The 1019203-nt window shown below is 41.7% G+C and overlaps 11 protein-coding genes, 1 long non-coding RNA gene, 1 other non-coding gene and 1 pseudogene across 35 annotated transcripts; 9 read left to right on the top strand and 5 right to left on the bottom strand.

The window, feature by feature from the left end:
- Positions 1 to 14795: 14795 nt before the first annotated feature.
- LOC144693125 (lysophosphatidylserine lipase ABHD12-like) lies at positions 14796 to 46164 on the bottom strand. 7 transcript variants are annotated; one of them, XM_078562563.1, is made up of 14 exons: positions 46034 to 46164; positions 43216 to 43343; positions 36909 to 37011; positions 29963 to 30082; positions 29793 to 29823; positions 28075 to 28120; positions 27711 to 27840; positions 26646 to 26683; positions 25889 to 25968; positions 24759 to 24841; positions 23352 to 23430; positions 22464 to 22588; positions 16983 to 17095; positions 14796 to 14979 (listed from the first exon to the last, which is right to left on the bottom strand). In XM_078562563.1, coding segments are annotated over exons 1-14 (1110 nt in total). In that variant the 5' UTR covers positions 46066 to 46164; the 3' UTR covers positions 14796 to 14977. The 7 variants fall into 7 exon arrangements, 6 of the variants coding, with proteins under 6 accessions (XP_078418689.1, XP_078418691.1, XP_078418692.1 ...); XM_078562564.1 differs by lacking the exon at positions 14796 to 14979 and adding an exon at positions 45664 to 45722 and having other exon boundaries at positions 16888 to 17095; positions 46034 to 46148; XR_013579476.1 differs by lacking the exon at positions 16983 to 17095 and having other exon boundaries at positions 23297 to 23430.
- A 15242-nt stretch (positions 46165 to 61406) lies between these two features.
- On the top strand, positions 61407 to 244071 carry nin (ninein (GSK3B interacting protein)). 2 transcript variants are annotated; one of them, XM_078562560.1, is made up of 29 exons: positions 61407 to 61663; positions 78243 to 78449; positions 106253 to 106346; positions 141432 to 141586; positions 168576 to 168618; positions 171294 to 171484; positions 180155 to 180295; positions 181553 to 181720; positions 181902 to 182038; positions 183138 to 183278; positions 185239 to 185413; positions 186300 to 186410; positions 190051 to 190140; positions 195191 to 195329; positions 195734 to 195855; positions 196724 to 197262; positions 203461 to 205158; positions 208291 to 208416; positions 209961 to 210030; positions 212747 to 212953; positions 217257 to 217370; positions 217505 to 217618; positions 223239 to 223385; positions 224005 to 224184; positions 225390 to 225530; positions 226968 to 227081; positions 232822 to 233022; positions 241561 to 241674; positions 242725 to 244071. In XM_078562560.1, the coding sequence occupies exons 2-29, from the start codon at positions 78267 to 78269 to the stop codon at positions 242935 to 242937; spliced, it is 5868 nt and encodes a 1955-aa protein (XP_078418686.1). In that variant the 5' UTR covers positions 61407 to 61663; positions 78243 to 78266; the 3' UTR covers positions 242938 to 244071. The 2 variants fall into 2 exon arrangements, with proteins under 2 accessions (XP_078418686.1, XP_078418687.1); XM_078562561.1 differs by lacking the exons at positions 241561 to 241674; positions 242725 to 244071 and adding an exon at positions 240006 to 240729.
- A 6126-nt stretch (positions 244072 to 250197) lies between these two features.
- On the top strand, positions 250198 to 269587 carry sav1 (salvador family WW domain containing protein 1). The gene is made up of 5 exons (XM_078562537.1): positions 250198 to 250398; positions 253804 to 254241; positions 260879 to 261149; positions 262652 to 262801; positions 268430 to 269587. Exons 1-5 carry the CDS (start codon positions 250305 to 250307, stop codon positions 268641 to 268643), a joined length of 1167 nt encoding a protein of 388 aa, XP_078418663.1. The 5' UTR covers positions 250198 to 250304; the 3' UTR covers positions 268644 to 269587.
- Positions 269588 to 275622: 6035 nt separating this feature from the next.
- atl1 (atlastin GTPase 1) lies at positions 275623 to 361610 on the bottom strand. Of its 4 annotated transcripts, XR_013579474.1 has the most exons (14): positions 361495 to 361610; positions 341703 to 341947; positions 306317 to 306451; positions 304628 to 304732; positions 297595 to 297645; positions 297446 to 297502; positions 296735 to 296827; positions 289886 to 290024; positions 289573 to 289700; positions 288087 to 288143; positions 283730 to 283801; positions 281801 to 282232; positions 277173 to 277378; positions 275623 to 276265 (listed from the first exon to the last, which is right to left on the bottom strand). XR_013579474.1 is itself a non-coding variant. In XM_078562547.1 (13 exons), exons 1-13 carry the CDS (start codon positions 361541 to 361543, stop codon positions 276158 to 276160), a joined length of 1677 nt encoding a protein of 558 aa, XP_078418673.1. In that variant the 5' UTR covers positions 361544 to 361610; the 3' UTR covers positions 275623 to 276157. The 4 variants fall into 4 exon arrangements, 2 of the variants coding, with proteins under 2 accessions (XP_078418673.1, XP_078418674.1); XR_013579473.1 differs by lacking the exon at positions 277173 to 277378 and having other exon boundaries at positions 279820 to 282232; XM_078562547.1 differs by lacking the exon at positions 277173 to 277378 and having other exon boundaries at positions 281795 to 282232.
- A 16398-nt stretch (positions 361611 to 378008) lies between these two features.
- map4k5 (mitogen-activated protein kinase kinase kinase kinase 5) lies at positions 378009 to 526821 on the top strand. Of its 6 annotated transcripts, XM_078562544.1 has the most exons (33): positions 378083 to 378693; positions 398781 to 398838; positions 421693 to 421813; positions 424634 to 424724; positions 434610 to 434674; positions 435759 to 435814; positions 437843 to 437890; positions 438211 to 438253; positions 445158 to 445230; positions 447409 to 447540; positions 453187 to 453249; positions 457261 to 457342; positions 463950 to 464063; positions 465198 to 465276; positions 471862 to 471920; positions 474926 to 474987; positions 480009 to 480050; positions 481069 to 481111; positions 482473 to 482679; positions 486938 to 487024; positions 487588 to 487629; positions 488739 to 488823; positions 488933 to 489012; positions 489206 to 489266; positions 501261 to 501375; positions 502000 to 502058; positions 502538 to 502641; positions 503742 to 503919; positions 504367 to 504435; positions 511333 to 511425; positions 513657 to 513727; positions 515457 to 515512; positions 525113 to 526821. In XM_078562544.1, the coding sequence occupies exons 4-33, from the start codon at positions 424669 to 424671 to the stop codon at positions 525198 to 525200; spliced, it is 2412 nt and encodes an 803-aa protein (XP_078418670.1). In that variant the 5' UTR covers positions 378083 to 378693; positions 398781 to 398838; positions 421693 to 421813; positions 424634 to 424668; the 3' UTR covers positions 525201 to 526821. The 6 variants fall into 6 exon arrangements, with proteins under 6 accessions (XP_078418668.1, XP_078418666.1, XP_078418670.1 ...); XM_078562542.1 differs by lacking the exon at positions 421693 to 421813 and having other exon boundaries at positions 378009 to 378693; positions 482473 to 482677; positions 486945 to 487024; XM_078562540.1 differs by lacking the exon at positions 421693 to 421813 and having other exon boundaries at positions 378009 to 378693.
- On the top strand, positions 473295 to 473435 carry LOC144693580 (U4 spliceosomal RNA). Its single transcript, XR_013579564.1, has one exon. It is a non-coding gene; the product is annotated as a U4 spliceosomal RNA (small nuclear RNA).
- Positions 526822 to 534632: 7811 nt separating the features above from the next.
- Positions 534633 to 593712, top strand: cdkl1 (cyclin dependent kinase like 1 (CDC2 related kinase)). 2 transcript variants are annotated; one of them, XM_078562554.1, is made up of 9 exons: positions 534633 to 535145; positions 560750 to 560871; positions 562873 to 562945; positions 564125 to 564215; positions 571612 to 571812; positions 580316 to 580398; positions 584783 to 584839; positions 589954 to 590103; positions 592647 to 593712. In XM_078562554.1, the coding sequence occupies exons 1-9, from the start codon at positions 534978 to 534980 to the stop codon at positions 592746 to 592748; spliced, it is 1047 nt and encodes a 348-aa protein (XP_078418680.1). In that variant the 5' UTR covers positions 534633 to 534977; the 3' UTR covers positions 592749 to 593712. The 2 variants fall into 2 exon arrangements, with proteins under 2 accessions (XP_078418680.1, XP_078418679.1); XM_078562553.1 differs by having other exon boundaries at positions 589954 to 590118.
- A 675-nt stretch (positions 593713 to 594387) lies between these two features.
- Positions 594388 to 986361, bottom strand: dmac2l (distal membrane arm assembly component 2 like). Of its 3 annotated transcripts, none has more exons than XM_078562555.1 (5): positions 986310 to 986361; positions 602580 to 602702; positions 602289 to 602497; positions 596530 to 596701; positions 594388 to 594800 (listed from the first exon to the last, which is right to left on the bottom strand). In XM_078562555.1, the coding sequence occupies exons 1-5, from the start codon at positions 986336 to 986338 to the stop codon at positions 594686 to 594688; spliced, it is 648 nt and encodes a 215-aa protein (XP_078418681.1). In that variant the 5' UTR covers positions 986339 to 986361; the 3' UTR covers positions 594388 to 594685. The 3 variants fall into 3 exon arrangements, with proteins under 3 accessions (XP_078418681.1, XP_078418682.1, XP_078418683.1); XM_078562556.1 differs by lacking the exon at positions 986310 to 986361 and adding an exon at positions 625013 to 625058; XM_078562557.1 differs by lacking the exon at positions 986310 to 986361 and adding an exon at positions 603042 to 603058.
- l2hgdh (L-2-hydroxyglutarate dehydrogenase) lies at positions 603157 to 639249 on the top strand. 3 transcript variants are annotated; one of them, XM_078562549.1, is made up of 10 exons: positions 603157 to 603324; positions 605536 to 605651; positions 606670 to 606821; positions 615072 to 615203; positions 616206 to 616368; positions 623731 to 623765; positions 625572 to 625739; positions 629755 to 629912; positions 630516 to 630647; positions 638267 to 639249. In XM_078562549.1, exons 1-10 carry the CDS (start codon positions 603230 to 603232, stop codon positions 638460 to 638462), a joined length of 1347 nt encoding a protein of 448 aa, XP_078418675.1. In that variant the 5' UTR covers positions 603157 to 603229; the 3' UTR covers positions 638463 to 639249. The 3 variants fall into 3 exon arrangements, with proteins under 3 accessions (XP_078418675.1, XP_078418678.1, XP_078418677.1); XM_078562552.1 differs by having other exon boundaries at positions 603291 to 603324; positions 605536 to 605683; XM_078562551.1 differs by having other exon boundaries at positions 603291 to 603324; positions 605536 to 605878.
- Positions 671078 to 777959, top strand: sos2 (son of sevenless homolog 2 (Drosophila)). 2 transcript variants are annotated; one of them, XM_078562538.1, is made up of 24 exons: positions 671078 to 671722; positions 699156 to 699281; positions 705063 to 705194; positions 707832 to 707996; positions 712669 to 712872; positions 718758 to 718901; positions 725065 to 725175; positions 734411 to 734509; positions 740404 to 740531; positions 740678 to 741333; positions 743607 to 743688; positions 743931 to 744053; positions 746069 to 746172; positions 746810 to 747032; positions 750667 to 750786; positions 758115 to 758277; positions 761782 to 761899; positions 762214 to 762386; positions 762508 to 762624; positions 766229 to 766472; positions 766992 to 767045; positions 768412 to 768453; positions 770348 to 770451; positions 776148 to 777959. In XM_078562538.1, exons 1-24 carry the CDS (start codon positions 671645 to 671647, stop codon positions 776628 to 776630), a joined length of 3993 nt encoding a protein of 1330 aa, XP_078418664.1. In that variant the 5' UTR covers positions 671078 to 671644; the 3' UTR covers positions 776631 to 777959. The 2 variants fall into 2 exon arrangements, with proteins under 2 accessions (XP_078418664.1, XP_078418665.1); XM_078562539.1 differs by lacking the exon at positions 766992 to 767045 and having other exon boundaries at positions 671080 to 671722.
- Positions 784499 to 806992, top strand: vcpkmt (valosin containing protein lysine (K) methyltransferase). Of its 2 annotated transcripts, XM_078562535.1 has the most exons (5): positions 784499 to 784797; positions 789702 to 789812; positions 796268 to 796340; positions 799456 to 799575; positions 801863 to 806992. In XM_078562535.1, the coding sequence occupies exons 1-5, from the start codon at positions 784553 to 784555 to the stop codon at positions 801971 to 801973; spliced, it is 660 nt and encodes a 219-aa protein (XP_078418661.1). In that variant the 5' UTR covers positions 784499 to 784552; the 3' UTR covers positions 801974 to 806992. The 2 variants fall into 2 exon arrangements, with proteins under 2 accessions (XP_078418661.1, XP_078418662.1); XM_078562536.1 differs by lacking the exon at positions 796268 to 796340 and having other exon boundaries at positions 789702 to 789801.
- LOC144693122 (ADP-ribosylation factor 6) lies at positions 947338 to 948728 on the bottom strand. Its single transcript, XM_078562558.1, has 2 exons — positions 948580 to 948728; positions 947338 to 948500 (listed from the first exon to the last, which is right to left on the bottom strand). The coding sequence occupies exon 2, from the start codon at positions 948249 to 948251 to the stop codon at positions 947721 to 947723; it is 531 nt and encodes a 176-aa protein (XP_078418684.1). The 5' UTR covers positions 948252 to 948500; positions 948580 to 948728; the 3' UTR covers positions 947338 to 947720.
- LOC144693123 (uncharacterized) lies at positions 976647 to 986172 on the bottom strand. The gene is made up of 3 exons (XR_013579475.1): positions 985302 to 986172; positions 983469 to 983538; positions 976647 to 977724 (listed from the first exon to the last, which is right to left on the bottom strand). It is a non-coding gene; the product is annotated as an uncharacterized LOC144693123 (long non-coding RNA).
- Positions 986362 to 1008272: 21911 nt separating the features above from the next.
- On the top strand, positions 1008273 to 1008373 carry LOC144693590 (U6 spliceosomal RNA; annotated as a pseudogene).
- The last annotated feature ends 10830 nt before the right edge of the window (positions 1008374 to 1019203 follow it).

Here is a 1019203-nt window from a genome sequence, read left to right as displayed (position 1 = left end):
TCTTAATTTCTATAGAAGTACTGTAGAGCAGATTTTTTGCCCATGCTTCTCATAAAAGCATATTCTATATTTTTACCAAATGCAGTTTAATTTTCAAAAGTAGGAAAGAGTTGAGTCTGATGTCTAACCACATTTTTACCTAAAAGAACATTTTTTAACTTGCCAAAGTAATGCCATAATTTCATCACAAATAGATGGTTAACTTAATATCATAATTATTACCAGTTCCAGGTGATTTTACCAATCTATAGATCCATGCACAACTAATTTTTTTCCAATTTATTTTTCAATCACCACATATAAATAGAATATGGGGGATAAACAGTTAAGGTTATCAACCTCCGAGAAACCCTTGCCTTGATGAGACAATTGTTGATACTGCCATATTGAAGTTTTTTTCTGTTCTTCATTTTTATTTTGTTTGTCATGAACTGCAGTTGTCTTCTGCTCAAAAAGTGTTTGCGATCTTTTGCAATTGCTGACATTCTAATAAGTCTATATACAGTAGTCCACTTGTTGAATCACTGTCCATACTTCTGCTGAGAAGCATTCAGTCTTACAGCATGCCCATTCAGGTGTAACAAATAGGCTGGCAAAGACAGATGTACCGTATTGTCTGACTGTCTATCCAGCATCATCATGAATGAGTCAAATTTAAGGATAGTGTTCCTGCTCATTCTCACCAGAAACTCCACACAGTAACCTAACCCAGTACACAGTGCCAGCTGCATGCTTTCTTGTGTCCGCTGTGGCTCAGTTGGTAGCACTCTCAGCCCTGAGTCACAAGGTTCAAGTTCCACTCCCAGGACTTGAGCAGAAAAATCAAAACTGTCACTCCATCCTGACCCACAAATTCTACCCCACCTTGGCACCTCCTCCAGTCCTACATCTCAGAGTTTGCATCTTCTGCCCTTTTGAGTCTCAACTACTATGCTTGTTTAATTTTCTCCACCTATTCTATACAAGCATCAGCAGTAACCAGTCAATCTTCAGCACCCAGAGTTGAAAGTAGGGTCAGATGACAGTCACAGGTTTACACATGAACACATACAGCCTTTAACAGAGGAACAGCTAACTTCTAAGTGGGTTTGGCTTATAATAATGGAAGAGTTGTATATTTTGTTATTTTATGGTATGCAAAGTGGCAGTGAATTGCTTGAATCTTACTGAAAACTGTATTCTGTTTATTCATGTATTTGGTGTAAAATAAATCTACATAAGTCAACAGTTGGCCTCATCTCACTGGAGTAATTTTCAATGCGCTATCCAAAAAGACAGAGAACACATGTGGCAACATGTATGAAATGATAGGGAGAGATTTTCAACTTGCACCCAAAACAGACACACAAAATGGGCAGAACTTCTGTGGTATACACCCAATGATGTGGGTGTGAGGTACCGACCATTCATAGTAAGAGCTTTAAACCCTCATAGAGACCATTACTAAAATCGCCTATTTTCGCTTTTACAAAATCTTATAGCCCCATTTTAACTGAATCTCACTCACTGGAATTCGCATGTTCACTTTAGACAGCACCAGGCTCATTTCCTTCAACATTTTCTCACCAACTTCCCAAGCTTAACTCTACAAAAAGCCTTAAGTAGTAACATGGGAACACTACCATCTTAAAATTCCACTCCAAGTCAAACTATCCTAACTTGGAAATATATTGCCATTTATTCATCATCTTTGGGTCAAAATTCTGGAACTCCCTACCTAACAACACTATTGGGATACCTTCACCACATGGATTGCGGTGGTTTAAGAAAGTGGCTCACTACCCTAGCAAGGCCAATTAAGGATGGAAAATAATTGGTCTTGCCAGCAACAACCAAAAAAGACCCAGCCCTACCAACTTCCAGATGAATGCCCTTCAGTAAACACCAGCATTTGTATTTTTATCACATCACTTGGCATAGTCAATAAACACCAATTCAAAGAAACTCTGGACATTAATTTTTGATGCAGGTTATTGGTGAGTAAGTGGAGCTTGTTAGCACTGTTATTGACATCATCATTTTTCTAATGATTGAGAGTAGGTTGAAGGGGTGGTATTTGGCTAAATTGCATTGTCCTTCTTCTTGATAGGATATACGTGGGTAATTTTTCACTTTGTTGAGTTGATGCAAGCGTTGTGGCTTTATTGGGACAGCTTGATTATAGGCTAATTCTGGCACCTGTTTTCACCACTACAGCCAAAATGTTGTTGCAGCCTATTGCCTTTGTTGCATCCAATGTGCTCAGTCATTTTTTGACATTACATGGAGTCAATTGAATTGGCTGAAGGCATTTGTGATGGTGGGTACCTTGGGAGAAGGTGAGATGGATCATCCACTTGGCACTTTTGGCTGATGATGATTATAAACATTTCAGCCTTGTCTTTTAGACTCAGGTGCTAGGTTGCTTCGTAAAGGATGGGAACATTCTTCCTTCTGTTAATTATTTGATTCTCCACCACTATTCACGATTGGATGTGGCAAGACTAAAGAAAGGCTTGATGGTAATTGTAGAGTGAGAGATGTGCAGGGCCATAAGGTCATAGATCATGGTGGTATATAATTCTGTTACTGCTGATGGCCCATAACACCTCGTGGATGCCCAGTTTTGACAATTGTTCTGAGTCTAACCCATTTAGCACAGCCATAGTGCCACAAAACATGGGGAAGGGTGTCCTCAGGGGGAAGACAAGATTTCATCTGCACAAGAATTGTGCAGCAGTCACTCCTACTAGTACTGTCATGGACAGATGCATCTGCAGCAGATAGATTGATGAGGATGAGGTCAAGTCGGTTTTCCCTTTGTACTGGTTCTCTTAACACCTGCTACAAACAAGACTGGAAGTTACATACAAATTAGAGCATAAGTAGGCCACTCAGCCCCTCAAGCCTACTCTGCCATTCAATAAAATCATGGCTGGTTGTAATCTCAACTCCACATTCCCGCCTACCCCTGATAACCTTTCACCCTTTTGTTAATCAAGAATCTATCTCGTTATGCCTTAAAAATATTCAAACATTCTGCTTCCACTGCCTTTTGAGGAAGGGAGTTCCAAAGATTCATGAATCCCTGAGAAAAAAATTCTCATCTCTGTCTTAAATGAGTGACCCCTTATTTTTAAACAGTGACCCCTAGTTCTAGATCCTCTCACAAGAAGAAACAACCTCTTCACATCCAAGACCCCTCAGGATCTTAGGGGTTTCAGTCAAGTTGCCTCTTACCGTTCTAAAGTCCAGTAGATACAAGCCTAACCTGTCCAACCTTTCCTTAGAAGACAATCCGCCCATTGCTGGTATTAGTCTAGTAAACCTTCTCTGAACTGCTTCTAACGCATTTACATCTTTCCTTAAATAAGGAGACCAATACTTCATTATTGGTCTCACCAGTGCCCTGTACACCTGAAGCATAACCCCCTACTTTTGTATTCAATTCCCCTCGCAATAAACAATAACATTCTATTAGCTTTCCTAATTACTTCCTGTACCTGCATACTAGCCTTTTTGTGATTCATGCACTAGGACACCCAGATCCCTCTGAACCTCAGAGCTCTGCAATCTCTCACCATTTAGATAATATGCTTTTTTTATTCTTCCTGCCAAAATGGACAATTTCACATTTGCCCACATTCTACTCCATTTGCCAGATTTTTGCCCACTCATTTAACCTATTTATGTCCCTTTGTAGCCTCCTTATGTCCTCTTCACAACTTACTTTTACACTGGTCTTTGTGTCATCAGCAAATTTAGCAACCATACCTTTGGTCTCTTCATCCAAGTCATTTGTATAAATGGTAAAAAGTGGAGGCCCAACACTGATCTCTGTGGCACACCTCTCATTACATCCTGTCAACCAGGAAAATACCTGTTTATGTCAACTCTCTGGGCAAAATTTTCCCCCCGTCAGAGGAGAAGTTAAAGAGCGGGTGTGTGGAGGCGTACGGTGCCCCCAGTCGGGGGCGCGCTGCCATTTTATGTGGGCAGGCCAATTAAGTCCTGCCCAGTGTGACGTCTGCACGGAAGTGCTACGCACTCCCTGTGCGGGCGGTGGGGAATCCCTAACCCGAGAGTGCGTCCTTTCGTGCATACTAAGTGCTGCCTCAGGGAGATCGGCTGTACATTACAAATAGAAAAAAAATTCCCTGACATGTTCCCTCATGTGACACTGTCACATGAGTTGGGACATGTCCATAACCTTTAAAAACATTTTAATTAAATTTTTTAAAACCTACATGAAACTTCATCCCACCCGTGGATGAGGTTTCATGCTTTTTCTAATGCCTGCCAGGGCTCCTGGCCTGCCCACTAACCTTAAGGTTGGATGGGCAGGTCCATTAATTACTTTAATGACTCTGTCAATGCCCTCAATTGGCCATTGACAGGTTGGCGTGCACACAGCTGATTTTGCTGAGCCCCTGCCTACCTGAAAATTTAAATGGGGCGCGGTGACATCAAGAGTTCTGCCCGACATCACCGCACATCATTTCACACATTGGTGAGCAGGCCCCTCCCCCCGCTCGCCAACGGGAAAATCCTGGCCTCTGTTTCCTGTCAGCTAGCCAATCTTCCAGCCATGCCAATATGTTACCCTCCTACACCATGATCTTTTATTTTCTGCAATAACCTTTGATGTGGCACCTTATCAAATGCCTTCTGGATATCTAAGTACTAAGGATCTAAGGAAATCTAAGGTTCCCTTTTATCCACAGTACATGTGACTCATTCAAAGAACTCAATAAGTTGGTTAAACATGATCTCCTTTTCACAAAACCATGTTTACTCTGCCCGATTGCTTTCAATTTTTCTAATTTAGATGTTACTAAAGATGTTATTATAACATCTTTAATAATAGCTTCTAAAATTTTCCCTATGATCAATGTTAAGCTAACTGGCCTATAGTTTCCTGCTTTCTGTCTCCCTCCCTTTTTGAATAAAGGAGTTACATTTGCTATTTTCCAACCTAATGGAACCTTCCCCGAATCTAGGGAATTTTGGAAAATTAAACCAACTCATCAACTGTCTCACTAGCCACTTCTTTTAAGATCCTAGGATTAATTCCATCAGGACCCAGGGACTTGTCAGTCTGCAGCTCCTACAAATTGCTCAATAGCACTTCCCTTGTGATCGTAATTTCCTGAGTTGCTCCTTCCCTTTCATTTCCTGATTTACAGCTATTTCTGGAATGTTACTTGTATCTTCTATAGTGAAGGCTGATGCAATATGCCTGTTCAATTCATCTGCCATCTCCTTACTTTCCATTATTAATTCCCGAGACTCACTTTCTATAGGACCAATGCTCACATTGTTAACTCTTCTTACTTAAGTACCTATAGAAATTCTTACAATCCATCTTTATATTTCAAGTTAGCTTTCTCTCCTACTCTAATTTTTCGGTCCTTATTAATCTTTTCGTCATTCTTTGCTGTTCTTTAAACTCTATCCAATCTTCTGACCTGCCCCTGTTTTTGAGTAATGATATGCTTTTCATTAAGTTTGATAGTGCATTTAACTTTTTTAGTTAGTTAACCACGGGTGGTTGGTCTTCCCCTTGGAATTTTTCTTTCCCATTGGAATGTATCTATTCTGTGTATTCTGAAATATCCCTTTAATTTTCTGCCACTGCACCTCTATTGATCTATCTCTTAACCTCATTTGTCAGTTCACTTTAGCTAGCAGTGCTTTCATGCCCTCATAATTGTCCTTATTTAAGTTTAAAAACTAGTCTTAGATCCACTCCTCTCTCCCTCAAACTGTAAAATTCAATCATATTATGGATCGCTGCTACCTAGGAGTGCCTACACCATGAGGTTATTAATCAAATCTATCTCATTGCACAATACCAGGTCTAGTATAGCCCGTTCTCTGGTTAGCTTAGAACATGCTGTTCTAAGAAGCTATCCTGAAAACATTCTATGAACTCCTTATCAATGTTACCTTTGCCCATCTGATTGTTCCAGTCTATCTGTAGATTAAAATCCCCTATGATTATCGCTGAACCTTTCTGACAAGCTCCCATTATCTCTTCCTTCATGCTCTGTCCTACCATGTAGTTACATTTAGGGGGCCTGTACAATACTCCCACAAGTAACTTCTTGCCTTTATCATCTCAAACCAAACTGCTTCTATATCCTGCATTCCTGAACTTAGGTCATCCCTCTCTAATGTGCCCATACCATCAATAATTAACAGAGCCTCCCCTCCACCTTTTCCTAACTTCTTGTCTTTCCTAAATGTCACCTATCCTTCAATATTCAGACCCCAATCTATGTCATCCTGTAATCATGTATCTGTAATTGCTGTCAAATTGTACTTATTTATTTCTATTTGCACTATCAGTTCATCTGTTTGTTTCAAATGTTACATGTGTTCAAATACAGAGCCTTTAATTTTGTCCTTTTATAATTTTTGTAACTTCTAGCCTTATCTGCTGACTTACTCTTAGATTTATACTCTCTGTCCCTTCCTGTCATGGTTTGTTTCTCATTTCCCACATTAGTACCTTTCTCTCTTGTCTTGTCTCTACTCTTTGGTTTACCACATTTTCCCAAATTTGATCCCTTGTCCCCGCTATTTAGTTTATAACCCTCTCTACTTCCCTAGTTATGTAGCTCGCTAGAATGCCAGCCCCAGCACAGTTCAAGTGTAGACCATCCCAAAGGTACAGCCCCCACTTTCCCTAGTACTGGTGCTAGTTCCCCACGAACTGAGCCCACTTCTCCCACACCACTCTTTGAGCCACACATTCATTTCTTTAATCTTGTTTTCCCTATGACAATTTTCACATGGTTAAGGTAATAAGCCAGAGATTCTAACCTTTGAAGTTCTGCTTCTTAATTTTGTGCCTAGCCCCTCATATTGACCAAGCAGAACCACCTTCCTCATCCTGCCTGTGTTTTTGGTATCTACATGGACCACAACAATTGGATCCTCCCCCTCCCACTGTAAGTTCCTCTCCAGCCTTGAGCAAATGCCCCAAACCCTGGCCCAGGGCAGGCAACATAGCTGTCTGGACTCTCACTCTTTGCTACAGAGGGCAGTGTCAATCCCCCTCAATGTCCCCTACTTCCACTACATTCCTTCTTGCTCCCCCCGCCCCCCCCCCCCCCCCCCCCCCCCCCCACCCCAAATTGAAGGGCTTCCTCTACCACAGTGTCATGGTCAGTCAGCTCATCCACCCTGTAGCCCCACTCTCATCCAAACAAGCTGAAAGATCCTCAAACCTGTTGGACAACAGAGGCTGACACTCCTGCAGTCTGGGTCCTGCCTCAGCTGCAGTCACATCCTCCTGTCCCTGACCACCTTCCAAATCAGAAGACCCTATCCTAAGTGGTGTGACTGGCTCCTGGTACAAAGTGTCCAAGTAACTTTCCCTGTCCCTAACGTGTCACAGTGTCTGCAGCCAGCCTCCAGCTCAATGACTCTGAGCCAAATCTCCTCAAGCTGCAGACACTGACTGCAGGTGTGTTTGCCCTGGATCACACTCGTATCCAGGAGCTCCCAGGTGCTGCTGCCAGGACACATCAACTGTCCTGCCATCTATATGTGTTACCTAATTATTTTATTCAATTATTTTTTTTCTTTTATGTACTTTATTAATCTTACCACAAATCCCTGTACAATTTTAAACCTTAGGAATAGAATAACCTTAACAAATTACTGGATACTGACCAGGTACTCTCTAAGCAGCTAGCTTATTCCCCTGTGGTAGAGCAAGAACCAATTCCAAAAGGATGAAAAAATTATTTTTAAAAATTAGTGCCTCCCTCCCCTCCTCACTGAACTCCCTCAACTCTCAAAACTCTGAGCACCCTGTTGAAGTCACACTCGGGACTCAGCCAGCTCAGTCAGTCTTGGTGCTACTAAGTTGTTGCTGGTGATTAAAGTCCCTTGTGTGCTCTTCCAAGTGATGTTCAATATGAAGGAGTACTGATTCATCAGCTGAGGCAGGGTGATAAATGGAAGGAGATTTCCTTACTCATGTTTGACGTGGTACCACGAGACTTCATGGGATGTGTAGTCAATGATAAGGACTCCCAGGGCTATCTCCTTTTGACTATACCACTGTGCCACCACCTTTGGTGGTCTCTCCTGCCAGTGAAACAGGGATTGTGATGGAGAGGTCTAGTAGGTATTTGCCTGATAGGTATTATTCTGACAGTATGACTAATCTGTGGGACAGTTTTGCCAACTAGTCTGTCCAGTTTTATTCTTACTGTAACATTTCACAGTAATTGATACAACTAAGTGTTCTCTTAGGCTATTTCAGGTAATTAAGAGTCAATCACAATGCTGCAGTTCTGGAGATAAGACTGACCAGGTCGAAAGGCAAGTTTCCTTCCCTAAAGGATATCAGCAAACCAGTTGGGCTTTTATGACAATCTGGCAGCTTCATAGTCACCATTACTATATTTTTATTCCTGATTTATTTAATTAGCTGAATTCAAATTCACATACTGTCATGACAGGGATTGAAGTTACATCTCCAGATTATTAGTTCAGGTCTCTGGATTACTAATCCAGTACCAATCACTATGCTACCATTCCCTCGATGAACATAGGGACTTCCTTGTCCACAAGCAAGCAACCTGCAAGAAATCTTTTTTTAAAAAGCCTCATTTCAAAGTGGTGGCATTTGAATTCTGTGAATGAAACAGGCATCCAAGTTCATGAAGAGACCCTTCTCAAGTAGGTGACTCTGTACTGGTGCTTGCACAAATTAGATGCTCAGAGGAGGTGGTTATGGTAGCTAATTTTCCTATCGAAATGCTTAGGTGGTCAGCATAGTGGGAGCCTCTCCCTGAATTAACCCTACCCTGTGAAACACAGAAGAGCATGTTTAGCTGCAGAGTGACATTCCTCCTTGAATAGTTGCTTTGTGTATGGACAAAGAGCTGAGATGCCTCTGATGGTCATTTCCCAGCCTATAACCTCACCCCAGATAAGCCCAGGGTCTCCTGCCTGTCACCACAACGTGTAGTGCCTCTTCTTTCTGGCCATACAGGATTTTCAGCACACTGTCCCTCCCTCGTTATATTTCTTTGCTGCTTGAAAAGTAAGCCATCTTTTCTTTTGAAAGGAGAGAAGACAACTTTAAGGGCCTAAGTGGAAGATACACTTCTCCCCATATGAGTACAGGAATCTCATGATGATGAATTGAGCTACATTGTCCCTTTAAATTTTGGACTAGGTGTAGCTCTTGTGCCAGGCAATGAGTTGGAAGAGTAAAGAAGATAATTGAGTGTTAGAGAGACAGATTTGCATTTATATAGCCCTTTTCATGATCACCAGATGTCTCAAAGCACTTTACAGCCAATGAAGTATTTTTTAGAAATGTAGTCACTATCATAACATAGGAAATGCAGCAGCTCATTTGTGCTCAGCAAACTCCCCAAAACAGCAATGTGACAATGACCAGAAAATGTTTTTTATGACGTTGATTGAAAAATAAATATTAGCCAGGATGCCGCGGATAACCCCCTTGTTCTTCTTGGAAATAGTGCCATGGGATCTTTTACATTCACCCCAGCAGGCAGATCGGGCCTTGGCTTAGTGTTTCATCAGAAAAAGGGCTCCTTGTTAGCAGAGGTTTCCCTTTGCAAAAGTCAGTTGACAGCCAGCTGCTGGAAGAATGAAAGCTTCTGGTAAATGAAGGCTTGCCTACATGATTAGCAAGGATATCTGCACTTAAGCTACACTTGTGAGGTCACCGAGCCTGTGCAGTGTGGTATATCTTAGCGTGGTGGAGATACTTTCAAAAGTACGTGTAGAAGTGGTGACACCCGACTTGTTAACGGTAGATACACTTCTTTCATATTGTAGTCAACCCTGGGGATGAGAGTTCGGAGCCAGCTCACCGGGAACGGGGCTGCAATCTCCTTATAGACAATCAGGAAGAACAAAACCTGTTGTTCTCTTTGGTTCTTTGCCACATCACTGGGAATGAGGAAGATTCATTTTACTTGTATCAGTTCGGTGTTTTTGATCATGGCAAAATGTCCTGGCAGATATGTTTACTATACGCGCTGTAGCCCATCGCAACCCAACGCGACATGATGTCCGTACAAAAAATCCCAGTGAGAAAAGCACATTCATTCTAATAAGGGTTTGATCTCCAGCTTACCTCTGTGACATTACCTGGCGTTGTTTCCTTATAACTTGCCTCAGGTAAAGATGGAGATGTCTTTAAGCCGCGCAAATAACGTTCTGTTCTACACAAGCAATGTTCGCCAAAATGGAATATCCAGCAAACATTTGGACCATTTAAACTGTAATGTATTGAATTAGGACCTATGTTAATTTTTAATCAATAAGATTTGTACTGTATCCGGTTTGCAAGCTAATGTCCAATATTATGGCCGTTTGCCCTCCCACGGTGAGATGCGCTACACAGGCTGCTTGTATATTTTTTAAATGGGATGTCCGAACTCATTGCCCACATATTCCAATACTTCCAAAGCCAATTTGACGGTTATGTTACAGGGCTGTCAGCTGTGCACTGTTTTGCATTGCTCCAATGCAAGACCTACAGTATAACCAAGTATTGATGTTTTATTAGTATCCTTTTTAAAAATCCAAAGATCTATGGTTGACATATTTTCTTAGTTTCCTGAATATTGGGCATAGTGCAAGGTACCCAATCCTTGCTGACCTGATTTAACTAGTTCAAATGATGTCCAACAAATTTGGCTTTGATTGCAAAATAAAATCCATTTGTGCAGATTGAATTCTAAAATGTATATTTTAATGTATAGTTTTACCTGTAAGCTACATGCTTTGATGGGGATTACGTTTGAAGATGCTAGGAAATAGTGGGAAAAGGGTAGTTGTTGCATAGCATTTTACAGCACACAGAAAGGTTCCATGTCAGTGTTTATGTTCCACATGAATCTCTTCCCATCTTATTTCATCTCATGATGTTAACATATCAGGCCTCATTTGGAGTACTGCATCCAGTTCTGCGCACCATACTTGTGGAAGAATGTGAAGGTATTGGAGAGAGTACAGAGGAGGTTCACGAAAATGATTCCGGGGATGAAGAGCTGTAGCTCTGAGGATAGATTGAAGAGGTTAGGACTTAGAGAAAAAGAAGGCTGGAGGAGCCTGAGGGGTATGGTCAGAGTAAATAGTGAGTAACTGTTCCCACACAAAGGAGCAGCAAGAACTCAAGGACATAGATTCAAAATAATTGGCAAAGGGAGTAAAAGTGATGTGAGGATCATTTTTTGGAATGAACTTCCTGAGAGGGTGATGGAGGCAGGTTTGATCGATGCATTCAAAAGAGAACTTGATGGCTATCTGAAAAGAGGGAATGTGCAAGGTTACAGGGATAAGGCAAGGGAGTGGAACTAGGTAGAATGTTCTTTCAGAGAGCCAGTGCAGACTCAATGGGCCGAATGGCCTCCTTCTGCACTCTAAAGATTGAGATTCCGAGATGGTAGCCTGCCTCAGTCATTTCCCTTGAGACAAACTGCATCACCCTCTTACGGCCTTCCTGCTCCTTAGTGTCTAACAAACTTACTCTTCCGGCTACTTACCACTGCCGAAACCACCTCTACAGATACGTTCAAGAATCTAGGAATGAATCCAATTGTAGATTGTTGTTGCTTCAGATTTGATAGACATCTTTGTTTTGATGGTATAGACTTGGATAAAATGTTTTCATATGTGTGTGTCTCCAACAAGGGGGCATAAATACAAGATATCCACCAAAATATCAAATAAATAAATTAGGAGGAAAGCAAAATACTGCAGATGCTGGGTTTCTGAAATAAAAACAAAGCGCTGCATAGATTCAATAGGTCTGGCAGCATCCGTGTAGTGAGAAACAGAGCTAACGTTTCAGCTGAAAATTCATATTAATTCAAAATGTTAACTCTGTTTCTCTCTCCACAGATGCTGCCAGGTCCGCTGAGCTTTTCCAGCATTTTCTGTTTTTATTTAAATTAGGAGGAAGTTCTTTATGCAGCGTGATCAGAATGTGGAACTTGCAACCATGTAGAATGGTAGACAAATATAATATTGGTATATTTAAGCAATACTTGATGCATATATGAGGGAGAAGGTAATATAGAAGCATTTGAGGGAATTGTTTTTTTGGAAGGGTGGGAAGAGGTTAAGTGAGGAAGATCGTGTGGAGCGTAAAGTTGGCAAAGACCAATTGAGGTTAGTGGCCCATTTCAGTGCTTCGGCTTATATGTAACAAGGATATTGATGTTAAAGTCTGTCCTGCATCTATATTTTTGATACAATATTCACACCAGAACTTCAACAAATTTATGGTTTGTTTGCCTGTACTTCTTCACAAGACCCTTAAGAATGGGCCAAAAAAAAATCCTCAAACATATCACTGCTAAGATATTTTGCAGTATTCAAAAAATTACCCAAAATAGGAAATAAATATGGACTGCTATACTTAGAATTGAAGACTCTTCCACATAACAAATCAAAGGACATTTGATGCTCCAAAAAGAGTTCCTAAATCCATTTCTTCATGCCAGTTACAAATAGAAATGGAAGGTGTGGAGCACCTTGTCTGAACTTATCTATTTTAACCAAATCAAACACTAAATTTATTATTTAACATTTCATTGTCCCTATAAATGTTCAGAATTTACAATGGAAAAATATTTAACAATTACATTGAATTCTATAAAAGCACATTGAAAAACAAGATTTATTTCGCTTAAGCTTCTTACAATAACCTTTTGCATTTTGGCTAAATACAGTTTCACTTTCTAAACTAGCAAAACATTTGCTCTTAATTTCTAACCACATCTGCATTTAAAAGAGTTCTGATAGCATTTCGTTTTACTTAGCAGACACTGCCTGATTTATTTGGCTTCCTTTACTGCCTCCTGCCACTCCTTTTTCTCCAGCATATTTATCAGGTAAAGTGGAATTCCCATTGGGAAGCTTATAGTGTAGCCCACATTAATTCTTTTGAATTACAATGTTTTCCATGATTTAGTGCAGAATGTAGGGAAGCTTTCCTATATTTGAGTAAGGGTAAAAATATTGGCAAGTCTCCACAAGCATTTTCAGTTCAGTAGTGGTCTTTAGCCGAATATCCAAACTTGATAAACAAATACTGGTAAATTGTGACTTTTAAATTGTGGCACACATTCTCAAGAGAAGATGAAGTGGTGAAAATTATGGAATTTAGGATGGATGAAGTCATCCTGTTCTAACTCCATCATCTGCATATGGGAAGATGGGCACTTCTGCTGTGCACCCCTAAATTAACAGAATTTACAAAGACTATTCTGCAGTTTGTGGCCCCTTCAAAAATTCCTAACCTCTCAAATATACATAATTCTCCTATCCTTGTTTGACTATTAAAAGCCACACATGTCCACTGCACCGCCCCCCACCCCCCTCAGAAAATGCCACATACTAGCTCTACTGAAGGTGAATTGCCATCTTTCAAGCCTTCTCCTATTACTATTACTTTCCCATGGCCTACCTGTCCACATTAAGGAGAAATAAATATATTTATTTGGCCAGATTTACTTTCGTTATATGCTCATGATTCATATGTATGTGCTTCCTCTTGGTGACTGTTTAAGGTGTGCTTTATATGATAGTGTCAATATTGATGCTCTTAGTCAATGCAAGAATGGTTACTATGTATGGCAATGGAGAAAGTCACTAGTATTGTGCATTTCGACAAGTCATCATCATTGGCTTGTGTGTGTAAGGCAGCGGTAGATAGATTTTTGATCAAAGTAATGGGTTGAAAGGCTATAAGGGATAGGCGGAAATGTGGAGAAATCAGATCAGCCATGATCTTATTGAATGGTGGGGCAGGCTCGAAGGGCCGAGTGGCCTACTCCTACTCCTGATTCGTATGTTCATACGTTGGGAAGAGGGGAAATAATTAGAGGCAAAATAAATAATGGTCTTCCTGAAGGGTAATTTTAGATAATAATGAAGGTGGAAAAATTGAAATACAAAACTTATTTCACCTTCACTGCAACTGTTTTGATGCCATACAGACTATTTTTACATAAAAGATTAAACCATTTTCCACATCTCCTTAAACTCTCCATCTTGAAATTTTGAAGAGATTTACCTCTTGTAATACTTTGGTCCCACTCATGTTTTGGTGTTTTTGTATAGTGTTCAAAATGAGGGATGGGACGCATTTTCATATCAGGCACTCAGTGCGATCAGCTTCTGCTATATTTGGTACGTCATTACCAAATGCACAGGTCAGGCACTCTGCCCAACAATGTGTCTGAATCCAATCTTAGAAGGGTACCTCTACTCCACCAATGTGAATTTGCCACCTTTGACAAAAGATTCTTTATGGCTTCTCTAGATTGGTATTGCCAAATTAATGCCAATTTATGGTAAATTTATTTCTGTAAACGTACTTTGCTGCAGATCCATGCCTATTAGCAACAGTGATGAGACTACAGAAAATCATTGATAGAGAATCTTTGACAAAAAGGCTTTATATCCCATGAGACTGGTCTGCATTTAAATCCAGTGTCCAAAGTTGACAAGCAATTACATTCTTGGACTGCACAGTTTCACATTTACAGTACTATGATTCAAATTTTGTATCAATAAGCATTGTAATAAACTATAAGATTAGAGAGAAATTGTGCTGTAGATCTCTGGGACCGAAATGAATCCTGTTAATTGAAGTTAAATATTGCCCATACCGTTGCATTCCCCAAATTACAACTTGATCAAGTGAATATTATAGATAGTAACAACTCGAGATGAATTGTGCTAGAACTCTGCTTATATTCCTTGCAATTTTCTGTGCAAGATTAGCTATTGTTCTCCATATAAAAACTTAAAGCGCTGTTTTATTTAGGCTTTAATGCAAACAAATTACAGTACACAATTATTTACAGCTAGTGAAAAGAGCAGTCACAATATGTGCAAAATTTGTTATGCATACAACAGAGCTGTACTGCCATTGTCAGTGCCCATATCTAAGTTCAATATCTGTGCATGGTCTTGACAAAGTCTCTGAAATAAAGAAAAACAAAATCTGATCATTCAAATGCAGTCTTTGTAACATGGGGAAAAATTTTCCCCCCGTTGGGGGTGGGGGTGGGGGGGGGGGGGGGGGGGTGGAGTGCAAGAGCAGGCGCGGGCAGGCGCGCCTCCAATCGGCACCCCCAATCGGAGGCACACTGCCATTTTACGTGGGTGGACCAATTAAGGCCTGCCCAGCGTGACGACCACCAGGAAGCGCTATGCGCTCCCTGTGTGGGGGGAGGGGGGGTTCCCTCAGCTGGGAGTGCGCCATGTGTGCGAAAGAGCACACTGATCTCCCTGAGGCTAAGTGCTGCCTCAGGGAGATCGCCTCAGAATTAAAACTTTTAAGACAAATGTTTAAAAAATTTCCCCGACATATATATATATATATGACACCGTCACATGAGTTGGGACATGTCCAACACTTTTACTGAAACCTTTATTAAGTATTTAAAAACCCTCATGAAGCCTCATCCTGCCCGTGGATGAGGTTTCATGCTTTTGCTTAAGCCCGCCAGGGCTCCCGGCCTGCCCGCCAACCTTAAGGTTGGATGGGCAGCCCTGTCAATTACCTAAATTGGTTTATTAATGGCCTCAATTGGCCGTTGACAGGTTGGCAGGCACACAGCCATTTCAAATGGAAATGACGCGGGGTGATGTCGGGAGTTCCGCCCGACGTCATCCCATGTCATTTTATGCGTCAGCGAGCGGGCCCCACTCCCACTCGCCGACCGGAAGATCCTCCCCATGGAACTAATGATCTGCACCACGTTTCAGAAAACGTTATGCTAAATTCTATTCATTTAACTTTCTGGTATTACAGCCTCATCACACAGGAAACACGTTCAGTAAATGCATAAACTTATTTTTATTTTGTGAGCTTTACTGGCCGTTATTCGGAGTTGCATTTTAAGTTTTAAGGACCAATCAAAAACTATGGAATTAAAATGAGAAATCTTGGTGAGATAAGTATACAATTAGTTACCAATGGTATTGGCAGTAATAGCAAAGTCATTTTTGTTCTGGTGCTATATTTGGATGGGTGTTCAACCTATGGACCCTTATGGTAACAGCAGGTGCCCAGCTGCTAATGTATGCAATAAAAGGCAGCATACAGAAATCACCAGAAATCCTGCTAGCAGCAGATCAATTAGCTATGGCTTGCTGAACTTGAAACATACTCCCGTGATCAACTTTTCTGAACCTTATACACATCAGCTGTTTGAAGAATCGGGACTACTTGATATGGTATCGTTCTACTGGTCAGATCAGTTTAAGATGATGGCTGGCCCTGCTGATTACAGAGGGAGCTCCATGATGGCAAGTACTAAAATATAGGAGTGAGCTATCTTGCCTATATTGGTGAAAAAAATATCTACACAGGAAAGGGAGAATCCAATATTCAAAAATCTAATAACTGGAACATTAAACGATGTTGTCTTTTAGGTTTAGGGAGGATTTCAGGAGAAATTAACAAGGTCAACATCTGAAAATTATTTTGTTTCATGGCATTTGTGTGTTAAGAAGTAAATTAGAACTATGAGGAAGGGACATTTTAAATACGCACGCCCAAACTTCCTAATGGTTATAATGTTATATTATTCTGACTAAAAGGGCACAGACTGAAATATTAACTCTCTTTCTCCCTCTTTAGGTGATGCCTGACCTGCTGATTACCTTCAGCATTTTCTGTTTTTATTTCAGATTTCTGACATTTGGAGTATTTTGCTTTTACACTCTTCTACTTCAGAAATTTTCCATAAGGCTATCCTCACCACCATAGATAAATAAGTTACCTGTTCTTTAATTTATTTGCCCCTTTTGGGGATATCCAAAGGTGGGTTACAAGAATCCATATTCTTGCTTATCTGGCCCTGTCACGTAATTTCATGACACAGGACATTATTTTTATAGCTCCATCAATGACTCAGATTTTGCGGTCAGTGACAAAGTGACCATGATCTACAGCGATCTTGAAGAAAGCTACCCACAAGGATCCAGCAATTTCTGTGGCATGTATTTCATCTTTCCTAATGTTAATTTCATTCCAGCATCAGCTATGGGGGATCGCCAGCTTCCAGCATCAGTGATGTCATCAAAGAGTCTAAGCAGATAATCACATTTAAGAATCCTTACAGCAAACCATCAAGTAAAAAGCACAGATCATCCTTCACTTTATAACCATTTTACAGACAGCAAAATAAAAATTGGGTGCGCACATGGGATTAGGATAGAAGCTAAAATATCAAACATTAAAAAACTATTTTTAAAAATGTATGGAATTTTGTTGTAATAAATGGAAAAATTATTAAAATAAATTATCCACAAATATAAAACTAGCTTTTCAGGGTCAGAAAAGCATAATTATGACTTAGTACGCCATCAAAAACAAAGTTACACCTGTACAGCAAGACATAACTTTTTCAAGCGTTTTAACAGCAAGACTAAACAGCATTAAAAGTGGAAATTCATATCAAACCAAATGATTTCTAAGGTTTCCATCTAAAAAGGACTTCAACAGCGCACACTAAAGAGTAGCATACATCTAGTGGGTAAGTATTACAACTTCATGCCTTCCATAATGCCAAATCTGTCAGGGTAAAGACAATTAAGGACAAAGAGAGTGGCGCAAGACAAGGCTAGAATACTTAATGAATATTTTGTATTGGTGTTTACTATGGAGGAGGATGCTGACAAAACATCAGTAGAAACAGAAGTGGTAGAGGTAATTGATGAAAATTGATAGGAAGGATGTACTGGAAAGGCTGACTATGATAGTCTACATGGATTTTAGGAAAGGCTAGTTAACAAAATATTGTAGACCAAGTAAACCTAGAAGTTTGGGATGTGGAGTGAGCATTAACACCAAAAAGAGAAAAACAATGGTAGTCAGAAGGTGTACATTAGAAGAAACAGGAGTGAAGATTGAGATGAATAGTGCCACACTAGAACAAGTAGATAAGTTTGTTTACTTGGGACAAATAATAACAGAAGATGACAGATGTGATGGTGAAATTAGATGAATAGAGATAGCCAGAAGTAGTTTTGTGAAGATAAAGGATGTGTTAACAAGAAAACTAAGCTTGTAACAAGGAAAAAAACTCATAAGATGCTACATTCTATCCACTTTCCTGTATACCTCAGAAGCCTGGACAATAAATAAGGATTTGTGGAAGAAATTAGAAGCCTTTGAGTTGTGGATGCTAAGACATATGCTTAAAATGCCATATATAAAACAAAACAAATGAAGAGGTACATGAAATTGCAAGAGTGAAAATAACTCTAAAAAGCGACATCCAGAAAAGAAAACTAGTATTACAGAGCAGAACTGATCAGAGCTGAAAAGCCACAGAGATCTCTGCTAAAGGGCAAAGTGGAGGGCAACAGAAATAGGGTCAACTTAGACGTAGTTGGATGATAGACATTCCAGAGTGTACCCTTAAGAATACCCTTAAGAATAATTTTGCTACCTGAATCTTAACCATGGTCGACAGAGTAAACAAATGGTCAATTTAAAATAAGAAGAATGCATATTTGTAAACGAGCTACAGTGGATGTGAGAATGGTGCAAGATAGATGAGCGCAACATACCATGACAGCAGATCACTTGGTAGGAGTAGCTATAAGCAGAAGCAGAGAGGAGAGTTGACAAAATTTACTTGGTATTGGAATACAATGTAAAATTTAAAATTTGCCGATGATACCAAAATTGGTGGTGTGGCTGACAGTGAATGTGATACCAATTGTCTGTAACAGGACATAGCTGGGCTATCAGAATAGTCAAATAGCAGATGGAATTTAACACAGAAAAGTTTGAGGTGCTGCATTTTGGCAGAAGATATAGGGAATGGCAATAGACTTAATGGCACGGTTCAAAAGAGTGTACACAGACAGAGGGAACTCACGTGCATTGATCCTTGAAGATAGCAGTACATATTGAGAGAGCAGTCAGCAAAGCATATGGAATCTTGGGCTTCATAAATTGAGTACAAAAGCAGAGAAGTTATATTGAACCTGTTTAAAGTTCTGTTTAGGCCACAACTAGAGTATTGAAACTGGTTCTGGTTGCCACACTTTAAGAAGGATGTGAGGGGTCTTTAGAGGGTGCAGAGCAGATTTATCAGAATGGTTCCAAGGACGATGGATGTTAGCAACAATGTTAGGTTGAAGAAGCTGGGGTTATTCTCCTTGGAACAAAGGAGGTTGAGAGCCTGATAAAGGCATACAAGATTATGACATGTTTAGCCAAGGTAAATTAAGAAAATCTGTTCCCATTAGCTCATGATACAAGGACAAAGGGACATAGATTCAAAGCTTTGGGCAAGAAATGGGGGGGTGTGAGGAAGAACTATTTTATGCAGCAAATGGTAATGACTTGGAACTCGCTGCTTACAAGGGTGGTAGAAGCAGAGACAATTATTGATTTCAAAAGGAAATTGGACACTTGACGAAATAGGCATACTGACGCTACAGAAATAAAGTGGGGGAAAGGAATTGATTGGATTGCTCTACAGAGAGCCAGCATGGACTTCTGTGCCTCCATGACTTTAAAATGAAACATAACTTGTAACATTTCTTGTAATACATGTTACACAAGGTAGATAGTGCTGTGATAGAAACTTTCAATGATGAATAGCGGTATAGTATTACATGGCATGACACAATCTTCAATCCTTGCACTTCAGTACACTACTGAGGAAGTGTTGCACTGCTGGAGGTGCTGTCTTTCAAATGAGGTGTTAAACTGAAGTCCCACGTGCTCCCTCAGGTGAACGCCAAGGATTCCATGGTACTATTTTGAAGTTGAGCACTTAAGTTCTACAAATATCTTGATAAGTCAGCCAGAGTAATTGCATTTGACTTTTCCACATAAAAGCAAAATACTCTGGATGCTGAAAATCTGAAATAAAAACAGAAAATGCTGGAAATACTCTGCCAACATCTGTGGAGAGAGAGAAACAGATTAAATTTGACGACCTGAAACATTAACTCTGTCTCTCTGTCTCTCTCTCTCTCCCCCCACTCCCTCCACAGATGTTACCTAATTTGCTGAGCATATCCAACATTTTTTGTTGACTATTCCATAGCCTATCAATTCATATACGCTAACATTGCACGAAGACTACTCCCGTCCTACTGATCCAGCTTTGTGTTTGGATTAACTTAATTAACACCAAGAACAACATTTCTTCAACCCAAGTGATTTGCAAAACAAAAATGTGGCCTGTTCCTCGCAGACCACAAGGTTGTGGTTCCACCTTGTTGGGTTCCATTTTAACTCTAGCTACATTATCACACTGCAGAAAATAAATAATTGATTTCCCTATTTTAAACAGGTCAAAAACTTGATTTTATGTCTCATACAATGGACAAAGTGTGACCAGAATATTACTGGATCCCTATTTTTTGGAGACTATTTTGCCTCAACTTTTTTCTAGTACTATACAGGATTAATCTCATCCAGAGCCATTTTAGCACAACATTAGACTAGCATTCCCTGATTGTTTTTTTAAATGTGCACGTGATTTAAATTTTTGTTGCACAACCACACACACTTAAAGGACCAACTTGTGACCAGCCTACACAGCTAATAGGAAACATTGCTTAAACAACCCTTGTTATTTGATTTTCCCATAAAATAATTCTAATCAGATAAACTTGCAATTCAAACAATTATGTTTCCAATATACAAAATCACAATCAAATAAATGACACCAATCTGATATATGAAGTGGAAAACTATGACTTGTACTGAATGCTAAATGTAATATTACACAGGTATATTTAAAAGCAGTGAAACTATAAAATATATTATTTATTTGTCCTGAGCAGGTTGGCAGGCAGAAGTTTATGTTTATAGTGGAAAAACTCAATTCTAAGAGATCCAATCCTCGGATACTTGGGCATGTGCTGAAAGAAAATTTACATTTTCAGGACTAAAAATCATTTAAAGATACCCTTAAGAATAACTTTGCTACCTGAATCTTAACCATGGTCGACAGAGTAAACAAGCGGTCAATTTAAAATAAGGAGAATGATACATTTGTAAACAGGACAAATATCATGACTTAAAGGAAAGCAAGTTTTCTTTGGATGCTGACGAATACTTTCAATGGAAAGGATTCCTCCTTTCACATGGTTTGTAACTTTTTAAAAAAAAGTTCCAATATTATGTTTGAGGACAAAGCAGCTTGCTGAATGAATATCAATATTGGGCCCCAGCCTCAGTGGAACTATTGCCTATGTTGAAAATGTTTTCTCTGCACAATTCCATGGATAATATAGATTCATTGAATCTTACAGAAAGGACACTGCCATTTGGCCTAACATGCTGTGCAGGCTCTTTGAAACAGCTATCCAAGTCGTCCCACTCTTTCCCCATAGCCTTGCATTTTTTTCCTTTTCATGTTCTGATCTGATTCCCTTTGAAAGTTACTTCTGAATCTGCTTCTACAACCTTTCAGGTACTGTATTCCAGTTTATAACTGCTCACTGATTTAAAAAATTCTCATTTCCCTTGGTTCATTAACCAATTTGTGTCCTCTGGTTACCAACTCTTCTGTCAGAAAAACATTTCACCCTATCTGTTCTATCAAAAACTTTAATACCCATGTGAATGCCTCTGTTAAGGAAGGCAATTGGCATGTTGGCCTTAATTGCAAGGGGATTGGAGTATAAGAATAAAGAACCCTTGCTACAGTTGTTCAGGGTTTTGGTGAGACGACATCTGGAGTACTGTGTGCAGTTTTGGTCTCCAGATTTAAGAAAGGATATACTTTTGCATTGAACTTGATACAGTAAAGGTTCACTGAATTGGTCCCTGGGATGAGGGAGTTGTCCTATGATAAGAGGCTGAGTAAATTGGCCTTATATTCTCTGGAGTTTAGAAGCATAAGCAGTGATCTCATTGAGACCTACAAAATTCTGAAGGGGGCTCAATAGGGTGTACGCTGAGAGATTGTTTCCACTGGTTGGGGAATCTAAAACACACGTGCACAGTCTCAGCTTAAGGGCCAATCATTTAGGATTGAGATGAGGAGAAATTTCTTCACTCAAAGGGTTGTGAATCTTTGGAATTCTCTACTCCGGAAGGTTGTGAATGCTCCATCGCTGAATACATTTAAGGTTGAAATAGACATGATTTTTGGTAATGCAGGGAATTAAGGGATATGGGGAGCAGGCGGCAAAATGGAGTTGAAACCCAAGATCAACCATGATCGTATTGAATGGCAAAGCAGGCTCAATGGGCTGTGTGGTCTACTGCTGCTCCTATTTCATACATTCTTTTAAATCTCCCCTTAACTAAATCTGCTCCAAGGAGAACAATCCCAGTTTCTCTAGTCTCTAATTGTTACATTCCACCATCCTGCCACAAAGAAAATTCTTTAGAAATTTTATTTCAATAATAAGTTACATTATTTGAAACACTACAAACCTCATTTCCTGAATTAACAACTGAAGTAAAAGCTTACTTTATTATATCTGGCAATTGTGGGTCTTTGTAAATGTTGTTATGCTTGTATCCAAGAAATGCAGGAAATGAAACAAACTTGACTTGTCTTCCTGATATCCATGAATCCAGTAGACTTTCATAGAGCTATATAAACATGTGGAAAAATTAACGGAAAATGAATGAGACATTTGTAGACTAAGTGATTTGAAAATGCTCCCAAGCCCATCCTTCTCTTTTTAACTTGTGTTGTACTTGTAAAATACTAGAATTCAGTGTTCGCCACTGTGATCCTAATACATAATAATATCATGCTTTATTTGGGATGCAGGCAATGCAGGCAAAGGCATATTTATTGTCCGACTCTAGCTGCCCTGAGAAGGTGGTGGTGGATTTTCTCCTTGAACTACTGCAGTTATTGTGATGATGACTGTGCTCTCACAATGGTGCTATGTAGGGAATTAAAATCGTAAATTATTCTGGGGTGATGTGAGGATGTAAAATTGCTTTAAGAATACAAGTTTGTATGTTTTTGAAAGGATAAAACTGAGAAAGAATCTCATAGGAGGTTTACAAGATAGTAAATATTACAGAAAAGATAAATCTGGAATATTACCTCAAATTATACCACAATCAGAGATTAAAGGTATTCAAGTTCAAACTAGCTAAAGGTGATTTTAAGACTCAAAATATGACCACAAATGGAACAGTTTTCTGAATAGGTTGGCTGGAGTAAAAGTTAATCATTTAGGAAAGAAACCTGTGATGGGGAAATGCAGCCGAATGATCTTCTTTATAGTTACCAATTTTGTGAACGTTGTTACTGGTTAGTAAACCAAAAGCGTCAAAACAAACCTCAGGCGGCATCCTATGAATAATATAGCGAAAGAAGCCATTACATCCAGTGTACCTTTCTGCCCAACTCAAATGGTATAATGTTATCATCTTCAGCATGCAGAATCAACACAGGAGTAGAAATTGACTGCAGACTAAATTGAAAAGATAAATTTGGCTTATTGAAATAAAGCCAAAAAGCAGAATACATTCATAAGTATCACATATTCAGATTTACACAAAAACTTTCAATATTGTAATATGAGTAATATGTAAAATCATAAAGTAGAGGGCTATAGAGCAAAGATGGGTAAACGGAGTTAGGGTACAGATAAGTCGTGAATTAGCTGAATGGCGGAACAGACGCAAAGGGCTAAACAGCCTACTTTGTTCCCAATATTCCTAAAATTAATGTGAATCAATACATCAGCCCGTAGAGAGCACAAGGAATCACTACATTAGAACAAATGTGATGGCCTTATGATTGATACGCTTGCAACCATTTACTTCCTAGGCTAAGCCTTTTTGCATCACGTTATCAGGCATTTTTCCCAGTTAATAAGTTCAGTTCAATCATAGAACAATACAACACAACTGAAGGCCATTCAGTTCATTGCCCAAATACCAGCTCTATGAAAGAGCTAACCCATTAATCCCATTCCCCCGCCCTTTCCCCATAGTCATACAAATCTTTCCTCTTCAAGTACTAATCCAATTCCCTTTTCAAAATTACTAAACCTGCTTCCGCCACTCTTTCAGTGTACCAAGATCATAACTTTTGTTGTGTAAAAGTGTGCCCATACCACCTCTGATTCTTTTGCCAACTATCTGCCACCAGAAAGAGTTTCTCCCTGTTTCATCTAACAAAATCTTTTGAGTTCGAATTAAATCTCCCCTTAGCCTTCTCTGTGTAAGAAGCACAATCCCAGCTTCTCTAGTCTCTATATGTTACTGAAGTTCCGCAGCCCTGGTATCATTTTAGTAAATCTTCTCTGTACCCAGTCCAACAATTTGACATCCTTCTTTAAAAATGATGCCCAGAATTGGTTACAGTAATCCAGCTGGGGCACAACCTCCTTGCTTTTAGTACTATATGACTGTTTATAATGTGAAAGATAAGTAAACATATTTCTCTGATGACTCAATGAGTAGCTGATCAATACAAATCAAGATGGCTCTGGTTCAATTATATCTTCAGACAGGGCTTTAGACCCTCACTGTTGGGGGACTGAAAATTCATTTTTTGATTTCTATTCAGCAAATCCTGTAGGAAGGACAATGGTAAGTAAACATCCTTATGATTGATAAGTCTGCAACCAAGTCTGAAACTAGGCAGTAAATGAAGAAAGGTAACAAAGATAACAGTGGAAAAATGCAGAAAAAAGGCACTATAGGCAATTAAGCATTGTAACTATGTTACTGGTTATTTTATCTTCTAATTACATTATTGTATCAAAAGCTAATAAATATGCATTTTACCTACTTTTCAACATTATGAAAGAAAATATTATTTTCTGTTATTGAATCCATAAAGAACCATTCAAATCCAGGAAAAAGCTTGTAATACTGTTGGAAGAATAAATTGTTAGAGTAGTAAAGGGGTACTTGCTTTTGATTTGTGTCTCAAGTTGGCTCACTTGGTGGGACATGCACAACTGAGTTAAATATTGTTAGTTAAAGCCAGTGCTAAAACTTGGACATTTAATTATGCTGATGCTGTAGTATGATACTGAGCAAATTCTTCTTCCATTAGCAAAGGTGCAGGGAAATTCCCAATTTTGATTTGTTTGAAATGGAGTTGGTTGGGGGCACAGAGATTGCCAGTGCCTCATCAAGATAGCTAAGCAACTGTACTTCAACAGTATGCCTTAGCCCAAACATTAGAAGGTCACTCACACATTGCACATTTTCTTATATCAGCTGCCCTAAGACATCTCAGTGAGAATGCCGGTTCAGTGGCATTGCTGCACATGAGTTCACACTTCTTAGGTTTGATTTAGATTTGACTGATATTGCCCAAAATAGTTTTGTCTAAAGCTCTATGGCTCTCACAACATAATTTAATCCCCTAGGACTGGGCTAGATTTAAACTGAAGGTGGAACTTTCTTGCTGCACCATTAGTTCTGTTTTGAGACAATTATAATTTTCCAATGTTGAAACGCTTTCTGGTTTTCTGAACCCAAAGAAATAATAAACTAAGAACAAGGGTGCACACAACAGTGTAACTGGCAGAAGCTCAACAAGCCCTCAGACATGTTCAGTCCTTCAGGAGTTGTAAAGAAAAGGAGACACTACAGCATTAGTATCATTCAATTCAACTACAACACAGTGTCTTAGTATCACTTGTAAAACGTTACACTGGCGATACTATTATTACAGCAATGGAATCTTGGGAAAATATATTTTCCACTGAAAAGCACAAGGATTGTAAAAATTAAAACAGAAGAAACATCAGAACTGGTAAAAACATGCATGCATTTAGTAACATATAAAATGCAAGAAGCATCTTATAGTTTATGTAACAAAACAAAAATGGAAAGGACATATTATTCTAATTGAACTTTTTTCCACGCTTATGCAGAGGTATGATACAAGCAAACATTCCTACACACCACAGCAAATGGGTGATGGGCTACTTCTTCTCGCATAGAGGTAAATGGAGCTTCCAGTATAATAGCATCAGCTGGGCTTCCTATGTAATAAAGCACAGATTTTCAGTGAAATATTCAATTCAGTCTTCTTTCTATCCTTTTCGATTGAGAAAACAGTCAACAACTCCACTCAGTGAGTAACTCAGTGATACAGACTGCAAGTTCCCTTTAAATTCTCAATCTGTGTTGAGTTAGCTGATCTTAACCTGAGCGACAGTAGAATTCTGACGAAAGGTCACTGCCCTGAAACAAAAATTCTGTTTCTCTTTCCACAGCTTTTGCCTGACCTGGTGAATGTTTCCTGCATTTTCTGTTTTTATTTCAGATCTCTAGCATCTGCAGTATTTTGCAATAAGTGGCTGCCCCTGTTTAAGGGAGGAGAAGATTGAGTGGATCCCTTCCTGATCCAGCAACCCTTACTAGAATGTGCGCATCTTAAGTAAGGGCAGCACTGCACTGTGAAGTTAATAAACTGTTAGCATTCATCATTAATGCTCATACACATGCAATCACCACTGAGGTGAAGTAGCTGAGGCATGAAATCGGAGCCCAGGAAGCCACTGCCATCTCTGGAAGGAGGGAGGAAGGAAGAAGCCTGACTGGGTTACAACTTTCTGATGTTTAACAATACATGCTTCATAATATTTGTGAAAACATTTGTTATCACACAGTTGAATAAATGAGCATTACTGAGCTTTAGAAAATGTTATGCTTTTACCTTTCTCATGTAGGATCCGTGCAGTGTTTGTGGCAACACTGTAAATGAAAAGGAACATGTTTGTAAAGCATTATACTACACTAGATTTGATATTTTCCATTTTCTGTGTTCCCATGGTAATAAAAATAAGTGTCTCTTTGCAATATGTCTTTCAAATGTATTTACTGGCTATTTTAATAGTTAAAATAACCTATTTTCATCCATAGGCTGTTTTATATTATAAAATAACTGTTAACCAGGCTTACCATTTGAACCCAGACTAGTTTATCTTACTGCCTTTTTAAGTTTCTTCATTATGCATTCTCCAGACTTGGGTGACACTGGCCCATGCCAAGAGTGATTTGCTGGCCACTTCAAAAAGCACTAAGGGCTAACCATATTGGGTGAGTTCATGTAGGTTAGACCAGTGAAGCTGGCAGGTTCTCTTCCATAGATGAACACTGAATGAGCCAGTTGCATTTTTTGAGAATTTGACAGCTTTTGTTAATTGTATACTAATTGTGTTTAATTGTATGCAGGTGGTGGGCATTAACTGGGATTCACCTGTGCTCCTATAAATAGGAAGAGATATAAAGGGTGGTGGCGAGAGGGTGCATGTTTGTAATGTGTATCTCTGTAAAATAAAATTTAGCTTTCTGGTGTAGAACAGCTTTGATGTTTTTCTCCCCCCTGGTACTAGCTCAATGAACAGATTGTACTGAATTCAGCTTCACAATTTGCCATGATGGGAACTGAACTTACTATCTCTGGGTTGTTAGTCCAGTACAATAAACACAACACTACTGTATCTTAAAATGGTACAGGAGTAGGGTTTTTAAGTGTAGTATATATGCTACCAAACTCAGGATTTTTGTTCTCCTCCAACAACTGTGTTTACTGATAATCAGAATCCCCCATATAATATAGGCTTAACACAGTGGGGTGGTTTATATCACTGCTATAAGTCTATTGAGAAGTTGTTTGCTATCAATTCCCAAAGCTATATATATTCAGTATTTACATAATGCGTGGTGTTTTATATTTTGATGTCCTTCTTTACACATGAAGAAGTCATTTAATACTTGCCCACTGCCTAGGGAGTGTCCCCATAGACACACAGGACTTTTCCCACTCCGAGCTCTGGTCCACTCAAAGAGGTATAACGAATCTGTGGTAATTCCTGCTTCACTAGGTTCACCAGTAGAATCTGCCCATCCTGATGCAAATTAAATCAATATATTATTTTCTGGTAATGGTTTAAACAGTATAATGTTGTCTTAACTTATACAAAAGTATTTTTCATGCTGCTATATTTTATCATAAAGCTTCAGACAAGATTTAGCCTGCTCAGGATGGTATTGCTATAGCATATGATAGGTCACTATGGTAGCTAAATTTTGTACGCTTAACAGAGAGAAATCTTTCAAACAATGAGAATTTTCATTCTTACCTCGATAGTCTAGAGCTAATACGTGGAACCCGTGTGCACTCAGCATCTACGGAAGAAGGAATCTTGCAGGTATTCACTCAACCATAAACCCAAAATAACTTACAAATCAGATCTATTCATAACTGCTTATCACATTGCATTTCATAATATTCTACAGTTCCCATATTATTCTATGCGCCTTAGCTGAAATGATAGCGTTGGAGCTTTCTAAATACATTGTCAATGTTGCTCTTTCATCAATCCGCCAATGGGTATATTTTAAAGCAAGAGAAAGAATTCCTATACACAGTTTTATTTCCTCTGCCCCAATGGCCTGACCAAGGATTACTCTACACATCAAGCACAAGAATAAATGTAGACTAAAATTCAATCTAAGATCATTCAACAACTTGCATTTATGAAGTGCTATTAATGTCAAAATAAAGTACCACAATGCTTCGCAGACACATAATCAGACAAAAATTGATGCCAAGCCAAAAAAAGAAATGTTACAAAGGATTACAAAAAACTTTGGTCAAGGTGGTTGTTCTAAGGAGGGCATTAAAGAGGAGGGGTGAAGGAAGAGAACTCCAGGGTATGGGGCCTAGGTAGCTGAAGGCAGCAGCAAATGATTCCGTGAAGGGAGGGAATACACCCAAAAGCCCATAGTTGAATGAGTGGGGAGTTCTAAAGGAATTGTATTGCAGGAATAGGATAGAGATAGTACGGGCCATGAAGGGATTGAAGCACAAGGATGCAAATTGGAAGAGACACACTGGAGGATATAGACTAGCAAGCAAAGGGGGAATAGGTGAGTGAGATTTGATATAGCGATATAAGATATGGTAGAGGACAGACAATCTTTTATTTCTTTATATAAAGTATTAAAGTTGCGGACAGTGAACACTTAAACCTATTAACAAAAAAGATAATTTTAAGAATATTACGAGGACTATGGCTGGATGGAGGTTTGATTACTTGGACAAGGGGAAAGTAGCAGAGGCAGTTGAATGGATGGTGTTAATCTTTCTGACAAGGTCACCCCTGAGCTCCTCGCATTTGTTGGAGATATAGGTAGAGGAGAGGTGAGGGGTTTAAGATGGTTTATAGTGAATAAAAGAAACTGGGGTTATTTTTACTCTCCAAGACAATCCTGGAGTACTGAGCAATTTTGGTAGAAGAGAGTGAGGCCTAATAGTGCTTGATGTGAACCAGCCAGATCTGGTGATGGATGGCTAAGTCAGTTATGCGCCAGATATTATCAACCTGCACACCTTGGATCTGAGATAGCAAAGATGGGTATCATACTTGGGGAACAACCGGAATGGGATTGTGTAAAGACTTTAATGAAAATAAGGGCATAAAAGATGGAGGTGAGGGAGTGGTTGAATGGACAGATAGCTAACTACAAGTTATTGCTGTGAATGTAAGGTCAAAGGCAAGGCAATTGAGAGTTTGAAAGTACAGTTGTTAGTTACCTGATGCATGAAGAGTCTCTCTTTCTAGCATTGCAGCTATTAGGTTAAACAAATTCTTGTTAAATATTCTCATTAAATATCTCAATATTTTATGTAAGATGAACACACCTACAAAACACTAATGTTTAGTTCTATACATTTAACTGTTAACAAGACAATTAACTATAAATGATAAAAGTATTAATTACATGGGGAAAACAGGCATTGACTTGATACAGAGCCTAGGAAAATATGCACTGATGAAAGCAAATTAATATTTACCTTTATCAGTTCAACTCTGTGTCCTACAGCTCTAAATTTAATCAACAAAATGTTTAATTACTACACAGAAATATAACTGAAAACACCAATATGTGAGTCCACTAAATATTAGTAAATGTGATACGGATTCTAATTATTAAATAATTATTTCTGCTTTAAAAATGCATCACCTACTGCCTCCATTCCCATGAAGGTAAACTATTACTGGATTATCATCTCCCAGGGCAGCTTCATACCACTGCTGGTCCTTCCCGCTAGCTTCATGCCATCTCTTGTCTGGTATAGTAAACCTAGAAAAAGGAGTCCTATTCATAATGAAGGAAAAAATATCTAACTCTGTTAAAAATCAAATATTAACTACATCAAGGAAAATGTTTACTGTTGGATATAACTTCTCAATTCTCATGATCTATTTTTTCCTAGACAAAGTTTTTAAACGGATAATGTAAGGTATGATAACTACAACATACACTTTCAATCAAACATAGCACGTCTAACACAGCAAAACAGCCGCAAAGTTGGAAGGGTTCAGGAACCAGGCAGAAATTAGAGTTGAGAGAAGTGATCAAATGCATGACCAAAGAGACATGGTTTGAGAAAACATTTGAAGGCAGAGATAGTGGATGCACTGATAGTAATCTTCCAAGAATCCTCATATTCTGGAAAAGTCCATGAGGATTGGAAAACTGCCAATGTAACACCCCTATGCAATAAGGGAGGGGAACCAAAAACAGTTAACTATAGGCCAGTTAGCTTAATATCTGTCATTGGGAAAATGTTGGAGTCTATTATAAAAGATATAATAGCAGAGCATTTAGAAATGCATAATCTAATCAAGCAGAGTCAGCATAGCTCCATGAAGGGGAAATCATGCCTGACAAATTTATTAGAATTCTTTGAGGTGGTAACAAGCAAGATAGATAAAGGGGAACCAGTAGATGTAATATATTTAGATTTCCAAAAGGCATTTGATAAGGTACCACATATAAGGTTACCTAGTAACATAAGAGCCCATGGTGTTGGGGGTAGTATATTAGCATGGATAGAGGACTAGCTAACTAATAGAAGACAGAGAGTTGGGGTATAGGGGGCATTTTCAGGATGGTAACCTGTAACTAATGGAGTGCCACAGGGATCAGTGCTGGGGCCACAATTATTTACAATATATATTAATGACTTGGATGAGTGGAGTGAATGTACTATCGCCAAGTTTGCAGATGACACAAAGATAGGTGGGAAGGCAAGTGGTGAGGATGACACAAAGAGTCTACAGAGGGATACAGACAGGTTAAGTAAGTGGGCAAAAACGTAGCAGATGGAATGTAATATAGGAAAGTGTGAGGCTATGCACTTTGGCAGGAAGAATAGAGGAGCTGAATATTACTTAAATGGAGAAAGACTGATGAAAACTGCAGCACAGAGGGATTTGGGTGTCCTTGTGCATGAATCCCAAAAAGCTAGCAAACAAGTTCAGCAGGTAATTGGTAAGGCAAATGGAATGTTGGCCTTTATTTCAAAGAGAATGGAGTATAAAAATAGAGAAATCTTGCTAAAACTATACAAGGCACTAATTAGGCCACACCTAGAATACTGTGAACAGTTTTGGTCCCCTTGCCTAAGGAAAGATATACTGGCATTGGAGGCAGTCCAGAAAAGGTTCACTATGTTGATCCTGGGGATGGAGGGATTTTCTTATGAGGAGAAGTTGAGTAGGTTGGGCCTGTACTCATTGGAGTTTAGAAGAATGAGAAGTTTCCTTATTGAAACATATAAGATTCTTAGGGGGCTTGACAGGGTAGATGTTGAGAGATTGTTTCTCCTTGTGGGAGAGTCTAGGACCAGAGGGCATAATCTCAGAGTAAGGGGGCATTCATTTAAAACAGAGGTGAGGAGGAATTTCTTCTCTCAGAGGGTAGTCAATCTGTGGAATTCTTTACTGCAGAGGGCTGTAGAGGCTGGGTTATTAAGTACATTCAAGGCTGAGATAGACAGATTTTTAATCAGTAAGGGAATCAAGGGTTATGGAGAAAAGGCAGGAACGTGGAGTTGAGGATTACCAGATCAGCCATGATCTTACTGAATGGTGGAGCAGACTAGATGGGCTGAATGGCCTACTTTTGCTCCTACATCTTATGGGCACAGATGTAACAAGGTGAAGAAGTACAAAAGGGACGGCAAGTGCAAGGTTATAATAGCTGAAAATTTGATCGCCAATGGTAAGGAAATGCACAGTAGGCCAGAGGCTAAAGGATGGAGAACTGCAGGATATTTGCAGTATTAGAATGGGACAAAGTCTTGGGGGGACCTGTAAATGAAGACAATAATTTTGAATTTAATTCTTTGGTGAATAGAGGCCATCAAGGACAAGGATGATATGTAAATTGGACTTAGTTTTAGGATGGGTGGAGTGCAAACAGTGGGGAAGGGAACTGGGGTGCTGTGGTGGCACAAACTAAATTTGGGTAAGGTAACTGGGAGAGGCCAACAAGGACATTTTGTGCCTGGTGACAATGAAGGTATAGATGGAAGTTTCATACTTGGAGTAGGTGAGATAAAAGGAAGGCAGGGAATGCTTATAGAAATGGAAATAGCTGTTTTAGCAATGGAGCGACCGAGGCTTCAAGTTCTGGTCAGAGTCAAACAGGACACCAAAATTGTGCACGGTGGTAAGCCTGCAAGTAGCTAGAATGGGGAATGGAATGAGGGGGAACAGATGTAAATTTACTGACTTTAGTAAAGTACAATAGCTTTTGCATGTTAAGGCGAAGAAGTTCTGGGTCATCCAGTTTCATGTGGGACAGGCAATCAGGCAGCACAATAACATAGAGTAGATCGTGGCATATAGGTTGACCACTGAATCTCAAAGAATCCTTCCAAAAATGGGGGTCAACTTATACACCGAGCATAAAATGCAAACCACCGGTGCAGATGTGAGTGATTGCTATTTTGAAATGTGGAGAAAAAACATAATTCAAATTAAATCGATGTGTCACGATTTATTTAATGAAATATTTCTACAAGGATAGTTTGAACCACAATTATAATGTTTAAAAACCATCAAATTAATCATCTGACACAAAAAGTTCATTGAATTTTTCCTGTCACTTTGACTATGGCAACATCGTAAAGATCACATTCTGGATCAGATGTGGTGCTTTCAATTTCATAATCATCCCTCTACAAATCATCTTCCTTTCCTTCCATCAAATTGGATATTCCACATTTGTTGAACAATCTGATGACAGTTTGTGCACTAATAACATCCCACAATTTGTTGACAAAACCACACAAAACATCAAGCCAGTTAGCATGCATATTCCACTCTTTGTGAAGGTTTTATTTCCATCAACCATCCACCATCCATTCAACGTGAATCTGATTCTTGAATGGCTTGTTGAGGCACATACCCAAAGGTTGAAATACAGACGTTAGACCCTTGGTACAACTGCAATTTGAAATTTATGTTTTCGCGGGCGCCTCTTGATCTCATCGGTTATATGGGATCTGAACATGCCCCACACTAATAAACTGCATTCTTTGCATGGGCCACAGGGTCATCTATTCCATGCATTATGGATCCATAACTTCCCTCCATCCTCATCCATCCAACTGTTGTCATGAACTTGCACAAAAACTACTGCAGGGCACTTCATCTTCAGCATGGTTTTACATTTGAAAATAACCATAGGCTTTAACTTTGTTCCGTCGCCCTTGCAGGCTAGTCCTACAGTGAATCTTGTTTTCTCATGTCCTGTGGTTTTCACTAGAATTGTTTTCGAACATTTTCACAGTTCGGTTGCTGGGCATATCAAAATTCATGGGCGTTTCATTCATGTTGCCGATTTGATGTAAAGGGTACTCGTACTTTTGCCACTGTCTCATCATGAATGGCTGGAAACTGGTAATTTTGGCATCAAGGTCTTTTGGTAGTCTCTTAGAGAAATTGGTCTTCTGTCGCAACGCTAGACATTTTTTGTCCATAAACTAGCTAGACTAACTACCTGTTGCTCTGAAATCTTTGCTGGACTCCAGGTTTGATTTGGCCTACTTAAGTGTGTACTATATGTACACAATGCATTTCTGGTGATGATGCAACCGTGCTCATGATTTTCGAGGACCCATTCCAATGCATGCTTCTCAAGAACAGACCAGTGGCTAGTCCTGTTCTGATGGTGAATTTATCTTGAGCATCTTCTTCAGTACGGATTTGTTTTTCTTCCATTCTTGCACCAGTTTTTCACTAACACTGACTTCACTCGCTGCAGTTATTTGACGAGTTAACAAATGTTACAATTTTTAGCATGAAACCAGCTTCGTACTTCATTCTTTTTGCAGGAGGACCCATTTCTGCTCGTTGATCGCCATGCACGATCTGCTCTGTGTGGGCATGTCTTAAACTCCTGGGGAACTTCTTGGCAACATGGCCCGTATTGCCTGTGTAATCCCATGCACTGACTTACAAGGTGGGTATAACCCTAAACATGTATCTCTGAGTTGAAAAATTGAGGCCTACCCCTAATGTGAGTATAGTCCTAAACATGTCTTTATTCGCTGAAGAATGGGAGGGTGTGTCGACTTATGTGCCAAGTATAGGTCTTCGCCTGAATCTTGGTGCCAAAAAAATGAGGTTGTCGTGTATTTCAGGTCGACTTGTGTGCTGTAATCTACGGTATATGAAATCCAGGATGGTGGTTGAGAGGTAAAGCTCAAAGTTATCAGCATATACAATGGAACCTTACCCCATGCTTATAGATAACATCACAGAAGCAACACAATGAAGAATAGGAGGGAAGTCAAGGGTGGAACCTTGAAGCAACCAGGACTGTGTTGGGAAACCATATCTTCAAGAACTCTATTTTCTTTTAAAATTTGTAAGGGCACTGCATTATTTGGACACTGGGATTTTTTTTTTAAAAGGTCATAAGTTCACCTTGGACTGTGAGCAAGCATGCTTTTTCCAAGAAATCACCTGACCTGCATGGTACTTGAGGAGAAGAACTATTTGATTATTTGAACAGTAATTACTTTAATGGCTGGGGGAAAGAAACTGTTTTAAAGGCAAAGGAACTGGTGATTTATTGGAAATCACCTGATGAAGATAAGCTTTGTGTTTTGAACTTGTTTTTGAACTCAGCTGGGAATGAACTGAGAAGGGGAGGGGAAAAGCTGCCCAGCTCACATTCTCTTTGCCTTGCCTGAATGCAGTGTGGCTATCAGTATCCAGCTAGGAATCCTCATCTCAGTGGAATGTGTCTGTATTTGGAAATCTGAGAAGCTGAGACAAGAAGAATTGACCCGGCTCTATTCTCCTCCACGCTGAAGCTGTTGGTGAAAAGCTCCAGATACCTAATGGGACTAGCCACCTGTCTTCACACGAGGGAGCTCCAGATTGACAGCATCAAAACTTTGTGACCCTCATCCTTTGTTTTAATAAAGTTTGTCTTCAACTGTCCACCTCTGCAGAGACCCTATTTGTTTGTCCCATGTGTGTGTGCATGTGCGTGCATGCCTGCACGCTGGGATATTTTAAAAGGGATAGATAATTAGACTTACAGTATACAAATTGTGTGTCAGCCAGTTCTTGCAATTTGTTTTAAAAAATAAGTTTCATTTTATAATAATCAGCCATTCTGAGTTTATCGTAAGAAGCCTTGTTAAAGTCTTTTTTATTCTGGGTCTAACAGTAACAAAAGTAAATAATTGGTCATTTTGGTGAGTGAATTAAACATTTACACTAATGTTGCGACCTGTGGAGAAGTGGGCCTAGATCAACTGCGTACTCCTCCCGTCCCGGTTGTAACACTCTTTAATAAGAAAAGCTACTATAGGTGTCCAGACTACAGGGGATTAGTAGGAGCAAAAGAAGGAAAAAGAGAATGAACAAATGTATTCATATAGCATTTTTTACACCTCAGAATTTACCAAGATGCTTTACAGCCAATGATGCACTTTCAAAGTGTAGTCATTGTTGTAATTGTTGGAAATGTGGCAGCTGATCTACACACAGCTGGTGAAATAAATAACCAGATCATCTCTTTTTAGATCTTGCTTAAGAGAGGGAAATGATTGTTTTTGATAAAATATCCAAACCCATACAAATAATTGTTTCCTGCAAGATGAAATTTGCCACAATTTGATTTCAGTTGTGGTTCATTAAGAAGGCAGTTTCCATTTGATTAGATTTACATTTGATTTCATAAATTTGTGTTCAGTAAATATTCCATACAGGGAAACAATTATGTTCCATGCTTTTTTAAAAATTAATACTTCTACCCAACTTAAATGTTTATGGCTTGAAAGGATCATAGCCTAGAAACTCCTTGAGATCAGGGCAATTTTACAAGTGTAAAATTGTTACCTAAGTATCGAATATGGCATTCAAACATTGCGCGCATACTCAGCAGGAAGTGCAACACCCACCATATTGGTAAAGGCTGAAGTTTAGGCATCCAGAGCCCATTATTGAAACAGACATTAGCTCCTTTGCATATGCAAATAAGGAGTCAAATGCCTGTTTCAGGGCCCCTTCCCGAAATTGGGGTGCCCTGAATGCAGCCACACTGGGCCCACTGGGTTCAGGATAACCAAGTCTAAAATGTGGTTTTTAAAGAAACCACTGGAGGCTGCCACCAAAAAGGTAATTGTTATAAAGATGAATGTGGAGACGGTGTGGGGAGCAGGAGTGCAGCACTAAACGAAATGAAAAGCCACAACTCCAGTGCCCCTAGCCTCCAGTGGTTCTGATGGACACTAAAGATCGCAAAGCACTATCGAGGAAGAGCAGAAAGTTCTCCCTGTTTTGGTAACATGCTTTCCCTAAACCAATAACATCAAAATCAGATTAATAGATCACTCTTATCAATGTTTCTTAGGCTGTCCTATGTGAAAACATTTGCCACATTTGCCTATGTAACAACAATCCATACACTTCAAAGTAAACATATTTCTAAGGACAATGAATTAAGTGCTATACAAATGCAAATTTTTGTGCAATTTAAACAATATTCTACAGCAATCAAAAAAATGTATGGTTTAATTTAAAGACAAGGTGATTTTGTTTGACAAGTACACAGATCTATTAGATTTTTCTGTTAGGCTTCATTATTTGGCACTTACCAAACCCCTACTGTAATTCCTTCTTCGGGCGTAAGATATAAATTTAGAGTGTGGTTCAGTAAATAGTGTGCAGGCTGTTTAAAATCAATAAATGGCCGTCGCACTGTAATAGAAAAATTAAAATCTCAATGACAATGTAGAATTTTGGAAATGCCACTTTCTTTTATAATCTCCTAACTAGCTTTATAAATAAGCAACATTGATATTTTTCTCATCATTAGCATACAGAATTACAATTCATTCAGAATTGGTATTCTGAACTTTCACTTAATTATCTTCAGGAATTATATTTCTGAGAGAAAGTGGATAATTTAAATAGGTAAAATCTGCAACAGGATAGATTGTGCACAATCTATGGAGGAAAGTTACTTGGTGGATCTGTATGGAACAGGATTGAATAGTGCAATAGACATTTTCACTTCTGAGTTCTAGATTCCAAAGTTAACCAAACTGTTCTAATAAATATTTTATGTAGCTATGTGCCTTCAGGCCTTCTGAAATGAATAGTGAATTTCAACCCTGTTTCCTTATCGCTCAGGGCTGATGTAGGGAAACAGGAATATTCACGCTGAGCAACTGTTCCTACACTGAAGCTAAGGTTAAGATATGTTGGTAAAGCAAAGTAAAAGTGGTTTTACTCTGTTTCCCTCTCCACAGGTGCTGCCAGACAGAATTTGAGTTTCAGGCCAATGATCTTTCATCGGAGCTCTCATCGACCTGAAACAATAACTCTTATTTCTCTCTACACAGATGCTGTCAGACTTGCTGAGAATGTCCATTGCTTTCTGTTTTTATTTCAGATATCTAGTACCGCATTTTTCTTTTCTTTTGGTTTTACTCTGTACCTGAATTGTGGAATCCCTGACCTTGGGGTGTTACATATGAACCTGTGCCCCTCATCCTACCTTCATGGTTCAACCAGCCCACTAATGCTCAGTTTGGGTTCTGCCAGGGCCACTCAGCTCCTGACCTCATTACAACCTTGGTCCAAGCATGGACAAAAAGAGCTGAACTCAAGTAGTGAGATGAGAGTGGCTGCCTTTGATATCAGGGCAGCATTTCACCAAGGGTGGTATCAAGGAGCTCTAGAAAAACTGAAGTCGATGGGAATCAGGGGGAAAACTCTCCACTGGTTGGAGTCATACCTAGCACAAAGAAAGATGGTTGTGGTTATTGAAGGTTAATCATCTCAGTCCCAGGACATCACTGCAGGCGTTCCTCAGGGTAGTGTTCTACGCCCAAACATCTTCAGCTGCTTCATCAATGACTTTCCCTCCCTCATAAGGTCAGAAATGGGGATGTTCACTGATGATTGCACAATGTTCAGCACCATTCGCGACTCCTCAGATGTTGAAGCAGTCTGTGCCCTTGTACAGCAAGACCTGGACAACATTCAGGTTTGAGCTGATAAGTGGAAAGTAATGTTCAGCCATACAAGTGCCAGGCAATGATCATCTCCAAGAATTTAACCATCTGCCCCACTATTGATACCTGGGGTGGGGGGGTTACCATTGACCAGAAACTGAACTGGGCCCGACCAGGCATATAAATACTGTGGCTACAAGAGCAGATCAGAGGTTGGGAATTCTGCAGTGAGTAACTCACCTCCTGACTCCCCAAAGTCTGTCCATCATCTACAAGGCACAAGTCAGGAGTGTGATGGAATATTCCCCTCTTGCCTGGATGAGTGCAGCTCCAACAACACTCAAGAAGCTTGACACCATCCAGGACAAAGTAGCCCGTTTGATTGGCACTCCATCCAACATTTGCTCCCTCCAATGCACGGGGCAGCAGTGTATACCATCTACAAGGTGCACTGCAGCAACTCACCATGGCTCCTTCAACAACACCTTCCAAACCTGCAATCTCTATCACCAAGAAGGATAAGGGCAGGAGATGCATGGGAACACCACCACCTCTCCAAGCCATGCACCATGCTCTATAACGCTGGTCCTTCACTGTCGCTGAGTCAAAATCCTGGAACTCCCTTCGTAACAGCACTGTGGGTGTACCTACATCACATGGACTGCAACGGTTCAATGTGGCGGATCACCGCCACCTTCTCAAGGGCAATTAGGGATGGGCAATAAATGCTGGCCTAGCCACTCACATCCTGTGAATGAATAAATAAATTTGAAGTAATGATCCAGATTTACCTTTTATATACTACTTTCTCGTATCTTAAATAGTACTCTCATTTACTTCCTTTCAGGACTGAAATGCCAATTTTTTCCAGTATATCTTCATAATTTATTTCTTCAATGCTAGTGAGTGGGGCACTGTACAATTCATCATGGAGGTGAAATTGGTCCTCGTCAGTAACGTAAAGCAGACTGGTTGCAATTCAACAGCCATTCTGCACAAACTTGATTTTCTTTCTCATTGAAGTTAAGAAAATTGGGCACTGTATAAAAAGGGCTGCTAACTCACCATGAGCCATTCCATATTACTGGCAGAGATCAATTGCACCCATATGGTCTCTTTTAGCTTGTACCCTTCTCTCCTGGTGATAAATTCAACATTCTATTTGCTTTGATTGTATTTCTGCAGTGATTTTGTACACCAAGTAATGAGTCTACTAATCCACTAGATCTTTCAACTACACCCTTCGTTACTTCAATATTATTCATGCAAGGTAAAAGTTCCAGGACTGTCACTGACCTTATCTCCTCTCAAGATCTTCCCTTCAGAGTTTGCAACCTCAGTTACCCAGCCCTGCACAGCCCGCTTCTACCTCCTTCCCAAAATCCACAAACAGGACTGTCCTGGTAGGCCCATCGTGTCAACCTGTTCCTGCCCCATGGAACTCAGTTCTTTCTGTCTTGACTCCATTCTCTCTCTCCTTGTGCAGTCCCTTCCCACCTACATTTGCGACTCCTCTGATGCCTTATGTTATATCAACAATTTCCAGCTTCCAGGTCCTAACTGCCTCCTCCTCACCATGGACATCCAATCCCTCTACACCTCCATTCCCCACCAGGATGGTCTGAGGGCTCTCCGCTTCTTCCCTGAATAAAGGCCTGAACAATACCCATCCATCACCATTCTCCTCCGCCTGGCTGAACTTGTTCTCTCACCGAACAATTTCCCCTTCAACTTATCTCATTTGCTCCAAATAAAAGGTGTGGCTATGGGTACTCGCATGGGCCCCAGTTATGCCTGTCTTTTTGTGGGGTATGTGGAACATTCCTTGTTCCAGTCTTACTCAGGCCCCCTCCCACAATTCTTTTCTTCAATGGCTGTATCGGTGCCACTTCAAGCTCTCGTCTGGACCTGGAGCTTTATTGGTTTTGCTTCCAATTTCCACCCCTCTCTCACCTTCAAATGGTCCATCTCTGACACTTCTCTTCCCTTCCTTGACCTCTCTGTCTCCATTTCTGGTGATAGACTGTCCACCAATATTCATTACAAGCCCACCAACTCTCACAGCTACCTTGACTACAGCTCCTCACACCCTGTTTCCTTTAAGGACTCCATCCCATTCTCTCAGTTGCTCCACCTCCATTGCATCTGTGCCAATGATGCTACCTTCCAAAACAGCGCTTCTGACATGTCTCCCTCTACCAAGGGATCCCCCCTACTGTGGTTGACAGGGCCCTCAACTGTGTCCAACCCAACTCCCGCACCTCTGCCCTTACCCTTTCCCTCCCTCTCAGAACCATGATAAGGTCCCCTTTGTCCTCACATTTCACCCCAACAGCCTCCGCATTCAAAAGATCATCTTCCACCATTTTCGCGAACTCCAGCATGATGCCACTACCAACCACGTCTTCTCCTCACCACCTCCTGTCAGCATTCCGTAAGAACCATTCCCTCCATGACACCCTGGTCCACTCTTCCATCACCCCCAACTCCTCATCCCCTTCCTATGGCACCTTCCCATGCAATCGCAGAAGGTGCAACATCAGCCCCTTTACCTCCTCACCATCCAAGGCCCTAAACACTCCTTTCAGGTGAAGCAGTGATTCGCTTGCACCTCCTTCAATTTGGTCTATTGTTTTCATTGCTCCCAATGTGGTCTCCTCTACTTTGGTGTGGGAATGGATTTTTAAAAAAATATTTTGGGGGAATGTTGTGTTATTTGGTAAAGAAGGCTGGGTGTCTGTGTCTGTGATTTAATTAAGCTGGGCAAGAGTTTGATAGGAGTCAGGTTGTCTGGGGTTTTGGAAACATGAAAAGGATAGAGGTGTTAAGTTGAGGCACAAGTAAATAGGTTGGATCTAACATTTGCATTTTTAGATAAGTTGAGAGGATGTTTGAATTTCAAAGGGGAGTCAGAAGTAAAAAGAAAAATGTTTGCATCTTGCAGGAGTTCATAGGTAAATAAGTAGTGGGGTTTGATATTTTATTGGCTCAAAAGTAAAGACAAAATGGAAACAGGAAAGTTTTTATAGTTGGATGGGTTTGAGTTTCAAAATGGTGTGTGAGAGCAATGGAACAAAGATGAAAGGGAAAAAAGGGATATTAGAGTTACCAGGGATAGCTGATGAGTTGTTAAGCTGGAGATGGCTGAAGTTGTTTGAGTTGTTGAGAAGTCTTGGGCTGCAGCAAGCAGTTTTATCCTGAAGTGGATTTCATTGCAGAGTGGGAGAGGGTAAAGGTCATGTGGTACACATTTATTGAATCTACAGCAGTTTGCCTTGTGTAATATTACTGGATATTTCATATTTAAATATCTATAAGCGAGTGATGCCTAGAAAGTGTTTACTTGTGGGTTTGACCAGGTAGACAGTTTTGGGGGAATGATTTGTAAGACCAACCGTAATTGTGTAACTATAATCTTGTGTGCTTTAATTTTCTTTTCTTTCTTGTTAATAAAACTTTTACTTTTAATTTTTAAAAACTCAAAAGTGTTACTGGACCTCTTACTGCTGAGATTGGTGTGTCTCTCATTATCAGGATACAAAAAAAAGGTTGTGGCCCATAAGCAAGTTTCCCTCTGGGATTAGGTTTGCGCAGCAATTAACATCGGCTGCGCTTTTAACAACTGGTGAGACTAAACACAGACTGGGTGACCGCTTTGCAGAACACCATCGCTCAGTCCGCAAGCATGACCCAGACCTCCCAGTGGCTTGCCATTTCAACACACCATCTTGCTCTCATGCCCACATGTCCATCCTTGGCCTGCTGCAACGGTCAAGTGAAGCCCAACACAAACTGGAGGAACAACACCTCATCTTCTGAATAGGCACTTTACAGCCTTCCAGGCTTAACATTGAGTCCAACAACTTCAGACCATGAACACTCTCCTCCATCTTTTTTAATCCAATTTGTTAATATTATTTTTAAATTTATTTTTATTCATTTATTCTTTTTTAAAAATCTTTCTTTAGCCTTCCCCCCCAACACAACAGGGCCACCTGTCTCTTGTTTCTGTGCTGTGCTTTCACAGAGCGCTGATTCTTGTTCTGCTATTGACACATTCTTACCTTTATGCCACTATCAACACCTTCTTTAGTCTTTAATACTCCCTTTGTTTTGTTTCCATGACATCTTTTCAATCTCTCCTGAGCTCCCACCTATCCCTGATCTTCTATACTGCTCCACCTCCTCTTAAATAGTATAAGATCCATCACATTTCTACTTCTCTTTAGCTCTTAAGAGTCATACGATCTTGAAATGTTAACACTGTTTCTCTCTCCACAGATGCTAACAGACCTGCTGAGTTTTTCCAGCATTTTCTGTTTCTATTCATACAAGAGTCAGCCATTCAGCTCCTCGAGCCTGATACACCATTCAATTAGGTCACGACTGGTTTGTGCCTTAAGTTCATTTACCAGCTTTAGCTCCACATCCCTTAATACCCTTAACTAACAAAATCTGATTTTAGTTTCGACAGCTCCAATTGTCCTAGCATCCACTGCCTTTTGCGGAGAGAATTCCAAATTTCTACTATCCTTTGTGTGAAAAATTTCATATACGATACTTCCAAATATTAACTGTCTCTCCATAATAATGGTCTGCACCTCAAAAATAATTTCCCAGCTCCCTTACTCCAGAAAGAATGGTGTCCAATCTCATAAATACAATTGTTTTGAGTCCTTTAAGCCTGACTTACCATTCCTGTCCTTGCTGATCTACTCTGCCTCCCAGTTCCCCAATATTAAAAAATCTCATCTCATGGCCTCTGCATCCTCCTACAGTCTCCTACACTCCTCACCTTGGGACATTTTTCTACATTAAGGGCACCATGTAAATGAAAGTTGTGTATCAATGCATTCAGGAAATGAGTGAGAAAAACTAAATAGCATGCTTATTTTATATTGTAAAAAAGTTGCTGCAGTTGATTTATGAAATTTATACTTACAAAAATTAAGATAAACGACCTTTGTCACTATGATAGGACACATTTTGAAGGCAAATGGTATGGTCACATAAATAACGACGAGCGTCAAAAAAATCAACTTCAGTTCAGAGGCACGATTTCGAAGTATCCTGTTTTAAAAAAAATCCTTTTGTAAGCAACAGCTGTGTCAATGGTACAGATTGCTGATTTTTTTTGGAATCGTATTATGTTCATTTTAAAACAAATTGCCCACTAAGTGGACTAATGCTAATTCAAAAATATAAACACCTAACTTTACAAAAAAATGAAAAGGAAAATTTTGATATCTAAGTACATCTCTGTAACATTTCAGCATAAAGGAGAAATCTTTGTACATAAATTACATTTTGCAATGGTACCAGTAGGCGTATTTAATGTATTGGCATTGATATATATTAATAAAAATTACTCTAAGTTGCTCACACTACTGTTAACACCAGTAACAGGCTGTAACCCAAGAACCTTGGTATACAGCTTAAAATGTTCTCGCTAGTCACGATGCAGATTTGGAAGGACTCTGCTGCTAGATTTTTTCACAGCTCAAGTGTACATTGTACAAAAATTTCACTTGTCAACCATGATGCTTCAGTAAAATCCAACTGCATGTTTAAGACCTATAGACGTCAACTGCAATTTATGTTTAAGGCAAATAATGCATTTCAACACAGTACAAAATTTGTATTTGCAATCAGCACCCAAAATTTTAGCATAATTAAAACATTTGAACCTAACATTCTTTAAAAGCAAGATTTCATAATTCTGTTGGTGGCGGATAATGTTATGGTGATCGAAGTCGATAGTCTTTTTAATGAGTGGATAGGGATTTGAAAGCTCAGTTTAGGGTTAAATAGAGTTCTGAGGTTGCAAATAGTCTGGTTCAATCTAAGAAAATGGCCAAGAAGAGGGTGAGGGCAGTGAATTTTTGCTGGGGGCCATAGACGATGATTTCAGTCTTCTCATTGCTTAATCAGAGAAAGCTCATCCAAGACTGTACATTAGACAACAGTCTGACAGCACTAGCAGTAGTGGAGGGGTCAAGAGAGAGCGATTTTGATGTCCTCAGTGTATATCTGAAAAGGACTGTTACACACAAGGAATATATACACCCTGCCTGGTTAACTAAAATATTAATGGCATAGGTGCTGATTGCTGTGAACGTGACATACATAGAGCCTGGTTACTAAAGATATTATATGTATTATCAATTTTTGGGGGTATAATAGGGCTGGAGTCCAAGGACATTATACACACGGGCTGGTAACTAGGGATAGTAGGCAGTAAATCTGATTATCAGAGACTTGGCATGTTGCAGGAGCTATCACCCAGTCCAGGTAGATTAGCAAATACACACACATGTTGGATACTGAAGATATAACATACAGGGGAGGAGGTGAACACAGGTATCAGACAGTGGGGCTGGTTATTGAGACCAGATACCAGGGGCTGAATTTCATCTGGGTGGGGAGGCATGTCATTTCTCATTCTGAGCTACACTTCACAACTTGTTATCCAACCAATCCTCTTATTCCATGGTCAAACAAAAGAAAACTGTGGGAACGAGTACATGTCAATTTCTTTGAAGTGGAAGGAAAAGAGTACCTTGTTTTAATCGCTAGCTATCGCAAGTAGATAAATGTTGAGTATATACCCAATACCACAAGTGTCAAAATTATTGAGGTTTTGAGAAATTGGTCTGCAATCTATGGGATGGCGTCAGATAATGGTCCACAATGTATGTCAGAAGAGTTTGAAATATTTCTGAGTAAGACATACGAATTTTCAACAATTCTTCAATACCTCTAGCTATCTTTGGAGGCCAAAAAAAAAGCGTCTTGCCGCTGCTTTCATGCAGACTATCCCGGTGTGCTCTTAACGAAGTTAATCCAACAATCTCGCTCTAAACCTCAGCAGAACAATGACTCTTAACCCTCACAGGAGATAGCCTTGACCTAAATGTAAATTAAAATTCCATCCCAATCTTTCCATTGTGCATTGCACTGAATAAGACTAACACATGCTCAGCTGCAGGCAACCATTATTGAACAGATTTTATTGACACCTCCCCAGCAGAGAGGATAGTAGAGAAAAATAAAATGCTCAGTTCTGCAACATACTACAGCAAACCTCATTGAAGCTTAAAAGAATTACAAGTTTTTCTTTGGGTGTTTTTGTCCATGATAATGTCTTTGCATTCAGGGTTTTCTTAGATTGTTAGAGGTATTTCCAATGATTTTAAAATAATTCCCATTGTTATTGCATGGCTCCTGAGGAATGTACATGGGGCATACTGGGTGAATGGCTATAAAGTATACATGGGCGATCTGAGGGGGCATGGGTTGGGATGGGGGTTGAGGTTTAGAGGACCTTTAAACTCTGTGGGAGCTCGTTTGCTGTATTGAAGAACCAAGGCTGGCCTTCCAACCAGCCCACCTCTGCATCCACACTCCTGACGCTCTCCAATAGTGGCTCACAAACTGCGAGCCTGACCCCTGTGTGAAGACAAAAATAGCTCCACACATGGGCCAGGTGTGCAATTTGCGAGCCGAGAGAGTGCGCAGATCCGGTTTTCCCTGTCCCAGACGAAGATTCAGCCTCAGGAATAATATAGATGGAAACTAGGGATATTACACGCAAACGACGGGCCAATTACCAATAGTTACTCCCAACCTCCCTCTCACCCAAACTGAGGCCTGGTCACAACAGGTAAACTGATTTTCACTGGGGAGGTACAAAGGCTGCTTTAAGATGTGGGACACTCCCTCCTCCGTCAGGCTTGAAGCGCTCCCGCTGTTAAACTGACCTGATGGCCCCAAACCCGACTACGTTCATCATCTCGGCTCAAAGAAAACGCCACCTGAAAACAGCTGGAATTCGAGATTCAAGCTTGATGCAGAAACCTCAACAACCGCTGCCCCGCCCCCCGAGTGTAGGCCCCGCCTCCTGTCAGTGCCCAGGTCCTGCCCCGTGTCGAAAACCAGGCCCCGCCCCCCGAGTGCAGGCCCCGCCCCTTTCGGAGACCAGGCCCCGCCTCATGTCAGTGCCCAGATCCTGCCCCGTGTCGAAGACCAGGCCCCGCCTCCTGTCGGCATCCAGGCTCCACCCTATGCCGGTGTCCAGGCCTCTGTCTCTGCCATATCTCCCTTATACCTTCGCATTCAGGATGGAATAAGCCTCCATTGCAAACCCTTTCATCGCTCTGCGGACTTCCAAGGTGGTTCTCAGTGAACGTGATGCTGTTTTTTATATCTTTTCATGGGATGTGAGCATTTCTAGCTAGGCCAGCATTTATTGCCCCATCACTAATTGCCTTTGAGAAAGGTGGTGGTGAGCTGTGATCTTCAGCTGCTGCCCAATGTGGTGCAGGTACACCCACAATGTTGTTAGCGAGGGAGATGCAGAATTTTGATCTAACAATGGTGAATGAATGGCAAATTAGCTTGAAGTCAGGATGATGTATAGCTTGAAAGAAAACTTGCAGATGGTGATGTTCCTCTGTCTTTTTAGGCAATAGAGCTCGTGGGTTTGGAAGGAGCTGTCGAAGGAGCCTTGGTGAGTTCCTGCAGTGCGTCTTGTAGATGGTACACACTGCTGCCACTGTGTGTTGGTGGTAGAGGGAGTGAATGTTTAAGGTGGTGAATGGGGTGCCAATCAAGAGGGCTGCATTGTCCTGGGTGGTGTTGAGCTTCTTGAATGTTGTTGGAACTGCCCTCATTCAGGCAAGTGGAGAGTATTCTATCACACTCCTGAGTTGTCTCTTGTAGATGGCGGGCAGGATTTGGGGAGTCAGGAAGTGAGATACTCTCTGCAGAATTCCCATCCTCTGACCTGCTCTTGTAGCCACAGTATTTATAAAGCTGGGTTGGTTCAGTTTCTGGTCAATAGTAGCCCCCAAGATGTTGTGGTGGGGGATTCAGCGATGGTAATGCCATTGAATGTCAAAGGAAGATGGTTAGATTCTCTCTTGTTGGAGATGGTCATTTACTGGCATTTGTGTGGTGAATGTGATTTAAACTTTTTTTCTGAACCAGGTGCTCATGATCTGATGCCACATGCTTGAAGGCAGTGCAAACATTTTTGGCCAGGGATGGGGGGGGGGTGTAGTCTTATTTAAAACACAGAATAACAGAATTATTACAATGCAGAAGGAGGCCATTTGACCCATCGTGTCTGCACTAGCACTCTGAATGAGCATTTCATCTAGTGCTATTTTCCTGCCTTCTTCCCATAACCCTGCATATTTTTTCTTTTCAAACAATTATCCAATTCCCTCTTGAATGCCTCGATTGAACCTGCCTCCACTACACTCTCAGGCAGTTCATTCCAGACCCTAAACACTTGCTGTGTAAAAATGTTTTTTTCTCATATTGCTTTTGCTACCAATTACCTTGAAATTTATGCCCTTTGATTCTTTAGGCTTCTGCCAGTGGGTACAATTTCTCCCTATTTACCCTGTTCAGGCCCCTCATGTTTTTGAATACTCCTATCAAATCTCAGCCGTCTTTTCTCCAAGGAAAAGAGTCCAAACTTCTCCAATCTATCTTCATAACTGAAGTTCCTCATCTCTGGAATCATTCTGTGATTCTCATAAATCTCTTCTGCACTCTCTCCAATGCCTTCACATCCTTCCTGAAATGCAGTGCCCAGAACTGTAAGCAATACTACAGCTGAGTTCTAATACAAGCTCAACATAACCTCCTTGCTAAAATAAAAATACTGCGGATGCTAGAAATCTGAAACAAAAACAGAAAATTCTGGAAAAACTCATCAGGTCTAACAGCATCTGTGGAGAGAAAAACAGAGTTAATGTTTCGAGAGCCTTCCAATCTTGCGTCACGCCAGTAGGAAATCACGTCGGTCTGAATCTCATTTGAAAAAGAGTGGCGTGCACAGATCGGACCTCACTTTACACCTGACTTCAAGGCGAGTGCAATATACATAGTCTACCTGCCATAGCGTTGTGCCGGCCTCCTGGCGATGATAATGGAATGCCACACTGCTGGGGGTGTAGGGTTGATCTGCTCCCAGTGGGTGCCTCCATAGTCACAAGGACACCACTGTGCAGCGGTACTCATACAGGGCTGAGCATTCAGAGACCAGCATTTCAACTGGGGAGGGGTGGTGGGGGGAAGGGGAACACATGGGGGGTGAGCAAAGGGGAAGGAAGCTTTGCAAGGGATTGGGGGAAGGGAGCATAATGGAAGGCAGAGGAGCAGGAAGGCTTTGCCAGTGGGTTGAGGAGGAGGGGTAACAATGGAAGGCAGAGAGCAGACCAAGAGGTGGGGAGCTGGAGCCCGACAAGGGAAACTGAAACCCTGACAAAAAAGGGGGTGAATGGGATAACACATTTATGAATGGGAGAGGATGCACGGAGACTGGGTTAGGAAAGGAGGGGGTTTGTTAGTGTGGCACAAGAGGGATATGTGGCATGAAGACTCATAAGTGGAGGGGGGGGTGATTGGGAAGGAGACTGTGTAGTGTTCAGTCATGAGGACAATGGGAAACTCTGTGAAAGGGGGAACATCCTTGGTCTGGGGCTTGCAGTCAAGGAGTCAGAGAATAGACACTCCTGGGGCTCTGTGGACAGGATTCAGAGAGTAGGCACAGTCCTGGGACTCTGTCGACAGGATTCAGAGTGTCGAGACAGTTCTGGGACTCTGTGGAGAGGATTCAGAGAGTAGACACAATCCTGGGGCTCTGTGGATAGGATTCAGAGTCAAGACAGTCCTGGGGCTCTGTGGACAGGATTCAGAGAGTAGACACAGTCCTGGGACTCTGTGATCAGGATTCAGAGAGTAGACATAGTCCTGGGCCTCTGTGGACAGGATTCAGAGAGTAGAGACTGTCCTGGGCCTCTGTGGACAGGATTCAGAGAGTAGATACTGTCCTGGGCCTCTGTGGACATATTTCAGAGAGTAGAGACTGTCCTGGGCCTCTGTGGACATGATTCAGAGACGAGACAGTCCTGGGGCTCTGTGGACCTCACAGTCAAGAGTCAGAGGGTTGAGACAGTCATGGAGTCATGCTGCAGGAATATTCATTGGGAACATGGTGTACTACATGTCCAGGGAGGGGCAAGGGCTATGTGCTCCCTAGGAATAATGCACAGCTTGGTGTGCAGTGCTGTTTCACAGCCGTTGTCCATGCGCTTGCGGTGATGGTAGAAATGTCGACCACAACTATGGGATCCAGTGTTACTGTGGCAGGCTGGAGAATAACAGGAGGGAGCTCTACCTTCACATCGTGAGGTTCCAGGTAGATTTCTGGGATGCAGACAGTTAGAGGGAGCATCGAAGCTGGTCTTGAAATAATAGTGCAGAACCACCACCTTGCTCCACTAGAGTTATGGTGCAGTTAGAAGTTGAAAGTGAAAGTGAATCTGAACAAGGGCGGTCTGAGGCTGTGTGGGAGGAGAGCACTGCTGGGCTAAGGGGTCCCTTCTGGGGATGCACTCTAACTCGTTGGTGCTGCAGGAGTGAACTGGAGTCTTATTAGATAGAAAGGAAGAAGAGCTCCTTGTGAAGAGAACCATTGGAAGCCAATGCCTTTATCAGTGCTGAAAGAGGGATATTCCGGATTTAATTGCTTAACTTCACAGTCACTGCATCTCAACATTGACAGATAGCAATGTGAAATTTGGGAATGCAGGCAACTGTTAAGGAGGCACAGGCGTAGCATAGATGGCATTCCATCAATGGAGGTCTGTCATGTGCTTTCCAAAATTGACATTCATAACTGGCCAAAGGGCATCCAGCCATGAATCATAAGCAACTTATTGTTAATTAGTATGCCAGATCAGATATTGGAGTACTGAGCTAGGTTATGTGGCGCATGTCATGCAAACCTTCAACCACTGAAGGATTCAGATGTTAAGTCTCAGGGATGGCATCTTGGTCACCTCGATGTGTGTGTTAGCCTCTGATACAAGGCTGTATCAGCAACAAGGCAAGTAGGGCAGAAACCATAATAGATCATTACAGTTGCTATTGGTAACAGATTGTGAGCTTCACTACGTTAAGCCATTAATCATTAATGTGTTCAGTCTTTCATTTCAGAGTGAAGGATAAAGCAATTATGGATCCAGGGTTCAATGCTGCCTTTTTGGGAGTTCTAATGCAATGGAGGAGAGAGAGGCAATGCTGAGCACAGCTCCAGGGGAAGGCCCCACCTGAGGTCCAGGGCCATGGGGAGCCAGAGCAAGAACAAGAGGGTTAGGAGGAGAGACCCAGGAAGTGAATCGCCAGATCTAGGGTATAGCAAAGAAGACTCTCCTATATACAAATGAGTGACAGACAATGCCGCGCATGTCTTCGCTTGTAGATCACATCTGCCACATTCTTCGTGAAGACCTAACATCCTGTGGAGTGGAAGGCTATCCCCTGCCAGTGGCTTTTAAGGTGACCACCGCGGTCAATTTCTTTGCCTGTGGGCCTGCAGCATCTCGCAGTCTGCAAAACATAGATGCATAAAGACGGTCACAGATGCCACTATAGCAAGGCACATCACTATATGAGGTTTGCTCTCAACACAGATAGCCAGGCTGCAAGATTCAACAGCTTTGCAGCTATCTCACACTTCCCAAGAGTGCAGGGTGCAATCGATTGTACCCATGTGACTTAAAGGGCTCCACAGCAGCAGCCACTAATGTTTATCATCCGTAAAGACTATCATTCCATCAATGTTCAATTGGTATGTGATCATCGGGAGCACATCATGCACGTTTGTGCTAGGTACTCTGGAAATTGCCATGATTCATACATACTGAGTCACTCCTAGGTGCCTCAGATTTTCAAAGGGCCTGAACGCTTGCAGGGATGGCTGCTTGGGGATAAGGGGTACCCACTGAAACGATGGCTGATAACACCAGCGTGTTGCCCTTAGAGTTGTTCGGAGGAGAGGTACAACACGGCTCACAGCTCTACGCGGTCCCTAATTGAGCAGACCATTGGCATTCTGAAGATATGCTTCAGACGTTTGGACCGCTCAAGTGCACTACAGTACACTCCCAATAGGGTTTCACACATCATTGCTGTGTGTTGCGCCCTTCACAATCTGGCAAAGAGGTGAACCCGTGTCAGAGGGTGAAATGGGCGAGGATTAGGGCTCTTTGGAGGATGAAGATCACAGAATCACAAAATCTTTACAATTCAGAAGAGGCCATTTGGCCCATTGATTTTGCATAGTCTCTCTGAAAGAGTATTATACCTTGTCCCACTTCCCTGTTTTATCCCTGTAATCTTGCACATTCTTTCTTTTCAGATAGCAATCCAATCCCCTTTTGAATACCTTGATCGAACCTGCCTCCACCACCCTCCCAGGAAGTTCGTTCCAGACTCCAACCACCCTCACATCCTTATTACTCCTTTTGCCAATTATTTTGAATCTGTGCCCTCTAGTTCTTGATTCTCTCTTGAGAGGGAACAGTTTCTCACTATTTACCCTGTCCTTATCAGGAGGCCCAGGAACCTCAAGAGGGTGATGAGGGTCAGTTTGAATGTGACAACACCATAGAGGAAGCAAGACATGGGAAATGTGCCCGTGACACTTTAATTGCTACCAGATTCCAGGAGGAGTAAAGTGAAGGGAAGGGGTGATGGCCACATTTCTCCTGGCCCTGAATGCCATTCCATTGCATTGAAAGGGATGTCCAACCGGTCACATCGAGAGCTAATTCAGCATTCATGCTTGCACCTTCTAGTCCTCCTGATTCACCAGACCATGATCTCTAAGAAGGCCAGCAGTGCCCTCTGTATGCATTCTTTCTGGGAGAACACTGTGAAAACTCACTTGAAGCAGTCATCACCACGTAAATGAGAAACTACAGCAGCTGGTAAGATGAGGACATGGTTGGGGATCTCCTCCTCCCGTCTATTTCTTGTCCTTTGGCACTACCACTTAGGAGACACAACTGCTGCTAATCCCTCAAGGCTGCTGAACTACCCTCACAAAATGGTGTATTGTGAGGAAGAAGGGCTACAAGCGCTTTAATCATACACTGCCAATAAAGATTTTAACATATCTCCCTGACATCACACAAGGGTGCAGAAACTATTTTCAGTGAGGTTGACATCACATGAATGTGAATTTCACAGAGGGAGACTATCACTGAGTGGGAGGATGGCTAACCTCAAATTAAGAGGATTCAAGCGTACATAATCATAATGCCTTCAGTTGACCAAGCCTTTAACATAAACATCAAAAGGATTTACAAGAATGCAATATTTTGACAGTGGTTGCAGCCCTGTGACCGAAAAGTGATTTCAATATTTCTTAATTTTTCTAACCCTACCATTACATCTAGGTGCAGCCCCGACATCCACAGCAGAGATGGAGGCAGCCTGCTGACTGCTACATCCTGATGTCTGCAATGACCTTGGCAGCTGACGTCTGGTGGCCCGAGGCCTGGAGGGCACCAGCCTGATAAGTGTCTCCTGTTCAGGGGCAGATGCACCTCTGTCAGCCTGAGCAGCTAGAGAGGTTGGGGTCACAGGCAGACGGGACTCTGAGTGGCTGGGAACCCTTGGAGTTTCCTGAGAGGAAGCCCCCGGGGTGTCCAGCTGACGCTTATCCTCCCTGTGTGTATCTGACTCCTTGAGGAGAAGGTGCACCTGGAGGGAGGTAAAGATGCCTCATTCCCCCTCTTGCCTACACATTGATGGTACCCACCAAGGTGTGTGGCCATGGAGTGCGGGGCCGAGTGCAAATCTGGCAAAACCTTCTGAACCAAGGTGTCTGTTGTGGTTGCCAACCTTCCCATATTGACCTCAAGGTGCTCACATGTCAGAGCCACGATATTGGACAGAATGTCGACAGACTCCTCCATCCTTCGCTCTAGTCTGCTGAGTGACTGCCGAATCTCTGCCTGATGTTTCACCACCTGTTGTTGCATCTCCAGCATTGAGTTGGCAGATACTCGCAGAGGCTCATCATCTGACTCGGACTGAGTGGGTGACTGGTCTCCAGGAGCCCTCTGAGTGCCTGAGACCTGGGCTGTCCCTGCCTCCAATTGCTGCGGGGACATGTCATTGAGATGTTCTTCAGTAGGTGAGCCCGAGCCTAATCTAGAACTATGCCCCACCGAGGTGTCTGTCTCTGCACTGGTGTAGGGTAGGGGTGAGCGCTGTGATGGATCTTCCTCAGCTTCCTCTTCAGATGTGGTCTGGGGGCTAGGACTTATGGTGGGCAGCCTTGTGGGCCTCAATTTGCTGGTGCCTAGAAGAGAGAGGAGAGTTTTAGTTGATGAGCATGTGGATTACAAGATTGCAAGTCACTCACTATGATTGTTAAGATGTGATAAACTGATGGAGGTGTGATCCGTACTGGGTTGCTGAGACAATCTGATCTCCCCTTCTCCACCGGAGTGATCCTTGTCTTCCCCAGCGAGTTCGGTGGCATCCTCCTCGAATTCCGTGAGGGTTACGATGTCGGCTGCCCCTTCCCCGGCCTGGGATCTTTCCCTTCTGTTGTGGGCAAGCTTGCCCTGGATAAAGACAATAGAAAGGAAGGTGATGAGATGGGATGGAGCAGAGGTTGGGAAAAATGCATGCCCCCTGTGTGTGGTGAGCCCTCCCCAGAAGGGACTGGGATGGAGTGTGAGCAGCATGATAGATAAAATGCTGGTGATGTGAAAGTTCCCTTGAGAACAATCAGTGGTGATATGTGTCCCCCACTAATAGTTGTGTGAGATCCCTGAAGAGAGTAGCCTTTTGATTACATAATGCCATGATGAGAGCTTGATATTGGAGGGAGTTGAAGGACAACTCACCCTGGTAGATCGGATGAGATCATTCATCGTCTTCCTACATTCAATGGCGTTTCGGATGCATTGGCCAGCTGCGCTGACATCCTCTGCTATGGCCTCCCAAGCTGAGAGGTGAGGTTAGAGCGCTTTCTGGAGCGGTCCCTGGGATAAAGTACATCTTATCAAGCCTGGAGGGCCTCGTGGCTGAGCCGGGGTGCTGCCTTCTTCTTTTGGCTTGCAGCCTTCATCTTTTGGGTCACCGACATCTCTAACAGTCTCCTGGAGACGGGTAGGCTGGAGAGAGTGAGATGTGTGTGCTCGGCTGGCATTTAAATATGGCGCCAGGACTTTTGACCCCTCCAGGTAACGGCTGGCGGATGAATCAGCTCCCGACCTGCCAGGTGATTTGGTGAGATAATCGCCTGTACATAATTAATGAGCTTCCAAGAGTGGAATTGGGTACGATTCCCCACCATTCTGAGCAGCGGGATATGTGCCGCGGAACCCGCTCACCACCACACTTAGTTTCAAAAACGGAAAATTCCATCCTCTGTTTCCTGTCACTCAGCCAATTTTGTATTCATGTTGCTGCTGTTCGTTTTATTCCACGAGCTATAACTTTTCTCACAAGTCTGTTGTGCGGCATTGTATCAAATGCCTTTTGGAAGTCCAAGTACACCACATCAACAGCATTGCCCTCATCAACCCTCTCTGTTACCTCTTTGAAAAGCTTTAGCAAGTTAGTTAAAAATGATTTCCCCTAAGAAATCCATGCTGACTTGCCTTAATTAACTCGCATTTGTCCATCTGACAATTAATTTTGTCCAGAATTATAGTTTCTAGGTGATAAAAGGTGATAATGAATTTAGAACAGATTAAAATAAGCAGAAAATTGGAGGGTAAAATACATTGGGATACTGTAGCATTATGCTTGCATTAATTTTAATGTATTTTGTGAGTAACCTATTTTAAACATGTTATGATAACTTAAGTGAGCATATGCCCATTGCTGTTTATTTTGCATAATCCAGCTGCAAGACTTACAAGTTATGTGTATCCTTCTGAGGATTGGTACAAATATAGTATATTTATATATTTAGGGTGTAACCTCACCCACTTGGAAAGTCACCCCCTCAAGTATATTTGAGATGGTTTTTCAATTGTCACCTTTTTTGTTAATAAATTAACATTTTAAAAAAACAACTGTTGGTCAGATTTTGCAAGTTTTCATGGTTTGGTGTGCAACCAAATATTTTTTCTGCCTGTTGTTTCAAAGACTAGAACCTAGATTATAAAGGGTTTGAAATCAGTAGGGCCTTGCTGTGCTGTCAGATTTGGAACAATGCATAACCTCCAGCTCCCGGTCTGTTGCACTAAATCCTCAAGTCAGAGTCACTTGTGTGGGTGTCCAACTCCCTCCAATTGTGGTATTACTGTGGTATCCACCTAAGTGGGGAAGAAGCAATTTTGGAGGGGTACCTTGCATTAAAGCTGACTACGATGCTGTCCAAAGATGGACAGAGGTCAAATTTTGCACAATTCAAAGTTAACACCAAAGGCAATTGATTATTCCCAAAGGCAATTGCTCACAGTGTACATAGTGGTTGGAATGTAGAATTCTTTGCCACAAACTATTATTGAAGCACAGGAATTAGAAATCTGAAAATTGAAGCATATATGTTTTCCATTTCTACTGGAATCTTGGCCTGGCACACATCATGCTGGTTGTGGGCAATGAAGCACAAATTGTTGGGAAGCACCCATTCCTACCTTGAATGGCATATAGCAGCATAAAAAAAAATTAGCCTACCTGAATAAAGTGCACATCCAATAAAGAGGCCTGTTTCTGTCATGTAACTAAAGGTATTGAGATATGTAAGACAAAGGCATTTATATGGAGTTAGGTGGCAGATAAGCCATGATCTCATTCAATGGCATAACAGGCTTGAGGCATGAACTCGCCAAGCCTTCTTTGACACCACCATCTGCAAGTCCTCATCCAACCCACACACAATCCTGACTTGTAATTATATCGCTTTGCTTCACTGTTGTTGGATAAAAATCTTGAAGCACCTTCCCCAATAGTACTGTGGGTGTGCCTACACGACATGGACTGCAATGATTTAAGAAGGGCAATTATGGATGGGCAACACCAACGACAATCACCCATGAATGAATAACAGAAAAAAGGCCTACTCCTCTTCCTATGTTCCTATTCTATACCTGGTCCTCAAATATTCCAGAAGGACAACAGAAAAGCTTTAAGGATGTCATCAAAACAAGAGAACAAGAGGAGAACAAACAACCCTGCCGACTCATAGGAGGCCCTGGTTTGTGACCAACAAAAATTGAGCTTTATTTGGGAAGGCACCAGCATGAAAGACTTTGTCGGGAGAACGCAGAGGCAAAGTTGAGGTGTCGGAGAGAGCGCAAAATCCGTCAAATACTTCATCTGCCCGCCCCTTCAAGCACCACCTGGTCCGAAAGTGGCAGGGTCTGAAGATCGCGCGTCGGACTTATCAGCCATCTCGGAATCCATCAAACCAGAGTGGAAGCAAGTCATCCTCAATTCTAAGCGACTGCCTGAGAAGAAGAATTCAATACCAATTCCACTAAAAATGAATATAAACTGGAACAATGAACGGTAAGTGATATTTTAAGACAGCTGCGAATAGTTTAGTTTGGTGATAATGTTATCAATTTGTAAGGAATGGATGAAATTTGTAAATTTTGAACTCTGCATCAGTGTATAAAGTGTTAAAGTTTCTGAAGAAACAATGTGCAATGCATTATGTAACCTTGCAGTTAGACACATGGTGGTGCTGATGAGCTGAATAATAACAATTTTGTGACAAAGTGGTGTCTTCAAGTATTGTGCTAAGTAGCAGTCATCTTAAGTCTCAGTTGCCGAATCATTGTTCAGAAAGTGAAGTAACATTTTAATGTGATGAAATGAGGACCATAATTCTTGGCTCTGGAGTCAGGAGGTGGACTGTTAGTTTCTGATGCCTTTAATTCCCTTGTTTTCTTGATAGAGTTTCAGAAACAGAATAAAAATTAAACCATTACTGATAATTTTCTTATATCCCTTTCCTCTCTCCTAAGCTATTGACTCATTGCTAGAGTACAGTTTCATAAGCGCTGGGCTTATTTAAACACTTTACCTATCTGGCAATTATTTATTTGAACCTTAATGCTGAAATTTGATAGGTTACTAGACTGCAGAAGCATCACAGCCCAATGTAGTCCAAATGTTCAGAAATGTGTATTTCCAGTAAAGGTTTGCAATCAAATACAAGAGTTTTTATCTACTTGTCCTCTGTAAACCAATGATGCTGTAAGTAGTCATAAATCTAGACTTACCAGTCTATGATTTAATGTTTTGAGCTAAGATGACCCTGTAATTCCATTGGGGTTCACCCATTCTCCCACCTTAACTCTAGGAGGAGACAGGCAGAGCTGCAAGAAAAAATGGCGTGAACATCTATTTTCAGCTATGTGTCCAGCTTCTCTAAGGGTTCTGCCAGTCTCCTGCCAGGGTTCCATTAGAAGAGTAGAAGAATGCCAGTAGAATTTGGGGGCTGACATGTTTAAGCAGTTTTTCATGTCTCTTCATAATTTCAGAAACCTAATTTAATATGTTGATAATATATTTGCTATGTCTTTATTTTAAAATGTACTCTTCATTTCGAAGGTTTGGTCTAGAAAAAAGAGACCAAGACAGGATGGTCATCTTTTTGTCCAGTACAGAAACATGGAGCAGAAGACAAAGCCTATTAGTTTGTGTGTATCCACTGACTGTCATACCCGGCAACCTACTCTTGCTCATAGATGCTCTAGCAACCCCACCACCACACCCCTCCCCCCCCAAAAAAAATAGAACTCGGGATAAAACCTAATACTAAACTTACAATAATCTTTTCCAAATAACAAAGAAATGTTGAAATTTATGTTAGGTATTTTGTTTTAAGGTTTACCAGCATAAAGTCAGCAAGAGATCCAAGGTCCTGGTCTCTCCATCTGTATCACCTGCCATGGACTCAAGAAATTCAAAGATTTACATCCTTCACGGAGGATTACTTTCAATTAGTTATTGGAGAAAACAATTAACTCTCTTCAATAAAGTCTTTGTCCTTCTTCTAAGAAACATCCATTCCTCCAAATAAAAGGTGTGGCTATGGGTACCTGCATGGGCCCCAGTAATGCCTGTCTCTTTATGGGGTAAGTGGAACATTCCTTGTTCCAGTCCTACTCAGGCCCCCTCCCACAACTCTTTCTCCGCTGCATCGATGACTGTTTCGGTGTTGCTTCATGCTCTCGTCTGGACCTGGAAAAATTTATTAATTTTGCTTCCAATTTCCACCCTTCCATCACTTTCACATGGTCCATTACTGACACTTCCCTTCCCTTCCTTGAACTCTCTGTCTCAATTTCTGGTGATAGACTGTCCACCAATATTCATTACAAGCCCACCAACTCCCACATCTACCTCAACTACAACTCCTCACACCCTGCTTCATGTAAGGACACCATCCTATTCTCCCAGTTCCTTCGCCTCCGTCGCATCTGTTCCAATTGTGCCACTTTCCAAAACAGTGCTTCTGACATGTCTTCCTTCTTCCTTAACCGGAGTTTCCCACCCACAGCGGTTGACAGGGCCCTCAACCATGTCTAACCCATCTCCCGCGCCTCTGCCCTCACACCTTCCTCTCCCTCCCAGAACCATGGTAGGGTCCCCCTTGTCCTCACTTTTCACACCACCAGCCTCCACATTCAAAGGATCATCCTCTGTCATTTCCGCCAATTCCAGCATGATGCCACCACCAAACACATCTTCCCTTCACCACCCCCGTCGGCATTCCGTAGGAACTGTTCCCTCCGGGACACCCCGGTCCACTCCTCCATCACCCCCTACACCTCAACCCCCTCCCACGGCACCCTCCCATGAAATTGCAGAAGGTGCAACACCTGCCCCTTTACTTCCCCCCCTCCTCACCGTCCACGGGCCCAAACACTCCTTTCAAGTGAAGCAATGCTTCACTTGCACTTCCCTCAATTTGGTCTACTGCATTCGCTGCTCCCAATGCGGTTTCCTCTACATTGGAGAGACCAAATGCAGACTGGGTGACCGCTTTGTGGAACACCTTTGGTCAGTCCACAAGCATGACTCAGACCTTCCTGTCGCTTGCCATTTCAACACCCCACCCTGCCCTCATGCGCACATATCCGTCCTTGACCTGCTGCAATGTTCCAGTGAAGCTCAACGCAAACTGGAGGAACAGCACTTCATCTTCCGATTAGGCACTTTACAGCCTTCTGGACTTAACATTGAGTTCAACAATTTCAGATCATGGATTCGCTCCTCCATCCTCACCCCTTTTTGATCCCCTTTTTTCAAATATTTATTTTAAAATTTTTATATATATTTATTTTTCCCCACCTATTTCTATTATTATTTTTAAAATTTATATCCATTCATTGTTTTATCCCCACCTTTTAGCCTATTTCGATCTTTTCTCCCACACTGTCCCCTCCCTCCACCCCATCCCCACTAGGGCTATCTGCCACTTGCTCATCCTGCTTTGCACTCTTAATGTCACCATTAGCACCTCCTTTAGCCAGTATCACCACCCTTTGACCTTTTGCAATCTCTTCTTTGCCTCTACCTATCACTGGCCTTCCATCCAGCTTCACCTGTTCCACCCCGCTTAAACAGTATACATTTCACCACATTTCTACTTCTCTTTAGTTCTGAAGAAGAGTCGTACGGACTTGAAACGTTAACTCTGTCTTTCTCTCCATAGATGCTGTCAGACCTGCTGAGTTTTTCCAGCAATTGTTGTTTTTGTTTTAAATTTCCAGCATCCGCAGTATTTTGCTTTTATCCATTCCACATCACTGGAATGAGTTGGCACTGGGTCATGTTGCTGGAAATATAATTACCTAAAGCATGAACTCTATTTGCAATGGATTACAATGTCTACATTTTTCTACATTCTCTCTTCAAAGTATTAACTCATTATTGGGGATATGATTCCACTTGCAGCATTGCCTCTGGACTTTATTCAAAGAGCCACTGTCTATGGGTGAGCTCTTTGACCATATGAACCTTCACAGCCAATTTGGTCCTTACCTGATGTCCAAACACACAGATATCCAATAGGGGTCACAGGATTGTAATCAAGAGTGAACACTGGCCAATGTTCCCCTATCTATCATAGGGATATTTGAATAATTGTAATAATTCTACTTTAATTCTAGCTAAAATCTGCTTATTCAGCACAGGCCAGAAATTGAACCTGTGACCTTTTGATGAATATGGCTTCATGTTGTCACTCAGCCATCTAGGGAGCTAGTTCTTAGAATGTATTATATTCACAGATACAGTAGGAATATATTTTATAACCAGAAGCACAAAGACATTTTGTATCTTTTTTTAATCCATTCACAATACTGGCAAGGCCAGCATTTATTGCCCATCCTTAATTGCCCCTGAGAAGGTTGTGGTCAAACTGTTAATAATGCATGTGGTTTATGTACCCCCACAGTGCTGTTAGGGAGGAAGTTCCAGGGTTTGGCCCAGTGGCAGTGAAAGTCGGTAATATATTTCAAAGCCGGGATGGTGTTTGATTTAGAGGGGAACTTGAAGGTGGTGGTGTTCCCATGCACATGTTGCTTTTGTCCTCCTGGAGGTCACAGGTTTGGGTGGTGCTGCTGAAGAAGCCTTAGTGAGTTGCTGCAGTGCCTTTGTAGATGTTGAATGTTTAAGGTGGTCAATGAGATGCTGAACAAGCAGGCTGCTTAATTGTCCTTGATAGTATTGATCTTCTTGGGTGTTGTTGGATTTGCGCTCACCCAATAGTATTCCATCACATTCCTTACAGATGGGGGAAGCTTTGGGGAGTCAGGAGGTAAATTACTTACCTCAGAATTCCCAGCCTCTGATTCGAGATGTTAATGCAGAATTTGATCGCTGTTCCTTCACTGTTGCTGGGTCAAAATCATGGGACTCCCTCTCTAACAGCACTGTGTATGACAACACCACATGGACTGCAGTGGTTCAAGAAGGCAGCTCACCACCTTCTCAAGGGTAATTAGGGATGGGTAATATTAATGCTGGCCTAGGCAGCGACGCCCACACATCATGAATGAATAAAAAAAAGGCAAGGGGAGGTGGTCATCGCCTGGCGCGAACGTTACTGCAACTGCTCAATCACAATTGTTTTATTATATTTTACTACATAGAAATGTGAAACGTAAAGAAAGAGGGCTGAACAATCCTACTGTGCTTATTCTTTTCGATTCAGCCTGCAGAAGAGGCTGAAATGGAGAGAATGTGAAATTTTCAATAGAGCAAACTGCTCGCCTGGAAGGGTCCATCTGGGAGAGTGTCACATGGTTCAGTGCTCAAACCTGACCTCTTACGTTTTAATGCGCAGAGGATGTAGCATGAGGCGCCTCCTCTGACAGAAGCTGTTGAAAAGCTGCACTTGAGCAATGCAAGTGGCAGATCGCGGAGAGGGAGTCAGGTAGTAGGATTGAGAGCAGCTCCTCGCTTGTTCTCGTCAGCCTGAGCCAGTATTGATGTTCTGGAGGATGTGCTCCAGCGGGGTCGACATTCTCTAAGCTGAAGCCGAGGGCGCTGGCAACCGAGCGGAGGCCGGGAAGCGGATTGAGATCCAGCAGCAGTTGGTAAGCCTTGCTTCGGCTGCTGAATGAGATTCAAAGCTTCTAGGACACGATTGCTGCAGGAAGTACCCATGTGAAGTAACTGTCGGTAGGGGTGATCTTCAAGGACAAGGCAGGACGTTTCTTCCCAAACACCTCCAAAAAAGCCATTTTGCTGCCTTAAAGTTGCTGACATTTTATTGGATATATTCACTTTTTTTTTTATTGAGTATGGCATTTTAAAAAAATTTCCCAGACGAGATTGCAGCTTATTGTGCATGTGTTGAATTGAACAGGGGCGGGTTTCTTGTTGAATTAGAAAGGTGGCTGGGATTGGAAGCTGAGTTTTGGGGTGAGCCTGTTTCCCGACTCTCCCTCCCACTGAGCTCCGGAGCCGCAGAGATCCCCCGAGCGCCTTTATGGTGAATCATCTGTGTGTGTGTGTGTGTGTGTGTGGTTGCTCCGTGGCTTGATGTTCGCCAGTGTCTTTGTGTGGCAAGCGTTAACATCTAGAATCAGGTTCTTGTTCATACTATGAGACAACATCCGTGCAGGTTAAAATCAAGTAACGACTGTTTTGATCTTTGACCAACTTCAAATAACACATTGTATACAGTAACGGCCAAGAAATTTGATTATGTTCCTAATTTGGAATATTTTATCACTTCGTCCTTGGCTGATGGGATTTAAAAGTATTTGCTGAGCACACTGTTGCTTCGATCGTTAAACTGATGGCGGTAATATTAAGATTATTTGCAGAATCTTCAGATATTGCTATGATCAAGCACGCCAACATTTATTTTATAAAACAGAGATACACCAAGTTAAATTAATTAATTTCTATATTCTCACGGTAATAAACAATGCCATCTTAAGTAACATGTCCTCTTTAAAAAAAAGTGTGGTTTACAGTCAAAGCTGGGTTAAGAATTTTAGGTAGCCTGGACATCAAGAATATTTAGGACCCCCACCGCCATCCATGAAACCCCATCCCTGCCAAACCCATTAAAACACAGTGTAAAACACACGAAGAAATAGGCTTGGCTAGTGCAACACATTTCACGCTGGCCTCCCACGTTCTACCCTCCATAAACTTCAGGTCACCTCCTGCCTGTGTCCTTATTTGCAACAAATGCCTTTCACCCATCATGCTATGCTTGCTGACCTACATTGGCTTCTAGTAAAGCAAGGCCTCAATTTTAAAATTCTTATCCTTATTTTCAATTCCCTCCATGGCTTCACTCCTCCCTATCTGTATTACCTCCTTAAGCCCTGCAATCCTGCAAGATATCTCCACTCTTCCAATTCTGGCCTCTTGAACATCCCTGATTTTAATTGCCCACCATTGGTGGCCAGGCCTTTAGTTGCCAAGGTCCTAAGCTCTGGCATTCCCTCTTTAAACTTCACCACCTCCCTACCTTTCTTTCCTCCTTTAAGACACTCCTTAAAACCTATTTCTTTAACCAATCTGTCCTAATAACACCTTATGTTTTGTTTAATAATGTTCCTGTGAAATGCCTTGGGACGTTTCAATATATTTACCATGCTTTATAAATGCAGGTGGTTGTTACTATACAATATTAATAACAAAATCATATCGCAATATGGTATGCTTAAGTGAAACTGATCTCGTGGCTGAATGCAGTTTATCTCTTCTGTGGCAAGTTTTACTGGGACTGAAGTTTTAGTTAGGCCCCCTTAGGTGAAGTTCACAGGCTTGTGTCTTAATCCACCCTGTAGAGCTATTAAAATGATAATACAACTTTTTTACATGACATAATATTGAAATGCAGCAGGTTCCTCCACTGTCAGTGATGGGAAACATTTGATGGATGTGGTGATGGCCTTGAGCTTCTAGGTCTTTGGGGATCATAATTGAAAAAAATACTATAAATTTAGTCTTTAGAGCTCACCCTAAACAATAATATAAAAATTACAGAAGGAAGCCATTTCTCCCATTGCACCAGTGTTTTCCTATGTTAAAGATGGTAAATAAACACAATTTGTCATTGTATAGTATCCACTTCAGTGTCATCTTGTATTAATGCTCTCTTTGGGGTTGGGGGAAGAGAGGAAAGCAGGTTCTTCTTCTCATTGCCTATTTTTGTAGTAATCTTGAGTCTCTTCCTCGTTGCTACCACTATGTTAACCAGGGGAAATAATCTTTCACTTCTTACCTCCTCGAAACTATTCAAAATTTTGAAAATTTCTTAGATCCACCCTTTTCTGCAAAAGTCCCAATATCATGGTCAATATTTATTCCTTAACGTCACTAAAATAGATCATTGTCATTTCTCTTTGTGGTACATTGTTTAAAATGGGCTGCCACATTGCCCTATGTTGCAATAGCGACTTCCTTTCAAAAATACATCATTGTGAAGTACTTTGGGTGTATATATATTTGCCCTTTTCCTTCACTTTTTGTGAAAAATTTACAGGTGGGAACATTTAGTTTCTAGTCTTGCCCTGGACGAAGCCAAGCTCCTGTTAATGCTAATAAGAGCATGTATTTATTTATCTATTCAGATTAGTTCCTCCAATTTCTTTACTCTATTTAGAATGCTTTGCAAGTTTGCATATAAACCAGTAATTCTGGCTTAACCATGCTTCTCGGTAACATTTCTCTTCCATTTCTTTGTTCAAAAATTCCCTTCTATCCATACCCTTCCCCATGCATAATATTTTGGCCTACTTAGCTTTTTTAGTATATCTATTCTTAACCCTCCTGTACATGCTCTTAAGGTTTGTTTCTCCCCTGTCGTCTTAGTTAAAAAGATTTCCTCACTGCTCTGTTCACTTTCTCTGAGGACGTTGTTACTGGTGCGTTACTTCTTAATTATTCCTTTTACATTGGGAACAAGATTGGGAACAGTAATACATAGTTGCATTTGATTTGCATAGTGTATCATGTACTGTTCAATTGTTCAAATAGGAAAAATAAAATTTCAAGTATAAAAGTGGAAATCATTAGTTATTTACAAATTAACCACTGTACTCCATCCCTGTTGCATCACTTTCCTCTCTGTGAAGGCAAGCAATAATTGAGTCATGGCTTTCTTCATGATTGCAATCACTGTTGCTTCATATTAACCATCAAGAGCTGCCTTTATATTGGACCAAGTGTCACCCACTAAATATTTCCTTTCCTGAGACCTGTTGTTCCATTTCCATTTGATGCTGTACTTGATTTAGTGCCGTGCCTAGGAAATCCATCAAAGAAGAATACTTTCATATGGTGGAGGCTGGCACAGGAACTTGGACAACATGAGCTGTAAGCTGTCACTGGGAGGCTATCTCTACTCTATATTGGCTCAAATGTTCCTACTTTAAATGGAATTTTTAGTCTAAAGCACAGCTTTTAATTAATATACTTAATGCTACTCGAAAGATGGATCCATTGCTGCGTAGATTTATTTTCTGATATTTTAATCTTATTTTCATGGGCTGTTCCAGTGGTTCATTGGGCAGGTACACTGCATTCTGTGGGAGGTTGGTGTTGCTTGGGGGAAGCAGGAGGAGGGCTGATCATGAATGGTCGAAATGCTGAGGAGCCAGGAGGAAAACTCTTGCTCTTCCTGGTTCCACATGAAATTATATATTTTTAAAACTTACATTTTTGATGGGGTCCCTACCCGACTTTGATCTCAAGGTCTGTTCCAAGGAATCGGTGAGTAGCTAAACTGCATGTTGTAGTATTCGACCATACAAATCAAGGTGGTCTCAATCTTTGAAGTTGCACTGTTGGCTGATCTCTGCAGGGGCAGCAGTCACCCTGCAGTTGAGCTGAGTGCCTCTAAGATTGCAAATTGAAGAAATTAGAAATTCTTGTGCAGTCATTCAGAAACAATCATTGAAATGCTCAGCAAGTCGGCATTTATAAAGAAAAGATAAATGTTGATGGTTCAACCATAGTGCTTTAGGGTGGCCCCTTGTGCAAAGGCACTCAGTGTCTGATCGAGAAACCTGCCATCGGAGAGACAGCCTCTCCTCCTTCTCTGCAACCCCTGTCCTGCCATCACCCATTTGTGCTTGGAACCCTTGGCTATCCAAGATCGTGGGTGGATCCAATACTGGCAGCAGCCACCTCTCCAGTTGTTGAGCAATGAAGAGCTGCGAGCCCTGATTGGTTAGCAGCTCTTTGTGGGTGGGACCTCCGTGCCTGGGGTTCTTGATCCTGGGCAAGACCTGCCACTGCCCAGTTAAGAGCCTGATTGGCACTTAATTGGGCAGGCCTTCCTAAAAATATAGGTGATGTGGGTGCTCTTGCCAACCCTCCAGAAGGCCAGATCCCCTTTGCCTCCCTTAAATACTGCTCTCAGCGTCTAGGCTTGCAGAAGTTGCCTAATGGTTGCTGGTATACAAAGAACCATACCTCAGCATACTGTCTCCTTCAGGGAGGGAGGGCTAGAAAAAATGAAACTGGCTTTTATATTCACAGATGTTTAGGCTGGATTCTAGGAGAATGGAATCATAAAATTGCTCCCAGTGTTACAGTTAATCCAATTTGCTTATCCTGGTTGTAGAATCATAGACTCACTGAAAACCGCAGGGGGCTCAAAAAAATTTTTTTTTTTCCTAAGTAAATCAACTATCTTTTGCTTTCAGCTATCTCAATGCTGTAATTAATTGCTTGTTAGTAGGATCTGTTTAGAATCTGGGCCACACAGATAGCATGCATTTCAGTTAACCTAGAGACCTGACCAAAGCTGATCCGAAATTGGACTTTGGACCTCATTTCAATAATTTGGGTGAACCGCTGATGCCTGTTGCACCTTCTCTGGTGGCTCTCGCATTTCAGCTCATAAATTCCATATTGCTTACGTTTAGCAACGGCCCTCAGGTAGGAGGAGGGAGGGGAAGAGATAGGAGTACTGTGGAGTCAGGAGGAGAACTCTTGCTTGTCCTGGCTCTATGTCAATTTTACTTTCCGTAAAACTTACCTTTTTAGTGGCAGCCCCTAGCCAGGCTGCATCCGTGCTTGGAAAACCTATGCGGAACAGGCCTGGAGCCTGCTTCATTCAGGGTAGCCCAATCTCTCAGAGATGTCCTACAGTAGGCATACATAAGGTAACTCTTTAGCACAAGCAAGGCACCAGACATTGGAAGGTCATCCAAGGTCAGTAATACATTGAACATTTTTCGGGTGCCCTTGGGTGCAGCCCCCAGACCTGCAAAATCGATCAATTTTGCCTCGGTTTTACAAATACAAATACAAATTGACCTTTTCAACCCTGCAGTCTTTTGTCACCAAATAATGTCAGGTAGTCTGCTGTTTGAAAAATCTAGGAGACATAACTTTGAATTGTTGCCCCGTGAAATAATAATTCCAAAGTGTTATAAAGAAAGATCTATGAAGAAAAGTAAGAAGTGATCCTCATTTTTTTTTAACAGAGGAAAAACCTTGCAGTAGTTCTAGTTTTCTGGCCATTTTTGCCGGAAACAGCATGTCAACATGTCATTTGACAACAAAAGGTTGCTAACAACCTCTCCTGTGTAGCTACTGCCTGCTGTTTGGTAGGTGAAAACGTGAATGATGAAACTCCACTTTCCTGCGGAGACAGAGTCATAAAAATAAATTGATACTAGAAGCTAGTTAAAGATGTATATTATATATTAAAAACAAATTATGAGCAGCCTAGAGTCTTTTGTAAAATTTTGAACCAAACTGCCACAGTCCCTCTGTTTAAATCCATCTATTGGTAACGTTCCTGGATCAGGGGGTCATTTTCATTTTGATTGTGGAGCTGCAGGTGGAGTGAACCAGTGCAATAAATCAAAGCTTCATTGTTTGGCATAATAGTGGATGTCAGGATAATCACATTTTTTTAAAACTGTGACTGCCCAAGCAAAGCAGACTTTTAAAATGGCCTCAGTTGGTCATTGTTAATGGCATCAAGTCACTGCTTTCAAAATTTTAACCCACTGAAAATTCATCCTAGCTCTATTATGTTGTGTTCAAAATGGTCAAAATCTAATTTGCACATTCTCACTGTAAATAACCCAGTTTATGCACACACATATATATATATATATATATATATACATATACACCTTTTCCATTTCATGTTATCATCATCACCAGATTATAAATGGCTATAACTAGCTGTGGCTCAGTGGGTAGCACTCTTGCCACTGAGTTAGAAGGCTGTGGGTTCAAGTCCCACTCCTGAGACTTGAGCACAACAGTCTCAGCTGACACTCTAATATAGTACTGAGAGGAAGCTACACTGTCAAAGGTTCTGTCTTTCAGATGCAATGTTAATCCAATACCCATTGGCTCTCCAAGATGGAGGTAAAACATCTCGTGGCACTGTTTCAAAGAAGAGTAGGGGAGTTATCTTTGATTTCCTTGTCAATATTTATTTCTCACCCAACAGCACCAAAATGGATTATCTGGTCATGATTACATTGCTGCTTGTGGGAGCTTCTTGTGTACAAATTGGCTGCTACATTTCTTACGCTAAAACAGCAACTAAAGTTCAAGGCACTTCATTCGCTTTGCTTTCGGATGTCTTTTTTTATTCTTTTGTGGGATGCAGGTGTCGCTGGCAAAGCCAGCATTTGTTGCTCACCCCTAATTACCTTTGAGATGGTGGAGGTGAGCTGTCTTCTTGGACCACTGCAGTCCTGAGTTTATAAAAGGTGCTCTAAAAATGCAAGTTTTTCTTTTAGATGCGACAGTTTTGTAGTGAAATCTTTGGCCTGTAAAGGTAATCTAGGGATATTGTTCTGTCAAGGCATCAACTGAAAGTTCATGCTCATTCAGTTTGTTTTAGAAAAAAGAAATGGATTAATCCTCAAAATACTGAATTTTGATAAATTTTCAAAATATGCACTTTGTCATTGCTATAACAGTAGTATCAGTGGGTTTAGAATGTGTAGAACGAGAGAAAAGTAAAAAGTGCTACTTTATTTATAGAGTTCTCTGAATAAACTGGAAGTGATGCAAAAAGGTTGTCTGCAAAATTGGACAGGGCCTGAAAATGGGCACAGATATTGTAATGCATAACTAACTTGTGCCCTTTGGTTGCACACAGTTATCAGGCAAATTAGCTACATCAGAAGCAATGTCAAAGGTGCTGCTGAGTGACTGCATATCTCAGCAGGGGGTACAAGTTTGTGTGATGCTAGCACATCTTCAAACTAGTCTGCACTACTTAAAACCAGCCTGAACCTTTATAAAGGGGATGTGCATTCTGGCTGGAGCAGGTGCTTTTTGCATAAGTGAGTGTGAGCAAGAAGGACATTTAATTCTGGCACAGCAGAGAAAATAGCTTGCTCCAAAGCTCACTGATGCTGGTGTGGATCCCTTGGTGGGAGAGGTGGAAAGGAGGAGAGAGGTCGTCTATACACAGGGGGCCTGGAAGTCCTCCAGACAAACCATGTGAAGACAGTGAGAGCAGATTGCCTACCACAGCTATGTCAAGAGTCTAGACCTGAAGACCTGGATGCAGTGTCACAAGATGTTCGTTGACCTTACAGAAGTAGTCAAGATCAGTGGATGCATCTACAAATTCCATATCCTACCAAGTGTGCCACTAGCTTCATACACACTGCTCAATGCTCCTACCCCACCAGGGATAAGGCTGCCAGAATACTGGGTATTGACATCAAGATACACTGTGTGTATTGTAGTACAGAAGCAGGATATCAGGAGTTGGGGTAAATATTATCAGGGTTAGCATGCAGTACCCACAAAACAACATCTGCGTTGTCACTGGTACCCTGCACCATAGGGAAGCCTGCAATCCTCACAAAGCCTTGTGCTTGCCCTGTCTGTTTTCAGAGAGAATGAAATGTATTTAGATCGCTTAGAATATAGAGTCTCAATGACCACCCCCCCAACACCCCTCTTATGCAACAGCGAACGTCAAACTGGGAAATGTTGCAAATATCTCTTGCTCCAGCCTGGAAGGAGCCAGATGCATAGAAGCTCATGGCCACTTCACAGCCATTGGCAATGCCATCCTCGCCCTGCTCTGAAACTACAGTTATGACTGCAGGAGGTGAAAGATTTTAGTGATGACCTCATTAGTGGAACAGAGATATTTGCCTAGTCCATGTTGAGGTTCAGGAAGGAGAATTGCACTCTGAACATCCTGGGTGGATATGGCCCCTTGCTAAGAGTCTTCCACCTCTCCCCCTCCCTCTTTAGCAGCTTTTCCTGCTCTGTGTCACCTCAGTTCATTCTCTCTGCCATGCTGTAGTCCAAGGATACAAATTATTGCAACCGTGTCAGGGAACAAATTGTTTGAAGCCAGGACCAAGTCCCACACCATTTGCCACAGCACCTCCTGTAAACTTTAGCAGCTTTAAACCATTCTGGAAACCACCAAGCACTTCTGCAATCACAGTAACAGTCAATAGGAACTAACTAACAACTAACCTGTAAGTAGTTGACGATCCCTTTAAATAGTGCTAGTGAACACATTTTCAGGTGTGGAAGCTGAATTTCATGGTGTTATCTTAATTTTGAAGTGTTAGTTTGTCTCAAAGAAATTGTAGTCTCCAATGAATGCATAGTGATTGTCTGAAAGAGTAGGATTAATCATTGCAAGATGCAGTGAATGTATTGAAATGCTAGCGGTCATTTTACCCAAAGTATTGTTTAAACTAATTCTCTCTGTGGGTATGGTACGTGATGGTTTGTTTTAATTTCTGTAATGTGGAAGTGCCTTACTGGATAGTTAGTTAGTTTTGAATCCATAAAGACAGTAAATCAATCATCTTTACTGTGCAATTTTATATACACTTAAACTATTCCTAGTTATTATAAATGTAACTCATAAGCATTGCTATACATAGTGGTGGATCATGACAATGGAACTTTTTGTGAACAAATTGCTTTTAACATTTGATAATAGTTTAATGATTAGGACACAGAATGATAAAGCGCAGAGACCATTTGGTTCATTGTGCCTGTACAAGCTCTTTAAAAGAGCTATCCAATTAATCCCACTCTCGTGCTCTTACACTATAGCCCTGCATTTATTAATGATGCCCAACTGCTGATTCAAGCCAAATGGTTCTGCCATTTAAGTCCGTTCTTCTAGTTGTGAATTTAGTTCAGTTCCATCGGTCGTCTATGAATTCATTATGATTCCTGGCCGAAAATGCAAAGTTATTCGTAGTTTAGTGCTAAATTTTGCATCTTTCTTTGAGGCCAATGGATGTCCATTTTGCAAAATTTGACAGTTTCACTGGCACTGTAGTGGGTGTTCCACTTTATGAGATGGTAAGAGAAGTGTTTGAGAGGTGACCTTATAGAGGTATATAAGGTAAATCCAGAAAATCACTTTAGACAGAATTGTGAGAGTGTAACAAGAGAACACAGGTTCAGACTAGTAAAAGGCAAATATGGAACTGATACTGGGGTACTATCTTAATACAAAGTGACTATAACATGAAATGGACTCCTGTATAGAGTATTGGCTGCAAAAATAGTGGAATCATTTAAGAAACCCATTGTATGTACATTGGGGGATTTTAGGGCCTTCAGAGTAAGTTATTAATCCAGGCTAAAGAGAGCTTTACTTTTATGACTGACAGATGCTTAGGAACCTTTGTTGCTGATAATTGGTTGGGAAAAAGATAATATTTTTTTAAATGGATACTGTATTGCTGACAAAACATAGCCTATAAGAATGGAAATTCTGAGCAAATACTTTTGAGCCTTGTATCACTTTTCCTCCTAAGCTTCTTTCAAGCAATAATACTTTTGTTAAGGCAATTAATGGACGAATAAATAACAATTAAAAATTATTGTCTGTCTCATCTCTCTGTAATGTGCTGCTTTCAGAGATTTTCATGTGTAATTTGTCAGTGGGTTATCACATGCCCCAGTTGCCTGGATTCAGCACTATCATTAGAATACTTTTCATGAAAGTCTAATAGAGGATGACATGCTCCATTTCATATTAATCTCTATGAATAATTTGTACAAGCTGGGGGAGACATACAGATTCCTAGCAGGAGGTAGGTCTGATATGTCTTAACTTGTTATATGGTTCTCAAATTTGTACCTTACCCAGTGAAACATATCAATTAGAATGACATTTAATTGATTTAAATCCGTAGAAGGAAATCGTAAACTTGACTTTCTACTGTAGAAACTTTAGGATACCTGTTATGTTTCAGTATAATGATGTTTAAATTGCGTGTTGCCTTTCTAACTGTATGTTTGAGTCTGTGTGTTGAGAAAGGGAGATCACAGAAAGGAAACCATACTGATTTTGCCCCTCTTCCTGCCCCTTTCTAAACAAAGCTGGTTAGGTTATATACAACCAAGGATGGAATTTCTCCAATTTGGAAGAGAACTCTTGTTATTACCAATATGACCTTTCTATTTCATTTACTAACCATATAACTGGGTGGGAGGGTGGGTCAGTTAGCTCAGTTGGCTGTAGTGTGGTGCAGAATAACGCCAACAGTGTGGGTTCAATTCCCATTCCAGCTGATGTTTTTTTGGGGGACTACCTCCTCACCTTGCCCCATAGTGATGTAATGGCATGAATCATGATTACCAACCTTCAAACAATGAGGATGCTACATAGAAACATCACATGAACAAAGGAATATCTTTGTTTTTCTCGATCATAGCTGATTTAAGCAGAGTTTTGATTCTGGACCTGTGTCCCATTAGGAACACTGATACTCCAGGCCATCTGATTTTACTTGGAATCCTTCATAATTTTGTGTCTTATTTGGAATTAGATTCCAGAATGTTTGAAACCACTATCATCCCACATTCACGTTTTCAGCAGGCAGGCACTGGAATGGTAACCCAAGTGGTTCTCTCCTTGTCTGTGAACGTTAAGCCAGTTATAGCATCACTACTGCTACCCCAGTAGTTTCTGGATTGCTCTCGTATGCATCAAGATTGGCTCAATGAAAACAGTGAGGTAATCCAGAAACTACTGGAGAAGAAACATAACCTCTACAGGGTTTAACTCAATGACAAGTCATCACTATCCAAGAACGACACCAACCATAACATCCAGATAATGGAAGCATCTTTGTATTCTTGTGGGATGATTCCTTGCTCCCAAAAAGCCTAAGAGTTGCGAGCTTCTTGATCAGGCACTGACCTCCAGCCTTGTAAACCTCAGCTGGGATAGCATCAGCTCTCGAGGCTTTGCCACTAGACAGGAGTTTGTTTGCGTTAGTCATTTCTAACAGCAGGGGAGTGTCATCAAGACAGCAGTTGAAGGCTACCTGCCCAATGCAAGCTCAGAGAGATGCAAGACACTTGGCTGAATCAGAAACAGACAAACTTCAGTCATATGCAAACTGCATAGGCTGGAAGAGATTCTGTGGTGCTCTGAAGTCTGCCTACAGCCCCCAGTGTCTATTAGTTCACCACCAATCCTTGTTCCCAACAAATCAAACCTGCTCACAGAAAAAGCCCAAATTTTAGTGAGATGAGTAGAGCCTCAAATGGCCTTCATCCATCAATGAAGAAGCAATCAACAGGTTGCCATCAACTGCTGTCTTGATGACACTCCCCTGCTGTTAGAAATGACTAATGCAATCAAACTCCTGTCTAGTGGCAAAGCCTTGAGAGCTGATGCTATCCCAACTGAGGTTTACAAGGCTGGAGGTCAGTGCCTGGTCAAGAAGCTCTCACTCTTTTAGGCCTTATGGGAGCAAGGAATCATCCCACAGGAAAACAAAGATGCCTCCATTATCCACCTGTACAAGTGGAAAAGAACTTGCCAATCTTGCGACAATCATAGTGGAATCTCGCTGCTCTCCATCGCCAACAAAACCTTTGCCAGAATCCTTCTGAACTGTTTAGTGCAACACATCAACTAGGATCTGCTGCCACAAAGTCAGTGCGTTTTCAGAAAAGGTTAAGGAACCACTGATGTGGTGGTTGCAGTTAAACAGCTCCAGGAGAAATGCTAAGAAAAGAACATGGACCTCTATATCATGTTTGTTGGCCTGACCAAGGCCTTTTGGAAGGCAATTTGAAAGGCATCCAAAATGGAATTAGACACTTTTCTTAAAAGGAAGAATGTTTAGGGTTACAGCGATTCGGAGAGCTGGTGCAGACAGGATGGACCAAATGGCCACCTCCTGCACCAAAACAATTCTGTGATCCTTTAATGGAAAAATTTGGCTGTCCTGAGAAATTCATCATAATGGTTTGACAGTTCTATGATGGCATACTTGCATGTGTCCTGGATGATGGTGAGTCTTCTGATCTATTCCTAGTCACTAATGGAATTAGCCAACCCTCTTCAGCATAATTTTCTCTGCCATGCTCTCTGATGCCTTCCATGATGGTGACCTTGGCATCAAAATCAGATATCGTGTGGCCAGGGAGCTGTTCAATCTCAGACAACTCGAGGCAAAGACCAAGGTCTCCGAGGACATACTTCATGATTTCCTGTTTGGTAATGACTCTGCAATAGCTGCTGGTTCAGAGCTGAACATGCAGTGTGGCATAGAATTGTTCTCCAATGCATGCAATGACTTTGGCCTTATCAAAAGCAGGAAGAAAACTGAAGTAATGTACCAGCCTGCTTCAGGAAAGCCCTATCTCGAGCCCAAGGTTTCAGTCCATGAGCAGAACCTGTCAGCAGTAGATGTATTCACTTATCTTGGCAGCAGACTCTCCCAAACTGTCTATACTGACAATTAGACACTTACTTTGGCAATTTTTGCAAGTGTAGACTTTGAACATCAGTCTGAAAATGAACAGGAGTAAGTCGGTGTGTACCAAACTGAAAGTCTATAGAGCAATAGTCTTGCCCACTCTGCTCCACCAATGCGAGACTTGGACTATATACCAGCGTCATGCTAAGAAACTCGGCCACTTTCACTTGAGCTGCCTTCTGAAGCTGAGATGGCAGCATGAAATATCAGACACCTGAGGTGCTCACCCAAGCTGGCATGCCAAGAATCCACACCATATTGAGACAGTCCTAATTGAGTTGGGCTGATCATGTAACCAGAGTATCTGACACTCGTTTACCAAAGCAAATCTTCTATGGAGAGCTTGAGTATGGGGTGCACTCTCATGGTGATCAAAGGAAGTGCTACAAGGACACTCTTTAGGCTTCACTTAGGAGTTTTGATATCGACTTCCGAGTCCTGGAAGAAGCTCATCCAGGATTGCTGCACCTGGCACAACCAGCTGAAAAGCAGCACAACCTCCTTTGAAAGCAAGCACATATCAAAGTCAGAAAGAAAATGCAAGGAGAGGAAATCCCGAGCCAGCAACTCGTCCAAAACTCAATCTTTTGCAGCATCCTGTCCTATTTGCAGCAGCACCTTTGGCCTTAGCAGTCACCAACGTACACACCGGAACTCTACCAAACATCCGATAAGATGAACATGGCCATCTTTGCCTCGAAGGATGAACAAGAACTGCCACCCCAGCTGGAGGAGCACAAAATGAGGATCGAGTCTGGGTCCTCTCTGCTCTGCTCTGTAACTCAACTATCCCTGGATAAATTCATTGAGACATCAGGAGAGCATATTCAAGTTCTCACTTTTAATTTACACACACACTTTTTTTTCAGCATTAATAAAATTAAGAATTTCTATTTTCATTCTTGGGCTGTGGGTATCTCTGGCAAGACTGCATTTACTGCCCATCCCCAGTTGCCTTGAGATGTTGGTGGTGGGGCTGATTCTTGCAATGTTGTAGCATTTTGAGGAAACTGAGTAGCTTGCCAGGCCAGTCCAGGGCACAGTTAAGAGTCAAATCTGCTGGTGTGGAACAATGAATGACTGCCATTTTTGACAGTTTGATTTTTTTTCTCTATTTGAATATGTGGCAAATGCTTTCCTAAAAGCTCCTTTTAATGTTCTTTACAGTGCATGTTTGTAAGCATCTGGTAATGTTCTATTTAATTGGTTGATTAGATTTCACACGTCTGTACTTGGGAATTAGTAACGGGAGTGGTATTGTGCATGAAAGCTTGTTATCCTTGTTTGTTGAAAGCAAAGGAGCTTACTTTAAGTCACGTAGCCTCCTGAAGTAATAGTCAAAGAGTATTCAGACTCTTTTGTGTTGTCTCCAGCTCCACATTATGTTGCAGCTGGTGTCATTTGGAAACCTCAACAAACCTTGCTGACATTAATAAATGCAGTCATTACTGTTAAGTGTGTTCTCCTATCATCACAGCAAGTGGGGAGTGAGTTTGCATCCAGCTGATGCCAACAAGCTTTTTGTATTGCGATTAGTGACAGTTACCTGCCGCTGAGCAAGTGTCATGCTGAGTGAGATTCAAAGTAGAAATGTTTCCAGAAAGGCTGTGTCTTTTGTGCAGCAGCCACAGAAAGTCACTATTTAGAAATTGCAAGTTTAGTAACTGCAGAATTATATGCATTACATCTTTTGAAATGTAATTCGCTGTAAATTTTAGTATAACAATTGAAAGCAACTGGCACATCCCACTGAGGAGCATGGTCACCCAAGCTGCTGCAGTACTTTTTATTAAGTACCATGGTTCTGAGCTACTTGGCCAGCAGGCCTTTAACTATATCAGTGTGAAACAATGACATCTGCAGAGCAACATAATTAAGTTTACGGGGACACAGCTGATGATTTTTTGGGGGGAATCAATCAATTGCTTTTGTATTGAGGGTTTGTGATGTGTCATTGAGATGTGCTGCTTTTTAAGATGCAGCTTAAGAAGCTGTATTTTGTTAAGATTCTGGTTTTGAGGAGGGTTGGTGTGTGAACTGGGATGGAAGGATGGCCATCCCAAGGTACAGAGTTTTCATTTCCCTTTCTTTGGTTTGTCTAAGGTTAATTTTCATGTTTTTAGTGTGTCTATTATTTCACATATATATTTCTTTTGTCAAAGCTTTGACTTCACTTGTTACATCCTAGACACACTTTAAGGTAAGCTCATTGGTGCTACTATCCCTTGTCAGTTGGCTGATACAAAAATCTGAAATATTGACTTTATCAGTGTTATAGAGTTGATTTTCCAGGCAACTTTTTTTGGTGGAAACATTGAACTTTATTTACAAGGCAGCTGCAGCAACTACATGTGTGCATCAAACTCTATAACTAAAGAAGAACTCTCCCCTAAAGGTTCCCTGTGCTGCTAACTCAATGGTTTACACAGATCATGTGATCTTACAACTCTATTATTCTTAAAGCTACAGTACTACATTTATCAAAACTATAATTACTACAATCAGGGATGCAATGGAATTGTAACATTATTCATTTGTCTTTTGGGACATAAACGGAGTACACCAGTTCTTCAACCTTACTACCGCAGAATGCAAATTATATAACTCCTTACATTAGGGCTTAGAGCACAGAAACAGGCCATTTGGCCCAACAGGTCCATGTTAATGTTTATGTTTCAGGTGAGCTTTCTCCCAGCTTAGTTCATCTAACCGCATCAACATATCATTCAATTCCTTTCTCCCTCATGTTTTTATCAAGATTTGCCTTAAATTCATCTATGCTATTCACCTCGTGGTAATGCGTTCTGCATTCCAACCCCTCTCTGGCTGAAGAAGTTTCTCTTCAGTTGGATTTATTAGTGACTACCTTGTACTAATGGCCCTGGTTCTAGTTGCCCCGCAAATAGAAACATCTTCTCTGCAACTATACTTTCATAAACTTAACTGGCTATCTTTCCTTTTTTTTTGTTTTAGAGAAAGGTGCCCCAGCCTGTTCAATCTTTTCTAATAGGTATAACCCCTCAGTTCTAGTAAATGCTTTTGTATCTTCTCCAATGCCTCTGTATCCTTTTTATAGTATGGGGACCAGAACTCTTCATTAGTGTGGTATAATTAAGGTTCTTTATAAGTTTAACTGAGATTCTCTGCCTTTCAGCCCTATTCTTCTCGAATGCTTTGTTTGCCTTTCTTCGGGCTTTGTTAAGCTGGATCACTACTTGTAGCAATTTGTGTTTCTGTACCTTTGACCCCTCTTCTCCTCTACCCCATTTAGAAAGTTATTTTCCTGAAGAATCTTTGGCCTCCATATTCTCACCTACCAAAATTTATAACCTAGGCCAGGATTTTACAGCCCCGCTGTGGCGTGTCTCCCCCTCTCTCTCCCCCCCCCCCCCCCCCCCCCCCCCGCCCCCACTGGATGCGGCAAGCCATTTAAATCTCCACTCAGTTTGGTAGCACAGTAATATCCCGCTGGGTGGGAGGGGCTGTAAAATCCTGGCCCTACAATTATCCATATTGAAGCTAATGTCAATTATATGCTCATTCTGAAAGTTTATTAATGTTTTCCTGTATTTTGTCCCGGTTCTCTTCTATATATTAACTGCACACCCTATTTGGTGTTGTCTGCAAATTTTGAAACCATATTTCCGATTCCAAAGTCTAAATTATTTATGTAAATGCTGAGCCTTGTGGAACATCACTTTCCATGTTTTGCCAGTCTGAGTAGCTACTTTTAATCCCTACTCTTTTTTCTGTTTTGTAACCAGCTCACTATTCATTCAACTACTTGACCTCCTCTTATTCTGACCTTAGTCTTGAGTCTATGCAATGTGTTATCAAAAGCCCTTTGTAAATCCTTTTCCAGGAATATTGAATGTTCACTTTGTGAAGAGGGAAAGGAAGTTTAGCAGAAAGCTGTTAAAGGCTTTATTTCATTTTTCAACAGGTTGTCACCCTGGTGTGCTATGGGATGGATGAAGCAGAGCAAGATAAGTATGAGGCACGGCTGAAAGAGGTGTTTGACAGTTTTGACACCATCGGCACTGGGTCACTGGGCCGAAAAGAGCTGACTGATCTCTGTCATATGCTACAGTTACAAGAGGTGGCTCCAGTGTTGCTGCAGACTGTTCTTCAAGGAAACCTCTCTGGCAGGGTAAGGCCACCTTTGGTTTCAGGAATCATTTTAATTAATGTGTTGATTAAACCATGAACTTAATTAATTTATACAAAGTCATAATTTACTTTCTTACCAATTCTTATCTGATAATGATCTATTTGAAATACTATAAAGTGAAACTGTGGGGGTAATTTTAACCACAAAAAATGGGTGGATTGTGATTGGATGGAACGTTGAAAATTTCATACCCAACCCTAAACCGCCCACCTACAGTTTTAACAGCAGCGGGGTGGATGGAGACAACCTGCTTCCAAAGGTGTGCTGACCTTTTAAACATTATAATGAGGCGGCATGGCTCCTATTTAACCTGTCTTCCACACCTAACCCTGCTCAGCCAGTTTTCTTGTGCCTCAGGAAACCCACTAGGTAAAGGGAATACTGCTTCATGGAAATGTTGATGGTTCTACAGCACTGCTTGTGGGCTGGTGGAGTAGGTATCTTCTCAGCACATCAGGCTTACCTTCTTTCTTGCCACCACTGGACTCCCCCTGCATCCTCCAACCTCCACCCCACCAAAGACCATCATCCTCCCACAACCAGTGATCACCACCTTATCTCAAAGATCCGGACTTTTCACACTCCCACTAATCCAGCAGCAGCCTCCCTACCTCTCCTGGGGCTTCTGCCTTCTTCAGAACATTCCTCACCCAACAGAGAGCCAAGCCTGTCAATCTGGCTGGTTCCTGGGTAGGGAATCTGTTTGAAAAAAGACATAAAGGATCAAAATTCCATAACATGGGGAAACCTTGAGAGCAAAAATTGCTCCCCCCACACACACACAATAAATATTGGGACCAATATTGCTTAATCTTTTTTTCTGCTTGTTGTAATTGAAAGATAATAATCCTGCATTACTGTAACGCATTTCAGCACAATATGCTGGGGATCGTTGGTAGGTCAATAACTTTGCAGAACCTGATCTGGTTGGTGTTTGAAAAGTGGATGCAGTTCTATCGTGATTGCTCTCAGTTTCTTGTTATTGGACAATTTCCTGTCAGGAACTAGGGCTCATAAATTTTATACATCCATTTCTCATTAGATTTGGATTGAGGTTCACACATAGGAAGTTTTGATACAGCTGTTCCATTACTGAGCTCCAATTTTTTCCTTGGATGTGTCTAAGCAAAAAATTGTAGCAGTGGTGGAAACTGGTCTGAGCTGTCTCTATCCATTCATGTGGCACAGGTCCCCGAACTAAAGAAGGGAAATAGAGAAACAGAGCTAACATTTCTTATCATTAGAACTGGTTAAAGTTAGAGATGTAACATGTATCGGGGGAGGTGGTGGCATAGTGGTATTGTCACTGGACTAATATTTCAGAGACCTGGGCATTGCTCTGGGGACCCGAGTTTGAATCCCACCATGGCAGATGGTGAAATTTGAACTGGTTCCATGAACGGAGACCCAAACAACCTGCATCCACTTCTGCTTGGCTGAATTTGTTCTCACATTGAGCTACTTTTCCTTTGACTCCACTCACTTCTTCTCAGTAAAAGATGTTGCTATAGAAATACTGATGGGTCCTAGCTATGCCTGCCTTTTCGTGGGCTATCTGGAATGTTTTTGTCCTGTCCTACCCAGTTCCCCTCCCTAATCTCCTTTCTCTGATTGTTTGTGCCATTTCCTGCTCTCACCCTGAATCAAAATTTCATCAACTTTGCTCTAAATTTCCACCCTCCCTCATCTTCACATGATCCATCTCTGACACTTCCATTTCCTTCCTCAGCTTTTTTAACTCCCTTTCTGGGGATAGGTTGTTGACCAATATGAACTATAAACTCACTGACTCTCACAACTAATTTGACTATATTTCTTCTCACCCTGCTTCCTGTAAGGATGCTATTTCATTCTTTCAGTTTTTCCATCACCATTCCATCTATTCTGACACTGCCACCTTCTATACCCGTACTTCAGATATGTCTCCTTTTTTCCTTAACTAACAATTCCTGCCCACTGTGGTTTGCAGGGCCCTCGATTGTCTGTTCCAGTTCCTGCACTTCTGCTCTCACTCTTCCCCTCCATCCCAAAACTATGATAGGGTTTCCCTTGTCCTCACTCTCTGCCCCCGCACCACCCCAGCTCCCGCATTCAACAGATCATCCTCTGCGATTTCAGCGTGATGCCACCTCCAAACACAGCTTCCTCTCCTCTCTCCTTTCAGCACAGTGTCCTGGCGAATCGAATAACTAGGGTTGTAGAGAGGGCTTTAAACTAAATAGAGTGGGGAGTGGGGGGGCTGGGGGGGAAGCGGGGGAGTGGGAGAGGGTTCTGGAGAGAGGCTAAGTAGTTTTACAAAGCAAAACAATATGGTGGCAATTGCAGGGCAGCTACTTGGGTAATGATACCCAGAGTGTGACAAGAAGGGACAGAGTGTACAAACATAAAAAACAGTAGTAAATAGGGTCAAAGGGGGAAAAATGATAAAAAGGCAAAATTAATAGCTCTTTACTTAAATGCACGTAGTATTCAGAACAAAATAAATGAATTAACAACACAAATGGAGGCTAATGGGTATGATCTGATAGCCATTACGGAGACATGGTTACAAGGAGATCAAAGCTAGGAACTAAATATTCAGGGGTATTTGACTTTTCAAAGGACAGGCAGGAAGGAAAGGGTGGTAGGGTAGCTTTGTTAGTACGAGATGGAATAAGTATGATAGCAAGAAATGATCTTGGATCAAAGGATGTAGAATCCATATGGAGGTAAGAAATAACAAGGGAAAGAAGATACTAATGGGAATAACCTATAGGCCCCTGGACAGTAGCTATACTGTCGGACAGAAAATAAATCAGGAGATAATGACGGAATGTAAAAAAGGCAGTATATTAATCATGGGTGACTTTAATCTCCATATAGATTGGTAAAATCAAATTGTCAGAGGTAGCCACGAGCAAGAATTCATAGAGTGTATTCAGGACAGTTTCCTAGAACAATATGTTGTGGATCCAACCAGGGATCTGGCTATTTTGGATCTGGTAGTGTGTAATGAGGCAGATTTAATGAATTATCTCAGAGCAAAAGATCCCCTAAGAAACAGTGACCATAACATGGTGGAATTTAGCATTCAGTTTGAGGATGAGAAACTTAGTTTGGAAACAACTGTGCTAATCTTAAATAAGGATAATTGCAAAGAAATGAGGGCCGAGTTGGCTGGAGTAGACTGGGAAAAAAGTTTAGCAGAAAAGATGGTTGATGAACAATGGCAGATGTTTAAGAAAATAGTTCATGACTCACAACAAAGATATATCCCAGTGAGGAAGAAAGATTGTAGGAAGGGGAAAAACCAACCATGGTTAACCAAGGAAGTTAAGGATAGTATCAAAGTGAAGGAAAAAATGTACAATGTGGCAAAGATTAGTGGTAAACCAGAGGATTGGGAAAGTTTTAAAAACCAACAGAAGATGACCAAAAAAATAATAAAGAGGGAGAAAATAAACTTTCAGGGTAAGCTAGCAAGTAATATAAAAATGGACAATAAGCTTCTTTAAATATATATAAAGGAAGAGAGAGGGCAATGTCAATATAGGCCCCTTAGAGAATGAGGCTGGGGAACCAGGAAATGGCAGAGGAGTTGAATAAATGCTTTGCATCAGTCTTCATGGTAGAAGACATTAATAGCATACCAAAAATACCAAATAATCATGGGGCAAAAGTGGGGGAGGAAATAAATATAATAACTATCACTAGAGAAAAAGTACTGGGGCTAAAGTCCGATAAGTTACCTGGACCTGATGGGTTGTATCCTAGGATATTAAAGGAAATAGCTGCAGAGATAGTGGATGCACTGGTAGCAATCTTCCAAGAATCCTTAGTTCTGGAAAAGTCCCCAGAGGATTGGAAAACTGCCAATGTAACACCCTTATTCACAAAGGGAGGGAGACAAAAAATAGGTAACTATAGACCAGTTAGCTTAATGTCTGTCATTGGGAAAATGTTGGAGTCTATTATAAAGGATGTAATAGCAGAGCATTTAGAAATGCATAATATAATCAAGCAGAGTCAGCATGGCTTCATGGAGGGGAAATCATGCCTGACACATTTATTAGAATTCTTTGAGGAGGTAACAAGCAGGATAGATAAAGGGGAACCAGTAGATGTAATATATTTGGGTTTCCAAAAGGCATTCAATAAGGTACCACACATAAGGTTACTTAATAAGATAAGAGCCCATGTTGTTGGGGGTAATATATTAGCATGGATAGAGGACTGGATAGATAATAGAAGACAGAGTTGGGACACGGAAGGCATTTTCAGGATGGCAACCTGCAACTAGTGGAGTGCCACAGGGATCAGTGCTGGGGCCACAATTATTTACAATATATATTAATGACTTGGATGAGGGAAATGAATGTACTATCGCCAAGTTTGCAGATGACACAAAAAGAGGTGGGAAGGCAAGGGGTGAGGATGACACATGGAGTCTGCAGAGGGATATAGACAGGTTAAGTGAGTGGGCAAAAAATGTGCCAGATGGAATATAATGTGGGAAAGTGTAAGGTTATGCACTTTGGCAAGAAGAATAGAGGAGCTGAATATTATTTAAATGGACAAAGACTGAGGAAAGCTGCAGCACAGAGGGATTCGGGAGTCCTTGTGCATGAATCACAAAAAGCTAGTGTAGAAGTTCAACAGGTAATAGGTAAGGCAAATGGAATGTAGGCCTTTATTTCAAAGGGAATGGTGTATAAAGATAGGGAAGTCTTGCTAAAACTATACAAGGCACTAATTAGACCACACCTAGAATACTGTGAACAATTTTGGTCCCCTTATCTAAGGAAAGATATACTAGCATTGGGGGCAGTCCAGAGAAGGCTTACTAGGTTGATCACTGGGATGGAGGAATTTTCTTATGAGGGGCGGTTAGGCCTGTACTCAGTGGAGTTTAGTAGAATGAGAGATGACCTTATTGAAACATATAAAATTCTTAGGGAGCTTGACAGGGTAGATGCTGAGAGGTTGTTACCCCTTGTGAGAGAGTCTAGGACCAGAGGGCATAATCTCAGAGTAAGGGGGTTCCCATTTAAAACAGGGATGAGGAGGAATTTCTTCTCTCAGGGTAGTGAATCTGTGGAATTCTTTACCGCAGAGGGCTGTAGAGGCTGGGTTGTTAAATATATTCGAGGCTGAGATAGACAGATTTTTAATCAGTAGGGGAATCAAGAGTTATGGGGAAAAGGCAGGAAAGTGGAGTTGAGGATTTATCAGATCAGCCATGATCTCATTGAATGGTGGAGCAGATTCGATGGGCTGAATGGCCTACTTCTACTCCTATGTCTTATGGTCATCTTATAGCATTCCAAAGGCACTGTTCCCTACGTGACACCCTGGGCCACTTCTCTATTTCCCCCAACATTCCCTCTTTCCACGACACCTTTCCAATGCTAGCACAGGAGGTGCAACACCTGCCCTTTCACCTCCTCACTTCCCACTGACCAAACACTCCTTCCAGGTGAAACAGCAATTTACATGCACTTCTTTCAATTTAGTATACAATATTTGCTGCTCACACTGTGCACAGATTGTGCGACTGCTTTGTTGAACATATCCTTTCAGTCAGCAGGCATGACCCTAAGCTTCCGCACACCTGTCTTTTTAATTCTCAACCACACTCCCACTCTGACCTCTCTGTCTCCAGTGAAGCTGAAGGGAAGTTCAAGGAACAGCACCTCATCTTTCAATTAGGCATTTACAGCCTTCCAGGTTCAACATTGAGTTCAACATTTCAAATCATAACCTTGACCTCCATTTTTTATGGCAGCTATTGGTGATGATTCTGTCAAACTCATTTACACCTCCTCTTGACCATTTTTTTTGCCTCTTTACTTACCCCATTACCACTCCCTTATCCCTTTTATCATTTAATCTCCCCTGCCTTCCAACAAACCTTCCCTTTTGTTCTTTCCTCATAATCACCTTTGCCTGATTTTATAATTGCTTTAAATCTGTTGCATCTCTAAGTTTTTCCTCAGTCATCAACCCGACATGTTAACTCTGTTACTCCGGTAGCTCTTCACAGATGCCGCCTGCCCTGCTGAGTGTTTCCATCATTTTCTGTTTTTATCTCCAATCTCCAGCATCTACAGTGATTCACTTTTGTAATTGAGATGTTGGCTTTGTGATGACATTGATTTTATCAATATAAATGAGGTGTCAAATATATACATTAGCCCATTGTTTATCTGATCCTCAGTATTCCAATGCAGAGAAGATGATTGATTCATCTAGTTACAGTCTGCTAAGGCTGCCCGAGGTCAGTTAGTCAGTAATGTCAGCTGAACTTGGACAGGACATCTGGATAAAGTTGTGTTCTGCACATATGTTGCAGTTTAACATAGTGTTGAACTGGTTGCATTTCATGATAAATAATAACAAGTAATAGAGTGAGGCCTTGATCAGAAAGAGGATTGTATATATTAGCAAAGAAGATGTTGATATTTTTACCAGAAATTATTAAAAGAAGAACCTTTGTGTCACACTCTTCATCAGTGTCCTTGACTTAAACGGTCTTTGTATTTCTAATTCTAAACTAATTTCTGAGAACCTTTTACAAGCAAACTATTTCTTCATGAGAGCATGATCAATATTTGTGTTGCTACACAATCTGTAGTGTTGCGTATATGATGCTTGGTGCTGAACCACTGCAGTTTTGCTGTACCTTCTTGTGTTGACTACTTATTCTGCAGAAAGAAATGTGTACTTTTCAGTGGATGCTAAGTAGAATTTATTGCTGTTCAAAATATACAGGGAAAAGAAAACTGCAAGAAACTTTGCTACAGCAGATAGTGAGAGGAATACTCCCATGAGCTGATGTGAGGCTGCATTCCCTGTTTGTTTATTTGAGAAATAACAAATTTCATTGGTTATTGAATGCACCATTGGGAGGTGGAGCCACAGATCCTGTAGCAGCTTGACTGGGTGAAAATGTCATTGAGTGGCAGACCTACTGAAGAGAAAAAGAGCATTGCAGGCCTTCAAAATGTGGCTGCCACAGTAAAGATAGCTGTGAATATAAACTGCATAACTTGCTACACAATGACTTTATTGTGTGAAATTTCAATGAAATTAAAAAGCATAATTTGAAGTAGTGCTCTTTCTTTCAAGATCTATGATGCCACAATGTTCCAGACAAGCTTATTCTCCCCTGTCCCACCCCAAATTTAAAAGTGATTTATTATAAATGTTGCTCCTAGTTTAATTTATGATTTGAGCTGCAGATTTGCAATTGTAGTCATCCCAATCTCAACCATTGATTTCAGGTACTTCAAATATTTTTACAACATATAAACATTGCAGAGAATTTGCTTCAACAGATGGTGAGAGAAATACTCTATTGGGGCATTGGGTTCTTTCATTTTAATTTGTACTGAAAACTGCAGTCCTACTATTAACATTTGTCTGTGGTAATATTTGTGTTTATTCAATAACAAATCTGTTGATTTTTTTCTCCTTGTTATATTTATCCTTTTCTAATGTCATGAAGTTATTGAGTCCTTATGGGGTACAGTTGGATGAGTACTCTAACACCTTCCGATATCTTGGTCTGATGTGTGATATTTAACTATGAGTGGATGTTTGACCATTGACACCACTGATGAAATCAATCCTGTCCTCACCTGACCTCCATGCACACTCTTCTTGCAGGGGTCAGTGAACTGTGAAGTCAATTAAAAGACATCAATTGTCACCCTGTTTGAGATCAGCAGACTCAGAAAGAGCCAAAAATCGAGTTTGCAATCGTCTGATCTGTATGGCTTGTTGTCATGCTGGCTTTACCAAAGCAACCATCAGGTTGCTAGTAATGAGATTTTGACGAATCAAACTAGAATAGACAGGGCAGAACATTTTCTTGTAATGCATGTTTAAAATGGTTTGATTCACTTCTGTTGAAGAGTTTACAGCTGTCTAATTTGTGGACCACAACAGATTTCTCAAAGGAACTCAAATACATCTTAACTCAGCGTATTGAACAATTACATTTAATGCAGTGTACTGAACAAATGGAATATTCCAATTGCCTGACTTGGCTAATGTACACATTTCTGAATGATATGACATTGTTAAAAAAATCTGTATTTTTGTTACCATTTCTTCATATTTTATACCATTTTTTGTTAGACCTTAAGATTGTTTCAGAAAAAAATCATCTTTGTATGGAATATGTAATATAGAAATGCAAGGTTAGAGAGATGGAACAGAGTTTTGCTTCATATGTGTTGGGAAGAAATCAGAAACTTCAGAGGGGAGAATTTTCTGTTCAGCGCGCTGGGGCGGGTCCTGACATCACCGTGCGTCACTCTGATCTTCCGTTCAGCGGGCATGCACCGGAGTCAGCTGAACTGTCATAGGCCTGTTAAGGCCATTATTAAACCAATTAAAGATCTTGACAGGGCTGCCCGTCAAACCTTAAGGTTGGCAGGCAGGCAAAAAGCCCAAGCGGCCTTCGCATTTTTCATGAAACCTCATCCACAGGCGGGATGAGGCTTCATGAAGGTTTAATTGAATAAATAAAAAAAATTTTGACACTTCATAAGCATGTCCCAGCTCATGTGACACTGTCACATGAGGGGACATGTCTAAATTAATTTTTTTCTGTCTTTCATGAAAACTTTCATTCCAAACTTAATCTCCCTGAGGCAGCTCCGTGCCTCAGGGCGATTTCTGTGCTCTTTCGCATGCATGCGCGGAAGAGTGCAGGCCCCGACTCTCTCTCCTCCCCCCGCCCGCACAGGTAGCGCTGAGCCTGGCGCGCATCACGCTGAGCGGGCCTTAATTAGCCCACCCACATAAAATGGCAGCGTGCAGCCGATCCCGAGCGGCGATTGGCTCTGTGCCCGCTCCCAACTGGCCCACCCGCCGGGGAGAAAATTCTCCCCAGAATCTTTCCTCAGAGGGTAAAATATTTTATATGGAGTTCCTGATAGTGGGGAGGTAGTGGCATAGTGGCATTGTCACTGGACTAGTATTCCAGCGATCCAGGGTAATGCTCTGGAGACCCAGGTTCAAATCCCACCAACAGATGAAGAAATTTGAATCCAATAAAAATACCTTCTGATGACCACAAAACCCATCTGGTTCTCTGCTGTCCTTACTTGGTCTGACCTACATATGACTCCAGACCCACAGTAATGTGGTTGACTCTTAAATGCCCTCTGAACAAGGGCAGTTAGGGAAGGGCAATAAATGCTGGCCTAGCCAGCGATGCCCACATCCCATGAACGAATAAAAATAAAAAAATGATGGAGTGGCTCATATGTGGTCTGTGGAAGGAATGTTTGATCAAGCAAATAGCCTTTTCAGGTCATGTACTTTATTCTGCCCCCATCTCTTGAAGTCACTAACTCTTGTGAAGTTCCATGGACAGTCATCCCTTGAGCAAAGTAAGTTGGACCGATAGTTTACCCTGAGTAGGAAACCAAATCCCAATCTCAACCATTGATTTAATATTGTAAGCATCCCAAAGTGCTTCACTGGAACAGACAAAAAATGACACTGAACCAAAAGAGGAGACATTAGGACAGGTGGCCAAAAGCTTGGTCAAAGAGGTATATTTTAAGCAGCATCATAAAGAAGGAGAGAGAGTGAGAGAGGTGAAGAGATTTGGGGAGAGAATTCCAGAGCTGAGACTAGTAACAACTGAAGGCACAGCTGCCAATTGCTAGAGGATCTCTGAGGAAAGTGAGATGTAGGAGAGGAGGGGAATCCTATTACAAACTGCTTGTGTAGGTATCCTGGAAGGATGAGTGAGAAGGGCATTGGTTCTATCAATAGAGCTACCTGCAGACGGGACTGTCCCACCATCAAAGCTGAGAATGTGTGGAAGCAGTGGAGCTAACTAATAGAAGTTAATGGAGTTGCACAACAATGGCCCTGATCTAGCAATCGGAGTAGCATTGTGCGATGGGACCCAGAGGAAGTCCTGACACGCGCACGTGCAGTAATTCTGTGTGAACCTTAAACTTCCGATGGGCAGACTGGCACTCTGTACAGAGGTCTTGACCTCGCCACTGACCGGAAAATCTGGGCCAAATAAATAAAAGTGGGAACCAAAAAACATCACATTTGAAAGCTAGAAGATTCTAACCAATATTCTTCCTGTCAACACTTGGGCCACACCGAGAGACTTTTTTGAGGAGTCTTTTTTCCCATGTTTATAGTTACTCATTTGCTGCTATATATAAATAACCCATGAAGTCACTGCTCTCCTTATTAACGATTCCAGCACCTTGAAAGATAGGAACTTAATATCATACTACTTTTCAGTTTTGTCTATCTTTTATGATTTATATTTTTTCAGCACCAAAATGTGCATTTAAAATAAAAGCATAAATTGGGCAAATGTAAAATGACAGGATAAAGGTTCTGATCACCCACATACAATGAACAGCTGAGACTTCAAAGGTACATCTGGCATTAATCCATGGTTCAATACAAAGGTCAGTTTTACCAAGCCACTCATCACTATGGAGACCTCGGATACCATAGTAAATAAATGGTTACCTTCACCAGAGGTAACTTTGACATATAGGTTGTTTTTAGTTGTCACACCTCAAGTCATTGAGTGGTTGATATTTTAGTAGATGAAGGGATACTTATCCTGCAGTGGCAAAGAACTGTCGTTGTTCAGCCTTTTCCATAAAACAGAAACCCTTTGTGTTTATTGACTGATAACAGATAGGAATCATACATTAATGCTTAGTTATGTATTATGTATTGACTCAGTGGTTGTGCACAGCTACAGATGCTGGAACAGTACCAACACAGGGATTCAGTACAGAGTTAACACTTTAAGAACCAGAAAGCCTTTTTATTGTTTTCACAATTTACATGTTTTTAATGTATAACAGAGTTTGAAGCTGCTGCATGTTGTTTGCTTTCTTTTCAGTAAAGTTAAGAACTTGTTGATTCCTCATTCGTCCCTCTTGAATGACTGTGTATTGATTCATGCTGGATTATTACCTACAAGTGCCAGCCACACTCCAGTATTTCACCCAAGTGGCTATTCTTCTTTTGTGAGCCTAAAGAGTTAGTAATAGTAGGGAGGAATGGATAACTTTGGTCCTTTTTTGTTTCCAAGCCTTCCACCATTCTGATCACCCACACACAAGGTTTCCGAGCCTTCCATCATTTTGGGAGGTTTTCCTCACTTCATGCCTGGGTCTTTTGTAGATTAACTGATAGTGATTGATTTCTATTATTAGTCAATAACTCCATTATTGTTCGAGTACCAGGATAGTAGATGGCAAACTAGACTAAATTAGATACCTTAGTTTAATGTTAACACATTAAACAATATAGCATTTCCTTACTATAAGCACTGAAATTTCAGCCTATGTTACCTGCCCAAAGCCTGGAGTGGGGCTTGAACTCCCAACCTTCTAATTCAGAATGCTACCATCTCACCAAGGTGACAACTTGGCAACAGATAGTGTTCCAACCACAGCCCTAGCTGAGATTACACAATTTCCAGTATGATCCATCTATAGTTACACTGAAAGAAAGTACCAATGGTGATATTTTATATAAATGTACTTTGTATATGTGTTCTTATTGATGTTGTAAAGAATCAATAATGTAATACAAACCTAAATATAGGTCAATGCTGTCCCAAAGGCATTGAGTCAAAGCTACAGTGTACATAAATCAAAGCTACTAAAGGGATCATTAATGTTGCCCATCGGCAATATTGTACCATGTCACATAACCTCACCAGTGGAGTCTCTGGGATCAATTTTAGCTCTATCTGCTTGGTAGAAACTGGTTGGACAGTTAGAAATGAGCAGGTTACCACTCTGAACTCAATCTTTCCAATTTGAATCTGCAGGCAGATAAAATTCCTGCCTAAAGCAACCTGAGGCCTCATAAATTTATGCGCATAAGAGACTGGCAAGACCCCAGTTGCTTTTGAACTGGGACTGAGTAGGGAGGGCACACTTGACTTTCCTCCCAGGCTGATGTATCACAGCGAATAGGGGGAACTGATGAAGAGGCCCTCCCAAGCTAACTATAAAGCAAGAATACTTCTCCAGGCCCCACAAGGAAAGTCACGGTCTCCCTTGCGCAACACTGAGACTTTCCCAAAATGCCCTCTCCACCACTTACCTGCAAACTGTGGACAGTCAAGGGCTGCCCCATCTTTCCTTGCCGGCAGCTGTCCTGGGAAGTGGACCAGCAGCATTAAAATACCTAAAAAGCTAAAACGCTTTGCATTTAGCATTCACCTGCCCCTCCTGTCCAAAACGTGCTTCAGGTAAAAATCGACTCTTAATGCTAAGAACACTTAAAAATTGCAGTTGTTATGGTGCTTGAGAAAAGTGTATTGTGTTGTTATTGTCATTGATCACTCCATCCTGTTTCTGATATATTAATGTGTCCTGTTTGTTTTCTTCCGTCAGCCTGCAGTAAAATAGCATGTTTGCCATGCATTGATTTTGCTTCAGGGTAACCTCCATTAAAAACTAAACGGTGCAATTTTCTGAGGAAAGTATACATTTCTATTCCATAAACTGGTGCTTTTCTGGTACATTACTGGTCCTTCATTGATTACTAATCGATTTTTTTTTTAACTTTATGGATCCGAGGCCCCTTATTTACATCTGGCAGTGTTATGCTTCTTGCAGACAAACCTCTGCAAACCAGGGCCAGAGAGAGAAATCGTGGATCCCTGTGCTTCTCCTGCTTCCAGCCCCTTATTCCAACCCCCCTTTCTCCACTTAATCCTCAGTAGCTTTCATCGAGCGCCATTGCGATGCACTTTGGCTCCTATAGAATAGAAGAGTGCAGCACAGAAGGAGGCCATTCAGCCCATCGAGTCTGTGACAGTTCATTCGAAGAGAAATCCAGTCAGCCCTACCACACCCCTCCAACTGCTCTTTTCCTATAATTTTCTTCTCCAAGTATTTATCCAATTTCCTTTTGAACACTAATTTGAATCTGTATCCACCACAATATCAGAGAGAGAGTGAATTCCAAATCCTAACCACTATTCTGTTAATGTTTTTCCTTGTGATGCCTTTGGTTTTTTTTTTCCAATAAACTTAAAATAAGTTTAATCTGGGCTATCTGATTATCGATCCTTCAGCCATTGGAAACAGTTTCTATTTATTCTATCTAAACCCTTCATCATTTTATACAGTATTTCAAATTCCCTCAGGCTTCTTGACTCTAAGAGGACAACAATCCCAGCTTCTCTGTAATCCCTCATTCCTGGAGCCATTCTAGTGAATCTCTCCTGAACCCTCTACAAAGCCTTCACATCCATCAGGTGCCCAGAATTGGGAACCATAGTCACAGTGGGGTCAAACTATTATATATAGGTTCAGCAAAACCTCTTAGCTTTTGTACTGTATGCCTCTATTTATACAGCCCGTTGAAAGCACAGGTTTCAGTATGATGCAGTTTACAATCAAAGCTTTGTCAGACAATTACACACAACTTGGTCATTCATATTATGCAACCACCTGCAACATCCAGTCAGTAATATCCAAAAAGCTTGAACCCCACAAGCACCGCAAGCAACAATCCCATGTACAAATGAGAATATCTTGAACTAACAGTGGCATATTCGATTGGCGCATGACTTCACTTCCAAGTTTTAAAATGGCAAAACCTACCAGCAAATTAGCACCAACCAATTCATCTGCAACAATGTCCTATGTCTATCCACATAAGTAGATTTTGTTAACAGAAAAATTATACTTTGCATTGAGTGATAAATATTTTCTCATTTTGAATTGAAACTAGCCGCACGTATAAATACCGAGCATGGAGCATATAATTGAACAGCAAAGTACTGGAAATCTGAAATATAAACAGAAAATGCTGCAAATACTCAGCAAGCCAGGCAGCATCTGTCTGAAACAGAGTCAATGTTTCAGGCCCACGATCTGAATTAGTTTTGATGAAGAGTCACTGACCTGTTTCTCTTGGCACAGATGACACCAGAAATGCTGAGCATTTCCAACACTTCCCATTTCTATTGGAGCAAAATTAACCTTTTGCCAGCCCTCCAAAAAGCAATCATGCTTCTTGTGAGCCTCTCATTCCTCTGAAACCCAGCAGCAGCGCTGCCTAAGGTCAAGTTTGGCACAACATTAAACATGAATTTCAAAAAAACAGTTACGGTATGAAGAAAACATAAACAACTTGCTGAGGAAAAAAATAGCAATGTCAAAGCAGTAAATTGATAATTTTTAAAAAATGAGTAATTAATAAAAAATTACTATTAAAAGGTGCCAAATAAGCAGAGTTAACTAATGGAATCTTTTTTGCCTTTTTGCTTATGAAGCAGAGCTGAAGAGAGACAAACTAAGCCTGGTCACCAGGGAAGGAGGAGGGGACTGGGGCCAAGCTAAGGATTTGTGCTTGACTAACACTGACCTTGCATTTGCAATCTGGTGGCACACACTCAGAGTTGGCCTTGGTGGAATTCATACAAAAGTGAGTCGGAAGTGGGTTGCTATTCAGCCTGGGTTTTCCTCCTCTCCTGGACTTAGAAAATAATTGAGAGCTGGGACCATTTCCGGGTGCTGACTCTGCTCAAGTCACTGGTGACTTGGAAACTACTCTACCTGAACAGCAACGTTGAATAACAAGCTTTGAGAGGAATATGGCTGATCTTTCTACCCTCTTCTGTGGTTTGAGCAGGAACCTGCTTGTGTTTTTGTTTCCCAGTCTCAAGACCTCTCCTTGGCAGTTTCTCCAGTAGTTTATTAATACTACTGAAACACATCAACCATCAGCGTTTTACAGCCTTGTAACATAATATGTTATTATAATACAATATAATTTTAAAAATCCACTTTAAGAACTAAGCTAAATCTTTGTAAATAATGTTTAAATGATGAAGCAATTATTTGTTTTCAATTTCTTTCCATCCTTGGAGCCCATTTAATCTGCACTTTTTTTTGGAAGTTCAAGCTGATTTTTCTCCCTTTCAGCAGTTTCAAACTGATCAATTCTTTTTGATTTGTTCCTCCAAATTGGGCTAAAAATTACGTTTTGTGATTTGCTAGTGGGGGGTGGTGCAGGTGGTGGGGTCGCTATTTGTGACCTACACCCATGCAGATTGAGGTGGAGGCCATGCAATTTTCATGTAACCATTTCATCTGCATCATTGTAGTGCTGGTGCAACACAGTTCCAGCACTGCATCCTCTTCGTCTGCGCTGCTTGTGTGCTCTGCAACACAGCATGGGGGCTGGCCAAGGTCCTGGAGAATGGGGTGCATTGGCATTGGTGCACCTGTTGGGCAGATCTCCGTGGAGGCGACCAATTAGGATGCTAGGAGCTCCACTGAATTGGGTTTAGTGGCCAGGTTTCCCAGTTGGGACATGCATTTGGTGCAGCCTGTGGATATTTTAAATAAACTACTGAAACTCTTAAATTTGGAGGCAACAGCATATCTTTAAAAATTCTTTTATGTTTGACACCTCTGTTATTTGAGTTGTGGGAGGGTGACATTTGTTTGCTGGCCCTCCATTTACAGTGATCAAACCAACCCACCTACCTTTTTTACAGCAAAACCAGACTTGCATTTTTTGTGCACTTATTATTCATGTTTTCTCACTTAGCGCAATGAAGGATTTTAGTGCTGGGGAATGGATTGCTTCTCATGTTGATACCTTTAGCACCACCAAAAGCGGAGCTAAGCTCCCCCTGTTCTATCTTCAGTGAAGGGGTATTTAGAAGTCCAAAGGGATAGGTCAAGGTATTAGGGCACAATAGCAGCTTGGGTAAAGACAAATAGAGCGGGACAAGAGGGGACAGCAAATTGAACGGTAATAATGCTTCAGCGAATAAGATCCATGGAACTAAAAGTGGTTTAAAAAAAGCTAAAATTAAAGGTTCTTTATCTGAATGCACAAAGCATTCATTATCAGATGTATAAACCAGTGGCACAAATAGTAATAAATGGTTTAGATCTAATCATAATTTTAGGGACTTGGTTACAACGGTGACTAAGGTTGGGAACTAAATATTCCAGGGTACTCCACATTTTGAAAAGGCAGGCAGAATGTAAAAGGAGGCAGAGTAGCCCTGATAGTAAAGGATGACATAAGGACAATAGTGAGAAAGGATCTTGACTCAGAAGAGCAGGAAGTAGAATCAATTTGGGTGGAGATTAGGAATAGCCAGGGTCAGAAAATGTTGGTGGGAATAATTTATAAACTCCTAACAGTAACTATATCCTTGGACAGAGCATTAAGCAATAAATGATTGGAGCTTGTAATAAAGGCAACGTAATAATTTTGGGGAACTTTAATCTTCATATAGACTGGGATAATCAAATTGGCAAAGGTGGTCTGAAAGATGAGTTTGTAGAATGCTTTTGTGATGGTTTCCTGAAACAATATGTTATGGAACCAACTGCGGGTGCAGTTATTTTCGATCTGGTGCAATGAGGCAGGGTTAATTGGCAGTCTTCGAGTAAAAGATCCACTGGGGGGAAAAGTGATCATAACACAATTGCATTCCATGTCAAGTTTGAAAGTGACATACTCCAATCCTAAAAAAGAATCTTAAACTTAAACAAAGCCAATTACATTGGTATGAGGGGAGAGCTGGTTCAATAGGTAAGCAGACTAAAAGTGTGGCAATAAATAAACAGTGGGAAACATCTAAAGAAATAATTTGAAAACTTCAACAAAAATACATTCTATTGAAAAACAGAAACTCAGCAAGAAAGATCCATCCATGGCTTACTCAGGAAGTTAAGGATAGTATTAGATTAAAATAAGAGGCCTAGAACTATTATTTGCCACATTATAAGTCTGAGGATTGGGAGCATTTTAGAAACCAGCTAAGAGCTTCCAAAAATTTAATAAAAAGAGAAAAAATAGAATATGAGAGTAAGCTAGCTAGGATTATAAAAACAGATTGCAAGCTGTTGTATGTATATGTAGTAACTAAAGTAAACATTGGTCCCTGCAAAGCAGAGACAGGAGAAATTATCATGGGGAATGAGGAAATGGCAGTGACATTGAACAGCTATTTCGTGCCTGTCTTCACGGTAGAAGACAAATTATATACTAGAAATAGAGGGCAACCAAGGGGCTAAAAAAGAGCGTGGTAATTAATATTAGCAGAGAAAAAGTATTGAGAAACTTAAGGAATCAAAATCGGACAAATCCCCAGGAGCTGATGGCCTAAACTTAGGATTCTAAAAGAGGTAGCTGCAAAGATAGTGGATGCTCTGGTTATGATTTTCCAAAACTTTCTACATTTTAGAATGATTACATCTGCCATGTTCTTGCCCATTCACTTGGCCTGTCTAAATCCCCTTGAAGCCTCTTTGTATCCTCCTCACAACTGGCATTCCTGCTAAGTTTTGTGTCATGAACAAACTTGGAAATATTACCTTTAATCCTCACGTCCAAATCATTGCAAATTGCTGAGGTCCAAGCAGTACCCCATTGGTCACAGCCTGCCAACCTAAGAATGACCTATTTATTCTTACTCCTTGTTTTCTGCCATTAACTAATCCTGAATCCATGTCAGTATATTATACAAGTGCTCTAATTTTGCTAACTAACCTTTTGTGTGGAACCTTATTGAAAGCCTTCTGAAAATCCAAATGCACCACATCCACTGGTTCTCCCTTATCTATTCTAATAGTGGGGTTACATTTGCTACCTTCCAATCTATAGGAACCATTCCAGAATCTATAGAATTTTGGAAGATGACCACCAATACATCCACTATCTCTAGTTACCTCTTTCAAAACCCAGGGATGTAGATCATCAGGTCCAGGGAATTTATCAACTTTCAATCCAATTAATTTTTCCAGTACTAATTTTTACTAATACTAATTTCTTTCAGGCCCTCAATCTTGCTAGTCTCTTGATTCTCTTGTATTTCAGGGAGGTTTTTAAAAAAATATAAAAGCAAAATACTGTGGATGCTGGAAATCTGAAACAAAAACAGAAAATGCTGGAAAAACTCAGTAGGTCTGACAGCATCTGTGGAGAGAGAAACAGAGTTGACGTTTCAAGTCCGTATGACCCTTCTTCAGAGAAGTAGAGATGTGATGAAATTTATACTGTTTAAGGGGGGGTGGATAGAAGGCCAGTGATAGGTGGGGGCAAAGGAAAGATTGACAAAGATGTCATGAACAAAAGGACAAAGGGAGTGTTAATGGTAGTGATAAGTGCTTAAAAAGGTGCTGTTGGTGGCAAAGGTAAGAAAGCAGAATGTGATAATAGCAGAACAAGGGTAAGTGGGTAAGTACTCTGAAAAGAACAACATGAACGAGTAACAGATGGCCCTTGTGGGGATGGGGTGGGAGAAGGGGGTGTTGGTGGGGGAAAAAAGGATCAAAAATGGGATAAAAGGGGATTAAAAGGGGGATAAAACAGTGAATAAGTGGATAAAAATAAAAAATTTTTATCAAGGGGTGAAGATAGAGGAGAGAGTTCATGGTCTGAAGTAGTTGAACTCAATGTTAAGTCCGGAAGGCTGTAAAGTGCCTAATCGGAAGATGAGGTGCTGTTCCTCCAGTTTGCGTTGGGCTTTGCTGGAACATTGCAGCGGGACAAGGACGGACATGTGGGCATGAGAGCAGGATGGCATGTTGAAATGGCAAGCAACAGGAAGGTCTGGCAAAGCGGTCACCCAGTCTGCATTTGGTTTCTCCACTGTACAGGAGACTGCATTGGGAGCAGTGAATGCAGTAGACAAAATTGAAGGAGGTGCAAGTGAAATGCTGCTTCACCTGAAAGGAGTGTTTGGGCCTTTGGATAGTGAGGAGGGAGGAGGTAAAGGGACAGGTGTAACACCTTCTGCGATTGCATGGGAAGGTACTGTGGGAAGGGGATGAGGTGTTAGGGGTGATGGAGGAGTGGACAAGAGTGTCCTGGAGGGAGCGGTCCTGACGGAATGCGGGTGGGGGGGGTGGGAGTGGAGGGGATGATGTGTTTGGGTGGTGGTATCATGCTGGAGTTGGCAGAAATGGTGGAGGATGATCCTTTGAATGCGGAGGTTGGTGGGATGAAATGTGTGGACAAAGGGGGCCCTATCATGGCTCTGGGAGGGAGAAGAAGGTGTGAGGGCAGAGGTGCGAGAGATGGTTCGGACATAGTTGAGGGCCCTGTCAACACAGTGGATGGGAAACCTTAGTTAAGGATGAAGGAAGACATGTCAGAAGCGTCGTTTTGGAAAGTGGCATCATTGGAACAGATGCGATGGAAGCGAAGGGACTGAGAGAATGGGATGGAGTCCTTACAGGATGCAGGGTGTGAGTAGCTGTAGTCGAGGTTTTTTTTTAAATCCTCCTCTGTGAAGACAAACAGGAAGTATTGTTTAGTTTCTCTGCCATTTCCTTATTCCCCATTATAAATTCTCCTGTCTCTGCCTGTAATGGGGCCCATTTTTGTCATCTTGTCCTTTTTAAATACCTATAGAAGCTTTTACAGCTTGTTTTTATGTTTCTCGCTAGGTTACTTTCATATTCTGTTTTCTCTTTCTTTATCAGTTTTCTGGTTCTCCTTTGCTGAATTCTAAAATGTTCCCAATCCTCAGACTTATTAATTTTTTTGCCAACTTTATAGGCTTCTTTCGATCTAAAGCAATCCTTAACTTCTCTTGTTAACCGTGGTTGGATCACTTTTCCTGCTGGGTTTTTGGGCCTCAGAGGAAAGTAAATTTGTCGTAAACCATGTATTGATTCTTTAAATGCTAGCCAATGCCTGTCTACCATCCTGAATTTTAATGTAGTTCCCCAATCTACCAGAGCCAACTTGCACCTCATACCTTAGATCTAAAATAGCACATTCTCCAGTTGGCTCCTCAACATACTGTTCTAGAAAACCACCTTGTATACATTCTAATAATTCATTCCCCACAGCATTAGTACTAATTAGGTTTACCTAGTCGATATGTAGATTGAAGTTCCCCATGATTACTGTATTACCCTTGTTACATGTACCTCTAATTTCCCGATTTATACCGTGCCCTACACTACCACTACCGTTTGGTGGCCTATAAACAACTCTCATTAGTGTTTGCTGCCCCTTTCTGTTTCCTAGCTCCACCCAAAGTGATTCGACATCTTGATCTTCCAATCTAAGCTCCTCCCTCGCTAACATACTGATCTCATCCTTTATTAACAGTGCTATCCTACCGCCTTTTCCGTTTTGCCTATCCTTACTAAATATTGAATACCCTTGGATATTCAGTTCCCTGTCAAGGTCACCCTGCAGCCACGTCTCTATAATTCCAATTAGATGATATATGTTTACTTCTGTTTGTGCCATTAATTAAGCTATCTTGTTGCGAATGCTACTTGCATTTAGAGAGAGTGCCTTTAATTCTTTCTCTTCATTATTCTTGCAATCTCTCACCTTATTTGCTGGTGCACTCTTAAGTTTGTATGCTCAGTCCCTTCCTGCTACACTCTGATTATCATTTCCCTGAATGCTACCTTGCTCTCTTGCCCTCTCTTCTCTCTCTTATTTATCACATCTTCCCTCATATGATCCCTTGCCCCCACAATTTAGTTTAAAGCCCTCTCTATTGACCTAGTTATACGACTCGCCAGAACACTGGTCCCAACACGGTGCAGATGAAGACCATCCCAACGGTACTTTTGCCAGTACTGGTGCCAGTGCCCCATGAATCAAAACCCATTTCTCCCACACTAATCTTTGAGCCATGCATTTAACTCTCTAATCCTATTTATCCTACACCAATTTGCTTGTGGTTTAGGTAATTACCTTTGAAGTTCTGCTTTTTAATTTAGCCCCTAGCTGCTCATTGTCTCCCTAAGCAGAACCTCTTTCCTAGTCCTACCTATATCATTGATATCTACGTGGACCAGGACCACTGGCTCCTCGCCCTTCCACTGCAGGTTCCTCTCTAGCCCAGAGGAGATGTTCCGAACCTTGGCGCCGGGCAGGCAATAGAACCTTCTAGACTCTTGCTTTTGGTTGCAGAGAACTGTATATATCCCCCTGGTTATACTGTCCACAACTACCACTACATTCCTATGAACTCACCCTGCTTGAATGGCTTCCTGCACCATGGTGCCATGGTTAGTTTTGACTGAAGAGTCAGATTGGACTTGAAGCGTTAAACTCTGTTTCTCTGTCCACAGAGGCTGCCAGATACAGTTTTTCCAGCATTCTGTTTTTTATTATGACCAATAAAGGATTGGTTAATGGACAGGGAGTAGGATAAATGGGGCATTTTCATGTTGGCAAACCACAAGGATCAGTGCCAGGGCCTCATCTATTTACAATCTATATTAATGACATAAATGAAGAGACCAAGAGTAATGTATCTAAGTTATCTGGTGATACAAAGCTAGGTGGGAATGCAAGCTGTGGGGAGGACAAAAAGAGTCTGTAAAGAGATATGGACAGGTTAAGTGAGTATGCAAATGGAGTATAATGTGAGGAAGTGTGAGGTTATTCACTTTGGTAGTAAGAATAGAAAAAATGAATATTTTTTAAAGGTGTGAAACTTGTAAATGTTGATCTTCAGAGGGACGTGGGTGGACTCGTACAAGGAACACAAAGTTAGCATGCAGGTGCAGCAAGCAATTAGGAAGGCAAATGGCATGTTGGCATTTTTTTGTAAGGGGATTGGAGTACGGGAATATGGAAGTATTGCTACAATTATACAGGGTGTTGTGAGACCACAGCTGGAATACTGTGTGCAATTTTGATATCTATATTTAAGGAAGGATATATTTGCATTGGGGACAATGCAGCTAAGGTTCACTGATTTAGTTCAGGATTAGAGGCTGAGTTAATTGAGCCCTTAAACTCTCTGGAGTTTAGAAGCATGAGAGGTGATCTCATTGAAACATACAAGGTTCTGAAGGGACTTGACAATGTAGACACTGAGGGGTCGTTTCCCCTTACTGTTGAATCTAGAACATGAGGACACAGTCTCAGGATAAGGGACCAATCATTTAGGTCTGAGATGAGGGGAAGTTTCTTCACTCAGAAGGTTGTGAATCTTTGGAATTCTCTACTTGAGAGGGTTTTGGATTTTCTCATTGAACATTTTTAAGGCTGAGATAAACAGATTTTTGATCTCTCTCAGAATCAAGGCATATGTGAGTGAATGGGAAAGTGGAGTTAAGGATCATGGCTGATCATCAGCCTATTGAGTAAGATAGCAGGCTTGAGGGGCTTACCTTCTATTTCTTTTTCTTGTGTTCTTATGTTATCTCAAAACTTCTCCCTCCGCCTGTTGCACAGCCGTGACATTTTCTTTCAATTTCTCATTCTGGTCATCCCGTAGACTCGGAATGAGATAGTAGCGAGTGCCAAATTAGAAATCCTTTTGTGCTGTCGGGCTGATGTCAACAAGTAATTGAATTAAGGTTTCCCAAACTCATTTCATACAGTATCATTATGCTCAGAAGGCTTTTATCTTGAGACCTTCGTCTTTGGTTTTCAGTGCATGTCCCACACTTTAAAGAATTTAAACTATGCCATTCAATTCTCCAGCTGTTTTTGCATGGCACCAGGATCTGTATTAATAGCTTTGGCTCATAGAAATTACAATACAGAAACAGGTGATTCAGCCCAACCTGAAATCATGTCAGCATTTACCTCCATTCAAGCAAATAGTTTTAATCACATTTACTCAACATGTTTCCAGTCCCTTTAACACCTTTTCTTTCGCCCACTTATGCAATCTAATTTTGAATGTTGATGTAGTTTCTGCCTTAGCTACCAACTCTGGAAGTGAATTCCACAGCCTCACAACTGTCTGCTCAGCTAACAGGAAATCCTAGCAATCAGTCGCAAAGGCCAATGGGCAGGAAGACTCATGTTCGCCAAGTCCTCTCGGCTGTCAGCCTTCCTGGGTCTGTAAATTTACTACTGGGTCACATCTGGCTGTATGAGACCCATCCCGCACAGTTTATAATACCAGCGCAGTAAAGGATTCAGGCTTGTTTATACCATTGTGTACAATTGATGGAGGGTGATTGGCTGTACTTTTATGTGCAAGAACACCTGGAGCCTGACTAGCTATAAACCAGTAAATGAATCCCATTTAATTTGACCCAAGGTGCTTGTTTACAATGGCATCTAAATGTGCTTTTAGGTTTTGTTAATGAAAATGTAACTATGTTGGTAAACATGTGGTTTACCTTCCATCAGCTGCAAGCGTAAAGATTTTCCTGGGATTTGCGAATGTCACTTGATTGTTGAAAAGTAAAAGTGTGAAATAAGATTCTCTCTCTCACTTTCAGCAATGAGAATCATATAGTTGAGCTTTCAGATGGAGCAAAGAAACTGAGTAGAATAAACAAGGGAAAGCAGGCCACATGATAATTAATCTCACTGTGATCATCACTTCCTCCAGGAGGTCTTGGCAAATATAACGCACCTTAAATGTAATGGAGGTACAAATAGCTGAACCTTAAAGTGAACCTTACTCCCTTTATAGTGTGTATTATTTGCTTAACAGTAATAGTCTCATAATGGGACTTTATTAACAGCAGAAATTAAACTTTTAATTTCTTTTTGTTGGAATTATTTGAATATAATGGCATCTTCCTTATCACACTTCTTCCAATTTACATCTGCTACTTGCTTCATGGAAAACTCACTTAATTTACAGCAGCATGAAAATTCTATTACGATATATAGAAATCTTATGCCAATATATTAATCGTTGCTATGCAACTTCTATTAAAGTGTTACTCTATGAATCCACTTGTTTTAAGTGAAGCACAAGATTGATAGCACTGTCTCTTCTATAATTGCAAAATGTTGGTGTGAATAGAATTGGATATTAGCTGTGGTAAATGTGAATGACATTTCAGTGTTGTATACAAATTGAGGGCAGTCATAAACTAGAATTGCATTAACTGCTTAGCGGATAGTAGTATTGTTTGCCAGGTTAATATTTAGAAAATAAACATATATCTTTATCTCTATATATTTCTCTATCTCTCATCTCTATCTGTATATTTGTTTACATATTGTAATGTGTGTGGAAGGGGGAGGAAAGCGAAGTTAGAAGATAGATTGTGTAGTAAATCACTGGTATCCACATGACTCTTCTGACTTGGTTGTATTTGTCACTGATTTTCTATGTGTTATTCTTAACCTTATCAAGCCTGCCTGCATGTCCATGGTGTAAATAGATTTCTACACCTGCAGATCACCACTTCCTGGGAATTTAATTTTCCAATTTACAAATTGAATGAAATAGTTAGAGTTTTCGTGTTCCCAATATTTTTTACTTTGGATATCGTTCATGTCCCTGTAAATACTGCATACAAGTGGGATTCCTCTGTGGTACCAAATACGGACCTCTTGTTTGTTAGCCAACCTAAGGTTTCTAACATTTATCAGAAGAACTAAATTCACTCATTTTATTTAGAGAATGAAGAACTGAATGGTTGTTCAACAAATTCAGAATAGAAGTTTTGTTTCAAAAAGCACATAATAAATGCAGGACAAATTATCCCACTCAGTTGGAATAGTTCAGATTACTATATGATTTTTTTTTTGAAGGACCTGTTTTAGTTGGAGTCTGATCGATTCTATTTGAATTTTTTTGCCGATTACAAGGTGCTCAACTGTCATTGGCACAATTGTGATATAACCGAGGGGACAGCTGCTCCCACAGACATTAAAAACACAATCCCAACCCCCATTAACAGCTGGCCTGCTGGAAAGGAGAATAACAAAAAGGGAATAAGAAGCCAGGTGGAAACTGTATTATTCGAAAAAGGCTTTGCTGTTCCTTAAATCTGTTCTTTTATTCATACAGATCAAATCATATCCCTCGTGGAAGTACCTTCTTACTCTTTTCTTCAGGTTGGCGTAACAAATATAGGAATAATGTGCTACAATTTACCTTTAAACAACCCCTTAAAAGCTTACATTTGTCTATTCAGATTCCTTCTAGAATGAGGTTAATAAAGCCAAAAACTATTCAATGGTGAATTCACTTAATTTAAACTAAGCATTTACTCTTTAGTTTCAGCACATACCCCTTGATATAAAATCCCAATTTTCTTCCCTCCTTATTCTCTCCTGAAGGTACTAACCTTCATGCTAATGTACAGTTCCATGTCATCTGGCTATTTCAATAAACTGTCAATTCTTCTATGTGTGAGCCTAGATTTGAGCTATTTGTCAATGGGATTGCATATCACATCTTGTTCATATCTTGCATAAATGCATTTTTCAGTCTGAGTTAGTGGCTAGCAATCAGGCGCCTGTTATATCTTACCCCTCCTTCGTCTTGGGTGCTGAGACCAAGGTAGAATCCCACAGTTCTTTCAGCTATGATTGACTATTGTGGTACATTTACTTGTGGAGTAATTTGCGAAGTGACACCTTGTTGCCTTTCACTAAGAGTAAAATTTACTCTGTGAAAATTGTTTGCTTAAACTCATATAGCTGTTCTCAAATAAGAGTGAAAAATCCCATTTTGTTAAATTTCTGTTTGACTCTACTCAGCCAGTCCCTTTCTGGTCTATGAGGTAATGTACTTGAGTTTATTTAGAGATGTTGCTAGTGAAATTGTTTCCAGTTGAGAAAGGACCCATCTGTCACTGTGCAGCTGCTCTGTTTCAGACCCGTGTATTGGTGATACAGCCGCTCAGTGAATACATTACGCAGTGAATACATGGAATTACACACTGCATAGCCCAGGAGATAGACTGATTTTGCCCAACAATAGGTATTCCTTTTCAATAAAACAAAAATACACAGTAGGAGTGTTTACCCCTTTTTTTGAAGGCAGGGCATACAGCTGAAGTATTTTCTTTGCGCTGGTCATGCAACATCTGTTGTTGTCTCTGAAGAAGATTGGATCAGTGATTTGGTGTTATGGGCTGTGTCCTGTTGGTTGACCTTGTTAGTGGCCTGTAACCTAGATTAAAAGTTGAGGCTACGCTTTACTGAACTGTTAAAATGGGTTAAGGAAGCCCTCATACTCTATTATAAAACACACTGGAGCTAAAATGTTGTATTCGTTGCATAATAAGTAGATGTTGTAAAATATTGGCTCGCCAATGAAAGGTAATTTACAGATCTAAAAGTAAACTAGCCTTGTCTAATGACAGAGGGATCCAATGATATTTTTCAATTTCAAGTACTGCTCATGGAGCTAAGCCAGATGATTACTCAGTAACCAAAATACACAGGTGATTACTGTAACAATTATATTACAATACCATTAACCATCATAAGATGATGCAACTTTCTGGTTCAATGTGTGTTTAATATCTCACACAGTACACAATTGACATCATTCCGAACAAACTCCAGCTCACTTGTTACTTCGTCAGGTTCCTGTTATCTCCGTAAAGCAGCTGCACATGTTGTGCTTTAAAGGAGCTTAAATGCTAGTGAATGAGAATCAATTTGCCTTTGCTGTAGTAATAAGGCAAGTTTACTGCGTCTGGTGTCATCATTGGTATCAATCTATTTCTATTCTTTGAAATTGTTTGTTACATCAAGTGATCAAAATAATACTCTTGTTCTCTGAGACAGGATTTAAAAACTAGTTTCATGTGTGCCTGTGTTACATACATTTTGCCTTCGACACAATATGACATTCTTATTTTATTGAGCGGTACCTTTGCAAAACTCTTTGCGCAATAATCAGCAGCAATTTCTGGGGTGGTTCTTCCAGGGTTTCAACCCCACCATATGATGGAGGGTTACTGCTCTGAGAAAGATGAAAGGTAATTTCTTTAGTAGTGCATTGTCAAGTGGCACCTTCATCACAACTTTATTTTACTGTCTTTGCTTGTTCACATATAGTTGTAAATGAAATTTAGAAAATCAAACATTTGTAATTGTAGTCTTTATTCACTGGGAACTGAATAGTAATTTGTCCCATACTGCAGTGAATGGCCAAACAAAATATTTATTTCATGGAAATGCCTTTTAAGATGACCGGTGTACTTTAACTTGGATTAATAGATGGATCTCTTTCAGTGCAAGGTGTTCTTGCAATCAAACGCTAACTAGATTATTCCGCCAGTTCTTTTGTATGCAGCTTTAAGAAATTAGCATTGTTTTCTAACTTGAGACCAAAGCATTACCTTTTTAACAGCAACACCACACTCTGTCCAAAAAGGGATGATCTAGAGCAAATGCCACATTTAGCCTTCCTGGTTACTAAGTTTGCACTGCAAAAATGTTAAGTCACATTAGTTATTATAAACAGCAATAGTGTGAAGTATACCTCTAATTACTTTGGTTTTGGGAAAGTGTTTTTCCATTGTTACAAAAGCCATATTAAGGCTTAAAAAGAAACTCTTATTGATTGTGCACTTGACATGTTTCTAGCAAATACCTGGGAAGCTGCAAGTGGTGTTGCTTTAACTGTAATTAACTGGTGACATTTGTTAGCCCTTAAGACATCTACTCATAAAAGTGACCAACAGAAGAAGCTGGTTGAGATGAAGAAACCAAAAGTTTTGCAAAACAAAAGTGGGTGCTGCCATCATTATCCCTTCTCCTTTTAACTTTTGTTTAAAAGTGTGCAGCCATTTGAAACCTTCTTTCCACAGGAAAACTTCATGGCACCAATTTTCCCTTGTTGCTAATGACAATCAACTCTCTCCTACCACCCCTAGCCTCTAGTACCAAAGTGGAATCTAGGGTACATTTGACTTTGAAGACAACATTGTATGGTAAACGTAGATATCAGAAGTGGGGAAGGGTTTGGAGGTGTCGGATCTGCACCCCACCACTTTGTGGCATTCTCAAATCTAAATTTAAGTATTTGTAATTGGCTTTGCCTTTTAATTTATCAATTTGACACTTCTCATTTCTATAATATTTTTCAGGTACATTTTGAACAATTTAAAGAGGCATTAATCTTTATCTTGTCAACTACTATTGAAGGGGATTTCTCAGGAGATGACGGTTATCCAGCATTAGGTAGGTGGAAGAAAAATACTCTAATTTTAGACCTAGATGATACATCTTGGTAAGGTGCACAAAGATTTTCTAATGCAGTGACATCATGAAACAAATTTTCCATGTGATTGATTTAAGTGCAGTTTTCAAGGTCTGTTGCCTCTAAAAAGCCAAGGATCAGAAAACTCAAAGCAGAACGTAATTTCAGTTGCACAAGTATGCCTATTAGCCTTCAGTTGTATGCTGCAGTGGCAGACTATGATCCCTATTCTCTGCAAGCTAGTGCTTTTTACCCCAGGACATAATTTAACAAAGTGTGACAGTTTTCCTGAAATAGATGCTACAGGGTGTACACTTGGTTTATATGAAGGAACACTCAGCCTGCACCACAGCACTTGCATAATTTATAATCACATCCTGACAGCAGGTGGGTCTCTGATTAATACAGATGATTCCTTCACTATGACTAGGCAATTGTACATAAGAGTGATCGAGGGAATTGGTGCTTTTGTGTTAGCTTAAGCTGTAGGAGTGGACAGCAGTGTTGCCATGCTACATCTATACAATTTGATCCTGCTTGTAATTGAAGATGTAAATTCTGCCAGGCTTGCATATAAACAGAATCATTCAATTTTCAACATAGAAGGAACCGATATTGCTCTTTCGCTTTTATTTTTTCCTTTTCAGTATTTATCCAAATCCATTTTAAATTGTTATTGTCTCATTTTGAATAGGCAAGATGGTAAAGAATTCCATGTCCTAATGTCCCTCCGTATGAAAATGTTTCTTTTAACGTATTCCCTTCTAATGATTATTTTCATTCGTTGTTACCCATTTTCCAACCAATGGAAACAACCTCTTTGTTTATTCTTCAAAATTATGAAAATGTCAAATATGCCTATCCTTTACCTAACCTATTCCAAGGAGCACAGCTGTAATATTTTAACCCTTTCCTCATAATTATGACCTCTTTGTCTAGCTATCAAACTAACAAACTTGCCTATATCCATTCCATGGCCCTAGTATTCTTCCTAGAATGGGATGTCCAGAATTGCCTGCAATACTCCAAATGTGGCCAACTCGATCTATCTGCTTAATCTGTCAACTTGGCTACGTACTCCTGCATTGTTTCTTACAGTTTACAATGCCCCTAATTTGTTATCATCAGCAAACTTTGATATAATTGATCTTGTGCCTACGCCTAAATTGTTACTTTCTGTTCCCGAGCTAGATTTCTATCCACTTGGCTGCATTCCCTTTGATATCATGCATCTTCATTTTCTTAATGAGTGTTTGCTGTGACAGTTAATAACATACTTTCTCAAAGTTTATGTATACAACCTTCGCTGCATTTTCTTAATCTGTACACTCCGACTTCTTCAAGCGGTTCAATTCAATCTGTCAAACAGTACCCTTTCAAAATCATGCAGATTGTGCCATAAGACCATAAGACATAGGAGCAGAAATTAGGCCATTCGGCCCATCGAGTCTGCTCCACCATTCAATCATGGCTGATAAGTTTCTCAACCCCATTCTCCCACCTTCTCGCCGTAACCTTTGATCCCCTTACCAATCAAGAACCTATCTATCTCGGTCTTAAATACACTCAATGACCTGGCCTCCACAGCCTTCTGTGGCAATGAATTCCATAGATTCACCACTCTCTGGCTAAAGAAGTTTCTCCTCATCTCTGTTCTAAACGGTCTTCCCTTTACTCTGAGGCTGTGCCCTCGGGTCCTAGTCTCTCCTACTAATGGAAACATCTTCCCCATGTCCACTCTATCCAGCCCTTTCAGTATTCTGTAAGTTTCAATCAGATCCCCCCATATCCTTCTAAACTCCATCGAGTATAGACCCAGAGTCCTCAAACGTTCCTCATATGTTAAGCCTTTCATTCCTGGGATCGTTCTTGTGAACCTCCTCTGGACCCTCTCCAGGGCCAGCACATCCTTCCTGAGATACGGGGCCCAAAATTGCTCACAATATTCTAAATGTGGTCTGACCAGAGCCTTATAAAGCCTCAGCAGCACATCCCTGCTTTTATATTCCAGTCCTCTCGAAATAAATGTCAACATTGCATTTGCCTTCCTAACTACCGAATCAACCTACAAGTTAACCTTAAGAGAATCCTGGACTAGGACTCCCAAGTCTAATAGCCCATGCTTTTCTAAGGCCTGTAACTTCCTAGCTCCCCAGTGCAGATTTGGGCGGTACCCCAAAATGTGCTGGGGAATTCCTCTGGGAAGTTCCCAGGTAAGAGCTTGCACAGCAATCGCCCAGAAGTGCACACTTCCTCTGGACAATTGCGCTGCGCTGGAAACCATCCGAAAATGTGTGTTGAATCACAAACTTTGGATGATTCCGCAAGGGTTATATCAATAGTTACTCAGACAAAGAAGAATTAAAACCTCTTCTAACTTCTGAGTGACTATTGTAAAGACCCAGATCGACCCCATGGGACTCCCGCCACACCCCCAATCCCACCCCTGCAGGTTCAATTGTCATGGACTCTCGAAGTTTACCCAGAGTTGAAGTAAGGCTAATTGGCGCCTCTCCCTTGGCTAATTCCTTTCCCTTTTCTTTATCATAAGTGTAATCATTTCCACTCTCCAGTCCTTTGGCACTATTCCTGTTTCCAAGCCATTTAGAAGGTTACGTTTCATGTCTCCACTATCTTCTTCCTAACTTGCTTTGCATTTCATGATATATAATTGGTAGGCCTAGTGACCTTACTACTTTTAGTCCCATTCACTTCTAATAGTTTCCTTTCTAACATTTACTTTTACCTTCCACTGACAAATCTAAGGACAATACTTGTGAACCATTCAATTTTTCCTGTACTTTCAAGTACATGATAGCCTTAGAATATCTCAAGTGTTTCCAGCTCTCCTTTGACCATTGTTTAACTTGTATTCTAAATAAAAACCTTTGTCATTGCCTTTGCATTGACCACCATCTTTTTCATGCTCCTTCCTAGCCTTCCGATCTTTGGCAGTTTACTTTATATCTATTATGTGTGTTTTGCACATTTTTCTTTTGTACTCCCCACTATGTTTATCATATGCCTCTTTTTTTTTTCCTTTGGTCTTTTTTTTTATTACAATCTCAGCATTTGACAGGTACCATTGCTACTAGTCAGAATGTAACTTATTAATTTCATATTTGAATATTCCCACATTGCTGGTCCATTGTTCAATCAGTTATACAGCTTGCAGATAGTCTGAAGACTTAACTACCTGGAAATTATACTCATTAATTAGCATGATAAGTTCTGCTTCTAACGAAGTCTAATGTAACAAATCAAAAATTATTTGAACACAAGTTCCATAATATTTCTGCTGGTAGTAAGGGCGGGGCTGGAGAATTTTTTTTTAAATCAAAGTTTGCTTTATTCTCTGCATCTGTCACCTGGGTATGTCTGTCTCTGTGCCATCTTTTAATTTTTCTTACTCTGGGGTTCACCGAACAATTTACCAAATGAGGTAAGAGGATGCTCTACTCCTTTAGTTCCTGATAGAAGATGCATGAGTGTTTCTCAGGTGATTTGTTTTCCCTTACCTTTTCTCCCCCGACCCCTCCAATGGGTTCAACTCAGCACTCTCCCCTATTTACATGATTGAGATCGATACCTCATAATTTTGAGGCACAGCATGTCTACTAAATGCCATGGTATTACTCCATTAGATTCTTTTAAAATTTTGCTCTGTCTCCATGCTGTATATAAAAAAATAAATGATTTTAACCTCCTCCTAGCTGAAACCTGACAGAAGGTAATCCCTCTGTGCAGGAACAGCTTGACTCAGGTGTGTTGCTAGGTGATGCTGGGTAATTAAACAATAGCTACTGGGAATAGTCATTAAGCCATGTAATACATTTGTATTTGTATTAGCCAGTTCTAGGTTTTGTTGCTTTCCTTTTCCTATGCATTTAACATACATTGAAATATTACAAGCCATAATTGACTTTAGTTCCCAATAGTTACATGTTGGTTATACTTAACCTATTGGTATAGTGTCCACGTGAAACACACTAAATAATGTTACACAGGCTGTATTTGATACTATGGCATACTGGGAAATTCCGCACACTATTTTTCGGTGGTGGGGGGTGGGGGTGGGGTGGGGGGGCAGAAACACACAACGTGTGCATTTTTGCGGTTTGCAAACTATATGCCCAACCAATGTGTGACTTCAGATGCCATTTTTGCCTTATCACAGCGGAGCCAGGCAATTTGTGAGCTGCACTGGAGTGCATGAGGAGTGAGAGTGTGGAGGCGGGCCAGTTAGAAAGCCTGCCTCGGTTATCCAACACAGCATTTCAACACCCAACAGTGTTTAAAGGACCCTGAAATCTCGCCTTCACCTCCCCACCCACCCTCCCATACCAGCCCATGCCCCCTCAGATTACCCATGCCACTTCTTTGCCTTTCATGTATCCTGCATAGCCACTCACCCAGTATGCACTATGCACAATCCTCAAACCCCATGCAATATCAATGAAAATTATTTTACATTCCTTGGGGGAAAAAATGAATTTCGCACCATCTAGCATAAACTTCCATATCATTGGTACTGAGAAAAATGCATTCTGCCACATGGGAAAAACTTTGTAACATTTATAATCCTATTGGCGTGTGTCAACAATCTAGAAACCAGATCAATGTGACAATATTTTATTACAGCTTCTTGAAACTGTCATTCATTGTCAGCTGAATGGAACACCTACTGTGCTGAAACCGATAAGCACTTGAAACTCAGCCAAGCATTAGACAGCTGTGGTCATTATCAAGCAATAGACTGTTCCCTGGAAAGGAAAGAACTGGAGGTGCTCATTTCAACTTCAAATCAGAATGTCTGTCAGTCAATGTAAGGAAGCAGGTGGTTAGTTCTGAATATGGGGACTCCAGTGAGTTTGTTTTGCACTCTATCCATTTCCCGCAAGTTGCATCACTCGAGTGCCTGCAAGCTTGCCTCACATAACCAAAGCCTTAAAAGTGAACTGTTTATTCTGTCTTTGTGCAGGGACTTCCCATGTAGCTGGTTAGCTCAGTTGGTAGCTAATGGTTCTCTCAATCCAAGGATTATGGGTTCAAGCCCTAACTTGGGTAATGAGTTTTTTCTTCAATATTTTCAAGTTACTTTTTACCAAAAAGTGACCTTATCCGAAACATTGCAATCAATTATCTGAGTTTATTGGATATTGGGATCTCATTTACTGAAATTTCCTGATTCTACATCATCATCGCTTACTGAATCATCAGAGGCATGTTTTAGAGTAATCAGTTCATAAATGATATATAGACTAGATACAAGAACTTTCAGATGGCTAAGGACTGATCAGATCTAAGCATGGATAACTTGAACTTTATTGTTAGTCTCTGTCATGCCAACTTGTTCATTTTAATGCAAGCAGCAGCTGACACTCTTGAGACTGACAGACTGCAACTGCACATGTGCAGGAAGTGCCTCCCCTATTGGCTGTGTTAATTGTGCTGCAATATTGTCAGACCAGTTTTTTTAATGAACCAGAACCATTTAAATCACAGTAAAGATGATAGCACAAGTTGACAGGACATTTTGTAACATTTTTCACTGCATTATAGCGCTTCCTCCATTGGAAAAGCACTGTAATGCATGTGAATAAATACACAAGGCTGGTCAATGTAAGGGTCAACTTACCTTTAAAGGACAGATTCCTATAATGAATCTCTGTATTAAAAACACATCTACATTACAAAATAGCACCTAATAATGACATTTGAAGGTGTGAAAACACTCTACATTTACCTTTCAAAATATTTCAGACTGTTCAGGCTTTCCATTTTGTTCACAAGCTCTCAAACCTGGCATGCTTTTAATGGGCTTCCAAACAAAAATGGTATGTGTGAGGAAATCCAATTTCCCTCCCCCATTTAAAATGGGGAGGGTATGCGTTTTGCACAGTTGGCATTCCGACCCGCAAAAAGGCCTGAGGAAAATGGCAGGAGGTCGGGAATGTGGAGGAAAATCGGATTTCCCCCAAAAAAAAAATTAAGTGTGGCTATTCGCGCACCGAAATGCACCTCCGTGTTACACACAATAAGAGATTGTGGTGGAAGAATTAAAGCAGGATGGCCTTTTGGTTTAAACTGGTTTATTTTCAAGACAACTCTTCAGTGCTACTGACTTCCAAGTAGCTTCTACACAAAGTGTTCCAGCTGTATCTTTTTATTCTAATTAGATGGGACAATCAATGCCCATCGCCTGTTTAACTAGCAATTGGTTTTAACAAGGTGATTGTCATATTAACACTCCGTGCCCAGATGTTTCAAACTCAGTGTAGTCATGGCTGATGAGAAGAAGGCAACAGGAGCTGCCAAGAAGGGCGAGAAGAAAATCATCAAGAAGGCCACCAACTAAGGGCGGCAAGAAGAGGAAGAGATCCAAGAAAGAGAGCTACTCCATCTACATCTACAAAGTGATGAAGCAGGTTCACCTGGACACCGGCATCTCCTTCAAGGCCATGAGCATCATTAACTCGCTTGTCAACAACATTTTCGAGTGCACCGCGGGTGAGGCTTCCCGCCTGGCCTACTACAACGAGTGCAGCACCATCACCTCCCGGGAGATCCAGACTACTGTGTACCTGCTGCTGCCCGAGGAACTGACCAAGCAAGCCGTGTCGGAGGGCATGAAGGCGGTGACCAAGTATGCCAGCTCCAAGTGAAACACCACAATGTACTGAGAAACAAACATTGAAAATTCAGCCCGTGGTGCTACAAATAAATTTGTTTTTTTTAGTAATTGTTTTTTAGTCATTGTTTGGCAGTTGAATATCGTTGGTGTAGGCTAAATCAGAATTGACTTTTGACCATTTACCAAGGCACTCAAGTATAATGAGAAATTAGTCTTTCCCGTGGTCATTTAAGTGTACTTATATAAACTAGTTTTTACTTCCTGAGAAGGAGTTTTGGAAGCAAGAAATTGTCCCATGTATAAATGAATACCAACTGAAAACATTTTTTATTCATTGTATTATACTAATTAGAAGTCACAGTGAGTCTTAACACAATGCATGTGATTTGTTGACTCCATGAATTTTGTTGACAAGCCACTTAGCTCATGGCTATAATTAAACTGAATGCTATGCTTTTAGACTTTCATCGGATATTTCTTTTGTCAAGGAAGGAGCACTTCCTATGTGCTGAAGTGTGACCTTACACACCTTATCTGATATTGTGGTATTGCGAAAAAGTTGACCCAAAGCTCTTGATACTGGATATAACATGAGCCCACTTGTAATCTTCCAGAATTTAGATGGAAGAAGAGTAAATACTTTCAAATTGTTGTTTAGGCCATAAATTACAGAATAAGTTCATTCAAAGTAATGGATAAGCAGTAATAAATGCAACAGCTTTCACTAATTTTACAGACTATTCCTCACACTCCCTCTTTGGGTACAAAAGCAAAGGCTATAAAACTTGCTAACTACTGATAATAAACCAGAACTAGTGTCTATACTTTTATTTGCAGTTTGTAAAGCTCTCAGAACAGCACAAGACCGTACAAGGTGTAACAAAAGGTGTTGAATTAGGAGCTATGACACAAGATATATCTCTACCTAAGCCCCGAATTCAGGCTGTTGTGACTGCTGGCAATGCTTTATGCACGAAGCAGAGTTTACGTTTCAAACTTCTATCATTTAGAGGTCTTAACTCTCCTGCAGCAAGGTCTATTTTGACCCTCACCATCACCTTGGCCTTCTAACTAGGCCATACAAGGAAATATTATCTCTGTGGGAATCACATCCTCCAGTGAGGAGGAGGAGAGAGAGAGAGAGGAAGGAGGACATATCGAGAGATCCAGGATACTGTGGTGATGCATGAGAGTGGCAAAGCTGCACCAAACCAAAAATGTGATGAAGCCATCATGAATCCTCAACGGAGGCACGGAAGGACTTATGCAGCCCCTCGAGTATTTAGACATCTTCAGATGTCCAACACACCAATGCCAGAGGAGGCTCAGGCTCTTGAGCCACAATCACATGTCTTTGTGGCATGCTGGCACAGGGGAGATCTCGTCCAACTGTATTGGGTATTGCCCAATGCCTGGAGCTTTAAAGGTCAGTGTTACGCTTAACTTCTTTGCAACAGGATCCTTTCGGGCAGCATATGGAAACCTTGGTGGCGTTACGCAGCCTGCTGCACACGACTGCAGCAAGGTCTTCACTGATGCTAAGTTCAGAAGGGCAGGCAATTACATTTCTTTCACAATGCCAGAGTCAACTCAAAAGAGCCAGAGGGTTTGCGGCAATTGCAGGTTTCCCCAAGGCCCAGGGAGCCATTGATAGCACACAGTTGCCATAAAGGCTCCAGCTGGCCAGCCTTTATATTCTTATTAACAGGAAGGGATTTCACTCGTTGAATGTCCAGCTGGCATGTGTCCATAATCGACAGATAATGCAGATATGCGTGCGTTACTCAGGCAGCAACCACGACTCATAAATTCTGCATAACTCTCAGGTGCTACACCTGTTCAGCAGCCCAGATGCCCTGGATGGATGGCTTCTGGGTGACGAGGGTTATCCATTGAAGAGATGGCGCATGACGGCAGCAAGGGACCCCGAGAACAGACACAGAGAGGAGCCATAAGCTATGGAGGCACCAGGACCATCATAGAGCAGACAGTTGGGCTGCTGAAAATGAGGTTTAGATGTCTTGATAGATCAGGAGGTGCATCGCAGTACACTCCATCACATGTCAGTCATGGATTAGTATGATGTGCCCTCTATAACCTCGCCATTCAGAGATGGGATGCCCTTGAGGAAGAGGGGATGTCAGATAACAACCAATCATCTGAGGATGAGGGCCAAGACGAGGTGAGCGAATGCCCCAGCATTCAAGATATAAGGCCCTGGACGTGGTTGCATGGATGGCCATGACATAGTGGATGCCTTGATAAGTCAGCTGCTCCAATAGGTTGTGAAGTCCCGGCCTCAGAGATACATGCACTGCATCTGTCCAAGCATCATTACGTGTGGAATGTGAGAGTCATGTCACCGTCCTGTCAGTACACTTACTGTGCCCAGTTCTTGACATTTGATACATCCTGCCTGCCTCCAATTTTTGAAGCTCATATTGATCCCCTGAGAAAAACTTCGAAGGCTATGACATATTAAAATAACCTCTACATGAGGGACGGTGAAGTCAGGATTTACTCATTTAAGCATTATGAGACATCTTATGAACAAGTAGATTAAATGCACCCACGTGACCCGCTTGGTGACTATTGTGGAGTTTTCTGACCAAGTGTTCCCTGGTCCTCCGACGCAGGGTACCTGCCTCGCTTGCTGCTACACTGGAGAGAGGCTCGTGATCTGCTACTCCCCTTGCCCTGGATGACTTTGACAGGTGTGCTCTGTGTGACTGAGGCCTTGAGGGCCCCGCCACATCAGAAGACTCCTGCTGAGTGGCAGAAGGAACTTCTATCACCACAGCACTGGACGAGGAGAGTGTTTACAACGGATGGACAGCTGAGAGGCTGCCCTCATCAGAAGGGCCTGAAAGGTGCTTCCAGATGGCAACAGCAGCTGCTTATCCTCCACCACTAGGTCCGCTTGGTCCTCTGTGCCTTCCTGTGTGGTCCCAGAAGCTGGCTCAGTCTCCAAGCTCCCTGGCTCTGGGCTCCTGAGCTCACAGCCAGGACAATGGTGTGCAGGTCGTGCACATACCTACAATTGTGTCTGCAATACATTCGGCTTGCCCCTCCAGGACAGCTGCCAGTCTGTCCATGGAGGAAGCTTGGTGCTCAAAAGGCTGGATGATTGCAGTGCACATGGCCTGGATGGACACCTCCATAGTCCGGGCCAGAGCATGCAAACTCTCTGGTATGTCTGCCAAATCTCCACGCATCTCGTGTTAGACATCCAACATCTGCTGCCTTATGGACGACTCCAGAGGGTCATCATCTGATTTTGATTCAGTCCCTGGATCACCTCTGACACGCCTCCGACTTCTGAGGCCTGCTCCACCAGACCCTTTAGATCCCCACCCATTATCGACCCGAGTTCGAATCCCGCCATGGCAGATGGTGGAATTTGAATTCAATAAAAAATTTGGAATTAAAAGCCTAAGGATGACCATGAAACCATTGGCGATTGTTGTAAAAACCCATCTGGTTCACTAATGTCCTTTAGGGAAGGAAATCTGCCATCCTTACCTGGTCTGGCCTGCATGTGACTCCAGACCCACAACAATGTGGTTGACTCTTAAATGCCCTCTGAAATGGCCTAGCAAGCCACTCAGTTGTATAAAGCCGCTACAAAGTCTCAAAAAAGGAATGAAACCGGGCGGCCCAACCAGCAGCGACCTAGGCATGGGAAACGACACGGCAAACTCAGACCTGTCGACTCTGCAAAGTCCTCCTTACTAACGTCTGGGGCTGGTGCCAAAATTGGGAGAGCTGTTTCACAGACTAGTCAAGCAACAGCCTGACATAGTCATCCTCACGGAATCCTACCTTACAGATAATGTTCCTGGGTATGTCCTATCCCGCCAGCAGGACAGACTGGGCAGAGGTGGCAGCACAGTGATATACAGGCGGGAAGGAGTTGCCCTGGGATCCTCGACATAGACCGCGGACCCCATGAAGTCTCATGGCATCAGGTCAGACATGGGCAAGGAAATTTTGTGCTGATTACCACGTACTGCCCTCCCTCAGCTGAAGAATCAGTGCTCCTCCATGTTGAACATCACTTGGAGGAAGCACTGAGGGTAGCAAGGGTGCAGAATGTACTCTGGGTGGGGGACTCCAATGTCCATCACCAAGAGTGGCTCGGCTGCACCACTACTGACCGAGCTGGCCGAGTCCTAAAGGATGTAGCTGCTAGACTGGATCTGCAGCAGCTGGTGAGGAAGCCACCGGCAGCTGGTGAGGGAACCAACAAGAGGGAAAAACATACTTGACTTCATCCTCACCAACCTGCCTGTCACAGGTGCATCTGTCCATGACAGTATTGGTAGGAGTGACCACCGCACAGTTGTGGAGATGAAGTCCCGCCTTCATATTAAGGATACCCTCCATTTCGTTGTGTGGCATTACCATCATGCTAAATGGGATAGATTTCGAACAGATCTAGCAACTCAAGAGTGGGCAACCATTAGGCACTGCCAGCAGCACCAGAATTGTACTCGAACACAATCTGTAACCTCATGGCTCAGCATGTCCCCCACTCTACCATTACCATCAAACCAGGGGATCAACCCTGGTTCAATGAAGAGTGCAGGAGGGCATGCCAGGAGCAGCACCAGGCATACCTAAAAATGAGGTGTCAACCTGGTGAAGCTATAACACAGGACTACTTGCATGCCAAACAGCATAAGCAGCAAGTGATAGACAGAGCTAAGCAATCCCACGACAAATGGACCAGGCCTAAGCTCTACAGTCCTGCCACATCCAGTCGCGAATTGTGGTGTACAACTAAACAACTCAATGGAGGAGGAAGCTCCACAAATATCCCCATCCTCAATGAGGGGGTGCCCAGCACATCAGTTCAAAAGATAAGACTGAAGCATTTGCTGCAATCTTCAGTCTGCAGTACCGATTGATAATCCATCTTGGTCTCCTCTGGAGGTCCGCAGCATCACAGGTGCCAGTCTACAGCCAATTTGATTCACTCCAGATGATTACGAGAAATGGCTGAAGGCACTCGATAGTGAAATGGCTATGGGCCCTGACAATATTCTGGCAATAGTACTGAAGACTTGTGCTCCAGAACTTGCCGCACCCCTAGCCAAGCTGTTCCAGTACAGCCACAACACTGGCATCTACCCGGCTATGTGAAAAATTGGCCAGGTATGTCCTGTACACACAAAGCAGGACAAACCCATCCCAGCCAATTACCACCCCATCAGTTTACTCTCAATCATCAGTAAAGTAATGGAAGGGGTCATCAACATTGCTATCAAGTGGCACTTGCTTAGCAATAACCTGCTCACCAAAACTCAGTTTGAGTTCCTCCAGGGCCATTCGGCTCCTGACCACATTACAGCCTTGGTTCAAACGTAGACAAAAGAGTTGACTCCTGAGGTGAGGTAAGAGTGACTGCCCTTGATATCAAGGCAGCATTTGACCAAGTGTGACATCAAGGAGCCCTTGCAAAACTGGAGTCAATGGGAATTAGGGAGAAAACTCTCCACTGGTTGGAGTCATACCTAGCACAATGGAAGATGATGGTTGAGTTTGTTGGAGGTCAGTCATCTCAGCTCCAGGACAACACTGCAGGAGTTCCTCAGGGTAGTGTCCTCAGCCCAACCATCTTCAGCTGCTTCATCAATGACCTTCCTTCCATCATAATGTCAGAAATGGGGATGTTTGCTGATGATTGCACAATTTTCAGCACCATTCGCGACTCCTCAGATACTGAAGCAGTCCATGTCCAAATGTAGCAAGACCTGGACAATATGCAGGCTTGGCTGACAAGTAGCAAGTAACATTCACACCACACAAGTGCCATGCAATGACCATCCCCAACAAGAGAGAATCTAACCACCGCCCCTTGACATTCAATGGCATTACCATCACTGAATCCCCCACTATCAACACCCTGGGGGTTACCATTGACCAGAAACTAAACTGGAGTAGCCATATAAATACTGTGGCTATAAGAGCAGGTCAGAGGTTAGGAATCGTGCGATGAGTAACTCACCACCTGACTCCCCAAAGCCTGTCCACCATCTACAAGGCACAAGTCAGGAGTGTGATGGAAATCTCTCCACCTGCCTGGATGAGTGCAGCTCCCACAATACTCAAGAAGCTTGACACCATCCAGGACAAAGCAGCCCGCTTGATTGGCACCACGTCCATAAACATTCACTCCCTCCACCAGCGATGCACAGTAGCAGCAGTTTGTACCATCTACAAGATGCACTGCAGGAATTCACCAAGGCTCCTTAGACAGCACCTTCCAAACCCACGACCACTACTATCTAGAAGGACAAGCGCAGCAGATAGATGAGAACGCCACCAGCTGAAAGTTCCCCTCCAATCACGCACCATCCTGACTTGGAAACATTCCTCTACTGTCGCTGGGTAAAAATCCTGGAACTCCCTTCCTAACAGCACTGTGGGTGTACCTACACCACGTGGACTGCAGCGGTTAATGAAGGCAGCTCACCACCACCTTCTCAAGGGCAACTAGGGATGAGCAATAAACGCTGGCCCAGCCAGTGAAGCCCACATCTCGTGAATGAATTAAAAAAAACTAACTTTCTTAAATTATTCCATAGTTTTTCTGCTTTAACCTGTACAGAAATCTATTTTACGTGTTGATCACTCTTTTATACTATGAAGAACTGCTTCATTTTACTCCTAAATTTGTCTTTATCTAGTTTGAATCTGTACCCCTTATTATGCTCTCATGGATTATCTTAAACTCATGTTTTACCATTCCTATACTGTGAACTATCTTTCACACCTCTGTAAAGCCACACCTTTGTCTCCTTCTCTCCAAGCTGTAAAGGATGGTTTCTCCACTGCTCAAAATGCAGACTTTTGATGTAAGAGGTCAGTGTTTTGGTCCCTTTCTGACGCACCTCCAGGGCAATCACAGGAATACTTTGATAGTTAAGCTTGAACCTTCTTTAGACCATAATATCAGCCCCAAGGGAGGATGTTTCACCAGAGATAAAGCTGAATCCTGCTAACGTGCCTCGCCCAATTAGTTCTATCTGAGTATGCATATGAACGGAGAGAGTGAAAATTGCAGCTTGGAGCAAATACTTTGATCACGTATTTATCCAGAATCCACTTTATTAATAGATACCTAATTAACATTTTATAAAGAATATTGGAGGATGTCAAAATGATGTTGGCACCATGTTTAAGGTACTATGTAGGGATGTAGGAAACTAGGGACGTAATCACTGGAGCAGAGGACTTTAGTGGAACATCAAATTAAAGTATTTGAAATTAAAAATGGATTTGTGAGAGTAATGGATATATATCAAATGGGCATAAATTTAGCATTATAGCTAGAAGCAGGAAGGGAGAGGTTAAAAATATTTATTTGCTGTTTTCATCCACGACTGGCATTGTATGGGACAATCTTGGGAGCAGTTCTGAAAATATAGCAATACTCCTTACGTTGATGTTTGTTGCTGACAGAATCACCCTCGGGATCTAGTGTGCTGTACACAACCTCTTGAACAATGGGATATGGTGGTCAGAGCCCCAAAGTACATGTTATAGCCTTGCATGGTTCAAGAGTACTGAGCGGAAACTGTAAGGAAAGCCTGACTCAGTTATTGATTCATTTTAAGTGGATGCTAACTTCAGCCTGAGCACAATCCTCCAGGATCGTACTGAGAAAAGGAGGAAGGCACTTTTGGTCTTACTATCTGTCTTCATTAAATTCAAAATTGCAATATAGGTTAAGATTGTGACATACATGGTATTTTCAAATAGTCCTCCTTTTTGATTCAGAACTCCTAGGCATGCAATTGAGGGATTCCTCCATTCCACATGCAGAGTTCAGGAGCAAGCTGTGAGGTGGATCATTGGCAAAAAGGATCAGTGGCTGGTGTATACAAACCTGTCTGAGTATGCTAGAAAGGAAGTCATTAAGTCATTCTCAAGAACGTAGTCAAGAAAGACAAAGGGCAGAATTTAATGGGTGGCAGGGTTTCTGCTCCACTGTCAAAAAAAAGTCGGCAGGGAACTCACTGCCGCTCCCGATGACTGCCCCACGGTCATTTAATGCTTTGAGGAGCATTAATTGGCTGGGGGTAGGCCTGCTGCCTCCATCTGAGGAAGAAATCCGGCCTCTGAGAGCTGCCAGCCATCAGATTAGCTGGCAGATCTCTAGTCCCAGCAGTGGCCATAGGAGTGTCCAGTCCCAGCAAAGAAGAGCCAGGAGCTGGATGCAAGGTAGGTCTGGGATCTCTCAGCAGGACCAGGACAGGAGACTCCAGGTGGGGCACGGGGAATGGGGAATGGCATTGAAAGACCAGGGTGAGAAAAGACACCCAGGCCTTGGTGGAGGGTGCAGCCCCCCCCAATCAGAAAAGGGGGCCATGAAGGAGGCACCCCACACCTTTCCTGCCTGAGGCCTGAGCAGGCTAACTTTCTAGCTCCACCATCCCCACCCCCCACTGGCTGAAAAATTGTCAATTGGGGCCTGGGCGGGCAGGCTGCCATGGGCCTCACCTGCCACATATAAAATCGCAGTGGGGTCGGTAATGAGTGGGTAGGCGTCAGGAAAGTCACCTGCAGAATTTTACACACCCCCCAACCCACCACTTGTGGCCCCTGGAGGATTGTAAAGTTCTGCCCAAATCTTGCTGCTGAAACTATGGGTCTGGTGGTCAATGACTGTTATGCTGTTGTCAGTAGGAAGGAGTATAACAGTATTACACATTTTAAGGTGAATTGTATTTCTCATCATGCTGCTTGTAAGAAAGTCCTGCTACCTGCTCTCTACCTGGTGAAAACACAGACCTGATAACCAGCTAATGACTACTAGTCTGGGAGAGGGAGAGCAAAGTGGGCTCTCTTTCAGGATGAGATGGCACTGAAATGGAACACCTGACAACAGAAACTCACCCAAGTGAACCTTCATGGTAAATTTAGTCGTATGAACTGGACAGGTCCTCTGTAATCTAGGGCACCATTATTGACTGACAACTAACCTAGCTGATTAGTGGGATATAAATGGATAGACGTCACTGAGGGCTGGGAGTATTCCCTCTGGGCTCCAGGTAAAGCTGTGAACAAATGTCACGAGCTAGGACAAGCAATGGAGAAGCTTATCAATGCTCTGTACCAGTAAGCTGTATAGTATTAGTTAATTAAACTCAAATATTACCCTTATTTATCCCTTGGGATTCCTTGACAATAGCAACCTGCAGCTAAATTTTCAGAGTTGTGTAAGAACGATGTGTCCTGTAGAGAAGAAAGTGTGTACTCCAAATTGGGCAGACAACAACCACACTAATGGGTGTAAATATCCTATTCGTTTGAATTGGGGATTTATAAATGTGGTGATGAGTTTCCACACTGATCTAAAAAAAAAATCTGTTTGGGGAAAAAATGTGATAAACACTTGAAAAATATATTCACAGACATGAGGAAGCAGCAGGGAATTGATGTTATGATTTTGCTTGCTGGACATTGTTAATGATCTGAGATGAGAATCATACTGGTAGAACTAATGGTTTCCTGAATGGAATCACAATCTTTCGTGTTAAACTTCATAACTACTTTTAAAATTGAAATATGTCACTTAGTTCAACAATGTTGTATTGACACATTTGTTAACGTCACAGGAATTTTCTTGATGCTTACTCATGTGGGTAAAGCACAACAGTTATTGAGTCATAATGATAACTAGATTACACTTATAAGTAATCTATTTCTGCAATTATTTTATATTTACAGCCAATGATTGTTTGATTACAAGGCTTCCTCTTTTCTGTGCAAGCTGTATTTGTGTTTCATGACAAATCTTTACTGTAAACAGGAACCAATAAAGTATGAACTTGCCTACCACAATGTTGTTCATCCTACATGAAGGACCAGGTCTCTTATAATAAAGACAATGGTGTAGTATTATGAGACAGTTCACTGTGGTACCTATCCATGGTGCAATGGAGCAGTGGAACGTAAGTTCCCTTCCTGTTTCCACACACCTCCTGTCCGCCAAGTTATGTTTGGAATCAATTCCCAGACATCATGGGCTGGACTTTCAATTGCTGGTAGGGGCGTGCATAAGTGCAGGTGTGCATAGAAAATCGCATTCGTAGAAGGTTTCACTGGATACTGACATCTCCAGAATGCAAAGCAATTTTCATGATGGAGGGTGGGAGCTGGCAACCTACACATCTTCAATTAAGTGGTTGTTGAGCTTGTGGCTCCTTAAAAGGCCTCAGATGAGCCATTTTGAATTTCCCATAGCAGGCACTGGGAACAGGCAGTGTCTGGGACATCATGGTGCAGCTGCTGTGAACACATTGGGGAGCCTTGAGGGCTAATGGATACACTGGTCAACATACTTAACTCATACTTAGCTCAAAACTCAGTCATAATGGAGCATATGGACTCCTTCGTTATCTGCTCATGTCTCCGCAATGCCTCAGGCTCTGCACAACATTATTCCTCCTGCAGGTCCAAACCTCAAGGCATAGAGCCCAGAGCCCCTTCTCAGACGATTCTGAGGAGGAGGAGACAGACCCTGATGTAGCTAATTTACCAGCAGTGGCTCATATTGATACCCAGGATGCCCTCGTTATTGCAAGGTTCAGTAAGGGCCCATCAGTGCACCCATCTGACAAACACATGCAAATGCTACTGCCCCCCAGCATCAATTCATGTCTTGGTGTTCATCACACATGCAAAGGCCACTTGTCAGACAGCAGCCAAAAATGGGCAAGATGAAAAAGTGGTGGAAATACAAGTCATTTAGTTCAATAATAAAACAGAAACTTGCCAATCTAATGTTGTGCTGCACAGCTATGTGGAGACCCTTGTGCAACTACTAATCTTTATTCTTCCTTTTCCTAATGTGTCTATATGGCGCAACCCCTGTGACTTCAGCAGAGTTACATGCAGGCTGTTCGGATCCTCACTCCGACTATCGACATGTTCTTGGCCAATATTGCTCTAGGTTTTGGAGCCCGTGAGAGCGTTAGCGACAACTGCTCCAACTGCACCTGTGCAGGGCTGACACAGCCTTCGGCTCAAGAGGCAGAATGTGAGATACTGTCTTAGGTGAGGGAAGTGGGTGAGAAGTGGGAATGTTGTGTGTGAAGCCCCTATTTCCATGTCCCCCTTCACCATCATCCCTCTCATGGCCCATCCACATTTCCTTGCTATCAATGTGCTGTAGTACACTTTGAAGATTAGTGTGGTGATGAATGGCCAAAGGTGTAATTTATCTCTCTTATAGGTGCATTCATACCATGGACTGCATCCATTGATGCAGACTGCATGCACTCATTTGATCACCATGTTTGATGCACCATGCAGGTGATCATTCTTGCCATTGACCAAGATGTCATTTCAAACATCTGGAACATCATGACATTCATATTTGAGATGGACTCCTCCAATCTCTCTGTAATTGTACATAGTGCAACTGGAAAGACTGCCAGTATATCGCACATTCCTCACTGCTGTTCTAGAAGTATCTTTTTCATTGACAGCCCTGAGGTGCAGCATCTGCATTCAGCCGTGCAGAGTTTGGAGCAACTTGCGGCCTCCTACGTGGATCTGCCATATGCTATTGCTCACTTGGGATGTGTGAGACACCAGGTGGAAACCCAATTATCATCCTTTCTGGTCCCACCAAAGTGTAAGTACCTGAGCTGGTTCATGAGCCTGAGATGGTACACCTCAAGAGTGGCTGACCTCCTCTGAGAAGTATTACGATGCGGAGGTGAGGAGGGATTGAATGGCTCCCCTCTTTTCCACCTCCTTTTGACTGCAACAGATTATTGTTAAAATGGATATACTTGCCAATTCTGTGACTGTTTAACTGTTCATGTGCTGTGACCATAAAAGATACTATCATAAAAGCAAAAAACTGCGGATGCTGGAAATCCAAAACAAAAACAAAAACAAAAATACCTGGAAAAACCCAGCAGGTCTGGCAGTATCTGTGGAGAGGAACACAGTTAACATTTCGAGTCCGCATGAGTCTTCAACAGATACTATCAGACAGGTTTTCGGTTTTTAAAAGGGAAAGAGAATAGTTTTTATTATACTTGACCCATTCTAAGTAAAATAATAAAAAACACTCCGACATTCTCATGCACACACACTCGAAGTTCACACACACACAGATGGATTACAGAGTGGAGAGGATAGATTAAGTAATTTAGGGTCCAGTAAAATTAAAGGGGTATACTACTCTTGAAGGTTAATGACTCGGCTGGCTTCAAGCTGAACCTTGTGGTCTTGCTGTTTTCACTCAGCGGTCCTGTTGTTTTTGGCGTTGAAGCAGTTTAAAGCTGCAGATGAACGGTTTATCTGATGTTCTGGAGACAGCACTGCTGGGTTGAAATCTTCTTAAATCCCCACCTGCGGCACCTGGATGGTCAAAATCAATAGACTGGGTTCATCTTGTAAGTTGGGTGGAGAGAGAGATGGAAGCAAGGAACCCACTCAGGGTCTTGTTCCTTCAGTGTCTCAGTCTAATTCTGCAGAGGAAATAGGTGCTTAAAACACATACAGGGTTAGCTTGTCACATGACCTTCTCTCCCCAAATGCCCAATGACCCAAGTATGGTTGCGGCTGGTGTATTCCAATTACCTTGATTAGATCATGGATAGGAATTCCTTTCACAGTCTGGGTTCCATTGTCCAAGTGATTATGTCTAATGGTTTGTCTCCACTCAGTTGAGTACTCAGGTGATTATCTGGACACTTTGCTGATGGGATAGGAGATGGCCACCATTCATCTCTTTCAAGGCCATTATTCCTGGTTCAGTTTTGCAGACAGGTTGGCTGGAATTTTCCAGCCCCCGCCCCCCTCCCACGGTGGGTTCCCCCGTGGCAGAGCCGGTGAGCTACTGAAATCTCTGTTCACACCTGATCCTGCCGGCGGGAGGAGCTGGAAAATTCTGGCTGTTGTCTCCATTTCAATAGTTTTGGAATGTACAATGATGTACATGTGAAGGTACAGTGATGCAAATGTGCGTCCATCTTTGACTGATTCCAAACCACTGGAAAGTGGCCATAGTCTTTTTTTTTCCAAAAATCAGTTTGGTCTTTCCACCCACTAAATTCAAAAATAATACTTTGATATAAAGTATGGTTTCAGAACAGGAGTCGTTGATGTCCTTCTGGTCACCTCCTGTTGGCCGCTTGAAGGCCCTATGGGAGATTGAATTAGAACTGTCAAGTTAAGAATGTTTTAAGTGATGATTATGCGTATGATCATATTTCACTCGCCGTTAACATCAAGTCAACGCGAGTGAATGTTATATGTCATGTGGTTGTGTGATGTTTAATCCTGTCACCAGGTAGCTGGGAGACCCCCATCACCGGTGGGCAGGTATGCTGAGGCTACTCTGTAGCTGTCAGTTGAGGGATGGCTGGAGGGTCACCCCCAGTTCTCTGCCTCTTTGTGTCCTGTGCTCTCTTCTGCAAGGAGGGAAAGTAAAGACCTATGAGTGAGAGTAATGCCATAGGTTGAACAGATAGAATGGTAAGGTATTTTTGAGGGTGAATATGAGAGAGAGACATGACATTGTACAAGGATGAGGGTCCTTCACAAAGAAGACTGATCATACTTTGAATGATTGGATGCAGTATCAAATACCTTGGAATTATTTAAGATATAATTAACATAAGGATGAAGGTCAGGGTGAATAGACAGATGGGAATGTGAAGACATGCATTGCCTGAGAGGGATTGTTGTATCTGTACGCTACATATGCTGGAGTAAGCTTGAAGAGGCAGAATGAAGAGGTTGGGAGAATGCACAGATCAGGATGTAGTAGTTTTTAAAATTCATTCACGGGATGTGGGCTTTGCTGGCTGGGCGAGCATTTATTTCCCATTCCTAGTTGCCCTCGAGAAGGTGGTGGTGTGCTGCCTTCTTAAACCGCTGCACACACAGTGCTGTTAGGAAGGGATTTCCAGGATTTTGACCCAGCGACAACGAAGGAACAGTGATATATTTCCAAGTCAAGATGGTGAATGACTTGGAGGGGAACTTCCAGGCGGTGGTATTCCCATGTATCTGCTGCTCTTGCCCTTCTAGATGGTAGTGGTCATGGGTTTGGAAGGTGCTGTCTAAGGAGCCTTGGTGAATTCCTGCAGTGCATCTTGTAGATAGTACACACTGCTGCTACTGTGCTTCGGTGGTGGAGGGAATGAATGTTTGTGGATGTGGTGCCAATCAAGTGGGCTGATTCGTCCTGGATGGTGTCAAGCTTCTTGAATATTGTGGGAGCTGCACTCATGCAGGCAAGTGGAGAGTATTCCTTCACACTCCTGACTTGTGCCTTGTAGATGGTGGTCAGGCTTTGAGGAGTCAGGAGGAGAGTTACTTAACGTAGGATTCCCAGCCTCTGACCTGCTCTTGTAGCCACAGTATTTATATGGCTAGTGCAGTTCAGTTTCTGGTCCAATGTTAACTCCCAGGGTGTTGATAGTGGGGGATTCAGTGATGGTAATGCCATTGAATGCCTAGGGGTGATGGTTAAATTCTCTTTTGTTGGGGATGGTTATTGCCTGGCACTTGTGTGGCATGAATGCTACTTGCCACTTGTCAGCTCAAGCCTGGATATTGTCCAGGTCTTGCTGCATTTGGATATGAACTACTTCAGTATCTGAGGAGTTGCGAATGGTGCTGAACATTGCCCAACCATCTTCAGCTGATGATTGCACAGAGGACACTACCCTGAGGAACTCCTGCAGTGATGTTCTGGAGCTGAGATGACTGACCTCCAACAACCACAACCATCTTCCTTTGTGCTTGGTATCACTCCAACCAGTGGAGAGTTTTTCCCCTGATTTCCATTGACTCCAGTTTTGCTAGCGCTCCTTGATGCCACACTCGGTCAACTGTTGTCTTGATGTCAGGGGCAGTCGCTTTCACCTCACCTCGGGAGTTCAGCTCTTTTGTCCACGTTTGAACTAAGGCTGTAATGAGGTCAGGAGCTGTGTGGCCCTGGTGGAACCCAAACTGGGTATCAGTGAGCAAAGTATTGCTAAGCAAGTGCTGCTTGATAGCACTGTTGATGACCCCTTCCATCACTTTACTAATGACCAAGAGTAGACTGATGGGGCGATAATTGGCCTAGAAGGATTTGTCCTGCTTTTTGTGTACAGAACACACCTGGGCAATTTCGCACATGGCGGGCAGATGCCAGTGTTGTAGCTGTACTGGAACAGCTTGGCTAGGGGTGCAGCAGGGTCTGGAGCACAAGTCTTCAGTACTATTTATGGAATATTGTCCGGGACCATAGCCTTTGCCATATCCAGTGTCTTCAGCCATTTCTTGATATCACATAGAGTGAATCAAATTGGCTGAAGACTGGAATCTGTGATGCTGGGGACCTCCTAAGGAGGCCGAGATGGATCATCCACTCAGCATTTCTGGCTGAAGATTGTAGCAAATGCTTCAGTCATATCGTTTGCACTGATGATCATTGAGGATGGTGATATTTGTGGAGCTTCCTCCTCCAGTGAGTTATTTAATTGTCCACCGCCGTTCACGACTGGATGTGGCAGGACTGCAGAGCTTAGATCTGATCCATTGCTTATGGGACCACTTAGCTCTGTCTATCACCTGCTGCTTATGCTGTTTGGCATACAAGTAGTCCTGTGTTGTAGCTTCACCAGGTTGACACCTCATTTTTAGGTTTGCCTGGTGCTCCTCCTGGCATGCCTTCCTGCACTCTTCATTGAACCAGGGTTGATCCCTGGCTTGATGGTAATGGCAGAGTGGGGGATATGGCAGAGTGGGGGATATGCCAGGCCATGAGGTTACAGATTGTGTTCGAGTACAATTCTGCTGCTGCAGATGGTCCACAGGGCCTCATGGATGCCCAGTCTTAGAGTTGCTAGATCCATTCGAAATCTATCCCATTTAGCATGGTGGTAGTGCCACACAACCCGATGGATGGTATCCTCAATGTGAAGGCCAGACTTCATCTCCACAAAGACTGTGCAGTGGTCACTCTTACAAATACTGTCATGGACAGATGCATCTGCAGTAGTCAGGTTGGTGAGGATGAGGTCAAGTATGTTTTTCCCTCTTGTTGGTTCCCTCACCACCTGCTGCAGCCCCAGTCTAGCAACTACATCCTTTAGGGCTCGGTCCGTAGTGGTGCTGCCGAGCCACTTTTGGTGATGGACTTTGAAGTCCCCACCCAGAGTACATCCTGCGCCCTTGCCACCCTCAGTGCTTCCTCCAACTGGTGTTCAATGTGGAGAAGCACTGATTTATCAGCTGAGGGAGGGCGGTATGTGGTAATCAGCACAAGGTTTCCTTGCCCATGTTTGACCTGATACCATGAGACTTCATGGGGTCCTGAGTCGATGTTGAGGATTCCTAGGGCAACTCCCTCCTGACTGTATACCACTGTGCCACCACCTCTGCTGGGCCTGTCCTGCCGGTGGGACAGGACTTATCCAGAGGTGGTGATGATGGTGTCTGGGACATAGTCTGTAAGATATGATTCCCTGAGGATGACTATGTCAAGCTGTTGCATGACTAGTCTGTGAGACAGCTCTCCCAATTTTGACATTAGCCCCCAGAGGTTAGTAAGGATGATTTTACAGGGTTGACAGGGCTGAGTTTGCGATTATCATTTCTGGTTCCTAGGTTGATGCCGGGTGGCCGGTTGGTTTCATTCCTTTTTTTGAGACTTTGTAGCAGTTTGATACAACTGAATGTCTTGCTAGGCCATTTAAAAGCCAAACACATTGCTATGGGTCTGGAGTCACATGTATGCCAGACCAGGTAAGGGGGACAGATTTCCTTCCCTAAATGACATTATTGAACCATATGGGTTTTTACAACAATCGACAATGGTTTCATGGTCATCATTAGACTTAATTCCAGCTTTTTATTGAATTCACATTCCATCATCTGCCTTGGCAGGATTCGAACCCTTGGTCTTTGGATTAATAGTCCAGCGACAATACCACTACGTCATCATCTCCCCTTATATTCACCTTTCCTGCCCTGCTTAGATCGTTAAACCTTTTTCAGCATTGAATCCACAAGTTTGATGATGATGTTGCTGCTAATAATAATCTCATGGACTATCTCTACCCATGCCTTCTTTGCTTCATCTTATCAGTCAGAAAAATATCTTTTTTGTAGGCCCTTACTTTTTCCAGCAGCACATCCAGAGAGACATCACTGAAACAAGGCACAGCCTTTGAACATCTCAACTCCATTCTGCCAATTTCTGCTGTTGTGCCTCCAACTCCACAATCAGTCAAGTTGCATGTTTGGAGTGTCCCTTTAAATAGTGAAGTTGAAATCACCTCATATGGGGGGGGGGTCACCATCATGCCCACTCACACTGGTTAGGAAGCTAGAAATTATATGGTAACACAGTGACTGGGTTTAAAAACACCACTGACAGATGTGCTGTGCTTCCTTCTGAGTTTCCCGCCCACTACCTGATTCCTCTCCCACCTGCAGCCACTTTCCGCTTCCCGTCCCAGTGTGACACTGACAAATTTGAAATCCAATCCTTCGTCTCTACACCAGCAAAAAAGGCTAAAGTGTTGGGGAAGAAGAGATTGAGGACTGTCCATCTCTGTCTTTTAAGACAAGACTAAAGGTTGCCTTGACCATCCCTGAGGAAACCATGAATTTATCTAATGGGTAGCTATTAGGACTGAGTAGTTCCCAGGGGCAGAATTTTCCCGTTGGTGTGCGGGGCCGGGACCTGCATGCCAACGCGTAAAATGACACGCAGTGACGTCGAGCGAACGTCCCGACGTCACCGCGCGCCATCGCAATGTTTCATTGGGCGGGCACGCAATATAATCCGATGCGCACCCATCATTAATTAACGGGCCCCTTGAGGCGCCAATTGACGGCGATTTTTCGGCGCCCGTGCGATCTTCAGGTCGGTGCATGGGTGCAATGGGCAGGCGGGTAGGACACATTTGTGTAAACCTCATCCATGGGCGGGATAAGAGGGCTCAGTGGGGTCGCGAATGTGCTCTGTCAAATATTGATTTTTCAAAGTTACTGATACTTGCCTGTGTGATCTGCAGTATTTCAGAACGCATACCAGCTGCTTTTTCTGGACTCTCAACCTTCAGGTCAGCACTCTGCAGTGAAGTATCTTTTTTGGGCCTGCAGGTTTCAGAAAGCCTTCCCTTAGCTTGGGAACTCTCCACTGGAGGCACCTCCTCTGAGGAGGAAGGGAGGACTAGCAGGGGGAGGAGGTCAGGACTGCACATTCAGCCTCCGTGGGAGGCACCTTTGGGAGGACAGGCGCAGGCACAAGGGGTGCAGGACCAAGAGGTAGCCCAAGGTGGAAGGGGCCACTATCCTGCTGCCAGGGAATACAGGCAGAGAAGCAGTTACCTCAATATGTCTGAGGTGCGGTGCCGAAGGAGGCTCCGTCTCTCAAGGGAGACAGTCAACTATATCTGTCAGATGATTGGGCCTAAGATCTCCGCGAACTCTGTGGCCACGGGCTCTAAAGGTCACAACTGCCCTCAATTCCTATGCCGCTGGCTCCTTCCAGGGGTTGGTGGGTGATCTTTGCAGTATCTCCCAATTAACTGTTCATACTTGTGTCAAGCAGGTTACAGACACTCTGTTCAGGCATGCGTTGACCTTCATCCACTACCGTTGATACCAGGCAAGCCAGACACAGCGAGCCAGAGGCTTTGCAGTGATTGCTGGCTTCCCCCGCATCCAGGGTGCAATAGACTGCACCCATGTGGCCATCAAGGCACCAGCAGGTGAGCCCGGTGCCTTCGGTCAACAGGAAGGGCTTCCACACCATGAATGTGCAGATAGTGTGTGATCACAGGATGCAGATTTAACAAGTCTGTGCAAGGTACCCAAGCAGCTCTCGCGACACCTACACCTTCAGGCACTCCTAGGTGCCAGGGCTGTTCAGTGCTCCAACCCGGCTGGATGGATGGCTGCAGGGTGACTAGGGCTATCCCCTCAGAAGGTGGCTCATGCCGCCTCTCCGGCATCCAAGATCAGAAGCTCAGCAGCGCTACAATAGGAGCCACGCCTCCACAAGGGCTGTGGTGGAGAGAACCATCGGTCTTCTCAAAATGCACTTCCGATGCCTGGACCGCTCGGGGGCGTACTCCAGTACCCACAGATCGTGTGTTGGTGATAGTGGTTACATGCTGCGCTCTCCACAATCTTGTGCTGGAAAGGGGGATGCCAAAGATGTAGACGCAGTGGCTGCGGCTGCACACCATGAGTCCAGCAGTGAGTCTGAGGATGAGCATGCACAGGGAAGTGCTGAGGGGGTGGACGCTGACCCGGGCATACTCCAGGGAGGCAGGGACACCTGGGAGGCTTTAATCGAATGAACCTTCAGCTAGCACACCACATATGGACCTCCAGGACAAGCCTGGGCTGCAAGCTCCATACTCAATACCTGAGTGCAAAATCTGCCTGGATAGGAACATTAACTGAGGGCCTTGTTAATAAAGCTGAATGTCCCACAAATCATTTATAACATTATTGGTAACCATCCACCTGTAGAAGAAAAGAGGCACCCTCAGCCATGGTGACATGTCTGAATTTAATATTGTAACAAAAGGAACTTAAGAAAACAAAATGACAAAGGTGTAAAACATCACACCAACTCATAAAGACCTCATTGCGGGCCAACACAAAAGCACCAGTGATAAACCCATGGTGTACTTAAGGTGCCTTATGTTTATGTTTTGGTGCTGCCCCCTCGCTGGTAGTGGCATCTGAGACAGCCTGCTCTCTCTGCTGTCCTGTCAGCCCCGATGACCTTGGCGGTCGTCCTCTGGCCCGTGGAGCCTGTGCTGGCCCCGCCTGGGAGGGAGCAGCCAGTTCCACAGCTGGCATCTCCCCAGTTGTCGCAGCCTCATTGGATGCAACGGTTACTGGCAGAGGGGTGGAGGAACTACCGCCCTCAACCAGAGCACCCTGAGAGGAGCCCGCAGAGATGACAGGCAGCTGCTGCGCCGATGTGAGGTTGCTTCAGACCTCCCTGCTCACCGTGGATGGATGGGCACTGAGCTGGGAAACTTGGTGCCCAGACCATCTCCCACACTGGCACTGACCAGCTGAGGTCAATGCCGATGTGGGGGCTTGCTGGTCCGAGCACATCCACAGGAAGCCCTGATTGGTCTGAGGAATCTCTCCACGAGAGTTGCCACTCTCTCTACGAAGGACACTCAGCCACATTTGCTGCGTCGCAGACGACTCCAGAGGCCATGCATCAGCCACCAACTGCAGTACCCTGCAGCCCTCCGAATGCTGGCGCCATGGGCAGTCTCTGTCTCTGCCAGCTCCTCCAGCAACCGTGAAGTGCCCTCATCGCATTCCCCGGGACACTAGCCGATGTTCTAATTCCCACCGAGGTGCTGTTATCTGCGCTGGCGCCTGCCTGGCAGAGATAGTGTGATGCTGGCGAGTCCGAGACTTCAGGGCCCTCAGATGTGAGAGGGGGTCCCTGCTGCCGTCCTCCTGGCCCTGCTCCGCTGATGCTGAAAGGAAGAACAAGGACATTGGATCAGTTAACATGGAGACAATGTCAATGTGCTTACCTGTCCCCCGGATCATTATGCGCTCATCCTTCCATAAGCAATGGTGAAGCCATGTTGCAAACTTCAATCACTGAACATTCAGCACTGCCATGGTTGTTGGGAGAACAATGGTGACCACTGCCTGTGGCACCCCAGCCTCACCAACACCGGTGGACCTGGGATCTAGGGTCTCCTGCTCGAAGCGGCTGATAATTGCCAACTGTGCCGACCCTCCGCCAGTCCTCATCCGCTCGGCGGCATTATGTGCATTCTTCTCCTGAAAAGGAGAGAAGAGCATCGATTCGTGCTATTTGTACCTGGATTCTCTTTGCGGAGGCCCACTCCAACCAGAGTGGGATATTTCAGGGCTCCAGTGCCTCCTCACCCCGCTGCTGCCAAACACTCACACATAGATGCTATGCCTGTCCCCCCACCACTTCCCCCTTGGGCAAATGCTGCCTACATCACATTTGGCACCGCACGGTCTAACCTTCCTTAGCAAGGAGGCGCAAGCACATGGAGCGCAGAGGGCAGCAGATCAATCAGTGCCATGCCACCTTGAATCTCCCCTCCCAGCATGTCATCACCCTGACTTTGACATGTCCTGGAGTTCCAGCACTGCCCCTAGGTGCAGCTCCTCCAAGTTGCCCCCAAAACAATAATGCGGGTCTCAGTGTACCACATGCTGCGGGGGCAGAACCCATGTCTTCACCACCCTCTCAGGGTGACCTTGGCATGGGTAATACCTGCTGGCCCACCCAGCGAAGGACACATGCTGCCAATGATTCAATGCAGTCACTACACTCAGACTTGCGGCAGGGATGGGGGAGAGCCTAGCTGCTGGGTTAAGTGTGACCAATGCCAACATGGTACTCTCCCTTCCTGAGCGCAACAAGTCATTGAAGCTCTTGCGACACTGGATCCAGGTGCGCCGCACCATGTCACGGGAGCTCAAGATCTCTGCCATCTCCTCCCAGGCATGTTTGGCCATGTGGGGCGGTCTCCTCATCCCATCCTGGGGTAAAAGGACCTCCCGCCGTGCTGCCACCTCCTCGAGGAGGGCAGCACAGCAATCGTCAGAAAAATGAGGGGCACAGTGGCCTCCCTGCCCTACCCTCCTGCCTGGCCTGCTCACCAGCAGCGCTCTGGGGAGCCCTTCCACTGGCCGTGATTCGCAGCCTTTGAAAGGCTGCAGGAGCTTTTTAAGACAGGCCGCGGGGTCACCATTGGACCCGGCGGTCATAGCAGTCCCACTGCCGCCTGCCCACTCCCGCTGTCCTCAGGAGCCGCGATTCACGCTGGGCGGGCCTTAATCGAGCAGCCCGCGTAAAAAGGCAGCGCAGACCTGATCGCTACCGCTCCCGCACCGCCCGACCTGTTAAAGTTGGCAAGTGTGCATGTTTGATAAAAACAGGACTAGGTTCAGTTGTAATGGCACCATAAAGACCAATACTTGCAAACTGACCACCTGAGCTCCACTGGATGACTCAGCAAGGGGATGACACCTTTAGGAGAAGATGGGAGCAATATTGCAAGCAAGAATTAAAAGTTGTGCCATAACAATTGTAAATAATGTAATTTAGAAATGTATTATATAAAATACCTCCATTTGCGTTTAGGCTTATTATTATGTATCCCTGATTTATACTTTAAAGTTCATTCTTGTAGGATTCCAATTCGGAGCAGACTGTAAAATGGTGGCAACTACCCTATGGACATTCATAGGCATGGGCTTAAAATTGCTGCAGTTGTGCAGCACAGTAATAATAAACTTAGGTTGGGACTGGTGAAGTGAAGATGGTGGGCAAACGGAGTCCAGCTGACAAACTGAGTGAAGACTTGGAGTTTGGTGAGAGGGGAGTTTTAAGTGTTGTTCTTAAATTTTGCGCTTAAAATCTAGTTTAATCTGTAATTAGCAGTAACTGGAAAGTACTGTGTAAGCCAGCTAAATTCGTTCTTTCTTGCAGTTTGTGTAAACTCACTCTCAGCTGTAGGAGCTGAGGAGTTAATTAGCTAACAGGTTGAATCTGGTAACTATAGCCCCAGTTCAGTTTGCTATAAATTCAGGGTTCTTTAGTACAACCTTGGCAAATGGAGTGCAGCTGACAAACTGAGTGAGGGCTTGGAGTTTGGTGAGAGGGGAGTGCGGAGAAGGAGTTGTTCGTTTCCTCTTTCTATCTTTCTCACCCCGTAGAAATTGGTTCTTGCTCTACTGCAGGGAAATAAGCTAGCTGTTTGGTGAGTATCTGGTAAGTGGGTAAGTTCCATTCTATCCCTAAGGTTTAAAATAGTACACGATTTGGTGGTAAATTTAATCAAATATATAAGAAAGCAACATTAAATAAGTGATTAATATAATTAAGTAATTATTTAACACACCTGTGAGGATCGCAAGACAGGTGATGTGTCAAGGCTACAGAATGTGAGAGCTCCTGGATAACATTGTGATCTAGGACAAACACATCTGCAGTAAGTGTTTGCGGCTTAAGGAGCTTTGGCTCAAAGTCATTGAGCTGGAGGCTGAGCTGCAGACTCTGTGACACATCAGGGAGGGGAAAAGTTACCTAGATGCTTTATACCAGGAGGTAGTCACACCACCTGAGGATAGGGTCTCCTGATTTGGTCAATGGCCAGGGGCAGGAGGGCGTGATTGCGAGTGAGGCAGGTAAGGGGACCCAGAGGGCAGGAGTGTGAGCCTCTGCAGTTGTCCAACAGGTTTGAGGTTCTCTTAGCTTGTTTGGATGAGAGTGGGGGGCTGCAGGGTGGATGAGCAAACTGACCATGGCACCGTGGTACAGGAAGCCATTCAAGTGAGGGGAGCAAAAAGGAATGTAGTGTTAGTAGGGGATAATATAGTAAGGGATATTGACAATGTTCCCTGTAGCAAAGAGGGAAAGAGGGAGAGTCGAGATGGCTTGTTGCCTGCCCAGTGCCAGGGTTCAGGACATCTGCTCAGGGCTGGAAAGGTACTTGCAGTGCGGGGGAGAGGATCCAGTAGCTGTGGTCCATGTAGGTACCATCGACATAGGTAGGACGAGGAAGGAGGCTCTACATTATCAGTATGATGAGCTAGGCACCAAATTCAGAAGCAGATCCTCAAAGGTAATAATTTCTGGATTATTACGTGAAAATTGGATAAATAAGATTAGAGAAATGAATGCATGAGTCAAAGACTGGTGTGGGAGAAGTGGGTTCTGGTTTGTGGGGCACTGACACCAGTATTGGAGAAAGTGGGACCTGTACTGTTGGGACGGTCTACACCTGAATCGTGTTGAGGCTGGTGTCTTCATGAGCCGCCGAATTAGGGAAGTAGAGAGGGTTTTAAACTAAATAGCGGGGAAAAGGGAAGATGTGGTAAACCAAAGAGTGGAGACACAGATATTAATATGGAAAATGATAAACAGACTGACAGGAAGGGACAGAGAGTACAATTCTAAGAGTAAATCAGCAAATGAGGCGAGACGCTAGAAAAATAATAAAAGGACAAAACTAAAGGCCCTGTATCTAAATGCATGTAGCAAACAAAACAGATGAACTGATAGCACAAATAGAAATAATTAAGTATGATCTGGTAGCCATTACAGAGACATGGCTACAAGATGACATAGATTGGGACATGAATATTGAAGGATATGTGGCATTTAGGAAGGACAGGAAGTTGGGAAAAGGTGGAAGGGTGGCTCTGTTAATTAATGATGGTATTAGCACATTAGAGAGGGATAACCTAAGCTCAGGAAACCAGGATGTAGAAGCAGTTTGGGTTGAGATGAGGAATAACAAAGGCAAAAAGTCACTTGTGGGAGTGTTGTACAAGCCTCCTAATTGTAACTACACAATAGGACAGAGTATATAAGAAAAGATAATGGGAGCTTGCCAGAAAGGTACAGCAATAATCATGGGGATTTTAATCTACGTATAGACTGGAAAAATCAGATGGGCAAAGGTAGTGTAGATGAGGAATTCATAGAATGTTTTCGGGATAGTTCCTTGGAACAGCATGTCCTGGAGCCAACCACAAAGTAAGCTATACTAGACCTGGTATTGAGCAACAAGATAGGATTATTTGATAACCCCCTAGTGAGGGGACCCCTAGGTAGCAGCAATCATATGATTGAATTTTACATTCATTTAGAGGGAGAAATGAGTGCATCCAAGACTAGTATTTTAAACTTAAATAAGGGTAATAATGAGGGCATGATAGTGGAGCTAGCTAAAGAACTGGTAAATGAGGTTAAGGGATATGTCGGTAGAAGTTTAGTGGCAGACATTTAAAGGGATATTTCAGAATACACAGAATATATACATTCCAATGAGAAAGAGAAATTCCAAAAGGAGGGCCCACCATTCAGGGTTAACTAAAAAAGTTAGACAGTATCAAACTTAAAGAAAAAGCATATAATTACACAAAAATGGGTGGCAGGTCAGAAGATTGGAAAGAATATAAAGAGCAGCAAAGAATGACAAAAAGATTAATAAGGAGGGAAAATTTAGAGTATGAGAGAAAGCTAGCTAGTAATATAAAAATGGATAGTAAGAGTATAGATATTTAGATAAGAAAAGAGTTAACAAAGTGAGCGCTGGTCATATAGAGAGTGCGTTTGAAGAATTGATAATGGAAAGTGGGGAGATGGCAGATGAATTAAGCAGGTATTTTGCTTCAGTCTTCACTATAGAGGACACAAGTAACATCCCGGAAATATCTGTAAATCAGGAAATGGAAGGGATGGAGGAACTCGGGGAAAATTACAACCATTCAGGGAAGTGGTAATGAGCAAATTGTTGGGGCTACAGGCTGACAAATCGCTAGGTCCAGATGGACATCACCCTAAAGTCTTGAAAGAAGTGGCTAGTGAGTTAGTTGATGCACTGGTTTTAATTTTCCAAAATTCCATAGATTCGGGGAAGGTTCCATTAGATTGGAAAATAGCAAATATAACTCCTAAAGGGAGGGAGACAGAAAGCAGGAAACCAAAGACCAGGTAGCTTAACATCTGCCATAGGGAAAATGTTAGAAGCTATTATTAATGATGTTATAGCAGGGCACTTAGAAAAATTCAAGTCAATCGGGCAGGGTCAACATGGTTTTGTATAAGGGAAATCATGTTTAACCAATTTATTGGAGTCCTTTGAAGGAGTCACATGGGTGTGCTCTACTTGGATTTCCAGAAGGTATTTGATAAAGTGCCACATCAAAGGTTATTGCAGAAAATAAAAGCTCATGGTGTAGGGGGTAACATATTAGCATGGATAGAAGATTGGCTAACTAACAGGAAGCAGAAAGTTGGCATAAATGGGTATTTTTCTGGTTGGTAGGATATGATTGGTGTGCCACAGGCATCAATGCTTGGGGCCTCAACTTTTTAAAGTTTATATAAATGACTTGGATGAAGGGACCGAAGGAATGGTGGCTAAATTTGCTGATGACAAAGGTAGGTAGGAAAATAAATTGTGAAGAGGATGTAAGGAGGCTACAAAGTGACATAGGTTAAGTGAGTGGGCAAAGATCTGGCAAATGAGGTATAATGTGGGCAAATGTGAAATCGTTCATTTTGGCAGAAAGAATAAAAAAAGAAGCTTATTATCTAAATGGTGAGAGATTGCAGAGCTCTGAGATTCAGAGGAATCTGGTTGTCCTAGTGCATGAATCACAAAAGGTTAGTATGCAGGTACAGCAAGTAATTAGGAATGCTAATAGAAAGTTATCATTTATTGTGAGGGGAATTGATTACAAAAGTGGGGAGGTCATGCTTCAGTTGTATAGTGCACTGGTGAGACCACATTTGGAGTATTGTGTACAGTACAGTATCGGACTCCAGATTTAAAGAAAGATGTAAAAGCAATTCAGAGAAAGTTCACTAGACTAATACCAGGAATGGGCAGGTTGTCTCATAAGGAAAGGCTGGACAACTTAGGCTTGTATCTGCTGGAATTTAGAAGAGTAAGAGGCAACTTATTTGAAATCTTTAAGATCCTAAGGGGCCTTGACAGAGGAGAGGCGGAGAGGATGTTTCCTCTTGTGGGAGAATCTAGATCTGGGGTTCACTGTTCAAAAATAAGGGGTCGCTCATTTAAGATGGGAATGAGGAGAATTTTTTCTCAGAGGGTTGTGAGTCTTTGGAACTCTCTTTCTCAGAAGGCGGTGGAAGCAGTCTTTGAATATTTTTAAGGCAGAGCTAGATAGATTCTTGATTGACAAGGGGGTGAAAGGTTATCGGTAGTAGGCAGGAATGTGAGGCTGAGGTTACATTCAGATCAGCCATGATCTTATTGAATGGAGGAGCAGGCTTGAGGGGCCGAGTGGCCTACTCCTGCTCCTAATTCGTATGTTCGTTTGAGCAATGGTCATTCAAGAAACTCTCCCAATAGCAGAGCAGTGCTGAATCCCTGGGAGGAGGCAGAAGACAGCTGATTAATTTCCACTGACGATGCCGGCCCGATGGTGCTTAGAAACTGAAAGTGAAATTGAATTGAATCGATGTCATGATTTGTGGGCTGGCATCAGGGAAATTGACATGGAAGTTGCTGGATTTTGTTGTTAAAAAATCAGTCCACTAATGTCCTTCAGGGAGGGACCTGTCAGGTCTGGCCTACAGATGACTCCAGTGTGACACTATGGGGGGAATTGGGTTAAATTCTGTAAAATCTGAAACCCAAACATAATCCACCACAACTGTACCTAGTTATGGTTTAAACAAGAAGGGTCAGTTGTTCGCGAGGCTGTGTGCCTCAGATTTTAACGGTTTTCTATATTTATTTGTTGAGGGTCAAGTTGCCCAGGACAGCGAAAACCCAGCAACAGAAATGAGGTGAGAACAGCTTGATTCAGCAGTTAAGTGCTTTTTAGCACTGCTTGTAGACTAGGAAGAGCAGGGTAGCTTCCCCTCCGGGCCCTCAAGCTAACCTGTCAGGACCACCTATCATCCCTGTGCTCGCTGTCCTACGTTGACTCATAGTTGGGAAATGCCTCGATTTTAAAAATTGTTTTCAAATCTCTCCTTGGCCTCGCCTCTCCCTATTTCCATTATCACCTCTAGTTCCACAACCCTCCGAGATATAGGTGCTCCTCCAATTCCGGCCTTGTGAGCATCCCTAAGTTTAATCACTTCACCATTGCAGGCCAGGCCTTCAGCTGCCAAGGCCTTAGCTCTGGAATTCCCTCCCTAAACCTCTTGGCCTCTCACCCTCCATTAAGACATTCCTTAAAACCTACCACTTTGACCAAGCTTTTAATCATCTGCTCTAATAATTCCTAACGTGGTGTGGTATCAAGTTTTGTCTGATAGTGCTCCTGTAAAGCACTTTGAGACATTTCACTACATTGAAGGCACTATACAAATACAAGTTGTTGTTGCTATACCAAAAATAAGTACATGGTATCCTGTTGAACTACGTTTGGAGCATATCAAATTGATAACCCTCTTAAATGTGGAAAAAAGGCTTGAGTAAGGCTTGAATTATTAGCTATAAGTCCATATTTATCATATATTTAATTTACACAATTACTATAATTCTACAATGATTAAATGTGTTCTATCAGAACCAGAGATGGTTTCTTTCCTCATTCCCTTCAGCCCTGAAGAAGAGTCATATGTGCTCGAAACGTTACCTCTGTTTCTCTCTCCGCAGATGCTGTCAGACCTAAGTTTTGCCAGCAGTTTCTGTTTTTGTTTCAGATTCCCAACATCCGCAGTATTTTGCTTTTATTATAGAAGACATTCCATTGTGATCAGGAGTGACGACCCTGGTCAATTGTAGCATTCTTATTGCAGCACTGATTATCGTTAAGTCAGTGCACGCAGGTTTTCAGAAATTTACTGAATAAACTTGATGAGCCTCTAAAAAGCCTCTAAAGCTTATGCAATTTAAAATGATTACAATGCATTGTATGCCTGCAGATTCTACAGAAGTACAGCCAAAATATGTCAAAGATGGGAAACGATATGGGCGAAGAACAGCACCAGAATTTCAGGATTCGATGGAAGTCAAAGTCACGGAGCCTTTAGCTGATGGTACACAACCTGAAGATGCTCCTTCCGGGGATAATATTGAGGTGGGCTGAAATTATTTGTGTTGTTAATCAAGTTGTTTTTGAGGAAAATTTCAGTTAATTTAAAACTTTGTTTTGGGGTGCGAGCAAATTCCTAGGCCAATGCTTTTTTTGTCCATGATTTTACACATGGGGAGTCAAGACTAAGTGTGGTCTTCAAGCAGAGTTAGAGGGAGAGGAGATAATCGGACCAAGCATATACATTTAACTTACTGCAAAAGCATATATTGTGTTACTTATTTATGGTGGCAGGAGTAAAAAACGAAACCTGTCTCAGCACTTTGTGTAAGGTTGGAAATGGGGAGGACAACAGTGTGTGGCATTTTCAAATTTAAAACTCTCATCACCTTTTATTTGCTTTAATTTCCCTTCTTACTTGTACTCCCTCTCTCTCTTTTTCAGAAAATCAAAATTTGAGGTGTTAAAAGTGATTCCAAACTTTGCAAATGGTTTATGGGTACTGATACTAATGGACAACATCTTCTTTGGGGACATAAGAATTATTTTACCCAATATAATCAGGCTTCATCGTAGAACTAGCTCAGAAATATACCTTCAGTGGGGCCACAAACAACTGCTGGGCCTGAGAGATGAAAGTAGGGCATCCAAAGAAGAAGTAAAATCCTGAGTAGGCCTTGACATCACGACAGGGGAGCATTTCTCTTTCATCAAAATGTATTCACTGAGTTAAAGCAACTTAGCATTTTATTAGTGATACAGAGATCTCTACCATAATGGCTGCTTTGGGAACAGAGTTATGATTATGGATGAGTGCAGCTCCAACAACACTCAAGAAGCTCAACACCATCTAGGACTGAGCAGCCCACTTGATTGGCACCCTGTCCGCCACCTTAAACATTTACTCTGGGCAGAATTCTCCCTTCGGTGAGTGGGGGCAGGGCCCTTCGCCGACACGTAAAATGACGCGCGGTGATGTTGGGTGGGCCTCCCGATGTCACCGTGCATCATTTAGGTTTTCAGTTCGGCGGTCGCGCAGCTGACTCGGCTGCGCACCTGCCGAACTGTCAAAGGTCTATTAAGACCTATTGAAAAGTAATTAGAACAGTTAAAGGAGCTGCCCGTCCAACCTTAGGATTGGCGGGCTGGCAAAGAGCCCAGGCAGCCTTCAGAAAAAACATGAAACCTCATCCATGGGCGGGATGAGGTTTCATGAGGGTTTTAAAATTTGTATAAAATGTTTAAATAAAAGAAACTGCCATGTCCCAGCTAATGTGACAGTGTCACATGAGGGGACATGTCAGGAAACTTTTTTCCTGCCTTTGATGAACTTTTAAATCTTGAGCAAAGTGCTGCCTCAGGGAGATCTGTGTGCTCTTTCGCGCGGACTCCCGGCTCAGGGAATCCCCCCCCCCCCCGCCCGCACAGGGAGCGCACAGTGCTTCTGGGTGGACATCACGCTGGGCGGGCCTTAATTGGTTCGCCCATGTAAAATGGCGGCGCACCCCTGACCAGGGGCGCTGATCGGGAACCCGCCCACTCTTGCACAACCCCCCCAACAGGGGGAAAATGCTGTCCTCTGATTTTGTTAAACATTTATTCCTCCCAACACCAATGCACAGTGGCAGCAGCGTGTGCTATCTACAAGATGCACTGCAGCAACTCACCAAGGCTCCTTAGACAGCACCTTCCAACCAACAACCTCTACCACTGAGAAGGACAAGGGCAGCAAATGCATGGGAACACTACCTGCAAGTTCCTCTCCAAGTCACACACCATCCTAACATGAAACTGTTTCACTGTTCCTTCACTGTCGCTGGGTCAAAAACCTGGAACTCTCTTCCTAACAGCACTGTGGGTGTATCTACATCACATGGATGCAGCAGTTCAAGAAGGCAGCTCATCACCATCTCCTCAAGGCCTATTAGGGAAGGGCAATAAATGCTGACCTAGCCAGTGATACCCACACCCCATTAACAAATTAAAAATAACACTAGAAGCAACTGCATGAGTTGGGCTGTGAAATCTTGGTTGAACTGCGTGACAGCTGGTGGGCTAGGCTGGGGTAGATGTAATTTTAATTTCAAAGGGACCATGCCTATAGGTCCAAGAGTGGGAGAAGAAGGCATGAGGAGAGCTGAGGGAAGCACAGTTTTTATTTTTAATTTGTGAGCGAGTGGAATTTGAAGGCTGAATGGCAGCAAGAACTTAGAAAGAGGAGAAAATAAAAATAAGATTCAGTTTTAGGAACAAAATTGCAGGGGGTGGGGGGAATAAGAGGGTAAAAGTTACCAGCTGATAATTTTGGTAGACGGCTGAGAAACTTCCTCCAGAGCCACCTGATTGTATGATAATTATGACAGGTTTACATAGGCAAAATCCAGTATAAAGATGGTCATAGGAATTTATAATGGGGGAGGGGAAAATTGTTTCAAAATATGACATTAGAAAGTGCATACAGATGTAGATTTTAATAAAATATAGATAGATACATGTGGAGTGTTTTACATTGAAAAATGGGCTTGAAACCAAAATTGCTTTGTCCCAATGTATGTTTTAACAACTTTTTAACAGAGATCAGGGAGGGACATGCTGCCTATAAGGTTGTACTATTACAGTATGCCTGAAATAGAGACAAATGACAGCTGGAAGCTCTATTTACTTGGGTGAAATTTGATGAATATTTGACTGTTGCAGAACAAGTTGTTAAAACAATTAGCAACAGAAGCTGTTTAAGCAATTAGTTGCTATGATGTTCAGTGACATTACTGTCTGCAAACTGTATGGAGACTACTGTACACTATCTGTATTGAGGTTATTTGTGTCATGCAGCCTCATTATGTTCTACCATTGGTCCCACTGGTTTAGTTACTCTTTCCCAGGAGTTCTGCATCTCTCAATTTGCATATAAGCTGCATGAGCAGCTGGTAGCAAATTTGCTTTCACAGTTATGATGAATATGAAATTTGTTCTGTAGCCAAACAGACTGCCTTGCAGTACACCCAGTCTGACATTGGAGTATATGCTGTGTTTGTTGCGGCCTCATCCAGGATGTGTTCACATTTGTAGAGTTCTCCTGGGCCGGCTCTAAAATACACAGTGGCCTTGTCTATGTTTTAACTAGGTAGTCCAGAGTCCTGGGGAATAAAACTGAAGTGCTGAGTTTGTCTGACTGAGACTGAAGTAAATAGGTGAGGTGATTTTCTTACAATGTAATTATGTCAAGTTAAATAATCTAAAGTTCCATTGGAATATAAAGTTATCTTTGGCATTAGTGATAGCAAATTGATAAAGTCGTCAAAGAAAATGATGTGGAGTGCAAAACGGGCTGTCGATTCACTATGGCAGCATTCTTCAAAAGCAAGTTTTTTCTGGTGATATTCATTGAACAGAGAATAAATTGGTCAGAACTCCTTACTCTTTAAACAGTGTCATGGGATCATTTTCACCCACTGAACACACAGACCGAATGTTAGTTTAACACCCCATCCAAAGGACAGCATCTCTGACAATGCAGTGCTCCTTAAGGACTGCACTTGAGAGTTGGCATTGAGAATTAGTTAGCTCAAGTCCTGGTGTGGGTCTCAAAACAACAGTATTCTCAATCTGAAGTGAGGGAGCTACCAGTTGAGTCAAGTTGACAATAGCCTAATCTATTGGGTTATGGCAGTTTTCCTGACGGGTTACTGCTTCTCTTTTGGCATGATCTTGGCCTGTTATGTCATCCATAAATTTTCCTTTCTCACAATATGAAAATGGCCCTGATGCCTGTTCCTACATTCCTCCTCTTTCGTGGAGGCTGCAATGATCCTTTTGATTTGTTTACTGTTGCTGTGGATTTTCCAGGCTGGCGAGTCTTTGGGAGTTTTATTCTTTGGCAATAAAAATGGGAACTATGTTAATCTTGGGGAATTTTCCATCCCCAGCCCCTCTCCCTTCATCTATCGCTCATTCTTTATATTTTGAGTATGGAATCATACTTTTTAATGGTAACTTGTTATTTTTAAGACTCCTTTCCAGATTTTGAGATTGGACAACTCCACCTCCCGTGTTGGTCTGTTTTATTTTACCTTTTTTTTGGGACTGGCGGACCTGCTGTGTGTTTCTAACTTTTCCTGTATTTATTTTGGACCTTCAGCATTATTTCTCTCTTCCTCCCCTAACCTCCATTTTTGTTGCCTTTTCTCTCCTATGGACTTTCACTGTGCTTTTCAGCATCTTATATATTTACACTTTTTTTCTTCTAAGCCTGTTAATTGCTTCAGTCAATTCATTCCTTCATACAGGTTTCTATTGCTCTGTTACGAGTTTTGCAGATTATTCAATCCATTCATTTATTCTGTGTGGTTAAAGTATATGTTATCTTCATTTCCTATACTTTTTTCTTCTCCCCCACCCTCTCTTCCATCCTACAAAGCTGCTTTAGTATCTTTACTTTTCCCAGAATTGAAAACGCTAACATTCTAGGTATCAGAGCCTATCTTTACAGGTATCAACAGATTTGCAATATTTCCAGTAGTTTCTATTTTTATTTTGTTTGTTCCAGGGTGATTATAATACAAAGAACCTTTGCAATACCTTTTAACTATAAAAATATCAGCAGCCTTTGTACTTGTTGCTAATAAATTTATTAAGCAGCCGCTTATTTTGAAGACAACCAGAGAGTCCACGCTAACATACTCAACTGGAGTATTTGGGGCACTGCACTTCGGGAAGTGTGTAAAGGCTTTAGAAAGGTTGCAGAAAAGATTCTAGGGGTAAGGAACTCCAGTTATGTGGATAGATTGGAGAAATTGTTGTTGCTCCCCGTAGAGAAGATTGAGAAGAAGGGGGTTTAACAGAGGTTTTCAAAATCATGAGGGGCTTAGACAGAGTAAATAGGAAGAAACAGTTCCCATTGGTGGAAGGATCGAGAACTAGAGGACTCCAATTTAAGGTGAATGACAAAAGAACAAAAAGCAACATAAAGAAGAACTTTTAATGCAGCAAGTGGTTAGTGTTCCATGTGCTGTATAAAATGGCTACTGCTCTAAAAGCTTTGTTTATGAAAGATGACATCAGAGGCTACATGAGTATGGCAAGACACAGCATACAAAGGTATATCTCCAAACATAACTCTTTTCATTAAAAAAGTACATGCATTTTTTTCTCTATCATTTGCAAGTTACCCATGTACATGGGGCAGAATTTTCCTGTCAGCGAGCTGGAGGCGGGGCCCACTCGCCGACGGGAAAATGACGCAGGATGATGTCGGGGGGGAACCCCTGATGTCATCCCGCCCCATTTAAATATTCAGGAAGGCGGGGGGACAGTGCAATCAGCTGTCTGTCCGCCGACCTTTAATGGCCAATTGAGGCCATTGACAGGGCAGTTAAATCAATTAAAGGCCCTGCCCGTGCAACCTTAAGGCTGGCGGGAAGGCCAGGAGCCCCAGCGGGCTTCTGAAAAAACATGAAACCTCATCCACTGACGGGATGAGGTTTCATGTCGGTTTTAAAAAACTTTAATAAAGTTTCTGTGATATTTAGTAACATGTCCCATATCGTGTGACATTGTCACATGAGGGGGACATGTTAATGATTTTTTTATTTTTCTATTTTTAAACTTTCAGCCCTGAGACAGCACTTAATCTCAGGGAAATGTGCGCTCTTTCGTGCGCATGCGTGAAAGAGCACACTCTGGCAGTTGGGGAATCCCCCCCACCCCCACCCACACAGGAAGTGCATAGCGCTTCCTGTCGGGCGGCCCGCTGGGCGGGCCTTAATTGGCTCGCCCACTTAAAATGGTGGTGGGGCCCATTTCAGCGGTGGCGATCGGCTGCTGCCCGCCGCCGAGTCGGTGGGGCCCGCCCGCCCATCAAGGGCAAAATTTTACCCATGGTCTATAAAGAAAATCATCACAAATGAGCAAAAAACTGTTCATTTTTGTCTGCCCCACTTTCACCTGTCCCTATGCTTGCATAGCATGCACAGTCTTTAAAGCATTCAGGTCTTCCAGTGGTACATATATGAGTTGTTGGCTGTTCGCCTGGTGTGTTCTGGTTCCTAGGGTGATGTTGCCTCTCCAGGGAATGTTGTTGCCGTGGCGAGTGTTGCTGCTGTGGTAATTGTTGCTGCTGCTGATCCGTTGCACCCATTGGGGAACAGTTGACCTCTGAGATTGATGGTTGTTCAGTTCCTTGTTCAGCTGGCAAAGTCAAATCTTCCTCATCAGTTGCCTGTCTGTTGTGAAAGAGTAGCTTCTCCAGCTGCACCTATATGTCTGCGGTTGTGACAATATATCTGGTTGTTCACTTTCACTGTGTACAATAGAGGTGATTAGTGCTGTACACAGGTTACGAGTTGCCAAGTGGTCTGACTTTTTTGAGTGTGTTGAATGTTTGCACTCTGACTGACTCTCCAGTTCTCAGCTCTGGCAATGATTTGGCAGCTTTATCAAAGCGAAATTTGGCTTTCTGTTTCACTTTGGTTTTATCACTCACTCTTATTACTACTTCTGACTTCAGTAATTTTTTAGTTGTTGGAAGAGTAGTTTGGGTACAATGTGTCATTAGTCGCTGGATTAAGTCCAGGCCTTCTGTAGGTGTGTTTCTTCACTCTAAGATTGCCTTGTACACACCTTGCTGGACCTACTCGATTTTTTTGAACCTTTTTGCAATTTTCACCGCTACCTCAGCCTTTCCATTTGACTGGTGGTAGTGTGGAGATGATGTGTAGTGCTGAGTTTCTCAAACATTTACGAAGCTCCTGAATTCTTCACTCATAAACTGAGGGCATTGTTGCTCATCACAACATTTCAATCATCAGCCACCTCCCAACTCCGCATCCCCTCCATCATGCAGCATTAGATGTGCATGGCCTTTATCCCCTTTTAATCTGGCTAATGCATCATTAATTACTGATTCACAGCAGGCCTCTTATTTATAGCTGTTAGACTATCCGCAGATTTTGCTCATCAGGCACATATGTTTCATGAAGCATGTGACATATGTGGCTGAATTGTGGGGGTCCCACTACTAACACCCCTGGGCTAGTATGCTTTCAGACATTCTGCGATCTCACTGGTAGTTACTGACGTCAGGTGGTTTAACTCCCAGTAGTCTGAATAGTAGTCAACAGTGAAGAGATAATCCATTCCTGTGAAAGCGAAGAGGTTTACTCCAAGCTTCATCCACAGCCTGACTGGGTTGGCATGAGTCATGAGCAGCTCTTTAGTTTGCTTAGCTTGATGTTCGTTACAAGCACTGCACAGGCTGATGTGGTCCTTAATGTCATTCCTCATGTTTGGCCAGTAGAGAGCTTCTCTTCCCTCCCTCAGACTGGACTCGATTCCTTTGTGGCTTGCATGGATGTGCTTCAGCATCTCTTTTCTCATCTCTTAGGGATAATGACTCTAGTTCCTTTGTAAGATCTGCCACCTTGGGCAATCACTTCATCTCTGTATGCCCAATACTCTCTCATAGCAACAAGTGTGCCGTCGATAGTTTCAGGCCATCTTTTCATCACTACTTCCTGTAGCACTTGAAGAGTTGTATCTCGTTTTGTAGTTTGCTTGATCTGAGCAAGATGCTTGTCTGGAGGGATCTGTTCAGTAGTAAATGGCTTTGTGTCCTGTGAAATACTGCAAATCTCTTCTGGCACCTGAAGAGTTATCAGTCCAAACTTTTGACTTGTTTCAGTGAAGATGAGGGGATTTTGCTTTGTGTTTACTATCTAGAACTGCAGATCTTCTTTCTTCCCATTATATTGGACTCTCAACTCAGTTTGTCATGGAGTGAGCATCATCCCATAAGCCTCAAGTTTCCCATTGAAAGTTTCATTTTTGAGTCACCATCTTGAGCAACTCCACACAGATCTACGAAGCTCATGATGTTGTACATAGCACTGATGTCTTATCTGACACTTCACGTTAACTTGATGCTCTCCTGCGGTCATCATCCTAATAGTCACAAACCTTTTTTTAATCTTGACGGTGCCAACCTGTTCTAGGGGTAGAGTGATTCGTCAGAATCATCATCTGACATCTCTCCAGCAACCATCTTTATAGGCTTGCTTTTCATCCTTCCTGTTTCAGCTTCTTAAAGCTAGACCACTACTTTTCCCATGCTGGACGTGCTTCCTCTTCTTTTGTGTGGTATCCCCCACAGCATTATATCTAGTACTTGGGCTTGATCTTTCTGTTGACCCTTCTGTACATTGTCTTTGCTTTTCTTCATTAACTTGTGCCTGGAAAGCTTGGACCGCCTGTCAGCATGGTGCAAAACCTTTTCAGTTCTCCATTCAGTACTCTTTGGCTGATTAATCACTTCAGAACTTCTGCACATGTCAATACCATTTTGAGATTGGGTTTCTTTTCTCCCAGTAGACATGTTCTCCCGATGGGCTCTCCTTGTTCCTCAGGCAATTTTATCTCTGATGAAACCATCCCTCGGTTACCCAAACTCACAAGGTTCAACTAGATGTCTCAGTTCAATCACTTACTGGTCAACATTCTCCCCCTCTTCTTGAGCTCTAGTGTTAAACACATAGAGCAGAACACACTAAGTACAGTAGTGAGTGTGAAAAAGATGTTTTCTACCCGCCGGCCCCAGTGGCGGGTTTTTGCACCATATTGTCTGTTCCTGCTTTATTAATTATGCAGCCACAAGAAACATGCCATCTTGCTGGCGGGCAGCCTCTGAATTGCCCACCACGCTGTTACCTCATCGTTTCCTCACTCCAGGTGCAATATCTAAACTGCAGCCGTGCACACAGTTCTTAATGCTTGCAGCCCAGGACTGCTCCAGTGAAGACATGGCCCTGAAAGCCAAGAAGAGTTCAGTGACCCGTCACTGGAATGCCTTTTGGAGACCTGTCATGATGTCCTCCACGCCCCACTTTGGCCGCAGGAGGTTCAGCAATCTCATCACTCCAGCAAGTGGGGCTTATATTTTGAGGTGCTAAAGTTTTGAAATTAGGTTCCCGAAGTGTGGTGGCAGGAAATGCAGCCCGCCATTGAAGGACGGAATAGACGATTGCAAACTGGTTTCGCGACAGCGTAAAACCGATTTTTGGCCTTCCGCCATATTATCTGCTCATGACCGCCATGACGCCCACTACCAATGGGAGCAGAAAATTCTGGCCATAGTAGCTCTTCAAGGCCTCCAAACTTTCGCAAGACTGTCTTTTCTGCTCCTCAGTGAGTTCTAGAACGCAATACAGCTTGTAGCACCTATAGCATGAAGATGTGCTTTATGCCAAATAATAATTTTAATCCACTGGCTGGAACTTTGAATTGGATTTCTTAAAACAGACTTTTTTAAAAAAACAGAGACTGAAGTGATTTGAACTTGCAGCCCAACGTGGCTTACCCCAATTTGCATTACTATACGTTCCACATTCCAATTAATTGGAGTGGAATCAGTCTGTTTCAAAACCCACCAAAGACAGTGGGCAAAATTTTTGCTCACACCTGCAGTGGAAATCGTGACACGCGGGGGCAGTTAATTTCGTGGGAGGCAAAATATCTGTTTCTCGACAACAGGATAAACTGTTGGAATTTTGTTCTCCCAACTTCCAAAGCGGGTCAAACTTCCCAACGGACAATGTCAGGAACTCCATTTGCATTAGTATCTCCTTTAGTATCTCCTGTCTATTGGTTGAAAGGCACCTTCCAAGAATTAGGTGCCGCCTCCAAATTAAGTTCCCTGCCAGCAAGAATTTAAAACGTTCAGTTTTATGACTGTACATAGGTGGCGTGCCCCTGGTGAGCTCGTCTCTTCCACAACTTTGAGGTCCATGGATGTTGCTTTCTCATTCTTGGGGACCTTGCATAACTTCACTCATATTGAGTGCCATTAGAAAACGCAGCACCAAGGCTGGACAAGGGAAGCAGGCTTACGGAGGAAGGGTAGGGAGAGTGCTCCGGGAAGGTGAGGGGTGCGGGGAAAAGGAGGAGAATATCCAGGGAAATGGGGTGCGGGGGAGGTGAGCATCTAGGGAAAGTAGAAGGGGTGAGTGTCCAGAGAAGGGGGTGGGGGTGTGAGTTTCTGAGGAAGGAATGGATGGTGAGAGTGTCTTAGAGGGCAGGTACTGGGAGGGAGAAACTCAGGGTCCTGGTGATAGTAGAGAACAGCCACAGTCAGAGGGGGGAGTGGGTGCGGTAAGGTGGCAGGTCAAGGGTGAGGGCCTGGTAGGTGAAGCTCTCATCAGGTCGGACGAGGTAGGTAGATCAGATAACCGGAGGGGGCAGGGTCAGGGTGGGCATGGGGACAGTGACAGGTGTCGGCTCTGAGGGAGGTGGAAAAGCACATGGAGGTGGATCATGATAGGATCCAGGGTAATGGGGGGAGGTTCTAGGACAATAAAAGAAGACTGGTGATATTGGATGGGTCTCTGGTGATGGTGGGGGGATGTTGGTGGGTGGGTGGTGGAGTGGTGGAGTGAGCTTAAAAGGTGACGCACATCATTTTTCCAAACTGACCTTGACCACGCAGTTAGTCAGTCAGTGAGATCCTTCGAGAAGGATGGAGGGTCTTTTCAGGTGGATGGAGTTCAAGGTCAGCACATGTGGTCGACTAAAGGGACACCTTAATAGTTATGAGGCAACGGGATGTCAAAGATGCTCTCTTGTATTCTTCTCTTTCTAGTGAAGCCCACATTGCAGCAGGTTTGTCCCTGACTCATGGGTCTCATAACATCGAGATCCCAGCAAGGCATGGAGCTGCCATTCATTCTGTGCCATTTTCCATCTGCTGCAGTCAGAGGCAGGGATGGGTGGATGGAGGGAGGGAGGTGGAATGCCTCCAAAGCTGGCAGAGGGCAGCCAGCTCATGACTCCAAATCTCCATCCGCCCCGGTGAATGGTTGTGGCTGACAAGAGATCATGTGGTTAGTCTTTCAATGCTGCCAAGGCAACGGTCTCTCTAGAGTTTCGAGGGGTAGTGGAGACAAGTGCAAACATGTTCCCTTGAGGCTTCTTGCACATGGTTCTCATTACCCTGGTCAAAGAGCCATTCATACATTTGTGTATGAATGGGAGGAGCACCCATCTCTGGCCCTCCAGGATATCCTTTACCTGGAAGCGGTGAGGTGGGGATGTCACGTCTAGACAGAGGCCAGGTGAAGGGCTGAGCACTGCCTTCTGGCTTTGAGATGGGGGAATCTTGTAAAGGACATGCTCACTTAATTTATCACTTCAGTTTGTTTGCACATCCACTGAGGCGTCAATGCAAACTGCAGGCGGCCCTGCCTCGGTAATGATGAGGAGAAGGAGAGCCCAATGCCGGTTGGCACAGGGCCATGAGGAGCAAGGGCCTGAGCAGCAAGAGGCAGCAGGGCCTCTATTAGGTCAAGAGGCTGGCGAGCATATGCCAGTGCAATGGCAAGCATTGGCCTGACATGGATGTGTTGCCAACGGTGCTCAAGATGAGTGAAAGGCAATGCTGGAGCTACCCTCATATGTCACTGGATGTGGTTGCTCACATATGCCAGCTTCTCCAGTACGAGCTGCAGCCACAAGGACTCTGGAGGAGTAATGCGGAGCTCCTGGCCTGTACTGAGCAGATGGCTGTCTGGGTGCCTTTTAATATGATGCCAGGACCTTCAGCCCCTGAGATAACAGCAGGGGGAACGCACCCGCTCCGCCACATGATTTGCCGAGCTCCTCACCAATGCATAATTAATGGGCTGCAAAGGTGTTCGTGTACCCTGCCACCCAGTGGAATGATGCTGACTTCCCCGCTTGCCAGTTGATATAGTCTCCAGAATGGAAAATTCTACCCAATGACTAGAGGGAAGTGTGAAAAGCTAGCATATCCTGTCTCATGAGCAAGACATCTATGGCTATCACCTGGGGTATTCAACTGTTGGATATGGACCATTAAGACTAATTGTTTAGACAATAGGAACCTGGCTACATTAGCTTCCAGGCATGAGCTAATCAGGTCACCTTTGGAATACAAGGACAATGTCTTGTTTTAAATCCCTGTGGCAGTGGGAGAAGGCAGGTCACATGACAAGCCAACCTTTTGTAGGTTTTAAGCACTTGCTTTCTCAGCAGCACTGAGGACAAGTTGCTTAGAGAGAAGACCCAAGGTGGGGGGGGATTCTCCTGCCTCCCCCTTTCTTCAACCCACATGTTAAGCTTCGAGCCCTGTTTACTGACTGTGATCATCTAGGAATGCCCTGCTGCTGACAGAGATTTCTTAAAAGAATCCAACCCAGCTCTACTGTCTTCCAAAGAACAATCAACTCAGTTATCTACAGCTTTAATTCAGAAGCATCGAGACAATGGAATTCAGCCTGAAGCCAGCCAAGTCACCAAACTGTATACTCTTTTTTTTTGAAGGACTCTAATTTGGCCAACCTATCCTTCCCCACTCTGTAATCAGCATTTGTGTATGTGTGAACTTCGAGTGTGTGTGTGTGCATAAGGTGGTGCATATTTTATTACTTTATTTAGATCGGTTTAAGTATAATAAAGCTAACCTCTTTCTTTGTTAAACTCAATAAAACTTGCCCTTTTGGTCCTTTTATGATCATTGTGCATAAACAGTTAAATACTGAATTGGCAAGTCTATCCTTTTCACACAAAAAGACCTGTTGCAGTCAAACAAGAAGGCAAAGAGGGGAGCCATTTGATCCTTCCTCACATAGTTGTAACACACTCTTTCCCCAGCACTGATAACAGAGTTGGTACAGACTGAAATTTTTATTATTCTCTGCTGTTTTTTACAGGCTCATCTAAGGTATGACTATCCACTCATTTCCAGCTGCACACTTCAGACACCATGTTCCATGTGGTGTGTAAAATAGCTACTGTCCTGAAATGTTTATGTACAAAAAATGACAACAGAGGTCATGTGATTATGGCAAGCCACAGTGTACAATGGTATTTCTCCAAACAGTTATGATCTGAAATGCACTGCCTGAGACTGTGTTGGAGGTAGATTCAATCATGGCTTTCAAAAGGGAATTGGATAAGCACCGGAAGAGAAAACATTTGCAGGACTACAGAGAAAGGGAGTAACTGAGTAACCCTTGCAGAGAGCAGGAATGGACGCAACAGGCCAAATGGTCTCCTATGCTGTAACCATTCTATTATTCTTCCTTCAGCCAAAAAAGTACCTAGAATAATGTATAGGTTAATTTGTCATTCATCACACCATTGTTTTGGCTGAAATAAAAACAGAAAATGCTGGAAAACTCAGCAGGTCTGGCAGCATTTGTGGAGAGTGGAACAGAGTTAACATTTCGAGTCCGTATAACTCTTCTTCAGTGCTAAGGAGAAGTAGAAATGTGATAGATTTTATAGTATTTAAGAGGGGTGGAGCAGGTGGAGTGAAATAGAAGGCCAGGGATAGGTGGGAGCTCAGGAGAGATTGACAAAGATGTCATGGACACAAAACAAAGGGAGCGTTAATGGTAGTGTTAAAGACTAAAGAAGGTGCTGATAGTGGCCTTAAGGTAAGATAGCAGAATGTGTTAATACCAGAACCAAGGGTCAGTACTCTGTGAAAGCACAACATAGAAACAAGTGACAGGTTGTCCTGTGAGGTGTGGGGTGGAGGGCGGTGTTTGGGGAAAAAGGATTTTGAAAATTTTTTTAAGTAAACATATAAATAAAAATTTATAAATGAATATATAAATATAAATAAATAATTTTTTTAAATTGGATTAAAAAAGGGGTAAAGATGGAGGAGCGAGTTCATGATTTGAAGTTGTTGAACTCGATGTTAAGTCCAGAAGGCTGTAAAGTGCCTAATCAGAAGATGAGGTGCTGTTCCTCCAGTTTGCATTGGGCTTCACTGGAACACCGCAGCAAGCCAAGAATGGACATGTGGGCATGAGAGCAAGATGATGTGTTGAAATGGCAAGAGACAGGAAGGTCTGGGTCATGGTTGCAGACTGAATGAAGGTGTTCCACAAAGCGGTCACCCAGTCTGCGTTTAGTCTTCCCAATGTAGAGGAGACCACGTTGGGAGCAGCAAATACAATAGCCCAAACTGAAGGAGGTGTAAGTGAAGCATAGCTTCACCTGAAAGGAGTCTTTGGGGCCTTGGATTGTGAGGAGGGAGGAGATAAAGAGGCAGGTGTTGCACCTCCTGCAATTGGATGGGAAGGGGATGAGGAGCTGGGGGTGTTGGAGGAGTGGACCAGGGTGATGGAGGAGTGGACCAGGGTGTCACGGAGGAACTGTCCCTACGGGATGCTGACAGGAGGTGGTGAGGGAAAGATGTGCTTGGTGGTGGCATCATGCTGGAGTTGGTGGAAATGGCAGAGGCTGATCATCTGAATGCGGAGGCTGGTGGGGTGAAAAGTGAGGACAAGCGGGACCCTATCATGGTTCTGGGAGGGAGGGGAAGAGGTGAGGGCAGAGGTGCAGGAGATGGGCCAGACACAGATGAGGGCCCTGTCAATCACAGCGGGGGGTTCCCTTGGTTAAGGAAAAAGGAAAACATGTCAGAAGCGCTGTTTTAGAAGGTAGCATCATCGTAACAGATACAATGGAGGCAGAGGGACTGGGAGAATGGGATGCGGTCCTTACAGGCAGCAGGATGTGAGAAGCTGTCGTCGAGGTAGCTGCAGGAGTCAGTTGGCTTGTAATGAATATTGTTAGACAGTCTATCAACAAAAATTGAGACAGAGGGGTCAAGAAAGGGAAGGAAAATGTCAGAGATGGACCATGTAAAGGTGAGAGGGGTGGAAAATTGGAAACAAAATCGCTAAATTTTTCGTGGTCCAGAAGAGAGCATAAAATGGCACCATATAGTCATCGATGTACCGAATAAAGACTTGTGGATGGGGGCCTGAGTAGGACTGGAACAAGGAATGTTCCACAAAAAGACAGGCATAACTGGGGCCCAAGCAGGTACACATGGGTTTTTAGGGTCTTGCTATGCACAAAATAACTGCTACATGTAACAGTATGCTTCAAATTAATTCCATGTGTATGAAGTGCCTTAATGCATTTTTAAAGCTTTGAGAGCTACAGTAGTTCTCGCAGCTTTTGACTGAGAGGAAGCATAAAGAAAGAAAGAAATGGCGCCTTTCACAACCTCTGGACTTCCCAAAGTACTTTACAGCCGATGAAATACTTTTGCAATGTAGGAAGCGCTGCAGAAAATTTGCACTAACAATTTAACTAAGCTGGCCATATATATATTTGGGCACACTGCTGATCACATGGGGCATTTTCTGTATGGGGATCATATGTGATTCGTTGTATTCCATAGTATATCCAAGGGACTCGTAGTTAAGTGACCACCACATTCCTTAGAGCATACAGGGAATGAGGATATTCTGTACAATGACAAGAGCAGAGCTGAGAGAGGAATCTCTCACAAACAACATGAATTGTGTGTTGCAGTGTTAGGCTTGCAAAAACCCCTGGAGATTTGTTAAATTAAATATTGATATTCACTGCTGGGAAAGACCTGAATATTTGCTCAATGACTTGGAAGATATAAAGCTGCTTTGATTCTTTGACCATCTTTCTACTTTTTAATTTTATTGAACAGTTGGAAGCAACTGTAAACTAATTAGAGTTTCCTTTTCATCAAAGACATTCAACTGAGCAAAAACAAAGATGGGAACAAATATCTGATTATTCAACCATAAACAATGTATAGGCACAAACTGAAACAGGAGAGTGCCAAGTGTACACAAAATTACTTCTGGTTGATGAGCTCATTCAGATTGTGGTCATGTTACACACAGTCCAGAATTATTTAAGATAACTCGGAGGAAAATGTTTCAAATCTGTAATGTTTACACTAAGTAATTAACACAGCACTGGAAAGAAGGAGCAAAGATGCTTGATGCTGGAGTTCCAGCCTCCACAATGGTAACAAAGCGTGTTCTGTGAGTACAATGTGCAGAAATGTACTTCCATATTTTGAAGTATAATTTGATTCAGTGCTGGACAAAGGGGCTGAAAATGTGGTTCTTATTGATTAATGAAAACTAAATAAACTGACGATGAACATACATTGGCCTCAAACAGTACAGTTTTCCCCCCCTTTTTAGAAAAAGTGTATGCATCAGTAACAGTGGCACGCTTTTTATATAGCTAGTTTGATAAATCAATGTGGTGCACTTGGATTGTTGGTGAACATTTTTTTAAAGTACACTTGTTTTAATGTGTTTTCCCTTTTCTTGATTTTAAGTAATTTTTAAATTTGGAGCTACTGAGCTTGAAAATTTGCATTTAATATTTTTTCACAGTGGTCTCAGTCAGATGCTGCTTGCCCAGTTATGGTTTCCCTCTTTTTTTTTCTTCTCTTAGCTGTCCGTCTGTCACCTGTCTCTAAAATTTTCCATCATTATCCAACTTGCTTAGATTATTATGTGCTTCTATGGCGTAGCTCAGTTTTAATTCCGTAGTCTGCCTGCAGGACATGGTTGTAAGCTTTGAATCAAATCTTCAGAAATCAGGATTTCACTTTCAATATCACTTTAAAAAATATAAATATTTCATCCAATGGTTTTTCTTGTTCACGTTTTTATTTTCTCCTCCTCAATCCCACATAAGTAGGGCAAAATTTTTAGCTCAGTGGTAGGGTGTGTGCCCGACCCGCGTGAGCGTGAAATGACGCACGTTGACGTTGGCTGAGCATGCCAACGTCAACATGCAGTCTCGCGATAGTTCAGTTGGCGGACCCGCGCCAGAGTCTGCAGTTAAAAGGCCTGTTCAGGCCATTAAACAATCAATTAACTTAAATTTTTCACTGCCTGTCCAACCTTATTGGTTGGTGGGCAGGCGAAAAGGCCAAGCGACCTTTGCATTTTTTTTGGAAACCTCATCCACGGGCGGGATGAGGTTTCCAAAAGCAAATAAAATAAAATAAAAGTTTTAAAATTTAATTAATAACATGTCCCTGCTCTGTGACAGAGTAACATGAGGGGACATACTTAATTACATTTTTCAAATCTTTATTTTCTTTAAAACACCTCATCTTCCTGAGGCAGCTCTGTGCCTCAGAGATTTTCAAGCACTCACTCACGCGCTCTCCCTGCTCGTCCTTCTCCCCTCTTCCCTCCCCACCCCATCCCCAACCCCCCACACACAGGCAACGCTGAGCGCTGCCGCTTGCGTTTTACGCTAGACGGGCCTTAATTGGCCCACCAGCATGAAATCGCAGCCCGGCCCCAATCGCAGGCGGCGGTTGGCTTCCTGACCACCCCTGCCAAGCCTGCCCGCCAAGGGCAAAATTCAGCCCATAGTGTTTCCAATTTGAATGGGACATATAACATCTAAATTCCAAATTTTTATGTGTTGCTTGAGTGCACCAACATACTCTGCATGTCTGCTAATCAAGGCCTTTAAACATGAGTTTTATTTGATGTCAACTTTCTGCATAACTAATTTCTGTGTAATCCCCTAATTTCAGGATTTAAGATTCATGCTGTTTTGACTTGGCATTCACATATTAATAAGAACAAACAACATGCAGTTTAATTGTTTTTACCCTGTTTTAGAGAAACAGTGTTTGTGCAGAATTTGAACTAGATATGCTAATACAACAAGCAATTTATTAGTCCAGTGTGCTTTAATTCATTGTTATTAGGATTACAACAAGGTTAATTAGCCTGAATAGTTCTCTAGTGACAGCGAATTTCTGTTCGAAATTGGCCCTGTTTCTGACCATTTTTCAAATCTGCAAATATTGGAATTTAAAGCCCCACCCCTAGGAGTGGGCTGGGAGGTAAGGGGGCCGTATAATTAGGTGGAAATCAGCAGAGTGGAGAGCCCTTTGCTTTCCCAATTCCCCCCCCACCCCCGATTCAGCCAGTGACGGGGAAGGTCAAGGTTGGCCTTTCTGCCCCTAGGCTAAACCCCTAAGTGGCCAATTAAAGGCCACTTAAGGGCCTCATCTCACCATGCTGGTGTCCTACCAGTAGGTGGGTTGGTGGGGGGAGGGGAGGAGGGCACATGCCCATGGGCAGGCCACCAGTTATACCCAGCAGCCTGCAGATTTGGCCTTCATTGGTGAGATCACAACTGGAAAGTTGTGCCGTTTTGGTCTCCTTATCTAAGAAAGGATATATTTGCCGTAGAGGGAGTGCAGAGAAAGTTCACCAGACTGATTCCTGGGATTGCAGGATTGTTGTGTGCAGAGAGGTTGGGTCGACTAGGCCTGCATTCACTGGAGTTCAGAAGAATGAAAGGGGATCTCATTGAAATGTATAAAATTCTGATGGGGCTGGACAGACTGTTGTAGGGATGATGTTTCCTCTGGTTGGGCGGGTCTAGAACAAGGCGTTACAGTCTCAGGATACTGGGTAGGCCATTTAGGACTGAGATGGGGAGAAATTTCTTCAGAGGGTGGTGAACCTGTGGAATTCACCACCAAAAAAGAGTGGAGTCCAAGTCACTGGATATATTTAAGAAGGAAATAGCTAGAGTTCTAGACTGTAAAGGCATCAAGGGGTATGGGGAGAGAGCAGGAATGTGGTGTTGAGATAGAGAATCAGCCATGATCATATTGAATGGTGGAACAGGCTCGAAGGGCTGAATAACATACACCTGCTCCTATTTTCTATGTTGTGTCTAGACTCCTGATTGAGCATCCTATGCCCCACGAAGGGCCCCACCAGTGAAAGACCTCCGTTCCCCCCCCCACACTGAACCCCATCCACCCTCACCAGAGCCAGCCTAAAAGGTCTCTTTGAGCCCCCGCTACTGGTTTGTATTGGGGGACCTCCATTGTTTCTGGTGCTGCAGGCTTCCTCCAATCCCAGCAATGGCCACCATTCCCTGTGGCGCTGCTGGCTCTATTGTCCACGGATTTTGGTGGCAGGATCTTTGCCTTTAAAGGCCTGAATTTTACACTGGGGGTGGGGTCCCCAATCTCCTGAATAAAAGTCACAGCGAGCCCACCTTTGCTTGGCCGGCTCTCCCCACAGCCATTTAATGGCTGTTGGGCCTTTAATTGGCTTGAGGCAGGCCTTCTGCCCCCATCTGGGGGGACGTTCTACCTCTGAGAGCTGCCAACCAATCAAATGGCTGGCAGCTCTTGTCCCTGCAGCATCACTGGGAGGGGTGGCCACTGCTAGGACTGCAGCAGTCACCAAGAAAGCTATGCTGTGATGGAGTCAGCGTGAAAGGTGAGCCTGGGGTCTTGCCGGTGTCTGGCTGGCAGGCCCCAGCAAGGGGGATGGGGTTTGGGGACCATCAGGGCAGATGGAGGGGAAAACCTTAGGGGAGAATTACGTTGGTGGGAGTGGGAGGACCAAAAGTGAGGCCTCCACCCCTTGCCCGGCCACTAGTCCGCCAGGTTTCACCTGGTGACCTAGAAACTTGACATTGTCTCTCTCCACTGCAGGCGAAACCCCAGTGGTAGTGGGAGTTCGTTAAGTGAACAGTAATTGGCCTCTTAAGGGCCTTAATTTCTCACAGGCAAGCAGGGCACTCATTGCCTCCCCTGTTGCAGGTACTAATTGGAACTATTTTGAACTGTTTTTTAAAGATTCAGGAGGTGTCAGTGGGCTCAGTTCATAGCACCCTCGCCTTTGAATCAGAGGGTTGTGGGTTCATGTCCCACTCCCGGAAACCAAGAACTGTGAATGTAGTCGAAAGGGTTACATGCGATCTGTTGATAACTCGAAAGAGTTACATATCTAAGGATGGGATAGTTTTTTTTTCTCCCAAGGGTTTACTGCCATACATTGGGTAAATTTGCATCTTTACCACCTAGGTATAGAGTTCTTTCTGGGAGAAGCACAGAGAGGAAAATCAGGCAGGGATTCACACACCGGTAACAGAGCCCATCCCATTTTATTTCTATTAATGTAAGAGGAAGGCAACTCATACTGGCCCTTAAGGATGTGCAACCTCTGTGCTGCAATGGATATTTTTAACCAAAGTGGCTAATCTGAAAATACACTCCAGTTTGAACTGCAGAAGTGAATTGGATTAAGCCTGATTCAAAACATAACCATTAAACTGTCATATTCCTTTACTTTCTAATATGGAAACAAAAGTAAATAAGAAAATCAACATTCTAAGTGTTACAGAAGCTGCTTTCCAGAAAATTAGGGTACAGCACTCATACCTTTCACTTGAATGATATTTTCGTAAAAAATAACTCTTTATTGCAGAAAGACATTTTGCTTCTCTGTCTTCATGTAGAGGTGACATCCCAGCTCCAATAGTACAGCTATATTCCTATGAAGGTGATTGCTTGTGAAGATGTTGTCTGTGTTCCATGCTGGGGCCTCAACTTTTTACAATTTGCATCAATTACTTAGATGAGAGAAGCGAAGGCTTGGTAGCTAAATTTGCAGATGATGCAAAGATTGGCAGGAAAGTATGTTGTGAAGAAGACATGAGGTTGTAGACGGATATAGATAGGTTGAAGTGAGTGGACAAATATCTGCCAAATGGAGTGTAATGTGGAAAAATGTGAAGTTGTTCACTTTGGCAGGAAGAATAAAAAAGCAGAGTATTACTTAAATGGAGAACGGCTGCAGAATTCTGAGGTGCAGAAGGATCTAGGTATTGTAGTACATGAGTCACAAAAAGTTAGTATGCAGATACAGCAAGTAATTAAGAAGGCTAATGGAATGCTATCCTTCATTACGAAAGGAATTGAACATAAAAGTAAGGATAAAAGCAAAATACTGCGGATGCTGGAAACCTGAAATAAAAACGGAAAATGCTGGAAAAACTCAGCAGGCCTGACAGCATCTGTGGAGAGAGAAAATGCTACTGAAAATTACTTGTGAAGCTGTGGATCTACGGTGCCTCAAACATATTACAAATTGTGCTTCAAATTAATCATGTGGCCACTTTAATTCCTCTATTTCAGCATGGTTTAGCATAGTAGTGGTTCATTTCTACACCAGACCCATACACTTTCATTCTGCACCACTCAGCTTTTATAAAGTTGCATTGTTTTCAATGCAACAAAAACTTTCTCCCTAATATAAATTTCTCTAAATTCATATATTTCTGGTGTACCTATGATTTAATATTCATACTTACATTAAATGGAGAAATGCTCTTGAGTGCTATACATTTGCATATAGTCTTTTTGATCTTTTGGGATGATCTCTTATTAACCAAATGCTAAGATGTTTACAATTTGCAGATGGACTAACCTGAGATTAATGTTGTAACTTGCTGGTTCATGAATTAGCTACAGGGTCCTGGTCCAAATAAGCAACTGTAAAACTATACAACCAACATGATATTCACAGAGCTACAGAATTGTTACAGTGCAGAAAGAGGCCATTTGACCCATCATGTCTGCACCAACTCTCCAAATGAGCAATTCACTTCGTCCCATTCTCCTGCCTTCTCCCTTTTGAATGCTTCGATTGAACCTGACTCCACCATGCTCACTCTCTGGCAGTGCATTCCCTTGCTCAGGAATACAGATAGGGTATTAATGCAACAATTCTAAATTCATTGTGAATTCAAAAAGTGTAGGTGTGTATTCACAATGTTTTTCCAAAAAGTAAAGATGTTAAAGGTTACAAATATTTGGGGCAGAATTTTTCGTCCCGTGGGTAGGCGCCACCCAACCCGATCCAGAGTAAAATAATGCGCCATGATGTCGGGCGAGCGTCTCGACGTCATCGCGCACTCGTGCAATATTTCGGTTGGCGGACAGCGCACCTGCCAACAATTGAGGCCAATTAAGGCCCTTAAGCAAGCAATTAAGTAGAATTTTTAGCTGCCCGGGGCAAATAGGCCAGACAGCCTTCGCATTTTTTGCGAAACCTCATTCACGGGCGGGATGAGGTTTCAAACAGTAAATTTTTTAAAATAAAATTTTTTTAACAATCGTTTTTAACATGTCCCTCTTCATGTGACTGAGTCACATGTGGGGACATGTTTATATTATTTGTAGAATATTTATTTTTCAATTTAAAAATCTTCAGCTCCCTGAGGCAGCTCTGTGCCTTCAGGGAGCTTTCAGTGAGTGTCAACGCAGACTTCAGCGCCTGCGCTCCTCCTGCCCTCACCCCAGCAGCGCTGAGGCTCTCAGCGGGCATTTCACACTGGCTGGCTGTTAATTGGTCAGCCTGCGTGAAATCGTGACCGGAGCCCGATTGTGGGCGGCAGTCCGTTTCGTGGACATTCCCGGGCCCGCCTGCCTGACGAAGGGAAAACCCTGCCCTCAGCTTCTTTCCTTATCTCCAAACATTGATGTGATTATACTAGATGCATTGATCTTTGCGTCTTTAGTGTTATGTTAATGAGATGCTGACAAAGGCTGGACTTTTGTAACAGTTATTTGGGTATCCTTAATTTATGAATAAGGGTCTGTTTCTATGAAACAGATGGTGAAGTGCAAAAAGTTGGTCGGTTTATGCATAAAGGGTGAAAGAGGCTATGACAAGTAAACAATAGCAAATGTAGCATGTGCTTTTTTCCAGTCCAAAAGATGTGGTCTAGAATACTAAACTGTGCCATCTGTTCCTTGGTTCAGCTGTGCATGTGTCCATCTGAATAATGTATTTGCAAGGCTCTGCCTTCCACACGGGCTTCAATAAATACTGACTTGTATCAAGCCAAGCTGTTCTCTTGATCATGCACAAAATGCCCCTACATGACATTAAAATACATAGTTCCCCTGCCAGTATGAGTTCATTCCTGACGTTCGAAGGCCAGAGCCATTTTGTTCCTGGCTTTGTGAAATTTTTAATCCACTTTTATATAATTAATTAGTTCTGAGCTGATCTGTGTTAATCAAAGTACAGATGCTGAATGCTTCTTGCCAAATACCCAAGAGCAATAGTGATGCTGAATGGCATTGGTGAACTATTTGAATTTCAGCAAGTAAAGATTCTAGTTCAGTCATTGTGCATTTATCATTCATGGTGTTTATTGAACAGACATTTTTGAATGATGATAGCAAACCAATTATGTAAATTGTGAATTTTAACTATTTTTTTGGAAAAAAATCTTTGCCAGCAGGCTTTTTAGAAAATCAACAGTCCCACCATTAGGACTATTAAGTTTACTTGTAAAGGAAACATTGAAAGTTGGTTAGATTTTTCTCTCTCTCTCTTTCTCTCCACCTCCCGGGAAAACAGCATTGTTTCTCTTTTTACTATTTGGTGCGAGTAAGCGCTGCGAGGAAAATAAATAAATAACCATCAACTAAATGGCTCCCGTGATCTATCAAAGTGGGGGCTCTGGTTTCCTCTGCAGTAATCTCTCCAATTCTGTTCCCCCACCACCCCCCCCCCCCCCCCCGCCCCCTCGACACCCCACCTTTTAAAAGTATAAATTAAAAGTGCAAATCCTGCTTTTGGCCTCATTCTCCCTATTCTCTGTTTCCCTCTTTCCCCCTAATTTAGGTGCGATCCTGCCACATTAAGCCTGAAACTCTGATCTGGCATTATTTGCATATCCTCCCTCTACACTTGTTTGCAAAGTAGCTATGTCCAAGGAAGCAAAGTGTTTATTGAAAGAAGTGTTTGTTAAAAGAAAGATGGAATTTGGACTTGATAAATATCTAAGTGAGAGGTTTGATATCAACTCAATTAAAGGTATTGAGCAGAATACTGCATGATCTCAGTCTTTGAATCCCTGCTATTTCTAACTATATAAATGATCTGTGTACCAAAACTGATGCAAGGTTGTCAAATTTACAGAAGGCACTGAAACAGGAAGAGTGGTACAAAGTTAGCAATTTGCAGAAAAACTAATGGCAAATTAATATGGCATTTGCTTGTATTCTATTTAATGTACAACACGATGTACAATTAATTTTAAAAATGCTATGGTAGTGTAGTGGTTAAGAAGACATCGCAATACAAGATCATGAGTTCAGACCTAAATGTGGCAAGTTGTGGAATCGAATTTAATAAATCTGATAATTTATGATTAGTGCCAGAATTGGTTTTTTTTCACTTGAAAGCTGCTTGTTTGCCATAAAATCCCAATGGGTTCACTGAAGGGAAAGGAACCCTGTTACTTATACCTATGACCAATGTCCAGCCTAGGCTGCAGGTGACTCCAGTCCCCCTCTGTGTGGTTGACTTTAAAGTGGTCTAGCACGGCAATCAATTGTAAAAACAGTCACTACAAAATAAGAAGGCTTCTCAGGACATCTAAGGATTGGCAGTAAATGTGGACTGGCCAGCACTTAAGTAAAATAAACTAACTATTTAGTTTGTTGTATAATAATCTTGCAAAGCAAATTAGGGTCTTGATTCATTAGTAGCATGGCATACACTGCTGGCCAGTTCTTGCATTTCTGCTGTGATAGATTTGCATGTGTTCATGGCAAGGTCTGCAAGACTATGTTGAAACTTAGGTACTTGGGAGGTTGATCACATTGTACTGTTATCAAAGCAATAGTGACATTTTTTCCATGCATGGGATAAACTTCACATTATACTCCATTGCACTAAATGCTCATCCACACAACTTGCCATTCAAAATACAATCGTTGTCGTAGGTATTTCAATTAGTTCCACTGCCTCATGTTGTAGTTTAAAATTCAGGAAGCGAAATTCAGGAAGTGAAATGATTATGACTACAAAGATATGTGCTAAAGTAGTGTATGATTTTTGTCATTTCAAAACTTGCTTAAATGTTTCATTTATAGTCCAAATTAGCAAAGCAGTTTTCTGTACAGTATTTATTTGTGCCCTGTTGTGTGGAGAGTGCACCTTTTAGCCAGTGCACTGAATAATAGAGTAACATTATTCACAAAATTAGTTCTTTCATTGGATTTAGATGTGCTTTTTATTTTCCTAAAGCAAATAATCATGATCTCAATCCAGGTTCCATTAATGCTGTGTATGTCAATGGAGGAAAGTACCATAGCACTCAGATTATTTTACAACTTTTACATTGCCAACCAAGATAATGCTCAGTAACAGTGTAATTGAAATATTCCACCAGCTGCTGCAATTTTTTAAAGCCTCTATATTTAATCCTGTTTCTATGGAAACCATGCAGATTGAATGTTGCCTCTATTTTCAATTAGATGGGTGCCCATCTGCAGAACCCTGTATTTATAGGCACACTTTCATAGACCGCAATATTGTACTAGCTGCTGTTAAGGATACAATCTATCTAGTTTACTATCTGCCTTTTGGCTGATACTGATTTTGTCAGACTGCCTAGATGTAGGGCATATTGAATTTAACTCTAGGACTTGTATATGTTCAGATCAAAGATGAATATATTCCAGTTGATCAGGTGACTCTACTGTAATGCAAGCAGCAACCATAATGAAGTGGCTTGGCCGAGAAGCCACCTCTTTACAATCAGAATCAGCTAGAGGCCCTTCTTTGTCTTTAGAACATCATCAATAAGAAAAGCTTTGATATTCTGACTTTGAAATGCAGTGAATCCCAATAAGTAAGTTCATTGAATTCTGCATTTGAATCATGTCTGTGCTTGGTATTTTAGCAGGCCCCACATAATTATATCTCGCTGATTTATTCAGTAGTTTATTTCCTAACTGGATCCATTTAAAGAAAAACCTTAAAATGAAGGCTAATCTAAAAAAAAAATGGTGTTTTATGACTAGCGTTAACTTGAAAATAATTGGTCTCGTAAGGGACAATTCATAATATTTTAACAAGTGCTTTCAGGGTAGTAAGGGAAGGTTATAACAACACTTGCTATATCAAAAAAATGTTTTATGTTTTTGTGGTATAACTTTGAGGGGTCCATGCAAAAATACCCTTCATATGTTTGTACATTGAGTTCCATTATGCCATTTTTGGTGAATTGATTGATAAAACAGCATAAGGAACTCTGGCTAAGATTATGCGTTGAGTATCACTGTGCTTGAATCTGAAATTGAATCTAATCATAACAAACCTGAAATGATTTGTACCAACGCCAGGTAGGTAGTTACCTGGACTCCAGAGAGAATTGAATGTATTTAGATACATCGTCATTCTGGTTTACTGCCATTGCACAACTATTTGATGGAGTCCCATTCTGTATTGTAATATTGTTGCACCTTTTATATGTTTAGCGAGTAAATCTTGGGTGTCTGCCCTCTCCCATTTACACTTGCTGCTTCTTAAAGACTGCTTTTTTGCAAATTCATCCACAGCTTCCTGCTAAACTGAGATTCACAACCAGCTGATGAGGGAGACTTGCTTAACTTTTGCCTCCTGATAGTGAATGTTTCTATTGCGCACTTGGCAGTTGAACCCCTGCAAGAATTGCAAATGGAAGGGTGTGCTGGGTGCCATTCCACACACTTCAGGAAAAGTCCTACAAATTGCAGTGCTCATTAATATTTTTTAAATGCAATACGCTCCTGTAACTAAAATAAAAGCAAAATACTGCGGGTGCTGGATGCTCTGAAGAAGAATCATACAGACTTGAAATATTAACTCTTGTTTCTCTTCCCACAGATGCTGCCAGATCTGCTGAGTTTTTCCAGCATTTTCTGTTTTTATTATACTCTTGTAACTCATCCTTTTCTTTTTACTTAAGGTGTTAAGCCAAGACTCAATGGTAGCACTGTAACCTTTGGATCAGAAGGTCATGGATTCGAGCACATAATCTAGGCTGACACTACACTACTGTACTGAGGGAGTGCTGCACCATCTGAGGTGCCATTATTCAAATGAGACATTAACCAAGGCCTTGTTAGCTTCCTCAGATGGATATAAAATATCCCTTGGCTATATTAATAGAAGAGTGGGGAGTTCTGCTGACATCTTGATCAACATTTATCCCTCAATCAACATCACTAAAACAGATTAACTGATCATTGTCTCATTACTGTTTATGGAACTTGAAGTGCACAAATTGGCTGCCATTTTTCTTACAACAGCAGTTACACCTCAAAAAAGATGTTTCATTGGCTCTAAAGTGCTTAGGGAAGTACTGAGGATGTGAAAACCACTATATAAATTCAATTTATATTACAAAAATATTACAAGACTAGAGATTTCTAGTCTTCTCTTATGTCCTTAATGTAAAAAAGGCTTTGTCCTATTATCCTTTACTTCTTGTCACTGGGTTCTGTGATGTTGACACATTTTAAAATTGTGTTTTTGATTAAGTCAGAATATAAATGAAATTTCAAATTATTGACTTGGTTCTGTTTTTTTAGAAATGGAAGGCTTCCACAGAAGGTGAAGAATATGAAGCCGAAGGTAAGAATATGCTACAGACTTGAAGAAAATACCTTGCAAATACTGAAAGGTTTAGCATTTTTAAAGATATATATTTAGGTATTTTTTTTAAAAATCAGCTTGTTTGTTAGTTCAGTCAATTTGCTGTAAGTAGCTGAAGTGTACAGACCAGGAAGATCCTGAGTTTGAGCTTTAATTGTTGAATTAACTGGGCTCAGTTGAGATGAAAGTAGAGCATCACAGGGCCTAAGCACTCCTGGGCAAGGGAACTTACTCCTGATCCCAACTGTCCGCTGTATGAAAATGGTTTTCCTCATGTTTGCATTGCCTCTTTTGCTAATTACCTTAAATCTTTGGGAAAACTTTTATATGCAGTGAGTGGTTGAGGATCTGGAATGCAATCAAGGCATTCAAGAGGAAATTGGATTATTACCTGGAAAGGAAGAATATGCAGGGCTACGGAAAGAAGGCAAGGGAGTGGCACTAGGTGAATTGCCCCTTCAGAGAGCCAACACAGATACGACTAGCCGAATGACCACTACCTGTGCTATCACCATTCTATGATTCTATGATCAAATTGGTTGAATGCTGAGTGGGAAATGGAAGGAGAAAATATTAATGAGGTCCTATCATTAATATAACAGGACCTCCTTGTACCTGTGTTTTAGATGCACCTTCCCTCCTTCCCTCTAAATATCGGGCACATTGTCTCCCAGAAATCTTGCAGGTATTTGGGAAAATCAGTGCTGGCATGTCTTTTACTTTAAAGTGTGGTTACTTTTCATGTTAATGTACTAGGGATATAGGATGGTTGGTGCATTGCAAACATTGCATACAAACATTTCTCTATGTGTGAGGGGGCAGCTGACACACTCCCAAGGACTGTCTGTCCTAACTTATGAAAAACTGTATCAGATACCCAAGGAAAGAGTAGAATCATTTCAAAGAGCAGCAGTAGGAATAGCCTGCTAGTAAATCAACAGATACAGAAATCTGATGACCCTCAGTCCCTTCTAACAGATAGCTTAGGATTCTAGGAACTTAATTGGAGAGTCTCCTCGTTTTGATTGGTGCGTGAGTTTAGTTGGGTTTGGCCAGTAATAAGCCTATCTCCTGCTAGAAATGAATCCACAGCACTGAACTGTGGTTCATTCAGCATCGGTCAACAGTTTGAATCTGAGAAACAAAGATAGCTGATGTGAGAAGTGGGAAGTTTTGTTTTGAAAGGTAATGGGTTTTCTGCAAGTGTAAATGGTGACTTCCTGACTTCTGATAGATTATTGAGCAGAAATGGTAAGCCCTGTGAAAGAACTCAGGGGAAGGATCAGCAAGAGAGAGAACATTGAGGGAGACGTTACCTAACTTGGTTATTTTTACTTCCTTGCAATTACTCAGTGTGTGATATTGCTCATTCACATGATGATGGTGGCGGGTGCCCTAAAGGAGTGGGAAGGTTTTTTTCCTCTTGTCACTGCCTTCTGATTCCTTTCTGAATCACCCTTCCAACAATCCATCTGTCTCTTGTGTGAAGCCATCATGGCTATATCACCATTAGGGTGTCACAGCAAAGTTGAAACCTGCCCTCATCCAACATCCATACACATACTTCTCAACAGGAATTACTTGTCAGAATGGGAATCAGACCTCTGGCTGAATTTCTCTCCTCTGTGGCCTAGGGATGCTGAGTCCAGTTTTGTGCCTCTGCCACTCTGAGATTACGTAATTTGCCATAGATAGGAACCTGTTTCATTTACTAATGAAGCATTATGGCAGTGTTCACATGGATAATGGTGATTAATGATGCCAGAATATTGCACTAAGACTAACAGTTACATTAAGAAATGGGAACCCTGATGATGAAATGTGAATATTGAATTGGAAGCCTATATTTGGCTTTAAATTTTTCTCACCTTGTTTCAGCCCAACTCAGATTTACTTCAAGAAATGCTCGTGTCTCAACCAATTGCTTCACCTAATTCTTACAGATTCGGATTCCACATGTATATACGCATGATGATGCAAACATAAAACTGTAAACTGTCACTACCTGCCTATTGCTTAGATGGAGCAATTGACTGAAAAAGAAACAGTTCTTGAAATGACTTGACATAAGCCTCAGCCAAACTGGGACAAGCTGGTTTAAAACAAAAGCCAAATTTAGATTTACAATTCCCATATTCAGATCTCAGTTTTTATAATCCAGTTCAACATTTCTTAATAGAGTGGACAGTGTTAACAAGTCATGGCAATCTTCTAGAATGCTGAAGTGGATAGTGGCAGCACACTTTGTTGTTTTGAATTTTCTCTGTAGTGATATTCTATTCGGTAGAGTGTGTGAATCATCCAGGAAGGAGTCATACAGTAAACTAACTTTCTCAACGTTTGATTCTTCTGAAATTGCCTTTGCCTCATGGTAGCTATTGGGTTGTAATGCCATTGAAAACAATAAATAGCATTGTCAAATAAGAAGTAATTGAATGTGTTGGAATGGAAAATTAAAACCTATTAACTGGTGTATGAAAATGTGGTCATTATCATGCATGTGTAATGGTGTCCAAATAGGTTTCCTTGAGCAATCCATGCTACTGTCTTTCTTCTAAAAGCATTTTTGTAGTTGCTTATTAATGCCGCTATCCTCATTGATCAATCTTTCCAAAATATAATGAGGCGTTAGAAAAACGATATTTGTTTTCCAGGTCAGTTGAGATTTTGGAACCCCGATGATTTGAACACCTCCCAGACCGTGTTTGGCGCTGACCTCAAGGATATTGAAGAACGACTTCAAGCGGTTTCGGAAGAGCTTGGAGTCACCAAAGACAGTTACCTGAGTAGCAAAGAGCTGATTTCCATTTGTGACCAGTGTGGGCTTCAGAATGTAGATGCAGAGGTGAGGTTACCTTAGTTGAAACTGATTGTGAATTGTTTTTCTGCCAGTTAATATTGAGTTTGAAAGACAAATTATATTTTAATGACATAATGAGCAGCTTAAAATATTTAATTATTATAAATGTTGCATTAAAATCAGGCAATAGTAAAAGATTGTATCACACTTTTTATGGGTGATCTGTGAAGTGTATATTTTTTTCAGTCATATTTTCAAATCTGAAGTATAAATGCACTTGGATTCAGTTGGATCTTCTTAATTGTGCAGTTAATTTACCAATAAATGCTGTATGCTGATGAGTATGCTGTGCTGATTAGGACTATGCTTGACTTAGGAGTTCTAATTCATTGCAGCAATTCATTGAATTTCCGTGTGCTTAGATCAAATGTGGCTTTATATTGATTCTAATGAATTGCACAATGTCAGTCAAAAATACGAAAGAATTTCTTTTTGAAATGCGCTGGAAACTAGGACACATTGTAGCTTTAGTAACCAATCATGCTAGAATATTTCTGTGATTTGCCCAAGGTCTTTTTCTGTGTGCTGTAGCAATGCATTGCTTGACTTTAATATCCCTCCTGCTGTGTGTTTAGATGAGAAATTTTTCAATGTGCCTTCTAATTGTTTCCAGTGGAGCCTTGTCGGTTGCAGTGATACAAAAGCTGTAAGAATAAAGAGTAGATGTAGAAGTTTTAAAAACAACTATTGACACGTTTTGCTTCTTTAGGTAGGATAACAAACTTGATAATTTAAAATTGCATATCCAATGCATGTCATTTGAAAATGTTCCAAGTTGAATCTTGAAAAGAAAGTTTAAAAAGCCCTACATCATATAATACGGTCAATTATTTTCAGTCCTTTGTGTGCCTTGTGCACAGAAATACCTTTTTGGAATGGGTCGTGGAGAAATGTAATACGTGGTCATCTTGCTTTATTTAAGTATTTTTAATGGTGAAATAAGCCTTTGAAATTTACCTTCTGTACCATTGAGATCAAAAAACAAACTTCAACATTTTTGATTAAGAAACTATCTGGAGATGAAGGATACCATCAAAATCTCAAAATTCAAAACACTTGTGTCTTTTTATTGTATAGATGTGTCACCCGTACAACTGTAAATGAAAATGTAAATTGAATATACCATGCTAATATGCTTTGGACAATTTGAAGTATTATACTCGACAATTGGCTTGGAAAATTGATGGAAAAGCGAAGAGTAAACGTGCCGAGCAATGTGAAACTTGGCTACATCCAGGATTTCTCGATGTCAGTCAGCTGATCTTTTTTGGGGGATTTTTTTTTGGTTTTTTTTATCACAACTCTCCTGGGCTAAGAGGGGAAAAAGAAAAAAATAAGCAATTGCTGTCCAGCAACCTGGCTGCGAGTTTGCACATTTACATGTCAGCTGAGGATAAGATTGGGATTGACTCCGATCCCTCCCTCTGAGTAGTTACTGAGACAGTACATATAAAAAAAAAGTGATGTGACCTATGGACCACAGTATTCCAACAGATGGAGAGTTCAGAATGCGACTGTCGTGAAACAGATTGTCCCGCCCCCAAACCTGGCACCCACTGTTTTCGACATAAGTGCCATCATTATAGGATTATTTTTGCTTGACTGCTTCCACAGCCTCATCACAGTGGGGTGTCGGTAAATTCACAGTTTGATTGACAGCTCCAAGTGGTTAAAAAAATTAGCTGTCTTAGATGTGGGGCTATGAATACACATATAAGGGATTAAGTACTTGAAAGGATTTAAATTTTTTGAATGGGCTTTTATCAATGGGAGTATTTTTTAAATATAGTGAAGTCTGTAATGGATACTTAGGGCAACATTTTTCCCCCAATTGGGGGGGATGTGCAGGCGCGGGTCCCTGATTGGCGCCCCCATTTTACGTGGGCGGGCCAATTAAGGCCTGCCCAGTGTGACGTCTGCCAGGAAGTGTTATGTGCTCCCTGTGGGTGGAGGTGGTGGCATTCCCTGAGCCGGAAGGACTTAGCGGTCGATTTGTCTAGGGAAGAGTGTGTAGATAGCCTGGATCATGTTGAGATCAAAAAAGAGGAGGTGTTAGGCGTCTTGAAGGATATTAAGGTGGATAAGTCCCCTGGGCCAGATGGGATCTACCCCAGAGTACTGAGGGAGGCAAGGGAGGAGATTGCTGGGGCCTTGACAGAAATCTTTGCATCCTCACTGGCTACGGGTGGGGTCCCAGAGGACTGGAGAATGGCCAATGTTGTTCCATTGCTTAAGAAGGGTAGCAGGGATAATCCAGGAAATTACAGGCCGGTGAGCCTTACGTCAGTGGTAGGGAAATTATTGGAGAAGATTCTTCGTGACAGGATTTATTACCATTTGGAAGCAAATGGGCGTATTAGTGAGAGGCAGCATGGTTTTGTGAAGGGGAGGTCGTGTCTCACTAACTTGATCGAGTTTTTCGAGGAAGTGACAAAGATGATCAACGATGGAAGGGCAGTGGATGTTATATACATGGATTTCAGTAAGGCTTTTGACAAGGTCCCTCATGGCAGACTGGTACAGAAGGTAAAGTCACACGGGATCAGAGGTGAGCTGGCAAGATGGATACAGAATTGGCTTGGTCATAGAAGACAGAGGGTAGCAGTGGAAAGTTGCTTTTCTGAATGGAGAGCTGTGACTAGTGGAGTTCCGCAGGGATCAGTGCTGGGACCTTTGCTGTTTGTAGTATACATAAATGATTTGGAGGAAAATGTAACTGGGCTAATTAGTAGGTTTGCAGATGACACTAAGGTTGGAGGAGTTGCAGATAGTGAAGAGGATTGTCAAAGGATACAACGGGATATAGATCAGTTGGAGACTTGGGCGGAGAAATGGCAGATGGAGTTTAATCTGGACAAATGCGAGGTAATGCATTTTGGAAGGTCTAATACAGGCAGGAATTATACAGTAAAAGGCAGAACCCTTCAGTGCATTGACGGGCAGAGGGATCTGGGTGTACAGGTCCACAGGTCACTGAAAGTGGCAACACAGGTAGATAAGGTAGTCAGGAAGGCATATGGCATGCTTGCCTTCATTGGCAGGGGTATTGAGTATAAAAGCTGGGAAGTCATGCTGCAGTATCGAACCTTGTTTAGGCCACACTTGGAATATTGCGTGCAATTCTGGTCGCCACATTACCAGAAGGATATGGAGGCATTGGAGAGGGTGCAGAGGCGGTTTACCAGGATGCTGCCTGGTCTGGAGGTTATTAGCTATGAGGAGAGGTTGGAGAAACTCAGATTGTTCTCACTAGAGCAACGGAGATTGAGGGGCGACTTGATAGAAGTTTACAAAATTGAGTGGCATGGACAGAGTAGATAGTCAGAAGCTTTTTCCCAGGGTGGAAGAGTCAATTACTAGGGTGCACAGATTTAAGGTGAGAGGAGAAAACTATAGAGGAGATGTGCAGGGGAAGTTTTTTACGCAGAGGGTAGTGAGTGTCTGGAATTTGCTGCCAGAGGAGGTGATGGAAACAGGTACGATAGTGGTGTTTAAGAGGCAGCTTGACAAATACAAGAATAGGATGGGAATAGAGGGATACGGACCCCGGAAGTGCAAAATGTTTTAGTTGACGGGCAATATGATCAGCGCAGGCTTGGAGGGCCGAAGGGCCTGTTCCTGTGCTGTACTTTTCTTTGTTCTTTGTACGCTCTTTCACACCCGCCGATCTGAACATTTAAATGACGCAGGATGACTTCGGGACGCATGCCCGACATCACCCCGCATCATTTTACGTGTGGATGAGCGGGCTCCGCCCCAGCTTGCTGAACAGAAGATTCTGCCCGTAGAATTTTATTTTATTTCATCTCAGCCTGGCTCCTGAGGTTTGCCCACGGTGGATTTTGGGTGAGTTGGCATGTAGGGTGTAAGTGCAAAGGGTGGTGTGTGCTGCTGGGGGGGGAGCATGGTTGGCATGAGTTGGCTTAGGGGCCATAAAGGGCCGTGGGGATTGTCGGGGGTCATGGGTTGACATGAGTTGGCACTGTTGGCATAGGTGCTAGTAAAGGACCATGGGGACAGGTAGGGGTTCATGGGTTGCCATGGGCATCAGAGGCCATGCAAGGTGGGTAGAGGAACATAGGCTGGCATGGAGGGTATGAAGAGCCATTGGGGTGGGTGAGAGGGCATGAGGCAGAATGAGTTAGCATGGATGGGACATGGGGAATGTGTGAGGGGTGGGGGTTTTATAGCTGCTTTTGGCTTTTCCTGCTTTCTTTACAACTGGAACAAAGTCCCAGAGCACTGAGGCGGGCCTTTTAATCAGCCCGCCTCCGCACCCAGCAGCCCCGGTGGCTGCCTCTGAACTGTTTACGAGGGCGGCAGGCGCAACTCCAGGCTCCCGAATCGGGAGTGAAAATTCAGCCCTTAGTCTTATGGCAGCCTCCATAGCCTCAGGAAGGGTATATCTTGCCTGAATAATTTCCTTAAGGAAATGACATGTAAAGTGCACTGTATAAAGCCCAACAATTTGGTGTTCCTAAACTTTTAAGAATACATTTGGTCAACTACCATATGCATTAAAGGCAACTAATTAAGCTCAAAACTTGAAGAAGACAGTTATTCCTGAGGAAACAACTGGGGAACTAGACAACAAACAAAGTAAATGGATAGAACAGTAAAAGGTGAAATTTAATACGGACAAGTGTAAAATTTCACGTAAGTAAACAACAAGTGAAACAAGTGCTCTGTGAATGATGTTGGAATAACTAATGGAAGTTCAAAGAGATCTAGAGATCTTACCAGACTTGACATGTCTAACAAATGCAGTCTAACAAACTAACAAAACAAATAGAATGTTGAACTATATAGCAAAGACAAAGAGTACAAGTGAGAAAGTCATACTTAAACTGTATAATACTCTGGTTAGAACGTACCTCAAATACTACCTTCAATTCTTATCATCATGACTCAAGAGAAGCATTCATGCCCATTGAGCTAATTGGGAGATGATCTGTAAAGGCTGATCCCGAGTTCCAGGGGATGGTGGAAAGATTGGAGGCACCTGGACTCTTCACCCTGGATAAAAGTTGAATGAGAAGTAACATAAAAGTACAAAATGATATGGAAAAGGTAGATCCAGAAAGTTATTTTAAACTAAACTGAGAGTGAAAGATGGGTACATAGGTTCATATTAATAAAGATAAATTGAAGTCTGAATCAGGGGGATTTTTACACCTGGAGTGTCAGCCAGGTTTCCGTTAAAGCCATGTCAATACAATCATCCAAAATAAGCTAATGCATGACAAGGGCCCTGTTCACAAATGAATTGACATTGTGGAGGGAGATTCATAGTGGGATGATCCATTGGCAGGGTCAGCAGTGGAAGAGGCAAGCTGAACAGAAAGGAGATTGGCAAGATAACTCCCCTAAGGACACATTAGGCAGAAAGTTCGGCAAGAGAGTGGGATGGGGCAATTGGGGTTGCTGCTCATAATGAGCCAAGGTGAGTGCCTTGATGAGCCTTCATAGGAATGCCGAGAGAGACACAGAGGGACACTGTAGGCTTATCTCAGAAGGAGCCAAGTCTGGGACAGTGCAAGACAGCACTAAGGTCAAGGAGTACTGAAGGGTTGGGGTAGGGAATTAGGAGGGTAGAGTACCTGAGAGGGGAGAAGTGAAAGGAGTCATGATGATAAAAGAAAGTGGTCTAGGAGGTGTAAAGAGAAAAGAAGAAAAAAAAGAGAAACCTTGGAATTAGATTGATGGGCTTGGATCCAGAGCAGCTAGCAGCCAAAATGCTCGCTTGAATGGACTCTGGGAAAGTTCAAGTGACATAGGCCAGGTTACTAAAAAAAATTAAGATAGATAAAAATCTGATGGTAAATAGGAAATAGATAGGAGATATTAGGAGGGAGTCCAGAGTTAGTCGCAAATCCCATAGTGGGATAACGATGACTCTGATAAGATGGAGTCAACTTGGAGCCTCGAGCTATTGTCCGAGTTCAGAGACAGGTGTAGTGAATGAAGTTCAGAAGCATTTACAAGGTGGAGTATTGGAGGACGCACTGATTGGTGTATTTTTGTGGGAATGAGGATGCAAGAGGTGTGCAGGATCAGTTTTATAATCAGAAAGATGGTGGCAAAGTTGGTGGACACCATAAAATCCAGAAACAGCAGAGGTTTGCTCCTCAGCCCAAGCATATGATTTTCTGGCCATTGTAACATTGACTAGGAGGGTGTATTGTTAACTAGCTGGATCTTCCCTTTACTCACATTGTTGCAAATGTGTTGATTTGGATAAGTCCATTTAGAATAAAGTCCAGCCGGTAGCTACTGTTTTGAATCACTGATGGTTGCCTGTCATTTCCAGTACAATTTCTGGTACCCTGAATAAGTAAGTGGTTTATCCATGTGATTGTCTAGAAACCTGGGAGCTCTAAAACTTATCTTGCATACAGTCAAATTGTACTTTTGGTATATTTGTGAAGTCCAGTATCTTTGAGTATCAAATGTTTGTCCAGAATTATCCATTGGTCCTCAGCATAATCTCTTAACATTAATGACATAGCATAAACAATCACTAACTAATTTCTCAATGAGGATCTTCAACAGGCATCAGGCTCCTAATTTACACATTTAAATAGCCTAATGCCTAAGCGCTGTCCAGAGTACCTGAAAGAAGTGCTGCATGAATATAATCATGGAGCAGTGCCTGTGCAGATTGTAATGCTTTGCACCAGATGAAAAAAATTATTGCGATACATACCAATTTCTACTTCATTAACTGTTTTAGTTAGAACAAGTTCTAATTCAATGTGATGGAGATCATGTTGTGGAAAAGTGAGAGGTGGCAGGATGTGCGGTAACTGCCCATCCAAGAGAATGTCCATTGCAGTATATCAATTACTTATAACTCTGTACACAGATCACTGCAAATAAGGCAATCCTCTGTTCGTGCAATTGACAAAGAAGCACGTTCCAAATTTAGGTGATGAGGTTAGTTTATCGGGATTACAGTGAATGCTTGAAATTGTAAAATGGAACAAAATAGACAATATAATATTATACTACAGTGCATTTGTTTCCACTCATAGGATACATAACAGAGAACTAAAGGATAAAAAATTGAGATCCTATTATTCGATTAGAACCTTGGAAAAAGTATACCTCCTCAAAATCAATTTGGTTTTAAATTGGTGTAAAAAATCAGCATACCAAATAGCTACTTTTCCAAAAAGTCAATGAAAACAAATTATTGCTGAGACTTTTTAACACAGTCATTTGATTCCCAAACATAATATAGTGGCTGAATTTCTCTAGAATGATTTCTTAACAACATGTAGTTAAAATAGATTCACCTGTATGATAATCTGACAGGGATAATTAAACAAAGAATACTGTCAACAGAGCCTCCATAGGCACACAACCAAGTGCTGATTTAATTTAAAGGCTGCGTAAAATGTTTGCATTTGTAATATTATTTTCATTGTAGAAATGTTGGCTCCCCCTAGTGGTTAATATGGAAGCCAATCAGAAACATGCTACACATTACATCTGCTTCTATCAACAAATGTTCACACTTCAGCTTGCTGCCTCCTCCAAATATCATTGCAAATTATTTTGGAGCAGGCATCTATTACAACATTGTGTGATTATTTTGTTTCTTAAAGAACTCTTGACCTTTCTATGGATTAGATTCCAACATAGATTCTATTTCTCATACTATTTTATTTTGAAAAAGTACAATCTATGGAATTGGCCCTATATGTTCTATTGCATTAGATTGTTTGATCCCACTATGTCTTCAATAATGGACATGGTGCCTAGTTTTATTTTCATGATACATTTATCCATTTGTATAAAAGCATTCATTTTACAAGAAAAAAAATCAATGATGCATCAGCATATACTAGCACAGCAAAAAATGTGCTGTTTTATTATTTTTTTGTGTTAATATGTATTGTGTTATAGTAGCAAAATGAAGGTTCGTCCTCAATAACTCCCCAAAACAGGGTTGCTGTTCCATCGGTGGGGCAACACCCCAAAAATGGAGTAATGGGAGGGGATCATCCCTGGAAGGCCTGATAAACTACCAGGAGCTGGCTCAAGGACAGTGCTGGCAGATCTGAACACTAATCTCTGCCTGGGGAATAAATTGTACACTGACGAATCTTAAAGTAGAGGGAGTTTTTCTTTGAAAATAATTTGTTTTTAAGATAATTAAGTTTGAATATTGTTTAAATCAAAGTCCTGGTCATAATTTCCACAGGCTTCTTACTTCCTGCTTTAATAATCCTATTCCTTTCTTAAAAAAAAGAGAGAATAATCAGATCAGGAAAGTTAGTTCTAACTGGTGAGAAATTCACAGGATGTATGTACATAAACTACTGAAATAATTTTCATTCATTTTCATTATCTGAGCAAATTCAGAATTTTATTAAATTATACTATAAAATGGAATCATATAATATCTGAAATCTGGATATTCTGTTTTAGGACTTTACATAAATTAGAAGATAGGCATTGGATATATGCTTTGAAAGTACTATAGTTTCCTTATACTTATGGAAGGGCAATTAGGGATGGGCAATAAATGCTGGCCTAGCCAGCGATGCCCATATCCAATGAATGAATTTTTAAAAGTTTGCTACCACTGCAGTACTGATGTTGGAGTTTTGTTGCATTGAGTTTCTGAACACTTGCTTCCGTTTATAGATTCTGGATGACATATTTCAAAAACTAGATCAAGATGGCTTAATGCGTCTTGAAGATTTCCTTTATGGCATCTTTAAAAAGTCAGCACCTTCATCTGCTTCCACTCCTTACAGGCAACTAAAGAGGCATCATTCCCAGCAGGTAATTGAGTCTCAAACAATTGAATGGTATTGCAGCGGTTTCATTGAATGCATTCTGTTGTACTAACTTTCCAGCTGCTATTTTTTTAATAACATTAGTTTAACTAAAATGCCAAAAGAAGATCACCTTGTCGCTCAACACTTGGTCTCCTTTCATTGGGATCAACAAGTCTTTTCTCACTACCTCCCCATGTTATGCTTTTGGGTTTTTACTTGACCAGTTCTTTCCAAGTTCAGCATCTCTGATCACTCCCAAAGGCAAGCCTCTGAATCATGTAGTTCAGTGTGTGAGTGTGCTTGTACCTGCTGAAACATCGAGATCATCTGTAGTGAGCCCAGGGATTGAACAGAAAAGTGAAAGAGTAAAGAAGGAGGAGGTCAGGGAGGGAAAGAGGAGGATGAGAGAGGGAAATGGGGAGCAAAGGCAAGGAAACTATCTGAGTTTGGAGAAGCATTGAAGATTTCATTGGAGGAAGTGGATCATGAACTGTCCTTTCCTAAGTCCTGGCCCCAGTTTTCTTCTTATGAGGGGAGGAGATCAGGTGAGCTAAACTTTTCCTCTCCCAGGCCCTAATAATAATCTCTCTGGGGTTGGTGGGTGAACTAGTGAATTAACACTAACTACACTCAGTGTATGAGTGAGACAGTTTGATAGACTGAGTCTTGATTATGCTGAGCTCAATCTGTCTTCTCCCAGAGATTAAAATTCCTGTCAGTGGGAGGGGGAGGGGAGGAATGGTGGAGTTAATAATTTGAGGTGAAAATTCCTACAAGCGGGTGGGATGAGCTTCATTATTTGGTCCCACAAACACACACACACACACACACACACACACACACACACCCCCCCCCCCCCCCCTCCAGTGGGGATACCTCGGGATCTACACTTTCTTTCTCACTTGCTTCTACAGTGGTGATCTTGGTGAGAGGGGCAGATGGTTACACCTATATGTCTGCTCCATTATGGAAGTTAAGATTAATGCTGCAGGGGTAAGGGAGGAGGTTTCCAGCACACTTTGGAATGCTGAAGCCTCCAGCATTCTTTGGAATATGGGTCAAGGTTAAAGCCTAACAAAACTTTACTTTGCAGGCAATGCCAGTGTATCAGTGTGGTTTAATGGGTATAAATCCAGGATTTAGTGAGGAAGAATTAGCTTAGGTACTAGGAAAGCCAGGGAGACATGCTTTGTTGCTAAGTTCACAAATTCAAATAAGTAAGCAATGTCACTATATTTTTCTCCCTTTGTTCACATGTTAGCCATTTGATGAAAGTGGACGGCGTATTGCTACCCCATCTGCTATGACCAGCACTATTGGTCTTCGCCTGTTTTCATGTTTGGATGATGGGACAGGTTACACCTCAGCAGATCAGATCTTGGATACCTGGCAAGATGAAGGAATTGAAAATGGCCTTGAAATTCTAAAGGTATGACAGCAGATTAAAGTCCTTAGGTGACAAATATGCTTAAGTATACTCACTTGCTCATATTTTATTTTGATCATTGCGAATGAAGATCTCAAATGTGAGTGCGATGTGCCTCTTATTAATGGCAGTTATGCTTAAATGATCTTACATGATGGCCAACATAAATGATTACTGTTTTCAGACCTTGGATTTTGCCCTGTATGGGAAGGTCAATCTGACAGAACTTACCCTGGCCTTGGAGAACGAGCTCCTGATAACAAAGAATGGAATCCACCAAGCTGTCCTGGCCAGCTTCAAAAATGAGATTAGACATTTGAAGTAAGTTAATTGTTTCCTTTTTTATTGTTGAAACAAGAAAACCAAAGAATTCTTTCAGATTACTTTTGCACATGCCGGCACATTTCCTAGTGCATATATTGATTGATGGATACTGATTATATTGGTGTCATTGTGAGCCAGCAACTAAAGCTCAATACAGGGGAGCTTAATACTGTCTTATAAATTTCTTTATTTTATTTTTTTCACTTTGATTTTTGTTTAAGGGAAAGATTTATATCCAGTTGCAGTGCAGTTTCTAAGTTAGTATTTATGCAGCAGTTTGGAAATGGCAGAAAAAGAAGGTAGTCAACTTAATATATTGTGTTGCAGTAATTAGCGATATCAATTTATTTTTTAAAATGCTTGGCAGTGCCTTAGAGTAATAAAGAATGAATTATGGAATTTCCTTGTGGCACAGCCAATAAGTGTTCTGTGCATTATGGCACTGAGCCATAGAGACGATGGTGGTCTCGGATTTGACCCTAACGTGTTGTGAGTTGGCCAGTCTCAGCCAGCATAAGAAGTGTAGATGCCACAATAATCCTCAGCATCATCCCATAAAGGGGAAAAGATTGGGTAAGATGCCATTCAGCAAACCCTGTTGGCAGTGCTCGCGCGTTTGTGTGTGCGCGCCTGGTAATCTTCAAAGTTAAGGTATCATTCTCAATGTTGGAAAGTGAATTGTTCAGAAATGTCCTTGTACATCAGTGACATTGTGAATGGGAACAGTGGATGAGGGCAGTACTTTCCGTTTGCAAAATCATTGGAACAGAACTCCATAATGCAACATAAGAGTAGGTTTTATGCACAATCTCTGCTTTCAGACTCCTTATAAACAATCAGTGCAACATGCTAACAAAGTGCAACAAGTGTATAATTATAACTCTTTGTGACACTGAGGGATCACAGATGAACTCAGCAAAATCAACTTCCCCTTTAATTAAAGAAAATGAAATAAACCATGTACAAGACACCCCATTAAATCATTGAAATCATTGCTAATTTCAGTAAAATGATTCTTTAACCAAAATTCTTTAGTTTGAGTTGAGTATGTTGTGTTAAACTGACTGTCATGAAAAGCAATCACTTCTTCTTATAGGGAGCGAGTTGATCAAGTTTTGAGAGAAAAAGAAAAACTTCGAATGGACTTAGAAAAAGCAGATAAATTGAAAAACCTGATGGCCTCTGAAGTGGATGATCGCCATGCTGCTATAGAACAGCTCAATGAATGCAATCTCCGGTACTTGACATCTTTTGTAATTCTGGCATGTACACAAAGGTCTTGATTTTTTTTTCCCCTTTAAGGATTTTTCAGTTGTTATGAATCAATCACAATTATATTAGGGTGGTTGGACACTTCCCTGCAAGAGGAGAGGGGAGACTACAGGAAGCGTCACTCAAGGCTATTGTCGTGTATTTCTTTGAGCCTGGCCTAAGGAAAGTATTAGCAGAAGCGTAGATTCAAGCGTCCTTTTTCCTCCATCTTTGTTAGCAATCAGACTTGAGCTTCAAAGGGATAGGCCAGCTTAAATACAACAGTTAAATACAACAGTTAAAATAATATATTGAGCACTACATGGTATATAAAACATTCCTGTCCTTCTAACATAGCGTATCATTCAACTTGCAATCTAACACGTTTATTGTGTTATCTAGCCTCCATGATTTAGAGTAATTACCACTGCTCCAAATAATTTTTGATTAACTATTGTAAATAAATATTTCAGTTATGGCAGTTTGTGAAATTTAGTTTGTGTTTAAGATGAATCATCTGAAGTCACCTTTTAGCACAAAAGAAGACTGTTAAATCCACTAGAATTAATCCAAGAGGACAACTGTTAACTCTTGCAAGGGCATATTACATAGTCCCATTTCTCGGTTATAGAGGCCTAGTTCATTCAGAGAAATCAATGTTAGACCTTTGAATGAGAAGGTGGTCCTGTATAAGTTATAATACTGCCCTCATTGGTTCGCATTGGGATTTATCAGATGAGTTACCAGATGATGTATTACATTGCTATTGAACACTCCCTGTATTTTTTTATGTATCTGTGGGAGCGAGGAAAAGAATATTCTGATTGGAACAGCACTTGACAAAATCGTTGAAAAAATTCTTACAGTGGCAATGTTGGGAATGAGGAAGAAGCCATTACACAGATTGTTAGAGTGGATAATGCGGTGGCGGGTGGTATTGTGGGGAGATGTGAAGCATAAATATGGAGTAAGTCTGTTTTAACAAGGTGTCAATTTGCCGCAAATCTTCATGGGCTGAATTTTCCCCCTGTCGGGGGGGTTGTGCAGGGGCGGGCGTGAACCCGATCAGCGCCCCCGATCGGGGACGTGCCGCCATTTTATATGGGTGAGCCAATTAAGGCCCGCCTAGCGTGATGCTCACCCAGAAGCTCTCTGTACAGGCGGAGGGGATTCCCTGAGTCATTCCCTGCGCTCTTTCATGCATGCGCACGAAAGAGCGCAGAGATCTCCCTGAGGCACGGAGGTGCCTCAGGGAAATCGGTTCGACATGTGTAAATTTAAATAACGGGAAATAAAAACTTTTAAAACATGTCCCCTCATGTGACACTGTTACATAAGCTGGGACATGTGAAAGAATTATTTGTAAAATTTTTATTGACTTTTAAAACACTTCATGAAACCTCATCCCGCCCATGGATGAGGTTTCATGAAAAATATGAAGGCCGCCTGAGCTCTTCACCTGCCAGCCAACCTTAAGGTTGGAAGGGTAGCGCAGATAATTGAATTAATTACTATTTAAATGGCCTTAATAGACCTTTGACAGAGTCAGCTGCACGCCCGCCGAACTGAAAATCTAAATGACGCACAGTGACGTCAGGACGCCCACCCGACGTCACCACGCGTCATTTTATGCATCAGCGAGCGTGCCCCGACCCCGCTCACCAGCCAGAGAATTCTGCCCCATGTCAAGTCAGTGAAGTAGTGCAGAATGAAAAGAAACTTGATTTTCTGATGAGTTTCATTGTACACTTAAAAATGTAATGGTAAATATTAAAATCCCACATTTCTCTCGTTAACTGGCCATTAAATGTTAGCTCTCTGAGCTGAGTATTCTGACCTATATGCAAGTTGTCTGAAAATGTTCTGCTGTTCTAAAGTATACTAAAACTAACCCAGCACATAAGCTGATTGTCATTGTTCATACTGTTGTGTTTGTTGTTGTTTAGCAAGCTGGAGCAAGAATACAGGAATCGTTTTGCTGCTTTGAAGGCAGACCTAACCAAAGAAAAAGACCAGATTTTCCATCAGGCCAGTAAACAAAGGACAGAACTTGAGAAAGAGATTGAGAAAATGAAAGTGGAGGATGGCTACCTCAGGGACCGACTTGCACTGTCATTGAAGGTGAAAATTCCCTTTTACATCTATAATTCTATGTGGCTATTCACCAAGAATTTTTAAGCGTGGTTAGATTCATATTTCAGAGCTATAGGCAATATGCCAAAGAGCCCCCTTTCAGCTGAAACAAACAGCTGAACATTACTGTTTAAACTGAAATTGTGATGAAATACTGAAAAACATTGAACGCTTGGGTTATCCTTTCTTCATATCTGCATACAATAGATTCCTACTGCACATCTTTATTACTTGTGAAACATATGTGAACACTACTGAAATGTGTTGTGGTCTTCCTACAATCATTTTAAGTGCAGCAAATATGCACTGTGCAGAGGTATTGGCAATAAATTTTGCATGGTGCACACTTTGCCCAAGTGCTGTTCCCTACTCTTCTGTGTACACAGGGGCCAATGTGAATGTGAAGCCACCCACTCTGGATTCTGTTAGAGGTCTGCTTAAGGAAGGAAGAGCTTTGTCATGATTCCATGTTGTGGCAAATCAGTATAAAAAAAGTATAAACATTTGCACGTGCCTGCCGAGGCCAATCGCACAATGATGATAGCGTATGCAAACATTTTAAAGCACCACACATATCTGAACAGCAATATGAATGGAATGTGTAGTACTTCTGCATTATAATCAATTCCTAATATTTCCTGTGCACACATATCAAAGATACAGTGGTTAACTCTTTAAAAGAATAGCATCATTTTTCCCACCTTGTTTCTATTTAACTTTTCAAAGTACATTGGGTAATGCTGAATATCTTGCTAAAAAGCTAATTCTGTCTTGTGTATGCACAATTTTACTAAGTTCTTTCCAAAATTGCACTTAAACCTCAACAACTTCTGCAATGTCTGAGATTATTCAGATGCCTTTTCATATCTTAAAGGAGAACAGTCGGCTGGAAAAAGAACTTATAGAAAATTCCGAGAAGGTGTTTGAGTTTGAGAACCTAGCAAAGAAGTTGCAAAACAGTTTGGACACTATTTTAAAAGAGAAGGTAATGCTTGCGATTTTTCAACACCTAGGTCATGCTTTGAATTGGATGATACCAGAAATTTGACCTGTATTATAATCTTCAGTTATAAGTTTTGTCTTTTGGAAGGGAAAAAAATTAGTCCTTTGTGAATAAAAAGTTTACTTTTCTCTGGTGAACATAATTAAATGAAACACGAGCAAAATTCTGCAGATGCTGAAAATCTGAAATAAAAACAAAAAATGCTGAAAATACTTCGATGAAAGGACACAGACCTGAGTTTTTGTGAAGACAGAGGGGGTCTCCAGCTTAGCTAAAGTGGCACCAGAGCCCCAATTCCGGAGGTTCTGCATCTGAACCCAGCACCCACCATTTTTGTCAGTGGGGGAACAGGATGGATTTGCAGATCTGTGGTTCATGGAGACAGCTGCACGTGTAAAAATGCAACTGCCTTCAAACAGATTGGAATTTTCATAACTGGAATGTCCAAAACACAACTTGTGGGCTTTAGATCTTTTAGAAGAAGATCTAAAGCTACCGGAGTTCTTTGGCGAGGTCTTTTTCGATGTGGTCCCAGGACACCTTTGGGGGAGGTCAGGTGTCCTATGGAAGAGGTCAGTTGCCCTTTGGGATTGTTAAAAGTATACATGAATTTTCATAAGAAGTGAATAAACTCAATGGAACTGTCAAGCTGCCAAGGAAACTCCCAAGCTGTCAGGATATTTAAATCCCATTGGAAGTGTCAAGCTCATTGCAACTGTCAAGCTGTCATGGCTTTTAAATTTCCTGGCCTTTAAATGTTTTTTAAAAATCTGGAGTTTAAAAAAAAAAATCAGTGCTTGCTATTTCATTCTGTTGACATAAGGGCTATCATTATAGGATTTTTGCTGCAGGACTGATTTTACAACATATAATCACAGTAGGGTGCCTGTCAGTTCACAGTTTGATTGACAGCTCCAGATCATTATAAAGTCTTTCATGTGGGGCTGTGAATATAAGTGCATGTTTTTATAAGAGGTTATGTTGTTGAAAGAATGTAAATGCAGTGAATTTTTTTTGAATGAATAAGAGTGTTTGTCGGCAAGAGACACTCTCCATCGTTGTGAAAACAGCAGACGAGGCCTGAATCTAGAAGTCCCAACCCTGAACACGGCACCTACCATTTTTCTTGAGGCAGAAATAGGCTCGGGTTGGGACTCGCACTTGTGCATTTCCCAGAGGCAGCTGCCCATCAAAATCAGCAGCTGCCTCCACTTGTGTGATTTTGATGTGAGAGGTGTCTGAAACTTGACGTGCGCAGATTAGACCTGGTAGGAGCAGCTATGAACTTTGTGGGTTAATTTAGATAGCCAGGTACGCTTTTGGAGAGGTGATGTACCCATTTTGGATATGATCCTGCGATACCTTTGGTGGAGGTCAGGTGCTCATTAGAATTGTCAAAAGCAACTGCCAAAAGTATTGAGATAAACTTTCAAAGGGAGATGTCAAAAACAGTTGTCAAGGGGTGCTGTCAAACTGTCAAGGTATTTAAAACTCCTGCCCTTTAACTCTTTGCAAAAACTATTGGGTGTGTTTAAAAAAAATGATTGCTTGCTATTTTGCACTGTTGACATAAGCATTAGGGTTACCATTACTGGATTAGTGCTGCATGACTGATTTCACAACAGTTCACTATCATAGGATGTTTGTCATTTCAAAACAAAAACAGAATTACCTGGAAAAACTCAGCAGGTCTGGCAGCATCGGTGGAGAAGAAAAGAGTTGACGTTTCGAGTCCAATGTGACCCTTCAACAGTCATTTCAGTTTGTTTGACAGCTCCAAGTGGTTATGGACTTTAAGAAGTGGGATTATGAATTCCAATGCTTGTTTTTATAAGGGATTATGCAGTTGGATGAAATGTTTGTTGTTCTAAGGGATAATGTAGCTGAAGGAATGTAAACATAGTAAATGGGTTTTTATAAATGACAGTTTTTAAAAAAATAAAGCTTGCAATGGATACTTGGAACTTTATTTAATCTCAGCGTGGGTCCTGAAGTCTGCCTATGCTGGATACTGGGTGGGCTGACATGGTAGGTGTAAGGGCAAAGGGTGGTGGGTTGGCATGAATTGGCAATAAGTTGGCATAGGGGATATAAAGGGCCATGGGGAATGGGTAGGGGGCATAGATTGGCATGGAGGGTATGAGGGGCCATGGGGTGGACTGTGGGGTCATGAGGTGGCATGGATAGGGTATGGGGAGTGTGAGGGCTGGAGGGCTGTTTTGTTTTTCTGTTTTTTTTTTAAACTTTGATACAGTGCTGGTGCACTGAGGCAGGCCTTCCACCCAGCCCGTCCCCGCAACCAGCATCCTCCCCACTCCTTCTGAGGTTGCCTGGCCCAACTCCCAGTGGGTCCTGCCACCCCAAAATGAAAGTCCGACCTTCCAGACCCCTTTCTTCCTGGTCAGGTTTGTGGATCCGGGGAATGGCCCAACTTTGCACTCCCGACCCAGGAGCGATATCCAGGTATTAGAACTTTATTTAATTTCAGCATTGGTCCTGAGATATGCCCATTGGTGAGTTGGCATGAAGTGTAAGGGCAAAAGGTGATGGATGGATGGGGGACATGGGTTGGTGCTAAGTTGCCATAGGGGCTATAAAGGGAAGGGGTGGGGTGGGGTGGGGAGGGGGTGTGGATAGAGGGGCATAGGTCGTCACAGGCGCTATAAAGGTCCATGGGGGGTGGTGGGGGGGTGTGGGTAGAGGGGCATAGGTCATTATAGAGGCTATAAAGGCTATATAGGGCCATGGGGGTGGGTAAAAAGGCATAGGTTGGCATGGAGGGTATTAGGGGCCATTGGGGTGGGTGTCATAAGGTGGCATAGGGAGTGTGAGGGCTGGAGGGCTGTTTTATGTTTTTTTAAAAACCTTTGATACAGTGTTGGTGCACAGAAGCATGGATGAGGCATATAGAGTGTGTGGAGGGCAGGGTGAGGGCTGGAGGGCTGATTTTTGTTTTTCTTTACAACTGGGATGAAGTCTCAGATCGCCGAGGCGGGCCTTTCACACAGCCTACCTCCGCACCCGACAGCCTGTGTGGCTGCCTTCAAACTCTTTCCTGGGGTGGCGGGCTCAACTCCCATTAACACCCCTGACACCAACCATCCACCACCACCCCCCACCCACACCCCACCCACATCCCCCTCCGTAACAAAAATTAGATCATCCCAGATGCTTTCTTCCAAGTCGGATTTGCAGAGCCAGGAATTTTCCCAACTTTGCGCTCCAGACTCAGGAGTGAAAATTCAGGCCATCAACTCTGTTTCTCTCTCCACGGATACTGCCAGACCTGCTAAGCATTTCCAGCATTTTCTGTTTTTATCTATAATTAAACGGAACTTGCTTTGAATATTTGGATTTGTAATAGTTTTGTGAATATATTCAACAAACATGGAAATACCATTCAGATCAGTAGAAAAAATGTTTCGTTTTTGAAGTAGGTTTGCTGGTCCTGTTGTGCTTACACTTTTAACACTGCATACATTTTGGGTTTTTTTTGGATAATATATTATGTAATGTGGGTCAAGGAAAACTGCTGACCAGATCCACTGTACACATACAAATGGATCGATTCAAAATAAAGTTGAAAGTACTGGAAATAATTTTTTCTCTCTATTGTTAACAGTTTGGAGACCTTGATCCAACAAGTGCTGAGTTTTTCTTGCATGAGGAAAAATTTACACGGATGAGAAAGGAATACGAGCAGCAGTGTAGGGTAAGTAAACTAGGGTCCACACTTAATATAACGTAGCAAGCAGGACATGGCTACAATTTTAGGTGGTAAACTAAGCCAAAAATATCTTAACAGAAAGGTGTCTGATGGCATGCCATAGACCAACCTTCACATCTGTGCATTGGTTCCATTGTTTCTTTAATGTCACTTTTTAAGTTTAATTTCCTCACTGTTTTGTGCTTCAAATTACTTTCAGTTATTTATCCTGGCAGAGATCAGTCACTTCAACTTCAGTAAGAAATTTTCAAAATGAATGCTGTCAAACCATGTACATGTTTCCAAAAACAACATTTCTGAATGACAAATTACTAAAAGTCTAGGGTGTTCTTAATGGCCTGCATTTGCCTTGTGTGCTCATGGAAAAACGGGGTGTCTCATACATTAATTGCAAGGGCTTCTATTCCATTATTCTTCAGCTTGTGTGTGACCATCTGCACTGTGCATTGCAAGTGAATGTACCACTTCCCTGGTAACAGTCATGAAGCTTTCATGTTATGGTAGTTCACTGTACGCCCATTATTTGCTGATACCCACATAGCAAATTAAGGATTGGATCCTGTGACCTGTAGCTTTAGTTCATGACCCTTTTGTAGATTCTCAGACAACAGTGGAACGTTAAGACAAAAGTGTGTATATCTCCATCAGATGAATTACTGAGAACATGATAAGCATGGTAAAGCAGAGATACCAATGCTTCACATATTGGGTGTGCCCCAAGTACATCCAAGCCATAGTATCCAGGATCATACTAGCCAGCCAAATTCTTATGACCTCTCGATTTAAAGAGGCATCCACATGGAGCAGCTGGAGCAAGAACTTTCTGTTGAGCAGCTAGAGGATGTCATTGAAGAATGTGAGGAGCCCTGAGCATATAGGAGCACAAACACCATAGGCAGCTTCAAGAAGCATCTGGCAGGCTTTCTCCTAATCACCTCATGCACTTTCGCCATTGCCTTGCCACCCTGTATCTGCCCCATGCTATTGAGTAAATTACAATCCTCAACATTTGTGCTGCTATCCTATTTTTCTGATGGATTAACCACTCAGGCTAGACAGTTGGGAATTTGAATGTGATTGAAACTTATTTGGAATAGAGTTTTTCCAGATGCTAATGCAGAAGGAAGTGCAGTTGAAAAAGGGTATTGGGAAGTGGTAGCGAGTGAGACAAGGAAGTAATTGGAGATATCTTTGTTAGTGATAGAATCACTGGGGTAGGAGGATCACGGGAGATATCAGTGGCTGTGAGGTGACCATAAATATGGATCATTTATATAAATAAATGGGGGAGGTGATGGCATAGTTGTATTGTCACTAGACTAGTAATCCAGAAACCCAGGGTAATGCTCTGGGGACCCAGGTTTGAATCCCACCATGGCAGATGGTGAAATTTGAATTCAATAAAATATTTGGAACCGAGGCCAGAATTTGACATCCCACGGGTGGGTGTGCGCCAACCTGAACAGCATAAAATCACGTGAGGTGACATCGGGCGAGCGCCCCGATGTCATCGCACACTCGTGCGATATTTCGCTCGGTGGGCACGGACGGCAGTCGGAAGAGTGCCTGCTGACAAGCGGGCAATTAAGCTAACGAACGGCCCAATTATAAGTGATTTTTCATGGCCCATCCAACCTTACTGTTGGTGGACAGGCCCATTGGCTAGGCGGCCTTTATATTTTTGATGAAACCTCATCCATGGGCGGGATGAAATCTCCATTAGTATATAAAATAAGAAACATCTGGATCAGCATTTTTGAGGTATGCTTTCAGGTGCCTGATTGTGCTGTATGTACATTTTTTGCAGCATTTTGTGCTTTCCTTTGTTATTTGGAGGTCTGCAGCTCCCTGAGGCATCTGCCTGTCTTCAGGGAGCTCAGTGAAAGTGCTCACCAGCACCCGTGGTGACGTCGGCGTCTGCCCTCTTCCTGCCCCCACCAGCAGTGCTGAGCCTTTCTCAGGGCGTGTTTCATGCTTGTTGGTCGTTAATTGGTTAGCCAACACGAAATTGCGGTCGGGGGACCATTTTCCGTCCGCTCCCGGGCCCGGTGATCGCACACGCCCGACAAGCGCAAAATTCAGGCCTAAGAGTCTAATGATGACCATGAAACCGTGTTGATTGTCGTAAAAACCCATCTGGTTCACTATGGCCTTCAGGGAAGAAAATCTGCTGACCTTATCTGGCCTGGCCCACATGTGACTCCAGACCCACAGCAATGTGGTTGACTCTTAAAATGCCCTCCAGAATGGCTTAGCAAGTCACTCAGTTGTATCAAACCAGATGGACCACTCGGCATCAATCTCGGCACCAGAAATGACAACAGCAAACTCAGCCCTGTAGACCCTGCAAAGTCCTCCTTACTAACATGTGGGCTCATGCCAAAATTGGGAGAGCTGTCTCACAGACTAGTCAAGCAACAGCCTGACATAGTCATTCTCATGGAATCATACCTTACAGATAATGTCCCTGACACCACCATCACCATCCCTGGATATGCCCTGTCCCACTAGCAGGACAGACCCAGCAGAGATGGCGGCACAGTGGTACAAAGTCAGAAGGGAGTTGCCCTGGGATGTCCTCAACATAGCCTCTGGATTCCATGAAGTCTCATGGCACCAGGTCAAATATGGGCAACGAAACCTCATGCTGATTACCACGTACTGTCGCCCCTTGGCTGATGAATCAGTGCTCCTCCATGTTGAACACCACTTGAAGGAAGTACTGGTGTATGTACTGGCAGTGGTGTAGAATGTACTCTGGGTGGGGGACTTCAATACCCATCACCAACAGTGGCTCGGTAGAACCACTACAGACCAAGCAGGCTGAGTCCTAAAGGACGAAGCTGCTAGACTGGGTCTGCAGCAGGTGGTGAGGGAACCAATAAGAGGGAAAAACATACTTGACCTCATCCTCACCAACCTGCCTACTGCAGATGCATCCGTCCATGACTGTATCGATAGGAGTGACCACCGCAGAGTCCTTGTGGAGGCCAAGTTCTGCCTTCACATTGAGGATACCATCCACCGTGTTGTGTGGCACTACCACCGTGCTAAATGAGATAGATTTCAAACAGATCTAGCAACTCAGGATTGAGCATCATTGTGGGCCATCAGCAGCAGCAGCAAAATTGTACTGAACCATAATGTACTGAACGTCGTAACTTCACGACGCAGCATATCCCACACTCTACCATTATCACCAAGCCAGGGGATCAACCCTGGTTCAATGAAGAACGCAGGAAGGCATGCTAGTAGCAGCACCAGGCATATCGAAAAATAAGGTGTCAACCTGGTGAAGCTACTTCCCGTTGACTTCTTCTGAACTCCAGTGAATCCAGTGGGGATGTTCGCTGATAAGTGTTCAATATTCAGCATCATTCTCAAACCCTCAGAAACTGAAGCAGTCCATGTCCAAACACAGCAAGACCGGGACAATATTCAGGCTTGGGTTGACAAATGGCAAATAACATTCGCGCACACATGTGTCAGGCAATTACCATCTCCAACAAGAGAGAATCCAACCATCGCCCCTTGACATTCAATGGGATTGCCATCGCTGATTTCCCCACTACCAACATCCTGGGGGTTACCATTGACCAGAAACTGAACTGGACTAGCCATATAAATACTGTGGCTGCAAGAACAGGTCAGAGGCTAGGAATCCTGCAGCGAGTAACTCACCTCCTGACTCCCCAAAGCCTGTCCACCATCTACAAGGCACAGGTCAGGAGTGTGATGGAATAATCCCCACTTGCCTGGATGAGTGCAGCTTGACACCATCCAGGACAAAGTAGCCCACTTGATTAGTACCCTATCCACAAATGTTCACTTCCTCCACCACCAACGCACAGTGACAGCAGTGTGTACTATCTACAGGATGCACTGCAGGAACTCACCAAGGCTCTTCAGACAGCACCTTCCAAACCCACGATCACTACCATCTCGAAGGACAAGGGCAGCAGACACATGGGAACACCAACACCTGGCAGTTCCCCTCCAAGCCACTCACCATCCTGACTTGGAAATATATCTCTGTTCTTTTACTGGCGCTGTGTCAAAATCCTGGAACTCCCTCCCTAACAATACTGTGGGTGTACCTATGCCACATGGACTGCAGCGGTTCTGAAGGCAGCTCACCACCACCTTCTCAAGGGCAATTAAGGATGGGCAGTAAATGCTGGCCAACCAGCAATGCCCACATCCCATGAATGAATTAAAAAAAATAAAGAATTTTAAATCGGACTAGAGACTGATGGGTTTAGAGGTCAGAGGACAAGGGTAGCTGAGATGAATAATGAAAATCTGCAGAGTGCAGAGGCTGCTGGAAGAAATAAAAACTATTTGTGGAAGGAACTCTTGCAGTATGGAGGGGCTGCTTTCTGAAAATAGTCATAATCTGTTAGCATCAGGAGGATATCCTTATTTGATGATGAAGGGTTTCCCTGAGATAGCCTTTTGATCAACAAAATATTGAGGTTCTAAATAACCACATTGTGGAGTGTCAGGGTGCGTGGACACTTGAGGAACTTCCTGCTTTTCTTCGAATATGACATGAGATTTTTCTACATCATGCTGAATCACTGGAGTGGCAAATTGGGCCATGGTTCATTATCTCACCCAAAGGACTGCATGTCCAACAGTGTAGGACTCCCTCAGCAGTGTGTTAAAGTATCAATTTAGATGGTGCCCTTGAGTGGGCCTTGAACCCACAACCTACTGGCTTGGAGACAGCAGTGCTACTTATTGAACCAACCATCAGAGATGGACGAAAGCAGATGTGTTCGTCCACTTCGAGAAGGGTAGATCAGTCAATACCTTTCATTTAGCTTCTAGGAATTGTTTACAAATTACCACTAGTACAGTTTTGGGAAGTATCCTGTGTGGCATGTTAGCAACATTAAAGGGAGTGGAAACTATAAAGGGAGGAGTAAACTCAAAATCTTTAATGTGTTGCAAGGCTGGAAAAAAAAGTTGATCACTTTGGTCGATGCAGAGTTATTTATATATATTTTTTTTAATTATTTACCTAATACAGGAGCTCCAGGACCGGATTGATGAGCTCCAGTCTGAGCTACAAGCATATCAGACACAGGAGAAAAGTTTTAAACTATTAATGAGAAATCCCTTGGCAGAGGAACTGGAGAGTAAGAGTGATGTTGTTGACTGTGATCAAGGTACTGGAACAAGGAAAGTCCAAGCTTTTGAAATTAGTTTGGCTTCCTGAAATATTTAGCCGCGCATTAGAAGATTTATGGCCTCAGGACACCTTATTATGGCCTAAATCTTCATCTACACTTTATAACATTTCAACAATATTTAAAGAGAAAGACAAATATTTACAGTTCATTTAAAAATTTTTCGTTTCATCATCCTGGCATGACGCATGCTAATGTTGAATCAAATATATTCTGTTTTCACTTATATATTCTTGGTTTCCTTACAGATGAGTGGCTATGTATTATATTAAACTCATTTTCTTTTGCCTTCTAAGGGCAGAAGTATTGAAAAAAATAATCACAGATAATTTTACATTGCCAAATTCTGATTCATTTTTGCCATAATGCTGTATCTTTTTCAGGTTTTGGTTCTGAAGAATGTAATCCATTAAACATGAGTTTGGAAGCAGAAATGGCCATAGAACAAATTAAAGAGCAACACCATCAGGCAGTTGATAGTTTGAAAATTGAGCTTGAAGCTAAGGCAAGTAAAAACAAGATATTTGATTATTGGTTGAAGGTTGGCATAAAATTTTCGACTAAACTAAAAATCTCATTTTAGTATTCCTAGGCAAATTGCAGTATAGTGCTACATGTTTAGATACTACTTAAACAATTCTGTTTTGGTGAGAAATTTTTTACAAAAATGTAGCAGATCGCTGATCAAAATAAAATCTCTCCAATCACGAGGTGCACCTACAAGATTTTATACTTGAGCACCTTAACTATCTATGATTTTATTATTCATCCATGGGATGTGAGCACTGCTGGCAAGGCCACCATTTGCCAATTCATAGTTGCTCTTGAAAAGATGGTGATGAGCTGCCACCTTGAACAGCTACAGTCCATGCAGTGTAGGTGCACCCACCGTGCTGTTTAGGGGGGATTTCCAGGATTTTGGCTTAACATTTATGATTTATTTCCAAATGAGGATAGTTTTTGGAGGGATAACTAGCAGGCGACGGTGTTCCCATGCATCTGCTGCCCTTCTAGATAGTGGAGGTCGGGCATTTGGAAGGCGCCTTGGCAAATTGCTGCAGTGCACCTTGTGGATAGTACACACTGCTGCACTGTGTGCTGGCGGTGAAAGGACTGAATGTTTAAGGTGGTGGATGGGGTGCAGACCAAGCGGTTGCTTTATCCTGAATGTTGTTGAAGTTCTTGAGTGCTGTTTGAATGGTAATTATATAGTACTACTAACTATATAGTACTAGTATGCTATCATCTCTGATTCATATGGTTGGTTGGTTGGTTGGGGGTGGGGGGGGTGTTTGTGTGCGTGCATGCGTAATATCTGTGTCAAAATTGCTAGCTTGGTATATGATAGTATTTTTCCTAATAAACTATTTCAGGTAAATTATTACGAGGAGCAGATAGAAGAAACAAAAGTTAGATATGAAATGGAGAAAGAAAATTTTAACCAAGAGCACAACAATGAGATTGCGAAAATGAATGAAGAGATTAATGAACTCAGAAGCCATATTTCAGAACTCCAAGAGGAGATCAAGAACCTCAAAATATTACAAAATACAACAGAATGTAAACACAAAGAGGAAAAAGTTGAACTGCAGAATGGTTTTAATGTAGATAAAGCAAAGCTAGAGACACAGTTGAAACAGGAACATGAAGAAACACTCCAGAGCAAAATGAAAGAAGTAAGCCAATGTCTCCACAAGGAGAAAGAAGAATTATTAGAAAGGCTGAATGCCACTGAAGTGCAGCTGGAAGTTCAAAAAAAAGAACTGAAGGAAACATTCCTAAGGGAAAAAATGGAGCTGGAGCAGATTTACCACACACAAATTTCTGAAGTCACAGAAAACCTTGAACAGGAGAAAGAAGAGTTGCAAAGGAATCTCTTGCATGAGAAACAAAATGAACTCCTACAGGAAAGGTAAGAATTAGAGTGAAGAATGTTATGAAAAATTCTTGATTTAAAGTAGAAGGGTAACTTAAATATTAAAGGCTATTCCAGGATCGTAAACAGGATTCCAAGTGGTAGATTGAGATAAACTTAAATTAGAACTTCCAGCTTTAGGGGCAGGATATTCAGCTCGGCGCGCACCCAACACGCACAAGCGTGAAATAGCGTGCGATGACATCGGGCAAGCATCCTGACCTCATCACACACTTGCACGATATTTCGGTTGGGAGGCGCACACAAGAGTCAGCAGTGTGCCTGCTGACAATTAAGAGGGCTATTAAGCCCATTAATCAATTAATTAATTTGAATTCTTCGCTGCCCGTCTAACCTTGCAGGTGGGGGGGGGGCGGTGAATCGGCCAGGCAGCCTTTGCATTCTTTGCAAAACCTCATCCACAGGCGGGATGAGGTTTCCATCAGTGAATAAAAAAATTAATTAATTAAATTTTCAACTCATTTTTTTCACGTGTCCCTGTTCATGTCACAGAGTTAATTTTGAAATCTTTATTTTTCATTTTAAAAATCTTCAGCTCCCTGAGGCAGCTCTGTGCCTTCGGGGAGCTTTCAACGAGCACACCCGTGCGCATTCACAAACTTCAGGGCTCGCGCTCCTCCTGCCCCACCCCGGCAGTGCTGAAGTTCTCGGCGCACATTTCACGCTAGCTGGCCACTAAAACGTGGTCAGGGCCCGATCACGGGTGGCAGACCGTTTCGCGGCTGCTCCTGGGCCCGCCTGCTGTGCCAGCCCGACGAGGGGAAAATCCTCCCCTAGATTTTTGACAACTTCTGACCTAAAATGTAACTGAATTCTTGCAGTTTTGTTACCTTTATCTGGTTTAATGGACAATTTATTTTGAGAATTTTCTGAATTTGCTAGTCACGGCATTGCTCAGTTTTGAGTTCATTGAAGATGATGTTTTATATTTATAACAGAAGATTAATGAGAGTTAATTTGATCCCATTTTATTTCCTAAAGTCGCACTGATAAAAGTAATTGAAATATTTGGAACACAGTATTGTAGATCAAATGACTACCCTTTGTCAAGGGAGTTTAATTGCTCTTTGCTTCATGATCTGATTCTATTTGCCTCCTTTCTGTATTCAGAAAACTATCTAATATTTTCCATTTATATAAAGAAATTGAGTTTTCTCATTCAAATTGATTTTGTTTTGAGTTTAAACTTCAAAATATGTGCATTTATGCACAGATAAATCAACATTTTCTGTTTTCCCTGACAAGTTTCTTCCCTTAAAGCCATTGACTGTAGAATTCAGCTCCTTAGCACTCTTCTTCTGGCATTTTGACTCTATAATCACATCCATGATGTGCTTACACACTACAACTGCACTGGACATCGTTTGGTCAGGGCACTATCATGCACACAGGGTGCATCCACATGAAAAATGCAGAATAAACAGATTGTGACATTAATCAGTGTGTAACACTGATTTGACACCAGTGCTGCCATTTGGAACTCTATGCTCCAGCCAACGCCATCTTTTAAACATACACAGCAGAAGACTTGTTCAACATAGGGAAGGAACCCCCACCCTTACCCTGCCACCCCAACCCCACCAGCAATATTTAGAGGGATCATAAACTACTTGCAGATTAGTTGCTCATTGATTTCTACTGGCTATTCTAGAAGTGTTTGGTGCTTTCTACAGTTCCATAAAATTGCTCAAGTCTACAGGGAGTGGTGTGGCAGGTGCTGAAGGAATTTTTGTTGACTTCAAGGATGCCACACAAACCAGTTGGTCCAGATATGGATGCACCAGTAGGCATTCCCCATGGTTTGCAGCATGACTGGGAGAATAAACAGATGCCCTGGGAGCAGGACAAGCTGATGGAAGAGTTGGAGGGTGGGGAGCGGGCTGGGGGAAAGAAGGGCTCTAAATAGGAGGCTATATCCACCTATGATACTCTGAGAGCTATTCACCTACCTGAAGCTCAGTGAGGAATAGTGCATCAGACATCTGTGCTTCAGTAAGGACATCATCACTGAAATTTGTCACCTGTAGTAGCCATGCAGGCTCAGAACAAGGAAAGGACCACATTGCCAGTGGCTACAAAAGGTGACCACGGCCTGAACTTTTATGTGTCAGATTCATTTTAGAGTAGAACATGTGTTATTTGCAAAATCACTGTTTGCTATCCACTGATGTTCTGTATTCAAAGAGAATTCAAAGAGAGCTGAATACATTTCATTCTCTTTTTCCAGAGAGATGCAAGCAGAATGAGCATGCAACTTTGCAACAATTACTGTTTCTACATGGTGCAGGATGCCAATGACTGCACACACATCATTTTGTGGGTGCCACATTTTAACTCTGAGATATACCACAACCAAAAGGAATTCTGCTCCCTCCAATGTGTGACCCATACTCAGTTAATCATGCCCAGTACCCTCGCAGCAGTCACGATACCTTCATTCTGTGACAGTTCGCTGTCTGAATTTCAGCCACTACGAGAAACCAAAATGTCACATCAGCTCTACTCTGATCACATGACATATGACTTGGGTGCTGCAACTCTTGCAAACGTGGGCAGCATGCATTTAATGAAACCCAGGCTGCCACACAATGTGATTGAGTAGACCATTGGTATGATGAAACAACGCTTCCACTGACTGGCCCTCTCTGGAGGAATTGTGCAGAAGCGGACAGAGCTGGTGTCTAGGTTCATGGTGGTTTATTACATGCAGTACACCATCTCCACCATAAGGGCACAATCCATGACATCAGCTATACCCGTGGCCAGCAGAGAATCAGGAGGAGGGAGAGGAGGCACACTAGAGAGCCCACTACTGGCCGAGCTGTCCGAGAATGATTCATGGCCAGAAATTTCTGTTCAGCCCCACACGCCAACATATAAAATGACACGTGGTGACGTTGTGCGTGCATCCCGACGTCACCACGCGTCACTCCGATCTTTCGTTCGGTGGGCATGCTCCGGAGGCAGCTGCGTGCCCACTGAACTGTCAAAGGCCTGTTAAGGCCATTAATAAACTAATTAAGCAATTTGACAGGGCTGCCCGTCCAACCTCAAGGTTGGTGGGCAGGTGAAGAGCACAGGCGGCCTTCGCATTTTTCATGAAACCTCATCCACAGGCAGGATGAGGTTTCATGAAGGGTTTATTAAATTAATAACTATTTTTAAAACATTTGATAAACATGTCCCAGCTCTTGAGATGCTGTCACACGAGGGGACATGTGTAAATGATTTTTTTACTTTCTTTATTATTAAAAAAATAAATTCTCAACATGAAATTATTCTCCCTGAGGCATGGAGCTGCCTCAGGGAGATTTCTGTGCTCTTTTGCGTGCATGCGTTTGCACACGAAAGAGCGCAGGCCCCGACTCTCCCTCCTCCTGCCACCTGCACAGGTAGCGCTGGGCGTCCTTAATTGGCCCGCCCACGTGAAATGGTGGTGCTTAGCCAATCACTGGCGGCGGTCAGCTCCGCGCCCGCTCCCAACTGGCCCGCCCAACAGGGAGAAAATTCTCCCCATAGATTTCAATTCCAGTAACTACCACCCCAATTCCCCATTCACCAAGTGTCCCACATCTTACCTTCCCACTGTCAGTGATCATCACAGTGTTCTCTTGGCCACAATTGTGAAAATAAAAGCCAACATGAAATAAACATTCCAAATAAAAATTTGCAAATTACATATAGGATATACGGCACAGAATCAAGCCATTCAGCCCAACTAGTGCATGCGTGCTCGAACCTTTTCCCATCTTTCCTCATCTAAATCTATCATTGTCACCCTCTATTCCCTTCTCCCTCATTTGCTTGGCCAGCTTCCCCTTAAATGCATCTATACAATTCACTTCAACCACTCCTGTGGTAGCAAATTCCACATTCTCACCACTCATGGTATATTGCATACAAACATCAACTAATCACTTTTGTGCATTCCCTTGGTACCTGCCTTGAGGTTGTATTTGCCTGGCCTAGTGCTTCAGTGGCTACAGTATGGCTGGTGGAAAACTGCTGACATTCAGTGAAGGAGACTGCAGATAGTCTTAGAGGGTGACTTTGAGCAGCTCTGGCTCTAGACTTTGAGCTGCACCATCTCAGCAAGGATGGCAGCAGTCTGGACTGACCGGCTTACAGCCAACATGAGGGCATTGGCTGAGTGGTGGGGGTGGGAGGATGAGTGCTATCTTGAGAGAGAACAAGTTCACACCGCTTCCCTAGGATGATGCCTCAGCAGTCCTAGTAACCTGTTTGAATACAGATTGCTAGACTGCTGTGAGGGTCCGCAAGTCCTTTGAGCACTGGCGTTTGCAGCCATGACGGCAGAAGGCTGACCTTCCATTACAGAAGTCTGAGCTTCCATTGCAGCATTCAGACATTGGGAGGCTTCTGCTTCTGCTGCAATGGAAAGTGAGACATTGGTCTCAGACCTCCATAAGGGTGAGGTTGTCAGTATTAGGTATGATGATTCATAGATTGTGTTGGTAGGTGCATTGAGCAGCATTTGAAGCCTATGGTGCAATTGTTGTGATATCGCATTTGAAGGTGCATTGACTGACCTTGACCATATTGACCATTGCCAGGTCAATAAGTGTTTTGCACCATTGCATCTAGGACCAGGGAGATTGATTCCTGGCATTGACCGCCATGGCTGTCTGCTCTTAGCAAAGTTTGTCTGAAGGCCCCCTTGACCCCTGTGCATAGATCACATCTCTCCTCCTCTCCGCTTCCTGCTCTAAGGCCTTCAGTGTAGCATTAGAGAACCTTGGAGCGCACTGTCTCACTGTGCAATAATTCATTCTTACATATGGTTACGCCACTGAAACAGGCCATTCAGTCCAACCTGTCCATTACTATGGTTATGCCCCACTCAAACCTCCTCCCACCTTTTCTCATCTAAACCTACCATTGTAACTATCTATTCCCTTCTCTCACATACTTGTCCAGCTTCCCCTTAAATGCATCTATACAATGCACTTCAACCAGTCCCTATGGTAGAGGGTTCTGCATTGTCGCCAGTCTTTGGGTAAAGAAGTTTCTTCTGAATTCCCTATTGGACTTTTTAATGACTATCCTATATTGATGGCCTCTAGTTATGCGCTTCCCCATAAGTGGGAACATTTTCTCTGTATCTATTCTATCAAAACCTTTCACAATTTTAAATACTCTTTTAGGTCACCCCTCAACCTTCTTTTCACAAGAGTAAAGAGATCCAGTTTTCCTGATAATGTATACTCATGCTTTTCTGGTATCATCCTAGTAAATCTTCTCTGCAACCTCTCCAGTGCCTCTATATGCATGCAGTGTTTTTAAGTGTGGTCTCTACTAAGGTTCAGCTTCCCTACTTGTCAATTCTATCCTTCTAGAAATAAAGCTGAGTGCTTGCTTTGTTTTTTTTTATGGCCTTGCTAATATGTGGTGCAACTTTTATTCATTGGTGTATTTGTACTCCGTGGTCTCTTAATTCTTCTACCCCACCTAGGCTTACACATTCCAAGTAATAAGTGACCTCTCTATTCTTCCCACCAAATTGTACAACCCACATTTCTCTCTGTTGAACTTCATTTGTTAATTTTTTGCACATTCTGCAAGTTTATTAATAGATTCTCTTCCATAAATAGTTCCAGCTTCTGCCCCTGCCAGAATACAATTCCCCATCAAGAGGTGCAGGCTGGCTTTAAACAGTGCAGGGTAGTTGCAAGTGGCGCTAGCTTCACACAAACTTGAGCACCATGCTGAGGCGTGCACCCACGCATCAGGACGTTTAGCACTGACTGCATGCAGCAATCATTTAAATAAGCAGGCATACTGGCTGCATTAAACAACGGGTGCAGGTTAATCGCACGTCATGATCCCCTCGCCCATTTTTGAGAGCTATTGATTTTGCCCCTGCCATTGAATCCTTGATGTGTTACAGTTCTATGGACACCCATTTTCCTCTGATACCTATTATTCATGTGACCCTGCTTTACTATTTAACACTGGGGTCACCAGAGGTGAATCTAAAGATGTCCTCACTCATTATCTTCACAAGCACAGTTCAGTAGGTACCAGTGGACAGTAATCAGAAATTGACTCAGAGCAATTTTTCTCTCTATTACAAAGAGACTGAAGCCATTTACAGTATCCTCACTACTGCCTCAGCTGAGATTGATTTGTAATAATTCTAATTATTTATTACAGGAAAAGCGTGGAAAATGAATTTAACCAGAAGATTTCTGAGATGGAAGCCCAGTTTGGTAAAGAACATCAAATACTCATAATTAAATTCAAGGAAGAAACATCTGAACTTGAGGAAAAATATCAACAAGAACTTCTACAACTTGAAAAACAACTTCATGAGGAGAAAGGGCAGTGGGAATTTGAAAAAGAGGAGCTTTTACAGGAGAACGAGGATGAAAAGGAAAAGCTTAAGGAAATGTTAAAAGAGAAAACACTGCTTTCTCAGATACTCACTGAAGAGAGAGACAGTTTAGAGAAATCTTGCAAAGATGAAATAAATAAATTAGCTTCTGAACACCAGCAGCTTCAGAAGGAACTGGAGGAGTTAAAAGCTGCTACCTCGAAGAAAGAGGGTACTTTGACAGATGAGCTTATCAACTTGAGGAAGGAGCTGAAGATACAATTACAGAAGAAAGAAGAACAATTGGCTGAGGCCGAGGACAAGCAGGAGCAGACCAGGGTGTTGATTGAAAAGGTAAAAACAGAATCTGAAAGGGAAAAAAATAGACTGAAATTGGAAAAACTTAAATTGGAAGAAAAAAACTCCAGGGTTTCTGTTCAACTCCAGGCAGCACATGAAGAATTTGAAAAAGAAAAGGCAGAACAATGTTCGGAAATCTCCAGACTGCGAGAGAAAATCAAAAATATGGAAGAGAACATGGTGCCCCTTGGTGAAAAGCAAAAGTCCAACAACGAATTGACGGGAAGAAATAAAGAAATGAAAAATAAGATCGCCCAGCCACAGGAGAAAATGCTACAACTGGAAGAAGAAACATTGCTACTTGCAGAATCGAAAGTAGTACATGAGGAATTGAGAAAAGATAATGCGGAGATGAGGGCATTGGGGTTAGAAGAAAGTTCTAAGGAATTGAAAGGAAAAGCGCCAAACCTACAGAAAGCCAATGAACTACTTAAAAGAGAAAAGACAGAAATAATGAAGGTGAATTTTGAACTTCAAGCAAAGGTTGAACAACTGCAAGGCAAAGTGATATCCCTTACAAACTTGGAGATGGTGTCCAAACTGTCTGAGAAAGAAATAAGATCAGAAAATGCAAACCTGAAAGTGAGGATGAAGGACTTAGAGGAGAAAACACTGGATGCCTCAAACTTACAGAGAACATTGGAGTTGTTGAAAAATGAAATGGCAGAAATTAAAATGAAGAAGCTAGAATGCCAGGAAAAAGTTGAACAGTTGCAGGAGAAAGTAGAAGTTCTCACAAAGGTGCGTGAAGAGTCTCAGAAGCAGTTAGCAGAAGTAAAATTACAGAATGTAGGCTTGAAAGGTTGCACAAAGGAATTGCAGGAAAAATCTCTGGAGCTCTCAAATTTACAAAAAACTATTGAGCTGTTTAAAAATGAAAAAATAGAAATGATACAGGAGAGGGTACAACTTCAAGAAAAAGTTGAACAGTTACAAGACAAAGTAAAGTTTCTTTCAGACTTAGAGACTGCACATGAAGTCTCTGAGAAAGAAATAGTAAATGTAAGGGCTCAAAACATGAGTCTGCAAGAAAGGACCAAACAATTGGAAGAGAAGGTTGTGTCAATCTCAGAACTTCATAAGAAAAGTGCACAAACTGAAAGAGAGAATGCTGAGTTAAAAGTTGTTGTCGGCAGATTGCAAGAGCAATTAAATCAGCAGCAAGCCAGAATGAACAGGTAATGGTTTGGGCAGTTTTATGTAACTTCAGTACATTCCCAGTCCTTTGTGATAAAGGCCTTTTGGGTAAAATGAAAAATTAACATACTTTCATTTCCAATGCTTTTTTCCCAAACACGTGGACAGCTGACTTCTTTTGAAATGTGGTAAGCTGGAAACCATAGTGGTTTAAGGTGGTGCATTTTTAGTTAAACTAAAATACATTTTGTTCATAGTATTTGCTAGAATTTAAAGGCTGGATTTTCCATCCCTTGATTATGAATGGGTGGAATTCTTGTCCTCCTTAAAGGCATGTCTTGTCCTTCCTTGGAAATATTGTTCCTAAAGATTGCTGTGGAGACCATTGTGAAAGTTAATTGTGCTTTGAATCACAAAATTCTAAGTGTATCATTGTTCAACAGATGATTACTTTAAATGAAATTGGCACATTGTCAAGAATATGGATGTTTAGTCCCTGTTAAGATGCAATTTCATGCAATTGTTTCTGAAGTTTGGTTTTTATGCTTTAAACTTTGCTGCTACAACTATCACGTTCAATGTCATTTTAAAGTTGAAAGGTCTTTATTGGATCTTGTAAACTGAACTTCAGTTGATGATTGGATGGGGGAGGGAGATTTGTACAATTTTCTCTGTCTATCTTCATTGCATTCTACAAATATTTCAAGGGAAAATGTTTCCAAATGAGCAAAATAAGCCATTATATTTATAGCTGCTAAAACAGCTATGCATCAATCAAATTGAATTCATAAAAAACAGAATTACATGAAAAATTGACATTGAGAATTATTGCATTTTGCTTCTTAATAATTAGTTATGTAGTTCATTTAATTAAGTTTGTTTAAAATTGGATTTTGTTTCTAGCTTTACTTAAATTAATGAGCATTTAGCTGTTTACTATTACCACCCTGTTACTTTTGTTGATGGGGTTTGTAACCATCATAAGAGTAAATATTCCTGTCATAATCTATAGCATATATTACTATCCAAATGTACTATAAAGAGTTGGATTATGCAAATTTATTGTTCTGAATTAAATTCAGCAGTAATGGGAAGAGGGCATACGTTTAATGATGAATCCGTTAATGGGTGAATCCAAATTATCTTAACCAAGATAGCAGATATTGTCAAAAACTGCAAATACAGAAACAAAATGGTGGATTACATCAAATGTTCATTCAAAGCATATTTCAGAATGGGAAATAGTTTTCCTTTATTTTTAAAGATGTTAGTGGTATACTGTGGTACATAAAATGCACCACCTTGTGTGTTATTCATAAAGCATGACAGAATGGTGAATGTTGATGTGTTAGTTTGTTGCACCATCGGGTGAAATGGACCACTGCATGTATGCCCGTCTCGCACAATGTCCTTCTTATCCATTCGCTCATTTGCATGTTCACACCTTATACCAGAATAAAGATAAAGCCATGATTGCACTTTAATAATAGTTACACAGCTAAATGACGAAACATTTTTTAAAAATACCAATGTCTTAACATCAACATTTCCATTACTTTGTGTTTGTGTTGATATGTATGCATCCACACTGGTCCATGGAAATAATGGGATGAATTTAATGCCCTCCCCTGTGGCGTTTGGAGGCGGGAATGCCCATGAACTTCCTTCCTGCTCCGCTATCAGCTGAAGCCCTTAAGTGGGCAATTAGTACCCACTTAAAGGCCTCATCCTGCCAATGCTGGTATTAACCCAATGGTGAGCGGGGGCCTTGCCATGTGGGGAGCACAACAAGCAAACTCGTGTAGGGTTGATTTGGGGCTCCCAGGGGGTTCCTTGTTTAAAGGGGCTCAGTGCCTGATTGAGGGACCGAAAATGGGGAAGAAGGAGGGGTCCCTGATGAGAAACACCCCCTGTATCCTTGCTGCCAACCCCCACCCAGCAGCTCCCCCCCAACTCCCCTCCCATCTCTCACCTATGATCTGACTTCCAACAAGGATACTGCACCTCAGGTGGGTGTCATACTGGCAGCAGTCACCGCCTCCCTGGTGGCGCTAGCATTCAATAGAGATGCCAGCTTCGGATTGGCTGGCAGCTCTCAGCAGGCAGGACTTCCACCTCCTGGGTCCTTGATCCCAGGGAAGGCCAGCCGCTATTCAGTTAAGTGGCACTTCAATCAGCGGGCCTTCCCTAAAAGAGGCGATGCAGGGCACTGGTCGGCTATCCAGCCAGTGGGTGAGACACCATTCACCTCCATTTAATATCGCCCAATATAAGTTGTTACATGCAATCTAAAACAGACCTTACAGGAATAATTGTTATTAGTTTTCAGTTAGCAAGACAGGAAGTTTTGTGTCCATATCTCTTAGCCTTGGCTCAGTCGTAGCAGTCTCCGCTCCATGTCAGAAGATTATAAATTCAAGCCCCAATCAAAAGACTTGAGCCCATAGTCTAGGCTGACACATCAGTGCAGTAATATGGTGAGACAGTGCTACACTGTTGGAGGAGTTGTCTTTTGGATGTAAGCAATTCTTTTTCACAGAATCATACAGCACAGAAGGAGACCATTTGGTCTATCGTGTCTATGCTAGCTTTTTGAAAGAGCTTTTTAATTAGTTGCACTGCCCTGTTATTTCCCCTAGCTCTGCATTCTTTTTTTGTTTTCAAGTATATATCAAATTCCCTATTGTAAGTTAACATTGAATTTACTTCCTCTATCCTTGCAAGCAGTGCATTTCAGATTGTAACAACGTGCTGTGTAAAAGAAATTTCTCCTCATCTACCCTCTGGGTCTTCTGTCAATCGTCTTATTTCTGTGTCCTCTGGTTATCAACCCTCCAGTTAGAAGCTATCAAAATTCTTCATAATATTGAATCTTGCCTTAATCTCCTCTGTTGTAAGGACAACAAACCAACTTCTCTAGCCTTCCCACTAAACTGAAGTCCATCATCCCTGGTAAATGTCCTCTGCATCCTCCCCAAGGCCTTTGAACCCTTCCTAAAATATGGTGCGCAGAATTGGATACAATACTCCAGCTGGGGCTGAATCAGTGATTTGCAAAGCATAATTTTCTTTTTTTCACTTTCCTTTTCTTTTTATCTTTATTTCTTCTTCCTTTTTCTTAATTGGGCAGACTTGAGCTCAAAGTATTGCAGCTTTTTCTGTTTATTCGACAGTGGTGAATCTGAAGAACTCGTTGATGCAAACGACATCTTAAAAGATCAAAAAGCCACACTGAGGGAGGAAGAAGAAGTTTATCATGAGAAAATCATAGAATTGAATGAAGCGCAACATAACTTAAAGTAAGTTGCTGTAAAAACTCCTGGAGGTCTCCATTAATCTAAATTGGTTAAAATCATGCCCACAAAACTCAATATATTATATGATATCCTAAATTACCTTGTTTGTGATGTTTTAGCCATTCAGGTTGGCTGTTTTAGTATAATTAGAGTTATTTAAAAATGAAATTATTAACTAGCACACTTACCTGACTGTTCAAGAATTTGTTTTCAAAACTTGATGTTTTGCAGTTTTCACTTTAATTCTAATTGTTGAATTTTCTGGCTGCTACTTGTTTTAGAAAGAAATAGTTGACACTTGTTACATTTAATTCATATGTAAATGAGCCATATGATGATTGCTATACAGATATATGTAACCTCAGATAACAAATACCAACAGCGTGTCAATATATGTCAAGGCATTATTGTTGGCTCTCTACCTAATGTCAACAGTAATGGAGTGTTATGAACCAGTGCTATGATTGGCCAGCAGCCCTTGGAGGCAGGACATCCTGCTTTTAGAGGAGCCAGAACCATGACTTCATGAACCACATAAAATTCAGTCGTGGCTTCCAGGGCGTGCAGAGTCAGGCTAGCCTCTGATTTTCCAGCCAGTGGGCAGGGCCACTGCCTCCCCATGAAATCCCAACCATGGTTTCTACTTCAATCAATGACCTGCTGTGGATTCTAAAGTCATTGCTGCAGCCTGAGAATTGGATACTGTATTCTCCTCAGTAATGCCACCCAAAACCGCTACTTCCTGGAGCTGCTGTGTACAAGTTGCATGTAAGGAAGCAGTATTAAAGGCTTTGAGGTCCTCCAATGTAACAGCCTCTTCTTCCAATTTGAGCCCAACATTTAACCTACTAAAGGCCTTCAATGGGAGCCTTCCAGCCATCTTCAGGGGTTATTGAAGCCCTTTGGGCAATTGTCCTCTTCATACTGACAGGTTCCTTCTCACAGAGTGAGCCCACCGTGCATTGTAAATAATCTCCAATGGAAGTACTTAACAGCTGGGGCAAATTTGGGGCAGCAAGCAGAAGTCCTACCCCACTGCAACACTGTTCTGAACAACAGGCCTGGTGTCTTGAATTAAATGTAAGCTATGTCAACAAGATAGTACAACACACAGGCATTGGATCAGGATAAGATATTGGCAATCTCAACTCCGTCGATCATGCAAAGTCCTCTTCACCAACAAGTGGCTTTGGACCCCAGGGTGGGAAACTGTCCCAAAATTAGTCAAACAATAGTCTGACGTAATCATATAAGATCATGAGTAAGACCTCATACTTATATCATGTTCCACCCGAAACGGAGGCCGAGCAGCATTGCATATTTGGCACTTTTGGCTGAAGTTGCTTGCCCGCAGCTGCCCAATTGTTTGGGAGCTATAGTCCATGTTTTTGACATGGAGCGCAAACAGGAAATTAATGATAAAGCAGCAGGCTTTGTTGATAATATGGATAGCAGCATTAAACACTCTTTATTTTAACTGCCTGTCAAGTGAGTTAGTGAGCCTGTGATTTAAGAATATTAAATGGCAGAGCTCTGAATCTTTGCAGGCAACAAGTGGAGATTTTGAAGGGTGACAAAATGACTGCTCAGAAAATTATAGAAGTTCTGAACAAACAGGTATGTTTTTATTCCTTCCAAAGATTGAAATTTATGCCAAGTTCTCCGTTAATTGTTTTGTATTAAATTTATAATTCTGGGTACCACAGCTGTCATGGAATACTGCTTGGGAAATTCACATGCAAATGGGTAAAGTTTGCACTGGCATGCTACACGTAGTTATTATCGGGGATTTGGTTGTCTTACTAACAATCCATCAAGGGAATGCTAAAGGTCTTTCAAAAAAAAAAAGGCCCATAAATTTTTAGTTATTATTTTTGTAGGCCCAGAAAGAGCATCACTCCTCCTCCTGAGCCCACAAAATAAAAACTGAAAATTTCCTGAGTTTTCTTTTTGTCTGCCACACACTTAAAGCAGCCCTTTCTCAGTTATCGCCATCCCAAAACACCCCATCCCACAGATCCTCCTGCCAACTGACTTAATGGAGGGGCCATGCAATTTCCCAGCTTCCCTGACATCTGAGCTACAATGTGATGTCCATTTGGCTCCCATAGCTGTCCCACGCCCCTGCCCCCCACATACAGGTGAGGCCTGTAGCTGAATTTGGCCCTGGATTTAGTTGGATACATGGAGCAGCTGATCTGTCAACTTGCTCCTATTTTGGGCGCAAGTCAAATTGCTTGGCCATGATGTGCTGGTTTTCTCTTTTTTTCACATTTCTGGATATAATCCAGACTATTAAGTGTGATGAACACGAGCCCTTCATGGTCAGTCCTGCACGTTATGCAGTTGAAAATAATTTTCTCTCCTTGTGTCAGTGATTTATCTGGTTTAAACTGGCAAAGTGAAACTGGTGTAGGAACAAATACTAACAGCCTATTATACTTCTTAGGGCATCATCACTGCTGTAAAAAGGCTTATTGTTGGAATGTTGGATTTTACCTCAAGGGGACTGTAATACAAAGGGGAAAAGTTATGTTACAGCAATACAGAACTCTGGTTGGACACAGTGTGGAGTATTGCATTCCGTTCTGGGCACTGTATCTCGAGAAGGATATATTGACCAGGGAGTGGGTGCAGCACTGATTCAACAGGCTGATACCAGGGCTAAAATGGTTAAATTATGAGGACACGTTTTATAGACTAGGCTTCTGAGGGTTGCCAACTCGGGCTGGACATATTCCAGGAGATGTTGGTGGAAATGACATCACAGAAAGCCGACAGTATGGCGCAAGCAGGTGAATTTCTTCATTGGCCCAGTTTCTCACGCACCCTGCCATCTCACCCCACTTCCCTTGGCAGCCCTCCCAGATTCAGTTTTTGACATTTATTTCTCTTTTTGGTTTCTCCTTTCGCCCGCAACAAACGTTTAAGGTTTTATTACATTTTTAATGCAGGCTTCCAACGTGAGTTGGGTTGAACGTCCCGCAATTAGAAGAAAACAAATAAAACAACACTTACACTCCACTGACTGAGTTAATAGTGCATCAAATTTGGCCCTGCCTGTCTATCTCCCCTCCAACAGATTTACTCAAACTGAGATGTGCTTGAAATTTCGATATTTAACTTTTTTAATCTCACGCCCACACTTGCAGCACAAACCGCCAGAGCCACACACTCCGGCCATTCTGGGAGGGTTCACAACACCAAGGTTTCTATTTCCTTGAATTTATAAGTTTAAGGGGTGAACTAATTGAGGTGTTTAAGATGAATAAAGGATTTGATCAAGTAACTAGAAACTACTTCTTCTGATATGAGAGTCCAGAACACGAAACCACAGCCTTAATATCAGAGCTAGGCCATTGAGGGTTGATCTCAGAAAGCACTTCTTCACACAGGGTAGTGGAAATCTGGAAAACTCTCCCCTGAAAATCTGTTGAGGCTAGGTCAGTTGAAAATTTAAAATTTGAGATTGTTAGATTTTAGTTAGGCAAGAATATTAAGGGTTATGAAGCCAAAGCAAATAGATGAAGTTAAGTTAACGGTCAGCAATTATCTACTGATGGACCCAGACTTGAGGGGTTGAATGGCCTATTCCTGTTCCTATTCCTGTGTTCCCACTGGCTTTGTTCATGCGTCACTGTTTGTAAATTTGTTTCAAATAACTTGTCACCCATAAAGCATAGGTAAGTCAAACTGGTTGGCCTTACTTTCACTAAAGAAAGAAAGAAAACTTGCATTTATGTAGCGCCCTTCACAAGCTCAGGACCTTCCAAAGCGCTTTAAGCCAATGAAGTCTTTTTTAAAACTTAGCCACAGTTGTCATGTAGGAAAGCTACCAACTACGAATGAATTGGCCACTGTAATAAATATATTTTAATAAATATTCAGGCTTTTTGATATCATGAGATAATCGGCAATCTGAATAAGGTACACTGCAGCCAACAGGGGAAAAATTTCAGTCTCAACATATGTTTAACCAGCAAAGAAAAGATCTAGGCCATGTGCTTATAATCTTCGAATTAAACTGAATGTGTTAGAAGATACTAATCTATTAATCTGTTGTCACTAATCCATAAAACAATATGTTTATCTGCAATTTGAAGTTTATTCTGAAGATCGTCACACTCCACTTGATCATTTTAAAGGCTTTTTAATTGTAAATGGTTAATTTTAATTACAAATAATTAAGCACTGCCTTTGTTTCACATGTAGCAGGAGCACAGTTGCTGCTTGCTTTATTGAAGATTTGTGTATGTAGTAATCATTTGTAAAAGTGATTGTTGGTTCCTACCATTCTGAAAATCTTTTTGTTCCAAATGGTGCTATAAATCAGATGACAGAGCTGAGATCCCAAAACCAACAGCTAGATGCAGAGAATGAAGACCTTTGCCACAAAAACTCAAAAAATCAAGCTGATGTACTGGAATTGAAGCAGCGGCTGGTTGAACTAGTTCGCCAGAAAGAGAAAAAGGCTGGGAGTTTTCAGAAAGAACGTGAACAAGAAAAAATTCATAAAATGCAAGAAATTGAAAACAGCCATGTAAGGTTAAATTGTTCCGTGATAATATTAGTATTGTCTCCTATTTCTTACGATCATTACATTGGCTCTGTTTCATAGAAACATGTAAATTTCAAAATAGAAATAGGCCCTTCAGCACATTATATAGCTCCCCAATCAGAACTATCTGCACAATACTTCCAGTTCACTGCTTTTTCTATGTAGCCATTATTATTTTTCTTTAAGTGTTTAGCTGATTCCTACTTAAATGCTGTTACGGACTTAGTTCCAGTAGCTACTTGTGGCTTGTATTCTAATAACCATTTAGCAAGGAAAAAACTAACTCGCCTTTTGTACAAATAGGTCTAATTCTGTTTATGCCCCCTTGTTACCAATTTATTGAACAGTGGGAATAAACTTTTGTTATACTATTCTCTCAAATCTTTCAATGTTATAAATATTTCTTTCATATTCCCCTTTAACCTTCTCTGCTCCAGTGAATGTAGGCCTAGTTTTGAGAATCTTGCATCATATTTGTATCTACTCATCCCTGGTATATTAATGAATTAGAATCTCTATTTGCATCCACTAGATCGCTCTCTTCCGCTCTTGAGACATTTACCACTTGCATTTCCATTTGTTTGTCCCAAAATATTTGAATACAGTTTGCCAAAACTCAAGCATTTAGTGCACCCAGCAATTTACTGATGCTCATGTTGAAACCTCTTAAATCCGTGGAGAGCAAGAGAAATTCAAGGATAGATCTCTGGGTTACAGCACTAGCTACATCTATTCAACAGAACCTATATACTCCTCGGGGTGGATTTTTGGACACTGTCAGGGTGGGAATGAATGCATATGGGGCCTGAAAATACCAGCACTGGCCAGCCTGCCAATTTCCTGATGCTTTTCCTGGCGATGGTCATTTTAGTGAAGGTGGCATTGGGGCATGCAGGGCTACCCGCCCCCATGGGTAGCTGAATATGCTCGTTTAGGAACCTTGTTAGGTCCAATTAAAGGAGGCTGACTGGAATTTTCCAATCGGCCCCAGTTTTCTGCACTGGTGGGAGCTGGCTTAGGTGCCTGAAGGCAGGCAACTAGCAACAGACCAGGGGCTGGCGCTCCAGGCAGGGCAAGAGTCTGCATGCTACCCTGTAGAGGGACCCCACCACACAGGTGTCTGGTGGCCTGGCTGCTAGAAAAAAATTTTAAATTAGCATTTTAAAAAGGATGCTGCCAGGGTACCACCATGTTGAAGTGCCCTCCCTATTACTTGTCTACCATCTCCGCCTGCTGCTTCTCAAGCTGGAAGGCCTCTGGTTGGCCTTCCAGCTTTGAGAGCCCACCCACCACCCTGAATTGGGCAGGGAACCTGTCTCCGTGCCAATTAAACATGAAAATCCCACTCAGTGACTGTTTGATCCGGGGTTCAAGACCCGGAAACAGTCCCGACTTCTATCTCCCACCTCTGCAGGGAAAATACAGACCCTACTGTTGTCTTTTCTTTCCTTCAATCATGCTCTCTTTAATACCATTCACCTTAAACTTTGCAGCAAATCTCTTGTGTGCCAATTTGTCAAAAATATTTGAAGTTCAGATATATGATATTCCTTTGTCTGTTTGCCCTTTACAAATCTGTGTTGACCATCTCTGATTACCAATACTTCAGAAAGATTGTGGTCTCTAGCAATTTTCATATTTTTGCCAAGAGGCTAACTGATCTATATTTACTTGGTTTAACTTTTATCTGCCAAACTCCAATCTTTTGATGCAATCCCTGTTTCTATAAATGTTTGGAAAGTTATGATTACGACCTCTGCTATTTTCTCATTAGCCTCCTTTTGTCTTGTTTAGCTTGCTGACTTATTAATTTTCTTCATTAATTCCAACACCATTATCTTCATTGGCTGCTAAATGTACTAATGGCTTGAAGTTGCTTAATTATTTTAATTCGAACATTACTGAAAGGAGAGATGTGTTGCTGAAGTTTTTCATCTTGCACTCATCCGGACAAGCGCAAGAATGCCAAATTTCAAATGAACACAGTGATTTATACTACAGGAGAAAAGGGTGCCGATTGGTTGACAAGTCGACACTGATTGGCCAAGGCATTGTCATGGAATAAGCAATGGGAAACTATGGGCTCCCCAAGCTCATGGGTAATTCAAAAAAGTGCCAAGGCTTGAACATATTCCTTTTGTTTGCAGAGAATAGGTCCCTGTGTACGAATGTAAGTCACTTCTAGCAAGCGTAAATGAGCCACATTATGAGCTTGACTGATTATCTTAAATTGGTTGTCAATGTAGCTATTTACACATTCAGGATTGTTCAGCAAATGCTGCCCAATCATGGAATTTTGGGTTTTGCAAGAGCAGGCTAGTTGAGTATGGTCTACTGTACTAATGTCCCAATTCCCTGATGCTTCCTCCATGGCAATGCAAGATGAAAACCTTCGGCGACATGTCTCTCTTTTCAGCAGTTGAGGAAAGAACCCTGTCTGCATTCTGAAATTAAAGTAAGCATTTAATTATCAGCAGAAATAAGTGAGATACTTTTGATGATTTGTAACCTGTTTTAAATATTGATGCATGGGTTTCATAAACACTCAGGTCAGAATCATCACAGATTTGCATTGTGTGTGGTAGTGGGTGTGAAAAAAGACATTTTACCCGCTGGCCGCAATGGTGGGATTTCGCACCGTATCATCCACATCATGCCTCATTAATTATGCAGCCACCGGAAACTCTCGGTCTCACTGGCGGGTGGCCTCTGAAATGCCCGCCATGCCATTACCTCACCATTTCCTCACTTCGGGTGCCGTATCTAAACAGCAGCTGCATGCACAGTTCTCAATACTTACAGCCCAGGACTGCTCCAGTGAAGACAGGGCCCTGAAAGCCAAGAAGAGTTCAGTGACCCATTGTTGGAATGCCTTTCAGAGGTCCGTCATGTCTTCCACCCCCACTCTGGCTGCAGGAGGTCCAGCAATCTCACCACCTCCACCTTGGGAGGGGGTGGCAGTGGTGGTCAGTGCCAACACTGCACAGAAGAGGTTGGCCATCCAGTGCAGAACAAGGATGAACTATCTCATCCGTGCTGCCAGGGCGAGGCAACCATCTCATCACTCTAAACTCTGACACTCTCAAGCACATCACACGTTCACTGGCAACTCAGTCACTGCCAGCTCAAGGAACATCACCATTCACTGTCTCTCACACACACCCTCACATCTGCATGTGGCCTCATCTCCTCTGGAGACTGCCTCCTCAGCCCTCACCATCTTGAGGGCACTTGCACAGATCAACATGTGCCCCCACTCACACGTTGGGGTACCTTCTTCCCCAGTACAGCCTTTGCCCTGCAGCCTCTTCCCTTGCTTGAGTTCACTCCCTCCCCCTTTCCTAAGCAAGCCCTAGCCCTGCAGCCGTTGAAAAGCCACTCCTACCTTACGGCTGCACTGGTAGGTAGAGACCTGCCTGTGAGCCCTCCTAAAAGTGATGTGGTGCAAAGCCAAGCATCGATGACTGCGAGTGCTGCCCGAAGCAAGGTAGGCAAACAAGCTTCAAAGTCCTGAGCGAAGTGCAGCTCGCCAGGTGTACGTCGCTTATGTACATGATCCAGCGTGGGGGGATGATTCCAGTGAGCAGGGCTTATAACGAGATGCTAAAGTATTGAAATTAGGCTCTCGACGTGCAGTGGCGTGAAACACGGCCAGCCATTGTCGGGCAGAGCGCATCGATTGCAAAACTGGTTTCATGACAGCGTAAGACCAATTTTTGGCCTTCTCGGCATTTGTCTGCTCATGCCCGCTGCCAACGGGAGCGGAAAATTTCGCCCTCAGTTTTTTAATGCATTCATGGAATGTAGGCAACACTTGAAAGGCATGCATTTATTGTCCATATCCCTAATTGGCCTGTTAGACCATTTCAGAAGGCAGTTATGAGTCAACCACATTGCTGTGTGACTGGAGTCATCTGTAGGTTAGACCGGGTAAGGACAGCAGATTTCCTTCCCTCAAGGACATTGGTGAATCAAATAAGTTTTACTACAATCCAGTCGTTTCATGGTCACATTTATCAATATTAACTTTTTAGTTCCAGATTTATTTAATTAACTGAATTTATGTTCCCCACCTGTCATGGTGGAATTTGAACTCCTGTCTCTATGCTATTAGCCTAGATATCTGGGTTACTAGTCAAATAATATAACCACAATGCTACCTTCCAAATATAGTACACGTTCAAAGTTATTTATGTTCATGTGATTAAAAATCATGACTGGATTTACATTTTGAAATGGGTCCACTTTGTAGAAACAGTTCAATATTCATATTTTTCATTTTCAGTTGTCCAAATATAACAAACTGGAGGATGAAGTCACTGCTCTAAAGCGCACAAATGAAAACTTGATAAGGGAGAAGGAAACATTGAGTGATGAAGTGAACCGGTGCATTGGCAAGGTATGAAAATTTGAAGTTGAATATTTTAATCAGATTCAGAGCACCAGTTAGTAGCCACTTAACTGTCTTATACCTCAGGAACAGTTGATTTAGAATACATTTGTAACTGTACTTCTATAAATACTTACATTCAGATTGCCAAAATGAACATTATGGAGATGCAGACGGAAAATTTGAGACATGAACTGCAGGCATCACTGCTGGAAATCCAGAAGTTATCTAGTCAGCTGACCACATCACAAGAAAAGGTATTATGAACCTACGAACGTGCGAACATATGAAATAGGAACCAGGAGTAGACCATTCGGCCTGTTGAGCCTCCTCTACCATTCAATAAGATCATGGCTGATTTCTTTGTATTACTAATTCCCATCTACCCCCGATAACCTTTGATTCCCTTGCCTAACAAAAAGCTATCTACCTCCATCTTAAAGATATTCAATGACCCCCACCTCCACTGCCTTCTGAGGCAGAGAGTTCCAAAGTCGCAGAACCCTCTGAGAGAAAACATTTCTCCTCAGCTGTGTCCTGAAAGGTGCCTCCTAATGTTAAAACTGTGCCCCCTAGTTCTGGACTCACCCACAAGAGGAAACATTATTTCCACATCCACCTTGTTAAGACCGTTCAGGACCTTATGTACTTCAATCAAGCCACTCCTCACTCTTCTAAACTCCAGTGGAAACAAGCCCAGTCTGTCTAACCTTTTCTCATAAGACAACCCACTCAATCCAGGTGTCAATCTAGTAAACCGCCTCTAGCATTAACATCCTTTGTTAAATAAGGAGACCAAAACTGCACACAGTATTCAAGATGTGGTCTCACCAATGCCCTGTGTAACTGAAGTATAACATCCTTCCTTTTATGTTCAATTCTTCTCATAATGAAGGATAGCATTCCATTAGCCTTATGAATTATTTGCTGGACCTGCGTACTAACTTTTTGTGATTCATGCACGAGAACACCTAGATCCCGCTGCACCTCGGAATTCTGCATTCATTCACCATTTAAGTAATTCTCTGCTTTTTTTATTCTTTCTACCAAAGTGAACAACTTCGCATTTTCCCATATTGTGCTCCATCTGCCAGATTTTTGCCCACTTACTCAACCTATCTACATCTGTTTGCAACCTCATTATGTCCTCTTCACAACATACTTTCCTACCTATCTTTGTATCTTCTGCAAATTTAGCTACCATGCGTTCGCTGCCCTCATCTAAGCCATTGATATAAATTGTAAAAAGTTGAGGCCCCTGCACAGACCCCTGCGGGACTCTGCTTATGACATCCTGCCAATCCATTGACAGGAAAATGATCAATTTATGCATACTGTCTGTTCTCTCCCAGCTAACCAATCTTCTATCCATGCTATGTTACCCCCCATGCCATGAGCTTGTATTTTCCGCAATAACCTTTGATGTGGCACCTTATCGAATGCCTTCTGGAAATCCAAGTACAGTACATCTTCAGGCTCCCCTTTATCCACGGCACGACTTACTCCTTCAAAGAACTCCGATAAATTGGTTAAACATGATTTCCCTTTCACAAAACCATACTGACTCTTCCCAATTACCTTGAGTCTTTCTAAGTGCCCAGCTATAATCTCCTTAATAATCGATTCTAGCACCTTCCACATGACCGACATCAGGCTAACTGACCTATAGTTTCTGCCTCCCTCCCTTCTTGAATCAATGGGTTATATTTGCTACTTTCCAGTCTGATGGAACCTTTCCAGAATTTAGCGATTTTTGGAAAATTAACATCAACACGTCTACGACCTCATTAGCTACCTCTTTTAAGACCCTAGGATGAAGTCCATCAGGACCCGGAGAATTATCAGCCCACAGCTCCAAGTTTGCTCAGTAAGGCTTCCCTAGTGATTTGTAATTTCACCAAGTTCCCCTCTCCCTTCCACCTCTTCTTGTATCCTCTGTCATGAAGACAGAAGCAAAATATTCGTTAATTTCATCCGCCATTTCCTTATTATCTACTATTAACTCCCCATCCTTGCCCTCTAGAGGACCGACACTTACTTTACCTACCCTTTTCCTTTTAAATATCTGAAGAAGCTCTTACTATCCGTTCTTACATTTTTAGCTAGTTTCCTCATACTTTAATTTCTTTCTCCTCATTAACCTTTTAGTCATTCTCTGCCGTTCTTTATATTCTGACCAATCATCTGACCTGCCACTCATCTTTGAGCAGTCGTATGCTTTTTCCTTAAGTTTGATGCTTTCCTTAACTTCTTTAGTTAACCAAGGATGGTGACTCCTCCCCTTAGAATATTTCTTTATCATAGGAATGTACTTATTCTGAATATTCAGAAATATCCCCTTAAATGTCTCCCACTGCTCCTCTATTGACCTATCCCCTAGCCAAGTATCCCTGTTCACTTCAGCTAGCTCAGCTCTCATGCCCACATCGTTGTCCTTATTTAAGTTTAAAATACTAGTCTTAAACCCACACTTTTCTCTTTCAAACTGGATATAAAATTCAATCATATTGTGGTTGCTGCTACCTAGGTTGCCTTCACTTGGGTCATTAATTAACCCTGTCACATTGCACAATACCAAGTCTAATGTAACTTGCTCTCTGTTTCCAGAATGTGCTGTTCTAAGAAACTGTCTCGAAAACGTTCTGTGAACTCCTCATCCAGGCTCCCACTGCCACTCTGAATTTTCCTGTTCATATGTAGATTAAAATCACCCATGATTATTGTCATCCCTTTATTCACTCAATATTTCTTCTTGTATATTTTGTCCTACATTGTGGTTACTGTTAGGGGGCCTGTAGACCACTCCCACTAGTGACTTCATTCCCTTACTATTCCTCATCTCCACCCAAACTGATCCTACATCCTGATCTTCCGAATCAAGGTCATCTCTAACCATTGCACAGATGCCATATTTGATTAATAGTGCTACCCCCTCCACCTTTACCTAGCTTCCTATTCTTATTGAATATCAAACACCCTTCAATATTCAGAACCCAATCCTTCTCATTCTGCAGCCACATCTCTGAAATAGCTATCGGATCATTCTTCTTTACTTCAATGTGCGCTGTCAATTCATTTACTTTGTTATGAGTGCAGATGAACTATAAGGAGATACGAGAAAAATGTAATTTTAGTTATATTGCCATTTCTTTAATTCCTTCACTTTCTGTATTTCTCCGCAACCAAAATAACAGGCAGGGGGCTTGCTTTTCAGGCATCTTCCAGAGTTACCAGGTTATTTTTTAGCTGTTCATGGATTGAGTGCATTGCTGGTTAGGTCAGCACTTTTCGCCTATCCCTATTTGCACTTGAGAAGGTGGTAGTGAACTTCTTGAACCACTGCAGTCCATGTAGTGAAGGTCCACTCACAGCAATGTTTCATCTAATTTCTCTTTGCTGTGCGTGGTCAGTTTGTCGCACTGCACAGTCTTGCCAATCATGTGTGCATAGTAAGGGAACATTGGTTATGCATGGCCTGTTCTCTGCACAGTACATTTAGGCAGCAGAGCTTAGAGGAATCATTGTGCCACAGTGCTGTTAGGTAAGGAACCCCAGGATTTTGACTTAACAGTCAGGGTGGTGTGTAACTTGGAGAGGAACTTTACAGGCGGTGGTGTTCCCAAGTGCCTGCAGCTTTGTTCTTCTAGATGGTAGAGGTCATGGATTTGGACGGTGCTGACAAAGAAACCTTGGCGAGTTGTTGCAGTGCATTTTGTAGATGGTACACACTGCAGCCACTGTGCACAGATGGCGGAAGGAGTAAATGTTTAAGTTGATGGATTAGACACCAATAATGTCAACTGCTTTGTGTTAGAGGGTGTCAAGTTTCTTGAAAGTTGTTGGAGTGGCACTCATCCAAATGAGTAGAGAGTATTCCATCATACTCCTGACTTGTACCTTGTAGCTGGTGGAAAGACTTTGGGGAGTCAAGAGGTAAGTTACTTACTGAAGAATATCTAGCCTCTGAACTGCTTTATAGCTACAGCATTTATAGGGCTGATACAGTTAAGTTTCTGATCAACGGTGGCCCACCCAGGATGTTGATGGTGCAGGATTTGGGGATGGTAATGCTGTTGAATGTCAAAGGAGATGGTTAAATGCTCATATTGGAATGGTTATTGCCTGGCATTTGTGTGGTGCAAATGTTACTTGCCATTTATCAGCCCAAGCTTGAATGCCTGAGAGGAAGGTATGTTGACTACTCTTTCTCCTCAAATCCATCAGAAAATATCTTGTTTCCACTTAGTACTTGCCCAGTGTGGCAAAAGTTTGGGGTACAGCTTTAAGCTAGTTAGTAGCATTGTGTTACTGGATCATTCCTAGGAAATTGCACTTAAAGGAATACATTATGACACAGCCGATGGTAAAGTCTAAGTTGCTCAAATCCCAGAGGGAAACTTGAAACAACTGTCATAACCCACTTTTTGCAAATTGTATGTTCCAAGATGCAGGCTTTGAATTCAGTAGTAATAAGATCACCAAGTCTCAAGTGGTTTTTTTATAAAACTAAATTAAACATTTATTAATAAAAGAAAAATTGTAAGCACATACATATGTCTACAAAATTACTACAATAATAACTACAAAAATCACCTAATTAATCTGACTCTCAGTTATAACCCCGTTAAGGCAACAGTAAAACTCATAGATTTAAAGAATCACCTGGCAGAGCTTGCCCTGGATAGTCACATTCAAAATTAGTTTCTTTCAGCACTGGTTCCTTGCAGACAGACTTGAGGTTTACATGCTGGATCTTAAAATGCCTCTGTCTTACATACAATCTCCTTTCTCCTTTATATATATTTCTCTCTTTGAATGTAAATTTTCCATTGTATTACCAGGTTTTTAATTTTACCTCTTCTAACAATAACATCCTTTGATTCCACCAATTTTATTAGTAAGCTGGAAAAAAAATAAACACACCGCCTGGATTCTTCTAACTAGGTGCAAGATTTCACCCATTCTTTTGAATGGTTTATTTAAAAATGTAAATTGCCCCCATGACACCTATGTTTCTAAACTTCCCCATGTTTATCTAATTACCATTTCAAACCACCTACTTTTTATATATCAAAGCACCCAAACTAGCTGGCTTTAATCGAATTAAGACACACATAGACAAACACATGGAGTTTTAGTGGGCTCTGTGTCTATTTTAAAAAATAATTTCCATTAACATTATAGACATTAATCTCTCCATGACAAATGAAAGAAGCTTGACACTGTCCAGGACAAAGCACCCCACTTGATTGGCACCACATCCACAAACATTCACTCCCTCTACCGCCGATGCACAACAGCAGTAGTGTATACCATCTACAAGATACACTGCAGGAATTCACCAAGACTCCTTAGACAGCACCTTCCAAACCCACGACCACTACCATCTAGAAGGACAAGGGCAAGAGCAGCAGATAGATGAGAACACTACCACCTGGAAGTTCCCCTTCAAGTACTCATCATCCTGACTTGGAAATATATTGCCGTTCCTTCACTGTCGCTGGGTCAAAATCCTGGAACTCCCTTCCCAACAGCACAGTGGATGTACCTACACCACATGGACTGTTCAAGAAGGCAGCAGTTCAAGAAGGCAGCTCACCATCACCTTCGCAAGGGCAGCTAAGGATGGGCAATAAATGCTAGCCCAGCTAGCAAAGCCCACATCCCATGAATGAATAAAAAAAATAATTTTGTTGTGTACTCAAGAGCAAGGTGGAATACCTCAACACAGGAATAAATGTAACATTGGCCATAAGAAGCATGCCTTATATTTTCGATGGACAGACTGTTGCAGGTTATAATCCTGTTCTGAAAGACAATTTTATTTGCTGAATTTAAGATTTACATTTTGTCACACTAGATATTTTATATTTTTAGATACAGAGTCTGGAGGAAAGTTTACAAAGTATCAACCTCCAAACTGCAAAATTGAAATCAGACTTCCGTGTCGCTCAACAGGAAAATGAGGCATTGAAACAGGAAGTGATGTCATTGCACAAAGAGCTACAGACCACCAAAGATAAGGTATAACCCAATTTAAATATTGTCTGAATTCTTTCAGCCTATAACATTTTTAAACAAGTTTGATGTGTTATAACTTTGTGTGTGTTTGCATGCATACAGATGAAGTTAGCATTAGTGTATTGGACATTTTTGAAAAGAAGTCCAATCTAAGGCTAAGTGTAAATTGCAATGAGAACTTTATTCAGTTAATCCCCTCCTTCCCGACATCTCAGTCCAAATGCTGACATTTGCTGTAATAGGGTATAATACCAGATGTCTTCTGATATTCAGCTAAATGTAACTTCTTTGTTACTGAACTTATACAAGAAGTGCCAGTGGGAACATCATAACCAGGCCCAATCACGTCCTCCCCCAACGAAATTCACATTCGAACAAAGTCACTTCATAAACCAAGCCTCTTTTCCCCATCTCTTTCATAGGTAGGCAATAGATAATCCAAGATTGAGGCACATCAAGCTGCAATCGTGTGCATTTCAGGAACTGGTTGTCATGGTGATAAATGAAAAAGAGGAGGAGAAAAGAATAACAAATAACTTGTCTCTGCCTATTTCAAAACTATCACAAAGAAAGCATTTCTGATGATTTACATAAGTGTATGTTCCCTTTCTGTGACTTTCAGAATCAGGTGCTAGAGCTGACTTTGCATTCTGCAGATTTTCACCACCAGAAGAAAATGTTTTACCAGGATGATCTGGCTCGACTGGTGGAGGAGGAACAGAAATTTCTACGGCAGGAAAATGAGAGGCTGCAGAAAGAGGGACAGCACACAAAAGGAGACCTACAGCAGGCAAGGGGGAAGGTAATTGAGAAAATAAACCAACAGTTTCCTGAACCTTGATTGACTTCACAGGCCTGGATTTTTCCAAGGAGGCAGGGGGTTCTGCCGCTGGGGCCAGAATCAAGCAGGGGCTCAATCCTGCTTCAGTGGGCTGCGGGACATGTGGTTGCATTTTGTGGGTGAGAGCCAATCAAGTGGCAGCCTCCAGGCCTGCATTCCAATTAAGGATGGCAGTCTGCCCCTAAGACCTGTAAGCCCAATCAAAGGGCTGGCAGCTCAGCAGCACCACTTGGAGTGGTGGCCACTCTTGGAGCAGCACCTGAATGAAGAAGATGCATAGATGGACATATGCCCTCACAACCAACCGAGTAGGGTTGGGGGCCCAGTCATACAGGCCCTGGAAGGCAGTGGGGGAGGGTTGCTGAGGGCAGACTTGGGGTGGGGGGGTGAGTCCAGCAGGCTGACCTAATAATGATATCCAGATGTATTACAATGAGGTTCCTGACATCCGATTGCGGGAAACGCGCCCCGCCGTCAGAGAGCTGAGCGGATGATCACAAACTGGTTTCACGCCATTGTGAAACTGATCCTGCCATATTGTCCACTCACACTACTGAACATGCCTGACGCCAGACAGAAAATCCGAGCCTCAATATACATTGGAGCACTAGCCCCTAATTTAATTTAAAATCATCTGTGCATTGTCATCTTCACATTTCACCATCACCTCATTGCTTCTGTCCTACCTTTGCAATCTCGTTCAACCTGCTGTCAATGCCTGTACCCTTCGATTCTCTAACTCTGGCCTTTTGTCCCACTCTTTGTTTTGCCATTAGTGGCAAGATCTTCAGCAATCATGGCCCTACTTTCTGGGATTCCCTCCTTAAATCCTTCCTCCTCTCCACTTTACCACCATGCCACTGTCTGCCCTGTAAAGTAATGTCATTGGATTAATAATCCTGAGGTTTAGCCTTATGCTCTGGGGACACAGGTTAAAATCTGTGGCAGCTGGTGGGAATTTAAATTCAATTAATTTTTTTTTAAATCTGGAATTGAAAGTTAACATCAGTGATGGGACCATGAAGCTATCACAATGGCCAGTACAAGTTTCTAGCAATGATTTGCGTATAACAAGAATATCTATGTAATAATGAATTGGCAACAAATTGGGCCTTGGTTGAAATTTGTAAATGATAAGATTGCATGTTTTTTTCTCTCTTTCACAGATCAAACATTTGGAAGCTGCAATTTTAACACTCAAACACCAGAAACTCTATAACAAGTCTACCATGTTGAAAGCTGCTGAACAGGAGAAACTCTGTCTGAAGAGGGATTATGATCAGATTCAGAAAGAGCTCAACAGGAAGGTATGGTATGAAAATAATGAGGAATTCAATATCACTGTTTTATGATTAGCGTAGAGTGTAGAAAAATGGCTTAGACCTGTCATGTAACAGTGCCCCAAGTCACTTTACAGAAGATTGGGTGAACACTGAGCAGAAAAATGTGATCCAAGAGGCAAGCTTCGAAAAGACTTGAGGGAGTGAGCAATGGTGGCAAGGCAAAGAGGGCTTCAACATGGAGTGGCGATGAATGGTGGGGTAGAGGGAAGGAAAGACTCTTGCCAGATAAAAGTTGGATAAGTGGAGTGGGTGCTGTGACATATTGCTGAAAGGTTTTTTTTTTAAGAGGTCAGGTAGAATTTTGAGACTGAAACAAGGGTTGTGAATTGAGTAATGCTGTAAAACTGGGAGCCAGTGAAATTTGGTGAGGGACAAGGGCGGTAGGGATTTGGGACTCCGTGCAGGAGAGAGGCCACAGATTCTTGGATGAGTTGGATTTTTATGCAATGGTAAATCTGGGTAGGCCATCACGAAGACCATTAAGAAATAGATCTCAAGATACCAACTGCTCTGATAAGAGTTTTGGTGGCAGTGGGGTGAGTTGGGGATGGGAAAGTGGTATTCCAGTACTGAAACTGTATTCTTGGTAGTGGATCAAATGTGAGTTCAGGGTTAGCAAAAAATACAAAGTTGTGAACTATCAGGAATGAAGATGGAATCAGCACTTGAGGTGCAAACCTACTAATAGAAGCCAAACATAATGGCTGGACAAAGCTCTGCTTATCTGAGACTTTGTGCTGGATAAACAGACAAGTTGAATCATGTAATCGTGGGTGATGACAAAGCTTGTTTGTTATTGGTATGCTAAACCCTTGTTTAACGGTGTATTATGAAGATATGTATATTAATATGAAGTAAGGGATGGTTATGGATATAGTGTTGGTGAATACCGAAGGTGACAATCCTGACATTGCAACTATTGCAGGAAATGACAAATTTCACTGGGGATAGGTAGGAATATATATAATAAAGGATAATTTCACAATGGACCATGGAGGAGAAGCAGTGGAGAGGCATATAATAATTGATCCTATTAAAGAGATCCAAACGTGATAGTGTGTTATAGTTGCAGTTGTATAGGGTGGAATTTATGTGCTTGAGAACTTGAATGAAAGGGAGTTAAGAGGGCAAGTAAAACTTGTGATGAAGTTTACTTGTCTGCTTTTGAAATGCTTCTGCATGCCAGCTAAAATTAAATGTGTTATTAACATGTTATTAAAATAGTTAGAACATCAAGAAAGGATAAAAATGTATCTTCAGTAGAGCTGATTTGTTCCTTTAAGATCCTGACACCACTATGCATTCAGTCAGAAGCCAAGTCAGACTTGGCTGAAATCAAATAATTTCTTCTTGAGTTCAGTGTAGTCTCCATTCCTGACACAGAACTAATTCTCTTAACAGACTAATCTGATAGCCTCACTTGAACACGAACTGAAAGTCCTCAGTGTGGAGAATGAAATGCTACAAAAGAAACAGGCAAGCTTGGAGAACCAATTAGTGGAGACCAGTGACAAGGTATGCACTATGAAACTGAGAAAAATATGATGGCTTGGATTTTGCGATGACAGGTGACGGTGAAACTGTCAGCATTCACCACAATTGCTCCACTAGGCTGATGATAACTTCAGGAGTCCACATATGCACAGAATAACAGAAATCCAGAAGTTGCTGTCAATGATCAACGCTCCTACAGAGTGTATGCTGTTGAAGACACCCTCCCCACGCTGCTCCCTCCCACGCGCCCCACACCGAGTGTAATCCTTAAGCAGTGAATTGATGATAGCTTCCACTTTTACGCCATCAGTCTGGTTGTAAAAGTCTTGAAAAGATTACTCCTTATTGAATGGGGTGTGACTGGATTTTTTTTACTAGCGTATTAAGTTGATAATTACTGTCAAACACCCTCACTGGCCCTGAAAAGCTAATTTTATATTTGTAGAATGCCAAATTTCTCCATTATAATTTTTTAAAAATACAATTTTAAAATAAGAAAAATAAAGTTTTTAATATTATTTTAGCTTGTATCTTAATCCAATAAATTATTTATTTCACTATTGCAGAATTTAAATTAAAAGTGAAGGATAATCAGTACTTTTAACTTTGTGGTTTGTTATCTGTGCGAACATTTCAATATGATGGGCTGCTTATACTGCTTGCTGACACCACTGCTGCTGGATGCCCGGAGATTCCCTTGACCTAGTGCCACATTTAAATTGCCATTGGGGAAAGGGATGTCCGCTAGATCCTTGCGGGTAGTTTTCTTCAAGATCAGCACTGAGCACATTGCTTCACCACTGACCATAAAATTCAGCTCAATGGAATCAATTTTAAAATTACTTTTTATCCTTTTACTCCAATCTGACTAATTCTTAATAAAACTAGCTGAAAGCTGTGATCCTGAATGGTTTATAATTTCAAACAAAGGAATAGACAGATGTTAAGATATGAAAACAAGCCATTCATTCCAACCCATCTGTGTCAGCATTTATCCTTCATGTCAGAAAATAGTATTGATCACAATTTACCCATCCTGTTCCTTTCATCCTTATTTCATTCATTCAGCTGTCCAATCTAATGTTGAATCTTGACTTAGTTTTTGCCTCAGTCAATAACTCTGCAGGTAAATTCCTGCACAACTCTTTGTAAAGAAATTGCTCCTGCTCTTTGTTCTAAATTTTGTACATTTGACCCTGTATATATAACTTCCCATTCTAGATCCCTCAAAGGCTGAAACAGTTGCTTTTATCTACCCTATCCTATCCTTTCAAAATTTTAATCACTTTTATCATACTGCCATAATAACTGTTTGTTCTAATGAAAAATGCACTATTTTTCAAGTTCTTCATAATATTTCTATTTCTCCATACCAGGTAGTGCCATAGTGAATCTGTATTGTACCTCTCTAAAGTCTCAATATCGTCGCTGTAGTTTGAAGCCAAGTACAGCACACACTACTCTAACTGAGGTCTTAATTAGCTTTCATGCAGGCTCCGCATTAGTTCCTTATATATAATATATCTCTACATGTATTATTTATTTGAGTAAACCTCTGCATAAAGCCCCATGGGATCTTTTTACATTAAAGTTGGTATATCAGTTAAAGTTGCTGCTAATAGGTATGTGGAGCACTAAGGGCAGAATCGTCCCAGAAATCGGCAAAAGTCCGAAATCAGGCAGGGTAAGCAGCATTGGACCCGCTGACAGCAATGGCAGCTGCTTCCACCAGATCATGTGGCACTTTAAAAAATGCAGAGGCATGGGTTTCACGTCGGATTGTTGGCAGAGCGGCCTCTGATTCGCCCACCCTGCAGTGACCTAGAGTCTACAGTAATTCGGGCGCCATATTTAAAGGGCGCCCCTGCACAGAGCTAGCACTCGCCATGGGATCGGAAGCTGCTGGAAAGTCATGGCTGCCAAAGGGAGGAAACGTGCTGCCCCCAAATTTAGCGACACCTCCATCAAACGCCTACTGTATGCAGCGGAGGCCCACCATGATGTCTCTACCCCCTCTCTAGGCAAAGACCACCAATCCAGCATAGGAGGCAATGGCAGCGGTGGTCAATATCAACGCCCTGCAAAAGAGGACAGCTACCCAGTACCAAAAGAGGATGAATGATCTCCTCCGTTCTGCCAGGGTAAATCACTCTTCCACAGGGATCTCACTCACTGCCAGTTCAAGGGACATTACCATTCATTCTCTCTCTCATACCTTCATCTGCCCTGTGGATTGTGTCCTCATCCCATCCATGGCAGCACTCAGCACCCACCTTTACCTTAACCTTTTCATCTGGCCTGGCAGGCGTCCTGCTTACACTCTCCATCTACATTCATGCAGGACAAGCTGCCACACAACAAAAGGGAGAGGTTGCAGACTGGTGGAGGAATGGCTGACATTAAGGTCCTCGCAGACTTTGAAAATAAAGCCATCAAGCTGGCCGGCGACCATCTGGACTGTTGCTGTGCTGACAGTGAGGTCAGCGGCACTCAACCAAGTGAGGATCCAGCAGTGCAACATTCATCAGACAACCATGCTGTGAGCGAGGTCCCCTGTTCCGCAGTCCCCTGCCATGCACTAATTATCTCTCCTTGTTTTTGCAGACACATTTGGGAAGCAGCCAGGGGGGTCCACAAGCCGGGTCCTCGACTCCAGCCTGAGGACATCACGGAGGAGGAATCTGCACACACCAACATTGAAGACTCATGGCAGCGCTCACCCACACCCTCCACCAGCGCAGAGACACACACCTCGGTGGGGCCTAGTTCTAGAGTAACCTCGGGTTCACAATCTGGTGAGCACATCACACTGCCTGATGCACAACAGGCAGAGGCAGGGACTTCCCAGGTTTCCGGCACTCTGAGGACTGCTGGAGGCCAGAAATTTGCTGAGTCCAGGTCAGATGAGGGGCATCTGGACTCAGTCATACCTTAGTTGCTGGAGTTGCAAAGGTAAGCTCTGGAACATCAGGAAGGGATGTCCGCGCCTATCCTCAGATTGCAAGGCACGATGGAGGAGACCGCCTTCATTCTGAGGTGATAGTGCAGGCATGCCAATGCACCGAGGCCAACGCTGATAGGATAGCAGCCTCCATGGACGCCTTGGTCCAGGACATTGGTCCTGCACTGCTACAGGAGTTGCACTCCATCACTGAGGCACTTTCAGGCATCCATCAGTGACTGTGGCACCTCCAACTCAACAGACCAAAGAGGGTGCCGCTGCAACACAGCAAGACCCTGAAAGGAGGCCTGGGCCCTCCAGAGGACGCCCACCAAAGTTATCACAGACAGGGTCAGCAGGCTGCCTCCACCTTTGCTTTGGATGTCTGGGCAGTACCAAAAGGTAGCAGCAGGTTTAGAAAGGACAAGCAGATTTAGTTGCAGAAAGTGTACGGGTGTTAATCATTTGTACTTAATGTTGACCATTGTAAATACACTCCCAAGAATGTCTCCTTGTCTATGGCTCCTTGTTATATTAAGCAGTGTTCATGTCAATCAGATGTGAAACCTTGTTTCCTGCACAAAACAAAGGCTACTGTCGCATTCCAGGGTCTCTTCCCTGTGCAGAGTGGAACCTATTCAGCACAGTGATTGTCTGTCTTCAAAGTCACTGACCGGATTAGTGATGTGTGCACCTCCATGTGGCTTGTGTTTGCTTCAAGAATCTCATGCCCAAGCATCACTGGGTTCCATGTTGTTCTCTGTGCGCTCTCGGCACCTTCCAGACAGGGCTTCACCCTCTTCTCAACACCATCCCTGACAACTGAAGCTGTGGTGCTGAAGGGAACAGGTGATGAAGGCTGCCAAAGGATCAAGTTGTCTTAAAGTCCATGTGCCCGCTATTTCTCAGAAGCATCTCGATGACCTAAGCCTCTTCACAGAGCAAACGTGCACTGCCCTTAGCCAGACAGGTGTCAGGTGTTCCCAGATGCAATATGAAGATCTCAGGAGTGTCCTCACTGCATCTCATCATCATCCTCCTGGAATCTTGTGACAATGAGGGCCTCATGATTACGACTGCCTTGTCTGGCCAGTGCAATGGCTTCATCACCTGCACCCTCACCTTCTAAGATCTCATCACCCTCATTCCCTTCCACTTCCTCCTCATCGGAGGACGCGTGCAGCTCTCGCGTCTCCTCATCATCGAGGTCCTCCCCCGCTTTGCATCGCCAGGTTGTGTAATGCGCAGCAAGCCACTATGATGTGCAACATCCTCTGAGGAGTGTACTGGAGTGCTCCACTAGATCTGTCCAGGCACCAGAGCCTCATTTTCAAGATGCAAATGGTGTGCCTGACCAAACTCTGGGTTGTGGTATGAGCTTTGTTGTACCTTCTCTCACCAGGTGTCTGAGGCCACTACAAGAGCGTCATCAGCGACGTCTTTTGTGGGTAGCCCTTGACCCCAGGAGGCAACCCTTTTAAAGGCAGTTGTAAATCACGCCACCGTGAAATCACACTGGTATGGGATTTAAATTTGATGTGGAGTTTGATTCTGGCGTGTGGCTACTATAATGAGATTAAAATTAAGCTCCTGATGTTCGACAGCAGAAAACGCGACCCGCCATGGACCAGGGGAGGGGACAATCTGTCCTGGATTTACGTCATTGGCAAACGTGACTAGGGCCTTCTCGCAAGATTCTCTGAACACGCCTGTCATGATCAGGTGCAGAAAATCCTGGCCTATCAATTATACATTTCTAATTCTGGGTCCTGAGATCAATTGTACGTCTCCATTTGCAATTCTGGCAGTGATCAGCTTGCTCAGCACAGAGCAGGCACTTGGAGCTTTCTTAGCTTGTGTGGTTATTACACTGCTGTTGTCTATACCCACTGAATTATTATGGGTTAATTTTTAAAATTGTAAACACTGAAGTGAATACATTGTGAAAATATGGATAATGCCTTGTTATGCTATTAGTTGCTAGCTTTACAGACTGCATATATGACCATATACTATGTGGCAGTGGTGACAGGGAAAATGTTTAGAGAAGATAGTAATTTGTTTTGATTGTAATGCTTTATTGAATGTGCAAAGCCACACTTGGCTTGTAGGGTGTGAGTACTCCTTGATATTGAGCACAAATGAAATCTTTGGTTGAGTCTTAAAAATTATAACACCAGCTTTCTCCAAAACCCAGAGCACCATTGAATGTGTGCAGGTATATATGCAATTGAAAGCAACACATACAAATGTGAATATTTTAACTGTTAGTAGAAGCAGAAGAATCTGGTTGCAGTGAGTAAACTATTGCTGGAACCAAAAGCAAAAGGAATCTGAGAAAGGTTTCCTTGTTCTGTACCATATCTGGAAATAAGAAGAAGGATTTAGAAAGCTAAGATTCCTATACAATAATCATCAGTAACATGGGGTCCAAATTATCCGTAAATAGAGTATTTTTTAAAAACTGGCCATATTGAAGCTTCAAAGAAAATGCTGGAAAACCAAAAGGCAATTTCATTTTGAAAATTTTCTTCTAGAAACAGAATGCTATAGAATTTACTGATGTATCTTTTGAATAACCAGAAGTTAAGTTGGGCTTTATCAAAAATATATCATTTTCCATAGCAAAGAATCTTTAATGTGTAGTCTTTTGATTTCTAGGTGAGTTTTAACTTAAGGGTTCAGTTGTCTTTTTAAAGTTTGAATAATAAACCGACTCAAATAGCATGATGAAGAGATACTCGAATCAAAATGACATTGTGCAACTCGCTCAAAAACTTCACACAAATGATGAATTTTCTTTTTGCATTTTTTACTTAGTTGCTACAGTCAAATTCAAGCCTGACATTTACCCAGGCACAGAGTCTTCGCGAACTACAACAACTGCGGGAACAGGTCTGTACCATGGTGCCTAAAGAACAATTAGCACAGCTCCAGCAACGTCTGAGCCTCGAGGAAGTTCAATGCCGTCAACTGCAAGAGCATCTGGACAAGAAAGTCACGGAATGCAATACACAGCAGGTAAATATCAAGCAATAATCTAGGTTGTACTAGCACTTCCTATCACTTTATGTACGCATTTAGAAATAATCCAGATAATCACAAAAATGTAAGTTATTGTGGTGATGTAATTGTAGTACCATTGTTATTTTCTGATAGTTGGATTAGATTCATAAAGGTCTACAGCACAGAAGAAGGCCCTTCGGCCCATCAAGTCTCTGCCGGTCAAACAAGCACCTAACTATTCTAATCCCATTTTCCAGCACTAGGCCCATAGCCTTGTATGCCATGGCATCGCAAGTGCACATCCAAATACTTCTTAAATGTTGTGAGGGTTCCTGCCTCTACCACCCTTTCAGGCAGTGAGTCCCAGATTCCCACCACCCTCTGGGTGAAAAAATTCTTCCTCACATCCCCTCTAAACCTCCTGCCCCTTACCTTAAATCTATGCCCCCTGGTTATTGATCCCTCCACCAAGAGGAAAAGTTCCTTCCTGTCAACCCTATCTATGCCCCTCATAATTTTATACACCTCAATCATGTTCCCCCTCAATTTCCTCTGCTCCAGGGAAAATAACCCCAGTCTAAACCAATCTCCCCTCATAACTAAAACTCTCTAGCCCAGGCAACATTCTGGTAAATCTCCTCTGCACTCTCTCTCTAGTGCAATCACATCCTTCCTATAATGTGGATTCCAGAACTGCACGCAATACTCTAGCTGTGGCCTAACCAGCATTTTATACGGTTCCAGCATAACCTCCCTGCTCTTATATTCTATGCCTTGGTTAATAAAGGCAAGTATCCCATATGCCTCCTTAACCAATTTATCTACCTGTCCTGCTACCTTAAGGGACCGGTGGACATGCACACCAAGGTCCCTCTGATCATCGGTACTTTCCAGGGTCCTACCATTCATCGTGTATTCCCATGCCTTGTTTGTCCTGCCCAAGTGTATCACCTCACACTTATCCGGATTAAATTCCATTTGCCACTGATCAGCCCATCTATATCCTCCTGTAATCTAAGGCTATCCTCCTCATTATTTACCACCCCACCAATTTTCGTGTCATCGCAAACTTACTGATCAACCCATCTACATTCAAGTCTAAATCTAAGGTAGCAGGACAGGTAGATAAGGTGGTTAAAGAGGTATATGGGATACTTGTCTTTATTAACCGAGGCATAGAATATAAGAGCAGGGAGGTTATGCTGGAACCGTATAAAATGCTGGTTAGGCCACAGCTAGAGTATTGCGTGCAGTTCTGGAATCCACATTATAGGAAGGATGTGATTGCACTAGAGAGAGAGTTATATATACCACAAACAGCAAGGGACCCAACACCGATCCCTGTGGAACCACACTGGGCACAGGCATCCAGTCACAAAAACACCCCTCGACCATCACCCTCTGCTTTCTGCCACTTAGCCAATTCTGGATCCAATTTGCCAAATTGCCTTGGATCCCCTGGGCTCTTACCTTTGTTATCAGTCTCCTATGCGGGACCTTATCAAAAGCCTTGCTGAAGTCCAAGTAGACTACATCAAATGCATTGCCTTCATCTACACACCTGGCCACCTCTTCGAAAAATTCAATCAAAGAAATTGGTCAGACATGACCTCCCCTTAACAAAACCATGCTGACTGTCCTTGATTAACCCCTGCCTCTCCAAGTGTAGATTAATTCTGTCCCTCAGAATTGCTTCCAATAGTTTCCCCACCACTGAGGTTAGACTGGCTGGCCTGTAGTTGCCTGGTTTATCCCTTCCTCCCTTCTTGAATAACGGTACCACATTGGCTATCCTCCAGTCCTCTAGCACCTCTCCTGTGGCCAGGGAGGTATTGAAAATTATTGCCAGCGCCCATGCTATCTCCTCCCTTGCCTCACTCAACAGCCTGGGATACATTTCATCCTGGCCTAGAGATTTATCTACTTTTAAGCCTGCCAGACCACTTAGAACCTCCTCCCTTCCTATGCTAATATCTTTAATTATATCACAGTCCTTCTGCCTGATTTCCATACCCACATCGTCCCTCTCACTTGTGAACACCGACACAAAGTATTCATTTAGAACCCTACCTATGTCTTCCGGCTCCACACACGAATTACCACTATGGTCCTTAATGGGCCCCACTCTTTACTTAATTAACCTCTTACTTTTAATGTACTTGTAAAATAGCTGGATTTTCCTTTATTTTACCTGCCAATGTTTTTTCATGCCCCCTTTTTGTGTTCCCCCTACACATTCTATACTCCTCTAGGGCTTCCGCTGTTTTGAGCCCTCGGAATCTGTCATAAGCCTCCCTTTTTCTCTTTATCCAATCCTGTATATCCCTTGACATCTAGGGTGCCCTGGATTTGTTGGTCCCACCCTTTATCTTTACTGGAATATGTTGGCCCTGTCCTCTCCCTATTTCCTTCTTGAATGAGCCCCACTGCTCTGACGCAGATTTACCCAAAAGTAGCTGCTCTCAGCCCACTCTGGCCAAATCATATCTGATCTTATTAAAATCAGCCTTACCCCAATTTAGAACGCTGATTTCTGGCCCATCCTTGTCCTTTTCCATAACAACCTTGAATCTAACGGAGTTATGATCACTATCTGCAAAATGCTCCCCCACTGATACCTCTACCACTTGCCCGGTTTCATTCCCTAAAATTAAGTCCAGGACCGCCCCCTCTCTTGTAGGACCTTCTACGTACTGGCTTAAAAAGTATTTTAAGAATTCCGCTCCCTCTTAAAAACTATCACACCAAAACTAACGCAGTTAATATTGAGGAAAATCCCTCACTATAACTAACCTATTATTTTTACACTTCTCTGAAATTTGCCTACATATCTGCTCTTCTATTTCTCTCTGACTGTTTGGGGGCCTATAGCACACTCCCAGCAATGTGGTTGCTCCTTTTTTGTTTTTAAGTTCTACCCATATGGCTTCATTTGAGGAGCCTTCTAAGATGTCATCCCTCCTTACTGCTGTAATTGATTCCTTGATCAATATTGTGATACCCCTTCCTCTTTTACTTCCTTCCCTGTCTCGTCTGAAGACCCTATATCCTGGAATATTGGGCTGCCAATCCTGCCTCTCTCTCAACCACGTCTCTGTGACGGCAATGACATCATACATCCATGTGTTAATTTGTGCCCTTAACTCATCTGCCTTATTCGTCGGACTCCTTGCATTAAAATAAATACCATCCAACCATGCCAAGCTCCCTTGTGCCTTAACTGGCCGATAATTTCTATGCATCCCATACTCACTTGCTCTCTTCTAATTTTGGCTGTGCATCTCCCCCTGCTGAACCTTCTCTCAGGATCCCATCCCCCTGCCAAGTTAGTTTAAACCCTCCCCAACAGCACTAGCAAACCTCCATGCAAGGATGTTGGTCCCATTCCAGTTCAGGTGCAACCCGTCCACCTTGTACAGACCCCACTGCCCCCAATATCCCAGAAATCTAAAGCCGTCCCTCCTTCACCATTTCTCCAGCCACGCATTCATCTGGACTAACCTCCTATTTCTATACTCACTAGCGTGTATCGGAAGTAATCCAGAGATTCCTGTTTTTTAATCTACTTCCTAGCTCCTTAAATTCTACTTGCAGGACCTCATCCCTCTTTCTACCTATGTCATTGGTACAAATATGTACCACATTGTCTGTTTGCCCTCCTCCTTTAGAATGCCCTGCAGCCATTCAGTGACATCCTTGACCCTGGCACCAGGGAGGCAACATACCATCCTGGAGTCACATCTACGGCCGCAGAAACGCCTGTCTGTTCTCCTTACTATCGAGTCTCCTACCACTATTGCTCTTCCCCTCTTTTTCCTCCCCCCCCGCCCCCCTGCAGCTGATCCACTCTCAGTGCCATGAGCGTAGCTGCACTCCCCGGAGGAACCGTCACTCTTACCATTTTCCAACACAGACAAATGGTCCTCAGGTGAGGTGCCCCCTGGGGATTTCCTGACTACCTGCCTGACAGCTTTCTTCTGACTGATGGTCACCCATTCCCTCTCTGTCTGCACTTGCGTAAGCTGTGGGGTGACCATGTCTGAAAACATGCTATCCACGAAACACACAGCCTTGCAGATGCATCTCAGTACCTCCAGCTGCCACTCAAGCTCCGAACCTCAGAGCTCAAGTAGCTGCAGCTGGTGGCACTTCCTGCACACGTGGTCGGTCAGAGCGCAAGGAGCATCTAGGACTTCCCACCTGTTGCAGGTGGTACATAACACGGGACTGAGCTGCCCTGCCATGCCTCTCGTTGAAAGAAAACACTTTAAGTTAAATACAGTAACGAATGTTAAATTATTAATGTACTTTAAATAAAAACTAGAACTCTTACCTTTCCTTAGCTTAATCTATTTTAAACTGGAGAAAAACACTTACCCACTACTCACCGATCAGCTCTCACCTTTGTGCTGACGTCACTTTTGAAGCTTCCATGCACTTGCACTGGTTCTGATTTCTCCGTCACACACTTGCGCTATCTTGTGACGTCACTCTTGTTATTTTCAACAAGAACTGACTGCAGAACACTCTTCCCAGACTGCTTCACCACGATGCTGACTGCAGGACACACTTCCCAGACTCAAAAGGAACCAGATGAACATGCAGATTTTCTTATCCTTAGAACAGAATTTTTTTTCTTTAGTGTTCATTCATGGGATGTGGGTGTCACTGGCTAGGCCAGCATTTATTGCCCATCCTTAATTGCCATAGTTGAGAGAGCATTTAAGAACCAACCACATTGCTGTGGGTCTGGCTTAAAAGATTCTAAAGACAAAGAGATGGTAGTCTTTTTATTAATTAATAACAAGAACGTTAAAATTCTATTTTTTCTGGAATTTGTGTGACAATCTTAATTTGTGTTGAATTCTTGAAAGAAAATTATTTAATTTTTGTACTGTGAAATAAAGATATGGGTTTGCAATATGTTTACTGATGTCTTTCAAGGCTGCATTAGCAATATGGTACTAAACATTATTTTGTTCCAACTTTAGTGAAATTATTTTTGTTCTGATCCTTGCAAAACTAAAAATGTGGTTTACCTGGGTCCATTGGTTCCAGTCTATTCATATCAACAAAAGGAATGCTGTTGATTTAGCTGAGCATTTGTGTGTGTTTTATAATTACTTTTGCAACTCAGGAAAATTGCAGTGGTGATAGGTCCAATTTTATACCACTTCTATTGCACGGATTTTAGTCTCCACTTGATGTACTTGTTAAATGGGATTTTGTGGCAGACAGTTATTTTAGTAGCTTTATTAGTCTATTGGAAAAGTTTACTTCAGTACCAGGGCATAATCAAATTGTGCCCCTTTGTTCTTAACTGATTCAGTGCTTAAACATTTTTGACATGAACCAACAGTATAAAAAACACTCCTTGTAACTTATTAAAAAAATAGCAGAAGCCTTGACAATTGGGGTTCCACCATATTCTACTAATGATCGTGTCCTCTCATGGTATTAATTGTTAGCAACACTCATGTTTGTTGGTCTTGGCAAATGCAGCAAGTATTAACAGCTGATCTGTCAGCTCACAGCTTGCTCATCCATCCACCCAAATCTCCAGTCACCACAGACCCACAGCTTTTCCTCTTCTACAGAGATGAGTGTTAAATACAGTATTCATTCACCTCCGCTTAAACCATTAGCAGCTTTTAAAAGCACCAACATATGCTAGACTGTGACTTTAAAACCAAAATTGAATCTGCCTGCTTAAATGCACTTTTCACTGGTAGGTCAGTTGATGGAACAACTATTCCACACCAGCTGGTCTTATCAGCAGGGCAAGCAGAGGTACTGCTGCAGAAAAAGCCTATGTTGGTGAGTGGGAATACATGAGCGTTCAAACTTCAAAGCAGTAATCAGCAGTGTAATTTGGTAATTCATGATTATTCTCTAATATATGTTACCCACTTAGAAAAGGGTTGTCTTCAGTATAGCATGCCGTGAATTACTCACACAGGCAGAGTTCTCATCTTGACTATGATGAGTGATGAATGAAAGCTGCTTCTTAATCAGGTAGGGGAAATGCATAGTCATCTCTAAGTTGTATTCACGAACATACCATTGGCAAGGGATACCAAAGAGGATCAAATGGTTAGAATATGGATCAAGGAAACCGGTGGATGAAAAAGAGAAGATAACAGCAGTGGGAAAGTGTTTTTACCAAAGTTCCCTCTAAGCCACGCAGCAACCTATAAGTTCCCGCATGGGTCAGGCACAAATGTCAGCCCTTTTAAGTTATCACATGTGTGGCCATGCAAAGAATTCAAAGGGCCTGAACACAAACATATCAGCAGCGCATTACAAAAAAAAAGTGTATATTGGTGCATACTTTTTAAAAAGCCCAGAAAGACATGAAGTGCAGCAGCTGTATAAAAATTAGTCTGAAGAAAACCAGTTCTATTCTATGTGGGCAAAGAGAATAGATGAATTCTTAGAACAAAGGATATTCTGGATGAATGCTTGCATCTGATTGCTATGATGATTAAAATTACATTTGTGAGCTCCTCCAGTGATTGACCTGATTAGGCTGTGAATAATTGAACTGTGTGGGTCAGAACGGTTCAACTTTAGCCTTCAATCTATCTGCATTAACTGCTTACAGGCAGGGTGGTGGAAAGTTGGCTCTAGTACCCTAGCTTAAGGAGGTAGAATTAGCCAGAATTTCCCCTTCCTGACCAATGTGCAGTGACCCCTGCTGCAAATATGGATAATATATGGACATTGATGTGGAAAAGATTGGACCAAGGTGTGAATATTTTGCAGTATGTACATCTATTCCCATACATGAAGAACATGTTTTTACCAAAATAAAACAATATGATTTTCTGGTTATGTTACAACTTTTGGTGCGGATGACTTTACCATAACAGAAAAGTATTTTTAATTTGTTTTGTCTATAATGGTTGTAGTGGTGATGTGTAACTGAGTAGTGTGGGATGTTGAGACAATTCTTACATAATACAGGGTGAAGTGTACGACTTACATTCTTTCTATAGGCCCTACCACCGGAGCAGCGAGCAGTGCATGCTGATACCTACAGAAGGATTGGGCACTTGTGAAGGCTTTCGTTGTAAACAGCTTTTTATCATAAGTAGAAATTGTTCTTGGAAAAAAAAAGAATATTTACACTTCCTTATGTTTTGGAGAAAAAAGTATGGTGTGATAAATTATTCTTATTTATTAAGTATTTGATGTAGTAATGTGATTTTTAGTAAGACCAGTTATTGCATAAGTGCCAAGTGTAACATATTTATTTAATTTTATTTAAGTTATTTAACTTTTCTAGTGTTGTAGATATCCATCACAATCATTAATTATGTACTTAAGTTTTGAAGTTCCACATAAAATGAATTTGTTTTAATTCATGTCTTCTAGAATAAATTTTCCTACTCTTAAAATTGCAGCCATAAGTTACAGGCCATGAGTTATATTGGACAATACCACCATAAGCTTCTTGCAATCTGGAGAATGTGTGAATAGTCCTGATTTTTTGATTGTCTGTTCTGAGAAAATGGATGTTAGCCTCCCATTTTGCAAATGTTTTTCTCTTCTGTACCTACTCAGTTGCTTTGATGCTTATCAATAAATCTGTTTCTTACACTTTCAAACCTACTGCCAAAATGAAAAAATACTCTGCTTTATAGTAATTTACAGTTTTCTGATTGACATGGAACTCTCCCTTTGTTATTTTTTAATTTTTGCAATAAATCTGTGATTTTTAATTTGTGTGTGCGTGTTTTTATATGGTTTAGTATTGCTTTGTAAATGGTACAAAATACTAATTAATAATGCAATGCAAACAATTTGAAATATAACATTGTATGCAGTTTGTCATAGTTTCAAATTTCCAATTCAGAATCGTTTTTGCCTCAACCATAGACACTTAACCACTGTAAATCAATTTATACTGCTGTGGTGATGCACATAACTGCATCGTTATCCCTTTACTCAATTAGAATAATTAAGGAGTTTTTTTTTTCTTTGATTTCATAAATCTTTGTATTATTTGCAACTTAATTGATTTGAACTCAGAATTTGCTTTCAGGTGACTGTTCGAGCAATTCTAAAATGTTGTTGAACTGACTGGCTGATCTCCCATTTGTAACATCAACTGACCAAGCTCCCTCTCAAATTAGTTCAATAATATCTTTGAGGGCTTCTCCACAAAGCACACAGTCACTTAAGGCATATTGCTTTCTCTTTATTGTGTTGTTCCAGTGAGAGTTCAAACATGGTTTTAAATAACTGTCTAGTGAACACTAAAAATGTTGAAGAGATGTCTACTGAAATTCAGTTGATTAAAATGATATAAATAAACTAAAATGATATAAACCAACTGTAGATTTTGTCTTATCTATGAAATTCTACTTAATTAAATGTTGTATCAAGTAGATTTAGAACTTTTTTCACTCAAATGTTACCTATATTTTGAGATTTTGTCACATAGTAGAATGATGCATTCAGGATTTTTACAATTAGATATAAATTCATGGTTATGGTTTTTGCCTCATTTTTGACTCATCAACAATGTATTTAATATTTTCCTTCTAGGAAGCATATGAACGACTACTAAAAAAGATGGAAGAAAGGATGCAAGATGTTGAAAATAAGTTAAGGAATATGAAGTTAATTCTTCAGGACAAAGCCATCCAACAGAAAGAACAAGTAAGTTGCAGATGATTATTGCTGTAATGAATGTAGTTAGATTGATCATTTTTTAATTCAATTACTGTTAAAGTATGAGACAGTTGTATTGGTTCGGCACTCATTTTTAAAAAAACAGCCCAATCATTTTACTTGGCCTTTCCTTTTTCTGAAAAAAAGGAAGATATAGGGCTGAATTTAATGCTCCCTCGCTGATGAGTTAGAAGGTCGGGCAGACACGTTAAATCCAGCAGGATGGGCTTAACGCTTCCCCGCTGGCAAGTTTGAAGGTGAGGGGGCACTTTAAATTCAGTGGACGCCATGTCTGCTGCCTATCTGCCCACTCACCGCTGCCACAATTTTACCAACAGCGGGGAGGGGGGGCATCATGTGCTCTTGGACCAATTACAGCCTTTAAGTGTGCAATTAATAGCCACTTAATGGCCTCATCCCACTGCCACCAGGATTTAACCAAGCGTCCAGCCCAGCAGCTTTCCCTGCATGGACTGATAGCAGCTAGGTGGGGGGCAGGGGGCCTTCTTAACAAGCCCCGGACCCACCAGAGGAGCCCTCCCCCAACTGTAACAACCCCTGGGTTCCCCTTTCCCCATGACCTTCCTACCCTGGCCCCGCAACCTCCTCACCCACCTCACTGAGCTTGGCCCCAGCAAGACCCCCACGCTTACCTTAAATTCTGGATTCAGTGCCAGCAGTTCTCTGAGGTATGACTTCCTGTTGCTGAGGGGTGAAAATCCCACCTCAACTCAGTCAATGGCCACTCGGCCATTTAGTTCCTGCAGAGCAGCCATTGGGCTTGTGGACGGGCTCTTCCCCTGACGTTTTAGGTGAGAGGTCCAGGGAGTACAGTGCCCCATTAAATTCAGCCCATAGATTGGGAAAATAATAAAATTATTCTAAAGTAGCCAGATAATCGGTTTAATCAAATCAAGAAAACATTCATGGAAGAAAACTCTACAAAAGACTTTACTGACTTCTCAATGCACATCTCTTTAAACGGACAACAAAAATAATGGAATAGCTTTTATAACTTTAGTTACTGTTGATTCCCAGCTATCAAGGAACGCTAAAGCAGATGAAAAAGTCAAAGACTTGTTTGTTGAAAACGCTCAACTCCTCAAGGCCCTTGAAATGTCTGAACAGAGACAGAAGACAACAGAGAAGAAAAATTACCTGCTTGAAGAAAACATTGCAGGTCTTAATAAAATTCTCAAGGACCTATCAGCACCATCATTGTCTGCGGCCTCAACTCGTTATTCATCCTAATGCATTTGATAAATAAAATAACAAGGTGCAGTGCAAAGAAGCAAAGCACTTGAAACACTATTGCACTTTATAGATTGAATATTTCTTTAGTAAGTGCTTAGATTTTCCAGGACTCCAATATTTTCTGTATTTCAGAAAGGAAAATAGAAAAAGGTGCTGAGCAAGAATTACGTAATACTGCCCGAAAACAACTGGTTTAGAAAGATTGGTACACTTTACTGCTCCTTATTTAACTTCCAAAGGGAAATTACACATTCAGTAATCCGATATGAACTGCTAATTACTTATTAGAGACCATGGGGATTTTTAAAAAGAACTGCTGTTAGGAAGTGGGGCATTTGGTTTGATTAGTTTTTAAACATCTTAGACCAAAGAAAACTAACTGGGGAAAAAAAGCCAATCAAAGGCAGCTGTTGTGCTGGTGTTGCAAAAATAATAAGTGTATTTGTAAATAAGACCAATTTTGGCTTCTGTATTATCCAAAGTATTAATGCTGTTCATTTAAATGTAAAGAAATATTGTTCTATGTGTAACTTGTACAGTTTGTATGCCAGAACGTAAATGTGAATCAATGAAAAAGTCTTGTGTTCTTGAAGAAATGTAAATACTGTTATTTAAGGTTAAAAAGCAAAATACTGCAGATGCTGGGAATCTGAAATAAAAACAGAAAATGCTGAAAAAAAGCTCAGGTCTGGCAGCATCTGTGGAGCGAGACACAGAGTTAACGTTCAGAGCTTCAGCTCTGAAGAAGTCATATGGACTTGAAACGTTTGCAGGTCTGGCAGCATCTGTGGAGAGAGAGAAACAGAGTTAACGTTTCGAGTCCATATGACTTCTTCAGAGCTGAAGCTCTGAACATTAACTCTGTTTCTCTCTCTCCACAGATGCTGCCAAAACTGCTGAGTTTTTCCAGCATTTCCTGTTAAGGTTATACTATGCAGAACAATCCAATCGAACCTGTGAGAGTATTCATGTTTCAAACTCCTGGAAAATGTATTAATATGCAGAATTTCCAGGAGTATCATGCTGCCTGCCTAATATTTAATTTTGTACAGAATAAACATTATTTCTATTACAGAAAACAAAACTTCTTAATTTCAAATTAATGTAACAATAAAAGTAGCTTGTACATGGTGTTTGCTCTGAAGAACTTGCTCCTGGATGATAATCCCAACTGTTTAAAAGCAGTGGTTATTCCCATAAAATTAATATTTGTTACAATTATAGAAAAGCAAACTTTTTCACTGCTTGAAAACCAAACTTGAAGGTGGATAGAAAATTGTTTTTTAAATAAACTCTGCATTATTTCCGGAATAATACATATATGATTGTGGGCAGAATCATCCCAGATTAACACTAAGTGTGGTAGCAGGCGGGTAAAATGATGTTTTACCCGCCGGCTGTAGTGGTGGGTTTTCACGCAGTATAGTCCCAAACCCACCACAGTAATTGTTTTCCTGGGAAACATGCCATTTCCATGGCAGGCGGGCTCTCATTCGCCCGCCATGCCATTATCTCGCCACTTCATCTCGCCGGCTGCCATATTTAAAGTCCAGCCGCGCGCACACCTCCGTGCTTCCAGCCCAAGACTGCTGCAAAGACGACATGGCCCTGAAAGGCAAAAAGACTGCAGCCCCCAGGTTGATTGATGTGTCCCTCAACCGATTTTGGACCAAGTGGAGGCTCACCAAGATGTCTTCTACCCCACCTCTGGCCGCAGGATGGGCAGCAACCTCGCTTATCTGGCTTGGGAGACGGTGGTCAGCACAACGCCCTGCAAAAGAGGACAGCAATCGAGTTCCGCCAGGGTAAGTCAGTCTTCTTATCGCTATCATCTCACACACACATACATCCACAGGGCCCTCACTCTGCCAGTTCAAGGGCCATCACCATTCACTCTCACACACACATCGTTCTCATTCTGTCCATGGGACCACACATGCCAAGCATACTTATCATCTGGCCTGGCGGCGTCCTGCTTACACTCGTTCCATCTCTATTCATGCAGGACAAGCTGGCTCACAACAAGAGGGAGAGGTCACAGACTGGTGGAGGAATGCCTGAAATCCAGGTCCTCGTGGATTTTGAAAACTCAGCCATCCAGTTGGCTATCGAGGGTCTGGACCGTTCCTATGCTGATGGTGAGGTCGGCAGTACTCTACCAAGTGAGGATCCAGCAGTGCAACATGCATCAGACAACCATGATGAGAGCAATGTGTTTCACAGGCCACTGCCGTGCATTAATTATCTCCCCTTGCTTTTGCAGACATCTGCAAACAGCCGACGGAGTCCACGACCCAGGACCTCCAATCAAGCCCCGAAGAAACCTCTGAAGAGGAATCTGGAGGCACCCTCCTTGAAGTCATGTCACAACGCTCACCCACACCCTGCACCAGCGCAGAGACACGCACTTTCGTGGGACCTAGCTTTAGAATAGCCTCAGAATCACAATGTGGTGAGCACATTGCACTGTCTGATCACAGCAGGTGGCGGCAGTGACTTCCATGGTGTCCAGCACTCAGAGGACTGTTGGAGGTCAGAAATTTGCTGAGTCCAAGTCAGATGATGAGCCTCCTGGACTCGGTCGCGTCACAGTTGCTGGAGCTGCAAAGGCCCAGGACGTCACTCCTGCACTGCTGTGTCAGCTGAACTCCATTCCTGACACCATAGTTGGCCTCCAAGAGGGGTGTGGGGCAGCCTGATCTCAGTCCAGCTACCCTTTCTCTTCAAGGAGTCAGCCAGGGGCCCTTGGGCACCCACAGGGAGGAGGATCAGCAGGTGTACCCCCCCCCCCCAACCAGGGCCATCCGAAGGCAACTCCGGGAGCGTCCGGCCCATCCGAATCCTCTCTTCCTGTGACCTCAGCTGTTCCAGCTCCACAGGCCAAGGGGGGTGCCACTGCCAAACAGCAGGACCCCAAAAGTAGGCCAGCGCCCTCTAGAGGAGGCCCACCAAGGACACCACAGGCAGGGCGTAGTGGTCAACAGGCTGCCTCCACTTCTGCAGTGGATGTCTGGGCAGCACCGAGATGTAGTGGCAGGGTTAGGAAAGCTAAGAAGAATTAGTTGCATAGCCTGGGCATGGATGTTAATCACTTGTACATAATATTTACTATTGTCAATAAATTCCCAAGAATTCCCCAGAAACCCTGCCTATGGCTCCTTGTTCTGATGAGCAGTGTTCATGTCACTCAGATGTGAAACCTTTCTGCACAAGATAAAGGCAGGTGTCTAAGTCCAGGGCCTCTTTCCTGTGCTTTGTGCAGCCTTCAGACCAAAGTGATGGTCTGGCTTCACACTTACTAGACACATTACTGATGCCTGCACCTCGATGGTGCTTGTCATTGCTGCCAGAATGCAGTGGGCAGGTGCCACAGAGTTCTCTCATTCTGTGTGCTTTCAGCACCTTTAAGGTGGGGCTGGCTCCCATCTTTTCAGCATCTGTGACCAGTGACACTGTGCTCCTGAAGGGATCAGGTGCTGAAGGTGGACAAAGGATCAGATGCTTTTAAAATTTCATGGCTGCATCTCTATGATTTGACACTGATCACAGAGCACAAGTGAGCTGCCCTCAGCCAGACAGGAGTCAGACATTCTCAGAGGCTATGTGAAGATCTATGGAATTTCCTCACTGCATGTCGTCATCATCATCCTCCTGCAATTGAGTGACTATTAGGGCCTCCACTGCATCTCCATGACAGGAGCATTCTCACAGAGGGTATGTACTCTGCCATAAGCCAGACTGGAGTCAAATATTCATAGATGCGATGTGAGGATATACGGTGTCTCCTCGGTACATGTCGGCATCATCCTCCACAAATCTAACAGCTATGAGGGCTTCCCGAATGTGCCTGCCTTGTCTGACCAGTACAAGGGCCGCATCGCCATCATCGTTGCCTTCGACGACCTCATCACCATCAACATCCTCCTCATCAGAGGAGACCTCCAGCTCTTGCATCTCCTCCTCAGCCAGCTCCAGGTTGTAAAGGGCGCAGCAGGCGACATTGCATGACCCCCTCTGTGGACTGTATCGCAGGGCTCCACCAGACTGGTCCAGGCACTCCATGCATGAGTGCAATCTGAACTCTTAATGCTGCACCCAGATGTTGACTGGTTTCTGGTTGTGTCACAATGGAAGCTAAGACATCAGCCATCAGATACTACATCATGGTTGAGTCCCCATGTGTGCTGGTAGAATTGGCCACCACTTTACGCTGGGAAGGCTGGGCTCCAAGCTCTGCACAAAGCCCTGTGCCAAGTTGGTGCCAGATTCCTCCTCGTACCTTGACATTATTGTTATGACGCAGCAGTTGGTCAAGCTGAGTTATTTAAAAATCCCGGAGGTAAACTTTAAACAACTGTCATAACCTATAATTTCATTTGGTATGTTTGAAATGCAAGTCTGAATTCAGGCATAAAGCCACCAGTTCTCGAGAGGTTTAAATCAAACTACATGAGACATTTATTAATTTACACAAGTTAAATATACACACATGGCTACAAATTACTACTATCATAATTTATCAAATTCCCAAACTAATCTTCATTAAGGCAACAGCAACCCATAGACTTTAAGCAGAGACCAGGCAAAGCATTTTCAAAGTAAATTCAAAATGAGGTTCCTTTCACTTTGGTTCCTTTGCAGTCACAGTGGTAGGCTTACAGGCTTTGATGTTACATTGCCTCTGCCCTGCACACATGAAACTGCTGTGTCATAACCAGCACATCTCTTTGAATGTAAATTCTCACTTTATCACCAGCCTCTTTGAACTCCACCTCTTCTAACAATAAAACTCCTTTCATAGTACCAATTTTATTAGTAATATAAACATTGCTTGGTCTCTCCTAGCTAGGTGCCAGATTTCACTCCCCTTCTTGAATGTGCTAATCAACAAAATGCAAATGTACCTCCACCTCTGTACATCTCAAAATTAGTATACATCAAAGCACCCAGACTAGCTGGCTTTAATCTAATTAAGACACGCCCACGTACTAAACCTCTATTTTAAAAAAATAATTTCTAATAGCATTATATACATTAATAGCTTCCTGACAACATTGAACTCATGTTTTTTTTATCAGGCCTGCCTATTTACCAAGCATTTCATTGTGCATACCCATCAGCCTTGTTCTGTCCCACCTGCAAGATGTACTGCAGCAACTTGCCAAAGCTCCTTTGACTGTACCTTCCAAATCTGCGACCTCTACCATCTAGAAAAACAAGGGCAGAATACACATGAGACCACCTGCAAGCTTCCATTCCCAGTTCACTCACCATCCTGACTTGGAACTATGTTTCTGCTCCTTCCCCATCGTTGGATCAATATCCTGGAACTCTCTCTCTAAAGGCTGTGGGTGTGCTTACACCACATGGACTGCAACAGTTCAAAAAAGCAGTTCACTACCAGCTTGCACTGGGGCGTCAGGAGGTGAGTTAGTTGCTGTAGAATTCCCATCAACTGACCCACTTTTGTAGCCACAGTATTTATCTGGCTGGACCAGTTAAGTTTCTGGTCAATGTTAAGCCATAGAATGTTGAGGGATTCAGCTATGGTGATATCTTGATATCACAAGGACTGAATTGAATTGGTTGATGACTGGCATCTGTGATGCTGGGGACCTTGAGAGGAGGCTGAGATGGATCATCCACTCAGCATTAGGAAAGGGCAATAAATGCTGGCCTTGTCAATGCTACAAACCCTGTAGAGGCCGATAATGTTTTAAAAAGAAAGGAATTCCCACTACACCAAATGGTGATCACTTCCTTTTCTTTAATTTCTTGGAGCTCTCTTTCAAGCATTCCCTTTAGTTCTATTGGTACTTTATGTGGGAGAGTGAATCACTAGTTCCTATGTCTATCCTCAAATTCATTGTCATCTTCCAGGGTATGTATGTTTTGATTTATTTTCTCATACATCCTGTAGCTCTGCCTTTGGAGCTTTATTTTTTTTTACCATTTTCTTTCTTTGTTCTGCGTATCTTTTCTCAAGGATTGAGCTTTCCATAAGCTCTGCAGCTTGATCTGTATGTGGAACATTTCCTTCTATCTGTGAACTCGTGGTTGTCCACAACTCCTGAACACCTTTTACTTTGTCTGGTGGGCAATTTTTTGTTGTTGTTTCAACCCTACGTCAACTCTGCTGCCTTTCTCATGACTTAACTGAAAGCTAGCCATTTGGGTAGTCAGCATCTTCATCTGTCTACTCATGACTTCATATACTCAGGTAATATTACAGGCTGCGATATTGTGCGCTTGTCCTTTCCAATCAGATCTTTTTTGTAATTTAGGGTGTGCAGAACCAAAAATGAGCTGATCTATCAGCTTTTCATCTGTGGCCTTGAATTTACATTTTCCAGCTGCATTTTTCAATCTTGTTAAGAAATTGTCAACAATTGGTTCCTGCCTCAAGATTTGAAATTCATAACAATAGATCTGATGGTTGAACTTTGACTGAAGATATGTGCTGAATTTTTCAAAAATTTTGCTTTGGATTTTACGATTGGCCTTACTCATCTCCAGGCTATTAAACAAATTTAACCCTTCCTCTCCTGTCCACAAAAATATGTAGATAACCCTTTCCTTTTCAGCTAGAAAGCTACTGAATGTCAGTCTACACTTTTGTTTAAACTTCTCAAATACCTCTACAGCATCATCAATTCATCCTGAGCAGGAGCTGTGCCCACATTGCTACAGCAGGGCCATTTTATTTTCACACAATTCACTGTTTATCTCTCCCTGGCGCTAATTTGGGTTGATTTTTCCAGCCTAATTCAGCATTAAATCCGTTTAAAATGTTTGGGATTTTACTCGGAACCTGCTACCACCATGTTATGTCTTCTTGTTTGCAGAATTTCGAAATAATCACAAAATGCTGGAGCTTCTTCAATTACGGCTAGTAACCTTATATAGTGCTGACGGCATCCAACTGCAGTGCAGCAGCAAATGTGACACCCTGGTATATATATATTCACATTACAATTATTTCCTAGCTCTTTACGAATGCTACAACAATATAACATTGTGTTATGTGTAGAATGTATCAATGTACAGTGCGCATGCTTAGTTGTGCGCCGCTGATTGGCTGCAGCATGTAAACAATGGTGAGCATGCACCTTCCGGCATTCCCCGGTCCGGTTGTTCCCGGCATTCCGCGAGCCGGGCGGGGCTCCGCCCCCTGGTTTCCGGCATTCCGCGGGCTGGAGAGGGCTCCGCCCCTCGGTTTCCGGCATTCCGCGGGCTGGAGAGGGCTCCGCCCCCCCTGCTTCCCAGCATTCTGCGGGTTGGGCCGAGCGGTCGGGCCTCAGCTTCGAGCTCCAGGCAGGATGTGGGCACCGCCATGTTAGAGGGGCGGAGCGCTTTTTTAAAGCATGTTATCGAGGAAAAAAAGTAAAAACGAAGCGTCCAAACCGCCTGAAGTTCAAGGGAAGTACGTCAAGAAGGAGACCTCTCCACTCCTGAGGAGTGAGTGCCGGGGCCGGGGGGAAAAGGCCGGATCTGGGTTGGGAAAGGCCGGTTTGGGAAGGGCCGGGTGGGCAGGTTTTAAAGTTCCCTCACCGGATGCCTGTGCGCCAGGGGCAGCCCACTGGATGGGGGTCCTGACACTAACATTTTGCTGCATCTTGCGTTTAATTTTTTTTAACCATGATATTTATATAGTCGGAAGGAAGCCTTGTGATTTACTAGTTGAGGACGGCAGTAAGTGAGGTGAGGGATGTGGACATGGGTTGGCGGAGGGGGCTTTTAACTCGTGTAATTGAAACCCAGTACAGCAAACGTGTTGCGAATTATGTTTTATATGCACCTTTTTAAAAAAGTTAATTCCCAGTCATGTTAGTTGCAGAAACAGGGCAAGTTATTTTCAGCAGGAAATAGCTGGCCCCCGAGTTTACAACTTGGGCTGTGTCTTATGCTCTCTCCACTCAGTCTGGAAACAGCAAAAGCATAGATGAGGATTTCAGCTTAAGTTTGAGGCAGGATCAGAGACGGAGGATGGTTACAGAGGTGGAGGCAAGCAATCTCTGTGATGGAGAACATATGGGGATAGCTCAGGGGTGAAAGGATGGCAAGAGTTGCAAACAGCCTGGTTCAACCTGCGACAGTGGCCATAGAGGGATGAGTTGTGACAGGCAGTCTGACAATAGTGAAGTTGTGAGATACAGTTGTGTGCCATCAGCATATATATGGAAGCTGACTGCATGAGGTTGCGGGAGAGTATGCGAATAGGATGGGTAGAATACGATTTTAAAGTGAAACTGGCGACGTTAAACATATACTGACACTACTTACTAATGACAGTTTAGGTGAAACAAAAAGAGTCAACATTAAGTGAGGACTTACCGTATTAACTGCTCCACAAGCAATATGGAAACAAAAACCTAGTGTCATAAAATATGACCAATTCAGAAATCAAATTTTAATAAACTGACATTTTACATATACTTCAAAATTAAATAGAATTGTGACAGTAGGTACAGTAGGTTGAGGCTGCAGTGTTATTTGACTCCCTATCCTTCAATATATCAACCTGTCCATGGAATATCATACATACATGTCCATTGGATTCAATCCTGTGATTGAATTTCAGGTTGTTCTATAGGTTATGAAGCAATTGACATAAATTATGAAGTGTTATAGAAATTTAGCCCACTACTTAATAAAGATTGGATGTTTTGCCAAATGTTCTGGGAGGTTTTTTTTATATACAAAGAGTTTACACACTTGTCAAACATTTATAGTGAGATGCAATAATTTCTCAACTTAGGAGGTTGATCTTTTGTCTCTTGAAATCCAAGTAGTCTTGTAGATTTTATCCTGTCAACTCTCTTATTCTGTTGCTTAAATACATTGTTTCTTGTTGAGTGTTAAGGATTTATAGTCATGGTAATCTTCAAGTATCTGCATCTACAGATTAAATTTTTTGGTAGACTAATTTGTGGAGAGTGTCATAGCTGACCTTATTCCCACTATACTCACCTGATGTCACATTTTCCAAAAGGAATTGTTGGCTAACTTTGTCCAATATCGCTTAAGGATGTCACCATCATTTGTACTCTAACTGCTATTCCTAGTTGAAATCAGCTAATTCAAACCTGAGCTGATTGAAATGTATCATTAAGGGATACAGTCAAGCTCTTGTTTGAACTACTTATTGTGCGTGTCCTCAGATCACATGAACTTTCAATTAATACTTCATTAATCATGTATGCATGTTTCAAGCTGCTGGTACCAACAGTTCTTGATTTGCAACTCAATGGGGCAGCAGCATTAAAAATGGCTCTTTCAAACCTCCAGGCCCACACATTTGAACCAGACAAATGAATGAAGAACGGAATTGTTCCGTGCCCAGGCTGTGATTTGACATACCCAGATTTGTGTCACACCATGCTGTGCAGTTATGTGGTGAACCTTGGGAGAATACTGTTGTGGATGTATTTATCACTTCATTGTAGAATGAAGTGTAAATCACTTATGTTGCCATATTAATGGATATCATATTTTGAAAGAAAAAAATTGTAAATGTGTATTACCATTGTCATAATCCTGTTGGGGACCATTAATGTTTAAAGGAATTGGTTAACCTACAGAATTATGCCACAAGGTTTCACGTTTTTCAACAAAAACTGACTTTATTGTATATCAAAAAGAATTAAACAGAGTAAGCACTTTTAACACAATTGCTCATAAAGACTTGTGCTATAAACTCAGTTCTACTTTTTACTCCCCACACGAGTTCCCTTACCTTCTGAAATTTTGAATGTTCATTCACTTTTCCTGGGACCAATCCAAAGGTATGCCACGGCCTTCTGGAATTTACTTTAACTCCCCTTAGTATTCCAGCTATTCCTTGGTACAAATTTCATGGGGATCCTTTCATTAGCTTTTGGTAAAGTGATCCTACAGTTTTATTTAAAGACCTTATGACTGGATTCTTCAGCTCCTTGTCCTGGCTTTGGGCATACATACTGTTTTTTTCCCCCCAGTCTTCTCTTCAGTACAGCTCTTTCAAACTAACTATTCGAGCTGACAGTTTTCTGCCACAAGGCACTGCAAGAATCACTGTAGATTTCTTCCACCAGCTGCAAGAGAGCACATCTTCCTGCTGCTTTTCCCCCACGAAATCCAGACTGAACTGCCTATTTCTGTCTGCAAACACAGATAAATTAAACAAAAGAACCAGCTAACCAAGGCTCTGCCCAAACCACTATATGGCAATGTGGCATGTTTTGGAATGTCCTCAAACAAATGTAATTATTTTACCTTCAACACAACTTTTATTATGTAACCCATAATTTATATTATGGATGGATGTAATTGCCCTCTTTAGACTTCCTGGCTCCATTATAAGCAAAGAAATGAGAATGAGAACATTCATTGTTCAAGTTTTGTTCACTGACAGTGCTAACCTTGTAAGACAAACATAAGTTAGTTTTTAAACTGTAATTAACTCCAAGCATATTTGAATTGCATTTACTTCAGGTTTGCTTATCAGTCTTTCATTCAGATGCCCCTGTTTCTCCACAGTTAAAACTTAATTCCTAAAGCATATGAATCATGAACTAGATATTGGCATCACCATTTAGTAGATGTAAATGAGGATCACTGGGGAATTTAGTTTTGTTCTTGAGGGAATTATTAGAGATTAACTTAGAGGCAAATTCTTGTCTTGCCTGGCAATTTTGCAGAGGATTTTGATATCTGGTTTTGAAGAAATAACTGAATACAGTTCAACATGCCCTATAGCAATAAGGATCAGTTTTAAACTCCATGTATGCAGCTGAACTATGTTTATTACACTGAAAACATTTTGTATTCTTGTATTTAAAGACTATAAACCAGCATGTAATGCTTGCTATCTTTTAATTACAGATTTAATGCCTTCATTTATTCGCCATGGGCCAACCATTCCAAGGCGGACTGATGTTTTAGTAGAGACCGGAACTTCTGTTTACCCCTCGATTGATATTGTTTCCCGAAACCAAAGTTTCCTGCGAGGTCCTGTCCAAAGGCCAGCACGTGAAATCATTAGACGTGAAAGCAGTAGGCCTTCAGGACCTTCCTACATCACACGTAATGAAGTTCCTCAAGAATATGGTGTCTCATCACAATCCTATCTAGCTGAAATTAACTCTGAGAATGGTGATGCTGGCCAGCCTGCTGCCCGTTATTATTACTCTGAACCATATTATGAAGATGGACAAAGACGGCGGCATGTAGCTGAGCGTTTCTGGGATGATTATAGATATTATGATCACGGTCCTGATCCTTTTCCACGGTTACCACAGGGGCAAAGCAGACATCCAGTTGGTAAGTTTTCTGTTCATGAGTATCAACTGGGTGCAGGTATAGTTTAAAGACCATGGAGAGTTTCATTTAATTTTCGATTTGTCATTTTGCTGCCTTCTGATTTGTTACTTTATCATGTTACGTGACACACCCTTCATTACTTTAACTGTTAGCTTCTTGTGGTAGTTTGAAAGATATCTGCAACATATTCAATTAAAAATGTGTTGGCTGCAACCAAATATTTCACTAGCAGCCTAAGAAATTCCACATATGAAATTGTCCTCCTATTACTGCCATCAGTACTTCTTGGGAGGAAACTGCACCCATCTCTTTGCTGTATTAATTTTAGTAGTTTGAGAATATCATTCTAGTAATTTGTACTGCATCTTTAGAGACATATTAGAGGGCTCTTCCTTTTGAAGTAGTTCAGGGCCACAAATTCTGAAAATGAGACTTACAATTAAGTTAGCTTTTAGAATTACTGGTTTACATTGATGGTTCAATTTTCAACATCTCTTTGCTTGATGTGTATCAATTTTGAAGTTCTAAAATTAAAATGAGCAGCTATGAATTTCAGCTCTTTCTGGGCATGATTTATCTATTTTTGGTCATCAGTGTGGTGTCACAGCTTGTAATGGAACATTTCTTCCCTCTGTCTTTGCTAACTAATGGCAATATTAGAATCTCCCAGTTGAAGTATAGCACAGGCTTAATAAGGGGAGGAGTATGCTCTACTGTGCTAGAGCCTCAAAAGAGAGCAATGTTATTCATATCTTATGCCAGTTATAATTAAGGCTTCTGTAACACCCATGTTTTACATATTTGGCATCCCTTTTCTAAACTCTGAAATCTAATAATACAGGTTCAGGTTAGGGATTTATTCAGTCACCCAATCTGCAGATACACCAGGGCAGTGTTCATCTGCAGTAAAGGATTCACTGGAACATCCAGCCTCACCACACTCCAACTAGTTCACTCTGATAAGACTTTTCAATTGTTCTGACTGAGAATTGTTTTCAAAGTACACTAGACCTTGGGTTAAATGCTTTAGGGTTGTCCAGAATTGCATACAGACACTGAAAGGCAAACCTCTATGTGGTTGCTTCATAATGATTTATTTGTTAGGGACCTGCAAGTTGAAATTTTTCCTGAAGATGAAGACATAAGAATTGTTACTCACAATAAGTGCTTGTTGTGGCAGAATGAGTCCAAAGCTAGTCTTTTACCTCAAGCTGGTTTATTCTCAAAACAACCTTCTTACAGCCAACTTTTCCCATCCATTCCACACCAGAGTATTACAGCTGTACCCATTTATACTATTTTGATGGGTGAACCAATGCCCATCACCCGTTTTAACAAGCAGTTGTCTTTAACAATGTAATTGCCAATCAACAAGACAATGGTCAAGGTCCAATGGCAATGTAATTACTGATACATTAACAACAATTGGTCAGTGATTCAGGAACTGCCTTATGTCCACAATGTTTTCTAGATCTCTGTCTCAATTAGTGACCTCCACACTTGAAGCTTGCACTTATTAACAACATTTATCTAACACATCCTTTACAGTAATTTTCCACGTGAATCAATCCAGATCTGTATTACTGCAATTGACTGGTTCTGGTATATCTGCTCTGTTACATTCTGGAGATTGATCAGCCAAAGAGTCCTTAAGATAACTGGGAGTTCTAAAATAATTTATTCACGAGAAAGACTGCATGTCAGTTTTACTCAGTAGCATTGTTCTGAACCAGAAGGTTAGAAGTTTGGCTCCATCCTCATAGTTGGAGTTAATGTAAGTTGGTGCCCCAGTGCAGGATTCAAGAAATGCTCCATTCAGAAGTGCTAAACTTTGAATGAGATGTTAAACTGAGATATCCTCTGTCTGTAGCAGTAGTTCAGATGCACATTAAAAATCTTATTATTTGAAGAGAAAGGAGTTCTCCGAATGTCCTGGCCAACATTTATTCCTCACTTAACATCAGGTTTGATGTAAGACACTCCTTCAAAAACTATCTTTCAAATTGTATTTGTTAATGATCTACTATGACTTTAGGTGTAGAAATTCTGCGTATTGAGTAGTGTCTATTTTCCGGAAGTTTATAATAAACTCCTGTGCTGTTTCAAACAGCAAATAATACTTGTGCCAAGGTTACTCCCTTGTGTCTTTATCCTGTCACACATCCGTTTACTTGGCAGCAAGCATAAAAGTGATGGTGAAGGGGTTATGACGAAAGGCTATTTACATCATCCTGATGTATTGCTCTGAATGCGCTTTCTCTAATCAAATAAGCATCTTATGAATCCATTGTAAAGGATTTCAAACTTGGATCTTAGGCATGCGCGGGGACCTCTTGGCTCTAAAAGGTAATCAGATTCCTATCCATTTAAATCAACTTACTGGTATGATTTTGTTCATGTGCGTTAACAAAAATGTTTTTTCTAATAATAGGACTATTTCAGTCTTGTACCTAACTTTCCCCCCACCCTGTCTGGAGCATCCACCTTTTGAGGGTGGAAGCACAAATATGTTGCTATAGGAAATAAAGGGTGCCTTGTATCCCATGCTGCAGTTCATTCCACCCTTGTATAATGGTGCCTAGATGAGAGCAAAACTTTGACTGTCTATAGTATATAATCTTAAACTCTTCCTACTTGTTGGATGTTTTAGACTCTCAAAACTTATTTGCTTGTTACTCTACCCATAATATCAATCAAAAGGTAATTCATTTAGATCCAAATGCTGCTATCTGAAATTGTCTGTAAACAGAGAAAAAGAAAAACACGAGGGGATTATAGGGTGGTGGTAATGAGAGGAAATCTCTCAGAGGGTTTGCAAATATGTGATCTTATCCCAGTCTCCTGTATGCTTTGTTCTGGTAATGTAGCTCAATTCCTCATCTCCCATCAATAGCAGCAGTTTTAGTGTTTAATACGTGCTTTATAAAAAAGGGCCGGATGGAAGAAACTTTGCTGTTTGCCAACTCTTATTATTGTTAACAGACCATGAAACTCTTAACAATAATCTGCAGTTTGTCATGTCCGTAAAATATGAAAGAGATCATAAACTGCTTAATTAAAAAATGGACTTTGCTGGACCAAAATATCGTTGCTACTGGTCTCATGATTTACAAGTTGGCCTCAGTTCTGGAAGCTTCCAGCTGTAATTTCAAGACAAAGCTCGGCCCTCATCCTTGTGGAATCTCACCCCCATCATTGTGTGGACCCGTTACAATTAATGAAGCAAGGGAGCAGCAGATGGTCTGTCTCCCCTGCCTGGACTTATAACAAAGGGAGAGCCACCGAAACTTCTTATTTCTGCAGAGGCACTAATAGTCACCATCTATCTCCAACAGTGAACAATGGATTTTGACCAGAGATGTAGAAACTGATTGTTAACCTGAAACTGACTCATCAAAGGGAAACACCACATGACCTAAGCTCCTTTGGCCTTTTGAAAGTTTTAATGTTACATTCCTGGACTCCCAGGGCAGTCTGCCATTAACATACAGCCTGTCAACACCGAAGCAGGACTCCAGGCTGACAACAAAACCTGTCTCAAGTCTAAACCACCTCGAAGCCTGGTTCTCTGGAAGATTCCTGCCATCGCCTTTAGAGAGGACCAAGTCTCTGCATACCAACCTCACTTTGCTGCATCATCACCAACTTTGAAGGAATTCGGCAACTCCTGCTTTCAGCTAAATGAATCCGTCTGAACTTTTAAGTCCTACATGAAGGAACCCTCACTGGGTTCTGATATTCTGGACTCTAATGTTCATGTGAATTAGTATTCCTATCTTTGTTTCTTTTTATTCTAGGTTATTTCTAGTTGTAAAACTTTTCTTTCTTATTTCCTCCTTGTGTGTGTGTACGTAGTTGCAACAACCATCCCCAGGGTTTGAATGTATGAATAATCAATATTTCTGATTTAACCATAAAGAGAGTTTGCTGCGAGTCACTTTAAAAATTGACTTCACAAACAGGGTTTGGGGAAACACACCACAGCCTGTTTCAAAAATTAAAACGCCTCTGCTTACGGACAGATGGCAAGGAAAAGTGAATGAGTTCAGTTTGCCCCTGTCCGTAACAAGTTGATGTTGTTGATATAGTTGCAGAATCTTGTCCTGTGCAATTGAATGAGCTTTTTCAAGCATCTGAAAAATTAATCAGATAAAGGCTTTGAGAGGAAATATCCTTGGTATTAAATGAAGTTTATACGAGGAGAGTTGGCCATGCCTCAAGTCAATTGGAATTTTATGATATATCTTACCATGTGTGTGTTCACAAACTACTTGGACAGGTTTCATATTTACACCAAAGGAGGTGGTTGTAATTGGTTTTTATAGAGTTAGCTAAACCACCCAGAGTTAAACTACATATAATGCCACAATTGTTTATTCTGCACTTATGAATATAATTTTCATAAGACCAAGAAAGTTTACTCCTGTTTCCATTCCCAAAGGGCAGGACAGCTTGTTTTGGATTTTTCACTTTGAAGGAAAGTTCAAGGTGGTAATATTGAAAGCTTTGCATTTATTATGTTAAAGGCTAATTGCCATTAACAGTGAAGAATATTCATACTATGTTACTTGAAGATCCATCTCCTGGTATCTCAACAAATGTACCCAGTGAGTAACTTTCAAGATGGCCCAAGTCCCTAGCCTGTGGCAAGCTAGTTGCTCTCAGCTAAGGTGAGAGGAAGAGAGAAGTTGACCTTAAGAAAAATGCAAAAAAATCAAGACAAGGAAGAGAAAGTACTTGAGGTCAGTGTATCTGCAACAGCTGCATGAATGGACTTGAATGAATTTCAGCTATAGTTATCCATAAATAGAGTCCATCAGTACCAGGACAGTGAAGCTTTTTCACTTCATGGTACAAGTCTGGCTAGCAGGATCCTGTCACGACAAGAATTTTTCACAAGTTCCTAACAAAACAAGCCAATGTACTTGGTTTCCAGTTGGCCTCATTTCAGCAACCAGAATATTTATGAAATTGATGCTTGTGTTGCTGCTGCTTTGACATCTACTTGATCCATTTGTAGAAACAGCAAATGTTGAAAATACACAGCAAGTTCACATTTTGAATGTAAGTTTCACCAAACAGAAAAATGAAAGATGAGTATTTTAGTAGGACTTTGGGGACAGCAAAGGAATATACAAAACATAAGTTAGTGTGTTGGAATGACCTGCAGACTTGCTTAATAAACAGGGAACTATAGGATGACATAAGTGATCGTAGTGAGGCAGTGAAATGACATTAAAAGAAGATGCAACTAGCTAAGAAATTTAAAAATATCTAGGAAAAGTTCAAAAAGGCAAGAATGTGGGGCTGGGGAGGAGGGAGCAGAAATGGCAGGAGAAAATGGAAGAAAATCCACAGATACAGGAATCTAATGAAAACAAAAGAGTGAAGACACTTCAGTCTACCAGCCCCCAAAAAGAGTCAGTGTAAGAAGAAACAGATATTCCTTCAAGTATGAACTCTCCCCGCACCACCCCACCATGTCCCACTTTAATCATTGCTCCAACTATGTTCTGACAGAATCTGTCTCCTCCACCCACCCTCCAAGACTCTGCAATATACTACAATCTCAGCACTGTACAGAAATGGGGCTTATAGCTGAGGTCTGAGGTTACTGAAGTCAGCATTCAGAGCAACAGGCTGAAGTATGTCCGGGGAAAGGTGAAAAGGATTCCTAAAGTTTGCATTGCGGAAGATGAGAATCCTCTACTGACAAATTGAGGCTATCCAATAGTTTCCACTTTAATGAAAAAAAATGGCAAAATGTAGCTGTATTACCAGTATTGATGTCCTGGGATTTCAGTCCTGTTTGGATAGGCTCATCTCTGACCTATCCATTTAAACGCCTGTCATTTAAAAAAAAAATTCTAAGACATTTGTATTGTATGCTCCATTTTTGTTGAACTTTTTGTGTTGTGATTTGGATAAGGTAATACATCCCATGATTTCATATGAAGGTCATGTATATAATTACATGAGTTTAGTTTTGGTGTTTACCATTTATCTGTCTGCATTGTGGACTGATATGAAGAAAAGGATATATGATAAACAAAAGTAGACTAAATGTAATGACTTACAATATTTTTTTCATGGGAAATTTATTTTGTACATGGACTAATACTTTGGGCCATAAAGTTTGAAGATCAGTTCTGAAATTAACTGTTCTAATTTCATCTTCAGCGATATTGCAATTGATAAATAAGGCTATGAAAACCAATGGGTAATTTGTGCATTTCTGAAATCTAATAAATGACAGCAGTTCCAGATTAGGCCATTTTGAGGCATTGGAATTTCAGTATGTTATATATTTACATAAATATCAGTTTATAGAGTCATAGAAGGAGGCTATTTGACCCATTGAGTTCATGCTAGCTCTCTGGAGCAGCTTAGTCAGTCCCATTCCCCTGCTCCATCCCTGTAGCCCTGTACATTTATTTCCCTCAACTGCCAACCCAGTTTCCTTTTTGTTTTAAGTAAGATTTTAAATTTTAATACTTGAATGTAATGTTGGGTCCCATGTAGGTATTAATTTATAATTTTCTGTTGAAGAAACTTCAAACTTGATATCTTTATTTTTAAGACATAGATCCATTGCTTCAAAGGAAGAATATTTAATTTATTTTCTGTGCATGTTTAGGCATAGGAAGAGTTCCTTCAACATCCATGGGAAACCTAACAAATCATGGTACTGACGAATTGCCTCTTCCTCTTGGTTGGTCAGCGGACTGGACTATTCGAGGAAGAAAATACTATATAGACCATAATACTAACACAACTCATTGGAGCCATCCGCTTGAAAGAGAAGGCTTGCCGCCTGGGTGGGAGCGAGTGGAATCGCCTGAATTTGGTGTTTATTATGTGGATCACATCAACAAGCGAGCCCAGTATAGGCATCCTTGTGCTCCCAGGTGCAGTAAAGAATTTGTTTTATTATTTCCTTTCCCCAAAATTGCATTTGAGAGCAAATGTATGTATGTGCGCCAAAAATTGTTGCACCATTTCTAAATTGTTGTGTATAGTCTACTCTTGTTATTTTACACTTAAAAATTGAATTATTCTGTAATTTCCACAAAATAAATAAAAGTAAAAATTTGATGCTTAAAATGGGAACTATCAGATCATTTGAATTAAACTTTGATTAGATTGTAAATCATGTTAACCACTGTATTCTGCAGTGAAGTGCTGATAGAATACTCAATTTCCCTTCTACCACCTTCATCTCTTAGACTTACCGCTCAATTATCAGCTGGATGTAAAAGCAACATATGGTTTCAACATCATGTTTGTATTTTGCTTATAATGCTTGTCTTGTAAGTTTTTAAAAGCTTTGCCCTGCTTTGGGATAACAGATGTAAATGTGTTTTGTGAAATTTCCTTTATTTTGGCAGAGACATTGCCAGCATTCATATCCATTATCCGCTCAGCTTAATTTCAAGGTGTTACATTTTAAGGGATCCAGCCTCTCATTTGTGTCAGATGCCAACACCAAACTGAGATGTCAAAAGTACTCATTCTGTAGTAACTTCGCCATCTTGTTTTAGTTCCCTCTGTGTCTGTGTGTAAATTTGTTGACATTGCAACAGGAAGTTAATCACGAGTTATGTTATTAAGTGTATATATTCCATTTTGTTAAAACTCTTCTGTACATGGCGAATATTTTGTTTTTCAATTTGTATAAATTAAATATTTTACGTCTTATGAAGGTTGCTATTAGTTTACTTGTAAATATATTTTGCTCTTTTATGCTGGTATAATGACACCTGAGCTTTCACTTTGTATTCCCCTTAGATATTTTATGTAAGCTTTCCCTAAAGCGTACAAAGAGTTGAATATTTTTCCAAGTAACATTTCTTTCCTGCTAACCTTTCTACTGAAATCTCTTTTGAGGCTACCCCAGCTCTTCTTTTGATTTTGATTTGAAGCCTTGTTATGCCCAACATGTATTGTAATCCGACAGACTTCAGCCTTGTCTCCAGCTGCCAACACAACTTTTTGAATTGGGCTATGGTTGGCGTCAAATGACTTTGTGCTAAGTAGCTGTTGAAGGGAGTATGAATACTTCACCCTTTCTCTCCATCTCCACAATAAGAGGCACTTTGTGAAAGCAACACACGTAGGGTTGGTAACGTGGTAGACTGGAGGAATAGACCTGTGCCCATGTAGATAATTGAAGAGCCAGTGTTATTTTTAAAAAAGCCAAATTTTGTATGTCAGGAACCAAATAGATTTATTTCAAATAGCACCCATTCTTATCAATTGACATAGTTTAGCTTCTACTTCATGTAATAACCTAAAATTTTATGTAATTAAAAGTACCTCTTGCTTTACCTGCTACTAGAAAATATTTGGGTAAAGTAAGATTTGATACATGTCCATATGTTATTTAATGTGTGAACTTTTTCTTTTACAGTGTTCCCCGGTACGACCAGCCACCACCTCTTGTTCCTCCTGTCACATACCAACCACGACAAACCGATCGAAATCAACTGGTTCCTGCAAACCCATACCACACAGCTGAAATTCCAGATTGGCTGAAAGTCTATGCCAGGGCTCCAGTAAAGTAAGCATTCATTAAAAATAATGAAGCAGCAATTGCACGTGTCATTCCTGTTGTAGCATGTCTCATTTCATTTTAAGAATCTGAATAAAATCAATATCAGGAGTGCTTGTTGTTATAGATATCTTGGTTTTAACCAATCTGAAACTTAGTTTTTCACAGAATAGAATGAATTGATCACCAGATGATGCATCCTTGAATCAGTAGATGCACTTTTGTTATTTTGCACACTCTTCTGCACCATGTCCTTAAGCAGACAGACTGAAGGAAGGTCTATATCTTAACTCATAAGCTGCTAGCAGTGTGCTATATGTTTAGTCTTTGGGAGGTATCAATAGAAACAGGAAAAATTAATTACCAGCACTGAGTTTCCCCCAAAAAGGGGGAATAGGTGGTGGGTAGGCTAATTGTATTTTTATATATAATTCCTTACCTTCAGAGTTTGAAGGCTCCTCTTCCAACCAGTAGGAGAGTAGAGGACAGTCTGTGGTTTATAGTGATGCTCCTCAGTAATTGGCTGGGTCATTATCACTGAAGTAATATGTAATGTTCACCTGAACCCTGATAGATATACATATGTAGTATATGCTCCTGTTCAATTCATTCGATTCAAACTTCTGTGCCTGGCATCAAACATCCACTGTGATGGACACCACTGATTTTTAAAAAAATTATGATGGCAATATGTACAGGTGGACTTTGATAGTCATTTGAACCAGGATTTTGTAATTTGATTTTGTTAACTGTTGTATCCACAAAGTTTGTACTATCATGTGTATTGTCCTAAATGTATGAACAATCTGTTCTATTTGGAGGGAAATTCTTAATTTTTTTATTGAGTTGACAATGATATGTTCCGTAAGGACCATGGAATGCCAGGTTATCTTTGATTGTCCCAAATTTTTCCTTTGTTGGATTTTTCACAGAAATGTAATTTGATTTCCTGTTGCATTGCCCACAGACATTTTTAAAGACAACTTTTATATGCAGAACCTTAAAGTTCAAACTCCACTAACAATGCCTATGTATTAATTTTAGCTTTACTGTTAAGTATAGCAAAAATTGTTTTTTATTTTAAAAATTGACATGATGATAGTATGATTATCTGATCGGATAGTGACCAGATAATCTATTTTATTACTATTTGAGAGATCTGGTTGTGTGGAAATTGGCTGCCACAGTTCCCTACTTTACAACAGTTACTACACCTGAAAAGTACTTAATTGGTGTAAAAGCTTTGGACGTCCTGAAGTCATGAAAGACATTATATAAATACATGTTCTTGGAGAAAAATACACAAATTTTTCTTCATTAATTTGTAAGGTTTTTGTACCCCATAAAATCTTTTGGAAAGGATCTTGCGTTATTCATCTGCAGTGTATGATAGAGGCTCCTCTTGTTCTACGGTGTTAGAATTGTGCAGAAATTACATTTTGTTTACTTTTATTTCTACTACTTTCCACCTCCCCCCGGAAAAATGATCAGTCCTTCAGATTAGTTATTGCACACATTAAAATAAAATGAACTGTTTGACTTTGTTTCAGTTTATCACAGATGAGATGTACAGCCAAGTTTTTGAGACAGCCAGAGCAATATACAGAAAGACTACCTTGTCCTGCTTGAGCCATTGACTAACTTGTGCAGAGCAAACAAGAGTTGCTAACACATTACTCAGCCATATTCAAAAGGCCAAGAGAGGAAACAGTGAGGGCTCGATGTGCATGCATGTATTGTATATGTGTTGTGTTATGGACAGGAGAGGGTTTAATTTAAACAGCCCTGATTTTTTCTTCTCACCACCCGTCCGTAAATTGAAAGGTGTGTTGATTTTGGCTTCCCCCTTTATAAGCGATGATATATTTCCCAACCCCTCAGTTTTGGTGTGTTCCAATTTCTATTAATAACCCCACAGCAAACTCAAGATAAAGTGAACTCAGAGGGTTAGTTTATTCGCACACACTGAAAACGCAGGAGGGGGGGTCTCACTACATAGCCCCCTGTGCATTCATATAATAAATGAGGGATAGAGAAAGTAAGATTTATAGGGCAAAGACCACAAAGCAAAGAATTACTGTTTCACGTGAGCCCAGAATCAAAAGTCTGATGGTGAATTCCTTCACAGAGGTCAGCAGGCTGAACTGATGCTGGATAATTCACTTTTCCAGTACAGATGACTTCCACAATGCGATAGTTATGCAAAGACGAATTAGTCTTGTAAGCATTGATATAAAAGTTCAGAAGTTCCAGTAGAAACAGTATAGATGGGGGCCAGGCATTCAAACCTGGACAGAGCCCCTTTTCTGTGCTGCTGCTTGGTAGATGGAAGATGGCAGACTGCTTTACAGTACAGCGAGACAGCATAACTGATTCTTCCAGCAGGGGGCTCATGTCACATAACTCCCAACTCTCCGTTTTGGCATTGACACAGGGTGTGTATTCCTTTGTCTGGGTTCCTGAGATTGTTCATGTTCCATTAAGAACATGAAAGGAAGGTTGCAGGGCCCTTTGACCTAGCGGACTAGTAGACTCCAGTTGGCGAGGCCTGGCTAATGAAATGTAAATGGCCTTTGTATAATTCCCTTTGAATTTGGTCTTTGCAGCCTACAGAAGTCATTAGCAATTCTTCAGAGATGACGAGCTGCAAATTCTTTCGATATTGCTGGATTAGCTCCTATTGTTTGAAGATAACATACTTGGTTTTAGTCATTTTAAAAAGTCATTGTCCAGTTTTAAAATGTTAGGAATTAGCCATGATGATATATATATATATTTCATAAAAATGTAGTGTGAGGTCATAGCCCTATTACAATTGCTATAGTTGGAAATTAGGTGCACAGAAATAGCTGAGCTGTTTCCAGGGGAATGTGTTAAAGGTTGGGGGACTTTCTTGGCCCCCAGTGGGTTGAATTGAGCTATGTGTGGGAAAGTTGGGACAAGAATGAAGTGCATAAATTGATAATTTTTGAAGATTAAATTTACAAGTTCTACCATTCCTTAACTTGTTAAAATTCATTCATTCTTCGCTGTAGTGTTAAATCTGGTGAAATGTGATGGGGCAATTTGGCGGGTGACAAAAATGGAAAGTTTGTGTCTAGTTCTCAAAAATAATTGGACATTACTATATCTTGATGGAACTCTTTTTTTTTACCAAACCTGATATGGCAGTTGCAAAACAGGTGTGGTAGGAATAACTGGACTTTTTGAAAGTGTAAACAGTCAATGTAAATTTGGCATCTGTAAGACAACATGCTAATGTATTTTTCTGGGTGATGCAGGAAATGTAACTTTCTGACATGACATTGATCACAGTGGAATTCTTAAAAGTTGAAACATCTTGAATCTTGTAAGTAGGAACTTAATAAACAGATCAGCAAAGTGAGCTTCCATAAGCTGACTTAATAATAATTTGATAGCTAGAAGAATTTTATGGCTGCTTATTGACCTGCACAAGAGAGAAAAGGCTTTTCTTGCTCAGTAGTGTAAATAAGTGGTTACAAAGTACTTCGAAGGGAAACAATGAAGTTGGCCATTAATTGGAGAGAAATCATCTTGGTTTACATATCTTTGGAAGTGTTCCAGAGTTTTCATGTATCTATAGCAGATCTGGGACTCTGCGACATACAGCACGATAGTAAGCACAATGGCCTGGTAGAATTTGATTTTGGTTTTCAGCATAATGCCATGCTGCTTCCACCAAAGATACCTAAGGTCCATCATGAGAATTCAGTGGTAGGACAAAATCAGAAACTACAAGGCCCTCCATCTTGCTGGGCTCAGCAGCATGGAGACCATCCTCTAGAAAATTCAGCTTAGGTGGGCAGACCATGTCTCCTGCATGGATGTGCACAGAATTCCTAAGCAGATCTTCTATGGGGAACTGTCTCAGGGCAAACAACATCAAGGTGGTCATACAAATGATACCAGGACACCCTAAAAAAGTGCTTTACAAACTCCTGCATTACACAGCAGCTCTTGGGAAACACTACAGCCAACTGGCCCACGTGGAGGCAAGCATTCATTTGGTTCAGCATACTTCGAAGACCATCTACATCAAACTTGCAACATCCTTTATGACCAGAGGAAAGCCAGAGATGGTGCAGTTGCAGAAGTTCCCCTAAGCACCAACAATGACAACATGACCTGCCAGTTCTGAGGGCGTCCATAACGTTCTTGCATCGTCGTCTTCAGTCATGAGAGGACCCACAGAAGATGATGCAGTCACTTGCAGCTTGTACATACTTGAATAATGAGGAAACTACCACCAGGGGTTTGCAAAGGCTCTAGGGTAGCTTATTTGCATCATTTTTAAGATTGGAAATGTGACTAATCTGGTCCTGCTGCCAACTGACATTGCTGTCTTTACCTAATTTGATGAATACCTTATTTCTATCTACTTGGTTTCTTTCAAAAATTGGATGTGCTGGGAATTTATCAGGAAGCCTGTCCATGCATCTATAGGTGATCTTTCTCACCATATGCTTGTTGCCCTGTGCTACCACCTCAAATGTGTTCACTGTTCCAGATATACTAAGCAAATTTAAGTTCAGAGCCAAATAAGCAAATAGTAACGTTGGGGAAGGAGAATTTGTCTACTTCGATTGATTCTTTTATTAGTATAGAAGAGTAGCAAATGCTCACCAGGAAGGTGCGAGGTGTTGCCCAGTAGCTCTGAGTTTGTAGAATTTAGCTGAATCATGTGGACTGTAATGTCCATCTGTATTCAGCCAAGGCGGCAGCTGGCATGCTAAATTGGCTTCTGTGGTCAGGTTTGAAGATGTAACAATAAACCAAGGTTGTCATTGCTGGTTGCTACAAAGCAACTCCTGTTGCAAGGGCAGACGTGTGAATGACTGAAGATCAGATTGTGCTGCACCATAATGCTGCAGTAAAACAGATTGCTGGCATTTACTGTCCAGACTTCAGTCACTAAGATCAGGTTTTGGATGGGGACTGGTGCCATGTAAGCACTTCCTGGAAAACAATCAGCATCTTCAGGAAAACAAGGGACGAAAGAAATGTGGAAAAATAATGAAGGGGTGGGAGGAGAAGAGAATTTCAACCAAGCTGTCAGCACTTTTTAAATAGCATATATATACCTAACACAAATGGGCTGGGGGTGTCAGCATTTGTTTATAAAGACTTTACAAACAGAGAGGGGTAACTTTTATCCTGGGCATAAAGGCTGAATTTAAGTTAAGCTCCACATGTAAGGCTGTGTGGTAACTCCCCTCCACACTGGTCACCCAGTCTCCATTTGAGCTAGACAACATGAAATTCTGATTTGGGCTGTACCTCTCAGAAAACTCTTTCGAAATAGATGAAACTTTTTGTATACATGATCAATTCCTTCAGTGTTTTTATATTTATAGTTTATATATTTTTATTTTTGGGATTATGACCATTAAAGGAATTTTATTTTTGGATGTAGGAAAATCATTTGGAATGCTTGAATTTTTAATATAAGATTTGCATATAATAATGGCTAGTGTATTATTTCCATCAACGTAGTTCCATTCCCTCACCCACCTTTATTTGAATAACTTTTAATTGCAGATGAACTATATTAAGATGAGGGATGTGCTGTTTTCAACACAATGTTGATGCTCCTGCTGGTCTTTGTCGTCATTGCAGATATGATCATATCCTGAAGTGGGAGCTCTTCCAACTAGCAGATTTGGATGCTTACCAAGGATTGCTGAAACTGCTCTTCATGAAGGAATTGGAAAGGATTGTGAAGTCATATGAGGCTTATAGACAAGCACTTTTGACAGAACTTGAAAACCGCAAGCAAAGGCAGCAGTGGTATGCACAACATCATAGCAAGAATTTTCCAGCAAATGCCTGACAGCCTATGCATTTGAACACTAAATGGTTTTACTTCATAAAACAATTTTGTTTCTAGTGCAAAGTATCATGTTTGCTGTATTTCTAATGAAGCAAAAGAAGTTCAGCTTGGAGGAAATAATTTGCCTCTAAATTTCAACATTATGACCAATGAAACAGAACATGCTGCATACAATTTGTTTCTGTATATGTTGGTTTATCTATTTTACCAAGTCTTTGTGCAGTCTGTGCCTCAAAGTAAAAGTACAAATATTGGTCCAGAAACAGCAATTTTGCAACAGACATCAAGGTCTGCTTGTAAATCTTTAAGCATGGATTGTTAACTTTGGTTCATGAAATAAGCTAAAGCATCCAACACTAACTTGGTAAGAGAACATTAATGTGTCTGTGTTTACATACGAAGCCAAACTCCCAAGGGTTTTCTTGTGAACATTGGAAGCAATGTTTGATATTGTAATGGCATTGTTATATGCCAACTTTTTTAATAGTAATGACATGTGCGAAATCAAACACAAGCAGTTTGGCATTCCACTGTACTCCTTTTGTCCTTTTAATTACTTTGGCTCCATATATTGCATTCATTGAAGACAACTTTGTTGCTTGAATGCAATGAGGCTTTTTTGGCTTGTTTAGCAAGCAGTTTATTAAAACAGACTAGTCACAAAGTTATTTCAATTCTTTTGCAAATAAATCAGGGATACAATATTTTGACTCTTGTTATCTATAAACTGAAGCATTTTATACAAACTGTAATAACGTTTTGTACAAATAAGCTGATTAGGAGTGTATTTTCATAGATGCAATGCTTTTAAATAGATCGAAATTTCACACTGTATGTGGTTTCAGCAATTCGGTAGTAGACAAGATTGCTATTTATTTTTTATTTAGTGCAATAATATGTATAAACTTAAATAAATTTCAATAAACCTTTGTAATTGTCCCTTTTATTCCTCGTTCATTCATTCATTCTCCACAATCAATTAGAAATTGCTACCATTTTTGGAAAGCAGGATCCTATCACCAATGATAGCAACTTCCCTTAAATGAATACCTAAATGAAGCAATATGTTTTTTAAAAAACACGTTTTTGTGCACTATACTTTTTTGGAGAATATAATTCTCATAGCCATGTAAAATCTTTTGAAACTCCATTTGGTAGTTGTAATTAAGTTCCTGATTCCAACGTTTTTTTAAAAATATATCTTTTGGCTAAATGTGGATGCTAGGACGTATACTAAAAATTCCATGTGCAGACCTTGAAATAGCAAGAGCGAAAATAACTCTAAAACATGACGCCCAGAAAAGAAAATGTCAGTGTTTCTGCAATTTGATCAGGGCTGAAAAGCTACAGTGATCTCTTCTACAGGGAAAAGTGGAGGGCAGCAGAAAGGGATTGACTTAGACGTAGTTGGATGGCGGAAGTCACAGAGCAATTGCAGTTGAGTTACAGTGGATTTGAGAGGATGGCACAAGACAGATAAACGCGGCATACCATGAAAAGCAGATGATCTGGTAGGAGTAGCTACAAGCAGCATCAGGATTAGCCTATTGAAATTCTTCGCTATTGGATCAGTTACACAACTATCCATGAAAGAATCTGGTTTGGTAAAGAGCGCTTGGGGTTCCTTAAAAGAATGATGCACAGCTGAGTGAAGTTGGCAGCATTTTCAACAGTTGGGGATGGTGCAAAGAGAGTTCAGGATTTACACTGGAGAAAGCTGCCTAAGTCACAAACCCATTCACCTCCCAAATGCTCCAATGTAGTCTCAACCAACTGAGTAAAGCAATTAAATTTAAGTACAATGACATTATTACTTGCTACCTTTGCCTGTCTACTCCTGGCACTACACAGTAACTTGCAACTTCCAGCAATTCCCATTCTCCATGGCCATAATGACAAGGGGAAGTGAGTACAGCCAGTATACCACCTACTTGCACTCAACAGTTAACAATTTTTTTTGCAAATTATGTAGGGTACATGCAGTCTTTAACTTTCATCGTGAATGGTGTGCTGCTGAATGGTGGCCTTGTACTAAGGTCTATGAATGATAAACTGATTTCAAAGAATGACCATGAAACTCATAGCAAAGTGGTTTGGTGTAATCCCACATTTAGCAAAAACTGCTCAAGATCTTTCTAGCTACTTATTTTCAGGAAGACTATGAAAACTGATGAAAAAGGCTAGTATTTGAATTCAAAGGTACACTAGAGCTGCTGCAGTTTGAGCCTTAGCAAGCAAGCCCTAAAAGTCCAGACAGCTCTGTCCTAATATTTTATTTATTTTCTAGCGTGTGAGTTTCAAATACTTGAAGGTCTGGCCATTTGGAAAGAGTTGCCTTCTTAAGGAATCAATCCTAACCCAGGGCATCTCAATCTATTGCTATCAGCAAGGGAAATTAATCTATTTTGAGGGTTGTTAATCTTTGGAATTCACTACCTGAGAGAGCAATGGAGGCTGGGTCATTGATTCTATTCAAGGCTGAATTAGGTTTTTTTGAACCACAAGGGAATCAAAATTGGTGGGGGGCATGCGGGGAAGTGGAGTTAAGGCTGCAACCAGATCAGCCATGAGCTTCTTGAATGGTGGAGCAAATTAATGAGCATGGATTTAAACTTTACCCAGCAGAACCCTGATGGCTACATATAAAAGCAAAATGCTGTGGATGCTGGAAATCGGAAATAAAAAGGGTAACGTTGGAAATATTCAGCAGGTCAAGCAGCAAGTGTGGGGGGAAAAAAGCAGTTAATATCTCAAGTTCAAGTTTCGTCAATCAGCGCTAACTGTTTCTCTCTCCGCAGGTGCTGCTTGACTTGCTATTTCCAGTATTTTGTTTAAGGGTCTGGTATGCTCTCCATGTAGAAAAAAGTTTGAACACCCTCATGTTTTAAGTTACGATAATAATTATTAACATTCTATCAGTTAAGGGTTATCCTGCAATAAATTCCTTTCAACTTCTCTTTAATAATTCAACCATTGATTTTAGGGTTGGGTTTAAGGGCCAGATTGGCAATCCTGCTCTCAATACTGGTCTTTACTGATTTGGTGAAGGTTTATAAAATGGTGGAATTAGATTGTGTTTAGGTTGACAGTTTGTTCCAATAAGTTAGAGGACCAGGGGTCACAATTCTAAGTTGTATAAGGCCATATATAGGTTAGATGCTAGGAAATGGTCCTTTTCCCAGAGAACAGTGGAATGGGCACCTAGTTTAGCAGTAAACGGATTTGCTGAATTCCTTCCAGCCTGAATTGAATCTGTTTCTGGTTGGGGTGGAAGTACTGACTAGAATTAGCAGGGCCAGAGTGGTGACTTCGACTAGTTTTGATTGCCTGGGCGGGAGGTGGGGAGGGTCAGAGAAATTTCCTAGACTTAAAATTCCAATTAATTTGGGAAATGATCTTTTTTTGCTCTCTGCGGGAATGGTATGGTTGCGGGTGGGGAATGTAAATATTGTGATGCACAGGGTATCACAATTATGTGGGATAAGCTGGAAGGACCAGGGGATCTTTCCCATCTGCCATTGTTCATGTGTTCAGAGACACTTGTGCGAAGGAGCTTTGTACTTTCATCTGTACATGCTTCATTTTTTGACCCTGAACCGGTAGGTCAGCCCAACTCAATGGATGGACTTTCTTCATGGTAGATTTCATTATTTAAGCCAACACACTTGGGGGGATGAAATTCTCAAAGCTAATGGGGTGTTATTTTGGTGCTTCTATAGGCACGGGCAAAATTTGGGTTAAGCCCTCCATCTACCAGGTTTCTGCTCCCTCAGTGGGCAAAGACTCTGGTGGTGCCATTGGAGGTCAGTGTAGGCAACATGAATTGGATAGCATATTCAAAGTAGTTACAAGACATGGAGTACAAGATTTGGTGTTGAAGTAATAGAAAGAGCAGCAGTTTTTTCAATAGATTACAAAAGTATCCTAGGACTGAATGACCTTTTTCTCATTGCTTACAAATCCTGCCCAATAGTAATTCAGCAGGTGCCCTTTAGTCATATTGATGCTTTGATGCTAAGTAATGTAGCAGACTTTTTAACTGGGGAAAGCATTATAATTGTGTCCAATCCTATCCTCATGCACTTCCAGGAAGGTTTAATGTATAGCAAATTGAAGCGGACACTCCAGCAGCCAATTTTATCATGCCTATCACCGGCACTGACGAGATAAGCTACTTCTTAGCACAGGTTAAAGACCAAAGCTCCTTTGTTGGGCTCAGAGGCAGAAATACCTCAGAGTTATACAGTAATCCTATCCTGCCAACCTCAGTTCTATTTTTAAAGACTCTATTATCCCTCATCCTAATAAGTTAAAAGTAGAAGGTTTGATGTAGAGGTTACTTGTTTTTTTTAAAGGGTAACTTTTTTCATCTGTCCGGCATCAAAAAATGAACAGTTTGCTATTTGGCAGGATTGCAAAAATTGCACAACAATACGAATGCTATAATGGCAGCAGGGTTGCTCACTGACCTTTTACCTTGGTTCAAATCCAACCAAGGATCCTGTAAAAAAGCTATTGCCTCTTTGGTAGTTGTAAGGACTTTAATTGAAATAGTGTCCGAAAATCTCAATCTAGTTCTTAATCAGGCCAACTCCACGGAGCAAACCGTTGAATAACTTTGCATCATCTGCTACTAAGACTCAACTTTTGTGAACTATTTTTTATTTTATGTAGGGCTGCACTTGATATAAATAGATGTGTAAAATTGTTTTTGATCAATTAAACTAGATAATCCACAATTGAAGAGCTGTAGTTAATGTTCAGAGAGGGACAGAAGGGATAAATAGAATAACTTATAAATGTTTTCATGTACATAGCTAGGCCTATAAAATTAAAATGCGATGTATTCATTGTTTTAAATCATGTGGCATACCAGTTATGATCACTATAGCACTATTTATTTATCAAATGATTATAACATATACAATAAGGCAAGAATAAATTGCAGTTTTTGCAGTATCATTACAATATTTGCCAGAATTTAACTGCATTTCAGCTTGCATATTTTAAACTGAATTTTTAAAAAGTGCAAAGAATGTGATCACACTAATACAAACAGATAATCTGAAAGGTCATTTAAACGGGACCTATTAAATTGGGTAGGAATACAGATAAAACTCCAAATACTTACTGTTGTTTCCAGGAGACACCGGGATATCTTTTGTATTTACTTAAACTGATAAACTCAAATTAGTGCAATAATAGTATTTCTGTTAAATTATCGTCTTTTGAAACTTATAATATAAACATTCATGGATATGGTACTCTTAGGCTCTTAAGGCTTTGAAGCTTTATGGCACATTTGCAATGTTAGTGACCCAGTGATCCACTGAGGCTATCCAGATTGTGACATGATCTAAGAAAACAATGGCACAATTTTCATGACCTTTGCAGAATTTTATCAGTTTCTGTTCATTAATTTTGTTAAAATTATGCAAACAATTCATGTGCTTGTGTATAAATCTCTCCACATTTCCTATAACCTGAAAATGACATTGGTATGGAGTTACAACTATTTCAATCTTGCTTCTATTTCTACTAGAAAATAATAACTTTTATCAGTGCTACTACTTTATATTGAAAGCCCTTGTGCAATAATTTTACAGTTGGTATTAGATGTACCTACTGGATGATTTGAATCCACCAAACTGAAGCAAAGCTACCTTTTTTAAATTTGTAAATGTCTTCAAAGATTTTAGTTTTTCATACATTGTGAATATGGCATATTACATAACAAGCTTTCAGCATTTCTGCTATTGTTAACTTATCCTATGTGTAAGAAAGAACTGCTAAATTAATCCGATTCCCCACATTTACCTCCAGTTCTGTGGAATCTCTCATACAGAGCTGCTAGTCTTAGCAGTCGATATTGGTATGTTACTGCAGCGATCTCTTAACCGTTACAAAAAAAATTGATGAAGCAGCGGAAGAACTTGGCGTGAGCATAAGAAGCTGTGAGGAAATAAAGCAAACCAGAAGAGGTAATGAGATGAACAATAAACAACACGTAGAAAAAATAATGTGTAAGAATGAACAGTTGTAAAGCTCATGAGGGAGGAAAAGGTAGAACTGATAAATGTATCAAATTATTTAAAATAATCAAATTTGGATGAATTGGCCCAGTTGATCTCATCCTCCCAGAATAACAACCCTAACATCTTGCCGTTTCTTGCTTTATTGTTCCCCTGATGAAGCAACCAAGTTCTTAGCTTAGCCACTCATAAAAGAGATACAGTACAAATAGAATGGGAAAAAACTTCTTAATCATGAACAGTAGATTTCATTATAAAAACACTTCCTTATTATCTGTACGAATAAGGAGGCCTTGACTTTTATCTGATGAGAGATTAATGACTATAATAATTACTTTTAAGTATGGAAATCATATTTCAGATTGTGAATTTCAGCAAATGCTCCTATAGTGATTGACTAAAATCTATAAAATCTCATAACATAAAGTCTACGAAAATTTTTGGTAGCATCCAACAGACTGAAAAATAACAGCACCAGACTGCAGAACTCTTTACCTGGAGACTTATTCAGTTTTGATTTCCTGTATACCTGGACATATATACTTTCATTACAAGTTAAAATTGCTTTTGGTGGTGAGGGGTGAAATTTATAGGATTTTCAAAACCTCCAGCCATGCCAAGTTTCTTTACCTTTTGACTCTGACAGATTATTTGAATTTTTATTTTCCATGTAGAGAAACAACCTGCTCTCTGGAAATTCAGGGTTACATTTGTTCACAGGAGCCATTATTATAGGACTTTTTTTTAAAGAATTCAGCAGCTAGGTGACTTAGATTTAATACATAGTGTGTTTGTGCTCTTTTGCTACAAGTAACACTAACATATTGATCTGCTCTTGCTGGCTGCTATTTTTGGTCTTAAACTGAAGCAAATGTTGCATTTAAAATTGACTTGAATATTTTATAAGGACATGTACATACAAAATGATTTGTTAAGGACAGCTAGCATATAGTAATAAAACAAATTTATTTTACACATGTGGAAACATTTGACTGTAGCTATGAGCAAAAATGGTGATTTTTAAAATATACTATATTGCAATCTGTTAAGACAGTAAAGAAAATTTGAGTTTCAAAATGTTTTAACATTCAATAAATAGTAAATGTTTTAAATGTGCAATGCTTAAATTGAAAATTAAAGTTCTTATGGAAGACAAATGTTCAGTTGAAAGAAAAAATACCAGGTGTTCTTTAAAGCGATTTAAAAAACATTAATTGTACATTCTTGATGGAAGAACATTTGACTCATATATCAACAGTTAACAAAATCATGCAAACTAGCACATTTTCACAATACAATTTGCAACATAACTATAAGTGAAAGCCAGCACAGTGTTCAGTGTTGATACGTGATTTCATTCCTTTACAAGCTATCATTGGCTTTCCATTTATATAGCACTTCTTGGATTAATGACATGGGAATGCACAATAATAATGAACAAAAAATTTCCCTTGTGAATGTGCAGGAGAGGAATCCATCGAATCATTTTTTCTTCTTGGTGTCTGCATTGGTTTCTGGTTGTGCTGCAGGGAAGGTGTGGTGATAAATATGTCTGTTGCTTGTAGCAGCATCATATAGCCTGAAAAGAGCCTATATGGATACAAAAACAACTTTCATTATGTTCGGAGGAACCAGCAGAACCAAATAAAATGTGTAGTTAAATCAACACTACTTGCAGAACCATTAAGTCATTGTTTAGAAACATTTTAACTAAATTAGACTTAAAATCATGATTCAATCTCGTTATGATTTAAACAGACACTTAACTGGTGTGCTGTGTTCATATAGCTGCTCAACCTAAGTTTTACAAGCACCTGAATGATTATGCCATTTTCATTTGATTGATTATTTAGGTTTATATGCACAGCAGGAATGGATGGTGTCTTAATTTACAAACAGTAAAACTTCTAGCTTATTGTAACTCCAAAACAGAACAGATCTGACTTGCCAGGTTTCCTTAGGGAAATTAATTTCTGTGGAATAACAGGGAATACAGTTTTGTTTTGTATTTTGCTGGGATGAAAAGACATCAGCTAACTTCAATTGTCATGGATATAGATGTGTGTTTCTCCAATCAAAGAGACACTGAATGCCTTAAAACCTCTGGTAAGATAGTATAGATGAGGTGTGTTACTGTTATAAGATCAGTACACTATTTGATAACATTTAAATCGTTTAATAGGCTGATACAATGGCATGGTACATTGGACATTGGAGCCATGACTCTCCATAGATTGAGTTCCCTGTTCTTCCTTGTGTGCTGGAGAGGTGCTGGATATATGCTTCTGCTAACAAATAGGAGGGAAGAATAAAATAAATGGGTAAAGGCTTCCAAGTGAACAATACTGTATGTTTAAGCAGGCCTACACCAGATGTCTTTGTTGAATCTATAATACTAAGTAACAGGGTATATTTAAATAAAGATAACCTTTGAGAAATTAGTTTCATGCTTTTTGTTAGTCACTCAGAAAAGTTTTTCCAAATGAAAACCAGTGACCTTTTATATTGGTACTAGCCAATGCATTCACAGACTTATGTCATGTCAAAGTTCACTGCCTTTTTTTGTTTGAAGAGTCATTAGAGTTACTGTAAAATGATGCTGGCTTGATAGTCATGCTCGTCTTGAATTAATGATCTCAGCACCCCCTGCTGGCCAACAATGGTCTACACAGTCATGGCAGGAAGTACCAGCTTCACCTCCAGCTGAAGTGCAGTAAATAGGTACATGATTAACCACTTCTTTATGGTCAAAAAGCTTAACTAAAAAGTATTCCATACTGAAAAGATTGCATAAGACTGAACTGTCAAACTCTAAGTGCAGTGAATCCATACAAATGAATAATTTTTCACACATTTTAAGATAGCAAAACTAAACTAATTTACTATTTACGTTCTTCATACAGTCTGTGGGATTTGGCCTATAATAGGGAATCAGTAATAGTGGATCATTTTTCTTCAGTTCTCAACCCAAAAGCCTGGTGATTATTTGCCCAACCACACCAAAGGTGCACAGAGACAGGCCCTGAATCTGCCTCAGTTGGAATGGAGATTGAACCCTGAACTATTGGCATAAATCTGATCTATATTCTAACCATCTAGCTAACTGAGCTAAGCAACAGATGATAATGGGAGCTATTTTATATTGAGGCCCTCATTAGCAAGCCCTTTTTTAAAATAAGTACTCATGTTGAAGTTATGTACTCTGAAATTTGAAAAAAATGCTATGTTTAATGGATCTAGTAATGTGAGGGGAGCAGTTAGTAAAAGATGGCCACCTACCTAAGATAGTTAATTAATTTTGCAATAATGTAATAATTACCTTTTCACATTTGTTTCATACAATTTATGTCTAAAAGCCTATTTTTTACAATTTATCAGCTTGAAATTCTCCTGCATTATCTATGAGTCAGAACATCAAATAATATACTGAAACACTTTTCCAAGTGTGCCATGAATAACTGTTGCCCCTTTTGGCTTAGACATTCAGAATTTCTCTCAAATGTGAATTCAGCCAAGCCTGTCAAACTGTCTCTCTAAACTAGCTTGGTTAACATGATTAACAGAGTTGTTCTAAACCTGCAATCTGCAACCATATCTACTACAAAATTATTTCTAGCTTTTGAGTTATTTTGTTACATAAGAAGCTCTCTTTTTGATCTCGCCCCACAAATGTAGCCATCATACAACAGGATTATTGATGTGGCTACTAAACCACCACTGGTACTGTGGGAGTGAAGTATATTGTTGTTGACTGACTTGCTGTGTATGCACAACATTTTTGTTTTTATTTTGAGTACCAATGTTTGCATTTTTTCTCTATTTATACTGTTTGAATTCATGTTTTGGAATACATTGCCTTATAGGGTGGTGAATATAGATTCAATAGTAACCATCAAAAGGAAATTGGATAAATACTCGAAAAGGAAAACAATGCAGGGATATTAGAAAGAGTGGTCTGCTGCTGAACAGATCCAAATTTAGAAAGTTGCATCATTGTCATATTGGAATGATGGCATTTTGAAAGGGAAGTAGGGAAGCAATACATTTAAAAGGGGAGATCTTTAAACATACATACATAATTTTAACATTTGCACTTTGATCAGGTAGGTTTAAATTCCATTTACTTAGTCTAATGTGTAAGTGTATTACCATTTGAAATGCAATGGGAGTTTACAGAATGAATCATACGTTAAGGAGGGACAAACTTGCATTGGAAACAGTTCAGAGAAGATTCATTACACTGATTCCTGGGATGAGGGGTTTGTCTTATGAGGAGAGGCTGAGCAGGTTGGGCTTTTGCTCACTGGAGTTGAGAAGAATGAGAGATGATCTTATTGAAACATTTAAGATTCTCAAGGGGCTTGACAGAATAGATGCTGAGAGGATGTTTCCACTCATGGGGGAAGCTAGAACTAAGGGACTCAGTTTAAAAATAAGGGGTCTTGAGGTGTAATTTCTTCTTTCAGAGAGTGGTTAATGTTTGGAATTCTCTTCCCCAGCAGACAGTGGAGGTTGAGTCACTGAATATATTCAAGGCTGGGTTAGACAGATTTTTGACTGATAAGGGGGTCAAGGGTTATGGGGGCCAGGCAGCAAAGTGGAGTTAAGGGCCTAATCAGATCAAATATGATCATACTGAATGGCGTAGCAGGCTCGAGGAGTCTAATGGCCTACTCCAGCACCTATTTGCAATGTTCTTATGTTTATATCTGATATTAACTCAATAGACTCAGAGCTGAATCGTTCTGGAATTAAGGGACAAAATTGATATGAATTTTTGCTAACAAAAAAGAAAATAATACAATTATACCAGAATGAGTTTTTTCTATTATGTTCTGCAAATTTGTTTTTTAAAGGGGAGGTGGGGGGGAGCATTCCTGCTCCTCCTGACCCACAAGAAGTGCCTTGTACATTTTCAGATACTGCACAGGATTCAGAAGAAAATTGGTTTTACAGAAATTTATCAGACCTGAAACCTTATCAAGTAAAAATGTTTATCTGCTGGAAGGCACCAGCACCAGCTGTAAATGACTTTAATAAATACAATCCATGAGAAAATGCAGGCAAAAGATTGATGCACAATGAAATTCTTTCGATTTTATGATGTAGCCTGTTGCAAGATAGTGCATAAAACGAAGGCTTACCTCATTAGTACTTCCCTATGGAATTGCAGAAAGGAGAGAGAAAGTGTTGAAAGGAGAAAGCTAAGCTGAGTACCAATTTTTAAAAATAGCATGCAAAAGAATAGACATCCTTAACTTTCTATATATTGCATTTACAACAAATAGACTTATGGTTTGTGTTTAAGTAAACAAATGAGATCTTTTAAGGTGCATTTTTACTTGATTTCCCTTTTTGTCCTGCCTCTAAGATCCCTACTGTTCCAATTTGTCTCTATCTCTCTCTCTCTCTATATATATATATATCAATCTTTCACAACTTTTCATCAGAGCTACATGTTCACTAAATGTGCCTCTCTTATTCCTCCTAAGCTTTAACAGGCTTTCAAGCCCAAACTTTAGCATTACTTAAACATGACATCCTGATTTATCTTGTGTTCTTTTCTACTATTTTCACCCTCATAGTGACCTGCCTTGGTCCTTTGCCTTGCATCTCCAACAACAAAATAAATCCATGCCCAATTCCTCCCTCCTTCAGACAAGGAAATTAATACACAGTCTGAGCTTTACAATTAGGCATTTCTGCTATTCATGTCATTATGGTATTCTCTTGCAGCAGCTGCACTTCCTGAGTAAGAAATTTGTTGAATCCATTTTTCCTTCTTCTAAGACAGAAGGATCTTCATCCACTGGTTCAAATGACTTGGTAAAACCTTTCCAATGAGGACAATTAAGACTGGATTGAGATGTGAAATTTATTCCCTTCTCATGGGCAGGAATCCCACATGACACCCAATAACACAAATGCACTGTCTTAATGGTATGATTTATCAATTTTTTTAACAAATTGAAGAAAATTTTAGAAAAATGTTAATGTTTGTTGTATCTGATAAAATTATGTTTATCAGACATGATCAAGCTGTAGATTTCGATATATATATTTCAATTAATTTCGTTTTACTGTGTTACTTTTTTATTGTTAAATATAATTAAGTTATTGTTGGCCACAAATTCTTTTGCTATATCAGTTTCTTCTGACTCCCTCTTTTAAATGGTCAAGAATTTTGACAATAAGTTCCCTCTGTTTGGTAACTAAGGAAGATAAGACTGCACCTTGAACAGCTGCAAAGCACCAAGTGAAAACTTATGATTATAATTGCGAAGCATAAAACTAAACGAAGTAAAACACAGCACCTTTTCCTCAATTTTTTCTGTCATGTTTTTCCTTCTCCCCCTGTTCTGCTGAAGATCTCAATTCCTTGCAGGGGTAAAGTTCCACTGATGCTGTCCACTTTTGACACCTCAGTCATGTGTGAATTTCCCATGCATGAATCTTGGCAGTGATTGTTAGGGGGAGGGAGGGGTCACAACCTCTCTGATCTAATGCTTCCCAGGAACCACATGCCCACTTCCAACAGTGGTTACTTGTTAGCTATCCAGAGCAGGAACCCTGGCCTATTGGCACTGAAGTCAATAGTTTTGCTCCTACCACTTATCACCCCACTCCATTTAAGATCGGCTATCACAACACAGATGGGAAATTTTAATCTGGAAGAGCATGTGGGATCGGATGTGTTTGGGAGATTATAGCAGGAAAACATCTGAGCATGTTGGAAAGCTGGACTCCAGGTGGACAAGGGACAGACAGCTGACCCACTGTCAGGAAGTGGGTTGACATTTTAAATATGTTAAAATTTAACCATGAATTTAATTAAAACATCAGGAAATCTAACACAGTGCTGCTCGGAAACAAACTTTGCTAAACTATACTCTAACAACTTGCATGTATCAATATTCAAATCTCAAAACCAAGAATCCAAGTTTCTTAATAATAATTCAAATCTTAAAGGAAATAATGTTACACTGTTACAGACTGTATGGTAACATTCTGCATCTCTATTTTAAAGCTGTTTGGAGTAATTCAGTGTCATGTAAACAGCAAAAGACTATCACAGAAATATTTAATTGTACTAGAGTACAGAAAAAAAATCTGCAACACACTTACCTGGTCCCATAAGGCTCCTGCTACTTGGTCTATGACAGCTCCAAGCTCCCTGTATTCTCCAGAGTATCTAATATATGCCCACGTGCACAGAGTGATCAGAGCCAGCCCCATTATCATGTTGCACAGACTAGCTATAATGTCCACCCCAATAAATCCTGTCACTCCAGCTATTACATACATAATAAATATCACCACAAATAGAGTGGCAGGTGTACGGGCAGCATGGAAGATGTTTTTACTATCATTGTGTTTTATGTAGTTTATGTACAACTCATCAATTTCATTCTCCAGTTGTTGCAAATAACGGCGACTGAATTCCTCTCCTCCCATCTTCTTAACTCCACGGAATAATTTGACAGCTTCCTCTCGGAGTCCCAAGTGTTTGTTCTGGAGGTCATTGGGTGCAAGGAATGGTTTGTCTCCTCCACAAATCTACAGGATAAAACGTATTTGTAAGAAACAGGAATAAAAATGTACCCTACAATAATTACTAAAATCAATGCTGTACTAAATTTGCGAGTACATGAATAACACTGCGATTAAAAATATCACAGAAGGTCTCCACCTTCTCTCAATGCTGGACAGGAGCAGTGAACACTGCCTTACAGCTCAAGATAGCTGGGATTTTCTGTCCCAGGTCATTTATACAGCCTGATTACTGATACTAGCTTTTTGATTTTAGATTTTATTTAATTATCCGAATTTAAATTCCCCAGCCACCATGGTGGGATTTGAATTCATGTCACCTGATCCTTAATCCAGGCTTCTGGATTACTAGCCCAGTAACATAACCAGGAGGCTACTGTGCCCAATTATATTTTTTTCCATTTCTTACAACAACCATCCATGAAGCCTCGAGCCTCTCTGACAGATGATGGTATTAAACCCCCAGTTTAGGGATTGTTTTGTGTTGTAGGCCTTTGCCCACGAGGAACTGAATTGAGACTGCCTCAAATCATTTCACATATGATGCTTATCACCAACAGTCAGAGGAAATGTTCATCCCGAGTGTGAAAGGCCAATGCCTCTCACCGCACCACCCAGTTCCCGGTTCCTTATCTGCTAGCATGCTTGTGCAGGGCTCCAGACCCAGCCAGTACAGTATGAATGATTTGATGATGTTGACAAAAGCAATTGCTGTCTTAAAATAAAATAACTTTGCTTAGATTTATAGAGTGCCCAGGAGAGCCACATGGACCCCTAACCATTTTCTTTTAATCCTGACCTGATACTGTACTGGAATCATACAAAATACGCTGTTAAGTCCAAGTGGTTTGAGATTGGATCACGAAGCCAGTCTCCACCTGCTATCTTAGTCATATTGAAACCTGACTCCAAAAAATTTCTCCAATTTTGCATTGCTGCAAAAAATGTAGAGAGCATAGATAACATATTTCTGCCATTCATGAGATTTTTAAAATTCATTTACGGGATGTGGGTGTCGTTGGCTAGGTCAGCATTTATTGCCCATCCCTAATTGCCCTTGAGAAAGTGGTGCTGAGCTGCCTTCAAGTACATGAGAATTGTTTGTAGTTACCATGCAGATATAAACCTTAAATTCTGGTGGCCAAATCCAACTTCAGCTATTTAAATTGTTGATCTGTGCTGAGCAGAGCACCCATTGCAGACACAATCAATGGGATTAAATGAATTTGACTAAGAGGAGAAGGAAAGCAGCTGATTAATTAGGAATTTAAAATGCCTGGCAGCATAACACAAGGAAATCAGCTACTGAATCATCCGATTATAATGGGAATTTGGGCTATTGGCCAAATCGATCAGTATAACTAGATTCAAACATATTTTCAAATAGTATTCAAGCAAATCTCCCTCCACCCCCACAATGATGCACTCAGTTTAGATTAAACCTAATCTTTGAAGGACATTGAAACAAGATTCTTTAATCTTTATGAGATGTAGATTCCTTACCTCCTCCATTTTTTTACCATATAAGTCTTTGGCTGCTGCTACAGCTGCTAAATTGTTAGCTTCTGCTGTGGCCTAAATTGTGTGAAGGAACAAAAAGATTGATTAGATCAAATTATGAATTAACTTTTGTTAGTGTGCATTGAACAAATGATAGTTATCAGGAACCAGAAACAGGTTTGACTTGTCTTTAATACCTTGAGATATATATCAGGGATGGACCAATTGTACCATGGAGCAATCAACAATACAAACCTGGACCACAGGGTATTTCTATTCTTTTGCCTTTTCTGAGCGACTCTGTAGGTGCCTTGTTGGGAACGGGTAGCGATCATGCTGTTCATAAGTTGCACCATGATGGTATAGAATAGACTCGATGGATTGGCTGATTACCATGAGAATGCTACTGTGAAGAGGCCTATTGAGAGGATTCCAGGCATTTAAGGCTGTATCAGAGCTATTCTCGGCCTAAATGCCATTATCCCACAACTACTAGGGTGCACACATCTCATTCTGTCAGGGACTGTGCATCAGATCCCCCAATATGCAAGGGAATTTGTGACAGTAGACTAGATGACGTGTGAAGGGTGAAGACTGACCTCCTCGCTCCCACTTAAATAAGTATCTGGATCTCTTTATCTTTCACCTAAAACTGCAATTTTCTGGTTGTCCCCTTTAGGCTATCTCCCTTCACAAGTCCAAAGCTGCACATGGAGCTATGAATAATAACAGAAATCAGGTGATCACCAAAAATTGTATGCAATAAGCCCACAGAATTTCCTGTAAATTTTGGACTCATCATTAGCACAGATACAGGACAGAACCTGACTGATTTGTATCTCAACTCCATTTGTCTCTTTTCTCTATATCCCTTAATAACCTGGCCTAACAAATATCTAGCAATCTCATTTCACTTGACCCATAAGACACAGCCTTTTGGAGATGAGAGTTGAAGATTTCTAATATTCTCGGTGTGAAGGAGTGTTTGCTGATTTTACTCCTGAATTGGCTAGCTCTAATTGTAACATTATACCCTTTTGTTCTGGAATTCCCCATCAGAGGAAATAGTTTATCTGCGTCTACCCAATCAAATCCCTCTATCATTTTACACACTCCAATTGGATCGTGCTCCCCTTCTCAACACAGTGCAATGCAAGCCATATGGCTCAGTTCATAGCACCCTCGCCTTTGAATCAGAGGGTTGTGGGTTCATGTCCCACTCCTGGAAACCAAGAACTGTGATTGTACTCAAAAGAGTTGCAATCTGTGACTGTTGATAACTCGAAAGAGTTTACTCTCAATTTAACTCATTCAGCCCTGACACTGGGCCCACACCAAGGGCAATACATCTGTTCATTACTGAACTTCACCAGAATGAGAAAATTTGGACTGCTTTCTCTTGACCATACTCTCCAAGACAGCAGTATGACATTTTCTACATTATGGGGTATCGTAGTAGTGGCTGTGGTATTGGACCAGTAACCCAGAGGTTATCAGTTCAAATCTCAGTGGAAAAGTAGTGGCCCGAACCTTCTGAGCAGTGGCAATGATCATGGGATCGCTGCTGCGCTCATAAACTCCCCAGACTCGAAGATGCTGTGCATTTCTTCCGGGGTCTCTTGATCCCGGCTTTCACAGAAATGCACAGTGTTCCTCGGATCAGGTCGGGGGAAGACAGGACAAACCCTCTTTTATGACACCAGCTGCCATATGGTAATTTTAAATGTCTAGTCATTGAATGTGAGTGAATGGTTGAGTGAATGGGTGAATGAGTAGGTGGGTGGGTAGGGTAGGTAACTGAAAAGGTGGGTGGTGGGTGGGTGGTGGGTGATGTGGCTAAATGGGTAAGTGGGTAGGGTGGATAGGTAGGTTAGGTGAGGTGGGTAGTTGGATTGGCACGGGTTGGGGGAGTTAGCTGGGTCAGGTAGGGAGGGTAATCAGGTGGGAGGGGTAGTAACATGGAGTAGTTAAGTCGGGGTGGGGGGGACAGTCAGGTCTGGTCAGGCAGGGTAGTTGGGGTGGAGGTTGTCGGGTCAGGCCGGGGGGAGAGTCAGGTCAGGTCGGGGTGGTTGTCGAGTGGTTGTGGGTGGTGGCGAGAGGTTAGTCAGATCGCAGGGGTATCCGGGGGCTCAGGGGATAATCGGTTCTGGTCAAGGGAGGATAGTTGGGTGGTCTGGGGGGTAGACAGGGGTGTCAGTTACCCAGGTGTTAGACTAGGTTTTCATCTGTCTAACATTTCTTTGGTAACTATTCAGGTAAGTCCAGTACTTCAGAGGGCCCCGGGGAGCAGGGGAATTGCCCATTGGAAGTTTAAACTTACCAGGCAATTCCCACGTAGGTCAGCGCATCAGGACTTCCACAGGATCCCGACGTGCATCTTCAGTCATATGAATGGTCTCCGATGATCCGGAGACCAGAAGATTTGGCCCAGTGGAATAGAATAATTTGGTCATTTCTGGCAGCAGATAAAATGCACATGAAAGTTTTTGGATTATTATAAAAATCCTACTAGCTAATTAATGTCTTCAAGGAAGGTATTTGATACCACTACCTGGTCTGGCCTACATGTAATTACATTTCTGAACTGCATGGTTGATTCTTAATGTCCTTCATACAATATTTATGCCTTAATTAACACCTGCGTATTTTCCACAAAGATCAATTTAAATATAATTTATCAATTCTCCTTTATACAGCTGTCTTGTAGCTGTTTTATACTGGTATATCAAATGTGGAAGGTAGGATTCATCACTCAAGAAACAAAGTTGTCCTCATTTAAAATAGCTTTCGGCATTTATTTTGAAATATTGGACTGAATTTTACTGGTGTGTTTCCGTGGGCGGGGGGGCATGTAAAATCTGACAGGTAGCTGCGCATTGCCGTCCTGCCCAGCCCCAACCCAGTCCCCATTAAACAGGAAGCGGGTAGATGCCGATCCAGCATTTTTAAATAAATAATTAACAGGCAACTGTACTTGTTACCAAGCCAATTGATCCAAATATTACACTGCCCACTCCATAATATGGTTGGTGTGGGCAGGCAGGCAGGACCGAGAAGGCATTTGTGGTAGGAAGATGAGGCTTACATCATTCAGGGGATGCCTTGTGCCCATCGGGGCAGCCCCCCACCCCACCACAGTTGGCTGTCTTCATCCTGGAGCTCACTTGCAGTCCCAGCAGCACCCACTTATCAGTTCTGTAACTGCTGAGACTGCTAGGGCTACTAGCCAAGCAGACTGACTGGCAGCTCTCCAGAGTGGGACTTCCTCCCACTGAAAGGGCAGAAGACCCACTCTCTGCTCATTTAGCCCACTGGCAGCACATTATCATTGTGGGGCAGGCTTTTTTAAAAATCAGTCCGCTAGCATCCGGCTTTTGCAATGGGGCGGCGTGTGGGGGTGGGGCGCGCGAGCAATATGCCCCACCCACCCTGTGAAATTCAGCCCATCGTATCACTACAAGGTTATACATGACACCATAGCCAACTGTCCAGATTTGGGAGCTCGATATGACAGAGCAGCAGCTACCACCCTGATGGCTCCTGGAGGTTGGAAGGGTTACAATAAGAAAGAAATATTGCTATAAATAACGAAAGGACACTTCACACATTGCTGAGAAAGGCAGTGACACAATTCCAGTTATAACCTTTATCAGTTGTTCAGGCTAATCAAATGCCTCAGTGATTAAGTTAATCTATAAATGTTACCATAACCTTGGCTGTGCGTTTTGTACTGAAATCACGTACGTTTACATAGTACGCAATTCAATTTTGCTTTTTTTTGTCAGGGTATAAATCCTCCTATTGAATACACACCGTTCTTCTCAATACACATCCTCTTCCCAATTTGCTGGTTCCCCTGGGTCATCCTGCTTCTGCTAGAAAAGGGTGGGGGTGGCATCTGGTTCTTTCTACACTGCCAATGACACCACTGGCTGCCTGACAGGAGCAGTATGGTGGCCACGTCCCATCCACTTATCTGTTCTTTCCTCTTCCTCTTGTCCTATCCCCATTTCCCAATTGAGAATTGTCTCTGTTAAGGACTCTTGAGAAAGGCAGGTGAGATCAGGAACTTAGTGGAGGGAGGTTTGAACCCGCCATCTGCTAATTCTTTGGCACTACACGCTCTGCTACAAATTTGTTACATCTCCAAAAATAAAAAAGCACATTTCAGCAAGGAACTCATTATTGCATTTTAATTTAATCTTGCTTTGCGGGCAATTGCCATGCAGTATTACTGAGTGAAACAGATGAAGACAATTGCACACATTGTATGTGACATGCACAAGGTTATGAAGCAAAGAGAGAGCATGGAATAGTGATTTGCAGAAAAATAAAAATATTAGTAAAGGAGCTACAGTACCTGCAACATGGACTTGGGATGTGGTAGTTCTTCTCCTTGATAGATCTTTATGTATGCCTATGGTAAAATTTAAACAGGAAAAAGTCTGGGTCCACAAGTAAATAACAGCCAATCACAATTAAACTGATATGTCATATTTTCAACATGAAAAAAGTGTTATTAGCTGGAATCAAGGATAATAATAAATGTCAGATTTAGGTGATGAGTTCATGAGTTTATCCGATCACTAACTCCATCATACACGCAAAGAATGGCACAGGTTCAATTTGCATTCTGTGCTGAGGGTAGTTGGAGTGCTACAACTGACTTCAATGGTCTGTGAAACAAAATTGGCCAGGATTCTCACCTTGAACACTAGTCAGAGGTCTCTGCTAGAAGCGCACGTGTGAATGTTGACTGGGGACAAGATGGAGTTGGGCTTGGTTGTAATGCTCAGTCACAACAACCCAGTGTACCAGCACCAATCATAAAACTGGTGGAGACGCACAGTGAATAATGGCACAATGAGCACATGACAGCCCCACCCCGAATGATGTGCCCTCCCCCCACCACCTTTCCTTCCCACCTTTTTTCAACTTGGCTTCAAAAATGGACTGCCCAATCTCGCCCATATGTCCAAGCCCAACGTGTTATGGCGTGGGCAGCGTACTATCCCGGTCAATTGGCTTGGAAACGAGCTCAACTGACCTTCAATTATTTATTTAAGCCCACCATAGTATGGGGGAGAGCTCAGCGGTGGGCAGGATGGTGATGGGTTGGGCACCTCTCATTTTACGTGCCCCTCCTTCAAAAATAAGCCTGGCAGAGAGCTGTAAAATCCAGCCCCTAACTATGGTTGAAGACTCTGTCGGCAAGACCCTTTGCTAAGACTTATTCCTGGCTTTTAGAGCCCTTTTCTAAGTCAAAGTTTGTACTCAGCATAAAACTGCTGAATTGCTCTCTTCAATAAATTATTTTGATGGTCAGAGCTCTGCTGGTTTTTATGCCCCTTTTATTGATCAGGTCCCAATCCTTCCTTTTGAATTAACATGTTTACACTTTTTTTAGGCTCAGCCATTCCCTGATTGGTGAGCTGTTCTCGATATGTTCCACACTTAAGACAGTCACTTGAAAAAGTGCAAAACTGGTCCACAATAATTCAGTGTTCTGCTTCACTTCATTCTAAACTTCTATTCATTTCCCATCCTTTTCTTCCTCCCAACTCTCGGATCAGAAACTATCAAAATGGAGAACCCAGGAATATTGTCCCTTGTTCCAATCACATTCCAGTAATAACTTGAAGCATTTTCTGTCAAGTTTCTGTATAACATTCACACTTGGGTACAGCTTGCATATGAAAACTTTACACATAACAAAAAGAGGTTTCTTGGTGGACATGCCTCCAAAGGAAGGCCAGAAAAGAACACATGATCACAATATTTAGGAAAAAAGGACCATTTCAATAATATTATCAATCTACAACTAAAAGCATAATCCGCAATGTTACCTTAAAATACTCCACAAGCCCTCGACCTGTTATTTTATTCCCATTGATTTCTTTCAACTCAAGGTTCTCAGGAGACAGAAGCCAAGAAACCAGCACTTTCAGATGTTTTATAAACTCCTCATCTATCTCTAAGCAAAATGAAATAAACACTTTGAAGGATTTGATTAAAAATATTCATCTTTATGCATTAGCAAATTACTTTTTCAGAAATATATAAAAAAATAGAAATCTTTAACTTTTATACGTTATATACAAGTCAGTGAAGGCATTTTTAAAATGGTTCTAAAGTGAGCAATGAATGCTGAATCAGTACCGTTTAGCCGTCCATCAAAGTTGGGGTTCGTGGCCACTTTCAAACCAGGGTGTGGCATTAGGAAGCAGGCGATATTTGTAAAACAAGAATAGATGTGTTTCCTGACATTCTGTAGCTCCTCGTGCTGGTTTTCTGAAATCTGTAATAAGTTTGGATGAGAAAAAAAAAATTAAATATCAAACACAAGTAAAACTTGCTCCAGTATCCAGAAGTAGCTGAAGGAAATTTTAGGCCCTTGCTTTTAATTCACTGAACAGTAAAATGGAAGATGCAGTTTCAACACGGAGGAAAAATACAACCACACCCAGAGACATGCACGTATTAGAGGGGAAGCAGAATACCTGCTACTTCACTTGTGCCTGTTTTTCTCATTTCCTTTGTTCTGTTCCTTTTGAATTCTGTGTCTATGTATTTTCTTTTGGTTGTAACTGTTAATGTATCTGCTCTCAGATGCTGACTGACCTGCTGAGCACTATCAATTGTTTCTGTTTTTGTTTCAGATTTCCAGTATCTGCAATTCTTTGCTTGAAGTAAATGATTGTCACTCCAATGATGTAAATGTGCTTAGAAAAGTTCACTTCAATGTACCATGTTGCACAGGTTGGTTCCTTTAGGCTTTAAGTTAACCAACTGAAATATTATCCATTACACTGCTACACAGCTCTTGAACTCCATGGCAAGGAGTATACAATAAAGCACAACTGCCATGAACCTGGAGATACCTGGCATTCTAAAATTACCATAGATCACGGCATATAAACTGACCTATAAAACCTCAAAAAATCCTTTCAAAAATGGAAGTCAACTTAAACACCAAGGTGTTGTACGTCGTCGCCATTTTGAAATGTGGAAATTAAACACACCAGTAATTCAAATTAAATCAATGTAGCATGTTTTATTGAATGAATTAAGTCTACAAGGATATCTTCAACCACAATCAAAATGTTTTAAAAACCGTTTAATCCATGTTGCCAATGTGACATAATGTGCACTTGTGTTTTTGCCATTGTCTGATGATGAATCGCTGGAAACTGGTAATTTTGGCATCGAGACCTTTGGTAGTCTGAGTGATCTTGGTCTTCAGCCACAACACAAGACATTTTTGTTCCATAAAGTGGCTACATCAATTAGCTGCTGGTCTGAAATCTTTGCTGGACTCATGGATTGATTTGGCCCAGTTAAGCACTGCATTTCTGGTGATGATGTAAACATTCTGACGATTTTTGAAGACCCATTCTGATACATACTTCTCAAGATCAGGCCAGTGGCTGGTCCCTGTTCTCATGATGCATTTGGTCCTGGGCATCTTCTTCAGGGTGGATTCCTTCTTCTTCCAACCTCACGCCAGTTTTTCACTAACACCAAATTCCCTCACTGCAGCAGTTATTTGACAAGCTAGCAAATGTTGTAACTTTTAGCTTGAAACTAGCTTCATACTTAATTCTTTTTGCTGGAGGACCCATTTCTGTTTGCCACGCATGGTCTGCTCTGTGTGGGCACGTTCTAAACTCCACATCTTCTTAACAACATAGCCTATATCACCTGCTGGATCCCATGCACTGATTTTTAAGTGAGTAATACATGCATTTCTGAGGGGAAAAATTAAGGCCCAAGCCTAATGTGAGATAATATTTCTTAGCAAAAAAAGAGTCCAGTTATATTCCAGGTTTGACACCAAAAAAATTGGTGCCATCTTATATGTTGGGTTGACTTATACACTGTGATCTACGGTATAAGTTTTGATACTTTAACATGACAGGAATGAGCTACAAAATGACTAGAGAGAGCTAGCAGGATAGTGCTGGTGTGCTATATGCTACAAAAGCAGCAACAGGCCATGGTGTAGGAACAGAATGATTTGTGACGTTAATAGAAGTGATGCAAGCACTATGGGAAGCAGCACTGATTTGCCAGGCTACAACTGAGCAGTTATTTCCATGAATCCTGCCGTTATGGTTTATTCAACTCTATTTTTCTGCATCAACCTTTCATGATTACTGCTGTTGATCTGAAAAATGCAAGTTTCAGATAACAACAATGACTACACCATTAAAGACGATTTGTTATGTCCTTATTAAATAATAGTGAAATTGTACTGAGAGTTAAGTGTGATTTGCTTTAGTGTTTCCATTTTGTGATACTTTCACTAGCATATCTTGTTTTTCTAATCGTCCGACATGATATCTGTTTCAGGCTTTCCGAAAGGTCTACGAGAATCCATGATTCAGCCAGCCTAGTACTTTCTGTTATGTGCCTTTTTTTTCCCCCCTGTAATGAGAAAGAAATCATATGTTGGCCTGGAATTTCATCCTCCGGTCAGGTAGTGGAAGTCAGGAAAATTCCCGGCTCGGCCCACCCACCTCAGGAGAAAACGTCCACAAAGGAAGGATCCTCATTGTCAGGGGGCGGGTGCAGATGAAGTCCAGCCAGCCAACCCGGAAAAATGTTTGGAGGCAGCCAAAGGGGCTGCCGGGTGCTGAGACAGGCTGTTTTAAAGGTCCACCTCGGTACTGTGGGACTTTGTCCCAGTTGAAATGAAAACACAAAGGCCCACCAGCCCTCACCTCTCACACTCTTTCAACCTTCAAACACTCCCTATGCTCCATCCATGCCACCTCATTCCCCCTACACACTCCGCATGGCCCCTCATGCCAAGCACCTACCCTTCCATCCACTCCCTATCGGCCACCATGCCTAGCTATAGCACTTCCATGCCCACTGACCCACTATACACTGCCTAGTACCAATATAGGGTATAGCTGTGTGTTTAAAAAAAAAAGTTTTAAAAAATTATATAATCAGGAATTATAATTTATAATTTTCTCCTACGTTAAAAAAAGTCATTAAACTATAAGCTAACAAATGTGTCAATTAACCAGGCCCTTTATCAATAACAAAAATCATAAACTCTTGATACCACTTAACATGTGTAAATAAGCATTGTGAAATTGACAGCAGAGATCAGACAGCCTGAGCCGTCTGAGCATTCTGCCTGTATTTATGTAACCACCCATTCAATGTTTTAAGTTATCACATTCTCTAGGAGGCGAGATCTGGCTTGCTGCCTGTTCATTACTCAGTACTCTGTTGTATACTACATTTCTCTGTAACAAGGACAACAATATGCAATGAATGAATTTTCCATTGTGAGTTTCAGATTGCATCTCGTTATGGCTTTGAGTACAGTAAAATCCCACAGTTCGTGACTCTTTTCGTGATTTCATTTATCCGCGCAAAGATGATTGTACACACAATCTCCCACTGCGGCCCCAAATCATCGCCTGACCATGATTTAAGCAAACTAAAAGCAACAAGTTCTTGTAACAAGCCAGTTCTTTCTGCATGTGTGTGTCTGACACCCACATTGGCAAAAAAGACATGCAGGCTAGCTGTGTGTGAGCACACATTTATATAGGGGAGAATTTTCACGTCGGCGTGCAGGGGCGGGCCCGGCACGCCGATGCGTAAAATGATGCGCGGTAACATGAGGCGTGCATTCCAACGTCACCGCGCATCATTCAGATCTTTCGTTCGGCGGGCAGATGCTGGAGGTGGCTGCGTGCCCACCGAACTGTCAAAGGCCTGTTAAGGCCATTAGGGTACCAATTTAGATAATTAACAGGGCTGCCCATCCAACCTTAAGGTTGGCGGGCAGGAGAAGAGCCCAAGCAGCCTTTGCGTTTTTCAGTAAACCTCATCCACGGGCGGGATGAGATTGCCTGACAGTTTAATAAAATCTATAAATATTTTTTGAACAATTCATAAACATGTCCCAACTCATGTGACACTGTCACAACAGGGGACGTCTAAATAATTTTTATTTTTCTTTATTTAAAGATTTCAATATGAACTTAATCGCCCTGAGGCAGGTCCGTGCTGTCCCCAACTCTCCCTCCTTCCCCAGCCAAGTAGCTGAGTGCTACCGGCCGTGCATCACGCTGGACGGGCCTTAATTGGTCCACCCACGTAAAATGGCACCCACGCAGGCGGCGATCGGCTCCATACCCGCCCGTGCCCAACTGGCCCACCCGACATGGGGAATATTCTTCCCATAGAGATGTTTGTATAAGCGAGAGAAGGTTAGATAGAAACAGTGTATGTTTCTCTCAATTGTTAGTCTGTCTCTTTTGGTTGCTCTCAGCTCTTTCTCGGGCCTGGAAACCAACGAGGGTCCCTGTTGTGGTGGCAGCTTCTCGCCTCGTCCAAACAGGAGAGGGAGTATGTGAGAGATAGAGAGAGAGAGAGAGAGGATTACAGACTCTCTCCATATTAGACAGTAATATCAGGTTTTCAATACCTTGGATAGAGAGAGAGAGGGGGAGAGATAGAGGCCTGATCCTTTAAACCCCGCTTTCTCATCTCTCTCCCTGTAATGGAGGAGTGAAAGGAATCGGCTCGGGGCTCAGACCATGCTTTTTGCTTTCGGTTTTCAGTAAACAAACAAGAAAATAAATAATGAGGAAGGGGAGGGGGAAACTGAATCAGAGAGAGAACCGTGTGTAACAGCGAAAGGGTCAGCTGGTACCTTCAGTACACGAAAGTCTCTCAGTGAGAGAGCAAAAACCCAATTAACAACCAAATTTTGGGATAGCTGGAACCTATTTAATTCACTCCCATTATAAATACATTCACTGTTCACGATTCTGCCCTTTGCGAGAATTCACAGGGACATAACCCCCGCGAGCAGGAGGATTTTACTGAATAGCTTCCCATATAGTAACTTGCCTACCAAATGTTTGAGTCGAGGAAGCATATTGTAATGTCCAGCTACACCTTCGAGTAATGACAGTCTTCAATATTTTTTTCTGGGTGCATTTTGTAGCATAAGTGAAAACATTTATAACTGCAAATGCACTCATTGCCTTGTGCCTCAGGCCTTCCTCAGGCAAACTTTTGTTGCATGGCAATCTAATGAGCTGCAAGACATCACCCAACTGTGTACCTAATATCTGCATTCATCTCTGCAAGGAGGTGACTGACAGGTACATATAGGAAGAGGAGTGGGTCATTCAGCCTGTCGAGCCTGCCCCGATTATTCTGTTTTATCACTAGCCCTATGAGATCTGAATCATGAAGCAACTCAATAGAGACATTGGTTATACTAGGTCCTCACTGAGCTGCCTCCGACCTTGCTTTAGCTCCCAACTCTGTCCCTTCCGTAACCTGTACTACTTTCTCCAAATCTCTGAAATCCTCCAGAATGTTTGCCTCTGGGCTTGTTCCTGTTTCAAGGAGTGAAAAAGCAGAATGCAGTCATCACTTCATTCCTACAGAAAACACAAAGGCACAGATAGGGTGTGTGATTTCAATTGTAGAAACAAAAAAAAGACAAATGTAGAAACCGATTGTAGAAACAAGTTATTTTCCCTCAACTTCTAGGCCACCTGCGTAGTATACTGCCCCATCCAATAGTTTTCAGGATCACCCCCTTGTAAGATTACTGTATCAGTTTAGCGTGTTGTTCAGGCAAACTGAATAGGTAACTCTAATGCAGATCGATCAGCATCAATGATTAGCTATATATACGGCAGCTACATTTTCATGGTCATGTTCATTTCTCACCTTGACAATTCACTACAAGTTGACACCTTCTTCCCGATATCCTCCCCACTTCTGTGGGTATCTAAACTGCATTTATGGCCAAGCCAATGGTCTCCCAAGCCTGCATCAATCTCTGATTATTAGTGGGTCACCCTGCCATTGTGTACAGATTATTTCTATTACCTTTATTCTTGTGACAATAACTGACAGATTTTCACTGTCAAATCATGATTTCTGCTGTCTGCATGATGTTCTTGTATTTCCGTGAAATTGCAGACTGCACTGGTTTACATAGTGCTACTTATATCAGTTAATTAGTTGTTGGGTTAGTTTAAACAGCATTTTGCAGATGCTTTTGGGTTTGGTGTGCATTACTTAATGTCCAAGCTTCTTGTCAGCTCATCATGTAACGTCATTCTTTCTTGCCTGGCACTCAGAAGGATTTTAGCACTAAAGATCTCTGTGAAATACATTAGTCGTCTGTTGCAGTAAACGCTGCTGCAGTCTGGTTGAGATTTTGGTCACTTTGCCACCTTCTGAGAGAGAAAACTGTGGTGGATTCCATCTCATCAACATCTACTTAGAAAATAATTACATTTGTGCATGAACACTCTTGGACAAATGTTATTCCCACTCTTTTTACAGAAAGGAAGAGAAAGAAAGAGAGAAAGACAGGTAGAGAAAGATCAGACAGCTGGATCAATCGGAGATGCTCTAATTTACCTCTTAAGCCCAAGAGCAGCCCACTGCCCATCATCTCAGCTACAAAACTAGATAAGGCAAAAGGCCAGTGCAATGAACTTTTCAGTGATAGTTACCCTGTAAGGAACTAGGGTACTCTTACTTTCGAGTGATGAGATGGCTATGCACTGGAGTTCAAAGACAGAGACAACTGTGGGGGGGATTTTATGGAGACAACAAGAGTGGAAAATGTGGCAAGGGGGTTGATATAATTAGGTGGTAAACAAAATTTCAATTTCTCGTTGGCGGGTTGAGACGTAAGGATAAAGTCAGTGGCGTCTTTGCGGCATAACACCAGCCAGTGGCAGGTTCATATTGTAATACGTTTGCATTCCATGAATACTAATTATAACCATGTAGGAAATGACAAAAAGAAAGTGGAAGTGGTGCACAGTTCCAGTTATGACATTGGGAATGCCATGCTGATGACAAAATCCTGGCCACTATGACTACATCTGGTATTGGCTGCATTGGTCCAACCCTATTTTTGCTCAGGAAAAACATTGCTACAATTTCCTTCAAGTTATTTAGAATTGACTAGATTATAACTGACCAGATCCCACAAACCTTAAGACGTTTCTCCAGAAATTTGATGCCTCCATCAAGACCGTAGTTGAATTCATATGGAAAGCTCCAGTCACGGACTAGAAATATAAGTGACTGCATATTAAAAAAAAAGAACCTTTAGTATGAGAGTTGTTACACTGGGATACTATGATAGAATATATTCTCCTCTAAATTTAAAATATTTTCAGAAGTCTAAAAAGCAACTATAATGTTAGATAAGTTCAATCCTACAACTGATTTAAATCAGTTCATAATTTATAGTCACATGCACCCATCATGAACAAAGAGACGACAAACAAACTGACACATACATGTTGTTTCAGCAATATTTAATCCATTTCATGCCCCTATTTTAAAATCAATATATTTCTAACTATTTACATAGTAAAATCTTTTAGAATGTAGAAGGATATGATTCTCAATACAGCCATGTCCAAAGCAGAGGCCATGTCCTTCCTGAAGGTATGAGACACAGGAGAGAGCAAATCATCCTGCACCATTATTGCACATACGGTAGTGTGTTGGTTCAAAATTAATGTAAGGAAAATCCCCACAGCAGACTTCCAGGCTAGCTGCCCAGCACTGGAGGAAGTGAGATGTGCTGAAAATATTTTTTTTTAAAAGGCCAATAGTAAATGGTGATATTAATATTTAATTCGGCAAACTGGTCTTCTGGAACTTTGCAATGTTTAAATATTTACTATTTCTCACCTGAAATGGTTTCTGAAACGTTTCTTCCATAGCTAGTCGCCCATATTCAGTGAAGAGCTGAAGAAGATTAAACAGTGACACTGAAGTGAACAAATTATCCTCACAGAGGTGATGCTACATTGTATAGACTTTATTAGTTGTCCAGATACCTGTAGATGCTGTAGATCATCCTCTTGAATATTTTGTGACAAATTATATACCTGGACAAAGTGAAATAAGAGCTGTTACATTTCTGAAAAGTAAGACACGGTAATTGCTTTATTAAGATGAGATAACAAGGAACTTTATAATGATTTTATCACCATTTTTCAAGTATCACTGAGACTCAATTAAATAATCAGTGATTGGCTGTTAGCTTAAGCATGTCAACACTATGTGAATTCTAGTTATCTGACTTTAATGAGAATGGCCCTGAAATTAAACAGGGGTCTATTGCTCTTCCATTGATATTCAGGCAAGGTTAGTTACCAGTGCATTGACTTTCACAGCTGAAGCAGTGGGAGTGACTGCCCCTGACATTAAGGCAGCATTTTGCCTTCAAGGCATCAAGGAGCCCTAGTAAAATTGAATCAATGGGAATTGTTGGGGGTGGAGGTGGGGGGAGCAGGGGAAATTTCTGCAGGTTGAAGTCATACCTAACACAAAGGAGGATGATCATGGTTGCCGGAGGTCAATTATCCCAGCCCCAGGACATCGCTGCAGGAATCCCTCTGGTAGTGCCTGAGGCCCAATCATCTTCATTCAGCTGCTTCATCGATGACCTTCCCTTGATCATAAGATCAGAAGTAGGGAAGTTTACTGATGATCGCACAGTGTTCAATACAGTTTGCGATTCCTCAGATACTGAAGCAGTTCATCCTGGCATGCAGCATGACCTGAATAACATTCAGGCTTGGGCTGGTAAATGGCAAGTAACATTCATGACACAATGCTACACAATGACCATCTCCAACAAGACAGAATCTAACAATATTCCCTTAACACTCAATGGCATTACTATTGATGAATCTCCTGCCGTCAACATCCTGGGGAACACTCAAGAAGTTCAACATCATCCAAGACAAAGCAGCCTGCTTGATTGGCACCCCATCTGCCACCTTAAACATTCATTCCCTCTACTACCTTAAACATTCATTTTCTCCACCAGTGGTGCAGAGTGCCAGCAATGAGTACCATCTACAACAAGCATTGCAGCCACTCGCCAAGTCTCCTTTGGCAGCACCTTCCAAACCTATGACTTCTTTCATCTAGAAGAACAAGGGCAGCAGACGCATAGGAACACCAAGTTCCCCTATCTATCACACACCATCCTGTCTTGGAACTAGATCATTGTTCCTTTGCTGACACTGGGTCAAAATCCTGGAACTCCCTCCCCAACAGTACTGGGGGTGTAGGTATCCAACATAAACTGCAGTGATTCAAGCACCACCTTCTCAAGGGCAATAAGGGATGGGCAATAAGATGTTGGCTTTGCCAGCGACATCCACATCCCAAGAACGAATTTTTAAAAAGCAGTGTGCAGAAAGATAGAGGTTAGAAAAAAGAATGGGAATAAAAACTTCAGTAAGATGCCAGAAATTGTCATAGTTTGGAAATATTTTATTACAGAGATTGTCTAAACAAGAGAATACTAAGTACAAGTGTCATGAGATACCAAAGATTAGAAATTGGCAGTGTGAATGAAGAATGTATACCAGGATAGTCATAATTGTCAGTGTATATCAAGGATAGATACTGAGAAATACTGAACATCAGAAACTGTCACTGTGAGGGGATAGTGCATACATCAGTAATTGTTACTGCGAATGGATACTGTGCATCAGATATTGTCAGTATGAAAGGATATTCAGCACCACAGATTGTCCCATTGAAGGAAAACACTATGCCAGAGATAATTATACATAAGAATGTGCCAGTGAGTTAGTCAAGTCTATAGGATGCCCTGTGGTGCAATGGTAATATCCCTGCCTCTGGGCCAGGAGTTCCAGGTTCAAGTCCCACGCCAGGACTTGGTGGTCACAGAAGGAGCATCATGACACTGTTTGACAGACTGATAAATCAGGCTGGAATCCTTCCACCACCTCCCCACTATTCCCCAAAGGGGAAAAGAAAAGTGTGTGTGGAGGTATGCTTTAAAAAAAGTCAAGTGCTAATGACAGACTGAGTGTCAGGAATTAGGAACTGTATGCTTTTGTTAATTTAGTAAATATTCCCTCTTCAGGAAACAATTATATTCTGTAACAATTCCATGAAGCACATTCTATGGAACAAAAATACATTAATGTGAGTTAATTTAACCTGCAATTAATTGGATATAAAAAAAAATTATTTTAGTTTACATTACTTCCTATCTCCACACCTTATCAAAGTAACTGGTAATAAATATTACCAGTCACCGGTTCTGCAGCTCCCTAAGGGTCCATGAGAAGATTTCAAAGGATTTGCCAGCACCTTCTCCCAACATCATCCAATCTAATTCCCTGATCAACTCAACTCTTACCACCATCGTACCAGTGATATAACCCACCCAGCCTTTCACCTCTTATATGAGCCAGCAACTCAATATACAAGGTTCAACATTAAAACAAAAATGCCAACAATAATTTTAATGCATTCTTCATTGTTTAGATCCAATAATGTTATCATGTAACTGCATTATGTGTTTGATTTATTACCATTCTCTCACCATGTTCTTTTCCAGCCCATCCACCTTATTTCTGGATGTCACAGGCAGATGGTTCTGTTTGAGCTACGCAGGGATAGATGTTTCCAAAGAGGGAAAGCTCCGGGCATTGGAGATAGTGGGCAGAATCCCATCAACTGCATGAAGTTGGCTCTGGAGTGGGAGGGGGTTAACTTTTGAAAGTTGCACGTTGGGTCAGCCATCTAACGTGCACCCCCCCGCCCCCGCCAAGCGACAGTGGCATTTAAGCGGCTACCTGGAGGGCAAATTGGTGACACTTCTGGGATCTCCTCAACAGTGGACAGGGCCCCTGCTGTGGCCAAAGCCTGGCAGGGGCCTGGAGGCAGCATCCCAGCTACCCATCCATCCATAGCCATGGCTGCCAGTGGGCCACAGCTGCAGGCCATCCCATCGATGAGGTTCCCCCTCCAAACAGATGGCTTGGCAACTGAGGCCGCACTTATTTTTTAACCATTTTTTGAAGTCTTCTGACAGTACCGCCATCTTCTGGGGCCCTCGACTTCCTTCACTGCCTTGGGCACTCTGATTGGCCTGCCAACCTGCATAGCTCACCTTTTGTCTCTAATGGGACAGGGCTCTTGGAGGCAGCCATTAATTTGGCTGCTTCCAGGAAGATCATGTGGGCTGGCCAGCACTCAGACACCATCAGAGTCAGAACCCACATATGGTCCTGACCCCTGTTTAAATCCAATGTTAGTAAGATCCTGCCCAATGAGGGCTCCGGGTATCGGAGACGGTGAGGGCTCCGGGTAGCGGAGACAGTGAGGCCCCCGGGTATCGGAGACGGTGAGGCCCCCGGGTATCGGAGACAGTGAGGCCCCCGGGTATCGGAGACGGTGAGGGCTCTGGGTTTCGGAGACGGTGAGGGCTCCGGGTATCTGAGACGGTGAGGCCCCCAGGTATCGGAGACGGTGAGGCCCCCCCGGGTATCGGAGACGGTGAGGCCCCCCGGGTATCGGAGACGGTGAGGCCCCCCGGGTATCGGAGACGGTGAGGCCCCCCGGGTATCGGAGACGGTGAGGCCCCCCGGGTATCGGAGACGGCGAGGCCCCCCGGGTTTCGGAGACGGTGAGGCCCCCAGGTTTCGGAGACGGTGAGGGCTCCGGGTTTCGGAGACGGTGAGGGCTCCGGGTATCGGAGACAGTGAGGGCTCTGGGTATCGGAGACGGTGAGGCCCCCGGGTATCGGAGACGGTGAGGGCTCCGGGTATCGGAGTCAGTGAGGCACCTGGATATCGGAGACAGTCAGAGCTTTGAGTGTGAATGCTCCGGTAAATACTTCACTCCTTCTTCTGCAGCACTGAGAGTGTTAGTCCCATCTGGTACCGCCTACTGAGGAGAAGTTGAATTTTCAGCAATGAAATTCAAAGAAACAAAGTTTTCGAGCCAAGATGAACACCGACTGTGATGTGAATGTGTGCTTGTTGAAGATATCTCTATGTCTGGCAGAACTGTTATACAGCACCAACAACAAGTTTCACATTTAATAGATGAAACAAAAAGGATTAATACTAGTTTAATTACATAACTAATAATAGTATTTTTATTGCATAACCAGTGTTTATACAGATAATATATTTGTGTTGCGTTATAGGGGTCTATGGACAAGAAGTGGGTTTTCAGAAGCATAAAGGTGCTGAATCCCTTGTCTGTGGAATAGTAATTGCACTACTTGGATATGTATAAACATATTTCAATGACACTTAAACTGCTTGTGCACTTTATAATTACTACATAGCCTACTGCTGGTAGATGAAAGTTTATTTAGTTTTGCCAATACAAATTAGATTTAATGATTTTTCAATATTTTTGAGCCGGGGTTAATTTGAATAATTATAGGCTGAACTAACTGCAAAAGGATTGGGAGAGACAGATAGCAGGGGGGTATGAAATAATAAGGATGTGATCTGAGTAAGAGGGAATGTAATAAGATCCAAATCAGATTGACAGCACATGTACATAAACACACAAAGCATGGTAAATAGAGTTGGTCAGTTGTAGGTGCTAATGGCCACACGGGAATATGATGATGTGGCAATAACAGAGACCTGGCTCAAAAACTGCGCACAAAATATTCCTGAATACTGAGCATTCAGGAAAGTTACAGGGGGAAAGAAAGGAGGAGGGATGGCAGTATTGATTATGGAGAATGTTACAGTGCTGGAGACAGGGGATGTCTTAGAGGGGTCAAGGACATAATCTATTTGGGTACAGTAAAGGAACAATAGAGGCATCATTCAACTACTGGGTGCATTCTATTGGCCACTGACTAGTGGGAAAGATATCGGTGAAAAAAGGTGCAAGGGAATTACAGAAAGGTGCAAAAACTACAGGGGAGGTTTTAATTAACCTAATATGGATGGGATCATAATAGTTAAAGGGCAGAGAGAAAGAAGAGTATCTAAAGGGCAGGATTTTCCCCCTGTCGGGGGCGAAGTTGAATTCGCGCCTTCGATCAGCGACCCCAATCAGGATTTGGCCCGCCCAGCGCGACATTCGCACGGAAGTGCTATGATTCCCTAAACCCGAGAGTGCGCTCTTTCACGTATGCGCACGGAAGAGCGCACCCATCTCCCTGAGGCTAAGTGCTGCCTCAGGGAGATCAGCTGTTCTTATTAAATACTGTCAATATTAAAAATAGAAAAAAAATTCCTGACTAGTCCCCTCATGTGACACGAGTTGGGACATGTCCATAATTTTTTTTAACTTTAATAAAATCTTTTAAAAGCCACATGAAACCTCATCCTGCCCGTGGATGAGGTTTCATGCTTTTTCTAATTCCCGCCAGGGCTCCTGGCCTGCCCGCCAGCCTTAAGGTTGGATGGGCAGGTCCATTAATTAGTTAAATGACTCTGTCGATGGCCTCAATTGACCATTGACAGGTTGGTGGGTGCACAGCAGATTTTTCTGCACCCCAGAAAATTTAAACGGGACGCAGTGATGTCGGGAGTTCCGCCCGATGTCACCGCGTGTCATTTTACGCGTCGGCGAGCGGGCCCCACCCCCTCGCTCGCCGAAGGGAAAATCCTGCCCAAAGTGTGTTCAGGAGAATTTTCTACATCAGTATGTTTCCAGTCCAATGTGGAAGGCAGCATTGCTGGATTTGGTTCCAGGTAATGAGGTTGGGAAAGTGGATCAAGTGTCGGTAGGGAACACTGAGGGGACAGTGAACATTGTATGATAAGGTTTAAGTTAGCAATGGAAAGGACAAGAGGCAAACCTGAGCAAAAATAGGTGGGTGGGTGATTTTCGATGGGGTGAGAAGGATCTGGCCCAGATAAAATGGAATCAAAGATTGGTAGGCAAAACTGTAACTGATCAAAGGGTTGCCTTTAAAACAGAGATAATTTGGTGCAGTCAGGCTTTTTTCCCACAAGGAGGAATGGTGGGACAAGCAAAGTTAGAGTTTACTTTACTTACCTGAATGACGAAAAAGATAGAGAGTAAGATAAAGCAGAAAAAGGATGTGTTTGACAGGTGTTAGGTGGATAATACAAGTGAGAAACATAGAAAGTTCAGAGGGGAAGTGAAAAACTAATAAGAGGAGCAAAGAAACAGTATGAGAAGACACTGGCAACTAAAACAAAAGGGAATTCCAACATATTCTATAGGCATATAAATTGTAAAAGGAGGAGTGGAGCTGATTGGGGATCAAAAATGGGATTTACACATGGAGGCAGAGGGCATGGCAGAAGTACTAACTGACAACTTTGAGACTTTTTCAAGGAAGGAGATGCTGTCAAAGTCGTAGCGAAAGAGGAGCTAGCTGATAAATTGGATGCACTAAAAATTGAAAAAGGGAGGTATTAGAAAGGTTAGCTGTACTTCAAACTGGTAAATCACCAGGACCAGATCAAATGCATCTGAGGATATGAAGGGAAGTAAGCTGGAAATCGTTGAAGCACTGGCAATAATCTTCTAAATTCAATTATGCATTCACTTTGTATACTGTGAGGAAAATGCATTTGTTGCAGAGCCAAGCATTTTTGTCACTCTGGCCCCTCCAGTTGCTGTACCATATCTTTTGCAGTCCACTATGCAGGTAATGGCAGGAACTGACTTCATATGGTGTTGGATCTAAAACATAATTTTAAGGCCATGCATTTTCTATCACCAATGTGTTAGGTAATCAACACAATTATCTTGCTTTTTATTATTTTTACCTCTGATTTTTTATATGATTGGAAGGACTTGGCCCCCTCTGTTCTGAGGAGGACTAAAGTCATTTTCTTCGAGCTGCTTATTTAAGTTTTAGTATACCACATGAAAATGTGCAGAAAGTTAATTTAATTCAAGGAATGCATAATTATTTCACAGAATATGATAATGAATCCAATGAATAGAAGAATGATGCTGCAAGGTGCTCACACAGTTGTGTCGGCATTCATGCCAGCACACTACAGTTTTCCCTTTAATTTCTCCACTTTTGAAACTATTCAAAAGGTCAGAATACCAAATTGCAGAACCCGATTCTCCTACCTGCATTGAACTTATCATGGTGCTAAGTGCAAATACTGTAGCAGAATCTCTAAGAGTTGATTGACTGTCAAATGTCCCTTGGGTGTCCATCAGCAGCACTGCAACCTACAAATGAGACAGAACTGTCCATGACCTTTGAAAGGCAGGTAAATGACAATATTACCATTATTGTGTACCTAACACTGCAAAAAAAGATAAACTCTACAGATGTATGAGCACAATTGCAAAGATGATTAACTTAGTCCCTCTGATTAGAAAAAGAAAACTGAAAACTTAAAATAGTGCATTTCAAAGAAAATGTTAATTGTGACTCAATCATTTCATTATGGGCAGAAATTTCCCCCCCCCACCCAGTCAGGGGGGTTGTGCGGGGGCGAACATCATCGGTGTCCCCGGTCGGGGCCGTGCCGCCATTTTATGTGGGTGGGCCAATTAAGGTCTGCCCAGCGTGACATGCCCCCAGAAGCACTGAGCACTCCCTGTGCGGGTGGGCGGAGGGGGTTGATTCCCTGAGTCGGGGCCTGTGCTCTTTTGCACATGCAGAAATCTCCCTGAGGCACAGAGGTGCCTCAGAGAGATTAGTTTAAGGTTTAAAAATCTAAATAAAGAAAAGGAAATATTTTAACACATGTCTCCTCATGTGACAATGTCACATGAGCTGGGACATGTTCATGAATTTTGATAAAAAGTTTTATTTAATTAATGAAACCTCATCCCGCCCGTGGATGAGGTTCCATGAAAAATGCGAAGGCCGCCTGGGCTCTTCACCTGCCCGCCAACCTTAAGGTTGGACGGGCAGCCTTGTTAATTGTTTTAATGACTCTTTAATTGGCCTTAATAGGCCTTTTACAGTTCGGCGGGGGCGCATCCGAGTCGGCTGCGGGCCTGCCGAACTGGAAATCTAAATGACGTGCGGTGCCCTCCCAACGCCACCGCACGTCATTTTACACATCGGTGAGCGGGTCCCGCCCCTGCTCGCCAACCCAAAAATTCTTCCCTATATCTCTACTTACATAAAGGATTCATTAAATATACTTTGCAACCCAATAATTGTAAAAACACCAAAAATAACAAGGCGATTACGAATTCTGATTACTCTTCTGTACACTGATTGCTCTTAACATTTTAAGTTGAAATAAAATCAGCAAATGCTGGAAATGTACAGCTGGATGGTCAGTGTATGAAAACAATGGCTGATGTTTAGGCAAGACTCCAAATTAGAACTCTTCTGTCCCACCCGAAACATGAATCTGCCTTTTACAGATCATGATTAGCTGACCATTTTGAGCATTTTCTGTTTTTCTCTTATTTCTGACTTTTACCACTCATAGCTCATAGCCTTGATAAAGTTGAATTTTCAAATCTATAAACAAGCTGCTCTTGAACCAGGCTTCTTCACACCAAGGAGGGGAAAAAAAGATATGTAAAGTTCTGTTCTATGGCTCTATTCAATTCACAAATGAAACTTCCAAAGAAGAAGTGAAGCATTATTTTATCAGTGACCAACACACCCCAAGGCAATTTGAGAATTACCACATGATCTGAAGTTGTCATGCTACCTAATCCTGTAAAGAGGTGGGAAGGAGGTTCGTGTGGAGCACAAAGGGCTGCACAGATAACCCGAGACAAATGACCTGCTTCTGTACTGTAAGTTCTATGTAATTCTTTATCTTGTTTCTCTGTTCTCACCTTCTCTCCGTTAGGTTTGTCCACCAGAAACACTTCACTCCATATCTGAATCCCAGTTGTTTCTCGCTCTGATCCTCCACGCCAGGAGAAACCAGTCAAAGGCTCATCATAGTGACCTAACCAGGCATTGCGATCCTAAATAAGAGAAATAAAAGATTTGACATAAAATTTGCATACAAATACCACGTAATCTTTTGGGTTACTGCCATTGCAAATACAATTCTAGTCAAAATTCAAATGACTCTTAAATTTGAGAGTATGTTAATTATTCAGCTAGAAGAGAGATACTCAAAAGAATTAAAACCCTCCTGCCTCTGCAATTTTGTGGAAAATGGCTTGCAGTGATATAATCTTCCTCCAGTCAGCCTCTCTTACTTGCTGATGTCTTGGTCTTGGTCAATGTCTTCAGAAGGACAGTTGATCAAATTTTCAAGACAATCTGCCTCTTTGGGGTTCCTTGCCACCACATCTGATGCAGCAACAGCATGCCTGCTGGGATTTTGTACTCTTCAACTGGTGGGTAGCGGGAATCAAATTGGGAGCTCAACATGCATAGCAACTGACAGCCAACCCAAGAAATGGATTGAGATTGAGTTTCGGGCACATCCAGGGTGGGTAGAAGAGCAGAGCCCTGCCCTTTGTGACATAGTCCCATTAAAGTTCGATACGCAAAATATTTTAATGAATTCCAGATGCAATTTTCCAAAGTTACACTACACAAAGTCCATTTTGAATGGACAAAGGAAGTTCAAAGTACAATGGACGTGGCCTGGCATTTTCCTCACTCTACCATTACCTCCAAGCCTGGTTCAATGTGCAGTGCATGAGAGCTTGCCAGGCACTGCACCAGGTATACTTAAAAATGAGGTGCAACCTAGTGAAACTGCAACACAGGCCTACATGCATGCTAAACAGCATGTGATAGAGCAAAGCAATTTCACAACCAACAAATCAAATCAAAGTTCTGCAGTCCTGCCACATTCAGTCATGTATTATGATGGACAATTAAACAGCTAACCAAAGGAGAAGTTCCACAAACATCCCTATTCTTAGTGCAGGGTGATTGACTCTGAGCAAGTAAAATAATGGATATTTCACCATGGGCACACCTGCCGAGACCTTAGGAGTGGTATTGGGGGTACAGCTGAGACCTTGGGAGGAGAGGGTGTACAGGTTGGGGGGTTCAAGAACGTGGGAGCAGACAGGAAGCAGAGGGGGTTAGAAGGGGTGCATGATACTACCGCCACAGCTGTGGGACCTACCCCAAGTCTGATGCTACTGACTGCTCGTACCCTACTGTCACCCACTGGACAGCCCCAACACGCACGCAGACACAAAGCCAGCACAGACAGAAGAAATCCAGGACAAAACGCAGCCTGGGAAGGCCTGATCCGGGACAAAAAGTCAAATTACGGGAGAGTCCCAGAAAATCTGGGACAGTTGGTCACCCTGCCTCAATAATGGGGGAGTCCAGCACATCAGTGCAAAAGACAAGGCAGAAGCATTTGCAACTACCTTCAGCCAGAAGTGCCGAGTGCATAATCCATCGTGGCCTCTTCCTGAGGTCACTGCATCACAGATGTCAGTCTTGAGCCAATTTAATTTGCTTCATATGATACCCAGAAACAGCTGAAGGCACTGTATAATGCAAAGGCAATGGGCCATGACAAAATCCTTCCCATAGTACTGAAGACTTTTGTTCCAGAACGAACCACACCCCTGGCAAAGCTTTCCATGTACAACACTGGCATCTGCCCAATAATGTGGAACCTTGCCCAGGTATATCCTGTCCTCAAAAAGCAAGGCAAATCTAATCCAGTTAATTACTGCAGCGGATAACTCATCTCCTGACTCCCCAAAGCTTGTCTACTATCTACAAGGCACAAGTCAGGAGTATGATGGAATACTCTCCACTTGCCTGGATGAGTGCAGCTCCAACAACAATCAAGAAGCTTGACACCATCCAGGACAAAGCAGATCACTTGGTTGACACCCCATCCACCACTTTAAACATTCACTTCTTCAACCACTGACACACAGTAGCAGCAGTGTGTGCTATATACAAGATGCGGTGCAGCAACTCACCAAGCCTCCTATAAAAGCACCTTTCAAACCCGTGACCTCTACACATTGAAGGATAAGGGCAGCAGATACATGGGAACACCACCACCCACAAGGCACACACCATCCTGACCTACACCTACAGCGTATACGGCAGCAGTTGAAAAAGAAAGTTCCCCACCACATTCTCAAGGGCAATAAGGGATGGGCAACAAATGCTAGCCTTGTCAGTAATGCTCGGATCCCATGCATTAAAAACATCTTAAAGAGGAACAGGTTTGGTTGCAGTGTTTACCGTAGCTTTTTAAATTTAAGAGTTACTTCATCATTTTTGAATTTCTTATTAATGAGTGAACTAGTGGAACTTTTATTTACTCATTATGATAAGTTTGGTTCAAAACAATCACAAAGAAGTCCATTTTTGTGTGTTAATCACCAGGAAACAGACTTTTACTTACAAAACTTCAGCAGAAAAGAAACAGGGTAAAAAAAAGAGGGTGCGTGAAATGGAGTTCTAAAAATATCAGCTTTTATGTGAGCTGAGAGAGTCATTAGGCAACTAGATGCAGATGCAGAGTCCCGTAGTAAGCAGCAAGTGAAGGTACGATTGGGGTTGGTTTTGATGCACCCCAAATACAGGGGGGGGATGATTTCTGGCTCTCTGAAAAATGAGCAGCCATCAATTATGATGTAGTGGCACACATCCATCCGAAGTCCACCTGAGGCAACTTTCAGGTAGGCTAGGTAGTGAATCTAAAACAGGCCAATAAGCTGCTTAAATGTGCAAATTAGGGTCCCATGCTAATTGTTGGACCTCATTTCTAACTTTAAGATACAAGTAGGTATAGTACGCACCACGTACACACTGCCTACTTTTACCAGAAAGTGAGCAACCTAACGAGCAGTCTTGAAGGGGCTGCAGGGAGATGCCCACAAAACCACTGAGGGAATTTTTAACTTTTATTTGGTTGAGCCAGGAGGAGCTTGCCACTGCTGCCTCCTGACACATCATCCCCCAACCACAGCTCCAACCCACCATGACTACATCTCACCCTTCCCAGAGCTGACGTGCTGAGCAGGTCAGCATGAGAGCTGACTGATTTCCCACCTTGCACAATTATCAAGTTGTAGTTGGGAGCCCTGCTGCAGCTTCTGCTTGCCAGCAACAGATAACAGAGTTCAAAATGTCTCATGCCAGAAAGCAAGGAGGTGCAGTGCAGGTGCACCACCAATTTTGGTGTCGTCCTTGGCTCAGTGGTAGCATTCTTGCCTCTGAGTCAGAGGGTTTTAAGTTCATGCCCAACTCCAGAGGCTTGAGTAGTTAATACAGGCTGACACTGAGGGAGTATGACACTCTCAGGGCAGAATTTTCTCTTCAGCGTGTGGGGGCGGACCCCGCACGCCAACATGTAAAATGACACGTGGTGACATCGGGTGTGCATCCCGATGTCACCACGCCTCATTCCGATCTTCCATTCGGCGGGCATACACCGGAGTCAGCTGCGCACCTGCCAAACTGTCAAAGGCCTGTTAAGGCCACTAATACACCAATTAAACTAATTGACAGGGCTGCCCGTCCAACCTTAAGGTTGATGGGCAGGCGAAGAGCCCAGGCGGCCTTCGTATTTTTCTTATTAGTTCAGGTTTTATTAAATAAATAAAAGATTTTTTTGACAATTCATAAACATGTCTCAGCTCATGTGACACTGTCACATGAGGGGACATGTCTGAATAATTTTAATCTTTCCTTTTTTTCAATCATTAAAATTGAACTTAATCTCCCTGAGGCACAGAGCTGCCTCAGGGAGATTTCTGCGCTCTTTCACGCGCAGGCCCCGACTCTCCCTCCACCCCCCGCCCACACAGGTAGCACTAAGTGGTACCGGGCGCCTGTCACGCTGGGCAGGCCTTAATTGGTCCACCCACCTAAAATGGCGGCGCGCAGCCAATCGCGGGCGGCAATCAGCTCCGCACCCGCCCGCGCCCACTCCCAACCAGCTCGCCCGACAGGCAGAAGATTCTGCCCTCAGAGATGCTGTTTTTTGGATGAGATGTTAAACTGAGGGCCTGTTTGCCCTCTCAGGTGGATGTAAATAATCCCATGACAATGTTTGTAGACACGTTTCCCCAGGTGTCCTGGCCAACATTTACTTCTCAACTAACATCACTAAAGAGAAAGAGATCATCTGGTTATTATCACATTGCTGTCTGTGGGGCCTTGTTTTGTCAAAATTAACTGCTGCATTCCTACATTACACTAATAGCTACACTTGAAAAATTACTTCATTAGCTGTAAAGCATTTTTAGGACATCCTAAATTTCATGCAGCTTCCATTGAAGTAATGTTGGGTGATTGGAAATATCTCTTCCCCCCCCTCCATGTCCAATCTCATGATTTCCGTATTATCTTCTAAATGGTGAGAAGTGAGGAACAGTGGGGAGGCAGAAGTAATTAGGGATCCAAGTACAGAAATCACTAAAAATTCGTGCAAGGTACAAGGATTATTAAAAGGGTACTGGAATGTTTGCATTCATATCAAGAGGGTTTGAATATGAAAAGGTGGAAGGTATGCTTTAGTCGTTATGATGATCTGGTTGGAGCACATCTGGAGTACCATGTTCTGTTCTGGACACCGCATTTCAGGAAGGAAGCATAAGTTGTGGGGAAGGGGGTGGTGGGGGCGGGGGCAGCAGGCATGGTGCAGATTCACCAGAATGATGCCAGGGCTAAAAATGTTAATTTATGAGGGCAGGTTGCATAGACTAATCTTGTATTCTCTTGAGTATAAATGAATAAGAGGTGATCTAATTGAGGTGTTTCAAATGATTAAAAGATTAAAGGGTAGAAAGAGAGAAACTATTTCCTCTCAAAGGAAAATCCAGATCACAGGGTGTAACCTTAAGATTGGAGCTTGACCACTCAAAGGTGATGTCAGGAAACGCTTCTTCACCTGAAGAGAATTGGAAATCTGGAACTCTATTTCTCCAAAGAGTTGTCATGGCTAGGTCAATTGAAAATTTCAAAGGTGAATGAATGGATTGTCTAAAGAGTATTAAAGGGTATGGGACCAAGGAAGGTAAATGTTGTTGAAACATGTATCAACCACAATCAAACTGAATGATGGAGCTTGAGGGGCTGAATGGCCATCTTTTCTTCCTGTGTTTCTGTCCCTCTCTATTAAAATGTGGCTGGCCAAAGGTTCCAAGCATTGTTCAAGCATGTTCCAAGCGTTCCTTCTCCACAACTGGCAGGATATTAATCTACTTTGTAAATTGTGTACACAGCGCTGTTGTGCCCATGAAAATTGCCAATGGAGTCCTACAACTAGAGTAGGGTCATAATTTGTATATTTAAGCCGGTCGTGAATCAATAGCAGAAAATTTTGCTGTCATTGGATGTTCACATGCAATTTAACTCTCAGCATCACATGGATATATCAGGCTACGAATAACTTATGTGGTTTACCTACATAGCAGCAAAGATTGCGGGGAATGTGATTTGGGGCAAGATTTTCCCTTTGTCGGGTGTGCGGGCCTGGGAACGGCTGCGAAATGGACCGCTGCCAGCAGTCGGGCCCAACCACGACTTCACACTGGCCGGCCAATCAATGGTAAGCCAGCGTGAAACATACGCTGAGAACCTCAGCGCTGCTGGGGTGGGGGTGGGGGTGGGGGCGGGGGGAGTGCGAGCGCTAAAGTCTGCGCATGCGTGTGGGTGCGGGTACGGAGCTGCCTCAGGGAGCTGAAGGATTTTACAATGAAGAATTAAGATTTTAAAAATAAGGGAAACATGTCCCACATGAAAAGTCACATGAAAAGGGACATATCAAAAATAATGTTCAAATTGTTTATATTCTTTTAATTACTGTTGGAAACCTCATCCTGCCCGTGGATGAGGTTTCCTAAAAAATGCAAAGGCCACCTGGTCTATTCGCCTACCCGCCAACCGTAGGGTTGGACGGGCAGCGAAAAATACAAATCAATTGGTAGTTTAATGGCCTTTATAGGCCTCTCAATTGTCGGCGGGCATGCTGCCGACTCTTGCGCACACCCACCAACCGAAATATTGTGCAAGTGCACAATGACGTTGGGGTGCTCGCCCGATGTCATCATGCAATATTTTACTCCCGATCGGGTTCGGGCGCGCACCCGCCCACAGGACGTAAAATTCTGCCCATGGATACAGCAGCGAAAAGTCAGCCCACAGAAATAATTCTGAGAGATGAGGGTGAGGTTTTCTTTGCCATTTTTTTTTAAACCATAAAATTCACTGTCCAGACATACAAAAGCAGGATTTATTATTATAGTGGATAGATAGAGCCCAGTGTTCTACAGTTCTTCCCTTTCAGCAAACATATCCACTGGGCCAGTCTGAGAAACAAACTAGAAAACCTGATGCTTGAATGCTTAATTATTGTTTTTTTCGTGATCATGGCATTGTAGCACATGAGCTGTAAACATATAAAACTGTTTGGGTCAGTGAAACAAAATTAGAATTTGTCCAAAAGCAAACCTTTTTTCTTTGTAGCAAGTGTTAAAGAGTGAATAGTATTTTATGGAACTTCTCTAATCACATGTTCAAATTCTACTTGATGGAATTTTTCATCGTGTTTTATTAGGATTCCTTTATATAGATGTGATATGATCACAGCGAGTCTTTATTACACATAATCTAGAATCTTATGTGAAGTAGTTAATATGACAAACAACATTCCAACGGCTTGTCAGACAGGCTGAGTTCCTACTGCAGCTTGCTGCAAAAACAAGGTTGCTTTGTTTGCAAGGGAGGTGGAAAAACAGGGTTCCTGTTTCTGACTGCTGTCCAGTGGCTTCATCTAACAAATGAACATGCGAATGAATGCTGGATGGGGCAAGATTGAGCTTGGATGTGACACACCCATTGCAAAACTGAAAGCAATTACTGTCTAGACAAATTAAAATTGATTCGTTGCAAATGATGCTGCACCACCCAATGTCTCAGTGCATTCAGAAAAAGAGGGAAAACAAAACTGGAGGCTGGAGAAATAGAGGCCCAGAGCTTACAGAAAGCAGTGAAGAAGAGATGTACACCACTGACTGCATTTAAAAGCACATTTTTACCTTTTGCATAGGCTGCAGCGGGAACTTGGTCTCCCAACTGCAGTGTGGATCCACTGGCAAGGTAAGTAGGGAAAACTCGTGGTGAGATGCAATTCCAGCAAAGTTACATCTCCTTTGACATCGTGAGCTAGAGACATTCCCCTTGAGGTCTGCCTTCAGCTCAATGGCAGATAAATCTTTATAATTATTTGAGTTCTTTTCTTTAATCTATTTTTAATTGTAGCTCCCCAGCCCTACAACCCGGCACTTCTCCGACAGTGGGACTAAGGAGCTGGGGTGGGGATGGGGTCTGGGATCGCAAGATCTGGACTATTGTTTGCTATATATCTTCCCTACACTATTCAGCTGACAAAATAGCTCAGTGTCGATTTTAAAAAAGCTAACTGGCAGTGTCCTCTTCATCATTTCTGAGTAGAACGAGTGGAATTCCACTGGACAATTAGATAATTTTTAGTTCATTTCATCCAAGTAACTTGAGTGTATCCATTGAGTTTCCTCTTCAATTAATTCTGGTAAATTTTTTAGACATTTCTAAAGATTTGACTAACTCGTGTATTGTTTAAATGTACATTAGCAATGTTTCTTACTGACAGAACTACCTACAACGGACTGCAGTGGTTCAAGAAGGCTTCTCACCATCATCTTCTCAAGGGTAATCAGGGAGGGGCAATAAATGCTGGCCTTGCCAGTGACATCCATATCCCGGGAAACATACATTAAAAAAATCCTGTTTTTCAAATAATTGGTACTCAGGCCAGCTCCTACATCTGTAGCTTCAGCTATTTCATGCCCCTCTAACAACAGGTAACAAATCAACTATTTACAAATACTGGTGGTATGCTGAGTACTATAGAGTGCATAGAGTTGCCGTGGAAGCTTGACTTGTAATAATTGTGTGATTTACTGCTTCTGTGGGAATCTATCCAATTCTATTTGATTGTACAAGATGTACTGTGCGATCAATCAGCCTTATTGAGAACTGGCTATAAAAGGGATCAACAATTCCTAAGATGACTGCAAGAACAAGAGGCCAGATTTTCTGTCTGTATGCACATTCAACTAGAAGTCAGACAGTATTGAAAGAACAAAACAAAAACAGAATTACCTGGAAAAACTCAGCAGGCCTGGCAGCATCGGTGGAGAAGAAAACAGTTGACGTTTCGAGTCCTCATGACCCTTCGGCAGAACTGAAGTATAGTTAGGAGAGAGGTGAAATATAAGCTGGTCTAAGGTGGGGGGTGGGGGGAGAGAGAAGTTGAGGGTGGGGTGGTTGTGGGGATAAGCAAGCAGTGATAGGAGCAGGTAATCAAAAGATGTCACAGACAAAAGGATCAAAGAGGTGTTGAAGGTGGTGATATTATCTAAGAAAAGTGCTAATTAAGAATGGATGGCAGGATACTCAAGGTACAGCTCTAGTGGGGGTGGGGTGGAAAGACTAACAAAGTATTAGTTGTAGATTTAAAAATAATGGAAATAGGTGGGAAAAGAAGAATCTATATAAATTATTGAAAAAAAAAAGGGAGGGGGAAGAAACAGGGTGGGGATGGGGGGAGGGGGAGTTTAAGATCTAAAGTTGTTGAATTCAATATTCAGCCCGGAAGGCTGTAAAGTGCCTAGTCGGAAGATGAGGTGCTGTTCCTCCAGTTTGCGTTGGGCTTCACTGGAACAATGCAGCAAGCCAAGGACAGACATGTGGGCAAGAGAACAGGGTGGAGTGTTAAAATGGCAAGCGACAGGGAGGTTTGGGTCTTTCTTGCGGACAGACCGCAGGTGTTCTGCAAAGCGGTCGCCCAGTTTGCGTTTGGTCTCTCCAATGTAGAGGAGACCGCATTGGGAGCAACGAATGCAGTAGACTAAGTTAGGGGAAATGCAAGTGAAATGCTGCTTCACTTGAAAGGAGTGTTTGGGCCCTTGGACGGTGAGGAGAGAGGAAGTGAAGGGGCAGGTGTTGCATCTTCTGCGTGGGCATGGGGAGGTGCCATAGGTGGGGGTTGAGGAGTAGGGGGTGATGGAGGAGTGGACCAGGGTGTCCCGGAGGGAACGATCCCTACGGAATGCCGCCGGGGGGGTGAAGGGAAGATGTGTTTGGTGGTGGCATCATGCTGGAGTTGGCGGAAATGGCGGAGGATGATCCTTTGAATGCGGAGGCTGGTGGGGTGATAAGTGAGGACAAGGCTGACCCTATCATGTTTCTGGGAGGGAGGAGAAGGCGTGAGGGCGGATGCGCGGGATATGGGCCGGATACGGTTGAGGGCCCTGTCAACGACCGTGGGTGGAAAACCTCGATTAAGGAAGAAGGAGGACATGTCAGAGGAGCTGTTTTTGAAGGTAGCGTCATCAGAACAGATGCGACGGAGGCGAAGGAACTGAGGGAATGGGATGGAGTCTTTACAAGAAGCGGGGTGTGAGGAGCTGTAGTCGAGGTAGCTGTGGGAGTCGGTAGGCTTGTAATGGATATTGGTGGACAGTCTATCATCAGAAATTGAGACAGAGAGGTCAAGGAAGGGAAGAGAAGTGTCAGAGATGGACCATGTGAAGATGATGGAGGGGTGGAGATTGGAAGCAAAATTAATAAATTTTTCCAGGTCCCGACGAGAGCATGAAGCAGCACCGAAGTAATCATCGATGTACCGGAGAAAGAGTTGTGGGAGGGGGCCGGAGTAGGACTGGAACAAGGAATGTTCCACATACCCCATAAAGAGACAGGCATAGCTGGGGCCCATGCGGGTACCCATAGCCACACCTTTTATTTGGAGGAAGTGAGAGGAGTTAAAGGAGAAATTGTTCAGTGTGAGAACAAGTTCAGCCAGACGGAGGAGAGTAGTGGTGGATGGGGATTGTTCGGGCCTCTGTTCAAGGAAGAAGCTAAGGGCCCTCAGACCATCCTGGTGGGGGATGGAGGTGTAGAGGGATTGGACATCCATGGTGAAGAGGAAGCGGTTGGGGCCAGGGAACTGGAAATTGTTGATGTGACGTAAGGTGTCAGAGGAATCACGGATGTAGGTGGGAAGGGACTGGACAAGGGGAGAGAGACGGGAGTCAAGATAACGAGAAATGAGTTCCGTGGGGCAGGAACAGGCTGACATGATCGGTCTGTCAGGACAGTTCTGTTTGTGGATTTTGGGTAGGAGGTAGATGCGGGCCGTCCAAGGTTGGGCGACTATCAGGTTGGAAGCTGTGGGAGGAAGATCTCCAGAGGAGATGAGGTCAGTGACAGTCCTGGAAACAATGGCTTGATGTTCTGTGGTGGGGTCATGGTCCAGGGAGAGGTAGGAGGAAGTGTCTGCGAGTTGACGCTCAGCCTCCGCGAGGTAGAGGTCAGTGCGCCAGACAACAACAGCACCACCCTTGTCAGCGGGTTTGATGACAATGTTGGGGTTGGACCTGAGAGAAGAGAGTGCAGTAAGTTCAGAGAGAGACAGATTAGAATGGGTGAGAGGAGCAGAGAAATTGAGACGGCTAATGTCACGCTGACAGTTCTCAATGAAAAGATCAAGAGAAGGTAAGAATCCAGAGGGAGGGGTCCAGGTGGAGGGAGAATATTGGAGGTGGGTAAAAGGATCCGTTGAACGGGGAGAGGACTCCTGCCCAAAGAAGTGAGCACGGAGACGAAGACGGCGGAAGAAGAGTTCAGCATCATGCCAAGCCCGAAATTCATTGAGGTGAGGGCGTAAGGGTATGAAACTAAGTCCTTTGCTGAGCACTGAACGTTCAGCATCGGAGAGGGGAAGGTCAGGGGGTATAGTGAATGCGCGGCTGGGGCTGGGATTGGAAGATGGGGTGGGGACGGAGGGACAAGCAGGGGTGGAGGGTCCCAGATGGGTGTTGGTGTCGATGAGTTGTTGGAGCTTGCGTTCCTTAGCACTTGAGAGAAAGAGAAAAAGTTTCTTGTTGAGGCGACGGATGAGGCGAAGAATAAAATGAAACTGGGGGCACGCACAGCTTTGAAAAAGGGTGCGGCGGTGCTGCTGGACGGAGAGGTCGAGTGTGTTCATATGGCGGCGCATGGCACTGAGTGTGGATCTCAGAATGCGATGGGAACAGCTGTCCGAGAAACATTTTATGTCCCGGAGATACCTGTAATCCTGGGTGGGTTCGAAACAAGAGGGATGGAATTTCAGTTGAAATCCACGTGGGGTGAGTCGGAGACGGAGACAGTCACTGAGAAAGGAAATATGGCTGTGAAAGCGGGTTTTAGTAAACACCTTGTCAAACACCAGGAGAGAAATGGAAAGCAATGAAGGTGAACAGGGCAGAAGAGACAGGCGGAAATCCTGTCGGAGAACAGTATGGAAAGAACGTCAGAACAGGAGCAGGTCATGCAGCTCCTCGAGTTCTCACCCAACCTGAAATGTGTTTCTAAAGTCCTACGCTGTTTAAAACTTACGCTTTGGCATGTCAAGGCAACAAGTTTTTTTTTCTTTCCTTAGTTCACAATATCTGAAAGGAGTTCAGAAGTGCAAAGAACATTTTGTTTTCCCCAGAAGTGATGAAATAAATTCTGCTATAGGGCATGAAGCATAGAGAGGTCTCCATTTGGGACAGAGTGGCATAAAACCAACAGGTAATCTGCACAGTGGAAATGGCAGCAAGTGTTACCTGCGAAATAACACAGTAAATCGACCAGAAAATTTAAGGCAATGAAACAGAAGAAATTTTGTAGGTTAACCAGGTCAGCTAAGGTGGAAGAGACCATTACCATCTTCCAGTAATTCAGTGGACTATGCATGCAAAGCACTTACAATTGCCTCCTCCTCCTCACAATGGGCAGAATTTTGCCCTTGATGGGCGGGCGGGCCCCACCGGCTTGGTGGCGGGCAGGCAGCCGATCGCCGCTGCGGAAACGGGCCCCGCCGCCATTTTACGTGGGTGGGCCAATTAAGGCCTGCCCAGCGGGCCGACCGACGGGAAGCGCTATGCGCTTCCTGTGCAGGGGGGAGAGATTCCCCAACTATCAGAGTGTGCTCTTTTGCGCATGCGCACGAAAGAACGCACATCTCCCTGAGACTAAGTGCTGCCTCAGGGAGAGGGCTGACAGTGTTTGAAACTTTAAAAATAGAAAAATTAAAAAATTATTAACATGTCCCCCTCATGTGACAATGTCACACGAGATGGGACATGTTAATAAATATCACAAAAACTTTATTAAATTTTTTAAAAACAGACATGAAACCTCATCCCGCCGGTGGATGAGGTTTCATGTTTTTTCAGAAGCCCACTGGGGCTCCTGGCCTGCCCGCCAGCCTTAAGGTTGGACAGGCAGGGCATTTAATGCTTTAACTACCCTGTCAATGGCCTCAATTGGCCATCGACAGGTCGGCGGGCGGACAGCTAATCTCGCTGTCCCCCCGCCTTCCTGAATATTTAAATGGGGCGGGATGATGTCGGGGGTTTCCCCCGACGTCATCCCACGTCATTTTCGCCCCCAGCTCAAAAGTCAGCCCAATGTCTTGAAATGCTTTCAGGCTGGCCGTAAGTGCCCATTATGCTGCACTATAGGCTTGTGGAATTGTTCTTTTACGTGAATCTTTGCATGATTCAGTCCCAAGATAATTCTTCAAAGTAATGTAGCTGCATGGTGCATTAATGCATCAAAATACTCACTTTAGGCTGCAAACTGACACTTGGGTAACACTCTATATGACCATGAAGTTGCAATTCTCACTTTTAAGAACATAAGAACAATCCACACAGCCTGTCTAGACTGCTCTGCCATTCAATAGGATTGTGGCTGATCTCTGGCTTCAACTCCACTTTTCTGCCCACTCCCCCTATCCCTTGACTCCCTGAGAGACCAAATATCTATCTATCTCAGCCTTAAATATATTCAATGATGGTGCAGCACAACCCTCTGGGGTAGAGAATTCCAGAGATTCACAACCCTTTGAGTCAAGAAAATTCCCTTCATGTCAACCCTAACTCTACTTGCAGAGGAAGACAGGAATGCCCAGCAGCAAGCGCATGGTTGCAACTGGTACAGAAAATGGTGTTGTCACTCAGGACAGATCCAGATCCTACTGCCAGCCATCTCCAATGTCTCAATCACATGGGCCAGCCTGTCAATGCAGTCAGTAATGCAAGTATCCCAGCTGCCCAATCATTAGACACACATTGAAAATACACAGAGGTCTAAGTTAGGTTTGGAATGCTTGTGTGTAAATGTACCAAGTGTGCTCACAGACACACAGCAAGCAATCCTTCCAAGCACCAGAATGGGCTTAAGAGAACATACACTGTACAGTGTTATAAGCACGGTACCCTAACATTGCATTAAATGTATCCTCAAAATGAAATCAGTAGCCAGACTGAAGAATGGGACACTAAAGGGCTAAAAGCCTTAGATATTCCATAACAAGCTTCTCTTAAAGGCTAGAATAGCTGAGGCTGTTAAAGCCAGAGGCCCATGGATAGCTCATTAGGAACATAATCATGTAACTCCCTAAAATGCAAAGAGACAGAGGGGTTAAGGAAATGAATTTTCCATCTGATATACCTGGATTTTACAGCTCCTGTAATCTGAGGTAGACAAGGATTATAACATGACTGTTTGAGATTGATACCAAAAAAAGAGGTGAATTCATCTGAATTTTGTGCCACCGAGGTTGGTCAAAAAAAATGGAATGGTCAATTGAATGGAAAGGATTTTCTTTAAAAATCAAAAGATGTATATGAGGGTATATTAAAGAGTTCAGAGCCTCTTTTCCTTTCCTTAGTTCTTGTTATTTTGAATGCAAAATGGTTTCTCTTTCATTAAAACTAAGTGCATCTCTGACTGTGAGAGATAGAGAGGGGGTGGGGGGGATGGAATATGTTGTACTATACAGACCCAGCAGATGTGTGTGTGTCACTTCAATGTATACATTTCCTAAAGATCAAGGGAGTTTAGATTTGAGCCAAAACAAAAACAAAAATACCTGGAAAAACTCAGCAGGTCTGGCAGTATCTGCGGAGAGGAACACAGTTAAGATTTCGAGTCCGAATGACCCTTCAACAGAACTAAGTAAAAATAGAAGAGAGGTGAAATATAAACTGGTTTAAGGGGGGATGGGACAACTAGAGCTGGATAGAGGGCCAGTGATAGGTGGAGATAACCAAAAAATGTCACAGACAAAAGGACAAAGAGGTGTTGAAGGTGGTGATATTATCTAAGGAATGTGCTAATTAAGGGTAGAAAGCAGGACAAGCAAGGTACAGATAGAAACAAAAAACTACTGCGGATGCTGGAAATCCAAAACAAAAACAGAATTACCTGGAAAAACTCAGCAGGTCTGGCAGCATCGGTGGAGAAGAAAAGTTACAGGTACAGATAGCCCTAGTGGGGGTGGGGTGGGGTGAAGGAATCAAAAAAGGCTAAAAGTAGAGATAAAACAATGGATGGAAATACATTTAAAAATAATGGAAGTAGGTGGGGAAAGAAAAATGCTTTTTCACTTGCACTTCCCTCAATTTAGTCTACTGCATTCGTTGCTCCCAATGCGGTTTCCTCTACATTGGAGAGGCCAAACGCAGACTGGGTGACCGCTTTGCAGAACACCTTTGGTCTGTCCGCAAGCATGACCCAGACCTCCCTGTCGCTTGCCATTTCAACACTCCACCCTGCTCGCATGCCCACATGTCCATCCTTGGCTTGCTGCATTGTTCCAGTGAAGCTCAACGCAAACTGGAGGAATAGCACCTCATCTTCCGACTAGGCACTTTACAGCCTTCCGGACTGAATATTGAGTTCAACAATTTTAGATCATGAACTCTCTCCTCCATTCCCACCCCTTTTCCGATTTCCCCCCCCCTTCTTTTTCCAATAATTTATATAGATTTTTCTTTTCCCATGTATTTCCATCCATTGTTTTATCTCTACCTTTTAGCCCTTTTTGATTCCTTCACCCCTCCCCACCCCCACTAGGGCTATCTGTACCTTACTTGTCCTGCTTTCTACCCTTAATTAGCACATTCCTTAGATAATATCACCACCTTCAACACCTCTTTGTCCTTTTGTCTGTGACATATTTTGGTTATCTCCACCTATCACTGGCCCTCTATCCAGCTCTAGTTGTCCCCCCCCCCCCCCACTTAAACCAGCTTATATTTCACCTCTCTTCTATTTTTACTTAGTTCTGTTGAAGGGTCATTCGGACTCTAAACGTTAACTGTGTTCCTCTCTGCAGATGCTGCCAGACCTGCTGAGTTTTTCCAGGTATTTTTGTTTTTGTTTTGGATTTCCAGCATCCGCAGTTTTTTGCTTTTATCTTAGATTTAAACCAGCTGGTCTACATAAAGTCACCATAAGGTGACAGTACCCAGGATCAGAGGATTGAAGAACAGGTAACACCTCCACAGATAGAGAGTTCTCATCCCAACATGAAGGAAGTAACATCATTGTCGCAGGGAAGGGTAAGATAGCCAGCTCAACCATGCCGCTCTTGAGGATAAGGTCATATAAGTTCTGAAAACACTGTTAACAGCTAAGTGAAGAAAAGTAGAAATACACAAAGTGGAAAGTGTCTTTCTAATCATCAGGCAGGGTTCTTTAGAAGCACTCCTGTCAAGTATCAGTCCCTGACAACCCAGGATTCTCATTTTACATAGGTGGACTGATGAAACTACAGATAATTCAATGGGAATGCTGAGAAACTATGAAAAATGTTATTGTGTCATTTGGGGGTCATTTATAGAACAAAACTATAAAACTGACACATATCACAGACGTCAGGAGGAAACACTGTGGAAAATGGGCAGGGAACCTGCATGATAATTTCCAGAGGCTTTTCAGGTAAAATTTCAGGGACCTAACAATAAGGTTATCAACTCAATAAGAGTTGAGGAATACAGACTAGAAAGGTCCCAGGTTCAAACCCCAGTAAGCATTAGGTTAAGAACAGAAACATAGGGCAAGATTTTCAGGTGGTTGGGCGGGTGGGCCTGGGAGCGGCCAGAAAAGGCCCACCGCCCGAAATCAGCCCCCAACTGCGATTTCACGCTGGCTGGCCAATTAACGGCTCAGCGCTGCCGGGGGCGGGGGGGAGGAGAGCGAATGCTGAAGTCTGCGCAGGCGAGGGTGAGCGCCGAATGAAAGCTTCCTGAAGGCAGAGAGCTGCCTCAAGGCGCTGAAGAATTTTAAAACCAAACATAAAGATTTTAAAATCCTGGAAAAAAGAGTCCCCACATAGGACTCACTCACCTGAACATACAGATAATAAAAATTCTGTCAAAACATTTTTAAAAAATTAATCCTGCCTGTGGACGAGGTTTCCTCAAAAATCCAAAGGCCCCCTGGCTGATATGCCCGCCCGCCAACCATAACGTTGGACTTGCAGCGAAAAATCGCTCTTAATTAATACATTAACGGCCTTAATAGGCCTCCTAATTGTCAGTGGGCGCCAAATTATAGCTCAAGTGCGCGATGACATCAGAACACTCGGCCTATGTCATCTCATACTATTTTACGACCAATTGGGTCGGGCGGGTGCCTGTCCACGGGATGTAAAATTTTGCCCATCCAGTTGGTCTTGGCTGTAAATTCCCCAGCTGAATAGATTAGTGATGATCACTGTCAAATTGCACAAATAACAATCACTTGTGGTATCAAGTGTGTCTAGAAACTGCAGAATTGCACTCCAGCAAAGCGTAATGCCTTCAGGGGACAGAGAAAATTGGTGGCAAAAAATTAGTAAGGCAGTTGGCATATTGAATGTTCTTTTGTTGTGAGATGAAAAGCTTTCTGGTCTTTTTAAAAAATTGATGAATTTAAGTAAGCAACACACCTGTTAGTGCAGACTGGAATTGTTGCCAGTTGTATGCTTTGTCTAGTTTTATTTCAAAGTTACACAAAATGTTTCTCTCATTACAAAAGCTGTTGAAAAAATATTAGAAGAAAGGGAGGAGAGGATAGGATACAATCCTGGTTATAAATTCAGATGATTTGATACTTTATGAATGATTCAGCAATTAAAGCAATAAATATGATTACTGAACTCTGATTTTAATGATTTTATGGGTCAGTTGGCCAGAAAAAAATATGTATTCTATACATAGAACTAAAAATATGCAGTACCCTGGATTTGCACCAGTCACTTTTAGATTTTGAACAAAAACTTAAGTAACCTCAAAAAGCCAAGTAAGATTTCCTTTCTAAAACGGCACCTTCTTCCAGAAGAACATTTATGATAGCTAAATTGTAAGAGTCATTCCCAACAATGACTGCAGCTGTAATTCCATCTATATTCTGTTATCTATTTTAAAAAGGGCATTTTTATCTGACTTTTGTGGCAAGAAAATATTGGCTTAAATAATGTGTATGTTTATGCACGTGTTAAAGTTTTGCATCACTGTCAAAAGACAATTTATCATAAACTTTGGGCAGAATTCTTACCTCGATGGGCGGGCGGGCCCCACCGGCTTGGCGGCGGGCGGGCAGGCAGCCAACCCCCGCCACCGAAACGGGGCCCGCCGCCATTTTAAGTGGGCGGGCCAATTAAGGCCCGCCCAGCGGCCGGCCCGACAGGAAGCGCTATGCGCTTCCTGTGCAGGGGGGGAGGGAATCCCCAACTGTCAAAGTGCGCTCTTTCGCGCATGTGCATGAAAGAGCACACTGCTCCCTGAGGCAAAGTCCTGTCTCAGGGAGATTGTGAGAGGTAAGTAAATTCTAAAAATAGATAAATATTAAAATTATTAACATGTCCCCCTAATGTGACAATGTCACATGAGATGGGACATGTTAATAATAAACACATAAAATTTATTACATTTTTTAAAAACGGACATGAAACTTCATCCTGCCAGTGGATGAAGTTTCATTAATAATCTGCAGCCCGCTGGGGCTCCTGGCCTGCCCGCCAGCCTTAAGGTTGGGCGGGCAGGGTGTTTAATAAGGTTGATTAGCTCATCAATGGCCTTAATTGGCCATTGACAGGTCAGTGGGCGGACAGCTGATTTCGCTGTCCGCCCGCCTTCGTGAATATTTAAAGGGACCGGGATGACGTCGGGGGTTCCTCCCGACATCATCCCACATCATTTTCCCCTCGGCGAGCGGGCCCCGCCCTTAAATCGCCAAGGGGAAAATCCTGGCCTTTATGTTAATTATAAAACAGTGTTGCAGCAAACAAAGTGATGGAATAAAATATTACTCACACACTAAATAAGATGAATGTAAACCATTATTAATTAATTTAATTAAACTAGTATTAATATTTTGAAGGACAGTTACATTGCGCTGAGTATACTGAAAGTGCATACTGTCAGGAGACAGGCAGCCCACCAAAAACAAAGCAAGCCAACTCCTTCTCTCACGAGGAACTGGTTGACAATCTCCGTGTTGGAAATTGTTTCTAACGGAAACAAAAGTCTTGACAGACACAATGTTGTCCACTATACCATGCAGCATCCTGCTACCAGGGGGATCAATGAACACTGAAGTGGACAGTTGCTAGTAATGGGGAGATTCAGTGAATGGATAACTGTGTCCACGGGTGCAAACTGGAGTTTCTTGCCTCCATTGAAGCACAACAGTTCACAGCACAGAAGGACATAATTTAAGCCTTTGTACCTTTGCCGGCTCTTTGCTTAAACAATCCAAAACTCATAAAACTCTCTCACATAACCCTGCAACCTCTTCTGCATCCAAAGTCTTATCCTAACTTAAGTATTGGAAATAAGGCCCCTATCTGTCCCAGGCGGGAGCACTATCCACCCTTTCTGCGACCTGCTGAAAAATCAGGTCAGGTGGCCAATGAGCAGAACTTATTTTTTTTTATAATTTTTGTCTATCTCCCCCACCCTTCCCCTCTGCCTGATTCCAACATTCCCAGAATTCATGCACCATGTTTTGATGGTAATTTGTATGTCTAAAAAAAAACGCTGGGCCTGACTGTGGGTAACAGAGGAAAAATAAATAACCTAAATAGTGAGCATAACCTAATTAGAAAGAAAATAGAAGAATCATTAAGGATAAAGGTGTCAGAGTGGAAATTAGCTAATTACACTGCAACAAAAGGAGACCTAGCCCAGATTTACTTTTTTAAAAAAGTAAGCTCTCATTTTAAATACGGCAGCTCAAAGAGCAACCTATGAAATTTAAATACAAAGTAGATAAGGTTTGGACTACACAAAAACAGAATTACCTGGAAAAACTCAGCAGGTCTGGCAGCATCGGTGGAGAAGAAAAGAGTCGACGTTTCGACTCCTCATGACCCTTCAACAGAACACAGTTCTGTTGAAGGATCGTGAGGACTCGAAACGTTGACTCTTTTCTTCTCCACCGATGCTGCCAGACCTGCTGAGTTTTTCCAGGTAATTCTGTTTTTGTTTTGGATTTCCAGCATCCGCAGTAGTTTTTCGTTTTTATCTAAGGTTTGGACTAAATTCATTTCAACTGGAATAAAAGGATGCATCAGGAGTTCCATGGATATATAGAGATTGGAAGTTTAAAAAAAGCATGTGATAAATAGGGAGGGGATTAAACAACAATAAGAAACATTAAAAATATGGGAGGAAAGCATAAAAGAAAAATGCAAACCAAGAGGCAACACAAATAAACAATGGTAGTCAACATAAAGGGAAGTAGCTTTTATAAGAAAAAAGATAATCAAAAAAAAAAATCATGGGCCTGAATTTTTAGGCCGTCGGGCGCGTGCAATCAGCAGCAGCAATTAATGCCCAGGAAACGGACTCCCGACCGTGATTTCATGCTGGTTGGCAATTTAACGGCCAGCCAGCGTGAAACGCATGCTGAAAAGCTCAGCACTGCTCAGGTAGGGTCGGGAAGAGGGCGGATGACAGCGTCGCCGCGGGCACGGGTGAGCAAGGCGTGAGAGCTCCTTGAAGGCAGACAGTTGCAGACCTGCAAATGATGAAATAAAGGTGTAAAAAGCTGCAAAAGAATGTCCCTGCATCACAATCAAGCACCTGAAAGCATACCTCATAAAAACGCTGTCCACAGATAGTTATTTTTATTTTATGTCCTACTGGAGATTTCATCCTGCCCTTGGATAAGGTTTGATGAAAAAGGTAATGGCCGCCCGGCCGATTCGCCCGTCCACCAGCCATAAGGGCCACGAAGTGGCAGATAATTGCGCCGTTAATGGGGCTAAATTACCTTAATTGTCGGCGGGCGCGCTTCCGACTTTTGTGCGCGCCTGCCAAGCGAAATATCGCGCGAGTGCGTGATGACATCGGGACGCTCGCCCAACGTCATCTCGAGCGATTTTACGCCCGATTGTGTCAGGTGCATGCCCACCCACGGGACATAAAATCCTGCCCATGGAGATGAAGAGAACCATCTTCTGATGAAAGAATAGCAGAGCTGTTTAATAAATATTAAGCTTTGGTTTTTACAAACAAAGGCAAAAGTGGGACTATAGGAATACCCGAAGAGGCTAAGGGAGAATCAGTATTATAGATACATTTTCAAAAGAACATTGTAACTAAAAAAAAATTCAAAGGGACTTTGCAGAGGTTTAATGGAAAATTATATTAGTAAGGCTGATAAAAAGTTTGGTCAAGGAGATGGAGTTTACTACAATTATGAAAAGAGGTGGCGGAGCTGAGAGAGAGAATTCCATAGGACGATTGCTAGATGGCTGAAAGTACAGCCAGTAATGGAAGACGGGAATTCACATGAAGGTAGACTCACAGGAACTTAGAATTTGGGGAAGACAAGGGTGTTACTGGGCTGAAGGTGGTTACAAAGATAGGGAGGGGGGAGACCGCAAAAGGATTCAAACACGACAAAGAGAATTTTAAGGGAAAAATACTGCGGATGCTGGAAATCTGAAACAAAAACAAAAAATGCTAGAAAAACTCAGCCGGCCTGACAGCATCTGTGGGGAGAAAGACAGAGTTAACATTTTGAGTCCATATGACTCTTCTTCAGAGCTAAAGGGAATTAGAAATGTGGTGAAATGTACACTGATTAAGGGGGGTGGAACTGGTGAAGCTGGATAGAAGGCTAGCGATAGGTGGAGGCAAAGGAGAGATTACAAAAGATGTCATAAACAAAAGGTCAAAGGGTTCTTAATAGTGGTGGTACTGGCTAAAGGAGGTGCTCATGGTGACATTAAGAGTGGAAAGCAGAATGTGATAATGGCCGGACCAGGGTAAGCACTCTGGAAAGTGACAGATGGCCCTAGTGGGGGTGGGGCAGGGGGAGGGGATGGTGGTGGGGAAAAAGATCGAAAATAGGATAAAACAATGGAAAGAAATTTAATAATAATAATGAAAATAAGCGGGGGGGAAAAATTTTAAAAATAAGATAAAAATGAATGTAGAGAAAAGGGGGATCAAAAAGGGGTGGGGATGGAGGACATAGTTCAGGGTCTGAAGTTCTTGAACTCAATGTTAAGTCCTGAAGGCTGTAAAGTGCCTAGTCGGAAGATGAGGTGCTGTTCCTCCAGTTTGCGTTGAGCTTCAATGGAACATTGCAGCAGGCCAAGGACAGACATGTGGGCATGATGGCTGGATGGTGTGTTGAAATGGAAAGTGACAGGGAGTTCTGGGTCATGCTTGTGCACAGACCGAAGGTTTTCCGCAAAGCGGTCACCCAGTCTGCATTTGGTCTCTCCAATGTAGAGGGGACCGCATTGGGAGCAGCGGATGCAGTAGCCCAAATTGAGGGAAGTGCAAGGGAAGCGCTGCTTCACTTGAAAAGAGTGTTTGGGCCCTTGGACGGTGAGGAGGGGGGAAGTAAAGGGGCAGGTGTTGCACCTTCTGCGATTGCATGGGAAGAGAGGGGGTTGAGGTGTTGGGGGTGATGGGGAAGTGAACCAGGGTGTCCCAGAAGGAACGGTCCCTACGGAATGCCAACATGGGGGGGTGAAGGGAAGATGTGTTTGGTGGTGGCATCATGCTGGAGTTGGCGGAAATGGCGGAGGATGATCGTTTGAATGCAGAGGCTGGTGGGGTGAAAAGTGAGGACAAGGGGGACCCTATCATGGTTCTGGAAGGGTGAGGAAGGTGTAAGGGCAGAGGCACGGGAGATGGGTCGGACACGGTTGAGGGCCCTGTCAACCACCGTGGGTGGAAAACCTCGGTTACGGAAGACATGTCAGAAGTACTGTTTTGGGAAGTGGCATCATCGGAACAGATGTGATGGAGGCGAAGGAACTGAGAGAATGGGATGGAGTCCTTACAGGGAGCAGGGTGTGAGGAGCTGTAGTCAAGGTAGCTGTGGGAGTCGGTGGGCTTGTAATGAATATTGATGGACAGTCTATCAGCAGAAATTGAGAGGTCAAGGAAGGGAAGGGAAGTTGTGAAAAGAGAATTTTAAATTAAGATGTTGAGGAACTGGGAGACAATATAGGTCAATGATGACAGGGATGATGGGTGAACAGTGTTTGCTGAAGGATACACATATGCAACAAAGTTTTAGATGAACTAAATTTCACAGAGGTCAGAAGATCAAAGACTGGATAAGGGATCACTGGCCAGGAAGTGAAAAAGGCACAGCTTGAGGCAGAGTTAGGTAAACTGGTGGAAGTAATTGATCTTTGTGATGGTGAGGATATGAGATCAAAAACTCATCTAGCATTGAATAAGGTGACAAGGTTGCAAACAGTCTGGTTCACCCTGAAACAAAGAAATGAGGGAATAAGTGGCAGGGGTACAGAATTTATTACCAATAGTTAGATTCTGCAAACTGTGACAGATCCAAGACAGGACCTCAAGCTGGCAGACTGTTCTGATGAAAGGTCATGAGCTGAATTCTCTCCACGGATGCTGCCAGACCTGCTGAGTATTTCCAGCATTTTCTGCTTTACTTTGGATCTCAGACAGCAGTCTGACAACACAGAAGCTGTGGAGCAGTAGCCATGGGTATCATCAGTGTTCCTGATAATAAAATTACCTTTTCGCCTGGGGTTGCAACATAGGTTCTGGTACACAAATTAATAAGGTACAATGAAATTGAACAATTCTAGTTAAAAGTAGAGTGGGGAATGGCAGTACAGGAGTAAAGGTGTCTTGCTGCAGTTGTATAGAGCCTTGGTGAGACCTAACCTGGAGTATTGTGTATAGTTTTGGTCCCCTTATCTAAGGAGGGATATGATTGTCATAAAGGGAGTGCAACAGAGGTTCTCCAGATTAATCCCTGGGATGGTGGGATTGTTTTATAAGGAAAGATTGGGGAGACTAGGTCTGTATTCCCTAGAGTTTTGAAGAATGAGGGGTAGCCTCATTGAAACTTACAAAATTCTTACAGGGTGTGACACGGTAGATGTAGGTAAGATTTTACGCTGGCTGGTGAATCTAAAACAAGGGGACATAATCTCAGGATAAGGGGTAGGCCATTTAAGACTGAGATGAGGAGGAATTTCTTCATTCAGAAGGTGGTGAATCTTTGGAATTATCTACCCCAGAGGGCTGTGGAAGCTCAATCATTGAGCACATTCAAAACAGAAATCGATAAATTGCTGGAGACTAGTGACTTCAAGGGATATGGAGCTAGCGCGGGAAAGTGGCGTTGAGGTAGACAATCAGCCATGATCAAATTGAATGGTGGAGCAAGCTCAACGGGCTGAATGGCCTACTCCTGTTCCTATGTACTGTATAGCTACCTAGGCTCCCTTTGCAACCAGAGGCCAGATTTTCTTTTTCTAGTAATTAGCAAATGCAAGGTTAATTGTGATTTATTTCCCCAACGTGTTTGTTACTTTAGAAACAAGATAATGATTATTAAGTCAATCACTGAATTGACTGTGACCTAGAAGTAAAAAATGAAAGATGAAAGTTAAAAGTGGTTGATTCCCAATAGAGATTCCACTTGCAATACAGCCTGTGATGGACAACATTAGAAGGACTCTAGGAAATGCTCTCCCTTCTTCCCATGCCCACACCACCACCACCACCAGGAACCACCACAAAAACAATGAAATGAGGGGGTACTGAACAGTTCAAGCTGAATAGCTACGAAAGACATAAATTTTAACTAGCGTGAGTTTACACTGCGGGTTGAACTGTACAGAATGTATTGTCAACCAATCATGAAAGCTTAACCATAGGTTGTGTGCTGAAGTTCTTCAGTACCCATCATTCTAACTCACTTGTGTGTTTGGATATCAGATGAGCCACTAAATGGCCTTTCATAGGACAACTGGATTTTATAACTCAGATAGTGGACAAAAATAGCAACATCCACTGGTCCTGTCCAATCACGATACAGCATAAGACAGTTAGTTAAGTCTCCGGAATACAAAATTAACCTTCATTGTCAATGAAAATATGAACCAGTTTAGCAGAAAAGGTACCAAATATAAGTCTCACAATTTAATTTACTGCCTAAGTGCTGAAAGTGGAAAATACCCCCAACACTGCATTAACCAATGGCCTCAATCCATCCAATATGAACTGGGAATTCCTTAATGCAAGTGAGACAACAGAATCAGAGCTAGTGAATATGGGGTAAGATTACTTTTTTGCTGGCATCTAGGCCTACAAGTGATCAGGATAATATCTCCAACCTGGCTGTGGAACCTAGGAACTAGTGGCACAATATAATAACATTTAAGATCATCTGGCAATTGTAACATTGAAGGGAAAAGAAAAAATATTTGGCATAGATGCTTGTCTGTACCATCTGACCATAAATTGCCAGAGCGGAACGCAGAATGGAAGAGTAGACAGGGAGGACTGCACACCTGTAAAGAATGGAAAATCATAAAGGTTCCCTTGTCGCTATTGTTATGACCACAGCCGGTGTTCATTGCTGCGCAAACCAAATCCCAGAGGGAAACTTGGCTTACGGGCCACAACCTTTTTTTTGTATTCTAATAACGAGAAGATGATGTACCAATCTCACTAGCAAGAGATCCAGTAACACTTTTGGGTTTTAAAAAATTACAAGTAAAAGTTTTATTAACAAAACAAAAGGAAAACATAAACACACAAGATTACAGTTATACAATTAAGGTTAGTCTTACAAAACATCCCCTCAAAAACTCTCTACTTGGTCAAACCCACAAGTAAACACTTTCTAGGCAACAATCCCTTATAGATATTTGAATATGGAATCCAGCAATATCACACAAGGCAGACTGCTGTAGCTTCAATAAAGGTGTATCACATGACCTTTACCCTCTTCCGCTTTACTATGGAATTAACTTCAGAATAAAACTGCTTGCGGCCTAAGACTTCTCAACAGCTCAAACAGTTCCAGCTACCTCCAGCCATCTCCAGCTTAACTGCTATCCAGCTCAATAGCTATCTCTAGCTCTCTCCTAACTCAACAGCTATCCACATTAACTCTGTATACCATTTTCTCCTTTCATCTCAGTCCCATTATTCTCACAACCCTTTGAAACTCAAATTCTTCCAAATATAAGATCTTTTATGTTTCCATCTTGTCTTTGCTTTTAGGTCAATAAAAATATAGTATCCCCACTGCTATTTACCTATGGACTTCTGCAAGATGCAAACATTCCCCTTGTCACCTCTGGGCCCTCTTTTGAAATTCAAACAACCCTTCAACTTACCTAAAAATGCAAATGTTAGACCTAACCCATTTACTTGTACCTCAAACTTAACACCTTTAACCCTTTCATGTTTCCAAATGCCCAGACAGCCTGACTCATATCAAACTCTTGCCCAGCTTAATTAAGTCACATTCACAAGGACACCAACCTTCCTTACAGGATAACACAATATTTCCCAAAATATTTTTAAAATAACATCCATTCTCACAGCATGCAGTGCTCACTACTTAACTTTCTTGTGTTTGTCGCGCACAGGCATTCTAATATGCCCAAGTGTTGAACAGGAAAACTGCTCCCTTGTGTCTAGTTTTAAACACCTTAATTCATTGAGGTCAAGCCCATGGAGAGGATGCAGAAGAAATCTGCCATGTTGATACCTGGAATGAAAGGTTTTCGTTATGGGAAGAGACTAGAGAACCTGGGTCACAGATATTCACAATTATGTGGTTTTGATGAGGTTAATTGATAAAAATCTGTTTCCACTGATCAGTGACTTCATAAACAGGGAGCATTAATTAATATTATCACCAAAACAATGAAGGGAGAGGTTAGAATATTTTTTACACAGACGGTTGGTGTGGTATGGAATGCCCTACCAGAAACAATGGTGGAAACAGAATCCATTATAGTACACAATTAATTGAGTAGAAAGGGATTTGGGAGTAATAGTGGAATAACTTTCATTGGCCAATAGGGTGGATCAACCCTGGTGAGAAAAGCTAATAGAATACTTTGATATACAGCCAGAGTATTAAAATGGAAACCTATGCAAACATTCCTAAAGCTTTACGATGCATTGCTCAGGCCACAGTTAAGCATATCATAGTCACTGCTTTTGTTCATCCTAATACAAAAAAAAACAAAAATTGGAAAGGGTATGAAGAAGACAGTAAGTCTAATTATAGTAGGAGAGTTATGAGGAAAAACTAAAGAAGTTTGAGCTTCAGGGTTTGGAAAAAACTGCAAGTCAGAAATGGAGAAACAGAGGACATAAATAGAAATTAATAAAAATCAACTCAAAAACTGCTAAGCATTTGGAGTAATTTGCTGGTTGGGTAACAAAGGCCAAAACAATGGGGTGAATTTTACGGGAGGACGGATTACCCGGCCCCACCTCCAACCTAAAAGTCGGTCGGCATCTCGCTGACATGAAATCTGACTGCCCTGCAATGATAATATGCAGGGGATAGCCTTAGTTAATGCAGAGTGGGACTTCCACCCCTCAGGGACGGGAAGCACCGCCTTAGAGAGCTTCCGGTCAATCTGATCGGCCAATAGTTCTGTAATCTCAGCAGAGCCAGAAGAGACTAGTAGCCACTGCTGAGACTACAAGAAGTCCCTAAAGAAGTGGAGATGTCTTCCAGACTTCAGGTTAAGTCCAGGGATTTTTGCCAGGCACGACTGAGAGACTCCAGCAAGGGGGTAGGGAGATGGGTGGTTGGATTAGAGAGGCCGGGGTGGAGGGACGATGGGGGGATTACCATTTTAGGGGCTGCCTGCAATGGGCACTGGGGACCACCCAAAGGAGCCCTCCGCCCTTCTTGCCTGCCAACAGCCCCTGCAGTGAAAGCTTCCCCCGTAGACTGAAAAATTGCCGTGGAAGCAGAATGAAGCCCTTAAAATGCAGTTAATTATCCACTTAAGGGCCTCAATAGGCCTAAGGGTAGGTGGGCTGTCCGATGCCTTATGCAGTCCCTGTAATGTGGGGTACAGGCCAGGGGTGACTAGGAAGATGGCAGGCTGTCCACCTGCTTTATTCTACATGGCTCCCTGGCTTCAAATACGCTATCGTGGGCCATCAAATTCACCCCATTGAGATTGTTAACAAAACACGAGTTGGAGCTTTGGTGGAAGAGCTAAGGTATTAAAGGAAAAAAACTTTGATTTCCCTTTCTTAATCCTGACTTTATTTATGTTCATATGTCTTCAGAGATCTGGTGTACCAGTATGACTAAAGATTCCTAAAAATCTATGCAGTTCATTAACACTGCAACTTTAGGAATTCATGTCACTGAGCATTGCTAGCTTATTCCACTCAAATGATGTCCACTCCAATTCGAAGTTTATGAAAAATATTTAATTTGGACAACCTATTTCCTGTCCTGTGTAATCACAGTCTCCACAATAACAGCAGTCTATTGTGCACTGGAGAAAAATCACACAACTCTTGCCTGTTTGCACAGTATAATACTCAAGTTCTGCTTGCTCAGTCATTTCTTTCTTGTATCTAAATGATGAATCTATCCAAATGGTATATAGAGAATAGAATGTATTTAAAGAATGAAATACTGATAATAGATAAACCTGCCGTTTCCCTTCTAGTCCTCCTTGCATAGTTGTTGTGCACCCTCCCACACTCTACATGCTTTAAAGGAAATGTAAATGCTTGTAATTCCATCCTCATGAAACAAAGATTACTTCAAAATCCTTAAATGGCATAGTGGAACATTGAGCAAAGTGTGGCAGTGAGCTAGAAGATCGCATACTCAATTTCTGATCTGTACTGGGTTACAGATTGGGTGCTATAATTGACCTCAGTGCCCCTAAACTGCATAGAGGCAAAATTAAGCAACACTTTTTCAGACAACTGCTACCCAGAGACTACATAGAAAAGTGTACATGTATCAGCCTTGTCTGTAGCGCTCCTTATAGCTGAATAGCTTGTTGACACCCTGTGCAGAGTGTCATGAAGAACATGGGCAAGACTCTGTAGGGCTGCCACAGACCCTAACACCATATTACAGCAAGAGTCAGTTGGATAAAGGAAAATTGGGCTTTGTTAATTAATTCGAACCAGAACAGTGCAAGCTCAAAGAGACTACAGCCAGGATATTTTGGATGGTCCCCGTCACACCATCCAAAGAATCGGCAGGGAACACATTCCCCGTTGACTCTGCCTGCCCGCAGCCCTTTCATGCTTAAATGAGTGTCAATTGGCTGCAGGTGGGACTTCCGGACCTCACTCGGGAGGAAGTCCTGCCTTAGAGAGCTGCCGGTCAATCTGACTGGGATTGGATGGAAAGGTAAGTTTTCAGAGTCTCAGGGGAGGGAGGGTAGGGAAGGCCTGAGGGGTGTATATTGGGAGACTGGAGTGCCAGGGAAGAGGCGCGGGGGCGGGGGGGAGGTCCAGCAGCCACTAGACCTTAAGGGGACACACCTAAAGTTAGAAGAAGGCTTCTAACATTACTGTGTAAAGGAATTAATACATGGAGGGAAAGAAATTTATTTTAAAAAAATTAAGACATAGATCTATCCAAACTACATATAAATGGGATGATAGTCCAATAATTCATGCATATACTGGACCTAGAAACTTGCAATCCTTAATTCACGGATGTCAATTCTATTTAATTATATTAGAAAAATGTTCAAAAGATTACTTTTATTACTTACATTTTATTATCTGACAGCAAGAGTCAGTGCTTTGGGTTGGGCATTTAATAAAATACTATCAATTACTTTTACCATGGTATGTGCTGGTGTGTGTTTGCCACTACTGGAATTGACACTGTGAACTGCAATAGGTAGTATTTAATAATTCTAACTCCTGAAAATTATATTGTGATTGGTATGTATTCCATATAAATTACTGCTAAGAAGGAGTAGAATTTAGTATTGAATGTATAAAACCATGCAATTTCTGATCTATATTTTAGCTGGAAAAATGGATTGCATGTTTTCATGGTTTTAGTTCTTTCATTGTAAATAAATATTTCATTATGGGAAATTACACTGTTAAATTTATTCTGCTTTACAAGTATCAGCATTTTCTTCTTCATTTCTTAGAGTTTATTTTTTTCTTAGGGATTAGATTTCTTGCAATGGCCATTCCTCTGTCTGTACTTGTGTCATTTCCGTACTCGTCTTGTTACAAATATCTGGTTCTTGGATCATGTGTGTTAGAATATAACTTCTGGTTTTATGAATTAAAGTTAACCGCAAAAATGGGATAAACACAATTAAACGCTAGCTTGGAGTCTATTACCCTTAAAGGTTTGAGACCATGTTGATGTAAGAAGTGAACAGCTAGAAAGATAAGGGCTTTAGAGATTGCCAGAGCACCTAAGGAAATAACAGTAAAGAAGGCAGCCCCATGTTTGTTTAATAAAGTCAGAATAAAAGAGAGAGAGTTATAAAACAACAGGTAAACATACTTGGCTAAAGAACTGGAGATATGATGTCTGCAATCCTTGCAGTAATGGCATTCCAGAGAGAAATTTTTGTTTTGGGAGGTAGAGCTAAATTGGTTTAAAAGCATTTAATGAACTCAGGAAGGTTCTGAAAACAATTTACTTATCAGATCAAAGAAGAAAATGTAAATGATGGATAATTAATCTAAAGGTCGGTGAGGGCCTCCCAGAGCAGGCTATGTTGTCATGGAGATGCGTGCAGCATAGGGAGGTTCTCTGGTTTCAAGTTATCTGGGTGTTTGCTGATCAGTTAGTTGCAGTTTGGACCTCATGTGGCTGCAGTTCACTGAGAGAAGGTAGCCCAAAATAAATGACAGTTAGATAGGCCTGCATTGTAAGCTGAGTAAAAACCCAACTTCATCATTGACCATGTAGAATGTGGGTGAGGCTTGATCTCAGTTTGAGGAAACAGAAGCTGGTTGCCTAGTTTGAAACTAGCGGAAGAATCTACAATGGTCCCCACAGAGCCTTGTGAAAAATAAAATAATCAGCTGAGTTTGCTGGCACTTTAATTCATAAACCAGAACAAGGGACTGAGATATCTACAGTCAAGAGATGGTAAATGAAAGTTTTACCTCAGAGAACAGCTGGAGCTCAGGAGAATTCTCCAGAGGACTGTGGCATGCATATGGCTGTTCCCTACAGAAGTAAATAACTTTAAGATTGATGTGCCTTATAAGGAAAAGGCTTGGGGGAAGTAAGAAGTAAACCTAAGGGCCTGGTATATGTGGATAATAGCTTTAGGGTGGAATCGTCCAAGAAATCAGCAAAGTCTGATATTGGGCGGGGAAATCCGCGTGTGACCCGCCAACGGCAATGGTGACTTTTTCCGCCATATCATGTGCCACTTTGTTTAAAAAATTGAGAAGCACGGGTTTTACGTACCATCATTGGTGGATTAGCCTCTGATTTGCCCGCCCCGCCATAACCTTAGGCCTTCATTAAACCAGGCACAATATTTAAAGGCCACCCCTGCACTGAGTTAGCAGTCTTCAAGGGACAGGAAACTGCTGGGAACTAATGGCTGCCAAAGGGAGGAAACATGCTGCCCCTAAATTTAGTGACGCCTACCTCGAACGTCTACTGGACGCAGTGGAGGCCACGATGTCCTCTATCCCCGCTCTGGGCGAAGAACCTCATCCAAAGTGACAAAGCCAGCATGGGTGGCGGTGGCAGTGGTGGTCAGCGTCAATGCCCTCCAAAAGACAACAGCCACCCAGTGCCAAAAGAGGATAAATGACCTCCTCCGATCTCCTAGGGTAAGTCACTCTTCTCATCACACTCAACTCACACTCTCAAACGCAGAACACATCCACAGGGATCTCACTCGCTGCCAGCTCAAGGGACATCACCATCCACTCTCTCACACACACCTTCATCTGCCCTACAGATCGTGTCCTCATTCCATCCATGGCAACACTCGGCACCCACACATGCCTGGCTTCCTTCTCATATGGCATAGCAGGTGTCCTGCTTATACTCTCTCCATCTGCATTCATGCAGAACTAGCTGGCACACAGCTAAAGGGAAAGGTCGCAGACTGGTGAAGGAATGCCCGACATCTAGGACCTCAGAGACTTTGAAAATAGAGTCATCCAGTTGACCGACGATTATGTGGACCATTCCTGTGCTGACAGTGAGGTCAGCGGCGCTCAACCAAGTGAGGATCCAGCAGTGCAACATCCATCAGACAACCATGAAGATGAGGAGCCTCTGGACTCGGTCATACCTCAGTTGCTACAGCTGCAAAGCCAAGCTCGGGAACATTGGAAAGGGATTCTGCTGCACTCCTCAGATTGCAAGGCATGATGGAGGAGTCCGCCCGCCTTCAGTCTGAGATGATAGTGCTGCTATGCCAACATACCAAGGTCAACATTGGTAGGATGATGGCTGCCATAAAGACCTTGGTCCAGGACATCGATCCTGCACTGCTGCAGGAGCTGCACTCCATCATTGAGGCACTTGCAGACATCCATCAGTGTCACCACGAGAGCAGGTGATGCATCTCGAGCTCACTCCAGCTGTCCCTTCCTCTCAAGGAGTCAGCCAGGGGCCCTCGGGCACCCACTGGGAGGAGGATCAGCAGGTGCACCCCCCGGGGCCATCCGCCCAGGGGTGTCCGGCCCATTTGAATCCCCTCTTCCTGTGACCCCAGCAGCTCCAGCCCTTCAAGCCATGGAGGGTGCTACTGCCACACAGCAAGACCCTAAAAGCAGGCCGGGGCCCTCCAAGTCTCAGCCCTCCAGAGGACGCCCACCAAGGTCATCACAGACAACAAAGCATAGCATTCAGCAGGTCACCTCCACCTCTGCTATAAATGTTAGGGGAGCACCAAAACTTAGTAGCAGGGTTAGAAAGATCAAGAAGATGTAGTTGCATAACGCGGGCACGGGTGTTAATCAATTGTGCTTAATGTTAATCATTGTAAATACACTCCCAAACATGTCTCCTCATCTATGTCTCCTTGTTATGATGAGCTGTGTTTATGTCCATCAGATATGAAATCTTACTTCCTGCACAATATGAAGGATAGTGTCGTAATCCAGGGCCTCTCCCCTGTGCAGTCTGTAACCTTTTGAGCACAGTGATTGTCCAGCTTCAAGATCACTCTCCAGATGAGTGATGCCTGCACCTCCATGTGGCTTTTGTTTGCTGCAAGAGCCTCGTACCCGAGCGTCACTGGGTTTCGCGATGTTCTCTGTGTGCTTAGAGGCGGGGCTGCCCATCTCGACACTATTCCTGACAGGTGAAGCTGTAGTGCTGAGGGGAACAGGTGATGAAACCTGTCAAAGGATCAAGCTGAATTAAAGTCCATGTGGTCGCTGTTTCTCAGCAACGTCTTGATGAAATGAATGTCTTCACAGAGTGTATGTGCCCTCGGCCAGACAGGTGTCAGACATTCCCAGATGCAATGTGAAGATCTCAGGATTGTCCTCACTGCATCTCGTCATCATTCTCCTGGAATCTTGTGGCAATGAGGGCATCACGACTACACCTGCCTTGTCTGGCCAGTACAATGGCCTCATTGCCTGCACCTTCGCCTTCCAGGATCTCATCATCCTCATCCCCTTCGACTTCCACCTCATTGGAGGAGATGTGCAGCTCTTGCATCTCCACATCATCCAGGTCCTCCACCTTTTGCATCACCAGGTTGTAAGCCACTATGATGCATGACACCCTCTGAGGAATGTACTGGAGTGCTCCACTAGATCTGTCCAGAACCTCATTTTCAGGATGCCAATAGTGTGCTCAACCAAACTCCGGGTTGTAACATGAGCTTCGTTGTACCTTCTCTCACCAGGAGTCTGAGGCCACCGCATGGGCATCATCGGCCACGTCCTTTGTTGATAGCCTTTGTCTCTGAAGAGCCAGCCCTGCATTCTGTATGGTCCCTGAAAGATATCAGGGATCTGAGACCTGCTGAGGATGTACGAGTCGTGGACACTTCCGGGGTATCTTACACACACATGCATGATCCATTTATTATGTTTGCGGACCAGCTGAACATTGAGAGTGTGGAAGCCTTTGCTGTTCAAATACGGACTGCCTGTTGCCAGAGGGATCTAAGAGCCATGGGAGTGCAGTCGATGGCACCCTGCACCTGTGGGAATCCGGAAATCTCAGCAAATTCCAGTGCTCTTGCTTCTTGGCTTGCTTGATCCCTGTCGAAATTGACAAAGGCGTGTGCCTTGACAAAGAGGGTGTTCTTGACCTGCAGGATACATTTGTGGATGGAAGCTTGCGAGATCCCGCAAAGGTCCCCAGTGGAGCCTGGAATGAGCCATTGCTGTAGAAATTGAGTGCGGTGGTAACTTTAACTGCCACTGACTGTGGATGCCCTCCGAGTCCCCATAGTGCCAAATCCTACAGAAGGTGGCATATGTGCGTGGCCAGTTCCCTTGATTTGTGTAGGTGTCGGTGACACTGGTTCTCACTCATCTGCAGGTAGCACATGCGCTGCCTGTAGACCCTGGGTCTAGTGATGCTCCGACGAACGACGGCTCTGTGTGGTTTATCCCCTGCGTGCGGATACGGCCCTGCCGCCCCTTGGCCTTCAGGGTTCTGCTCCATCCTTTGGCAAGCCAGGCACCTCCGTGACATTCTTCTCCTTCTCTCCTGCCTATAAGCAAGAGGCAGACAGTGAGATCACCAGACTCCATGTTCCTGATGGTCTCCTCACTGCAGTATCAAAGAGAGACCATCTCCAACAAGAGAGAATCCAACCATCGCCCCTTGATGTTCAATGGCATTACCATCACTGGATCCCCCATTATCAACATCCTGGGAGTTACCATTGATCAGGAATTGAACTGGACTAGCCACATAAATACTGTGGCTACAAGAGCAGGTTAGGGGCTAGGGGTTAGTGCGACGACTAACCCACCTCCTGACTCCCCAAAGCATGTCCACCATCTACAAGGCACAAGTCAGGAGTGTGATGGAATACTCTCCACTTGCCTGCATGAGTGCAGCTCCCACAACACTCAAGAAGCTTGACACCATCCAGGACAAAGCAGCCCGCTTGATTGGCACCACATCCACAAGCATTCACTCCCTCCACCACCGACACACGGTAGCAGCAATGTGTACCATCTACAAGATGCACTGCAGGAATTCGCCAAGGCTTCTTCGACAGCACCTTCCAAACCCACGACCACTACCATCTAGAAGGACAAGGGCAGCAGATAGATGGGAACACCACCATCTAGAAGTTCCCCCCCAAGTCACTCACCATCCTGACTTGGAAATATATCACCGTTCCTTCACTGTTGCTGGGTCAAAGTCCTGGAACTCCCTTCCTAACAGCACTGTGGGTGTACTCACACTGCATGGACTGCTGCGGTTTAAGAAGGCAGCTCACCACCACATTTTCAAGGGCAACTAGGGATGGGCAATAAATGCTGGCCCAACCAGCGAAGCCCACATCCCATGAATGAATTTTAAAAAATAACACCAACGTGGGCTTTAAGTTTGTCATGGGGGGTGACTGCAGTATACAGCCACAAAGACAAGATGCAAACGCATTCAAATTAAGTTCCTGATATTCAATGGCAGGAAACTCGGCCTAACATTGATGGGGGGTGGGGACAATGGCTTCCTGGATTCATGTCACCAGGAAAACCTGCCTAGGATCGCCTTGCGAGATTCTCCAATCTCACCACTGAACATGCCCGTCACGATCGGGCACAGAAAATCCAGGCCATGGCGTTAACGTAATCACATTTGCTTTGTTTAATTTGTTCTATATGCAGTAAAGTTTGTGTTTTGCTAAAAGAAGTGAAATCTTGTGGCATAGGATTGGTTCAAATGAGGTGTTTAGATTTCTCGTTAAATGTTAACAGTCCCATACCAAATTTTTCTTCCACACTTGGAGATGCAATTCAATTCTTTAGATGGAACCTTACCTGGCTCCCCAAGTGAGTTAAGAATTTGCTCATATAGCGAGTCTACCAACCAACCATCCCACTACGAAACTTACTAGAGAACTACTGGAGTCATTAATAATGAACTTTGAAAGAATTGTCTATCATGTTAAAAATAACAACTCTTAAATGTGTAGATATATTATTCTTACTTTACCTGACTGTACATGTATCTCAGCATGAAGTCCATAAGGAATGATTTTCCTTTTCTGAAGGCACCAGCGACAGATAAGGCTACCACTTCCCGATCTCTAACTTCTTCTGAGAGAAGGATTTTGTTCAGAGCCACTTCATCCAGTTCAAAAGTATGGTCCTCATTAACAACAAGAATCTGAACTGGTCTAGCTTGCTGCACAGCTTCATCTTCCGATGGCCAACAGAAGCTACCCTCTGAAAATCCTCCTACAATCAAAGTTTTGAAAAATTAATAAAGCAGTTCAGTCTGTTTAATACAAATGTAAAATATGAGTGCTGCACCTCCATATAGTCACTAATAAAATTGGAAAAGTATTTATATCAGGTGCACATTTCAAATCATTGGGTGGAATTTTATGGCCCCATAGCGGCGGGGGCAGGGCGGTAAAATATGGCAAGCTGTTCAAAAGTCCATTGACTTCAGCGGGACCATTAAATCCCGCCAATTTTCACCCATTTACATTTTTCATCCCAATATATCTTATATCACCTTATACAAATATCATTTCTGTTTACTCAAAGGAGTCAGTTTAGCCTTTAATTTATCGAATAAGTAAACTCATGTTTCTCTGTATCCATGAAAAGTTACATCGCAGAAAGCTACATACAGGATTTTACGGGAGGCAGAGTTTCCTGCCTTGCTGCCAAAAGGGTTGCCAAAAAAGCTCTACCTTAAGTGGCCACTTAAAGACCCCCACTGACACAAGGGTAGCTAGGCCGCCCGAGGCCTTATCCACACTCGTTAAATTGCTGCCAGGTCAGAGGTGGTGGGTAGGCAGCAGAAAAGGCATCCACAGTATTTCATTGGCACCACACACCTGCAAATCTGCCTGCACAGGACCATAAAATACTTCCTATGATGATTATAAATAAATATTTGCACACGTCAGCTTTCTGTATAAAAATATTTAGGTAATCTGTAATTACAGTTCTAAGGAACAAATCTTTGCACATTTTTCAATGACAATCTGTGTTTTGTTTGTTCAGAAATACCTTCAGATGGGTACAGTGGCTGGAATTTAATGTGGGTGGCTGGAGACCCAGTGGAAGCCCTGCATCACTTTTCTCTGGGATGATGCTATTACATGCCAATCAGGCATTTACGTGAGCAGGGTCAGGCCTCCCGAACAATTAATCCCCCTGCAGGGCACAAATCCCACCCCCGAGAGCTATAAGCTAATCAGAGGCCAGCGTGCCAATGTGGGGCCTTCACCCTACACTGACGTATCCCTGGAGAGAGGCGAGTGCGGGCAGGATGGAGGTCATGGGGAGGGTGTCACTGGTGAAGGAGGTTGGAAGCAAAGGGAGAAGGGTGGCTTCATGCGGGGCCAGATCCCTCCAACAGCCAAATATGCAGATGACACAAAGATACATAGGAAAGCATGTTGCGAGGACACAAATGGTATGCAAAGAAATAGAGAGAGTTAAGTGACAGTGGTAGGGGATTCTATAGTTAGGGGAACAGACAGGCACTTCTGTGATCGTGGACATGATTCCACGATGGTATGTTGCCTCCTTGGTACAAGGGTTGTAGATACCACCAAGCGGCTTCAGGTCATTCAGGAGGGTGAGGGTGCAGAGCCAGAGGTCATGATTCACACTGGTACCAACAATATAGGTAGAAAAAGGGATGAGGCTTGCAGACTGAGTTCAGGCAGTTAGGAAAGAGATTAGCAAGCAAGACCTCGTGGGTAGTAATCTCCAGGTAACTTCTAAGACCACTTGCTAGTGAGTATGGAAATAGGAGAATACACCAGATGAATGTGTGGCTGGAGAGATGGTGCAGGAGGGAAGGCTTCACATTTCTGGAGCATTGGGACTGGTTCTGGAGAAGGTGGGATCTGTACATGCCGGACGGTCTACACCTGAATAGGACCGGGATGAATGTCCTTGCAGAGATATTTGTTAGTGTTGTTGGGGAGGGTTTAAACTAGATTGACAGGGGGATGGGAACCTGAGGGCAGATTCAGATAGGACAAATTCAGAGTAGGGAGTGGGAGACAGAAAATTAGCATGAAGAAGCAAAGGTGAAGAGTTTACAGGACAGGAATTTGTCAATGTTAGAAGGTTTTTATTTAAATGCAAATAGTATAGTAAACAAAGCCGATGAGCTGAGGGCACAAAAAAGCACACGGCAGCATGATATAATTGATATAACAGAAACTTGGCTTAAAAAGGGCAAAAATGGCAGCTCAACATCCCTCAATATAGGATTTTCAAGCAGGACAGAGAGGGGGCTGAAAAGGTGGGGGCGTAGCATTATTGGTTAAAGAATCAATTACAGCTATGAGGAGGGATGATATCCGAAATGAATCATCAAATGAGGCTATATGGGTTGAGCTCAGAAATAACTAAGGACAAGGTAGGGCCTATCAGAGATGTACATGGTAACTTGTGCGCTGATGCTTAAGATGTGGGCAGGGTTCTCAATGAGTACTTTGTCTCTGTCCTCACTAAGGAAAGGAATGATGCAGACATTCTAGTTAAGGAGGAGGAGTGTGATGGTTCTATGATTCTGTGGTTCAAAGTGAGTGGGCTAAAATTTGGCAGATTGAATATCATGTCGAAAAATGTGAGGTTGTCCACTTTAGTAGGAAGAATTAAAAAGCAGAATGTTATTTAAATGGAGAGAGACTGCAAACTGTTGCAGCACAGAGGGATCTTAGTATCCTCGTACGTGAAAAAGTTAGCATGCAGGTAAAGCAAATAATTTGGAAGACAAATGGAATATTGGCCTTTATTATAAAGGGGATGGAGTATAAAAGTAGGGAAGTCTTGCTACAGCTGTATAGGGCATTGGTGAGGCCACGCCTAGGCCAGGATTTTTCATTGGTCGCGCGAAAGAGCGCTTCAATCTCCCTGGGGCACAGAGCTGCCTCAGGGAGATTGAAGCGATTGTTTATTTAGTTTTTTAACACAGTAAAAATTTAACGAAACTGTGTCACATGAGATGGGTTTTCATTTTTCAAAGAAAGTTTTTATTTACGTTGTAATAGCTTTAGGAAACCTCATCCCGATCGTGGATGAGGTTTCCTAAAAAACGTAAAGGCCGCTTGGCTTTTTCGCCTGCCCACCAACTGTTAGGTTGGATGGGCAGCATAAATTTGAAATTAATTTGTTCATTAATGGCCATAATAGGCCTTTCAATTATCGGCAGGCATGCAGCTGCCTCCAGCGCGCGCCCGCCGAACAAATTATTCTGATGACGTCTGGATGTACACCCAACATCATCGCGCATCGTTTTATATTCCAGCGTGTCGGACCCCACCCCAGCACGCCAATTGTAAAATTCTGCCCCTAGAATACTGTGTACTGTTTTGGTCTTGTTATTTGAGGAGGGATAGACTTGCACTGGAGGCAGTTCAAAGAAGGTTCACTAGGTTGATTCCTGGCATGAAGGGGTTGTCTTAGGAAAGGTTGAGCAGGTTGGACCAATACTCATTGGAGTTTAGAAGAATGAGAGGTGATCTTATTCAAACACATAAAATTCTGAGGGGGGCTTGACAGGGCAGATGCTGAGGGGATGTTTCCCTTTGTGGGGGAATCTAGAACTAGGGGGCTCAGTTTCAAAATAAGATGGAGATGAGGAGGAACTTCTTCTCTCAGATGGTCATAAATCTTTGGAATTCTCTACCCCAGAAAGCAGTGGAGGCTGGACCATTGAATATGTTCAAAGCTGAGTTAGATAGATTTTTGATCTACAAGGGAGTCGAGGGTTATGAGGGGCAGGCAGGAAAGTGGAGTTGAGGCCACAATCAGATTAGCCATGATCTTATCGAATGGCAGAGCAAGTTCAAGGGACCAAATGGCCTACTCAGTCATAGAGTCATAGTCATAGAGGTCTACAGAACAGAAAAACGCCCTTCGGCCCATCTAGTCTGCGCTGGTCAAACAAGTACCTAACTATTCTAATCCCATTTTCCAGCACTAGGCCCATAGCCTTATATGCCATGGCATCGCAAGTGCATATCTAAATACTTCTTAAGTATTTACTCCTGCTTCTATTTCTGATGTTCTTATAGCAGTACCATTTAGCAGATTGAAAAATGATATGACATACGACTTCCTGACATACATTTTGGCCTTCAGACTGGACACATCTATCGTACTTTTCATATATCCCTTCAGCTTGGGGTTTCTCAAGGACACTTTTCTGCTTATATGAGAAAATAGCACCTAATTCAAGTGCAAAGTTGAAATGGAGAGAGGCTAATGAACCACAAGTGCATCACTCCTTTGGAGGAGACTAACTTATTAATTCTGCTTTATTAGAAAAAGGGTGAAGTAGGGAAAGGTGAAACTGCATTTTTGTCTGTTTGCCAGTTGGAAAATCTAAATAGTTGCCCTCCATTTTTTCTTTTCCCTGTAAGAGTATATTTTGCATTTGCTCACTGATTCCTACTTTTAGTATGAATAACAGCAGTCCATAATATGCATCCCATCAATTTTGGCACAGTATTGAAATTTACATTTAACATCAGATATAATTTTGAGCTTTAATAGTAATGTTGAAGTACCCAACAATTCTGTGCGCAAAATCATAGAATCGCAGAATCTCAGAGTGCAGAAGAGGCCCTTCGGCCCATCGAGTCTGCACCGACACGTGAGAAACACCTGACCTACCTACCTAATCCCATTTACCAGCACTTGGCCCATAGCCTTATGAATGTTATGACGTAACAAGTGCTCATCCAGGTACTTTTTAAAGGATGTGAGGCAACCCACCTCCACCACCCTCCCAGGCAGTGCATTCCAGACCGTCACCACCCTCTGGGTAAAAAAGTTTTTCCTCACATTCCCCCCCAAACCTCCTGCCCCTCACCTTGCACTTATGTCCCCTTGTGACTGACCCTTCAACTAAGGGGAACAGCTGCTCCCTATCCACCCTGACCATGCCCCTCATAATCTTGTACACCTCGATCAGGTCACCCCTCAGTCTTCTCTGCTCCAACAAAAACAACCCAAGTCTATCCAACCTCTCTTCATAACTTAAATGTTTCATCCCAGGCAACATCCTGGTGAATCTCCTCTGCATCCCCTCCAGTGCTATCACATCCTTCCTATAATGTGGCGACCAGAACTGCACACAATACTCCAGCTGTGGCCTCACCAAGGTTCTATACAACTCCAACATGACCGCCCTACTTTTGTAATCTACGCCTCGATAAAGGCAAGAGTCCCATATGCCTTTTTCACCACCCCACTAACATGCTCCTCCGCCTTCAGAGATCTATGGACACACATGCCAAGGTCCCTTTGTTCCTCAGAACTTCCTAGTGCCATGTCGTTCATTGAATACTTCCTTGTCAAATTACTCCTTCCAAAGTGTATCACCTCATACTTTTCAGGGTTAAATTCCATCTGCCACTCATCTGCCCATTAGACCATCCCGTCTATATCTTCCTGTAGCCCAAGACACTCAACCTCACTATTAAGCACCCAGCCAATCTTTGAGTCATCCGCAAACTCACTAATCCTACCCCCCACATAGTCATCTATGTCATTTATACAAATGACAAATAATAGGGGACCCAGCACAGATCCCTGTGGTACGCCACTGGACACTGGCTTCCAGTCACTAAAGCATCCCTCTGTCATCACCCTCTGTTTCCTACAACTAAGCCAATTTTGAATCCACCTTATCAAATTACCCTGTATCCCATGTGCATTTGCCTTCTTTATAAGTCTCCCATGTGGGACCTTGTCAAAGGCTTTGCTGAAATCCATGTAAACTACATCAACTGCACTACCCTCATCTACACACCTGGTCACCTCCTCAAAAAATTCAATCAAATTTGTTAGGCATTACCTCCATCTGACAAAGCCATGCTGACTATCCCTGATCAAACCTTGCCTCTCCAAGTGGAGATAGATTCTCTCCTTTAGAATTTTCTCCAATTGTTTCCCTACCACTGACGTAAGGCTCACTGGTCTGTAGTTCCCTGGCTTATCTCTATAACCCTTCTTAAATAGCGGAAACACATTAGCTGTTCTCCAGTCCTCTAGCACCTCCCCCGTGGCCAGAAAGGAATTAAAAATTTAGGTCTGAGCCCCTGTGATCTCTTCCCTTGCCTCCCTCAGGAGTCTGGGACAGAAATCATCCGGACCTGGAGATTTGTTCACTTTTAAGCCTGCCAACACCTCCAATACCTTGTCACTCCCTATATCAAGTTGCTCAAGAACCTCGCAGTCTCTCTCCCCGAGTTTGATACCTTCATCCTCATTCTCTTGGGTGAAGACGGATGTGAAGTATTCATTCAACACTCTAGCAATCTCATCTGGCTCCACTCATAGATTGCCCCCTTGGTCCCTTATGGGCTCTACTCTTTCCCTGGTTATCCTCTTCCCATTGATATACTTATAGAATATCTTGGGATTTTCCCTACTTTTGCCAGCCAGAGCTTTCTCATATCCCCTCTTTGCTCTCCTAATTGCTTCCCCCTGCACTGTCTGTACTCCACTAATGCCTCCACTGATTTGCTTCCCTTCTACCTGCTAAAAACCTCTCTTTTCCTTCTCATTGTAACCTGAATATCTCTGGTCATCCATGGTTCTCTGGGCTTATTACTCCGTGCTATCACCGTAGAGGGAACATGTTGAGCCTGTACCCTCCCCATTTCCTTTTTGAACGCCCCCCACCACTGCTCCTCTGTTGATTTCCCCACAAGTAGCTGTTCCCAGTCTACCTTGGCCAGATCCTGCCTTATTTTACTAAAATTCACTCCCCCCCAATCCAAAATATTTTAGCTTTCAGTTGCAAGCGACTTAAATGCCCAAAGATGAGCACTGTTGTGCTCGTTATTGATTGTATATATAGCAATAGCTTACATTTCAGTAATGATAACTTCTTATGATATAATCTAAGCTAATGCTAAATGAAAACCTTCATGGGCTCTATTGGGGAGGGAGATAAACTGATCTAAAAGTTTTGCTTTTTTATCACGTCTCTGCAGCTATTAACTGAATTCTGATGCCGAACAATCTTTTTTGAACCATAACAAAGCTAAACAAATGAAGTAGTGTCTTCATCTTCGGAGTATTTTCGAAGATAAACTGTGTGTAAGTTTATTTGTATGTCATCATGGGACTTAATACAAATATGCAAGATATAAATAATACAAAAGGTGTGAATTAACAGCATTGTTCAAGAATCATTTTACCATATCATTGCAAAACCAGTTCTAAAATATGCCATTAAGTATTTAGGTTAAATATGCACATCTGTATTCAGATCTTGACTCTAGTTCATTGTATGGAGCAAGTGAAAAATAATTTCATCAGTAATTTCAACGAAGCAATAATCTAATTTAATTGTGAGCTAAAAATCAAAATATTCCCTTTTGGCTGGAAAGTCATATCAGGATGTTTATCGTAAGTGCATCAGGCTTTTGAAGAAAAAATGCTGTGTAACAAACATATTCATTTAAAGTATATATGAAAACATTAAACTAGGTAGAACAATGATTAATTGTCAGAAAGAGCAACATATTTGCAATTTTGACACTGTACAACTACTGTTAGGCCTTTAGACCATAAGACATAGGAGCAGAAATTAGGCCATTCGGCCCATCGAGTCTGCTCTGCCATTCAATCATGGCTGATAAGTTTCTCAACCCCATTCTCCCACCTTCTCGCCGTAACCTTTGATCCCCTTACCAATCAAGAACCTATCTATCTCGGTCTTAAATACACTCAATGACCTGGCCTCCACAGCCTTCTGTGGCAATGAATTCCATAGATTCACCACTCTCTGGCTAAAGAAGTTTCTCCTCATCTCTGTTCTAAAAGGTCTTCCCTTTACTCTGAGGCTGTGCCCTCGGGTCCTAGTCTCTCCTACTAATGGAAACATCTTCCCCACGTCCACTCTATCCAGGCCTTTCAGTATTCTGTAAGTTTCAATCAGATCCCCCCTCACCCTTCTAAACTCCATCGAGTATAGACCCAGAGTCCTCAAACGTTCCTCATATGTTAAGCCTTTCATTCCTGGGATCGTTCTCGTGATCCTCCTCTGGACCCTCTCCAGGGCCAGCACATCCTTCCTGAGATACAGGGCCAAAAATTGCTTACAATATTCTAAATATGGTCTGACCAGAGCCTTATAAAGCCTCAGCAGCACATCCCTGCTTTTATATTCCAGTCCTCTCGAAATAAATGTCAACATTGCATTTGCCTTCCTAACTACCGACTCAACCTGCAAGTTAACCTTAAGAGAATCCTGGACTAGGACTCCCAAGTCCCTTTGCACTCCAGATTTCTGAATTCTCTCCCCATTTAGAAAATAGTCTATGCCTCTATTCTTCCTACCAAAGTGCATGACCTCACACTTCCCCACGTAGTATTCCATCTCCCACTTCTTCGCCCATTCTCCTACCCTGTCTAAATCCTTCTGCAGCCTCCCCGCCTCCTCAATACTACCTGTCCCACCACCTATCATTGTATCATCTGCAAACTTAGCCAGAATGCCCTCAGTTCCTTTATCTAGATCATTAATGTATAACGTGAAAAGTTGTGGTCCCAACACTGACCCTTGCGGAACTCCACTAGTCACCGGCCGCCATCCTGAGAAGGACCCCCTTATCCCCACTCTCTGCCTCTTGTTTGTTAATGAACTGTCTGAAAAAAACCAGCAGCTGCCAATACTGCACTGTGCTCAAGTGATTTGAATCCACACTCTTCTAATTCTGAGATTAAAATGCTTTCACTGAGCCAAACTAACAGTAAGGGCAGAATTGTGCCAGATTTACACTAAGTGCGGTAGCGGGCAGGAAAAGGGATGTTTTACCCGCTGGTCACAATGGCGGGTTTTCGCACTGTATTGTCCCAATCCTGCCTCATTAATCATGCATTCTGGGAAACACGTTGTTTCGCTGGCAGACAGCCTCCGATTTACCCGCTACACCGTCACCTCACCACTTCCTCATGCTGGACACCATATTTAAAGTGTAGCCACGCGCACACCTCTCACTGCTTCCAGCCCAGGACTGCTGCATAGAAGACATGGCCCCGAAAGGCAAGAAGACTGCAGCCCCCCCGATTCAGTGACGCATCCCTGGAATGCTTTTTGGACACCGTGGAGGCCCGCTGTGATGTCCTCTACCCCCACTGTGGCCACAGGAGGGGCAGAAACATCACCAATCTGGCTTGGGAGGTGGTGGCAGGGGTGGTCGGTGGCAAGGGTGGTCAGTGCAAAAGCTGCACAGGAGAGTTTGGTTATCTGAGGATGAATGATCTCATTCATGCAGCCAGGGTAATCAACCAACTCATCACTCTAAACTCACACACTCACAAGCCCATCACACATTCACTGGCATCTCACTCACTGCCAACTCAAGGGACATCGCCACTCACTCTCTCTCACACAGGCCCTAACATCTCCATCTGGCCTCAGCTCCTCTGGAGATCGCCTCCTCATCCTTTCCATGGCTCCACTCAGCATACACGCACACCTGGCATCCTTCTCATTTGGCCGGGCATACGCCTGGCTCACAGTCTCTCCATCTGTCTTTATGCAGGACAAGATCACGCACAATAAAAGGGAGAGGTCCCAGGCCAGGGGTAGAGTACCAGACATCAAGGTCTTCAATCCTTTCGAAGACCGCATGTTAGAGCTGGCCGGAGAGGATGTGGACCGTTCCTGTGGCAACGGCAAAGTCGCCGCCAAGTATCCAAGTGAGGATCATGCACCAGATCATCCCTCTGGCAACTCAACTGTGAGACCACTGTTCTGTATACCACGGCAGCCAAGCACTAATAATCTTCACTTTCTCTCAGAGGCATATCTGCCATGTCGTCCTCAGGCAGCCTTGACTCCAGTGCTGAAAGCACCTTGGAAGAGGACACTTAGGACAGCAACCTAAGGACCCAAAACAGCGCTCACCCACACCCTCCACCAGCACAGCGACACTTGCCTCAGTAGAGTCTACATGTACAGCAGGCTCGGGTTCACTATCTGGTGAGCACAGCACGCAATCTGTCCCACAGCAGGTGAGGCAGGACACCCTAGGTCGCCGGCACTCGGGGGACTGCTGCAGGCAAGGGATCTGCTGAGTCCAAATCAGATTATGAGCCTCTGGACTCAGTCCTCAATCAGTTGTTGGTGCTGCAATGACAATCATGGGAACAGCAGGAAGGGATGACAGCTGCACTTCTCAGATTGCAAGGCAAGATTGAAGAGTCCATCCACCTTCAGTCCGAGGTGATCTTGCCGTCATGCCAACCCACCAAGGTCAACATTGACAGGATGGCAGCCGCCCTGGAGACCTTGGTCCAGGACATCTGTCCTGCACTGCTGCACGGGCTGAATTACATCATTGATGCCATAGTTGGCCTCCAACAATGTCAATGCAAGAGGGGTGTGGGACAGCTCAAACTCACTCGAGCTTCCCCTTCTCCTCAATGAGTGAGCCGGGGCCCTCGGACACCCATAGGGAGGAGGATCAGCAGGTGCACACCCCGGGGCCAGGTGACTCTGTGAGTGTCTGGCCCATTCGAATCCCCTCTTCCTGTGACCCCAGCAGCTCCAGCTTCACAGGTTATGGAGGGTGCCACTGTACACAGCAGGACACCGAAAGCAGGCCGGGGCCCTTCATGCCTCGGGCCTCCAGGGGATGCCCACCAAGGTCATCACAGACAGGGCGTAGCAATCAGCAGCCTACCGCCACCTCCGCTGTGGATGTCGGGGAGCATCAAGATGTAGCAGCAGGGTTAGGAAAGTTAAGAAGGTGTAGTTGCACAGCCTGGGCACGGGTGTTAATCACTTGTACATTATGTTCACTATTGTCAATAAACTCCCAAGAATGTCTCCTTGCCAATGGCTCCTTGTTCCGACGAGCGGTGTTCGTGTGACTGAGATGTGAAACCCTGGTCCCTGCACAAAATAAAGGCAGGTGTCTCAGCTAAGGGCCTCTTCCCTGTGTTTTGTGCAACCTTTCCAGCACACTGACAGTCACTGGACACAGCACTCATGCCTGCGCCTCGATGGGGCTTATCACAGCTGCCTGGATGTCCTGGGCCAGCGTCACAGAGTTCCGTCATTCTCTCTGTGTGCTCTCAGCACCTCTGTAGTGTGGCTGGCTCCCATCTCAACAGCATCTGCATCCGGTGACAGTGTGCTCCTGAAGGGTTCAGCTCAAGAAGGATGCCATAGGAACAGGAGAAGTTAAAGTTTCCCTGCTGCATCTCCACATGACATGACCCCATTCACAGAGCGCAAGCGATCTGCCATCAGCCAGACAAGAGTCAGACATTCACATAAGCTATGGAATGTCCCCAAGCACATCATCATCATCCTCCTGGAATAAAGGGACTATGGGCATCATCTCCAAGACACAAAGCCTTATCACAAAGGATATATGTGCTACCATCAGTCAAACAGGAATCAAACCTTCACAGTTGCAATGCGAGGATCTATGGTGTCTTTTCATCATCTTCCAAAATTTAGCAGCTATGAGGGCCTCCCGAGCACGCCTGCCTCATCTGGCCAGTGTGATGGCCTCAATGCCATCATCCTCACCTTCTAGAACCTCCTCCCTCTCATCCCTGTAGACGTCCTCCTCATCAGAGGAGACGTGCAGCTCCCCCATCTCCTCCTCAGCCAGCTCCTCTCCCCGTTGCAGTGCCAGGTTGTGAAGGGTGCAGCAGGCGACGACAATGCGTGACACCCTCTGTGGACTGTATTGCAGGGCTCCACCAGACCAGTCCAAGCACCGGAACCTCATTTTCAGCATCCCGATTGTTTGCTCCACCAAGTTGTGAGTTGCAGCATGAGCTTCATTGTACCTTCTCTCTGTTGCACCCTGAGGCTGCAACATGGGCGTCAACAGCCACGTTCTCTGCGGGTAGTCCTTGTCCCCGAGGAGCTAACCCTGCAGCCTCTCTGAACCCTAGAAGATGACAGGGACCTGAGACCTGAAAATGTAGGAGTCGTGAACACTCTCTGGGAACCATGCACAGACCTGTAGGATACATTTGTGGTGGTCGCACACCAGCTGAACATTCAGCAAGTGGAAGCTCTTGTGGTTGACGTAGTTGACCACTTGTTGCCACAGAGATCTGAGTGCCACGAGTTCAGTCGATGGGAACTGCACCTGAGGGAAACCTGAGATCTGGGCAAATCCCAGCACTCTTGCTTCCCGGCTTTCCTGATCCCAGGCGAAATGCACAAAGTTGTGTGCCTTCGCAAAGACGACGTTCGTGACCTCATGAATGCATTTATGCATAAAGGCTTGCGATATCCCACAGAGGTCACTTGTGGAGCCCTGAAAGGAGCCACTGGCATAAAAATTGAGTGCCGAGGTCACTTTCACGGCCACTGGCAGTGGATGCCCTCCACGTCCCAGTGGAGCCAAAGCCTGCAGCAAGTAGCAAATGTGGCCGACCAGTTCCCTGGACATGCACGGTCTTTGGTGACACTGGTTCTTGGTTATCTGCAGGATTGACAAGCGCTGTCTGTAAACCCTGGGTCTAGATAGGCGCTGACCTGCGACGGCTCCACTGTGCTCTTCAGCGGCGTGCGCAGGAGTCCCAGCCGCCCCTTCTTCCTGAGGGCACTGCACCTCCCTCTGTCCAGTCGAGCGTCTCAGTCGGTCTCTTCTTCTTCGTTTCTGCTCTCTGTAAGCCATGAGGCATACAGCTAGTTCACCAGGCTCCATGCTCCTGATGTACTCCTCCTGCAGAATGAAAGAGAGAGATTCATGGGTTAACATGGCTGTTCTAAGAACCTCTCCTGGTTAAGTCTATAGGCCCCTTAATGCATCCCAGAGAGTGCAGACAACCACTTGGATGGCCAGAGTTTAGTGCGCTGCATGGCTGCCCAAAACCTCTGCCCCACTCCACCTGAACAATTGGCAGCAGCTTTGCCCATTGGACTGCATGCTGTGCTCTCAGCTCAGGCGCAGGCACTCTCCTAACCCGCACTGCAAGGCCGCACTGTTAGCTTGAACTGTGGGGGAAACTGGTCCAAACCTGAATGATGACATTGCTGTGAGCACCTCCACCAGTGACTGCTCCATGGCCAGTTTTTAGGAGGAGATTGTACAACTTGCCCAATCATCCAGCTGTTCTGCAGTCCACTAAATCACTCATTAGTTTGCAGTCTGTGCCCGAGGGATGAAAAGCTCTGGAGCATTTGGTGGCACTTTCATGCCTCTGTGTTGCTTGAGTGGACAGAGAAGCTAGAGACCCAACTCCACACATGTCAATATGGCTGCGCCTGAACTGTCTCAGCTGCGGAGGAACGGTCACTTTATAAAATGTTTCCCTAATGCATGGCCATTCCCTCCCCGACTCCCTCCTCCGCCCTGCGTATGCTTGTGCACTACCATCAGACCGGGCTACCTTGACCCCCCCAACTCGCCTCAGACGCAGTGCACCACACTGTCAGCCAGCTGGGAAAAAGCGGCTTCCCTGTGCTCTCGCCACATTGCATGGTGCCTCAACCCTGAAGTCGAATGGCCGACCCTCACGAGCGCTGCACAGCGCTAGTGAGCACTCACTTCCGAGTGCCCCTCAAAGTGTAGCTCGCCAGGTGCACGCCTTACAAATGCTGTTGTGAAACACATCAGCGTGCCTGGATATTCAAGCGTGGGGGGCTGATTCTGGTGAGCATGGCTTATAGTGATATGCAGATATATTAAAATTATGTTCCCAGCATTCGGCTGCAAGAAAGGCATGGAGCGTCTTGCCAGGCGGAACAGATGATCACAATCTTGTTCCACGACGGTGTGAAACCGATTTTTGGCCTTCCGTCCATATTGTCCACTCACGCCCATCATGATGCCCAACGCCAATGGGCACGGAAAACTCCACCCTAAAGGCCGTATTTTCATGGTCCCAATCTGGTCCCAAAAAAATGGCTGCTGAGCCAGGCGGCTGGAGCTCTCCCCCTCCCTTCCTGGCTTTGGTCATTTTCACAAGGGCAGGGGAGGGAGTGTGCCCTAGATAAGCTTTTTAAGTCCCATGGAGGCAGCCAGATTTTAGCAGTTGTCGGGTTTTACACAAGCTGTATGGAGGCATGGATTGGAGGCGGGAAGAGTTTAAAACATAAGTGAAAAGATTTTGCCTCCTTTACAGTTCATCAATAAAAGCTGTAGCATGAGTTGTATCTGTGTTCAGTAAAGCACGTTATAACAGTGCTGTGATTGAGATCAACATTGCAAATGTGGAGAAGTCTTCAGATGAGGTTAAGAAGTTCGTCTAATGGATAAAAAGGTAGAGTACATTTCACGCTATTGAAAGGGTATCTAGTATGATTACCAAGTGTAAATGTTTATTTTTTTCTCTCATTGCTTTTATGTATTCAGTCCAGACATCTGTTGAGATAGGAATTCTAGAGTCTGTTTGTTTACTCATGGAGTTTTATGGGCCCTTGACTGCAATCCAACTGCCTACTTGTTTAGCCCAGCAGCGATTTTGGAGGCAGAGGGCTATTTAATCTGGCAGGAGGGTGCAGATTGGGGACACCACCACCTTCCCGCATGCTCCCTATTAACCTCCTGGTTAGGAATGCTGTGGATGCTAATTGAGGCCCATAAGTGGGCAATTAACAACCACTTAAGGACTTTATCTTGCTGCTACTGTGTCAGCTGTGGCTCAGTTCATTGCACCCTCGCCTTTGAATCAGAGGGTTGTGGGTTCATGTCCCACTCCCGGAAACCAAGAACTGTGATTGTACTCGAAAGAGTTGCAATCTGTGACTGTTGATAACTCGAAAGAGTTGAATACCAGTAGCAGGCATAAGAGTCACCATGCAGGAAGCCTGAAAAGCAAACCCGAACCGGGGGTAGTCCCTCATTCAAAGGCACTCAAGAACCTAATTGAGGGGCGTGGTCTCGGGAAAGGCGGGGTTGGCTGCTGGCTGCTGAGAGGCACCCCCCTGCACTTTCTTCCAAACCCCTTCCCCCTAACCAGCGACCCCTTCAACCACAACCTCTATTGTGCATTAACTCACCTGTGGCCTTGGTCCCTCAGCGATTCAAAGGCTCTGGTGGGCACATCACCGACAGCTGCAACCTCTCCTGGTGGTGCTGACGAACAATGGAGAGCTGCCAGGGTTTTATTGGCTGACAGCCCTTGGGCATTTCTGCCACTGGGGTCCTAAATCCCAGGGAAGGCCCAACATTGGCCAGTTAAGTACCTCATGGGCACTTAATTCCAGTGGGACTTCTCCAGCGGAGTCAACGTGGGTGGTTCTCCGGCCAGTGGGCAAAAGCCCCGTCACCAACAGTGAGCTAATCAGCATCTGTGCAGAGAACAGAGAAGATAATGTTTCAAGTGCAAACCCTTTCTCAAAACAGGAAAGGTCCACACCCAAAATGTTAACTTGTCTGTTCTGAAGTACATTTTTGGTTTTGTTTCCAGAACCCTGTGTTGAACTACAGTAAATATGGAATCAATATAATTACTTTTCATTTTACTGCTCCAAACCCACTGCTTAGCAGAGAAATATTTGCTGTTGCATTATAAAATTCCGGATTTAACCTGCACTTGAAAAGGAACATAACATTTTCTGTTTGGTTTGTCTTAAGAAATACCTGCACTTATTGTAGCATATAGCTGAAACAATTAACTACTTTTGAAGTCCAGTGATTGTTACACAGACATATATTGCAGCTATTCTACACTCATAAAGTCCCACAAATTTAATCTGTGTTTTTTTAGGGTTTCACTGAAGGGAGAAATCTTGGCCTGCTTAAACGAAAAACTTCTGCTCTTCTTAGAATAATGCCATGAAGTCTTTAAGACCCACCTGAATGGATGAAAAGGACCTCATTTTCACATCTCATCTGAAAAATAGCACTTCACACAATGAAACATTCCCTCAGGACTGCACTGGAGAGTTAACCCAGATTATATGATCAACGTTCTGGTTCAAATGCTTCTTACCTAGAAGACAGAATGCTACCACTGCACCAAACTGACATGTCATTGATTTAATGACACTTTTATCTTCAGTTTGCCACTATTATGTATTCTTCAGACTAATTCTATTTCTTACCATAGAACCACATTCAGTTCCAAATCAAAGGAATCAGTTGCCAAGAATTTACCAGTCTTGAGTGAACCAAAGAAACAACTGAAATGCAAAGTCTGGTCAGGGGAGTAGTTACATGTGAACTCAGAAACCATCCTCCTAATGTCCACTGAAAAATGGCTGGGCCCACTATAAAAGGAGCTAAGAGATAGTCACCATGATTCAAGGTTGCCTATTGGAGACACCTCCTTTCATTCTCATCCCTTACTTAAACTTATGTCAGTGGTCTGTTCCTTGTTTAGTAACATGTTGTCTCCCTAATAGGTGTAGAGTAGATTAAGCCTTATTTTATGAGCAAATGCTAAAAGATCAATGCTTGTTTGCATTTGAGGAGATTGGAGACCTAACTTTATAGGTGCTCTGGTCATTTGTCTATGAATACAAGAAAATTACATACCACTAAAAAGCTGATGAAAATATTGAGCACTTGTGTGCCAACCCCCAGCCACAACTCTCAGCACTTCTCTGCTTCTGATTCATTTCTCCTTTTAGAAAATGTTGCATTTCTCAGAACTTTCATATCTCCAAAGAAACCTCACTTTGTCACTGACCTTGCCAATGCTTGTTTTGCTGGGTCAGTTTCATTATTCCGCCTGGCATGTCCATGTCCATGTGCTACCCAATGGCTCTATGACTGATGTTTCACAATTCCTAAATTACTTTTTAACCTCATTTGGCCATACCACTCTTCCATTTACTATGCTATCTGGTTCAGCTTTGCAGGTTTACTTCACAGCTTCCTTTGCTTCATGACAATTCCCCTAGCTCTACAGAGTTGGAGTTTTTAACCACCCTTCTGCTTCCTTCCTTTCTCCAAAATAGGCTTGTTGCTCTTCAATCTATGAAATTACCATCAGCTCTAATAAAGAAAGACAGCACTTATAATAGACTACTACAACAACAATGTATTTATACAGTGTCTTTAATGTAATAAAATGTCTCAAGTGCTTCACAGGAGCACTATCAAACAAAACTTGACACTGAGTCACAAAAGATGACCAAAAGCTGGTCAAATGGGTAGGTTTTAAGGAGCATCTTAAAAGAAGAGAAGTAGGGAGATGAAAAAATTCAGGGAGGAAATTCCAGAACTTAGGGCCTTGGCGACTGAAGGCACAGCTGTTAATGGAGGAATGATTAAAATCAGGGATGCTTAAGAGATCAGAATTGGAGGAGTGAAGATAACTTGGACCGTTGTTTTGCTGGAGGAGATTATTGGAGGGAGGGGGGGGGGGGGGGGGGGGGGGCGCGCAGGGAGAGATTTGTAAACAAGGAGGATGAGAATTTAAAATTGAGGTGTTGCTCAACCAGGAACCAATGTGGGTCAGTGAGCACAGGGGTGGTGAGTGAACAGGACTTGGTGCAAGTTAGGACACAGGCAGCAGTTTTGGATGACCTCAAGTTTACAAAGGGTGGAACATGGGAGGACAGCCAGGAGTGCACTGGAAAAAGACAAGAGGTAACAAAGGCATGATGAGGATTTCAGCACCAGACGAGCTGAGGCAGGGCCAGAGTCCGCAGATAGTATGGAGACGGAAAATAGGTGGTATTAGTGTTGGCACAGATATGTGGCTGGAAGCCCATATTGGGGTCAAATATGACACCTAGGTTGCGATCAGTCTGGCTCAACCTCAGAAAGTTGCCAGGGAGAGGGATGGGGTTTGTAGCCAGGGAATGGAGTTTGGAGCGGGAACGGAAAACAATGGCTTTGGTCTTCCTAATACATAGTTGAAGGAAATTTCTGGTCTCCAGTACTGGATATTGGCCAAGCAGTCTGACAATTTAGTGGTGTCAAGAGGGGTGGTTGTGAGGTAGAGCTGGATGTCATCAGTGTACATGTGGTAACAGACGTTATGTTTTGAGATGATGTGGCAGGGAGGCAGCATGTAGATGAGAAGGGGTGGGGGGGACAAGGATAGATCCTTGGGGGACACCAGAGGTTATGGTATGGGAGCGGGACAAGAAGCCATTACAGATGATTCCCTGGCCATGATTAATTAGATAAGAATGGCATCAGGCGAATGCAGTCCAACCCAGCTTTTAGACAGTGGAAAGGAGTTGGAGGAGGATGATGTGGTCAAACATGTCAAAGATTGAGAGGATGAGCAGGGATAGTTTACCTTTGTCACAGTCACAGAATGTCATTTGTGACTTTAATAAGAGTCATTTTGGTGCTGTGACGGAAGTGGCAACCTGATTGGAAGGGCTCAAATATGGAGTTCTGGGAAAGATGGGCATGCATTTGGAAAGCAAGAACAGACGTTAAGGACTTTGGAAAGGAAAGGAAGGTTGAAAACAGGGCAATAGTTTGCAAGAACAGTGGGTCATGGTTTTTCTTTTCAGAAGAGCACCCTTGACAGCAGATTTCAAGGCTAGGGGGGTGGTACCTGAGGACAGAGACCAATATCAATAAATAACAATACCAGCTAACATGAAAGCTAGGAAGATAAGTTGGGTGGTTAGCAGTTTATTGGAAAGAAAATTGGAGGTTCTGTGGTGGTGAAGTGGCTGAAGGTTACCACTGGGAGAGATAATGAGAAGGAAAGTCATCACGTGGAGAAAAATGTGTAGAATATGTAATCAAGGGGAAATGCTTTAATTATTTTGTTTCTTCGGACCAAGGGGGGCATTCAGGCCATACAACTCTTCTAGTTGCATGGGTTCCTGAACCAGTCAGGGATTCTGGGTGGATCTGTAAAAGGTCACCTACACCATGGTAATAGCAGGTGCCTGATCATTCTGACAATTGTTTGACATACCTATTGCAAACGTGCTTTTTCACGGATCTTAGGTACGTGGATTCGATACCAAATTAAGTAGGCAACATTTGGTATCAGTAAAATGTGGTGGAGCCCAATCATTACAATTTAGCATTCCCAATTATGAAATGAAAACATGAGAAATAAAATTACTTCAGCGTGTTACCTGTCGGACATAGAAAAAACAAGCGTCATTCTGGGCGGTGGTGTGGTTTACATGTCTGGAAGTATTAGCCCGGCATCGATTTTTTTTTGTTTCCTCAAGATGATTCATTTAGGTAATGCTGAAAATGAAGAATGCGATGAACAGCATCTTGCCTTTGAGTACCATGAGAGTTTGGCACGGTGCGGCGGGGTGGGGGGAAGGACAGAAGAATCTCCTCCTCACCGACCCCCTTTAAAAGCTGAGCCACTTCACCCCCTTTCTAGGGCGGATCACTGCAGAATTAAGGACGTTCACAGCAGCAAATTCCTTCGCAACCAGGCATCTGTGCTTCTGAGCTCCAAACCCGGGCGGCGCACAGTGTGCACATTCTTCCTTTTTGTATTTATTTAACTAACAGTTCAAGGCCTGTCCGAATAAGCACAACCCGCGGAGTCAGCCAGCTATCTTAATGCAAGGGCCGGCTTCCATAACATTGTACGGCTTCTGGCCAGAAAAAAAAAATGCACAAGACCAAATGCAACGATCCTTTGAAATACTCAGAGAAAGAGCAACGGACTAGTTTATATTTGTGTTGCATTTGGCAGCAAAGTCGTCCCTTAACCCGCCCTGTTCAACCAGCACTTGGGAGCTAAATGCCACAACCTCCCCCCCACCCCCCTTACAAGCGACAGCATCATGCCTCCTGCACTGATTCCCTTCCCCTGCCTCCTCTCTTGGCCTTCTTCAAGAAGGTGCAATATTTCCTGGCTCCGCGAGCTTTAGCGGAGAGGTTCTGACGGCCACGGGCAGGTGTCTGACTTACCCCAGCTATTTCTTTCTTTCCGATTCCTCGCCGTGTTTTTCTGTGCCATTTTGTCGGCGTCTGCACCGTGGAGCCCTGTTCGGAGGAGGATCCCTTTCGAAAGGGCGTCTCTCTCTCTCTGCGAGGATGACGAGTTGTGAGGATGGAGCTTTTCGCAGCTCAGAATTAAACAATGTACTGAAAACACCAGGGGGGGTTGCAGTGTGCACACATTGGAATTCAAGCTGGGAATATAATGTCATATACGTTGCTATCAGTAACATAAAGGATACCGAGAGAATCTTTATGTACACGTCGATTCTACAGGGTGGGGTCGGATTGTGTGTTCTTTCTCAGTGGGATGAATTCATGTATTTTTCCGAGGGGAAGACATGATCTGCCGTAGGGTTTTCATTTATTTGAACCACAAATCACAGCAAAACAAATCATGGTAAAAGACCAAGTGCAAACATATTTTACAGTAAGATGCTGCCGTGAGGTACAACAAAAAAAGTAAGAATATTAAGCATACAATGTGATGATTATTCAATAATAATTATTTTCTGGTCCCTTAAAATTCTGAAAAATATTGTCAGATACAGAACCCGCAGTAGATTGAAAATGTGAATTCCACTTTATGATGGATCAATGGGGAGGCTGGACTGGTAATCCAGAGACCCAGGGTAACGTTCTGGGACCTGGGTTGAACCCCATCATGCTCTAATGTGACCATGAAACCTTTGTAGATTGTTGTAAAAACCCATCTGATTCACTTTAGTAAAATCCCCTTTAGGGAAGCAAATCTGCTGTCCTCACCTGGTCTGGCCTACATGTGACTCCAGATCCGCAGTAATGTGGTTGGCTCTTAAATGGCCTACCAAACATCTACAAAGCCAATAAAAAGGAATGAAACCAGACGGGCCATCTGACATTGACCTAGGCACCAGAAACGACAACGGCAAACCCAGCCCTGTCGACCCTGGGCTAACATCTAGGGGCTTGTGCCAAAATGGAGCTGTCTCATAGACTAGTCAAGCAACATACTCACAGAATCATGCCTCACAGATCATGTCCCAAACGCCACCATCACCATCCCTGGGTATGACCTGTCCCATAGACCCAGCAGAGGTGGCGGCACGATGGTATACAGTCGGGAGGGAGTTGCCTCAACATCAACATCCCCTCAACATCAACATCCCCTCAACATGAAGTCTCATGGCATCAGGTCAAACATAGGCAAGGAAACCTCCTGTTGATTACACGTACCACACCCCCATCAGCTGATGAATCAGTACTCCTCCATGTTGAACATCACTTGGAGGGAGCACAGAGGTTAGCAAGAATGTACTCTGGGTGGACAACTTCAATGTCCACACCAAGAGTGGCTTGGTAGCACCAAAACAGACCAAGCTGGCCGAGTTCCAAAGGACGTAGCTGCTTAACTAGGTCTGCGGCAGGTGGTGAGGGAACCAACAAGAGGGAAAAACAAGGAGTGACCACTGTACAGTCCTTGTGGAGACGAAGTCCCATCTTCTCATTGAGGATATCCTCCATCATGTTGTGTGGCACTACCACCGTACTAAATGAGATAAATTTCTAACAGATCTAGCAACTTAAGATTGGGCAACCATGATGCGCTGTGGGCGATCAGCAGCAGCAGAATTGTACTCGACCACAATCTGTAATCTCACAGCCTGGCATATCCCCCACTTTAACATTACCAGCAAGTCAGGGGATCAACCCTGGTATTAATGGTAAAGGCTGAGTTGTTCAAATCCCAGAGGGAAACTTGAAACAACTGTCATAACCCAGTTTTGCAATTTGTATGTTTCGAGATGCAGGCTTCAAATTCAATAGTAATAAGACCACCGAGTCTCAAGAGCTTTTTTATAAAACTAAATTAAACATTTATTAATACAAAAAAGATTGTAAGCATATATATATATCTACAAAATTACTGCTATAATAACTACAAAAATCCCTTAATTAATCTGACACTCAGTTAGACCCCCAGTAAGGCAACAGTAAAACACATAGATTTAAACAGACCCCTGGCCAAGCACACCCTGGGCAGTTGCATTCAAAATGAGTATCTTTCAGCTCTGAGTCTTTGCAGACAGACTTGAGACTTACAGACTGGAGGCTTTGGATCTTAGAATCCCTCCTCCTTTTACCAGCAGCCTTCTCTTCCTTTATACATATTTGCCTCTTTGAATGCAAATTCTCATTGTCACAAGGTTTCTTTCAACTTTAAATCTTCTAACAACAAAGCCATTCCAAAATACCCACTTTACTAGTAAGTTTTGTAAAAAATAAACACATTTTTTCTGACCTTCACTTGATTAGGTGTAATATTTCACCTGCTCTTTGAATAGTCTATTTTAAAATGCAAATTGCCCCCTTTACACCTCACCTTCTATTTCCCTATGTTTATCTAATTATCATTTCAAACCTACTTCTCTTCTATACATCAAAGCCTCTAAACCAGCTGCTTTAATCCAATTAACACACACACTCAGACACACACATAGACACAGGCACCACTAAACTCTATTTTATAATAATTTCCAATAATATTATAGACATTCTTATATCTTCTTGACACCTGGTTCATTGAAGAGTGCAGGAGGGAATGCCAGGAACAGCACCAGACATATCTAAAAATGAGGTGTCAACCTGGTGAAGCTACAATAGTACTGAAGACTTGTGCTCCAGAACTTGCCATGCCCTTAGGCAAGCTGTTCCAGTACAGCTACAACATTGGCATCTACCCAGCAATGTGGAAAATGCAACCTGGCCAATTACAGCCCCATCAGTCTACTCTCCATCATCAGTAAAGTGATGGAAGGGGTTAACAACAGTGCTATCAAGCGGCACTTCCTTAGCAATAACCTGCTCACTGACACTCAGTTTGGGTTCCGCCAGGGTCACTCAGCTTCTGACCTTATTACAGCCTTGGTTCAAACATAGACAAGAAAACTGAACTCCAGAGGTGAGGTGAGAGTGACTGCCCTTGACATCAAGGCAGCATTTGACTGAGTGTGGCATCAAGGAGCCCTAGCAAAACTGGAGTCAATGGGAATCAAGGGGAAAACTCTCCACTGGTTGTAATCATACCAAGCATAAAGGAAGATGATTGTGTTTGTTGGAGGCCAATCATCTCAGTTCCAGGACATTACTGCAGGAGTTCCTCAGGGTAGTGTCCTCGGCCCAACCATCTTCAGCTGCTTCATCAATGACTTTCCTTCATTCATAGGGTCAGAAGTGGGGACATTCGCTGGTGATTGAAAAATGTTCAGCAGCATTCGTGACTGAAGCAGTACATGTCCAAATGCTGCACAACCCAGACAATATTCAAGCTTGGGCTGAGAAGTAACATTCGTGCCACATAAGCGCCAGACAATGACCATCTCCAACAAGAGACAATCTAATCATCACCCCTTGACATTCAATGATATTACAGGTCAGAGGCTAGGAATCCTGCAGTGAGTAACTCATCTTCTGATTCGCCAAAGCTTGTCCACCATCTACAAGGCACAAGTCAGGAGTGTGATGGAATACTCTCTGCTTGCTTGGATGAGTGCAGCTCCCACAAGACTGAAGAAGCTTAACGCCATTCAGGACAAAGCAGCCCACTTGATTGGCAACCCTTCCACAAACCTTCACTCCCTCCACCACTGACGAATAGTGGCAGCAGTGTGTATCATCTACACAATGCACTGCAGAAACTCACCAAGGCTCCTTAGGTAGCACCTTCCAAACCCCTGACTGCTACCATCTAGAAGGACAAGGCCTGCAAATACATGGGAACACCACCACCTGGAAGTTCCCCTCCAAGCCACTCACCATCCTTACTTGGAAATATATCGCCGTTCCTTCACTGTCGCTGGGTCAAAATCCTAGAAGTCCCTCTCTAGCAACACTGTGAGTGTATCTACACCACAAGGACTGCAGTGGTTCAAGAAGGCAGCTCACCACCACCTTCTCAAGGGCAATTAAGGATAGGCAATAAGTGCTGGCCTAGCCAACGACACCAACATCCTGCAAATGAATAAAAAAACTGAGAAATTGTGATTTATTCATAGACAGTTGAGGCCCTTGTTCAGGGAATAGAAATGGAATAGCTTATGTGTTTTGAGCTGTTTGGGCTTATCTATGACCATATCATCTTGGTGCTGGTGGTTTTCCAGACTTTAATGCCAGCACTTAGTGGAGAATTGAACAGGGCCCAGTGGACAGATGTCATAATAGGTACCCACCAATTATTGAACCTGGTGTCTGCGCAAAGTTTATTTGCTTCAATTTTAAATATACATAGACTACACCTTTGAATCTCATCAAACAATAATATTCCAAAGTACCCAACCAACCAAGATAAAAGTGCTTAGTATAATATGAATAAATGAGCAATAGCGACTGGTATTTATACAGGGTTTCAAAAATACACAACTTTGATAGAAGTTGGCTAGCTCGGTTGGCAACCTAGCTCAACCGGATATCTCAGCTCATTCCTAACCTCAACACAGGCAACACCTCACCTTCATGTACAATCTTACCAATGAATGGAAAGATGTGGTTTTTATCACTAAATCACACATTGGCCTTTCCTCCTAGTCTTCTGGCACCTCTTCCTCCTTTGTGCACCTCATCATGTACTACTCTTCTCAACGCCCTTTAAAATGTCCATTTATTACCACTCTCAAGCCCTTTATGATTTATCCTTTCCTCCCGAAGCCTTTGCACTGAGTGACTCCTCATCCTTAGTAATTTCAATTCAGCTCATCCTCTCTCCTCTGATTTGCAGCTGGGTTTGGCACATACCAGATCACTTGAGACACCAAGAACATATGGTTGTCTCAAACCTACCCTTTCAAAATGCTAGATTCCAACATGTTGGCACATCCTGCCCTCCTGATTAAAAAGCCATCTCTAACTTTTCCTTGTATCCTTCATACTCCACAACTCACATGAATGGATCACAGTGGCTCCCCCATCCAACTCCAGTGGGCACCTGGATCTCCCAGTTCAAGGCCTCCCACCAAAAAAATGTCCAGAAGTTGACAGGAATGGGACAGTAGTGTTGCATTGCTATTTGATTTGCGCTAACACTCCATTTCTGTCCAGTTTGGGGAGTGTTGTGGGGGTGGGATGGGATGGGGTGCAGTGGTTCATGGAATGAAAATCAGGCCCATTGTCTCCACGTTTCTCAAAGTGTTTTTATGAAAGGTAATACATCACCTTTCTAAATTCTAAATGTACTCATCTCACTGCTCATAGATTTAGATGAGGAAAGATGAGAGGAGGCTTGAGTGGAGCATAAACACTGGCATGGACTGGTTGGGCCAAATGGCCTGTTTCTGTGCCATATATCCCATGTAATCCTATGTAATCTCCTTTCAGCATCAGATTTTATTTTATACACTCCTCTATTTGTATGTTACCACAAAGGTCAAGGAGGTTGTTAATATTTAAGATGGTAAATTAGTGTATTTCATCTAATTTACCAGTAGGTGGCATCTTAATTTTAAAAATTACTGTAGAAATAAAATTGCAGTTGAACTTACAGCTTGAGGAAAATATGCATTGTTTGTTTTTCTTTTCTCTACCAAAATTCCTTTGCAGCTCACAAATGGGACAATTTCCACCCCAAATTCATTACATTTTATCCCTATGATTTCCTCAGCTTTCTCCAGGTTAAAGAATCCAGACATTCTGAACCTTACTGATTGCAGTATCAATGTGCATGCTGTATTCTGTGATACCAGTTATATTTTAGTGTATTTGTGTATATAATGTTTTCAGCACTTGTTTTGAAAAATCATTTTTGAAAATAAAGAAAGGTTAGCTGTTATGAAGCACCCTTCTTCATCTCAGGATATCCCAAAATACCTTACAGCCAATGAAATGCTACTCAAAGTGTAGTCACTGTTGTAATGTAGGAAAATTGGCAGCTAAATTGCACACAGAAAGTTTCCACAAGCGCAAATAAATGGCCAGGTCATCTGTCTTAGGTGTTGGAAGAAAACTGCACCATTGAATATTTGCCTATTTAGATGCATTAGTGTAGTGAGTTATGCACAATACATAGGTAATTGAAAATAACTAGACCTAGAATATTTACCATCTTTATAAATAGAATTATACATTAAACATGGCTTTCCCAGCACCAACCCCAAAACAAATAAAAAATGGTCAATTATTGCAACTAGAGAAGCAACCAGAACATATTAAAGAGATCATAAATATTTTAAGAAAGTACTTTGAATCTATACAATACAGTAACTCAGTTCAGGAAAATATAAGCATGGCAAAGCAAAATTATAAAAGCGTTACCATTATATTTGAAATAATGAATATATGGAAAAGATGTACATCATATAGCTTGACTGAGCATAGGTGGCAAACTATTCCCTAAGCTTTTACCAGTGCTGCTTTGAAATGGTTGAAAGTCATTCTTGAATATTTTCCTTTTGAGTTCTCCCGTTTCCAGCATTTATTGCCCATCCCTAATTGCCATTGAGAAGGTGGTGGTGAGCTGCCTTCTTGAACTGCTGCAGTCCAAGTGGCGTGGGCACCCACAATGCTGTTAGGGAGGGACTTCCAGGATTTTAACCCAGTGGCAGTGAAGGAACAGCAATATTTTTCCAAGTCAGGATGATGAGTGGCTTGGAGGGGAACATCTAGGTGGTAGTTTACCCATGTGTCTGCTGCCCTTGTCCGTCTAGATGGTAGTGGTCGTGGTTTTGAAGGTGCTGTCTGCACAGCCGTGGTGAATTCCTGCAATGCATCTTGTAGGTCTTACACACTGCTGCCACTGTGCGTCGATAGTGGAGGGAGTGAATGTTTGTGGATGGGGTGCCAATCAAGCAGGCTGCTTTGTCTTGTATGGTGTCAAACTTCTTGAGTGTTGTTGGAGCTGCACTCATCCAGGCAAGCGGAGATTATTCCATCACACTCCTGATTTGTGCCTTGTAGATGGTGGACAGGCTTTGGGGAGTCAGAAGGTGAGTTACTCGCCACTAGATTCCTAACATCTGTGGATGCCACTGGCAAGGCCAACATTTGTTGCCCATCCCTTTTTGTACTTGAGAAGATGCTGGTGAGCTGCCTTCATGAACTGCTGCAGTACATCTGGTGCAGGGCATACCCATGGTGCTGTTAGGAACGGAGTTCAAGAATTTTGATCCTGTGACAGTAAAGGAATGGTGATATAGTTCCAAGTCAGGATAGTGTGTGACTTGGAGAGGAATTTGCAAGTGATCATGTTCTCATGCATCTGCTGCCCTTGTCCTTCTGGGTGGTAGAGGTTGCGATTTGGAAGGTGCTTTTGAAGGAGCTTTGGTGAGTTACTGTAGTGCATCTTGTAGATGGTACACACTGCTGCTACTATGTGTTGGTTGTGGAGGGAGTGAATGTTTAAAATGGTGGTTGGAGTGTAGCAGTCCAGGGGGCCATCAAAGCCAGAGATTTCATTCCCCATTCCCAAAAGAGGGGGCTGCCAGCAGCAAAAGCCAAACCCGCAGCCCAAATACTGTCACTGGAGGGGCTTCCCTCTGATCAGAGGGGCCTGCCATCTTCCTCCCTCTTAAATTATTACTTAATAGTTAGCCTCTGAGGATGCCTTCATTTTGAGGTGCTCTTGCAATTTCCAAGCTGTGTCAGCAGTGCCCACTGCTCTCGGTGGAGCTGCCGATCTCCAGAGCTGTCAACCCTCTGACTGGGCCAGCAGCATCATGGGCCCACCTGCCATCCTTCATTGGACAGTGAACTTGGAGGTAACTAATTAGGGGGCTGCTTCCGGGAATATCTCTGCTGGTCTTGCTCCCATCAAGTGGGAGCGTGGGACCTCCATTTGGTCCCACATGTTCAGGTCCTGAAGCCAATGGGAAAATGAGACCCACAGAGTCTAAACCAGAAAATAATTATTAAACCATTAAACTTCCTGTAAGCTCCTAAAGTGCCTTTTGAGGAGCTCTCCTAACATAGCAATAGTCCCTGCATTTGAAAAACTTTGTTGAAGCTTGTGAGGTACTATATAAGTGTAAATACAATCATTTAAAAATTCTTACATCTGCACAAACTACCTGATGACTTTTCTATTATAATTTTTTACATCCATATTTATAATGGAAATTACCTGCATAAACTCATTAGTGCTGTAACTACACCCTCCCATGAGTGGTGGTTCTGTATTCCCTCTGTTTTATATCTCCCAGCTCCTCAACCAGCACTACAGAGGAGACTCCCATATTCTGTCTAATCTGACTCCTATTAGGAACTAGAGATAGTTTTAAGTCAGTTATATTTGTACTTGGAATGAGTTTTAGCTTTAAATTTAATTTGTATTTCTGTATTTGTGCATTAAGAAAGGGGGAACTTAAGTTTCAGTTTCACTTTAAAAGATGCCTGCATTTTAATGAGGTTTTACAACTCTTGAAAGAGAGTTAAAACAAACACAAGGTAGAAAAACTGCGCTGTTGCCGAGCAATAAGAGGCCTACAGACACAGGGAGAAACAGAACAGCAGTTGTTGAGTTCACTTGGAAGCCAGGAGAGGCTGGACATAGCAGAGGGAACTGCAGAGAGAACAGAATTCCCAAAAGAACCAGAAGATCCCAACACCAAGGACAGAGTAGAAAGGAGAAAGGCACCAAGAAGACTTTCTAGTCAAAGCAAAAGAACAGAAATCTGGAATAATATCCTGTTCAGTGGAAGTGAAAGCAGGGAGCAAAGAGGAAGGCTCCAAGTTTAAAGCTTAAAGGGAGAAAGCTGCAGTTCGCAGAATTAAAGCAAAATAGGCTTGTGAGAAGCCAGAAGATCCAAGGAGACAGCCAAAGTTCTAACTCTTTACTATGGACATGTGAAGCAATGGTATTCTGTTGGCACAGCTGAGTATCTGAGTGCTTGGAATGTGATGCTTGAATGCACATGGTGATCCAGGGGAGAGGAACATTGGAAGGAGAATTCAAAACCCTGGAGGTGGAGCCCTGTGAAAGGCATCTGTGAGAAAGCGTCATTTTGGAGAAGGTTACAAAGCAGGTTCTGCAAGAGCGGAGATTAGAAACCCTTCTGTGTAAGACAGAGTTCAGTGAAACCGGTTGGCTCATGGTGTGACAAGAGTCTGGGGGTAGTTGATGAAAGATCCAAAGCACCTGTTTGGGGTGGTATCTGTCACTTGGTTTCAGAGTATGGTGCATCTGACCACAAGTCATCTATTGGTTTAAATGGATTGTGTACTTACTGTGAACATTAGTGTATAAGATAGCCTTTGCAACTTGTGTTATCCTTATGAATCTGCATATATCTGTAAAGGTATAGTTGTGAGTGGAGTGTTATAATATGGTTAATCTTTTCTTATTGAATAAATGTTTTATTCTTTTGTTAGAAGTTGTCAGCTGACTCCCGTGACTCTGTTCAGTAGCCACCCTCCATGTTTCTAAAAAATAAAAGTTAGGGTCTATCAAGCTGGGTTCCACTCTGGGATTTGGCTCATAGACTCATAGACGTCCACAGCACAGAAGGAGGCCATTAAGCCCATCGTTTCCGTGCTGGTCAACAAAGATCTGACTACATTAATCCAATTTTCCAGCGCTTGGCCCATAGCCCCGGAGGCTATGGCAACGCAAGTGAATATCTAAATACTTCTTAAATGTTACGGGAGTTTCTTACTCAACCACCCTTTCAGGCAGTGAATTCCAGACTCCCACCACCCTCTGGGTGAAAAAATTTCTCCTCAACTTCCCACTTAGCCTCCAACCTCTTACCTTAAATCTATGCCCCCTGGTTATTGACCCCTCTACTAATGGAAAAAGTGCCTTCCTTTCCACCCTATCTATGCCTCTCATAATCTTATACACCTCTATCAGGTCCCTTCTCAACCTTATTTGTTCCAAGGAAAACAATCCCAGCCTATCCAATCTTTCCTCATGGCTCAGGCCTTCCAGCCCAGGCAGCATCCAGGTAAATCTCTTCTGCGCCCTCTCCAGTGCAATCGCATCCTTCCTATAATGTGGTGACCAGAACTGCACACAGTTGTGGCCTAACTAGCACTTTATACAGTTCCAGCATAACCTCCCTGCTCTTGTATTCAATGCCTCAGCTACTAAAGGCAAGTATCCCATATGCCTTTTTAACTACCTTATCCACCTGCCCTGCTACCTTCAAGGATCTGTGGATATGCACACCAAGGTCCTTCTGATCATCAGTACTTTCCTGGGTCCTACCATTCATAGTGTAATCCCTTGCCTTGTTAGCCCCCCCCAAGTGCCTTACCTCATAATTTTCTGGATTGAATTCCATTTGCCACTGCTCTGCCCACCTGACCAATCCATTGATATCCTCTTGCAGTTTATGGCTATCCTCCTCACTATTTACCACCCTACCAATTTTCATGTCATCTGCTAACTTCTTGATCATACCCCCTACATTTAAATCCAAATCATTTATGTACACCACAAACAGCAAGGGCCCCAGCACCGAGCCCTGTGGAACCCCACTGGAAACAGACTTCCAGTCACAGAAACATTCCTCTACCATCACCCTCTGCTTCATGCATCTCAGCCAATTTTGGATCCAATGTGCCACTTTGCCTTGGATCCCATGGGCTCTTACTTTCTAGACCAGTCTGCCATGAGGGACCTTATCAAAAGCCTTGCTAAAGTCCATGTAGACCACATCAAATGTATTACCCGCAACAACATTCCTGGTTACCTCCTCAAAAGATTCGATCAAATTTGTCAAACATGACCTTCCCTTAACAAATCCATGCTGACTATCCTTAATTAATCTGTGTCTCTCCAAGTGCAGATATATTCTGTCCCTCAGAATTCTTTCTAGTAACTTCCCCACCACCGAGATTAGACTGACTGGCCTGTAATTTCCTGGTCTATACCTTCCCCCCTTTTTTAATAATGGGACAACGTTAGCAGTCCTCCAGTCCTCTGGCACCTCACCTGTGGCCAGAGAGGATTCGAAAATTACTGCCAGGGCCCCTGATATCCCTTCCCTTGCCTCCCTCAACAGCCTGGGATACATCTCATCTGGGCCTGCGGATTTATCCACTTTTAAGGCCACTAAACCTGCTAGTGCCTCCTCTCTCTCTCTATGTTAATTTCCTCCAATATTTCACAGTCCTCCACCTTGGTTTGTCCAGTGGTAACTTTAGCTGGGATCATAACACTTCTCTGCTTCCTGAGTTGTACATTTTGCTGATCAATTATAAATAGTATGAAATTGGAGGATTATATGAAAACTATGTGACTTCCTGTACTGTTGTAGGTGAAGCAGCAGTAAACAGATCGTTAATGGGCCTGAGTTGGGTGAGTGATTTGTGCTCTGCTCAAAGGCAGGTCCTTGGCTCATTGTCTGATGATCCTTCATCCTGAGCCGTTTCCTTGGCTGATTTTTTTCAGTGGTTCTTTGCCATTGCTTTCTATTTACTACAGGGTAGGACAAGGAGGCAGGCCCCACAGCTGCTTCAGCTGGAATAAGAATCGAACCAACACTGTTGGCGTTATTCTAAACCACAAGCTGGTCATATAGCCAACTGAGCTGTGCAGGTGTAACTCAATCTCCAGTTCTGATATCAATACGAAGCTAGCACCTGAACCTGATTTTGTCGGGGGTGGGGGTTGGTGGGGGGTGGGTGTAGGATATGGTTGGTCGTGGATGATAACATCTGTGGAGCGAGAAACAGAGTTAACATTTCGAGTCTGTATGACCCTCCTTCAGAGCTCGACTCATACAGACTCGAAACGTTAACTCTGTTTCTCTCTCCACAGATGCTGTCAGACCTGCTGAGTTTTTCCAGTATTTTGTTTTTATTTTAGATTTCCAGCATCCACCATATTTTGCTTTTATATTATGATTGGTAGAGGAGTTGCTTGGGCAAAACCCAGAAGTAAAGATAGTGCATCGGTTTCCCCGATATCAGCTTGATTGAGGCAATAAATTTCAACTTCCTGGGATTGTAGCAGGTGTGATGCATATCTGCATGACATAGCCTCATGTCTATTTAAAGGGACAATGTGAAATGGAATTTGGAGGATCCAGGAGGTGTTAGGATGGATGCATATAGAGCAAGGGCAGCAACTAGATTTTATGATTTAACTTCAGTAGGTCCACTTAGACCTTTATTTGGGTTTTCACCTGGTGATTCACAATTTATAAGCGAGCAAGAGGAGACAGTGGTGGCAGGGACAGCTGTCCATAGATTCTGAACCCAGGGTGCTATCATTGAGAAGAAGAATCGTAGAGGTGTATCAATAACTTAGCCAGGTACTGACAGACTCTCCACAATTGCAGAGATGATGCAGGAATTCAACTTGATCCCAATGGATTGTTGACACAAGCAGTTGAGAGAATGTCTACCATGGAGAGAGCGGCTGCATCCATGGAACATTAAGCACAGCTCTCAAATAAGTCCATGCAGGCTATGACCATGGTGCAGGCATTGATTGCCAACATTTCTACCTCTTTAAGCAGAATGACAGATACTTTACTTGTTGCCGCAGGAGAGGGATGAAGGTGAAAGGAGACATGGAAGTGGGAATTGCATTCAAAGTGCACATACTTCTCACCTGTATCCCCACCACCCCTCCCCACCACCTCTCATTTGGTCCACCTCTCAGCCAGTACTCAAAATGCTGCCTCATCTTGCAATGTCTGAGTATGCCCCTACAAAGGTGCAGGTACAGCAGCCTTTGGTGAAGAACTCAGGGCAAGGGCAGCAGCCAGATTTAATGATACATCACCAGGAATACTGTTGAGTGCATTCAGGAGCATGAGATATACAGTTTTCCCCAGCAGAGAAAAGAAACCTGGGCAATCAAGCCACAAGGTATAGTTGGACATAACTGAGGTGCTGAGCCTCAGGGGCATTGTGGTGCAGTGCAGGAAATGATTTAATGATCTAACTAGGTGAGGAAGAGTGAGTGCATTTGCTGAAATTTATAGGGCATGGACCAAAAACATCTCAGCAGCCAGGCAGGAATCTGAGCAGCTTGTCTCTCCCTCTGCAGAAGCCACATAGGATGCACCACAAAGAAGTGGTAGAAAGCATAAGAGAACACTATTGTAATTCATTATGGGTATTTGAAAATATGTTGTGCTGCTGTTGATTTTCCTTTTCATATCAACACCATGTAAAATTTATCAATCAGCAACATTTCCTAGTCCTTGTTGTGCCTGAGTGTCTACTTGCACTTTCATTTGTTTCATGATGAATGTCATTACAAGACAGGACCCATTGAGCAGATGTGCAATAGATGGATACATGTGTGAAGGACTGCTTAGTGGACATTGTTGAGAGGGGGATGGTTGGTGCTGGTTGTGGGAATGGGTGGAAGGATTTCATATTTTATTTTTTCCTGTGTGAAGTTGACTATCTGGACTTTCAAGCTATTAGGGTATCCCTGACATCCAAGCAGCAAATAATGCAATTGCTCTGGCGATGTGTGCCCCATCTTCATATTCTTCCTGCTCTTACTCCTCTTCAGTGTTTTGCTTATCTGAAATTGCCTGATGAGTGTTTTTGTCCTCATGCACCTGCAGTTTTCTCTGCTGTGCATTTCTTATAATGTTGCTTCATTTTGTAAAAACACTTCTGGCTTGTCCAATCCTTTATTGGATTTCAGTACTGCTTTTGACATCCAATGTTACTGTGCTTCATAAATAGTTGGATGGATTGACATGTTCTAACTTGCTTCTGTTCATTGTGACATTGAATACTGGAATGTCCTTTTTTATCAATACCATAGTGTATGTTTTCTTGCCCATTCTTGTTTTTTTACCAGTACAAGACACAGCAGCCCGCTTGATTGGCACCACATCCACAAACATTCATTCCCTCCACCACCAACGCACAGTAGCAGCTGTGTGTACCATCTGCAAGATGTGTTTCAGGAATTCACCAAGGCTCCTTCAACAGCACCTTCCAAACCCACGACCACCACCATCTAGAAGTACAAGGGCAGCAGATGGATGGGAACACCACCATCTGGAAGTTTCCCTCCAAGTCACTCACCATTCTGACTTGGAAATATATTGCTGCCGTTCCTTCACTGTTGCTGGGTCAAAATCCTGGAATTCACTCCCTAATAGCACTGTGGGTGTACCTGTACCACATGGACTGCAGCGGTTCAAGAAGGCAGTTCACCACCATCTTCTCAAGAGCAACTAGTGATGGGCAATAAATGCTGGCCCAGCCAGTGAAGCCCACATCCTGTGAATGAATAAAAAAAAAGTTGATTGAGCCCGTATCTACCACTTTCCTTTACGACTGTATCAATTCACTTTTTGCAAGTCTTCTCCATTTGTTGCTTTGTGGATGTTGTTGATGACTCTCCCTCCTACCTTTACATCATCCATCCCTTCAGTTCCCCTGAGAATACATTCGCTACTTAGGGAGAAACAGTCCAGTGAGAGAATGCAGCCTTGTCTAATCCCCCTTTTGATTGCTTTCCAATCACCAAGTTTGTTCTCGAATCTGCTACCTTATTCCAGTAAATATTCCTGCATGATGAATCGAAGATTTTTCCCATTGATGTTGATGTCTCCCAGCATTTTCATGAGATTATTGCGTTGTATTTTTATCAAATGCTTCAGTATAATCAATAAAAGATAAATAGAGGTTGTTTTGTATTTCAATGGCTTGTTCTGCCAAGCTATTTAAAAGATAGATTACATTTTGTTTCCTTTATCTTCTACAATGCCATACTATCTGAAATCTCTGATTTAATTTTCTCTCTAACTCTGGCCATTAGGATTCTGAGGATGATCATTACTACATGGCTCATTATGTTGATTGTTCGATGTACTATACTATTGCACCAGGTTTCTTTGGCAAAATGATAAAAACAGACTCAGTTAGATCTTCAGGGATAATACCAGTGCTGTAGATCTTACTGGCAATAATAGGCTGAATGACAAATGCATTTCAATTGAGACATTGAAAAACATGTATCCTAATAAAATTCACCAACTTATTAATGAAATTTAAGGAAAGGGAACAGTTTGTAGCTTCAGTGGATTTTGAAAAGAGAGAATGGTTTGATTCTAATGGAAAAGGACAAAATGAGGGGAAAATGGACTGAATACATTGAAGAATTGTACGACATGACAGAGGAGCTCAACTACTATTCAAAAACAAAGATACAGGCCAAGAAATTTTGTGAGAAGTGGAACTTGTATGAAGAAGATGAACAGTGGGAAAGCAATGGTACCAGATGAAGTAACAAAAAGAGATTATTTAAACAACAGGAGAGCAAGGAACCGAAAAACTATTATCGCCAACAAGATCTACAACACTGGCATTACCCCTGAAGAGTTAACTAAGTCTGTATTTATTGCTTTGCTAAAGGAACCTGGTGCAATAGAATGTGAGATACATATTTCCTTTAGATATTTATATTAGAATGGAAATTAATCAGTAGGTAATTGTCCAAGATGTGCAATTATAATTCAGGCTCCACTTTAAAGTCATCCATTCAATCCTTATTGTTATATTTCCATTAGATGTTCATATTATAATGGAAAATGCTTATGTAAACTTATGTAATTGGGAGGGTACAACATCTGTCAATTTTATTATTGTAAACATGGTTCCAAGTGTCCACCCCTGTAATTACAGTATGACAAACTTGTATGAGCAGTTTCCATTGTAAATATGGAGAAAGGATTTTATAATGGAGAAGTTGATGGGAGGTGCATGCAGAACTTTTAACTTTTTAAGATATTATATAATGAAGAACAAAATGAATGACTTTAAAATGAAATCATCTAGAAGCATTAACTGTGTCTCTCTTCACAGATGCTACTAGGCGAGCTGAATATTTCCAGCATTTTCTGTTTTTATTTCAGATTTCCAGCATCTGCAAGTATTTTGCTTTTCACTTTAAAATGGTGACTGACTTACTTCTGCCAGCCCTAGTCCAAATATCACCAGTTCACTAAAACTGGAAGTTAAAGGGTAATTTGATCGAAGTTTCGGGGTATTAAAGGGAATAGATAGAGAAACTATTTCTGCTGGCTGGGGAGTCTAGCACTAGGGAGCATACTCTAAAAATTAGAGCTGGGTCTTTAAACTATGAGATTAGGAGATAGTTCTACACACAAAGGGTGGTAGAAACTTGGAACTTCAATGATAGCTGTTTAGCAAAGGGATTAAGGAATATGGGGCAAGGGTGGATATTTAGTTTGGTCACGGATCAAACATTATCTCATTGAATGGCGGCAGAACAGGCTCGAGGGGCTAAATGGTCTACTCCCGTTCCCAGATTGTGTTTTACTTGAAAATTAGACCTAGTCTTGACCGGGCACTGCCACGGGAAATCAACTATGCATCATCATTCCTGGTACACTGTTTAGAATCATAAAGTGACACATTTTGTAATTCCCAGAAAAGTCACGAGGTGGCAACGTTCAGGCACAAAATGTTTCGGTAGTTAGCCAGACGGACCAACAAAATAAAGTTAAGATTAATAATTATTTCGAGTGAAACCGTGCAACGAATCAACATAATTTGACACGAGCTCTCGCGGAATTTTTTTAAGATCAGAGTACTTCGTAAAAACAAGCAGTACATATACCCAATCGTTAATAGGGTATGCACAAAAACAAAACGCGCGCGTTGGTACAGTATATAAAATCAGATGAAATAAATGAATAACTTGTTGACGCTAAATTTACTGGCTGTTGGTTTCTGAGGACAACAGAAGGAAATGACACGCAAATGGCAGAGGGAAACGTAACAATCAGAGCTGATGTGACAATTGGGAGCCGTATGCATTGAGCCAGTTGAGAAAATAATATATTTTATTTTGTAATAACCGTCCCCCCCCCCCCACATCAAAAAAAAAGACGAACGAGAATAAGAAAAAAAAGCGACACCAGAGATGATCTAAGTGTCCGACTGTGCTGCAGGAGTGCGCGAGAGTCCAGGCCCCGGGGGCAGCTCGCGCCGCCGCCGCCGCGCGCAGGAAATGAAACGGGAGCCATATTTGGAGGCGGCCGAGTGAAGACACACACAGGGAGGGACGACGACGGCGGTGGCGGCGGCTCCGGCTTCCCCCGTTACTCCGCCCCGACCACCCGATCGGAGAGGGAAGCGATGAGCTCGCAGGCCCGTGCGAGCGCCAGCGGCGATATCCTGAGGAAGAACCCGCAGCTGGATTTCGAACTGATCCAGAGGGTCGGCAGCGGCACCTACGGTGATGTCTACAAGGTCTGTGTTTGAACGGTTTTCACCTCCCCCTCCCTCGGACCAACTGTTGTTGGCGGCGGCGGCGAATCCGAGGCTGGGCGAGCGGCCTTTTCACACACCGGCAGACGTGTCTCTTGCCTGAGGCGAATGGCCGTCCCCTGCCTTGGGGTTTGGGGGGGGGGGGGGGAATCTCTCAAACTTTGCCGCATTAGGACTAAGACCGGCTCACTTAGTGAATCGTGGGACACGGGGAAGGGCTCAGGTCGCAGCAACAACAGTTTGGCCAACAGCGGAATATTTTTTAAACCGCAGTCTTTGGGATTGGCAAGTTTGGCCATCGCCCGAGTTTGAATACATTATTGTTCACATAATGTTAGCCCATCTATGTTAGTTGCAGGGTGAAAAGGCGAAATACTTATTAAAGTATAAATTGACTTGTTTTGTCAAACAAATACTCGGCCATCTGGTGAGTCACAGAAAGGAGGATAAGGAGTTTTGAAAAAAAACTAGAATGATAGCAGTCGGTCTTCTTGGGGGTCCAAACTAATTCTTCCTCTACCTACCCTACCAGCAAACAAAAATATCCAATATAACAAAAAAGTTACTGGCCCTCTATCCAGCTCTACCTGTTCCACCCCCCCTCAACCAGCTTATATTTCACCACATTTCTATATTTCCTTAGCTCTGATGAAGAGTCATACGGACTCGTAACGTTAACTGTGTTCCTCTCCGCAGATGCTGTCAGACCTGCTGAGTTTTTCCAGCTATTTTTGTTTTTGTTTCAGATTTCCAGCATCCGCAGTATTTTGCTTTTGTATTAAACAAAAATATCTTATCGTCCGTTCTAACCGCTCTAGCTATTTCGGAAGTGCCTTTTTCTGACGTCGCTCTACATTTTTCGAGCTGGTCCGAAAATCTATTGTTGTAGGTCTTATGGTTGAGAGTTGCAAACAGCTAAATAGGATAGGGACATTTTCACAGAAGTTTTCAAAATTTGCTTTTCATTAATTCAAGAGGTATTGAAATTGTGTTTATCCTGTAGTAAGGGATTGAACCAGATGCTCTGTTAGAAAAACAGGTCCCCTTGAAGTCTGGTTTTTACATTAGAGAAAAAAAAAATTGGCAGGTGATTGGAATTAATGTTAATAGTAACAGTTTCTGCACCAGAATAAAGTGTAGCTTTTTCATATTGATGTTAAATATATCAAGCACTTACATATCAACACTAGGGGATTAAATAATTACTTGTTTTGCACCTTACAGGTTAAGTTAGTGATGCTTGAATAGTTTTTGAATTTTATCTAACTGGAAATGGTGGCAATGGTTTGAACATATGTATTTACAAGTTAGGAGCAGTAGTTGGCCATTCAGCCCCTTGAGCCTGCTCTACCATTTGATATGATCATGGCTGATCTGATTGTGGTCTCTATTTTCCTGTCTACTATCTATAACTGTTGATTTCCTGTCAGTCAAGAAACTAACTTGGCTTTAAAAATTACTCAATGACCCTGCCTCCACTACTGTCTAGGGAAGAGAATTCTGACCTGCTGAGAGAGAGATTTTCCTCATCTGTCTTAAATGGGAGACCCCTTTATTTTTAAACTGTGTTCCCTAGTTCTGGTGTCTCCCATAAAGGGAAACACCCTTTCAGCATCCACCCTGTCAAGTCCCCTGTTTGGAATTTGTTGGGAGCTGAACATGATGGTTTTAATTTAGCTGAAGAAATTTGTGGTTTATCCAAGATTGGATGTCTGTTGAGCAGTTTGTAAATGCAGAAAGTGAAGAGGAAATAATGTACCTTGGTCATGTTTGATATTTGTGACTTAGGTTAAGGTTATTTTCTTGCTGTGGCAGGAATGGAAACTTGATTGGGGGATTGAAGTGAGGAGTTGAGAGCTATGGGTACAGATTTGGGAGGTGCCAACACATTCATGGAGTTTGGAAATGGGCCTGTATTTTGTAAGGACAGGATGGGCAGTATTTTTGTTGTGAAACTGTCATACAGTTGGCTATTGTTTGCTTTTATCTTGTGTACCTACTGTTATTACAAAAGTAATTTTATTATAAATTTAAGTATAATGTTCTAATTGTGGACCATTGTAAGGTTTGTTCTAGCATATGTTGTACTGAGATGGGTGCCTTGGCAGCATCCTTTAATTATTTTCCTAGCCTAAAGTACACAGGAAGATATATGTAGTATGTTACCATAAATAAATCAGTGACTATAATTTCCAGTTTCATTGTTGGCCTGTGATCATTTTATTATACTTTTTTTTACTGTATACAGAATGTTTTCAGTATTTTTCAGGTTTTAATAAACTGTTCCACTATCCAAACTCAAGTATAGTAAAATTAATGTGTACATAAGGATGATAACTGTTTGAAAATTTCTTAATCTAGACCACAAATAGTTTTAATGCCTGAAGCATTAGCCTATGTAATAGTCCTCTTATTAGTTTACAAGACTAGTTTCCCTGATCACTGACCTTAATATCCTGTAGAGCCAATCATCAACAACTTATATAACGTTTTAACCTAATGAAATGGCCCAAAGCGCTTCACAGGAGCATTATAAGATGAAATATGACACGTGCCACATAAGGAGATATTAGTTCAGATGACCAGAAACTTGCTGAAAAAGTTAGGTTAAGAAGTATCTTAAGACCTTACCATCAAGCCAGGGGATCAACCCTAGTTCAATGAAGATTGCAGGAGGACATGCCAGGAGCAGCACTAGGCATACCTAAAAATGAGGTGTCAACCTGATGAAGCCATAACACAGAACTGCTTGTGTGCCAAACAGCATAAGCAGCAAGCGATAGACAGAGCTAAGCGATCCTACAGCCAACGGATCAGATCAAAGCTCTGCAGTCCTGCCATATCCAGTCGTGAATGGTGATGGACAATTAAACAACTCACTGGAGGAGGAGGCTCTGCAAAGACCCCCATCCTCAATGATAGGGGATCCCAGCACATCAGTGCAAAAGATAAGGCTAAAGCATTTGCTACAATCTTCAGCCAGAATTGCTGAGTGGATGATCCATCTCAACCTCCTCAGGAGGTCCCCATCATCACAGACGTCAGTCTCCAGCCAACTCGATTCACTCCATGTGATATCAAGAAATGGCTGAAGGCACTGCAAGGGCTAAAGGCCCTGATAATATTCTGGCAATAGTACTGAAGACTTCTGCTCCAGAAGTTGCCGCGCCCCTAGCCAAGTTGTTCCAGTACAGCTACAACATTAGCATCTACCCAGCAATGTGGAAAATTGCCTAGGTATGTCCTGTTCACAAAAGCAGGACAAATCCAACCTGGCTAATTATCGCCCCATCGATCTACCCTCAATCATCAGTAAAGTAATGGAAGGGGTCATCAACAGTGCTATCAAGCGGCACTTCCTTATCAATAACCTCACTGACCCCCAGTTTGGGTTCCGCCTCGGACAGTGCTCATCCCCATCTCACGGACAGTGCTTACACCCACACTTCGCCTACAGTGCTCAATCGATCCTTACTTGACCTCATTACAGCCTTGGTTCAAACGTGGACAAAAGAGCTGAACTCCCAAGGTGAGGTAAGAGTGACTGCCCTTGACATCAAAGCCGCACATGACCGAGTGTGGCATCAAGGAGCCCTAGCAAAACTGGAGTCAATGAGAATCGGGGAAAACTCTTCACTGGTTGGAGTCATACCTAGCACAAAGGAAGATGGTTGTGATTTTTGGAGGTCCGTCATCTCAGCTCCAGGACATCACTGCAGGAGTTCCTCAGGGTAGTGTCCTAGGCCCAACCATCTTCAGCTGCTTCATCAATGACCATCCTTCCATCATAAGGTCAGAAGTGGGGGTGTTCGCTGATGATTGCACAATGTTCAGCACCGTTCACGATGACTCAGATACTGAAGCAGTCCATGTCCAAATGCAGCAAAATCTGGACAATATCCAGGCTTGGGCTGACAAGTGGTAAGTAACATTCATGCCACACAAGTGCCAGGTAATGACCATCTCCAACAAGAGAGAATTTAACCATCACCCCATGATGTTCAATGGCATTACCATCACTGAATCCCCCCTATCAACATCCTGGTGGTTTTCATTGACTAGAAACTGAACTGGACTAGTCATATAAATACTATGGCTATAAGAGCAGGTCAGGCTAGGAATCTTGTGATGAGTAACTCACCACCTGACCCCCCAAAGCCTGTCCACCATCTACAAGGCACAAGTCGGGAGTGTGATGGAACACTCCCCACTTGCCTGGATGAGTGCAGCTCCCACAACACTGAAGAAGCTTGACACTGCCCAGGACAAAGATCGATTGATTGGCACCGCATCTACAAACATTCACTCCCTCTACCACCGATGCACAGTAGCAGCAGTGTATACCATCTACAAGATGCACTGCAGGAATTCACCAAGGCTCCTTCGACAGCACCTTCCAAACCCACGACCAACACCGTCTAGAAGGACAAGGGCAGCAGGTAGATGGGAATGCCATCACCTGGAAGTTCCCATCTCAAGTCACTCACCATCCTGACTTGGAACTATATCACTGTTCCTTCACTGTTGCTGGGTCAAAATCCTGGAACACTCTCTCCCGAACAGCACTGTGGGTGTACCTACACCACATAGACTGCAGCGGTTCAAGAAGGCAGCTCACCACTACCTTCTTGAGGGCAACTATGGATGGGCAATAAATACTGGTTCAGCCAGCAAAGCCCACATCCTGTGAAGGAATAAAAAAAGAGGAAAGTGAGGTAGCAAGGTAGATGTTTAGTGAGGGTATTCCAGAGCTTAGGGCCTGGGCAACTGAAGGCATAATAATGTTGGAGTGATTAAAATTGGTGATGCTCAAGAGACCAAAATTAGAGGAACGCAATATCTGAAGGTTGTGCAGCTGGAGGAGCAAGGCATAAAGGAATTTGAAAACCAGGATGAGAGTTTTAAAATCAAGATGTTGCTTGACTGGGAACCAGTGTAGGTCAGCAAGCACGGGGTGATAGGGAAATGGGACGTGCTGCGAGTTAAGACCCAGACACCAGAGTTTTGGATGACCTCAAATTTATGGAGGGTAGAATATGGGGGACCAGCCAGGGGTGCATTGCTGTAGTTGAATCTAGAGGTAATAAAGGTATGAATGAGGGTTTCAGCAGCAGCAGATGAGCTGAGACTGCTGAGATCAGGTGATGTTACAGAGGTGGAAATAGGTGTGCTTAGATGGTGCAAATATGAAGTTGGAAGTTCATTTTGGGATGAAATGTGACAGAGATTGTGAACAGACTGGCTTAATGTCAGACTGTTGCCAGGGAGAGGGATTGAGTTGGTAGCTAGGGAATGGAGTTTGGAGTGGAGGCTGAAAACAATGATTTAATTTTCCCAGTAATAATCAATGAAATATTCATTTTTAAAAATAATTGCACTGTTGTCATTGGCATGTGTGCTGTGCCCAAAGGCAGGTCCTTGGCTCAGTGTCTGCTGATGCTTCATCCTGAACCGTTTGATGTTTTTTTTAATCAGTAGTGGTTTACCATTGCTTTCCACTCTTGGCCAGGGCAAGGAGGCAGGCCCCAAGTCTGCCTCAGCTGGAACAGGAATTGAACCTGCGCAGTTGATCTTATTATGACCCACGCATTAGCCAACTGAGCCATCTGGCCCACCATGAGCTTTAATATTTTTAATGTATTTCAATGAATAGCAACCTGTCGAAAAGCTGTTGCTCTAGTGTGCTAAGTATTACATTGCCGCCACAGATTCAAAAAAAAAATGTTTTGGGATGAGTGTTGTTGGCAAGATCAGTGTTTATTGTCTATCCCCATTCCCTTTGGGCATATAGTGGTGAGCCACTGTCTTGAACCACTGTCGTCCATGTGGTGTAGGTACACCCAAAGTGCTGTTAGGAATGGAGTTGCAGGATTTTGACATAGTGACACTGAAGGAACGGTGATATAGTTAGTTTTGCATGGCTTGCGATTGGAGCGGAACTTTCAGGTGGTGTTGTTCCCGTGCATCTGTCTTGGTGGATAGAGGTCGTGGATTTGGAAGTGTTGTTGAAAGAGCTTTGGTTGGTTGCTGCAGTGCATCTTGTAGATGATATGCAGTGCTGCTGGTAGACAAACTGAATGTTTAAAGCGGTGTATGGGGTGCCAATCAAACTGACTGCTTTGTCTTGGATGGTGTTGAGTTGTTTGAGTGTCATTGGAGCTGTGCTCATCCAGACAAGTGGAGAGAGTTTCATCACATTCCTGACTTGTGTCTTGTAGATGGTGGATAGACTTTGGGGAGTCAGGAGGTGAGTTACGTGATGCAGAATTCCCACCCTCTCTCCTGCCCTTGTGGTCATAGTATTTATATATGGCTGGCCCAGTTCAGTTTCTGGTCAACGGTAACCCCCAGAATGTTGATGGTGGGTTTTCAGCAATGATAATGCTGTTGAATGTCAAGGGGCAATGGTTAGATTCTCCCTTGTTGGAAATGGTCATTATCAAGTGCTTGTGTGGCTGAAAACCCTGACTTATGCTTGGTGCAATTTCCTCTGGTAATATCTCTATACTCCTGTGTGAGACTAGATAGTTTGTTGGATTGCTTGATCATAGGGATCATCACAACCAGGTGAGATTTCTGGCATCCATACTTTCCAGCTATGCCCCAAACAGCATCTAATGCAACAAACTGCCTAACGCTCTCCAGTCCATAGCAGTTGAGACCAAAAATGCTCCATGCACCCTAACTTGTCCCAATTCCTGTTCCTTCTCCCCCATTACCCTTGTGCTCACTGCAATAAATTGTCATGAGAGATAAATTTGCCCTGGTCTGGTAACATTGTTTTTCAAAATTCTCATCATTTTCAATTCCCTTTATGTCCTTGCCAGGCCCTATTTCTGTAACCCCTTCCAGCCCCTCTGAGGTCAGCATGCTCCTTTAATCTGGCCTCTTGCACATCCTTAATTTTTTTGCTTTACTATTGCCGCAGTGCCCTCAGCTGCCCAGGCTATAAACTCTGGAATCCTGTCACTGAACACCTTTACCTCTTCTCCTTTAAGGTACTCCTTAAAACCTACCTCTTTGGCCAAGCTTTTGATCACTTGTCCTAATATCTTGTAATATGACTCAATGTCAAATTTTGTTTGGCTAATGTTCCTGTGAAGCATCTTGAGACATTTTGCCATGTTAAAGGTACTGTATAGATGCAAAATATTAGTAGTACAAAAAAATTTAACTTCCTTCAGTGTTTATAGCTCTCAAGTAGATTAGTGTGATGTGGAGAGTGGTACAACGGAATGGTACCACAAGACTAGACAAAGTGGTTCTGTTTGTGCAGTGCTTTTCAAAGGTCTTGTTGTTGAGTTGTACAAGAATGATGCTGCTGTATAAATCATTGACTGTTGAAAAATAAGTTTTCTTTTGGAAAATGTAATGCAGGATAATGAATTTGTCGCTTAACCAATGTGATAAACTGGTCTATAATTTAATTCTAAATGCAAAAGCTATGGTAACCAAGTTTACTATTGCACAACAGTTCATATTTTAATTATACTTTTGCGTCTGTGTGTGCACAAACCCCTATATTTTTCTGCTGAGACGAAGTGAGAAGAGAGAGTCTCAGTTGTACTTTTCTTCATAATTATTGTTAGCACTACTGTGCTTTCTAAAAGGCAAATAAATGGTCATTACTTCTTTCTCTTCTCCCTCACCACTTCAAAAGCAAGTGTCCTTTTGGAACATGGGTGCTTATATTGTGGCCCAAGTGAATGTTTTGAAGTGACAGCTGCTGTTGTTGAGGTTTTGAGAATTCTACATTAACTATACACTTTGTAAACCCTAAGTTTGGCCTCAGGATTTGATGTCAGAAACAATGCCGTGGATGTTTCACATGCTGTCTTGCCACATAGCATTGTATTTTGCAAATATCATTTATTTTTGCTGTAATGTTTCAAACATTTTTAAGATACAGGAAGTTTATCACACAGGTTCATGATTAAAATCAGTGCTTTAGAAATGGTTGGTTTATTTTCCCTGGTTTTGAGGTAGAGTGCAATGCTCTTGTCTAATATGATAAATTGGTAACTATGCAAGCTGTTTTGTCCTGAGCCCTCAAAAAAATAAGGTGCAAGAGTCTTGATAAGGAAAAGGGTAGGGAACATAATGAGTGGTATTTGGATTGCAGGTGGGTCATCTTATGTGTAGAATGCAAAATTTCCCCATTGTACAGAGGAAAAGATTTTTCTGAGAACTGCTGATTTGCCACCTGCAGAGATAACCTTAAAAACATTGAGTGTGCACTTCAAGATTGGGAGTGAGGCGAAGTTTTAGCTAAATGGTTAATGCATGAGTTTATCATTTTAGAGATGGCAAATAATTACAATCTGATTCATTTGTATCAAACTACATCAGACTTGTTCAAACTCTCAGGCACAAAGTAAAATTTTCTTATGTAACTTATCAAAGTACCACTGGAGTATTTGATATAACTGGGTACTATTGAATGAGGATTGGAGGGACAATAGTTAACTTTGCATCAACACCACCTTAGAGATAAGTAAGTAGAATAGATTATTGTACCTTAGCAAAGTGCTAACTACACACTGAACATTTGTTTCTTCCTGAGAAAAAAAAGCAGTGTGCTAAATGAGCTATAAGTGGAACTTTGTAATTGACAATGACAAATGGTTTACAGTTTGCTCAATCTAAACAATTATCCAATTCTGAAATGTGGGTGTTTTAAAAACAAAACAGAAATCAAACAGCCCATTAACATTCAGTATAAAATTATTAAAGCTTGCGTATAAAGGAACAACATATAATAGATAAATATGAAAATCTGTGATGAGATCCAGGCCCTCTGTGACCAGGTCGCAAACTCTCCTCTTCCAAACGACCCAGCATGGTGACCACATCTTAGTGCTTCAACCGGCTGCCCCCCCACCCAAATGCCGTCCCATGACCCACTGCCACCAAAGGCCCCACAGGGAAACCAACTCGCAGTCAATTCAAAGGAGACATCCTCAACCAATTCAATCTGAAACCCCTGCCATGGCCCCCACCCTTTCAATCCAAAAGCAATCTTCAATCAACTCCACATCCCTTGATTCTATTTACCCGTATTTGTTTCTTTTCTGCTCATATATATCCCTTCTAGCTAGTAGTGAATACAGTATGTCTGAAATCAACTGCTCTTTAAAAGAGACATGCTGTTGAAGCTTTTCGTCTTGCACTCATCAGGACAGACACAAGAATACCAAATTTCAAAGGAAACAACAATTTATATGCATGAGCAAAAGGGTCCTTCCTTATTGGTTGGCAAGTGGATTCTGGTTGAAGAGTTGTCCTGGAGAAAGCACCAGGAAACAGTTATTCCCCAAGCTTTTGTTTAAATTCAAAAAGGCAGATCAACTCTGGTCAAGGTGTTGTCATGGGGAATGCACCAGGGAGCAGTTGTCCCCCGCGCTTCTTCAATCAATTGAGAAAGGAGTAATGCCTGCATGTGTTCTTTTTGTTTGCAAAAGACAGAGTCCTATATATGAATATGTATAGCTTCTAGCAAGCATAAGTGAGCAACATTGTGAGCCTGACTGATAATTACACTAACAACCAATTTAAGATTCTTAGTATGTTTGGAATTGTTCAGTAAGTGCTATCCAATTGTAGAATCACATCTGAAGTGGGACCTATGCTCTGAGTTTTGCAAGCACAGGCTGAATACATTTAGCCTTCATATATTTCAGTGCCAGTGTGGTGCCAGATATGTGGGCTGTATAACCCAAAGACTGGTGGATAGTATCAAGCAGCACGTCACTTTAGCTGTTTGCAACAGGCAGGGTACAGACCATACATAGGGCACTGCCCTTTGCAAACAGAACATGTCCAGGCATTGTGCCTTTTTCAATTAAACAAAAGCTTGGGGAGACAACCCTGGTGTATTCCCCATGCTAACTCCTTAGCAAATCAGAGTTTACCTGTCTTGGCAATGCCTCAGCCAATCAGTGTCCACTTGCCAACCATTCAGCACCCTTTTTCTCATGCAGTGTAAATTGTTGTTCCATTTGAAATTTGGTATTCTTGCATCTGCCCTGATGAGAGCAAGACAAAAAGCTTCAACAGCATGTCTCTCTTTTGAGCAATGTTCAAGTTCTATACTATCAAGAGACTATTTGTTCTTTATAAATTTGTGGCAGTGTATGTTTGTCTAGAGATGCTGTTTTATGAAGTCTAGATCTGATATTAGCCTTGCATTATTTAGTAATGTTCTGCAGTACTACCAGAACCAGAAAACAGAGATCACTGGTTACAGAATATTGCAGCTCTTTCCTTGGGCGATTGGTGGCTTTTAAAAGACTCATTGCTGCACTTAATACTGAAGCTGGATTTTAGGCTCGTTCCTTGTGGATGCGGCAGGCCAGCTGGATGTCTTTGGACATGATTATTCGCTTGGCCTGGATGACCCACAGGATGGTGTCCTCAGAGCTCCCTCCAGATAAGCTTCGCTGACCTCCTGCAGGCCCCAACAGCCAATCTCTCGAAGCGCAAGTCAGTCTTAAAGCCTTGAGCACGCTCTTGCATCAGGTGGTGGAAGGACAGTTTGCAGATAGCTGTTAATTGAATTTCTGGTTGTGGTGGATCTCCTTTAGAGCCACAATATCAGATTAGCAATGAGCTGTCTCATTCCACCTGTTGCTGGAGTGCTCTACTGATCTGCTCTGTCAGGGATCACCCCAAGCAGTAGTTGGCTGTAACTAGGCACACTAAAACTGATGAAATGAAATACTGGAAACTACTGGCCAGGATTAGCTGATCATTAATTATTTGTCAATTTCAAAAAACCTGCTAGTTTAGTGCAAGAAACAACCATTTTAACAAAAGAGTTTGCTTTTGCATATTAATATGATCATTTACCAGAAATATTAGCGACCTTGTTCACATTTCTGTGACCCATTTGGAGTTGAGAACCACAATTTGGGAATCGCTGTGGTTGCATTAAATATTTCTCTCTGTTGAGCAACTACCTAATTTCCTTGCAAAGAATTCATAGAATCTATTTCCAGAGAAATAGAATTGCACATAATATTGTGTGAAGAAATGTTTTTCTGATCTCTCCTTGAATTACTTTTGTGAAATCTTAAATTTGTGCCACCTCATTATTGTCTCTAGAGACGCAGACAATATCACTATGTATCTTCATGATTTTGAATTTAAGGCTAACCTTCCCAGTGAGAGAAAAGCCCTGTCTTTGCAAATCTCTTCATAATTCTAACACCTCATCCCAGGTAACATCCTAGAGAATGTTGGATTTTTTCCATGTTTTTATGTTTCTTCAATAGGATATTTAAAACTGTGCACAATACGTCAGCTGTAATTCGACTAAGGTCTTGTACAAGTTCAACATCATTATCTTTTTTGTATCTAGATATATAAATACAAAGACAGTTTTGCAGGCTTATCTACTTTGTCACCTTTTATAATTGTGTGTATGCTTACCAAAGCCCATATGTTCCTGTACTCCATTTACAATCTTGTCATTTATTATATTTGTTTTCCCTGCTCCTATTTACAAGGTATATTATTATTTTTCTACAGAAACTTTAACAGCTATTCATTTGCTGCCCCTGCTAGCCTGTTTTTATCCCCTTGCATTTGCTCGCAATAGAAATCACAATTCACCATGCCTCACAATTTAGTGTGATAATCAAATGTTGTTATTGTGTCCTCCATTGCTAGATCTGTATCGTTGATGTATATGATAAATAAAACCCACCTAAAGCGATTTCCTGTGGAATACCACTTAACACATCTTTTCATTCCAAGAAACTTTTATCCCAATTATTTGATATCTACTCTCCAATTATGCATTTCTACCCATGCCATGTCCTCCTTAATGCCACTTGCTGTTTTCTTTGTCTTAGATCTGTTGTATATGCATTTTGTACCTGCATTTTTTCACATAAATCCCACATGAACTGTGCCATTACATTTCCTTTTAATGTCTGTCTTATCTTTCTGAAATCCATGATGCCTACAACTGCTTGTATTTATATGGCATCTTTAACATCATAAAATAAACTAAATTGTTTCACAAGAGATATTAGGACATGATCAAAAACCTGGTCAAAAGCAAGCTTTTAAGGAGCATATTAAAGGAGGAAAAAAAGCAGAGAGGTTTAGGGGGGGAATTCTAGAGCTTGGGGCCATGGCAGCTGAAGGCATAGCCACCAATGAAGAGCAGTTAAAAACATGGGTGCTCAAGAGACCAAAATTACAGGAATCCAGATGTCTGTGGGTTATGTGACTGGAGGAGATTAGAGATAGAAAAGGGCAAGGCCATGGAGAGATTTGATTGAAAACAAAGATCAGAATTTTAAAATCAAGGCGTTGCTTAACCAGGAGTCATTGTAGGTTAGCGAGCACAGGAATGATGGGTAACCAAGACTTGTATATGAACCTTGGTGCTTACTCCTTTTTAGTTCCTGTTATTGGTATTGTAAACCCTATAGCTCTGAAAATTGACACATTGTAAGTGCCCAGTTCAGCCCACTAGTGGCTTCTGGAATCTGATCCTGCCAATTGTTTACAATTTTGGGAAGTTGCCTAATTTGCAATATCTTTTCTAATTCCTTTGTAAGGGGTCAAAAAATATAAGAATTTTAAATTCTTCAGAGGTTTTGGCCATTAAGTAGGCTTCTTGGATCACCCAGTTGGGCACCACTTGTGCCTGCTTCACTGGATATATTGACCCAGTGAAAGATTCACAGGCTCAGGATAAGGGAAGTTCTAGCATAGTCCTGTTGCTTATCTGGCCTCCTTTTTACATTGCTATCCTTGTTAGGAGTAAGGAGTGAGCTTGCACCACCTCGCCACCCTCCTGCTCACTTCACCATCCCAGAGTGCTGCAGAAACTACCAGGAAAAGCTGAGAGCCTGTGTATCTTTGTTCCAGTGTAATGTGTAACCCTTCCAGTGCTCTCCAACTTGACCAACAGTGGGTGTGTAACGGGATAGCCATCGATTTAGATCCTGTAATTTACTAATAACCAAAGTAAGATTACCTTGCTTACAACTTCATGATTAATTGCTATCTCCCTGTTTGAAAAAGTAAGCCAAATTTGTTCCAGTTTTCTGGCACTAGTTTTCCCAATCCACAAACATTGGGAAAATGTACAGCCTGAGCCATAGCTATTTCTTCCCAAGCTCCCTCTGGATTCTAGAATGAGTTGTTGAGTCCTAGTGATTTATCTACCTTGGGTTTGACCTTGAGGTACCACATTGCTTTACGCTGGTCCCTCACTCCGTCACAAGTTTGCTTCCTTCATCTTATACCTTGATTATCCCCTTACTCCTAATGAACCGAGACAAGACATTTAAATTGCCCTTTTATAGCTTTCCTATATTTTTCCTTTTTTTAAAATCTGGAACCTTCAGACTGTTTAATGTGTCTTCCTATTCTTTCATGAAACCAAGGCCTTTTCCCCTTCCTAGAATATACTGGATTTTTATCTGTTTTAGTTGATCTACATTTCTATTTGCCAGTTTTCCTTTCAGTTAGTCTGGGCAAGTTCCAATTCTTTTTAAAAATTTGCCAAAACTTAGTTTTTTTCCTAGTTTGGTATCCTTGTTCTCGATCTTTTCATTTTTTCTATTGTTGAACTGAATCCATGTGCTTTCTTTGAAATCACCCACTAATTCTGCTTCATTATTGAAAGCAAGACCGTATAGTAATTCCTTCCTTTTTGGACTATTGACAGATTGCCTGAGAGAAAAATCCTGAACTTGCACCTCCTATTTTTCACTACAGTGCCTAGTTATTATGGCGCTGGATTAACAAGTTAGAAGTTGAGTTCAAATTCCAATATTGTGAAATTAAATTTAATAAATCTGCTCATTTGTGAGCTGGCACAAAAACATAACTAAGAAATTTGCTGGATTGTCATTGCAAACTCAAACAGTTCACTAACGTCCTTCAAAGAGGGATCCCCTTTTCCTACCAGGTCTAGCCTGCACAAGACTCCAGTCCTACATTGTGGTTGACTCCTAAAGTCCTCTGGGCAACTAAGGATGGGAGATAAAAATCAACATGGCTCATATTCCAAGAGCAAAAAATAGTAATATTTTGGGATAATCAAAGTCTCTTTTATTGGTAATACATAATTCTTTAATTTATTTACAAGTTTCATCCTTAATTTCCTTTTGCTTGGCAGTGTATAATGTACTCTCACTAGATTCCGATTTTTTTTTTGCTATTCCTTAACTACAAAAGTAGGGAGGTCATGTTGGAGTTGTATAGAACCTTAGTGAGGCCACAGCTGGAACACTGTGTGCAGTTCTGGTCGCCACATTATAGGAAGGATGTGATTGCACTGGAGGGGGTGCAGAGGAAATTCACTAGGATGTTGCCTGGGATGAAACATTTAAGCTATGAAGAAATGTTGGATAGACTTGGGTTGTTTTCGTTGGAGCAGAGAAGACTGAGGGGCGACCTGATCGCGGTGTACAAGATTATGAGGGGCATGGACAGGGTGGATAGGGAGCAGCTGTTCCCCTTAGTTGAAGGCCAGTCACAAGGGGACATGAGTTCAAGGTAAGGGGCAGGAGGTTTAGGGAGGATGTGAGAAAAAACTTTTTTACCCAGAGGGTGGTGACGGTCTGGAATGCACTGCCTGGGAGGGTGGTGGAGGCGGGTTGCCTCACATCCTTTAAAAAGTACCTGGATGAGCACTCGTCACATCATAACATTCAAGGCTATGGGCCAAGTGCTGGTAAATGGGATTAGGTAGGTAGGACAGGTGTTTCTCACGTGTCGGTGCAGACTCGATGGGCCGAAGGGCCTCTTCTGCACTGTGATTCTGTGATTATTGTAAACTGATTCTTTTTGGACCTAGGCTCTCTTAAAATCTTTGCGCACTGGTACTATGGTATTGTTTATAATTCCGCTTCCTTTTTTCTTCCCTCGTTTTCTTCTCTGTCCTGAAGATTTTAGCCCTGGTATTTTTAATTGCTAGCTGCATTCTTGTTTAATATTACGATTGTGGATTTACTATTTTAATCAATGGCCATAGTTTCCCAATTTTACATATATTTAAGTTTGCCTATTGTTTTTTGCTTTTTCATACATACCCTAATATATTTTCCATCTATACGTAATGTATGAAAAAACAAAACTAAGTATAATATCTTGACTTGTTTAAAACTTTTTTCCTTACCTCTGCATTTGAGGCTTTGCAGCCAACTCTCTTTTTCTTGTTTATCCCAGACCCAGAGCTGGAATTCGTAGCAATGTTGGCGACGAATGCCGTGAGTTAAAGTTAAACTGTTGCATGCTTCAGTTCCTCCAGCGAAATTTATGCCAGCATTTGCTGGAGAACAAATTAGAATAGGCCACACTGAAAGTAGCAGTGAATTAGAAACAACATGGCCAAAATAAAAAACTGTTATGATGTGATGCCCAGCTTGGATATTTTTAAAATAAATGTTTAAGGTTGAATTGGTAGGCAAAAATGGGGATGTTCATCATCAGAATTCAACAAACCATTCAATATCCATTCATATGGCACCCTATTTTCTAATTTCTTGGTGAAAGTTTATTTCCAAACTATTTTATGCCTTTGTTGAGTTGCAGCTTTCCATTGAAGAATGAGATGATGTACTGGTGTTGTAACATTTCTGATGTTTGTTTTTCTTTACTTGAATTTTCAATATGATTAATTAGTGAAATTAAAGGTGAATTAAGTTTTAGTTCAAGTATGGCTTGCCAACTTTGCTAACCACAGGCAAGGTGTATGAAAATAAAGCAAAACTGGCGTTGGCATTTCAGGGTTAGCAACTATCTACGCTATTTTGGAGTTCAAAAACCAGAAGTTCTGTTGGAAGTTACTAGCCAATGAAATATTAGCTGCAATGACTTAGACATCTACTGATTTGACAATATAGAAGTAATCCATTTGAGTGAAGGATTTCCACACTTTTAAGCTGGTTTCCTGGTGTTGGGTGAGAGCCAGTCCACTCTTGATTAGTATAATAAATTTGCTTCCTTATATTGAGAAGCTATATGCCATATAACACGGTTTATTGTATGCAGTTGCCTTAGTTTGCAATTTGAGTATTTCCTATGTGAATGAATGAACTTGGTGCATAATTGCAACAATTGAAATTCTAATATGTTGGCTCATGGCCCTTATTTTGATCTAAAATAGTGGATTAAAATTTTGTATGGGAAAGATCATGCAAATAGTACAAAAGTTATACTGGATACCTGGAATAAAAACTGTAGATGCTGCCGACCAGCTGAGCATTTTCTGAGAGACAAACAATTAACTTTTCAGAATAATGACCTAGCATTCTGACAAAAGGCCATCTGCCTGAAATATTAACTCTGCTTTACTCTCACCATAGATGCTGCCTGACTGGCTGAGCATTATCTGTTTTTATCCCACAAATAGCAATTTGCTGAATGAAACTTGATCATTTTTGGTATTGATTAAGACTGGAATATTATGTTTTATACTGGGAAGATTCTTTTTCTTGAATAGTCCCATGGGATCATTTTATCCTGAATGAACTTGAACAGGGCTTCAAATTTTGCTCAAAGGGTAGCACTCCATGATGCTATTCATCCTTCACACCCACTAGGGAGCTGACCTGGATTTTGTCCTTAAACTTGGATTTGGGATTGGCAGCCATCACCACCAGACTTGGTAAGGCGGGAGTAGTCAATCTAGCAAAATGAAGTATACAGGCTAATTTTATTGCATTTAGCGTAGCAACATTACTGCATCAAAAGATGCAAACCTGCCATGCCCACTGAGAAAAAGACTGCATGTCATTTGTAATCTGAATCATTAACCTGCAGCATTATTAAATAGTTAAAATGTTGAAGTGCAAATGAGATGAATGACCAGCTAATCTGTTTTTGGTGTTGTTGGTTGAAGGAAGATTACTGCCCAGGCTAACCCTGCTCCTCTTTGAAAAGTGCCAAGAATTCATCTATTTCTGTCTGATATAGATGGCTGCTTAATACCATATCTGAGCCAAAAGGTGGCATCTATGACGGTGCAGATCTTTTAATAATCGAGTGGTTACTTTGTTTGCATGCTTAAATCTTGGAGTGGCAATTGAATACACAAATGTTTGACATTGATATGGTGAGCTAAAATGATACAAGGACTAATTACACACAAAGATAAAGAATGGCAATCGAGAAGTAACATTGCAACAGTGTAAAATTTGATTGTGATTTATCTGGGAATTTTCAAAAATTTGAATTTTATTCATTTGTTCAACTCCTTGTATAGTAGGAAATTACAACTGATTTAAAGGTGGGGGAAGGAGAAAGGCAACCCATGAGCACCTGCTGTTTGAAGTACTTTATCATAATGACTCCTTTCCCTTATCCCAAAGTATAAGTTGCATCATTGACTCCTTTTCCTTTGTGTTTAGTGTGTAGTGAATTAATGGATGGAGAATTAGAGGAGAGAGAGTTATAAGTTAGTGAATTGGGGACTATTTTCCAGTGGCTCTGGATAGAGTCAGAGAAGCTGGAAGATGTTAATGGAATGTTTCATTTCAAGAATGAAAGATATGTGCCGTGAAGGTGGATGATCTGTTCAAGGGAATTGCATCACAGCCAAATCAAAAGATAAATGGGTGAAGGTTGAAGATGCCATTGGTATGAAGAGAGAATTCCATGCGTAAAGAGGAAAGAGGCCTGGGAAGCTCTGATGTAATGGCAAAAGTGAAAAAATAAGCTACCAACTCTAGTACAGATAGAGCAATTTGAGGAAATTAAATAGCTAGGAACATGACTCTAAGAAACCAGTTGATGCTGTCATTAATTTCTTCAAAATGGCTACTAAGTAGTCAAATATTATCATAAAAAGTCAGAATATTCACAGGTTTCAGAGACCCTAAAAACCTGCATAAAGCTACTAAAGAAAAAGGTGAGCATAGGAGAGGGGATTGTTCTCCAGTGTATATACACATTACCATAAATGCTTCAAAATAACAGGAACAGAGCTACCTGTTTTGAGTTGGAGAGTTTGTCAGTCGGCCCACACTTTTGGTTTCTGAACTTGAATTAAAGTAAGCAACATTTAAGACTTTCCATTGGATATGTTGCCATGTAAGGAATTAATTAGGTTTCTGTGTTTACTTTTGGTTATTCCATGTCAAGCTAAGAAAAATCTGTTGCACTCATGTGGTTCTTTGTATGCTGACTAACAGGACTTTGGAGAGTGAGGTAATGCAAATATTTTCCTCCAAATGCATTGTACTACAAAGGAACACACATGTTTGGGTGGAATAAGTAGAAACAGATAATGAATTAACAGCTGCCTTCAAACAATAGTCAAAAATGTTCATGTAGTTTTATCAAGGGCACACTTTTGAAATGCCTACTCCAGCTCCTTAGCCCTATCTTCCTATTTACTTTTTAAAATTAGCAGTAATGGATTTTGTGTAGCATTGCTTGCATTTCATGCTGGTTTGAGATGAGAAGTGCACAAATGGGAACTCTTCTGTGCCCGTCTTGAAACAGCTGGGCAATGTGTTCATGGTTGGTTCTTTGAAGGAGTAATCATCTTTTATTCTGAAATCTGATGGAAGGGGCACAGGCAGACATTTGTACTTCAAAGTGCCTGAAATAGATTGCCATCTTAGAGTTCAAGTATTGTGTACAGCTTTGATCACCAAACTTTGGAAGGATATAAAAACTAATGGAATAGATTCAGTGTAAATTTCTATATGATTAATGAAATCATGAAGAAAGCTAATTAGAATTGCTTGAACAGAGAAGATTAGAATAGCTGAACCTTAAAGCATAAAAGAAGGCTGTTTAGACCAATGTACCTGCCTCAACTTGCTGAAAGCTATGTGCCTAGTGTTATTTCCTGTCCTTTCCCCGTACCCTTTTTAGATTTTTCTTTTTTAAATAGCAAACGGATTCACGTTTGAAACTTATTGGATCTGATTTTCACCTGGAAAACTAATGGCAAGTTCCTCTCAGTCTGTCGTCCAAATTCTGCAGTGCTCTTTATTTGGCATCTGGGATCTCTGAAGAGGCCAAGCTTATCAAATGGCAGAGCAAGCACAAGGGGCTGAATAGCCTACTCCTCATTCTTGTGTTGTGTTCAAATGGGTGTATTTCCTAATCAATCAGCCTGAAGAATCCCTAGGAAAATGCACTTGGTTGTATCCCACCAATCTAGAGAACAAACTCTATCTCTAGCCAGTGTCAGCCATGGCTGAGTTGGTAGCACTGTCACCTTGAGTCAGAAGGTTGTAGGTTGAAGTGCTTTTTTAGGATGAGCACAAAAATCAAGGCTGTCCCTCTAGTGCAGTACTGAGGGAATGTTGCATTGTTGATATCTTTCGGATGAGACATTAAACCGAAGCCCCATCTGCCCACTGAGGTGAACGTTTAAGAACCCATGACACTATTTCACAGAAGAGTGGGGAGTTATCTCCAGGCTCATGGCCAATACTTATCCCTTAATCAACACCACTAAAACAAATGATCTGGTCATCACATTACTATTTGTGGGAGCTTGCTATGTGTAGATGAGCTGCTGTGTTTCAACATTACGACAATATCTGCACTTCTTACTTAATTGGCTGTGAAGTGGCTTGAGATATCTAGTGAAAGGTGCTATATAAATGCAAGTTTTTCTTTTCTTTACTCTTGACTTCTATTTCCCAACCAATTATCAGCCCACGTCACAAGGTCACTTCTAATTCTGTGCACTCATGAGGATTCTTGTTAAATGTATTGGTTGAGTGTCAAATGCTGGTCAAGGCACCAACATTTCCCCTGCTGCTCTTCAAATAGATTCTCTTGCATCTTCTTGAGCAGGCAGATGATTTCTGTTTAATTTTTCATCTGAAATAATGTCATGTCTCAGTGGAGCTGAGAGCTTGGTATTTAAGTTATGCAGAGCAAAGTTTTCTCTGCATTTTTGTGGTTGTGTGTCTATACGTTTATTCCTAGATTGGCCATCTAAAATTAAAATAAATTGTACAATAGAATGTAATTAATGTATTGCATGGAATATTCCAATCTTAAGTGTTTTTCAAAAATATAATGAGAAATACCATTTGGATCTGTTTTAAAGTATTCTCTTGTTTTCATTACAGGCAAGGAATCTACAGACTGGAGAGCTGGCTGCAGTCAAAATTATCAAATTGGAACCAGGTAAACTGTAAATTTAGCAAAAATATGCATTGGATCTTAAGCAGATATCAAATAAAACATTTTATCCTTTTATGGGCAAACTGATGATTAGATTTTTAAAAAAAATCTGAACAGATAAAAGTGAGCTTTTTTTCACTCATTGTGTTTGTCAAAGCTGCTTCAGAATCTTTTACTAATATTGTTTATTAACTTTTTAGGAAAACTTGTATGGGGAAAATGTACTTTTGTTTCAGTAAGTTCTGATGGATACGTTCATCCAAAGTTAGCTCTTAAAGAAAATTGTTTAAAGCAGATTTATATGAACTAGGAACAGCTGATAAATATTCCCATTGATCCTTTTTATGATTTTGTTCATTACCTCTAGTGGAGGTAATGTTTTTGCCCGTTAGTTTGTTTGTCTGTAAACAGTTTATCTCCAGAACTAATGGACGGATTTCATTGAAACTGGTGCACAAGCTTTGGTCCAAGGAAAAATGTTTTGGTTTTGGCGAAGATGCGGATTTGGATCCTGGAATATTTTTTAACCATTTGTTAACATTGGTAGATGGGGCAAATTGACTTCTAAAATGTTGTGGGTTGCTTTATTTAGATTGGTGTGTATTATCTAAGCTTCTGCAACGGAATTTGTAACAGCTGTGATGATCTTTGACGTGATAGCAACATAGCAAAGAAAGTTTGTAATTTCTTTAAAGTCTGTGGAATCTGTTTTTTCGAATGTTTGAAAAGGACTTTTAAGAGCTTGCAACAATTGTAAAGAAATCAATTGTAATTTTCTTGGATAATGAGAAATACTGGTCCATGTGACCTGAGGACCCTTGACCTGGAATTAGTGCCAACAGGAAGGAAATAAAGAAAGAAGCTGTGACGCAAAGCAGAACTACAAGCAGAAGAGTTGAAGGGCGAAGGTGATCAGTGCACAGTTGCAGAGACAAAGAGAATGTAAACAGAGAATTTTTGTGAGGAGAAGAAGCAAATCACTCTCTCTGAGAGAAGTCAGTTTTTATGTTTGGCAGTAAATGAGACAGGAGCTCTTGGCGGTACTGGCATGTGGGTTAAAAAGATCCAAATTTGTGATTAGCTTGGAGATTCTAAAGATCTTGGTGTTTTCCCAGAAGTGACCAAACTGTGAACCGGGATGTTACTGCTAGGTTGGTTGAAAAGGAACTCCAGAAATCTACGCTATCAAGACTGTCATGATCCAAGGAAGAGAGGGTTCATAGATGATGATGATAATCTTGCTGATGAAAATCATACCCATGAAACTCGAAGGTGAAAGCTGTTATCAGATAGGACTCCTGATCTACTCTGCATGAATAAAGAACAGCTTTTAGTGGAACCATGTAGCTACATAGTGCCACCTTTGTGCGGGGAGTGATGCGACTACTTGTGTTTGCGTAAGACGTATCTTTGTTGTATTGACTGTTTAAAGTGAAATTTACCTTTTTTTATTTGAAGTATCATTTGCCTATTAATTCATGTTTAATTTACGTTGATTTGGATTCCTGTTACAGTGAAAGTTGCAAACTGAAGTCTTGTTCGTAATTTCTTTGGGGGCCGTTTGATAAATTTGTTTATTTTGGTTTATGGTTCCCCCACAGGGATCGTAACAGGGGTTTTGGAGCAGGTTGCTGAATATGGATTGACCTGAAGCCTCAAATGAGATGGAAGTGCTTAATTAAAAACAATTTTTTTTCAGCTTTGTAGTTACAAAGGAAACAGACGGGGGAAAAAAGCTTAAGAGGAAGAACTTAGAGGAAGAGCTGTATTTGTAATAAGTTGAGTTAAAACACTGTGGCAGAGGTATGCACTCTACTGAGTGCCCCCCACTTGTTTTATATGTAAATTATCAAATCATCTTCAAAATCTATCATAAAACTGTCGTTTCTAAGGAAACTGTACTAAATTTAAGCCAGTGAAAGGTTTTGTATGTGGGTCAACTGATGAAAATGTGTAATAGTTTTCTTTGTGTAGAATTGTACCCTTATTGCTTCTCCACTTCCATCTCATGAACCATGTACCCTTATTGCCTCTCCTTGCTCTTCCTACCAAAATGAATTATTCCACACTTCACTACATTAAGTTTAATCTACCACTTTGCTGCCCATTTCATCATTCTGTCTATGTCTTCTTGAAGTTCTACACTACGTTCCTCACGGTTCACAATATTTAGGAATTTTATGTCTGGGTTGATGGGTGAACACGAATTGGTGAGAGTTAGGATACAGGCAGCAGTGCTTTGGATGAGTTTAAGTCTAAGGAGGGTGGAAGATGGAAGGGAGGATGCCAAGAGATTGGAATAGTCAAGTTTAGAGGAAATAAAGGCATGAATGAGGGTTTCAAGCAACGGATAAACTGAGACAGGTGCAGAGAAAAACAATGCGATGGAAATGGATGTAGCTGGTCTTAGCGATGCTGTAGATGTGTGGTCTGAAGCTCCTCCCCAGGTCAAATGGGATAGGGTTGTGAATGGTCTGATTTAGCCTCAGCAACAACCATGGAATAGGTGACAAGAACTGAAGGCAATGTCTATAGCCATCCCAAGATTTTGTTGGAGGAATTTTGTCTCCTTATCTAAGACTTGATGTCAGACAAGCAGTATGACAGAGAGCTGACCTGGGCTCTGGGCCAATTGGCCTCCGTCTGTGCCTTAATGACTCTATGATTCTATGACAGACCAGAGACATGAGAGAGTTGATGGCAAGGTAGAACTGAGTGTCACGACATTGAAGCCCATTTGCTGCTTTTTAGCTCATACTCCCACCCCGCCCCCCCCCCCAATCTTATCAACATCCCTTTGACAATCTTAAAGAAAACAATGTCTTCTACTTTTTTGGTATCATCTGAACATTTTAACATCACTTCCTTGAGACTTAAATCCAAACCCACATCCAGTTACTCTGAAAATGTATTGTCAACTCCTCTGTTTTCTCCCTTCTAACCAATTCCTAATCTAAAAGCAGAATGTTGTGGATGCTGGAAATCTGAAATAAAGACAGAAAATGTTGAAAATACTCAGCAGGTCAGGCAGCATCTAAGGGTAGAAAAAGAGTTCACTTTTCAGCTCAATTATCTTTCATCAGAACTCTTTTATATCTCTCACCAGATGTGAGACAGCCAACAGAAGCAGCATTCATCTCAACCACAATATAGCCCAATTTCTAATCTGGTTTGCTATCCTTGCAACCTCTACCCCACCTCCTCCCCGACCCCCACAATCCCATCCCTTTTGATCTTCCACCTTTCTCACATGGTCCTTTTGATAAAGGCTTTTCTGAAATCCATGTGCACTGCATTCGCTCTGTTTCCTCATCTACATGTTGCCATTTCTTTAAAACAATTCCTAAGATTTTTGAGCATGATTGTCCATTTTGAAATCTTTGGCTACTTCTAACTATTTTTCCTAATCTAAATAAGTGGCAATTTCACAAATGTCTGCACCAACTTATCAAAGGCCTTTCATACTGTGGCTTGCAATTGTTTGTTATTGCTATTGCTCAAGAATACACAAAATACTTGCTCCCTAATAATTTACTCCAAATTTATCTGTGGTACATGAAACTTGCCCGTCCAACAGGCTATTTCAAAATCAGTTCTCCAGAGTTTTATTCAATAAATATGTCTATTCTGGTCAGTTCAGTTTGGTTGTGTTGAAGCCTTTGCAGGTTCTGGGCACTGGAAATTTACATAGCAGGTTGTCTTGAAAGGTACATTTCATGACTTTGTGCAAATGAAAGGGACAGCTCTGATTTAAAGCACTGTTGTAATGCAAGAACTACAAAAGTCAGACTTCTAAATAGAAAGCATTAACTCCTGAGTTGATTCCTATTCTCCTTAATAAGTTGTGACAAATGGAAATTTGTCCTGTCATTTAATTGGGCTTAATTTTAATATAGGAATTTAAATCCTCTTGTGTTGTAGTCACTTGAAAATGAATGCTACAGCTTCATACTAGGAAAATATCAAGTAAAAATATACTTCAGTGCCTGCATGGGGTAAGTAAGTAAGCACCTCAAAGCTTTCCACATGTTATAGGTGATTACCAGGTCATTTAAGTTGGCAGTTGGCAAGTTGTTTGAGTAATATAAACAATTGATATCCCCATCTTCAACTGCAATTCTCTCTGCATCTATTCACAGCCATTGCAATTATACCTTCAAGTTCTGAAAGCAAAACTTGTCCAGTTTTGCTGTGACCTGAAGGGGTGTAGATTGCTTGGCAGGGATCTATTTGATAGCCTGTGTTTATTTGCGATTGAAAACTTTCAATTTAATTTTTGACTGGCAGCAAGTGTTTGCTGGTAGCAATGATCCCAAGCTGTAGTCCCTCTTTGACAGTAAATGAATTGGTGCTATGCCTGTTGAGCATCTAGTCTGTATTTCCAACATTTTCTGTCTTTATTTCACATTTCCGGCTTGCATGAGCATCCATTCTTGTATAAAATTTCTCAATCGGGTGCTTAGTCTAACCAAAGTATTATTTCTGAGAACTGCTAGAGCCTTACTGGCCTAGATTGAATGGTTAAAAATAAAGGTGAGACTATTAGTTTGCATTGTTATTAAAGAGTAAATTGGACAAAAATGTCTGATGACCTTACATGCACAGCGAAATGTGAAAATCAGGAAGTTGCCCTGCTTCTCCAGAAGCATCACAATAACTATCTTGCCAAGGGACTCAGCTTTGAAAGATAAACAGCGGTGTGACATTAGGGTACTTTGTTGCTAAACATGCTAGGAAAGGTTATGGCTTGCCTGTTCAAGTGTAAGTAAATGTTTATTGGAGTGAAAAGACTTAATTATTACCAGACAGCCATGATAACACTGAAAATTTATCTTCTCATTCCTTCAAACTTTAATTATTGAAGAATTTTTTAAAAATTTAAAATAGGATTTTAAAATTTTGTCTCATCACTCAATTGCATCTTCCTTTCTCTCTCTCATTTGCATTTTATTAACTATACAAACTTACACTTCCTGTTTCAGACTCTGCATGGCTCAGTAAAGTTTCCTCAATATGAATAGTTAAGGGGAGATGCAGTTTCTTTTCCTATTATCATAGGTCCCACATCCCCTCCAGAGGGTCCTGTGCTATTTTAGATTCCTAATCACCACACATTGCAGTGCAAATTTTTCTTGTCATTTGATCAGGCTTCATTTTAATATTGATGGGATTTTATAACTTCCTTGCATTATCGCCGCTTGAATTCAGATACCGCAACTTCATTGTAGAAAAATATTTGCTGTCGTCTTGTGCCCCTGCATGGAGATATTCTTTCCTCCGCCACCGACTGCAAAATCAAGGCCATTATCTTGGGATGTGCTGCTTGCTCTTGATTCTAGTCAATTCTACAGCATAAACTTGTTTTTTTCATTATAGCAAGATAAATGAGTGGTCTGCCAGAGTGAGATTTCTCAGTTATTTGCCAAGGGTCAAAAGTTTGTCGTGATAACCCATACTATTTCCAGTATGTTGCTTGTCACTAAAAGTGTTTACTGTTCATCTTACAGCCTGCTATCCCAGGTTGCTTTTCACACGCCTCATGAACTGAAATGTGAGCTGAGATGCAGGCTATTGTGCTGGATAGGAATAAATTAATCTGGAGAACATGCGAATCATATCGTAAGTAGTAGTAATGCTCAGAAATAAACAAATAAAACATTATCTGTTAACAAATCTAGACCACTTTTTAGTTTGCACAAAGGTGTAATGTGACCTGTCCTGTTGTCTTTATTGATAGGAGACATAGTAAACATCTTATTTGTGTATTCTCTAGTAAACAGTTTTCGGTGGTTAGTGTTAAAGTTCCCTCTAAGCTGTGTGGCTGAGCAGCAAACCAAAAGCCCCTACGCAGGTCTCACATATGTTGGTCCCTTTAAAATTAGCTTAGGAGTGCAGCCATGCAAAGGAATTTAAAGGACCACGCACTTAAATCGCACTGTGAAAGAAAATTAGAGGGAACGTTTATCAGTGCTCATAATGTCTAACAATCCATAATCCATCTTGTAGCTCCATAGACTTTAATGTCAATTTTTTCTCATTATAATGTCCACATTTATGAAATTTGCCTTTGTAAACTTGTCACACTTTCATTATACTTGCAACAGCAGCAACACTGTGGGGAATCTGTTTTGTCTCCCAACTCCTTAGCCTATACTGTAAGAAAAACTCCTGTTCCAACCAATCTACTTCTTTTGCTTTCCAAATTGCTGTGAATTTTGCTATTTATAAATTAAAATCCAGTTAATGCATTTAAAAAAAATCAGAAGATGTAATCCTAAAAGAGGAACCGAATCACTTCTGTGCTCTGGTCCACTGCCAGCAGTTCAGGAAAGCAGCTCACCACCACCTTCTCGAGGACAATTAGGGATGGACTGGCCTAGCCAGTGACGCCTACACCCCATGAACAAATATAAAAAATACTTATTCCTTGCTTCATTTTAGGACTAATATGCCTGGCCTTGATTCACCTCTCCTTGTGCTATGCCACAGAATGTTGACTGGTGGCAAATAATTAAGGCAGAATTTTGTGGATGCCCTGGTCATCTTATTGAAATTACATTCAAGTTATTTACATTAAAAAACTTGAATTGCAGTAGTATTGAATTTTTTTTTGTAAAGAATGACTACAATAATAAAGTTCCTACTGGCACCTGAATGCTTTTACTGTAATAGTGTTTGCTTCGTGACAGCAGCACATTTTTTTAATGCTTGGCTGAGGGAGACCAGAATTTCATTAAAATTGATGGCATGCAGCAAGTTCTAAAGATGTGATTTTCCGTGAAATATATTTTTAAATTTAGTATGGAAAATGCTGGAAATATTCAGCATGGCAAATCTGTAGAGAGAGAAAGACAGTTAATGTTTCAGGTCTATGTACTTGCTTTCCAAGTTGCTGTGTATTTTGCTATTTAAAAATTGAAATCTGTTCTGATGAAAGGTCACAGACCTGAAACATTAACTCATTCTCTATTCTCTCTCCACAGTTGTTGTATTTCCAGCATTTTCTATTTTTATTTCAAATTTTCAGTATATCTGCAGTATTTGTGCTTTGATGTATTTCTAAATTGTTGATTCATAGTAATGATTTCTGCTTTCATAAAAGCTTGTTTTTTTTATAGATAGGTCATTTCTATTTTCTCTCCCTTTTAAGGAAGCTACCCTCTGGTACTACTACTTTATCTACTAGTATTGTAAATTGAATGATAATACTTTGCAAATTTCTTGTCTCTTTGGAAAGAAGAAAAAGTGCAAAAATTGTTGTCCATTTATAGAGATTCAAATGAAATTGCCATGAAAAGATTGCTTTATACTGCGCTGTATTTTTTTGAGCTTATCCAAAATACCTGCTGGGAGGAAATACTGCTCGGGTTTGAATTCTTCAGTAAGGAAATATAACCCTCTGAAAAATGTTGCTATGAGACCAGCCATGACCACATCTGTGTGGTTGCTAGATTGCTGAAATATGACCATCTGCAGGCAACCGAGAATCAGCAATATAGTTTTAAACATTTTTTTTTACCTTGGCCACGTCACTATACTCAATTGTAGTGTTTCCTTAATTTAAAATTGTGGGTTTTATGCTGTAACTACTTCTCTTGACATGCAAATTTCAATATGAACATACGAATTATACATACATACTATCGATGTCTTCACAATTTACTTTCCTACCTATCTTTGTGTCATCAGCAGATTTAGCAACCATTCCTTCGGTCCCTTCATCCCTTCATTTATATAAATTGTAAAAAGTTGAGGCCCCAGCACTGATTCTCGTGGCACACCACTTGTCACATCCTGCCAACCAGAAAAAGACCCATTTATGCTAATTCTGCTTCCTGTTAGCTAGCCAATCTTCTATCCATGCTAATATTTGCAATAGTTTGATTGAATTGCATGAATATCTAAAATGAATATACATTCTAATTTTAGTTGAACTGGTTAATTTGCTTGATCGAACAGTAAACTTTCAAGGAGGCAATTTAAAGCTGTAGTCTTTTCACACAGGATTGTAAGAGTAATTTTCTAAATTTTAGTGAATAAAACTAGTTATTCTTAACTGACTCTTGAAGCACAATTCAAGCATTTACAATTAGTCAATGCAAGGAATGGAGTGTAATTGGTACTGTTGAACTTATGAGTGAATTGTACTTGGGAAGTGTCACATCAAAAACTCCAAGGACGTTTTGGAAACATGAGTTGGTCATTCCTAATGACAAAACAGAATGTTTAGTTTTCCTGCAGAGGACAGTGGTAGGAACATGCATAATGTTTTCTATATTTTACTGTTGTCCAGTTTCCTTGATTAAATAATTTTGTTCAGATGTTCTGAACCAGAACAGGAGGTGGTGTGTGTGAACAACCCAGTTTGACTATTAATTGATTTCACCACCCCCCCACCCACCCAACTCCTTTTGGGACTTTCCTGGCATAACAGTGCCTGTCTGTTAGTGCAGCTGAAACTGAGGCAATGGTCTTGATTTTTACAGGGTAGTTGGGGGAGGGTGCAGTGGTGGGGTGCAGGATGGGTGTATGGGAGGTTGGATCACGAGCTGGGCAAGTGGAGGGCCTGATCCTAGTGGCAGAGCTTCACCTTTATGGGCTTCTTCACCTGCAATCAGGCTCCCAGCAGGACTGGCCTGGTGGGGAAACATCGCTGCTCTCCTGCTCAGGCTTTCAACTAAAATTGCAGATCAATCCCTGATGATGTCATTGTACCTAATCTCCATGTTTAAAGTAGAACCCCATTTCCTTCCTTCCTCAGAAGACCAGGTTAAGATCAAGATGTGGAAAGGAAGCCGAGTCAGAGAAGTTAATTACTGATCATAGTCTAGCTGCCCTTCTACCTGGTTTCTATAAGTTGGCAATTAAACCCTGGGCCATTATGTGTATAATAAATGGCATTAATGTCTTAACCTAATATTCTATTACACAGAGCAAATTATTTTGTTTACATTTTGAAATTTTTCTGTTAGATAATATTACCAAAATATTTCAATTTTGAATTGCACCTTATCCCCTGCCGTGACTATGCTCAAATTATTCTTTTTCTTTGGGATTATTGTGCTAAGACATCTACACACATTTGCTTTAGCCTTCCTTAAAGAACGAGCACAGATGTAAACAATAACAATTCATTCCAAGGGAAATACATGGGTTATATGTGTTTTGGGACTGTCTCTTTAAGGTAAAATGAAGGTAGTCGTGTGGCCTTATCTGAAGTCTGCCTGACAGCAAGCCTGGGTGGTTTGATTGCTCGAGATGAAACAGGGCCCAGATTGCTTTACTGGGAAGATGATGCGAGTTGTTTACACTTGAGGACGATAGCAGCAGCCTGACTGCTAACAGACTGAGAGCTTCCAAAATCCCAGAAAAGTGTTGAGAATATCGAGTTGAAAATAGTTGTGCTTCAAATTGTCTATTTACTGGCAAGATAGGTCTTGAGGATAGCTAACCAGCATTTCTACCTACATACAAGCATATGTTTCATATTGCCAGGGAGATAGGCTTTGAGAGGGGAAGAGTTTAAGATATCGTTGAAACATAAGGTTAGTCTGCCAGATCATGGAGAGAGAGAGCACCTAGAGGCCAAAAATTTGTGATTCACCATGCCAGAAAGCAGGTAGGAAATCGCACTCAGATTGGACAGATCAAATTTGGGAGGAGTTATAACAAGCCTGGAAGATTTGCCTAGCTTTAGCAGGAGGTAGAAGCCTCCAGGAAAACTTGAACCGTGAAAGACAGTTCTGGAGTTAAAAGTTTCCAGGCTGCGATTGAAAGAGATTGGAAGTGACCTTAAGGAGCTAAGAATCACTTTTGACTGGCTACAGGAGAATTGAATGTCTACTTAAAGGACATATCTGTGAAGTGTGTTTTTGGCTGTCCTAAAGGAAAAAGGAATGTTCGGTTTTGTTTTAGGTTGTTCGTGACTCCTTCCCCATAGTAACAACCACAGTAATTTGAACTGAAATATTACGAATTTGCCTTTTGTATTTAAGTTGAACTTGTATTAGGGAAAAATGCAGCACAAAACTGCTGCTCTTTTTCTTATATGGTTGTACATTTGTGGTGGATCAAACATCTCCTTTTGCTGAAAGGCAAAGCAATGTGATTTATTTTGCTCTCTGCAGCAGTATTGTAACACCAGATTGCTGATAATTCCTTACGATATCTTTATTTCTTTAAAGTTAAGCACTAATTTTCACTTAGGATTTAAATCTTTGCTTTTAATGTACAAAATATGCAGTTAATGAATAGAACAAATGTCAAATCAGTATCGTTAAAATAGCCACCGAGACGAATAACTCTCAATTCAAACTTCAAGTTTACAGCTGATTGACAAGATTTCACATTTTAAGATTTTACTGTAGGAAAAGACTAATGCAATTTTGACTTCACACTTTTTATAGGTAATTTATGCTTTAAATCACAAAACAGAAATGAACAAAATTGCAACTAGTCCAACATGATTCGTAGCTCCTGAGGCTTTACTTCAAATATTTTTTCCTATCCCAGCCTGGAAACTTTAAACTCTAGAACTGTCTTTTACAGTGCGAGTTATCCTGGAGACTTCTACCTCCAGCTAAAGCTAGGCAAATCTTCCAGCTTCATTTCAACTCCTCACAAATTTGGCCTTTGCGATCTGAGCATTCCTGCATGGTGAACCACAAACTTTTGGCCTCTAATTGCTCTTTCTCCCGGACCTGGCAGACTAACCTTGTCGGTGAGTTTCAGGGATATCCTAGAAACACTTCCCTTCTCAAAATCCATCTCCCTGGCAGTGTGAATCACATGGACTTTGTATGTAGGTAGAAATGCTGATTAGTTACCCTTGAGACTCTATCTTGGCAGTAAATGAACAATTTGAAGGCTCAGTCTGTTAGCACACAGGCTGCTGCCATTGTCTCCAAGTGTAAACATCTTGTGCCTTCTTTCTAGAGATCTCACTATCAAACTTCCCAGGCTTGCTGTCAGGCAGACATCAGATAAGGTCATATGACTCCCTTTGTTTTATCTTTAAATTAAACAGTTCCAAAGCACAACAATCATATAAAGCTCAAAAATTAAACAATATCTTTTCATTTTTAGCATGGTTTCCTGGGAGTACGCTGGCCCGAGCTCTACTCTGGAGCTGTTTGAAATTGTATTGTTCACGGTGTCCTGTGAGTGTTCAGCTAGAATGAAGAGGCCACTAGATCAATTGAGCATGGTGGGGAATCCTGCTCAAGGGTCTTCATATCAGCTTGAAGATTAACTTTTTGTTTAAAGCAAAGAATCAAAGAAATTTCAGGCAAAGATGTTATGATATTCTATAAGAAGTGGGGAAAGGAGAACTTTGCATTCCTTTCAGATGTGGCGTGATCCCATTGACTGCCTTCGAGGATCAATTGCAATTTTTCCTGAAGCAATCTGTATCTGGACATTTTTTTCATTTGTAGCCTTGTTTCAAAATTAATACAGTAGCCAACCCCATTTTTTACCCAACTCCAGCATGAATAGTGTACTATCTTTATTTATGCAGGTCGGCATTAAGCAAGCTGCTCCAGCTTGAACAGTGCCTTTCATTGGTTTGAACATAGCTGCAGTGTTTCAAGCATCTGGCTTCTAAAGCGCCTTTTGCATTTGAGTGCACACTTGTTTTTAAATTTAAGAATTTGTTTTGTGCATTTTTCCTGACTCTTTTGATCCCCGTAGAGCCCAATCAACTTTTATAAAGGTATTTGAATTCCCAATGACTGACTTAAGGGAATTGCACAACAAGATTTCACATTTTAAAACTTGTACTGTAACAAACTTCAGGCAACATTGCCTAAACATACTTAGTAGTCAAGTAATATTCCAAAGTACAGCAAAGATGAGCCTTATTATTGTCTTAATGTGACCAATAACCCATGCTGCCTTATATACATTTACAGCATGATCTCCACAGGATTGCATCCTTTATAGAAAACAGTCCACAGTTACTGCCAGATTCCAATGGATTACTTCTCCCCGTTTCGCTGAGTAATAACATTCCGTGACTATTGAAGGTCATTTCCCTTAGTTTCCGGAGAATTCCTGAACCAACTTTCAGCAGTAAGGCCCACTCCATTTATTCCTTCTCCCAGCCTAACCAGTGTGAATCTTCCCCTTAAATCACAGTGGGCTCCTTTTCTTCAACCGTTGGACCAACTTTTCCCAGTGTCCTGCCTGGTAGCCTTTTCCCTCTGCAGATCGCACGGGCTGCTATTCTGTCCTTCCCTCTGTGTGTTCCTCCTCAAAGTCTCTGAGACAAAGTCTGTAAGAACAAGAATATCTGCTTCTGCTTTGATTTTTGGATGTTAACCCTGGCATGTGCATTCAGTAGCACATGGCCTGCGCCCCTGATCTCCATGGTGACCAAGCCACACAGGCTTGGTGGGCAAAACTTGTAGCAGATCACATGACGCTTCATCACTCTATTTTACCTTGAATTAAAAAGACAGTCCAAACATATAGTCATTTGGTAGTACAGAACTGGAGTATTGGTCAGGGCATTGCCCTGAGGAATGAGTTAGCAAATGGCTGTCACTTTTTTGTTACTTAAGCGTGATAGCTGTATGCTGACTCATTCCTCAGGGCAATGCCTTGGCCAATCAGGGTCAAGCTGCCTGGTTTAAATTTCAAACAATGTTTGGCAGTTAACTGTCCATTACCATTACTGGTGTATTCTCCATGGCAACACGTACCAATCAGCACTCTCTTCACATCCAGTATAAATTGTTGTTTTCCCCCTTATATTGGTAATCTTGCGAGTGTCCTGATGATTGCAAGATGAAAGGCTTTGACATGTCTCTCTTTTCAGCAATACTCAAGTCCAAACATAATTAACTTAAAAACTCGCATTTGTAACAACTCTGCCGCATTTTATTTTCTGCATTTCAGCCCATCCCTAAATCATTAAAAAGGTGCATCCAATAACACGTCTGTTTTAGATTTAACAGTTCACCATTTTTCAGCCAGAGATCCTCTGCCTTCAGCTTTTTCATAGTTCTCTCATTTCACTCCTTATCATCTGTAGCTGCCTCGTTTCTACATTTCTTGGTTATAATTCATAGATCGCCATTGGCGATGCTCATGGCCCTTTTCCTGTAATGATTGTGCTTCTAATCAAATCAAATTAGTAACAATACCGTGGAGGAGGAATTCCTGGAGTGTATACGGGATGTTTTTCTGGACCAATACATTGAGGAACCAACGAGAGAACAGGCCATCCTCGACTGGGTATTGTGTAATGAGAAAGGAATAATTGGCTATCTAGTTGTGCGAGGCCCCTTGGAGATGAGCGACCATAATATGATAGAATTCTTCATCAAGATGGAGAGTGACGTAATTGATTCTGAGACTTGGGTCCTGAATCTTAATAAAGGAAACTACGATGGTATGAGGCGCGAGTTGCCTATGATGGATTGGGAAACGTTACTTAAAGGGATGATGGCGGATAGGCAATGGGAAACACTCAAAGATGACATGGGTGAACTGCAACAATTGTTTATTCCTGTCTGGCGCAAAAGTAAAACAGGAAAGGTGGCCAAACCATGGCTTACAAGGGAAATTAGAGATAGGAAGAAGGAAGATGCATACAAATTGGCCAGAAAAAAACAACAGACCTGAGGATTGGGAGCAGTTTAGAATTCAGCAAAGGAGGACCAAGGGATTGATTAAGAAGGGGAAAATAAGAGTGCAAGAGTAAGCTTGCAGGGAACATAAAAACTGACTCTAAAAGCTTTGAGAGGTATGTGAAGAGAAGAAGATTAGTGAAGACAAATGTAGGTCCCTTACAGTCAGAAACAGGGGAATTTATAATGGGGAACAAAGAAATGGCTGACCAACTAAATACATACTTTGGTTCTGTCTTCACAAAGGAGGACATTAATAACATCCCAGAAATGTTGGGGAACACGGTTTAGTGAGAGGGAGGAACTGAAAGAAATCAGTATTAGTAGGGAAATGGTGTTGGGGAAATTGATGGGATTGAAGGCCGATAAATCCCCGGGGCCTGATAATCTACATCCCAGAGTACTTAAGGAAGTGGCCCTAGAAATAGTGGATGCATTGGTGGTCATCTTCCAAGATTTTATAGACTCTGGAACAGTTCCTACAGATTGGAGGGTAGCTAATGTAACCCCACTATTTAAAAAGGGAGGCAGAGAGAAAACAGGGAATTATAGACCAGTCAGCCTGACGTTGGTAGTGGTGAAAATTCTAGAGTCCATTATAAAAGATTTAATAGCTGAGCACGTGGAAAACAGTGGCAGAATCGGACAGAGTCAGCATGGATTTATGAAAGGGAAATCATGCTTGACAAATCTACTGGAATTTTTCGAGGATATAACTAGTAGAGTTGATGAGGATGTGGATGTGGTTTATTTGGACTTTCAGAAGGCTTTTGACAAAGTCCCACATAAGAGATTGGCGTGTAAAATTAAAGTGCATGGGATTGAGGGTAGTGTATTGAGATGGATAGAAAACTGATTGGCAGACAGTAAACAAAGAGTAGGAATAAACGGGTCTTTTTCCGAATGGCAGGCAGTGACTAGTGGGGTACTGCAGGGGTCGGTGCTGGGACCCCAGTTATTCACAATATATATTAATGATTTCGATGAGGGAATTAAATGTAATATCTCCAAATTTGTAGATGACGCAAAGCTGGATGGGAGGGTGAGCTGTGAGGAGGATGCAGAGATGCTTCAATGTGATTTGGACAAGCTGAGTGAGTGGGCAAATGCATGGCAGATGTAGTATAATGTGGATAAATGTGAGGTTATCCATTTTGGTAGCAAAAACAGGAAGGCAGATTATTATCTGAATGGCTATAAATTGAGGGGGGAATGTGCAACGAGACCTGGGTGTCCTTGTACACCAGTCACTGAAGGTCAGCATGCAGGTGCAGCAGACGGTAAAGAAGGCAAATGGTATGTTGGCCTTCATAGCCTGAGGATTCAAGTCCAGGAGCAGGGATGTCTTGCTGCAATTATACAGGGCCTTGGTGAGATCACACTTGGAATATTGTGTGCAGTTTTGGTCTCCTTATCTGAGGAAGGATGGACTTGCTATAGAGGGAGTGCAGCGAAGGTTTACCAGACTGATTCCTGGGATGGAGGGACTGACATATGAGGAGAGATTGAGTCGATTAGGATTATATTCGCTGGAGTTCAGAAGAATGATGGGGGATCTCATAGAAACCTATAAATTTCTAACAAGATTAGACAGGTTAGATGCAGGAAGGATGTTCCTGTTGGTGGGGGAGTCCAGAACCAGGGGTCACAGTCTGAGGATATGTGGTAGATCATTTAGGACTGAGATGAGGAGAAATTTCTTCACCTAGAGAGTGGTGAGCCTGCGGAATTCGTTACCACAGAAAGTAGTTGAGACCAAAACATTGTATGCTTTCAAGAAGGACTTAGATCTAGCTCTTGGGGGCAAAAGGGATCAAAGGGTATGAGGAGAAAGCAGGAGCAGGCTATTGAGTTGGATGATCAGCCATGATCATAATGAATGGCGGAGCAGGCTCGAAGGGCCGAATGGCCTACTCCTGCTCCTAGTTTCTATTCTGCAATGCATTATGTCCATATTTCTGCTTCTCTGATGATCTTTCTTTCTATGGTTCGTGCCATATTTCTTTCTGTCCAATGTTGCTATATTTCCTGTAATGTTGGGGTGGTTGGAGTAAGCTCGCTTCTACCAAATGTGATACATACATGCATTGCTTTTTATCTGTCATCCATCAGAGACTGTGAGATGCCCTTGTGCATCATTTATGTATCTATCTGCTATATAATGTGCTGCCTCCATCTATCTGTGACCTGTTTGCATTTGCTGCTACTCCTAATCTGTTTCTCCCTTTTGTGTATTCATCCCTCCTCCTGCAACACTCCCCACCCAAACCCATCTGTTTTTTTTTCTTTCTTTGTTTGTGTGCAGACATCATTTCTTGTCTGTGTCCCCAAATTCTGCATACATAGTGACAGCGCTAGAATCTGCAGCTGATGTTTGCAGTGTGTGACATCTGTCTCGTTGTTTGCCAAGAGTCTGGATCCAAATGGATAGATAGAACAAAAATTCGGTGGCTGGCTTGGACAAAGATCTGTTCGTCTCAATCACCTATTCACTGACCTATCACTTTTGCTCTCTGTCTTTTCTCCACTTATATTTTTGCATTTTATGCCCTAGAGTTGCATCTACATTTTGACTTCTGTCTGGGATAGTGTTAAATATTTATAGCCATGGCAACTAAGTGAAAAGCAAGGTAAATGGAGACCAGCAAGACTTGTTAATTTAAAACCCCCATTACTTATAACAACATAAATCAAACCTTTGCAGTGAATTCAAAAATAAAATGCAAACTGACCTAGGCAACTTATCACAGTGCCATCAGTTGTGGGAGACTGAATGGCAGGTTTTAGTGCTAATTATTAAACAGAAATGAGCATTACTGTTCCATTTTAAATGTGCCTCTAAGTATTGCAAAAACATCACTAAATTGTGACAGCAGAATGCGTGTGGCAGGGATATACTCGAAGTACTGAATAGATACCTTGGATCATAGAATAATACACACAGAAGGAGGCCACTTAGTCCATGCACAGACTATTTGAAGGAGTTATCTAATTTAGCCCCACTCCTCTGTTCTTTCCCCTTAACCCAGCAGTTTTTTTTCTCTATTCAAGTATTTACCCAATTCCCATTTGAAAGTTACTATTGAATCTGCTTTGACCATCCTTTCAGGCAATGCATTCCAGATCATATTTCGCTGCATAACATTTTTGTCCTAATGTCACCTCCGGTTCTTTGCCAATCGCCTTAAATCTGTATTTTCTGGTTATTGACCCTTCTGTCATTGGAAACGTTATTTACTCAATGTCTCTAGCAACTTCTCCCTTAACCTTCTGTACTCCAAGGAGAACATTCCAGTTTCTCTATTCTCTGCAAGTAACTGAAGCCTTTATTCCTGATGCCATTCTAGCAAACCTCTTCTGCACTCTCTGTAAGGCCTTGACTTAGCATTGTGCCCTGAATTGGCAACAATTCTCCAACTGGAGCCTAACTGGTGTTTTATAAAGATCTAGCATAATTTCCTTGCTTTTATACTCTGTTACAGTATCCTCATAAAACATTAAGAAGCAAAAGAGTAACTACTGCATTCCACTCTATTTTGATCAGTATCAGTGATTTGGAAATTCCAAAGTTTGCTGAGAAATTGGAACATCCATTTGTGAATTTTTTTTTCTTGGTTTATTTACGACATATGACACAGTACCTGGATATCTCCCTTTGTTCTACTTATGGATTCTTGGGTGTCTTCGATTTTATTAGTGTATCCAAGTCAAATTATTTGTAGTTCAATTGAGCAAAAGCATTTAATGTGGCCTTTAAAGATTTTTGTGTTAATGTGTATCAGGGCATCAAGACGTGGATAAATACTGTAATAAACCCAGAAACAACTAAGTTAAAAGATGTGTTTGACAGCACATCACTTCCTTCAGAGTTGCGCAGAAGTGTCAGTTCTACTTAATATGCTTGAACCTCAATCTTCTGACACAGACAAAATGCTACAATCTAGTCAAAGCTAATCGAATAAAATGACTTCATCTGAGCTTGTTGTTGCTCTTATCCAGGTGGGGAAAAGATTTTTGTCGTTTCATCAGGAAAGATATCGGGCAATTATTAGATTTGTAGTTAACAAAAATCCTTTTCAGTACAAAATGCTTTCATTCTTAATGCCCGAGCAGGTATCTAAGTTTTTCTGACTTTTACCTGAACAATATGTTTTGATTCTACATGTATTGATGTAACGGATTCCTTGGTGCTTTATCTCCACAGTTCTGATTACACAGTGGGAGACACATCAAAGGTGTTTTTAAAATTATTTGTTCATGAAATGTGGGTGTCGCTGGCTAGGCCATTATTTGTTGTCCATCCCTAATTGCCCTTGAGGTGGTGGTGGTAATCCACTTTTTTTTTGAACTGCTGCAGTCTATGTGGTGTAGGTACATCCACAGTGCTGTTAGGAAGGGACTCCCAGGGTTTTAACCTAGTGACAGTGAAGGAGTGGCGCTGTAGGCTTTGGGGACTCGGGAGGCGAGTTATTCACTGCAGAATTCCCAGCATCTGTCCTGTAGCCACTGTAATTTGTATGGCTGGTCCAGTTCAATTTCTGGTTAGTGGTAACTGTCAGGATGTTTTGTTTCAAGTATCAAACATGTACATACATTGCATCTTGGAAGGGAATTCCAGGATTTTGCCCTAGCGACAGTGAAAGAACGATGCTATAGAATCAAGTTGGGTTGGTGTGGCTTGGAGGGGAACCAGGTGGTCATGTTCCAATGCATCTGTTGCCCTTGTCCTTCTGGATGGTAGAGGTTATGGATTTGGAAGGTGCTGTCAAAGGAACCTTGGTCAGTTACTGCAGTGCATCTCGTAGGTGGTACACTGCTGCCACTGTGCGTCAGTGGTGGAGGGAGTGAAGTTTCAAGTTAGTGAATTGGTGCTGAACAAGTGGGCTGTTTTGCCCTGGATCGTGTCAAGCTTCTCGAGTGTTGTTGGATCTGCACTCATTCAGGCAAGTGGAGTGTATTCCGTTCCACTCCTGGTTTGTGCTTTGTAGATGGTGGACAGGCTTTTGGGAGTTGAGGTGAGTTGCTCACTACAGAATTCCCAGCATTTGACCTGCTCTTGTAGCCACTGTATTTGTATGGCTGTGCCCGATACCGGGAGGTTCTCACAGACAAAAATAAAGCAGCTCTATAACGGCACCTTTGCATGAATGCACAATGTTTCCATTTTTTCTCTTCTTTCTGACATATTTATGTCTTCCTATTGTTTTCTCCTCTTTTGCGTTTCCCCATCTTCTCAGAAGGCATTTGTTCTAGGTGCAGTTCCACAGGTGGCAACAGACTTCTGGTGCCTCCTTCAAATGGTCAGTCTTCACTTTTGAGCTTAAGATAGCATGTGAAGATAGTGTGTCACCACTAAGCCTAACCCAACATCCACATGTGAACACTTTTTTTCAGCAATCACTGGAAGGAGCAGAAAACCCAGGTTTTTCTATCACCCTGTTCATAGCCCAGCAGAGTTGGTTGAGAGTTAATTGCTCACATACTAGGAATTGAACCTGAGAGAAATAGTTCACATGGGTTAGTAAAATACCAAGCAGTCTCCATCAGGTTATTGAGTCAAAATTAATGGCAGCCTCCTTGTGATTCAAATCTTGGGCTCTAAGTTACCTCTGGAATGAAATAAAGGTAATCTTTTAACAAACTTTGTGTTTCTTGAATTTGGGAATATAAATTAAGCCTCAAACAAGACTTCATAGTGAGTAGCAAACAGATTTGCAGCACAACCAATTGACTTTGAATCAACTTAACATATTTAAATCAGTTGGATAAATATCTGATTTGAGGGTAGAGGGTATTGGATACTTCTTATAACTTGATTCCTGAACTTTTGAAACATTGGAACTGCTACACCAAAGAAGGTAAATGGTAATAGATGAAAAATGCATGAGAGGTTGGATGGATGTTCTGGAGTTTACCTTCATTTAACTTTTTGATTAGGCATGTTAGGTAGAAACTAACAGTAAACTTTCAGGACAGTACAGTTTCACCTAGCTTGGTGACTTATACTATAGTGTACTCATTGCTGGTTTTGACATGCCCTTTTACATTTTTCATTGAACCAGAATTGATGTCTGGGTTTGATGGTAATAGACTGAGGGATGCACTGAACCAAGAAGTGATGATATACAATTCTGCTCCTGATTGTGCTCAATGCTTCAATGATGCCAAGTTTCAGGCTGCTAGCTGTGTCCTTAGTCGGTCCCACTAAGTGAGAAGGTATGAAGCCAAAAAGTGCCCCTTTTTGAACATACTATCACTTGGCTGAATCAGAAAGCAGATGAACTTCAGTCAGATGTGCACCACAAAGACCGGAAGAGGATTTAAGATGCCTGAGATCTGTCCCCAGGCCTCAGTCTGTTAGTTCATCACCAATCATCAATGCTGACGGGTCAATACTGCTCATAGAAAAAGTCCAAATTCTCGAAAGGGCAGAGCACTTTAACCACCTCCTCAATCGCCTTCATTCATCAATAAAGAAGCAAACAACAGGCTGCCACAGGTTGCCATTGATGGTGTCTTGACCCTTCCATGTTGTTAGAAACAATGAACACAAACAATGAACACAATCAGACTCTTGCCTAGCAGTATGGCTTCAGGATTTGATGCAATCACAGCTGAGGTTTACATGGCTGCAGGTCAATGCCTGGTCAAGAAGTTCATGGAACACTTTCAGTTTATGCGGGAGCAAGGAATCATTCTGCAAGAATACAAAGATGCTTCCGTTGTCCATCTGTACAAGGAGAAAGGAGCTCGCCAATCTTGTGACAATCTTAGAGGAATATCACTCCACTCTATTGCCAGAAAATTTTTTGCCAGGATCCTTCTGAACTGTTTAGTACAACATCTCAACCAAGATCTGCTGCTGGAGAGTCAGTGCGGTTTCAGAAAAGGCCGATGAACCACTGATAGTGTTTGCAGTTAGACAGTTCCAGAAGAAATACCAAGAACAGAACATGGATCTCACACCATCTTTGCTGACCTGACTAAGGTCTTTGACACAGTCAGCGGTGACTGCCTTTGGAAGGTGGTGGAAAAATTTGGCTGCCCTGAGAAATTCACCTCAATGGTTTGACAGTTCCAGGATGGCGCGCACACACATGTGTCCTAGATGATGGTGAGTCTTCCGACCCATTCTAGGCCACTAATGGAGTTAATCAGGGCTGTATGCTAGTGCAGCCCTCTTCATGTTTTTCTTTGTCATGCTCACTGATGCCTTCTATAATGGTGATCCTGGCATCACCGGATATTGTGAGGATGGGAAGCTGCTCAATTTAAGACAACTCCAGGCAAAGGATAAGGTCTCCAAAGACATACTTCACGATTCCCTGTTTGCCGATGACTGACTGTGCACTAGCTGCCCGTTCAGAGCTGACATGCGATGCAAAGTAGCATGGACTTGTTCTGCAATGCATGCTACAGCTTAGGGCTTTTCTGGTGATTTTAAGTCCAATCTTGAGCTCAAGGTTTCAGTCCATGACCAGAACCTGTCAGCAGTAGATACGTTCACCAATCTTGGCAGCACTGAGTCTTGAGCTATTGATGACAAGACACATGCAAGAATTGCCGAAACAAGTGTAACCTTTGGCAAACTTTGAATATCAGTCTGGGAATGAAGAGGAGTAAGTCTGCCTACCAAACTAAAAGTCTATAGAGCAATAGTCCTGCCCACCCTGCTTTTATGCATGTGAGGCTTGGCCTGTGTACTAGCATCATGCTAAGAAGCTCAATCACTTTAAGCTGCCTTTGGAAGCTTCTGAAGATCAGATGGCAAGATAGATTGAGAAACTGAGGTGCTGACTCAAGCTGGCATGCCAAGCTTCCACACCGTATTGAGACCGTCACAACTGAGTTGGGCTGGTCATGTAGCCAGAATGCTGACACTTGCTTACCAAAGCAAATCTTCTATGTAGAACTCAAATCTGGGGTGCATCCTCATGGTGGTCAAAGTGCTACAATGATATTCTGAAGGCTTTACTTCAGAGTTTTGATGTTGAATTCAAGTCTTGGGAGAAGCTCGCCCAAGATTGCCGCACCTGGTGCAATCAAACAACCAGTGCAGCCTCCTTCAATAGCAAGTGCATAACAGAGTCAGAGAAAAAACACAAGGAGAGGAAATCCCGAGACTGAAACTCATCCAAAACTCAGTTGTCTGCGATATCCTGTTCTATTTGCAGCAGAACTTTCCATGCACAGATTGGTCTTAGCAGTTACCTACATACCAAGCAGAGTCCTACCAACATACCAGATGATGAACATGATGATCTTTGACTTGAAGGATGAGCAAGGAGGGACTATAAAATAACATTGTTAGGTGTTTTACTATTTCAATCTTATGTAGACTAACTTGAGATATTGGAGCTATTCAATTTTGTAAATACCTGATGCGCATTTTCTAAGCTAGTGTTTGGAAGACTACCTCTAGAATTTTTGTACCAACCCCAAAAAAATGCAACAAAATTTTCCATTACATTTTAGTATTCTAAATTGGGACATCCCATGCGCTTTACAATACGTACTCAATTGAGATTATAGAATTCCTGATTCTTACAGCTGGAAAAATAACGGCAGGCCTCTTTTATTGCAACTTTGGATACTCCATTTAAACACAAGTTATAACATGTGCAGTTAAATTTTAGGCTTTCTGTTTCAGGAAATTTATGATTTTGAGGAGAAGGTCTTTGAATTATGCATGCACTATTGAACCTTCAGTCAAAATTTGATTTCAGCAGTTCAAAGTGAAATAATGATCTTAATGCAACAAATTGAAGGAGCAATGCATGTTATCTTTCACTGCCACCACAACATGAGTGTACCTGTAAAACCAGTTTTACATGTTTTAATATAGTGGCATGTTATTGAGGGCTGTGAATGTTTTGTTTGCAAACTACCATCTGTTGAAGACCACAACTACATAACCTATAGGATTAGTATGCAAATTGCCCTTGGTAACCACAATTTCCCAAAATTCTGATCTGGTTCATGTTCTTCTACAGCCATCTAAAATTTATTAGAAGCTATCTTCACCAATAATCCTCCTGCATCACTAGGGTGAGCAAGTCTTTGGCTTAATGGTAGCACTCCTGCATTGGAGTCATAAGGTACTGGATTGAACTCTATTCCATAAAAACCTGATGAGACTAGGCTCTGGATTAGTATCCAGTCTTTCTGTCTGCCCCATCATTTTATGGTATCTCACAACCTATACAATCTTCCTGCCATATAGGGCTACAATCCTAAGAGCTGGTTTAAAGATGGTTACGGCTGTGAAAGAAGCATTAAGGTCTTGGCCTGTCAAGCTGTTAATGAACCTGCAACTCTTTCTAATACAATATTCATTCCCTAAGGTAAGAGTGTGAAAATATGAGAACAACTTCACTGGGGTACCAAGCCTCTTTTAAGATTCACAGTTTGTGTGAAGGAAATACCTACAGAGTATACTACAGGCAAATATATCAATTTATTAGACCATCTTAAGTGCAGTAGAGATTTATTTTGATCTTGTCATTCTGTATGGAAGGCCCATATGCTTTTTTTCTGCTTATTCCTTGGGAGCAGGCTTTAGACTGACAACTTACAAAGGAGCTTAATACCAAATTTAATTTTCGAAATGATTGTCATAAAAGAGTTGCATTTTGCACTTGTTGGAACAATGGGGTTATTAGGATTCTGTTTGGGAAGGAAACTAAAACAATGCAAATCAAGTTATAGTATAATACTTTAATGCAAAAATGCTCCCCTAGTTTCACTTGGCAATAGTTCATGTGGAAGTATTCTGCAAGCTGTTTCCTTAATTTCAGGACTTGACATTAACTTTAGGGACACTTTCATCACAAGTAATCCAAAGCTGTTTTTTTTTTTAAAAATGTCAAATTCAATAAATATGTGATTATGGTAAATTTGTACAGTAAGGTGGTTGTAATGCATGCTTTCTCCTTCAAGGTTAGGAAAAGAGAGGGCAGCAATTTGAGCTGAATAATGCAGGGAAGGCTGGCAAAGAGATAATGAGACTAGAATGGGAATCAACATAAAAGGAAACCTAAAAATATTCTTCTGCATGTAAATACTAAGTGGGTAATAAGAGGTGGGGTGGGGCCTTTTGGGGACAAAGAAGGTTAAAGATGCTTACAGAGACAGGGCAAGACTAGAATACTTTTGAGTACTTTGTATTGATGTTTACTAAGGAAGTGCATGCTGACAAAAATCGATAGAAGTGGAGATGGTAGAGGTAATAGATGAGGTGAAAATTGGTAGGCAGCATATCCTGGAAAGCCTGGCTGTGCTTTGAGTGGATAAGGTCTGGATGGTTTACATCTCCGGATCATAATGGAAGTGGGCATGGAGATGATGGAAAGGATTTCATAAACTTCTGATCTTCCCTAGATACTGGGGAGGTGCCAGAGGATTGGAGTGCGGCATATATGACACCCTTATTCAAAGGGTGAAAGGACATTCCTAATAACTATAAGCCAATCCGTTTAATATCAGTGGTGGGGTAAGGTTTTAGAAACAATAATCAGAGGGGGAAAAAAAACAAGCACTTGGAGAGGATGAATTGATTGAAAGCCAGCACAGCTTTTATAAAAGGTAAATTGTGTTTGACTAATTTAATTGAATTTTTGATGAAGTAACTTAGAGGGTTGAAGGGGATGCAGCGGATTTTAAGAAGGTGTTGATGAAATAACACACAAAAGGCTGGTTAACAAAATTGAAGTTCATGAAATAATTGGGTCACTATCAGCTTGGGGAAAAATGGCTTAAGGATACAAAACAGCAGGTTGTCGTAAATGGTTGTTTCTCAGCCTGGAGAATAGTAGACAGTAGTGTTTCCCAAGGGTCAGTGCTAGGACCACTACTTTTATGACTTGGATGTTGGGATACAGATTAAAATTTCAAAATTTGCCCATGATATCAAACTTGGCAAACAGGAAGGATGATAACATTGACTGCAACAGGACGTAATTGGCTGGCAAGATGGGTAGACAAATAACAGATGGCATTTAATACAGAGGAGTGAGAGATGATGCATGTTGGCATAAGGTTTAGGGAAGGCACTATTTACTTAATGGCAGTTCTAAAGAGTGTGCAAGAACACAGCTACCTGGGGGTTCATGTGCATAGATCTCAAAATTCCTAAATTCTCTCAAGTAATGTAAGTGCAGATTATCTCCTATTGGAAGTTACAAAGGGTAGAGAAAGAAGCCCAGTCGTTCACATTTATTTGCCTAGGGAATGTTTGTTTGGGCTGGCCCAGAAAGCACTCAGCTATTCTGTTTATTTCTTCTATATTGTGGGAGTGTGGGGTCACCTAATTCTCTCTGCCAGCATGGCACAGGTCCACAGTTAGGGCAAAACAATTTTTTTTGAGTGAAGGAATGAGGAGCATAAAGCCCAGTACTAATTTTGCAGTAATTTTAGCAATTTTATCACCGCTTTGTTTATCTTTGTTTATTCTCACCTTTGGGTATGAGGAAATCATTTTTTTATGATGGGAAACTTTTTATTAACTATAATTAAACATTAATCCACAATTAGTGTTTTGCCTTTATTGAATAGGAGGGGTGACACTGCATTCACATTTTATAGTGAGCTGATTGAGGAAAGGGCTGTTCACGATTTAAGGCTTGTACAATAAATGGAGGGATAGTGACACCTGTAGGGTGGAAATATGTATAGCAAATGTGACACATTGCTTATAAAAATAAGCGAACTAACTTACATAATTGTGATAAAAAATTATAACAATTGAAAATCAGTGTGGCAAATCAGTTCTAATTTTTAATATGGTGATGTACAGCAATTCAATATTGCGCATGAAGATATATTAAAATGAAAAAAACTTAATATGTAGCAGCTTTTGTAGCCACCAGATGTTACAAAGTACTTTCCAACCAATCAAGTCCTTTTGAAGCGTAGTCACCGTAGGAAATACGGCAAACTCTCATAAATAATAACGTGATTATGATCAGATGAATGTCATCAGATGAATGTCATCGGCTGAAAATGGTGTGGGGGCAACCTTGTCAAAAACTGTGGATGGGTTGAGAATAATGAGGGATTGTTTACTGTGGTCACAGTCGCCTAATATGTTATTTGTGACTTTGAATATGTTTGAGTTAATGCAAGTATATACAGAGGTACTATAACGTCATTTTTCTTGTTTACAGGAGATGACTTTTCCATTATACAGCAAGAAATCTATATGGTAAAGGAGTGTAAGCATGCCAACATTGTGGCCTACTTTGGAAGCTATCTAAGGTGAAAATTGGAAATGTACATTTTATATTTTAAAGGAGTTTTCATTATATATGTTTTACTTAACCAAGTAAAGTTGTTACAAGTTTTAGTTCGGGGCTACTGAATACTGAAATCCATCAGCCAGTTAAATTCTGCATGTTTCTTAAGCAATGGAAAGTTTTCATGTGCTATTATTAAACCAGCCAAGAATAATTCCATTCAACGCACAGCACTCCCTTCAAATGAATACGCTTCATCCAGCCGAGTTCATTTAGGAGCAACAATGCAGCTTCAGGCTTTAAAGTGGAAGACCAAGCTGGCCTTGATTGGTATTTCACTGTTCCAAAGTCTCTCATACAGTGCTACCATATCTTTGTTATGTATGGGCCCCAAGAAAACTATTGGAACTAATTTCATGGACGTGGGGTTGCATGGATTCTTTGGGATTCTTTTTGAATTATTATCTGGTAGGGACTTTACCATTGTAAAATTAAAAAAAAGGAAATAAAGAGAAATTAAATATGCAAAGTATCTCCAAAAAGAAAACAAAATTGTGAAGGACAAAGAAATAAAAATAGAAAAAGCAATTTGAAAATAAACAGCAAATCTAACAACTTTGAGTGAAAATACTTACTGTAGCACAAATAATATACCAAGTCTGAAAATCATTCACTTTTTCCTGCCCTGTTCATCCCAATTTTTTTTTGTCAAATATTTGCACCTTTATGTTCTTTAAATTCTTTCATTTCTAAGGTACCATTCTACTACCTGTAGGGGTGGGCAAATGATTCAATGTCAAGGTATTCTTTTCTTCCCTTTTGGTTACCTCTGGTTGAAAATCATTTTGCATGCGCTCACTTTCTCCTCTTCTCAAGGCAGCTGACGGAAACTCACTATGGACCAAATTTGACATAGCCAGTCAATACTTCAAGGCATCAGTGAATTGTTAGGTCATAAATGTGATTAACCAAGAGTTTACCACAAATAAACAAATGGATGTTGACTGCTTAGCTCATACATTTCATGGCCTTATTTTCTGTAAACTCAGTCCCTAATGTGTAGTCTATAGGGAGAAATAATTTTTGCAAATAAAATGGCAATTTTAAAGTTTTTTCTACTAATTTAATAGTGCTAATTCAGTAAGAAGGTGCACAGCGATGCATGATGTAGCAACGTGCAAAATTACCAATATACTATATTAACCATGAAAATATTCATAAAATCCAGATCATATATTCCCTAGGCTTGAATTGCAACCCTATATTTAGAGGGCATAGAAACGTGGAACGTATTCAAAAGGAATTGACCTGCAAAATCATTAATGTAACCAAAATATATATAAAATATATATATTATTTATATATAATCTTTGTTTTTCTTTTGTTCTCCAATTCTGAGTGGTTTGTCAAGGATTTAACAGTGGGAATGACATCATTATCTGCTCTAGATTGATTCTTGCACGTGTTGTGCCTTGCACAAAATTTAATATTTAAAATGGTCAGCAATTATATTGAAAAACAATTCTTAATGCAACTGTTTTTGAACATTTGATTAAATGCACCAGCAATATTTAAAATACTTTGCAAATTTTGCCTGTACATGAAGTATAGTGACAAACTTTACCTTTTAAAACCCTTTCCTTTTTATTTGTATAATTGGTTCTTGAACAGTCTGCAAGATACTTGACTGTGGTTAGATTTAACTTTGCTGCTGAATAAGATCATGGCTGATCATCTCGTGTTTCAATTTCCACATTCCCATCCACCTAACCCCAATAACCTTTGATTCCCTTGCCTAACAAGAATCTGTCTGCTTCTGCCTTAAAAATATTCAATGGCGCCGCCTCCGCCACCTTCTGAGGCAGAGTTCCAAAGTTGCATAACCCTCAGAGAAAAAATTTCTCCTTATCTGTCCTAAAAGGACAACCCCTAATTTTAAAACAGTGCCCCCTAGTTCTGGATTCATCCACAAGAAGGAGCATCTTTTTGACGTCTACCATGTCAAGGCCACTCAGAATCTTGTATACTTCAATCAAGTCACCCATCACTCTTCTAAACTCCAGTGGAAACAAGCCCAGCCTGTCCAACTTTTCCTCATTAGACAGCCCAATCATTCCTAGTGTCAATCTAGTAAACCTCCTTTGAACCGCCTCCAATGCATTTATATTCTTCCTTAAATAAGGAGATCAAAACTGCACACACTATTTGAGGTGCTGTCTCACCAATGCCATGTATAACTGAAGCATGACATCCTTACTTTTTTTGTTCAATCCCTCTTGTAATAAAGGAAAGCATTCCATTAACCTCCTTTAATTACTTGCTGTACCTGCATACAAACTTTTTGTGACTCATGTACTAGAACACCTAGATCCCTCTGCACCTCAGAATTATGCAGCCGTTCTCCATTTAAGTTATACCCTGCTTTTTTTCATCTTTTTTCATCTCCAATGGCTCAGCAATATCCTGTAATTATGTTTTGCGTTACAATTAGCTAAACAATGCACTGTAAATGAGAATCTGCATTGCACTGTAAATGAGAATCTGCATTGCACCTTAGCTGCAAATTTTATGAATAAAAGCATGGTTATATTAGATTCATAATCAAAGTTAAAAGACCACAAAATTTGTTTTTGAGATTATTTAAAATAAGATTGTATAATTGGGAGAACAATAATCATCCCATTTATGTTTGGTTTTTTTCAGTTCTAAATAAATACAAGTAGACTGTTATAACAATGTATTGTTCTCAGAAATTAATTTTTTTTCAAGAATGAATCAAAGGAAGGAAATTTTCCCCTCAAGAATATTGATTAGACTCTGAGAATCCATGCCCAAGTACCTCCAACTCTCCACAGGTGGGAAAATGGCACGTATTGTAGGCAGTCAGTAAAGTAATGTTTACAACTGAAACATTTAAATATTTGATGGGTATGTTGCCATGGAATTTGTAAAATTCGGCTGAGGAAAATGCATAGAAACTGATAGTCACGCTTAAAAAGTCTCCAAGTTAATCCATTGAGAAATGCACACAGGTAGAATTTCCATTATGGAGATCTATTTGCCCATATGGAGTTCACACACTCTGAGATGAGGCATACCATGGTTTTTTGAGCCCCAATGCATGTTTATAGCAATCAAATGCCTGAAGGGGTATTGCTAGAAATTATCCAGCTGAAATTATCCAGGCTATCAGAACAGAACACTAGGTTTTGAGTGTTTGTCCAGTCCATGTCATTCATAATGTAACTGCGTATAAGCAGAATTATATTTGAAATTGATTAAATATTTCTCTGTTACGTTGGCCATTGACTGCAATAAGTGTTAGGGGGATGATGTGTACATCTTGTTTCGTGTAGGGCTTGTCATTTTCTGTGCTCATTTAAATCATAAAGGTAAAATCCTGATCACAAACTGCAACTTTAATCTAGAAAGTACTGCTACATTATATTCATTTTATGCAGTTCTCTGCTAGGTAGTTTTTGCAGTGAAGTACATTCTCCCTAAACAACACAATTTAGGGTTGCAGTAAGATGGTTCTTTTCCTGTCTCTGATTTTTGCACGTCTGGAAGTGAAAATCCTTAAAATAAAAGGAAGGGAATGGTTCTTCCTCAGATTTTTTTTAGTTCAATTAATGGCACCCTTTCAAGATAAATATCTTTGCCTGAGCTTGCTCCAGATTTTGAACATGGTGTATTGTCATAGGGAAGTGATTAAGGGGACAGGGCAGAGGAACGAGTCTTGGGAAATATCTTTTTCACACGTACAAATATGCTCTAATTGTGCTATAGACTTCAATGAATCTGAGAGGGACAAAAAGCTTTCTCATTATTTGCTTAAAGCTTACTAGGAAAGTTCACAGCTGAATCCTGCACTGTCAGTAATTGTCACCTTTGGGGCAGACAGCAAATAAAATGACTTTTGCCAGTCACACACCACACACATTCACAAATTCCAAACTTTCTGTAACAAAAATAATTAATTCAATCCCCAGTTGTCTTTTTTTTCCTTTCACTTGACAAGTCGAGAGAGAGGGGAACAAGGGCTGCCAGAAAAAGATCCAACAATACCATGTTTGTTGTGTTAATGGCACATTAAAAACAGGAATTGTTGTACAGTTTCATTGCATAAATATTGCCAACTGTTTCCATGTAAATAAGGGAGATCTAGTGAAAAGTTAAGTACTAAAGCTCAATTATGCTTGCTTATTTGTCTGTTAATGTATGGCATAATCTTTGAGCAACCCTACCCTTTCAGAAGAATTTAGTATTCTTTGGAAAAACTTATAATGGTTCGCTGTACTTTCTTAAAATGCCTCTATACCTCAAAAATTGAACAACCTTTAAAGGATCATAATGAAACATTTGTCAAAGTTGTCATCTGGCTTCAGTGTTCTGCTTTTGGATTTTCACCAATTTTGAGTGACTTCCTGTCTAAACTCCCCCCACCCCCACTATTTCCTGTGAGAGTGGGTGAAGTTGAGCTGTGTTTATGCTTGACCACTAACTTGTCTAAGTTTCAAACTTTTCCTTTTTTTTAAACCTTCAATGATTTCCTCTTGGACCTTCTGGTTAATTTCAGTATCGGGATATTATGATTCAGAGGTGGAGCTGAAGAATTGGATAGATTTTCAGTTTCTTTAAGCTCAAAGGACATTTGCTGAAAGTGTGCACATATGGATGCCTGGTGAAAATAGGATTGGGCTTGGTTGTATCACCAGCTCTCTATTACCAAGACTACCTATTTCCACCTCCATAATATTGTCCCCCTCTGCCTCTGCCTAGGCATTCATCTACTAAAACCCTTATACATGCCTTTGTAACCTCTAGACTCGCTTTCCTAACTGTTGTCTCATCTTGCACCGTCTAGACTTGAGATTCATAACTCTGCTGTTCATATCCTAAGTTGCACCATGTCCCATTCACTCATCACCCCTGTACTCACCGATCTGTATTGGCCCCTGGTCCGGCAGCATCTTAATTTTGAAATACTCGTTCTTGTTTTCAAATCCCTCCATGACCCCACAGCTTCCTGACTGCAACCTCCTTAGCCATCTATGCTTATCCACTACCTGCAAGCCACCCTTCAGGCTACACAATATTCTGACTTGGAAGTATACCACCATTCCATCAGTGTCACTGGATCAAAACCCTGGAACACCTTCCTAATGGCACTAGTAGTACCTCCATCAGATGGATTGCAGCAGTTCAAGAAGGTGGCTTACCACCACTACCTTGAGGGCAATTAGCGGTGGCCACAAATGCTGGCTTTATCACTGATGCCAACACCCCATGAAATAATTTTTTTAAAAATCAATTTTTGGCCTGTTGCACATCTCTGGTTTTCTTGGCTTCACAATTGGCTGCTGTGCCTTCAGCTTCCAAGGCTCTAGGCTCTGGAATTCTCTCCCTTAAACCTTCTGCCCCTCTACCTCAAAACTATTTTTGGCCATCTATATTAAATATCTCTTTATAAGGCGTGCTGTTGAATTATGCTTGATTATTGCTCCTGTGAAGCACCTTGGGACACCTTACTATGTTAAAGATGTTATATAAACACAAGTTGTGGGTATGACTACTCTGGGAGAAGGGGTGTGCATGGATGGAGAGTTAGAAAACATGCCAACTTTCCTTTTGTCGAATGCCGTACCAAGCAAGGAGTCCAATTTCAGGAGGAGGAGGACAAGTTTGGCAAGAAGAGAAAAGGCTAATTAGAAGAAGTGGACATTCTATCCTCATACAATGAACAAAGACTGACCTCATTGAGCTTGACTTCATAGATTTTATCTGGACCTTTATAAGTAACTTGAGACACTGGATTTGTTTTTAGAAATTAGTATGTTGGAAACTTTCCACTAGTGGGCATGATTACCAACTTAATTCTCTGATCATGGTATTGAAGTCAAAACATGTTAAAAGTACCCATGTACATATTTATGAAAGAGCAATCGTTTGACAAAACATTGTTTCGTTGAGGTTGTAGCTAGCCGGTTGGATAAGGGGAAACCTGTGGATGTATTATATTTGGATTTTCAGAAAGCATTCAATACACTACCACATGAGGTTAATATACCAAATTAGGTCTCATTGGAATTGTGGGTCATATATTATCATGAAATGAGGATTGGCTAATGAACAGAAAAGAGTAGGAATAAATGGGTCGGGATGATGGGCTGTAACTAGTGGGACACTGCAAGAATCAGTGCTTGGATCTGAGCTGTTTACAGCCTATTTCAATGATAGATGAGGGGATTGACTGTAATGCATCCAAGTTTGCTGACGGTGCAAAGGTGGGAAAGTCAGCTGTGAGAAGGACACAAAGGTTGCGAGGGGTTAAAGACAGGCTGAGTGGGTAGGAAGGTGTCAGTTGGAATATAACGTGAGGGAAATGTGAAATTATCCTCTTTGTTGGAAAAATAGAAAGTGTGTTTTTTAAATGGTGAGAGACTGGGAAATTTTGGTATCCAAAGGAACCTGGGTGTCCTTGTGCATGAATCACAAAGTTAACATTCAGGCATAGCAGACAATTGGGGAAGCAAGTAGTCTGTTAGCCTTTATTGGAAAGGGATTAAAGTCCAAAAGTGAAGAAGCTTTACTGCAATTATATAGAGAAAGAAAAATCCCAAAGGGAGGACCCACCATCCGTGGTCAACTAAAAAAGTTAAAGACAGTATCAAACTTAAAGATAAAGCATATAATTGTGCAAGGACAGGTGACAGGTTCGAACATTAGACAGAATATAAAGAACAGCAAAGAATGACAAGATTAATGAGGGAAAAAATAGGGTACAAGAGAAAGCTAGCTAGAAATATAAAGACTGATAGTAAGAGTTTCTATAGATATTCAAATAAGAAGAGTTAACAAACTGAGCATTGGTCCAATAGTAAGTAAGCCTGAGGAATTAATAATAGAAAATAAGATGACAGAAAAATTGAACAGGTATTTTGCATCAGTCTCACTATAGATGATAGTAACATCCCAGAAGTAGCTGTAAATCTTGAAATGGGAGGGAGGAATTATAATCACCAGGAAAGTGGCATTGAGCCAGTTGTTGGAGCTGCAGGCTGACAAATCCCTGGACCCTGATGGACTTCATCCTAGTTCTTAAAAGAAGTGGCTAGTGAGATAGTTGATGCATTGGTTTTAATTTTCCAAAATTCCCTGGATTTGGGGAAGGTTCTATTAGATTGGAAAATGGCAAATGTAATTCCTTTATTCAAAAAGGGAGAGAGACAGTAAACAGGAAACTACAGGTCAGTTAGCTTAGGAAAAATGTTAAAGTTATTATTAAAGATGTTATGGCAGGGCAGTTAGAAAAATTCAAGGCACTCAGGCAGAGTCAACATGGTTTTGTGAAAAGGAAATTGTGTTTAACCAAATTATTGGAGCTCTATGGAGGAGTCACATGCTTTGGATAAAGAGGAACCGGTGGATGCACTGTACTTTGATTTCTAGAAGGCATTTGATAAGGTGCCACTTCAAAGGTTATTGTGGAAAATAGAAGCTCATGCTATAGGGGGTGACATATTGGCATAGATAGAAGATTAGCTAGATAAGAGGGAACAGTTGGCATAAATGGGTTTTTGTCTGGTTGGCAGGATGTAATTAATGAGTGGTGTGCCACAGGGATCAGTGTTGGGCCTCAACTTTTTTGTGATTTATATAAATGACTTTGATGAAGGGACCGAAGGTATCTTTGCTAAGCTTGCTGATGGCACAAGGATAGGTAGAAAAGTAAGTTGTGAAGAGGGCATGAGGAGGCTACAAAAGGACTTAAATTGGTTAAATGGGTGGGCAAAGATCTGGCAAATGGAGTATAATGTGGGAAAATGTGAAATTATCCATTGTGGCAGGAAGAATAAAAAGCGTATTGTCTAAATGGTGAGAGATTGCAGAGCTCGGATTCGGAATGATCTAGGTGTCCTCGTGCATGAATTGCAAAGGGTCAGTATGCAGGTACAGCAAGTAATTAGGAAAATTAATAAGAATGTTATCGTTTATTGTGAGGGGAATTGAATACAAAAGTAGGGAGGTTGTACTTCACTGTACAGGGCACTGGTGAGACCACATCTGGAGTACTTTGTACAGTATTGGTCTCCTTATTTAAGGAAGGATGTAAATGCGTTAGAAGCAGTTCAGAGAAGGTTTACTAGACTAATGAAATGGCTAGGTTGTCTTATGATGAAAGGTTAGATAGGCTAGGCTTGTATCCACTGGAGTATAGAAGAATAAGAGGTGATGATTGAAACCTTTAAGATCCTAAGGGTGGATGTGGAGAGGATGTTTCCTGTTATGGGAGAATCTAGAACTAGAAGTCACTGTCTGTCTAAAAATAGGCATCACTCATTTAAGACAGAGATGAGGAGAAATTTTTTCCCTGAGGATCATGAGTCTTTGAAACTCTCTTCCTTTCAAAGGCGGTGGAAGCAGCGTCTTTGAATATTTTTAAGACAGAGCTAGAAAGAGTGTTGATAACCTTTCATTCCCTTGCATGTTGGGGCTAGGCAGGAATGTGGAGTTGAGGTTATAATCAGATCAGCCATGATCTTATTGAATGGTGGAGCAGGCTTGAGGGGCCGAGTAGCCTACTCCCCCTCATTCTTATGTTCGTATGTATGTATAGAGCCTTGATGACACCGTACCTGGAGTACTCTGTACAGTTTTGTTGGTCTTGTCTAAGGAAGGATGTACTTGCCCCAGAGGGAGTGCAACAAGGGCTCATTGGACTGATTTCTGAGTTGAGGGAATTATTCTGAGAAGCGATTGAGTAAACTAAGCCTACATTCCATAGAATTAAGGAAAAAGAGAGATAATGTAATTGAAACATATAAAATTCCTAGTGAGGATAGGGTAGATGCTGGGAGAATGTTTTCTCCTAGCTAAGGAGTCTGGATTAAGGGGTCACAGACTCAGAATAACGGTTGGTTGTTTAGAACTTTGAGTAATTTCTTCACTCAAAAGGTTGTGAATTTTTGTAGCATTTTTTTACCCCAGAGGTCTGTGGGTGCTAAGTTTGTATGTATATTTGTATGGGTGTTTACTAAGGAAGAGGAGGCTGACGAAACATTGGTAGAAGTGGGAGATGGTAGAGGTCATGGAAGGGGTGAAAATTAGGCACGATGGAGGGAGAGGGGGAGGGGGGGTGCCACAGTTTCAAATAAGGAGTTGGCTATTTAAGGATTGAGATGAGAAGGAATTTCTTTACTTAAAGGGTTGTGGATGTTTGGAATTCTATACCCAAGAAGGCTTTTCATGTTCAATTGTTGAACATATTCAAGACAGAGATTGATAGATTTTTGGAATTAAGGGCTATGGAGATAATGTGGGACGGTAAATTTGAGGTAAAAGACCAGTCATGATTGTATTGAGTGGCAGAGTAGGCTCGAAGAGCCGAATGACCTATTTCTGCCCTATTTCTTATGTTGTCGCAAGTATTCTAAAAATGCTGTTCAAGAGCTACAGTAAGATAAGAAATTCTCTGTCATACAATAGCTTCAAAAAATAATTTTTCTTAGTGTGATTTATGGTGTGTGGTATCTGAGAATGACCTTATTAAAATTATTTACTCAATCGTCATCCACACTCCGTGGACCCCAAGGGTGGATTTTTGTAACTAGTGATTGTATTTTTTTGCTTTGGAAAACATTTCACTGTATGGATTGCTTTTCTTTCATAAACACTGCTATAGATCCTTATGAGTTGTATAGATTTTTCCACTTCTTTGATTGAGATAACATTTAATGAACTATTTTTTAATGATTTTTCTTAAAGTGCAGCAGTGGTTTTAGATTTTCTTTCTCTGACCTCTACTAATCAGTACAGCCATTTGTGAACAATAAAATGAATTTCTATTTTCCAATGCATAACTTGAGCTTTAAACGTTTTCTAAAAGCTATTTTATATTTTTTAGCCGTGAGAAGTTATGGATCTGTATGGAATACTGTGGAGGTGGATCACTTCAGGATATGTACCATGGTATGTTGCTTGAATTCTCATCGTCATTTGTCCACCACTTCCTTCCCCCATCACAGGACCAATTACCTCTGAAGCAATTGGACCTCCTGTCAGCTCGGTCATCCTTCCAGGCGCCTTTGAGCCACTTACCTGGGAACCATTGATGACAGCTCGATCTTTCATTCCACTGCCACCTGCAGCTTAATGTTGGGTGTGCCTCAGAACTCGCTATTTAGGCGCACTGATTGCTGCCTCAAAACCTGAATTTTCTAGTCTGCTGCCTTTCAGATATGCATTAAACTGATGTCTTGTTGGTGTTAAATTGCCAATGTTAAAGAATCACTGAGATTATTTGACAAGCATGGAGTTGTATTCAGGCGCCAAATAAATACAAGCCTGTCCTTTTAATGTCACTGAAGTTCACGCAATAGCTTTCCTTGGACATTTAGTGATTTATTTTCCATTCTTTTTGTTTCAGCTAGTTTTGATGTCTCTGCCACTGAATTGATAAGAGCTATCAGTGCTGTGGCATGTCTGCAGAATAAAAGTTTTATTTTTGTATAACTTAGTTTACTTTATGTATTGATAATCTGCTACTTAAAGGCCTCTGCAGCAATATCAGGAGTCTTCACTCTGTTTGCACTTGATTCCCTAGACCCCTCCCCTACCTTCTGGTCTACCCTCTGCTCGTTTTCTGTTTTATTGATTCAACACCTTTGTCTCCCTCTTCCTTTGTCTCTGGGTTTCTGTTTTATTTCATGCAGTTGTGTTCGTATTCTCACTCAATTATCCCCATTTTTTGTACACTCTCCAGTCCCTGGTATTGTTTTCCCTTCACTGGTAGCATGCGCTCCTTCCATCTCTTCATTCTCCTCTCCACCCACCCCACCCCACCTACTCATCCCCATAATCCAATAATTTTCGTTCTACTGTTCATTGTTTAGTTCCTTTACTACAATAATAGAATTGTACAAATTTGATTTGATCTAGCTTGAATGTACTTTGAGGACTTTCTTATATTCGTTTTCTTAACATCTACAGAAGTAGACTCATTACTAATAGACTAAGTAACTAATGAACTATGTTAAATGTTTTGCTTCTCCAGTAACAGGACCCCTGTCGGAACTACAGATAGCTTATGTTTGCAGAGAAACCTTGCAGGTAGGATCATGGTGTCTCTTATATTTTGAATATTAAGAATTCCTTGCCAGAAGCTAGATCAGTGCATTTTTGTGATATTAAACTGATGTTAGTACTCGTATTCCGAAAAAAGGCAAAACTGAACAGAACAATTGCAGGCCATTTATCCCAATGCCATTCATTAATGTTACTTTATCAATAATTGTAAATAAAAGAGCTGATTATTTGGGACCACAGCCTAGCCCTTGCTGATAAATATAATGGAAAATCCCTCGTGCTCTCCAGAGTTAGCAATAACAGCGAGGACTCATGTCTGCTAACTTGTCTATGCTTGGGAAATGAATTATCTATCCATTTTAAAATGAGCAGCACCCTCCAATTTCCACTATTCACCACCAAGGCGAGACAGTGGAAACTCAGTATCAGCCCAAAATTTGCATAATGGATGGGATTTTGATACTGATCCCAGAAGGGTGCAACAGTCAGGACAGATTGAAAAAAGAGGTGACTGGGGTGTGACCTGATGAAGATTTTTAAGATTATAAAAAGGTTTGGTATAGTCATGGAACAATGTGTCTAGGTAACACTCTCCCTTCTTGATGTCCCTCAATGTCTGCAACTCGAACTCCAGCTCAGCAACTCTGAGCCAAAGTTGCCTAAGCTGCAGGCATTTATGCAGATATGGTTATCTGAGAGTGCAGTGCATAGATTCCCACATGCTGCAGGCACTGCGCACCATCAGCCCTGCCATTTCTCTACAAACTTATTTATTTAATTCATCAATTAGTTAATAATTTACACTGGTAAAATAAGATAAAAAGTTGCACTCAACTAGCTTGGAGACGAGGAAGAAAACTCACCAAATACTGGAGGCTGAAAAAAAGTAGAAAAAGGAGGACCTCTTTGCCCCTTTGCATCAAATTCCCACCTGAACTAAATTCCCAACTAAAAACCCTGTTTGTGCTTCACTCTGGCATAGTCTCCTTTCTGTGTGTCCCTTACTGAGTGCAGTTTGAAATACCTGTCTGCTTATGTAGAGCTTCTGATGAGCCACCTTAGCTTCCTAGGACCAGTATTTCTTCTTATCCAAGAAAATCACAAATGATCCCTTCACAATTGATGCAAACTCGTAAAAGCCCTTCTCAAACATTTTTTAAAATCAATTACAGATTTCACAGACATTTCAGAAATTACAAATTTTTCCCTACTGTACTGCTTCTGGTCCAAAGGTTGTCACAATATAGAAGATACTTCCACTTTTGTGGTAATCAAAAAGTAGGGGCTATACCTATAGATACTAATACATTCAATAAAGATTTCGGGCGAAATCTTTTTACTCTGGTTGGAATGTGGAATTTGCTTCTGCAGGGAACACTTGAGGCAAATAACATAGATGTATTTATGGGGAACCTGGATAAACAAACGAGAGAGAAAGGAATAGAAGTTTATGCCTAATAACATTAGATGAGGTAGGGTGGAAGGAGGCTGCAATGGAATATAAATATTGACATATCAACAGATTGATGCATTATATTGCTAAATCAGTAAAGAATAAAATGTTATGCTGAAACTGTACAGTACTTGAGTCAGACCACTACTGTATTTACTTTTGGTTATTTAAGAGACGAGAGACATTTATGCCGGTAAGGAAATAGGGACTAAACCTGACCTGAGTTACTAAATTACATAGGAAGATTGAAGAAGTGCAACAGGACCATGGAGAAATAAAATATGAGATAGCAAACAGTGTAGAGAAGATAAATCTGGAGGTTTATTTCAGGATTTGCTGTGAAGGTAGAACGTGTGATATTGTTAAAGGCAAGTTTAAGATTTATGTAATTAAAAAGAGCATTTAATGTTTTCAAGTGGGTAGTGATGAGAGATAGCTGAATGTTATAAGGGGTGGGACTGCAGATTTTTTCTTTGGACGAGGCAAATGGAGATCCATGGCCGTTCTCCTTTGTAGTTGTTTGAGTAACTCTAGTTCATTCCTGTGTCATTCTGCAATTTATTTTGTGTGTACTTGATGACATTAAGCTTATTTTGTAGGGTCTGGGCTATTTGCACAGTAAAGGAAAAATGCACCGAGATATAAAGGTAAGATTAAATGTGCATTTTAGTTGTAAACTTCTGAAAGCTACATTTTTTTAAAGCTTTTGTTGTCAAATCAAACTGTATACATCTTGTGTTAGAGTGAAAATTAGCTATTCTGGGCTGTATTGGTGAACAGCCTATTTGGCTGTTAAAAGAACAGAAAATAATAGTAATTTCCTTGTATATAACAAGAGTCAAGAATGCATTAACAGAGGCTTGGAAAAGGTTGGGTACCTTCTTGGAAAAACTAAGATTAAGAAAATAACCAGCTGAACACTACCTATTCACTACATCATCCCTAAAATCAAACTGTTTTCTTTTAGGGGGCAAACATTTTACTGACAGACCATGGTGATGTAAAGTTAGGTAAGTATTATGACCCAGGATTTGCTACATTTATCAAATGTATGTTAGCTGTTAAAATATTATGGTGATGCTTAAAAGGTACTGAATTCACTGTTCTTCATCATTGTTTATTGTCAATTTCCTAACCTCTTTGTTGAGGAATAATAGGGGAAGAAGATATTAAAGAATCAAGTTATTAAAATATATGACCGACAATTAGCAATGTTGTATGACAGTGTAAATTCCTTGAAATGTATACTTAGTATATCCATTGGCAGAACACTCGTAATTCTGAGGACGTTGGATGTTTAATTCTTTCCTTACTAACTCTGCCTCCGTTCCTGGTCTAGGGTCCCACCTCCATTGCAGCACTTTTGCTGCCTACCTTGGCTGAAATCAAACATTTTAGCACAGTCAAATATCGAGTCTGTGATTTCTTTGGTCTTTGACTCAATGACGCAATTGCTCGTACACTTACCACTGAACCACTGAGGAGATTGCAAGTGGGTTGTCAGTTCTCAAGTGGAGTATAATGGTTTGAGCCCACATTTGACAGGCTGCCAGGTTTCCAAATGTGCCTGGACTATTGAAGAGATACTAAGTGCAGGAGTGACAAATTTTAGGGTACTATGGTATTCTATCTTGGACGTTTTGGGTGAAAAGAGGAAGGGAAAAAGAGACTGAAATAACTTGAAGAAACTATTAACACCCTGAGTGTTTTTTTTTTGGTACAGGATTACTATTGAGGGCCCATTTTTAAGCATGACAGCATGGAAATTGTAAGGCACCTGAAATAATATTTCAAATGAGATTTACACCTTTTCAGCGTACCAAACATTTTAAAATTCTTAGATAAAAGCAAAATACTGCAGATGCTGGAAATCTGAAATAAAAACAGAAAATGCTGGAAAAACTCAGCAAGTCTGGCAGCATCTGTGGAGAGAGAAACAGAGTTAATGCTTCAGAGCTGAAGAATTGTCATACATACTCAAAACGTTAACTGTTTCTCTCTCCACAGATGCTGCCAGACCTGCTGAATTTTTCCAGCATTTTCTGTTTTTTGTTTTTAAATTCTTCGTTATTGTATAAGTTCTGGATACCAGATATAAATTAAAATGTACAATCCAAACTGTAAAAATATTTGCTGAAAGCTGTGTGGCATGATAGCATGCTGTCTCATAACAGATAGCTATCTGTTATGCTACTCAGCTATGTAGACCAGGAGAATCACTATTTCATTCCTGTATCTCTGATTAGCTGATCACAACTAAGTAGGGGTTTTACAGTTGGTTAGAATGTTAAATCGGGAAGAGTGAATCCCCACAAGATTCCAGGAAATTGCATCCACAGATAATACAAAACTGGTTTTGCTGCCTTGCTTCACATTGCCAATTAGCCTGAGGATACTGGATTTGGGCATAACTACAGGTAGTGTCTGCTTTAGCTTATTTTCATTCCTCTGTTGAGAATTTAAAATGAACATCATTCGTTTAGTATTCCTAACTTGAGAAACTTTGCAAAAGATATTCTCGCTTCCCTTTCTGCATTTGTAGTGTCCTTATCCATGTTCTTCCCATGACCGAGCATAAACAGGCAACCTGTTTCAAGGTCTCTACCACAAGTGCCTTTAAAACAGCTGTTGGAAGGTATGCAGGAGTGGTCTGGTCAGAACTTGCTCTAGTATTTTTTTTCCTATTGGGGGTGGAGGGTGAGAGTTGTATTGGACATGTACACCTTCTTCTGGCCCTCTTCCCATAATTTATTATTAAGATCTCTGATTTGCGTGAAAAAAATAGATGTGGTTCTCCAAAGCAATGAGAAAATGCTGGAATCTGTCTAATATGGAATTTGACGTATTCACCATGTGGAATTTGACATACCTTTTAACGGTGTGGGCGAGTGAAAAGGAATGCGATTGTAGTAGGGGACAAGTATGGTCAAGAGGATAGATTCTGCTCTCTGCAGGCACAACCGGGGATTCCACAGGTTGTGTTGCCCGCCTGTCGCTAAAGTTAAGGACACTACTCATGATTGGCGAGCTTGGAGGGAGACAATCCATTTGCCATGGTCTATGCAGGAACGAAAGACGTGAAATGAGGAACGAAGTCTGCTGAGAGCATGAGGAACTAGGGACCAAGTTAAAATGCAGAACCATGCTGATAATGATCTAGGGGTTGTTCACTTGCCCACACCTGAACTGTGCACAAATTGGAATAGGACCTAACAGATTAGAAGGATAAATGCGTGGCTGAAAGAGTGATCTAGGAGACAGAGGCTTTGATTCATTGGACACTAGTACCAGTCCTGTGAAAAGGGGGAAATGTTGTTGGGACGAGCTCCATTTAAACTAGGATGGAACCAGTATCCTGGTAAATCGAATAACTAGGGTGATAGGATTTTAAACTAACGAGGGTGGATAGATGAGTGGATTCAGAAAAGAGTAAATTCAGAAGCAGTTAGAGAAAAGTTAACGCTGTAGAATAAAGTAGTGAATTGGGTAAAGATAAGCAGTGAAGAGCAGAAAGGTACAGAGTGCTTAACAAATGTAATAGGGCATTGGTGATTAAGGTAGCATCAGGAAAAAATAGAAAAAAGTTAAACCTGATGGCAATATATCTAAATGTGTAAAGAATTTGCAACAAAATAAATGAATTAATGGATAGAAACAAATTGGTTGATCTAATAGTAATTACAGAGACATGGCTACAGAGTGACCAAGGTTAGGAACTAAATCTAGGACACTTCACATTTAGAAGAGATAGAGAAAATGGAAAAGAAGTGGGTGTGAGTGGTATTACAGGATTGGGTTAAAAGCAGTAGAGAGCAAAATATCTTAATTTGGAAAATCAAGATGTAGGATCAGTTTGGTCGGAACTAAGAAACAACAAGGGACAGAAAGCACTGGGAGCAGCTTATAGGCCTCCTAAATAGTTGTGATGTCATTGCAGAGTATAAATCTGGAAATTAGAGGTGTGTGAAACCAGGGTAATACAGTGATCATGGGGGACTCTAATCTTCATATAGACTCAATAGACCAAATTTGCAGTAATAATGGGGTGGAGGATACGTTCATAGAATGCATTCAAGATAGTTTTGTAGATCAGTCCGTAGGAACCATCCAGGGAACAGGATATTTCAGATCTAGTATTGTGCAATGAGATATTGTTAATTATTGTAAAAGTGTATCTGGGGAAGAGTGATCATAATATGATCTCATATTGTTTTTGACATTGACTGAAACTAAGTCTTAAATTGAACGTGGCAAACTACGTAGATATTATTAGGTGGAAAAGAAGTGGTGAAAAGGTGAAAAGATATGATGATAGATGGGTAATAGCAAGCATTTTTAAAAATATATAATTTTGTAACAAATATACGTTCCCTTAAAGAATAAAAACCCTATGGGAAAAGTAGCCCAACTGCGGTTAATGAGAAGTTAACGGTAGTATCACATTAAAGGAAGAGGGTTATAATGTTGCCAAAAAGAGTAGGAAACCTGAGGATTTAGGAAGTTTTTAGAATTCAGCAAAGGATTACCAAACAATTGGTACAGAAAATAAAATATGACAGTAAACTGGAAAAAGACATGAAATCATTTTGTGAAAGTTTCTATGGATATATAACAATGAGGAAATTAGCAAAAGTAAGCATCATTCCCTTTAGAGACAGAGACAGGCTTAATAAGGAAATGGCAGAGATATTAAACAAATACTTTGTATCTGTCTTCAGTAAAAGACACACACAACGTTCTGTAAATAGTGGGGAACCAAGGATCTAGTGAGAATGAGAAACTTTAAGAAATTAGTAAAGGAATAGGACTGGAGAAATTTAAGGGACTTAAAGCTGCCCTGGTCCTGACCTATAACCTAGAGTTAGAAAAGGTGGTTATGGAGATGGGTGCGTTGGCTTTCATCAAAATTCCCTAGATTTTAGAATGCTACCTTCCATTCTGCAGGGACCAAACACAGACCTGCTACTCAAAAGGAGGGAGGAAGAAAACTGGGGAAAAAACAACTATAGTCCAGATAGCCTGACATCAGTAGTAGGGAAAATGCTAATTTTTGTTTTCTGAAGGACCACTAAATCATACCTTTAATTAGGAAGGCAAATGGAATGTTGGCCTTTATTGCAAGGGGAATAGAGTATAAAAATAGGGAAGTTTTGCTATAGCTGTAATGACATTGGTGAGACCGCACCTGGAGCTCTGTGTATAATTTTGGTCTGCTTGCTTAAGGAGGGATATACTTGTATTAAAAGGAGAGAGTACAAAGGAGATTCACAAGAATGATTCCAGGGAGAAAGGGCTGTATCTATCGGGATAGATTGGAGATGTTGGGAGTGTTTTCCTTGGAGAAAAGAAGGCTGCATGGGGACTTGAGGGATATGGACAGGGTAAATAGTGAGAAACTATTCCCACTCGAGAGCATCAAAAACTAGAGGCCACAGATTCAAAATAATTGGCAAAAGGAGTAATAGTGAAAAAAAAACTTTTTACACCGAGGGTGGTTGGAGCCTAGAACGAACTTCCTGAGGGGGGTAGTGGAGTCAGGTTCAATTGAGGTATTCAAAAGTGAATTGGATTGCTATCTGAAAAGGGAGAGTGTGCAAGGTTAAGGGAATAAGGCATTGCAGACTCGATGGGCCGAATGGCCGCCTCCTGCCCTGTAAAGATTCTGAAAGCAGTTCAGAGAAAGTTCACTAAGCTGTTCTTCTGATGAAAGGGTTGTTTTATGAGGAAAGGTTGAATAGGTTGGGCCTACACTCATTGGAGTTTAGAAGAATGAGAGGTGAACTTATTGAGAGATATAAGATTCTGAGGGGGCTTGACAGGGTAGATGCTGAGAGGATGTTTCCTCTCATGGGGGAAAATAAAACTAGATAGCACTATTTAAAGAAAATGTGTCTCCAATTTAGAATGGAAATGAGGAGCTCTCAAAGCATAGTTAGCCTTTGGAATCCTGTTCTACAGAGAGCAGTGGAGGCTGGGTCATGGAATACATTCAAAGCTCAGACAGATTTTTGATCTACAAGGGAATTAAGGGTTATCATGGGCAGGCAGGAAAGTGGAATTAAGGCCACAATCAGGTTAGCCATAACTGGCAGAATGGGCCGACAGATGGAATTTAGTACAGAGGAGTATGAGGTGATGTATTTTGAGAGGAGGAATAGGGAAAGGCAATATAGACCTAATGGCATAGTTTAAGGTTGCGCAGGTACAGAGGGACCTGGGGGTGCATGTGCATAGATCTTTGAAGATGGCAGGATATATTGAGAGAAGAGTTAGCAAAGCATAAAGGATCTTGAACTTCATGAATAGAGGTATTGAGTAAAAAGCAGCAAAGTTATGCTGAACTTTAACGTTCTGGTTAAGCCACAACTTGAGTAGTTCTGGTCACTACACTCTGGGAAGGATGTAGGGGTCTTGAGAGACTGCAGAGGGGATTTATTAAAATGGTTCCAGGGATGAGGGATTTTAATTACATCAGGTTGAACCTGAGGTGGTTCTCTTTGGAGCAAAGGAGAGTGAGGAGAGATCTGATAGTGCTGTGCAAGATTACGGCAGGTTTAGCCAAGATAGCAAAAAAAACTGTTCCCTTAGATGATGGTAAAGGATTAGGGAACACAGATTTAAGATTTTGGGTAAGAGATGCAGGGGGGGAAATGTGAGAGAGAACTTTTTTATGCATAGTTGGTAATGACCTGGAACTAAGAGTGTGATGGAAGCACTGATGATCAATGATTTCAAAAGGAAATTAGATGAGCACTTGAAGGAAATAAACTTGCAGGGCTACAGGTATAGAGAGTGGGGAGGTGGAACTGACTAGATTACTCAAAGTCAGCAGGAACTTGATAGGCTGAATGGCCTGCTGTGCTAAAGATAGGCATTGGTAGATTTTTGGATACTAAGGAATTGAGGGGTATGTGGGTAGTTTGGAAAGGCGAAGTTGAGATGCAAGTTCAGCTGCTAAATGATGGAGCTGGTTCGAAGGATCGAATGGCCTACCCTTGCCCTATTTCTTTCCTCCTCCTAAGTTGGTGGGGTAAATTTTATATATAAGGACAATTATGGAGTGCAATCTCTAAAATACTCTGGAATCAGATGGACTAGAAAATTAAAGCCTAGAATTTGCAACTGTAATGATGGCAAAACTGTCATTTCTAGTCACTTCTGTATACAACTGAGCACAACTTCTGGCATCTGCGTGTGCACACTTAAATGCGGAAATTTGGAATTTGCCATCAGTGATATCCTGCCGCTCCACAGGGTGTGCTGTTGCAATCTTCACAGGTGAAAACACTGCAAACATTGATTGCATGTGAACATTTGTACACTATTGTTGCTGTGGAAAGAACCCAGAAATGTTAAGCCTTATTGAATTAGGTGTATGTAACTGAGTTTTACAGCATACTAAAAATGCGCTGAACAACTTCTCTCGCCATGAAAATTTATAAGCTTGGAGTCTCATTCCCCCAGGTTAACATTTTAAAAATTGCAGATTTAAAAAATATAATATTTAATGCTTGTTTTGATATTTCAACTTCTTTAACCCCGTAATCCATGCTCTAGTCTTTATTTCGCTTTCTGTGCAATGGCGAAAATGTGAATTATTTGCTCTGCCTTTTAATTACTGTTTTGCTATTTGTGAGAATTCAATCTGATTAGCTGATCAGCCTGGCTTTCCTGTTTTGTACATAACAGATCCCCTATAAACAGCACCAAATTCAAATGACAGCAGGATAAAGAAAATATTTTTTTTAGAGTTGTTTAATCTTTGTGGGGCGCTGTTTTAGAGGTCACTGGTGGGCACCATTTCTTTATCACTGACCAATAATTTGACTTAGTCACTGTAAATCAGTGGTCCTGATCAATACATAGTGGAAAGCAGCAAATTGAAGTTGATGTACTCTGTTTTTTGCATTTCAGCTGACTTTGGTGTTGCAGCAAAAATAACTGCTACTATAGCCAAAAGGAAGTCCTTCATTGGAACCCCATACTGGTAATAAAATCATTTGTACTGACTGTTGTGGCAACTTCTTAGTCAATGGTCCCAGTCTGTCATGTTGTAGAAATAAAGATGACGAAGATGTACAACAAATCCAGAAGTGAGGTGGTTGAATAACATCCATCTCTTAATGCTGTTTAACTCTCAAAAGTTGTACATAATTTGAACTGCATTACATCACAATCTTCTATACCTAATCCACCTTAATACAAATACACTGCCTCTAACTGTTAATGCTGTATTGTGACCTTTAGGTTAGAGCCATTTACGGCACATAAGGAGGCCATTTAGCCCATCAAGTCCATGCTGGTTCCATGGAGCAGTTCATCCAGTCACACTTCCCTGCTTGATCCCCAAAGTCTTGCAAGTTTATTTCCTTCAAGCACCTATCCAATTTCCTTTTGAAATCATTGATTGTTTCTGCTTCCACTACTCTTGTGGGCAATGAGTTCCAGGACATTACCACTCACTGTGTAACTTTCTCACATTCCCCCTGCATCTTTTCCCCAAACCTTAAATATGTGTCTCCTAGTCCTTGTACCATCAGTTAATGGGAACAGCTTTTCTTTGTCTACATTACTAAACCTGTCATAATCTTGTACACCTTGATCAAATCTCCCTTGCTCCAAAGAGAACACCCCAACCTTTCCAATCTGACCTTGTAACTAATCCCTGAAAGCACTCTGGTAAATCTCCCTTGCACCCTGTCGAGGACCTTCACGCCTTGCCTAAAATGTGGTGACCAGAGCTGGATGCAGCAGTCTAGCTGGGGACTGACTAGAGCTTTATAAAGGTTCAGCATAACTTCCTTACTTCTGTACCCTATATCACTATTTATGAAACCCAAGATCCCATATACTTTAACTACTCTGTAAGTATGTTCTGCCTTCAATGCACATGCATCCCCACATGCTTCAGCTCCTGTGCACGCTTTAGAATTGTGCCATTAAGTCTATATTGCCTCTCCCTAGTCCTCCTGCCAAAATGCATTGCAATTCTCTGTATTAAGTCACATCTGCCACTTGTCTGTTCAATCTGCTAACCTATCTATGTCCTGTTGCAGGCAATTCATCTCATCCTCACTGTCTGCCACTCCAAGTTTGGTATTGCAACAAATTTTGAAATTTTGCTCCATATTCTGGTATCTAAGTCATTTATATAAGCAAAAAGAGCACGGACCCTCTGGGAACACCACTGCTTACCAAAACTCCATTCTGAAGAACAGCCTTTTTGTTGTTGTTGTCTGTCCTTAAGCCAGTTTTTATCCAATTGGACACTGACCCTCCTATTATATAGGACTTCATTTTTTTTAATCGGCCTCTTATGTGGTACCTGTCAAATGCTTTCTTAAATTTCATGTAGACAACATCCCTGTTACTTCATTGCAGATTCAGTTAGATTAATCAGGCACAATCTATTTTTACAAATCCGTTACATGCTTCTGACTTTTAATAAATCAATTATTTTACGTATTGCATCTTTGTGCCTTCTTGAAGTTTACCTTTGCAGAAATGTTTTCCACCATGTATATGGAACTAAACTGGCGTATTTAAAATATACATCACTTACACTACAGTCATAGATATTTGTGCACAACAAAGTACTCCCAAGTGAAAATTAAACTTAATTTACAATTTCAACCAGAATTGAAATCCTTTGGCCCAGTATTCAAAGTTGACCAGATCCATCAAATTAATAGATTAAATGTATAATGTATAAAATTTCACTAATCTATGGTAAATGTGCAAAAGTGCACAAATGAGACTATAAATATTGTATTTGTGGAATTCCTCAAACTTTTTTTTGTGGGAAAAATATCCTACACTATACATATTTGATGATAGGGAATCATTAGCAAGGTTCAATTTACATTTATAAACTGGGTGAGCTAGCCATGGATAATGTACTCTGAATAAATCAGTTAGGTTATATGTTTGTAACTCGTTGAACATCTATTAGTTATTTCATGTTGCATTTTTGAGTACACTTAAAATAAATTTCACAGCCCACTAATTCACAATAGTTGTGTCTTTCATAGTTTTCATTCACTATGATAATATGCACATTTCTATAAATATATAAAAGTAACATAATAGCTGACTCCCAACCTGCCAATTAATTATGTTGTTGAAATCTGTTTTTTGAGTCTGAGGGCAATATTTGCTTTTATAGGATGGCTCCTGAAGTTGCTGCAGTGGAGAAGAACGGTGGATACAACCAACTCTGTGACATCTGGGCAGTTGGAATTACTGCAATCGAACTGGCAGAACTGCAGCCTCCAATGTTTGATTTGCACCCTATGAGGTATTTTAATTTTCAGACTGCTGGTAGTTCTGTGGAAATGACGAATTCCTTGAGCTGGTGAGGCTTTAAGTTTTCAGATCTTGCTCTGTGGCTCTGGAACAAACCTAACAAAACTACTCTGTTAGGAACTGTTTTATTGCTGTAATGCACAAAAAAAGACCAGAAAAACATATTCCGGTCCTTTAGCAGAAAAGCATGGGAATATCACTTCTTGCTCTGTTGCATTGCCCTTTCTCAGAACCATAATGTGGTTCCGTTGTTCCCACCTTCCATCCCATCAGCCTCCACATTTAACAGATCATCCTCTGCCATTTGTAACCTCCAGCATAATACCACCATCAAAATATCTTCCCCTTTCAAATGTCTAAAGGGGCCATTCCTTCTGACATCCAGGTCAACTCTTCCATTCTCCCAACACTTGGTCTCCCTTCCCATGGCACCTTTTATTGCAAGCACAGGAAATTTAACATCAGCTGTTTCACTCCCTCCTTTTTCCATCGTCCATGGCCCCAAATACTCCTTTCAGTTGAAATCATGATTAACGTCTGCTACTTATAATTTAGCATACTGGATTCATCGCTCACAATGTAGTCTCATCTAGCTTGGAATTACCAAACAGATTGGTTCAGTCCACTTCCAATTGCTTCTTGATTCAATTCTCTGCCCCACCTCCCATTCTGACACCTCAGTCCTCTGCCTCCATCGTTGTTCCAGTGAAGTTCAATGGAAGTTTCAGGAACAGCACCTCATCTTTGGATTAGGCACTTGACAGCAACAGTACTGAGTTCAATAATTTCAGGTTCATAATTACTGCTCCCATTTTTTTCAGACATATTCTGGTCATGATTCTGCTGTTGCCACCTACAGCTTCTCTGGACCCATCTTTTGATTTGTGTTTTGCTTAATCCATTGCCATCCCCTTTTGCTTTGCACCATCGCCCCAGTTGTCATTTACTCACCTGCTGAAACCCTCATTCATGCCCTCATTACCTTTCAACTCGCTTATTTTAATGCACTCTTGGCTGGCCTCTCAAATTCCAATGTCTAAACTTGAGGTCATCCAAAACGCTGCTGCCTGTGTCTTAACTTGCAGCAAGTCTTGTTTCACTATCCCCTTGTGTTTGCTGACCTACATTGGCTCTCGTTCAAGCAATATCAATTTTAGCTGTTCGCTAAAAGATGTTGACCATCACGCCAGGAGAACTTCTCTGCTGCTCTTAGAATACAGCTTTTACATATGCCTGAGAGGGCCAACAGGGTGTCAGTTTAATGTCTCATCCAAAGGTAGCACTTCCAAAAAGTACAGTACTCCTTCAGGACAGCATTGATGTTCCAGCCTAGTGTAATGTGTTCAAGTCTATGGAGTGGGTCTTGAACACATAATCTTCTGCTTCTGAGGAAGGATTGCTCCCACTGAACAACAGCTGATACTTAAATCAGTAATAAAACTAATATGATCCTTATGTATTTCAGCTCCTGAGTACATAGGTTTGAATAATAATCGCTCTAGTAACGACTCCCAAGGTGTCATGCTAATCAGCATCTTGGTGGAGCCAAGTTTATGATCTCAATTTCCATCATTTTCAAATTTAGTAACTATTACCTTGTGCAACATGTAAAAATAATAACCCTATGTACTATTGGGAGAGAATTTATTATGAAACTAATTTTATACATTTTTTTGCCCTTTTTTTCTTTACTCTAATTTCTTACCTTGGTTGAAAGGTTGCAGTATCAGCCTTGGTTTAGTGGAGGCACTTTTGCATCTGAGTTAGTAAGTCATGGATTCATGTCCACAGCCCAAAGATTAGTTACATATAATCTAGGCTGGCACTTCAGTTCTTAGGGAGAGCTGCACTGTTGGAGGTGCTTTCTTTCAGTTGAGATGTTAAACTGAGATCCTTCTCAAGTAAGCGGGTGGTACTGCCAAATTTAGACCCCTCCCCCCAGTTATCCAGAAGCATACAGGCCAAGATAAAGCAGAAAATTTATGCCACAAAAGACTTACTACTGTAGAAAGCCTAGAGGAGTATAGAAAATACAGGGGTGAAGTAAAAAAGGAAATTAGGAAAGCAAAGAGAGAATACAAAAAAATTGACAGGTAAAATCAAAGAAAATCCTAAGATGTTTTACCAGTACATTAAGAGCAAGAGAATAACTAAGGAAAGGGTAGGGCCTATCAGAGATGTACATGGTAACTCGTGGGTTGATGCAGAAGATGTGGGCAAGGTTTCTCAATGAGTACTTCATCTGTCTTCACTAAGGAAAGGGTTGATGCAGACATTCTAGTTAAAGAGGAGGAGTGTGAAATATTAGATACAATAAGCATAGTGAGGGAGGAAGTACTGGAGGGACTGGCATCCTTGAAGGTAGATAAATCACCAGAGCCAGATGGATTGTATCCCAGGCTGTTGAAGGAAGCCAGGGAGGAAATATTGGATGCTCTGAGGATCATTTTCCAACCCTCACTAGATACAGGCAAGGTTCCAGAGGATTGGAGTTCTGAGAATGTTGTACCATTATTTAAAAAGGGCACGAGGGATAGGCCAGAAAATTATAGGCCGGTCAGCATGACTTTTGTGGTAGGCAAATTATTGGAAAAGATTCTGAGACAGGATAAACTGTCACTTAGAAAGGCATGGATTGATTAGGGATAGTCAACATGGTTTTGTTAGGGGAAGATCATGTCTTACTAACTTAATAGAATTTTTTTGAGGAGATAACGAGGAGGATTATTGAGGGTAGTGCAGTGGATGTTGTCTACATGGATTTCAGTAAGGCATTTGACAAGGTCCCACATGGCAGACTGGTCAGGTAAGTGAGATGTCATGGAATACAGGGGAAGGTGGCAGGTTGGATCCAAAATTGGCTCAGTGCCAGGAAACAAAGAGTCATGGTCAATGGATGTTTTTGCAAATGGAAGACGGTTTCCAGTGGTGTTCCACAGGGTTCAGTGTTGGATCCCTTGCTGTTTGTTGTATATATTAATGATTTAGACTTGCATTTGTGAGGCATGATTGGGAAATTTGCAGATGACACACAAATTGGCCATGTAGTTGATAGTGAAGAGGATAGCTATAGACTCCAGAATGATATCAGAGTGGGTGGAGAAGTGGCAAATGGAATTCAATCTGGAAAAGTGTGAGGTAATGCCTTTGGGGAGGGCAAACAAAGCAAGGGAATTCTCAATAAACAGGAAGCTGTTGAGAGGGGTTGAGGAAGTGAGACACCTTGGTGTGCATGTCTGCAGGCCCTTAAAGGTGGCAGGACAGGTGAACAAGGTGACTAAGAAAGCATATGGAATGCTTTCCTTTATTGGGCGAGGTAGTGAATACAAAAGCAGGGATGGAACTGTGTAAAACGCTGGTTAGGCCACAACTGGAATTTTGTGTACAGTTCTGATCACCACATTACAGGAAGGACATAATTGCTCTGGAGAGAGTGCAGAGGAGAATACAAGAATGTTGCTAGGGCTTGAAAAATGCAGCTATGAGGAGAAATTGGATAGGCTAGGGTTGTTTTCCTTAGAACAGAGGATGCCAAGGGGTGACCTAATTGAGGTGTACAAAATTATGAGGGGCCCAGATAGGGTAGATTGGAAAGACTTGTTCCCCCTAGCTGAGGGGTCAATTACCAGGGGGCATCGATTTAAGGCAATTGGTTGAAGGATTAGAGGGGACATAAGGAAAAGCTTTTTTACCTAGAGGGTGGTGGGTGTCTGGAATTCACTGCCTAAGTTAGTGGTTGAGGCTGAAACGCTCAACTCATTTGAAAAGCACCTGGATCTACATCTGAAGTGCTGTAACCTGCAAGGCTATGGACCAGGTGATGGAAAGTGAAATTAAAATGAGTGGCTAGTTTTTTCTCTTTTTGGCCGGCGCAGATACAGTAGGCTGGCCTCTTTCTGCGTTGTAACGTTTCTAAGTAAGTGCACAAGATTCCATGGCGTAAATGCTGGCGTGGACTGGTTGGGCCAAGTGGTCTGTTTCTGTGCTTTATATCCTACATGACGGTGTAATTAAAAGAAGAGTAAGGGAGTTCTTTTTAGCCTGGCCAATCATTATCCTTCATCCAATGTGAATAAAACAGATTATCTGGTCATTTCAGTGCAAATTGACAGTAAATTTCCCTACATTACAACAGTATTTCATTAGCTGTAAAGTGCTTTAGAACACCCCAAAGTCCTATAACTACAAGTTTGTTTATTTTTTTTATTTTTACTCTCTTGGAGTCCCACTATCCATTTTGGAGCTGGATGGAGCATTGAAAAACATGGCCTAAAGTTCAAAACTAGATCCACAGGCTGTTTTTAGCTAATCCAGCCCAGAAGTGAAAAAATTGACGTATTCTGTCAACCTTTTACAATCAAATTTCAACAGCGAATAGTGTTATTGCTGCATAAATTACTTTTGTTACAAGCACCAAAAAGATGGTTGTGTCCAAAGTAAGTAACTCCAGTGTAATTCTTCTAATTCCTTGCTGACAGACAAGAGGGAAGTGCCCAAAATTAGTTTCACTTTTAGTTCAGGAATTAATTTGGCAGCTGGAATCAGGGGCCAGGTAGTGGACTGGATTGAAAGATGGCTACAAAGTGAAAAGCACTGGGTAGGAGTTGAGGAAAGTTTCTCAGTTGAAAAATTGGAACTGGTGTCCTGCTAGGACCACGGTTGTTAAACATATAAATACATGATTCAGATGCAAAAATTGGAGGTGTGAGGTCAAAATTTGTAGATGATACCAAAGTGAAGGATGTAGCTAATAATGCGGAGGATGGCATCAAACTGCATGCTGACATAGTAAATGGCCAATAAAATTTAATATTGCAAACTATGACGTGTTCATTTGGTAGGACACCACTTATTCCTTGAAAGGTATGAAACTAATTGGTGTAGAAGAGCAAAATTGATCTGGTAATACAGATATATAAATAGTTAAAAGTTGAAAAGGCTATAAAGATTGCATGCAGAGGACTGGGCTTCATTTCTGGAGCAACGAGACAAAAGTAAGTAATGTTAAATTAATATAGAATCTTGGTTGGACCACACTTGGAGCCCTGGCCTCCATACTACAGAAAGGATATTGATGCACTGGAGAAAATATGGGAAAAGAATTACAAGTATGTTACCAGGATTGGGAGGATGCAACTATCTGGTAAGATTGAACAGGTTGGGGCTATTTTGATTGAGAAATAGACTGAGAGGAGACCTGAGAGAGGTGCCTCAAATCCAATTTGGGTGCATTTAGAGAAACTGTTTCCACTGAATGGATGACTCCAGAAAAGGAGGCATAAATAAAAGCCACAAACAGATCAAATAAAGAATTTAGAAAGAATACCTTTACACAGTGGTGAGAATGTGAAACTCCTTGCACCACAGAGCATTGAAGCAAATAACATTCATGCACTTAAGAAAGACTTGATGCATTGATGAGGGATAAGGGAATAGAGGAATACAGGCAGATTGGGAAGAGGTAATTCGAGTAGGGGGGAAGTTCATGTGTGTAACTGTTGGTGTACGCCAGATGGGCTAAATGGCTTGTTTCTGTTTATAGATTCTGTGCAACAAACACAGGTTCTTGCAATATTTAATGATCAACTTTGCATCTTTTTTTTACACATTACATTGTGACTCGTGTTTCTCCTCATAGGGCTTTGTTCTTGATGAGCAAGAGTGGATTTCAACCTCCTAAATTGAAAGACAAAGTGAAATGGTGAGTATATACACCTTTTGTGCCAGCTTACAGTTATTGCAAATTGATGCTGAGGATTGAGTTGAAACTAATCTAAATTTAATTCATATGATAAGTACAAATGAAGGTGGCCATGGCTGCTTAGTTCATCTATCCAGGGCAACACTACATTTGCCCCATTGTAACATCCAATCATTTCATAAATGATTTCCAGTGTTTTGGCTTTCATCATTCTCTTCAGGAGTCCATACTATTTATTGATCATTCAATTTGGAGAAGAGCTTCCTGAGATTAATTCTAAATTTTGTTTTTACTGGTTTGAACTTGTTGCCATCTTGAAGTTGTTTATATACTGTTTTAGCTTTATCATGTAAAGCAGGAGTTCTCAACTGTTGTGCTTCTGAGGATCCCCTCCCATGTTAGAAAAATTTCAGACTGTCTGTACTTAAGACTTTTTTTGTTTAAAAATTAGCCATTAAATTAAGCAAATAAAGAACTATTTGTTTGATTGCTTTGTGAAACTTGTTGCTAGTACTGAGCAGCAAGATACCTTACACAAGCACAGCTGCTTGGTCAATGCTCACTCTGGCTTGATACTTTGCTTTCATTGTTACCATTGCTGAAAATCCAGCTAAAGTTGTGCTAAATGCGGCCAACACTGTGCTGCAGAGGAAACAGTGCTGAACTCATTAGAGCATTCACTCCAAACTGTCTTCAGTGACATTTCATTGAACTTGGATTAATCACATGGAAGCGAATAGAGCTGAATTAAAAATAAACATGAGATAAATACTGCTGTCGAAGTCAGTGACCACACAAAGGGACTTGTTTAATCACGTACAAATGGTGTCCAACAATAAGAACCTGAACTAGCTGCATACATTGTCCTTGTATCTTTGTGACTATTCCACTCATCTCAATATACTGTGGACAGACAACTGGCAGAGCCCCGGTTGAGAATCACTGATCTCAAAGATCATTGTTAATCTTTCTCCTTTGCTCATTAATACTGGATGTCAGCCTCTTGGCCCCTCTCTAAATTGCTTCCAGTGGTTAATTATCTTGGAGACAAAAACTGAGCAGAGCGCTCGAGGTGTGAACTGACCAGACCACTGTAGTTTCCTTGTTTTGGGCATGATTTTTGCTGTAAAATTCAACCTTCTAATTTCTTTGGCAGCTGCTGCCTCATGATCTTTTTTTATTCATTTTGAGGAATATGGGCATTGTGTTAAGAGCAGCAATTATTGCGCCCCCCCCTTCAGTTGCTCTCGAAGATGGTGGTGAGCTGCCTTTGTGAATAATACATCTGTGTAGCTTGCTAGACTATTTGAGGAGAGTCAACCACATTGCCAAACCTGGTAAGAATGCCACATTTCCTTCCCTACAGGACATTAGAGAACTGGGTAGGTTTTTACTACAATCCAGTAGTTTCATGGTCACTGGATTCCATATGTGCTGTGTGAAGAATTATGGGCCTTTTCCAAATTCATATTTAAATATCATTCATGGAATACATATTTTCCTCATTTTTTTCCTTCCTTTGCAGTACTTTACATGTATTTGCATTAAATTTCATCTACTTTAGTTCTGCCTACTTACTACATCCAACTCCATCTGAAAATTGTGGGGAAGCAAGGATCTAATGAGAGTGAAGAACTTGAAATAATATTAGTAAAAGCAAAAGTACTGGGGAATTGATGGGACCAAAAGTTGACAAATTGCCTGGACCTGATGGCCTGTACTGCACGTTTTAAAAGAGTTGGCTGCAGAGATAGTGGGTGCATTGGTTTTGAGATTCCAGGATTTCCAAGATCCCAGAGCAGTCTCCATGGATTGGAAGATACCAAATGTAATTCTGCTGTTCAGAAAGAAGGGAGAAAACAGGTGATCAAAAGCCATTTAGTCTCATATCAATAGTAGGAAAACTGCTATAATCTATTATTAACTATGTGGTAACTGGTCACTTGTAAAAATTGCCAGTGGCTAGACAGAGTGGATATGGTTTGATGAAAGGGAAATCATGTTTGACAAATCTATTTTTTGAGGGTGTAACTAGTCAGATAGATAAAGGGGAACCAGTGAATGTAGAATATTTGCATTTTCAGAAGGCATTCTCAATGGCAGTTAAGGATGGGAAATAAATGTTGGCCTAGCAAGCGACATCCACACCCAGTGAAAGAATAAAAAAAAAACCCATCAAGATGCCACACGAGGTTGCACAAGATTGGGGCTCATGGGATTTGGGGTAATATTGGCATAAATTGAAGACTGGTTAATAGACAGAACAAAAAGTAGGATTAAATGGGTAAATGCAATAGCAGGGTGTAACTAGTAGGGTGCTGTAAAGATTTGTGCTTGGGCACAGCAATTTGAAATATCCAATTTCCAATATCCAATGCTGACAATATAAAGCTAGATGGGAAAGTATGAACAGAGGATGCAAATGGGCTGGTTAAGTGATTGGGAAAGAAGGCAGGTCGGCAGATGGAGTATAACCTGGGGAAGTGTGAACTTAACAACTTTGGTGGGAAGAATGGAAGAGCAGAATATTTTTTAAATGGTGAGAGAGTATTCAGAGGGAATGAGTTGGCCATGAAATACTGTGGGATGTCCTAAGGATATGAAAAGCACCATATAAATGCAGGTCCTTCTCATACAGGAATTTATCAGATTTTTCGAAGGATAAATTTCGGAATTCTAATATCCTAAAGGGCAACAATGAGTATTACTATGGCAACTTATCACTCAAAATATATTGGAACTTCAAATGTTGTGTACGTCAAGCATTTTTGATTTCTTCCTGCCCATCATATTTAACTATGAAAGTACCAATTAAGCACAATTGTAATTGAAGACCATCACAGACAACAGTTGTTACTGATATTGTGAAGGGACCAAGATCTCACCCTGTATGTTTTTATAAAATAGATATAGATGTCCTCATGGCTATTTCTAAAATTTTAAAAACTGGATAAAGACTTCTAGAAATGGCTGAAGCCATGTCTGTCTGTGACCCTCAAACAAAAGGACCTTTCTGGCAGTTTCAGGGAAATTCATACCTCATTATCTCTGAAGAGCCACTAACAACACCCCTGTGGGCTGCATAGACTAAATTCAAAAAGAACTATACAAAGACCATCTGAATGTCCTAACCCAGGTTGGCCAACCAGAGTCTATTCGTCTGCTAGGACAATCAACTCCGCAACCTTCCTTTCAATTCTTAATGGTTGGAACATTTAACCATCTTGGGAATCCAGACATGGGATGCACATCCCTTGTCAAAGATAATGTGGAGAGGTGGGAGTCATGTGGCATGAACCTCTATCTGGTGGAACCAGTCACATTGCCTTGCTGGACTGCAAAGCTCACTGCTGTTTTACCATCCACAAGCTGCCTCACAGAAAAGGGGCTCTGCCCATATTGAATACACGGCCTCATATACGCTGTTTCTACTGGAACTTCTGTACCATCGCCTACAAGACTGATTTCATCTCTGCGTGCGTATCTCATCATGTGAAGTCAACTCCATTGGGAAAGTGAATTTTACAACACCTTTTTCTGCCTGCTGACCTCCATGAAGGAGTACCTCATTGGACTTTGATTCTGGACTCTGGCCCCACGTGAAACAATAATTCCTTTCTCTGTGGTCTTTGCCTTGTAAATCCTGCTTTTCTCTATCCCTCTTTTACTGTATGAGTGCACAGGGGGCAATGTTGCAATCCTCCTCCCACATTTGAGCATGTGCAAATAAACTAACCCTTTGAGTTCATCCTATCTCGAGTTTGCTGTGGGGTTATTATAAAAAAAATGGGTCACACCAAAACTGAGGAGTTGGGAAATATGTTGCTGCTTATAAAGGGGGAAGAAAATCAAAAATGCCTTTCTATTTACGGATGGGTGGTGAGAGGAGAAATTAGTGTTGTTTAAATTAATCCCCCTCCTGTCCGTATCAATATTCTAATCATTATTGAAAATGGTTGGATTTTTTTCACAAACTGGTATAATACCTAAGTTCATTTTTTTTATTATTAGGAGCACAACGTTCCACACTTTTCTCAAAGTAGCATTGACAAAAAATCCAAAGAAGAGGCCAACAGCAGAGAAGCTACTGACTGTAAGTAAATTTTAGCTTCAATCGTAGAATTAATGTCAATTGAATTAACGGTGATTGAAATAAGAAACTAACATTTCCTCTGACCAAAGGAATACGCCTAATTTTAGTGGCAGCATTGCATTTTTTTTTTAACAATTCTATATATATTTATCCATCTATAATATCAGGTAGGATTGGCTGGGCTGTTTGCTCCCCTTCCCAACCCCTGGGATATGCCACATTATTGATCTGAAGTGCTTCATGCTGATTGCCTATGAATTTATTTAATTGAGGCTATTTGTATACAAATGAGGCAGTGGTTGACAAAGTTGGGAAATTAACCAAAACCGCAGACTGCATTTGAAGTGGGAGTTACAGGAAAATACGGCCCTGATTGCTCCCTTCTCATCCCCTCTGCAAGTTGATCATGCTCCCTACAATCCTCTTGGTTTGAGGTTGAGAAGAAGAGGATTGGGTGGGATGGGGAGAAATGGAGTAAGGGGAGTGAGAGATGGGGCCAGGCAGAGAGATGGAGGGACACTAAGGGAAGGCTGAGGGTGGATGAGGCAGTGTTCTCCTATTGATTATAAAACAGAAAATGCTGGAAATACTCAACAGGTCTGATAGCATTTGTGGAGAGAGAAACAGAGTTAATGTTTTGAATCCTTGAGCTCTGAAGATGTCATACGGACTCGAAACGTTAACTTTGTTTCTCTCTCCACAGAAGCTGTCAGACCTGAGTTTTTCCAGCATTTTGTTTTTATTTCAAATTTCTAGCATCCACAATATTTTGCTTTTCTCCTATTGATTTTGTTAACTTGGACAAAACCATATTTCTCTTTTTTTTTAATTCATTCATGGGGTGTGGGCTTTGCTGGCTGGGCCAGCATTTTTTGCCCATCCCTAGTTGCCCTTGAGAAGGTGGTGGTGAGCTGCCTTCTTGAACCGCTGCAGTCCATGTGGTGTAGGTACACCCACAGTGCTGTTAGGGAGGGAGTTCCAGGATTTTGACCCGACACTGAAGGAACGGTGATATATTTCTCAAGTCAGAATGGTGAGTGACTTGGAGGGGAACTTCCAGGTGGTGGTGTTCCCATCTATCTGCTACCCTTGTCCATCTAGATGGTAGTGGTTGTGGGTTTGGAAGGTGCTGTTGAAAGAGCCTTGGTGAATTCCTTGGTGCATATAAAAACCCAAATTTGACTTTCATATCTTTAAGATGTACTGAACAGCCTGTGAATTTCTTTGAAAGAGTGTCCAATGTTATTTGTAGGCAAATAGGACACCAGTGTGCTGCACATCAAGGTCATACTAGCTAAAAATGAGAAGTGGCCAGGTAATCGTTTTAGTGGCAACAAGCTTTAGTTTTAAACAAGATGAAAGTTAGTTTATTTCAAAATACTACTGCTGAAAGTTACTTGGGTAAAAATGATATAAGCTATTAACTAGAATACAGATACAGAGATTAAAAGCAGATAAAGATAAAAAGATGCTCAAAGATGAGATTTCAAATCAGTCTCTGTGAGATATCACTGCAGCCCGTTACTTAAGTTCCTTCTTTCCGAAGTGAATGGGTTGAAACTTGAGGTTTGGTTTAGCAGCTGTGATGGCTTCTACAGTCAGCCGGTTAGTGCTTGCCTTTTTCAGGTGGACTCAGGTCAATTTTGGGAGAGAGGGAAGGTTTCTTGTTCCTCATTTGATCTGTGGTTATAGCAATTTAAGATTGCCTGGACTCTTTCAGCAGAGCAACGGTTGATTTCTCAATACCTTCTTCTTTGGCTCTTGGCAGTAAGTCCCTTTCTGTCTCCTGTCCTTTCCGAAGCCATGGGGCTTTCACACCTTTTTAGGGGATGCAGTGGATATCCTTGAGAAGTCTTTTGCATTTAAATGACTCTTTGTAGCCAGCTCTAGAGATAGGAGTCTGACCAGGTTTAAATAATCACAAAGTGCCATGCTGTCTGTCCATACTTCCATTTTGAAAGAGGCTTTTAAATTCATTGTAAAGGGGTTTGAAAACAGAAATGTACTTTTAAAACTGTTGTCCTTAAAAACTGTAATATCATAATCACACATTTGTGACAGTGGTGGTCAACCTTCTTGAGCCACTGCAGTTTGTATAATGGTGGCTCGTCCACGGTGCAGTTAGGTAGGAAGTTCTAGTAATTTGACCCAGCCATGAGTAAGGAAAGATAATGCATCCAAGTCGGGATGATGTGTCAATTGGAAGAGAATTTGGAAGTGGTGTTTCCATGCACCTGCTACCTTTGTTCTTCTAGGCGGTGAAGGTCGCAGGTTTAGGAGGTGCTGTTGATGAAGCCTTGCGAGTTGCTGCAGTGCATCCTGTTGATAATACACGCTGCAACCATAGTATGTGGATAGTGAACGGATTGGATGGTGCTGGGTTGTCAGTCAGTCTGGGGTGGGAGTTTGATCAAGTGAGAGGAAACACTGTCACCTTGAGCCCAAAGACAACTAGGATCAGGACACTGACCTGAAAAAAATAAATGATTTTGCTAAAAGGGATTGAGAGATCTACTTTTTCAATATCATTATCCTTGGGTTTAGTTGTGGAACCATGGTGGGATTTGACTACAACTATTACTCTACATTGAGTTCCAAATTGTTAAGCTGCTTTATTTTACAGACAGTATCTGGCTTGGTCTCACTAAAGGATTCTGTCTCTGGAATGATTGGGAAAGTGCAATCCTCCTTGGATACAGGGGTGATGACAGAGGACTGAAGAATTGCAAATTTTACACCTTTGTTCGAAAAAGAGTGTAAGAATAAACTCGGTAACTATAGGCCAGTTGGTTTAACCACAGTGGTGGGAAAGCTTTTAGGAACAATAACTCTGTACAAAATTACCAGTCACTTGGACAAATGTAGATTAGCTAAGGAAAGCCAGCATGGATTTTTTTAAGGGCAAATTGTGTTTAATTAATTTGATTGAATTTTTTGATAAGGTAACAGAGGGTTGATGAGAGTAAAGTTGCAGTGTTACATGGACTTTCAAAAAGCTTTTGTCAGTAAAATTGAAATAAAATGGTCAGTGGAAGCACGGATACAAAATTGGCTGAGTGACAGGAAACAATAGTGAACAGCTGTATTTTGAACTGGAAGAATGTATATAGTGAGGTTTCCCAGGGGTCGATATTAGGAACACTGCTTTTGACCTATGTCAATGACCTAGATTTGGGTTTGCAAGGCATAATTTCAAAATTTGCAGTTGACACAAACTTGGAAATATTATGAACTGTGAAGAGGATGGAGATACTTCAAGGAAGGGTTAGACAGGCTGTTAAAATGCGCGGACAAGTGGCAATGAAATTTAATGCAGAGAAGTGTGAATTGATACAATTTGGTAGGAAAAATGAGGAGAGGCAAAATAAAATAAAAGGTACTATTCTAGACTTAGTGCAGGAGCAGTGGGACCTGGGGCCATATGTGCAGAATTGTTGAAGGTGGCAGGGCAGGTTAAGAAAGTGGTTAATAAGACATCGGATCCTGGACTTTATAAATAGAGGCAAAAAGTGCAAAAAGAAGGAACTTATGTTGAACCTTTATAAAACACCAGTCTATGTTGGGTTCAATTCTGGGCACGACACTTTTAGAAAGGATGTGAAAGCATGAGAGAGGACTCAGAAAAGAGGAATCGCATGAATATTTCCAAAGATGAGGAATGTCAGTGGGTATATAGGGAAACTAAAGCTGTTCTCCTTCGAGAAGAGAGTTGTTTTTGAGAGGAATTTTCATGGAGTTGCTTAAAATTATGAGGGGTCCAGACAGTGTAGATGGGGAGAAACTATTCCCTTTAGCAAAGAGTCAAGAACTAATTTTAAGGTGAAGTACAAAAGAGCCAGAAGTGACATAAGAAAAAAACCTTTTTGCGCAGTGAGTGGTTAGAATCTGCAAATCACTGCCTGTGTGTGGTGGAGGCAGGATTCAGTTGTTGCTTTCAAAAGGGAATTGATAATTAACTGAAGAGAGAACTCTGCAAACTTTCTGGGGAAAAAGTTGGGGAGTAAGATTAGCTGAGCTGCTGTTGCAGAGAGCCAACATGCACATGCCAGGAGAATGGCCTACATTAGTGCTGTAAAAATTATGAGGGTACATACAACAGATGTGATGTCCAATTTGTGATATCCAATTCTGGTCACAATGGGGATTCCTATTGTTACACCCCTGAGTTGACCTGTCTGCTGCCTGTGTACTTGCACTAAATCCTTTTCACCTATCACCTGTTAAGAAATAGAGATAGATTAAGTAAGTTGTATTTGTGGGTATTAGGAATAAGCAATAGCTTTGAGTTTGTTTAATGTATATTTTTTTTATTTGTGGGTTTAAAAAGGTGAAACCTGGGACCTACTTTCATTTTAGAGTGGAGACAGCAGGTCTAAGGCTTTGTTTGTTTGTGTGCCTGCATTCTAAAGAGATTTTACGACTCTTGAAGGGAAGTTAAAACTAACACAAGGCAGAAAAAAACCTGGGCTGTTGCCTAGCAACAGGGGTCTAGCGGGAGCGCACGCACACGTGCACGCACACGCACACACACAGAAACCAAAAGCATTTTGAGTTCAGTTGGTCAATGTGCTCTAAAGTTGAAAGATTTGCCAGCAGAAGCAGTGTAGGAGAGGGACAGATAGTAAGTTCCAAACTAAAGTTGAAACCAGCTGCCGAGAGAAACTGGACAGGAGGGAGCTGAAGGAAGCAGGCTTCCCCATAGAACAGAATAAGAGGGGTCCCAAGAAGACCTTCTAGTCACAGGGAACGAATAGGAATCTGGAAAAGGTCCTGTTAAGTGAAGTTAAGAGTGAAGAGCAGAGAAAGGCTCGAAGCTTAAAGGGAGAAAGCTGCTGGATGCAGATTTAAAGCAATATTGGCTTGCCAGAAGCCAGAAGATCCAAGGGGACATCCGAAGGCCTGCAATTCTTTACTATGGGCATGTGAAACAGTGGTGTTCTGTTGGCACAGCTGAGAATTTGAGAGAGAGGATGTGGAAGCTTGAATGCACATGGCTATCCAGGGGAGAGGAACATTGGAAGGAGAGATCAAAACCCTGAAGAAGGACACTTGTGGAAGGTGCCTGAGAAGAAGCATCATTTGGGAGAAGATTCCAAAGCGAGTTCTTCAAGAGTGGAGATTGGAAACCCTCGTGTGAAAGACGGAGTTCAGTGAGGCCGTTGGCTCACGGTGTAACAAGCGTCTGGGAGAAGTTGAGGAGAGATCCATAGCATCTGTTTGGGTTGGCACCTGTCACTTGGTTTCAGAGTGTGGTGTGCTTGACCACAGGTCATCTTTGGTTTACATGGACTATGTACTTACTGTGAACGTTAGAGTATAAGATAGCTTTTGTAACTTGTGTTATCATTACGAATCTGTATATATCTGTAAAGGTGTAGTTGTGGGTGAAGGAGTATTGTAATATAGTTCATCTTTCTTGTTGAATAAATATTTTATTCTTTTGTTAAAAGTTCATCAGCTGACCCCTGTGACTCTCTTCAGTAGCTACTCTCCATGTATCCAAACAAAAAATAAAAGTTAGGATCTATCAAGCTAGGTTCCACCCTGGGATCTGACTTGGCCGGCGGTAACATCAGTTGGGATCATAACACACTCCTGATTATGCAATGCCTAGATAAAATTCTCATTCTTGTTTCAAATTCCTCCACACATTGGCTCTCCCTAAATCTAGTCTCCTATGACCCTATTCTCATTTTAAGGTGCTTCTTAAAACCTACATCTTTGATCAAACCTTTGCTGATCTGCCCTAATATTTGCATATATAACTTCTTGTCAAACTTTGTTTTATAACACTTTTGTAAAGTGTCTTGGAACATTTTATTGTGTTAAAGACACTATATAAACTCAAGTTGTTGTTGGGTTATGCTGTTATACAATTAAATATTGGATCATTCAAGCATGGTTCCAAACAAAAGTCATTCAAAGTGATTACAAGAATGACCAGCATTATTATAGCTGAGAGGATATTCAAGGAGAGCTGAAACTTATAATGGTTATTCTTTGCCCTATTTACAATATGGCAAAGCATTTTAAATCTTATCTGCATTCTTCATCCCTTTTCTATCCTTTTTCCCCAACCACTGCCCCCTCTCCCCCCCACCCCCAAAAAGGCCATCTATTACTTGTTCCATATTGTTCTTTCACAGAGTGCTGACCCTTGTTCTGCGGTTCACACATTATGCTTTCTTACCTTTATGCCACTATCAGCACCTTTTTTAGCCCTTACCATTAACACTCCCTTTGTCTTGTGTCCACGACATCTTTGTCAATCTCTCCTTAGCCCCCACCTATCATTGACCTTCTATCTAGCTTCACCTGCTCCTCCCCCCTTAAACAGTGTACCTACTTTTCTACTTCCCTTTAGCTCTGTAGAAGTCATACGGACTTGAACGTTAACTCTGTTTCTCTTTCTACAGATGCTGTCAGACCTGCTGAGTTTCTCCAGCATTTTTTGTTTTCATTTTAAATATTAGTTGGGTCCTGTAATAGTTAAATCTAAAATCCGCAGAGGCATTTGATTGTAAAATGCACTGTTTATATGTATACCAACCGTTACTCGTTATCCAGTTTTGAGAATTTATAACTGTATTTTTTTTTGCTTCTTCAGCATTCATTTTTAGCACAGCCAATCTTGTCCAGATCATTAGCATTAGAGTTGTTGGACAAAGTCAATAATCCTGAAAATCACCATTTCAATGAGACAGATGATGACGACCTTGAGGTATGAAATATCATGGTTTTGATTATTTGTTTTTCAAAGCTCCACCCTTATACTTGGCTTGCTCTTAAACCAAGCACCTCAAATTGAAGAAGACCAAATATGATTATTAGATTAACTGAAAAAGGAGGACCTTGGGAAATAAGCCAAGGGCACCGCATCAGAAGAGAAATCCAAGAAAGGACAACATTGTAAGATACACAGAGTGTGGTGTCAAGCCAAATACAAGTCAAATACAAGAAAACAAAACCAGAAACAGAAATACCTGGAAAAACTCAGCAGGTCTGGCAGCATCGGCGGAGAAGAGCACAGTTGACGTTTCGAGTCCTCATGACCCTTCAACAGAACTAAGTAAAAATAGGAAAGGGGTGAAATATAAGCTGGTTTAAGGGGGTGGGGCGGGGAAAGAAGAGGGGGGGTGTTGTTGGGACAAGCAGCCAGTGATAGGAGGAACAAGGCAAAAGAGAGATTCGAAAATCCTGATGGAGAGTAGAACAAAACTGGCTGCTTGTCCCAACAACCCCCCCTCTTCTTCTCTCCCCCCCCCCCCCCCCCCCCCCCGCCACACACACACTCCTTAAACCAGCTTATATTTCACCCCTTTCCTATTTTTACTTAGTTCTGTTGAAGGGTCATGAGGACTCGAAACGTCAACTGTGCTCTTCTCCGCCGATGCTGCCAGACCTGCTGAGTTTTTCCAGGTATTTCTGTTTCTGTTTTTGTTTTGGATTTCCAGCATCTGCAGTTTTTTGCTTTTATCAAATACAAGAAAGCCAAATGCAAACAGCACAGTTAACTAAAGGCAAATGAAGTTGGACTATGTTGTGCCCAAACCTGAAATGATAGTTCGGCTGCTCAGTTGCCATTTACTAGGTAAATAGGCTATGTTTTACTGCTATTTAAATAAAGGACTCAAGACTGTTAATTACGTAGCATTCAATTGGTGGTTTTAGTAACAAAAGGGAGGGGTGTGGTAGTGAAAGTACACTGATCAGTGACCTCTGATGAAGGATGCTTTTGCCTAACCAGTGTAGCAGGCTAAGGGCACATTGACATTATATTTGTTTTAGTCTTCTGAGAAATTCTATGTATAGAAGAGCATTTTTCTATTGTAATTTTCTCTTCCCTATTTTGTAGCCCCTCTCTGCTGTTCCTCATACCATTCGCTCCAATAACAAGAACACAAGGGCAGAAAGGACGCGGTCAGAGATCAACTGTAAGTCTTTTGCCCATTGCTTGGATAATTATTTATGTAGTATAGGCTGTGAACTATTTTTGCAGTACCAATAGACAATTTCGATATACTCTTAAGAGATGCTTTCAAAGCTTTTAACTAACTAACTGAAATCACTTGACATTGTAGTTTTTACAATAGTTACTTTGGTTTTGAACAAAAAGATAACTCAGTTTGTAGAAAAATATCAATTAGACACAGCTCAAATATAAATGGATGCATAGAAATTACACTTGGAGGTACAGGGTGTGGCTAAAATGTATTGCTGATTGGTATTGGCTTTACTTTTTTACCTTACTATCATGTTTCAACACATGTACGGGATGCCAGTGGTGATTTGCTTCTTTATTCTAGCTTCGGAAAAACGTGCATTTTCTATATCGCCGTTCTTAAACTTTTATTGGACACACAGCAACATTTTGTACAAAGTAACTTGAACCCTCCTGGAAAGGACCAGGTGACAAAAATCTAAAATGAACTTCATCTGTACCTGAAATTTCCTATTGTGCATCCTTAATGTTATGCTGGATAACATCCTGGCTCTGTGCCTCCTTTTTTATTTCAGAAAATAGAAACTTTTGAGGCAGCTGCAACTGAAGCTAGCTTCACCTTAACACCTTATGACTCTGCATGATAAAACCTATACTTTTTTCTGTTAAAGTACATAATATTGCTCGTTGATGGAAGATTCTGCGAGAAAAAGTAGTCTAGAAATTAAGTCCTTTAATTGTCCATTTTTACAGCTGCACCTTGAGGGGCTGCTGAAATCTAATGTTAACAGATGAAGCAGACAACATTGTAAAACAAAATTTCACTGACGTAATGGTTTTATTTTTGTTAGTTGTCATTTAGAAATTGTAATGACTAATTGCAGCTTAAGGTAGATCAATTTCTGACACTAACACTCATATCTAGATTTATAGTTTAATACATCCAGAATAGAATAATATGACTATGTAGAAAAATCAGTCTTCATTGTTACTTGTTGTTAGAGCTTATTTGCTCCAGAATCTGTTTAATACGCATTCAAACCTAATTTCTAACAATTAAAAATGTCACAGGTCATCTTTTCAATTTGATCACTCTCTACAGCCCTGAATTTTGATCTCTGGTTAATCTCTGGTTAAATTGAATTATTGACAGTATATTTCAGACAAAGAGTCAAACTACACCTTGCAATGAAGTACAGAGACAATGGTTCCGTGTAGAATTTGTCAAATTATGTAAACTTGATTTTAAAAATGGATACAATTACTGTCATGTCATGTGACCAGCTTTGTGTTTTACTTAATCATCCAATTAAATAAGGTTTTAACATATTGCTACTAACTAAGCATGGTTCAGTTGAGGGTAGTAGAATGAAGATCCAATAAAGATAATAGTAATGGATGGCTCTACTAATTGTGGGCTTGGTTAACTTGCAATTATATAGTGCCATTAACATTGTAAAATGTACAAAAGTGCTCCGCAGGAGCATTATAAACAATATTTGACATTGAGCTGCATAAGGACAAGTGAGGTCAGAGATGCAGGTTTTAAGGAGCACCTTAAATAAGAAAGATGGAGAGGTTTCGGGATGACTTCAGAGCTCTGAACCAAGGTAGCTGAACCAAGACTGGAGGAGCACACAGATATTGAAAGGTCATAGGGTTGGGGGAGGCTTCAGAGATAAGGAGGGGCAAGGTCACAGGGAGCTTTGAACACAATGCAAATTTTAAAACAGGTGTTGCCAGACCAGGAGCTAATGTAGGGTAGTGAGCACAGGAGGTGATATGTGAACAGGACTTGTTTTGGGTGAGCTCGTATTTATGAAGGTTTGAAAGTGGTAGGCTGCCCAGGAGAGCACTCTAATAGTCAAGTCAAGAGGTAACAAAGGCATGGATGGGAGTTTCAGCAGCAGGTGAGCTGAGACAGTGGCAGAAATAGGCAATGCTATGGAGGCAAATGGTGATGCCCTTGGTGAGAGCAGACATGTCAGAAGCACATCTTGGGGTCAGACAGGGCACCAAGTTTGCAAATTCCCTGATTCAATCTCAGATAGTTGCCAGGAAGCTGGATGGAATCACTGGCTAGGCAACGAAGTTGGTGGTGGGGCCTGAAGATTTCGTTGTAGGAAATTCTCGCTCAACCCACTCCTGGCTGTTGGGCAAGCAATGTGGCAAGTTGGACATTGGAGGAGTTAAGAGGTGGTGCTGCTAGTGGACTAGGTTTTGCAAGCTTACATGTGAACTTGATATGTTTTCCGATGATACAGCTGAGGACAGATTGCAGACAAAAAATAGGAGAGGTCCAATGGTAGATTTTTAAAATTCATTCATGGGATGTGGGCATCACTGGCATGGCCAGCATTTATTGCCCATCCCTAATTGTCCTTGAGAAGGTGTTGGTGATGAGCTGCCTTCTTGAACTGCTGCAGTCCATGTGGTGTAGGTACACCCACAGTGCTGATAGGGAGGGACTTCCAGGATTTTGATCCAGCGACAGTGAAGGAAGAGTGATATGTTTCCAAGTCAAGATGGTGAGTGGCTTGGAGGGGAACGTCCAGGTGGTGATGTCCCCATGTGTCTACCGCCCTGGTCCTTCTAGATGGTAGTAGCCCTGGGTTTGAAAGGTGCCATCTAAGGAGCCTTGGTGAGTCCCTGCAGTGCATCTTGTAGGTGGGACATTCTGTTTCCACTGTGTGTTGGTGGTGGGGAGAGTGAATGTTTGTGGATGAGGTGCCAATCAAGTGGGCTACTTTGTCCGGGATGGTGTCAAGCTTCTTGAGTGTTGTTGGAGCTGCACTCATCCAGGCAAATGGAGAGTATTCCATCACACTCCTGACTTGTGCCTTGTAGAATGGTGGATATCTTTGGGGAGTCTGGACGTCTGTTACTCGCCATAGGATTCCTAGCTTCTGATCTGTTCTTGTAGCCGTGGTATTTATATGGCTAGTCCCGTTTAGTTTTGGTCAATGGTAGCCCCCCAGGATGTTGATAGTGGGAGATTCTGTGATGGTAATATCAATGAATGTCAAGGGGCGATGGCTAGATTCTCTCTTGTTGGAGATGGTCATTGCACAGCACTTGTGTGGCGCAAATGTTACTTGCCACTTGTCAGCCCAAGGATAGATCCTCGGGGGATTCCAGAGGTGGTGATGTTGGAACTGAAAGAGAAGCCATTGCAGCTGATGATCTCGTTACAACTGGATAGATAAAAATGGAACCAGTCAAGGGCAGTTCCACCTAGCTAGATGACGACAGAGAGATATATGGAAGAGGGTGCTATGGTCAATTGTTGAAGGCTGTAGATCAGAGGTGGGCAACCTGTGGCCCATGGGCCACATGGGCCCATCAGGGTTCTGAGTGCAGCCTGTGAAACGTTTTTTTAACCATTGCCCATGCTCAGGGTTGCCAGATTCTGCTGGTTTCCGCCTGTGTAGGTTTTTCCTACTGGTATTACTAAAGTGATATTTCCAGCAAAGCAAGGGCACATGAAGCGAGGTGCGTGCTGATTGCACACAACATTGACTGTGAGAGCCATGTGCTCCTCTGGGTCCAATCATAGTGCTGCTACAGTTCAATCAGCACGCCCTGCAAATTCTACACAAGTGCAGTTAGCAAAATTACCCCATTCTGGGAGACCGTCTTTATTACGACGCCAGTGGACCTGGGAGGTTCTGCTTTTTTATGTTACTTTTGCTGGTAATTTAATTTGCCCCATAATTAAAATTATGGATTAAATCATGGATTAAAAGCAAAAAACTGCGGATGCTGGAAATCCAAAACAAAAATACCTGGAAAAACTCAGCAGGTCTGGCAGCATCCGTGGAGAGGAGCACAGTTAACGTTTTGAGTCCGCATGACCCTTCAACAGAACTAAGTAAAAATAGAAAAGAGGTGAAATATAAGTTGGTTTAAGGGATGGGGGGGGGGGTTGGTGGGACAAGAAGAGCTGGATAGAGGGCCAGTGATAGGTGGAGATAACCAAAAGATGTCACAGATAAAAGGACAAAGAGGTGTTGAAGGTGGTGATATTATCTAAAGGAATGTGCTAATTAAGGGTAGAAAGCAGGACGAACAAGGTACAGATAGCCCGAGTGGGGTGGGGGGAAGGGATCGAAATAGGCTAAAAGGTACAGATAAAACAATACACTTAAAAATAATGGAAATAGATGGGAAAAGAAAAATCTATATAAATTATTGGAAAAAACAAAAAGGAGGGGGAAAATCGGAAAGGGGGTGTGGATGGAGGAGAGAGTTCATGATCTAAAATTGTTGAACTCAATATTCAGTCCAGAAGGCTGTAAAGTGCCTAGTCGGAAGATGAGGTGCTGTTCCTCCAGTTTGCGTTGAGCTTCACTGGAACAATGCAGCAAGCCAAGGACGGACATGTGGGTATGAGAGCGGGTTAGAGTGTTGAAATGGCAAGCGACAGGGAGGTCTGGGTCATGCTTGTGGACAGATCGAAGGTGTTCTGCAAAGCGATCACCCAGTCTGCATTTGGTCTCTCCAATGTAGAGGAAACCGCATTGGGAGCAACGAATGCAGTAGACTAAGTTGAGCGAAGTGCAAGTGAAATGCTGTTTCACTTGAAAGGAGTGTTTGGGCCCTTGGACGGTGAGGAGAGGGGAAGTAAAGGGGCAGGTGTTGCACCTTCTGCGGTTGCGTGGGAAGGTGCCGTGGGATGGGGTTGAGGAGTAGGTGGTGATGGAGGAGTGGACCTGGGTGTCCCCGAGGGAGCGATCCCTGCGGAATGCTGCCAGGGGGTTGAAGGGCAGATGTGTTTGGTGGTGGCATCATGCTGGAGTTAGAATCAAATAGTACAGGGGAAGAAGTAGCCAAAAATACAAAATTGGTGATGAGGGCAGAATAGTAAAAGACAGTTGGGAGCTGGATCATTTTGTTATTAAACAGAAAGGGAGGCCATTTTGTTTAATTTGCGACAAGGTGATATTCGGCCTGTGTTCAATGTATTTAATCTTATTCATGGGGTCATGGTTCGTGCACATACGCCGTTGCAATCTTGTGGCCCAGTGAGATGGAGGGCCACTTATGCGGCCCACTTGCTAGCCTAGGTTGCCCATCACTGCTGTAGATGGGCCATGAAGGATGCAGAAAAATAGATTATCATGGTCAGATTTGCATTGATGACATTTATGACTTGAGAGCCTTTTCAGTTCTGTGGCAGGGTCAGAAACCTGATTGGAGTGGTTCAAGCATGAAGTTGTGGGAAAGGTGAGCATGGATTTGATAGTTGGCAACACTTCAAGGATATGGAGAAGAAAAGGAGCTTAGAGATGGGATGGTAGTTTGCAAGGGCAAGCAGGGTCAAGGTGTGTTCGGGTCTGAGCCAAAATTTTAGTTCAAGACCCAATTCAGGTCTGAACTCAAATTTTGATACTTCTGCATAACATGGGTATTGGCAGAGGTGGATCTACTTCAGATGAGATATTAAACAGATGCTCATGTCCATCATTCCAATGAACATTCAAGCTCTCTTGAAACTATTCAAAGAGCAAGGAGTTCTGGTCAACATTCCATAATCAGCATCGCAAAAGAGCATGGCATTCAGAACATTGCTGCTTGTGAATTAGTACTGTGCAAGATAGCTGCAACAGTTGGCTGCATAACACACTGCTTTAAAGTAATTGATCAGATGTGCAGATCTTAAATTTTGTCAATTGTTTGAGCTCTGCAGTAACAAATCAAATGTAGTGTCCCATGTTAGTAGGGTATGAGGTAGTTTTGTGAGATTTGAGTGACAGCGCTCTTGCCCCTGACTCAAGATTATTACTTTAAGCTGGATTCCACAGAGGAACACACAGTTCAGGCTAGCACTTTAGTACAATGTGGACTGTGCTGCATTGTCAAATGCACTGTCTTTCACATGGGATTTTAACTGAGGCATGCTTGCTAAGAAGCAGGTAAAAGATCCCATGGTATTATTCAAGAGGAGTGCTGATGAACATTTATCCCTCAACAACACTAAATTATCCGGTAATGTATGTCATCACTGTTTTTGTCTGCAAAAATGGCCCTTATACTTTTAATAACAACAGTGACTGCACTTTAAAGTACTTGGTTGCACTTCAGACATTACAGGTGCTACATAAATGTACGTTATTGGTAAAGATAGTGATTGATTGAGTTGTCGGTAGTTCCTTTATGAAGCCTGTTCGGTTAATTCACTGAATTTCTAGTAGGCTTGAATGCAAAGCACAAAAATGCACTGATTAGAATTCTATTTTCAGCCTTATTCAAACAAGAAACATGATGAGGAAAAAATGGATGTGGGAGGAGGGGTTGGTGGGAGGAGGGGTTGGTGGGAGGAGGGGTTGGTGGTGCTTTGATTCAATCTGGTACTGTTGAGGGTTAAAATACATTGTCGCAGTAGGGAGCTTTACTCTCTGTGAGTCATACTTTGCAAGTTTACACTGCTGATTTTGAGGCATGGCGGTTAATGGAAAAATTATTTTTTTCAGTAGTTGTGTTACTAATATAGAGCACAAATTTTTAACACAGCTTCTCATGTATTCCGTCTTCAATACAGTTATTATTGGGGCTAATTGTAGCAATTATTTTGCAGTTGACAAAATTCAGTTTGAATCTCCATTAAGGAAAGAAACTGAGGCTCATTGTGAAATGGTAAGTCTGAACTTCATCCTTTAGCTATTCAGAAATTCAATTAATTTAGCCTCTTGTAAATTATTACTAAATTGCTGTAAGAACATAAAACAAAGTTTGCCATTTTGATCTTGAATAGTGAAAAAGAACCCTGCATACAAAGGAAATCCCTGGCATTATGAAAAATGTAAAACTTTGTTCTTTTTGTACATCACTACTCTTTACTTTAAGCCATACATCACTCCAAGCTGATATTTTTGCATCTATCCCATGGGGCATGCACCCATTGATCAATCTCTTACGCAAGACTATGTCAGATACTTTTTTGAATCCAGATAGAGAACATTTACTACCTTACCCTCATCTATCAAATCTACAATGTCATCTGAGAACTCCACTAAATTATGTTAGATTCAACTCGCCCCTTTGCTAAATCCACGTTGGCTTGACGCAATCAAAATGATCCCTTCGTCAGGCCATTTTCCCCACAGGATTGAGATTATGTTTTAAGTTTGTAATTTTTCATCTATTGTTTAATTTGGGGCAACATTTTCACTTTTGTAATCGAACATACTGCACAACTGACATAAATTGGAACTGGAATACAGTAGAAAAGAGCTGGTTGGTTACTCAATGTTGGAGCATGATCCTCTCCACTAGGAACTAGACCTCAAATGCTCGTATTGTAGACAGTTGCACTTGATCTTCTCTTAATAGCAGGTGATCTCATTATGTATCCCACAGATTAACTGTGGCCCGTGCAAGATTCTTTTCTAGTCTTTGAATTAAACACTGATCTTTTGCATTTGGTGGATGCACTCATCCAGGAATTCACAATGTTTTTTTTTCTGTGCTGGTAAATCCCAACTTGGGAGTTTTATTATACTGCTTGCAGCTGGAAATATTATGGTGGCATGACCAATAGTGCTGGTGAAAATTTCCTATTAGAATAAAAAGCCCTAAATTATAGAAATTAAGGAAAAGAAAAACCAATGGGTGGTGGCGTATGGAGAGCAGAAAGCACCAAACAAAGTGTTAATGAAAATAGGTTTACTAGATTTTGGGTGCATGTTGTCAATTACTTGCATGTACTGGTTATTGGTTATAATTTTACCTAGTGGACTACTTAAAAGAAAGTTTACTTTATTATAGGAACAATTGTGATTCTCTGACCTTAAGCCCCAACCAAAATTGGGAGATGTACAGGGTAATAAAAGGCAGGCACCATTTAATATAGGGAAGAAAAAATGAAAAGCCTGATTAAAATACTGTACCTAATGTAGGAAATACTTCAAAACCATGTTTGTATGTAGGCTTTAACATTAGATTCTGCATTTAGTTCTTGAATTGCCCCTTATTAAAGGAACCCAATTAATTAAGAAAACACAGTACAGCAGCTTTGCGCAGTGGCAGTATCGTAGCCGATGAGGTTTAACCGAGGCGCGATTATTGCTTATTGAAAACTTTTCCCAATACCCCGCTATGACGACTTGAAATATAGTCGGCAATGGCAATTTTTGATAGTCTCTGCGGAGACTGATAAAAAAAAAAATTATTTAGCTCTTAGTTTATCACAGACCAAGAAATGAGCAGTGCAATTGTATTAATAACACGATTTTCTAACTCTTAAGCATGGGAAGATAACCTTAGTGGAGTAATTGTCACAAAAAATAATAATTTTGATTTTGCACTTGCAGCAGTTCAACTTTAAGCTGGATTTACTTTGAGGCAGTTCGTTATTAAAATAGTTTAGCCTCAACTGGATTCAGCTTAATATAACAGTTAAGAATTCTATTTTGGGGTTGAAATTGCATATAGCATTTTTCATACAGCAAGGTAATTAGCAATCCTACAATCTGTGCTTTAGGAGTGGTCACCCTGACAAATCAAAGTTGAATCTTCTCTGCAGTCTCCTGGTTCTGTATCTCTAACATATTGTTTGTTACATTTAGGTTATGCTGCTCTGTAAGCCCTTCAAAATAATCTTTTGCTTCTGGTTGTTCGGGTTTTAACTTTTATACTATTTAACGGATACTGTATATTTCTTTGGCTTTAAAAGCTCATTTTAATATGTCACAACTGATAAATTTCTGACTGAAATCGACAATCTTGTAGCTTCTGAACGAGCTTCTTTCTTTATCTATCTTACTCATAAGCCTTAGTATTAGTCCAGCCTTTTTCTGAAAGCTTTTAAAACTGCCTCACTATACCTGTACGTTGCAGTGAGCAGAAGAACGTGGTTTATCTTGTATATCTATTTCAAATTTGGGCTTTGTTTTGTAATTGCCAGCAAACTTTCAATACTTTGATATCTTATTGTTGAGATTCATAGTACAAACATCAGGATCCATGCTGACAGGATAATCTATTCAAACAGGTGTAGAATGATTCTATCCTGCAAACCTGTCAATCTTGAGGACTTTTGGAGCATAGAAGTCTCCAATGACCACTAAGGCCATACTTAGTTATTCCTTATGAAGAATTTCCTCCAGTGTTAATGGTTGTAAACTATTGAAAGGTTGCTTTACTGTCCCTGCCCTTCAGGGCATTAGCATTTCAAACCATAAACTTGACCTTTTTAAGAATCCCCAAATGGATCCTTAGTATACCAAGTTTGGATAGTAAGGAAACCGTTCAACCATTAGAGAATGTATTACTTAGGTTTCCATTAAATAACCGATGATTAACATTTGTGAAATTCAGTTTGACAAAATTGCTTAAATTATTTTTAATTGACTGTTTAAGGTTGGAAGCCAATTACCCAGTACTTCATTGTTTAACTGGTCCTGTTGAACTTGATTTTCAGTTCTTTGTTCATATGCTATCATGATCTTCTTTCCCTACATAAGATATAAACCAGCTCATCTCAACAGCGATTGTGATTGTGTGGTGTTAGCAACAGGAGAATGTGCAAGACAAAATCAATTAGTATAAGATGCAGTAAAGCAAAACATTGAGGTTTTTTTTGGATTGCTAATGCTGTACAAAAATGTGTTAAAGAAAATTCTGTTCAATATATTGCATAGGAGGTAACCAAAGAAACAGTATTTGGTTCATCATGGAGCCCATTTGCAGATGGAGGAAACAAGTAAGTAATGAGTAAATGGCAAGTATGTGGACACTTCAAGCATCCATGTTTTGAAAGATGAATAATATTCATAGTAATACACATTTACATGTTGTTTGAACATTTGAATGCCACTTATCCCCATGGTTTTGCAAGCAATGAGTATTTTACATTAGACTACTTGCCCCATGCTTGTGGAGTGGTGCCCCTCAAGCTATATATAACCAATTGTGTCTCTAATGGAGAGAAATGCCTACGGTCCTTGTGGACTATGGCTAATTACTTAGGTAATGAGCAGGGACAAGGCACAATGCAGAGGGAATAGTGCTGATGTGGAAAGCAGTGCCAGAGAACTCTGCATTGATCTGTTCCAGAGCATCATATTATACAACAGAATTTTTATTACAAAATTGCTGATAGTAAACTGTGTGGCAGATGACTTTTAATGTGGATGAATGTAAACATGCATATTGAAACAAAAAGCATGAAATTTTAATATAAAAGTCCATAAGCAAAGCGAGAAAATTACTTGTATGTTATTATTGGCCTTTCATGATCAGAATGAAGATGTTATCAACCATGCTAAGCTGGTACAAGGATGCTTCTCAATAGCATTTGATTACAGGTAGACAAGTAATATTGTGTTGTTTTATAATACAACAGCTTTTTGCAGTTCCGTTCCAGCACTTTTAAGTTGCCTTCACGGTGAAACAATGGTTTCTGTAAGCAGATCCAATTCCTACAAATCAAAACTTGTAATCTCTATGCCATGAAAAGGATAGCATGCCATGAGTAGGATAACATGCCACAGGATTAACAGTTATCCCCTAAATACAGCATAACACACAAAAGAACATGTTGTGTTCAAATCTATTTTGAAAGTCAGTGCTAATACTATGACTGTTTAATTGAGGCTGAAATTGATCAGGCTTATGTACAAGTTGGATACCCAGAAGCCCAGGGATATGGTGAGAACTGATGCACCTACTTAAAAAGCAGCGGGTGGATCAGTTCAAAAAAGTTTAAACTGTCTTCTTGAACATGTATTTTACACTGTTACATAATCTTCATGACTATTTTCATAGATTTGCTAATTTGGTGAGATTGAGGATGAGGCAATTTTTCTTTAGACAAAATCCAAGCATCAATTCCAGGAAATAAATTATGACCTTGTACTTGATGCGAGTTAAGTTGCTGTAGCAAATCTTATAATCCACAATAAGCCTTTCAGATAAGAAGTGTTAAGTTTGAGGCATTGAATCACAGAATTGTAACAGCATGTCTGCATTTGCTCTTTGATTGAGCAATTCACCAAGAGCCATTCCCCCGCCTTCCCCCTGTAACCCTGCATAATCTTCCTTTTCAGATAACTGTCTAATTCCTTTTTTTAATATTTCGATTGAACCTGCCTTAAACATGCTCTCAGGCAGTGCATTCTAAACCTTAACCTTGCTGCATGAAAAAGTTTTTCTTTGTGCCGCTTTTGCTGCTTTTGCCAATTACTTTAAATCGCTGACCTCTTGTTCTCGATCATTTCATGAGTGGGAATAGTTTCTCCCTATCTACTCAATCTTGACCCCTCATGATTTTGAATACCTCTATCAATCTCCTCTCAGCCTTCTCTTCTCCAAGGAAAACAATTCCAACTTCTCCAAGCTATCTTCATAGCAGAAATTCCTGGAATAACTAAAGACATTGTGACATTTTCTTCCCGTTTCCTGACTATTTCTGTATTGGAACTTCCAATTTTCTTTCTCTGAAGTACATCTTCCTGGTAAATTTATTATTCTAGTGCTATTTTGGGTAATTTATTGGTAGCAAAAAATGAGCCCTGACTCTACCAACAATCAAGTTGACCACCTTCCTCTCCAGGTATCCTTGAGTTGACCATAAAGAAATTTGTCAAATCTACCCCAGTCTTCATATACTATGAGTCAGTCTTCCAATAAGCTTAATTTACTTCACCATAGAGAGCATTACAAGCAAAGATGATTTTCATTGAAACTTTGGTTAGTTCAAGACAGTTTCATGTATTGCCTACAGTATTGGTCAGAAAGGCTAAGGAAATCATTTCCCAACAACAGATCTGAAATTCTTATTTGCTCTAAGAAAAGGATGAGGAAAGCCCTGTGTTTCAACCCTGGTCTATGTTAAGCCACTTGACCTCCAATACTGATTGATCTTTGTATGAAGGAAAGCTTCCTTAGACTAGTCCTAAATTTGTTTTCTACTAGTTGTGAACTTGTACCTTGCTTGTCCTTTTGCTAAGTTTGAAGTTCTAGATTTACTGCACGCTGAGTGCATTTATATAGCACTTCAGATGATGATGATGATGCCAGGGGGATACAGATGAAGAGGGGGTAGCACCTTAACCTTGAGGGAGTGAAAATGGAGACATTGGGGTAATGAGCAGAATGCAAGATTAAAGAAAGAACAAACTTGAATTATATATCTTTCAATTTCTCTGGACCTTCCAAAGTGCTTTACAGCCAACTAATTATTTTTATAGGCAGTATTTGACAGTAATGACTGACTGCTGCACTGTTAGAAGTGCCAGCTCCATGGTTTACAGTTCAAGTTCACAGAAAACACCAAAATTGGGGGAGACCTTGAATCTGAGAAGTCACCCAGGAGCAGACAAAATTCATAAGTGATTGGAACAGTGGCAGATGAGTGTTAATAAGGACAAGTATAAAGATTATACACATAGGAAGAAAAAAAATGTATATTTTTTAATGGTGTTAAACATGTAAAGGAGAAGTTGAATTTAACTGTACTACAGCTGCTGGTGCATTAAAACGGTAAGAGGCAGTAAAGGATAATTTTACCCCACAGTTGGTACCCTCCACTTTTAACATTACATAACTTAAGCTTACAATATTAAGCATATCAGAAGCACTCTTTCACATACTCAAATGTCATCACTATTGTAAATGTATTAAAATGCGGCAGCTATTTTGCATGTGTAAGGCCTATCAAACAGATCTAACATAAAGACCAGATAATCTGTTTTAGTGCTATTTTGAGGACTGCATAGGACAATGGGGAGTACTCCCCTGTTCTTCTTCATAGTGGAATATTTTATGTCCACCTGAGAGCAGATGGGGCCTCAGTTAAACTTCTCATCTAAAAGATGGCACTTCTAACAGTGCAGCAGTCAATCATTACTGTTGTAGCAAGAAGTTGTTGGTGCAGAGACTTGCACTCGAGTGTTAACTGAAATATCGTATGATACTCCAATGTTGCTCTATTGTCAGAACCAGATGTGATACTTGATGTATGATCTGATCAGAGCACTATACAATTGAACCAGGGCTTACTCCAACTTTTTAACTTTTTTGACTATATTGTTCAGCATATATACATTGCTCTGATTGCTTGGCAATGATAGGATATTTGGACTCTTAGTCTAACATCATAAGTCTTTCTCAACTTCTCCTTTACATGTTTAGCACCATTAAAAAATATACATTTTTTTTTCTTCCTATGTGCATAATCTTTATACTTGTCCTTATTAACACTCATCTGCCACTGTTCCAGTCACTTATGAATTTTGTCTGCTCCTGGGTGACTTCTCAGATTCAAGGTCTCCCCCAGTTTTGGTGTTTTCTGTGAACTTGAACTGTTAACCATGGAGTTGGTTTACAGTAAGGAATCCTTATAGTAAACTTTGGACACACCAGTCAGCATTCCTTGGTGCCTGTTTTCTGTTGATAGTGTAATAAACTGTTGTAATTGGTTATTTTGAAACATTTGAGTATGTGAAAGAGTGCTTCTAATATGCTCAATATGGTAACCTTAAGTTATGTAATGTTATAAGTGGAGGGTACCAACTGTGGGGTAAAATTATCCTTTACTGCCTCTTATTGTTTTAATGCACCAGCAGCTGCAGTACACGGTTAAATTCCAAGCATGGCAATCTGTTTCTTACAACTCCTAGGCATGAAGCACATCTTGTGCACCCTACTCTACAAGCTCTTTCCCTCTTTTCTGTTCTGTTCTGATTCCAAATGAGCCGCCTTAAATGTGTTGAGAAAGAATTGCAACAACGGTAACTCAATAGCTTAATCAGTAGCTATTGCCTTCATCTACTGTAATGCATTTGTTTTGTGGTAGATACAGTGGTAGTTCTAGAGGTAGGTCAAGAGGACATTTTCTGATTTAAATAAGATTTCATCCCAATTGGTTGTATTGTGGCTGTAATGGTTTTTATTCTCCTGCTTCCAAATGACCTACCCAAAATCATCTTTCTGGAACCATCCTCAAGATATACGTGATTTGTATCAAAGAGATAATTTTTTCAATTTTTTTTTGAGAGATTTAATTACATGTATATTGTCTGGTGCTGGTTAAAAAAAAAATGGATTATGGCCATATCATGTCTTCCTTTTACTCCCCATATCTACTGAGAAATTTAGTAATAAAGAAATTGCCACAAAATAATAGAAAAGGAGGCGTAAGTTATACTGAGTGGTAGAATGCAAGATTGTGGTCTCAATTTTTTGCTGGTGATCTCAGTAAATAGATTCTGAGTCAGCTGGGCTGTTGTGGGAGAGGGGCAATGAGAAGGTAAATTAATGTAAGATTTGGTCATGGCAAGGTAGAATATCATTGTCAAGATGTCTACCATCTTTTTCATAAATGGGCTGACGTTCTTAATTTCCTAATTAGCAGCTAGATTCTATGAAATTGTGGATTAGGGTGAAATTAAAATATAGCTTGTTACTCATCAACAAATTTGCAACTGAATTCCAAATTTTAGTGTTAGGAGGGGAAAGAACGATGTCGTGCATTCATCTGAGAACCTATGTTTACTCATTGTGAAATCATTCCAAATAATTTAGATGAAGTGCTGTACACAGATCTTAGTTTCCATGATACACCATATTTTGAATCAGTTGTTCAGTATATTTAAATTTTGATTTTTCACATGTATGTGAATATCATGGTAGTGTGTACATGCTTTAGTAACTTCAAAGCATCTGTTCTCCATTAACCTAATTCTTTGCAAACTAATGTGGTATGCTAATGCACTTTTTTAGGGGACACATAGCACACTTGGAAGAGAACTTTGAAGATGAACTGTAAGTCCCCTTGTTTTGTAGAGTGTTAAATTTAAGTGAATTATGATGAATAGCATAATGTTAACACCAATATATTTCCTCAAAACAATAAAACTTTTTTATATTACAAGTACCATGAAGTTGTTTAAATTATTGACTTAATCTAAATTTATGAGAATGGCAAGCCTGTTCTTAGGAAAGCTTCATGTTAGCGGTTGCATTACTTTGGAAAATCTTGAAACAAGGCTGAAAATCATGCCTTTTCATAACCAGGTTATGAGTATTGTGGAAAACGTTAATGCAGCCCAGTATCAGCATTTTGCTATACATCAGTGTAGTTACACAGTCATCTTGATGTTAGCTTATCTACTGTAGGATGGGGAATGAAAAATTGCACAGAATAGTTTCTGATGCTTTTGTGTAAGCATACATTGTAAACAATAGAATCACACTCATTGATGTTCATTGATGCAGCATGTAACACTTTCAGCAGCATCTTCCAAACTCGTGACCCCTATCATCTAGAAGAACAAGGGCAGCAGGCACATGGGAACACTATTTGCAAGTTCCCCTGCAAGTCAGATTATCCTGACTTGGCAATGCCATCCTTTCACTGTCGCTGAGTCAAAATCCTGGAACTCCTCCCTAAAAACAGAGTATGTTCTCACTATATGGCCTGTAAGATTTCAAGAAGGTGGCTCACGACCACCTTCTCAAGGGCATTTAGGGGCGGGCGATAAATGCTGGCCTGCCTGTGATACTTGTATCCTATGAACAAATTTTTAAAAAAAAAATGAGTGACTGGTGGTCTCCCTGCCTTTGAATTACAGATTAGGGAGCGGATATAAGAAGGGAAGATGTAAATGTTTGATTTCCTACCAGTAGTTATCTCCAAACTATTTTTACTGAATTTGACTGGAGCTTGTGCAACTGAACTTTTGTTGCATGAAATGTTAAGATTATTTTTATCTTGGCATTGTAACGTTTTACATTGCATTGTTTTTGAACCTTGTTAAACTGTTTGCATGTTTTCCATAAGGTCAACACTTAAACGAGTAGTTCCACCTCCCCTTCCACCAAAGGTGAGTTCTCTTTCAATGGGCTCCCTTGTTTGTCTTAATTTCATTAAAAAAATACTTGCAAGCTAACTTGTTTTAATATTGCATATAGTATTAAAGATGATTATGGGTAAGATGATTTATGAATAATTGCTATAATTTGTCACGTTATGCCACCCATAAACAGACAGACTTTCGGAATGTATGAACTTGAAATTAGCGCTGTGCCTGTGCCAAGCAACTGATGAAATCTTTAAATTTCTACTGTGGGAAGTTTAAAATCAAATTTTGTTGTTTAACTGTGCCTTTTAGGATAGCAACTTAAATCAGCTGAAATTCTATACTGCACCAGCTGTAGCATGGCTGCAGTCAAAATAAATCAACAGGCTGTTAAGCTTACACTTAAAAGGTACAGCTTGATGCATTTATCAATTGCTTAAGGACTATCATCATTACTATCCTCTATCAGCCATAGCAAAATTTCTTGTGATGAATCACTAGCCATGGTAGTTATCCATAAAGCATTTCCAATCAGAAGAAAAAAGTATGAGTCTTATGGAAACATTTGTTTACAGCGCTTCTGCGTGGACCCCTGAAACATCCTTGTTGGCTCACTGGTTAATTATAGTGGAGTGACATCATCAGGAACTTTCCTCAGCTTCTAACTTATTTAGATAAGATTAGATAGACCAGATCGGTAATTAATTGTACAAAGGACTTTGAGATGTTTCAGCGAACCAACGGAAATATAAGTGCAGGTATTACTTTGCTTCACAGAACAGGAAACTTCCTTTGACAGTCTGATGTAGATTTCTATTCCCTCCTGTTCTGCCTAACTGAGTTAGAAATTTATAGGTCCCTCTAAGAGTTGTAAGCGATATTACTGCCAAAGTAAAAACAACTTTTTTTAAGGCACCTTTGATATTGATAGCTTTACCTTCACCGTTCCTGCATACAAGCATAAGTGGGAATGACCGGGTTTAATTGACTGTACTTTTGGTTCCAAAGGACTGAATGTGTATTATGGGTTTATTTTTCACTGAATTCTTAATAATCTTCACTCTTATTGAAAGGATGCAGTGGACAGAATTTTCAACTTCAGGAGCATAAAACAGGCGGTATTGAATTGGCTGCTTTTTCTATATCACACCCAATTTCCCTTTCCACTGATTTCAATGTATGTCCAATCTCTGAACGCCAGTTTTATGCCCCCACCAAGATTGAAAGTTCTGCCTGTTAATTCAAATTAAATTAGTTTTCTATAGCACAATGCTTGATCAACTATTATTGTAATTACAGTTTTCCTATTTGGAATTGTATTTGAATAAGAAAATGAACCAGCTAAAACTATTTCTTCTTATTAAGACCAATTTATACTGTTTCAGCCAAGAGTGCATAGTGCTTCTGATATTCCAGATGAAGAGAGATCACAGACGGTCAAGAGGCAATCTTGTACAGAAAATGGACCATCAGCTGTGCCAAGAAGACAGAGTACTCCAACATCACTGTATCAATCAGAGATTCTTGAAACATCCCTTCCCAGTAGCCTTAGTAGCCCTGGATTGCTTGATATCAGAGCTAATGAGATAGGTAATGAAGTTAAATGTGGAATGGGTGTTCGCTATACTGAAGACTGTAGAGCTGCTTACATAATTTATCTCTCATATCTTAAATCTCCAAAGCCACACACACAGAAAGATACTTCCTGTTATTCCCCATTGCACAAATGGAGTTTAGCTTATCTGAATTGATTGAGCTGTCTGGAGTGAGCATTCCTGGTATTGCTTGAAATCAGTATTAATGCCATCTTTTGGAACAAGTGTACTAAAATGGAGACTGTTCCATTTGCCCAAAGTCAGTCTCTGACATACGGCTGAAGAGAATATGACTCTTAATGGTACTATGCACAGGAAGCTTGTGTACTTTCTCCTAGGTGGGTGGTAGGAATGATGTGTATATCATCTGCTAGGTTACCACACAAAGAAGATATCACATGGGAACATTTTCCTTTACATTTGGGTCATATTGATTCTATATACTAATACTGCACTGATAACCCATTAGGTCAGTAGATTCTTGGGTGCTGTGCATGGTGTGGAGTTCAGAGAGTAAAACCAATTGCTGTGTGGAGAAATTTGAGATGCTGATTTGCACTGCTTCTTTAGAGAACCAGTGGGTGCATAAACCCACAGTGTGTGGGTCTATGAATATGTTGAATAAAGTTCTGGAATCCAGTGCACTTGATTTACACTATAATGTCACTTCTTCAGGTGTCAAGCTCTTGAACCCCCTAAATTTTTAGCATTTTTGAATGGAAATTCTGTTCAGGGTTTCATAACAGCTGGGACCTAGTAATATTTCTGTTATAAAACAGAGCCTAGCTTGACTGACAGCTAATTGAAACGAATGTTACCCACAGAGTTTTCTCTCCCTAGTAAGAAACAGTATAATTCAAGTGCCTTGAAATTAAGAATAAACTAACACGCTTGAGTTAGGATAGCTATGAAAACAATGGTATATTTTGTCAGAGTATATAGGATAGAAAGACCAAAGTCAATATTGTAATATAATTAATATTGCACAAAGAGCAGGTCTGATAGGTCCAAAGCTCACTTCTCAAATCAATGTAAATTTAAGCATCCCATTCTGTGCTGCGATTGTCCCATAATGCAACTTCTCTGGCTATGCAAGGCTGCTTTTGTGGCTCTTGATCTTGACCAACCCATCCTCCTTATGTCCCCAGTAACCTCAATGCCCTTTCCCCAAAGTTCGGGGACTTCTGATGTAAAATACCTAACAGTATAATGGAACTAGAAACTTTGATATTTGTGATTTGAGAGGGAGTGAGCAGTAAAATTATCCTTCAAAAAGTATTTTGTAAGAGATTGCTGTCAGTCAATAACTCTAGGGTTGATCTGTTGCATTAAGCATTGAAGCATCAACATCGATAGAAATTTCTAGAGATATATTACTTAGTTATTTAAATAGCTTGTAAGAAATGAATATGGATGGTGTTAAGTTGAAGATGGGTGTCCATGCCATGGAGCTTTATGGGACAGAAGTGAAATTTAAGTTTATTATATTTTACAAAGATACTGTGTAGTGTCTATGGAGCAGACACCAGCTGATGTTGTTATGCTCAGCAGTTATTATTCACAGTGCTTAAACAAAGAAGAAGTCAGTTTCCAAGCCTCCAGGCCCACATAATTGATACGGACAAAACCAGAATTGGAAAAAGTCCATATAGAACTGAGTTGCCTGTGCTTCAAGGGCTGAATCTCCAGGGCTTGCTGTGGGTTAGAACCATGGAACCATAGAAAAGTGCAGAAAGAGGTCATTCAGCCCATCGTGTCTGTGCCAGCCAAAAAGAGAAAAAAGAAACTAGCCACCCACTTTCCATCACCTGGTCCATAGCCTTGCAGGTTACAGCACTTCAGATGTAGACCCAGTTACTTTTTAAATGAGTTGAGCGTTTCAGCCTCAACCTCCAACTTAGACAGTGAATTCCAGATGCCCACCACCCTGTAAGTGAAAAAGCTTTTCCTCATGTCCCCTCTAATCCTTCTACCAATCACCTTTAATCGATGCCCCTTGGTAATTGACCCCTCAGCTAGGGGAAACGAGTCTTTCTTGTCTACCCTATCTAGGCCCCTCATAATTTTGTACACCTCAATTAGACTACCCCTTAACCGTCTTTGTTCTAAGGAAACCAACCCTCGCCTATCCAATCTCTCCTCATTGTTGCACGTTTCAAACCCTGGCAACATTCTCGTAAATCTCCTCTCCCCAGAGCAATTATGTCCTTCCTGTAATGTGACCAGAACTGTACGCACAATTCCAGCTGTGGCCTAATCAGCATTTTATACAGTTCCATCATTACATCCCTGCTTTTGTTTTCAGTTATTCAGTACGTTGCCTAATAAAGGAAAGCATTCCATATGCTTTCTTGACCACCTTGTCCACCTGCCCTGCCGGCTTCAAGGACCTGTGGACATGCACACCAAGGTCTCTCACTTCCTCAACCCCTCTTATCTTCCCATTTATTGAGTTTTCCCTTGCTTTGTTTGCGCCCCCCCCCAAAAGCATTACCTCTTTGGATTGAATTCCATTTGCCGCTTCTCTACCCACTCAATCAAACCATAGCTATCGTTCTGAAGTCGACAGCTATCCTCTTCACTATCAACTACATGGCCAATTTTTGTGCCATCTGCGAATTTTCCAATAATGCCTCCCACATTTAAGTCTAAATCATTAGTATATACAGCAAGCAGCAAGGGCCCAAACACTGAGCCCTTTCCATTTTCCATTCGCAAAAACATCCATCGACCATTACCCTTTGCTTCCTGTCACTGAGGTAATCTTTGGATCCAACCTGCCACTTTCCCCTGTATCCCATGAGATCTCACTTTCCTGACCAATCTGCCATGTGGGACCTTGTCAAATGCCTTACTGAAAGCTATGTAGACAACCTCGACTGCACTACCCTCATCAATCTTCCTCGTTACTTACTCAAAAAATTCTATTAAGTTAGTATGACATGATCTCCCCTAAGAAAACCATGCTTCCTATCCATGTTCAATCCATGCCTTTGTAAGTGACAGTTTATCCTGTCTCAGAATCGTTTCCAATAATTTGCCCACCACCGAAGTCAGGCTGATGGGCCTATAATCTTTTGGCCTATCCCTCGCATCCTTTTTAAATGGTACAACGTTCGCAAACCTCCAACCCTCTGGGACCTCACCTGTATCTAGTGAGGATTGGAAAATGACCCTCAGAGCATCTGCTATTTCCTCCCTGGCTTCCTTCAACAGCCTGGGAAACGATCCACCTGGCTTTGGTGATTTATCCACCTTCAAGGATGCCAGTCCCTCCAGTACTCCCTCTCTCATTAGCTTATTGTATCTAATATTTCACACTCCTTTTTAACTAGAATGTCTGTATCATCCCTCTCCTTAGTGAAGACTTAGTGAGAACCCTGCCCACATCTTCTACATCAACCCATAAGTTACCATGTACATCTCTGATAGGCCCTATCCTTTCCTTAGTTATTTGTTGTTTGTGCACCTGTATGTTGGCATTACTAAGAGCAACAGTCCATGATTTTTTGCATAGCAATGATTTCTAGGTTGCTGGAATTGTAACCTGTCACCAGTAGCCCACTTTGAATAGAGTAAAGCAGTTTCTTAATTTAAACTTTTTTGTTCTTTGCATTCATATATTGATTTAGATTTAGAAACAGGATAGTTTAAAAACATCAATAATTTAGCAATTTTTAGATGTAACTTGTATGTCATATCTGCAAAATATATTTTGATAAAATGCCTTGATCATGAGATGGTTTTTCTAATATATGGTTTAATAACATTTTCAAGCTGTAGCTGTAATTTTTTGCATTATTCTTCACACTAGAGGGTACTGATTCAAAATAATTGGCAAAAGGAGTAAATGTGGTGTTGAAAAGTTTTTTCACCCACTGGGTGGTCGGAGTCTGGAACAAACTTCCTGAAAGGGTGGTGGAAGCAGGTTCGATTGAGGTATTCAAAAGGGAATTGGATTGCTACCTGAAAAGAGAATGTGCAAGGTTATGGGGATAAGGCAAGGGAGTGGGACTAGGTGGAATCCTCTTTCAGAGAGCCAGTGCAGACTCAATGGGCCAAATGACCGCCTTCTGCACTGTAAATATACTGTGAGTTATGTGTAAATACTAGTAATGGCTGTGTGCATTAATTGCCTTGAGAATGTGGAGTAGAGGCACTCTGCTTTCATGTGTGAAGTTGGTTCTGCATAAATTTACATTTCAGTTGTCTTTAGAAAGATTGATGCAGTAAAATGCTTTGTATATGTTCACGTTTTGCAGGAGGCTCTTCAATCCTAACTGGTGAAAATTCTGAGCATCCTCCAGCATTACCTCGAAGAAAAGAAAAGAGAGATTTTCCTGTATGTTGCTTTTTAATTGTTAAAATCATTTGAATAAATATATTTCTTGCAGTCATATTTAGATGTCTGAGTTATGGCTATTACTTTTTATAGTAGAAATGTATCCCAGGTTTCACATCAATTTTTTAAGGATTTTTGCTGTTTCAGTAGAAGTCGCTGTGATTTTCATGGTTGTAACATCTTGACATTGCATAAGTAAAGAACACAAATTCTATTTTGCTCCTTACAAGAATACTTCATGATATTTCAGAATACAAATATGTTTCTTAAACCTCCATCTCTTGCCAAATATTTGGATCAGATGGAGTGATGTGCACAAGAGGGCACCTATTACATTTGTTGATGTACTATTAATATCCTTACAAACCAGGAGCCCAGATGTCCTGGAATCTCCAACTACAAACTGTTTACTCTTCCATATATAAAATGGCAGCCTCAATGGAGAACAGATGTTGGAGTCAAGTGATTATACTGTGCGATGTTTGTCTTGATGCCTATTGAATTGTGTTATACTTGCATAACTGCAAATTTGAACATTAAAAAGGTCAATTATTTTTCTGTAGAAGCCAGCAATCAATGGCCTTCCTCCAACTCCAAAAGTCCATGTAAGTAAATTTTTTGAAGGCATAATTCCCAGTCTCTAATATACTGAAAAAAAAGCATTTAATGCATTTGTCTGAATTTATCCCTCTATTACTTTAGTGGAATTATGGTATTAATATAAGTTGGCTAATGACTCTGCTATGGCATAATTTATGTTGATTTGAGGCCCTTTTTTAATGCATGTTATAATCACCAAGATAAAGCATTTCATCGCTGGGGAGAGCAACACCTATCAGACAATGTCAGCCTCAAGCAGCTGTAGAGTCAAACTCCACAGTCTGCCAGAGTAATCTGTCTTCATCTCAAGAACATCCCTCACTTCTATCAATGTTCATTCCCCCACCCCCCACAAATTCTTATGGCTCCTTTGACCAAAATTGCCAGTTAATGCCAAATAATGCTTTGTTTTGTGCTGTAGCCCATGTCCACTATGATTTGAATTGATACTGTCCTAATTCATTTTGCAAAGGGCCTTTACACCCATCTGTTTAGACTGGATTTCATGGTTGGAGCTACTAGTGAATTGAGAATGTGCTACCGCACAATACCATTGAATTCACGCAATTTTCTCCATCTCTATCCGGAAGGAGATGACTCAGGCCGAGATAATTTTATGCACCTTCCAGTACCTCATTCCTGTGATAACTTTCACCAATGAGCCAAAACTCTGAGTGACTGTCGGCTGAATAGGAGGCATCAAAACTGTCGTCATGCCATCATCCCATACATACTTAGAGGTAGAGGTATTGGATACTGAGCAGGAGTGGTGTCTGGCTGGCTTTCTTCAGACAAGTTTTGCAAATTATTTCCAAGGGTTAGCATAACTTTTTTTTTCTGACCCCCAACCTTATCTCCACTGATAACAGCAATATTTGCTTATTTGTGGAGTTTGAATTTGTTCCATAAATGAAAATGACCACAGCTAGTAATTAAATATTGATTATAGAACTTCACTCAAATGCTAAATGATGGTTCTGTCCTGGAGGTTACTTTTCAAATATAAACATGTTTAATCTTAAATGCATTTATTTTATGTATTTCTTTAAGGAAAGTTTTTTCAGTTTTTGCAATATTGAGTAAATTTTTGAATGTTGAAATTCTTCAAATATAGATGGGAGCCTGCTTTACAAAGGTATTTGATGGATGTCCTTTGAAGATAAGTTGTGCTACATCTTGGATACACCCTGAGACAAAGGGTAATGCTAGCTAATCAGGAATTGCTTTTACACTAAGACCATTTACAAAAAGTTGTGAAGATTTATTTTAGTAAAGTATTAACTTTGGTTTTGTTTTCCTTTAAATTAGACCAGTACTTAATCTTTGGAACTGAAGAAGGCATTTATACGTTAAATCTGAATGAACTGCATGAAGCTTCAATGGAGCAAGTAAGCAATTTAAGTATTACAGCTGGATTGCATCTGATCTCTCTTGGGAGGGAAGAGGGGTTAGAAGTATAGCAGGAGTATATTTTGAAGAATGGGATAATGACTATACAACTCCTTTATTCAAGTTTAGTTGAATAACGTTTATTTAACTCAAATGTTTCCAATTGATACTAATACAAATATATTTTCCCAGCTTTTTCCCAGGAGATGTACTTGGCTGTACGTTATCAATAACATTTTAATGTCTTTATCAGGTATGTATTTATTTGGTCATCTCTTAAGAATAACATGAAATAAAATTTCAAAAATAAAGCTCATGTCATTTCAGGTCAATAAATAATACAAAACGCGGGAAAGCAAGATTTGTAGATGCACTTTAATTCTGTTTGTCCATGTTCCCATGAAAATGAAGATCAATTTAACTGATGTGACAGATTTTGATCTTTAAATTTCCAGTGTTATCACCAATTGGTAAAATGTTGCATGGCGTGTGGAAAATTGATATTTAAATCTATAGGTTTTAATGTGCCTTTGTTATTGGGTTCCATCTGGGAGGCCTGAGTCATTCTGGTACTCTGGCCTCACTTCTATAATCGTCAGCTTTCCAATTGCAGTCCACTTACTTTGCTAGCAGTGGTTCTTGGGTATCTCCTTGTGGGCCATCAGCAGCTCTCAGGAGTGCTGTGCAGCTAGGAGGAATTGTACATTTTTAAATAAATTGTAAATTACGCATTTTATTGGTGGTCACTTGTTGGGCCGCATGTTTGGAAACTCTGAGCAGAGCAGACCTGGCATCTGTCATGCTCAATAGTTCAACTTGACAAAAGAATCCTAAAATGGGCATGGAGGTCCCTCATTAAAGGATCTAACACCTGTTTTTGCTGGCTCCCCAAAAATGGCCATATTCAATACCTGGTCAAACTTTCTTGAGACATAGGGCGGGTTTTATGGCTCTGTCACAGCAGACCAGGCCCCTAAAATGTGGCGAGCTGTTCAAAAGTCCATTGACTTCGGTGGGACTGTAAAATTCGTCCATCATACGTTAGCCCCTGAAGTTGGCCATTTTATGCCCCAAGACTTCTCTCTCAAATAGATGTATATATCTATGTGCTCACTTTCTTTTAATATATTTTAAAATATACACAGTGAATTGGATTGTAACCTTGCTTCTGGGCTATATTAATTTTTTTTTTATTGAGGGAAGATTAAAACACTAATCTTGTCATTTCTTCAGCACAAACATGACAATAATACTGAAATTTATTGAGAAGGTTGGGAAAGACTTTGAAGCACTAATTGACCTTGCAATTGATTTTTTCATACAATTTTTGAGCAAATTACAGCTTTTCTCTCTGCCCCTACAGTAGCTCTGTTGGTGTATGTATACCTTGTAAAACAGTAGAAATCCATACACAGCAGAAAGGGTCTGGTTTTGAACTCCAATATGCACTGTGAGGTTGATACCCTTTGTATCTAGTTCAGGGCAGCAGTGAAAACTTTGCTGCCTGGGATAATTGAAGGGGGAAAAATCAGAACATCTGAAGCTAATAGTTATCCAGTGACTTCTTTTGGAATGGATGCATGTTTAGGCTTGTAAATAAACAAAATGCTTCAAGAATGACCACTTGGTTGAGAATTGAAAGTCTATTTTTCCTTTTGAACCATACTCACCTTTAAGACAAAAGATATAAGAATCGTAATTGGGAATAAGTTATTGATAATTTTCCAACAAATACAGATTCTTAATGTGAATCCTTCATTAATAAAAGTTCACTTTCTGGCAGGAGTCACTGGACAGAAATGAGAAGCCTTATTTCTCCCACTCCCTTTTTTTTAAAAACCAATCCTATTGCTGCCCTTAAACCCAAGAATTCTGAAATCAGTTGTATTCTTTCTACTGCTTCACCTTCTGACATCAGTTCACTCTGCATGGATCAGGGATCAAACCTGGGATCTTTGCATGTGATGGTATTACCTACGTTGTGCAATTGGGAATGCCCAGCAAGCTTGCCTTTGCACACTACCTAGCCATCAGTTATAGAATAGCAGAGTACTGGGAGAAGGTCATGAAGCAATACATATGTGAAATAGTAAAGTGGGAAAAATGCACTGGATAAATTGGATTGGAATGGCAAATTATAGCATGGTGCCAATCGGCATTTGACCATTTGTTTCAGTTTACATGGATACCATATGAAATACACCTTTTTAAAATATATATATGTATGTATGTGTGTGTGTATATATAATATATACACCCACAAACATATGTGTGTGTATATGCTGTGAAGTTCTAATATCAAGTATCCTTTGGAGATTTGAGTCTATTATAGTTTTTTGTGTCACATTAAACAGGTGGAGGAAGGTGAAAATGTTAACTTGACTAATTTACGATATGAATAGTTTTATAATCTATCTTCATGACCATATAAAACATGGGTTGTCATTTGCACTGAATGTAGATTTAACTGAAATAATGCTTGTGTTTTTCCTTTCATTTACTGTTTGTAATAGCTGCTTAACTAAACACGTGTGTGAAATTAATCAAACCTCTTTTATATTCTCCTTCTCTCATAATGGCTTCACTTTGTATCCAAATTGCACTGATCGCTGCGCACAGAAGGTAAAAACAATTTAAGAATTTTCAGCCTTCACTGTATTTGTGCATGCTTTTATATGAAACCTTACCTGCTTACGTATCAAGTGCGATATTAAAATGCAAGCCTACAGCTTCATGCCTTTTTCTAAAGCAGTCCTATGTTTGCCAAGTACCAAAACCTGGTCTCAAAAATAACAACTTAATGTGATATGCTCCTATCCTGTCACCTAAATATATTCAACTTCCTTATACTCCTGTCATTTTGTTTATCTTTTACATCTTCTTTCACCTCTGCGTTTATTTTCAGTTAAATTTGATTCTTGCTACAAGGCTGGATTTTCAAATGTCTGTTACTGTTCTCGACCTTTACTTCTGTGTTCTATGCTAATTGTCTGGAGGGTTTTGTAAACTTCTGTTTTTGTTGCAGAAGTCTCAACAGAACTTTTATTTTCCACTGTTAATGCCTGCTAAACTCCACTTTAAAATCTGTGACCTGATAGTGTGCTTGATTTAAACCCTCCTGCTGTCAGTATATTTAATCACTACATCCCTGTTATATTGCTGTACTTCATTCCAACATAATGTCAGTGTCAACAGCAGGTCTATTCCTATTATCTGTGGAGTTTCAGCAGCAAACATCTTAATTCAAGAAGATGTAATTACAGTATTATATCTGTCATTCAGAAACTATTATCTGATTTGCAAACCTCCAGTTTTCTAGTGTTAAGTAAATTCCCTGAAAAGTTTGATTCACAGTCTATGTTTCAATATATTTTTTTTTAATTCATTTACAAGACGTGGACATTGGTAATGCCAGAATTTCTTGCCCAACCCTAATTGTCCTCGAGAAGGTGGTAGTGAGCTGTCACCTTGAATCACTGTAGTCAATGTGTTTAAGGTACTTGAGTGCTGTTAGGGAGCATCTGACTCAGCAACAATGGAAGTCAGAGTGGTATGAGATTTGGATGGGCGATGGTGGTGTTCCTATGTGCCCATTGCCCTTCCCCTTCTAGGTGGTAAAGTTGGTAGCGTTATGATCCTTGACCAGGTCCCCAAGTTTTTGATATGAACTGGTTGGGACCAATAACATTTTGCTTCGAGTAGACAAGGTTCGAGATTCAAGATACTTGCTAAGAGAATAAAGCCACAAGATTCCACGGGTTTTGAACAAAAATAAACTTTACTATACAAGGTCAGAAAGATGCACTATACGAGGTCAGAAAGATGAAACAATTTACAAGATATATCTTATGCTCTAACATTCAGGGTTAATGTGAGGAACATGTAAATTAGCAAGCAAACTGATCAAACACACTGCACTGCACAATAAGTGGCAGATGCGTCCAAGTTCCATGGATTTCTCAACAACCCACCCAGACGCCTATAAACACTGAGTCATCCAATCTCGCTGAAACTCTGTCTCCCTCATGAGGGGCTCCAAACTTTTCACTTTCAAAGATCAAACCTCTGAATTCCCTCAGAGCTGCTCCAACTTGTACTTCAACAACTGCACACCTCCCAGGGTTTCAGTCTCATTTCCTGAGACTCCTGGATTTCTGTGGTTGAGTGGTCTGCAATCCAGTCCCTATTTACTGGCACAATTTCAGCTCTTTAATAGCTGGATAGCTTCACTGCGCAACATTGTCCTTGGATTTCACCAAGCTCCAATCCCCCCAGCTACACCAAGCTATAAATGGCTCCCAGGGCTTCTTCTGCACCTTAACCCTTTCCAGCGTGGAGCCAGTGACCCTCTGCCACCTTCTCGGTGTCCCAGGACTTCTCCTGAGTCCTAACTACACAAAGCCAGCGTACAGCAATGCTTTTGCTGCCGGGAGCCTGCTAATATCAGCACCTTTTCACTATGGCCTTTTCTCCTGCTGCAGAACACTCACTACCCCAGCAAACAAAGATCATTTGAAACCCTAGAACATTATGAGCTCCACCCATCTCCATGATGATGTAGCTTTCCGGGGAATGCTTTTAAATTGATTGTAGCTTTAACTCCCAAAACAAAACAACTCTCTGGGCTACATTTCTTTGCAAGCAGTGCAGACACTTTGTCTCCAGTTCTCCAGCTAAGTAAGCCCACCTGCTGTTTTATGATCTTGCCCTTCTAGCTGTTAACCTGTTCCAACCTTTTAACGCACGAACACAAGAAATAGGAGCAGAAGTAGGCCACATGACCCATCAGGCCTGCTCCACTATTCAATATGATCATGGCTGATCTTGGGCTTCAACTCCACCTTCCTGTCTGCTCCCCATTAAGTGTGCTAGTTTTCAGGCTGCTCTAGTTGCATTTATCCCATTTCCTATTGTTAACTTTAATCTTCCCAGAGCTAAAAATCGCCTCCAAAATATCACTGAGTCATGAACTAGGTATTTATAACAGCAGGTTTAGAAGATGCTGTTGCAGAGCTTTGATAAGTTGCTGCAGTGCATCTTGTACTTGGTGTACACACAAGCCATGTTGTGCCATGTACAGCACATAGGATGAAAATCTTTGCTTTGTCCTGAATGTTATCAAATTTCTGGAATATTGTTGGAGTTGCACTCATACAGACAAGTGGAGTGTTCCATCACATTCCTGACTTGTGCCTTGTAGATGTGGACAAGTGTTTATGAAATTAGGTGAGTCACTAACTGCAAAATATTCAGTCTCTGACCTCTCGTAGCTACAGTATATATGTGGCTAGCCCCAGTTCAGTTTCCGGTTAACGATAACCTCTGCCTCCCCCGGCTTCTGCACTGTAGGATGTTGATGGTAGGGGATTTAGCAATGGTAATGCCATTCATTGTCATGGGGAGGTGGTTAGGCTGTCTTGTTGGAGATGGTCATTGCCAAGCACTCTGTGGCGTGATGAAACATGCCACTTATCAGCCCAAGCCTAGTCTTTTGCCACAGTTTACTGCATGGAGTACAGACTGCTTCATTATCTGAGCAGTTGTGAATGGAACTGAATATTGTGCAGACATTCCCATTTCTTATGATGGGGACGGGGGAGGTCATTGATGAAACAACTAAAAATGGTTGAATCTAGGGTACTGCTTTGAGCAGCTTTTGCATTAATGTCCTGTGGCTGAGGTGATTGGTCTTCAACAACCTCAATCATTATCTCTTGTGCTCCATCATGGCTGTCACCACTCACCAGACATGACTCCACCCAGTGGGAAGTTTTCTCCCTGATCCCCAGTTACTTCATTTTATTAGGGTCTCTTGATGCCGCACATGGTCATCAACCTGAAACGTTAACTCTATATTTCTCTCTCCACAGATGCTGCCAGACCTGCTGAATATTTCCAGCATTTTCTGTTTTTGCTGTGTGCAGTATGCTCAGTCATTTCTTGCATGTGGCATGAATCAAATTGGCTGAAGAATGTATTTGTTATAATAGGGACTTAAAGACCAGGCTGAGATGGGTCATCTGCTTGGCACTTCTGGCTAAAGATGACTGCAAATGCAGTCTTTTGCATTCAGCCTGGGCTTTACCATAGTTGAGGTTGGGGGTGTTCGTGGAGTCACCTCCTCCCGTTTAATTGATCACCCCCATTCATAACTGGATGTGGCAGGAGTGCATATTATTCATTTGTGGAATGTGAGTGTCACTGACAAGGCTAGTATTTATTGCCCATTCTAAGTGCCTTTGAGAAGGCGGTGCTACGCTGCTCTTTTGATTCGTAGCAGTCCATTTGGTGTAGATGCACTCAGTGCTGTTAGGGAGGGAGTTACAGGATTTTGACCCAGCTACAGTGAAGGAGCAGCAATTTACTTCCAAGTCAGGATGATGTACGACGTGGGGGGAATTTTCAGGTGGTGATGTTCTTGAACGTATGCTACTCATTCCTCTTGGAGGTAGAGGTTGTGGGATCGCTGAAGACCTATTCTCTGGAATTAATATCCTGTTTCCATTGTTTAGCATGCATATTGTAGCTTACATCAGGTTGGACCTCATTTTCAAGTACACCTGGTGCTGCTCCTGGCAGCTCTCCTACCCTGCTCATTAAACCAGAATTAGTCACCTGGCTTGATGGTAATGGTGGAGCGAGGATTATGCTGTGTCGTGAAATTACCTAACAGTGGTGGAATACAATTTTGCTGATGCTGCTGATTTCTCAACAGTGCCTCATGGATGTCCAGTTTTGAGCTGCTAGATCTGTTCTGAATCTATCCTATTTAGCACAGCAATGGTGTCACTCAACATGAGGTTGTCCTCAGTATGAAGACTGAACTTTATCTCCACAAGAACTGTGCAGTGGCCACTCCTACAAATACTGTATTTGACCCCTGCATCTGTGACGAGTAGATTGGTGAGGACCGTTGTCAGGTTTTTCGCCGTGTTGGTATTTTCACCGCTTGCGGTTCAGTAAGTAGTGGTGCTACCAAGCCACTCTTGGTAATGGACATTGAGTACATTCTTGCTACCCTTGTTCTTTTTCCAATTGGTAGTAATAATCATCATCTGAGGGAGGGCAGGAAGCACAAGATGCCGATGTTTGACTTGTTACCATGGGTTGGTGTCAATATTGAGGATTTCCAGGGCCACTTCCTCAGACTATTCTGGTTTGCTGCCACCTCTGGTAGGTTTGTCCTGCAGGTGGGAATGACTTACAAGGAATGTGATGGGGGAGTCTCGAATGTTGGCTGTTGGGTGATTCTGTTAGGCTGTTGCTTGACTAATCTGTGGGACAGCAGGTCCTCAATTTTGTAGGGTGAGCTGGGCTGGATGAGCCTTTTTAGTATGCAAATCCAATGTCCAGGTCGATCTAGGCTGATTTAATTAGTTTTTGTAACAATTTGATTATAGCTAGGCTATTTCACTGGGCAGTTAAGAGTCACACCATTTGATGTGGATCTAGAGTTGCATGTAAGCCAGACCACATATGAACAGCAGGTTTTGTTTCTGAAAGGGCATTAGAGAACTAGTTGGGTTTTTACAATAACCCGGTAGTTTCAGTCACCATTACTAATATGAACATGTGAATTAAGAGTAGGAGTAGACCACTTGGCCTTTTGAACCTGCTCTGCCATTCAATAAGATCATGGCTGATCTGATTGTAACCTCAACTCCACATTCTCACCTACCCCTGATAATCTTTCACCCCCTTGTTCATCAAGATTCTATCTAGCTCTACCTTCAGAATATTCAAAGATGCCGCTTCTACTGCCTTTTGAGAAAGAGAGTTCCAAAGACACTCAGCCCTCAGAAAAAAATTCTCCTCCTCTGTCTTAAATGGTTGACTCCTTATTTTTAAACTGTAACCCCTAGTTCTAGATTCTCCCACAAGAAGAAATATCCTTTCCACATAAACCCTGTCAAGACCCCTCATGATCTTATATGTTTCAATCAAGTCGCCTCTTAGTCTTCTAAGCTCCAGCGGTTGGAAGCCTAGCCTGTCTAACCTTTTCCCAAGTATCAGTCTAGCAAATCTTCTCTGAAATGCTTCCAGCGCATTTACATCCCTCTTTAAATAAGGAGACCAATACTGTACGCAGTACTCCAGATGTGGTCGCACCAATGCCCTGTATACTGAAGCATAACCTCTCTACTTTTGTGTTCAATTCCCCTCACGATAAATGACAACATTCTATTAGCTTTCCTAATTACTTGCTGTACCTGCAGACTAACCTTTTGCGATTCATGCACTAGAACCTAGGACACCCAGATCCCTCTGCATCTCAGAACTTTGCAATCTCTCATTGTTTAGATAATGTGCTTTTTGTTTTATTTTTCCTGCCAAAATAGGCAATTTCACATTTTCCCACATTATACTCCATTTGCCAGATCTTTGCCCACTCACTTAACCAACTTTATATTCCATTTTCTTTTTGATTAACTGAGCTCAAATTCACCCATCCCCATTGTGGGATTTGAACTCTCATCTCTGGGTTACTAGTCCAGTAACATAGTGACTTTGCTATTGTACCCAGTTAGATTGTTATGCTTAGAAATTTGCCTATTCAGGCATTAGTTAAAACAATAGTGTAGACAGGAAAGGCCTCTAGGGCCCAACAAACCTTTTTCTGTCCTCATGCAGATCAACCCATCTACACACTTTCTCAACAATCCTTCAGTCCTTTTGGAAGTTTGTCTGATAGACTCTCAAATTTATGCCCAATTCAATGACCAATCATATTAACTTACACTGATTCAATTTCTCTTTGATAAATTTCCAAATTTTTAACTGGTACACCCTGGTATTTGCACCCTTTATATAGTGAACAATTGGCTTTGATTGGGTTGCTGACCCTTCTCATAGTCTTGAAAATTTCTGTTAAAGAATCTAAACATGTCCCTCATTAGAAACCAAGCCCAACTTAATTCACATTACCTCATAATGTAAATCTTAATGGTCAGAATTATCCTAGTTGCTCATTTCTCTACTTTCTTGGGGGCTGTAATATCTTTCTAGTGATTTAGGTGAACAAGACTGCGTAGAGTATTGGAGACAGGGTCTGTAGTGTCTCAGACATTAACAGTGCAATCTCTAGATTTGTACTCTATCCTCATGCTTTTGCAATTGAGTACCATGCTTTTGATATGTAGCTAAGCACTGCTGACAGTTTCATAGATTTATTCAATATAACACTTGAGCTCATGGGTAACACTTTTTTCTTTTTGATTTCTTGCTCCATTGCTATTTTTACGTTTATTGCACTACTTCAGTTAAATGTGTACTTGCTATGATGAAAGATATGCTGAACAAAGAGTAAGATCAAGCAGATGTAATCTATCCTGAACCATCTGTACTTGTTGATGAGCATACTAATCACCATAGATGTAAAGTTACATTTGTCTTTTTAATAGATTTGAATCATTTCTTGCAATATACCATTCGTAAATAATTCAGATTAAAGCAAAAAGGCTTGAAATCAGATTCCTTGTCAACATGGTTGCTAACACTCCAGGATTTCCCAAAGCCCCCAGCAAGCGAGGGTGTACATTTTTACGCGGCGAGTTGTAATGACCTGGAGCTCGCTGCCTACAAGGGTGATGGAAGCGGAGAGGGTCAATGATTTCAACGGGAAATTGGATGGGTACTTGAGGGGAAATAAACTTGCAGGGCTACGGGAATGGGGGTGGTGGAGAATGGGAATGACTGGATTTCTCTACAGTGAGCCAGCATGGACTCAATGAGCCAAATGGTCTCCTGTGTCATATAACCTTACGATCTATGACTACGGCAGTGACTTTCATCAGGAAAAAACCCAGCGAATATTATGATATTATTAATAAATAAATGCAAAGTGCTGGAAAACTTGACAGGTTCCGAAGAAGAGTCATATTGGATTTGAAACATTAACTCTCTCTCTCCACAGATGCTGCCAGACCTGAGTTTTTCCAGCACTTTGTTTTATTTCAGATGTTCACCAACTACAGTATTGTTTTCTATCTAAAAACAAACATGCAACAGACAATTAATACATCCTCTTGTGTTAAAAGCATTGCATAAGTTTATTTTTCAAAAAGCTTAAGTTTTAGAATTTCCAAATCACGATATTTTCTAATGTGTATTTATCATACTACATGGGTCAAAAGTTGGGTTAGTTTCTGTACATAAATCACTTGGCAAACAGTAGCTTTTAATTTTGATGTATAGAATCAAAGGGACAATTCAAAGCACCAACTTACATTTTAGTAGTGTCTTTAATGTACAGGAATCATCCCAAGGCCCTTAAGAGGTATAATCTGACAAAAATGATTGACTACATGGAGGAGGGGGCAGGGGGTAGTAGTAGCGTGGTTAAGGAGGGCCTGAAGAAGGAGGAAAAAAATAAAAATGCAGTCAGGTTTAACGAGGAAATTTCAGAATCATTGGGCCATGATGGCTGAGGTCATGGATACCAATGCTAGAGAGATGGGAATTGGGGCGGATGCACAAGAGGGCAGAGTCTGAGGAATAAAAGATGTGGGGTGGGGAGGAGTTGCTGTCTGTTGGGCAGGAGGAGATTGGAGGGATTTAAATTGGAGGTACGGGAAAACCAGGTATCAGTGTAGTACATGGGTGATTGTGAGACAGAAATGCTGTGGAACAGGAAGCAGAGTTTTGGATGAGAAGTTTATGGAAAGTAGAGGATAGGAGTCCAACTGGGAAGGATTGGAATAACTAAGTCTAGTGGCAACAAAGGCATGGACAAGGGTTTCTACTGCAAATGTGCTGATGCAGGGGTGGAGGTCTGCAATAGTAGAGGTGGAAATAGGCAGTCTTTTATGATGGAGAGCATATGGAGTTGAAAAGCTCTGCTCAGATTTGAACAGGATGATGAGGAATTGGAAGACATATTTAATACTGAGGAAGAACATGACGATATAAAAGCTGCCGTTGACAAACTTGCAGAGTAAGTGTGTAATGTTCACAAGTAGGAACTGGTGTGTTTTGGTAGGAAGGATAAGGAAGCCACATACTGTTTGAATAATGGTCTAAATAGGAGAGAAGAGCCATGGGATCTCCAGGTAAACAAACCACTAAAAGTAGTAACGCAGGTTAATTAGGCCATTTTTTAGACTTAAAAGCAAGCATTCAGGCACACTTCTAGAGTGATAGAATTAAAAAGCTGAGAACTTACGTTAAATTTGTGTGCAGTACTGATCTCCATACTATGAAAAGGACATGGAGGCATTGGGGAAGGTACAAAAAAAGATTTAGAAGATTGATACCAGAATGGAGGGTATATTTATCAGGAAATGGCAGAACAGGTTGGCTTTTTTCTCTAGGAAAGAGAAGGAAGAGGGGTAATCTGATAGAAATCGTGATAATTGAGTTTTGATAGGGTAGATGTAGACAAAATGTTTTCACTTGGGGAATCCAAAATTAGAGGTTGCAAATATAAGGTAGTCACTAATAAATCTGATCAGGAATTCAGGAGAAACTAAAAGCTAAAAGCTACTGCGGATGCTGGAAATCCAAAACAAAACAAAAACAGAATTACCTGGAAAAACTCAGCAAGTCTGGCAGCATCGGCGGAGAAGAAATCAGTCAACGTTTCGAGCCTTCATGGCCCTTCGGCAGAACTGCAGCATAGTAGAAACTATGCTGCAGTTCTGCCGAAGGGCCATGAAGGCTCGAAACGTTGACTGATTTCTTCTCCGCCGATGCTGCCAGACTTGCTGAGTTTTTCCAGGTAATTCTGTTTTTGTTTTATTCAGGAGAAACTTCCTTCTGTAGCATGTTCCACATTCTTACCACTCTTTGGATAAAGCAGTAACTGGACAAAAGCATAGATGCATTTTCGACAAATGGAATGTCAGTTATGTGGAGGGGGAAGGAAGGATAGAGGAATGAAGGGATTGAGTGTGGCGGGGCAGGGGGAGGGGCTTTGTTGGTGGTGGTGGTGGCGGCCGCGATGGTGAAGTTGGAAGTTCTTAGGCTTGATCCAGAGCACCAGCCAAAATGCATGTGAAGGATACATGAAATTCAGATCATGTGGCCAAGGCAAAAATTAAGAGGGACACATCCTTGTCATAAACAGAGGAGATCATTTTGGAGTTCAAAACTGAAGTTTGAGGCCTTGTGGTGGGATAAAGTTGAGGATATTAGTAAGATGGAGTCTGTTCAGTGCATGAACGAACCAGTGTATAGGTTCAGAATAATTGTGGTGAGTAGATTTCAGTTGTCAGTCTTTGACCTTTTTCATATTTCTCTGCAATTGCAGGCAAAACTTTTCAGCTTTATTCACACAACCTGGTTGCCTTATTTGAACAGGCAAAGAAACCAGGGTTAGCATCCCATATTCAAACACACCGTTTTCCTGACAAGATAATACCCAGGTAAGGAAACTGCATTTTGTAGAATTGAGTTCCATTTAAAATCCTGCCGTGCCTTGTGCTATTTGAATATGGAACAATGTAAAATATATTTTCTTTATTCAGCATCCTTATTCCATGTTTTTATAGTCCAGTCCTCTTCTAAATAGTTCTGGGTAAACGTATCATTGATATTGGTGCTGGCATATGACCTGCAAGTAAATGTTGCCTGACCTGAGACTGTATGTGACAAAAACAGAAAATACACAAAAATGAAGCAGATCAGACAGGAAAAAATGTTTCGGGTGTGCAGATTCTTAATCAAAACTTCTGATTGAGATGTTCAGGTGTGATGGAAGATCATACCAATGAACAGCATTTAAAAAGAAACAGGGAAGGAGGTAAATACAAACATATACAGGGGAGCTACTAGAATGGCTGTAAATGCTTACGCAGAAGACAGGCAGAAGTGATTAGAGGAAGGCATAATGAGGGAAATAAACATTAATTGTCCACACAGACAAGTTCAAGGTACTAAATATTGGAAGTAAAATCTGATATTAACCTGCACCATGAGCCATAACTCATGAGTGTCTTATAAAATGACTGTGAAACAGAACTGAAATCTACTTTGTATGTTGTTTCCAGGAGGTTTGCTTTAACAACAAAGATTCCAGAAACGAAAGGTTGCCATAAATGTTGCATTGGTACGTAAAGTTTGCTTGGAGCATGGTAATTGTTAACTATACAAAGCTATATTTTTTAACATCTCCTAAAGGATATGAATGTGACTATTTTTGTGCATCCGATCATGCACCACATGTTTGTCAATGCTATTCTGATCTGGTTGCTGGGAGATGTGTAAAAATGGTCCTTCAATCTTGCTCCTCTTCCTTTGGCTGGGGGATGCCAAATAAATGCAGCTAAGATCAGGAACCAGAAGTGTAGGAATGATGAAATCCACCTCTGCACATCTTTCTCTTAAAAATGCCTGATGTTTTTGGGAAGCACAGCAGATTAGATACAGACCTTGCACCGCATATGGGAATATTGTATGGTTGGTACAAGAAAATTGAATTTAATGTGTGTATATGAAAGGAAGTTCCTGTCATTTTGCAAGAGTGTTCTTTTTGTTTTTTAAAAGTTTATTAACATGTTGCCATTGATCTCTGTTTACTAATTGTAGTGCGAAATCCAAACACTGGATACAAATACCTCTGTGGGGCGCTGCAGTCCGGTATTGTCTTACTGCAGTGGTATGAGCCAATGCAAAAGTTCATGTTGATCAAGGTCAGTGTTTGTTTTAAATGATCTATTATGTATCTGATATTTATTATTTTTGCATTTTTAGATTATAAATGTTAAACAGCAATAACTTGTTGGACCCAAATGTTGAATACTTAAAGTACATACCCATGTTTAAATGTAATGCAAACATAAAGCTATAGATCTTGGGTGTTAGTGTATTTTTCATGTTCAGTTACTTATTCAACTTGAAACCGTACCTTTTTCTACTTAACCTTATATAACAATCTTCAGCCAGAAGTGTTGAGTGACTGAACCATCTCAGCCTCCTCCTGAGATCCTCAGCATTACAGATGCTAGTCTTCAGCCAATTCGATCACTCCATGCGATATGAAGAAAGGGCTGATTGCATTGGATACAGTAAAGGTTGTGGGCCTGAACAACATTCAGGCTGTAGTGCTGAAAACATGCTCCAGACCTAGCCGTGCCTATAGCCAAGCTGTACCAGTAGAGCTATAACACTGGGAGCTACCTGATGGTACAAAATTACTCTGATATGTCCTGTTCACAAAAAGCACGATAAATCTAAACCAGCCATTGACCAGAAGTTTAACTTGATCAGCCACATAAATACTGTGACTTCAAGGTCAGACTCACCACTTGACTCCCCAAAGATTTTTCATGGCTCAGAAGTCAGGAATGTAATGGACTACTCTCCACCTGCAAAGATGGGTGCAACTTCAACAGTGCTGAAGTAGGTTTACACCACTCAGGACAAAGCTATCTGCTTGAGGGCACTCAATCCACCACTTTAAACATTCACTCCAGCAGGCACATAGGCACACCACCTGCAGGTTCCCCTCCAAGTCACTCATCATCTTGACTTGGAGCTATATTCCTTCATTGTCGCTAAGTAAGAATCCCTACTTAACTTCTTAACAGGTCTGTGCATGTACCTACATAATACAGAATGCAGTGGTTCAAGAAAATGGCTTGCCACCATCTCCTCGAAGGCAATTAGAGATAAGCAATAAATGTCAATAATGCCCACATCCCATGAATGAATAAAATAACAGTTTCAAATGTGTGGTGTAACGTTGATTTTAGCTTCTCAAAATATGGATAACGATTTTTCTTTCTTCCAGCATTTTGATTTTCCACTCCCAGATCCTCTAAAAGTGTTTGAAATGCTTGTGGTACCTGAGCAGGAATACCCAATGGTCTGTGTAGCTATCAGCAAAGGCAGTGAACCCAACCAGGTAGTTCAGTTTCAGACAATAAACCTGAACTCCTCTTCCTCGTGGTTTACAGAAGATAGTTCAGGTATGCCATTTGTTAATAGACTGTCACAATTTTGTAATGATTAGTCATTCATGGGTTACATTGCAAGACAGTTTAAAGCTCACTTAGTACATAAGATCCAATGATTAAAGAATTAAATGGAAAGCAAGTTATACCGGCTTGTTGACCATGCAGATTTAGCCATTAGATAATGTATGCAGGTTTTGATTACAATTACTATTGCAATACTATATTTTTCCATTTAATTAGTTAGCATCAGACTCCGTACTAAATTAGCTTTGCACTGTTGTTCAGTGTACCCTATGAATGATTAGGCACTGGAAAAATAGTTTTCTGTTATGTACAGATCCAGTTGAAACTTTTTTAAACTGAGGATAATTTAGCTAAAAGATCTGTCTGCCTAAAAGCATTAAATGTTTACAATTTCGTAAAAACATCGCTAGTCATGTATGCATTTTATTGCTGTAGCTAGTTGCCAGTTGGATACCATCCATGTAACCCAGTTGGAAAAGGATACTGTTCTTGTCTGCATGGATCGTGAGTATCTGTCAAGTTTTTATATATTCCCTTTTAGCAGCATGTGTATTTTTGTTTAAAACTAATAATATGAGACAACTTAATTTGTGCTCTTAGTATGCTTCCACCCATAAACTCCTCACCAGTAGCGTACTTACCCCTTCCTTTCATTAAATGTAATGTCTACTGTATGATAGGTTGCAGTGAAACATTGAGTATTTTGACATTTTTTATATGGTTAAGTTGATGGGCACAGATATTTCACTTATTTGGCACTTGAAAAGGTCAGTGGAATTTAGGTTCATGAGAAGCACACCTTCCAATCAGTGAACAATTAGGTCAGTGATCAAAGACAGGGATATTTGATTTAGATACATATCACAGAATTTTTACAGCGTAGAAAGAGGCTATTTGGTTCATTGTGTCTACACCAGCTCTCCAAATGAGCAGTTTACTCATTTATGTTCTCCCGTCTTCTGTCCATAACCTTGCATATTGTTCCTTTTCAAGTAGTAGTCTAGTTCCATTTTGAATACCTTGAATGAACCTGCCTTCACCACATTCTCAGGCAGTGTATTCCAGACTTTAACCACTTGCTCTGTGAAAAAGTTTTTTTCTCACGTCACTTTTGCTTCTTTTGAAAATTACTTTAAATTTGTGCCCTCTTGTCCTGGATCCCTTCACAAGCGGGAACAGTTTCTGCCTATCTAGTCTGTTAAGACCCCTCATGATTTTGAATACCTCTATCAAGTCTCCTCTTGGCCATCTTTTCTCCAAGGAAAACAGTTCTAACTTTGCCAATCTATCTTCAAAACTGAAGTTCTTCATCCTTGGAACCATTTTGTGAATCTTTTCTGCACTCTCTCCAATGCATTCACATATTCCCCGCTTTCCATACTAGTCTCTTATACAAGCTCAACATAACCTCCTTGCTCTTGTACACTATGCCCCTGTTAATAAAGCCTAGGATACTGTTTGCTTTTTTAACCACTCTGTCAACCTGTCCTGTCACCTTCAATGTCCGTCCCCACCCCACCTCACACACTCGCGCGCGCTCTCTCTCGTGCGCGCTCTCGGTCTCTCGCGCAGTCCAAAATAGATTTTAAATTTTTAAAAAGCAAGGCAGCAAATTACCACAGTATCCACTTGACAGTGGAATTCCAAAAGGCTTTCTCCAACTTTTGTTACTGGACACAGCAGACTTTTGCAAACATGGCTGGAGGCTTCTCCAAGGCTGTTTCATGCACTCCTGCTAGATCTTACAAGGCCCCCTAAACGGAGCCTTTCATTCTCCTTTGTGTATGTTTCTCTCTCTTTAATATGTAAATACCATTGTTCCATATGTCATTGGAACTTTACCTTTCCCATAATATAAAAATCTTTCATGTTGCCAATATTGTCAGTAACCTTTGGGAAAAATAAACACATTGCTTAGCCTTGCTTATCTGGTTAGTTGTAAGCATCCTAACATCCCTTTGAAATCCAAGCAACCCTTTCACTTATCTAAAAATGCAAATTCCCTTCACACCTTACATGCTAAGACCCCATTCATGTTTACTCACTATCATTTGAAGTACATTTCTACACTTGACCTCTTTTGATAATTTTGAGGTTGCAGTCTACCTGACTCCAAATGTAATTAAAACATAAAGAACCATCTATGCTCACACCCATAAACCTACTTAACAGTCATATTCTGGTTTATTTTAATTATACTTTCATAACTGTGTTTGTGTCTCAGTCTCTTCCCCCCTCTGTGTCACAGTTCCTCACCTCCCTCTGTCTCAGTTTCCCTCCCCCCTCACCTGTCTTTCCTTCCACCACCCCCCCCCTCGCCCACCCTTCTGTCTGTACGTGAAAGCTTCCTAACAAAGGCTATTCAGATAAGACAATTACCTTCAGTCTAATACTGGATTCTAATACTGATCTCCATGTTGGTTTCCTATGGCAATCCTCAACCTGTGACAATTATTTTAGTCTCTTCTGGGTTCTTATGGCAACCTCCAACCCATGACAATTACCCGTCGGCTGGAATGTTCCACACAAGTGCTAAGTTCCTAGCAAATCACCTGAGATGCATGCTATCTCTTGGCAAGTGCAAAGACCCTAGTGATGCTCCCCTATTTTTCTACCCATTTTGCAGGCAGCTTTCACAACATTCAGCCCAAGTCTGAGCACTAGTGTCAACACAACTAATAATTTCTAACCAAATATTTGCAATTCTTGACCAATGGGAAGATTGCTTCTTGTTCCCCTAAAACAAACTAACCTTAACATGTACCCTTTACTTGGTAGCCCTCAGGCTATCTTTCTAGCCAATCAGTATTGTAGCCTGGTGTTCTGTTTGCTGCTAATGCTAGACTTACTGGAGCTCAAATGTGCCCTTTTTAGAACGTCACATGTTCTTTCTAAAAGCTATAGTACGATATTTTAGCACTTAGGGATGCCAACTTAAAGATTTCTTAACATTCCAATAGTACAAACAAATGAAGGATTCCCATCCCTCAGCTTGTGTACAGTACAATTTGATAACTGAAGCTTTATCAATTACACAAATGTGTCAACGAGGTGAAGTCTAACAGTTTCCAATACATGTACAATGCAGGTTATTTGTAAAACAAATTAAATCATGTTTTTCTTCATGTACTATATGGTTGGGGGAGAGGGGTGGCAAATGCAACCTCTTCTGGTACTCTTGTCAGTAGCACCTTGGAATCTTCTAAACTGAGTCTACAATGAGAATTGCCATCTCTATAACATTCTACAATGTTATGTGCCCGAGCAAATTTAAATGAAAATACAGGGAGTATAATTTCAAAGCTTGCAGATGATACAGAACTTGTAAATGTAGTAAATAATGAGCAGGATACCAGCAGAATTCGGGAGGACATACAAAGACCATTGAAATATGCAGACACATGGCAGATGCAATTTAACTCATAAGTGTGAAGTGATGACTTTGGGAGAAACAACACGTACTATTATCTAAAATGTATTTTGAGAAGGGTGCAGCAACAGAGGGATCGGAAGTGCATATTCACAACTCTTGGTGCCTGGGCAAGTTGACCAGGGTCTTCATCTCTCTTCACCCAATTGCCTATCATCATCCTCACTCATCTTATTTCCTGTCGTCGTCATCCCACAACTTCTTCCCCGATTCCTGTCACCGGCCCTGCCAATTTGCTGTCACACCTCCCTACCCCGACATCTGAGTTCCACTCTCCCTTATTTCCTCCTCCTCCCCTTCCCCCTCACCCTCAACTGCAACTCCATGCTGATCTCGATCTTTTCCAGCAAGCTGATAGAAAATGGCTGGCAGCAGGGAGGAATGTTCTTCTGGCTGCAGGCTGTAGCTATAGGTATGTGTGGCTGTAGCATTAGGTGCCCTAGTTGTGCTCTTGAGGGGTGGGTAAGGTGTGGTTGGGGTGCAGTTTGGTGTTTGGGGGGTTGTTGTTTGGGCTTGACCCTATGCACAGTATATTACAGTGACATTAAGTGTAATGATATTTTCAGTTCACCAATATTTGCAACATCAGATATAGATTGTCTTTCAGAAGACGTCCTGTGTTGCAATTCTGAATGTTGAGTCACTAAACTGACTGCACAACACAAATCTAATCCAACATTTAGTCAGTTTGAGAGCTGTATATTCTTGTCATAAACTCCAGACATGGGAAACATATTAGGGTTTTAATCATGGTAAATGCCAAGATTATGAGAGCTAAGTTTTACATTAGTAGTGTTCAATGGAGTGATTTTCTTTGTAACTAAATTTGTTAAATGAAAAAAAAAATTCCAGTGCAACACTAAGGCACATAAAAACTATGATATTTCATGCAGTTTAAACTGCTGAGATTTTTATAAATTACAATGGAAATTGTTGCTTAATGTTCATTAAAAATACACTGGTGAAAATAATCCTAGGATATACTAGTGTGTAATAGTTTCTAGTATCCAGCGGTGTACTTAATTCCAATTTATAACTAACAGGAAAATATGGCATGACTTTTAAATGTCTGTGTGCATATAAAACATATAGTAGATTTAAAATATATATGTAATATATATATACAAGGCATTTTGAGCATGTATTAATTGCTCTAACACCACAGACAAAGAATCATGAGAACATTAATATTTCAGGCTCCAAGGACATCGTGCCATTGCCTGGTAAAATATGGGTTTACAACAATGACTCATTAAACAGCAGCCTCCATTTTCAACTGTGCCATCAGGGGCAGATGTGGAATTGGAATGGCAGAATTACATTTGACACTATGACCGTTTGAAACAGTTTGCCTGTGTGTCATCTCAGCTGGGAATTCAAAATGATTAAACCTATACATTTGGCTATTACACTGTAAAATATTTTTAAGTTTTTCCGCTGAGCTTCTGAAAGCCAGGAGAGTAGGCTGACAGGCCCATCTGTGATTGGCACTGCCACAGGCTTGATGGGCTGAATGAAAATACAGAACAATTTACAAACTCTGAAGATTTCAAAAAAAAAATTTGCATGTTTTTAAATTTATGATTACTAAGGCTCTGGCTATGGAAGGGAACTTGACCGCTAGAAATAATCTCTCAACAAGCTGTAATTATAGGTTCCATGTCAGACTCTGCTTATAACCAGCCTCCGAGTAGAACAATTATCATCAATGACTCTCCATCTGTGTGAATGTAGCCAATTTATGATCTCTCCTCAGATCTGCTCAGAATTCCCAGAAGATGCAGTCTGCTGTGCAGCATCTTATCGAAAGCTTTTCAAAAATCTAATACATAGGCTTCCATCAAGCTTCCATCATATGCCAACTTTTTGTAACCCGTCAATAAATATAATCAAAATGGTGAGACAGGACTTCCTTTTTCCGGAAGCTATGCTGTGATTCCCTAATATCCCATGATCTTTCTAGATTGTCATAGAATATAACTCTAATAATACCTTTTGGCAATCATTCTAGCAACTCTTATCACTCTGATTCTGTAGCTTACATATAAACTAAAGGCCCTATTAGTTGAGTTTTGACTGACAGCCTTTTTCAAATGTAGGTCCAACAGGACCTCTGTCTTAATGGGTCCGCTTCAGTCTATGAGAAAATTAAGCTGTTAATTGTGAGCCAGTGGTTCTCTCTCAGCTTTTATTTCAGTGCTATTGGATGAACATCAATAGGACTAACTGCTTTTAAAGCCCAAATTTTAGCTTGGGCTATTTCTGCATCCACTTTCTACACATTTAACCTTTGCATCACCTCTACCTAATAAACAAGATTATTCAACATCAGCCTCAGGTGTGAAGTCTGTTTAAAAGCAGCAATTTAAATCTTCAGTCACACCTTAGAACTCCATGCAAATGTGCTCTACAGAATTATCTGTGGCCTTATGCAGTCTTTAATGCCCTATTGACTCCTAACACAATTTAAAAAAATTCTAAAATTACCAGACATGTCTACTATCCTCCTCATCATTCTCAATTTAGTAAATCAGACAGGTTTTGTTCTTGGCTAAATTCAGTAGTTGGACATTTTGGTTTTTACTGTGTGTCCTTCTTTTAAAACTACATAGCTTCTTTGTGTAATTCAATTACTTAAAAGATATTCCAGCTGCAATTACCTCTGCCTAGTAAGATTACTCAGTCACCCTCCCCATTTTTAAAATGTAATATTTTTATAATCTGGTACTGGCATCCATATTTTCAGCAATATTAGCTGGCGAATCTCATTGAATCCAATTCCATGCTTGCTGTCTCCTAGTGTTTCCCATGTGAAGGTACGATACCATGTGAGGGCACACTGCTTGGAATTAGATCCAGTCCACAGTATCTCCATGTGCATGCTGTGTAAGGAAGTGGTTATCTGTAACATGTACAAATATCTCTGCCTTAACTGCATCTCTCCCCACCCAGCCCAATATGGTCAATCACCACTGGATCATTCCTGTTCCTAATACCTGGGAAAATTAAACCCCCTTAACACGAGTACCCTCCGTTATTCTAATAGTACAAAAGGAACAACATTGCTCACTACAACTGATAGAAATATGCTGGTCGACGTGAGAGAACACCGAAAAGTGCACTCGTGGATGTCAGCAAAAATTAAGATGAGAATTTTGGTGAATCAAAACTTTGTAATAAACCCTAATTGTTCTTTAAAATTTGATAGGAACAACTACACCTGTTGCATTATACATGGGTAAACATGATAAGTGGAACAAATTAAGCAAGGAGGCATCCAAATAAACTTAAAATGTAATGCCTTAAATTTGCCCACACTGTCTTTCCTCTAAATTTCAATCATCTCTTTTGCCCACTCTAGAGTATGTTATCTACTCAACTGCCAAAAGTATCATTATGGACATCTATGATGCAGTAACCTGAGTCAAAATACACCCTAAATCTCAGTAATTACTTGCATGTCCAAATATTTTAGGCAATATTCTAAAACTGTAAAGATGTAATTTGAGACCTTTAGTAGATTATAGAAAGAACTCACTGTGATGTTCATAGCTGTCCAGTAATTTGCAGGACCTAAATAGAAAGTTCTGGAACAAAAAACAGTACTGTTCAATGGGGTAGGTAGGAGGGTCTGTATTATTTGGCACAGTTCATAGCAGTGCTTGAATTTTATTACAAGTTACAATATAGTGATAAAATTTTTGAAGGACAGCCTAAATCAGATTATTTTTTTAAAATCAAGGGAATTTGACAACATGACAATTTCTGAAACTCAATATAACAGGGATACCATTGAAGCTGTCATTCTTAAGCAATTAATCTAGGATGGCTTGGGAACATGATTCATAAAAGTAATTTGTCAAAAAAGTTCAAGGTGGAGCTTTCTACATGATGGATTTTTGCTCTTGCACTTCTGTAATACACTTTTATAACTGAAGTTTTGTAATTATCCATATTTTTTTCTGAAATAGAATTTGTCAAGATTGTAAATCTACATGGTAAATTGAAATCGAGCAAAAAACTGGCATCGGAGCTAAGTTTTGATTTTTGCATCGAATCAGTAGGTAGGTAAATTACCCAATGGTTTGATACATAAACTGTAATTTTTAAGGTAAATTTATAACAGTAAAATCTATTTCGCTGGCTTTCAGAATGCAAAACTGTTTTAAGGTGGGCTGCTAGATTGGGCAGGTAGAGGTCAAATGAAACTTAATGCAAGGAAATTTGAGGTGATGTATTTTTGAAGGAAGAATGAGAGGGTGTGTATGCCAAAAGGTAAAACATTCAAAAGAATAGAGGTTTCAGGGCATTAGATATCTAAATCTTCAAAAGTGTTAAAGCTATTTAAACAAAAACAAATGAGAGCCTATATTTTATAAATGGGGTGCAGAGTACAAAATCAAAGAGGTGAAACTAATCCAATACATATCAGTTAGGCTGCAGTTACAATGTTTATAAAGGATCATCTTGTGGAGGCAGAGGGTGCTGAAGTACTAATTTGCATCTGTCTTCACTGGAGAATAGAATGCTGCCAATTCACCAGTAAAAGAGGGGGGTTGCAGTGATATAGGATAAGAAAAAGATAAAAGGACTCATAATAGAAATGTCACCCAGTCGGGAAGGATGTATCCTCAATTGCTGAGATAGGGTGGAAATTGAAGAGGCTCTGGTCACAAGTTGTAATCCTCCTTAGATATGGGGGTGGTGCAAGAGGACTTGCAAATATTAACAGCCTATTCAAAAACAGGAGATCGATAAACCCAGAAATCACAGACTAGTCAACCAGGTGGTGGGGAAATCTTAAATAACAATCTGGGACAAAATTAATTGGCACTTGGAAAATTATGGGCAAATAAATGAAAATCAGCATGGATTGTTAAAGACAAGTCATGTTTGACAACTTGATTGATCTTTGAAGTGACAAAGGGTTGAAGAGAATAGTGCAGCTGATGTTGTCTTCATGGATATTCAAAATATATTTGACAAAGTATCACATAATAAATTTGTAAACAAAATTAAAGTCCAAGATTTAAATGGACTATGGCAGCATAGGTGCAAAATTGGCCAGAAGCAGAGAGTAGGGGTGAAACGTTTTTTCTCAGATTAGAGGAAACTATACAATGGTATTCCCCAGGGGTTGGTTTTGGGACGATTGTTTTTTTTATATATTAGTGACATGGATTAGGTATACAGGGCATAATTTGAAAGTTTGCCAATGACATTCAATTCAGAAATGTAGTAAACAATGAAGAGGTTAGTAAGACTTCCAGAGGACATGGACAGACTGCAAAAATAGGCAGACACGTGGCAAATAAATTAACGCAGCATGAAGTGGTGCATTTTGGTAGGAAGAATGAGGAGAGGCAGTCTAAACTAAATGGTACAATTTTAAAGGGCATGCAGGAAAAGAGTGAGCTTGGTGTTTACATACACAAATCTTTGAAGGTAGCCGGACAAGTTTTTGGCTTTATAGTAGAGGCATGGGATTTACAAAGCAAAGATTTTTTTTTTAAAACACATGTTGAGTCCCGGCTGGGGTATTGTGTTCAATTCTGAGCAGCAGGAGGATGTTAAGGCCTTGGATATGATGCAAAAGAGATTTAATGGGATGGTACCAGGAATGAGGAACTATAGTTATGTGGAGAGACTAGAGAAGCTGGGACTGTTTTCCTTGGAAAAGAGCAGGTAAAGCGATTTAATAGAGGTATACAAAACCATGTACAGCTTTCACAAGTAAGGAGAAACTGTTCACAGTGGCAGAAGGATTGCAAATTATTTTGCTGGTGACTTAGTAACTAGGGGGCTTAAATTTCACATCATCAAAAGAATGAAGGGACAATTTTTTTCCAGGTTTGTTAGTTAGGACATGAATTATCCTTCCAGAAACAGTGATGGAAGCAAGATGCCCACAATAGCTTTTAAAATAAGTGGAGAAAGATTTGAAAATGAATAGTTTATGGGTGTAAGAGAAAATAAATAGGACAAAATGAATATCAAATTATGACCTCTTGTGCCATAAAATTTCTATGATTTTAAAATGTTTATTTGAAAATTAGGCATTCAAAAATATTGAATATAGAATATTTGTGAATAAGATTGTCAGTAACCAAAAAAAAACAACATATTGGTGTGTGAATGTTTTTTCAATTGTAGTGCAATTATCCAAAGTTTGAAATGTGTATTTTAGAATGATAAAAGTAACCTTAACTAGATATTAAGTAGATTCAAATGTGCAAAATGTATTTTATGCTAATACGCATTTCTTTCTCACCCCCACACCCCAACACCTTTGCAGTGTGTCTTCAGGACAGTATTCTGGCTTTCTGGAAGCATGGTATGCAGGGCAAAAGCTTTAAGTCAAATGAAGTAAGTCCACTGTAATTACTTCCACAGCTGACAAATTGTTGATGATTGTTAATAGCAGCTCCTGTTTTGATTTGACTTCTGTCTCTCTTGGGGGAAAAAAATCTCTTCATCGATTTGTTTTCCCTCCCCACTTTTTGTTTAAACATTGACTCGTACCCCTCTGGCACATTCCCCAAGTTGCTCAGGTAAGAACAGTAAATGGGATTTGAAAAATTAGCTCTGTTGGGGCAATTAACACTAAGACAGACATGATGGCCTAAATAGGGTCTCCTATACTACAATGTCTGCAATTTTTCCCTGTGAACTCAGACAGTGAACATCATTTGAGTTCTGAATAATGGAGATCATGGCCAAACCCAACACTGTCCTTGTCCAATATCAGTATCTGCGCATATTTTTCATTCCTGTTGCAGGTTATTTGCTTTATTAGTACCAGCAGCCTTTTGTCAGAACTTTCCCATTAGTTATTTGGTGTACATATTCCATAAAGATAGATTAGGATCTTATTTTGTAGATCTTGAAAAATACAGATTCATTTGTGCGCAGCAAACGTTTGTCCAAGTAGGATTAGTCAGCACAAAGGGTTTTCATAAAGCAGTGTTAGTGGAGTATACAAATGAAGTGATGAAATATAAACAAATAACAGATACCTTGGTAACAACAAATGGAATGTTAGTATCTGATTCAGAGGACTGTTTATAAATGGGCTGTAATGTAACTGCTTCTTTAGGGCTGGCATTTGGAATTTGAACAAAGCATGCAGTAGATTTTAACATTGCAATATGCATTAGATTATTTATCATTGACTTGGGTTGCATGATCCAAAATTTTAAACTGCCAGATTTAACAATTTAACAATTCAGATTAGAATAAATCCTGTGCTCTGCACATAGGTCAAAATGTAATGATGTTGGACAAAGGCATAGCCAAACTTGGTCACCTACTCGGACATTGTCTTCTGCAATCATTTTCAAACTGATGTATTTCTGAGGGCCCTGTCCCACCTTTGTTCTTGCACCGGATTTTTCTATGATCCATGTCCCTTGTCCCTTCGCTGGACAGAATTTCGAGCGAGGTTGTAGCTCTTCAAATGGCAACAGTATTTCAGTACTGTGGCCACTCTGAAATGTGTGAACTAAGGTAGTGAGTGTTAGTATTTCTTAATACACCAAAACGATCTTCAGGATCTCGGGTACATAATTCGTATTTCAAACTGAGTTTTGCACTGTTGAACTGCAGAAAACTAAGTAACAAAATTCATCCAAAATGAAATCCGGCATTACTGGAACAAAATGACTTTTAAATCACTGCAGCATTACTGAACAAAAACAATAGCAATTAGTTCACATTGAAGACTGGTAGAAACAATAGCATTTGATTTCCAATTATGTATTTATAAAGCTTGCGATTATATATGTCATCTGGTGCAGTTAAACAAATAATGTAAGTTTCTACATTTACTGCATGTTGTACAATTTGCTGTTCAAGTACTACAATTTTGCATGGAAACCTCAAAAATAGTGAGGTTGTAGGTTTCTGAGCAGACCTGAATGATGATAATTCACTTGCCTTCCTCATGGCGCAATTATGATGTTATTTTGGGACTTATATATTTCAAGGCTCTGTGTGCATCCTTTACATTGGATTTGTTTTGTCACCATTTTAAGGATCACTTTAACTATTGAAATTTAGAAATGTAATCAATTTCTTGCTAAACTTTTCAAATCAGGTTACCCAGGAGATATCCGATAAAAGCAGAGTCTTTCATCTCTTAGGATCTGATAGGTAAGAAGAAGCCATTATTTATTTAGCTAATTACAAACATATTGGTGTTTGTACAACTGAGCTAGTGCACATATAAAATCTTGATGTAATTGACAACTATGTTAAACACTTCCATTCCTGATACTTATACCAAGGCCCAAGAGGAAAGTATACCGTATAACATTCTCCTATGCATTTTACCCTTGTGTTTGTGAAGATCCACTAGTTACTGGCAGCTTTTCTAATTTAAAAAGATATTTATACTGTTAATTCCCTAACCCGAAAAGTGGCCAATATGAAAAATGTTTAATTTAATTCCAGTATTTTTGTAAATTGAATAATCATGACTATCTGCAGATCCATATTATCTGTGAATCTATCACCAATAGCCAAAAATGTTGATTTGTTTTTGAAGAACAAGTAGGGAAAAAATGTGTACTTCAGAATATTTCATCAGTAATTCCTGAATGGTCAAATTTGAATAATCCTAAAATGGTATTGCTGTTTTCAGTTGGTTACATACATAGTAAATTTGTAATGCTTATTACAAAATTTCCCAAACTCCAGTTTGTTCTGTAAATTCACATATCATTGTTTATGCCTTCACTTGAATCTTTCAAGCTCTTGCATTTTTTCAACTGCAGAGATACCAATATGGGAATTTAATCTTGTGCAAACAGTGGTTATCATAAAAGACAGCTACACTGCTCACTCGCCGCCAACATTCCCATGAAGCTGCTTGGCCCAGGTCTTGTTGCATTTAAATGTCTTGACTGCAAGCGGCCATACAAGAAAAATTAAACATACTGCTCATTTAAAGATCTGGCTACACACAACAAAAATTTTACAGGGATCTTTGCTCACCAGCCCTATGCATTCTCCTTGCATTGGAACAACTGCATTCTTCATAAATGTGCACAGTGGATAGAACACAATAGAATCTATAATTTACTGCCAGAAAGTTGTTTAAGGTGCTTGCCTAGCAACTACCACCATAGTACCTAGTTTGCGTGATTTACAAGTTCACTTACATTTCTTCTAGTTGCTGTAAACCTTCAAATTAACTACTAACTATTTTGAGTTCTTCAATGAAATCATTCTATTTACATATTAGTATCCTGCTTCTTGAAAGCTTTTGCAGATTAATAAAAAAAAGTCTGAAATTTGGTAAAAGCAAACATTTTGATAGCTTTGATATACATAATTTGCATGAGATAATGTGGATCTATTTGATAATAGCTCATCAATATGTGAAAACTGATATCCTCTGAGATTGAAACTGCTGGTTATTTTTGTTGTTTGCACCCAGTCTAGAGTCCTTTGTGCTAAGGCAGTGTCTGGGTCAACAGGATCTGAGCTTCTCCCAATGTTACACAGCCAGCCATTTGTAGATGTTGAGTACAGCCTAAGTCTACCTGACCTCTCTTGCTCTGCTCATTCTCATTTAGCCTTCCTGAGGAAGCTCCTCGCCCTTCCAGACATCATGATATAACCTGGCTTCCAGGCGTTCTGCTGTTCTATAAATCGTATGTTGCAAATGTCCACTTCCATGCACACCCTGCAAAGTGAGGAGGCTTTTCAAGTGACAGGAAGGGATAGAGAGAACAAATCTAAGAGTAAACCATCAGATACGGCTAGAGATTAAAAAAAATAAAAGGACAAAGCTAAAAGTTCTGTATCTGAATGTACGTAGCATTCCAAACAAAACTCATAACTGATAGCGCAAATAGAAATAAATAACTATGACCTGAAAGCTATGGCAGAGATATGGATGCAGGATGACATAAGATTGGGACCTGAATATTGAAGGCTACATGACATTTAAGAAGGAGAGGAAGCTAGGAAAAGGTGGAGGGGCAGCTCTGTTAATTAATGATCGTGTTGGCACATTACATAGAAACTAGGAGCAGGAGTAGGCCATTGGGCCCTTCGAGCCTGCTCCGCCATTCATTATGATCATGGCTGATCATCCAACTCAATAGCCTGCTCCCGCTTTCTCCCCATACCCTTTGATCCCTTTCGCCCCAAGAGCCATATCTAACTTCTTCTTGAAAGCATACAATGTTTTGGTCTCAACTACTTTCTGTGGTAATGAATTCCACAGGCTCACCACTCTTTGGGTGAAGAAATTTCTCCTCATCTCAGTCCTAAATGGTCTACCCCATATCCTCAGACTATGACCCCTGGTTCTGGACTCCCCCAACATCGGGAACATCCTTCTTGCATCTACCCTGTCTAGTCCTGTTAGAATTTTGTAGGTTTCTATGAGATCCCCCATCATTCTTCTGAACTCCAGCGAATATAATCCTAATCGACTCAATCTCTCCTCATATGTCAGTCCCGCCATCCCAGGAATCAGTCGGGTAAACCTTCGCTGCACTCCTGCTATAGCAAGTACATCCTTCCTCAGATAAGGAGACCAAAACTGCGCACACTATTCCAGATGTGGTCTCACCAAGGCCCTGTACAATTGCAGCAAGACATCCCTGCTCCTGTACTCGAATCCTCTGGCTATGAAGGCCAACATACCATTTGTCTTTACCACCTGCTGCACCTGTATGCTTACCTTCAGCGACTGGTATATAAGGACACCCAGGTCTCATTGCACATTCCCCTCTCTCAATTTATAGCCATCCAGATAATCTGCCTTCCCACCAAAATGGATAACCTCATATTTATCCACATTCTACTGCATCTGCCATGCATTTGCCCACTCATCCAGCTTGTCAAAATCACACTGAAGCATCTCTGCATCCTCCTCACAGCTCACCCTCCCACCCAGCTTTGTGTCACCCGCAAATTTGGAGATATTACATTTAATTCCCTCATTAAAATCATTAATATATATTGTGAATAACTGGGGTCCCAGCACCGATCCCTGCGGTACCCCACTAGTCATTGCCTGCCATTCGGAAAAATAGCCGTTTATTCCTACTCTTTGTTTCCTGTCTGCCAACCAGTTTTCTATCCATCTCAATACACTACCCCCAATCCCATGCACTTTAATTTTACACGCCAATCTCTTGGGACTTTGTCAAAAGCCTTCTGAAAGTCCACCTACTGGCTGCCCCTCATCAACTCTACTAGTTACATCCTCGAAAAATTCCAGTAGATTTGTCAAGCATGATTTCCCTTTCATAAATCCATGCTGACTCTGTCTGATTCTGCCACTGTTTTCCATGTGCTCAGCTATTAAATCTTTTATAATGGACTCTGGAATTTTCCCCACTACCAACGTCAGGCTGACTGGTCTATAATTCCCTGTTTTCTCTCTGCCTCCCTTTTTAAATAGTGGGGTTAAATTAGCTACCCTCCAATCTGTAGGAACTGTTCCAGAGCCTATAGAATCTCGGAAGATGACCACCAATGCATCCACTATTTCTAGGGCCACTTCCTTAAGTACTCTGGGATGTAGATTATCAGGCCCCGGGGATTTATCGGCCTTCAATCCCATCAATTTCCCCAACACCATTTCCCTACTAATACTGATTTCTTTCAGTTCCTCCCTCTCACTAAACTCTGTGTTCCCCAACATTTCTGGGATGTTATTAGTGTCCTCCTTTGTAAAGACAGAACCAAAGTATGTATTTAGTTGGTCAGCCATTTCTTTGTTCCCCATTATAAATTCCCCTGTTTCTGACTGTAAGGGACCTACATTTGTCTTCACCAATCTTTTTCTCTTCACATACCTATAGAAGCTTTTACAGTCAGTTTTTATGTTCCCTGCAAGCTTTCTCCCTCATGCTATTTTCCCCTTCTTAATCAATCCCTTGGTCCTCCTTTGCTGAATTCTAAAATGCTCCCAATCCTCAGGTCTGTTGTTTTTTCTGGCCAATTTGTATGCCTCTTCCTTGCATCTAATACTATCTCTAATTTCCCTTGTAAGCCATGGTTTGGCCACCTTTCCTGTTTTACTTTTGCGCCAGACAGGAATAAACAATTGTTGCAGTTCACCCATGCGCTCTTTGAATGTTTGCCATTGAATATCCAACGTCATCCCTTTAAGTAACGTTTCCCAATCCATCATAGCCAACTTGCACCTCATACCATCGTAGTTTCCTTTATTAAGATTCAGGACCCAAGTCTCAGAATCAACTACGTCACTCTCCATCTTGATGAAGAATTCTATCATATTATGGTCGCTCATCCCCAAGGGGCCTCGCACAACTAGATAGCCAATTATTCCTTTCTCATTACACAATACCCAGGCGAGGATGGCCTGTTCTCTTGTTGGTTCCTCAATGTATTGGTCCAGAAAAACATCCCGTATACACTCCAGGAATTTCTCCTCTACGGTATTGTTACTAATTTGATTTGCCCAATCTATATGCATATTAAAGTCACCCATAATTACAGATGTTCCTTTATTACATGCGTCTCTAATTTCCTGTTTAATGCCATTCCCAACATCACCACTACAGTTTGGGGGTCTATATACAACCTCCACTAACGTTTTTTGCCCCTTAGTGTTTCTCAGTTCTACACATACAGATTCCACATCAAAGAACAAAGAACAAAGAAAAGTACAGCACAGGAACAGGCCCTTCGGCCCTCCAAGCCTGCACCGATCATATTGCCCGTCAACTAAAACATTTTGCACTTCCAGGGTCCGTATCCCTCTATTCCCATCCTATTCATGTATTTGTCAAGCTCCCTCTTAAACACCACTATCGTACCTGCTTCCACCACCTCCTCTGGCAGCGAATTCCAGACACTCACTACCCTCTCTCGTCGGAGCTGACATCTTTCCTCACTATTGCGTTAATTTCCTCTTTAACCAGCAATGCAACTCCACCGCCTTTTCCTTTTTGTCGGTCCTTCCTAAATACTGAATACCCATGGATGTTCAGTTCCCATCCCTGGTCACCCTGCAGCCATGTCTCCGTAATCCCGACTATATCATACCTGTTTACATCTATTTGAGCAGTTAATTCATCCATTTTATTGCAAATGCTCCTCGCATTAAGGCACAAAGCCTTAAGGCTTGTCTTTTTAACATTACTTGTCCAGTTCCCACTATTTTTCACTGAGGCCCTATTTGATTCTTGCCCTTGATTTCTCTATCACTTTTCTTATTCCGCTTTCTGTCTTTTGTTCTTGTCTTTGATTCCCCTTCCCCTGACTCCTTACATAGGTTCCCATCCCCCTGCCATTTTAGTTTAAACACTCCCCAACCACTCTAACAAATCTATCAGTCCCCGTCCTGCCCAGGTGTAACCCGTCCAGTTTGTACTGATCCCACCTCCCCCAGAACCGGTCCCAATGCCCCAGGAATCTGCAACCGTCCCCTTCACACCATCTCTTCAGCCACGTATTCATCCGATTTATCCTGCTATTTCTACTCTGACCGGCACATGGCACTGGTAGTAATCCTGAGATCACTACCTTTGAGGTCCTACTTTTCAACTTACTTCCTAACTCCTTATTCTGCTTTTCTGCTTTTAGGACCTAATCCCTTTTTTTACCTGTGTCGTTTGTACCAATGTGTACCATGACCACTGGCTGTTCACTCTCCCCTTTCAAAATGTCCTCTAGCCACTCTGAGACATCCTTGACCCTAGCACCAGGGAGGCAACATATCATCCTGGAGTCTTGTTTGCGGCCACAGAAACGCCTATCTATTCCCCTATAACTATTGCATTCCCACACTTTTTACTCCTCCCCTGTGCAGCAGAGCCAACCGCGGTGCAACGAATTTGGCTGTTGCTGCTTTCACCTGAGAGACTCCTCTCTCACTCCTTTTCAACTCCTGACTCCTCTCACACTTCTCTTCAACTCCCAGCTCCTCTCGCACTACTTTTCAACTCCCGACTCCTCTAGGTGCTGCTGACTGCTTGTCCCAGATTTGTCCTCTCACTCTCGCCATCCCTTAGAGAGGGATGACTCGAGTTTTTTTATTATTCATTCATGGGATGTGGGCATTGCTGGCTGGGCCATTGCCCATCCCTAATTGCCCTTTAGAAGGTGGTGGTGAGCTGCCTCTTGAACTGCGCAGTCCATTAGGTGTAGGGATTCCCACAGTGCTGTTAGGGAGGGAGCTCCAGGACTTTGACCCAGTGACTGAAGAAATGGCAATATATTTCCAAGTCAGTATGGTGAGTGGCTGGAGGGGAACTTCAGGTGGTGTTGCCATGTGTCTGCTGCCCTGGTCCTTCTAGATGGCAGTGGTCATGGGTTTAGAAGTTGCTGTCTAACGACCCTTGGTGAGTTCCTGCAATGCATCTTGTAGATGGTACACATTGCTGCCACTGTGTATCGTTGGTGGAGGGAGTGAATGTTTTGTGGATGGGATGCCAATCAAGCAGCTGCTTTGTCCTGAATGGCTTCGAGAATCATGACTGTTGGCGCTGCACTCATCCAGGCAAGTGGAGAAGATTCCAACACACTCCTGACTTGTGTCTTGTAGATGGCAATTTACTCGCCACAGGATTTCCCAGCCTCTGATCCACTCTTGTAGCCACGGGTATGTATGTGGCTAGTCCAGTTCAGTTTCTGGTCAATGGTAACCCCCCAGGATGTTGATAGTGGGGGATTCAGTGATGGTAATGCCATTGAATGTCAAGGGGCAATGGTTAGGTTTTCTCTTGTTGGAAGTGGTCTTTGCCTGGCAATTTTGTAGCACAAATGTTACTTGCCATTTGTCAGCCCAAGCCTGTTGTACTGATCTTGCTGCATTTGGACATGGACTGCTTCAGCATCTGAGGAGCTGCGAATGGCGCTGAACATTGTGCAATCATCAGCGAACATCCCCACTTCTGACCTTATGATGGAAGGAAGGTTATTGATGAAGCAGCTGAAGTTGGTTGGGCCTAGGACACTACACTGAAGAACTCTTGCAGTGATGTCCAGGAACTGAGATGATTGACCTCCAACAACCACAACCATCATCTTTTTGTGTTAGGTATGACCCCAACCAACGGAGAGTTTTCCCCCTGATTCCCATTGACTCCATATTTGCTTGGGCTTTTTGATGCCACACTCTATCAAATGCTGCCTTGATGTCAAGGTCAGTCACTCTCATCTCACCTCTGGAGTTCAGGCCTTTTGGCCAGGTTTGCACCAAGGCCTAATGAGGTCAAGAGCTGAATGACTCCGGTGGAACCCAAACTGAGCATCAGTGAGTAGGTTACTGCTAAGCAAATGCTGCTTTATAGTACTGTGATGACCCCTTCCATCACTTTACTGATGATCGAGAGTAGACTGATGGAACGGTAATTGTATTTGTCCTGCTTTGTGTACAGGACATGCCTAGGCAGTTTCCACATTGACGGGTAGATGCCAGTGTTGTAGATGTACTGGAACAGCTTGGTTAGGGGTGTGGCAAGTTCTGGAGCACAAGTCTTCAGTACTATTGCCGGAATATTGTCAGGGCCCATAGACTTTGCAGTATCCAGTGCCTTCAGCTGTTTCTTGATGTCATGTGGAGTGAGTCAAATTGGCTGAAGACTGGCATCTGTGATGCTGGGGACCTCGGAAGAGGCCAATATGGATCATTTGCTTGGCACTTCTGGCAAGATTGTAGCAAATGCTTCAGCCTTATCTGACATGCTAGGCTCCACCACTGCCATCATTGAGGATGGGGATATTTGTGGAGCTGCCTCCTCCCATGGGTTGTTTAGTTGTCCACCACCATTCACGACTGGATGTGGCAGGGCTGCAGAGCTTAGATTTGATCTGTTGGTTGTGGAATCACTTAGCTCTGTCTGTCGCTTACTGCTTATGTCTTTTGGCATGCAAGTAGTCCTGTGTTGTAGCTTCACCAGGTTGATACCTCATTTTTGGGTAAGCATGGTGCATTTCCTGGCATGCCCTCCTGCACTCTTCATTGAACCAGGGTTGATCCCCTGGCTTGGTGGTAATGATAGAGTGAGGGATATGCTGGGCCATGAGGTTAGAGATTGTGGTTGAGTACAATTCTGCTGCTGCTGATGGTCCACAGTGCCTCATGGTTGCCCAGTCTTGAGTTGCTTCATCTGTTTGAAACCTATTCCATTTAGCACGATGGTAGTGCCACACAACACGATGGAAGGTATCCTCAGTTTGAAGATGGGACTTTGCCTCCACAAGGACTGTACAGTAGTCACTTCTACCAATACTGTCATGGACAGATGCATCCGTGGCAGGCAGGTCGATGAGGATGAGGTCAAGTATGTTTTTCCCTCTTGGTGTTCTCGCCACCTGCCGCAGATGCAGTCTAGCTATGTCATTGACGACTCAACCAGCTTGGTCTGTAGTGGTGCTACCGAGCCACTCTTAATGATGGACAATAAAGTCCCCCACCTGGAGCACATTCTGCTCCCTTGCCACGCTCAGTGCTTCTGCTAAATGGTGTTCAACATGGAGGAGTATTGAAACATCAACTGAGGGGGGTGGGGGTGGATGGAAGGTCTAGGGTGGTGGTATGTGCTAATCGGCAGGAGGTTTCCTTGCCCATGTTTGACCTGATGCCATCAGACTTCATGGGGTCTGGAGTTGATGTTGAGGACTCACAGGGCAACTCCCTCCTTACTGTATGCCACTGTGCCACCACCTCTGCTGGGTCTGTCCTGCCAGTGGGACAGGATATACCCAAGGATGGCGATGGTGGTGTCTGGAACATAGTCATACACTTGGAATCAGACCTTGCAGACAATCTCAGGCTGTTGCTTGCTTACTTACTTTTTTTCTAGGGAGTAATGATCGTAATATGATTGAATTTTACAATCCGGTTGAGAGTGAGTCAAAGGTGAGTATTTTAAACTTAACTAAAAGCAATTATGAGGGCATGAAAGCAGAGCTAGCTAAAGTGAACTGGAAATTTAGGTTAAGGGTTAGGTTAATAGAGATCCAGTGGCAGACATTTGAGGGATATTGCAGAATACACAGAGGAGATGCTTTCCATTGAGAGAGAAAAATTCCAAGGGAAGGACACACCAGTTGTGATTAACTAAAAAGTTAACGATAGCATCAAACTGAAAGAAAAAAACACGTAATTGCACAAACATGGGTGGCAGGTCAGAAGATTCAACAGATTTTTTAATAACAAAGAATGACTAAAATATGAATAAGGAGGGAAGAATTAGAGTATGAGAGAAAGCTAGCTAGAAATATAAAGACATAGTAAGAATTTCTATAGATATTTTAAAAAGAAAAGAGTCAGCAAAGTGAGCCTGGAGAAAGTGAGTCTGGGGAATTAATAATGGAAAATAAGGAAGTGACAGATGAATTGAACCAGGATTTTGCATAGTCTACACTATAGATGATACAAGTAACATCCCAGAAATAGCTGCAAATTAAGGAATGAAAGGGAGGGAGGAACTCAGGATAATTACAATCACCATGGAAGTGGTACTGAGAAAATTGTTGGAGCTGCGGGCTGACAAGTCACCAGGTCTCGATGGACTTCATTCTAGGGTTTTAAAAGAAATGGTTAGTGAGATAGTTGATGCGTTGGTTTTAATTTTCCAAAACTCCCTAGGTCTGGGGAAGGTTCCATTAGATTGGAAGATAGCAAATGTAACTTCTTTATTCAAAAAGTGAAGTTGAACTTTTGATTGATTGCAGCAATTATGTTTTATAAATGTTTAGGTTTTACTGAAAAATACAAGGCATAGCTATCATGTTTATCTTTATTTATTGCAGGGTTGTCGTGCTAGAAAGTCGACCAACAGACAATCCTACAGCACACAGCAATCTCTATATCTTAGCTGGCCATGAAAACAGTTACTAAGCAACACAAAGAAACTTAATCAGAGTGACTGTGGCTTGAAATGGGACAAACGTAATCGCTTCCAACAATGAAGATTGAGTGTTGAGGAAAATATAAAACAAAATAGAAGTTCAGCAGTGGCTGCTGTGGCCTTTCTTTTTGTTGTACTTCTATATTTGATTCTATCATGGGGTAGATTATTAAGCAAAATAGTAAATTTAGTAGCTAGATGTGGCTTTATTAAAATATTCCGCCACTGTGTGGTTGGTCTGTCATATCAAATTTGCATTATAAAAGCCATGACTAATTGTTTTGTAAACTGTAGCAAATTTCTAATCGTAAAAGCACAATAATTCATGCAAAATGATAATGTACAGCAATCTTAAAGTGCCACACTTTCTCATACTTATTTCAGAACTTAAGAATGAAGGGGTTAAAGGGTTAATTGACTCTCATACCCCTGAATTCCAACATCACCCTCTTGCACCTATACTTTTTTCAGAATATTGATTGGTGTGCTTTAAGCCTTTCTACTTTATAAATATTTTGCAAGAAAATTTGGTGTTTCATAGTGTTCTCCTGTTATATACTGTCTAAATCTACTTTTAATACTAAATCTATGTTTTTGGAAATCTTCTCTTGCCTAATACTGCAACAATTTTATAGGATTTTTAATGCACCCACTGCAAGACTGTACAGCTTGAAAATCTGTTATAGTATAGTGATAAACTGAATATTTAAATGTTTTATTTATTAATCTGCCAATTGTAAGAAAGGTAACTTACGGGGGAAAAATAGGGTAATTACACCATATTTAGTTAAATTTGTGTTATTGAAGCTTAAGGTCGTAAGGAAGGGAGAAAAATGCCCCTTTTAGCTGATTGTATGCATAAGCATATTGTAGTATATGATTTGGAACTTAAGCTCTTACACTCTTTGTACAAAGGCACCATATAAGCACTTTCCTGTACAACTTTTAATTTGTAAGGCTTAGCTATTTAGATGCCACAGTGGATTTATTCATACATTTTAATCTTTTCATATGCAATGTATAGTGAAGGTGTTTTTTATACACACAACATGCAGTAGTTATAGGAGTGCAATAAAATCAGTCAAAATTGTCAAACATTGTATATATCAAAAAAACATTACATTTCTCTTCTGGCTATTTTAATTATAAATGTTGGGGAAATCATCCCACTTCATCAAATTTTCAACTTTGAAATTGGAATATGGTATATGATGCAAGCAGTGAATATCTTTAAGTCACCATTTTCAATTTCTACCTCACCCTATGAATGGCATCTGTTTTCTATGTCTCCACTTCTTGAAGACCTTTCAGAAAATTTTACTTTATCCACATTCTTAAAATTAGTCATGCATATTAAAGGCTGTTATTCAATAAAATAAACACTAATTGTAGCAAAAAAAACTTGAATTAATTCTAGCTCTGTAATATTCATCTGTAAATAATGTAAAATAAAATGTTCAACGCATGGGTTCAAATTTGTGATAATTACCTTGTGAACGAGAGCTATTCTACTGATCTATTACAATATAACTTGCAGTAGAAAATTATAACTTTCTGTCGGAAATGCTTGGATTTCACTTTATTAAAAGTACTAGTCTTTTCTTTATCCTACCACCCCATTGCTTGAGCTGTGTGTAAATTTTGTGTCAATGTTTGTATGTTGTTAATAGGGCTTGAATGCTAACCCTAGTTTAAAATTACAAATTAATCTATATTTTTACAGAATATGGTTTTGACAAAATCTTAGTTTACGAAAATGTTTACTTACAGTTTCAGTATTCACAATGAGTCACGTAAATATCAAATTGATATTGTTACCAATCCATCACATTGTATATTTTTCCTTAAAACAATTGTTTAAGAAATACACAGCCCTCCTAAAGTATACCATTGTTTTAAAAATTATAAGTTTCCTTGGTGATTAAAAGAGTTCTGTTTAGTATGTAATTGTTCCCCTTGAGCCGCTGTAAGGAGCTAATTTGTAAATAACTCTATGTAAGACGCTGTGACACAGCAATTATCTTTTTACCGATTGATTCTTGTAATCAGAATTTGAGACAAATATTTACAGAAATGCCAATTTTTTTCAGAATTTAATTTTGAAACTATTCATTATTGCCGCAAACTTAGAGACAGAAGCTAACTGAAAAGTTCATAATAGTTGGGATCAAATTCTTAATTTCCATCTTACTACACGAGTGCTATGAATATACTTTTTTAAATTTTAAAAAATCAAAAAAAATTGGAAATGGACAAAGGTTTATAGGACTTATGTACCTTCTGCTGCCTCTGAGGAGTCATCGCCCCTTTTGGAGGTAAGTGTACACTGGAACACATGCCATAAAAACTGGCCTTGGCCAGATCAATTTAACATCTCCATGTCAGTGCTTGTTTTTGATCAACAATTGTGATCATATCTGGAAAAGTTGAATTGGTTAGTTCACACCAAGACAACAACAACAAAATACCTGTGCAAAAGCAAGATACTGCGGATGCGGGATATCTGAAATAAAACACAAAATGCTGGAAATACTCAGCCGGTTTGGCAGTATCTGTGGAGTCATAAGGCTATAACCACACAGAAGGAGACTATTTGGCCCATTGAGTCCATGCCAGCTCACTGTAGAGCATTTCAAGTCAGTGCCATTCCCCCTCCCTGTAGTCCTGCAAGTTTTTTTTGCCTCAAGTGCCCATCCAATTTCTTTTTGAAACCAATGACTGTCTCTGCTTCCACCAACCTTGCAGGCAGTGTTCCAGGTTATTGCCACTCATTGTGTAAAAATGTTCTTCCTCATTGCCTGGAGCATTGAGAGAAAACAGTTAACAAATCAAGTCTTTGACCTTCCATCAGAACTGGGAAAACTGAGAAATGTGACAGATTTTGAGCAAGTGAAAGGGGAGGGTGGGAGAAAAAACAAAAGGGGAGGTTTATGACCAGGTGGAGGACAGGAGATTAATGACAAAAGGTTTCATCGTGCGAGGCCAAAAGGAGTGGCAATGGACAAGAAACAAAAGAGATCTATAGAAGCAAATGATAGGATCTTGAATAGCTGCTGTCCAAAAGCAAAGGAAATAAAAGAAATGAGAAAAAAAACAAACCAGCAAAGAAAAACAAAATACAGTGGATGGGGGCAGAGATTACAACTGCAAATTTTTAACTCACGTTAAGTCCAGAAAGCTGTAAAGTGCCCTGTGGAAAGATGAGATGCTGTTCCTTGAGCTCATTTTGGGCTTTATTGGAACATTGCAAGAGACTAAGGATAGAAGGGTCAGTGGGAGAAAGGTGAAAAATTATAATCACAGACGATTGGAAGTTCAGATCACGCTTGTGAACTGAATGGAGCTATTCCATAAAGTAGTCACCCAGACTACAAAAAACGTTTCCTCCTTTCAGGTGTGTGGGATTACAAGCTTTATCGCTTTAGCTCTTCATCTCAATATTCCCCTGGATCCTTTCCCCCTTCAATTCCCTCTGACCTTGTCCCTTCTTACAATCCTCACCCCTTGTCTGTATTCATGATATTGTCAGACCTTTCTCTCTCTGACTCTGAATGATCTCTACTCAGCAAAGGCTTCATCCCCATAAGCCCCCATCTCAAATTTCAAGCTCAGCACAAGGCTGAGTTTGTCTTCCATCACCTATATGTCCACCTCTTTGGCCTGGAGTACTCCTTCACACAGCAGACCCTTTTACTCATCTCCAAAATTCTCTGTCAACCTAGACCCTCCCTCAGACCTCTTAACCCGTCTAAATCTTTTCATTGTCATGCTAGCAGTTCTTATCAGCAGATTCAATTTAGAGTGAGGGAGGCACAGAAATTATCCTCCTCTGGCCTTGCAGCACTTTGTTCTTTCAAATCCAACCCTAACATTGTCATCAAACCTGCTGACAATGCTGGTGGTGGTGCTGTTTTGTGTACCACCCTTTACCAAGCAGAGGCCAAACGCCAACTCTGATGCTTCCTCTTACCTCCTCCATTCTATGACCCATCACTGAACATCACGCCATTGTTTCCAGGACTGTCACTGACATCACCTTTCCATGGCCCCCAGCCTCGAACAGCCTGCTCTTACCTAGGCCCAACCAGTCCCCCTCGAACGCTACCCTCCTCCACCTGGCTGAAATTGTTCTCACATTGAACAACTTCTTCAACTTCACTCATTTCTTCCAAAAAGGTGTTGCTATGAGTACCTGCTTGGCTCCTAGCTGTACTTTTTTTGATATACAGTACATGGAATATTCCTCATTCCAGTACTACTCAGGCCCCCTTCTTCACCCCTTTTCCTGGTACATTGAAGAGCTATTTCCTGCTCTCCAAGAACTGGTAAATGTAACTGACGTTGCTTCCAATTTCCACCCTTCTCCTGCTTTCACATGGTCTATCTCTGAGTCTTCCCTTCTTTGAAAGCCTATCCCCAGAAATGGAGACAGTGCAATCAACCAATATTCACTATAAGCCCACTGACTCCCACTGTTAACTTGACTGCACTTCCTTACACCCCACTTCCTGTAATCACACTCTTCCATTCTTCCACTTCCACTATCACATCTTTTTGGACAATGCAGCCTTCTATACTAGCACTTCTGATTACTTTCTCCTTAATTAAGAATTCTTCAACCTTTATCCTTCCTATTATATGTACTTCTGCTCTGGACTCTTCTCCTTTCTCTTGGAACCACAATAGGATTCCCCTTGTCCTTAACTTACACCCACCAGCCTCCACAATTAAGGGATCATCCTGTCATTTCTGCCACCTCCAGCATGATGCCACTGCCAAATTCATCTTCCCTTCTCTTTCCTTTCCAGCATTCAGAAAGGCCTGTTTTCTCCGCAATTCCCTGATTCATTCCTCAGCTATCATTAACACCCCTCCCTTCCCTACGCACCTTTCCATGCAAATGGAGGAGATGCAACACCTGCCCTTTTGTCATCTCCTCACTGTCCAAACACGCCTCCCAGGTGAAAGTGATTTAATTGTACTTTCTATTTAGTATACTGTATTCACTGCTCACGATGTGGTGATCTCTATATTATACTATCAACATCCTAGGGATTACCATTGACCAGAAACTGAACTAGACTAGCCATATAAATACTGTGGCTACAAGAGCAGGTGAGCGAGTAACTCACCACCTGCCTCCCCAAAGCCTGTCCATCATCTATAGGGCACAAGTCAGGAGTGTGATGGAATACTCTCCACTTGCCTGGATGAGTGCAGCTCCAACAACAGTCAAGAAGCTTGACGCCATCCAGGCCAAAGCAGCCTGCTTGATTGGCACCCCATCCCCAAACATTCACTTCCTCCACCACTGATGTATCGTGGTAGTAATGTGTACCATCTACAAGATGCACTGCAGGAACTCACCAAGCCTCCTAGGGCAGCAACTTGCAAACCCACGGCCACTACCATCTAGAAGGACAAGGGCAGCAGATACATGAGAACACCAGTACCTCAAAGTTCCCCTCCAGGCCACTCACCATCCTGACTTGGAAATATATCACTGTTCCTTCAATGTCACTGGGTCAAAATCTTGGAACTCCCTCCCTGACAGTACTGTAGATGTACCTACACCACATGGATTGCAGCGGTTCAAGAAGGCAGCTCATCATGACTTTCTCAAGGGCAATTAGGGATGGGCAATAAATGCTGGCCTAGCCAGCGATGTCCACATTCCATGAATGAATAAAAAAAATATTGGGGATACCAAAAGCAGACTAGGTGACTGTTTTGTGGAACACCTCCATTCAATTAGCAAGGCTGATGCCAAGCTTCTTGTCGCCTGTTGTTTTAATTCTCCAATTTGCTCCAACTCTGATCTTTCTGTCCTTGACCTCCAGCAATGTTCCAATGAAGCTGAAGGAACAGCACCTCATTTTTCAGCTGGGCACCTTATAACCTTCTGGACTCAACGTTGAGTTCAACAGTTTTAGATCACAACCTCTGCCCCTACTTTTTTTTCCTTTGGTTTGATTTCTTTTATCTCTCGTTTCTACTTTGCTTTTGGACAACAGCTATTCAGGATCCTGCCATTCACAACTCCTATAGGCATCTTTTGTTTTTTTACTTGTCTCTTTACCCCACTCCCTTTGACCTTGCATCATGATTTTAATCTCTCCTGCCCTTCACCCATCAAGGACCTTCCCTTTTGTTCTTCTTCCCATCCTCCTTTCAGTTGCTCCAAATCTATTACATTTCTAACTTTTCCCGGTTCTGATGAAAGGTCACAGACCCGAAACATTGACTGCTACTCTCTCTACAGATGCTGCCAGTCCTGCTGAGTATTTCCAGCATTTTGTTTTTATTGCTGCGAGATCTTTGCACCTGCTCCTGTTCCACAGCAGAAAGTATGGCATGAAAAACCATTTACACTCAAATGAGGTTTCTGCCACACTTCTGGTGAAGATGTGCTGGGAATGTCGCATAGCCACCTAATGCATTTGAACCCTCTATTTCTTTTGAATATTATGTGCACCTGGTTAATTTCATAGCTACATTATCCAAAATTATATTGATTTAAGAAAATCAGGTCGTTATATGTAAGCTATCAGGAAAATTACTTAAACTCATAAGCGGATGAGAAATAGCCGTTGTGAATTAACAGACAATGAAAGTAGAAATTTGCCAAGTTCATGTCCCTCCTAAAATGGACCTCTTTTTTTAATTTAAAGAAAATTGGCTTCAGCTTTGTTATTTGTTATATTTGCAACAAAACTTGGTGCAATGCAGATTGTATGTTTCTAGTTGCAGTGTGCGTTGCTACTACCTGAGGTTAAGTTACAATATTTGAATATTGCAATACAAGAACATGAGCTCAAAATTGTAATTTAAAATGGTAAAATCTTGTTGCAGGATCAAAAGCTGTAGCAGAGGTTGCAACCCTTTCCAATATAAAAATGGAAGAAATCCCTATTGAGGGTGTACCTGGTATTAAAATTGTATAGTGGAAAAAGCTACCCCTATGGTAACCATTTACATCAAAAATCTAATGAATACTTAGCGTAAAGCCTTCAATTCTTCCACCTGCCACTGTATGAATCGCATTCCACCCCGCAACCATTCTCATGTTCATCGAAATGGATAAGCATGCCTCATTTGCCTTTGGGCTGAATAAAGTTATAAAGGACTTGTTTAAGCTCTGTCAAATGGGTTAGATCCTAAGAGAAAAAGAGAACTAATCTCCCCTGCCTTTAAGACTATTTATGCTGATGGCACTCCTGTTGCTTCAATGGATGAGTGCTCAGCAAGGAGATCTGTTGTTCACTGTCTAGGTTAGTGTCATCTCATTTGTGATAAATCAAACTTGATTTGCAAACCCAATTGCAGGTATTACACCTGATGTGTATATTTAAGAATATTTTTAAGACTGAATTAGATAGATTCTTGATTGACAAGAGAGTTAAATGGTATAAGAAGTAAGAAGGGAAGTGGAGTTAAGGCCACAATCAGATTAGCCATGATTTTATTGAATGATGGAGCAGGCTCAAGGGGGCTGCATGGCTGACTCCTGCTCCTAATTTGTATGTTTGTATATAAGTCACTGCTGTGGGCGGGTGGGGGGAGGTGGAAGGGGGTGCGGGGTTTCAAATGTTGAGATTGCTTGATGACAGAGACTTCTCCATTTGGATCTGTCCAGGATTTTTTTTTCCTCCATGTCTTGGGTTCCAATTTACAGGCTTTGAGATTGACTTTCAGAATGTCGTTCTTAAGTTTGGGATGTTCTGAGGTATCTGTCTCAGTTGCCTGTAGATTACTACATTTGGTGTGCAGGGATCATCCATTTGAACCACATGCCTGAACCAGCTGAGCTGAGATCTGGTGAGCATGCTCTTGATACTAGGTATGTAGCACCTTGCAAGAACTTTGGTGTTTTGGCACTTGATGTTGCAGATAGATGTTAAGCAGCAAAGGTGAAATGTATCTAATTGCTTTATGTGACACCAGTAGGTTATCCATATCTCAGCAATAAAGAAGTGATGTAAGAACACTGTCTATAGACTTTAATCTTTGTTTTGAAACAAACTCCATTCTCTCTCCAAAGCCTGTGAGTGAGCTTGTTGAATGCTGAGCTTGCTTTTGTCAGTGATGGGTGATTCCATTGTCCAACATGGTGTTATTAGAGAGGGTATTCCCACAATAGCAGAACTTACGAACTGAGTTGACTGTATTGTTGATTGTGATTGTGGGGTCTTGGAGTTTGTGGACTGGAGCAGGTTGGTACAAGATCCTTTTCTTTTTCAGACTTATTGTAAGGCTGAAGCATTTTGAGGCTTGGGAAAAGTGGTCAACAAGCAGCTGGATGTCCTCCAGAATGTGTGCTATGAGAGCACAGTCACTGGCAAACAAGAGTTCACTCAGGACAGGAAGGGCTCTGAAGAAGAGTCGTACGGACTCGAAACGTTAACTGTTTCTCTCTCCACAGATGCTGTCAGACCTGCTGAGTTTTTCCAGTAGTTTCTGTTTTGATTTGAGTTCATTCAGTATGCTTATGCTATCTGTATAAAATGATCACTTTTGGCCTCATACTAGCACCCAAAATGTTTATAAAGTATCTATTGTGCAGCTTTTCTCAGATTTTGACACCATTATATCACTGCTCTTCAAGATGATATACAACATTATAAGTCTTAAGTTTGGAAGAGAACAGTCTAAGAAAGATCAATCTTCCATAAGCCAGGTTTAGATAATTTGAAAAGGAAAATGAAAAACATCACCGGACCAGCCAACGCTCACCATTCGATAGTGTGACTTTTTGTACCACCCTCTCTAACTGATAATTGCTAATTTACAGGAGGGAAACAAACATTCTGGTCAGTTTTAGAGAAAATGGTAGGAAATTTCTATCTCCCCACAAGAGTTTCAATGCCTTTAACCCTCTAAATCTCTTAATTTCCCATTCATAAGAGCATAAGAAATAGGAGCAAGAATCAACAGTTCAAAAGGATGGTGACTGATCTTCTACCTCAGTTCCACTTTCTGCATTATCCCAAATCCATTATTTCCCTCTGTACTCAAAAATCTATCAATTTCTACCTTGAATGTACTCAGCAACTGAGTAGCGGCAGCTCTCTGGAGTAGAGAATTTACAACCCTTTGAGTGACATAATTTCTACTCATCTCAGTCCCTTTGTGTTATAACTTCCTGTGTGGCACCTTATCAAATGCTTTTTGAAAATCCAATTACGTGACATCTACTGGTTCCCCCCTATTAGTTACAGCCTCAAAAAAAAACATAAATAAATCTGTCAAACATTTCCCTTTCGTAAATACGTGTTGACCCTGTGTAATCCTAGTGATTTTCTAAGTGACCTGTTACCACCGGCTGGCTGGGCACCTGTTGCACTGTTATTCTGAAGGTGAGACGGCTCAGCCCCGGGTGGAGCGATTGACGGTTCAGCCGAGCTGTTGTTCACACTCTTGTAGGGAGGGGGGGGGGGTGGAGATAAGACTCTTCCGAGTGGGGTTAAACACCGGACAAGGGAATCCGATCGCCTGGTGCAAGGGCAGCATTTTGCTGGGTGAGGGACAGGGTCTGTGTCCAGAAGCGGGAGCATCTCTCCAGAGGCAGCGCTCCGGGGCGGGCAGCGGGAGCCGGAGGCGCTGCCCCCCGGGACTTGGCGACAGGTCCCTGGGCAGCAGCAGCGGCGGCGCCGCCGCCTTCTCCAATATTTCAGTCGGTCGCTCCGGGCTCGGACGCGCCATTTTAGACCTTCGGCGTCGAGCCTCAGGTGAAAACTGGCGCCAAGTAGCAGCGGGGATCTGGCAGCATGGAGAAATACGACAAAATTGCCCAGATCGGCGAGGGCTCTTACGGCGTTGTGTTCAAGTGCAGGAATAAAGACACCGGGCAAATAGTGGCGATTAAAAAGTTTGTGGAGTCTGAGGATGATCCGGTTATTAAGAAGATCGCGCTCCGGGAGATCCGGATGCTGAAGGTAATCCAGTCAGTGCTGGAAACTTTCCCATCATATTTAATACACAAATCTTTGTACAACCGAGAGTTACGTGGCCGTGTATTTTGTATAAATAACTGACAGCGTGTCATCATTTTTGCGTTGGACGAATTTTTTTTTTAAGAGGTTCAGGATTTGCCGGCACCATGTGGCTTCGACAAGTCACGGGGCGCTTTTTGTACGGGTTGGAAATCAAACTGGCTTCACTTCACCTAAATAAAATTCAGACCTCGCTGTGTGCAAAGCGACACCCTTGTTGCATCTGTTCGATAGTAGCGATAAAACAGCTGGAATCTCTCTCGCTTTCTCTGGCCGGTAATGAGAAGCGGGGAATCGGCGCTTGTTGTCATGATTGGAATTTGCGTTGGTTAAATTGTGTGGAATCGCCGAGCGACACGAGTAAATGCTGCAAGTTGCCGAGCCCAGCTTAACGCCGGGCACTCCGAAACCTGGGATCTCCGTGTGGGTGCCGGGGCTGCGTGCCTAGTCCCGTTATTGAATCATATCATTGAATCATTGCTGCTGGTCTCGGGCAGTGATTGTCAATACAGCAATAGGAGATTGGTGCCAGTCACCCCTGATCGAAACGCATTTAACAATTTCCAAATCAGCAGAATGTGATGTGCATCGTGCTGATCTCGCTGTCTGATGTTCCATTTCTCCGTTTTTCAGCTTCAAAAATCAAAACTGCTGCATGAAATTGCTGTGCAGTACGTGACATATTATCGTATGTGGCTAAATAAAGCGAGCAAAACCATCTGCTCGCTGTTGTAATTTTTTTTTTCTGTTCCAATCCTTTAACTGTAACCTGCTTTTGACGGTAAATTCTCTGTATTACATGTTTGAAATTTCCCAAACGCTTCATAGCCGATCAAATGCTCCAGCCACTGTTGTAGGGAGTGTCGTGGTCAATTTGTGCACAGCAAGTATCCACAAACGGCAGTGAGAGAAAATGACTAGATCTTGTTTTTAGATGTTGGCTGAGAAATAAAGTATTGGCCGGAAGACCAGGAGAACTCCCCTGCTGTTATTCGAATAATGCCAATAGATCTTTTACATTCACCTGAGAGGACAGATGGGCCCTTGGGTTAACATCTCATCTGAAAGGGGGCAAGTGAAATATCCCCTCACTGCAGTGATGTCCTAGATTACGTGCTGAAATCTATGGAGTGGGGCTTGAACCCATGACCTGACTGAGATGAGAGCCTGACCACCGACATCTGGCTGACACCCATTTTTGGTGTTTGATGTATCCAAATAGTTGTCCTTCATATTTTAGAACTGCTAGTCACACAGACTATTTGTGAGATCCAGGACTAAATGGTGGAGGTGGATTTGTGGCAAAAATAAAATAACTGGGCTATGCTAACATAACCTTGGAGGGAAAATCATTTCATTTCAAGCATGCCTTTTTGTGACACCCCTCATGTCACCTGGATTAAACAGTTGATGAGTAAACCTAGTTATGCAGCACTGGACTTGGAAATCTGGGACTTCAAAGTAAGTCACAAGCTAATTTTTTTTTCACGTTCTTCCATCATAGTGAGGGTAGATGGACATTGTGTAGTTGACTAGGAAACTGAGAATCGAGTTTATAGCTGTTGCAAAAGATTACATGCAGACCATGCTCATATATCCAGGGATTGTAGCCTATCATGACTGGGGTACAGAAAGGTAAAGAGAAGCTGCTGAAAGTGTACTGCCAAATGGTGGAACCACCAAACACTGGGGGTATGCTGTGTTCTTACATGCTTTCTTACGTAGTGACATTTATGGGAATTTGCTGGTACCTACTGTCCACGTAGCTTGACCCAAACCAATGTTTGTCAGGCCTTTAAATGACCAATATGTGACTGACTTTACTGTAAGCAGGGAGTTTAAGCGTGCTCTCCTTGGGCTCAAAGTGACTACATGATTGCATACCTGGCAATGGAGGTTTACAACCAAGTTAACCATCTGCAGTATACTCAGTGATTGAGTAACTGAGGCAGGCAAGTTCACTGTACTTCAGGGCAAGTTTGACAATTGGGCTAATCATTGGAAGCAGGGATTCTTCCCATTTGGCTCCAGATAGCCCTGCAAGCCATTACCCTAATGTGAGTGTGGCTTTGGACGAGAAGTAGGAAATATAGAAGTATTCTGTGCTGATAGGCTGCACAATTTTACCTGGTTAAACTGTAGTAATATTCCACGTGGAATTGTGGATCCCTGAGCTTTGATTCTACCAACTTTGCCAAGCTTACTGGACTTGGATGAAAGGGGTTTTATCTCTCCCAAAGAGAGTTCCAGAAGAGGTAAATAGAAACACTACCTGTGTGGATTCCTCAGCACCTGTAGCTTTGTTTGGAGACTCCTAAATCTGACAATTGGCTTGCACGCATAAAATAAAATCCTTTCATGCGTTCCACTCAACAGCTCCTAATGCTTGATGATTATGGAATTATATTTTATAAATAACTGCAATAAGTTGCTATAGATTCTGATCAAAAGTATTTCAAGTTGAAGAAATATTATTTGTCCTCTGCAGCTTAATTACTTAAGGCAAACATGTGGAATTATAGTAGACTGCAGACGATTCACAAATGTCCAGTAAGACATTATTTTAAATGTAATTAAAATGCAAATGATAGCAACATATATTTTACAGAAACAACTTTTTGAATAATTTATGTTATTCATTACTATCTTCCAATGACAGCCATGGTGGGATTGAGCCAGGTATATCAAAAAAAGTTTCATTCCTTAGGGCTGACAATTCAAGTGGTTGGCTATGACAACTGTGTGTTTCTAAAGTTACCTGTGTTGCTACCGAAGGGAGTATGTGCTTCCTGCATAATGTGGTGATGCTCAAGGTCATTAAAGCAAGATAGAATTCAGAGAAAGGCTCCAAGGGATGATTCTCAGATGCAAGTTATAGGGTGGAGGGGTTTTTTTTGGGGTGGGGGGGGGGGGGGGGGGGGAAGAGAGACAGAGCTGAATTTTGTTTTAATTGAGAAAAGATTAAAGGAAGGAGGACAAACATGAACCATGTCCTTAAAATTCTGAGAGGCGCTGATTATGTGCTGTGTCATTTGAGACTAGAGATTAGAAGATTTTTCATATATGGCATGGACTTGTAGAATGAACTTCTAGCAAGAATAGCTGATGTTCTGTCAATTGATTCACAAAAACTGGATGGTTGTTATTTGATCATCTGGGATGATCAAGCATATCATAATACTACTGCAAGTTGTTGCTTATGGAGACCAGGATTGAATTGCAATGATGTGGGAATCAAGTTGGCCGGATTACCTACAGAGATCAAAAAATATCTGAACAGATTAATTTTCTTGAAAGGTAAACAAATACGATTGAATCCAATGCATGGTGCAAGGAAGTGTTGAGTGGACTGAATTACTTTCTCATTTACTTTTCTGTTTTTTGTGTTCTAATTATATCACACCGCTTAATGATTTAATTTCCCATTTAGGTCAAAACACACCATTAAAAAGGGAGGGGAGGTAGTTAAAATGCTTATTGGTGGTAACTTTTCAACCAACTTATTGGTGATGTACAAGAATGGCCATGAATAACTATTCTACATTCTGTTTGCATGGGCAGTAGCTCAACTGCCATTGTTCATTGTCCATTATCCATCTATAGCCATTAGCTAAATTGAGAAGGTACCATAAGGAGAAACTTGTTGCTCTGCTAGTCTACAGCAAGTCTGTTGGTTCACCAGTGTTATCTCTTCAAAGCATTCTTTATTAAGAATCATAGAACACCACTCATAATTGCAAGAAATTGACAAGGTAAGTTTAATATGTCAATAACTATGGTAATAATTGAACAAGAATTTGAACTTAAGAAAGGAGAGGATAAGGCAATAAAGTCAAGGTATGAGAAAGGCAGAATTGTAGAAATGTTCTTAACTGAAGCCTGCTTCTGGCTTTGTGGGGAGAAAATCCAGATCACTCATCTTTTGTTTGTGTCCAAAAATGAAGGTGCTGGTGCAAGGAAGGTTAAAACCAGAATGGATTACATTCTGTTTTATTCACTCTGTACCAAATTAAGTTACTCTGGATAATAAAAACTGACCAAAATGGCTTCCATTTTAGCAGTGATTTGAGTTGGTGCACCTTGTCAGCTGTGGCTCAGTTCATAGCACCCTCACCTTTGAATCAGAGGGTTGTGGGTTCATGTCCCACTCCCGGAAAACCAAGAACTGTGATTGTACTCGAAAGAGTTGCAATCTATGACTGTTGATAACTCGAAAGAGTTTCATGTGGGATTTAACAAGAGATTCAATGTTGCTACAACTCTTTGATTGGAAATTGATTAGAATGAGCATGTTGGAGAGCTCTTTATGTAAACATAACTGTGAAGTAATATGTTCTTTGGAACTTACTGATATTATGCTCATCTAACCTCAATAATAGTGCCAGCATGTACTTCTGATTCATTACCAGGGCTTGTTCAGGACTAGTAATCCAGAAATCTGGACTAATCAGCAGAATTTGAGTTCAAATCCCATTTGAATTCAGTTTAAGTAACCTGGAAATAAAAGGCTGATGTCAGTAAAAGTGACCATGAGGATGTTTAACTGTAGTAAAAACCCATCTGGTGTACTAAATGACACATTTTTGAAAGATACCTGCTCTTACCTGCTTTGGACCATATGTCACTGCAGTTGAACTGGCCTCTGGTGCCAAGGTAATTCACGGTAAGAGCAAGGCCATGTTCTTTGGGATTGGGCAGACCGATCCTTTGTCTCCTTCACTGTCAGGTCAGACTATATGAAGGTGCTGGGGATATGGCTTGGAGAAGCTGGGGCGTGTACCAAAAACTGGGAGAAGCATATAACCAAGGTGAGTCAGAAATGTGGGAGCACGGCTCCCTCTCCATTCAAGAACATAGTCATGAGGTGTGAGGTGTTCTCGGTGTTGCTGTACGTGGCACAGGTATAGCCCATACCCCGATCCTGCACTGCAGCGGTCACCCAAGCCATCTTCTACTTTATCTGGAGGTCAAAGATAGATCGTGTCCACAGGGACACCATGTACAAAGCTCTGGATAGAGTGGGAGAAAATGTACCCAACGTCGCCCTCATCCTGATGGTCACCTTTGTGTGTGGCTGCATCAAGCTGTGCATAGACTCTCAGTATGCAAACACCAAGTGTCACTACGTGCTGAGGTTCTATCTGTCCCCAGTGTTGCAAAAGATGGGTCTGGCCATATTGCCATGGAATGCGCCGAGTAGTTGGACCTTGCCAGACCACCTATCCCTCATGGAAAGTTTTGTGCGGAAAGACACATTTGACTACAAGTCCACCAGGCAGTGGTCTGCACGTAATGTCTTTGAGGCCCTGCGGGAAAAGGAGATGGTGGATCCTTTTGGATGGTTCACTAAGCAAACTGTCAAAGTTATTTGGCAGAATTCCTCATCGCCACAACTTTCCAGCAAGCACCAAGGCATAGCTTGGCTGGTCACGAGAAGGGCACTCACCATCTGATCCCTCATGCATGCCTGAAGTCTTTGCGCCACGGCACGCTGCCTCACAGTGGCTGCGGGGGACAAGAGACACCTCCTTGTGGAATGTGCCTTTGCAAAGAAGGTCTGGAAGAGATGCAGTGGTTTTTGTTGAGGTTCATCCAAAGGTTCATCTGTGCTCTACAGGCTGTCCCCAGGGACGCACACCAAGACAAACATAACTGCAGCTGGAGGATCATCAACTTGGTGAAAGATGCTCTTTGGTTTGCCCGAAACATATTGATCTTCCAGTGCAAAGAGTAGTCCACGACTGAGAGTTGCAGACTGGCACATTCCAAGGTCCAGGACTAGGTGCTGAGGGATGCACTAAAGCTTGGGAAGGGGTTGCAAAGGCACAATGCAGAAAGGCCAGTGTGTAAGACCTTTCAGCCATAGTACACCAAGGGGCTGGTAACCGTATAGAACTCCTCGGGCTGTAAGCTTGTACTTGAATGTATATAGTAAATGTAACTGTATTGAGGCACCTCAAAGTGCAACGTGCTCTGTAAGAAAATTTGAATGTTCATTGCACTTTTCTGCACTTTGGACAATTTGAAATGTTTTGTAATTTTTTTTTATAGTGAAGTAGTCAATGTCCAAATGCAGCAAGACCTGGATAACATCCAGGCTTGGGCTGACAAGTGGCAAGTAACATTCACGCCACCTAAGTGCCAGGCAATAACCAGCTCCAACAAGAGAGAATCTAACCATCGCTTCTTGACATTCAACAGCATTACCATTGCTGAATCCCCCACTATCAACATCCTAGGGGCTACCATTGACCAGAAACTGAACTGGACTAGCCATATTATGCCTTCTCGCCAGAACTTTTAAACAAGCACCAAGACCTAGCTTGGCTGGTCACAAGAAGGGCACTCCCCATCAGATCCTTCATGCATGCCTGAAGTTTCTGCGCCACGGCACGCTACCCTCGCAGTGACTGCGGGGGACAAGAGACGTCACACCTCCTTGTGGAATGTGCCTTTGCAAAGAAGGTCTGGAAGAGATGCAGTGATTTTTGCTGAGGTTCATCCACAGTAGCCTGTGGCTAGAAGAGCAGGTCAGAGGCTAGGAAGCAAGTAATTCACCTCCTGACTCCCCAAAGCCTGTCCACCATCTACAAGGCACAAGTCAGGAGTGTGATGGAATACTCTCCACTTGCCTGGATGAGTGCAGCTCCAATATCACTCAAGAAGCTTGACACCATCCAGCAAAAAGCAGCCCATTTGATTGGCACCCCATCCACAAACATTCACTTCCTGCACCACCAATGCACAATAGCAGCAGTGTATATCATCTACAAGATGCACTGCAGGAACTCACCAAGGCTCCCCAGACAGCACTTTCTAAACTCACGACCGCTACCATTAAGAAGGACAAGGGCAGTAGATAGATTGGAACACCACCACCTGAAAGTTCCCTTCCAAGCCACTCACCATCCTGACTTGGAAATATGTCACTGTTCCTTCACTGCCGCTGTGTCAAAATCCTGGAACTCCTTCCCTAACAGCACCGTGGGTATACCTACACCACATGGACTGCAGCAGTTCAAGAAGGCAGCTCACCACCACCTCCTCGAGAGCAGTTTGGGATGGGCAATAAATGCTGGCCTAGCCAGCCACGTCCACATCCACATCCCATGAATAAATATTTAAAAAATAGATATTTTATGAATAAAGTATATTTTTGCAAAAAAAACAGTCACTGCTGTCCCACATCAAAGTGATTGACTCTTAACCGCTCTCTGAAGTGTTAGCCACTTGATTCTCAAGGGCATTTAGTGATAGGCAATAAAAATGCTGGCCTAGCCAGCAACACCTACATTCCGTGAAAAATTAAAAATGGTTGTATCAAATAGCTCACAACTGGAGCAGTTCATGATGGCAGTCCAACACGATGGACAACTATGAATGGATAATAAATGAACACATCCTGAAAATTTTTTTTTAAAACTTGAGTGTGACATAATTACTCCAGAAGCTATGCTTTGGTTGTGGTTTTTTTACATTGTGGTTATGTTTCCCAGATCACCATAGTTTTCAAAATTCATCTGGAGGATTCCCTTTGTGATTTGAATACTTGGTTCCTGTTTTGCTCTTTTCATGACAATGGAATGTAAGCGTATATACTTGTGTGCATTGTCTGTTCATCTGGAGCAGCTATCCTTTTTAATTGATAAAAGTCGGAACTCAAGAAGAGATTATTCCTTGTAGGTAACAGATACATCCAACATTCTTCCTTGATTCTTCCCTTCCTTATCCTTAGTGTTTGAGTTTTATTTTAATCTTTATTTTCCATGGCAAGTCCACCTTAGCCTTTCCTGTATTGTTTTAAGCTGTGGCATTACCTTTGTTACTCCAATTTGAACATTTTCCAATGGCTATGTCTTTTCATAAGTGGATACCACAATTGGACACAGTACTCGGTGAACCTTTGCCAATGCTTTCTAGAGTGTCAGTCTTGCATCTCCAGACCAATAAATTATGGATTTATGTATAATTGAACATTCTGTTGGCATTGGCATTTGTTACTTTATAATGTGATACTATCAACATTTTTCCCACTGACTCATTTTAATGGCAATATAAATGTTTTTGCTGTATTAAAGATATGAAGGTCCTTACATTTCTGAATAATTCATGTAATTTTCACCATTGACAAATGTCTGTAGATGTCACTGAATAACATATTTTCCCAGGAACATCTTTCTTTTCCACTCTATTTCTCTATTAGGCTGCTTGTTATTAATATTTTTGTCACCACAATTAAGTATCATTTTAACAGTGATTAGATAATGGAGAGAAACCCTAGATTTTGAGGACTTCAGATAACACAATACATGTATCATTTCTAGTGATAGAAAAATCAATCAGCAAATTTTACTTGTATTAGCAAAGTTAGTTTTGGCACATCATATTTCTATGTCTTCCATTATTTTTATTGCATTATTATTGCATTTTTTGTTTTCATGATCATTTTTCATATCTGTATAGGTGTTGACTGGCAACCAACCAACAGATTTCCAAGTAGTGTAATTAGTACATTTGTCAGTAACTGCCATTTGTATAAATATTGCATCTGTGTGGATATTGTGAATGTAAACATAATTAATTTTGATGATCAGGAGATTAATCTGTATTTTTCTATGTTCTGATGTGATAAACAGAATGGCATATTTCTTGGTTTCATTACCTAAGGTAAACAGGAACACCAATCCAGAACTACTACTAAATAAACACCACATTGGAACCTAGCGATGATCTGTTTTCTTAATGCTGCTGTTGCTAAGAATGGTTTGGCATTTGCAGTAAATATGTCGACTTACAATTAATCGGGTTTTTTAAGGCGTGTTTGAGAACATATGAAAAATTTGTGGGGAGTCAAACCAAGCCAACTGCGGAACTATTGATGTATATCTGGCACAAACTATATATTGCCAAGGCACCACTTTTTACTTCAAGTATATGTGGAATGCACAGTATTACTATATTCAGAAAGTAGGTAATTGGTAAAATTTCAAGGTCACATTACACATGTATATCTTATTTAGCGATAATTTGTTCACTGTACATATAATACATTATGTATATGTTATAATCTCATTAAGTTACACATTTTGAAAAGTGCAGCACATTACATGCAAGTATTGTGATAGTTATAGAGTCATAGGGGTCTACAGCACTGACAAAGGCCCTTCAGCCCATAGCCTTGTATGCCATGGCATTGCAAGTGCACATCCAAATACTTCTTAAATGTTATGAGGGTTCCTGCCTCTACCATCCTTTCAGGCAGTGAGTTCCAGATTCCCACCACCCTCTGGGTGAAAAAATTCTTCCTCACATCCCCTCTAAACCTCCTGCCCCTGACCTTAAATCTATGCCCCCTGGTTATTGATCCCTCAACCAAGGGGAAAAGTTCCTTCCTGTCTACCCTATCTATGCCCCTCATAATTTTATACACCTCAATTATGTCCCCCCTCAATCTCCTCTGCTCCAGGGAAAATAACCCCAGTCTATCCAATCTCTCGTCATAACTACAACTCTCCAGCCCAGGCAATATCCTGGTAAATCTCCTCTGCACTCTCTCTAGGGCAATCACAACCTTCCTATAATGCATATTCCAGAACTGCACACAATACTCTAGCTGTGGCCTAACCAGCGTTTTATACAGTTCCAGCATAACCTCCCTGCTCATATATTCTATGCCTCGGCTAATAAAGGCAAATATCCCATATGCCTTCTTAACCACCTTATCCACCTGTTCGCTACCTTAAGGGACCAGTGGACATGTACACCAAGGTCCCTCTGATCCTCAGTACTTCCCAGGGTCCTACCTTTCATCGTGTATTCCCGTGCCTTGTTTGTCCTGCCCAAGTGAATCACCTCACACTTATCCGCATTAAATTCTATTTGCCACTGATCAGCCCATCTGACCAGTCCGTCTATATCCTCCTGTAGTCTAAGGCTGTCTTCCTCACTATTTACCACCCCACCAATTTTCGTGTCATCCATGAACTTACTGATCAACCCTTCTACATTCAAGTCTAAATCATTTATATATACCACAAACAGCAAGGGATCCAACATCGATCCCTGTGGAACCCCACTGGTCACAAAAACAGCCCTCGACCAACACCCTCTGCTTCCTGCCACTCAGCCAATTTTGGATCCAATTTGCCAAATTGCCTTGGATCCCATGGGCTCTTACCTTCGTTATCAGTCTCCCATGCGGGACCTTATCAAAAGCCTTGCTGAAGTCCAAGTAGACTACGTCAAATGCATTGCCCTCATCTACACACTTGGTCACCTCTTCGAAAAATTCAATCAAATTGGTCAGACATGACCTCCCCCTAACAAAACCATGCTGACTGTCCTTGATTAATCCCTGCCTCTCCAAATGTAGATTAATTCCGTCCCTCAGAATTGCTTCCAATAGTTTCCCCACTACTAAGGTTAGACTGACTGGCTGTAGTTCCCTGGTTTATCCCTTCCTTCCTTCTTGAATAATGGTACCACATAGGCTGTCCTCCAGTCCTCTGGCACCTCTCCTGTGGCCAGAGAGGTATTGAAAATTATTGCCAACGCTCCTGCTGTCTCCTCCCTTGCCTCACTCAACTGCCTGGGATACATTTCACCCTGGCCTGGAGATTTATCTACTTTTAAGCCTGTCAGACCATTTAGAACCTCCTGCCTTCCTGTGCTAATTTCTTTAATTATATCACAGTCCTGCTGCCTGATTTCCATACCCACGTCGTCCCTCTCACTTGTGAACACCAACACAAAGTGTTCATTTAGAACCCTACCTATGTCTTCCGGCTTCACGCACAAATTAACACCATGGTTCTTAATGAGCCCTACTCTTTCCCTAGTTATCCTCATACTCTTAATGTACTTGTAAAGCAACTTTGGATTTTCCTTTACTTTACCTGCCAATGTTTTTTCATGCCCCCTTTTTGCTCTTCTAATTTCCTTTTTAAGTTCCCCCCTACACATTCTATACACAGGGCTTCCACTGTTTTGAGCCTTCGGTAACTGCCATAAGCCTCCCTTTTTCTCTTTATCTCTTTATCCAGTTCCTCTCCATGTACAAAGTATTTTTGGGAACAAGGATTTTTTATTTTCTAAATAAATGAGACAAGAGGCATTTCTCATTTGTAACATCATTCTGATCGTTCCTATTTACACTAATACCAAGTGTCTTAGCTGATCTATGAAGAGCCCGAATGTAATTAATTTTTATTTTATCCCATCCAAGTTTCTTCCTTTGTGTACCACACTGACACCAAGTTTCTTTATTCTGTGGATTACTTTTAAGATAAAATGGTGTGTGATGACTTACTCCCTGACATCTTAAGATCATAATATTGTAAGAAATAGGAGCAGGAGTAGGCCATTCAGCCCATTGAGCCTGCTCCACCATTCAATAAGATCTTTGCTGATCTGATTGTGACTTTAACTTATCTTCCTGCCTGCCCCCAAACCCTTGACTCCCTTGTAGATCAAAAATCTAACTCAGCTTGAATATATCCAATGATCTAGCCTCCACTGCTCTCTGTGGAAGAGAATTCTAAAGATTAACAACCCTCTAACAAAAAAACCTCCTCATCTCCATCTTAAATGGGAGACCCCTTATTTTTAAACGGTGCCCCCTAGTTAAGATTCCCCCACAAAGGGAAACATCCTCTCAGCATCTACCCTCTCAAGCCCCCTCTAAACCTTTTATGTTTCAACGGGATCACCATTTTCTTAGTGCCACTTTGCAAATAGTCATTCACTAATAGGAGTGTAGCTGAAGTTGGGACAAAACAATTTAAGCCTCTGCTATGGGAAAGCACTACATGTTTCAACATTCCCTTACAACCCCAAATGTTGCCCTGCAGAGAATTGTAGTTCTGCAGCTGTAGGCCCAATCCAGGGCACAAAGTTCAGTTTTAAACGGAATCTTTAATCTAGTTAATCAGTTAGAACTAGCAAAATTAAATGTTGGTTCTTGCTGCTGTCATGTTTTGATTGGGGCATTTTAGGACTTTGCTCTACCATCAACACAGAAATATTTGTTTCAAAATTGAATCCAAGTTCTTATAATTGCCACTAAATAGTTTTAACATCATTTGAAGAACCTGTGCATTATTCTGATGTTTATTTTACCTTCTATTTATTGTAGTATTAACTTAAGAATAACTAATCCTGAGTACAGTGCCAGTATTTCTTTGGGATGTTTTACTACAATATTGAACTTCTAATGTGAAGTTAATTTAAGTTACTTTTGGTTAACACCTAATGAGAATATCAGTTATATGTTTAACATTTAGATCTTTGCTTTTAGAGAAATACAAACCAATTTTTCTAATGTAATTTTATGGCAGTACTTAGAAGTATTAACCTTGTACTCAATACCTAGTTCAACTCTTCTGGACTACAGAGTTATGAAATATTAGTTGTACAATTATAAAATGTGAAAGGGAGTCAAATAAAGGCACAACAGGGCAAAGGTAAGTACATCAAAATACAATTGTAATTTATAAATCGCCCTGGAAAATTAAGAGTCATCATGTTCCATGATGCACCATTGTTCTCATTGGGATGGGACTGGTGGTCTTTCTTGGTCAAGAGTGCTTCGCTTTTTAAAAAAAATATATAGTTCCAGAAAATCATAATACAATGTAACCTCTCCAGTGTGGAAAACTATTGTTCAGAAACGCCAGTTGTCCAGACATGTTTTGAGCAGACCCAATCAATTCGCTTCATCATTTTAGTGCAGTACTTTGGGAGTGAAAACATGGAAGATATATCAGTATTTGGATAGGGGAAACATTTTTTCACTGCTCCATGATATTTTATTCCTGTTTTATGCTTCAGGCAAATATGGTGTTTTCCGGTTCACATATTTGTGGTTAGGCATTCTAGTGTCATTCTATAATCTGGAAAATTCCAAATTCCAGAAATGATTTGGTTCCAAGCATTCCAGATTGAGAGATTACATTGTATTTAATACAGATTTCGAGTAAATGAAGTAGAGAAAAATTTGTGTGCTTTTATTTTGGGTGGGGAAACCTAGTGCAGTGTTCCTACATGGACTACATTGTTCTTTGTTTTAATTGTAGATTTTAAATCAAATAGCTGTTTTTAATCAGTACTGTTTTGCCTGCCAAAATGCTTTTCATTGTAACATGATGCCTTTAGTCTTTGCGAAACAGCACTGCTTTCCATTTTTCATCTTGTGAAAGCACCTGCGTGGTTCCAAAAGTTTGGAAAAATAATTAGTCACCCGATAGTCCAATGAATAAGTAGTATCACATTTACTAGAGAACAACTTATCTATATCAAATAGCTGGTATTTAGCTTGTTCACAACCAGTTTAGACTCAGATCTGATGTTTATGTCTTTCAGCAAGTGGGCAACCAGGAAATCTCATTAGAAATATAAGAACTGATATTTACAAAGGGACACGAGAAGGGAAATACTTGGATTCTATATGCAGGAGAAATTAGATTTTCTACCTAAAAATAAACCGGTGAGATTGAAAACTTGACCATGTAAACACTTCAAATTGCTGTGTTTTATTTAGTCGTTTGCTTTGGTATGCTGAAGTGCTTTCCAATAAAATTTCCTGTTCAAAGTGTAAAAAATCTCTCACTGCAAAGGAGTGGCGGAAGTGGAAATGGAGTTGGTTCCCATCCCAACTGAATAACATTGGGAATGTTTATTCTGTAAATATACTGTAGTAAATATTGATGATGAAAATCAGTTCTCAGCTAATGGATCTTTCAGATTTATAATTGCTCCAGTTTGATTTGGGTTGCTAAATTGATGTCAGTATTGATCAAAGTAATATGTACTATACATTCTACATTTCTATATTTTTAAATTTAGTTTACATACTTGAGGTAAATTAAATCTTTTTAGTCTGTGCTTTGGATAAACAAAGGTTTGTTTTTTTAAATATATGTATATAAGGTAATGTACAATAGAATTTACAATAATTTAACATAACAGCAAAAGTGTTTTTTTTTTGTGCCCTTAGCCCTCATCTCATGAATGCAGTAACAACAGTGGTATACAGTCCCAATCTGGTTTTCACTCATATGTTAGTTTGGACAGTGAGAGTCAACTAGCTTTTTGCAGCTGAGGTTCCTCTTGCCCACATATCTTAAGTACAGGAAAGATGCTGGACGGACCACCCGGCATCGACCTAGGCACCAGAAGCGACAACGGCAATCTCAGCCCCGTTGACCCTGCAAAGTCCTCCTTACTAACATCTGGGGGTTAGTGCCAAAACTGGGAGAGCTATCTCACAGACTAGTCAAGCAACAGCCTGACATAGTCATCCTCACGGAATCATACCTTACAGATAATGTCCCAGACACCACCATCACCATCCCAGGGTATGTCCTGTTCCACCGGCAGAACAGACCCAGCAGAGGTGGAGGCACAGTGGCATACGGTCGGGAGGGAGTTGCCCGTGGAGTCCTCAACATTAACCCCAAACCCCATGAAGTCTCATGGCATCAGGTCAACCATGGGCATGGAAATCTCCTGCTGATTACCACATACCGCCCTCCATCAGCTGATGAATCAGTGCTCTTCCTTGTTGAACACCACTTGGAGGAAGAACTGAGGGTGGCAAGGGCGTGGAATGTACTCTGGGCGGAGGACATCAATGTCCACCACCAAGAGTGGCTCGGTAGCACCACTACTGACCGAGCTGGCTGAGTCCTAAAGGACATAGCTGCTAGACTGGGTCTGTGGCAGGCGGTGAGGGAACCAACAAGAGGGAAAAACATACTTGACCTCATCCTCACCAATCTACCTGCCACAGATGTATCTGTCCATGACAGTATCAGTAGGAGAGACCACTGCACAGTCGTTGTGGAGACAAAGTCCGGGCTTCACATTGAGGATACCCTCCATCGTGTTGTGTAGCACTACCACCTTGCTAAATGGAATGGATTTCGAACAGATCTAGCAACTCAAGACTGGGCATCCATGAGGCACTGTGGGCTATCAGCAGCAGCAGAATTGTACTCGAACACAATCTGTAACCTCGTGGCCCGACATATCCTCCACTCTACCATTACCATCAAGCCAGGGGATCAACCCTGGTTCAATGAAGAGTGCAGGGAGGCATGCCAGGATCAGCATCAAGCATATCTAAAAATGAGGCGTAAACCCGGTGAAGCTACAACACAGGACTACTTGTGTGCCAAACAGCATAAGCAGCAAGTGATAGACAGGGCTAAGCGATCCCACAACAAACAGATCAGATCATAGCTCTGCAGTCCTGCCACATCCAGTCTTGAATGGTGGTGGACAATTAAACAGCTCACTGGAGGAGGAGGCTCCCCATCCTCAATGATGGAGGAGCACAGTGCAAAAGATAAGGCTGAAGCATTTGCTACAATCTTCAGCCAGAAGTGCCGAGTGGATGATCCATCTCGGCCTCCCCGCGAGATCCCCAGCATCTCAGATGCCAGTCTTCAGCCAATTCAATTCACTCCATGTGATATCAAGGAACGGCTGAAGGCACTGGATACTGCAAAGGCTATGGGCCCTGACAATATTCCGGCAATAGTACTGAAGACTTGTGCTCCAGAACTTGCCACGGCCCTAGCCAAGCTGTTCCAGTACAGCTACAACACTGGCATCTACCCGCAATGTGGAAAATTGCCTAGTTATGTCCTCTACACAAAAAGCAGGACAAATCTAACCCGGCCAATTACCGACCATCTGTCTACTCTCGATCATCAGTAAAGTAATGGGAGGGGTCATTAACAGTGCTATCGAGCAGCACTTGCTGAGCAATAACGTACTCACTGGCGCTCAGTTTGGGTTCCCTCAAGGCCGCTCAGTTCCTGACCTCATTACAGCCTTGGTTCAAACATGGACAACAGAGCTGAACTCCTGAGGTGAGGTGAGAGTGACTGCCCTTGATGTCAAGGCAGCATTTGACAGTGTGTGGTATCAAGGAGCCCTTGTAAAACTGGAGTCAGTGGGAATCAGGGGGAAAACTCTGCTGGTTGGAGTCATACCTACAACAAAGGAAGATGGTTGTGGTTGTTGGAGGTCAGTCATCTCAGCTCCAGGACATCACTGCAGGAGCTCCTCAGGGTAGTGTCCTCGGCCCAACCATCTTCAGCTGCTTCATCAATGACATTTCTTCCATCATAAGATCAGGAGTGGGGATGTTTGCTGAGATTGCATAATGTTATGCACCATTTGCGACTCCTCAGATATTGAAGCAGTCCATGTCCAAATGCAGCAAGACCTGGACCATATCTAGACTTGGGCTGACAAGTGACAAGTAACAATCGCACCACACAAGTGTCAGGCAATGACCAGCTCCAACAAGAGGGAATCCAACCATTACTCCTTGACGTTCAATGGCATTACCACCATCGAGTCACTCACTATCAACATCGTGGGGTTACCATTAGCGAGAAACTGAACCTGACAAGCCATTATAAATACTGTGGCTACAAGAGAAGGTCAGGGGCCAGGAATCCTGCAACAAGTAACTCACCTCCTGACTCCCCAAAGCATGTCCACCACCTACAAGGCACAAGTCAGGAGTGTGATGGAATACTTCCCACTTGCCTGGATGAGCGCAGCTCCCACAACACTCAAGAAGCTTGACAGCATCCAGGACAAAGCAGCCTGCTTGATCGGCACCACATCCATAAACATTCACTCCCTCCACATGCAGTAGCAGCAGTGTGTACCATCTACAAGATGCAGTACAGGAATTCACCAAGGCTCCTTCGACGGCACCTTCCAAACCCATGACCACTACCATCTAGAAGGACAAGGGCAGCAGATAGATGGGAACACCACCACCTGGAAGTTCCCCTCCAAGTCACTCACCATCCTGAGTTGGAAATATATCGCTGTTCCTTCACTGTCGCTGGGTCAAAATTCTGGAACTCCCTCCCTAAGAGCACCGAGGGTGTATCCACACCACATGGACTGGAGCATTTCAAGAAGGCAGCTCACCACCACCATCTCAAGGGCAATTAGGGATGGGCAATAAATGCTGGCCCAGCCAGCGAAGCTCACATCCCATGAATGATTTAAAAAAATGTCACTGGCTAGTGATCAGAACTCTTACTAGTGTTCCCTTTCCAGAAATACTGGGCAGAATTTTCCCATCCTGCCCATGGCAGGTTTCATGGTGTGAACGCCATTTGCATTCATTACCATCTCATGAATGCTCATTAATATTCTGCTCACTGGAATCATGTGATGCCTTCCAATCTTGCATCATGCCAGCGGGAAATCATGCCGGTCTGAATCACATTTGAAAAAGAGTGGTGTGCAACGGTCGGACCTCACTTCGCTCATGACTTTGAGGTGAGTGCAACATACATAGTCTACCTGCCACGACGCTGTGCCAGCCTCGTTACGATGCCAGTTGGAATGCCACATTGCTGGGGGTGTAGGGTTATTCTGCTCCCAATGGGTACCTCCATTGTCCTGAAGGACAGTGCAGCGGTACTCAGGCAGGGCTGAACATTTAGACAGGCAGAGACCAGTATTGCGACCAGGGAATTGGCTGAGGATAACGGACACATTGGGGAGCAATGGGGTAGATAGGCATTGCAAGAGGAAGGGGAGGAAGGTGAAACACACGGAGGGGCAAAGGGGCAGGAAGGCATTGCAAGGGGAAGGGGGGGGGAGGTGGAACACACGGAGGGGCAAAGGGGCAGGAAGGCATTGCAAGGGGAAGGGGGGGTGCAGGTGGAACACATGAAGGGGCATGAAGGCAATGCAAGGGGATCGGGGGGTGCAACAAACAGGGGGCAAAGGGGCAGAAAGGCATTGCAAGGGAATGGGGGAGCGAAGGAAGGCAGTGGGGCAGGAAGGTTTTGCGGGGGGCATGAACAATGGCAGGCAGAGGGGAGACCAAGGTGTGGAAAGCTGCAGCCCAACATGGGAAACTAAAACGTTGACAAACAAGGGGGTCAATGGGATACCACATGTATGAATGGGAGGGGATGCACGTAGTCTCCAGAATTGGAAAGTGTTGGGTTGGTGGGGGTGGAGCGTGGTGGCGTTAGTGTGGCACAAGAGGGGTGGGTCGCACTGACACTCATGAAGTGGGTGGGGGGGTGTGGGTGATGGGAAGGGAGTCAGAGATCAGTTATAAGGACAGTGGGGAAGTTATTGAAAGTCAGAGTCCTTTGTCTGGGGCCAGCAGGTCAGAGTCAGAGAGTAGAGACGCTCCTTGGGCTCACAGTCAGGAGTCAGAGATAAGAGACAGTCCTGGGGCTCTGTGGACATCATAGTCAAGAATGAGAGAGTAGAGACAGTCTTGGAGTGCAGTGGGCCTTGCTACAGGGCTATAGATGGAATGCACGTTATGCTCCTGCTCCAGGGAGGGGCAAGGACTCTGTGCTCATATGGGATAATGCACAGCTTGGTCTGCAGGGCGTTTTCACAGTTGTGTTCATTAGCTTGTCTGGCTCTGTACTGGTCTGCAGATGGGATGGTCATGGTTTTAGGAGGCATCTGCAACCTGTATTGGGGGAAAATACAATAATGGGAGGGGCTATGTGAAGCTTTCATGGGTTGGGGGGCGGTTTCCTCTGTAGGTGAGTGTGCACACAGCCTCTAGATGGGGAGAGATGAGGTCCATTGGAGGTATGGGCATGTCAACAGTAATGGGCTCATGGGGGAGGGTAGGAATGTTGACCACAACAACAGTGGGATCCAGTATTACTGAGGGAGGCTGGAGAATAACAGGCGGTAGCTTTACCTTCACATTGTGAGGTTCCAGCTAAATTTATGGGATGCAGACAGTGAGAGAGGGAGCGTCAAAGCTGGTCTCGAAATAATAGTGCAGAACCAACATCTTGATCTATCGAAGTGATGGCGCAGTTATAAATCGAAAGTAGGAGCAAATCTGCATGGGAGGGGTCTGAGACAGTCTGGGAGAAGCTCACTGCTGGACTAAGGGGCCCTTTCTGGAGGCGTCCTCTAACTTGTTGGTGCCACAATATTATGAGTCAGAGCTGAGAGAAGGGAGGAAGACCTCCTTGAGAAGCTAGCCATTGGAACCCATGCCTTTTGCCGCACTGTTACAGGGAAATGTAGGAGTCACTGGCTTAACAGCACAGTTGATGCATTTCAACATTAACACACAGGAATGTGAAATTTGGGAATGTGGCCAACCATTAATGAGGCACAGATGCTGCATATATGGAATCCCATCAATGGAAGACTTTCATATGCTTTCCAGAATTGGCATTCATAAGGGGCCAAAGGGCATCTAGTCATTAAACATGAGCAACTTAGTGTTAATTGGTATGTCAGATCAGAGGTTGGAGCACTGAGCTAGGTCAGGTTGTGCACGTCATTCAAACTTTCTCCAACCTCTGTGAGATTCAGATGTTAAGTTTCTGGGCTGGCATCTTGGACCCCTCGAGCTGTCTGTTAGCACCTCAGATACAAGGCTGTATAAGCAACAAGGCTGGTAGGGCAAAAGCCACTATAGACCATTACAGATGCTATTGATTGAAGATTGTGAGCTTCATTATTTTCACCCATTATTCATTAATCTATTTAATCTATCAATTCAGAGAGAAGGACAAAACAATTATCCAGGGCTCAATACTGCCTTTTTGAGGTTCTAATACAATGGAGGAGGGAGGTGTCAGCTGTGGCTCAGTTCATAGCACCCTCGCCTTTGACTCAGAAGGTTGTGGGTTCATGTCCCACTCCCGGAAACCAAGAACTGTGAATGTACTCGAAAGAGTTACATGCGATCTGTTGATAACTCGAAAGAGTTACAATGGAGGAGGAGAAGAAAAGAGAGGTGATGCTGAGCTCAACTTCAGGAGGAGGCCCTGCCTGAGGTCCAGGGTACAGGGGAGCCACAGCAAGGACATGAGGATCAGGAGGATAGGCCCAGGCCACATGACACGCTAAACCAAGGGTCTACCGAAAAAGACGCTGGTGTATCACATTTGCCATATTCTTTGAAAGGAACTAATGCCCTGTGGTGTGGGAGGCAATCCTCTGCCAGTGGCCTTGAAAGTGACCACTGCGTTCAATTTCTTTGCCTGCGGATCGTTCCAGAGATCCACAGGGGGTCTGTGTGGCATCTCACAGTCCACCACACACAGTTGCACCAAGGAGGTCACAGATACCCACTACAGCAAGGCACATCACTATGTGAGGTTTACAATCAATGAAGATAGCTAGGCTGCGAGATTCAATGGCTTTGCAGCTATCTCAGACTTCCCAAGAATGTAGGATGCAATCGGTTGCACCCATGTGGCTTTAAGGGCTCCATGGCAGCAGCCACTAATGTTTATCAACCATTAAGGTTTTCATTCCATCAGTGTTCACCTGGTGTGTGATCATCGGAAGCACATAATGCGTGTTTGTGCCAGGTGCCCTGGGAGCTGCCATGACTCATCCATCACGAGCCACTCCCAGATGCCTCAGATATTCAAAGGGCCTGAGCATCTGCAGGGATGTCTGATTGGGGATAGGGTGTACCCACAGAAACATTAGCTCATGACACCCGTGCATTGGCCACAGAGAGCTTCGGGGGAGAGATACAACACAGCTCACAGCTCCCCATGGTCCCTAATGGAGCAGACCATTGGCAGTCTGAAGATGCGCTTCCAATGTTTAGACGGCTCAGGTGGGGCACTGCAGTACGCTCCAGATAGGGTCTCCCGTATCATTGTTGTGTGTTGCACACTTCACAACCCAGCGCTGCAAAGGGGTGATCCCTTACCAGAGGGAGAAATGGAGGATGATGAGAGCTCCTCAGATGATGAAGAGCAGGAGGGCCAGAAACCTGAAGAGGTTCAGCTTCCACAGGACGATGCCATCAAGGAAACACAGCATGGAAGACGTTCACATACCACTTTTAATTGCTACCAGATTCCAGTAGGAGTAAAGTGAAGGCAACAGGAAATGGCTACATTTCTCCTGTCCCTTAATGTCAATCCACTGCATTCAAAGGGATGTCGAACCAGTCACATCGAGAACAAGTTCAGCATTCAGACTTGTACGTTCCAGCCTTGTGATTGACCAGGCTTTGATCTCTAAGAAGGTCAGCTGTACACCCTGTGTGGACTCGCTGTGGGAAGTGAGAGTTGACACAACAGTGAGAACACTGTGGCAGCTTATCTGAAGCAGTCATTGCCACAGTAATGAGAAACTACAGCCGCCAGTGAGATGAGGACATGGTTGGGGATAACATCCTCCCATCAGGTCTTGTCCTTTGATATTACCACTGAGGAAACACAACTGCCGTTAATCCTTCAAGGCTGCTGAACTGCCCTCACACAATGGTGTATCGTTAGGAAAAAGGATTACAAGCACATTAAGTGCACACTTTCAATGAAGATTTTAACACATTTCTCTGACATCACACAAGGATGCAGAAATCTATCTTCAGTGAGGCTGACATCACATGAATGTGAATGTCACAGAGAGAGGCTATCACTGATTGGGAGGATGGCTAAACCTCAAAATAAGAGGATTCATATGTACATAATCACAACGCCTTCAGTTGACCAAGCCATCCACAAAAACATCAATTGTATTAACAAAAGTGCAACATTTTTACAGTGGTTGCACATCTGTGACCCAAAAGTGATTTCAATATTTCTTAATTTTCCTAACCCTACCACTACACCTGGATGCAGCCCTGACATCCGCAGCAGAGGTGGAGGCAGCCTGCTGACTGCTACGCCCTGATGTCTGCGATAACCTTGGCAGGTGTCCTCTGGTGGCCCAAGGCCTGGAGGGCCCTGGCCTGATAAGGATCTCCTGCTCAGGGGCAGATGCACCCTCCTCGGCCTGAGCAGCTGGAGTGGATGGGGTCACAGGTCGAGGGGATTTGGAGCAGCTGGACACCTTTGGAGTGTCCTGAGTTGAGGCACCCGAGTTGTCCAGCTGATGTGTGTGCCTGAGGGCCCCTTCCTGACTCCTTGAGGAGAAGGAGCACCTGGAGGGAAGTCAAGGTACCTTATCCCCTTCTCACCTAAACACTGATGATGCCCACCAGTGTGTGTGGCCATGGGGTCCAGGGCCTAGCGCAAATCTGACAAAACCTGCTGGGCCAAGGTCTCCATGGTGGTCGTCAGTCTTCCCATGTTGACCTCGAGGCGCTCGCATGTCGGAGCCACGACATCAGACAGAATGTGGACAGACTCCTCCATCCTTCACTCCAATCTGCTGAGTGACTGCTGCATCCCTGCCTGATGTTCCACTGCCTGTCTTTGCACCTCCAGCATTGAGTTGGTGGCCACTCGCAGAGGATCATCACCTGACTTGGACTCAGCAGGTGGCTGGTCTCCAGCAGATCTCTGAGTGCCTGGGAGTGGGGCTATTCCTGCCTGCAACTGCTGCAGGGACATGTGAGTGAGGTGTTCTCCAGTAGGCGACCCTGAGCCTAATCTAGAGCTATGACCCACTGAGGTATGTGTTTCTGCGCTAGTGGAGGGTGCATTGAGCACAGTCACGGTTCGTCCTCGGTGGCTTCCTGAGCTTCTTCGTCCGAGGTGATCTGTGGGGTTGGGACTTACATTCCTTGTCTGCCTATATCTGCTGGTGCCTATAAGAGAAGAGAGTTTTAGTTAATGAGCAGGCAGATTACAAGATTGCATGTCACTCACTGTGAATGTCAGGACATGATGAATTCATGGAGGTGTCATCCGTACAAGGTTGCTGGGACAAGCCAGTCTCTCCTTCCCCACAGGAGCAATCCCTGTCCTCCCCAGCCAGCTCGGTAGCATCCTCCTCAAACTAGGTGAAGGGTACAATGTCAGACATCCCTTCCCCGGTCTGGAATCTTTCCCATCTGTTGTGAGCCGGCTTGCCCTGGATGAAGACAACAGAAAGGAATGTGATGAGAAGGGATGGAGCAGAGGTTGGGAAAGGTGCATGCCCCCTGTGTATGCTGAGCCCTCCCCAGAAAGGGCTGGGATGGAGTGTGAGCAGCATGATAGATGAGATGTTGGTGATGTGAAAGTTTCTGTGAGACAATCAGTGGTGAAATGTGTCCCCTGCTAATGGCTGCGTGAAATTCCTGAAGAGAGTAGCCCTTTGAGTACATGATGCCACAATGAGAGTTTGGTATTGGAGGGAGTTGAAGGTTGCGTGGTGCAGATCAAATCATTCATCCTCTTCCTGCACCGGATGATGTTGCAGGTGCAGTGGCCAGCCGAGCTGACATCCTCAGCTATGGCCTCCCAGGCTGGAGAGCTGAGGCTTGTGTGCTTCGTGGAGCCATCCCTGGGATAAAGCACATCCCTATGCTGTTGCACTCCTTGGATCAAGGCCTTGAGGGCGTCGGGGAAGAAGCAGGGTGCAGCCTCCTTCTTCTGGTTGCCAGACATCTCTCTGGGTCTCCGGGAGACAGCTGGGCTGGAGAGAGTGAGATGTGTGCGCTCGGGTGGTGTTTAAATATGGTGGCTGGATCTATGACCCCATCAGGTAATGGTGGAGCCAAGTGACACAGAGAGATACTCGCCTGTGCATAATTAATGAGCTTCCAAGCGCTGAATCGGACACAATTTCCCACCATTCCAACCAGCAGGATACGGCGTGGAACCGACCCACCACGGCACTTAGTTTCAAGAACAGAAAATACTGCCCACTGCTCTAGCTGGAATTGGCAAACTTGGCACAAAACAGAGAGTGAACTTGAAATTTTCAGTATTGTGGTATATAGTGCATTACCCGCAAAGGCATCAGGAAGCGAAATCTTGTTAAAATATCAGGATATTGCTAAAATGTAAGCAGTCAACTTTGTTACAGTGTAGTTGCAGTGCTCTTTTTAAAATATTGCTTCAGCTATAATGAACATTTCACAGGTATGAAGTTATCAAAAGGGGACTTGAAACTTAAGATTTAGTCAACTGCAGTGCAGCAGCGGTCATTGTCTCCACATTGCGTGATGAGTTAGGCCGTTCAAGTTGATGAACAACATTTTCACTAACTAGGAATTTAATTGTTCAATTATCTTTCCAGTACTACAATAAGCAGCATTATTATAAGCAGTATTAAGTAACTTCCAACTCTAATGTGACTACTCTGTGTTTGTAATTCAGGCCATTCTTTATTCTGCATTGCCTAGAACAGGGTTTGGAAAAACATCTGTCTTGAGGGTATTTTTGCAGAATTTTTTTAAACTGTATACCAAGAGGCTTTTGCCTTTATATAGTCTAACTATGGGTAACACAGAGTGGCTTTGTCACACCACCAGCAAAGGCTGGATAATGAGGAAGCAAATTGCTGTTGCAGAATTTTTGGTGTCCCTCAGGGTACTGTCCTAGGCCCAAGCATCTTCAGCTGCTTCATCAATGACCTTCCTTCCATCATAATGTCAGAAGTGGGGATGTTCGCTGATGATTGCACAATGTTCAGCACCATTCGCGACTTTTCAGATGCTGAAGCAGTCCATGTCCAAATGCAGCAAGACCTGGGCAATATCCAGGCTTGAATTGAAAAGCGGCAAGTAACATTCACGCCACACAAGTGCCAGACAATGAACATCTCCAACAAGAGAGAATCTAACCAACACCCCATGACATTCAATGGCATTACCATCATTGAATCCCCCATCATCAACATCCTGGAGGTTCCCATTGACCAGAAACTGAATTGGACTAGTTATATAAATACTGTGGCTACAAGAGCAGGTCAGGTGCTAACACCTGTGGCGAGTAACTCACCTCCTGCCTCCCCAAAGCCTGACCACTATCTATAAGGTACAAGTCAGAATGTGAAGGAATACTCTCCACTTGCCTGGATGAGTGCAGCTCCAACAACACTCAAGAAGCTTGACGCCATCTAGGACAAAGCAGCCTGCTTGATTGGCACCCCATCCACAAACATTCACTCCCTCCACCACTGATGCACAGTGGCAGCAGTGTGCACCATCTACAAGATACACTGCAGGAACCCACCAACGCTCCTTAGACAGCACCTTCCAAACCCACGACCGGACAATGGCAGCAGATGCTTGGGAACACCACCACCTGGAAGTTCCCCTCCAAGCCACACACCATCCTGACTTGGAAATATATCACCATTCCTTACTGTCACTGGGTCAAAATCCTGGAACTCCCTCCCTAACAGCACTGCGGGTGTACTTGCAACACATGGACTGTAGCAGTTCAAGAAGACAGCTCACCACCACTTTATCAAGGGCAATTAGGGATGGGCAATAAATGCTAGCCAGCGGCGCTCACATTCCATGAATGAATAAAAAAATCTTGAAACCTAAAGGATTGAAGACTTTTAAGTGTCATTTTTATTGTTTTGCATCTGTTATATTCTTTTCTTCTCCTCCACTTCCCACCTTTCATGACTCTTTATATGTACAAAGGTACTCTGCCAAGCTGCAAGTATATCTGCAGTTAGGCAATGGTCATTAATGCTTAACCATTAATCCATGATTCCTATATACACAACTGCAACTGACTTATGATAATATATAGTAAACCCTGCTTTAATATTACAAAAGGGGAGAATTATCAACAAAACAAATAACAAGTGTCAGAGTTTAGATAACCTACATATCTCTAAAAATTAAACTATATTTTATTTTTCAGCAACTCAAACATGCCAATCTTGTCAACTTGATTGAGGTATTCAGAAGGAAACGAAGGCTTCATTTAGTGTTTGAATACTGTGACCACACTGTGTTAGATGAATTGGATCGATACCCCACAGGGTAAGTAACATTGATTGTGGTGCAGAGTACACCTGGCGGATTGTAATGTACACAGTACACCTGATGTGAACAGAAGTAGAACATGGCATTCCAAGTTTGAAAACTACACTTTTAGTGGTCACTGCCCTGATTTTGAGATCTATAGCACTGATTCCTTCTTGGCACTAATTGTAGTGCCCAGACTAAAATCATTAATAGCAGTGAGGAGGAGAGTGGGAGAAGCAATGTAGTCATAAATGGAGTATTTTTAGGGCAGAATCTTCTGTTTGGCCTGCAGGGGTGGGCCCTGCACGCTGACGCGTGAAATGACGCACAGTGATGTCGGCTGTGCGTCCCAACGTCACCATGCATCATTCCGATCTTTTGCTCACCGGGTGTGCACCAGAGTCGGCTGTGTGCCCACCGAATTGCCAAAGGCCTGTTAAGGCCATTAGTAAACTAATTGAAGTAATTGTCAGGGCTGCCCGTCCAACCTTAAGGTTGGTGGGCAGGTGAAGAGCCCAGGTGGCTTTCGCATTTTTCATGAAACCTCATCCACGGGCGGATGAGGTTTCATGAAGGATTTATTAATGAAATAAAAATTTTAATCAAAATTCATAAACATGTCCCAGACTGTCACATGAGGGGAGAATAATCTTTTTTTCAATAATTCATTAAGAAATTAATCTCCCTGAGGCAGCCCCGTCCCGCAGGGAGATTTCTGCGCTCTTTCGTACAGATGTGCGAAAGAGCGCAGGCCCCAACTCCACCCCCCCCCCACACACACACACACACACACACACACACACAGGTAGTGCTGAGCAATTCTGAGTGTGCGTCGGGCGGGCCAGTCACCACCCGCGATCAGCTGCATGCCGCCATTTTACATGGCCTGTCCACGTAAAATGGTGGCGTGCAGGCGGTGATCGGCTCTTCCCACACCCGCTCCCGATCTGCCCACCCAACGGGGAGAAAATTCTCCCCTTAGTGTTATTCACAATGTCAGCTCAAAATCTATTTTACATTGAGAAGTAGTCAAACTTTGCTAACTTTTCTTCAGAATTATGCTAATAAAAATAGATGAATAATACATAACTCTTCAGAACTATCTAAAGGCAAAATAATTTTATGCAATATCAATTACAGATGATCTCAGAAAAGTCTGCTCAGTAGTTAGTTACAAATAGTTTGCTTAGCAGATATTTTTAATGCTCTAAAGCAGTACATTCTATGAATTACTTTTTGAAGTATAATAACATAGGCAAACAAAGTGGCTAATTTATGCCACAGAACCCCACAAACAGCAAATGTAAATTGAAGCTATTCATTTATATTTTCAAGTACTGCCTTCACCGAACAAGTATTAGACAAAAAAAGATCGTTTTTTAAAAAATATTTTTTTATAACACTTTTTATGAACAATAAAACTACTCTGTATGTTCACACATTTAATGTACATGGTCAAAATCACATCTGGGATATATGCATTTCAGTCGAGAAAATGTTACTAACTTGAGTCACTGAGTATGTGGTAAACATCAAATCTGCAGGACTTACTGGTTTTCCACATCTTTTTTGCAAGTTGCGCATCATCTGTTTTTGACTTATTGTTGTGAGCTATGACTTTATTGTGAATATTTCACTGAACCCTTCATTCAATAAACATGCATTATTGATTAATCTATGTTGTTCAAAGCGGCTAGAAAAATAATAATATCCATTTTTAAGCACTTGCCCCTCCCTTACCAGACTTTTTGTTAGATTCATGTGTACTTCCATTCCTGACAGATCTTATAAAAGCTGATGAAACCACAGTCCCTTTATTCTCAGGCTTATTAAAGTGGAAAATGGGTTCTTTAAAAACAGTTGCTTATGAGTGTTGTTTTACCTTGTATATTATTCACTACTAAATCTCTGTGCCAAATGTAAAATCACTAACAGTAAGTAGAAAGGGAAGGAAAAATGTTTAATTTTTTGCAAAATTTTTTTGCATTATTTTAATAATGATTTTCTTTATCTTAGGATACCAGATCACTTGGTGAGGAGAATTACTTGGCAAACACTACAGGCTGTGAACTTTTGCCATAAGCACAATGTAAGCTCACAACCTACCTTTGTATATGTGAAGCATTTTACAATTCATCAAACAGTGCACCGAGTGTACTATTTTTACAATGCTGATTAATTTTCAGAATGCTTAAAGCTTTTATTTGGATTCATATGCTATAATTAAATAAGCATATTTGAAGATCGCTGAAAAAGATTGCTTTGACAGCATGTCTCTTTTTCAGCAATATTTGAAGACCCTAGAATGTGGAATTCCTCATTCGTCCTAAGGCTGGTGTAAAAAGAAACATACTCAATCTACTAAACTATTAAATTACTTTTGATAGTTTACTTTCAACTGATAATTGACAGTACTTCGTATAAATATATAAAAACAATCAAACTAAACAGGCCATTAATTGGTTTCAGCCTTTGCCTAAGCAATCTAAACCCTGTTCTATTCAATATAAAGAGTAGCTCAAATATAAGTGACTTTAAATGGAAGGTATATATTTATGTCACTAGATGGCTTGAGTATACATTACAGAACAAATTTGTATCATCTGTTTTTGTCAGCTGACACAGTGGCTGGGATTTTCCGTCCCCTCCCGGCACAGGGATCACCTAGTCCCGCCAAAATGGACTTTTGGCAGGGCCGCCGAATCTCCCGCAGCAGGTGCTGCCATGACGGGGCCAGAAAATCCCGGTCAATATGGTTTACTCAATAAAGTATCATGGTAAAACCACTTGTAGTATAGCATCATATAAAATGAACATATGGAGTCTTTTTGGGAAAACCTTTTGGTGTACAGTAATCCACCAGATGTTGTTTTATACTAGCTTGAAGTCAAATTTTGCAGAAAGTTCCTTTCGCATTATTTGGATTGACTTTCAGCCTTCAAGATGAATCAAATGGTAAAACATTTTTTAAAAAGCAGTAAAAAATAGATGGCAAGCCCAAAGGCAAAATATATTAAAATAACACATTTCTGAGAAGGAGTTATGGGGAATATAATTAAAAATTGGTTGTAAGGTCAGTATCTATAATATTATCAAATTCCCCAATTGAATTAAAGCTTTTTAACACTCAAAAGATGTCTTTTATGGTGTCAAGAAGTTAATTAATCTACAGTTTATGTATAGTCTGGCATATTTTAGCCATTCATGCAACTGTTTAGCATCTTTGAACTAATCACTTTTTTGATTATATTTACTTGTATTTTTGCAGTGTATACATAGGGATGTAAAACCGGAAAATATCTTAATTACAAAGCATCACGTCATTAAGCTTTGTGATTTTGGTTTTGCCAGGATATTAAGTAAGTGAAAGTCCTATATTTTCAACAGATATTTAATGGTTAATTGTCAATTTTACCATTTGTACAACAAAAGTAAAATTTATGGCAATTGTTTAGCAGTTTTTAAGTGACATTACAGTCATGTTAACTAAAAACAGAGAACTGTCTCAGTGATTGATTGCACATTGTACACAAGATTGAGGATAACAGATGCTATATTTCACAACTGGTTATGAGTTCATTACAATACCAACTAAAACTTGCATTTATATGGTGTCTTTAACATTGTAAAACATCCCAAGGTGCTTCACAGAAATATTATCAGACAAAATTTAACACCAGACCTCATAAGGAGACATTAGGATAGATAACCAGGAGCTTGGTAAAAGAGGTAGGTTTTCAGACACTTCATACAGGAGGGAATCTTAGGATGGGAATTCTGTAGCTTAGGGCCTATACAGCTGGAAAAAAAAAACAATGACTTGTATTTATAAAGCACCTTTAACATAGAAAAATGTCCCAATATGCTTAACAAGAGTGATATCAATAAAAGAACATCTTTAACTGAGCCATAGGAGGAGGTATCAGGACAAACAACCAAAAGCTTGGTCAAAGAAGTAGGTTTTAAAGGAGGAGAGAGAGGCAGAATGATTTATGGAAGGGATTCTAGAGCTTCAAGTCATGGTAGCTGAAAACAGTTGCCAACAGTATGGCCAAGGATACGAGGGATTCACAGGAGACAAAAATTGGAGGAAAGCAGGGCTCTCAGAGGGTTGTAGAGCTTGAGGTTACAGAGATAAGGAGGAACAAGGCATGGACGGATTTGAACACCGGGATGAAATATTTAAATTTGAGTCGTTGCTGGCCAAAGATCCAATGCGGGTCAGCAAGTACAGGGATGATTGGTGAACAGAACTTGGTGTGAGTTAGAATACAAGCGCAGAATTTTGGATGAGCTGAAGTTTGCGGAGGGTAGTGACAAGAGACTGGAGAGCATTGGTCTCGTCAAGTGAGATAACAAAAGCATAGATTAAGGTTTTAGCAGCAGATAGGCTGAGGCAGGGGAGCAGATGGGCAACATTACAGTAGTGCAAATAGGGAATCTTGGTGATAGAGAAGATATGGGGTCAAAAGCTCAGCTCAGAATCAAATGGATGTCAAAGTTGTGAACAGTCTGGTTCAGCCTCAGACTGAGGTGGGAAGGGGAATAGAATTGGTGACTTGGAAAATGAGTTCATGGCAGGGGCTAATAACAATGGCTTCAATCTTCCTAGTATTTAAATAGGGGAAATTTCTGTGTATACATTACAATATTAGACAAACAGTGTGATAAATCTGATTCAGTGGAACAGTTGAGAAAGGTAGTGATGAAAACAAAAAGTTGTCAACACAGTAGTTCACTTGAACTGCCTTTTCCAGGAACTAGTTTATTGTTTTTCTTTTCCTCATTACTTTCCTTGTATAAAGCACGACGTAAACAGTGAAAATCTACACTTGTGTAGTGATGTTCGGGTTACTCCTTTGTAGCTTGGTGCTGTGTGCGCAACCAAAGTAAAGTAGACTGTCTGCACACACGTGGAATCTAGCACTGTTATTGGATGATCTCATTGAGGCGCAGCATGTAGATGTGAAATAGGTGGGCTGAGGGGGAGAGGGGGTGGGGTAGTCGAGGATAAATCCTTGGGGATCTTCAGAGATAATGGTTGAGGTGCAAGAAGAGAACTCATTACAAGGAGATTCTCTTCTCTGTATTCAGACATTGGTCCTATCACTAATAATGCATGGTTTTCTATTACATGGAGATACCCAAAATGTAAGCATTTATACAGTACTAAATTTGTGTTTCTCCTTGAAATATATTGGGTCCTGGCTTCCATAAAAGATGGAGCAATATTGACATCTGTCTCTCATCCCATTGAAATGGCACCTTGCTAGAAATATCTTATAATCCTGTGGAATGTTTTCATATCGGACTTTCAAAGAATAATATCGTAGAAATTTATGGCACAGAAGGAGTCATTTGACCCATTGCGCCTGCACCAGCCGAGAAAGAGCCAGCCAGCCTAATCACACTTTCTAGCTCTTGGTTATGGCACTTCCAAGTTCATATTCAAATATATTTTTAAAATGTGATGTTTCTTCCTCTGCCACCCTTTGAGGCAGTGAGTTCCAAACCGCTAACATCTTCTGGATGACAAAAATTCTCAGCTCCATACTAATCTTTCTCTCAATTATTTTAAATCTATGCTCCCTGATTTTTGATGACTTCTCTGCTAAGAGTCTAATGAGAGTAAATAATATTAGTAAAGGCAAAGTACTAATACTGTTACTTATTAAATTAATGAACTAGATAAACTTTATAATACAAGTCTTTAATTCATTTCTGTTAAGTTTAATTACTTAATAAGTGGAGAGATAGAATGCACATCCTGCGCCATGTGGGAACTCAACCATATGTGCAGGAAGTGTCGTCAACTGGAGAAGCTTTGGGTTTCCGAGTTTGAGCAGCAGCTGGTGTCAATGTGGTGCATCTGTAAGGCTGAGAGCAACCTGAATTACAGGTTTCTGGATGTGGTTACCCAGTAGCTTAAGGGTGGTTGTAGGCAATGAGGGAATGGGTGATAGTCATACAGTTAAGGAGGACCAAGCAGGTGGTGTAGCAGTTCCCTGAGTGTATCTCACTCTCCAATATGTAATCAGTTCTTAATTCTGGTGAGGGCGATGGTTCATCAGGGGAGTGCAGCCAGAGCCAAGTCCACAGCACTACATGTAGCTCAGCTGTGTAGGGTGGGAGGTAGAAGATTGGAAAAGCAATAGAGAAAGGAGATTCTATAGTTAGGGGATTAGACTGATGTTTCTATGGCTGCAAACATGAATCCAGGATGGTATGTTACCTCCTTGGAGGCAGAGGGCATGGCTGGGATACTAAATTAATACTTTGCATCAGTTTTTACTAAAGATATAGTGAAAGAGGAGGTAGTTGAGAAACTGGATGGGCTAAAAGTTGTTAAAGAGGAGGTATTAGATAGGCTGGCTGCACTTAAATTTGATAAGTTACCAGGATTGGTTGGAATGCATTTAAGGATACTGAGGGACATAAGGGAGAAAATTGCAGCGGCATTAATCATAATCTCTTGAGATACAGGGATGGTTCCAGAGGACTGGAGAATTGCAAGTGTTATACCTTCGTTTAAAGAAGGATGCAAGAATAAGCCCAGCAACTACAGGCCAGTCAGTTTAACCATGGCAGTGGGAAGCTTTTTAGAAACAACAACCTGGGGCAAAATTACCAGTCACTTGAATTAATGTGCATTAATTATGGAAAGCTAGCACGGATTTGTTAAAGGCAAATCCTATTTAATTAATTTGACTTTTTTTTGATGAGGTAATGAAGGGTTGTTGAGGATAATGTGGTTGATGTGATGTACATGAGCTTCCAAAAGGCATTTGATAAAATGCCACATAACAGGCTTGTCAGCAAAGTTGTAGCCCATCAAATAAAAGAGACAGTGACAGTATGGATAGGATGTTGGCTGAATAACAAGAAACACAGAGCAATGGTGAATGGTTGTTTGTCAGGCTGGAGAAAGGTTTCTCAGGGGTTTGTACTAGGACCACTTTTTTTCTTGATCTAGACTCAGGTGTATAGAGCTCAACTTCAAAATTTGAAGACAATACAAAAATGAGGAAAATAGGGATAGATGTCAAGAGGATATAGACAGGCTGGTGGAATGGGCGGAAACATGGCAGATGAAATTTAATGCAAAAAAGAATGAAATGTTATATTTTGAGAGGAAGAATGAGGAGAGGCAACACAAAATAAAGGGTACAATTCTAAAGTGAGTGGAGGAACAGTGGTACCTGGGGGTAAATGTGTACAAATTGTTGAAGGTGGCAAGTAGGTTGAGAAAGTAGTTAAAAAGGTATATAGGACACTGGACTTCATGAACAGGCATCGGGTAAAAAAGCAAGGGAGTTATGATGAATACTTAAAACTTAATAAACACTTAAGACTTCATAAAACACTTGTTCAGCCTCACCTGGAGTATTATATCCAGTTTAGTGCACCACACTAAGGAAGGATGTGAAGGCTATAGAGAAGGTGCAATAAAGATTCCCAAGAATGGTTCCAGGAACAAGAGCTTTCAGTTACATGGATAGGTTGGAGAAGCTGGTGTTGTTCCCCTTAGAGGAGATTTGATAGAGGTGTTCCAAACCATGAGGGATCTAGACAGAGTAGATAGAGAGAAACTGTGCCCATTGGTGGAAGGGTCAAGAACCAGAGGACACCAGTGTAAGGTGAATGGCAAAAAAACCAATGGTGACATGAGGAAAAACATTCTTATGCAGCGAGTGGTTACTCCACTATTTGCAAGTGGGCTGGAGGCATATCCAATTGTGGCTTTCAAAAGGGGATTGGATAAGCAGCTGAGAAGAGAAAATTTGCAGGGAAATGGGACTAGCCGAGTTGCCCTTGCAGAGAGCTAGCACAGACACAGTAGGCTGAATGGCCTCCTCTGCTGTAACCATTCTATGTTTTTATACTAGAGAAATTAATGGGACTAAAAACTGACAAATCAACTGGATCTGACGGCTACATCCTATAGTCCTAAAAGAGGTGACAACAGTGGATGCACTCGTTGTGATCTTCCGAAATTCTCTAGATTCTGGAATGGTCCTAATGGATTGTAAAGTAACAAATGTATCACTGTTATTCAAGAAAGAAGTCAGAGAGAATGCAGGGAACTATAGGCCAGTTAGCCTGACATCGGTCATTGGGAAAACGTTGGAATCCGTCGCTAAGGATGTGGCAGTTAGAAAATTATCATATGATTAGGCAAAGTCTGGATGGTTTTAGGAAGGGGAAATAGTGTTTGACAAATCTATTAGAATTTTTTTGAGGATGTGTATGAGGATAACTGGCTGTGTAGATAACGGGGAACCAGTGGATGTAGTATACATAGATTTTCAAAATACATTTGATAAGGTGCCACATGAAAGGTTGTTGCACAAGATAAGGGCTCATGGGGTGAGATAATATATTAGCATGAATACAGATTGATTAAAGGACAGAAAACAGAGGGTAGGTCAGGTCATTTTTTGATAAGCTGTTACTAGCTGGGTACCACAAAGGTCAGTGCTGGGGCCTTGCCTATTTATAATCCAAGTTAATGATTTAAATGAAGGGACAAAGTGTAATGTATTCAAGTTTGCTAACAATACAAAGCTAGGCAGAAAATGTCTGCAAAGGGATATGGATAGGTTAAATGGATGGGCAAGAAGTTGGCAAATGGAGTATAGTGTGAGGAAATGTGAGGTTTAACTTTGGTAGTAAAAACAGAAAAACAAAATTTGTCAAATGGTGGGAAGCTATTACATGTTGGTGTCCAGAGGGATTTAGATATCCTTGTACAAGAAACATAAAGATAAAATGCAGGTACAGCAAGCAATTAGGAAGACAAATGATATTTTGGTCTTTATTGCAAGAGGGTTGGAGTACAACATTAAAAGTTTTGCTGCAATTGTACCACACCTGGAGTACTGTGTACAGTTTTGGTCTTTGTATCTAAGGAAGGATGTATTTGCCTTAAAGGAGGTGCATTGAAGATTCGCTAGATTGATTCCTGGGATGAGAGGGTTCTCCTATGAGGAGAGATTGAGTAGAATGGGCCTGTACTCTCCGGAGTATAGAAGAAGACAGCTGTTTCATTGAAATGTAAAACATTTGAGAGGGCAAACGCTGAGGGCTGATTTCCTGACTGAAGAGTCTAAAACTAGGGGGCATAGTCTAAAAAAAGGGGTCAGCCATTTAGGACTGAGATGAGGAGAAACTTCTTCACTCAGGTCATTGTGAATCTTTGGAATTCCTTATCCCCAGACAACTTTGGCTGCTTTGCTGTTGAGTATATTCAAAGCTGAGATCGATAGATTTTTGGACTCTGAGGAAATCATGGGACTCGGGGATCATGCAGGAAAATGGAGTGGTCAAGGTTTAGCCATGGTCTTATTAAATGGCAAAAACAGGCCCAAGGGACCATATGGCCTTTTCCTAATCCTATTTCTGATGTTCCTAAGGGAAATAGGTCCTTCCTATCCATTTTATCTAGGTTCCTCATAATTTTATGCACCTGAATTAATTGTTTTTCTAATGGCATAACTATACAGTAATTATACAGTAAGAACTAGTCAAAAATTCCCCTGCATGATGTGTTTTAATTCTAAGCTCAGAAAAAGAACCATTTATTAGCATTGATGTAAATTATCTTAATTTCGCATAACAACTTTCGTGAGAATGCTAAATTTGTGATTATTTTTATTTTAACAGCCTATTTGATTTGGAACCAGGTGCCAAGTTCTAAACCCCCACACCTAGTATATATTACTTGCCAAATTCACTGGTCAAAAGGCTTTGTAACTACTGTAGAACAAGAGAGTTGCTGTGAACTTTATTTTCAAAAAGAAATTCACTATTGGGAACAAATCCAATATTTTATGTACTGCTGTATCTTCGGTTTAAATTTTAAAAAAGTTCTTGATATGGAAAATGGAAAGAACAAAACTGTGTTGAAATGGACATTTCTCAATTAGCCAATTCCAAAGTTAAACAGTGGATAGTTACACAGTGGTGGTTTTAAGTATCACTCAAAGGTCTTCAGCCAACTTCATACATTCAATATATATTTTTTCGTCATGTGATATAGTATTTCTTTAGAAAATGACCCTTACTTTGATGAATTCATTTAAATACAAAATCAGATATGGAAGAGGAAAGCATTAATTAGGGGTGTTTGATTTTAGAAAAATATTTTGATTAATTGATAATATTTTTGTCTCTAGGTTAGAGGATTGTGAGGTTAAATCCCAGTCCAGAAATTAAGCACACAATCTAGGTTGGCATTTCAGTGCAATTCTAAACTATACCTTTAAAGATGCTATCCTTCAAATGAAACACTAAATTGAGGTTCCTTCTGACTGTTAAGGTGGACGTAAAGGGCTTAATTTTAACACCGTGCAAGTGGATGGGTTTTGAATGGGTTAAAATCAGGCCTAACATGTCCCTTCCAGGAGCAGAGTGTGTTTTCAATGTCTTGGTTAATATTACTTCCTCATTCAACATCACCCAACCAGATTAACTGGTCATTCATTTCAATGCTTTTCATGCAATTTTACTGTTCAAAACATAGCTGCTGTGAACACATACACCAGTAAAGTAACTGCAGTTTAAAAGTAATTCATTGTATTGAGCACTTTGGGAAATGCTAAGAGATGTGATAAGGCACTGTAGGATCACTGGTTTGTTAAAGTGATGTTTCTTCCCATAAAAGTAAGGTTTGGCTGTCTAAATTAATTCAGCGTTTTCTAGTTTCATGTTAAGGGTCTTTACATAATATTTGAAATATAGCCTTTTATTTTGTAGCTGGTCCAGGAGATTACTATACAGATTATGTAGCAACTCGATGGTATCGTGCTCCCGAGCTGTTGGTTGGAGACACACAGTATGGCCCTCCAGTGGACGTTTGGGCAATAGGCTGCCTTTTTGCAGAATTGTTATTTGGGGCCCCCTTGTGGCCAGGAAAATCAGATGTCGATCAGCTCTATCTGATTAGAAAAACACTAGGTGAGTACAGTATTCAAAATATTAAAAAATTACACTCCTTTTGCTTAAGTCGAAGTAAATTTTCAAATGATTCAACTTATCATTAGTAGAATTTGCAAAAAAGCTCATTTCTTATATCTTAGGAATACAGGTTTCATTTACACATTTAGGTGTCAGCTGTGGCTCAGTTGGTAGCATTCTCACCTCTGAGTTAAAAAGTTGTGGGTTCAATTCCCAATCCAGAGACTTAAACATAAAAATCAAAAACTGATACTTCAATGCAATAATGAGGGAGTGCTGCACTGTTGGAGGTACTTTCTCTCAGATGAAACCAAGGGCCTGTCTGCTCTCTCAGGTGGACGTAAAAGATCCCATGGCACTATTTTGAAGAGCCAGAGAGCTCTCCACTGTGTCCTGGCCAATATTTATTTTTCAATCAATATGACTAAAAGACAAGTTATCTAGTCATCATCAGTTTTTTTTGTGAAAGCTGGCTGTGCACAAATTTTCTGCCACATTTCCTACATTACAACAGTGACCACAACTTCAAAAGTACTTCATTGGCTGTAAAGTACTTTGGGACATCCTGAGGTCATGAAAGGTGCTATATAAATGCAAGGTTTTTTATTGAATAATTCCTTTTGGGTTTAAATGGCTTATGAACTATGACATACAAACCTATTTAAATTGATCTAAACAGCAATTTACATTTATGTAGCACCATTATTGTTGGAACATAATCCAAGGCATTTCATAGCAGCACAGGAAGACAAAGGTGGCATTAGGAGGAATACCTACAAGCTTAGACAAAGAGGCAGTTTTTAAGGAGAGTGTTAAATGAGTAGAGATTGCAAGGTGTAAGGAGTGAATTCCAATGTGGGGCATAGGTGACTGAAGGCATGGACACCAATGTTGAAACAAAGCTGAAAGGTGGTTGTATTGAGACTAGATCTGGAGAAACACGAGTTATTGAGCACTGTAGGGCTGGAGGAGGTTACAGAGACAGTGAAGAGTGAGGCCAAGGGGGAAGGGAAGTTGAACATTAGGGTGAGAATTTTAAAATTAAGGCGTTGGTGGATCAGGAGCCAACATAGGTCAGTAAACACAGGGGTGATGGATGAGCACAATCTAGTGTGGATTTAGGTACAGACAGCAAGGGTTTTAATGAGATCAAGTTTATGGGGTGCGGTAGATGGGAGGTTTGCCTGTAGCATGGACAAGATGCTACAGAGGTGGTAGTAGGCTGTCTCGGAAGCTCAACTTGGGACCAAATAGGATCGTAAGGTTGTGTGGTTCAGTCTTACTGTGGGCAGGGAGTAGGATGGAATCAGTGGTAAGTGAACAGGTTTGTGCCAGGGCAGAAGGCAATGGCTTTGGTTTTCCCAATTATTTTGACTTTTCACAGTCCTTTACAACTTGTAGCTCACATTATGATCAAAATTAAGTGTAACAAAGCAACAAGGGATTTGAAATGGGCTTAGAAATGAGTATACATAATCGTAATGTAAACATTACAATACTGAATGCATCTTCTGGTTTGAAAATATATCTGAATATTACTAGACCAAAGTAAGTTAAGTTTACAATTACAAATATCCTTGTGACACCATAATGTTTTAGAAAATCAATCCTGTATTCGTAATGGTAATTTTAAAAAAACGTTCTTCTGGCGTAAGCTTTTTTCCCTATCAGTTATCTTTAGCTTCGACAGCACCTTCCAACCCAGTGACCTCTACCACTTGTTGTATGTTGTTGTGGTTGTCTAAGGAAGAAGTTCAGAGGCATAGAGTCTAAACAGTAACTATTTATTATAGAACACAACTATGTACAGATATACAAGAAAGTAGGCTTCTTCAGTGCAAGCTATCAGCTATCTTCATTCAGGCTATTATCAGACTACTACTAGTCATGTGACTCCCTTTACATCACCATGTGGGCGGTATTGTTTCCCCGTTCCCACATTAACCTTTTCAGTCCTGAACACCCTAATAATACACCTCCTCACAAGTCTTTATCCAAATATATTTATATTTACATGCTACCCCTTCTCCTCGCAAGTCTCTGACTTCACAGATTTAAATAGTCTGGTGGTTTCACGACTCTCCCTGATCGTGTTCTTTTGAAGCTTGGAGAATTGGTGCTCTCAGCTTGGATTTCTTTGTACTAACCTGGCTGTTCTTCAGTAAAAGTTGCAGTATTTGGTGTTTTGTTTGAGATTTGACACTTGATCCTTTTCTTCCTCTCCTTGCTGTTGTACTTGTCCCTATCAACAGTTTCCTTTTCATGGTCTAATGCTATGGGTTTATCCCTTTCTTTACATTGACTATGTTCCCTATCCATGTTCATTGAATTGATGCTGGTTCTTTTTAAGGTTTTCGTCTGCTATGCTTTGCCTTTAGAGCAATGACTCCATGTAGCCCCTAGTTCCTGGAGTTTTGGGGAATCCTGGATTGTGGTCTCCTGAGGTGAGGAGATTAACATCTTGCTGTCTCTCCAATTGCAGTAGTCCCAATGTGGTAGGAAAGTCGGTATCCTCTAATGTAGAAGAGATGGACCTCATCCGATTCGGTTTTGTTTCTAGCTCTGAAACCATTTGGTTATTTGCACCTTGGGCCACCAGTTCTGGTGGATGGATTGATTTGGATGCACTCACTAAGGAGCCAATATTGACAGATGAATGAGGGATTGCCTCCCAGCATCTCCTATCACCTGGGTTCCGACTCCTAACCTCTCTGACGATTTGTCAAGTGATGAAGAGTCATGGTCGCGCTCAGATGCTTGTTCATCCAGCTGGCCCCTTTCCTCTTCAGGAAGAAGGTTACCTTCATCTGTTTGGAAAGGAGCTGGATTATCTGCCTAAGCAAAGTGTGTCGAAAATTCTGCAGTGACGTCCCAGTTGAGGTCATCAGCGCTGTTGGAGGGTCTCCAACTTGGTATACTCAATGACTGTCTGTTCCTTGACAACTTCCGCTGTTTTGATAAAGTTGAGAGTAACACAGGTGTCTTGGCTCAGCGGAGAAAATTCCTGATTGCAAATCACATATTCCATCTCTAGTATCTGCTTGTTCCCATATTGGAGATGATCTTGCAGCATGCCCATAACTAGTAGTCTGATCCCTCCCGGGCTATATAATAGGGTAAAGAAGTTGGGTAGCCATGGTTCTCTAAAAGACAACACTGACACACTTGCTCCTGTGTCTAATTTAAAATTAGTAATGTGCTCATTGATGCATATGTCAGCATTCCAGAAGGTAAATCTGGGATCTTTAATCTCACCTAGGTAACACTGTTGTTCTTCGTCTTGGTGTGACTCTTCTATTTCATTGACGGTTTTTTGTGTGAAGATTTGCTGGTGACCCTCTTTATGTTTAGAGGTTTTTGATCTGCACATTTTTGCAAAGGGTCCCAGCCTTTTACAGTGGAAGTATTCTGCCGTGCTTGCAGGACACTGTTCGCACCTGTGAGGCTTTTTGGTGCCACAGTGCTGGCATGGTTTACTGCTATCTTTATTTTTAACTACATACAGTCTTCTTTGCCCTGGAGTGTCTTCTGCATTTCATTGTTTTATGAGCTGTACCATCATTGTGGGTGTCCTGTACCAGGGTTTATCTTACCCTCTTAATATGATTCTATTTTGCAGATGGACTTCAGATTGTCTAACAATCTGTATCACCTTCTCCAAAGGTAAATCTTCTTTGGATTGAAGCAGGTCAGAAAGGGTATCATCAGTTGCCCCAACTACAGAGCGGTCTCATATTGGCTCAGACTTAAGATCACCATATTCACAGCCTTCAGCCAACCAATACAAATCATTGATAAAGGTGTCCAGACTTTTGGACACTCCTATTAAACTTTGCTCTTTCTAAAATGTTGCAACTCTTATGTTAAAGTAACTGTTAGAGGATTTTATGACATCTTCAAATTTGGCAGTTGATTCATTAATGCCTTGTCTGGCTATCACATCGTCAGTGATTGCACTAATTGAATGCAAAAATGTATCAACCTGCTCAGCCTCTGATTTACTATTTATTTCTGATGCAATTTTGTATCTTAAAAATCTCCTCCTCCATGATGCTCAATTCTGTGTCTGGTCTGGCCCTTCCATCCACCCAAATCGTTCTACCAAAGTAAATTTGAATCCATCACTGTTTTCCGTTCAGGAGAGGCATGCTTTAAATTTTTTAAATGGTGCTGCAGCAATCAAGTTTTCCCATGCTCATCAGGATTTTTCGGATACCCACCGTGGTTACTGAACTGTTTCAAACCTTCCCCAAATCTCAGGAAAAATCGTTAAAACAATCATTAAGGCCAGTTAGTTGCTTTGCTGTCGCTAGAGGATTGAATTTAGTAGCCATTTTTTTCTCTTTTTTTCACCACACGGTTGCCACGTGTTATGGCGCCGATTCTGGACCTGGGCTGTGACATGTTTTAAGCCATGCACTAAAAAATGAACTGTCTCCCAGTGCTGCCTGTTTCTGCACCTTGGTTAGAAGCTTTTTTTTAAGCCTTTTTAAAGTTTGTTCACCCTTCCTTGATGGTCACAATGTTCTTTGACTTCTTTTTGACTGAGATTTTCAAAGAACATCCATGTGCTACGGTGGAGTCCTCCTTGAGCTGCACAGTTGATTTCTTCTCTGCCTCCCAGCCTCCATGACTGTTATGGAGCTTTTCTGGTGATTTCCAGCTGTTTCGTTGAAGTCTTCTGTTTTGATGTGTTTTTTTTTCAGGTCTCGATGCAGATTTTTCAATTTTTATTTTTAGAGATTTCGGGATCCTTCACCTGCTGCCACCATGTTGTATGTAGTTGTGGTTGTCTAAGGAAGAGGTTCTGGGGCATGGAGTCCAAACAGTAAATATTTATTTTAGAACATAACTATGTACAGATATATAAGACAGTAGGCTTCTTCAGTCCAAGTTATGAGCTATTATCATTCAGACTGTGACCAGACTACTACTAGTCATGTGACTCCCTTTACATCATCATGTGGGCAGTACTGTTTCCCTGGCCCCATATTAATCCATGCAGGCCTAAACACCCTAAAACTGGAATCACATAGAGGAACAAAAGCAGCAGATGCATGGGAACACCACCACCTGCAAGTTCCCCTCCAAGCCACACACCATCCTGACATGGAACTATATCTCTGTTCCTTCACTGTCACTAGGTCAAAATCCTGGAACTCCCTTTCTAATAGCACCTTGGATGCTCCTATAACACATGGACTGCTGCGGTTCAATAAGGTAGCACACCACTACTTTCTCAAGGGCAATTAGGGACGAGCAATAAATGCTGGCCTAGCCAGCAGCATCCACATCCCATGAACAAATATAAAAAAAACTTTGAGGACAGGTTAATTGCCAAATGGTGTGCATGTGATTTTACTCTGTGGTTCCAACAGTGCCCTTTTTAAAAAAAAGACACCAAAACTGTCTAGATGCATCTTTTCCTTCAGATAATTGTTCTTTCCACCTTGATGCTCACTCCTTTCCCCCAATCTCTACAAACTTCTTTGGGAGACCTTGCGATCTCTGCTCAGTGACATTTGGGTTAGAAGCTGAAAAGTGCAGGACTCTAATTTGCAGTTGTGACATTCCATAGTGGTGAGTGTTAATGGGCTTGCATTGAGCTCCATTTTGTTACTCACAACATATTAAGTAATTTAACAGCTGAAGAAAAATTATATTCCAGAAGATAGTTGCCTGTACTAATGTCTTTAGGTATTTCTAAGATTATTATGAAGAAAGCTAAAGCCATCACTATCACTGTTAGTTAAAATGTTAATAGTTCCACTATCTTTACCCCTTGGCAAGGTAAGCCTATTTCCTCGAACATATTGCTAGCTTAGAATCTCAACTGAAAGAAATTTCCAAGTATTAAAGGACCATAGTCTCCAGAGTGACTCTAGACTGGGTCCTCAAATAAAAGGTCCTCCCCCCACACCTCCAGGAGTTTCTAACCTAACAAATTTATCTTATGATGGAACATACATTGAAGCATGTCTTAGCAGACCAAACTTTTAAAGTTTCCCAATACCAGCCCTTAGGATTAACTTAGATTCCTAAAGTGGTATGATGATAAGCATGCAGGTGCAGCAGGTGGTAAAGAAGGCAAATGGTATGTTGGCCTTCATAGCGAGAGGATTCGAGTACAGGAGCAGGGATGCCTTGCTACAATTATACAGGGCGTTGGTGAGACCACACTTGGAATATTGTGTGCAGTTTTGGTCTCCTTATCTGAGGAAGGATGTTCTTGCTATAGAGGGAGTGCAGCGAAGGTTTACTAGACTGATTCCTGGGATGGCAGGACTGACATATGAGGAGAGATTGAGTCGGTTAGGATTATATTTGCTGGAGTTCAGAAGAATGAGGGGGGATCTCATAGAAACCTATAAAATTCTAACAGGGCTAGACAGGTTAGATGCAGGAAGTATGTTCCCAATGCTGGGGGAGTCCAGAACCAGGAGTCACAGTCTGAGGATACGGGATAGACCATTTAGGACTGAGATGAGGAGAAATATCTTCACCCAGAGAGTGGTGAGCCTGTGGAATTCGCTACCACAGAAAGTAGTTGAGGCCAAAACATTGTATGTTTTCAAGGAGGGGTTACATATAGCTCTTGGGCTGAAAGGGATCAAAGGATGTGGGGAGAAAACGGGAGCAGGCTATTGAGCTGGATGATCAGCCTTGATCATAATGAATGACGGAGCAGGCTCGAAGGGCCGAATGGCTTACTTCTGCTCCTATTTTCTATGTTTCTGTGATATGGCTGGGTCCTTGAAATAATATAGATTTGAGACTACAACACCATGGATGCTTCATTAATACTTGTTTTCTATTGAAGCCAACTATAGATTAGGGCTTATAAATGAGGATCTTATAATGGCATATTTGGTAAATAAAGCTATAACATGCAATTTCTACTTAACATACATACGATTTTTAATTCCACTGTAGTCAGCTGTTTTGTTTTTGGATAATCAAACAAATATTGATTAACAAAGATTATACTCTCAATCCAATATGATTATATATTGGATTTTGAAGTGTCTCCATCTCAGTTCTAGGGAATCAGACAGTAAGTCTGATTCAATTGACTGCTGTGTCTGCTAGCCATATGTCTATTTAATAAAAAATTGAGCTGAGCTAAAAATAGGCTTCCATGATGCTTTGTATTTTCAAGAAAACACATTTGTTATCAAATCTAAGAGTGACCTCGGACCATCTTCTGATGTCTGAAAAAGCAGGTGGCGAATTTGGCTGCTTTCCAACTCTCAGAAAGTCACAGCTGTCTTATTTACACTAGGCTTATGGGCAACAATTCAATAGAGCAGCCATACTTCTAACTTTTTATTTCAAGCTGTATAATGCCAATTATTTGCTTGTTAATGCTAATTAACATTTAATTTTTTCATTAATTGCATTATTTCTTAACAAAAATACTGCATAGTAAGAACAGCAAGGAATAATTGTGGAACAGGCAATATTATCACATTTGAATATCAGTGTTAGACTTTAGGTTAAAGCTGTGATTTAATTGTTTTGATCAATTATGTTTGTAAAGCAGTGCCTTCTGGTAACTAGATTTCTGAAATGCAATGTAGCTGTTTCCTCCATGTATTACTGGTGTCCGCAATCTATTTTTATAATATACACATACTTTCCACCAAATACTTCTATCATAATTCCATATGTCTGTATTTACAAAACAAAATGTCTATTTAAGCTTATTCATTGGTAATTATACCTTCTTCCTCAGTGGGGAATTTATAATGCAAATATAAAAATAAGGATTGGATATAGTACTTCCAAAGTTGGGACTCAGCTCCACTTCACCTCAGAGAGTTGTGGAGGCTACATCACTGAAAGTATTTAAAGAGGAGGTAGATAGATTTTTGAAACATCGGGGAGTTGAGGGCTATGGGGAGCTGGCACGAAAGAAGAGTTGAGGCCTGGGGCAGATCAGCCATGATCTTATTGAATGGCGGGGCAGGCTTGAGGAGCCGAATGGCCGACTCGTGCTCCTATTTCTTATGTTTACCTGAAGACTATATTTGTTTATCATTCCTTATGTTTAAAGCCACAAGAGATTGATTATATTTACTGATGGGGCTGTCATGGCATTGCAAATGTATGTCACAGGGTGCAGTTCCTTATAAATTCAGGAGCATTAAACACAAATATATTATTCTGTTGCCAAAGTGAGTGTGTCATTTTAAAGTCACAATGCTTAATTGCTTTGCTCTCTGGAATTGCATGCTTGGATTAAACACAGGTCAGATTGGCTTTCTTTCTCTTTGAATTTAACGGTTAAGCAAACATTGACTAAGAGTTCATTCCGAGTTAATTGTTGGATTGTGATAACTTGGAGATTGAACTGTCAGTTTCACATTGTATCTAAGCAGCACAACATGTTTTTAGATTATTTGCATTGTTCAGTGCGACTTCATTCACTCACTGACAGATTGTAATTTTAATACATTCATTAAGGATTTAGTGATTACTATTGCATCTTGTTTGTCTACAGGTGATTTGATTCCTCGCCATCAACAAGTCTTCAGTTCAAACCAGTTCTTTAGTGGAGTGAGCATACCGGTGCCAGATAATGTGGTATGGCATTGTATTAATCTGGGAAAGTAGTCGTTGGAAATGTAACATTTAATGCAAATGGGTTATTCACAGTTTGAAAGTTGGAACCTGAATTTTTTTATTCAATACCGTAGACTTTCCAGTTCCTTTGATTGGGGCACATCTCTCTACCATAGAAATACACCCTTGACTCATTTAAATATAAATGGCAGGCTCTCCTGCCTCCTCTTGGATTTCTGCCAAAGATGAGGCAGAGTTTGCGTTTGAGGATTTTAGATGCCTATTATTAGATGCTGATTTTAGATCGGAGCGGCAGTGGCTTCCATGCTGTCATTAAAATGACAACATTTTATTTACTTCCTGTACAAGCTTTGCTCTGAACAGAAAAATAATTCAGCTCAGTTGATGTTTGAACACTGGATCCTTGTGTCTATTGGCAGTCTATTGTGTTTAGCTTTCAAATGGTGGAAGTACAATTGCCACATACAGGTGAGCTCATATATACTGTCCAGCATTTGGAAATTGGACTGGAAGTGCAAAGAGTTGAGTATACAGCAGAGCACAGCCCTGTGCATTTTCTAACCTTTCCTCCCTTAGATCTGCTAAAAAATAGGCAGGGGCAGGTGGATGGTCTAATCCAATACATTTAGTTGGACAGCCATATCCATATTGCAAATTAATTTTGAAAATGTTAATAAAACTTCCTAAAGTAGAATACACAATCATATCAACCTGGGTTAAAACATGAACAAAAGAGCTGAATTCCAGAGATGAGGTGAGAGTGACTCCCCTTGACATCAAGTCAGTATTTGACATGTGGCATCGAGGAGCCCTAACAAAACTGGAGTCAATGTGCATCGGGGGAAAACTCTCCCCTGGTTGAAACTACATCTAGCACAAAGGAGGATGGTTGTGGTTATTGGAGGTCAATCTTCTCAGTTCCAAGATATCACTGCAGCAGTTCCTCAGGGTAGTCTCCTAGGCCCAACCATTTTCAGCTGCTTCACCAATGACCTTCCTTCCATCATAAGGCCAGAAGTGGGGATGTTCGCTGAGGATTGCACAATGTTCAGCAACATTCATGACTCCTCAGATACTGAAGCAGGCCACATCCAAATGCAGCAAGACCTGGACAGTATCCAGGTTTGGGCTGACTAGTGGCAAGAAACGCTCACACCACACAAGTGCCAGGCAATGACCATTGTCAACAACAAAAACAGAATTACCTGGAAAAACTCAGCAGGTCTGGCAGCATCGGCGGAGAAGAAAAGAGTTGACGTTTCGAGTCTTCATGACCCTTCAGCAGAACTGAGCCAAGTTAGGAGAGGGGTGAAATATAAGCTGGTTTAAGGTGGGGGGTGGGGGAAGAGAAGTTGGAGGGGGCGTTGGTTGTAGGGACAAGCAAACAGTGATAGGAGCAGATAATCAAAAGATGTCACAGACAAAGGAACAAAGATGTGTGAAAGGTGGTGATATTATCTAAGAGAATGTGCTAATTAAGAATGGATGGCAGGACACTCGAGGTACAGCTCTAGTGGGGGTGGGGTGGAAAGACTGACAGGGCATTACAGTTATAGATTTAAAATTAATGGAAATAGGTGGGAAAAGAAAAATCTATATAACTTATTGGAAAAAACAAAAGGGAGGGGGAAGAAACGGAAAGGGGGTGGGGCTTTCCGTTTCTTCCCCCTCCCTTTTGTTTTTTCCAATAATTTATATAGATTTTTCTTTTCCTACCTATTTCCATTATTTTTAAATCTATAACTGTAATGCCCTGTCAGTCTTTCCACCCCACCCCCACTAGAGCTGTACCTCGAGTGTCCTGCCATCCATTCTTAATTAGCACATTCTCTTAGATAATATCACCACCTTTCACACGTCTTTGTTCCTTTGTATGTGACATCTTTTGATTATCTGCTCCTATCACTGCTTGTTTGTCCCTACAACCACCCCCCCACCAACTTCTCTCCCCCCCGCCTTAAACCAGCTTATATTTCACCCCTCTCCTAACTTGACTCAGTTCTGCTGAAGGGTCATGAGGACGCGAAACGTCAATTCTTTTCTTCTCCGCCGATGCTGCCAGACCTACTGAGTTTTTCCAGGTAATTCTGGTTTTGTTTTGGATTTCCAGCATCTGCAGTAGTTTTTTGTTTTTAATGACCATTGTCCCTTAACATTCAATGGTATTACCATTGCTGAATCACCATAAACATCCTGGGGGTTACCATTAACCAGAAACTGAACTGGAGTAGTCATATAAATACTGTGGCTACAAGAACAGGTCAGAGGCTGGGAATCCTGCAGCGAGTAACTCACCTCCTGACTTCCCAAAGCCTATCTACTGTCTACAAGGCGCAAGTCAGGAGTGTGATGGAATACTCTCCACTTGCCTGGATGAGCGCAGCTCCAACAACACTCAAGAAGCTTGGATATCATCCAGGACAATGCAGCCCGCTTGATGGCACCCCATCCACAAACATTCACTCCCTCCATCCCACTGATGCACTGTGGCAGCAGTCTGTACCATTTACAAGATGCACTGCAGGAACTCACTAAGCCTCCTTAGAAATCACCTTCCAAACCCATGACCACTGCCATCTAGAAGGACAAGGGTAGCAGACAAATGGGAACACCACCACCTGGTAGTTCACCTCCAAGCTACTCACCATCCTGACTTGGAAATATATTGCCATTCCTTCACTGTTGCTGGGTCAAATCCTGGAATTTTGATCCAGCGACAGTAAAGGGACAGTGATATGGATCCAAGTCAGGATAAGAGGCTTGGACGGGAACTTACAGATGGTGGTGTTCTCATGCCTCTGCTACCCTTGTCCTTCTAGGTGGTAAAGGTTACAGGTTTAGAAGTGCTGCTAAAGGTGCCTTGGTGAGTTACTGCAGTGCATTTTGTATCTGGTACACACTGTTGCCACTGTGCCTTAGTGGTGGAGGGATTGAATGTTTAAGGTGGTGAATGGGGTGACAATCAAATGGGTTCCTTTGTCCTGGATTGTGTCAAGCTTTTTGAGTGTTGTTGGAGATGCACTCATCCAGGCAAGTGGGGGGTATTCCATCACACTCCTGACTTGTGTCTTGTAGATGCTGGACAGACTTTGGGGACTAAGAAGATGAGTTACTCGACGCAGAACTACCAGCCTCTGACCTATGACTGGTCCAGTTGAATTTCTAGTCAATGGTAACTCCCAGGATGTTGATGGTGAGGGATTCAGCAATGGTGATGCCACTGAATGTCAAGGGGCAATGTTTAGATTCTGTTTTGTTGGAGATAGTCATATTCTGTCTTGTTGGAGATGGTCATATTCTGTCTTGTTGGAGATGGTCATTGCCCAGCACTTGTGTGGCACAAATGTTGATATCAAGCTTAAACACAGATTCCCTCAAATGTAAATCTTAGATTAATGAACTCTGACACCATGCTGGCCCAAAAGTTTACCTCCTTAGCCATAGATGGAGATCATCATAGTGCAGTACACCTGTTGAGCTAGGGTAAATGAGCTAACCTGTGCAGTTGCAGTGCAATATAGAGAGCAACAAGGAAACAACAAGAGTTGACCTGATCTTGTTCTTGAAGATGAACATTGACAGAATTGGTCCCACAATGAAATTAATATAAACTACAGGTGCATTGTAAAACTTATTTACCATTGAATTTTGATGACTATTTCAGTTTATCTTTCTCATGTAATTGATCTCTCTCGTTATACCGTCAGATGGATATATACATACAGTTATCATGACAATTGAAATGATACTCACAAGTAATTTAAGTATTTGACTCTTAGTCAAAAGATGTTGACGTTTCTATTCTAAGCCAGTGGTGTAAGTTGCTGCGTGAAGTGTCAGCAATTGTATATAAATTAATTTCAGCCTTTTCTCAGTGACAGTGGATATTGAGACAATCAGTCCTTTGTTGCCATTTTAGCTATAGGATAGGAATTGGCACATATAGTAATCTCTACGGAACCAGGAACACTGAAGGAAGCCTTATATGTGTGCCTCATGAACACTAGTTACATACCTATTGCCTATAATTAATAAACTAATATATAATTTTGGCAATTATTACTGAAATTAAGGCAAGTTAGAAGCAGAGGTATTAAACTCCTATTCAACTTGGATTGGATTATGCATTCTGCTGGCCAATCAGTGAAATTGTTGGTTGGTGGGATATATTTTGCAAAAGCCACTTAAAGATAATAGAGAGAAAACATGATGAAAAACAACTATTTTGTTGTGAAACTTAACATTTGCAGTTAGAGCGCCGATTACTACTACTTCACCTGTTTACTAAATTTGTTTCTTAATGAAAGGTAACTTTCAAAAATTCAATTTGTTTTGTGTTTTTTGGGCAGTATATTGGTATAACTGAAATTTATTTTCTGTACAGGAATCTTTGGAAATGAAGTTTGCAAATATTTCCCAACATGCTCTTGGATTTATGAAGGTGAGTGCTGTTTGTGGCTTGCACATTAATTACCAAGTATTGTTATACATGCAGTAGTAGAGAGTGGTTTATACTCTGAGAATGCTTGCATTAATGATTAAAAAGTGATTTATTTCTAACATTCCTTCCTAAGAATATGTTTCAAACTGCTAAAGCTCATCACGTGCATTCATGGAACTCTTGATTTGATGGCTCCATAGGTTTTGAGTATAAAAGCTATACATGTTTAGAAATCTGTTTTGTTATAGCAATCCTAACATAATGTTCAAAGTGATTCAGAAAGGCATTAGTAAGGCAGAAATCAAAGTAACAGATTGGGAGGGAGAAAATAGAACCAGAGAAGGTAAAGATTTTGTCAGACAAGATCGAATAGGAGTATTAAAAATTTAAAATAACGATCAAGGGAGTTCAGGAAAAATATAAATACAAAAAATGCTGGAAATACGCAGGAAGTCAAACAGCATCTGTGGAGAGGAACAGAGTTAACATTCCAGGTCGATAACATTAACTCTTTTTCTCTCCACAGATGCTGCTTGAGCTGCTGAGTATTTCCAGCATTTTTTGTTTTTATTTCAAATTTGCAGCATCTGCAGTATTCTTCTTTTGTATCAGGAAAAATATATTCCATTATTGTATATTAAAAAAAACTAGCTGGCCAATAATGAAACACCATGAATGAATAGAGATAAAGGAAACATTGAAACTATAAAAGGCATATACCAAGTACATAGGCATAAAAGAAAGGATGATAAAAGAGAATATAAAGCTTTAGGAAAGAAATCAAAAGAAAAATTGAAATTCAAAAAGGAACTATTATCAAAGAATAGGAAAAAGAAATAACAAAGTGCTTTACAGACCTATAAATAAAGAAAAATCTGATTAAGGATAGAACCACTAATTCACAATGACAGAAAAATGGCAAAAATACTGAATAGTTACTTTGTCTCAGTATTTACCAGGGAAACAAATAAGACGGGCATGACATTGTTAGAATGTGACAAAGTAAAGCCATTAATAAGGTTGCAGAATTGGCAAATGAACTTCAAAGTAGTTAAGTGTATGGTGGTACATTTTGGTGGGAAGAATAAGGAGATCACATACTATTTGGATAATAAGAACATGAATGGGGTGGAGGAGCAAAGGTATTTATGGGGTACAGATACACAAATCACTAAAGTAATAAAGCATTTTTAATCAGGCTTAACCAAAAAATACAAACCAAGCACTGGAGTTCATTTCTGGAGGGACAGACTGAAAAGCAGAGTAGTTATGTTAAACTTGTGTTGGACCGTTGTCAGAACACACTTGAGTACTGCAAACATTTCTGGTCTCCATATTATAAATATAATATAGAAGCATTGGAGAAGGTAGGAGAAAAACACATCACCAAGGATAATAACAAGAAGTTATACATATCAGAAAACAATGAACTGACTGGGAGTCTCTCTTCACTGAAGGATGACCTGATGACCAATCTTTAGGATAATGAAAGGGTTTGATAGGGTAACATAAAGAAATAGTTTCCACTTGTAGGGGAGTCTAAACTAAAGGTTGTAAGTATAAAATAGTAACAAATAAATCCAAGAGAAAATTATTTATCCTAAGAGTGGTAAGAATGTGGTACTAACATAAGGAGTATTGGAGGCAAATAGCACAGAAGCATTTAAAGGGAAGCTAGATAGGTACATCAGGGAGAAAGGAATAGATACTATGCTGATAGGGTGGGAGTTGATGAGGGTAATGGGGTTGATGTGTATATGGACTTCCAAAAGGCATTTGATAAAGTGTCAAATAATAGCTTGCCAGCAAAGTTGAAGCCCATGGAATAACAAGGGCAGTGGCAACATGGATGCGAAATTGATTTAGTGACAGAAAACAGGGTAGTAGTGAATGATTGCTTTTCGGACTGTAATGGTGTTCCCCAGTGCTCTCCTACTGCTTCCCTGGATACATATTAATGAGTTGGACTTGGGTGTATAGGGCACAATATCAAAACATGCAGATGAAACTAAACTTGGAAGTATAATGACCTGCAAGGAGAATAGTGACTGGCTTCAAGAATTCATAGATAGGCTGGTGGAATGGGCAGACATATGGCAAGTTAAATTTAATGTCAAGAAGTGCAAAGTGATACAATGGAAGAGGGAGGAAAGGCAATATAACATAAAGGGTACAACTCTGAAGGGGGTGCAGAAAGAGACCCCTTGAGGTACATATACACAAATCATTGAAGGTGGCAGTGGAGGTTCTGAAAACAGTTGAAAATACATATGGGGTCCAGGGTTTATAAATAGAGGCATGGAGTCAGAAACAAGGAAATTTATGGTGAAATGTTATAAAACACTAGTTCGGCCTCAACTGTAATCTTGTGCCCAATTCAAGGCACAGTACTGCAGAAAGGATGTGAAGGCTTTAGAGGGGGTTCAGAGATTTACAAGAATGGTTCCAGGGATGAAGGAGTTCAGTTGGGTGGATAAAGAAGCTGTAGTAGTTGTGCTTAGAGCAGAGAAAGTAGAGACAAAATTTGAAAGAAGCGTTAAAAATATTTAGTCGAGACAGAATAGTGAGAAATTGTTCGCATTGGCAAGGATCGAGAACCAGAGGACACACATTTAAGGTGTTTGGCAAAAGAACCAAAGGAGACATGGGGAAATACATTTTGACAGAATCGATGGTTACGATCTGGAATGCACTGCCTGAGAATGTGCTGGAGGCAGGGTCAATCATGGCTTTAAAAAAGGAATTGAATAAGCACCTCAGAATTACAGAAATGTTAGTGCATAAGGAGGCCATTTGGCCCATCATATCTGCACTGGCTCTCCGAATGAACAATTCATTTAGTGCCATTCTCCCGCTTTCACACCATAACCCTACGCATTCTTCCTTCTTAGATGTTTAATTCCCTTTTGAATGCTTCAATTGAATCTGCCTGCACCACACTCTCAGACAGTGCATTGCAGACCTTAACCACTCACTGTGTGAAAGAGTTTTTCCTCATGTCACTTTTGTTTCATTTACCAATTACTTTAAATTTGTGCCCTCTCGTTCTCGATCCAATCACAAGTGGGAACAGTTTCTCCCTAACTACTCTAAAATATTTTTTTTTACAGAAGTCAGAGTAGTGGTGAACAGTTGTTTTTCAGGCTGTGATGGTCTTCCTGAACACCTTCACCTAAAGGCGCACCTGAAGGTGGAAAAAGGTGCTACAGGGAAAGGGTGAAGGAGTGGAACTGGTTAAATTGCTCTTGCTGTGAGCTAACATGGATTTGATGGGATGAATGTCCTCCTGTACTGTAACCATTCAATGATTCTGTGGAACATGTGGGTCCAGTGGCCTGGTTCAATGCTGTACACTCAGTGTAACCTTCCTGGGCCTATAATATACAATAATCAATGCATGGGCATTTTACATCTTTTAAGATCCTAGAATGTAGGCCATCAGGTCCAGGGCACTTCTCAGCCCAAGTCCCATTTTTTTGCCTAGTACTTTCTCTCCAGTGATGATTGTTTGAAGTTCCTCCCTCCCTTTCATCCCTGATTTTCTACTCCTATTGGAATGCCTCTAACATTTTATTGTTTCCCATCACTAATTCATCAGTCTCATTAAGAGACCAATAATTGCTTCCTTTTTATATACTTTTAAAGCTCTGTCTGTTTTCATACTTATTACCAGTTTACTCTCAAAATAATAGACAGAAAATAGATTTTTAGTCATCCTTTGCTGGTTTCTAGAATGTTTCCTATCTTCTGGCCCACCACAAATTTTTGCAATATTGTTTGCCCTTTCTTTCAATTTGATACAATCCTTAGCTTCCTTAGTTAGCCACAAAGGGTTCATCCTCATAGAGTCTTTCTTTCTCAATGGAATATAAAATTATGAAATATCTCCTTAAATGTCTGTCACTGCTTATCTACCAGCTTACCAGCCCACTTTACTGAACTCTATGTTCACACTTTTGTCATTGCCTTTATTTAAGTTGAAGACACGAGCTACAGATCCAAGTTTCTCACCCTCAAACAATGTGAAATTCTGTCATGTTATGATCACTTCCCTAGTGGATCCTTTAGCAAGAGATTATTAATTAATCCTGACTCATTACCTATTACCAGAAATAGCCTGTTCCCTGGTTGGTTGCACAAGTTACCAAGTTAACCCTAGGCATAATTTTGTATATAAAAGAATTATGAGGGAGAGGGTATACAGCTCAAATGTAAAACCTTATCAAGATTCCATTGTTACTGCCTCTTAGCAAAACTACTTGTAGTGACAGGAAATAGTTCACTAGGGAGATCCATGTTCAGAAAGGGTTAATAGTACAATGTTATAAAAAAACAAAGTGCTGGAGCTAACCAGAAATTTCAGGGAATTCGACTCTGGCAAGTCAGTTTTTAAACCATACTGAGACACTGAAACAAAGCTTAATTGCACAGTAATGGACTTGGTGTCATGAGTAACTTTATTAATGCAATTACATTACTAAAAGAAACTTAATTCATATTTTTAAAACGTCTTGTTCTGAATTCTATTTTCCCAGCTCTTATTTTAACATATTTTAGCAATAGTGTAACTGACAAAATATGCATATTGTTTTTGTAAATGTAAACAATGCACTTCAACGTTTCTCCTAAGTGTAATGGGGCCACATTGTCCAAGACTTACCTGACTACCTGAAAGTACAGCTCAAAGACCAGTTTTTAGCCAAGGTTACCACAACACTGTATGATCTTTGAATATATCTTCAGGTGGATGAAATAAGCAAATGGCTGCCCGCTGTCCTCAAGTTTAAAATTGTTGTCTCCTCAGTTTTATTCCTAAAGTTTTTAACTCCAGCCTTTTAAGTTTCCAAATCAAATCCTCGACTCAGTTAACATTTGCAGTCTGATCTCTTAAGGTTAGGTGTGTCAGTCTTAAGGTCGCCTAGGGAGGAAATTCCTCCAGTCTGCCTTCCAGACCAGTTAAGTACAGCTGCAGTGGATCAAGTTGTCTGAAGACAGTACTCTAACTCCTGAAGTGCAGGTGGATGAAGGAAGAAAAATTTGGAGGAGAAAAATTGATGGACATGTGTAAAATATCTGTATAAGGAAATAATGTTAATTCTGATTTGTATACATAGGGTTGTTTACATATGGATCCTGCTGCTCGTCTAAATTGTGAACAGTTGCTGGATCATCCATACTTTGGTAGCCTTAGAAAAGAACTGGAAATGGGCAAGCAAAAAGCTCTGAAGAGACGTGTAAGAGCACCACGCAGAAATATACCAGCAGTAAGTGGCTACATGGTAAATTCAATTAAGGAAATAATGACCTGCTTTTAGATAACACTGTCATCCAGAAACGAAACAATTACATAGAATTACTTTGAAGTGCTGTGATTGTTATCTAGGCAAAATTGGTAGCCATTTTATGCACAGCAAAATCCTACAAATGATGCCGAAAAGTGCATGGAATCTTTAATGTCCATTTGAACAAGCAAGAGAAACCTCAGTTTAGCATCTCTTGCAAAGGGTGATATCGTTGACTGCAGCCTTCGCACAGAAGTGCAATGAAGTTTTGACAAATAATGGGTCAGACTTCAATGGAACAGTGCATCTCGGGCATGCCCCATTGATTAAATTTGTTGCTGATAATGGTACAATGGAACATAGAGTCAGAGTCATACAAACAGAAACAGGTCCTTTGGCCCAATGTGTCCGTGGTGGCCATCAAGCACCTATCTATTCTAATCCCATTTTCCAAAACTTGGCCTGTGGCCCTGTATGCTGTGGCATTTCAAGTGTTCACCTAAATACTTCTTAAATGTCGTGAGGAAATTTCTTAACTACTGAGATTTAAGGATTGAGAAATAAACAGAGGAAAGACTAAAAAGAGGATGAATTCAATTTCATATTAGGTGCAGAAAGAGAGAGGGGGAAAGAAAAAATGGATTAAAAGAAAGGAAAAAGGAAGGAAAAGTAAGATAAACAATTCACAACCTGAAGCAATGAGACTTCACACTTAATTGTTCATTTTCTGAGCAAGAGGGGTTGATTAACAATCATTAACAATTATCACATGTTAAAAAAGCACTTGTGCAGTTAATTACTAGACTTAACTTTCTGTGGTCAGTCTAATGGATAATTAATGTGCAAATGCACCAACTCCTTGAAAATTATGGGGAGCTTAAGCGTGAGATATCATTTTCAGGAAACTAAAGGCAGAGCGACATAAATCAGCCAACAGCTTGCAATGATTTGCAGTTCACAGGGTCTCTCTTCCTCACTACAAGCTGCTGACCAGTTTGTGAATTACTGTGTGTGTCATTCAGGCACAATTAGTTTTTAAGCTAAATGTGTCCCAACACGTTCAAGTTCTGAAGGTGATCTTGAACCTTCTGATTCAGAGCCTAAATTTACTAGGTTTTCCAGTCTATAACTAAGGTATAAGATTGTGTTTAGGATATGTGAGCATGTTTCTGGATACTTTGATTATTTTTCTAAGGTAAGGATTTGGGGAGAAAATGTTGGGTTTATTGAAGTACTTTTTAAAAAATAGCACTAATACAGAAAATGGTTAAACTTCTAATAACTTAAGCTTTGCTCCTGTAAATACTATAAATAATCAATTTGTTACACTGTCTTGGTAATCAGTATAGACACATTACACTCAGTGTAATAAATGATCATATGTTTGATTTTTAACATGCCCTCTGCAGTGGCCTAGCGACTCACTCAGATGTATCAAAGCATTCCTACAGTATGATAATCTTACAACCCTCAATCACTGTTTCTAGAAACTCCCGCCCCCATTTTCCCCCCACTAACTCTCTGGAAAACCACTCCACTTCTGCTGAATGCTGGGTGTTTACAACTCATGTGGGTAAATTCAGTACTAAGTACCAGAAAGATGCATCAGTTTGTGCACTGTTCTTGTTAATAAATAAGCCTAAAGTGCACCATGACAGTTCATAAATTATTTTTCAATTGAACTGGTGATTTTCAGGGCCCGAATTTTTCAGGCAGCGGGCGGGCTCGGCGGGAGCTGTCGTGGAGTGGATCACCGCCCACGATCAGCTCTGCACTGCCATTTTACGCGGGCGGGCCATTTAAGGCCTGCCCAGTGTAAGACGCAAGCCGTAGCGCTCAGCGCTACCTGTGCGGGTGGTGGGGAGGAGAGAGAATTGGGGCCACCGCTCTTTTGCGAATGCGCGCAAAAGAGCACTTCAATCTCCCTGAGGCATGGAGTTAAATAAATGGTGAAAACATTTATTTAAACACGTCTTCTCATGTGACTGTCACGAGAGATGGGACATGTTTTTATATTTAGGAGAATTTTTAAACTTAATTAATAAAAGCTTTAGGAAACCTCACCCCACTCGTGGATGAGGTTTCCTAAAAATCGCGAAGGCCGCTTGGCCTTTTCGCCTGCCCGCCAACCTTAAGGTTGGACGGGCAACATTAACAATGACCTTAATCACTTCCTTAACAGCCCATTTACATATTGGCAGGCGCACAGCCAACTCTGGCGCATGCCCGCCGAATGAAACATTGCGAGACAGCACAATGACGTCGGGACGCACACCCAACGCCATCCCACGTCATTTCGCGTGTCGGGCCCCCGCACGCCAACTGAAAAATCCTGCTCCAGGAATCAATGTAGAAATTTGTTTTTAGCATGTTATACTGTTTGAAGCTGCTAAATAAAACAAAAATGAGCTCAAGATTTATCCTTGCCAAGAATCAGTTTGATAAATGGGTTCCATTGTTAACTAAATGCACCAGAAATTTTTAGATTAATTCCAATTATTGTACTTTATTTTTGTTTTGTATAGTTGCAATACTTACCACAGCTTACCAGTAGCAATATACCTCCATCCATGGAAAGCAAGAAGTATTTCAAGCAGAAATATAATTACCATCTACCTAACATTTAACTAAATGGCAATAACACCATCAAATCACAGACACCACCTATGAGAAGGCATCTACCTGAAAAACCAAATGTCCAAAGAAAATGTTAAAGTAAGGGTTTTTAAACTTTGAAAAAGTGAAAACTTGCACCATAACTTTACCCAGCCTGAGATTATATGCACTTTTTTAGTTCAGTACTTTGTTTATCCTTTAGTGTGTTTGAATTTTAAAAGCGTGTACTTATGGAAATGAGTATAAACCAGGAAATACCTGGTCAGAGGTTTTGTTTTAGATGTGTACCATGTTTGTATAAAGAAATAGCACTGTATTCTATGCACTATGACCTGCATGAAAATGTTTTAAATTGTAATCCCATTTGGACAGAACCAAAGTCATGTTAGCATTTGGTGTCCTAACATACACAAGAAGTCCAATGGTACATTACATGTATACCGAGCAAAAGTTGACTGTTCAGTCAAGTATACTGCCGACACTATTCTTCCACAGCTATAGGAACACCAGGCTAAAGATTCTGTTTCGTCTTTGTCTAATAATCTGTTATATACATTTCTTAGACTGAAAGCAGCATACAAAGGGGTTGAAAAATTGGATTTATAACCTGCCTCCAACAGAATAAGAACCAATATATTTGTCGTGTTTTTAGTCCTAACCCAATTTCCAAGTAAATTTGATTTTGAATAGTTTGATTTGTATTTCTGCTAAGTTCTAAGATGTCTCATTTCAGCCACTCCCTTAAAATACCCTGCTGTTGAATGGAGTTTTCACTTCTGTACACTTGCCCCATTCAGATCCCAACTCTAGCACAGTACTCAATGTAATCAGAAACAACAGTTTTAGTCCAGCAGATCCTGAATTTAAAGTAATTCCGTTTGGCTGCAGGGAAAACATTGGATTGTAGATCTGTCAATTAATAAATCAAAAACTGTGTAAACAAAAGACAGTTCTTGACATGCAAAATTCAGAGTGTTCTGCTTACTATGTATTTGTACACATTAGTGATTGTGCTTCTTCATACAATTTTGATATAAATGAAAATGGATAAAAAAAGCTATGTTATTCATTTTTTGTTAAAAAATACATGAGCTGATAACCTAACAAAACATTTTAGCATTGAAAAGTTGATCTAGCACATTTAAATCAGACATCTGAAAAGAACTGCAGATATGAATACTAAAAAATCATAACTTTTATAAATATGTTGGTTTAAAACTTGAGGTATTACATTGCTTCACATTTGTAAATATGTACTGTTTTGAACAGCTGCAATTGAAACCTACAAATAGATTATAAAATCTGCAATATTTATGGTATCTTGCATTGATTTAAAAATCTCTATATATTTTATATTAAATCTGTTAGTACTGGAATAATTTACGCATCCAGTTTATCTGTATATAATAGCAACAAGTGCATGCTGCTCCATATCAGAATACTGTACTTGATAACTACTAATAAAAAAAAGACAAATTGCAAATAAAGTGATAAAATAGTTACCAGGCAAATGCATATCTAAGACCAAGGTATTTTGATGTATTGACTCGGCGGGGGTGGGGGGGGGTAGTTTTTGTTTCATACTACAAAAATACATTGTTTGAACATTTTCAGAATGAAAATTTATATACATACATCAAACACTATTGCAACTTTTACAATCTTTATTCATGGATATTTTATTATCCATTTGTCAGGACAATAAGGTACTGTAGATGAATGTGCATTCACAATTTAGAGGCTCAAATACAATTTCACAGATGAGTAAAACACTTTGGGCAGCTTTAGTGAACATACTTGTGACTAACATAATCTCATTTTTAAATAATACTGCAAAAGCATGAGCCTACTTTTTTGCAGATAATTTCACGTAATCGTATATCATCCATCCTGCTATTTGCAAAGTAGCATTTTATTTAGACTATACATAAATTTCCAAATTGTAGTTTCACTTGAGATCAACTTTAATCTCACAGGCAGGTAGAGCTCTTAGTAAAACCTGAAGAGTTTTTTCTTTTTCTTCTATGCCAGGAAGATCACTTAGAAACAAGTACCTTAAGTTTCTGCAATAAGATGAAGAAAACAAGATTTTACACTGTGCAGATAAAAAAGTGACATTTAAACATTTCATGCACTTCAAATCAAAACTTGTTAGCTCCAAAATGAAATATTGCATTAAAATACCTTCTAAGTAGCATCTTCATGATATAGCTAATAGATTATCACTTATTTGTAAATTTTGTCTGGTTGTACTACAATTTTCACACTTAATTTACACCCTTATCGACATACTGCACCACCAAAATTTTAATGCACTTCAGCTGCACTGAGGCTGTGAAATGTTTTATCGGAGTTGGTGACTGAAACAGCAACCATGTCAATTTCTAAGAATAGATGGTAGAAGGAAAAGGGAATCACGAGATATGGAAGCAAGATGAGCAAATGTGATTAGGATGACTGTTCGTGTATAGGATAAACATCAACATAAAGATGATGTGCTTGCCTGTGGTGGTGTGAATACATACTAGCCCCACTGAAACACCTGAAATGGATACCACACCCAAGGTACAACGTATATACACATCAGAGCAATTATTTACTCTACTAGCATTAACACACCCTTCAACCTCTGGCATAATAAATGGAACTGGTGTGTGGCCATGTTATGGAAACAATTACATCTGCGCTTGAACTTACTCCAAAACTTGGATCTTTTCAGGGATGGCTGGAATAAATGACTCATAGCCAGTGCCCTTACTTCCTTTAACAGAATTAAAGTAGCCTTATTTTTTACATACTTCATTTGCACCAGATGTACAGGGTTGACTTGAATTTGTCCACTCTCAGGATTTTCCATATTGCGAATGGTTAGAGAGCTTAAATCTAATACAAAGAATACAGATAAGTAGTTGCCTTTTAGACCAGGTGAATGCAAGGAATCAGGACCATAGGCAGGATTTTCGCCCCAACATGGGACAGGAACTGAAGTGGGCAGGCATGCAAGGTTCACATCCCATGATGAATTAAAACATTATACTGACCATTGGTATAAATCCCTTATTGTTGGTTTAAATCCCTTCATGGTTTTGCCCTCCCGAGCTCTGTAACCTCTTCTAGCACTACAACCGCTCCCGAACTCTCCATTGCTCCGACTCTGATCTTTTGTGCACAGCTTTGTCTATTGAATGCCATGCCTTCAGTTGTCCAGAACCCAAAATCTTGAATTCTCTCCCTAAACCTCTCTGAATCTCCACTTTCCACACCCTCTTCTCCTTTAAGACCCTCCTTATAAACCCCACTTCTTTGACCAAGCTTTCAGTCACCGCTCCTAACTTGTCCCTCTTTGGCTTGGACATCCATTTTATTCTTCACACCCGTGAAGCACCTTGGTATGTTCTTCATCAGAAAGGTGCTATATAAATGGAAGTTGGTACTGTTGAATTAAGCATTTTTTTGGGGAGGGTTGGAGGTGGGAAGGGGAAGGAAGGATGAGCTTTAGTAGCATTTAGTAGAATTCCAGTAACTAGAACTCAAAATTCAAATACTGTAATGAGTTTAGTGTTGAGCACAATCTAGTAAGTTGATTAACAAAAACAATTCTTACTCTGAGTATTGTTGACTCTTTATTTAACTCCACACCAAGGAGTTAATGTAACTTCACTAGCTGTTTCAGTTAGCTAACTGCTGTAAACTGTCTTGTTATGAAGACGTGATGCCAGTATATTCAACTTTTTAATGTTACCATTACCCTTTTCACAGTACTGTATCTTTCTTTTCTCCCAAAATACTTACTTAAGAAAGTGAAGAGTTATGATTCCCCGGTCTGTGACATTTCCACAAGAAATAATTTCCAGCCATCGAAGACTCTTTTGCAAATTTTCTATCTTGCACAGTCTCTCAAGACATTCATCTTGAATGTATATACACCTTTGGAATTTAATTTCTTCGACATGTTTTAGATAATCTGCAATAAAATGTACAAATGAGAAATCTTACAAAAGGTCATTAACTCATCTCTCAACAAATATTTTTGTTTATACTAAAACAATATTTTCACAAGATTTGATTTTAAATATCAGGCTACAATGTTATTAATAACATTATTTTCCCTATTTGAGTATATTAAAAGTGACTACTGATCTCTGGCAGCAGTCAAGGCAGATTAAGGGCTGAGACTTTCAAGTTCTTGTACTGTGAGCTAAGAGGCCTGGGAGCATTGACAAGAAGGAGCAGCCAGGGGAAACTTGGGATGATGGAAGGTCTCAGCATTTGGGGGTTTGAGTAAACTGGAAGAATGCAGAAATTTGGAAAAACTAAGACATTGGCGGTTTTGTGTTAAAGTAATTGAAAGGAATAGAGTGAGGAAACAATTAAAATTGGGGTCTGGGCGTGAATAAGCATGGGAGGGATGACTGGGGGTGCACAGGAGAAATAGTGTGGCAGCACCAGGTCTAAGCGTTGAATGTGAAGTGGGTTGTACAAATACCATGGGGACAGCAGAGGGATGGGGGGAGTGATAGAGACTGATACAGACAGGGTGGCGGTGGTGGTGGGTCCGGGAGGGGGAAGGATGGCAACTGCAAGTATTAAATATGTTTCGGAACACTTAGGGAATAGGGCTGGCAACAGTTATGACAGATGGCCAAACCCAAATACAAGTTCAGGGGTCTGGCTTAACTGCTGAATTTACCACATACACCACATGGAAACAGATTTTGAAAAAAATGGCAGCAAGACAAGCAAGAGGTTATTACAGAAAAAAAACAGTAATGATGTTATTAGATCAGAAGCAAGTTAGAGGAAGGGAGTAGGTACAATTAATGGTCATTATATTGCTTAGAAGTGGCTGGAGTCAGAACAACAAAGTTTGTTGAAACGTATTTTAAACATATTTATATATTTTTAGGCCTGTCTTCACTCCTTGCAATAGGGCAATCCTTGATAATAAATATCACCAAAAAAAATTTAATTCAGTAGTTAAAAATGAAAGTTATATTATGTTCAAGTTCTCAAATATTTTAGGCCAGTGCCACCAAAAACCTCTTCATACTCCACTTCTCTTGTGTCTTTCTGCTCCTCCATGTCAAACTTTCTTCCCTGCTCTTTTACTTCTCACACCATTTCTTGTTCACTCTCCTGCTTTTCTTAACACCCTCTTGTTCTCCTTCACTTCATGCATTCTTACCCCATTGGTGCACTCTATCCCACTTGACTTTCAGTCTCATCAGGCTGGGAAGCACATGGGCAAGCAGACAAGATTAAAAGCATTAAGGACAGGAGGGCAGGGAACCAATTGGGTAAAAAAGGTGGGTCAGGAGCAGTTGAGATCAATGGATAAGTTGGGAAACACAGTGTCAACTAATAATAAGTGTGGCAAGTGGGTCAGGATGCACATAGGACTGAAAGGCAAAGAAGCATTTGAGCTGGGAAAACGAACAACCAGCCAGCAGGCATGTAAAATGGATGGACCAGGAATCACTTGAACAAGGCAAGTAAGAATAGTAGCTAAGAAGTGCTTAGGCACGGAAAAAACACATTTCTTTTAGTTGACACAGAGTTCAGTCCTTTGACTGAAATTATCAATTATACTTGCAATTATCATCCATGCAACATGAACTGTAAAGCTGAAAATGACAGGGCAAGATGGGCCAGACTGTGATGGACTTTTGGTAGGTCATATCTAATTGCTGATAGAAGTATGAGGAACAGGTCAGATGTGTCAGACTCAAGTTGCACTGGTGGGTAAAGCCAAAACAAAGGGGGAGAGGCTTGTTGTGACTGACATGACTGTAGCTAATATGGAAGAGCCAAGGCTATTGCGAAGAAACTGCAAACAACCTTCAACCCAATAATCAAAACTGCAAATTGAATTCCCAACACAAGAGTAGGCCTCTTTGGAAAACACTTCCCTGGGTCTTGCAAGGTGCTACAAGCAAATTGCAGTAATAAGAATTTTAATCAGAATTGTTTATTTTACATAGGTTTCTTGTCTTATACATTTTATGTTTAACTGTAAGTATTCATCAGGAGGGAAAATTCAAGATAACAGCTTAAATTAATCACAACGGGCCACTAGCCCGAAGAAATAAATATGTACTTACCTGGGTCTTGAAAATTGTGCGGCCAATTTTGTTCGCTGGAGTTGCTTGGGGCTTGCAGCAAAAGACTCTTCGCAAGCCCCAGCAAAGTGCAGATCCAGCGTATTCAAAGAGGCCACACCCCTGTTTTACAGCACTTGCTGCCCTCAAGCAGGTAAGTTTAAAGGACCAGGAAAATTGACAGGCCAGAGAGAAGGTAAGTGTCTAAGGAAGTGGATAGGATTTTTGTGTGTTGGGAGTGTATGGGTGCGTTCCAGGGATCTCGGGGTGGGGTTGGGGGTTCTGAGGTCAGGGGTGGGGTGTTGGAGGTCGGGGAGGGCGGAGAGATGAGATCAGCCTAGGCCTTTATAATAGTTATCCAAAAATTAGAAGAGGTTCTAATTCTTCTAACTTTTTCTGCGTACCTATTGGTATAACCGTGGTGGAACCATCCGAAGTTTGCAATTTAAATTGAATTTTTGAATGGTTTCCAGCACAGCGCTATTGTCCAGAAGAAGTTAGCACTTGATTGATATTGGTAATTTTCAGAAAAGGAGTTACTCAGTTTTTTTGCTAATTACTAATTCCTCATTGATATTGATCTGCTTATAATTTGTTCATGTTTATTCATTCATGCGTTTGTTACCTCTAGACTTGACTATTCCAACACATTCCTGGCTTGCCTCCCACATTGTAACCTCTGTAAACTCCAGGTCACCCAAAACTCTGCTGTCCGTGTCTTTACTTGCACCAAGACTTGTTTAGCTATCATCTGTGCTTGCTGACCTATACTGGCCAGGGGTTTCAGTTCTGTTAAGGGCTGCTAAGCCCATAAATAAATAAATTAATTAAATGGGATTTTTTTCCCTGCCCGTCCAACCTCACAGTTGGCGGGCGGGCGAATAGGCTAAGCAGTCTTTACATTTTTTGCTAAACCTCATCCACGGGCAGGATGAGGCTTCAAATGAGGCTAAAAAATAAAAACTTTTAAAAACTCATTTTTAACATGTCCCTGCTCATGTGACGTCACGAGGGCACATGTTTTCCTTATCTTTCAATTCTTTATTTGTAATGTTAAAAATCTTCAGCTCCCTGAGGAAGCTCTGTCCCATTCACTTCCATGCAGGCACACACTTCAGCGCTCACACTCCTCCCACCCTCACACCAGCAGCGCTGAAGCTCTCAGCGCGCCTTTCACGCTGACTGGCCGTTAATTAGCCAGCCAGTGTGAAATTGCGGTCGGGGCCCGATTGCAGGCCCGTCCGCCGCACCCGCCCTACGAGGTAAAAATCCTGCCCACTGGCTCCCAGTCAAGCATCACCTCAATTTTAAAATTCTCATCCTTGTTTTGAAACCCCTTAACTGTCTCACCTCTCCCCTCCCTATCTCTGTAATTTCCTCCAGCCCCACAACCCTCTTAAGATATCTGTGTGGATGTAATTCTGGGCTTTTGATCACCCCGATTTTAACTGTTCCACCATTTGTGGCAGTGCCTTAAGCTCCCTAAGCGCTAGAATTCCCTCCCTGCCTCTCAATCTCTTTCTTCCTTTAAGATGCTCCTTTAAACCTAACTTTTTGGCCATCTGCCCTAATACCACTTTATCTGGCTCAGTGTCTAATTTTGTTACACAATACTCCTGTAAAGGGCCTTGGGATTATATTGCTGTTTAGTCGATTGATTTAACAAATAAGTTGTCATTTCAGCCAAGTAACCAGTTTTGCCTATGGACATTATACCACTATCCCACCACCTCCCCAAATATAAAAAATGCAACAAAATCAAACATACAAACATTAGAAACAAATAATTAAATGCACATCATAGAATGCAGAAGGGCTATATAAAACTTAATATGGTTTGGGTGATCTTCCAATGCTCAAGGATCCAACTTGAGAAACTTAGTTGAGGGCAAGTGCATAGTTTGCTCTAAAAGTGGTTTATGCAGCAATTCAAAAAAATGCAGATTGTCAAGCTAATTGTATGTCACCAGAGGGTCATCAGGAAATGCTAAACCTACAGAGGGAATATCAAATGGAAGTAATGCCAACACATAATCCAGTTCCCTTGCTGCTCTTTATTCTGCCTTGTTTATACGGTTGAATTGTTTCTCCTTTGAACATGTCCAGTTTTATAAGTCTAACCATAATGATTCCCAAAGTGAAAACCAAAACTGTTCTTTAAGTTAGGCTAAAATCAGCCTGCTGATAACCAAATTTAAAATGGAAGACATAATCAAAGGATCCCGTTGTCTTTGAAAGCAGCATCGTGATATATATTTCATATAGCTTCAGAAAAACGTACAAATTAAAACAGCCAAATTTTCATATACTCTATAAAGAGTAAGATCAAGGTTTATGCTTGTAGTTGCCTATGACAAGCTTCTTGTAGCCGCGAAAGAGAGACCAAACATAGGCTCACATTGCTTCCTATGTTTGAAAACAAATGAACCAGGTTTGCTCCTGAGCCAAGTATTAGAGAAACAGCCTTCAGTGGACTGGACTGTGCAGTGGGTTGACATATTGTTCAGCCATCTCCAAAATGCAAATCTGAAATGAGTCTTAACTGCTGGGTTACACTCTTTTCTGCCAGCCATAAAGCCACAACAGATACTGGATCAATAATCACATTTGGAAAAGGCCCTTCAGCTTTGTTTGTGGCTCCGCCACCTGACTCTGATGGCAACCAAAGACTGCAGAAACCTAGCAAAGCTGTGTCCCAAAATGAGGTGGGGCACCATGTCTACATCAGATTGTTGACTTTAACAACATTCTTGCCATCAAAGGTAATCCTGTAAACTAAATGGATTAGAAAACATAGTTATTAACTCATGGTTCTGCAGAGATCAACATTTCCAAAATGCAAACTCATTCAAATCTTTTGAGCACAGCAACCCCAAACCAGTCCCCCATATTAATACCATCAACAGTTAAACCTTTAAACCCCATTCTTCTTTTAAGTTAATAGAATCAAAACAAAATAAGGATGATGTAGTTAATCATGATTCCTTTGGTTTCCCTCTTTTAATTTAATACTAGTCAATGTACCATGGTGTTACACAAAGACCAGAAAATCTTTGTAGCTAAAATTTTGCTTGAGGGAAGGAGTTAATTGGGCTAGTTTGCACAATTATAATTCAGTTTTAAAGTTATGCATTATGTCCTAATTGTTTTAATTCTATTGTAAATTCTTAAGTCCATATTTATAATGGAAATTATACACCCTCCTGAATTGTGTACTGTATTGCCTCTATTACTGGGTGCAATTATAGGCTGGTGTGTTAACATAGAACTTCCATTGTAATTGTGGATATAATTTATAATGGAAAAAGCTGACGGTATGTGCAGACATAAGGTTTTATATGTAGAGTTGAGTCTTAATTTTTTTGCTGACTTACAAAAGGTTTTAGAATTTTTATTCAAAATCATTAAATGTTATAGAAGTAAACTATTACTGAAAATAATCTAATACTCTACCAAGGTAGTCAAATCCTTTGAACATAATGCATGATTCTGTGGCATCAATTCCTTCAATTTTGAATTTTTCCAATGGACCAGTCGGCAGGTGGTTGTAATCGTTTTGCCACTTGTCAAAACCTTTGTAACGCACACTAGCACCACAACGAAGCAACCACTCCGATGCTGCCCTGTCTGGACCAACAGCCTTTATACGATCATAATCCACCCTATTTGAAAGGAAATATACTCTTGTTATATACATTATTGAAAGATTTAAACCTGGTAAATCATCTTTTATTTTAACCTTACTTGTTGAAAACAGCATTCAACCACCCCCAGAAACTCCTGTGGCCAACATAAGAATGTATGATCCGCAGAACCTTCAAGGATCCCGTTGTCTTTGAAAACAGCATCTTGATAGATTTTCTGAGGCTGTAAGAAATATATACGAATTAAAACAGCCAATTTTTCATATATTCTATAAAGAGTAGGATCAAGGTTTGTGCTTGTAATTGCCTACAACAAGCTTGTTGTCGCTGCGAAACTCAAGAGACCAAACATCGGCTCACGTTGCTTCCTATGTTTGAAAACAAGTGAACCAGGTTTGCTCCTGAACCAAGTACTATAAAGAAACAGCCCTCAGTGGACTGGACTAGGTTCACATATTGTTCGGTCATCTCCAAAATGCAAATCTGAAATGAGTCTTAACTGCTGGGTTACACTCCTTTCTGCTGGCCGCAAAACCACAACAGACACTGGATCAACAATCACATTTGGGAAAGGCCTTTCAGCCTTATTTATGGCATCGCCCACCGACTGCGACGGCAAGGCGCAGGCGCGGGCGGCAGACTGTTCACTGCGCAGTCGCCGGCGTCATGCTGTTCACTGCGCAGGTGCGTCTGTCTCGAGCCGGAGGTTAAAGGTGCCGGGCGAGTCAGTTGGGTTGGATTTTTACAGCGATGGTTATGTTTGTTGGGCTTGGTTGCGCAGCGTCGCTGCTCTTCAGGCGATTCAGTGGGTTCCGAGCGGATTACCTTGTGCGAAGAAAGCACAGGTAAGTAGTGGAGTTAGCAAGGCTGAAGCTGCTTGCGCTCGCATGTGGGTGTTTGCTGCGAGGTTGTTAGGGTAGTGCGTGTAATCAGAATGAATTAATAGTTGCGGAGGAGGAGAGAAGGTTATGTAACAGAATGGGAGTGCTGTCCTTATTTCTGTGACCTAAACTATTATGACTAAACTGGCTTTGTGGAGTAATGTTCCTGGGTGAAATGACTTGGGTTTACCTTGTTCATTAGTTTTGAGAGGGCGACAGATCACAGTTTGGGATAATTGTTTACCCTAGATGTGTTACCCCACATGGGGGTAGCATGAAAATTGAAGCTTCAAGCTTTTTATTATTTATGTACATCAGGCACAGTAGATTTAAGATCATACAATTATGATAGCAGTCCACTATCTACAAGGGATAAGCCAGGAATGTGATAGAATACGTTCCACTTGCCTGGATGAGTGCAGTTCCAACAACAATCAAGAAGCTTGACAACATCCAAGACAAAACAGCCTGCTTGATCAGCACCCATTCACTACCTTAAACATTCACTCCCTCCACCACTAGCACACAGTGGCAGCAGTGTGTACTATGATAAAAGATATACTGCAGCAACTCACCAAGCCTCCTTTGACAGCACCTTCCAAACCTGTGGCATCTACCACCTAGAAGGACAAGGACAGCAGGTGCATGGGAACGCCACTACCTGCAGGTTCTGCCCCAAGCCCCACACTATCCTGACTTGGAACTATCAAATCATCCTGACTTTGGAGCTATATTGCTATTCCTTCACTGCTGGGTTTAAAAACCTGGAACCCTTTCCTAACAACACTGCAGATGAACCTACATCAATGGACTGTAACAGTTCAAGAAGACAGCTCATCACAACATTCTCATGGGCAATTAGGGGTGAGCAACAAATGTTAGCCTTACCAGTGATGCTCACATCCCACAAAAGAATTAAAAGAAAATGTGACCTCCACTGATACCATTAAAATGCACTCAAATATAAAGTATTGTGTAGGTCTTGGAGATTAAATTTTTAAAGATCACTCAAATGGCAAACATCAGAAACATTATTTTGTCTCCTGCTGCATCTAATGTTCTGGGCTTAATTTACTCATGTTTTGAACCAATTAATTGCGACTCTTTAATATGAGGGGAGAAAATAATGACTTGCATTTATAAAGCACTTCCATGTTCACTGGACATCGCAATGCATTATGGCCTATGAAGTACTTTTGAACTGCAGTCACTGTTATGTAGGAAATGTGGCAGCCAATTTATACACAGCAAACTCCCACAACCAGCAATATGATTATGATTTTGTGATGTTGATTGAGGGATAAATATTGGCCAGGGCACCTGGGATAATTCTCTCTCTCCCCCACCCCCCGCCAATCTTAGCAATTGTGCTGAGGGATTTACATCCATCTGAGCAGGTCTGAATTCTTAGTCTACCATCTCATCAAAAAGATAGCCCCTCTGTCAGTACAACAATCTCTCAGCCCTGCATTGCAGTATCAGCCTTGATTTTTTTTTTGTCTTGCTCAAGCTCTGGAATGGCATTAGAACCTAGAACTTTGTGACTCTGAGGCGAGTGCTGCCAACTGAAACACAACTGACAGCCATTGTAATTATATGAGAGGCATTCGGGCGCAGCAGTCAGTTGATGGTAAATGAGCAGGGAATTCATACGTAACATAATTATGTCCAATACACACTTGTGCCAAAATTTCCTTGATCTTTTATTTTGTGTAGTTGCTTTACACCCCAATTATATGTATCTGGATGCAAATAGAGAGGAAATGCCACCTTCATTCTTTGTGGTGCACAGCTGTTTTTCAGATTGGAGGAAGGTATACACTGGGGGAGAGGGATTTTCTGCTCTTATTTTCTAGCATCTGCAGTACTTTGTTTTTGTTTTGGAAATTGTATTTTATATTAAAGGTTTAATCTAAGTAAAATCCTCAAGAATGGAGATAAATTATTTCCATATTTGAAAAATTAGGAATCATTTTCCAGAACTCTCCAATCAGGGATTTAGCAAAGGTGTTTTGCATACACTTGCAGATATCCAGATGTTTTTGCATGGTTTATGAAAAATATTATTGTAATATTTGCATCAAACAAAGTCCTCTGTGCAGAGTTTAGAATAAGTTTTGACTTGGAAAAATATTAAATGTTTGCTTTTTCTTTGATTGCACTTCCCTTTTCTAGTTCTTATGATGTGGCCATTGTTGGAGGAGGAATTGTTGGACTGGCATCTGCTAGAGAGCTCATACAGCGGCATCCTAAATTGAACTACATTCTACTGGAAAAAGAAAAAGAACTGGGTATACTCTGGGAATAAAACTGCTTTAAAAAGGTTGAACTAGACAAAAATGCCAACTTCTAAACCTATCCTGTGCCATAAATTTCAGTGTTAAGCTATTTTGAAATATTTGGCTTTACTGTTTCAAGTAGTTGAGCCAGAGATGGCAATGGACAACTTGTATACCACGTGCAGTCAAGCCTGTGAGCCTCAGATTTGAGACAAACGTTGATGTTGTACATTGAGTAGGTTAGTAAAGGTATCAACTGTTCCTTCTCTTCTTTACCCACCCCGCCCCAAAAAAACTATTAAGAATCCCCCAATTCCTTTTAAAAAGCTGGCTCTCAACCCCTTGATCTTTGCAAACCACTATCACATCTCCAACCTCTTCTTCCTCTCTCCAGTTTGGGAACATGTCATTGCAAAGCAACTGCTATCCACCTTTGCCTGCTCAAATGATGAGTGGAGAGTCAGAGATGTGAAGTTGAAGCTATTTTTCCACAGGTAGAGCGCAATAGTGAAGTGTTTGGAGGTAATTGGGTACATGTCGATGACAAGGTAATCACCCCATGTGGGAAGTGATTTGGAGTATGAGTGCACTGTGCCACCAAATGGCCTAAATGGTACAATAAAGGCAAAATACTGCGGGTGCTGGAAACCTGAAGCAAAAACAAAAATGTTGGAAAAACTCAGCAGGCCTGACAACATCTGTGGAAAGAAAGACAGAGTTAATGTTTTGAGTCCATATCATATAGACTCGAAATGTTAACTCTGTGTTTCTCTCCACAAATGGTGTCACACCTGCTGAGTTTTTCCAGCATTTTTATTTTTGTTGGCCTAAATAGTACCATGGTCTCAGTTTTAATGTGCCAATACAAAGGTAGGGCCAGTGGTGTTGCCTAACTCATAATATAAATACAATATAATACAATAATATCTTTACAATAAAATTCACTTATGTTCATTAATACTATAGTAAGTAGTTTGTAATGCATTTAACTTTGTTTTCTGCCATAATAATTATTTATCATCTTGTTCAGCTTTCCACCAGAGTGGGCACAATAGTGGGGTTATTCATAGTGGAATTTACTACACCCCAGGGTCTTTAAAGGCCAAACTATGTGTGCGGGGTGCTGAACTAAGCTATGCTTATTGTGAGAAGAAGGGTATCCCTTACAAAAGATGCGGCAAAGTGAGTATTCCTATTGCTGTATGCATGTTAAATTACATTTCTTTCTTTATTTCCTTTTCTTTCTGTTCTCTTCTCTTTTCTCTTCTCTTCTCTTCTCTTCTCTTCTCTTCTCTTTCTTTCTCAGTGACCGATATGAATGTTCCTGCAAATGACTTATACTATTTTATGAGATAAGTTAACTTTTGATTTGAAAATGGGCTACCAAAATTTTACTTTTGAAAAGTGAAGTGTGACTCTACTTTATAAAGGTTGATACTTACTGAATTAGAATATTTGTTAGTTATGGAACCCAGCATATTTTCTTCCTACAGCATGCTCCAATTTTTAAAATGTTTTATGGATATTACCCATCAACAATGTTATGGTTGTACACTTTATGCATTGAGACAGAAAATTGAAGACTGTGGGTGTAGTTTTCTGATATGTAGTCTGAGTGTGCACCAGGAATATGCTTTTTGTGAATTTGCTACCTTTATAACCTTTTAATAAACACATTTACATGAACAAACAGAATTATCTTGCCTAAGTGTTCAATTGAACACATTGTTGATGGGTAATATACATGAAAATATTGGAGCATGCTGTAGGAAGTAAATATGCTGGGTTCCATAACTAACAATATTCTAATTCAGCAGGTGTGAATCTTTATAAAGATCTTCAATTGAACACTTATGCAGGTTCCAGATTTTCATGTGTTTTAACATAAAAACTCAAATGGTTCAGCAAAGATTTTTCAACTGAACATATACAAGCAAGAGAAATTATTGACTTTTAAGACAGTCCATTCTCTAGAAAGTCTGCATTCTATTCAGCCATCAACAAATAATTCACAATAACATGTATTACTGTTAACACATGCTGCTTCTGCTATTTTTGGTACGAGTTCATGACAAAAACACAAATGTGATGTATTTATATAAATTTATCACTTGCCTGAAATAAAGCTATGAAAATTCAATTTGTAGTTTCTTTAAGTGTTTTCAAAGTAAAAATATCTTTCATCCTCTCAGATTAAGAAGACTTTCTCTTCTATCTTTCAACTCCTGTTGATGCACATATGGCATGCTGGGATTTACCTCTGTAAACTTGAGGTTATCCAAAACTTTGCCCGTGAACTAACTTGCATCAAGTTCCAGTATCCATCACCCCAATGTTCATTGACCTATGCTGGCTCCTGGTTAAGCAACACTTTATTTTTAAATTCTCATCCTTGCTTTCAAATCTCTCCTGTGGTTCACCTTTCCCTATTTCTGTAATTTCCTTCAGTCACACAACCTCCTTGAGATCTCTGTGCTCCTCCTAATTCTGAACTCTTGAGCACCCCTAATTTATAATTGTTCCACCATTGGTGCCATGCCTTCAGTTGCTTAGGTCCTAAAGTTTAGAATTCCCTTTCTAAACCTCTCTTCTTTTAAGGTGCTCCTTTAAAACCTCTTTGACCGAGTTTTTGGTCCTCTGCCCTAATACGAACATATGAATTAGGAGCAGGAGTAGACCACTTGGCCCTTCAAGCCTGCTACACCATTCAATAAGATTATGGCTGACCTGATTGTAACCTGAACACCACATTCCCGCCTACTGCCGATAACTTTTCACCCCCTTGCTTATCAAGAACCTATCTACGTCTGCCTTAAAAATATTCAAAGGCTCTGCTTCCACTGCCTTTTGAGGAAGAGTTCCAAAGACTCTCAGCCCTCAGAGAAAAAAAATTTCTAGTTGTAAACAGTGGCTGCTAGTATTAGATTCCCCCACAAGAGGAAACATCCTCTCCACATCCCCTGTCAAGTCACCTCAGGATCTTATCTTTCAATCAAGTCACCTCTTACTCTTCTAAAGTGCAGCAGATACAAGCCTGGTCTGTGCAACCTTTCCTCTGAGACCTGGATTGGGAGGGTTGGTTTTAGTTTAGTAAACCTTCTCTGAACTGCTTCCAACATATTTACATCCTTCCTTAAATAAGGAGACCAGTACTACACACACTACTCCAGATGTGGTCTCACCAATGCCCTGTATAACTGAAGCATAACCTCCCTACTTTTGTATTCAACTCCCCTTGCAATAAATTATAACATCCTATTAGCTTTCCTAATTACTTGCTATACCTGCATACTAGCCTTTTGTGATCCATACGCTAGGACACCTAGATCCCTCTGTATCTCCGGGCGCTGCAACCTCTTGCTATTTAGATAATATGCTTTTCTATTTTTCCTGCCAAAATGGACAATTTCACACTTTGCCACATTGTACTCCATTTTCAAAGTTTTTGCCTATTCACTTAAGCTATCTATATCCCTTTGTAGCTTCCTTGTGTCCTCTTCACATCTTACTATCCTACCTACCTATGTGTCATCAGCAAATTTAGCAACCACACCTTCAGTCCCTTTATCCAAGTCATTTATGTAAATTGTAAAAAGTTGGGGCCCTGACACTGCTCCCTGTGGCACACCACTCATTACATCTTGCCAACCAGAAAAAGATCCATTTATGCTGACCTTCTGTTCCCTGTTAGCTAGCCAATCTTCTATCCATGCCAATATGTTATCCCCTACACTATGAGCTTTTATTTTTCACAGTAACCTTATCTGTTGCCTTCTGGAAATCTAAATATAATACAGCCACCGGTTCCCATTTATCCACAGTGTATGTTGCTTCTCCAAAGAGCTCCAATAAATTGGTTAAACATGATTTCCCTTTCACAAAACCATGTTGACTCTGCCTGATTACCCTGAATTTTTCCAAGTGCCCTGCAATAACATCTCTACTAATAACTTCTAATGTTTTCCTTATGACAGATGTTAAGCTAACTAGCATGTAGTTTCCTGCTTTCTGTCTCCCTTTTTGAATAAAGGAATTACATTCACTATTTTCCAATCTAATGGAACTTTCCCCGAATCTAGGGAACTTTGGCCACTGACCATTAGCCACTTCTTTTAAGACCCTAGGATGAAGCACATCAGAATTTGGGGACTTGTCAGCCCTCGGCTTCAACAATTTTCTGTACCAGTTCCTTGGTGATTGTAAATTTTCCTGAGTTCCTCCCTCTCTTCCACATCCTGATTTACAGCTATTTCTGGGATGTTACTTGTATCCTTTACAGTGAAGACCGATGCAAAATCCCGATTCATTTCATCTGCCATCTCCTTATTTTACATCATTAATTCCCCAAACTCACTTTCTATAGAACTAACACTCACTTTGTTAACTCTTTTTCTTTTTTAAATATCAATAGAAACTCTTACTATTTGTCTTTATGTTTCTAGTTAGTTTCTTTGGTACCCTAATTTTTCCGTCCTTATCAATCTTTTAGTCATTCTTTGCTGTTTTTTATATTCTGTCCAATCTTCTGACTTTCCACCCATCTTTGCGTAATTATATGCTTTTACTTTAAATTTGATACTATCTTTAATTTTTTTTAGTTAACCACGGATCGTGGGTCCTCCCCTTGGAATTTTTCTTTCTCATTGGAATGTATCTTTTCTGCGTATTCTGAAATATCCCTTAATTTGCCACTTCACTTTAACTAGCTGGGCTTTCATGCCCTCATTAATTGCCTTTATTTTTAAGTTTAAAATACAAGTCTTGGACCCACTCTTCTCTCCCTCAAACTGAATGTAAAATTCAATCATATTGTGATTGCTGCTACCTAGGGACACCTTCACTATGAGATCAGTAATTAATCCTATCTCATTGCACAATACCAGGTCTAGTATAGCCTGCTCTCTGGTTGGTGCCAGAACGTGCTGTTCTAAGAAACTATCATGAAAACATTCTATGAACTCCTCGTCTAGGCTACCTTTGTCTATCTGATTTTCCCAGTCTGTATGCAGATTAAAATCCCCCATGATTATCACCATACCTTTCTGACAAACTCCCCTTATTTCTCCCTTTATCCCCCATCCTACCATATGGTTACTGTTGGGGTCCTGTACACCACTCCCACAAGTGACTAATTGCCTTTAACATTTCTCACCTCTTCTCAAACCATTCCTACATCCTGGTTTCCTGAACTTGGGTCATTCCTCTTTAAAATGCTAATACTATCATTAATTAACAGAACCAGCCTTCCATCTTTTGCTGGCTTCCTGTCCTTCCTCAATGTCATGTACCCTTCAATATTCTGGTCCCGATCTCGGTCATCCTGCAGCCGTGTCTCTGTAATGGCTATCAGATCGTACTTATTTATTTCTACTTGAGTTCTCAGTTCACCTGTTTTGTTTCAAATGCTACATGCATTCAAATACAGAGCCGTTAGTTTTGTTCTTTTATTATTTTTGTAACCTCCAGCCTTACCTGCTGATTTACTCTTAGATTTGTACTCCCTGTCCCGTCCTGTCATGGTTTGTTTATCATTTCCCACTTTAATACCTTTCTCTCTTGCCTTTTCTCTACTTTGGTTTACCACATCTTCCCAAACTTGATCCCTTGCCCCCACTATTTAATTTAAAACCCTCTCTACTTCCCTAGTTATGTGGCTCGCTAGAACACTGGTCCCAGCATGGTTCAGGTGTAGACCGTCCCAATGGTACGGCCCCCACTTTCCCCACTACTGGTGCCAGTGCCCTACGAACTGGAACCCACCTCCCACACCAGTCTTTGAGACACAAATTCATCTCTATAATTTATGTACCCTATGCCAATTTGCACGTGGCTCAGGTAATAATCTAGAGATTATTACCTTTCAGGTTCTGCTTTTTAATTTAGTGCCTTTTTTAATTTAATAATTCCACGTGTAGCTTGGTGTCAAATTTGCTTTAAAAAAGCCCCTGTGAAGCATCTTAGAATGTTTTATTACATTAAAGGTGCTACATAAATACAAGATGTTGTTGGGAAATTCTGCAAGTGCAGATGCGAATGCACTTTTTGCGAAAACCCAGCAACTGTAATGTTGCTAGTAAACAAGTAAAATGTCTTGTCATAACCTAGCCTTTTGGGAGAGGCTGAGGCCTTCAAGCAAAAGCTTTGCTGAAGTTTTAAAAGATGCAAAAGACAGTTCGGTTACATTGTGATTTTTAATTTTTTAACCTTGTTTGAAAGCTTATTGTGGCCAATATAAATTATAATGAGTAAGAAAATTGGAGTAGATATTTTATAAAGGAACATATTGGTATATATTTAATCAGAGACACAACTATTTAATTAGAGAGTTTTAATGTTAGGTTTTGGAATATAAGTGTTATCAGGAAGTAAAGTTTGTGGGTAGGAAGAATTTCCATACACAAGATTTTTAATAAGATGTTAGTAGATCTTTGATATTGCTCACTTTAATGCCATTCCGAGCTCTCTTTCTTCCTGAAAGATGTATATGCTCTTCTACTTTCAGCACAATGTTTGTTTTAAACAATCTCCTTTTGTTTGTCTCTCTATCAGTCTGTCACTCAACTTCTTCATGCCTATTACCTTAAAGCCCTTTCTGTTTACCCAAAACCCCTTTGTTTCTTGAGTCTGTCCAGCAGTCAGTCTCTATTTCTGGTCTCTCGCATGCTCATTTCTGTTTCAATCTGGCTGTAGAGAACAACACTAATAACCAGCAGTTTGAAAATAGGTTTCAGACAAGCCTGTCATTGGCATGTTCATTGGTGTGCAGAAAAAATATCCTCTTGCAGGGGAGGAATGGAACAGGCATGTAGCACTATCAGTGTTGATGGTTGGGTGCGAGACCTAGGAAACAATGGGAGGCAGAGTGCAGGCCAAGGAGTGAAAATTGGGCTGCAAACAATCTTACAATGGGCTGAGGAGGTGAAAAGAATATTGGGGCAAAGAGCGACCCAAGAACAGGGAAGGAACACCTGGAATGGTAGAAAAATAATGTAAACAAAAAATGAACTGTTTACCTGTTGATTTAGCTTACACAAACAAAAGCCAGTATGGGTGTCAGATAGAGCTTTTGATGGGAGAAACTTTTCAACAGGACACTCAGTGATCAGAGCTGTGTTTTTTTTTTGCCATATGCTCTCGTTATAAAATAACAATTACTCTGACAGTGCCATGATTCATTGTGTGACAGGCAAATGGTAATATCATTAACTTTGGAAATATCGCCATTCCACCTATAATGTAACAAACATTGCAGGTAAATTTGGACATCTTTATAGGTATTTCCATAGGATCAGGATTGCAGATGAACTTTCAATGCAATATGTACATCATGTATCAAATTAAATATAGAGGCAATAAATATGTAAATTCAAGACACCATTCCCTGTTAAGAGTTGTCTCCTATTCAACCTCCTTGACTTCTTTGAGTAAATCTCATCCTAAATGGACTGTGATGAGCCATATGACACATTGTACCTAAACTTTCAGAAGCTGTATGGAAAATTCCACAGTAAGTACTGTTAGTTAAGATCAAAGCTGTGGTGATTGAAGATAAATCTTGGGCATGGATAAGAAATTGGATGAAGGGTAGAAAACAACAGACACTTGTTCGAAGAATTAGAACAACTCAAAATTAAGCCAGAAGGAAAAATGACTAAGGCATGCCCCCTGAAAGAGTGAGTAGCTGCTAAGGAAGTTGAAAAAGATCTGGACTTTCAGTACACTTGATGGTCAGAATATCCAATCAAAGCAAAGTTGCCACCAATTAAACGTGTTGAATGTTGGACTTATGTAGCCAAACAGTAAAATACAAGTCAGGAGGAGTTATAATCACACTGAACGGTGCTCTGGTCAAACCAGACCTTAAGTACTGTGTCCAGTTTTTTGTCACCCAAGGGCAGGATTTTTCTGACAGCGGGGTTTCCTTCCCTGCCACCCAAAGAATCAGTAGGGAAAGCACCCCACTGATACCAGCTGCCTTGCAGCCATTTAATATTTGGCAGGGTGCTAATTGGCTAGGAGTGAGACTTCTACTCCAGTCTGGGGAGGATATCCTTCCTTAAGAGAGCTGCTGGCCAATCGGATGGCCGGCAGATCTGTCGTTGCAGCAGTGTCATGTTCGAGTGGTGGCCACCACTGGAACTATAGCCAGTCCCCAAAGAAGAGGAGCTAATGGAGACCTGACTGAAGATGAGGCCTGTCTTGCAGGCCCAGTGATGGGAGTGAAGTGGTTGGGAAAGTGGGGGAGGGATAAAAGGGGTTATGAGCTGGGGGGGGGTTGGGGTTGATGCCTCGGATGGGCACAGAGGACCCCAAACTGAGGTACCCCCCCCCCCCCCCCCCCCCTCCCCCTTGCCTGACACCAGCCTCCACAACTAAAGCTGTCAGGCTACCTGCTCAACATAGGCCTCCCCCTGCTATGCGTTTAAATAGTGGCAGTGGTGGGATAAGGCACTTAAATTTTATTTTTATTAATTCATGGGATGTGAGCTTTGCTGGCTGTGTCAGCTTTTATGGCCCATCCCTAATTGTCCTTGAGAAGGTGGTGGCGAGCTGCCTTGTTGAACTGCTGAAGTCCATATGGGGTAGGTACTCCCATAGTGCTGTTAGGAAGGGAGTTCCAGGATTTTGACCCAAACCATGTGGCCATTCATTGTCTACTTAAGGGCCTCAATAGGCTCAAGGGCAGGTGGCCAGCTCAATGCCTCCACGCACGCCTCCCCCCCCCCCCAATAAAATGGCCTTTCTTGGACTGGTGGGCTTATGCTGAGCAGGCTACACGCAGCATTTTAAGAGCCACTCTGCTTTCAAACCTGCTGGTGGGGAATTAAAAATACGACCCCAGAACACACAGGAGACATTCAAGCAGAGAAGAGTTTTTTTTATTTAGTCATGTGATGTGGATATTGCTGGCAAGGGCAGCTTTTATTGCCTATCCCTAATTGCCCTTGAGCTGGTAATGGTGAACTTAAACCACTGAAGCCCATGTGATGATGGTGCTCCCATAGTGTTGTTACATGGGGAGTTCAGGGTTTTTTGACCTGGAGCTGATTCTTAGTCTGAGGTTTCAATTGTGTGGAAAGACTACAGAAACTTAGGCTTGTATAAATGCTGTGGAAAATTAAACTGAGAATAGAACAGGGAGTTACAGGTTTAAGTTATTAAAAGGATATCCAAAGAGCGGTCAACACCTGCAATAGACTCCCAGAAGGTTGGGCAAAAATCTGATAGAAGTCTACTGGCAACTTTTATAGAGAAAATGCAAAAATAAATTATTGTGAATGATTTTGTATTGTGTTCCATTAAATACAGAAAACTAACTTTCTAGATTAAATACTTAAACCACTGAATCTTTCAGTCAGTTGGCAGTTCAACTTGTAGGTTTGATTGATCCAGATATTAAGTTTGATTTGTAACTTTTTAAAATTATTATAGCTTATTGTTGCTGTTGAGCGAGAAGAAATCTCAAGACTGAAGGCATTGTATAAACGTGGACTGCAGAACAATGTCCGAGATCTAAAACTTATTGATGCAAAAGAAATCCGAATACGAGAGCCCTATTGTCGGGTAAAGTTTTCTAAATATATCTTCCTCTCCTTTTTCCAAATTTCTTGAATTCCTGAGTGTGTAGGTTTTTGCCAGTCTACAATGCCAGAGTAGTGGGCACCTTCTGGCCATTCACCCAAGTGGCCATTTTCCATATGTGGCTAAATAATAAATGTGGATACTTTCTTTTAGTCACTAATGGCGTTATGGTCAAGCCCTTTCTCCCAGTGTGCACATGCCTGCTTTTCAACAAGGTCACTGGTTAATCATTAGAAGTCAAAACCCAATTTATTTTTCATGTTCCCTACACTAGGATGGTGTAGCAACTACTGTACCCCAACTATTACCATGAATCAGATTAGCTAACACACCACAGACTAACAACTGAATGTGCAACTTTTTTGTTTGTATGACTCAATTACTCACAGCCTTTTACAATTGGGCCATTAAAGGAATATTAGTACTTAAAGCATGTTGCAGAAACTTATTTCGTTTTTGGTCCTTTAAAGTTTTTTAATACAATATGGTGAAAAATGTATTTAGGAGAAGGTTTCTTTTTGGAATTTTAAATATTATTTTTACACCAAATATAAAGCATAAGTAAATGCAGATATGTATATGAAAAGGATATTGCAAAATCTGTGCATTGTACTTGATATCAAAGGTTAAAACGAAATGAAGAATTGCCTTTTCCTAAGGTAACTGAAATTACAGAAATGGTTATCATTGATCTTAATCTTTTGAAAATTGTACCTGCTTTTAATAAAACTAAAAATCAACCTAAGCTCATGAAGTATTTGTTTCTCTTTGAATATAAAATTTTATTTCACAATTTCAAATTTAGTTTTCTTATATTTTTATTAAGTATGAACCTTTGATTTGCAAGCTCAAAAAAGTTCTAAAGGAAAGAAAGCTTTTTTAATGTTATAGCTAAGGAATGAAGTATGCTAGTAGAACGAAAAATGTTTTTTTTAACACTGAATTTTCATGTATAACATTTTCTTTTATTTTGTTGTAATGTAGGGCTTGATGGCTTTGGATTCTCCAAACACAGGCATTGTAGATTGGAGACAGGTAGCCCTCTCGTATGCAGAAGATTTTTGTGAAATGGGTGGAACTATTAAAACGCAGTTTGAAGCAACTGACTTTCAAATAACTAAGGAAAGTCCTGAAGGCTGCACAGATGGTAAGGACGACCCACAGCTCATGGTATTGTGTTATTGAACAGTTTATGTTGTTTGAAGTTTGGGGCTATTTAGGTACAATTGTTAATACAGAAGAAAACTAAAGACAATAAAGATAATAGTATGCTCCTTTTATTTGAAGCAGGAAAATAAGATTTAAAAATAAAATTTTTCATGGGTTGTGAGCATTGCTGGCATGGCCATCATTTGCCCATCCCTAATTGACCTTGAGAAGGTGGTGCCTTGAACTGCTACAGTCCAAGTGGTGTAGGTACACTCGCAGTGCTATTAGGAAGGGAATTCTATTATTTTTACCCTGTTAAAGTGAAAGAATGGCAATATGATTCAGGATGGTGTGTGACTTGGATGGGAGCTTGCAGGTGGTGGTATTCCCATGTGTCTGCTGCCCTTGTTTTTCTATGTAATAGAGTTTGCGAGTTTGGAATATTCTCTCAAAAGTCAGTAAAATAGTAATTTACATTTTAAAGTTACAGGGGAATCACATTTATAAAGGACCACTTTAACATAATTACAAGTTGCAACGTGCTCTGAATCAAAAATTTACTGTTTACATTGTATTGTGACACAGCTGATGGTAAAGGCTGAGTTGTTCAAATCCCAGCGGGAAACTTGAAACAACTGTTATAACTCACTTTTTGCAATTTGTATGTTTTGAGATGCAGGCTTTGAATTCAGTAATAATAAGACCAGCGAGTCTCGAGAGGATTTTATAAAAATAAATTAAACATTTATTAACACAAGAAAGATTGTAAACACATACATACGTCTACAAAATTACTAGTATAATAACTACAAAAATCCCCTAATTAATCTGACTCTGTTACACCCCCCCCCACTTAAGGCAACAGTAAATCTTATATATTTAGCAGACCTCTGGCAGAGCACACCCTGGACAGTCGCATTCAAAATGAGTTCCTTTCAGCTATGCATCCTTGCAGACAGACTTGAGGTTTACAGGCTGGAGGCTTCTCACACTTGTTGGATCTTAAAATGCCTCTACCTTACACACAATCTCCTTTCTCCTTTGTACATATCTTTCTCTTTGAATGTAAGTTTTCCAGTGTATCACTGGGTTTTTAACTTTACCTCTTCTAACAATAGCACCTCCTAATCCCCCCAATTTTATTAGCTGAAAAAAATAAACACATTGCTTGGCGAATTCTAGCTAGGTGTAAGATTTCACCCACACTCTTGAATGGTTTCTTTTAAATGCAAATTTACACTTTACCTTCTACCCTCCTTACGTTTATCCAATTACCATCTCAAAACTACTATACATTAAAGCACTCAGACTAGCTAGCTTTAATCCAATTAAGAAACACACCAACACATAGGGCAGAATTTTCTGGGTGGGGGGGGAGGTCCGGTCGGCAGTGGAGTGGGCGCTGGCTGGTGCGGACCCGATCGCCAGTCACAATCGGGCCCGGGCCGCCATTTTACGCTGGCAGGCCAATTAAGGCCCGCTCAGCGTACTTCACGACTCCCGTGCATAGCGGGAGTGGGCAGGCGGCGGCAGGTGCGCTCAGCCCACCAGATCCAATGGTGACCCGGCGGCCTGAATAACTGAAGGCTTAGCAGCCTTGGAAAGGCTGCTCGCAATGGCTGGGCAAAGGGCTGTGCAGAGGGGCAGTGGAGGTGACGCAAATCCGGAGGGTAATCCATTGGGGCAGGCCAGTCCGGTAGGGTAGGGCAGGCGCCCAATGTGCCCCTCGTTTTTCCAGTGACTGCCTTGCTGCCCTCCTCGAGGAGGTGGCAGCAAGGCGGGAGGTCCTAGATCCCCAGGACAGGAGGAGTAGGCCCCTCCACATGACGAAACGTGCCTGGGATGAGGTGGCGGAGGTGGTGAGCTTCCACGACGTGATGCGGCGCACCTGGATCCAGTGTTGCAAGTGCTTCAATGACTTGTTATGCTCTGGAAGGGTGAGCCCCCCCCCCCCCCCACCCCCGCCACCCCACCACCACCAAGCCTGAGTGTAGTGACTGCATTGAATCATTGATGGCATGTCTCCTTTGCTGGGTGGGCCAGCAGATATTGCCCATGCCAAGTTCAGCCTGAGAGGATGAAGAAGAGATGGGTTCTACGCCCACAGCATGTGGTACACAGAGACTCTCATGACTGTTCTGGGGGCAACCTGGAGGAGCTGCACCTAGGCGCTGTGCTTGAACTGCAGGACATGTCCAAGTCAGGGCAATGACATGCTGGGAGGGGAGCTTCAAGGTGGTGTGGTAATGAATTGTCTGCTGCCCTCTGCGCTCCATGTGCTTGCACCTTCTTGCTACGGAAGGATATACAGTGTGGTGCCTAATGTGATGTAGGCAGCATGCGGCCAAGGGGGGGTGGGGTGGGGTTGGGGAACAAGCCCAGCACCTTTGTGTGAGTGTTCAGCAGCAGCAGGGTGAGGAGGCACTGGAGCCCTGATATGTCCCACTCTGGTTGTGGTAGGCCGAACGCGAAGTGAGTCCATGTACAATTTGCACAAATCAATGCTCGTCTCTCATTTTCAGGAGAAGAATGCTCATAATGCGGCAGAGCGTGTGAGGACTGGCGGCAGCCAGGCGAAGTTAGCCATTCTCAGCCGGTTTGAGCAGGAGGCCCTGGATTTGGAGAGGCGCCATGCGCCCAGGTCCACTGGTGTCGGTGAGGCTGGGGTGCCACTGCCAGGTATGTATGCCCAGCAGTGAGGTCACCATTGTTCTCCCAACAGCCATAGCAGCGCTGAATGTTAAGTGATTTAATTTTGCAACATGACTTGACCATTACTTATGGAAGGATGAGCACATAATGATCCGGGGGACTGGGATGCACATTGTCATTGTCTCCACGTTAACTAGGATCCAATGTCCATGTTCTTCCTTTCAGCATCAGCGGAGCAAGGTCGGGAGGAGGAGCAGCAGAGGCCCCCTCTCACACCTGAGAGCCCTGAAGTCTCGGACTCGCCAGCATCACACCATCTCTGCCAGGCAGGCAACAGCGCAGATACCAGCACCTCGGTGGGAGTTAGAACATCGGCTAGTGTCCTGGGGCACAGCGGTGAGGGCACTTCACAGTCACTGGAGAAGCTGGCAGAGACAGAGTGCCCAGGGCGCCAGCAGTCAGAGGACAGCAGGGGACCGGGCACATGCTCAGCCTGATGATGTGCCTCTGGAGTCAACCGCGACGCAGCAGGGGCAGGAAATGTGGCCGGGTGTGCGGGAGCATCTGTGGTAGATACATGAGGCTATGGTTGGCTTGGTCTCCGTGGTGGAGGAGTCTACGCGGACAATCGCCTAAGCAATGAGCCACGTGTCTGAGCGCCATGCGTCCTCCACGGAGAGAGTGGCGACTCTCGTGGAGAGCCTCCTCCAGGAGACCCATCAGGGCTTCTTGGGGATGTGCTCGGACCAGCAAGCCCTCATGTCGGCATTGACCTCAGCTGGTCAGTGCCAGTGTGGGAGATGGTCTGGGCACTGAGTTTCCCAGTTCGGTGCCCATCCGTCCACGGTGAGCAGGGAGGTTCGAAGCAACCTCACGTCGGTACAGCAGCTGCCTGTTGTCCCTGCGGGCACATCTCAGGATGCTTCGGATGAGGGAGGCAGCTCCTCCGCCCCTCTCCCTGTGACCGTAGCATCCGGTGAGGCTGCGATGTCTGGAGAGATGGCAGCTGTGGAACTAGCAGATCTCTCCCAGGCGGGGCCAGCACAGGCTCCACAGGCCAGAGGACGACCGCCAAGGTCATCGAGGCCAACAGGACAGCAGAGTCAGCAGGCTGTCTCAGATGCCACTCCCAGCAATAGAGCAGCACCAAGATGTAGCAACCGGAAACATAAACATAAGGCACCTTAGGCACACCACGGGTTTATCACTGGTGCTTTTGTGCTGGCCCGAGATGAGGTCTTTATGATTTGCTTTGAACTGGAACACCATTGTCATTTTTTTGGCTTAAGTTTCTTTGCTTGTGATATTAAATTCAAACATGTGACTGTGGTTGAGGGTGCCTCTTTTCTTCTGCATGTGTATGGTTTCCAAAAATGTTATGAGTGCTTTGTGGGACATTCAGCTTTATTAACAAAGCCCTTAGTTACTGTTCCTAACCTGGCAGATATTGCATTTAGATATTGAGTATGGACCCTACAGCCCAGGCTTGTCCTGGAGGTCCACCTGTGGTGTGCTAGCTGAAGGTTCGTTGGATTAAAGCCTCCCGGGTGTCCTTGCCTCCCTGAAGTACGCCCGGGTCAGTGTCTACCCTCTCAGCATTTCCCTGTGCGGGCTCATCCTCGGACTCGCTGCTGGACTCATCGTGTGCAGCTGCAGCCACTGCGTCAACGTCTTCCTCGTCCACTGCGTCCCCCCTTTCCAACGCAAGATTGTGGAGAGCGCAGCATGCAACCACTATCACTGACACACGATCTGGGGGGTTACTGGAGTGCGTCCCCTGAGCGGTCCAGGCATCAGAAGTGCATCTTGAGAAGACCGATGGTTCTCTCCACCACAGCCCTTGTAGAGGCGTGGCCCCTATTGTAGCGCTGCTCAGCTTCTGTTCTTAGATGGCGGAGAGGCGTCATGAGCCACCTTCTGAAGGGATAGCCCTTATTACCCAGCAGCCATCCATCAAGCCGGGCCGGAGCACCGAAGAGCCCCGGCACCTGGGAGTGTCTGAGGATGTTGGTGTCGTGGGAGCTGCCTGGGTACCTTGCACAGACTTGTAGAATCAGCATCCTGTGGTCACACACTATCTGCACATTCATGGAGTGGAAGCCCTTCCTGTTGACGAAGGCACCGGGCTTACCTGCTGGCGCCTTGATGGCCACATGTGTGCAGCCTATTGCACCCTGGACGCAGCGGAAGCCAGCAATCGCCACAAAGCCTCTAGCTCGCTGTGCCTGGCTTGCCTGGTCCCAATGGAAGTGGATGAAGGTCAATGCATGCCTAAACACAGCGCCCGTAACCTGCTTGACACAAGTGTGAACAGCTGATTGGAAGACACCACAACGATTACCCACCGACCTCTGGAAGGAGCCAGAGGCATAGAAGCTGAGGGCAGCTGTGACCTTCAGAGCCATCAGCATGGGGTGTCCACCCACACAGTTAGCGGAGATCTCAGGCCCAATCATCTGGCAGATATAGTTGACTGTCTCCCTTGAAAGATGGAGCCTCCTTCGGCACTGCACCTCAGACATATTGAGGTAGCTGCTTCGCCACCTGTATACCCTGACAACAGGATAGCGGTGTCTTCTGCAGCCCTTCCGCCTACCCCTTGACCCTGCGCCCTTTGTATCTGCGCCTGACCTCCCAAAGGTGGCTCCCCTGGAGGCTGGATGTGCACTCCTGGCCTCCTCCCCCTTCTAGCCCTCCCTTCCTCCTCAGAGGAAGTGCCTCCAGCGGACAGTTCAACTCCCATTCCCAGGCTAAGGGAAACCTTTAGGCCCAGAAAAGATTCCTCACTGCAGAGTGCTGAGCTGAAGGTTAAGAGTCCAGACAAAGCAGCTGGTATGCGTTTTGCAGATCACACAGGCAAGTTTCAATAACTTTGAAAAATTAATACTTGAGAGAGCACACTCGCGACCCCAGTGAGCCCTCTTATCCTGCCTGTGGATGAGGTTTATACAAGTGTGACCTACCTGCCTGCCCACTGTGCTTGTGCGCCGACCCAAAGATTGCACGTGCGCCAAAAAATCAGCGTCAATTGGTGAGTCGAGGGCCTTAAGTGGCCTGTTAATTAATGGCAGGTGCGCATCAGATGATATCACGCGCCTGCCTAACGAAATATTGCGATGGCGCACGGTGACGTCACTGCATGTCATTCTCCACGCAGACGTGCAGGGCCCACCCCCGCACGCCAATGGGAAAATTCTGCCCATAGAGACAGATCCCACTAGGGCTCTATTTTAAAAAATAATTTCCAGTAACATTATAGACATTAATATCTGTTCATGACAACTGTGGCATCCATCTAGAGAACCTATCTTATGAATGTGTAGTTGATTAAAAGTCATGTTCATGACTTTATGGTTCTGGCTTTGGCCCTGCCTTAATATCCAAGGATGGTCCATACAGAGTAAGCACTGCATGGAAAATAGGAGCAGGAGTAGGCCATTCGGCCCTTTGAGCCTGCTCTGCCATTCAGTATGATCATGGCTGATCATCCAACTCAATAGCTTGCTCCCGCTTTCTCCCCATATCCTTTGATCCCTTTCGCCCCAAGAGCTGTATCTAACTCCTCCTTGAAAATATACAGTGTTTTGGCCTCAACTACTTTCTTTGATAACAAATTCCACAGGCTCACCACTCTCTCTGGGTGAAGAAATTTCTCTTCATCTCAGTCCTAAATGGCCTACCCCACATCCTCAGTCTGTGACCCCTGGTTCTGGACTCCCCCACCATCGGCACATCCTTTCTACATCTACCCTGTCTAGCCCTGTTAGAATTTTATAGATTTTCATGAGATCCCCCCTCAATCTTCTGAACTCCAGTGAATATAATCCTAACCGACTCAATCTCTCCTCATATGTCAGTCCCGCCACCCCAGGAATCAGTCTGGTAAACCTTCACCGCCCTCCCTCTTTGCTTTCAGAAGTGGTTTCATAGTCTAATTGGAATATGTATATATTTATTTTATTGTATGCAATGTGAAAATATCAAATACAAATGGAAGTTAACAGTGCCACATGAGAGAACTTCATAAAAATGTGTGGCAACATTTTAAATAAATGGATGCCTGACACAGTAAGTTTGCATACTGTGCTTGATAAAATGAAATTGTCCTTGCTGATAAATTTAAACACTTAACCTAGTGATGGCATGAAACAGCGCTCAAGATATTCCTAAAATTTACAATCATAGTGGATGTCTAGTGTGGAAATCAGGATAGAAAAAATTAAGTTTTTCCAGTTGGGAATGCTCTTCTAAGAGTGGGTTGATGATGGGATGAAGTTCAGCAAACTAAGCCTGCATCTGTTCTGTACAATACTTGACCCAGAAGTACTGGATGTCCAGAAGTGAAAATGAAATCAGAGGGAGAATATTCTTTTTTATAAAAAAAAAAGTAAAATACTTCATGTCTATTTTTCATCTTCATGAGCATAGTATCGCCAAACTTAAATCTGAATTAGTCTTAAGTTTTGCATAGCAATCATATATAATTGAAATGATTTACATTTAACTTGACTATCACTATAACACTATAAATGTGTTAAAGCTCTTTTGAGTTGATATACTTCTTTAAGATGCACAGCTGTTGTTTAAGTTTTACTTCTTAAAAACATAACTGTAAGAACCATACACATGAAAAGTTCAGTATTAATATGATCCAAAGTAGCTAATTATTCCTATACTTTGATTAGAGAGAGTCTTTTTTTTGTTCTAGGTCTAAAATACCCAATAACAATCAGGAGTTCGAAGGTAAAAGTTTTTATTATCTAAAATGTAACAACATGGTGGTTATGATAATGAGTACTGGCACTACATTTCCCAGCTTAATTTATAACAAATTAAAAGTAACTTTTACTTTATTTCTAATTTTCTTAAGATAACATGCAATTTAAGTTAATTGCTATAAGAGATTGGGATGTAACAATTTTGGACATTTGAGACCTGGATATGAATGCAGGTCATAATTAGGTACAGGCTCCTTTTGTTGGCTGCAAAAGGCTTGCATGAAATTATTATAGAGCGGTCTCAATCCAGGTCTCAGAATATAGAGGAAGCAAGCGTGAAACCATTAATAATTCAGCGTGTGTTGTCCGCCTCACTGCGAAAGACAAGAAGAATATATATGGAGAAAGTGAAAAAATCCATACAGGTGGAGTTGAAACAATTTGTTGAGCAGAATAGAGGCAACTTTACATTTATTTATTCTTGGCACACCCAGCTTGGAAATGCTGCATGCTGACACTAGTTGACAGAAATTGGAAAATATTGCATTCCTGATCATAAATATTTAGTCTGACCTTAATCATATTTTTTGGTGAATTCCTGTCAGATGTTATTTATATTTATAGAGCTTTTAACATAACAGGAAACCCTAGTTGCTTCACAGTACTAGGGAGGTAACCAATAGCAAGTTTAGAGGAAGCATTTGAAGGTGTGAATAAGATGAAACAAAGTAGAGTTTTTTTGGAACTGATTTCCAGAGAGCAGGGCTACGCTTACGAATACTTTTTCATAGGCAATGGGCTGACAAGGGGACGCAAGTAGTTCAGACTCTAAAGAGCAAAAAAGATTGCAACTTTCACTGAAGGACTGCAGGGATTTGACAGGTAGTGAACTGAGACCATGAGGGGATTTCCACACGGGAAAAATAATTTTAAATTCATTGCACCGTGAAGGATGTAATGTCAGTGGTAATTGTTGAGGAAAGGATGATAAGTGAGCATGACTTAGTATCGAGTTGTATGTGGCTTTTAGAATTCTGGATGACATGGAGGTGTATAGGGCAGAAACTCAACATCAGGAAGGAGATCCATGGAAAAAATATCAGAAATTAAATAATGGAAAGCATTGTAGCAATCTCTACCCCCCACCCCCCACCACCACCACATAACACCCAAAAATGCACATTTTCATACTGGATAAACAGGGCAGGAACCTTGAGATAAAAACAAAAAACTACTGCGGATGCTGGAAATCCAAAACAAAAACAGAATTACCTGGAAAAATTCAGCAGGTCTGGCAGCATCGGCGGAGAAGAAAAGAGTTGACCTTTCAAGTCCTCATGACCCTTCAACAGAACTAAGTAAAAATAGGAGAGGGGTGAAATATAAATATATATATAAATTTTTTCACCCCTCTTCTATTTTTACTTAGTTCTGTTGAAGGGTCACGAGGACTCGAAACGTCAACTCTTTTCTTCTCCGCCGATGCTGCCAGACCTGCTGAGTTTTTCCAGGTAATTCTGTTTTTGTTTAGGGCAGGAACCTTGCTTGTTTTTTTTCAACCCAAGGATGCTGAGGCCAATTGTAATTTCCCTAATACCATTTTGGTTTTACACAGACCTAAGTTTAAAGCTGGGACCATCCTGCTTCATATGGCACAGCTGCTCACTTTCTCAATCTTTTTAAAGAATTTATATTTTATAATTCAGATCCCACTGAAAGAAACACGTGAAAAAGGTTAGCAATAAATCTAATACTAACACACTTCTTCACATGATGCGTGCTTATTCCATTTAATTGTTCTGTATGTGTTTTTGTGTGTATTTTTTAACAGGAAACCGCAATACAATGCAGCTACATTGTAACATGTGGAGGTCTTTATTCAGACAGGCTATCCCAGAAATCAGGTTGTAGTAGCGAGCCACGTATAGTGCCTTTTCGGGGAGATTACCTAGTGCTAAAACCAGAAAAGCACTATTTAGTCAAAGGCAACATTTATCCCGTAAGTATTTGGGGTATATGTGATAAGTTTATTTTATCTTGAGCAACAACACAAGAGATTGTATATTTTTGAAATCTCTTGTTTTTCTTTTCTGATAGAATGCTGATATAATTGGGTACAGATATTAAAATACATGTTTGGGGTGGGAGAAGTTAAGTGAAAAAGAACAGTGTGGCTAGTTGCTTTTAATTCGCAAATCCTAGTCAGAAGGAGAGGTTCCAAGGCTGCGACTGCATGTCTCTCAGATTCTCTTGCCTCATTTGGATATAAACTCTAATTTCTGTCCAGCTGACTAGATGGAACACTGGTGAGATTTTTTTCCAGTGAGGTAAGAATACATTCCATTCAAACAATTTGCTGCAATTCCAGTTTCTGCCGGGCAGTCATGAAATGAAGCTTAACTATGACGTTTCTCACCCAGCTCCATATTGAACTTAGTTGCATTCTCAACACTTAAATGTACTTTTAGTTATTTGACAGTACAGAACTTGAGTATTGCTGAAAAAAGAGACATGTCTAAGCTTTTTGTCTTGCATTCATCAGGACACTCGCAAGAATACCAATATAAGGGGGCAAACAACAATTTATACTGTATGTGAAGAGACTGTTGATTGGGTGGCAAGTGGTGTTGCCATGGAGAATGCACCACTGATGGTGACTGACAGTTAACTGCCAAGCATTGTTTGAAATTTAAACCAGGCAGCTTGAGTCTGATTGGTCAAGGCATTGCCCTAAGGAATGGTCAGTGAATGGCTGTCACTTACATTGCGCCTGTTTCAGCTAAACAAAATATGTACATGCTCTTTCTCTTTGCAAAGAACAGGGCCCTATGTATTGATATACGTAGCTTGCAGTCACGCAAATGTGCCACACTGCGAGCCTGACCAACAATCCTAAATTGGTTGTCAGTGTAATTCTTGGAACATTGAGGATTATTTAGCAAATGTTGTCCAATCGCAGAATCACATCTAATGTTGGACACTGTGGTTTGAGCTTTTCAAGCACGGGCTGGCTGGGTACGGCCTGTACCTTGCCCAACGCAAACAGTGGCTGCAACATGCTGTTTGATACGATCCCCCAGCCTTTGATGCTGAAATAGGGCACATCAAAGGCATCCTGCAGGATAATGGCTACCCTGATTCGCACTGTATATCACGCAAACTCATGAACTAAGACCGTCACTTTCAGCCCTGAAAAGTGCCCAGTCTACCTCAGATTACCCTTAAGGGCAAGGTATCTCAAAAAATTGAGCAACAGGTGAAGCTAGCTGTTTCACGCTGCTACTATGCAGTAGCAACACGAGTGGTTTTCACCACTAACAGGATGCTGCTATCAAGCCAAAAAGACATTCTGCCTATCACACAAATGAGAAATGTAGTATATGAATTTCAGTGCCAGCGTGATGCTAGGTATGTAGGCCATATGTTCCAAGGACTGGCAGATCATATCAAACAGCATCTCCCAGCTGCTGTTCGCAACAGGCAGGGTACAGATCGTACCCAGCCAGCCCATGCTACTAAGGCCAGGATTTTTCAGTTGGCGTGCGGGGACAGGCCCAACACGTAAAATGATGTGTGATGACATCGGGTATGCGTCCCGATGTCATCGCGCTGTCTCACGATATTTTGTTCGGTGGGTGCGTGCCGGAGCCAGCTGTGCGCCTGCCGATAATTAAAAGGCCTATTACAGCCATTAAGGAACTAATTAACTTCAAACTTACACTGCCTGTCCAACCTAACGGTTAGCGAGCAGGCGAAAAGGCCAAGCTGCCTTTACGTTTTTTTAGGAAACCTCATCCACGAGCAGGATGCGGTTTCCTAAAGATTTTACAAATTGAATTAAAATTTTTTTTGAAAAATAAAAATATGTCCCACCTCATGTGGGGACATGTTTCTATTGCATTTTTTATTGTTTTCAAAAGTGCTTCAATCTCCCTGAGGCAGTTCAGGGAGATTGAAGTGCTCTTTCGCACACACGCGCGAAAGAGCACTGGACCTGACTCTCTCTCCTCCCTCCGCCCGCACAGGTAGCGCTGAGCGCCACAGCTCGCGTATTATACAGGGCGGGCTTTAATTGGCCCACCCGTGTAAAATGGCGGTGCGGAGCCGATTGCGAGTGGCTGTTGGCTCCACGACCGTCCCTGCCCGTTCCAGCCAAGCCCGCCTGATGTGGGAAAATTTCAGATCTAAGACAGAATCACAGAATTCTTACAGTGCAGAATTTCTACCTCCATAATATCATTTGACTCAACCCCTGCCTCAGATCATCTGTTGAAAGCATCATTCATGCCATTGTTACCTCTTGACTATTGCATTACACCTGTGGCTAGCCTCCCATGTTCTACCCTCCATAAACTAGTCATTCAAACTCTGCTGCCCTTGCCCTAACTCATACTAAGTTCTGTTCACTAATCACCCTTATGTTCGCTGGCCTACCTTGGTTCTCGGTTAAGCATCAGCTCAATTTTAAAAATTCTCATCCTTGTATTCAAATCCCTCCATAACTTCACCTCTTCCTATTTCTGTAATCTCCTTCAGCCCTGCAACTCTAAAAAGATATATGCACTCCTCCAATTCTGGCCACTTAAGCATTCCTGATTTTAATTACTCCGCTATTGGCAGCCATGCTTTGAGCTGCCATTGCCGTAGCCTCTGGAATTTGTTTCCTAAAACATTTTCAGCCTCTTTTTCCTCCTTTACAATCTCCTTAAAACCTACTCTATTAGTTCCTTACGTGGCCTGGTGTCAAATCTTGTTTTGTAATGCTTCTGTGAAGCACCTTGAGACTTTTAACTTATGTTAACGGTGCTAAATAAATACAAATTGTTGTTGGAACCAGGTTATGTGGGGATTTCAGTGGGAGGGGATGAGTGGATCTTCCTCTTTTTCCCTACGTTGACTTGGTATGTAAAGGAATTCTGCCCATTTTGTCTTCAATAGGTCTCGATGAAATTCTAGCCTGCTGAAAGCTGGTGTGGGTACTATTGGAGACTTTAGAAAGGCCACAATTCTTCATTAGATTAGTACAGTGCATCCACTTGAAGTGTTTTTTTTTGAAACAAAACTTTTTTAATTTTTGGAGTGACACAGAAGTGCATTGGAGTATCTCAAGCAAAGTGGTGATGGGTGTTCGGGCTCTCCAGGACATACCCAGGCAGGTCCTACTTACATAAATGCAACATGCTCACCTTTCCCATGCAAATTGCATTGTCCCTATGGAACAGTCTCCAGGAATATCGAGGCCTTAGAGAATAATAGAATGTTCAGAATTAATTTCAATGATTCGGCCAGTGGGTTCAGATAACATTATATGTGAGACTGATTATGTTTTAAGTTTGAATGATGGTTGATTGAATATACATGATGAACTTTCTTTTTCTTAATAGTGTGTTTTTGCTGTAGATGTTCTTTCATTTAAAGTTCAAAATAGTGTTGTGTGTCTTAGCACCCGATACTCCTTCAGTCTGTTGGTCTTGCAGTTTGACCATATTATTAATGTTTTTAATTGTCTCCCCTTTCATGAAGGCAATTAAAGGGCCCTTTTTAAACTTGATTGGAAGTTGGCTTTTTACATGTTAAAGTGTGAAAAGCAAGGCAGTGGGAGACCTGCCAAACTGCTGCCTATTTTGGGGAGGTTCTACTCATTTTTTGTTGCTGTGATTGCTTTGTACTGATGCAAAATGTGCAACATACAAGCACCATGAATGCCATTATATATTAAGAAAATCAATTTATAATAAATAGAATTTCATTCTAATTTGGCAAACCAAATCTGGCACTGAGATAAGTCCTTCCCTTTCCATAATGGTAAACTGTAGCTAGTGGAATTGTATTGCTTATGTCACTGCAGTACGATAGACCAAACTCCATATCATCTAATCAATATAGCCTTTTGTGTCCGAACTTTTTAGTTTTGAATATTTAATTAAACAATCAGAATGAAAAGTGTTTTGTCCACTGGATTCTTTGAATGTTTCTATTATGATCCATGGAATTGTCTGTTTTTCTCTTTATAGGTTCCAGATCCAAAGTTTCCTTTTCTTGGTGTGCACTTTACACCAAGAATGAATGGTAGTGTGTGGCTTGGACCCAATGCAGTTTTGGCATTTAAACGGGAAGGTTATAATGTTTTTGACTTTGACCTGCGTGATTTTACAGATGCCATAAGCTATAGGTATGCAGTAGATTTCAGAGCTGAATCTCTGCAATATATGAGTGGATTAGTGAATAATTTAATTTTAAAAGTGTATCCTCCAACATTGACTAAAATGTTAAGTCTCCAGTTCATCCTTTTAAGGTGCAAACCATTTATTAGACTTATTGATCAGCTGCATACTGTAAATTACTCAGGATGAAAACTAATATTGTTCCAGTTAAAAACACATCCAATATAATTTTTAATCACGAAAGTTAAACTGTTTTCAAAAACTTGTCTGTCTTTGTCTTGAAGTGATTTTGTAAAAAATCTGAAACTTGCATTATCCACAAATGCTAACTTTTATAATCCTTGAAAGGCATTCGATCTTGTAACAGATCTTGGGGTTCATAGTATATACTATTTTTGTAACTATTTTTGACCTATGCGATGTTACACACATACATTTGTATTAAAATGTAATTTTTAAATATGAACAATTTGATCATTCAAATTTTTATAAAAAGCATTAACTTCTTAGGATGTTAAAGTTTGAAAGTAGATTCCAGTTTGTACCTGGATCTTCAATTTATTCGAGATTGTCAAAAGCATTGAAACATTTCTCCCCCTTGTCTTTATCAGTGGGGTTCAAAAACTTGTATTGAAAAATGTAGCTTTTGGCATAAACGAAATGTACAGAGGAATCGTTATTGGAGCCCAAGTGAAACAGCTTCAGCGATACATACCAGCACTCTCTGCCAATGATGTCATGAGGTGAGTAGCAAGAGCATTGAAGCACATGGAATCTCAAATGTTTTCACCTCCGCTTACGATTTACTTTTTCTCTGGCTGTCTTGTGTTTGTTGCCAACACCTTAATGATTTTACCTGTTATTTCATTAGATTCCTCTATAGATCAGTTTGTGTTGGTCAGAAAAACATTGACTTTGATTTTTATTAATCTCCAATGAAAATAGAAAATGTTGATGAATACTATGCAGTCTACCTGTTACTAACTGTTACTAGATCAATTACTTACTAAAGCCACAAAAAACCCCCAAAATACTGTGGATGCTGGAAATACTCAAGTCAGGCAGCATCTATGGAAAAAGAAACTGTTAATGTTTCTGCTTGACAACATTTCATCAGAAGTAGAAGAAGAATAGAGATGGCACAGGATTCAAGCAAGCACAGAGACTTGGAAAGGAGGAGGTGGGGGAAAGAACAAAAGGCAAAGTTTGTGTTGGGCTGGAAGGCAGGAGATATTAAATGCCAAAAGAGATGATGGTGGAAAAAGGGAGTGGTAATAAGACAAGTGAAGTATCAAAAGCTAGGGCTAAGACGTGTAAATGGCAATAGCAGAATCATTACCAACAGCTGTGTCTGGGGAGAAAAAAATGGGAGCACCTGAAAATGTTAAGTTCACTTGTGTCCAGAGGTTGTAAAGTGCCTAATCGAAAGATGGGGAGCTGTGCCTTGAAATTACATTGAGCTTCCTTAGGACAGTGTAAGAGGCCGAGGAGAGAGAGCAAGGTGGAAGTGCAAATGGCAGGCCACCAGAAGCTCACTGTCATGCATGTGGACTCAATGGACATATTCTGTAAAGTGATCACCCAGTTTGCATTTAGCTTCCCTAATATTTAGCAGACTACATTGTGAGCAGCACATACAATATAGTAGATTGAAAGAAATACAAGTAAATCGCTGTTTCACCTGGAAAGTGTGTTTGGAGCTAAAAGACCACTTCTAAATTCAGTACACTACTTTTCTTTCATCAAATTATTGAAGATGTTGTGATAGCTAGATATTAACGGTCTGCAATATTTGTGTACTGCATATGCTTCTGTGCTGTTCTCCAATCTGTCGAAGTTAAATGGAGTTCAGAAACTTGGGAGCCTTGGTAGGCTTGATACTTAACATGTCCAACTAACATAGAACAACAATCAACAAAGCCAATAAAATGCTTAACTACATAGCCAGAACAGTAAGATGTAGAAGTCAGATGAGGTCCTGATCAGAGTGTGTAGGGCTCTGATTAAACTGCACCTTAAGTACCCTGCTTAGAGGTGTCAGCTGTGGCTCAGTTCATAGCACCCTCACCTTTGATTCAGAAGGTTGTGGGTTCATGTCCCACTCCCGGAAAAACCAAGAACTGTGATTGTACTCGAAAGAGTTGCAGTCTGTGACTGTTGATAACTCGAAAGAGTTTAAGTACCCTGCTCAGCTTTGATTGCTGAGAATCAAGGGCAGGAGATGGTACTGATTAGAACCATAAGGCCAGTCCCTAATGTAAACCATTTGAGTTCCAAGGAAAGACTGTAGAAACTTGGGCTTTTCAATCTGAGGAATACTTTTCTAGAAGTATGCAAGGTCGTTAAGAATATGGGAAAGGTGAATCTGAAATATCACTAGAATAATTTGAGAGTCGGATAAGGGGACATAGATTCAAACTGGTAAAAGGTAAATGCAATACTCCCATCAGAAAGTTCTTCACTTAAAGAATGATCATTGTAGAGATGAGAACTTTGGAATTATTTAAGATACAGTGAAATGTATCACCATGCAGGGCTGCATGCTCAAGACTGTCGAGTGGCAGAAGGGTTATAAAGTGCATGCAGCTGTGAAGGTCCAGGACCAGTGTAGCAGAATATTACAAAAACAAATGGGATGTTAGGATGCTTTGCCAGGACAATTAAATAAATGTTTAAAAATCTCTGTATAAGTACTTGGTCAGCCATATCTGGAACACTATGGGCAGAATATTGCCGTTGGTGTGCGGGGGTGGGCCCGACACGTTGATGCATGAAATGATGCGCGATGACATCGGGCGTGCATTCCGATGTCATCGTGTGTCATTTCAATATTTCGTTCGGCGGGCGCGCACCGGAGGCGGCTGTATGCCCACCGAACTGTCAACGGCCTATGAAGGCCATTAGAAAAGCAATTAAAGTTGTTGACAATGCTGCCCGTCCAGCCTTAAGGTTGGCGGGCAGGGGAAAGAGCCCAAACGGCTTTCACAGGATGAGGTTTCCTGAAGCTTGTATAAAATAAATAAATACATTTTCATGACTTCGCAAACATGTCCCAGCCCATGTGACACTGTCAGATGAGGGGACATGTTTAACTAACTTTTTATTTTATTATTTGAAAACTTTTATTATCTGCTTAATCTCCCTGAGGCAGCTTTGTGCCTCAGAGAGATGGTTCGCGCGAAAGAGTGCAGGCCCCGACTCTCCCTCCTCTCCCAGCCCACACAGGTAGCACTGAGTGCTACAGAACACGTATTACACTGGATGGTCCTTAATTGGCCCGCCCATGTAAAATGGCGGCGCGCCCACTCCCGCCCAGCCCGCCTGACATAGGTAAGATTTAACCCTATGTCTGGTTTTGGTCCCCTTCAAGACAGGGATAGCAGAGCCCTAGAGAAGGAGCAGAGAAAATCTACTTAAGTGATAATTGAGGATCCTTAAACTAACTATCAAAATAGCCTAAGAGAGCTGGGGCCTCCCATTTTAGGAAAGCATAACTTTTGAGAAGATTCAGTTGACCTTTAATATAACGATAATATTAGACTCAGTCCAAGTGGATGAGTTAGGTAGATTAGAAAGGTCAGGGGATACGATTGTAAATTATGAAAACAAGGACGTAGATTAGATCAGAAAATGCTGGAAATATTTAGCAAGGCTGGCAGCATCTGTGAAGAGAGAAATAGAGTTAACCATTTCAGGTCTGACCTTCCATCGGAAGCGACAATAGTTTGCAATTATAGTGCCTTCTAACATACAAAACCATCCAAAGGCAGCTCACAGAAGCATAATCAGACATAAGAACGTACAAAATAGGAGCAGGAGTGAGCCGTTTGGCTCTTCGAGCCTGTTTTTAAAAATTCTTTAATGGGATGTGGGCTTTGCTGGCAAGGCCAATATTTGTTGCCCATCCATAATTGCTCTTGAGAAGCTACTGATGAACTACCTTCCTTAACCGCTGCAGTCCATGTGGTGTAGGCATACTCTTGGTGCTGTAAGGAAGGGAGTTCGAGGATTTTGATCCAGCGACAGTGAAGGAACAGCAATATAGTCCCACGTCACAATGATGTTGGAGCTGCACTCGCCCAGGCCAGTGGAGAGTAATCCTTAACACTCCTGACATGTGCCTTGTTGATGGTGGACGGTCACTGGGAAGTCAGGAGGTGAGTTACTCAGAATTCTCAGCCTCTGATCTGCTCTTGTAGCCACAGTATTTACATGGCTGGTCCAGTTCAGGTTCTGGTCAATGGTGACTCCCAGGATGTTGATAGTGGGAGATTCAGTGATGGTAATGCCATTGAATGTCATGGGGAGATGGTTAGATTCTGTCTTGTTGGAGATGATAATTGTGTAGTGTGAGTGTTACTCGCTATTTAGAAAAGGCCATTTATTAGCTAAAGAGCAACAAGGTACCAAGAGTAGATGGAATCCCCACTGAAGCACTAAAGCATGGCAGAGAAGCACTATTGGCATGTATGAATGGTCTCATCTTCATTATCTGGAAGGAGGAGAGCATGCCAGGAGATCTGAGACATTATAATCATGACCATTTTCAAGAAAGATCACGTCCGACTGTGGTAACTATAGAGGAGTCTCCCTGCTGACGGCCACAGGGAAGGTCATCGCAAGAATCCTCAATTGCCTTCTCACTGTGGCTGAAGAGCTCCTCTCAGAAGCGCAATGCAGATTCTGCCCACTAAGAGGCACAACAATCATGATCTTCACCGTGTGGAAACTGCAAGAGAAATGCAGGGAACAGCACCAACCCTTGTACACGGCCTTCTCTGACCTCACAAAAGCCTTCGACACTGTCAACCGCAAAGGATTATGGAACATCCTCCTCCGTTTTGGCTGCTCCCAAAAGTTTGTCACTGTCCTCTGTCTGCTCCACAATGACATGCAAGCCATGATCCTGACCAACGGATCCACCACAGACCAAATCCACATTTGGACCAGTGACAAGCAAGGCTGTGTCATCGCACCAACGCTCTTCTCCATCTTCCTTGCCGCAATGCTCCATCTCACCCTCAGCAAGCTCCCCGCTGGAGTGGAGCTAAACTACAGAACAAATGGGAGTCTGTTCAACCTCCGCTGCCTGCAGGCCAGATCCAAGGTTATCTCATCCTCTGTCATTGAACTACAGTATGCAGACGATGCTTGTGTCTGTGCACACTCGGAGGCCAAGCTCCAAGCCATTGTCAACACCTTGACTTGAGGCATACTGAGAGCATAGGCCTTACACTAAACATCCGTAAGACAAAGGTCCTCTACCAACCTGCCCCACACCGCACTGCCCCCCCCCCCCCAAATTATCAAAATCCACAACGAGGCCTTGGACAAAGTGGACCACTTTCCATACCTTGGGATCCTACTGTCAACAATGGCAGACATCTACGACAAGGTTCAAAACTGCCTTCAGTGTGCAAGCGCAGCCGTCAACAGTCTGAGGAAGAGTGTGTTTGAAAACTAGGACCTCAAACCTGGCACCAAGCGCATGGTCTATAGAGCAGTAGTGATACCTGCCCTCTTATATGTGGACTATGTACAGCAGGCACCTCAAAACTCTGGAAAGTACCACCAGCGCTCTCTCCGCAAGATCCTGCAAATCCATCGGCAGGTTAGGTGCACCAACATCAGTGTTCTTGCTTAGGCCAACATCCCCAGCATCGAAGCATTGACCACGCTCGATCAGCTCCGCTGGGGGGGCCACATTGTCTACATGCCTGACTTGAGAATCCTGAAACAAGCGCTCAATGTGGAGCTTCGACACGGCAAGCAAGCCCCAGGAGGGCAGAGGAAACGCTTCAAGGACACCCTCAAAGCCTCCTTGAAAAAGTGCAACATCCTTACCGATACCTGGGAATCCCTGGCCCAATACCACTGGAAGTGGAGGGAAAACACCTGGGAAGGAGCTGAACACCTCGAATCTCATCGCCAAGGGCTAGCTGAAGCCAAGTGTTGACAGCATAAGGAGCACATGGCAACCTGGGCACCCGACCCACCCATTCATCCTACCACCGCCTGCCGCCCCTGTGATAGAGACTGTAGGTCGCAGATTGGACTCAATCACCTGAGAACTCATTTTTAGTGTGGAAGCAAGTCATCCTTGACCCTGAGGGACTGCCTGAGAGAGAGGGATTTATCAGCCCAAGGATGAAGGTTGTCCAGGTCTTGCTGCATGTAGACACGGACTAGTAACCCAGAGGCCCAGGCTCCAGTGGAAAATGGGTTCCAATCCCACCAGGCAGCTGGTGGAATTTAAATACTGACCTTGTCCCTTATTAACAGCAGTATCTCCCCTTTTTTCCTTCTTGTCTATCCTTCCTAAATGACACACATCCTTGAACATTCAGTTCCCAGTCTTGGTCACCCTGTAACCACATCTCTGTAATCGCAAGTAAATCATACTCATTTACCTCTTTGTGCTTTCAAAGCATCTACCTTGTTGCGAATGCTACATGCATTCAGACAGTGGCCTTAGCTTTGTCTTTTTAACATTATTCCACATTCTGAACCTATTTGATGCTTGCCTTCGCTTTGTTTGCTTTTCAATTTTGCTCTCGACATCAAGGCAGCATTTCACTGAATGTGGCATCAAGGAGCCCTAATAAAATTAAAGTCAGTGGGAAGCAGGGAAAGCTCTCCACTGGTTAGAATCATTCCTAGCTCAAAGGAAGATGGATGTGATTATTGGAGGCCAATCATCTCAGCCAGAGGACATCACTTTTGGAGTTCCTCAGGCAGTGTCCTAAACCCAACCATCTTCAGCTGCTTCATCAATGAAGTTCCCTCCATCATAAGATCAGAAGTAGTGATGTTTGCTGATGATTGCCATGTCCAGAACATTCTGTTCATATTGAATAGTCCATGCCTGCACATAGCAAGAGCTAGACAACAAAGTTAGGTGGGGAATGTAAGTAATGAAGAGGCCACAGAAACAATATAGACAGGTTGAGTGGGGAAGAACTGGGCAGATGGAATACAATATTGTGAAGTTTGAAGTTTTGTTAAGAAAAGACATACTTGCTCTAGATGGAGTGTAACAAAGGTTCACCAGACTGGTTCCTGGGATGATGGGATTATCCAATGAGGAGATTTAGACTAGGACTATATTCCTTGGCATTTAGATGAATGAGAGGTGTTCTAATTGATACATAAAATTCTTAAGGGGCTTAAGAGGTTCATGCTGAGAAAATGTTTTCATTGGTTGGGAAATCTAGAGCACAGGGGTCACAGAATTGGAATTAGAATTTTATTATGTTAGAGGTGCTATATAAATACAAGTTGTTGTTGGAGTTTAGAAGGTTGAGGGGTGATTTGATTGAAATTTAAGGTTAAGGGGATCTGATAGTGGAAATAGTTTCTCTTCATCCATGCTGGTTGGGGAGTCATCTATAGAATATAGCCTAAAAATTAGAGCCTGATATTTCAGGAGTGAGGTTAGGGAACATTTTTGCACACAAAAGGTAGTATAAGTTTTGAATTCTCTTTCACAAATGGCAGTTGATGCTACATCACTTCATTAGATTGATGGATTTTTGTTTACCAAAGGTATTAAGGGATATGGGACAAAGGCAGGTATATGGAGTTAGGTCATAGATCAGCCATGATCTCAATGAATGGTGGAACAGACTCGAGGGGCTAATTGCCTTCTCCTGCACCTATGTTCCAATGAACCACGAAATGCAGTGGTTTATAGCTGTGGAGTACTGCAATCTCTGGAAGAGAAGTTCAGCGAAATTTCCCCATCTGACAAACTACACTGTCTGTGATAGGTAGCTACACATTACCAAAACATTACCTACATTAGGGGTGTATGACCAAAATTGTCTTGCTGTCCCAACTGTAAGGGGATAGTGAAAAAACAAAGTGGAATAAATCTAAGTCTGGAAGTACAAAATTGAGAAAGAGAGTTTCTCAAGATTGCATTAAAGGTGTTTATGATATGTTGATATGCTGTTCAAGCTTTTGATCTGTTTTTTCTTTAATAATGGCTTATAATTTTGTGAAATTACCTTTGCCATCCTATTAACATATGCAGTTACATATTCACTGTCAGAATTTGTAAGGTTAGTTTGAGAGTCAATGTATATAGTATGGAATTAATGATCCTAATCATTGCTCAGATTAAAAATCTCGCTGCTGTTTTAAAGTACGTAGCCAGGTGCTTCAACTTTGTAGCAGATTTCTGCCAAAGGAAGATTAGGACTGATAGTTTGGCATAATCTGATGCATGAGCTGATTAGAATATATTATATTCTAAATTGGAAATAAATGCAATCTCTCTCCATAAAGGATTTTAAAGTTATCCTAATTTTTTATACTGCTATAACTTAATTAACCTCAAGTGTGTGCTGTGTTTCTGCAGAGGGCCATCTGGAGTAAGAGCCCAAGCCTTGGACAAAGATGGCAATCTTGTGGATGACTTTGTGTTTGATGGAGGTTCTGGTGCTATTGGGAGCCGTGTTCTTCACGTTCGAAATGCCCCTTCTCCTGCAGCAACATCATCCTTAGCTATTGGTGAAATCATTGCTGACGAAGCAGAAAAAAAATTTAAGTTGTAATATTTTATATTTCTATGTTTTATAAAATGTTGATAAATTACAAGCACAACAAAATATGGCAACATATTTAAAACACACAATGAAACCTGAATAAGTCAGACGAATATCTGAATTACCTGTTTTTACATGTACTTCCCTTTTTTTATACCACTACAGTATCGAGTCCTACTGAAGGACGTTGCACTGAAATGTGTTGCACAAACTTTTATTTGTGCATTTGATCACAGAATGCCTTTTTTCCAAACCAGTTCAGAACATACGAATTAGGAGCAGGAGCAGGTCACTTGGCCCTTTGAGTCTGCTCTGCCATTCAATAAGATCATGGCTGATCTGATTGTAACCTCAACGCCATGTTCCTGCCTAGCCCCAATAACCTTTCATCCCTTTGTTAATCAATATTCTATCTAGTGCTGCCTTAAAAATATTCAAAGACTCTGCTTCCACTGCCTTTCGAGGCAGAGAGTTCCAAAGACTTTCAACCCTCTAAGAGGATAAGTTTCTCGTCATCTCAGTCTTAGATGAGTGACCCCTTATTTTTAAACAGTGACCCCTAGTTCTAGATTCACCCAAAGGATGAAACATCCTCTCCACATCCACTCTGTCAAGACCCCTCACTATCTTAAAGGTTTCAATCAAGTTGCCATACCTTATTTGAATATATGAAAGGCTCCAATAACTAATCATTTATGATGTATTATATTACCTCAGCTTAAACTGCTACAAATTGAAATAGCTGTAAAATTTGAATACAAAAATAAATTTCATTTACAAACCATGCTTTAAACAATTAGCATACTATTTGAGTTTTGTATATAAAAAAATGTGCTTTATACTTCTATACTCAGCGGTAAGAATGTGGAATTCATTGCCACGTGAGACCGGAATTTCATAACTTTTCCATCTTATGGGCAGATTTCCGATGCATTTGGGTGTGTTACCCACTCTTCTGCGTTAAACCTTTATTGATATTCAGATTTAACTGTTAATTTTCCCCTGAGATTTAATCTCTTCTTTGGAGTGCTGCTTTGACACCTGTTCCCCTGCTTTAAAGGTTGAACAGATGGCTGACCTCTTTCAGAGACTTCAAAGGTGTTCAACTCTGGAGTCTTTGATTATACAACCATACAATGGAATCCCACCATGGATGCTTGGCTGGTTTCCAAACACCACTAATAGATTCAGCTCAGCACACAATTGCCAATAGGACTAAGAGTTCATCTATTTTGAGAGTTTCTTGAACATTTAAAAGGATAGTGGTTTTTTGAGGTGGTTCTTGAATTACTTTGATTATTTGGACCGTTTCATGAGCATCCTAAAGTCTTCTCAATGTTATTGGGCTCTAGAGTTCTGCACATAATGGATACTGGGTGAGCGGGTAAGGGGGATATGGAGGGTGGGTGTAGGTATGGAGGGGCCATGGAGGGGTGAGGGTTTTAGGAGACAGGCAGGTGAGGTTTTAGAGGGCTCGCGCTCAGCCGATGTCCTAAGGAACCAAGGCGAGCCTTTGAACTTGCCCACGTTGGCATCCGCCCACTTTGGTTTCTGCCTCTGCCCTTCTTCAGGGGAGGGTGGTAGCTCCAACTCCAGCCCACCACTGTCACCCCACAATAAAAATAGCATTAGCGGGCACTGCCAGGCAGGAAGCAGGATTGCGGCATCTGGTAATGGCCCAACTCACGATTCTTGCCTCAAAGATGCAAATCTGTGCTATGGAATAGTTGAGGTGAATAGTATAGATGCATTAAAGGAGAAGCTAGATAAATACATGAGGAAGAAAGGAATAAAAGAATAGTTAATCGGGTGAAGTAAAGCAATGTGGGAGGAGGGTCCTGTGATGTATTGATGTGCCGGGCTGAATGGCCCATTGCATAACGGATGATGCCTATATGCAGTGCAGGTAAACTGTTGTGTAGTATAATTTAGAAATTAATAGTACATTCTAAAAAAGGAACGTTCCTCCTACCTTGAAGCTTTTGATTTCTGAAATGCATTCCAAATTTGGAGGGCATCCTCCTAGTTCTTTGTCCAAGTGACCATTATTCATGGGTCAGCCTTAATGGTGAGAATTTAGTAGGCTTTGTGGTGTTAGGAGCATCAAAGCTGAACCAGTCCTTTCCTCATCTGGCGTGCACATAAGCCAAATGGTGTTGAACAGCAGTTCAAAGCAAGAATCCCAAGGAATTTCACCTCTGTAGCTGAAGGGTATTGAAGCTATCCATACTACTGTTTCAGCTGAAGTAAAATAACTCAGCACAGAGCACAAAATCAAACCTGGGAAGGTCCTGATCTGTATGATTCAGCTGCACCCTGGCTAAACTCATGGAACCATTGTACAGTTCCACTTTTTATAATGTAAACAAACATATTTGAAACAAGTGTTGGATACACAAACCAGAGATAAGGTCCAATACATCTGCTTTTCAATGATTTTGGTGGATAATGTGATGATTTATGCAATACAGTGAAGTGTGGGGAAATATTTTAAAATATTGCACAGCATAAAAATTCAAGCCACATTAACTTAAAACAATGTTCAAGTGTTTGAAATAATCTTAAATAGTCCAATTATAACAATGCACCAAACTATTTACCTTTGATAATGTTAATAGTCTTTTGAATGAAAAACAAAGCTGAGGTGACTTATTATCAGAATCTTTAACCAGCCAGCCTATGAATACTGTTTGCAATTTATGGTTTAAGTAGTGGGCAAAGTTATTTGGTCTGTCCTGCACATCAGAAACAAAGAATTGAGATGGTGGAAGTACTTTCTGCACCTGTCAACAGCTAATATCAAAGACAGTTTTCATCCATACAGCAATGTTATCTTCATCACATGTATACCAGATCATACAACACTCTGATGGAGTTGGTCTTAGAATTTTGAGGGACTTCTATATACAGCTAGTAATGATGGATGTCTATCCATCCTGCCCCTTTCCAATCCACTCCTGGAATTTTTAAAGCATACCAACACATCATTGCTACACACACAATATTTCAAATGTCATTACACTCTTTTGAACTTGGAGACAGAATTCTATTTTAGTTTGATTAGCAATTCAGTCATTTGAATTTTTTCCTGATGATAAATTTGTTAATTATATTAATAAAAGCAAAATACTGTGAATGCTGGAGATCTGAAAAATAAACAAAAAGTGCTGGAAAAGCTCAGCATGTCTGGCAGCATCTGTGGAGAGAGAAGCAGAGTTAACATTTCAAGTCCAATATGACTCTATTGTTATTACGTTGTTGTACTGAAGCTCAATGTGTTTTAAATAACAGCCATAGCTATCGCAGATAGGTTTTGATCAGTTCCCATTTAGTTTGTTTGTTGGCTCCAAATAATCAGTCTGAGGGTTATTTGCCTTGTTTGTTATTTTTTTTATCATCCATTTTGTCTCTCCAATTATTCTGCTGAAATTCTTGAGTTTCTGAATGGAGTCATCAAATAAGCAGCACTGTGGTGTCAAACAAAGTATTTCCTATTTTCATCAAATTTCCAGCTATCTTTGTGATTAAAAAATCTATTTTTGTCTAAATTTATCTTTGTTGGGTTATTTAACTATTATTGTACATAAGTGATTAAAAAGCAACTTGTAGAGATCATGTTCAAGTTTAGCTCAATATGCCATTGTGATAATTGGTCACGAGGCAGTTTGGTTGAGGGAAGCGCTAAACTACTGAATTCATGTAAAAAGTTTATGCAAATATGTATCTAGTATGTTTTAATGTTACAAAATTGTTTAACTTTTTGGATCCAGTTGCTATTTTGGGATATTTATATTTTGCCCTTAAACCAATCAGTTTGATCTGGTGTCTTTGAAAAGCAACTGTCTTGACTAGAATCTCTGGGAAGAATAAAATAAACCATAGAGAAAATGGCTGAAGGCAAAACCGCTACATAAAAACATTAGTCATAATTTTAACTAAGTTTTTTACATAATTATGCAAAGAGCCAGTAAAGTTTAAGAACCACTATAACTGTTATGATTCTCTCATTTACCAAGCCTTTATAAAAGGGTAAAGCCCTAAAACAAGGTGTAGTATTGTTCTATCGTTTTTAAAGATAATGAAGATGCTGTGGAAACACGGGATTGGAGCAATAGTTGAAACATTCTTAAAGGGATTTGTGTTTATTATCTTCGGTATGCTATGAATTTTACTCAGATTCAGAATCACACAGTGCAGAATAGGCCCTTCGGCCCATCGAGTCTGCACCGACACGTGAGAAACACCTGACCTACCTACCTAACCCCATTTACCAGCACTTGGCCCATAGCCTTGAATGTTATGACATGCCAAGTGCTCATCCAGGTACTTTTTAAAGGATGTCAGGCAACCCGCCTCCACCACCGTGCCAGGCAGTGCATTCCAGATCGTCACCACCCTCTGGGTAAAAAAAGTTTTTCCTCACATCCCCCCCAAAACCTCCTGCCCCTCACCTTGAACGTATGTCCCCTTGTGACTGACCCTTCAACTAAGGGGAACAGCTGCTCCCTATCCACCCTGTCCATGCCTCTCATAATCAGGTTGCCCCTCAGTCTTCTCTACTCCAATGAAAATAACCCAAGTCTATCCAAACTCTCTTCATAACTTAAATGTTTCATCCCAGGCAACATCCTGGTGAATCTCCTCTGCACCCCCTCCAGTGCAATCACATCCTTCCTATAATGTGATGACCAGAACTGTGCACAGTACTCCAGCTGAGGCCTCACCAAGGTTCTATACAACTCCAACATGACCTCCCTGCTTTTGTAATCTATGCCTCGATTGATAAAGGCAAGTGTGCCATATGCCTTTTCCACCATCCCACTAACATGCCCTTCCGCCTTCAGAGATCTATGGACATACATGCCAAGGTCCCTTTGTTCCTCAGAACTTCCTAGTGTCATGCCGTTCATTGAATACTTCCTTGTCAAATTACTCCTTCCAAAGTATATCACCTCACACTTTTCAGGGTTAAATTCCATCTGCCACTTATCTGACCATTTGACCATCCCGTCTATATCTTCCTGTAGCCCAAGACACTCAACCTCACTGTTAACCACCCAGCCAATCTTTGTGTCATCCGCAAACTTACTAATCCTACCCACATATAGTCATCTATGTTGTTTACATAAATGATGAATAATAGGGGACCCAGCACAGATCCCTGTGATTCGCCATTGGACACTGGCTTCCAGTTACAAAAGCATCTTTCTGTCATCACCCTCTGTCTCCTACAACTAAGCCAATTTTGAATCCACCTTATCAAATTACCCTGTATCCCATGTGCATTTGCCTTCTTTATAAGTCTCCCATGTGGGACCTTGACAAAGGCTTTGCTGAAACCCATATAAACTACATCAACTGCACTACACACCTGGTCACCTCCTCAAAAAATTCAATCAAATTTGTTAGGCATAACCTCCCTCTGACAAAGCCATGCTGACTATCCCTGATCAAACCTTGCCTCTCCAAGTGGAGATAGATTCTCTCCTTCAGAATTTTCTCCAATAGTTTCCCTACCACTGACGTGAGACTCACTGGCCTCAAGGGGGAAGTGAAAATATTCTAGGAAATATGGTGTGCAGTAGAAAACAAGGCTTACCTATGACCATAGTCTGAAACACGAGCCAAAAATAGCAAGTGAAAAATTCCAAAATATAACAATCTGTATCTTACAATACAGACCAACCCAGGTCTTAGAAATCTTTGCAGTATGCTATATGTTCCATGATTTTGACATCCAAAAGACAAAAGCATAGCGTAGAAGGAGGAAGATGATACAGACAGTGAGAAGCCTGAGATTCCTGTTGAGCTGTCTTTTCAGTTTTGAAAGCCATATGGCATGCCCATATTGATTAACCCTTTACCAGTGTGTCCCACCTACCCAATGAATTAACAGTCCACCATATATATGTACACAGTGGTGAAATGCACCTTCACCAACATTGACCTCTGCAGTAATTCAAGCTTTCATGGATTAATTTCATTTGTTTTTACTATATTTTATACTATACCAAAAAACACTTCTGATGCAGTTGAAATAAGCTAACCTGATGTTATGTCTTACTTGTGATTTGATGTATGTTGCTTGGGTGCTTCTCCTTGGTGACAGTGTCATGTTTTGTGCTCCTTCTAGGTACTCCCCAATGATAGGAATAAGTGACATGGCTGACAGTTGAATGTCAACGAAGCATCTTGGAATTAAGATAATCTTTTGTTTTCTTGTGCAGAATCAGAAGGTAACCCTGCAACTAGCTCCAGCACAAACAGTACTGCAATAGTTATGTGATCCTATGTATTTTTACCACAGCTTCTACCACTTGAGAGAGGGACTAGGGTGAGCTGTTAGTTCGAGTGCAAGAGTTTTGTCTCTGACTACTTTAGCCTTGCTCTTGCTGTTGAGCATGCCTGCTGCTCTCCAGGGGAGAAGAATTCTAAGCAACAGTGATTGCAATAAAGTCCTGCATAATAACTGTCTCCATTCAATTCCCTGCTTATTCATACAAGACGAGAAAGTGTCTTGGAGATTGGAAGCTATGAACTCGATATACTAACAGTCTGAGTATTCATGAGAGGTAATAGGCAAAGTTTGGTTATGCATTGGGGCCCTTCTGCAGTTGGCTGTGTTGTTGGACCATACTGAAAAAAAACTTGCATTTATATAACACTTTTTATGACCTCAAGCCATTCCAAAGTGCTTTATAGCTAATGAAGTGCATTTGAAGTGTAATCACTGCTGTAATGTAGGAAACATGGCAGAAAATTTGTGCACAACAAACTCTCTCAAACAAAATTGTGATAATTAACCAGATAATTTGGTATTTTTTGGTTATATTGATTCAGGAATAAATACTGGCCAGTACACCAGGGATAGCCCCCTGCTCTTCAGAATAATGCCACAGGATCTTTGATAGCCACCTGAGAGACCAGACAGGGTCTCGGTTTAATGTCTCATCTGAATAGCACCTCCAACAGTGCAGCACTCTCAATATTGCACTGAAATATCAGCCTAGATTTTTTGTGTTCAAGCCTGTGGAATGGGACTTGTCTCAGAGGCAAGAGTGCTAACCACTGAACCATGATTGATGTCAAATTGGACTGTGAAAGAAAGAATAACCATAAGACTGTGGAGCTGGCCCTGAGCTCTGGGGTGACATCCAGCTTCACTATGGACCATCTTGTTATATTCTTATGTTCCCTACCAGGTCCAGCATATCCTGCTCACATTGATGGAGAGGACTAACCTAAAAAGGACCTCACCTGTATCTGGCCTGCTCCTCCTATTATGTGCCACATTGTCCTGAAAACAGAAAGTAGTGCTGAAATGTTAGAAGTTTGACCATCCTGCATTCTAACTTGTGTGTCAGAGTAATTGAATATGCATCATGTAGAGTTTGTGTTAAGAGATGACCTTTTTAAAATGTCATGCTCATGCAATAACAACTTTGGTTTTAAATGGCAGTAATATAGTGTGCTCTGCTGCAGTATGGATAGCATGTGAAAGTTAGAAAGAGGTGGGGCGGAATCATCCCATATTTGCACTAAGTGCAGTAGCGGGTGGGTAAAATGATGATTTACTTGCTGGCCGCGATGGCGGGTTTTCAAACTGTATCATCCCAAACCCACCACATTAATTAGGCATTCTGGGATACACACCTTCTTGATGGCGGGCAGGCTCCAATTCACCTGCCATGCCATCACCTCACCACATTTAAGCACCACATTTAAGGTACAGCCACGCTCAGTGCTACCAGTCCAGCACTGCAGCAAAGAAGACATGTCCTCGAAAGGCAAGAAGGCTGTAGCCCTTGAGTACCTTTCGGATGCTGTGGAAGCCCGCTGTGAAATCCTGTACCACCACTCTGGATATAGGAGGGGAGCTACATTACCATTCCAGCTTGGTAGACAATAGCAGTGGTGATTAGTGCCAATGTTGCACAGAAGAGTTTGGCCATCCAATGCATAATGAGGATGAATGATCTCATCTGTGCAGCCAGGGTATGGCAACCATCTCATCACTCTAAACTCACATACTCAAGCCCATCACATATTTTCTGGCATCTCACTCCCTGCTAGCTCAAGGGACATCACCACCCATTCTCACACACACATACCCACACATGTCCATCTGGCCTCATCTCCTCTGGAGACTGCCTCTTCAACCCTCACCATTTTGAGCCACTTGCACAGATCAACATGTGTCCCCACACACCCTGGGAGACCCTCCTTCCCCAGTACAGCTCTTGTCCTGTAACCTCTTCCCTTGCCTGAGGTCACTTTTCCCCCTTCCCCAAGCAAGAACTTGCCCTGCAGCCATTGAAAATCTGACCACATATGGCTGATCTGGCAGAGAGAGACCAACCCGTGAGCATCCCCTAAAAATGATGTGATGCTGTCTGTGAAGCCTATTGCTGATGACTGCGAGTGCAAGGTAGGCAAACAAACTTTGAAGTCCCGAGCAATGCACGCCTTATATGTACCGTTGTGAAACACGTTGTCGTGTTTTCCCACCAACATGGGCGGATGATCCATCGGGTGTGGGGAGGCAGGATGAGTCTGCCGGGTTGGCCTTATAATGATATGCTGGTGTATTACAATGAGGTTCCTGACGTCTGATGGTGGGGAACGTGGCCCTCCATCAGAATGGATGATCGCAAACTGGTTTCACAACGTCTTGAAACCGATTTTTGGCCTTCTCACCATATTGTCCGCTCACACCACCGAACATGCCAACGCCGTCAGGCAGTGAAAATCCCGGCTGTGTCTTGTGATGGGTAGATTACAGACATGCCAATTCATATGAACTGATCACAAGAGATGCAATTTTTCAGCTAAATCCAGCCTCATTTGCAATCTCATAAGAGGACTGTGAAATCTTGCGATTTTTCTGCTGCAGACCTTTGCTCAGGTAGCCAGCTTGGGACTGCGTTGCTGACTCTCTGCCTGCTGATCGGTGACTTGATTACATAGAGCAGCTCTGCAAGGCCTCAAAGGTGTCATTGGCTTTTTAAAAGGAGGTAAGTATTCCATGGGGGAAAGGTTAAAGACAGTGTGCTGGGGGGGGCAGCTCAATGGACCATAGTTTGCTGAAGATGATGGGCCAGGTGGGGTGGGGGGCACAGTACCAGTAGCACTGCCATTTTCTCTCTCAGCTCAGGCACTATCCAAGCCCTCGAGAGTTGACTTAAAGTTTTGGCCTAATTTTCAAATTCCTGTTCTCTCTACTTTAGCGCAAAGCTTCTCAGATATCCTGAGGCAAATATTTTTTCACTTCTTCACTATAGATGGCCCCATTTAGCCACAACATTCCTGCTCTCTTTATTATTAAGTTCTCTCCACCCTCACTGCTTTAAAAATCCTTTCTAAAATATTTTTCTTCTATTGTGCCTTTCATTTCCCAACCTACTCTTTATTTTTAAACTTTCTTCTCCTGTTAAGCATCAACTGTATTGCACTCTTTAATTGAAACCACTTTGAGGTGTTGTTTATGGGTACTAAAAAAGCAGTGTAATTGTATTGTTCTCTTAAGTCTCTATTATTCTACATGATCATGCTTGTTATATTAAATTATTTCAAGTTATTGCAAATGAAAAAATTGATTAAACTGATAATTGAAACTGATAGTTGAATTCTTTATAATTTATGGATGGAGAGGGTAAGTATAGTGGTACACAAGGTGTATGGGACAAGCTGGGTGGACCAGAAGGTCTTTACCTGTCAGTTATTATGCATATGTTTGTATTAATTTAAATGACATTGTCATATTTTGAATAGCACAAATTTGGAGATGATTTGGAGTTATTCCATTGTAGATGTATGTATTTTTAATGTATTAAGCTGGGACACATGGGTTATGTTTCATCCTCTGAGGAGGCAGCTGCTTCAGCTAGTAGTGACTGTGGTGGGAGAGCAGTGTCAGGAAGATATAATAATTTTCATAATGGTATTGGAATTTATTGTAAAGTAGAGTAATCACGTGTGTGTGTGTGTGTGTGTGTGTGAAGAATTAAAGGCAGTTGGTCTGAAGGCTTTGATGTATCAGAAGATAAGCTAGGTTTGAAATGTTAAGTAGGTAAACATGGGGGAGTTTTAGAATGTAAGGTGTAAAGGGAACATCTGCATTTTAAAATAAACTAGACTAGCTTGACTTAAAAAGAGGGTGTGAAATGTTTCACTTAGTCTGGAGAAATTAAGAAACAGTGTGTTTATTTTTCCCAAAGATTACTGGTAAGATTGGTATTATGATAGGTTTTATTTTTGGAGTGGTAAAATCCAAAGACATAGTGAAACAATGGGAATTTGCATTCAATAGGGAAAATATGTATAAAGGAGTAAAGGTAGTGTGTAAGGGCAGGCATTCTAAAATCTAACACAAGTGTGAAAAGCCTCCAGCATCTAAGCCTCAAGCTGCTGTCTACAAGGAACTGAAGCTAAGAAAAACTCACTTAGAATTCAACTGTTTAGGATATTGTGTGTTACTTTGCCTGGGCCTCTTAAAATCTATATGTCTTACTGTTGCCTTAACAGTGTAACTGGATCTTAGATTAATTAGGGGATTTAGAAGTTATCATAGTAGTAATTTGTAGATCTGTGTATGTGCATAAAATAATTTCATCTATTAATAAATGTTTAATTTAGTTTTATAAGAAACCTATATGACTTACTGGCCGCCTTTTTACTGAATTCAAAGCCCGTACCTCAAAATAAGTACAAATTGCAAATAATTGTGGCAGCTGCTTCAAGTTTCCCTCTGGGATTTCAGCAGCTTGATATTTACCATCCGCCTGCAATAACAGCAGATTCTTCTGTAATATATTTGGAAATAACAACTGTTTTTTAAAAAACTTTTTAATGAGCATTTTCAGATGCAGTAATATAGTTTTTGTAAAGACCTCTGACCTGTTAGTGATTAAATAAGTTACTTTTCATGTTTATAAATTGTCATGTATGTTGGTTTATGCTTGGGGGAGAAAGCTCAGGATTTTTATACCAAATCTCTTGATTTCAATTTTTCATTTCTCATTTTTGTCTAATGATATGAGTCAGTGGAGTTATCATTACTGGAAACAGATAGTTTCCGAAAGCTTGAATTAAATCTCAATTAGGGTGTAATGGAAAAATTATGCATTTTAGTCTAGGTTTTCAGTTTTAGTGGCTGTCTCTGCAAAACTCAGTCACTTTGCTTAAGAATTCAACTGCCAACTAAACCAAAATGTTGTACCTGTAGCATGCTGGTCCAGCTCTGCAAGGTTTATTGCTTTGAATGTCTCATCACAGGTTTAAGAGAAAGTCTAACACACAACTTTCAAATATGGACAGGCTTTGTGATAGGTTCAGTCTGATTTTGGCCACCAGTTCAGTTTTGAGAAGTTAGAATCCATAGGCAATTGAAAAATTCTTTGAGAAAGTAACTCGAGATTTTTAAGGAAGCCGAAAGCCTTGTGATTTTTTAGCACCTGAATTGGATTATTCTTTGCAATTGCCAGCAACTTGATGACTTTTGAAAGCTTCAATAAATAAAGAAGAAGGAAAATTGAGCTGAAATGTGTTTTGAATAGTTTTAGCTTTTAAAGGGAGACCAAAGGGAAGGAGTTACAAAGAGGAAGATTGAAATGAAAAGGTTTTGTCACCGAATGTGCAGCAGAAGATTGTAAGCTTAGAGCACCATGTGACATGAGAGGGGATGTAAGGCTAATGAAGGTTACACATGTAGTTGGAGTGAGACTGTGTAAAGATTCACAAAAGTGAAAATTTTAAATGGGATAAATTTGTGGATGAGGAATCAATGTAGGTCTGTAGGGAGAGGATGATTAGTGAACGAGGCTTATTTTGGGACAGAATACAGGTGATAGAGTTTTAGATGATTTGGAGTTCATGGAGGCCAGGACAATGGCAAGATAATAAAGTTGAGTGTAACGATTTCAGCAGCAGCAAAGATAAGTTAGGGTCAATTTGAGAAATAATGCAAAGATTCTTGGTAATGAATGGGATATGAGGATTGAAGCTCAGTTCTAAATTATGCAGAACACAGAGGTTGCATACAATCTACTTCAACCTTACCAATTGAATGGAAGTGGAACCTATTTTAACAATTAGGAGACTTGAATTACCCCCAGTGTAGAATGTGAAAAGCATCGTGTTAGGGGTAGGGAAGGAGAGGAATTTCTTATACGTATACAGGAGAACTTTCATGATCAACATGTCTCAAGCCCAACAAGGAATGAAGTAGTCCTTTCCACCCCACCCCCACTAGAGCTGTACTTTGAATATCCTGTCTTGCATTCTTAATTAGCACTTTTTCTCAGACAAAGACCACCACCTTCAACACCTCTTTGACCCTTTTGTCTCTGACATCTTTTGATTATCGGCTCACACCACACCCTCAATGTGTCTCTTCCCCCCCACCCACCTTAAACCAATTTATATTTCTCCCTTGTTGAAACTATGCTTCAGTTCTGCTGAAGGGCCATGAGGGCTCGAAACGTTGACTGATTTCTTCTCCGCCGATGCTGCCAGACTTGCTGAGTTTTTCCAGGTAATTCTGTTTTTATTTTGTTTTGGATTTCCAGCATCCGCAGTAGCTTTTAGCTTTTTGTTTTTATCTTAAGGAATGAAGTAGTGTTGGATCTGGTTCTGGAACATGAAGCAGGGCAAATGGAATGTGTTACAATAGAAAATCAGCTAGTTAACAGGGACCACAATGTAATCCAGTTTAGAGTAATTACTGAAAGAGACCATTAGATATCCAAGGTAAAAATGCTCAATTGTTGAAGAGCTTATTCATGGACAGGTTGATTGGAAAAGCCATTGCAGGATAAAGCATTAACGGAGCAATGGAAGGTATTCAGAGAAGAGACAGCTCAGGTACAAATTAGGTATATTCTTTTTAAGAGAAAAGGTATAGCATCCAAAGCTAATGCACCCTGGATGACAAAGGAAATAAAAATTAAAGCAGAAAAAGGAGGCTTATGACAAATGTCAGGAGCAAAATTCAGTTATTAGGCAGGAAGATTATGGAAATTACGTGAGGGAATTGAAAAGGTTAATTTGAGAGCTGGAGAGGTTAGGAGAAAAATTTAGTGAGCAACAATAACTTGAACCTTACAAGATATGCTTATAAAATTATAAAATGTTTTAAGATATTAACTAGGGAAAAAAAAGTTGAGCCTAATACCTATTAAGGACCCCAAGGGCAATCTTCATGTAGACTGAAGTGTCGGCATGGCTCAATGAGTAGCACTCTTGCCCGTGAGTCAGAAGGTTATGAGTTCATGTCCCACTCCAGGACTTGTACACAAAAATCTAGGCTGGTGCAGTGCTGATGGAGGTGCCATTTTCAAGATGAGATTTGAAATTGAGGCCTGTCTGCTCTTTCAGGTGAAAGTACAAGATCCTGGGCACTACTTCAAAGAAGAGCAGGGCAAGTTATTGTGGTGAATATTTATCCCTCAATTAACATCACAAAAAACAGATTATCTGGTCATTAGCACATTGCTGTTTGTAGGATTTGTTATGTGCCAATTGTCTACGTTATTTTCTACATTAAAACAGTGACTACATTTCAAAATTACTTCATTGACTGTAAAGTGCAATGTCCAGTGGTTGTGAAAGGCACCATATAAATGCAAGTCTTTCTTTTTGAGCTATTGAATTAGTACTTTGTATCTGTCTTCACAAAGGAAGTGGATGATGTGAAGGTTACAATAGAAGAGGAGGGGAAAGTTAAGGACAGATTGAGCAGAGAATAAAATTAGCATTACTGAAAGTTGATAAGTCACCTGGCCCAAATGAAATGCATCCTAGGTCAAGTCGTCAGCACATGCAAAGAGCCATAACTTTGTGAGAGGAAAGTTACTGGTATATGAGGACTGATCCCTGTGGGAGCCTGTTGTTAATTACGCTTGGTCTCCAAGGTGTACAAGAAGCTGACATTTGCTGATCATGAAGTTGATTAATTCTGGGGTTTTCACAAAGCAGATGATGTTCAAGAGTTTCAGCAACGTGCCTATGCGCCACACAGTATCATAGGCACAGGATAAGTCAACAAAGGCAGTTCCTATCTTCATGCCTTTCTGGAAACCGGCCTCAATATGTGAGGTCAGGACTTGTTCAGAGCAGTTGCGGCCTTTGCGAAAAGCTGCATATTGGGGGTGTATTGCTGCTTCCAGGGTGGGACTAGCAGTTGGCATTCCAGGACCATGTATGTTATTGAGAGCAGGGAGATGGGGTGGTAGCTGCATGGGTCATCGAGTGGCACCAGTTGTTTGGAATGGTACCTGTGCTGTGGGCTGGGACACAGATTTGCTTGGCACTTCTTTCCCTGTGAACCGATATTCTTCAGGAATTCTGGATAAATCCCATCGAGTCCTGACTTTGCCTGACTTGGTTTCCATTAGGCCGTTGTCCACGTCCTCTTGGGTGTAAGAGTTTGAGAAGTCTGTCTGATCTAGGTCAGTCTTGAGAGACCTCTTCATTTTACGATCTGCTTATCTTCCCTGCTGGCGGGCACCTTTGAGTTTATTAGGAGCTGTGAAGTGGAGGCATCAGCAATGATTCTGAGCTGCTCGTGTGGTTGTTGCTCATTCGCTCTCAGACAGCATAGGAGTTTCCATGCCTTTTGGCTAGTGTGTGAAGTCTATCCTCTCCACTGTTTCCCGCCATCTTATGACGTGTCCTTCATCAAGGCACTTGAGGAGTACTGTTGTTACATCAGGGTCTTCATTTTCCCTATATTCTTTCAGGAGCTATTTACTTTCTGGGGCCCAGCAGGGGATGAAAGATTTTCTGAAGTCCGAGGGAACAAATTTGGTGGCTGCCAGTTTGAAAAGTAGAGTCACGTGGTTGTAGTCTTCTGGGAGGGCTGGAATCTGGTTAATGGTGGATTCTAGATATCTTCTGTTGGCATCCCAGTTACCCTTCTGCAGATTCCCAGGTTTTGGCTTTGAGTTGAGGCTCGTGCATGAGAGTTTTGGGTGTTGGGAGTGGGGGAAATGGATAGCACTTGTCAGAAGCACATTAGCTGTTGACTGTTTCTGTCACTGGTCATAAAGCAAAGATCAGGTGAATAGGCCTTCCACTTGGCGAAATGGAATGTGCCACGCTGCTTTGCATCGTATATAAGTTTTAGGCCCAGTCTGACAATTGTTCTCTTGCGTTGTTGTTGATGAGGTACCCCCACATCTGATGTTGGCTGTTGTCACCAACGTAGATGGTTGGTGTCTTGCAGGCTGTATTACAGTGTTGTGATGATCAGCTTACCTATTTTGTTGGATAGAGTAGGGATCACCTAGTTTTGGGTCTTCTGTGTCTTTGGTGAGGCTTTCTTTGATGTAGGTGGCTAGGCTGTATGTCTTGTTATCCCTGCTTGTAATGAATTGGTATCCGGGAACTTGGGCTAGATGGCTGGAGTGGTCTGTGAGGTGGATTTCTTGCAGGGTGGCTATGTCCACATTCCTGTCAGAGTGCTTTTGCAAATAGTTCATATTTTGTCCAGGATAGGCCTGCAACGTTGAGCTGGTACTTCCTGTTGCTGGTCTTATTTCTTGGCTTTGTTGTTCCTGAGTGAATCCATTTACCAGCGGGTTTTTACTGCTTGGACCAGGAGTCTCAGGTCTAGTCACCATCTTGACGGCATTAGTTTGCAGGTGTTCGGATTGGAAAATTTACACTAACGGGAGGACCATGTGAAGATTGATGTCCCCCCTCCTTTCAAGAAATTGAAGAGTGTTAAAGCAGGAAAATACAGGTCAGTCATCAGTGGTGGGGAAGTTATTAGAAACAATTACTGGGGTAAAATGGACTTTTGTTTGGAAAGATTCCATAAGTGATTATGCAGAAGATGAAATGAGCGAATATAAAAGAATATGGGGAAAAGGCAGGAAAAGCAAATTATAATAAACAGCTTCACATGAGTTTATCATCAGCACAGGTACAATAGGCTGTATCACAAAATTGTGTGCTAAAAATTCTATGAACCTGTCTGTCAGAATAACCACAAATTTAAATTTCTTTGTTTTGTTCATTAAACAAAGTTTTATGTTAAGATTATTTTTCACCGTGTTTGAACTGTTAACTGTATAAATTGCAGTATGTTAAAGGCTGAAAGAATACCCAAGGTCCAGGAAACATTGATGTCTCGTAATTAGTTTGGATTTTCCAATGGTTTGTAATTTTACTATCTTGTGTTTTTATTAGGTTAAACAATTGCAAAGAATGCAGAAATTTGACACAATAACATTTTCCAAGTGGGCCCACAGTTACAGTAACAGCTATTAGCTGGGTACGGTCAGTTTGTGAAAGATGGGGGATGGTGGCAAAATTATCTCTCAGCATCAGATTTCCAGAGTTTTTGGGATCCTCAAATGAAAAAAATGGAGATGGACTGTGCTGCTATTTTTCTTAAATAATGTTACAGTCACATCATATGTCCGTAAAGCTTTTTGGAAGATGGACACTTTACTATTAAAAAGAAACATAGGCCAGAATTTTCCTGTTGGCGTGTGGGGGTGGGCCCCGCACGCCCACACATAATACGATGCGCGGTGACATCGGGTGAGCGTCCCAGTGTCACCACGCGCCATCGCGATATTTGGGAAGGCAGGCATGCTATAAGTTCCGATGCAAGCCCGCCATCAATTAACAGGCCAGTTAAGGCCCTTGAGGCCGCAATTGATCTCGATTTTTCACAGCCCATGCGATCTTCAGGACATCGCATGGGCACAACAGGCAGGCAGTAGGAGACATTTGTATAAACCTCATCCACTGGCAGGATAAGAGGGGTGAGTGGGGTTGCGAATGTGATGTTTGAGGGATTTGTGTGAAAGTAACTTTTACTTGCCTGAGTGAACAGGAAGACTTCAAAACTCATACCAGCTGCTAGGACAGGAGTAAAAGCCTTGGTCAGGACTCTATAGTAGAAATCATTTCTGGGGCCCACAGCTTTCAGGAAGCCTTCCCTTAGCCTGGTAATGGGAATTGTGCTCTCCACTGGAGGCACCTCTTCTGAGGAGGAAGGGAGGGCCAGAAGGGGGAGGAGGCCAGGAGTCTACATTCAGTCTCCAGGGGAGCCACCTTTAGGAGGAGAGGCACAGGCACAAGGGATGCAGGGTCAACAGGAAGTCCAAGGCGGAAGGGGCCGCAGAAGACGTCAATATCCTGCTGCCAGGGTTTGCAGGCGGCGAAGCAGCGACCTCAATATGTCTGAGGCCCAGTGCCAAAGGAGGCTCCATCTCTCAAGGGAAATGGTCACCTCCATCTGTCAGATGATAGGCCCTGAGATCTCCGCAAACTGTGTGGGTGGACACCCCATGCCAGTGGCTCTAATGGTCACAGCTGCCCTCAACTTCTATGCCTCCGGCTCTTTCCATGGGTCGATGGGTGATCTCTGCGGAGTCTCCCAGTCAACTGTCCACACTTGTGTCAAGCAGGTGACAGATGCTGCATTCAGGCGTGCATTGACTTTCATCCACTACCACTGGGACGATGCCAGTCAGATAGAGTGAGCCAGAGGCTTTGCGGCGATTGCTGGCTTCCCCTGCGTCAAGAGTGCAATCGACTGGCCATCAAGGCGTCAGCAGGTGAGTCCGGTGCCTTCGTCAACAGGAAGGGCTTCCACTCCATGAACGTGCAGATAGTGTGTGATCACAGGATGTTGATTCTACAAGTCTATGCCAGGTACCCGGGCAGCTCCCACGACCCTCACATACTCAGACACTCCCAGGTGCTGAAGGTCTTCAGTGCTCCAGCCCGGCTGGATGGATGGCTGCTGGCTGACAAGGGCTACCCCCTCAGAAGGTGGCTCATGACGCCTCTCCGCCATCCAAGAACAGAGGCTGAGCAGCGGTACAATAGGAGTCACGCCTCCACAAGGGCTGTGGTGGAGAGAACCAATGGTCTTCTCAAGATGCCCTTCTGATGCCTGGATCGCTCAGGGGGCGCACTCCAGTACCTCCCAGATCGTGTCTCGGTGATAGTGGTTGCATGCTGCGCTCTCCACAATCTGGCGCTGGCAAGGAGGTGATGCAGTGGACGAGGAAGATGTGGACGCAGTTGCTCCAGATGCACAAGACGAGTCCAGCAGTGAGTCCGAGGATGAGCATGCACAGGAGGACGCTGAGGGGGTAGACGCTGACCCAGGCATACTCCAGGGAGGCAGGGACACCCGGGAGGCTTTAATCCAAAGAACCTTAAGCTAGCCCACCATAGATGGACCTTCAACACACGCCAGGGCTGCAGGCTCCACACTGAATACCTGAGTGCTAAATCAGCCTGGATAATAACATTAGCTAAGGCCCTTGTCAATAAAGTTCAATGTCAAACAACTCACTCATAACATCATGGCTTCCTGTACACATGCAGAAGTAAGGAATCACCCTGAGGCATGGCAACATGTCAAAATTTATTGAGCAAACAAAAGTACATTCAGAAAGCAAAACAAAAATGGTATTGGACATCACACCGAGTCTTCGAATAAGTACTATGGGCCAACATGAAAGCACCAGTGAAAAACCCCTGGTGTGCCTAAGGTGCCTTAAATTTACGCTTATGGGTGCTATGTCTAGGTGCTGTCCCCTCGCTGGCACTGGCATCTGAAACAGCCTGCTCACTGTGCTGTCCTGTTGGACTTAATGATCTTGGTGAACGTCCTCTGGCCCACGGAGCCTGTGCTGGCCCCACCTGGGAGGGAGCGGCCAGCTCCACAGCTGGCATCTTTCCAGTCGCTGCAGCCTCATTGGATGCCACGGTCCCTGGCAGAGGGGCAGAGGAGCTGCTGCCCTCATCCGGAATGCCCTTAGAGGAGCCCGCACAGATGACAGGCAGCTGCTGCGCCGACACGAGGTAACTTCAGACCTCCCTGCACACCGTAGTAGGATGGGCGCCGAGCTGGGATACTTGGTACCCAGATCATCTCTCACATTGGCACTGACCAGCTGTGGCCAATGCCGCTGTGACCTGATTGTTCTCCTGGAGGTGCCTCTCCATGAGAGTTGCCACTCTCTCCATGGAGGAAGCATGGCGCTCTGTCATGAGGCTCACTGCATCAGTGATGCTCCGCGTGGACTCCTCCAGTATGGGCACCATGTCATGCATAGCCTCATGTATCTTCGCCAGATCATCCCGCATGCCCTGCTGCACTTCCAGTATTCACTGCCTCACGGACGACTCCAGAGGCACATCACCAGCTACCGACCGAACATGTGCCTGGACCCCAGCAGTCCTCTGACTGCCAGCACCCTGGGCACTCTCTGTCTCTGCCCGCACCTCAAGCAAGTGTGAAGTGCCTTCACCGCCGTGTCCCGAGATACTAGCCGAAGATCTAATTCCCACCGAGGTGCTAGTATCTTCGCTGGTGCCTGCCTGGCTGAGATGGTGTGACACTGCATTTGCTCAGGGGCAAGAGGTGGGCTCTCTGTCCCCTCCTCCCGGCCCTGCTCCGGTGATGCTGAAAGGAAGAAAAAGGACATTTGATTAGTTACAGTGCAGACAATGTCAACTTGCAAGCCGCTCCCCCGGATCATTATGCGCTCATCCTTCCATAATCAATGGTCAACCCATGTTGCTAACTTCAGTCACGGAGCATTCAGTAGTGCCATGGCTTCTGTGACACACATGGTGACCTGACTGCTCGCCAAACATACCTCCCCATGGCACCCCAGCCTCACCGCCACCGGTGGACCTGGGGACATGGCACCTCTCAAGGTCTATGGCCTGCTGCTCGAAAGGCGTAAGAATGGCCAACTGGGCCTGCCCTCTTCCAGTCCGCATTTGTTCCAACGCATTGTGCGCAGACTTTTCCTGAAAAGGAGGGAGGAGCATTGATTAGTCCAACCTGCACCTGAATTCCCATCGCATCCCTGCCAACCCAGCCAGAGAGGGACATTGCAGGACTCCAGATCTTTGTCACCTTGCAGCTGCCGCACACTCACCCAAACAAGCCAGGGCTGATCTCCCCCCCGCCATTGGCCAAATACTGTCTCCTTCACATGCAGCACCACAAGGTGCCACTTTGCTAAGCAAGAAGGCACAAGCACGTGGAGCGCAAACACCAGAAGATGGATTGGTGCCCTGCCAACTAGAAGCTCCCCTCCCAACATTTTAGCACCCTGACTTTGACATGCTTCACAGTTCCAGCACTCTGCCTAGGTGCAGACCCTTGACTTTTATCCCCATTCTATACTCTGGGTGTCAGTGTCACACATGTTGCGGATGCAGAATGCATCCTAGCTCAACCCTCTCAGGGTGAACTGGGCATGAGCAATCTCTGCTGTCACACCCAGTGAGGGATCCATGCCGTGAAAGATTCAATAACGTTACTGTACTCAGAGTTGGCGGGGGTGTGGGGGGGTGGGGTGGGTTTGGGAGAAAGGGTGACAGCTGCATTAAGTGACTTGAGGCAACATGGTATTCGCCCTTCCCGAGCGCAGGAGGTCATTGAACCTTTTGCTGCACTGGAGCCATATGCGCCGCACCACATCCTGGGAGCTGATACTCTCAGCCACCTCCTCCCACGCACATTTAGTCAGGTGGGGGTCCTCCGCCTCCTGTCTCTCAGAAGAAGGACCTCCTGTCGCGCTGCCACCTCCTCCAGGAGGGCAGCTAGGCACTCATCTGAAAAATGAGGGGCACATGGCCCCGCTGACCTAACCTCCGGCCTGGCCTGCCCTGCCCTGATGGCCTACCCTCCGGACTTGCGTCACCAACATTGCCCCTCTGCAGAGCCCTTCTCCCAGCCATTTTGAGCAGCCTTTCCAAGGCCCGCCCTCTCCCACTATGCACAGGAGTCGTGAACTACGCTGGGTGGGCCTTAATTGGCCCGCCCGCATAAAATGGCAGCGCGGACCCAATCACAGGCGGCGATCGGGTCCACGCCCGCCGCGCCCACTCCCAACCGGCTTGCCCAACATGGGGATAATCCTCCCCGTGGAATATGAACACTGTACCTTTACAAAATAGATCCCAGAGAGTCATGATTTGTTTTGTGGTTTCTGTACAGACAGAGACGGATATGTCTGAACATATCCCTGGGAGGTTACTTAAAATTCAAAAAGCCTTCCAAGGTGCTGATTGACTACCCTTCATCATTCAAGTGGAAGAGGCTTAAAATGACACTGGCTGCTACACTTGCTGGCCCCATGAAGATAGAATTTCAAATAAAGACACTTTGGAGGCTAATCATAGCTGGATTGTTGATGAGATAGCAAACACGTTGTGGCAAATTGCTTAGCCAACCCATTGTGCAGAGAATGAAAAGCATTGATACTGTTGTCACATGATAGGAATTGGTAAGAAATACTTGGAAGTACCTTATTCATCCACAAGGACAGGTCAGTCTGGGAAATGAAGACTAGAGGGAAGCCATCTCTCGCTAGCTTTAGGAACTGGGCTGCCCGATCCTTTATCCTTTATCCCCTTCACCGTCAGGTCAGACTGCATGAAGGTGCTGGGGATATGGTTTGGAGGGACCAGGGCATGCGTTAGAAATTGGAAGGAGCAAATGGTTATGGTGAAAAGAAAACTGAGCATGTGGGAGTAATGCTTCCTCTCCATGGCGGGTAAGAACCTGGTAATCGGAAGTAAGGCACTCTCGGTGTTCCTGTATGTGGCACAGGTCTGGCCCATTCTTCACTCCTGCGTCATGGCAATCACCCGAGCCATCTTTTGCTTTATCTGGAGGTTGAAAATGGATCATGTTCGCAGGGACACGATGTATAAAACTCTAGATAAAGGAAGAAAAAATGTGCCCAACATCGCCCTCATCCTAATGACCACCTTTGTGTATGACTGCATCAAGCTGTGCATAGACCCTCAGTACACAAACACCAAGTGTCACTACGTGCTGAGATTCTGTCTGTCCCCGGTATTGCGAAGGATGGGTCTGGCCACGTTACCGCGGAACCTGTCCCTCGTGGAAAAAATTTATGCAGAGAAACACCTTTGACCACAAGTCCAACAGGCAGTGGCCGACACATAACATCCTAGAGGCCCTGCGGGAAAAGGAGATGGTGGATCCTGTGGGATGGTTCCCTGAGCAGACTATCAAAGTCATTTGGCAGAATGCCTCATCACCAGAACTTTCCAACAAGCACCAAGACGTAGCTTGGCTGGTGGTGAGAAAGGCCCTCTCTGTCAGATCCTTCCTACATGCCAGGAGTCTCACCCCTTCCACATGCTCCCCTTGAGTTGGCTGTGGTGGGGAAGAGACCGTTGTTCATCTCCTTGTGGAATGTGCAAAGAAGGTCTGGAGAGAGATGCAGTTGTTTTTGTCGAGGTTCATTCCGAATAGTCCTGCAACACAGGACGCTGTGCTCAACATTCTGTTCCCAGGGACACACACCGAGACAAGCATCACCTGCAGCTGGAGGATTATCAACTCGGTGAAAGTTGCTCTTTGGCCTACCCAAAGCTTGTTGGTCTTCCAGTGTAAAGAGTTGTACCCAACCGAGTGCTGCAGACTGGCAAAGTCCAGGACTACATGCTGAGGGATGCACTAAAGTTTAGGGCAGCAGTCACAAAGGTACAATAGGGAAAGGTCGCTGTCTAAGATCTTTCTGCCACAGTGCAACGAGGGGCTGGGAACTCTTTAGACCCCTTGGGCTGTATGAATGTATGCAGTGAATACTACATGTATTGCAATTGTATTGAAGCACCTCAGAGTGCAACATGATCTATGTCGATAACTTGAATACCATTGCACTGTCTGACTGTCTGTAATGACCATGTTGAAATGTCTGTAATGTTCATTGATTGTATTGAAGCACCTCATGATCTATGTGGAAAACTGGAATGTGATTGCACTTTTTGTGATGGCCATTTTGAAATGTTTTGTAATGTTTTTTCAGATATTTTATGAATAAAGCATATTTTTCCAAAAAAAAAATCTCTCATCCAGCACAAGGGACAACCATGCCTCAAAAGTCATCTTAGGGAGAGAATTGAGATTTATTTGTATTACCTGCAAGATTATAATTTTTCACTACAGAGGCTCGACTAACTTCAGCTGGAAAGCCAGAAGCTTGCTGTTATTTGGGGTGAACCAATGTGAATTCATCACCAGAAACTCCTGACTTGCATTTTTTTTCAATGCACTGAGAGGGAATCCTTCAGGCCTGCAACATTTCAACGACAAACTTGAAGACTGATTAGAAGTGACCTTTTTTGTTTACCCTTTGGGGAGAATTTTCTCCCCGTCGGTGGGGGGCTGAGCGGGCGCGCAGCCATTTTACGTGGACAGGTCAATTAAGGCCTGGCAAGCGTGACGTGCACCCGGAAATGCTGAGCGCTCCCTGTGCGGGCAGGGGGAGGAGGCTGAGTCGGGCCTGCGCTCTTTCGCACATGCACACAGAGCTGCCTTGGAGTTTAATTTCATTGTGAAAAAGTCAATAAAAGATTTTTTAAAATGATTCGGACATGTCCCCTCATGTGACAGTGTCACATGAGCTGGGACATGCCTATGAATTTTATTAAAAATTTTTATCAAAGTTTAAAAACCTTCATGAAACCTCATCCCACCAGTGGATGAGGTTCCATGAAAAATGTGAAGGCCGCCTGGGCTCTTCACCTACCCACCCCTAAGGTTGGACGGGCAGTCCTGTTAATTGCTTTAATTGCTGTTTAAACAGCCTTAATAGGCCTTTGACAGTTTGGCGGGCGCGTAGCTGACTCAGTGCGTGCCCGCCAAACTGAAGATCTGAGTGACGTGCGGTGATGTCAGGTCGCACGTGGCGTCACCACATGTCATTTTACGTGTCAGTAAGCGGGGCCCGCCCCTGCACGCCAACCAGAAGACTTAGGCCTTTAAGCAGTTTAGGTGCTTGCGGCGTCTAGAAATCATCTGTTCTCGTGTGTGTGTGTGTGTGTGTGTGTGTGTACGCATCTAATATGTGTGAGGAATGAGTGTTGCTGCGATACATTTCAGGTGTGAGAGATAATCATTTATCTTTTCTTTTGAGCTAAACTTAAGAGGAAGCCCATTCATCTCTGTTCTTTAAAGTCACAGCACTCAAAGGGTTAAATCACTCCTCCTCCAAAGTACACCTTATTGCTGTCAGCCGAGAGATGAGAAAAGGGGAGAAATTATCCCATATCTCTCCCCATCCATAACAATAACCCTATAAAAATGCCCGGAATTATGTGAACAGTGGGTATGACCTCAGTCATGTGTTATACTCTTCATGGCTGAAATAGTGTTTACAAGTAAACTCTTCTAATTTGACTTGCACGTTACTAGATTAGATGTTGCATCTATCCCTTTCCACTGATGGTATACATCTTTGTTCTAATATTAAACCACTCCTACTGTTAGAATAGGGTACCACAAGGATCAGTTCTTGGACCTCAGTTATTTAAAATTTATCTAAATGACTTGGTTGAAGAGACTGAGTGTAACGTATTATCCAAGTTTGCTGATGAAACAAAGTTAGGTGGAAAATTAAGTGATTAGGAGGATGCAAAGGAGGTGCAGGGGAATATAGACTGGGTGAGTGGCAGGTGGTATATACTGTGGCAAAGTGTGAAGTTATCCACTTTGGCAAGGAAAAATGAAAAAGCAGAATAGTTTTGAATGATGAGAGACTTAGGAAATGTTTGTATTCAGAGGAACCTTTGTACACGAATCACAAAGTTCAACATGCAGGTTCAGCAGGAAATTAGGAAGTCAAATGGTTTGTTAGCTTTTCTTACTAAGGGTTTGGAGTATAAGAGTAAAGAGGTCTTAACAAAATTATATAGGGTATTATTGAGGCTGTACCTGGAGTACTGTGTGCAATTTTGGTTTCCCTGCCTAAGGGAGAACATATTTTTCCTAGACAGAATGCAATGAAGGTTCACCAGACTGGTTCCTGGGATGGAAGGATTGTTCCATGAGAAGAGATTGAGTAGACTAGGCCAATATTCCCAAGAGTTTATAAGAAAGAGAGGTGTTTGAAACATAAAACTCTTAAGGAGTAGGTCTGCAAAAATGTTTCTCCTGGCTGGGGAATCTAGAACAAACTCAGAATAAGGGTCAGTCATTTAGAACTGAGATGAGGAGAAATGCCTTCACTCAAAGGGTTGTGAATCTTTGGAATTCAAAACCAAAGTTGATAGATTTTTGGGTACTAAGGGAATAAGGGACATAGGTTTAATTTGGGAAGGTGGAGTTGAGGTAGAAGATCAGCAATGACCTTGTTGAATGGTGGAGCAGGCTCAAAGGGCCAAATAGCCTATTCTGGCTCTTATTATGTCTTTATGTTCTTAATAGAAACGTATGAAGGCTGACTGATTTTTGAACTGCAGCCTATCTTTAAAGTACATGCAAAAGAGGAAAAAGTGAGTCACAATCCTGATGTAATGACTTAGTTGTGCAACAACTTTATGTGCTCTGTTCATTTTTGGGAACAACACAACAAGAGGTCAATAAGCTTCCTGTACTCTTCATGATAAGGTCAGTGAGTACCTCTAGGGACATGCTACAATTTCATTACAAGTCTTCAACAATTAACAATAGCATTTACTTAATCCATTTTGTAACAAATTTTGTTTTGTTTACTATACAATGCAATTATAAAAGTTGAATGGTTAAGATAAAATAATTATTTTTGCTGGTATCTTAAGAAAATTAAACAAAATGCCATTATGCAACTTAACTCTAATACATGACTTGAAATAATACTTCACAAATATTGTATTTACCATTGTGTCCATATTTACAGATGCCTGTTGATGGCAACTCTGCTTAAAGTAGCACAAAGTAAATGCATGTGTGCCTATATGCTAACTGCTCCCACTGAAGTCCTATATGTTACACATTCTCAAGATCATCATATTTAGACTCGCTGAACTATCCTTCATGTAGTGAAATATCACATATTTCAGGGTTGCTGCTTGTGACTACACAGCAAATCTAGCTATGGATTCACAGAATTATTTAAATAATGATCAAGGTGCAGCAAGTTGCATAGTCATTTGTTCCACAGTAAAGGGCTAAATTTTAGTTTTGAATAACATGTAAATCCATTTATCTTGTGCAGATGTTTCTCTGGTTCTCAGTTGAATCAATGAATTACATGCATGATTCACTGTTAGTGTTCTGTTTCATTTTTCGGGTAGATGAAAAGGAAACCATGGGTGAAACCAAGTCAGGTAATACAGAGTAGGACAAACATTTCTGAGGTATGTGACAGACCACCCTTTTCTCCATCATTCCTGACTTCTTTCTTGGATAACAACACAATATTGGTATTACAAGACTTCTAGCCCTGAATTTCCATGGGGGTTCTCCTGCCATAACTTTGGTGTGTAATTGCAGTTAAATTTCCTTAAAGGCCATTTTTAGCTATTTACACCACTTCTTCAGGGGTTTTGCTGATCTCCCTCTGGAGAACCCTAATTGAAATACCAGGTGTCTGTCTTTTTTTCAGTGTGCTGAATGACAGAGAAGTCATTGTTGGAACTCGTTTCCTAGCTGCAGCCAGCCAGATCGAGAGGCTGGATGGCTATCAGGCAAGTAGTCGTGAGGTACCTGGCTGCAGCTGGGGAATGTGGGGGAGGGAGGGAGTGATTGTGGAGGGCATTGATGGGGGTATGTGGGATAGGATGCTGGCAGAAATTGGGGAAAGATAGGAGAAAATGGCCTTAGGCCCATGGAGGAAGTTGGAGGGGTGTCATGGATCACATCAAGAGACCGTCGTTGGGGAGGTTAATAAGGGAGATAGGTGAGCGGGGGAAGCACTCTGCTCCTTCTGGCCGCCCAAGCAGTCCATCAGTTCTCGCCTCCCTCCAGCTGCTTGGTTATCCGAGGCCTGGGAAACTTGGCCAACCAGCATTGAAGCTGGAGGATAGATAAAATGTTAGGCATGCAGCCTCATTAAAATGGTTTTTTAAATTTGTTCATGGGAGGTGGCTATCACTGGGAAGTTCAGCATTTATTGTCCATCCTTATAAATCTGTTTAATTTTTGTGATGCATATTTGTTTAGAGTTTAACCAAGTACTAATTAAATAGATGTGAAGCATAAAGTTTAAATCTTGTGGGGTCCAATTGACTTTCAGTCACCAATTGTCAGCTATAAAAACAAAAAGCTAAAAGCTACTGCGGATGCTGGAAATCCAAAACAAAAACAGAATTACCTGGAAAAACTCAGCAGGTCTGGCAGCATCGGCGGAGAGGAAATCAGTTAACGTTTCGAGCCTTCATGGCCCTTCGGCAGAACTGAAGCATAGTTAGGAGAAGGGAGAAATATAAACTGGTTTGAGGTAGGGCGGGGGGGGAGACAGATGTTGAGGGTATGGTGATTGTGGAGATAAGCAGTGATAGGAGCAGATAATCAAAAGATGTCACAGACAAAAGGGTCAAAGAGGTGTTGAAGGTGGTGATATTTGTCTAAGAAAAGTGCTAATTAAGAATGGAAGACAGGATATTCAAAGTACAGCTTTGGGGTGGACAGACTAACAAGGTTTTAGTTTTAGATTTAAAAATAATGGAAATAGGTGGGGAAAGAAGAATCTATATAAATTATTGAAAAAAAAAGGGGGGGAGGAGAAACGGGGTGGGGATGGAGGGAGGGGGGGGGAGTTTAAGATCTAAAGTTGTTGAATTCAATATTCAGCCCAGAAGGCTGTAAAGTGCCTAGTCGGAAGATGAGGTGCTGTTCCTCCAGTTTGCGTTGGGCTTCACTGGAACAATGCAGCAAGCCAAGGACAGACATGTGGGCAAGAGAACAGGGTGGAGTGTTAAAATGGCAAGCGACAGGGAGGTTTGGGTCTTTCTTGCGGACAGACCGCAGGTGTTCCGCAAAATGGTCGCCCAGTTTGCGTTTGGTCTCTCCAATGTAGAGGAGACCGCATTGGGAGCAACGAATGCAGTAGACTAAGTTAGGGGAAATGCAAGTGAAATGCTGCTTCACTTGAAAGGAGTGTTTGGGCCCTTGGACGGTGAGGAGAGAGGAAGTGAAGGGGCAGGTGTTGCACCTTCTGCGTGGGCATGGGGAGGTGCCATAAGTGGGGGTTGAGGAGTAGGGGGTGATGGAGGAGTGGACCAGGGTGTCCCGGAGGGAACGATCCCTACGGAATGCCGTCAGTGGGGGTGAAGGGAAGATGTGTTTGGTGGTGGCATCATGCTGGAGTTGGCGGAAATGGCAGAGGATGATCCTTTGAATGCGGAGGCTGGTGGGGTGATAAGTGAGGACAAGGGGGACCCTATCATGTTTCTGGGAAGGAGGAGAAGGCGTGAGGGAGGATGCGCGGGATATGGGCCGGACACAGTTGAGGGCCCTGTCAACGACCGTGGATGGAAAACCTCGGTTAAGGAAGAAGGAGGACATGTCAGAGGAGCTGTTTTTGAAGGTGGCGTCACCAGAACAGATGCGACGGAGGCGAAGGAACTGAGAGGTAGTAGGAGGTAGTATGTCAGCTATCTCACTCTAGCTAAAGGAGGACTGTCCAAGGGCACAAAAGAGAAACCTTAGCAGTTGGATCATTTATTTTGTTTGTTAAACAGGTAAAGTGCTAAAAATATTTATTATATTATGCAGTTTTAAATAGATTTTGGTGCTGCATGTCAGTGGTTGACTTTTCACTTTTTCTTGTCTTCTCTGTGTAGTGTATTTTAAACAAACAAACAAGACAGATTTTAGGGGCTGAACGGCATTCTCCTGTCCTTGTGTTCCGAATAGAAATTGAAAATTTTTTTAATTTAAATTAATGATGCATTTGATGTGTGCACACTCAGATCCAAATTGACCCTACACAAATGTAAATTATTCTTAATCATGGTTATTTTGTAAAGAAAGAGAAAGAACTTGCACTTGTATAGCACCTTTCTCATGCTCAGGACTTCCCAAAGCACTTCATAGCAATGAATGCTTTACAGGTTTAGCTATTCATGTTTTGTACGTAAGCACAATAGACAATCTGCACACTGCAAGGCCCCGCAAACAGCAATGAAATGAATAGCTAGTCCTTCTCTTTTCGTGGTGGTGCTTGAAGGCAGAATGTTGGCCAAGACACTGGCATAATTTCCTGCTCCTCCCTCTTCAAAATGTGCCGTGGAATCTTTTACATTAACTTGAACAGGCAGACAGGATCTTAGTGTAATGACTCATCCAAAAGACAGTAATTCTGACAATACAGTGCTTTACAGTTCTGCATTGAAGCATTAGCCTGCATAGGCCTAGAGTAGGGTTTAAATCAACAAGCTATTAACTTCAAGGTGAGAGTGCTGGAACCAAGTCAAGATGACAAATCTGTATAATGTACGCAAGTAATGTGTCAGTAATGCAGAGCAGTAGGATCCAGGTTCATGTTGCAATTCTTCAGATAAATTCCCAAATATCTCAGTTCAGTTGCCTTGTGAGGGGGCGAAGTTCATTACCTGCCAGCTATAAGAATGGTACTTTACACCTTTGGGGCTCTTTCTTTTTCTTTATCTCAAGTAAAAATATACAGTATTGAAGAAATGTATTTGGTGCATTTTATTATCCATTTTAAACATCTAAAACGGCATCAAACTTTTAAAAGTGTTCTTATTGGCTGCAGTCAGCAATTTTAAAATTGCAATCCGTTGAATCAGTTTAGGACTTGAAGAAGATTTAACGAACCAAATCATTTATTGTGTTAAGCGAATAAAATAATCAGCTCTAAACAATGATTCTATCAGGTAACGTGCCTTGATAGTTTTATTTATTAACCTCCTAAAGTTGGTATTATAGCATCAAATACAAAACCTAAACAAGTCTGAATGGTTTTGAGGATTTTTCAGGCCATGGAAAGTAGAAAATATCTAAAACCCAGAGAATACCACAGATCTTTTGATTTTGTTAAATGTTCTTATGAGTCTCAGTAGCTTCAACTATATTCAAAAAAGTGACTCAAAATATGTTTCTGATACAAGCAAATTATTCAAAGAACTAAAAAGAAGAACCAGTTGCAAATTGTATTATATACAGTATAATCAGACATAGTGAAAAAAAGTTGCATAGTATCTTTCACTATATGTGAAAAGCATTTCATAGCTAATGAAGTACCTTTTTAAATGTAGCTATTGTTGTAATGTCGGAAAACATGCAGCCAATTGCACACAGCAAGATGCACAAACTAGAATGACCAAAAAAGCTGTTTTAGTTAGTTGAGGGATAAAAATTGGCCAGGACAAACTGCCCAAAGTTCCATGGAATAACTTAATTCTAATTGAAAGGATAGATAGGTCTAAGTTTAACCTCATCACCTCAGAGTTGTCAATCTAAATTGTGGTTAAATGTATAGACTGATACTGTGAATTCATGAGCTTCTAGCTCAAATAACAATGTTACCATTGAACCAAGGTGGACACTGATAGAGAACTTGTAAAAGGCGCTATAGAATGTTTGATCAATTGGTACATATAAAAATTATGGCCAGAAAAGACCAGCTGGATCATAATAGCATAACACTTCCCATCCCTAAACAGCCATGTAATGTGCTGGGTGAGGCATAAAAAATGATACACAAATCCAGGGCCAAAAAGGGCAAAAGTACTTTGGAAAATTCCTCTTCGGTTTCACTCGCTTGATGATGTCAATCTAGGGGATTGCTTAGACCATGTGTCATCTGTTAATGCACATCCTATATGATGCAATCACTGCCCTTATTAAGAGCTGGTCCAGCATGTAACCACCAGTTTATTCGTTGAAAGTAATATTTGTGTTCTATGTATCTGTGCTCATCAAACTGAAGGGTGACATTGCACAATTTTGATAACGGAAAATATTCCATTTGAGCTTAGTGATAGCATCTGGTTCAATGAGGAGTGCAGGAGAGCTTGCAAGGAGCAATATCAGGTATATCTAAAAACGAGGTGCCAATCTGCTGAAGCTACAACATGGTTACTTGTATGCTAAACAATGGAGGCAGCATGCTATAGATGGAGCTAAGTGATGTCACAACCCATGGATCAGATCAAAGCTCTGTGGTCCTGCCACATTCAGTCATGAATGGGAGTGGGTAATTAAGCAAGAACACTGAGAAGGAGATTCCAAAAACATCCCCATTCTTAGGGAGCCCAATGCGTCAGTGGGTGGCCCTCCACTCTATCACCAACCTTTTTGTTCTTTTTCCCCACTCCACCTTTTCACTTGCTTAATATATTACATTTCTATCTCCCTTCAGTTCTGATGGTCCTTAACCTAAAACATAACTCTGTCTCTCTCTCCACAGATGCTACCAGACCTGCAGAATATTTCCAGCATATTGTTTCTTTTATTTCAAATTTCTAGCATCTGCAGTATTTTGTTTTTGTTTTAATAAACATAATATATGTTGTAGAATCAAAATAGTCTGACCAGCAATTTAATACAGCCGTCCAAATCTTCCTGTCAGGGTCGATCCTGAGTGTATTGATGCTGCCTGTGAAAATTTCTATGATCCGACCCTTTTACAATTTTTCAGCTGTGTCTTCTGATCCCAACTGAAGCATCGAAGGGTCAGTACAGCCCTCCTCGGAGAAGATCATCGGGAGATAGGCAGTAGCTGTCGTATTCAAGTAAATTTTTAAGGTCCAAGTCTTTCAATAATGAGTGTTAGTGAATGGGTAGCTGGGTGAGGTGTGGAAAGTGTTGATAAAATAAATGTGATGACATAAATAAGTGGTAGAACCAAAAGCCTAATTCTGATGTCATAAACCACAAATATGAACATTGACTTGGCTTAATTAGTCTCACTAATAACTGTTCATGAGCGTGAAATTCCCTCGCCAGGTCCGGTTTTCTCAACTCAAATGGCCAGCATTCCAAGGAGGACAAAGTAAATGTTACAAAGACATTCTGAAGCTCTCCTTGAAGTGCAGCAGCATTGACATTAATGACTGGAAGGAGCTTCTTACCAATCGTTCAAAATGCTGACAACTTTTCCATTAAGCTGCATCATATGCTTTGAGTCCAAAGGCCTTAATGATGAGGCAGAGTGGCGGCAGAGAAGGATTTAAAAAGGAAGCAAATCCTGCAGTCTGGATCCCACTAACTTTGTGGGACTTCTTGCCCCATGTGCCCGAACATCTGTGGGTCTAGAATCAGCCTGTTCAGTCATAGGAAGACTCGTGGCAGAAATCCGTGCCCCTGACTAGACATCATCCTCGAATCGAGGAGCAGCTGCCGACAATGACCATTTATTATCATTTAGAATTTATTTTTATAATCTGTTCACTTTGTGCACAACTCTAGGTTGAACCCATTAGGAATTTGATACAGGGAAAGGATAATGTTGCAAATTGTGACATTTAATGTAAAGTTTCTCTTGTCCGAGACATTTACATTTAACAAGGATTGTCTAGAAATAAAAGTCTGTATGGATGTGTATCTGCATGCTCACAGAGAAAACAATATCAAATTTGCTGTATATAATTTTATTTTAGATTTCTTCGTTATTAATATTACGTCTATGTGCTTCTATGAGGGGAGAAATGGTTATAGAGATTGTAACCGCACCCTACAACAAAAAAACATGTCCGAGCAACAAAATAAAGCGGCCGGCGTTGAACAATGAGGGATTAAGCGCAAATCCAATGTCCGTACCGTACGTTCCTTGTGTTTGCAGCCTCGTTCCTCAACCCTTTCCGCATTTGGCAGGAGCGCGGCGTAAGAAAAGAGGCGAGAGGAGGCGCCAAGTGCGTAGCGTGCGCACGGTGGCCTCTGCAGTAAATAGAATGGCCCGGGATTGGTGATTGACGGCTGGAGCTTCCATTCGGTAAAATGGGGCTGAGAGGCCGCCGGGGAGAATGAAGCAGAGCGCAGACACGGCCAAGTCCGGGACCTTCACTTGCTGCAGTTCCAGCAGCCAAGTCTTGGAAACGGCGCAGAGCGTTGTGCGTTTCTTCAACGGGTGATCATGTTCTGTGCGTAACTAACATTAATGTCATTGTTTTGTCCAACCAAGACTTGACTCAACTGGGAGGAGACTTGATTCATCCAGCAGCAAAAGCAGAGTGAAGTTAGACCCGTTCCGTGTGAGGGAATTATCCAGGGATGTCTGTGAACGCTGGTCTCGGCCGCCGGATCAATCATTTTTCCTTTTCCTCCACTACTCTCCTCTCCGTCTGCGGCTGCCATGCTGAATAATGTAAGAGCTGCGAGAACTCGGACTTAATATGAATTATTGCTTGATATAACAAGAAACGGAGGGGAAGTATTTCAGTGTTTTGAGATTCTTGAGTGTGGCCGAGGCCGATGCCGAGTGCTGTGTCCACGAGCCATGCAGCAGCCTTATGATTTCTTCAGTGAGGAGAACAGTCCGAAATGGCGGGGGCTGTTTGTACCAGCTTTACGCAAGGTAATGATCTATAATAGTTTAAAAATGCAACATCGATATTTGGGAAAGAGATAATGGTGGCAAAGTGTATTGGAGTGCAACTTGTACGCTCCAGATTCGGTTGGCGTCAGTGGTCTCCGGTGTATTCACGTAGCCTGAATTTGCAGCAGGTACAAGTGAAATATTTACATTTGAAATGGAATTATACAAAAATACTTTTTAGCTGCACAGGCTAAGTTATTATTGCTCAATAACAATATTTAATGTTTCTTCATCGATTCTTCTGGGTTGTTTCGATGTAGGTGATCAGCTGATCATTCAGTCATTTTTGTGATTAATATCGATATTTCTGATCTGAATTCACCATGATGTGAAAATTTAGTGCTAAAATTGAATTATTAGGTATATTGAATTAGGAGTAAGTTGCATTAGGAAAGTTGCTGGATTTCATTTGATCCCTGGTGTAAATCAAAGGAATCCAGACACAGTAATTGATTTACTTGTTTTTTTACTTAAAACTTGATTTTCCCCATGAGAGCATTGCAGACATACCAACCTGGCTACGTATGTTGAATATAATTTCATTAAAAAAATCTACTCATCATTTGTAAGTAGAATGGAGCATAGATGCACTGTATTCAGTTTTAAATTACTTGTATATGTAACATGTTTCTCAATATGTTGTAGGCAGTAGGATAACATGTATCGCTTGAGCCATGCATCAACAATTTTAACATAATTCTTAGTTAACAATGCAGTACTGCTTGATCAAAGGTTAACCTGTGTTGAACAAGTTGACAGGTATTTCTGTTTGGCCACTTGGGACTAAGAAAACCCCTTTTCCTTCAACATTGATCAGAAAATTATTATTATAGTTCCTGTGCCAAAGTGTTTTATAATGAAAATATTGAGCTTTTATGTTGTATTATTTTTCTCCACAGGCTATGATCTTGGATAAAAACATAAAAGTATTCATTACAGCTTGTATTTATTTCATGGCAGATGCTTTAGAGCTTGGTATTTCTGTACTAGTAAAATGAACAACAGATGTTCCAGAGTGGTTGAAGACCGGCATTTTGGGAATAATCAGTAGAATTGCAATATTGTTACTGACCATACATATATCATATTTCATGATAGCAGCAGCAATATTCTATATAACTTATAATTGTAGTCTGTGCCATAGAAAACTAGCCGATGTAACATTGAGAATTTATAAAATTAGGATTCTACATGTAAATCATAATCTCTCTTGAGGGTTCACATCTTGTGCATAATAGGGGATTCATATTAAACTACCCAATATACTTTCCATATTTTATGTGGGTGTGCTGTGGCAGTCTATGAAGTTAATTCATTAAGTCCAATTTATCTGTAAGCAAACCTTGCCTTAAATGCTCTTGTTGACAAGTGATGTACTTTTATAGAAAAATAATGAACTTTAAATAATTAGGATCTTACAATGTGACTTTTATGGATACACAAGAACTAGTTTCATAGATACAAGCCTACTAATGTCTGTGTGATGTCCCAAAAGGAAAACAAAAATTCACTTTTCGTCTCTACTGGTCATTTATTAGTTGAGTTGAAGGTGCAGTTTAAGCTATTTTTTGTGAAATTAGGTAAGAATGTAAATTCCAGCATTTTCAGTGTTCAAGCAAAATATTTTTATTACTTAACCCTTATGAAATATTTTTAAATACAATTTGAGCACTGCCCTATCAAATATTGCAGGCAGTTCTGTCTCATAAGAGATTTCCTTCCTCATGAAGGAAGTATAATATGCAGTCATCATTATGATATGTATTTTAACAAAGTGCATTCTAAATATAGCTATGCAATTTTGTTTAATTATGCACTGTAGAAAAGATAAAGACACATCACACTGCAAGCATTGACCTTGCACCTGTAAAATGTGACATGGAACAATCAGATATAAATTATTTTTGTCTCATTACTATACAGGTCCATGCATACCTTTGGGCTCCCAGTTGTGCTGTAATATTAAGAGTGTATGGTAATGAATGATTAAAACTTAAGATTTTTAAAATTAAAATAAAATTGCTTGTGATCCAGTGGATTGCCTAGGAGCTCAAGTTGACTTCTCACTGGACTGCAGTTACACCTCACCTGATGCAAAACTCAAACAGTACAGTATTGTGCCTGAGAATTGTGCTACTGGATTTGACTTGGTTTCTATATTTCACATTGATATTTCCATTTATATATCACCTTTCATGGCCTCAGGATGCCCAAAAGCACTTTGTAGCCAGTGATGTACTTTTGAAGTGTAGTCACTGTTGTAATGTTAGGAAAGTTTCAATTTTTTTTTGGTTACTTGGAATACTGCATTTAGTAATACAAGGATTATATAAAGGAAGCAATTGGAATTTCTAATACAATACTCCAGCTAATTAAACTTTTGTTGACCAAAAGTAAAACTATAAGCTGCTGTAAACACCACCAGTTTTCCAATTGTGTTTTAGCCTGTGTTCCTCTGAGTTAACTGTCTTTCTTTGATACTATTTTTAATAAGAAAATTCTTCCTTGAATTGCAGGTGGAAAATGGGGACACTAAATATTGTTGATCAGTGCCTATTTGCAAAATGTAATCAAGGGCAAAGCATTTCAGTTGGTTTTGTCAGTTGCTGTGTTCTGTAGGACTAAAGTTATATTGCACTTTGAGCCTGAGATTGTTGGAAAGAATGGCATATAGCTGAGGAGGTCCCTTTTACATTGGCTCTCTGTTATAAGAAAGCTCTGTTTAGATGTCTGATAAAGTTTCAAGGGCATAGGATGGAACATTGTGCAAACAATTTTTGAAATAAATTCTGTTTATTTATTAAGTGACCATTTTAGTTGGAATTTTATTACCTCTCCCTTTTAATAAAAACATTCTGTTTCCAGATATGTTGCAGTCAGATTTTTACCCATGCCACTTGTGTAGTGTAGCTGATTGCAGGAAGTGTGCATGTGGTAACACCCTTTTTTTTCTCATATGGGGAAGTACTTACAGTACATTGCTTTTTGCTTTCAGCTTTTCATTTTGCCCATTATGGCCCAAATCAGGTTGCTGTGAGGTCGACACACAAACATATATTTTTAAAAAATATATTAATGCAAGAGCTACTACATGGTGGAGTGTATATGATTATATCACTGAGTTACAAAGACCCAGGGTCTAAGTTTGATTTGTTATGTATTGACTGATCTTTGTCAGGACAATTATGTAAAGTGCAAAGCAGACCTCGCTGTATGTATGACAAAGGCTGTGGGCCTGAACAACATCCTGATTGCCGTGCTGAAGACCTCTGTGTACCAGAACTGGCTGCTTCACTAGCCAAGCTGTTCCAGTACAGCTATGACTTTGGCATCTACCCTAATAATGTGTAAGATTACCCAAGTATGTCTTACCCACACAGAATAAGCCTCCCTGCCTTCACCCAGTCATCTGAAGGAACAAGTCATCAATAGTGCCATAAAATTACATTTACCAATAACTTGCTTGCTGATGGTCAGTTTGGATTCTGTCAAACCTCATCACGACCTTGATTCCGATATGGATGCAAAAGCTGAATTCCAGAAGAGAGAGAGTAACTGCCCTTTATATCAAGGCAGCATTAGATTGAGTGTAATACCAAAGAACACTAGCAAAATGGAGATCATGGGGTTGTGGGTGGGGGCGTGGCATGGGAAGTAGTGGTTCCAGCTGCTGGAATCATACTTGACACAAGGGGAGATTGTCAAGAGAGCAGTCATAACGCCAGGATGTTGCTGTATGAGTTCCTCGGGAAGTGTCCTCCGCCAAATTAAATTCTGCTTCAACAATGTCCTCGGCTCAACCATCTTCAGTTGCTTCAACTGTATCTTCCCTCCGCCATTAGGAGTTGCACTGTTCACTAGCATTCGCTTCATTCATAACTCCTCCAGTAAAGAAGCTGCCCATGCCAGCTAACACCACAACCTGGATGGTAACTAGATTTGGGCTAAGCAATGGCATTTGTGCTGCATAAGAGTCAGGTATTGACCACCATGAATGAGGAGAAGCACAGCCTTCTCCCCTGGAGCTTCAGCAAAACCACGATTACTGAGTTCCCAACCACCAATACCTGGGCAGTCACCATTGATGAGAAGCTGAACGAGGCAAAACTGTTAACACTGGCTACAGGAATAGGACAGAGGCCAAGTACTTTGAGTGATGCACTTTGTAACCAATCAAAACCTCTCTATATCCACAATCCTCAAGTAAGGAGTGTAAGGGAATAATCATTGCTCACCTAAATGGATGCAGTTACAAAAGTCAAGAAGCTTGATACCATCCAGGACAGAGCAGTTTACTGGACTTAATATCTATTTCCTCCTTCAGTGATGCACTGTGATTTCAGCATATATGATTTATGGAATACTCTGCAGCAGCTTATCAAGTCTCCTCTGATAGTACCCCCCTTTTCCTGGCACTTCTATCACTGAGAAGGTCAAGAATATCAATTTTTTTCCCCCTTTCGGATATTATCACATAAAAGTCTCCTCGAAGCCCTATAGCCCTATGTGGACAAATATTGTCATGCCTTCATTGTCACGTGGGCAGAGTCCTGAAATTGCCCATCTAATACCATTGTGGTTACACCATCATCACAAGAACTGCAGCAATTCCAGGAAAGGCTGGCCACCTCCATTATCACCAGGAATGGGTATTAAATGTGACCTGGTCATCAACATCCTGAGAGCAAACTTTTAAAAATGGCATTTAAAAAAAAAAAATTGCTGGACAAACTCAGAGGTCTGGTTGTATCTGTGGAGAGAGAAACAGAGTTAACATTTCGAGTCGTATGACTCTTCTTCAGGTCACTCACTGCAGAATACCCAGTTTCTGACTTGTTCTTGTAGCCACAGTATTAATATTAGCCACAGTATTAATATGGCTGGGTCAGTTAAGATTCTGATCAGTGATGACCTCCTCCAGGATGCTGATGGGGGATTTAGCAATGTTGATGCCTTTGCCTCTCAAGGGGAGATGGTTGGACTCTCTCTTGTTGGAGATAGTCATTGCCTGGCAAATTTTACTTGCCTCTTATCAACCCAAGCTTGAATGTTGTCCAGGTTTTGCTGCTTTTGGGCACAGACTGCTTTGTTATCTGAGGAATTGTGAATGGTACTGAACATTGCAATCATCAGCAAACATCCTTATTTCTGACTTATGATGGAGGAAAGGCCATTAATAAAGCAACTGAATATGGTTGGATCTAGGACACAACCTGAGGAGCTCCTGCAGGGATGGTGGGACTGGGATGACTGGCCTCCAACACCACGAGTATTTTCCTTTTGTGCTATGTATGACTCCAACCAGTGAGTTTCCCCCTTGATTTCTATTGACTTCTATTTAATTAGGGCTCCTAAATGTGAGGGGCAGTCGCTCTCACCTCACGTCTGGAATTCAGCTCTTTTCATGTTTGGACCAAGGCCAAGGTTGGACCAAGACCTGGAGATGGAGTGATCCTGGTGGACTTTTAATATATTTGTAACTTTTTATTTTCTTGCAATGCCTGGAAAGCCTTTTTTTCATTATTTCATAGTAGTATCCATATGTAATTCTATTTTGAGTCTATTTTCTGTGCTCTGTAGCTAATGTTAACAAATACGCAGCAGATAAGGCTAGTAGTTTCAGGGAAGTTCTTATCTACTCAGCCCAATTGGTTTTGAATACTTTCAACTTGCACTTCAGAACAATAAAAATGCCACTACTATCGCAATAAAACTATTGAAACCTCAAAAATAATTGTCATTGTATTGGCCCAGAAATTGCTGGAAAAATAATTCTGAGCTCACTACGCTAAACGTTATTAGTTCATAGTAATTCCCTAATACTTTGTGATGCTGAAAAGATATGGCATGAGTTCCGATTCTCCTAGACTGGACAATTTGCACCACCCCACTCATGACCTCGCCAAAACCAAAACATTGCACGTTTGACGTTAGCCTCTCCATTGAAGTTCATTGCATTTCGTCAAATTATTGGACATTCATGCTTCATTTGAGTTATTCTCATTGCTGGTAATTTATATTGTCAGAAGCCTAATTATATAATTATGGTCCCGACTTGCTACTCCGTCTTGAAGACCCAGAAAGAGAGCAATAAAACTGTGGACCCTCATTCCTATAGATAGTGAATTGCTGCTAGACATGAAAAAAATGTTAAAAAATATCTTGGTGGAATTTTTGAGCTGCTCTTGCCATCCACACTCCTGTTGGTGATTGAGGGCAATAATTTTTAGGATGCAAAGCTATTTCCACGCTCAGAAGTGTGAATTAGATATGATTTGGTCAACAACTCCATCATTGTATTTTACCCCAATAGTAATAGGTGAACGAGATCGATTTTTAAAAATCCAGCTGTTCCAGTGATAACAATTCCAGTGTTGTGTTCCTGATCCTGATGATCATGCTGGTTTAATAATTCATAACTCAAGAATGTTTGTTTGTGCATTTCACACACCTACCTTGCCATCCATTCATAACTTCTCAAGGACTAATACAACAGTTCCCAAAATCAGCTGGAATATGATCTTCGTCTGCTTGCTCTTTTTATTTTTTCTTACTTTACCTTTTGTCATTTTTTCTCTCTTGCTTCACTCTCTTTATTTCCTTTTTTCTGTTTCTTTTTCTGACTCTTATTTCATCTGTGATATCCTACTTTGGCTTTTGTCATTTGCACTGCTTTTTCTACCCTTAAATTTCAATGGTTAAGAAGAAAGGTCATTGGACACGATGCTCATGAGGTCCCAGATGTGATGTTGGCATTTAGTTATCATTTTGGAATTCCAGCAATTTGCCATGCAAACATGAGGCAATCTGAAAAAGTGATTGATGTTCATGCCACTCGCTGCAAGAAACGTTAGGCCAGCAATGCCAGGGCATTAATCCTAGACCAACAAAAGAATTCTTAATAAACAATCCTATGTTAAATGTTTCAATTTATTTACTTGCATTCATCTTTTTCCTTCTGTTTTCTCTTATGATACTTTTCTTTGACTAATATGTCATATTCTCTTTAATATAAAGTTTTTTTTAAAAGCTTGAAGGTATTTACCTTTTCTTTCCATGCTTCCATTGCATTCCATTTTGAAGTTTGCTGCAGCTTTTAAAACAAACAAATTTTTGGCTTAAAACTTAGTTCCAAAGCTACTTTTTACCATCCATTAAATAACAAAAAAAACTGAAAGTAACTTTGATACGGATAAATAAACTTAACCAGGGTGTGCTTAAGAGTTGAAATAACTCTTAAATGCTATTTTTAAAAAAGCCACAACCTTTTATAGTGGAAACAGCTTAGTTGGTGGAATTCAGTGTATATGGTTTGGGTGTGAGCTCACAAGGAAGATTTGAACAGCCACTTTCATGTTTAATACACTGTCCCAGAGAGTAACACTGTGACCTCAACATACTATTCTTCTGTTTGTTTAATGTAGCTATCACTCTTTGGGGAAAAATGCTGTGAAATATATCAAAGAAACATTGTATGTTCTTGTGATGCCACAGGTGAATCTTCTTTGTTTGAAATTGATTCTGTTACATTCCTTATAGGACAACACTTAGATGTATTTAAATTGTTTCTTCTCGTAAGTTAACTTTTTTATATGGGCAGGAGATATTGGATGAAGTTCTAGTACATTGAAGTGGCTTAAATAGAACACGGAGATTTTTCTGATGGCAACATGCTGGCAATACTGAGCTTTTTTTTTAAAATAAAAGGTCATAGTTAAAACACTTTATATTTGCTCGTTTCTCTGAAAGGAGATGAATGCATGATTTGCTGCTGACTGCATAGTTGACAATTATTGCAATGAACTCCAGCTTTACACGTAAACTATAAAACTGCTATCTGATTTCAGCTAATATTCATGAGTGACTGTCAGCAGATGCCAGGTTGTTTCTGTAAATGACTCGTAGGTTACGATAATACTTTTTAAAAAAAAACCCCAGTATTTTAATCTTGTGTGGTACAATTTTAATACAGTAGTGTTTCTGAATCAAAATGGAAATGGATGGCAATATACATTTTAAGTCAGCTAAATTGAGATTTATTGTGTACTATATTCTACAAATTTACTTTATAGCTGACAGTAGCAGACTAGTAGTGTGGAACTTGAAGGACAGTTTCTGATTTATTATTGTCCAACTGCAATCTAAGAATGATTTGTTCACTTATTACTATAATACAGCAAATTTACTTGAAATTGTGTTGTAGTATTGACCTTGGGGAAATATGATATTCCTTAAATGTATAACACTTGTAATATTCATCTATCAATTTTAGAAAATATATTTAAAATGAAAGTAGCTTTTCTCTTTCCTCCCTATAGCCTCATATATGTACATTTCAAAGAATGAATTAAGACCACCAGATCAAGTCAAGTCCTGATACCATGCAACATGTAGTTCATTTATCAGCTCATCAACCACATAGCTTAATGATTGAGGCAAAAAGCTGCAGCCGTTTTCAAAAAAAAATACAGGATTCCTTTCCAACACCCAAGCCAGTCAAGCTAGGTTCTAGCAGACTGCCATAGCTCATTCCCTGTCATTCGACCCACCTAACTAACAAATCAGTTTCTATAATTGGAAGTGGACTTTTTACCCCGGAAGTTGTCTAGGTCTCTCTTTGAAGAATTGCGGAGTTCATACACTGAATTTTCAGACTGTTTAAAATCTCCCTTAGTTGCCAAGCTTCATTTTAGTTCTTACTGAAACTGTCAGTAACACCATTGCTTCCAATGACAAGAACTGAAACAAGTTGGTTGTTTTCCATGGTTAATTTTGGCAGTCAGAGGCTCGTATCAAATAATCTTAATCACTATACCTTTCTGAACTTAATGTAAGCAAAAATTTTCCAGACTAATGCAGAAAAAGCTTCAGTTCAGGATTGGCTTAAATTGAAATTATTTTTACCCTGCCACAGTTATTTATGACTTTCTGCCTCAGGCTATTGCAGTACACTCTGGGGAAACTGTAGTTGAACAGGAGCAAATTAAAACTACTGCTGTAATCAAGCATATATTTTCCACATACACAATTTTTGAACAAGAAGTGAGAACTTCCCAGTCCTAATTCTGTCTAGTTGTCAAGTGACCTGGGTTTTTGTGGTGCAATTCCCATGGTGCAGTTCTCCACACATACTTTGTCCACAGCAGCTGGAAATCCCCAGGAAACAATGCCAAGATGAGGTCTGCAACTCCTTGGACCCTAGACAGAAGGGCAGGCCCACCTGGGGTGTTGTGGATGGAGGAGGGGTGACCTTCTTGTAGATAATTATAAAATTAAACAGTTTTATAAAATCATGGTGTGTTGCATACCTGAAACAGGCCATTCAATACTGCAACATATTGTTCAAGTAAATTTGCTGCATTATAGTAATAAGTGAACCAGACACACTTAAATTGCAGTTGGACCACAATAAATCAGAAACTGTCCTTCATGACGTGTTGCATAACTGAAACAGGCCATTCAGCCAATTAAGTTTGCTGTTCTCCATATTAGCCACCTAAGGGCTCTCACCCTTTCTTTATCCTCCTCTCCACCTTGTGCCCAATCCTCCTAGCTCCCCTTTCCAGTTAACCCCCTCTCCGAACCCTGCCTGACCTGAGTACCTGCCTGATCTTAACACCCTGTGTGCAAAACATTGACTGCAAAACTATAAGAATTGGTTTTCCTATAAGTTGTGTATTACTCTCATGATTTGTTTTGCGTTAGTTGTTTATGGTTACTTTATACTTTACCTCTGCCCACCTTCAGTGGTGGAGTTATGTTTTTGCCCCTGGTTGTTGGTCTGTTTGACTGTAAGCAATATATCTCAAAATCTCTTAAATGGATTTCAGCGTAAACTGGTACACAGGGTGTGGCCCAAGGAAGAAGTGATTAGTTTTTGACAAAGATGCAGATCTGGATCCTGGAATTTTTTTAAAGGATTGGTTAATGTTGGCGAATTGACATTTTTTTAAGTATGTTGTAGGTTGTTTTATTTAGAATGTTGGTTGTTTTAGAATGTTGTGGATTGTCTCAGCTTCTATGGTGGTATTTATGTATTTGTTCATGGTATGTGGATGTCACTGGTGAAACCAGCATTTATTGCCCATCCCTAATAGCCCTTGAGAAGGTGTCAAAGCTGTCAAAATATGAACAGAGTTTTCAGAGCCGGTTGTTGGATGTGGATTGGCCTGAAGCCTCGTCCAGTAAGATGGAAGCTCTTAAATAAAATAATTCAGCTTTGTAGTTAGAGCACCAGGGAAAAGCTGTGTAATTGTAATAGCATTGAGTTAACACAGCGTGGCAGTGGTATGCACTCTACTGAGTGCCCTCCCACTTGTATCAGCTGTGAAGCAGTGAATAAGCAAACATTACTTGTTGGGATAGTTTAGGGAGCTGATAATTTAGATTTTGTATTCCAAGGTGGGTACTGATTTGATTATTCCACTTTTATGACAGATATTAATTTAAAGTTGGTATTGAATGCCAACATGTAAACTCAAGAACTTGGATTAAAGGAAAGACTTGCATTTATATAGCACTTTTTATGACCACTGGGCATCTCAAAGCGCTTCACAGCATTTGTGAAGTGTAGGCACTGTTGTAATGAAGGAAGCGCAGCAGGCAGTTCCACACGCAACAAACTCCCACAAACAGGAATGTGGTACTGACCACGTATTGAAGAGGGATAAATATTGGCCAGGAGACCAGGGAATAACTCCCCTCCTCTTTGAAATGGTGTCATGGAATCTTCTATATCCACTGGTAGGGGCAGTTTAACATCTTACCCAAAAGACAGCACTTCATACAATGCAGCACTCCCTCACTACTGTACTGGAATGCCAGCCTAGATGTTTGTGCTCAAGGATAGCTTTGTTTTGCTCAGTGTTTGTAATTTCCCCATAGCAGCCATGGCATTTTGCCAGTATAAAAGCAGTGATAGGACAGAATGAAGTGGAAATATTTGCAGTTTTGTACATACAATATAAACTCCTTCCTATGGCCACACAAAACTATGTTAACAATCGAGATCAGGGATGGCCAACCTTTCAAGGGCAGTCAGAAGAAGATATTGCACCTGATGAAAAGTTGCAAGTGTTTTAGGACCCTTTTTCTGTTGAGGCTTTGGTCTTGGGAAGGCAATGCTGCTGTTCCATAAATACAGTCAGGCTATTTATGTGCTCGGTTGCTGACAAAAGTATAGAAATCGTGCTTTGAGGAGACCATGGTTAAGAGGAAATTTGATGGAGGCGTTCAAAATTGTGAGGGGTCTGGACAGAGTAGATAGGGAGAAATTGTTCCCATTGGTGAAAGGGCGAGAACCAGAGGACACTCATTTAGGGAGAAATTGTTCCCATTGGTGAAAGGGCGAGAACCAGAGGACACTCATTTAAGGTGATTGCCATAAGAACTAAAGGCGACATGAGAAAAAACTTTTATAATGCAGAGTGTGGTTAGGATCTGGAATGCAGTGCCTGAGAGTGTGGTGGAGGTGGAGTCGATCATGGCTTTCAGCAAGGAACTTGATAATTATCTGAAGAAAAGACATTTGCAGGAGAAAGGGCAAAGGCTAGATGAGTTGCTCTTACAGCGTGGCACAGGCACAAAGGGCTGAATGGCCTCCTTCTGTGCTGTTGTAATGAAGGATGCGTAGCAGCCAGTTCTGCACACAGTGAACTCCCACAAACAATAATGTGGCAATGATCACATATTGATGAGGGATAAATATTGGCCAGGACACCAGGGAATAACTTTGAATCTTCTAAAACCTGCAAGAAGAATTCAAGAAGGCAGCTCACCAGCACCTTCTCAAGGGCAATTAGGGATGGGCAATCCTAGCCAGCGACGCCCACATCCTGTAAATGAATAATGAAAAAAAAACCAGAAAAAACCTTAGCTCAACATGAGTATTTTTAAAACACATGGTTGGCGCAGCTTTGGCTTCTATTCAGCACCAACAATTAAAACACTCTATATATTATGGGTTTAAGAATTGACTTTCTTGTTCGAAGAACACAATAGGAGAATAGCAATTTATATGATGAAAAGTTGTTTTTTATTAAAAGGTATGTTCTGTAGAAGGCTTCACTACACTCTAGAAAGAATCCAATTAGAGAGTGCTCCACATCTTTGGGGAGGTAAACAGAAAATGCTAGAAGTACTCAGTGGGCCAGGCAGGGCCTGTGGAGAGAGAAACAGAGTTAATATTTCTGACTGGTAACTTTTCATTAGAATTAGAACATGTTACACGTACAACAGGTTTTAAGCAAATGCAGAAACAAGGAGAGGAGAGGAAGGATGAGAGAAGAAAAGGGAAGGTCTATGAAAGGGTGGAAGACAGCAATATTTAAATAAAGAGCAGAATCATTGTCAGCATCTGCCCAAAACAATGGGAGCAGTAGTTCTGATCTGAAATTGTTGAAGTTAATGTTGAGTCCAGAAGATTGTAAATTGCCTAATTGAAAGATGAGGTGCTGTTCCTCTAACTTCTATTGAGCTTCATTGGAACAGTGTAGGTGACTCAGTCTGGGGTAGAGAATTAAAATGGTCAGAAACCAGAAGCTTAAGCTTAGTGTCATGTTTGCTGACTGTATGGAGGTGTTTAGCAAAGCTATCAACCAGTCCGTCTTTGCTATCTCCAATATAGAGGAGACAGCATCGTGAGCAGCACTGTTTCACCTGGAAAGGTGTGTTTGGGGCCCTGAACGTTGGGAATGGTGAAGGTGGAAGGGCAGTTGCTGCATCTATCCTCCCCTCCCCTCAGAGCCTTTTTCCCTGCCTCTGTGTTTGCTTAAAACCTGATGCATCTGTAACTCTTAATTTAGTATTATCCATCCTCATAGCTGTAATTGTTTCTTTAACCAAAATGCTACACCCCCCACCATTTTATCCCCCTCTCTGCCTGAAAACTCTATATCCAGGAATGTTAAGCTGCCATTTCTGCGCCTCTTTAAGCTAAGTTTCTGTTATAGCAATGATATCATGCTGCCATGTGTGTATCTGTGCCCTCAGCTCATCAGCTTTTATTTGCTATCCTCCTTGCATTTACATATATTTTAAAACTGCTAAATTCCTGTGCTGTATTGTTTTTAACCTGTGCTGCTTCTTTCAGAGTCACTCACTAATTAGCTATCTCCCGTTCCATGCTCTGAATTTGCCCTCAGGTTCCCACCCCCCTGCTAGTTTAAATCTAGTTTAAAGGCCCCCCCACCCCCCAACAGCACTAGCAAATCTCCCTGCGAGGATATTTGTCCCAGTCCTGTTCAGGTGTGGACCAGCTTGTACAGATCCCACCTTCCCCAGAACTAGTCCCAATGCCTCAGAAATCTGATGCCTCCTTCCCTACACCAGCTTTCCAGCCTCATGTTTAATCACCCTATTCTCCTATTTTTTATACTCACTTGCACGTGAGGCTGGGAGTAATCCTGAGATTACTGGTTTAGAGGTCCTGCTTTTCAATCTCCTTTTTTAATTCATTCATGGGATGTGGGCTTCGCTGGCTGAGTGAGCATTTAGAACCATAGAACACTACAGCACAGAAAACAGGCCATTCGGCCCTTCTAGTCTGTGCCAAAATATTATTCTGCTAGTCCCATTCACCTGCACCTAGTCCATAACCCTCCAGACCTCTCCCATCCATGTATCTATCCAATTTATTCTTAAAACTTAAGAGTGAGCCCGCATTTACCACGTCAGATGGTAGCTCGTTCCACAGTCTCACCACTCTCTGAGTGAAGAAGTTCCCCCTAATGTTCCCCCTAAACCTTTCCCCTTTCACCCTAAAGCCATGTCCTCTCGTGTTTATCTCTCCTAATCTAAGTGGAAAGAGCCTACTCGCATTTACTCTGTCTATACCCCTTATAATTTTGTAAACTTCTATCAAATCTCCCCTCATTCTTCTACGCTCCAAGGAACAAAGTCCTAACCTGTTTAATCTTTCCCTGTAACTCAACTCCTTAAGACCCGGCAACATCCTAGTAAATCTTCTCTGCACTTTCTCAATCTTACTGATATCCTTCCTGTAGTTAGGTGACCAGAACTGCACACAATACTCCAAAGTTGGCCTCACCAATGTCTTATACAACCTCACCATAACATCCCAACTCCTATACTCAATACTTTGATTTATGAAGGCCAGTATGCCAAAAGCTTTCTTTACAACCCTGTCTACCTGTGACACCACTTACAGGGAATTATGTATCTGAACTCCCAGATCCCTTTGTTCCTCTGCACTCCTCAGTGCCCTACCATTTACTGTGTATGTCCTACCTTGGTTTGTCCTTCCAAAATGCAACACCTCACACTTTTCCGCATTAAATTCCATCTGCCATTTTCTGGCCCATTTTTCCAGTTGGCCCAGATCCCTCTGCAAGCTTTGAAAGCCTTCCTCGCTGTCCACAATGCCTCCAATCTTAGTGTCATCAGCAAACTTGCTGATCCAATTCACCACATTATCATCCAAATCATTGATATAGACAATAAACAACAATGGCCCCAGCACAGATCCCTGAGGCACACCGCTAGTCACAGATCTCCAGTCTGAGAAGCAATCATCCACTACCACTCTCTGTCTTCTCCAATTTTGAATCCAGTTTACAACCTCTCCATGGATACCAAGTGTCTGAACCTTCTGAACTAACCTCCCATGTGGGACCTTGTCAAAGGCCTTACTAAAGTCCATGTAGACAACATCCACAGCCTTTCCTTCATCTACTTTCTTGGTAACCTCCTTGAAAAACTCTACAAGGTTCGTTAAACACGACCTACCACGCACAAAGCCATGCTGACTATCCTTAATCAGCCCTTGGCTGTCCAAATAATTATATATCCGATCTCTCAGAACACCTTCCAATAATTTACCTACTACTGACGTCAGGCTCACTGGCCTGTAATTACCTGGTTTACTTTTGGAGCCTTTTTTAAACAACGGAACAACATGAGCTATCCTCCAATCCTCCGGCACCTCACTCGTGGCTAAGGACATTTTAAGTATTTCTGCCAGGGCCCCTGCAATTTCCACACTAGTCTCCCTCAAGGTCCGAGGGAATATCATGTCAGGCCCGGGGGATTTATCTACCTTTATTCGCTGTAAGGCAGCAAGCACCTCCTCCTCTTTAATCTCTATATGTTCCATGACACTACTGCTTGTTTCCCTTCCTTCCTTATACACTATGCCAGTTTCCTGAGTAAATTTATTGCCCATCCATAGTTGCCCTTGAGAAGGTGGTGGTGAACTGCCTTCTTGAACCGCTGGAGTCCATGTGGTGTAGGTATACCCACAGTGCTGTTAGGAAGGGAGTTCCAGGATTTTGACCCAGCGACAGTGAAGGTATGGTGATATATTTCCAAGTCAGGATGGTGAGTGACTTGGAGGGTAACTTCCAGGTAGTGGTGTTTCCATCTATTTGCTGCCCTTGTCCTTCTGGATGGTAGTGGCCAAAGGTTTGGAAGGTGCTGTCTAAGGAGCGTTGCTGAATTCCTGCAGTGCATCTTGTGGATGGTACACACTGCTGCTCCTGTGCATCGGTGGTGGAGTGAGTGAATGTTTGTGGATTTGGTGCCAATCAAGTGGGCTGCTTTGTCCTGGGCGGTGTCAAGCTTCTTGAGTGTTGTGGGAGCTGCACTCATCCAGGCAAGTGGGGAGTATTCCATCACACTCCTGACTTGTGCCTTGTAGGTGGTGGACAGGCTTTGGGGAATCAGGAGCTGAGTTACTTGTCGCAGGATCCCTGGCCCCTGACCTGCTCTTGTAACCACAGTATTTATATGGCTAGTCAGGTTCAGTTTCTGGTTAATGGTAACGCCACGATGTTGATAGTGAGTGATTCAGTGATGGTAATGCCATTGAATGTCAGTGGGCAATGGTTAGATTCACTCTTGCTTCTTAGCTCCCTAAAACCTGCTTTCAGATCCTCTCCTCTTTCCTTCTTAAGTCATTGACCTCTGGTTGATCACCCTCCCCCAGAAGAATGTCCTGCAGTTGCTCTATGATATCCTTGACCCTGGCACCAAGGAGGCAAGATACCATCCTGAAGTCACACCTATGGCCACAGAAATGTCTGTCTGTTCCCCTAACTAACGAATCCCCAAACACTATTGCTCTCCCTTTCTTCTTCCTCCCCTCCTATACAGCAGAGCTGCCAGTGGTGCCACAAACATGGCTCTGACTGCTCTCCTATGAGGAACCAACGCCCTCACCAGTATCCAAAATGGAAAACTTATTGATGAGTGGGACCCTGGGGGACTCCTGTACCACCTGTTTAGTTCTCTTGGACAGCTTGGCGGCACTCATTCCCTTTCTGCCATGTGATTACTTCTCTGAATGTAATATCCACATAGCGCTCAGCCACATGGATGTGCCACAGTGACTCCGACTGCCGAAGCCCGGAGCTCAGGTTTCTACAGCTGATGCCACTTCCTGCACGTCTGGTCCTCTAGGGCACTGGTAGCGTTCATGACTTTCCACATATTACAGTTTAAGCATTCCACGTGACCGAGCTGTCCTGCCATGGCATCAATTTACTTCCCTTATGTTAACTTTATTTTTCTTTGGTTTACTTGTGCTACTTTATTTTCCCTGGCCTTGACTTAACTTTATTCCCTATTGCTTGTGTTTCTTACCTAAGTAGCTACTTCTTTAAAAAATAATGCTTCTTTCTCATTTTCAGCTACTTGAAGACCCTCCCTAACATCAGTTTCTCACCAACCAATTACTTTATGTTTCTCCTGTGATGTCAGTCTTGGATCTTTTCAAACTCAGCCCTCTCATGCAACTTTTCAATTCCTGGCCTCCTGCAGGCTGAGAAAGGTAGAGAAGGAAAAAGAAAAGAGCACCTCCCTCCCCTCCTCACTGAACTCCCTTACTCACCAAACTCGCAGTAATTACAGTCAGAACCAGCAGCACTCCACCTGTGGAGGGAAAACAAAGTTAATGTTTCGGATCAGTAAGCTTTCATCAGAAATTTTTGATGAGTCATACTTTTGAGGTTGAAGCCTTGAGCTGAATAAAAAGAAAAGGCATCAAATTTGACCCACCAGGACTTTCTGATGAAAGGTTATTTCTGAATTGTTAACTCTGTTTCTCTTTCCACAGATGCTACCTTACCTGTGAGTATTTCCAGCATTTTCTGTTTTTTATGTTTGATTCAGTTCTGTATTTGCAGAGGTTTTCGAGGACAAGGCACAGCTGCCAGCTTTGGATGGACGTTCTCTTGTGTTTGCTACTTGCTGAAATAACGTTATTTCCATTTTGTGTTTGTCTACAAAACTACAGATCAAAATAAGCACTTTGGGATGTCTTTAGGATGTGACAAACATTACATATATGCACGTTCGATTTTGTATGTTTACTGTATGAGTACTCCTTCTCACCTGCCACCTCACTCTGTCCCATGATAGGAAGGAAAAACAGTGTACTAAAAACCTGAATCCGACTGTCGGACTAATTTCATGTAGGACCCATGCAACGATTCGAGAGTAATTTTATCAGATTGGTCTTGTTGGATTTGAACCCATGTTATAGATGTTGGGCCAGAATACTACCCAGTCCCATTTCATTTAATAAAGAGTTGGAGAGATATAGAAATTGATGTTGCAACAGGAGACATATTCTGCAAGTTCAGACAGGAAGCAGGAGATGTCCTAAATGCTAGGCCTATCTTTAAATCCCTCTGTGGTTTGCCCTGCACTGCAAATTCCTCCTGCTCTACATTTTCTCCGTTCACCGTCACATCTAACAAGTGTTAAGGAGTTTACTGACCTATTTGTCATTGTGATAGGGATAATTTATTCAGCTGTCTATGCTGCTTCCTCTCCTTGGGCTCCCTGGACTGATTTCATCCATCTCCAGATTTCACAACCATCTTTACAGTAAACTGCTCACCACACTACTTCCCATGCTAGTTGATATTATCAGTGGCTCTCTGTCCTCAGACACTGGTCCCTCCCTTTTCAAAATTACCATCAATTACCTCATCTGTTACGGTCACCCCATTATCCCTCCTCACTCTCCCTGCAGCCCTACACAGATCTCTTTTATTGTTAGGTGGGGCTACCTTATGGGGTTTTATTCTTAACCTACATGATCATAGCTAAAGCATCTCTACCATTAACGTCTCTTCCCACTGCTGCATATAATCTCAAGAGACCCAAGGGATCTAGCCTTGGCTCCCTGTTCTTCCATATGCTGCTGCTTGCTGACAGCATTTGCAGACATGGGGTCTGTTTCCACATGAAAGCTGTGACACCACATGCGTCTCTGCTGCACTTCTCTCGATCACTACACTGCTTCTGTGCTGTGAGACAACTTATCCGACATCTAATCTTGGATGAGCTGCATTTTTCTGCAGCTAAATATTGGGAAGACCAAAGCTATCTCTTTTGGCCCCTGCCATAAACTCTATACTCTAGGAAAGTACTAACCTGTAAATATGTTTGATCGCAGGGGCAATGATTTTATTTTTAAAAGCGGTATATCAAAAGCAGGTGGGAAAACAGGTGGAGTGAAATGGAGAGTACAGATCTGCCTAAAAAAATCAGAGCTGGCGGTTCAGAATACCCAAAACCCTGACTTACTTACAGATCAGCAAGTACCTTTCTGGCAATCCTGGAAAGAGTGAGAGACCACACACAAACACATACATATTTAAAATTGCAAAGAGTGCACTCTTTTTCTCTCTCTCCACTTGCTCTGCTATGGGGGAGGGGGGAAGAATGCTTTGCTTGATGTTAATTTCATCTTCTGTAACCTACAAGGTCCTGGCAACAAACCAGAGAGAAAGAGAGAGAGCCATCTGCAGCTCACAATGAAATAAAAATGACACAATTAACAACAAACAGCCCAGACTTGGGGAGGGAGGAGGAGGCAATGCATAACAAGATGCAGGGCACCCAATTGTGAGAGTGCAAAGATTCCCAGAGTGGATCCAACACTGGGGTGACCTTTCTTTCAATATTTTGAAATTTTTGCCCTTGTCTTTGGTTTTTCAAGGGCTGTTTGTGAGGGTTTGAGGCTGAATTTGCCTACCATCCCTGTGTATTGTGAACGTTGCCCCAACCCTTCTGCTTTAAAATCCTTCTCTTTGACCCCCCCGCCCCTGAGCATCTTCTGTCATTCAGTGAAATTACGGCAGATCTGTTTTCTAACTCCATCCACTTTTATTATTCATTCATGGGATGTGAGCTTCGCATTAATTGCCCATCCCTAATTGTCCTTGAAAAGGTGGCAGTGAGCTGCCTTCTTGAAGTGCTGCAGTCCTGGATAAGACATCTTGTCCTGGCTTCATATCCCTTAATAACTTTAGATAGTAAAAATCTATAACTGCAACAGTAACATACAAGTTGGAGGAATATATCTTTGATAGTATTGTAGTCACACTGCATTCATTTCTGGTCACCAAGTCACCGGAGGCATCCTAGCTTTACCGAAAAACCATGCTGCTGATTGCAAGAGCAGGAGATGGTTATGAGAAGAATATGGAGAAAGTGTAGAGAAGAATTTCTTGCTGTTGTGCGTAATGCCTGTAACTAATCTAATTTCCAGATTCCATTTTGTCTCCTGATGCACCCCCTTGTACTCATCTGTGTCTTCCTTTATCTTTCTCCCTACAGAATTTGAAGACTTTTGTTCCTTTCCTTACTTCACTTTTATATGGAATGTACAGCACAAGAAGGCGGCCACTCAGCCCACCTATTGATTGTATTGTTAATCTATTTAAGGTTGTGTTTGTTTAGTCTGTGTTTGCTAATCCTAGAGTATGTATTTACCTATATTCTTGGCATTATGCTTTTAAAACTATTACATGATCACTGAAACTCTTGAGCAATCCCTGCATGCTAAGTAGAATATCTGTATGTCTGTCTGGTGGCTTTTTGTAGTGCTAAATCATGATAAACTTAATTGCCTTGTTACCATTATCCCACAAGAGTGCCACAACAAAACCTCTCTGTAATGTGGATCCCTTAATTAACATCAAGTCATACCGAATTTGCATTAACTTTGGTGATTTTCCTAGTGTAAGAGATTGTGTAGTAGTCATACCTGGTTTCCTATCATGCACTTCTTTTTACTAACATGGAATCTGAAACACTTTCCAATTTACACTCAGTTGGTTGAAATCTTCCATTGAATAAACTTCCTATTTTCACATGCTCCTACCTCTTCTAGAAATAGGCTTATTCTTCTTGAGACTGACACATGCCCTGTAGTGTTAACATAATTCTCACAAACAGCAAACAGCTGAAGGGTCATGAGGCCTCGAAACGTCAACTCTTTTCTTCTCCGCTGATGCTGCCAGACCTGCTGAGTTTTTCCAGGTAATTCTGTTTTTGTTCAGGAAATAAAATGCACTGAATGTCCTTAACTTTTTATATATATTGCTGAGAGGGGGAAAAAATATGGGGGCATACTTTAAAAGTTGAAATATCATAAAATTAAATTATTATAGTGTGAATTGTTATCATAATGGAAAATGATGTCACAATGGAACATTAGATTTCCAGGGATAGAGAGGTTGTTCAGAAGTTATTATCTTGGCACACTATTCAAAACCCATTTACACCTCATTAACAAGACATTTTTTTGTTTTTAAAGTGTAAAAGGGTAAGTTTTCATCAGTTAAGTGATTTCAAAAGATTGCCACCTGTGGGGACTTCAACAGTGTACCCTGAGGAGGAGTGGGCAAACACTGACACCAGTTTCTGGATTTCTTAGTTTATCTGCAGATGTCTGGTTGCCAGAAGTTACTGTCAGTTTTACAGAGTAACTATGAGGTACAGTGACATTCATCGTCATTACAATTGCAAAACCCAGCTGTTATTTCCTTGTTGCCCTACCTAGAACCTGCTCCTATGACCCCTCCAGCTTTAACTCTTAATAAATCATCTGCCAGACCTTGCTCCAGTGGCTGTTGAAACTGCCAACTTCGCTTTTGGATTTATTTCCATCCTCCTCAAACTGTCATCATCGTATTCTCTTCCCTTCCATTTAAAAAGTTCATCTACAATTCTCTGTCTTCTCCAACTATTTCCTCATCTCTAACCTCCCTTTTTGGAATTTTTGAAAATGTAATCACATCTAAAACTTTCCACCAATCTCTGAATTATTTCATTTGCGTTTGTTATACATCCAGCACCGAGACTGCCATAAGAGAAGAAAGACTTAAATTTATATAGTGCCTTTCACAACTTCAGGATGTCCATAGCTATTTTACAGTCAATAAAATATCTTGTGTTATTCTATTGCAATGTAGGAAGCGCAGCAGCCAATTTGTGCACAGCAAGCTCCCACAAACACTAATGCAATAATGACCAAATAATCTATTTTTGGGATGCTAATTAAAGGATAAATATTAGCCAGGAGACCAAGGATAATTTTCTGCTCTTCTTTTGAATAGTGCCAAAGAATCTTTTATGCCCACCTGATTGATAGGGTAGACAGGGGCCTCAGTTTACTGTCTCATCCGAAAGATAGCATCTCCAACAGTGCAGCACTCCCTCAGTTCTACACTGGAGTACCAGTCCACATTTTTGTGAAGTCCTAGATTGGGACTAGTACCCAAACCTTTCTAACTCAGAGGTAGGAGTGTCGCTCACTAAGCCTGACACTGGCTTAATGTGATTCTGTCCATACTTGAACCAATATAGCCAGAACATGTCCTACAGTGGGCTTTTCTCTTATCCTTATACAGTTCACCTTCAGTGAGCATTATGTTGCATCTCATCTGCCTGGTGCCTTTCAATAACATCCACAAGCAAGGGGGAAGCTTCCAAATATACACCAGTGCTTCCCTGTTTTATTTTCCCACCATCACCTTTGACTCAGTGACTCGGAATTTCCTGAAATGGCATAACCGTCAAGTTACCAAGTTTAATGGTTCAGAATTTATGCTAATCTTCCCATTGGCACTTTGCACTGAAATTTCCTCAGAATCACGTTTAAGAAAATGCAATCTTGAGAGTTGTTCAATTTATCATGCAAGTTATCCTGATACCATGAAAGGTACAGAACACTTTGGATCTTGGGAGAAATGAAAACAAATTGTTAAAAGATCACCATAAAAATCACCAGCAATATGAATTGGTTCCTGATGTGCCTAAAATTCTAGGCATACACTTGCAGCATTTTCAGAACTGGCATAAATTAAGGAAATGTGCATGGGCTGCAATTTTTCAAGGATTGAGATCTATGTTAATGAGTGGCAAACAGTTTTGACAGAAGTTTTCTTGAATCGGTATAAAAGATCAAGAAAATTTACATGTATTGTAAAAATGGTCAAAGTGACTTACATCCTAATTTCTTTTGCACTGTATTTAAGCTGTTATTGCAGCACACCTTTTCAGGAAACTCTGGTTGTTACTGTTGATATATTGTCCAGCTGCCTGCTCAAAATGGTGTTTGTAGATGACCAAGACTGCTTGCTCAGGCCAATTCTGTTTCTGTGCCAACTGAGGATTCTGTATGACCCTGAGTATAACTTCGGTGCCCCCGTCCAATGGTTAAGACCATCCATCTCCAATGTCACCTGTCTCTATCTCTACTTCATAAAACTAATCTGAGTCTCCAAGCTCACCTTCTCCATCACTATTGGCTTACTTCCCAAGCTCCATTCTTTTAAAAAAATTATTTGTTTACGGGATGTTGGCAACACTGGCAATGCCAACATTTATTGCCCATTCCTAAGTTCCCTTGAGAAGGTGGTGGTGAGCTGCTGCTTTGAACTACGGCAGTCATGTGGTGTAGGTACACCCACAGTGCTGTTAGGGAGGAAGCTCTAGGACTTTGGCCCAGCAACAGTGAAGGAACAGCGATATAGTTCCAAGTCAGGATGGTGTGTGGCTTGGAGGTGAACTTTCGGGTGGGTTGTATTGCCTTGTATCTACTCTCCTTGTCCTTCTAGGTGGTAGAGGTCTTGGTGAGTTGTTGCAGTGCATCTTGTATACGGTACACACTGCTGCCACTGTTTGTCGGTAGTGGTGGAAGTGAATGTTGAAGGTGGTAGATGGGGTGCCGATCAAGGAGGCTGCTTTGTCCTGGATGGTGTCAAGCTTCTTGTGTGTTGTTGGAGCTGCACTCATCCAAGCAAGTGGAGAGTATTCCATCACACTCCTAACTTGTGCCTTATAGATGAAGACATGCTTTGGGGAGTCAGGAGGTGAGTTACTTGCTCCAGAATTCCCAGCCTCTGACTTGCTCTTGTAGCTACAGTATTTATATGGCTGGTTCAGTTCAGTTTCTGGCCAATGGTAACCCCCAGGATGTTGATAGTGGGTGATTCAATGATAGTAATGCAATTGAATGTCAATGGGAAATGGTTAGATTCTCTCTTGTTGGAGACGGTCATTGCCTGGCATTTGTGTGGCATGAATGTTACTTGCCACTTATCAGCCCAAGCCTGAATATTGTCCAGGTCTTGCAGCATATGAACACGGACTGCTTCAGTATCTGAGGGGTCATGAATGGTGCTGAACATTGTGCACTCATCAGTGAACATCCCCAATTCTGACTATGATGGAGGGAAAGTCATTGATGAGGCAGCTGAAGATGGTTGGGCCTAGGGCACTGCCCTGAGGAACTCCTGCGGTGATGGCCTGGAACTGAGGTGATTGTCCTCCAACAACCACAACCATCATCCTTTGTGCTAGGTATGACTCCAAGCAGTGGAGAGTTTTCCCCTGATTCCTATTCTACGTAAACTCTAACTCATCCAGAACTCTACCATTCAACCTGCATGATGTCTCACTCACCAGATGGATGGGGGAAGAGGGTATAAGTGTAGTTTCTTTCTTAATGTTCTTAGTATAATGTTTACCGTGTCACGTATGCATCTAACCATGCAACAGGATAGATAATCTCCAGATATATAATAAATACTTTGTCCCTTTCCCTGTGTTTAAGGAAGAATTACATTCTATAAAGTGCTTCATACTTCTAGCCATAAAACAAAGGGAGCTATCTCCACACTGATTTGGTATTACTCATCACTTTTCCATTTTCTGTTTTATGTATCATTTTGTGTGTAAAGGACTATCTTTTAAATTTCTCTAATGACATTCTTCAAATGCTGTATAGTATTAATATGGGGCCATTTGAATATGGTTAGATTTTCCCTCATATCACTGCTGGGTAAACTCGCTGGGTTTGCATAATGTTCCTCTAGTTTCCACATTCTGCTGTAAGTATATAATAATAGCATTGGCTGATAATTATTGCCACATTATTAAGTTAGGAATAAAACAGAAAATGCTGGATAAACTCAGCAGGCCTGGCAGCATCTGTGGAGTGAGAAACGGTTAATGTTTTGAGTCCGTGTGACTTCTTCAGAACTAAAAAGTAGAAATGTGATGGATATTTTAAGAGCGGGTGGAGCAAGATAAAAGGCGAGGAATAGGTGGAAGCTAAGGAGAGATTGACAAAGATGTCATGGACACAAGACAAAGTTAATGGTAGTGGTAAAGACTAAAGAAGGTGCTGATAGTGGCATAAAGGTAAAACTGAATAACGTGTTAATAGAACAAAAGTCAGTGCTCTGTGAAAGCACAACGTAGAAACAAGTGACAGATGGCTCTGTGGGGGTTGGGGAAAAAGGATAAAAATAAATTTTAAAAATTAAATTTTAAAAAAAATTGGATTTAAAAAGGGGTAAAGGTGGAGGAGCGAGTTCATGATCTGAAGTTGTTAAACTGAATGTTAAGTCTGAAAAGCTGTAAAGTGCCTAATTGGAAGATGAGATGCTGTTCCTTCAGTTTGTGTTGGGCTTCACTGAAACATTGCAGCAGGCCAAGGATGGACATGTGGGCATGAGAGCAAGATGGTGTGTTGAAATGGCAAGTGACAGGAAGGCCTGGGTCATTGTTGCGGAATGAAGGAAGGTGTTCCGCAAAGTGGTCACCCAGATTGTGTTTAGTCTCCCCAATATAGAGGAAACCACATTGGGAGCAGCGAATACAGTAGAACAAATTGAAGGAGGTGCAAGTGAAGCACTGCTTCACCTGAAAGAAGTATTTGGGGCCTTGGACAGTGAGGAGGGAGGACGTAGAGGGGCAGGTGTTGCACCTTTTGCGATTGCATGGGAAGGTGCCGCGGGAAGGGGATGAGGAGTTGGGGGTGAGGGAGGAGTGGAGTTAGGAGTTCTGTTCCTGTGGTCTAGGATCTTGCTTTGTAAATAGTGGGTGTTAATGATCTTTAATAGAATAAGGAATGCTTCATTGAAAAATATTCTGTTAAAATAACCCCCAAGTGAAAATATTTAGTCCTTGCTATTGAACAAATTTCCTTGATGTTGCTCGTTCGCACAAACTTGCTGGTTTGGGTCTCCTTGACAACAGAGCCACCCTGCTGTCATTGATGAAATGGAGCTGCCTGCTTTCCAGATTGGCTTCATTCATAATAATAGGAACTGCAATTTTAAACTGGCTTTGGAGCCAGTGCAGATCAATGGGACCCTGCAAAGCAGGGTTTGGCTGTTCCAACAACTGTTGGACATTGAGTTTTTTGTTAAAAATAATCATTATTTGAATCTTGTAAACACCTGATTCATCTCTTGAATGTTTGCGTTTTTGGCTGTCGGCTGGAATATTTTAAGTCTGCAAGGGACACTAATTTTAATGTGGCATTCAATGCTTTTAAATAGAACACTCACTCTTTTTATAAAATTGCTTTGTCAATCATTGAATGATGAGGAATGCATTTCCTGTTGGTTGACTTTGAAGTGACAGTAGTGTATCTGTGGTTTCGCCTGCTTACTTGGAAATCAGCAAAGAAAGAAGTATTTGCATATCAGAGGTTTTTTGAGGGGCTGCGCGAGAGAGGATAAATGTAGATGTTTCAACTTCCCTGGCTGAATCCACTCGGTGAATTACCTTTTATTCTCTAAACTACCAGGTTATCTAAATGTTAAGTTGCATATCTTGTGTGCAGATTGACTGATGCGTCTATATTGCCTCAAGACGACATGCCTGACATGGAGCAGCAGGGGTATTTGAAATGTGTACTATTGGAATTGACTTTTCACCTTGCCCAATGAATGGAATGCTATGAGCAAAAGGAAGACAGATGATTGGCACTTCAAATTTGTCAATCATTTGGAATTCCGAGCGACAGTCACCTTCTCTGCCACAGGAGCCCCCACTACACGTCATTGGAGTTCCAGTATGAATTCTCCTGAAACTGTAATACACAACTTTGTCACATCCAGGTTTGACTATTCTGCTGTCCTTTCTGGGCTTCCATCCTTCACCCTCATAAACTCCAACCTGTCCAAAGCTTTGTGTGTACATCCTGTCATTCTCATCCATCACTTCAATTTGCCTGATCTGCTTTGGCTGCCTACCACCCAACGAGTAAAATTTAAAATTGCTGTCTGTATCCATAAATTCTTCCTTGCTCTCGTCCAGTTCTGTCCCTTCAATCTCCTCCAACCTTTGACATCAGCCTCCTATGTCTTGTAAGGACACTAGGGCTGTTACCCTGCTGAGAGTATTTATCGAGCAGCGGACAAATCCCTAAGCCCTCACCTCAACATTTCAGTAGAGAACTATTTGGGTATTACACCCAGTCTATACCGAAGAGTGATTGATACCTAAATTTGACTCATTGCAATGTCTTGTATAAACCAGTTGGATTATCTTAGTAATTAAACTATGAATTTACCATGAGGATACTCACAAGCTGCTGAGGAATTAATCATCCTTTGTTAAATCTTGTTTCATGAAGAAGGTGGACAGTGCATTCATGAAACAATAATATCAACCTCAAAATCATAATTAGCAGCACTGAAAACATTGAGCATGCAAAATAGTAGTGGGTACAGTGGATTTACGGTTGGAGAAATTTATAGAATTTATGAGATCTTGTCTTTAAATTTTATCTGTTGTGATTTGAGATTCAAGGTTTTGGAGTTAGCCTCCTTTAGGAGGGGGCAGGTAGAGGGAAAAGTTAGTTCAATGCTGCTCTGCTCTATCTTTTGCTTTGTAGCTTAAAAATTCTGCTTTTTTTGAGAGGTATGTCATCTGATTTTTTGATTTGCGAATTTTCTGCTCTGAACTTGAGGATTTTGGAATTTTTTCCCCCCAGTTTACCTGATGAGTGATTCTTCAGTGAATATTGGGTTGACCAGGCGTTCTCTGACATGGATTATTTCCTCCAGTACATCAGTTTTGAGCTTAAGACTTGTGTTGATATGGTGAAGCCGTGTACTTGGCTGAGATATAAGTGATTATCCTCCTCTGAGGTCAGATTTGGTGATTTCCTACAACAGCGAGAGATACTTAATTTGCTGCAAATGAAAGAGAGCCAGAAATTCTGGGCTTCACCCAAAGAATGCAAGGGGTTGAGGCTTCCATGGTGAGAACAGGGAGAGATTTATGATAGTTAAAATCTTTGCTCAAAATAAATACCTTTCTGACAAGATATTTATAGTTTGGTTTCTTCATACAGGTTCAAAGGCAGGTGCATCCAACCCTCTCAGCAAAAGAAGATGCCCTCTTTTACATAGAAGAATTGATTCTCCAGTTATTAAATATGCTCTGTGTTGCACAACCACGGACTGTACAAGATGTGGAGGTAAGAATGATGGTGTTTTGTTTTTGTATTTTTCCCATATTAAAAATGAATTGCGTCCATCAATAGTGTTCGTGTTCTGCACAATTTTAAGTCCATGTTAATGATTAAGTTGCCAAATTGGAAAAAGGGGCAAATTGATTTGTGATAAAACTGATGTGTGAATCAAAATAGTTGCCCTTATTATAGTGAGGCTTTTACACGATAGCTAGATTGATTCCAAGATATGCTGTAATGTGATTTCCAATGTAAAATATAACCTTTCTTGTGTTGGTTTTATGCTGGCAGTGATTGATGCATACCAGTACACGGGAATGGACAATGATGTGTGTCATCTCTCCTTGAGTATTTCTCATATTAAGTGGGTTGCAGTAATAGCTCTTAATTGAAATAAGAGCTGCTGAACCTGCATACATATTTGAAGATGCAGTGACTTGCATCTCCAGAAGCAAAGTACTCCAGTACTATGCTAATTGATCCTTGTGTCTGATTCTTTTCATCTATCAGCAGCTAATAGTACATTTACACTGTCAGACTGAATTCTCAATAGACTGTGTATAGTATTAATGTGCTCTGAATTGCATATTCCAATTTCACATCAGTATAAGATGTTGAGGCAAATTTCATTCTAGTATGAATTTAGAGCAGACTTGTCCAACCTTTTCGTATGCGGGTGGGGGACACATTTCAATTTTTTTCTCACTGAAGGGGCTAATGAGCAAATTTTGGCAAGATAAGGTTTGGAACAAAATTAAACACGATTTTTGAAAAAAACAATCAATTTCAAAGCAATAAGTTGATCATTTTTTTTAAAAAAGAGCAATTAATAAAAATGGCTGTTAAAAAGTGCAAAGCAGCACAGTTAATCTTTTTTGCCTTTCTGCTTAAGAAGCAGAGCTAGAGAGAGAGACTAGGCCCCAAGTCCTGGTCGCCAGGGAAGGGGTGGGGACTGCGGCCAAGCTAAAGAGTTGGGTTTAACTAAAATTGACCTTGCATTTGCCTCTGGTGGCACACACTCCGTGCTGGCGGAATTCATACGAAAGTGGGGTTTGGAAGTGGGTTGCAGTTCAGCCTGGGTTTTCCTTCTCTCCTGGCCTGTTTTGTGGATAGGTTTTTGGGGAAGAAGGAGTAGGAGGAGAGAAAGGGTTTTGTGTGTGTGTGTCTGGCTCACTCGCGCTGACACAGCCATCCGCTCTCTCACACTCCCTCATGCAGACTCACTCACTCCCTGCCCGGGTCCTTGAAGTTTGGACCATTTACTGCTGAGAAGGTACTCTGGATGCTGTGAAGAGATGCACTTTCTCACTCCACCCTGTCTGATGTTCCAGCCGCCCCGGGTGGAGGGTTGGGCGGGCACTGTTGCTGTGACTCTAGTGTTCCTTGTGGCCTCTCCGGTCTGCTCTGCCATCTTGATGCCTGTGCTCCTTTAGGGGGCTCGCACCTGTGTCGGAAAGTGAAAGAGAAAGGGGCAAAAGGCAGAGAGAGCCCACACTGTGAGAACAAAAGAGAAGCCACTTCTCCAATCAAAAACTGTTTCTCTCCTGCAATTCCTGCTAGCAGGCTCACTGGTGAGCCTATCAACAGCAAATGCAGGAGAGAAATGCCCTTTGATTGAAGGAGCAGCTGTTTGTAGAATCTTTCACTGAATTTAGCCATAGTTTGAACAGTGAGTCCGCAGACCAGAAACAGAGGATTGGCAGGCCGGATTGTGGCCCAGTGGGCCGTAGGTTGGACAAGCCTAGTTTAAAGCAAGTGGAAACTCTTTCGAGTTACCAACAGTCACAGATTGCAACTCTTTCGAGTACAATCACAGTTCTTGGTTTCCAGGAGTGGGACATGAACCCACAACCCTCTGATTCAAAGGCGAGGGTGCTATGAACTGAGCCACAGCTGACACCTGTGGAACATGAACTCCAGTGTGTGATATCTTAAGATCCAGCTCAAATTAACTAATTTAGGAGTCCAGAAATCTGTGGCATTTTATTTCAATTTCTGATACCTACAAATTTCTGGCACCTTTTTTTTCAAATAAAAAAGATTAGTTTGTCATTTGAAATGTTTTATTTTGAAGCTTCCTGTTTGCATAAAATTTGGGGGAAAAAATGAAATTCCATGTAAAGATGTCATCCAAAGAGGTTTAAAAAAACAACTTCGTACTACTTTATGGATATTTGAAATAAGTTAGCCGTCTTAAGAGATGAGATATTTCTTTGAAGGTTAAGAAAAGAAGAAAGTAGATAGTTGCAGGTAAAATTACTTTTTAAAAAAAACCCCTCAAAATTATGACTTCAAAAGGACTAATTTGGATATTAACTGGGTAACTGAGCAAAAAAATAGTATTTACGGTTGTTGTGGTCCCAGAGCAAAACAAAGAACATAAAATAGATGGCTTCCTGATGGTTCACTTGGTAAATATGCTGCAATTTGTAGAATGGAGCCATATAAATGATCAGGGTCCCTCGTTCAGCCCCTACTCTACACTGCGTTAACTGATCTCTGGTTAATGATTGATTATAGGGTTTCAGTACATCCGCTTCACAGAATCATTACAGCGCAGAAGGAGGCCATTCAGCCCATCGTGTCTGTACCAGCTGTCTGAATGAGCAATTCACTTGGTGCCATTCTCCCACTCCTCTTTGTAACATTGCACATTCTTCCTTTTCAGCTAACAGTCTAATTCCTTTTGAATGCTTCGATTGAATCTGCCTCCACCACACTTTCAGGCAGTGCACTCCAGGCCTTAACCACTCGCTGCGTGAGAAAGCTTTTTCTCATATTGCTTTTGCTTCTTTTGCCAATTACTTCAAATCTGTGCTCTCTCGTTCTTGATCCTTTCACGAGTGGGAACAGTTTCTCCCTATCTACTCTTTCCAGATCCCTCACGATTTTGAACACCTCTATCAAGTCTCCTCTCTTCAGGAAAACAGACTCAGCTTCTCCAATCTATCTTCGTAACTGAAGTAAACTTCCTGAGTAGAAATCAAGGTAATTGGGTCATAGGGGAAGAAATCTCCAGATGCAGACACTCTTGAGTTGCAAATAACGTTAGGGTACTATAATTATATTATCTTAAGCTCACTGTGCTTCCATTTCCTGCAGTGATACACCAATATGGGAAATATCACCCAAATGGCTAAGCTGCTGCAGCAGTTAGCAGGATGCTCTGAATAGATCACTATCCTCAATTGATAGGCATGGTTTTCATAAGGGTGTATTGGAATTACTTGTCCCTTTCCGGTAATAAATGCTTTTGGTGATCCGATAGTTGAAGTTTAGAATCTGGTTCTATGAAAGAATAGATTTTTAATAAGTCTTATAGCCTTGGAACTAGTTGGATTTTGTTCCTGTGCTAACACATTTTACCCACCATGTACACACTGTCATAAAAAATATAATAATTTCTGTCAGTCCTCTTTATGTTCTGTTTTTCCTCCGTCAGTGGTACAAACAAGTTTACTAAACAGCAGTAGGTCTGTTTGTTAATCCTTTATGTTAGAGTAGGGGTTCTCAACCGGGATCTGCAAAAAATGTTTTCAAGGGGTCTGCCAGATCAGCATTTTTCAAGAATAAAATCCCATCCTGCAACAAAGAAAAGTGAGACTGATCACTACCAATGTCAGTGGCGCCTCATTCTTTACGAAGAATGATATCACTAAATCGGCTTTTTTTTTTAACTGGCACCCAAAAAAGTGTAGAGTTTAATTCAGTGCACCGATGTGAGATTGGACCGATGTACTGCTGCTGCCAGAGCTGATGTTGGAGGAGAGGAGATCCTGTCCTTTTTCTTGACAGTTGTCAGCAAGCTTTTTTCCTAGCAGAATGTGTGGTGAGTGGTCTCTGGTTTTAAATCTGGTAAGCAGAGTATCAGGTCAGTGGATTTTGATGTCAGTTTTGTGGGATAAATGCACCAAGTATTAATCAGAGTGTTAATGCATGTTTAGCCGATTTCACTATTCTCTCACTGGTGTTTGTCTGTGGCAGTTGTTTACAAAGTTGAGCATGAGCTGATCAGACTGCCAACTGTCAGGAACTCACACTCTTGGATCGGAGTCCCAGTTCTGCAGTGTGGCCAATCATGGAAGTTGACCTTTTATGTGTATACATGTTGGCCATGGAAGTTGACCTTTTATGTGCATCTAAGCTGCAGTGAGCCTGCAGCTTAGGTGCACATCATATAACCATTTTTGGAGCTCAGCCAAGCATTTGTAATGATGCCTAGCTGATAGATTCACCTCAGCAGGGTCTGTTTACACATGCTGAATGGTAGTGAAAGCTTTGTTTGATTGGCAACTTTATGAAGTTGTAGTAAGTTATTCTTCCTTTGGTTTTTCGATGCCTGTTTGTTTATTTGGACAAGAGTAAGAGGTGTTAGGATTAAATCTTTTGTCATTAAAACTGTGAATGGCTATGTTTGAGTGACACTTTTGTGTGGTTGTAAGATGAACAGTTTTTTTTAAAGGAAATTTTCAAAGCCTCTGAATATTATGTCAATTTCAGGATAATTTCAAAGACTTGCCAAACTTGCCAATGGCTCATTGGTTCTATACATAATGGAAACTGGAGCAGTGGGTATGGAGGATGCATGGGAGCAAAGGAAGGGGTATGGAGGGGGCATGGAGGTAATGGCAGATGTATGGAAGGAGCATGGGGATTGAGGTTGGAGGGGGAGTGGGGTTATGAAGGGGATATGGGGTACTTGGAGGGGGTATGGGACATAAGGGAATGAGGGAAATGGTGGGGGGCGGGGGTGAGGGCTGGAGGGCCTAACAATCATGTACAGGACTGGGATGATATCTCAGTAAATGGAGGTGGCCCTTCTAACTTGCCAGCTTCTCCATCTGTCCACCTCTGTGCCCACCTCAGGCCTGCCTCTGGAGGTGGCAGGCCTGATTCTAGCCACACCTGACACCTGGAGATCAAAATACTGATTGAGCGGGCTGACTTTTGGAAGTTGAAACCCGGGTGTCGGGAGATGGCCTAACTTGTGGTTCCTGAACTGAGGGTGAAAATCCAGCCCTATAACTCAAGGGGGGGACTCAAGGTTGAGAAACACTGTACCAGTGTACTTTTGCTTATATGGCACATAGTATTGAGTTCAGAATTAAAAAACCTTCTGCAGTCACCTTTCCAAATGATGTGCCCGCACTCACTAATTTAAGTATCAATAGACAGAATCAAATTAATTCTAATTGTCACCTATATTCTTTCCGATAATGGAGGGAACCTGCCTGATGGTTAATGGAAATAGGTAAAAATTGCAGCTCATGAAATTTTGCACAAATGCTACAGCAATATCTTAACCACAGGAATAAAGACAAGCAGAATACACAAAAAAAAAACTTTCTCTAGGGACAAAGTTTTATTTATGTTGGATGAGAGTAAACTAAGTAATAAGGAGACATCTCACACAGGTTCTGGCGAGCAACTGAGACATGGTTAACTGGAGTTTCACTAGTTAGTTTAGCAGATTGATTTCTGTAAATGTACTGATGACCAAATGTCCTATATCAAAACTTAATACTGAGATTTGTTTGTACTTTGTGAACACTTAGTAATGCTGCTCAGTTATATGTTCTGGTTATAGAGTCTGTGGACATTATTTATTTAATTTTTGATTTTGGAGAATGTTAAGATTTACTGCAGTCGGATAAATATTGGTGAAAGTTTTTAAGGGCATTGTGAATTTTGATCATGAGCAGTAGAACTTGACCTGTGATATTATTTAAGCTGACATTCTTCGTGTGTTATTCAAGGTGGATACATTTATTTTCCTTTTCCTCTTAGGAACGTGTTCAGAAAACTTTCCCACACCCAATTGACAAATGGGCTATCGCTGATGCACAGTCTGCTATTGAGAAACGCAGACGGAGGAATCCTCTTCTCCTACCAGTGGATAAAATACATCCTTTATTAAAGGTGGAAGTTTGTTTTGATCTATCTTTATGTACTTGACAGTGTGTTATATTGTTAAAATAATGCTTAAATGCTACTTTGATGGCAAATGACTGAATTTAGGAATTTTTTTGGGGCCATGGAATGTTTGACCAACTTGAAATGTCTTTAATCTTCTTAAATGTGAATTAATTCCTTAACCTGACATTGTTTAGCTCCATGGAAGGTAGACATGATTGTAAATAGGTGGATTTGATTTTGAGGAAAATTTCATTTTCCCCTGTCAGTGGTATGCTCCTTCAGTTGAGTCTAATCGCATTTTCAGGCTTTCCTGCCTATCAATCTGTTAGAAGTTTTTTCTGTCCTTATATCCTGTGCTGTATTGTAATTGGACTTCAGATACACAATGACCACCTTATGATATTACTGTGCCCATATTATGGTGGGTAAGGATATACAAGTATGCATTATTGACATCATTATGTGTAGTTTAAAAACAATGTCCAATTAACAAAGCACCCAGCTATATAACTAGCAGGAAGTTGTAAAGTTTGCCTTATGGGGTTGAAGAATTCTAGGGAGCAATTTTCATGATGGTGGGGATATTGGCACCAGGGGTGGTATTCTGGGGAGCTATGTTTGGTTTTCATTTTCTATTCGTTCAGTTTTGTTTGGCTGACCTTTCTGGGAGCAGTGTGTGGTGGGCTGTTAGGAATTGATGCAGCTTCTTGTTTGTCCTTCTCTGGGCAATGTGTTTTCCTGAACTGCCTCATAGTAAGGAAATACATCCTGCCATTTGCAATGAGAACTCTACTGTTGTTTAATCCTTTGGTGAAAGATCACATTCACAGAATAGTTCATGAGAACTTCTGTAGTTATCCAGAGACCTGGACTAATAATCAAGAGATGTTGGTTCAAACCCCACCATGCTAGCTGGTGGAATTAAATTCTGTTAACTAAATAAATCTGGAATAAAAAGCTAGCATTAATAATGGTGACCATGTAACTACCAGATTGTCATTTTAAAAAAAATGCCTCTGGTTCATTGATGCCGTTTTAGGGAATGAAATCTGCTTACCCAGTCTGGCATATATGTGACTCCAAACCCCCAAAAATGTAGTTGATTTTTAGCTGTCCTCGGGAAATGATCTAGCAAACCATTCATTTGTCAGAAAGGGCAATTAGGGATGGGAAATAACTGATTGCACACCCCAGTGACAGGTATTCAGGGGAAAATGAAATTTTTGTCAAAATCAAATCTACCTATTTACAATCATGTTTACCTTCAATGGAGCTAAACAATGTCAGATTATGGAATTAATTCACATTTAACAAGATTAAAGACATTTCCAGTTGATCAGTTAATGGGTTTACCAGTGATGCCCACACCCCATGAATGATTAAAAAGAAAAATCTTGATCAGGGACAATGTTTTAAAAAACAATGGAGTTAGATTTGAGTGGTGTGCATATGAATGCACAAAGCATTCAAATCAAATTAAACCATTAATAATTGTGGCTTGGATTAAAAAATTGTAACAGCGATGTTACTTAGGTTTGTGAACTTAATATTCCTAGTTCTAACATTATCAAGGGAAATTGGGAGTGGGGAGAAAAAGTTATAAGGTAGTGGTGTTAGTAAAAGTTTCTACTATTACTAGAATACAAGAATGTCCAGGAGTTGTATTAAGACAGAATCACTGCATAAGGTGTTAAGAATTAGGAATGGATATCGCACAATTCTTTAGTGTGCAATAGAGATGAACAATAAAGGCCAGTGGTGCCGGTGATTCCCACATTCCAGGGATGACTCTTAGTAAATGTATACACATAGGAGCATTAACATAATAGCCTTGCTTTTATATTCAAATTTATTCAACACATTGATGGCAAAGCCACAGTTAAAGCAATGCATGCATCTCTGGATACTTATTATATGAAGGGCATTAGATTCATGGAAAAGATTCATGAGAATTATACCAGGAATGAAAGGCTGTTGGCATAAAGAAGTGAAAAGATTGGTGGTGCTTCAGTAATCAGAGAAGTTTAAGGATGAATCTAATTGAGGCTTTCAAAACTACGAAAAGGTTTTTAGGGGTAAATAAAGATCAACTAATGGACCTTAACTGTATCTGTTTAAACTCAACTGTGTTAATTTATTTATTCTCCAACAGCTGATGAGTTGGTAATTAAAGAGCATAAATTTAAAATCACCACCAAAATAGTAAAGGGAACAGTCAGAAAGTTTGGAAAAAGAGCTTTCCACATGAGTAACCCTCCCAGAATGGAAGCAGAATCCGTAGCCTTTAAAATGTGAATTTGCTAAACATTTGACAAAGAAAAAAAATATGATTAGGCGATAGAGCATGAATGGATTACTATTTCGGAGAGTTAATGCAAGTAATTGCATAAATAATTGTGGGTTGTCAATTAATTTAACAGTGTCTTTTTGTTGGTCTCTTGTTTATTTTCTTGGGCTTTAAAGATCCAAAAACAAACTAATATTTTACCAATTTTTCAGCTACAATTCTTCCCCCCCAACCCAACCTCTCCCTCATCTTTGACAGTTAAAAATAAAAACAGTCCTGATGATCTAAACGTTTTTATTTCCACTTATAATTGATTGCTTTGTTTAAATTTTGTAACTTTTTTTTGTTTGCAGGATGTGTTAGGTTATAAAGCAGATTATCAGGTTTCCCTTTACATCGTGGCTGTGCTGGAGTATATTTCAGCTGACATTCTAAAGCTGGCTGGAAACTATGTGGGCAATATCCGACACTATGAAATTTCACAGCAGGACATTAAAGTGTCCATGTGTGCAGATAAGGTAAGCATTGATTTGCTATACCAATGCTGTAGATTATAACATCATAAAATCTAATAACCATTATCACTGCTGATAAATAAGTGCCATGGAGGGTAGTTTTGTCCATTACCCTCATTTTAATTCAATTTTTTATTATTATTATGTTATTATTATTTATTTATAGCAACTGTGGCATTTCTTTTCTGAGTATTTTAAAGAGCTCAAACTCCATTGCATTTTCAATACGATTAATAAAAGATTGTTCAAAAATTAAATACTTGTAATACAGGAGGAAGTATTTTTCTTAAGATCAGTGCTTAAAACCTCTAAGGACTTAGTAGCGTTGTTTAAGAAGTTCTTTATTATCCTTCTCTATTATCTCGGTTTTGTTCAATAACTTGCTGTTTGTCGAATCTTGCTGTGTTGCTAAGCACATGCGGATACTTGGGCACATGCACAGACACAATTTGGCAGATATAAGTCTGTGATTCAGATGCAGTCTCCAATTTGAGTGTCAGGTTGCATACATAAGATTAGATTTATATGGTGATGTCTTTTCCAGACATTTTTAATAACCAATTTTATGGATACATTGCAATTTTTGTTGGAGTTTTTAAAAATGTTTTATAATTTCTAGTATAGGAAAAAAGAAGAATTAGGCCCATTTGGATAGGGTTAATATCTATAATATATTTAGTTTCATAAATACAAGATTGTTTCTGTATTTAAAGTGCTGATACTGAAAGCAACATCAGGCTAGGGGCCAGAAATATACAGGTGGTATAGAAAGCATGCTTAAAAATAATAATCTTATTTAACCATTCAACTGTGGAACATTTCTTTTAATTGATAAAATTCCTGAAAAAGCCTTTTGACTTTGGGCAAAGCATTGCTTTTCCAAAAGCTAATTTACTGCTTTAGAAACATAATAAGCCTTTATGTACAAATCCATTCTGGAAAAATATTGTCCAGTGTAGCCTCAATGGTCTGTAGAGATGATGTATTAACGCAGACACTTGGCAGCAGTAGCACACAGCACTATTGGAGTTAAAGGCTTTCCATAAGTTAAATTAGAAAGAAAGTAAAAGGAACCAATTGCTTTCAAGAGAGAAAGTAGTGTGCTTTGAAAAATCAGTAGAACTTCTGTTTAGTTTAGAGAACTTAAGCTAAACTTATAGCTACTTATCCAGTGACATAGTTCTTGAGCTCTAAGCAAAATGACAAGGGTATGCATGGGTAAAGAAGGATCTGCAATGAATTCTTGTGAACCAGAAACAAAAGATATAAGGACATACTGAGGGTGTAACCTAAGTGCCATTAATACTTTAGAGAAAGACTGAACCAGATCACTGCCAAAGTTAATTTAATATGATGATGCAACCACTTCTGGATCCATAAACATTTGATTATAATAGACTTCAGCAGAGAACTTTGTAGCTGCCAATTTGGCTCATGAATAATAGAATGTCAGCAATTTTCCTTGATTACAATTGATCAGTCCCTGCTGGAAAGTGCATGTGTTGATATCATCTTAGGACAAGACTGGGGTTACCTTTGTGATGACCATTCCACAGTTGAAAAATCACTCTTAACCCAGGTTCTTTTGTAAAGAGTAACTTCTCTTGAACAAGGCACCTGGCAGCTGTGAAATGTGTTCCAATATAAATTACTTTGAGGGAAAAAGGACTAAAGAAAGAAATGGGGAGGAAAGTTGAAGAATTAAATAGAAATGGATATTAAAAATGTACTACAGAAAAGAGAGATAAAATGTTAAACCATCAGAGTTTAGTTTCAGTTTCAGAAATTGTAGCTCCAGCCTGAAGGTCAGCCATTAGGAAGTACAGACATTTTGAACATTTAAGCCTTGCACTGCACTCCTGGCCAGCCATCCTTCCCCCTTGGTAAGCTTGAGCTCAAACAAAATTCTGCTACTCATATCCTCTGCTGCACCTTGTCCTGCTCACCCATCACCCCTGTGCTCACTGACCTACAATTATTCCCAGTCTCCTAAACTTAAGGCCTTGTTCCTTACTATCTCTGTAACGATCTCCAACCCTGTAAGAACTTACTGATCCTCCAATTATGGCTCCTTGGGCATCCAGCTCCTTTCACCCCACCAATGGCAGGTGTGCTTTCACCTACCTAATCTGCATGCTCTGTAAGCCCCTCTGCATTCCACTATTTTAAGATCCTCCTAGAAGGCCACCTCTAACCAAACTTTTAGTCACTCCTAATAGCTCCACTGGCTAAGCATCGATTTTTGCCTTATGTGAAACTTCTTGGGATAATTTTCTAAATGGATGCAAATTGTTGTAATTTTATCAAAGCTGATGTTATCTATGATGCATCTTACTATTTCAACAATAATAAGAAAAACCAACAGAAGGAAACAAAATGATTTTTCAGCAGTTTATAATGGTTTGATGGTTAAAAGGGTATACTGATGGCGAGGGTTATTTACTAAGCATTTTCTGAAAAATGAACAAGAAAATGAAGGAGAGCATTAAGTACAGCATTTTTGACAATTTATTAGATTAATACATTTTGCAGTATAATGGAAAAGACCACCCAGGGTTAGTGTGACCAACAATCAGATCAGTGCTCAGTCTGTGGTTAGTCATTCTAGAAGTGAGTTTTTATCTCAGAGATGTTATCACTTTTTGTAATGTTTTGTTGGGAAAACCTGACCCTGTACAGATTGTAAGAATGGAGTGTTTTTTAATATATTGAGGGAATATTGTGTTATTCTGTAAAGAAGGCTGTCTGTGTGTGTGTGCGCGTGTGAGATGAAAGGGACAAAGGTAAATTACAGTTACTGTGCATAGCTGCTGAGGTACAGAGAGCTAAAGATAGCTATTGAGTTGGATAGCTGTTGAGCTATTAAGCTGCAGATGGCTGGAGCTGTTGAGAAGCCCTGGGCTGTAGCAAGCAGTTTGATTCTGAAGTGAATTCCATAGCAAATTGGAAAAGGGTACTGGTCACCTTTATTAAAGCTACGGCAGTCTGCCTTGTGTGATATTACTGAATTCCATATGTAAATATCTATAAGGGAGTGTTGCCTGGAAGGTGTTTACTTGTGGGTTTGACCAAGTAGAGAGTTTTTGGTGAATATTTTTAAAGTCTAGCCTTCATTGTGTAACTGGAATCTTGCGTGCTTAAATTTTCTTTTTTTTTCCTTAATGAAACTTTTGCTTTTAATTTTTAAAAACACAGAAGTGTTACTGGACCTCTTAGTGCTGAGATTGGTACATCTTTTTCTCGTGCTTAGAATACAGAAAAAAATGGTTGTGGCCCGTAAGCCAAGTTTCCCTCGGATTTGGTTTGCACAGCAATTAACACTGGCAGTGGTCATAACAAATTAATAAGACAGGTACATTAAGCCTGTTGATGGGTATGTAGATAAGATATTTTGATCCTGTTTTTATTGAGGAATAATTATGTAATATACCCATTTTGCTTGAGTGACTATAGAAACAGTTCATTTGGCCCTAATATGTAGCTGATCAAAGAAAAAGTTGTTTTGCTATCTTTTGTTACCTGAAATTCATAGAAATGTCACTCAATCCAACCAGCCGGTGTTCACATTTACTATCAATACTGTCAAATAGTCTTCAGTCACCTTTACCTGCCCTATTTCCAGTTTCCTTCATCGCCTTTTCCTTCATTCTTCAGTCCAATTTGATTGTAAATGTTGATACATGCACACTTTCAACTCTGGGTAAGAATGTAAACCTTAGCTGACTCTGTGACACAGAGAAAAAATGTAATGTTCCTGTTGTCACCTTAGTTAATGTTCTCCAATGCAGCACAGACTGGAGATTGAACATGGTACATTGTGATCTTCATGGCACAGTAACTCACTGGGTTACCGTAACAGAGCTATTGAGGAGAAATGGTTCTTGCAGAACCTCTTGCACTTATAGCAGGATGCATGAAAGAGTTTGTTGTCTGGTAGATAACTTGTTTTTTCACCTGCCTCTAATCACTTTCTTGTCTGTCTCAATACTATTGACGCTACTTTGATCATTGCTCATATCAACTTTTCTGCCTACCTCCTAAGATCAAATATGTTGCTGTCCCTTTCTTCATGTCCTATTGTATTGTAACCAAGACTCACTGCTTCCCACCTCCCTCCTCATTATTCCCTGCCCATAGTCTGTTTTCATTTGTTAACTTGCCATTAAATCTCTTTATATCTTGACCTTCTTTAAAAGTCTCATCTGTGGAGTTTTATCATATGTTTTCTGAATATCTGAGTGCATTATACCTATTGGTTAACTTTCAATGCTAAGCTTCTCAGAGAATTCCAGTAGGTTAACAGGCAGGGAATGCTACTTCTAAATCCACCCTGACTCTTTATAATCTCTGCACTGCAGATGAACATTCACTGCATTTTCACCACAACTAATATTAAGCTTTCTTAATTACAGTTTCTGGATTTACGGATTTGAATATCAGCATTATGTTTGCTATCTTTCAGTTTTTTTTTAAGATCGGCTGTGCTTATATAGTTCCTGAACATATTAATCTAAGTCTCCTGGTTAATTAAGGATGCTAGTGAAATTCTTCTGGTCCAGATACTTTTTAGATACTTATTCTTGTACGTATTTTTGAAAATTTTTAGATAATGCAATGAACTATTTTTTCTTATAATATGTGTGTAACTCAGTGTTGGGCTTGATTTTCTTTTCAGGTCCTTATGGACATGTTTGATCAAGATGACATTGGTCTGTCTTCATTGGGAGATGATGGACCACATGCCACAGGTGAACAGAATTACAATGACCTGGTGAAAGCTGAAATTGCAGAGGAAAGGCAATATCTACGGGAATTGAACCTGATTTTAAAAGTCTTTAGAGAGCCATTTATAACCAACAACAAACTGTTTACTGCTCGCGTAAGTTTTTAATATGCTGATACCTTGTCAAAGATCATTTGCATTTAAATATTAGACTACACTTTAGGTTTATTTCACACATACTTGAAATATATTTTCAGGTTTCTGTGTGAAATAAGAGTAAGAACAGGGAACTGTTTACTATTTTGAATGCTTATCTTGGTGTGAAATTGTTTTGCTCATGCTGTTCTTTACTTTGTAATATGTAATGACGAATAAATTTACTCTAGTGCGTTATTTCTACTTGCTGTGCTACAGGCTCAAATTGTATGCTATGTTACCTCCTCAATTTAGCATCAGGCAGCACTGTATGACATTGTCAGACGTTTTACAGCTGTCCATGAGGAAATTTTCTGCATTATTTTAAATTCATGTGGAAACGTGGAATCTTAGAGAAGGCTGAAGGAAGCCATTCAACTGTTTATACCCACACCAGCTCACTGAGATATCCACGTAGTCCCATACCCTTAAAGAAAAATATATTTTTCAAATATATCTGTTCACTTCCTCCTTAAAATCTAGCAAGAATTCTGCTTACACCACTGTTTCAAATTGTTATCATATGCTGACAGCCCACTGCAGCTTGGAAAAAACAAAGACAATTCTAACCTCATCTTTTGTTTTATCCTCTGGTCACTAACTCACTGATGCCAGAAATAATTTTTCCTGATTTATATGATCGAAACCTCTCAATTTTGAGCACCTCCATCAGATTTCCCCATAACCTACTCACTTCTAGTTAAAAAGGCCCAGTTTCTCTCATAATTAAAGTGTTTAACCCTTCACAACAAAAACAGAAAATGCTGGAAAAACTCGGCAGGTCTGGCAGCATCTGTGGAGAGAGAAACAGAGTTAACGTTTCGAGTCTGTATGACCCTTCTTCAGAGCTAATCCTCTAATCCTTCATATCATTTTACCATGTCTTTCCATGCTTTGACAAACTTTCTAAAGTTATTGCACAAAATTGGATGCAACATAAGTGATTTGTGTGGATTTAACATAATCGCTTTGCTTTTTGTACTTGATTCAATTTAAAAACAATATTTTTACAGATTTCAATTTGTATAAAGGGTAATGAATCTTTTAAAATTTTACCATTTAGTGTATATTACCTCTACATTATTCTTTCTCCCATAATGTATCATGTCACACTTCTTTGCATTAATCCTATGCTTCATCTTATCAATCGCCCTTCAAAAATCCCTGGACGCAGCTTTTAATGCATCTTCTTTATCAGAATACACTATTGTTTTCTCAAGGAACTCTCTTCAATTTGTCAAATACAACCAGTTTTACAAATCAGTGCTGATTATCCGTAATACGCACTGAGAAAGACCTAATTAACTTTATTTTCTGCTTTGGCATCTATAAATTTACATATTATAGATGTCAAACTGTCACATCTATAGTTAGCCAGTTTACCCTTTCTCCCTTCATGAATAGAGGTGTTATATTGATATCTCTCCATAACTTCTGTATCCCAGGCTATTAAAAATATTATGGTCTGAGTCTTTGCTATTTCCTCCTTGGCTTCGCTAAGCATTCTTGAATGCAAGTCATCAAGGCCTGGTTTTTTCCCCCTGTAGTTCCACCAACACTTGCAGTAATAGTTCCTTGTCTATAGATTAAAAAAAAAATTATTTCGCCAGCATTTATTGTCCATCCCTAATTGCCCTTGAGAAGGTGATGGTGAGCTGCCTTCATGAACTGCTGCAGTCCATGTGGTGTAGGTACACCCATAATGCTGTTAGGAAGGGAGTTCCAAGATTTTGATCCAGTGACCAGTGAAAGAACTATAGTTCCAAGTCAGCATGGCGTGTGTAGCTTGGAGGGGAACTTGAGATGGTTGTGTTCCATTGTATCTGCTGCCCTTTGTCCTTTGAGGTGGTAGAGGTCACGGGTTTGGAAGGTGCTGTCGAAGGAGCCATGGTGAGTTGCTGCAGTGCATCTTGGTAGACACACTGCTGCCACTGTGCATGTCATGGTGGGAGTGAATGTTTAGGGTGGTGGATGGTGTGCCAAACAAGTGGGCTGCTTTATCCTGGATGGTGTTAAACTTCTTGAGTGTTGTTGGCAGGTGGCACCTCATGGATGCCTAGTTTTGAGTTGCTTGGTGTGTTCTAGACCTATTCCAGTGGTAGTGCCACACAACATGTTAGAAGATATTCTCAATGTGAAGACGGTGCTTTGTTTCCACAAGGACTGTGCAGTGGCTACTCGTGTTGATTATTATTATTATGGACAGATGCATCCGTGACAGGTAGATTGGTTTTTCCCCCTTGGTTTCCTCTCCACCTGCCACAGACCCAGTCTAGCAGCTATGTCCTTTAGGACTCGGCCAGCTCAGTCAGTAGTCGTGCTACTGAGTCAACCTTGGTGATGGACATTGAAGTCCCCCACCCAGCATACATTCTGTGCCCTTGCCACCCTCAGTACTTCCTCAAAGTGGCATTCAACATGGAGGAGTACAGATTCTTCAGCTGAGGAGGGGGGTGCGAGGTTGGTGGGAATCAGCAGGAGGTTTCCTTGCCCATTTTTTTACCTGATGCCATGAGACTTCATGGGTTCTGGAGTCAATGTTGAGGACTCCCAGGGCAAACTCCTCCCAACTGTATCTCATTGTACCGCCACCTCTGGTTGGTCTGTTCTGCCAATGGGACGGGACACATCGAAGGATGGTCACGATGGTGCCTGGGACATAGTCATACTTGCAGAATCATACCTTACAGACAATGAAAGGCTGTTGTTTGACTAGTTTGTGGGACAGCTCTCCCAATTTTAGCACAAGCCTCCAGATGTTAGTAAGGATCACTTTGCCGGGTTGACAAGTTTGGGTGTGCCATGTGCTTCTGGTGCCTAGGTCAATGCTGGGTGGTCCATCCAGTTTCATTTCTTTTTGACTTTATAGCAGTTTGGTAAAACTAAGCAGCTTTTTATGTCATTTTAGAAGGCATTTAAAAGTCATTGCTGTGGTTCTGAAGTCACATATAGGCCAGACCAGTTAAGGATGGCAGATTTCCTTCCTTGAAGGATGTTAGTGAACCAGATGGGTTTTGACAACAATCGACAATAGTTTCATGGTCACCATTACTGAGACTAGTTTTTAATTCCAGATTTATTAATTGAATTTAAATTCTACCTGCTGCCATGGTAGGATTTGAACATGTGTCCCCAGAGCATTAGTCTGGGCTTCTAGATTACTAACCCATTACTACATTGCCACTATGCCACTGCCTCTCATTGCACCACCAGTTCCTCTTGTTCAAATTTTCAGCTAGTCTTCGTCCTACCTTATGGGTTAAACATTGCCTGAAAATAACTATCCTTTGTGTATAAAGTTTTATTCCCATAATTTTGTGCTGCTGACCTGATAATGGCTGTGGAATATTCAGTCTGTGTGTTCATTAATAGCTATAACAAAAATAATTGCTTATCAGAATAGCAGAATCTCTTGCTGATTCTGAGTAGCAAAAGATAAAGAACATAAACAAGAAACTATAAAGTATCTGAATAGATGAATTAAGGGAAATTAATATTCTAAATATGAATGAAGTTGAGTGAAATGTGAGTGAGGAAATTATTCTGTCAAATTTATATCCATTAAAAGCATTTCCCTGCTGAACATGTTCTGCTGATATTGGGAGAGGGAAATTGCTGAGAAAAAGCCAAAACTCTTGTTTGTACAAATCTAAATTAGGCAGTGGTGCTTGCTTACAAACATCATCCTCCTCTCTTGCAAAATCTATCACTGCTTTCATGGCTTTCATTGAAACTTATAAAGTTTATATCCCATGAATGTCAGAGCATATTTAAAAGAAAAAGCATATTTATAAACCAAGCAGAAGAATAACTGTGCACGCGAAATGATAGGTCTTTTGTTCTCTCAGAACGGCTGAGATCTTCCAAATAGTTTAAATGGTGCTGAATGTCAAGGTCGTGATGATAATAAATACATATCTGTGCTACGTTATTTGCCCTGAAAACAAAGAATACCATTATCAGATTACACCTTGAGGGAAATCAAGGTTGAAAATTTGTAATAGATTCCAAATGTGGATAAATATAAACCAAGGGTAGAATTCCGTTGGCTACAAGGTGCTGTGTTGTAAAATGTGCTTCATGCAAACATACAAAATAGCAGCAGAATTAGTGCCTTTGGTCTGGATATTAACAGGGGAGGATTACAACATAAACAACAATTTACATTTATATAGAGCTTTAATGTAATAAAATGTCCCAAGGTGCTGACACTGAGCCATAAAAGGAGATATTAAGGCAGAGCTTGGTTAAACAGGTTTTAAAGGAGGAAAGAGAGGTTGAGGGAGATAATTTCAGAGGTTAGGGTCTTGACAGCAGAAGGTGTAGCCACCTGTGTACCGAGTGAAATCCGGTATGTGCTAGAGTCCAGAAATAGAAGATCTCTGATATTTGAGGGTTGTGGGAGGCATTTACAGAAATGGGGAGGGATGAGCCCATGGAGTAATTTGAAAAGAAGGTTGAGAATTTTAAAATGGAGGAATGGCTCGACTGGGAGCAAGTGTACGTCAGTGAGTACAGGGATGATGGGTGAACAGGATGTTGTTAGTGATGACACAAGCAGCAGAGTTTTGGATGGCCTCAAGTTTATGGAGGGTAGAATGTGAGAGTCCAGCCAGGTACGCTGGAATAGTCAGGTCTAGAGGAAACAAAGGCATGGCTGAGGGTTTCAACAGCAAATGATCAGAGGCAGGGACAGAGCTGGGCAGTGACAGAGGTAGAAGTAGGTGGTCTTGGTGATGGTGTGAATATGTGATTAATCTTGGGATCAAATATGATAGCAAGGTTATAAACATACTGTCTCAAGCTCAGGCAGTTGTGAAGGAGAGGGATGGAGTCAGTGGCTGGAGATTGGGGTGTGTTAAGAGGATACTCAAGAGGCCAGAATTAGAGGAGTGCAGATACCTTGACATGTTGTGGGGTTGGAGGAGATTACAGAGAAAATGAGGGGCAAAGCCATGGAGGGATTTGTAAAGAAGCCTGAGAATTTTGGATGGGAAATTCTGGCTGCCCCTCCCTGCTTTTTGAGCAGAAATTTCCTCCAATTAATTATTGGGAAAATTGAAGCCATTAACTTCGACAGGAAACCCAGGTCTGGGTTTTCCTGCGTGCTGTGCTAGGGAGAACTCCACAGCAGGCTGCAGGATCAGGTAGGTCTGATCCACAACCTGTGCGGGAGTGGGAGTTGGATCTGATCCAGGGGCCTTTGTGAGAGGTGAGGGGGTCCGGAGGAAAGCACTCCTGTTCCTCCTGGCCTTCAGTAGTGCTATAAAGGCACGTAATTTCTCCCTGGTGCTCTCCTTGTTGTCCCTCCATTGGAAGATTTCCTGTGGGCTGGGAAGCTCAGCAGGCCACAGTTGAACTTGACAGGTTAAATGAGAGGAAGCCAGCCTCATTAAATTATTTAAATACATTGTCAACCTGCCTCTTGGAGCAGATTGGCTGTCTGCCCTTTGTCCAACCTCCATTCCTGGAAATGGGTAGTTGGGGGAAGGTTTGAAATTTAAAAAATTTTGACCTCTGTCCTATCCCCAGCTCATCTGTTTATGGATGCTAAAATCTATGCTTTGATTTTCCACCTGTCAAATTTATGATCCGTACAGCTGCTGTGCGTCAATATATCCTTTTCAATGAGAGAAAGAAAAATCAAAAGGACATACTTCTCAACCCTATTCTTCTTCCCAGTGATTACTTTTTGAGAATGGCTGAGATCTGGGAAGAGAACCATGTGGCTTATTGCTCTTTATTATCTCTCAATTGACTTGTGATATTTTTGTTTAGAAGCCTATTACATCTAAAGGCTAAATTGGCAAGTGATGTTAAGTCTATGCTCCTCTGTTTTCTGATAGGACATTGAAATAATCTTCAGTAACATCTTAGATATTCATGAACTGACTGTGAAGATAATTGGATTAATGGAGGATACTGTTGAGATGACAGATGAAAGCAGCCCTCATCCATTTGTTGGCAGCTACTTTGAAGATCTGGCAGAGGTATAGTACAATAGTGATTTGTGTTTTGGCACACGATAGTGTTTGACTATAAGGACTATATCATCCAACAGGAAAATAAAGCTTTTTATGTTTTTCTCTAGCGTACTTTTAAGACACCTTAATTATTTAACTTATACATCAGTGTTTGTTCTCTACGCGCAGATATTGTTGTACACTTGCCCCTAGGCAAAACAGTATACACTCCGCTTGTCACTCATTCTGGATTTTGGGCGATTATATATTTAATTCTCTTATACCCAATACATTTTTAATGTCGCTTTCTTCACGGACAGGAATCCTACTGTTTTGATTTCTTTCGGGTGAATAGAATATTATTAAGATTAAACGTTTCCATTTTTCATTGTTCCTCGAGATGGCTTCAGATCTAAGAAAAAATATGGTGACATCACTTTGTACAGATGTAAGATTGTGAAAGGGCAGTTGACTCATCCTGTTTTCCCATTATTTTTTCTTTTTTGTGATGCACACTGATGACTTTCATACCCCTCTCATCCTTATTAAATGGCGAGCCTGCTCTCATATTCACATTCTGAGGATGCAGACTGCTAATAACAGAATAAAGAACTTGTTGTATTGTGAATTATTACACAAATTAGTTGGTTATGCTACTCTGCAGCATAGAAAGTTATGTAGAGGATCAGTAGCTTTTAACAAATTTTATACAGTATATATATTTTGGAAATATGATTTAAGTGTTGCATATTAAATTCCACAAAATTGTATGCTGTAACAGTTCATTTTCATTAGGGGTCACTGAGCTGGATGTCAAGGCCAGCAGATGACCAGCTCTTTCACTGCTAAAACTCTGGCAAAAACAATACAGGATTATTATTTGCCTACTAATTAAAAATAAAAACAACTTGCTTTTTTGGTGTGAGCCATAAGGGAAGAAGTTTTGGGCTAATTAATAATTCAGCACTGAGGAAATATGGCTTGAAATGATAGGGCCAGAACTGGTACGTCAACGTTTTCCTCTAAGCTCCTTTCACAAATTTTAGGTGAGGAACCCTGATTTTTTTTTTGTATTTGCCTTGTCAGCATGTAAAGATTAAACTGTGACTTACTTCAGGTTCACTTTGTAGCTAAAGTTAATTGCAAAGGAATGCTTTTTACCTCTGGAGGTTATACTAAAGTTGCTAGTTTGTCATCATTCAAGTGAAACATGGAACATTTTATTGGCCTCTAGAAAGTGGGATCACGACAGCAAGGAGCTGAGTGGGATGGGCTCCAGTGCTGTCCCGCCATCGGGGAATTTTACTGATGGCAGGACCAGCTTCCGACAGGATTCATGCCACAAGGAGGTGGGAAGCAAATTTAAAAATGGAAATAGCCCATTCATTGCCATTTTTCCTCCTTCCTGTCAGGTGAGACAGCCAGCTGAATGCTCCCAGCGGCAGCCTGGTGGGGTGCGGGGGCTGGTGGTGGTGGTGGTGGTGGAGGGGTGGGGGGGGTTGGTGTTTTCCTATTCAAATAACGGGCTGTGGGCAGAGAAGGCAACCCCAGTGGCCCCAGAACCTGGCTCAGAGGGGCTTCTGCTCCATCAGTTGAATTTCATTAAAATTTAAATTCTTTTGGGCCTGCCTGTTGTAGGCTCCAGTGCCCCTGAATGCCTCAGCAGTGGCCACCCCTCCTGCTGGACCTGCTGGCTCTTTGATTGGGCCGGCAGCTCTAGCGGGTGGGTGGCTGTCCTGCACAAGGCAGCCAACGTGGTAGCTGCTTATTCATGAGCTGCTGCTGGTAAATCAAGGGGGAAGTACCACTGGCTTGCCCTGTATGTTGCCAAAATGTATTTCCGGCCATTGTTCGGACTCCAGCAGGAACTAAACAGTGTCTAATTTTTTTTTTAGACGTGATGGGGTAAGTATAAGAAAGGGGATTTAGCATTACTTTTTAAGGAAGGGCTTTTAATATTAGGAAGGAAATCTGTTGCAGCTTTGGTGCAACGGTGTTGGATGGTCTTTACAAACTGCTGAAGATGAAATATGTAGATAGTTAAGAAATATTATGTTGAAATAATGAGTGACTTAACTATCCAGGATTGTGTGTGCTTAAGTGGGGAGGATTTTATTAAAGTACATTCAAGACTGTGTTTTTTGAGTCAATACAAACTGAGTCTGACAAGGAACGGTGAAATATTGGATTTACTTATCGGTAACGAATTGGGATAATAAATTGGAGCAATGAACCAGAACAGTTGAGCATCATGTGAAGATAGTAGAAAAAATAAGAATGTATGATAATGTTCAAAGTTAAAAACAAAGTTAGTTCATTGGACAAGAGCAATTGGACGTAGCCTTGATAAATTATGGGGACAAGTGAACCTAAAACAGTGGAATAACAGTAATAAAAATGTAAGTGTGTGATTGATGCAGCACACTCAAGGACTATCCCAGTGAAGCGGAAAGGGCCATGTTTAGAATTTTGGTTCTATGGATGAACTATCAGGTTAGACAGGAATTCAAGGCTAAAAAAAAATTATATGACATGATCCAAGGTCGAAACTAGAGAGTTGAGAATAATGAATAGGCCACATCTTAATATTGTGTGTAGTGTTGGGTTCCTTACTATACTAGGAATATTATAACTCTGGAGAAAAAGCAATACAGATTTACTAGGATGATTTTGAGGGTGAGGGGGCCTAAGTTATGAGGAAAAAGCCAAAACTAGTATGTTTGTGCATTTTCCAACTGAGAAAATTGAAGGAGATCTGATGGAGGTATTCAAAATGATTTTAAAAAAGAGTAGACAAAATAAAAAATATCTTTCGGTGGGGGGAAAAAAATTGAAGATGCGGTCCTGATGGCATGGTGAATATTTGTTGGAGGGAAGATTGAAAGAAATTTTTTCATGCCAAGAACTATTGCAATATGAAATGCTAAATTGATTATTGGATTCAAAAAGCTATAACAATTACTAGAAGAAGTAGCGTACAAAAAGGTAAATAGAGAAGATTCCAGTTTTTTTTTGGTAACGTAAAATCAATCCACTTAAGCAGTGTAAATTCACTGCGGTGGAAGCACTGAGAGAAATCCATGTTTTGAATTCCTTTCTTCAGTTGGATAGGTGGACCCCTCAGTAAGTGATCTTAAATTTTCTCAATGCGTGGCCTGGATTTCATGGAGCAACAGCACTCACCATTGACCTCCAGGAAGGCTGCCCGCAAAGGTCCAGTGACCCCTGCGGTATGGATTTTCCTTTACCTGAAGTCAGTTTGAACTTGATGCCGGGTCAAGGGAATCTCCAGGCATCTAGCAGCAGCGATATCATCAAGCAATCACACTGATCACATTGAAATATTCTCACAGACAGCAAACCAAGAAGTAAAGTTTACTGATTATTTTTCACTTTTAATTATTTTGAGAGTGAAATAACCATTTGGGATATACTATAGGGTTAAGATAGAAACTAAAATATCATATCTTTTAAATTTTTTGTAAAGTTTATGAAGTTTTTTATCATAATGGAGGAATTTGACATTTCACATATAAAATTAGGTTTTTAGGGCCTGAGTCTGTTCAACATTAATTCCAAAATTTTAAAACCCAGTTGCATCTCATTCAACAATGTGTAGCAAAGATTTTTACACCAAGACTAAGACCATATCAGTGGAAGCTGTTGGTTTTCATTGTACTTCTTAGCACAATCAGTATTGTTTAGCAAGTTGTCCACTGTGGAATGACATCTAATGTTGGACACTGTTTTGAGTTTTGCAAGCATGGGCTGGTTGGGTACGGTCAGTACTTTGCCTGTTATGAACAGCCAAATTACACTAAAAGCCAATTTAAGATTCAGTTGGGCTTGCAGTGTGGCTCACTTATGTATGCTACAAGCTGCATATATTCACACACATGGTGTTGTCCTTTGCAGACAGGAGGGGCATGTCCATGCATACGCCTTTTCCAACTAAGCAAAAGCTTGGGGGACTGTCATTCCCTGGTTCATTTGTCAAGCCAATGCCTTGACCAGTCAGAGTCAACCTGCCTGGTTTGAATTTGAAACAAAAACTTGGCAGTTAACAGTTAACTGTTCTCTGCTGCATTCCCCATGCCAACGCTTCTACCAATCAGAGTCCATTTGCCAACCAACCAGCACTATCTTTTCATGCAACATAAATTGTTGTTCCCTTTACTGTTGGTTTATCTTGCTGTCCTGATGAGTAGAAGACGATCAGCTTTGATAATTTGTCTCGTTTTTCGGCAATACTCAAGTTCTGTACCACCAGATGACTATTAACATTTCCTATGTTCAATCTTCCACATAAATAAGGTATTACTATCATTGCACAATGGGAAATTGAAGACATTTTCTGTAGAACTCTGTGCGATGGGTGCTCAGATAATCTTTTGTACTATTGTACATAAGGCCTCATGAGGTTGTATCATTACTTCTTTTTATTCTGATGTCTGTAATGAATATTTCCATCATCTGCTAGATTTAAAAAGTCATAGTGACCGAAGGAATGGCATAGGGATAAATGCAACATCCTGAGTTTAGGAAAGGGGATTTAAGTATTGGGTGTATCAAATGGTTGATTTGTAGATGACAGGACTGCAATCTTTGGTGTTAGTGGACAGCTGCTTGAAGCGATTGCAAGTTGCGCAACAGCAGTAAAGAATGTAAATATTTTACAGTATACAACCAGAGGGATGGAAGATTAATCTTTGGCTAGTAATAATAAGTTTTAATTGAAATACACAGGTTACAACACAAACCATTTGACTCGACCTGGCCATGTTGCCATTTAACCTCTGTGCAAACAAATAGTTCTAATCATATTTAACCATTCTGTTCCTGTATCTCTTTGGCACCTTTAATCTACCTATCCAATTTATCTTGAATATTGACACAGTTTCTACCTCAACCACTGATCCTGGAAGTGAATTCCACGGCTTTGCAGCCTTCTCCTTGAAGAAGTTATTTCCGCCCTTTGTTCTAACTCTCTTGCATTTAATCTTGTATCTGTGTACCTTTGTTCTTGATACCTAGACTGGAAATAGCCTGCTGTAGCTATCCTGCCCCCTTCTTTCATAATTTTAAACATTTCTACCACATCACTCTGTAATGTGCATTGTTCTAGCAAAAAGAAAGTGCAAACCTTGCTTTGTATTTCCTGAATAGGACACTGAGCTCTACCTGGAGTACTATTTACTGCCTGGTCACTATATTAAAGTACAAACATCCTGCCCACTAAAAATAGTACAGAAGAGAATTAATTAGTGCCTTGAATTAGGCATCTGAAAAGAGAGTGAGGAAGCTGGGACTAGAATAACTCTGAAAGGCTAGGGAAAATGTTACGTTTCTAAGATCCTAAAGAGTTTAGAAATTTAAGAAAATTTGTGACGTAATTACAAGCCTTGTAATCAGTGGTACATTGGGCAAGCTTAGAATGAGGATGGCAATCAGACAGTTTAGATTGAATTACTTGACGCAACCAACGTTGCGTATCCAGAGACTCTGGAGCTAGAACATGTCAGCCAGCCCAAGAGGGCACTGACTTTATTTTTCAAATTCGTTGAGGGAGAAGAGAGAAAAATTATCATCCGATATTTTTTCTACCTTTTTAATTGGCTCATTGGACTGCAGTAATCTTTTCCAATCCTGTGCATTTCTGTTACATTTCGTTTTGTCCTTTCCTTCGTCCACCAATGGGCTGACATGCATCATAGCCCAGTGAAGAATGTAAGCAGGTAAATCTGTCTCCGGCCTTGAATCAAAAACCACATCAGTAACGAGGTGCCAAAACTGCAGTACCTGTAACATGCCTTGGAGTAGAAAAGCAAAATCATCAACATGCATGTGAAGAACACTTACAATTTTCCTATAAATGATAAACAGTGGAAGTCTTCTTCCTGAATGTGTTTTTCCTTTATCACTGTGGGGAAATTCTAAACCCATACTTTACACCTCTCCATGGCACAACTGAGATTACTAATTTGCTGTTTGGGGAACTGAGAATTTCAAAATAAATGTGTCCATTGTAACTTCTGAAATGGAGTTGCCGCTTCAAAATACAAACCATACGGCAGAATATTATTAGTAACAAAGTGTATATTTATAGTACTATGCTTACAATTAAATAGTCTTTTAAGCAAAATCAAAAAAGTAAAAATGAAACAAAGTTAAACTATTTTCTTGTGTACAGGAACAAGTATTTGACCCATATGAAGTGTGTGCACAAGACATTCTTTCACCACAGTTTCATGAGCATTTCAACAATTTGATGTCAAGGTCACCAGTAGCCTTTTACTTTCAGGTAAGCTGTTTTTGTTCTGCTATGAAAACTGGCCTGGGGATGGAGTTCCTAGTTGAAAGGCATGACTGAAGTCGAAAGTAATAGCTAACTTGTGAAATAATTAGAGGCTGTAAGGAGAAAATTAACATTTTTGTATGGATCTTGTTAAATCGCTGGAAAAGACACACATGGGTGCATACTGGCCTAACGAAACTCCATGTTTCGTTACTGCTGAAGTCAGTGCCCAGATTAATTGTAATGAAATAATTCCAAGTGTTAACCTGTGTTAATTATTGTTGAAAATTCGGCAGTTGAAATTCTTTGGTCCTCATGATTTTGTTTTCCTGTGTCATTTTTAATAATACCTTCTGCCTTCACTCGCTTTTTTCTATCAGAAAGAGCCCTCTTCTCCATAGTAGCTGATTCGGTCCCAGTGTAGGCTTGAGTCTTTCTACTGCATGTTCTGACTTGTGTGCGTGCATGTGCATACACGTGTGTGTATACACATGGGTATGTACATCTACGATTTAAAATCTCACTTAAGTTTTGGGGACTTTGGCCAGAATTTTACCTTCTGCGTGCGGGCGTGCACCTGACATGCCGGAATGTAATATGACACGCGATAACATTGGGCATGTGTCCTGACATCACTGCGTACTCAAGCGATATTTTGTTCAGCGGATGCACGCCGGAGGCGGCTGCACGTCTGCCAATAATTGAAAGGCCATTGAGGATCTAATTAACTTTAAATTTATGCTGCCTGTCCGTCCAACCTAACGGTTGGTGGGCAGGCGAAAAGACTAAGCAGCCTTTACATTTTTTAGGAAACCTTATCCACAAGCGGGATGAGGTTTCCTAAAGCTATTACAAATTTTGACATTAAAAACATGAGGGGACATGTTTCATTCAATTTTTACTGTATTTATTAATTTTTTTAAAATGCGCTTCAATCTCCCTGAGGCAACTCCATGCCACAGGGAGATTGAAGCGCTCGTTCGCGAACTGTGCGCTAGACCCCACTCTCCCTCCTCCCCTTGCCCACATAGCACTACCGCTTGCGATCCACGCAGCCCGCCCACGTAAAATGGCGGCACGGGGCCGATTGCGGGTGGCAGTCGGCTTCCCGACCACCCCCGTCTGCTCCCGCCAAGTCCGCCTGATGCAGGAAAAATTCAGGCCTTTGTAATTTATCACACTTTTGTGCAATTTGCATAAATTATACTAAAAAGCAAACTAGATCAGATCCAGGATTATCCAATATTCATTTTTAATCTGTTCAACTATGCATGAATGTTTATAGTCCCACATGCAAACATTGGCTGAGAATTCACTTCATATTGGACACTAAGATTCCCCACACAGACAGTGGTATATGAAATGACTGTACAATTGGCTGAACTAGCTGAAAAATATCCCTATGGAGGAAGTTGGCTGCTTCTCCAAAACTAAGATTGCACAGTTTACAGGGAAGTTGAGCCTTGACACCATAATCTTTTGGGAGTTGGGGCTCAGTGTGAGGCTAAGTGCATTAGATGAACAGTGAAAGAGTCCAAGTCAGTCCATACCATAAAAATCCCAGAGGAGCTTCTGGATAAAATGGATGACCCTATGTGGAAAATACTGAATGCAAACCTTCAATTCTCACTTCTATAAGCAATATTAGTTTACTGACTTTTAAAAAGGTATTTTATAAAAAGCCTATTTGAAGGCTAAAATACATTGAGCAGGACTTCACCAAAAATGAAGAATAGGAGAGTTACTCAACGAGAATACAAAGATGGAGAACATGTAGGATAGTGTTTCTGGAATTAGGAGTAAGAGTAAAGTTTTTCATATTGATGAAATAGGAATATTGATGAAATAGCAATGAGTAATTTTGCAGTGAGAGAGAGAAGGATGATTGATTAAATAATGAGCTTTATCTTGCTTTATGCTCAAATTCAGATGAATGGTGCTAGAAGTGCAGTTGCAGCTATCAGTGTAGCGTGCAAATCTTAAGTGGACATGGACTTTGTAAATAGTTATGAGTTGCATTTTAAATCTGATTATCAGGTGTACTTCATTGAAGTCTTTGTCATGTAGAGATACGGGGATTCCTCACTTAACATAGTAGCTGTGTTCCTGAAAACATTTAACTGAAACAACATTATTGGAATCAGATTTTCCTATTACAACTAATGTAAAAACTGGAGTTAGGTTCTTTTGGACATTTCCCTTTAAAAAAAACTAAATATAAATTTAAACTGTTCAGAGATTTTGCCATTGAACCAACTGACAGTGAGAATAGCATCACTAAACATGGAGCTGGTGAATAGAATGCAGGCATATGATGTTAGGATAAAATTGGGTGGGAACGAATCATTGAGAAAGAGATTGCAAAGAGTAAGTATTCCAGACAGAGAGAGAATGCGACAGAGAGTGATGGAAGGAGCAGGGGGAACAACAGAGAGAGAGAGAGAACATGAGCAAGCAAAGCAGCAGCATGGATAATTCAAAACCAGAACAATTAGTGAGAGAAACTGAAAGCTGAAGTTATTATTAGCTTGTTGTCATTTTGGATGAGTTTTATTGTTGGATACTCTCCCTGTGTGTTTATCCCTGTCAGGTCCTCAGTCTGTTCTGGAGAAAGTTCCTTTTTCTTACTTATAGACTAAATAAACAAACAGAATCAGTTATTCACTGATAGTAATTCATTATTCAAATACACCGCTTTAAAATCTTGGTGACTGCTGAATTCATTGAACACTGGGGCTGATTTCAACAGTACATTTAAATCCTCCTTATTGTCACCTAGCAAACAATGTTATGATGAATGTTGCAAGTTTAAATGGATATAAGTTCCCTATTTCATCAGCGAGTTTATAACAAAACAATATTGACCGGGTGGTTAACAGTAAGGTTGAGTGTCTTGGGCTACAGGAAGATATAGATGGGATGGTCAAATGGGCAGATAAGTGACAGATGGAATTTAACCCTGAAAAGTGTGAGGTGGTACACTTTGGAAGGAGTAATTTAACAAGGAAGTATTCAATGAACGGCATGACACTAGGAAGTTCTGAGGAACAAAGGGACCTTGGTGTGTGTGTCCATAAATCTCTAAAGCGGAGGGGCATGTTAGTGGGGTGGTGAAAAAGGCATATGGCACACTTGCCTTTATCCATCGAGGCATAGATTACAAAAGCAGGGAGGTCATGTTAGAGTTGTATAGAACCTTAGTGAGGCCACAGCTGGAGTACTGTGTGCAGTTCTGGTCGCCACATTATAGGAAAGATGTGATTGCACTGGAGTGGGTGCAGAGGAGATTCACCAGGATGTTGCCTGGGATGAAACATTTAAGTTATGAAGAAATGTTGGATAGACTTGGGTTGTTTTTGTTGGAGCAGAGAAGACTGAGGGGCGACCTGATCGATGTGTACAAGATTATGAGGGGCATGGACAGGGTGGATAGGGAGCAGCTGTTCCCCTTAGTTGAAGGGTCAGTCACAAGGGGACATAAGTTCAAGGTGAGGGGCAGGAGGTTTATGGGGGATGTGAGGAAAAACGTTTTTACCCAGAGGGTGGTGATGATCTGGAATGCACTGCCTGGGAGGGTGGTGGAGGCGGGTTGCCTCACATCCTTTAAAAAGTACCTGGATGAGCACTTGGCACATCATAACATTCAAGGCTATGGGCCAAGTGCTGGTAAATGGGATTAGGTAGATAGGTCAGGTGTTTCTCACGTGTCGGTGCAGACTTGATGGGCCGAAGGGCCTCTTCTGCACTGTGATTCTGTGAATCAATTTTAAATGAGAAATCCCTGTGTAGGAAACGAACAGTGTACTTAAAAATTTTAAATCCAATTGATATACATCACCGGTTCTAAAAGCAAAAATTAGTTAATTTTAAGGATTTGAATTTTTGTCATGAAGGTGAGAAACGGGAGCTGGGACTGTTTTCACGTGGGGAAACCTTTAATTGACATGGAGACAGGTTTCCTGTCCACTTAGAGCCTGTGCAGGCAGGAATGGAGAGGATTCAGAACAAGTGTGTGTCTCATTTAGATACCCCAAGCCAGTCATCACTGAGGCTGTTGTCCTGAGGGAGAGATTTGCAGTTTACGTAACAGTCTACCACTGCAGTGGAGGGAATCAATATGTCATGGGAGCTGGAGACTTGGCACCTGAAGAAGGGCAGCCCCTTGCCTCATTGATGCTGACCTGGATCTAATGCTAGAGGCTATGAGAGAGAGGTGGGAGGCCCTCCTACTGGAGGGTGACAGGAGGAGGCCACCTCATTTTGTATCTTGTTGTTCAGTGCCACCTCCATCTACCTCCAATTCCTTCTTCATTCTTACCTCCTGCTCCTTCCCAAATGAGCTGTCTCCTTCCAGAGCCTCGCTGCCCTCAAGGTTCACAACTCTGAGGGCCATGGCATGGAGAGCACAGCAGGCCACCACAATGACCAAGACACTTGCAGGAGGATATTGAAGACCACCAATTGGCGGGTCCAGCCACTGAAATCACATCATCAGAAGCCTGATGGCCTGCTCAATGGTGGTCCCACTGAGCAAATGGCATTCATTTTATTGCCTCTGTGCCTTTGTCTGTGTCTTTGTCCCGTAGGAGGGTAAGTAATCATTTGTTCAAGGGATATCCCTTATCCCCTTGGATCCATGCGCGCACACACCTCGGGATTGGAGTGAAGACCTGAGGCAGCCAGGACTGGCAAAAATTGAAGGAATCATGGCAACAGCCAGGAAAGCGAACGCACATATTGACAAAGTTCTTGTTGCTACAGACCAGTTGGACATTGAGAGAGTAGAAGCACTTCCTTTTGATGTATCTCATTGACCAGGGGCCCTGATTTGCACATGGGTGTAATCGATGATGCCCTGCACCTGAGGAAATTCAGCAAGGGAGGCAAAAAGTTGCCAGCTGGAGCTTTCTTTCTGGGTAAGGTGGCCACCCAATTGTCCTTTGCAGCCCTGCCTCCTCCTCTTGTGCCCTTGCAATGCCGGGAGTGGGGGGTGGGCGGGGGGTGCCATGTGCCCACTCTTCTTTTCACCTGCACAGCATCAAGGGCACCTCCATACCAAGTGCCCAGTCCCACTTTGCCCCCCTAATCCTCTTATGGAGCTGGTGTGATGCCTTGGAGCAGCTTTAACTAACTTCCCATTCTGTACCTGCCTCCGCTCAGCTATTCAGAAACTGACAGTCTCTCTTTAAATATTCCACCCTCCCCCATCAACAAGCTCTTAATGAGGATTTTAATTAGCTTAACTGCTTTCAAATGGGAGGGGGGTGGGATTCCTGTCTTGCCCTCCTCCACCACCAACATCACCTACGTGGCCCCCCTCCCACGATCATAGCCAGCACCAGGAACAGTATCCTGGAACTGAAATGCTGTACGACACCAATACCATTCCTGCCTTCGTGGGGGTGGGAAGGGAGTTCAAATTCAGCTCAAGGAAACTGCCCATTCAGGCATGCTGATCTAGTGGAAATGAGACATACCTTGTAGACTGCTTTATAAAGACTGTCTATCTCGGAAGGCTTAGGAAATGATCATCAGGGCAGTGTTGTGCCAGATTAGCAGACCTAATGAGCTGTACACAACATTAATAAACTACCTATATATTTGTACCTTTTTTACAAAGCAATTTTGCGCACACACTACATGTCATCCATTAAATTCTCCAATCTGCTTCTAAAGTTACTAAGACTGGTCATTGAATTCATTTACAAAATAATTTAGTGTAGCAGAAGATACCCAGCAAATAATGGCCACAATTTTCAGCTAGGTGAGCAGGGGTGGGGTGATGTTGGGTGGTGGTTGGATGTCACCGCACGTCATTTAGATTTTCAGTTCGGCGGGCATGCAGCCGAGTTGGCTGTGTGCCCGCCAAACTGTCAAAGCCCTATTAAGGCCATTTAAAAACTAATTAAACGAATGAACTGAGCTACCACAAAAACAAAAACAGAATTACCTGGAAAAACTCAGCAGGTCTGGCAGCATCGGTAGAGAAGAAAAGAGTTGACGTTTCGAGTCCAATGACCCTTCAACAGAACTGAGTGTAGTTAGGAGAGGGGAGAAATTTAAGGTGGGGGGTGGGGTCGGGGGAGAGAAGTTGAGGGTGGGGTGGTTGCAGGGACAAGCAAGCAGTGATAGGAGAAGAGAATCAAAAGATGTCACAGACAAAAGGATCAAAGAGGTGTTGAAGGTGGTGATATTATCTAAGAGAATGTGCTAATTAAGAATGGATGGCAGGACACTCAAGGTACAGCTGTAGTGGGGGTGGGGTGGAAAGATTGAGACAGCACCTCATCTTCCGACTAGGCACTTTACAGCCTTCCGGGCTGAATATTGAATTCAACAACTTTAGATCTTAAACTCCCTCCGCCCACCCCCACCCCGTTTCTTCCCCCTCCCTTTTGTTTTTTTCAATAATTTATATAGATTTTTCTTGTCCCACCTATTTCCATTATTTTTAAATCTACAACTAATACCTTGTCAATCTTTCCACCCCACCCCCACTAGAGCTGTACCTTGAGTGTCCTGCCATCCATTCTTAATTAGCACATTCTCTTAGATAATATCACCACCTTCAACACCTCTTTGATCCTTTTGTCTGTGACATCTTTTGATTATCTGCTCCTATCACTGCTTGCTTGTCCCTGCAACCACCCCACCCTCAACTTCTCTCCCCCCACCCCACCCCCCACCTTAAACCAGCTTATATTTCTCCCCTCTCCTAACTACACTCAGTTCTGTTGAAGGGTGATTGGACTCGAAACGTCAACTCTTTTCTTCTCCACCGATGCTGCCAGACCTGCTGAGTTTTTCCAGGTAATTCTGTTTTTGTTTTTGTTTTGGATTTCCAGCATCCGCAGTAGTTTTTTGTTTTGTAATGAACTGAGCTGCTGTCCAAGCTTAAGGTTGGCGGGCAGGCGAAGAGCCCAGGCGGCCTTCGCATTTTTCATGGAACCTCATCCAAAATTCATTGACGTGTCCCAGCTTGCGCGCGAAAGAACGCAGGCCCTGACTCAGGGAAGCACGTCACGCTGGGTGGGCCTTAATTGGCCCGCCCATGTAAAATTGCACTGCTGGCCCAATTGGCGGCGCTGATCGGGTCCGCACCTGCCCCTGCACAGTTACCCCCTTGGGGGTGGGGGGCGTAGAATCATCCCCAATGAGTGTTTCGATGCTTGACCTGTGCAGTACGATTAGTGCAATTGTTTTTGGAACAGTACAGGCCTGTGTGGATGCTTCTGGATTCTTTGAGTCTGACCAATTATTGCCTGAGGATTGAGCCCCTCTTCACTGTCTTGATAGTATAGAACATGGAACAAAGATTCCTAGGAAAAACCAACACAGCTCTTATAAAATTTCCTAAGATCCCAAAGACCAGATTTAAATATTCACGACTAAAGAGGTTATATAATCGTAGAGTCATAGAATGGTTACAGCACAAAAGAAGGCCATTTGGCCCATTGTATCTGTGCTGGCTTTCTGCAAGAGCGGTTTACCTAGTCCCAATCCCCTGCCTTTTACCCATAGCCCTGCAGATTTTTTTTTGTCTTCAAATAACGACTCAACTCTCTCTGAAAGCCACAAATGAATTTGCTTCCACCACACTCTCAGGAAATGCATTCCAGATTCTAACCACTGTGTTTTAAAAAAAAATTTCCTCATGTCGCTGTTGTTTCTTTTTCCAAATATTTTAAATATGTCTCCTCTGGTTCATGACCCTGCCGCCAATGGAAACAGTTTCTCCCTATCTAGTCTATCCAGACCCCCTCAGTAAAGTACTGGCGCAGCACAATGAGAAGCAACTGATGTATGTTGCAGTCTCCCACCTGCTGAGACATAAAACAATGCATATTAGAATAACAGTTATTGTTAAACTTTCTTAATTGTCAGCCATAAAAGATGATGAGTTGTTTCTTCTTCCCCTTCCTAAAAGCTTAACTGCATTAATTTTGAAAATGAGGGGACTCCACCACACTACTGACTCAACGTTATTATGTTTACACAACTCTGCCTTGAGACTGTCCCCTCTCTGGCTGATGCTCTGTAGCTACAAAGCTGAAAAAAAGAAATATTTTTATTAAGTGCTTCCATCTCACTGAGGAGGTTTCAGACCAATCCATGCCCAACAACCTGCTCTGAAAACTCTGCTCACGTTTTGACAGCGTTGACAAATTCCACCACAGAAGCTGAGACAACCCACAACATTCTAAATTAAACGACCCACAACATTCTTTAAAAAAGTCAATTTGTCCAATCTCCCAAAGTTAATAGATTCTTTTAAAAATTCCAGGATCTGGATTGGCACTTTGTCAAAAACTGATCAGTTCTACCCTGTGTACCAAGTTTCATTCAAATCCCTCCATTAGTTTTCAGAAATACTGTTTACAGACAAACAGACTAAAGGGGCAAAACCATTACCTCAGCAGCGGAGATAACAAGTCAAGCTAGTTATCTGCTAGACTGTTTCATATATTGCTTTTCTCTTAGGGCTCTAATCATTAAAGGTACAGCTGTCCAAAGCCAATCCACAAACGGTATTATTCAACCTATGCAAAATAACTTTATAAAAAGATAATACGGACATTTTCAAATTTGATGCACAATGGAACTCATTAAGTACTTGATTTAGTACTGATATTTTGCATATATTCATAATATGAATTGTTTTTGCCTTTAAATTTGAATATGCACTTTACATAAATAAACCGAGTATTGAGTTTCTAATTGTACAACCCAAGAAAACTCTAAAGGGTAAATATTTTTATCATTGGTACTAGGTGCTCTTCATGATCAGAGATCAAGGTTGATCCATACTACTTGGCTTTTTTTAAAACTTTGTTACCGTTGACCTACAAGCAGAAACAGTCTATTGATTTGCTGTCTCTTGTGGAAGTCTAGCATTGTAACTGATGTATTGACCCAGATATTTTGATGCTCTTATGTTGCTATATTCTTTGTGAGAAATGAACTTTTGTTGCAATGAGATTACCTGATTAACTTTCCACTTCAATACTGGGTTAAAGGGCACAATGTTGAAAAGATTGTCTTAAATATTTAATTTCACTAGTATTGCAGGTGTATTACATTTTTTTTCTAAAAGTCTGCAGTTATAAATTTATTTTAAAAATAATTACTTGCACAGATTTAGGACTCTTATAATGTTTCATGGTTCTTTCATTATATATTACAATCTAATGAAAATAAGTTGCAGAACTGTCTGTTGCTAATTATCGTTTTTACTTCCTAGTCTATTGCTGAAGGATTCAAAGAAGCTGTTCAGTATGTACTTCCACAACTACTTTTAGTCCCAATTTATCATTGTTTGCATTACTTCGAACTGTTGCAGGTAAGATATTCTGAAACCTTTTGAGTTAAAGTGCATTGAATTATTGAATTATTGCAAAATAGGACAATTAATAATTTTTTTTCCATAGGATGCTTATTAAATTGATCAGTTCCTCTTCAGTTGTCCTGAAGTTGAAAATAGTTTATTTTTATTTCCCTTTATGCCATTTATTATAGTGTAGTTTTTATATGTGGTGCTGTGTTGTTTCATGAATACTCAATGTGAAGCTGGGCTTGGTTTAAAATAATTTCTAAAGATCAGTGATTAGTGCTGCCATCTTCTGACAATCTACTGTTTCAAACCTGATGTAATTTCCATTTTGGAGCCTCCTTGAAGATGAAATTGTAATCTGCTAAATGCTGTTTATTTGCAAATATTTTTGTTCCCAGTAAAAAAAAAAATTACTAAAATAAACTTGGTAATTGAGATCTTAATTAGTAAGAGATGTAGGCAGTAGTGCTGTTAATCTGCTAAATTACTAAATTAGAAAATTAAAATTATTAAGCAGGTTTTAACAGCAGAGACTAAACAAGAGCTTAGTCGGTCTTTTTATTTTTTCTTGGTATGTGAGTATTGCTGGCAAGGTCAGCATTTATTGCCCATCCCTAATTGCCCTCGAGAAGGTGGTGGTGAGCCTTCTTGAACCACTCCAGTCCATCTGGTGCTGTTAGGAAGGGAGTTCCAGGATTTTGATCCTGCATTAGTGAAGAAAGACCAATACAGTGCCAAGTCAGGATAGTGTGAGACTTGAAGAGGAGCTTGCAGGTGGTGGTGCTCCCATGTATATGCTGCTTTTGTCCTACTAGATGGTACACCTACCAGGCTGCAGGTTTGGAAGGTCCTGTAGAAGGAACCTTGGCTGTAGTACATTTTGTAGATGGTACACATTGCTGCCAGTGTGCACTGGCGGTGGAGGAAGTGAATTTTTATGGCGGCGGCTGGGGTGCCAATCAAGCAGGCTGCTCTGGACTGAACTGTGTAGATCATCATTGTTGGAGCTACACTGATCCAGGTAAGTGGAGAGTATTCCATCACACTCCTGACTTGTGCCTTCTGGATTTTGGGGAGTCAGGAGGTGGGTTACCAGCCACAGAGCTCCCAGCCTCTAACTTGCTCTGGTAGCCACAGTATTTATGTGGCTGGTCCAGTTCAGTTTCTGATCAGAGGTAAGCCCCAGGATGTTGGATGCTGGGGGATTTGGTGATGGTAATGCTGTTGAAAGTCAAGGGGAGATGTCCTTGGGCTGAGTTGATAGGCCTTCAACACACAACCATCTTCCTTTTCGCTAGGTACGACTCTAGCCCGTGGAGTGTTTTCCCATTGATTTCAGTTTTGCTACAGCTCCTTGATGACACATTTGGCAAAATGATGCCTCGATGTCAAGGGCAATCACTTTCACCTCAGCTCTGGAATATGTGAAATATGGGGTTATTTGTGAACATCAACAATTCAGGATTGTTAATGGGCTTGATATGTATTAATTTCTTTGCTAAAATGTGATGCAGCTGCCTGTCACACTTGCTTTAAGTTCTGCAGAGTACCCATAAAGGACATTTGGTCCATATATTTCACATTATTGACAGCAAAATTGAAAACCCAAAAGAGCATTAGAAAAATTGCTCACTCTCTAATTTATGTGTTGATAAGCACCTAATAACACTCTTTGATTTTGTGGCCTTCCCAACACCGCCCAATGAGAGTCTACGCCACCCAATCCAGGGAAATGCCATTGGAGATCCATTCTGGGGACACTCTAGTACCATATTGTGCTCAGGATTTGCAGAAGGGTATAAACTAGATGAGTAGTAAGAAAGGATAGCAGAGATTAAAAGCTGTAGGAAAGATCAGAGAAAAGTAGGGAAGTAAAGAACAGAGCAGAAGGAGTGGGGGACTAAAAGGACGAAGATTGCATGAAATGAGAAGGGGCATATCTGCATTCACACTTTTAGTGGTATGGAACTAGTCATTTGAATTCCTTGTTTTGCAAGTACCCTTTAATTCTGATGTTAATGTTTGCATTGTCAGGATGCATTGTTTTTTTTCATTTCTTGCGCACGATGTGGGCGGCGCTGGCTAAGCCAGCATTTGTTGCCCATCCCTAATTAACCTTGCAAAGGTGGTGGGGTGCCAGCTTCTTGAATGCTGCAGTCCATGTGTTGTAGGTACACCCACAGTGCTGTTAGGAAGGTGGTTCCAGGGTTTTGACCCAGTGACAATGAAGGAATGGTGATACAGTTCCAAGTCAGGATGCTTTGTGGCTTGTTGGGGAACTTGCAGGTGGTGTGTTCCCATCCATCTGCTGCCCTTGTCCTTGTAGGTGGTAGAAGTCATGAGTTTGGAAGGAGCTGTTGAAAGAACCTTGATTAGTTGCTGCAGTGCATCGGGTACCTGGTACACACTGCTGTCACTATGCATTGGTGGTGGAAGGAGTGAATGTTGAAGGTGTTGGAAGGGGTGCCAATCAACCGGGTTGCTTTGCCCTAAATGACATGGAGCTTCTTGAGTGCTGTTGTTGGAGCTGCACTCATCCAGGCAAGTGGAGAGTATTCCATCACACACCTGACTTGTGTCTTGTGGATGGTGGACAGGCTTGGGGAGTAGGGAGGTGAGTCACTTGACAAAGAATTCCAGGCTCTAACATGCTGTTGTAGCTGCAGTATTTATATGGCTGGTCCAACTCAGTTAAAGGTGAATGATAACACCGCGCCCCCCCAAAATGATGATGATGCTGGGGGATTTGGCAATGGTAATGCTGTTGAATGTCATGGGGAGATGGTTAGATTCTCTCTTGTTGGAGATGGTCATTGCCTGGCACTTGTGTGGCATGAATGTTACTTGCCACTTCTCAGCTCATGCCTGAATGTTGTCCAGGTCTTGCTGCACTAGGACACAGACTGCTTCAGTATCTGAGGAGTTGAATGGTACTGAACATTGTGCAATCATTAGCGAGCATCCCCACTTCTGACCTGATGATGGATGGAAGGTCATTCATGAGGAAACTGAAGATGATTGGGCCCAGGACACTACCCTGAGGAACTCCTGCAGTGATGTCCTGTGACTGAGGTGATTGACCTCCAACAACCACAGCCATCTTCCTTTGTGCTAGGTATTATCAAACCATTGGAGGATTTTCCCACTGATTCCCATTGACTTCATTTTTGCTAAGGCTCCTTGAAGCTACACTTGACCAAATGCTGAATTAATGTCAAGGGCAGTCACTTTCACCTCACGTCTTGAGTTCAGTTTTCTTGTCCATGTTTGGACCAAAGCTGTGATGAGGTCAGGAGCCGAGTGACCCTGGTGTAACCCAAGTTGAGCATTAGTGAGCAGGTTATTGCTGTTTAAGTGCTGCTTGATGGCACTGTCAACGACACCTTCCATCACTTTACTGATGATCTAGAGTCTACTGATGGGGTTTTAATTGGCCAGGTTGTATTTCTCCTGCTTTTTGGCTGTTGAAGTTTTCCATTTGTATTGAGCTTCCTCTTTGCTCCTCTCTTTAAAGGCCCATTTGCAAATACAGTGAAACAGATAAATTATGAATTCATAGGAGCAATGTTCCCCCCCAATGTTTTTTTCTGTTAGGCACGGCCTATTCATTTATGCTCACAGCACTTTTATATTTCTTTGTGCAGCCATGCACGTGCAGTATCTTGAAGGAGATGACTTGTATGCAACCTGCACGGTAGCTTCTGGGTTGCTGGATAGCTGTGCACACTTGCAACTTAGAGGAAGCATTGCCTAGGTCATTGGCATCAGCTGTCTGTTTTGTGCAGGTATTTTTGCACTTTGTCCAAATGGCCATTGTATTGTCAATAGTTTTAATCAGGTTATATGTAAATAGTCATCAGTTGATTAATTTTATCAAGTATGTATTCATATATTCCTGCAAACAAACCTCTTATTAAATGGTATTTTTCTTTTCATAAATCAGCAATCAATAAATGCAACCAATTATCCATTCACACAAATAAAAGACATTGATTCATCCATTGTCTAGAGGCACTTAAGGAGCTAGTCCTTGATCGATGCCTGGATAGTATTGGCTTTTGACTGTATGAGGGGATTTTTAACTTCCAACCGTGAGCGTGTTTGGAAGAGATGGAGATTTGTAAGTGCTGAAATTGACAGCATGTTGGAAAGCCAGCTCCAACTCGCTGAGCTCTGCATTTAACTGCAGCATGTTAGTCTGGATGTGAGCACCTCCCTTGGGCGAGGTGGGGTAGCTATTTATATATGTTAATAGCTCACCAGGAATTAACTTAATGGAAGTTTTGAGATATACCTGTGTGTGCACACAGGCTTCCTGGAACCCTCCAATGAAAGCACAGCAGTAATTGAGTGGGCTGAAGAAACGACAAGCAGAAAATTCCCAATGTGTGAAAGGCATTAGCTCATGTCACTTGTTTCGAGTTTACTTTCACCACTTGAGGTGAGGTGTTCTACTACCTAGGAGGTGACTTTCACAACTTGGGAGGTTTGTATGTCTGATTTCCACTTTGCATCTGTAATATAAGGGTAGGGCATAGAGCCTGTTTTATGGAGGAGGAAAATCATGCAGCCAGTGCACCAACAGTTGCTGCCTGCGATATTCGGCATGCCCTCCTATTGTTGCGGTTCAGTTAGGTTGCACCAGTACACCCATCTGGCAGCCATGTGTTATAACCCCTGTCCCTCCTCTTCCCCATCCCCAAGGCACTCCAACAACTTCCCCCACATAGAGCAGTCCTACAATCTACCAAGCATCCCTTTCACAACCACGCATTGCTTGGCTTTAACTCTTATCTTATCCATTCATCACAAGTAAGGCGGCCATTTGCCATTCAGCAGGCAAAAATGGGCAAGACAGGAAAGTGGTGTAAACAAATAATATTTTCATTGCTCATAAATGACACGCAAACTTTTAACAATCTAACATTGTGTAACAAACCCATGCATGTACCCTTTTACAACTATGAATCTTTACTGTTCCTCTTCATAGCACCTCTACATGGTGGAACTCGTGGCTTCAGCAGAGGTAGAGGCTGGCTGCACGGATCCCTGCATCGACTGCTCAGATGCTCTTCGCCAATGTCCTCTGGGTTTTGAAGCCCATGGGGACCCCTGCAAAGTCTGCTGCATCTGTGCAGGGACAGGGGCAGACTCAGCTATCGGGACAGGAGTATGGGTTGGGTACTGACTGACTGATTGGGTTGGGCTGGGGGGACAGGGGGGTGGTGGCGTCAACAAGGCTGATTGCCTGGTCATCTAGGCTGAATAATAAGCTTGATGTTTTGGTCCCTTGATAACTTTAAGTAACTCATTATGCAAGGGCTTAACAGCCGTTTTCTCAAATCTTTCCCAAGATTGACTTAAAACATATGCCTTACATTTCATGGACATTAGACATGGGGAAACTTAATTTCAGTTGGCCCCTTGCATTTAGGCACTGTTCACATCGCTTGTGAAAGTTTTACAGTGACCTGTGTCCTGTGTAAAGTAAACTTGTAAAAAGGACTTGTTACATTAAAAGCCCATAGTTTGTAATTTGCATCAATTTAGAGCTCCTCTTTTGCTTTTTATAATGTAAAATATTATGCACTGTCAAGAACGTCCTGTATTTTACAGCTGTCTGTTGTTTGCAAGTGCCCATGTGACCAGGCTTCATTGTAATTGTATCTTAATGTTTTCATGTGTTTTCCTTCCGCTTTTCAAAAAAATTAATTTTAGTCCAGCGGCGATGTGCTTTTTTAGTAGAGGAAAGGAAAGTCATCTGGTTGCTATCTTGGCAAAATATTAAAAATCCCTTTTAAAGGGGTTATTTCCATATTTTTGTTTTACAGTGGGTAACCTGGGATTCCTCCCGTGGTGTTAGTTTTATACCAAACATTTAACTCTTTTGTGTAAAATTGTAGCAACTACAGGAGCAAAGTGAAGATGAAGAAGACAGGGAGTGTTTGAAACAAGCCATTACTACATTGCTGAACCTTCAGTGCAGTATGGAACGTATCTGCAATAAGCACCTACCCAAACGCAGGGCAGGGTAAGCTGAATTATTTGTGTTTCCCCTTTTTTGAATTCTTCCACTTCTGTAACAACATACTGATAAAATTATATTAACTTGTTTTCTTGTTGGACTGTTCATTATGTAATGAAATGTAATAAAAATTGACTTTCTCTGTTATGTAGTGAACCTTTACCTCGCCTCTACAACCATCAGATAAGAAGTAAACACCTTGCCATCAAGAAAATGAATGAAATCCAGAAAAACATTGATGGGTGGGAGGGGAAAGATATTGGACAGTGCTGCAATGAATTTATAATGGAAGGAACACTAACACAAGTTGGAGCGAAGCATGAGCGACACATTTTCCTTTTTGATGGTTTAATGATCAGTTGTAGGACCAATCATGGACAGTCCAGGCTCCCAGGTTGTAGCAATGTTGAATACAGACTCAAAGAAAAATTTCTAATGCGCAAAGTGCAAATCATTGACAAAGATGACTCTTGTGAATACAAGCATGCATTTGAAATCCTCTCCAAGGATGAGAACAGTATAATTTTTGCTGCCAAATCTGCAGAAGATAAAAACAACTGGATGGCAGCTTTAATTTCACTTCAGTATCGGAGTACACTGGAACGAATGTTGGACACAGTTCTTTTACATGAGGAGAAGGAGCAGCCACTGAGACTGCCCAGTCCAAATGTCTATAACTTTGCAGAAGAAGATTCTGAAGAGAACATAGTATTTGAAGAAAATGTACAAGCTAAATCTGGAATACCAATCATAAAAGGAGGAACTGTACTAAAATTAATTGAGAGACTAACATACCACATGTATGCAGGTAAATGTCTTGCTGCTGGACAGGTGGAATTTCTCATTATATTTTAATGGATTTAATGTTACCTTTTTTAATAATTTGTCCACAAGCTGCAACTTTAATCAATACTGTGACTTTATACTGTGTACAGCATACCAGGTGGTTTGGACTCACAAGTTCAAAGCAGTTGAGTTGTGCATCAAAGTGAAATAAGGAAGAATGTATTTGTTCAATGTCTGGCAGTTGAAGTTATCTGAACAGGAGAAGTTAGCTGGGGATACTGTTCCTTGAGTAAATTTGTGCCATGGTGGTGTTATTTGGATCACAACTCAGTTAATGGTAATTTTGGACCACACTTTTTTTATTGTCTGAAACCATCTTAATTGTTGCAAACATAGCAAAATAAATTAATGTTTTAGACAGTCATGTAAAATAAAATTAAAATCAGTCTTAGGCACCTGTTGAAAAGGATCCGTAACCCTAAATTGACCTTTGCACCTGTAGTATTTTAGTGCAGATGCTAAAATTGAAGAGGGGAACAACGTAGGTTTCAGGTAGGAATCACAAGTAATTCAGAGAACTGACAACTATTGAATTGATGTGTCCAAAGGATAATGTATAAGTAAGTGTGAAAAGTTCCAACTTTTAGCAGTGGGCTTCACAGATATGTAAGATTTAAGAAGTACTGTGATCCGCATACACACATACATTGTCCATCTCGCTTGCACAAATAATGAGCTCCCCACCTTAGACAAAGATTGGTATCCTCGGTACAGAAAAGTAGGACTATTGGAACAGAAGAGGCCAAGGGATAGATCTATTTGTAGTGTATAAAATCATGAAGAGTCTGAGTAGAGTCAATTAGTAGGCCCTATTCCTCTTGGTTGAGGGGTCCATAGCCGGGGACATAGATTTTAGAGTAAGTAGAAGGTTTAGAGAGGGTTTGAGAGGAATATTTTGCACTCAGAGAGTTGGTGGCCTGAAAGAATGGTAGAGACAGAAACCCTCATAACATTTAAGAAGTACTTGTAGATTACGGCACTTGGGCTGGAAAGTGGGAGTAGGCAGGATGGCTACGCAGCTGACGCAGACAAAATTGGGTGCACGTTCTCCTTCTGTGCCGTAAATTTCTTTTTATTCGTTCATGGAATGTGGGCATTGCTGGCTAGGCCAGCGTTTATTGCCCATCCCTAATTACCCTTGAGAAGGTGGTGGTGAGCTGCCACCTTAAACCACTGCAGTCCAAGTGTTGTAGGAACACCCACAAGTGCTGTTAGGAAGGGAATTCCAGGATTTTGACCCACTGACAGTGGAAGAACGGTGATATATTTTCAAGTCGGGTTGGTGAGTGACTTGGAGGGGAATTAAGAGATGGTGGTGTTCCCCTCTATCTGCTGCCCTTGTCCTTCTATCATTTCTGTGATTTGATGTGAGGGCCCTATCTACTACTTTTCACTGTTGCTTTCTCCTTTTGCCCTTATCCTTACAGTAGCCTGGTTCTTTTCCTCTACTCCTGTTCTATTCTTTTCCTCTCATCCCGCTCTTTTCTGTTCTGGCTTGCCTATCCATCTTTGTCTGGTCTGCTCTTTTGTTCAGTTTGTTTCACTCTCACCAGGCTTGCAGTGACCCAATCTCCACCTGCTCCAACCTCACACTCTGTCTCTAGCCCCTCTTCCCCTTTCTTCTCACCCTCGCTCTCAGCTTACCCCCCCTGCTCATAGCTCCCCATCCTCTCTTGCTGCTCATCTTCTTGCTCTCTCTCTCTCTCCCACCCTCTCTCAATCACCTAGTTTCGGCATCTCCCTTGCTCTCTGTCATGTATACCATGAATTCAATTCAAGATGAAATTCACTTCACATTGTCTCATCAATTATGCTTCCTTTAGAATCTTTGGAGCGCACCTGTTCTTGGATCAGTGTATTTTTTTTAAGAAAAGACATGTTTCGCAGTGTTTTGTAAGTCAATTGCAGTTTGATTGTACATTTTACTTGTTCCATCTATCTAAGTACTATTGATTTTGTCCTGTGGAGTTGCGACCTGAAAGAAATTGTCGCTACGTCACCTAATTTCACTCCGACATTTACAGCTATTTGAGAGAGGAGGCTTCAGTCAGCGTTGGGTGGATTCAAATCCAGATTTCACCAGTTTAAAAGACCAGTACTGTGCAACATTGATAACTTGTCTCTCTTAACAAACAGTTTATTTGTCCACAATGAAGCAATATTTTATAATATAACTTTTTGATAACTATGCTGCTATTGTATTTGCAGTACAAGTAATTTGATATTCATTTACAGATCCTAATTTTGTGCGCACTTTTCTGACAACATATCGTTCATTCTGCAAGCCTCAAGAGTTGCTGAGCTTGTTAATAGAAAGGTAAGTCAGTAATTAAAATCTGGTCTAGATACTGAAAAAAATTACTGTTAGGTGCCCTGCTAGGTGTTGTCAAAGATTTTTTGAAAATGGTGTGTTTGTCAATTGGATTTTAGTAAATCATAAAGGTTGGTATGTATAATTTTCAGTACTTTTTCTGTCAGGCTGTATTCTTTGGCTTTTGGAGTTTTCCATGTATATGAAATATTTTTTGTTAAACTTTTGTAATTTTTTGTTTTGTGTAGGTTTGAAATACCTGATCCAGAACCCACTGAGGCAGATAGGCTTGCCAGAGAGAAGGGTGAACAGCCAATCAGTGCAGAGTTGAAACGGTTTCGTAAGGAGTATATCCAGCCAGTGCAACTCAGGTTTTTTTTTAATGTTTTAACAGAAATGTAGTCACATTGGTACCAATAGTATTCTCACCATCCCGACAGTCAGGGTAAGGTGCAGGCAAAAGCCAGTAACTACTTGTACATTACACCTGCTGGCATTCTACTTGATATGGGACCTGGATGCCAATTCAAGAAATTATCCTTAGATGTGTGTGACTTGAATATCTAGAGCTTTCCTGCAGCCTTCCAAAAGTTCTTGAAGATGTCACTCTTTGGCAACAGAGTTTGGCAGCAAGCTTGAAGGTACATGGAACTGATTCAGAAAAGTGTTTGAGAGTTGTTTCAGAGTTCCTAGTTGAGGTCAAACTGTCTAATCTGCAGTATGCCTGTCAAGGATCCAATTTTCATTTGAACGGTGAGACTTTGTCCCAGGAAAGTATTCTAGACAGCATGGACAGCAGGGGGTCATTAAAAATGTGTTTCTTTCCCTACCTCTCACCTATGGCAACACCCGAAGACAGTAACTACATTGGAAAAACAATTTCCTGCAACAGTAGTATTTTACATGCACAAATGTTTGGTATAGTCCCTAATGACCCCTTTATTTTTGTTGCATTCACTGGGTTTCTATTTTATACAATATAATTCTTTAGTATTTTTGAAGGGAGAATATGGTACAAAAGATGTACTTAGGTACTCTCCAACAACTTACTATTAGGTTATAAGATGTATTGTCTCAGTCTTTGCATCAGCATGACTATTGTGAAAGAGTGGAGCAACTGAATTTCACAGTAAACTGATGGATTTCTCGGTGTTGATAAGTAAGGTCGTAACTCCCTCGGAGTGGCAATCAGCATCAGATTGCCACTCTGTGCCCACTTACCTATGCCAAATTTCTTCTGTGCCTGCCTTGCTCAACCTTCCAACTCAGGCCGGGTGAGATCCAGGCAGCACAGCTGTCTCCGAAGTCCAGTGTGAAAGTCCAACAAAGTTGAATTGAAGGAGGGCACGCCCCCTTTTTTTATGGCACTAGCTGCCGCAAAGCAGGTAAGTTTAAAAGTCCCATTGAAATTGACAGGCCAAGGAGAAGGTAAGTTCAAGGATTTAGGGGGTGGGGGTGTTCGGAGGTCAGGTGGGGATGGGGGGAGGGGTCGGACATCGGGGGTGGTGTGGGAGGAGTTGTACGTCGGGATGGGATATAGAGGGCCAGACATTTGGGGAGGTTGGGGGGATTTGACATTTGGGGAGATGGGGGTGGGTTGCACATTTGGAGGGTTGGAATTTCAATTGGGGGGTGCGGGTGTGGGTCGGGTCAGGGAGTAAGAGTCAGGCCCACGGATTTGGGGGAGGGTGTTGGGTGAGGAATCCCTTGGGGGGTTGGCGGGTGGGGAATACTGTGGGAGGGGGAGGGGGGGCTGATGCTTAGTTAGGGATGGGGTTGTCCTCTGGGGGTGTCGGGGCTGTAGGGGGATCGGTCTGGACCTGTACAATAGTTAGCTAGAAGTTAGGAGAGATTTTAATTCTTCTAATATTTTCTGGGTGACTATTGGTATAACCCTGGCGGAACCATCCAAAGTTTGCGATTTAAACCAAATTTTCAAATGGCTCCCAACGCAGGGCAGTTGTCCAGAAGAATGTGCACTTCGGGGCAATTGCCTTGCAAACCCTTACCTGGGAGCTTCCAAGAGGGATTCCCCAGCGCACCTCTCAAATCTGATGCTGGGGAGCTCGGACGTTACGGCCTGTAGTCTCTTCCACAGAGTTTGATTGTAGTGTTTAGCAACTTGCCATTAAAACTGCTGCTCCAAATTGGCAAAACAAGGTGATAGTAGCTACTTAGAGCTACAGTGATTGACCAGTTTATAATTGTAGATGTCATTTTCCAATGTACTTTCTTTTAAAAGGTTATTGGACAGTTATAAAAAAAAATGTGAAAGTTGTATACTAGATGGAAGCATTTTAAAGGTTATGATGGATGAAAAACTTCAAAGCTAAAAAGGTTTTGTGGTGTTTTGTTACTCAGTGTAACAGCTTGTTTTCTTTTTTAGGGTGCTAAATGTTTTTCGACATTGGGTAGAACATCATTTCTATGACTTTGAGAGAGATAATATGCTACTTAATAGGTTGGAAGCATTTATTTCAAGTGTGAGAGGTGTGTATTAAGGAAAACTAGATCTAGCACGTCAGAGGTTGACTCTATTTTGTAAAAAGAGTTTCAGACTGGTATTTTATATCGCAGATGTAGATTTATTACTTCAGTATCAACTTTATTCAACTAGAATAATGCTATATTAAAATCTCAACTTTTGCAAAGTTGCTGTCAATTTCCCATTCCCTTTTTTGCCAGTTTTTTTTTTTACATTAGTTGTAACTTCACTTTTTTTCTCTTTCTTATAGTACTTTTATTTGTATACTTCCCTATTTTAAAAAAGCTATTTAAAATACTTTTTAATGTTATTTGCTAGTGTCCTGCCCAACTAAGTCCAGCTATGCACAATTGAACATCAGTAGTATGAAATATCAACTCATTGTTATAGCCACAGCTGTGAACTTCTGACTCAATGTAAGACTTAACTTTAAGAAGTTGAATAAGTTGTCTCACATGTGGTGCCAGCAGCCTGATAACACCAAAACAAGAAAATTAATCCATGTGATTCTAAGTGGTAATGGATATTTAAACTTTGTAGGCAGTATTCATCCTTGGCTAATTTATGCCTGATAGCTTAGATTTTTAAAACATTTTCAAACCTATATTGTGAATAACACAAGTTAATATTTTATTTTTGCAGGGAAAGCCATGAAAAAGTGGGTAGAGTCTATTACAAAAATTATTAATCGCAAGAGACAAACTCAAGTAAATGGAATCAGCCATGCTATTACCTTTCCAGACCCACCACCTCAAATTGAATGGCATATTAGTCGACCTGGACAAATTGACACATTTGATCTTATGACTCTTCATCCAATTGAAATAGCACGGCAACTTACACTTTTAGAATCTGACCTTTACAGGTAAAGTAGTAATATAGCTAATGTAAATAGTATGTCGCTTTAGACTTTTTGAAGTTCAGCACGATCAGTTTTTAAGGTTGTTGCAATCTGACATTCAAAAGGTAAATATTAAAGAGTAATTTTGAGGACCAGTTAAAATAACAGAAATTTCTTGCATGTTGGCACTGGAGTGCACATTGTTAATGCTGCATTTTCTCAGTAATTAGTTTAAACAAACTATTGTACAGTTGGCACCAAGCCACACTGTTACAATCCTAGACCAGACCCCAATCTTTTTTATGGTCCCTTTTTTTAAAAAAAAAGTAGACAACATTGAAATCCCAGTTAAAATTACAAGGAGAATAAAGTCACAAAATTCCACTGTTTTAAACTGACAGAAGAAATTTTACTATACAAAAGTCAACAAAGCAAACAGTCAATATTCTTATACTGTAACATACAGAATTTACCTGAGGTAAACATGAATTAACAGACAAACTGTGGTTGAATACACCACAAACTGCACATTAAATGGAGCTTACAACCAAGACAGATCCCCGAATTTTCTCAGCAACACACCTCCAGACATCAGTGAATCACAAAAATTATTGATAAGATGTCTTCCTCCTGAGGGGTTTAAGCTCCACTTTTTCAAAGGGCTAGTCTGATCCCCAGCCGACAGCAGCTCTACCCTACCCCAGTTCTATGTGCACAATCTTAGCCCAAAAGGCACACTATCCCAGATTTCTCTCAAATCTGCTCCCAGGTCCAACCACCTTGGCCGTGAGCTGACCAACTATCGAGACTGCGTCCCCCTTCGTTGGCCAGGCTACACTGTAGCATCACAGGTGTGGTCCCAGCTTCTCAGCCACGTTGCTGCCAACAATTGCTTCTGGGATTTCCTTTGTGGCAACAGCCAGCTTTGCACAGCTGGGTTTCTCTGAGCTCCAATCTCCCCAGCTGCACAGAACATATACTGCTCATGGGCTTCCCTGAAGTCCCAACTCCTAGCAGTATGGAGCTGCCAACTGGTCACGGGGCTTCTCTGAGCCTCAACCCCTCAACAGCATGGAGCTAATAGCAGCACTTCAGCTATGTGGAGCCAACCGTAATCTTTGACTGCTCCCGACTCACCCTTGAATTGATCTATCCTGTTAATATTTCCCAACATGGTTCTAACCCCTAGTTCTAGGCAGAATTTGATGTATCCAGACTGGGTACATTCTGTACCTTAAATGTACCCCTTAGTTGTCTCTAGTCTACTAGAGCTCACCCCTCTGCGAAATTCCTGTGGCTCCACACCTAACACCCACAGACAAAAATATAGATTTCAACACAACACTAATTACAAATTTTGGATTTGCCCCTTAAGTCTTTCCATGATATTCATTCTTCATAAGCAGTGCAAATTGCTGAGGGTTTTAGGAGTGTGCCTGATATAACATCTTTGATAGTACAGTATACGCCTGTGATTAATGATAGGGCCCTCAAGTGATTTGAACTATATGCTTCTCCAATTTTTCAGTAGGCACACTGAAAATAATTTGATGAAATAAAACTTGAATTTTTAGCTGCTTTATTTTTCACGTAGCAACTGATAGTTGTAACTAGTAATAATTGAGATCAAATCTCACCTTAACCAACTTCAAATCTCTTGTGGTTCCCAAGAAAAATAATAAAAATATGTCTTGCTACCCTTATTAGCTGGCTCACTTGCACATGAATCATTAAACTAAAATAGACATAAAAGATCCTATGGCACTATTCAAAGTGCAAGGAAATTTTCTAGTATCCTGGCCAACGATTGTCCCTCAACGAACATTATTAATACAGCGCATTGGTTGTTCATCCCATTTGTGGGAATTACATGTGTGCATACCACATTACAGCAGTGACTACTTTATTTTGTTGGCAGTGAAGCACTTTGACATATCCTGAGGTTGTGAAAGGTACTTTATAAATGTACGATTTGTTCTTTTAACTTTAGCAGCTCAGCCTGTTGGTTTTAATAAACCTGGCTTCAGATGAACTAATCTTCCCTCATCAGGCTAATCTCTGTTTCTAGACATAACTAGTATGACTGATCTTCACACATGACCTTTGTCTTTTTTCTCTCTCTCCCCAGGAAGTGGAGAGATATCCTACTGACTTATTCCCCACTCAGTGACTTGTCAGTAAGCTTTTCAATAAAACTGATGTCTCCGCCTGCCACACTCCTTCACCTCCCAATCTATGGTTTCTTGAGACCCATACAACATCTGCTATTCTCAAAAGGACAGGACCATCCTCTCTTAATGAGCCTGAAATAAATAAATAGTGTCTAATTGCCTCAGTTTAAAGTAGATAGTCCACAAATTAGTCAGTCTTGCTTTAATATATATCTTAAACGCCTGGTCCACAAACAAGTTCCTCTTTGTCTAAACAGTTATAATACTCAGCAAAGAGAAAATTCTACACTTGTATAAACATACTTTGATGCACTTAAATATCATTCATCTGCAGATCCTAAATTGACTCTCACATTCACATCAATGGTGATAAGCTGATAGCTTAAAACTTGATAATACTTGAGAAGAATTATAAATAAAATTGAATCCTTGTTTGCATATAGTTTTATTCACTCTTTTTTTAACCTATCTTTCTTCCTGACAATAGTATACTCAAAATAATTTCTGCTAATTCAATAATGAATGTCCCGTATTGCCATTAAATCATGGTGGCTTTTGCACAATTTTTACTTTACAGAAGATCAGTGGTTATTTGTAGTACCTGGAAGTGTCAATTGATTTCATAGTGAAATATAGTAATTCATTTGAAAAATTCAGATAATATCAAGGTGCTTACAATTCTGCATAATACTACAAATGCTATTTTAAGAAAAAAACTCTTGCTTTCTTTTCTTGATTTTTATTTTTAAGCAGATGTTTTTTTTCCTGTGTTTTATTTCTTTGAGAAGAAGCGGGTTGAGAAACAGAGATGCACTTTGTTAGAGAAATAGTAAGGACTTAATGAAAGAGTTGTGAGTGAATTCCAAATGGAGTGGAAGGGTAGAACATGCACAAAATGGGGACCATCAGTAAAATAGTTGGTGAAAACATAAAGAAATGTAAAATAGAGACTACTTAAAGAAATCACATAGGTGAAGGGGGAAGCATGATGTACAATGTGAGAGACAAGATTGGTACAAATGCAGAAGATGATGTCTGGGCAACAACTTGCAGGCAAATCTAGTGGGATGAGCCAAATCTCAATAATAATATTTGATTTAATTATTATTTCCACTTGTGCAGTGGAGAAAGGGTAATAGTTGTGGGAACTTCATGCATGCTTGCATAATTTGTAATACTAAAGTTTTCATAAAATATCAAAACTGAAACTTTTTCCCCTCTCTGGTAATTAGAAAATATTTGCTGTACAGTATTCTAATGCTTTCTGGATGTATATTTTAAGGTCCTTGTAAAATTGAAAAATATAACTTATTTCCAAAATCAGTAAAAGCCAAAACATAAATGTTACCATTTCACAGAATAAAATTTGAGCTACTGAACTTTTGTTTACTGTGCTCCTCCTAATTAGATGTAACTTTGCTCTTACAATTATGGACATTGACTTTTAAAAATCTCCAATTTACTATTCTCTATGTATTTTTGAACAGGGCTGTTCAGCCATCTGAACTTGTAGGAAGTGTCTGGACGAAAGAAAACAAAGAGCTAAATTCTCCAAATTTGCTGAAAATGATTCGCCATACAACAAACCTCACTCTGTGGTTTGAAAAGTAAGTACAATGCTGATCTTTATGTGGATCTGAGTGTTTCTGGAGTGTAACTGCGTAAAATCACATATTTGTTAATATTACCTTCAAAGCTGGGGTTTTGCTGCTGTTCCTCCCGCAGTTCCATTAATCCCCATACAGAGCCTGTCTTTAAATGTCATCAATTGAGCTTATTAATTTTTTTTATGCCTTTACCACTTTGGGTAAATGCTGCAGGAGTATGGTCTATATTAGGAAGTTTTTTGGATACACCTTTTGGCTAGAGTGGTTGAATCATTCAGTGAATTGTCTAAATCAAATGCCATACCTTGACTCTGCAGTCATTCTTCAAGTCTTCTCTTGTGACGGACAGTTATTTTCCTGAGAGGATCATCCTGAACCATCTGAATGAAAGTAAGAATATATGGATTTTTTTTTTGCAGAATTTAGGTACAAGAGTCCCACCTAATATATACAGCCTTGTAATTCGCTGTGATGTGCTAATTTTGGTTGTCTCTGTTTCAGTCTGTGGTTCAGTATGTTTAACTAGGCCTTTTTAGGGAGCATTTCTTGGCCTTAATGACAGCCCACACAGGAAACAATGTGGCAGCTGTAAGAGTGGTGTAGCTTTAACCTCGTTGGTTAGGTACCTGTTTTGTAATATTTTGCTCCTTTCTTGCCATTGGCATTGCAACAGCAACGGATTTAGTTTTTGGTTAATGGGAAAAGCGTTTTGGTGAACCGTTGGAAGTATAACTAACTGCCTCTAAATATAATTATAATTTCCAAAAGGTTAAGCATAAGGCAGAAAAGCAGCATAGGAATCAAATTACATTGATCACTTTAAACTGCATCCATTTCCATAGATCTTTGGAAGGAAAATTCTTCTTCTGAGGCAGTTCCTTGGGATGAGTTGCTTCCACTTCGGTTGGATGGGTTCTGAAATGGCTGATAAGTCCAATGAGTGAACTGCAGATTCTGCCACGGGCAAGACGGGTGGTGCTTGGAGGGTTGGGCAGATGAGTTCCTTGGAGATTTGTGCTTTCTTTCCGAATGCCTCGATGTCGTCTCTCCGTATTCCCGATGAAGTCTATCGATGTGTTCAGTGCCTTCCAGAATTAACCTTTTCCGTTTTGGTCAGTCACAAGCCAGGGACTCCCATGTGTCAGTGGGAATGTTTGACCTCTTCAGGGATGCTTTGGGAACATCCCTAAAGCATTTCCCTCCTGGGAGTCTTCTGCTGCAACTAAGTTCCTAGTAGAGCAGTTGCTTCTGGAGTCTGTTGTCCGGCATGCGAACGACATGTCCTGCTCACTGGAGCATTAAGAAGAGTTAAGCATCCTATCACAGGCTTTTTTTACTCACCAGGTTCCTCTTTTCCAAGGGCTCAAGAAATGGGCTTATTCTTACTCTGTTAATGACTCTGAGGCTCTTTGGCCCACTTTTGACTCCATTGTGTGTCTACCTTTGGTATTTTTTGGCAGGCTGAAAACAATGATCTTGTATTCGTGGACCATATTGGCAGTCTGCCTCAATACTCACTTCATTCCCAGCCGGCTTTGGGGCGGTGATTCTTCAGATCATGACTTTAGCATGCAAAGTAAATGACAAACTAAGTTTAGGGACCATCTATTTCTACCCCCAAGCGTGAAATGTCAGATTTCACTCACATTTGCTTATTGCGCCCAACAATGTAAGAAAAATTGAGTATCCTTTGCCCCTTTTTAAATTTCAGAAGAATGTCAATTCCTGAGCTGAAGCTGAGATGTTACACTGGTTACAATTCCAAACATTATGCAGATGACACATTAGAAATATCATCATGCTCCTCCTGCACTATGTGGGAAGCCATGGACACTTCCAGTGCCCCTGGCGACCAGGTGTGCAGGAAGTGTGTTCAGCTGCAGTTACTGGCTAACCGCATTTCAGAGCTGGAGCTGCGGGTGGATTCACTGTGGAGCATCCGCGATGCTGAGATTATCGTGGACAGCACGTTCAATGAGGTAGTCACACTGCAGGTAAAGACTGATCAGGCAGAGAGGGGATGGGTGACCACCAGGCAGAGTAGAGGAAGGCAAGTAGTACAGGAGCCCCTGTAGCTGTCCCCCCTCTGTAACAGATATACCGTTTTGGATACCGTTGGGGGAGACTACTTCTCAAGGGAAAGCACCAGGAGCGAAGTTCATGGCATCATGGGTGGCTCTGCTGCATAAGAGGGGAGGAAGAAGAGTGGAAGGGCTATAGTGATAGGGAATTCAATAGTATGGGGAACAGACAGGCGTTTCTACAGCCACAAAAGAGACTCCAGAATGGTATGTTACCTCCCTGGTGCCAGGGCCAAGGATGTATCGGAGAGGCAGCGGAGCATTCTGAAGGGGGAGGGTGAACAACCAGTGGTCGTGGTACATTTTGGTGCCAACAACATAGGTTTAAAAAAAAGGGATGAGGTCCTACAAACTGAATATAGGAAGTTAGGACGTAAATTAAAAAGTAAGACCTCAAAGTTAGTAATCTCAGGATTACTACCAGTGCCATGTGCCAGCGAGAGTAGAAATAACAGGATATATAAGATGAATATGTGGCTGAAGAAATGGTGTTGGTGGGAGGGATTCAGATTCCTGGGACATTGGGACCGGTTCTGGGGAAGGTGGGACCAGTACAAACAGGGTGGGTTGCATCTGGGCAGGACCGGGACCAGCGTCCTCAGGGAGGGTGTTTGCTAGTGTGGCCGGGGGGGGGGGTGGGGGGGCGGGGGGGTGGTGTTTAAACTAGAATGGCAGGGGGGTGGGAACCTGAGCAGGGGAGCAGAGGAGGGGGAAACAAGGATAGAAACAAAAGGCAGACAGGTAAGAAGCGAAAGTTGAAGGCAGAAAAAACAAGAGAGAGAAATAAATGGGGTCATAGTGCAAAATAAAGCTAAGATGACTAACAAGGTTAAAAAGACAAGTCTAAAGGCATTGTATCTTAATGCGCAAAGCATTCACAATAAGATAGATGAATTAACAGCGCTAACAGATATAAGTGATTATGATATAGTTGCAATTTCGGATACATGGCTACAGGGTGACCAAGGACGGGAACTGAACATCCAAGGGTATTCAATATTTAGAAAGGACAGACACATAGGGAAAGGAGGTGGGGTAGCATTGTTAGTAAAGGATGAAATCAATGCAATAGTGAGGAAGGATATTGGCTCGGAAAATCATGATGTGGAATCTGTTTGGGTGGAGATAAGAAACACCAAGGGGCAGAAAACGTTGGTGGGGATTGTCTGTAGGCCCCCAAACAGTAATGGATATGTAAGGAAAGGCATTAAGCAGGAAATTATAGACACGTGCAATCTGGGTACAACTGTAATCATGGGTGACTTTAATCTACATATAGATTGGAACAAACCAAACTAGCAATAATACTGTGGAGCAGGATTTCCTTGAGTTTTCTAGATCAATACATTGAGGAACCGCCTAGAGAGCAGGCTATCCTAGACTGGGTATTGTGCAATGAGAAAGGATTAATTAACAATCTTCCTTGGTCATAAAATGATAGAATTGTTCATTAGGATGGAGAGTGAAGAAGTTGAATCTGAAACTAGGGTCCTGAATCTAAATAAAGGGAACCACGAGGATATGAGGTGCAAGTTGGCAATGATGGATTGGGGAACCTTACTAAAAGAGTTGACAGTGGATAGGCAATGGCTAATAGTGAAGGAACATGTGCATGAATTAGAACAATTATTCATTCTTGTCTGGCGCAAAAGTAAAACAGGAAAGGTGGTTCAGCCATGGCTTACAAAAGAAATTGGGGGTAGTATTAGATCCATATCATATAAAATTGCCAGAAAAAGCAGCAAGCCTGAGGATTGGGAGCAGTTTAGAATTCAGCAAAAGTGGACAAAAAGATTGATTAAAAGGGGAAAATGGAGTATGAGAGTAAACTTGCAAGGAACATAAAAACCGGCTGTAAAAGCTTCTATAAATATGTGAAGAGAAAAAGATTAGCGAAGACAAACGTCAGAATCTGTCAGTATCGGGGGAAATTATAATGGGGTACAAAGAAATGGCAGGAGAATTGAACACATATTTTGGTTCTGCCTTCACAAAAGAGGATACAAATAATTTCCCAGAAACGTTAGGGAACCAAGGATCTAGTGAGAGGGAGGAATTGAAGAAAATCCGTATTAGTAAAAAAAAAAATGGTGCTAGAGAAATTAATGGAGTCAAAGGCTGAAAAATCCCCAGGGCTGATAATCTACATCCCAGAGTACTAAAGGAAGTGGCCCTGGAAATATTGGATGCATTGGTGATCATTTTTCAAAATTCTATAGACTCTGGAGAGTTCCTACAGATTGGATGGTGGCAAATGTAACTATTTAAAAAAGGAGGGAGAGAAAAAACAAAGAATTACAGACCAGTTAGCCTAACATCAGTAGTGGGAAAAATGTTTGAGTCTATTGTAAAAGACATGGTAATGGAACACTTGGAAAGCATTAATAGGATTAGACAAAGTCAGCATGGGTTTATGAAAGAGAAATCATGCTTAACTAATCTACTGGAGTTTTTTGAGGATGTAACTAGTAGAATAGATAAGGGAGAACCAGTGGATGTGGTATATTTGGATTTCAGGAAGGCTTTTGATAAAGTCCCACATAAGAGGCTAGTGGGCAAAATTAAAGCACATTGGATTGGGGGTAATATACTGGCATGGATTGACAATTGGTTGACCGACCAGAAACTGAAAGTGCGAATAAATGGGTCTTTTTCCGGATGGCAGGCGGTGACTAGTGGTGTACCACAGAGATCAGTGCTTGGGCCCCAGCTGTTCATGATATATATGGATGAGGGAACCAAATGCAATATTTCCAAGTTTGCTGATGACACAAAACTGGGCAAGGTTGTGAGCTGCGAGGAGGATGCAAGGAGGCTTCAGGGCGATTTAAACAAATTGTGTGTGTGGGCAAATACTGGCAGATGCAGTATAACATGGTTAAATGTGAAGTTGCATGCTTTGGTGTGAAAAACAGAAAGGCAGAGTATTAATTAAATGATGATATATCGGGAAATGTGAATGTACAAAGGGATCTGGGTGTCCTTGTACACCAGTCAATGAAAGTAAATAAGCAGGTGCAGCAAGCAATTAGGAAGGCAAATAGTAAAAGCAAAAAACTGCGGATGCTGGAAATCCAAAACAAAAATAAAAATACCTGGAAAAACTCATCAGGTCTGACAGCATCTGCGGAGAGGAACACAGTTAACGTTTCGAGTCCGTATGACTCTTCAACAGAACTAAGGAAAAATAGAAAAGAGATGAAATATAAGCTGGTTTAAAGTGGGGGGCGGGTGGGACAAGTAGAGCTGGATAGAGGGCCAGTGATAGGTGGAGATAGCCAAAAGATGTCATAGACAAAAGGCCAAAGAGGTGTTGAAGGTGATGATATTATCTAAGGAATATGCTAATAGGAGACATTAAGGGTAGAAAGCAGGACGAGCAAGGTACAGATAGCCCTAGTGGGGGTGGGGTGACGGGGAAGGGATCGAAATGGGCTAAAAGGTAGAGATAAAACAATGGATGGAAATACATTTAAAAATAATGGAAATAGGTGGGAAATGGAAATAATGGAAATTATTGGAAAAAAGGAGGATCGGAAAGGGGGTGGGGATGGAGGAGAGAGTTCATGATCTGAAATTGTTGAACTCCATATTCAGTCCGGAAGGCTGTAAAGTGCCTAGTCGGAAGATGAGGTGCTGTTCCTCCAGTTTGCGTTGAGCTTCACTGGAACATTGTAGCAGGCCAAGGACGGACATGTAGGCATGAGAGCAGGGTGGAGTGTTGAAATGGCAAGCGACAGGGAGGTCTGGGTCATGCTTGCGGACAGACCGAAGGTGTTCCGCAAAGCGGTCACCCAGTCTGCGTTTGGTCTCTCCAATGTAGAGGAAACCGCATTGGGAGCAGCGAATGCAGTAGACTAAATTGAGGGAAGTGCAAGTGAAATGCTGTTTCGCTTGAAAGGAGTGTTTGGGCCCTTGGACGGTGAAGAGAGGGGAAGTAAAGGGGCAGGTGTTGTACCTGGCAAATGGTATGTTGAATTTGATTTTAGAAGTAGGGATGTCTTATTTCAGTTATACAAGGCCTTGGTGAGATCACACCTGGAGAATTGCATGCAGTTTCGGTCTCCCTACCTAAGAAAGGATATACTTGCCATAGAGGGAGTGCAGCGAAGGTTCACTAGGTTGATACCAGAGATGGCAGGACTGTCGTATGAGGAGAGATTGGTTCAACTGGGCCTGTATTCACTAGAGTTTAGAAGAATGAGAGGGGATCAGATTGAAACGTATAAAATCCTAACAGGGTTAGGCAGACTGGATGCAGGGAGGATGCTTCCCCTGGTTGGGGAGTCTAGGACCAGAAGCCACAGTCTCAGGATATGGGTCAGGCCATTTAGAACTGAGATGAGAAAAAAATTTCTTCACTCAGAGGATGGTCAACCTGTGGAATTCTCTCCCACAGAAGACTGCGGAGGCCAGGTCTCTGAGTATATTCAAGAAAGAAATTGATAATTTTTTGGATATTAGGGCCATCAAGGGGTATGGAGAGAAAGCGGGAATATGACATTGAGATAGAGGATCAGCCATGATCATATTGAATGGCGGAGCAGGCTCGAAGGACCGAATGGCCTACTCCTGCTCCTTGTTTCTATGTAGCAGATTTCTATCTAAAGCACTAGTTGGTTGCCTGAGGTGTTGCACATTCAGGGTGAAGATCGTGTGAAGCAGGGTTAGAGGCCAGCGACCTCCACTGGGGAGAGGGTGTAATTACCATAAGGATATCAGAATTAATACACATTTTCACAAAGCAACTTTACCCTTGCATCGACTATTTATAGTCAAAATGGGAAAACGTTTTAGAATGTAGCCAAAACTATCCCTGAGGAGGGTGTTCCAATAAGGAAGGATGCAGTACAAGATCTATTTCAATATAATGAAGCAGGACAAGTAAGCTACCTGAAGATAAATAGTGATCATAACCTAATTAGTTTAAATTGGAAACTGATAAAAATAGAATTCAAAATAAAAGTGCTGGATTGAAAAGTTTTGAATTGGAACAGCTCTTTCTGCTCAGCATGGGGACTTTCTGCAAATGGTCTCAGCCAAATTATTTAATCAGGCACCTCTGGGTTTGATAGCTAATTGGACCTGCAATACAAACTAGAAAATAAATGAGATTGTCATGTTTTTCAGTGAGGCAAAGATTGGAAAAAAAACTGGCAATGTTTATTATCTGATGCTTAACACTTGTCAGATTTTCTGAATATTGATTTTTTTTTCATCCCCCCCCCCCCTCTTCCCCCCCACAAGGTGTATTGTGGAAGCAGAAAATTTTGAGGAGAGAGTGGCCATTTTAAGTCGAGTTATAGAGATCTTGCAGGTTTTCCAGGAGCTCAACAATTTTAATGGTGTGCTGGAGATTGTCAGCACAGTAAACTCTGTTCCAGTTTATAGGCTGGATCATACTTTTGAGGTGAGTATTTTACATGGATGGTTTTAGTTTGTTTTGCTTCTCCTACTGATCAATTAATATTTACAGTTATTTGTACATAATTCAAATAAAAAGTATTGTTCACAACTAGGTACAATTGTTTAAATCAATTTATTCGTTGCTCTTTTTTGAATGTCCTACTCTAGTGTATGTGGCAACCAGTCAGTCACAGCATTGTAAATGACCTGTTTAAAACAAATCAGATTTTCACTCAGTATGTACTGCAATTGACAATCTAACAATTGAAACCTGCATATTAAGTTTCATTATAATAACAGATCAATAAACAGTTACTAGAGAAAAGTTGCATAATTCAGAAAATGTTATATGTTGGTTTTGTTCTTTCTTGGTTATCTAATAAACTTGTCAATGACTTAAAAAATTGTGATGCTCCCAATATTTTTTGAATTGTGTTTTACTTTATTCAAAAAAAGTTCTTTTCCTCCCTTCTTTCTTCCCATCCTCTCCCAATACAATTGAGTATTGATCAATTACAAATACAAATATTTTGAGGTGGGGGGCAGGGGGGAGGAGGAGTGGAAAAAGGGTTTTCAGAATTTGTCAATTAAAGCTGGGATTGTGCTTTTTTGTCTCGTGCTTCTCCTTCATGTATGATATAAAAGGCTGATGTAGCCTGTTACCTGTCACTTCTGTCTCATTGCTACAGTCACTTTTTGGTGTCTGATGTACAATTATGAAATCCCCTTTAAACAGTACCCAAGTCTAATTGTAGTTTGTGGTCATGCGATGTCCCTGTTTTCTATTCCTGTTTCTGTCTTTACAATGTATGGAAATTTACAGAGTAGTCATGTGTTTGGCAGAATGGAGTGAAATTTGTGAAGTTTGTGCTGACTGAGGTATCACACAGGATATACAGCACAGAAGCATGCCATTTGACACAACCAGTCCATGCCAGCATATATGCTGCACTTGAGCCTCCTCCCGTCTTTCCTCATCTAAAACTACCATTGTAATCCTCTATTCCCTTGTCCCTCGTGACCTGTCTAGCGTTCCCTTAAATGCATCTATGTTATTTGCTTCAACCACTCCGGTTGCGAGTTTCACAATCTCACACTCTTTGGGTAAAATTCCCTATCTTGGTGACTATTTTATATTGATGGCCTCTAGCTATGCTCTTCCCCACAAGAGGAAACAGTTTCTCTATACCTGTTCTATCAAAATCTTTTTGTAATCTTGAAGACCTCCTATTAGGTCATCTGTCAGCATTTTTTCAACAGAAAAGAGTCCAGCCTGTCAATGTTTTCCTGATATGCATACCCACACACTTCTGGCGTCATCCTTGTAAATCCTCTCCAGTGTTTCTATATCCTTTTTATAATTTGGCAACCAGAACTGCATGCAGTACTCTTATGTGGTCTAACCAAGGTTCAGAACAGGGTTCACATAACATCCCTACTTTTCAACTCTATCCCTGTAGAAATAAAGCCAAGTGCTTGGTTTGCTTTTTTTTTGCAGCCTTGCTGACCTGTGGTACAACTTTCAGTGATTGGCGAATTTAAAGTATGAGATCCCTTTGTTCCTCTACCCTACCTAGACTTGCACCTTCTAAATAATAAGTGACCTCCTTACTCTTCCCACCAAAATGTACTACTTCACATTTATCTGTATTGAACTTCATTTGCCAATTATTTGCCCATTCTGCAAGTTTATTAATATCCTCTTGTAATTTGTTACAGTCCTCAGTATTGCCTGTCTCTCTCTCTCTCTCTCTCTCTTCCCCCCGCCCTCCCCCCTCCAAGTTTGGTGTCATCTGCAAATTTAGAAATTTTTTTTTTGATTCCAAAGTTCAAATCATTAGTGTAAATTGTGAACAATACTGATCCCAGCATTGATCTTTGTGGAACACCACTTCCCGTCTTCTGCCACTTTAAATAACCATCTTTTACTCCGACTCTCTGCTTCCTATCTTGAAGCCAGCTAACAATCAATTCTGACACTTGTCCCCTGACTCCACATTTTTTGACCTTACTCTTTAGTCTATTATGGAACACCTTATTGAAGCCCTTTTGAAGATCTAAATAAATTACATCTACTCCATTATCATTGTCTACGCGCTCTACCTCCCCAAAAAATTGAATATTAATGCATAATTTTGAGGTAGTCCTCTCGTTCTGTAGAGAGGGAAGATCATTGCGTTTAACTTTGCGTTTTTCTTCTGGTCGTCACTGTTCAGAATGATGAAAGAATCATAGAATGGTTACAGCACAGAGGAGGCCAATTGTTTTGTCGCATCCATGATGACTTTCTGTAAGAGCCAACAAGCTGGTCTCATTCCCCTGCCCTTTTCCTGTGGTCGAATTTTTTTTTTTCTCTTCAGGTGCTTATCCCTTTTAAAATTCCCTTTTAAAATCCAGGTGAACCTGCCTCTGCCACACTCTCAGGTAGAATTGTACCCTTTAGATTACATTGCCACCCTTCGTTCTTCCTGTCAAAATGTATCTTTTCATGCTTTTCTGCATTAAATTTTATCTGCCGCATGCCTGCCCATTCCACCAGCCTATCTATATCCGTTTGAAGTCTATCACTTCACAGTTCACAATACTTCCAAGTTTTGTGTCACCTGTAAATTTTGAAATTGTGCCCTGTACACCCAAGTCTAGGTCATTAATAAGAATATGGGAAATAGGAGCAGCAGTAAACCATACGGCCCATTGAGCCTGCTCTGCCATTCAATACAATCAGGGCCGTCATTTGGCTTCAACTCCACTTACCGACCCGCATCCCCATATCCCATCGTTCCCGGAGGAACCAAAAATCTGTCTATATTTGTAACATAATTCAAGCAGTGGTCCTGGTACCAATCCCGGGAAACCCAGTCCTCCAATCTGAAAAACAACAGTTCACTATTCTGTCTTCTGTGCCTCAGCCTACTTTGTACCCATGTTGCCACTGTCCCCTTTATCCCCTGGGTTTCAATTTTGCTGGCAAGCCTATTATGTGGCACTTGATCTAATGCCTTTTGGAAGTCCATGTATGCCACATTAACCACGTTACCTTCATGAACGTCTATGTTATCTCACCAAAAAGCTCAACCAAATTAGCTGAACATGGTTTGACTTCAACAAATCTATGTTGGCTTTCCTTAATTAGTTCATACTTGTCCAAGTGACTTTTTGTTTATTTTGTAACAGATGATAGTTTCTAAAAGCTTTTCCACCACCGAGTTTAAACTGACAAGCCTGTAGTTGGTTTATCCTTGCATCCTTTTATGAACAAAGTCTCATCTATCCTCTTTCCGTGTTTGACAAATGTGATTCCGATATGAAAAACCAGAATGCAACATCAGAAGTGCTACCATTAATGGGATAATGCAAAAAAAACTAATTTTCAATTCCAATAAATGTTGAATTACTATAATAACCATGTAATTTTAAAGGAATTTGACGAAAAGGAATGCTTTTTGGTTATCTAGCGCTCAATTTGTTTAATTACTTTATAGCACCTTTTATTGTATATTTTACACAGGCGTTGCCTGAGAGAAAGAAAAAAGTTTTAGAAGAAGCAGTGGACCTAAGTCAAGACCACTTCAAGAAGTACCTAGCTAAACTTAAGTCAATAAATCCACCTTGTGTGCCTTTCTTTGGTAAGCAAACTAGGTATCAATTTGGCACCTTGATGTGATTTAACAATGAATTAGGCATCATATCAGTTTCTCTTGTGAGTTCATAAATTGATGGCACGTTATTTCTATAAGCTACTTATTCATCATTTATAAACTTTGACTTGTGTAGTAAGTCAAGTTGGTTTTTAACCAAAGTCTTTCAATAGTTTTTTTCCTGCTTTTCAGCAGCAGCTAATAAAATTGAAAGAATTAATTTGGTGTGATTGTTTTATTATTGGTCAAGTATGTTTGAGTTAGCTTTTAAGATCAATGTTTTTAATTATTTCTGTTCAAAGGTATTTATTTGACAAATATTCTCAAGACTGAAGTAGGGAACCCAGATTTTCTAAAAAGATGTGGGAAAGAACTAATAAATTTTAGCAAACGAAGAAAAGTAGCTGAAATCACAGGAGAAATCCAACAGTATCAAAATCAGCCCTACTGCCTACAAGTGGAAACTGATATAAAGGTAGCTATTGTGGTACTTTTTTTAAAATATAAAGTTCACCTTTCATAGCCATTTTGAGTACAAATTTCTTTACAGTCGTTCACTAAAAATTGTATTGAAGATCTTTTGTGTTGATGCATAGAAATTCTTTGAAAATCTGAATCCAATGGAAAATAGGAATGAAAAGGAGTTTACAGACTATTTGTTCAACAAATCCTTGTCAATCGAACCGCGAAACTGCAAACAACCACCACGTTTTGTAAGTTGTCCTAAAGTTCGATTTCATTTTACTATTCATGTTACTTGAGGAGAAGAAAATCAGTCAGTTTAATGTCAGCTGCAGGTATCTGGACAAAGTGTTGAGAGTTGTTACCGTGTGCCACTTGGATTGACATTTAAATTATTACTTAGTTAACTTTTTTTAAAAGATTAGCAGATCTGAAACAAGGTTGTCAATTAAAGAATAAATTATAGAATGGTTACATCACTCATGTAGGACATTCGACCCTTAAGGGCAGTGATAGCTTTCTGCAAGATCAATTTAGCTAGTCCCACTCCCGAGCCCTTTCCCTGTGCCCATGCAATTTTTTTGTATTCAGGTGCTTATCTAATTCCCTTTTGAAAGCCATGGTTGAATTTTGCCAATCACCGTAAATCTGTATCCTCTAGTTCTCAACTCTCCCATCAATGGGACCAGTTCTCTATCTCTGTTTTGTCTGGATTCCTCATGATTTTGAACACCTTTATCAAATCTCCTCTCCACCTCTCTAAGGAGAACAACCCCAGCTTCTCCAATCTATCCATCTAACTGAAGCCCCTTAAACATTCCTGTGAAGCCTTCACATCCTTTGTAAAGAGTGGTGACCAGAATTGGACACAGTACTTCAGTTAAGGCTGAGCAAGTGTTTTATAAAGGTTCACCATAACTTCCTTGCTTTAAAGCCCAGGATCCTGTATGCCTGTTTAACTGCTTTTTCAACCAGCCCTGTCACCTTCAACAATTTGTGCACTTATATCCCCAGACCCCTCTGTTTCTGCACCCCTTTAGAATTGTGCACTCTATTTTATTTTGCCACTCTTCCCTCTTTCTACCAAAATGTATCGCTTCTCTGTATTAAATTTCACCTGTCACCTCTCTTTCCTTTCCACTAGCTTATCCATGTCAACTTGAAGTCTATCACTATCCTCTTCACAGTTCACTATACTTCCAAGTTGGTGTCAGCTGTAAATTTTGAAATTGGACTCAGTGTACCCAAGTTCAAGTAATTAATATACATCAGGAAAAGCAATGGTCCTAGTACCATCCCCTGGTGAACACCACAGTATATCTTCCTGTATTCCAAAAAGCAACTGTTCATCACTACTTTGTTTCCTGTCACTCAGCCAATTTCGTATCCATGGGGAGGATTTTCCCCTTGTCGGGCGGGTGGGCCCAGGCGCGGCCGCGCAACGGTTCACCACCCGTGATTGGGCCCTGACTGCAATTTCACACTGGCTGGCGTCATCACGCACTATTTCACGCTCGTGTGTGTTGGGCGCGTGCCCGCACGCCAAGCTGAAAATCTTGCCCCATGTTGCTGCTGTCCCTTTTATTCCACGGGCTTCAACTTTGCTGACAAATCTATTACATGGCATTTATCAAATTCCTTTTGGAAGTTCGTTAACACCACATCAGCTGCTTTACCATCATTAACCTTCTCTGTTACTTCATCAAAAAAACTCAAGTTAGTTGAACACAATTTGCCTTTAACAAATCTGTTCTGGCTTTTCTCCAATAATCCAAACTTGTCCAAGTAACTGTTAATTTTGTCCTGGATTATCATTTCTAAAAGCTTTCCCACCACTGACTGTCCTGTAGTTGCTGAGCTTATCCCTATGCCCTTTTTTTGAACAGCGGTGTAACATCTGCAATTCTCTAGTGCTCTGGCATGACCTCTTTATCTAAGGAGGATTAGAAGATTATGGCCGGTGCCTCTGCAATTTCCACCCTTGGCTTTGCTTGGCATCCTTGGATGCATCCCATCCAGTCCTGTAAAGTAGTCAGCTTTCTAGTACCTCTTTTTATCAATGTTTAGTGCATCCTGTACCATCTCCTCTTTCACTATGATTGTTTAGATTAAGGTTGCCGTAATTAGCATTTCCTCAATGGTTAAAATTCTGTAAAGTTAATAGAATATAGTAACTCAATGTATCCAACCATGTATAATGTTAACCTTTACCTCAGTAAATTTAAAATATTTCATAAGTATATCTTCTAGAAAAATGACTCCTTCACAAAAAAAAAAACACTGGGCTTAAAACCTTAAGAATTTTGTTTCCCTAGTGAATGCTAAAATCATACCTTTATAAAATAGAAACTGTTTATTTGAAAAGTGATTCTTCTCATCAACCAACATGGATGTGCTAGATATTAGCAGTGTTGCTGACTGACGAGCCAATTGTAAACTACCCTTGCATTTTGTACAAGTATATAAATAGTTTCCTCTTACCCAGCTCATAATTCCATTCAAAGAGAATGTTATTGTATCGTTTATCCACACCTGGAGGAGCAAATTGTGCTACCAATGTGGAACCCGCCCAATCGAGTCTGCGCAGCAATGGGCAGGCAATCCACCGCCAGATTGTGAGGTGATACACTTTGGTACAAAGAATTTGAATAAACAGTATAAAATAAAGGATGCTATTCTAAAGGGTGTGCAGGAGCAGAGAGACCTGGGTGAATATGTGCATAAATCATTAAAGGTGGCCGGACGGGTAAAGAGCTGTTTCTAAAGCATACAGTAATCTAGGCTTCATTAATGACATTAGGGACATAGAGTACAAGAGCAGGGAGGTTTTGATGAACTTATATCAGGCACTGGTTAGACCTTAGCTGGAGTATTGTGTACAGTTCTGGGCACCACACTATAGGAAGGATGTGAACACATTGGGGAGAGTGCAGAAGAGGTTTACGAGAATGGTTCCAAGGATCAGACATTTCAGTTATGAGGAAAGATTGGAGATGTTGGGATTGTTTTCCTTGAAGAGGAGAAAGCGAAGAGGAGACTTGATAGAAGTTTTCAAAATCATGAGAGGTCTAGACAGAGTAGATAGGGAGAACTATTCCTGCTTGTAAACGAATCGAGAAGTGTTTTGCAAAATAAGCAAATGGGAGGTGAGAAAAAGCTTTTTCACACAGCGAGCAGTTGGGATTTGGAATGCACTGCCTGGAAGTGTGGTGGAGGCAGGTTCAGTTGAGACATTCAAGAGGGCATTCGATGATTATTTCTATTTAAATAATGTGCAGGGTTATGTGGAAAAGACAGAATATTGGCACTGAGTTAAAATGCTCAGAGCTGGTGCAGACACGATGGGCTGAATGGCCTCCTTCTACATTTTAACAATTCTGTGATTACCCTTATGTATTGAAGACAAAAATTTACCCTGGTATGTCTGACATTATGACAGTACTGGAGGTGAATGAAGCTCAAGAATCAGAGGAAGATTTCTGTTCTTTTGTTTAATCTTTGACATTATCAATGGAGTCGTTCTGGTTAAAAATAATTAGCTTTGAGAGTTTAAAATGATGAAAATGGCATAATAAAATTTTCCTGTGGTGGAGCTCAACCAATGCGCAATCCCATCAGCACCTAGCATCGCTTGTATTATCTATATAAACTGAGAGAACACAAAAATTAAAAGGCAACATTTTAGAAATTAGGAGATGCTGAATGAATTAACAAAATGCTGGGTCTGCTGCATTATCTTTATTTTATGCCATCTAAAAAATATTAATATTATTGGATTAGACATTGCTTATTTTTATATTCTGCAAGAATTGAAGTTAGTTTTGACAATAAACCTTATTTTATCTTCGTCTTTAGCCAAGAAAAGCTTCATATTCCTTAAAATCTCCTGGAATAAGACCTAATCCCACGAGACATACCTCTACCTCTGGAACCTTAAAGAATCCCACACAGGAGCCACACAAGATCAGCTTCAGTAGAATTCCTGAAACTGAGAGCGAATCAACAATGTCTATTCCAAACTCCCCAAATACACCATCAACCCCACCTGTATCTGCTTCTGAGCTCAGTGTTTTTGATGGGGACTTTTCCAGCTCTAGCAGTGAGTGTAACTTTGTACTATATAATGTCATTGATATGAACACTGGGTTAATTAACATATCTATACTGCTCCCTTAAAAGCATAAAATTTCAAGTGGAGTTTTTGTCATTCAAGTCTTTTTTTTTTGCTAGGATATTTGGGAATTCTTGGGGATGTTTTTCAGGGCTCCACAACAGTCTCGTGAGTAATGATGTTGACTGGTTTAGCAACAAGCCAGAGGGTCACCAGGTTTAATTTGCAGAATGTGCTGACACATACAGTTTATTTTTATGCACAAGAAGGCATCAATTGAATGAGGCACTGGAAGACAGGAGGGTCTAGTTCTTCCTCAGCTAAAGTTGGTATTTTAAAGGAGAGAAAGTTAAAATTAATTTTAAAATTGAACATTGTGGTGCTGGAAATGACTGTGATTAGTAAATATTTGGACAAATGCATGGTAGAAACATTAGACACACAGACTGTGACTAATTTGCTGGTTGCTGTGCTTGTTATTTCTATTTATTCCTGTGTTTTCTGCAGGTAACTCAAGTTCAATCTGCTCCACAATCTTTGCTCCTGTTCACCTTGCTGCCGGTATGCCAGCCCATGCTGGATTTTTAAATGCCCACTCATGCTGTTGGCTTTCTGTTTTTCTTTTTGATTGGCCTCTTCATAGTCCATTCACATGAACGTTACTAATTTGCTGCTTTTGTCTGGCTATGGTAAATTAACAGAATTCTACTCATCTGAATAACAAATTTGAATACTTTCCTCATCACTTTGTAACTAAAAACTTGATTGCTACTATTTTTGATCATTCTCATTGTTTGCTGTTATGGTTGTACTGAAGTGTCACTGAAGAAAATTTATCTTGCAATCTTAACAAAGCTTCTTTCATTTAATTGCATTTGCTCAGTGATATGACACCATACTGTTCTTTTTGTTGCATTAGCTAACCATATTTTGAATCCTATTGCAAAACATAGATTTACATCAAGTCCAGTGTTGTAACAGTATGCTTTAGTAAGAACTACATATTGAATTGAAAGGCTTCTGTATTGCCCATCACTTATGTGTCGGCATACTAAATGTGTCGGCACGTTAAATGTGTCTGTGGCATAACTACGTGACACAATTTTCTGTTTGGCTCATGTATTAAATTAATCAGACTGATTTGCTCAAATGTGCATTTGGAAAGGTACTAATCATGGATATAGATCCTGCCCAAAGCCAACCCACATGGCAACAGCAGGCACATAAATTAACAAATTATGTAATTTAGTTTAGTTTTTCAAATTGGCTTGTCACCTTAATAACTTCTGACCCAACTAAATATGAAGCTCTATAAATAACATTTGTAAAGGAATACTAAAGAGAATATGAAAAATTTGGATAGAAGATGCTAAACTTATCCGTAAAACAACTACTGTTTTAAAAAAAAAAACTCTCAAAAGTTTCAATCACAGTTTCTGGTAATATTAAACAGGTGAGCCCTTACTTCTGTCAAGGTTCAGTGGCTGTTAATTTTACATTTCTGAAGCTTAATTCCCCGTTTATCTTATCCTGCTCTGCTCCACTTTCCAGTCCCCAATGTGCTTCCCTTCCTGGCTCAGAATGAGACCATGGGGGATGCACTGCTGTCTCCAGACTGGATGTGAGCACTGCTGTAGAAGATCAGCTAAAATTTAATAATGATATTGGTTTGATGCCAAAACATTTGGCATTCATTAAGATAAGCATGCCATGATTTACAGGTGCAACTCCATTGAACATAATTTATAATTTAATAGGGTTATGTAGATTAGAATTTAAAAAATTCAAGTTCAGGACATTGTGTTTGTATGCACTGTGTTCTGAAACATGGCTAAGTAATGATTTGCGCAGTTCTTACATAATTTGCATGTTATTGTGACTTAATTATCAGGCATAATTCTAAACCATTTATCATTTTCTTTTACAGGTGGTAACAGCATTTTTGCACCGGTCTTGCTGCCACCATCAAGTAGGTTGAGCACATGTACCTTCACTGCTTTCATCAGCAGTTGCTATGTTGAGTACTTGTTACTCCATTGGTTAATCTATTAAAAGCCAAACACATAGTAATTCAGTTTCCTCAGTGCTCTCGTGGATTTCTTTCTCACTAACATTGAAAGCATACTTAGCTGCCTCTGTTGCTTTCTTTTTCTCTTGCCCATCAAACAAAACCTCTTCTCAGCCTTCCCTGTTCTTGCAGCTTTCTCTAGTTTCTCTCCCATGTTCCATCGTTTCTTCTTCTGAGCTCATTTTGTCCATCAGACTTGCTCCGTGGGCCCCATTCACTAAATTGATGACCACCTAATTTTCTTTTCCGGTTTCCCATGCTAGCTGCATTATAAGTAGTTCCTCCACTTCAGCTATTCAAAACTACCATCATTGCCCACCTCCCCAAAAAACCTAACCTTAGTCTTTCATTCCTTGCAAACTATTTCTCCTTTCTCCAACTTCCCTTTCCTCAAGGCCTTGATTGTGTTGGCCCCTCCCAAATCCATGCCCATCTTTTCCATAGTTCCATGTTCTCTCCATTTAGATTCTATTCCTGCCACAGCACCAAAATAACCTAAACAAGTTGCAAATGACATTCAGTGACTGTGACCATGTGAATTAACTTCTCTGCGGCTTTTGACACTGATCACGCAATTCTCTTCCAACTCCATTTCCTCCAACGCCCATCTTGGTGGGATTTCCCTCATTAGTTTCCACTTATGTATCTAATTGTTGTCAGTGCATCTCTAGCAACGGCCTCTCTTCCTACCCCTGCATCGTTAATGTTTGAATCTCCGCGGTTATATCCTTGGTCCTGTACTCTTCCTCATCCAGATGCAGCCCTTCAACATGATCTGCAAACATGGGACCAGCTTGCCTGTGTATGCTGACAATATCCACTCATCTCTCCATCATCGCTCCTGACCCCTTCTGCATCTGTATTGTCAGACTGTTGTTTGTACATAGTTGTTAACGAGGCATAGTTTTCTCCGGTGAAATATTGGGAAGACCAAAGCCATTAACTTCAGCACCTGTCAGACTCTGTACCCTCATTATTCCACCCCTCGTTCCTGGCCCTTGTTTCAAAATGAACCAGACTGTCGGCACCTATTTGAGTCCAAGTTGAGATTTATTTTACCCCATGTGCTCCTCATCACAAAAACTGGAATATTGCCCATCTTCACCCATGCCCATGGAACACCTGCCACTGAAACCTTTACCCAATACTTTATCACCTCAGCCTCTTTGTCCTTGCAAGCTATTCCAATGCAATTCTGCTCAGTCTCCCATCCTCCACTATCTAAACCAGCTCATTCAAAACTCAGCTACCAATATCCTATCCAGCATCACAATTCACTCACCAATGTGCCTGTTATTGACGACCTGCGTTGGTGTATGGTCCCCTAACGTCGCTAATTTAAAATTCTCATCTTTGTGTTTAAATCCCTCTGTGACCTTGTTCCCACCACTGTAACCTTCGCTAGTCCAAGAAACCTCCTCAAACTTACCATTTCTCTGATGCTGGCCTTTGTGCACCCTCCATTCCCTTAGCTTCAGCGTTGAAGATGGTGCTTTCAGCCATCTAAACACCATCCCCTAGAATTCCTGCTTAAACACCTTCTCTTTAATCTTCCTCTACTCCTTGAAGACCCTCATTTAAAATTCAGCTCCTTCACCCATGCTAATATCTCCTCCTTTGGGTCAGCATCAACTTTCAGCACAGTTTTCTGTGAAATTGTTATCTGTTGGAGCATTTCCCTAAATTAAAGGGTGCAATATAAATGCAAGTTATTATTGGGGTTTTTGGGCTACTAAAGTATAAACATGATGTAAATGATTAGATTTTAGTTTCTCCTTTCACTGTCTGTTTCCAGAACCTCACTCAATTTCAAGTTATCACCGATCAAGTGAAGACTCATCTACTCCGCCACCTCTTCCTCAGCGAAGGAAGCCTGGTCTAGACTTGGTAAATTCTAAGGTAAAGGAAGTGCCTCATAGTACATTGTGAAATAATACTGCAATAACATTTTCTTTCTTCGTTAAGTCTCCTCTACACAGAATAGGAATAAGCCAAGCTTGATTGATAAAAGTTAGATAAACGTGAGGTCATCCAACACTCTGCTGCCTGTGTCCTTATTCACAGTTCAGACGTCACCCCTGTGCTTGCTGACCTACATTAGTTCCTGGAAAGAAACACCTCGATTTTAGGATTCTTATCTTTGTTTTCATATCCCTGTGTGGCCTGGGCCCTCCCTACCTTTGTAATCTCCTCCAGCCCTACAACCATCTGAGATATCTACGATCATCTAGGCCAGACCAGGTAAGGATGTTCAGTTTCCCTTCCTAAAGGACATTAGTGAACCAGATGGGTTTTTACAAAAATCAATGATAATTACATGGTCACCATTACTGGGACTAGCTTTTTTTTTAAATTCCAGATTTATTAATTAATTGAATTTAAATTCCACCACCTGCCATGATGAGATTTGAATCCATGTCCCAGAGCATTAGCTGGGCCTCTGGATTACTAGTCCAGTGACATTACCACTAGGCCACCACCTCTGTCCCAATGTTACCCTGTTAAATGTCCCGACTGACCCCACCACTCTCCCTTGCTGCTACTGGACTATCAAGCTACGCAAGGCTTCTCCTGCTCTCCTCCTCTGTGCCATTGAGTTAATCAAATCCGAAGAATGAACAACCTCATCTGCTGCACGTCAACTTTAAGCAGTCATGAAACAGGAGGTGCAAGTGTCCTGCAGCACTAACTTAAAATTAAGTCGTACCTTCAAGATCAAGAAGGTATGATTTAATGAGCATTCATGGGATGCAAATGCATGGAGAAGCCAGATGCCCAGCTAATGCTCTGGGAGCATGGATTCAAATCTCACCATGGCAGATGGTGGAATTTAAATTCAATTAATAAATCTGGAATTTAAAAAAAAAGCTAGTCCCAGTAATGGTGACCATGAAATTATCATTGATTTTTGTAAAAACCCATCTGGTTCACTAGGAAATTTAGGAAAGGAAATTGAATGAGCTTACCTGGTCTGGCCTAGATGTGACTCCGGACCCACAGCACTGTGGTTGACTCCTAACTTCCCTCTAAAATGGCCGAGCTACTCAGCCACTCAGTTCTGCCAAATTGCTACAAAGTCAAAAAGGAATGAAATCGAACAGGCCACCAACGTTGCGCTAGGCACCAGAGATAACAGTGGCAAACCCAGTTGTGTGGACCCTGCAAATTCCTCGTTACTAACATCTAGGGACTTGTGCTGAAATTGGGAGAGCTGTCTCACAGACTAGTTAGGCAGCAGCCTGACAACAGCTATATTTAGCTTGCAGACATTATCCCAGACACCCCAACACCATCCCTGACTATGTCCTGTCCCACCAAGCAGGGCAGATCCACCAGAGGTGGTGGAACAGTGGTATATAGTTGGGAGGGAGTTGACCTGGGACTCCTCAACATTGACTCCGGACCCCATGAAGTCTCATGGCATCAGGTCAAACATTGGTATGGAAACCTCCTGATTCCCACCCACCAACTGATGACTCAGTACACTGATGGAGGAAATACTGAGAGTGGCAAGAGCCCAGGATGGGTGGGGGACTTCAACGACCATCACCAAAAGCAGCTTATTTGTACCACTACTGACCAAGCTGGCCGAGTCCTGAAGGATGTGGCTGTTAGACTGGGTCTGCAGCAGGTGGTATGGGAACCAACAAGAGGGAAAAACCTACTTGACCTCGACCTCATCCCCAGTCTACCTGTTGCAGATATATCTGTCCATGACACTATTGGTACGAGTGACCACCACACAATCCTTGTAGAGATGAAGTCCCATCTTCATATTGAGGGTACTTTCTATTGTGTTTTGTGGCACTCCCACCGTTCTAAATGGGGTAGATTTAGAACAGATCTAGCAGCTCAAAACTGGGCATCCATGAGGCACTATGAGACATCAGTAGCAGAATTGTATTCAACCACAATTAATAATTTCATGGCCTGGCATATCCTTTACTCCACCATCTCAATCAAGCCGGGGATCAATCCTGGTTCAACGAAGAGTGGAGGGGGGCATGTCAGGAGCAGCACCAGGCATACCTAAAAATTAAAAACAAAAACAGAATTACCTGGAAAAACTCAGCAGGTCTGGCAGCATCGGTGGAGAAGAAATCAGTTAACGTTTCGAGCCTTCACGGCCCTTCGGCAGAACTGAAGCATAGTTAGGAGAGGGGTGAAATATAAGCTGGTTTAAGGTGGGAGGGGGGGGTGGCGGGGGCGGGGGGGAAGAGAGAAGTTGAGGGTGTGGTGATTGTGGAGATAAGCAAGCCGTGATAGGAGCAGATAATCAAAAGATGTCACAGACAAAAGGATCAAAGAGGTGTTGAAGGTGGTGATATTTGTCTAAGAAAAGTGCTAATTAAGAATGGAAGACAGGACACTCAAAGTACAGCTCTAGTGGGGGTGGGGTGGAAAAGACTAACAAGGTTTTATTTTTAAGTGTGAATCGGGTGAAGCTACAACACACCACAACTATTTGCATGCCAAACAGCGGAAGTAGTGTGCAATAGATAGAGCCAAGTAATCCCACAACCAACGGATCAGATAAAGCTCTGCAGTCCTGTCACACCCATTTGTGGTTGATGGTAAACAAGTAAACAACTAACCAGAGGAAGAGCTTCCATAAATATCCCCATCCTCAATGATGGGGGAGCCCAGCACATCAGTCCAAAAGATAAGGCTGAAGCATTTGCAACCATCTTCAGCCAGAAGTGACGGGTTGAAGATCCATCTTGGCCTCTTCCTGAGGTCCTCAGCATTACAGATGCCAGTCTTCGGCCAAGTTGATTCACAGCACATGATATCAAGAAACAGCTGAAGACACTGCATACTGCAAAGATTATGGTCCCTGACAACATCCCGGCAGTAGCACTGAAGACTTGCACTCCAGAACTAGCCGCGCCCCTAGCCAGATTGTTCCAGTACAGCTACAAAACTGGCATCCACCCGACAATGTGGAAAATAACCCAGTTTAGTCCTGTCCACAAAAAGCAGGACAATCAAACCTGTCCAATTACTGCCCCATCAGTTTACTCTCTCTCATCAGCAAAGTGATTCAAGATGTCGTCAGAAGTGCTATCAAGTGACACTTACACAGCAATAACCTGTTCATTGATGCTCAGTTTGGGTTCCGCCAGTGACACTCAGCTCTTGACTTCATGACAGCCTTGGAGCAAACACGGACAAAAGAGCTGAACTCCAGAGGTGAGGTGAGAGTGACTGCTCTTGGCATAAGGCAGCTTGACCCAGTGTGGCATCAAGAAGCCCTAGAAAATCTGAAGTCAATGGGATTTGGGGAAAACTCTCCACTTGTTGAAGTCATACCTAGCACAAAAGAAGGTGGTTGTTAAAGGACCATCATTTTAGCCAGGACATTTCTGCAGGAGTTCCCCAGGGTAGTGTCCTAGGCCCGACCATCTTCAGGTGCATCATCAATTACCTTCCCTCCATCATAAGATTAGAAGTGGATGTTCGCTGATGATTGCACAATGTTCAGCACCATTCTGGACTCCTCGGGTACTGAAGCAGTCCATGTCCATAGACAACAAAACCTGGATAACATTCAGGATTGATGGGTGAATTGAAGTTAGGATGTGGGCAAGTGTTTTGGATGAGCTCTAGTTTATGGAGGGTGGAAAGTGGGACACCAGCCTGGAGAGTATTGGAATTCTCAAGTTTAAAGGTAAAAAGACATAAATGCTGTTTTCAGGAGCAGATAGCTGAAGCAAGTTTGGAGATGGGTAATGTTATGGAGGTGAAAGTATAGCCTTCCCTGCCCCAGCACACTGAATTCAAAAACCTTATCCTCATTTATAAATTCTTCCGTGGATTTTCCCCTCCTTCACTCTGCAGTCTCCTCTGGCTCCATGTGCCAATGCACTCTTTCAACGTGGAACTATTTTGCATCTTATCTTTCTCTCCCACATTCTGAATGCTTTTCTCAAAATCGTCTACTTTGCTATCTTTTCACTTTTCATCAAAAGCCTTCTTACAGCTTAGCTCTGACTGTGACTTTGGTCATTGCCTCATAACATTTCTGTTGTATCATTATTTGTTTTCATCATCTTAAGTTGCTTTGGAATATGTTAACAGTGCTATATAATTGCAAGCTGTCATTGTGTACAGAACCAAACCAGTGTCAGACTGGCGAGTTGTTGGTTTAGTAAGGGATGCAAAACTAGTACCAGGCAATGACCATCTCCAACAAGAGAATCTAACCATCTTCCCTTGACGTTCAATGATATTGCCATCGTTGAATCGCCCAACATCAGCATCCTGGGGGTTTCAGTGACCAGAAACTTAACTGGACCAGTCACATAAATAGTGTGGCTACAAGAGCAGGTCAGAGACTGGGAATTCTGCACTGAGTGACTCATCTCATGACTCCCCAAGACCTGTCCACAATCTTTAAAGCACAAGTCAGGAATATTCTCCACTTTCCTGGATGAATGTTGCTCTAACAACACTTGAGAAGCTTGACACCATCCAGGACAAAGCAGCCCGCTTGATTAGCACCCTATCCACCACCTTAACATTCACTTTCTCCACCATGGTCAGATAGTAGCAGCGCAGTGTGTATGACTTACACGATGCACTGCAGCAACTTGACAGGGTTCCTTCAAGAGCATTTTCCAAACCTGCGAGCTCTACCAAGTCACACAAGTTCCCCTCCAAGCTGCACACCATCCTGACTTGGAACTATATCGCTGTTTCTTCACTTGTCGCTTGATCAACACCTGGAACTGCCTGGCAGCACTCTGGGTGTACCTACACCACATGGACTACAGTGGTTCAAGAAGGCAACTCACCACAACTTTCTCAAAGGCATTTAGGAGGGGCAAAAAAATGCTGGCCTTGTCAGCACGGCTCAAATCCCATAAAGAATAAAAATAAACAAGGGATTGAACCCAACACCTTCCCAGTTTATATGGCTCAGTTCCATATTGGACAATGTGCTGACTATCTAAGAGAAGTCCAGATAGTTTTCCTGTAGATTTTTGCTGATGGTTTTCCTGTTGTTTTTCACTTTGATCCTAATCAAAAACATATCTGAAAAAAGGTGCATGCTTACAATAATTAGTGAAAGAATACTGACATTGAGTTATTACTGCTTGTTTTTCATAAACTGACTACAGTCTCCTACATACTAGTGCAGGTTGGATAGCTTTACTCATTCAAAAATTCCAAATTAGTGTTATAATTTCTTCTCTAAAATTTGCAGCAGCCAACTAGTACAACTTGACTAAAGAAACAACAGTTTGTAAAAAACGCCATATTTCATAAAGTTTCAGTCCTTGGGTGATCTGCATCAAATATTTAATGTATCGGTAAAACACCTGTGAAACTCATTCCAACAAATGAATAGTCACACAAGTTGTTGTGTAATATGATTTGTGTAGGAAGCAAACCTGCACATGTCAAACTGGATATTTGCTTGAAGTGGATGTCCTGCATGAATACTGAATAAAATGAGATTTGGTTCACCATTGTTACCCTTGCAGATACTGATGTTGTTTGTTGTTGAATTCTTAATTTGTTACTGTTGTCATTTCGAGCTTAATTAATTATAAGAAATTTTGACTATAATTTCATCTCTTTATTTACAGACAGCTTCAAATATGCCAGATAGCCCTCCTGCTATTCCACCCCGGCTACCTAGGATTCCTGGATTATATGTTTCCTCAGATGGGCTACTACACAGTCCGCCTCCACCTCCTCCAAGGGATCCACTGCCTGATACACCTCCACCTATACCAATAAGGCCTCCTGAGATCTTCATGAATGATCCTTTTCATCTTCAGCCAGCACCAAAGAGCCGCCTTCATCGGGATCAAGATTGGTACAGAGAATCCAGCACAAACCTCAGTTCCCCCAGTACTCCTCCTCCAACACCTTCTCCCAGGATTATACGGCGTTGTTCAAACCACATTAACCCTATTTACTCTTCTGCTCCACCTATACCTCCCAGACAGAACTCCAGTCCACAACTGCCAAAACTTCCACCAAAGACTTACAAACGGGAAATATCACATCCTTCTTTGCACAGAGGTGGACTGCCATTGCTGGAAAATGCAGAAATTCCTCACTGACACTAAATTTTAAAGCACTGTGGGAAATCAGGCATCTGTATTAAGGCACTGGGGCAAGAAAATGTATTGCTGTTTTTAACCTTTTTTGATGTCTTGTTAGTAACTGTGCACTCAAGAAAATTGTGCAGTTGAGAAATTGGTATTGGAGTAAAACCGAATCTTCATGTTTCTTTCATTCAGATTACAGAACAGTTCATTGCTGTGATCTCCTCTCAGGTGATCAGCAGCATTTTCTTTCCTCAGACTTGCAGTGCCAACATAATTACCTTGAAGTGTAACACAAGTTTGCATTTGCACTGTACAAATGAATTAAATTATTTGAACTAATCATTGCACTGAGCCAACGAGATAAATCCTTGAGACATATTTGAGCTCTAGTGGCCTTGTTAAATGATGGAATTTTGCAGACATCAGGAAGGTTATTATAATGTTGATCCTGTGTGACTATTCATTTGTTGGAATGAGCTTTACAGGTGTTTTACCGATACGTTAAATATTTGATGCAGATCGCCTAAGGACTGAAACTTAATGAAATATGACGCTTTTTACAAATTGTGTTTCTTTATTCAAGTTGTATTGGTTGGCTGCTGAAAATTTTAGAGAAGAAATTATAACACTAATCTGGAATTTTTGAATGGGTAAAGCTGTCTAACCTGCACTAGTATGTAGGAGGCTAATCAGTTTGTGAAAAACAAGCATTGATAACTAAAGGTCAGAATTTCTTTCACATTGTTGTAAGCATGCATATTTTTTCAGATGTGCCTTTTGATTTCATTTGTAAATAAGATTATCTTCAAATTAACAAGTCACCTAAGCGCTCAAAAACGAGAAGAAATGAAATGACATGAATGTACAGTTTTGTTTTTACTGTATACATACGAATAATGACAGTTGTTTTGTATAAACTGAACTGAATAACATGAACTGTCTGCTACCTGTATGTCAAGTCAGAATCTTAACTGCTGTGGATCAAGAACAAACAGAAAAATCCTTCTGATGCAAATCTCAGTGCTAAACTGGCTCTGCTGTAGCATTTTGTTAAATCTTCTATAGACTTCTTTCAGTATTGTATTTCAACCAACATAAACTTCAAAGCTTTACTAAAAAAATTAAATATAGCTATGACCTAAAATTGCCTACTTGCCATTATAACTGGTGGTGTATGAAAAGGTGAAGGAATTTGTTGTTTACCAGTAGTGTTGTAGCTGCTTTTCTGAAGTGACAGTTATGATGGTCTTTTCACTTAATGTTATGTGGCCTTTCGAATGTACTTTGTATCTGTGTCCTTCATAAGATCAATAAATTACCCAGTCTTAATTTTTACTTAAACTTTCAAAATTGCCTGTGTCACTTTTAACAATACAATTGTTTGAATGCATATGCTTTTCTTAATTTGTAAATGTTTTAAAATATTTGTGTCTGAAATTGCATTTTTGTATTTATCTGGGTGATGCAGTGGCTGCCTCTGGTTATTTATTTCAATGAGGACAAGGTTCCAGCAAAAGCTGTATTCTACAGAAGTTAAGCACTGCTGCAGGTATTACCTTGCTGTTTTATAAATTGAGTTCGTTTACAAAAGATGAAGCTGGAAGCCTTAAAAAGCTCTTTGAATAAGTCTGCAGCCAACCAGAATTATTGTTGTTTACATCGCTATTTGGTCCTTGCCTTTAAGTATGCACACCATTTAAAAACGAATGATTGATTGTGCATTCAAGCACCTCCAGACTCGAGATAATACCTAAAAAATGCCTATTAAAATTAGGCATTGTAAAAGGTGATTTCTGACACAAAAATGGAGAGATTTTTCTTTTAGGATCAGAACTAAAGATGGGAACTACTTGGTAACGAAGGGAAAGGCATATCTAGAATACAGGATTAAAAGGTAATGTGGCTACAAAAATAATTTCTAAAAACATTAAAATTGTGTAATTGCAAACTTAAGTAAACTGACATCTGCTATAGATGTAGGCTTTCATCTTTACACAAAAAGAGTCAAAACTGTTTGAGGGTTTTCATGGTGAGAGAAGTATCATTGAATGCAACAATTTTACACTTACACCAGGAAAACTTCTCTGAAAAGAGCAGTTGATACTTTAAATGAGTTCCTTAGAAGAACTGGTAGGCCTTGACATTTTGGGCAGCATACTCTACCCATCGGAGGAATGACTGGAACAGTTGAAAAAGGTGGAGGATAGGCATATGAGCAGGATCTTACTTCTGATTATTAAGGCTACTGCATTCGTAATAGGTCAGTACATGTTAACATTCTTGCTGATGAACAGTCAACTGCAGAATGGATGGTAACGTGTTTCTTGAGTAAGTGTAACCAGATGTCACTGATAAGAATCCTGCCATTTTGAGGAATAATGTGGTGTTGATACCTCTCACTGGCCTCCCTGATGCATTTTGTATGCCAGTGCATGATGGATGAGATAAGTCTAGAGTTGAACAATTGAATGTGGTGGTTATTAAGTTGAGCATGTTTAATGATAGCTGACTTCTCCCATTCAGTGGCCTGAATTTTGCGTTTGTCGGGTGCACTTGATTGGCTGGCCTGGAAGTGACTGTGATTTCCATGTCTGGCCACAATTGGATCCCGAACGTGATTTCACGCTGGCTGGCCAATTAACTGGCAGCAAGCGTGGAATGCGCGCTGAGGGGCTCAGTGCTGCCAGATGGGGGACTGGTTGTGAAGAGGGTGGGCGCCGTGAGAAGCGAGGGTGCGGGTGGGCATTTCCAACAAGCTCCCTGAAGGCTGATAACTGCTGCGGAGCTGCCTCGGGGAGTTGCAGTATTTTCCAATTAAATTTGCACAAAAAATGCCGCAAACTCTGTCATGCAAATTCAAGCAACTGACAGCAGAACTCATAACACCTCAATCATCGAGCATCTCCTTTATTTTATTTCATCCTGGCCATTTTATCCTGCCCTGGATCGAGTATGAAGCAAAAATGTAAAGGGCACCTGGCCAATTGGCCCGTCTGCCAATGGTAAAAGCGCACGGGCCATGTAAGATCTCTAATAATTGCCTCCTTAATGGGCTTAATTGACCGCTTAATTGTTGGTGGCATGCTTCCAACTGCCATGCACACCTGCCAACAGTAATATTGCGCGCGAATGCGAACATATTGGACGCACACCTGATGTCGTCTCTTGCTATTTCACAAGATTTCGGGTTGGGGGTGTGCCCACATGTTCAATGTAAAACTCCGGTCACTCTGTTGGAAACAAGTTGAATATTCCTTGAGTCTATCATGCGATAGTGAACTTGACTACATTGGAGAAACAGGCCTCAGCCTAAACACTAGGCTCAAGGTACACCAGCAGCCAATAAGGCAGGATAGCATTATTATAAATGCAAGTTGTTGTATTATAGATTCTTTAACATAGTAAAGCATTGCAAAATGCTTCACTGGTTTATTATCAAATATATCACTGAACCATGCAGGAAATATCAGGGTAGATGACCAAATGCTTGGTCAAAGAGATAGGATTTAATGAGAATTTAAGGAAGGAAAGTGAGATTGAGAGGTTTAAGGATTGATTTCCACAACTGAAGACATAGCTGTTCGTGGTAGAGTGATGAAAATCAGGGATGTGCAAGGGGCCAAAATTGGATAAGTACAGCAATGTTGGAGGTTGTAGGGCTGAGACGATTAGAGATAGAGGTGAGGCCATGAAGGGATTTGAAAACAAGGGGAAGAATTTTAAAATGGAGGCATTTTTGGACCTGTAGCTGATGTAGGTCAGTAAACACATGGGCGGTGTTAATGGGACTTTTGTGAGAGTTAACATACAGGCAGAGGTGTATTGGATGAGGTCATGTTAATGGAGGGTGCAAAGTGGGAGTCTAGCCAGGAGAGTGTTAGAATAGTCGAGTCCAAAAGTCACAAAACTGTGGATGAAGGTTCAGTAGCAGAAGAGCTGAGGCAGGGGATAGACCAGGTGATGTTTCAGAAGTGGAAGAAGGCAATAGGGGTGAGAATGGCCAAAGGCAGAAAGGTCTGAAAATTAGTGGCTGAAGACAAAAAGGTCTGTTTTTTGTTTGACAAGGAATCAGTATTTATAGCATTTTTTGATGATCTATAGTGAAAAGCAAATTTTTCTAGGCCTTTTCAAATGGGTGGAATTATTAGACCAAGTGGGGAGCAATATTAGTTTTCCCTTAGTCTTGATGGTAATAGAAGGTAAACAATGGACCAATGCATTTATATTAAATCACCAAGGTGACCTCAGCATTTCAGCATTCAATGTCGTTATAGTGCATGTAATACAGGATGACGGCCGCAATAACAACAGAACGTGATCTTGCTGGATTATGTACATGCAAAGCGAAGCAAAGGATTATAGCAGTGCTTCGCATACTAATTTTCAATGTCACCCCATTTTGACTCAACATCACTTTCTCAAGGGCAGTTAAGGATGGGCAACAAAGGCTGGTTTTGCCAGTGATGCCCACATCCCAAGAAAGAATATGTATTAAAAAAACTCTTAATTTAATTTGACTGCAGACGCCAACAAAAACAAAATGGCAATAAAAGCAGCACAATAACATGTGGTATGTTATTAAAGTTCACATTATAGATTAACATATAATAATGCATCATATGAATGTGAAAATCTGTGTATTTAAAGTACTTTGTAAATATGTTACTTTACTCATAGGTTTCAGCCAAGCTTTCCATATTCCATGGTGACAGAAGACCCTCTTTCCTCTCCCACCACCCACACACATTGTAATCAACTCCTCTTTCCCCGTCACCACACATACCCCACTTCCCAACCTACCTACCCACATACGCATACATGCCCTCCCTCCCATCCCAAATCTCAGGCCCTGGATCCCAGTCTTAGGCCTCAGCCCTGCTCCCACATGCTTGGCCCCACTCCCACTCCCTTTGCTTTCCAAGCCCTTCTGCTGCTTTCCTGGCCCTCTGACTCTGTTATCCTCTGTGCACCCCCCACCCTCCCCCACCACCTGGGCTTCAATCCCCCTGCTCCCTGTCAAGCTGCAGCTGTGCTCCACCCTCCCCTCACCCTATTCTGCCCCTGACCTGCATTTGTTCACACAGTTCCTCTAGCCACTGCTCCACCTCCTCCCCACTCTCAGTGGGCGGCTGCAGCGCTACTTTGATCTGCACTGCCAGGAAAGGGGGAGCCGCTGCCCTGAGGGGTGGTAACTCAGGCCCCTGGGGCTCAGACCTGGACAGGTCTAGAAGGGCAACCTATTCCATCACTGAGCAAGGGGAATTGAATACAAAAGTAGGGAGGTTATGCTTCAGTTGTACAGGGCATTGGTGAGACCACATCTGGAATAGTGTGTCCAGTATTGGTCTCCTTATTTAAGGAAAGGTGCAAATGCGTTAGAAGCAGTTCAGAGAAGGTTTACTAGACCAATACCAGGAATGGGCGGGTTGTCTTATGAAGAAAGGTTGGGCAGGTTAGGCTTGTTTCCACTGGAGTTTAGAAGAGTAAAAGGTGACTTGATCGAAACCTTTAAGACCCTGAGTGGTCTTGACAGAGTGGATCTGGAGAGGATGTTTCCTCTTGTGGGAGAATCTAGACTAGGGGTCATGGTTTAAAAATAAGGGGTCACTCATTTAAGACAGATGAGAATTTTTTTTTTCTCTCAGAGGGTTGAGAGTCTTTGGAACTCCTCCTCAAAAGGCAGAGGAAACAGGGTCCTTGAATATTTTTAAAGCAGAGCTAGACAGACTCTTGATTAAGAAGGGGGTGAAAGGTTATCTGGGTATGCAGGAGGTTACAATCAGATCAGCCAGGATCTTATTGAATGGCAGAGTTCCTAGTTCATATGTTCGTATAGGCCAGAGGTGGTGCAAAGTGGCAACTTTTGTCAAAGGCGGAATATGATTGAGTCTGTGGCCTGCTGGGATCTCCTTCCTTCCTGGGGCTGGGGCTGGAGCTGAAACCTGTAGCTGACTGGCAGGCTTCAGTCGTCAGGGTTGAGTTGCTCCATTACATGGTAACGGCCTCGGATTGGGCGAGAAGATCCAGCTGTCCTGCATCAGTGTCAGCAACTCCCACAGTGGATGTGATACCAGGAAGACAGTGCTCTGCAGGCTATACATGAGAGCAGCAGATACTGGGGGCATAACCTCCATACTTCCCAATCACAGAAAGCAAGTCAGATTGGTGGCAGATTAAAGAGAGAGGGGCTGAGTGGCAGCTCCCCCAGGGCAGGCAAAGGTTGGCAAAAAATTAAAAGGGTGGAATTCCATGATCCAAAAGTCGGAATTCTGACAAATGGCAAAAGTTTTTCATTCCTGGAAGACAGTGATAGTGATGGAGAAGATATGGGGTGCAAAGCTCAGCTGAGTTCAAATAGGAGGCCAAGGTTTGAACAGTCTGATTCAGCTTTAGCCAGTGATCGAGGAGAGTAGAGAAAACATGAGGTGGGAACTTGAGTGAAGTATATCATAGAATCACAAGAAAACAAGACACAGGAATAGACAATATGGCTCACTGATCCTGCTCTGCCATTCAACGCCACCATGGCTGATCTTAGGCATCAACGCCACTTCCCTATCCACTCTATCCCTTGATTTCCCTGAGGCACCAAAAATCTGACTATCCTAGCCTCAAATATATTCAATGTTGGAGCATCCACAACACTCTGGGGTAGAGAATTTCAAAGATTCACAATCCTTTGAGTGAAGTAATTTCTCCTTATCTCGGTCTTAAACGATCGGACCCTTATCCTGAGACTATGCCCGTGTTTTAGATTCTCTGACTACCGTGAACAATCAACATCTACCCTATAAAGCCCCCTGAGAATCTTGTACATTTCAATGAGATCGTCTCATTCTTCTAAACTCCAGCGAATATAAGCCCAATTTAGTCAGCCTCTTATCAAAGGACAATACCCTCATCCAAGGGACTAATTTAGTGAACTTTCACTGTACCACCTCTAATGCAAGTGTATCCTTCCTTAAATATGGAGACCAAAACTGCAAACGGTATTCCAGATGTTGGTTCACCAAAGCCCTGTACAATTGTAGCAAGACTCCTTTATTCCTGTACTCTAATTCCCTTGTAATGAAGGCCAACATGCCAATTGCTTGCTGTACCTCTATGCTGACCCTTTGTGTTCCTTGTACAAGCACGCCCAAGTCTTTGAATATAAACATTTACAAGTTTCACATCTTTTAAAAAATATTCTGCTTTTCTATTCTCACAACCAAAGTGAATAACTTCAAACTTCCCCACATTATATTCCATCTGCCATCTTGTCCACTCACTTAACCTGTCTATACCTCTTTGCAACCTCTGTGTCCTCCCCACAGCTTACCTTTCCACCCAGCTTTGTATCATTAGCAAAATAGATACATTACTCTCTGTCTTGTCATCTAAACATTTAATATAGATTGTAAATAGCTGAGGCCCCAGTACTGATCTTTACAGCACTCATCTAGTCATAGCCTGCTAAATTGAAAATGCCCTGTTTATGCTCACTCTGCTCCCTGTCTGTTAACCAATCCTCGATTCATACTAATACCCACAACTCCATGAGCTTTTATCTTGCCCATTAATCTTTTGTGGCATCTTACAAATGTCTTTGAAAATCCAGGTATACTCCATCTACTGGCTTCCCTTTATCTACCCTACTACTAGTTACATCCTCAAAAAAACACGTACGTTGGTTAATCGAGGCACAGACATCTTAAAGCTGAGCGAAAGCGCTGTCGAGGCCAGCGTCTCCTTGGTTACCGATTGCGTCAGACGCACCCAATGACACGAAAACCAATTTCCTCAATTGGACCGGAAAGAGCCAATGGGCGGCGCGGGCTGTGGAGCGTCCATCCGTTTGAATGTAAACGGGCTGGGGATTGGCTGCTTCGCCTTCACCATTATAGCTGGGAGCTGCTGGGTTTCTGGCCTGGGTAGTGCTTGGGGCCTCATTGATGGAGGGGGCAGAGTCTGGTTATTTTGTGCGGGCGGTGGAGCGGCACTCCGGTGCGGAGCTGCGCATTAAGCAGTGCAGTGCCGGCGATGTGGGCTGTGTGGTGTGGGACGCGGCGCTGGTGTTGGCCAAATACTTGGAGACCAGCGCCTTTTACCGGGACGGCCTCCACGCTTTTACTGGGAAGACCGTAGTGGAGCTGGGCTCAGGGACCGGAGTGGTGGGACTGATGGCTTCTGTTCTGGGGTAAAGATCATCTCGGTACTGGTTTTTATTCATCAGGGAAAAAAAAATAAATATCCGTCGCGTTAGGATTTTGGCGTTTTCAGCACCTGCACTCATCTCTTCATAATGTATATAAGATGGTGATGCCTGAATTTACAACACTGAAACAAGCCAAACGGCCTGTGCTGTTGTGTATGCTCCGAGCCACCTTCCTTAATCTAACCCTAGTAGCATGTTCTTTATTGCAATCGCTCTGTTTATCTAGCTTCACCCTAAATGCATCTACACTATTTGCCTCAGCTCCTCCTCACAACGTGTTCCACATTCTGACCATATTGTATCCCCTATTAGTTCATTTGTGACCGTCATATATTTATGGCCCCTAGTTTTGGTTATTCAACAAAAGAGGCTACATCTACCTGATCAAACCCCTTTCTTCATCTTAAAGATCTCCATCTGGTTATTCTTTTTCTATAGAAAGGAGCCCTAGCCAGTTCAGTAATACTGGAAATGGCCCTTGTGTTTTTTCTAGATGTACTTGTGATGTCAAGGCAAATCCTATTCCCAAGTTGACACTCGCTGAAACCATTCCAATTTGTTCTCATCCTCCCAAGCACCTGTTGGATGGGTGGAAGGCTGATTTAGTTTTCCTCTTTCTGCATTGAACTGAGGTAAGTAATTTGCATTCTACTGGCTGCGTCTTCTGGATATCACTATTTGCTCCAAGTACTGAATGTTACAACCTACATGCCCTTCCTACCACCCCAGGTTCATTTTGCAAGCCATTGGATGAGTTGCAGCTACAAGACCAGCTTACTAATGTCTTATGGCTGTATATCAAAATCTTACATTTATAATACCTTTAACCTTTTTATGTAGCTCAAAGGAGAGTTTATCAGACAAAATTTGACATCAATTCACAAATGAGATATTGGGATTGTTAACCAAAATCTTTGTCAAAGAGTCCGGTTTTAAGGGGAGCTTTAAAGTGGATTTGAGGAGGTGTGGGGTGGTGAAGAGTGAGAATGGGTGTTATTTTTAAAATATTTTTGTGGAATATTGTATTATTCTGTAAAGAAGCCTGGGTGTTGTGTGTGTGATTTAATTAAGCTGGGCAAGAGATTGATAGGAGTCAGGTTGTCTGGGGAGTTTGAAACATGAGAAGGATAGAGGTGTTAAGTTTGAGGTACAAGTAAAAAGGTTGGATCTAACATTTGCATTTTTAGGTAAGTTGAGAGTTTGTTTGAATATCATAGGGGAGTCTGAGGTAACAAGAAAATTATTTGCATCTTGCAGGAGTTCTATAGGTAAATAGTAGTGGGGATATTTTATTTTATTGACCTGAAAGCAAAGACACAATAGTGACATGAAAGATTTTATATTTGGAAGAATTTGAGTTTCAAAGAATGAGAACAATGGAACCGGAGATAGATGGGCTGGGAGGAGGTGCAGTTTGAATCAGCCATCCAGTCAAGCCAGAAAAATCTTGGACTGCAACAAGTAGTTTTATTCCAAAGTGGATTCCATTGCAGAGTGGAAGAGGGTAGAGGTCAGGTGGTATGCCTTTATTAAAGCTACAGCAGTTTGCGTTGGATAATACTGGATTTCATAGTTAGTCATCTATAAGGGAGTGTTGCCTGGAAGGTGTTTACTTGTGGGTTTGACCAAGTAGAAAGCTTTTTTTGTGTTTTGTAAGGCTAACCTTAATAGTGTAACTGTAATCTTGTATGCATAAGTTTTCTTTTATTCTTAATAAAACTTTTACTTTTAATTTTTAAAATCCCAAAAGTGTTACTGGACCTCTTACTGCTGAAATCAGAACGTCGTCTTCTCGTTTTCAGAATACAAAAAAGGGTATGGCCCGCAAGTTTCTCTCTGGAATTTGGTTTGCGCAGCAATTAACACCGGCTGTGGTCATAATGAGATACTGAGAGCTTTGGGGGGGTGGCGGTGTGGCAATTCCAGAGCTTTGGGCTTGGGCAGCAGCAGGTATGACTACTGTTAGTGGGTGAACACATTTGGGGATGCACAAGTGGCCAGAACTGAATAGTACAGAGATTCCAGGAGATTGTAGGGCTGGAGTAGGTTACAGAGATAAAAAGGTACAAAGCCATGATGGGTGAATGGTGTTTAGTGTGTTAGGACATGGGCAACAGAGTTTTGGATGAGCTCAAACTTATCGAGAATAGAAGATGCAGGGGAGCTTTAGAATAGTCGAGTCAGGTGATGAAAGCGTGGACAGGGGTTGCAGTTGCAGATATGCTGAGGCAGGGACAGGCAATGTATAGATACGTCCTTTGTGATGGAAAGTATATGGGGCTGGAGGCTCAGTTCTGGGCTAGCTGCCCCTGAGCTTTTAGTTAACTGTACAAACATCAGTTCCCTTGACTGTCACTTTTTATCATGCTGTGAAATGCCTTCAGCTATCTTCCTATGTTATAGATTCTATGTAAATACAAGTTGTGTTGGGCTGCCCCAAAATCAAAGCCATTTTTTTTGGGCAGATTAGCTACCATTACTTGTGTCACCCTCTAGGCTAAAACGCAAGTGTGCTGTTTTCTCTGAAAATTGCAGATTGGTTGTGCTGTTTGGGTGAAAGGCAGGCTTGAAGCAAAAAATTTGCATGAAATTATTTCTTGGTGTTCATCGCTTTGCTGTCTTGGCCCTACCCTGTAAAGCTCCCTACATTAACTTTTTTTCCCTTTTGTTATTTCCATCCCTATATTTAAAAGCCTACCTTTTTGACTGCCTCCTTTCGATAGCACCTTCCAAACCCACAATCACTACCATCTCGAAGGACAAGGGCAGCAGATAGGTGGGAACACCACCACCTCCAAGTCACTCACCATCCTGACTTGGAAATATATCGCCATTCCTTCACTCACTGGGTCAAAATCCTGGAGCTCCCTTCCTAACAGCACTGTGGGTGTACCTACACCACATGGACTGCAGTGGTTTAAGAAGGCAGCTCACCACCACCTTCTCAAGGGCAACAAGGGATGGGCAATAAATGCTGGCCTAGCCAGTGAAGCCCACATCCCATGAAAGAATTTAAAAAAAGCCTTTGAACTGCTGTATTGCCTGGTTTGTCTTGTTCTAAATGAAGGTACTATACAACTGTAACTTGTTAGGATCTGTACAGCCAATAGAATCCAGTAACTTTCAACTATCAAGTTCCATAGCTGAGGCAAAAATGTGGTAATGTATCATGACACTGAACCTTTTGTGTTAATATTTTCCTTTTATTCATTCATGGGATGTGAGCATCACTGGCTAGACCAGCATTTTATTGCCCATGAGAAGCTGTTGATAAGCCACCTTCTTGAACCACGAGTCCATGGGGTGTAAGTACACCCACAGTGCTGATAGAAAGGGAATTCCAGGATTTGACTCAGCAACAGTGGCAATGCAGTTCAAGTCAGGATGGTGTGTGACTTAGTGAAACTTGTAGGTGGTGGTGTTCCCATGCTCCTGTTGCCCTTGTTATCCCGGGTGCTAGAGGTTGTGGGTTTGGAAGGTGCTGTGAAAGGAGCCTTGGTAAATTGCTGCAGTGCATCGTGTAGATGGCATTACAGCCTTGGTGTGCCTATGGTGGAGGTAGTGAATGTTAAGCAGTCTGCTTTGCCTTGGATGGCATTGAGCTTTTTGCATATTGTTGGAGCCATACTCCTCCAGGCAAGTGGGGAGTACTCCACCCCCCCCCCCCCCCCCCCCCCCCGCCCGATTTGTGCCTTGTGAATGGTGGATGCACTTTGGGGAGTCAGGGCGTGATATACTCGCCTCAGAATTCCCAACGTCTTATCTGCTCATGTAACCACAGTAATTATATGGCTGGCCCAGTTTCTGGTCAGTGGTAACCCGCAGGATGTTGATAGTGAGGGCGTCAGTGATAATGTCATTGAATGTCATGGGGCAATGTTTAGATTCTCTCTTGTTGTTCAACGCTCTGCACGTAAGTGGCAGGTAACATTCACGCCACACATCAGCCCAAGCCTGAATGTTGTCCAGGTCTTGCTGCATAGGGACACAGATTGCTTCAGTATCTGAGGAGTCATGAGTGGTACTGAACATCCCCACTTCTAACCTTATGATGGAGGGAAGGTCATTAATGAAGCAGCTAAAGGTGGATGGGCTTAGGAAACTACCTGAGGAACTCCCGCAGTGAAGTTTTGTGACTTGATGATTGACTTCCAACAACCACAACCATCTTCTTTTGTGCTAGGTATGACCAATTAGTGGACAGTTTTCCCCTTGATTCCCATTGACTTCAGCTTTATTGGAGCTCCTTGATGCCACACTTGGGTGAAATGCTGTTTTGATCTCACTATCACCTCACCTCAGGAATTTAGTTCTTTGCTTGATGTTTGGACCAAGGCTGTGATGGAGCCTGGAGTCAAGTAGACCTAGCGGAACCCAAACAGAGCATCTATGAGCAGGTTTTTGGTGAATAAGCACCTCTTGATAGCACCGTCAACAACACCTTCCATTACTTTGCCAATTATTGAGTAGACTGGTAAGGCAATAATTAATCAGATTGAATTTGTTCTGCCTTTTGTGGATAGGACATACCTAGCTAGTTTACCATATTGTTGGGCAGATGTTAGTGTTGTAGCTACACTGGAACAGCTTGGCTGCGAATGTGGCTAGTTCTGGAGCACAAGTCTTCTGCACTACAGCTGGATCCTGGCGGGACCCATAGCCTTTGCTGTATGCAGTGCGCTCAGCTGTTTCTTGATTATGTGTGAATTGGATTGGCTGAACACTGGCATCTGTGATAATGGGGACCTCAGGAAGAGGTTAAGATTGATAATCCGCTTGGAACTTCTGACTGAAGATGATTCTGGTTATGCAAAATCAAATATAAGATGTTCTGAAGTTTTGTTTGATTTTCATTCAAAACTATTGCATTCCTTTCTGTTTTCCAGGGCACACGTCACAGTCACAGATCTTGAAGAGTTGCAGGATTTACTTAACATAAACATCAATGATAACAAGCACTTGGTTACTGGTTCTATCCAAGCCAAGGTACTTAAATGGTTTGTACTTATTTGACTTTAAAATTTTGCAACAAAAGTTTTCAACTATTTGCAGTTGAACAAAAACATTCAGAACAAAAGCTTGGGAATTCAGATAATCTTTACATCAGTTTCACTGAAAGTTTTTCAAGTAGGCACTGATTTCTTTGGGACTGGCAGAAATGGGGGGCAAAAGTAACTATTCATCATCCTCTACATACCAATGGATTAATATAACTGTGAAGGGGGAAAACAAGTAGGAAGAGAGGAAACTACCATAGGGATTAGTCTGTCAAGATATTTCATTTTTGTCTTGAAACTTTTTAATTGCTGTTACTTTCTGTGAAGATACAGAAATGCTTCCATTTCTTCCATTACTCCAATGATTAACTTCCATTCACACCTGTTCTCTTTTTGTCAGTGCAGGAGTATCTTTAGACGAGCAATTCAGTTCTCCTTTAGTAGCAAATTGTAATATCTTCTTACTCATACCAGATGGCATTGACAGCTTTGGTTTCAGGAAGAGTAATTTTACACGTGGTTCTTCAAGCCTTATCAGTTAACCATGGTGAGAGCAAGCTGTACCACAGTGAAACTTGAACCCAAATAATATCGTGAGGTTTATTTTTCTCCAGTAGTTACTATTCCATTGTGTTCATCTGAAAATGAACTTAATTTTCATTATGTGGATGCTAAAGAAGGAATAAATCATAAGCATTAAAATTGCAATATTTGAGCAATCTATGAACAAAAGCGAGTTTGAAACTTGTGTTGGAGGTTGAATACTGTTGCTTGTCCTAGTATTTGGTACATGTCTGTATATGATTCATGGAACACTGGATTTATTGGTTTTGGATGCTGGTCTGAGAATCGGATTAATAGGCCCATCACCTTGTTAATGCTAAAAGCAAAAAACTGCGGATGCTGGAAATCCAAAATAAAAATACCTGGAAAAACTCAGCAGGTCTGACAGCATCTGCGGAGAGGAACACAGTTAACGTTTCGAGTCCATATGACTCTTCAACAGAACTAAGGAAAAGTAGAAAAGAGATGAAATATAAGCTGGTTTAAGGGGAGGGTGGGACAGGTAGAGCTGGATAGAGGGCCAGTGATAGGTGGAGATAGCCAAAAGATGTCATAGACAAAAGGACAAAGAGGCGTTGAAGGTGGTGATATTATCTAAGGAATGTGCTAATAGGTGACATTAAGGGTAGAAAGCAGGTTGAGCAAGGTACAGATAGCCCTAGTGCGGTGGGGTGGGGGGAAGGGATCGAAATAGGTTAAAAGGTAGAGATAAAACAATGGATGGAAATACATTTTAAAATAATGGAAATAGGTGGGAAAAGAAAAATCTATATAAATTATTGGAAAAAAAGGGGGGGAAATCGGAAAAGGGGTGGGGATGGAGGAGAGAGTTCATGATCTGAAATTGTTGAACTCAATATTCAGTCCGGGAGGTTGTAAAGTGCCGAGTCAGAAGATGAAGTGCTGTTCCTCCAATTTGCGTTGAGCTTCACTGGAACATTGGAGCAGGTCAAGGACGGACATGTGGGCATGAGAGCAGGGTGGAGTGTTGAAATGGCAAGCGACTGGGAGGTCTGGGTCATGCTTGCGGACAGACCAAAGGTGTTCCGCAAAGCGGTCACCCAGTCTGCGTTTGGTCTCTCCAATGTAGAGGAAACCGCGTTGGGAGCAGTGCATGCAGTAGACTAAATTGAGGGAAGTGCAAGTGAAATGCTGCTTCACTTGAAAGGAGTGTTTGGGCCCTTGGACGGTGAGGAGAGGGGAAATAAAGGGACAGGTGCTGCACCTTCTGCGGTTGCATGGGAAGGTGCCGTGGGAGGGGGTTGAGGTGTCGGGGGTGATGGAGGAGTGAACCAGGGTGTCCCGGAGGGAACGATCCCTGATGGACCGGACACGGTTGAGGGCCCTGTCAACCACCGTGGGTGGAAAACCTCGGTTAAGGAAGAAGGAAGACATGTCAGAGGAACTGTTTTTGAAAGTGGCATCATCAGAACAGATGCGACGGAGGTGAAGGAACTGAGAATGGGATGGAGTCCTTACAGGAAACGGGGTGTGAGGAGCTGTAGTCGAGGTAGCTGTGGGAGTCGGTAGGCTTGTAATGAATATTGGTGGACAGTCTATCAGCAGAAATTGAGACAGAGAGGTCAAGGAAGGGAAGGAAAGTGTCAGAAGTGGACCGTGTGAAAATGATGGAGGGGTGGAAATTGGAAGCAAAATTAATAAATCTTTCCAGGTCCAGACGAGAGCATGAAGCAGCACAGAAGCAATCATCGATGTACTGGAGAAAGTTGTGGGAGGGGGCCAGAGTAGGACTGGAACAAGGAATGTTCCACATACCCCATAAAGAGACAGGCATAGCTGGGGCCCATGCGGGTACCCATGGCCACACCTTTTATTTGGAGGAAGTGAGAGGAGTTAAAGGAGAAATTGTTCAGTGTGAGAACAAGTTCAGCCATACTGAGGAGAGTAGTGGTGGATGGGGATTGTTCAGGCCTCTGTTCGAGGAAGAAGCAAAGAGCCATCAGACCATCCTGGTGGGGGATGGAGGTGTAGAGGGATTGGACGTCCATGGTGAAGAGGAGGCAGTTGGGGCCAAGGAACTGGAAATTGTTGATATGATGTACGGTGTCAGAGGAATCACAGATGTAGGTGGGAAGGGACTGGACAAGGGGAGAGAGAGAATGGAATCAAGATAGCAAGAAATGAGTTCCGTAGGGCAGGAACAGGCTGACACGATTGGTCTGCCGGGACAGTCCTGTTTGTGGATTTTGGATAGGAGGTAGAAGCGGGCCATCCGAGGTTGGGATACTGAGGTTGGAAGCTGTGGAAGGAAGATCTCCAGAGGAGATGAGGTCATTAACAGTCCTGGAAACAATGGCTTGATGTTCAGTGGAGGAGTCATGGTCCAGGGGGAGGTAGGAGGACCTCCATCCTCCACCGGGATGGTCTGATGGCTCTCCGCTTCTTCCTCGAACAGAGGCCTGAACAATCCCCATCCACCACTACTCTCCTCCGTCTGGCTGAACTTGTTCTCTCACTGAATAATTTCTCCTTAAACTCCTCTCTCTTCCTCCAAATAAAAGGTGTGGCTATGGGTACCCGCATGGACCTCAGTTATGCCTGTCCCTTTATGGGGTATGTGGAACATTCCTTGTTCCAGTCCTACTCCGGCCCCCTCCCACAACCCTTTCTCCGGTACATTGATGATTGCTTTGGTGCTGCTTCATGCTCTCGTCTGGACCTGGAAAAATTTATTAATTTTGCTTCCAATTTCCACCCCTCCATCATTTTCACATGGTCCATCTCTGACACTTCTCTTCCTTTCCTTGACCTCTCTGTCTCAATTTCTGGTGATAGACTGTCCACCAATATTCATTACAAGCCTACCGACTCCCACAGCTATCTCGACTACAGCTCCTCACACCCCACTTCCTGTAAGGACTCCATCCCATTCTCTCAGTTCCGTCGCAACTGTTCTGATGATGCCATTTTCAAAAACAGTTTCTCTGACATGTCTTCCTTCTTCCTTAACCGAGGTTTTCCACCCACGGTGGTTGACAGGGCCCTCAACCGTGTCCGGCCCATCTCCCGCGCATCCGCCCTCACACCTTCCTCTCCCTCCCAGAACCATGATTGGGTCCCCCTTGTCCTCACTTATCATCCCACCAGCCTCTGCATTCAAAGGATCATCCTCCGCCATTTCCGCCAACTCCAGCATGATGCCACCACCAAACACATCTTCCCTTCACCCCCCAGCGGCATTCCGCAGGGATCGTTCCCTCCGGGACACCCTGGTCCACTCCTCCATCACCCCCTACACTTCAACCCCCTCCCACGGCACCTTCCCATGCAACTGCAGAGGGTGCAACACCTGCCCCTTTACTTCCCTTCTCCTCACCGTCCAAGAGCCCAAACACTCCTTTCAAGTGAAGCAGCATTTCACTTGTACTTCCCTCAATTTAGTCTACTGCATTCGCTGCTCCCAATGTGGTTTCCTCTACATTGGAGAGACCAAACGCAGACTGGGTGACCGCTTTGCGGAACACCTTCGGTCTGTCCACAAGCATGACCCAGACCTCCCAGTCGCTTGCCATTTCAACACTGCATCCTGCTCTCATGCCCACATGTCCGTCCTTGGCCTGCTGCAATATTCCAGTGAAGCTCAACGCAAATTGGAGGAACAGCACTTCATCTTCTGACTAGGCACTTTACAGCCTCCCGGACTGAATATTGAGTTCAATAATTTCAGATCATGAACTCTCTCCTCCATCCCCACCCCTTTTCCGATTTCCCCCCCTTTTTTTCCAATAATTTATATAGATTTTTCTTTTCCCACCTATTTCCATTATTTTTAAATGTATTTCCATCCATTGTTTTATCTCTACCTTTTAACCTATTTCGATCCCTTCCCCCCACCCTACCCCCACTAGGGCTATCTGTACCTGTACCTTGCTCAACCTGCTTTCTACCCTTAATGTCACCTATTAGCACATTCCTTAGATAATATCACCACCTTCAACGCCTCTTTGTCCTTTTGTCTATGACATCTTTTGGCTATCTCCACCTATCACTGGCCCTCTATCCAGCTCTACCTGTCCCACCCCCCCTTAAACCAGCTTATATTTCATCTCTTTTCTATTTTTCCTTAGTTCTGTTGAAGAGTCATACAGACTCGAAACGTTAACTGTGTTCCTCTCCGCAAATGTTGTCAGACCTGCTGAGTTTTTCCAGGTATTTTTACCTTGTTAATGCTTTTGTAGTTCTGGGATATAGAAAGAATAAATGTGAACTAGCAAAGGTATTTAAAATAATATATCTTATTATTAAGCTAGAGGAAGAGTCTTTTGGTCATGTGCTTTTGCATATAGTAAACTCTCTCACGTCTGATCAGGCAGTCAGAATTTTTAAAAAGGTTTTCATTGAGAAATGGGCAGTGGAGGCTCAGGGGAAGAATTAACTTGGAATTATAACACCTTCTGCTCTTTAGTTGTGAAGTACTTTGTGACATCTAATAATTTTTGAAGTGCAGTCACTGTTGCATAGAGAAACCTAACGATTTGCTTGTGTGACAATCCCACCAACAGCAAATTAAAAAAATGCGGGTTTTGGCGATTGTTCTGACTTCTCTCAAAGGGAGAAAACATTGCTCATAATAGTTCATGGAAGGTTACCTTTATCTGAAACAGCCCCACGGGGGGGGCATAATTTAACGATTCATCTGAAAGATATGTTGGTGATGCTATCTTTTCTTCAATACTGCATTGAGCTTTAGATCATGCAATCAAACCCTAAAATTAGGCTTGAAGGTACAATGTTGCTGAAATGAATGCTACCAATTGAGCAAAGCTAATACAGAATGTGTTAAATTGTGCTTTGCTTCTATTGGAAATCAAAACTGAATGCAGAAAAGGATTTGGTATTAAAATGTTTTTCAAGGGAATAGTCACCACTTTGTAGAGTGCCTAATGGCTACTTATATTTAGATCTGAAGTTATAATCTCGCTTTTTGCATCATGTTTTGGATGTGCAAAAGTGGCACTATAGTTCTGGTATTTGGTGACATGCTAATCTTGGGTTGAGCTGTGCAACTTATTCTGATTTGATGTAAAACAGATTTTTGAAGTGTTCATGTACTCTGGACTTCTAGGCTCTTTTTTTTCTTAAATGAGGTATTGATTCTTTCAAAGCATGGCATTGCTATCTCTCTTAACATTATAAAATAGCCACAATGGGAGCACAAATCTGCAACCATGTAAGCAGTCAGTACAAGTTATTGTTTGCTGTGTAACTTTAGTCTTGCCAGCTGTGGTTCACATATTTCAGGTCTGATTTACACTAACAAAATGTAATCAAAAAGGTTAATATTCCTTTATTTCAAGGAATCTGGAGTTCAGAAGTGAGGGAATGCTATATTTGTACAGAGCTTTGGTCAGACCCCCTCTGAAAGATTATTTTCAGTTTTGGGCACAGAGCCTTAAAGAAATGGGCTTCTGAGGGAGTGCAGTACAGATTCCTCAGAATGATACCAGGGATTAAAGCATTAAATTATGAGGACTGGTTGCATAAAATTGGCTTGTATTTCCTTTAGGTTGGATCTAGAGAAATTATTTCCTCTGAAGCAATCCAGAACAAGTGGGTATAATTTTAACATTAGAGCAATGCCATTTTGGAATGAAATCACGAAGCATTTCTGCACACATGGTTTGTGAGCATCTGGAACTTGCTCTTGACAAAAATAGATACCAGATTAGTTGTAATTATCAAGACAGAGATTTTTGCTAGGCAGTATCAAAGGATATTGATTAAAGGTGAGTAAGTGAAGTTGAGGTACAAATCACCTAAAATCCAATTGAATGATGGAACACGCTCAAGGGGCTGAATGACCTTTCCGTTTTCTATGACCATGTAACATAATTGCATCCTTAATGTTTCTGTATTGTGGTGTTTTTCAGGGGTGAAAGTGTGAAAGACCTTCCACCTGACCCAGACTACATTCTTGTGGCAGACTGTATTTACTATGAACAGGTGTGTACACCTGAGATTTTAAAGGGTAGCTCCCTGAACTAATGTATACTTTAAGGAGATTGTTCCTGAACTGTTGTTTTTAATTCAACATATGCAATAAAAATATTTTTACAGAAAAATCCAATTGTATTTTTCCTCATCAGATACAAAGACCAGATGATGGTTATAATTCCTGTACATGTAGCTAATTTAATAATGGTTGTTTATGCAGCATAAATTATATATTTGAATTTTGTAAATTTAAAAGTATAATTTTATATAATTCAATAATCTTAAATCATGCTTTGATGTAACATCAAATTGAATGTAAAGTTAATGTATGCATTCATTAACTCCATTTGTTGCATTTACAGTACAGAAGAAATATAGATGCTTACTGCATAGGAGACCATTTAGTCCAACCCAAAACTAAACCCACTGCCCTACTATCCCACTGCTCCTGTATTTTCCTCTATTCTCTTTCTAAAATTCCACTTTTAAACTATTTGCACATATTTACAATATATGGATATGTCCTATCAATGTTTGGTTAAGATGAGGGTTGCAAATCATTTCTGAGCTTGTCTTAATGTTTAAGAATGCCTTCTTGGAATTAAATGTAGCAGGATTATACAGAATCCTGCTACATATCTATAGTTTTTGAAGGTTCAGATATGCTGTATTTTAAATAAAAACAGATAATCAGTGGATCAGGTAGCATATATAGAGAAAGGAAGGTGGAGTTAATGTTTCAGGCCAGTGATGTTTTGTCAGAACACTTTTTCACAGATTTTGCCTGACCTTTTGAGTATTTCCAGCATTTTTTGGTTATTTCAGATTTCTACATTGGCACTTTTTCACTTCGTGCTATACTTTAACCCCTTGGATTGAGGGTGATCTCAACAAAATGTTTGAATCCTTGAGTTAATTGGTATTTATAAAATTTGATTACACACAGCTTATTACAGTAGTAAAGCTACACTTGCAAGGAATATTTTTAACCCTGCGCTTCCATTTTAAATGCTAATTTTAATTATTTGTTTCTCTATTCGTTCCTGTTCTGCCAGTCCTAATTTTTACTTGAATTGTCGCTATTTATATAATCCAACTTGAATTAAGTTTTAAATAAATCTTCACCTTCCAGCCATTTTGAAGAGGGGAGGAGCTCAAAATTAACTTTCATTGGTTGAAAATTAACTGCTAACTTTTTGCTAATTGAAAAGCCACACCGTGAACAGTGGCTTGTGCAGTTTTGATCTCCTTGCCTAAGGAAGGTAAACTTCCCATAGAGGAAGTGCAACAAAGATTCACTAAATTAATTCCTGGTACAGAGGGATTGTCCTGTGAGGAATGATTAAATAGACTGGGACTTTATTCTCTGGATTTTAGAAGAATGTGAGGTGATCTTATTCAAATATACAAAATTCTTACATGGCTCGAGAGGGTAGGTGCAGGAAGGATGCTTCCCTTGGCTGAAGGGTCTAGAACCAGGGGAGACAGTCTCAGAATAAAGGCAGACCATTAGGATAGAGAAGAAATTCCTCCTCCTCATTGAGGGTGATGAACCTTTTGGAATTCTGTGCCCTAGAGGGCTGTGGAGGCTCAGTTGTTGAGTATGTTCAAGACTGAGTTTGACAGATTTCTGTATATTAAAGACATCAAGGGATACAGGGACACAGGAAAATGGTATTGATGTAGAAGATCAGCCATGACCTCATTGAATGATGGAGCAGGCTTGAGGGGCTGAATGGCCCACTCCTGCTCCTATTTCTTTTGTTACTAATCATTAGTCCTCACTACCATTATTGAAACATGTAATTGGCTGATGACTAAGGTTGAGAAAATCTCAAGCAATATTATATTTTGTTTACAACTGACATTTTAAAGTAAAACAGTGATTTTAACTTCACATCTAATCACCCCTTGCATTTTCATATGCATTTCTTGTTTGAAGACCTTAAGTTTTCAGTTTTGTACATGTCTAAGTTCCTACTTTAATATTTTTGTATATTTAAGCACTCAATTGTAAGAAACCATAAATCGTACTGTGACTGTTCAGCTTCTCCTACATTAGAATCATAGTTTTACAGCATGGAAAGAGGCCCTTCGGCCCATCATGCCTTTGCAGGTCATCAAGTCCCTATCTACTCTAATCCCATTTTCAAACACTTGGCCCATAGCCTTGTACGCTATGGTGTTTCAAGTGTTCATCTAAATACTTCTTAAATGTTGTGAGGGTTCCTGCCTCCACCACCCTTTCAAGGCCATAGTTTTTCAACCCCTGGGTAAAAAAAAATGTCCTCAAATCCCCTCTTAAACCATCTGCCCCTTACCTTAAATCTATGCCCCTGGTCATGGACCCCTCCACTAATGGACAAAGTTTCTTCCTATCTAGCTCCTCCATAATTTTGCACACCTCAATCAGGTCCCCCCTCAGCCTTCTCCACTCTAAGGAAAATAACCCAGCTTATCTAGTCTCTCTTCATAGCTGAAATGCTCCAGCCCAGGAAAATTTATGGTGAATCTCCTCTGCACCCTCTCCAGTGCAATCACATCCTTCCTGTAGTGTGCGGACAAGAACTGCACACAGTACTCCAGATGTGGCCTAACTAACATTTTATACAGCTCCATCGTAACCTCCCTGCTCTTATATTCAATGCCTTGACTAATAAAGGCAAGTATCCCAAGTGCTTTCTTAACCACCTTATCTACCTGTCCTGCTGCCTTCAAGGATCTGTGGACATGCACACCAAGGTCCCTCTGATCCTCTGTACTTCCTAGGGTCCCCTACTATTCATTGTGTAATCCCTTGCCATGATAGTCCTCCCAAAATGTATTACCTCACACTTTTTTCGAGATTAAATTCCATTTGCCACTGTTCTGCCCATCTGACCAGCCCATCTATATCATCCTGTAGTCTAAGGCTCTCTTCCTCGCTATTTTCCACACCACCAATTTTCATGTCATCTGCGAATTTACAGATCATACATACCTCCCACATTCATGTCGAGATCATTAATGTATGCTACAAACAGCAAGGGACCCAGCAATGTTGTATAAATATAGGTTTAAAATAAGATAATATTTGCAATGTTCAAAATTAGTTTATTGTTTCAACAATATGCTGATCTTGCAGTCTTTAGAGCCCTTGCTGAGGACCATGAAGGAACTTACAGGGAACAATAGCTGTATCTTATGTTGCTATGAAGAGAGGACAATAGGAAACAACCCTAAAATAGAGATCAATTTCTTTGAGGTATGTTTTTCATTACTTATTGGATTGGATTAACTGTAGCTCCATGGTTAATGTTATAGCTTGATTAGGAATGTGATATTGACAAACTGAAACTAGTTGCTCACCATATTCATGAAAAAAAAAACTGCTTTCAGTATACTACTGTATGAAAAGTGTTTTCTTGATCTCCAGTCTAGTTATAACCAGGATTTTGGGTGATGAAATGCCAGTAATTGGACATTGGTTATGCACTTTATTAACTATTGTGTAACAAATGAATTTGTTTCAAACCTGAGGAACTTATCAACAACCAATGATTAATGTTGGAATACAGCTAAATGTATGTTGCTAATGTGATGTAGTTCAGACTTAATCCAATGGTTCCAACTCAAAGCAGATCATGGCATTAGTTACTTTGTCGTTGGAATATTGTAGACAGTTTTACATAACCATTATAGATATAAAATATCTATTATATTATGTTATAAAATATCTGTTATAAAATATAAAAGCAATGAAAAAGGTGCATTGTAGATTCACTGGAATTTTATCAACTGTAAAAGATTGTAGTTGTAAAGTCAGACTTGAGCTATGGCTCAGTCCGATCCATTTCACGCACTCCTACTCTAACCCTTCCCCTCCCTCCCAGAACCATGAGTGTGTTCCGTTGTCCTCATTTTCCACCCCACCAGCTCCTGTATTCAACGGATCATCACCCACCATTTTCACCAGCTCTACCATGATGTCACCACCAAAAACATCTTCCCCTGCCTTCCCATTTCAGCTTTCCATAGGGATCATTCCTCCATGATAGCATGATTTACTCCTCAATCGCTCCTAACATTCCCTCCTTTCCCTACAGCATCTTCCCATGCAGGCGCAGGAGATGCTACACCTGTCCTTCACTTCCTCCTGTCTCACCATCTAAGGTCCCAAACATTCCTTTCAAATGAAACAAGGATTTACTTGTACTGCTTTCAGTTTGGTTTCCTGTATTCGTGGTTCCCGATATGGTCTCCTCCACATTGGGGAGACCATAAACATGTACTGGGGAACCACTTTGTGGAACACCCCTGTTTAGTCTGCAAACATCGCCCTGAGCTTCCTGCCACTTGTCATTTTATTTCTCCACCTTGATCCCACTCTGACTTTTCTGTTCGTGGCCTGCCAATGTTCCAATGAAGCTCAACACCAGCTTGAGGAACAAATCTTCATCTTTCGTGTGGCCATTCTCGAGCCTTCTGAACTCAATATTGAGTTCAACAACTTTAGATCATAACCTTTTTTTGCTGGCTTGTTTCATTCTTTATCTTTTCATGTTAAATTCACATTTGCTGCTATGTAGCCATTTCGCTACTCACCTTTGTTTCTTTACTATATCCATTGCCACTCTTTTTGGCTTTGGCATCATGAAATCTTTTGTCAGTTAATCTCTCCTACCCTCCACCCTATTACAGACCTTTCCTTTGCTCTTCCTCTCCCCTTCTACTGGCTTCAAAACTCTTAATTTCTATCTTCAGTTCTGATGAAAGGGCACCTCTCCATAGATGCTGCCTGACCTGAGTATTTGCAGCATTTTTTGTTTATACTTGTTATGGCTTTTTCACTTTAGCTGAGCAAGTTAAAAGGTGACTTGATGGAGGTCTTCAAGAATGAGTTAGGAGAAGGTAAAATGTTAATCTAAAAAGCCACCTAGACAAGAAGAGGTGATAATTTTAAGATAATCACTGAAATAATCAAAGGAGAGGCCAGAAATAAATCTTTACAATGTGTGACTGGAGTGTAAAACTCTCTGCCACAAGCTGCTGTTGAAGCAGTGTCTAAATTATTTAAAATTACATCAGATGATTGGTTGAAAAATAAGTATTGAAGGGCCTAGCAATTTGAATTTGATTTGTTAACTTGTGGAGAAAAACGGCAGGGCAAATTGTCTGCTTGTGTGGTGTTCAGCCAATGAGATCTCTTATAAAATGTAGTAAGACAGACAGCAGGAGTTTTGTATAGATTGAGTGTCTTTTCTGTTTGTAATTTCAGCTAACTTCCCTTATTGGTTAGGTTGGATCTAATATTGATTTAAGTATTTTTAAAAGGAAAATATTTTCATCAATTGAGAGCTAATAGTGACCTATTGCTGCTAGCATTAGTGTACTGTCTGGATACAATGATGTGCAGAGGCCAGGCTTTAGTAACTCAGCTTGACTGTAAAGATGAAATGAGATTTATGGTAAATATTTTAAAACTCAGATGTATTTGATTTATTGATTTGTTTTTTTGCATTGTTGACTTCTAACATCCCTTGTTTTATTAGCTTTTGCAGTCTGATTTTGAAATAGAAGAGATTCCATTGGACAGACATGATGAGGAATACAGAAGTGAAGACATTCATATTTTACACATAAAGAGAAAAAGACATCATTAAGGCCTCCTTACCTTGAAGTAAAAACTTGGACTGTTTGTTTTCAGATACCCCCTACAAAATAATTCAACCTTGATGTAAGAAGGGATCGTTCTTAGTAGTTTTATTTAAATATAACTACTACAGAAGTAAATATAACTTTTTTTTATAGCCCATGATATGTTCAATCCTGTGGATGTCACCTATTCTGTTTTTTATTGAATGTCATTGCACTACTTTTCATATGTCAGTGTTGTTATCTTTTCTGGCATTTATTCTTGGCAGTAATACAATCTGTATGATTGATGATGCACATCTCTCTTGTTTGAGCCCGCATTTAATTTTACAATAACCATAAATATCAGATGCTGTAGGAGAGGTGACTGGCTTACTCCAGCTGCTATTTCTCTGAATACACAGGTGTTCAGTCTGATTTTTGCTTGTGGTTCATTAACAGCTTGAGCTTTGTCTTGGTTTATGACATTACAGCATATTTTTTTTGATATTGGATTTATCCTCTCATAACATTCACATTTGAATTCAGCAATGTTCAGACAGGCTACTGGTACTTTTCTATACCATTGTTTGTTTCCTTTTAAAGTTATATAGAGCAAATTGTATTAAAATGTGTTGGTTGGTTTTCAACAGTAATTTTTAATTGTGATTTTCAAACATGGTTAATCTTTTTCAAACCTGTGCTGACTACATTGACCATTAGCATTTCAGTGACCTGAGAATTAGATTAATTTCTATAATTTTGTAATTGTTTAATGCCTACACAAATTAATGTTGCACTTTAACCCTTTTGAGCTAGTAAGCTTGATGAAGGTATTCGTTAAATAGTTGCAACACTTCTGAACCTGAATCCTAGGAAAAGAATTATGTGATTGACTCTTAACTGCCCTCTGAAATGGCCTAACAAGTCACTCAGTTCAAGGACAATTAGGGATGAGCAACAAATGCAGGCCTTACCAGCAACACCCGCGTCCCATGAAAGAATAGAATATAAAATGGTGCTACGTCATGTCATCTGTTATGCCTCCGAGACATGCACAACAAACAGACTATTAATATGCTGAATACATATAGGGGATGTTCCACATATCCTACACAGACTACAAAATGCTGGAAATGGCTGGAGAAAAGAGGAAATTATGCATAACATCAAAGGGGAAGATAAATACTTTGGCCACATCATTAGAGCAGATGGTAGACAGAAACAATTATTGGAGGGAAAGATCGATGAAAAACATAGAGGGAAGCAGAAGAGAAAATGGATGACTGATATAATGGACTAGTTGACCTATGTGGAATGTGTAAAAGCAGCAGATTTAAGCTTTTGGGCAGGATGTGAGGGAAAATTGTTTTTATGCAGCAAGTGGCAATTACCTGGAACTTGTTGCCTACGAGGGGATTGGAAGTGGAGACAATGATTTCAAAAGGAAATTCAATGGGCACTTGAGGGAAATAAACTTGCAGGGCTGGAAAATAGGACTGACCAGGTTGCTCTACAGAGATCTGGTATGGATTTGAAGGGCCAAATGGTCACCTCCTGTGCTGTACTGACTAAAATAATTAGTTTAAATTTTCCCAAACCTTTAAGTCATTTTGGTATGCAATCTTAGTTATTTCATTTTAATTTTGTAACATTTGATATACCTGATGTGCATTACTAATTTCTGCTGCATAGTTGACATAATCATATGCAAGGATGATCAGACATTTGTGAAGGAAGTTAATTTTCCATAACTGCCTCTTGGTTTAAATATGTTTAGTTGAATACAGTAATTTTAAATTCTATAATTATCAGATGTGTACATGTTAAATAAAACTGCAGTAGCCGCTGATCATTTCAGAGATGCAGCATACTAATTATATTTGTTGGATGGTCACTGCCCTTGGGAAAGAAGGGAAAGTGTACCTGTCGGTTACAAGAATTTAAACCATGCTGGAGGGTGAACATTGGGCCCCAGTCCATCTTTGACTATATAGTGGGAGTTCTAACAAAATTGTCATGAATAATTATTTGTTAACTGACCATTTATTTTAATTTACAAACTGTTAATTACCATTAGTTTAATGCTGCTTTTGCAGATATTTCAGAAATGTTATAGTTAAATATTTTAGTTGAAGGAATTCGCAGAAGCCTAGAATGTGATTTAATTCGAGAGATGTTTAAAAACAAATTGCACTTTTTAAATTGCCTAAAACTATCTCCAGTAGCTCACCCAAGTAACAATTTTTCAGGGGTGGTATTTCTAGGCAACTCAACCATTAGGCCATAAAATGACCCTGACCTTATTTGATGTCTACATGCATGTGGATTTTGTGTTGAGATAAACCCTTCAAGGACTAACGGGGAATTCAACTTGACTGAGAATAGCTGGTGTGTACATATAGTGATGGCCCGTGGGCAGCATAAGGAGGGAGAAAACTGAATGCAAGTATTGTAAAACAAATTTAGGAAGTACAATTAGAATTTACATTAATTGTGCTTGCAGGTGTCTTTTGATGGAATTACTGTAGTTCTGTTGATGGGCCAGTCAAATGTAACCAATCCTGATTTTTTTTCAACTAGTAACATTTTCAGTTTGTTTTAAATGTGAAATCTGACTGAAGTTAGCATGTTGAACTGAATGTATTTTCCCCCCTCAACTTTAGGAGACCTTGAGCACATGAATTTACAGGCAGATGTCACTCGAGATTTTAAACCAAAAAAAAAAGCCTTTCAATTATTTTTAGTTCATTATTGCTTTCCTTGGGTAATTGTGAGGGATGGAACGAGGTTAACACCAGTTTTTAAAAATCATTTTCAGGATGTGGGTGCCACTGGAAAGGCTGACATTTATTGCCCATACCTAGTTGTCCAGTTGACCACTTCAGAGGGCAGTTATGAGTCGACCACATTAGTGTAGGATTGGAATCATGTTTAGGCCAGACCAGCTAAGGACAGCATATTTCCTTACCTTATAGACTGTGATGTAGATGAGTTTTGTGCAACCATTTCTAATGGTTTTACTTGACAAAGGTGTTGTTTATTTAATTGAAGTAACTTTATCATTTAAAAAATGCACCGTTTTGAAAAGCAGTTAATTTTTTTTTGTTGATCAGTTAGTAGTCTTTTTTTCAAAGCGTTTAGCCAGCACTGTTGAATAGCTTCTTTCCAGACTAAATTGTTTACTTTGATTTAAAACATGTTACATATCACTTGAATATATCTGAGATTACTTTTAAAAATGGGTGCTGCCTTAATGCATTTTATTCCACTACATGCACCATCTCATGTGGTCAACAAAAATGTGCTACAAACAATTCAATTTTTGTAAATTGTGAAATTAATTGATTCCAACTATTGCAAGAGTTGACAGAATCAAACAGATCTAGTGTAACACCCAGGCAGAATTTAATTTCCCTCCAAACCCTTCCACCAGGGGAGCAAGCTGGGATGTGGGGAAGTGGCATAAACAGGTAGGAAGGTGAGAGGTGGAGAACCGGTCATCTTCCTAACTCTCCTGATTCAGTTGGGCAGGGGAGGTCAAGGACAACTTTCCAGTCCAGAAGTCAACTGAGGCCTTTTAAGTGTCTGATTAAGGACCACTTAAGGGCCTCATCCCCCTGCAACTGATATTCTACCAGTGGGAAGGGCTGTGACCAACACCACATGTGGAGGCCACCGGGTACGTATTTCAAGGGCAAGGGAGCTGGATCCCACCAGCGGCAAGGGCTGCCCCTGCTGAAAGACTGCCCCATCCTCCACACTCACACCTACCCCTCCAATGAGGGCCTGGCTGATTGGTCCTGGCAAGCCCACCCTACTTGTCTTTTTTCTAGGGCCTCCTCCATAGTTTCTGTTGCTTCTCTGGGCCTTCTGCAGTCCCAGCTGTGGCTACCACTTCTGGTAGCACTTCGTTGATTGAAGTCTTGTCAACCCTCTGGCAGCTCTTGAAGTGGAATCTTCACCTTTTAAAGGCACAGGAACCTCAATGGCAGGCAGTTAACTACCTAATGGCCATTTCATCTAGTCAGGACTCCTAGATGTGGTTGAGGCAGGAGTGCCATTGACTTTCTAGCCAGTGGATGGGACCACTGCCCTGGCCATTAAATTGAACCCCTGAAATGCAATGTGTCATCAACAAAATGAAGGCTGCTGTTTACATATCAAAAATATTGTTGAAGCCAGTGTAATTAAACTGTTCCTGTATTTTTAGTCCAAATATGAACTGTACAATATTTTGTTTGGAAAATGGTGAAACATCATCCTTCAAATCAATGTACAGTAACAAGCTTAATCTGCCATGTCTTTAAAATAGGAGCCAGGGGTAGGCCATTCAGCCCCTCAAGCTGCTTTGCCTTTCAACTAGATCATGGTTGATCATCTGTCTCAACTGCCATTTTCCCACACTATCCACCTATCCCTTGATGTATTTTGTATCTGGAAATCTATCTATCTCTGTCTTGAACATACTCAGTGACTGAGCTTTCACAGCCCTCTGGGGTAGAGAATTTCAAAGATTCACTACCCTCCAAGTGAAGAAATTTCTCCTCATCTCAGTCCTAAATGGCTTTCCCCTTGTTCTGAGACTGTATCCCTGGTTCTCCACTCCAGAGACTTGAGCACAAAATTTATATGCACTCATGCTGAAGTTAAATGAATATATCAACATAGCAATTTAACTGTAGATTATTTCAAATATGCACAATGAATTATCAGAATTGAATACAAATTCAGTTACATGAAGATTCATGTTTACCATTATGAAAATTTTTTTCTGAAAGTCCTTGTTTTGTCAGAGGATGCACAGCTTACAGTTGCTGTAATGTAGTTGTCCAATATTTTTCGTAGTGATTTCCTGAGTGCCGGTTGAAGTTTAAAAACATCTGGCTGCAGCAATTGATTGACTTTTGGACTAGTTTTATCTGGTGTATAAGTAATCTGTCAGGTTAGCGGTGCCAACTTTGATAGAGTTGATAACCTGATATTACATAAGTTAATGAATGCTTATATCTTAACTTATTACATGCATTAAATGATTTAAACTGAAACTGAGTTTGTGTTTAGTGTTCCTTTTTTTCACCCAATCTCGTCACAGAATCAAAACAGTTTATAGTATACATAAGTGATTTGGAGGAAAATGTAACTGGGCTAATTAGTAAGTTTGCAGACGACACTAAGGTTGGAGGAGTTGCAGATAGTGAAGAGGATTGTCAAAGGATACAACGGGATATAGATCGGTTGGAGACTTGGGCGGAGAAATGGCAGATGGAGTTTAATCCGGACAAATGCGAGGTAATGCATTTTGGAAGGTCTAATACAGGCAGGAATTATACAGTAAATGGCAGAACCCTTAAGTGCATTGACGGGCAGAGGGATCTGGGTGTACAGGTCCACAGGCCACTGAAAGTGGCAACACAGGTGGATAAGGTAGTCAGGAAGGCATATGGCATGCTTGCCTTCATTGGCAGGGGTATTGAGCATAAAAGCTGGGAAATCATGCTGCAGCTGTATAGAACCTTGGTTAGGCCACACTTGGAATATTGCATGCAATTCTGGTCGCCACATTACCAGAAGGATATGGAGGCGTTGGAGAGGGTGCAGAGGAGGTTTACCAGGATGCTGCCTGGTCTGGAGGTTATTAGCTATGAGGAGAGGATGGAGAAACTCGGATTGTTCTCACTAGAGCGACGGAGATTGAGGGGCGACTTGATAGAAGTTTACAAAATTATGAGTGGCATGGACAGAGTAGATAGTCAGAAGCTTTTTCCCAGGGTGGAAAAGTCAATTACTAGGGGTCATAGATTTAAGGTGAGAGGAGAAACTATAAAGATGTGTGGGGCAAGTTTTTTACGCAGAGGGTAGTGAGTGTCTGGAATTTGCTGCCAGAGGAGGTGGTGGAAGCAGGTACGATAGTGGTGTTTAAGAGGCAGCTTGACAAATACATGAATAGGATGAGAATAAAGGAATATGGACCCCGGAAGTGCAAAATGTTTTAGTTGACGGGCAATATGATCGGCACAGGCTTGGAGGGCCGAAGGGCCTGTTCCTGTGCTGTACTTTTCTTTGTTCAATGACTGGTACAGTGCTCACATAGCTTAAATTACTTGTTGCTATTACATTACAAACAATTTGTTTATGATGCTGGATGTTTTCACCATAATATGCTCTGAGATTTGTAGTTAAGTTTTAATGTATTAAATTGAAAAATATCATGGACATTTCAAAATGGAAAGTGTTCCATTTTCTATATTGCTGAAATGAGAGACCAGTTTTTCATCTTGCACTCATCAGGACAAATGCAAGAATGCCAAATTTCAAACGATCACAGCAATTTATACTGTAGGAGAAAAGTGTGCTGATTCATTCTTGCATTTATCTTGATCAGAGCAAACTGAAAAGTTTCAACAATGTGTTTTAATTTCCATTTTAGGCATTTAGAAAGATGCAAAGCACTTCTAGGTGTGGTTTAACACAGCAGAGTAAAGCTCTACTCTTGTAAAGCTCTGTTCTAACAATGTGCCTTTTTCTGAACATTAAAAGCCATCCCATATTGTAACACTTTTCCATGTCCCAAATTAACTATCCTTAGGCCTGTCTGAGTGACATGGTTTCTCTACATGTTGGCACTGTTCCTTTTGATTAGGTAGATATTGCTGCAGAGGAGACAAGAATGCAATCGGGGATGATCTCATCTGAGATTTAAGCTCCTGGTAAGGTTGATGGAGTGACCAAGTATATGGATGGGGAATGTCCTTATGAAGGATAAGATTGATTAAAGATAGGAGTGTGGTGAAATTGAAAGGCAGTGGGCAAGTGACATTGTAGTGGACGGTGAAATACATGGTGTTTAAATTGAGTATTTGTTAAAGCTAAATATTGAACACACATTCAAGCTTTATATGAATTCTTAACCATTTGTTGCTAAAATGAGACCTTTAAAATTTTGACAGTTCGAGTTTCTTAATTATGTAAATTTCAAAATCCTGAGTAAATCTATCAAGTTTTTTCTTTGCTGTAATGTCCCAATAAACTGATCCATTTCAGTGGGATATTAGTTAAAAAGCAACTTGTAATTAATTAACAATTATGTGGACCAGCGGCCTGGAGGTCCAAATCTTGAGTTCAGCAGTAAATTCACATCTGCAAATTTTCAACTTTGCAGGGATATGTATAAACAGATCAAATATTGCACAATAGATGTTGACTTTTTGTTCTGGTTGTGGGGTTCGGTGACATTGGGCAGTCAGGAGTTGACTCTGTTGGGCACCCACTCAAGTTATGGTAATAGGAACTTGGGGATGGGAAATGTATTTTGGACATTTCAGTTGTAGCACTCTTGGCCTTGGAATCAAATTGTGGGTTTGAGTTCCATCCAGGGACTTGAACACACAACCAAGGGTGGCATTTTAGTGCAGTAATGAGAAAATGCTGCGCTTTCCGAGATGCCGTCTTTCAGATAAGATATTAAAGCAAGACCCCCTCTGGTGGATGTAAATGATCCCATGGCATTATTCAGAAAGAAGGAAGTTCTTCTAGTTTCCTCGTTAGCATTTAATCCCTCAAGCAACATCTTTAATATGGATTATCAGGCCATTTTATTGTTGTTTGTTGGATTTGCTGAACACATTTGCTGTTTATATTTGCCTACATAAAGTGACTACATTTTACAAATACTTCAATGTCTGGGAAGCACTTTGAGGAGATCCATAATGAAGGGCACTATGTAAATAAGTTCGTTCTTTTTCTGATCCTTAAAAAGATAGTGGACAATATTTAGACAGAACACTTCCCTCCAGATTAAATTGAAGTAAATGATTGGATTCTGTTGTGAAGGAATTGTATGGGCCAGCAAGCCTTTTTATTGTCCCATTGTTTGTTCATGATGAACTTCAACAAAAAAAACTGAACATTCAGGGATTGTTTACAGTAAAAACTCCCCATCTCCTGACCTTGGTTTGAAGCAAGAGACGCTCATTGAGCTGGTATAAATAGTCTGCTGCAAATCTAGTTTAAACCATATAAATGCAGGCAAGTTAACACCTCCTGTATTAGGAACTGGTTTGGACTAACCCATAGTAGAAACTTGAAGGTTGAGACAATTGGAGTCATCCTTATCCAACATGAATAAGAATATTGTTGGGCTAGAATAGAAACGCACATGATTGTCACTAGACAAGTAATATTTGCCCTCAGTCAACTTTTAGAATTGAAACAAAAGGCAATATCTAAAAATAAAACCTGGAATCCATATTTTGTTCACAGAAGACTCCAAAAATCTGTAAATTATTCCTAAAATCAGTAGTTACGGGTAGATCATCTCTTGTTAATAAGATTATTAGAATCTAGAATGTTGGTAAGGTAGGAATCAGAATACAGATCTAATTAACTGGTAATTTAATTAAGTTTTGTCAATGCATAAGTAGTTGTTTCATGTCCTGGGTATGGTGGAGGGCTGTTTAATACCAAGGTGATTGCTAAGGGCCTTCTGTGAACAGCTTCCACTTTATTTTTTTAAAGGCTGCTTGAATGTGAAATGAAGTGAGGGGTGGAGGGGGAGAGAAATGGATAATGCACAAAGAAAGTGAGGGTGAAATTCAAGCTTGGGGTGCATAACTACAGTTAATTCCAATGGGCATCTGATCCAATCCAGTCTATTTTCTGTCATGTAGATTATCTTAAAAGTCCTCCCCCATTCCCCCTTAACTGATTTTCATTGGCTTAATTTAACTTGTGTATTTTAGACACCTGGCTAAAATCATTTTAATTCTGTAGCAATTACTATGGCAATGCCAAACTGCCTTTGAACCATCCTGTATTTTAAGTGTCAAGTACATCTGACATTCTCTTACTCTCCCTATACCACCCCAACCAAATTGAAATCCAGACTCGATACAAATAGAATTTGTAATACTGTTTTTTCCCTGTAATTTCAGGTGTTTTGGAATTTAATCTCCCATTCTAGAATCTCATCTTAAATTGCATTTTAACTATTAACTTCAAACTGCAACCAGGATCAGTGTTATTCTTAGTTAAACTCTTATTAACATTATCAGAGTATCAAAGCTTCCTAACATGGGAGTAATCTGACCATTTAAGTAAACCAGTTATCTCCAAGAACCTGCCAATTTTGCTTTTGAAACTTAAGGTACACATAATGCTGCTTTAGCACCTTCACGCAAATCAGCTGCTTTCAAACTCTGATTCTAAGTCACAGGCAATTCTCTAAGTTCATTTTGGTGTTGTCCCTAATCATTGTCTCACCTGTATCTCAATCCACTCAACCCTACTCTTAGATGGTAGTTTTAAAGTGGTTTAAATTTTAGACTGTTCCTCCTTTCTTCGCCCCACCCACTCTTTTGTATAATAGACTGTATTTTACATTTGAAAATTGTACAAAAATGCACTGATCTACTGTAAACCTATTTTGAGATTTATGTTGCTTTAATTCTGTTTATCCGTGAGAGCTGTTAATTTGCTTATGTTGCTATCACTCATTAGTAACTTAAGCTAACACTCCAGAGAAGCATGCAGGTGTTGCATTTCTTCCAGACAAAATATTAAACCATGTTGTTCAGGTGAATTTTAAAGATTCCATGATCTTTAAAGTAAGAGGGTTGGGGGGGTTTTGGCTAATATTCCAAAAAGAAGTCACTTCTCTTGGTGCTTGTGAGCTCTTGGTGTTATGTCTGTCTGTGTAACAGGGTATTTCAATGTACATCAGTATACTCAATATTTCAACACGCATTGAATTTGTGATTCAGTTTAACGACTGTTAAGCTGTATAGGCTTTTCCTATAGATGGCAGCACTTCAATCTGGCAATAAATAACGCCAAACAACAGCAAAACAAACTCCTGAAATTTTAAGTTGCAATACTCCTACCTTTGACTAGCCAAAATAATCTAGTTAATGTAATAATGTAATGTAGAACCTCCTTGAGGCTCTACATTGAGCAAAACATTGAAATAAAAAGAAAAATGCTGCCTTACATTACATCATTTTTGATTTTTTTTAAAGCCACATGGACTTGCACATTCATTAACCAATACTACCAAAAGCCTACAATTGAAACTAAGATAGTACTTGAATCGGTGGTTAAAAAATCTGAAGAATTGCCTCATTCATTAAATTACTTCTCCGGTTTATTGCTTAACTGTGGGCATTCAATAAACTTAATGAATAAATTCAAGGAGCATCTTTACAGGATGTGCTTTTACAAATGACATAAAGGGACACCATCATCATGAAAGTAAAATTGTGCATTGTGATTTAGATCATTTATATCGATGGTTGTTTGGTAGTATGGAAGTTGGGTATTGGGAGGAAAAAAGATTTTTTTGTCTAAGCTTTTCGTCTTCTGTAGGCTTTTGATAGTATCGATAGCATTGGTTAATGAATGTACAAGTACATGTTTTAAAAATCAAAAATAGTGTAATGTAATGTAGCATTTTTTTTTACTTCAATGTTTTTTGCTCAATGTAGAGCCTCAAGGAGTATTAGTACGTAATATTAACCAGGTTATTTTGAGGACAATTTGGAAGAATGCCAAATGTAAAGGGAACAACAATTTATACTCTGAGAATAGAGCGCTGATTGGTTGGCAAGTGGACTCTGCCGTATATCCCAAAGAATGGCAGATCATATCAAACAGCATATCCCTCCTGCTGTTCGCGGTGGGCAATGTACACACCGTACCCAACCAGCCGAGCTTGCACAACTCAAAACATGGTGCCCAACATTAGATGTGATTCTGCAATTGGACAACATTTGCTAAATAGTTCTGTGTGCTAAGAATTACGCTGGCAGCTAATTTAAGATTCAGTTGGGTTTGCAGTATGGCACATTTGCGTGTACTGGAAGCTACACATATTAATACACAGGGCCCTGTTTTTTTTGCAGACCGAAAGATCATGTATACACATTGTGCTCGTTTCAGCAAATCAAAATAACTGACGGCCATTTGCTGGTTCATTCCTCAGGGCAATGCCTTGACCAATTAAGAGTCAAGCTGCCTGGTTTAAATTTCAAACAATGCTTGGCAGTTAACAGCCAGTCACCATCAACCGGTGCATTCTCCATGGCAATGCCTCTACCAATCAGCGTACTCTTCTTATACAGTATAAATTGTTGTTCCCTTTACATTTGGAATTCTTGCAAATTGTCTTGTTGAGTGCAAGATGAAAACCTTTGATTAAAAAGCCTTTTTTTAAAATAATAATCACTATATTACATGGTTCTGAAAAACATGCTGAATGTTGTTTTGTGAATCTAGTGCTTCTAAGTGTTAAGTTTTTTTATTACTGGGATTTAGGGCTTTTTTCAGTCAAAACAGTATTTGGAATGTCTAATCCTGTTGTAACAATTTATTTTCTATCTGAAAATTATGATGGTGAATGATCTGGGGAACTTACCTAATGACCAGTCTAGGACTGTTCAAGCACGCATCAGCAATTAAGTGGTGGCGTATTAGACCTTTTCAATTACACTGTTATAGTCTGTGTTCAAATAAAATTTCAGGAATACAAACACATGTCATACCGGAGTACTTTGCATCAAAATGGTTTATTTTACGGTAAATCAAGGGGAATATCACTGGACTTCATAAACCATACACCATTTTCTTGTTTAAACTGGCGTACTTATGGCATTTGTCCAATTGCATGAGCTTTAGACAGAATAACTTCTATTGAGCTGGGCAGTTAAGTATGCAGCAATATCAAAATGTGCACTGTTTTATAGAAACATTCCAGTGTAATGCACAATAATCAAAAACTCAGAACAGGCTATTCTGACTCTTTTTGTCTTTTTTTAGCTGTTCCTTTTTAAGAGTTGTAATGTATCTAATTGTGGCATTGCAAGCACCAACAGCTTGTATTATAAAGCACTTTTAATGCAATAAAACATCCCAAGACACTTCACAGTATTGTTATAAGCAGAATTTGATAATGGCCTACATAAGACAGATGGTCAAAAGCTTGGTCAAAGAGGTAGGTCATGGAGGAGTAAAGAGAAATGGAGAGGTTTACGGAGGGAATTCCAGAGTTTAGGGCCTAACAGCTGAAGGCATGGTTGTCAATGGCAGAGTGATTTTAAAAATTGGGGAAGGCTCCAGATGAGTGCAGATATCTTGGAGGTTGTGGGGCTGGAGGAAATCACAAATGGGAGGGGCAAGGCCATGGTAAGATTTGAAAAGACGAATGATAATTTTAAAATTGTGGGAGTGCTTAGTCAAACGCCAATGGAGATCAGTGAGGGATGATGGATGAACAAGACTTTGTGAAAGTAAGGCAGCAGAGCTTTGGATAAGCTCAAGTTTATGGAAGGAAGAATGTGGGTGTCTGGTCAGGAGAGTGTTGTAAAAGGACATTGTATGACAATTTCAAATCAACTGACTAAAAATGCTATTTAGTAATATTTTTATGTCGCAGTATAATGTACCACATGTATTAAATCCCTTTCACTTAATTAAGCTCCTTATTGTTAGCTTTGAAAGATCACTATTTTCACTCTTGTCAACTAGAACATTTATACTGATATTTCACAAAACATCACAGCAAAAAGTTCATGGCCTGATGTCAATGGGTGAAATATCTGGCCAAAACCAGAATCGATTGTGGAGCTGATTTGATAAATAGCTGGTTGGCAGAGTTTTTCACATGGGACGCACCATTATTGCTCTTATTTGTTTATGTTTAATTTTAGGAAAGCTGTGCCTTAATTTCTGTCTTGCTAATGGGATTTCTATTATAAGGTACTGATTGACTCAAATCAAAACAATTCATGTACTAACGAATGATGCATGGGTGTTTTCTTAATATGAGGTGTTCAGTTATTTAGCTTAACTGTGGCAGCATTTGTGCTCCTAAATAAAACCAATAGTATTGTTTAATTTGTTCTGGCACTGTAAATTAAACATTTTCTGTTTTTTTTACTTCAATTTTGCTTGACCCTACTTAAACATCTATTTCCAATTAAAAGTCATGTGTCTAACAAATGACTGCAAGACTTCACATTGTAAAAGTGTATTTAGGATGTTATGCGTTTTTGATTGGTTTATATAATTACTGGGGTGGATGTTCACTTTACGAGCATTCCATTTTTTTTAGGGATAAACAAACTGGCTGAGGATCATAACTTTTTTTGATGACTGATTTCTGGGTATATTCAAGAAGGTCAGAGTATTGTTAAAAACAGATGGACCTTATTAATGCATCTAAATTAGGATCAGATGACACACAGTTTGATACCAAAATTGCAGTGCTGCTACCATTGCTTCCTCAACCCACCCACAATCCATGGGTGGTAGCAGGATGGCTCCATTTGCAGCTCTATATAAAGGGAACAGGCTTTTTTTCATTTCTGTTTGGGCTTTTTGAGCCTTAAAGGATCCATCAAGTTTAACTCCTTCCTGCTTGTTGTGCTCTTTACAACTCTACCACTTAAATCTGTTGCTCTATTGACCTTGATCATTTTAGCCTATCCTTTTAAAGTTCTGCTTTTGACCCACATCTACATCCATCAGGATTCCTGTCCTAAACTGTGAGCTACCTGCTGGCAGCATTCCTGCTCTACATAAATGAGGCCCAGCCATGAATAATGATTAAGCCTCTACTGGTGTAATCAAACAGGTGGATTGGTCAAGTCCATTCAATGTACTCCCAGATTTGAAAATCAATCACCCTGTCCCTCAAATTAACCATGCTGATTTGATTAAATATGGGCAGGAAATAAAAATTAGCAGAAAATATATAACCTCACAAAACCAACCAACTGAGTTACTTAATTATTTTTCAAATAATTAACACAGGTTTTAGACCATAAGACATAGGTGCAGAAATTAGGCCATTCGGCCCATCGAGTCTGCTCCTCCATTCAATCATGGCTGATAAGTTTCTCAACCCCAGTCTCCCCGTAACCTTTGATCCCCTTACCAATCAAGAACCTATCTATCTCAATCTTAAATACACTCAATGACCTGGCCTCCACAGCCTTCTGTGGCAATGAATTCCATTGATTCACCACTCTCTGGCTAAAGAAGTTTCTCCTCATCTCTGTTCTAAAAGATCTTCCCTTTACTCTGAGGCTGTGCCCTCGGGTCCTAGTCTCTCCTACTAATGGAAACATCTTCCCCACGTTCACTCTATCCAGGCGTTTCAGTATTCTGTAAGTTTTAATCAGATCCCCCCTCATCCTTCTAAACTCCATTGAGTATGGACCCAGAGTCCTCAAACATTCCTCATATGTTAAGCCTTTCATTCCTGGGATCGTTCTTGTGAACCTCCTCTGGACCGTCTCCAGGGCCAGCATATCCTTCCTGAGATATGGGGCCCAAAATTGCTCACAATATTCTAAATGTGGTCTGACCAGAGCCTTATAAAGCCTCAGCCGCACATCCCTGCTTTTATATTCTAGTCCTCTCGAAATAAATGCCAACATTGCATTTATCACTTCTGGGCAGTTGAAGTCAATACATATGTGTGAGAAACTACATGCAAGTTTTATTTTCACTCTTTCCAATGGAACTACGATACCAACCCCAAGTATTTGGCAACAACCTGACTTACAGGACAACAAAGCCAAAATGTGATTATTCTGTTATTTTTCTACTTATATTTTTGTGAGCTTCTGTGCTCATTGAGGTGACGATATCGCTTCTAGGGAATGGAACACTTTTTTGCAAACTATTTCTCACTTTAAACAATCAGTTAGGAAAAAGACAAACTAATATCACACTAATTTCACATAGGACTTTTCAGTAGCAAAATTATCTAGCCACTCTTGAAATACTTCTGCAGGAAAAGGAGAATGACAGAAGAGAGGAAGTTTATACCATGATTGAAACTAAGAAGTGAATGAGAGAAGCAGGGAAGAATGGAGTACAGCAGAAACAAGAAGACTAGCTGCATGTATGCAAACCTCTACCCTGGAATAGTAGATTATAAAGTGCATATTTAACATTTTGTGGCGCTGTCCTTTTCCTATACATACTAATGTATGATGAACTTTCTGGTATATTCCTATGTGATGTATTCCTGCTTGGACTAGGTGTGGAGGTCTGTCTCCACCAGCTTCCCAGATCAACATACTGCAGACCAAGTTGTTCCTGCCTGTTGCTGGGTTTGGTGTGTTTTATTCTTGCAATGAGTTGCTTTGGTGAAAAAATAGAGATATTATTCTTTCCCACCTGCATCTTTTTATGTTTTCCCTTTTTTTGGATTGCTGTACAAGTTAACAACAATCTTTATTTGTTCCCTAACATATTGCAATTCCAGTGAATTATTTGTTCAATCCGTCTTAAGATACACAAGCAAAAGTGTCTGACATCTAAGGTTTACTTTATGTACAGTTCATCCTCATTACACTTTTGTTCAAGGAGTAGGTGTTTTTTGCAATAGTCCACTGGATTTCATGTGTGTCTGTGTAATTGTCCCTCACTGGTGATACCCTCTGTTTGTTGGAAAATGTCTCTCCACACCAGTAGACGCTCAGTCATGTTCGCTTTTATCACCAGCAGAGATTCTTCAATAAATTTTGGTTGGCATCTTCTACACTTCCCTTCAATTTTCTCCAAAATCATACATTTCACAACTGAATTAATCCATCATGCACTATTTATGCTAGTTGCATGGCTGTTTAGTCAAATCAGCAGCATTACTGCAGCATGTTCCTGCCCAAAAAATTCAACTGATGTATTTAAAGGAAAAATAAAAATAATTGCCATTGATCTCACTGCCTACATATAACTTGCTGAATGCATCCCCTAAGTTTATGACAATTGAAAAGAACTCCTGGCAGAGTCAATGCTTAGCCAAGTTTTAAAATCCTACTGCAAAAATAATAACAACAAATGTATATAGCTTCTTTAAAAGAAGCTATATAATGTAATGAAACATCTCAAGCTACTATGAACTAGGAGCAGGAGTAGGCCATTTAGCCCTTCAAGCCTGCTCCGCCATTCTACAAGATCATGGCTGATCTGATTGTAATCTCCTGCCTACCCCCGATAAATTTTCACCTCCTTGTTAATCAAGAACCTATCGAGCTCTGCCTTAAAAATATTCAAAGACCCTGCTTCCACTGCCTTTTGAGGAAGAGACCCCCAAAGACTCTGAGAGAAAAAATTTCTCCTCATCTGTCTTAAACGAGTGACCCCTTTTTTAAAACCGTGACCCCAGTTCTAGATTCTTCCACAAGGGGAAACATCCTCTCCACATCCATCTGTCAAGACAACTCAGGATCTTAAAGATTTTGATCAAGTCACCTCTTACTCTTCTAAACTCCAGTGGACACAAACCTAATCTGCACAAGAATGTTATGAAAACCAGTAAGCAGTTTTCTCTGCATTTACTTAAGCTTCCATATGTAGAAGTCTGCTTTGCCTTGTTAGAATGTGGTGTGAGTCAATAGTTTAACTCCATAGCATTTACTATGCTTTAAAAATGATTGTGTCATTTTACCGCTTGCAGTATAACTTCACTATTAATTAAAATTCCACCGGATTTTTAGTTTGCTAATGGATTCTTACACTCATTGGGTTATGACTTTACATCAGAGTATTTTGAACATAGGAAATAAACTATTAGTTTAGTCTAATTTTCGGTCAACCCTGACATTTTCATTTGATGGATTTGTAACAGTCTAAAAATAAAACCAAACAACTGTAGTGATATCAAATTTATAGACACCATGAAATAACCAAAACAAAATCTTGAGCTCTGCATTAATTCAATGGCTAATTACAGTCAATATTCTCTCAGTTATAGCGGGGTTAGTCACTCGCGTCGGCAATCTGAAAATTTTATGTTCAAAATGTATGTTCATAGTCCCAATGTCTAGTTATTGGATAACATAATCTGAACTAGATACCTTTACCGCTCTCTTGCATTGCTCCAATATATTCAAAGACAAACTGAGAATATTAAGTCAGAGAAAGCCAGATATAATTATTAGGCTGCTTAACTTCACACAAGTCATTTCCAAAGTAACAAGCAAAGCAAACTTCACTTAACATCTGTCCTTGAAATATGGACAAAAGGATAAAACAAAGTGCTCAGTATTTTTGGCACACATTTGTTTCTAGACAACTTCTAACTGCAAAAACCATCTCTTTGCAATTTAGCTCCAGATTCTAGTCTACACCTGGCTCTCCTTTGTTTAAAACCTGACTATGTTGAACATGGGTTTTCCCATGTTTTCCATCTTTCAGAAAACAAGAATAGAATTAACAAACTACACCCCCTCACCCCTTCCACCACATCCCCACAATGGGTGTGAATATTTTCTTGCCAATCATCATGGGTATTGGACCTAGGGTGAGACAATTATATCATTTTCAATTGGGCATTCTATAAGCTGCCTTATTCTGCTACATTTTCAATATCTGCATTCTGTCAGTTTTTTCTTAAACCTGTGTGAAATCACTTTGTTTTAAAACACAACACTTAAATATAAGCTAATCCCAAATTCTCTCCATGAAGGCAAAATCTCTTAAAATCCTGAAACATGTCACTGGAGGTTATATATTTATTCATTTATTGTCATCCTCAGTCATTCAACTGTAAAGTCAAGTTATGATGTTTGCACCTAACAAAATCTCAAATTCAAATGCTGTTGTGGAATTTAAATTGCAAAATCTTGTACTTGTATGTAATTTGGGTTTTTTGTGGGTGAAGATAAATATTTTTTCCTAAAGAACTGCTTTTCACCTTTGACACTGTTGTTTCAAACAGTTTACCATATTTAATTTGTGCAAAAGCCACAGAATTAGACATGATTTAAAGCTCATGTGTTTATAGAAAATTGGCATGTAAAAGCTCATCAGTATAGTAGTTGGCCAAAAATGGCCAGTCTTGCTACTACCCTATGCCTGTTTGAGTCTTGACCATCTTGTGTCTTCAAGAAACCAAAATTTTATTGTCTATCTTTTTATGAAACAAAGCACTTCAAACACAATGCCCCAATTTTTTTTTAAAGTGATTTGAAGATACACATTTTTGAATGGTCTTATAAAACAAATTAAAAGGTTCATAAATATAGAAACCAAAAATGTTCAGCAGTACCAAACTAGGTTGGGCAATTCTGGATCAGCATCCTGGCCAGTTTCAATCAATGAGTTGAGTGTAATGCATGTTTATGAAAAGCAGGTTCATGCTAAACAATATTTTTGTAATTCTTTGAGGATACAATAAGTTTGGTGGATAGCAGTAATGTGATACATGAGGTACATTGTGACATCCAGAATTCATTCAGTAAATGCTTCCCAAGAGATTTGTAGCTAAAATGAGACCTTCTGGAACAAAAGATAAATTAGTAAATAAATTGACTAAATAATGGAGAAAAGGCCAGTGTCATAAGTGGTGATTTGAATTGAACAGCTGTGTCCACAGAGTCTCAATAATTACCTATGGTATTTACCATTAAAAATATGTCAGGAAGTACATATTAAAAAGTGCATGAGTTGGAAAAGTGCATGTTCAAACCCCACCGTAGATTTCAGTGGAAGAAGCATGCTATAGACAGAGCTAAGTGATCCCAGAATTGACAGATCAGATCAAAGCTCTGCAGCCCTACCACAGTGCTGATCACTCCCTGGTGTGCTCCAGGGTTAGGATGCAATTGTTGAAGGTTTTTTCATTCAAAGCAGAAACACTGTCCTCGTATCAATACTGCCAACAGTGCCTTAACTGGATGAACAGGTGCTCTCCAGCATTCCCACACAGAGTGCAGAAGCTAAATAGAAATACTTCGGGACACCTTCTACAACACTGTACTCTCAAAATATGGCACGCAAGAGTGGAGAACTGCTGACTGTTTGAGGCTAACGTCACTGTGATGGAACCTGTCATTTTAAGCCAAGTGATCCACTCCTGTTAATTAAAGGAGAGATCCAAGTGAGAAGACTCTGAATGAACTAAGAGCCACCAAAATAAGGTGCTAGGTGGTGTGCCAATGACTATTGGTTACAACCTTGCCAGAATACCCAGATGTCTTTCGAAACAGGGTATGCTAGAGGCATGTACAAAGGGATCAAAAGGGCCACAAGTCCATCAGCAAATAAAAAGGCTCCATTAAAAACCAAGGTAGGGAAGGTTGTCACTGATTGCAATAAACAGTTGGAGAGATGGGTGGAACACTAGCTTGAGTTGTACTCTGGGAAGAACACTGTCGCCCAAGGAGCTCTAGACACCATAGAAAACCTGCCTGTCATGGCAAAGCTGGATATCGAATCCACAGTGAAGGAGCTTAGCAAAGCTATTGACTCACTTGCCATGGGCAAAGCTCTAGGTGCTGATGTTGTACCGCCTAAACTCAAGCACAGGAAACTGGCACTCCTGCGCCAACTGCACAAACTTCTCTGTCTCCGCTGGAGGGAGGGGGCAGTGGCTCAGGATGTGTGTGATACTAAGATTGTGACCCTGTACAAAAGCAAGGGTGTCCGCAGCGATTGCAACAACTTTCAAGGCATCTCCCTGCTGAGCATCTTGGGAAAGGTATTTACCCATGTTGCCCTTGTCAGACTGCAGACCCTGGCTGAACACATCTACCCTGAATCCAACTGTGATTTGAGAACTGGAAGATCTACAATTGACATGATCTTCACCGTCCACTATATAGTGCCTTCATCGATGTCACCAAGACATTTGGCTATGTGAGCAGAAGTGATCTATTTAAACTGCTGGTGAAAATTGGCTGCCCACCGAAGATGCTCAGTGTGATCTCCTCTTTCCATGGTGACATGATGGGTAATGTCAGCTATGAAGTGGCAGCATTAAACCCCTTGGAGATCTGCAGTGGGGTCAAACAGGGTTGTGTACTGGCACTGACATTCTTTGGCATATTCTTCTCTTTGCTGCTGTCATATGTCTTCAGGTCATCTACAGAGGGTGTTTACTTACCAGAACTGACGGAAAGCTGCTCAGCCTTGCTTGTCTCGGATCCAAGACAAAGGTGCGCCAAGTCCATATCAGAGAGTTGTTCTATGCTTACAATGCTGTATTCCACACTAAGGAACACCTCCAGTGGTAAATGGACAGACCCTCTCATGCCTGCAAAGAGTTTGCATCAGGAGACAAATGTTATGATCCAGGACATTGTCAAGGCTGATTGATGGCTGTATGGCAATGTGACGCTGAAGGTTGTTGATAGCTTCACAAAACTAGACTCTGCAATCACCAGCAATCTGTCACTTGATGCTGAAATCAACACACGTGTGTGGAAGCAGAGGCACGTAACATCAAAGCAGCTTCAAGCCTACAACTGTCTGCAAAGGAACCAAAGTGAAAGGAACCTCATTTTGAACTTGTAAGGTGAAAATGCTTTGCCTGATGTCTGCTTAAAGTCTGTAGGTTGTTGTTGTCTTAGTGGAGATTAGTTTGGGAATTTGTTACAAGTATGGATAGTAGTAATTTGTAGCCATGTGTATATGTTTAACTCGTGTAAATTAATAAATGCCTCATGTAGTTTGATATAAAAACCTCTCGAGAACTGGTGGTCTTATTCCTGAATTTAGAGCTGCATCTCAAACGTACAACTTGAAAATATAGGTTATGACAGTTATTTAAAGTTTCCCTCTGGGATTTTAAATAACAGCCTTTACCAACTGCTGTGTCATAACAATTGTGTCATAACATAACACGAGTCATATGGACCTGAAACGTCAACTCTGTTTCTCTCTCTACAGGTGCTGCTGAGATTTTCCCAGCATTTTCTGTTTTTGTTACACATATTGCAAAAGCTGCAGTTGTTATGTCCAAGCTGAGTAAGAAAGTGTGGAACAAAAGCAACTTGACTGAGAACACCAAACCACGAGTTGACCAAGCCTGTATCCTCTACGCACCCCACTCTGGTTGTGGGCCTTGGACAATATATGCTAGACAGGAGAAAAGACTGAATAGGTTCCACCTTCAATGTCTCAGATGTATCGTCAGCATCTCTTGGCAGGACAAGGTCACCAACTCGGAGGTCCTGGAGTGTGCTAATTCCATCAGCATAAACTCATTGCAAAGCCAACGACACCTGCGCTGGCTAGGCCACATTCATTGAAAGGATGATAGCCAAAGACCTTCTGAATGGTGAACTGGCCACTGGATCATAGCCTCCCAAACCTCTGCTACAAGGACACCTGCAAGCGCGATATGAAGATAGTGGACATTGATCTGGGAGACAGTCACCGATGGCTGTGACCTCTGGAGGCTGACTGTTTGGAAGGGCATTGGAAGACATGAGCAGAAATGGAAAGCTCAGCTGGCCAAGAGGAGGCCCAGAGAAAACAGAGGCCAGTGAATCATGCACCTTCTCAGCCCACTGTCTTCCCCTGCAGCAAATGCAGCAGAGGCTGCCTTGCCAGAGTGAGGCTCCTCACCAGATGATGCTTAAAAAAGTTGACCACCACAGGCCAAATCATTTTCTTACAAGATGGAGGCTGTGAATGAGTCCTTCCACAACCAGTCGTGAATGATGGTGGACAGGTAAAGAACTAACCGAAGGAGCAGCCTCCACAAGTATCCCCATTCTAAATGATGGGGGAGCCCAGCTCATCAGTGCAAAGGACAAGGTTGAAGTATTTGCAATTATCTTGAGCCAAAAGTGCCGAGTTGAAGATCCATCTCAGCCTCCTGAGGTCCCCAGTATCACAGATGGCAGTCTTCAGCCAATTTGATTCACACCACATGATATCAAGAAACAGGTGAAGGCATTGCATACTGCAAAGATGGGCCCTGACAACATCTCGGCAGTAGTTACTGAAGACTTGCGCTCCAGAACTTGCCGCGCCCCTAGCCAGGTTGTTCCAGTACATCTACAACACTGGCATCTACCAGGCAATGTAGAAAATTGCCCAGCTATGTCCTGTCCACACAGGACAAATCCAATCTGTCCAATTACCTCCCCATCAGCCTACTCGCGATCATTAGCAAAGTAATGGAAGTTGTCGTCAACAGTGCTATCATACAGCACTTACACGGCAATAACCTGCTCACTGATGCTCAGTTTGGGTTCCGCTAGGGCCACTCCACTCCTTTCCCCATTACAGCCTCGGTCCAAACATGCATAAAAGAGCTGAACTTGAGATGAGGTGGAAATGACTGCCCTAGACATCAAGGCAGCATTTGACTGAGTGTGACATCAAGGAGCCCTAGTAAAAGCGAAGTCAGTGGGAATTGAGGTCTAAAACTCTTCACTGGTTGGAGTCCAACCTAGCACAAAGGAAAGTGGTTGTGGTTATTTGAGGCCAATCATCTCTGTCCCAGGATATTGCTGCAGATGTTCCTCAGGATAGTGTCCTAAGCCCAACCATCTTCAGCTACTTCATCAATGACCCTCTCTCAGAAGTGATGTTCATTGATGATTGCACAATGCTCGAGTACTATTTGTGACTCCTCAGATACTGAAGCAATCAGTGTCCATATACAGCAAGACCTGGACAACATTCAGTCTTGGACTGATAGGTGGCAAGTAACATTTGTGCCACACAAGTGCCAGGCAATGACCAATGCCAATAAAAGTGAATCTAAGCATCTCCCCATGACATTCAATGATATTACCATTGCTGAATCTCCCACTATCAACATCCTGGGGGTTACCATTGACCAGTAACTGAACTGGGCCAGCCATGTAAATACTGTGGCTACCAGACTAGGTTAGAGGCTGTGAATTCTGCTGCAAGTACCTCCTCCCTTATCTCCCCAAAGTCTGTCCACCATCTACAAGGCAAAAGTTTGGAGTATGATGGAATATTGTCCACACTTGGATGAGTGTGGCTCCAACAATTCTCAAAGCTGGACACCATCTAGGACAAAGCAGCCTGCTTGATTATCATCCCATCCACTACCTTAAACATTCATTCCCTCCTTCAACCACACTGCACTGCAGCAACTTGCCAAGCTTCCTTCAACAGCATCTTCCAAACCCTTGACCTCTTCCACCTGGAAGGACAAGGGCAACAGACGCATGGGATCTCCACCACCTGCAAGTTCCCCTCCAAATCACACAGTATCCTGATTTGGAACTTTATTGCTGTTCCTTCACTATTGCTGGGTTAAAATCCTGGAACTCTCTTCCTAACAGCGTTTGAGTGTACCTACACCAAATGGACTGCAGCAATTCAAGGCAGCGGTTCTTCAACTCCTTCGCAAGGGTAATTAGGGATGGGCAACAAATGTTAGCCTTGTCAGTGATGCCCACATCCCATGAAAAGTATATTAAAAAAAAGGTCTAAACTGATACTTCAGTAAAATGCTGTAGAAATGTGGTAGTGTCAGATGTGCCACCTTTTTGAATGAGACATTAAACTTTGCCATCTTTGTATACTTAGGTGAATAAAAGAGCAGGGAGTTTTTCCAGTAGCTTGACCAACTGTCCTCCCTCACCATGTCACTAAATAAAGCTAAAATTGACTGTAAATGTATAATGGCATAATTATAGCTCAAGGCTTCTATGATAACACTAGCACATAATCAGCAGTTAAGGCAGCAAATATATGCACAAAGAACTATCTGTTTCCTTGACAAAGTCATGATGTTTATCATCAGTTGAAACTCCTAGTGGTCTACAGGGTTCCTTGTGTTTTGCTGAATATTGTTGCATTGTTCATTGTGGTCCATGTACTGGGAGTGGTGAAAACTGCTGCCAAAATGTAACATTTGAAGGGGTGATAGTACAAACCTTATAGAAGTTTGACAGAAGTGTTTCAGCAATGGTGATTATACTTTTGCCTTGATTATGTACTAAAATCCTGGAGTGGGACTTGAAACCACAGCTTTGTGACAGGCAGGTGTGCTAGAAATTGAACCAAACTAACTCATACTATAATAGACTTAATTAGACAATCTCACTTGAAAAGACAACGAGGAGACAGAAATGATTCTATCATAGCAATACAGCAAATTCCACACATCTACTGCAATTGGGTTTTAGTTGACCAGTTACATAATTTTATATCAAATCCAGAATGTTTACTATACCAATACCACAAATGAAATATTTAAATAACAACACCTGACCAAAGGAGCTAATCAAATATTTTCATTAAAAGAAATTGTGCTGTTATACATGTACAGCACACTCTAACAACAGCTGTGTAGTCCCTGCTTAGGCTGTGCTTTACCCACCTCCTTGACCGTGTCTGTTCTGATAACCACGTCCGGTTACAGTGAGCGACCTTTTGCACTGGTTAAATGTAGAGGAAATCGCCTTGGTTCACTGTGCCTTGTTTACAGCAGGTCCCACCCATAGACCTCAGTTTTATGCAAACTGGAAAACAAAATCTACAGTAATTTTACAGGAATATATCGACAGCTCAAGCACATCTCTTGCTGTCTTGCTTGGTCATTCACACATTCTTCCTGTTTCCTTGCTCACTCAATCACAGCATCATTTATTCATCTTGCCTTAGAAAAAACAGAACCATGCACTGAAGCCTTAATTTTGACTTGGGGTTCACTTAAGTGGGGGCTGACTGATGCAGCTGGCAAACCATCTCAATGTCAGCAACAAGGTACAGATTTTAACTCCCTTGCATCACCTCCATAGAATTAATCAGTCTCCTGCTCAGAACTGGTGGGAAGTGGAAACTGCAAGGCTGGTGACAGCACTTAAAAAGGCCACCATCAAAGCCTGAAGGAATGGGCCAACACTCACTACTTAAGTGTCCAGTCAATCAACAGTGTGGTTGGTGCTGACTGGATGCTAAAATAATTTAAAACAGAAGGCAGCACAAGGTGCATCTTGGTGTATCTTGATCGCATGCCCCTTTTGGGGGCTATTAGACTCTAGGGTCTCAGTTTAACACCTTAGTCGAAGGGCATCATCCCTGTAGCAACACTTCATGCTGTAACTGAAACATCTGCCTTGATTATGTACTAAAATCATGGAGTGGGACTTGAAGCCACAGCTTTGTGACAGGCAGGTGTGCTAGAAAATGAACCAAACTGACTCATACTATAATAGACTTAATTAGACAATCTTACTTGAAAAGACAACGAGGAGACAGAAATAATTCTATCATGGCAATACAGCAAATTCCACACATCTACTGCAATTGGGTTTTAGTGTTAATATAGTTATGGAGTACTCCGCACTAAAACTGCCCAGGATGTAGCTTCCTTGGAAATGCATGCTTATTGGCACTTGTTGCAAAAAACAACATCCTCTGTTGCCAGGTATTATTCATCCTAAATGGTGACCAGTACAAATATGTTGTGTAAATGTTCTTGTATGGTAGGGATGAGGGAGATGGAAAGCTCTGTTTAGATGTTTTTTTTGTATTTAATGCTGTTTAGATAATTCATAATTAATGCTCTGATGTTCAAATTATCATGATGCACCTTAACTGAGCTATTTTGAAAACTTGTTTCAACTCAGTGTAACAAGATAATTGGAATATTACATTTCATTTTATTCATCATTATCTGTAGAATGACATGCATGTTTTGCAAAAGAAGCAGAGAGACATGATACCCCTACTTGTGTGTGGCAGATGCTATTTTAAGATTGCTGTCATGACTTTCTAACTATAGTGGTATTCACTGAGTGAGCTGCTGACGCCTGTAGCTGCAGACACGCCAAAAAATTATTTTAATTGTGCTGTTTCGATTTTAATATTTGCTGTCCTGAACCTTTTCAAGAATTAATTCTCAGGATGTGGGTATTACTGTAAAGGCTGACATTTATTGCCCAACTGTAAAAGCAGCTTGATGCAACCGAGCAGCTTGCTAGTCGACTTCAGAGGGCAGTTAAGAGTCACCACGTTGGTATGGGATTGGAGTCACACATTGGCCATTAAGGGCAAGGATGATCATTTTCCTTCCCTTAAGGTCAGTTGAGTTTTTACCAGCAGTTTCATGGCCATGTTTATGAATGTCAGTTTTTATTAAAACTGAATTCAAGTTCTTAAATGGCCATAATGTGATTTTGAACCCACAGTCTCTGGGTTATTAGTTCAAGTCTCAGAATTACAGTCCAGCAACCTAGCCACAATGCCACATACCTTTTGGAGGTGCTAGATCTTTGGTATAGGTTCATGAGGGCAGGGGGCATGTTTTCGTTCTTCTGTGGGCAGAATAAGTGTCCATTCCTTATATAAAGGAAGCCTTTTCTTATAATGTTCTATTGATTTGTAGGAGAGAGTGTTCCTCACGCAGTTTACATTTGGGTTGATGACACAATGGGCAGAATTGTCATCCTGCGGGGGGAGGGGGTTTGCTGGCGGGTGTGTCGGCAATTTCCTGCTAATGGCGGCTGCTGATCTGCCAGCATGTTCCTGCCTCCAGTCTATTTTCATGGAGCCGGCTTCTGGGGCGTGACAGCTATCCATCTGCCGGCAGATTAGGCCAATTAAACGGCCAATTGAGAGCACTCTTCACAAGCCATCTGGATTTTCCAGGCAGCAGACGGGCCCCCTGATATGGCTAGAATCCGTTGATTAAATGATGGCAGCTCCCCAGTGGTACACCAGTGGGGGCCAGAGGTGCATCCTGCAAAGCCGCCCTGCATAGATGCACTGGGCTACAAAGGTATAGTCGCTGCTAGAGGCCAGTCTGTAGAAGGGTTCACCTTCTGCAATGATGAACTGGCAGATGTGACCACAGTATATTTTGCACAATTTACAAGACCTACAACAGCATTGCCCAACACTCCCAGTGGGCTGCCAGATGCTCCTGTTCCCCCTCCCACCCTGACTTGTGAAGCTCCCCCACCTTCCCTCATTGGACTGGTCTCCCAGATGCAGTCTCTTAATTGGTCACCACTTCAAATCTCCTCCCGGGCCACTTTCAGGTTCCCAACTCGGAGTTCAGTCTAGTGTCAGGATCAGGGTCCTGGTACTGAAATTCAGCCCAGTATGTCTCTATATTTGTTACTAGTGGAAATGGAAGTGGTAAATATGCATTTAAGTCCTAGTAGTCTTATGGCAGGTAGAGCTTCATTCTTTCAATCTCTTCAATGGTTTTGTCATTATAATCAGAAAGGTAGGATTAGCTTTATTTATTAGTGGTCTTTTTCAAATTTAAAGTCTTTAAAGTTAAAACCTTGGAAAAAATTCTGACCTGCTGCTGCTACTGAATTGTATTAGGAACAGCTACAAGTTTTTGGCAATGGTAATTAACCGTAGTCCATGAAGGTCAATAGGCACCTCTCCACATCAAGCATGGGGCAAGGCAAAGAGGCAGGCCTCCATGAGCTATCAGAGCCAGTACAGGATTGAATCCATGCTGTTGACATCATTCTGCACCACACTCTAGCCAACTAAGCTACTTGAGCAGTTATTACTGGATGCTTAATAATTGTTCTTCCCTTTTAATATTTGCTGTTTTATTCTGAGCTTGTAGGCGGAGCGAATATACAATTTTGTTTGGCAACATTACAATTTAATGACACATAAATTCCTTCTGGCCTTTGTGACATTTGATGCCATGTATAATATATCACTGCGGAGTGGGTGAGACAGGGATCAGCATGCCTGAAACAATTAGCGACGCACTGGATAGCAAGGGGAGCTGATTCTTTTCACTTCTCATTTTCAGATGATGGAAATAATTCATATTGATTATATTAATTGGCTACTGAGTAAAAAATGGGACAGAATTTTCACAGTGGCATGGAGGGGCGGGCCCCACACGCCAACGCGTAAAATAACGCCCGATGTCATGGCGCGCCATCGCAATATTTCGGTAGGCAGGTGCACTATGATCTCCGATGTACACCTGCCATTAATTAACGGGCCCCTTAAGGCACTTGAGCCATTAATAGACAGTGATATTTCGGAGCTTTTGCGATCTTCAGATCATCACACGGGCACAATGGGCAGACGGGTCAGCCACATTTTTAAAAACCTCATCCACGGATGGGATAAGAGGGATGAGTGGGCTCACAAGTGGTCTTTGGTAGACATTTAATGTTTAAACTTACTGCTACTTGCCTGTGTGAACAGGGCAACTTCAAATCTCTTCACAGCTGCTTGGACAGGAATAACAGGCTATCCCCTCGGAAGGTGGATCATGACGTCTCTCCGCCATCCAAGAACAGAGGCTGAGCAGCGGTACAATAGGAGCCACGCCTCCACAAGGGCCGTGGTAGAGAGAACCATCGATCTTCTCAAGATGCGCTTCCAATGCCTGGACCATTCAGGGGGCGCACTGCAGTACCCCCCAGATCATGTGTCACTGATAGTGCTTATATGCTGCACTCTTCACAATCTGGTGCTGGAGGAAGAAGATATAGACGCAGATGCTCTGGCTGCACACGATGAGTTCAGTAGTGAGTCCGAGGACGAGCACGCTCAGGAGAACGCTGAGGGGATAGACGCTGACCCGGGCAACCTTCAGGGAGGCAGGAACGCCCGGGAGGCTTTAATCCAATTAACCTTCATCTAGCCCACCACAGATGGACCTCCAGCACATGCCAGGGCTGCAGGCTCCATACTCGATACCTAAGAGCAACATCTGCCTGGTTAGGAACATTAATTATGTGCCTTGTCAATAAAGCTCGATGACAAACAACTCATGGGTTCCCATCCACCTGGAATCACCATGAGCCTTGTTCACAAATAAAGCATTTAATGAATGTAACAAATAAAGCAGAAAAGATACTTAATTCAAAGGTGTTGAGCTGCACACCAAATTATAATCAACTAATACCAGGGCAACATAAAACTACCAGTGAGAAGCCCGTAGTTCACCTAAGGTGCCTTAAGCTTATGTTTTCGGGTGCTGTGCCTAGGTGCTCCCCCCTCGCTGGCACTGCCATTCGAGACAGCCTGCTCACTCTGCTGTCCTGTTGGCCTTGATGACCTTGGCGGGCGTTGTCTGTCTGGTGGAGCCTTTGATGGCCCCGCCTGGGACGGAGCGGCCAGTTCCACAGCTGGCATCCCCCAGTCGTCGCAGCCACATCGGATCCCAAGGTAACTGGCAGAGGGGCGGAGGAGCTGCTGCCGTCATCTGGAGCGCCCTGAGAGGAGCTCGCAGCGATGAAAGGCAGCTCGTGCGCCGATGTGAAGTCGCTTCGGACCTCCCTGCTCACCGTAGATGGATGGGCACCTAGCTGGGATACTGGGTGCCTCATCCATCTCCCACACTGACACTGACCAGCTGAGGCCATTGCTGGTGTGAGGGCTTGCAGGCCCGAGTGCATCCCCAAGAAGCCCTGATTGTTCTCCTGGAGGAGCCTCTCCATGAGAGTCGCCACTCTGTCCATGGAGGAAACATTGTGCTCGGCCATGAGGGTCAATGCATTGCTCACGCTCCGCATGGACTCCTCCAACATGGAGACCATGCCACACATTCCTCATGTATCTGTGCCAGATCCTCCCGCACACCCTGCTGGACTTCCAGCATCTGCTACCTCAGGGACGACTCCAGAGGCCCATCATCAGCCACCGACTGAGCATGTTCCTGGTCCCCTGCAGTCCTCTGACTGCCGGCGCCCTGGGCACTCTCTATCTCCACCTGGACCTCAAGCAAATGTGAAGTGCCCTCACCGCTGTGCCCCAGGACACTAGCCGATGATCCACTCCCCACCGAGGTGCTGGTATCTGCGCTGATGCCTGCTTGGCTGAGATGGTGTGACACTGGTGCTTGTAAGTTGTCAGGGCCCTCAGATGTTAATGGCGGTCCCTCTGCCTCCTCGTCCCGGCCCTGCTCCGGTGAGGCTGAAAGGAAGAACAAGGACATTTGATTAGTTGAAGTTGAGACACTGTCAATGTGCATGCCTGGCCCCCGGATCAGTACGCACTCCTCCTTCCATAATCAATGGGAAACTAAGCAGTCAACAGTGGAATGGTTGCAAGGACAGACATTATGACATCTGTGCATGGCACTCTTACCTCTCCCTGGCACCCCAGCCTCACTGTTACCGGTTGACCTGGGCGCATGGTGCCTCTCCAGCTCCAGAGCCTCCTGCTTGTATCTGGTGAGAATCGCCAACTGTGCCTGGCCTCTGCCAGTCTGTATCCGCTCTGCGTTATTGTGTGCAGTTCTCTCCTGAAAAGGAGAGAGGAGCATTGATTAGTCCACTCCATACCTGGATTGCCATCACATCCCTGCCACCCCCAGCTGAGTGAAACATTGCAGGGCTCATGTGAATCGTGACCCTGGAGCAGCCGTATACTCACTCCAAGCAGCCAGGACTGACCCTCTTGCCCAGATGCTGCCTCCATCACATTTGCCACCCACACTGTATGACCTTCCAAAGCAAGGAAGCACAACCACGTAGAACGACAGGGGTAGAAGATGGATGGGTGCCCTGCCGCCTGGAAGTTCCCCTCCCAGTCAGTCAGCAGCCTGACTTTGACGTGTTTAGAAGTTCCAGCACTGCGCCTAGGTACAGATCCTTGATGTCGCCCCCCAAAACAGTACGGTGTAAGTCTACCACATGCAGCGGGTACAGAACCCAGCTCCGCACAACCCTCTCAGGGCGAACTAGGCATGGGCAATAAATGCTGGCCCACCCAGTGAAGGTCACATGCCGTGAATGATTCAATTCAGTAACTACATTCAGAGTTGGTGGGGGGGCGGTATTTGTCTATTGTTAAAGGCCTACTTTGACCTGAAGGGGTAAAAATTACTTTAGGTCCATTTTTATGCACAGAATGGGAAGAACATTGGGAGTGGGCACTTAATAATATGGTCCAAAGAAGGCCCCAAATGTGCCCCTGTTTTAATTATATGAAATAAGTGGGCTGCCAGAGCTATTTGCACTGTTCGTTGATAGCTTGACAAACCTAGGGTGTCAATTATCAGATGGGTGACGCCTTTTAAAGGCAGGCTGCACCTCTTAAAGAGGAGGTGTACTTTGGCTGCAATTGACTGTCACTCAATATTCTGTACATTGGCAGGGACAGTCATCCCAACCCTACCCTGGTTTTCAGATGCTGATATGGAGATTTCAGTGGTGGAGATCAGCAGGAAGAGAGCCGATTTCTATCTGCCAGGTGACAGGAAGCTATCCAAGCAAACAAAGGGGCATTGGTGGCAGAACAGGTGACCACCAATAGCATTGCCCCAGGTTGTGGTTGCAAAGCTGATTTAAAAAAGTTGAATGGCCTCACTAGAATAGCTGAGGCAACCCTCCTCAATCATCTCCTATTTCTATCTACACTACCTGTTGCCATGACACTCACAGCCCTTCTCTCACCCATTACCAACACACTCCTCCAATCACTTGAGCATCCTTCACTCCACTTCCTTCAGCTCCAGCTGCAACACTTTCCATGTGCTGCTCTACTCACATCAACATGTCACATTTCTGTCATCTTTCACACACCTGTAACACTATTCTATCTGTCATGCCCGTCCTCAAAGCTTCACTATTTTAACTCTGATGCACTTCTTTCTTTCTTGTAGACTAAGTCTGCGAACAGTAATAGGGAGCTGTCAGCCATAGAAGACCATGATTCTTCCATGTGCTCCCCAACGTGAAGAGTAGGTGATGGACATCATAAATTGTGGTCGTGTCAAGGATGTGGGATCTTGCGAGACACATTTGATCCTTCGACATGATGCGCTGCAAATTCCTGCTGCCTTTAGAAGCCAATCAATACGTCTCTTCCTATCCCTTTCCCTTTCTGCCATTTCAGATCAAGAAACTCCACATAATGTGGAAGAATGGGGAGCACAGCAGGGCCAAAAAGGTTATGTTTTGAGAATGGGATGGACAATTTGAGTTCAATTTGAGTCTTCCTTTGAGTTCAGGGAATTTGATAGGGTAAATACAAAATAATTATTTTCGCCATTCAAACCTGAAACATTAACTCTGTTTTTCTCTTCACAGATGTCACCTGATCTGTTTAGTATTTCCAGCATTTTCTGTTATTTCAGATTTCCAACAGCTGCACTATTTTGCTTTTGAAATATGTCATCTGGTTGGAGAATCCAGAACAAAAGGACATAATCTTAAGATTAGAGCTAGGGCATTCCAGAGAGAAATCAGCAAGCACTTCTTCACAGAGGGTGGTGGAAATCTGGAATTCTCTCCCCATAAGACTGAGTCAATTACAATTTTCAAGGCTATGACTGACAGCTTTTTATTAGAGAACATTTCCAATGGACATGGATCAAAAGCAGATAAGCAGGGTTGAGGTGCAGATAATTAGGGTTGCAGTACCAGATCAGCCATCACTTGAAAGAACATTAATATAGGTTTGAGGGCCTGAATGGTCTACTGTTAAGCCATCACCGGACCTTGCACTTTTTGACACCAGTTCAGAGACAAGCACCCTTTGTAGGTCAGCGGGGAAGTTTGAAAGGGTCTTCACCTGGAGATGCATCCAGAACTAGTGTGCCGGAGCAAGGACAGGAAGGTTAATAGCACAGGGAGAGCTCATTTCCTAACCATGCTGCACAGGGTAAGGATGAAGACATCAAGAGCATATCATACACAAGAAGATGGAAGGCAATCTGCACAAGCAGTCTATGTGCACTACCCTATTTGCCAGCAATGCTTGCGCACAATGTTGGATAGCATGGAGGACTCCCACCCAAACTTACCAGCTGCATTAATGCTTATCATTGAAACATGCAGTAAAAAATGAAATGAGTAGTCAGCTCTAAGAGCACTATGGACCCACAGTAGTGGACCCTCTAATACCAGAACTGACTGCTGCCAGTTTGGCTTTGGGGTCTTGCATCTTTAGCTTACAAAGCCTGAAAAAGAGCATGATTAAGAGCTGTAAGGATCTTCCAGCATGCCTGCACTCTGTTTTCATGCAAAGCAGTGGTGTGGCTGAACACCAAGAGAACTATTGGCTCCACTACTGAGGTGCCAGCTGTACTCTTTCAGAATGGTAACATGCCTGTTTCCCCCACCCTCCCCCTGCCCCCCACCCCGCTTCCAGCCACTCAACCAGTACCTTTGTTCATGCCAGGTAGCCAGCTTAGCCAGACTGCACTAGCTGAAGCCGAGTTCCAGAAGGCGTCAACAGGTCACTCAACGGGGCCAGAGCTTCTCAAGGTCACAGGCCACCCTAAATGTTCTCTTTTTTTAATTCATTCATGGGATGTGGGCTTTGCTGTCTGGGCCAGAATTTATTGCCCATCCCTAATTTCACTTGAGAAGGTGGTGGTGAGCTGCCTTCTTGAAATGCTCTAGTCCATGTGGTGTAGGTACACCCACAGTGCTGTTAGGAAGGGAGTTCCAGGATTTTGACAGTGAGAGTGAAGGAACGGCAATATATTTCCAAGTCAGGTTGGTGAATGACTTGGAGGGGAACTTCCAGGTGGTGGTATTCATATCTATCTGCTGCCCTTGTCCTTCTAGATGGTATTGGTCGTGGGTTTGGAAGGTGTTGTCTAAGGAGGCTTGGTGAATTTCCTTCAGTGCATCTTGTAGATGGTACACACTGCTGCTACTGTGCGTTGGTGGTGGAGGGAGTGAATGTTTGTGAATGTGGTGCCAATCAAGTGGGCTACTTTATCCTGGATGGTGTCAAGCTTCTTGAGTGTTGTTGGAGCTGCACTTATCCAGGCAAGTGGAGAGTATTCCATTGCACTCCTGACTTGTGCTTTGTAGATGGTCGACAGGCTTTGGGGATTCAGGAGGTGAGTTACTCGTTACATGATTCCTAGCCTCTGACCTGCTCTTGTAGCCACAGTATTTATATGGCTAGTCCAGTTCAGTTTCTGGACAATTGTAACCCCCAGGATGTTGATATTGGGAGATTCAGTGATGGTAATACCATTGAACATCAAGGGGTGATGGTTGGATTCTCTCTTGTTGGAGATGGTCATTGCCTGACACTTGTGTGGCGCAAATGTTACTTTCCACTTGTCAGCCCAAGCCTGGATATTGTCCAGGTCTTGCTGCATTTGGACATGGATTGCTTCAGTATCTGTGGAGTCATGAATGGTGCTGAACATTGTGCAATCATCAGCGAACATCCCCAATTCTGTCCTTACGATGGAAGGAAGGTCAATGATGAAATAGCTGAAGATGGTTGGGCCTAAGACACTACCCTGAGGATCTATCCTCTGAGGACCTACCCTCAGCAGATATTCTACAGCCTACCACCTCCTGTGCTGTAGCCTCTAGAGATGCCATCTCAAAGGAGCACCAGAATAGGCAATGGAATATTCAAGACAGGCACTAGGGGCTAACACAATAGTAGTTTATATATATGCAATGTAACCATTTGTGAAATCAAGATTGGAATCTGTTGAAATTGAAATGTTTGGTACAGCTGTTGATCTTAATCTTGAGGGAATTGATATGGTGAGTATAAGTACTGGGTCAAATTAAAAGAGAAAATACTGGTCCTTTGGCCAAGGAAGGGAATATTCAGGAGAATTTCTCAATCATTTACTGCCTTACAGCTCTGGCAGCTCATGGTACTGCAGACAGTTCTCTGCTTCAAGATTGTGAAGCATAAAGCAAACAATGGCAAACCTTGAGACTCACTCTAGACTGTACTGAAGGGCCTCTCTCATGCTGTCCCAGACAGTACCATCAACATTCCTGGGTATACCCTGTCCCACCGACATAACAGTCCCACCAGAGGTGGCAGCACAGTGGTTTACAGTTGGGACGGAGTTCCCCTGGGAGTTCTCAAATCGACTCGGGACCCCATGACATCTCATAGCATCAGGTTAAATATGGAAAAGGAAAACTCCTGCTGGTTACCACCTACAGTCCCCCCCAGCTGATGAATCAGTGCTCCTCCATGTTGAACAAGACTTGGAAGCAGCACTCAGGGTGGCAAGGGCACAGAAAGTACTCTGGGTGGGGGACTTCAATGTCCATCACAAAGAGTGGCTTGGTACTACCACTACTGACCAAGCTGGCCGAGTCCTAGAGGACATAGCTGCTAGACTGGGTCTGCAGCATGTGGTGAAGGAACCAAACATAGGGAAAAACCTATTTGACCGTGTCCTCAACAATCTATCTGTCGCAGATGCACATATCCATGACAGTTTCAGTAGGACTGATAACCGTGCAGTCCTTATGGAGACAAAGTCCCATCTTCATATTGAGGATACCTTCCATTGTGTTGTGTGGCACTACCACATGCTAAATGGGATGGATTTTGAACAGATCTGGCAACTCAAAACTGGGCATCCATGAAGCGCTGTGGGCCATCAGCAGCAGCAGAATTGCACTCAGCCACAATCTGTAACCTCATGGCCTGACATATCCCCCACTCTACCTTTGCCATCAAGCCAGGGATCAACCCTGGTTCATGAAGAATGCAGGAGGGCATGCCAGGAGAAGCACCAGGCATGCCTAAAAAGAGGTGTCAACTTGGTGAAGCTACAACACAGGACTACTTGCATGGAAATCAGTGAAAGCAGCATGTGATAGACAGACCTAAGCAATTCCACAACCAACTGATCAGATCCAAGCTCCGCAGTCCTGCCAAATTCAGTTGTGAATGGTGGTGGACAATTAAACAACTCACTGGAGGAGGAGCCACAACAATTATCCCCATCCTAAATGATGGGGGAGCCCAGAACATCAGTGCAAAAGGCAAAGTTGAAGCATTTGTAATAATCTTTAGCCAGAAGTGCCGAGTGGGTGATCCATCTTGGCCTCCTCCTGAGGTCCCCAGCATCACAGATGCCAATCGTAAGCCAATTTGATTCACTCCACGTGATATCAAGAAATGGCTGAAGGCACTGGATGCTGTAAAGGCTATGGGCCCTGACAATATGCCAGCAATCGTGCTGAAGACTTGTGCTCCAGAGCTTGCCACGCCCCTAACAAAGCTGTTCCAGTACAGCTACAATACTGGCATCTACCCGGCAATGTGGAGGGCTGCCCAGATATGTCCTTTCCACAAAAAGCAGGACAATTTCAACCTGGCCGATTACTGTCCCATCAGTCTACTCTCAATCATCAGCAAAGCGATGGAAGGGGTTGTTGACTGTGCTATCAAGCAGCAGTTATGCAGCAATAACTTGCTCGCTAACATTTGAGTTCTGCCAGGGCCACTTAGCTGCTGACCTTATTACTGCCTTGGTCCAAACATGGACAAAGGAGCTGAACTCAAGAGGTGAGATGAGAGTGACTGCCATTGACACCAAGGCAGCATTTGACCGAGTGTGGCATCAAGGAGCCCTAGCAAAACTGAAGTCAATGGGAATCGGGGGGAAACTCTCCACTGGTTGGAGTCATACCTAGCACAATGGAAGATGGTTGTGGTTGTTGGAGGTCAACCATCTCAGTCACAGGACATCACTGCAGGAGTTCCTCAGGGTAGTGTCCTAGGCCCAACTATCTTCAGCTGTTTTATCATTGACCTTCCCTTCATCATAAGGTCAGAAGTGGGGATGTTCTCTGATGATTGCACAATGTTCAGTACTATTCGTGACTCCTCAGACACTGAAGAAGTCCGTGCCCATATGCAGCAACACCTGGACAACATTCAGGCTTGGGCTGATAAGTGGCAAGTAACATTCATGCCACACAAGTGCCAGGTAATGACCATCTCCAACAAGAGAGAATCCAACTATCTCCCCTTGACATTCAATAGCATTACCATCACTGAATTCCCCACTATCAACATTCTGGGGCTTGTCATTGACTAGAAACTGAACTGGACTAGTCATATAAATACTGTGGCTATAACAGGAGGTCAGAGACTGGGAATTCTGCAATGGGTGACTCACCTCCTGAATCCCTGAAGACTGTCCACCATCTACAAGACACAAGTCAGGAGTGTGATGGAACCTCTCCACTTGCCTGGATGAGTGCAGCTCCAACAATACTCACGAAGGTTGACACCATCCAGGACAAAGCAGCTCCCCTTGATTGGCACCCCATGCATCACCTTCAACAGTCACTCCCTCCACCACCAATGCACAGTAGCAGCAGTGTGTACTAGCTACAAGATGCACTGCAGTAACTCATCAAGGTCCTTCGACAGCACCTTCCAAACCCACAATCATTACCATTTAGAAGGACATGGGCAGCAGATATATGGGAACACCACAACCTGTAAGTTCCCCTCCAAGCCACACACCACTCTGACTTGGAACTATAGCATCATTCCTCCACTGTTGCTGGGTAAAAATCCTGGAATTTCCTCCCTAACAGCACTATCTGCGTACCTACACCAAATGGACTGCAGCGTTTCAAGGCAGCAGCTCACCACCACCTTCTCAAGGGCAATAAGGAATTGGCAATAACTGCTGTCCTAACCAGTGACGTCCACAACCCTATGAAAGAATATAGAAAAATGCTGTCCAGTTGGTGAGGGCTAGTCCTTTGTCCCCCAGCAGTCAGGCTGTCACCCAATTGTCTGGGTGGAACAGAGTTGGGTATTGAGGACTAGTGCAGTAAGAAAGTGTCTCCATTACTGCCAGGAAACTGAACACAGAACTGCATGACTCACTGTTTGTGGTCAGAAACAAGTTGCGCATTGAGTGAATGGAAATCCTTTGTGTTGAGTAACAGTGTGGTTCCTGAGGGGAGCATGCAAGGCTATGTGTGTGCAATGTAGATACCCTGAATCTACAGTAACCCAGCAATGCAGGCAAATGTCAGTGCTCTTTCTTCCTACTGATCAGCCTATAGGGGCCGGACAGGTGGCTGAGGTGGTGGTGGGGGAGCATTTTAGTGATAGTGACCACAACATGGTACAATTTAAGCCTGTTATGGACAAAGAAATAGACAAGTTGCAAAAAAATGTTTTGGATTGGGGGAGAGCGGATTTTAGTAAAATAAGGCAGAATCTGGCCAAGGTAGACTGGGAACAGCTACTTGTGGGGAAATCCACAGAAGAGCAGTGGGGGGGCGTTCAAATAGGAAATGGGGACGGTACAGGCTCAACATGTTCCCTCTAGGGTGATAGGAAGGGATAACAAGCCCAGAGAACCATGGATGACCAGAGATATTCAGGATATGATGAGAAGGAAAAGAGAGGCTTTTAGCAGGTACAAGGGAAGCAAATCAGCAGAGGCATTAGTGGAGTACAGAAAGTGCAGGGTGGAGCTTAAGAAAGCAATTAGGAAAGCAAAGAGGGGATATGAGAAAGCTCTGGCTGGTAAAAGTAGGGAAAATCCCAAGATATTCTATAAGTATATCAATGGGAAGAGGATAACCAGGGAAAGAGTAGGGCTCATTAAGGACCAAGGGGGCAATCTATGGGTGGAGCCAGAGGACATCAGTAGAGCACTGAACGAATACTTCACATCCGTCTTCACCCAAGAGAATGAGGATGAAGGTATGGCACTCGGGGAGAAAGACTGCGAAGTTCTTGAGCAAATTGATATAGGGAGTGATAAGGTATTGGAGGTGTTGGCAGGCTTAAAAGTGGCCAAATCTCCAGGTCTGGATGATTTGTGTCCCAGACTGCTGAGGGAGGCAAGGGAAGAGATCACACGGGCTCTGACCCAAATTTTTAATTCCTCTCTGGCCACGGGGGAGGCGCCAGAGGACTGGAGAACAGCTAATGTGGTTCCGCTATTTAAGAAGGGTTGTAGAGATAAGCCAGGGAACTACAGACCAGTGAGTCTCACGTCAGTGGTAGGGAAGCTATTGGAGAAAATTCTGAAGGAAAGAATCTGTCTCCACTTGGAGAGGCAAGGTTTGATCAGGGATAGTCAGCATGGCTTTGTCAGAGGGGGGTCATGCCTAACAAATTTGATTGAATTTTTTGAGGAGGTGACCAGGTGTGTAGATGAGGGTAGTGTAGTTGATGTAGTTTATATGGATTTCAGCAAAGCCTTTGACAAGGTTCCACATGGGAGACTTATAAAGAAGGCAAATGCACATGGGACACAGGGTAAGTTGATAAGGTGGATTCAAAATTGGCATAGTTGTAGGAGACAGAGGGTAATGACAGAAAGATGCTTTAGTGGCTGGAAGCCAGTGTCCAGTGGCGTACCACAGGGATCTGTGCTGGGTCCCCTATTATTTTTCATTTATGTAAACGACATAGATGACTATGTGGGGGTAGGATTAGTAAGTTTGCGGATGACACAAAGATTGGCTGAGTGGTTAACAGTGAGGTTGAATGTCTTGGGCTACAGGAAGATATAGACGGGATGGTCAAATGGGCAGATAAGTGGCAGATGGAATTTAACCCTGAAAAGTGTGAGGTGATACACTTTGGAAGGAGTAATTTGTAATTTGACAAGGAAGTATTCAATGAACGGCACTAGGAAGTTCTGAGGAACAAAGGGACCTTGGCATGTATGTCCATAGATCTCTGAAGGCGGAGGGGCATGTTAGTGGGATGGTGAAAAAGGCATATGGGACACTTGCCTTTATCCATCGAGGCATAGATTACAAAAGCAGGGAGGTCATGTTGGAGTTGTATAGAACCTTTGTGAGGCCACAGCTGGAGTACTGTGTGCAGTTCTGGTCACCACATTATAGGAAGGATGTGATTGCACTGGAGGGGGTGCAGAGGAGATTCACCAGGATGTTGCCTGGGATGAAACATTTAAGTTAAGAAGAGAGGTTGGATAGACTTGGGTTGTTTTCATTGGAGTAGAGAAGGCTGAGGGGCGACCTGATCGAGGTGTACAAGATTATGAAGGGCATGGACAGGGTGGATAGGGTGCAGCTGTTCCCCTTAGTTGAAGGATCAGTCACGAGGGGACACAAGTTCAAGGTGAGGGGTAGGACGTTTAGGGGGGTTGTGAGGAAAAACATTTTTACCCAGAGGGTGGTTATGGTCTGGAATGCACTGCCTGGGAGGGTGGTGGAGGTGGGTTGCCTGACATCCTTTAAAAAGTACCTGGATGAGCACTTGGCACATCATAACACTCAAGGCTATGGGCCAAGTGCTGGTAAATGGGATTAGGTAGGTAGGTCAGGTGTTTCTCACATGTCAGTGCAGACTCAATGGACCAAAGGGCCTCTTCTGCACTGTGTGATTCTGTGATTCTGAAGATAATGAACTTTTGATACAAACAGTGTATCAGTAACCCATCACCATGCACACAACTAACTGATTGATGTCACTGAGGTCTTTAGAAGCTGTTTGGAAGAAGCTAGAGGGATAAAAATTTAGGTCCATAATGACCTTGACTGCCATTGTTCTTTCTGAATGCCTTCATGCTGTAATGCCTCCTGTGCCTTTGCCTTCTTCACCCTTTTACGAACGTATGAAATAGGACCAGGAGTAGGTCAAATGGCCTCCCAAGCCTACAGCATCATTCAATAAGATCACAGCTAAACTCTAAATGCACTCCACTTTCCTGCCCTACTCACATATCCTTTGACTTCCTTAGTGCCCAAGAATCCATTCATTTCAGTCTTAACAAGTGAAGAAGGCACATAATAGAGTGTATACCTCTGCCACTCTGTGTTAACACAACTCATCCTTGAGGCTTTTCCCTGTCTGGTTGATACTCTGTAACTATAAAACTGAACAAAGAAATATTGTTTATTAAGAGCTTCCATCTCACTGAGGAGGTTTCAGACCGATCCACACCCAACAACCTGCTCTGAAAACTCTAATCACATTTTGACAGCTGTGACAAATTCCATCACAGCAGCTGAGACAACCTACCACATTTTTTGTGGGTAGGGTGAATAGCCAGAGGTCATGGTCCACACTGGGACTAATGACATAAATAGGAAAAGGGATGAGGTCTGAAAGCAGATTTTAGGGAGTTAGGAAGGGAATTAAAAAGCAGGACCTCGAGAGCTGTATTCTCAGGATTACTCCCAGTGCCATGTGAGCATAAGAATAGGAAGATTGAACAATTCAATACATGGCTGGAGAAATGGAATAGGAGGGAGGGCTTTAGATTTCTGAGACATTGGGACTGCTTCTGGGGAAGGCGGGACCTGTACAAGAAAGATGGGTCACACCTTAACAGGGCTGGGACTAATGTCCTCATGGGGAGGTTTGCCAGTGCTGTTGGGAAGGTTTTAAACTAAATTGGCAGGGACATGGGAACCTGAGGGGAAATTCAGAGTGGGGAGGAGAAAAACTGGCAGTGGGAAGTCGAGAAGTATTAACTGATAGGGAGGATATATCAGAGAGTAGTACCAAGGTAAATAGAATTGGAAAGTTGTTAGAACTAGAGTAGGCAATAATAAGTCATTAGATGGGGTCAGAGTAAAGGAGAAAGTAAAGCTAAATCAAGGTTAATATGCATGTATGTGAATGCATGGAATGTGATTAATACAACTGGTAAACTATAGACACAGGTTGACAAATGGAATTATGATGTTATTGCTATAAGAGACCTGGCTGAAAGAAGGGCTAGACAGGGCATTAAATATTCCTGGGTACAAGATGTTTAGGAGAGACAGGAAAGGAAGAAAAGTCGGGGGGGAGTGGCAGTATTGATTAAAAATGGCATTACAGTACTGGAGAGAGAGGATGTTCCAGAGGGGTCAAGGACAGAATCTCTCTGGCTAGAGATAAGGGATGAAAAAGGTGCAATAACATTGATTGGTGTAATATATACACCACCAACTAGCGGAAGGGACACAGAGAAACAAATTTGCAAAGAAATTACAGAGAGTTGCAAGAATTATAGAGTAATTATAATGGGGGACTTCAATTATCCAAATGTAGACTGAGATAAGAATAGTCCAAAAGGACAAGAGGGGCAAGCGTTCCTGGAATGTGTTCAAAATAATTTTCTGCAGCAGTATGTTTCCGGTCCAACGAGAGGTCAGGTACTATTGGACCTGGTTCTGGGGAATGAGTTGGCCCAAGTAGATCAAACATCAGTGGGAGCACATTTAGGGAACAGTGACCATTGTATCATAAGGTTTAGGTTGGCCATGGAAAAGGACAAGGAATAATCCAGGGCATGGAGAATTAATTGGGGAACGCCAAGTTCGATGGGATGAGAATGCATCTGAGTCAAGTGAGTTGAAATCAAATGTTGGCAGAAAAGACGATGGCTGAACAATGGGCCACCTTCAAAGAATCAGTATTACAGGAAATGTCAAGGTATATTCCCTTGAAGGGGAAAGGTAAGACAAATAAATCCAGAGCCCCTTGGATGATATGAGAGATAGAGGTGAAGATGAAAAGGAAGAAGTGCATGTATGGCAGATGTCAGGTAGAAAATACAATGGAGAATCAGGCTGAATATAGAAAGACCAGAGGGGAAGTGAAAAAATTAATAAAAACAAGGAGAGAGCATGAAAAGAGACTGGCAACTAACATAAAAGGAAATCCCAATGTCTTCTATAAGCATATAAATACTAAAAGGGTTGTAAAAGAAAGAATAGGGCTGATTAGGGATAAAAAAGGGACTTGCACATGGAGGCAGGGGAAGTGGAGGTATTAAACGAGTACTTTGCATTTGTCTTTACAAGATGCTACCCAGACTAAGGTGATAAAGGAGGTAACTGGTACACTAGAAGAATTTACAATTGAGAAAGAGGAGGTATTAGAAATTGATAAGGTGCCAGGACCGGTTGAGATGCATCCAAGGGTACTGAGGGAAGTGAGAGTGGAAATTGCAGAGGCACTAGTGATAGTCTTCCAGTCTTCCTTAGACACAGGGGTGATGCCAGAGGACTGGAGAATTGTGAATGTTACACCCTTGTTCAAAAAAAGGTGCACCTACAGACCCGACTTCAGTGGTGGGGAAACATCTGGAAACCAGAGTTTGGTATGAAGTCAATAGTCACTTAGGCAAGTGCAGGATTATTAAGGAAAACCAGCATAGATTCATTAAGGGAAAATCATGTTTAACTAACTTGCTGGAGTCTTTTGAGGAGGTAACAGAGAAGGTTGATAAGGGCAACGCTGTTGATGTGGTGTATGTGGATTTTCAAAAGGCATTTGATACAGTGCCACACAACAGGCTTGTGAGCAAAATTCTAGCTCATGGGCTAAAAGAGAAAGTAGCCACTTGGATAAGAAGTTGGCTGAGTGACAGGAAACACAGAGCAGTGATAAATGGTTCTTTTTCAGATTAGAGGAAGGTTTGTAGTGGTGTTCCCCAGGGGTCGGTGTTGGGGCTCTTGATCTTCCTGATATATACTAATGACCTAGACTGTGGTGTTCAGGGCATGATTTCAAAATTTGCAGATGATACGAAGATTGGAAACATTGCCAACTGTGATGAAGATAGTCGTGAACTTCTAAAGGACATAGACATGTTGGTGGATTAGGCAGCCAAGTGGCAGATGAAATTCAATGCAGAGAAGTGTGAGGTGATTTATTTTGGCAGGAGGAATATTGAGACAGTATAAAATAAAGGGAGAAACTCTAAAGGAGGTGCAGGAACTGAGGGACCTTGGTGTTTATGTCTATAAGTCATTGAAGATGGCAGGGCATGTTGAGAGGGCAGTTAATAAAGCATACAGTATCTTAGGCTTTATTAACAGGGGCATTGCGTACAAGAGTAAGGAGGTCATGTTGAATTTGTATAAGACACTAGTTAGGCCTCATCTGGAGTACTGCATCCAGTTCTGGGTGCCATATTTGAGGAAGAATGTGAAGGCAGTGGAGAGAGTACAGAGCAGTTTCACAAGAATGATTCCAAGGATAAAGAACTATAGCTATGAAGATAGATTGGAGAGGTTGGGGCTGTTTTCCTTGGAGAAAAAAAGGTTGAGAGGCGACTTGACAGGGGTATTCAAGATTCTGGGGAGTATGGACAGGGTAGATCGTGAGAAACTGTTCCCATCAAGGGAGACTCAAGAAGTAGAGGACACAGATTCAAAATAATTAGCGAAAGGAGTAATAGTGATGTGAGGAAAATTTTTTTCACCCAGAGGGTGGTTAGAGTCTGGAACGAACTTCCAGAGAGGGTGGTGGAGGCAGATTCGATCGAAGTATTCAAAAGGGAATTGGATTGCTGCCTGAAAAGAAAGAATGTTCAAGGTTACAGGGATAAGGCAGGGGAATGGGACTAAGTAAAATGCTCTTTCAGAGAGCCAGTGCAGACTTGATGGGCCAAATGGCCTCCTTCTGCACTGTAAAGATTCTGTGATTATGTGATCACATTCTAAAACAATCAGCAACATTCTAAATAAAATAACCCACAATGTTCTTGAAAATAAAGTAAATTCACCCTATCTCCCAATGTTGACAGACTCTTTAAAAAATTCCAAGATCCCAGTCCGGATCTGCACCTTTGCCAAAAACTGATCACCTCTTCCTTGGGCCATACCCCATCTGTGTACCATGTTTTATTGAAATCCGAGGATAATATTTTTGAAATATTGTTCACAGACAAACAGACTAACAAACAGGGGAAAAAGCGTTATCTCTGCCTACCTTCAGTGACGGAGGTAAATTTGCTCAATGACTGAACATCCAAAGCCCTCCAGGCTAGAGAATTATAAAAGATTCTCCGAGTGAAGAAATTTCTTCTCATCTCAGTCCTAAATGGCTAACCCTTAACTCTAGACTCGCCAGGGGAAGCAGCCTCTCAGTATCTACTGTGTCAACCCCTCTGAGAATTTCATGTTTCAATGAGAACATCTCTCATTCTTCTAAACTCCAGATAACATAGGCCCATTCTACTCAATGACACTTCATAGGACAGACCTCTTAGTCTGTGAGGAATCAGTCTAGTGAGTTTTTGTTGCACCCCCACTAAGCATCTATATCTTCTTGTAGCCTGTGCTGGTTTTATGCTGGCTTTTTTGCTGTTGCCCTTCCTCCTGATTAGGTGGCCTTAATGATAAGGCTGGCAGCACTCCAGTGTCCAACAATTCAGAGCAAACAAATTCTGTGAAGTAGTTAAAAGCAAAAAACTGCGGATGCTGGAAATCCAAAACAAAAACAAAAATAAAAATACCTGGAAAAACTCAGCAGGCCTGACACCATCTGCGGAGATGAACACAGTTAACGTTTCAAGTCCGTATGACTCTTCAATAGAACTAAGGAAAAATAGAAGAGAGATGAAATATAAGCTGGTTTAAGGGGGTGGGGGTGGGACAAGTAGAGCTGGATAGAGGGCCAGTGATAGGTGGAGATTGCCAAAAGATGTCATAGACAAAAAGCCAAAGAGGTGTTGAAGGTGGTGATATTAGCTAAGAAATGTGCTAATAGGTGACATTAAGGGTAGAAAGCAGGATGAGCAAGGTACAGATAGCTCTAGTGGGGGTGGGGTGTGGTGGGGGAGGGATTGAAATAGGCTAAAAGGTAGAGATAAAACAATGGATGGAAATACATTTAAAAATAATGGAAATAGGTGGGAAAAGAAAAATATATATAAATTATTGGAAAAAAGGGGGATTGGAAATGGAGTGGGGATGGAGGAGACAGTTCATGATCTAAAATTGTTGAACTCAATATTCAGTCTGGAAGGCTGTAAAGTGCCTAGTCGGAAGATGAGGTGCTGTTCCTCCAGTTTGCGTTGAGCTTCACTGGAACAATGCAGCAGGTCAAGGACGGACATGTGGGCATGAGAGCAGGGTGCAGTGTTGAAATGGCAAGTAACAGGGAGGTCTGGGTCATGCTTGCGGTCAGACCGAAGGTGTTCCGCAAAGCGGTCACCCAGTCTGCGTTTGGTCTCTCCAATGTATAGGAAACCGCATTGGGAACAGCGAACGCAGTAGACTAAATTGAGGGAAGTGCAAGTGAAATGCTGCTTCACTTGAAAGGAGTGTTTGGGCCCTTGGACGGTGAAGAGAGGGGAAGTAAAAGTTCAGGTGTTGCACCTTCTGTGGTTGCATGGGAAGGTAGCGCGGGAGGGGGTTGAGGTGTACATGGTCCATTTCTGACACTTCCCTTCCCTTCCTTGACCTCTCTGTCTCAATTTCTGGTGATAGACTGTCCACCAATATTCATTACAAGCCTACCGACTCCCGCAGCTACCTCGACTACAGCTCCTCACACCCCGCTTCCTGTAAGGACTCCATCCCATTCTCTCAGTTCCTTCGCCTCTGTCACATCTGTTCTGATGATGCCACTTTCAAAAACAGTTCCTCTGACATGTCCTCCTTCTTCCTTAACCGAGGTTTTCCACCCACGGTGGTTGACAGGGCCCTCAACCGTGTCCGGCCCATCCCCCGCCCATCCACCCTCACACCTTCCTCTCCCTCCCAGAACCATGATAGGGTCCCCCTTGTCCTCACTAATCACCCCACCAGCCTCCGCATTGAAAGGATCATCCTCTGCCATTTCCGCCAACTCCAGCATGATGCCACCACCAAACACATCTTCCCTTCAACCCCCCCCGGTGGCATTCCACAGGGATTGTTCCCTCCGGGACACCCTGGTCCACTCCTCCATCACCCCCTACACCTCAACCCCCTCCCACGGCACCTTCCCATGCAACACCTGTCCCTTTACTTCCCCTCTCCTCACCGTCCAAGGGCCCAAACACTCCTTTCCAGTGAAGCAGCATTTCACTTGCACTTCCCTCCATTTAGACTACTGCATTTGCTGCTCCCAATGCGGATTCCTCTACATTGGAGAGACCAAACGCAGACTGGGTGACCGCTTTGCAGAACACCTTCGGTCTGTCCGCAAGCATTACCCAGACCTCCCAGTCGCTTGTCATTTCAACACTCCACCCTGCTCTCATGCCCACATGTCCGTCCTTGGCCTGCTGCATTGTTCCAGTGAAGCTCAACGCAAACTGGAGGAACAGCACCTCACCTTCCGACTAGGCACTTTACAGCCTTCCGGACTGAATATTGAGTTCAACAATTTTAGATCATGAACTCTCGCCTCCATCCCCACCCCCTTTCCGATCCCCTTTTTTTCCAATAATTTATATAAATTTTTCTTTTCCCACCTATTTCCATTATTTTTAAATGTATTTCCATCCATTGTTTTATCTCTACCTTTTAGCCTATTTTGATCCCTTCCCCCCACCCCACCCCCACTAGGGCTATCTGCACCTTGCTCGTCCTGCTTTCTACCCTTAATGTCACCTATTAGCACATTTCTTAGCTAATATCACCACCTTCAACACCTCTTTGGCCTTTTGTCTATGACATCTTTTGGCAATCTCCACCTATCACTGGCCCTCTATCCAGCTCTACTTGTCCCATCCCCCCTTAAACCAGCTTATATTTCACCTCTCTTCTATTTTTCCTTAGTTCCGTTGAAGAGTTATACGGATTTGAAACGTTAACTGTGTTCCTCTCCACAGATGCTGTCATACCTGCTGAGTTTTTCCAGGTATTTTTATTTTTGTTTTTGTCTGTGAAATAGTTCTTGCCCTCCACAAACTCACTCTGCAAAAGTAATAAACAGCCAACTACTTGCAAAAACAGCCAGAAACCTGGCCCAAAATTACAGTAGAAGCCTAAAACAACTAACTAGAAATTTAAATAAAAACAGTACATGCTGGAAATGCTCAGCAGGGCAGGCAGCATCTTTAAAGAAAGAAAAGCAGAGTTAACATTTCAGGTCGATGACCTTACATCAGAACTGGGGCCAGAATTTTTCCAGCGTCGGGTGGGCTTGGTGGGAGCAGGCGGGGGAGGTTGCAGAGCCGACTGCTGCCCGCGATCAGCTCCGCACCGCCATTTTACGTGGGCAAGCCAATTAAGGCCCGCCCAGCGTAAGATGCGAGTGGTAGCGCTCAACACTACCTGTGTGGGCAAGGGGAGGTTGGAGAGTCGCGGCCAGACGCTCTTTCGCACATGTGTGCGAAAGAGTGCTTCAATCTTCCTGAGTCACGGAGCTGCGTCAGGGAGATTGAAGCAGTTTGTAAAAACATTTTTACAGATATTTAAAATTTAATGAGGCATGTCCCCTCATGTAACACAGTCACATGTGATGGGCCTTGTTTTTATTTTTCATATAAAATTTTTATTTCAGTACTAAAGGCTTTAGAAAACCTCATCCCACTCGTGAATGAGGTTTCCTAAAAAACATAAAGGCCGCTTGGCCTTTTCACCTGCCCGCCAACCTTAAGGTTGAACGGGCAGCGTAAGCAATGACATTAATTAATTTGTTAATGGCCTTAATAGGCCTATCAGCTATCGGCAGGCGCGCAGCCAACTCTGGCGCGCACCCACCGAGCGAAACATCGCGATGATGCCGTCGTTGTATGTCATTTTACACATCGGCGTGTTGGGCCTGCCCCCGCACGCCAACTGAAAAATCCTGACCTGGGAAAAGTTAGAAATGTAATAAGCAATTTTAAGCAGGTGGAATGGCAGAGGTGGGGAAAAGAACAAGAGGGCAGAAGAGGGGAGGCATTAAATGTCAAAAGGATTAGTGAGGCACGGCCAAAGGGAATGTAATGGAACAGGTAAAGAATCAAAAGACGTATCCAATGGAGGTGTGAATGGCAGAATGATGAACAGTTACTATCTGAAAGCAAAAACAGGAGAAAAACAAGAGTAAGACCAAAATATGCAAAGAAAATAAAATAGGGGGGCCAGAATCCTTTAATTCAGATTAATGTGGCATTGGCACTTTGCTCCATGTAACCTCATCTGACCCCTGCCACATGGAGACAAATCATTGAAACAATGAAATGAAGACAGTGTGAGCAGAGACTTCTCTTAATGGAGATGAATATCCCTTTAAATACCGCTTATGAAAGTTGTTTATCATTTGCTGCCACCTTGATTTGCTGACCAGGTTAAGGAAATCATGTTTCAGGCACCAATTTAACAAAATGGCATTGATTTGGGAGCAGAATCCTTAGCAACATAGTTAAATGATGCCATGAATGCCTATCGAGCACTGTACCAATGTGGCATTGTGTGCACTTCTGGCATGGAACATCGTGATGTCAAATTCTACTTCATAGTATCCATTTTGGACTCTGCAAACTTGCAACATTCAAATCTCCTTAAGTGCTGGAAATTACCACAATAACCTTTCACTGTGTCTTCCTTCCATTGTGATAACAAATGATCTCCATCTTCTAAAGGTCAGATGAAGCCCTATAGAACAAAGTGCCAAAGTCACATTAATCTAAGTAAAAGACTCCAATAAGTTCAAAAGGATTATTGTTTTGGCCTCAGGAAATGGGTAAAAGAACTTGTGAATTAATTACTGTATTGCCTTTTAGTTTATTTTTTGGTTTGTGTGATCACTGGCAGCACCTCATAAAGGGCTATCACTTGCACATTTGTTCATGATTTCTCTCAAAACAACACCTATAATTACCATTGGATGACCAATGGGCGGAGATGATGGATGACATTGAGGTTGGTGAAAAAGCATGAGAACAGCAGCCTGCAGCCAGGGGTCCTCAGGGCCTCAGCCTGGCTTAAAGAAACATCAGGCCCACGATATTTGCTGTCCTTACAAATGGCGAGCTACCTGTAAGCAGTGTGATTAGCACTGGTATCTCGTCAATCAAATTCAAATGAGTCACGATCACAGAATCAGTCAGGTCTCCCACTGACATCACAGAGTGGGTCAATACCTGCCCAATGTACATCTCACAAGAAAATTGCCCACTGTGTGTTCTTCATTGGCACATTCTGTAAATTTGCACATTTCATTAACTGAACTGAACACAGCAATGTGAAGTATGTGACTGGGAATCTTAGTTCGGCATTTAAAAAAAATAGTTTTGATAAGGCCACAGAAAGAGAGAAGGGGTCCGCAGACTTTTTAATAGCTTTTAAAGATCCTTGTGAATTGAAATAGTGTCAGTGACAGGCAATAGCAAACCACATCTCCCTTCTTCCCCTCCCTAAGCTGCAGCATGACACTACTGTATGATACTTCATGTAATGGATTGGCTAATGAACTCAGCTGACTGAGATATATAATTTTCAGTCACAGACAGCCTGTGGCTTCAAGTCACTAACATTGTTTGAACTTACCAACAAGGTCTCTTGCCCAATGATAAAAATGCAGAAATAGAGCTTAAGCGTGTACAATTATGTAATATTGATAAAACTTGCTCAGGTGGAATCACAGATATTGTGCTACTGTGGAATCAAGAATTACTTTAGCATCAAGGAATTTTCCAATTATCAAAAATGGTGAATCGGCCACAGCTCAGTTCCATTCAGACTGTCTGTTGCTCTTGCAGGAAACACGCAGACTGCCTCTTACTTTGCCAGCTGCCATTTTTTTAATTCTTGGTTAGTATCTGTGGTGAGCTTGTACTTCCTCAGACAGGAACACACATTTATTTAGCAACACCTTCTAATTTCCTCTTCAGCCTTTTGTAAGTTTTAGTTGCCTCTGAAATTTCTGGAAATTTCTTTTATTTGAAATATTCACGTTTCAATTAATATTATCAAATAAAATCTATAATTTTTAATACCTATTACCTTTCTTGTACTCAATGCATAAATCAGCTTTAATGTAGCAAATCTTGATAAACATCTGTGCATGGGTGGGGCGAATTGCTCTATTCGATTTTCTTGTAACCAACAGTAATTGGGGGTGGTGGGGGAGGGGTGAGAGGTGGTGGGGAGAAGCAAATTGCTCAGTATCTACAACACTAATTGCCTTTTGTACCCGACGGAGTGTGTCGGAAGAAGATGGCGGAAGGCAACTTTGTGACAAGATTATTGATTGAATTCACACCATTTCTAGTGAGGACTATACTGAGTTCCACAAGCTATTTTTTGAAGCAGACATGTTTAACACCAGATACAATTAAATAGTTGTACTCTCACAGAATGTAAGAAACTTTGGATTGGTCTGAAAGCCACAGGAATTTGAATTCTAAATGTTAGATTTTTAGTTTGACTAGTTTTTAGTTTGCTTTTAATCTCATGCCTCTCAAGGGTAGATTTACTATATTTTCTTACAATTAATTTTTATATGTGAGGATGTGCTTGATATTTTCACCATGTGTACACTACATTGGCCTGAATTTTTTGTCAGGCGCGCACGATTGGTGGGCCCGGGACCGGACAGGAAACGGGCCCCCGACCACGATCAGCCCCCAACCGCAATTTCACACTGGCTGGCCAGTGAACGGCCAGCCAGCGTGAAAAGCGCACCGAGAAAGGCTCAGCGCTGCCGGTGGGCTCTGGAAGAGGGCAGGCGCTGACGTCACCATAGGTGCTGGTGAGCGCTTCCAGTGAGCTCCCCGAAGGCAAACAACTGCCTCAGGGAGCTGCAGACCTCCACAGAATAAACAAAACAACAAGAATGCTGTAAAATATGTCCATGCAGCACAATCAAGCACCTCATTAAAACACAGTCCTCGGATATATCTTTTTTATTTTATTTCCCTGCGGAGATTTCATCCCACCATGGATCAAGGCTTGAGCAAAAATGTAAAGGCCGCCTGGACGATCAGCCCGTCCGCCATGAAAAATCACTTTCAATTGCCTCCTTAATGGGCTTAGTGGGCCACTTAATTGTCGGCAGGCACGCATCCAACTGCTGCGCGTGCCTGCTGAGCGAGATATTATGCGAGTGCACGATGACATTGGGACACTTGCCCGACATCATCTTACGCTGTTTCGCGGATGGATGGGTGGGGCGTGTGCCGGCACATGGGGCGTAAAATTCTGACCATTATATAATTTTCCTTTGTGCAACTTTTTTTTTTGCTGTCTTTGTACTAATTGCCATGTTGGCTCCATTGATAACATTCTTGCATCTGAACTTGATGGTTGTGAATTCAAACCCCACCACAACACTCGAGCCCACAATTGGCTGGCACTCCAGTATGGAGTTGACAGAATGTTAACTTGTTGAAGATTCAGCCCTCCAATTAAAATAGTAAGCTGAGGCCTCCTTTTCTGGTTGTGTGCAATGAGCTTTCTCAGTTTCCTGATCAACATTGCTTTCTCAATCAAAACAGATTAACTAGTCAATACTATTAATACCAGAATGCCAACGGTTTGCCCCATATAAAAGTAGTTACTGCAATTCCAAATTAGTTGTTTGCCATATTTCTGGAAGATATAAGGTTCTATAGAAGTAAATGTATTTTCATTTTTCCTTGCTATTTCACAGTGAGTCAATTTGATAGAAATGGGAGTTTGCCCTGTTTCAAATTATGAAATAGTTTCATGTGCTATGATCTGCATAGAGACTGATAACTTTTAAAAACAGATTCAAACTTCCAATTGCTAGCTGGCAAACAAAATTTCACATTTTAAAATTTTTACTGTAACAAATGACTTAAACACTATGACTAAACACTATTTTCTTTCTGTAGAAAACCTATCCTTTAAAATACAGAGAGGAACATTCTCCTTTTATGCTTATCACACATTGCACTTTCCATGGAATTACAGTCCTTATGGCAAACAGTCCACAGTTGCCCCTAGCTTCCGAAGGGGTCTCAGATCCCTGTTTTGATGAGTAGTAACTTCAAATGACCGTCTCCAGGCATTTTCTTCAGTTTCTTAAATTCGCCACCACCAGAAAAGCCTGTTCTGATGATTCTTCTTCCTCCTGGCCATGCCAGGATGAATCTCCCAAAATCCCTAGATAGCTGTAGGATGTTTTGCTTTGATTAGAGACCAGGTCCCTCCTCCATCCAGCTGTGGTAATTCTCAAATCCAAGCAGACTCTTCTCTCACCTGACCACACAGAACATCTGCTTTCTGTCTATGATGTTCATTGATTTGTAGGGGAGCCTGTAATCTGATCCCAAAAATGGCTTCCTCTGCCCTCTTCCCCATTGCAATGTGAAATGTGTCAACTTTGCATCCAAGTAGAAATCCTCCTCAGCTATCTATGGTCCCAACTCCTCCTCATCTTAGAAGTAATGGACAGTTTAGAACTGTTTAGAATCTAATACCAACAGCACCTTTCTGGGACTATGGGAGACTCAGAGTGTACTCATGGTAAACTCAAGAGATGCTGCCATTATCTCCAGCCATAAATACCTTGCACCTTCTTCTCAGTAAAACAATGTAAGTTTTCCTTTGATCTCTAATAATCAAACCACCCAGGCTTACTGTCAAGCAGACTGCAGAACATGCTACATGATCTGCTTCATTTACCCTAAATTTAAAGATACATTCCCAAAATATTATAATCTTACAAACCTCATAATTGTAGCACACATTATATAATTTTCAATTAATTTGTAGTGTGGACAGAGTTATTTTTTTAAATGAAGCTATGGCTGCTGGTCTCATTAAGTTTTTTTGTTCTTTTAGATTGCAGACTTGTAATCCATGAACTGGAGATTGTGGAGGCAGTTGTGAGGGCTGAGTAGGAGGCTCTGTCATTAATTTTGGTGCTAACTCTAGAGGATGATCTGTCTCTATTTATATCAATTATTTGCAGGCAGACCTTTAGCGAGACAAAAATGGCTTGATTAATTCCTTAGGCAACTTAAGGACATAAGACCAGAAGTAGGCCATTCAGCCCCTCAAGCCTGTTCCATATTCAATGAGATTATGGCTGGTCTACATCCTAACTTCATTCACCCACCTTGGGCTCCACATCCATTAATATCCTTGGCTCACAAAATCTCAGAGTTAAAATAATTAATTGAGTTAGTATCTACTGTTTTTTGTGAGAGGGAGTTACACGCTTTTACTGCACTTTATGCAACTTATATCCTGAATGGTCTGGCTCTGATTTTAAGTTTGTGTCTTCGTCTCCTAGACTGTCTCACCAACAGATAAAGTCTCTCTCTATCTACTCTATGATGTCCTTCCAAAACCCTAAAAACCTCAATCAAAACACCCCTTAAACTTCTATGTTCCAGGAAATACAGGCCTAGTTTATGTAAACTCTCCTCATAATCTAACTCTCTCTTTTAACATTCTGGTGAATCTGCAATGTTCTCCTGCCAAAGCAATTTATTCTTTCTGAAGTGCAGTGCCCAGAACTGTAATGAGGATTTTAAATATGGTCAAACCAGGGCTTTGTATAGCTCTAGCAAAACTTCAAGGATGTATCTGTTGGTGAGACAGTCTAGGAGAAGAAGACACAACTTAAAATCAGAGCCAGGCCATTCAGGATAAAAGTTGCATAAAGTGCAGTAAAAGTGTGTAACTCCCTCTCACAAAAAGTCAGTAGATACTAACTCAATTAATTATTTTAACTCTTGAGGTTTTACAAGCCAAAGATATTAAGGGATATATAGCTCTAGCAAAACTTTCTCCCCTTAATATTCTAGCCCTCTAGTAATTAAAGCTAATGTTCCATTAGCCATTTTTCATACCTGGCTACTACATTTTAGTGATCTGTGTACATAGAACCCTAAATCTATTTTCACCGTTAAAAAAATTGTCAGCTCTATCATTTTTTGGTCCAAAAATGGATGACGTCATACTTACTGGTATTAAAATCCCTCCACCACTCGCAACCTATCAATGTTTCTTTGTAATTTTATGTACACGACTACACTACTTCCTATACCACCAATCTTTGTGTCATAGGCACACCTGGATATATGGCTCTCTATTGTGTTATCTAAGACAAGATTAAATATAATGAATAGTTGAGGCTCCAACACAGATACTTGTGGGACTTCACTAGTTATTTCCTTCCAATTCGAGTACAAACCCATTGATCCTACTCCCTGTGTACTACCTAACTAATCTCCTAACCAGGTCAATAATTTGTGTTCCATTCCATGAGCTGATAGTCTTGTGTGGGAACTTACTGAGTGCCTTCTGGAAGTCCATCAAAATTACATCCATAGACATTCCCCTGTCTACTACTTCAGTTACTTCCTCAAAATATTGAAGTAGGTTCAGTAGACATGGCCTAGTATTCACAAATCTATGTTAGCTCTCTTCATTTTATGCATGAGTTTGCAACTGAGAGAAAGGAACAGAGCCATTGGGAGTGAAATTGATCCGAATTGAACCACAAAATGGTCCAATAACGAACTGGCAGCTGTTTTACACAGGGCGAAATCGTCCCAGATTTGCACTAAGTGTGGTAGTGGGCGGATAAAATGACGTTTTACACATCGGCTGTGATGGCGGGTTTTCACCGTATCGTCCCAAACCCACTGCAATATTTATATATCCCTGGAAAACACGCCGTTCCCATGGTGGGTGGGCTCTCATTCGCCTGCCTGCCATCACCTCGACGCTTCATCACGCTGAGCGCCATATTTCAAGTGCAGCCGCATCCATATATCTCAGTGTTTCCAGGCCACGACTATTGCAGGGAAGATGTTCATGAAATGCAAGAAGACTGCAGCCCCCAGGTTTAGCAGTGTGTCATTGGAACGCCTTTTGGATGCCGTGGAGGCCCACTGCGATGTCCTCTACCCCTGCTCCGGCCGCAGGGTTGGCAGCAGCGCCGACTAACGAGGCTTGGTGGTAGTGGTGGTCAGTGCCAACGCCCTTCAAATGAGGACAGCCGCGAGAGGATGAATGATCTCCTCTGTTCTGCCAGGGTAAGTCACTCTTCTCACACTCTCAACTCACACACTCACAAACCCATCACACATCCACAGGGCCCTCACTCACTGCCAGTTCAAAAGACATTACCATTCACTCTCTCGCACACACCTTCATTGTCCTCATCCCATCCATGGGACCACTCACCACCCACACATGCCATGCATACTTATCATCTGACCTGGAAGGCGTCCCGCTTACAGTCTCTTCATCTCTATTCATATAGGACAAGCTGGCACACAACAAGAGGACGAGTCTGCATGCTGGTGGAGGAATGCCTGAAATCAAAGTCCTCACAGGCTTTGAAAACTGAGCCATCCAGCTGGCCAGCGAGGAACTGGACCATTCCTGTGCTGACGGTGAGGTCGGCGCTGCTCTACCAATGAGGGTCCAGCAGTGCAACATCCATCAGACAACCATGCTGTGAGTGATGTGTCCTGTTTCACAGGCCACTGCCATGTACTTATTGTCTCTCCTTGCTTCCGCAAGCACATCTGGGAAGCAGCCGACGGAGTCCACGATCCAGGGCCTCCAATCAAGCCCCAAAGAGAACTCTGAAGAGGAATCGGAAGTCCTGTCACAGCGCTCACTCACACCCTCCACCAGCGCAAAGACACCTTGGTGGAACCTAGCTTTAGAATAGCCTCAGGATCACACTCTGGTGAGCACATCGCACTGTCTGGTCCACAGCAGGTGGTGGCAGGGATTTCCCAGGTGTCCAGCAGTCAGAGGACTGCTGGAGACCAAAGATATGCTGAGTCCAAGTCAGATGACGAGCCTCTGGACTCAGCCATGTCACAGTTGCTGGAACTGCAAAGGCAAGCTTGGGAACATCAGGAAGGGACGTCCGCTGCACTCCTCAGATAGCAAGGCACGATGGAGGAGTCCGTCCACCTTCAGGCTGAGGTGGTAGCGCCGGCATGCCAACGCACTGAGGTCAACTCTGGTGGGATGGCAGCCGCCATGGAGACCTTGGTCCAGGACGTCACTCCTGCTGCGCAGGCTCAACTCCATTGCTGATGCCACAGTTGGCCTTCAACAGTGTGTACGCGAGAGGGGTGCGGGGCAGCTCAATCTCACTCCAGCTACCCCTTCTCCTCAAGGAGTCAGCCTGGGGCCCATGGGCACCCATAAGGAGAAGGGTCAGCAGATGTACCCCCTCAGAGCCATCCATCCAAGTGACTCCAGGAGTGTCCGGCGCATCCAAATCCCCTCTTCCTGTGACCTCAGCAGCTCCAACTCCACAGGCCGAGGAGGGTGCCACTGCCACACAGCAGGACCCCAAAAGAAGGCCGAGGCCAACCAAGTATCAGTTGGGGATTTGATCTGAAGCATAGGGGCAGCACTGTGCATGGTTGCGCTTGTGCATGCACGTTTCAGCTGTGGTTCAGTGGTAGCACTCTGGCCTTGGTCAGAAGGTTGTGGGTTGAAGTCCCACAACAGGGGCTTGAGCACATAATCTAGGCTGACACTTCAGTGTAGTATGGAGGGGATGCCGCACTGTCAGAGGATGTTTGGCCTGTTGGATGAGCTGAGGCAACAGCGTCATTTCAAGTAAAATCTCCCACTGCGCTATTTCGAAGAAGAGCAGGGGAGTTCTCCCTGATATCCTGACAGCCAACATCAATCAATAACAGGTTATCTGGTCATCTTCACATCGCTGTTTATAGGAGCTTGTGTGTAAGCTGGTTGCTTTGTTTACTTCACTGTCATGAAGTTACTGCTCGATATTTTTAGAAAATGCTTTTTTCAAACTTTCAACTGACTGGAAATTCTGTAATTTAAAATGAAACAGCACAAACAGCTTTAAATTGTGAGGCCACCTTCCAAGATGAAGGTGAGAAAAGCAAATAAACCACCTCCCCCACCAAAAGGAAGTGTGAAGAGAGAGAGAGGTATTTCAGGGAGCTTGTAGACATCAAAACCCAACACTAACGAAGGAAGATATTAATGTTACAGACAGGGGGAGTTTAATTTAAACAGCACTAATTTCTCCTCTCACCAACCGTCTGTAAACAGAAAGGTGTTTTGATTTGCTCCCCCCTTATAAGAAGTGGCGTATTTCCCAACCCCTCAGTTTTGATGTGATCTAATTTCTATTGCTAACCCCACAGACTCGAGATAGGATGAACTCAAAGGGTTAGCTTATTTGCACACACTCAAACGCAGGAGGGAGGTTGCAATGTTGCCCCTTTTGCATTCATACAGTAAAAGAGGGATAGTGAAAATAAATATTTACAGTGCTGAGACCATAGAGAAAAGAAATATTGTTTCACATAGGTTCCAGAGTCCAGAATTAAAGTCCAATGAGGTATTCCTTCACAGAGGTCGATGAGCTGAAAACTGATGCTGGATAATTCACTTTTCCAGTGGTGTTGGGTTCTCATGGTGAGATAGGTGTGCAGGGATGAATCAGTCTTGTAGGCGATGATACAGAATTTCCAGTAGAAACAGTGTTGATGGGGGCCAGGTGTCCAATCTGGGCTAGAGCTCCTGGTCTGCAATGCTGCTAGTTAGATGGTAAAATGGCAGACTGAGTTTTCAATTCCACAAGGCAATATTACTGGTTCCACAGCCAGAGGTCCATGCCACATGACTCCCAACTCTCCAGTCTGGTTTTGACAAAGGGTGTGTATCCCTTGTCTAGGTTCCTGAGCTGGCTAAATATCTCAATCATTAAGAATTGAAAGGAATGTTGTGGGGCCCTTTGTCCTAGCAGGTGAGTAGGCTCCAGTTGGCCTCTCTGCCTCCTCCCCTGTATATCCTGCTCATGTTGCAGAGCAAGTTGCACTGCGACTCCTGTCCCCATATCCATGCAAATCAGTGCTATTTCCCGCCTTTTTGTGGTCAGCAGGAGCCTCCAAATTCCTTGAGCAACCCAGCTTGCACAAACATTGCTTCAGCTACAACTTATTGAGCAGCACTTTAAATGGTCCCAAAATCCTGCCCGTCTCGCATCCAAATGCATGTTGTTTTAGGAGTGAATAAGGAAGACACTGCCAACACATTTAATGGCCAATTTCAGTATCCTAGCATTTTATCAGCCCATTCGGGTCAATAATGTGATGATTTTTCACTGTCAGTGTTTTTGGTTGCACCTGCAAGTGCCATTCTACTTAACTAGCACTGCACACATAAAGCGGTCAGCAATCATCACACGTGTAAAAACTCCAGGTAGGCCACTGTAGTGCTACTTTGCAACTAAATTTCATGCCCTAAATGTTTTTAAATTGAATCCTTCAGCTTGCAAGACAGTTTCTTGACATTCTGTAATCACAATGTCATTTTGGAGACCTATCAGCTCAATCAGAAAGTGAAAGATGTTAGCGATTGTACAGCGCAGAAGATAACCTGCAAAAACATGAAACTGCTTTACCTTCCTTCACTAACCTCAAATTTAAAACAACCTAACCCAATAAACAACTAAAGCGAGGTTATTCCCAAAATATTGAGAGCCACTCTCCAAATAGTTTATCTTTAGATTTGAGTTTATACCCGTAAGTGGTTGCATATACAATTTTTCCCTTAAGGATGATGTAAATATATATTTTTATATAACCACATGACTAAAACGCCTTTGTGCTCACAACCAATATAGCAAATAAGAACTGCATGACTTAAGAGTAGACAATGTGGTGAATATGAACTTGTTGCTCTTATATTTCAGTCCTTGTATGATTAACTACTGGTCAATTAATGAATGTGTAAAGTTACTAAAAGTCATTGTGGTTACCATGAAATCTCAGGTTTACCACTGTCATATGTAGAAACCTTGGGAAGTACATCATAAACTGACAAATTTACGTCAATGTAGCCAACAAAACTCAGTTAAAATTTACAGTTGGTTATTAGTCAGCCTACTCTGAATAATCAATAAAGTGATGGAAGGAGCTGTCAACAGTCCAAATAAGTAGCATCTACTCACTAATACCACCTCACTGATGCTCAGTTTGGACTCAGCTAGGATCACTCAGCTCCAGACCTCATTTCAACCTTGGTGCAAACATGGACACAAGACCTGAAGTGACCACCTTTGACATCAAGGCAACATTTTACCGAACACAAAGGAGGAGTCAATGGGAAAATGTCCTGTGTCTGGAGGCATGCCTGGCACACAGTATGTTTGGGCTTATTGTATAAATTATATCTCATAGTGTTTCTGACCCACACCCAATAGTTTAGAAAACTAGGTTCTCTGTCAGTACTTTTTTCTCCAACTTTGCCCTCAGTGGAATTTACAATGTGAATTCCTTATCTTCTACTCTTTCCAAGTGCCATCCCAGTAGAAAGAGCAAGTGTGATTGCGCAAAGCCTGGCATCAAAGTCCTCCTAAATGAATAACGTTTACAAACTAGGTGTGACAGCCTCAGCCTCGGTCTCAATAGTGGCAGGGCAGACACAGGGTTGCCGAGCAAAACTGTTAAGAGTTTGGGGCTTTCTGTCCTTGTGGAGTTCTCCACAGGAATCTATGGAGCTATAATTTGCAGGTTTCCGTAGTTCTCTTGCATGCCTCCAGATATGCCAGAGTAGCTCTTTTGAGAGCTGATGCTCTTTGGGTCAGCTCCCTTCCCCAATTACCAACATCCCCTGTGGATGTGACCAACACAAAAGGGCATAAAAAAAATCTCAAACCCAAATCTCAAACCCACAGAATCCTGTAGATTCCATGCAGTCATTGCACTGAGACTGTGTCTGTTTTAGACATGCCCACTATTTGCATTGGTTGCCAATGACAAATCAAAATGTTGACCACCCATATCCATGCCAGCAGTTCACTTTTATCGTTAGTGTTTAAGTCAACCCTCATTTTTGGAGGGAATTTTCAGGGTTCAAATATCAACTTATATGCCAACGTCTATGGATAATTAGAACAATTGTCAGTGGGAGAACATTTAAGGATCAGTGATCATTGTATCATAAGATTTAGGATCACGGTAGAAAAGGACAATGGGCAATCCAGAGTAAGAATAATTAACTGGGGTGAGCCTACTTCAATGGGGCAAGAAAGGAGCTGGGCCAGATAGACTGGAACCAAAGGTTGGCAGGAAAAACTGTGGCTGAACAATGGGCTACCTTCAAAGAAGAAATGGCTGGGGCATGGTCAAGGTATATTCCCTCAAAAAGGAAAGGTAGGACAAACAACTCCAGAGCTCCCTGGATGAAAAAAGTGATATAAATTAAGATAAAGAGGAAAAAGTGTGCTTATGATAGTTGTCAGGTAGAAAATACAATTGAAAACCAAACTGAACAAAGAAGGTTCAGAGGAGAGGTGAAGAAGCAAATAAGAGAAGTGAAAATAGATTATGAGAAAAGGCTGGTAGCGAACATAAAGGGGAATACCAAAGTCTTCTATAGGCACATAACTAGTAAAAGGGTAGTAAAAGGAGTAGGGCCAATTAGGGACCAAAAAGGAGGTTTTACACATGGAGGCAGGGGGCATGCCTGAGGTGTTAAATAAATACTTTGCATCGGCCTTTACCAAGGAAGCAGATGCTACCCAGTCCATGGTGAGACAGGAGGAAAATCTGTCACTAGAAGTGTTCAAAATTGATAAGGAGGAGGGGGTACTTAAAGGTGACAAGGCACCGTGACCAGATGAGATGCATCCAAGGATATTGAAGGAAATGAGAATAGAAATGGTAGGGGCATTGTCCATAACCTTTCAGTCTTCCCTAGACTCAGGGGAGGTGCCAGAGGACCGGAGAATTGCAAACATTATGCCCAGCAATTATAGACCAGTTGTTTTAACTTTGGTGCTGGGGAAGCTTCTAGAAACAATATTTGGGATAGAATTAATAGTCACATGGAAAAATGTGGGTTGATTAGGAAGAGCCAGCATGGATTTCTAAAGGGGCAATCATGTTTAACAAACTTGCTGGAGTTTTTATGAAGAGGTAACAGAGAGGGTTGATGAGGGTAATGCTGTTGACGTGGTGTACATGGACTTGCAAAAAGCACTCGATACAGTGCTGCACAACAGCGTTCTGAGAAAAGTTATAACTCATGAAATAAAAATGACAGTAGCAATGTGGATACAAAATTGGCTGAGTAATAAGAAACAGAGAGTAATGGTTAATGGATATTTTTCAAGCTGGTTGAAGTTATGTAGTGGAGTTCCCCAGGGGTCAGTATTGGGACCTTTGCTTTTTCTGATATATATTATTGATCTAGATCTTGGTGTGCAGAGGACAATTTCAAAGTTTGCTGATGACACAAAGCTTGGAAGCATTGTAAACTGTGTGGAGGACAGTGTAGAACTTCAAAAGGACATAAACAAGTTGGTGGAGTGGGCAGATAGGTGGCAGATGAAATTCAATGCAGAGACGTGTGAGGTGATTCATTTTGGTAGGAAGAACATGGAGAAACAACATAAAATAAGTGGTACAATTCTAAAGGGTGTGCAGGAGCAGAGAGACCTGGGTTGATATATGTGCATAAGTCATTAAAGGTGGCAGGTCAGGTGGAAAGAGCAGTTAATAAAGCATACAGTATCCTAGGCTTTATTAATAGGGTCATAGAGTACAAGAGCAAGGAGATTATGCTGAACTTGTATGGGACACTATTTAAACCTCAGCTGGAATATTGTGTACAGTTCCGGCCACCACACTTTAGGAAGAATGTGAACGCATTGGAGTGAGTACGTAAAAGGTTTACAAAAATGGTTCCGGGGATGAGAAACTTCAGTTATGAAGGTAGATTGGAGAAATTGGGACTGTTCTCCTTGGAGAGGAGAAAGCTAAGAGGAGAGTTGATAGACCTGTTCAAAATCATGATGGGGCTGGATAGATTAGATAGGGGGAAATAGTTCCCGCTTGTAAAAGGATCGAGAATGAAAGGCCGCAGATTTAAAGGGATTTGCAAAAGAAGCAAATGCGATGTGAGAAAAAACTTATTCACACGAATGGTTCGGGTGTGGAATGCACTGCCTGGAATGTGGTGCAGGCAGGTTCAATCAAGGCATTCAAGAGGGCATTAGATGATTATTTAAATGGAAATGATGTGCAGGGATATGGGGAAAAGGCATGGGAATGGCACTGAGCCATAATGCTCATTCAGAGAGCTGGTGCAGACACAATGGGCCAAATGGCCTCCTTCTGCACAGTGACAATTCTGTGATCCTGTCCAATTCTGTGATATTAATTAATAGAATTCTATATTTTAAATACTGATTGAAGATTTTTTGGGGGGAATTATTTTTTATGGAACACAGTCAAACTCTAACTTTTACAAAGTCCATTGGAATTCAGTAACTAGAACAATGGTTTTTCTAGTAATTCAATCAAATTATCATGGTAAATCCCCTTTTCAGTACGTATAACACAGGAAGTGAACAGAAGGTGAAGAAAGTGAACCAGATCTAGTGAAAAAAAGATGCTTTGAAAGCACAACTAGTGTGTTTTTTAAACCATGAGAGGTTGAATGCATGGATTGTGTGAAGTAAAGGAGAAGATAAATTACTATCACAAACCAAATGAAACTCTTCTTCATAATTGTTGTACTACAATGGGGGGACAGAGGATTAACATGACCTGTATTGCTTTCTTTAAAAAAATAAAATTACCTTCAGTAATCTGCTTATCACCGGTAATTATTATCAATTTTTTTGGGATGAAGGTAAAGAAATAGCAACAACTCCAGCAACCATTAGCAGCACTGTGCCTTTAAGAAGACAGCTGGAAATGGAGATTACTTCTAGAAGGTCATACAGAGGGTATTCAGGCCACATGTCGCCTGGTTGGATCTATCTGAAGAAGTGCTTTGGACTAATTGGCCAGCAGCTCTAGCAGCCCTACCAGAACTCAGTAGTGGATGCTGCTGGGACTACAAGGAGGCCCACAGATGAAGAGGACATGGATCCTGGAGAGGGGTAAGTCGAGGGTATTGGACAGGGAGGGATCGGAAAACCCAGGGAGGGAGGCGAAGGGGTTGGGAGTGTGGGTTTTGGAGACCAGGCAGAGGAGGAGCACCCCAACATGCACAGGGCACCCCCCGATGATGATACTCCCCTTCCTTTCCTCCTTTTAAGCAGTTTCCTTAAAAAACGACCTGCCCACTCCCACCCACCTGCCCACGACAACCATATTATGGCGTTGGCGGTGTATTATTCCAGTCAATTGGCTTGGTAACAAGTTCAATTGACTGTTAATTATTTATTTAAAAACGGCAAGCAGGCTCCCGCCTTTGGTGCCCTCCCACCTACCGTGATATAGGGGAACAGCTTGGAGGTGGGCAGGAAAGTGGTGGGCTTGCCACCCCTTGTATTTTATGTGTCTCTGCTGCTGAAAATATGCCTGATGGGGGCCTGTAAAATCCAGCCCCATGTCCAGGGCATCATTGACTGTACTCATGTTGCCATCAGGATGCCAGAATACCAGACAGCTGAACTTGTGAATAATAAGGATAACCACTCCATGTATTATCAGGGTCAACAGGGAGAGGGATGGAGTCAGTGGTGAGGGAGCACTGTTTGTAGTGGAGACCAAAGGCAGGTTTCTGCACATCCAATACTGAATGCAGACTAAGTCAAGAAGGACAAGGAATTATAGTTTACCATGTTCACAGTCACATTTTTAAGAAATTCATTCATGGGATGTGGGTGTCGCTGGCTAGGCCAGCATTTATTGCCCATCCCTAATTGCCTTTGAGAAGGTGATGGTGAGCTGCCTTCTTGAACCACTGCAGTCCATGTGATGCAGGTACACCCACAGTGCTGTTAGGGAGGGAGTTCCAGGAATTTAACTCAGCGACAGTGAAGAAACGGCTATATATTTCCAAGTCAGGATGGTGAGTGGCTTAGAGGGCAACTTTTGGGTGTGGTGTTCATGCATGACATTGTGACTTTGAAAAGGGCCTCTATTGTACTGTGGTAGAAGCAGAAGCCTGATTGGAGGGATTCAAACATGGAACTTTTGGAAAGATGAGCATGAAGTTGGGAGGTGACAGCATGTCCGAGGGACATGAGAGGAAAGGGAGGTTGGACATGGGGCAGTGGTTTGCAAGGACTGAGGGACGAAGAGTTTGTTTTTGAGGAGGGGAGTGATGATGGCAGATTTGAAAGAGAGTGGGACAGAACCTGAAGACAAAGAGAACCTTTAGCAATGTCAACTAACATGAGAGGCAGAGATGTTGGATGATCAATAGCTTAGTGAGAATAGGGTTGAAAGAGTAGGAGGTGGGTCTCAAGGACAAGATGAGCCCAGAGAGGGCATGAGGGGAAATAGGGGAAAAGCTAAAGATACAAGTGCAGGGTTAAAGCAGAGGTCCCTTCAAGGAAGTCCGAGCTAGCAGACTTGTGGGAGGGAAGGGCAATGAAGGCAGCTGATCAGATGGTCTCAATTTTGGTGGCAAAGTAGTCCATGAGCTCCTCACACTTATTGTTGGAGGTGAGAGTAGAGGAGACCAGGAGACAACATTTAAAAAGTTGGCTTGCAGTAAAGAAGTTGGGGGTTATTTTGCATTCCAGGATGACTCTGGAATAGTAAGCTGATGAGACAATGAGCTGACAGTGCTTATGGTGATCCATCCTGATGTGGCAGTGAATGGCTAAATTAGATGTCCCTTATATCTGTTCAAGTCTGCATCCCCTGTATTTAAGAGATTGGAGGTGAGGGCCATTCCAGGGGAAATGGTCAGGGTGAGAGGACGTAATGGTTTTAATGTTTTAATGAAAGGAGTGTTGGCAAGTTTTGTTGAGAGAACTGGAAAAATGAAGAGTTATGCTCACACATGCTGCACCACTTCTTACATTGAAGCTATGTCCTGGGGCTGCTGACTCTGCCAGCGAGCTCAGTCCAGGCCTGCTTGGTAGTGACCCTAGGAATGTCCTGCAGGTCAGTGTCTTTCTTAAGTCCTTACAAGTCCTTTCCTACAAGGAGCTCTATGGAATAGCCCAAAAGCCTGAGGGTTGTGCTGCGATTCATTACTGTAAAGATAATTCTTCACAAACTGTTGAAAAGATAGATGGCACCAAGGAATCTCAACCTTGAGAGGCCCAGGCCCAATTAAGGTCTTGGGAGACCTGCCAGAAATTGTGCCGTGAAAATTGGCAGACTGCCTGTTTCCCCACGCAAAGCAACAGACATGCGCACATTCATTATATTAGAAAAAAGTCCTGGAGTTTAAATTGCTCACACAATGTTATGGGGGATTCCAACTCACCCAATGCCCCATTCATTCGATTCCCCCTTCACAACCTGGGTTTTAGGAACTACAGTTATGGGGTGAGAAAAGGTTTGCGTTGCTCAGTCTCAAAAGCCTACCAAAATGTCAGAGCAGCAGAATTTCGATGACATCTTCAATGTGTGTGCTATCAGGTTTCATTCTGATTTATATTTGTGGCTTTTGTTACAGTAAAACATGCAACTACTTTTGTATAATATTGTTCTTGTAATGTAGTTCTCAGCACTTGCTGAGCTTTTCCTTCTTTTAGTCTTGCCCCACTGTACATTCAATCTTCAATGTGCTCAATCCATTGTTTATAACCTCAATAACAAGGCTCAGCTGGGTGGGTGCATATGTTAATGGAATAAGGCAGATGGAATGTTAGTTCTTTCAGCATTTGACATATGCTGCAGCTGGGCACCTTGGGCTACTCAGTAATATGCAGATTAATTGTTACTGTTAGCTATAGCTATATTTTATAAATAGTGCCTTTCCATTGTTACTGGAGAGAGGCCCGAGTCTCATGTATGCCCATGAGCTGTGGTCACCAAGCGGGCATACCTGCTGTAGTAAGCTACTTGTAGGAGGGTAGGAACCTCTCAAGCTGAGCTTTCCTGGCAACTTTGCTCTGGGTGGTGGGGTATCTCCAGCAGGCCAGTAACAAATCTGGTCCCTTCAAAAAACAAATTCAAAGTTTTCTGGGCTGTTTCCTGAGCAGCTACCAGTGAAGGGCCACTGATTAGGCCGCTCAGTGCCCAGTACAGCCAGAACCATGGCTGATGCTGCACCCATTTCTACTGAAAATTGAAATCGAGATCATTCCACCCATGAAGAACAATAACAAAAACAATTGGAAAAACTCAGCAGGTCTGACAGCATTTGCAAAGAGGAATACAGTTGATGTTTTGAGTCCATATGACCATTCATCAGAACTAAGGAAATAGAGAAATGGGGTGAAATATAAGCTGGTAGAGGGGGTTGGGACAGGTAGAGCTTGATAGGGGGCCAGCGATAGGTGAACACCTTCGGTCTGTCCGCAAGCATGACCCAGACCTCCCTGTCGCTTTCCATTTCAACACACCACCCTGCTCTCATGCCCACATGTCCGTCCTTGGCCTGCTGCAATATTCCAGTGAAACTCAAAGCAAACTGGAGGAACAGCACCTCATCTTCCGACTAGGCACTTACAGCCTTCCGGACTTAATGTTGTGTTCAACAATTTCAGATCATGAACTCTCTCCTCCATCCCCACCCCCTTTCCGATCCTCCTTTTTCCAATAATTTATAATTTTTTTCACAAATATATTTTTCTTTTCCCACCTATTTTTAAATTTATTTCGATCTATTGTTTTATCTCCACCTTTTAGCCCATTTTGATCCCTTCCCCCCTTCCCCCCACCCCACCCCCACTAGGGCCATCTGCCACTAGCTTGTCCTGTTTGCTACTCTTAATGGCCCCATTAGCATATTCCTTAGATAATATCATCACCGTCAACACCCCTTTGTCCTTTTGTCTATGACATCTTTGGCAATTTCTTCTTTGCCTTCACCTATCACTGGCCCCCTATCGAGCTCTACCTGTCCCACCCCCCTCTACCAGCTTATATTTCACCCCATTTCTCTATTTCCTTAGTTCTGATGAAGGGTCATATGGACTTGAAACATCAACTGTATTCCTCTCTGCAGATGCTGTCAGATCTGCTGAGTTTTTCCAGGTATTTTTGTTTTTGTTCTAGATTTCCAGCATCCGCAGTATTTTGCTTTTATCCACCCATGAAGAATCCTGATTTGCATATTTAAGCAACAACAACACCAGCAACTTGCATTTATATAGCACCTTTAACATTATAAAACATCTCAAGGTGCTTAATAGGAGCATTATTGGACAAAATTTGGACCATGAGAAGATATTAGGTTAGATGACCAGAAGCATAGCCAAGGAAGTAGGTTTTAATGAGTGCCTTAAAGGGGAAAAGGAAGGTGGGGAAGTTTAGGGATGGAAGTCCAGAGATTAAGGCCCAGGCAGTGAAGGCATGGCCACCAAATGTGGAATGATTAAAATCAGGGATGCTCAGGAAGCCGGAATTAGAGGAGTGCAAATATCTCAGAGGGTTGAGGGGCTCAAGGAGATTACAGAGATAGGGAAGAGCAAGTCCATAGAGGGATCTGAAAACAACAATGTTAAAATTGAGGTGTTGCTTATCGGATCAGTGAGCACTGGGATGATATGTGAAGCGGACTTGGTGTGAGCTAGGACCCGGACAGCAGAGTTTTGGATGAGCAATGTTTGCGGAAGGTGGAAGGTGCAAGGCTGAGTAGCCAGTTTCAGGCAGGAGGACTGCTCATCCATTTATGGACCTGCCATAATATTGCCTCAGGTAGGCCTTGGGTGTCAATAGGCTGACCGTTCTGTACCCCTCCTCCACCGACAATTTTCAATTTCTCCCCACCTGCTTCTTCAGGCAAGAAACGGGTGGCTGGCAGTTAAAAATTGCCCCCAGGGGGTACAAAATGAAGAATATGGGTGCTCAATCATACAAAGGCCAATAAAGACTCACAGCATACTATATTTATCAGGATACTATCAACAGTAAGATACTCAGGATGCATCAGGAGGCAAAATTGGACCTTGCTTCGCATGATTTTCTGTGAAAAATGGGTTGAAAGCCTATTAAATTTGTTGCTGATTGTACATGACCAAAATGTGCAGCAAGTGCTTTGGTTGCCTTGTTGATCAGCCATCACAGAGGACCTGCCAGATACAAGTGTTAGGTCCATCACCTGCGCAAGTGGAGGGCATAACATTCATTTCAGGCCTCCTTGCTAGATTGGATTGTGTGTGACTGCAGCATGTACAGCAATACTTAACAGAGATGCTGGAGGCTGCTACCTAAAGGATGTTAAATATCTGAATGTGGTGCTGGAATGAGCAGGGGTGCACCCCTTACTTCTGAAATTGCTGGCTGAAGACTTGTTCCCCCCTCCCCTGCTCCCAATCACCTTCCAGACTTACCATGGGCTTCGGGGCCAGCATCCCTGATGGCTGATCTTTATCCTCATTAGGAACAGTGCATTTCTCTTGGGGTGACTGATGCAACTAGTATGTTGGCTATATCCTGATAACACAATTTTTGTGGTCTTTTTGCATCATCAGTCTTGCTGCCGCAGTTTCTAACCCAGGTGTTATTTCCATTGGAGCAGAGAAGGACAGGAGGAGATTTAATAAAGGTTTTTAAAATTGTGATGGATTGTGATTGGATGAATAGGGAAATGCTACTTCCTCTGTTTGGGGGCAGTAGTCAGTGCTGAGGAATCATCACTTTAAAATGGTCGTTAAGAAAGTGAAGTGAGAGATTAGGAAGAGAAGTTTCTTTCCTCAAGATTTTAGATTATGGAATGCTTATGCACCATTTTATATTTATAGCCTCTAGTTTTGGTTTCCTCCCATAAGTGGAAACATTTCGCTATCTATCTTATCAGAGCATTTCCTAATCCAAGAGAACTCCATCAGGTCATCCCTCAGTCATCTCTTTTTCTAGAGAGAAAAGTTGCAGCCTTTTCAATGTTTCCTGATATGCATAACCTCCTTGTTCTGGTATCATTGTGTAAATCTTCTTTGCGCTGCACTCCAAGTGTGATCTAACCAAAGTTCTACGTAAATTTAACATAATTTCACAGCTTTTCAATTCTTTCCCTCTAGAATGAATCCCAGTCCTCTGTCAATTATTTTTTTCAAATGACCTTATTAACCTGTGTCATTTTAGTGATTTGTGTGTCTAGGATCCCTAGATTCCTTTGCTCTTTCACTCCATTTATACTCCAGGAAAAATGTAAAGAGAAGAGTGGGATGACATAGGGCTTTGGGGAAAGAGCAAGTCATTGGAATTATTTTTGGATTGCTCTTGAAAGAAAATATTGTTAGTTAAGGGATACAATCCAAGGACAGGGATGGTTCTAATCAATTGTATATAGAGTGCAAAAACTTATTTACATTTAAAAGTGCCATTTAATCTATGTTTTTGTGTCAAATCTCTTTGAACACGCACACTAGAATATGCAATGCTTTAATGTTGAGCTTCAGAAACACCTTGATATTAAAATAAATCCTAGATTCTAGGTTCAGGATTAAAGTATGCTTTACATTCTACACAAAGAAGCAAAAAGACAGGGCAAAGCAGAACTGAAATTAGTTCAGCCAGAAAAAAAACTTAAATTGATGACTTAAAAAATCTCTGGATTACCCCCCAAAAATTGATCAAGATTAGGATTTATTGTGTAAGAGCTTTGGTGCAGTCAGAACTTGTTTGCATTCCCTAAAATTACCCAATTCTAAATGATTTTCTTGTAGATTTTTGCTTATTAGCATAAACCTCTGAGTATATCAACGCATCCTCTTTCCTTAAAATTTCCTAAATTGGGGTGGGTGAGGGGTGTATTCTACACATGGTGCTAAATTGAAAAACATTTTGCAAAGATTCCAGAAATTTGATGCTCTTTTTTTTTTCGAATCATACCAAAGTCACACTAATGCTTCTTTCACCTTGAACACCTCCCCATCAACTCCATTGACCATGCAGCCACTATATTAAGCTTTTAGGCCATGCTGTAGCTCTTGCATGGGCACATGGCCAATTACTTCAGTAGTATTTGAAAGCCATGTGCAGCATGGGGTTCGGCAGAGAGAGCATATTACTCATGGATATTATGTTTCTCCTAGAATTCAAAGTCTAAAATATGGGTGTATGTTTTACAGAGGGAGCATTGGCATCAAAGATTTACAGTAAGCATACAGAATTTTCTTAAAACATTCCAGGAAAAAAAGTCAGCGTTTCTGAAAAATATATGAGTCTGTTCAAGCATGAAAGATTGTTAAAGCTGCTCCTCCCTACCCTGGCTGGAGTTCAACAAAGCAACAAATCAAACCCATGCATCCATGCCTTTACTGAACTAGAGTTTTCCTGATATGTTCCATGTGTCTTCATAATTTATTTTTAATAAGCCATTAAAAACCATCCTATTGAATTTTGTACAATCCTGAAATGTTCTCAGCTGGAAATTTATCTTAAAACTCTTAAACTGAAAAACATTTGAAGAAAACTTGAAACATCAATGAGGTGAAATTGGTTTGAGGCAGTTGTGCAAAATGGACGATAATAATTCGGCAGTTCATTTTACACCCAGCACAATTTTCTTGAGTGAGGGCTTGAGTAGAGATCATAAGGTGGAAGAAAAAAAATCAAGGGTTGAGTAACCATAGGCTGATCTTGCACAATGATTGGTTTGCAGAGCAGTATCAAGTTCTGGAGGCTTCCTACCCCATCTGCACTATTGGTCATGCTATGGCTGACTTAACTAAAGGAAAGTTAAAAATAATTGAGTTTCTTGCCTTACACATTTCTGACCATTCAGCTGTAAACAGCTGCAAAAACAGAACAGTTAAAACCACTAATTCCTTCACAAATGCTTTTAATGAAAGTTATGGAGACTGGGTTAGGAAGATGGGAGGGGGATGGTACAGGGTGAATTTCTGTAGAGGTTAGTCTACTCGTACACTATAACTTCACTTATCAGCGTTCTGCAGCTTTTCTTCCAAAGTTATGATGAAAGATTGAGAGAGCCTTTGCAGAGATTCAACCATCCTTTGGGACATATGTTGAAATCCATCCCAGATGTGCTAAACGACTTTTTTCAGAGAGATCTTTTCGGTCCTGTATGGAAGTTACTTAACATTTTCAACTTGTTCCTAATGGATACAAGGTCACAGCACAAAACCTGTCCAGAATTTCACATTAATTGGCAAGATGGTTTGCTTTACACTACATTGTTCTTAGTCGGATATTAATGCATATTGTTAAAGCAGGCTAATTGATGCTGTGAACTACATCCAACCTGGGACTCATCAAATCTTACAATGTTTGCTACAAACAGTGGGTATAAAATGTGGAAACTATTTTTTTATTCATTCACGGGATGTGGGCTTCGCTGGCTGGGCCAGCATTTATTGCCCATCCCTAGTTGCCCTTGAGAAGGTGGTGGTGAGCTGTCTCTTGAACTGCTGCAGTCAATACTGCAGCTCTGCCATCTTTTATCCTGACAAGCAAGGAAAAAAAAATGTCCATTTTATATTGCTCCATGATTAGCAGATATCTTTTACTGCCAGTTATTGCCTGAGATGAAACATAGATGAGAGCAGCTGTTGTGAATACAGCAGGGAGTCATTGCTAATGGATGCATTGTTCAACAGTTATGAGAAATGGAGGTTTAAACTCAGCTGCTCAACCAATGGGAGTTGCCACCACTGCAGCTGGGAGGCTTGTATTTGAGAACAGTGAGAGGTTGGACTCTTGAGAGGCATGCAAGGCTGCTGGCATCACTAATGCAGCAGAGGTTGGCAGAGGAAGGCCTGGTGAATGAACAAGCGCCAGCTGAGGGAGTTGAGAAGGGAACAGGCTGCTCTGACATTGGACAGTGTAGTGAGGAGGAGCTTCAGTAGATGCATGCTCCTGGCCAGGAGGAGGCCAAAGGAGTACTTCAAAGAACTGCAAGGGAAGAAGCTGCTACCCAGGACATCAGGCATACTGTCCAAGAGTCAGCTACCTACAAATGACACAATGCCAATGCTGGAGGAAACTGCGCTTATCCAGGCAGTTGGGCTCGGACATTTGTGCTCTGGTACACAATGGCCTGATGCCTCACAGCCTCAAGGCATTCCCCTACATGCACCCATCAAGATCACCAAGATTTTGAATTTTTATGCGCCCAGGTTATTCCATGTATCAGCTGCGGATCTGGGTGGCATCTCACAGTCGGCAGCCAATTACAACATCAGGCAGATCACGGATGCCCTATTCTGGAGGGGAACTATATCCTTTTTGAGACAGATGGGCCTTTGCAGGCACAGAGGGCATTGGTTTTACCGCCATTGATGGATTTCCTCAGGTCTGGGAGTGGGGGGGGCATTATTGATTGTAGCTATGTACCCATCAAGGTGCCAACAGATCAACCAGCCAGATTCCTGAATAGAAAAGACCTCCACTCATTGAATGTTCAGCTGGTCCGTGATCACAGGAAGCACATCTTGCAGGTCTCGCTCGGTTCCCGGGCAGTTGTCATGATTCTTTCATCCTGTGAGAGTCCCAGGTGCTGCACCTCTTCAGGCCAATATCCAGACTCCAGGGATAGCTTCTGATGCAGGGGATTATGATTATCCCCTGAGGAAGTTTTTCCTGATGCCCTTCCATTACCCAGCCATAAATGCAGAGAGGCATTACAACCAAAGTCATCTACTTACATGTCCCAGCATTGAACATGGCATCTTGAGATGCGCTTCTGTTGCCTTGACCAGTTGGGTGGTGCCCTCCAATACAAGCCAGCCTGGATGTCTCATATTGTAGTTGTCTGCTGTGCACTGCACAACATGACTATACAAAGAAGACGGGGGTTGGATAGAGAAGAGTACTGGGAATGCTACTCTTCCCTGGAGGAGGAAGGAAGGAGATGGAAGAGGAAGATGGTAGAATTCCAGAGGAACCTGGTGCCCAAACATTATAGGAAGTTTGCCAAGGCCCTCCCAGGTCTCATGGTGATCCAGAGGTCTCAAGGGCAACTCTATTTCTACAACATTTAACTTGCACAGCTCTCAGCCCTATGACAAATGACTCTGTTAATCATCTTTCATCAGAGAATATTCTCATTGCCACCAACATAGATGAAAATGGGGTCTCCACTGCCAACAGTCTCCCCCAACACAGACCACGATGGCAGGAAATCCAGCCCTCATTGGCTCTTAACTCTATGCCCCTTTTGACATCCAACAATGATAACACATAAGTCTGATAATTGGCATAATCAATACCAAGATGTTAAGTAAATGACCCATGCAGTTTGACAAAACATGGCCCAAGGGACCCAGAAAGTGCATCTAATTGTGTGTCTCCTTGTGTTCCCATCTATGACGTACTGCCTACATGGTTTAGGATGAGGTGGAGGCAGCCTGCTCCCTTATCTCTGTTCGTAGATGAGATGCCTGTGGCTTCTGTCCTCAAAGCGCAGGTGCTCATGTGTCCTCCTCCACATGTTGCTGCTCCTGTGCCATTTCAGGGGCAGCCTCTGTTGCAGGACCTTGTGAATTCATGGTTCCTCAGTCGGAGGGGATGAGGTGGTGAGGGATTACACCAGTGTCCCCAGGGAGGGTGAGGTATGGGGGTCTCTCATTAGCCTCTTCAACTGCCTCAGCCCTATCAAGGCATCTTTGCATGATGGATGAGGCCTCTATTTGGGATGCAGCTGGCGTCCACTTCAAACATCTCTGTGCCATCAGTGACACTGAGCAGTCAATGCTACAGAGTGCCTCACATGTCCTATGCATTTCAACACACTGCTGCTGCAACCATTGAGTGGTGCTGCATATGACTCTTCAAGAGGTTGGCTATTCTTTCAATGAAGGAGCTCAGGCACTCAAAACCTTGAGTCAAAATGGAACACGTGGACCCCTCCCTTGCCCCACAATGCTTCAGGGATCTTGAAAATTCAGGAAAATGTCTGCCTCTGATGCTCCAGGAAGACTATCCTTGTTTGTGACACCCAAGGACCAGCATCTCCGTCCAGCGGAGCATCTGTTTTCCATCCTCCGAGGGGGGCTGGCCACAGCTGACTCCACCTCACCCTCCTTCTCCTCCTCACTTGTGACATGATGCTCACCCAGTGGTCCCTGTTCTGATCTTGATTTCAGAAGTATTGACCTAAGCTTTTTCCCACTGTGACCCCATTTTGACACTGGAAAATTGGCATTACCCCAGAACGAGGGCAGGGGTGGGGGGGTTGATCGAGTTTGTGAGTTGAGAGATGGAGGGGGTGAAGCTGTGAGAGGGGTAGAGCTGTGAATGCTGTGGGGTGGGGGCTAGGACTGTGAGGGGTGCGGGGTAGAGCTGCAAGGGATGTATGTGGGGGGGTAGAGCTGTGAGAGATGTGTGGGGGGGTAGAGCTGTGAGAGATGTGTGGGGGGGGTAGAGCTGTGAGAGATGTGTGGGGGGGTAGAGCTGTGAGAGAGGTGTGGTGGGGGTAAAGCTGTGAGAGATGTGTGGGGGGGGGTAGAGCTGTGAGAGATGTATGGGGTGGTAGAGCTATGAGAGAAGTGTGGGGGGGTAGAGTTGTGATAGATGTGTGGGGGGGGGTAGAGCTTTGAGAGATGTGTGGGGGTGGTAGAGCTGTGAGAGATGTGTGGGGGGGTAGAGTTGTGAGAGATGTGTTGGGGGGGGTAGAGCTGTGAGAGATGTATGGGGGGGTAGAGCTGTGAGAGATGTATGGGGGGGTAGAGTTGTGAGAGAGGTGTGGGGGTGTACAGGTTTGAGATAGGTATGGGGTGGTAGAGCTGTGAGAGAGGTGTGGGGGGGTAGAGCTGTGAGAGATGTGTGGGGGGGGGGTAGAGCTTTGAGAGATGTGTGGGGGTGGTAGAGCTGTGAGAGAGGTGTGGGGGGGTAGAGTTGTGAGAGATGTGTGGGGGGTTAGAGTTGTGAGAGATGTATGGGGGGGTAGAGTTGTGAGAGAGGTGTGGGGGGGTAGAGTTGTGAGAGATGTGTGGGGGCTTAGAGTTGTGAGAGATGTATGGGGGGGGTAGAGGTGTGAGAGATGTATGGGGGGGGTAGAGATGTGAGAGAGGTGTGGGGGGGTAGAATTGTGAGAGATGTGTGGGGGGTTAGAGTTGTGAGAGATGTATGGGGGGGTAGAGTTGTGAGAGATGTGTTGGGGGGTAGAGTTGTGAGAGAGGTGTGGGGGGGTAGAGTTGTGAGAGATGTATGGGGGGGGTAGAGGTGTGAGAGATGTATGGGGGGGGTAGAGATGTGAGAGAGGTGTGGGGGGGTAGAGTTGTGAGAGATGTGTGGGGGGTTAGAGTTGTGAGAGATGTATGGGGGGGTAGAGTTGTGAGAGATGTATGGGGGGGTAGAGTTGTGAGAGAGGTGTGGGGGGGTAGAGTTGTGAGAGATGTATGGGGGGGGGGTAGAGGTGTGAGAGATGTGTGGGGGGGTAGAGATGTGAGAGAGGTGTGGGGGGGTAGAGTTGTGAGAGATGTGTGGGGGGGGTAGAGTTGTGAGAGATGTATGGGGGGGTAGAGTTGTGAGAGATGTATGGGGGGGGTAGAGGTGTGAGAGATGTGTGGGGGGGTAGAGTTGTGAGAGAGGTGTGGGGGGGTAGAGTTGTGAGAGAGGTGTGGGGGGGTAGAGGTGTGAGAGATGTGTGGGGGGGTAGAGATGTGAGAGAGGTGTGGGGGGGTAGAGTTGTGAGAGATGTGTGGGGGGGGTAGAGTTGTGAGAGATGTGTGGGGGGGGTAGAGTTGTGAGAGATGTGTGGGGGGGTAGAGTTGTGAGAGATGTGTGGGGGGGGTAGAGTTGTGAGAGATGTGTGGGGGGTTAGAGTTGTGAGAGATGTATGGGGGGGGTAGAGGTGTGAGAGATGTATGGGGGGGGTAGAGATGTGAGAGAGGTGTGGGGGGGTAGAGTTGTGAGAGATGTGTGGGGGGTTAGAGTTGTGAGAGATGTGTGGGGGGGGTAGAGTTGTGAGAGATGTGTGGGGGGTTAGAGTTGTGAGAGATGTATGGGGGGGGTAGAGTTGTGAGAGATGTGTTGGGGGGTGGGGGTAGAGCTGTGAGAGCTTTTTTTAATTATTTGTTCACGGAATGTTGGCATCGCTGGCTGGGCCAGTACTTATTGCCCATTCCTAATTGCTCTTGCTCAGGGGGCATTTAAGAGTCGACCCCAGTATTGCAGATCTGCAGTCGTATGTAGGCCAGACCAGGTAAGGATGACAGATTTCCTTCCCTAAAGGGCATTATTGAACTGGATGGGTTTTTACAACAATGGTTTCATGGCCATCATGAGACTTAATTGCAGGTTTTTATTGAATTCAAATTCCACCATCCACCTTGGTGGGGTTCAAACCCGGGTGCCCAGAGCATTACCCCGGGTCTCTGGATTACCAGTCCAGTGACAATACCGCTATGCCATGGCTCCCACTGTTGGTGGGTGGGGGGGGATGGGTTAGAGCTATGAGAGCTGTGGGGGCAGGGTGTTGAGGGTTGAGAGCTGTGGAGAGGGAGGGCGGTGATTGGAGAGCAGACAGCGATGTGTTTTCCCCCACTCCTGTGCAGGTTCTGTTGGATGCAGCGATCGGGCCTCAGGGTTCATTTCAGTAGACCACACTCACTGAACTTTGGTAAGAAAAAAATTATGTGCGCTTACGTCATCGAGCCTTGGAGCCAATGCCAGGGTTGACCCACCAGAGTAAACACTCCACTGACGCCATTGCTGCCTCGGAGGAGGGGGAGCTCACAGCCCCAATTGCTCATTCCGTGACTTGAGAATCCCTGGTTTAGGCACAACTGAGGAGAGTGTGTCTGCGCTGGTGAAGGTGCAGAGCAAAGATGTGATGGTTCTCACTCTGGAACATCTCTCCCTATCAAAGAGGCTGGCAATGATTGGGCTTCGAGATCCTGTTCTCCCTCAGAGTGACCCTGTGGGAAACACAAGAAGGTGGTGATGAGATCTCAGGCAACTTAGCAAGTGTCTCAGCACAACCAACCCCATAGATGACAGTTGTCAAACAGCCATAGCATGCATTGGGTAGGAGTTTCCTCCATCCCCTTCATCCATGGAATGCGTTATCAAATGACCTTGTTCTTGAAGACCTTCTGCCTCATCATCACTCATGGCTTGACCCAATAGCACCGTCACAATCTCCAGCGCTGCCTCCTCCATCGGGTATCAGTGTGTGGAGCGCCGCCATTCCGAGCTTTGTGCTCTCTTCTTTACAACAACTACTTAGATTTATGTAGTGTTTTTAACGTTATGAAAGTTCCAAGCACATCACAGGAGTAATATCAAACGTAGTATGACACTGAGCCACACAAGGAGATATTAAGTCTGATGTCCAATAGTTTGGTCAAAGAGATAGGTTTTAAGGAGTGTCTTAAAGGAGAAAAGAGACGTGGAGAGAGGGAATTCCAGAGCTTAAGGCCTAGGCAACTGAAGGCATGGCAGTTAAAACTGGGAGGTCCTTTCACTTGTTTTCGCCCTCTTGCTGCCCCTCTCCTGAGCCCTTACACGCAGTGAGGGTTCGGGATAGAAAACGGTGAGCTGGAGTATCGGTCAGGAGAGCAGTAAACGGGGGAGTTGGGGAGGGAAGCGGCATTTGGGGGACTCGGGGAGGGAAGCGGCGTTTGGGGGGCTCGGGGAGGGAAGCGGCGTTTGGGGGGCTCGGGGAGGGAAGCGGCGTTTGGGGGACTTGGGGAGGGAGCGGCATTTGGGGGACTCGGGGAGGGAGCGGCGAGCTGGAGAGTTGTGGAGGGAAGCGGCGTTTGTGGGGCTCGGGGAGGGAAGCGGCGTTTGGGAGGCTCGGGGAGGAAAGCGGCGTTTGGGGGGCTCGGGGAGGGAAGCGGCGTTTGGGGAGGCTCGGGGAGGGAAGCGGCGTTTGGGGGGCTCGGGGAGGGAAGCGGTGTTTGGGGGACTCGGGGAGGGAAGCGGCGTTTGGGGGGCTCGGGGAGGGAAGCGGCGTTTGGGGGACTCAGGGAGGGAGCGGCGTTTGGGGGACTCGGGGAGGGAGCGGCGAGCTGGAGAGTTGTGGAGGGAAGCGGCGTTTGTGGGGCTTGGGGAGGGAAGCGGCGTTTGGGAGGCTCGGGGAGGGAAGCGGCATTTGGGGGGCTCGGGGAGGGAAGCGGCGTTTGGGGGACTCGGGGAGGGAGCGGCGTTTGGGGGACTCGGGGAGGGAGCAGCGAGCTGGAGAGTTGTGGAGGGAAGCGGCGTTTGGGGGGCTTGGGGAGGGAAGCGGCGTTTGGGGGGCTTGGGGAGGGAAGCGGCGATTGGGGGACTCGGGGAGGGAGCGGCGTTTGGGGGACTCGGGGAGGGAGCGGCGAGCTGGAGAGTTGTGGAGGGAAGCGGCGTTTGTGGGGCTCGGGGAGGGAAGCGGCGTTTGGGAGGCTCGGGGAGGAAAGCGGCGTTTGGGGGGCTCGGGGAGGGAAGCGGCGTTTGGGGAGGCTCGGGGAGGGAAGCGGCGTTTGGGGGGCTCGGGGAGGGAAGCGGTGTTTGGGGGACTCGGGGAGGGAAGCGGCGTTTGGGGGGCTCGGGGAGGGAAGCGGCGTTTGTGGGGCTCGGGGAGGGAAGCGGCGTTTGGGAGGCTCGGGGAGGAAAGCGGCGTTTGGGGGGCTCGGGGAGGGAAGCGGCGTTTGGGGAGGCTCGGGGAGGGAAGCGGCGTTTGGGGGGCTCGGGGAGGGAAGCGGTGTTTGGGGGACTCGGGGAGGGAAGCGGCGTTTGGGGGGCTCGGGGAGGGAAGCGGCGTTTGGGGGACTCAGGGAGGGAGCGGCGTTTGGGGGACTCGGGGAGGGAGCGGCGAGCTGGAGAGTTGTGGAGGGAAGCGGCGTTTGTGGGGCTTGGGGAGGGAAGCGGCGTTTGGGAGGCTCGGGGAGGGAAGCGGCGTTTGGGGGGCTCGGGGAGGGAAGCGGCGTTTGGGGGACTCGGGGAGGGAGCGGCGTTTGGGGGACTCGGGGAGGGAGCGGCGAGCTGGAGAGTTGTGGAGGGAAGCGGCGTTTGGGGGGCTTGGGGAGGGAAGCGGCGTTTGGGGGGCTTGGGGAGGGAAGCGGCGATTGGGGGACTCGGGGAGGGAGCGGCGTTTGGGGGACTCGGGGAGGGAGCGGCGAGCTGGAGAGTTGGGGAGGGATGCAGCGTTTGGGGGGCTCGGGGAGGGAAGCGGCGTTTGGGGGGCTCAGGGAGGGAAGCGGCGTTTGGGGGGCTCGGGTAGGGAAGCGGTGAATGGGGGACTCGGGGAGGGAGCGGCGAGCTGGAGAGTTGTGGAGGGAAGCGGCGTTTGGGGGGCTCGGGGAGGGAGCGGCGAGCTGGAGAGTTGGGAGGGAAGCAGCGTTTGGGAGGCTCGGGGAGGGAGCGGCGAGCTGGAGAGTTGGGAGGGATGCGGCGTTTGGGGGACTCGGGGAGGGAAGCAGTGGGCTGAATTTTCCGTGCCCGCTGGCGTCAGGCATGTTCGGTGGGGTGAGCGGACAATATGGTGAGAAGGCCAAAAATCGGTTTCACGACGTTGTGGCCAGTATGCAATCATCCGCTCTGCCCGTCTATGGCGGGCCACATTTCCTGCCATTGACATCGGGAACCTCATTGAAATACATGTGCATATCATTATAAGCCCAGCTCACTGGGATCATCCCCCCACACTGGATCATCTGAGCAATCATGCTGACGTGTTTCACAACAGCATGCATAAGGTGTGCACTTGGCGGGCTGCACTTTGCTTGGGGCTTCAAGGTTTGTTTGCCTACCCTGCTTCAGTCAGCATTTGCAGTCATCAGCCCCAGACTTCACAGACAGCACTGCATCATTTTTAGGGGGGCTCACGGGCAGGTCTCTACCTACCAGATCAGCCATAAGGCGTGGGTGACTTTTCAACAGTTGCAGGGCTGGGGCTTACTTGGGGAAAGGGGAGAAGTGGCCTCAGAAAAGGGAAGAGGCTGCAGGGTGAGGGCTGTACTGGGGAAGGAGGGTATCGCAGGGTGTGGGTGGGGACATATGTTGATCTGTGCAAGTAGCCTCAAGATAGTGAGGGCTGAGGAGGCAGTCTCCAGAGGAGATGAGGCCACATGGACATGGGAGGGTATGTGTGTGAGAATGGGTGGTGATATCCCTTCAGCTAGCAGTGAGTGAGATGCCAGTGAATGTGTGATGGGCTTGAGTGTGTGAATTTAGAGTGATGAGATGGTTGCCTTACCCTGGGGGCATGGATGAGATCATTCATCCTCTTTCTGCATGGTCAACCTCTTCTGTGCAGCATTGGCACTGATCACCACTGCCATCGCCTACCAAGTCAGAGTGGTAACGTTGCAGCCCATCCTGTGGCCAGAGCGCTGGTAGAGGACATCAAAGTGTGCCTCCATGGTGCACAAAAAGTGCTCGAGGGATGTGTCACTAAACTTGGGGGCTGCAGTCTTCTTGCCTTTAGGGGCCATGTCTTCCGTACAGCAGCCATGGGCTGGAAGCACTGAGAGGTGTGCGCGGGGCTGCACTTTAGATGTGGCGCCCGGATTGAAGCAGCGAGGTAATGATGTGGCAGGCAAATTGGAGCCCACCTGCCTGCCTGAAATGGCATGTTTACTGGGAATGCATAATCAATGCAGCAGAACAACGCGCTATGAGAAGCAGCCATTGCTGCCAGCGGGTAAAACGTCGTTTTTCCCAGCCACTATCGCGCTTAGTGCAAATCTGGGATGATGTCACTTGATGAGCAGGAGAGTCGGGGAGGGAAGTGGTGAGTGAGAGGTGGCGTGAGGGAGAGAGTCATCCTGCAGGAGAGGCGGCGAGCAGGTGGTTAGAACGTGTTAGGAATTTTAAGCCAAAAGTCAGACTTCGACTCATGCACGAGATTGACTATTAGTCGGGTATATTCAATGATCCAGCTTCCACTGCTCCCCCGTGTAGTGAATTTCAAAGATTAACAACCCTCTGAAACGAGGTTGCTCATCTCTGTCGTAAATGGGAGACCCCTTATTTTGAATCTGTGCCCCCTAGTTCTAGATTCCCCCACGAGAAGAAACATCCCCTCAGCATTTACCCTGTCAAGCCCCCTCAGAATCTTATATGTTTCAATAAGATCACCTCTCATTCTTCTAAATCTTTCCTCATAAGACAACTCCTTCATCCCAGGAATTAACCTGGTGAATCTTCTCTGTACCACCTCCTATGCATGTATATTCCTTCTTCAGGGAGAAAGGTTTGTGAGTAGGCTACCCTTCCTCAACCATTCCAGCAGAAGATACAAGTGAAATGTTGCGTTCCTCAGTGATGCCCCCTGTTCAATAATGTCCCAAATTTTAGGGGTTGCTGACATCTCAGTGGTGCAACTGGCCACTTGATCTGACAATGTTAAGGAAAACGAAGGGCACCCAGTCCATTCAACTTGTGTGCATGCTGGTACTTGTATACAGAATCAGAGGCCAGTCATCTAGGTGTGGTTTGCCGCTCACCTTTCCAGACCTTTGAAGTGCATTTGCACTGCACCTACATCCTCCTAGTGGCTCCCTGGTTGCTGACCTCTATCGCCACCTTCATCCATGCCCTCTTTGTCGCTCTTGGTGGATTTCTTCTTCCAGGCAGATGAAACCTCAAGGGAAGCACCTAAAAAGCGTGGGGGCACCTGGGGTTGCCTGCTGCCAGCGCTGGCTCTCTCAGCCTCCTGCTGCTTCATAGCTTCAACCAGCAGCAGGCCATGTCATGTCCGCCACTTGCCTTTTCAAATGGCTCTCCATTACCAGGTCCCACCTCTAGGCTGCTACCGGTGCCACTAATTGGGTGCTGGTCTTGCCTCCAGGCCAATTAGGCTCTTTGCATTTTAAAATCACGTCACAACACTGACAGGGCCAGGACCCAGAAATGAGCTGGGTGTCAGGTTCCCAGCGTCAGATTGAAAATCCAGGCCCTTGTATCTACTTTACACTGAAACTGAGTGTTGGGTGAGATAGGGTGAAATTCACTCCACTGAGGTAAAGACATTGTAGTGACTGGATTTGACTTCATGATTGGGATTTATGTGGGTGAATTTCTCTATGTGGTTGCCCACTCAACCACTCTATCTTCAGTGGAAACGCTGCAGGAACCTGTTGATGTTTTTCTGGGGAATCTCTGCTCTTCCACTGAAGTTCCAGAGGTCGAGCAGAGGAACCTTAATGGAAATTGATCATTGGTTCCACCCCCTCCATCCCACCTCCTTGCCGACCTCCACAGATAATGATTCACTTTGTTATCGAGGTATCTTGAAACTACTTGCAGTGCAACCATTGGTGCGGTGAGGTGGGGCTTCCTAGGTACGAGATTATTTAAATGTTAGGATCGGCAACACTGGGGGCAAGGGTACAATGACACCCTGTATAAATGGTGAGATTTGAGAGTGGCTTTTTGCTATTCCAGGAGAGAACAGGGGCACAGAGTGATCTGCTAAAAGTCAATGAAGGGCCAAAAGTCATCTCTGAGTGTTTGTCTCCATTGGCAATCAGTCCTTCTCAGAACCATAGTCCTATGGTAATGGCATTGTGGAGCCCACATATTGTTCTGCTTCATGCGGGTAGACTTACCATTGACTGTACAGCAGGTTTGACTAGGATTCCTCTCAGTCATGCCCCAAAATTGACATTGGGGTGGAAGGGATGTGTATGGAAGAAATGTCTCATTCTTTGGTCTAAGTGAGGGCAGAAATGAATTTGGACGCAATTTTCTGACATTCCGATTCAGTCTGCTGGATTCTAGACACACAAATTGCCAGAATTCTTGGAGATTTTTAAAAAATTTGAATATTTACTTAATTTTCTCCAGTTTTTAATTTTATTTGTTTTCCTGCTTGTTCTGGTGCCTACGTGGATGTGGACACAATTTGTTCCCAGACTGCCGTTATTACCCCCATATTTGACAGCCAGGAGGTGCTGGAGATTACACAACTGCGTTCCCCCTAATTTTCTCTCCCATTAGCTTGGAGGTGCTGCATTGTCAACGAACATCTATCTGTCATACAAGTCCCAGGATGGGAATTTAGTGGAGTAGATCTTGGCCCTAAAAAGTGTGAACTGTGTGAACTAACAAAGGCAGCAAACAATTAGACAATGTTTAAAAGAAAAATGCCCTTTCCCCTGATCACGAGGAGCTGCTCATGTTTCTAGCCTGGATTTGCAGGCAGAGCAATTAAACATGCTGACTATGACCTTGTCTGTGTTGCTTCAGGAAACATAAGCTAAACTGAGAACTGACAAAGCATACTGCTGAGATAACTGCCAGGAATTTGCCAAGTCAAAAAGCAAAACTGATGAAACAATAATTATGCATTTAATAATTGTGATGCATTTTTATATAATTAGACACGGAGACGAAAATAACTGACTGAGCATAATTCAGACAAAACAGATTTTATGGTTAATGTAGGTCAGAATACAAGGCTTCAGAAAAACATTGCACACTTTTTAATGTTAACTCCCATTTTTATCTCCTTCCCCGATTATGAACAGAAGATAAGACATGTGTACATGCTCCTACAGCTGCTGAACTACATCTGGTTTAGGATGAAATGGTAGGAGAATCACTATAAACACTAGTCTCAAAAAAACCTTTAGGAATGAAAATTATGTCTGAGGTCTTAGCAGGTTGTAAAAATTCTTTTGTTAGTTTAAGTTTTATACAAAAAATATAATTTGAGTTACATTTTTTCTGTTGCAGGCATTTTACATCGGTACTATTCTCTCCTTTCTGGGACTCTGCCTGAGAGAATGAACAGGTTAGTTGCTTCTCTAACATTAATCTATAACCAACTTTTGGGTGAAGTATGCAAGTGTCTAGACTACACTTGGCACTTCTCCCAATAGTATCATGTCCCAGCCGAGTGGGAGGAGAACAAATTAGAAGGGACTTATCTGGAGCCTCCTGACTGCCAAATAGAGGTGGTGAAGGTCTGGGAGCAGATCCTGTCCCCTACAGTGTGGAAAGTGGGGAACACCAGCCATGAATCTGTATACTACATGTTTCAGCACCACTCAAGTACCTTGTCAGTCCATATAAATTAACATTTTGTCTGTTCTTCACATGTGCACTGAAAATATAGGTGTAACTATTGGAGTGTTTATGAGAAATTGAGTGTGTTTTGGGAAGGTTATGTCCCCATTAACACCTTGAGCTATTGGGTTTGCTCGTCCCGCCACTCACAACCCCAAAAGATGCACACCTTTTTTCTGTGGTTGAAACTCTGGCTGAAACTACACCCGATGCTCTCTCTGTGTCTTCTGATGCTGGTAACAGGCAAGTCAAATCAGACAATTAAAGAGTTCTGACACTTTCTTATGTTACAAATGTGATCGACAAATAATAAAATAATTACACCATGAACTCAGTAAAAATATGATATGTTGTTATCTAATCTGCAACAAGATGTAATCCAGTGCATATAGAGTGACAGAATCTTTAATGGCACAGGAACCGGCCATTCAGCCCATCATGTCTGCACCAGCTCTCCAAATAAGCACCATGACATGGTGTCATTGCCCTGCCTTTTCCCCATACCCCTGCACATCGTATCTATTCAAATAATCATCTAATGTCCTCTTGAATGCCTAGATTGAACCTGCCTCCACCACCCTTCCAGGCAGTGCGTTCCAGATCTGAACAACTCGTTGAGTGAAAAAGCTTTTTCTCATGTCACATTTGCTTCTTTTGCAAATCACTTTAAATCTGTGCCCTCTCGTTCTTGATCCTTTTATGAGCGGGAACAGCTTCATCTACTTCTACTCTGTCCAGCGCACTCATGATTTTGAGCATCTCTATCAAATCTCCTCTTAGCCTTCATCTCTCCAAGGAGAACAGTCTGAACCTCTCCAATCTGTCCTCAAAGCTAAAGTTTCTCATCCCTGGAACCATTCCTGTAAACCTCTTCTGCAATCTCTCCAATATGTCCACATCCTTCCTATAGTTTGGCACCTAGATCTGTACATAATACTCCAGCTGAGGTCTAACGAGTATCATATAAATTCAGCTTAACCTCCCTGCTCTTGTTCTCTCTGCTCCTATTAATAAAGCCAAGGATATTATATGCCTTTTTGACTGCTCTTTCCACCTCTCCTGCCATCTTCAATGATCTATGCACTCTGTCAAAGGCCTATGAAGGCCATTTAAATATGAATTAAAACAATAACCTGAGCTGCCCGTCCAACCTCAAGGTTGGTGGGCAGGCGAAGGGCCCAGGCGGCCTTCACATTTTTCATGAAACCTCATCCACGGGCAGGATGAGGTTTCATGAAGGGTTTATTAATTAAATAAATAATTTTCAAACATTTGATAAACATGTCCCAGCTCATGTGACGCTGTCACATGAGTGAACATGTCTAAATAATTTTTTTTCTGACTTTAATAAAAAAACTTATATTCTAAACTTAATCTCCCTGAGGCAGCTCTGTGCCTCAGGAAGATTTCTGCTCTTGCGCGCGCATGCGCGAAAGAGCGCAGGCCCCGACTCAGGGAATCACCCCCTGCCCGCACAGAGAGTGCTCAGGACTTCCGGGCGTGCGTCACGCTGGGCGGGCCTTAATTGGCCCGCCCACGTAAAATGGCAGCGTGGCCCCGATTAGGTTTGCACCAGCCCCCGCACAAGCCCCCCCCCAACAGGGGGAAATTTCTGCCCAATGTTTTTGACTCTAAAAAGCGGATTAGGTTTCTCCCTTTCCTTTAAGATAATACAGAACCAACCCTAGCATGCCCTTGCTGATAGGACAGGGTTACAAAGGGATTAATTCAAATCCAACCCAAACTGGATTAAAAAAGCTCCTTTCCCTTACAATCTCAAGCATCTTAAGTGAAATGCATTTGAGCAGTCTCTCTACATTGCTGTATTTAGAGCTTAGCTTTCTGCACTAAAAGGAGAAGCCTTCTACTCTTTGCACTATCACCTGCATAAGCTTAACAATTCAACAAAATAAAGTGATATGTTCATTAATGATTCAGTTGACATAATCAATTTAGCAGAAGGACATACAATAGCATGCACATAGACCACAGTTTTTAACATATTAATCATTAATGTGTTTCTTATTTGAAACTTCTATGAATTTTCTTGCATAGGGCATCATCCATGGGGAGTACTTTACAGCACCAGAGCCTGGATTTTCTCATAAATTACTGCCCACTTGGAGGGGTGTGTGGATCTTAGTTGGCAAATAGGCAAAATGGGTTCTTAGAAACGAAGATAAAAGCAAAAAACTGCGGATGCTGGAAATTCGAAACAAAAACAAAAATACCTAGAAAAACTCAGCAGGTCTGACAGCATCTGCGGAGAGGAATACAGTTAACGTTTTGAGTCCATATGACTCTTCACCAGAACTAAGGAAAAATAGAAAAGAGGTGAAATATAAACTGGTTTAAGGGGGTGGGACAGTTAGAGCTGGATAGAGGGCCAGTGGGGGTGGGGTGGGGGGGGGGGAAGGGATCGAAATAGACTAAAAGGTAGAGATAAATCAATGGAAGGAAATACACTTTAAAATAATGGAAATAGGTGGGAAAAGAAAAATATATATAAATTATTGGAAAAAAGGGGGATCGGAAAGGGGGTGGGGATGAAGGAGAGAGTTCATGATCTAAAATTGTTGAACTCAATATTCAGTCCGGAAGGCTGTAAAGTGCCTAGTCGGAAGATGAGGTGCTGTTCCTCCAGTTTGCGTTGAGCTTTACTGGAACATTGCAGCAGGCCAAGGACGGACATGTGGGCATGAGAGCAGGGTGGTGTGTTGAAATGGCAAGCGACAGGGAGGTCTGGGTCATGCTTGCAGACAGATTTTGATCCTTCCCCCCACCCCATCCCCAGTAGGGCTTTCTGTACCTTGCTCGTCCTGCTTTCTACCCTTAATGTCACCATTAGCACATTTCTTAGCTAATATCACCACTGTCAACACCTCTTTGTCCTTTTGTCTATGACATCATTTGGCAATCTCCACCTATCACTGGCCCTCTATCCAGCTCTACCTGTCCCACCCCCCACCCCCTTAAACCAGCTTATATTTCACCTCTTTTCTATTTTTCCTTAGTTCTGATGAAGAGTCATACGCACTCGAAACATTAACTGTGTTCCTCTCCGCAGACGCTGTCAGACCTGCTGAGTTTTTCCAGGTATTTTTGTTTTTGTTTCTCAGAAACAAATATCTCAAATACAATGAAAAACAACTACACCCAAATTGTTCTCCCAAGCTTCTTTAAGGCCGAGGAGCAGCCTGATCCACCTGATATAAATTGAGTCAAGGGGGAATGACTAACCTCTTTGATCCAATTCCCTAATGTCCACATCTGCAGAAAGGTATGCACAAGCCATTTTGTGTCCTCTTACTAAGGATTAGTGTTACTTTGGAGGTTCAGTCAGGCTGACAGTTTCACTAAGTTCTGCTCAATGTATTGCTTTGCATTGAGATCATGGATCTCACAATGGGAAACCTCTATTCTGTTATTAAGAAGGCACATTGGTACACAACCACCTGCAAGTTCCTTCCAAGTCACACACTATCCCCTGGTAATATATCGCCATTTATTCTACATTGTTGGATCAAAATCCTGGGACTTACTGCTAAACAGCACTGCAATAGTGCCAACACCACACAGACTGTGTGGTTCAAGGAGTCGTCTCACCACCTACTTCTTAAGAGCAACTACTGAGACTCTGAAGAATCATTGCAGCTTACTAGGTTTTGCACCAAAGTAATGAAGAATGGGAAGAAAATGATAATGAAGAGAGCATTGAATATTTGGCTCGAAACGTTAACCGTGTTTTTCTCTCCACAGGTGCGGCTGGACCTGTTCAGTATTTCCAGCACTTACTGTTTTCATTTCAGATTTCCAGCATCTGCAGTATTTTGATTATTTGAAAACTGTACAAGCTGTGTTTACCTCAGACAAAAAAAAGTGAAAACCATCTCTTGATCCCGGATCTACTCCCCATTGTCTTCACCTAGTGAGAAAACATCATAGCTTCTGTGCTAAGGCCATCACTTAGAACTGCAGTCAGGACTGGTGACATCAACGGACTCTGATTTTCGTATTTTAAAAAAATACCCTGTCACCTTTAGGTGAGCATCCTTGCAGAGCAGATTACAAAAGAAAATATTGATCAGTGGGTAAATCTCCCAGTTAAATTTAACTGCCCAATCAGTTTCAACCTGGTGAATAGGGTTAAAATCATCCTTTTCAGTTTTATGGCTGTCACTCACTTTGCAAGCTAGAAATACCTTCTGCAACTCAAGGGTTTCAAAGGCAGTTTAATCAGATAGTATATCAGCTATTAAAGTTTGGTGATGGGCGAATAAGACTAGAAGATCAAAGTAACTAAGTCAAAAGACTTGGCCTTAAATTAACCAAATCAAATTGTTGCAGGCTAAATTGTGACATTTTCCCCTTTAGATGGTTGAGCACTGTCTGTTTTGAATAAAGCAGAATCATTTTGTTCATATATTACTAGCTTTAAACAAATTAGATGGCAAGAGGCGGTATATTAACTGTAGGCCTGTAAAACATTATAGAGAACAATATTTGACAGATGGTTGAATATTATGTACATTCAGCTCCCTTGACAGCGCCATGAGTGAACGGGATAAGCTGGCAAAAAGAAACACTGGTTCTTTTCATTCTAAAACTATGGATTAAATTTGACCAGCTTTATTGGAAGAGTGAATTTGTTTGATGGCAGAGAATTCCTGAACACGTGAATTTTCAAATTTCTACTGTGAGGGATTAATTTTGTATTCTGCTGTGGTAGTCTTCATTGAAAGTAGCATCGAGTCTGAACTAAATTGACTTCTTATACTTTTGCTGAAAGGAAGCCTTTCTATTTACTGAAGTTTTGTTTAGATACATTTAAAGAAGAGCCAGACAGCTGCTTGGTAAAGCTGACGGAAATGGTATTATTATAAGGCAGTCCCAGAACTGAATGTATCAGGTTACGTGCACCAGTAAGAGAATTCACTGTGTTTAATGGCGTAACAGTTAATTCCATTCAAACAGTGGTTTGGGGGCATTTAACCAAATATATTTCAGTTATTCAAAATCTATAGTGATGTGGGCTTACACACTAGCCTAGCCTGACATAACTATCACCTTTCTTCTGATAGTTGATATCTTTTTCTAGTTATTAATTTATAATGCAATAGACAATCTTTTATGCAAAAGAGATAATTTAATTGGCTGCATCTGATGACCTAATTCTAAAAGACCTTAATGTCGAGAGTGGTAGCCTTGAGGTTCAATTAATAAAAAAAGTAATTTACAGATTGGCATCAGGAAAATTAGCATGAAAGTTGCCAGATTGTTATAAAAACTCAGTCTAACTCAGACTCCAGTCCTAACATTAATACCCTCAGGGCAACAGAGATTGTCAGTGCCGTCCACATCCCAAGAGCAGTTTTTTTTTCAAATGCTCAAGGATAGAGGAATTTCAAATGGAATTAATTAACCTCTGGTTCAGTGTGTGCAATAATAGGAAAATAACTGTATATACCAGTAGACAAAGTTGGGAACATTATCAGATTCTAGCAGTTTAGTTACTATAAGAAACAAATAGGAAAGAAATAGGAAGAACAGAAAACAGTGAAATTAAGGAAAACTGAAACAGTTTGCAGGTTTCACCACATTGAATGTGACTCAAATGGAAGTAGTTTTCTAACACTGTTCAAGTTGAAATCTGCATTCCTGGCCCTAAGATTCCACAGTCCCACTTTTGGCGGAAGTGGACAGCAGAACTCCTGGCCGTTCATGGAGAAGGTTGCAGATCCTGTGGGAAAGGAATCACTAACATAATAAAAAAAGGGGAAAGCCTGTAAGGGTGCTTCAAAGGTGCCTGTTAATTGCAGCCAAGAAAATGGGGCCAGTGCCAAGCAGCTCCACTAGCAGAACAGAGGCTGGCAACACGCTGGAGAGAAGGTGAAACAACAGTAATGGAACAAGTGGGTAATTTTTTTTGAAGGAAGCAATCTCCTCGGCATCAATAATTTTTGTTGTAGGCAGTCTTAGGGTCTTAATGGAATTCCTGCCAGCTCACAGACGATCTGCAATCTTAGGGTCTGAGTTTATATTTATTTAATTCCTGGAATTAATTACTTTTGTCTTGTCAAAAACAGATAAAATATCAGTAAAATATAAGAGAGAAAAAGAATGAGGGAGGTCAAAGAGAAAAAAAAAAATCAGCATTTATCTTGACAGGAGCTGTGTACTGTTATAAGTACCCGATTCCACTTTCCACTCTCAGCCGCCTCCATACTTTACAGGCATTAAGAAAAATGCATTGAAGTTATATTGCCAAAAGGATTCCTTAGCCCCTTATTTAATAAAAATCTATCAATTCAATATGTTTTGATTTGAATTTCTGTCTCCATGGCAAGAATTTTACGTTGGTTGTGTGGGCGTGCGCCCGACCTGACAGCGTGTGAAATCATGTGAGGTGACATCGGGTGCGCACTTACACAATATTTTGCACGGTGGGTGCACACAGCAGTTGGAAGCGCATCTGCCAATAATTAAGCAGGCAATTAAGCCCATTTACGGATGGCGGACGGACAAATCGGCCAGGCAGCCTTCACATTTTCACTGAAACCTTGATCCCAGGCCAGGGATGAAATGCCCGGGGTAAAATATAATTTAAAAAAATTATCTGGGGGCTGGTGTTTTTTGAGTTCTGCTGTCAGGTGCTTGAATGTGCTGCATGGACACAGTTTGCTGCATTTTTTTTGTTGTCATTTAATCTGTACAGGTCTGCAGCTCCCTGAGTCAGCTCCGCAGTAGCTGTCTGCCTTCAGGGAGCTCGCTAGAAGTGCCCACCTGCACTCTCACTTTTCTTGGCGCCTGCCCTCTTCTGCGCTCCCCCCACACCCCCGGCAGCACAGAGACCTTCTCAGCGCGCGTTTCATGCTGGCTGGTGGTTAATTACCCAACAAGCTTAAGATTCAGGCCCATCACAAGCAGGTCATATGGGTTTGCCTCTGGGCAGATTTAGTATGAGATCACATGGGCTTGTCTCTGGACAAATTTCATAGGTCACATTCTCCCTCTCCAAACTACTAGATTTTATCTTGAATTAAAGGAGATAGTTTAAAACATAACTGTGTTATAAAGTCTAGCATTCATAATGATAGACACTCCCCTGCTAGCGATCTCAATAATTTCAACTAGAATAGTCAGGCATGATTTACCCTTCACCAATCCTGGCTGACTCCCTGACCAGTTCACTCCTATTCAAGTACGCTGATTCTTCTGATCCATTTTAGTAACTTTTCCAAATTTGATGTTAAAATGAAAGGTTTTAGTGACCTGGCTTTTCCCTCCTACCCTTCTGAAATAATGGAGTATTTATTCTCAGTTGAGAAAACTTTGGACAGTTAGGGTTAATGTATCTACAATTTTTCCACTTACTTAATGCACTGGAGTGGAAACTATCGGTTCCTGGATATTTACCTAAAGTCCCATTATTTTCTTTATTATCTTTTATACGTAAATAAAATACACTGGATCGAAATTGAACTCAATTGTGTACATTTTCACAAAGGAAAACTAGGGCAAAAAATACCAATTTTTCAGGGCTATGTCCCCAGCCCCAAGTATGTCTGATCCAACTGTGGGCCAGGAAATATTTCAGACATCCCCTACAGCCACCTAAACAGGCATAAGGCCCCTTGGATATATTGGTGAATAGCACTCTTTCCGAGAACTCTGTATTCCTCCAATTCTTCCCTTTAATGGATTTTCCCACCACTGGTGGCTGTGCCATCCTTTCTTAGCCCTAAGCTTCACAATTCCCTGTCACTCAACCTCCCTCTCCCTCTTTAAGACCTTCCCTAAAATTCTTTCGCCAAGCTTTTTGTCATTGCTCTTGATACCTCCTTCTTTGGCTTGGTATCGATTTTCGTGTGGTCACACGGGGAATAGGCTGATGTTGCTCTGAAACAATTAAATAGGGAAGCCTGAAAAGATTGGTGAAGTAGAGTCAATGGATTAGCAGATTTAAGTGGCAGGGAAATGTAAAGAGCACAAACAGGCAGGAGTTAATCTTAAGGCACCTTTAATGGTTTAAAAGTTCCAAAATGAATGAAGAAAAAGACATTGCCAGAACTCTTTTCAGCTCCAACTGCAGCTTATGATCTCTTTAATTGGAGCTGCAATGGCTGCCTCCAGACCTTTACCGTCCATGGTTTGTATGTATGTGAGTTACTATTGACACCACATTGGGGGGCCTAACAGCATCATTTAACTCTCATTTAAATATAATGAGGTCAATAGGTCAATGCACGTATCCAGCAAGATACTGACCACCTGAATCGAAATCTGCCTGAATATTGGAACATGTGGAGCTCCGGTGGTCAGCCAGTGATTTTTTAAATGTGATTTCCATTCCTCTACCTCCCATACCGTAAATGGGCTGGTAGCAAGATAAAAATAAGCTCAAAGATAAAAGCAAAATACTGCGGATGCTGGAAATCTGAAACAAAAACAAAAATAGCTGGAAAAACTCAGCAGGTCTGACCGCATCTGCGGAGAGGAATACAGTTAACGTTTCAAGTCCGAATGACTCGTCATCATAAGCTCCATGTGTCCTTGTTGGGATGGGTGGGGCATGTAGAGAAAATGGGAGTCAAAAGACTCAAAAACAGCTAATAAAGCAATTATTAGCAGCAGAAAATAAATGAGTCAATTGAAAAATAAACTTTTATAACTCTTTTTAAATTGCCTACTGGGCTTTTAAAATATGTTTGTGCCTTGTCATCACTACCTAGCAATGCTAGCTATTCATTTTAATATGAACCTGATTGAAACTGAACATAAATGAAGCTCTAACGATTAAAAATTAGGATGAATGATGTCAACATATCATTAAAAAAGGAAATATATTTAAATTGTGTGGTAGAGTGGACAGTTCTGCTATCTACTGGAAGTGATGGCAGAAAATTGTATAATTGATCCCCAGGCACTGGATAACCATCCAAAGACCTAGGTTATTGAATTCTCAATATGAAAAGATAATTCTTCCAAATTATTAATTATAGTATAAAATATGTAAATTTGGTTATAAGCAACTTTGCATGTCATTTCCGATTTATGTGAAATATGATTCATCAAATTTATATAATAAATAAAGTCAGCTATGTATAAGTCGTCCCAGACAACCTTAAATTGCTAGCTAATAATATATATTCTGAAAGTTCACATGATAGGCCTTGTAATGTTCTATTTTTGCAATTCAGACTGGATTTGGTTTGAGGACATTGCCACATTCAATAGGATGTTCAGCAGATAGCTGGATGACCTGAATTAATGTAACATAACGAATGTTGTGCAATAATTTCAGAATCTTTCGAAACTTACATCTGTAAAATAGCAGATTGTAAAAGATGGTAAAAATCACAGGTACAATTTGAACTATTAGTGTAAGAATAATGTACAAAACACATTGTTATCCTCAAGTAGAAGCATCTTGTTGCTGTCATTTCAATTTGTCTGACATCCACATTCAAGCCTTCCTGGTTCAGATCTGAACTGACAGGAAATGTCAGTTTTTTTAAGTTTCCTCTTTGGGAAATGAAAGGCAGAGACTCTATTAACAGCAAGTGCCGACTGGCTGAGTGTCTTCCAGCACAGAGTTAACAGCTGAAACATGTTCAATGGGCTCAAATGTGTCTCTGGCACCTGTTTAAAGATGTAGGGCGTGAAACTGGGTTTGGCAGCGCCCAGTGTTTGGGTTCTACAGGTCCAGTTTGGGGCCAAAATGGTGTCCAATGCACATGTGCACATACACTTCAGCTGAAAATTGGGCCGGATGCCATTGTGGTAACAATCAAATAAGAAGCATCTTTTACTCACAACTTAAGCAGATGTTAGTCCATTTGCATAGGCAAACAAGGGGCCTAATAGCTGCTTCTGGGACCTACTGCAAATTTGATTTGGCCTGAGACAGCCAGTGCTAGTCTCTGGGAAATCCAGCATTACACCAAGTAAGTTTAAAAAAAGGTAATGCTATAAACACTGCCATTCCCAGTCCCGAGATCTCCGAGCACATTCCAGGCTGGGACCTTCAGGCCCTTTCGTCCTTCAAGCCCCGACCTCCTGGTCCCCTCACTAGCACTTCCAACCACACACCAGTACTTCCAAGGACCATGGTCCTGCTACCTGGTTCTCACCAGCACTACTGACCCCCTGAAAGTACTCCCAAGGCCTGTGATCTTCCTACATTACATTTGGACAATTTAAAATAAAAACGAATAACATTTGGGAGGTGTGTGGTTGATTCTCTGAGAGTGCGAATAAGGATTTCATTTAAGGATTTAATTGATATTTCAGGGATACAAGAATTTGGTTTTGCTGATGAGTAGAAGAACTCAACTCAAACTTGGGCAGAGTGCTGATGTTGTGTGCCACGACATTCAGTATGATCAGGCTGCTAGGGAAGCTGATGGAGTCAGAGACAGAGCCGCACAGATTGCTGGAAGGAGCTCAGAATATATCATCTTGGTTTTATTGATGGGAATCTGAAGACAATTGAGAGCAATTCAGGACTTGATGTTGAATAGAAAGATTGCTTGGCTTTGGCAGAGGACTGAATTTTTAGGCCCAAATGGGAATGGACACAGAGGCGGGCGAGTGTGGAATTTCATACGCCAGCTGGTGTGCCAGGCAGGTAGCCGATTCGGCTAATTGAAAGCCTATTATCGGAGGTGGCAGAGAACAGGGCAGTTACCTGGAGGCAGCCTCCCAGCAACAGACCTGGGGTTGGGGGAGAGGCAAGTGCTCCAGATAGGCTTTGAGACGCTCCCTGCCCTTCTGGCTTCAGTTGCAGCTGCAAATGGCCCTGTGGAGCAATTCCCCCTGCCCCTCCAACCCAAACCCCCAACACCGACACCCTACAATGGTGGCCTGGCTGCTGAGGGGAATTTTTATTTTAAATTTTGTATACAGGTATTTATTGAACTCCAAACAAAATTTGGCCAGAGTAAACTACAAAAAAAGTCATCATAAACATTAGCCACAATGTCACCATTCACTCGAAGAAAGCCTATTACAATTTGTTAGTAGCTTGTTGCATAGCAACCGGCAAAAGAACAAGGCACAACTTGACGTTAGAAAGGGATGTCATACAGTGCTGTGTAGTAACCATCCTGATAAAGACTAAAAAGAATGCATGAACTATGTTAATGAAGCTTGTCAACATTTTGTGGCACAATATGATTGTATAGTTTGGCACTTGGAATTAATTATGACCAGTGAACTCACTCTGCTATTTACCATGCCCGTACAGTGGCTGTTGTTCCTGCAGTAACATAATCAGGTGCCATATGCCAAAAGCCTGTGTCCAAACAACTGGGCACCAAGTAAATGAGACACCAGCCTAGAATGGAATTTACTGGGTCCTGCCTTTCACTCTAACCTATGATTTTCAGCTTTTCCAGTCTGTGCTTTACTTGTAGATTCACTGACTGTAGTGCAACGGTACTGAAGCAACACTAGAGTTTTCCTGTTATTGTTCATCCTGTTGCAAAATCTGCTTAATATCAAATATATAATAGGAAATAAATCTTCAAAAATTGAACAGGATCTACATAACTCTGGCATAACAATTAATTGAGGGGCACATGTTCTTTTATTATTCAGTGCAAACCACACCGATTATTGCTGAGATGAATGTTAAATCTACACACTGACACACGCATTTAATCTATGGGGTCATTATGTAAAGCTTTAGCATATTGCTCTGGAGTTATGCTTAAGGTTCACTATTTAACCATCACATGAGTTTATTCACCAAATATCACACAGGTAGCTAGATCAGTTCCACAAAATTATAAGTTGGTGGACAGATCAAACTAAAATATGGATTAATATTCAAACTCACACCAAAGTTTACAGTAACTTAAAGATAAGGTAGGAGCAGTTTTAGTTCGAGTCATGTTCAAACATCCAATGGACAGTTGAGATTTTAAATGGAAGCTGTTGAAAGGATAGAAGCTGTTGAAGTATTAATTTTCTACCAGTAGATGTACCAAGCCAGTTCTATGCTTCACATCATATTCGCAATGCATTCTAAAAGGTACCTAGGAGCCATCACTATAACACTAACATTTTCTCCATGTGGACAAAGAACATGACCAGTGTCCTCAGGTAAGTTCTGTGGGGATGGGAATGGGGGGTTGGAAGTTGTGGCGTGGGGTGGCGTGGGGGGGTGGGAGAGAGGGTGGGGTGTAGTGGAGAGAAGAGAATGGAAGTGTAGCCAATCACACACCAGTAAATAACCATCAGAACCACTGTAGAGTCTCCTGGTTTATTATCAAACTTTAAAAAAGACACCTTTTTGGTGGCAGCTGTAAGTTGTTAGCCCACATCCACACCTCTAAAATCTTCATAGAGCAGGGCCGTCCCCTGCTCTGCTCCAAACAGTTGAATTTTGCTAAAGGATTCCCAAACAGCTGTTAGGCTCCTTCTAACATATGCAAAGAAATTAATGGCTGTTTTAGGAAGCTTGCTGAACAATAGCCAACCCAATATATTATGGCAGGGAGAAGTGCTGAAAGCAGCAGTGCTGAGAACTCTACTCTTTCTGATTTCCATTAATGATATGGATTCAATAAATTAGTACAAACTGGTCAAATTCACAGATGATATGAAATTTGGGGTGGGAAAATTAGTGAGTCTAAGGAAGCAGCCAAAGGAGCTATAAAATGTGTAAATCAGCAGAATAATGGCAGATAAACCTTAACGTGGTTAAGTGTAAGAAATTGCATGAGTGGAAAATAAATATACATATTCTATGAAGAATGAATTTGAAAAAAATTGAGGGCAACAAGCAAGGAAAATATTTTAACTATTTAGCTAAAGCAGTAGAGGGCAAGGCAGAAGTCATGCTCCAGCTACAGTTTGTTCTGGTGAGAGCACATAATGAATAGTTCTGATCACTAATACACCTAGAAGACATTCACATATTGGAGAGGAACCATGACTCATGAGTATGATTCATTGTGTCAGAGAACTGAGCTATGAGGAAGACAGGGGATACTTGAATTTGAAATTAGGCTATTTTTGTTTTAGAGAAAGAACCTTTAGCACCCTGAAAATGAATGTTAACACCTCTGCTTAAATAGCAGTTCAAGGAATTTCATTTAAGAGTTTGCATTCAACTATTTATAGCTTAATTTCAAGCTATTAGGCTTTTATGTCTTGGAAGGATCACAGGGGTTATAACAGAAAAAGGCAACAAAAGAAATTAAACCACAAACGTAACAGAAATGGCAGTAAGGAGTTGAGCACTCTAGAATTGCTGTGTGTATCACTTTACTGGCTATCTAAAAGCAGACCATTGTTAATGTTGGAAATTGGAACAAAAATAGAAAAAGCTGGAAACATTCAGCATGTTGTGTGTGTTCAGACCCAAAAGCTTGATTGTATGTTCTCTCCACAAATGCTGATTCACCTGTCATGTGTTTCCAGCTTTTTTTTTGTTTTTGTCCCTTGCTAAGTCTATTGGCCCTGGTTAGTACTTTACTCTCACCCCATTTATCTATTTCACTGTTCCCAGGTGCACAGAACAACACCTGCTACTGACTCAACTGACTGGATAATTAGTGCTGTTTCCTTCTGCACTGGACTGACTGAATTCACCACGTTTCTTCTTTCTTTCAAAAAAATCATTCATGGGATGTGGACATCACTGTCAAGACCAGCATTTATTGCCCATCCCCAATTGCTCTTGAGAAGATGGTGGTGAGTTGACTTCTTGAACCGTTGCAGTCTGTGTGGTCGAGGTACACCCACAGTGCTGTTAGGAAAGGAGTTCCAGGATTTTGACAAAATGACAAAGAGGATGGTGTGTGACTTGGAAGGGAAATTGGAGCTGGGTGTTCCCATGCACCTGCTGCCCTTATCCAGGTTTGGAACGTGCCATCAAAGAAGACTTGGTGACTTGCGGCAGTAATTTGTAGACGTTACACTGTGCAACCATACTGCTCCAGTGGTGCAGGGCGTGAAAATATGAGGTGTGGAATGGGGTGCCGATCAACCGATGACTTTGTCCTGAATGTTGTTGGAATGACACACATCTAGGAAAGTGGAGAGTATTCCATTACAATCCTAGCTTGGGTTTGGGGAGTCAGGAGGGGAGTATCTCGCTGCAGAATTCCCAGCCTCTGACCTATTCTTATGGCCACAGTAGTTTAATGACTGGTTAAGTTTCTGATGAATGGTAACCCCAGGATGTTGATAATGGGGGATTTAGCAATGGTAATGCTGTTGAACATCAAGGAAAGGTTGTTAGACTATCTGTCATTTGAGATGGTCATTACCTGGCATTTGCATGATGTGCATGTTACATGTCACTTAAGCAGCCTAAGCCTGAATGTATACAGGCACGGACAGTTTCATTATCTGAGGCATTTGAATGAAACTAAACACTGTGCAATCACTGAATATCTCCACTTCTCACCTTATGTTGGGGGTAAAGGTCATTGATGAAGCAGCTGAAGATAGTTGGGCCTAGGAACTCATGCAGCGATGTTCTGGGATTGAGATAACTGGGTTGTAACAACCACAACCAACTTCCTTCTTGCTATGTATGACTCCAATCAATGGAGAATTTTCCCCTGCTTCCCACTTACTTCAACTTTACTACGGGCTCTTGATGCCACACTTGACCAAATGCTGCCTTGATGTAAAGGGCCATCATTCACCTCAATAATACAGCTCTTTTGCCCGTGTGTAGACAAATTGTAGTGATGTCAGGAGCCGAATGGCCATGGTAGAACTCAAACTGAGCAGTGGTGTGCAAGTTATTGGTGACTAAATGCCACTGATAGCCCTGTCAATTACACCTTCCATCACTTTGTTGATGATCGCGAGTAGGCTGATGGGACACTACATGGCTCGATTGGATTTGTCCTGCTTTTTATAGGCAGGACTAATAGTCCCTTTAATTTTTTTATCATTGTGCTTGGCCTGTTCAGTTGAATGCTAAATTCTTTTCTGTGGACACGCATGCATCTTAAAAAAGGCAACTTGTGAGGAGCCAAAGTACTTTCAGAGTTGTGCACGTGCAGCTTATAGAGCGTTGGATAGGATGTCTATAATTTTCCACTTAGTCGGTGGATATCAGTGTGGTAGTTATACTGGAACATCTTAGCTAGAGGCACGACTAATTCTGGAGCACATCTTAAGCATCATTGTGGGACATAATTGGGTTCCTTCAAATCTACCCTTCCTCATCACCCCCTCCTCATAAAAAAACATCTTTACCCCCCTGTCTTTTCAATTACCCCTCTGCAAACTCTTTTCCTCTCAAGTTCTTGAACATTCTACTGCCTCCAAAATCTGTGCCTGTCTTTCCACAACTCCATGTTTGAATCCCTCCAATCAGGTTTCTGCTTCTCTCACAGTACACTAAAGAATCTTATCAAAGTCAAAAATGACATCCTATGTGTCCGCGACCGTGACCATGGTAAGCTATCATTCCTTGTTCTTCTTGATTAGTCTGCACTGGTTGAAATGGTTAACCACACAATCCTCCTTCTATGTCTCTCCACTGTTATCCAGCTTGGTAGGTCTGTACTCACTTGATTCAATTTTTATCTATACAGTTGGAGCCAGAATATCACCTACAAAGGCTTTGCTTCTCATTTACCTCTAGAGACCCCAAAGGATCTATCCATGGCCCTCTCCTATTTCTCATCAACATGCCATCCCTTGACAATCATCCAAAAACACATCAGGTTCAACATGTACTCTGATGACACCCAGTTCTACCTCACTACCACCCCTCTCAACTTCTCCACTGTATATAATTTGCAACACTTTGCCCAACATCCAGACTACGAGTAGAATTTCCTCCAACTAAATATTGCGAAGACCAAAGGCATTCCCTTCGATCCCCACTCCAAATCTGTTCCCTAGCCAATGACTCCATCACTCTCCCTGGCTGAACCAGACCATTTGCAACCTTGGTGCCCTATTTGAACCTGAGCTGAGCTTACTGCCACATATCTGCTCCATATCCAAGACCGCCTTCTTCAACTTCCGTAACATCTCCTAACTCCACTGTGCTTGCTGATCTATATTGACTGCCAGTCCAGCAATGCCTCAGCTGCAAATATTCTCACCCTTGTTTTTAAATCCCTCAATGGCTTCACACCTATCTATGATCTCCTCCAGCTATACCACCCTCAGAGGTCTGAGCTCTTCCAATAATTCAAGCTTCTTGTGCATCCTCCATTTTAATTGCTCCACTTTTGGCAGCTGTGCCTTCAATTACATAGGCCCAAACTCTCATACTCCCTCCCTAAATTTCTCAGCCTCTCTCTCCTCCTTTAAGATACAGTGCTCTTTAAAATGCACCTCTCACCAAAATTGGGTCATTTGTCCTAATATCCATTTGTGGCTTGATGCCAAATTCTGTTTGATGTGAAGTGCCCTGAGACATTTTACTATGTTACAGATGCTATTGTTGTTATAGCCTTTGTATCCAGTGTGATCGGCCATATTTTGATATGACAAGTAGCGAATCAAATTGGCTGAAGACAAGCACCTGTGATGGTGAGGCAAAGAACCACAGATAATCATTATCCCCATGATGTGTGCAATCTATTAGAATTTTTGTGGTGAACTTGATATCTATTATCCCAGTCACACTATTGCACATATTAGCATTTTGTGTTCAAGGCTGTGGAAAATCAGAGCTTTATTTAAGCCAGAAAGACACCACCTGTCATAACTTAAGCTAAACATTCAACATCAATTCTAGTGGTCTTCCTAAAACTCCTGGCAGCAAAGTTTTCCGCATTGCTTTCCCTTCCTCTGGAGCATCACCTTTAATCCTGTCCACTGTTTTCAAAAAACCAAATTCAAGCTGACCACTTGTGGTTATTAATGACTAGAGTGGTAGAATTATAACACAAAAAGAGGCCATTTGGCCCATCAAATCTATTCCAGCTCTCTGTGGAGCAATCCAGTCAATTCCATTCCCCCGCTCTATCCCCTTAGTCCTGAAAATTTATTTCTTTCAGTCCCCAACCAATTTCCTTTTGAAATCATTAAGCGTCTCTGCTTCCACCACCATTTCCAGGTCATTACTACTCATTGCGCAAAAAAGGTTCTTCCCCACATCGCCCCTGCACCTGTTGAGTTAAACCTTAAACCTATGTCCCTCTAGCCCTTGTACCATCAGCTAACAAGAAAAGCTTTTCTTTGTCTACTTACCTAAGTCTGTCATAATCTTCTACACCTCTATCAAATCTTCCCTCAATCTCCTTTGCTTCAAGGAGAACAACAAGTAGACAGGGGAACTAAGGCATATTAACTGACAAAAGCAAACAAAAAAAATGTGCATAAAACTTAAATAACTGGCATTATGTAGACTTCAATGCAGGCAGTTCTCGAAAAGTAACTGAAGATCAGTCCTGAAGAAGTTCCAAATCGCCAGAGATCATAAAGTATAGCATTCACTGCTTGACTTTTCTTGACAAATATACTCTAGGCTTTGGCCAACTCTTACCTAGTTTAGTGCAATGGTTTCAATTTGTATACACGCTGCCATTGGAAGTACTATAACAGAGCACTTTTAATTATAAAAACCATTGCAGCTCAATTTTGAACCTGCTCAATCTGGTTAATTCTGGAATTTTTCACTACTGGGCATGAACTGGCAAAGGTACTTCAACTTTATCTGGTTATTTCATTATTTTAAAGGCTTGTATCATGTCTCATCAATGCTCTTTGCTTCGGTAAAAAATAAATTCAGTCACTTGAGCCATTCCTCATAACTCAGACCTTCAAAAATCAGGGTTCATCTTGGATATTTTATAAAGATGACAAACTGCCTAGCAGTTGTGACTATACACAATTATGGTTACAGCAAACAAACCATACTAACAGCTGCAGTTGCAGCCAGCAAGTTCTACTACTGGCTAGTGCAGAGAGGTTAAACATACTATTGTACAAACATTGTAAAGATGTCCCCTAGTCATTTTAATCTTCCCATAGTACATGACCTACAAAATTAGAAACATGATATACAGTTTTCAGGCACTTAAGAATTGTACATTGAGGTACACAATACCCAAAATAAAATTAATGCAATTCCATTTTCTGGCAGCAGAAACTCCAATCTGTGGTTAAAGGGTGCCTTTGGGAAAGTATAATGTCCAATGTTTGTGGTAATAGAATACTCAGAACAAATTCATTTGCAGAGAACTGGAATATTACTGCTGGCAGAAACACTTTTCTACAGTATTATTGGATTTGAGTCCTTTATGAACATGTGGGCTGAGGGCGGATCACAGATGTTAATGGATGATGATACATCTCGAGTCACCCAAGCTCCTTCAGAGGCAGCAACTAACTTATCAGTTAGTAAGATACTTCTGAAGGAAAATTGTATTATTTAAAAGGCGAGTTATTATTAAAAAGCTGATATCAATTAAGAAAAATACTGAAATGACTAATAGGATGAAAGTCTCCTCTGTCAGCTGGCTGAGAGAAATGTGTTTGGGATGTTTCAAATCAGATCCTATGTGCGCCGATAGCACAAAACTATCCCTAATTCAGGACTAATCGTCCACATTCAGATACAGGCTTTAGAACAATTAGTGTAGGAACCAAAAAATATGCCACACTGGTGGATTAGGGGAAGCTCTTTGGTGGTTGAAGCAACTGAGGCAACTGATTGGAAGGAGCTTTACTCTGCATCAGGAAGTATCATAACCAAGTGGGAGTGCTTCATACTGACGCTGGCTGCTTCAAATGTTCCATCACCCATCACTACACACCCTTTATACGATTGATAATCACAAAGAAAAACATTTATACTTTGCAAATGAACTTTTGATGTAACTAATTGCCCAATAAATAGCCATCTATTTATCTCTTACGACTCTGAAATGCACCGTCAGGATAATCCACAATAGGTTGAGGAAGTGAATTCCACAATGCCACAGCTTCATGAGAAAACAACAACAACAACTTGTATTTATATATCTCCTTTAAAGTCATTGACCTAAAACATTAACTCTGCTTTCCTCTCCAAAGATGCTGCCTGACAAGATGAGTATTTCCAGCAATGCCTGTTTTTAATTTTGTCCATTCACAGGAGCATTATAAAGCAAAATTTAATACCAAGCCATTTAAGGAAATATTAGGGCAGATGGCTAAAAGCTTAGTGAAAGAGGTAAGTTTTAAGAGCATCTTAGAGGAGGAAAGAGAGGCAGTGAGGCCTATGAGGGAATTCCAGATGTTAGGGCATTTGAAGGCACAGCCACCAATAGTGGAGCGATTGAAATCAGGGATGCTCAAGAGGCCAGAATTTGACGAGCGCAAATACCTCGGAGTGTTATGGTACTGGAGGAGGTAACAGAGTTGGGACGAGTGAGACCACAGAGGGACCTGAAAGCAAGGATAAGAATTTTGAAATCGAGGCATTGCTTAACTGGGAACCAATGTAGATCAGCAAGCATGGAGTGATGGGTGAATGAATAAGGATAAGGACAACAGAGTTTTGGATGACCTGAAATATACAGAGGGTTGAGAGGCCAGCCAAGAGTGCATTGGAAAAGTCAAGTTTAGAGGTAACAAAGGCATGGATGCAGCAGCAGATGCATCAAGACAGTTGAATATAAATTATAGGTGGTCACTTGTTTCCCTTGCTGCGTAATTTCTTGCTTCGGCACCACTAATGTACATTCCACTTCATTAGGACTGAGTGTGGCATTGGTGCTGGTGATTTTTCAGGACTGAATACTTGGACCAGCTTGTTGTAGAAATGAGCTGGGTTCAGTAGAGAAACCCAAAAGTAGATGTCATACACTTATTTGCCAAAAGTTGAACTTAACATCTATACAAAGCTGCACTTGCAGCAATGTGAATTATAAATAGTACAATATTTAATTCTCGCAAATAAAGACAGGTGTTCTTTGGGAGCACTATTCCTGCAAATTCAGAGTCTGGCATCATTAAAATGACCTGAATCTGAAATACATCAGGCAGGGTACATTAAGTGTGCTCTCTACCAGAAACTTGTCAGGTGGAGGAAATCATTCTTTTAGTGGCAAGTCAAATTTATCTGTTGATTGGAATACCAGATCGCTCATCCTTATGTCTCCATAATATCTCATCAGTGCGTCATTGATTGCAGGTATTTTCCCTGTTACTGTAACAGCATAACTCACATCGCTTACAGATTTCACAGTTATGGGTCCTTCATAATGATGAGAAAATGGCCATAACTCTGTGTCATTGGTGCAATATCCATGACTTATGATGCAGAATAGCCCTTTAGCAGCAAATAGTATTAAATTATTATTGCAGGAGCTCAGAGTTCTGATCCACGGCAATAGGTAAGTTCATAATTTTGAAAGGCTGATTAAGGTGAGCAAGTCATATGTGAGTGCATCCCTCAGCTCTGTTAAAGACTGTCAACAGAATGTGGCTTCAGTTTTCTTCTTTTCCTCCTGAGACACCATAGTTGCTACTTACACTTTGGCTCTGCAGGACCTCAAAGCAAATGGGCATTAACCTGTCATACCTGATTATATGGCACATACATCATTTGCTTCCAAAAGGACCACTTATGATTTCACTCATTGTACCCTTAGTTCACAGCAAATAGCTGAGGGATGCACTCACTAAACTTGTTCATGTTAATCAACCATTCAATCCGAGGCAGCAGAGGAATAATGAACAGAATGCCAGGTGCAAACGATAGGATCTAGTCTAATCAATAATGTTTGCAGAAAGGAAAACGCTCCTAATTTTGGCAGAAATGCTTCACTGGGCCTATAAACAGTCTTGTTCTACAGCATAAATTTACAAGTGGTTTTATTGCATTAATGCAGGAATGACAACCTTTAATATACTATGGAATTTGTCACATAAGCTCCCTAGCTAGTCAGCAGAGTAAGGCTCAATAATCTTGTGAAAAATTACATGCACGATGGAGGAAATTTTTCTGGATCTATGCTCATGTACTGGTTCATCTGTGTGCATTGAACAGCAGAAAACTGTGTGGATTTTTTTTCAGATATATGCTATGACTCACCCCAACTTTCAGTATTTGTTGCCTTGATCCAAACACAGGAACATCTTGTTTTCTGCTGTCTAGAATATTCTGGTTGTGTAGGCCCCATTGTTCAGAGCATAAAATTTAAAAAAGCCCAAAAGGTTTGAATGTATTACAGTACCTCTGAGAACAAAGAAAAACAATGATTAATGAAGGGACTTGCCAAGAATTAAGTTGCTGAACAAGTCACTTTCAGGCTCTAAGCCAACATTTCCAGATGCTGAATTAACTTTCTACCAGAGACTGTAAATTTCTGCAGCATAAGGAAGTTTCAGAGCACACACCTGCCTCAAGTGATGCAGCATGAGAAACAATTTCACTGTTCTTAAAACCCACAGAAGTTTTAGGCAAGAAATAGCCATCAGTAAACATTTTATGCAGAATATTAATGCACTAGTGTATCCAAGTAGCAATAGTCCATAAAAAAAAGTGAATGTATTAATGCCATAAATGCTTCACTGTGCATGGTAATTGTAATTAGCTGTAGTCCACAAAGGACCATAGGTATCCCTCTCCACTAGAGAGAGAATTAGTTATGTAGCTTAGGGGGCACCACTCCTTATCAAGCATGGGGCAAGGCAAGAAGGCAGGCCTCCATGAACTACTACAGCCTGTATGGAACTGAACCTATGAGGTTGGCACCAGTTTGCCCCATACTCTAGCCATCTGAGCTAACTGACCCCAGTACACAATATTCATAAAAGTATAAAGATGGCAATAGTAAGAAGTTCAGGTTATGTTGTAGAATACTGCAAAAACTACTTTTTCCCCATATTAAGCATCAAATTGATCTGGACTTGATAAACTAATTCAGAAAAGGCATTCATCATATATTATATTAAGATAAATAGTTCTTGTTGAGCTTAGCGCAATAATGAACATGATAATTTAGAGAAGAAAAGCAATTCCAATGAACAGAATACAGTACAAATGCAAAACTATACACCTTGAAAGCGCCAAAGGCATGGTATTCATAGAACTACCACATGACAAAGTTCACAGAGGTGTAAATAAAAATTGGATACTGAGCCAAAGATGGAAATATTAGAAGTGATGATAAGCTTGATCAAAGAAGTGGATCTTAAGGAGATTCTTAAAAGGACAAGGGATCAATAGAGAGGCAAAGGAAATTCCAGAGCATGGGGCCCAGGCAATGAAAGACCGAGCCACCACAGTGGAGTCAGAGCAGAAGAAGAGTCATACCAACTCGAAACGTTAACTCTGTCTTTCTCTCCACAGATGCTGTTAGACCTGCTGAGTTTTTCCAGCATTTTTTGCTTTTGTTTCAGATTTCCAGCATCTGCAGTATTTGGCCTTTATCATCTAACAGCAGTTAGCTTTCATGGTCACCAAGCAGCTTGGCATACTGGCATTGGCAAGGTTTCAATTACTGTTCAACAGAAAGAATGACTTGCATTTATATTGCGCCTTTCACAAACACAGGGTACTCCAAAGTGATCTACAGCCAATTGTGGAAGCAATCCTGATGTCTCAGAATCCCAGTTTCCTTGGGCGGTCCTAAATCAGGCATTAGGTTCATCATTAGTTAATGCAAAGGTCCAAATGCCAGTCTTAGGGAAGCACCCCAGGCAGCTGAAAAATGACCTGACTAGATCTCAGGTCTGGCATTCTTCAGGTGTCCTAGGGATGTAGGACTTTGGTCCCTGATTATAGGCCTTGTTATGCTCAAATGGGGCAGTAAAAGCTTTTGATAGAGGTTGAAGAAGTCATTTATGATGGTTATAAACTAATATAGATTGACAGTTTATGCTTGAAAATTATTTGCAATTTATGATTTTTATACCAAATCTCGATTTAAAGAGTTTTTTTCCCAAGTTATGAGATGGTGGGTTTGCAATCCTGGTGATAGGAGCATGACTTAGTGCCGGAGGGTCAGCAGAGGTTTGAAAGAATTGAAGTTTAAGAAGGGTGGAAGGCCAGCCAGGGCACATTGGAATAGTTGAATCTCAAGGTGACAAATTCATCAATGACAACTATGGTAGCAGATGGGCTGAGGTAAAGATAGAGGCAGATAGTTGTATGGAGATGGAAGTAGGCAGTCTTTATGATGGAGAGGATATAGAGTTGGAAGCTCAGCTTGACGCTGACATTATGAGCATTGTATTTCAGCCTGAGATGGTGGCAGGGATGAGCATGGGTTCAGTAGATAAGGGTATGGAATGTGGCATGCATCAAAGACAATGACTTTAGGAGACTGCATTTCATTCACATGTTAGACAAGCAGTTTGATGATATAGAAGCAATAGAGTCTAGAGAGCTGATGGAGAGGTAGATCTGGGTATTGTTAGCGTACATCTGGAACCTGACTCAATATCTCCTCAGGTACTGATTATACACACAAAGTCACTCCCAATAAGACTTTAAAAAATTCATTCATAGGATGTGGACATTGCTGGCAAAGGCCAACATTTATTGCCCATTGCTAATTGCTCTGAGAATGTGGCAGTGAGCAGTTTGCACAGAATGAACAAATCTTTCAGCATGAAAGGATGTTTGATATGTTTAGTTGATTATGCAGACAAATGTAACTGAGGGAGTTAGGAAGCACAAATAAACAAGCATATAAGATATGTATGTGACGGGAGGAGATTATACTCGAATATGGGTTCAGAATGCTGCATTCGAATCAGATGACCACACATTGCTAACATTCTTGCTGTCAAGAGTTACAAAATTATTCCAGATTTGGAATTTTAAAGGCTACAGCAGATGTACATAGCATTTGTCTGAGATCCATGTCCATCTCTCTTGCATCTCCCTTTTTAAATCCCTCCAGTTAGATTTCCATTGCTCTAGGTGCACTGAAGTCCCCTAACCAAAGGAACAAATTACATTGACTGTGATCATGATATATTATCTGTCCTTAACCACTCTTGAGTCTTTGACACATTTGATCACACCAGTTTCTCCAAATTATTTCCTCTGTTGCCCAGATCTATGGGACTGGCCTTGTTTGGTTCCATTCTTACCTGTCCAGAGCATCTCAGCCATTCATTTTTCTGCTCACCTGGAACCCCCACACCACTCCCCATTGAGGGTTCAACTTTGGCCCCTTCCTCTTCGTTATGCTCCTTGGCTACATCATCCAAAGCCATGGAGTCAGCTTTTGCATTTGCCAAGGACACTCAGCTCTACATCTCCACTACTGCCTCTGCATGGAATCATACCTAGCACAAAGGAAGGTGCTTGTGGCTGTTAGAAGCCAATCATCTCAGATCCAGGACATCACTGCAACAGCTCCTCAGGGTAGTGTCTGCTTCATCAATGACTTTCCCCCTATCATAAAGTCAAAAATGGGAGCGTGCATCGATGATTGAACAGCGTTTGGTTCCAATTGCAACTACTCAGATATTGAAGCAGTCCGTGTCCATATGCAGCAAGACCGGAACAACATTCAGGCTTTGACTGATAAGTAGGCAATGACCATCTTCAACAAGAGAGAATCTAACCCCTTGACATTCAATGGCAATACCATTGCCGAATCCCCCATCAACCACCTCCTGGGGGGGTTAACCATTGACCAGAAACTTAACTGTATTCTGAGCTGGCAGGGAGACCTTAAAGAGGCAGGGACTGGTGATAACAGGGTGGACCAGTAGTGGGACAAAGCAGTTTGTGTAGTCATTTACCTCCTGGTCCAAAATAAAAATTTTTAAAAACTCAATCATGTTTAATGAGCAGCCGACAGTAATCCCTTTAAATATCAATGGTTTAGTTATTCTATATTCAGATCCATTAGTTTCTATTAATTATTGCAGCAAATCATTTTAATAATCTACAATTAGCTAAATTATGAAACATTGCAACTCTGATGGCACAAATTGCAATGTCTGGAATATATTTAAGTTAACATTCATGCTCTGAAAAAACCTAATAAAGCCTATAGTAAGATCAAACATACATTTTAATAGTATTGATTCCATCTAACTCTACTAGTCAATGATCATGTAAGCCGATTTCACTGTCATAAGATGACATAAAAACATTATTCTTGTGAAACAATGGACATGAAGCTGAAGTGAAATTGTCACCAATACTAAAATAATTGGCTCATTTGTCAATTATGGACAATGTTGTTGTAAGTGCTTTACACCTTACTGGGTGGTGGAGATACCATTTTCAAAATGTAATTTTTAGATTATTTTCATTTTCTCAATGGAAACAAGGTTTTTTCTTCTTTATTCTTGCCCATCTAGTTCTTCATATTAGGTGTGGCTAAGAAAGGAGAATAATTATGGGATTAAACAGTGAAATAAGCAGTACGGTGTCCAGTAGCTTTAAGTACCTTCATGTAATGGGGTGATGACTGCAGTTTTCAACCTTTAAATGTGTGTTTAATGCATAGTGTATTCAGCTATTACTGCCACACAAATAAACAGCTGTACCTCATTCGATTTTCTATACTGACAACCTTGCAGAATCTGTTGCAGACCTAACCACAGGAGGACCAGTGTTTCCTAATATTATCAAACAGCAGAGAGCTTGTTTTACAAGATGTCATAGAAACATTTACATGCATGACTGAAAACAATGTACAAAGAAAACAGTTGTATAACTAAAAACATTGCTGTTTAGTTTTTTGATGAAATTATTATCCCAAACTAAGATTAACACTAATACTTATCCAACCTTTAATTTACAGTAGTTGATATTTTGACTGGGAGAACAAAGTGTTATTGATAATTAATATGTTTGCAATATTCAAGATAATAGTTACAGTAGCATATTTCCGAATTCTGAATGCCCTAAAAACTCAAACTTAATTTAGTCAAATACAATCAAAGCATTAATATTGGAAGTTAGGATAATCAAGTTTGAGGTCAGCATCAGAGTAACACCTACTTTTATATCTTATGATTGTAGAGATTACTCTACTGGATATTTTGAATCTGAGCAAACAACTGTTAAATTTTAAACATGTTGGCACTTAACTTGCTTGAACCTAGTGTGTGTGTAGATGTGTGCGTGTGAGAGAGACTTGAAATGACCCTTAGTTTTGTGCATTTATAGTACCGATAATGAATCTATTTTAAACTGATTTAAAGGATCAGTTTAATCTTGTGTGCACTGATCATATTGACTTGTAAATGTAATGATTGGCATGTTTCAAACTGGAAATTTTTATTTGGTGCCTATTATCCTCTCAGCTTATTCCTGTTTTTCCTCCTCTGTTAATGTTTGTTTATGCCCTGGAGAATGACCTACTCTCAGGCTTCTACTAATATTTCACTCAGTGGTTGCTAGGAGTAACACCAGCAATGACTTTTCTGCTAAAGTTCCCTCCCTTTATAGTGAAGGTTGTAAACTCTAGCAGATGGAGGGATTAAATCAGAATCTCAATTGCAATACTGTTGCATGAAGTTATAAAGAGCAAACAACATTCATTCCAAGAACACTGTACTGGTTAACCTGATCTGACTATGCAGAGAATGAATATCTGGAAGTGACCTCTCAGGGAATCAAGGGATATGGGGAGTGGGCAGGAAAGTAATTGGGGTAGATCGGCCATGATCATATCGAATGGTGGAGCAGCCTCAAGGGGGTCTACTTCTGCTCCTATTTTTGTTCTTATGTTATATAGGCCTCAGATGACTTACAAGGTGAGAATGCGAAGATGAAGCTAAAACAAAAAGTCATCTGCAACTAAAATCAAGCTGATGTCTTGAAGGTGCTGTTTTGCATCAATGTAGCACATTAATTTTATATATAATAAAATTAGCCAGACCATCCATACTGCATATTAATAACTTGGAATCATGTAATAATAATTGTTATGCTACATTATTTTCAGAAAACAGGCAACATATTATGAAAGAATATAAACTAGAAACTAGCATTAATATATCCTAAGACCATGGTAGAATTTGAAGATTGAATATTGAAATGTAAAATCATTGGGTATCGAACCAATAAGCTCTATCTTTTTGAAGTTATAGTTCTATGATGCAACATCAATAATTGTATCCATATGAAATAGTAAGTGCTATTTGACAGGGAATATATGCATGCACAGAATTTAATACAGTATATATAAATATACATCCCGTAAAATGAGTTTTGGTCTTTGCTAAACTCACACACACAACCCTAATTTAATGGAAGTCAAAAAGTTTCAGAAAACAGTATTTGATCTAAAAGATCTGCATAAAAGTTCCACAGGTGTTCATATTTAGGAAAGTTTATCTACATCAAAAAGTTTGAGAACATAGAATTCAAAAGATTAATGAGAAATGATACAATACTTTATAAATTGAAAAACTACTGTAGAATCTTTTATTACAAAATAATTGCAGTTAACAATGTAATACAGGTCAGAGCACCCTGGAAATTTGAAACTACCATACCTAAACAGGCATCTACACACATCTTTAAAGGTGAAGGCTTTTGTGGAACATTACATTAAATTACATAAAAAATGTCATTAATGCACAGAAAACCTACGACTCCCGATAAGTTCAAACCTGAATCAAAAGAAATTGTGATCAAACATAGGGTGGAACTGTCCCAGATTGGCATGAAGTGTGGTAGCGGGCGGGTAAGTTTTATCCGCTGGCCGTGATGACGAGTTTTCACACCATATTGTCCCAAACCCGCCACATCACTTATGCATTCCTGGGAAACGCACCGTTTCCATGGCGGGCAGGCTCTCATTCACCGGCTATCATCTTGCCACTTCATCACACTGGGTGCCATATTTAAAATCCAGCCACATGGACATTTCTCAGTGCTTCCAGCCCACGACTGCTGCAGGGAAGATGTCAATCAAAGGCAAAAAGACTGCAGCCCCCAGGTTTAATGACCCATCGCTGGAATGCCATTCTGAACGCTGTGGAGGTCCGCTGTGATATCCTCTACCCCCACTCTGGCCGCTCAATAGGCAGCGGCATCACTAATCCAGCATGGCAGGCAGTGGCAGTGGTGGTCGGTGCCAATGCTGCACAGAAGATGCTGTCCCCATCCCGTCTTCTAATCCCAGCCCCGGCCATGTATTCACCATACCCCCTGACCTTCCCCTCTCCGATGCTGAACGTTCAGTGCTCAGCAAAGGACTTAGTTTCATACCCTTATGCCCTCATCTCAATGAATTTCGGGCTCGGCACGATGCTGAACTCTTCTTCCGCCGCCTTCGTCTCCGTGCTCACTTCTTTGGGCAGGAGTCCTCTCCCTGTTCAACAGATCCTTTTACCCGCCTCCAAAATTCTCCCTCCACCTGGACCCCTCCCTCTGGATTCTTACCTTCTCTTGATCTTTTCATTGAGAACTGTCAGCGTGACATTAGTCGTCTCAATTTCTCTGCTCCTCTTACCCACTCAAACTTGTTTCTCTCTGAACTTGCTGCACTCTGCTCTCTCAGGTCCAACCCTGACATTGTCATCAAACCTGCTGACAAGGGTGGTGCTGTTGTTGTCTGGCGCACTGACCTCTACCTTGCAGAGGCTGAATGTCAACTCGCAGACACTTCCTCCTACCTCCCCCTGGACGATGACCCCACCACTGAACATCAAGCCATTGTTTCCAGGACTATCACTGACCTCATCTCCTCTGGAGATCTTCCTTTCACAGCTTCCAACCTCTTAGTCTCCCAACCTCGGACGGCCCGCTTCTACCTCCTACCCAAAATCCACAAACAGGACTGTCCCGGCAGACCGATCGTGTCAGCCTGTTCCTGCCCCATGGAACTAATTTCTTGCTATCTTGACTCCATTCTCTCTCCCCTTGTCCAGTCCCTTCCCACCTACATCCATGGTTCCTCTGACACCCAACATCATATCAACACTTTCCAGTTCCCTGGCCCCAACCGCCTCCTCTTCACCATGGACGTCCAATCCCTCTACACCTCCATCCCCCACCGGGATGGTCTGGTGGCTCTCCGCTTCTTCCTCGAACAGAGGCCCGAACAATCCCCATCCACCACTACTCTCCTCCGTCTGGCTGAACTTGTTCTCACACTGAACAATTTCTCCTTAAACTCCTCTCACTTCCTCCAAATAAAAGGTGTGGCTATGGGTACCTGCATGGGCCCCAGTTATGCCTGTCTCTTTATAGGGTTTGTGGAACATTCCTTGTTCCAGTCCTACTCCGGCCCCCTCCCACAACTTTTTCTCCGGTACATCGATGATTGCTTCATGCTCTCGTCTGGACCCAGAAAAATTTATTAATTTTGCTTCCAATTTCCACCCCTCCATCATTTTCACATGGTCCATCTCTGACACTTCCCTTCGCTTCCTTGACCTCTCTGTCTCAATTTCTGCTGAGACTGTCCACCAATATTCATTACAAGCTTACTGACTCCCTCAGCTACCTCGACTACAGCTCCTCACACCCTGCTTCCTGTAAGGACTCCATCTCATTCTCTTAGTTCCTTCGCCTCCATCGCATCGGTTCTGATGATGCCACTTTCAAAAACAGTTCCTCTGACATGTCTTCCTTCTTCCTAACCAAGGTTTTCCACCCACGGTGGTTGACAGCGCCCTCAACCGTTTCCGGACCATCTCCCGCGCATCCGCCCTCACATCTTCCTCTCCCTCCCAGAACCATGATAGGTTCACCCCACCAGCCTCCGCATTCAAAGGATCATCCTCCGCCATTTCCACCAACTCCAGCATGATGCCACCACCAAACACATCTTCCCTTTACCCCCCTGGTGGCATTCCACAGGGATCGTTCCCTCCGGGACACCCTGGTCCACTTCTCCATCACCCCCACACCTCAACCCCCTCCTACGGCACCTTCCCATGCAACCGCAGAAGGTGCAACACCTGACCCTTTACTTCCCCTCTCCTCACTGCCCAAGGGCCTAAACACTACTTTCCGGTGAAGCAGCATTTCACTTGCACTTCCCTCAATTCAGTCTACTGCACTCATTGCTCCCAATGCGGTTTCCTCTACATTGGAGAGACCAAACGCAGACTGGGTGACCACTTTGCAGAACACCCTCGGTCTGTCCGCAAGCATGACCCAGACCTCCCTGTCGCTTGCCATTTCAACACTCCACCCTGCTCTCATGCCCACATATCCATCCTTGGCCTGCTGCATTGTTCCAGTGAAGCTCAATGCAAACTGGAGGAACAGCACCTCATCTTCCGACTAGGCACTTTACAGCCTTCCGGACTGAATATTGAGTTCAACAATTTTAGATCATGATCTCTCTCCTCCATCCCCAACCCCTTTCCGATCCCCCCCTTTTTTTCCCAATAATTTATATAGATTTTTCTTTTCCCACCTATTTCCATTATTTTTAAATGTATTTCCATCCATTGTTTTATCTCTACCTGTTAGTCTATTTCGATCCCTTCCCTTCACCCCGCCCCACCCCCACTAGGGCTTTCTGTACCTTGCTTGTCCTGCTTTCTACCCTTAATTAGCACATTCCTTAGATAAGATCACCACCTTCAACACCTCTTTGTCCTTTTGTCTATGACATCTTTTGGCAATCTCCACCTATCACTGGCCCTCTACCCACCCCCTTAAACCAGCTTATATTTCACCTCTTTTCTATTTTTACTTAGTTCTGTTGAAGAGTCATATGGACTTGAAACGTTAACTGTGTTCCTCTCCGCAGATGCTGCCAGACCTGCTGAGTTTTTCCAGGTATTTTTATTTTTGTGCAGTACAGAAGAGGTTGGCCATCCAATGCAGATAGAGGATGAATGATCTCACCTGTGCAGCCAGGGTATGGCAACTGCCTCATCACTCTAAACTATCACACTCAAGCCCATCACACATTCACTGGCATCTCTCTCACTGCCAGCTCAAGTTACATCGCCACCCATTCTCTCTCACATGCCCTCATGTCCATCTGGCCTCATTTCCTCTGTAGACTGCCTCCTCAGCCCTCACCAACTTGAGGCCACTTGCACAGATCAACATGTCCCCACACACACCCTGGGATACCCTCCTTCCCAGTACAGCTCTCATTCTGCAGCTTCTTCCCTTGACTGAGGCCACTTCTCCCCCTTCCCCAAGACAGACCTTGCCCTGCAGCCATTGAAACGCCACCCACATATGGCTGATCTGGTAGATAGAGACCTACCCGTGAGCCCCATTAAAAGTGATATGGTGCTGTTTGTGAAGCCTGGCGCTAATGACTGCGAGTGCTGACTTAAGCAAGGTAGGCAAACAAGCCTTGAAGCCCCGAGTGAAGTGCAGTCCGCCAGATGCACATTGCTTATGTGCTATAGTAAAACATGTCAGCATGCTTTCCCACCGAAGCAGGTGGACGATCCAACGGCGGGGCAGGGATGTGGGGAATGAGTCTGGCGGACTGGCCTTCTAATGATATGCTGATATATTACAATGGCGGGAAACACGGTCTGCCATTGGCGGGTGAAGAGGACAATCGCAAACTGGTTTCACAATGTCATGGAATTGAATTTTGACCTTCTCGCCATATTGTTCGCTCACGCCACTGAACAGGCCTGATGTCGGCGGGCATGGAAAATCCCGGCCATAGAATTCCCAGTCCCATTCTTGGAACCTTGATCCAGGCATTAAAATATAAAGCTGGAATCTTAAACAAAACTCAAAAACTGTGCCCAGTTATTAAAAGGCTTTCTGGAGCACACTGAATACCTTTTCATTAACATTGTTTGCAGAGAAGTAATTTGTAAAAGGAACCTTGTATGTTCAAGAAAAACTTATTTCATTTATATTACATTGAAGCATAAAGTACTTTGACAAGGTAAAAATAGATGTTTCTTTTTCTCACATAAATGACTTTTGAGCAAATGTTGGAACAAAGTAAATTATATAGTTGTTGGGAATTTAAAAAATTCTTTCACAGGATGCGGGTGTTGCTGGCTGGGCTAGCATTTATTGCCCACCCCTAACTGCCCTCGAGAAGGTGATGGTGAGCCGTCTTCTTGAATTGCTGCAGGCCGTCTGGTGTAGGTACACCCACAGTGCTGTGAACTTCCTTGAGGCCCGCAGAAAAAGGTGACGGTAGATTCTGATTGCTTGTTCCTTGAGCAGACTGCCAATGTCATCGCCAATCGAGACATTGCCTGGTGGTGAGAAGGGCCCTCCCGGTAGATCCATCTCTCCACCCTGTCCTCAAGGTGGCTGGCTCTGGAAAGAGATGCAACTGTTTTTGTCGAGATTCATTCCAACAGCTGTGTAACAGAGGACTCAGTGCTCTGCAGGCTGTTCCTTACAGGAGGCCTACAAAGATAAACATTAAATGCTGTTCGAGGACCCTCAACTCAGTGAAAGATGCTCTTTAGTCTGTCCAAAACTTGGTATTCCAGTGCAAAGAGCTGTTGATGACCGAGTTTTGCAAACTGGAACACTCCAAGATCAAGAAGTAGGTGCTGAAGGATGCACTAAAGCTTATTGCTAAGGCAGCCACAGAGGCTCAGTGTGGAAAGGCACTGTCAAAGGTCCTCCTACCAAAGTATACTGATGGGCTGGAAACCATGTAAAAACCCTTCAGGCTGTATGCAAAGAATATTTGACAGGAAGTGTACAAAGAATGACGAGTGTAGTGAGGCACCTCATGTGAGGCATTAGTAAGCAGTGCACAAGGAGACAAGCTGCTATGATGGAGTGAGCCAGAGACTGTGTGAGCAGCGAATTCATGTGGGAATTCGGTGCATGGGGGAAACAGGTGTGGTATAAATGGGAATTATCCTAAGTTAAGTGAAGAATTAAATTAACTAAATAACATAAGTAACAATGGTAGTACAGGTGTTATGTTGCAACTGTGGAATGTGGGAAATTTTGGGCGCCAAAGTGATCCATGACAAACATGTGTGCAGAAAGTGTAAGCAGCTAGAAGAATTCTGGATCAGGAATATTGACCTGGAAGCTGAACTGCAGACGCTGCCCAACATAAGGCGGGGAGAAACACCTGGACACTTTGTTCCAGAAGACAGTCACACCTCTTAGCACAGGGTCATCTGTTTTGGTCGGCAGTGAGGGACAAGAGGATGTGACCATAAGTGAGGCAGGTAATGGGACTGTGCAGACAGTAGTGGAGGAGCCTCAAACTTTGCAACTGTCAAACAGGTTTGAGGTCCTCACAACCTGTGTGGATGAAAGCAAGGTCTCCAAGGTGGATGAGCAGGCTGGCCGTGGCACAGGAAGTTGTTCAAGCATGGGGAGCAAAGAGTGTAGTAGTAGTAGCGTACAGTATAGTGAGGGGATTGACACTGTTCTCTGCAGTGAAGAGAAAGAGTCCAGAAGGCTCAGCTGCATACCCGGTGCCATGGTTCGGGATATCTACTCAGGGCTGGAGAGGAACTTGCAGTGGGAGGGGAAGGATCCAGTCGTTGTGGTCAAGGTAGGTACCAACGATATAGGCAGGACAAGGAAAGAGGTTCTGTATAGTCAGTATGAGAAGATAGGTACCAAATTAAGAAACAGAACCTCAAAGATAATATTCCCTCGATTATTACCTGAGCCACGTATGTTCAAACTGGCATAGGCAAACAAGGTTAGAGAGATGAATGTATGGCTCAAAGACTGGTTGTGGGAGAAGTGGGTTCCGGTTCGTGGGGCACTGGCACCAGTACTGGGAAAGTGGGGGCTGTACCATTGGGACGGTCTACACCTGAACTATGCTGGGACAAGTGTTCTTGTGAATCGTATAACTAGGGAAGTAAAGGGGGCTTTAAACTAAACAAGGGGAGGGTGAGGGATCAAGCTTGGGTGGATGTGGCAAATCAATTGGTAGAGTCAAGGCAGGGGACCATAATAGTAATATGGGAAATGAGGAGTCATAGGGTAGCAGGAAGAGACAGAGAGATAAACCTAAGAATATACCAATAGTCAAGACTAGATGTCACAAAGATAACAAAAAGACAAAACTAAAGGCTCTATCTGAATGCACGCAGCATTCATAAAGTAAATGAATTATAGTGCACATTGACGTAAATAAATATGATCTGATAGGCATTATGGAGACATGGCTGCAGGATGACAAGGATTGGGTCCTGAATATTGAGAGGTATATGACATTCAAGAAGAATAGAAAGCTAGGTAAAGATAGAAGGGTAGCACTGCTGATCAAGAGTGGCATTGATGCAATAATTAGAGTTGATCTTAGTTCAGGAGATCAGGATATAGAATCAGTTTGGATGGAGATGAGGAATAATACGGGAAAGAAGCCACTAGTGAGAGTGGTCTACAGGCCCCCTAGCAGTAACCACAGAGTAGGACAAAGCATACAAGAAGAAATATTGGGTGCTTGTGATAAAGGGGCAGCATGGATGATTTTAATCTAGGAGGCTAGGAATCCTGCAACATGTAACTCGCCTCCTGACTCCCCAAATTCTGTCCACCATCTACAAGGCACAAGTCTGGACTGTGATGGAATACTCCCCACTTGCCTGGGGGAGTGCAGCTCCCACAACACTAAAGAAGCTTGACACCGTCCAGGACAAAGCAGCCCGCTTGATTGGCACCATATCCACAAACTTTTACTTCCTCCACCACCAAACAATAGCAGCAGTGTTTACCACCTACAAGATGCACTGCAGGAATTCACCAAGGCTCCTTAGACAGCACCTTCGAAACTCACGGCCACTACCACCTAGAAGGACAAGAGCAGCAGATAGATGGGAACACCACCACCTGGAAGTTCCCCTCCAAGTCACTCACCATCCTGACTTCACTATCGCTGGGTCAAAATCCTGGAACTCCCTTCCTAATAGCACTGTGGGTGTACCTAGACCACATGGACTGGTTCAAGGCGGCAGCTCACCACCACCTTCTCAAGGGAAACTAGGGATGGGTAATAAAAGCTGGCCAAGCCAGCAAAGCCCACATTCCGTGAATGAATAAAAAAGCTGGAAAAATCATATTAGCAGTAGCAACCCAGATGAGGGATTCATAGAATATTTTTGAGATAGTTATTTAGAGCAGCATGTTCTGGAAACAACCAGAGAGCAGGCTATATTAAGCTTGGGATTGAGTAATGTGACAGGATCAATTAATGACCATAGAGTGAAAACACCCCTAGGTAGCAGCGACCACAATATGATTGAATTTTACATCCAGTTTGAAGGGGAGAAAAGTGGGTCTAAGATTAGTATTTTAAACTTAAATAAGGGCAACTATGTGGGCATGAAAACCGAGGTAACTGAAGTGAGCAGGGATACTAGGCTAGGGGTTAGATCAATAGAGAAGTAGTGGTAGACATTTAAGGTGATATTTCAGAATACTCAAAAGTACATTCCTACTATGAAGAAAAATTCTAAGGGGAGGACCCACCATCTGCAGTTACCTACAGAAGTTAAGGAAAGCATCAAACTTAAAGAAAAAGCAGATAACTGCACAAAGATGAGCAGCAGATGATTAGTCAGAATATAAAGGATAGCACAGAATGACTAAAATGTTAATCAGGAGAAATAAATTAGAATATGAGAGGAAGCTAGCTAGAAATGTAAAAACAGATAGCGAGAATTTCTAAAGATGAAGAGTAAGTTGAGTATTGGTCCTCTAGAAAGTGACAATGGGGATTTATAGTAGATAATAAGGAAATGGTAGATGAAATGAACAAATATTTTGCTTTTGTCTTCACTACAGGGGACATAAAATATTCCACTAATATCTGCAAATCAGGAGGTGAAAGGGTGAGGGGAACTTGGTGAAATTACAATCACTAGGGAAGCAGTACTGAGCAAACTGATGGAGCTGCATACTGACAAGTCTCGGAGTGCTGATGGACTTCATCCTAGGATCTTAAAAGAGATGGCTAATGAGGTAATAGATGTGTAGGTGTTAGTTTTCCAAAATTCCCTAGATTTTGGGAAGGTTCCATCAGGCTGGAAAGTAGCAAATATAACTCATCTATTCAAGAAGGGAAGGAGGCAGAAAACAGGAAGCTATAGGCCGGTTAGCTCGATGTCTGTTGTGGGGAATTGATCATTAAGGTGGTTATAGCTGGGCACTTAGAGAAACTCAAGGTAATTGGGAAGAGTCACATGGTTTTGTGAAAGGGAATTCAAGTTTGACCAACTTATTGGAGTTCTTTGAAGCAGTAATATGCACTGTGTATAAAGGGGAGCCTGTAGACGTGCTGGACTTGGATTTCCAGAAGGCATTTGATAAGGTGCCACATCAAAGGTTATTGCGAAAAATAAAAGCTCATGGTGCAGGGGGTAATATATTAGCATGGATAGAGGATTGGCTGGCTGGCAGAAAACAGTATGCATAAATGGGTCTTTTTCTGATTAGCAAGAAGTGATGAGTAGAGTCCTGTAGGGGCCTGTGCTGGGGCCTCAACTTTTTACAATTTATATCAATGATCGATGAGGGGAGTGAAGGCATGGTGGCTAAATTCGCAGACGGCACAAAGATAGGTGGGAAAGCGTGTTGCGAAGAGAACATAAAGAGGTTGCAAACGGATATAGATCGGTTGAGTGAGTGGGCAAAAATCTGGCAGTTGGAGTGTAATGTGGGAAAATGTGAAGTTGTTCACTTTGGCAGGAAGAATAAAAAAGCAGAGTGTTACTTAAATGGAGAGTGGCTGTAAAATTCCAAGGTGCAGAGGGATCTAGGTGTTCCAGAGCATGAATCACAAAAAGTTGTATGCAGGTACAGCAAGTAATTAAGGTGACTAATGTAATGCTGTCCTTTACTTTTATGTTCAATTCCTCTCATTATAATGTTCTTATGCTTCAGTTATGCAGGGCATTGGTGAGACCACACGTGAATAGTGTGCGCAGGTTTGATCTCCTTATTTAAGGAAGGATGCAAATACATTGGGGGTGGTTCGGAGGAGGTTTATTAGATTGATACCTGGAATGAGTGGATTATCTAATGAGGAAAGGTTAGACATACTGTGCTTGTTTCCACTGGGGTTCAGAAGAATGAGGGGTGACTTGATTGAAGTATAAAAGATCTTGAACAGTATTGACAAGGTGGACGTGGAAAGGATATTTCCTCTTGTGGGTGAGTCCAGAACTAGGAGGTACCGTTTTAAAATTCAGGGTTTCCCTCTTAGGACAGAGATGAGGAAAAGTTTTTCTGAGGGTTGTGCGACTTTGGAACACTGCCTCAAGAAGGCGGTGGAGATGGGGGTCACTGAATATTTTTAAGGCAGAAGTAGATAGATTCTTGCTAGACAAGGGAATCAAAGGTTATCGGGGGGGGTAGATGGGAATGTGGAATTTGAAACAAACAGATCAGCCATGATCTAACTGAATGCCGGAGTAGCCTCGAGGGGCGGAATGGCCTACTTCTGCTTCTATTTTGTACGTCTGTATGTACTGTATTGAATAAAACAGATATGTATTATAATTAATAAAATATCAAATTTGAACTGTAATGTAATATACTTTATTTATAAAATTTGTAAAAGTATATATTTGGAAAAAAGCTACAAGGAAAATAACTTATCTTTTCCCTAGGGACTGTATAACTCTCTTACCATCTTCAGGCTTCACATTTTCTCTCCTCACATTCCACTTTTCTTCCTTTTTCGGAGCAGTTTTCTCCCTGTCTTTCTAATGCCTTTTCACAACCTCATTGAGATGACTTTTATACATCAATTAGTACTTACAAAACTATTCTCCAAAGTCAAACACTGCAGTGGTTCAAGAAGGCAGCTCACCACCACCACCTTCTCAAGGGCAATTAAGGATGGGCAATAAATGCTGGCCTTGCCAGTGACTCCCACATCCCATGAATGAATTAAAAAAAAAAATTACAATTGCACTTTCAAGTTGCCAATCGCCTAGTCTTTGGCTTTCCATTTGCCATATGCTTCTGCTACTGTTGATATATTTAAATTCTCCCTCTCCACCTTTGATGCCTTTCTCTAAGAAAAGCCTTTACTCTCTCATACTTGTCACTTCCCTGGTGTGGCTTCCATTTTTCCTTGCTCAAATTCTTTTCTCCAATACCACTGACCCTTCAAACCCCTCTAGCCTGTCTACTCTACCCTCAGCAAATACAAGGAATTTATGGGTTTCTGTAATTTGCTGTTGTAGTGATGAACAACAACTAATCTAACCTCAACTGGGGGTAAACCTCTAGTCCATAATCCAACACTATACTTGTGAACATTTAGAAAGATACGATTATTAGGGACTCAGATGGATTTGTAAGGAATAAGTTGTGCTAAACTAACTGAACTGATTTTTGGGGAAATATGGTGAGGTGCTTCATATGCTGCCACATAAGAGACTTGTTGGTAATCTGCTATACTGCAGAGTACTAAATAGGACATAGCCACATGAATGTAGAGTTGGCTCAAGGCAGAAAACAACAAAGCTGGGATAAATGGATTTGCAGGTCATTGATAGCATTGTGCATTAGGAATGGCACTGGGAACTCTTGTTTTGTTTATACAAATGATTTAGGTAGAGACACGTGAAAACTGACATTAAAGTTTATGGTAAAATTCAGGAGTGTGGTAAATTCCTCAGATACTGAAGCAGTCCATGATCACATGTAGCAAGACTTGGACCTGGACAACATTCAGGCTTGGGTTGATAAATGACAAGTAACATTCGCTTCACACAACTGCCAGGCAATGACCTTCTCCAACAAGAGAAAAACTATCTCCCAGCATTATAATTGCTGAAACCCCTGGGAGTACCATTGACAAAAAACTTAAATGAACCAGCCATTTAAAAACTGCAGCATATGAATACTGAGAGTAGTTCAAAGGCTGAAAACTCTGTGGAGAGTAATTAATCTCCTGACTCCTCTGAATCTGCTCAACATTCACAAGACACAAGTCAAGAATGTGATTGAGTACTCTCCACTTGCCTGGCCGTTGCAACAAGCAGCAAGACACCATCCAGGACAAAGCAGCCCGCTTGATCAGCATCCCATCCATCACCATTAAGCACTCATTCTGTCCACCACTGACACACCATAGCTCCAGTGTGTACCATCTACAAGATGCACTGCAGCAACTTGCAAAGGCTCTTTTGACAGCACCATCCAAACCAGTGTTGTTTAACACCAAGAAGAACAAGGGCAGCAGATGCATGAGAACACCAGCTGCAAGCTCCCCTCCAAGCCATACACTAGTCTGGGTTTGAACTATCTCACTGTTCCTTCACTGCCGCTGGCTCAAGATCCTGGAACTCCCTTCCTAATAGCACCGTGGGTTACCAACACATGGACTGCAGCAGTTCACAAAAGCGGCTCACCACCACCTGCCAGGGAAATCAGGTATGGGGAATAAATCCTGGCCTTGTCAGCAACGCCTACATCCTTGAGTAAATAAGAAAAATTCCAATAAACAATGCAGGAAGACAGGTCAATTAGTCAAGTAGGCAGAAAGGTGTTAGTTGCAGTTCAGTGGAAAAAAATTGAAGGACTACATTTTAGGAGAAAAGGATACCCTAAATTAAGACAGTGGAAGAACAAGGATATTCTATTCGTGCTGAAACGTAGACCTTTAAAGGGGTAAGCGTGAAATAAAGCCTTGCATTTCTACAGCATGTTACAACCTCAGGATGCTCCAAAGCACTTTATAACTAATTAAATATTTTTGGAATGTAGTCACTGTTGTGATGTAGGAAACACGACAACTAATTAAAATGTTAATGGCATAAGTTTAGTAACATTTGTCTATTAAACATCTAGTAATTTTTCTTTAAGCATCTGCATTTACTCCAAGTATGCCTACACTGGCAGAAATTGAAATTATGGCAAAAGAGCTTGCACTATTCACAACCTCAATGTCGAAAAGCGTTTTACAGCCAATTATTTTGAAGGTCACTTTTGTAGCGTAGGAAATACAAATATCAAGGTCTCACAAACAGCAGTGATAATGGTCAAATCGTGTTTTGGTGATGTTGTCTGAAGGATGAATAATGGCAAGGACACTAACTACTCATCTATTCTTTAGATAGTGCCATGAGGGCCTTGGTTTACCATCTCATCTGAAATGTTACATCTCCACCAATGCAGCACTTGAATGCCAACCTAGATTTTGCATTCAAGTCTCATAAGTGGGGCTTGAATTCTCAACCTTCTAATTTAGCAGTGACAATGCTGCCACTGAGCTATGATTAAGGCGGCCTTGGTGTGGGCAAAAATGGTCATGAAAAAAGTAAATGAAAATCTGGATTTCAAAGCCTGGAAGTGGTAATGGATTTGGGGCTTTGCTTAAACCACAGTCGTACATGTTGCTATGGGCACCCCATTATCCAAAAAATATAAGGTAAAGGTCACAAAGATTGAGCGGAATACCAGGAATGAGTTTATAGTCATAAAGGAAGGCTTGAAAGTAGGTAACCTTTTTGCACTGGGACAGTCATTAAAGTATGTGCGCACCCATGTGCGTGCGCAGGCCCAAGTTAGGTTTTTGTAAATTATGAAAATCTTTGAGGGGTACATAGTGAGAATAGCGGATGAAACAGAAACAAAGGGGCAAAGAGACAGGATCATCACAAGAACAAAGGAGTCAGTATATAGGAGACTTTTGAAGGTAGGGGAGTACAAAACCACTAGAGGTGGGGTCAGAGAATGTGGAGTAAACTGGTGCCAGGAGCAGAGAGCTACAGCTGAAAAAGATTGAAGTACACCTTAAGAAAACACAAGGAACAGGGAGTAGACCATCCCACCTGTCAAGTCTGCTCTGCCATTCAAAGCGACCATGGCTGATCTTGGGCTTCAAATCCATTTTCTTGCCCACTCCCCATTTCCCTTAATTCCTTGAGACACCAACCTTAAATCTATTCAACGATGGAGCATCCACAACACTCTGGGGTAGAGAATTCCAAAGATTTACAACCCTTTGAGTGAAAATTTCTACTCATCTCAGTCCTAAATGATCAGCCCCTTATCCTGAGACTGTGTCCCTGTGTTTTAGATTCCCCAACCAGTGGAAACAATCTCAGTGTCTACCCTAGCAAGCCCCTTCAGAATTTTGTAGGTTTCAGTGAGTTTGCCTCTCATTCCTCTAAACTCCAGATTATAATTTTCTCAGCCTCTCATCATAGGACAAGCCCTCATCCCAGGGACTAAGTTAGTGAACCTTTGCTGTACCACCTCCAGTACAAGTATATCTTTTCTTAAGTGCATAGACAAAAACTGCACACACTACTCCAGATGTGGTCTCACCAGAACCATAATTGCAGCAAGGCTTCCTTATTCTTGCATTCCAAACCCCTTGGAAATAAAGGTCAACATGCAATTTGCCTTCCTAATTGCTTGCTGAACCCACACGCTAACTTTTGGCTTTCCTTGTACGAGCACACCCAAGAATCTTTGAATATCCATACTTACAAGTTTCACACCTTTTAAAAAAAGTCTGCTTTTCTATTCTTATGACCAAAGTGAATAACTTAACACTTCCCTACATTATACTCCATCTGCTATATTGTTGCCTACTAACTTAACCTGTCTATCTCTCTTTGTAGCCTCTGTGCCCTCCACATAGCTTATCTTCCCACCTAGCTTGGTATCAGCAATCCTTGATAAAGAGACAGAGAGCAAAGTATCTAAGTCATTAATATAGATTGTAAATAGCTGAGGCCCCAGCTCTGATCCTTGCTGCACTCCACTATTCACTGCCTGCCAACTTGAAAGCCCTGTTTATACCCACTCTCTGCTTTCTATCCGTTAACCAACCCTCTATCCGTGCTAAAATATTACCAACAACTCCATGAGCCCTTATCTTGCTTTTTAACCTTGTGTGGTATCTTATCAAATGCCTTTTGGAAATCCAGGTATACTACATCTACTTGTTCCCCTTTATCTACCCTACTAGTTACATCCTCAAAAAGCCCAATTTGTCAAACAGGGTTTGCCTTTAGTAAAACCATGTTGACTTGTTCTAACGATGCCATGCTTTTCTAAGTGCATTGTTAAGACTTCTTTAATAATAACTTCCAGCATTTTCCAAACAACTGATGTTAGGCTAACTGGCTTGTAGTTCCATTTTCCCTCCTTTCTTGAAAAGCAATGTAACATTTGCCAACTTCCCAATCTGATGGGGCCATTCCCGAATCTAAGGAATTTTGGAAAATCATTGCCAGCACACCCACTATTGCTGCAGCCATCCCTTTTAGAACCTAGGGTGTAGGACATCAGGTCCTGGGGATTTGTTGGATTTTATTCCCTTATGTTTCTTCAATAATATTTTTTCTCTGCTGATATTTCCTTAATTTCCTTACTCTTTTTAGTCTCTAGGTAATCATATGTTTCATATGAGAAATAGACATCTTCTACAGACAGGCAAAACATTTGTTCATGCCTTTGCCATTTCCTCATTCCTCAATTTTTCCTGTCTCTGCTTCTAAGGGACCAGCATTTACTTTAGCTATTCGCTTCCATTTTATATATTTATAAAAGCTCTTACAATTTGTTTTCATATTTCTGGTTAGTTTACTCTAATTTTCTATTTTTTCCCCCTTAACAACTTTTTTGGTGACCCTTTGCTGGTTTCTAAAACACTGCCAATCCTCATTTTTGTTACTGTTTTTTGCAACATTGTAAGCCTCTTCTTTTAATTTAATGCTATCCCTAACTTCCTGAGTGAACCATGGATGGGTCTTTCTTACTGAGTTTTTGCTTTTCAATGGAATGCATTTTTGTTGAAGATTTTGAATTTTCTTTAAAGGTTTCCCACTGTTCATTTACATCCACACCGTTTAGTCTATTTACCCAATTAACTTTAGCCAGTTCTCCCCTCAGCTATGTAATTGGCATTGTTTAAGATTCTTGTTTGTGATTGGAGTATGTCACTTTCAAACTTAACATGGAATTCAATGGTATTATGATCGCTATTTCCCAGTGATCTTTTATTACAACATTACTAATCAACCCTGCTTTATTACACAATACTAGATCTAAGATAGCTTTTATCCCTAGTCAGTTCCACAAAATGTATTGCTCCAAGAAACTGTCACGAAAAAGTTCCACAAGCTCATCTTCTAGACTAGTGTTGCCAATTTGATTGTCCCAGTCTATAAGATGATTAAATTCCCCGCAATTACTACATTTCCTTTGTTACAAGCTTGAATAGTTTCTTGCTTAATGCTCTGCCCAAAGGTATAACTGTTGGGAGGTATATAAAATACTCCCACTAGTGTTTTCTGACTCTTGCTATTCCTATTTCCACCCATACTGATCCTACTTCATGATCTGGAGGCCAGGTCATTTCTCACTTACATCCTCCTTTACGACCAGGGCTACCCCTCCTCCTTTGCCATTCTGTGTCTTTCTGAAATATTTTGTACCCTGGAATATTTATTTCCCAACCTTGATCACCTTGTAACCATGTTTCTGTAATGACCATTAAATCTAAATCATTTATCTCTATTTGTGACATTAGTTCATCTATCTTATTCCAGTTGCTTCGTGCGTTCAGATAAAGAACCTTTAATTTCATTTTTATAAACTTCTACTTTTGTTCGCTGATATACAATTTGCCTCTCTGCACTGAATTCCCACCTGAACCAAATTTCCTACGACACACCTGTCTACATCTCACTCTGGCATAGTCTCCCCTCCATGCTTCCCCTTACTCCCCTAGGCCAAGATGAGACTGTTAAGGGGTTGAAACAAAGAATATGTATTTTAAAAGTTAATTCTTCAGCACATGGTGGAGATGCCAGTAGAACTTAACAATGAGAGAGGTGATAGGAGCATAGGACTTTGGGCCATTGTACTGAATGAATTGGTTACTACACAAGAGTTCATGATGTTGGAGGCAATATATTAGTCCAGAGAATTGGCTGACTAGCAAGAAACAGTCGCAATAAATTAGTCATTTTCAGGTTGGCAACCTGTAACTTGTGGGGTGCCACAGGGCTGGCAACTCAGCTATTTATGATCTATATTAATGACTTGGATGAAGGGATCAAGTGTATTGTAGCAAAATTTGCTAACGGTACTAAGATAGTTAGGAAAGCAAGTTTGGCAGATGGAGTATAACGTGGAAAATGTGAAGTTGTCTATTTTGGTAGGAAGAATAGAAAAGCAGCTTATTTAAATGGAAAGGGACTACAGAATGCTGCAATACTGAGGAACCTGGGGCCCCTCATACATGAATCACAAAAAGTTAGCATACAGGTACAGCAAGTAGTTAGGATGTTGGCCTTTATTGCAAAGGGGTGGAGTATAAAGTAGGAAAATCTTGCTACAACTGTATACGGTGTTGGTGAGGCCACACCTGGAGTATCGTGTACGGTATTGGTTGCCTTATTTAAGGATGGATACGCTTGCATTGGAGGCAATCCAGAGAAGGTTCCTTAGATTGATTCCTGCAGTGAAGGGGTTGCCTTACGAGGAAAGGTTGAGGACGTTGGGCCTATGCTCATTGAAGTTTAGAAGAATGAGAGGTGATCTTATTGAAACATAAGGTTTTAATGGGGTTTGACAGGATTGATACTGAAAGGTTGTTTCCCCTTGTGGGCAAATCTAGAACTGTGGGACAGTTTCAAAATAAGGGGTCTCTCAATTAAAATGGAATGAGGAGGAATTTCTTCCCTCAAAGGGTTATTAATCTTTGGAATTCTTTACCCCAGACAGTCGAGGCTGGGTCATTGAATATATTCAAGTCTGATTAAGGCAGGTTTTTGATCTACAAGGGACTGAAGATTTCAGAGGGGCAGACAGAAAAGTGGAGTTGAGGCAATGATCAGATCAGCCATGGTCGTACTAAACAGTGGAACAGGCTCAAGGGGCTGAATGGCTTACTCCTGCTCCTATTTCTTGCCTTATGTAATGTGTTGACGGTGCAAGATTTGGGAAATCCAAGCTGAAGGTGATAAAGGTAGAGATTATGGTCCTGGCAATCATGGTGAGGAGTAGAAGCAGAAGCAATGTTAGACGAAGAAGAAAAATGGTCTTAACAACCAAACAGATAAACAGCATATGTAAAAGGAAACTGTGGAATAAACCAAAAAAGACTGTTCAAACTTAGTTGGCATTCTTTACTAAAAAAAAATTCTACAGTGTTCCCCAGTGAAAATGAGACATGCAACTATGAATCTAATCATAATTTTCCAGTGCTACTGAAAGTTTTGCAAGACTTATCACCTTCAGCTTGGATTTCCCAAATCTTGCACCATCAACACATTACATAAGGCAAGAAATAGGAGGAGTGAGCCATTCAGCCTCTTGAGCCTGTTCCACTGTTTAGTAAGGCCATGACTGATCTGCCTCAACTCCACTTTTCTGTCTGCCCCTCGGAAGTCTTCAGACCCTTGTAGATCAAAAACCTGCCTAACAAATTGCTTTTCTTGCAGTAAGCAGATAATAGAATCTAGTAATTAGCTCCCTCATGATGCAATCCTGCTACAATACACAAACTCAACAAAGCCAAAAAATACTATAAATGCAGATAAGCACCCTGCCAAATTAGGAAAGAACTTTTCAGTTTTAATTCAAAGCTACAATTATTGCTTCAGACACAATGTTAAGATATTCTACTGGCTTGTACACCTGTATGAACAATCTACACTTCCCATCATAGGTTCTATTAAAGATGATGATATCTCATTCTCATCTTTTATAAGTAACGTATTTTGAGTCTTTTTTAAACTGTCCATAGATCACTTGAATTGTATATGCATAACAAGTTGGCTGAAATGTCACCTCAAGTAACTGAGATACACTAATTAGAAGAAATTCTTGTTCATAAGCAAACCATTAAATTCCTAGAATAAATTATAACAATATTTGAAGAGTTCATTATTTTCCTCGAAACAGGGGAGGGATAAACTTAACTAAGGCATACAATTATTCCTGCGTTCAATATTTTGTTAAAGGACATAGAAATCTGATTCATTCCATTTCAAAATTTTGGAAATTGTTTATGCACTTCCTACATTATACAGTGACTGCAGTAATGAAGATGTGCTTTTTAAATCTACAATTACTAATTTTTCTGGCTAGGTTTTTAAAAACTGAAACCCTCTAAGAGAGGATGACTAAACTACTCAAACTGCTACAATACATACAACTTTGCATTCCACCAAGTGGGATGAGAAAACAGACACTCAGCCCCATGGGGAGGATGAAAGACCCCATCCCTTGTTGGCTTCACACCAAGACTCTTCAATGCTTCTGAGATGAGACATTAAAGTGCAATTACCTGTTCTGAAACACACGAACTACTAGAACTTCTCTGGAATATACAGCTAGCAAGGTGCTTTGAGGCCTTACCAAGCAGTAGAGGGGGAAAAGAAGATAATGCTGTACTGAACATCGGCTGTCTGAAGCTGTGGACTTTCTATCTTCGTTCTTGGAAGTATTGTGCCCAGTTTGTAAAGTAACCATCCAAAAGAGAAATCCACTACAAATGGAGGTCTTTTGGGAAAAAAAAGTGGAAATTTGCTCCACAAAACTACACCCAAGACAACTGAGCAAACGGCCAAATTGTGGAATTGTTGCATTGAGACCAGCCAAGGAACAGTTAACCATATACTCCTCTTTTGTTTTTCATGAACTGTGAAAATCCTATTAGCCTAACCTCCTACTCTGCCATCTGTGCTGGTGCATATGGTCCCAGGCGAATGAATGATGGTTGCTATTTACCTAGTTTTTTTTTTTAAGTTCGGGAAATAGTTTCAATAAATTTATCTATTCTTTATTTAAACCTAATAAAACCTGTCTGACTAATTTGTTACGACCTAAAAGTATAAATAGTGGGACTCCTATAGAATTGGCAAAGCCCATCCTCTCTAAATTTACCAAAAAAACCTGTTACGGTCAAACATGGAGCGGAAGAGTGAGTGAGTCATTTCACCCCTCTTCATGTGGTCGTAACACTGCACTTCAAAAGTATTTAATTGTCTGTAAAATACTTTGAGACATCTAATGGTTGTGAAAACTACTATATAAGTGAGATTCTTTTTTCTTTATTTTAACATGAAATAATAATGGGAAATCAGAAAATGGCAGAAGAGTTGAATAAATACTTTACATTAGTGGGCACGGTAGAAGACACTAATAGCATACCAAAAATACTAAATAATCATGGGGCAAAAAGGTGGGGGGGGGGTGGGAAATAAATACAATTAAGTATCACTGGAGAAAAAGTACTAGGGAAACTAATAGGGCTAAAGGCCGATAAGTCATCTGGACCTGATGGGTTGCATCCTAGAATATTAAAGGAAATAGCTGCAGAGGTAGCGGATGCACTGGTAACAAGCTTCCAAAAGTCCTTAGGTTCTGGAAAACTCCCAAAGGATTGGAAAACTGCCAATGTAACACCCTATTCAAAAAGGGAGACAAAAAACAGGTAACTATAGGCCAGTTAGCTTAACATCTGTCATTGGGAAAATGTTGGAGTCTATTATAAAGGATGCAATAGCAGGGCATTTGGAAATGCATAATCTAAATCAAGCAGAATCAGCATGGCTTCATGAAGGGGAAATCATGCCTGACAAATTTATTAGAATTCTTTGACGTAACAAGCAAGATAGATAAATGGGAACCAGTAGATGTAATATATTTGGATTTCCAAAAGGTGTTTGATAAGGTACCACACATAAGGCTACGTAATAAATAAGAGCCCATGGTGTTGGGGGTAGTATATTAGCATGGATAGAGGACTGGCTAACAATTGGAAGACAGAGTTGGGATACAGTGGTGGGGGAAGGTGGGGGGGGGCATTTTCAGGATGGTAACCTGTAACTAGTGGAGTGCCACAGGGATCAGTGCTGGGGCCACAATTATTTACAATATATATTAATGACTTGGATGAGGGAAATTAATGTACTATTGCCAAGCTTGCGGATGACAAAAATAGGTGGGAAGGCAAGTGGTGAGGATGACACAGTCTACAGAGGGATATAAACAGGTTAAGTGAGTGGGCAAAAACATGGCAGATGGAATACAATGTGGGAAAGTGAGAGGTTATGCACTTTGGCAGGAAGAATAGAGGAGCTGAATATTATTTAAATGGAGAAAGACTGAAGAAAGCTGCAGCACAGAGGGTTTTGGGAGTCCTCGTGCACAAATCCAAAAAAGCTAGCATTCAAGTTCAGCAGTTAATAGGTAAGGCAAATGGAATGTTGGCCTTCATTTCTAAGGGAATGGAGTAAAAAAATAGGGAAGTCTTGCTAAAACTATACAAGGCACGAGTTAGACCATGCCTAGAATACTGTGAACAGTTTTGGTCCCTTTATCTAAGGAAAGATATACTGGCATTGAGGCAGTCCAGAGAAGGTTCATTAGGTTGATCCTGGGGATGGAAGGGTTTTGAGAGAGGTTGAGTCGGTTGGGCCTGTACTCATTGGAGTTAAGAATAAGAGGTGGCTTTATTGAAATATAAGATTCTTAGGGGGCTTGATAGGGTAGATGCTGAGAGATTGTTTCCCCTTGTGGGAGAGTCTATGGCCACAGGGCATAATCTCAGAGTAAGGGGATACCCAATTTCTTCTGAGGGTAGTCGATCTGTGAAATTCTTTACCATAAGAGGGCTGTAAGAGGCTTGGTTGTTAAGTATATTCAAGGCTGAGATAGATTTTTAATCAGTATGGGAATCAAGGGTTATGGGGAAAGGCAGCAAAGTGGGGTTGAGGATCATCAGGTCAGCCATGATCTCATTGAATGGCAGAGCAGACTCGATGGGCTGAATGGCCTGCTTCTGCTCCTACATCTTATGGTCTTAACATATGGGTTACTCTTAGGAAGACTAATTTTAAACTTATGAATTTGAGCTACTTACCAGTTAAGATTAAAAATGAACCAATTTGAATTTCCTGACAATAGATGACCACTTGACATTCATGTAATTTAATGGATACTTCAGATCTGGAGTTGCCACCATAGATTGATTTTTTTCACCAACAGATAGGGCTGCACTATTCTTTTTAAAAATAAAATTCTGAGTAATGATTAGCTTGGCAAATTTAAAAATGCTCTATGGCTCAGTGAGTAGTGCAGCATTACAAGAAGGCACTGGGTTCATTCCCTTGTCTATGCCTAGTAAGTTCATCCTAGCCAGGGCAGTAGAAACTTCACAATTAGCTTCAGTGCCCTTGGGTTTTTTTTGGCAGGGTGGCAGGGAGACGGAGAGAGAAGCCAATCAGGGTTACTGCTGTCAATCTCTATCAAGCAATTTCTCCTGGAAGTGCAGATGACTACTAAGATGTCTTGCACCTCCAATTCCATGATACCTACTGTCATTTACCACCAATGCTATAAATAATGGCCACTTGGGAGAGGCAATATTAGGCCATCTGTACTCATGAAACCATATCCCAGCAACTATCAACTGATAATTGTCAAGAACGATTTTTAACTCGTGAAATTGCTAGAACTAAGCAAAATGGATCCATTGCTAGTTTACTGTTGTTTGGAGTGGAGGAATTGTTCTAGTAAATTAGTTTATCTAATTGACAAAACAAAGAATTTGAATGATACTGTACTCAATTTGCAAAAGGAAAAACTTGTAAATTATTGGCGAATATTTCTTCAAAACTAAAGGAATATTGTTGTCTAGTAGTGAAAAAGACAGAAAATACCGTCTCAGAGTTGTGAAAGGCTCTAAACGAAGATTTAAAAAAACAACTTATGTGCCATGTGATTGATATACAATACTCCACAAGTGTCACATGAAGGTTAAGTTCACAGTCACTGTTTCTAGGCTACAGTACTCGATATAGACTTGAAAATGTGGCAACTGCTACGTTTGTAATGAGTGACAGTGCAGAAAACAGTACTCGAAATTTGCTTTCAGTTTAAGAGATGTATTAATGAAATTACTCTCAGTTTTTCTATGGCCTTGTTTATGGTAGTCAGACAGAAACATCATGCAATGCTACTGAGGGACAACTCTGTTCTAAGGTCAGTTTGAAGGTAATATCAGTTACTGGGGTAATATCAGTTTCTTTGTAACTGAATATTTATTTTTTTATTTTCACTTCAACTTGGAAAACAGCAGCTTTCATGAACAACATCTGAAATAGATTAATGCAGTAATAGTTTTTATAGATTGGCATGTATAATGGAAAAATCATTTAGTAAATAAGGTTACCACTTACCACAGAACACTTCTCATTTAGTGAAGCTTATTGGGCTTTAATAGCAACCATTGTGTGGAAACTAGTTTAATACAGGTGATAGGCTACTTCATGTACTTTTTAATCCAATACACAAACATGGGGCCTCCCAAAGATCCATCAATTCTGTATTCTGAATCAAGATGAGGGTAACATGTTACCATATTTGATGCTACAATGTAACAAAAAGTCTACGGTAAACTGGCACCAGATAAATACTAAATAATACACCTGAGTTCAAATTAACATTATATAGTGCTGTCTGAATGATTTTTGAATTAAGCTCTCTCAAGGCAGTGACTAATTTTCCAATATTGGTTTAATATTTCCAACAAAGCACCCCAAAATTCAGCATATAATAGAGATTCAATACTTGTCCAAATGGCATTTCACCTGACAATATAACCAGTATATTAAATGCAGCCTACCAAGCTTGGTAAGAACCTAAAGTTATTTATCTGGGTAAAAACAAATGGAACATTACAAAAGTTGCCCCTGAAGTATTGAATATGGATATAAGAAATAGTTCTGTTGCTTCAAAGGTTGTAATTCACTGTCTTCAAACCACCAAGTTTTTATAAGGTCCAAGGCCTTTGGCGTAATTTTTTCCATTACAGCTGTCCGAAAATAATTAGTATTGCAAACAGAAAAACTACCATTGGACAAAACTGATTACAACAAATCAGTACATTGTAACTTATTTTTCTCAGTTACGTTTTTAGTATAACAAAATCAAAGTGCACTATTGGAATCAGCCACTTGACAGAATCCCATTGTTCTCTGTTTGTATGATTAGCCTAGATTACTTCAATTGACTATTATATAAACAATTTTTGAAATATAAAACACTAATTTTTTTTGGTTGTGGCAGGTTTTTACATGAAAACCTGTATTTCTAAATGGGATTGTCTTGTTGGCTATTCATCAGTAAAACCAATCTACATGAGTTTAGAAATTATACTTAATAATGCAAAACAGGGGGAAGAGCGCGCTATATGCAGAAGTCAAGGAAATACTGACAGGATTTTCCCAGCATTTCAAAAAGCAAAATCTATAGTTTTAGTAAATCAAACAACTAAAATGTAAGCAACTAATAACATAATGTTATGTTTGGGATCAAACCTTCAATTTTTCTTTGTAATGTAGCAAACTGTAAATAAAGCATTCCCAAGCATTGCAAACTGTAAGCCTTTATATTCAACTTTATATTCAATTTCTATTTCAGGGTAATTCTCTTCTCACCCCTGTAGAGAAGATATGGATTAACAATGGAAAATAATTGCTCTTCCACTTTTGGGTCTCTTCTAAGCTCTTTACATTAGATTTTAGGTATTACTTTAGATCGATCATGGGTACTTCCCTCTACCTTTGAGAATGTCCAACCCCAACTTCAAATCTATGTATCTTTTCAGTGGCATGTCTTGCAAACAAACAGCAAAACCTGTCTGGCAAATGCTTTTAGCTACTAGACTTATACGCTTCCAAAAGATTTCACTCCTCTCTTTGAAAGCAGCACAGCATCATTAAGTTTAAAATGAAAAAAATTAAAGATTGAAAAAGATCATATATAAACTTCAAGAGGGCAGACAGGGTGGTGGAATGGGCAGGCAATTGGCAGATGAAATTTAATGCAGAGAAGTGTGAATTGATTCATTTGGGTAGGAAGAATGGAGAGGGGCAATATAAAATAAAGGTTACAGTTCTAAAGAGGGTGAAGGAGCTGAGGCACCTGGCAGTCATTGAAGGTAGAAGGAAAGGTCGAGAAAACAGTTAAAGCAGCACATGGGATCCTGGGCTTAATAATTAGGGGCATAGAGCCCAAACAGATTTTATGATAAACCTGCATAAAATAGAGATTTGGCTTCAACTGGAGTATTGTGTCCAATTCAGCACATCACACTTCAGGAAGGATGTGAAGGCATTAGAGAGGGTACAGAAAACGAGAATGGCTCCTGTGAAGAGGAGACTTTTTCTCTGGGGGTTGTTAGTATGTGGAATTATCAGAAAGCATTGGAGGCTGTGTCATTGAATTTATTCAAGGCAGTGTTAGATTTTTGATGAACAAGGGAATCAAAGGTTTTGGGGGGCAGACAGGAAAGTGGAGTTGAGACAACCAGGTCAGCCATGATCTTATTGAATGGCAGAGCATGCTCAAAGGGTTGAACGGCCTACTCCTACTCTTAAGTCCCAGGCTTCTGAGGATAGATTGAAGTTTGGGCTGTTCATCTGCGAGAACAAGATGATTAAGAAGATTTAATGGAGATGTTCAAAATCATGAAGGGTCTAGGCAGAGTATAAGGAGAGCCTGTTCTTGTTGGTAGAAGAATCAAGAACCAGAGGATACCGATTTAAGGTGATTAGCAAAAGGACCAATGGCAACATGAGGAAAAACTAAACTTATTCATTCTTATGCAGTGGGGTTAGGATCTGAAATGCACTGCCCAAGTGTGTGGTGGAGACAGATTCAATTGAGGCCTTCAAAAGAGAATTGGATAATTAACTAAAGAGAAAATATTTGCAGGCCCATGGGGAAAAGAGGGAAGAGTGGGACTAGGTGAGTTGCTCTTAAACAGCCTCCTTCTGTGCTGTAACCATTCTATGAATTCATGATATTTGTATATTTACAAACAATCATCTAGCAAGTGGACAAAATGATGAAGATTGCAACTGTGGGAACCAGGCTAATGTAGTTTTTTCCCTAAAATTTCTTATCACTATGGACAAAATTAAATTAATGAGTAACTCTTTTTACATCCTTGAACAGTTTTGAGACCTGGATTTTGAATATCTGATTAAGTTTAAAGTGGAGTTGCTATATACAAATAACAACAGCATTTTTAAGCTTAAATTACTCCCCTCCTCAGCCTCAAGCTAAAAAGTTGTAACACTGCATTGAACAAAAACACACGAACTAGTAGGCAATTCGGCCCTGCCAGCCATCTTTGCCATTCGCTAAGATCTTGGTTGACGATCGTGGTCTTAACCCCACTTCCCCATGTGTACCCTCCATAATTTGTGACTCCCTTGTTGATCAAAAATCTAACTTAGACTTAGCCTTGAATATATTCAATGACCTTGCCTCCACTGCTTTTTGGGGAAGAGAATTCCATAGGTCATTGGCTGTCAAAAAATTTTCTCCTTAGCTCAGTCTTAAATGGGAGGCCCCTAATTTTTAAAACTATATCCCCTAGTTCTAGACTCCCCAGCAAGGGGAAACATCCTCTCAGCAGCCACCCTGTCAAGTCCTCTCAAAATCTGTTTCAATAAGATCACCTCTCATTTTTCTTAACTTCAATGAGTGCAAGCCCAACCTGTTCAACCTTTCCTCAAAATAATCCTTTCATTCCAAGAAGCAGTCATGAACCTTCTCTGAACTACTTCTAATGCAATTAAACCCTTTATCATCAAAACTATACAGCTAGACCAGATCTGGAGTACCAAAGCCTTGTACAGGTGCAGCAACACTTCCCTACTTTTATACTTTATTACTCTTGCAATAAATGTTAACATTCAATTTGCCTTCCTAATCACTTGCTGTATCTGCTTGATACAAGAATATGAATTGCAATATTTAAAAGACTACTTACTTGCACTGTGACTTGTTTAGGAACAGCTACCCGTCAGACACTAGGCAAAAATAATTAACTTGTGTTACACTTGCCAATTCTACTCGAAAGCATTGTGGAAACACTACCAAAACCAATAGAAGGGGCAGTATTTTCAGTGGCAACTGAGAAAATCAAAAATTGAAGTTACTAACGAAGTTAAGCATACCAAGCTTAAAATCCTCTAATTGTCAGCCTTTAATTGTAATGTGTTACCAAAAAACTGATTTCTTACGTTATTACTCTCTACGCAGGCTTCCTTCCATCAAAGAGAATTTCTAACTTTGCATCTCAACGAAGAGGTAGCTAAATTCTACTTTAAGTATTTCACCCAATCACACCATATTCTTTGGCCTATATTTAACAGTTTCAGGAGTCAGGAAGAGGAAAAGAATATTTTTTCAGTTGAAACAGGGCTGAGAAGTGAATAAGGGATACTTTCAAATTGGCATCCTATTCTCCAATCAATTGTGCGTACACCATTGATTAAAATAGCATTTACTTTTTAAACAACGGCTTTTCTGAAAATGAATTCTAGAACACAAGAATTCAGCTCAAAGCCGTTTAAATGCACAAACTAACCATTAGAGAGATTAAAGTACATGGGGATGTGGGTATATTGCATTCTCTCTAGTTTATAAACTAGAATTGCCAAAGTAAAATTCTTGCCCAAGGTTCACTTCTTCAGAGTAGCTAGTACATTTTGTCCATCTGAGGTTTCACAGGCCCGGTTCATATAAATTGGTTGTTCAGTTTCATGAATAGGTCTGATGCCGACAAATTCAAGATTTATGCACCTCTCAAAAACCCTTTATCCATTTTAGGCAGGTGTCAAAACATTACTCCTAATTTTAGAAGTAATGTTTGAAATGGTCAAACATGTTAAAAGATACACATTTCACTTCAACTGCAGTCAAGAGAAACATAACAACCATTATCCATACAAGTGCCTTTATTCTGGAGTTGGTAGCTGCGCGAGTAGTTTGATAGAGGTGATCTTTAATAAATAACCAAAGGTTCTTGACAAAGTTAAACATGCCAGTATAGGAAGCTGCAACACGTGTAATGCTGTACTTTTCTTACACAAGCTGCAGAACTGTCCATTTATGTATTTTAACCCGAGTGTCACTCAAAACAGCAATATATAAGCTCAGACTTTACAAACCTTCAAGTTCCCAAGTCCCCATACCAGCTGTTTTACTCATTACCAAAATGGTGCCAAGGCAATGCTTGCTTGGTGGTTAGCATAATAAACACAGGGAAAAAGTAATAGAAAAACCTTGATCACTGAATTTATTCATGGGAAATGTGTATTGTGGTCAAGGCCAGTATTTATTGTCCATCTGTAACAGTCCTTGAAAAAAGTGTGATGAGTTGTCTTCTGCGTGGTGTCGGTGACCCACAGTGCTGTTAGATGGGATTGGGGATATTGACCCAGCAACAATCAGGGAATGGTGACATACTGCCAACTCAGGATGACATGTTACTTGGGAGGGGAACTTGTAGTTGTGGTGTTGCTTCCTTGTCCAAGGTGGTAAAGGTTGCAGGTTTGAGATTTTGTCTTAAAAAATTTCTTGTACTGTCAAAGAAACATTGACAAATTCATGCAATGCATTTTTTAGGTGGCACACACTGCAGCCATGGTGCACCGGTGATGGAGGGGGTAAAGGTTTTAAGGTGCTGGATGGGGTGCCAATCAAGCCAGTTGCATGGTCTGGGATGGTGTCAAGCTGAAGTGTTGTTGGCATTATATTGATGCTGCTCACATCACCAAAAGACACACCAAGGTAACACTGACAGAAACCTAGGAGCCTTGTATGCCACTGTCAGTCATGATATAATTTAAATGGACAGTACACAGAGGAAGGTGAAGTAATTGCAAAGGCAATGGAAAAAATGGAGAGAAAAAACATTTCCAGAACAATCCTTACTAGGTAAACATGATTATGTACATCATAGTAACTTTACTAAACGTATGCTGGAGAAGTCACTATTAAAGATACAATCCAAGAGCTATACAGTTTATCAGACAGAACTAAGGTGTGATAACAGCTTATGAGGTGGACATAGCAAGTTAGCTGATTCCCATGGAATATTTACCCTCCAAGGGGCTTCAGCTAAACCAAACCACTGCTTGGAATTACCTTTTAGTGAAAACCAGTTTTTTAATGCAATGCCACAAACTGCTTCTCCTGTACAGGTGCACTGCCTCTAAAGCCAAGGACAGGTGAAGGCTAATACATTCATGATTTGCCCTTGTACAAAACAAGAGTTTGTGCAGCAACACAAGTTATATTCATTTCTTTCAAACAGAAACAGTTTCATTTTTAAGTTTTGGGATTCCAAGGCGCTGGCAGCCATCTGCCAGTTGGTTTAACAGAACTACCAAACCAATACAAGCTCAACTAATGCCCTACACCTCATATGCATATAAGATTTGAATGCAGTGATCTAATCATATGTCTTCAATGTGGTTATTATAAAAGATGACCTAGAACTCTTTAAATTGCATTCCTATTGTCACCAAGTAAAGTGGAATGGAATGTGAGAAATTTGCATACCTCCATTTGGACTTTATAATTGTGTTCTGTCACTGCAAGTACTAGTTGTGTTTGAAATACCAGAGTGAAGTGCTAATGGTTACAAGTCTGCCACAGGTAGCGTATAATTTGAGGCAATGAATAATAAAAACACCATTGAGGAAGAAGCCCGTTTACTTGGCCTACAGCAGATTTAACAACACATTACTGTAGTCCAGATGACTATTCTAATACATCCATGGCTGGCCTCCCATGCTCAACGCCTTTGTAAACTTGGTCATCCAAAACTCTGTTGCTTGCACCCTAACTCGCTCCAAGTCCTATTCACCCATCAGCTGTCTTTGCTGACCTACAATGAGGCAATTTTAAAATTCTCATTTTCCCCCCCCAAATTTCTCCATTGCCTTACCTCTCAATCACTCTTCTAATCTCCCTAAACCCCTCAACCTTCAGATATCTGCACTCAACTAATTCTGGCCTCTTGAGCATTCCAATTTTAATCAGTCCACCATTGGTGGCCACGCCTTCAGTTGCCACGGCAAAATGCTCTGGGACTACCAGCCTAAACCATTCTTAAAACCTACCTTCAATCAACTTTTATATCATCTGACCCAATATCTCAGGTGGTCTGGTGTCAAATCTTTGCTCTAACACTTGTGAAGTACCTCAGGATGTCTTATGTTAAAAGCACTATATAAAGAAAAGCGATTTGATGTTGTACTGACAAATACAGCTCATGTCAAATTGTATAAGGATAATTTAACTTTTAGGCAAAGGCACTGGAGATCCCTATGCCAGACAATATTTTGGTCAAGCTAATGGTTACTTTAAAACAAGTCCATGACCTTTTTTGAGACAAATTCTCACTCTTGTTGAATACTAACCTAAAAAATTCAGAAGTTTTAGCAAGCTGTAAAATTTTAAACAAGAAATATAAACTTGTGATAAATCAGGCACCAGAAAAAGTACAGCAACATCTTGTGGAAAAGATTGAAGGAGTTCAAATTGCAGAATTACAGTAGTCAAAATTTTACAAGCTTACATTTCTACATTAACAGCTACTACACACTAACTTCAGTTTATCATGATTCTTCAAACAGAACTGTAATCCTTGAACAAGGAATAACTGTTTAGGGCATAAACAGTTTCAAGCCTTGTAATTAATAAGTGAAAAACTAGGCTTTGGGAGTTTAAGTTTTATTTTAAGTAACTGGTCAAAGCTGTTTCGAAAGATAATAAGTGAAGCACAATACTGCTACTTCCCCATTTTTCTCCCCAAGGTCCCCACCCAATTAATTCAGCTGTTAAGATGGGAGACAGGAGATGGAGTGTCAGGTTGACATTAAATGCTTTTTAACCTGTTTGAACACCTAGGATTCTAGTTAGACTGCTTCAAATAGCAGGGAAAGATGTTTTCTCACTACATTGTAGTATAACTTTCCTACTTATTTACAGAAAGAATGCTGGTGTCTGTTGTTGAATTAAGTGCAGAGAAAGAAGGGTATTGCTTGACAAGATATTTTGGAAAATGTATATTTTAGTTTAATGAAGCTGTCACATTTGCAGGATCTTAAACTACTGCATGCAGTAAAGTGATCTCAATTGTGAAATTAAGGAAAACCCCTTTACAAATATAACTGAAATGTTTTTTAATTGTAGCTTATCACCACACTGTATTTACATTTGGTTTATCAGTCAGACATCAAAACCTCAAGACATGCAATCTCCCAAAGGCTCAAGAATTATTTATGGCAACTGCACCACACTGGATAGTTCTGCCACAGACATAACCTGCATTTAAATACAGCTGAACTGTTACACTTCAAATTATTCTTACCAGAGTAATTTGGGCAATGTAGGCACTGCCCATTATTTTGAATGGATAACACACCATGCATCACTATGCACAAAGGACTGTTATCACAAATTTGTTTAACAAAACTTCAAGATTGTGTTCCTGTGACTTTTTGATGAAATGTTTGAATTTCAAAACATTTTGTTAGCAAACACTTAAATTACAAACGGCACACGGCACTTTGAACATATTTTCATAAAATCAAAATTCAACACTTTGCTTATTTTGGGCCTTTGCAATCTTTTCAGGTAAGCAGAGTCATCTGCTATGAACAAAGTAATTGCCTTCTAACGAAAGTTCAGTTATTTCTAAAACATTTCCAGGGTTTCATCAGAAGTCTGTATATTGGGGGAAATAAAATTATCAGCATCTCTCTTTCCACAAATGCTTCCAAACATCAATCCTAATTGCAAAGCCCACCATTACAGGTTTGACCTCTGTGAATAGCTCCATTTAGAAGAAATGGAAGAAACAATTTTAAAAATGTAAAATAAATTGTAAAATACAGTGGAAAACAAAATCACAATTCTTTACAATACAAGTTTTAACAAGGTGCTGTCCTAAATTCATTATGAATCATGCTTGTTTTCTAAAATAATTAACATGAAAAATTCAAATGGAATATGAAGTTAGGGAGATACTTTAACAGAAGGTGGGCAATACAAAAGCCTACACTTAGCCAGATTGTCACATGCCTCTCAATAGTCAATTAGCAGCTCATCAGATGTAAAAAAAAAGTTAAAACTTCTGACCCTCTCAAGAAACAAACTAGACAGTGCAGTGGTTTCTACTGCCAACATATTCCAAAGTAAATTGGTTTAAATCAAATTGCTTATATTCAAAGACCATCTTAAAAGGTAACTGGTCAAGAATTTCTAATGCTTACAGATCTAAGTTTAGATCAGTATGGTCTGCAGATGCAGCTCCACTGATTCTCAACACCTTTTTGAAAAGCAAGCACCAATTATACAAAAAGTTGATTGTCTAAACACTAGTTTATGTAGATGCAGTGGCATGAATAGGTGGCACAAGTTCAAATCCTTTGAGAAAATTAATTCAATAAATCTACTAATTTGTGGGTTAAAGCAAGAAAAACCAAAGATGTTGGACTGTTGTAAAAACCCAACTTGTTCATTATTAGCCTACAAAAGGAGGAAATATGCCACCCCTTGAGTCTTCCTTTTTTCTCATCTACATAACGTGGTTGACTCTTAGGCCCTTAAGGCAACAAGAAATGGATGGTAAATATTGACATGCGAGCATCGCCCACATCCCAAGAACAAATTAAAAAAATTCTATTGAGACAGTAAATTCAATATAAGAAAGGGTGAAAACAATGTAAACCAGCCTTTAGAGAGAGAAAATTGAACACCAATTTAGCTTATATCAAATTGTAAATAACATAAGACATACTTTAAGCTTGGAGGAGGATCAAGTTTATTTTAGTACCTTTCTACAGGCACATTTTGTCTGTCCTGTACTTTGAACAAAGTCCAATTTTTTCTTTTTTTTTTAAAAACTAGAGAATGATAAACAATCTAAGTAGATTTTTCAACAATAATTTTCAATATTTTGAACAAAATTGCAATATAATTGTCTTCATCTATACAAGCACATACCCTCCCCACCTACCCTTATCTTTCATTATTTTCATAATTTATTAGGCACGGATTCTTTGTTCATCCATTTTCCACATCATGTCAGGGCTGCAAATTTATCAAATTATGTATATTTTATGCTTCAAACCACCTTATCACTGTACAATTCACTTAGAAACTTGCCAGCCTGAAAAAGGACACTTCCATAACATTTAAGTCTTCGAGGTAAAAAGACAAGGCTTTATTACTATTCCAGCCTTCTTAATTTGATGTCTCATAAATTTGCAATAATTTCCCCCATTGCGGCTGCAATTAGTATGAAGTTAATGTAACAGACATTTTAGTTATAGATTTTCAAAACAAAGTATTTCTCCCCTTTGGATAATTTAGCATCCACATTCATTAGATATGGAGTCTTTGCTAATGCATACTGGGTTTAGTGGTTTATTGTACCATTTGAATAACTATTCTCAGAATAGAGCCAGAAAAATCTCGTCCAGGTTTAGTGCAAGTTATTTGAAGCTCATATCATACTTTTTAAACTATAACTTCACTTACTAATTCACCGTTCAACTGAATGGATTTATTTTTAGTACAAAATTATAAATCTCTATGAAGTCAGATTAATACCCCACCCAAATGTTAGAACATTCAACCAGCATTGAATGCTATTAGCTCAACTACAATCTAATGCAAATTAAAATGACCTGGCTACCCTAAATCACCTAAAAACTTGAGGTTTGAGCTTCTAGCCAGTATTTGGGAAGTGCATAATGATCTTATTTTCCAAATAGACATCTTAAAATATATTCTACATAGCAAAGTATATTTAGATAATAGATTTAAGAAACTAGTTAAGATTATAATTTTAAAATTAGCACTTATAATTAACTGTAAAAGCTACTAATACATCTTACTAAAAACTAAATTTTGGGCAATGGTATTTCAAGAGCAATGATGTGTGTGTAGATTTTACTTTTTCCAAAATACTGAACCTTCAAAATTTGCACACGTGACTATTTTGTATCAGATGTAAAGCTGGCCTTACCTCTCCAAGACCTTTATTCTCTATTCTGAGAGAAGCCACAGACGCAGGAAGTTGCATGTCAGCACTCAAAAATGCTAAGAACCTATCAACTGAACTATTCAGTTTGCAATGAAACAGTAAAAGACTGCAGTGAATTTAAATATGCTAATTTTCAAACATAAGCAAGAATGCATTAAATGTCAGCTTTGGCATTCAGGACCACCAGCCCCAAACACAAACTTAGAATTTGTTTTTCCATGCTACCTGAGGTTTGGCATATTGCTTTATTTTAATATACAGCATTGTTCGTCCTGCTGATTTTTAACTTTGACCCAAATTAATTTTGTCTGGCATCAGAAACTAGTCATTTTTAGGAGGGTGGGGGAAAAACAAAATCACTAAATTGGAATTGGAATCATATAGTAACACATGGAAGTTATAACAGGAACAGGTCACTTGGTTCAATTAATCCATGTCAGTATTTATCCCTCCACATGACCAAATAGTCAATTTCATTTTACCCACCCTTTATCTCTTTTTCCTTCAGAGAGGAAGGAATGCAAATTAATTTTGGGTGTGCATTATCTTAGCCAACAGTGGTTGTAACACATGAACGATGATGTAAATGCTAAAGTTCGTGTGTTAGAGTATTTATAGCATAAGTTGATTAAGCACTTGGCACACAAGATTTTTTCCTAATATTCATCGATACTGACTTGTAAACATTTTCTCAACAGTAACAGTTTGGTCAAGACTGAATTGCAGCAGTTAGGGGAAAAAATACAGGCAAAAAAAAGCATCCGTTTCATATGGACACACCCTACACATAATCAAAATGAAACATTTCAACTGACTCCACAAAAAACCCCACCAATTAAGTTTAGAAATGACAGGCCTCCCAAATATATTGTTTCTGATGAGTCAAAAAAAAGCAACGTCAAATAATTATACAGTGACTAAATTTGTTCAAATAAACTTTCAAGTTTACTAATTGAAATAGACCCAACATCATAATTTTCCATGAACGTAAAAGCAGCGATCTACAGCAAGGCATTAAGAAGGAAGAACTCGAAACTGAGTTAAAAGTGTTGAAAAGCCCAAATCGGATACAGAAAGGAAGTTATTCAAATAATGGCAAATAATTTCAAAAAAAGACCTTTCAAAATACTTAACATTTAGTTCTCGCTCAAGATTAGTTCAGCGCATTTATATGAAACTTTCTAAAGCAAAGCCAAACTAAATGCCAGAGAAATGCAAAAAAGATGATTAGTAAAGGGTCAAAATTACTTTCGGTTGATTTTCCGAGGCAATTGTTTTTTTTTTGTCTAAAACAGTTTTGGATGCTCATTTAGATTTGTAATTGGATGTTAGCCACGTAAGACCTTCAAACAGTCCATCTCCTGAAGTGGCACAGGACGGCTGCACATACCAATTTCTATCCCGGATGCGGGTCAAACCCAATTTCTCTTGAATTTCGTGCGGCTTCATGGCATCGGGTAAATCTTGCTTATTTGCAAATATCAGAATGATGGCTTCTCTCATCTCCCGATCGTTGATGATGCGTAAGAGCTCTTGCCTAGCCTCGTCTATCCGATCCCTGTCGGCACAGTCTACCACAAATATTAATCCCTGGGTCCCGGTATAGTAGTGCCGCCACAGAGGCCGGATTTTATCCTGACCACCCACGTCCCAAACATTGAATTTGACGTTCTTGTAAGTCACTGTCTCCACATTGAAGCCCACAGTGGGGATGGTGGTGACTGACTGACCCAGTTTCAATTTGTACAGGATCGTGGTCTTACCGGCGGCGTCAAGTCCAAGCATCAATATACGCATCTCCTTGTTCCCGAATATCTTCGACAGGACCTTTCCCATCTTCTAGAAAGTACATAAGAGACCACGGCAGCGAGAAGCGGGTGGAGCTGGCCGACCGAGTGGGCCTGGCCTGGAGCGGGGGCAAAGGCCTCAGTCGGACTGAAGGGTTCCCAGCCGCCCGTTCTGGGATCACTCGGCTCGGTAATTCCTCGCAGCAGCTGTCGGTGAGTGTCTGAACCTCTCCTGTTGCCAAACTACAGCACCGGCTCCACACTCCCGGCAAAGGTCATTGACTCAGGCTTGCTCCCTCTGTAACGGTCACAAGAAGACAGTTTATATTCAATGCAGCGGCAGCTCCCGGTAAACGTGTGTTGTTTTTTTTTGCCACCTGTTACCTGAGTAAGTCAAGCCGGCCTCTCTTATCGTATCCTCTCCTGTCCTGTCCGCTCCGCTCTAGCCCGGTCTCGGCAGCACCGGAAAAGGCGCGGAGCGACCCGCCACTTCCCGTCCCATCTGCGCATGCGGCGCCACGTGACTCCCGGCTTCGCGCGCAGCCGCGCCACGCGCGGACACGTCACAAAGCGAAGGGCGCGCGGGGGCGGGTGGGACTGGGAGGGGTTTGATTGGCAAGTGGGACATGACCGGCAGGGGGCTGGTTGATTGACAGTAGGAGGGGACTGTGGGGGTCGGGGGGAGGGTGCGCGCCAGGAGTCTGATTGACATCGGGTGGATGGGGCCTGCGAGGTGTGTGTTTGACAGTAGAGGGGGACTGGGGAGGGGTGGGAGGGGGACTGGGGAGGGGTGGGAGGGGGACTGGGGAGGGGTGGGAGGGGGAGTTGATTGAAAGTGGGGGGGGCGCGCGGATGTTTGATTGACAGTAGCAGGAGACGCGCGAAGGTGTTGATTGGCAGTGGGAAGGGCGGCCGGGGTTTGATTGACAGTGGGAGCAGCACATGGGGGGTTGACAATAGAAGAGGGCGTTGGGGCTGATTGGCAGTGGGAAGGGCGGCCGAGGGTTTGGTTGACAGTGGGCGGGGCTCCGGTGGTTTGATTGACAGTCGGGGTGCGCGCGGGTGGTTGATTGTCAGTGGGAGGGGCGCGCGTGCGTGTTTGATTGACTGGCGGGAGTGCGGGGGTATGATTGACAGTGAGGGCGCGAGTGGTTTGATTGACAGGGGGGCCACGCGGCTACATGCAAGCTATTTGGAAACACTGATGCAGTTCAGTCCCATAGTTTCCACAATGATGCAGTTCAGCCCCATAGTTTCCACAAGTAGAAGCACGGATTGCGTAACCAATTTGTCTCGCGTTGATTTTAAAATACAAACCGTCTGTTAAGACTAGCTGTTTAAATGCTTTTGCAATCTCTCGGCTGGGTGTGGTCATAAATCTCTTTGCTCCCTCCCACTGGGTGCGGGAATGAGCTGTATGAAGTGCAAACTCAGGACTGAAATGTAATCGACTCTGGTTTTCTCTCTAACAGATGCTGTCTGACGGGCTGAATATTTGCAGCATTTTCTGTTTTTGTGTCGGAAGCAAGTTATGTTCAGCTGTGTGAAGGATCTTAATAAACAGCACCAATATAATAGGGAGCAATCGTTTCCACATGCCTCTCATTTTATGTCTTTCTTTGGGAGTCTCATGTGGGATGAAAGTGGGTAAGCTTCAATTCCCGCTTTCAGCCTATAGTGTGTAAAACTTCGCGTGACCAATTTATAGTGGCCGGAAACATTTGTTTCAAATTAAATTGTATCCTAACCATGGCAAAATGACCTCATAGGCACTGCTCAATATATATCAGTTTCTGGTCATATCTACAAGCTGCTACTGTAGCTGACATTGAAAAGAGAGACAAGCCCAATATTATGTGAATGCTGAAAATCTGAAATAAAAATAGATGCTGGAAGTACACAGCATCTGTAGAGAGGGAAAAAGAGTTAACGTTTCAGGTAGGTGACCTTTGGTCAGAACTAAAAGTTAGAGGTTTAAATTTGTAAGTAATTACAGATCAGGGTAACTCTGATGAGGATTTGGTGCACTCTGTCTTGGATCTCAGGTGAGCAAAGTTCTACAGCTTTTCATTGGTTTCTGGTATGTAAATGAACACCCTCTGCAGATGAATTGAAGATCTATGACAGCAGCAAAGAGAATTAGCATTCCATATGAGCGATACTATCAGCAGCAAATGGACAGACTCTCACATAAAATGTGGTTTGAACTTCATTCGGAAAAGAATTTCGTGGTCCTGGATGTTGCCACAACACCCATCAATCAGCATGGATAATGTGATGCTGGAGGTTGTTGATAGCTTCACATATCTGGGCTCCACAATTACCAGCAATCTGTCACTTGATGCTGAAATCAACACATGTGTTTTCAAAATCTGCAGCTGTTAATGTCATACGAACATGGAGCAGGAGTAGGTCATTCAGCCCCTGGAGCCTGCTCTGCCATTTAATAAGATCATGGCTGATCTGATAGTAACCTGAAATCTGCAAGCCAATAACCCCCTTGCTTACCAAGAATCTATCCACTTCTGCCTTAAAAATATTCAAAGACTGCTTCCACCACATTTTCAGGAAGAGAGTTCCAAAGACTCTCAATCTTCTGAGTGAAAAAACTTCGCCTCATCTCTGTTTTAAATAGGCGACCCCTTATTTTCAAACAGTGACCCCTGGATCTAGATTCTCCCACAAGAGGAAATATCCTCTCCACATCCACCTTATCAAGACCCCTCAGGACCTTATATATATATACATGTTTCAATCAAATCGCCTCTTACTCTTCTAAACTCCAGTGGATACAAGCCTAGTCTGTCCAACAACCTTTCCTCATAAGACAACCCACCCATTCCAGGTATTAGTCTAGTAAACCTTCTCTGAACTTCCAACGCATTTACATCCTTCCTTAAATATTGTACACACTACTCCAAATGTGGTCTCCCTAGTGCCCTGTACAACTGAAGCATAACCTCCCTGCTTTTGTATTCAATTCCCCTCGCAATAAATGATAACATTCTAGTAGCTTTCCTAATTACTTGATGTACTTGCACACTAGCCTTTTGTTATTCATGCACTAAGATACCCAGATCCCGCTCCATCTCAGAGCTCTGCAATCTCTCACCATTTAGATAATATGTTTCTCTTTTATGTCCAAGTTGAGTAAGAGAGTGTGGAACAACAGCTGATTGAGAACACCAAATGTGAGCCTAACAAGCCTGCGTCCTTAGCCCACACCTATACAGTGGTGAGACTTGGACAATATATGTTAAGCAGGAGAAAATGCTGAACAGCTTCCACCTTCATTGTCTCAAACATATCCTCAGCATCTCTTGGAAGGACAAGATCACCGATTCAGAGGTCCTGGAGTATGCTAATTCCATCAGCATACACTCATTGTTAAGCCAATGATGTCTGTGCTGGCTTGGCCACGTTCATTGGATAAATGACAGCTGTATACCCAAAGACCTTCTTTATGGTAAACTGGCCTTTTGTGATTCATGCACTAGGACACCCATATCCCTTTGCACCTCAGAGCTCTGCAATCTCTCACCATTTAGATAAAATGCTTCTCTTTTATGTATAAGCTGATTAAGAGAGTGTGAAATAGCAACATCTTCAACATCCATACCTCCGCTATGAGGACACCTGCAAGCGAAATATGAAGATGGTGGACATTGACACAGACAACTGGGAGACAGTCACCATCATCCATGACCTCTGGAGGCTGACTATTCGAAGGGGCATTGCAAGAGGTGAGGAGAAATGGAAAGCTCAAGTAGCCAGGGGGAGTGCCCAGAGAAAACAAAGGCCAGCAAATTCTGCACCTTCTCAGCCCACTGCCTTCATCTGCAGCAATTGTGGCAGAGACTGCCGTGCCAGAGCGCGGTTATTGCACTGCACTAGGCAATGTTTAAGACAGAGTTGACCACCAGGCCACAAACCATCATTTCACGAGACAAAAAGCTGTCAGACAGATCCAGGGTGCAGAGAACAAAAGGGAAAGTCTGTGATAGGGTGGAGGGTAGGAGCTATTAAATGATAAACAAAATGATGGCGCAAGCCAAAGGGAATGGTAATGAATCAAGTAAAGAAACAAAACATAGGTCTGAAGGAGCAGTCATTGACAACAGCAGAACCATTAACAGCTTCAGCTGTCTGAAAAAAATAGGAGCAGTGGTTATGATATCAAGTTCTTAAAATTAACGTTGAATCTGGAAGGTTGCAAATACTAGTACCATATTTTAACTTGAAAGAAGCACAAATAAATTGCTGTTTCACCTGGGTGTTTGGAGTTCTGGAGGTGAAGGGAGGAGGTGAAAGAGCATGTGTTGCACCTCCTGTTAGACCATAAGACATAGGAGCAGAAATTAGGCCAATCAGCCCATCGAGTCTGCTCCGCCATTCAATCATGGCTGATAAGTTTCTCAACCCCATTCTCCCGTCTTCTCCCCGTAACCTTTGATCCCCTTACCAATCAAGAACCTATCTATCTCGGTCTTAAATACACTCAATGACCTGGCCTCCACAGCCTTCTGTGGCAATGAATTCCATAGATTCACCACTCTCTGGCTAAAGAAGTTTCTCCTCATCTCTGTTCTAAAAGGTCTTCCCTTTACTCTGAGGCTGTGCCCTCGGGTCCTAGTCTCTCCTATTAATGGAAACATCTTCCCCACGTCCACTCTATCCAGGCCTTTCAGTATTCTATAAGTTTCAATCAGATCCCCCCTCATCCTTCTAAACTCCATTGAGTATAGACCCAGAGTCCTCAAACGTTCCTCATATGTTAAGCCTTTCATTCCTGGGATCATTCTCATCAACCTCCTCTGGAACCTCTCCAGGGCCAGCACATCCTTCCTGAGATACGGGGCCCAAAATTGCTCACAATATTCTAAATGTGGTCTGACCAGAGCCTTATAAAGCCTCAGCAGCACATCCCTGCTTTTATATTCTAGTCCTCTCAAAATAAATGCCAACATTGCATTTGCCTTCCTAACTACCGACTCAACCTGCAAGTTAACCTTAAGAGAATCCTGGACTAGGACTCCCAAGTCCCTTTGCACTCCAGATTTCTGAATTCTCTCCCCATTTAGAAAATAGTCTATGCCTCTTCTTCCTACCAAAGTGCATGACCTCACACTTCCCCACGTTGTATTCCAACTGCCACTTCTTTGCCCATTCTCCTAACCTGTCCAAATCCTTCTGCAGCTTCCCCGCCTCCTCAATACTACCTGTCCCTCCACCTATCTTTGTATCATCTGCAAACTTAGCCAGGATGCCCTCAGTTCCTTCATCTAGATCATTAATGTAAAAAGTGAAAAGTTGTGGTCCCAACACTGACCCCTGCGGAACTCCACTAGTCACCGGCTGCCATCCTGAGAAGGACCCCCTTATCCCCACTCTCTGCCTCCTGCCAGACAGCCAATTGTCTATCCATGCTAATACCTTGCCTCTAACGCCATGGGCTCTTATCTTACTGAGCAGCCTCCTGTGCGGCACCTTGTCAAAGGCCTTCTGGAAGTCCAAGTAGATAACATCCATTGGCTCTCCTTTGTCTAACCTACTCGTTACCTCCTCAAAGAATTCTAACAGATTTGTCAAGCATGACCTCCCCTTGATGAAACCATGCTGATTACCATGCACTTCCAAGTATTCTGAAATCTCATCCTTAATAATGGCCTCTAAAATCTTACCAACGACCGACGTCAGGCTAATTGGCCTGTAATTTCCCGTCTTTTGCCTCACTCCCTTCTTAAACAGGGGGGTTACATTAGCGATTTTCCAGTCCTCTGGGACCCTCCCTGACTCCAGTGATTCCTGAAATATCACCACTAATGCCTCCACTATCTCTTCAGCTATCTCCTTCAGAACTCTGGGGTGTAATCCATCTGGTCCAGGTGATTTATCCACCTTCAGACCTTTCAGTTTTCCTAGCACCTTCTCCTTGGTAAAGGCCACCATACTCACCTCTGCCCCCCGACTCTCTTGAACTTTGGGGATGACACTCATATCTTCCACTGTGAAGACTGACGCAAAGTACCTATTCAGTTCCTCCGCCATTTCTTTGTTCCCCACTACTACTTCTCCAGCTTCATTTTCCAGCGGCCCAATGTCACTTACCTCTCTCTTACCCTTTATATATCTAAAAAAAACTCTTGCAATCTTCTTTTATATTACTGGCTAGTTTACCCTCATATTTAATCTTCTCCCTCCTTATTTCTTTTTTAATTGTCCTCTGTTGGTCTTTGTAGGCTTCCCAATCCCCTGGTTTCCCACTGCTCTTCGCTGCATAGTATGCTTTCTCTTTAGCTTTTATGCTGTCTCTGACTTCCCTTGTCAGCCATGGTTGCCTCATCCTCCCTTTAGTATGCTTCTTCTTCCTAGGGATGAATTTTTGCTGTGTCTCCCAAATTACTCCCAGAAACTCCTGCCATTGCTGTTCCACTGTCTTTCCTGCTACGCTCATTTCCCAGTCAATTCTGGCCAGCTCCTCCCTCATGCCTCTGTAGTTGCCTTTATTCAACTGTAATACCGTTACATCTGATTCCAGCTTTTTCCTCTCAAATTGCAGGGTAAATTCTATCATATTATGATCACTTCCTCCTAAGGGTTCCTTCACCTTAAGCTCCCTTATCAAATCTGCCTCATTACACATCACTAAATCTAGAATTGCCTGTTCCCTAGTGGGCTCCACCACAAGCTGCTCCAAAAAGCCATCTTGTAGACATTCCACAAATTCCTTTTGTTTGGATCCACTACCAACCTGATTTTCCCAGTCTACCTGCATATTGAAATCCCCCATGGTCACTGTAACCTTGCCTTTCTTACACACCTTTTCTATCTCCTGGTGTATCTTGTGCCCCACGTCCTGACTACTGTTCGGAGGCCTGTACATAACTCCCATTATAGTTTTTTTACCTTTGCGGTTCCTCAACTCTACCCACACAGATTCTACATCATCTGACCCTACATCATTAGATGTAGATAGGAAGATGCCATGGAAATAAGAACTGGTGTTGGGAGTGATGGAAGAGTGGACCAGGACTCCATGGAGAGAATGGTCCCTTCAGCATGCTTAAAGGGGAGGGAAAGATGTGTTTGGTTGTATTATGCTGGAGGTGGTGGAAAGAGCAGAGGATGATCTTTAAATGTGGAGGTTGGTGGGGTGGAAGGTGAGCACAAAGGGGACCCTTATATGGTCTGGGTGGGAGGGAAAGGTGAGGGTAGGACTGATGGAAATGTGACAGATATGGTCGAGTGCCCTGTCAACCACAGTTAAGGAAAATGCTTGATTGAGGAAAAAAGGATCACATATCGGAAACATTAGTGTGGAAGGTGGCATCATCAGAACAAATGCAACAGAGACCACAGACCTGAAACATTAACTCTGTTTCTCTCCCCACAAATGCTGACTAACCTGTGTCATGAAGAGATATTAATGTATATAATATTATTGGAAATTATTTTAAATTGGGCTTGTAGTAGGGTTGGTGTCTGTGGGTGTGTGTGTGTGTGTTAATTGGATTAAAGACAGGTGGTCTGGGTGCTTTGATGTATAGTTGTTTTGAGATGTTAAACAGTAAGGTAAAGGGGTCGTTTGTATTTTGTTGAATAAACCATTCAAAGACTGTGAGTGAAATCTTGCACCTAGCTAGGAGACACAAAGCAAAATATGTTTATATTATGAATAAAATTGGTGCTATGAAAGGGGTTTTATTGTTAGAAGAGGTGGAGTTCAAAGGGCCTGGTGATACAGTGAGAATTTGCATTCAAAGGGAAGGCTACGTATATACAGAAGAGTGTTGTGTGTGGAAGTTAGACACAAGTGATATCTAAGCCACCTGTAAGCCTACAACTGTCTGCAAAGGAAACAAATTGAAAGGAACCTCATTTTTAATTTGTAAGATAAAATGTGCTTTGCCTGGTGTCTGTAAAGTCTATGGGTTATTGTTGCCTTGGTGAAGATTTTAAGAGTGATTAATTTGGGGATTTGTTTAATAGTTATTATGGTAATAATTTGTAGATGTGTATGTGTTTAATACCTTGTAAAATTAATAAATGTTTAATTTAATATATATAAAAAACCTCTGGAGGCTTGGTGGTTTCATTTCTGAATTCAGAGTTGCATCTCAAACATACCAATTGAAAATATACGTTATGACACTTGTTTAAAGTTTCCCTCTGGGATTTTAAATAACTTAGCCTTTACCAACTATTGTGTCATAACACCTGCTGAGTATTCCCAGCATTTTCTGTTTTTATTATGAAGCTGGAGGAGTCTCGGGCATTGTTTGATAGTCATACTCACAGAAGCATACCTATGTCAGACTGCTGTTTGACTATCCATGGGACAGTTGAACTAACATTGGCATCAGACCCTAGAGGTTAGTGAGGAGGACTTTGCAGGTTGACTGGGTTGGGTGTGCCTGTATTGCATCATATTTTGATGCTTAGGTTGCACCCAATTGGGCCATTTCTTATTTTTTGTAGGCAATTGGTACTATTGAGTGGCTTGCTAGGCTGCTTCAGGAGGCAGTTGAGAATCAACAATGTTGGTGTGGGATTGAAGTCATGTATAATCCAGACTGGGTAAGGAAGGTTTCCTTCTCTATAGGACTTTAGGAAAGCAAATATGTATATGCAGTGCTGACATCATTGATATGACATGCAGGCATCACTGGACCCAATTTATAGCAGGAAAAGAAACACATGCTGTGCAATTCAGATTTTTTTCAGGGACCTGGATTTTCTTAAATGATTGTTATGAGGACTTAATCATTAGTCTAGTAAAGATCAATTCTTTACCCCAATAAGGTATAAAGCAAGCTCAGTAATGTACTAGGCTGATCACAAATGAAAGTATTGTTTACTGGAAGCAAGATTATAACTCTACCATTGTGCATAATTTCCAACAATTTTTTATTCTCCTACCATGTCATAGTAGCAGGTAATTGACAAGAACCACATTTATAAAGAGAGGTTTTCCATTGCCCTTGTATTTTAAAAAAAAACCTACCTGGGGTTAAGTGGTATCGGTAAATTGTGTAAATAGTTGTGGTTTGCCATTTAGCTTGAATTTGTCTTATTTAAGTTACTTGTTTGTTTTATTGAGAATTAATTCAAAACAAAAAATAATCTTTAATGATTTTTATCTGAATTTATTTAAGCTTTCTGGTTATTATTTTTATTCCCTGATGTCTCCCATTTTCAATGCTAGAAATAAACTCTGAAAAGACAATTTGGAAATGTTAACCTTGATTAGAATGTGGAGCTTGTTACCACATTCAATCAATTTCTAAATTTGTGGATGACACCAAATCATATATAGTCGAGGGGGACAGTCGATGTTGAGGAGGATTGCTCCAAATTACAGGAGGACATTACTAGACTTGCAGAAAGGACAAACAATTGGCAAATGAAGTTCAATACAGATCAATGTGAGGTGGTACATTTTGGTAGGAAAAATAGAGAGATCACTTATTATTTGGAAGGTGCAAGTCTAGGTAGGGTAGAGGAATAAAGGGATTTCGAAGTTCAAATATACCAATCACTAAAAGTTGCACCACACCTTAGAAAGGCTATAAAGATAGCAAAGCATGCACTAGGCTTTGTTTCTAAAGGGATAGAATGATAAGTAGGGAAGTTATTTCCAACCTGTAGTGAAGCTTGGTTAGACCACACTTAGCATAGTGCATGCAGTTTTGGTTGCCATATTATAAAAAGGATATAGAGGCTGTCAAGAGGGTGGAGAGAAGATTTACAAGGATGGTACCAGAAATCTGTGGTATACATATCATTAAAAGATTGACTCTCTTGATAAAAGAAGGCTCAGGATGACCTAATAGAGGTTTTTAAAATTGAGAGGTTTTAATACAATGAATGCAAAGAGAATTGTTTTCTCTTGTAGGGAAAGGCTTAGCTGGAATCCATCAATATAAAATGGTCACCAAGAAATCCAACAGGGAATTCAGAAGAAACTCCTTTATCCCAAAGAGTGGTGAGAATGTAGAACTTGCTACCACCGGGAGTGGTTTAAGAGAATAATATAGATGCATTTAAAGGGAAGCTAGACAAGCATATGAGGGAGAAGGGAATAGAGGATTATGATAAATTTTGATGAAGAAGGGAGGAGGCTCGAGTGGAGTATGAATACTAGCATGGACTGGTTGGGCCAAATGGCCTATTTCTGTGTCTTCCTATATAATCCACATGGGGTGTTCAAGGCATAGCATAGATGTATTTAAGGAGAAGCTGGATAAGTACATAAGAGAGAAAGAAATTAAAGGATCTATCTACCTATGAAATAAGGTGGAAGGAAGCTTAGATGGAGCATAAACATCAACATAAACCTGTTGGGCTGAGTGGACCTTTTCTGTGCTATAAATTCTGTGTAGTTCAAGATAAATTCAATCCTTGATTTGAGTCAATTGATCTCACTGGGCAACTGAGTTGAATTACCTGCAGCATTTCAAGAAGTTGGCTCACCACCATCTACTCAAAGGCAATTAGGGATGGGCAATAAATGCTGGCCTTGTCAGTGATGCCACACCCCAAAAATGAATAATTTAAAAGAGAAATTTGCTTCAACAACTCTTGGTTAGGAAGAAGAAAGATGTCCAGGATTCCTGCTCTGGAGGATATCCAGTTGCTTTTCCATTGAGGATTGGATTTGAAATTGCTAATCAATAAGGTAGGCTGTTTGTATGTACACACAGTGTAGTAACCATCGTTCCCTCACTGACCTTTTTAATACTTTCACGGGATATGGACATTGCTGGCTAGGCCAGCATTTATTGCTCACCCCTAATTATCCTTGAGAAGGTGGTGGTGAGCTGCCTTCTTGAACAACTGCAGTCCATGTGGTGTAGGTACATCCACAGTGCTGTTAGGAAGGGAGTTCCAGGATTTTGATCCAGTGACAGTGAAAGAACAGCAATATAGTATCAAGGCAGGATGGTATGTGGCTTGGGAACTTGCAGGTGGTGGTGTTCACATGCATCTGTTGCCCTCCTCTTTCTAGGTGGTAGAGGTCATGGGTTTGGAAGCAGCTGTTGAAGAAATCTTGGTGTGTTGCTGCAGCGCATCTTGTAGATGGTACACACTGCTGCCACTGTATGTCTGTGGTTGAGGGAGTAAATGTTGAATGCGGTGCCAATGAAATGGGCTGCTTTGTCCTGGATGGTGTCAAGCTTCTTGTGTGTTGGAACTGCACTCATTCAGGAAAATGAAGAGTTTTCCATCACACATCTGGCTTGTGCCTTGTAGATGGTGAACAGGCTTTGGGAGTCAGGAGGTGAGTTACTCACTGCAGGATTCCTGGCCTCTAACCTGCTCTTGTAGCCACAGTATTTATATGGCTGGTCTAGTTCAGTTTCTGAACAATGATAATCCCCAGGATGTTAGTGGGGAATGCAGTGATGGTAATGCTATTGAATGTTAAGGGGAGATGGTTGAATTCTCTCTTGTGCGGGATGGTCATTGCCTGGCACTTGTATGACGCAAATGTAACTTGCATCTTAGAAACCCAAGCCTGAATGTTGCCCGGATCTTGCTACATATGGACACGGACCACTTCAGTATCTGAGGAGTTGTGAATGGTGCAGAACATTGTGCAATCATCAGCAAACATTCGCACTTCTGACCTTATGATGGAAGGAAGGTCATTGATGTAGCAGCTGAAGATGGTTGGGCTGAGGCGGCTACCTTGAGGAACTCCTGCAGTGATGTCCTGCGATTGAGATGATTGACCTCCAACAACCACAACCATCCTCCTTTGTGCTACAAATGACTCCAACCAGTGGAGAGTTTTCCCACTGATTCCAATTGACTCCAGTTTTGCTAGGGCTCCTTGATCACACACTCAGTCAAATGCTGCTTTGATATTAAGGGCAGTCACTCTCACCTCACCTCATGTGTTAAGCTCTTTTATCCATGTTTGAACCAAAGTGGTAAGGGGATCAGGAGCTGAGTGGCCCTAGTGGAACCCAAATTGAGCGCCAGTGAGTAGGTTATCAATGAGTAAGTGCCGCTTGATAGTGCTTGACGACACCTTCCATCACTTTGCTGATGATTGAGCGTCGACTGATGGGCGGTAATTGGCTAGGTTGGATTTGTCTTGCTTTTTGGGGACAGGACATACCTGGGAAATTTTCCACATGGATGGGTAGATGCCAGTGTTATAGCTGTAGTGGAACCGGTTGGTTAGGGGCATAGCTAATTCTGGAGTGCAAGTCTTCAGTACTATTGTTGTCAGGGCCCATAGCCTTTGCAGTATCCAGTACCTTCAGCCCTTTCTTGATATCACGTGGAGTGAATCAAATTGGCTGAAGACTGGCACCTGTGATTCTGGGTACCTCAGGAGCAGGCTGAGATGAATCATCCACTTGGCACTTCTGGCTGAAAAATAAGTTGCAAATGATTCAGTCTCATCTTTTGCGCAGATTTGCTGGGCTCCCCCATCATTAAAGATGGGGATATTTGTGGAGCCTCCTCCTCCAGTTCATTGTTTGATTCACAACTGTATGTGACAGGACTGCAGGGCTTAGATCTGATCCATTGGTTATGGGATTACTTGAGTCTGTCTGTCACATGCTGCTAACGCTGTTTGGGCATGCAAATAGTCCTGTGTTGTAGCTTCACCAGGTTCACACCTCATTTTTAGGTATGCCTGGTGCTGCTCCTGGCATGCCTCCTGCACTCTTCATTGAACCAGGGTGGTAATGGTAGAGTGGGGAATATGCCAGGCCATGAAGTTACAGATTGTGGTTGAATACAATGCTGCTGCTGCTGATGGCCCACAGCATCTCATAGATGCCTGGTTTTGAGTTGCTCAATCTGTTTGAAGTCTATACCATTTAGCACAGTGGTAGTGCCACACAAGACGATGAAGGGCACCCTCAATGTGAAGACAGGTCTTTGTCTCCACAAGGACTGTGCGGTGGTCACTCCTCCCAATATTTTGATGGACAGATGCATCTGCAACAGATATTTGGTGAGGATGAGGTTAAGTTTTTTTTTCCTCTTGTTCCCCTTACCATTTGCTGCAGACCCAGTCTAGCAGCTATGTCCTTTAGGACTCGGTCAGTAGTGGTGCTACTGAGCTACTCTTGTTGATGGACCTTGAAATCCCTCAGAGTACATTCAGTGACCTTGCCGCCCTTAGTGCTGCTTCCATTTGGTGTTCAACATGGAAGAGCACAGATTCACCTCATCCACTGACGATAGTGTTGGCACTTACTGATCTCACTGTGATCTTGAGATTTAATTGACTATATTTACAATTTCCACCCATCTCCCATTTTTACATGGTCAATCATTGGCACTTCCCTTCCTGGGCCTTTTTCTTTCTTCTCATAGACTTTCCACCATCTTAGCAATTCACACATTATATTGTTATTTTAATTCTCTTGTTAATGCCTCACTAAAATGATGTTTTATATCAGAGATGTGCAACTTTTTGGAGTTGTGGGCTGGATATTTATATCAAAACCACTGATTTAACTGCATAAGGTTCACTATAATGAGAACTTCCATAGTCAAAGGTGTGAGACCCAAATATACTAAAAATGTAACACATCTTGGTCACATTCTTGTTTTTTCAACCATTTTAATACAGAAGTGGAGCTTCGTGTAATTTATATAAAAATGCGATTTTAGTTTAATGTTTGTTTTCGAGGAGTTCAATTCACAGGTCAATCATGTACAATGGAAGTAGATTAGATATTGCTTAAGTGCCTGTGTAGGTGATTTTGAACAATGAACATTTATTTTTAAAAAGCAAAAAATAAATACAGTAAAAATTCATACCTTGGGGATTGCAATAGCTATCCTTCTTCCTGTAAAGTCCGGTTGTTTTTATGGGGCCCCTATCCAGAGGCCAGTTGCCAGTTTACTGACAAATTCACAGAATTGGCACTAAACTACAAAATGTCCTGTCTCAAAAGGTCACAAAAAGAACAGAAACACTTGTTTGAAGGTTAGTTGCTAAGAGCTCCTACAGTAGGGTTGCCAACCCTGGTTTGATGGACTTTTGGAGGTTTCATCACATGACCATCCTATTCCCCCACTCCAACCCTATACTGCCACCAACAGTCCATATTCTAGGTACAAAGTGCATTGCCTTTCCATGCCAACAGGAAAGGGAACAACCTCTTTGTTACCCAATTTGACTAATCTTGACTGTTAGTGAAATAGCTTTTCTTCCCCATCTTCGATATTCCTATAACTAATACATGAACAGGGTCAAAGAACATGCTTGCTACAATATCTAGGAGAGTAATCTTCAATTCCTGGAGAGCCCAAGACAATCCTCGAGGGTTGGCAACCTTATGCTGCAGGAATGAGGCTAGGGACTAAATTGGAAATTGAAGACAGAGGTGGGCAGATTTCAATGATGGGCTGTCCCAAAAGAAAACATGATTTAATATTTAGCCTGCCCACTGAGATGAGTATCATAGGGGGTGGGAGTTTGCGGGGATAGGTTATTTAACAAATACGCCTGAAAATGCTATTATGCTCAGTTGCACTCATTTAATAAAATAAGTGTTTCAAAAGAAGAAAGATTTGCATTTATAAAGCACTTTCACAACCTCCAGACATCTCAAAGTGCTTTACAATCAATGAAGTATTTTTTGAAGTGTAGTCACTGTTGTAATGTAGGAAAAGAGGCAGCTAATTTGCACTCACCAAACACCCACAGTGATGTGATAATGACCAAATAACTTTTGACCAGATAATTTTTTTTAATGATGTTGATTGAAGGATAAGTATTGACCAGGACACAGGGGATAACACCCCTGCTCTTCTTCAAAATAGTGCAGTTGGATCTTTTACATCTACCCATGCAGGCAGATGGGTCCTCAGTTTAACATCTCATCTCTCCATTTCCAATGGCCAGGCATTCTGCCAATCTCCTTCATCATCTCCTCTGCAGCAGTCAAGGTGCCAATTAGTGGAGGGCCACTCCTAAGCTCTGCTCAGCTAGATGCAGATCCTGAGCCTTGGGTGCGCTGGGGTGGGGGTGGGGATGGGGTGAGAGGACTGATTTGGAGCAACGATAGAAAATGTGTGTGGTTCTGTCAACATTTCCAGAGGCACAATGCACTATTGGAGAGATTGGAGGAGTTATGCGTAGCATGGGTGCCTAATTTCTCAGGGTTTTTCACTGATGTCCATCTTCATGGAAAGAGTCGGCACTTGCACATAGCATTAGTTGCAGCAGGCAACCGAGTGTGGCTGTGACCAATGGCCTGAATATTCAGTCTGCCAGCTTAAACAGGATGGAGGAAAGACTCAACTTAGCCATTCAGCAACTCACTGAAGTGCAGCAAAGTGCTATACAGCTGTTGGCTAGCAAGGAATTTCAGGTGGGACACAATGGAGAAAGGGGACATGTAAGTGGGAACTGTGCAGTAGGTGCTCCCACTTCTCACCCCTTGCCCCTGTCCCTACTCCCCACCCCCCAGAGCCCCACATTCATTCTTCAATCTGTCCCGATAACTGAGCCTGCCTCTTCACATGCACATTCTTTGGCAGGGCTTCATGGGCCCCCAAAGTCCAGAGGATCCCCATCACAAGCATCTCAGATATCAAAGCAGGGAGACTTTTTAGTTGAACAAGGTGAATTACTTGGGTGTTTATAATGATGTAACTGTTAATGTTTTTGAAAATGTTAATAATGCATGAGCTTTATTTCAAGACTGCATTGTCTCGAAGCAAATTCGAACTCCCAGTTATTAACTGAAATACTTACACTGCAAGATTTCACATTTCAATAAAAACTTCTACTGTACAAGAGTTAAACAAAGTACTACTAACTTAACACTATATTTTGTAAGCACTTACCCGTTACACCTGAAAATCTCAACAACACATTCATTGTTCTACTTTTATTTCCACCCAAGAGTTCCCCTAAACTTTACAGGATCTTGAAGGTTCCTTCAGCTCTCCTGGGACCAAACCAAGGTGTGCCACTGCTCTCAGGAATTCAATTTGATTCTCCTCAGTATTGCCGCTATTCTCTGAGGTATGAGATTTCTTGGGGTCCTTCCACTACCTTCCAGCTAGACGACCCTCTAACTCTCCTTCAACACCTCATGATTATGAACTCCCCAGCTCAAGCATGGGCATCACTGCTTTCTTGCTTAATGACTTCAAATCAGAAAACACCCTTGGTACCTGATAGCCCTCTGATACTGGTCTACAGCTCCTGGCAGATTCTGTCTCTGCTTGTCTTAAAGCTGCTTCCAGGCTGACTTCAACTGCCTGTTTCTACGAGAAACCACACAGACAAAATCCAAAACCAAAAAAACTTCCCTGCAATCTATCCCCATGGCAACGTGGCACATGTAGGATGTCCCAGAAAGTGATTTAAACTAATTATCCCCAACTCCCAAATCTTCCCTTTGTTCTGGGAAACCATGTGAAGAATTTAAATTCCTTATTGAGGTAGCTGTAGACTTAATAGCTGGGCTTTTCCGGCCCCGTCATGACAAGAACCACCATGGGAGATTTGGTGGTCCAGCCAAAAGTCCATTGACTTTCGGCAGGACCAGAAAATCTTGCCCGCTGTCTCCATCATGAAACTCAGAGAGGGGTCATCCATTATTTAGTGTTTTCCTACTTTCAACTCTGACCTTATTAAATAAACATAGGCCACCCTTTAAATTGCAATTACTTTAGGTCTGTTTACCAGCTTCTCAAACCAGGTGCTTTCATTTATCTTACATTCAAAAAAATTAAATCCTGAAACTAATCCTAAAACATATGAATCATGAAATTACATATTCATTACACCTGTCACCTCCATTTTTGTCTCTGACCTGCCAAATGGTCATCAGCCTTGCAGAGAATGGTATGACCAAAATAGAAGACAAGCAAAGGTCAATGAGATGGAAGAATTAGTGACTGTAGGAATTATTTGTTTTGGCAGGAGAGGTGGGGGTGTATAGTAGTGATTTCAACATTGGTATGCCATTTGGCTTCACAAACTCTGGGTATCTGAATCATGCTTGTATGAGTACATTGTGGGCTTCTCTGGCAGATAGATGAGGGGCTGCAGGGATCCTAACCATATTGGGTTCCTTCCCATCTTGCTACTTTTCTGTTTGGGAACATAGGAAAAGGAGTAGGCCATTTAGCCTCTTGAACCTGTTCCACCACTCAAGATCATGGCTGATCTGCAACATAACTCCATGTACCTGCCTTTGCTCCATATTGCTTAATACCTTTGATGAACAAAAATCTATCAATCTCTGTTTTCAATTCAACAATTGATCTAGCATCGAGTTTGTGGAAGAGTATTCCAAACTTCAACCTCTCTTTGCACGATGACATGTTTCCTATTTTGAAGGGTTAAATGTGCTTTCAATTGCATTTTTACATTTTTATTTCACAGGCTTGCCATGCCAATGGGGTTTTCCCACACATCTTCAAACGTATACAGGTTAAATGTGGAAGTGAATGGGATCATGTCGGGTTCTTGATACTCTGGCATATTTTGATGTTTTCATCCCCCATGAGTGTCAACACCTGACTCCCTTGCAGGTTAAAATTATGTTCTTAATTTCTCTTGACAAGCATTTGATCACTTCTTAATCCCTAAAGTTGGTAATAAATGTTTGCCATTCAATTGCAGAATTTGTATTCTGGGATGGAACAAAAGTGTGGGGCTTCTTTCCTCCCACTGGCACCTCAAATATTTTTCTGTCCTCTTAGGCCACTTTCAATTGGTGGAGTATCTCTGAGCAGTGTTTAGCCACCCGTCATTTCTAAAGGCTGTTTTCACTAGTTTGGATGCCATTTCCAGAATCCCACAGTTCTATCTTTTCAGTTAGCAGCATTATAAGAGCTATATCTGTTCATTTCTTCTATGTCCCGTGCAGGCGACAGGAAGAAAAATATAAATATCTATGTCAGCCTGACTACTTCATAAAATTATTTTTTTCTATTTTTTCAAAATGGACAATTGCTGGGATGATAAAAATGGCTGCAGCTGATCACATGCTGGTTTCTGGAAGATTCTAAACTGTTCCAATGGACAAAGGCTACCTCATCATCCTGGAAGATGACTTGTATAAATATTCCAGCCAAGCCAACACGAAGGATTCGTAGACGATAGGTCTACACTAGTCAACTATGGACAAAGGTAGAGCTATTTGAGACTCCTGATCTCCAATGTTGTGCTCCAAAACACAATGGGTTTCAACCAGGCACCTTGTTAGCTGAATAGTCCGACCCAAAACAACCCTCTCATATGACCGAGACTTGAGCTGTTTGAATTCCTTTAATTACACTGCTCTTGAATTTTATCTTTAATCCCTGTTTGAACTCGGAGAGAATCAGGGCTCCAGGCAAGCAGCCTGCCTCTGTCTATCATTTTATTATCTAACAGGTAGCAGCAGAAAGAACTTTGTCCAGGTGAAGTGCCTAGCCCTCATCTACACTGTGAACTACTGGGACATTGGAACGTCTGTATTTGTGTCTTCAAGGCTAATTCATTTCTACGTGCCTTCTCCTATCATGAAAGTCCTCATTTGTGGAAAGTCAGAACACCCTGTAACAGTTGCAGCCTGCTACCCTCTGAAGGAATACGCAACTGGATTTTTGATTCTGGACTCATGTGAAACCTTAACTCTTATTTTTTATCGCGGTCTTTGTCCTGAGCCCCTTTCTTTCCCTTATCCCTCTTTTATTGTATGAATGCAAAAAGGGGCAATGTTGTGAAACCCCTTCCTGTGTTGTGTGTGTGTGTGTGTGTAAAATAAACTACCCCTCTTATTTGACCTTATCTCGAGTTTGCTGTGGGGCTATAAATAGAGGATTGGGTAACTATAAAACTGAAGGGTTGGGGGGAAATAAGAAATCAAAAACACCTGTTTACGGTTGGGTAATGAGTGGAAAAATCAAGGCTGTTTAAATTAATCCCCCTTTGGTTGGTAACATCTGTAATTCTCCCTGTGTGGCCTTCATCTTTAGGTCCCAATTTTTCCTCTCTCCAGATTGTGATCTTTTCTTCCCTAGTGACCTGCAGATGCCAACCCTTGAAATGTACCATCAGGTTCCAAACTTTGACCTCTCCACTTGGTTTCTGTTAAGTTTGAGTTTTTAATGATAGATACACTATATTTGAGTTCACCATCAATATACTCTCAAAAAAAAAAATTTTGAGAGTATAAATAGTGAAATACTTTATTGCCTGGTTAGAGACTCATTAAGACACTAATATTGCAAAATATCATTTTTGAACTCAAAAGATATTAAGGAGTACTGCAGGTCACAGTTTAATGGCAGCATGTATGGTTATGTGGAGCTAGGTGAGGGTTAAAAAAGCATAAATAAGTAACTACAGCAAAGGCACAGCAAACTGAAATCAACACTGACTATATGATACAGGAGCAAAAGTCTCCAACAATTAAAAATGTGGCAGACACCATACAGGAACAATAGTGCTCTTAAGTGCAGCTGTTGAATGAGTCATTTACGTATCAAACTTGTTTCACTTTAAGCTTTGTCCAGCGAATCATTCTGAAACCAAAAGAGCTTAGTGTTACAGCAAGAAATAACTTAAAGCAAGCAGGTCCATTTTAACCCTGTGCGACAAGTGCTAACAGGGCATTAAAATGGCAGTGCAGTACTTATCGCCCTGCTTAACATGTATGGTATATGTTGCTATTTTGCCTCAGGTTTGGATTGGGAGCCCAAATACCTGCCATATTAGTCAACAGCGCTATTTAATATTTCAGCTGTGCAGAACATCGGTTGAACTTTATCTGGAGCATTCCAATCACTTTTGGGCACCAGATCTCATGAAAGATGTATTGGCCTTGGAAGGGGTATAGTGCAGATTCACCAGAATAAGACTTGAGGCTTAAGGACTAAATTATAAGCATAAACTTGGATTTTACTCCCAAAAGGGAACAGAAAATATTTGTACAGCTATGTGGAAAGGGCGGAGTGATTGGGACTAGCTGCGTTACTCTTGCAGAAAGCCTGCACAGAAGCGATGGGTTGACTGGCCTCTTTCTGTTCTGTAATCATTCTATCATGAATTTAGAACAGTGCTTCCCAAACTTTTTCCCAATATGATCCCCATTTTGAAGCTTAAATTGCCATGACCCCAGAATGAGTGGTTGGGAGGAAGGAGGGGTCATGGGGTGTGGGGGCGGTGGGGGGGGGGGGAGAGAGGTGGGTGCAGTAGGGCTGTGAGAGCGGAAGGGTGGGAATTTTTCAGAGTCTGGGTGGGGGGCGGGGGGTGGCGCTGGCAGCGGGGGTAGATTTGTGAGAGCAGGGGGTTTGTTGTGAGAGTGGGGGGGGAGAAGGGGAATTGTAAGAGGGAGGCAATTTTAGAGAGAGTGGGGGGGCATTTGTGAGAACGGTGGGGAGTAGAGCTGTGAGAACTGGGAACAGGCAGCAAACTTTTTTTCACCTATCTTTTGCAAAAATTGGGCCTTGGAGCTGATTTCATTAGGCCTGGCCCACTTAGGCCATGGCAAGAAAGAATCCTGTGCACGCATGTCAAGGGGCTTCGGAGCTGATCTCAGTAGGGTTGTCAGCCCCTCTGGAATGGCCAGGAGTCTACTGGAATCGGCATCAATCTCTTGGTGGCCAAAGAAAGCATTAGGGGAGATTGAAATGCCGTTTTCTCAATACAAATATTTCCAGCATTCTCTGTTCTTGCTAAGTGTGTCACATGGACACATCGTCCAACTCAATTTGCAGCACGCTGCATATACTGAGCTTGAGCACAGGAGCACACATCGTTCCCTTCTGAGTAGGTCCCGGCCAGAATGCTTTCTTCATTAAGTTTAAGTTTCAAACATGCATGTGCCTCTGTGTACTGGTGAGTTCTGTCTATATAACAAAACAAACGGGTTTCAGTTGTGGCTATTTTAGACTCACTGGGTAGAAGTTTGGGTCGGCGACCGGGGACAGGACCCGTTCGCCGACGTGTAAAATAACGCGCGGTGACATCGGGCATGCGTCCTGATGTCACTGCGCATCATTCAGTTTGGCTGGCGCGCACCGGAGTTGGCTGCATGCCTGAACTGTCAAAGGCCTGTTAAGGCAATTTAAATTCCAATTGAAATACTTAACTGAGCTGCCCGTCCAACCTTAAGGTTGGCGGGCAGGCGAAGAGCTCAGGCGGTCTTCGCATTTATCATGAAACCTCATCCACGGGCGGGATGAGATTTCATGAAGGTTTTAAAACATTAATAGAAATTTTTAATAAAATTTATAGACAGTGTCACATGAGGGGACATGTCTTTAAATTTTTTTTCCTTTATTAAAAATTTTAAAAATCAAAGTCATCTCCCTGAGGCAGCTCTGTGCCTCAGGGAGATTTCTGTGCTCTTTTGCGTGCATGTGCAAAAGAATGCAGGCCCCGACTCAGCCTACTCCCCCCTGCCTGCACAGGGAGCGCTTAATTGGCCCGCCCACGTAAAATGGTGGTGTGCAGCCGATCACGGATGGTGATCGGCTGCCCGCCCGCCCGCTCCCGTCCAATCCCCCCGACAGGGAGAAAATTCTCCCCACTGTGTGAAAAATAAAATCTTTGCTGCCCATGATTTACTTTCCACTTTTAATGTTCTCATGGAGCTTTGACTTCAGCAAGGTTCATTTGTGTGCAGATGTGAAGGCTTTGGAGTCACAAAAAGTTGGTATGCAGGTACAGCAAGTAATTAAGGCAGCTAACGGATGCTATCCTTTGTTATGAGAGGAATTGAACATAAAAGTAAGGATGTTATGCTTCAGTTATACAGGACATCAAGACCACATCTTGAATAGTGTGTACAGTTTTGGTCTCCTTATTTAAGGAAGGATGTAAATGCATTGGAGGTAGTTTAGAGGCGGTTTATTGGATTGATACCTTGAATAAGCGGGTTGTCTTATGAGGATAGGTTGGACAATCTGAGTTTGTTTCTACTGGAGTTTAGAAGAGTGAGGGATGACTTGATTGAAGTATACAAGATCCTAAACGGCCTTGACAAGGTGGATGTGGAATGGATGTTTCCTCTTGTGGAAACAGAACTAGGAGGCACTGTTTTAAAATTAAGGGTCACCCTTTTAGGACAGCGATGAGGGCTGTGCAACTTTGAAATTCTCTGCCTGAGGCGGCGGTGAAAACAGGGTCACTAAATATTTTTAGGGCAGAGGTAGATACATTCTTGCAGGCAATGGAATCAAAGGTTATCGGGAGTAGATGGGAATGTGAAATTGAAACACGACCAGATCAGCTATGATCTTATTGAGTGGCGGAGCAGGCTCGAAGGGCCGAATGGCCTACTTCTCCTATTTCGTATGTTTGTATATTCGTAATTAGACACAGAGGATGTGATTTTTATTTGGGAACAATGGGAAAGGGCCGGTGGTCACTTTAATCCGGACTGAAAAAGGCACGCTTCGAACTTGAAAAAGCTCTATCAAGGGTCGAAGGAGGTAACCATAATCATTAAATGACCAATGAAGTCAGTTAAAGAGCTTGTTGTCAGGTCATTAAGGGCCAGTTTTGAATTTTCTTTCGGAGGCATGGGACCCATGCAGGGTCCGAACCATGAAGGGGAGGAGTAGCTGCAAAGTGGATGTCACTCAGAACAACGGGACAGCAACAAGAGGTTCCATCGAAGAATGGAGGTTCAGAAAAGGCCCTCATTCACAGGCAACCAGTTGCACAGAATCAAGAGAATTATCTGTTAAATCTCTTCACCCTTTACAATGGCATTTTAAAGAGGGATAGCTCAGGGGTTGGGTGGATGGCTCCATCTTCTTAAGGGACCCACGGGATCATGAAAGGAGGCTCAGGAAGACTGCACATTCCAATAGAAAGGAAAGGAAAGACATAATAAGAAATGGGATTAGACTATTCTGAGATAGGGTAGACTAGCAATGAGTAACATCTCTGGGAGCAGAGGCAGACCCCCTGGCAACAGGGACTCAAGGATCTGGAACAAGGGGCAGGAAAGCAACGAAAGCGAAAGCCTCAACAGAGGCACTACTGCCAAAAGGAGAATCTACTTGGACAAATCGGAGTGTGAGTGCAACAGAAGGCTATTCTTTTCCAGGCAGATGTTTGTGTGCCCTCATTGAGGGTCATCTAAGAGTTTGCAGAAACTATCATCTTTGCCTTCCTGTGGCTGGATGTTTTTGCAACTGGGTTCTTCCAAGCAGAGGCAACAGAAATTGGTGGCATCTCGCAGGCAGCAGCATATCTTTGCACCACAGAGGTAACGATACACAGTTCATGGTGGCAAGGAGTTACATTGAATCCTAGGTGGATAGTGGCACCCAAGCTCAAAGAGCAGTGGGATTTGCTTCCTGAATTCAATGAATTCCCTCAGGTGCAGGGGGCTATCGATGACTGACTAGCCAGGGAAATTCCTCAACCGGAAGGGGATACCACTCCCTAAGCATTCAGGCTAAAAGTTTCATTTGTGACCAAAGCAAGAGCTTTATGTAGTTGTGTGCATGCTTTCCTGGAAGCTGCCACAAAGCTTTCATCCTTCAGCAATCACAGGTGCTGCAGCTCTTCTGGAGCCATCAATAATCTGTGGATGGCTGTTAGTGGATAAGGCTTATCCTGTGAGGACATTGTTGATGACTCCGGTGCGTTACCCTGCCCCAAAGATAGAAAGACACTGCAGCCGAGCATCATTGAACAGGCCATTGATCTCATGAAGATGAGTTTCGGATGGGTCGGGTGGCACACTCCAGTACACTCCCTCAAGGGTCTCGTACATTGAGGTGGTCTACTGCGCACCTCAGGGGCTGGATTTTATAGGGTGCTGTGGACCCTGGCCCCACCCTGGCTAAAAGGTCGGTGGGGAGTCCGCCCACGGGAAGAATGGGTGCCCCTGTCATTTAACAGCCAATTGGCCATTAATAGGCTGTATGCAGGATTTCCGCCCCTCAGGGACAGGAAGTCCCGCCTCAGAGAGCTGCTGGCAATTGGATAGCTGGCAGCTCTGTAGTCCCAGCAGCGCCAGGCAGGAGCGGTGGCCACTGCTGAGACTACAGGCAGTCCCCAGTGGAGATTGTTGCTGGAGCTGAACACCACGCTAAGTGGGGGGTTTTGCTGGGGTCAGGCTGGCAGGCCCAGTGAGGGGGTGGGGGACTGGTTTGAGAGGCCAGAGGGGGAGGGTAAAGGGGGAATTGTAATCTCGAGCAAGGGTTGTCTCCGATGGACATGGAGGTCTCCCCTTCTTGCTTGACATCAGCCCGTGCAGCTAAAGCTGCTGGGCTACTGCTTGGCATAGGTTTCCCCTTGCCATGGATAAAATAGTGGTAGGGGTAGGAAGGGACCTTCCAGTGGCCACCAATTGAACTCAATACACCCAATTCCACTTAAGATATGGAGTACTCTGGCTGGCACACAGTGGCACGTTGCAGGATTGTTCGGGGACTGAGCAGGCACACAGATTCTCAAATGTGTTACTGGAGATCCTCATGAAGGCAGTCCAGAGAGGAGGAATGTTCTGTACCCGTAAAAGGGAAGGATGCCACTTTGCCCTCATCCCTCTTTCCTATAGCAGCTGGTGCTGAGTTGCCTCACCTCATGTCCTCCTCCTCACATTTCTTGTCAAGACCAAGGATACGATACGAACATATGAACAAGGTGCAGGAGTAGGCCATTCACCCTCTCAGGCCAGCTCTGCCATTTAATAAAATCATGACACCTGATAGTAACCTGAAATCTGCATCCCAATTACCCCCGATAACCTATCACCCCCTTGCTAACCAAGAATCTATCCACCTCTGCCTTAAAAATATTCAAAGACTCTGCTTCCACCACCTTTTCAGGAAGAGTTCCAAAGACTCATGCTACTCAGAAAAAATTTTGCCGCATCTCCATTTTAAATGGGCAAGCCCTTATTGTTAAACAGCGACCCCTAGTTCTAGATTCTCCTACAAGAGGAAACATCCTCTCCACATCCACCCTGTCAAGACCCTCAGGATCTCATGTTTCAATCAAATCGCCTCTTACTCATCTAAACTCCAATGGATACAGACCTAGCCTCTTCAACCTTTCCTCATGAGACAACTCGCCCATTCCAGGTATTAGTCTGGTAAACCTTCTCTGAACTGGTTCCAACGCATTTACAGCCTTCGTTAAATAAGGTGACCAATACTGCACACAGTAGTCCAAATATGGTCTCACTAGTGCTCTGTATATAACTGAAGCATAATCTCCCTACTTTTGAATTCAATTCCCCGCGTAATAAATGATAACATTCTATTACCTTATTACCTGCTGTACCTGATACTACCCTTTTGCGATTCATGCACTAAGACACCCAGATCCCTCTGTATCTCAGAGCTCTGCAATCTATCACCATTTAGATAATATGCTTCTCTCTTTTCCTTCCTGCCAAAATGGACAATTTCACATTTTACCACATTATATTCCATTTGCCAGATCTTTGCCCATGCACTTAACCTATCTAAATCTTTTTGTAGCCTCCTTATGCGCTCTTCACACCTTACTTTCCTATCTATCTTTGTGTCATCAGCAAATTTAGCAATCATCCCATTCGTCTCTTCATCTAAGTCATTTATATAAATTGTATGTAAACAGGTGAGGTCCCAGCACTGAACCCTGTGGCACACCACTCGTTACATCTTGCCAATCTGAAAAAGACCCATTTATGCCTACTCTCTGCTTCCTGTTAGCCAGCCAATCTTCTATCCGTGCGAATATGTTACCCCCTATACCAAGAGATTTTATTTTCCGCAATAACCTTTGATGTGGCACTTTCTGGAAATCTAAGTGCAGTACATCCACTTGTTCTCCTTTATCCATAGCACATGTTACTTCCTCAAAGAGCTCCAATAAGTTGGTTGAACATGATTTCCCTTTCACAAAATCATGTTGACTGCCAGATTACCTTGAGCTTATCCAAGTGCCCTGCTATAGCTTCTTTAATAAGAGTTTCTAATATTTTCCCTATGATAGATGTAAAGCTAACAGGCCTGTAGTTGCCCACTCTGTCTCCCTCCCTTTTCGAATATTGGAGTTACATTTGCTATCTTCCAAATTAAAGGGACCTGCTCCAAATCTAGGGAGTTTCGGAAAATTAAAACCAGTGCATCAACTATTTCACAAGCCATTTCTTTTAAGACTCTAGGATGAAGTCCATCAGGACCTGGGTACTTGTCAGCCCGCAGATCCAACAATTTACTCAGTACCACTTTTGTGGTGATTGTATTTTTCCCAAGTTCCTCCCTACCTTCCATTTCCTGACATATAGCTGCTTCTGAGATGTTGCTTGTATCCTCTATGGTGAAGACTGATGCAAAATACCTGTTCAATTGACCTGTCATTTCCTTGTTTTCCATTATCAATTCTCCAGACTCACTTTCTATAGGACCAATGCTCACTTTGTTAACTCGTTTCTTTTTGAAATATTTATAGAAACTCTTACCATCTGTTTTTATATTTCTGGCTAGCTTTCTCTCATACTCTAATTTTTCTCTCATTAATCTTTTAGTCATCCTTTGCTGTTCCTTATATTCTGTCCAATTTTCTGGCCTTCCACCTACCTTTGCACAATTATATGCTTTTTCTTTAAGTTTGATACTGGCCAGAATTTTCCGGCTGACGTGCGGATGGCGTAGCCCGCACGTCAGCGCGTAAAACGACGCGCGCTGATGTCAAGCGAGCGTGCCAACGTCAGTGCGCGCCATCTCTATATTTCAGTGGGCGGGCACCCTCAGTTCGCCCGCAATTAATTGAAGGGCTCATTAAGCCTCTTAACTTGCCAATTGTGTATGATTTTGAGGGTCCCGTGCGAACTTCGGGTCGGCGCACGGGCCCAACGGGAAGGCGAGTAGGAGATTATTTAAGAAAACTTTTGCAATGTTGGGATATGTGGACACAGAGGGGTTGTTCATGTTTCTGATGAAGTTATAATTGATGAAAGTGTTTAAAAGTTGCCTGTGTGATTGTTAGTAGTTCTCATCGATTTCCAAGATCTTCTTGTGTACTTTGAAACCAGTCTGCAGACAGTTAATCTTTCTCGGGCCTGCAGCTTTCTAGAGGCCTCCATTTAACCTGGGGATGTGGGTTCTGATCTCTCCATTGGAGGCAGCTCCCCTGAGGAAGAAGGGAGGGATAGAATAAGGAGGAGGCCAGGACTGGACAATCAGCCTCCAGGGGAGCCATTTTTGGGAGGCCAGGCGCAGGCACAAGGGGCGCAGGGCCAAGAGGTTGTCCAAGGTGGAAGGGTCCGCAGAAGCCGCCACTATCCTGCTGCCAGGGTATACAGGCGGCGAAGCAGCTACCTCAATATGACTGAGGTGCGGTGCCAAAGGAGGCTCCGACTCTCAAGGGAGACAGTCAACTATATCTGTCAGATGATTGGCCCTGAGATCTCCCCTAACTGTGTGGGTGGACACCTCATGCCAGCGGCTCTGAAGCTCACAGTTGACCTCCACTTCTATGCCTCTGGCTCCTTCCAGGGCTCGGTGGGTGATCTTTGCGGTGTCTCCCAATCAGCTGTCCACACTTGTGTCAAGCAGGTTACAGATGCTCTGTTCAGAGGGGTATCCACCTTCATCCACTTCCGCTGTGACCAGGCAAGTCAGGCACAGCGAGCCAGAGGCTTTGCGGCCATTGCTGGCTTCCCCCGCGTCCAGGGTGCTATAGACTGCACACATGTGGCCATCAAGGCGCCAGCAGGTGAACCCGGAAGGGCTTCCACTCCATGAACTTGCAGATAGAGTGTGATCACAGGATGCAGATTTTACAAGTCTGTGCAAGGTACCCAGGCAGCTCCCACAACGCCTACATCCTCAGATACTCCCAGGTGCCGGGGCTCTTCAGTGCTTCGGCTCGGCTGGATGGTTGGTTGCTGGGTGACAAGGGCTATCCCCTGCGAAGGTGGCTCATGACGCCACTACACCGTCCAAGAGCAGAAGCTGAGCATCGGTACAATAGGAGCCAGGGCACCACAAGGATTGTGGTGAAAAGAGCCATCGGTCTTCTCAAGATGCGCTTCCGTTGCCTGGACCACTCAGGGGGTGCACACCAGTACCCCCCAGATCACGTCTCTCTGATAGTGGTAGTCTGCTGCGCCCTGCACAATCTTGCGCTGGAAAGGGGGGATGCAGTTGACGATGAAGCCCTTGACGCCTTGGATGAGGCCGCACATGAATCCAGCAGTGCCTCAGAGGATGAGGAAGCACAGGGCGATGATGAGGGGCAGTACGATGACCCGCATTTACACCAAGGAGGCAGGGACACCCGCAACGATTTAATCTAAAGAACCTTCAGCTAGCTCCACATGGATCAACAGGAACAGCATTGCTTGGCGCTTCCACACATGGCACTTAGGTGCCACATCTTCCACCTGTTCAGCTGCAAATAAGGGCTTAGTACAGAAACATCAATGTCCACTCAAACACTCATGATAAATATGTGAAAAAGAAAAATGCACCACAAACAAAAGACCCTCAGCCATGGTTACAAAGGTGGACTTTATTTTGTCCAAAACAAAAACACACACCACTTGATAGCGATCACAAAAATATGGGTCCCTATTCTAAGGCCAACACAAAATCACCAGTGACATACCCGTGGAGTGCCTAAGGTGCCTTATGCTTACGTTTTCAGGTGCTACGTCTAGGTGCTGCCCCACCGCTCGGAGTGGTTTGTGAGACAGCCTGCTGACTCTGCTGTCCTATTGGCCTCGATGACCTTGGCGAGCATCCTCTGGCCCATGAAGCCTGTGATGGCCCTGCCTGGGAGGGAGTGGCCAGTTCCAGAACTGGCACCTCCCCAGTTGTCGCAGCCTCAACAGAAGAAACATTGACTGGCAGAGCAGCGGAGGAGCTGCTGCTCTCATCTGGAGCGCCCTGAGAGGAGCTCACAGCGACAGCAGGCGGCTGCTGCGCCAACGTGAGGTCCAAGTCTACCTCCCTGCTCACCGCAGATGCATGGGCACCGAGTGCCGACGGTTGGTGTCCACAACATCTCCCACAATGGAAAACACCACCAGTGGCCAGAACCGCTGTGAGGGCTTGCAGGTCAGAGCGTAACCCAATCATATTTTGATCCATTTGGTGGAAGCCCCTCTCTATGAGAGTCGCTAATCTCTCATTGAAGGAATCCTGATGCTCTGCCCTGAGGGCAGATTCTTCACGTGCACTCTGCCTAGACTCCTCCGTTGCAGAGAGCAACTGAACCATTCCCTCATGTAACCCTGCCAGATGCAAACGCACTTCCTGCCGCCTTTCCTGCAGCTGCTGCAATGTGGACAACTCCAGAGGCACATCATCAGTGCCGGACTCAGCATGTGCCTCATCCCCTGCAGCCCTCCGGCTGCTGGAGCCATCGGCACTCTCTGCCCCTACCATCTCCTCCAGCGATCATGATGTGCCCTCTCCACTGTGACCCGGGACACTAGCCGATGGTAAAGTCCCCACCGAGGTGTGTATGTCTGCGCTGGTGCCTGGCTGGCTGAAATGATGTTGCACATGTTGGCCCTCAGGTGTGGAGGGGGGGCTGCGGGGTCGAGGTGCGGGTCGCTCTGGTGGTGATGCTGAAATTAACAACAAGGACAGTGCATCAGTTAACGTACAGTCAGTTAAACCTTTCATCCCTTTCCCCCCCAGCCTCATAAGTCGCTCACCCTTCAAGACCCTAAGGAGAAGAACATTGGTGAGTTGAAAAAGAGCCAAGACGAGCCCCAAACATTAAACGCACATGCAGACAGGCTGGTCAGAGGGCCTCAGGAATGCCACATGTCATGTTATGAACCATAGGAGTGGGGAGAGTGCAGAGGTACCTGACCTGGATGCATTCTGGCCTGGATAGTTGCAGGGCTGAGGAAACATCGCAAACAATAGCGACATTTGCCATTGATCACAGGAGATGGACACATTATTGGCCTTCATTCCATAAGGAGGGGCATAGACTGGGTGGGCAGAAGGCAACATATCCCCATGGCTCAGGGATGAGTAACGTGGTGGCATTCATCTAAGTTGAGTGTCATGAGGTTCACAGCTGAGGTGCTGAGGACCTTTTGGACAAAGTAATGTGGGGCGCACTGGCTGAAAGGGTGCTGGAGGTCCCAAACCCCCTCAGATGAAATAAGTCTTTGGCTGTGCAGCAGCGATCCAATGGCATGTTAGACCATGGGGATAGTGGTCACAAATGGGAAAAGGTGACTTTGGAAGGTGGTGGAGACGTGATTCCTCAAGGGGATGAGGGTCCCTCCTGTATGATCCACACGTCAGAATGTCTCAGTCTGTGAATGAGCAGTGTTGCAGCATTAATGATTGCAGCAACCATCAGTGCTTTGGATGGTGTGCAGGCGGAGTGGATGGGACTGTGGACCTCAAACACCTGCCCGCCGGACCCCAGCCTCACCACCCCCGACTGCCCTGGCCTTCTGACTGCTGCCCAGCTCCATGGCCTGCTTTTCAAAAGGTGTGAGGTGCTGGAGGAGGGCACGCCCACCTCCAGTCCTCTGGCGCTCCCGGGCATTGTGGTGAGTTTTTGTCTGCAAAACAGAGAAGAGGATTTATTGGGGCTGATCGCTCATGTAGTCTGCACACGCACACCGCACCCCAACCACAGTGGCCCATCTGAGGCCTCCAGCGGCTCCTGTCCACACTACTGGTGATCAGTCCCCAGAAGACAGCACGGCTGGTCCCAACCCCCTCCTCCAATGGCCACCTTGGACACATTCGGCGTCGATCACTTTGAATATCACACAGCTCTTACCGCCCATGGCAAGGAGGCGCAATTAGGTGCGGCGCCAATGCCAGCAGATGGCACTTGCCCAAAACACCTTGAGGCACCCCTTGCACCATCTCATTACCATCAATATGACATGTGTTGGAGTTCTGAGTATTTGTCGTGCGGCCTCCCCTGCAGGTTGCCCCTAGACTACTCAAATGCCACAAAGACCAACATATGCTGCGGAGAGAACCCTTCTTCTCCTCAACCACTAATGCTGGTGTAAGCATGGTCAGTACCCATTTGCCCACCCAGCGTGCGACAGATGCCCTCTGCAGTAACAACAGCAAGACATGGTGAGGGGGAGGGGGTCAAAGGCTAAGGCTGCCTTCTGGGTCAAATGGCCAAGACAGACATGTTACTCACCCTTCCAGAGCGCAGAAAATCATTGAATCGTTTCCTGCACTGGGTGCCAGTGCACCGCACATCATCATGGGCACTTACAGCGTCACCCACTCCTCCCATCCTCCGGATACAGAAGTTGCCGACTGATGCCCACCTCTTGCAGGAGGACAGCAAGGCATGCATCGGAAAATTGGGGGGCACAGTGGCCCCCCGCTGGCCTCTCCTGCAGCCTGCCCCCCTCCTCCTGCTCATGCTGCTCTGCACTTGCACCTCCCTCCCTCTCTCCACGAGTGGCCATGGTACACTGCCTCAAGCAGGCTGCCTGGCCACTCTTTATGCAGGCTGCCCGCCCCCGTGAATATTTTCCCGTTCTCCACGGGAGTCACTTGCCTGCGGGGCGGGCCTCAATTGGCCTGCCCGTGAAAAATAGCGGTGCGGCCCGTTTCTTCATCGGCAATCGGCCGGCCGCCAGCCGCCGAGTCGGTCGGGCCTGCCCGGCAAACGGAAAATTCTGTCCACTATCTTTAACCTTTCTAGTTAACTACGACGGTGTGTCCGTCCCTTAGACTTTTTCTTACTCATTGGAATGTATCCATTGTGTATTCTGAAATATCCCCTTAAATGTTTGCCACTGCATCTCTATTGACCTATTTCTTAACCTAATTTGCCAATTCACTTTAGCCAACTCTGCTTTCATGCCCTCATAATTGCTCTTATTTAAGTTTAAAAACATAATCTTGGACCCACTCCTCTCCCCCTCAAACTGAATGTAAAATTCAATCATATTATGGTCGCTGTTACCTGGGGGCATCTTCACTATGAGGTCATTAATTAATCCCATCTCGTACAATACCAGGTCTAGTATAGCCTGCTCTCTGGTTGGCTCCAGAACATGCTGTTCTAAGAAACTATCCCGGAAAAACATTCTATGAACTCCTCATCAAGGCTACCTTTGCCCATCTGACATTTCCAGTCCATATGTAGATTAAAATCTCCCATGATTATCGCCGTGCCTTTCTGACAAGCTCCCATTATTTCTTCCTTTATGTTCCAGCCTATACCATGCAGTTGCTATTAGGGGGCCTGTACACAACTCCCTCAAATGACTTCTTGCCTTTACCATTTCTCATCTCTACTCAAACCATTTCCACATCCTGGTTTCCTGAACTTAAGTCAGCCCTCTCTATTGTGCTAATACCATCATTAACTAACAGAGTCACCCCTCCACCTTTTCCTCGCTTTCTGTCCTTCCTAAATGCCCTATACCCTTTAATATTCAGGTCCCAATTCATGTCCTCCTGCAGTCAAGTCTCTGTAATGGCTATCAAATCGTACTTATTTATTTCTATGTGTGCTCTCAGTTCATCTGTTTTGTTTTGAGTGCTTTGTGTATTCAGATAAAGAGCCTTTAGTTTTATCCTTTTATAACCTCTAGTCTCATCTGTGGATTTACTGTTAGATTTGTACTCTCTATCCGTTCCTGGTCTGTTTTTCATTTCCCTTAATAATACCTTTTTCTTTTGCCTTGTCTCTACTCTTTGATTTACTACATCTTCCCAAATTTATATCCTTACCCTCATTGCTTAGTTTAAAACCCTCTCTACTCCCCTAGTTATGCAGTTCGCAAGAACACCACGGTTTGGGTGTAGACTGTCCCAACGGTACAGATTCCACTTTTTCCAGTATTGGTACCAGTACCCCGTGAACTGGAACCCACTTTTCCCACACCAGGCTTTGAGCCACGCATTCATCTTCCTGATCTGATTTGTTCTATGCCAATTTGCATGTGGCTCAGGTAACAATCCAGAGATTATGATCTTTTAGGTTCCGCTTCTTAATTTGGTGCCAAGCTCCTCATACTGATTGTGCAGAACCTCCTCTTTTGTCCTGCCTATGTCGTTGGTACCAACATGGACCATGACGACTGGGTTCCTCTCCAGCCCTGAGCAGATGTCCCAAACCCTGGCACTGGGCAGGCAGCACAGCCAAATGGACTCTCGCTCTTTGCTGCAGAGAATGATATCAATCCCTCTGACTATACTGTCCCCTACTACCACTATATTCCTTGTAACTCCTCCCTACTTGAATGGCTTCCTGTACCACAGTGCCATGGCTAGTTAGCTCATTCATCCTGCAGCCCCCACTCTCATCGAAACAAGCTGAAAAAACCTGAAACCTGTTGGACAATTGCAAGGGCCAAGGCTCCTGCACACCTGCCCTCTGGGTCCCCTTACCTGCCTCACTTGCAGTTACACCCTCCTGTCCCTGACCAAATCAGAAGACTCTATCCTAAGGGGTGTGACCGCCTGCTGGAATAAAGTGTCCAGGTAACTTTCCCCCTCCCTGATATGCCGCAGTGTCTGCAGCTCTGCCTCCAGCTCAATAACTCAGAGCTGAAGTTCCTGCAGCCACAAACACTTACTGCAGATGTGTTTGCCCTGGATCATACCGGGTCCAGAAGTTCCCATATCCTGCAATCGCATATCACCTGTCCTGACATCTCCAATATGTGTTAATTAATAATTGTTAATTAATTATAATTAATAAAGCCTACACCCCCAAATAGGTTTCAGCACTGCCAGTAAACTTTACAATACTGATAAAACCAGTTACTGGTTTACTTGCTCCTTCTGATTTCCACTTTGGTGCAACAAATACTGGAGGCTGAAAAGGAGTAGAAGAGAAAAAGCACCTCCTCCCCGCCCTTCACTGAACTCTCCACTCAGCACACTTTACTTCTTCCTGTACACCTTACCTAAACCACCTCTTTCCCCTTATGAACCGAATTCCCACATTGAACCAAATTCCCAAATATACTCACTCAGTCTCTGTCTCACTCAGGGTGAAGTCTCCCCTCACTGACGCACATTTAAGATGTCCCATGGCCACACACTCCCTTTCTCCTGGTGACTCCTGTAGGGTGGAGTAGCACAGCACTTACGCTTATAGGTGAAGCCCTCAGAGAACATCCAGAATAAATGTTATCCGAGCATGATAAATTCTTGACAAAATATTGCAGAAAGTCTCGTTATATGTTTCAGAGGTTCTCCACAGTTCCAGCAATAATGGGTCTGAAATGGTGATTATCGCTTCAAGTAGAGTTTGAAATTCACGTTAACATTGTTTTTACTCCCAAACAGATGTTAAGAGAAGGCGTTAATTGAAGTGAAGTTTTAGCTACAAAAATGCTATGCAACATTCTTTATTGAGCATTAGTAGACATTTTAAGTGACAATAGATTGTTTAACAATATCATTCCTATTGCTGGTTTCAATTCCTCTCCCAAGATGGGGTTTTGAGCTATACATAGGCTAAACCAACGCTTCAGCTTAAGACGCCATTTTGGCAGAAAGTCTTCAGCGAAAATTGTTCCTGTGGTGTGGTGAGGCATTACTAGTTTGGCTACCACCAAAAGAAGAAACAACAAAGCAATGTTTATGCTGCTCCAAACTTCTTGATTTTCCATCCCTAAAGCTTTGAGGAGGCCAATGCCTACAACTTAGAAGATGTTCAAGAATTAGTATCTGGAGGAAAGCTGTCCCCACAATAGCCCTCACCCCCAGTACTCGCCCACCTCTTGTTCGCATCTGCTCCTAGATGTTCTGCTTTGACTTGTCCTGCAGTAAGGAGGGGATTATAAATATGTGCCTTCATCAATTCGTTGTATACATTTGTGTGTGACATGCTGATGTGTGCAGGATGTGTGTGACATGCAGCAAGCTGTGCTAAGGATGGGGACGTGCCACAGAGCAGGAAAACAGCAGGAGGATGATATTTGCTGGCAAATACTGAAGTGCATAGCTTTCCCTATGCAACCAGTTGATAGCAATATGCTACACAAGCAGCTGTGGCAATAGTAGCTGCTGATAGTACAGCTAAAACGAGAAGGAGAGTAAGCTTTGTTCCATTTCTAATTAGAACAAAAACTGGCGGAAATAGGGATAGGAGTGGCAAGGTGGTGGTGGGGAGGGGTGTGGGATGGGGAAGAAAAGTGCTGAGGGAAGATGTAATCCTGAGAAGGAGACTTCACAAAAAGGCAATTCTTATCTTGGATAAGTTTGTCAGATCTTTTAACTTTATTCAACATTCTGACGTCTTTCACCAGGGCAGCCTACGTAAGATCCTAGGCATCACATGGAAAGAGAGCATCACCAATAAGCATCTGACCACGTGCTACAGAAGACTGGTTAGAGGCACCTGTGGGACATCATGACGACGAGACGACTCAGGCTGGCGGAACATGTCCTTCACCTCCCGGATGTACACCCTAGAGTGGCAGTAGAGTGGACACCATCAGACAGAAGAAGATGACAGGGCCAGCCAAGGATGACCTGGTGAAGTACATTTAAGGAGAACCTCCAAGAGTGGGACACCACCTGAACTGGAGCGAAAGAGATTGCGATGGACTGGGGCTGCTGGCGGCGTCTTGCAGGGACCAAAGTCTAAGTAAGCCCTGTACTGGCTGCACTCACTTGTTCTGCAAAGAGCCTACTTCAGTGTTTTCCCCTCTATTTCTCTACTTCTGTTTTTCAAGATTCAAGAAAATAAAAGATATCTTGCGAAAAATTATCACAACACACTAAAACTACTATCTGCTCATCTTCGTGCAGTGTATTGTAGTACATAATATATTATTCTAAAATACTACAAAATGCACCAAGTGAAATGTCAAAAAATAACATGCCTTCCCTAGATGTATGGCACACTCATTTCTAAAATTGCCACTATACCACTGTACAGATTTGATTCTGATCTAATTTATATTTTATTGGCTTAATTTGTGTTATTGACTGACTGACTCTGCTAAAAAGGCTCTTTCTGAGACCTAATGATTTATAACTTTATAAAAAGATTGGAAGGGCAGAAACTGGAGTCATGGATTATTAAGAGAACACCCCTAAGTTTAAATTCACAGATGCCAGTCTTCAGTCAATTTGATTCACTCCATGTGATATCAAGAAATGGCTGAAGGCACTGGTTACTGCAAAGGCTATGGACCCTGACAACATTCTGGCAATAGTACTGAAGACTTGTGCTCCAGAACTAGCTGCACTGTTCCAGTACAGCTACAACACTGGTATCTACCTGACAATATGGAAAATTACCCAAGTATGTCTTGTCCACAAAAAGTAGAACAAATCTAACCCTGCCAATTACTGCCCCATCAGTCTGCTCTTGATCAGCAGCAAAGTGATGGAAGGTGTTGTCAACAGTGCTACCAAGCAGCACTTACTCAACAATAACCTGCTCACTGATGATCAGTTTGGGTTCTGTCATGGTCACTAAGCTCCTGATCTCATTACAGTCTTGGTCCAAATATGGACAAAAGAATTAAATTCAAGGGGCGAGGTGAGAATGACTGCCCTTGACATCAAGGCCTCATTTGACTGAGTATGGCATCAAAGAGCCATAGCAAAATTAGAGTCAGTGATTCAGGGGGAAAACCCTCCACTGGTTGCAGTTATACCTAGCACAAAGGAAGATAGTTGTGGTTGTTGGAGGTCAATCATCTCTGTCTTGGGACATCGCTTCAGGAGTTCCTCAGAGTAGTGTCCTAGACCCAACCATCTTCAGCTGCTTCATTGATGGCCTTCCCTGCATCATACGGTCAGAAGTGGGGATTTTCGCTAATGATTGCACAATGTTCAGCACCATTAGCAACTTCTCAGATACTGAAGTAGTCCATGTCCAGATGTAGCAAGACCGCAACATTCAGGTTTGAGCTAATAAGTGGCATGTAATATTCGTGCCACAGAAGTGCCAGGCAATGATCACCCCATACAAGAGAAAATCTATCCATGTCCCCTTGAAATTCAATGGCAATAGCATTGCTGAACTCCCACTCTCAACATCCTAGGGGTTACCATTAACCAGAAACTGAACTGGACCAGCCATATAAATACCATGTCCACAAAAGCCGGTCAGACGCTGGGAATTCTGCAGCAACTAACTCACCTCCTGACTCTCCAAAGCCTGTCTACCACCTACAAGGCACAAGTCAGGGAGTGTGAAGGAATACTCTCCACTTACCTGGACAAGTGCAGCTCCAACAACACTCAAACTCACCACCATCCAGGACAAAGCAGCCCGCTTGATTGCACCCCATCCGCCATCTTAAGCATTCAATCCATCCATCACTGACAGAGTCGCACCAGTGTGTACCATCTACAAGATGCAGCAACTCACCAAGGCTTCTTCGACAGCACCTTCAAAACCCATGACCTCTATCACCTAGAAGAACAAGAGCAGCATATGTATGGAAACACCATCACCTACAATTTACCCTCCAAGCCACACACTATCTTGACTTGGAACTATATCACCATTCCTTGTCTGTCACTGGGTTTAAATCCTGGAACTCCCTTCTTTTCAGCACTGTGGGTGTACCTACTCAACATGGACTCCAGCAGGTGAAGAAGGTTAAGTGTCCTTGATTGTCCTGGAGGTGCAGATTTTTAAACATTGCGGCCGATTTGGATTAGCTGGTTTTGTGGACATGGTCAGATGTAGAAGATGTTGCAATTATTACAAGATCTTGGTTCGCTGGTAGGTTCCTGATAGTTGATTTCTCAAACCAAGTGACACACTTTTTTTGAAAAGAGAGGGAGGGAAAGAGTGCAGCTTTTCAGCCTGTTTCCTCTGCTGAAAACTTTCTTGGTACTCCCTGTGTCTCTGCAGTGGCTAGCAGTCTGGCCTGTTATATTTCACCTACTGTGTATTGCTAAGGGGTTTTGGGTGGGTCTGTCTGTGGCAGCCATTGTTTCAATATTCAGCACTTTACATTTTAATGTCTCTTCTTTAGACAGTGACGAGTTTCAATGGATCTTTGAATTATAGGCAATGTCCCTCTCTTCACACTCCCAAGGGCGTCTTGTTTGCTTTTTTACCTTCACCTTGGAAAGTGGCCCTGCGTTTGTTCTGTCTCATTTCAAATTGTAAAATTTCCAGTTAGTCGAAAGTTGAAAAGTCATATTTTCAAAAACAAAGGGGCATAGCCTCATGACAAGTATTGCAAATATAAAACAAAAACAGAATTACCTGGAAAAACTCAGCAGGTCTGGCAGCATCGGCGGAGAAGAAAAGAGTTGACGTTTCGAGTCCTCATGACCCTTTAGCAGAACTGAGTAAAGTTAGGAGAGGGGTGAAATATCAGCTGGTTTAAGGTGGGGGGGAGGCGGAGAGAAGTTGGGGGGGTGGTGTGGTTGTAGGGACAAGCAAGCAGTGATAGGAGCAGGTAATCAAAAGATGTCACAGACAAAAGGATCAAAGAGGTGTTGAAGGTGGTGATATTATCTAAGAAAATGTGCTAATTAAGAATGGATGGCAGGACACTCAAGGTACAGCTCTAGTGGGGGTTGGGTGGAAAGACTGACAGGGTATTACAGTTATAGATTTAAAAATAATGGAAATAGGTGGGAAAAGAAAAATCTATATAAATTATTGGAAAAAACAAAAGGGAGGGGGAAGAAACAGAAAGGAGGTGGGGATGGGGGAGTTTAAGATTTAAAGTTGTTGAATTCAATATTCAGTCCAGAAGGCTGTAAAGTGTCTAGTCGGAGGATGAGGTGCTGTTCCTTCAGTTTGCGTTGGGCTTCACTGGAACAATGCAGCAAGCCAAGGACAGACATATGGGCAAGAGAGCAGGGTGGAGGTTTAAAATGGCAAGCGACAGGGGGTTTGGGTCTTTCTTGCAGACCGCAGGTGTTCTGCAAAGCGGTCGCCCAGTTTGCGTTTGGTCTCTCCAATGTAGAGGAGACCGCATTGGGAGCAACGAATGCAGTAGACTAAGTTAGGGGAAATGCAAGTGAAATGCTGCTTCACTTGAAAGGAGTGTTTGGGCCCTTGGACGGTGAGGAGAGAGGAAGTGAAGGGGCAGGTGTTGCACCTTCTGCGTTGGCATGGGGAGGTGCCATGAGTGGGGGTTGAGGAGTAGGGGGTGATGTAGGAGTGGACCAGGGTGTCCCAGAGGGAACGATCCCTACGGAATGCCGGCAGGGGGGGTGAAGGGAAGATGTGTTTGGTGGTGGCATCATGCTGGAGTTGGCGGAAATGGCGGAGGATGATCCTTTGAATGCGGAGGCCGGTGGGGTGATAAGTGAGGACAAGGGGGACCCTATCATGTTTCTGGGAGGGAGAAGGCGTGAAGGCGGATGCGCGGGAGATGGGCCGGACACGGTTGAGGGCCCTGTCAACCACCGTGGGTGGAAAACCTCGGTTAAGGAAGAAGGAGGACATGTCAGAGGAACTGTTTTTGAAGGTAGCATCATCAGAACAGATGCGACGGAGGCGAAGGAACTGAGAGAATGGGATGGAGTCCTTACAGGAAGCGGGGTGTGAAGAGCTGTAGTCGAGGTAGCTGTGGGAGTCGGTAGGTTTGTAATGGATATTGGTGGACAGTCTATCATCAGAAATTGAGGCAGAGAGGTCAAGGAAGGGTCAGAGATGGACCATGTGAAAATGATGGAGGGGTGGAGATTGGAAGCAAAATTAATAAATTTTTCCAGGTCCCGACGAGAGCATGAAGCAGCACCGAAGTAATCATCGATGTACCGGAGAAAGAGTTGTGGGAGGTGGCCAGAGTAGGACTAGAACAAGGAATGTTCCACATACCCCATAAAGAGACAGGCATAGCTGGGGCCCATGCGGGTACCCATAGCCACACCTTTTATTTGGAGGAAGTGAGAGGAGTTAAAGGAGAAATTGTTCAGTGTGAGAACAAGTTCAGCTAGACGGAGGAGAGTAGTGGTGGATGGGGATTGTTCGGGCCTCTGTTCGAGGAAGAAGCTAAGGGCCCTCAGACCATCCTGGTGGGGGATGGAGGTGTAGAGGGATTGGACGTCCATGGTGAAGAGGAAGCGGTTGGGGCCAGGGAACTGGAAATTGTTGATGTGACGTAAGGTGTCAGAGGAATCACAGATGTAGGTGGGAAGGGACTGGACAAGGGGGGAGAGAAGGGAGTCAAGATAACGAGAAATGAGTTCCGTGGGGCAGGAACAGGCTGACACGATCGGTCTGCTGGGACAGTTCTGTTTGTGGATTTTGGGTAGGAGGTAGAAGCGGGCCGTCTGAGGTTGAAATGTAAACTGGTTCAGGCCTTTCACCTAAAAACCTGCATTTTCTGTTGCTTTGGTGCCATCAAGTGGTGATACCTACAACACAAAATTATTGGCCTGAATTTACTTTTCTTTAAAAATGCCCATTTTTGGTCAGTGCCGAGGCAGGTTGGCATGTAAAATGGGACAGAATTATCGTCTGCCAAAACTCTGTCTCTAAAAATGATTGCCATGATTTCTCTCGTGAGTCTCTTGTGCCTATTTGTAACATGAGATTCAAGCACATGTACTTCACATAGGTTATAAAACAGGGATCCTTTATTCCACTGGCATCAAATCTTTATAAACACGAATGGAAAAGCTTAACTCGGAAACAAACCATTTACAATGAACTTCCACGGCTAACACTTCAGATCCACTGGGATGCTTTCGAGAGCTTAACTCTTGATCTCCGGTTAGCAGAGTTCAGTTAGTGGAACTCCTTTTGCTAATTCCCCGTGACTGAGAGAGTCAGATTACCTGGTCATCCAGATTCAAAAGGAACCTTCCTCTTGTCATGGCTCCCCGGACTCAGGGGTGCTGTCCAGGTGGTCCGCATAGGTCTCCAGCAGCTGTATTTCTGACCCAATTCCCCTTTCTGGTTCTCTAGCTACCGTCCAAGGCTGCAGGCTGCGCTATTCATGGCTTGGCTCTTATCACACTGCAGCTCACAAGTCCCAGGCTTCTGCTTCTTCTCCTCATGGTGCTGGAGCTCTAAGAAAATGAGTTTGCCATATCATTTCTAAATCTACTATTATGTTTTATGTATTAATCATTTGAGTCCCCAAACACCAGTAAAGCTATGCTTTTTAAGTCAAAAATATTAGCGCTGGTAGGCATTTTATTTCGAACCATATGATATTTTGAATCACTAGTCTTTAGCATAGCTAGAATTTCATTATGCAACAGTTTAATTATTTAATTCAAGCGGATTAAAAACATGAATCACAGAAAACTTTACTTGCTTATGACAGGGGGTGGTACCTAGAGGGCCAACTGCTTTTCTTGATTTATATTAATATCCTATACCTGGGTGTACAGGGTACAATTTCAAAATTTGAAGGTGATGCAAGTCTTGAAGTATTGTGAATTGTGAGGAGGAGAGTGATAGTCTTCAAGAGGATATAGGCAGGCTGGTGAAATGGGCAGACATATGGCAGATGAAATTTAACGTAGAGAAGTTTGAAGTGATTCATTTTGGTCAGAAGAACAAGGAGAGGTGACATAAAATAAAGGGTACAATTCAAAAGGAAATGCAGGAGCAGAAGGACCTGGGTGTATATGTGCATAAGTCATTGAAGGTGGCAGGGCGGGTTGAGAAAACAGTTAATAAATTATACTGAATCCTGGGTTTTATAAAGAGGGGCACAGAGTACAGAAGCAAGTTAGTTATGAACCTTCATAAAACAATGGTTCAGCCTCAATAGGAAGAATGTGAAGGTTTTAGAAAGGATGCAGAGAAGATTTACAAAAATGATTCCAAGGATGCGAGACTTCAGTTATGTGGACAGATGGGTGAAGCTGGGACTGTTCTCCTTGGAGAAGAGTAGGTTGAGAGGAGATTTGTTAGACGTATTCAAAATCATGAGGGATATGGATAGAATAAAGGGGGAGAAACTGTTCCCAACGGCAGAAGGTTGAGAACCCTAAGGTGATTAATAAAAGAACTAGAGGTGACATGAGGAAAAACTTCTGTATGCAACAAGTGGATTGGACCTGGAATGCACTGCCTGAGGGTGTTGTGGAGACGGATTCAATTGCAGTTTTCAAAAGGGAACTGGATAATTATCTGAAGAGAAAAGGATTTTACAGGGCTACAGGGAAAAGGTCGAGGAGTAGGACTAGCTGAGTTGCTGTTGCAGAGAATGGACAGAGACAATGTGCTGAACGGTCACCTCTTGTGCTGTAGCCATTCCATGATTCTAGTATAGATACATTCAAGGAAATTGGTAAACACACGAGGAAGAAAGAAGCTGAAGGTCACCCTGACAGTGTGATCAAGAAGGGTGGCAGGAGGCTTGTGTGGAACACAAATACCCAACATAGATCAGGTAGGCCAAATGGCCTGTTTCTGTGCTGTACATTTCATGTAAAGCAGAGAATACAAACAGCATACTGTGTTTCGCATCCTCAGGCCATCACAGCCAAGGAATTAATGTTCAGTAGGCAAACGTAGCAGGGTGTTTGGGGATATTGATTCCTGGGAACCTTGAGCTTCAAAGGCCCTGAAATGCCTGTGTGTGAGAAGGCTGTGCGCAGGGACTTGTATGGTCTGTATTTATTCATTTTATTTTTTTTACAGTCAGGGAGCTGTACGGGAGATTTACTGTTGTTGCTGTTGCACATCAGAGACAGAGACATTCAGCAGCAGCAGCGTGAGACCCAAGATCCTGGGCCCAGCCTTCCCTCCACCACCTCTTAACATCCCCAGGCTCCAGATTCACAGCCACACCGTGAGTTCCGGACATTCCGGCCAACTCTTACTGTCCGGCCTGAACTCAAACTCCAGGAACTCGTGGCCAAACTTGCCCTTGTGCCCCATATAATAACGCAGATAAAATTCACTCGCCAAGGTCCCGCGCTGGCCACCTCTGCGTCACAGGTCACACAGATCCACTTGGTTGCGAGAAAATTTCCCTCCAGTTCGGATTTTTGCCATCAATGAGCCAAACCTCCATGCACGTGTTACGCCTGGAAACAAGTAGCTTCAATATTGGAGGCAGTGAGGATTAAAATTAACAGCAATCTTACGGATTGAAAATCTAGTCAGATAATTAATGGAGTGGATTCCACTGAGATCAGTGGAAAGGAAAATGAAGTGGGGCGTCTGACGGATGGCCAATCAGCAAAAGAGAGCTTAGTATCTAGCGGTGAATATTAAAGCCTTTACATAGGAGGTGCCGGAGCAGCATTCTGGCAACACTACACCCCTGCATGCGTCCTTTCTCATCGGCTCCTTCAGCATCCTGATTTCCTTAGCAAGTTGTGGAGCGAACTGTGCATAGCCTTGCACAAACCTCCTACAGTAACCCACCAGACCAAAGAACCCACGCAGCTCTCTCTCCATCTTAGGCTGCTCGGATTTTCTCATCGGTTTTGCCCTCCCCGGTGATGAAGTGCTCAAGGTACTGTACTGGAAAAGTTAGCACTTCTCTGGTTCAACTTTAAAGTTATGCTTCAACAAGCAGGCTAAGGTGACGTCTTGTCTTTCAAGGGTCTCCTGGAATGTCGAGCCAACACTGAGTATATCATCCAGATACACAAAGAGAGACTGGAAATTAAGATCACCAAAGACCTTATCCATCAGATGCAGGATGGTGGCAGGGGCATTACAAAACCTGAACGGCATTCTTGTGTATTTGTAAAATCCTCTGGTACCCATTTGGAATGCCGGTCTTTTCAATGTCTTTCTCCGCTATGAATAGCTGGTTATAACTGTGGGCTAAATTGAGACTGCAGAAAGACTTCGCACATTTTAGGACTTGTAATGCTTCCTCAGTCCTAGGTACAGGGTAAATATCCTTATATATCGTCTCATTGAGTGCCTGGCAAAGACCTTCAGTTTTCCATCTTTCTTCCTCGCGAGGACTATGGGAGACAAGGTTGGCACAAGGGTTTTTGCAGCCCTAGGTAAGCCTTCAGCCTACTGCCCTCCCACCCCCTTCCTCTCACATACACATTAACTTTCAAAAATGAATTACTGTAATTGTTATTGGGTAGTTGTTATCTACGGCCTGCCCTCACTCCGGTCTCAGCCTCCCACTGTTCAGCAGCACTATGTTTCCTCGGCGCTGTTCACTAGATTCCCGCACTCTGCTCCTGGACCTCTGACAAGATCTCAACAGCCACATCACCGGAGCTTTCTGATTGGTTGAAAACACGGAACGGGCATTTTTGATTAACTAGCATCTCACATTCCCACTCATGCTGAATACAGACAACTTTAAAAAATAAAAAAAACTTTTAAATTAACATTTTTGCATTCATATTATATATGCTAATTTAAATGTTAGAAATTTGGACTTTGGGAGAGACACTGATGTACTAAGCAATGGTGAGTTTTACAATATTTATCATTCATGTAGGGTGTTCAAATATACAATTGACATACACCTGTATTATCACCGAGCAAGTCAAATTAGAGCTGATGTCATGAGAAAAGGTCTGGGCATTTTAAACCAATGTTTTGAGACAACTCAAATTGCCCTGGTGACAATTTCTCATGTATCATCTTCTTTTCCTTTACAACCCTTATGAAATCATGTTGCTAATTATTATGGTACAGAGGATTTACAGCCACTTAATAGAAGATCTCAAAATGTTGTATCAGGCTTGCCAAGTTCCATCGGCGCTGTACTAAGATAATAACCACTCGAAATTGAAAAGTTATCTTTAATGTTATAATTTTAAATATTGCCGTTCAGTTGCTAGACTTTAATTGCTTGTCAAAAACTGAGTTTAAAATATTTGCATTTCATTTCAGTATGTTTTGTGGCATTTGCCTCTATTGTGCTAACTTGTCCCATTTCTCCCCCCATACTACATCTTGGAACAGAAATAAAACACAATTGCTTGATTAAGTTTAACAATATTCACTTAAAAAGCCAATTCAGGATAGCTTAAATATTTATCAGAGTATTGTATGCAATTTGCACTACATTAACAGTTTTTCAATAGTGCATTGACTGTAACTAAAAGACGCCACGATTCGGATCTAATTAAATGATGTTGGGAGCGCTCGTACATTGTCACAATGACTACGCTAGATTGCCTGGCTGCCACCACACCTCGTTTTAAAAGGCTATTAAAACAGGTGATCAAAATAAAAAACGTTACCACTATTTCCAAAATGTAAACACAGTTGGAGTAATAGACGCAATCCCCTCCTTTCAGTATGAACAACCTAATCTGCAGTAAAGTGGAAACAAATTTCCAATTGCTCATCAAAGCATGAGCCTTCAAGAACGGTGATAGTGTGGACAGGTAAAAAAAAAGCCTGATTCCTTGCTACTCGACAGTTCTGAGGTCCTGTACGGGCTGATACACCTTGAGTGTACAGAGCAAGGCTGAGGACCCTTGACCCACTTCTGCCGAGTTCGTAACATGCAGCTCTTACATGCTTTCCAAGAATGTCCTAACACCACATGTGTTCTCAACTTTCTTATATCCACCAGAGTGTCTATCGGGTCACGAAGTACCAGAAACCCCAGGTTATGAAAAATGTGATTGAGGACACATAGGGAGAGTTCGATGTAGCCATGATATGGGAAGTCCGACTCCTACGAAGTGGAGATTCAGATGATGGAAGAGACATCGATCAGCTCACACCCTTCAACAAGATGCTCTCAGAAGAACTTGTGAGTAATGGTTGACACCTCTGTTCCGGTGTCAATTAGGCACGACACCTCCACCACCCCCCCCCCCCCCCCCCCCCGCCCCCAACCAATTCTCACACCCACCGTAGGGCAAGTCTCGATCCTTTACATAAGACCGAGCCTCTTCCCAAAATAACCTGGTCCTCCCCCTCCCCCACCCGGCTGTCGGTAGGAGACTCCATTCCTTCAAAATCTGGTGAGGGGGAGGGAATACACAGTTGCGTTGGATGGGGGTCTCCATGGCCTGACATTTATGGTGTCTGTGGTTGCTGAGAGCATTCTCGTTTGAAGTGCCCAGCCACAATATAATTCCAGCACCTCTTCAGTATTCTCTGGACACGATCAGCCTCAAGGCTTGATGTGGAGCTAGGATAGCTAGGATTGGATCTACACTTGTTCTAAAGCAACTGTTTTACCTGCCTCTTCAGCCTGAGGTCTACATCCCCATCCACGCTGACAGTCACCTCCTTGATAGTGGCCCCCTTTCTGGTCTTATAAGCCCAGTCTTTCCCCATGATCCGGAGGATCTGGTCCTGTGCTTCAAGGAAGGACAATTCAGGTTTGTTATTGTTAAATCTCCTGAACTCCATCGGGATGTTTCCATCTTTCACTGCTTTAGTTAGGTGATCCTTCAGCTGTATCTCCCTGGTTGACTGGAAGGAGGAATCCAGGAGGATGATGCGGTCGAGCAGCTTCACCAGCTCCAGGGATACGGTGACCAAGCCATCCCCTTTGGCTTGCTTGTACTCATAAAACCTCTGCTGCTGCTGTGACAGGCTACTGCTGACCCCAAATACCCTTTGTCAGAACCTCGAAGATCTGCCATGGACTTCTTTCAACATCTGTTAAACCTCTCCCCAGTATTTCCCAATGGGCTTTTCCAGACCGGTGTCCCATCATGAATGCCACCTGCTCTCTCTCGTTGTGGCCCCTGGATTCCATGACCAGCTGTGCATCCTCGATCCAGTCTTCGGCCGCCAGGTTGTTGGATGTCTCCGGTCTTCCCCCAAATCTATCCAGTTTCCTACCCTTTGGCAGGGAGGATATCAGTCCAGGAGTACTATTTCTTTAATCAGTGGAATCGAGGGAGGACACATGGGGGAGCCTCTGCCTGGTTTTGGCCTAAAGGTCCGACTTCCTCCGTCGACACCTGTGCTCGGTAGACTGGAGCAGCCGTCCTCCCTCATGGATTTAGTCAGTTTCAGCTCTTCCACCATCTGCTCCATCTCGGCCACCATGAATTGATGCCTGTGTTGAGCAATCCCACTTCTGACACCAAGATGTTATGTGAGATTCAAGCACAGAGATCAAACAGGGATCCTTTATTCCACTGGCATCAAACCTTTATAAACATTAATAGTGAAACTCAATCCATGGAAACAAACTATTTGCAACGAACCTCCGCGGCTGCCATTTCAAATCCACCTGTAATCTGTCAAGAGTTTAACTCCTAATCTCTAATCAACTGGGTAGCAGAGTTCAGTTAGTGGAGCTCTTTTTACTAATTCCCCGAGACTGCACGAGTCAGATTACCTGGTCATCCAGACTCGAAAGAAACTTTCCTCTCGTCATGGCTCCCCGGACTCAGGGGTACTGTCCAGGTGGTCCGCATAGGTCTCCAGCAGCTGACCCAATTCCCTTTCCTGGTTCTCTAGCCACTGTCCAAGGTTGCGAGCTGCCCTATTCGTGGCTTGGCTCTTATCACACTGCAACTCACAAGTCCCAGGCTTCTGCTTCTTCTCCTTGCTGCTGCTGCTGCTCTCTCCCTCTTTCCTTGTGGCTTCTGTTTCCGATCCTTCTTCAGCCCGCGCTCAGGGCTTCAGGCTCCGCTCCTAACCTGCCGAGGACATTGCTTCTTCCCGAGCAGGGTCCACAGGGCCGACTGACTCCCCTTGCCTGGTGTCTTCCTGGGCCAGCGACCCCTGCTGGTGGGGTCCCAGTGCCTCGCAGTGGGCGGGGCCTGGCACCCGGGCACCTGGCCCCGTGACAAAGTCAGAAATCAGGACGCCGCGGTCCTGCTCGCTTTCCGCGCTACAAGTGGAAACACACTTTTCACTTTAAATGATGAGCTTGGCCCAGTGTTTACCCAGTCTTATTCTGTTGCAGGGTCATGAGGACTCGAAACGTCAACTCTTTTCTTCTCCGCCGATGCTGCCAGACCTGCTGAGTTTTTCCAGGTAATTCTGTTTTTGTTTTTATTTTCCTGTGTTTGCACTCACTGCCATTAAAAATACTGCCATTGTAATGCTGATGGTGCTAAGCCTCTCTGCTGGACCATGCAAGGTGAAAGGTCTTGCATCGCTTTTATGGTCTTTTGGCTGAAAGTATTTCTGCTGTTTTGACGTTGTAGTTCTTGAATAATTAAAGGTATTTTGCAAAACTTGGTAAAAATTTGAAGGGATTGCTACATAGTGAAATAATGGGGTACAAATTTGACTCCAACCCAAATGGGTGAACAGTCAAAGAAGCAACCGTTCCATACTTTGATGTGTGCCGATCTGAAGTCCAAGACAAATTAAGCTTCAGTCTCATTTAAGTGGTGAACTGCGAACAGCAAACAGACACCCTGTTGAAGCATGCCAGTTGGGGAGAATCAGAAATTGGCTGGCTCCTACCCTCATCCAGCTCACATGTTGGGTCTGGGAATTCCAGGGAAACCTGCTGTCCCTGGCCCCATAAACAAACATTCTAAATGTTCAAGTCTTTTTTGAATGTCCTCCCAATCGACATTCCTCTGGGGTTTCCCATTGTTCCTATTCTTTGAGGAAGATAGCGTGGAGGATATGTAGGAGTAAGAGATGGAAACCAGTTGAATGTAGTAGCATACAGGCAATAATCCACCCACGGTATTTGTGCCACAAGGTCAAAAGACCACAGAGGATCTGGATTTTTCCTATAGCTTGGAGAGATGTCAGCGTTTGGAACCTAACTTGAACACTCTTGCTATTGTGGCACTGCCTTATCAGTGGCTGTGAAGGTGACATTGCGTAACTATTATCTATCAAAATGCCTCCAGGTGGCCTCCGATGGCATTGGTTAGCAAGTCAGTGTTTATTGCTGCATTAAACACATCATGTGCCCAGTGCAAGCACTTCTGAGCTCATTCAGTTCCACATGGACCCATCAAAGAGGAAGAAAGAATCAGGGAGATACATTAAGCTCTTCCAGGTGGCTAGATTCCCACAAATGCAGGGTCCCATTGATGCCACCCATGTGACTATAAAGGACCCATCTGAAAGCCCATCCACTTGATGAGCAGGAATGGATTTAATTCCCCGAGCATCCAAATAGTTGGTGATGAATTGTCTCATTTCATACGTCAATGCTGAACACGTAGGAAGTGGCTATGATTCAATTATTCTCGGCTAAACCCCATGTCAATACCTTGTATTTTGAAGACTTGTTATAGTCTTTTGAATTTTTGCTCTACCACTGTGGCTGTGCATCCCAAGGTCCAGTTAATGTATTGTTGTTTTAGTGACCGATCTATCAATACTCCCAGGCCCCTCTCCTGTTCTACAATTTATAAACATTTAGGTTATAAGCTATGGGAATATTTCCCTTCCTCAGACTTTATCTTTTATCTTAAGGATTCAAAATAAAAACTTGAAAATGGATAAGAAATTGGGTGAGGGATACGGGTGCACTTTTTTAATTAGTTAAAATGCCTTGATTCAAACAGCTTCCTGAAATATCACCATGAAGTGTCTGAAATGTAAATATCTCTATTTGGCTTCCCAGCATGGACTATTTGGGCCAAATAACCTGTCCCTCTGCCTTATATCCCATGTAATAATGACAGAAGGCAACACTTGAATTTTTGACAAGTGATAAACCATGATATTAACTCATTATTACTTCCCCTTCCATGTGTGCCACCCTCTGATCTACAACGTTCCTCAGCTCTTGACTCATCCATTTTTTCTTATATACCTGTCTCTGTTGGCCATTGCGCTGCATGGCTCTTCTGCACATAAGTTTTAAAGTCTCTCATTGACTCTGATACTCCTCATTCATCCTCAGTATCTGAAACTGTTTAAATTTCTCATTCCATTTCCTATCATTCAGCTTGCTTTCAAGTTCCTCTCCTAGCTACGTAACCAACGTACATCCAATTTTTTGCTCCTGGACATTGTACATCTGTGTCCTGTACCTCCCCGTTGCCTCATCTAATCTGTTTATGAAATCCTCTTGCAGTGACAGAAATCCAAGACACATTATTGGGGCTCGACTTCTTCATGCTTATTATTATTACCTATAAAATAAACTCTCCTGCAAGTTACTTACCACTGCACTTTCAGTTCCCAATTGCTAACCTATGGCACAAAAATAGAAAATGCTGGAAAAACTCAGTAGATCTAAAAGCATCTGTGGAGAGAAAGACAGAGTTAACATTTCAAGTCCATATGACTCTTCTTCAGAGCTCTTTGAGCCTCAAATTCATCTCTCTAATCTTATTTGCCCTTTGCCAGCTGAGATGAGTGGCTGTTATGTCCCATCTACGATCTGGAACTCTAGATCTTCCTTCTTGCCATTGCATTGGGTTCTCAGATTACTTTGTCCTCTCGGTATGAGTATCGTGCCATCATATAGCTTCAACCTTACTTTCCGGGGCTTCATTTTCAGATTGCCATGTTGAGCCATTTTGCGCAGGTCTGTGAATGTCATGATGTTCCATGATGCACCAGTGTCTATGTGACACTTATTGTTCACTTGATGTTCTCCTTCTGTGGTCATCATTGTAACAGTCACAAACTATTTATCACTTATAGATTTGATGGATCCAACCTGTTGTATGGTGTAAAGTCCTTGATCAGACTCTTCTGCTGATATCTCTCCAGTGGCCATCTGTTTTGGTTTGTTTTGCCTCTTTCTAGCCAAATATTTGGGTGTGAAATGATTCAGCTTCTCGCAGTTAAAACATCGCTTCGCCCACACTGGGCAATCCTTCTTTTCCTTTGTATGGTTTCTTTCACAGTATTTTAATCCTGTCTTCTGTCCGCAATTGTTCTGACCTTTCAGACTGTTATGTCTCTCAGCATAATGTATCACCTGGTCTGCTCTGCCATATGTGTGCTCTAACTGATGTTTTACAAGCTCCGCATTTCTACACACATCTATCGCTTTCCTGAGCATAGGTTTCTGCTCTTTCAGTAGACTTGCTCTCACTGAGGGGTCTCATAAGCCTAAGGCTAATCTATCTTTAATCAGATCAGCTTGCAGGATCATGTGAATTCGGGCGACTGAAAGATGTGTTACTGCAGTTACATACTGTTCAATGGGATCATTTGCACCTCGAGCTCTGGTGCTGAATACATAGCATTCATAAGTAACATTCACTTGGGTTCAAACTGTGCATTCATCTGTTTCCTTTGTCTGTTGGTTAGATTTAGGATGGAATACAATTTGTAGTAGTCCCTCCCCAGCCATGTTAGAAGTGTGGATACACTGGCTCCGGATTTTTAATTAAATCTTTTGCCAGCTTGTAGTTTTGCCACTGTATGTGGAAAGGCTGCCAGTTTTTTCCACATATCACCTTTCATTTCTACTGGAGCTGGGAGTGGAAAGTTTACAGTCATGTTAACTCGCCAGTATTGAACTTGCAATCTTCAGTTTGTTTTTTTCTTTTTCTTGCCCTCTTTTAGCAGCTTTTAGCAGATTTGAACATTTCTGTGTGCCTTTCTGAGCTGTAGCTTCTCTGCAGAATTTCCAGGGTCTAAAAATTCTATTTTAAATCCACTCCCAATACCATGTTTCATGTTTAAAGGCAGCAGTGCTTTCTCATTGTAGGTCTTTATTGAGCTGATCTAAAATATCTTCTTACAGAGAGACCGCTTCATGGCAGAGGTCACATGACTACAGCAAGTCAGATATGACATGAAATACTGTTGCATTTCAAAACCCAAACAGGAAAGGAGAAAAATGGATTGACTTTTGGTGCCTACCAACACCAAGTAAATACTTAGATTATGTAAGCACCCATTAATATCAAAACCCTCCTTTCATTCAGATTTTATAAATACAGGGGAGACTAAATAACAAAGTATTATTTAGTTTACACATTGCATTGGATTAGATGTGCAGGAGACATTGAAACTGTTGTCAAACTTGTATGTTCTTGTTGTTATATTATTCTCACATCTAATGCTAGATATTCATTAACAAACTAGTTGATCACATGTATGGTTGCACATGGGGCCCATGTGCATTCTTCTCCATTATTACACTGTGTGTTATATCCTTATACTGTATTTATGTAATGCATTGCTTTTATATTGTTGCTAATTAATCTCCTGTGGTGCTGCAAAATGTGAGTCAAGACCAAGTTCGGTATTCAGATAAATAAGGCTAAAAGGCTTTGGGAAAACTGGATCCAGGGAGGGGAAACGGTGGAGGCATTTTTGGGGTGAAGAAGAGCTTGGGGAAGAGGAACAGAGAGGAGGAAGAAGATGGGGAGGGAGTGGAGGAAAGGGGGAAGAGGAGGGGCTGGAGAAGAGCGAGCACCAAAAGACAGTGAAGGGGTGCATGACAGTGGCTCAAGGCTCATTTCTACCTCCATAAACAACATCTATAAACATTCCCCTGTCTACTACTTTAGTTATTTCTTCAAAAAAATCTATAAGGCTTGTTAAATATGACCATGCTGGTTCCCTCTGATTAGCTCTAAGTGATCAGTCACCCAACCCTTAATTATAGATCCCAAAAATTTTTCCACAGCAGGTGTTATACTGTAGGTCTTGAATTTTCAGGTTTCTATCATTTTTCTTAAATAATTTGCAATTTTATAATCTAAGGGAACAATTCCTGAATCCACAGCTTTGGAAGATTATGACAAAAGCATCAGCAATTCCCTCAGCTATTTCTTTTAAAAACCTAGGGTGGAAACCATCAGGTTCTGGGGCTTTGTCAGTCTTCAGTGCCATTTTAAAAAGTATTGTTTTCTTGCTAGAATGACAGGTATATTTTCCTCTTCTGCTGTATTATATAAGAATAGACCGCACTGAAACAGCCCATTCAGTCCAACTCAGCCATACCAGTGTTTAAACGCCACACCAGCCTTTTCCGACTAATTACCTCTGTAACGGATGGGGGGTGGGGTTAATTTAAACCACATTAATTTCTCTTCTCACCACTCGTCTGTAAACGGAAAGGAGTTTTGATTTGTTTCCCTCTTTATAAGTGGTGGCATATTTCCCCAACCCCAGGGACACCAGGGATGCCTTGATCCAATGCTCCTTCAGCTAGGCTACCAAAAATCAGCTTCAAACGCATGCCAGGGCTGCCTCTTCCATCCCAGATGTCTGAAAGGACACAATCATTTGAACACAAAGAATACTCGATACCTGTGCAATAAAGTTCAGAGCCACATACATCCAGCATTACTTACTGGCATTCACCGCACCGATGAAATAGAAAGGTGAAGCATACTCAGGCCATAATGACAAAACCAGATTTATATCATTTTGACAAGTACAGACTATTTACATCAACCTCTCTGGTCTTAAGTCCCAGACCAGTATACATTAACAAAAGCACCAATCTTCTCTCCTCCCTTACCCTTCTCATGAAAATAGTTACTTTTTACTAGGCTACAATACTACTGCAACAAAAACAGAATTACCTGGAAAAACTCAGCAGGTCTGGCAGCATCGGTGGAGAAGAAATCAGTTAACGTTTTGAGCCTTCACGGCCCTTCGGCAGAACTGAAGCATAGTTCCTAACTATGCTTCAGTTCTGCCAAAGGGCCGTGAAGGCTCGAAACGTTAACTGATTTCTTCTCCACCGATGCTGCCAGACCTGCTGAGTTTTTCCAGGTAATTCTGTTTTTGTTTTGGATTTCCAGCATCCGCAGTAGCTTTTAGCTTTTTGTTTTTACAATACTACTGTATTGGCCACCCTTCAGTACCTTACATAAATGGTTATTCTTCATAAGTCTTGGCCCAACATCAAGTCTAATCTGATCCTTATCCAATATTCATACAAGTGCATGCTTAGTCACTGTGAATGGGATATCTGACTGATTTTACACACTCTGTCCAGGGATGTAGAGACTACCTTGCCACAAATGCAAGAGAAGGTAAGTTCAACTAACTGAGCCCAGATTAAAGATTGGATATGGCTCTGCATTGCTTTCATGAACTGATCTACTGGCACAACTCACTCAATTTATTTCATGGGGTTTGCAGTCTTTCTACTATCCTCAGCAACCAAACAAAAAATGTAAATATTGCAAGTCAAATATCAGGAAGCATAGTATCACAATGGAGTATTTTTCTGGCAGAACCAACATGAGAAGGAGCATTATAATGTGTAGTTCCTTTTTATTTTCAATGTATCATTATTACTGTTTTGCCTTTGCTGCTTGAATTTGGGGCAAGTTTAAAAAAAACAGGCTTTGCCATGGCCAAATAGAGCATCTCACATTATCTTCCTATAGTATTTTAGGATATTATTCATTGTCTTGAAGTAATGAGTATTTTGGTGGCGTTAACATATTAGTCCAGAATTTGGTGGACTAATATGCAGTGTTTCGCTTACAGCTTTTCTCTTGCCATTCCGCTCTCATTTTTTGTAAGCTGCTTAACGTGCAATCTGCTAACAGTCGGGTGAGGGCAATGGGGCATCTGTGACCTTAGGGGATGGTGGAACCAACAGCCTATCTTCCTAACCAATGGGTTTTAAGGATTGTGAAAGAAACAGAGGAACAACTGAGAAGGAGGGTAAATTAGAATGGTGAAATAATACCAAGTCAGGTACAGAAAAAGAAATAAAAAGAGGGAAAGAAGAATAAAAGAGACAGAAAGGGAAAGTAAGGTTTTATGGTGTCCTCCGACTTTACCATCATCCTTCTGTCCTGCAACGGACTCTGTACATCTCCTGGATTTTCATTACGACAAAAATACCTCCATCAGTGAATCCTCCGTTACTCTACCCTCAAACAGCTTCTGGACTTCACACACTTCACCAGATTCCAAACTTGGACAACAGCTTGTGAATGCTTCATGCTGCTTTCACTATTCCTAAGTCATAATTTTTCCACTGCATGATCTCTGAATTTAACTCTGGACTTCTTCCTCTTATCACCATTTATTTCCTACTGACCCTCTTCTATTGTGTTTTATGTATTCTAACTTTTATGCAACAAAACCTATGTAATTTGCACTCTCCCTGTATCCATTCACATGCACATTTTGGCTGCTGTTTCAAACCCAAGCCCATCAACCTATTTCCACTTTTGCTCTTTCTCTTTAACTTCTTTTCTCTTCACCCCTCCTAGACCCTTGATATTGTCATGCCTCCTTTTATTTCTCCATTCTCATGGAATTCGGCCCTCCCAATTCCCTATCCCAACCCTTTAGTATTCCTTGATCTTCATGCTCTCTTGCCACCATCCCAAGCCTGACTCTCTGTTAGATAGTTAGTTTCACTGAACAACTTCTCATCTTGATTTCAACCTCCATCTCAACTCATCATGTTCTCTCTCCTCTGTGTTCACTGCCCTCTTATCCACGCTAAACCTCTCCGTCCATGTAAACTAACCTACAGCTTCCCTCTGTGCCTTTCTTGACATCTTTCAATGAGCTCATAAAGGTACTCAGTGTTGGGTCATTATGTGCAGCCACCCCAATTGCCCCATCTGTACGACCGGTCCCCAGGCAAACTTCCCCCAATTTGTTACGATCCCAGATGAAGAACCCCAAATTGTTACGCCCCCGGGTGAGGAGGGATGAACTGGCTCCCTTTCTTTATTCAACCCCCTTGGTTGGTCGCAACAAGGTTAATTCAAAAAGGATCCCTTCCCTTGTGGATACTGTTCCTCAGTCCACGTGTATTTATGTTTTAAAAGGAGCCAATTTAACCAGGCTTTCCTGAGTCAATTGAGTCAAAAATAATAAAAATTATTTTACACAACAAATATGCACGCAGATTAGAAATGAGAAATTGAGTCCAAAAATAAAAGTTAAAAAAGATATATGGATAAGTCCTTTGGCTTGTTCGTAAGGAGTAGATGGCAGGCTGTTAAGTTGGGGTGTTTCCGATAGCCCTGACTTTGGCAGTTGAGCAGTTAGGTTGGAGATTCTTGGTTCTGCAGGCTAGCTGAAAGGAGTTGTCCTGTTTCATCTTTGACTGTGGCCTTGCCGATTTGTGACTTGCTTCCAGCAATCAGAGAGAAAATACTTTTTTACCTACAACGCAGGGATGCCCAGTTGGTGTTCTTCAGCTGTGACATTCACAGCACACAAACACATGAACAGAACACCAGACTAGCACACAGAACTCTGGTTGCAGTTGGCTTTTTTAAAAATCCCTTTTCTTGTGTATTTCTGGAAGGGAAAAACAAACACGTCTTTTGCCCAGATCTGTTTTTTTTTTTCAACTCAGTTCGTGTTCACAGTCTGAGATATAACTCAACAGGAGGTGGTTTCGGCTGAGAATGTAATAATTTTCCATTATCTCTGCAACCACAAGAGATTACAGTTCAGTTTCTTTTCCTTTGAAGTGTCTCTGGCTGAAGTAGGCCATGTCACACCTTTTAGGTGCGACATTCTGATCTCTCTGGACTAGTTGGTCAAGTAATCCAAAAAGGAATTTTCCAGCAAGTGGTTACATTGCAGTCTCAGCCAGCTTTTGCTTGTATGTCCTTTTTTAAAAAAGCACATGTCTTACTTAAAAGTTCAATATGTCCATAAGTAATTCAGGGATAGGATCCGTGCCCCACCTCACTCTCTCGTCGATCTTCTTATCCGTTGAATCCGCTAGGGGGTAATCTTGCCAATCTTCTTCCTGTCCAACTCACCTTTCCCCCCACTGTTCCCCCCACAATGCTGTAGATTTTGCCAGCAGATCAGCTCTCACCGGTCCTCTATGCATCTCCCTCAAGAATGTCTGTCCATTTGTGAGCAAGGCCCTTGCCATCCATGAACTTATTGTGGACAATTGCATCACAGACTTAATAGAAAATAGGTTGAGGGGTGTTATGACATGGCAGATGATGTGTGCCAGGCAGACCAAATCAACGCTATCACAATAGTTTTGCAACTTGTATTTATTACAAGATGCGTGCACTGAATTCAAAAGTATTGAGTCCTCCAAGACCTTTAGAGATTTTAAAAATTAAATTAAAATATTTATTAACAAAATTATTTCAAGCATATGCACAAGACTACAATTACTTACCACTATAACAAATCCTAAAATTCCTAATTGACCTGGCTTCCAGTTACACCCCTTTAAAGACAACAGTCCAAAATAGATTTTAGATTTATAACAAGCTCAGCAAGTTAACCCACTACCCACTTGACAGTAGAATTCCAAATAGCTTTTCCCCAACTTCAATTTCGTTACATAGCAGACTTATGCACAAATGGCTGGAGGCTTCTTGAAGGCTGTTTCACACATTCCTCTTAGATCTTACATGGCCTTCTCCACATAGCCTTTCATTCTCCTTTATATATGTTTCTCTCTTTTAATATGTAAAGTTGATTGTTCCATATGTCTTTGAAACTGTATCTTCCTCATAATATAAAAACTTTCATGTTGCCAATACTGTCAGTAGCCTTTGGTAAAAATAAACACACTCCTTAGCCTTGCTTATCTGGCTAGTTGTAAACAGACTAAGATCCCTTTGAAATCCAAACAGTCCCTTCATTTATCTAAAAATGTGAATTCCCTTCACACCTTATGCTAAGCCAGCATCCATGTTTACTCATTAGCATGTCAAGCACATTTCTATACCTAGCTTGTTTTGATGATTTCAAGCTTACAGTCTATTTGATATCAAATGTAATTGAATCACACAGACAGATCCAACTATAATCACACCCATAAACCTACTTCACAATAAACCAGAAAAATATTATGAAAATTATTATACTTTTATCACAGATGTTGACCCCTTCCCCCTTAATGAAGCCTCCCTGCCTGGCTACATCTTCTGCCACTCACCCCATCATGACTGTCACAGTGGCAGTATGACGTTTATTACAAGATCATACCTTGACCTGACCCCCTACTCATGTGGCACTTTCTCCTCCTTTGAGCATCTCACCTTGTTGCACCCCCTCACCTTTCTTTCAAAATGATCATTCTATACTGCTCTCCCAGCTGCAATAAAAATGTTATCACCTAGAGTTCTACAATGCTTTCCTCCCTTAGCCTTTTCACTGAACAACTTCTCATCTTGATTTCAACCTCCATCTCAACTCATCATGTTCTCTCTCCTCTGTGTTCACTGCCCTCTTATCCATGCTAAACCTCTCCATCCATGTAAACTCCCCAATCTATATTTATGGCAAACCCTTTAACCATGACATCTCATGTGTTCCTGCTAGTGCTATTATATCACTTATAGATAAGGCCATTTCTGAACATTACCTTGTATGACTCTCCACCCACATCTGCCTTCCACACTTTAACCCTACCTGTTTCTGTATCCGTCCGTGGAAAAACTACCCCCCCAATTAACTTACAATCGCACTTCCAAAATCTCAACTGTCTAACATTTGGCTCCGCTTTCTCCACAACATTGCTGCAGCTACTGATTTACTCAACCGCACCCTCACCTCCACCTTTGATGTCCTAAACCTGAATAAAACCATTACTCTCTCACACCTTGGCCATTCCCCTGGGATGGCCCTCATCTCTGCTCTCTAAGTCCAAGGGATGCAGACCTGAAAGGTTATGGCAGACAACTAGTTTATCCATCCATCACCAGATCTCACTATCGGGACCTGCCCTCATCTGCTAAAACTGCTTGCTATTCCAGGATCTCCTGGAATGCATAAATAATCCCTGGCTTCATCTCTGTACAAAAAATCATCTTATTAAACCCCTTTTCCCTGTCCCCTCCACCTTCACCTCCAACAAGTGCAAGGAGCTTATGGACTTTTTGGTCACTAAAATTGAGATAATTCAATTGGCTGCCTCTGCCATCACTCTACCTTCCACTAGCCCAACAGGCCAAACTTCCTTTATGTGGTTCCATTCTTATCTATCTAATCATAGCCAAAGACTCACTTTTAATGGCTTCTCTTCATGCTCCTCCACCATTACTCTGATGTCCCCCCAAGAATCAATCCTTCACCCCTTCCTATTTCTCATCTATATGCTGCTCCTCGGTGGCATATTCGAAGGAACAGCATTAGTTTTCACATGTATTGGATGAGCAGAAATTTCCTCCAACTAAATATTCGGAAGACTGTAGCCATTGTTTTTGGACACTGCTGCAAACTTTATTCCCTAGCTATCAAATCTATCCTTCTCTCTGGAAACAGTCTGAGGTTAAGCCAGTCTGTTTGCAACCTTAGTGTCACATTTAAACCTGAGACGAGCTTCCAACCTCATATCCATGCCAACACTAAGACTGCCAATTTCCACCTACTTAACATTGTTTGATTTTGCCACTGTCTCAGCTCATGTTGCGAAAACCCTAATTCATGCATTTGTTACCTCTAGACTCGACTATTCCAACGCACTCCTGGCTGGTCTCCCATGTCCTACCGTCCGTATACATGAGGTCACCCAAAACTCTGCTGCCTGTGTCTTGACTTGCAGCAAGTCCCATCCCCTATCACCCCTTTGCTTGTTAACCTACACTGGCTCCTGGTCAAGCAACATCCTGACTTTAAAATTCCCATCCTTGTTTTCAAACTCCTCCATAGCTTTGCCCCTTCCAATCGCTGTAATCTTCTTCAGCCCCATGATATATGTGCTCCCCCAATCCCCCCAAACATGAGCATTTCCAATAATAATTGTTCCACCATTGGTAGCTGTGCCTTCAGTTGCCTAGGGCCTAAGTTCTGGAATTCCCTCCCTTTACGTCTCCACCCCTCTACCTCACTTTCCTCCTTTAAGCCACTCTTAAAAACTTACCTCTTTAACTAAGCTTTTGCTCATCTCACCTAATGCCCTGTGTTTGATGATTGACCTCCAACAACTATAACCATCTCCCTTTGTATGACTCCAGTGAAGAATCCCCTGATTCCCATTGACTCTGGTTTTGCTAGAGCTCCTTAATGCCACACTTGGTCAAATGCAGCCTTGATATCTATTTTTTTTTTAAGGTTAGAAAAGGAAATTTTTATTCAAAGTATCACTGATTTTAATAGATACGAGTACAAAGATACAATATTCTCCTTCTAATTTTTTTTTTGTAATATAGACTGTTTGACTTCATCTGTGTTGTCCATCTTTACCTCTCTGGTGAGTCGCTGTCCATGGAAATTATCTTTTCTCAGCCATCTTCTTGTCCTTATATATGCATGTTTCACTGTATTATTATAATGCCAATTTGATCTTGAATTATGGTTACAGATATCAAAAGTTGTGACACACTTTGTAGACCAGAACTAGGGTGCTTCCTGAATTGCATCTGGATCCTGTCATTTGTAGTTTGCATGTATAATACATTAAAAAAAAAAGCCCCTGCCATGTCACTGTCATCCATGCAGTGAGTAAGGCAGACACTCTCCCCTCACCTCTTGAGTTCAGCTTGTTTGTTCATGTTTGAACTAAGGCTGTAATGAAGTCAGGAGGTGCTTGCTTCGGCAGCACATATACTAAAATTGGAACGATACAGATAGCATGGCCCCTGCGCAAGGATGACACCCAAATTCGTGAAGCGTTCCATAAAAAATGAAGTCAGGAGCTAAGTGGCTCTGATGGAAACCAATTGATCGTCAGTGAGCAGGTTATTGCTTAGTAAGTGCCACTTGACAGCACTGTTGACAATCCCTTCCATCACTTTGCTGATGATGGGGAATAGATTGACGAGGTGGTAATTGGCAGGGTTAGATTTGTCCTGACTTTTGTGGGTAGGACGTACCTGGGCAATTTTCCACATTGCCGGTTGGATGCCAGTGTTATAGCTACACTCGAACAGCTTGGCTAAAGGCGCAGCTATTTCTGAAGCACATGTCTTCAGTGCTTTTGCTGGAATGTTGTCAGGGCCCATAGCTTTTGCAGTATCCAGTGCCTTCAGCAGTTTCTTGATATCATGTGGAGTGAATCGAATTGGCTGAAACTGGCATCTGTGGTGCCAGGGACCTCTGGAGGAGACCAAGATGGATTATCCTCTCAGCACTTCTGGCTGAAGATTGTTGCAAATGCTTCAGCCTTGTCTTTTGCACTGATGTGCTGGGCTCCCCCAACATTGATGGGGATATTTGTGGAGCCTCCTCCTTCAGTCAGTTGTTTAATTGTCCATCATCATTCATGACTGGATGTGGCAGGACTGCACAGCTTAGTTCCGATCCATTAGTTGTGGGATTGCTTAGCTCTGTCTTTCACATGCTGCTTTCGCTGTTTGGCATGCAAGTAGTCCTGTGTTGTGACTTCACCAGGTTAACAGCTCATTTTTAGGGATGCCTGGTTCTGCTCCTGGCATGCCCTCCTCTTCATTGAACCAGGGTAGATCCCCTGGCTTGATGGTAATGGTAGAGTAGGGGCCATGCCGGGTAGATTGTGGTTGTATACAATTCTGCTGTTGCTGATGGTCTACAGCACTGCATGGATGCCCAGTTTTGAGTTGTGAGACCTGTTCAAAACCTATCCCATTTAGCACAATTGTAGTGCCACATGACATGGTAGAGGGTATCCTCAATGTGAAGGTGGGACTTCGTCTCCATAAGGACTGTGAGGTGGTCACTCCTACCTATACTGTCATGGACAGATGCATCCACGACAGGTAGATTGGTGAGGACACCGGTCAAGTAGATTTTTCCCTCTTGGTACTCTCACCATCTGCTTCAGACCAAGTCTAGCAGCTATTTCCTTTAGGACTCGGCCAGCTTGGTCAGTAGTAGTGCTACCGAGCCACTACTGGTGATCGACATTGAAATTCCCCACCCAGAGTACATTCTATGCCACAGCCACCCTCAATGTTTCCTCCAAGTGGTGTTCAACATGGAGGAGTACTGATTCGAACATATAAAATAGGAGCAGAAATTAACCATTCTGCCCCTCAAGCCTGCTCCACCATTCAATAAGATCATGGCTGATCTGTTTGTGTTTTGAATTCTACATTCCCATCTACCCTCAATAAACTTTGATTCCCTTGCCTAACAAGAATCTATCTACCACTGCCATAAAAATATTCAGTGACCCTGCTTCCACTGCCTTCTGAGGCAGAGAGTTCCAAAGTCACACAACCCTCTGAGTGAAAAAAATCTCCTCATCTCTGTCCTATAAGGGTGGCCCCTAATTTTAAAGCAGTGCCCCCTAGTTCTGGACTCACCCACAAGAGGAAAAATCCTCTCTACATCCACCTTGTCAAGACCATTCAGGATCTTATATACTTCAATCAAGTTACCCCTCACTCTTCTAAATTCCAGTGGAAACAAACCCAGTCTGTCCAACCTATCTTCATAAGACAACCTGCTCATTCCAAGTACCAAACTAGTAAACCTTCTCTGAATGGCCTGCAACACATTTACATCCTTCTTTAAATAAGGAAAACAAAACTGCACGCAGTATTCGAGATGCAGTCTCACCAATGCCCTGTACAACTGAAGCATAACATCCTTACTTTTATGTTCAATTCCTTTCCTGATAAAGGATAACATTCCATTAGCCTTCTTGATTGCATGCTGTACCTGCATACTAACTTTTTGTGACTCGTGCTCTAGAATACCTAGATCCGCCTACACCATGGAATTTTGCAGCCGTTCTCCATTTAAGTAATACTCTGCTTTTTTATTCTTCCTGCCAAAGTGAACAAATTCACATTTTCTCACATTATACTCCGTCTGCCAAATTTTTACCCACTCACTCAACTTATCTATATCCATCTGCAAACTCATGTCTTCATCACAACATACTTTCCTACCTTTCTTTGTGTCATCTGCAAATTTAGCTACCATGCCTTCGCACCCCTCATCTAAGTCATTGATGTAAATTGTAAAGAGTTGAGGCACCAGCACAGACCCCGGCAGGACCCACTTGTCACATCCTGCGAATCAAAGACCCATTTATGTATGCTCTCTGTTTTCTGCCAGCCAGCCAATTCTCTATCCAAGCTAATATGTTACCCCCTACGCCATGAGCTTTTATTTTCTTCAATAACCTTTGATGTGGCACCTTATCAAATGTCTTCTGGAAATCCAAGTACAGTACATCTACAGGCTCCTCTTTATCCAGAGCACATGTTATTCCTTCAAAGAACTTGAATAAATAGGGTAAACATGATTTCCCTTTCACAAACCATGCTGACTCTTCCTGATTACCTTGAGATTTTCTAAGTGCCCAGCTATAACCTCTTTAATGATCGACTCTAACACCTTCGCCATGACTGACGTCAAATTAACTGGCCTATAGTTTTCTGTTTTCTGCTGCCATCCCTTCTTGAATAGAGGGGATATATTTGCTACTTTCCAGTCAGATGGAACCTTTTCCAGAATCTAGGGATATTTGGAAAATTAACACCAACACATCTACTACCTCATTAGCCACCTCTTTTAAGACCCTAGGATGAAGTCCACCTGGACCCAAATACTTGTCAGCCCGCGGCTCCATCAGTTTGCTCAGTACTGCTTCCCTGATGATTGCAATTTCACCAAGTTCCCCTTTCCCTTTCACTTCCTGATTTACAGCTACTCTTGGAATGTTTTTTATATCCTCTATAGTGAAGACAGAAGCAAAATATTTGTTCATTTCATCTGCCATGTCTTTATTGTCTACTATCAACTCCCCATTCTCAATGCCACTTTACCTACTCTTTTCCTTTTTAAATACCTTTAGAAACTCTTGCTATCCATTTTTACATTTCTATTAGCTTCCTCTCATACTCTAATTTCTTTCTCTTAATTAACCTTTTAGTCATTCTCTGCCATTCTATATATTCTGACCAATCATCTGACCTGCTACTCATCTTTGCGCAGTTATGTGCTCTTTTCTTAAGTTTGATGCTTTCCCTAACTTCTTTAGTTAACCACGGTTGTTGAGTCCTCCCCTTAGCATTTTTCTTTATAGTAGGAATGTACCTATTCTGAGTAGTCTGAAATATCCCCTTAAATGTCTGCCACTGCTCCTCTATTGATCTATCCCCTAGCCTAGTATCCCAGTTAACTTCAGCTAGCTCAGCTTTCATGCCCACTTAGTTGCCCTTATTTAAGTTTAAAATACTAGTCTTAGATCCACTCTTCTCCCTTTCATACTGGATGTAAAATTCAAACATATTGTGGTCACTGTTATCTAGGGGTGCCTTTACCCCTGAGGTCATTAATTAATCCTGTCACATTACACAATGCCAAGTCTAATATATCCTGCTCCCTGGTTGGTTCTAGAATGTGCTGTTCTGAGAAACTATTTCATAAGCATGCTATGAACTCCTCATCCAGGCTACTGCTGCCAATCTGATTTTTCCAGTTTATATGTAGACTGAAGTCACCCATGATTATTGCTGTTCCTTTATCACAAGCACCCAATATTTCTTCTTGTACACTTTGTCTTACATTGTGGTTACTGTTAGAGGGCCTGTAGACTACTCTCATTAGTGACTTCTTTCCCCCACTATTCCTCATATCCATCCAAACCAATTCTACATCCTGATGTCCTAAATTAAGGTCGTCTTCAACTATTGCACAAATGCCATTCTTGATTAATATTGCTACCCCTCCACCTTTACCTAGCTTCCTATTCTTCATGAAAGTCATATACCCCTCAATATTCATGACCCAATCCTAGTCATCCTGCAGCCATGTCTCCATAATGGCTATCAGATCACATTTATTTACTTCAATGCGCGCTATCAGTTCATTTACTTTGTTATGAATGCTACACGCATTCAGATACAGAGCCTCTAATTTTGTGGGGTTTTTTTTATCTTTGTGACATCTAGTTTTGATTCTTGGTGCATTCTTACATTTTTTTTCTCTCTGTCTCTTCTTGCCATTCTCTGGCCCTCATTTCCCATATTACTATTCTCCTCTTTTACCTTGTCTCTACTCTTTGTGGTACATCAATTTATATCCTCTATTGTGAAGACAGAAGCAAAATATGTTCATTTTATCTGCCATGTCCTTATTATCTACTATCAACTCCCCATTTTCACTCTCTAGATGCCCAACACTCACTTTACCTACTCTCTTCCTTTTTAAATGCTTGTAGAAACCCGTAGAAACATCTACTCTTCGATGTTCGCAAGCACACTGGTCCCAGCACGGTTCAGGTGTAGATTGTTTCAATGGTACAGCCCTCACTTTCTCCAGTACTGGTGCCAGTGCCCCACAAACTGGAACCCACTTCTCCCACACCAGTCTTTGAGCCACATGTTCATCTCTCTAATTTTATGTATCCTATGCCAATTTGCATGTGGCTCAGGTAATAATCCAGAGATTATATCCTTTGAGGTAAAAATAGAAAATGCTGGAAAAACTCAGCAAGTTTGGCAACTTCTGTGGCGAGAGAAACAGAGTTAAAGTTTTGAGTCTGTATGACTGTTCTAACCTTTGAGGTTCTGCTTTTGAATTTAGTACCAAGCTCCTCATACTCTTCATCAGCTGAAGGAGGGTTGTAGGTGATAATCAGATAGCTGATACCTCACCCATGTTTGACCTGATGCCATGTGACTTCATGGGCTCTAGAGCTGATGTTGAGAACTCCCAGGGCAACTCCCTCTCAACTGTATACCAGCTGTTGTTGGGAGAGGACATACCCAGGGATGGTGATGGTGGTGTCTGGGACATTGTCTGTAAGGTATGATTCCGTGTGTATGACTATGTCAGGCTGTTGCATGACTAGTCTGTGGGACAACGCTCCCAATTTTGGCACAAGCCCCCAGATCTTAGTAAGGAGGACTTTGCAGGGTCGACAGGGCTAGGTGTTCTGTTGTTGTTTCCAGTGCCTAGGTTGATGCCGGATGATCTGTCTGTCTTCATTCTTTTTTGTAGACTTTGTAATGGTTTGGAAAATGTGAGTGGCTTGCTAGGCCAGTTAGGAGTCAATCACATTGCTGTGGGTCTGGAGTCACAAGTGGGCCAGACCAGGTAAGGATGGCAGATTTCCTTCCCTAAAGGACATTAGTGAACCAGATGGATTTTTATGACAAATGACAATAGTTTCAAAGTCACTATTATCAAGACACTAGCTTTTTAATTCCAGATTTTATTAACTGAATCTAAATTCCACTAGCTGCCATGGTGGGATTCAAACCCATGTCCCCAGAGCATTAGCCTGGGCCTCTGGATTACTAGTCCGGAGACATAACCACCACGACACCACCTCCTCCAATGGGAGCATTTAATGGTAGCCATTAATCCACAAGAAAGGCTTGTTGCAATTTAATGTCTCCTCAATGGAATGTTCTTAAATATGATGAGTTGATGGAGCAGACAGGTTTCGTAAAGAAATAGTAAAACTTTATAACGGAGACATCTAGCAGTGCTTGCATGCTAGACCCGATCGCTCATCCCAAAGACTCCGCCTCCAGGATTCCCACGTTAAGAACTCACTGGTCGAAGGCCAAGTAGTACATCACATGACTTGCGATTGACAGGAGGGAGGGACAATACATGCAGTTACCACATTGCCTCCCCCTTTAGTTTTTTACAATTACACTTTACAAAACACATTTGAACATCCAACAAATATATGCACAATTTCAGGTGATTATATATCAAGTCTTTGAGGTGCTCTTCATATATGGCTAGAGCCACGTAGCTTTACCACTGGAAATTCCTGAACATGATCGACAGGATCTGGAGCTGTGCAATGAGACATCATTAGAACTGGACATTCAAGATTTGGCAAGTCCTCTGAATCATCTGGAATGTCTGTTCTAGGCCGATCACACGCCTCAGAACTTGACGGTTCAATGTTAGTTTCAGCTTGATCAGTCAATTGTTGGAATGTCTCTCTGGCATGGATATGATCTACATGCTTACGGACGAATCTATCTCCCACTTGTACTTGGAAAGATAATGGACCAGTCTCTGAAACAATGGCTCCTGGAGCTCAGCAGTGTCCACTGCCGAAATTTCACACGTATACCGTGTCACTTACACTGAATATACGAGCTTTACTTTGTACGTCATAGTTAAATTTCTGATTACTCTGGTTCCATGCTACCTTCCCTTCTGAATTTGGAAATACCAAGTGTAACGTGCACACAGACGGCGTTCCATTAATAACTCCGATGGTGTTGAACCCGTAGTCAAATGTGGTGTTGTATAATAACTTAAGAGAAACTGGTAAGGTTGAGATTCCTGAGTGCCTTCTGATAACTTTTTCATACCAGACTTAAAGGTTTGTGCAACCCTCTCAGCTAGACCATTCGAAGAGGAATGACAAGGAGCTGTTTATATGGCAGAATCCATTCAGATCCATAAATTTCTGAAACTTGGTGCTGGTGAAAGGCTGTTTCATTATCAGAAACAACAATTTCAGGTAGGCCATATATGCTGAAATAGTGACGTTGCTTTTCGATAGTTGAGTTCGACGTTGGCAATTTGACTTCGTATACATCCACCCATTTTGAATGTGCATCTCCAATTAACAAAAACATGGTACCTAGAAATGGTCCTACATAATCGATATGTAGTTAAACCAGGGTCGACCAGGCAATTCTCACGGATGCAGGGGACCGAAACAGGCAACTTCTGTTGTTGCTGACAGTGGAGACAGTGCTTGACCATGCTTTCAATGTCACTGTCAATGCTTGGCCACCGTACATAGCTTTGCACAAGCATTTTCATCTTTGATATGCCTGGATGTGCATTGTGAAGCTCTGTCAAGAGTGGCTCTCTGCCTTGTGATTGGACCCCAACTCTTGAACCCCACAACAAAATTCTGTCTTGACAGCTTAATTCCGTGTTTCTGACATGGAATAGTCTCAATTCTTCAGATACAGGCGAGTTTGGCTATCCTTGCAAAACAAAGTCTCTGACTTTCGACAATATTGGGTCTCTGTTCATCCAATTTCTAATTTGTTTCACGCACACAGGTGAAGAATCTAAAAAATTCAATAATAACACTAATTCTTGTGGAACGGGAATATTTACAACACTATCTGGTAATGGGAGATAACTGAATGCATCTGCATTTGCATTGTATAAGCCAGGGCAGTACATAAAAGGATACAAGTATGCAGATAATGTCAGAGCCCAGCCTTGTATTCTTGCTGATGCTATTGGCAGAATGGCCTTGTCCTCGCTGAATAATCCCATTAATGGTTCATGGTCTGACAAAATGGTAAAATGTCGCCCATGTAGGTACTGGTGAAACTTTGTTACACCGAATACTACTGATAATCCTTTTTCCAACTGAGAATAGCCCTTTTTGGCCTTGGGAAAGGCTCCTTGAGACATAGCCAATGGGCCTTTCTGATCCATTTTCCATTTTATGTGATAAAATGTCTTCTACACCATAAGAGAAGCATCATATTGTCTCAACTCATTGGGGATAGTATGCTGCAATATCAAGCCCCACTGCTCCCCAAGGTGCGACAAATGTGAAAAGTTTGATCAGACCACCTAATTGTTTAATTTAGGTTAACAGAATTTACCAGGTTTGTAAATAGCTGTTTATTGAACAAATTGTCTTTAACCAGTGGCAAAAGAAAGAAATATGAACTGCTAATTTCTAACTCTATAACCTAAACTCTACCCCTTCTTAAATCCCTAAACACAAATATACAAGACACATAAGACACACAAAAACATGGATGTTAAGGGTGGGATAAAACAGTTCAATAGCACCAATTCCGGAGTACAGAATTCGATGGGTTGATTTTGATCAATGTCTTCCAAATTCTTTTCAGTTCTTTGTTGAAGACATGAGGTGGTCTTCCCAGCACTTTCAGTCTTTAGTTCACTGGTTGAGCACTTGCTTTTCAATGTCACTAGCGGTGATTTTCCCTTTTTCCTCTTGACGTTTTTCAGAGAGAGCGAGCAGATTATAGAGATATGAGGGAAAAACCAGCTCGCTATCATTGTAGAATTACTGGAATCTCACACAAACAGGAGAAAGTGGTTTTAGGTATTTTCTCTTTTCAGGCTAGGAGCTTCTTCTCTGCACTGCTCTCACACAAAACCCTGGTCACCTGGTTAGGAGCCAATTAAAACGTTATTGCCAGGCAGTTCCCCATTAGACTGGACTCCTCCTCGGCACCATCTTGTCTTTCATGGCACACTCATTTCCAGGACAGCAACATTGTATATATCCCTCACACTGTTCTGGTAGATATGTCTTTCAAACCGCAGCCACTCCAATTTTAATCCGCAGTCCAACAGAAATAAGAAGATATGTTCTTTACAACATGTTAATACCAGCTCTTTCGATGGTTTGTAGTGTACCAATAAACACGGCGAATGCAGCAATTTCTTTGCTGTCACAAAGGCTTCTTCTTGCTGTGAACCCATGGCCAACAGTGGTTCTTTTTCAGCAATGAGTGTAATGGTGCCAAAACAGTTGATAGGTTAGGTAAGAAATGGCTATGGTAGTTGATCATACTCAGGAAGGACTTAAGTTCTGTTACATTAAATGGTGAGAGTGCATCTTTTATTGCCTGAACTTTATCTTCCACAGGATGCAAATTCCTGGCGTCCACTCTGTGACCTAGATAAGTTACTTCTGATGCTTGAAATGTGCATTTTTTCCTCTTTACCCATACACTGGCTTCCATGAACCTTCTCAGCACCTCCTCCAGGTTGGCTAAGTGTTCAGCCTTGGTTAACTCAGTGATGAGAATATCACCCAAATATTCAATCACTCATGGAAGTCCTTGCAGAAGACTCTCCATTGTTCTCTGGAAAATAGCGCATGCTGATGAGACTCCAAAAGGTAGACGAATGTACTGATAGAGACCCTTGTGTTATTGGTCATGTATTCTCTCGACGTGCTTTCCAATTCTAATTGTTGATAGGCGAGGCTGAATGTACTCTTTCTGCGCCGTAACTTTTCTATGCTTCTATGTTTGCTGTCTTGCAGGCTGCTTCATCTTTGTTCGGCATTGCCTAACCATGTGTCCCTTCTTATGACAATAATGACATTCTGCCTCTCTGAATTTACAAGTATCTGCTCCATGGTCATCACATCTATAGCAATTTCATCTTGAAGTTGTTGATGAAACATTTCTGTTAGGCTTCTTAATGTTTCTTATAGTGCACATTGAATCTCGCTTTGATTCTGCAGGTCTGGTTTTCACGCCACGCCTGGCGGCAGGTTCTCCCCACATGAAGTATGGCACCATTATCCATGTGTTGTAAGGCCTACGAGTCTTTCACAATGTTTTTGATGATGAGGGAGCTTTCTAGGGTGCGCTGAAAGTTGATATCAACGTCAGCAAACAAGCGGCACTATATGGCGGTTGTCCTTGTCTTTGCATACCAGTCGGTCCCGCAGCATATCGTTTAATGCATCCCCAAAGTTGCAGTATTCCATTAACTACTTGAGGTTTGCCACATAGATTGCAATGGACTCTCCCGGGGCATGAACTCTTGAATTAAATTTAAAGCGCTGCATTATCACGGACAGCTGTGGCTGGAAGTGTGCTTTCACTAGGTCTACTAACTCACTATACGACTTGGAATTGGATGCACTTGGGGCACTCAGGTTGTGAATCAGGTTGTATGTTTTTCTGGCACATACACTTGAGAGGATTGCTTTCCACTTTTCTTTGGTGGTTATTTCATTTGCTACAAAATAAAATCCAAGGAGCTCAACATACTGGCTCCAAATTTCAATATTAGCATCACATGGATCGATCCTTCCAAACAGTGGCATGACTGGTGAGTAGTTTTTAAAATTCAATTTACTCACAGGGTAAGGTGCACAGTCAAAGTCGATTTCACCCCCATTGCCAAATGTGATGACTCGATGGAGCAGGCAGGTTTTGTAAAGAAGCAGTAAAACTTTATTATGGATACATCTAGGAGTGCTTTGGTGCTAGATCTGATCTCTTGTCCAAAAAGCTCCATCAACCACCCCCCCCCCCCCCCCCCCCCCCCCCCCCCCAACACCAGGTTGCCCGCACTAAGAGCTCACTGGTCAAAGCCCCTGCAGTACATCACATGACCAGCAATTGATAGGAGCGAGGGACAATACAAGCAGTTACCACACTAAAGGTCGCTTGCATTTTAATGTTCAGTCCATACAAGCAGGCTGGCTTCCAACCTTGTGCAGTCGCATGTATATTGGCAGAAGAGGTCACATAACTCCTCAACTCCATTTTGTTCCAAAGCAGAATGTCCATTCTCCATTTTGTTTTAAGAGTAATGTCCATTTTCCATACATGCATGAGTTGCTGTGTGGGTTGGTATTTTTCAGCTCCTCTCTGAACCTTCTATGTTCAGCTTGGTTATCACTGTATTAGCTGCCTGACATCTGTTCTCAGCACACCTTTCATGCTTCATCTTTCATGAAACTATAATTTTCATAATATTGTGGTTTATTGTAAAGTAGGTGTATGGGTGTGAGTGTAGATGGTTCTGTCTGTATGATTTAATTAAATTAGAGTCAGATAGGCTCCAAC

Source organism: Cetorhinus maximus, chromosome 18 (assembly GCF_964194155.1).
Source record: "Cetorhinus maximus chromosome 18, sCetMax3.hap1.1, whole genome shotgun sequence".
Lineage (NCBI taxonomy): Eukaryota > Metazoa > Chordata > Chondrichthyes > Lamniformes > Cetorhinidae > Cetorhinus > Cetorhinus maximus.
Note: the sequence above shows the minus strand (reverse complement) of the source record. Positions and strands in the feature narration are given on the sequence as shown.

Coding starts and splice junctions, on each gene's coding strand:
- LOC144693125 (XM_078562562.1), bottom strand. CDS start 46,065: ATGATGAACGTAGTCGGGTTTGGGGCCATCAG. Junction 30,083..36,908: donor GGAATTACAGTAGGGGTTTG/GTAAGTGCCAAA, acceptor TCCTTTTTCTAG/GTTTACTATACCAGACAAGA. Junction 23,431..24,758: donor TTCTTTCATAATGTTGAAAA/GTAGGTAAAATG, acceptor TTTTCAATTTAG/TCTGCAGTCAATTTCTACTC.
- nin (XM_078562560.1), top strand. CDS start 78,267: ATGGATGAAGCAGAGCAAGATAAGTATGAGGCACGGCTGAAAGAGGTG. Junction 190,141..195,190: donor AATACGAGCAGCAGTGTAGG/GTAAGTAAACTA, acceptor TACCTAATACAG/GAGCTCCAGGACCGGATTGA. Junction 210,031..212,746: donor TAGAAGTTCTGAACAAACAG/GTATGTTTTTAT, acceptor GCTATAAATCAG/ATGACAGAGCTGAGATCCCA.
- sav1 (XM_078562537.1), top strand. CDS start 250,305: ATGTTATCGAGGAAAAAAAGTAAAAACGAAGCGTCCAAACCGCCTGAA. Junction 261,150..262,651: donor AGGCATCCTTGTGCTCCCAG/GTGCAGTAAAGA, acceptor TTTCTTTTACAG/TGTTCCCCGGTACGACCAGC. Junction 262,802..268,429: donor TATGCCAGGGCTCCAGTAAA/GTAAGCATTCAT, acceptor TCGTCATTGCAG/ATATGATCATATCCTGAAGT.
- atl1 (XM_078562547.1), bottom strand. CDS start 361,543: ATGGCACAGAAAAACACGGCGAGGAATCGGAAAGAAAGAAATAGCTGG. Junction 296,828..297,445: donor CGTTTCAGAAACCATTTCAG/GTGAGAAATAGT, acceptor TTTAATATGCAG/TCACTTATATTTCTAGTCCG. Junction 282,233..283,729: donor ATGGTAAAAAAATGGAGGAG/GTAAGGAATCTA, acceptor TTTATCCTGTAG/ATTTGTGGAGGAGACAAACC.
- map4k5 (XM_078562540.1), top strand. CDS start 378,580: ATGAGCTCGCAGGCCCGTGCGAGCGCCAGCGGCGATATCCTGAGGAAG. Junction 480,051..481,068: donor GAGAACTTTGAAGATGAACT/GTAAGTCCCCTT, acceptor GTTTTCCATAAG/GTCAACACTTAAACGAGTAG. Junction 482,680..486,937: donor TCAGAGCTAATGAGATAGGT/AATGAAGTTAAA, acceptor ATATGTTCACGT/TTTGCAGGAGGCTCTTCAAT.
- cdkl1 (XM_078562553.1), top strand. CDS start 534,978: ATGGAGAAATACGACAAAATTGCCCAGATCGGCGAGGGCTCTTACGGC. Junction 562,946..564,124: donor ACTTTTGCCATAAGCACAAT/GTAAGCTCACAA, acceptor GTATTTTTGCAG/TGTATACATAGGGATGTAAA. Junction 590,119..592,646: donor CAGCAGTAAGTGGCTACATG/GTAAATTCAATT, acceptor TGTTTTGTATAG/TTGCAATACTTACCACAGCT.
- l2hgdh (XM_078562549.1), top strand. CDS start 603,230: ATGGTTATGTTTGTTGGGCTTGGTTGCGCAGCGTCGCTGCTCTTCAGG. Junction 605,652..606,669: donor GGAAAAAGAAAAAGAACTGG/GTATACTCTGGG, acceptor CATCTTGTTCAG/CTTTCCACCAGAGTGGGCAC. Junction 616,369..623,730: donor TCCTGAAGGCTGCACAGATG/GTAAGGACGACC, acceptor TTTTTGTTCTAG/GTCTAAAATACCCAATAACA.
- sos2 (XM_078562538.1), top strand. CDS start 671,645: ATGCAGCAGCCTTATGATTTCTTCAGTGAGGAGAACAGTCCGAAATGG. Junction 712,873..718,757: donor ACAAACTGTTTACTGCTCGC/GTAAGTTTTTAA, acceptor GTTTTCTGATAG/GACATTGAAATAATCTTCAG. Junction 718,902..725,064: donor ACTTTGAAGATCTGGCAGAG/GTATAGTACAAT, acceptor TCTTGTGTACAG/GAACAAGTATTTGACCCATA.
- vcpkmt (XM_078562535.1), top strand. CDS start 784,553: ATGGAGGGGGCAGAGTCTGGTTATTTTGTGCGGGCGGTGGAGCGGCAC. Junction 784,798..789,701: donor CTGATGGCTTCTGTTCTGGG/GTAAAGATCATC, acceptor TCTGTTTTCCAG/GGCACACGTCACAGTCACAG. Junction 796,341..799,455: donor ACTGTATTTACTATGAACAG/GTGTGTACACCT, acceptor CTGATCTTGCAG/TCTTTAGAGCCCTTGCTGAG.
- LOC144693122 (XM_078562558.1), bottom strand. CDS start 948,251: ATGGGAAAGGTCCTGTCGAAGATATTCGGGAACAAGGAGATGCGTATA.
- dmac2l (XM_078562555.1), bottom strand. CDS start 986,338: ATGCTGCCAGACCTGCTGAGTTTTTCCAG. Junction 596,702..602,288: donor CAAAGGATTTGACTACCTTG/GTAGAGTATTAG, acceptor ATTTTATTGCAG/ATTATCTAAAACATGTCGAA. Junction 594,801..596,529: donor ATAACTCTTCACTTTCTTAA/GTAAGTATTTTG, acceptor ATCTTATTGCAG/AAACTTAAGGTACTTGTTTC.